Below are 899269 nucleotides of genomic sequence, written 5' to 3' on the forward strand. Positions count from 1 at the left end.
CTAGTATTACAGTTCAGTGGCATTAAGGGCTGGGGATGTGGCTCAGTGGCCTAGCATGTGCTGAGTTCAGTCCCCAGCACTCACAGAAAACAAAAAATTCAGAACTTTAAAATCCTCTCTGAAAGAAATTCTGTACTCACTAAACACTAACTCCCCACTCCCCCTCCCCCAACCCCTGGTAATCTCTTATTTTATTTTCTGCTCATATAAATTTGCTCACTTAAAATAACACATAGAGGCCGGGGATTTAACTCAGTGGTTCCGGCACCTGCCTCGAAAGCGCAAGGTCCCGAGTTTGATCCCCCATAACAACAAAAAAAAACCACACATAGAAGTGGAATCAAGCAATATTTGTCCTTTCGGGACTGGCTTATTTCATTTGACATCATGTCCTCGAGACGCAGCTATGTTGTACCAGGTGTCAGAATCCCGTTCATTTGTAAGGCTTAACTATGTCCAATTGTAGGGAGAGACCACATGTTTATCCATTCGTCTGCTGATGGAAATCGAGGTTGTTTCCATCTTTGCTATTGGGACTAATGGTACTGGGCTGCACCCACTACAAGTACGAGCATCTCCTCTTAACCACCCCACCCCCACCCCCAGTACTGGTAACTGAATCTACAGAGTGCTGAGCTATATCCTCGGGGGTTGTTTCTTTTTTCTTTTCTTTCTTTCTTTTTTTGAGACAGTCTCAATAAGTTGCCCAGATTGTCCTCAAACTTTGCATTCTCCTGCCTCAGCCTCCCCAGTGCTGGGATTACAGGTGTGTTATCACTACACACAGCCCAGCTTTCAGTTGTTTTGGGTGCACATTTAGAAGTGGAATTGCTGAACATGGGGTTAGTATCTTTGATGTTACTTTGAAGTTTACTGATCTTTAACAGCACAACAGCCCTAAACATCTGTGTAGGTTGCTTCTATTGTCAAGGGGAGAAAATGGAAGTTCAGGCTGGTTGCATAACCTGGACCCAGCGCTGTCAACATGCAGGACTTGGAGATGAGATTAAGCATAATCATAACACCGCTGGTGTTTCTTGCTTAGCAACCAATCAGAAGCTGCACAAGCCAGCTCCTGTGAAGAATGTCTTTTAAAGCTTTACTTTAGTGAATAACCTTTTCTGATCAGCTGGATTGAAATTAAATTTTCTTTTTTTTTCTTTTTTTGGTACCAGGGATCGCGAACTTGGGACCTTGCACTTGCGTGGCAAGCGTCGGAACCACTGAGCTAAATCCCCAGCCCGAAAATAAATTTTATTTTAAAATGTCAGATTCAAATTCCCATCAACTTCCCAAAAAGGATTTGAAACAAATACATTAAGTTCAATCAGAAATGGATGACTGGGCTGGGGATTTAGCTCAGTTGCCTTGCAAGCAAAAGGTCCTGGTACTGGGGAAAAGAAAAAAAGAAAAGAAATAGATGACTTTTAATATATTAGAATAAAATCTTATGTATGAAAATAAGTAGATAAGTCATAGACTAGGAAAGGTATTTTCACTGTGTGCTGTGAATAAAGTAAGTCAGAATTTGCAATGAGCTACCACATATAAAAAGGAAAACCATGGGAAAAATGGCATGCGGCCAATAGGGAATTCACAGAAGAAACCTGAATGCTCAACATATGCAAAGATGCTCAATGTCAGCCGAGAGTGTGATGCCTTCCTGTAGTCTCAGCGCTCTGGGAGGCTGAGGCAGAATTGCAAATTTGAGCCCAGCCTGACATTTGAGTGACTTAGCAAAACAGTGTCCTCAAAATGAAAAATTAGAAAGCGTGTGGGATGTAACTCAGCATGAAGGTCTTTAGTTCAATCCCTAGTATTGCAAAGTAAATTGATTCAATTTTTAAAAAATATATTCAACAGTTCGATCCCCGGTACCAAAAAAAAATATGTTCAACATCAGTAGTTATAAGGAAAAAACAAACTAAACAAAAAGAGTGAACTAGAATTCTCATGCATCTGATTTGCAACACTTAAAAAAAGTCTGGCTAACTCCTCATGTTAATAAAGATGTGAGGAAACAGGGATGCTTACAAACTGCTAATGGGTGTACAGACTGCTACAGCCTCTCTGGAGAGCCCTTCACAATGAGAGCGTTGACCTAAAGCTGTTCCTACCCCAAGACCCAGCAATCCAATTTCATTTCTGAGCACATTCCCTTGACTTGAACTTCCGAACCTATAGGTGGCTAAGCAGATGAGACACTGACTGCCTTAGTGGTCCCAGGGCCTAGATGGTTCCAACCTCCAGGCCTGTTGCCTCTGGCCACGAGCAGCCTCTTCAGTACAATGATCCTGCTTCTAGTTCTTCTGCGAGCTCAGCGTGGAAAGGATTGGGAAACACTGAGCCACAGAAACACCCGGCTGCAGTTTGAGTAAGTGTCCTTCAAAGGCCCTTGTGCCAAAAACTTGGTCCCCAGCCCACAGCACTATTAGGAGGTGGGGCCTTAGCTGCTAAAGTTCTATGTCTCCAAACTGAAATTAAGTTATCTGACCTTCTAAGAAGTCAAGAGAGAGATAGTAGAGCCATGGTTCCATCGCCTGCCACTCAAGGTCCCAAGCTCAATCCCTGGTACCAAAACATAAAAATTAAAAAGAGAGAAAGAGAGAGTAGCCAAATTTCCCAAACAGGGCAGTTTTGATCTGTGTGATAATGAAATTCCCTGTTTTAATTTTTCCCCCCTCCCTCAAAAAAAAAAGCAACCCAAATTAATCTAGTATTAACCAATCAGTTATTTTCCTATTTTTTTCTCTCCTTATCCCTCTTCTCACAAGGAAAGTTCTTTTTTTTTTTTTTTTTTTGGTACCGGGGATTGAATTTGGGCCCTTGCACTTGCAAGTCAGGCAGTGGAACTACTGAGCTAAATCCCTGGCCCATAAGGAAAGTTCTTTGCAATAATCAATCCACTTTTCAGTCTTTGTTTCTGCTTGCTTCAGCCCTTTTCTGGATAGGAAAACAGCCACTTCTGCTCAGCCCATGGGAACAGGATTCTCTTTTATGCCGCTCCCAGTAGCATAACCTGTAATCCCTGCACCCTGAAAGGCTAAGGCAGGAAGAGTTCAAGCCCAGCCTGGGCAATTTAGTGACTTAATGAGACCCTGTCTCAAAAAAAATACATAGAGCCTGTCTCCAACAACAGCAACATAAACAGCCCCCAGAGAGAGAGAGAGAGAGAGAGAGAGAGAGAGAGAGGAATGCACTCCTTTACTGAGCAGAGCTCTCACAACTTAGCCTGGGGGAGTTGGGCACAGACTGAAGCGGTCCTATCAGAACTTTGGGCTCTCATCCTTGTGCTACTCTGAGTGCAGAGCTCTGAGAACAGGGCCCCACCCTCCATCTCTCTTGTTCCTGCCCCTGTGTCAAGCAGATGCCTAACAAGTATTGTTCACATCAGTAAATGAAATAAATAAAAAGATCTGTGGACCTGTAATAGGGACTGAGAGGCCAGTCCTGCAGATGCCCATGGTAACTGCAAGCAGGAAGAAGCTGGCATCTCTGCTTTGTGTTATATCTGTCTCCTTTCTTTTTTTTTCTTTCTTTTTTCTTTTCTTTGTGTTATATCTGTCTCCTTTCTTTTTTCTTTCTTTCTTTTTTCTTTTTGGTACCAGGGATCGAACTCAGGACCTTGCACTTGCGAGGCAGGCATGGTGCCGCTGAGCTAAATCCCAGCCCACCTGTCTCCTTTCTTCTTTTAAAACCTTGAGTCAGATCCCTCATCTGCTCCACACGCGGGAATGTTGAGCACGGAAGAAGCATCTGCCTAATAACTAGTGATGGGAAGTCCTTAGCCTCAACTTTACCTGAACTATCTCACCCTCCTTTAAGACTGAGCATGCCAAGATAGCAGTAACTGATTTTCAGGATTTGCAGGGCTATTTAGTTCTTCGCCTGGCGTTTACAACATCCAGTTCCAGATCTCCTGGAGTGATGCCCAGAAGGCTGCAGCTACCTTGGATTCCTTGAAAAATGGAGCCTCAAAGGACCTGAGTTCTATCCCCGATACCAAAAAAACACAAAACAAAACGGAGCCTCACTGCAGACCCCCTCAAGAAGAGATCAGGGCCCTAAGCAGGAGCGATCATCCTTGGGAACTGGACAGCCCCTCAGGCCATAGGACTCCTCTGCATAACCTCCCAAAACCAGTCCTGAGATATCAATCAACCAGACCTCTTTCATCAAGATTATGAACCCTGCCAGCTAGCAAAACCTCAACTCTTGCCTTTCTTCCTTTTCTATAAAACTCCAAAGTTTCTTTCAGCCCCTTGAAAACAGATCTTGAATCTTTTTGTTTGTTTTTTTTAGACAAGGTCTCCCTATATAGTTCAGGCTGCGCTTTGATCTCACTACGTAACTCAGGCTGGCCTTGAACTTCCTGCAATCCTCCTCCCTCAGCCTCCTGAGAGCTAGGATTATACGCAAGTGCCACCATGCCTGCTTTAGATCTTGGACTTTTTTATCTGTCCTCTCTCACCATGGCCTATGCTGATTAGACCTACTGTATTAGTTACTTTTCTGGTTCTAGGACAAAATAGTTGACATATACAACTTAAAAGAGAAAAAGACTTATTTTGGCTTACGGTTCCAGGAGGTTCAGTTCGTGGTTGGCTGGCTCCAAGGCAGAAACGTCCTGGTAGAAGGCATGGTCGATGAAAGCTGCTCACCCCATGGCAGCCAGGAACCAAAGCACGGGGGAAGAGCCATACAGGAAGAAGCCAGGGACCAGATACTGTCTCCAAGGTCACAGTTCTATGGCCATCCAGACACATCCACAGGCATGCTCTACTAATTTCCTAGGCATCTGTTAAGCCATTCAAGTTGATAGTCAGAATTAACCATAGCGTCTCTTATCCTTCACTTCATCACTGCTCATATCCCTGATTGGCATTTGGGGATAGGTGACTGAGGCTGGTGTGTTAGGACTCCTAGAGCAGAGGCTTCTACCCTAAAAGTCTGGTAAAAGGTACTCAGGTGGGAGGTTCAAGGGCTGGAAGTCCATTGACTGGATGACCAAACTGGACCATATGCATAGACAAAGAGGAAGCAATGAACGGGGATGGACACTAGCAAATGTAAAGATGTGGGCACCCACACAGGGGCAGGGCCTGCCAGTATGGAGCGGATCCTGAAATAACCTCATCTACTGTCACTACTTTTCTGGTCTGCTCATCTAGACTGATAAAGGTCAACAACTGGCTCTGTGTTTATCAACACACGCAGGGTTTAGCCAGGAGGTAAGAGAAGCAATGGCTATATCCACAGCAGCCATTCAAGCTGGGTGTGGTGGCACATGCCTCTAATGCCAGCACCTGCATGACTGAAGCAAAAGGATCGTAAATTTGAGCTTAGCTTGGACAATTTAGCCACTCAGTGAGAACCTGTCTCATAAATAAAAAATAAAGAATGGGCTGAGGATGTAGCTCAGTGTGGAAGTCTTAGGTTCAATCTCTAGTAAAAACAAAATAAAACAAAAGCAGCACCCATTCAGGGGCTGCTTTTCCCAGTCAGACCTGTTGTGGGCTTTGCTGACACATCTCTGAATCAGAGCAGCTGCTCTGTGAGGTTGGGCTTATCATTATCAGAGGGTACCTAGGCCCACACCCGTGCCGACAACTGGAACAGGACCACAGAGTTACCACTAGGCAGAGCTGACATACAAACCAAGGCTCCTGAACCAGTTTCTCGAGGTGTTTTTTGGTACTGGGGATCGAACTCGGGACCTTGCGCTTGGGAGGCAGGAGGCAGAACCACTGAGCTAAATCCCCAGCCCTCTCGAGCTTTAATCCTCACAGTTTTGCCATCTTCACTTACCATCTGGACTGTTATTTACATAATCCTTTTTTAAAAAAAACTGACATTCTTTTATGACCAAATGAACTTACTTTAAAGAGCAACTGCCCTTTAACTGTCGGTGTTAGTAAATGAAAGTCGTATTTTTATTTTTTGAATTTTATTGGTACCGTTTAGATACACATAATGATAACATTCATCATAGGGCATTTGTACCTGTACATGATATATCTTGCTCCTTCTTTTTTTTCCCATTTCCCCCCCTTCAACCTCACTTTCCCTCCTTATTTACAAAAGCCTTGTTTCTACTTTTTCTTCTATTCCCTTTCTTTGTCCCTTCTTTCCTTCCCTTTTCCCTCCTCCCTTGTTCCTTTTCTCATTTGAACAGTTGAAAGAAGTATTTTTAAATGTTAAATGAATAAAGTTTAATTTGTCAAAAATAAAAAAATAGGGAAACTGTATTACTTACTACAAGGCATGAACCCTTGCCAAGAAACAAATATAATTTTGAAAATACATACAAAGGAAATAAACTCTTGTTACAATTTTGGCCAGATACTATTATGTGCAGAGGCCCATTTTCTCTTTGTTCAAAATGAAAATTAGCAAGGCTTGGAAATCTGTTAAAGATATAGGAGCTGGCTGGGGACACACTCAGTGCTAAAGCCTGTGCCCAGCACCAGAGAGGCCCTGGGTTTTATTCCCAGCACCAAAAACAAAAGAAAACAAAACAAAACACTGCCTGCCTTGCAAGCACAAGGTCCCAAGTTCAATTCCTAGTACAAAAAATAAAGATATAGTAGACTCTGAGACTGTCTTTTAGAACTAATTGGAGGGCTCACAGGATAACGGATGGAGCAACTGTCTCCCGATTTGAGTCAATGCTGTTTAGTGCTGTGCCTCTGAACCGTAGGCAAGCTTCTCTCATTCCTCTCAGCACCAGTCCCCAGACCCTGCTGGTACCATGGCAGGCCTCAGGAAGCAACTAGCGACCTCTGCAGACTTACACCTTGAGGAGCTCCACTTCTGAGCAGCAAAAGCTCATGTTACAGAAAGTTCTAGGGAGAATTTAGGGAGCCAGAAATGCACCTCCTTGAGCTGACATTTGATCTAGTCCCAGGAACAGGCCAAAGGATCAGCAGCTCCAGACAACTGAAACTCTTTCTGGGGGCACATTGAAGTGGTCACATAGGGGTTGGGGGCTATAGTTTCGTGGTAAGCACTTGCTTAGCATGCAAGAGGCCCTGGCTTCCACCTGCAGAACTGCCCCAAAATAAATACATAAATAAAATAAAAAGTCATAATGCAGAGCTTTGAGAATATTGATGAAGATCATTGGAGGAAAATATTCATACCAAGGGCACAGAATGGACACTGCCATTTGTGAGGAAGCAAAATGGAGAGAGAGCCTATTAAAAATAATAATAACTGGGCCAGGGATTTAGCTCAGTGGTTCTGCCACCTGCCTTGCAAGCGGGAAGTCCCAAGTTCAATCTCCGGTACCAAAAAAAAAAAATAATAATAATAATAATTATTATTATTACTTTGCTATTATGGGGCTCAAACCCAGGAGTGGTCCACCACTGAACTATATCCTTGGCTCTTCTTAGTTTTTTTGTTGAGACAGGGTCAAACTAAGTTGCCCAGGCTGGCCTATGAATTTGTGATCTTCCTACCTCAGCCTCCTGAATAATTTGAAGTGAGTTCACTATCACATGCACTTTCCCAACTCCCTGGTGCTAGGGATTGAACCCAAGCCCTCACACCTGCTAGGCAAGCACTGTGTCACTAAGCTACACCCTCACTCCTATGATAGAGCCAACTCAGAAAGAATCACACATGCAGTAGCTCTGTCTCCTACCCTGAGCCTTGTCCACAGACCTTCTAGAAAGGAGTCAAGGAGGAAGTGAAGACATCTCTGAAGGTACGGAAACACAATGGAAGGGGTATCAAGCCAAGCAAGTGTAGGCCTCCTCATGTAGCCTGGTCGTGAAAGTGATATCAGGGGATCAGATGCATTTGGTGTAATTGATGCGAGATGGCCTGGTGTGGAAACCACAAGAGACCTGCAGCTCGAAACTGGCACAGAGCTTGGGTGGTTGAGGGAGAGGCTGCTAGAACAGCTTTGGGAAAGAGAAGGGGATTTGAAGAGAGTCTGGGGGGCAAATGTATTGCCTGACTTACCACTTCTCTCCTGTAAGGCAACCTAAGTCATGTTAGCATGGATGTGTCTTTGGTAAAAGCTGGGATCAGGGGACTGGAGGGATCTCCATCTGTGTTCCATTAAAGTGCAACTATTGAAACGACGTTTACACATCAGCCTTGTTGCTGGTCCCTGGGCAGCTATAGATGATGTGATGACTTTGTGCCTGCTCTCAAGGGCTCGTGGTCTTGGTGGAGAGATGCTAATGGTGAATAAATGAACATAAAAAACAGCACAGCGGTTAAGACCACTGGTTAAGACCAGTCAAGTAGACCTGCCTGAACTGATTCCCGATCTACTTCTTTCTAGTTCGGCAAGTGATCTTACTTTTGCACATCTCACTTCCTCACCTATAAAATCAACAGTAACGATTTCACAGGGTTATTTGCCAGGGTTAAGTGGACTAATCCAGGTGGCGCACCCAGCACAGAACCTAGGCTCATCCCTAGGAAGCCCAAGGTCTTGAGTTTGATCCCCTGTACCAAAGGGAAAATTTTTTTTTTTGGTACTGAGGATTGATTCCAGAGCTTTGGCACTGAGGTAGGTTCTCATTTCTTTTTCACTTTTTACTTTTGAGACAGGGTCTGGGTAACTTAGCGACTTAGCAAGATGCTTTCAAAATACAAAAACAAAAAGAGGGCTGTGGACGTAGCTTAGCATGAAGGCCCTGGGTTCAATCCCCAGTACTAAAAACAAAACAAAACAAAACAAAAAAGCTCTGCTTTTGCCTTGACAGGGAAAGTAATCTAAGTAATCTAATGAAGCATGATGAAAATCAGTTGCTGCTTGGGTTATGCTATTTCCTTATTCCTGCTCAACTACCTTATACAAAATTGAGGGGGAGGGCCAGGGATTTAGCTCAGTGATTTCCCTGCCTGCTATGCAAGCACAAGGACCCGAGTTCGATCCCCGGTACCAAAAAAAAAAAAACCAAAATAAAACAAAATTGAGGGGGAAAGCCCCTGTTCCAGAGGCCCCAACAGACCAGGCTTGGCCCCCTGTCCCAAAATGTCAGTCAAGGAGCTGAGCAGCGGTGAAGGACAGGACAGGAGCTGTAATCTGAGTGGCCATGTTGGGAAGCACAGATAAAGAGGTTCAAGTTCTGTCTTCAAGGGGCTGATGGAAGCTTTGAGGTTTTATAGGACAGGGAAATAAAGGCCAGGATTGGGGGTTTGGATGGCTGGCAGCATAGGCAATCTTGGTCAAGCCATGGTCTTGATATCTCAGGACTGGTTTTGCGAGGTTGTCCTTATGGTTTGGGGTGTGAGGACAACCCCATTCCCTTGAGCTGACTGCTCCTGCTAGGAGGGGTGACCTCATCCTGGGGTGGTCTGCAAGGCTTTGCTTTTCTTGGAATCTGAGGTGATTGCAGATTTAAGATAATGCCTAGAGAATTCTAGGCATCACTCCAGGGGTTCTGGAAATGGATTTCTGAAATCTGGCAATTGGATGTCAGTGCAAATCCTAAAAATTACTTTAGTTGCTCTTATGTTGGCAACCTTAGTCTTGAAGGGGCATGGGATAGTTCTAGGTAAATTTAGGCTAGAAAACTTTGCATTACTAGTTTTAGAGACACTCCTTGACTAATCAACAATCAAAATTAGCCCTATTTTCCTTCAGAGTTGAAATTGTTTGCCATTTCTTTAATTTTTACCTGGATTCTATTGTTAAGGGGTTCACAATGTATATAAAGTTGCATTATTTCTAAACCAGCACTGTTTCCTAGAATTTTATGCAGTGATGGAAATGTTCCATGTCTATGCTTTGGGTATGAAGTGCTTGAAATGTGGCTAGAGAGACTGAGGAACTGAACATTTTATTTGAATAAATTTAAATTAATTTAAATAATTATATGTGGTTACTACATTAGACAGGGAGTTCTAAAACCTGCACTCCTGCTGAGTACTGGAGTGTGGGACTCCCCCCAGATTCAGACTGCTGAAGGAAGAGGCAGAAGCGTCACCCTCCTCCATGGGCTCAGCCCGTGGAATCTGCACTGTTTCAATAGAGGTGGAGGCAGAAACTCCTGCATTATTTTAAATTTTTGTTTGTGTGTGGTTCTGGGGATTAAACGAACCCAGAGCCTCACACTGAGCTATAGTGCCAGTACTTTTTACATTTTTATTTTGGAGCAAGGTCTTGCTAAATTTGCCCAGGGTGCCTCCTGAGTAGCTGGGATGATGGGTCTGTGCCACCGTGCTTGGCTTTAAATAGTTATTCTGCCTCTGTCTCTCTCTCCCCCACCCACACATACACAGTTGGGTTTACCACATTAAATACAGTATATGTATAATATGACTCCACTGTATATAGCTTATTAAAGCATTCCCTCATCATCTGATTTTTCTGTGACTTACACAAAATTTTAAAATCCTACAGAATTAAGAGAGAAATATTTGCAAAATACACATCTGATGGGGCCGAGGATTTAGCTCAGTGGTTGCGGTGTCTGCCTCGCAAGTGCAAGGTCTGGAGTTTGATTCCCGGTACCAAAAAAAGAATATACACATCTGATAAGGATTGCCATCCAGAATATATTAAAAATTCCTCCAACTTAACAACAAAGTCAAGGCAATCGGCTTCTAGGGGAACTATAGCTGGCTTAATGTTGGGAGGCTGTCCTGTAAACTCACAGTGATCCTCCTGCCTCGGCCTCTCAAGAGCTGGGATTACAGGCGTGCATCACCATACTCAGCTAGTAAATTTTTTAAAAAGAAGACAGGAAGATTTTTAACACTGTCCCCCTTTTTTTCAGTAGTGGGGATTAAACTCAGTGCTACCTCCTGAAAATAACACTGCTTAGAGTGGCTCTTGCTGACGTTGTTTATAAACTGCTTCTTGCGTAAATAATGTATGCAAATCTCACAATTGTAATTGCCCAGATCACAATTACAATGAAATCATCATACAAATACTGTGATGAATCAAATCATTCTTTGTGGCAGTAACCTCAATTGTCATTGTTATCATTCCGCTCTGGGGTTATTCTGAAATTGTGAGCTGGTTGATTAACACAGCCACCTGTGTTTGGTTCCATGCCAGCCTCTGGTTTGGGCACAGTTTTTTTCCTGAGCTGGTCAGTTTCATAGAGTTCCTAGTAAATTCCCACTTTTTACAAAAAGCATTTCAATACATAGTAAGGAAGAAAAAATTGAGGTTGGCCTGAGAAAGTCAGGTTAGCATAACAGAGGAGGTTGCAAAGTTAACAGCAAGCTGGAAAGTATCCAACACACCCCTTCTTTGAATGAATACTACCTTTATAGTTGTTAAGACAATTTATTCTACAAAATCTATTGTAAATTATACTGCCTTTTTCATTTCAGTGCCTGTGACTTCATTGCTAATGTGCAGAAAAAGCTTTTCTAAAAATATATCTGTTGTATGGGCCAGGGATTTAGCTCAGTGGTACCACGTCTGCCTCACAAGCACGAGGTTGTGAGTTTGATCCCTGGTACAAAAAAAAAATGTATATCTGGTGTAGATGAAGGAGCAACTTGTGATGTATTCTGTATTAGTCTCTTTCCCATTGCTGGGACAAGACACCCAACAACACGTGCAACGTAAAGGAGAAGGGTTATTTTGGCCCACAGCTTTTCAGTTGTTTCAGTCTATGGTCAGCTGGCTCCCAGGCAGACATGCATGGAGAAAGGCCTGGCAGAGGCAGCCAGGAAGCAGAGAGAGAAGGGAGGTGCCAGAGCAAAAACACCCTTCCACGTCCTGCCCCAGTGACTCGCCCCCACCTCTGAACGTGAGACTTTGGGGGGACATTTTAGATCTAAGTCGTAACATTTAATGCAGTGGATTTTTTTTGTAGTGCTGGGAATTAAACTTCACTTGAGCATCTTGTTAATGTGCTATTGGCCATCTGTATTACATTCTTTGGAAAAATGTGTATTCAAGTCCCGATTTTAAATCCCACTTTTCTTCCCCAAACTTTTTTTCCAGATATTGAGGGTTGAGCTGAGCTAACCTCAATGCTCCCTCACTCTATTCCTTTTCTGCAATACTGGGAATGGAAAACAGGGCCTTAGTCCTGAGCCTCCTGCTACCCCTACTCCCACTCTTTTTGAGAATGGGTCTTGCTAAGTGTCTAAATTGCTCACCCTCCTAAGTAGCTGAGATTACAAGTGTGTGTGCTGCCATGCCCAGCTCCCCCAAACTTTTTTTTTATGTCAAGGTATCTAATTTTGTGTCATCTTTTTAGTGATAGCTAAATAGCATTCCATTGTTTAGATGTTTTACATTTTATTAGGCCAATTTCAAATGACAGGACATTTTTTACTCTTTTAACATGATAATGAACATTCTTGTTTTGTTTTTTTTTGGTACTGGGGATCGAACTTGGGACCTTGCGCTTTCGAAGCAGGCGCTGGAACCACTGAGCTAAATCCCCGGCCCATAATGAACATTCTTTTTCTTAATATATGCATATATTTTAATTTACACATAATTTAATTTACGTATAAATTACACATAAATTTACACATCATTTAATTCATATATAAATATGTAATTATACATATTTATAGGGTACAGAGTGGCACTTTAATACATAAAAACAAGATTAGGATAAATTTACATATCTGTCTCCTGAGACATATATTACTTCTTTGTGTTGGGACATTCAAAATTCTCCTTATTAGCTAGCTATTTTGAAATATTTGATTAATTATCGTCAACAATAGTTATACTGTGCTGGAAAACATTACCCATTATGTCTCTTATCTCTGGGTGAACATTCTTGTAACTAAGTCTTTGCAGATTTCCTTAATTCTGTAAAATAAGCTTATGGATATGAACTTCTGAATGAAAGAATCATCTTTTTTTTGTTGTTTTTTTGGTACCGGGGATCAAACTCCGGACCTTGGAATCATCTTTTTTAAAGCTTTTTTTCTTTCTTTTTCAGTACTCTAGATTGAACCCAAGGCCTTCACATTGAGCTAATCCCTAACCTTTTTTAAATTTTGAAACAGAGTCTTGCGGAGTTGCCCAGGCTAGGTGGAACTTTCTATCCTCCTGCCTCAGCCTCCCAATTTTTAAAGCCTTTCAAGCCACATTTATCTAGTCTCCTGGGAGTAGGAGTGCGGCTTTCCTGGCTCTCTCATGGTAAGAGAGGGGTGATGTATTAGTTCAATGCTCAAAAACACATTTTATGCCTCACCCCCTATAAATATGACATCCTTTATCTTTTGAGTTTAAGTTGCTTTTGTCAGATTATCCCAGCTGGTGAGTGTTATCCTCACGACTATTACCAAACACTGCTAATGTTACTAAGATAATAAATAACAGCAGCAAAGTGAGACAGGGAACAGGATCATCTTCATTTCCAGCCAGGCAATTAGTCTGTTTATAATTGCCTGGTAGAAAGGCTGGCTGATTTCCAATTAGCAAACCAGACAAATAGTACTTATTTGAAATCTTTGTTCATAATAAATTTAATGTTTTCATAATTTTATTTCTAACTGAACGTAGATTTGAAGAACCATAGCTTGCCTGCTAGTTTGTGACACTTCCTGGACATGATTTACAGCATTGTTATTGGCCAATTATTTCTGAAGATACCTCGGGTGTTTGTCTCCACTGACCCATCTCTTTCACAGGGAAGACTTGCGTAGATCTGGGCAGACATTTCAATGAAAATGGATCTTGCTTTTCTTGTGTTGATTTGACATTTCCGTTATTTATTTGCATCACTTGTCACTAATGGATGAACCAGTTCTGCAGAGAAAACTTTAGGTCTAAACACGCAGATTCAGATAGACTTGTTTCCATCATGTGCTAGTTGTTTGACTTTGGGCAAGCTGTCAAATCTTTCTGTGTCTGACATTCTCATCTATAAAGAGGCATGACAATAATAACTTCCTTTTAAACAGATGTAAAAATGCTTAGCATGCCCCATAAGATTAGTCCCTCAGCAAATATTAGCTGTCATATTTATTGCCATTATTATCATCATTGTGGTCCCTGCCTTCGGGCCTTCCCTGAAAGAAATGGCAGTAGGACATCTGAGAATGCAACCTGGGCATGGTGGTGTACGTCTATAATTCTAGTACTCTAGGAGGCTAAGGCAGAAAGATCACAAGTTTGAGCCCAGTGTAGGCAATTCAGCAACTTAGCAAGACCCTCTCTTAAAAAAAAATAAATAAAAAGCATTGAGGATGTAGCTCAGTGCAAAAGCCTTGAGTTCAATCTCCAGTTGAGAGAGAGAGAGAGAGAGAGAGAGAGAGAAAGAGAGAGAGAGAGGCAGAGCTATACCAAGAACTGTGTTTGTGATAAAATTTCTAGTTCTGCTAATCTTATTCTGGGTTGTAGTTTCCCTACACCAGGGACAACTGAACAACTGAACTTGTTTTGAACATATTCAGGATTTCTGAGGCCTGCAGGGAATGTACCTTATCAACCCTCAGTCTCTATGTGGGTCAACGGAAGGAGAGCTCAACAGCTGGCCTCGAATGCATTCTGATGCATTCCCTTAGTAGACCTGTGGAATATTGTCCAGGGATTTAGCCACTTGTGGTTAGTGGTGGGGCACACCACTAGCATTTCACATGCTCCTCTCTATTTTGCTTGACTTCTTCCTTCTTTGGAAGTATTCCTATCAAGTTTTCTGAAATAGTGGCCCTAGATGGTTCTCCTTTCCATGGATGATTGGACTGAGGTGGGCTTCTGGCTCAGAAATTGCTAGCAATGGGTCCCGGGAGCCATTCTTATAGGGAAGAATTCTTGCTTGCCTCTGCCAGCTCTGGGCACAGTAGGTAGTTCTGCCATTCCTTGCTTATAGAAGTATACTTCCTTATAGAAGTACTCCTTCAATCTCTGCCTCCATTGTCACAGAGCCTTCTCCCTCGTGCCCATGTCCACATTTCCTCATCACTAGATTCCAACCCATCCTGTAATAATGTGTGTGTGCTGTTGCTTTGGGTTAAGATTGACAGACTGCAGGTGACATCCCCAACCTGATTCAGAAGAATAGTCCGTGGAGCGGATACAGCCAGCATCCTTTGGCGGGAAGGAGCTGGTTGTGTCCAGTGAACAGCCAAGGGCAAAATGCAGTTGGAATGGACTTCAAGAAGGACTTGAGTTAAAATCAGTCCTGGGGCTCCAGCCTCCTCTGATGAAGCAGATCCTTCCCTCTGTGCCCCATTCTTCCATGGGGCAGCGAAAGCCCAGGACTACCCAAGTGTTCGGTTTTTAAAGAAAGGCCAGAAATCTAGACTGTAAAAATGTAAAATCTCCCAATTTTTCAATGTTACTAACAAACTCACTTCACAAGGGCTGTCCCACATGAGCTGTGGTCTGCAGTAGAGGAATGTGGCCAGAGCCTGGCAGATGGGGAGCAAGGATATTAACCCCCAGCCTCTTCCCTCTTGGGCTCTCCTCTGCCAGTTTAGAACTCCTACTGGCTGAACTCAGCTGTAAGGAAGAGGGCAAGGATCAATCCCTGTGAGGAAGTGCGAATCGGTCAGCATCCCGAAGCAGGAAGCAGGATAGTGTAGGTAGAGAGTGGAACTGAATGGAAAAATAGAAAGTATTCAGCAACTGTAACTGTCCTTTGCTACAAAGTAGAACTTTCTAACAACCCAAAGGATGGAATGCATTACCTGATAGAAGAGAATGGTGTTTGTAGATAATCTGGGGTCAGCCTGCTCAGACACCAACTGGGAGACTGAACTAGATAGATGACCATTAAAGGATTCTCGGAGTGAACAGTTCCATGAAACCTGTTGCTGCTAGCTATTCTTCTGCTGTATCTTAAGGTGGGACAATGGTAATCATAAAAACAATAACCAACACCACTGTACCTGCTAACATGTAGTTAACATGTAATGTAATGCAGTTCTCATGAGAGAGGAGACACCAGTAAGAGCCAAAGCCTGTCAACCTTCCTCTTTGCTGATTTCCAGTCCTATATCCAAGGGACTATGCCCAGGCATTGGCATGGATCACCTTATTTATTCTTCATAACAACCCTATGAAGCTGCTACTTTTATTGGTCCAATAGTTTTTTTCTTTTTTTGTACCAGGAATTAAATTCAGGACCTTGCACTTGCAAGGCAGGCGTGGTGCCACTGTGCTAAATCCCCAGCCTTCACTGGTCCCATTCTAGAGATGAGTAAACTGAAGCTTAGGAGGAGGTTCAGTAGTTGCTAGAGGTCATACTAATAGAAACTGAAAAAGCCAGGAATGGTGGCACGCACCTGTAATCCCAGCATTTAGGAGGCTGAGGTATAAGGATCACTGTGAGTTTGAGGCCAGCCTGGGCTACATAGCAAGACTCTGTCTCAAAAGACCCAAACAAAACAAAACAAAAAAACAAAAGAAAAAGGGCCAGGGATTTAGCTCAGTGGTTCTGGTGCCTGGCTAGCAAGAGCAAGGTCCCAAGTTTGATCCCTAGAACCAAAAAAGAAAAAAACCCGAAAGAAAGAAAGAAAGAAAGAAAGAAAGAGGCAGAGCTGGGATTTGAACTGAGGTTTCTGTAGTAGATTGAGAAGATTGAAAATCAGGGAAGTGTACTGGTCTTGCTAGGTCAGAGTTCTGCACAGAGCAGAGCCTTAGAATAGCAGTCATTCAGAGTGGGTCCCAGAGTTTGCTGGGCTCTCTCCATGGTGTGTGGGTGGCTCCCGGTGTCTCTAGAGCAGCTGGATCACCAGTTTCAGTTCCTCCCCACAGTGCTCAGGGTGCAATCAGCTTCTTAGTCTGTAGCTGAGTCATCTGCCAGATGAAGACACAAACAGAGCCACCTCATCCAGCTGGGGATCCAAGTGCTAGTAATAACAAAGCTGGGGTTCTGCCTGGAACAAGAATTCTCACAAGAAAGAAGACACTGGTGATCACCACAGCCTGTCAGTCTTCCTCTTCTCTGATTTCCAGGCCTGGTTTCTGCTGACCCTTGCATCTTGGCACACTGAGTGGGAACGATGCCCTCAGGGCTCCTTAACACAGATCAGCAGACACATTGTTTCTGAGGCTCCTGGCAGAACTAAGCCTCTTGGTTTTCCAGGAGAAAAGTCCCAGCTTCAATGCCACGTGGCTCACAGCGGGGAAGCACACTTTATGGTATTGTGTCTATAAAATGGGGATCATCACAGCATAAATTGCAGTGAGAGTCCCAGAGTGCCATATAAGAAGAGCACTTAGCACCATGGTTAGTACATGGTAGCCACTCAGGAAGGGTTTGTGGGATGTAAGTGCTTCATGGCATGATTCTGGAAGAGGGATTTCTTTGCTATTATGATAATCATATGATTTACCTCTTTTAGCCTTTCAGAGTGGTGAGTTATGATGGTAGATTTTCTTATGTTGAGCCATCCTTGCATTCCTGAGATAAACCCTACTCAATTATGATTATTATGGTTTGAATTGTGTCTGCCCAAAGATACGTTGAGGTCCTAACCCCCAGTACATGTGAATGTGGCTTTATCTGGAAAGAGTTTTTGTAGATATAGTCAAATTAAGATGAGATTATTAGGACGGGTGTCCTTATAAAATATCATGTGGAGTGCTGGGATGTTACACTAAGTAGTAGAGTACCTGCCTGGCACACTCAAAGTCCTAGGTTTGATCTCCTGCACCACACATACAACAAAACAAAATACAAACACCGACAACAAAATACCATTGAACACAGATACAAGTTTGACTCTCTCCATTATGGTCAATAAACTGCATGTAACAGAAAATACAACTCAAGCTTGTTGAAACAATTCATAGGATTTATTGGCTCTTACAAATGAGAAAAATCTAGAGAATGGGTGGACGTCAGGTACTATTTCATCAGGGCTCTGAACCTGCTCCTGTGCAGTTCTCTGAGCTCTGCTCTGTCCTCCTATCATGGGAAGCTCCTGGGCTTCACCTTAGTTTAGAAGAAAGACTGCTGTTTCCTTACATTTTGCTTTTAAGAGTGAGAACATGAAAAAAATGGAAACAAAGCTTTTGTAAATGGAGAGGAGAAGGGTTGAAGGGAGGGAAGGGTAATAGGAAAAAAGAAGAATTAAGATACATTATGTACATGTACAAATTCCCTATGATGGATGTGATTATTATGTATGGCAAATATGTACTAGTAAAATTTAAAAAATAAAATGAAAAATTGAAAATCACAGCTTTGAAAGATTAAAATCCCTATGCTGGGTGTGGTGGTGCATGCCTATAATCCCAGCACTCTGGGAGGCTGAGGCAGGAGGATCCCAAGTTCAAGCTCAACCTGGGCAATAATTTTAAAAAAAGAGTGAGAAAATGTTTCCATGAAAAGGTGCTAAAGCAACACTCATCATTACAGAAATGCAAATTAAAACCTCAGTGAGAGCAACCACTTCCTATCCACTAGGATGGCAATCATTAAAAAGATGAAATAACAAGTGGTGTGAATGGGGAGACACAGGAACTGTCAGTCAGGCATTGCTTGGAGAAATGAAAAATGGTGGTCCAGCTACTTTAGAAAATACTTCTGGCAGTTTACTAAATATGTAAACATGGCAATAGTGAGTTGAGTGCAGGGTAGCCTGCACAGAGTTTCTCAGAGAGGTATGTGGTTTCACTTTTGCTTTTACCCCCTTTTTCTGCTTTATTTGAACCGATTCACTCTCCAGAGCTGGTTTCTCCCATACTCGTTTGCCCCGAATTTTTCAAATAAACTTTTGGCACCATTAAAAAAAATGTAAACATAAATCGATCCTGCAATTTCACTCCTAGATATTTATGACCAAGAGAAATGAAAACAAATAGCCACACAAACACTTGTACAGGAATGTTCACACCAGCCTTGTTCATAATAGCAAAAAAGTAGCAGCAGTCCATAGGTCCCTCAACTGATGAGTGCATGAAAACAGTGTGATCTCGCTATGCAATGTAATCCTACTGAGCAGCTCAAAGGAATAAAGAACTCATTTAAACTACAAAATGGATGAACCTTCAAAACACCCAAGGCAAAGAAGCCAGTCCTAAAAGACCAAGTATTGTGCCATGCCATCTGTGTGAAATGTTCAGAAAAGGCAAGGGACAAATCCATAGAGACAGAAAGTTGAGTAGTGGTGGCCTGGGGCTGGGGTTGGGAATAGAGTTGACTATAAACAGATGTGAGGGACCTTACTGAGATGATGAAAATGTAAAACTGTGTTGTGGTGATGGCTGCACAATTTACTAAATTTACCACAAATCATTGAACTATCTGCTTAAAATGGTCAAATTGTATACTATATAGAAAGAAAAAAGAAAGAGAAAGTGTTTCCCAAAACATCCCCAGCAAATCACCCTGGTATTCACTGGGTCATGCTGTAGCTTGGGAAATGGGATTAGGGATTCTGGAAGGGGGAAGCTCATTCCTGGGCTGGGACTGTCACTGGTGACCTTGAAACACATGGGCTAAAAAAGACAGGGTACTGTCAGAAAGTGGGAAGGATGCTGGGTAAGAAAGCACTGGGTGCCTCTTTTCCCTTCAGATCAATTCAGACGGAAATCATGAAATTAGCATCTCACCCAACTGGAGGAGGTGACCCAAAGAGAAGATAGAGACCCCCAACCTGCCTCCTATCCCATGGAATACTAGATTTGTAGGAATTTCCAGACATGTCAGTGAGAAGTGTAGGCAGATTTATCAGACAGAGTTAGAAAGAGAAAACAGATAAGGGACTTCAGCTTGAGGATCAGTTTTCTTTTGAACGTTTTGAGTTCAAGCCCCTTCCTGTGTTCTGCGTACGCTTGTAAGATCAAGACAGAGACCCCTGATTGGACTTCCTCTTGGAATCCCCTGGTAACAGACCTCTATTACGAGCTTTCTCTTCTCATTACGTCCAACGAAAATCTCATAACTTCCTCCTTAGGTTTGTGACTTCGTTCCTCTTTGTTTATAAAACTACGAGTTGGGCTCACACAGAGATTAAGGCAGAGCTTGGCCCATACAGAGATTATAGTAACATCCACCTCTATTAACAGGTCCTGAATTAAGGACTGAGAATTCACATTTCCTGTCCCATTAGGCCACCCGTTCTACTTCAGTACTGCAGCCCTACCCCTGCCTTCTCTGATTTGTGATCCACAGAGTGTTCAGACTTCTCTGCCCAGAATCACATGAGAGAAAAGGATCCTTGGGAGAATACTGAAAACTTAGCTTCCCAAGTGACTAACTGTCCTGGTTTTCCTGGGGTTGAGAGGTCTCCCGGGCTGTGAAACTTAATACCATAAAACCTGGGAAATACCATGTAAGCCAGGAGGGTTGGGCACCTCACCAAATACAGACACAGAAGCACCTGTGAGGAACTGATGGGTCTTGATATCAATGGCTGCAGACCGCTGAAAGTCAGTCAGCTGAGGGCTGTCTGTGAGGAAGACTCAGCACCACTTTTAAAATAGTCTGTCAGCAAAAACGTTAAATATAAACAGGCCTGTAGATCCAGCTGCCAATCCATGGGAAATACAGAGCACTGTGGGGACTGAGAAGTGATCACACTGGAAACCTTAGGGTAAATGACTCAGAGCGTCTGCAGAGAAGTGGGAAGGAGGAGAGGAGATGCAAATGTGAAGAGGGAGGCCATCCCAGCACATTCGAGAACACCTCAACCAGTTGCGGTATGTGCACATTATTTGAATCTTGATTTGAACAGAGAGAAAGAGAGAGACACAGAAATTTAAATCCTAACAGAATATTTGATGATATTAAGAAATTATCGGGGGGGGTTAGAAAGAGAGAGATTTAGATCCTGAAAACACATTTATGATATGAAAAATGGAAAAATAGAACTTTTGAAGTGAGATTTTTTTTTTCCTTTGGAGACCAGTGGCCTCTTCAAACTTCCTCAGGCCTTGGGCATAAACCGCCATCCCCATGTCTCCCGCACCCAGATGAATGGACAGAGTATGCAAATGCTGGCGCACCAAGTAGGCAAAACCCAGTCTCTTTCCACAGCAAGGGAGGGCGAGGTCTGGGTTCAGGAGAGACAGACAAGCCCGGACATGTCCGTTGTCTCCCCTCCACCACTGTGCCTGGCTGTAAAAGACCCTAAGGTTCCCCTATGCGGGGAGATGGTGATTTGTGTAGGGAGGCCCCTTCCTCTCCTCAGAGCGAGCTTTGAATAAATCCCTTTTCCTTTTTAATCACAATAAATGGCCGCCTTCGATCCGGCAGTGGTGAGTGCATAGACCTAAGTGCCTGGCAGCAGCTTCACTGTCCTCTCTGCTTGTGGGAACGCTGACTTATTCCACGACCAAACAATGAGGAGGAGGTGCCGGCCTGTGCAACCCCACGAATAGAAGGTTGGTCCTCTCCCCTCCTGCTCAGGCACTGCTCTTTGTCACAAGTAGGCCAGTGTCTCCACAGAATTCAGAAGTTCACAGATCAGCAATTCTTCCACAATTTGGGGCAAAATCAATTTTCCATTCTGCCAAATGAAAAACTTCCATCTACCTGCAGGATTATTACATAGAAGACAGACCATATAAATCCCTGAGGAGCTTTTCAGCAGAGGCCTGGCATTCCCACCAGCGGATGCAATTAGCATAATGACAGACTTGCCTGGTGTCACTTCACTCCTGCTGGCCACACAAACATCCCTCGGGAAGGGAGGAAGGCTGGGGGTGGGTGCTGCTCACCTCCCGCTAAGTGAGACACCCCTGGGCTGCTGTTACAGTGCAGCTGATCTAGGGGCCCCAGGAAGGCCACACTGTTACTCAAGGTTACAATGTCACTGGAAGGGCCCAAGAAGGAACCCGAAAGAGGAGATGGGGACCTTGACTCACCCTGTCCCCTGGCTAGGTTGCAGGTTCCCCGGCTTCGGTTACAGAAAGGCATTGCAGAACACATCCCGGAGAGGCCTTAGACCGGTCCATTACCCAGAATTAAAGTACACACTCAGGGGGAACAGAGCATAGAATGAGGGACCTCGGGATGATCTAGCCCGTGCACTCCCATTGTCTATCAGGCCATCCACTTGGTGGGCCGGGTTAGAATGCAAACCACTGCATGTGTTTGAAGTTTAGAGAGATTTCAAACACATGCAGCTGCCCACTTACTAGTGCCGCTGCCTTGATGATGGAGGCCTGAAGGAGGGGAAGCACAGGCCCAGTTTACAGGCTTACTTTATCTTTAAGACCTTAGGAATGGGCCGGGGATTTAGCTCAGTGACACTGCACCTGCCTCACAAGCGCAAGGTCCTGAGATCAATCCCTGGTACAAAAAGAAAAAGAAAAAAAGCTTAGGAATTTTTTTTGAGTGAGTTTCCTGGAAGGGAAAAAGACATTGTTACTTTGGGTAGCTGTGTCCTGAAGCTGCAGTTTTTCTTAAAGGTACAATTTCAAAGCCAGGCGTGATGGTGTACACCTATAATCCCAGCATTTAGGAGGCTGAGGCAGGATTGCCACAGGTTTGAGGCCAGCCTGGGTTACATAGAGAGTTAAAGGCCAGCCTGAACTACATAATGAGACCCTGTCTCAAAAAAAAGGTACAATTTTAAAATTATGATTTTCTTTGTGTCCTTTCTACCTACGTTTATGGGGGAGCTGTGCTGCCCAGGGAGGCTTTCTTGTTGGAAGCTCTCCATGTGGCATCGTAGAATGAAATGCTTTCTATCAGAATGGAAAATAACAGAGGCTGAGGCACCAAGGGTCATCTGTGCTCGGATGATATCGAGGTCCTTGTGAGATCTCGGCACAGCAGAGCCAGCCCTGGCTGTGGCATCAGCTGGTTATGCTGCATGCCCTAAAGACCCGGGGCACTGACGTCTCTGGCAGGTGAGCTGCATCTCTCTCATCTTTTTCTACCTCCTGCAACCCACCTACAAGGGTTTTGATTTCTTTTTCCCTATAGGAACACATTTCTGAATCATAAGAGCCTGACTTTTCCTTGAAACTTGGGGCCAGGACAGATTGTTGGAGGTGATGAGAATATTCTGTAGCTAGATTGTGATGGCTGCACAACATTGTGAAAGTACGGAGTGCCACAAATGGTAAGTTATGTGCATATTTTGCTGCAATTAAAAAGAAAAACCCAGCCAGGTATGGTGGCATATGCCTATGGTCTCAGCACTCTGGGAGGCTGAGGCAGCAGGGTCACAAGCTCAAACTCAATCTGGGCAACTTAGCAAGACCTTGTCTCAAGATTAAAAGTTTTAGAAGTGTTGGAAGGCAGCTCAGTGCAAATGTTCTGGGTTCAGTCCCCAGTACCAGACAGACACACACACACCCACACATACAAGAAAGACCCCACAAAACCAAATGTGTCAGGTGACGAATATGTTACTTAGCTTAATTCAACCATTCCCTAATATACACCTCTATCAAATATAACATTGTGCCCCATAAATATATAAAGTATATATTAGTATTTGTCAATTAAAAATAAAATACCTCTCCAAATCCCAAAACATTGTCCCCGGGTTCTTTTGGGGCCAGAGTCTTAAAGGAAGTCAAATATTACAACAGCAGAGATGGAGGAGACTCAGGGGACGTGTGGTCTACCCTTCATTCCACAGCTGAGGACGGATCTTGGGGTAGGAAAGCGATACTCTCAAGCTGCACAGGAAATGGGAAGAGGGGAGTCTGCGCTTCACCTGTGGAGCCCTGTCCTCTCCTATGAGCTTTTGGTTCTAGTGAGAGTAAGGAGTGAGGTCCTGCAGCTCATCTCTTTTCACAGTAACCAGCTCTCTAAAAGAGGTCCCCAACTTGCTGCCCTTGGATCGCATACAGCCACCTGGCATGTTTTGTTTGGCTGCATGACGTTTAACATTCTAAAATGAACTGCTTGCGTTTGGAAATGGGCCCAGTTCACATGAAAATCCAGATTCCCAGTTTTTTTGACAGAAAGCTTCGGCACCATTGTGTTCGTGTTCCCATGTGCTGATGAGCTGTGTTCTGTCCAGTCCTCCACAGTCCTCACCACTCCCCTCGCCTCTCCCGTGTTTCCCACTTATCCTCAGGCCTGTGTTTTCTTGACATTGCCTGCTTTCGCCACTCGTACCTACCCTGAGGAGGCAGGAGGACTGGCCTCCTTGCTCTGGTCCTGGGCTGGAGAGCTGTGGGTTTCTGGTCATTTTCCCAAGGAGGTGAGCACAGATGGTGCCTGGCATACACCTGGAATTCTGTGCCCCGTTCTCTTCTGCTCCCCTTATCCGGGGTCCTCATGATACCTTGGCCAGCTTTGGCTGCACAATTTGCTTCTCTGTAGTGCCTTATCTTCAAGGAAAGATGCCGGTGTAGAAACGGAGGAGAAACGAGCACAGGAACATGTCCCAAGCCTGAACTTACCCAAGGGCCTGGGGTTATGTCTGGGTGAGGACTTATGGTGATCTGTTTTTCTTTTCTTTTTTTTAGTACTGGGGATGGAGCCCAGGGAGTGCTGAGTGCTCCAGCCTTTTTGACTTTATTTAGAGACAGGGTCTCACTAAGTTGCTTCACCTGCCCTTGAACTTGTGATCTTCCTGCTTCAGCTTCCTGAATAGCTAGGATTACTCATGTGCTCCATGAGACTGGCACAGTGGTCTGTACCATGAAGTATTACTCAACCTTAAGAAGAAATGAAGTTTCCACAAGCCTTGAACTTTGAAAACACGCTAAAGGAAATAAGCCAGACCCCAAAGGACACATACTGTATGACTCCACTTTACGAGACAGGTACCTTGCATAGGCAAATTCAGAGACAGAAAGGAGATTAGGGGCCAACAGGGCCTGGTGAGAGAGGAGGATGGGGAGTTGTTGGTTAATGGGTATGAAGCTTAATGGGTTTGGGGCAAGAGAAAATCTGCAAACAGTGGGAATGGTTGCACAACACTGTGAATATAATTACCACCACCATATTGTACACTTAAAAATGGTTAAAAGGGCACTGGGGATGAAGCTTAGCAGTGGAGGGCTTGCCGTGCATGTAGGAGGTGCTAGGTCACACACACACACACACACATGCAGGCACGCACACACGCACATTATAATAATAAAATATGTTGGGTGAAGTTGCAGTTCAAGTGCTCCAGGAAGTGCCGTGTGGTACTGTGCACGGTTCTCTCCCAGGAGCAGGTACTAAATATACAGAAATGGAACCAACAGAGGAAAAGTCCTATTGTCATCTATGGCACCAGTGAGGAGGCAGGCCGCCCTTCTCTCCCAGCGCTTAATATCTACTGAGTCCTACTTGTCCCTCCAGTGTTGCCTTACCTCACTTCCCCACCATTTGCTCTCAAGCTATTTCTTATCCACAGCACTTAGCACATTTTGCAGGGTGATGCTCTGATGAATGTGTTTTCACACTTGGCTGTCAGTATCGTGACACCACGTGGGCAGGGATAGAGTCTCATTTTCTGTTCATTCAGCACTTAGAACAGGGCCTGGCAAGGCTCCCAAGAACCATTTAATGAAAGACTAGGAGTTCAAAAGAAAGCTGTGTGGGCCTTCAAGGTATCATTGGGAAGACTCATGGGCAGCCCTCGCCATGTTCCCCACTGGGATCCTGGCTGGTATTAGCTACAGTCAGTACTTTCTGCTGGTAACCACAAAAGGATTTCTATTATACAATCTTTCTGAGCCTCAGTAAAATGAGGGTTTGAGGGTCTGACATAAAACTGTTGACTAAGAGGCAGTGAGGAATAAGGATGAAGGTGCATCCTCTCCTCCATTTATTTATTTTATTTTATTTTTGGTACCGGGGATCAAATATTAATAAAGACAACATCAGTGAACTCAGGCAACATTCACTCTGATGATGATGATGATGATGATGATGATGATGATGATAAAGAAGAAAAGGAGGAAGCCACTATGTGTATTTGTTTCCCGTTGCTGCTTTAACAAGTTATCACAAACCTAATGGTTCAAAGTAACTCAGTTTTTTTCCTCTTACGGTTCTGGAGGTCAGAAGTTCACAGTGGGTTGGCAGAGCCGTGTTCCTTCTGGAGGCTCTGGGGGAGAATGTATGTCCTTGCCTTTTCTGGTTTCTAAAGGCTTCCCAAATTCCTTGGCTCCCAGTCTTACAACACATGGGTTACCACATCTCCTTCTCTGACTCTTGGATCTTCCTCTTTCCTCTTATAAAGATGCTTGTGGAACTGGGCCCATACCCATAACCCATAACAATCTCCCCTCTCAACTAAGAGATGGAGAGGGAAGGGGGTTAAATAAAAGAATTAAGATGTGTTTTGCGCATGTACCAACTCCAGTGATGAATGTAATCACTATGTACTAAATATATGCACTAATTTAAATTATTTTAAAAAATCTGCAAACCCCTCTGGAAAGTCCCTTTTGCCGTGTAAGGTAATATATTCACATGTTCCGGGGATTAGGATGAGGACCTAATTGGGGCCATTATTCAGCCTACCACCATCTGTGTCCAAAGTTTTGATTTCTAACCACTTGTCTGGAAGATACCAAGGAAAATAAATGATATTTTCTGCCTAACTACTGTGGGGGGAGGGCAGCATTCACAGGAACTACAGTGTGAATATTGTTCCCTGGAAGGGTGTGACATGGCATCCCTGCCTTCTCATACAGGAAGGAGGAAGGTTGAGAAAGGCAGGATCCCGCTAGGTTTGCAGAGGCCTTGGCATTCTCTTTTACTGATGCTTTGGGATATTTAATCTGGACTCTGAAAAGAAGGTTGTGAGTGTGAGCTTGGCTTAGGGTCTGACATAAAATTGGCGGTCAAGAGGTGGTGAGGAGTAAGAATGAAGGTGTGTCCCCTCCTCCAACTTCCCAGAGTCCTGGATAAATGACACCAGGAAGAGCCCAGAATTGTTTCTAGCTGAAGTCAAGTTTTAAAAAATCAACCTTTACATCGTACACATTTGAGATGTTCAGTGAAAGCCTGGGGCTTGCAGATCTTTCCTCAAGCTAGTAGAGCACCACTGCCACCTGCAATAGACAGGCCGTGAACAATTTCCCAGGCATCTGGAGGACAGACCTACTGTCGCTGTGTCTAGACAGGCTTCGAGAAGTCCCCAGCCCTCAGGTAACTGACTGGGTCTGGCGTGTGGTCAGGTTGAGTTGAATCACTTGGGGCGAGTTCTTAGCCTCCCAGCTGGCATTTGCCCTGGGACCCGAGGGGGCCACATGGGTCCATACAATTACCTTTCAAGATATGTGATTCTACTTCAGTAAAGATTACTTACTATGTGCAAGCTTTTGGTACTGGAAATCAAACTCAGGGCCTTGCACTTGCCAGGCAGGTGCTGAGCTGCTGAGCTACATCCCCAGCCACAAGACCTTAACTTTTATTTGTAAATTTAATCTTTTCTTTAGAAAAAAGTTTTGTTGGGCTATAATTCACATACAGTCATGCACTGTATAATATTTCAGCCGTTGACCAACCATATAAACAATGGAGGAGCAGTGGGTTGTACCATATAGCCCAGGGGGTGCTGGGCTGTATCATGTGGGTTTGAATAAATATTCTATGATGTTCACACAATGAAGTTGCCTAACATGGCACTTCTCAGAAGGCATCCCTATTAAGTAATTTATATATGTGCCATAGAACTCACTCAAAGTGAACAATTCAATAGTTTTTAGTATGTTAGAGTTGTGTAACCATCACAACAATGAATGTGACTACATTTTCATCATTCCCAAAAGAAACCCTGTACCCATCAGTGGTCACTTCCCATACTCACTCTTGAGTCCCTGGCAACCACTAATCTACTTTCTGTCTCTATGGATTTACCTGTAGTAAACTTCTTTTCTTTTTTATTTAAATACTGGAAATAAAACCCAGGGAGCACTGAGCTATATCCTCAGCCATTTTTATTTATTTAGGGGCAGGGTCTTACTAAATTGCCCAGGCTGGCCTCAAACTTGTAGGCCTCCTGCCTCAGCCTCCTGAGTAGCTAGGAATACAAGGAGTGTACCACCATACTCAACTCTCACTTCCTTCTTTCATTTACCATAAAGTTTTCGTGGTCCTTCCACATTGTAGCATTTCCTTTTATGACTAAATAATCTCCCATTATATGAAGAAATCATATTGTGGGCCAGGGATTTAGCTCAGTGGTTCTGTCGCTTGCCTTGCAAGCGCAAGGACCCTAGTTCAATCCCTGGTACCAAAAAAAAAAAAAAAAAAAAAAGAAATCATATTGTATTTATCCATTTTGGGTTGTTTCTACTTTTTGGCTGTAAGCAGAGAATAATAAGAGTATAGACAATAAGGCTGCTGTGAACATTTGTGCACATGTTTTTGAGTGGATATGTATTTTTGGTTCCCTTAAGTTTGTACCAATGAGTGAAATTGTCAGGGCTTATGATACTTTCATGTTTACTGTTTTGAGGAACTACATGTTTGTATTCCATTTTTCCAGAGAGGCTGCATCATCTGACATTCCCACCAGCAACAGAGAGTTCTAATTTCTCCACATCATTGTAACACTTGTCATTTCCTATGCTTTTTTTAAATGGCCATCCTATGTGGGTCTAAAAGCGTTTGTCCTTTAGGGTTGAGAATTGTGTTTCCCTGATGGTTAATGATATTGAGCATCTTTTCATGGGCTTGTTCACCATTTGTATCTCTTTCTTAAGGAAATTAATGTTTTTTCAGACCCCATTCTCTTTATTCGGTACGGGGGACTGAATCCAGGGTCTCATACATACTAGGCAAGCACTCTCCCACAGAGCTACATCTTCAATCCTTCTGTGAATTTTCATTATTTTTATTTTTATTTTTAAAATTTTTTTTTAAATTAAATTCTTTTATTGGTACATTGTAGGTATACAACACAATTACATCTTCTGTGCATTTTTAGATTGGGTACAGTTCATCTGGGACGGTCTCCTTAACAACAGCATGTTGCGGTTACTGCAGAATAAGGGAGGATTCACAATGGGCACTCTGAAATCAGGCAGGTGGCGCTGAATCCCAGCTTGGCTACTTCTTGGTACACAGCCTTGACCATCCCCTTTGGATCTCAGTTTTCCTACTTACACAACTCGGAAGGACATACTAGCTAATTCCCAGGTTTGTTGTGAGCAGTGAATGTCAAACCTTAGTAGACTTGGTAAGGGCTGAGCAAATGTCACCAATATTTGGAACAACATTAATGCTTACTAAAGTTTTTCTATTTTATTATGTGCACATCGGTGATCTTGTTTGATCTACTTGACCACTTTGTAAAATAGTTGTCACCATCTCCATTTTACCAGGGAGGAAACTGAGGCTCGGCAGGATGAGGTAAGACGTCCAGGGTTACATAGCGGATAGGAGGCAGAGCCTCTTCCACCCAGACCTGTCTGGCTCCCCACGTTAGCTTCAGTCAAGTGTTCAGCCCAAATCTGCCCCCTCCTGCAACTCTGCTATGCAAGTGCAACTGTGATTGAGCAAGTGCTATCAGACAGAAATCAGAGATGGCCCAGACAATTGAATCATCAACACTTATTCAGGCAGAGAAAAGATGCAGCACCCTGGAGAAGAATGAAGCTCATCTCACTTTGGGCTCGCTCTTGAGGTTGAGGGGCTGCAGGCAGTCTTGTGGTCTTCCTCTTCAGCCTGCTTCTCTGACCAGAAAACTGAAAGAGCCAGCCAGTCTCACTCAACTTCAGGAACCCTCTTAGGATCTCAGTGTAGTTCCCTCGAGTGACATTGGGTGTCACCTTTGCGTTGTCCGGAGCCAGTTTTCCCAGTGGTTGGCTGTATGCGTCCTTTCCCAAATTTCCGGACTCCAGGATTCAGCTTGGGGATCCACTCATTACCAGGGCTCTGCTCCCTACTCAGCCTGACTAATGTGGTTCTCACTGGTCATAAAGAAGAGCCCCATTGCAGCCCCATGAGTTTGAAGACGGGCTCCAAGGCCAATGGCTTTGCAAATGACTTGTCTTCTGTGGAAAGGAAAGTTAATACAGGAGAGGTGGTTCATACAAAGTCCCTACCAGTTTGGGGCCCTTTCTCCCAGAATTCCTTGCACTCTACCTCCACATCCGTGTCAACACTAGGTTGTGAGCAACTGTGAGCAATTTGAGGGCAAGGACTGTTATTTGTCCCTACCTCCTACTACTTTCCCTCCCTTTCTATTTCTCCTTCCCTTCTCTTCCATAAATATATATTGAGTACTTACTGTGTGCCAAGCACTGTGCATATAACAGAGAACAAAACAGAAAAGTTCTCATTCTTCTTGGAATTTCCATTCCAATTTCTTATTTATCTGTCTGTGTGTTTTCAGCACCTAGCCTATCATAGGTACTTAGTAACTGCTTTAATGCTTGGAGAATATACTCTTCCAATTTTCATATACATACATATATATATATATATATGACATTTAAATTTTACATGGAAATATTTTACTACTATTCCATGATGATCCTCCTTTCCCCCACAAGATAGTATATTATAGCCATCGTTCCATTTTAGAGTATGTGTTTACATGTCCTGGGATGCTATTTGGAGGCTCTCTGCCCCAAGGATCCAGAAAAGACTGGATCCGACCTCAAAGTTCCACCCTCTTGGATTCTCAGGGTCGGTTAGGATTGGGAATGGGCTGGCAACTCATGTCCTCATGGCTGCTTCTGGTCCTTGTTCATGTGTCTGCTGAATTTATTTCTTCCATCACAATTTAGTTAATCAATCTCCTACTGATTTTTATGTTTTAACATGGAGAAATGGATATAATGCACTATCAAGTTAGGGGGCAGTGTCACAGAATAGTATTAAGATGTGATCCCATTTGGAGGCTGTTTCTAGCCTTTTAAACAGTGCTGCAATGGTGACCTTACTCAACTTTTGTTTTATGCATATTGAATAAATTGCTAGAAGTGGCAATGGTGAGTCTACATAGCAACAGATATCACTAAATTCTCCCCACAGGGGTGGTATTAATTTTTATTCCTGTCAGAACACGTTACCGAATTGATTCTTTTCTATTTGTGTGAACATATACTTTTTCATATTCTTGAACTATTGGACTATTGTGTGTGTGTGTGTGTGTGTGTGTGTGTAAATTGTTGATGTGAAGAAACTTTTTGTGTGTTAGGGGAAATTATTCCTTTGTCATTTGAAAAGCAAATATTTTTCTTAGTTTATTGTTTGCTTTCACATCATCTTTTTAAACACTTGCCACTATTCTGAATTCGCATACCATTATTTTAAAGCAGCCCTTTATTAGTACGCATTTTGAGTGTTTTAATATTTTTTTTGTTTTTGAGACAGGGTCTTACTAAGTAGTTCGGTCTGGCCTTGAACTCACTATGTAGCTCAGGCTGATGTAGGCTGGCCTTGAACTTGCACAATCCTCTTGCCTCAGCCTCCTGAGTGCTGCGAATACAGGGATACTCCACCAGATCAAGTGAAAAGTTTATATTTTTGAGATAGGGTCTCTCTAAGTAGCCCAGAATTGGCTTGAATTTGCAATCCTCCTGCTTCCACCAGCCTCCCAGAATGCTGGGATTATAAACTAGCATACCATTCCTGGCTTTGGATATCATAGTTTTTAAAAAGAAGAAACATTTATTGGTTAAGTGAAAGAATCCCTCACATGCTAGTTCACCCATTAACTGAGGCAGAACTTGTCTTATTTTTACTCCCCCCATTTTTTACTCCCCCCATTTTTTACTTTTTCCTATTATTTTTCCATAATATTTCCATATTATTTGGCAAATCACTTCATCCACAAAGATTTCAGGGTTTAGAGAGATGGGATCTTTGCATGAGGAGTTCGCCAACCGTCCTCCTAGCTCTTCCTGACTGTGGCATGGGAAGTCACCCAGCTACACTGGACCCACTCTGTGTTTGTTGTGTGGTGCTTACTTTTGTTTTACAGGCAAGGAAAAGTGACACCCACACAATGCCCACTGTCACCCTCTTCTGGGCCACTGAAAAGTCCCCAAAGCTCTACCTCAACCATACATTTCACCTATTTTTAAAATTCATTCCAAAGGTAGTCAGGAAATTGCCATCAGTTTGGTAATCATGTAAGCATCCTTCCTCTTCCCCTGTTTGTTCAGATGTTGCTTCCACGAATAAGACCCATGTTGATGTGCGCTTCTCTCATGCAATCTCGTCTTCTACAAAATTAATTAGTTTCTTAGTGGACAGATAATAATTGTACAATGTGTTATTTCAGTACATCACATCATGACTACCTTAGGATATTTATATATTATCTCAAACATTTATTATGTCTTTGTATTTTCTCTTTTTTTTTTGGTACCGGGGATTGAACTCAGGACCTTGCGCTTGTAAGGCAGGCACCGGAACCACTGAGCTAAACCCCGGGCCCTATCATGTCTTTGTAAAGAGAACATGTAAAATGTATATCTGTAATCCTCGCTACTTGGGAGGCTGAGGCAGGAGAATTTCCATGAGGCATGAGAATTGCCATGAATTCAAAGCCAACTTGGATTGCACAGTGAGTGCAAGGCCAGCTTGAACTACATAGTGAGACTTTGGCTAGGGATTTAGCTCAGTGGTTCCAGCTCCTGGCTCACAAGCGCAAGGTCCTGAGTTCGATCCCTGGTACCCCGTCCCCCAAAAGCAATGTACATAGTGAGACTTTGTTGCAAAAAACTCCCAAATTAATTAACTAAATTTTAAAATAGAAAGGGTTGGGATATAGCTCAATGGTAAAACACTTGTCCAACATGCTTGAAGCCTAGTGTTCAAGTTTAATCTCCAAAACCACCCAAACACACACACACACACACACACACACACACACACATACAGAAATACACATACACACACAATCAAATCATGCAAAATCCTGTTTTCTAGCTCTTGATTTATAGGATACACGTGATAGCCACTAGAGTATGGTGGCTGTTATGGCTCAGATCTGAAATAGCACCCAATGGCTCATGTGTTTGGAAGGTGATTAGATTATGGAGGGTTATAGCTGACTTGCTGTTAGGAGGTGGGGTCTAACTGGAAGAGGCAGGTCCCTGGGATTGTGGCCTGGAAGGGTCTCTCTCTACCTTCCTGGCTCTTTCCTTTCCTGTCTGCTTCCTGGCAGCCATGACAGGAGCAGCTCCTCCCACCAGACCCTTCCGCCATGCCCTTCCTGCCTTGGAGCCAGCTGATCGTTGACTGAAAGCACGAGCCAAAATCAACCTCTCCTCCTTTAAATTACGGGAATTGGGTATTTTATCCCAGTGATAAAGAAATCGACTAAGGCAGTGGCCCTCTCAGTTTCATGACAGAGGCCACCAAGACTTGGGAAGGGAAGGAGAATTTCCCGACTTCACGTGTCTGTAAGGGGGAGAGTCAGGGCTTCTTCTGCTCACCCATGCTGTATCTGAAACATGACCTCTCTGGTCCTGCTCTCACCTGCTCTCTGGATGGAAGACAGTCTCCAGCACAGTCCCCAAGAGGGCTAGTGACAAAGCATCAGAGCCTCATACTGGTATTCCCCATGTCTGCCTATAAACCTCCTCCCAACATCCTCCAGACCATTTTCTGAAGACTTTTCTTGCTCTTGACTGCTTTTGTTTCATCTTCAGCTGGCTTCACCCCAGGGGTCCCAGGCCCTTGTGGGCCAATACCTTGCAGGCCACGCCCCAGAGTTCCACCACTGCTGGCCCTGCCTCCTTGTTTACTTAGCACAATTAGTGCCAAGGTGGGTGAGAGACCATAGGGACATTTGGAATGATTTCACCTCATGCTGCAGGGACAGCCTTGGACATCCATGCAGAGTCAGGGTACTGGCCCACTGGGTTGGCTGGGGCTGGTGTCTACTTTCCCTACCTTGTCAGGACTCTGGGCCACCACCAGAGGTATTTTGTTCTTCTAATGTTACATGTTAAAGCTTGGCATGATAGAGCACACCTGTAATCCCAGCACTCTGAGAGGCTGAGGCAGAAGAATCACATGTTCAAGCCCAGCCAGAGCAACTTAGTGAGAACCTGTCTCAAAAATAATAAATAAGAGGGAGCTGGGGATATAGCTCTGTGTGAAGGGTTCAATCCCCAGTATGACAAAAAACATCAATAACAATCCTGTAAAAAAACAACAGGTTAAAGAATAACCAGAGATGTAATTTATTTCCCCTTAGTCTCATTAAATTAAGGTGGCTGCTTGGCATGGGGGGAGGTTCCAAATATAAATCCTGCCTGTGCCCTGGCTCAGTCGTCACTTTTGAGGAGCCCTCCTCACCCTAATCCCTTCTGTGAGTTTGTGACACTAATTCGTCTGGCTCTCAAAGCACTCAGCCAGATCCCTCAGTGCTCAAACTCCTCACATCAAATCACTCATCAGTAGGCATACTTTATTCCCTCTCTACATCGTGGCAGAGCTTTTGATGAATCTTACTAGTTTTCTCCAAAATACAGCTCACATCTTGTGCCTCTGTCATATCAGTTTTACTCTCTTGCTGGCCTCAGCCTTTGGTCTCTCCCATTTGGGAAGGGGTGGGCAGCAGTCCCCTCTGCTCTCACAAATCAGACAGGATACGCTTATAAAAATCCAATCAAAGGCTGGGAATTTAGCTCAGTGGTTTTCCTGCCTGCTGCGCAAGCGCAAGGACCTGAGTTCAATTCCTGGTACCAAAAAACAACAAAAAAACCCCAAAAGCCCAATCAGAACTTGTCACTATTCTGCCACTTGGCTGTCCTTCAGTGGCTGTCCTCCCATTGCCTGCAGGAAATCCTGACTCTCTCCCCTGGCCTCCAAGGCCTTCAGCTGGTCTTGCTGTCCCCCTTCCCCACTGGACTCTCGCAGGCAGCCTGGCCTTCTTCCAGTTCCGTGAGCACCATCTTTCCAGTCCCAGGACTCAAGAACTGAATGTGCGGCTTCCTCTGCTGAAACTGTCGTGAGTCCGGCCCTTGTCTCTCAGGACTTAGCTTACATGTCAGCCCCTCAGAGAAGCTGTCGCTGCTCGTCTTGGGAGCTCTCTGCCCCTTTGTCACGTAATACCATCCCTTTTATTGCCTTCTGATAATTTATTACAGTTTCAGTGTACTGAGTTGAGCTTTTCCTCTAAAAAGATATAGGCAAGTCCTAAACTTTCGTACCTATGAATGTGACTTTACTTGGGAATAGAGCCTTTGCAAAGGTAATTAGGTTACATGAGGTCATAGGGATTAAGGTGGCCACCAACCCAGTGACAAATATCGTAAGAAGAGGGAACTCAGGACACAGGCAGCCACAGTGGAGAGCATTATGCGAAGGTCGGGGGAGAGATGAGAGTACGCAGACAGGCCAAGCAATGCCAGGATTTCTGGCAACCAGAAGCTGTCATCAAGAAGTATTCTCCCTTACAGCCTCCAGAGAGCCAAGCCTGGAAGCACCTCCATTCCAGAATCTGGCTTCCAGAACTTTGAGAGAAGACATTTTAAACCACTGAGTTGTGCTAATCTAGAAAGCTAATACAGCTGGTAATTATTTTGTTTGCTTAAAATAGTTTAGAGTTTTCTTTCACTTAACAAGAGTTTCATTTTTTTTTTTTTTTAAGTCAGGGTTTTGCTAAGTTGCCCAGACTGGCCTCAAACTTGTGATCTTCCTGCCTCAGTCTCCTGAGTGCTGGGATTACAAGCATCCATTATTGAGCCCATTATCTTGTATCTCCAGTGCTCAGTGGTATGTGTAGCAGGTACTATAGTAAGTACTGCCCAAATATTTTTGGCTGATTCAATTCCCTCCCATTCAGTCAGCCCATAGGAGTTTGTGAACTTTAGTTTGCCTTATGTTCCTCACTCTGTCTGCTGCCATTGCTTCAACTTCTACTTATCATGTCCCTCTGCGTTATTTTTAATTTTTAAAATTTTTACTTTTTGTGGTGCCTGGAGCCTTGTGCATGATAGGCAAGCACCCTTCCACTGAACTACCCCTGCAGCCAGCTTCCCTCTTCCTCCTCCTCCTCCTCCTTCTCCTCCTCCTCCTCCTCCTCCTCCTCCTTCTCCTCCTTCTTTTTCTTCTTTTTTGGTTTTTTGAGACAGGGTCTCACTGTAAAGTTCAGGCTCACTTTGAACTCACAGCGTAGCCCGGGCTGCCCTCAAACTCGCAGTGATCCTCCTGCCTTAGCTTCCCGAGTGCTGGGATTTCAGGCGTGTGCCCCCATATCTGGCCAAGACATCAATTTTGAAAGCATGAGTTTGCATATCATTATTATATGCATGAGGAAAATACATTAAGTGAAAGACTTAATGTAGGCTTGCATTTATATTAAAATCATGTCATTTGTGCTAGAGATGTAATTTTAAATATGGAAATAAAGGAATTCATTTTAATCATAGCTCTGGATTACTGTTCTCCATTTCTGAAATCTTCGTAATTTCAAAGAATGTTTAAAATGCACAGTTACATATTTCAGAGCAATTCTAAAATTTAATGTGTGCAAATTATTCACATATTCATAATTTTATTATAGCACATGAGATTTGGGGGAATCAAGTACAGGGTAAAGGGAACATCCATTAGCTACTAAAAGAAGACCGTAAGGGAAGTGAATTTAAATATCGTAACTACCTTCCTATTGACTCAGGGCTCTCACCAAAGCACACACTATTAATAAGTTTGGCAGTTCTTATTGACTTGAAAGGGTAAGTTGATGAGAACTTGTCTTTTTAAAGAGATTCCTTTCATAAGATCAGGCTTTCTGTAGCATGGAACTGAACTATGATGAGGCCATTGTTTTTCCTTTTTTTGTTTGTTTGATTTGGAAAGTTTTAAAAATAGGCCCAGTAAGGAAAGAAATAGTGATTGAAAATGGAAATAGAAACATTCCTTGATATTGTACCTAGCTCAAGGGAATGCCTAGCAAGATGAGCGTGCTGTGAATTATTTATTTTATTTTATTTTATTTTATTTTATTTTATTTTATTTGAGACAGGGTCTTACTGTGTGGTTCAGGCTGGCCTTGAACTCTCTCTGTAGCCCGAGCTGGTCCTCTGGCCTCAGCCTCCTGAGTGCTAGGATTACAGGTTGTGCCCCCTGGTTTTATTTATTAAAACCAGAAACATCTGCAGAAGTTAATAGGAGAAACAGAGAGGCTCTGGGCCCCAGTGTTGCAGCCTTGGAGGGCAGAACCGAGGCGCCAGCTGGGCTATGTTCAGATGTGTCCCCCAAGTTCATGTGCTGGGAGCTTAATTCTCCGTGCACTGGTGTTGGTGCCAAGAGGTGGGATGTGTGAGAGGTCACTGGGTCACAGGGCTCTGCCCTCACCACGATGAATGCTGTTGTCACAAGAGAGCATCCTTTGTAAAAGGGTGAATTTGGCCACCTCTCCCTCTCTCTCTTCCTTCCTTCTCACTCTTCCTCTTGCTCTTCCACCTTCTGCCGTGGCATGATGCAGTGAGATAGTCCTTGTGAGATGCTGTGCCCTTGACAGTAGAGAAATGCAAATCAAAGCAACACTGAGATTCCATCTTACTCTGGAAATAATGGCTGCATCAAGAGCTCAAATAATAACAAATGCTGAGGAGGGTATTGAGGAAAAGAATCTGCCTACATTGTTGGTGGGAATGTAAGCTAGTGCAAACACTAGGATATTAATATGGAGATTTCTGAGAAAGCAAAATCGATTCCATTGGATCCAGCTCTACCTCTCCTGCGTAGCTTCCTACATGTCTATGTTTATAGCAGCACAACTTATAATAGCTAAATCTTATCTTATACAAATATATGACTGGATAAAGAAAATGTGTATTCATACACAATGGAGTACTAATCTGCCATAAAGAAGAATGGATTTGAGTTATTTGTAAGAATATGAATACACCTTGAGACCATAATACTAAATGAAATAAATCAGACACAGAAGGTTAAATATCATCCAATTGCTCTTATATGAAGCACCCAAAATATAAATAAGTTAAACAGCAAAATCAAAGTTAGATGATGGGAAACAGGGAGATAGACTGTGGAGATGGGAAGGGGATCTGGGGATGAGAGAGACAGGAGGGGAAAGTGAAGTGAAAAAGATCAAGATGTGATAGTTATATGATCCATTTCTCCACAGGAATGTGTTTATTATGTATCGCAAACATACACTAATAAAAAAAAAAGGTGTTGCTGCCCTGATCTTCATGAGAAATACATGCCCAGTACAAATGACCCAGTCTATGGAATTCTGCTATAGCTGCAGGAAGTGGACTAAGGCAGATAGCTACCTCTTCAAATAGTACATTTGTCTCATCTCTCCTTCCTCCTCTTCATGTGAAGCAGTTGTGTTAATGTCAAATAAAATATGAGCTTTTAACATATTCAATGCTTCTAGACATTTTTGTGCACATTTTGAATGATGTATGTATTTCTATGCAATTAATCTGAAAGGGTTGTTATTATGAGGCTTATAAAATAGTCCACAAAATCTCTAGAAATCCCCAAAAATTATGAAAAAAGGGGAAACATTAAAAAATGTTTTCCCCAAATAGAGAATATTTACCTAAATAAAAATTAACATGCTTTTATCTTGTCTTTCCATGAGCTTGGTTTTCATATATAGAATCTTTTTTTACTTTTGCACATGCAGTGGTGCCTTGGGTCGTGAACGGTTTTGTTTATAAACAATTTGGTTCACAAATGGAAATGTCTGGCAAAATTTTGTTTGTGTCTGCAAACTCTACATTGGATGACCAACATGACAGTGGCTACCTTTCCCACACAAACACAAACATGGCCATTTTTTCCAAAATCGTAGCACAAATTAAGTTCGTAAAGTGAGATACCACTGTATATTTCACTAGTTCACATATTTACATACAATTGTAATAACAAGTACCAATGCTGGAAATAATTTTGGGAACACTGCAATGATGGAATAAGCATTCAACTCAACCAATTGCTCACCTAAGTAAGAGCTCCCCCTCGCAACTCACACTTTTTCTCTTTCCCCCTCTTGGTTCTGGAGATTGAGCCTGGGGCCTTTGCACTGAGCTACATTCTTAGCTCTTTTAAAAAAATTTATAAGTCTTCCATGGGTAGTTAAGTTGCTCAGGCTGTTCTTGAACTTGCGATCTTTCTGCCTCAGCCTCCCAGAGTGCTGAGATTACAGATGTGTGCCACCACACCTAGCTTCTTTGCACATTTTTGCTGTGAGCACCAGTCTGTGTATCTTTGACTGATCGGGTGAGTGTTCATGAATCCAGCTAGTCAGCTCACTGGGGCTCATGTAAGAAAATTTACATTGTATTAAATGGTATGGTACTGTCACTTGCTTAAACATGGACATTTCACCAAGATATTCTGAACTCCAATAATACAAAGTTTTCGGTTATTGCCTGTCAATAAGGCAAAACAAATAATGAAAAGAGAAAGGCAGGCAGCTTCTGGTGCTATCTTGTTCAGAGGTTTCCTGCATTCCAAGTTCTTGCTACACCACTCCTAAAGTCAGCTCTGATATTGGCAGAGCCTGTTGGTAACATTTCCTTGTGGATGGGATTGACGCCTATAGGGGAATCCTGAAGTGGCTCAGTTGTACTAGTGAGGACTCTAAGATGTGACAGGCAGAAAATAAACTCATTTTGAGGTAAAGGAAGATGAATTTATTGGCTCATGTATGGATCTGAAAAGCCCCATATTTACTAACCTGAGGCACTGCTGCCACCAGGAGTTCAAGTGAGTTAACATTTTATTAACTTTATCACTTCCCCAAGACCCCAAGAATCATTAAAGAGAGTGAATCACTCATTGGCTGGAGAAACATCCTGATTAATCACGAAAACCAGTACATTTTAGGGCCGGAGATTTAGCTCAGTGGTTTCGCCACCTGCTGCGCAAGCGCAAGGACCCAAGTTCGATTCCTGGTACCAAAAAATACAAAAAACCCAGTACATTTTAGCCTATGGTATGTATATCATGGCCTGTCCTAAAATGGCTTCCTTGGAACACCAATCCTGTAATAGGTGTTCTGTGAAAAAGAGCCCACGGTCACATACATTTGGAACTGCTGGGGTCCACAGTATCCTCTGTTGCAGATTTGGGGCTCACAAGATGACTCTCCAAAGTTTTGGGATTCTGATGACGGTGAATTGAAGGAAATTGGAAGGCGTCAGAAGCAGCCTCAGAAGCAACATTTCTCTCTGACCTTCTCCCTACTTCCTGTCTCCCACTTGTCTTTCTCTCCAGCCTCAAGCAATTTATAGAAACCAGAATTCTTCTTCCCCATGATGTGTCACAGAAATTGGAAATATTACTTTGACCTTCCCACTTTTCTGTGTATGAGATGAATATAAATAATAAGACCCTGATCCCGGGATGGTTCTGCCTTATTCCCAGGAGGATGGAAAGGAAGAGAAAGCCAAAACGAATCTGAGCAGACAGGCTGATGCGTATTAGCGCGTTTTCTGTTACGGTAATGAAAATCCCAGATATTGGCTTCTTTAGAAACAAAACAGATTTGTTGAGCTCACGGTTCTGAGGAATGGAAGTCCAAATAGCATGGCGCTGGCTCTGATGAGGGCCCCTTTGGCTGTGCCATCTCCTGGTAGATGACATCACAACGGCCATGTACTTCCCAGAGGAAGAAATGGGAGGCAGGATTCGTAGCACGGGGAGAGACTATTCTTGCAACCTTCCCTTAGGGCCCTACTCTTAACTCTTAAAGATCCTACCCCCACCCTTTTCCTTCTTTTCTTTTTATGGCACCGGGGCCTTGGCAATGAGTTATATCCCCAATTCTTTTTTAAAATTTTTATTTTGAAATAAAAGGTTTTCCTAAGTTGCCCCGGCCAGGCTCAAACTTGTGATCCTTCCACACCTCAGCCTCCCAGCATGCAGGGATTACAGGTGTGCACTATTATGCCCGGCTACCACCACCTCTACACCTCACTACCCTGGAGGCCAGGCTTCCAGCACGCAAACCTTTGCAGGACAACCTTAAACCATATCCGAACAATAGCCTGGTGAGCAATGCATGACCATGACTGTGCTAAGATCACTGAACTATACCCTTTAAAAGAATGATCTTTATGACATGTGAATTACATTTTATTTATTTTTTGGTACCAGGGATCGAACTCAGGCCTTTGTGCTTGCGAGGCAGGCTCAGAACCACAAATCCCCAGCCCATGAATTACATTTTAATAAAACTGTAAGTAAAATAATAACTACATAGGGAGTCCTTGCTGAGTGCCAGGTCCTGAGCTACAGTGTACACCACGGCAAACCTAAGCACTGTCAGTGATTAAATACATTTCACTCTGAGTGGACCACTCCCCAGCCCGCATCACTTCTGTTTTAAGCACTATCTCATTTAATCTTCACAAAGACCTATGCAATCAGCAGGCTCATTGTTGTTTCTCTTCTTTTTTTTTTCTTTTTTGTACCAGGGATCGAACTCGGGACCTTGTGGTTTCGAGACAGGCAGCGGAACCACTGAGCTAAATCCCCAGCTCATGTTGTTTCTCTTCTATAGAGGAAGTAACCAAAGCTCAGACAAGTTAAAGAAATCTATCTGACCAAAGCCACATGTCTGAGAAGGGCTTTTCTGGGAACCCAAGTCACACTCCAACCCCGTGATGCGGTTACTCTGGGGAGGAACATTCCCCGTGCTTTGAAGTTGCTTTGGCATCTCCATGAGAACAACGATCAGGAAAAAGAAGTGTGTGACTGAATCAAAGCAAATGAAGCCCGGTGACAGCAGCACTGCATCCTCTGCCCTACAGAGGGACAGTCTGAGTCATGGCAGGAATTTGCTTTGCACATTTAACCAGGCAGCGGCAGGTTCTGAGGGTTTCAGTCCCCAGATAGGACACATCATAAAGATGACTGTGATGAAAAGGCAAGAGCATTGAGAAAGTGAAAGTGTAAATAAGGACCGAAATGGATGATGGATAATGGGAAGTAGGAAGGAGATGTTTAAATAGGAAGGAAAGTAGGAGGGGGAAGGGGGAAGGGAAGGAAGGGAAAAGGAAAACAGAAAGAGAATAGAAGGAAAAAATGAAGACAAAGCCTTTGTAAATAGGGAGATGAATAAGGGTGGAAGGGAGGGGAGGGGAAAGGGGAAAAAAATCAAGGTATACAAGTACAGGTACAAATTCGCTGTAATGAAGGTGATCATTATGTATATCAAAAGTGTAGCAATAAAGTTAATTTAAAAACTTTATACACATTTTTAAAAAGAGCCATGTGTGTCATATCAGAGAACAACCCACTGGCTGGGGCTGTGGACTCTTCCTGGAAGTCAATTCCCTCACTGCGTGCTGTGCCGCAATTTCCCTCAGAAAGAGAGCAAAGTGGAGGGCAATTGTAAAAATACTCTCGCATCAGATGTTTGAATAATTTCATGACAGATTGGGAGAGTAGAGGGTCTCACTCTGGGAATCAATTCCTCAGATCACAAATGTGTCTGTTTCAGTTACTTGTATCTTAGGGGAAGCATTTCCCCCAAAGTCCCGCAGAGAATGTAAAAGTTCTTAAACTTGACCAGAGAAACAGCCAGCTAAGCTGCCAGGCCTGGACACTGAAAGGCGTTCGTGCAGGCCGCTCCTGTAGGACAGGGAGCCCTGCTGCTGGGGAGCTTTGGCTTTGAGAACGTTACCATCAGACGGGACAGGCCCCTCTTGGAATTGTGTTGCAGTCCAAATTCTGGTTTTGTGTGTGTGTAGTTCTGGGGAGTGGAATTCAGGGCCCTTCACATGCTAAACAAACACCCTGCACCCTACCATTGAGCCACACCCCAGGCCTTAGCCTCGGGCTCTTCCTCTCCAATTCCCTTTCCTGGTCCCTTACTGCTGTTAGAACTGCACTGAGTTCTGAATGCTCCCCTCCCTCATGGCTCCTTCCTAGCACCCTTCCTAGGCATCCCCACAAGAAAGCCATAGCAGTCTAACTCCATCTTTGCAATTACTTCCAGGGGATCCCGAGTAACACTGGACTTCCTTGCCCTTCTACCCTCATTTCTTTACTGTTTTAGTGTTGCACTGTGCTTTATTTTTTTTAATAGCATTTGACAGTTGTATTCTTTCCTTTTTCCCTTTCTTCCTTCTCTCCTTCCTTTCCTCTCTCTTGATTTTTCTCTTTCTTTCTTTCTTTCTTTCTTTCCTTCTTCCTTCCTTCCTCCCTCCCTTTCCCTCTCTCCCTCTTCTTTTCTTTTCTTTCTTGTACTGGGGATGAGCCTTTGCACTGAGTTGTATTCCTAGCTCTTTTTTATTTTTTATTTTGAGACAGGATTTCATTAAGTCACTAAGTTGCCCAGGTTTGAAGTTGTGATACTCCTGCCTCAGCCTCCCAGAGTGCTGGGATTATAGGTGTGTAGCACCTTGCCTGGCTGTATGCCCTTTATTTTATTACTCTAATTTCTTTTGCTCCTCCCATCCCCCAGACTGTAACATTATGACAGCAACTGCATCTAAAATTAACTTGCTGCTGTGCCTGGTGCCTGGCGCAGTGTCTAGTAGATAACAGACATGGATCAATATTTATTGGGTGAAAAGGTTTTTCTCTGCCTCCCAAATCATCCCGTGATGCAGATACCACTCTCAGCACACTGTGTTTTCTGGTGGTCAGTGTGTACAGTGGAGACAAAAGTGTCCCAGGGAGACATCAGTGACTTTTAAAAAAGGAATAAAATTCCCTGGCACAGTACACCTTGCAATTTTCCAGGGACACCCTGGAAATCAAAGTGAAGGCACTTTGAAAAATTCTAAAGCGCTAACAAGATGTGGCATTTTTGATGGTGCCGAGAGAAAGAGTTCAGAAGAGCTGATCTTCAAAGGAAATTTTCATGGAAAAGGAGCAGAGTCTTGAGAATTGGCCCCAAATCAAATTAGCCTTTTCATGTCCACCAGCAAACAAGCTTTCTGAGGGATGTGCAGAGATGGAAGGAGCATTGAGGAAGGAGCTCTTTTTGAGATGTAGAACTTGCCCAGCTGGGCATCTAGCTCCCTGCCTCCTTAGATCCTGGTCCTGAGCGGTTTCATCCCCTCCTGCTCACTTATGTGTGAGGCTGGTTCCCTGAAGCTCTGATCCAAGTAAAAGAAGAAACAAACCCCCATGGAATTTATGTGTACACTGGATGGCCAAGGCTTCTGACTTGGCGTTTGCTGTACCTCTGTGTTCCTGTTGGCTTTGGATTCTTTTGAAGCCGCTTTCATTTTGGACTGCAATACACCAGAAAGGCTTGTTTGGAAATGTTTGGTTATTGTAAAGAAATTTTTAATGGAAGTAAAGAAACAGCGTTGCATGGCAGTTGATACAATGGCTTTGGACTCTGTATTAAGGAAATTGAAGTTCTGTTATGGACACCATCCAAATCTTGGGGATTAATTTTGTATTCATATGGGGTGGGCATGGTGGCACACGCCTGTAATCCCAGCTCTCCAGAGGCTGAGACAAGAAGATTGTCGCAAGTTCAAGGCCAGCCTGGGCTACATAGGGAGACCCTGAAAAAAACACTTTTTTTTTTTTTTTTGCTACTAGGGATCAAACTCGGGTCCTTGAGCTTGTGAGACAGGTGAAAAACTTTTTTTTTTATTCATGCAACAGGCATCTTAGTTTGCTTGGGCTGTCATAACTAAATATTAAAGACTGGGAAGCTCAAACAACAGAAATTTATTTCTTATAGTTCTAGAGGCTGGATGTTCAAGATGAAGGTGCCAGCAGATTTGCTGTCTGGCAATAGCCTGCTTCCTCATTTATAGGTAGCTGTCTTTTCTCTGTGAGTTTCCATGGCCTTTCTTTGTATATGCACGTGGCGGGAAGGGGTGGGGAGAGAGAGACACAGTCTCCCCACCATTTCACCTAAACATAATCACCTCCCAAGGCCCCATGTCCAAACACCATCACACTAGGGTTAGGGCTTCAACATATGATTTTTGGAGGCCACGAACATTCAACCCCTAACAGTGTCAGCTAGGGCTATTTCCCCATTGTCCTCCTGGTGGAACCCAGGCCCACAGAGTCATCCCCATGTGGGGTTTTGTCACCATAGCTGACAGGAGGAGAATGTGGCTCTGAAAGCTTCCACCTTCAAGCAACACATGCCTCCTTTGCTTGCATTTGCTTGATCAAAATCAAGTGCACATCCACATGTGCCTTCAAAGGGGTGAGTGAAATGTATAATCCTGTCTAGTGCTCAGAAGGAAGGGAAAACCCACGGGCTGGGGATTTAGCTCAGTGGTTCCGCTGCCTGCCTCACAAACGCAAGGTCCCGAGTTCAATCCCCAGTAACAAAAAAAAAAAAAAAAAAAGGAAGGGAAAATTGTATTAATGGGAACAGCTCTGATGGTCACCATAGAGTCACACCACCCCAAGTGTTGCTTTAAAGGTGTATTTATTTATTTATTTATTTATTTTTGGTATATATATTTCAGATCGAACTCAGGACCTTGCGTTTGTGAGGCAGGCACAGCATCAGAGCTAAATCCTCAGCCCTGAAAGTGTTTTTAAAGATTAATATTTAAATCAGCACACTCTGAACAAAGTCCTGTTTTGGCCAGCTCTACCCTGCAAACTTACACAAATGCAGATTCTGGGACATGCAGCTTTCAGCGTGACCAAGTTGCTATAGTATAGAGGTTATTCAAGAAGGCCAAGAGAAGAAGGCCAACGATTGGATGCTGGTCAAGTCAACTTGTGAGAGTTTATTCTGTATCTCTACTTGACTGGGCCTTGGGCTGGCCAGGTATTGGTCAGACATGATTCTTAGTGTGTCTGGGAGGCTGTCTGGGGGCGAGAGTAACATTTGGATTGGTGGACTAAGTAGAGCATATGGCCTTTCTGAGTGTGGATGGGTACCATCCACTGAGGTGAAGGCCCGAAAAGAACAAGAAGGCTGAGCCCTCTAACAGTATGAGAGGACTCCTCCTGCCTGCTTGCCTGCTGAGCTGGGACATTTGTTTTTTCCTGCCTTCAGATCTGAGCTGAAATATCAGTTCTTCTTGGGTCTCAGGCCAAGGGCTTTTGGGTTAGAACTTACACATTGGCTCTTCTGGGGCTCCAGCTTGCTGACTGCAACCCTTGGAACTTCTCAGCTTCTGTAACCACCTGATCCCATGGCATCTAATAAATCTCCTTCTCTGTATGTGTCTGTATAGCTAAATATGCATATATGTGTATATAGCTATATACATGTATATCATATTTGTTGTGATTGTACCACTATTCATATAGGCATGGAGGCATTATTATAGTATGCTTATCGTTGATTGTTTTGGGAATATACCTACAAGAAGTAAAGCAGGATCAAATGGAATTTCTATTTTTAGTTTTTTGAGAACCTCCGTACTAATATCCATAGTGATTGTACTAGTTTACACTGCCACAAGTAATGTAAGAGGGTTCCTTTTCCCCTGCATCCTTTTCAGCATTCATTTTTTGTATTCTTTTTTTTTGGTACCGGGGATTGAGCTCAGCACCTGGTGCTTGTGAGGCAGGCAGTGGAACCACTGAGCTAAATCCCCGGCCCCGTTTTTTGTATTCTTGATGAGAGCCATTCTGACTGGAGTAAAATGGAATGTCAGAATAGTTTTGATTTGCATTTCCCTAATGACTAAAGATGTGGAACATTTTTTTCACATATGTTTTGGTCACTTCTTTTGAAAAGTATCTATTCAATTCATTTATCCATTCATTGATTGGGATATTTGTTTTGGGGGCGGTATTTATTTGAGTTTCTTATATATTCTAGCCATTCGTCCTCTATCAGAAGACTAGCTAGCAAAGATTTTCTCCCATTCTCTAGACTGTCTCTTCTGCTGATTGTTTCCTTTGCTGTGCAGAAGCTTTATAATTTGATATAATCCTATTTGTTGATTTTTGCTATTATTTCTGAGCTATTGGAGTCCTAGCCAGGATGTCTTTGCCTTTGCCTAGGGCTTCAGTTGTTTCCCCTATGTTATCTTCCAGCAGGTTCAAAGTTTCTGGTTTTTATATAGACCTTTGATCCATTTTGATTTGATTGTAGTGCAGGATAAAATATAGGAATCTAGTGTCAGTCTTTTGCATATGGATATTAAGTTTTTTCCATAGCACTTGTTAAATGAGGCTGTGTTTTCTCCAGTGTATGTTTTTGGACCTTTTGTAAAAAATCAGATGGCTGTGGGTGCATGGGTTTGTTTCTGTGTCTTCTGTTCTATTTCATTGATCTACACATCGACTTATTTGCCAGGGTCATGTTTTGTTACTATGGCTTTGTGGTGTAATTGGAAAGTGTATTTTGATGCCTTCAGCTTTGCTCATTTTGCTTAGGATTGCTTTGACTATTCTGGGTCTTTTCTGCTTCCATATGAATTTTAGGATAGTCTTTTTCTGGTTCTGTGAAGAATGTTCTTGGTATTTTAATGAGCTTGCATTGAGTCTGTAGACTTCTTTTGGTAATATGGCCATCTTAACAATAATGATTATGCTGATCCATGAACATGGGAAGTCTTTCCATTTGCTGATCCTTCAATGCCTTTCTTCTGTAATTTTCCTTATGCAGATCTTTTACTTAGTTAGGTTGACTCCTAGGTAAGCATTTGTAGCTATTATGAATGGAAATGTTTTCCTGCTGTCTTCCCCAGTGGCTTCATTACTGGTGTATAGGAACTCTCTTGGTTTTTGTGTATGATTTTGTATCCTGATGATACTCTCTTTTTTGTTTGTTTGTTTGTTTGTTTGGTATCAGGGATTGAACTCAGGTCCTTGCGCTTGCAAGGCAGTCGGTGGAACCACTGAGCTGAATTCCCAACCCGATACTCTCTTTTAATGCTGGCAGCTCTGTCAGCCATGTGATCATGAGGGCAAACAACCTGCCCTCTCCAGTGTGCTGTTCTATGAAACTATGATGTTCAGTAGATTATGTCCATATCTTCAGCTTTCAGTGGGTTCATAGCCCCATATGAGTGAGGAACATCTGTACATACAGCTTATTTGTTCTGTTTCTCTGGAGAACCCTGATTAATACAGGCTTAGATGTCCTTTTCCAAGTGAAAAATCTACTCAGGTTCTAAGGAGAAATTGTATTCTTTTGGTTTGGGGTTAAAGGTTAAAGTTAGAATGTTTTTCTATGAAAACTTGCCCCTAGTTTTTGGAAAGAAGACTCCTTGGTTGGGTGGAATGTTCCTCATAGAACCAGCTACTGTGAAAGCTGTCAGACTCAAAGTAGAGTTGCTTTTGTCCAGCCCTGATCAAAATGTAACAAGAAATAAAGCTGGAAGTTATGAAAGAGGGAATCTCATGCAGGCACACCAGATAACTAGATCTATTAACAAAAGACTCTTCCAGAACCAAAAATCTTGCCTAAAGGCCATTGAAACTTTATATAAAACATACTTCAGTGAGGACATTTGCCCAGCAAATATCTCTGTTCAACCTTGGACTGGCAAAACATTTGTTATTAATCTTTGTGGTCAAAGACTACCCCCCCCCCTTTCCAGTACTGGGGATAGAATCTAGAGTCTTCATATTAACCTGCATTCCCAGACTTTAAATTTTTTACTTTTTAACTCAGGGCCTTGCTAAGTTGTCTGGGCTGGGCTTGAACTTGCGACCCTCTTGCCTCAGCCTCGCAGAGTGCTGGGATACAGGTGTGCACCGCCATGCCTGGCTTTCTTTTTTCTTTGTACTAAGGGTGGAACCTACATCCTTCCACATGCTTGGCAAGTGTTCTGCCACTGAGCTACACCCCCAGTCCTATTGTGAGAGAAGACCTCCCTAAATTGCCTAGGCTGCCTCAAACTTCAGTCCTCCTGCCCCAGCCTCCAAGTTGCTCGTATTACAGGAATGTGCCACCACGCCCAGCTCAAGGATTATTGTTTGAAAATATGGTAGGTGATCTTCCTCGCTCTGCCTTTAAAACCTCCCCCTTGCCTCAACCTCTTTCGGTACACTCCGTTTACTCTGTCATGCACACATTGGAATGCTCTGATATTGTCAAATAAATGTCACTACTTTTTGCACCGTCTCTCTGATGGCTCCTTTGGCTTTGGAAATGTGAGGCAGAGTCTCTTTGCTTCAGTAGACTGTGAGTGAAGGCTGAAGCTAGAGCTGATGCTGGCAGTGGCTCTCCTCTGTTCTTTCCGTGCTGAGCCAGGTCAGACACAGGGCTCTTTTGGTGATGGTATTACATCAACATTCTCTCCCATGAAACTTAAAAAAAAAATCCTTGTCCTAAAATCCTGCTCCTTCTATTTTACTGTTGCTCTGCTAAGTCCTCAAATTACAGCCTTTGTGAACTGGAGAGAATTACGGAGATAACTTGGCCAGATTTTCCCCAAATTGGGTTCCACATAACTTATGTTCCTAAATGTTCATTTGGAGAAAGCGGATCCATGATCAAGTGGGTGAGGTAAAGGCAGCATTTGCTATATTCCTTTCAGAGAATCCAAGTGTACTTCCAGCCAACAACTGTGTAATGTGGCTAAGGATTTTATTTTTATTTTTGGATTGCTAGGAACTCAAACGGAATCTAACTTATACTAAAAAGGGCCTATACTGGAGAGATCACAAGGTTTCCCCACAGAATTAGACTGAACTGAACAACTAACCTGAGTATATCCATTCATTTCCTATTGCTATAACAAAATTCCCGAGACAGCATACTTTTAAAGAAAAGAGGTTTATGTAGCTCACAATTCTGGAGGTCTAAGAACATGACTTGTGTCAGAGGAGAGACAGAATGTTCACATGGGAAGCCAGAGAGCAGGAGGAGCCAATGTCACTCTTATAAGAACTCATTTTCAGAAGAAGTAACTCAGTGTCCTATGAGAAGCACCTTCGTCCCCCCCAGGGCATGCCCCCCTGACTCAATGACCTCCCACCTCTTAAAGGTGCCACTTCCTCTCAGAGCTTCCAACGCACGAATCCTTGCAGACACATTTAAATCATAGTTCCAGGCAAGGGGACGAGCCACAGCAACCTCAGCTGGCTTTCTGTGTGATCGTCTCTGGACCAACCATGCCAGCGGCTGTGCTCTTTGTTCAAACTTGAAATTATGAGAGAGAACATGCTTACATGAAAGATGAAGCAGGATGCAGCACCATGGCCTGGTCCCTGGGACCCCACCCTGCAGATCTGAAAGGCGGGGCAGCACAGCAAGAGGGTCCTGCCACTGTCTCCCTGGGGATGGAGCCACCCCTGGGCTACTTCACATCACCTACATGTGATCAGGAACAGCCTCTGCAGGCCTCTCCTGTTCTTTTTTGCCTTAAATTCTTTTATTGGTCCATTTTAGGTATACGTTTACATTTATCACTGGGTGCTTGTGCCTGTACATGATGTATCTTGGTTCTTATTTTTTTCCCCATTACCTGTGCACCCTTCACCCCCTCCACCCTTCCCTATTTACAAAGACTTCATTTCCATTTTTTTTCCTTTCTCATAATTTTTCCTTTCCCTTCTTTCCTTTCCCCTTCCCCTCCCACTACCCCTACCCCTTTGGACCTTTTCTTCCTATTTCAAATTATCAATTATTCATTTTAATCATTTTAACCCTTATTTACACTTTCAGTTTCTCACACTAGAGAAACTACTTGGAATTTACACGTGTGTCCTATTTATTTCACTTAAGAGTATGACCTCAATGTGCATCCATTTAGCTATAAATGTCTCTGGTTTCTCATTCTTTATGGCTGAGTAGCACTCCATTTTATGCAAAAACCACATCTTCTTTATCCAGTTTCCAGTTGATGGGCACTTGGGCTGTTTCCAAGCTTTGGCTATTATGAACTGTACTGCTATGAACATGGGTGCACATATATCTCTGTGGTATGATTCTTTTAATTCTTTAGGGAAGATACACAGCAGGGGAATAACTGGGTCAAATGGGGCCTCTAGCCCTAGTTCTTTGAGGTATCTCCATACTGATTTCCACAGCGGCTGCACAAGCCTCTCCTGTTCTTAGGGCAAGGGAGGGTGCCAGGGAAAGTTGCATTTCCTGCTGCTTTCCTTCATCCTCCACATTCTCTCCCTTTAAGAAAATGATTCTTCTTTAGGCTAGACTGCAGTCATTTGTAGCAAAATGGATGCACCATGAGACCATAACGCTAAGTGAAATAAATCAGACACAGGTGGTTAAATATTGCACAGTCCTCTTATATGAGAAACCCAAAGTATAAATAATTAAGACCAAAATGAAAGAAACATGATAGGAAATAGGGAGGTAGACCTTTTGTAGATGGAAAGAGATCTAAGGATGGAGTGAAGGGGGAGAGAGGGAAGGGGAACTAAAAAGGACTAAGATGTGATACATATATGTACCAACTTCCCACGATGAATGTGTTCATTATGTATCACAAGCATGTACTAGTAAAAGATAATTATTAAAAATAAATTTTCGGGCCAGGGATTTAGCTCAGTGGTTTTGCCACCTGCTGCGCAAGCGCAAGGACCCAAGTTCGATCTCCGGTACCAAAAAACAAAAAAAAAGAAAAGAAAAAAAGGGAATAAAAATAAATTTTCAACAGCTGCGGATTTAGCTCAGTGGTGCTGTGCTTGCCTTGTAAGCACGTGGTCCTGAGTTCGAACCCCAGTACTGGAAAAAAAAAAAAGAAATGAAAAAAAAAAGAAAAGAAAATTGGGCCAGGGATTTAACTCAATGGTTCTGCTGCCTGCCTCAAAAGCACAAAGTCCCGAGTTCGATCCCTGGTACCAAAAAATAAAAAAAAATAATTTTTCAAATAGTACCAAAGACGTTGAATGGATTCTAGATTTCCTGTCTTTTGCCAGAGACAATAGCTAATATTCATCTCCTTTTATAACCTTTCAGATTTTATCATGTGTACAGAGCTTACTTATTGTGTTTGCAAACACTGCAGGGCATATTATACACACAGTTCAGTGCTTTGCATTTTTCACTTAGTGATGTATCTTTTATATGACTATTACCCCCCACCCTTTTCCAGTAGTGGGCATTGAACCAAGGACTTTCACACTGAGCTGTATCCCCAGACTTCTTAAAAAAATTTTGAAATAGGGTCTCACTCACTAAGTCACTAAATTGCCCAGGCTGTGCTCAAACTTGTGATCTTCCTGCCTCAGCCTCCCAGAGAGCTGGGATTACAGATATGTGCTGCCATGCCCATCTTGGCTCACTCTTTTTCATGACTGCATAGTATTCTATTATGAGGCCCCTGGTGGTGAACTGTCAGGTTGTTCCAGCCTTTTGTAAATATACACGATACTGCAGTGAACATCCTTGTATGTGTAACTTCAAGTACCCCAGCAAATACACGTTGGATGCAACTGTTTTCTTTCCAGGGCGGTATCAAGGCTTTTTGTCCTTTGTATTTCCTCCTGATTCCCAGATGTGCCTCGCATTGGCTGCCTCTTCTCCCTCACCACTCCTTACCTAAACACTGTCCAGTTTCTGTCCATGGATACAAAGGCCAGCAACGACCTCTTTCCTTCATTTGTCGCCTCTGCTCTTTCTGGAAAACTTGGCCCACTGCCCTTCCCATCCTGAAACTTTGTTTGGGTGTGGCAGTTACTGGACATCACCTTTGTGCTCCTTCTGCATCTCCGATCATGCTTTCCCTGTGTCCCTGGCCTGTCTTCCCGAGGTCACCACTTGGCAGGTGCTGAGGGAGCAGAAGCCCCTGACCAGCTGTATCAGCTGCTCATCGTCCCAGCCCCTCATCTTGCTGCCTGGACCCCAGAGGAAACCAGTGTTTTCATCAGTATCTTAGCTCAAACTCTTCTCTAGGCTCAAACCTTGCATTTTCTAAAAAATGTTTTTTTTAAACTTCCACATTTTATTACCATTTAAACATTTATTATGTACTATTTTCAAAACATAAAAAGGTGTAAAAATAAGAAAAATACAATGAAAGGAAACTACAACCAGCATCAAACACCATTTGGTTTAATAAATAAAATACAATTAAGACTTACAAATCAAGCCTCTTTTGTGCCCATTTCCTCCATCAACTCAGGAGAACATCACTGTACCAAATGTGTAGTTCGTAGTTTCCTTGCATTGTAATTGAGCCCTCTGTGTCTGTGTATGCGTAGGAGGGTGAGGGTATTGGGGATTGAACCCAGGGCTTCACCCTGAGCTACATCCCCAGCTCTTTTAAACTAATTAATTAGAGACAGAGTCTCACTATTCTAGGCTGATCTTGAATTCACCATGCAGCCCAGGCTGACCTCAAACTCCTCCTGATCCTCTTTCCTCAGCCTCCCAAGTGCTGGGGTTTCAAGCATCTGGCCCTGAAATCCCTACATCTGGCCCTAGCCCTTTCTAAAATCTTAAGATAGATTCTTGCTAAATAGCTCAGGCTGACCTTGAACTTATGATCTTCCCTTTTCAGTCTCCCAAGTAGTTGGGCTTAACAGGCATGCACGCCCCTTTGTGCCTCATGAGCTCTGTATTTTTGACTGACCTTTGGACCTTTCTATATGGGTGTCTCATTTAGTATGGTTAAATGCAAACTCAAGTGATTCCACTTATATTACAAGGCCAGTGTACTATAAGTCTTTCTGTCCACTCATCCATTCACTCAGGAATTCCTACTGGATATATATCAGGGGCTGTTTCCACATCAGCAGCTTGTTTGAAACCTCTGGGATACATCAAGGGACATGGCATCAGGCATAGTAGCTCATATCCAAACTCCCAGTGGCTAGGGAGGCTGAGGCAAAAGAATCACAAGTTCGAGACCAGCTTGGGCAACTTACCAAGATCCTGTCCCAAAATTAAAAATGAAAAGGCTGGGGATGTACGCAGCTCAGGAGTACAATGTCTCTAATTTGGCCCCCAGAACCACCACTACCACCACCACCAAAAAAAAAAAAAAAAACAACAGGGAGGAGGCTAAGTGAATATTGGTACAGTAGATGCTTGGACCATGAGTACTTGATTTTTTTTTTTTGGTACCAGGGATTGAACTTGGGACCTTGTGCTTGCGAGGCAGGCAGTGGAACTACTGAGCTAAATCCCTGGCCCTGTTTTTGTTTTTTTTTTTTTAATCTGCTCATTGTAGTTTCTAAACTTTTAACAATGGATCATGGATTCCTTTAATAAAAATTTAATTTTCAAACACCTCTTCAACCATCTTGCTTTTACCCCCGACTTCCTTGTTTTTGTCAGCATGCAGTTCTTCCTAGATTCAGGGCCTGGTAATCACGTTTGATTCCTTTTTCTTTCTCACTTTCTGGCAATTTCTATTCTACCTAGTAGTTCTCTATTTCTATCTTCCCTGTTGGATTTTAACTGCTTAAGAGACATAGACCTAGTCTTATCTATTTCCTGGGCTCATCACATAAACAGATGATGGTTTTTGAACCTTCTGCCTGATGTACTAGGCTTTTCTACATCTTGCAACTGTCACCTGGTTGGGAAACTTCATCTATAAATAAGCAGTTTCAGTTTCAGATATGCTTTGCTCTGAAATTTACACCTCATCTTACCCCACCCAGGCCTTAAACTGAGAAACATGAATTAGAGGTGGTATTCAAATCCTTAGCCACAATGCAAACAGTTCCCATAAGAACCAACAGAATGATGTCAAGTTCTTTTTTTCCCTCGACATTCTAGCGGCTGTCACCACATTTGCTGGGAAATTCTTGAGATTTTACTTGTCCTTTCATGCTGTTCTGTCATTCTGATGTTTCTTTTTGTGATCACATTCCAGATGGCTCAGCAGTGCTTCCAAAATGAATATTTTGACAGTTTGCTGCGTGCTTGCAAACCGTGTCACCTTCGGTGTTCCAATACCCCTCCTCTACCCTGTCAGCGTTACTGTAATGCAAGTAAGTGAGACCACGTCAAATGCTGTCTGTTGGTGTGAAATATTCTGTATTGACTATTTGTTCAGTGAATAAATATTATGGGGAATGATGGGTTTTTCTGAATCAAAAAGAGAACGGAAAGAAGGCAGTGATCCAAATGTGTACAAGAATGAAGTAATTATGCAGAACTGAACTCAAATTATTTAGCACTGTGGATGACACAGATTTTTACCAGCTCTTCAAATTAAGTGGTTACTTAGAATTTAAAAATCAGTGCTGATGAATTAGGGGAATCGAATAGTGAGCAATTCATATTTAATAAGAATATTATGCTATCAGCTCATTATCTCTCTGCTATTCTTTTAATAAAGGTATGGCCACTTCAATGAAAGGAACAAATGCCATTCTCTGGACCTGTTTGGGCCTGGGCTTGACAGTTTCTTTGGCAGTTTTTGCACTCCTGTTCTTGCTAAGGAAGATGAGCTCTGAACCACTAAAAGATGAATTTAAAAACACAGGTTGGTTTGATGTTGGTGACTTTTTGAAATCTACTGCTAAAAGGAGGCTATTGTGAGTTTCATTTCCTTTTCGGATACTGACTGTTTTGTTCAGTTATAGTTCTTTCAAGTGTGTTAGTGGACAGTTACGTTAAATGCAAGCTTTCTTCATTCTGTATTGACATCTGCACTGAGATCTTACTTACGGTGTCGGCCTTCCTCCCACTTCTTCCCATGGTAATTAATTACTCTACTGAAGAACTGAGACTTCCTTGGAAAACATCTGTGACTAAAGTTAGCACACTGAAAACATACATAAAGTTAGTGTATTGGTTAAATGTTCTCCTATCAGAAATTGCTCATTGGATTTGCTACTATCAGAAAAAGCATATTTGGCAAGGTCTATGATCATGTTGTTAATACATATATTAAGTGTTATTTGCTTGGGTGAATATTTTACTACTGAAAAATGCTAGAAATGAATAACTAGCTGCTCCTGGGTTGAGAACCATTTCAAAAATAATTCTTTATTAAGCAGTAGAGAACCAGTCCCAGAGAATTAAATGTTCTGCCTGAGGATCCCTTAAGATCAAAATATTTCTGCAACACCTTTTCCTGTGATCTGATTCTCAAACACATAGCAGCCATTGCTCCACTTGTTTATGCATTTATTTTCCAGGCATAATCTGTAAAACATCCACTTCATTGGCTTTCTAGTGCAGTAGGAGAAGTAGATGACAGTTCTCCATAATTTACTCATTTTTCTTTCTCCCATCTGGCATCTGGCAGACAAGTAGACAGTGAATTTTTCAACATAAAATAAAAATTGCATATACTTAAGGTGTACAATTTTTTTTGGTTTTTTTTTGTCTGTTTTGCGGTACCAGGGATCAAACTCAGGACCTTGTGCTTGCCAGGTACAACATGTTTTAATAAACATATACATAGTGAAATGATTACTATAGTCAAGTAAATTAACATATCTATCACCTCACATTCTTACCTTTTCTTTTTGGTGGTGAGAGCACTTGAAACCTACGCTTAGCTATTTTACAGTATACATTCATCATGCCACACATTAAATCTCCAGATTTATTTATCCTACATATCTATAATATATCCTTTGACCAACAGCTTCCCATATCCCTCACCTACCTGCCCCTGGGAACTGCCATTCTCTCTACTTCTATTTATTTAACTTCTTTAGATATAAGTGAGGTCATACAGTATTCTTCTTCCTGTGTCTGGCTTATTTCTAGAGTGAGTCTAAGTATGACATTTCAGAAGATAAAGTTACACTGGAATGTTGGGAAGTAGAAAACTTCCCTTCACAGGGGTATAACTGGGACACTGTGGAGACTCCTTCCTTGTGTGATTATAAGAGATTCATTTCAAAATTTTTCCATCTGTTGCAAAATGTTCCCCAAGAGAAGCACCTTTACTCTTATATTCTAAAACATTACCCATGGGCCAGGGATTTAGCTCAGTGGCACGGTGCCTGCCTTGCAAGTGCAAGGTCCTGAGTTTGATCCCCCCATACCATACCAAAAAAAAAAGTTAAATAAAATCCAAACATTACCCGTGCACTGATTTTGGTGCCCTGTGATATATAGTAATTTCTGTCATTTTCATGTGTGTGATAAGGTCAAAACCTTAATGCTTGCAAGGGCCAAGTGGGTAACAAAGGCATGTACTAGGCCAGGTGGTGACTGCCAACCTAAGGGCCCATGGCCTGCCTAACGGCGACAGCTGCTTTCGACTGCAGTTAATGGTTTCCACATTGGTTCTATGTTGCTGCATTGTTTTGTTTTTTTTTGGTACCGGGGATCGAACTCGGGTCCTTGAGCTTGAGCATCAGGCGGCGAAACCACTGAGCTAAATCCCTGGCCCTCTGTTGTATTTTTAAAGGTTCCATTTGTCCAGATTTGTGAAATCTCTTGATTTTTAAATCTGGTCCACATAAGCAAACACTTAAAAACACTGTAAACCATGCCCAAACAAACCATGTCTTAGCCCTGTGGTGCAGATCATAGACACTCTCCACCTCACACTGCTTTGAGTTCTGATACATCGCGAGACTATAATCTCCAGGAAAGCTCAGGTCAATGTTTCTGTTTCTGCATCATCAGAATCTGATCTGCTGGATGCAGTGGTTAATGCTGAGCTGGACAATGGCAAAACCGATGATGAAATTGTTCTTCCGAGAAGCCTGGGGTACACAGTAGAAGAGTGTATCTGTGAAGACTGTGTCAAGAGCAAACTAAAGGTCGACTCTGACCATTTCTTCCCGCTCCCAGCCATGGAAGAGGGTGCGACTATTCTTGTCACCACAAAGACAAATGACTACTGCAAGAGCCTGCCAGCTCCTTTGAGTGTCACAGGGACGGAGAAATCGATTTCTACTAAATAATTCACCTTTTTGACTGGTGTACAGCTACTCTGAGAACCTTCTGACAAAAACAAAAGATGATGCATTAGATCTCTTTAGGATGATTGTATTTATCAGTTGCTGATATAGGTTTTTTGTTGTATAATTCTGGAAAGTCTTCTTATTAAATGTATTCGTCTATATTGTTGTTGGGACCTTACTGGAAAATTCTTTGGCTTCATGATTAAACTCTTGACTCACTGAAAAAAAATCATTGCAGTCTACAGACCCTACAGTCTCACATTTTTTTGGGTAATGCATTTCTCTCCTATACATACACAAATACATTTCAGGAAAGATTGGATTCTTCTTGTTTTTTAAAGGAAGGCAAGGTTACCCTGGGTACATTTTTTTTGGTACCAGGGATCAAACTCAGGTCCTTGCGCCTGAGCAGCAGATGGCAAAACCACTGAGCTAAATCCCCGGCCGTATCCTGGGTACTTTTGTAAATAGGAGAAGCCTAGAGTCAACCAGGCCAGTTCAGTGTGCAATGCATAGATGGCAAGAGGAAGCATCAGGCATGAGCATGACCATACAAACAAACTGTAATTACAAACTGTGATAAAGGTGTGGGAGGTACTGTTTTTAACCCAAATTGGGTGTATGTGATAATAATAGGTAGCACTTATGCATGCTTACTAATGTGCCAGGAACTGTCCCAAATGCTTTACCAGTCAGTACTAACTCATTTAATGTGCACACAATCCTACAGGGCAGAGGAACCATTACTGTCTCCATTTTACAGATGATGACAGAAACTAAGTCAGAGATAGAAAATAAATGGTTGTTTTTGCTTGTGCTGCTATAACAGAATACCTGAGACTGGGTAATGTATGAAGAAGAGACATTTATTTTTATACTTCTGGAGACTGGCAAGTCCACAGTCAGGGTACTGGCACCTGGTGAGGGGAACAGAAGGTGGAAGAGCAAGCTAGCTGAACCCTGTGTGAAGTCTCCTCCATAAGGGGCTTAATAGTATTAACGAGGAAGGAACCTTCATGGCCTAATCACCTCTTACGGGCCCTGCTTCTCAATACTACCATATTGGCCACATCTGAATTTTAGTGGGTGTGAATTCAAGCTGTAGCAACGGCAGAGACAGGATTGACTGATTGATTGATTGGTACCAGAGACAGGATTTAAATCAGACAGCCTAATCTATTTTTTTCTGTACACATCGATATGATTCTCTTTCTGAGTTCCCCATTTCTTTGGTTTCTTAGTGGTTACTGGGGAAAAGAGTCCCTTCCTGGGGTTTATGCTCTTATGGAGAGGCAATACAAGAAGGCATCCCCTTGTCACCTATTTACATTCATCAGTAAGATGCCTACTGGGACCACAGCAGAGATGACTAAGGTCTTTTGTGCACATTTGGCATATGGGGAACTTTGGGAAACTTTCTGTCCATTCAGGGCCTTTTATTTAACTACAGGAGCCAATAGAGTGTAATGGTTAAAGACTGGCTCTTGGAGCCAAACTGCCTGGGTGTGAATCCTGGCTCTGTTTCCCAGGAAATTACAGAGCTTGAGTATCTAGGAGAAAGTCATTTAAGTACTCCAGGCCTCTGTTTCTCCATCTGTAAAAGGAAGCTAATGATAGTCTCTACTTGCAACATTATTTTAAGGATTAAGACTTCACAGTTTTCGAAAGTGTCTGCTTTGTTAAGTACTTATATTTACTACTACGGTCACAAGTGCCATTTATTTCCCTTGAGGTCTTGTCTCTGTCTGAGGGCAGGCACACGCTCCTTTCCTGTTTTACGGCCTCAGAATATTGTCCCTAATTTCTCACAGTCTCTTTCTCCCTTCTACCTGCCTCAATCAAGTACTCAATGATATTAGATTTTTCAAAAGCACAAGAACTGTTGACTTTAAGCTTTTGATTCTTGCTACCAAGGCTAAGCTCCCTAGAAGGAATACTTAAGAGGGTAGTTGGTAGAAAACATAAAAGTGCAATGGAAAAGAAATGACAAATTATTTTTTCTTTTTACTTACATTCAACACAGAACTTTTCTGGGACCAGATTTTTTTTTGGGGGGTGCAATACACACCAATTGGGTGTTGTTACAGGACCAAGCGGTACTGTAATTCAACTCAGGGTCCAATGCTATCTACTTGGAGATAGTGTTAGATCCCACAGGTTAAGGGCTCAGAACCACAAACAAAAGCCGTGACCTGTGCTTCTCACTTACTGGCTATAAATTGAGATTTTTCTCTATCCTCTTTATTATGGCTTGTGTCTAGACATCTCCCCACAGCCTCACGCACTCATAGGTGGGACTTTTCAGAGCTGGCTGATCCAGTCTGTGCAATCCTGGGATTGAGTGTAGGTAATAAATTAGTCCACTGATTGGTTTAGCGTAGTTCTGGGCATGGATAATGGGAAGGCCCACCCAGCCGACTATGGACTGAAACTTCTACAAACTGTAAGTTAAAACCTTTCCTCCTTTAACCTGTGAGTATCAGGTATTTTGTCTTAGCCACAAGAAAAGGGATTCTTCCTCAGGTTTAATCACTGGCTAGGATGGTTCACAGAACACAAGGAAACATTTTGCTTACACTTAATAGTGTATAACCAAGGATACAGATGAACTGCTAGATGAAGAGGGAAAGAGCATGGGGCCCCCATGCTTTCTTGGGATGCAGTAATCTGGAAGTAGCTTGAATCTTGTAGTTCCAGAGTATTTACAGTTTAGTCTCTAGACCTTCCTTCTCTCTCCCTAGAGGTTGGGAGGTGGAGCTGAAAGTTCTGACCCTCTGATCACTAGGTCCTTCTAGCGATCAACCTGCCCTCCCTCAGGCTATCTAGGGACTCCTCTCTCTATCAGTTCCTTAGCATAAATTCAGGTGTGATCAAGTTCCCTGACCGAACTGGGGACATGGACCAAATACACTTCATGTTACACCACATGTAAGTTAGGACTTCAGTAAGTTACCCTGCCTCCAATGCTATAGAGAAGGTTCAGGGAGCTATGAGAAGGTATGACACACACGGTCCTCCTGATGACTACACCAATCAGGTCTGCACTGTCATGCCAAAGCCTACAGAGGCAGATCAACCTCAGCTAGGTTTTCTTCTAGGATGCAGACACATCAGCTTTCTAGTGCGAATAACAAATTATTAACAATTGTAAAGTATGATTTTGAAGGTGGGCAAAAAAAATTGAACACAAGTATTCCCATTTTTATATTTTCTTATGCACAGTTCTTACACACAGGTGTGTTCTGACACAACTGTAATCACTCCATACAGAGTACTGTGCATAAGGCTTTTTCCCTTTTGTTATCATTTCTACACCTTCCTGTCTGCTGGCCTCCTGAAAGCCTATACTTGGGAGCCCAGAGTTGGTGGGAAGCTAATTAGGTTTATTCAAGGGCTGGCACCCTGAGAAAACGGTGTGTGTGAGGGAAGCTATCATCCTCCAAAAATGCTCATCTTACTGAATGAGGGTATAGGGTGGGGTTTTATAGGGAGGGCAAGCAGATGAGAGGGGCAAAAGGCAGAAGACAACATGCTGGGCACCTGCTTATCATCCAGGGTATATGTCTCCTCTCTATTTTTTTGGTGTGGAATTCAATCTTGACCCCCTGGACTAATTCTTTTTTTTGGTACCCGGGATCAAACTCAGGACCTTGCACTTGCAGGGTAGGCAGCAGAACCACTGAGCTAAATCCCTGGCTGCCTGGACTAATTCCTTTTTTTTCCCATTAATTTTATTGGTACATTTTTGGTATAAAATACAGTTACATTCATCATTGGGATCTTGTACCATTACATGAGTCCCTTGGTTATTTTTTTTTCCCCTTCCCCTGCCCTCCCTTCACCCCCTCCACCGTTTCCTATTTGCAAAGACCTTGTTTCCATGTTTTTCCTCTCATATTTTTTCCTTTCCCTTTTTTCCCTTCCCCTACCCCTCCCAATTCCCCTGCTCTTTTAGACCTTTTCTTCCTGTTACACATATCAGTTATACATTTTTAAAATTACAATATTAAGATCTAGGAGATATTACCACAGATTTTACAGACTTTAAAAGGATATAGAAAGCATATTACAAAAATCTTTTTTGAAATAAATTTGACAACTTCTAAGAAGTAGCTTGGAAGACAAATTAATGAAACTAACTCTGGAGGAAATATAAAATTTGAATAGCACCTATTAAAGAAAGTATATTCCTAGCTTGAAAACCTACCTATATGACAAGAGCAGGCTCATAAACATTTTAACTGATAAATTATATCAAACAATTAAAGCAGAAAAAAGAAGGAACACTTCTCCCCTCATTTTAGGAACTCGACATTGTGCTAATCCTAAAACTGGATAAAGATAATAGAAGAAAAAAATATGAACATAGATAGAAATTTGTTTAACAAAACAAACTATTGGAAGTCAGATCTGGCAGGATGTAGAAAGTGGTTTTGTTATAGGGATGGCAGTGTTGGTTCAGTATTGGAAGATCCACCCCCAAAAGTCATCATTTTAACAGAGGAAAGGAAAAAGCCATATGATCCTGTCACTAGTTGGAGAAAAAGTATTGGACTAAATTCTACAGCTGTTCATGTTAAAAGCTATCAGGAGACTAGAAGTAGAACAGAAACTTCTCAAGAGGTTAAAGACATGTACTCCATACTTCGAGCAAAAATACCTTATATGAATGGAGAAGATACAATGCTTTCTCCTTAAGGTGGGGAACAAGGGCAGATATGCTTACTCTTTATCTGTCCATTAAACTTTGAAACCTAGTCCCCACCAAAATAGTCTGTCAATAAAATGACACAATTAGGATAGGACTGGCAAGGTAGAAGCAAAATCTTTATATGTAGATGAAATGATCATCTACAGAAAAAATACTAAGAAATCTCTAGGTGCCCCTAGAACTTGTACTTGGATTTATCAGGATTAGAAAACACAAGGTATATATAAAAATTCAGGTCTGTGTATACTTGCTATAAATGAAGAATTGGATATTGAAATTTAAAAGTTATGTAGGAGTACAAAGGACCGAGAAAAGTTAAAAACAAAAACAAAAACAGTGTTGGAAGACGTTTAGTACCTAATTTTAAAACTTCTTCTAAAGCTACAGTAATCAAGGCAGTGTTGGTGTAAGGAAAGACATATAGATCATTTGAATAAAACAGAGAATCTAGAAATAGAACCACACATATGGTCCATTGAGTTTTGAAAGATTATTTAACATTTTATAGAATATAAATTTATAGATTATTAGCATTTTATAGAACATAAACTCAGTTCAAGAGCCGAGGAAGAGATAGTGTTTTCAGCAAACAGCACTAGAACACCTGGTATCCGTATATAAAAAATTAACCTCAACCCTTTATTTCCATACATGAAAAGAACTTGAAGGGATCTATGAACCTAAATAAGAAAGCCTAAAAGTATAAAACTTTAAGAAGAAATTATAAGGGAAAATATTTATGAATTCAGGGTAGGCAAGAACTACCTAGGATACAAAAAACATGATGTAAAAAAGAAAAAAATTGATGAGATTCCATCAAAATTTAGAACTTTAAATGACATCATTAAAATGAAAAGTAGTCCTTAAACAGCCCATATTTACTATGGATATAACTTCTGACCAGAATATATAAAGAATTCTTAGGGCTCATTAATAGACAACCCAATTAAAATGTAGACATAAGATGATTGGACTAATTCTTTAGACAAACATAATATTTTTCTGCAAGCCAAACCTCACAGTAGTTTACATGCTTTGTGTTAGCCGATGCACAGAATTAATGATTAAGGCAGGGCCACTACACACTCTGACCTTATCTGAAGGTCACCAGGTGTTCTGGGTTCTATAAATTTAAAGAGAAGTTATTTAGCAATTAACATGTGAAGCGTTTACATGTGGCTTTTTCTTTAGAATTTAGAATGTTGGGCAGAGGGAAGTCAAAATATTCTGGGGAGTCCTTCCAGATTCTTCTTACCCTGAAAAAACACTTTGACAAAACAAGTGCAAAATATAGCAAGGTTTTACATTTATTAAAGGTAGGAAAAGAAACACGCTCTGCAGAGTGAGTGTGGACCATGTAAAAGTAGGAAAAGAAGTACACTCTGCGGGGTGATCAAGAACACAGTGGCCAAGAGCTTAATGGCAGCCATCTTTTGTATCTCCCACTCCTTAGGCTGATGTCAGATCTAGGCCGTCCTATCAAAAACCTGCTTGAGTTCTTGGGAGGAGAATTGAAGCTAGCAGTCTCTGGTCCCAGGTGCAGGGATTTGGGAATTGGTTTTCTGCACATTTCCTGGCTCTGTTATTGACAGGTCACGCCCACCTGCCCAGCCAGGTTGCCACACCCTAACCACTAGCCTCAAAAGGACAACTTTCAAACTCACAGGAATTGGTCTTTTACATTTCCAGTCTTTAAAATCAGCATTTCTAACTCCTGTAAGAGATTGCTTGTGTGCTGGGCCATGAATTGCTTAGCTATTTTGCAATTGGGCTTTGGAGCTTCCTACTGTTAAATCAAAATGCAGACTGGTATATCTCTGAAACAAAAGGGTTTATTGAGGCATTATGGATGCCAGCCAGAAAGCACTAGTCCTGGGACAAGCTTCCTCAACCACCAGCAGCAAGGCGAAGTAGCAGTTGAAAAACATCCCCTGGATCTAAATAAAACACTAGAGGTTTTATAATGAAAATCTGGGGAAGGCAGACATATTTACATTGACACATAGCTAAGAGGAGTAAGATTACTCAAAACGGGAACTCTCCTCATCTCTCTTCCATTTCATCCTCCACATTTTGTGATTTAGAACATCCTTGAACTTTTTTTTCTCACTACTTTTTTCAGTATTATAAAGCAGCAGGGTACCCTTTTCTGACGTGCTTTTTCTGCTGAATTGTTTCCTCAGAAGTAAATTCCTAGGAGCATGTGTAGATTATATGTTGAAAGGCAAAACAGCAGGAGGACCAAAGCCCTGTGGGGTCCCAGAGAATCTGAGCTGAAATTCTGACTCCATTTCTTAGCAGGGTTTGGTCCTTAAGTCAGTGATTTCTGCTAAGACTTATTCGTGGATCAAGTGAATAAAGTCTCATTAATATTCAAAAAGAAAAAAATGGAAGAAATCGTAACTTACAGAATTGTTTTGTTAAACATCTCCTTAAATGCATGTGTACTAGGTTATGATGTAAATCACATATTTTTCATTCAGCCAGGTGTGGTGGGTACATGACTATAATATCAGCAATCAGGAGGCTGAGCTAGGAGAACTGCCTGAGAGTTTGAAGCCAGTCTGGGCAACATAGCATGATGCTGTGTCAAAGAAAAAAAAAAAAAAGCAAACATATTTTTTACTCAGAGTGACATAGCCAGGGACCACTACAGGGACAGAGGACAAACTAACTAGGCTCTTAACCTGTTACTCATTAAAAGCATGATTTGTGTTTTTATTATGGATAGATGAGCTAGGTGGAAATATTATAGGGAGTCAGATAGGGCTAGGTCCTCGAGAGGATCAGGACAGAGGTGAAACACACCACAGATACACTGGAAACACACTGGCTAAAAACCAGGGCTCAAGATAAAGACAAGATGACCAGACCCACATACTTCCCCAAAGAACAAACACTGGGCCTAATGAGGTCGAGAGGCATCAGCCATCCTGGTGGGGGACCAGAGACCTCTGGACCCACCACTTCCTAGCACAATCTTTGTTCTTTCCATCTACACTTGTTATGTGACTTATTTCCCAACTGGACCACTATTACTTATGTGACTATGCTTGGAACCTTATTGGATGTTCATGGCTGTGGCCCAGTGTACCCACATGGGTTTCACCCTATAAAACTCTTCTGTAAAGTGGGGTCCCCCTCCTGCCCCTCAGGAGCTTTCCTATCAATAAATATCTTCCTACTCTTAACCTCCATTGTTCCTAGGACTCATTCTTTGATTTCTAGAGAACAAGAACTCAGCTTATCATACAGCTAACAGGTTGAGAGATAGAATCTTTCATATTTCATCTCCAGTATTATTTCCTGTGACATTTTCTCTAAGATAGCTAGGGACTTAAAAGTGGTTTTTGCTAAAAGCTGTAAGTCTTCACTTGGGTCTTCTACAAGCCCAACAGGTAACTAAAAATAGAATAAAGCTTGATCTTCATTGTAAAACTCTGGGTCTAATCCTTTTAGTTCTGTGCATAAGCATGTTATTTAGGGAGTATCTAAAATGGGCAGAACAAGGTCTTTGGCCCTAAATTTTCCTAGCCTATCTCATTGATCTTCCAGACTGAGAACACCTAAGCCCAGAAGTCCCCATGGTTCTAAACCTATGGTCACCTTGGATTCTAGCAGAGCCTCACAGGCTGAGATTGCCCCTCAAGTCACAAGGATTCCTCCTTTCCAACTAGGAAATCAGGACTGAGCTAATGACTGAGCAGGACTGAGATATGATTGGACCTCAGCCCTCCAAAGCACTCTGTAGATCTTCTTTTCCAGCACATGGGATCTCAGCATTTTGGGAGGCTGAGGCAGGAGGTCCTGTGTTCAATTTCTAGTGCTCCAAAACTAAAACTAAAACTAAAACAAAAAACCATAAAACAAACAGAAAACCTGGTCTCTCTGAATGGGCCAGTCTGATGTGTATTAGAAACTGCTCCCTCCAGCTTCCTTTCAAGGTGAAGTCCTAAATGAGGTAGGACAGAAGAAACAAACAACAGGAAGAAAGGAGAAAAGGAAAACTGTAATTTTAGAAATGAAAACTACAGCTTCAGGACAGTTTAAAGGTGGGCAATTCCCTTTCACCTAAAAATGGGTCTGGCCATAACCTTTTTACTGGCAAATGGCCCTCTTACACCTGTGAACCAACTACCTTTACGCCTTTAAATTAAGACTGTCCCCTAAGAATGGACCTTATCTTACTATGGGTGGGCCACACTCTCCCACTAACCAAACCAAGACTGAGACTATAGATAAAGGAATACCACAGATTTCCACCTCCAAAAACACATAAATATTCCCAGTTCCATACTGTAGTGGGCCTCATTTCTCTGAGCACCCGCACTCCACTTGCATGTGTACTGACATTTCCGCTTAGTAAATCCTTCCCGTATTATTCTGAAAATTTTTTTCCTCCATGTGAGCCAGTGAACCTCCAAACATTCTATGTTTACGGTGAATTAAGTTCCTAGTCTCAGCTTCAGGAACCTTCTCAGGCCTAGTCTGGTGACAGTTTCCTTAATTTTTCTTACTTTCCAATTAAAGCTTTTGTTTATAAGTTCATACTGTTACCTTAATTTCCATTATCACTAGAGTGAATGTTACTGGGTTTTGGGGTGCTGGAGTCTCCTTCTACAGGTGGTTTCCAGGTTCTTTCTTTCTTGAACAAAGGACTGGTTAAGACAGGTACAAACAGTAGCAAAATTTTACATTTATTAAAGGTAGGAAAAGAAATAGGCTCTGCAGGATGAGTTTAGGCCAAGAAAAAGTAGACAAGAGGTACACCTTGCAGCATGGGGGTGGACTACCACGAAGACACAATAGTGAGAGCTCAATGTCAGCTGATCTTTTATTTCTCTCACTCCTGAGGCTGGTGTCAAGTCTGGGACTGTCCTATCAAAATCCCGCTCAAGGGGCCGGGGATTTAGCTCAGTGGTTCTGGTGCCTACCTCCAAAGCGCAAGGTCCGGGGTTCAATCCCTGGTACCAAAAAACAAACAAGCAAAAAAACTCCCCAAATCCTGCTCATTTTTGCCAGGAGCCTAGCTGCAGGGCTTTGGGAACTGTTCTGCACCTGTGTCCGGGGATTTTTGTAATTAACAGGTCACGCCTACCTTCCCAGCCATTGTTAGCCAGGCGCTAGCCTCTGCCTCAGGAGGCCTGTCACCAGCCATTGACAAGAGGGTGGACAAAAGAAACTGGGAAAATACTCCAACCTTTCTGGGTCCTTTTCCCACCATCTGTAAAACAAGGCAATAACCTTAACTTCACAGGTCGTTGTGAATATGTAACACTTGTGTTCACACTCAATCCATCCACCACCTCCATCTCTTATCACCACCCGAGGGGTTGGACACTCTTACCTCTAGCCTGAACAACATTAGTACTTTAACCAGCTGCCTTTTTCTCCTGTCCCATTACAATCCATTCTCATTCCAGAAAGTGATGTTTTTGTTACGGTTTGTGTCTAGATGCACCCCCAAAAGCTCATGTGGTTGTAGATGGGTTTTTCAGAGGTGGCTGGATCTAGAGTGTGTGATGTTGGGATTAAGGGCGTGTGATTACTAAACCAGTCCACTGATTGGTTTGGCATGGCCCTAATTCCAGTAGTGTGGATAAGATAAAAGGGGTAGAAACATGCTGTTAAGGTTCCTTTACTGCTTTTCCTGTCTTCTTGCAAATAATTTTTTTCTCTGTGATGCCCCTCTGCCTTGGAGTCAGCCAACTCTCAGCAAGGAGAAAAAAGTAACTAATACAGTTTTAAAACCTAATTCAGTTGTGCAAGTTGTTGTTTCTCACTTTGAGAAACCACAATACTGACCAGGGTGGAGTCATCTGCCTGCACTCTTCATAAACGGTAGATCTGCTCTGGAAAGGCAGGATAGACAGTTCAGGGTACCCTGCAAGACGGTCTTCAAACAACTTTCACTATATCCAGGTAACACATGGCTGACGCTGCTTAACAAATCTCGATTACCCATCCTGGAATAAGCCTCCACGGTAGCTTTCAGCTGAGGAAAGCTGCTTGTGGCCAGGATCACGTTAAAAGAAGACTCATCCGTCTGGAGTCTGCCCTCTTTAGCTTCACACTTCTTGATTTGCTCTTGTCTACAAAATCTCACTCAGTACACGTTCCTGAGTTCCTGCTCCCTGGGCACAACGATTGCAAGTGACACAAGTGATTACCAAAGGCTCCTTCTCACCACTGTGGGCCAGTAGGAGAGAATTTGTGAAATGGATGAAGCTGTTCATAACTTATCCTCCAAAGCAGACTAAGCGGCATGCAGCAATAACCATCACCGAACCAAAACAGCTTTTTACTAAGGACTGTTAGGGTTAATGTGCTTGGTTTGCACATGTTGTTATTGCTTCAATTCTAATGTTATTTTCTCCTACATGTATAATCAGTGTAAAGCCATATCAGAATGATGTAGTAATTTTGCAGGGTTTGTGAAGCTTCATTCTCACTGCTTTTGTTTTAATCAAGATTTCAAATTGAATACAAACCACAGAGATCTTAAAAAAAATTCAGATTGTATCATTCTGCTTGAATTCTTGCAATAGCCTCCCATCTCCCTAGAGGTAGGTCGGAAAGGTCAAAACTCTTCAACCTGCAAGGGTCTCCCCGCAGTTTTCAACGTCCTGCCTCTCACCATCCTTTTCTCACTCTCTCTCACGTTCAGTCAACCTTTCCAGGCTAGGTCCGGCACTGGTCCCTTCTGGAATAATTTTCCTAGAACGGGTCCCTCCCATTATCCAGATCTCCGACCCAAAGTCGCCCCGCCGGAGAGCCCTTCCGGGATTGCCCATCTGCACCTGCACCCACGCTTTAGTTTACCACTCTTTACATCTCCCTTCCAGCTCGCATCGCTCTCTGGAACGCTGATATCTCCTTACTCGTGGCCTTGTTCACCGTCTGACGCCGGGGCACAGACCTGCGGCTCCCTAGCAGATACTAGATCTGCGAGGGATCCCCGGGCTCTCCCGCGCCGCTCCCTCCTTAGACTGGCCCCCTCCCCGGCTTCCGTGTTTAGCTTCCGGGGCGAGGGGCGGGGACCTCGGTGGCGGAGTTCTACTTCCGGGGCGGGCCGGCGGGCGGGGCCGGCGTGCTGGCGCCCGGCCTGGGTGGATCTTGGTGGCGGCAGAAGCAGCGGTGGCGGCGGGACGGCGCAGGCACCGGCTCCGGGAGCGGCATCATGAGCGGTGAGTGGCGGACCGGCGCTGTCACCCGCCCTGGCCGCCCTGACTCCCGCCGCCCCAGCTGCACACTCTGGCCCCGAGTCCCTGAGCCCCGCTGTTATCTCGACCCCCGCCCCGTCGCTCCCTGGCTCCCGGTCACCAGTCTGCCGGGGTCCTGGCCCTTGTCACCTGCAGGTTTCTGACACTCCCCCTGCCCTGACTGCATCAGTCACAAGCAGTCCCTAGCTCCCTGCCCGGTCCCTCTCGGTCCGCTGACCCCCGTGCTTGCCCCGTTCCCAGAGCAGCAGTTCTGAGACCTCTCGAATCAGCTGCTCCTCACTCCCAGACCTGGCTTCTGCTCAGGTCCGGCCCCTCTCCGCAGTCACTCTCTGCCCAGGGCCCTCGCCGCCGTCAGTCCCTCTCCCCCAGGCATAGAGCTGTCTGGACACCCGAGTTTGCTGGCCCGGGTACCCCGGTCCGCAGACTAAGCTGCAGCTCTTGGTCCCAGAGGGCTCTCAGTTCTCCAGTCCCTTTGTCTTCCGCGCTCCTCCTGTGCCCGCCACACCTGTCAGTCTCTCTCACTTATCCTCTGGTCCTTGGTTTTTCTTTTTCTTTCTTTCTTTTTCTTTTTTTTCTTGTTTTGGTACCGGGGATCGAACTCGGGACCTTACCTCTGCAAGGCAGGCGGCGGAACCACTGAGCTAAATCCCCAGCCCTGGTCCTTGGATTATTCGTTCGTTTTCCAGCTCCTTCCATTTTTTTCTCCTAACTCATCGTTTGAGATCTCTCTTGTCTTGTCCTGTAACCCGGACTGTGCTTTTGCTCTTGCCTCTCCCAGTCCCACCAGTCACGGGGTGGGTTTGATGGGAGGGCTGGAAGTGAGAGGGAGGTGGCTGCGGACAGCTTGTCCTCAGTGTTTCTGAAGTTTATAGTCTCTGGTCTCTGACTCTGTGTTCACCCTCCTTTCCTCTCTCCTCTGGAGTCGTGTTGGTGTTTTGGTGCTAAGTCATTCTTGGGTGTTGTATGTGGAGATAGGAGTGACTCAGGGAAGCCTCTCAGCTGGCCCCGCACTGTCTTTCTGGCCACTCTGGGATCTGGATTCACTTAGAGGGACCCGCCTACCCTCATGGAGCCTGTTTTCCTCTCACTGTGCAGTCGGTTAGGACAATTCCATCTCCGGCGCCCCCTGGCCCTGGCACCTAGATACTTCGGGAGGTGGAGAGGGGCAAGGCAAAAGGGATACTTCTGTTTTCGTTTTTAACTTTTAAAGATCTCTGTGAATCTTTAAAATATAAATTATGTGACTTTTGTTTTTGCTGTTCGGGAACATTCGTGAAATTGGTTGTCCTAATGAGGAGACCAGTTTAGGGGATTTTCTGGGGGACAGTCTATCTTTTGTTCCCAGAGCAAATGATTGGATCAAATTATGATTTCTGATCCTTGAACATTAGAATTAGCACAGCAAAGAGTCATGAGCTGGTTTCTACCAGGAGGTGATGTAGCTTGGTGTAGGTGCAAGTCCTGGAGCCAGAATCCTGGGTTCAGATCCTGACTTTGCTCTTAAAGCTCTGAGATTTAGAAGTCCTAGCTAATGGGGATACATAATAGGACCTGTGTCCTAGGCTTATTGTCATGACTAATACTGCTTAGGTAAACTGATTGGTATTGTGCCTGTCACATTGTTCTGTGACAGGAATCTGTTGTTTCAGTAGACACTTATTTGTAGTGGAGACATGGGCTGGTACTGGGCTCTCTGCAAATCCTTGTGGTTCTGGGGATTGAACCAGTGGCCTCATGTACGTATACCCTTAGCCCCAGTCTTTTTCTTCTAATGTAACCAAGGAATCTCTGCCACAGAGTCGAAGTTCTGGATTATTCTTTCCTTTGCCTCAATAGAAGAGGAAATGAAATTGAGAAGCCAAAGGAGATTGATCAGTTTATCTTTCAAGAAACCACTTAATATCAAAACTGAGCAAGTTTTAAAATTTAAGTAAAAATCATGAAGGCTAATGGCAAACAAATGATAAAAGGAGACTAACAAATGGAGAAAAGTGTTAAGGATGAAAGCTTTCTTTTGGAAAGATTGTAATGGAGGCAGAAAAAGTGGTCATTGAGGATGGACTGGGGAAGTCCAAGGGTGTGTTTTGGTTTTTTTTTTTCCCAAGGGTATATATATTTTTTGGTACCAGGGATTGAACGTGGGACCTTGCGCTTGCAAGGCAGGTGACAGCACGACTGAGCTAAATCCCCAGCCTCTCCCAAGGGTATTTTTAATTGTTTCTTGAGAATGCAGTTGAAGGTGAGTTTCTCTGCCTGTGGGATGATACTGTAATTGGAATTTAGTAAAATAATATGACAGGAAAATATTTAATCTCTTTTGTCCCTTCTCCTATTTTTAGATAGGAAATTTCAAACATCACAAAAAATGGAAAGAAGAGTATAATGAACTCCCATGAACCATCACATGGCTTCGATAGTTACCTGCTCGGGACTATCTTGTCCATGTCCCTATCTAACTTCCACCCCTCTCCCTGGTTATTTTGAAGCAAATCCTAAACACTGTATCATTTCTTCACTCAATATTTTGATATGTATCTCTAAAATTACAGGAACTTTCTGGGTCTGGTGGTACAAGCCTGCAATCCCAGCACTCTGGGAGGCTAAGGCAGGAGGATTTTGAGTTGAGGCCATCCTGGACTGCATAGCAAGTTCAAGACAGCCTGGGCTATGTAGTGAGACCCTATCTCAAAAAACAAAATGAAACAAGACAAAAATACAGGAATTCCTTTTTAAAAAGCAAACGACTCATTTCTATTATCGTATCAGTAAGAAATTAATAATTCCTTAATGCAATTAGATATTCAATATTCAACTTTCCATGATTGTCTTACAATTTTATAGTTTATTTATTTATGTAGTATTTGTTTATGGAGTGCTGAGGATTGAACCCAGGACCTTCGAGTTGAGCTATATCTCCAGCCCTTTTTTATTTTTCCAGACAGGGTCTTGCTAAGGAACTAAGTTGTTCAGGCTAAGCTTGCCTTCCAGAGTGCCGGGATTACAGGCATGGACCATTGCGCTCAGCTTTAAAGTGTATTTTTGAAGCTCAAGATTTAAGTTTACATAGTGCAAATTGATCCATCTTTTAAGTCTTCTTAAGAGACTTTTAGGGCCAGGGATTAAGCTCAATGGCGCCGAGCCTGGCTCATAAGTGCCAAGTCCTGAGTTCGATCCCTAGTACTGAAAAAAAGACTTTTAGTTTATTTTTTATTTTTAATATATTCATAGAATTGTGCTAACATAACAATAATCTCTTTTAGAACATTTTTATTGTTCCTGAAAGCAACTTTGGACTCATTAGCAGGCAGTCCTCATTTTCCCTCCATGTACCCTGTAACAAGTACTAATCTACTTTCTGTCTCTGTGGCTTCCCCTATTGTGATATTTTGTATAAGTGAGATCATATAACATGTGACCTATGTGTTTGGCTTTTTTCACTAAGTAGATGTTCTCAAGGTTCACCCATGTTGTAGCCTCTGTCTGTGCTTCATTTCCTTTTTGCGGCCAAATAACATTCTTTTGTATGGATCAGGCACATTTGGTATATCCATTCATCAGCTGATGGGCATTTGGATTGCTACCATTTTGGATGTTTGCAGCTGTGAAAGTTCACATACAACCTTTTGTGTAGACATGTGTTTTCATTTCTCTTGATTAATCTAGCTAAGACTGAAATTGTAGCATTGCTGGTAACTGTTTAACCGTTTGAGGAACTGTGTCAGGCAGTTTTCTAGAGTGGCTGCAGCATTTTACATTCCCACCAGTGGTTTACCAGGGTTTTAGTTTTTCCATATCATTTCCAGCAGTGTTCAATAATAGACATTCTAGTGGGTGTGAAGTGGTATCTGTGGTTTTGATTTACATTTCCCTAATGACTAGTGATAATCATTTCATGTGCCTGTTCACCAGTTGTATAGTTCTTTGGAGAAATGTCTATTCATATATTTTGTCCATTTTTAATTGGGTTGTCTTTTTTATTGTTGAGGTGTAAGAATTCTATGTAATTTCCCCCATAAACCTGTTATTAATGTATTTACGAAAATTGTCTCCCATTCTGTGAGATGTCTTTTTATTTTCTTGATGTTGTCCTTTGAAGCACAATTTTTTGGTATGAAATTACAGGTTCCTCTTTCATTTCTTTTTTTCATTCTTACAGTTTTTGTTGAAGGAAACATTCATTTGTCCTACGGATTCTTTGCAGGATTTTGCTGATTGCCTTATTTTGGTGTGGTTTAACATGTTTTTCAACTTCTTATATATCTTACAAATTAGCAATTAGAGTCTGCTGTATTTTTTTGTTACTGGGGATCGAACTCGGGACCTTGCGCTTGTGAGGCAGGTGGCATAACCACTGAGCTAAATCTCCAGCCCTAGTCTGGTGTATTTTTAAGGTTAAAAAGATTTGAGTAGAGTCAGAGGTCAGATGAGATCAAGGCTGAATACACTATATGCAAATAACCGGGAAATAGAATGGCCCTAGGTAATGTATACAGAACATAAATGGGTATCAGGAGGCCGGAAACAACCAAGGTGGCCATTAATAGAGGAGTGGATGAACATAATGTGATATGGTCAGATGAGAAAACCTCAGAGATGTTAGAAGGAATAGTATGGGTTTGTACACTCCACTTTGGCTATTTCTCAACATGTGTTAGTTACTTTTGTTGCTGAGACAAAATACCCGACACCCAAAGTTAGAGGGGAAGGGGTTTATTTGGCTTACAGTTAGTTCATAGAGGTTTCAATACATAATTGCCTGGCTCCAAGGCTGGGGTGGCAAACAAGAATCGCAGAGGAGAAACAACATGGCGCGGAGAAGGCAGCAGAGATAACAAGAGTTACCAGCATCTTTCTACCCCTTTCCTCTTATTCAGACTCCTGGGATTAGGGTGGTGCCAAACTAATCACTCACGTGTAGTGGTTTAGTAATCATACGCTCTTAACCCCAGGATCACACATGCCAGATTCAGCTACCTCTGAAAAAGAAAGCCCCAACTCACCCGAATGAGGCTTTGGGGGGACATCTGAACACAAACCGTAACACAACATTATTGTTCTCTAAAAAAAAAATAGCAAGGTGCAGAATTATACCTAAAACGCATACCTTGATACAAATTAAAACATATACATGTAGAAGTAAACAAACTGTCAGGAGAAAAGATACCTGCCAGAGGGGGTGGTTAGGGAAATAGTGGTCATAATTTGTTTTCTTTAAAGAATTCAGTACTTGATTTCTAGTCTCTTCAGGTTGAGGAATTCTGATTTCCAGATATGCTTTTGCTCTTACTGGGAAAGAAGAACTTGTTGGGCCAGGAAGTCATTATTATTCTCCAGCCTGTCTTTTGTCAGACTGTACTTGGTGATCTTGGGTGCTCTTTTCCATTAGTAATTATTCTTTCGGGAATCCTGACATTGGGAAGATACTGAAATTCCTCTTTCAAGAGTGGGGAAAGCCAGATCTAGAGAGGTCACATAATTTATGGAACAGACAAGCTGTAAGGGTTTGATGTATCCAGTTTGGCGCTTAAATGGGAAATTTACTGCTGTTTCTTGCCTGGTATTTATGTACATTTTGGCAGGTTTTTTTTTTTTTTTTTTTGGTACCAGGGATAGAACTTGGGACCTTTGGCTTGTGAGGCTGGCAGCATTTTCATGAATGTTGGAGGTCAGTTTTCTCCTTAGCATTGACCAGGTGCTCTCCAGCAGTGAGCGACTTGCACTTGGTATGAAGAATCAGCTGAAGCAAGTGAATGGAAAAAGGATATTTGTGGTTTACATTTAAGGCAGAAAAGTGGAACTATTAATATTTTGTTTTGCTCAGGAAGGCGTGAGGTTGACCTGTCATGATAGAATGTAACAAGTTGTTTCATGGCCAGCAAAATTTGACCGCCTCCTCTGCTAGTTTGGCTTTGGACTAAATCCCACTGACAATAACTCCTACTGCTGTGTTGCATGATTCTATCTGGTGACTAATAGGAAGTCAGATGCTTAGTACTTTTCAAATTTGGAACTCAAATCCAATATTTTTTGCCGGGCATGGTGGCATATGCCTTTAATTCCAACATTTGGAAGGCTGAGTCAGGAGGATCACAGTGAGTTCGAGGCAAGCCTGGGTTACATAGTGAGTCCAAGGCCACCCTGAACTACATAATGAGACCCTGTTTAAAAAAACCAAAAACCAAATCCAAGATTTCTATGGAATTCTCCAAATTCTGGCAGTGTGAACATGATTCCAGATGAGTAACTGCCATCCTGCCAACATTTGTCTATACATAGGCCACACATTCTCAGTGGGGGTATTATCACCCTGAAGGGGACGAAAATTGGTTCTTAGGGGAGATAAAGATTTATTCTTCTGTATAAAGCACAGTTAGGCATGCAGTACATAAACACATATACATAAAACTTGTGCTATTAAAATTTCATGGAGGGAGGAGTCAGAAAAAAAAAATGTCTAAAAAGGATCCTGAGGGGTAAGAATGTAAAAAGATTGAAGAACACTGATAAAAGCTGAAGAACTTTTAGCACTATCATATAAATTTTCATTGTGCTTTCACCCCTAACTTTTCAGGAAAAAAGTGTGACATCGCTTCACGTACTCCATATTGATTATTTTTTTGCATGTAGTACAATTTTTTTTTTGTACCAGGGATCGAACTCGGGTCCTTGTGCTTGTGCGGCAGGCAGCAGAACCACTGAGCTAAATCCCTGGCCCCTACATGTAGTACAATTTTTGAACTATTGACACTCAGAGATTTAGCCTGCCTGGTTGTCAGTTCTTTCCTCCTTTCCTTCCTTCTTCTCCCTTCCTCTCTTCCATCTTTTCTGTTATAAGTAAAGCTGTAGTGAACATTTTTGTGTAAGGTAGTTTTCCTTCTTTGGATTATATCTTTAGGGTCGTTTCCTAGAGGTAGTGCTGCTGATTGCTTATTTTGTTTGTTTTGTTCCCAAAGCAGTTGTACTATTTTAAATTGCTGCCAGCAGTAGAGGTGAAGGCTCCAGGGGGAGCAGAGACTGGCCAGAAAGTCAAGGTTTGATATTCAGCAAACACTTAATTGGTTGGTAGTTTGGTACATTCTTTATCATTTAGCAAAGAGCTATACCACTGGTATCTGTTGGAGCAAGTGGAGTAAATTTACTGAAATGGTTTCCCAGGAGTAATGAGAAGTGTAATAGCTCTGACTTTTTCATTTGAACTTGGCAGAAGTTAGATTAAACATATTTCAGCAGGGCTGGGGATTTAGCTCAGTAGTTCCACTGCCCGCCCTGCAAGGGCAAGGACCCAAGTTCGATCCCCGGTACAAAAAAAAAAAAGAGATAGATAAACATATTTCAGCAACATGGGAATATATGTTTTGTAATGGAAAAGTTCAGGGTTAAAACCAGCTTCAGGTTCAGGTGGACCTAGGTGTGCTCTACTTTCCTCTCTGTTGGCTTCATCTACACATAGTCTCTCATAGAGACAAAAAGTATGACCTGCTGTATTGTCTGGAGGAAGAACTAAAGGGGTGGGCTGTTGTGATTTTTGGATGGGTGGTCAGGAAGGCCTCAGTGGGAGGGTGATATCTGAGTAGGTGACCCCTCAGTCTAGCTCCTGAGCACCTGGAAGGGTTGTATTTTGCCTTTTTACTGGGATGGGAGAGGCCATGGAGGGGAGGTTTGGGTGGAGCAGTTAGAAACCTATAGGAGAAGAGGACCTTTTCCCTGATCCTGGCTTCAGCTTGCTGCCCCAGGACTGCCCCCCCCCCCCCCCCCCCGCAGCCTAGCAGCAGTGCATACTCTGTCTACTAGGGCTGCACTCTGTTGGGGCTGGGGTCCTTGCTTATACTGAGGAGGGAACCTCTGCCCCTCCCATCTCATTTTTCTTTGTCTTCTTCTGTGTGTCTTAGAATCTGTGCTTTCCTCCCCCAGTTTACAGAATAAAAAAGCAAAAACCCAAAGTGACATTAAAGATAATTGTGAAAACATAGAATATACCTATAAATATACCTTCCTAGCACACTAAATACTTAGGTTGTCAGGTATTCCATTTATGTCTTTGTTGAAAGCTTATGTATGCATTCTACATAATTGCATCGAGCCTACATTTGAATTATTGTTTCCACTTATAGCACTTGTCTGTGTTCCTTCTCTTCACAATTATTTAAAAGAGCCAGCACAGAATTCTGCCAAATTGATGCACTGTGGTTATTTAGCCTTTCTGCCATTGTAGCAAAAGAAAGCAAATTCCATTTATTATGTTCTAGGATGGGATTGCAAACATTTTCTGTGAAGGGCCAGATAGTAAATATTTTCTGCTTTGTTGGCCATCTGGCATTGGCCCCAAATACTCATCTCTGCTGTTGTAGTATGAGAGCATTCACAGGCAATATGGAAATGAAATGACATGGCTGTGTTCCAATAAAACTTTATTTAGAAAGACAGTAGCTCGTGCTTGCTTCGGCAGCACATATACTAGAAAGACAGTAGCTGGATTTGATCTGAGGGCTGTAGTTTACTGATCCCTCTTCAAAGACATTGCAGTGAAACTCTTTGTGCCCACGATGCTGTGTGTTCAGGCAGTTACTGTGTTGTGGTGGAAAAGACTTTGAATGCAGACATCCTGGATTTAACTCCTTACTGAAAAACTTAGACACATTATTCAATTTCTCTGATTAATTCCCTCATCAGAAAATGGAAATTAAGGCAAGTGATGAATGTGATTTGCTGGCAAATAGAGGGACTGGTGAAGTAGTTATTTATTCTATTTCTCATTTCCCCCATTCCTCCTTAGTTTAATTTTCAAGATATCCAAAAGATATTTTGATGTTTTTTAGTTTTGGGTATAGGTTGTCACATTACTTTTCAGAACTTACTGTGCCAGTATATTGCCACCGCCAGTAGGTGCACCTGATTTACCATAGCTTTACCACACTGGGGAATTTCATTTAAAATTTTTCTTGGTTAATTTAATAGATATGCAGTGGTAGTAGGTGGTAACTAGTACTAAGTATGTAACTTGCTTCTTTCCAACCATGAGGAGGGATACACTTTCTCTTCAGAAATATTTGCACATTGTCATTTTATTGTTTTTTTCTGCAGCAGAGATCAGCAAGCTGGGTCAGCCATCTGTTTTGTAAATAAAGTTTTATTGGCACACAGCCACATCTGTTCAATTACTTTTGTCTATGGTTGCTTTCATGTTACAATGGCAGAATTGAATGGCTATTATATAGACTGGGTGGCTTGCAAAGTCCAAAATATTTACTGTTTTGTCCTTTACAGAAAATATTTGCCCATCCCTGTTCCCGAGAAAACTGAGGGTCCCCTTTCTTTGCTTATTCATGAATCTGCTGTTGAGTTGGTCTTTGATCTTAGACATCATGAGCCTTTATGGATGGCTTGAGCCCATTTGTCTTGAGGCAGAGTCTGCCACTTTCCATTCTGTGGTGGTAGACAGTCTATTTTTTCATGCTTGCCCAGCGGCGCTACTTTGCCCCACAGTACAGGGAGCCAGTGCCTTGACTTTGAGGAAGAATGATGTTCATTTTATCTAGCACATGCCTTGCTCTGCTCATATTATAGACAGCTAAGTTAGGTAGAAATATTACGGGGAGTCAGATAGGGCCGGGCCTTCAAGAGAGTCAGTGCAAGAGATGAAAACTCATTACAACTGTGTCTGGAAGTGTGTAAGTTGGAGGCCAGGCCTAAAGATAAAGATGGAATGACCAGGCCTCCATACCTCCCCAAGGGACGAGATAAGTGGTAATACCTGGTCTAATGAAGTCTAGATAGGCATCAGCCATCTCGGTAGGTGACCAAGACCCTTGGACCCATCACCTTCCTGTAAAGTTCTTTGTTCTTTCCATGTACACTTGCTATGTGACTTGCTCCTCCATTGGATCTCTGTTACCTAAGTGACTATACTTGTAACCTTATCAGTTGATTGTAGCTTTAACCCACATTGTACCCATGTGGTTGATCTCTATAAAACTTACCCTGTGAATTGGGGTTCCAGAAACCCATTCAAGACCCCTCTTGTCTCTCAGGAGCCTTATCTCTCAATAAATATTTCCTACTTTTAACCTCTGTTGTTCTTTAGAATTCATTCTTTGATTTTGGGGAACATGAACTCTGTGTATCTGACATCTAGCAGGTTGGGAGTTATAGTGTTTCCTCTATCTCGTTTGGAGGTCCGATAGCATGCCTGTGTCACTCACATATGCATGTGGCAGCTTCTGTGTCCCAGCCCGGTCCAGTCCTTTCTGTTTACAGTAGCCACTTGGAGAGCCACAGTGAGCCCTACTAGTCTTGGTTCAGCAGTCGCTGAATTTCTTCTGTGAGTGGGGACTCTGTAAAGCTTTCTAGCCCCTAAAAGGGCTCACAATTGAGGACAACTGTGACTACCCACAGTCCTTTCCATAGTGGGTGTTCTATCAGGGGTCTGGCTTGGCTGGAGGACCGTAAGGGCACAATGTAGAGCAGTTTATTGTGCCAGTGGGGAACTCTCAGCAGGAAGGTTTCTCAACAAAGGTACCATCAGGTGGTGGGTTTTCTTTGATGGTGCTTTGCAGAAGAAGCCCTTTTTCTATACTGATGCAGAGCCATCCAAAGGATTAGCCTGGCCTTGTGGTGTTTGGAAGGTATGAACTTTGGGGTGAAATACTGGCTTTGTCACTTCTGGACTCTTGTTCAGGCAGATGATCCATGTCTCCAAGCCTCGAATCCTTTATCTGTCACAGTGGCGGTGCCAGTCCCCACCTTGTATGTAGTGTGAAGGTGAAATGTGTAGCTCAAAAAAATGGCAAATTGGTGGTAGATGGGGCTCCTGGGCTTCTTGTGTTTGGTTCATACAGATTTGGCTGGAGCACAGTTCTAAAAAGAGTATCATTAGGTACCGACAACTTGATGTGGAAGTCTGACTTTTCAATCTCTCGAACAACCAGGAGATGGGGCAGTTGCTGGTATTTCTGTGAGGTGCTTTGAGTGGAGCTGAGCAGCAGTTGCCACATCTGGAGGGGACCTGTCCAGTTCAGGTAGCCTCTACCTTGCCCTGCTTTCTACCCTTCCTGCCCACTTCTCTTGCTTCTGTTCTCTGCCTGACCCTGAAAGCATTGGAGTGCCCAGTCTTGGCCATGTGCATGTCCCTGGTGTACACTGGCAGCCCTCCCTGCTAACCTCCCCCTTCACTTCTGCTCTCTCGACATGTCTGTATTTGGATGTGTTCTGGGAGTGGGTGGGAGTTGGACAGCAGCAGCAGCGGCCCTGAACTCTCCATTGGACCAGTATTGATGCCGGCAAGTGTAATGAGTATGGAGTCCACCAGTGCCAGCTTAATGAGGTGCCTGTGCCCTGTAAGGCTCTGAATGTGTGGTCTTGGTAAGAGGGCGAGAGAAGCTGGGAACCTGGTTTTAATGTGGACCTGGTCCATGGACCTGCTGGGGAAGTCTGACATGTAGCTGTCTACCTGTAGGGCAGTCATAAACCAAAAACAGACACTCTTGTTTTCGTCTTTAAGCCTCTGTCCTCCTTTATTACTGAGGGTAAGGCAGTGGTCTGCTCATTAACACATTGTGACTGCTTTCACATCAGAGTATGGGGTGAGGAGTTGCAGAATCAACTCTATGGGCTACAAAGCCTAAAATATTGCTTGACTGGCTCTTTACAAATCAGTCTGCTGACCTGCTATTCTAGAGTGTGGTAAAAATGTAGGTTTACTCAATGAAAATCAGAAATCATCAGAGACAGCCCGCCATGGATACATGGGCAGTGTGTGGTAGAAATGCTGTCCTAATTGTAGTTTTTGCAGGGTACATTGAATGAATCACAGTATTGTTTTGTGCATCCTGTAATATCAGTAAGCCATTTATTGTCTATTTGTCTGTGCTTCTAGATGCTCTGGCCACTGTGTAGATGATTCAGTACTTGATGAAGGAGATTGTAGCCTAAAGGCTAGAGCTAGGAAGAGCAACTGGGCTGGGATAATCAGCACAGGACATGCGGAAATGTGGCTGCAGCCTGAGGGGCATGTGGGATCAAAACATGATTTTATTACATTTTTTACATATTATCCTCATATGCTGTTGGAGTTGTGTAGGTGAGAAGGAATGATTGATGATGTGGGAAAGAGAGAGACAGTTGCTGGAACATGTACTTGAGCAGGGGAGAGATGGGATTCCGAACAGAAGTGGAGATTTAAATTATTTAGGCTTCTTGGAGCCGCCTTTTTCTTTGAGAGAGTCTTGCTATCTGGTTCAGGCTGGCCTTGAACTCAGGCTTCTTGGAGTGCTGGAATTATAGGTGTGTACCACCAAGCCCAGCAGAGCTTCAGTTTTATGAAACGGTGAAAAGGGTTGATCAAACCTACTTTAGATCAGAACATCTCAACTGTGGCACTGTTGACATTTTGGTTTAGACAGTTCTTTGTTGCAGTGACTAGGATGTGCTCTGAAGCATCCCTGCCCTCTACCCCCTCTACCCCCTCTACCCATTAGTTAGAATAACCAAAAATGTCTCCAGACCTTGCTGAATGTCTCCTGAGTGGCAAAATCATTGATAAGCATACCTCTTTGTTCTCCATTACTTCAGTATGCCTGTTATTCCCTGTCAGGACCCTGACTGCTCCAGATGTCAGGGACTTCCTGGAACCAGTCACTCCGCTTCAGATAATCAGAAATGTGTAAGAGAAGTAGGATTCATGGCGGGCCCCAGTGGTCCCTGGAGTTGTCTCCTTCCAGTCTTGGGGAGTCCTTCTGAGTTTTGGCTTGTAATGTTCTAGAATGCTAGTATCTACCTGTTGTAGTCCTCAAAATTTTTTTCTTTATTGAGGTGAAATTCATATAACAGAATTAAGCATTGTTTTAAAGTGAGCAATTTAGCACATTTGCAGTGTTTTGCGACCATCTCCTCTATCTGTTCCAAAACATCTTGATCACCCAAAGGAAACTCTGTATTATCTCTTAAGTAGTTGTTCCCCTCCTTAATCTTCCCCCACCCCTCAGGGTCTGGCCACCATTTATCTGTATCTGTATTTATATCATGTGATATATTTATATATTATTTATCTGTATTATTACATTTATATGTATTTACTTATCTGGCCCTTCCCAGCTTTAGAGGCAGAATTTAAACTCTTACTTTTTCAATAAGCCTCCCTGCTGCCCCAACAGGATGGTAGTGTGATGTGGTGGAAGGAACATGCATCTAAGAGTCTGTGAGACCAAGGTTCAATGTCCAGTGTTGCACTAGCTTTGCTGCATGACCTTGAACAGGATTCCTGGCACACAGCATTCCTGTCCTCTTTTTCTTTTCTCTCATTCCTGCTTAGTATGTTGCAAGAATCTCACCATTAGCCTCAGACCAGAGAAATGTTTGGCATGACTTTTCCTCCACCACTGCACTGAGAGTCAGTGAAGTACCCCTATTTTAGTATGTCTGTGGCCTTGATCAAGTGACTAATGTTCTCTGTGGAATAGGAAATGTCCTCAACTGGACCTCCAAGGCTGTTATTAGCATTAATGAAGGAATGTATGTATGTGCTTGCATCTTGCTTGTTTTCTCCATCCCAGGGAATCCCTTTCTGTCTCCTTTTCATCTCCTAGGGCACTGAACACACACAGGCATGGATTAGATTGCTTTGCCTGTATTTTGGAGAGAAAGTTAACTAGTTGGAAGGACTTCTTGGAGCCAGAATTCTTGATCCCTCTGTGGTATAGGTACCCAACAACAACAGTAATGACGCCTGACATGGACAGAGTGCTTGGTATACTAAGCTCTGTTCTAGGTGTGTCATGCACATTTACTCACTTAATAGTCCTAGGTGGTAGGGCTCTATCTTACTTTCTCATTGTTGGGACAAAGTACCCAACACCCACAAATTAAAGGAGGAAAGGTTTGGGCCGGGGATTTAGCTCAGCGGCATAGTGCCTGCCTGGCAAGTGCGAGATCCTGAGTTTGATCCCTGGTACCAAATAAAAGGGGGGGAAAAGGTTTATTTTAGTGCACAGTTGTAGAGGTTTCATTCCCTAGTTGGCTGGCTCCAAGGCAGAATGGTATGGCAGACAGGCATGGCAGAGAAGAAACAGTCCTTGGTAAGGCAGGCAGGAAGCAGCAAGCCTTCCTTCTTTCCCTTTTTATTTCATCCAGGCTACAATCCTATTGTTTGTTACCACCAACATCCAGGGTGGGTCTTCTTTCTTCAGTAAGTCCATCATCCATGCTCAGTAGTATGCTAAACCAATCACTGGACTAATGTAGTATCACACACCCATGATCCACTCACCTCCCAAAAGCCCCACCTGTGAGCACACAAGGCTTTGGGGGGACATCTATATATAAACTATAGCAGTCTCTGTTGAGTCTGAAGCAGTGAAGTAGCTTGTCCATGATTATATGGCTGATGGAGTAGGATTCAAACCCAGTAGAAACCCGTCTTCTGCTCTTTCTTCCCAGGAGGTCATTGGAGGTTGAGTGGGGAGACTCCAGGCAGAAGGCCAGAGGTTTGTGTAAAAAGTAATGTAGGGCCTCAAGGAATCTAAACATTGAACAGGATTCTAAATATTGAGAAGGTGAGACAACAGAATGGCACCTGAACCAGGTGAGAGTTTTACACGCAAATGTGATTTCTGAGTTAGGACTGGAGGATTAGTGCTTTTCTCAGACAAGTTTGTGGTCCTGAAGGCATTCCCTGGCATGCCTTTACCTTTTTTATTTTCCTTTTGATGGTGATCTAACAAGAAATGAGGAGGAAGCCTGTTCTGGTTTACTGGCTGATGATGTTCGCTGGGGCTGGCCCCAGAGAAGGGAGGAAACAGGGAGGCCGGGGTTTGGTCACTTGAATATGAATGCATGGCTCCTGAACTTGCAGTAGGCTGTAGCTTCAAGTTTGTTACAGGTGTCCAGGGTGAGCAGAATTTAGCAGATGGCAGAGCTAGAGGCAGTGGACTTAGAATTGGATTCCCTTATTGACCACTTCCTGTGGTCCAGCTTTAATAAAAGTCTTTTCCTCTCTGAGCCTCAATTCCTTCTGTTGAATGGTGGTGGCCCTTTTCCCTTTTTATTTTCTTTTTGGAGGTACTAGGGATTGAACCTAGGGCCTTGTGCATGCTAGGCAATGATCTGCCACTGAACTATGTTCCCCAGCCCTTTAAAAATTTTGTTTCAAGACAGGATCTTCTAAGTTTCCCAGGGAAGCCTTGTGATCCTCCTGCCTCAGCCTCTTGAATAGCTTGGGTTACAAGCATGCACCACTACACCTGACTCCCCTTTTCCATCTTTGTCAAGGATTAAGTCAGTCATAACTGTGACTTATGCCACAGTTGGGGCACAGTAGGCGGGATCAGCTCCTTGTTCTTCTTGAGTAGTTGCAGCACTTAAGGCTGGAAGATTTGTTTGGGCCCAGGTTGAGGGGTGCTGCAAACTCTTCCTTATCAGTGGGAGAAGGTAAGAGAGAGGATATTGATTTTTTCTGACATGTCCCATGTTTGCAAACTGCAGCATTAGGAGAGCATGATCTCATGCAGATTCCAGTGCCCAGAGAAGGGAAGTGATTGTCCTTGTCAGATGACCAGCAAGTGGCTTGGCCAGGATGAGAACTCTTGCCTTGTGACTTCTGGCTCAGGGCTTCTCCTTCTGCTCACAGTCAGGGGCCTCTCTGGCCACCTCCTGCCATTAACCAGTGGCCTCAAGGTCCCCTGTGCACCCTGAAGCCTATAAGATCCTTCTCAAGATCTCTGTTCAGGGCTGAGATGGCCAGGTTCCCCTTCTGAGCTCAGAATTGTCGCACTTGAAAGCTGCTTGCTTAAAGAGAATGATCATAGCCAGCAAGGTTGAGTCTCTGGGTTGAGACCTGCACAAGCTTTTCCCAGATTAGGAGAAGAGGCTTTGCAAGGTGAGGCAGAAGAGGCTGTTGGCATCTCATCTGGAACAAACAGTGACTCAGAATACCCAGGACATATGTCGGGCCCTTGTGCGCATCAGTAAGGGTAGGTGTATCTCAGGAATCAGCAAGTCGGCCTCACTGGGAGCCTGTGAGGAATGCAGGCTCTACCACCTTTTGAATCAGAACCTGCCTTTTTATAAGATCTATTGGAGATTCATGTGCACATTACAGATTGAGAAGCAGTGTGAAAAACAATCATCAGTGGTGAGATAATGGAGATTATATTCCTTGTACATTTTTCCTCATTTGTTTTTATTGTATTTTTTTCACATAAGTTTTATGATAAGAAAAAAATAGCAAGGGCATTTCCTGGGGCAAAACTGTCACATTTCCAATTGACATTGCCTAAGGGCAAGTAAAGTTGTTAGATATAGTATGTGGAAAAAGGAAGAAAACAAAACTTCCTTTTCTACTCTGTGTTAGACAGGTAAGAGCAGAAATTAAAAGGCACAGATGTTAAGGGTGGTGTTAGAGGGCCTTGGGCAGGGGAGCTCCTTACCCATTGTGAATGATGCTTCTGGATGGCCTCTTGTGTGGTAGGATGGTGTGTGGGCCTACCTTTATCAACACCTCTTCCAGAAGAGTGATAATGGTAACGTTTGCTTTAGTGTATGTTGTGGAGTATCTGTTCACTAGTTGTTTTGGGTTTTTTTTGGTACCGGGTATCGAACTTGGGACCTTGCGCTTGCTGAAACCACTGAGGTAAATCCCCGGCCCTGTTCACTAGTTTTATCTCCAGTGTTGGAGTAAGGTAGGAGCCTTGGTGTGGTGCTCCCAACACAGCCTCTAAAAGAAGGATGGTCTTGCATCAGGATCATAGTTCTGTAGGGCATGGTGTCTTACACTTGTAATCCCAGTACTTGGGAGGCTGAGGCAGGAGGATTGCCATGAGTTCAAGGCCAGCCTGGGCTACAGAGAGAGCTCAAGGCCAGCCTGGAATACATAGTGAGACCCCGTCTCAAAAAGAAAGATCACAGATCACAGTTCCACCAATTAGTGATTAAGTTAGGGCAGAATCTAAACCCTTTATCCTAGTCTACAACATCCTCCATGCCTGGCTTCTGTCTGCTTTTCCGATCTTTCCTTCCCCTTTTTTTGTTTCTTGGTCAAGGCACAGTGGACTTCCTTTTAGTCCTGGACAATCAGAAGCCAAGCTTGTCCCACATGAACCTTTTCCCAACCTGTCTGCTCTGCCCTGGATGCTACCTCTCTATATCTTTCCATGACTGATCTTCCTCTTTATAAAGCGATCAGCTCAAATGTCACCTTTGCAGAGAGGCCCCCAGGATTGGATTGGCTAAAGTGGCTCTGTTTCTTCCCCCCTCACTGTCTCATCCTTTTGTTCCAAGCATGACTCTAACATTGCTTCCTTTATTAGTGTACTTATACACTATTTGTTTTTTCCTAATAAAAATTTAGCTCCGTGAGAAGATAGCTCTTTTGTACCATTTAACTTCTGTACCATGTACTTTTTGTACCATTTAACTGTCCCCAGTACTTAGAGAATTGCTTGGTGCATAGTAAAAGTTAAATAAATCCTGAGTAGATCCGTGCACATAATTATTTGATACTGCTGAGCTTTTTTCCCCTATCCATGGTGTGAGAGTCTGTCTTAGAAGTTGGTTGTGAAGATTAAAGGAGATGATTTGGGTGCCTGGCAAACAGAAAATGTCCCACATGGTGGAAATTGTTTTCAACTGGCCGGCCCTGGCTTGACTTGCAGGAATTACTGACCAGCTCTGGGCAGTGCCTTGCGCCCCTCTCTCGTGCAGCCCTCACAGAATTGGCTAAGAAGAGAAGTGGCTTGCTGGCAATTCAGACTGGTGTGGTGCGTCTTTGAAATGACTGTTCTCTGGGCTTGGTGCATTATAACCCACAGCCTTGTCTCTGTTGATTGGAGTTACTGGGCCTCGTGTGGAGCAACAGTTGTTTGACAGTAGTCTGCTTGGTGCTTTGCAGTCCCCTTGCCACTGACCTTCTTAAATGAAAGTTCATTGTATGGCATATGTATCACTTGGGAAGATGTTTGGCTGTAAGTAGCAGCCCAGTGTACAGTGGTTTAAACAAATGAGATTTCTTATTTGGTGAAAGTTAGATTGTTTCTAGTATTAGCTCAGCAATAACAGTATTAGCTTAGTGATAACCCTGGTGTCTTCGTGATTCTCATGGCCTTTCCCTCATGGGTTTGTGGTAGCAAGGTGTTCCTCTGGCTCCACCCAACATGTTTATGATTAAGAACTGGGGATGGAGGAAGGAATGGTGCCCTTCATATCTTTTCTCTGTATCAAAAGGCATAATGTGATACATGCCTATAATCCCAGCTACTTGTGCTGAGGCAGGAGAATTGTAAGTTGGATTGCCAGCCTGGGGAATTTAGCAAGGCCTTGTCTCAAAATAAAAAATAAAAAGGAGTTAGGTGAGGTGTCATACCTCACCTAGCACTGTAATCCTAGCACTCGGGTGGCTGAGGCAGGAGGGCCATAAGTTTGAGCCCAGCCTGGGCAATTTAGTGACTTAGTGAGACCCTGTCACCGGGTTTGGTGGTGCGCACACCTATAATCCCAGCACTTAGGAGGCTGAGGCAGGAAGATCACAGTGAGTTTGAGACAGCCTGGCCTACACAGTGAATTCAAGGCTATCCTGAACAACATAGCAAGACCTTGTCTCAGAAAGAAAAAAAAGGCCCTGTTTCAGAATAAAAAAGTAAAAATAAGACGGGGGTGTAGCTCAGTGCAAAAACCCTGAGTTCAAGCCCCAGTATTTAAGAAACAAAACAAAGCAAAACAGCCTTAGCTGCTAAGAAAAGGACTAATTAGGTATCTTAGGCTTGTATTGCAGAAGTTGGCATGGGAAAAGGATGTTGGAAATGATAGTAAGAATAGTCAACAAGTAATACCTGCCATTGTAGGAAACATACTTTGTGTTAGACTGCTGGTTGTCATCTGGGGGCAGTTCATCTCTTGTCTTTGTCTCTCAGGAGACATTTTACAATATTTTCTTGTCATAACTCAGGAGTATGTGTATACTAATGACATCTAGGGAGCAGAGGCCAGGGATAGTGCTATTTCCTACAATGTCCATAGTGCCACAGTTGAGAGACTCTTAAACAAGCACTATGAACATTTTCTTCGGATTTGAGGAAAATTAGTTTGTTTTCCTGTGATATGGTAATAGGCAAATGATTAAACTTCCTTATAATGATCTAGATTATTGGTACTGATCCTGCTACTGATTTTGTTAAATATCAGCAAAGGACTGATTGTAGTTGGGGATAGCCATATACTATAATATCAGAAAGTCTTAATAGAAGGCTAATGTCAGACAGAACTAATTAAGCCTCATTGCATTTTAGGATCACAGAACAATGACAAAAGACAGTTTCTTCTGGAGCGACTGCTGGATGCAGTGAAACAGGTAAGAAGAATATACATACTTGCAGAAGTCATCTCTTCCTCTTTGGACACATAAACTTACTTTGTGTTCTGGAAATGGTGAAGCAGAGAGTTTTCCCTAGGAACTGACAGAGCAGGGAAGGCAGAGTAGAGGTAGAGGAGGTACTATTTGAACTTGTGGTAATCCTCCTGCCTCAGCCTCCTAAGTGCTGGGATTACAGGTGTGTGTCACCACTCCCAGCCTCCTGCAATTATTTTCATTTTATAGGTGCAGAAACTGAAGCTTAGAGAGATTCAGTAAGTAGCTCAAAGTATCATAATTTAGGGTTAGTCACCTTTCCATCACTATGACAAAACACTTAAGAGAATCAACTTCAAGGGCTGGGGATTTAGCTCAGTGCTTCTGCCACCTGCCTCACAAGCACAAGGTCCCGAGTTCAATCCCCGGTTCAAAAAAAAAAAAGAATCAACTTCAGGGAAGGAAAGTTTATTTTGGCTCAGGGTTTCAGAGGTTTCAGTTCGTGGTCAGCTGGCTTCATTGCTTGTAGGCCTATGATGAGACAGAAATGTCATGACTGATGGGTAAGATAGAGGAAAGCTGTTCACCTCATGGTGGCTGCACAGCAAAAAGAGGGAAAGCGGCTAGGAACAAGATATACCCTTTTAGGAAGACTCCCCCAGTGACCTGTTTCTTTTTCTAACTGGGCCTGACCTCCATGATTTCCACCATCTCCTGACAGTCTGTTCAATTATGAATGCATCAGTGGATTAAGCTATTGATGAGATCAGAGCCCTCAAAGATCCATTCACTTTCCAAAAGCCCCACCTTTGAACGTTGCTCTAATAGGGACCAACCCTTCACACGAGCTATTGGAGGACATTCTATGTCCAAACCTTAATAGCAAGTGACATAGCTAGGATCCAAACCAGGAATTCAAAAAGCTCACTTTTTGGAAGGGGTGATTGATAATGATATGTATATAATTACAGTACAGGAAGGTAAATACTTCAGTAGGGCCATGAGTTAAGTGTTGAAATGAGCCCAGAGCGTTTAGCATCTGCCCAATCCATGAGGCAGCCTGGTATGGTGGAAGGACACACACTTGGGGCTCAGATGGAGCTGGGGTTGAGTGCCAGCTTTATCACCTCACAGCTGTTTGTGTGGGGACAACTCATCTCTTCTCTCTGAGTGTCTTTCTCCTTTGGAACCAGGTCACGTATCTCGATGGGGCTGAGCAAATTTGAGGAGCAAATCGCATTTGTTAAAGTTAGGTCAAGGGTCCAGGTAGCGCCTAGTCCATAGTAAGTCCGGAGCATGTGTTTGTTTCTTCTTCCTTTGGAAATGGAAATGTAGCAAGAAGATCAGGCAGGTTTAACCACTTTAAATACAGCACTTAGATAGAAATAAATTGGGACTTCTGCTTGTTGCTGTTACTATTTTGGGGGGAGTTAAAGCATTTTATATATATCTTTAAAAAGTGACTTTATTGATGCATAATTTTATTTTTTATTTTGATACCAGGGATCAAACTCGGGTCCTTGCACTTGCGAGGCAGGCAGCAGAACCACTGAGCTAAATCCCCGGCTACTGATGTATAATTTACATATAATATACCATTAACTTTGTAAAGTTTCTTGAGTTTTGACAAATGTGTTATTTAAAATTATATGTATTTAAAAAAATTGTATGTATTTTTGATGATAAGTTTAGGAATTTAAACCTATAGCAAGGTTTCTGTACCTTTAAAAGAGAGTATGGGTAGTGGTGATGGTTGTGTAACAGTGTGAATTTACTTGTACAGCCAAAAATAGTTAAAATGGTAAGTTTTCTTTCACCTCTGTTTTTACCACCATAAAGAAAAAAGTGAGAGGTTTTGTTTTGTTTTTACCTACCCTGGATGCATTGTCATTCAGCACAATTGGATGACTTCTTTGAAGCTTGATTCATGCTGTTGCAGTTTTCTAGCCAGTCATAGTAACTTTGGGGTCCTGTCACAGAGTAGTTTCATTATCGCCTGTGAAGAGCACTGTGATATAGTTAGCTGCTGACAGACACACAGTTTCCCAGATAATTTGCAGATGGCTATGTGCTTTGTTTTCCTGTTAGCACTGTTTTCCCACAGGCTTCCTTCTGTAGAAGTAGGAGATAAGAGCTTCCTTTAAATGGCCGTTGGAAGGCTGAGATGTGACCTTCTTAACTCTTGTGCGAACACACAGAGCACGGAATTTCTGGCCCTGTGTCCTACTCTGACCCTGAAGACCTGTGTGCGCTGTTTTGTGATGCTTTAGAGTCCCATCCCAGCAGCTGATCTCAGCAGTTTCTTTTCTGTGCAGTGCCAGATCCGCTTTGGAGGGAGAAAGGAGATCGCCTCGGATTCTGACAGCAGGTAAATAAATCTTTTCTATCACCACTCACTGTCCAGATCGAAAGGTGGTGAGGGATGGCGAGCTTCTGTATTCTGCCTCTGCACCCAGGAGGTGCAGGGACTGAATTTGGGTCAACTGCAGACCATCTGTGCAGTGACTGCTTATCTAAATCTTTCTAATTTTTCATACTTCTAGGAATGTATTCTGAGGGAACGTCTTGAAATACCTTTTGGTACAAAGTTATTTTCAGGATAATTGAGAACTTTTTTTTTTTTTTTTTTTTTGAGGCAGAGTCTGTGAATTTCAGGCTGGCCTTGAATTCACTATGTAGCCCAGATTGGCCTTGAACTCAAGATGATCCTCCTGCCTCAGCCTCTGAAGTGCCAGCATTATAGGCATGTACCACTATGCATGGCTCAGTTGAGAATTTTGAAAATTCAGAAATCTAAATACCAATAGCTAGGAAATGATTAATCAAGTATACTGCCTCAGTGGGACAGAATATCCTATAGCCATTAAAAATGATGTTTGTATAGAATTTGTTTTAAGGAGAAAAATGCATACGTAGTTATTAAAAATTTTATATATATAGTAAACATGCATATTTCATAACAATGAAAAGACAGGGATATGAAACTTTGTGGATGCAGAGTGGTCCTAGATAAACAACAGCAGTGGCAAAAACCACACCACAATGTGAACACAGGGTGGTGGGGGTAAGAATATTTGAAGTGTTTATATTTTTAAAGTATGAAAAATACTTTTTACTGTGGTCCCGTGTTCCTTTTATGATAAAAAAAGTCCTTAGGCCGGGCATTTAGCTCAGTGGTTCCACTGCCTGCCTGGCAAGCACAAGGACCCGAGTTCAATCGCCAGTACCAAAAAAAAAGTCCTAAAATTTGCCACTGAGGTGACCCAGGAAAGGCTGACATAACTGCATAAGTTTATGACACTGCAGGACACAGGCTTTTGGCAGAGGTGAGAGACACGGAGGTGTTCAGGCCTTGCTGGAAACGCACTGTGTGCTGCAGTCAGAGCTGGTTCATGCTCTGCGGCCCACAAAGGGGCTGGAGGAGCATTCCGCTTAGCCTTCCTCCAGCCTAGAAACTGGCACCCTTCCACCCCAGCCCACCCAGCAGTCACTTATCTCTCCATCTGACCTTTCACCCCTTTGTTCTGCTGGGAAACTTCAACAGCCGCGAGCACAGCACGCAGAGGCTGTGGAAATTCTTTGAAACTGGAGCAAATTGAAAATGACACTCCACCTCTCTTTCTCCTCTGGTCAGTTTTTCTCTGTAACATCACCTAATGTACTATGCATTACGCTTTTTAAATTTTGCCCCTTCTTTCTCTCCTGTCACTGTAACATCAGCTCTGTGTAGACAGGCACGTTTGGCTATTGTGTTTCCTGATGTATCTCTCACGGCCAAGTATCTAGAAGGTACTCAGTAAAGATTTATCTTGATGAGTGTATGTGTAGTCACACGCTGCTATATAGGAAAGTGTGTAAAAGTCTGTGCCACCATCAGGCTTGTGAGCTTTGAGGGTTGACGGGCTGCTTCTCTTTTTATTTATTAAAAAAATTTTTTTTTTGGTACCGGTGATCAAACTTGGGTCCTTGGGCTTGCACAGCAGGCATCGAAACCACTGAGCTAAATCCCCAGCCCCTATTTTTTTTATTTCTTAGCATTTTATACAGATATTTTGTGCCTGCCACATATTAGAGCCTCAGTATGTGTTTATGACATTTGATTATTAGAATTATCAATCAGTCCTTCATTGAGGCCTACTGTGGGGTCTGGCTTCAGTCAGAATAGGGCTCCTCATTTTGGGATCCATGGTCCAGCTACATCGGAATCACTTGCAGGCTTGTAAATTAATGGTGCAGATTTAATATCCCATTCTAGATCTTCTGATTGAGGATGTGTATATGCAGATGAGAGAGAGAAAGAGAGGAAGAAAGGGAGGAAAGGAGGGAGGGGACAGGAGAGGGAAATGAATGAGTATGTATTTGGGGAGGTGTAGATTGGGAATTTGCATTTTCAATAAGCTCCTGGGCAATTCTACATGATACCCAAGCTAGTACAATCATTGTTCCAGGCCCTGGGATGCAGATCTCATTAAGAAGGGCTCTTCTGGGCTCGGGTTTTAGCTCAGTGGTTTCACCACCTGGTGCACAAGCTTAAGGATCCAAGTTCGATCCCTGGTACACCCCCGCCCCCCCCCAAAAGGCTCTTCTTTCCTCGGCCAGGTTGGTATGTCTGTGTGTGGATGTGTGTGGTATATCCATGACTTTATTGCTTGTCTTCATAATTGTACCATCCATTTCCCGAGAGACAGTCATACGCTGAATGTTAATGTGATCTTATTAATAGTTTACTGCTATAACTTTCATTATGTAAAATGTGATCTTTTATGGTAGAATTTAAAGTTAAGCCCTTCACAATCACTGTTGTTTATGGTTAAAAGCAGTGCAATGGTTAATATTAAAAATAGTAATTATTGTTTGTCTTTGCTTTTGATAGTCTGTTTCTGTTTAGTCTTTAGGACAACCTCAGGAAGAGCAGTGACATTTTCTTCTTTACTGATGAGAAAACAATCTCAGAGAGACAAAATAATGCAGCCTAGGTTAGACTTCCTGCAACTGTTAAAGTTAGATGATAGAGCCAAGTCTCTAGGCTCCACAGTGTACAATTGGTCCTGTGCATCTGAGCATTCTTCATCTGTGGATTCAGCCAACTGCAGATTAAAAATAATAAAAAGGGCTGGGAGTAAAGTCAGTGCTAGAGTGTGTACTTATCTTGTGCAAGGCTTTGAGTTCAATCCCTGCACTGAAATAACTACTTACTGTAGTGTTGTACTGAACATGTGCAAACTTTGTTTTGGATCATTATTCCCTAGACAATCCAGTGTAATCACTGTTTACATAGCATTTTTATTTTCTTAGATCATATAAGTAATCTAGAGATGATTTAAAGTATATAAGAGGGTGTGTGTGTGTAGGTTATATGCAAGTACTATGCAAGCTTATTGGAGGGATTGAGGATCCTGGGATTTTGGTACCCCCCTGGGTTGTGTGTGTCTTGGAACCAGTCCTCCATGGATACTGAAGGACAACTATACGTTATTCTTTCTCTGTTCACATTTAGTGATTCTATTGGTTTTGAGGCTGGCTTCTTAAAAATGTTTTTTTTCCTTTGTGGAATTCTTTCTTGCTGTAAATCCTGATCTTATCTTTAAAATGTCTTTGGTTAAAGGTAGCACCACCTTCATGTAGGAGAGGCTGCATCATCATGCCATTTGATGAGAAAGTTTCACCTGGAGAGGAAAAAGTCGGCAAACATTTACAATAGCTGTTGTGAGGTCTGAAAAGGTAGATAAATCACCTGTCTTCCTTACCTCTGACAGGTGGTCTAATTCTGGAATGCAGCTTAAATCTGTTTGATTCTCTGCAGCCCTGTCCCAGTCCCCAGCGTCTCTCACAGTTGCCTGCTGTAGCTTCCAGCCTGGCTCCTGCACTCATTCTTGTCTTGCTTCCAGGGCATTTGAGAGAATTCTGCAGAATGTAGATTCCCTCACTTCACTTTCCAGTTGATTCTTCATACAGACATATACACATGCACAAACCCTTACCTCTTAGTAGAAAGACCCACATACATCCTGAGTACAGAGCCTGGAAATGTCATGTGCTTCCTCTGCTGTGTGTTCCAGCTACCCTGGGCCTTTATTGTCTTGTGTTTTTAAAGCTTTTTATTGCTTTTTCAAGGGAATCTTCCAGATTCCTGATGCCCTTCTCCCATATCCTGGCCATCTGAATGTATGGTCCTTGTTCTAACCATGGATTGGCAAATGTTTCCTTTAAAGCCACTTTTCTGGCTTGATCCTTAGGGCATACTTTGCTGACCTGGTCCTTTATGGTTATTTTTGGTAAATCTGTTTGAAATGACATATTTGTATGAGCTGATCACACCGGATGCTCAGCTGGATGTCAAATCGGAATGGAGCTTGTTTTGCCCACACTTAGGGCTATGGTGCCTGATACAGGGTAAGTGCTCAGTAAATATTTATTGGATCATCACTCGATCCATAATTAGTTACCAAATACATATTTGGTAGTGTCAGGCTCTGTGCTGGACAATGGGGTTTCTCAAACACTTCTGAGACATTCCTGCCCCCCTGGTGGATTTCTAACCACTGGAAAGACACTACAGTAAAGCAATGACTACAGGTGGCTGCTGAGGGCCATGTCTAGCAAGCTGTTGATGTTCTCTGGGCAGGCTATCTAGAGAACACCTGGCCACTCAAGGTCTGTTTTGGGATCGTGTCTCTTCTCCCTGCAGCCAGCCTCCCTGAGCCTGGGAATAGGCGCACCTTGCCAGTGGTAAGGGTTGAGATACCATGTGTAAAAAAGTGCCAGGCATGTAGGAATGGTAGTCTTATCCCAGTGGTGGCAAACCTATGGCACATGTGTTACTGTGTTTTTCTTTTAAGACAAAGGATGTTAATGTAGAGTTGTTTTTTCTAAACTCAGTATTCAGGTTTAATTGCAGTGTTGTCCCTTGGCAATAAATAAGTGGGTATTGGGTTGCAATTTGGCACTTGGTCTCTAAATGGTTCACCATTACTGTCTTATTCCATAGCAGGAGGACCCTGCCCTTTTTGGAACCAAGTCTGGTTGGCACTTAGCTTATGACAACTGCCCATCACTGCCTATTGATGCAGATAGGAGGCTGCAAATAGAACAGGAGGCAGACGGATGTAGGCTTGTGAGCTCTGTATATGTTTGCTTTTGGACTCAGAGGAGCCATTGAGGTTGGAAGATTTCTTTCCATGTATAATAACTTGGGGCACTTTTCTTGGTTCTGTTTGGAAAACAGAGGATCTTGTAAGAGTATATGTATACCTCTTCCCATCCTCGTCTTCTCCAGGAATTTAATAACCAGTGTCTTCTAGGAAACAATAGATGATTAGGAGATATTTGTCTTAAAAGGCCAAGTGCTATCTTTTAATGCCATTTTAAGTGTATTGTCTTAAGGAGTCCCAGGCAGGACTGTGAAGTGTTTGCTTTGGTTGCAGTTAGAGTCTAGCTGGTTAGAATGACCGTCAGTAGGAACCTTTGAAAGATAGTTGCTATGATATGGGTTTGTCGTCCCCCCCCAACATTCATGTGTTGGAAACTTTCTTTTTTGGTACCGGGGATCAAACTCAGGACCTTGCCTCCTACGAGGCAGATGCGGCACCACTGAGCTAAATCCCTGGCCCTGTGTTGGAAACTTAATTGCAATGCAACAGTGTTGGCAGGTGGGGCCTAGCGGGAGGTCTTTGAATAATAGGGGCAGAACCTCTTGTGAATGGATTGATGCCTTATTCTTAGGACAGAGGTAGCTATGGAGGGAGGGCAGTCTCTCCTTGTATGTACCTGCCTGCCCTTCCACTTTCCTCCTTGGATTGGAGAAAATGAGGCCCTTGCAGGCACCATGCCTTTGGACTGCCCACCCTGTAGAGCTGTGAGCCAGAATAAACCTCTTCTTTATAAATTACCCAGTTTCAGATAGTATTTTGTTATAGCAACAGGAAATAGGCTTAGACAGTGGTCAATGTGTCTCAGGGCTTTCGATAACTAGTAACAGAAACATGTTCCAGTTGAGGGTATTCTGAGCTCAGAGAATCCAAGGCCAGCGAGGTTTGAAAACAGGAAGGAGTCAGAAATCTTTCCAAGGCTCCTAAGGCAGAAGCAGGAGGTCCAGAAATGGCGTCCTAGCAGGAAGGGCCCTCTGCTGGAGTAGCCACCAGTTGACTTCTGACTCTGTGTTCAAAATTGACCTTCCAGAGAGAAATCTGATTGGCTAATCTCAGGTCATGTGGCCACCAGCAGAAAGACTTGGCCAAGGACCTTTCTAGGACCCCACTGGCTTCTGTAGTGAAAAGATATTAACCCAGTTCACCATCCCACCAAGATGGTAGCCTGTAAGGAAGAAAAAAACCCTTCAAAATAAAATATGGATGCTTTTGTAAAAGTGGAATGAAAAAAAGTGGCCAGATAGTCCACTGGTTATTTGCTGTGTTTGCCATGTTATAATGGTAATTTTTTGGTTTTAACAGCACTATGAAGTCTGCAAATGCTCTTGCCCAGGTCATCAATCTCACTTGATCCTTGCTACCACCACAGGTTGTAGGTAGGCAAGAAGGGGATATTTTCCCCTCTTTTACAGACATAAAACTTGGGGGTGGTCACTTGTGCAGCAGATACTGGTCTATATTGTCATCTCTAAGTGTTGGTGTGACATGGGGTTGAAGCCCAGATCTCTGGTTCCCAGTGGTCCTTATTCTTTAACAATGTCCCTGTTCTTTTTCTAGCACATACTTTCCCAAAGTAAGAGAGTTGTGTCACTGCAAGTATTTGACATCATTTTAGATGTTAAATGTCATGGTGTAAGTTCCTTCCAGTTCTTTTTCAGACTAAGTAATATCAGAAGGAATGATTAAATGAATGGATTAAATGAAATTGCAAATCTTTGATCATATTTTGACCTGAAAAATGTCAGGTTGTTGGAAACAGTATGTTTCTTACACCATTCCCTTATATTCAACAGAGAGTGTGCAGGGATCAGTCTCAGTTTTCTTCTGGCAGACTCAGAATTTAATACTTTAATTGCATTCACTTTTGGGGTTATTCTGTTTATGTTGCATGATGCTGCTTACAATAGCAATAGATTTTTTTTCCCCCTTTTAACAACCGGCATGTTTAAGTGAACGTGAGTCAAGTTTAGGACAAATAAGAAAGTAGTTGTAGATCTCCTCAGATGTGACAGAAGTTGCTGAGGTGTTGGTGAAGACGAGTTAGTGAGGGAGAGGGCCAGTAGGACTGGAGCTGTTACTGGATTTGGGGGCCTCCAAGATACATAGTATTCTGCTAATATGTGAAATCCAGATGGGGAGGAACGGGGAAAGAAGGGGAGAGAGCGGGGGAGAGAGGTTTGTTTAATCTTGTGAGATGACACCGCATAATACAGCAGTCCTCACATGAAGTATAAAACAGCACCTGAGGCACGATGGGTAGGACTTGTTTCTCTCTTCCAGTGCACCCTCAGGACCTCAAAGGGAGGAAATGGAGGTAGTCTCTGGGCTCTCTCCTGCACCTCTCAGCATTTTCTGTTACTGTGGCTTTTTAGTTCTGTTTTCCCCTAAGAGCTAAGACTCATAGTCATGGTTCATTACAATTATTCCAGGTTCTGCCAGTCTGACTGGCCTGTGGTGAGGCTTTAAAATAGCTTTTGATTGTTTTGCCTTGTAGAAGTAATGGCCCAATAATTCAGTAGGCCCCGGAAGTTACTTCAAAGTCTAGATATGATACTCTTCCACATAGGTGTCTTCTTCCAAGTGGAATTACAGAGCATAACTGGTCAGTTTCCCCTCAGAATTATAAATAGTTATGAAGACTGAGGGGCAATAAAATGAGCATGGGGTTTGGGCCTTAGAGTTTGAATGTGGGTGTTGCTAGGTGCAGTCATGTGATTTTGGGCAAGTTTCTGACTTTCTTGGGCCTCAGTTTCCTTATCTGTAAAATAGAGATAGTGCTAATAAGTATTCACGTCATAGAATTGTGAGTTAGCTCACATGTAGCCCTGAGAACAGGGCTTGACAATCATTTTCCAGAAAATGTAAGCTGTTGAGGCTGTCATTGTAATTACACGTAACTTATCTTCACCCTTGGTAGTCACTCACTGTACACTGGTCTCTTCTCTTATGAGTGAGTAGCCTTAGGCTTTCATCTCAGAATGTTTAGAAATTGTTGATGTTGTTGGCCTTTGAGGTCTAGTTCAACTTCCCTTTTTTTTGGTACCCGGGATCAAACTCAGGACCTTGCGCTTGCAAGGCAGGCGACGGAATCACTGAGCTAAACCCCCAGGCTCCCTTTTCTTTTTTCAAATTTTTTTTTTATTATTTGGTACTGGGGATTGAACTCGGGACCTTGCACTTGCAAGGCAGACGGTGGAACTACTGAGCTAAATCCCCAGTGAGGTCTAGTTCAGATATCAGAGGGAATGAGTTGGTTTTGTATTAAGTTGGACTAAATGAAATTGCAAATCTCTGATCATTTTTTGGCCCACAAAAATGGCAGGATATTCAAAATAGTTCAAAATAATTTTTTTTTTTTTTTTTTTGGTACCGGGGATTGAACTCGGGTCCTTGCGCTTGCAAGGCAGGCAACGGAACCACTGGGCTAAATCCCCGGCCCCAAAATAATTTTTCTTAACCTTTCCCCTATTTTCAAGAAGGCAGATTTCTTTCCCTCTTAAAGCAAGCCAGGAAATGAGGAATTAAACATTTTTGGGGGAGTTGGGGGGTGACTTTTTTCTTTACCTATTGAGAAATTAGAAACAGCTTTGAACTTTTGAGGTATTCCCTTATGTTGTTCTTGACTCAGTTGAAAACTGTCACATGCATTCCCCTGGACACTTGATGAAACTAATTGGCCTTTTTAGAGGGACATTTTTCATCTTTTAAATATCTCTATGTGTTCATCATGTGATTTTTTTTTTTTGTCTTCAGTGTGTCACACGTTTCTCTCCAGACTGTTTTTCGTTTGAAGTGTTGATGGATGTTATGATTCTTACTATCCTGGAAAAAACCTGGAATTTGTTAATTGGATTTGCTATCTGTTCTACCCTGACCACTTTATTTTCAGTTTGAGGTTCTGCAGTAAATGGTTCCAAATTGTGTGTGTGTTGCCCAGGATGTTACCCAGGGCTTAATGCCTGCTGGGTAGGCACTCTACCACTGAGCTGCATCCTTAAGCCTGTGTTGTACATTGTTATTTTTCTGTCTTGATCAAATTAACTAATTTTTTTTTTCTTTTGGTTTTTTGAGACAGGGTCTCACTATATAGTTCAGGCTGGCATGAACTGACTATGTAGCCCAGGCTGGCCTTGAACTCGTGGTAATCCTCCTGCTTCAGCATCCCGATAACTGATTTCTTTTTCTTTTTGGTACTGGGAATTGAACTCAGGATCTTGCACTTGTGAGGCAGGCATGGTGCCACTGAGCTAAATCCCTGGCCTGATTTCTTCTTGAAAAAAGATTATTTTTAGCAAATGTTGAGCTCAGGACATTTAACAAATCTGAGCACATTTCCATATGTTAATTAAAATTTTTTTTATCCCATCCCTCCCATGTACAAAAGCTTTGTTTCTATTTTTTTCCTTCTATTTTCATTTTTTTCTTGTCCCTTCCATCCTTTCTCCCTCCTTTTTCCCTTGTTCCCCTTCCCATTTGTACATTTTCTTCCCATTTCCCAATATCTATTATACATTTCAGTCCTTATGTCCACTTTCAGTTTCTCACATCAGAGAAACAGTGCATTATTTAAACATGTGTGTCCGATTTATTTCACTTAGGACTATGGACTCAAGGTCCATCCATTTAGCTATGTCTGAAGCTCATCCTTCTTTATGGCAGAGTAGTACTCCGTTGTATAAAAAACCCCACATCTTCCTTATATATTCATCAGTTGGTGGGCATTTGGGCTGTTTCCAAGATTTAGCTATTACAAACTGTAGGTGCTATAAACATGGATGTGCATATATTGCTGTGGTAGGATGCTTTTAATTCTTTTGGGAAGATACCAAGAAGGGGAATAGGAATAGCTGGGTCAAATGGAACCTCTAGTTTTAGTTTTTTAAGATATCTCCACAGTGGTTGCACCAGTCTACGCTCTCACTAACAGTGGAGAAGGATTCCTTTTCCCCCCAGCATTTGTTATTGATTTCTTGATAGCAGCCATTCTTTCTGGAGTGAGATGGAATCTCAGCATTGTTTTAATTTGCATTTCATGAATGACCAGTGATGTTGAACATTTTTTCATATATTTATTTCCCTTTTCTACTTCTTTATCTGAGAATTGTCTTTTCATTTCAGATGCCCATTTTTGGATTGGGTCTTTACATTTGGGGGGTCTGATTTTTTTGAGTTCTTTATATATTCTAGATAATAGTCCTTTATCTGATGAATAGTTGGTAAATTTTTTTTTCCCACGCTGTGGGTTGTTTCTTCACTTTGTTGGTGGTTTCTTTTGGTGTGCAAAAGCTTTTTAATGAGACAAATTCCCAGTTGTTGATTCTTTGTAGTATTTCCTGTGCAGTCTGGGTTTTGTTTTTTGTGTTTTTTTGGGGTGGGTGTACTGGGGATCGAACTCAGGTCCTTGCGCTTAAGCAGCAGGCGATGAAACCACTGAGCTAAATCCTGAACCCTGGGGTCTGGGTTTTGTTCATGAAGTCTTTGCCTACTCCTGTATCCTCAAGCATTCCACTTATTCTCTCCTGCAGCAGATTTAGTGTTTCTGTTTTAATATTTAGATCTTTGATCCATCTTGATTTCATTTTATTTTATACATTTTCCTGACTTATTTAGCCAAAGTCAAGAAACAAAGCAAATTTATTTGACAAACGTCACTACATGAATGTGGCAAAAGTATGATATTGGAAATTATGATCTTCTGAAATTTGACATTTAAAATTTAATTGCATACAATTTTGGCTCATAAAGTACTAAAAATTAATTTATAATGTCAATTCTTAAATTCATTTAACCTATAAAGCAATGAGAATTAACAATAAATTACTGGTAAAATGCCATCTCTTCTCTATTCCATTGAGTTTCTCTTATGCCTATGAAATATGTACATGTACTGAAACTATGCCATATCAATTTGCTATTCTTTAAAATAGTGCTATACTTAATGTCCATACTTCTATTTCTTGTTTCTTATAACACAGAATACATACATGAACCTACTGTAGCAATAGTCTTAATTGACCTGCCAGTTAATAGAAAACCATGGGATATACTACACTTGCCAGGCATCCATTTCAATTTTAGTTTAGTGCATCGTGAAAGATATGGCTCTAATTTTAATCTTTGGCTGATGGAAAGCCAGTTTTTCCAGCACCATTTATTTTTTTTTTTTGGTACCGGGGATCGAACTTGGGTCCTTGCAGTTGTGCAGCAGGCAGTGAAACCACTGAGCTAAATCCCCAGCCCTCCAGCACCATTTATTGAAGAAGCTATCATTCTTATAGTGAAGATGTTTGGTTCCTTTGTCAAAGATTAGGTGGCTTAGTATGTCTGGAGTTGTTTCTGCATCTTCTGGTCTGTTCCATTGATCGTCAGGTCTGTTCTTTTGCCAGTATCATGCTGTATTTATCACTGTAGCTTTGTAGTATAATTTAAAGTCAGGGATTGTGATACCTTCTGGCTTGCCTTTGTTGCCTAGAATTGCCTTTGCTATTCTAGGTCTCTTCTGGTTCCAAATGAATTTTAGGGTTTTTTTTTTCTAATTCTATGAGATATGCTGTTGGAATTTTCTTAAATCTGTATAAAAATTTTGGAAGTTCCATGTGTGAATTTAACATGTTCCTCATCCACTGGTAGTACATCATGGCTGTCCCATTGGGTGGCTTGTTCCACTGGTGGTGGAAGTGGTACAGTCACATATATACCAAGTGGTATAGTCACATACTGGTGACTCAAGATGCCCAGCATCAAGTTATACAAATTGTGAATGTGTTAAATGAATATTTATTTTGTATATATTAATAGTTGGTCAGAGAAAGCAGTGTGTGGCCCATGGCAAACATTATATTCGCACCACTGTCATCATCATCACCACCGCTGCCGCCCCCCATCATCACCCCCATCCTGTGATAGAGAGAGGCAGTGAGCATGAAGTGCCTTTGAGCTTTGGTGGCAGGCATATCTTCATGGCCACTCTGCACACAAGTCACTGATTACCAGCTATGCAATTTTAGACTTCCACATCCTCTCTAAGTCTGTTGCACCATGGACAATCAGAGGATGATGATGGTACCCACTTCTGAGGGTTGAGGTGGGTATTAGCTATAGTAATGTGTGCTTGGAATGTCCAGTAAGGACACAATAAACTCAGTATCTATCCTTCCTTCCTTCCTTCCTTCCTTCCTTCCTTCCTTCCTTCCTTCCTTCCTTCCTTCCTTCCTTCCCCTGGGGATAAAACCCAGGTCCTTTGCACTGAGCTACATCCCCAGCTGCTCTCCAACCCCTTTTAAATTTTGAAGCAGGGTCTTATTAAGTTGCCAAGTTGCCCAGGGTGGTCTTGATCTTACCATCCCTCTGCCTAGCTATGTATTTTCTTTTTATGAGTAGACATACTTGGATTTCAGGATAATTATTGGCAATCAAAGGCCAGAATAACTAGTCACTAATTGCTCTGTTCAATAGGTACTTATTTTGAGGGCACTGTCTTGCATTCAGGATGCAAACTGGATGAGATGGTTGCTGTCCTCAGGGAAGTCAGAGTTGAGTCTGGAAGATGGATGTGTCACTGTGACTATCATGGTGGCCTGTAATAATGAGCAGACAGAGTTCAGATGGGTGGAATGGGAATTTTGGCTATTCCTGGGGAGAGGGAAGTACCAATGTGAAGGTGCAGGGATGTGTGAAACTGTGCTGGGATACTTGGACATGTGTTATATGTATTTCTTGACAGTCTTGGGAAAGTACTTGAACTTCATCTGTTAGGGTATTATTTTTTCAGCTTTGGCCATTTGTGTACCATTTTCACAATTTATGCCATTTCTATACCATTCGGAGAGCTAGAGTTTGGATTTCCAAGACACCATCTACTCTGGTCTTGTCATAGTAATGCCATTAGAGAAATCAGAGGCTGACTGGCTGGCTCAATTTCTTCATTGGTATAGTATGGAGAAGACAGAAGGAAAGATAATGGCATAGTCTGATTTGCATTTCGGGATAACTTCTCATGATGCAGGGTGGGCTTGGGTCTGGGAGGACAGCTGCCAGCTGTCTTCAACCTTCACACTTACGGTAACTTGAAAATTACTCCTGCCAGACATGGTGGCCTACGACTGTAATCCCAGCACTTGGGAGGTTGAGGCAGGAAGATCGATGTGAGTTCAAGGCCAGCCAGGATTACGTAGTTGAAGTTAAGGCCAGCCTGTCTCAAAACAAAACAAAAAGAAAAAGAAAATGACTCCTTTGTGAGTTTGCCAGTGTTGCTTTATGTTGCCAATGTTGCATTTTTTAATTTTCTTTTTTGTCAGTGGTTTTTTTTGGAGGGGGGAGGGATCCCTTTTTCTCTCCTATACCTCTTCTTTCCCTCCTTCCCTGTGGGTAATGTATGTTAATTACCCAAGACTTGTTTGCTGTGTTTTGTTTTGTTTTTGGTGGTGCTAGGGGATTGAGTACAGGGCTGTATACATGTTAAGCAAGTGCTATATTTCTGAGGTAGAACTCTGGCTAATATTTGCTACCCCCCCCCCCCCGCCCCATGCTCACATAATCCTTTACAAGAGAAAGGATGCATGCGTGCGCACACACACACACACACACACACACACACACGCACACACACAGAGTTTTTATTGCCATTGTAGAATCATACACAGATGTTCTGTATCTTTATTTTTCTCTTGGCATCCCCTGTCAAAACCTTTTCAAGTAATAGTTCTAACAATGTTTTTAAAAGGCTACAGTATATTGCATGATATAGATGGATGAGGAAGGAGTACTGCCTATGAAGAAAAACTGGTTTTGTTTCAGTTTTCACTGCTCTGGACAGGGAGGCAGTAGAAATCTTTTAGCATTTTGCCTTAGGTACTGAGAATTTTATTTCTTTGGTATAGATTTCCAGGTGTGAGGTTTCTGAGTCAAAGAGAACAGTTTGTAGCTTTCTGAAAATTTCTACTGGCAGTATATGAGCCTGCCCTATTTTTCTTTCTTGCTAACAGTAGCCTTCAGTGTTGTTTTGACTTTTTGTCAGCCTGATGCATGAAAAATGGTGGCTCGCCGTCACTTTATTTTGCATTTTCTTGATTGCTAGTGCATTTCACTGTCTTCTAAAAAAATAGTATATGTTTGTTAACTGTTGGGCTTTGTTCTTTTGTGCAAAACTTCATGTTATTTACTCCTTTTTAAATTGTCTCTGTCAATTTATGAGAGATATTTTTTTTTCTTTTTTCTGGTGCTGGGGATTGAACACAGCACCTCACATATTCTAGGCAAGTGCTGTGCCACTGAGCTACACCATTTATTTATTTATTTATTTATTTAGTACCAGGAATTGAACTTGGAACCTTGTGCTGCTGAGGCAGGTGCTGGAACCACTGAGCTAAATCCCCAGTCCCTACACCTTTTATTTTGAGATAAGAGTTTTGTTAAGTCTCCTGTGTTGGCCCTAACTTATAGTCCTCCTGCCTCAGCCTCCTGGCATTATAGGCATGTACACCACACTTGGCAAGTGATCTTTTGTATATTATAGTATATATTTCATCTGTTCTCTGCATTGCAAATACTGTTTTCAAATCTGTTTGTCCATTATCTTTGTGAAAAATTTTTATATGGTCAGTGATCTTTTTTTACTTACCTACTCAGGTATCTACCTTCCAGCTTCTGGGTTTGTAGTTTTTTGTGTGTTTTTTTGGTACCCGGGATTAAACTCAGGACCTTGCGCTTATGAGGCAGGCATGGTGCCACTGAGCTAAATCCCTGGCCCTGGATTTGTAATTTTTAAGAAATCTTTCCCAATGTTAGATTTGTTTGTTTGTGTTTGAGACAGGGTCTTGCTTTATAGTTCAGACTGGCCTTGAACTCACCATGTAGCCCACGCTGACCTTGAATTCATGGTGATTCTCCTGCCTCAGCCTCCCAAGCGCTTGGATTACAGATTTGTGCCACCACACCCAACTTTTACTTTTTGTTTTTTTGAGATAGGGTCTCACTATATAGTTCACTATGTAGTTCAGGCTCACCTGAACTCCTGGTGATCCTCCTGTCTCAGCCTCCTGAGTGCTGGGATTACTGGTGTGCACCACCATGCTCTGCACCAATGTTACATAATAGTGCGTGTAGTCTTTTTGATTTTCTTGTAAGATTTTTATTGTTTACAGTTAAGCTTTTAATTCAGCTGAAATTTTTGTTCATATGATTTATGGGATAAGACAAGGATCTAATTTTCATTTTTTTAATAGTTTGCCATCTTTCTCTTAGGCTCTTTTGGCCCTTTATGTCTGAGGTGTAATTTAATTTCATAACATTTCCTTACACAGAAAAGGAATGCTCTGAACCAAAGCACGTCAGCCTGAGCTCGAGCCCTGTGCTGACTTCCTTCTCTAGGCTTGGGATCCCCGGCACAGCAAGGAGTGTAAGAGGCAGTTGCAGGCTGGTGCTGTCATGCTGAGAGAGGGTGAGGTGCCCAGGTCTCGGCTCCTCTTGTCCTTGCTCTATGTGTAACTTTGCCAAGTGATGGGAGAAGGTATGGAAATAGAGAGGAAATCTCATCAAAGCCCATTTCTCTTCTCTTTCAAATAAGAACCATATCATTTATATTACTCATAGAGTAATATAATTACTCATATATACTATAGTTTTAATTTGCCTCGGGCCAAGCCTGAAGATGGTCCTTCACCTCCTTCCTACTGCCTTTCTCCTCCATAGATGATAATATTGTAGACCCTGGATGGCACAGCCCCAGGAGACAGTTATGTTATGTATCCTTCTTCCTTGTTCCCTTCTTGCGCATGCCCTGATCATGAAACGCTCACGCTACATTCAGCCTAAGCCACATAGGCCCGGTAGCACTCTTTGCCCCACCTTCTCTTCCTGTTTGCCTTCCACTATAAATAAAGAGCATGTGGGACTCCAGGTGGCCATTAGCTCCTGACAAGCTATGGTTCCACCTGGTCCCAAATTTTAAGAATAGTCTTTGTTTTTTTATTATTTCATCTCCCACTGCTCTCCCTGGCTTTGGACCCTATGCTGTGCGGGTTATGACGTTAATTAATCTGGCCACAGGTTATAGGCATTTTCCCCCAATCAGTAGTTAACATAGTAGAGCAGTTTACTATTGTGGAGTCTTTATGTGTAATTAAGAAAGGAAAATCAATGCCAATTGTAATTGTGTAATTTAATCAACTGTGAGGCATACCTGATTTCAATTAAAATGTGTGCATGTGGGGATGTGCTTCTTAGCACTGATTAAGTGTGGCATCACCTGTTTTTTTTAGGCAAGGTCTCAGTATGCAGTTCAGGGTGTCCTTGAACTCACTATATAGCTGTGGCTAGCCTCAAACTTGTGGTGATCCTCCTGCCTCAGCCTCCCAAGGGCTGGGATTACAGGCATGTGCCACCACGCCTGGCCATCTCATTGTTTTTAAATGTCTGTATAATATTTTGAATATGGATGTGTATTACTACATTTAAACATTTTTACATGGTCTAGTGTCTTCGCCAATGTGAGATTGTGCATTTACTTATACTATTTCCTTGTTAATGGATGTTCAGTTTGTTTCTATTTTATTTTTGTTCTTGCAGTTGTAAACAGTACTGCAGCAAACCTATTTGTGTATTTGTATGTCTTTGCCTACTAGTGCTTTTATATTTATTCAGTTACATTCTTGACTGTGATTATTATAGACTCACATGCAATTGTGAGAAATAATATGGAACAACCCCATTTCCCCATCACCTTGTTTCCCCCAATGGTAACATCTTATAAAGCTCTACGACAGTTTCTCAGATTTCTTTAATCTTATTTGTATATGTGTCTGGATATGCACCTGTGTAGTTCTGTGCAGTTTCATCATTTGTGTCAGTTTGTCTTTCTCCTAGCAGGCAGGACACTGCAGGGTTTCCTCACCACAGGGTCTTTTTTTTTTTTTTTGGTACTGGGGATCAAACTCGGGTCCTTGCACTTGCAAGGCAGGCGGCAGAACCACTAAGCTAAATACCTGGCCACAGGGTCTTCCCATTGTCCTTTGATAGCCATATTCACCTCCTTCCCTCTTCTTCCCTCCCTGTCCTTTACTCTTTGCAACCACAAATCTGTTTTCCATCTTTATAATTATCTCATTTTAAGAATAGTATGTAAATGGAATCATAAAGTGTGCCATTTTCTGTGATTGGTTTTATTTCCATCGTTCATAATTCCCTTGAGGTTCATTCAGGTTGTTGCATGTATCAAAAGTGTATTTCCGGTTTTTGCTGCAGACTCTTCCATGGTATGGATGCAGCACACTTTGATCCTTAACTCCTTGAAGGACGTCTGGGTTGTTTTTAGGTTTTAGTTATTATAAATAAAGTTGCTATGAACATTCATATGTAAGTTTGTGTGTGTATAAATATATGTTTTAGTTTCTCTGGAATAAGCTCCCAAATTGCCATTGCTAAGTTGTATAGTATTTGCATAGTTTTATAAGAAACTGCAGTACTCTTTTCCAGAGCAGCTGGAATTCCCACCAACAGTGTGGGGGTGATCCAGTTCTCTGCATCCTTGTGAGCATTTGGTATTGTCATATCTCATTGGGGTCTTACTGTGCATTTCCCTAATGATGTTGAACATCTTTTCCTGTACTTACTGGCATCTAATACTCCCTTGGGTGACATGTCTGTTCATATCTCTTTCATTTTCTAACTGGTAATTGCCTTTATTTTTATAGGCTAAATTCTGAGAAATGGGATTGTGAGATCAAATGCATTTAAAAAAATTATACTACCTGATCTCTGCAGAAAAATAGAGCAGTTCATGTTTATATTCCTATCAAAAATTTGCATTTCCTCATGCTCTTTTGAACACTATGATTGGTTTAAAAATCCTTAGCCTTAAGTTGGTATCTTCATGTTGCTACACTTTCCTGGCTACTAGTGAGGTAGAATATCTTTTCACATGTTTATTGGCCAATATATTTTCTCCTTTCCTGATTAGTTTTTCTACCTACTTTGTATTTTACGTTTTGAGTTGCTCATCTTTTTTTTTTTTTGGTACCAGGGATTGAACTTAGGCCCTTGTGCTTGCAGGGCAGGCAGTGGAACCACTGAGCTAAATCCCCGGCCCATTAGTTGCTTATCTTTTTAAAATTCCTTTGTAGAAACTCTTCATCGTAATGAGGATAAATCCTTTTCCAGTTATATGTGCTGTAAATATTTTCTCCAGTCCATCACTTGTTTTATCGTATTTATGATGTCTTTCATCATGTAGACATTTAAGAAACTTATGCAGTTAATTCTGTGAATTTTTAACATGTTTGGATTTGAGATCGTCTTATCCTTAGGTTTCTCAGAACAAGAATAATTTTTTCTCTATTATTTTTACAGTTTTATTTTTTGTACCCTTAACATTTTCTTTTGATCTATGTAGATTTTAATTCTCTCTGTGCTTTAAGATAGAAGAAGTTTATCCTTATTTTTTCTCAGCCCCTAATAGCCCATTCTTACCCATCTGAATGGAAGTATTATCATTATTACATATAAAATGTTTCCATGTTTATTTGGATGAGGGGGATTTCTATACTGTTCCATTAACTTGTTTTGTTTATCTCTGTACCCCAAACTTCACTGAGCCAAGTCCTTACTGCAGTTGTTACTGAAATTGTATTAAATTTATACATTAATTTGGAAAAAACTGTCATTTAAAAAAAATGTTTTATTTTAAAGTCTCTTTCAGAGTACTTTTTTTTTTTGGTACCAGGGATCAAACTTGGGACCTTCCACTTGTAAGGCAGGCGCCAGAACCACTGAGCTAAATCCCCAGCCCAAAACTGTCATTTTTATTTTTAGTAAGTCTTGCCCTGTGGGAAAATGATGTTGCTGTTTATTTATTTTGTACTATAGAGATTGAACCTAGGGCATGCTAGGCAAAATTTTAATTTATTTTGATCTTTATATGCTTTAGTAAAATTTTATGGTTTTCTCCTTATAGGACTTGTATCTTTCTTGTTAAAAATGATTTATTTTTTGTCACTATTATGAACAGAATTACCCTCTCCTATTTTGGCTAGTTAAAAGAATTAACTTTTGATTTTTAAAATTTTTAGATTAAAAACATTTTTTTCTTTTTGGTACCTGGGATCGAACTCGGGTCCTTGCGCTTGCGAGGCAGGCGGCGGAACCACTGAGCTAAATCCCCGGCTACATTAGAAACATTTTTTTAATCTATTTGTGGATCTCCCTTTTTAACCTAACACCGTAATGTAATCTTTAAAAAATGCATTTTAAATAGTTGCATATTTTTTCATTATAACCTTTAAACCATATTTGTTCACTTTTTATAGCTCCAAGTAGCAGTATTTCTGGTTCTTGAGGTTTGAATACTTTTAGTCCTTTTTTTTTGTGGTACCAGGGATCAAACTCATTGCCTTGCACTTTCAAGGCAGGCGTGGTGCCACTGAGCTAAATCCCTGACTCCTTTTTTAATTCTTGTTTTAGAAAATAAGCTAAGTTCAGGAAAGTGTGAAGGCAAGAAAAATGTGACCATTAATTCTTTCAGCAAGTGGCTTTTAATTTTTTAACATAATTCCTTTTAGCATTCTTTCTGTGTGATTACATAGTTGAGAGCATATTTAATATTTAGCTTCAGATCCTGCTCATTTTTCATATTATAAACATGTTGACTTATTATAAGCTCTTGGTAAATTTTTTTTCCTTTTTTGAGACAGAGTCTCACTGTGTGGTCCAGGCTGGCCTTGAATTTGCCATGTAGCCTAGGCTGGCCTTGAACTGATGATCTTCTTGCCTTTGCCTCCGGAGTGCTGGGATTACAGGTGTTCGTGCCATCAGGCCCGGGTTTGGTAAATGCTTAAGGGTGAAATAGAATTTGATTATATGTTGTGCTATCATTTGTTTAACCAGTTCTGCAAGTGTTAAGTATTTAGGCAGTTCCTAAGTTCCCACCAGTGTAAATAATATTACTTTGAATATTTCTATTATTAAATCTTTATCCGACTTGAAGATAGTAGGATTGATTGATTTCTTTTTTTTTTTTTTTTGGTACTGGGGATCGAACTCAGGACCTTGTGCTTGTAAGGCAGGCAGCCGAACCACTGAGCTAAATCCCTGGCTGAGTAGGATTGATTTCTACTAGTGAAGTTCATGAGCGAAGGGTGTGAACCTATTTACAAACTCAATTTGTAAAACATAAATGTAGGGCACGGTCCATTGCAAATGATTGTGATGTAATGGCTTTGCTTGAACCATTAGTGTCTTAAATCTGAGATGTAGTTAATGTTAACTGGCTAATTTTATTGGCAAGACTCCATTTCAGGTAATATTGGAGCTTTACAAGTGAGGTTGCTGTTGTTCATTCTTGTGATTGTTGTTGGTTTTCTCCAAAAAATGCCAATAAAGCTGTAACATAGCAAAAGAATCAATTTGAAACATGCTTTTCTCTCATAGGATTAATTTAATACAGTTAGTAAAAATGCAACATTTATTGCTAATGCTGTTTGTTCTAGCATTTACCATAAAATAGTATAGAATTCTTAGGAATCTTACTATAGATTAATGTGGCAGGTTCAGTAATCTTGAAATGTAGGACAGAGCTCATGAAAACAAATGCCTGCAGAATCTTAGCAGTAAGCTAGTTCAATTGGTGATGGTTTTAAATTCAGCAGCAGGAAGTTATTTTATTTTCCATTCATTAACTCCTATACACCTTTGTCCAACTTAACTGAATTTCAGGGAAATTTTTTCTTTTTAAGCAGTTTTATTGAGGTCTAATTTAAATACCATAAAAACCTACCCCTTCTAGTATACAATTCAGTGGATTTTTAAAAATTAGATTTCTAGAGTTATGTAGCCATCACAATTCAGTTTTGGAATGTTCCTAGCTTCCCTTTTTCAGTTTATAGTTAATCTCTGATTTTGACCAGTGCTACACAAATTGCCTTTCTATTATGTTTACCTTTTCTGGACATTTCATGGACTCACACAATGTGTGGGTTTTTCTCAGTCTGTTTTTTTCAGCATAATATTTTGAGGATTCATCCATGTTAGAGCACATATCAGTACTTTGTTCCTTTTTGTTGTTAAATAAATAGTATTGCGTTGTACGGATATACCACATTTTATTTGTCCATTCATCTGGTAAGCACCTATGTACGTTAAAAACTTGGAGGGATTTTGTTGACTGGTACTTTAAAAAAAATTAAAATAGTCATTGTAATTAGTGCCCTGCTTAATTAAAAACATGCCCTCAATTCATTAACTTGGAAGGAAAGTTTGATGTGGTAACATACCACAGAGGTAGCCAGCCTACAGCATGAAGCTGAAAAACATTTAGCAGAGCACATTCTGAGAAGTAGTAGGGACTGGGCTGAGAAAGAGCTGCGTGAAAGCAGGCACTCCTGTTTTGCAGAAATTATAACTGAGCAAGGTAAGCAGTGGAAACCTTAGGGCAGTGGTGCAGAACCTATGGCATGTGTGCCTCGGCAGGCTCTTTGTTTCATTGAAGGCTCTAAAAGGTTTGCCATCACTGCCTTTGGTTGACATGGCTAATGGGTAGTTGTATGTCCTGGGACAAGTGTGTCTCCCTGATTCCCTACTTTAATTAAATTAACTTAATTAATAAATTTTTTTGGTACCGGGAATTCAACTCAGGACCTTGTGTTTGCCAGGCAGGTGTGGCACCACTGAGCTAAATCCCTGGCCCCAATTCCCTACTTTTAGCTGTTTTGGATTTGATTATATAAAATCTCCTCAAATGCATCTCTTACTAAAATGCTCATCAAGTTGGTAACCTGAGTTCTCTGAGGTGTGGGCCTACTTTGGTCACGTTCTCCATAGTCCTGAGGCAGCACACAGCAGGAGGCAGCTGTCCTGCCTGCCCTGTAAATCGATCATTAACGTAGAGGGTGGCTGGTGCTGCAGTTGGAAGAGGCTTAGAATGAGGAAGCACTCAGGAAGGCTTCCTGGAGGAGGGAACACTTGAGAAGTCTTGGATGACCAGTAGACACAAGCTCAGAGCAAACAGGGAAGAGGGGACACAGGGAGGGAGTTTGTTACGTGGGATGACTGTTGGCCAGCAGGTGGTGAAATGATCTAATTATAGGACAATGCCCACCTGGGTTTTCTTCTGTTGTTAGTATAGCTGTGACCTGTGTGCATCCGAAGGCAGTACGGATACTGGTGATGTAACCCAAACCTCGGGGACTGGGTTTGTGCTGCTTGCCTGCATTCCATTCTCCTTAGGGACCAGGTTTCCTCTAGCGCTGGCTGGGCAGTTATCAACCTGTGCTTTGGATCAAGCAGCCTGCCAGAGATTATTAAATTGATTGCTGTATTTGCAGAAATTCTTTTAAAGGTAGAGGCTTTGGTTAATTACAGAAAACCCTAAACACAGTCCAAATGACCCCCTTTCCTTTGGGGCAGGTCTTGCACTATTTTTAGTTACTGTTGGATTAGGTAATTTTGGTGAGTGTCCAGCTTTCAAGAAGCTCTCATGTACATGCCGGTGTGGATATGTAGAGACCCTGGCAAATGGACCTCTGATATTTAAGAGCGACATCTTCTAGGCAAAGAGGGTTGTTCCTGTGTGGGGGTGGGGGTATTCTGGGACCCATGATTCCCATTTACCTACCCACAGGAGCTGCATTTGTGGAGCACATGCTCTGCACCAGGTTCCATGCTGGTACAGGGGATCCAGGAAAGACAAGATAAGAGGTAGAAGCCAGTAGTGTAGTTGAGGCAGAGTATGGGGTTTGGCTTCCTCTTGTGGCGAGCCAGTTAGATTGCTTGGCAGTGGTAGCCTAGAATACTGGGGTGGATTCGTGTGCCACAGCACAGGGACAGGGTAAAGGTCCCAGCGCTGTGTATTTGCTGATGTGTCAGAGTTGTCTGGTGTAGACAGAATAATTTGAGGAAAGATTGGGTATGGGAGTGAGACAGCTTCTGTCTTAGAACAAAGGATGGTTGTCTTGGCTATGGTATGGGGTGTAATGGATCTATGTGGACCTGAAGTATTGATGTCACGGCTTATTATGCGCTGTCTTCAGGAGGCCCCTTAAATGACTTTAAGCCTTAGTTTCTTCAAGTATAAAGTGGAGATAATAATACCTGCCCCACCTAGATCATAATGTTGATGGGAGGAGCTAGTGAAATAATAGTATGAGAATGTTGACTACCCACAGAGTGATAAACAAATGGAACATTATTACTACAGGTGTGCTGGTGGCTGGAGCAGGAAATCTTTGTAGTTAGGCAAAGTTGAGCCAGATGGTAGTGGCCTTAGGGCCTTAGCACTGAGTCCCCTGTTCAGCCTGGTGGTTCTTGTCATATTCAGGTCATAACTCCAAGGCTGCTTCCACTTAGGCCACAGAATCTAAGTCTGACCTTGCTCTCTCCACCTCATGTCCATCTACCATGAGATCTTTTATTTTCTCCAAAGTTCTCACTAACTGAAATGGTCTGCTTAGATTCATTGTGCATCTCCTCTGTTAGAACAGTGCTGATGCGGTAAGGTGGAGAGCCTTCCTGCCCCACTCCTACTTTTCTATCCACAGAATCCAGAACAGTGCCCGGCACATGGGTGATACTCTTCACCTTGGTTGTATGAGTAAATGGAAGGGCTCTGAAGTCCCAAGACCCAGTCAGGCAAAGGCCCAGAAGTCCTGGGGGGACTGCTAAGAGCGGAGTGTAGTTGCTGTGACTTCATCTCTCTATGGACATGTTCCTGAATCTCTCATTTCTTTGGTTCTTGAGAAATAAATTCAATTAAATGCACAGTAATTGTAATTTAATTGAAAACTCTGGATCTGAGTACATGTTGTAATCTCCTATACAAAATAAAGACTAAGAATCAGAATTCGTGTGGGTGTGTGTGTGTGTTGCGGGTGGTGGTGGTAAGTAATAGCCCATGAAATTGCACAGTGTTTCCAATTTGGCAGGCTGGTGGATTCAATCTCTGGAATGTAATCTTGTTTTTTGAACTACATGTGATATGAATTAGATTTGAAACTTGTGAATTGGAAACAATTAATACTCAGCCCCTCCCCACACCAAAGTGATGTGTTTTAAATTGGCTTTTCTCCTCCTGCTGGCTGGCACCAGTTCCCTTTTCTGGAGTTTCTCTCATGTCCCGCTATAGGAGTCTGATGAATATGGCAACACTGTGCCGGGCATGCTTCCCTGACTTACTTGAAATGAACATAAATGGAGGGGGCTGTGGAGTGGCCCAGGGCAGTTACTGAGCCCCTGCCTGTAAACCCAGGTGTCTCTTGGGTATCTTCATGTTGAGCCTTGCACTTGGTGACTCCTTGGCTCTCTGGAGCTGCTGGGGCGCCCCTGCTTGGGACTCCCTTACTGGGCTGACTGATAAGTCACTGCTTTTCCTGCAGGGTAACCTGTTTGTGTGCTCAGTTTGAAGCCGTCCTGCAGCATGGCTTGAAGAGGAGTCGAGGATTAGCACTCACAGCGGCGGCGATCAAACAGGCAGCCGGCTTCGCCAGCAAAACTGAGACAGGTACTTCTCTGCCTTCTGTGGCTTGGAGAAGCTTTGCTTCTCTCTTGCTCTTTTTGTTTTTTTGTTTGTTTGTATGTATGTATTTGTTTATTGCAGGCGAGGCAGTCATTGTGTGGGCTGGACTGTGTGACTGTGCATGCAGAAATCCGTGCCTTATTTGTAGGTAAGATAATGGTGTCGCCTGGCTTCCTAATTTAGATGAAGTCATCCTGTGTGCAGATTTCTCAGAGCCATGTGTCACTCACCGCGCAGGTTTTGGGAGCCTGCAGCCAACATGCTTATTTCACCAAAGTGGCATGGCAGTTTTCAGGAAATAATGGGGATAGCATGACGTTCAATAATTAGATGACTTCAATGGCAACAGAAATCCCTCAGGTCCCTGAGCTTTGAGTTGTGCTGTCATCCATTTTAATGTAGTACAAACACATCCCTGAATGATGGGGATAATGCTATTAATAATAACAACTATCAATACTTGGTGCTTATTGCAAGCCTGGCCTCTGATAGTCTTTGAGGTATGTTAACTTGCTCAGTTCTTATGTCAGCCCCTAGAGTAGTAGGGGCCTTTGTTACCTCCATAGCATGGATGGAGAAACTGTTACCAGTGGTTTGCTCTGGATCTAAACCTGGGAGTGAATCATGTCATATGAAATGGCCAGTTGGGGCTGGGGATATAGCTCAGTGATGCAGTTTCTGCCTGGCAAGCAGGAGGCCCCGGTACAAAAAAGAAAAGGCCTGTGGTCTCTTCCTCCCATATTTCAAAAGGCAGGATTTTTTCTCATCCTGCTGTGGCTGCTACCCTGAATTCTTGACTCTTTTTTTTGTCCTTGTGCTGGTGTTAGTGTTGCTGCTGAAGAAAATGTGTTATCTTTTGCTGGTTTTCCTTTCACAGGAAAAAGTCAGAGCTGGTGTGTTGGGTGTAGGTGTCGGTGGAAATCCTAGCTGGATCCTTACCCATCTTCTCCCTTAGGTTGCTGTATCTCCTTTCTTTCACTCAGCCCTTCAGCAAATCTGTGATTCCTAATGCTGTCTCAGCAACTGCTCATTTTCACAAATGAATGTGGTTCCTATTGAGGTCAACAGATGGCTTTGAAGGGGATTCCTGTCACCATTGGGTTTTCTTTGGGGCTCCTGAGCCCTCTTCATGAAAAGCCAGGGAAAGAGGGCCCCATTTCAGAGAAAAGCCAGCATCAGGGGCCTCAGTCTTTGTAGAAATCACTACCAGTGGTCTCAGTGGCTTCTTGTCTCTGAGACACTTCCCTGAGCCTCTGCATGGCCATGGCCATGGTTAAGGGCTTGCGGGTAAGAGCACTTGGCTTGCTGGGTCCCCATCTTTCTTGTTTCCACCTTAGCTGTCTCTGGAGGTTAGTTATGTTGAAGGAACTGGTGTGGAGTAAGCTGTGAGGCTCTTGTCTGATTGCATCTGGGCAGGGACACTGCGAGTGTGGCAGAGGCTACCCTGGCTTTGGAGTGAGAGTGTGAGACAGTTTCCCTCTGAGCCTTAGGTTTTCACCTGTGAAGGGGGCCATTTTGTCTCCCTGAGGCTTGTCAGGAGAACTCCATGAGAATCTCACTTGAAACACCTGTTAAATGTTTAACCAGTTGCTCTCCTCTCCTCAGCACCTTTTAGCTTTTTAACCTCTCCCTTAGTTCGTCCCCCTCAGGACTTTGACCGTTTGCCCCTGAAGACTAAGGCTTTGCAAGGCATCTCCAGCAGGTGAATTCTTGCCACTCTTCTGTCTTAGCACAACTCTTGCACCTGCACCTAGAGAGAGGATAAGCGTGCAGAGGCTCTGTCTGTTTTCTGCTGATGAGGATGCGTTGGGCAGCACGTGGCAATTAGAAGAAGGGAACAGACCAGGCTAGCTTAGCCCTTGGGTGGCTGCCAAAGGCTTCATCATTGTTTTTATCAGCAGTGTTGATTAACCAGTCACGGGCTGGTAAATGATCCTTGGCTGAGTAAGGCCCTTTCCTTCTAGTGTGGTGATGGTGCACCACGGCACATGTGCCACAGTGGGCATTCAGAGCCCTCTCTGTGATGATGTCTCAAGTGGTAGGAACTGTTTTTTTCTAAACTAAAACCTCAGGATTCAGGTTTAATTGCAGTGTCAGCACTTGGGTTAAAGAAGTGTGTTTCAGGTTGCAGTTTGGGTACTCGGTTTCTACAGGGTTCGCCGTCATTGTTCTAGTGAATGATTGATGAAAATCTTCCCCAAGGAGGGTTTGTGGTTTTTCGACTGCTATGAGTTAGGTACAATCAGATCAGTGGCTTCTAGTGGCTGTTCTTAAAACTGTTGGGATGACCCCTTTGGACTAAATGAAGAAAATGAAATCTGAGGAGATTTGGTGATGATCCCCAGCCTTCCTCCTTCCTGCTGGCTGAAGGGTTGGGCACTTTATGGCCTGGCTCTGGAGTCGGGCAACAAGGCCAAAATACCTGCCCAGTGACTTGTCATACATGAATTCTCTGGGACACCACTTCTCTGAGCTTGTATTTCCTCAACTACAAAATAAGGTAATCTCAGGACCTGCCTTGTGAGGTGGTGGGGCTTGCTGAGGAAGCTGCTGCAGTGTCTAGGTGCAGACCAGCCAGCAGTGATGGCACATGCTGACAGGACCAAAACTTTCCAGGGTAGGCAGTGGTCTCTTTACTTATTTATTTATTTATTTGATGATGAAATTGTGGTTCAAGTTAGTTAATAATTTGCCCGTAGCTGGTAGAGGCAGAGCTGAGGATTCTAATCCAGTCAGATTGACTTCAAATTCCTCGCTTTTCCACCCCTGCCCCCATCTGTGGCAGCAGGCTGATGCCCATTACTGGGCTTCTGTGCACTGCTCTAGTTCAGTTAAAAAATTCACAGTGACAGGAGAGAACAAATAATGGTGGATTAATCCATGATAGTGTTGTGTTAGCTCTGTCTACACATGAGGAACATTGCTTTCTGCAGAGAGAAAAGCTGAACCTCAAAGTAATGATTGACCAGAATGACACTGTGGAACATCACAGTACGGTAGATGGAGATGTGTGCTGTCAGGGGCCTGACTGCACATGATCTTCTGGGGTTAGGGTTCATGGAGGACTGAGCTTAGGAACTGGTGCCCTTCGACTCTGCCTAAATTCTTTTTTTAGTTGCCAATATTTAAAAATTGTGGAATTTGATGTTGAAATATGGGTTCCAGCTTATGTTAAACTTCATACTGTGACTCTGGCCCCACATTTGCACTGGGCACTTCGGTTGGAGCAGAATACTACCTGCCTCTGCAGCTGGGGCAAATGTGTCCTTGTTCACCACAGTCTACACCTCTTCCTATTACGCCTGAAGTTGAGACAGTGTTGGTTGCCCTTTATTGTTGCACAATGCTGTGTTTTTCTTACTGTTTACTCGAGGGAAATACTTCTTGTTGCCACATCTTGTTATTTTATTTTGGCCCTTTTGGGTCATGATCCAGAATAAAGGGACTACTTAAGTTTGTGATAGCCCTCTTTATGGAGTCCCATTGTCACCTTTCCTGTGGTGCTGAATCAAGGCAATGATGTATGGTTTTAACCTAAACTCTGATAAATGTTTAAGGGCCAATAAATCCACAAATCATAGTGTGCAGCTCATTGTGTTGTCTCTATTCAATCCATTCATGTTACTCTTTAGGATCAAGGAGTAGAACATTACTACGATCCCAGGAACCCCCTCATGCCCTCTCCCAGTTATTTTGCCCACTTCTTTCCCAAAGGTAACCACTGCTCTGGCTTCTCACACCATGGATTTGTTTTGCCTGAATTTGAATTTAACTTACCATGTTCTTGTTTGTGTCTGGTTTCTGTTACTCAGCGTTTTTTGTGAGATTCTGTGTTGCTTTATACTAGTAGCTCGTTTGCCTTCATTGATGATTAGTGTTTTGCAGTTTATTTTTCCACTTTATTAACAACATCTGATCCATGTCCAGTTTGGGGCTATTATGAACAGTGCTGTTAGGATTGTTTTTGTACTTATGTGTTGGTGAAGATATGTACACATTTTATGTGGATCTGGGAATGAAATTCATGAGAGGTTCACTTACCCTGAGCTTTAGCTGTGGTCATACCACTTCCCATTTCATTGCTGTCAGTCTTGTGCCAGAGCTGCGGAGGCCCCACATCCCTGCCACCTTGATATTTTCCTGAAGGGTGTGTAGTATTTCAGTGTGGTGTTGTCATTTCCTGATGACTAATGCTGTTGATCCCTGTCTCTTATGCTTATTTGCCATTCTTATATCCACTTTTGTGAAGTAGTTGTCCAAATATTTTGCCTATTTAAAAAAATTGATTGATAGAAGTTCCTTCTGTATTCCAGACACAAATCCTTCCTTGCTATACAAGCATTACAAACATCTTTTCTCACTCTCTAGTTTACCTTTCATTCTCTTAATATTTGTTGATGACCAGAAATGCTCCATTTTAATAGTCTAGTTTATCTGTTGTCTTATTGATCCAGGTTTTCTGTCCTGCTGCAGAAATCTTTGCTTATTCCAAAGTCATGAAGAATTTATATGTTGGTTTTCTAGTTTTGTCTTAGTTGGGATTTTTTTTCCCCTCCTCTGGTACCGGGGATCGAACTCAGAACCTTGTGCTTGCCAGGCAGGCATGGTGCTGCTGAGCTACATCCCCAGCCCTGGGATTTATTTTTGTATATGGCATGTGTGGGAGGGCCATGTTTTAAATTTTTCCCATATAGATACCAGTTGACTGAGCACTATTTATTGACTCTTCTTTCTTAAGTGTCCTAAAGTATCACTTTGGTCATAAATCAGGTGTCCATATTTTTAGGTTATTTTTCTGGACTTTGTATTATATTGCAGTAGTTTACTTATCCTTGTGCCAGGGTCACCTTGTTTTAAATAGTATATTTATGAAAATATATATCTATATCTGGTAGGTGTAAGTCTTTTGACTTTATTTTTCAAGATTATTTGCCTGTTCTCAGCCTTTAGCATTTCTATATGCATTTTTAAATTCACCTTGTCAATTATTTGGATTTTTACATGTGTAGTCATGTTTTTCTTTTCTTTTTTGTTCTTGGTTTGCAAATGCTGAATTTTATTTCTTCCTTTCCAATGTATATTATTTTTTTTCTTGCTTTCTTACACTCTGTAGGGCCTCCAATATGCTGTTGAATAGCAATGGAAATATGAGGATCTTTTCTTATTCCTGATCTCAGAGGAAAAGATTTATCTAATTAGGACAGTTCCATTCTATAACTTACTGCTAAGAATTTTTATCATGATCAGGTGTTGGATTTTATTAAATTTTTTTTTTTACTTGCATCTATTTAAATTGGCTTCTGTGTGTTAAATCATTCTTGTATTTCTAACATAAGCCCAACCAGGTAATGACATGTATTTTAGATTTGATTTTAAGAGTTTTGAATCTTTGTTTATGGACTAGATTGATATGTTTCTTTATTTTCTTGTAATTTCCTTGTCATAATCTGGAATCAAGGTTACTCAGGCTTCATAAAATAAGTAGGGAAGTGTTTCCCTTGTTTTCTTTTCTATTTGTGAATAGGTTTGTATACAGTTTACCTTTTTCCTTATCAAGTGGGATAATTTATCAATGAAGATAAAATTGAAGATTTCTTTGTAGAAAGGTTTCCCAGTATGGATTACTTTCTTTAATAGATATAGAATGATTCAGCTTTTTTTTTTGGCACTGGGGATTGAACTCTGGTCCTTGCGCTTGTGCAGTAGGCGGTGAAACCACTGAGCTAAATCCCCAGCCCTGATTCAGATTTTCTGTGTCTTCATCTGTGAGTTTTGATAAGTTGTGTTTTATTAAGGACAATGTCTATTGTGTTTATTTTTATTAGCCTTATTGCTTTTAAAACTTCAAATTTATTGGAATATAATTGCTCATAGTAGGGCTGGGGATTTAGCTCAGTGGCACCACACCTTCCTTGCAAATGCAAGGTCCTGAGTTTGATCTTAGGTACAAAAAAAAAAAATTATTCATAGTAACCACTAATCATCTTAATATAATGTGGTTTTTAGGGATGTGGCTGTTTTTTATTGTAAATTATCACTCATTTATTTATTTTAAATAACAGAAATATATTTCTTACAGTTATGGGAGCCAGAAGTCTGAGATTGGGTGCCAGCACAGTAATGGTGATGACCTTTTTTAGGTTGCACAAACGCTGACTCTTTGTTGTATCCTGTATCCTCATTTGATGGAAAAAGAGCTGATCATACTTTTTTTTTGGTACCAGGGATTGAACTTGGGTCCTTGTGCTTGCGAGGCAGGCGGTAGAACCACTGAGCTAAATCCCCGGCCCTGATCATGCTTTTGAAAAAACAACTTTTTTGGAGTATACTTTACTTTTTTCTTCAGTGCTGAGAATGTGTCTTAGTTTTTCCATTGCTGGAACAAAATACCCAACACCCACAAGTTAAAGGAGGAGAGGTTTGTTTAACTCAGTTTGTAGAGGTTTCAGTCTGTAGTTGGCTGGTCCCAGGGCAAGGCAGCATGGGAGAGGGGCATCACAGAGGAGAAACAGTTCATGGCATGGCATGGCAGGCAGGAAGGACCAAGTCTTTCTTCTTCTTTGCCTTTTTATTCCATCCAGGCTAGAAGCCTTTTGGTTGGTGCTGCCCACACCCAGGATGGGTCTTCTTTCTTCAGTAAGTCCTTCATGATACCACACCAGAAGTATGCTAAATCAATCAGTAGACTAATCCAATATCGCACACTAAATAGTTTTCTACAGTACTGCATCATTTTATATTCCCAATGTTATGTAAAATACACCAGCAATCCACAAGGGTTTAGTTTCTTCATGTCCTTGCTAACACTTGCTGTTTTGTTTTTGTACTTTTAAATAATAGCCATTGTATTATGTATGGGGTATGTCTCATTGTGGTTTAATCTATTTTCTCTTGAAATTTCATGTCTTTCAAAAAGTTATTTGTGAGTTCCTGACCCAGTTGAGTAACTGTGCCCCTCCCATAGTCCTGAGTCTTTTTGTCATCCAGCCTATGAATGGTGCTGCTGGTTCTCTTGACTGACTGGGTCCATCCTCATTGTTGTAGCTCCAGTTTATTGCAAGATCCCCGGCCATCCACACATTAGAGGCCACCAAAGATCTGTGTTCAAAATAGTGATTTTAGGGTATGCCACTCACTTTCCTGGGAAGCTGAACCCCTGCCCTCTGCTTTCTGTACACATCTTCGCAGTCAGTTGGAAGCAGGTGTACTAATTAGATAGACTGACTTCCGTGACCGCTCAGTGGGGATTTTTAAAAATGGTTGATTGCATTTAGCTCAAAGCAGAGTTTATATTTTGCTTCATTGAGTCACCTTGGGTAATAATTTCATTTCTGTAGAAAATTAATTTCAGAGGAAGCTACATGTGCCTGGACAGCTCATCCTGCAGATTGTGAGGGGAAGTCCACTCCTCCTCCCCTCCCTGTAATGCTTTCGGTTCCCTCTTGGTGTTTCTCTGTGGTTGTCTTGAAGTGCTTCTGGTGAAAGAGATCTTGGAAGGATGTCTGTCAAAGGTGCAGAGAACATACTGCCCAGGGGTCATAAAAATGATTAACAGCTGGTGGAGAACAGCTGGCCTCATGGAGAAAGCCAGAAAACAGGGTAGTATTTTTCATGGGCTGGGTGTAAAACTGTGGATCATTAGGATATGGAGATGTCCGCAGGCTCCCGGGGGAGATCTTTGATACCTGGGCTGGTAGAGGGCTTGGGCTAGGGGCTGTGTAAGGCATGAAAGTGCTCCAGCGTGTTAAGATCTGGTGTAGCTGGGCAAATGTGGCCTGTAGATGTTTCAAAGGTGTTTAATCCTGATGTCCCATAAATGAATACTTAGCTTTGGCATCAGAGTTTTCAATTTTTATACCATAATTGCCCAGCTTAGAAGTTCCAGTGCATCCTTTGCTTTGCTCCTCTTGGAATGCAAATGGCTCCTCAGCACAGGAGGGAGTATGTCCCCCAAAGGACACGAAGCACACATTTCAGAAGTCCTAGTTTCTTTGCTGCTCAATAGATTTCCCATTTAAGTTTTTTTTTTTTTTTTTTATGGTACCGGGGATCGAACTTGGGTCCTTGTGCTTGCGCAGCAGGCGGCCAAACCACTGAGCTCAATCCCCGGCCCTAGATTTCCCATTTAAACAAAGCCATAAGAGTGGTGCAGAACTGATTCATGCTATAGAGTAGATGAATCTCAAAAACGTTATGCTAAATGTAAGGAGCCAAACATAAAAGGACAGATACTGTATGATTCCATTTATATGAAGGGCCTGGACTAGTCAAATTTATAGACACAGAAAGTCTGTACCAGAGGCCAGGGAAGGGGAAAAACAGGTAAGTTATTATTTAATGGATATGGAGTTTCTGTTTGGGATGATGAAAAGGTTTTAGTAGATAGTGGTGATAGTTGTAGAACCCTGTGAATAGACTTGATGCCACTGAATTGTATGCTTAAAAATGATTGAAGTGATGATTTTTTTTTTTTTTTAAGTACCAGGGTTCAAACTCGGGACCTTCTGCTTGTGAGGCAGGCAGTGGTACCACTGAGCTAAATTTCTGACCCTATGTGATGACTTTTATTATGTATCTTTTGCCACAGTTTTATAAAAAGCCCCCCCCAATCATGTTTACATACATTATATGTGTTTTGTTATGTGTGGTTCCTTTTTAAACCATAGTCTCTTTAGACCAAAGGGCACATCTAACTCATGAAACTAAGAAATTAACTGGAGTTGACCCAAAGTCAGGTGCCTGGTGTTCCCCCATATCTGTTTCTGTCTCTCAGAACAGCTTCTCTGTAGGTCGAGGTCTTTCCAGGAGGGTATCTGTATGATAGGGGGAAAAATGACCAGAGGTGGCTTCAGGTTTACAGAAGTCAGCAAACTTCTTCCTTAAGGGGTCAGATAGTACATATTTTAGACTTTGTAGGCTGTGTGGTGTTCATCGTAACTACTCAGCTCTACCTTGTAGCAGGAAGGCAGCCCCAGATGGTACGTGAGCAAATGGGTGTGACTGTGTCCCAATAAAACTTTACTACAAAAACATGTCCTGTTAGCTGGGCCTGGTGGCACACACGTGTAATCCCAGCACTTGGGAAGCTGAGGCAGGAGGGTCGCTGTGAGCCTGAGACCCTGTCTTCAAAAAAAATGTGCTAGGATAAATCCTAACTATAGTTTTCCAACCTGGCCTTGTCTTCCAGTGGTCCAGGTAGAAGTTGCATGGAGGAGACTGTGGTTTAGGGCTAGGACTAATGTGAGGCCAATGAGATTTCTTTTTAGTCACAAAATTTAAGGGAGGAAAAACCCTCAGCAATCAAAATACATAACATTTTCATGTAATATTAAAAAAATCAAAATTAGTGCAAAAACTCCATAATGAACAGAATATGAATAGGGTCAGGTTGAGTGAGGATGGGCGTTGGAGGTGTGCAGCCTGCTGTGGCCTGGTAATTGATATTGCCAGGGGAGGAAGAGGGTGACCTGGCACTGAAGGCTACTTCACAAGGAACTGAGTAGGATATGTCTCCTCGAGGAAAGAGAGGTGCTGTCACCAGAAGAAAGAGAAGGGGATGCCGCTTGCTTGTCTTGTGCCTGGGCTTTTATTTCAGATGTAATAATGATATGAAAAGCTGTTTATCATTGAATGCCTTTTACCTGAAGATAAGTTAATTGTGGCTGACATACAGCATTTATTGGATACACATTATGTGTATTCTTATTTTCTCATTTTCCCACAATAACAATCTTTGAGGTAAACATTGTAATCCCCATTGTGTAGATGAGGAAGGTGGAGGACAAGGTGAGTCACCCAAGGTCGCACAATGCCTCAACTACAATTTGAACCAAGGTATTTGTCTGTCTTGTAATCTCCATAGTGTGGATTCTTGGCGTTGTCATTGAAAGCTGAGGCCCCTTGGAAACTGCCAAAAGCCAGTGCTATTAGGGTTCCTCTGTTGGCAAGTGCCCATAGGCAGCTCACTTCAGCACCCCAGGCCTGGCACTTGTCTTGTTGACATTTGGCTTTAGGTGTTCTGAGAACCAGGCGCCCTTGTGTGCTTTTTGGAATTTATCCCATGTTTCAGAGCAGATTGGTGTGTATTCCCAAATTAAATTATGGACATCACCTGCTTTAAATGGCAGGTGAGCTGCACTTTAAATAGACCACATTAATCTTGGTGGTAGAAGCAAAAACCTGCTGGGATAATTCTTATCATCGTCAGCATCACTCCAAACATGCTTTAAAAGGATTCTGTAGCAGTAAGCAATTTGCAAAATTGAAAGGTGAAAACACTATAAAGTGTTCATGTGCACTCAATGTCAGAGGGGGGTGACTGCATTTTTCAAGAAAGGCAGGGTGCAGGTGAGAGTCACTTGGTCTGAAATGGGATGGAAATGCAGGTGGTTGTCTGGGTATTTCAAAACACATTATTGGCTGCTGGCTCAGGACATTAAGCTCTCCCCAAATTCTGCTGTCCCAGTTTGAGAGAGGTGGAGAGTGGGAACAAAGCTGTTTTGTACAGTTGTGTGGTTTGAACTGATCTAATAAATTCTGGAAGAGGATTAATTTCACATGTAAAGGTTGAGACAGGAGACAGTTCTGAGAGAACAGCCCCATGGGTGGCTTTGTCAGTTGTCCTAGGAAGTTTATTCTAAAGAATCCCAAAGGGTAGCTGGATTCACAAATACATACGCACACCCATGCATACATACACGTCGAGATACTGTTAAAATCAAGAGAGGAAGCCACAGAGATGTCCTCTTCTGGGGAGGTAATTATTAAGTACACAGTGGTTGATCATCATAAGCTGGGCATTATGCTCAGCACTGGACCTTCCTGTTCTCCAATTACCCCAGGAATCCTGGGCATATCTGTACATTGGTGTTTATGGGAGAGTTATCTGAGGCTTACCATAGTTGAGTGAACTGCCCAGAGTCATTCAGTTGAACAATCACTTCACCAGTTTGTCCTGGGTGCTAGACTGGAAGCACGTTTAGGGATGAATCCTAGTTGATACCTGGTACCAGGGCTAGCCCGATTCATGGCTCACAGGAAGAATGCAGTCAGTCCTAGTTCAGATGACTTGACATAGTAGAGTGAGTGTATTAACCTGGTGCCCAGTTTATGGAGCTGTGTGTTTGCATTCTTCTGGAAGGAAGGTTCAGAGGCTACCACATTCTCACAGGGGTCTGTGGACCTGTTTAGCTCATGGACTGGAAACTGGGTCTAGCAGGAGAGACTCAGCTTTTCCCCTTTTGCAATATGAAGCAATTATGAACATGCTCCTTAAGAAAAAAAATTTTAATTAAATGTTTGCAATACATGATAGTGATGTTCATTTGAGGGAGTTGGTACATGTATATAACATGTCTGATTATTTTTAATCCCATGCCCCAAAATTCTGCCTTCTTTGAACATGCTTATTTTGAAGAAGATCAAGTTTCCTTGTTACGTAAGACAAAAATGTGTTTGGTGGTTTGCAGTTACCTCTGAGCCTGCCTGCAGCTGTACCACTTACTAACCGTGTACAGTATTGTTGTGTGTGTTCTTCACCTGTCCAGGCCTTATCATGGACATGGAGATGGCCTTGGTTGTTATGAGGTCAGATGTACAATGTTGGGTGGGGTGGCTGGTGCGTACCTGTAGCTAACACTCAATAAATGGTAGCTACTGCCCCTGCCCTTATTATTGGCACCATGAAAAAGAGTTGATGAGCCAATCTTATTAAGAGAAGAAAATAGGTCACAAAATTAGGTATACACTAGTTACAACTGTGGAAAAAACTGTGCCTGTGGATAAGAAAGGTGGATTTGAGGAGATTATAAGTAGTTAAAGAATATTTTATAAGGACTTTTAAGATAAATGAATCTGATGCTGGCAAAAAAAAAAAAAAGAAAAGAAAGACTATGAGTGCATCTTAACAAACTCTTAAGCTTTCTTTTATAGCCTTAAATCTGTTCCTACTCTTAGACCTAGAAATTCAGCCTATGAAAATCTCTTCTGAGGAGCTAGAAATGAGGACAATTATTTATGTATAAGAGTGTTCTTTGCTATATAGAGGGAATATTGGCAGTGTATTGTATTATTTCTAACAGAAATAGCTATATTATGTTTCACTGGGAAGCCATAAAAATCATGTTTGAAGGCTTTGTTTTGTTTTGTGCTTTTTGAGACAGGGTCATACTATTCAGTCTAGGCTGGCCTTGAACTCCCGATCCTCCTGCCTCAGGCTCCCAAGTACTGGGATTATATGCATATGCCTGAAGACTTTTAATTGTAGTAGGAAAAAGTTCCTGCTCTAGACCAAAAGTGAACCAGGATACAACATTTTATACACATACATATAAATCATATAGTATGATACACTATTTTTTTATGGCTGATACAACAAATTACTACAAAGTTCGTGGCTATTTGTGAGAAGTGATCTTGTTTTTTTCCCGGACTGGCCTAGAGCCATTGGGCTTAAGTGATCCTCCTGCCTCAACCTTCTGAGCAGCTAGAACAATAGATGTGTGCCCCTGTGCTTGGTTTAATCTTGGTGCCCTTCAAACAGCACAGATTTATTCTCTTTAGTTCTGGAGGCAGAAGTCCAAGGTCAGTTTGGGTGGGTTAGGGATAGGCTGGTTCCTAACCCTATGGAGAATGGAGGCTGCAGAGCAGAATGCTTTTTTGCCTCTTGTGGCTTTTAGTGGCTGCCAGCATTCTTTGGCTGTGGCCACATCATTCTGATCTTTGCTTCCCTGGTCATACCACCTTCTCCTCTTCTGAGTCAAACTACTCTCTGGCTCCTTATAAAGATACTTGTCACTATATGGGCCCACAGGGATTAGCCAACATAATCTTCCCATTTCCAGATCCCTAATTTAATCACAATTACAAAGGCCCTTTTGCTGTGTTACATACCATTCATAGCTTCCAGAGATAAGACATATTTTTGGGAACCATAATTAGGCCTGCTGCAAATGTTGAGTTTTGTATAAGCAAGACAGGTGCAGGGCAACAGACTGGAAGGAAATTCTTGAACATGTTAGCTAACAATGGTGCTCTCTGTATGGCATGTTTTGGAGTCATTTTTATTTTTGACTATTTCTGTGTATCTCCCACCTTCTCTATGTTAAGGAAGTAGCTCTTTTCCAATCCAGAAAGTTGCCTGGGAACCATTGCTGCAAAAATAATGAGTGTTGCAGGCCAAGTGACGTGGATGGTGCCCTCTCTCCCCAGAGCCTGTATTCTGGTACTATGTGAAGGAGGTCCTCAACAAGCACGAACTGCAGCGCTTCTACTCTCTGCGCCACATCACCTCGGACGTGGGCCGGGGCCGGGCCTGGCTGCGCTGCGCCCTCAACGAACACTCCCTGGAGCGCTACCTACACATGCTCCTGGCCGACCGCGGCAGGCTCAGGTACCCAGTGGGATGGGTTCTTCAGAAGGATGCAGTGGAGTCCAGGGCTGAAGATGGCAGAGACCAGATAGAGTCAGATCTCCGGGATTTGCAGCTCAGTCCTGACCCCGGTGCAAGTGGCTCCCACCCTGCAGCTCTAGACTGTTCAGCTGTGCTGTGGACACTGGGTGGGAGAAACAGTGTGAATGCCTGTGAAGGGCTCTGCATGCTCTCTGCACACAGCAGCGCTCAATCAGTGCTCATTGTTATCAAGGCTTTGGGTGTGGAGAGAGCTATTTTCTTAGCCTGCTCTTCTTCATTTCATGGGATTTTAATTTCAGATTGTTTTATGCACTCAATCCCAAGATGACTGAAAACATAGGGAAGTTTTAAGTTAGGGAAGGAAGTCTTTTTTTTAAAATTAAAATCTTTGTTTTTTTCCTTGGTAATAAACATAAAATTCATTCTCAATATAGGTCAGTAACAAAAGCTCAAAAATATCAGTGATGTGAGACAAGCAAGTTTATTTCTTCCTTGTACTGCATGTCTGTCATGGGAGAGTGTTCACACCTCAGGGATTCAGGATGACCAAAGGCTCTTCTTCTATATATACTTCATTTATGAGGCATGTGTAGAGTCAAGGTAGAGAGAGGAGTCATGGGTGAACTAAGCACTGATGGTAAAGCTTCTCCTCACAGAGACACTTCCAATCCTGCCTCATTGGCCAAGACAAAGCACATGGCCACCCTCAAGCTTGGCAGGATGGAAGGCATCGTTAACCCGTAGCAGTGGCTCTGAGTAGGAGCCAATGACGGTATAGTCAACCTCATTTCCTTCAGTTGAAAATGCTACAGAACCCACTGATATAAAAATTTAAACCACTCATAATTTATACAGAGCTAGCTCTAACATGTTGGCATTTTTTCCTTTTTTTTTTTTTTTTTTTTAAATTCATCATGTTTAGGTCTCTCTGCTTTGACTTTGGCTCTTACTTTCCCACTGAGAATGGTGAACTAGACATGTTTTATTTCTCCTGATGGTACTCAGGGACAGTGATCAATTCTGCCCAGGTTCCTTGAATAACTTTCATGTCAGCAGTGCCTGGGTCCTTAGTATTGGGATTTCATTTCATTCAACAATCTGGGATTTCATTTCATTCAACAATCTGGGATTTTATCAGCATTATGATGCAATCACTTGATTTTGTATCCTGCCAAATGTTTCCTGGCCAGGTCTCCCCTGTTGCTTGTGTTGCTGTAGTCACTACTCTACCAATAATTCCTTGATTGTTCTGGGATCAGGTGTTAGGGATCTTTAAAATATCCTTGAGGAGGAAGAAAAGAAAACCAACACTTGAGGTTCTCCCATTGATGTCACCTGCGACTCTTCATCCAAATGTGTGCTCAGACCCCGAGGCTCTGAAATGGGCGGGTTTGGGAGCTAGGACAGCTGACATTGGGCACCATGTACTGCTCAGGGCTGGAGTCAGGAGACTGAAGAAAGTCTGTACCTCTGAGCACTAATCTGCTTTAGTTAAGGAGAACACACTCATATTTCTTAAAATGAATTTTTGTGAAGCACTTTCCAGCAAGTTATTTGTAAATAATTCAGAATTGCATCCTCAATACCGAAGTTGCATTTAACAGTGAGAAATTGAAGTGAATCGCAGTTAAAAAATACAGTGGAACTTCCCTGAATTACTAGCCACTTATCTAACTTAATGTGGCGAAACCACATTCAGTGAGCATGAAAACTGGCTTATATATTCAAAGAGTCATAGTTGTGAGAGTCAGATACAGTTGAAATGCCAGCTTGATCTTGTGGTTTTTGCTTCTACTAACATTTTCCTGGGTAAGTATATTGGAAATGACGTGTCTCTTCTCTCTTTCTGTTTGTTCATTGTATTAAGCTGCATCAGCAGCTAATTTTTTCCAATCTCTCCCTGAAATACAGGACACTCAACACTCATTTGACTCTAGTAAAATTGAGCTTTGACTCCATTAATGTAGAATTCTATGACCTGGTGGGGAAGTCATGGCTTTAAGGATATTTGGTTGTTGTTGGTTAACAGGGAGTCATATAAAGAGTTTAGAAACTGGACTTGAGAGACATGCTTTTAAGTCCTGATTGTAGTATTTATTGGCTGGATAACTTTGGTTGGGTCTTACAGGCTTCTCTGACACTCCCTCCATCTTCACTCCAACTGCTATTTAGATTCACAGGGCTCTTTAAGCCTCACAGTCTTTTTTAGGGGTAATTTGAGCTTTTGAGTTTGTAGCCCAGTCAGGTACTATGAATGAATGCTATGGTTGGTGGAGCCCTGGTGCTCTCTAATTTCTTTCTGAAATTGTTTCTTTTAACCAAATCAGGTGAGCTCTGTTGGCCAACTTGTATTTCTTGTCTCTTGGAGATCTTGCTTGAGTGAGAGTCACCCTTCTGTCTCTTACTTCACTGCCTTATAAACACATTTACGTATGTCTATTTCAGTACTCTAAACCCCGAGGTCTCAGAGGAATAACGAGGAAGTCCTAGGATATATTCGTTCAGACCATTGTGTATAATCAGAAGCTTTAAACCAGCAGAGACCTCAGACAGTGTTTTCTGAGATGACTGACCAGATGCAGATTTTCCAAGAAACTATCTAATGGAATTGTCTAGGTAATGGACGCAGAGAACTACTGTTAAAAGTGTTTTCCTTTTTTTTCACTTCATAGCACTTTTTATGAAGACTGGTCTTTCGTGATGGATGAAGAAAGGTCTAGCATGCTTCCTACCATGGCAGCCGGTAAGCCTGGCCAAGGCCAGCCAGGGGTCCTGGGAAACTTGGTCAACAGAAGGGCTATCTGGGAGTGGATTTATAGCTCCAAGGGGTGCTGTAATTTTTTCTGTCCTGCACCAACTTAATGAGTCACTCACCAATGTCTTTCTTTTAGTGTCTTTTTTTTGTTTGTTTTTTGGTACTGAGGATCGAACTCAGAACCTTGCACTTGCAAGGCAGGCGCTGGCACCACTGAGCTAAATCCCTGGCTTCTTCTTTTAGTGACTTGAGTATGGGATACATTTATCTAGAATATGATACCTTGGAAGACAAAGCATGAGGTTAAAGGGATTTGGTTGTGGCTTGGTAGGTTTAATATAAAGAGCCAGGAAATTAGAGATAGGAGACTTTCTTTGAATTTGGGCTCTACCCCTTGCTGGCCAGATCCCATCTTTTTTTTTTTTTTTTTTTTTACCTTGGCTTTCTCCTACCACCTTTTTAGGATTGTGAGAGAGTCATATGAAGTTAAGGGTTATGTACATGATATGTCAGTGTGAAAGCTCTAGATTGATGTAACTTGGTGAATTGCTGAACTGTTTGGTATTGGACTTTCATTCACAGGATGAAAGATGGAATCAACCAGACAAAAGTGGGCAGCTTGTATCTTTCTTGCAAATTCTTTGTTGCTTCCTTTTTTTATTACACTAAGTCCCACATATTGAGGACTATGTTAGCCTTATCTGGGGATGAGAAAAAGCCAATTTGACTATGATTTCCTTTGTAGGCCATAGTAACCAGTGTAAGTTTTTGCCTAAAGTGATTATAGTGATATTATTGGTATATGTTTTAATTACTAATTGAGCTGAATGTTTCTGGTAGGTGATTGTTTTTTAATGCTTAAAACCTTGTAAAGGAGGCAACGTTGCCCCCATTTTACAGCTAAGGAGACTAAAGCTCAGAGAGATTATAAGTTGCTTACCCAAGATCTTGAATTAGTAAATGGCAGTGCTGGGCTTCACGCTAGGCAGTCTGACTTCAGAGATTGTGCCTTCACCTCTCCCTGGGTGATTGTTTGTGTTTGTCTTCCTAACTTGTAGGGAGGGAATCTGGAAAGACTCACTTCACATGATAGCTGGTGTCCACTGACCTGTTTTGTGGAAGGTTTTATAAATGTTGGAAGATCAGTGCATGTCCCCTTATGTCTTGCGTTGTCTGTGCCATGTTTCTCCTGATGAAGTTGTATTTGCTCAACAGCAAACACTCTAGACTTTCCCTTTCTTTGGGCAGGTCTAAACTCCATACTTTTTGCCATTAACATTGACAACAAGGATTTGAATGGGCAGAGTAAGTTTGCTCCCACTGTCTCCGACCTCTTAAAGGAGTCAACGCAGAATGTGACCTCCTTGCTGAAGGAATCAACGCAAGGAGTGAGCAGTCTTCTCAGGGAGATCACAGCCTCCTCTGCTGTCTCCATCCTCATCAGACCCGAACAGGAGACTGACCCTCTGCCTGTCGTGTCTAAGAACGTCAGTGCCGGTGAGCAAGGACAGGCAGTTGGGTCACACAGGGGTAGGTTAAAGGGAGGACGGAGTGTGGCTGAGGGGGACGCCCTCATCATCCGAAAGTCATTCCAACAGGAATGAAGTCGAACACTTGCCTCTGAAGTTCATGTTTGTGTTTATTTTTCTATTCATAATCACTCCAAAGGAAATCAGACTGTCTTACCTAGATGTGAAAATAATGGAGAAGAAAAGCAAACAGTTCAGTCAGAGAAAACTGAAAGTGATGGGTGATAGCCATAGAAATCCATATAGACTGATCCTTAGTCATTTATTCATTCACCATGATCCATGTGCTTGTAAGTAGATAGGTTGCCAACGTTTACCTCATAGTCTTCTTTGAGCAGGGTGAGAGGAGATATTTAAAGACAGATTACACAAATAACTTATTAGCCTTACGGTAAGTACGGCCGGGCACAAGGTGCTTTGGACTTGTCTTTGTTGGGGGGATGACATTTAAGCAGAGGCCTGGAGAAAGAGTTGTCAGCTTTGATGTGAGGTTGTGGGGAGGCAAAAGAAGATTGGTTCAAGTAAGATGCAAGCAAAAAGTTTATAATTCCCCTTGAGCATTTGGAGGTACTCGGTATTTGGTATAGGAGAATGGGAAGTTTGGGGCTTAAGTACTAGTCTGTGTATTCCCAAGTCCCTTAAGGCAGTAATCATGGCCTCCCTTTGGAATCACTCTTTTTTTATTTTGTTTTTTTGAGTCTCTCGCTTTTCTTTTTTCTAATTTAATTTTTATTAGTACATGTTTGCAGTTAATAATGATTACATCCATTGTGGGGAGTTGGTACATATATTAACACATCTTAATCTTTGGAATTATTAATGGCAGTGAAAACTCAGAATGCTATGGGCTCTTTAGCACACAGAGACCTACTGTCTTGCTTTCTCCTTGTAGAGCAGAGATCCCATATGAATGATGTAGGAAGCAGGATGGTTGAGGGCCTTCTGTAACAAAGACACTGACATCTAGATACCCAAAGGACTACCAGTTTTAACCATTTTGGAACTGGTTTTTGCAGTTATCTCAGAATTGTGCTCCACTAGGTTATGCTTTGGTTTATATTCATTGGAGTTGGGGGAAGTGGCTTAATGTGTCTCACATATGAGTTTGGTGATTAAGAGAGGTGAGCAGTGGTCTCATCTTAGTTCTGATCCCTAAGGCAGTCTTGATTTCTGTTTAGCCTTTGCTGTGTAACAAATGACAACAAAATGTAGTGGCTTACGCCCACCACATGCCACGTTTTTTTTTTTTTTTGGTGACACTCAGAATTGAATTCAGGGCCTTGTGTGTGCTAGGCAAGTGTTTTACCACTGACCTACATCCCCAGTCCAGAACATTATAAATTTTTAAATGATTCCCTGACTTGGCATGGTGGTACTACCCCCCCCCCCCGACCCCCGGTACCAGGGATCGAACTCAGGACCTTGCACTTGTGAGGCAGGCAGCGGCACCACAGCTAAATCCCCGGCCCCCATGGTGGTACTCTTGCTGGTTTCCTTCTGCCTCATTCACCGGACTTCATTCATCTGGTGGCTGGGTTGCCAGATATGGGAAGATCTCACACATGTGCCTAAAATTACACTGGGGCCTCAGTGATACACGTGGCTCTGTCCTCCAGTGAGCTAGGCTAGCTCCCTTAGGGAGTGGTGCCAGGCATCGGTTCAAGAGGGCAAAGGTGGAAGTTGTGAGGCCTTGTGACACTTGGGGTCTAGAATGCACCATTATTCCTGCTGTATTTCATTGGTAGATGCAGAATGCTGCCCCAGCCCAGATTCCCTCTGAATGGGATGAGCAACACAGTCCCATTGTAAGGGGCATGGTACAGCAGTGGGAGGGATTTGTGGCCATGAAACAGTAGATTGCAACCTCCAGACTGTTTTCTTACCTCATCTACCAGCCATGAGAGTATTTTCTGTAGTGGAACAGTGAAAATCATTTCAGTAATGGTAACACCCTTTGAATCAAATTGACTATGAGAAGAAGCATTATCAACTTATGTTCTGTGTTGTGTTTATTTAAATCAGAGGTAGAGGCCCATATCCATTTTTCTCAGTCTTCTGTAGAGATATTTAGGATTTAGAAAAATTGAAATGTGTCTTACAGTTTATTTCTCCATAGAATACTAAGAATTTTCCATTATGTAGAGGGGAGTTGCCTCAATTATTTTTTTGACTTGTTTACTTTTTCTTACATCGTATCTTTTCTTTTGCCAGATGCCAAATGTAAAAAGGAGCGGAAGAAGAAAAAGAAAGTGACCAACATTATCTCATTTGACGAGGAGGAGGATGAGCAGAACTCTGGGGACATTTTAAAAAAGATCCCCAGGGCGGGGGAGAGCTCGGAGGAAAACTCAGACCGCTCCTCAGTCAATATCATGTCAACCTTTGAAGGCCCCTTCGGGCCAAATTCCAATGGAAGCCAGAGCAGCAGCTCATGGAAAATCGATTCTTTGTCTTTGAACGGGGACCTTGGGTACCAGAAACTTGATGTGAAAAGCATCGATGATGAAGATGTAGATGAAAATGAGGATGATGTGTACAGGAGCTCATTGGGAAGGAAGCACATAGGCCGCTCGGGGTCACCAGAGAAGTAAGTCCCACTTGAGCTTTTAATGAATGGAGTAACATTCTCCTTCTACGGTAGGGGGTGAGATAAGAGTGAATTTTGTATTTGTTTAGGGCATTATTCATATTGCATGTCTTTAGCAGGAGGGACTGTTAGCTTGGCATTCTCCTGAGAACTAAGAGAGGGCAATAGACCATACTTGAAGGCATTTAATACCAAGTGAGGGTTGAGTTGTGTGCCTTGAAGTTCTTACTTTGTACAAATGCATTTTTCCCTCACATCTCTAACTTAGGAGGAAGGCAGGGTTAGTCTAGAGGATAGTCATGGCTGGTGATTTCTGTGTCTGTCTTCAGTGGTGTGGATAGCAGCAACTTGCCTGCACTTACTGGCTTAACACTAGAGTTGCTATAGATTTTAAATCATGGAGGGGTCTTGGTGCAGGTAAAGGCCTAAAACAGAAAAGCGTAGTTAATAACAACCATGGATCTCAGAGTCCAGATAACCTGGAGTTTTATTTACTTGCTATGTGACTTTACTTAGACTGGGTAGGGCAAATTGCTTTACCTCCCAGAGCTTCTGGCCTCAGATGACACCTGTTTGGATAACAGCATCTGCTTGTTAGGGGTGTTGTGGAGTCAGTGAGATACTTCGTGGGGTATTTGGCACAGGGGCTGGCACATTGTGTGACACAACTCAGGGCAGCCACTGATGCTCTTGTACTGCTCTTTTTATTGCTCTCTCTCTCTCTTTTTGTTATTTTGAGACAGGGTCTGACTAGGCAGTTCAGGCTGGTCTTGAACTCGATATGTAACCTAGGCTGGTCTTGAACATGTGGTGATCCTTCTGTCTCAGCCCCCTGAGTGTTGGGATTACAGGCATGCACCACCACGCCTGGCTTCTTGTTGTAATTCTTATGCTCAGTCTTCTTACTGTCACACAGGCCAGTCACACCTTCACTAGGCTTTTGAGTACACAGGGCCACTCTGTTTGTGGCTAATACCATAGTTCAGCCCATTAAAGTGTGAAAGGAATACATATAAATGCACTTTTCCGTGCGGCCAAAATATCATGGTGTTACTTAGCTGCTCAGTATGCCTCTAGCCCTAAGCTTTTGATTTTCATATTGTTTTCATATTAGTTTTTTACTTTCTCATGAAATTGTGGCTAGTTTTTGCTCTTTATCTTTGCTCTTGTCCTTATTCACACGAACAGTACCTGTGTTAGTAATCTCACCTCATCACAGTCTTACTTGTCATGCCCCTGATGTTGCATGGCACTTCGTGCCATAGTGTAACACCCACAGCAGCACCGTGAGGTTAGTGGGTATCACTCCTAATTTACAGATGAGAGAACAGGAGTCCATAGGGTTAAGGTTTGCCAAAGCATTTGGCAAAGCTAGGATTTAGGTTCTTTTATGCTGTATCTAAATCTTATACTGTAATATATTTTCTATGTTTCTATATATGAAAATTAGGTAATTATGGACACCATTTGGTTGATATGATGATTGATGTGACGGTCCGCTTTACTGGGTCACGGTGTACCCAGATTAAACATTATTTCTATTGTTTGTGGGGAAGTTCTGGGTAAGATTAGCATTTGAACTGATGCGCTTGATGCTCTCCCCAATGTGGGGGACATCCAGTCCCTTGAAAGCCTGAATAAACAAAGACTGGATGAAAGGAAGAATTATTTCCTTTCTGACTGTGGGCTTGAGCTGGGACATTGGTCTTCTGCTGCCCTTTAACTATATCTTAGGTACTTTCTTGTTGCTGGGACCCAATACCGGACACAACTTAAGAAGGAAAGTTTTATTTTAGTTAACAAGCTGAATCCAAGGCAGCGTGGCATGGCAGAGGAACATGGCAGAGGAGGCTTATGGCATGGCAGCAGGAAGCAGAGAGGAATTAAGGGAGGAGAGAGGGAGAGACCCTTCCAGGCCACACCTCCGGTGATCCACCTCTTCCACCAGGCTTCACCTCACAACATCACACCCAGCTGTAAACTCATCAGTGGACTAATCCAGTGATGAGTATCACACTCCCATGATCCAATATCCTCCCCAAAGCCCCACCTATGAGCTCATGAGGTTTTGGGGGTGCATCTAGATATAAAGCACAGCAGACTAGGATTGGCATCATCTGCTCCCATGGTTCTTGGGCTTCAGACTCGAACTGAATTACATTACCAGCTTTCCTGGGTCTCCAGTTTGTAGACTGTGGGTTGTGGAACTCCCTGTCTTCCATAATCATGTAAACAAGACCTTATTATAAATCTGTTTTTATATCTATATCTAGTTAAACACATCCCTGGTGGTTATGTTTCTCCACAGAACCCTGACTAATACAGTTGTTATTTGTCAGGTCAGTATGCTCTGACTTGCTAAAGGCTTCCCCCATTGTTAAGTATTTAGATAGTTGGTATTTTTTGTTTTTTGTTGTTATTAGCCATTTTAGAAATGAACATTTTCATGCACAGGGCTGTTTTCTACTCCTAAATTATATAATAGGATAGCTTTTAATAGTGTTCTTTTTGCTCATAGGCTATGAAGGTTTTTTGTGCCTGAGAACTAAGTGTTGTGACCTGCTGAATTACTCAGGGTTCTCCAGAGAAACAGAACTAGTTGGGGGTGGGGGGTGCGGTCAGAGAAAGAGATACTGAGAACTTCTGCTTCCCTCTCTGCCTTGATCATGTTCTGCCTCTTATCTCTTCCTCTGTCTGACTGTCTATCTCTGTCCCTTTTCTATTGATTTGTTTTAAGGAGCTGGCTCATAGGATTGTGAAGGCTGGCAAGTCTTCAGGGTAGGCTGATAGGCTGGAGACCCCGGGGAAAGCAGAGGCATTCTGCTGGCAGAACTGCTTCTTCCTGTAGGGAAGTCAGTCTTTTTTCTTTTGAAACCTTCCACTGATTGGATGAAGCCCATCCAATTATGAAGGATAATCTATTTTACTCAAAATCTACTGATTTAAGCATCAATCTTGACTAAAATGTACCCTCACAGAAACATCTAGAATAATATTTGACTAAATATTTGGGTAATGTGGCATAGCCAAGTTGACACATGATATTATCTCACAACTGCCTTTAGTTCCTTTGAGCCTTTTAGGAAATAGCACTTGCGTTCTCTGTAGATGAGTGCCTCTGAATTGAATCACGCCATGGGTTCTGTGGCCTTAGACTCATTCCTTTTCCTGCCCTGCTGGTTTCATTCAATGGAGCCTGAAGGTGGAGGCCAGCTTGCCACCCAAGGTAGCTGCTGGCATTGTGATGTGTGAAAACACAAAGCAGTGCTGGGTGACCCTCACGGGCCTGAGCCTTCTGAGGGCACTGGGTCTCCAGCTCTCCCTGGTGTATGGGGGAATCTTGATTGAACATCTGCGGAGCAACCTGAGGAGGAGCCAGGGAATGATGAGACGGTGTACTGAGTAATACTTTGATTTTGATTTTAAGCCAGTGTTCACAGGAAACGTTGAGAGGCTGGAGTGCAGCAGTGTGTGAGGGAACTGGCAGGCCAGCAGCAGCTTCCTGTGGATTGCCATTGCTCCCAGGAAAGTCCAGTGACTATCTGTAGGATGACCTGTTGGCCACAGGCTGGGCTTTCTCTGGTAACTGGTAATTAAACCACTTCGATGCCTAAGGAAGACTCTTACCCTCCTTCCTCAGTATTAACCACTACTACTAGCTTTCCTTTTTGTTTTTTTCTGAAAAAAGGTTAGTATCTTTATTATAGAAGAGAAGATTTTTTTTTTTTAAAGCACTCTATATGTGCTCTATGACACCAGTAAGGAACTAGGGGAAAAACATAATTCAAAAGGTATTACAATCATGAAAGAAAAAGTTGTATCTCATTAAGAATTAATAAATGCAGAGTGAATCGAGGCATCACATCTTACCCATCACATTTGCCAGAATTTAAATGAGAACAGGTTGAAGGCCAGTCCTGACTTAACAATGAGTTGGTTCAAAGGAGCGGGCTTGTTCCAAGCCAGCTGGTGCTCAGTCAGCCCTTGCATGGTGAGAGGGGCTGTGCACCAGGGCTGTTGATTGCCTTGGGGAAAGCAGTTTGACCAAATATCAGGAAATGTTTATCCGCTTGACTCAGCAGGCCCCTGCTGACAGTCTGCCTGAGGACACACTGTACTCTCAGCTCAGGGAAAAAGTTGCTGCAGGCAGACACCAAAGTCCCCATTCAGGAAAGCAAACGCTGGAGCTGACCTGTATGTGCAGCCACTGAGTACCAGCAGGGTATTTTGGAGTTAAGCTTTAACATCTTTTCTTTTTTTTTTCCCATTAAATTTATCGGTCCATTTTAGGTATAAAATACAGTTACATTCATCATTGGGATCTTGTACCATTACATGAGTATCTTGGTTCTTCCCCCCCCCGCCCCGCCCTCCCTTCACCCCCTTCCCTATTTGCAAAGACTTTGTTTCCATTTTTTTCCTTTTCTCATATTTTTTCTTTTCCCTTTTTTCCTTTCCCCTACCCCTCCCACTTCCCTTGCACTTTTAGACCTTTTCTTCCTATTTCACAATATCAATTATACATTTTTTAAATTACAGTATCAAGATCTAGGAGACATTACCACAGATTTTACAGAATTTAAAAGGATATAGAAAGCATATTTCAAAAATCTGTTTTGAAATAAATTTGACAACTTGTAAGAAGTACCTGGAAGACAAATTAATGAAACTAACTCTGGAGAAAATATAAAATTTGAACAGCACCTATTAAAGAAAGTATATTCCTAGCTTGAAAACCTACCTATATGACAAGAGCAGGCTCATATACATTTTAACTGATAAATTATATCAAACAATTAAAGCAGAAAAAAGAAGGAACACTTCTCCCCTCATTTTAGGAAATCAACATTGTGCTAATCCTAAAATTGGATAAAAATAATAGAAGAAAAAGTATGAACATAGATAGAAATTTGTTTAACAAAACAAACTATTAGAAGTCAGATCTGGCAGTATGTAGAAAGTGGTTTTGTTATAGGGATGGCAGTGTTGGTTCAGCATTGGAAGATCCACCCCCAAAAGTCATCATTTTAACAGAGGAAAGGAAAAAGCCATATGATCCTGTCACTAGTTGGAGAAAAAGTATTGGACTAAATTCTACAGCTGTTCATGGTAAAAGCTATCAAGAGACTAGAAGTAGAACAGAACCTTCTCAACAGATTAAAGACAAGTACTCCATACTTCGAGCAAAAATACCTTATATGAATGGAGAAGATACAATGCTTTCTCCTTAAGGTGGGGAACAAGGGCAGATATGCTTACTCTTTATCTGTCCATTAAACTTTGAAACCTAGTCCCCACCAAAATAGTCTGTCAATAAAATGACACAATTAGGATAGGACTGGCAAGGTAGAAGCAAAATCTTTATATGTAGATGAAATGATCATCTACAGAAAAAATACTAAGAAATCTCTAGGTGCCCCTAGAACTTGTACTTGGATTTATCAGGATTAGAAAACACAAGGTATATATAAAAATTCAGGTCTGTGTATACTTGCTATAAATGAAGAATTGGATATTGAAATTTAAGTTATGTAGGAGTACAAAGGACTTAGAAAAGTTAAAAACAAAAACAAAAACAGTGTTGGAAGACGTTTAGTACCTAATTTTAAGACTTCTTCTAAAGCTACAGTAATCAAGGCAGTGTTGGTGTAAGGAAAGACATATAGATCATTTGAATAAAACAGAGAATCTAGAAATAGAACTACACATATATGGTCCACTGAGTTTTGAAAGATTATTTAACATTAGTATTTTATAGAATATAAGCTCATTTCAAGAGCTGAGGAAGAGATAGTGTTTTCAGCAAATGGGACTAGAACACCTGGTATCCGTATATAAAAAATTAACCTCAACCCTTTTTTTCCATACATGAAAAGAACTTGAAGGGATCTATGAACCTAAATAAGAAAGCCTAAAAGTATAAAACTTTAAGAAGAAATTATAAGGAAATATTTATGAATTCGGAGTAGGCAAGAACTTCCTAGGATACAAAAGACATGATGTATAAAAGAAATAAATTGATAAATGAGATTCCATCAAAATTCAGAACTTTAAATAACATCATTAAAATGAAAAGTAGTCCTTAAACAGACCATATTTGCAATGCATATAACCTATGACCAGAATATATAAAGAATTCTTAGATCTCACTAATTGACAACCCAATTAAAAAGTAGACATAAGATGATAAATAGCCAGTATAGCACAAGGAATGGTGTGCAACTCTAGAATCAGAAAAATACTAATCAGTACAATAATAAGATTGAATTATACACTCATTAGGGAGATGAAGTTAAAAGTTTTAAAAGCCTTGTCATGACTTTTTCTTTTTGTTGGATTCTCCCGCTTTGGGTTTGATTTGTCACGCCCAATGGATTCATTCTGCTGGGTTTCCTGGGGTTGTGATCCTCATTGTCTTTTCCTACGATATTGTCTAAAATTTTTTGGAGTGCCGGTTTGGTATTCATGAAGTTCCTGAGGTGCTCTTTATCATGAAAGTGTCTTATTTCTCCATCAATTTTGAAAGATAGTTTTGCAGGGTACATCAATCTGGGTTGGAGCCTGTTTTCCTTTAGGCTTGAAATACATCACTCCAAGCTCTTCTTGCCTTGAGGGTTTGCACTGAGAAGTCTGCTGTGATTCTGATGGGCTTTCCTTTGTATGTGATTTGTTTCTTTTCTCTCACTGCTTGTAGAATTTTATTCTTCTGTTGGATTTCTGGAATCCTAACTATTATATGCCTATGTGTAGATTTTTTTTGATTAAGGCTAGCTGGAGTCCTATATGCCTCACTTATCTGTATGTCAAGTTCTTTTCCCCTCCTTGGGAAGTTTTCAGCCATCACTTCTGTGAACAGTTTTTTTATGTCATCTGCACTCTCTCCTGTTTCTTCATTGACTCCAGTCAGTCTTATGTTATTCTTCTTTGCATCGTCTAGCAGCTGCTGGATTGATTTCTCATGTTCCCTTACAATTTTAAAGCAATTTTTCTTTTCCTCCTCACTAATTGCAATCTTATCTTCTATATGTGAAATTCTATCCTCACATTGGTTCATTCTGCTGCATAGACTTTCGATGGAGTTTTTAATCTCTTGGAAATCTGTTTGTATCTGTTTTATGGATTCCATTTGTTTCCTATGTTGGGATTCCATTATGTTCCTCAGATCCTCTATTTTTTTATCTGTGTCCTCTCTAGATTTATTAATCATCTCTTGCACCATGAGCACAATCTTTGCTGTTATCTGAGTAATTATTTCTGATTTCATTTTTCCCAGATCCTCTTTTGTTGCCAGTTCAGAGAGTCCAGGTGGTTGAGTATCGGATCGTTCCATCTTGTTTCCCTTTGGGGTTGCTGTAGGTGATCTGGAAGTCTGTTTTTGAGGCTTGTTTACGTGTTTTCTCATTTTGACGGGGGGCTGGGGGTGCTTTTAGCGCCTGCGCAGCTCACCTTCTCTGCCCTAGGTGCTTGGGATGGTGGTGGGGGAGCTTCCTTCCGGGTGCTGGGACCCGCTCAGCTTCTCTGCCCTAGGAGCTTGGGATGTCGGTGGCAGAGCTCAGCTTTAACATCTTGACATTGAAGATTTTGAACCTCTTAAGTGATGTTTAAGAGTATACGTTAGTCGGAAGATGGACTTATGAATTAGTATTGAATGGGAGAAACATGATAGAAAATTCTACACAGTTTCCTTAAAACTGTGCAAAGAAGAGGCTGCCTAGCAGGTAAGCGAGACGTTCAGGAGACAGTGTCCTGCCAGTTGTGTTTTGGGTATGTGGTGGTAGCTGTTTTTTTCTCTCTTCATTTTCCAACACTGTCTAGGGTTTGAAACAAGATTCTTATCTCTTTAATGAAACGCAACATTTTTTTTTTTTTGAGACAGTCTCACTGTATAGTCCAGGTTGGCCTCAAACTCATGATCCTCCTGCCTCAGCCTCCCAAGTGCTGGGAATGCAGGTGTGCCCCACCATGCCCAGCTCCCATGATTGTATTTAAGTCAGTGTTGGTGCCATATTTGGAGGCCATCTCTACCTCAGAAATCATTTTAATCCATTTTGAGGTGATGGCCCTTGGTGGCTACTTTCAGTTGTGTTTGGAACCATATTGTGTGGAGGCCTGGCTTTACCTTGCAGCAACATATGCATATGTTGCTGGGAAGCGGCGAGCATTCTTTTTGAAACAAGCAGAAAAATCCCACCTGCTCAGAGCTTGTGGGGTGGCTAGGGAAAGAACTGACTTGTTTTGCTGCCTTCTTAGAGAGGGGCACCCGACTACCTCTGCATCTGTCCCTTGGTCACCAGCTGGGGGATCAGAGCCTCAGGAGGGCAGTTCTAACAGATGCCAAGGCACAGCCATGTTCACTTAAGCCTTGGCCAACTTGGGATATGCCGGCTGGAGAGTGGCTTCTCCATACCCTGCTGAGAGGCTCATTTTGTTACCTGTGGTATTAAATGGTAAGTTTTGCAAAATTCTGTGAGGATTATTCCCTGCTCAGTGGCAAACATCTGTCCTGACCAAAATCTAGAGAGGACCGAAAGGAGACCACATCCTCTCCCAGCTAGCAATAGTTGTTACATTTTTAAAGGGTTGTAAAAAAATACCTGCAAAGAAAAGTATGTGGCAAAGCCTAAAGTATTTACTAGCAGGCTCTGCAATGTTTGTGGTTCTCTGCTCTAAAATAAACAAAAACTAAGCCAAGCTAATGGTATAGCCCTATAATCCCAGCACTCTGGGAGGCTGAGGCAGGAGGATCACAAATTCGAGCCCAGCCTGGACAACTTAGTGACTTAGCAAGACGCTGTCTCAAGTAAAAATAATAAAATGTAAACTGAGGATTTAGCTCTGTGTAAAGGCCCTGGGTTCAACCCTCAGTATCATCCCTAGCCCCTATAAAGAGCTTGTGAAAGAAAGAAAAACTATGTGTAGTTGGATTTGGAAGACACAGAGCCTTCATTCAAGTCTGTATGGCTGATGACCTTGGATGAATCACATAATCCCTGAGTTTTCTTTTTCTAGCTCCCATCCCCACCTCTTTCCTTCCTTTACAGGGTAGGTATGGCTATGGTTTGTCTAGGTCTTCTTTATGTTCTACTGGGTTATAAAGTGATTTTTCAGCCTTTAAAGAACTACAGAAATAGATCTTGATATTTATTAGTGTTTCCTGATTGCCCAGTGGCATATGCTGCTATGGATGAATACTCTGTCAAGCAAACTCAGCAGAACCAGCCTGGTGTTACAAAGATTGTGTGTATTAATTTTATACTTTGTAGATTCAGTGATGGTGTAACAGGTCATTTGAGCCTGGTTAATACTTGATCTGACCTTTCTTGGAAGGGACTCAGACACCACCTGATCTGATTGTCTCCTTTTAACTCATGAAGGTCTGAGATTCAGTGAGGCAAAGCAAAAGTGGCTCAAAGTTGTTTGACTCCATCATTTCAGGACCAGGAGCACCCTGGCTTCCTCCTGCTTCTGCACTCTGTATATGCTGCTCCCTCCATTGCCAGCCTTCTTGTCCATCCTCTTCACTCAGGTCCTTTTTTGCTTCTGTCTTCTCACCCCTGAAAGTGCTCCCCCACTTTGTATCAGGGATCAAACTCAGGACCTCTCGCTTGCCAGGCAGGCGCTGTGATTCCAAGCTGCTGCTTTGCATCTACTTGCAGGGTGATTGGTTGATATTTGTGCTCCCCATCAGACTTAGCTCCATGAGGGCAGGATGAGCACTTTGCCCCCCACAGTGAACACAGTGCCTGGATTCAGTGGATGCTCAGTAAGCACTGGTTGAAATAATTAGTGTCAGGAGTCTTATCCAAACTTTGTTGTCCTGACTCCCAGCCCACGCCTCCTCTGTCTTTATACCATGATGGTCTGGGTAGTTCCAAGGATGCACTGTGGAGGCCCAGGAGATGCTTTCGGTGAGTCATGTGCTCTCTGGTCTGTATGTGGTCATGCAGCTGTATTCTTTCACCTTAGGCCACTGGATGGGGATTCCTGCCTCTCCCAGGTGCACGGCTGGGCTCCGCTGAAGGTGCTACATGGAGACAACGATGTCCTCTTCCCTGTCAGTGGAGTGGGGTCCTGTGGTTCCGCAGGTGAGTGCTTCCTGATTTTTCTTCTCCTTCCATCAGCACTTTGGCTCTAAGAACCAGCAGGAGGAGTATCTGAGTTATTTGCACAGGTGGGAATGGGAGCCAGGAGACTGGAGCTCAGGCATGGAAGCACTTGTGCGGACCCAGAGCTGAGGAGGGTCATGCATCTCTCACTGAATAGGTGCATTTGGAGGTGCTCTCAGCTGAGTGAGTTAGGCTGTAGTAGCTGGCAAGTCTCCAGGGAGCTCTCAGGTTGGGTGTTTTTCTCCCTTATCAGTGGCTTGTTGAGCTACATCTTGTCAAAGCTGACCACAAATAGTGTATTATTTGCCCCTTAGGAGATAGAAAAAGCAACTGAAGTCCCGTCCATGAAGGCCCTGCCACCTTGTATTGAAAAGTGCTTGGGGCCCAGGAAGTAGCTCAGGGCTCAAGCATCTGCCTTTGCTATGGGTCGGTGTTTCTGCGCCATTCCACATGGTTGGGCACACGTGTGTGTAGTTTCTTCCTGTTCCTTTAGCTAGAAAATGTCACGGGGAGGTGTGTATCAGCCTGGCTTACACCGTGGGGTGGGTGTGCTGTGCTTCTGGCACAGTGCCTGACACAGAAGGGTTTGGTCACTGTCTATATCCTGAGCACCATCAGGTCTCAGCCCACCTAATTCAGGTGCCTTCTCATTTTCCTGGGAAACAAATGCCTCTTCTCTGAGCCTCATTTAGGAAATTGTGTTTGGGACCCACCAGCTCCTTGAGAAGCTGTGGAACTTTGTATTGGTAACAGACTGTTGTTACTTGGTTGAGAGCAGAAACCCTCTCATACTGGCTACATGGGAAGGACCAGCCCTGTGTCAGACACACTCCCAGCTCTGGAAAGTTGAGTGAGCTCAAGCTGGTGACGCTCTTGGTGCCTGTAGTTCTGGGTGGGAAACAAGGCTGAGGAGAGCATGTGTTTGAGGACTCGTGTCTGTCAGTCTCAGGGTCCCCTGGAAAGCAGATGATGTGAGAGTGATGCAGTGCTCACCAGGCCTGGAAATGTGTCCAGGGCTGTGAAGCGACTGACTCCAGTTAGCTTGCCAACTCTCCCAACAAGAGGCTGTTACTGCTGCACTGCCTCCCTTCTGATTTGGAGTGAAGACTCCCTGAGTTACTCTGTCAAAGTGCCAGGCTCGTGTGAGGCTGTCCTCAGGTGGCAGTGCTGTGAGAGACGTGTGGGTGTCCATAGCGCAGGGCTAGGCAGTGGGACAGAGAGGACTCTGGATGAGGAGATGTGCTGCTGCCTTCTCATTGCTGTTTCCCCATGGCTCCTAGGGACTGTGCCATTGCCTCTAGTCTGCCTTGTGCCCCTCTTCACCTGTACTTGGCTGAGGGACTAGCACTGTCGTCTCAGCCACATGACCATACATACCAACTGGAACATCTCTCTGGGTCCCAATTAAGTCCCAGAGAGGAACAGTCTGGTGGCTTTGCTCCTGGTTGCAGGCCAGACTGTAGTGGCCCTGAATCTCCAGACCGTCCTTGGTCCAGAAAGCCAGGGGTGGGCATAGTCCTTGGCATTTCAGGTCACAGCAGTATCAGTGTGGACTGAGTGTCCGGGAGAGGACATGGGCTAGGAAGAGTGAGGGGCCCAGAGTGTCTGGCACCCTTGGCGAATCATGAATGTTTGTCCACTACCTCCAACTCGAGTTTCTGTTCCTGCTTACTTGTCTGTTCCCCACTGAGCAGCCTTGTTATCTGGCATAGGAATGATTGCTGAGCTGTAAGATGCATGCAGTAGGCAGTCTGTTTTGTTTCAAATGGCTCCTTCATATCTTAGAGGGACCCCTCTGAACTATCAGACATTTAGGGATGAAGGCTGGTAGGTCTTGGGGCTTTACTTTTGCCATTCACACTGGGCCAGCATTCTGGGGCCTTTGTAGACAAGCATCTCCAGGCCAAGTATCTCTTGATTGGCCTCTGGGATCCTCCCAACAAGGCACCCTGCCCCTTCCAGCAGATCTCCTGTTGTCCTGCCTCTGGCTGCAGCCTTGAAAACCCACAGGCTCCATCTTGTCACTGTTGATAGAACCTCAGTTCCAGTTTTTCTTGACTGTGCACACCAGAAATGATGTGTATGAGCCAATCTGCCACCTTTTACATTTACTGCAGTCATAAAGCTGCCAGGAGTTTTGCAAGCTTGTGACAGTCTAAGGAGCAATCCTGCTGTGGATAGGAGATTGCACAGGAAGACATGATACTCGAGGGCTTCATGAAGATACTAGAATCAGATCTAGGGAAGTGGTTTACTGATTGGATGCCAAGTCCTGTCAAGTCCCTCCTAGCCCCATGCCCCACTTTTACAGGAGCATGTGGGCCAGGTGGGATCAGCACGGCTCTTCCCTGGTGGGTTCTGCCAACATTTTTTTCTGAGACTCCTTTACTTTTGCCCAGTTTCTGGCTGGTGTCCCTTCTGATTGACACTACCCTAATTTAGAGAAGTTACTGCATTCTCCTTCTTTCTTGCTGCAGAGCCATTTTGTTCTTTAATGTGACTTCTCACAGGAGAGAAGGAGACTCCTCACCTTAGGAGATTTTTCAGTTATCTTTGAAAATGTCTTTACTTTTACAGTCACTGCCACTGGGGGTGGAGAAAAAGGAAGGGTAAAGGATGAAAAGGAAGAGAGGTCTGTGTCAGGGAGGATGGGTGTTTTTTGGAACTAAATCTTAGGAAGGAGGAATAAGCCTGAAGGAAACCCTGAAAAGAATTGTCATCGTTCTGAATCTTGGGTGAGATAGCTGTGTGGTTTAGGGGAGCTGCATGTTCTGGGTTAGGGAATGAGTCAGAGCAAGGAGATTCCAGCCCACGGTCACTCCAGGAGACTCTGGACAGGCTGATGGAGGGTGAGACACAAGAGCAGCTCCTCTGGACATGTATGTGAGCTACAACAGGGCAAAGTGAGTTTTACCGGTGTCTATTTGAAGTGGTGAGGGAGGGAGAGCTCCCAACATTTCTTTCCAGTGAGAATAATAAATAGAGGTGACAAACACCCCTTATTACTCATGAGACCTAGGAAGGTATTGTTTATCTTTTTACTGAGGGTTCTGTAGTTAGTGTTGGATTTTAGCAGATACACAGCCAATTTCTGAGGGCTGCCTTTGATTCATTTGCAAGCTCAGGTCCTCTAACCCTTTATTTTCCCAATTGTTCTGAAGTTATCAGCTTCTTATTGTCCTCCCTTTGTTTTTGGAGTAGTTCATTGAAGCTGAGGAGGAATTTTGTGGTGCCACCATGACCTGATATAGTTGATTTTAGAGCTAGCTTTACCTTTGTGAATGCCAAGGTAATGCTGGCAGAGCACTGCATTGTGTGTGGTTCCTGGATCACTTTTAGGGGACCTGTGCCACTTGGGGTTCATGATTTTCATTGTTCTGCCATGCAGCTTCCCAGCTCTGTGCAAGCCAGGGTGCTAAGCTCGGGAGAGTACAAAGGTGAATGCTTCTTGTAGTTCTGTGTGCGCGCCAGGAAGTAACAGGGGACATCATTTTAATAATCAGTGTAAAGGAATGAATGGTCCAAGCATCCTCTGAATGCTTTCCTCACTTTATTCTGTGTAATTCACCATTATCTCTTGTCTGGGCTATTGGAAAACAATGGTGTCAGCAAGAATCAACAAATGGGATTATATCAGACTAAAAAGCTTCGGTACAGCAAAAGAATCAGTAGAGTGAAGAGACAGATTACAGAATGGGAAAAAATTTTGCCAGTTACTCCTCAGACACAGGACTTATATCTAGAATATATAAAGAACTCAAAACAGTTAGCTCATGTAAAATTAAAGACCCAATCAAGAAATGGGCAAGCGAAAGCAACAGATACTTCCCAGAGGAAGAAGTACAAATGGCCAACAAATGTATGAAAAAATGTTCAATCTCTCTTGCTGTTAGAGGAGATGCAAATTAAAACAGCGCTAAGATCCCATCTTACTCCAGAAAGACTGGCAATCATCAAGAAAGCCAAAAATAACAAATGTTGGCATGGATGTAGTGAAAAAAGAACTCTCCTCCTTTGTTGGTAGGAATGTAAATGAGTACCGCCATTATGGAGATCAGTATGGAGATTTCGTAAAGAGCTGAAATTAGAAATTCCATATGACCCAACTCTCCCCCTACTGTCCTTCTCCAAAGAGCTTAAGACATCATACTATAGCGATACACGCATACCAGTGTTTATAGCAGCACAATTTATAATAGTTAACTCCTAAAAGCAGCTTGTATACCCATCAACAGATGATTGGATAAGGACATTGTGGTATTTATATATAATAGACTACTACTCTGCTATAAAGAAGGACAAATTTGAGACATTTGTAGGAGAATGGATACACCTGGAAAATATAATGTTGAGTGAAGTAAATCAGACACGGGAGCTTGAATACTATGTGATGTCTCTCATTTGAGTAAGGCAAAGTATAAACTAAGAGAAAAATAAAGCATAGGAGACAAGGGGAGGGATCGCTTGCAGATGGGAAGGGTTCCGGGGACCAAAGGCCAAGGAGGAGAAAATGGGAGAAATAGGCAGAGTGAAGATATGCTAGGTACAGGATTCTAATAATCTCATGCGGACATTTCATGGCATAATATGAACTAAGAATAATAGCAACAAGAATGAAAGGGGGAAAAGGGAATTAGAGGAGGAGAGAGGAAGGAGGAGGGAAGAGGATTAACAAAAAAAGAAACAAGCTATATTATGTACATGTACCAACTCTCCAAGATGATTGTAAAATGCATGTACTGCAGATGGGTACTAATAAAGAAAACACATGGAAATAAAAGAAAGGTTTATGAAAAAACAAAACAAAACAGTGCTATCAGCTTCGACCCTTGTCCCTTACCCTTGTCCATTGTTTCTTTAGGAGCCAGAGTGAGTTTTGTCTTTGTTTTTTTTTGGTACCGGGGATCACCGGGGATCAAACTCGGGTCCTTGGGCTTGCTCAGCAGGTGGCGAAACCACTAAGCTAAATCCCCAGCCCGCCAGAGTGAGTTTTTAGGACACACACCAAATTGCATCATTCCCCTGCTCCCAAACCTGCTAGTGCGCTTAGGATAAAAGTGGAATTTTCTCCGTGGCCGCGCAGGCCCCAGCTAATGCTGGCTGTTTCATTTCCTGCCATTTCCCGTTGTCTGGTGTTCCCAGCCATACCATCTTTCCTCCACTTCCTCAGATGGAGTCCTACCCTTTCTCCGCACCCGCCTCTCCTGCTTTCTGCTCTCCTAGCTGCATCCTGCAGGTAGCAGCCCAAGTGTCGCTTCTTGGAGAGGGCTCCTCTGACCCCTCCTTGGACAGGTCAGGACGTGTGCACCATACTGCAAACTTTCTGTGTGTCTCTGACCTCAGTTTGTCACAGTGCATTTGTGTCATTACTTGACAATGCCTGCTCCCACTGCTAGTCTGTGAGGTCCATGAGGGCAAGGCCATGTCCACCTTTAAATGTGTCCCTGACCAGCTTGGGACTCAGTACACCTTTGTTGACTGGGTGACTAGATGGCTGTAGTGTGTGGAGAGATACACGTGCTGTAGGGTGGATGAGTGGCATTGGAAGAATGATGTGCAGATAGAAGAGAGGGCATGGAAAAAAGGATAGAGGCAAAGTGCAGGATGTGTAGAGGAATAGACGAGAGGCTCAGGGCAGCTAGACGAGAGCCTGCATGCTGCAGTGGGAAGGGCTCAGCTTGGCCATTGGGCAGACCAGGGTTTAGGTCCTTGCACTTTTTAGCTCTGTGACCTTCCCAAGTCACTTAAATCCTCGAGGTCCATTTCCTCACCTGTAAAATTAACCTAATAATAGTCCTTGTCTGTGAGGGCCCTTGAAGATGAGTGAGATGGTCTGACCTTTGTGTGGGACAATGTGCTAGGCCTGCTGCAGATGCCAGCCAGCCAGGGTCTTGCTAATGAAGGGCTCAGGGACTGTCAGCTGGGCGAGTCAGCGTCAGGTGTGGCATGCCATCTGGAATGCCAACTGCAAGATTGGTCCAGCCATGGGTTTCCACTGTGTGTGTTGAACTGCAGACTTTACTTCAGGGTGTGGAATCTGACAGCTGTTCCTGAGTTAGTTAGCAAAGATGACACAGAACTAAGGTAACCTGCCATAGAAGGGCCCTTAGGTGGTATCGAACCCTTGACAATAGTGCAGTAGAAATGAGCTGTAAGTAACCTGGGGGATACTTTAGGTGGCACTTATATATTGTGTTAGCTTGTTGCCCCTGTAAACAAAGAATCTGAGGTAATCATTGGAAGGAAAAAAGGTTTATTTTGGCTCAGTTTCAGAGATTTCCATCGAGGTCACTCAACTCCATTGCCTTTGGGGCTGTCACGAGGCAATACCTCATGGTAGGAGTAGGTGGTAGAGGAAGCTGCTTACCTTGCAGTGGCCGGGAGGGAGGGAGAGGGGGAGGGGAAGGGGGAGGGGGAGGGCTGATGCTAGCCCCCACTCACTGAGCATCCTCATGTTAAAATGTGAGTCAGTGATGTAGCAGGCATTCAAATGTGTGGCAGACACTGCTGTTAGCCCATTTCATAGGTGAGGAAACTGAGGTATGACTAGGCTAGGTAGCTTGCTGAATTAAAGTTGGGGAGCAGGGATGCGAGCCTCAGCAGTTGAGCAGAGCCTGTGTCCTGAAATTAATCTCAGTACTAGGTGGCAAGGAGGAGGAGGCTGAAAAGTAGACACTTTATTTCCCCTTTGATTTATTTTTTTTTTGGTACCGGGGATCGAACTTGGGTCCTTGCACTTTTGAGGCAGGCAGCGGAACCACTGAGCTAAATCTCCAGCCCCTCCCCTTTGATTTCTTGAAAGTTAGGAGGGAGTAGAAGCTTGGTGGAACTATTGAAGTAGAAGAAAAGGTTACAGACTACCTTTTCCCCTCTGGTTTCCCTCAAGCCCAGTCCCTTTGTCACTGGGACTCTGGCACAACTCCAGGCAGAACCCAGAGGTGAGGTGGTGAGGAGGCTGTGCTCCCGTCCTCTGTGTCTCCTACCCCTGGGCCTGGTTCTCCAGTGGGCACTAGCACTGAGTTTCTTGAATGAGCAAGGGTTCCTATGCCCAGCCCAAGGCTCTGAGACTGTAATTTTTCCCAGAAGGAGACTCGAGCAGCTGCTAATGTGTTTATGAGAATTGTTAACGTCTTTTGCCTGTTGGTTGTGGAGATTATTTACGACCTTCCTTCTTGGGAATGCCCTTTCCAAATGTCAGTCATGCAGGGTAAGTGGCTTTTGTAGGAAGCTGCAGGCATGATCTGTGATTAGACCATGCTGCTCTCTAGTGTCGCTGACAGGCAAGAGCAGTTTGTTTAACAGCTGTTTTATTATTCCCTGATTCTGAGGTTGGCTCTGAATGTGGACTTCATGCACAATTCCATGTGCCTCAAGGTAAAAAAAGTGACAGGATAAGTGGGACCTTCTATCAGCAACTGATGCCAAGTCATGATAGCACTGTATCTGGAAAAATGCAACGGGTAAATTAAAATCTAGTGCACAGGTGGGAAAATCTTCTAAGTTGCTGGTACAGCAGAACAGGTGACAAGGAGAAAACAGAATTAAAATAACCTGACTGTCTCTCTGTGCTTGCTCTCTGCACAGGTGTGGCCCTGGGGAGCCTGGAGAACGGGATGGGACCGAACGACCACGTTCTGGCAGGGCCTGGCCTTCGGTACAGGTTAATATTCACAAGCCAAGTTGCCTTTGGGATTGAAATGTGCTACTAACAACTTGGATTATGTTCTTTTCAGGATAGGGTTATAAGGCAAAGCTTTACTTCAGATTTATATTCAGATTTAGTCTTGGACCTCAGTGTCCATTTGCCAAGGGTCTTTATTATCTTTCCTCTCAGAGTCAGGTATAAGAGACAGTATGGGCCAAATCTCGTTTGCATACTTCTTTTTCTGTGACACTTTTTGGTCTATATCTGAGTATTTCTTCTGTCACTACTTTCTTAAATATTTGTTAGTATTTAACAATGCTAATGCTATATATAATATTTAAGTCAGTTAGATATTATATAATTGTGCTTAGTATGCTGTCTGGCATATAGCAAGCATAAAAAGGTTTTCTTTTTTTTCTTCAAATAAAAGAATCTCAACAGTAGACCGAGTTGCCTCAAGTCATTGGATGTTTGGTGGCAGAGCAGAGATGGACAGCGAGGTATCCCTGATGCCACCACCATCCTTGTTGATTTTACTGGGGTTTTTTTTTCCCTTTCCTCTCCATGATTTTCATTTGATGCCCAGGTATATAATCCATCTATGTTTTCAACTTAACTCCAACCGGGGACTCCTGCCTGCCCCAAGCCCCGCATAGTGTCCTGGTCTCGCTCAGAATAGACAGGGTTCTGAAATGCCTCCACCCAGAGGCAGCTGGTACGGTCTGGTGTCAGAAAGGATGGTGCCATCGGACCCTTCCAGGGCGCTGAGTCCTTTTCTGCTATTTATTTTAGCAAATTTGCAAAATATAACAATGGATGAAAAATATTACTCTTAACCCCGACTCCATGACTTTGAAGATGTTTTAGTGCTTTTCCCTCTATTCTATGTGTGTGCGTGCGCCACAGGATGGACTTGATATCTTCATAAAAGATGTTATTGTTGTATTTTTCCATGTAGCAATTTTATTGTAAGTATATAGTTCTCATTTGTATTACTTACGTCCTATAAAGTTGCTGTGAATACTGCATCTTGTTCAAGGGAAAATGTGAAGTTCTGTGAGCCTGTGGGCCTGATGTTTTTACCAGTTGATCAGTGGACAGTCTGGTCTTATGGATAATCTGGTCTTGTGTCTGTTCCTGTTTAAAGACACTGCATATAATATCTGTTGTTGATTCATTAGCATTGAATTCGTGGCCACTAGGCTATCACTCATACCTGAATGAAGCTTATCTAACACATATTTCTCCCTAAGGCACATCACATCCTTCTTGCTTTAGGAACATGGCCTTGTTGTGTGACAAAACGACCAATTAAAAAAAACCACAAGAATGTGAAAAATGTGACACTACATAGAACCATGAGAAAGAACTTGATTACAGTTATAAGATCAGAAACAAGAAGGTGGATTGTCACCTTGTTTGACCTTAGCTAGGACATAAAAATTGGTGACTTACATTTTTGGCTTATAAGTGACTTGTGAAAGTGCCCTGTGAGTATTGATTTGCGGTTACAAATACAAAGTATGGTTGAAGAATATGGTGACTATTTCAATTAAAAAATCATTACAATGAAAGACACATTGCCATTAATCCTCAAAATACCCTCAATACCCCCCCTCACTTTGAACACATTTATCCCATCATTCTTGGCAATGTTTTTTACTATAATAAGTTAAAAAAAATTTTTTTTTTTTGGTATGGGGGATCCAACTCGGGACCTTGCGCTTGTGAGGCAGGTGGCAGCACCACTGAGCTAAATCCCTGGCCCATTAAACATTTTTTTAAAACACTCACCATATTTTTTGATCACCCTCTCTAAATTTCAGAGTAGACAAATTTGCAAATGTGGAATCTGCTCGAAATGAGGACTAATTTCAGATGGCTGCTTTCTGTCCCTGCTAGTAGATAACTGAATAAACATACCTCCTGCTAGTGTTTTGAATGGCAAAGCTTTACATTTTAAGTGACTGAGTGTAAATTCCCTCTGCCTGCTTTTTCCCAGTGTGGAAGCCAGTTCTCCAGGCCAAGGAAGTCCTCTAACCAATCTGTTACCTTCTGCCTCCGTGCCAGAGTCCATGACAATCAGTAAGTACTTTCTGACCCATCTCCACCAACAGTGGCATGATTGTGGGCCCGTGTGTCACAGCAGCGCCTTTGTGTGTGTTCCTCCATGACTGGGCCTGAGCAAGCAGGTGTGTACCTGGCTGTGGACCTGAAGCATGAAGCATGTAAGCTTTTGGAACCGTGGTTAACCCATGGGCCCCGGGCGTGTGCACCCTCTCCAGGCCAGCGTGGGGTAGAGCTGGAAGGGAAGTTTCTTCTGCGGCTCACAGAAGCACCCTGTGCTTCCGGGGTTGTTTCCTCTGCAAGGCAGTGAGGCACAGAGACACCACTGTGGTTGGGTTGCCTTCGTAATGTCGGAGGGGTCATTTTTGCAAGTAAGGAAGAGGTGTCTCTCCAAGGCGATGAAACATTATTTATGATCAGGTTTGCAACTTTACCACCCAGAAAAAATATCAGAAACAGCAGTTAAGAGAAGGTTTGAATAACTTTAAATAACAAAGAATGAGCCAGCTGTATCTTAACAAGGTAGAAACTCATCTTTTCCAGAGGTATGTGGGCTGGGGCTGGTACATGGCTCCATGGTCACCAGGGCTCCTCGTGCCTTACCTCATGGATGAGAATAGCTGTTTTAGCTCCAGCCGTTCTGTTCTCATCCCAGGTAGCAGGAGGGAAGAAGGACAAAGGAGAGAATTTCTCTGTTTACATATAGGATTCAGGGGTCTGAATATGGCCACAGTAAAAATGATAAGTTCTTCATCAGTCTGCGACTGAAGTTTAGTATTTGCTTCATTTATGAAAGTAGCCACAAGCCATAGAAAGCACAGTCGTGATGGTGAAGTGGATGACTGTCACCAAAAGTCACAGGCATCGAATGTCATTTCTGCTTGGAAACATGGTGCTTACTTCATGTGATAAGGTAGAGTCCTGTATTTTACTATGTTATTTTTCTTAACATGTGGATCATTCTGTTTCAATATAATTGGATTCCATTGTAGACTTATATATTTTACATATTTTGAAATTTTTTTTCCTGAAACAAGCCCCATGGGCATCCTCACTACAGAACGGGCCCTTGGTAAACAAAAGCCAAAGCCCCAGCTCTAAGGATCCCATGCAGAAGTTGCTCACGGTATCCATTTGTATCTTTGGCCAACATTAGCCCCATAGCCTCCCCTGGCTGCAAAAGAGGAAATGTATTTCCTCCTCCCCATATGTCTTCATTGCTAAGGAAAGAAGATTGGGGTTTGGGGGCACCAGCATTTGCAATTCAAGGGTGAGCCTTGGGGAATGAGTGGACACTGTGAGGCTGTTGGGTGAGAATGACCAGCTCACTTCGTGCTCTGAGCAAGGTGGTTTACTAAGGTGCTTCTCAGCCTGGAGTTCAGTTGAGCAGGTAGTTCTGGATCACCCAGTGTATGGGGAAGATGGAATGGGCCAATATATAGGTTGCTGAAATTTTTCAAATGTCAATCATTTGTTTACCATTTCACTGTTATTTACCCTACATTGTTTTTTTTAATGAAACACTTGAAACAAATTCGAGTTTCTTTTTCTTTAAAAGGGAAGCCTTATTGTCATGACTATAAGCAGAGAACCACTATTAGTTGACTTAAATAGCAGGTCACTGTAAAAATCAAGGCACTGAAAGGAGTGTTACTAAATTGACCTGGTTGCTGTCTCAGGTTCTGACTGAGACCCTTGTTGCTATTCAAAAGAGATGGGGGACAGCTTCTGTGTTTTGCTCAGGCCTGTGGCACCTGCAGGGAGGGCCAGTATCTTCACCTTCACCTTCATACTGCCAGGCAGCCCTATAGCCTCCAAAGAGCCAGAAATGGTGTGATAAGCAGAACAGGAGAGACATCTGGGCACAGCCCTGAGCACCAGCCCTTTTGGAGGTGTTTCTCATGCAAAGGGAATAGTGCTAGAAGAAGTCAGGGTTGAGGCAAACGGTCAGGTTCTGCCATTAGCAAATATGTAGGGTCCTGCTGATCAAGAGCGCCAAGAAAATCGCTGCCTTTGTGTGCAGTGATGGTTTTACTGAGGAAAACAGTGAAGTTGGAGTTTTTGGATTTCATTGCAAAGGTCATGCTGCTGGTGACATTCTTGGAGTCTGCTTTAAGGTAGCAAAGTAACCAGTGTGTTTCTTTTGGCCCTGTACAAAGGCAGGAAGGAAAGTCTAAGATGCTAAATCTTGATGGTGAAAATATAACAGTAGTAATAAAGTTTTATGCCCCCCTCCCTGCCCCAAATGGAGATAGGTGAGTAAGAATTAGGAAGATGCTGATGATAGCCTAGTGCTGAACCCCAGTATTTGTCCTGGGAGTAATGGAAAGGACGGGAGAAGGGAAATAGCAGCCTGTGACTTGGTGTCATTTGATGCCTTGTTTCTCTTGCACCTCCGATTCTGTCTCTGTACGGTGCCACCTTGGTGGGTGGGAGAGACTTGGTTCTGACTCTAAAGTAGCTGCTCTAAAGTCGCCTCTTTTTTTTTTGCCTTACATGCCTTTTTCTGAAAGGATAGTAGCCCCTAGGATGGAAATGATGGCTCTGTGGGCACCTCGTCTGGGCACCATTTGCAGGGCTGCATATGTCTGTGTGGCCTTCAGGCACCGAACATTGTGCTCCCTGGGATGAGTCCCCACATCTCGGGGGACAGGGTTCCTTGACAGTTGCTCTTGAGGCTGATCTAGGTCGCTGGTCCTCCCTGGGATGCTCTCTGTCTTTGAGGAAGTTACTGGCCAGCTTGTGCATTTTTACTGAGCATGCTCCTCCAGTCATTCTCCCGTGATGTAAAGTGTTGTTCTGGTTTTCACTTACCCTGCTTCTAGAAATTAAATCGAGTTTTATCGTTGTAATCTTTAGCAAGTAGGGACATATCCAGAGTTTACAACTGGAATCTCTTAAGGAGAATGTCAGTGTGTCCTCATTTGACCCCTGATGGGCGGCACTAATGTGGTCTTTGGGTGATGATTGTGAATGGGTGGCTGGGTGGAGTGGCTTTCTGCGGTGGCTGTACATTTAGGAAGTCTTCAGGGGACAGTGATCTTGCTCACCTTGTGTGTATTCCCCCACAGATGAGGGGCAGGATTGTTAGGAGCCTTGCTGCAGGGTGATTCTGATTTTGTCTCCCCCAGCCTCTCCCCACCATCTGTGTCATCACTGAGACAAACAGGAGGGGTGGAGTGCTGTGTACCTTTTGCTGCACTAGTTTGCTTGGCCTGCCATTAACAAAGGACCATGGCCCAGGTGGCTTCAACAACAGAAATTTATTTTTTGGAGGTAATCAGTCTAAGAGCAAAGTGTTAGCAAAGGTGGTTTCTGATAAGGCTTTTTTTCTTGACTTAAAGTCAGGCAGTTTTTTTCTGTCTGCATGTATATCCCTGGTGATTCATATTCTCTCTCTCTCTCTCTCTCTCTCTCTCTCTCTCTCTCTCTCTCTCTCTCTCTCTCTCTCTCTCTTTCTTGATAGGACCCAGAGGCTTGCACATGCTAGGTAGGCACTCTACCACTGAGCTATAGTCCTAGGCCTTTTTTTTCAGAACTCTTAAAGATTTTATTGTGGGACAGGGATATTCCTAAGTTGCCCAGGCTGACCTTGAATTTTTTTTTGCCCTTGAATTTTTTTTTGAGACAGGGTCTTGCTATGTAGTTCAGACTGGCCTTGAACTCACTATGTAGCCTAGGCTGGCCTCAAATTTGCAGCAGTCCTACTGCCTCAGCCTCCCAGGTGTGTGCCACCATGGCTGGCTGACCTTGAAATTATGATCCTCCTGCTTCAGCCTCCTGAGTAGGTTGGAAAACAGGCATGCATGACCATGCCTGATGCTTTCTCTCTCCTTATGACACCAGGCCTTATTTAACCTTATATATCTCCATAAAGGTTCTGTCTCCAAATGCAACCACATTGGAGGTAGGACTTTGTCTTAGTCTGTTTTCTGTTGCTATAAGTAAATGCCAGAGATAGGATGATTTATAAAGAAGAGAGGTTTATTTAGCTCATAGCTCTGCAGGTCCAAGAGCAGTGTTTTCTTAGCTTCTGGTGAGAGCCACATGCTGTGTCAAGTCATGGCAGAGAAGCAGGTGCAAGTGGAAAGAACATGTGTTGGACAGAGGCTGAGGGAAGGCACCAGGCTGGCTTTATACTAGTTTACTGTTCTAGTCACTAACCTGGTACCAGGATACCTAACATTCCTGTGAGTCCTAACTCACTACCTTGGAAAAGCATTTATTCCTCTTAATGGCTGGAATATGTCTCAACACTGTTCTCCTGGGGACTGAGCCTCAGTTTGAGTTTTGGTGGAAGCCACTGCGGGCTTCAACATATGAGTTTGAGGGGAAATGACACAAGTCAGTTGCTAACTCAGGGCATCTCAGGAACAGGGGTCCCAGAGCAATCCAGGCTCGGATTAAGACTTCATCTCAGCATGTGAAGCACATCAGTTTCTCTAGAGCAGAAGCTCAAGTCTTGGAAACCCCGCAATGAGCCTGGCAGGGGAACTCATCAACTCTGACTCTCCAAAGCCTGAAGGTTTCTCCTATCCTATCGAGTGGCTTCCTGCTTTCATTTTCAGTCAGGCCGGTGGCTGCCTGTGCACTGCAGTGGAGCCCCAGCTCACTTAGTTCATCCAGGGAACTTGGGGATAACTGACAAATTCTTTGCTAAGCAACTGTCCCCTCCTGGGTGTCCTGCAGTTGCACAGGCTTTGTCTTGACGCATTTTGAGAACATGTTCTTGTCACTTACTGCCCAAGAGAAGATTGTGTACCCGGACTCATATTATTGCTGTCCCTTTCGGGAAGGCCCTTTGGTACTTAAAATGTAAAGCCTGTTATGAAAAAGTTAATTAGGAAGCAGTAAAGACAGTTTTGAGCAAAACCCCAGAGCCACTCTGTTCCTGCAAGTTGGTGTGTGGTTCCCAGGCTGCGCCCAGGGAGCTGTGCCCAGTAGGAAGTGCAGCGTCTCCTTTGCTGTCAGAGGCAGAGATGGAGGGCCTGCTCAGAAGCAAGGCTGCCATGTCTGCTCCCAGCTTGCTGGGCTTAAACTCTCAATGCCTTGTTTCTGTGTGTCAGTGTAAGGTTAGCATGGGTACCAGTTGTGGAGATCAACCTTGACGTGCTTGAAAGAGTGTGTGCATCAGAATTAGAGTCAATGTGTGAGCTACTATTAATATGCACATTTGCATTCTGCTTCTGAACATCATGTCATACTCATCCTTTTCTTCTTTATGGACCTGGTCATTCCACTGAACTGCTGCATAATATTTCAGCACTTTTTATTGTAATTTACTAGAATATTTTGAGAGGGGGTTACCAGTCATTGTGTGTGTGTGTGTGTGTGTGTGTGTGTGTGTGTGTGTGTGTGAATTTCTTTATTGCAAGGGAAAAATGAGAAGTGCTGCCTCATGTAAAGTGCTGAGCTGTGGTTAAGTGCACATCAGAATATGGGCTGGTATTTTTTTCCTGCTTTTGTTCTTTTGGGATGAGTTGCTGGTTGCGGGATTGGTTGCCCAGAGGTTATGCGGCATTTGTGTAATAGCCATTTGGTGTTCTGAGTTAGTGTGTTGCCAGAAGTGTGAAGCCTGCCGGTTTCCTGATACTTTTAAAAATTAATTAATTAATTAATTTATTGGAACCAGGGATTGAACTCTGGGCCTTGCGCTTGCGAGGCAGGTGGTGGCACCACTGAGCTAAATCCCCGGCTTCTGATACATTACCACCGTTAGCTGCTAATGTTTTAATGTATTTTTCCTACTTTAAGAATTGGAAAAATCATTTCTTTGCACTTGGGGGGCTGAGCATTGCCCTGGACTATAGCTTTCCTTCATGTTTTTGTTTAACTTTTATACCTTCCACATGAGCTGGGTTTCTGTCTTTTACTTCCAGGGCCTTCTGTCCTGGATATTCTCTTGGACTTGGAAAGGAAGATGAGCATAGGGGAGGGATGGGACTGAAGCAGCCGTTCTCTGCTGCTTGTGCACTTCCTGCTGGGGATGTGACTGGCCTCTAATTTTTTTGTACCAGGAGTCGAACTCAGGTCTTTGTGCTTATAAGGCAAGTGTGGTGCCACTGAGCTAAATCCCCAGCCCTGGCCTCTCATTTTTGTTGTCAGGAGAGCTGGCTGAAGCAGTTTCCTGTTCCACATCTTCATCTGTTCTGCTGTTAGAAATCTGAGGGGCCCTGAGAGCCTCTGTCTCCTCCAGGCTTACTTCCCTGTCTGAAGTTACCCACACAGCCAGTGGCTTCTTTCCTTTTGCTGGCTCTTCCTCTGTAGATCTTACTCCAGCTCTGCACAAGCTCCAAGCCAGACTTTGGAACATGACGGTTTGTTTAGGAGGACAGTGGTGTTTAATTATTTCTGGAGACTTCATCCCCCCTTCCTTAATCAAGTGTGTCTGTGTTATTCCAGTTTTGACAATAACCTAGTAATGTAATACCATGCTTTGGCAGAGCTTACCAAGGGCCAAGAACTTTGCCATTGTTTTCTCATGTCATTTCTCCAACAGTCCTCTGAGGTGTAGGTAGTCATTCTCTCTGTTTGTGTAAGAAAACTGAGGCTCTGGAAGGTTGAATAATTTGCCCAAGGCCTCCCAGCTAGTTATAGCGTTCAAAAAATATTAACTGGGCTGTGTGCCAGGGATGGTTCCTAGATACGTGAATCTGGTGAATCTGGTGATGAACCTAGGTTTTCTGCTTGCAAAGCCTACACTTCCAACAATTCCGGATCCCCCAAGGAAACACATTCTGCTGTCACTCACCAGCGCAAGCAGCCTTGCAATGGGTGGACATCCATGGCCAAGAGCCTTAAACAACTTCTACCACTACCACTGCTGCTGCTGCTGCTGCTGCTGCTGCTGCTGCTGCTGCTGCTGCTGCTGCTGCTACTGCTACTACTACTACTACTACTACTGCTACTTCTTCCCTTCCTCCTCCTCCTCCTCCTCTTCCTCTTCCTCCTCCTCCTTCACCTTCTCTATTATTATTATTATTATTATTATTATTTTTGGCACCAGGAATTGAACTCAGAGCCTTATGCTTGCCAGGCAGGCGCTGTGCCACTGAGCTTTGTCCCCGGCCCAAACTTACCATTTTTAATGAAGCAATGAATTCTTGAATAAGGGCACTAGTTTTCAGGATGGGTATACTGAATATGTTTTTTTTTTTATTTTCAGGAGTCCTTATGCTCTAGGGATTATTATTGCTGGAGGGGAGAAAAATATAATTTCCTTTTTCAATCCTTATAAGTTTTTAGCCAGGAGAGATTCCTGTTAACAAAAGACAGATTAACAAGAGAAAACCCAGCGTAGTTATACTACACTTTCAGTGTGCATTACTTGGAAAAAAATCACTCTTTCAAAGTAATTCTCTCAAATCAGTGGTTTGGGAGCCTTGCTTAATAGTATTTTAACAAAGCACCATCAGGTTCAGAGGAGTGACAAGACAAGGGAGCGAGCTTCAGGCTCTCGAATGTGAGGAGACCACCGGGAGGTAGTGTAGTTGCTCCCAGGCCCCTCTGGTCCAGAGCTCTCTCCTGCAAGGGCAGCATTTATATCTCGCTTGAGGCAGGGATGCCTAGAGATGTAGAAAGCCCTTTTGTCTCTGTGCCTCACTGTCCTGCTGTCTGGCAAAGAGGAAAAGGCAGAGACCCAAACTGTATTGTCACTGTCTTTAACTCAACAATCCTAAATATTTTAGGGATAAATATTTTCGTTTCTTTCAGGGGTCATGAAGATGGGGAAGGGTGGAGTGTGTTCCTCAGCCCTTCCTTGTGCCTTCTGATGGTTTTCCCTTGCACACAAAGTCCTTGAGGGCCTTCCTGATACCTCGTGTGTGCGCGCGGGGCGGAGGGGGTGGATCCTGAGACACCCACATTCTCTCACATTGGACAGTTTCATTGGTGCCCTGACACCTGTGGTTCAGGGCTGAGCTCTGTGCTGCAACAGAAAGGTCCCCAGGTGGTTGGAGCCTGCACAGGCATCCTTTCTTTAGCCTAGGACCTGCAGTTCTGGCTAGGTTTCTCTTTCTTTTAACTAGAGATGTTGGGGGCCCTGATTCTTATTCATAAAATGAGGATACTTTACTGGCTTCTGAAGATTCAGTACACTAATGTGCATTTATGTGAAGGCACAAAACTTAGTGTTGAGCCAGGCATCCTTTGCTGTGAGAGCCTTACCAGCCATCTAGAAACTTCCACAGCTGGTGAGCATTGCCTCTGTTAGTTCTTAGAGTCAGGGGCTCAGGAAGGGAAGGGAAATCAGTGCCAATATCCAGGGTCATCTTGCTTGGAATTTGTCAGGCGGTGACATCATTCCAAGGAAGAGGTTCTTTTTTGCATTGACTTCTGGGATTCTATTTGAGAATTTTTTGGGGGGAGGCTACTGGGGACTGATCCAATTTGTCCAGAGGTTTATTCCTATTTCTGTGGCAATTCCAGATTTTCCTTCAAAGAGTACCTGGAAAAGAGTAAGAATTTGAATGTGTCTTCATTTATTTTGCCTACTGTCAACCAGGCTTTTTTACTGCTTAGTTTTCACAGCATCTGCAAAATATGAGTGTAAGCCTAGTTTCGTAGTCGAGGAAGCCGAGGCTCGGAGTGGCTCTGCTGAGGGCTGTGCAACTAGGACATGGTGGAGCCAGGATTCACATTGTCTCTTCCCCTCACTGTTCCTGGGATCCCAAAAGCTTTTGTATTCTTCTGCACTCACAGGAAAGCATTCTGATCCTCTGGAACATTCTAAAGACTGAATATTTGTGTCCTCTTAAAACCCATGTGTTGAAAATGCTAATCCCCAGATGATGGTGTTGGGAGGTGATTGAGTCATGAGAGCAAAGCCTTGCTGGAAGGTGCCCTTGTGAATGAGACCCTCGAGCTCACCAGCCCCTTTTAACACGTGAGGACATAGCAGGATGTGAACCAGAGGTGAGCCAGAAAGTTGGCCCTTTGTGGACAGCAGATCTTCCTGCTTTGATCTGGGCCTTCAGCCTCTAGCACAGCCAGAGCTAAATGCTTGCAGTTTGAGTCCCCCAGCCTCTGGCGCTCTGTGACAGTGTCCAGACAGACCGAGGCCTTGCTCACAGAGGCCTGCCTTCCCCGGGCACTATCTGAAAGAGCGCATCTCTCACCCTCGTCACATCACACCTTTCTTGTAGCTGCTGACTTCAGGATTCAGATCCCCCTCAGGACCTGAATATGCTTTTTTGTGTGTTTTCTATGTCCCCTGCTGGAGGTCAGGAGCTAGGCCTGTTCACTGCTGCATCCCTGGTGCCTTGAATCCTGCTCGCTGCCTAGCTGTTGCTCAGGAAACATTTGTGTGGAAGGAAGGAGAGAAGAAAGGAAGGGACTACTGATTATAGTTCTAACAAGGATGAAAAATGAAAGAAGTGTCCTGTAGGGATGGCTGGAAATCAGGTCCCAGAGTGCGGTTTGCATGCTCACCACTGTCTGCAGCAGGAGTGCTCATGTGAGCTGCCCGAGGAGTGAGCAAGTGAGTGAGTCTGCACCTCCCCTTTGATTCGGAGAGAAGAGAGGTGGCTGCAGGGCCAGGAGTCCTAGCTTCTTGGTTTTGACAGTGGCTCTGATGGGATAATAGTGGATCTCTTTCTTCCTTTTTCCTTTTTTCATTAGTGTATGTTTGCAACACATAATTAATACATTAATCATGGGGATTGGTACCTGTATGTATTGTATCTTTTTTATTTTGCTCTTAAATTATTAATACTTTGAGTTTCTCAGATAAGAACCATTGGATATTTAAACTTCGGTGTCTGGTTTATTTCACTTAGCATTACAGCCTCAAGGTGCGTCTGATTTCCTACTAATAACTCAAATTTCTCCTTCTTTATGGCTGAGTAGTACTTCGCTGTGTATGTATACCACATTTTCTTCAACAGTGGGTCTTTTGATGTCTCCACACCTTCATTTCCCCAACTATGAAGGATGGGGAGGAGGCTGTATTCAAGGGTCCCTTGCAATTCTAACCACCCTGTCTGAAGAAACAGCCATGATACCCACATACTGGTTTGCAGGGATTATTAAAGAGCCACACTGTGGAGTCTGGGTGTTTATGATGACAGGTCTGATCTTGTTGGTTGCTTTGAGGTCAGGGAATGGTGTCCCTTGCCTATTGTCTCCTTTACAGATGTGATAATTCAGTCACTCTCAGTGACCTTTAGGTAGGTGAGCTAGTATTGATAAATACGTCAGCTTTGGTATATGGCCTGTAGCTCTCTATTCCTAGGCTGGGTTGGAAAGGGGAATAAACACCCTTCTTTGCGAAAGGCCACTGTCACCTTCAGGTTTTAATTCTGAGTGGCTAGCAGCCCTTGCGTAGTCAAAGCCAACCTTGTTATCAGAGCCACTAGAAGATTAAATGTGTGTATTCTTTTTGGGCCACATGCACCTTGTAGTTTAATAGTACCCAGATATTGGTGATTGTGGATTGGTGATTGTGAGTTGAGTGGCAGGCTTATGGCGTGCCAAGAATATGTGGTCCAGGGAAACTAAACCACTGCTAAATCTGGTTAGCCTGGGAGTGTTCCAGCTCCTCCCCCTCTGTGTACCAGCAGTGGCAGTGGAAATGAACAAGCTGTACCCGTGCCTCAGTGTTCTCATCTGGAAAATGGGGTTAAGAGTACCCCTCTGACAGGGTTATGAAGATTTAATGAATTAATATATGAAAAGTACTCAGAAAAGACTGTAAATTAGAACTTGATAAGAAAAATTGGAAAACAGTGGAATATCAGCATGTTAAATGTTCAGTAACTGATAGGTTACAATTATCATCAACATCTTCAAAGAGTACATTGTTCGCTAGTCATCCTGAAAACAATATTTGGACCTTGTTGAACTCCCAGTGAGTAGACCAGTTTCCTATTCTGCTGAAATCATCCTATTGCAAAGGCTCCTTAAAGTGCCCTTTCCTGGGCATCTGTTCTTAATCTTCTCTCTAGTTAATCAGTCTGTACACTATTTCTGTGAGGTTGGTAGCATCAAGATTGGAAATAGTGGTCAGATAGGATGTGGTTCTCAACTGGGACCATTTTAACCCACCATGAGCACCTGGCAATATCCAGAGACATTGTAGGTTGTCATGGCTTGGATGAGGGTCCTCCTGGCACCTGGTGGGTAGAGGCCCGGGATGCTGCTAGACATCCATAGTGCACAGGACTGTCCCTTACAACAGACTTACCCTGTCAGAAAATGACAGGAGTTCCAAGGCTGAGCCATGGCTCTGTGTTCTTGGAATCAGATTTCACTTTAGATATTTTTTTTGATCATTTGTCTTCTGGGTGTCCCAGCAAATAAAACTTCAGGGAGAAGTGTACCTAATAGAAATAAGAGATCCCCGAAAGCATTTGTCCTCGGGTATTTGGAATGAAGATTATCTATGAGGCTTGCAGGTGTGTGGGGATAAACACCTGTTGTATGTCCCGAAATGGATGATCCCGACCAGATAGGTGCAGAAGCACACTCACATTCAGCGTGTGCACCTTACTATTTTATTGCAATGTTAACTTACCGAAAATTGATTCAGTCGATATTTATTGGTATTTATATCAATTTTGTCATCTTTCATCTATCTATCTATCTATCTATCTATCTATCTTATCTATCATCTATCTATCGTCTGTCTATTTCATTGGTGTTTTTGAGACAAGGTCTGGGTATGTCATTTAGGCTGGCCTTAAACTTGTGTCAGTCCTCCTGCTTCTGCCTCCTCTGTGCTGGGAATACATGCGTGTATCACCGCATCTGGCCTCATCTTCTTTTAGACAGCTGAGTTCCTCTGCTCTTGTCTTAATTTCTTTGGAATATATGATTATTTGGGAGCTGTTGTAAGAAAGTGGCTTAGCCTTCTCATTGATGGCAGGAGAGCAGCATTGGAGCCACCAGGGGGCGCCCTGACCATTTCTCTGGCATTCTCTTTGCTGCATTTTTCCTTCTGCAACTGTAGGTTGTTGCTGTCTCAATTTTTGCTGTCCCAGACTGGTGCTTTATTTTTATGGGGAGGGAGCATGGTGGTGGTGATGGAGGCGATGGTCTTTTTCATATGAGAGGCATTGAGCATGCACAGAGCAGCCTGTTGTCACCAGCATGCGCATTGTATCTTGTCAATAGCTTTTGAAAGGGAGGTGTGAGTGTCTGGTCCCGTTTTGGAAGGGAGTATTCAGCTAATTAGAAAACATTTCTTTCTTGTCATTGCTTTTTATAATATATAATTGATTAGCCAAGGGTATTTATTTGGCTTTTGAATCCTAATCACTGCCTTCTCTTTCTTTTTTGTGGGTGAGAATGATAGGTGGTGGATAGGAGTGAGCCCAGATAATCAACTCAGTTGTTTCCTTTTTATTTGTCATCTTATTTTTAATCCTGAGCCAGGGCAGAGAGGGCAAGAAAGACACCCTTACTTATCAGGCGGCCCTGTTGAGCATGTCCTTTTCTTCTCTCTGCTATTATTGGAAGGGACTCAATACCAGTGAGGTGATCTGCTTGTCACCTGGCAACACAATTCCAAGCATTCACATTCGGCAGCCTGAGAGATGAAGCTGGATTGCTGTGCTAATGATTCACAAGGAGATGGCAGGGCCTAGTGGCCAGCCAGTGGTGTGGCTGAGGGTTTGGTGATAAAATTTTAGGATGGGCTGGTGGGGCAGCAGCTGTTAACTTGGATGCACTCTGAGCCCTGGGCCCCTTAATTCCAGGGAGTGAATCTAGGTAATGCAGCTCACACAGATCCTTCACATTGGCAACTTCTTTCCCTCTGAATTTTGCATACTAGACCTCCAGTGACTGTTTAATAATTGGAAACTCCTAGATGGAATTCAGAGAGTCCTCACTATTTCATGGCTTGTTTATTCATTCCACAAACATTTACCAATCACCTATCACATGCCAGGCATTGTTCTTGGTACTTGGGGGCCAAAGATGGAGATCTGGCTCCTCTACTCATAAGCCCTGTGCCTCAGTTTCCCCATTATTAAAATGCATGAGAAGAATACTAGCACCATAGGCGGCTGTGAGGACTAAGCAAGTTCATCCGCAGAAAGTGCTTATGACAGTATACTCAGTACGCAGTAGACATGAGTTCTTATTAGTGTTCATAGTCTTCGTAAAGATGAAAGACATGAAGAGCAGTTGGACAGGAAAGGGAAGGCCACTGAGTCACGTGGGAGTGACGTGTTGTTACCTGTGGGCACTGAACTACCACATAGTGGTCTTCTGTTGCCCATCCCACTGGGGGAATGGTCCCTGGAGCAAGAAATACAGTGGTCATGTTGTGCAGTTCTGCAGTGACCTCTAACCCAGTGCCTGGTGCTGTCACTAATGTGGACTTGTGTTTCCTCCCTGCTGCTACCAGGAGTGGGAGGGAAGAACTGATGAGAATCCTGGGGGTTAATGTTATGAGGCTGGTAAGCTGAGATGGGGGGGGTAAATGAGGAGGGAGAGCATAGGGTGGCCTGGGGGTATTGGGGTTAAAGAGGCCTATGCAAGCCGGCACTGTGGCATTTGCCTGTAGTCTCAGCTATTTGGGAGGCTCGAGCAGGAGGATCATGAGTTTGAGACTAGCCTAGGCAGCACAGTGATACCCTGTTTCAAAGACAGAAGCCAAACTGTTTGCCGAAGGCTTTGTGGAGGGATGGCTGGTGGGTGAGAAGGGGGCGTCAGTGGTTGCAGAGGCAGCCTGAGCATGACCTGAGCCACACTTGTGCCCTGTGCCAGTAGGCACCGTGGACATCCCGCCGCACCACTCGCAGGGACAGTGACGGTGCTCCTAAGTGTGTGGTCTGTCCCTGTCACACACTAACTCGCTGTTTGCAGCCATCCCTAGAGAGCTCACTGTTCTCCCCATTTTGCACAGGAAGAGAAGGAGGCACAGCTACTGCCTGGGGCCAGGATTCACAGCCTGGCACTTAGTCCTGGGAAGGTTTGTTTTAGCGCCACCGGAGACCCTGCCCCAAGCCTGTGCCAGGGGCGTTGTACTGAGTCCGTATTTCAGGGCTCCTCCTCTTCTCTCTGCCCTCTCTAAGGTTTCCCTTGGCTGGCGGAGGTAGCAAACTCTCAGATCTTTTCTGTGCTCCTGAAAACATGATTGTTTCCCTTTTTGGAGTTGTATCATTTTATTTGTGGTCTGATGTGTTCCTCCTGGCCTCCTTAAGAACTGTGGCTCTTAGGGCCAGGGATTTAGCTCAGTGGTGCCACCACCTGCCTCACAAGCACAAGGTCCTGAGTTTGATCCCCTGAACCAAAAAACAAAAACAAGCATTGATATAAACATACAATGAAAAGTACCCAACAATAAAAGGAATAACTATTCATAAACAAAACATTAAAAAAAAAAAGAACTCTGGCTCTTGATTTGTTTCTAGGCTTTCAGGAGAGGATGCTTATTAAGCTCTCTTTCCTTTTGGTCTTGAGGTTTCTAGTTGGCTCTCCCTAGGGTGAGTGAGACAGCAGTTTATGTAACCCTTTGATGCAGTTCCGAGCTGATGCAAAATGGACTCTGGCTTGAGGATGAGGCCCTAGTCAGACTGGTTTGATAGGCAACTTTGGCTGATGTGTGCCTTAGGAAGGGTTGCAGCAGCATGAATGAGGGGTGGTGGGAGATCAGGCAGGTGGAGTGGTTTGGCTCTTACTCTGAGTGAGAGGGGCATTCAAGTGGGAAGGTGGTACAATGAGACTGGGATCTCAGGAGGCCAGGCTGGCCAGGGGGTGGAGGGCTGACTGTGGGTGGACCAGAGACAGCAGGGAGCAGCTGGGAGGTGATCGTAGTTCCCCTTGGAGGAGGGACAGGGACCTTCTGAAAATGACCTGTGAGAGTTTTCCAAATTAAATGAGCTGTGCTGTCTGTGTGGGTGGCAGGATGATCTGTCCTTGGCCCAGCTCTTCTCAGTTGTAGGTCTGTTCCTCCCAGAGCGGGAGCACGCGTCTCAGTCTTAGCTATTTCCTCTGCACCTAAACACTCTTCCTGGGCACCATTTCTTGAATAGGCCCATTTTAGAAAAGATTGTTGGCCTCCTCCTGGAGTAGTTAGGGATTGCACTTCTGGACCTTGGGGCTCCTACTGGGCTGCAGGAAATGACTTATTTTGTTCTCCTTTCTCAGGACTCTTATTTTTTTTTCCTCATCTAAATCTAGCTTTCCATAGGTACCTTAATGCCTTCCTTTTTTGGCCTTATCAGAACCCTTAGCTTCTCTCATTCTAATAAATAATTTCCCTTCTAATAAATAATTGATCTCTCCCAATTAATTTTAATCATTTTATATTGGTGGCCAGTTTTTAGTCATGGGTGTCCCTTGGTAATAATGAAAAAGGAGAGCGTTTTCTTACTGTATCCTTACATCCATTTGTCATCTTTCCATGCTGGTTTTGTAGTTATTATTCATTTCATTCCCAGAGCCTAAGTGTGTGATTGGAACCCTTCTAGAATTTGCTGATAAAAAGATGAGCTATACTTCGAAAATTGACCTAATGTTCACTGTGGTTTCCTGGAATTGGAAATGCACATTTAGGCCCCTGATTCCAGATGGGGTACTCCTCCCTTCACTTCCTTGAGGCTGTGGTTACTACTTGGTCCCAGACCATCTGCCAGTGCTGTGCCTTGTTTGGAAATCAGGCTGTGCCGTGGTGCTTGTGGGTGCTTAGTTACAGGAAAATCTTGTCAAGGAAAAGCAAGCACAGAGATCATCCTGGCTAGTGTTCTTTGAGGCAGATGTGTTTTAAAGATTTTTTTGCTACTTTTTCTCATTCAAGTTGCCTAGCAATTTGGCTTCATCTAGGATCACTGTAGGTTAGCTTTGAGTCAGTCCATCCTCTTCATGCACTGTACTTGAAATACTCTATATTTCAAGTGAAATAGGTGATGCCTTGACCTCTGTGAACACTGGAAACCTGTTGTTATATTATTCCATGCAAATCTTTTGTTAAAAATTTTGATTGCCGTGTATTGTATTTTGAACATTCTTTGCCTTTTAGAAGATAAATGGTGTTGAGGAAAAGGAACTGCAGAGAATGTGAAAGACTCACCCTTTGCTGCTGCATCCCTGTCTGCTGGGAATGTCAGTGTGATCTGACTCTGCAGGAGTGTGGAGCTGGCTCAGAGCTTGGCTCTACCTGCATTTGATTGAAGTTTCTTTTTGCTGTTCCTGGCTCATCCACACAGGAAGGAGACAGGTTTACTTTGGGAGCTTCAACGAAGTCGGCCTCAATTCTCTGAGTGTGAGGCAACACAGTGAACAGTTTTCTTCACAGTTAGGGCCATAGTTAACCCAAATATGGAGCCAGGCTATATTAAGAATCAACCCCCCCCCCCCAGGGTCTCACTGTAGTTCAGGCTGGCCTGAACTTACTGTGTACCCCAGGCTGACCTTGAGCTTGCTGTGATCCTCCTGCCTCAGCCTCCCAACTGCTGGGATTATGAGTGTCCATCACTACGCCTAGCTAGGAATCTCATTTTAAAAGTGTGTTTTGGAAAAAGAAAAACATCCACAGATCCTTACTGAGTGTTGACCCTTTAGTCTAAATTAGAGTTTTCCTTCTTCTAAGTAGCACCAAAGACTCACAGCCCAAGATGTCCCTTCTTTCAGGTGATGGATTAACGGCAGAGAACTAAAGTGGAGACAGTGCTGTCTGTGTTTTGGGAGACTCACAGTCCCTCTCCCCTCCTCACAGGAGAGCCTTGTCAGTGTGGTCCGACACTCTGGGTAATGGAGAGAAGCGTTATGCAGTTGCCTTTGTGTTGATATTAAGTTCAGGAGATTGAGTTGAGAATTTGGGGCCAGGGACCCCAACCTTATTGAATAGAGAGCTCAGTGGTGGGCGTCCCATCCGCCTTGCTTAGGAGGAGATGAAGAGTGATTGTTGTGTCCCTCTGTCATCTGTCTGCACCAACCCTCCGCTCCTCCAGAGGGACAGAGCAGATGGCTCCATCTAAGTAGCATGAGGGAGGAGGGGGATTCTGAAGCAAGACGGTCACGGCTCTGACATGAAATTCTTCCACTGGGGACTTCAGACCTTAGAAATGTCCTTTGCTTATCCCGGCCCATGCGGGATGAGAGACAGGGCTGACGAGCCACCCTCACCTTGATTGCCTTGATTGCTTTGCCAAGAACTGCACATGTAGTGTGTTAGGGAGACTGACTCTCAGGCTGCTGTAGCAAAGACCTCCGAGTAACACTGGCTTAAATGAGACAGGATTTTAGTTTGGGACAGTTTGGACCCAGTCACTTTTTCTCTGATTGCCTATCATTTCTTTCATTTGTGTGTGTGTGCGTGTGCGTGTGTGTGTGTGTGTGTGTGTGGTGGGGATCAAAACTAGGGCCTCAAGCATTTTAGGTAAGCACCCTACCACTGAGCTCTACCCTAGCTCCTTGCTGTTATTTCTTGTCCATCACCTTCCTATTTCTGCTAGAGAGAAGCATGGCTCACCCCTCTTACCGGCACAATCCCAGATTTCCGGCATTGCTTCCCACTCACCTTACCTGGGTTGGAATTAGTTGCATGGTCATATGTAGCTGGAAAGCTGCTGGAGAAGATAGGAGCTATCTTTATTCCAGAGGCCATGTGGTCATCTACGGAGGTGCAGTTATTCCAGGAGAAGAGGAAAATGGGTACGTGTGACAGTTGGCACATGCTGCAGGTGAAGAGACCCCGGTTAGACTACAGCACTTTTTTTTTTTTTTCCTACTGCATATGTCATTTTAAAACTTTTTACTTTGAAACCATTTAAGCCTCCTAAGAAGGTATAAAAATAGTTCAGAGAGTTTCTGTGTACCCTTGTCCAGGCTTCCCGAAAGATAAGGACTTTCTATGTCAAGACCAGGAAATTGATACAGTAGGGACCTTGTTTGGATATCACTAGATTTTACATGAGCTGGTGTGTGTGTGTGTGTGTGTGTGTGTGTGTGTGTGTGTGTGTGTGTGTGTGTGTGTAGTATTAAGGTACGTTAAAAAAAAAGACATGTTGTTGTCCATTTGAATTCATATAACCACCACTGTAGGTGGCATTTAGAAAGAGGTCTTCAGAGGTTGCCCATTCCCTCTGGGATCAAGTCTGTGACAGGCCATGAGCAGCCCTTCCTGCATCATATCTGCGTCTCTCACCTGCCCCTATTCTTGAAACAAAATGCCAATAGCTCATAGTCCTCCGCAGTGTACTTCCTCGATTCTTTTTATTTGCTTATGCCCACTGGTTTCAAATTGGTATTTTATAGAAGGTTTGTTTGAGCCGCAAAGTATTGAAAACATTTTTACACTTGATCTTAGCCAAAAGGCCGAGAAGCAATTGAAAACATTTTTAAAAAATTGGTTGCCAACATTTATCAGTTGGAGATTTGTGTATTTAAAACAAAAGAAAACATTTGACTTCAGTGGAAAAATCAGGACATCTGATGGTCACTGGATGTTTCTGTGTGACAGTCAGCTGTAGGCGAACTGGAATTAGTTACATGACTGTATGTAGCTTCAAACCTCCAAAAGAAGATGGGAGCTGTAGAAGGTTCTTCGCTTCCGGATCCTCCTGCTCCTCACTGCTGGCCCCGCCCACTGAGTGCTTTCTGCCTGTGGGCCTTGCACAATTTTGAGGGGCCAATTATTCAGCCTTTGAGCCTTTGTGTGACTGATTTTCCCCTAAGGAAGAATTTCTTTTCTCTTTTCAAAATTTGTTGTAATCATCTTCAGGTTTGATTTATTTATTTTTGCAGCGCTGGGGATGGAATCTGCGGCCTTGTGCATGCTAGGCAGGTGTTCTACTGCTCAGTCACATCCTCAGCCCTGGAAGCATTTATTATTTTTTTTCTTTCTTATCCTCTTTCTTTTGCTTTTTGTGGCACTGAGAGTTGAACCTGGGTCCTTTGTACTGAGCTACATCCCCAGTCCTTTTTTAAAATTTTGAGACAGAGTCTCTCTCACTAAGTCTCTGAATTGCCTAGGCTGGGCTTGAACTTGCGATTCTCCTGCTTCAGCCCCCTAGAGTACTGGGACTACAGGTGTTTCCCACCATGCCTGGCCAGGAAGTGTGTCTTGATGCTTCTTATCCCACAGACTTTTGGCAGCAGCACTCTGTGCTCATCTTTGTCCTTGCCGCTTGATGCCTGCCTTTTCCTCTGCCAAGTCTGTAAGCCCTTTGAGGGCAGGGGGCAGGAATCAGGTCTCTCCTCTCCTGTGTGAAGTTGTTTTCTGGGTTACATTCCCCACCATAAATTGAAAATATCTTAAGTGAAACATTGACTTCATACATCAAACCAACCAAACATTATGGCTTAGCAATCCAATGCCCAGTAGAGTGTTGCTTGTTTCCCTTTGTGATTGCAGGGCTGACTGGGAGCTGTGGCTTCCCACCACTGCCCAGCATCACACAAGAGTATTGTACCCTGGAATGCTAGCCTGGGGAAGGATCACGATTTGAGGTACGGTTTCTAAGTGCCCAGTACCTTGTGAGTGGTTAGTATTGTTGGCTGCATTGACACAGGAGAGTCAGAGTGATGCATATGGGGTGGGTGGTGTTGATGCATTGGCTGCCATCCTGTGCCAGGCCTCTGCTGGCACTGGTGCTTCATCTTGCCCATGCCCATTTCTGCAGGGAGATATTCTTTTATCCACCAGGAAGAGTTCTGGTTAGGAATGACGAAGCTGTCTCGGAGGGATGAATGAGCTTGTTTTAAGTGATAGAATCAGGTACTGATGAAGCGAAATGAATTTGAACTTTTTCAAAATTTAAAGGCTAAGGATTGATTGATAACCCTGGGATATGACTTAGAAATATGTCAGGAGTTGCTGGAAAAGCAAGGGAAAAAAGAAAAGGTCAGTATTGATCCATAGAGATTTTCCTTTTGAAGTATCAATTGCAATTTGCTCTCCCAAAGAGGATAATTATGCAGCTGAGGTGGCAGACAGCCTGGCATCTGAAGGCCTGGCTCTTCTTGGACAATCCTCAGGGCAGGAAGAGCTCCTGCTGGCAGAGACAGTTGACAGCTACTAACCTTTCCTGGCCCTCTTTGAGAAGCCATGATGGAGGTGAGGAAAGGGGAGAATGTTACCTTCTTCCTGGGGTTGGGCTGTAGGTCGAAGCTCTCCTTGTGGGAAGTGCCCTGCCAGGCCGTGGGGAGACTTGGTGAGAAAAGGATGCCTGAATTGGACTTGACCATGGGAGGCCAAGGCAGCAGGGGTGGTGGTAGGAGTCACTGCATTAGGGTGTGGTTCTGATCCTAGGCCTTAACCCCTTCATCTTGGAAGTGTTGTGCTGTATCTTAGGAGAAGGCCAGAGGCACTCAGGCCTGTTGGGCACCTACCTGACTGGGCACCTTGCCGGCAGAAGCTCCCCCAGCCTGCAGCTCACTTCATGCCCATTGCTGCCCTGTGAGTTGGGTGATTGCATCCCTGTGCCCAGATGGCACAGATGGGGACCAGGAAGGTTCAGTGAGTTACTTAGTGACGTAGCTGGTGATTGCTAGAGCAAGCTTGAAGCCCCACTCCGAGGCCAAGCTGCTTCCTTGTCAGAGAGTGGCCTACTTGTGCACTAGTCCTCTTGTGTGCGATCAGGTCCCTCATGGGCTCACCACAGAGCTGCTGCCAACTGGAGTGAGGGGGACGTGGCCCGTAGACAGCTGCCCTATGTTCCACTGAGACACCCAGCACCACAGACAGTAGGATGTTCCTGAGAGAGGACCCAAGGCTCAACCTCTTTAGCTTCTGGTTTCCTTGTGTCTAACATGGGAGTGATCTTACCGCTCCCTGCCTTCCTCACCTGGCCAAGTGAGCATGGAGTTTATGGCCCTAGTGGCTGTACCTTGAGAAGCTGAACTTAGCACTGAAGCTGAGCTGGATGGGAGCTGAAGTTTTGGAGCTGCAGCCTGCGTGACTAAAATTGCAAAAGGTTTCGGATAACTCCTTCCCGTGTCCCAAGTCCCTGCTTTGGGAATGTTTTTCCTCCATTCAGGCTCCCCATATGAGCTAGAGGTAGAGATACTTTGTTTACCCCTGCCTAGCCAGTTTACACCCTCACAGGGTTAAGCAGCCTTTCCTCCTCCCTGTGTTTAATTTTCTTGCTCCCCACCATGGTGCCTATGCATCAGACTAATTTTCTAGCTCTAACTTGGGACAGATTGTTTGCTTCTCTGTAGATGAGTGGGTTTCACCCAGACGGCCCAGCCCATAGACCCCTGCAGGCTTTCAGTGCTGCCATTCAGCCTGCTGAGCCCAGCAGTGAGCAAAGAAGAGAAAGCTTCTCGCTGGGGAGAGTGGGTGTGAGATTGGCTGCTAGCACCTGCCTGGCTTCCAGAAGCCTGTGGGCCTGGAGTCCCTGGCCAAGCCAGGCTAGGCTTTTAAACATAGCTCAAGCCACTCACTGTCGCCTCACACAGACACTAGGGGCCATCCCTAGCCTCTGGGCTCTGGGTCAGTTGTACGAGCCATCTTTCTGTCCAAGGTCTGAGACACGGATGGTTGACTCAGTCAACCCAGCCCTGGGCTTAACTAAATTAGAGAAAGCCCAAAGCACAGGGTTTTCAGGGCAAGGGAGATTGCTGCCTGCAAAGAGGTATTGTCTGTCTTCCTGGCTCCCTCAGAACTGAAGAAAATGAGTAGAGGCAGCCATTCCTTGCTTTCCCTCCAGGGTGGTCTTTGGGGGTGAGGCCGTGGGCACTGTCTGAAAGCTGAGGCTCCTCCTCCATTGCTTTTAAAGAACAGATTCAGCCTGAAAGAATCCTCTTGGCTGGCATTTTATTTGGGGTGCAAACTCCCAATCTGAGCCTAGAGTTTGACTCTGTCCACCAGGGGACCTCTTCAGCCTATCTTCTCTATTCAGAGCTTTTCCTTCCTCACCTCCTGGTAGGGAAAGGAGGCTGAGAGTCTGAGTTTCAAATAGGAAAGCTCTTTTAAAAACCGGACATGGTGCCTGATGCCTGTAATCTCAGCATTCTAGGAGGCAGAAGCAGGAAGGTTTCAAGTTTGAGGCCCATCTGGGCAACTTAGTGAGACCCTGTCTCAAAATAAGAAATAAAGGGTTGGGATGCAGTAGCCCTGGTTCAATCTCTGAAACTGGTGCCTGGGCTGGAGTGGGGGGCACTTTCTGAGAAAGGAGCGTTGTTGTTTTTCATTTCAGGCCTGTCTGCACATGCGGAGAGGAAGACCTGATTTGGGGGGTGTTCTGCCCAGGGTGGGGGCACATGACCAGGAGAAAGGAGGTCATTGGTGTTCTAGTTTTTCCTTGGTGCCTGGTGCTTTCTTATCATTCTTGTTTAATCCTCATCACAGTTGTTGGAAGTAAATATTGATGTTTCTGTTTTATAGGCAAGTCAGCAGGTTCACAGAGGTGAAATCATTTGCCTGAAGTTAAACAGCCAACGATTAGCAGATCCAGCAGTTTCAAACCTAACCCATGTGACCACTAAGCTGGAGTTGTTTTGCCAGTGTTGTGCCACCTCCCAGGAAAATGCAGTGACTATTGAAGACGTACTATATATGAGAGACTGGAACCCTTATCCTGTCTCATTTCGTCACCAGGGTCAACCCATGATGTAGGGAATGCAGACCTCTTTAAACAGAGGAGGACCTGACTGTCAGAATGAGTGAGTTGTCTCAGAGTAGTGTAGCTGGCATTTAAGCTCCATTTGGGTATGATCCTGAGAGGGCCTCAGAGGCGGTGCAGGGGGGCAGTGTCTTGTAAGAGGGGTGCTATCTATGACTGTGTGTCCAGTTAGAGATACTTTTGCTGCAAGTAGTTGGAACCGACTTAATGATGGCTTAGATATGAGGTGTTTATTTTTCTCATCTAGCAGGAAGCTAGGAGCCTGTAGAGCCTGACAGGGCTGGGTAGCCAGTGCCCTCCTTTGTAGTCTGCACTCCTTTGAAGTTGACGTTCATCCTGATGCTGTTGCCTCATGTCTGCAGTATGGTTGCTGCTGCTTCAGATACTGTATTTTCAAGCAGAAAGCAAGAGAGGAAGGAGGTCACATCTGCTATCTGTTCTATCAGGAAAATAAAAGCCTTCTTACAAGTCTACCTCATAGACTTCCCTTTACATCTCACTGACCAGAACCAGGTCTCTGGGCCTCCTCTAGCTGCAAGGAAATCTGGGCAAGCACTCACTGGGTTTCCATTCTGTGGGGTGAAAGGCAGCGGAGTAGATGGTGAGTGGCTTTTGACACAGACACCAGCAGTCTGCTTAGTTCAGTTTGACAGAGCAGTCCCTTAGACCGAACAGTGCAGTTGGCAGCTGGTGGGACCATCTTGCTAGACACCTTAGAGGTGTTTCAGACAGCTCAGGGAAGGTGAGTGAGGGCTTCATGAGGCTGCTAGAGTAAGCAAGGTCCCTGAGTGGGGAGCGGTAGGTTGCTGCCTGCTTCCAGGGTAGGGATGGGCAAGGTGGAGGGTCTGGGAAATGCTGTCTGCATGACAGTGAGATATACTTCTTTTCTCTCCCCTATAATTGGTAACTTTTATTTTTCATTTTGGAATCATGTACTTTGTTTGTATTTAAAATATTTAACCAATACATGAAAACAAAACCTATGGACATTAAGCAGGTACTATGTGGTGTTTCAATGTGTGGATATATTGTGTAATGTTTAAAACAGGTTAAATATAGCTGTTTCTTAAATGTCCACTCCTCACTCTGGAGCTGAGTGGCCATAGTGATTTCTACCACAGTGCTTCATAAGGGTCCAAAGCTCCACAACTTTTCTGCGTAAAGGGAGTCCCGAGTTTATGGTTGGGTGAAGCTGGGCAAACAGGATGAAACTGCACACCTGCTGATCACTCAAGGTCAGCTCACCAGGGCTTGCTTCACCACCCTTGAGGACTCAGCTGGGAGATCTGAGCTTCCAAGGGTTCAGGAGTCCTGGCTGCAGTCTGAACTGAGCGTGCCCATCATAACCCGCAGGCTCTTCCCTAGGTCGGAGCTCACTCTGGAGGCAGCAGGCTCCTCTCTCAGCCTCTGCTCTTTTGGAATCTTAACAATTATATGCTTTTGTGTAGATTTTTTTGATCAAGGCTATTTGGAGTCCTATATGCCTCACTTATCTGTATGTCAAGTTCTTTTCCTCTCCTTGGGAAGTTGTGTGCCATTACTTCTGTGAACAGTTTTTTTTATGTCATCTGCACTCTTTCCTGTTTCTTCGTTGACTCCGATCGGTCTTAGGTTATTCTTCTTTGCATCGTCTAGCAGCTGCTGGATTTATTTCTCATGGTTCCTTACAATTTTGAAGCAATTTTTCTTTTCCTGGTCACTAATTGTAATCTTATTTTCTATTATCTGAAATTCTGTCCTCACATTGGCTCATTCTTCTGTGTAGACTTTCAATGGAGTTTTTAATTTCCTGGAAATCTGTTTGTATCTGTTTTATGGATTCCATTTGTTTCCTGTGTTGGGATTCCATCATGTTCCTCAGCTCCTCTATTTTTTTATCTGTGTCCTCTCTAGGGTTATTAATCATATCTTGCACTGTGGGCACAATCTCTGCTGTTATCTGAGAAATTATTTCTGATTTCATTTTTTCCAGATCCTCTTTTTTGCCAGTTTAGGGAGTCCAGGTGGTTGAGTATCAGATTGTTCCATCTCCTTTCCCTTTGGGGTTGCTGTAGGTGATCTGCAAGTCTGGTCTTGAGACTTGTTTACGTGCCTTCTCATTTCGATGGGGGTGTGGGGAGGTGGGGGGATGGGGGTGGGGGGTGCTGTTGACCCCCACGCAGCTTACCTCCTCTGTGCTGGGAGCTGGCAGCCCAGAAGCCCCTTCCTCTGGGCTGGGAGCAGTGGAATGAGCCTCTGCTCTTTTGAATCAGAACAAGAGAAGAGAAGGCTCGTGGTGAAGAGGCAAACTCAGAATTCAGTTTCTGCAGGGGATGAAGTAGCCCTCAACATCTGCAGTGTCCTCTTTAAATGGCTGCTGAAGTTATGGCCAGGAGCTGTTTTAGTCCTATTCATACATGTCATTAAGGTCCTACTGTCAGGCAATGTAGTGGGCTGGCTGTGCAAGGGAAATTCAGAAGTAATAAAATAGGCGTGGTTCTGTTCACACAGGATTTAACCACTCAATATGAGGACAAAGTAAAAATTGGAGTCCATGATTGTCCCTGGGAGTGAAGCATTGGTTCATCTTGCTGAGTCAGAAGAGCTTGTGAGGGCTAGTCTTTAAAGCTTACTGTGGTATGAACTTTTGTGTCTCCCCCAAATTTGTATGTTGAAACCTAATTCCCAATGGGATGATATTAAGAGGTAGGGCTTTGGGGGCTGATTAGATTATGAGAGCTCTGCCTTCATGAATGAGAACATGAAATGAAGCCCCAGAGAGCTGGTTAGCCCCTTCTGGATGTGAGGATGCAGCCAGAAGATGCAATCTGTGGTCTTTGCCAAAGGGAAAGGATCAAGAGAAGGAGGGGAGGGGAAGAGATGAAAAAGAATTAAGATGTGTTGTGTACATGTACCAACTCTTATCAGTGAATGTAATTATTTTGTAATGCAAACATATACTAGTAAAAATAAAAAATTTAAAAAGATACCATCTATGAGACAGAGGGCCCTCAACAGATTTGCCAAATAAACTTCTGTTTATAAGCCATCTAGTGTATGGCCATTTGTTACAGCAGCCTGAATTAACTAAAAAAATAGTGAAATAGGACTTATAGGATACCAAATTCATTAAATTCATGTAAAAAGCTACTGATTGTTAAACTTCTAATAATATCCTTGCTCCAGCATGGCTTGGGCGTGGGTAAATGTGGGAAGGGAACACATAGCTCCCATCTCCTGCTGGATGCAGGCAATCCCTGTGTGTCCCCCAGGGTATTAGAGGTCACCTCTGCACACGAATCCTCAGTAGCATTCGGCAGCATGATAGGAAACATGCTATTCTGGGGCAGCATGGTGAGCTGTCAGTGTCAGGAGATCCAAATGGTTTCCACAATGTCTCAGAAGTTGTGCTCTGGGTGTCTTGTCCTCCACCTTGGTGGCTTTGCTAGCCTTGACTCTAAGACCAGGGAGCATCCCCTGCTTCCCTTGCCTTCCTTTTCCTTGTTCAGTACCGAGGACATGAGTTGAGTGGTGACATTTGTGTAGCATCTGTCATTTTATAGGGCTCTTGGTTCTCTTTCCATCTAATCACCTCTGTAACTTCGGAGGTACACACTAGGCGCTGTCATACTCATTTTGGATGTGGTGGAACTGGAACTCAAGGAAGGCAAGCGGCAACCTTTGGCTGCACAGGAGGTGCATAACACAGCCATGATTGGGATCTGGCCCTTCCTGCCTCCATGGAGTTTGTGATCTGAGGGTGTTCTGCGTATTTGCCAGTTTCAGTACGTGGAGTAGGTAGTCTGGGTGTGAGATCTGACCCTCTCTCTAGCTGCGAGCTTCTAATTAATTGCAGATTGCATGTGTGAGTCTGTTTGAGAATTACCTGTACATATGATATCATAGCCTAAGGGTGGAAGGAAGCTGTGCAGCTCTGTGTCTTCATTATTTATGAGTATTTCACAATATCCTTCCTCGCCATTGGTTAGTCCCACTGCTGTTCTGCGTGTGAGGTCAGTCAGAGCAGATGCTGGTGCCACAGTCCTCTAGGCCACTGCAGACTTGTGGCTTTAGGCAGGCCAGGAACATGTTTTTGCTGGTTGTATCTGGCCAGTCATCCAGCTGGCAGATAGGAGCAGATGAAGAAGATGCCTAAAGAGTCACATCTGCCTGTAGTTTCCAGAAACTGGAGAGATGTACCTGCTCCTTCTGACAGCATCTCTGAGTTGGAAGGTTTCTGGAGGGTCCGGTGGTCTACCCTCCTCATCTGACAGATTGAACATCTGAGGCCCACAGTGGGTGTGGGAGGCCCAAAGCACCTTGCAGTTGGTGGCTGTGTCCTGAATCACTGTATGTTACTTGTTGTGACCTCATACATCTTTGCTTTATAAGGTCATTCTTTTCATCCTCCTTATGTCCCATCTTGCTGGCCATGTTGACTGTGGTGTCAGCTCAGTGTAGCTTCCGTGCTGGGGTATGAGGCATGACAGGTTTGGTTGCGAGTGACAGAAGCCAGCTTAATTAAAGTGAAGGATTGTTACTCCTTTCCTGACCCTGGCATTCAGGGGTTCAGTTGTGTTTAGGCCACTGGGGCCTCAGCTTTGGCTGGTCCTCAGGTCTCCTTCCTGAGAGCTCTGCTGGTGGGACAGTGATACACGGAAGCTGGTTAGAAACATGTCCCTGACCTGTGGCTAAGGTGTCTCTGCCCATATCTATTGAGTCTTTGTCTCTTCACTGGAAATCTTGAGAATGCTGAATTCTGCAAAGCCTCCAGGAAGCTGTCCCCCTTCTTTTCGAGGTCCCATTGTGGTGTTGGTGATGTACCGTCAGGGAGGAGTTAGGTTAGGGTATAGGCACTGGTATCCAGGCCAGGTTCTGTATCGTAATTCCTTTTTAACCTTGGGCAAATTACTTTAGGTGATTCGGTTTCCTTATCTGTTAAATGCCTTTGATTCTAACACCTGCTTTGTGGGGTGACTTGGAGAATTTAATAAGGTAATTTGCACTCAATTTCTCTCTGATCAGCCCAGGGAGGAGGGGGTGTTTTCCATTTACTTTGAATTTATGTTTACAAACCTGTGAAATTGTAGACTTCCAGCGGAACTTCAGCGGTGGTGTTTCTGATCCAGTCGGGAAGGATCTGTGTTACCAACATTGTTTTCCTCTTGTTTGGTAACCACATCCTATAGTAGGGGTTGGATTCATCTCCATAGCTCCCAAAGGGAGGAAGTGAGTTCCTCTGCCCAGGGCTTATAGATCCATGTGGCTTTAAGAGCCAGGCCAGTAAAACCTCAGGCAGAGGTGGCTCCCAGTGGGATAAGACAGGCTTTGTCCACGGACACTGACATTGGTTTTTGCTGGCCCTACTACACAGCACAGGGCTTCCCCCAGATCTCATCAGCTGGGTTTTGTATCTATGTGGGGTGTGGGGCATTAAGAAGAATCTTGCTGTGAAGAAGGTAGGATAGCCCACCTGAACCCTCTGTAGGATGTACAGCCTTTCCGTAGATGTCTACTGATTCATCTGGTTTACAGTGAAGAGGGGGTAGCTTTTGCTTCCTATAGCTTTCCATGCATCTGACCCCACCTAGTTAACGCCTGTATTTCCCTTATCACTTCAACCCAGGCCCTTCTCTGACGTCTGCCATGTTTTTCTCTCTGAGGCCTTTATTTGTGAAACGTTAGCACATCACTGGCACCTCTGTACACTGATGAAGGAAGAGAAGGGGCAAACTTGATTGATCAATGAGCCGGCCTGCAGTAGCTTTTTTATGTTAACAAATTTAAAAGTAGAAGCCCTGGGTTAGTAGGCAGGAGGGAGAAACAACAAAAAGCTAGAATGGGCCTGGGATTGATTTAAAAAGTTATATTTTGAAGCTCAATATAGTTTACCCTTTCTCTTGGAGATAAAAGGAAAGGGAGTGGGTAGTCAGACAAAGATATAAAAAGCAAGATGTTAACTCTGAAAAATGATGATGTAGGTTGAGTATATACCCACAGAAGGACATTTTTTATTTTTGTGCATGTGCCCTTGTGAGCTCTCTCTTTAAATATAACTGAGTATGGGGCCCCAGGGAGTATTTGTAAAGGCTCTTTGAGGTCTTTGGAAAAGATGCTATATAAAGCCAGGGGATTATTACCCAGATCTGTGTATATGTGAGCATGTGTGCGCTCACATGCATCCACTGTCCAGATGTACCATGTCTACTCATTGTAGTCATCTTTTCCCTTTTTAGTTTTGAAAAGGCAGTTTAAGATCAATTAGCTTCAGGATAATTTCCCCCTGGAGGGCCCTCACCCCTTCTTCCGTGGCAGTTTCTGTACTTTATATAGCAGCCCCTGAGGCCCATAGTGATTTGTGCAAGTGGGCCACCCATTATCTGTTGACTGTGTGTCTGTGTTTATGTTTGTGTTCCTGGGGGCTGGGGTTTGGTCCCTGCCCTACTGATCTTTTTGAAATCAAGGATTCCTGTGGTCAGTGCAAAGAAGGAGGAGCAGACTCATCCAACTTTAGGTCATGGTAATGACATGTTAGGAATTTGTCATCCTCCTTCCCCCCAAAGTGTATCACATTTCAGAGATGCATAATTGAAAAAGCTCAATTTGGACCTTAATCTTTGTCAGTGGGTCAGGAAATTATAGCTCTGAACCCAGTGGTTAGTGTTCTCTGTTAAGGCCATGAACTTATTATTAAGCACAGTTGACATTTCTGCCCAGCCTATTCCATGCTCAGTTCCTGGAGCTAGGGGACAGGTTTTAGCAGTAGGCAATAGTCAGTCATTTACTCCTTTATTAATCCACTCATTCATACCACCCTTGATTTGTTCAATAGGTCTTTAGTGTGTACTGTGGCCAGGTGCCGGCACTGGGGGCCCTGTTCTTGAGGGACTCAGGCTGGCACTGGGGCTTTGATGGCCACCTCTGCAGGTGAACACTTGTAGCCCAGCAGATCTGTATATAGCAGTGCAGTGGGAGCTTAGGGAAGGAGGGGTCCAGTTAGCTGTACTCCAGTTCTTTGGCTAGTGTGCATGAGACCTGCTTTGAGTTCAGAAGAGTAGGGCAGGGGTCCTCTGTGAGACTCAAAGGTGGCCAGGAAGTGGGGGAGAGGAAATCCAGCAGGAGCTGGGATGTCCATTCTTGAATGGCTGCATTGATTCCTGTGGGTTTAGGGCTCTGCAAGTCAGCCCATTCCCTTGCTGCGGCCTACCCTCAGACAGCTAGAGACCGTGTCAGCACCTGGCAAGCTTGAGGAGGCCATACAGGTTCTGCAAAGTTTTGTTTCCTCTTTGGCTTTGCCCTAGTGTGAGGCTGTAGGTTCATGGCGTGTGTGTGTGTGTGTGTGTGTGTGTGTGTGTGTGTGACATTGCAGATAGTTGCTGCTTAACCAGACTCCAGTTTTTCTTGGGGCTTTTCCTGGCTTCTCTTTGTTGTGGGCTTTTGCCCCATGCCTGTATTTGCATTTGTCTGCTGACTAGGCCACTGTACTTGGTGACAAAAGAATCACAGGAAACTATCCTGAACTTGGTTTAAGATCTCCTTGAAGGATGGTGTTCATTAAATTAATTTCAGCAAATGGACCTTAAAGGAGCAACTTAGAACCAAGTGCTCTTTGGCCAGATGTGTGTGTTCCTACCTTGCTTTATATCTCTAGGCAAAGATGGTGGCTCAGACTTCCGAAAGACTCTATATAATTGGCTCAGTTTGAGTCAGCTGCCACCCCTTATCTCCTGGGATGGCTGTGCACTTAAGTCTACAGGAGCAGTCTCTGAGCTGAGGCAGGAATAAGACTGAGTAGGTCAATTCTCATGTCTGCCATAGCCAGTGGGCAAAGACGTCCCAGGAGCCCCAAACCCCCTAATCCCTGGCAAGCTTCAGGGTAGCTGGGGAGAGGGCCAGGTCTTCCAAGGAGCATGTGCTAATAAGGCTCAGAGGCTTAAGAGAAGGAGAGTGGGTCTGATGTGGCTGCAGACTGAGGATGGGCAGAGAAGCAGGTAGAGGGAGGTGACAGAGACCTGAGCAGTGGGGGCCACTGTGCACATGGCTTGGAGCCTCAGGTGTCTGCAGGGGGACTTGGTGCCTGAACCCTGGGTGTAGATCCAGTTGGGTGGGTTCCAGTGAGGTTGGAGGAAGATCCAGGGAGGGAGCTGAGCAGAGACAGCCAGGGGGACGGGAAGGCCGGGAGGAGGCCTGTGCAGAAGAGGGAGGGATCCTGAGTCTGAGGTGGCAGCTGCTTGCAAACAGTTTCCTTCCTATCAGAGTTCCATCTCTAGCCCCTTCTTTAGGCATAGCCATGGCCTGCACAGTGTTAGGGGCCACACAGTTCCCTCCACCTTGAATCAGAGGTCGGGAGTTGAGGTAGAGGGAAGGGTGTGTGGATGTTCTCCTAAGACAAGTCTGCACAAGTTTATGTTAAAGGGCCCAGATGGTATGTATTTCAGGCTATGTGGGTCCAGTAGTCTCTATTGCAGCAACTTGTGCTGCAGTTGTAGAGTGAAAGTAGACATGGACGGTATGAAAATGGATGAGCAAGGCTGTGCTCCATACTATCTTCACGGACCTCTATCCAGTCCTGTGAGGCTGACAGTATTTGCAACACCTTCACTGGTGAGGGAGCCAAAAGGCAAAGCTGGTTGGATCCATCCTTTCCCAAGCCTCCCCTCTGGGACTTGGAGATCTGAGGTTTGAAAGTGTACCTGATTAGAAAATCTGCCTCTTTCCATGTGGGCTGATTTGCTCCCCTGAGGAGCTTACTGTTTTCACAAACACTGGACCAATTAGTTTTTGTTAGATCGGCCCTCGATATGCAGACGTTGAAACAAATTGATAGCAAAACTGTCATTTTCCGCTCATTCTTTGGTTTCATGTTAAAAAAGATTATGTAAATGTTTGTTCATATATTTATATGGTTTTGATTGTTTCATTTCTTAATTTCTCATATTTAAATATCACTGTATGAAATTTATTTCAATATCTAGCAGAAGCAGAGATTTAAGTCCTTTTTTTGGCTTCCAAAATGTTTTCTGATCCTGGCAACATTTGTGGATGGATCTATCCTTTCCACAGTGATTAGAAATGTAGACTTTTATCCCAGATTGATTTCTGATGATTGAAGTGAACATTCTCCTGTGTATTTGACTGGATTTGCAGTTCAGTCCTTTGCGGCCAAGCAAGGAAGTGATTTTGAGATGGATGGCCATTTGTCTTTCAGCCTTAGGAGAGGGAGAGCCCAACTTGGCAAGGCTCTGCAGAAGCCACAGTTCAGAATTGCTGTTCTGTTTTCACTGGAATTGTGTACTGTGGCAGGTAATAAAGAGGAAGGAATTCACAGTGATAGAGACTAAACAAATAATGGGCTGCACAGCGCTAGAGAGAGGGAGAGGAAATTACTTGTTAGGGAGCACCTCTGCTCGTGCATGTCACTTGCACTTAGCAGAGTATAACATTTATGTCATACACAAAATCACCCCAACATTACTTACTGGCTCTACTGCCTGAGGAAAGTCACAAAAAGCCCATGTGACAGCAGAAGTGAATTCATGTTCAAGATGAAGCCTACTAGAAGAGCATTTTGGGGGATAGTAGTTTGGTTCATGCCCTTTTCCATCATTGGCACAAGTGTTCTGACACTCTGACAGCCCTTCTTTCTGAGATGGCATTTTGAAAAGACTCCCACCATCAGAGCATTGTTTAATCTGTGCTTGTGAGTGTTATTTGTCATTCTGGAGATACAGGGGCCCCTCCAAGAGGAAATGTACAGTGTGGGGTGCAGAGAGGGAAGAGAACGGTCATACCAGGATGATAGTGTGAAGGGCATCAGCACTGGTCATCCAGCTCCCCAAGGTGAGCTACTTGAATGGCTACTGCTTACGGCTCTTCTCACCAGACGAGCCTTTGTATGACTGTGGGTCATCCTAGGAAGGAGGATCCAAGGATTCTTTGATGGAGTGTAACATTTTCAGCCAAGTCTGAGACAGTGTTGGAGACTCCCTCATCCTGGACCTAAGAAGCCTGAAATCCAACTTGCTTAGATTCTTCTCAATGACACAACCCTGGCCGAGTGAGAAACCAAGGCTAGTTTCTCACATGCCCATAGTGATCCTGTTTGACACTTGAGAAGATTCTTTTATCTAGTTTGCTGCTCTAGGGCTTAGAGGCCTTTTAAAAATTCCTTTTTATTTCCCAAGGTCAAAGTATGCAGGAGCTTAGTAAATCCCGTAACTCCTAAAAATGTGCCCAGCATAAATGACTGGTTCTCGTGACAGTCACTGCTACCTTATTTCTATCTTTCTGTTCCCTATTGTTGAAGGGAAAGACTAATTATAGTGATCAATAACACCTGTTAAATGCTCCTGTGTGCTGGACATTGTTCTAAGCACCTTATTTGCATAGTTTCTTATTAAATCCTTTTAGCCCTTCTATGAGATAGAAACTTTTAAGATGCCATTTTTTAGATAAGGGAGTTGGTGCTCAGAGAGAATCACTAAATTTGCCCAAGGTCACTCAGCTTTGGAGCTGGGATTTGAGCTTGGGACCTGACAGTAGAGAGTGTACTTCAAATAGTCACAACCCTGAACCACCCCTCTGCACTCAGTGAAGTACATGCATAGGCTGGGGTTTTAGTCTATTCTTTTGTCCATCCTACAGTGAATGTGGCATTATCCCATTTTGCAGTTTGCAAAAGCAGAAGCCAGGTTGAGGTCACTGTGAGATAAGCAGCTGAACTGTGTGCGTGTTTTAAAAACTCAGATCTGCCCAGCCCAGAGCCTCTTGATAGCAACTTTGCATGGATGCTCTTCCTGTCATTGGAAAGATGCTGCGAGAATCCCTGTAGGATCCTCCTGTTATCCCCACGTCAGTGCTTCATTCCTGTCCAGCTCTTGGACCTGCCCAGGACAATTTTGGACCCCTTAGAACTTTTGGAAGCTATTGTGAATCTAGCAGGGAATGGTCACAGTTTGCATTTTCTGCTCTGAGTTACTGAACGTCCGCCATGGGTGATGTGACAATGAAAGCAAGGCTAGTTGGGGCTGAAGCATTGCTAGGCACATGAAAAGTGCTCGAACTGTGATAGCCTGTTTTTGCTGTTAATTTTAGAAGTCTAGAATAGAAGTTGAATAGGAATATCCTCTTTCTGCACTCATTTTCACAATCAAATCCGTACACCTTGATTAAGCACTCATTGTGGAGGAGCTCTGGGGAATACCAAGATGCGTAACATGCTGCATTCAGAGGTGACTGATCATTGCATACCTTGTGATGTGCTACAAGGCTAGGCCAATCAAGGAGGGTTTCTCAGAAGTGCATTTTCACCTGGGCCTGGAGTGATTAATTGGGTTTTATCAAATTGGAAGTAGGGTTGAACAAGAGGAAAGATGGGTTCTGGCCAAGAAATCGATGGAATAACATCTTTTGGGCAGAGGCTATGTGGGTAGGGGCAAAATGGTGCAGTCAGTATTAGTCTGAGGCCCCTGAACAGATTGTTTTCCCTGCATGGAATGACAAAAGCAAATGTCACAGCACAGGATCGTGCATTTGGTGACGAGTGGTTCCCTGTAGGAGAGACATGACAGAGTCTAGGGACTGTGGGCCTGCCAAGTGTCCTGTGGAGTGCAGGGCAGCCCTCACTGAGCTCACTGGTGGCAGAGGTGTCTGCATGGTGACGCCTGTCTGTAGAAGTCTCATTTCACCTTAGGTTCAGTGCAACCAGTTTGTTAGTATAAACCGGACAGATGTGTGTGTGATATGCCATCGTGGAGCAGAGACAGATGGCTGACAGGAATGCAGGGCAATAAGGTAGCTTCTCTGATTAGGACAAGATCTCACTTCCCCCAGCCTCCTGTTATGACTGTGAATGTCCTCTACCTTTATTCCTGGGTGTGGTTTAGGCCAGCCAAGAATTTCAAGGCAGACAGATACCTCGGTAGAACATTCAGAGTTCAAACATGCCTTGGAAAGGAGCAAGTCCCTGAATCTGGGTCCACAAAACTTCCCTGCCATCTGTCCTGGATTGCTGGTGATAAGCACCGAAGAAGTTTTATTCTACCTGTCTTCAATAATATATTGAGTCTATTTTTTTCATGGCCATGGTATGAGAATAAATTGTTTCCTTTTTTTCCCCACAGATTTGTCAATATTTTTAGTTAAAATTCCCACTCATAATAGAATTATGATGAATTCTTCTAAATTGTTAATGCTTCCTAATACAGCCTGTAAGAGTCAGTACCTTTACATAGTACCATGCCATTTAATCTCTCCTCTGATACTCACAGCACCCCAAGGTGAGTTGATGGGTGCTGTTCCCTGCTTCTGCCTGAGAGAAGAGCTCAGAGAGGCTGAGAGCTACGACCCTAATTACCTGCCTGAGTTTAGAATGAAAAGCCTTATGGACTCTGTTTCACACACGTGTATATGGATGTGCATTATTGCTCTCTATTAAGAATCCTCCTTTGAGGGTGCTTCTTCCATATGTAAGGAAGGAGTTGGGGTTCTTCCTTGGGAAGGTGCTTGAACCCAGTAAGTGCTCAGTAAGATGTCTGAATGAATACATGCATGAGCTCTGGGCCATCATAACTTCTACCCAGAGTATGGCCCATGCAGGCTTTCTTAATGCTCCTTTTCTTCTCAGCCCTGCCTCCCACATCTCTTTGTAATCTTTATTAATATCTTCTCTAGAAATGTGTTTGTTTTTGTTGTGTTATAAAGAATTTCAAAATTGAGAGTATTTTTTGTGGCTCTAGTCTTATGACATGATACTATGAACCGAGTCCCCCAGTTGTCTCTGTTATGGCCTCATTGCTTGGACCTGTGTGCTCCAGGGGCTTTCACAGTCCTTGGTTCTGGGCATAACTTGTTCCCCTGGACATAGCCATGGCCTCCTGCTGTATGTGTAATTTTGACCCTGAGCTTCCTAGCAGCTAGTCTTAAGAGGAAAATATAGTTTACAGTGTCTCTTAAATGGACAAAATGACACTAGTTCCTCAGGAGAAATCTAGAAATTTCTAATCTTAAAATTTGACTAAATGATGTGGTAATGACTCTGACATGTGCACAGTGACAGTTAAGTTCGATGTAGATAGGATACTTGGATATATATTTAATTGAAAGGTATGTTTTTCCATCCATGAGTGCTTTCTTGTGTTGAAGATGCCAGAAGGGTATGAGTATCTCCTCTGAGTAATTATGGACTGTGTATTGAAGATACTTCCCTAATAGTGTTACCTGTATGCTAACTATAGAAGGAGGTGTAGGAAAACCAGATCTTTGGTTAAACTTGAATGACGATTTCTATGTCTGTATGGAGCCAAATGTCAGTTGGTCTGTTGTCTAGGCTGATTAACAGCTATAATGGAATAAATCATTGCTCAAAATATATGTTGTCCAGGAGCAAGGCTTTGGGAAAACATTTAGAAACTGTAAGCTGGGTATGTTCACCAAGGAAACACTTCTGCATTTATTCTCATCCCATCCTGCCCTTCTGTTTTGTGTGGCTGGTGAAAGTGATCAGTTAGCATATTGGATCTATTAGACTCTATAGGAATTAGTTTGGAAAGGGAACAGGGAGCTCATTTAGACAGGCTCTCCTTAATAACTTACAATCCAGAGAGGTGGGTAACAGCCAAGGTCAGCTGATTGATTTTGACTTTTCTTTCTTTCCTTAGATGAACTGAGACAAGCCATCGTGGCCATGATGAACAGGAAAGATGAGTTGGAAGAAGAGAACAGGTACTGGGATCTTCGCTATTGAGGGATGGCCTTTCACCTCTGACACAGAGAGATCATAACAGATGAAGGAAATTTTGCTTTACTGGCAAAAGTGTCTGGCTGTTGCTTAGTTTTTGTCTTGATATGCCACTGTGATATATCTATTGAGGCTTATGTGCAAGCAAGGAATGAAAACCTAATAATAATGGCACTGTCTTAGAACAAACTTAAGAATTTCAAAGAGTAGTCTTTCATTCTTTTTTTAAAAACAGCTCTTATTGAGATATAATTCACATCTAACACACCTCACCTATTCAAACATACAGTCCATTGATTTTTAGTACACTTCACAGATACATGCAACCATCACCAGTTTTAGAACATTTCCTTCACCTCAATAAGAAAACCCCACACCCTCTCCCTCTCACTTCTCTACCCCTATAGCAGTCTTTTGAGTGACCTTTAATTGAGGACCTGTCTGTCATGTTCCAGACACTCAAATGCTTTCCTTAAAGTTTGTCCAAGTCAAGGATATTTAGGGCAAGATGGATTTTTTTGAGTTTTCCAAATTCACTTTAGATACTGAGTAGGCAAAGGGCTTTATTCTTTTCTTCCTGGTTGAAACCAATGCTAGATGCTGTCTGGTATTATTGCTAACATCTGACTGAAGTTGAGTTTCTCCACGCCAGTATGTCTTGACAATGGGTGGTCAATAGAAGGCTTGCCTGCGATGATCATCTTCCTGCAGGAGCTAGGGGTGTGTGTGTGCTTGAATACACATGAGTATGTGTTTATGTCATTCTCCTTTTTTTGGTCTTGCTATGTAGTTCAAGCTGACCTTGAACTTACTACGTAGCTCAGGCTAGCCTGGATTCGCTGCAGTCCTCCTGCCTCAGCTTTCTAAGCATATGCCACCCTCTTCTTTCTTTTTTTTTTTTTAATTAAAAAAATTTTTTTTTATTCTTAAGTTCTTTTATTGGTACATTTTAGGTATACAATAAGTTTACATTTATCACTGGGTCCTTGTTCCTGTACATGATGAATCTTGATTCTTATTTTTTCCCCATTACCTGTGTGGCCTTCACCCCCTCCACCCCTCCCTATTTACATAGACTTCATTTCCATTTTTGTTTCTTTTCTCATAATTTTTCCTTCCCCTTCTTTCCTTTCTCCTTCCCCTCCCTTCACCCCTACCTCTTTGGACTTTTTTTCCTATTTCAAATTATCAGTTATTCATTTTAATCATTTTAACCCTTATTTACACTTTCAGTTTCTCACACTAGAGAAACTATTCGGTATTTACACCTGTGTGTCCTATTTATTTCCCTTAAGAGGATGGCCTCGATGGGCATCCATTTAGTTATAAATGACTCCAGTTTCTCATTCTTTATGGCTGAGTAGTACTCCATTTTATTAAAAAAACACATCTTCTTTATCCAGTTTCCAGTTGATGGGCACTTGGGGTGCTTCCAAGCTTTAGCTATTACAAACTGTGCTGCTATAAACATGGATACACATATATCGCTGTGGTATGATTGATTCTTTTTAATTCTTTGGGGAAGATACCCAGCAGGGGAATAGCTGGGTCAAATGGGACCTCCAGCCCTAGTTCTTTGAGGCATCTCCATACTGACTTCCACAGTGGTTGCACCAGCCTGCACTCCCACCAACAATGGAGAAGGGTTCCTTTCTCCCCACAGCCCCACCAGCATTTATTATTGGTTGATTTCTAGATAGCAGCCGTTCTTTGTGGGGTGAGGTGAAATCTCAGTGTTGTTTTCATCTGCATCTCTTGAATGACCAGTGATGTTGAACATTTTTTCATATGTTTATTTGCTACTTTTACTTCTTTGAGAAATGTCTCTTCATTTCAGATGCCCATTTTTGAATTGGGTCTCTGAATTTGGGGGGTCTGAGTTTTTCAATTCTTTATCTATTCTAGATAGTAGTCCTTTGTCTGAGGTACAGCTGCTAAAAATTTTTTCCCACATTGTAGGTTGTCTGTTAGCTCTGTTGGTGGTTTCTCTTGCAGTGCAGAAGCTTTTTAATAAGATGAGATCCCAGTTGTTGATTCTTTCTGGTAGTTCCCTTGCTGCTGAGGTTTTGTTCATGAAGTCTTTTCCTATACCAATGTCTTCAAGAGTTCTACCTAACTTATCTTCCAGCAAGTTTAGTGTTTCTGTTTTAATATTTAGATCTTTAATCCACTTTGATCTTAGTTTAGTTCATGGTGATTGGTATGTGTCTAGTTTTTATCTTTGGCAGGTTGAAATCCAGTTTTTCCAACACCATTTATTAAATAGGCTATCTTTCTTCCAATGAGGGTGGTTGGCTCTTTTGTCAAAGATGAGGTAGCTGAGTATGTCTGGAGTTGCTTCTGCATCTTCTAATCTATTCCACTGATCGCCAGGTCTGCTCTTTTGCCAGTACCATGCTGTTTTTATTACAGTAGCTTTGTAGTATAGTTTCAAGTTGGGGGTTGTGATACCCCCTGCCATGTCTCTGTTGCTTAGAATTGATTTTGCTATTCTAGGTCTCTTCTGGTTCCAAATGAATTTTTGTATTGTTTTCTCTAGTTCTGTGAAGTATCTTGTTGGAATTTCAATCAGCATTGCATTGAATCTATATAGTAGTTTTGGAAGTATGGCCATTTTCCATTTTCTTGTATACTCTTCGATCTCTTTTTTCAGAGTGCTGTAGTTTTCAATGTAGCGGTCTTTTGCTTCTTTTGTTAGATTGATTTCTAGATATTTCATCTTTTTGCACGGTATTGTAAAAGGAATTGTTTCCCTAATTTCTCTCTCAGTGAGTCTGTTATTTGGGTACAAGAAGGCTATTGTAGGGGCCGGGGATTTAGCTTAGTGGTTTCGCTGCCTGCTGTGCAAGCGCAAGGACCCGAGTTCAATCCCTAGTACCAAAAAAAAAAGGGCTATTGTTGTTTGAGTGTTGACCTTATATCCAGCTACTCTACTGAATCTGTCAATTAAGTCTAGAAGTCTTTTGGCCAAGTTTTTTGGGTCTTCTATGTAAAGTATCATATCTTCAGAAAATAATGACAGTTTAACTTCTTCCTTCCCTATCTTTATTCCTTTTATTTATTTCTCTTTTCTAATTGCTTTGGCTAATGTTTCCAGATCTATATTGAACAGGAGTGGTGATAGTGGGCATCCTTGTCTTGTTGCTGATTTTAGCATGAAAGTTTCAGTTTTTGACCATTTAGTATGATATTGGCTATTGGTTTTTCATAGATAGCCTTAATCAGGTTGAGATAAAGACCTTCTATTCCAATCTTCTGTAGGGCTTTTATCATGAATGGGTGTTGGATTTTGTTGAATGCCTTTTCTGCATCTATTCAGATGATCATATGGTTTTTGTCCTTGACTCTGTTAATATACTGTATTACATTTATTGATTTATGAATGTTGAACCATCCTTGCATCCCTGGGATAAACCCGACTTGGTCAGGGTATATGATCTTCTTGATGACACTCTGTATTCTGTTTGCCAGTATCTTGTTGAGGACTTTTGCATCTGTGTTCATTAGGGAGATTGGCCTGTAGTTCTCTTTTTTGCTTGAGTCTTTCCCTGTTTTTGGAATCAAAGTAACACTTGCTTCCAGGAATGAATTTGGAAGCCTTGCTTCCCTTTCAATTTCCTTGATGAGTTTAAGGAGTAATGTTGATAGTTCTTCTTTAAATGTCTTGTAGAATTCAGCAGTGAAGCCATCAGGACCTGGGCTTTTCTTTGTTGGTAAATTTTTTATTACATTTTCAATTTCACTCATTATAATTGGGGTGTTTAGAATTTCTGTATCTTCTTCATTTAACTTTGGCAATTCATATGTATCTAGGAATCTGTCCATTTCTTCTGTGTTTTCCATTTTATTAGCATACAGGTTCTCTAGTGCTCGCTTTGGCAGCACATATACTAAAATAGATTACAGATTCTCGAAGTAGGTATTGATTGATGATCTTCTGAATTTCTGTTGGATCTGTTGTGACTTCACCTTTTTCATTCTTGATTGCATGGATTTGTGCCTTTTCTTTCCTTTTTTTTGATGAGGTTGGCTACAGCTTTATTGATTGTATTTATTCTTTTGAAAAACCAACTCTTTGATTCATTTTTTTGTATCATTCTCTTAGTCTCCATTGCATTGATTTCTGCTCGGATCTGTTTAATTTCCTGTCTGTTACGAGCTTTGGATTTGTTATGCTCTTCTTTTTCTAGGAGCTTGAGGTTCTGCATTAGGTTATTTATCTGAGTTCTCTCTGTTTTCCTAATATGGGCATTCACTGCTATGAATTTCCCGTGTAGAACTGGGTTTTATTGTGTCCCATAAATTCCTGTATATTGTACTGGCATTATCATTTACTTGTAGAAACTGTTTAATTTCTTTAATTTCCTCTGTGACCCATTGGTTGTTCAGGAGGTTGTTATTCAGTTTCCATGTGTTTGTGGAGGTTTTGTGGTTTCTTATGTTATTGATCTCCAATTTTATTGCACTATGGTCTGATAATATACAGGGGATAACTTCAGTTCTTTTACATTTACTTAGACATGTCTTGTGAGCTAGAATGTGGTCTATTCTGTAGAGTGACCCATGTGAAGCCAAAAAGAATATGTATTCTGATTTTGTGGGGTGGAACACTCTGTAAACATCTATTAAGTCCATTTGTTCAATAACTTGGTTCAGTTCTAGAATTTCATTGTTAATTTTTTGTCTAGATTATCTATTTGTGATAGTGGGGTATTGATGTCCCCCACTACAATTGTGTTAGTGCTTATGTGGTTTTTCATGTCCATTAATATTTGTTTTGTGTAGTTGGGGGCATTCATATTTGGTGCACATATATTTATGATTGTCATGTCTTCCTCTTGGATTGTTCCCTTCACAAGGATGTAGTGACCATCTTTGTCTCTCTTAATTAGCTTTTGTTTGAAATCTACTTTGTCTACAAATAATATTGCTACCCCTGCTTTTTTCTGGGTTCCTTTCCTGTGGCGAGCCATTTTCCATCCTTTTACTTTCAATCTACGAATTTCTTTTTGAGTTAGGTGTGTTTTTTGTATACAACATATTGTTGGATTTTGCTTCTTAATCCATTTTGCCAGGCTCTTTCTTTTGATTGGTGAATTGAGGCCATTAACATTGATGGTTATAATTGACAGATATTGATTCATCTTTGTTGTAATGTTTTACTTTTGTTGGCTCTTTTATTTGTTTTTCCCCCTTTCCCTTTAGTGTCTTACCTTGCCTGGTGGCTTCCCTCTGTTGGGCCTCATGGAGTTGTGACCTTCATTGTTTTTTTTCTAGGATATTGTTTAGAATTGCTTGTAGGGCTGGTTTGGTGTTCATGAAATTTCTCAGGTGTTCTTTGTCATGGAAGTATCTAATTTACCCATCAATTTTGAAAGATAATTTTGTAGGATACAACAGTCTAGGTTGGAAGTTATTTTCTCTTAGGGCTTGAAATACTTCACTCCAGGCTCTCCTTGACTTGAGGGTTTGTGTTGAAAAGTCTGCCATGATTCTGATGGGCTTTCCTTCATAGGTGATTTGTTTCTTTTCTCTAACTGCTTGTAGGATTTTGTTCTTCTGTTGGGTTTCTGGGATCTTGATTATTATATGTCTAGATGTAGATTTTTTTTTGATCATGGCTAGTTGGAGTTGTATATGCCTCACTCATCTGTATGTCCAATTCTCTACCTCTGTCTGGGAAGTTTTCCACTATTACTTCTGTGAACAGTTTTTTTTATATCAATTGTACTTTCTCCTGTTTTTTCATGGACTCCTATCAGTCTTATTTATTCTTCTTTGCGTCGTCTAGCGGTTGCTGGATTGATTTCTCATGGTCCCTTACTATTTTTTAGAAATCTCTGTTTTCATGGTCCTTAACCATGATCCTGTCTTCTATATCTGATATTCTATCTTCAGATTCCCCTAATCTGCTGTGGATACTTTCAATGGAGTTTTTAATCTCCTGAATATCTGTTTGAATCTGTTTCATGGATTCCATTTCTCTCTTATGTTGGGCAATCCTGGTTTCCATTTCTTTCTTATGCTGGGTATTCATGGCTTTCAGCATGTTTCTGAACTCACCTGTTTTTTTTAAAGTCTGTTTCTGTTGTAGAGCCTCTAATCATGTCTTTCACTCTGCTCACCATCTCTGTAGATATCTGGGAGATTATGTCTGCTTTGAATTTTTCTAGAGCCTCATTCATCTGTTTTGTTACTTCCTGTGCTATCAGTTCAGGGTGTCCAGGTGGTTGATTATCAGACTTTTCCACCTGGTTTCCCCTGGGATTTACCCTTGGTGAGGTGGACATCTGAGTTTGTGCCTTGCTTAAATGTCTTCTCATTTTTGTTTTTTTTTTTTGGTACTGGCCTTGGCTTAACTCCTGGGTTGATACTTCGAAATTGCTTATTGTAAGTATCTTTGTTGCTTGTAATTCGAACCCTTATGGAATGGAATGATTGCTTCTCAGAGGCGTCTTCCAGATGTAGCTGGTCTTTAAGATTTGAGTCTCTAATGACTCTGAGGCTATCTCATTTTCATTATACCAGGAAGGACCACTGACTAGATCAATCACAACACCTTAGCCCAAGTGATACAATCAGCAACACCATATAGCATCAAGTACATCTTAGAAAATGACATTTTGTGGTAGTTATTAATCTATCACCTTTAACTGTATGAATTAAATCAAAATCAAGGACCAACCCAACATATGTTTATAGTGAATAAACTCTTCAATATAACAACTTTACCCTTCGGGATGGGGAGTTAGAAGGAGTCAGGGAGGGAGGGACAGATAAGTAGAAGGATAGGGGAAGGTTAGCAGTGAGGCCAGAGGACACAGGCCAGAGAAGGAAAAAAAGAATAATAGAAAAATAAAGAAGAAATCCGAATGAGGGCCAGATCAGGAACAGAAAGGGAGTTGAACAATGTGGGACAGCAGGATGTGAGTGTAAGAGAGAGAGAGAAAGGAAAGAGAAAAGAAAGAAGAAAAAAAAAGAGAAGAACAAAAATTTGCAAAGAATAGGAAAAAAAATTAAAGATAAGAGGAGAGAAAAACCCCAATAATACTAGTTTTGGAAATAAAAAATAAAAATGAAAATGAAGGGCCTCCTTCAGGGTATGTCTCTGCTGTCACAGTAGACAACATGGGTAGCAGTGTGCAGATAGATATAAGTCATTGAGTCTCAGCAAGCCAGTCTCAGACCTGTGAGATTCAGGCAGATTTCTGGCTTCAAGTCCCAGGTTGAGCTCCCTGTCCTCCTGTAGCGTTGAACTCTGTAGGGTTGTACTGCAGGTTCCAGCTGCCCTTCCTCTAAAGATAGTCCTGGTTCCAACGGGAGGTGATGATCCCTCCAACTTACCCAGCACAGTGGTCTGGTGGTCCGGTGTCCCCTGTGTCTTTGTAGTGTGGAAGCAGGTGGCAGTACAGCCAAGAGGCCAGAGAAGTGAGGGAGTGGGGGTGGGGGTCCTGCAGGCACCCATGCTGCTAAATGGATTGCTGTGGAGGGCGCGGGCTGAATGGGTCGGGTTCCCTGTGACCAGGGACCCCTCTGCGGTGTCTGCGGATTCTTATTTCTTTATTCAGAGTAAGAATTAAGGATTCATGGTGACAACCAATCACAGCTCTCAGACTTTATTGTGGGCCTTGTTTGACAAGCTTCTTGCTCGCCCTTTATGGAAACATATGAAAGCAAAGAAGCATAATTTCTAAAACAAAAGAAAATATTTTTAAAAGGAATTTTTACAAAGCACAGTGTTCTACTGAGATAAACTTTGAACAAAGGGCTGTAGCTGCTGAAGAATTCTTTTTTCATGCTTCAGCTAGAGCTGTTATCTTGGAAGAAGCCATAGGATTTGTCTACCTGTGAAGAATATTATTCACCGCCTGTGAATTTCTTCTTCCCAAAGAGGGAAGAATATCAGCATGTTTGTGTCAGGAGGCCTGAGGGCTCATGAAGGGAATTTTCTCTAAGCTCTCAAAGAACACAGGTCTTGGAGAATTCAGTGAATAATGGAGGTGGGAGAGGGGCCAAATATTTTGTTACATTCTATTGTCACCTTTTAAAAGTCCTTTAGATTTGGTGTGTTGATGCACCACAGTTGGGGCATTGTTTTCTATTCAGGTGCAGTGAATTAAATGATCAATAGAATCATGTTTGCTTATTTCTAGATGGTAATTTGTGATGATTTCTAGAAGACCTACTATTCCTTTCCATTTTTAAAGACCAGGAATGACAGATATACAAAGCATGTTTGGGGAGTCAAGAAATTTGGGAATATGAAACAGATGCCTCTAACCATACAGCTATGTACACTGCTCTGTGTGTTTGTTTAGCCTGGGGACAGTAACAAAACATAGCTCAAAGTGTGGTTTATGGGTAGTGGTAGAAGTGAGACCAGACATCTGTCCCATAATCTGAGCAGGTAGTCTGTTTTTATGCTGTAGGTTATTCTTTTGGCCTCTTGTGACATCCTTTCCTTTGCTAAATCTCTTAGTGTGTTTGTGACAAAATGTCTCTGTTTAATGTGCTACACCTTTGAAAGGGGTGTCTTTAAGGAGACTTGCCTGAGATCTGCTCAATTCCCTGTTTTCCCTTGACCTGAGCTGTCAGATGTGTGGCCTGCTCACAGGAGAACTGGGACACAGAAGAACATGTCACAGGTGATTGCCTTGGGCTTCATCAGAATCATTGTTTTTAGGCTCTTGTCCCATGTTGCTATCTCCTTATATCAGTTCATATGAGACAGATGTGCAGAGCCTTATGGATAGTGAGTGAGTGAGGAACTGACTGAGGTCAAGAACTGTGTTCTTGGGCTGGAGATGTAGCTCAGTGGCACTGTGCCTGCCTCACAAGCACAAGGTCCTGAGTTCGATCCCTGGTACCAAAAAAAAAAAAAAAAAAAAAAAAAAGACCTGTTTCCTGGGCTTGATGAGCTCTAGCTGACAGCATCTGAACTGCTGGGACTTGTCTTCCCAGGTCGCTGCGGAACCTGCTTGATGGTGAGATGGAGCACTCGGCTGTGCTTCGGCAAGAGGTGGACACCTTGAAAAGGAAGGTGGCGGAGCAGGAGGAGCGGCACACCATGAAGGTCCAGGCATTGGCAAGGTAGGGAGGGCAAGGGACCATGAAGTGAGCACCTGGAGGCTTGGTTAAAACCCATGCACAACTTTCACCCACACTTTGGAATAAAAAAATTAGTGACCAAAGGAAATAAAATTTATGCATTTCAGTTTAACTTATTTTATTAAATGATGCATATGCACATGGTTCAATGTTCAGAAGGTTAAACTGTGTGAGACCCATTTTTTTGTCCCTGCCACCCAGTTTGCTCCATAGAAGCCATCAGCGTTACCAGTTTCAGAGATCATCCAAGTACATACAGCCAAATGTGTATGCATATATTCCCCCCATCCCAAATACCACTCACTTTACATCTTGGGGAGGTCTCTGTGTGGGTGGACATGGGGACTGCCACGTTTTTAATAGCTCTCGATATGTCATTATCTGAATAACCAGAATTTGTTTAACAGTCTGCCAACAGCTGAGGATTTCCAGGCTTTTGGAAGTAACCAATAATCACAGCTAACAACCCGTGTGTCTGTTATCTTGCTCACGTGTGAGTGCATTTGTTGAAAGCATTCCCAGGAGTAGACTTGCTGGGTCAAGGTGCAGTGCATTTGTATGTTGGATAGAGGCCATTGGCTTGCCTTCTGCAGATGCTGAGCCACGATGTCCCACAGCAGCATGTCAGGTGACACTGCTGCCTCAGATGTGCTCACGAGAGTAGGACCCGGGTTTCAGGTTCCTGATAAAATCATGGAAGAAAAATGAGGCTGGCAGGATATTTTTCCATTTGCATTTCTCCAATTATGACCATGATTGAGCCTATTTTTATTAAGAGCCTTTTCTTCTGTGATGTTGTTTATGTGTTGTGAAAGAAACCTTCAGTGGACCAGAAAGCATCCAGCTCCCATAAAACATGCATATTTTTCTTAATTTGTTCACATGTGAACATATTTTTATATGTTGCACTTAGAATCTATAGCCCATTATTTTTTAGGCCACCTCCTTCCTCTATTTACTATACAAGAGCAGTTTGGGTTTTTTTTGGTTTTTTCCCCATTAACTTTATTGGTCCATTTTAGGTATAAAACACAGTTACATTCATCATTGGGATCTCGTACCATTACATGAGTCTCTTGGTTCTTATTTTTTTCCCCTTCCCTTGCCCTCCCTTCACCCCCTCCACCCTCCCCTATTTGCAAAGACCTTGTTTCCATTTTTTTTCCTCTTCTCATATTTTTTTCCTTTCCCTTTTTTCCCTTCCCCTACCCCTCCCAATTCCCCTGGTCTTTTAGAACTTTTCTTCCTGTTACACAATATCAGTTATACATTTTTTAAGTTACAATATTAAGATCTAGGAGACATTACCACAGATTTTACAGAATTTAAAAGGATATAGAAAGCATATTTCAAAAATTACAAGAGCAGTTTTTATGTTAACTGTTTTGTTTTTTTTTTTGGTGCTGAGGATGGAACTCGAGACCTTGTGCTTACGAGGCAGGCGACGGCACCACTGAGCTAAAACCCCACCCCTATGTTAACTATTTTTATATACCTGGATGTAGTATTTCATTGAGTTAAAGTATCATAGTAAATTGGCCGTATTAATTGATCAATTTAACATGGTCAATTTAGCATTTGGGTTATTTCCTGTTTTTTCCTTCTTTTAGATGAAATAAGCAGTTTACTGCTTGTTCTTTGAAAGTGCTTTTAAGTAAGACCAGGAGAGAATTAAGACCTGTGGCAGTGCCAGGGCACCCAGGGCTGGGTGAGTTACATGGCAGCCTTTGTTATCCCTTGGTGGTGTGAGGTGATGTAGTTGTGTATCTGTAATTGAATGTTAGCACCATGACTTCATATCTAAGTTCCATTCCTTGAGCCTTATCCCTTTCTTCCCCTTCTAAAATGGCATCTCAGGAGCTTCAGAGCCAGTTAAATGACAATTACAAATGAGTAATAGGTACCTAACTTGGCATTTTCTCTACTGGTCCTCCATTTCATCTGGCCATGGTAGATTCTGTGGCATAGTTGCATTTGATGTTCACAATAAAGGCTGAAGACTTTAAAGACACTGGTTCTGAATGATCCGTGACACCAAGGATTATATTCTTTGTCATTTCTCTGGCTTGTGTTAGAGTTCACCTTAGTCCTGAGTCCTGCTCCATTACTCTCAAACTGTGTGCTTCTGGGTGAATTGCTCCGCATCTGCAGGCGTGTGTTTCCTCATCTATGAAGTGGAGAGGATGGCCTTACTCACCCAGGGAGACTGAATGAGGAGGAGAGTGTGAGGGTGCCAAGGTGCTGGGCGTGTACAAGCTATTGTGAGTGTGTGACAGTAAGCACATTTTAGCACGTGAAAATCCTAGGGCAAATTTCATTCTATAAAGTTTGTAGAAAAAACTGATTTCTTAACTAGACTGTTTTGTAATTGGAACTCTTTCTATTTAACCAATGGGTAGCTAAGAGTTGAAGGTATCTGAAAGGTTGTGGTTTATAGGTGGGACATCTACAAAACAGATGAATATTCGAAAAGAAGTTAACAGATTGATCAGTCTTCTAAGTTTTGGCAAGCTTAATTGCCGGCGTGTTCCAGATAGAGTTCACCTCTGTCAGTTCTCAGAAGGTTCTTCTTGCTTCTGGCCACAGCAAGAGTATCAGTCTGTGTTAGTGAATGGTGGACCCAAGCTGTTGCCTGGGGAGAGGGAGTGCTGCAGCTGGTGGGGCATAGTCGGAGTGGGGCAGTGAAGTGTCACAGGCTGGCAGGGGGGATGTACGTGTGTGTGTGTGTGTGTGTGTGTGTGTGTGTGTGTGTCCCACCCTGTTCTCATGTTCACCTGTGCTCAGGGCAGGTCTGATTAGATGATTTAATGTAAGGTGACTTGGCTTAACTTGGTTTGGACTTTGGGGATCAGTTCCTAGATCTACTCTATTTCTGACTAATTCTGTGACCTTGTGTGAGTTAATTAACCTATCTTTCAATTTTCCTAGTTTTAAAATGGGGATAAGATGCTGTTGCCTGCCTTGCAGGCACAAGGTCTTGAGTTCGATCCCCGGTTAAAAAAAAAGGGGGGGGGATAAGAAAACTCTACCTCATTAGATTATTGCATGGATAAAATGAGAGCGCATTTGTTGGCTCAGTAAATACGCTTCATAAATATTCAATAAATGTTAACTATTTTCATTTTTCTTAGTATAATTCTTATGTTAACTTGCCTAATTGAAAGGTATATTTTAGTTGGCCGTAGTGTCACATGCCTGTAATCTCAGCAGTCTGGGAAGTTTAGACAGGAGGATTGCAAGTTGGAGTCCAGCCTTGGCAACTTAGTGACTAAGCAAGACCGTGTCTTTAAAAAAAAAGAAAAAGCTGAGGATATAGCTCAGTGTGAAGGGCTTAGGTCCAAAACCTAGCATTTCTTTAAAAAAAAACAAAACACAACCCAAACAGAGAACTACAGGCCAATCTCCCTAATGAATGTTGATGTAAAAATCCTTAACAAGATACTGGCAAAGAATACAGAGGGTCATCAAGAAGATCATACACCCTGACCAAGTCAGATTTATCCCAGGGATGCAAGGATGGTTCAACATTCGTAAATCAATAAATGTAATACACTATAGTAACAGAGTCAAGGACAAAAACCATATGATCATCTCAATAGATGCAGAAAAGGCATTTGACAAAATCTAACACCCATTCATGATAAAAGCCCTACAGAAAATTGGAATAGAAGGTCTTTATCTCAACTTGATTAAGGCTATCTATGAAAAACCAACAGCCAACATCATACTAAATGGTCAAAAACTGAAAACTTTCACGCTAAAATCAGGAACAAGACAAGGATGCCCACTATCACCACTCCAGTTTATATTGTTCTCGAAACATTAGCCACAGCAATTAGAAAAGAGAAAGAAATAAAAGGAATAAAAATAGGAAAGGAAGAAGTTAAACTGTCTTTATTTGCTGATGATATGATACTTTACATAGAAGACCCAAAAAACTCTGCCAAAAGACTCTTAATTGACAGATTCAGTAGAGTAGCTGGATATAAGGTCAATACTCAAAAAACAATAGCCTTTTTATACACACATAATAGACTCACTGAGAGAAATTAGGGAAACAATTTTTTTACAATAGCATCCAAAAAACTGAAATATCTAGGAATCAGCCTAACAAAGGAAGCAAAAGACCTCTACACTGAAAACTATAGCACTCTGAAAAAGGAGATTGAGCAGGATATAAGAAAATGGAAAGACATCCCTTGTTCCTGGGTAGGAAGAACCAATATAGTGAAAATGGCCATACTTGCAAAACTACTATATAGATTTAATGCAATGCCGATTGAAATTCCAACAAGATACTTCACAGAACTAGAGAAAACAATCCAAAAATTCATTTGGAACCAGAAGAGACCTAGAATAGCAAAAGAAATTTTAGGCATCAGAGATGTGGCTGGGGGTATAACAATCCCCAACTTGAAACTATACTACAAAGCTACTGTGATAAAATTAGCATGATGCTGGCAAAGAAACAGACCCAAGGATCAGTGGAATAGATTAGAAGATGCAGAAACAGCTCCAGATATACTCAGCTACCTCATCTTTGACAAAGGAGCCAACCACCCTCATTGAAAGAAAGATAGCCTCTTTAATAAATGGTGTTGGAAAAACTGGATTTCAACCTGCCAAAGATTAAAACTAGACAGACCCATACCTATCACCATGCGTTAAACTAAGATCGAAGTGGATTAAAGATTTAAATATCAAGACAGAAACACTAAATTTGCTGGAAGATAAGTTAGGTAAAACTCTTGAAGACATTGGTATAGGAAAAGGCTTTATGAACAAAACCTCAGTGGCGTGGGAACTTGCACAAAGAATCAACAACTGGGATCTCATCTTATTAAAAAGCTTCTGCACTGCAAGAGAAACCACCAACAGAGCTAACAGACAACCTACAATGTGGGAAAAAATTTTCAGCAGCTGTACCTTAGACAAAGGACTACTATCTAGAATATATAAAGAACTGAAAAAAATCAGACCGCCCAAATTCAAAGACCCAATTCAAAAATGGGCATCTGAAATGAATAGACATTTCTCAAAGAAGTAAAAGCAGCAAATAAATATATGAAAAAATGTTCAACATCACCGGTCATTTGAGAGATGCAGATGAAAACAACACTGAGATTCCACCTCACCCCAGAAAGAGTGGCTGCTATCAAGAAATCATCCAACACATACTGGCGGGGCTGTGGAGAGAAAGGAACCCTTCTCCATTGTTGGTGGGAGTGCAGACTGGTGCAACCGCTGTGGAAATCAGTGTGGAGATACCTCAAAGAACTAGGGCTGGAAGTCCCATTTGACCCAGCTATTCCCCTGCTGGGGATCTTCCCCAAAGAATTAAAAGAATCATACCACAGAGATATATGTGCACCCATGTTTATAGCAGCACAGTTTGTAATAGCTAAAGCTTGGAAACAGCCCAAGTGCCCATAAACTGGAAACTGGATAAGGAAGATGTGGGTTTTTTATAAAATGGAGCACTACTCAGCCATAAAGAACGAGAAACTAGAGACATTTGTAGCTAAATGGATGCATATTGAGGCCATCCTCTTAAGTGAAATAAATAGGACTCACATGTGTAAATACCAAATAGTTTCTCTAGTGTGAGAAACTGAAAGTGTAATTAAGGATACACACGGATGAAATTGCCTAATAACATTTCTCTGATTATGTTTCCATCACATGTCATGTGACTGTATCGAAATTTAAATTAGGGAGAAATTTGGCTTATGCGTGGAGTATGCTAGCTAACTGGAGTTTTTTTCCAGACCACTGTTTGTTCAATGTTGGTTTTGGGGATCTATCTGAAACATATCACATCCTCTGGTGTATTGTTGGTACTTGAGATGTTTTTAAAATTATATGGAAAAATGTTTAAGTGCTTTTCAGTTTTGTTTTGGTTGAGTTCTACTGTGTTTGAATATTATTGTAGTTTTTTTCCCTTGCATTGTTCTTCTTTGAATGGTTTTAATTTCTGTGTGTGTGTTTGATAATAAAGTTATTTTTAAATTTAAAAAATATATAAACATATATTAACATGTATATATTAACAGCAATGGAGCAGAAAGAATACCTAGCTATGTCAAATTCAGGAATGTGAAATTTACTTGTCATAAGTATTCTAAAAGTGTATGTGGTGTACATGCATTTTACTGGCTTTGAGTATGACTATAAATCTGAAATGTCACTGAGCATACTAAGAATTTGGGTACACACATTCCTTTTGATCAAAATTAATGGCTTTTCTTTCATCTCTTATGGTTCAGCAAAGAACAAAGTCATGTAACTAGCCCGGTGCTTTTGTGGCCCCAAGCAACTGCTAGTTTCCCATGTGGAGGGATTATAATGAGTTGCAGTGAGACTGTGTAAGTCACTAAATAATTGTTTGCCTTACTTCCTGCTGAATTAAGGAAACTCAAGCTATGAGACAGATGTTAAAAGAGAGAAGACACAGATTTACATGAGAAGTCCCTTTCAAGGATATGTGTTGGTCTGTTTTATGCCACTGTAACAGAATACCGCAGACTGGATGAATAATGAACAGAAATTAATTCGGCTTATGATTCTAGAAGCTGGGAAGCCCAAGCTTCACATGGGTGAGATAGCAGGTGAGAAAGAGCAAGAGAGAGGGAGTGAGAGAGGTGATGGACTGAACTCACTTTTATAAAAAAATTCACTCATGATACTGACATCAATCCATTGATGAGAGCAGCACCCTTGTATCCCAATCTCCTTAAAGATCTCACCTCTCAACATTGTTGCATTGGGGATTAAGTTTCTAACATAAGAACTTTGGGAGATACTTTCAGCCATGGTAGGAAGCAAGTAAACATGGTTTTTGCCTTATTGTGGGGACGTTTTCTGTTTTTGCATATTGTATTAGTCATTTCTTGATGTGTAACAAATTATCTCCACACTTGGTTACTTAAAACAACTGTTTATGACCCTCTAAAGTTTGTGTGAGTTAGGAATGTGAGGATAGCTAAGTTGAGGGTTGGAGTCTCAGGAAGTAGCAGTCAGGCTGCTAGCCAGGGTTGCTATTATCTGAAGGCTTGACTGGGACTCTCACTCACTCATGTGGCCATTGGCAGGAAGCTTCGGCTTCTGGCCACGTGGGCCTCTAGGAGGTGCTTTCCATGCGGAGTAATGCAAGGGCAAGAGAGTACCACCAAGATGGAGGCCCCGCAGTTTTTATTACCTAATCTGGAGCTGGCTCGTGATTGCTTCTGCTGTATTCTATGAGTACACAGATCGGCCCTGATTCAGTGTGGGAGGGGAATACAGGGTGTGAATAGCAGGAGGCAGGGATCACTGGGGGCCATCCTGAAGACTGCCCACCACACCCGGGCTTTAGCTTCTTCCTGGAGTCACAGGGTCTTCTAGAGAAGTAGAAGTAGTAGGGTGTCTGTATCTTTCTGGAAAGAGACTTATTATAGGGTATTGGCTTACATGATTGTGGATGCCGAGAAAGTCCACAGTCTGTTGCCTGCACCTGGAGGCCCAGAAAAGACAGTGGTGTAGTTTGAAGGCTCGAGAGCCAGGAGGCTGCTGGTGTTGATGCAGTATAAATCTGAAGGTCGTGAGAACCAGGAGCACCGAGGGTAGGAGCAGATCTATGCCATAAATCAAGTGGTGAGGCAAAGAGAGAATTCACGGTCCTCTGTTGTTCTGTTCTGCTCAGGCATCATGAACTGGATGATGTCCAACGATACTGGTGAGGGCTGTCTGCTTTACTTAGCCACCAGTTCAAATGCTCGTCTCTTCAGAAATACCCTCAGGTACATGCAAAAGTAATGTTTTAGTTTTATTTTTTGTGGTACTAGGGATTGAACCCAGAGCCTTTGCACTGAGCTACATACCTGGCCCTTTTTTATTTTGAGACAGGGTCTTGCTAAGTTGCCCAGGCCGGTCTTGAATTTGAGATTCTCCCACCTCAGCCTCTAAGAGGGCTGGGATTACAGATGTGGCTAGAACTAATGTTTAATTGGTTACCTGGAAATCCCGTGACCCAGTCAGATTGACAAGCATACTACAATTAACCATCACACTATCCAGTTTTCTCTCGGTGAACTTTCCCCCTTCCCTACTGTTTCTGTGTGGTTTGATGGGGCTGACCTTACTCCTGCCCCTTCAGAGCTCCAGGAGAGAGCACCCAATCCAGGCCTGCACAGTCAGCTTCCTCGTTCCTTGGCCACCGTGATCTTGTCTAAGAATGGCATGTGACCAAGCTGATCTGATAAGAGCCAGTTACAGCATTCTTGAGAGGATATCCTGGAAGCCAGAAGTTGCTGGCCACTTTGAGGGAAGATCCAAACCCCAAGTATCAGCATTACAGTGGCGAAGTAGAGAGAGAAAAACAGTCCCTGCTAACGTCATCTGAGCTGCTGGATCCAGTCTTTCCCAAGCCGGTTTTTTATCTGACATTTTAAATATGTTAGCCAGTACATTGCTTTTGTTACTTGAGACAGTTTGCAATTGCTTTTTCCCTCAATTATGGTCTAGAGTCCTGACTAAGCAGAATTCTTATCTGGATGTTAGGGGCATGGAGCGGATTGTGTCTTCTCCGGGTTGAAGTAGATTTACCCCCTCAACAGTTAACCTGTCAGATCCCTGAAGGGACTTCACGTCTGTCTATATTCACCGGGGAGGAGGCTGTGGTCCTAAACAGAAACCCACTGGACCCAGCGAGTCCAAGAGTTCCGCCGAGGCATTTCCTCCTGTTTCTCCAGTATGGTCCAGCCTTACTGTTCTGTTGTCAGTATCCCGTGCACTGGCAAAGGCAGGTTAAGTGATCAGGCCTTTCCCGTGATCCATCCACATTTCTGGTTCTTCATTTTCTTTAAACATTTAAAAGGAGCTAAGGTGCCGCGGATCGCTCTCCTGTCCACTCAGCGTGAGGTGGCCCCCACTGGCTCGGGAGGCCTGTGCCTGACCCTTGGTTGGAGAGTCACCCAGTACAGTGATTCTGTTCCTGACGCTGTCACTTACTAGTGCTTCTTCTCAAATCTGTTTCCTCTAACTGGTGTTAACGTGCTTCTGAAAGCATAACCTAAGACAAATTAGCCTGGGTCAACAGAGGGGCTTTTGTTGCTGTAGCTGTGAAATCCAAGAATGGTCACTTTATTCATGTATTGTCAGACCCAGGTGTTCCTATAATGTCAGTGGTTTTCTGTCCCCCCCCCCCCAGGTCTTTGTCACCTGTGTGCAGGTGTGCTTCTTTGGTAGGCTTTCTACACACAGTGGCAAAGATATGGGATCTTCTAGCACCAAGCCTTGTGTAGGTCCCAAAGGGAAGAGACTTCCTTTCTCTGAATGTCTGCTTATGATGTTAGGAAAGCCACTTCATTGGGTATGTTGTAGCTGGGAGGGAGCAGAGGATGGTGACTGACAGCTTTATGGGGTCCCCAAGGCAGGCATTAGGCAGAAAAAAGCATGACTCTTAAACTTCCTCTTGTGTGTTTGGGTTGATTACATGAGTTAAAGCTCTTGGAGCACTCAGGAAAGCTCCAGGACCTTTGCAGGTGCTCAGCACATGGTGCCTAATTTCTTCTCAGCTGGTACCTTGGCCATGGGTGGATAGGGTTAGCAAGGCTATGCCAGGATCTATGCATTTTTCCTTTGCCCAACTTCTCTCATGCCAGAACATCTTGAAGCCTTTGACCTCTGGTTCATTTAACCTTCAGCTCTTCTTGATGTTTTGTTTCTTTTTTCTGACCTTGCCTGCCCTGCTGGTGTCCCTTTGTTTGTTTGGGCTGCTAAACTATGAGCTCTGCCATGACTCTCATGCATGTGAGGCTGACATCGGCTCTGCCCAGCCTGTAGAGAAGGATGGACCAAGGCTTGGGGAGCCCTGCTCAGATCCTCTGTCTAATATCCCCGGGCCCCTCACTGTATTGGCTCTCAGTGAAAGCTTTAAAATCTCAGTTTCTACCCAAAGGGTCAGTCTCAGTCTCTGCCTTTTTCTGTTTTTAAATCATTGGAAAACTATGAAGAGTATGCCCTTTGTGAAAAAGGACAGTGAATGTTTTCAGTGTTCATCCCAAGAGAGTAATTGTGTTTTTATCACCAGGCAGATGGTCCGAGTTGAGGTGGTCGATCGTGGGGGTATACTGGCTTGAATTCTCAGCTTGTCCTGGGTTTGGAGCCAAGGGTCTGGGGTCTGGGCCTTTTCCTCGCTGTTTCCCCAGTTGGAACCCATGTTCTGACAAGGAACAGCAATAGGTCTTATTCTGCTGCCAACCCTGGCGGTGACTGCCTGAGGTTCTGGTTGAGAAGGATTGTGGCGTCTCTTCTGGGCTCAGTGGGAAGAGTGCCATTATTGGTTAGCAGTGACTGCCGCAGACTTGGGAAGTAGTGGCAGGCATGCCCAAGAATTTGCCATATCTGTGCAAACAGAGTAGTGGAAACTGCTGCAGATAAATTCTTTAGACCAAGGCGGCAGCATCAACATGAGACAAAAAGAGACAGAACTTGGCATTGTTTTGTGAAGCTCCCATTGTTGAGTTCTGTTTGATAAAAGAATCATACCATGGAGAAATAACTTTAACCCATTAATAAAACAAAACATTCTTTCAGGCTTAGCAGAGACCAGAAATAAGGCCTACTTTTTGCAAGATGTCTTTCAGAAAATGTACATTTGCTTTGTTGCCTGGTTTGGGAGCCCATGTTTATGAACTAAGAGTTGGGGAAGCAGAGGGAGGTTTTTTCTTAGAAGAAGAGGTGCTGTGGTGACACTGTGAAAGCATAAAGGTTAGAACTGCCTTGGCCATTTTGCTACCCGAAGGGACAGTAGCCTTAGGAGAGGCACATTTGGAATGGAGAGGTGGGTGAAAGAACTGGTTCTCATGATGTCACTGGGCTGCTGGGTCAACCCCCTCTTGAATGTCTCTCCGTACTTTCTGGTTATGTGGGCCAGTAAATCCCCTTTTCTCTTTACACCAGTTTGAGTAAGCTCCATGAGGGAAGTAGCCATGCTTTTCTGCTGGCCCTGTCTTCCTTGTACCTAACAGAGTCCCTGGCACACAGCAGGTGTTCAGTAATGTTGGTTAAATGAAGGAATGAAGGGACCTGCTCCAAGTGTTATCAAGAAATGACAGCTCTTCTAACACCGTAATGGCTCTTCTGTTAGCACAACACATCCATCAGAATGAGCTTTAGACTTGCTGATGGTAGTTGTCACATGACTATAGTTACTTTGGGGAATTAAGGCTTTCTGGAAACCCTTCGGCCATCCTAAGTCTTAGGGCTTAGAGTAGTTAGGTAGTGAGAACTCTTAGCCATAGGTGACAGAAACTGTCTGTGAGAAAGTATAATTGAGCAGCTTATGGAACTTAAAAGCTAGGGGAAAGCACTAGCTCTGCTTAGCTGGATCGAAGGGCTTGGGGGCAGCATGTGATGCGTATGTCTTTCCATGTCTCCTTTCTCTTTCTCTTGGTTTTGATTTGATGCTCAGGCAGGCCAGCTCTTCTGTGGTGGTAACTAGAGGGCTTCCAGCAACCCCAGCCCCAAATCAGTGGGAGGAGAGGACTTCTCAACAGCTCGGGAGAAGTCTTTGATTCAATTTCATTTCCCTAGTGCAATGCCTCGTTTTTTGCTGCCCAGGCCTGGGTTGTATGTCCCCCTGGAGCCAGGAGGTGGCAGCTTTTCCTCACCTGAAGCACAGGAATGGGAGCTGAGGGATGGAGTTTTCTCAGGAAAGCCAGGATGTTCCTCCAAGCCAATGGCAGGCAGCAGCAGCAGACGTCCCTGGCACTGGGGCTGGGGACGGGGCCGAAGGGGCGGCTTGTTTCTCTTCTCTGCTGTGTTTGGGTTCTGTAGATGTTTCCTAGTAAAGGGACTGTGCGGTCCCTCACGTGCTGACTTGGCCTGTGGGGTTAATGAAATTTGGGTGCAGACATTCTTGTCTGTAGTCTGAGTGTTTCTATGCTGTTTTTTCTTTTGTATTTTTGATAAAATTTGACCTCATTGGTAAGCACCTAGCATAGCTATTTTGGCATCTAATCTTTCAGACTCAGTATCCCTTTTTTATTTTTATTTTATTTATTTATTTCTTTTTGGTACCAGGGATGGAACTTGGGTCCTTGCGCTGGTGAGGCAGGTGGTGGAACCACTGAGCTAATCCCCAGCCCCCAGTATCCCTTTGTTAATAAGCATATTTGGCAGCATCACTTTACTACTATCCTGGAATGACACTCATAGTTAATGTAACCTTCGTATACACCTGGTTTTAGAAAGTCAGCACAAATCCTACCTGTAACGTGAAAGAGAAATAAGAATATAATAAAAATAGATTTCAGTATACATTGGCTAGACATATCTGTGCTGGAAAACACAGCACACTTAAGTGTCTGAACCTCCTTATATAATGCATGAATTTGGACTTAAAGGAGGTAAGATCAGACGTTGTTCTTTATTAAAAGTATAGAAAGTGAGAAAGCAGAGTAGGGGTGGACCTGAGAGAAAAAACTAGTATATGCAGTGTCTGTGCAATTAGATTTTAGGCTCAGATTCTGGGCACCCGCACGGATGGCTGCGGGAGGCTGATGGGGGCCGTGTGGATTGCCATGAACAGCCGACCCCTGCCGTGGTGGCCAGGCAGCCCCTACACATTTGAGCTCCACCTCTAGAGGGCAGCACTGTCCTCACCAGGACACCACCTTCAGCCTTTCCTCCAGTTCTCTTTCTCAGGACGTTTGCAAAGGCACCATCAAGATTTTGTGTTCAGGAGCCTTCAAGCCTCCGACCACACTGAATCATTTGTTGAGCTCCAGCTGTGTGTCTGCCCCATCCCACTTCAGCTTTCTCTTACTTCCCTGAGGTCACTGGCTCTTTTACTTGCTCGGGTCTCAGTTCTTTAATTCTGTAGCAGGCAGATATTTAATGAATTATATCCTAGAGTCAGGGAGAGTTGAGTGCCCTGGCTGCCAGGATGAGGCTGAGTCCAGGACACATGTCGGCGCAGGAACGAGATGGCCTAGAAAGAGATGTTTTCCTGCAGTTTGATGCTTTGGAAATTAAGTTAGTGAAGGGTGGATGGATCCATCTTGTTCATTTGTTGATCTGTTCCTCAAACTTCTGGTGTTCTGTATTAAGCTTAGTTAGAAAACAAGACACACTGACCTTGAGGGGAAGGTTAAATAAGTAAAATATTTAAAACCTTGCAGCTAACATGTAAATGCCATGTGTCCAGTTTAGTTGGCCATTCTTAGGAGGGAGCAATGGTATGGGCGGGCCTGGGCTCATGCTCTGCCTCGGGGGTGGGGGTGGGGGCCCTTAATGAAATTGGGATGGCAAAATGGAGCTTTAAAAGTTAGATTTTTTTTTTCCCTTTGGAGACAAGTGGGTTCCTTGGGCATGACCACTGCCCTCTTCCCTCAGCCTCAGTGATATGCAGGTGCTGGCCCCTGGAGGTCAGGGGTTAGGAGGAATGAAACAAGCCCAGGCGTGCCTCTTACCTCACTGTATTCCCTTTTCCTGTGTTCCTTGCTACAAAAGATCCTAACATAACAGTAACACAGTGTTTTTGTTGGTGATCTGAGGCAAATTGAAGCTAGCTTTGAATAGATCCTTTTTCCTTTTCACTAAAATAAGCAGCCTCCTTTGATTTGGTCATTGATGAGCAAAGGAACCTGAATCCATGGGGCTAAGGGCCAATAACACTAGGGCTACCATTTAGGAGGTGCTCATTTTCAGGGGCTTCTGCCACTTCTAAGTATATGATTTTCACCTAATGCTTCTCACCTAGAAAGCCAGGATAAAGTAGTCTCTTCTTATAGATATTAGGCAAGAGATAATGCATGAAAAGTGCCACGCACAGAGAGTACCCTGTGGAAGTACTTAGCGAATGCCAGCTTTCATGGTTATTATTGGTTTCATGGAAGTAAGTTGTTTCTCCATTTCAACACTGAAAAGACTGATTTTCTAGAGTTGATCTTACTCGCTGTTGCTCAGATGTAACTAACTTTCTAATAAAGAATTCTTTGCTAAGTGTGTTGCCTAGACTTTGCTGTACATTTCAGCCACCAGGGGAGCTTTTAAAACTATTATGTCTAGGTGACCTTACAGACTAATTAAATCAGAATCTCTGGAGGCAAGACCCAGACTGCTCAGGTAATTCCAGTGTGCAGCCAAGGCTGACAACTGGTGGCTTAAAGTGGTGCTTCTCACATTTTAATGTACTGACCATGCACCTGGGGATGACCTTAGCATTCAGATTCCGCCTCCGCAGGTCTGGAGTCCCACATTGTGCGTTTCTAACAAGCTCCCAGTAATGCTGACACTGCTGGCTCTCAGGCTGCCCTTGGAGCAGCCGGGATCCATAGGGAAGTTCGGTGATGCCAGTGTTGGAAAAGTGAAGAAGCCACTTGGGATTTTATCTCAGAGCCAAATTGGGAGTCATTTTGTATTTGTGTTGGTTTCTTTGAAAAAATACAAAGCATACTGTGATTAACATTACTGATATTCTCATTTTTGTTTAAGGTTTCATTGTCAAACTATACACAACAGGTAGGCTCCCTTTGTGGGTTTGTAGTGACCTGTGTGTGAGCCTCCAGCATAGGTCTGTCATTTGGCAGCCGGCTTTGCTCATGCGACACGGAACTGGGCGCTTTCAGGTTAAATTGTGCACGAGCAGGCTTTACAGTAGAATCTGTCAAGACAAGCCAGCTTGAGATTTCCTAAAAGTGCTCTTACTTCTTTAAAAAAATCACCTTTCCTTTGTAAAAGCAGCATAGCAACCCAAATAGGGAAAAGAGTCCTAAATCCCATGACTCTGGTGTGATAATTATTTCCACTTGTAGTCCATTAAGTACATTTTTACTTACAGTTTTATCACCATTGGTTGTGTACTTGCAGTTTATATTCTGTTTCATAACATTTTCTTCTGTTTCTATGTAGATTTTGAATTATGTTTAAATAAAGGGTTTTTTCCCCCTGAGTAAATACTAGCAACACACAATTTATAATCCTTAAGTCTGGAGAAGTTTAAAGGGAAAAAACACTTAGACATAATCACTCCTAATGTTTTCTTTTTTTTTGGTACCGGGGATCAAACTCGGGTCCTTGCGCTTGCGAGGCAGGTGGCAGAACCACTGAGCTAAATCCCTGGCCCCCTAATGTTTTCTTTATTACTTATGAGTCATTTTATTTGTTTAGTGTATATTCATTTTACTTAATACAGACCACTGTAAATCTGTAAGTTGATGGTCAGCTTTGAAAAAGTTAACATTCCCTCTGCCCTGTACCAGGAATCACACTCAGGACCTTGAGCTTGCCAGGCGGGTGCAGCACCACTGAGTTACATCCCCGGCCGTAAAAGTTAACATTTTTTATGATAAAGTTAACACAAGTGTCTCTTCATGTTACTCATTTATATGGATAACTCTTGTGATGGCTGCAGAGCATTCTGTGTTTGGATATGTCTTTGTTGCTCACATTATTCTCCTAAATACTTAGGAGTCATATTTCCATAAATATTTTTTCATAAAGCTATTTATAATTTCCTTTAGTTAAGTCCTAGAGGTGGACTTCTTGTGTTAGAAGGTAGGAGTTTTAGTGTGCGAGTCTTCCTATGGCTTGGATATGGGTCGTCCCCCTAGGGCTCAGAGGTGGGAAGCCTGGTCCACAGTCGGGCAGTGTGGGGAGTGGAGATGGTTGGGACTTACGGAGTGGGTCCTGTGGACGGCCTTAGATCACTGGAGGATCTGCTCTTGGAAGGGATTAAGGAAGCTTTCAAGAGACTCCTTAGCTTTCTTAAGAGTGAGTTATGAGTAAGCCTGACCCCAGAATCACTCTCTGACCTCCTACTTCAAGAGGCAATCTCTTCATACTCCAACCACCACATGGTCTTGCCACGCTCACTCCTGCCATGAGGCCCTCAGCAGCAGCTGAATCAATGGGGTTGTCCAAGCTTAGACCTTCAGCCTCCAAAATTGTGAGCTAAGTAAATTCCTTTGCTTTATAAAGCCAGCCTACTTCAGGTATTTTGTTATAGTAATGCAAAAGAGAATAATATAATTCGTGTTACTTTCCAGTAAAGAGGTCTCGCTTTAGGACCCCAGAACCAGATGTGAGCAGCCTGAGCTGTAGTCATTTCTGATGCTTTGTAGCACATCACAGTGTTCTCAGTAGGCTCCACCTGGGTCAGTGCTGAGGCTGCTTCTAGTTTTCTGAGAATTCAGGTGAAGACTGTGATGAATAGCCACATGTCTATAGCTCTTTCTCCCTGTTCTTTTGTTTTTTTAGTCTCTGTTCCTAGGAGTTGGATCACAGGGCAAAAGATACAAATGGCGCAGTGCCACAAGTCACGCATGTTCTTGGCTCCGAGCTGAAGCAGGAGGACTCGCTCACTGAAGCTTGAGCAAGTGTCACCCCTTGGCTCCTGCATCTCTGACTGTGGAAGGTGAAGCTACCCTTGGCAGGAATGATTTCTCGCATATTTTCCCCTTGGGAGTAGTGGTGCGAGATTCTTCCAGAGGAGTGAGAGTGAAAATACCAATTGCAGGACTGTGTAAAGTTAGGGAAGCTCCTCAAATATTGCAAACATTGGGGAGCCCAAAGAACTCCTTCATATCATAACCCTTTCAGAATTTAGGATTAGTATAGATTTCCTAGATCTGATCTTGTCTTGTCTTGTTTTGTCTTCTTTCCCCTTCCCTTTCCCCTTCCCCACAGTGCTAGGGAACTAGGGGATTAAACCCAGGGCCTCACACATGCTAGGCAACTGCTGTGCCACTGAGTTATACCCCCAGCTCACCCAGATATTTTCCTGTGTGAAAAAGATGGATAGCAGCACAATGGAAGAAGGACAGGAATTTCATAAGCATCTCTCAAACCATTCACACACAAGGGAGAAAGCCATGTGGTTGTTTATTTTCTTTGATGCTTTTTAGAATCCTATCAAAGACAAAGGTTTTGTTGATGAACTAAAATTTTTAGGGAGTAAGCAGCAAGGTATATTTGCATGAACATTTGCATTTTGAAGCAGTGCCAGATGTTCTTCAGAAAATCTGCACCAGAAAAGGCCAGGGGCGTTTCACAAGATGGGAAAATACGCAGCTGTTCAGGGAAGAAGGAGAAGGTTATGTGTGAATTGTCACTATAGCCCATCGCTTTTCCCCACCAAAGCACAGAAGCAGGAGGAGATAAAAAATTACTAACACCAATAAATATGATAGAACTCTTCATTAAAAGGTTATGATGATTATGCACTGGGGAGGGAGATGAGTTTACTATTCATTAATGCTCTGCTTGCTGTCTTTTCTAATGAGAAATAGGTAGTTAAATCCAGAGAAGTAAATAAAAATAACAGGATGATTTTGAGTGATAACAGGAGAGCCCAGGAAAGGTGAACAACTGGGAGAGAGATGCTGTTGCTGTAAGAACATGCTAGTGTTATGTGACTTCCAGGAAAAAGCTAGAATGAGACAGCTGGCTGCAGCTGATCTAGAAGCTGGAGCCTGTTGTTCAGTCTAACCCCCTGGCTTTTGCTCTTTGCCTTGGGAGAGGCAGAATTTGCAACCTGATTCTTCGTAGGAAATTATTTTTCAAATCTTGCCTTTCCAGTACAGTTCTCAAGGTGGCAATTTCCATGTCACTGAACATGAAGTCTGGGTCTTAAATATAGCCAGCATGTGAATGCCCTGCAGGCGGTGACAGTGGCAATGTGACATCACTGCCAAGCAACTTGGTGTTAATTTGGAGCTAGGGAAGGGAGCAACAGGAAGCTCAGTGGTGGAAGGGAGATATTGTTGGCAGCAGTGCTGAAGTTTAAAGAGAAACTGTCTAGTAACTCTGGAAGCTTGCAAAGTTTATTTGTTCACTGAGCAAACAAAAGATCACTGAGTTTGTACTGAGTGCTGGACACAGACAAAGCAAGGATGTGTGAGACTTGGTTCTTGCCTGGGAAAGGAGACATTACTAGAACCTCTGCAGTAAGTCCTGGTCTACAGTGAGCCTCAACAGCATAAGGAGAATTAATTAATTAGACAGAAAAGATAGAAAAATGAGACTTAGAGAAGAAGCTGAGCTTTGGGCCTAACCAGTGCTGCTCTGGGCCGCAAAGATGAAAGCCCCAGAGCTTGCCCCACCTTTATTGGGTACATGGGGAACAACGAATGTAGCAGATGACTCAGAGGGCAGTGGGTTCCATACTTCAGGAGTAACAAATGTAACAGGTGGCTCAGAGGGCAGCAGGGTAATAGGTGACTGAGAGGGCAGTGACAGTGAAACTCCTAGAACCATGAGGAACCATGCAGATGAAGATTTTGTTCCTCCCAGGATGTCTTCAGCTGCTGTAATCTTTCCCTGGAGCATCACAGCATCACCAGACTACTGAGGTTTTAGCTGTGACTGGAGGGAAAAATGGAGTTGTCTCGACTTGCCATAGCTGGCCTGTAGGCAGGAAAACCAGCCCTAATCATAACTTTAATTGTGAAATGATTTTTCCCCAAAATTATGTAGAATTGCTCCCAACAGTTGCCATCAAACCACTATCACAAAAAACGTTTTATTTTAAGCAAATGAATTGTTCTTCAGAGGCCTGGTTACTTGGAGGCTCCAAACGTAACTTCCCAGAGAGCTGAGCTCCAAGGGCTGAAGTAGAGAGCTGGGAGCTTCTGGAAGACCACCTGCTGAGCTGCCAAAGCCCTGCGTGAGCCCTGCCAAGAAGGCCGGTTCAGAATGAGGAGGGGCCGGCGTGTTTGCTTACACAGTGCCAGAGTTCCATTCCTAGCATCTCAACAGCAAACAAGCAAACAAACAACAATGGATGATGTAGTTGTTTCTGCCAATGTGGAATAAAGAATTGTTGCGGCTGAGCTAATTGCACAGATACTCTCCGCATGTCTTCTGTGTCTCACGAGGCTCTTTCCTTTCCGAGGTTGTTTGGAGTGAAGTTGCATCTTGTTACATATTCTCATTTTCTCATCATTCACCTGTTTGTACCTCAAATTTCAAAGCGCAGTCTCTTCACTTTCTTGTGCTGTTCTTTTGCACATTTCTTTCTGTAGCATTTCTGGTTGTCTAGTATGTTATTTACTACATTTACTACTCAGTACTGTGCCTTTCTCTTATTTTGTAACCTGACAAGGGCAGGAACCTTTGTTTCATCAGTTAACTGATGGATCTGTCCCAAGGGGTCTACGCAGTGCCTTGTATGTAATAGAGTTGGGGAGAAATTAGTTGGAAGAAATGACTGAGCCAGTGACTGAATTTACTTGTGTTGTTGCTTTGTCGTGTTGGCTTATATTCCCCAGGTCATTTCGTGGTCTGGCGTGGCTGCTGCATTCTCAGCTATTATATCTGCATTCTGGGCAACAGGAAGGATGCACCAGAGGCCTGAATCGGGGCTGGGGATGTAGCTCAGTGGTAGGGAGTCTGCTTATCATGTATGAGGCAAGGTCTTGGGTTTAAATCCCAGAATTTAAAAAAAAAAATCAACTTCTTTTATGGATGCCACCTGCAAATTACTCAAAAATTTCCGTTCTCAGTGGCCTGAAGTTACTCTTAAGGGATGCTGACAAGTGCATGCTTGTGTGTGTTTGTGTATGTGTGTTAATTAGTGAGGATATTGCCACCTAAATAAAACAGAAAGAGAGAATGAGTATTTTGGAAGGTCTGTGGTCAGTGCCTTGCATACAGTAAACTGTTATTAGAGAAACTCTTTTGCTATGTGGAGTGAGAAGGTAACTTGAAGTGTTGGGTGGTTATCAGTGTATAGGATTGACTCCATATTGTTCACCAAAAAGGCTTTAAAGTCAGAAAGTCCTTGACTCTAATCTCTGCATGAAGAACTTGCTTACTTTGTGAGCTTTGGTGATGAGTTGCTGTACCTCAATGAACCACAATTTAAAAACTGAATTAGGTGAGGAAAATAATAGAACTTACCTCTTGGGTGATGATGAGGGTAAATGACGAGATCCTGCAGGTAAGAAAATGTGCACAGTGTCTGAGGCGCAGTGAGTGATAAATGGAGGTCATTCTCTGTCAACCTAGGATCTTCAGCACCATCTTCAGTGGAGTGTGGTTTCTAGGTGCTCAGGATGCAAGGATGACAAAGACATCCTTGCAATTTGTGCAAAGTAGAGATACATGAAAGGTGAGGCACAGAGGAAGCTTCAGGTAGCTCTCCTTGGCTGTACCACGGAATCCTGGAATCGATGTGTTTAGGGAATGGTTAGGGAGGGTGGGCTGGGGACTGATTCCGAAGGTCCCAGCAAGGAGATAGGGCCTGGTTCTGGGGACAGTGGGGAGCTAGTAAAGGCCTCTAAGGAGGGGGAGTAATGGATCAGATCTGTACTTTCGACAGGTTTCTCTTCTGGGTGTTTTGGAGAAATGAATGGCAAGAGGCCAGTCCTAGAGGCCATGAGTCTAGGCTGGAGATTCTTTGAGCCATTCAAGCATGAGAGGAAGATGGGTGCTCAAAAGCAGAGAAAAGGATGCCAGAGAGACGGGGTAGAATTAGCAATGGTAAGCATGGTTCTAGATGTTTGGTTCTTGGATTAGTGTGACTTTCCAGTAGACTTTGTTGCCTAGGGTCAAGGGATGGATAAGCAAGATGTAAATGAATTATTTGCATAGCTTCTGGAATTACAATACCAGATCTACCCTGGATCCTCACTGGCACCAGTAGTTTCACTGAGGATATTTGCCTCTCATTGGAAACTGTGCCCTCTTTATTAACCTGAGACATTAAATACCAAGTCATTTGAAGAATGACTCAGTCCCACAACTTTAAAAAGCCTAGCCCTTGACAGATTGGTGTGGCCTGGAACTGCAGCTAAGGAGCTAATTCTTGCTCAGCAAGCACATCTCCAGAGAGTGTGTGAGAGTCAGATCCCATTGTAATTACCATGGTCACAGGGTTAGGAGGCCCCACGCCCATGAGGAGGAGGTTGTCTGTGGGTTACCAGGACAATCACAGCCTGTGATTTGGGTTCATCTGTCCAGTTTGAGGCCAATTTGTTTTGGCTTCTTTATCCAAAGCGGATTTTGCTCGGCTGTGCAAAGATATAGTCACTTAACAGATGGAGGCATTAGGACAGAGATCGTGAGGTTGGATACCACCTGTGCTTTCCTCCCAATTTCATTGCTAATAAGAATGTGACCTTGACTTTCAGAAGATCTTAATCATGCCAAGATACATTTTCTCCCTCTACTGCATGCCCAGAGTAAAAATTTCAGTAGCTGTTTGTTTTTGCTTCTTAACTTTTTTTTATTAAGGACTTTTTTCAAACACATACAAAAGTAGATGGAATTGTATAACAAACCTCCATTTACCCATCACCCACCCTTAGCATTTATGCACCCAATCTCACTCTTGTTTTGCCTAGCCTGTCTTACTCTTTGCTTAACTTTTGGCTTGAGTCCCTAAGGCAAATTCTAGATATTATGTCATTTGCAGATACTTGGTTATATATGAATCTAATAGGTAAGGACTTAGAAAAATAACTACACACCGTACTATTATCACATGACAAATTTAACAGCAATCCCTCAATATCATCTAAGCCAGAGATTTTTACAATGATTTTGAGTTGTCTCTGATTTAGCTTCTAAGGTATAACTCAGCTCATGCCGTTCCTATGCTTAAAACCCTCCTGTGCATTCAGGAAAACAATTCGCTGTCCTTTTCATGGCCTGCATAACTCATATAATTGGATTTGTGCCTGTCTACTTCCAGCTAAGCATTTGCACCATCTTTTCATACCCCCAGGTCTTTTCATGGGTGTTCCTTCCTGTAATCTCCAAAGAGATGACATTTCTTGTCTGAGGCAGCTGGACTCTCTTTACCACTCATTTTCTCTTTCCTCATTCTGGTTTAAAATTTCCTCACACTACTTGCTCTTGTATGCTGCTTTTTGTTTGTTTTCAGTGAAGTCCTTTCACTCCTAAGTGTTTGTTCAATGAGGGCTGTTGCCAGGCCTGCTTAGCCATGCCATGTCCCCATTGCCTGACACAGTAGCTGCTCAGCTAGTGTTCATTGATCAGCTGCTGTACTTTCTTCTCCTTTCTCCCTGTCTGCTGCTCATTGTAGTTTGGCAGAGGCACTTCAGGCCCTCAGATGAAGCTGTGTCAGTAGTAGTTATAATTTCATAAGTAATATGCTATAAAGGACCATCTAGTAGAATCTTTGGTTTCTGTGATGCTTTCCTGTTAAGAGGTGGTCCTATCCCATATCTAAATCATGCCCTCCCACCGCTAGACCAGGAACTTGGTTTAAAGACTAGGAAGGTGAGGTACCGTCATTCACGGTTTCAAGGTTTTGCCTTAAATGGTTTATGGAGAGGAGACAGTGTGGCATTGTAGGCTTTGGAGCTGGACTCTTGCCCGGCTGTATAGACTTGAATGTCTTACTTTCTTTCTGTGAACCTCAGGTTGTTCATCCATAAAGTGGGGTGAGCCACTGTCTCCATCTCCAAACCAGTGGGGTCAAGGATATTTTTAGGCCTTGTGGTATGTCCTGTATGGAGAGACTGACCTGTATTATTGGTGACTGTGTCAGGCTGAGAGATGAATGTACTTATACTACAGGCCTCTGGAACAGGAGCTGCCCATTGATTATAGACAAAACTTATTTTCATAGCTTTTTAAATTTTAAATGTTTTCTATGTTCTAGGAATTCCAGTCTCACTCAGCGCAGTTAATCCTCACGGTGGCTGATGAGTTGGATCCTGTTGTTTTCTTAGTTCACAGGAGAGCGACAGATTAAGCATCTTGCCCAGGTACTGCACACAATGACTGGGCTGGGGCTTGGACCTCTGCCTACCTGCAGACTCTGCTGAAAAGTCTCCTGACATCTGCTTCTCATGGTACTTAGCGATTATCACAGAGTATCTCTGTTGTCTTATCTATTACTGGCTTCTTTTTAAATTTTTTTTTTGCCTCACCCCTGGCTGTTTATAATCATGTATAATGATGGTTTAAAAGGAGGCTGGGTCTGTCGTTTTCAGGGGGCGGTAAGGGCATTTCATCCTCCAAAATGCCACCTAATTCTGAGCCTTCCCACTTCTCCTACTCTCTTGGCTGATCTCATGCCGTATTGTAGTATAGTCCCAAAGCTCCTGTTAGGATTTCCCCATGAGCTACCTTCCCTGAAACTTTCCCTGAACTTTGCAGTTAACTTTTAAGTGTAGCTCTCGGAAAGTTTCTCGTAGCAAGAGAATGTGACAGGAAGATAAATTATTAAGCTTTAAATTGAAGGCAAACAGAAGGCAATTTGTCTGATGTGTTCCAGTTCTGTTCTGCTGGCTTCTTTGAGTTTGAGTTATGGAGAGGATTTCCTCCTGCTCTGAAGGGTGAGCTGCTGGGAGGAGTCTTACTGGGGAGTGTTCTATGAAAGCGTCCAGAACAATTAGATGTAAAGTCCTTTTTTATTTTTGCAGATTTTGGCATCTAAAAAATTCAAAGTGTCCCTCCCTCCCTCCCTGCTGTTTGCACTGGTTGGAAGTACCTATAGCTGGGCCCCTTGTTGTTCTGTCCCTGTGGCTTCATCTGTGACTCTGGCCCAGCAGACTGGCAGAATAATGAGTACTTCTCAGGACTACCTCTTTGTCCAGTCCCAGGAGAAAGGAAATACAGGAGCTCATGGTATGGTCCTCTGGGCACTGAGAGTTTCCTTGCAGCTGCCCCATCCTCCAGAGCTGGTGTGTGTGAGGATATAGTGGCCAGAAGAAGAGATGGCCTTTTAGGCTCTATGGGGTGGTTGGACAGGAGGACACCCCTGTTCCAGTCCAGGTTCTCATGGAAGCCAAGCCCGAGACAGGGACTTGATTCAGGTGCTTACTCCGGAGCTGATCTCCGGAAGCAGCAGTGAGACACAGGAGAGTGAGTTTCGAGAGGAAGGACCATGAGAGCAGGGGATGCTCACCACTTGGGCCTCAGCTCTGGCAGGGAGCTGTGTGAGGTTTTTCTTCAACCTCAGGCCCTGTTGGCTGATGTGGCAGGGGTGTCAGCAACTGAGTACTAAGTTCTCCATTGCAGCCTTTACCCTGTATCCTTCTAAGATACTTATCAAGCAGGGCTTATCTTCTTTATTTTTCAGATGAATAATCAGAGACTTAAGGTTTTCTCTTTGTTCAAGTTCATGGGAGCTAGTAAGTAAAGAATCTAGGAGTTGAATTTTTTCTCTGACACCAAATTCCTCACTGCCAGGGGTTTAGTGGTACTCTGTGCCCTGTCTAATAAAGTGGAGACATTGCTGAGGGCTGGTCTCTGAAAGCCCTTCATGCCTCTGGGCCTTTGATGTGCGCTCTCACCTTTGTCCCAGGGCAGGCTTCTGTTCACCCTTCAGGAGCCAACTACAATGTCACCACCTCAGTGAAGCCCCCGGGATTCCCTCTGATGCTTCATCCTGTGTTTTTTCCCAGCCACCTGGACTTGTGTTATGGCTCCCATTACACTGAAATTTCTGGCTGTTTATTATTTAAAGTTCCCAGGTACAAGTAGCAGTAACCACCTCCAGGTGACCATGCAAGTGCCAGAGTTAGAGCACTTGTGATTATCCCACAGATGTGGGCACCTGGGAGTCCTCCTCAAACATTCTCATATCCAAGCGGCCCATTTCCCTACTGAGTCTACAGGCAGCTTACTTCTCTGGAACATGAACCCTGTACCTGGCCCTGGCTGAGGGCTGAGAGGGCAGCACAGCTCAGTGGACGAATGTACAAAGTACCCTTGTGAGTCAGCAGCTGTTCCCTCACCTCCTACTGTGTGGCCTTAGGCATTTTTGTACTTGTTTCCTCATTTGTCGAACAGGGACATGAAATAGAGCCCTCAGCTCCGTGCTTGGCTATTAAGTGTTGACTTCTGTTCCACTCTTCCCAGTTAGTGCCCAGTAAATTATCGTTGACTTAATTGTGATTCAGAACAAAAATATTTGCCTGCAGGGTTGGGTTGATTTTCCAGTCATGGGGAGTAAAGGGAGAATGAGATTTGCAGTGCACCTGCTTGTTGGTTTTAGATTGGTCCTTCTGTCAGGAAAGCTCTTGAATTAATGTGGTGTAGATGTTGGTAGAAAGCACGTCTTGTTGATTATCTTAGCAATTAGCCTGTATGAAGGTTCCAAGTGACCCCTGCTGAAGACATGAGTCTAAGAAAGGGCTTCTTTGGCTCCCAGCAATGGCTAGCACCTCTGTAGGTGTGTGCCGATGCCCGGCCAAACTAATCCCTCTTCCTAATCCCGGGTAGCCTGTGAGTACTGCAGGGAGCTGGCTGAATTCCCTGCCTGCCATTCTTTCAGAGGCGATGGCTCAGTGCACTGTGTGTTTGGCTGCTTTTCTGCAGAAGCAAGAACTAATTCCTAATCATCAGAGATCCCCATGTTGAGCAGATACAGAGGATTTGGAGGACTCTGCTATTTCATTTGCTAGGCTTTGGCGTCAGTTGTCTTGGATTAAACTTTTCTCTTTAAAAGATGATGCCAAAGTTTCACCAAAAGAATTGGTGAGACTCTGGGTCCCATGGGCCACATCTGCTTAAAGATTTGGCTGTGACTTAATCTCACCAGGAGGAGGAGAATAGAAATTCTTGCTGAAACTGGGAGAACTCACATTTCACAGATACTGGGCTCAGTGCCTCTCATACCCCTTCTAAGGGAAGGATGGAATGTTCAAGGCCGTTTGCTGCTACTCCTTCATCCTATGCCCTAACAGACATTTTTAATCAATTGCTGTATAATCAATCGCTCGAGGTAGCTTTAGAATCTTAGTTCAGTGTTCAGGCAGCCATTTCAGTCAGAGATAGTTCTCCAGTGAAAGTCTTTATGTTTACCTTTCCTATCTCTGTGAACCCTCAAAAAGTCCCCATCCAGCAAGAGCTGACTAAACCTCCACTTAAGCTGTATATCGGCAGGAAGAGCGCCATGACTCTGATGGGCAGGGGTACTACTGATGCCAGCCAGGTATGAGCTCGCCCCAGGGCCAATTCTGCTGGCCCCTGAGAATTGTACCCACTCCACTCCCTGCTGCAAGTGGCCATCGTAGGAGTACATATTAGGTTCTAATATCAAGAAACTATAGTCTGGATGGCCTTAATTTTGCTTTGGATTCAAGATCTTTCAGCCCTCTATGTCTGTCACCTTCGTTACATGGCAGACAGTCTTGTACTCTTACTTTGAAAAGTCACAACCAGAAAAATGGTCTTGAGCAAAGTATTTAAAAATAACTTAGTGTTGTTACATGATTCTCTTCATTTGAAATGTCCAGAATGGGAAAAGGTATAGAGCCAGAAAAATAGCTTAGTGGTTGTCAGGAGCTGAGGAAGGGGTAGGGGCAGTTGGAAGTGACTGCTAATGGGTACAGTTTCTTTTTGGAATGATGAAAAAAATGAGTATACTATGAACAACTAGATTGTATATTTTAATAATATGAATTGTGAATTGTATCTCAAAAAAGAAAGAAGAATATGGGAATTTTGATCAAAATAAAATGTTAATAATAGCTGCCATTTATTGGGAACGTAATAAACTTGATGGAGTGGTAGTGTTGCTCGCCATTTCTTGATGGCTTTATAACGTCAGTATGGGGACAGTGAGGGCTCCCTTTTTGAAGTCTGGAGTATGAGAGTGTTGATTGCTTTAATTTCTGCTTGTGAACACAGCAGCTAATGGACATATGATTTTAAGATATGCAAATTGTCCTCTTCTTGCTTTTCTAATTCCTCTCAGGAATGCTGACGTGTTACAACTGATGACAGCGCACACCTGATTATGTTTTTGGCAGAGACACAGCGATGATCATTTCATCTTTCATTTGGTTATTGTGCTGGACAATGGCAACAGTGGTGAAATAAGACAAAGCTGTAGCCCCTGGGACTATGGAGGGCAGGCAAGCATGTGTTTGTTGTACATTTGTTGGTTCTGATGATAGATTGGAACTTCTAGGATAAAATGGCTCATTCTGTTCAGAAAGTTGGATACCAGCCTTCCTAGGGAGGAATGCTTGAGCCGCACCTTTTTATTTTGATACTGGGGATCGAACTCAGGACCTTGCGCTTGTGGGGTAGGTGCAGCGACACTGAGCTAAATCCCTGGCCCTGAGCTGCATCTTTTTTTGTTTGTTTGTTTGTTTGTTTTGGTACTGGGGATCGAACTCCGGTCCTGGTCCTTGCGCTTGCGCAGCAGGCGGTGAAACCACTGAGCTAAATCCCCGGCCCCCCCTGAGCTTCATCTTAAAGAGTGAGTAGGGATTTGGCAGATGGATGAGGTGAAATGTCAGGGAGGAAGCTTTCAAGATGCCTGGAAGGGCACAGTAGTCAGAGGGACTAGATAGACTCTGCAGCGTAGCTTGCTGAGGGTGAGGAGAGGCGAGCGTGACTGCACCCCAGGCCTCGCAGTGTGGGTATTGTTCTGTCGTTAGCGGAGCCCACTGACAAAGCTGAATGGAAGAGTTCCTGAGGTTAGAGAAGCGTTTTCATTGAGAGTAGTGAGGAGGATGGGCTGGAGGGAGGGGCTTGCAGCAGGAAGTCAGATGGCTATGCAGGAGCTTCTTGCCCCAGCGTGAGTATTGGTGGTGGTGGTGGTGGGCACTTGGAAGGATGTATTTGTTAAAGCTGAATCTTACATTCAGCGAAGGGTGGGACTCTTCCCTACCTTGGAACTTTCTTTGGAAAGAATGAATGGTAAGCTGATGCACATTTTGTTTCTGGCTCCAGGGGTGACAGTATTGTGTACTGGTGCAGAGGATGAGCAGGTGTGGATGAAGAAAGGATATGTCCAGATTTAAACATTCTAGTGAGGTAGGGCATGGAGAGGAGACACTATTGTGTCCATTATTTATTAATAATGGAAAAATAAGGCCTCAGATACTGTAAGTACTGAGAAGATACTAAAAGATGACAATGTGAAGCTAGTAGGGACCTGTTGGAGGGATATTTATTGGTAGGAGGCCTGCTGTCTTATTAGTGGAGGCCTTTTGGTGGTGGAGCACAAAGGAACTGAGATCGGAAGGAATAGAAAGAACTGCCTCTCCTAGGACTTGGGGGAACACTGTTTTAGTAAGAAGAAAGAGGGTCTGCAAAGGTCCTGATGTGGGCAGGAACATGGGGATATAAAGAGGGTGAGTGTGATTGGAGTAGGATGTGTGAGGGGAAGGAGAGAGAAAGTTATGCTGCTGAGACCTCCAGGAGTTTGGCAAGATTGTGGTTAAGAGGATATACTACTTAGACCAGTTTAAGAAAACCTATGGAATAGGAAACTGTTGCCCAATAGGGATTTATGAAATGTACTTCGGAATCCTTGATTGTGTGGGTTTGAGGCTTTTGGAAGTTTAGCCACTACATTTTCCTTCCGGCCTACTATTACAACTTTGAGACGATTTAGTACTGTTTACAAGAGTGTTCTTTTTTGGTTGATAATTTTTTTAACTTCTCACTTTGAAGTAGGCTGGCATTCAAAAGCTGTACAAGCAGTCTGAGCATTTGGCTTGTTTTTAATCATAGGATTGTCTTATTTTGGGCAGTGAAATTCATACCGAGTATGTTTGTTCATGCTTTTTTGACTCACTTCTCCCACGGCTGTTCTTGAATTTACATTGCCATCGTATGAATGAATCAAGGGTGTCATGTTCAGCCTTTTGAGGAACAGATCAGGAACACTTACCAGAACTTTTAGAGACACATTACCCTCTTAGCAAGTGGTAAATAGAAGGTTGTGTGCAGAAGTGAGTATAGAGTAGGTCTGGTTTTTTTTGCTTTGGAGTCAACTATTGCTCACTCTCTTATAAACATTTTTGGGCTTGGGCTTGGTCTCATGATATTGGGGATTAAACCCAAGACCTTCACACTGAGCTCCATCCCCAGCCCTTTAAAATTTTTTTATCTTGAGACAGGGTCTCACTAAGTTGCTAAATTGCCTGGGCTTGCACTCAAATTTGTGATCTTGCTGCCTTAGCTTCCCAGAATGCTGACGTGTTAGATGGGTGCCTGGCTTGCAAACATCCTTTCTCTGGGCAGTCTTCCTGAGGTGCAGAGCAGCTTGAGTGGCACCCATCTGCAGACACCTCTGTCCTTACTGCAGTGCACTTTGTAGTTGCTAAGTGCTGCATACATGGCTTGTCAAGTTGTTCAGAGGTTTAGTGGCATGAAAAAGATAATTTGCTTGTCATTTTTTGTCCCAGGTCATCTCATTTATTCTTAAGTAAAGAGGAGTGATGTGTGTAAGCAAAATAATGGATCTTTTAGTTTCTGAATGCTTACTCAGCTAAACATTTTTTATAAGCCTACTTTTATAGGTCTATTTTTTTTAATCATTTCAATTTTAAAACCAGACTTTGAGGACTATAAGTTTGAGCCCCACCTGGGCAACTGAACAACTTTATAAGACCCTGTCTCAAAAGATAAAAGGGGCTAGAAATACTGTTCAGTGCAAAGACTCTAGGTTCAATGCCCAGTATTGTAAAACAGGAAAAAAAAAGGGGGGGGAAGGGGTGTTCAATTTAAACAAAAATATTAGCTCAGATGCCTTAGGATACGACAAAAAAAACTTGTGGCCCATGAGTGACTGATGTGGGTATAGGCCTGGCACAATAACTTTTAAGGGTTTGGATGTGAGAGCCAGTACAACTAGTCAACCCGCTGTGCCTCTTACTAGCTGTGTGACCTTGAGACCTCCACCTCAGCCCTCCAGGACCTGGTTCCCCCTCCTTCTCTGCTAGGGCTACCACAGGAGATTGCAGGAGAGTTGGATAAAGTGCTATCATAATGCTTAGCACATGGGAAACATTCAGTCCATATCAGCTGTTGCTATTATTATTATTATTATTATTATTATTATCCCTCTGTATCCATGGGTTCTACATCCCAAGGGTTTCAACTGACAGTGGATTAAAAATATTTGAAAGAAATATTTTTCTGTACTGGACATTGAATTGTCTGTACTGACTTTTTTCTTGTCATTATTCCCTAAATAACACAACATAACAGCAATTTACACAGCATTTACATTATATTAGGTATTAGAAGTAATCTAGAAGTGATTTTAAAGTATACAGGAGGATATTTGTAGGTATGTGACAGTATTGTGCCATTTTATATAAGAGACCTAAGCATCTGTATAATTTGGTATCTATGTGTGTGGAAGTCCTGAACCAATCCCCATGTGGATGCTGAGGGGCGATATTACTATTATTAATACTAATAATAGGGCGGGGATTTAGCTCAGTGGTTCTGCCGCCTGCCTTGCAAGCACAAGGTCCCGAGTTCAATCCCCGGGACCCCCCCCAAAATACTAATAATAGTAGTAGTAGCAGTGACATGAGTCTTAGTTAGAAGATCACCAAAGTAGTTGCTTTGATTCATTGATGAAACAGACATTTATTAAGCATCTTGCTGTGTGCCAGGGACCTCACAGAGTACTTGGGATGCAGAGATAATGAGGCAGGGCTCTCAGTATTGAAGAACAGCCAGTCTAGAGGGAGAGATGAGCACAGGAGCCACACTGGGGTGCAAAGTGTTGAGTGCTAAGAAGGAGGTAAGCAGAGGTGCTCTGGGACCACAGAGGAAGCAGCCTACCTAGGACTGAGCTCAGGAAAGGTGTCTGTGTTGAGAGCTGCAGTTGGAGGAGCCATCCAAGGAAGATAGGGAGGGAAGAGCTCTCTGTACAGAGGAGCTGGGTGGCAGAGGCATGGACAGCTAAATCTCATAATTCAGAAAGACTTGAGGGTTGGGAGCACAGGAATGTGGACTCCGTTTGACTGGGGCTGACTGAGTTGGGTCATTTTATCATCACAGATTTTCCCGCCTGTTTCCCAGGGGATTGCTGTCTTGTGTGGGGATCAAGACAGAGATAAACTCCTGGCAAACCTGAGAATCCTGTGTTCCCTCCCTCCCTTGGAGCTGCTGTATTTATTTGTTTGATAACCGCTACCAGTAGCTTCCAGCCTTAGTGTTTGTTGTGTATGGTTTTAAAATCAGAAGAATATGGTATACTTTTATTCAGTGATTCCAGAGAGCTGGGCGTGGGGGCACGCACCTGTAATTCTGGCTCTCTGGACTGAGGTAAGAGGATCACAAGTTCAGGACCAGTCTGGGTGACTTAGTGAGACCCTGTCTCAAAATAGAAAGAAAAGCGCTGGGGATGTAGCTAAGTGTGAAGGTCCTGGTTGCAATCTTCAGTGCTAGAAAAAAAAAAAAATCCAGAGAACCCCATGTTTAACACTATGAATTTGATAACTGATTAATTTTTGGTTTGTTTTGGACCATTTATATATTTCTCTTTCAAAACACAACTCAAGTCTGACTATGAAAATATAAATACTTTGTCCTAGCTTTGGGTTCCTTCATGGATCTCTCCTTTTGTGGGATTAGCCAATGCTTATAGATGGGGAGAATCAGGGATTTTCTGTTACAACTCCCCACTTGGCTCATTAGCTCAAAGATGCCTGTTTCTTTTGTATCCAAAGGAATTTTTGCCTTTATAAGGGACCCAGCGATGAAGTTTTAGCTTTGCTGACCTATCTGAGAAAACTACCTTCTTGGCAGCTCACAGTTGGTGAGGCCACTGTCCCCATTTGGAAGTGGAAAGGCCACATGGTTTTTCCTTGTCTTCCTTCCTGTTGAGAAATCTGATTCCACTGGCCTATGACTGAACCATCTGGTTATCTGGCCCAGAGTTGGAGCCACCTCCTGGCCCTTGTCTGGGCTGTGCAGGGACGCAGATGGGTCAGTCGCAGAGAGGTGACTGGACCACATTGTCTGGCCCTCCGGACTGTTTAGGTTTCAGATATTGTGGAGCCTCTATGGGCATAGGTGTAATTCTCTGTATTCCTCACTCCTTCCCTGGGCTTACTGAGTTGCCTTTCATCTTGACAGGGTTGGCACCGTCCTTATCATCCTCAGCAACAGGATCACTATCATGCAGATACCACTTGTTAATTGCCTAAGGTTGGGAAATAGAATCACTGATTCAGTCATCAACACCACCATTAGTAGTGTATTTTATAGTTTATTGAATGCTCACTGTGTTTCAAACATTTGTTTAATCTTTCCTAAAGCCCAGTGAAGTAGACCGTAGTATCAAAGTGTTTTTACGGAAGAGGATACTGGGACACAAAAAAGTTAAGCAGCCTATATATCCATCAGCAGATGAATGGATGAAGAAAATTTGGTACTTACACACAATAGAGTACTACTCTGCCATAAAGAAAGATAAACTTGAGTTATTTGTAGGAAAATGGATGCACCTTGAAACCATATTGTTAAGTGAAAAAAATCAGACACACACACTTAAATATCCCATGGTTTCTCTTATGTGAGAAACTAAATTACAAAGAGCAAAATAAAAGATAAATAATAGGAAGTAGGGAGATAGAGCTTTCTCAAATGGGAAGGGGATCAAAAGGTGGAGGGAGGAAGGGAGGGAAAGGGGATTAAAAAAGGAATTAAGATGTGTTATGTGCATGTACCAACTCCACACCAGGAATGTAAACATTATGTCCTACAAACATGTACTAGTAAAAAGTTAAGTCATTTCCTCAAGAAATTAGCTGTGGGGTGGAGGAGCCAGTATATAAATTAACAGTGTGATTCTAGATCAAGGTTTGAGTAACTATGGCCCTATAGGGCCATATTGGAGAGTACTGATATCCATTTGTTTATGAATTGTCTATGGTGGCTTTCATATTACAGCCTAAAAGTGGAGTATTTGGGAAAGAGACTGGCTCATGCAAACAAATGTATTTGCTGCCTGGCCCTTTGCTAAAAGAGTTTGCTGACCTGTGCTCTGGAGCCCAACTTCTTAGCCACCACTCCGTGCTGCCTCTCTAGGAAAAGTCAAATGAGAGTTCCTACAGGGTGCCAGGCCCTGGGAAATACTGATGAATTGGAGCATTCTGGTGAGCACGCAGACTGTGACCGTACTCCACTCTAGTGAATATGAGTACACACAAGAGTCTGAAGGGGTGCAGGCTGTTAGGGAATCAGAAAACAGAGAGAGTGCTTGAATGTGGTCTGTGTGCAGGGACGTGTTGAGGATGGCTGTCTCATGAAAGGGACATGTGAGCAGCTGAAGAGGGAGGGAGGAGCCTTTGGGGAGGGGAAGTGTACTATTATATTCAAACTCTAGAGACCAGGGGATCTCTGAAATAAAAGGGTTTATGGAGCCGTAACTGGTGCTAGCCAGAGAGAAAAAGGACCAGGTACTGGACATGTTCCTATCACTACTAGCAGCAGAGCTAGGTAGCAGTTGGAAAGTTTCCCAGGGACCAGACCTAAAAGCATTTTTTTACAAATTAGAGGGAAAGGAGACCACTGTCACCTACATTGGCTGTGGACATGAGGGTCTAATGCAAAGGCGGCAAAGCTTTGGGGTAGAATGGAAGTCAGCGAGGGGAAATCCTTGTTCCTTCTGTGTTGGCTGCAGTTAACAGTCTCGACAGTTTGTGTGTAAGCATGGCCTTGGTGATTTGCCATGATGGGATTTAAGTCAAGGTTTCAACATTTAATGGTTATTTTGTTAGTTTTGCCTATCTCTTCTCCAGTTTTTGGCTGTTGTAAATTTAGAACATTTCAGAATTTTCTTATACTAGTACGTAATCCCAGAGATGAGTAATAGGATGTAGGGGAAAGGTTAGCTTTGCTTGTCATATGAGGAAACCAAGGCTTGGAAGGTTTAAGAAGCTCCCCTGGCCAGGGTCCCATAGCAAGGTAAGAAGTCACATAGAGAATCAATCAAACTCAACTTTGATTCTAAACTTCACGTTGCTCCTCCTCTTCTGTGTTCCTCTGCTGTGAAGTCCCCATTCTTCATGTACTTTAACCTAGTTGGCATTATATTCCCATAACTGGACAGGCTCTCTCAGAGCCCCTGATGGAGCCTGGATGCTGAGTGGGTTTGGAGCCCACCCACTTGTCATTCCTGGTTTCCTTGAGACAGACCTGTCAGGGCTGGTTTTTATCCCACATCACAGAGAGGCAGTCCTGGTTCATTTCGCTGCTAGAACTTTTTGAATTAACGTCTTGAGTTATTATTAGATCGTTACATAAATTCATTTCAGTGCATTTTGGTAGATCGCCCTCTGGAGAGCTGTTTTAGGAGGCTAAAAGAAATTCATAGAACAAGCTTGCTGAATGAGTTAGTACTTGAATCCTGATTTCTTTCTGCCTCTGAGGAAGGGCTGAACATTGGTCCCTGAGCTTGGGTGGGGAGGTTGAACAGCACCTACCGGAGGAAACATTCACAAGGAAGGCTTCCCAGGGTTGCCATGACGAAGGGTGGCTTTGCAGGTGTTATCAGAGCTTTGCCTTACAGCTAAGAGGATGGGATTTACTTTTGAGGTGATGAAAATGTTCTAAAATTGAGTATAGTAATGGCTACACAATTCTGTGAATATATTAAAAAATATTATTAAATTGCATGTTTCAAATGGGCGAGTCATATGATATGTGAATTATATTTCTATAAAACTTATTTTATAGGTTCTCTCTTTTTTTTTTTTCCTGGTACTGGGTATCAAACTCAGGACCTTACGCTTGCAAGACAGGTACATTGCCGCTGAGCTAAATCCTTGGCCCTTAAAACTATTATTTTAAAAAGTTAGAAGCAATAAGAGGTTTCAAAGATGTTAATCATGTAGACATTTGTGACTGAGCCCCAGTTTTAGAGATGGTGGCTGTCACTGCTCTTGGGATAAAGGGTGGTACCTTGTGCAGAAGGCACAAGAATAAGTGCAAGCAAGGCCACCTGATCTGTACACAGGCCATACAAGGCCAGGGAGGCCCTGACATTAAAACAACCAGAGTGCAGCTCTCAGGGCAGGAGCTGGTATTTCTTTCTGCAAATGACCCTAAGAGGCCGTGTATGTCTTGTGGGCACAGGTGTGGGAGGCCTGGATGGTGCTCTGTGCTGGTTCCCTGAGCTGCCTCCTGTCTGAGAGACCACAGTGAAGTTGCGCTGTCTGGGGCAGGACTCACATGGAAGTGCTTTGTGCATGGCCAGCACTCAGGAGAATTGTAAAACGTTCAGTGCTGGGGGACACAGTAAAGCAGGTGGACAGGCTGTCTCCCTGTGCAGCCCACAGTTGAGATCACGGTTCTCACTTTGCACTACTGACATTTTGGGCTGCATTTTTTCTTAGGTACTAGGGATTGAATCCAGGGCCTTCACACTGAGCTATGTCCTCAGCCCTTTAAATGTTTTTCTTTTATTTTGAGACAAGGTTGCCCAGGCTAGACTTGAACTTGCCCACTGTCCTGGGATTATGGGTGTCCAGCACTACGCCTGGTGTGGGCTGCATACTTCTTTGTGGTGGGGCTGTTCTGGGCAGTGTCAGATGTTTAGCAGCATCTCTGCCCTCTAGATTCCAGCAAGTCCTTTCCGTCCTCCATAAGACAGTCAAAACTGTCACTTGACATTGCCCAGTGTTGAGGCCAGCCTGGGCAACTTAGCAAGACTCTGTCTCAAAAGAAAATAAAATGGGCTGGGGGTATATAGGCTCAGTGGTAGAGTGCCCCTGGTTCAATCCCAAGGACTTGGGGGCAGGGGTGCCTGAATGTGATGCCTCTAATTGCAGCAGTCTAGGAGGCTGAGGCAGAAGGATCACAAGTTCGAACTCAGCTTGGGTAGCATAGTGACTTAGCAAGACCCTGTCTCAAAATAAAAAACAAAAAGAGCTGAGAGTTTGGTCAATGTGAAGGTCCTGGTTCAATCCCAGTACCACAAAAACCCAAACCAAACCAGGGTTCCTTCTGCCTGGGAACCTTGGCTAGGACCGGAGGCTTGCCAGATTTAAGGATTTGGAACTGAAAAGCAGAGAAATTTCTTTTGGCCGAAGGGTAGGGAGCCTTGAGTTTAGGCATGATATAGTATTTGGGTTGGATTCTTGCTTCTCCAGTCATTGTTATAGGGTGTTTACTTCAACTTTGGCCTCTCATGTCTCTTGTGTCCACAACTCATGGCATGGTGGTGTGGCTTAATTGTTAGATTTAGTAGAGGACATGGTTTTAGTTCCCAGCTCTGCTTCATACTAGCTGTGCACTTCAGGTAAGTCCCTTGATCTCCCTGGGCATCAGTTTCCAGTGGTTATCAAGTCTGCCTACCTCATAGGTTTTTTGTGAGGATCCAGTAAGAACCTGACTTGGTAAACTGTGACGCTCCCAGCAGACATTCTTGCTGCTTCTTGTTAGTGTTGCTGTTCTAAGTCACATGTGCATTTTTGTAAATCACACTAAAAACCTCATTCTGGAGGTGATACTGTCTCTTTTACTTTTATTTACTTACTGAGTTTACTGATTTATTTTACAGTGCTGAAGATGGAATCCAGGCCTTGGAGCACCGGCAAGCACTATACCACTCAGATATACCCCAGCCCGGTCTTTGTTTTGGAGTGATTTTTACTTATGCGATAACATGAAATGTATGAGAATGAAGTGTAGATGGGCGCCTGAGGTGGCTGTCTTATTACTGGACTTTCTTACCAGCCAAGAAGTAGGCTCTGTCTATCTTAAAAGATGACAAATCCTTCTTGGCAGTTTGTGGAGGAAAGGGAATGAAGGGTGGAGAAAAACGTGAGGCTTGAGGGAAAATGAGAGCATCAGGATGTCTGTGAGGGGCTGAGGTCTGTGTTTCACTCTTCTGTTGGACAGCACTTCCAGCACCTCCAGCAACTCTGTGCCCCTAAGGCTGGGAGAGAAGTGTACAATACATGGATTAGGAGCTTGCATTGAGATCCAGCTCTTCACTTCTCTTGAGTGTCATGTATGAGATGAGTTAATGCCTTCCTCACAGGGTTGGTGTAAGGAGTATATAAAAGAGTCTAAGCAAAGTGCTTAGAACCCTGCCTGACAAATATTAAGGGCTCAAAGAATTGTCATTGCAGTAGTATGATGTTGTAAGTAATGAGTTTGACTTTTATAACCATTGGGGTAGAAAGGACGACTGCTCACTTCCTTCTTATTTTAAGGAGCATGGACACTGAGAGTCACAGATGTTAAAGTGATTATTGTGAAGTGTCACACAGTGTAGGGGTCAGCAGGTGTTCTGTGTAAAGGGCCAGGTAGGAGATATCTTTGGCTCTGTGGGGCCTATTCAGCTCTGCCTTTGTAGTGTAAAGGTAACCACAGGCAGTACGCGAACTAATGGTGTGCCTGTGTTCCAGTAAAACTTTATTTAGAAACCAGACAGTGACTGGATATGGTCTGTTGGCTAGCGTTTCTCTAAATGTGACATAGTTGGTAAGCAGCTAAGTGTCGAGTTAGGTCTTGAGTCTTTGTCTTCTGGCTCCAAATTTTGGCCCTGCCTTTCTTGTTCTGTCATCTAGCTTCCTCTGTATCCGGATCAAGAGAAGCTTTTCTGCCACAGGACCCAAGCACCTCTTGCTTCTGGAGCCAGTCACAGTGTTTGGAGGACAGACTCTGTTTCCCAAGCTTTGACATGCCTATGGAGATGTTCCCTTTCCTGTAACTTCACAGGTTTTGGTTTCCTTTATTCTTGCTTGGGGGTTGCGTCCTCTCTGCAGCTTGGTAATGGTTCAGCAAAAGCCAGTGTGAATAACTCCATGTCGTCATTGGCAAGGGCAGGCTCTTACTGACATCCACCTCAGGATCTAGAGAGCAGATCAGCAGCTTTTCCTGCTCACCATTGGTGGCTCAGAGCCGCTTCCATGGCATCTCCTGGGAGGTATCCAGAGCATCTCCTCTATGCTCTCGAGCTATTAGAATCAAGGGATAGGAGAGGTAGTGGAATGAAAACCATCAGGAGAGGAAGTGGCCCACAGTTACCACATCTACCACTGTGACCAGTCTGACCACAGGAAGTAAGGGCAAGGAGAAGGCCCCGTCTTGGCAAGATGAGGCCTCTGAGATTTTCAGCTTGACTTCTGCCCCAGAAAGACAGAGGATCCAGTTGTTGCTGCCAGGGTCAGCTCTAGGCAGATGGGAGGTAGAGAAATTTATCTTTGGATTTTGGCCAACTCTGCAGCAGTGTTAGCACTTTGTTGACCCACTTTGTTGAGGAGGAATTAGCACTGACAGACAGCCTACCTCATGTGGCATTCACAAACTGTCAAGGCGGCATTCAAAACCGCACAGAAGATTCAGAATTCACTTAAAAATTGAAAGAGTAAGTCTGTTTTCCACATGATAATGCTGTTGGTACTTTATAAATAATGTGTACTAAAAAGATTAAGAGGTTACAAAATGACCTGAAAACGGAGTCTGTGCTGCGTGGCTTATTTGGAAGTTGCTAAGTTCTCCCTTTCTGTTAGTAATAAACAGATGTTTAAGGAGATTTTGTGTTTGGTGCTTTTGCTCTTTGGATTTTGGGGAGAAGGAAAATGGTTCTTTTGTATTGTTAATATTTTTAAAAACCCAATTTCTTGGCCCTAAAGTAGGAGGGCTAGTAAATAGCTTAGTGTCCTCTCCTGAGAAGTCTAATGAGAAATTTTAATTGTATTTCATTTACTGCTTAGGTAATTTCTAAAGGGAGATTGGTTTAGGAATAATTATTTGGGGATTATTCCTTTTTTAGGGTTGATGTCCAAGGACTGTCTGCATTATTACTAGTCTATTACAGGGTTGCATTTCACTTCTTTTATTATTATAAATTTACAACAGGCATTGGCTCCCTGTCAGAAATGGGCCGCCATTTGTTATGGACTGAATTATGTCCCCCAAATTCATATGCTGATTCCCTAGCTTTCAGTGTGATGTATTTGGAGAGAGGGCCTGTAAGGAGGTAATTAAAGTTAATTGAGGCCATAAAGGTGGGGCTCTAATCTATAAATTGGTATCCTTATAAGAAGAGGAAGAGGCACCAGGGGTTTATGCTCATGGAGAAGGTCATGTGAGGACACAGTGAGAAGGCAGCAATACACAAGTCAAGAGAGAAGCCTCAGGAGAAACAAAAGCAGCCATCACCTTTGTCTTGTCCTCCATCCTCCAGAACTGTGAGAACTACAGTGGACCCTTGAGTTACAACTGCCTGATTTACGAACAACTAGGGTTATGACCAGAATTTTAGCTTTAACTTATGACCGAAGTCTTGAGTTACCGCCTGGCCACTTGTGCTTCCAGATGTTTCAGATACAGATTTAACCCTTAAAGAGTTCTGGGAGGAATATTACAACATCCTTTCCTGCGTGGAGTTAGTTGAGAAATCCTGGGCCAGTTACTCTGTAAGGACAGAGATCTGCCTGTATATGAGAGAGAGACTTTGAAGGGTGTGTAGAGGAGCCTTCAATTGACCAACCTGAGTTACAACCAGCCCTTGCAAACAAATTGAGTTTGTAAGTCAAGGGTCCACTGTAAATGTCATTTAAGCCAGCCAATCTGTGGAATTTTGTTACAGGGTTACAAGCAGACTGATAACACTGTTGGTGATGTCTCTTCTCCCAGCTTTCGACAGGTGCAGGTTCGAATCCTGGCCTAATGTTTACAAACTTGAGGAACTGGACTAGGTGATAAGTTTCCCATGCCCCAGTTTCCTTTTCTGTAAAGTAGAGATTATGTATGTCCCAGAAATTATGTGTTTTATGTCTGCATGCTGTTTTAGTGTACTCATGGAAAGGCTGGACTGCAGTTGAGTCTTGCTCTCAGATGTCCGTCCTAATTTGTTCTCGGCCTGTCCTAAAACACTCATCTCACCTGGTTATGCCTGAGGCAGGTGGTGTGCAGGAAATATGGTGACTCTGGGGACAGGCTGCTGGGGATCATATCTCAGTTTTGGCTCGGTTGTAGCCTTTGGGTAACGCTTCTCCACTCAGCCTCAGTTTGCCTGGATTAAACATAAGGGCGGGCAGAGTTGAGCTGGATCACTAGGGTTCTCGTCTGTGGTACCAGTGTTACAATTTTATGCCTCCAGATATGACGGGGCCCATTATGACTGTCCTTGTAATCTTTTGCCCCTTTTATAAGTATTTATCCGGGTAGGGTTTTAATGAAAGGTGAACCTATCCTCTTCAGAAGCAGACCTTGCTGGTTATATTCTGTCACATCGCCAGTGCTTATTTCAGAGACTGGTATATGGTATACTGTTACTCATTTTTATTTTTAAACAGGTTTATTGAGATGGGATTTACATATCTTACAATTCAGCTACCCAAGTTAAGTAATTTAATGGTTTTTAACATATTAGCAGTGCTCAATTATTTTCTCATTTCATTTATTTTTAAGTGAATGAATAAATTAGTTAGCTGGCATTTCATATTACATTCAGTCAACATATGCCAAGTGCCAGCTGTCAGCAGGGTGATGGCCTCAACACTGGGGATGCAGCAGTATTGTGATTGCATGAAATCTGCTGTCTTACAGAGCTCACATCCTAGTCAGAAGAACCCTAGGCCTGGTTTGGCACCATGTTGCCCTTCTCTTTCTCATCTAGCTTTTTCTTGCTATTGAAGGACCATGTAGTGGTAACCATAGTCCACTTTGTCTTAGATTCATTATTCTCGTCATTTTGGAAGTTGCTGATACAGGTTTTGTGTAATTTTAGATCTCATCAGTGTTCACTGGACATGGGTGAGGGAGCCAAGGGCTGGAGATGTGAGGATGGAGGTTACAGCTGCTGTGAGCTTGAGAGGATGAGATGTGCAGGATGCTTCTTGGGGTGAGCATCTCCTGCTTACAGGGTCAGCAGCAGAGATGGGGAGGTTCCTGTGGTCTCTTCTAATTCCGCGCCCCTTTGTCTACCATCATCTGTGAGCTGTTGTGTGGAAAGCTGCTGGTGTAAGGAGAGATGTTAGTGCTTAGCAGTGGGAAGAGATGGGCAGCTTGGGTTGTACTCATTTGGGAAGGATGTTAGAGATAACTAATGTTATGGTCCCATAACAGAATGGAAACCAAACTCTTCAGAGTCTACAAACCCACCTGGCTTTCATCATCTGTTACGTCAATTCACTATACAAAATTCCAAACCTCCTGAAGAAGAAGATGGCAGCATAGTCCTGGAAACAACATGGAATCTAAACAATCAGGAAGCATGTTTAAATTAGGCCTTTTTGGGTTTTCGTTTTGGAGCCCAGAGCTGAGTCAGAACAGCACCCTCTACCATGCAAATTCTTTTAATGGTGATTGCCAGTATTTGTACACTCTGAAATAGCACCCAGGTTATCAGACAGCTTATAAATTCAGTCTGACTTGAATGCTGTTTTCTTTTCTTTGTACAGTCATACACATGTAACTTGAATGGAGCATATTTGGCTAGATTGGCACATGGACGTCTCTTTAGTTCATACTCTTATTAATAATACTGATATTGTTCCAAGATTCTTATGTATATATTGAGGTATAATGTGCAGTTATTATGGTATATTCTGATTCTATCTTGTGTGTCCTTGAGATGCTTTGTATGAGGAGAAGAATGCAAACATAACATGAAAGAGGTTAAGTAAATAACCCTATAATACTGAATTTAAACTGGAAAATTTCAGTATGAAACCATGAAGTATTTTATCTTAAATACATGGAGCTGGACACAGTAGTACATGCCTGTAATACCAGCACTTTGGAAGGCTGAGACAGGAGGTTCACAAGCTTGAATCCTGCCTGGGCAACTCAGGAGTACCCTACATCAATAAAATAAAATAAAATTAAAAAATAAAACAAAGTAAAGTAAAGTAAAATAATGCCTGGGGATATATCTGTTTAAAAACCTTGCATTCAATTCCAAGTTAAAATATAGTATATTGCTATGTAGATATCTATGGTCTCAGAATAATAATAGCAATACTATACTATGATATAATTGGTGAGAACAGATAAAAAGTTTTGCATTCTGGGCCTATATTACCAGCACATATAGCCAATATGTACTTTACTCTGTTCCTTTTAATCCTGGTTTAGATTTAGTTCAGTGGGTTTATGTTTAATGCTTTCTGCAGTCCTCTGTTGTCATCTTTCTAGTCATTTTGGTTATTTGAAGCTTATTTTGTGAGCAATTCTGCTGGGAGAGCTTATGGGAACAACATTCCTAGACTCCTTACATATTATTTCTTGTTTGTGGTCTTACACTTGAAAACCAATTTTGTGGATCTCAAATCTTTAAAACACATTTGGAGGGGGGGATCTTAAACATGCCACCACATTTTCCTGAAGCATTGCTGTCAAGGTTGAGTGGTAATCTAGTTTTTTTTCTCTTAGAAGGCACTTGCCCAAAGGAATTCTTCCCCTGCAGTTTGGTAGTTTTGCTAGAACATATCTCAGTGTTAGTCATTCAGAGTCAGTATTCCCAGGCACACAGTGGCTCTAGAAATATATAATTTCAAATCTCATTATCTCAACAGAATCAAGTGTTTAGTGTCTGTTCTTTTGGTATTCTTCCTCAGTGGCTTCCGTTTGTTGGATCTTATCTGTGTATCTTCAATATTTGTCATTTTCTCCCAGCACTTTCTTTATTTCCTTTAAAATTTTTTTTTAACAGAATGTATTCCTTTCACCTTCTAGGTGGGTCTTCATTTCTGAAGTATTTTCTTTAGTTTCCTTAGTTCTGTCACCTCATTATTGAATTTTTCTAATTAAGAAAGATGTTGTTTTTTCTTGTGTTGTTTGTGCATGATCTTTCATCCTGCTTGGAAATAGAGGTTACAGTTACATTATAGTTTAGATTTAAAGTGTCCCCTGAGAGAATCAAGTGTTCAGAAGTGGGCCATTTGGAAGGTGATTTGGTCATCAGGGTACTGCACTCATCATTTGATTAATCCATTGATGTATTCAGTGTGCTGCTCAGTGTGCTGCTAGGAGATGGGGCCTGGTTGGAGAAAGTGGGTCATTGGGGGCATGCCTTTGGAGGGTATATCTTTTTCTCTGACCCTCTCTCTCTCTCTCTCTCTCTCTCTCTCTCTCTCTCTCTTCTTCTTGGCTGTCATGGGTTAAGCAGTTTTCCTTGGAGCCAGCTGACCATGGACTGACCTCTCTGAAATGTGAGCCAATAAACCTCTCCTCCTTTAATGTGTGTCAGGTGGTTTGTCCTAGCAATAGCAAAGTGACTAAGATAAGTTACATGGGTATTTCTGGAAAGTCTTCATTATGTGTAGATATATTGTTGTTGTTGTTCTTCTTCTTTTCCTCTTATAATGTTGCATGGAATGTTACCTGGATCCTTCTCTGCTGTTCTTAATTATCTGTAGTCAGGAATTGAAACTTTGGGAGAGCAGTGGTACTGTTGAGGGATCAGAACTCTCTCTTCCATCATTTACTTGTCACATTCACATATATGGCAGCTTTTCCCCAAGATTTCCTCCCCCACTTTTATCTGGATCGCTTCTCCCCTTCATCTAGTGTCACTCTGCTGCTCAGTTGTGGTTCCACTCCAGTGGTCTTTTCCTTGCTGAGGGACCCTGTCCTGGAGGAGAGTTCTGTGGGCCAGTTTTAAGAGTGAATGGAGGTCAGCCTGGGCTATCTCTCAGACTTTGCTCCCATCTTCTTGAGCTCCTCAGCCACCAGGATAGGAAAAATGTCTTCCAGTTTTACCACAGTTCTCACATTGGGCTAACAGGTGATTTGGGGTTCTTTTCTTAGGGCCTTTCATCAGGTGCCCTCTTGTTTCCCTCAGCACAGATACCATTTAGGCCCCGTGACCATTGATTTGTTCTCACCTACTTTTATGTTGGGATTTGCAGGGGTTCCTTGTCATCTTGCTTTGATATAAATAATGTCCATGGGCTTTTGGCTTTGCTATCTAGTTGCTTTTCTTTCTTCCCCCCAGTATAGGGGATTGAACTCAGGGTCTTCTCACTAAGCTTCTTCCCTAGTCCTTTTTTATTTTTTGTTTTGAGACAGGGTCTTGCTAAGTCACTAAGTTCCCCAGGTTAGGCTCAAGCTTGCCTTCCTCTTGCTTCAGCTTCCCAGAGTGCTGGGATTACAGGCCTGTGCCACCATGCCTTGGCACTAGTTGCTCTTTTTTAATATGGAGATTTAGAAAGATTAAAAAATAATGCTACCATCACCGCCACCACTTTGCAGAATCCTTTTCTGAATAGGCATTGTGAATAAAACTAATAAATCCCTCCTTGATAATATTCCCACTGGACAGTGCTCACTTCAGCAGCACATATACTAAAATAAGCCCACTGGACAAAACACAAAGGAAGAAAGCCACCAGTGAGGGTGAAATTGAAGACATTCAGGCAGCTGGTAATAGGCCAATTGGTGACAGTGGATTAGAGCTCATTTTGCTTCACAAGCTTGATTATCTTGATAGTTCCTAATGAGGTTTGCTCGTTTGGCGTGGAGCTTCCCAGCCAGGGTGCTTCAGATAAATCATGGAGTTGAGAGCATGATTCCTTCAGCTTCTGTGCAGCACTGGGATGTGGGAGCCTCTGCCAGCCACTCCAGCCTGAGCAGCTTCATGTGCTTGGCCTCAGTGGGATGTAGGATCCCATCGTGAGCCTTGGATGTGGACTGATTAATTCAGGCATTTCTTAGTTTAAAAAAAAAAAATCCCGACTTTTTATCTTAAGTTTCGAACCTGTTGAAAGGTACAAGACTTGTACAATGAACTTGGATATGTATGCCTGTCACCTAGATTCACCAGATGTTAATGTTTTACACAATTGCCTTTAATTTCATTATTTTTTCTAAATAAATAAACACACAGGCCGGGGATGTAGCTCAGCAGCGCAGCGCCTGCCTGGTAAGTGCGAGGCCCTGGGTTCGATTCCTGGTACCAAAAAAGAAAAGTGAAAAAATAAATAAACACAAACTACAGATATATGAAAGGTTGAAAGTTGTTTTCCACGTGATGATTTTTTCTCCAAATCAGTCTATCTTCTAAGAATAAGAACGTAATTTTACATTACCATAAGAGTAATTCCATAATACCTAACGTACATTCCTAAAGTGTTGTTTATAGCCATTTCTGTCCTAGATGCACAACAAGGTTTATGCAACCTTTGGTTGGGATACTGTCAGACCTGCCTGAATTCTGTGCTGTGTGTTGGGAATACAGAGATTGGACAGACCCAGATTCTTGCTTTTAAGGAGGCTGTGGGTATTAAAAGCATTAAAAATTTAGACTTTCTAGAGCTTCCTACTGGTAGCTTTATTCCAGAGTTTCAATTTACCTTTCTAACTGGTGACATTCAGTTCTTCCTGGTCTTCACACTCACCATGCCAGGTCAGCTGATAGCCTTATTCCAGAGAGTATCAATTTACCTTTCTAACAAGTGACATTCAGTTCTCTGCTGGTCTTCAAACTCATTATGCCTGGTCAGCTCCCTGAAGTCCTTTGGGACCCACTCCTGTTTGGGCACTAATCCGTGGAAAGCCAGCTAGAGACACTTCCAGGTGTACTATACTGGCGCTTCTGCTGGGAGTCTGAAGGCTAACGAGAAGACAGACTTTCCATTTAGAAGTGTCTAACATGGTTTTTCAGTAATTTCTCCTCAAGGTGTAAGGTGGAATGGAACATAGTAGGAAAAGGTTAATCCCATGTAGACTATCAGTAGTGACAGACAGCTGAAGGAGTCTTGTTTTCCTTTTGCATTGTCTGCTCTTGCAGCCATTAGCTGTCAAGGGGAAATAATTGTGTTTCCTCCAAAATGTACTTTACTTGGCTAAATCCTTTGGGACTGATTTTGCATCAGTGGCAGTGTGCATACTTGAGCAGCCCAACAACAGACTTACTATGGTTACTGAGCCACAAGCCACCATAGGAAGGGGTTTTTGTATGAACCTGGGCTTAGAATTGTGTGGGGACCTAATTTGTATAGTGTTCATGCTTTGACACAGAAATCCCTAGCCCATGTCTCTGTGGAGTTCACTGGACTCCAGAATTGAAGTGCAGTGCAGATCCCAGACTGGAATCCCTCGAGGGGCCAGGTGGGTAAGGGAAGTGAAGAAAACTGGCCATGTGTGTGAGACAAAGGAGTGAAGAGTCATGGGGGAACAGGGAAACATTTGCCCTGACTAAAGGGCAGCAGGTACTCAGTGTTCCCCCAGGAACCTCAAGGGCACTTGGACCCCTTGGGGTCTTTGCATTTTTTAAGAGAAACTTTTATCTTTATGGGAAATATACTGATTTTAAATTACTTGCACCTAATTAAAAACTACCTGGCTGGTCAACAAAGCAAGTGGACCAGCTGGAGAGGCCCAGAAGGCTGGGGGTTTCCAGCTCTGATGCACAGTGAGTCTTCCTGCTTTTGTGGCTTTGCTGTTGTTCTCTCTGCTACTGGCTTCCAGGGTTGCATTTTATTGTTTGTTTTTTTTAGTATATGTTTGAAATATATAATGATTATATTCATTGTTGGGTATTGGATATAATGTACATAAAATATCTCAATTCTTTCTTTTCCTCTGACCCCCATTTTCTTGAGGGGGGCTAACATTAGATTTACTCATTTCTTTTATAAGTCTTTATCAAGTTAATTATAAACACAAATTAGCAGCCAGACTAACAGGCCAAAAACCATGTCACAAAAGACAATTATTGTTATCTTTTTGTCCTTTCTTCATTCTTAGTTCACGTTTCCTGCCTATGGTCTTAAGAGGCTTGAAATTTGATGAGACTGTTCTCACTTGTTGCAGCACCAAATTGAGGTTTTTTTGTGGGTTTGTTTTTTTTTCGGTACCGGGAATCAAACTCGGCTCCTTGCGCTTGTGCAGCAGGGAGCGAAACCGCTGAGCTAAATCCCCGGCCCACCAAATTGAGTTTTTAACTTGATTTTAAGATGCAGGATGTTTCACCCTCCAAATGCTGTGTCATTAACGATGCCGTGTCATCATCAGGGCAGATGAAAGTCCCCAGCGTCCATGCCTATTCTTTGTAAGGGATCCCCATTCTAGACCTTTCTCCACTCCTCACGTGCAGGTTGCAAGGTAATAGTAGTGATCATATTTCCTTGTTCCTAAATGCTACTTAAAGTGTTTTCTAGGTTCTGTCTTGGTAGTTCTGCTGGAATTGTCCCAAAGAAAGCTAGGGAACTGCATGTCCATTCACCACTGTTTTTGTCAAAATAATAATAGTATTTGAGCTTTGTTATTCTCAGATACTGCTTAATATTTATCACACAATATTTATTTTTATCAAGCAAATTTCCTTGGCTATTCTGTGCCAATTATGAACTTTCCAGTTAATCCTGTAAACCCTACAGTCTAGGCCAGTGATGGTGAACCTTTTAGAGCTTTCAATGATAACAGAAAGCCTGCCGTGGCACCACTGGATTTACTGTATTTGGAATGTGTGATGTTTTTAAAAATGGTAGATCCATTACAAGGTCAACACACAAAAATCAATAGCCTTCCTGTATACAAACAACAGACTCACTGAGAGAGGAACTGGAGAAACAACTCCTTTCACAATAGCATCCAAAAAAACCCAAACAAATACATTTGAAATCAGCCTAATGAAATCAAAGACCTCTACTCTGAAAACTGCAGTACTCTGAAAAAAGAGGTTGAAGAGGATATCAGAAAATGGAAAGACATCCCTTACTCCTGGGTAGGAAGAATCAATATAGTGAAAATGGCCATACTTTAAAAATTGCTGTATAAATTCAGTGCAATCCCAATTGAAATTCCAACAGCATACTTTACGGACCTTGAGAAAACAATCCAAAAATTCATTTGGAACAAGAAGAGACCTAGAATAGCAAAAGCAATTCTGGGCAACAAAAGACAAGGTAGGGGATATCACAATCCCCCCAAGTTGAAACTATACTACAAAACTACTGTGATGAAAATAGCATGGTACTAGCAAAGAAACAGACCTGAGGATCAGTGGAACAGATTAGAGGATGCAGAATCAACTCCAGACACACTCAACCCCCTCATCTTTGACAAAGGTGCCAAATACCCTCACTGGAGGAAAGATAGCCTCTTTAATAAATGGTGCTGGAAAATTGGGTTTCAACTTGCCAAAGATTAAAACTAGACCTGTATCTCTCACCATGCACTAAACTAAAATTGAAATGGATCAAAGATCTAAATATTAAAACAGAAACACTAAGATGCCTGGAAGAGAGCGGTTAGGTAGAACTCTTGAAGACATTGGTGTAGGAAAAGATTTCATGAACAAAACCTCAGTCGCACATGAACTAGCACAAAGAATCAACAACTGGGATCTCATCTTATTAAAAAGCTTCTGCACAGCAAGAGAAACCACCACCAGAGCGAAGAGACAACCTACAATGTGGGAAAAAATTTTTATCAGCTGTTCCTCAGACAGAGGTCTACTATCTAGAATATACAAAGAACTTAAAAAAAAATCAGACCTCCTAAATTAAAACCCAGTCCAAAAATGGGCATCAGAAATGGGCAGACATTTGTCAGGCAAAGAAGTAAAAACAGCAAATGAAATATATGAAAATATGTTCAACATCACTGGTCATTCAAGAGATGCTAATGAAAAACAATGCTGAGATTCCACCTCACCCCAGAAAGAATGGCTGCTATCAAGAAATCAACCAATAACACCCCAGAAAGAATGGCTGCTATCAAGAAATCAACCAATAACAAATGCTGGCGGGGTTGTGGGGGAAAAAGGAACCCTTCTCCAATGTTGGTGGGAGTGTAGACTGGTGCAACCACTGTGGAAATCAGTATGGAGATACCTCAAAAAACTAGGATTAGAGGTCCCATTTGACCCAGCTATTCCCTTGCTGGGTATCTTCCTATAAGAATTAAAAGAATCATATACAGCGTTATATGTGCACCCATGTTTATAATGGCACAGTTTGTAATAGCTAAAACTTGGAAACAGCCCAAATGCCCATCAGCTGGAGACTGGATAAAGAAAAAAATTTTTTTAAAATGGAGCACTACTCAGCCATAAAGAATGAGAAACTAGAGACATTTATAGCTAAATGGATGCACATTGAGGCAATACTTTTAAGTAAAATAAATAGGACACAAGTGCAAATACCAAATCGTTTCTCTGATGTGAGAAACTGAAAGTGTAGATAAGGATCAAAAGGCATAATAGATAATGTGTAATAGGAAGAAATGGGGCAAAGGGGAAGTGGGAGGGGTTGAGGAATGGAAAGAAAGGAATGGAATTTATATAAGAAAAGGAAAAAATGGAAATAAAGTCTTTGTAAATTGGAAGGGATGGAGGGATTGAAGAGAGGGCAGGGGAATGGGGAAAAAATAAGAACCAAGATATATTACGTAAAGGCCCAAATTTCCAATGATGAATGTCATTATATTGTATACCTAAAATGTACCAATAAACTTAATGAATAAAAAAAATGATGGATCCATGTTTAAAGATCTTTATGCTTCATAGGGAACTCCAGGCTTGCAGCTGCACTTGAAAAATTTCCAGATCTGGCCGCCTTGGGCTGGGTGTCCATGGCCTGGTGTGAGTTGTGGACACTGTCTTTGGACGAGCACATGCTTTACTTCACCATAGCCCTGGCTTCTCATAGGATAGCATGTCTTCTGTGAGTCACCTCACCTAGCCTTTAGCTCCTCTAAGCCTGTAACTCGAAATCTCTGCACCATTTTCTTCTCTGTATTCTTCTGGAGCCCATTGGAAACAATTTGGCATTTTATATCTGTTTCTCTTGCTTATTCCTTCTTAAAAATTTTTTTTTGGCACTCTTCTATTTATGCCTCTGCAGCGGTGATTTTATTTATATTCACTCTTCCCAAAGGTAAATTGTCATGTGGGTGCCTTAGAATGTCCAGAACTAACTCCCAAGAAGGTGAGTTCAGGGAGCGGCTTCTTCACTTCCAGTTAGTTTGGGAAATGCTACATCCCTAGAGGGGATTCACCCAGGGGATGCACTTAGGACAAGCACATGAACAAACCTGGGGAAACTGGACAAACCTTTTCTGAGGAGTTGAGATTGAGTCAGCCATGCATAGGATTTTGTTGAGGAAGGAAGACTCAATATTTGATACTTGACCTGGAATTCCAAGCTTTTAGGGAAAAGCTTTTTGCTCCCCAGGAGAAAACAAACCTCTTTGGTTTGGGATGTAATGACAGTGGAGCCCTGATTTGCAATTTATAAATAATGATGATTATAAATAATAGCTAATATTCAGTACTTATCATATGCCAGACATTATGTATATTTCTGTTTATATACGCACAGTTAAGTCTTTCTGTAGTTTCTGAAGTAGGTACTTTTATCATCTCATTTTGTAAGTGATAAATTGAGGCTCAAAGAAGGTAAGTTGCATGCCTAAGGTCACAACCACAAGGAACATTCACATCAGGCCTGTCTGATCTCAAAGCAAACACTTTTTTTTAATGACATAGAGAGCTGTCATTTGGGCAAACAAATGCCCTGAGAAGTAACTTATGTGAGTTTTAAGTGAGTGAAATGACAAGTGTGATTCCAGCTATTGTGTTTGGAACCCTGTGATTTTTCCTATTGGGCTCAGGATGTTTTGAGAGTGTGTGTGTGTCATCTGCAATTAATTACCTTTTGTGAATTGCTGAAGTTGTTGGTGCTGTTTCCTTGGCTGTGGATTTGAAATGTAGGGTCCCGAATGATCTTCTGAGTGGGATTTACCAGGTGGCTAATGAGATGGGATGTAGAAAAGAAATAGGGAAAGAATGGAGCAGGGGAAAGATCACTAAAGACCAAACCAATTTTTTTACAGGCTTAAATTTCCCCTCCTCAGAAAAGGGAAACAAAAAAATCTGGCAGAGATAAGATGCTCTATAACTCAAGCCAAGGAGAAATTAGGATTTCTGAAACTTGAGTCCCCTGATTGTTGAGTCCTGTCCTATTTGAGAAAACTACTGGAAGGAAGAGAAAAGTACTCTGGCTTCCTGTACATGGACAAGCGCCATTATTTTCTGAACAGTGGTATAAGAAGGATTATTGTTTTTGTTTAGACCTTTGTTACCATTGTGGTGTGGTAGGAGACACAGAGAGGTGAGTAGTGCTGGACTTGAGTGTGGCCCGAAATGTCCCGGAGGCTGGTTAAATTGTAGATACTAGGTCCCTCCTAGGGAATGTGATTAGCTGAGAGCCACCTGGGCACCTGTGTTTTACTTTTCTTATTCTCACTCTGAGTATGTCAGTGGGTGTTTCCTTAAAGCAAAACATTCTTCTTCGTGACTGCAATGCAACAGTCAAAATTAGAAAGATCAACACTGACACATTCCACCCATCTTTCACCGCTTGTCCCAACAGCGTCCTATCTTGCAAAATGATCGAGACACGTACGACCCATCACATGTAACTGGCATGTCTTTTTAGGCTCAGCCTCTCTCTCCTTCACTTTCATGACCTTGGCCTTTTTGAAGATTTCAGCCAGTTGATTTTGCCTAATGTCCCTCCATTTGGTTTGTTGGATGTTTCCTCATGATTAGATTCAGATCATGCATCTTGGGCAAGAATATCAAAGGTGATACATGTTCTCAGTGCATCCTAGCAGGGGATGCATGACTTCAGTTTGTTCTATCCCTAATGATATTAACTTTAGTCTTCTCCACTATGAAGTTAGTCCTTTCCTCTTTACAAATAATAAGAATTTTGTGGGGGATTTTTTTTGAAGTTTTGGAGCCATAAATATCCTGTTATGCATTAAACTTTCCATTTATTAGCTTATAAATTCATGTGGTTATTTTAATTAGTATCTTAGTTAGTTACTATTAGTATCTTTACTTAGTATCTTTACTTAGTTACTATTTTACTTAGTATCTCATAATCCACTGCTACCACTATTTTGTTGCCCAGATTGCCCCAGATTTACGCAGTGAGAACCCTGTTGTGTCCTTTGGAGATATCCTCACGAGTTCACAGTAATCCTTTAAGTTTTGATCCAGCATTACTGTGTTGACTTCCCATTTTCTTGTTGTTCATATTTGTCATTCTCTTCAGCAGCAAGAAGGCTGGCTCCAGTTGTCTGTAATGCATTCAATTGTTTGATCTGTCCACCTTTGAGTAACTGATCTCTAATGCTCTGGACTGAACTTGTTTAGGCAGAGAAGAATAGGGTTGTGGGGAGATCTGCTTTGTGAATAGGCTCCTCTGCTGAATGCGTTGAAGAAGAGATCCTCTGACTTCTGACCACGTCTGGAAAGATGTGGCCTAGTGCTGGAAGGAGCAAAATTTGCAGTTGCCTAGATACCAATCTCAGTTCCTTGTCTGGGGGACCTTGGCCAATCACCAGCTGTGCTGAGCCTCTATTTCCTCATTTGGTCAAATGCTGACAATGGTAACATAGTTGGCCCTCTGTGTCCCACGATTCCACATCCACAGAGACCTAGGATGGTTGTGTCTATGCTGAACATGGACACACTTACCTAAACAATACACAAAGCGACTATTTACATACCATTTAGATTGTATTAGGTATTGTAAGTCATCTAGAGATGAAGAATGTAGTAGGATGTGTGCAGGATATATGCAAATATTTGTACTGTGTCATCCTGTATAAGAGACCTAAGCATCTATGATTTTGGTATTCTTGGGAGGTCCTGAAATTAATCCTGGGAATACCAAGGAACTACTGTACATACATGTATTCTATGGCTATGAGGACTAAATAGAGATAAAAAGACATGGCCACTCTGTCTTCTAGATTCTCACAGTTTAGATGGGAGGATGAGCACAAGGGAGGGGTGTTCAAATGTCAGACTTCAGTGGAAGCCTGTCTAGGTTGTGGGGGGACCAATATATCTGCAAGCCAACCTTTAGTCTCGCTAGGGAAACCAAAATTCCTATAGATGTATCTTATTGTAATGTTTTGATGCCTGTAAATTACCAAATGCACATTAACAGGTTCTTTAGTTTTGTTTTGAGTAATTATCCTTTGAGTGGTTGTGTCTGGGGTTGCTAGTTGTTTATTCTGACATTGGGGCAGACATAATTGCTTTGACTTACAAACATTAATTATTGCAGTCATTGGCAGCTGTGTGAGAGGTACTTACCACCTACTCAATGATTTGCTTTCTTTCCTGATGCTTTTAAGAAAGCTGCAGGGTGGCCAGCAGGCATATTTGGGGCTGGGCGCTGGAGGAGGAGTTGGCAAGGCTTTCTGGAATCCTACAGATGAATATCTGCATACATTTATCTCCCTGGCCACCACCCCAGTCTTCCTAGTCCTTGCTCCGATCTCTTCTTGCATGGACTGCTGGCCTTCTGGTCTGCTAGTTCTACCTCTACTCCGTTTTCTCCACATAACAGCTTTCATTAGCTGTCCCTGTTATGCCATGAATAACACGTGAGCTCCTTGTTCTGGCTTCAGGGGCTCTTTCCTCACCTGAACCTTGGTACTGGCAAATGGCTGGGACCCTGTGATAAATGCTAAGCCCCAGCACTCCCAGCCCCTCTGAATCAGAATCTGCATTTTTACCAATCCCTGCACAGCCAGACCATTGTTCCCACTTGGAAATGGCTGTGTCTTTACTTCATTCAGGTCTTGCCTTGCTTGTTACCTTCCAGAAAAGCTTTCATAGTCTACCGCATAATCAGCATTGGCACTGCTATGTGCTCGGTTTCAGAGAAGTCTTTGTTGAATTGTGTACTTTTGCAGCTATCCTTTGAGGTCCTTGGTATTCTCCCATTGTTTAGGGATAAAGTGAAGTGCAGGGAGGGACATTTATCATGTGCACATTTGGCTAGATATGAAATTACTTGGACTTTTACCATCACTTTGACAAACAAGACGTGGAGGGTCAGGGAAAGTTAGTTACTTTGGGCAAGTTATTTGACTTTTCTGGAATTCTTACTGCTCCTAGACTCAACATTGGGAATAAAATACCTCGTAGAGTTGTTGTGAGGATTAGTTCTAATATTATAAAACTGTGTTGATCAGTTGCTGCATAATAAGTTACCCCCAATTTAGCAGATTAAAAGAATACATTTGCCTCCTTATAATCTATGGGTCTGGAGTTTGGGACAGCTTAGCTGGTGCCTCTGGCTCAGGGGCTCAAGAGGATGTAGTCAGGTATCAGACAAAGCTACAGTCATTTCAGGGTTTAACTGGGGCTGGAAAATCTGCTTCCAGGCTCCCCATGTGTGGGTGCTGGAAGACTGCTTACTCTTTGCTAGGTGAACCTCTTCATAGGTTGCCTGGGTATCTTCAGGATATGGAAACAGAGACTAAGAGAGAGAGAGTTCACAAGCCAGAGTATCCAAGATAGATGTCATGGTCTTTTCATAACTTGTTGCATCTGGTGGGTCTGGGGTCGCAAGCTCACTCTCAAACTTTCCTGGGGTTGTCTCTCTCCTCAACATAGAAAGAGGAAGACGAGTCAGAAGTCATGGTGCAGAGTGAAAGTAAATTTATTACAGCACAGTGAAAGGAAATTTATTGCAGAAGCAGCACAAAATCACTCCAGAGGGTGGGGGGGTCCAGAGCTGGGTGACCTCTGAATATGGGGCAGAAGCTCTGTTTTATGGGGTAGGGGCTGTCTCCATCCACATAGAATCTTATTATACTTTTTAGATGTTGTACCCTGTGTCTAGTCAAACAGAAAAATAAAATTTAAAAAATTGGGAAATAAGTGGAGCTCCATGACGCTGGGTAATTTTGTTCTTTTTGTTTATTTATGCATTTCCAGCACCTAGATCATTGTCTGGCATTGAATAAATACTTGGTACATGAATAGTAAGATTCTATTTCACTTTCAGCCACCAAATCAGAATATCATAGGAGACCATCTACCAAGAGGTAACTCTGCTCTGCATTCTAGGTTATCTAGCTAGCTTGCCTGGGTGTGCTGGGTTTTTGTTTTTTTAAAAAAATTTTGTGGACATTAAAAATACACACAAAATCAGACTGAACAGTATCGTATGTACGTACTACACAAGTCTCCAACTCTGCCAATCTTGTTTCCTTTCCATCCTCACTACTAATGCCCCCTTCCATGACCTCATCTTATTTTGAAGTGAATCCCAAGCACAGAATATCATCCATAGAATTTCGAGGATATACCTCTAAATAGCAAGGAATCCTTTTATAAGCCTAATCCTAAAACCAGTATCACACTTAAAAACTTAACCAAATATCATCAGATATCCAGTCAATGTTTGTGGGGTAGGGGCTGTATCCATCCACCCAGAGAACCTGCAGTTAACTGGTTAGTGGGCTTGTTGCTAAGGGTACAAGGTCATACAATGCATCAGGGTAATTTACAACTCATAGTTTAGGAGTAACTCAGGATGTTCAAACCAGAAGGGGTGAGGGGAGCAGTTTTGAGAGCCAGCCCAAGGTTATCTCCTCACTGTCTACTGTTACTCACAGAAAAATGTGGATGGAGACAGCCAATTCTTTGTAATTTTTTTTTTGGACCGGGGATTGAAGAGACAGCCAATTCTTAGTCTCTGTTTCCATATCCTGAAGATATCCAGGCAACCTATGAAGAGGTTCACCTAGCAAAGAGTAAGCAGCCTTCCAGCACCCACACATGGGGAGCCTGGAAGCAGATTTTCCAGCCCCAGTTAAACCCTGAAATGACTGTAGCTTTGTCTGATACCTGACTACATCCTCTTGAGCCCCTGAGCCAGAGGCACCAGCTAAGCTGTCCCAAACTCCAGACCCATAGATTATAAGGAGGCAAATGTATTCTTTTAATCTGCTAAATTGGAGGTAACTTATTATGCAGCAACTGATGGTTTCTCTTGCTGTGCAGAAGCTTTTTAATAAGAGATCCCACTTGTTGATTGTTTGTGCTAGTTCACAGGCAACTGAGGTTTTGTTCATAAAATGTTTTCCTACTCCAGTGTCTTCAAGAGTTCTACCTAACTGCTGTTCCAGCCAATTCAACGTTTCTGTTTTTTTTAATATTTAGATCTTCAGTCCATTTCGATTTTAGTTTAGTTCATGGTGAGAGATATAGGTCTAGTTTTAATCTTTGACAAGTTGAAACCCAATTTTTCCAGCACCATTTATTAAAGAGGCTATCTTTCCTCCAGTGAGGGTGTTTGGCTCCTTTATCGAAGATGAGGTGGCTGAGTGTGTCTGGAGTTGTTTCTGCATCTTCTAATCTGTTCCACTGATGCTCAGGGCTCTTTCTTTGCCAGTACCATGCTGTTTTTATCACAGTAGCTTTTTAGTATAGTTTCAAGTTGGGGGTTGTGATACCCCCTGCCATGCCTCTGTTACCTAGAATTGCTTTTGCTATTCTGGGTCTCTTCTTGTTCCAAATCAATTTTTGGATTGTCTTCTCAAGGTCCGTGAAGTATGCTGCTGGGATTTCAATTGGGATTGCATTGAATCTATATAGAATTTTGGAAGTATGGCCATTTTCACTATATTGGTTCTTCCTACCCAGGAGCAAGGGATGTCTTTCCATTTTCTGATATCATCTTCGGTCTCTCTTTTCAGAGTGCTATAGTTTTTAGAGAAGAGGACTTTGATTTCTTTTGTTAGGTTGATTCCTAGGTATTTCAGTTTTTTGGATGCTATTGTGAAAGGAATTGTTTGCCCTATTTCTGTCTCAGTCTATTGTTCTTGTAGAGGAAAGCTATTGATTATTGTGTATTGATCTTGTCTCCAGCTACTCTACTGAATTTGGTTATTAAGTCTGGAAGACTTTTGGTGGTGTTCTTGGGGTCTTCTAGATAGAGTATCATGTCATGTACAAATAATGACAATTTGACTTCTTCGTTTTCCTATCTTTATTCCTTTTATTTTTTTTCTCTTGTCTAATTGCCATGGGTAATGTTTCCAAACCTCTATTGAACAGGAGTGGTCATAGTGGACATCCTTGTCTTGTTCCTGATTTTAGTGTGAAGGATTTCAGTTTTTGACCATTTAGTAGGATATTGGCTGTTGGTTTTTCATAGATGGCTTCTATCAATTTGAGGTAGAGACCATCTATTCCAATTTTTTGTAGGGTTTTTATCATAAATGTGTGTTGGATTTTGTCAAATGCTTTTTCTGCATCTATGGAGATAATCATATGATTTTTGTCCTTGGCTCTATTGATACAGGGTATTACATTGATTGATTTGCATATGTTGAACCATTCCTGCATCCCTGGGATGAATCCCACTTGGTCAGGGTGTATGATCTTCTTGATGATCTTCTGCATTCTATTTGCCAGTATCTTATTAAAGAATTTTGCATCTATTTTCATCAGTGAGATTGGCCTATGGTTCTCTTTTTCAGTTGGGTCTTTCTCTGCTTTGGGGTTCAAGGTGATGCTTGCTTCCAGGAATGAATTTGGGAGTATTGCTTCCCTTTAAATTTCTTTTTAGAGTTTAAACAGTAGTGGCAGTAGTTCCTCTAAATGTCTTGTAGAATTCAGCAGTGAAGCCATCAGGACCTGGGCTTTTCTTAGTTGGTAAGTTTTTAATTACATTTTCAATTTCATTGATTGATATTGGGTTGTTTAGAATTTTTAGGCCTTCTTCGTTCAACTTTGGTAATTCATATATGTATCTAGGAATCTGTCCATTTCTTCTGTGTTTTCCGTCTTATTGGCATTTAGGTCTGGAAGTAGGTATTGATGACCCTCTGGATTTCTGCTGGGTCTGTTGTCATTTCACCCTTTTCATTCCTAATTGCATGGATTTGAGCCTTTTCTTTCTTTTTTCTTATAAGGTTGCCTAAAGGTTTGTCAATTTTGTGTATTCTTTCGAAGAACCAACTCTTGGCTTTATTAAATCTTTGTATTCTCTTAGTCTCCATTGAATTGATTTCTGCTCTAATCTTTATATTTTCCTCCCTTGTATGAACTTTGGGTTTGTTCTGCTCTTCTTTTTCTAGAAGCTTGAGGTTCAGCATCAGGTTGTTTAAATGGGCTTGCTCTGTTTTCCTAATATGAATATTCACTGGTATGAATTTCCCTCATAAGACTGCTTTCATTGTGTCCCATAGATTCCAATATGTTGTATTGGCATTGTCATTTAATTGAAGGAATTGTCTGATTTCTTCTTTAATTTCCTCTGTGACCCATTGGTTATTCAGAAGTGTGCTGTTCAATTTCCATGTGTTTATGAAATTCTTGTGGTTTATTTTGCTATTGATCTCCAATTTCATTGCACTATGGTCTGATAATATACAGGGGATAACTTCAGTTCCTTTGCACTTACTTAAACATGTTCTGTGAGCGAGTGTGTGGTCTATTTTGGAGAACGACCCGTGTGCAGTTGAAAAGAATGTGTATTCTGATTTTGTGGGGTGGAAGACTCTGTAAACATCTGTTAAGTTCATTTGTTCAAGAGTTTGATTGACTTCTCATATTTCCTTACTTATTTTTTGTCTAGTTGATCTATCTATTTGTGACAGTGGGGTATTGAGGTCCCCCACTACTATTGTATTAGTACATATATGACTTTTCATGTCCATTAGTATTTGTGTTATATAGTTGGGCACACTAGCCTTTGGTGCCTGTCTATTTATGATTGTCATCTCTTCCTCTTGGATTGTTCCCTTTACAAGGATGTAGTGTCCTTCTTCGTCTCTCTTAATCAGTGTTGGTTTGAAATCGACTTGATCTGCAAAGAGGATAGCTACTCCTGCTTTTTCTCGGGTTCCCGTCACATGGAGTATTGTTTTCCACCCTTTCTCTTTCAGTCTGTGAGTTTCCTTTTGAATTAAGTGTGTTTCTTATATGCAGCATATTGTTGGGTTTTGCTTCTTGACCCATTCTGCCAGTCTGTTTCTTTTGATTGTTGAGTTGAGACCATTAACATTGATGGTTATAACTGATACATAATGACTTATCGTTGTCCTGACCTTTTCTTTTTGTTGGATTCTCCCCCTTTACATTTAATTTCTTGTCATGCCCGATGGATTCATTCTGCTGGGCTTCCTGGGGTTATGATCCTCATTGTCTTTTCCTAGGATATTGTCTAAAATTTTTTGGAGTGCTGGTTTGGTATTCATGAAGTTCCTAAGGTGCTCTTTGTCATGAAAGTATCTTATTTCTCCATCAATTTTGAAAGATAGTTTTTCAGGGTACATCAGTCTGGGTTGGAGGCTGTTTTCTTTTAGGGCTTGGAATATGTCACTCCAAGCTCTTCTTGCATTGAGGGTTTGCGTTGAGAAGTCTGCTATGATTCTGATGGGGTTTCCTTTGTATGTGATTTGTTTCTTTTCTCTATTTGTTTGTAAAACTTCGTTCTTCTTTTGGTTTTCTGGAATCTTAACAATTATATGCCTATGTGTAGATTTTTTTTTGATCAAGGCTAGTTGGAGTCGTATATGCCTCACTTATCTGTATGTCAAGTTCTTTTCCCCTCCTTGGGAAGTTTTCTGCCATTATTTCTGTGAACAGTTTTTGTTTTTAATGTCATCTGCACTCTTTCCTGTTTCTTCCTTGACTCCAGTCAGTCTTATGTTATTCTTCTTTGCATCGTCTAGCAGCTGCTGGATTTATTTCTCATGGTTCCTTACAATTTTAAAGCAATTTTTCTTTTCCTGGTCACTAATAGCAATCTTATCATCTATATCTGAAATTCTGTCCTCATATTGGTTCTTTCTGTTGTGTAGACTTTCAATGGAGTTTTTAATGTCCTGGAAATCTGTTTGCATCTGTTTTATGAATTCCATTTGTTTCCTATGTTGTGATTCCATCGTGTTCCTCAGCTCCTCTCTAGATTTGTCAATCATGTCTTGTGCTATGAGCACAATCTCTTCTGTTATCTGAGAAATCATTTTGATTTCATTTTTTCCAGATCCTCTTTTGTTGCCAGTTCAGGGAGTTCAGGTGGCTGAGTATTAGAGTGTTCCATCTCATTTCCCTTTGGGGTTGCTGTAGGTGATCTGGATGTCTAGTTTTGAGACTTATTTATGTGTCTTTTCATTTTGACAATGGTGGGTTTGCTGTTGGCGCCCGCTCGGCTCACCTCCTCTGTACTGGGAACAGTGGAATGGCGGCCAGGAGGCCCCTTCCTCTGCAGTGGGAGTGGTGGAATGGCAGCCTGAAAGCCCCTTCTTCTGGGCTGGGAGAGGTGGTATGGCGGCCCAGAGGCGCCTACCTCTGGGCTCTAAGCTGGTTTTTTGATTAGAGTTAAATTAGGCTGTCAAGAAGGACACCATAAGTAGTCCATTGCTTTCATGATTTCTCGTGGCACTGAATTTACACAGGAATGCTGCAAAGTGAGGTTTGTTTCTGATAGAAAGCTGAGCAAATCAATCTTGACTGGGATCATTTTGCTGAAATGTCCTAAAATGATTCTTTTTTTTCTTTTATTGAGAGAGGGTCTCACTGTGTAGTTCAGGCTGTGCTTGAACTTACTATGTAGCCCAGGCTGGCCTTGAACTTGCAGTGATCCTCCTGCCACAGCTCCTAAGTGCTGAGATTATAGCTTTGTATCATGCCTAGTCCTAAAATGATTTTTGCTTATGGTTCCCTGAGTCTGAAATGCTCCAAAACTGGAACTTTTTTGAGCACCAACATGATACCACTATATTAGCCACTTTCCCATTGCTGGGACAGAATACCTCACACAACTTCAGGGAGGAGAAGTTTATTTTGCTTCACAGTTCCCAGTGGGTTTAGTCCATGTTTGGTCAGCTCCAAGGCAGCATGGTGGAAGGGCCTGATGGAGGAAAGCTGTTCATGACCTGGTGGTCAGGAGGCAGAGAGAGAAGCGAGGAACAGGGGATGAGAAGACACCCTTCCAAGTTACACCTGCAGTGACCTGCTCTTTCTGAGCAGGGCCTACCTCCAAATGTGAGACTTCTGGCAAACAGTTTAGATCTAAACCTTAACACCCACAAATGGAAAATTCCACACCTGACTCATGTGATGGGTACATAGTTGGGTGCCCTAAACCCAGTAGTTCAGGAGGTTGAGCAGGCAGATCACAAGTTCAGCCTTGGCAATTTAGTGAGAATATGTGTCAAAGTAAAAAAATAAAAAGGACTGGGGATGTAGAATAGCGATAGAGCACCCTTGCCTTCACTTTCATGTACAGTAAAATAAAAACACAAGTCCACTAAAAATATTTTAAAAACCACCTCCAGGCTATGTGAATAATAAGGTACATATATTAAATTAAAATGTACTTGGGTCTCATCCTGAAAATATCTCGATAGATATATGTAAATTTTCTAAAAATCCTAAAAAATCTAAGGGTCCTTCTTTCCTTAGCATTTTGGATAGCCTTACTGGTGATGTGACTTGTGCTGGCGTAGAAGGTCTCTAAATTAGTGGGCCTAAGTCATTCTTATGTCACACACAAACTCAGTTTCTGAAGCCTTTCATACTTAGGGTACATTTAATGGATTGATCAGTTCCATTACACTCAACAGGTGTCAAGTAAAAAGGCATTTTTAGTTGACAATTTTGATAGAGATCTATGTAGTGATAAGAATAATAACTTCGATATGGTTTCTCTGTAAATTAAAGTCCTCTTAGCTGGGTGCAAATTAATCATTCAAAGTCTAAGAGTTATTTTCTTAGGCTAGTAACAGGCTAAACAAACAAACAAAAAAGGGATGAGGCAGATGTTAGTCAGCTTTCTGTTATTATAACAAGTATCTAAAGTAGTCAACTTATAAAGAAAAAGTTTTGGAGGTTTTAGTCTATGTGTGGCTGGCCTCTTGCTCTTGGGCCCCAGGCGAGGCAGCATAGACTGGTGGGAGTGCACGACCAGCAAAGCTGCTCACCTGAGGGCCAGGAGGTGAAAAAGGAGGAGGAAGGTGCTTAGCTCTCAGTAAGGGCACTTCAAGGGCACTGCCCAGTGGGCAAGACTTCCCACTAGGCCCTACCTTTTAAAGCTTCCATCACCCCCCGCCCCCCATAGCATCAAGACTCGGGGGAAGCATTGAAAAGTCAAGCTGTGGCAGGAGATAAGAACTTTCTAGTTTGCCATTTCCTAAGTTGCGTTCCTGATTTGCTTTCCTCTTTGGCATAGCTGTGTGACTGCTGTGGTCACTGAAGTCCGTGTATGATCCTAGACACACTGTGGCGAGGGATTATTATGAGCGTCAGGCACAGTAATGGAACCAGTCTAATCACAGACACACATCGTACTCGTGTGTTTTGTTTTTGTTTTCAGTTGTGACATTGCCCTGTATTTATGAAAGATGTGACCATTGGGAGAAACTGGGCTCAAGTATACAAGTCCTTGTATTATTATATTTGTAACTTCCTATAAATCTATAATTATTTAAAAATATAAATTAAATATGAAAAAGATCCTGGTCCTTTCTAGTAGTCTGGAGCTTAGTGCCTGTTGGAGTGGTCAGTGTACTGGCCATGTGTTTGAGTTTTATTCAGGAGGGACTTCAAGTTATCCTGAAAGTGTTAATTTCCCACAAAGGCAAACACGTTCATTGGAACAAAGTTGGCTGGGGTGAATTTATAGCTCCTAAAGGTGTTCATGCAATGGTTTGATATATTCACTGCAGTTTCTCATCATTTTGATAGAAATCACAGTTATATCACAACCCTTGGAATTGTGTTAGGTATACTTTTTAGATGGAATCTTAACACACTATTAAAAGCTTGATTCAAACTAGAAAAAAGAGCAGCTACCCGAAACATTTTCATGCTGGCCACAGAGTTGAAGATGAACAAGGAAGTAGAAGCTGTGTACTGAGCACAGCTGAGAGGAGGCTGGCAGCTGAACATGGGCACAGTGCACCTGGCAGCTGGTCTGAGTGGGGCCTGCCTATTGAGCCAACTCTTGCTCAAGTTATGCCATATAGAAGAGTATATCAAGCACTTTCTTTTTCTAATCATGAGATATTCTGTGACTTGAATCCACATATAATTGGGAGCAGGTCGGATGGGTGATGAGGTTACCAGTAAAGGTTTCTGAGCAGACATGCTGTACAATCTGTGTACACTGGGGAAGGTTTTCCCGCCCACAACCCTTTTTAGAACCTGTTAGTTATTTAGTTTTAAACATTTGCTATTCCCATCACAGATGAAAAAAGTGCAGACATCTATAGAAATGTCCACTACAGGCTGTTTAGGAGGAAGGGGCTCCTTTATGGTTTACTTTCTGTAAAGGTTCCAGGATGAAAGTAGAGTTCTCAGATGATACCTAAGTGTACAGCAGTGTCTGCATTTGATCCTGATATTCTTTCTTCCAAAATATAGTGCAGAGAAGCAAAAATTCAGAGAAAATACTGTTTTTGAAGGCTGAGTTATAGTTAGGTGCATTGAAAACAGACAATAGATTGAGTCCCAGGCCTCCCTCCCCCAAGTTTTTCAGCTAAGTAAATATGTTGCTTATGTAAACCATCTGTTAGTAGACTGAGTTAGTGGCTCTCTGGTGTGCATTGTTAAACGAGACAACTTAGTTACAGAAGAATTTATAATATGATCCTACTTTGGTAAAGTGAGACATGACATGTACTTACCAGGCTTTTGCATTTGATTCTTTTGGGGCACCAGTGAGTGGATCAGTAAACTAGGGAATAAGATCTCAAACAAACTAAAAATATTAAAGAGTGTGAAGGATGTTTCATCCATGGAAAATTATATTTAGATTGTATGTGTGTACTTACCCAACACTCAAAGTTAAAGGAGGACAGGTTTATTGGCTCACAGTTTATAGAGGTTTCAGTCCATAGTTAGCTGACTCCAAGGCAGGGTGGGATGGCAGAGGGGCGTTGCAGAGGAGAAACAGTTCATGGTGGGCAAAAGTAAGCAATCGATCAACAACCCTCATTCGGTCCCTTATATCTTATCCAGGCTACCCACCCTTAGGGCAGGTAACACTTACACCCTTAATCCTGGCATCACATCCTCAATCCCAGCAGAACTATGCCAAGCCAATCAGTGGACTAATTTAGTAATCACACAGGCTAGATCCAGCCATCTCTGACTGCATGAGGATTTGGGGGACATCTAGATACAAATGATAACATGTACCAAGAGAGGAATGTGATAGGGCAGATATAAAAACCCATTAGAGATTTATTGAAAGGTATTGGGTTTTCGCTGATTTTTACTTCTTAAGTATGTTCCACTGAGTATTTTGCAATGAGTCCCCCCAACCCCACCCCAGGTAATCACAGAAGAAACCCTGTCGAGCTGTTTTCATTGTGAGGAAAGACAAAATATTCCAGCTTGTTTAAAGGAACTGAAGCAAAAGAACTGAAGTAGAAAGTGGCAGGGCAGAAACCGAATTTAGGGGAGGCACCTCTCTTAGGGATAGCTTGTGAAAGATCAAATTTGAATTCCCAAAGAGAGAAAAGCTCTTTTGAGTCTTAGGGGGAAGAAACACAAGGGTTCAGATCTTGGCATTGTGTCTTTCTGGTGACCTTGGCCATGTGATCCTGGTCAGAGAGCCTATCTGTTCATCTCCTTCCCTGTATGTTTCTACCTAATGAAGGAAGGGTGAATGCAGGCAGCCATGCATGACTCAGTGATCATGTGAAGTCTAAGCTATGTGGAAAAATACTCAACAAATGATAGTTTTCTTCTGATCCTCATGTTTCATCCTCAGCCAGTGTGCCTGGGAAGTGGAGTCAGGAGGCAGGCTCTTGTTTTAGTCTGGGTTTTGTGTTTCATGGTATAATCTTATGTGGGGTTCGGGTGGGGGATTTGGTCCTCTGATTTGCTTCTTTTTATGCTTTAGTTTACTCAGCTATAAAATGGGAGTTGTGTCAGTATCTGGGAAAGAGTTAGTGAGATGATGTATAAGCATTTGACATGATGCTTGGCAAATGGTGTTTAACACATGTGATAGTTGATAAAAATATTCCCTAGGTAAGTGCACAGTGGCTGCTTAGTATGCCCCTGAAAATGGAGATACCATTGCGGAATGCCTGTTACTGAATAGGCACTTAAAGATTGGTAGAGTCAAACAGCCTGAGTACAGCATGTGGTTGTGTTCTAAATCTGTAGGTAGTGGAACCAGTTAGTCCCTTTGTGAAAGGAAAATTCTTAAAGGTATCCCACAAACACATCCTTGGTGACCTGGCTTTCTTCAGTGATGATCTCTGAAATATGAGAATATATTAATATTTATAAGATGCACACCATGTGCTTTTCTTTACATAGACTTCTCCCCTTCCCCTCTTCAGGCCTAACTTGCCAAGTTTTAAATATGTTTTTTTTAACATTCTTGTACCTGCAGAGAAAACGAGGTGCTTAAGGTCCAGCTGAAGAAATATGTAGGAGCTGTCCAGATGCTGAAAAGAGAAGGTCAAACAGCCGAAGGTGAGGAGACTGAGTCTAGGTGGGGAGGGGAGAGCACTCACCAGGGGATGAGCACATATGTACATGAATTAGAAAAATGGTGCTGGAAAGGATTCCAGGAAATTTATTAGATAAAAAGCCTTATGTATTTTACTAAATGAAAACTAATATTGTAAGATTGCTAAAATTATATTACCAATAGTCATATCATTTGTGTACTTAGGAAATTTTATGTGTAGAAATCTTGAGACACTTGTGTGGTAGGGAGGAGTCTTGTGACATGACTAAGTCAAATCAGGTGAGGCTAGTGGCCAGAGTGGCAGAACAGCGGAATGAATGGTTTAAGTTTCTTAACTCCTGTGCCTCCATTTTCTTATCTGTAAAATGGGGTTAGTTAACAGCACCTACCTGGTGAGGCAATCTATATAGACATCTTAGCATAATGCCTATCAGGGAATTAAGTACTGAATACAGTTTAGCTGATTAGCATTCATATTATTAATCAGAAACACAAGTAAACAGAAGAGTAAACACTTACTTGACAGATATCTCTAACAAGGTGCTGCTGTGTGTCTCGCTGCCCTGATTCTCCTAAAATGTCCTTCAGGTCAGCATGACAAAAGGATATTTAACTTGGCTGAGTGTCTTGAGGTCTCAGCTGACTGACCATAATAGAAATTTCTTTAAAAAGGATGAACTCCTGGGATGTGGGTGTTCTAACAAAAGGTAGATGCTCCACAGTTGTAGGTCTGCCCTTGAGTTCAGGCTCCCTTGGCCTGGAGCTCTTTTTGATCTATTTGAGGAAGCATCACATCAGTGTCATTCAGTCATTGTGGGGTTTACTGAAACAGTGAAGGAAGTTCACAGCTGTGGCACCCAGTGTGTAATGAATAGGTGTTTGTTTGTTTTTAATGCATTGGAGATAGGATTAGAGTCTGGATATGGCTTTCATGAAGACTTGAATTTTCTTTGAGGCTTGTGTATTTCATGAGGTTGCTGTGTGACAAGGCTGAACACACTGGCAGTGCCTTTTTTGATCTTGTGCCTTGCTGCATTCATGTTTGGTTTGTTGCTGTGACGATCTGGGGCCTATCAGTACCTCATTAATCATAGCTTCCTCCCTGGACCTATTGCCCCTTTGGTACAGACCGTACTATTGTGGCCCTCAATTCATTTCATTGTACACATATGTATGTTTTGCTCTTCTAACTTTTTGTTTTTTGTCTTGTTACCCAGTGACACACTTGTTTTGGCAGTGGTGGGGATTGAACCCATAGCTTAGTGCATGCTAGGCAAGTACTTTATCAGAGAGCTATGTCCCTAGCCCTTCAGTGCGTATTTTGAATGAATAATATTTGTCTAGCCCTTTACCCTTTCCAAGTACGTTTAAGTGTACATTCATCTGACACAGTAACTGTGATGAGTTAGGTATTTTCCCTCTATTTTAAAGGGTTTTTTTAATTGGAAGCTCCTGAGAGCCAGCAGGGCTTGTGCATATATCTAGCATCGAAGAAACCTTTGCTATCTCTCTCCAAATTCTGGTTCTTTGCATTATAAGGTTCTTAAACTTTAATGTGAAGATGAGTTGCCTGGGAACACTATTCAATATGCCTCTTTGCAGGTCCTGTCTCTTGGAGTTGTTTCAGCGGCTTGGTGATAGGGCTCTAGATTTGTACGTCTTGACACATGGCTCTAAGCTGTGTGGTGCAAGGGCTGTGCCTTTTGTGAAATCTACATTTTACTTACAGAGCTTTGATTTGGTACATTAAAAAAGTTAAATCGAGGAAAAAAGAAGCACTGCTTATCTTGGTTTGTTTTTGGTTTTTTTGAGTCAAGGTCTCACACTGTAGCCCAGGTCAACCTTGAACTTGCCACCCTTTTGCCTCAGCCTCCCCAGTGCTGGAATGCAGGCATACCTCACCATTTCTGGTTTGGGATTGCTTTTGATTTAAAAACTTCAACACTGTGAAATACATTTCTGGGTGAGGATTCTTGGCGAGATCCTCCCCAAATGCACACACGGAGCCTACAGTGTACAGAAGGGTTTCTTATGGTAGCTAAAGTTCCATTTCCTCAGATTCAGCTTGAATGCTCTGAGCCAAAGCTGGTTGTGGGCCTTTTCAGGATGCTCTTGAAACAGCTCTTAGGGGCCGGGGATTTAGCTCAGTGGTTCCGCCGCCTGCCTTGCAAGTGCAAGGTCTCTGAGTTCGATCCCTGGTACCAAAAAAAACCAAAAACAGAAATAGCTCTTAAATCAATTGGAGTGGAGATAATTAAGCATATTCCACCAGTCCACATGGGTGGACTAGTGCTCCCCCTTACTGCTCTTTCTTACTGTGTAATTTAAGATAATGCCACCATACCTGCAAGTCCTCCTTTAGCACAAGGTTTTTAGGAAAACCAAGTGTCGCAGGTACCAAATGCCCTGTTGTTGCTTACTGAGTCCTGCAGTTCGCTCCTCTTCACAACTGACAATGAGCACCAGCTGTGTCCATGCCCCATGAAGCAGCCTTATTCAAAGGCAGCCCTTTCTCCTGGGTTGATCACATTGCACACATGTATCAGATTATCAGATTAGACCTCAAAAATGTTGTCCATAGCCCAGTGATGCAGGGGCAGTGGAGTAGGTTGTTGAGAGACTGAAAAAAGTACCTAGAGCCAGGTTTTGATAGATAAGGTGATTTACTGAAAAGGATATAGGGTCAGTTGATGCTAACAGGGAAGGAGGTCCAGGAGAAGCAAGTAGGAGTTCAGTACCTCTACTTGAAGATGCACAAAGGGTGCACACTCAGCAATGGCACCATTCAGGGAAATTTTCAGGAGAGGTGCACACCCAACACAGCCCTGCTTGGCAAATCATGAGGGATGCGAACTCTACAGGTGTCACCCAGGAAGTCCACGAGAGGTGCATACTTAACAGTAGTACCCTTTGGGAGGCGGTAACGGGCTGGACAAGCATTCACCAGAAAGTAGTCAAGAGTGTCTGTTGGCAGCTGGCTGGCTATAGCACCCAGTTACGACAGAGAGAGGGTTTTATAGATTGAACTACATAAGCGGTGATATCATTGGCTTGCACTGCTCCATCGTATGACCAACATTTCAAGGACTTAGCCTGTGGGCATGAAGATAGGTTCTACAGATAGAACTAGTTTGTCCAGTTCCCAGTGTCCTTCAGGTGCTTTTTATCTGGGCAGTCCTGTCTCTGTCTGCTTACAGTGTTCTCTTGATTTGGCCAGAGTCTTGGGACCACAAAAGGAGTGTTTCAGGGGAAGGGTGCTAAATGCCTTAGTTTTTCTTAGGGATACTAGAATGTGTGCAATTATTTTGTCAATTTAAAAATAGTTTTATAAAAGCAACTCTCTCTTAAGTTGCACACTAGCCCTCTTGGAAGGATTTTTATCTAGTTTCAAGTGATGTCATCTGTTTTCTAAGTGGCATTCACTCCTTAACCCCAGCTTGTTGCTTCCTCAGTGTTTGAAATCTTTGGCTATGCCCTGGCTGGGCTGTAGTGGCTCCAAGTGTCTTGGAATTGGAGGACCTAGGACAGGAAGAGACTAAAGAAAGAGAGAATCCCTTCTGGACCTATGGTATCCTTGGCTCCTGATGTAGGGGATGGACATTAAAATGTCTTCTAGCTCCCCAAATCCTATTTGAAGGTTCCTTTACTCTTTTGACAGGAAATTGTTTATAAAACTGTGAGTTCGTCAGTGAGGAAAAGAGTGAAAAAAGTCATTGAAGCCCCAGATGCCTTTAGAGGTGAATGGATTCCTGTGGGGTGTTCTGAGACCATCACCCTCCTTATTGCATTTTTGTTTTGGAAAAATGCCTCCAGGATTTAAAAAATGAACCTAAAATTCACTTTTAGAATAGGTTGTTGACAACCTTTAAATTTACAGATAGCAAATTTCAGATTTCCATTGTCTTCCTCTTTATGAGTCCTTCTAAGAAAATCATTACTAGCCTGCTTCTGCGAAGGATAGTCATGGGCTAGCTGGTTGCAGGATCCTATCCTACTTCTGAGTGGTCTGTTGGTAACTTTGCATCCTGGAGCCTGAATTCCTGCAGGCTTCAGGGTATATCCACAGGCATGGCTTGCTACTCCCACTCCCTGTTCGCAGCTGCTGAGGTAGCTTTCTCTGAGGCCGGCTTTTTGGGTTGCAAGGAAGAGCAGTCTACCAAAGCTGGCTGCCTGATGCCTTCCTGCACACATATCTGGCTTCAGTGGGACATATACAGAACCTCATAGAAACAAATCAGATCCAGTCACTCCACTGTTTAAAACTCCCGAATGCTTTTCCAATCCAGAATTTTTGTTGAAGTTTTGTTTTCAGTGCTTTCCAGATTTCCAACCTCATCTCTTACCATGCTGCCCCTCACACTCTCAGCCACATTGGCCTTTGGGCTGTTCCTCATATCTGCCAGTCTGGTTTCTCCCTCAGGGTCTTTGCTGGTGCTGCCCCTCTGTTGGAATGCCTTTCTGAAAAGTCTGCATGTGAATATCTATCTTGTCATGCTGATTCATATGTTAGCACCTCTTCCTCTTACATTGTGCCCTCTCACAATTCCATCCTTGTGTTTTCTATTCAGATGGCCTTTATCAGTATCTCACAGTGTCAGAGTTGTTATTTCCTTACTTGTTCACCGACTGTATTCCACCCTGCAGTGTATAATTCACAAGAGCAGGGTCCTTGCCTGGCATTTTCTGTGCATTATCCGTGGCATGTGCTGCATACATACTTACAGTGTGAGTGGATACAAGACTCACAAGAGCCTTTGCAGAATCTACTCTTGTAGCATTTAGGTGATTCCACACCCATTGCAGCTGTGGAGAGCTTAGCAGTAGATGAATTCACAGATCTTGATTCTGGTGCCACACAATTATGTGTATAACCCCTACATAATTTTTTAAAATTTAGTTTTATTTGTACATATTTGCCATACATAATGATCACATTCATCATAGGGAATTTGTGCCTGTGGATAATATGTCTTAATTCTTTTTTTTCCATTATCTTCCCCTCCCTTCAACACTTCTTCCCTCCCCCATTTATAAAAGCTTTGTTCCCATTTTTCCTCTTCCATTCTTTTCTTGTAAAATCCTCTTTGCCTTCCTTCCTCTCCCCGCTCACCCTACCTTGTTTCCCTTCCCATTTGTCACCCTACCATGTCCTTCCTACTTCCCAGTATCTATCCTCCACTTCGCTCCTTATTTACTCCTTGGGTGTCTCACATGAGAGAAACAATGTGATATTTAAACTTGTGTGCCTCATTTATTTCACTTAACATTATGGTCTCGAGGTGTATCCATTTACCTAAAAATGACTCAAGTTTATGCTTCTTTCTGTACCCCACACAACTGCTCTTTCAGTCATGCCTCTCCCAGATTGTTGTGCTTACATATAACTCCTTGTGACCACAGCTACCACTTGACTTTGACTCTGCCGTGGTTTCATCTTTCAGAGCTCTTTTGATTACAAAATCATGAAATTCAATTTAATCTGGCTTAAGCAATAAAATGGAAGTCCAAGAGTATCTGGTTTCAGGGGTAGTTTGATCTAGCAGCTCAAATAATATTATCAGGACTTGACACCCCCTCTCCCAACACACGTGTGCGCGCGCGCGCACACACACACACACACACACACACACACACACACACACACACACCGCCATATTGGCAGTGATGTGCTGGCAAATGTTTAACACCCAGCCCTCTGGAAAAAAGAAAGGCACTGATTTAGAGTGTTTGCTGATTTCCATGGTGTTAATGCTCCTGCCGTGGTTGATTTCAAATTGCCAACACGATGTCACTGAATGCAGAGTTGGGAACGGCTGTGTGTGCTTGGCTCCTGTGAGCCCATCTGTCCCAGCTCCTGCAGCATGCTATGTGTTGGCTCATTTTCATCCAGGTTCTCTCCGTGCTCGCAAGGGGCTGTCAGCAGTGTAGGTTTGGTCTTCCAGCAATCACAGCGGAGGGGAGAACTGCTCTTCTCCATGAGCTTTTCTGTGAACTACTAGACTGTCTTTCCATTGAGTAGAAAAGTGGTTCTCAAGATTGGCTTTGGATTGAGTAGTCTGGGAGTGTTTTTAAAAAATCTCATTGCTTAGCTTCACTCAACCCACTCATACCAGCCCTTCCCAGACCCATTAAATCAGAAACAGAACCCAGGAGTGAGGAGTTTTTTGCAGCTTCCCAGATGATTTCAAAGAGTAGGTCGGAGTGTGTTGTGGTTTGGATCTAAAATGAACCCTAGATGCTCATTGTGTTGAAGGCTTGGTTCTCAGTGGAGTGACCTTTAGAGGTCGAACTTTGGGGATGTGGTCAGATCGTGGGGACATCGATCAGTCTATTGATGAGTTCATAGCTCACTTGGCTATTAGGTGGGTCCTCATTGAAGAAAGTAAATCATGTGGGCATGACCTTGGGGACTGTACTTGTCCTTTATCATTCCTCTCTGGTCTTTCCCCTCTTATCTACTTCTTGGGTGCCATGAGGTGAGCAGCTTTTCTCCACTCTGCCCTTCTGCCATGATGTTTCTGATTCATGCAGGCCTAACAGTATTGGAGCCAGCTGACCATGGATTGAAACTGTGAGCCAAAATAACCTTTCCTCCTTTAAGTTGTTTTTCTCAGGTATTTGGTGACAGTGATGAAAAGCTGACTAACACAAAGTGCAATTGTTAGACCACTGCCTTACAGGGATATCACTCTCCAATTAATGAAGTTCAAGATGATCAAATATGCCAGCACCCTCTGATTTTTGGTAGGTAGTAGAAGTCTTGAGTTAATCAAGGTTGTGTTGTTGTTGTTGTTTTCGTGAATCCAGACTTGGCCCAGAATTTATCTCCAAATTTTTCTGACCAGTTAGGAAGACAGGGAGGCTTTAGGAAACCACTCACCACCTGCCCCCCTCAGGGTATACAGTGGGTGTTAGTAACAGTTCACCTCCCACCTCTCACCTTCTCAGCTGTGTGCAGTGGCCTTTCCTTCTTGCAGCTGTCATTAAGGTCCATTGTATTCACATCTGTCTCATCACATGCCCCATCATGGCCACTTTATGACCCTATTCTTGGCTTGTCCCATGTCCTTTCCTAGAAATCCCATTTCCCTTGTCTTTGGTCAGAGCAGATTTTAATTAATTGTAAGATCCAGCTCTTCTCTCATGACCTTAGGGAAATCTAGTTACAGCGATCTTTCAATTTCTTAAACTCTCATGGCACTTACTGTGAACTGTAGCCAAAGTCTGGCATTTAACTGTGTGCTGTCCTGAGTTATTTTGTGGTGACAATTGCTGGTGTTGAGCACGAGTGGTTCCTTCCTAAGAGCCTGTTGATCTGACTGTGTGGCAGAGGAAGGCAGGGTGGGCCAGTGAAAACAGCTGGGTCTTGAGGCCCAAACCAGTTTGGTGAAAGTCCTGGTTCTGCACATGGCATCTTTGAAATTGGCTGTGCATTTCTGCCCATCGTCTTTTCTCCTCTTCTTGGCTAACTCTCTCCGATCGATCTTCTGTCCATTCCTTAGTTCTTGTGGTTTATGTGGACCCACAACATTCTTCCTCAGGTGTGTGTCCCAGGTGCATCAGGGTAGGGATATTTCAGTTGGAAATAGGGTATTTCAGTTGGATCCAATCACTAACGTCATAGTGCTGCTGGTATTTCAGAGTGGGATGCATACACCTTTTATTGCTGGTCTTGAATCTGAGAAGCTGAGGCTGGGGCAATTATTTTCCTACTCAAGGGTCTGCAAAATCATGTCTGGGCATGGAGTTGATAAAGAAGGAGAACGAAGAGACAGAGAAATTGAATCCAGACAGACCTGAGGCTAGCTCTACCTCTAGACTCCCACTCCCGAGTTTGCACCTGCCTTTTCGTCTCCCTCTGTGGGATGCCTTCTCTCTTTCTGTCTGTTTATCTTTGTTCCAGGCTCTAACCAAGCCTTCCTGACCTGCTTCCCAGTCTCTATGTTCTCTTGTGTCCTCTCTATTTTTTTTTACTCTTTCATTCGTACATTTTAGGTATACAATATGTTTACGTTTATCTTTGGGTGCTTGTACCTGTACATGATGTATCTTAGTTCTTATTTTTTTCCCCATTGCCTGTGCACCCTTTACCCCCTCCACCCTTCCCTATTTACATAAATTTCATTTCCATTTTTTTTTTCTTTTCTCATAATTTTTCCTTTTCCTTCTTCCCTTTCCCCTTCCCCTCCCACCACCCCTGCACCTTTGGACCTTTTCCTATTTCAAATTATGAATTATTCATTTTAATCTTTATTTACACTTTCAGTTTCTCACATTAGAGAAACTATTCGGTATTTACACGTGTGTCCTATTTATTTCACTTAAGAGTATGGCCTCAGTATGCATCCATTTAGCTATAAATGTCTCTAGTTTCTTGCTCTTTATGGCTGAGTAGTACTCCATCTTATAAAAAAACACATCTTCTTTATTCAGTTTCCAGTTGATGGGCACTTGGGCTGGGGCTGTTTCCAAGCTTTAGCTATTACAAACTGTGCTGCTATAAACATGGATGCACATATATCGCTGTGGTATGATTCTTTTAATTCTTTAGGGAAGATCCCCAGCAGGGGAGTAGCTGGGTCAAATGGGACCTCTAGCCCTAGTTCTTTGAGGTATCTCCATACTGATTTCCACAGTGGTTGCACCAGTCTGCACTCCCACCAACAATGGAGAAGGGTTCCTTTCTTTCCACACCCCTGCCAGCATTTGTTATTGGTTGATTTCTTGATAGCAGCCATTCTTTCTGGGGTGAGGTGGAATCTCAGTGTTGTTTTCATCTGCATCTCTCAAATGACTAGTGATGTTGAACATTTTTTCATACATTTATTTGCTGCTTTTACTTCTTTGAGAAATGTCTATTCATTTCAGATGCCCATTTTTGAATTGAGTCTTTGAATTGGGGGGTCTGATTTTTTCCAATTCCTTACATATTCTAGATAGTAGTCCTTTGTCTGAGGTACAGCTGCTAAAAATGTTTTCCCATATTGTGGGTTGTCTGTTAGCTCTGTTGGTGGTTTCTCTTGCTGTGCAGAAGCTTTTTAATAAGACGAGACCCCAGTTGTTGATTCTTTGTGCAAGTTCTGATGCTACTGAGGTTTTGTTCATAAAGTCTTTTCCTATGCCAATGTCTTCAAGAGTTCTACCTAACTTATCTTCCAGCAAGTTTAGTGTTTCTGTCTTAATATTTAGATCTTTAATCCACTTCGATCTTAGTTTAGTGCGTGGAGATAGATATGGGTCTAGTTTTAATCTCTGGCAGGTTGAAATCCAGTTTTTCCAACACCATTTATTAAAGAGGCTATCTTTCCTCCAATGAGGATGTTTGGCTCCTTTGTCAGAGATGAGGTGGCTGAGTGAGTCTGGAGTTGTTTCTGCATCTTCTAATCTGTTCCACTGATCCTCAGGTCTGTTTCTTTGCCAGTACCATACTGTTTTTATCACAGTAGCTTTGTATTATAGTTTCAAGTTGGGGATTGTGATACCCCCAGCCATGTCTCTGTTGCCTAGAATTGCTTTTGCTATTCTAGGTCTCTTTTGGTTCCAAATGAATTTTTGTATTGTTTTCTCTAGTTCTGTGAAGTATGTTGTTAGAATTTCAGTTGGCATTGCATTAAATCTATATAGCAGTTTTGGAAGTATGGCCATTTTCACTATATTGGTTCTTCCTACCCAGGAACAAGGGATATCTTTCCATTTTCTTATATCCTCTTCGATCTCTTTTTTCAGAGTGCTGTAGTTTTCAGTGTAGAGGTCTTTTGCTTCCTTTGTTAGGTTGATTCCTAGATATTTCATTTTTTTGGATGCTATTGTAAAAGGAAGTGTTTCCCAAATTTCTCTCTCAGTGAGTCTATTTGTGTACAAGAAGGCTATTGTTTTTTGAGTGTTGACCTTGTATCCAGCTACTCTACTGAATCTGTCAATTAAGTCTAGAAGACTTTTGGCAGAGTATTTTGGGTCATCTATGTAAAGTATCATATCGTCAGTAAATAAAGACAGTTTAACTTCTTCCTTTCCTATCTTTATTCCTTTTATTTCTTTCTCTTTTCTAATTGCTGTGGCTAATGTTTCCAGAACTATATTGAACAGGAGTGGTGATAGTGGGCATCCTTGTCTTGTTCCTGATTTTAGCGTGAAAGTTTTCAGGTTTTGACCATTTAGTATGATGTTGGCTGTTGGTTTTTCATAGATAGCCTTAATCAGGTTGAGATAAAGACCTTCTATTCCAATCTTCTGTAGGGTTTTTATCATGAATGGGTGTTGGACTTTGTCAGATGCATTTTCTGCATCTATTGAGATGATCATATGGTTTTTGTCCTTGACTCTGTTAATACAGTGCATTACATTTATTGATTTACGAATGTTGAACCATCCTTGCATCCCTGTTATAAATCTGACTTGGTCAGGGTGTATGATCTTCTTGATGACCCTCTGTATTCTGTTTGCCAGTATCTTGTTGAGGATTTTTGCATCTGTGTTCATTAGGGAGATTGACCTGTAGTTCTCTTTTTGGTTGGGACCTTCCCTGTTTTTGGAATCAAAGTAACACTTGCTTCCAGGATTGAATTTGGGAGCCTTGCTTCCCTTTCAGTTTCCTTGATGAGTTTAAAGAGTAATGTTGATAGTTCTTCTTTAAATGTCTTGTAGAATTCAGCAGTGAAGCCATCAGGACCTGGGCTTTTCTTTGTTGGTAAATTTTTTATTACATTTTCAATTTCACTCATTGTAATTGGGGTGTTTAGAATTTCTATATCTTCTTCATTTAACTTTGGCAATTCATATGTATCTAGAAATCTGTCCATTTCTTCTGTGTTTTCCATTTTATTAGAGTACAGGTTCTCAAAGTAGGTATTGATGATCCTCTGGATTTCTGCTGGGTCTGTTGTGACTTCACCTTTTTTGTTCTTAATTTCATGGATTTGAGCCTTTTCTTTCCTTTTTTTGATAAGGTTGGCTAAAGGTTTATCAATTTTATTTATTCTTTCGAAAAACCAACTGTTTGATTCATTAATTTTTTGTATCATTCTCTTAGTCTCCATTGCACTGATTTCTGCTCAGATCTTTATAATTTCCTTTCTTGGACAAGCTTTGGGTTTGTTATGCTCTTCTTTTTCTAGGAGCTTGAGGTTCTGCATTAGGTTATTTATGTAAGTTCTCTTTGCTTTCCTAGTGTGGGCATTCACTGCTATTAATTTCCATTGTAGAACTGCTTTCACTGTGTCCCATAGATTCCTATATGTTATACTGGCATTATCATTTACTTGTGGAAACTGTCTAATTTCTTCTTTAATTTCCTCTGTGACCCATTGGTTGTTCAGGAGGGTGTTATTCAATTTCCATGTGTTCATGGGAGTTTTGCAGTTTCTTATGTTATTGACCTCCAATTTTATTGCACTATGATCTGATAATACACAGGGGATAACTTCAGTTCTTTTACATTTACTTAGACATGTCCTATGAGGTAGCATGTGGTCTGTTTTGGAGAATGACCCATGTGCAGCTGAAAAGAATGTGTATTCTGATTTTGTGGGGTGGAACACTCTGTAAACATCTATTAAGTCCATTTGTTCAATAACTTGGTTCAGTTCTAGAATTTCATTGTTAATTTTTTGTCTACATGATATGTCTATTCTTGATAGTGGGGTATTGAGATCCCCCACTATAATTGTATTAGTGCTTATTTGATTTTTCATGTTCATTAATATTTGTTTTGTATATTTTGGGAGCATTTGTATTTGGTGCATATATATTTATGATTGTCATGTCTTCCTCTTGGATTGTTCCCTTCACAAGGATGTAGTGACCATCTTTGTCTCTCTTAATTAGTTTTTGTTTGAAATCTACTTTGTCTGCAAATAAGATTGCTACACCTCCTTTTTTCCAGGTTCCTGTCACGTGGAGAACTGTTTTCCATCCTTTTACTTTCAGCCTATGAATTTCCTTTTGAGTTAGGTGTGTTTCTTGTATACAGCATATTACTGGATTTTGCTTCTTAATCCATTCTGTCAATCTATTTCTTTTGATTGGTGAATTGAGGCCATTAATATTGATAGATATTGACTCATCCTTGTCATGATCTTTTATTTTGTATTTTCCCCCCTTTCCCTTTAGTGTCTTACCTTGCCTGGTGGCTTCCCTCTATTGGGTCTCATGGAGTTGTGACCTTCATTGTCTTTTTCTAGGATATTGTTTAGAATTGCTTGGAATGCTGGTTTGGTGTTCATGAAATTTCTCAGGTGTTCTTTGTTGTGGCATTATCTAATTTACCCATCAATTTTGAAAAATAATTTTGTAGGATACAACAGTCTAGCTTGGAAGTTATTTTCTTTTAGGGCTTGAAATACTTCACTCCAGCCTCTCCTTGATTTGAGGGTTTGTGTTGAGAAATCTGCTGTGATTCTGATGGGCTTTCCCTTGTAGGTGATTTGTTTCTTTTCTCTAACTGCTTGTAGGATTTTGTTCTTCTGTTGGGTTTCTGGGATCTTGACTATTATATGTCTAGGTGTAGATTTTTTTTTTGATCATGGCTAGATGGAGTTCTACATGCCTCACTTATCTGTATGTCCAGTTGTCCACCTCTGTCTGGGAAGTTTTCTACTATTACTTTTGGGAAGTTTTTTTTTATGTCAATTGTACTTTCTCCTGTTTTTTCTTGGACTCCTATCAGTCTTATGTTGTTCTTCTTTGCGTCCTCTAGCAGCTGCTGAATTGATTTCTCATGGTCCCTTACTATTTTAAAGAAATCTCTGTTTTCATGGTCCTTCATTGCAGTTCTGTCTTCTATATCTGATACTCTATCTTAAGATTCTCTTAATCTGTTCTGTATGCTTTCAGTGGAGTTTTTAATTTCCTGAATATCTGTTTGTATCTGTTTCATGGATTCCATTTCTTTCTTATGCTGGGCATTCATGGCTTCCAGCATATTTCTGTGGTCATCTTTTTTTTATCTGTTTCTGTTCCAGAGCCTCTAATCATGTCTTTCACTCTGCTCACTGTCTCTGTAGTTATCTTGGAGATTATTTCTGTTTTGAATTTTTCTAGAGCCTCATTCATCTGCTTTGTTACTTCCTGTGCTATCAGTTCAGGGTGGCCAGGTGGTTGATTATTGGACTTTTCCACCTCATTTCCCCCAGAATTTGCCTTTTGTGGGGTGGAAGTCTGAGTTTGTGCCTTGCTTAAATATCTTCCCATTTTTGTTTTTGGTGTTATCCTTTGTTTAGTTCCTGGGTTAATATTTTGAAGTTGCTTATTGTAAGTATCTTTGTTGATCTATTTAAAACCCTTATGGAATGATTGCTTCTCAGAGGTGTCTTCCAGATATGGCTAGCCTTTGGGTTTTGAGTCTCTTATGGTGCTGAGGGTGTCTCATTTTCATTGTACCTGGAAGGACAACTGATTAGATCAATCACAATACCTTAGCCCAAGTGATACAATTAGCAACATAATAGCATCAAGTGCCTCTTAGAAAATGACAATTTTTGGTAGTTATTAATCTATTACCTTCAACTGTGTGAATTAAATCAAAATCAAGGACCAACCCAGCATATGTTTATAGTGAATAAACTCTTCAATATAGCAATTTTACCCTTGGGAATGGGGAGTTAGAAGAAGTTGGGGAGGGAGGAATAGGTAGGTAGAAGGATAGAGGAAGGTTAACAGTGAGGCCAGAGGACACATGTGAGAGAAGGAAAGAGAAGAAAAGAAGAATAAAGAAGAAATGTGAATTAGGGCCAGAATAGGAACACAAAGGGAGATGAAAACAATGTGGGACAGCAAGGGATTGAGGGAGAGAGAGAGAGAGAAAAGAAAAAAGAGGAAAAAAAAAATTTAAAATAGTAGATAAAAAAGGAAAAAAATTAAAAATAAGAGCAAAAAAAAAATAGTGGTAATTTTGAAAATAACAAGTAAAAGATAAAAATGAAGGGACTCCTTCAGGGTATGTCTCTTCTGTCACAATAGACAACGTTGGCAGAAGTGTGGAGTTATAAGTCATTGAGTCTCAGTAAGCCAGTCACAGTCCCGAGAGATTCAGGCAGATTTCTGGCTGCAAGTCCCAAGTTGAGCTCCCTGACCTGTAGGGTTGAACTCTGCAAGGTTTTACTGTAGGTTCCAGCTGCCTTTCCCCTGAAGATAATCCAGGTTCTGAAGGGAAGTGATGATCCTTCTAATTTACCAATTATGGTGGTCTGGTGTGCCTTTATTGCAGAGATTCTCTTCACTTTTCCAGTGGGCTTCAGTTATCAGCAGGGAGCCTGAGAGAGGCCCTCTCTCTCTTCTTCACTTCTGCAGCTCAGGGCAATGGCCTTTATGTCCCCCTGTGCCTCTGTAGTGTGGAACGAGGTAGCTGCACAGCCAAGAGGCCAGAGGTGTGGGTGGGGGTGTGGTGGGGCTGGCACTGCTGTTCTAGGTGCCTGAGTGGCTCCACAGGCAGCTGGGGGCTGGGTGCCGGGGTGGGGGGGTCCTTCCAAGGGGAAGTTTTCAACAGAATGCTAGCAGTTTTGTTAAAAAGGAGGTTTACAGAATTGTCTTGAAACTGCATTTGCATAGCATGAATTTGTGTGATCACTTGGGATGGTGTTTCAGGTGGGACTGGATTTGGTTGCATAAAAAAGAAAGCCCAAACAACAGTGGCCTTCACAATATTTTTCTTACCTAACAAAAGTGTGGAAGTACTCTAGTCCAAGGCTAGAGTGAAGATTTTGCAGCCACTGGGGTCTTTAAGCTGCATCTCTTTTTTTCTGCTCTGTTATCTTCAGTGTGTGTTTTTATCTTTTTGACTGCCTCATGTTAAGTTATGATGGCTCATGCTCCACCCATCACATCTGTCTTTCGGGCAAGTAGAAGCAGGAAGTATGGAGGGCAGAGAGTGCATTTCACAGCTGCATTCTATACATATTTGAAACTTACGGGTAATAAATAAGCTTCCTTTAAGGAGCCTTTCTGATCCTGTCTTCCTCTATGATTTGTCTTATACTAGCTACCCCTAATTGCATTGAAAGCTAGGAAATGTGGTTGGTTAGTTGGCGCATAAGGGAGAAGGGACAATGGATATTGGATAGGCAGTCAGCAGTCCTTACCTTTGCCGGCTTTGGGGATGGGGAGGCTGGTTGGTGGAAGTTATGTGGGAAGGCTGGAGCATTGCTGAAGTCCCTCCAACCTTCCTCTGCTGTCTCTACTGGGAAGAGCTTCAGCAAAAGTCCTGATCATGGACCCGAGAGGATCCAGTCCCTGGTTCTTTACGTGGCTCGTACATCCTAGTGACCTTAAGGGGTAACATTTTATTTGCTCAACCTGATTTGTTTCCTAGCAGGGTGTTTTCTTCTCCAAAATTGTTGCAGACGGAATTGCCTAGAAGTATCCACTATTGATTCATGATTTTTGTTCATTTCCTTTTTATTGTTTGGTGGGAAACAAAGGCCCAGCAACAGAACAGGAGCATTCAGAGCACTTCAACTCCCTCCTTGGAGGCTGAGGCCAGACATATATTTATTTTTGTCGTTGTTAGTTTTTAGAGTTGGCTCAGCATTGTGATTATTGTCCTGTAGTTTGTCAATCAGCCTCTCATTTGGTTTTCAACTCCTGTTCTTCCTAGAAGCTGACAGGTGGCTTGTTTTTGTTAAATGCCACTTGGGTTTTAAAAACTGCTCTGAGTTTCTAATTACAGCTTTCATAAGGCAACTGGTCATTTTGCTTTGCTTGAGTGGGTAATGATGCCTTGTACCTTAGCTCAGAGTGGCTTGTCTAAATGTTTTCTTTCTCTTGGACTGAATGGGAACATAGACATCCTCTAAGGAGAAGCAGCTGATACCCTGGCCTCGGTTATTTCTGTGGCTTATTGTCTTGTGCTCATTCTCTGCACTTCCGAAGAAACATCCCTCTTCACCCCTCTCTGTGGTGTGCCATTCAGCTTAGTGTCGTTTTACTGCCTGCCGCACACCCTGCCCATTAGTCAGAGTGCTCTGCTCCAGGAAGCCCTCCTGGCTTTCCCTGGCATAGTATTTATTGGTCACTCTCAGAGCTATGGCACCGCTGCATGTTTCATTCTGTAAAATTCTAATGCCTCTGTCTGTGTGTCTGTCTGTCTCTCTTTCTCTATCTATCTCTGTCTCTCACTTGCTCTCTTTTTCATCCTCCTCTTTCCCCCTTTCTCCTCCCAGTCAAGAAACATTTACCAGGATGCAAATTCCATGAAAGTAGGGATTAACTTGGTTTTGATGCCTTTGGGTACCCAGCTTCTGAGACAGTGGTGGGTGCTTACTTATATATTTCATGAATGAATGCATAAGTGAATCTATTCATCATCTTGTAAAAGCTCATGTGCTAACTGCTTACCGGAGAGCCTTCCTGTGAGGCAGCTACTGTTTTGTTTTGTTTTTTCAGACATTTAATGACTTTATTGAGCCCTAAATCTAACCAAACTTACATTCTCATCCACCTCTGGGCTTTTCAGGTGAGGCAGCTACTGTTATGATCCCCATGTTACAAGTGGAGAAGTGAAACTTAGAAAGGGCGGAGAGAAGGTACATAGTGGGGCCAGACTGGGTTAAAGTCCCCACTGTGCCCTAGGTGCAAGTGTTAGATTGTTGTCATCCACTGGGGAGTAATGGAGCCTGGGTGGTGGACAATCTGACACAAAGTGGGTAGTGCACAGTATCTGTCCACATGGAGCTCACAGGTGGGGTGACTGAGGAGATGAGGTGACCTGGCCTCAGAGAAGAGTGGTGTGGCCTTTCCAGCCCCACCTTCCTCCCAGGCAGCTGAGACAGTGAGCATAAGCAGTGGGCATGTGCATGCTGAGCCATGGGACGCGCTGCTGGCCTGCAGGCCCTCGATCAGACTCACTGTGAGGCCATCTAGGTACAAGCTCGCATTCTTGCCTTACCAGGCTCCTCATTACCCTTCCATTTCTCTCTGATTTTTTTGCATAATCTTACTGTTTTAGGGACCCAATATCCCTAAAAAAAAAAAATTGCTCTCCTTCTTCCAGGTGGAGCCAATTAGTGGGAGCACTGTTCTACCTTTAATTACTTTTGCCTTGGTCTGCATCTGGTTTGTCTCATTATAATGTCATTAGCAAAGTGCAGGGCTCCACAGCCCGGCAGCCAGGAACTGCGGCGCACAGTTGTGCAGCCTTGCTTCCACACTCTTGGCTGCCTTCAGGGGAGAATGAAGGATCTGAGAGAGACGGCAAACACTCACCCTTGGGCCAGTGCGGCCTGCTGAACTCATCATGGCCTGCCCCAAAATTGTTTGTCAGCAGTTTTATTATTAGAAAACTATTTGTGTTTCCTTTCCTTCTTAAAACAACAACAACAACACAGATACTTATTGTAGAGAATTTAAAAAGACAAGTAAAAAGGAGAAAATAAAAATTATGTATAGACCCTCACACTTTGTTAATATTTTGGAATGTATTCTTCCAGATAGGTGTGGCACTACCCTTGGAGTAAACATCCCCTGCCTGCAGGGCTGAGCAACCCTTCCTCCTCTTCCTTCATGTGTGGCCTTTTTTTTTTTTTTTTTTTTAGCTAAGAAGAAAGCTGAAGGCCCTAAAACAATAGCAAATAATAGGTAGGGATTTTAATAGGGAAATCAGACCATGGGACGTTACGATTGTAAATAATGCCAAGTGCCTGTCGACTAGTTATATGTGTATATGGTAGGAAGTAGGATTTGGTGGGCATACAAGCCACCTACTGCTGTCCTGCCCCTCCTTTACCTCTTTCCAGAGGAAAGTAGGCCAGCTTTCATTATGCAGCCCCTACTAGAAAGCATGATAGCGTGACGGTTCAGAGCGTGGGTTTTGGCCCAGAAAGTTCTAGTGCTGCCTTTGGTTAGCAGTATGATCTTGGGCATGTTATCTAACCTTTATTTATTCTTCTCTCCCTTTCTCTATATTTCATTTTGTATCCATTCTGTAATTCTTCAAGTTTGCTAACCTTTTCTTCTGCATTCTGTCTGTGACCCTATTATGCAGCCACACTTCACTGCAAGGCCTCCTGGGAAGCACAGTCTCTGTTTTCTATCCAGGTGGTTCAGTATGCAGCCCAAGTGGTGTTTTTCTTGCTAAGGAAAATGGCTACTAGGAGACACCATTTCTGCCACACTTGTGAATTAGTAGCTGCTCTTCATTTGAGGAACCATGTTGGAGGTGGTGCCGGCTTGTCTAGTGTTGGCAATAATGGAGTTGTTTTCCAGTGGAGAAATGTAAACTATAGTTTGTACTCAATACCGGAGAACCTAGGAGCAGTAGCATGCCTTTGGCAATGACACACCCTCTGTTTGGGTAAAACAGGAGTCTTCCTTCCTTTTTGTTTAAGTAATATAATGGCCAGTTGCCTTCTGCCCTGTGTTTATTTTCCCTGTGATTCTAGGGAGTTCTTATGGTACCAAGGACTGGATTTAGCATGGCCACATGTCTTGTTTGTCAGTTACTGGTCAGTGCCGTGAGAATCCGATTAAACTGGACTTTAGGCCCAGGCCCAAAACTTGGCATGATGCTCACTTGTCATACCATTTGGGAATGGCATAAACTTAGCTCGGCCTGTCCCATCTGTAAAATGTGATGGTAACCACCTGGCCCAAATAACAATGGAGCCTAGACTTGTAAACCTAAATTTTAAACTATTCTTTCCATATCATTTAGTTTCTCACCGGAAGAGGAGAATAACATTTATTTTCTTGACTTTTTTCATGATATTATAATTTCCACCTTTTTTTTTTTTTGGTTGACATTTTCTAGTTGGAGAGTTATTTACATGCCAGTTGACATCCAGGTAAAAGTGAATAATGGAGGGCTGGGGATATAGCTCAGCGGCCCCGCGCCTGTTTCGCAAGCTCAAGGTCCTGAGTTCAATCCCCAGTGCGGGTGTGTATGTGTGTGAATTATGGAAGGATCGGTTCCTTAGTTGCAGTGATAAAATATTGGTTGAATATATTATAGAGATTGATTTCAGTGAAAGCAGCCACTGGATAGCTTGTATTTTAATAATTGAATATTTTATTGGAATTTTTTTTTTTCCAGTACCAGGGATTCAACTCAGGACCTTGCACTTGCAAGGGAGGAGCAGTGCCACTGAGCTAAATCCCCAGCCATGGAATTTTAAAAATAAGCAACATATACTCTTCATAACGAGTTCAGCAATAGAGAAATAGTCTCTCTCGATGCTCTTTTAGGTTACCAGAGCTCATTGATGTATGTAAGCTTACACAGATCTATACTCTACAAAATATGTATTCCTGTTCTACTTACTTTTTTAACTCCAAAATGGGATTATAGTCTAAATTAGGGGTTGGCATGCCACCTTTCTCTGTAAATGAATTTTTACTGGAACATAACCACGCCCATTCATTAAGTTTTGCTTATGTCTGCTTATGAACTACAGTAGAAAAATCAAATTCTTCCAACAGGAGACCATAAGGCTTGTAAACCCAAAAATATTCGCCACCTTGCCCTTTAAGGAAAAGGTTTGCTGACTTCTGAATTTCCTTGCCTTTTTCAGGTAACTGTGTCACTTAACAGCCATGAATTTTCCTCTTGGTCAAAAGTTACAGATCTTAACCATTCTTTTTCTGCATATTGGAATCACCATGTAGCTATACTATAGTTTAAAAATGCCTCTTTATCGGTGGTATGTAGGTTGTTGTCACCACAAACAGCATAGCAGTAAGCCCCGTATGTGTGTGTGCTCCTATTCTGGGGCTTTATTGTGGTGGGAAAGAAGTGCAGTGACTGAGTGAAAGTGTAGGTACAGCGTCCATCACTTTTTAGTTTGGAACCAGTGTGTCGTGTCATCAGATGACTTTTTTGAGGGGGATCCAGGATCATTTATGAAAGTAGCTTTTGATCCTCCTTGAGTGTGACCCACAGTAAGAGAGAGGTACACTTTTAAGCACACACATTGATGTATGTACCTAATTGAGACAGAAATTGTTCTTTTCCCAGGACAGTATTTAACCTTTACCATGAATATACAAAAACATTCTCAACTTTTAAATCTCGATTGATTCCATTTTAACAAATGTCAGTTGTGACTCGCTGATTATTTTTGCCACCCCACTGAAGAGATATAGTTTGAAGACTGTTGAAAGGGTAATATAGAATGTCATCATCTATTTAAACGCTTAATACTTTTATCTGTTGATCTAAGCCATTCTTCTATACCTCACTAATACATAAATATTATTCCTCTTAGTGAAAATGCATGTGTATTTTAACACATGATGTCTTTATAGTTTCAAGGGGGTTGCCCTCTGCTTTTACGTTTCCCCTAGAAAGAGTGGATTGGGGCGTTGCTTACTGTCAGGTAGTGTGGACATACCTGTTGGTCAAGCTACCTTCCAAGTTATTGTCCACTCTCAAGTCTAGTCCAGCCACTCATCCATGATCCTGACCACTCCTTCCCCAACAGATCCATGCCTCATGTGCACACACACACACGCACACACACACTACCACCACCACCTGCCTAGTCTTGACTTCCGTGGTATCCCCTGCTGAGCATTCTCCTTGGCTGATGTGGCCCAGACCAGCATGAGGCCTGTGATTCTGCTGTTACCAAGGTCTGTTAAGGCCTGCCGGTTATTTTAGTGATAACTGTCTCCCACTCTTGGCAAAGAGTAGAAACCAATTGGAAGAAACGGAGATGTATATTATGCTACAAAGCCGAGAAGTCTGGGGTGTATATGTGGCTGGAAGCCGTTGCTCACACAGTTTATGGGGAACACATTGTTTCTGCTTCCGGTGGAGGTTTGTTTCATTTCTAGGCAGGTTTCTTTTCCCAGAAGGAAGCAGAGGAGTAATGTGTAGACTGGCATAGAAGCCCTAGGAGTCTGGGGCCTGCATGGAATCCAGAGTGGCAGGAGGAGGCAGCACGTGCTGGAGTGATAGGGAGGATCAGAACAAGGCTTCTGTGCAACTAAGAGGCTTAGGTTTTACCCTTTTATCACCGGCTTGTGGACCTGATGAAGAATTGACAGGGAAGAGGTATGAGCTAATGTGCCCGCTTCTTCCCTTGCATGCAAACCTGCCCCATGTGTGGTGGTGTTTTTGTGCATGTCAGAAACTGGATTCTGCCTTTAAAGGGATGGTGACTTTGGGCACCTAAAATATTTTTTTCTTTTCCTTTAAAAAACAAATTCTGACATTGTTTGAATTTAATGATTCATATTACAAATTATTCATGAAAATGATCTTTTAAGCTTCTTATAATAGCTGAAATTATCCTTCATTAGATACTGACAGTTCCTGTGATGGGTGTAATTATAAAAAAATATTCTTAGGCTAGCTATATTCTGCAGTGTTAAAATTACGCAAATGAGCAAGGGATAAGAATAGAAGCTGAGTAGGATGGTCAGATTTTATGGGAGAAGGGGGGTGGCAGCACTGCAAGTTTTCCAAAAATGAATAAATATGTGCTGTATATATTAAGTACGTTTTTATTACAGTCTGTCTTGATGCTCACCCTCTCTTCATTGGCAAGAGAGCAAATTAATTTTAGCGCCCTGAATTGTTTGTAGCTCTTGCCCATATATGAATTGTATGATGGAGAAGTTTTTTTCCCCTTTCCTTCTTCATACCACTCAGCATTTTCTGCAAGGCGTGCTGTAGTAATCTCTGATACTGCTGAAGAGTGGCAAGCTTCACTAATGCAGAGAAGGCTGAGTAGGGAGGAGAGCGATTGAAGGTGGAGCAGGAAGAGAGGGTCCTGTGGGGGCAGGGGGGCCTATCTGCTTAACAGCCTGAGAAATCAAGACCTGATTTGATTCATGCTGAAGACTATGCATGGGAGGTGCATAGACTGTGCAGGTCACACTGGTTCTTGGGTTTCACCTTGGCAACTTTGAGGGGAAGCCCTGGGAAGAGGAGAGCTGAGAATCCATCACATTTGTTATAAAATCATGGTACCTGTCCTGGTCCTCACCTCCTCCCTCCGAGTGTCTTTGTTGATAAAGCCCCTATCTGTCTTTTCTTTGTGTGGTGCCATGCGCCCTTGGGGGTTGTTGGGATCCCCAGGAGAGATGGGTTGGTGACTGCCCCCAACTGGCTTTGCAGTCCCAGGTTCCCTCTCTAGCAATGCCCATGGAGTAAACTCTCCCAACTCCCTGTCTGTGAACTGGACTTCTCAACAAAATGTTAGAGAGTGATGAAGTGTAACATTTAAGTAGCGCTAACTTTGCTGGACACTCTTTCAAGAAGTACACACTTACTCATTTAATCCTCACACAAGTCCTATATAGATAAGTGCTGCTATGATTGTCATTTCATAAAAAGGGAAACGAAAACAGAGAACTTAAGTCACCCACCCAAGACTACTCAGAAGAGTAGGAAAGTGAAACAACTTTGGCACATTGCTCATTGTTTTATTAGTATATGTTTGCAATACATTCATCGTGGGGAGTTGGTAATATACATATCACATCATGCTCCTCTTTACTTTCCCTTTCTGTCCCCTGGTAAATTGACTGGTGATGGGCACTACTGGAAGGAGATGCCTCATCTGCCCCTTGCAAGGCCCTAAAACGAATGTGCCTGGATTTTTTTTCAGGAAAAAGATGACCCTCCCCTGTCTTTATCATATTTTTTTAATCCACTTTGTTTTCCCTCTGGGCTCCAGGAACCCGCATGGCCCCTCCTTTAAACACCCAAGTTAGTTACGTTCCATGCTGTTGTGCAGCTTGTCCCTGCAGGTGAGGCATGGCTTGCAGTACTACTGACCTGCTTCTGGCATCCTCTTTGTGCTTGGTTTCCTTCCAGAGTGTGCACAAACCTCATTATGCTGCCAAATTACACAAAGTAGTTGTTTACTTTCCCTTATATCTTAGAGACCAGAGGTTGGCAAACATTTTCTGTGAAGGCCCAATTAGTTCAGCTTTTTGGCTGGTTTCTGTCTCTGTCTCTTCCTCCCCCTTCTTTCCCATTTCTCTTTCCTTCTACTCCCTTTCTAGCCCCTCCTCTCTTAAAATGTAAAAAGTGTATGTAAATAGACCATGGGCTCTACCCCCCCCCCCTTAGTTTGCCAACCCCTGTTACACACAGTTGTTGCTATCTAGCTGCCTCTGTTAAATATATATATTGGTTCTTGTTCTGTGGGTCTGATTTTGGGTACAGATGTTTCTTTCCTCAATTATGATGTCTGCATGACTTTGAGGCACTGCAGGGCAGCTTTGATGTTTTCTTCCCATTTCCTGTGTATCTCATACCACACTTGCCTGTTCTTGGTTTACTCTAGCCACAGTGACCTCTGGAAACTTCTCAGGGACACTGAGCTAGGGCATTGTGTCAGTCAGCATTGCACCACTGTGACAAAATACCTGAGAAAATCACTTAAGGAGTAAAGATTTATTTTGGTTTATGATTTCAGTGAATTCATTCAGTCCATGCTGGCGTGGCCTTTTTGGTTTTGGCTGTAGCAAGGCAGTGTATTATGGAGGGAATGTGTGTGGTAGACCTAAGTTGCTTACCTCATGATGGCTGGGAAGCACAGAGAAAGAGAAGAGTGGCCAGGTTTCTAACACTTCCTTCAGTATTCCCAGTGCCACAGTTTTATTCCACTAGGCCCCATCTCCTAAAGGTTCCATGACTTCCTGACAGCACCATTAGCTGAGGACCACGCCTTCAATATATGAGCCCTTGGGGGACCTTTAAGATCCAAACCACAACAAGATTAAAGCCGAAGGGCACTTGCTTCATCATACTTTTCTCCTGTAGGCCAGGAGGACAGTAGACATATACTAATTTTATCAGAAAAAAGAACACTTGATAGAGAGTGACCACACTCCTGTGTATTTGTGTTAAAAGAACAGTGATTTGAGACATTTCTCCTCAGGCTTCTGATGCTGGCAGGAAGAGAGCTATGGCCAGCTGCTTCATGTCTTGGTGAAGCTTTAGGGCTTACAGAGCGCTGTTTTCTTATAAATCTTTCTAAGCCTTTTGAAGTCACTAATGTAGACATTTTTCTTTTCACTTATCAGTAAAGAAAACCTTAGGTTCACAGCGGGTTTTGCAAGTAGCAAGCAGTGGAGCTGGAAATCGAGTTTAGGTCTTTGGATTCCGAATCTGGGAGTCACTGTTGCCTCCTTTTGGCACTAGTAATTCTGAAATGCTTTCCTTTGCTCTGATTTATAATTAACACCAGGGTTTCTGAGCTGGGGATGGCAGCACAGATCTGTAATCCCAGTGCTTTGGAGGCTGAGGCAAGAGGATCACAATTTCAACCCAGTCTCAGCAACTTGGGGACATAGTGAGACCCTGTCTCAAAATAAGAAATAAAATGGGCTGAACATATAGCTTAGTGCGAAGGCTCTGGGTTCAATCCTCTGTGCCATAAAACTAAAACCAAAACCTGCTGGTCCCCCCCACCCCACCCCAAAGAGTAAGGTTTCTGGAGTCAGACCAAGCTAGAGTGAATGCCACGTCTGCGTCTCAGTGGCTGTGTGATATTGGGCAAGTTACCTGCCCTTCCTGGACCTCAGTGTTCTTGTGTGTAAAACTTAGGTAATGATAGGGCCAGCTTTACGGGGTTATTATGACTATAAATTGACATGGGTGAGATAATGCTCAACAAACATTAACTATTACGGCTATTTCTTTTAAGATGTTTTTAATTGTAGTTAAATACAACATAAAACTGTTTTTGCCTTTTTTTTCTTTTTTTTTTTTGAGACAGGGTCTCAGTACGTAGTTCAGACTGGCCTTGAACTCACTATGTAGCCTAGGCTTGTCTCAAATTTGCAGCGATCCTCCTGTGTCAGTCTCCTGAGTGCTGGGATTACAGGTGTGAGCCACCATGCCCGGCTATCTTTGCCATTTTAAAAAGTGTGCTGTTTTGTAATGGTAAGTGCATTCCTGTGTTCTGTGGCATCTCCGCTGTCCATCTCCAGAGCTCTTTTAATCTTGCAGAACTGAAACTCTGTACCCATTGAACAATCCCCCATGCCCCTCTCCCTAGCCCTTTGCTTTTTTTTTTTTTTTTTTTTTTAAATGTCAGGTGAGCCCAGTGTGCACTAGATGGAAGTGCCTTCTGCCCAGCCTTGCTGCTTTGCCCTGCTCGGGATGGCTGCTGGCCTGGTGAAGATTTAGAGGGAACCCCAACCCCATCATGGTAGCAGTCATTTATTGAGTACTCACTGTTTGCTGAGCTGTTGGCTGAGCAGTGTAGCTCATGGGATCCTTCCCACAGTGCTTTCTGGTAGTTCTCATGGTTTTCCTATTTTCATGTGAGAAAACTAAATCTCTGAGAAGTTAAGCAGTTTGTTTGAGGCCACAAGAATAATAGAGGGAAAGCTGAAATGGCTTCGCCCAAGCCTGCTTACTCCAGAGCCTGAGCTCTTAGCTCTGCCCAGGGGTTGGCTTTGTAGTAGCCTTGTTTAGGAGCCTTCTTCCCCTGCCTAAGGGGCTGTGTTGGAGAGCTGCCATGAGATATTTTTTCCCCTCTCAGTTCTTTCTCAGCATGTGAAATACTAATCTACTTGAGTAGTAGTTTACTGGGGCACCTGGCATCAGACTTCATAAATTGAATAGGTGTTACAAATAACACATCTCCCTTGCTCCCTCCCCCCCTCTTTTGTCTCCCTCTTTTCTTTTCCTTCCTCCCTCCTTCCCTCTCCTTGCTTCATTGTTTTCTCTGACATATATTTATAGAGGGCCCCCATAGGCTGCCCCCCATGCAGGATGCTGCGATGCAGACAGGAGCCATAGTCTCATGGCCTCAGGGCTCACAGCCTAGTAAGGAGCACTACAGCATGGCAGGATGAGCAGAGTCCAGGTGTGAGGGAGCACTGTGGAGGGAGTACATCAAGGAGGAGATGGAGACAGTGACATCCACGAGAGGGCTGGTGATTGTATAGGAATTCTCTAGGTCAGAAAAGGGGGGTGAGCTGACCAGCGCTTTCTGAAGGGTTCTGAGGAGCCCCATGTGCATGAGCAGGGATTGTTCATTTTACCCATCCATCTCTTTGCCAATCAAGAGATTTGTTGGCATTTATTTGTTTGTTTTGACATCAAGTAAGCACAAAACCAGGTAATCCATCAAGACAAGCTTGGTGGAGTCCCAGCTCTGTGGCTTTTGGATATCTCATAGACCTTATGAAAGTGCCTAAGGCACATGTGACAGTATTCCAAGAGCAGGAGCAGTTCTCATTACAGAATCAGATCCGTGACTGTTTACAAGGTGATTTCAGGATCCAGTCTTCACACCACCAGAGACCTAAGACCATTGGCTGAGTTCCTGGATGTTCTGCTGTGTGCCAGCAAAGGACAGAGAAAGTATATATTGTTTCTAGCCAGCCTGTTTCACAGCCAGCCCTGTGTTTACTTCGGTCAGGCTTCTCTTCTAACATCCATTATTCTACGTAACTAGCTGAACCTTTGGTGTCAGTGTGAGTTAAAGATGGCTGAAGTCTGAACACACTTGCTTAAAAAGGCATCTTCTGTGCTTGACCCTAGGTGTGTTAAAAAGTCTGCAGTAGCATCTGGGTCAGCCCTGAGTATAAGTTGCAAGGTAGAGCCAGCATGCAAAGTTCAAGGTCTTTTCTGAATTGCTTGAATAGTCGAGAAACTGGTGTAGGGATTAAACCAGATCCCAGCAAAGCCCAAAAAAATCCTTTTCTTATTTTGAAACTCACCAAACCTTCCTCATCTGTTTTAAAAAAAAATGCATTGACTTTCCAGTGGCCAGCCTCACATCTGCTTTACCAACCCGCCATGTAGTTAACTTTATAGTAATGCACTGGAGTTAATGAAGAGGCCCTCCTGCCTCTTAACTAACCCCTGTTAGACAGATGAAGCAATCAAGCTCTGTCTTAACTGCTGGGAAACTAGCCAACATCCAGCCCTTGTCCTCCAGCATTGTAGAAAGGTACATTCATTGAAAGTACTAAGTCCCTTGCATAACAGTGGTTTCTCTGCTGTCCAGATCCTTGCTAACAATTAATCCTAGTGATAATTACTCTTTTTGCTCTTACATTATCTAAGGAACAGTCTCGTTCAACATTCTGGAGACCTGAAAAGTGCTGTCTGTATTTAATGTTAATATGCAATGGCTCCGAATGGCGCAGAATGAATTAAATTCGTATCGGTTGGGAGTTTGGGATGCTGTAACTAGCAAAGGCCCACAAGTGAGGTGTGTGCTGGCAGAAAGCATGAATCATCCCCTTGCACCAGGAGAGTGTGCTTGTGATGTTTTAATGGCTCCCTGAAAATGAATCTACACTATTAAGGTAAACTCTTACAAAATTAAGGCTTTTGTAATTCTGTGAGTTCAAAAGGAGGGGAGAGGGAGAGAGAGAGATGGAGGGAAGGAGGGAGAGAGAGAGACAGACATGAAGGGAAGGAGGGACGGAGAGAGAGAGAAACAGACATGGGGACAGAGAGAGGTGGAGAAGGAGAGCGAGAGACAGAGTCAGAGAGGGAGAGAGAGGAACCTATGGGCTGTGTGATTGATAGGAAGCAGCTCTTGAGGCTGACTGCGTGATCTGCATGGGGCCACAGACTCTCTGTTTATTCTAGGAAGAGGGTGTTGGTTTCCAAGGAAGTTGAATGTCCAGAACTGAGTCTTCAGGTTTTGGCAACATTTATTTAACAGTCAGTCGACAGGCTAGCTGATTTCCTCTGGAGGTGGCAGAGTCTAGCTACTTGGTGGCTGAAGGGTTCACGGAGTGAGAAACTACAGTTAGCATTAAGAAACTCAAAGAATAAGACAAAGATGACAGTAAAGTTTACAAAGCTGAGGCCAGGTGGAAACTCTGTCCTGATGAGACAAAAAGCTTAGCTTGCGTTCTCAGCACCTTTATTTATAGTGTAGATAAGGAAACCCAAAGGGGAGGCCTGGTTGGAACAGGGAGAATGGCTAGGGTCTGCAGGAGATAATGCCTGCTGTTTCTCTGGCCAATGAAATGGGTGGGAAGGAAGACAGTCTCCTTCTAGGCCAGGCCTTGCTCCACCACATCCTCCCCAGGAGAAGGCGAGTTAGGCCATAGTAATCTACAGGGCATTGCTCCGAACAGCTGCAATCCTTGATTCAGACCAGATTGCAGTGTCTTTGAGAGGGAAATCTGGACTCAGATGATGGTTTGATTAGTTGAAATTGTGAATGAGAACCATGGTGGGGTCCAGGCCCAGGGTGCAAACGTTTTTGTTGCTTTTATACGAGACAGTGTCACTCTCATAATTCAGTGTATCAAAGGGTCCAATAAGTAGGATTGGGATCCTGCTCTTCTGAGAACCTGGTCACAGCTCCTGTTTATTTCCTTCTTGTATTTATTTTGCTGTCATCCAACAGAATGAGTAACAACACTGTTAGAGTCAGTCCTGTGAAGCGTATTTCTCACCTTTGCACATTCCTCACTTCTTTTTGGGGAGCCCTTATCCCCTCCAAATGATCTTCAGCACTGTAACAGTGAGTGCAAACCCCACAGAAGATGGCTAGTGCAAACTGACGATGTTGCTCACATTCTGAGGTAAGGCTTTTTATGTTCAGCCACCTGCTGTTTTTTGGAGTTCTTTTTTTTTTTTTCTTCATAGCAGTTCAGTGCTAAAAGTTACACACATAAAAACGACCAAGTCATTTTAATCAGTGTTTGTTGTGTCCCATGTTAGGCACAGGGAGCTCGTGCTTATCTTAGCAAATTTTTTTGGGGAAAAGAATAAGATCTGTCAACTCTTGCTAATTGAAGAGATCTCTGGACCAGTTCTGTTGGGCTCTCTGCCTGTGAACTGGTTATCCTTGCAGACTCAGGCCCTACCCCAGGCCTGCTGTCTCAGAATCCACACTTTAACAAGATGCCTGGCTGAGCTGCTGTGAGAACATGAGGGCACTGGGGTGCTCCAAGTTTTTGTCAATAGACAGAGGATGATATCGACACGTTTGTTTGTTTTGTTTTTGGTACCGGGGATCGAACTCGGGACGTTGCACTTGTGAGGCAGGCGCCGGAACCACTGAGCTAAATCCCCGGCCTGATATGGACACATGTTACAGCTGTATCCCTTCCTGTATCCATGTAGGCATCACTAATCAAACAGGGTACTCCTTCCCATGAACCCTGTCTAAGCCTGAGAATGCTTCACACAGTATCCCCGGATGACTACTTCCAATTGATCAAAGTAGGTACTTGAAATCATATTTAGTCACTTTTCCCCAGTCTACCACATGCATGAGTATCTCTTAGCTGGACAACAGCAACTTCCTGGCCTCTCTGCTTCCACTACTGCCCCCATCCCCCGCTTTCCACATTCTCTATAGTACTAAGGTTTTTAAAAATAAATACAAATATAGTCATGATACTTCCCATTCCAAGTAAATTAAACCCAAATTCCTTACCACGACTTGCAAGACCTTGCCTTGCTTGGCTTCTGGTCACCTTGTGTGTCTCTTCTGCTTGGCCCTGCTGCCCCCCACGTGGATTGCTCCATTTCAGTCCCTAGAGCATGCCACACTCTTCCCACTTCAGCTGGGGGAGGCTTAAGTCACTGTCTCCCTGAGTCTTCCTGTTGTCTATGTGAGAAAGTCAAGAGCAGAGATATTTACTCTGTTCGTGACCATGTGGCCTTCTGATCTAGGGGGAGTTTATTTCTAAGCCAAGGATGCAAGTAAGTTATCTACACCCATAGACCATTTGAGGGAACCTCCACTGAGTCCTCTGATTCTTTATGTTCTTTCCTCATATGGAATGCTCATCTCTCCCCCACTCATTGAGGCCTTTTCGAGTTAGCTCCTTATTCCTTAGGGCTGAACTTATCACCTTCTCAGAGAGGCTTTCCTACTAAATCAGCTCCCCAGTGATTCCCTCTTTCAGCATCCCAGTTGTGTTCTCCATAACACTGTCCTAATTTTCAGTTAGTTTTATGTGTCTCTTTATTGTTTGACTTGTTTTCAGTCTCTCTAACTGGTATTCAGACTCCATGATGGCAGGATTTCTATTTGAGTCGTTGACCTCCACACTCAAAGTACCAGCACATGTGCTTGGCACATGGTATGTGTTTAATCAATACGATTTGGATATATGCATCCATGATTGAATGATGAAAGTGGGGAGGGCAGTTCTAAGATTTTAGGTCTGGTTGGGACTTAAGATCACATCTAACCTATGTTCATGTTATATATACTGTGAAGCCAAGAAAAAAAGTTTTGATCACCTTGAATAAAGTCAAGTGGCTAGGTGGGTCCAGGGTGAGTTTGTGTCCAGCCACAGATGCTTTTGTTGCCTCCCCACACTGTCATGTGACCTTTGCTCAATGAAGATACTTTCTTTGTTCTTCAGAGATCTTTCATCAAAGGGCTTTACCTAGCATTGAAGTGAGGAGGGGCGGACAGACTGTTTCTGTGGGGTAATGTTCTCAGCCAAATCCAAACTGATAACTTATGCTGGCCTGAAAGTTCCCCCTGTAGCTGTGCCTGCACTGGTGAACTTTGCTCGGCCTGATGTCTCAGGTAGCTCTGTGCTGCCTCATATAGCTCCATGGCTGACTCAGATAAATTGCCTTCATTCTTTCTAGGACAGGGTTCAGCAACCTGTCTTAAAAGGATAGAGAGTAAATAGTTTTGACTTAGTTGGACAGATGCCTCTCTGTCACAACTACTCAACTCTGCTGTTCTAGTGGCCATGGGCATTGTATAAATGAATAGATGTGGCTGTGTGCCAATAAAACTTTATTAAATAAAGTGGGGTCAGTTCAGATTTGGCTTATGGACCATAATGTATATAATCCAGTTCTAAGATTTCCAAATTAAACATATAACCCCTTCCAAAAGCCAAAAAAAAATTTTTTTAAAAAGTTAATTGGCTTCCATTTGTTGTTCAAAATTTCTTGCAAATATCTTAAAAGATGGCTTTTTAAACTGATCTTTAGGCTCATGAGCTGGTTCTTAAACTTGAGAAACAACATTGGGTTTGACTTTCTGTTTAGGCAGATAGTCAAGCAGTAGTTTATCTGTTGCAAAAAATAGCTTTTATTTTTTAAGTAAACAATCATGTTTTCCTCATTAGAAACAGATCTACTGGGCCCTTAGCAATACCAAAGAAAGATGCCTTGATAAACATAGTAGCAGGATCTCAGTGGCCAAACTCTGTTTTATTGACAGCCTGTTTGTGGAGATGGAATTATTCTACAGTGGATTTCTTGACTGCCCAAATACTTGAAAAGCCTATTTAACAGTAGTGAAAATGCCATTTTACTTTGAGACAGATCAAACCAAGCTACAAAGTAGGCATTTGAGTATCTGTTTTTAAACTAGTGAGCAAATGGTAGGCTTTAAATGCCTTAGTTTCCTTTCTTTGAGCTAGAAAAAAATACAAACCTAAATTCAAAATAATATTACATTGTTACCTGGAAATGATTTGGGCTGCAAGTAACAGTTGTAGCTTTTAAGAATAAGTTTCACAGAAGATTTCTGCAATGAAAATTATAAAATACTCATGAAATAAATTAGAGAGGACACAAACACAAAATAGAAAGTCATCTCATGTTCATGGATTAGAAGAATCAGTATTGTTAATGTGAGTATACTACTCAAACCAGTCTACAGATTCATTGTAATCTCTTTGAAAATACTAATGACATTCTTTAAAGAACTAGAAAAAAATTCTAAAATTTACACGGAACCATAGAAAACCCTGAATAGCCAAAGCCATCTTGAGTAAAAAAAATAACAGGTGGCATATTCTCTATATTCTGAACAGCATGATGTTTGTATAAATACAGACACAAAGACCAGTGGAAGAGAATAGGGTGCCTAGAACTCATACATCTATAGCCAAAGGTGTAATTTCTGACAGAGGCGCTCAGAACACACATTGGAGAAGGTTAAATCTTTTCAATAAATAGTGCTGAGAAAACGGAATATTCACATGCACAGGAATGAAACTGGATCTACATCTTTTACCAGTTACAGTCATCAACTCAAAATGGATTAAAGACTAAGAGTAATATCTGAAGCTATGAAACTACTAGAAGAAAACCTAGAGGAAATTGAAATGCATATAGATAACATGACAAGGATTTTTTGGGGACAAAAGCCCAAAAACACATGAAACAAAAGCAAAAATAGATAAATAGAATTACATCAAACTCTATGACTTCTGCAAAGAAAAGGAAACAAGAGACTGAAAAAAACAGAATGGGAGGAAATATTTGCAGACTATACATCTGACAGAGTTAATATCTAGAACATTTAAGGAATTCTAAAAATTTAATTGCAAAACAAAACGAATCTGAGTAAAAGATGAGCAATAGACCTAAATAAATATTTCTCAAAAAAAAAAAAAAAGACACCAGATGACTAGCAGGTGTGTGAAAATTGTTCAACAGCACCAATAAATCCAAATAAAAACTACATTGAAATGTCACTCATCCCTACTAAGAATGGCCGTACTAAAAAAGTGCTATCTAGTAATGAGTGGATAAAGAAAATGTACATATAAACAGTAGAATACTGTTCAGCTGTGAGAAAGAAATCGTATTATTTGCAGTAACATGCTAAGTGAAAACCAGGCATAAAAAGTACTACATGACTTCACTCATGTATGGATTCTACAGCAATTGACCTCATGGAAGGCGGCGGTCACTAGAGGCTGGAGAAAGTAGCAGGGAGGAGGGGCGAGGGAAGTTTTGATCATTGTCGGATACAAAACATTCTGGTGTGTGGCCTCACAGTAGGGTCACTGTTCATGACAGTTTTCTGTGTATTTCAGAAACCTAGAAGAAAGGATCGGGAATGTTTTCACCGTAAGGAAAGATGAATGTTTGGAAAGATAGATATATTTAATCTGATTTAAGATCACACAATGTTTATGTATATCAAAACATTACTAGGTACCCCATTAACATGTAGCGGTTTTTCAGTTTTTTACCCATCAGTTCAAAATAAATTTCAAAAGCAAATGAGAAAAAGATAAAAAAGAATAAGAGTTTATTTTTCCTCATAACAAGTCATTTAAAAGTTAAACTGTCTATTGAGGAAACTGAGACCAACCTTGGTTAAATAGGGTGTAAATTTCACTTGGTTGGATTCCAAAGCTTACTGCTTTTTTACCACGCTCTACTAGTTCACAAGAGAGAATTGAAAGAACAGAATTTCTATCAAAAGATGTTCCCCTCTGTACTCTTTTCAAACTATAGTTGAACTCCTATCCTATGTACAGTTTTGTGTTTTGCTTCCCCTCCCCGTATTTGACTATCATAAAGTTTTTTCTATTATGTTACCCACATAACTCTGTAACAACCCATGATATTCCATATAGAGGGTAGGCCAGAGTTTATTTAGTCAGTTTCCTACTGTTGGGCCTTTTCTGTTGTTCTACTGAAAAAAAAAATGTTGCAGGGAATATCTTTTGATTGCAGACTTTCCCCATATTTCTAATTATTTTGGGGTATGTGGTCCCATAAACACAATTGCCAGATGAAATGCTAAGGTTTCTCTGATTTCTTTTATGGAATTGCAGATTGCTTCCCAAAAGTATTGTGTCCATTTTGAAGCACCACTGGCAAGCAAGTCAACTCCAGTGGGCAAAAACCTAGTCGATTGTATTTCCTGGGATGCTGTGGAGATACAATGTTTTTCTCTGTATTTATGAATTGAATTTTGTTTTGGTGAATTATTATCTCATTTCCTTGGCATACATGTTTTAAGAGTTTTTTTAAATAGGTTATGTAAAGTATTGGTGTTAATGTGCTGCCCTTTGTTTTAATGGTTCCTAATTCTAGGAAGAGTCATACATTGTCCTCCTCTTTCCACTGTGTCCTCTGTTTAGGTTTCTAGCAGCTTGTCTGGTTAGGTACACACTTTGATAGTATGTATTTTGATCATGAAATCTTCATGCAATTGAAGGTACTTTATAGGGCTTATGATTGGTCATTATAGGAGAGAAGAATCAGTAAGCTCCGTGGAAATCTCTGCCTTTTTTTCCTGTGGTACAATTACTTCTGTACTAGATGTGGTTTAAGCTTGAATCCTGGGTTTATATTTCCTTTGGTAAACAAAAGAACAGCTTTAGTTTTTAATCTCCCAATGAGTTTCACAGCAAGATAGTTGAAACGACAAAATTTGGGTACTCATGAGAGTGTGATTGTCCCAAAGCTACAAGGACTTTAATACTGAGTTACTTTGTGGCCTGATTACTATAAAATAAACCATGGTTTCATGGAGCATGGGCAGAAACCATACTGGTGGTTGGCAGTGCCTTGTTCAGGGCGAGGCTTGGGTGCCAGGGAGAGAGGCTCCTGGAGCAGGTTATCTGGGTTGTGAATCCTGGCCACACCCTATTTTGAGCTGTATGCCTGGAGCAAGCCATTTCCCAGAACCGTATACCCGTTTAAAAAATTAAAAAAAACCTTTTTAGTAATGTTTGTAATACATATTATGTATTACATAATATATAATATGCATCCCATGTATATGACACATCTTAATTATTTTTACTTCCACTCCCCTCCGTCCCACCCTATCCTCTCCCTCCATCTCTAGTCCCCATCTCAGTTACAAAAGATCTCTCTCCCCATTTCCATTCCTATCTTTTATTTTTTTTTCTTTTTGGTACCGGGGATTGAACTCCTATCCTTACGCGTGCAAAGCAGGCAGCAGAACCACTGAGCTAAATCTCCAGCCCCCTATCTTTTATTTTTATACTTCTTAACTGCTCATTGAGCATGGTGCTAATTCCCTGAAAGCTGCTAAAGATCTGCTGAGACAGGCCAGTCCAAGCTCAGAGCACCCAGCCTGTGGCTCGGGAGAGACTTTTCTTGTTACTGACTTTACATCCTGTGGCTAGAGGTTATAAAATGCACAGATACCTGTTATCTGTTTTAATCTTTAAAATAATAATGTGGGGCTGGGGATTTAGCTCAGTGGTTCCACTGCCTGCCTCACAAGCGCAAGGATCCAAGTTCGATCCTCGGTACCAAAAACCAAACCAAAACAAAAAATATAATCATGTGAGTCCTGCTCTTTACAACATGCAAATTTAGGTGAATCCTATTACTACTTAAAACCCTTCAGTGTCCCCTTGTTGCACTTGGAAATCCCCCTTTCTCAACATGACCCTGGCCTCTGTACTCTCCAGCTACATCTTCCCCCTGCCCCCAGCTTCCTCCCTCTCAGCTGCTCTGGTCCACATAGATCATTCCCGTTTATAGCAACCCTAGCTCTCCTCTTAGTGCCTTTGCATTTGCTGTTTACTTTATCCAAACCCCCAGTCCCCAGGAAACAAAAACAGATTCTCATTCTGACTGGCTAGAACCTGTATCCTTTAGCCTCATCAAAGAGACATTCTCCAGTCCCAGGCCAGAGCCAGGCCAGGTTACTTCTTGTGGGTTGTGAGTTGTTTGTTGGTTGCCTTACCCCAGTTGTACTTGTGTCATCATTTCTATAGTCCGTGCTCAGTTTCTGTCCTCCCCATTGGACTGTAGGAGTCTGAGGGCTGGGTTCCTATGAATATTGCTCTTCTTTGGGCCAAGTGTATAGACATTGCCTGCTAGAGGAGAATGGTCAGGAAATTTCCCCATTGACAGACAAGGAAATAGTCTATGATAAACTGAGGACCCTGTCTGGTTACACAGGTAGAAAGTGGGAGAGCTAGACATTGAACCTGCACATCTGGCTTGAGTCCATGCCTTTCCTAAGTGCCTCTGCTCCTCTGTACTTTGGGTCGAACCTTTGGATGTCCTGTCACAGACCCTGCAATGAAGCTCAGGGCCTTGGGCTTAGTGGAATCTAGCTGTGTGGTGTGTAGGACACCTTTCTCTCCAAGGTGCTGTCACTCCTTTGTGATTTACCACAGGCAGTCTCCTACCCCCCACTCCTTAAGTCCCTCTGTCCTCTGCTAAGGGTCTTCGAAGAAGACCTCCACCCTAAGTGCCTTTGTAAATAAAATCTGGAAAGAAAGGGCTCTCAGGCAACTTTGAGCAGAACATGCCCCTGAGAGAGTCACTCTGCCTGGCTTCCATTCCCCTCTCATGTGGCACTCATTCTTTCTGTCTCTATCTCTGTGCATCTCTTTCTGTGTCTCATTCCCCTTCTTTCTTTCCTTCTCTCTTTCTCTTTGGTTTGATCTCTTCATTTTTCTTGGAATAAAATCTCTCTCTTTCTCTATATTTTCATATTTCTTTAAATTTTTCTTCTAAGCTGTTTACCCCATTAGATGATCTTTTCAGGCAGTTGGAAGCAGAGTTGTTCTCTCTCTCTCTGCCCTTCCTCTCTCTAATTGTCTCTGGTGTTTAATAAGTTTAGGGAAGATAGACACAAACTGTTGAGTTCCTCTTCACTGACGTGCCCCAGAGTTGGCAGGACTCACTCAGAGGCCAGCTGGCACTGAGGATTCTGCAGTGCTCATGTTTTCTGCTTGCTGCGTATAAGTCTGTCCCCCAGGCCTGCTGTACTTAATTTGAAATTTGGCTAGGAAGTCCAACAATCCATTTTCTCATTTGGAGGTACATTTTTGGCATGTCTGATGGGAGCAGTGTAGGCAGATCTTCCTCTGTGCACTATTGCTGGAGTTTGTCAGGAGCTTTATTATGGAAATCACTGTTTCTGCTTTTGCTATTCCCTGTGTTACTTTCCTATATTGATATATTCTTACCTGCATATCATTAAAGTATTCTTCAGGGGTCCAGCTTTCTGATTCAGTGGCAAAATTCCAAATAACACAGATGAGAGAAATGGAAAAACCTCTGGTAAATAGTATTTGCCCTCCACACTTGTTTTATTGAAAGGAAAATTAATCAGTGTTTTGAACAGAAAACTTAAATATAATAAGAAGTGGATGAAAACATAGGTTGTAGATTTGATCTCTGTGTATATGTGTGTTTGGATTATAGATTCTGAGTTACAGTCAGTTCTTTTTGGCAATATATATGAACCTTAGGGAACTTCAGTAACAAGTGAGGATTCAGAAATAAATAACAATTTAGGGTTATTGGAAAAGTACAATTTTCTCTTTCTGGGTAGACTTTGTGCCTGGAGGGGAGGAAATATATGTGATTTAAAACTCGATCTCTCTCTTTTTAATATATACTGCCTCTGATTGCATAGATAACACAGAACTGCTTTTCATATTTATTTCCCAGTACTGTAGGTTTTGATGTTATTTCTCTGGTTTCCCCCAAATCAATCTTACACAAATCTTATTAAATAACTATCCATCAGTTGTGTTCCAACAGTTAACACATCGACTTGATTGAACCAAAAGACTGGGTTGGAGAGAAGGAAGGCAGGCAGTGGTAGTCTTGGGTGTTTAAAAAGCCTCCTTTGAACACTGGTGTGGAAGAGGCCTTGAGGTGGTGGAAGAAGTCAGCATAATGTGCTCAGTGTCCATATTTGTTTCAGCATGTGCTAGAATTTCCTTTTTTTTTAAGGCTTACATTTCACTGTATGTGCATATGTATTTTGTTTTTATTAATTCACTTGGTGTTGGACACTTGGCTTGCCTTCTTTTTATTGTAATGCTGCTATGAAAGTCAGTGTACAAATATCTCTTTTAGATCATGCTTTCAATTCTTTTTTTTTTTTTTTTGCTTAAGTTCTTTTATTGGTACATTTTAGGTATACAGTACGTTTACATTTATCATTGGGTGTTTGTACCTGTACATGATGTATCTTGTTTCTTATTTTTTCCCCTTCACCTGTGCTCCCTTCCCTATTTACATAGACTTTGTTTCCATTTTTTCCTTTTTGCATAATTTTTCCTTTCCCTTCTTTACTTTCCCCTTCCTTTCCCACTTTCCCTACCCCTTTGGACCTTTTCTTCCTCTTTCAAATTGTCAATTATTTGTTTTAATCGTTTTAATCCTTATTTACACTTTCAGTTTCTCACACCAGAGAAACAATTCGGTATTTACACATGTGTGTCCTATTTATTTCATGTAAGAGTATCGCCTCAATATGCATCCATTTAGCTATAAATATCTCTAGTTTCTCATTCTTTATGGCTGGCTGCGTAGTACTCCATTTTATAAAAAAACACATCTTCTTTATCCAGTTTTCAGTTGATGAGCACTTTGGCTATTTCCAAGCTTTAGCTATTACAAACTGTGCTGCAATAAACATGGGTGCACATACATTGCTGTGGTATGATTCTTTTAATTCTTTGGGGAAGATACCCATCAGGGGAATAGCTGGGTCAAATGGGACCTCTAGTCCTAGTTCTTTGTGGTACCTCCAAACTGATTTCCACAGTGGTTGCACCCGTCTGCACTCCCACCAACAATGGAGAAGGGTTCCTTTCTCCCCACACCCCCACCAGTATTTGTTATTGGATGATTTCTTTATAATAGCCATTCTTTCTGGGGTGAGGTGGAATCTCAGTGTTGTTTTCATCTGCATCTCTCGAATAACCAGTGATGTTGAACATTTTTTCATATATTTATTTGCTCCTTTTACTTCTTTGTCTGAGAAATGTCTGTTCATTTCAGATGCCCATTTTTGAATTAGGTGTTTGAATTTGGAGGGTCTGATTTTTTTCAGTTCTTTATATATTCTAGATAGTAGCCCTTTGTCTGAGTTATAGCTGCTAAAAATTTTTTTCCCACATTATAGCTTGTCTGTTTAGCTCTGTTGGTGGTTTCTCTTGCAGTACAGAAGCTTTTTAATAAGATGAAATCCCAGTTGTTGATTCTTTCTGCTAGTTCCTGTGCTATTGAGGTTTTGTTCATAAAGTCTCAAAGACTGATTTTAAAACTGCCTCATATCTGCTCTTTCGGTATTTACACATGTGTGTCCTATTTATTTCACTTAAAAGGATGGCTTCAATATGCAGTTATGTAATAATATGCAATATGTAGTTCCCGTGCTCAGGTTTTATTCATAAAGTCCAATGTTTTCCAATGTTTTCAAGAGTTCTACCTAACTTATCTTCCAGCAAGTTTAGTGTTTCTGTTTTAATATTTAGATCTTTAATCCACTTTGATCTTAGTGTAGTGCGTGGTGATAGATACAGGCCTAGTTTTCGTCTTTGGCAGGAGCAAATCCAGTTTTTCCAACACCATTTATTAAATAGGCTATCTTTCCTCCAGTGAGGGTGGTTGACTCCTTTGTCAAAGATGAGGTGGCTGAGTATATCTAGAGTTGTTTCTGCATCTTCTAATCTATTCCACTGATCCTTGGGTCTGTTTCTTTGCCAGTACCATACTGTTTTTATCACAGTAGCTTTGTAGTACAGTTTTAAGTTGGGGGTTGTGATACCCCTGCCATGTCTCTGTTGCCTAGAATTGCCTTTGATATTTTAGGTCTCTTCTGGTTCCAAATGAACTTTTGTATTGTTTTCTCTAGTTCTGTGAAGTATGTTGTTAGAATTTCAGTTGGCATTGCATTAAATCTATATAGCAGTTTTGGAAGTATGGCCATTTTCACTATATTGGTTCTTCCTACCCAGGAACAAGGGATATCTTTCCATTTTCTTATATCCTCTTCGATCTCTTTTTTCAGAGTGCTGTAGTTTTCAGTGTAGAGGTCTTTTGCTTCCTTTGTTAGGTTGATTCCTAGATATTTCATTTTTTTGGATGCTATTGTAAAAGGAATTGCTTCCCTAATTTCTCAGCGAGTCTCTTATTTGTGTACAAGAAGGCTATTGTTTTTTGAGTGTTGACCTTGTATCCAGCTACTCTACTGAATCTGTCAATTAAGTCTAGAAGTCTTTTGGCAGAGTTTTTTGGGTCTCCTATGTAAATATCATATCGTCAGCAAATAATGACAGTTTAACTTCTTCCTTTCCTATCTTTATTCCTTTTATTTCTTTCTCTTTTCTAATTGCTGTGGCTAGTGTTTCCAGAACTATATTGAACCAGGAGTGGTGATAGTGGGCATCTTTGTCTTGTTCCTGATTTTAACGTGAAAGTTTTCAGGTTTTGACCATTTAGTATGATGTTGGCCGTTGGTTTTTCATAGATAGCCTTAATCAGGTTGAGATAAAGACCTTCTATTCCAATCTTCTGTAGGGTTTTTATCATGAATGGGTGTTGGACTTTGTCAGATGCATTTTCTGCATCTATTGAGATGATCATATGGTTTTTGTCCTTGACTCTGTTAATACAGTGCATTACATTTATTGATTTACAAATGTTGAACCATCCTTGCATCCCTGTTATAAATCTGACTTGGTCAGGGTGTATGATCTTCTTGATGACCCTCTGTATTCTGTTTGCCAGTATCTTGTTGAGGATTTTTGCATCTGTGTTCATTAGGGAGATTGACCTGTAGTTCTCTTTTTGGTTGGGACCTTCCCTGTTTTTGGAATCAAAGTAACACTTGCTTCCAGGATTGAATTTGGGAGCCTTGCTTCCTTTTCAGTTTCCTTGATGAGTTTAAAGAGTAGTGTTGATAGTTCTTCTTTAAATGTCTTGTAGAATTCAGCAGTGAAGCCATCAGGACCTGGGCTTTTCTTTGTTGGTAAATTTTTTATTACATTTTCAATTTCACTCATTGTAATTGGGGTGTTTAGAATTTCTATATCTTCTTCATTTAACTTTGGCAATTCATATGTATCTAGAAATCTGTCCATTTCTTCTGTGTTTTCCATTTTATTAGAGTACAGGTTCTCAAAGTAGGTATTGATGATCCTCTGGATTTCTGCTGGGTCTGTTGTGACTTCACCTTTTTTGTTCTTAATTTCATGGATTTGAACCTTTTCTTTCCTTTTTTTTGATAAGGTTGGCTAAAGGTTTATGGATTTTATTTATTCTTTTGAAGAACCAACTCTTCGAATCATTGATTCTTTTGTTTTGTTCTCTTACTCTCCATTGTATTGATTTCTCCTCTGATCTTTATAATTTCCTCTCTTGTCCGAGCTTTGGGTTTGTCATGCTCTTCTTTTTCTAGGAGCGTGAGGTTCACCATTAGGTTGTTTATTTGAGCTCTCTCTGTTTTCCTAATATGAGCATTCACTGCTATGAATTTCCCGCATAGAACTGCTTTCATTGTGTCCCATAGATTCCTGTATGTTTTACTGGCATTATCATTTACTTGTGGAAACTGTCTAATTTCTTCTTTAATTTCCTCTGTGACCCATTGGTTGTTCAGGAGGGTGTTATTCAATTTCCATGTGTTTGTGGGGGTTTTGCGGTTTCTTATGCTATTGATCTCCCAATTTTATCGCATGATGGTCTGATAATGTACAGGGGATAATGTCAGTTCTTTTACATTTACTTACACATATCCTATGAGGTAGCATGTGGTCTGTTTTGGAGAATGACCCATGTGCAGTCAAAAAGAATATACATTCTGATTTTGTTGAGTGGAACACTGTGTAAACATCTATTAAGTCCATTTGTTCCATAGAGTGGTTCAGTTCTAGAATTTCGTTATTGATATTCATTCTCTGATCTATTTGTGGTAGTAGGGTATTGAGGTCCCCCACTACAGTTGTATTAGTGCTTATTCAGTTTTTCATGTCCATTAATATTTGTTTTGTATAGTAGGGGGCATTCATATTTGGTGCATATATATTTAGGATTGTCATCTCTTCCTCTTGGATTGCTCCCTTCACAAGGATGTAGTGACCATCTTTGTCTCTTAATTAGTTTTGGCTTGAAATCTACTTTGTCTGCAAATAATATTGCTACCCTTGCTTTATTCCAGGTTCCTGTCCCATGGAGAACTATTTTCCACCCTTTTACTTTCAGTCTATGAATTTCTTTTTGAGCTAGGTGTGTTTCTTGTATACAGCATATTGTTGGATTTTGTTTCTTAATCCATTCTGCCAGTCTATTTCTTTTGATTGGTGAATTGAGGCCATTAACATTGATAGTTTTATAATTGATAGATATTGACTCATCCTTGTCATGATGTTTTATTGTTGGCTCTTTTATTTTGTATTTTTCCCCCTTTCCCTTTAGTTTCTTGGCTTGCCTGGTGGCTTCCCTCTGTTGGGCCTCATGGAGTTGTGACCTTCATTTTCTTTTTCTAGGATATTGCTTAGAATTGTTTGGAGTGCTGGTTTGGCGTTCATGAAATTTCTGAGGTGTTCTTTGCCGTGGAAGTATCTAATTTCCCCCATCAATTTTGAAAGATAATTTTGCAGAATCCATAGCCTAGGTTGGTAGCTATTTTCTTTTAGGGCTTGAAATACTTCATTCCAGGCTCTCCTTCAGTTGAGGGTTTGTGTTGAGAAGTCTGCCGTGATTCTGATGGGCTTTCCTTTGTAGGTGATTTGTTTCTTTTCTGTAATTTCTTGTAGGATTTTGTTCTTCTGTTGGGTTTCTGGGATCTTGACTATCATATGTCTAGGTGTAGATTTTTTTTGATCATGGCTAGTTGGAGTTCTATATGCCTCACTTGTCTATATGTCCAGTTCTCCCCCTCTGTCTGGGAAGTTTTCTATTACTTCTGTGAACATTTTTTTTTAAGTCAATTGTACTTTCTCCTGTTTTTTCTTGGACTCCTATTAGTCTTATGTTATTCTTGGTTGCATCATGTAGCAGCTGCTTGAGTGAATTCTCATGGTCCCTTACTATTTTCAAGAAATCTCTGTCTTCATGGTCACTATCTGCCATCTTGTCTTCTATATCTGATATTCTATCTTCACATTCCCTTAATCTGCTGTAAATACTTTCGATGGAGTTTTTAATCTCCTGGATATCTGTTTGAATCTGTTTCAGGGATTCCATTTCTTTCTTATGTTGGGTGATCATGGTTTCCATTTCTTTCTCATGCTGGGCATTGATGGCTTCCAGCTTGTCTATTTTTTTTTTTTTTTTGTATCTGTTTCTGTTCTAGAGCCTCTAATCATGCCTTTCACTCTGCTCACCATCTCTGTCATCATCTGGGAAATTATTTCTGCTGTGAATTTTTCTTGAGCCTCATTCATCTGTTTTGTTACTTCCTGTGCTATCAATTCAGGGTTTCCAGGTGGTTGATTATCGGACTTTTCCACCTCATTTCCCCCAAAATTTGCCTTTGGTTGGGTGGAAATCTGTGTTTGTGCCTTGCTGAAATGACTGCTCATTTTGGTTTTGGTACTGTCCTTGGTTTAACTCCTGGGTCCATACTTTGAAATTGCATATATTATAAGTATCTTTGTTGCTTTTATTTAGAACCCTTATGGAATCATTGCTTCTCAGAGGTGTCTTCCAGGTAAAGCTGGTCTTTAGGTTTTGAGTCTCTAATGGCCCTGAGGCTATTTAATTTTTATTATACCAGGAAGGACAGCTGATTAGATCAGTCACAACACCCTAGCCTACAGGATACAATCAGCAACATCATAGCTTCAAGCACAGCTTAGAAAATGACAATTTGTGGTAGTTATTAATCTATCACCTTTAACTGTGTGAATTAAATAAAAATCGAGAACCAGCCCAACATATGTTTATACTGAATAAACTCTTCAATATAGCAACTTTACCCTTCGGGTTGGGGAGTTAGAAGGAGTTGGCCAGGGAGGGATAGATAGGTAAAAGGACAGGGAAAGGTTAGCAGTGAGGCTAGCGGACACAGGAACATCATGCAAACTCTTAAGAAACTGTTGAAGACAAGAGGAAAAAAACAGATGTAGGGGCTGCGGATTTAGCTCAGTGGTATTACTGCCTGCCTTTCAAGCGCAAGGTCTTGAGTTCGATCCCCAGTACCAAAAAAAAAGATTGAAAGAACAAAGATGAGAACAGAATAACCTAATAGCAATAGGGAGGCTAGAAACTGTATTTACTTTCCTTTAAAACTAATGACAGTCGAGAGAAGGAAAAAGAGAAGAAAAGAAAAATAAAGAAGAAATCCAAATTAGGGGCAGAACAGGAACAAAAAGGGAGATGACGAACAATGTGGGACAGAGAGATTGAGTGAGAGAGAGAAAGAAAAGAAAAAAAGAGTAGAAAAAAAATTAAAACTAAGAGTAAAAAAATTTTTGAAAATAACAAATAAAAAATAAATTGATGGGCCTCCTGTAGTGTATGTCTCTGCTGTCACAATAGACAACGTGGGCAGCCATGTGCAGATATAAGTCAAAGAGTCTCAGCACGCCAGTCACAGATCCATAAGATTCAGGCTGATTTCTGGCTGCAAGTCCTAAGTTGAGCTCCCTGTCCTCCTGCAGGGTTGAACTCTGCAAGGTTCTACTGCAGGTTCCAGCTGGCCTTCCCCTGAAGATAGTCCAGGTTCCGGTGGGAGGTGATGATCCTTCCAACTTATCAAGTAGGTGGTCTGGCGTGCCTTTATTGCAGAGATTCTCTTCACTTTTCCAGTGGGCTTCAGTTTTCATCAAAGAGCCTGAGAGAGGCCCTCTTTCTGTTGTTCACTTCTGCTCTATCTTCTGGAGCTCAGGACAATGGCCTTTATGACTCTCTGTGCCTCTGTAGTGTGGAACCAGGTAGTGGCACAGCCAGGAGGCCAGAGGAGGGAGGGGGGGCATGGTTGGCTGGCTGTGTGCTTGGCTAAGGTGGTCACTGGGGGGCAGGGTGTGGGGATGGAGCGGGGCTCCAAATGGCTGGGGTCCTCACCATCCTCCAGCTGGTCTTCAGTTCTTTTGAGTATATCGACCCTTTTATTGTAATTTAACAGTCAAAATCTTCAGCACTTCATTTGGAAAGGGAAGAAAGCAAGAAGTAGAAAGTTTGGTGCCCCAATTTATTGGCCTCTGTCTCTCCATTTCATGATAGGCTTTTAGGTGGATACTTCTTTTTTTAAGAAAATATTATTCATACATGTTTGCAGTACATAATGATTACATTCATCATTTTGCTACATGTGCATAATACACATTAATTCCCCTTGCCTCCTTCCATCTCTTGGTTGGATGGATCCTTCTGAGGAACCTGTGGAGTTCCTTAAGGTACAGTTTGCAAGCTAGTGCAGACATGACTGTAACAGTATTATTTGGCCTGTAATTTTGGAACTATGGTTGGCTGCTACTAACACAGCTATGAACTTGGTGTCTTAAACAAGATAATTTATCCTTCACAGAAGGACAAGTTCAGACACAGGGTATCCAGAGGTGGTGAGTGCCTCTGCCAGTGTTACCCACGCTCTGGTCTGCTGTATCTTTCTATTTTATGGCCCTTGGATTGTGACTTTCTTTTTCACGTTGATCTAAGATGGCTGCTTAAACTGTAGCATCATGTCTGCATTCTAGGATGAAACAGAGGAAAAGGGCTCATGTTCACATCCATCCCTTTTTATGGAGCTTTCTTGGATCTCCCATCTGACAACTTCCATTACATCTTACTGGCTGGAACTCCATTGTTCCACATGGATCCAAGGCATGAAATGTGTCCTTTTAGGCCGGCACACTGTCTTCCTGAATAAGACTGGGCTTCTGCCTCAAAAGGAGGAGGAACGGATGGATACCAGGAACCCCACTCCAATCTGCCTTGGTTGTAGATAGTACTGGGGGTACTCAGTGTTTTCTGAGTGATTACTACATGCCCGGAAGTATTCTGAGCACATAACATGCACTAAAATGGCCTATTGGTGACCAGATGGAACCTTTCCTTTGCCTCAACATGTAGCCTTTGATTGGTTAGTCAAGCTTGTAATTGAGTGCCACCATTTCCTTTGTTGTATGTAACTCACTGAAGTATAGACTCCTTCAGGGTGGAAGTATTTACTTTTGTCCTCAGGACCTAAGAAAAATCTAACAAATGTTGCCCTTTTAACCAAGCCTATTTCTACTGAAAATTTTATATATAAACATTTATTTTGTGAATTTAAAGAAGTATATATGTTACAGAGGGCTGGGGATTTAGCTCAGTGGTTGAGCTGCTTGCCCTGCAACCTCAAGGACCCGAGTTCAATCCCTGGTACAAAAAAAAAAAAAAAAAGAAGTATATTTGTTAGAATTTAAAAAGCCTAGACTAAGACAAAGAAAGAAGCAGAAAGCACTTATAATCTCATTATCCAGCAATAGCCACTGTTTTGAAATATCTCTTTCTTATCTTTATTCTTTGTATTTTTGTGTCAATGTAAAACACATTTGGCTCATTTGATGTTGATCATTTTGGATTATCTCATTTCACTTGGGATTGTATTGTGAACACTTTTGTCATTGTAATTTTTTCTTAACATGCTTAATGGCCACACAATGTCTCATACCTCCCACAGCAAGAGCTATTTTATTAACAATTAACATTTTATTATAGTACTGCTATGGAGGCTATCTTTTTTTTTTCCCCCCCATTAAGTCTATTGGTACATTTTAGGTATAAAATACAGTTACATTCATCATTGGGATCTTGTACCTTTACATAAGTATCTTGGTTCCTATTTTCTTCCCCTTCTCCTGCCCTCCCTTCATCCCCTCCACCCTTCCCTATTTGCAAAGAACTTGTTTCCATTTTTTTCCTTTTCTCACATTTTTTCTTTTCCTTTCTTTCCTTTCCCCTACCCCTCCCACATCCCCTGCTTCTTTAGACCATTACATCCTATTACACAATATCAATTATACATTTTTAAAATTACAGTATCAAGATCTAGGAGACATTACCACAGATTTTACAGAATTTAAAAGGATATAGAAAGCATATTTCAAAAATCTGTTTTGAAATAAATTTGACAACTTCTAAGAAGTAACTTGGAAGACAAATTAATGAAACTAATTCTGGAGGAAATATAAAATTTGAATAGCACCTATTAAAGAAAGTATATTCCTAGCTTGAAAACCTACCTATATGACAACAACAGGCTCGTATACATTTTAACTGATAAATTATATCAAACATTTAAAGCAGAAAAAAAAGGAACACTTCTCCCCTCATTTTAGAGACTCAACATCGTGCTAATCCTAAAACTGGATAAAGATAATAGGAGAAAAAAGTATGAACATAGATAGAAATTTGTTTAACAAAACAAACTATTAGAAGTCAGATCTGGCAGTATGTAGAAAGTGGTTTTGTTATAGGGATGGCAGTGTTGGTTCAGCATTGGAAGATCCACTCCCATAAGTCATCATTTTAACAGAGGAAAGGAAAAAGCCATTTGATCCTGTCACTAGTTGGAGAAAAAGTATTGGACTAAATTCTATAGCTGTTCATGGTAAAAACTATTAGGAGACTAGAAGTAGAACAGAACCTTCTCAACAGATCAAAGACGTGTACTCCATACTTCCAGCAAAAACACCTCATATGAATGGAGAAGATACAATGCTTTCTCCCTAAGGTGGGGAACAAGGACAGATATGCCCACTCTTCATCTATCCATTAAACTTTGAAACCTAGGCCGAAACCTAGGCCCAAATCAAAATAGTCTGACAATAAAATGACCCAATTAGGATAAGATTGGCAAGGTAGAAGCCAAATCTTTATATGTAGGTGAAATGATCACCTACAGAGAAAATACTAAGAAATCTCTAGGAGGCCCTGGAACTTGTCTTTGAATTTAGCTGGATTAGAAAACACAAGGTATATATAAAAATTCAGGTCTGTGTATACTTGCTATAAATGAAGAATTGGATATTGAAATTTCTAAGTTATGTAGGAGTAAAAAGGACCTAGAAAAGTAAAAAGAAAAACAAAAACAAAAAACAGTGCTGCAAGACGTTTAGTACCTAATTTTAAAACTTCTTCTAAAGCTACAGTAATCAAGGCAGTGTTGGTGTAAGGAAAAACATATAGATCATTGGAATAAAACAGAGAATCTAGAAATAGAACCACACATATATGGTCCACTAAGTTTTGAAAGATTATTTAACAATATTTTATAGAATACAAACTCAATTAAAGGCAGAGGAAAAGATAGTGTTTTCAGCAAATGGCACTAGAACACCTGGTATCCATATATAAAAAATTAACCTCAGCCCTTTATTTCCATACATAAAAATAACTTGAAAGGATCTATGAACCTAAATATGAAAGCTTAAAAGTATAAAACTTTAAGAAGGAATTATAAGGGAAAATGTTTATGAATTTAGGGTAGGAAGAACTTCCTAGGATACAAAAAACATGATGTATAAAAGAAAAAAAATGATAAATGAGATTCCATCAAAATTTAGAACTTTAAATGACATTGTTAAAATTAAAAGTAGTCCTTAAACAGAATATATGAAGAACTCTTACAGCTTATTAATGGACAACCCAATTAAAAAGTAGACACAATAAAATGATAAATAGCCAGTACAGCACAAGGAAAGGTTTGCAACACTAGAATCAGAAAAATACTAATCATGAACAATAACAAGATTGAATTATATACTCATTAGGAAGATGAAGTTAAAAGTTTTAAAAGCCTTGTCATGACTTTTTCTTTTTGTTGGATTCTCACCCTTTGTGTTTAATTTGTTAGGCCCAATTGATTCATTCTGCTGGGCTTCCTGGGGTTGTGATCCTCATTGTCTTTTCCTAGGATATTGTCTAAAATTTTTTGGAGTGCTGGTTTGGTATTCATGAAGTTCCTAGGGTTCTCTTTATCATGAAAGTATCTTATTTCTCCCTCAATTTTGAAAGATAGTTTTTGCAGGGTACATCAATCTGGATTGGAGACTGTTTTCCTTTAGGGCTTTACATCACTCCAAGCTCTTCTTGCTTTGAGGGTTTGCATTGAGAAATCTGCTGTGATTCTGATGGGGTTTCCTTTGTATGTGATTTATTTCTTTTCTTTCACTGCTTGTAGGATTTTGTTCTTCTGTTGGGTTTCTGGAATCCTAACTATTACATGCCTATGTGTAGATTTTTTTTGATCAAGGCTAGTTGGAATCCTATATGCCTCACTTATCTGTATGTCAAGTTCTTTTCCCCTCCTTGGGAAGTTTTCTGCCATCAATTCTGTGAACAGTTTTTTTATGTCATCTGCATTCTCTCCTGTTTCTTCATTGACTCCAATCAGTCTTATGTTATTCTTCTTCGCATCATCTAGCAGTTGCTGGATTGCTTTCTCATGGTCCCTTACAATTTTAAAGCAATTTTTCTTTTCCTGGTCACTAATTGCTATCTTATCTTCTATATCTGAAGTTCTGTCCTCACATTGGTTCATTCTGCTGCGTAGACTTTCAATGGAGCTTTTAATCTCTTAGAAATCTGTTTGCATCTGTTTTATGGATTCCATTTGTTTCCTGTGTTGGGATTCCATCATGTTCCTCAGATCCTCTATTTTTTTTATCTGTGTCCTCTCTAGATTTATTAATCATGTCTTGCACTATGGGCACAATCTCTGCTGTTATCTGAGAAATTATTTCTGATTTCATTTTTTCCAGATCCTTTTTTATTGTCAGTTTGGGGAGTCCATGTGGTCAAGTATCAGATTGTTCCATCTCCTTTCCCTTTGGGATTGCTCTAGGTGATCTGGAAGTCTGTTTTTGAGGCTTGTTTACGTTTCTTCTCATTTCCATGCGGAGAGGGGCTCACCTCCTGTGCCCTAGGAGCAATGGAATGGCGGTGGGGAGCCTCCTCCTGGGCGCTGGGATTGGCTCACCTCCTCTGCCGTAGGAGGTGTGGAATCCCTGAAAACTACTAATACTGTTTGAGATGAGAAGACAGTTTATTGACTTGTTAAACAAAAGTTTTAACTTGATCAAGCAATGGCTTGATCAAAGACTTGGTATTCTACAACCTAGTCTGTCTGTGTCTAAGGAAGTCTATCTCTACCTATCCGCCTCTCGTCTCCTTGGTTTTTTCTTTGTCTGTCTCTATTTCCTCATGTCTCTTTCTCTTCATTTCATTCTTCTCCATATTGTATCCATCACTGATAGTTCTCTCTTCCCTTATGAGTAGAAGATTATTGCAACAGCTGCAGAACTTGGCCCCTTTCTAGGCCAGTCCAATGTGGAATAGGGGCAGATGGCTGCCTCTTAGTCAGCAGGTGGCACCTGAAGTCTAGGAGCTGAACTAACCTAGCCAGTGGCTTGCATGGCCCTGCACACTTGACCCAAGTCATATGTCTCCCTGGAGCTGAAGTAGTCAGTGACATGTGGAAATTGGGAAGCCTTGGGCTCCCAAGCAAATATTGGGTCCTATTTCCAAGAAGCTGGGTGAATCAGATGTGGTCTTTCAATGTACAGCATATATCAACCTTAACCGCTTGGGAGAGGTGGGGTACAGCTTTGAACTCTGGTTCTTTGACTTCTTGGGAGAGGGAAGAATCTACTGATGTCCTGATTTTTTAAAAGAAGGAGTTCAAATTCAATCCTGATCTCGAATCTTATGAATATTGATGGTTTTGTCTTTCATCTTGAAAGTGGCCTCTCTCCATCAGTGCTTAGAGAAGCATTAGCATGCCAAGTTGCCCAGAGGAAAGGCGGGGGTTCAGTTTTGTCTGACTTTGCTAGCCTTTGTTATTGCTAGTGAATCCAAATCACATGTAGCCTAGTAGAAAATGACATTCTTTTCATTTGTTTGCCTTTTCACAGCTGATTTCTCTTAGGGAGGAAGCAGAGCAGACTTAAGTATGTAAATACCACTGCAGAACAAGGTGGTGGTTATTGGTCAGCAAGAAATTACACTGGGATCTTTCTGATTAAGGCTATGTACAAAAAGGGAAAATACGTGCTTTGAACAAGGCAGTCAGTACAAGTTATAGCAGTAGGTTTAGTGAAATCATCTTTCCATTATCAAAAATCATGATTAACATTCATGTTTTTCCTTAGCTTTTGTGTTTTCCAAACATATTCTGGGTTTTTGGGTGGGACTTTATGTTCTTGTGAGAGATCTTGCTAAGCCTGGAATGAGTGGCCCTGTGATCAAGACACTGGAGAACTTAAATGCCTCTTGTCTGTTTAGGGGTGCTGGTACCCTCTTCTGGTTGGTCCTGCATTCTGGCCCAGACATGTGTGGGACTTTAGTAAGGTTGCAAAGTTGAGTGGCTGGCTTTTATGTCTCTCTATTTAGCAGACTCCATGACCTTGATTGCAGGCCTAATCTGCCCTCTTGGGACCTTAGTGGGTTCAGTTGGCATTCTGGATCACCAGTTTGCTTCTCTGTTTAGAAAGGACCACCTGTTCCATCTGTACCTGAGTCTGGATTAAATAGGAAACTAATGGTTAAGACTTTGAATAATTGTATGACTCCATTCAGTGCACCAGTAACTGCTATCTAATGTCACAGAGTTCTTTGTGGCTCTGGTAGACGATCTCGCCATCATTGGTAGAGAGAATCATTAATAGAGTTAGCCTGGAAAATTTCTTAGAAAGGAACCATTTTGTATTGTTCCTTTTGGGACAGCTTGTTGTTTGAAAGTCAACCACAGATGAAGCAGTTGGTGGATACTTAGTAGCTGTGTTGTTTAAGAACCCATATGGTGTGCTCTCTGGCTTCAACACTCACAAGCATGTGCCCCTCTCTCCAACCCTGCAGTCTCTCTCAATTCAGCAGGAGTCTCATCCTTGGGGAAGCACATGGCTGTGAGACCCCTGAGGAATGGTAGCTCCCATGTCCTTCTTGCACGTGTCGTGGTTCACAGGCCTCATGAATGGAAATGTCATTTCCCGTCTGGACTTTATTTCTTCTCTCTCTTTCTGTATATTTTGGTTCAGATTTGACAACTCTCTTATGCACACCAGTCTCTAGGAAAATGAATAAGCTAAATGTGCTTTTGATGTCAGTCTAGCGTGTGTGCCAGATACTGGCCTGCAGCTCCTTGTGCGACCAAGGTCAGACTCCTAGTGTGGGCTGTCACTCAGCTCGTATGGTGAATGCTGGGCAGGCATTTGCTCACCTCTGAGCTCCTGCTGCTCCCATTCTGCCAGCCTGCTATTTATTTCTTATGTACTTAATGTTTATTTTTGCACTCGGTGATGTCATCTGGTGCTGCTGTGTTGGGTTTAGTAATGGGTAATAAGAACATGTTTGGCTGAAGGACTCATGTAGATGTGAGGTTGCTGGGTGACTTTTAACTGGGCAGTGGTTGTTTTCTTTGATCCCTCAGGGTGCCAAAGTAAGTCCCACATTGTGAGAATAGAAGAAATGATTCTCTTTGGCTCTGTTTTGTTCCGTAATATAATTGCATATAAATCATATATGTGTGCAGAGTAGAGGGATTTTTGGTGATTCATAGAAGCAAAACCATCTTTGCAGTCTTGACCTGGGCCCGAGTATTGCCTAAATGGAGGTACTTTACCCTTTCTGGAGACATGATCCCCACCACTGAGGCTGTGCTGGTGGGAGGCAAGGTGAGGATGGCTTAACAGGGAAGATCCGCATTCATGTTCAAGCACAAATGTGTGTTGCTCCCCAAGTCACATTCCTCACCATTTGTTACTGTTACTTAATTTGAAATGACAGTTTTGTGTTCTCAAAAGAACAGTCCCGTTTCTCCTTCCAGATTTGTTTTGGCAATTTATTAATGGGTCTAATTATAGTGTTTAGTTGATGAGACCTCAGGTAGGATCTGCCAAAGTGGTAACAGCACTACTTTAAAAGTATGCCTGAAAGGGCGTGTTTTTTTACAATGAGAGAGAATATTGAGTTTTCCCTGCTCTTAAATGGTAAACTTAACTGAAAAATGTGAAGTTTCTCTTCTTGTTGATCCATTACATGGTGCTTGAGAGCTTGAGCTCTGGAATTGTGCATTCTTCAGGCAGAATCTTGGCACTGCTCCCAGGAGCTGTGTGACCCAGGCAGGGTTGTTTAACATTTTCAGCCTTAGTGTGATTGTCTGTCAAAGGGTATAAGAGGAAGCTCCCTCATAAGAGTGTTGGGATAGTCTTATATATTTAATATACTGTATGTTAGTGAGCTTTTCCATCACTGTGACAAAATGCCTGAGGTAACTGATTTATAAAGAGCGAGGAATTGAGCTGAGTCTATAGCTCAGTGGCAAAGCACTTGCTAGCATCTGTGAAGCCCTGAGTTCCATCCCCAGCACTGCTTACGGCTTCAGAGGTTTCAGTCCATGTTTGTTTGGCCTTGTTGCTTCTGGCCTGTGGGGAAATAGTATATCGTGGCAGTGTGAGATAGAGGAGGCCTGTTCACCTCCTGGAGGTTGGGAAGCAGAAAGAGGGAGGCCAGTGTTTCGATACTCCTTCAAACTACCTGAGTTCCTTCCACCAGGCTCCACCTCCTGAACATTCTGCTGCCTCCCAGTAGTGCCATAGGCTGGTAACCAATCCTTCAACACAAGGATCTCTGGAGAACATTCAAGATCCAAACTATAAGCCAGGCATGATGGCGCATGCCTGTAATCCCAGCACTTGGGTGGCTGAGGCAGGAGGATTTCCAAGAGTTTGAGGCGAGCCTGGGCTACCTAGTGAGCCCAACACCAGCCTGAACTACATAGAGAGAATCTGTCTTGAGAAAAAACAACAACAAAACAACAACCAGAACAAAAAGCCAAACTATAATGTGCTGTGACAGTTTATGTGAAGTGTTCAGTATGCATGACTGTTGTGATTACATTTGTGTTGCTTAAAGATGGGGTGTGTTTAGAGAAATCTGTCATTAGGTGATTTTGCCATTGTGTACCCGTCATATTCTTATGCAGACTGAGTTGGCTATGATGTCACTAGTCAGTGTAAGCTTACAGGACCCTGTTGAATGTGTGGTCCTTCATTGACAAAAATGTTGTTATGCATGGTTGACTACCTTATTTTCTTATTCTGCTTGGGGTTTGAATTATAGTAAAAACTTGTTCAAGTTCCTTCTAATATGGGAGATGCTGAATTTTCTTATTTTTACTTTTCAGGGGAGATTTTTCTAAACATTCTAAAAATATAGATAAGAAATGGAAATTTCTTAAAGAAATTTAATTTTGTTCTTTTTTTTTCCCCTGACCGAACTTGGTTATCATTTAGCTCATGTCACTGTTACCTTCCTCTCGGTTTTTGGAAATACTCCTAGGCTTTGGTCCATGGATGCTGAGACAGAAGTTTTCTCCTGCAGGAGTGGTATCTGTTTCTTTGGGAATTGTGTGTGCTGGCTGATTTGGGGCAGCCAGGCTTTGTGGTCAGTAGTGACTTCCTTGAATCTCAGTTTCCTTATCTGTGAAATAGGAACATTAGCAATGGTTAATTAATAGGGCTTTGGTACAGAAGTACAAGAGGTAACAGTGCTTGGTGTGTGGTATGCACCCCACACACGTCAGCTGTTTTGATCTTCTTTCTGGTAATTCTCCTTGTGTACCAGTGATGAGCAGAGGGCATCTGCTCTGTCGACTTTGTCACTCCTCTCCTTGGAACTGTACTTTGGGCCGATCTGTATTAATATGGAGACACAGGAGGCCCCTTATTTCAGAGATAGTCATCTCCTTGCCATCTCCAAAAATGTCCAGCTGGCAGAAGTGTTGACACATGGCTTTGAATGCTCTGCGGCAGCACCACAGGGCACAGAGCTAACAGATCCCTCGTATCTTCTGGGTGGGTCCCAGTGGGGAGCAGTCTGGATTAAAATCAGTGCTAAGCTTGATCATTAATGGCTGAGTCTGAGTCAGGGACTTTATGTGTGACCAGCACGAAGGGCCAGGTGATGGTATTCTGAGAAAAATGGCCCCAGGCCCACAGCAGTCACTGTTGACAGCAGCAGCTTCACAGGCCCTGCCCAGCCTGGCTTCTCTGAGAAGAGGTGTTGGGGCTCAAGTGAGGAGGGAAGGAAGGTGTCTGCCTCTCTCACCTGCTGCCTCCTCATCTCATGTGTGGAGAAGGCCTCAGGCAGGAGGGGCTGGGGTAGTGAGTTTGAGGACTGAAGAAGAGTCTGCACCGCTAGAGCTCCCAGAGGGGATGGGGCGGACCCAGAACACCAGGTCATAGATCCCCAGAAACAGGTTGCTCTTTTGTCTCAAAAAACTGGGAAAGCTTTGAAGAGGCATGAACAGGGGTGATAGGCTCAGACCTGTATTTTAAGTTGTTGTTCTCCTTCCCTATACCATGGAGAGAGAGCTAAAGATGGGGGAACAGCTGGCCACTGCAGCATTTTTATTTTTTTATTTTTTGGTACTGGGGCCTGAACTTGGGACCTTGTGCTTTCAAGGCAGGGGATGGAACCACTGAGCTAAATCCCTGGCTCACTGCAGCATTTTTAGACAAAACTCTTCCTCATCAGGGTATATTCTTTAGTCTTCTTGCCTTTACTTAATTTTCCTATGGCCTGCAGTCTGATCCCCTCTGTTTTTCCCTGCAAATGATTCTATGGGTAAAAATAAATTCTTCCAACTTAGAACAGTTCCTTTTCAGATGGAGCAAATAAATGAGCAACTCGCATGAGCAGCGACTTGTAGTGAGGCAGGAACTCAGGGTGGTGACTGGCACGGGGTGACTTTTGTTTCTTCTGGAGAGGCACCAGGGCACAGTCCATTTACACAGTGCTCAGCAGGGCCCAAGTGGTGCAGCAGCATCACCCAGAGGAACATTACAATCGTGCTCAATTAAGGTTTAAAAAGTCCCTTTCTAAGTGGCTTCCAATCTAGGGTTGTTTTCTTTAGATCAGATTCCTTCCATAGCGTCCTTGGAGGTTTGACAGGAATAGGTCTTAAAAGGGAAAACCAGCTGTGATGCAGCCACATGTGCCTCTCATTCCAAACCCACAGTTGTGCAAGGGTGACGTGAGACCTGGTTTTTATCTCAGAGGAAGGCTGACGAGCTACTGTGTGGTGTTTGCCAGCATGGGATGCCTTGGGATACGAGATGAGACCACCCCGTCACCCCAGCCCTCCTGCTTCCCTGGTCTCACTGCTTCTTCTCTGGCTGCTCCTGTTCTCCTGTGAGCCTTCAGTGAGAGCAGAAGTCAGACCATCCCACTGTGTGGTCCTCTAAGCTCCCCTTCATGTTTGGGCCACACTTGCACCCTGCACATGGTCCTCAGAGCCCCACCCAGTCTGGCCCTGGCCTCCTTTTCCTGTCACTCTCTTTCCCCAGACCCCTCCAGTCCTTTTTCTTCTTCATTCATCACATTTCTATCTCAGGCCCATGTTCTCCCTATCACTTTTGCTTGGAGTTCTTTTTCTGGATTTTGCATGGCTTTCTTCCTTTTTCTTCCTCCAGATCTCTACTTAAAATATTTTTTTCAAGAGGTTATTCTGTCAAAATGGCACCCAACACTGCTGTGTTTTTCTGTAGCTTTTGGCATTACTTGATATAAAAATACATTTATTTGTTCGTGTGCCTGTCTCTTCCATTAGAATCTGTGCTCCTTGAGGGAAAAGCTTTTATCTCTTTTAGCATCTGCCCAAACTTAGTGTCTATGACAGTAGCTGGTGCACAGTATGCTATATTTGTTGAATGAATAAGTACCTGGAAAGCGTCATACTGGATCTATATAATTCTGTCTCTTAAAGTAGGGAAATATGTCCACTTTAACTGTTTTTGCTTAATGAATCCTCCTGAAACTTAGGAAGATTAAACAATCACAATTTATGTTCATAATTTGGTGAGTTGAGAATTGAAGCACAGTGTGGCAGGTGCAGGTCATCTCTGCTCCCTTATATCTGAGGCTTCAGCTTATGACTCAAATGGTGGCAGCCATCTGGGCCACCTCAACCAGGGCCATTCTTTCAAGGTACTTGGCTATGGTTGTTGGCTAAGTTTCTCCATTCTCTTTCACATGGCAACTTCACCTGGCTGGCTTAGGCTTCTTTGTACCATGGTGGTCTCAGAGTTTGCAGAGGGAGTATTCCTCAAGGACAAGCCCATAGCTTCTTAGGCCTCTTTTTATCTCACACTAATACCCTATATTGATCAGCTTTCCCACTGATGGGAAAAATTCCTGACGTGCAAAACTTAAAGGAAGCAATAGTGTATTTGGCTCACTGTTGCAGAGGTTTCAGTCCATGGTCAGATGGTTCATTGTTGTAGGTTAGAGATAAGGTGGAACATCATGGTGGAGGGGCATGGTGGAGCATAGTTGCTTACTTCATAGCAGCCAGGAAGTAGAACACAGGGGAAGCATGCCAGAGAGAGATATACCCCGCAAAGGCACACTCTCAGTGATCCACCTCCTTCAGCTGGGTCCCACCCTCCTAGTCACACATTCTGCTATGAACATCAGTGGATTTGAGATGATTAGGTCTAGAGTCAGCATAGATGGGGCCAGCACAAGGGATAGATATTAGGAATGTGCTTCATTCCTTCCCACTGGCAGTATGGTATGTAGTTGAAAGGATAGATCTTAGAACCCGCTTGCTGGGTTTGAATCTTGCATTCATATGACCCTAGAATGTAACTTTGACTTTTCTGGGCTTCTGCTTTTCTCATCTGTAAAAGAGAGCAGAGGCTATTTCCTAGTATTCCTGAGAATGAGGTGAATAATAAATGAGTTTTCTTAGACTTCTTTCTGGTACATAAGAGTACACTGTGTAAGTTACTGGGTGACCAAAATCCAACTGTTATGATCTTCTCTGTCATACATTTACTTGCTTATTCCTTTACTCTGTCACTCCATTCATTTTGTTTCTTATTTATCAAATATTTATTAAATACCTGCTGGGCCTTAGCCCTGTAAGAGACTGAAATATAGACAGAGTCCTGTCTGAAGCTTGCAGGAGGTGGGGAAGGCAGGCCCACAGGTCAAGAAGTGATCTCAAAGTGTGGGCTGGGCCAGGTTGGAGGGGTCCTGTCCCAGAGGAGCCCAGAGCAGGAGCCCCTCACCTGAGCAGGGATGGGGACTGACGGGGAGACTTCCACAGGAAATAGCACAAAACAGCCTCTCAGCATAAGATGGCCTTAGGTCAAGGGTTCCAGGAAGGTGGAAAAGTATGTGTATAGGCCCAGGACAAGGGGAGCACAGGGTTAGAGAAACTGAAAGAATTGTACAGAGAAAGGTGGAGAAGGAGGAAGGCTTGTGTTTAGCTCCCAGGGAGCCAAACTGCTGGTTTGTTACTAATCTACAGAGAGAGGCTGCCAGAAGGAGAGGTGGTGGTCAGAACCCTAGGAGAGGAGCTACAGTGGAGCAGGGCGGGTGGTCAAGTTAGCGTTTGGGTCTGGATGTCCCCGTAAAGCCTCATTCAGTGAGAGGTACCTGAATCTGGCATGTGTGATGCTGGGATTAAGGGCGTGTGATTACTAAACCACTACACGTGGGTGAGTTGTCTAGTACCACCCAATCCCGGTGGTCTGGATGGGATAAAAGAGGTAGAAAGACGCGCTGAAGCTCCCTCTTGTTAACCTTTGCTACCTTGTGTGCACCGTGTTGTTTCTCCTCTGTGAGGCCTGTTTGTCATCCCTGTCTTGGAGCCAACTGATTATGGACTAAAACCTCTACAAACTGTGAGCCAAATAAGCCTCCTCCCCTCTTTAACTTTGGGGGTCGGGTATTTTGTTTCAGTAATGAGAGAAAAGTAACTATCACAGGTCAGCTGGGGCTGAAGCTGTAAGGTCCTGGTAGGGAGAGGAGTTTAGAGGAGAAATGGAGTGTCAGATGGTCAAGACCCCGTGGGAAGCACAGATGTGAGTCACAGGGCCGGGGGGCTGGTATTGTGGGGCTCACTGTGCCTTATATGCAGCACCTGCTCGGTTGCTCCCTTGGGTGCAGGCCCTTGTGAGAACAGCACAGGGGCTGACACACATTTTTGGAATGTTTTGGGAGTAGGCTGTTATTCATTGAAGCACTTGTGTGCCAAGGAGAGAGGGCAGACAGATCTGTGCACAGATGGTCAAAGAACTGGACTGTAACTGTCCCATGTGTGAGGTCCAGATAGCAGAGGGATGAGCTGGCTTGGGTGTTTCAGGGGAGGCTTCCTGAAGGAGGCAGCATCCATGCTCACTGCAGAAAAACACAATGAGATTTCTTTTTTCCCCCATTCTTTTTCTTTCTTTTCCTCCCATCCTTCCATTCCCCATCCCTGCCACCCCTCCCCCACAGCAGATACTTTGTAAACTAGCCTGATGTGCACTTAATGATAGTGCTGCTGGGTTGCTTCTCTGCAGGAGAAATAGTCTGGGCTGGGGTATAGACCGCTGGTCAGGAGTCTGTTTTCTCATCCAGGGCTAGGAGTACTGGAGAGAATGGCCCAACAGGGGGATGCCAGCAACTCCTGAGCCCTCTGATGGTTCCCAGCTGGTCTCCAGGGTGCTGCCTTCTGGGCTGGGGGCTGCATGGCTAGGCTGTGTGGGACACTATCAGGAACGTACTTGGTCAGGAGCATAGTCTGAAAGTTAGAATGTTTGGGTGGGAGTCTTGGCTCTGCCATCTGCTGACTTATGGCCCTGAGCAAAGTGCTCAGCTGGTCTTGACCTCAGTTTGTTCATATGTGAAGTGGGGGCAGTGACAGTTCCTGCCTCACATAGAGCTTGTCTTGGGTTTAAATGAGACAGTAGATGCAAGGCCTCAGAAGAGCAGTAAGAAGCCAGTAAACGCCATCAGTGTCATGGCCCTCCATAATGGCCCTCAGCGGACTGCTGCTTTGTGCTTTTAGTGACCTACCACATGATACAGAAGGCATTGTTTTTAAGCATACAAGGATTCCTTACTAATTTCTTTCAAAGAAAATTACGGCCTTCTTCCAAACCCAGCTTATTGCCACAAATAATTCCTTTTCTGCCCTTACCAGGATTCCTCTAAACCCACAAGGGTTTCTGTGAAAACAGAATTGAATGACAAAGAAAACTGAGTCCATAAGTCATACTTTCAAACCTCAAAGTGAGAGATTTAAAAAGAAATTTTGGCCTCTTTTCCTCAACTGGTCCAAAATCATTTGAGGTTAGGGTATGAAGTAGAAAGCTGGGAGCTGCCAAGAGATCTGCTCTGGAAGCTTCCTCTGGTCTCCTCTGGAACTCCAAGCCATAGCACCTCTTCTTGCCCACTGTCTGCCTAGCCTCTTGGGAAGTCAGTTTTCCTGCCTGCAAACTAGAAGAACATACCTACTTTGTAGGATAGACGAGAGGATTACATGAGGCAGTGTGTGGTACTTAGTTCATAGTGTTTGCTGAAACAACAATAACAATCTAACCATCAGCCCATTACTTGTAATTATTAACTGAACCTGTGCTCATTTCCTGGTTCCACCAGGCCTCTATTTCTCATTTTTATCCATGCAGGTAATCCCCCTCTCCTTCTTTAGCACCTCCTCCTGGTGCTTGCCTTGATCCCGAGGCATCAAGGTGGAAGCTCCACTCCTCTGGCTCGTGCCCCTAAGTGGCAGCAGCTGTTGGAGGGGCTCTGAGCATCCAGCCATGAGACCCTTCAGTGGCTGCCAGCTGCCTCTCTAAGTGGTGCATTGCCCACAGCGAAGCAGGCGCTGTCTCTTCTAGCTGTCCAGAATCAGATGGACATCAGCACCACCTTAACCGATTTTACTCCTTCATCTCAAACCATCTTTTTCAGTGTCTGACCACCAGCGCTGGTCTCAGAGTGGAGCAGGGTTTGTGTCTGAGGAATTTTTAGATCTTTTGATCATTTTTGTGGGCCTGGAAATTCCATAGGAACATTCATTTGTTTATTCAGGCAGCAGCTATTTTCTGATCCCTACCACCGGCCAGGCACACCTGAGGTGAGAGATGCAGAGAGGGTGAGATGTGCTCATTTGGGTCTTTTCCCATTGACACCTGGACATTCAAGTTAGGATAGTCACGTGTTTATTCATCTCACTTTGATACATATTTATGTGAGTGGCTGTCATGGGCATTTGGGCTGACGGCGAGCAGAAAAGATAAGATTCCTGCCTGTGGAGTTACATTCCTCTGCGTGTGTGTGTGTGCGCGCGTGCGTGTGTGTGGTGATAATGATCAACCTATAGGGCAAACAAATGATGACAGTGCCCATGGAAGAAAGGTGGAAATAAAGCGGGCGAAGGAAGATCAGGAGTTTGGGGGACATTATGACTTTAAATGGGTCAGAATGAGCTTCATTGAGGAGATGACCCCCGAGCACAGACTTGGAGGAGGCAAGGAGGGGTTTGCTGTGGGGACACAGGTGGAGGCAATGGCCTGCACACAGCCTAGGGCAGTGGCGGTGAGCCCGTGGCACTCATGCTGCAGCCAGCTGTTTATCATCGAAAGTTCTAAAAGGTTTGCCATCACTGGCAAGGTCTGGGCATGCCTGGTGTGTCAAAGGACTATCCAGGAGGCAGCAAAGGAAAAGCAGGAGGTGCAGTTTCCCACAGCTTCACCATGCAGGTCCCCTCAGCCATGAGAGGTGTTGCAGGGAGCTTACTGGTTTCTCATGTGAGATGGGGCCCCTCAGGGACCTGGAGCAAGGAAGGGGAGTTCATAGAGTTCTCTCTTCAAGGGTTTTGGAAGTTTGTTTTGGCTGCTGTGTAGAGACTGGAGTTAGGGAGCAAGGGTAGAGGGAGAAGAGTGAACTTTGTTATAGGAAGGTAGGTAAAAGGTGATAGATGACAGACAGACAGGACCTGGACAGGTCTGGATGTGGTGAGAAGTGGCAGGGGCCTGGCTTTGTGTGGAAGCCAAAGCTAAAAGGATTTCCTGGAACACAGTGTCAGGTGTGAGCAAGAGCAGTCAGACATGACTCCCAAGCATTTGTCCTGAGCAACTAGAAGGATGGGAGTGTCTGTTGGCCAGGATAGGGATGGCTTTGTGGTGAGGATGTGCTGAGTATGAGGTATCTGGATGCTCAAGAGGAGACAGGAAAGAGATACGTGAATCAAGAGTGGGGAAGGGACACCTGGGATGGAAAGCCAGCACATTTAAAGCTCCACGTCCAAAACAGGTCCCCAGGAAAGTAAGTGTACCCTGCAACTCCAGCACTCAGGAGGTGGAAGCAAGGGAATCAGTGTGAGTTTGAGGACAGCCTGGGCTACAAAGCGAGACCCTGTCTTTCAAAAAAAAGCAGAGCTGGATCAGGACCTTTCCACAGTAAGAGAAGGGAAAAATGGGATGCCAGCCGAAGGGATGGAGGGCTAGTGTGAGACGAAGGGAAGTGGCCAAGAGTTGGGGTCCTGGGCCCAGTGAAGGGTTTGCACTGGAGGAGGAGACAGCACAGCTGGGCCGCACGTGCTGATGGTCGAGCGCGATGAGGGCAGCCAGTCAGTCTTGGAAACGGTCCGCTGGCAGTTTTGACACAGGTGATGTTGACAAGAGCAGGCCAGGAGATTCCTGGGGAAAAAGCCTGCATCCAGAGCATTGAAAGGAGAACAGGAAGAGAGGAATTAGAGACGGCAAAGGGGGAAAGCTCTTTCTAGGAGGTTGACGGCAACTGGAAGCAAGGAAATGGGGCAAAGGAAGTTAAGAATATCTTTTCAAGATCCAGCACTTGGTATGTGCCTGGCACTGTGCTCCTACTTATCTTACTGTGAGGAGTAAGACATAAATGCTGAATACAGCCTGCTAGGAATCAGGGTGAAGAGACAGGTGTAGCTACTCCCACCACTCAGTTCCACACGTGTGTGACCCCTGCCTGTTTTGCCCTCCACCTGATACGATAGCTAAAACTGAATGCTTGCTTTCTCCACCAGACCTTTCATCCCTTCCTTACCTCTTCCCCATGTGTTTGTTTCCTTGTACTGTGGTATGAAATGGCCCGGAACTTATACTGTAAAACAACATCAGTTTATTGCCTTACAGGTCTGGAAAAGTCTGACACAGGTCTCACTGGGCTAAAACTCAGGTGTGGGCAGGACTGCACTCCTTTCTGGTTATAGGACAGAGGTCTCCATTTCCTAGCTTGCTGTCAGCTGGGTCCCCTTAGTTCCTAGAGGGACTTCCTCCATGCCGGCACATGTTGCTCCTCCATCGCAGAAGCAGCAATGGCTTGTCTTCCCCATCCACTGCGTCCCTTCTGTCCTCCCCTTCTGCTACTTCTGTCTTCTGCATCCAGCCAGAGAACATTGTCAACTTTTTAAGGGCTCATATGGTTAGATTTGAGCCCACCCAAGTAACCCAGTATGCCCTCCCCGGCTCAAGGCCTATAACCTACATCACAGCTGCAGGTTGCTTTTGCTTGTGAGACATGTTCTTAACACCTTAGTGTCAGGCACATCTTTGGGAGCCATTCTGCCTCCCTTACCCATCTTGGTAAGTGCCACCTACTTGGCTGTTCACGTTTGAGGGGTCCATCCTTTGTTTCTCAGCATGCTTCGTCACTCATTTCCAATCCTTTGAGACCTACCAACTCCAGAATATATCAGCAAGATCACCAGCCCTTTCCAGCCGTCTTCCATGTTACCAGCCCAGGTCTGGTCTCCGCATCTGGAGCTTGCCATGTTGCAGTGGCTCCTAATTGGTCTTCCTTCCTGTTCTACTTTATGCAGTCCATCCTTCACATTGCATCCAGGGCTACTTAAAATAGGTAAATGAATCACATCACATACCTTTCTGCCCAAGAGCTCCATTGGCCCTGCCTTCTTATGAGAACAAAATGCACATTCTCCCATGGCCTGCAAGACCCTGTGTGATCTGCCACCACCTGCCTTCTCTTAGCTGTCACCACCCTCCTCCATGTTTATCTTGTTTCCTTAACACTGACCAGCTTTCTTTTCCTTGAAACAGCCCCTCAGTCCCATGTCAGAGTACTTCCATTCCCTTTGTCAGAATATTCTTCCCATGCAGTTTTCACAACAGAGCTTCGTGCTGCTCGCTCTTCAGTGTGGAAAGGCACCCTCCTGAAGCACTCACTCTGATTTACATTGTGGGAGCAGCTGTTACCCTCAGAAATTACTCTCTTTATTTACTCATTTTCTGAAAACCAGACTTAAGCATTCAGAAGGTGACAACCTTGCAGGCCCCGTTCCCTGCCACATTCAGATCACCAACCCACAGGAGCTACTCACTGTGTCCTGGGATAGTCAGCAAGGTGGCTACATTGCAATTCTTGAGCCTTTTTGGAGAAGGAATTGTGGATACACTCCACTTACAATGAGGTTACATCCATGTAAACCTACTGTAAGTTGAACATACTATAAGTGGAAAATACATTTAATCCACATAACCTAACAAGCATCGTAGCTTAGCAGCATAACATACTGTAGGGTGCACTTGATCCCTGGTGATCTTCGGGTGGACTGGGGGCTGTGGCGTACTACCAATGGCCAGCATTGAGAGAGGAACGTACTATAGCTCACTTGTCCCAGGAAAAGATCTAAATTCAAAATTTGAAGTACAGTTTCTACTGCATATTGGTTTCACATCATCATGAAGTCAAAAAATTGTAGGTTGAGCCATTGTTAATTTGATGACCATCTGGATTTCTGCGTCTTTCTACCTTAGTGCTAAGAAGAGGAAATATTTCCCATCTGCTCATATCCTGCAGGACTTGTAAAGATTTGGGAGTTGGTACCCATACTGGACATCTGCTCAGTTAAAGGTGCCAGGTGTGAAGAGAGCTGTACTTTTCTTTTTAACCTAATATATAATCAGCCCCCCTGGAGGACTTCCAGCTCCCTTGAGAAATTTCCTTTCATTTCAGTGAGAAGCTGACTTGTGTCTTGTGTTGTCACCTCCAACTGCAGTACTCAGGTACAGAGTCTGTGGCAAGCAGACAGAAGACGTCCAGCAGCAGACAGGTGAGGAGGGAACAGCCCTCCAGCTTGTCGTACACATGTGCCTCCCCAGATTCCTCCTCTTCTCTCCTGCCCTCACTTCCTCCCAGATTTCCTCATTTTGGGTTCTGAGATATTATTACAATTCTCAGAGAAGTTGTCAAGGGCACAGAACATCTCTGTGGGCTTTTTGAAATAGCCTCTGGTTTGTCATTTATTATCATATTGTTCCAGATATGTCAAGGTCTTTTTCTCACATGGGGAAAAATGCACTCAGCTTCCTGGTGTGCATGGGAGTCCTTCAAAATAGTGCTCAGTGGCTGGCTGCCTGCCTGGTGTTCTGCCCTGATTTTGAGGGACTCATGGACTCTGCAGGCTCTGAATGGCTTTTATTCTTTTTTAAAAATGTGGTCCAATCTTATTTGTTACTTTCTCTCTTTTTTCTGTTTTTGGTACTAGGGATTGAACCCAGGCCCTTTGCACTGAGCTACATCCCCACTGCAACCTCACCCCTTTTGAGAGAGGTTTTCACTAAGTTGCTTGGGAAGGGCTGAAACTTGTGAACCTTCTGACTCAGCCTCCTAGAGTGCTGGGATTACAGGCGTGCAGTACTGCATTTGGCTTTGTTACTCTTCCTGTTGATTGGACTCAGAAGTGGAACCTCTCAGAGAGGACAGCCTGCATCTCTCAGCAGTCTGTTTCTAGCATACTTGGGCGACTTTCATGCTCTTGGCTAAATATTTAGCATATTCTGTATCCTCTTCCTTATTTTTCTTAGTTAACTGTTTCTCAGAGCAGCACATTGATAGTCCTGAATTTCTTACCTTAAGCGATTTCTGGCAGTATTTGGGTGAACATCATCTTCTTTAGAGAGATTGAAATGTTTGTAGTTTCCGCCAGCTCTTTTGGGCACTAGGCAAATGGCATCAGTCTGGGAAAATTCTTTTTTCCTTTTTAAAAATAATAACCAAATTGAGAATGTACAGATTAGCATCTACAGTGCAACCCAAACAGCCTGGCACTTTCTCTACTCTTCCCTGTCTGTAACAGAATGCCCCTTAGCAGCAGGCAGACAGGGCCATGAGGGAGAACCCCTGCTTCACGAGGAAACTTGTTTGCTGTCTCTACCCCCGATTCAGACCACATAGGCTTCCACTTCTCATCCAGAATGTTGTCTGCAACTTTTGTGGGCATGTGCATCTCATAAAAAGTATGAGGTTTGCCTTTTGTTATGGCTGTGTCTAGGTGTTCCCCCAAAGCCTCATGGCTTTTCAGAGGTGGCTGATTGATTACTGGTGGGGCTAGGCCTGAGGGCACTAGGATTAAGGGCATGAGTGCTCCCCACCTTTAGCAGTCTGAATAAGATAAAAGGGGCGGAAAGACCCAAGGTCCCTTGTTGCTTTTGCTACCTTGTGGCTACCATGAACTGTTTCTCCTCTTCGATGCCCCTCTGACATGTGCCACTCTACCTTGCAGCCAGCCAATTATCAACTGAAACCTCTGTGGACTGTGAGCTAAATAAACTTCTCCTCCTTTAACTTTGAGTTGGATAGTTTGTCTCAGCAATGAGAGAAAAGTAAGACACCTTTCTAGCAGCCAGTGGCTAGGAAGGAGATACTCAGCTGCTGCTGTGGCAGCCGCCTCCGCCTCCGCCTCCGCCTCCCCCTCCCCTCTCCCTCCTCCTCCCCCCTCCCCTCTCCCTCCTCCTCCCCCTCCCCTTTCCCTCCTCCTCCCCCTCCCCTTTCCCTCCCCCTCCCCTCTCCCTCCTCCTCCCCCCTCCCCTTTCCCTCCTCCTCCTCTCTTCTCCCCCTCCTCTCTCCCCCTTCTCCCCCTTCCTTCTCCTCCTCTTCTTTCTTCTCCTTTTTTCTCTTATTCCTCCTCTTATTTCTCTTCTTCCCCTTCTTCCCCTTTTTCTCCTTCTTCTTCATTTGTTTGTTTGGTGGGACCAGGTATTGAACCCAGAGCCTTCATGCTGAGCTATATCCCCAGTTTTAAAAGAATTTTTAATTTTGAGACCAGGTCTTGCTAAGTCAGCAGGCTGGGCTTGGACTTGGGGTCCTCTTGTCTCAGCCTCCCAGAGTTCTGGGATTACAGATGTGCGCCACCGCATCCAGCCTCAACTTCATCTTAATGCAGCTGATCAGTAACAAGATGCCATGGAAAGAAGTCCAACTTCCACTTAGCCCAGGTCACAGTCCCAGAAGGTTTGGTAAGAGCTGTGGACTCAGAGCACTCTGCCTGGGAAGTTCTTAGAATACTGAGTACTCAGAGTATTTCTAGTTTCTTTGTCATTAGAACACTTTCTGATCACTTAATGCCCCAGTTTTCAAAGTTACTGTGCATGGAAATCACCCTGGATGTTTACTTAAATGCAGATTCCTGGACTTCCCTGATGGACCCACTGAATTAATTTTGGTCACTGGGGCATTTTGACAGGATTGCCCTCCCATTTCTTCTCTACCCCAGTAATTTGGGTGAGTGGTCCATGGTCCACCTTTTTAAGAGCCACTCTGACCTAACAGGCTTCTCTGGCCAGGTTTCTGCCGCGTGGATGTGCTGCCGACCTCTTCTCCCCCACGTGAACAGTCTCCCTGTAGCATGTGCCTTTGCCCTGTGGAAGCAGCGCCCCCAGCCATGGCTCCTGCTGATGAGCTTGCACCTTCCCTTGTTCGTCTTTTCTGTCCCTTAGGAGGCAGCTGCCACATTGAGCCTTCTCGTGTGCTTCTTTGCAACTCCTTTTTTCTTTCCACTATGACCTGACCCTGTAGCATTCTTCAGAATCGATAAGGGAAGTGAGCTTCCAACAGGATTTCTTTTCTAAACCTACTTTTTCTACCCCTGAAACGTTAGACTTCGCCATGACTTTGAGTTTCAGGGATGGTGATTTTTCTTTTTTTTTTCTCCCTATGCTGTATGCATCCCCGTTTCAGCCTTGACACTGTTCTCCCTGTAGGTCCCTGGAATAGGGAAGCTTTCACATTAATTGTGTGAAGCTTTTTAACCTTTTAAGAAAGATTGTCTTTCTTATCCTTAATCTGCTGTGTGACTGGCTTTGTATCTCAGGTTTTGGACTTCCTTCCCACACTGCTCAAGATCCTTGTTGGTGTTACCTGAGTCACCTTTTTGTTAGAAGTGTCTTTGCAAAGCACAGACCAATGTGGGTGACCTGCTTCAATCAAGTTTCTCATTTCTCTCAGTTTGGGAGGCTTTTTCCTTGCTCTTCAGCTTTCTAGTTATCCAGCAGCATTCCTTGAGTGCATTTCAGCCCCTGATGTCACTCTCCTGCTTTCAGGTGGATTGACTGTTTGCTATGAGCTCAGTCTGCGCATTTGCCCATCTTTGCTTAGCTTTTGTTCATCCTTCCTCTGGATCTTGTTTAAAAATGACTGTTAGAACTGAAAGTGAGTCTGCTGCTTGGTTTGATGAATGAGGAGGCTCTGGTCCACAAAGGTGATGTGGCTATTCAAGGTCGTAGAGTACTCCCTGGGAATTTGCCAGTTTTCAAAACTTAAACTGCGTCCCCTTGACCCAGCAGTTTCTTTTCTAGGAGTCTGTCACAAAGAAATAGGTACACACACATACACACACACACACATACATGCACACACATGCATAAGGCTCAGGTTATGGTGCTGTTTGAATTGGGGGTCACTAAAGGACCCCAAGGGAGATAGTCTGTGGTTCCATCTGATACGCAGCTGAGATGGAGTGGAAGGTCCGTGTGTGCTGGTGGGGTGTGAGCACCACAGCCTGTTTGGAGCGAAAGATAGCTGCACAGCAACCCCAGCCATTGGCGTTTTATGAGAAGCAGAACTTGTGAGAGTATATATGTAAATACACAGACAAGCACAGGACCAGAGTAGCTTGTGACCCGGGGCTTGGGGTGAGAGGCCGAGGCGGGGTTGGAGAGTGAGTGACCCACTTGGCCTTCCTCTGAACTTAGATATTCTATTTTTAAAGACCTAGATATAATTCTCTAAGATACAAGAATCAGAGGTCTGGTTTTTAGTATAGCCATGAAATCGTACAATCGTAAATACTAGAACATTTTGATGGAATCCTTATTTATTAGCCATCGCATCTCACCCCCACCCTACCCTAATCCTTGGCAACTGTGAAATAACTTCCTGCTTCCATGGACTTTTTTCTTTTTTTTTTTGGTACCGGGGATTGAACTCGGGACCTTGTGCTTGTGAGGCAGGCGGCGGCACCACTGAGCTAAATCCCTGGCCCTCCATGTACTTCTTAAAGGCAGTGGAATCAGCCCCTTCCTGCCCAGATTGGGAACAAGGATAAAATGTATCAGTGGATGTAAAGTGCTTACTGTGGTGCTGAGCCCTTAGCAAGTGGCCACTATTGTTGACTGCCATTGAGATCATGTCCTCTTGGGTCACAGTGGTCCAGTGTCTTGAATAGTTTTGTGGACTGAGTTAGAGAATACTCACCTTTGAGAGAATATAAGCTCTCTAGAAACATAGTGGGTTATCATGTGAGTTGTTGGCTGGGTAGGGACTAACTACCCTGGACAGATTCCTGGGTTTGCAGGCATTTAGAATATATATATATATATATTGGGCTGGGGATTTAGCTCAGTGGTTCTGGTGCCTGCTTCCCAAGCGCAAGGTCTGAGTTCGATCCCCGGTACCAAAAAAAAAAGATATATATATATATATCATAAAAATGTAAAAATGGATTTTTTTTCCTGCAGTAAATATTTTACTTATATAATTTGAGGAAACAGACTTTTGTTGTTGTTGTTGTTTGGTTTTTTGGTACGGAGGATCAAACTCGGGTCCTTGCACTTGCGGGGCAGGCAGGGCAGTTAGTGCAGGCGGCAGAACCACTGAGCTAAATCCCAAGCCCAGAAACAGACTTTTTAAAGAAATGAAAACAGGCAGGGCCAGGGATATAGCGCAGTGGCACCACGCCTGCCTGGCAAGCACGTGGTCCTGAGTTTGATTCCCGGTACTGGAAAAGAAAGAAAGAAAGAAAAATAAAAGAAGATGGAAGGGCTTGAAAGCCTATTAAATTCCAAAAGAAAGAAAACAGGCAGAAGAGGCTCACTTTGTGCATGAATATGCCATATGAAGTACACCTTGTTAGTCGGATGGTATCTCCAGTAAGAGTGACAGATACTGTATTTGTTGACTCTTCTGTTTATATATTCAGGCTGAGGTAATATGTTTATCAGTAATTCAGCCAGGATGTATTGAGAATCTAATTTGTGTCCCATATGATTCTAACCATTTTGTGGGTTCAGAGAATTAAGATGGAGCCTGCCATTTTCGGAGTTTCTCATCTAGGCAAGTAGTCAAAGGTCAAGCTTACAACCTGATGTTCCATTAATTATTAACACATGGCCATGTGTTAATAATTAATAAGGCATGCCATGTGGGGCATGCCTTCTGCCCCATGCGTCCTGTTAGTTGCTTCATCCATTTCCTTTCTCACTCCTTCAGTGTTACTGTACAGCGTAAGTGTGGTTGTCCCCTCAATTCCCAGCAGGAGACTGTGCCTAGAGCAGTCACCTTTTGTGCAGAAAGCGGCCAAGTTGGGGTTTGAACCCAGGTCTGTGTGGCTCTGGACCTTGCATATTGTGCTGTTGTGTCCCTCTCATTCTGTTAACAAATGTCATTTTTAGTTGCATCGTACCTAAGTGCCTGTGGCAGGACCCAGAGTCCTAGCATTGAAGCATTTCAGAGAAACCCTCTCCATGGGCTCTCAAAATTCCAGAGGTCTTGTATAGTAATTTCCCATGGAAGGTCTTGTTTTCACTCAGGGCTTAGAAATGTACAGTGTCTGCCTCTGATACATATAGCTCTATTGCTTTAACAAGCAATTGCAGAAGTTACACATACTAATTATGCCAGATAAAAAGGATTCAAAAATTTAGAATGAAAACACTTATTATCTACTGCTCTCCATGCTCCAGGGCAGCAAGGTTAACAGCTTAGCTATAACCTTTGTACTCAGTCCACCATGTACACACCTGGATGGTGTCCTTCCTCACCAAAACATACTACATGTATTTCTGTGAATGGATTAATTTTTGAACCCAGATCCATGTGCACTGTGGAGCGAGCTGTTTTTAAAAAACATCACGTGGAGCCATCCACATCACCTTATTCCTTTGCTAGCAAGCTGGCCCTTCATATCCCTGTAGAGTGTAGTCAGGGTCCAGAACTCTCTTCAGCAAACACTTCTGCACAGCTTGGATCAGGGCAGAAAACCACTCAGTCTGGCACACCTCTCTGCATGTTTTATTCCAGCAAAGAAGTGGTTTTCACTGTCAAGCTGCTTTTTACTTAGGGAGAAAAAAAAACTGCTAAAGTTTCCATCAGAGCCTCTCCTAGGCTCCATCACATGAGCAGGTGGAAATGTGGCTGGCGAAGGGTGTGATGACAGTTCTGGTTTTAAGCAGCCGTCATTCCCAGCTGTCCCTGTGTATGGGTTATATATTTAGCTGATCTCCTGAAAGAGAAATGCAGCATCCAAACAGGTGAGCAGATTTCTCTGGAAAAACTGGTCAGAGGTGGAAAGCTATCCTGAAGAGATTTTCTGATTGAAAGAAAAAAACAGGCTCTCATTTTGCATTTATCTTTTTGAAAAATAGTCATATCATTAAAGTTTAGAGTGAGAATAAATTTTCTGTTCTTATGTTTATTTGTCACAAGTGATATCCTGGTTTTAGATATGAGGAAACTGAGGCTCAGAGGAGTGCAGTAATGTGTCCAAGAGGTCATGCTAGTTGGTGACATCTGGGAGGAGAAACTCTTTCCTTCTGTACTTATGCTACTTACAACACTGCCCTTCCGACAATAGATAAATGTAGTTTCCTTCCACACCAGGCAGTACTCTGTTGCCAGCTGGATGTCCTGGAATTAATTTTTGAGAATAACCAGAGGTAGCGCACTCTCCACAGATTAAGAGCTTAGTCTCGTAAGACTGCTCCCCACTTCCGATGCCAGCTGCATGTTCCAGGTATGAACTGTGCTACAGACCAGCCAGCTGTAAACGGGTGATTCTCACAACCCTTTCCTTGGGATCAGTCACTTGTTAGAGTGGCTCATGAAATTCAGGAAAGCGCTTTACTTATTGTTACTCTTTAATTGTAAAGCAGACAATTAGGAACAGGCAGCTGGAAGAGATGCATAGTGTGGGGAATGGGGTGTCACTCTTTAGGCGCCTTCAAGCTCTCGGGACATCGCTCTGTTAAGTGTTTATGGAGGCTTCATTAGGTGGGCATAATTGAGTGCATTGTTGCCCATTGGTGATCAACTCATCCTTCAGCCCTGCTGCCCTCCCTTATGTCAGGGAGTGGGGCTAAAGGTTCTAGTCCTCTTATTCCAGGGATGGTTCCCTTGGCAACCAACCCCCATCCTGAGGGTTTCTAGGAACCCCCAGCCACCAGTCATCTCATTAACTTACAAGGAGCTTGGACTCTCACTTTGGCGATTCTAAGGGTTTTAGCTGTGTGTTTGAAAACTTGTTTTAATTGCAAATCACAGCACCACATACCTTGACAGAGCCAAGATCTGGACCTAGGGATGCTGTCTCTTCACTCACACTTGATTACATACAATTCCTCATCTGTTATAAAAAAGAGAGGCCAGGGATGTAGCTCAGCAGTGCAGCGCCTGCCTGGCAAGCACGAGGACCTGAGTTCGATTCCCGGTATGATAAACTAAACTAAAAAAAAATAAAACACTGCTCTATCATATAGTATGTGGTCCTGTCTTTGAGGGACACAGATACATCTGTACTCTGTGGGAAGTATTTTTTGCTTGAATATCAAATACTAAGACATTCTTTGGGTTTTATTTTCGTGGTTTGGATACTATGTGAACGAACTCCTGGCTTGCCTGCCTGCCTGCCTGCCTGCCTGCCTGCCTGCCTGCCTGCCTTCCTTCCTTCCTTCCTTTTTTGGTACTGGGGATCGAACTCGGGACCTTGTGGTTTTGAGGCAGGTGCCGGAACCACTGAGCTAAATCCCTGGCCCACCTCTGGTTTTTTTAGCAGAGTCAACTCTCCATAAAGTGGGCTTATATAATTGAAGAATTAAATTTCAACTTTCTGGGGCTTGGAATTTATAGGATTCTTTTATCAGTTGGCAACCAAAAATGTAAGTTTGTGCTTACATCATGTGAGTGTGTGTGTGTGTGTCTACTGCCTGTAGGGAGGTAGGATTCCTTTCCTTTGCCGATGTAACATGTGGCCTAGGAGGTATGTCACGGGGGCAGCTGGCACCAGAGAGGGAGTGGGCTCCATGGTAAGAAGCGAAGTGGGAGCTAGGAAGAACTGAGGTTTTGAGGTCCGGCAGACTGGGCTTTGTGGTGTCATGTTCATCATTTAGAATGTATTCTGAAAACCCTGTCTTCCCCTTTCTCATATCTAAAATGGAGATGTCACATGATGTTATTTCAAGTGTCAATTGGGTTTGTATAAATTGTCCAAGGGGTGTTGCACTCCTGCGAAGGGGCCTCAGACTATAGGGGCGGGTTGAACCTTCCTTGGACCACTAAGGTAGCCATTTCTTGCCAGACCTACAATCTCTTGCCTGTGTCATGCCACTCTCTTCCCTGGGCTTGGCTCTTCCTGGGAATCTTTAGGCTGAATAAGTATTTCTCATTCGGAGTGGCACCCTTTTCAAAGGTAGGAATTAGCTGAGTAGCAGCTACCATTCTCTAAAAAAAGTTTGTTAGTGTTGCCTCTGAGAGCCTGAGACAGAAGCTCCCAGGAGAGGGGTCTGTATGACACCTGGCCTTGTGAAGCTGAAGCCCAGCAGGAGCCTGGTGACACTATTGACTATCTTCCTGTCTGCATTGCAACTCTAGGACAGGAAAAGATCCACACACTCACCCTTTCCCAAGCTCCCCTTAGCTTTTAAGCCTCTTGGTACTTGCTGGACAAAAGTCTGAGCAGGAAAGTGCAGTCTTTACTTAGTTACTTTGCTGCTTACCCTGTTGGGAAAGGCAGTGCTGTGGGGGAAGGAACCCAGGCCTGGGCTTGATTCTAGACCCGGTGACCTTGAGCAAACCTGATCATTCCATCTTTTGTTTAGAGCCCTCCAGGGACTTCTCTTTTATTCAGAATAGAATACCTTAGTTTACAGATCCTAACTGTCCTCTCTCTAGTCTTATTTCTGTTCATCTCTCCCTCATTCATTATCTTTGGCCACATTTGCCTCCTTACTGTTCCTAGGACACACTGAACTGGTGCCTACTTCAGGGCTCTTGCACATGCTGTTCCCTGGAATACTCTTCCCCAGGGTTCCATGTGACTTGCTCCCCTGCTTTATTCCGGTCGCTGCTCAGATACTACCTTCCTACTGAGGCCTTTGCTTATATCTTACTTAATTAGTATGCTGCTTCCACCATTTTCTCACTTTCGAAGCTTCCTTAGTACTTCTCACACCTGAACATAAAATAGTCACTTTTTTTTTCTTCTGACCACCCTTCCCCCTCACTAGAATGTAAGCTACATACAGTGTTGGTACTTGTTTTTTTTCTTTATGACATCTCTGGATCTCTAGTGTCTAGTTCCCGGCACTTAACGAATCTTCAGTAATGATTTGAATGGATACATGAAAAACTCACCTAAGGTCATCCACTGGGGGCCTTGTCTATTCACATAGCTCTACTGTCTCCCCACCAGCCCCAGGGAGCACCTGGAAGATGGAGTGTGTTACTGTTAGGGAGACTGTTTCTTTTTACTGCAGTAACTGTGGGGACCTACTGTCGTGTTGGGGTCATGAGCACCTTACCCAGGGGGAGCCTTTGTCCTCTGGAACCTTAAAGTATCTCAGGTTCCCCAGCACATGGAACCTGGCTTGCTCTTGCAGGCCTGGGAGCACCTCCTTGTGTCCATTAGAGTATCCTAGGAAAAATATCATCGAGTTTAAAATCACTCTTCATCTGCTTTCACCAACACCTCGCATTGTGCATCTGGGGTCATGCTAAGCTTGTTTAAATTGAAAGCAAAACAGTAACCTTATCATGCTGTTTGCCAGGCTATTCTTGGTGGTATTTGAAATTTTGCTTAAAATAACAGGCAGAAACCCCATGTATTCTCTGGTGCCCACTAGTGAGACCAGCATGGTGTCTGCTTATTTCAGGCTTGTCACAGATGCCCCCAAACAGATGCAGCAGGCTGCAGTGAGGTGGAAAACCGTGTGATATTCTCCAAGTTTGAATAACCTGCTAATTGTGCTAAGTAACACGCAGCTTTTCTAGAACATGGAAAAATAGTTCTGATTTAAAGTAAATGCCTTTGTACCTCCACCAAACACAGTTTCAGTGTCTTAACTATTCAAATTTAACAAGAGGAGGCTTATTGTTTTTGCCCAATCGTTCTTTTCTTCCCATATTGAGTCTGACTTCTATAATTATGCCATCATGGAAATTACAGGAGAAAATTGCTGACTACTCAGTAGATAGGGAAGTAAATAGAGTGTAGATTTTCCAGTGAATAATGTGGATGTTAACTAGGTGGATTGGGTTAACAGGGGAGCCTGTGCTAGACAAATAATGTAGACATGTTCACTTTTGGCATGAGATTAAATGCCCAGAGTAAATCCTGTTTGGGAGCTTTGTGCGATTATTCTTTTGAAATGCTTTGCAAATCCCACAGTGATAGGTAAGCTGAAGCATATTATTTTGATTTTTCTGAGAACCCATTGAAAATGGATATGAGTAAATTTTGGTTACTACATTGTGTCGGTTACCTTTCCATTACTGACATAAAAATACCTGACTTTCCTAACTTAAAGGAGGAAGGATTTATTTTGCCTCATGATTTCAGAGGTTCCAGTCCATGGTTGGCCGGCTCCAAGGCAGAAGTGTTATGAGTAAAGGGTGTGGCGGAGCAAATCTGTTAACCTCATGGTGGCTGAAGCACAGATCACAGGAAGAGCTAACGGGGGGAAGGTGGCAGGGACCAGGTGTGTTCCCCAAGGTCATGCTCTCACCACCCACCCAGACATACCAAGAAATGAGCTTTACTGATCTTCTAGGTGTCTCTCATGCCTGACAATCAAGATTGTTAATCAAGATTGACATGCATTAAATACATACAACACAGCCATAAGTTAAATTTTTGCTTTTGACCTATCTTTGTATTTGGCCTTTTAAAAAATGCAATTTAATTTTCTTACCCAAAGTGGAAATACCCAACCATGTAGATGAAAATTTCTGTCTTGTTGAATGTCAGCAGCTGTATTTTTTTTATTTGGTCTTTCACTAGGGCAAAATGTAAAGTACTGGACACTGTAAAAGTAATTCAAAATATGGAGTGAAATTGTTAATGATTAATTTTTGGGTCTAATACTGCATTGCTAATCAATATTTTAAAGCATTATGTTTTTGAATTCAGAGGAAGCTATTATGAACCCAAACAGAGAGGTATATTTTTCTCCTGGGCTATTAAATTGCCATTCTTTTAATTTTGAAACTGATATAGCACGCTGAGGAAAGATACAACATAAAAAAGTTTTAGTTTGATCAGTCACAAATGTTTTTGTTTATTGTTTAGATTTGACCTTCAGCGTTCAATCACAATTCTCTTCAAATTAACTGGTTTGTTGGGTGATGTGTTAAGAATGTAGAATGGTTTATAACCTATTATTTTTAGCTCTCAGATGACTTGTTATTCAGACTTTTTTTGTATTGCCTTCTCTGAATACTCAAATGTTCGCTTATTCCCAAGGCTAAGGAAGTCGTCTTGACTGGAAAATAGAGCAGATGTTGTGCTGGTACAAACTTGCCCGGTGGGATGAATGACTTCTCTGCCTGCCACATGTTCACCTTTGGCAGCGGTGGGTGGGCGAGAGGTGTCTATCCTCGTGAACTGCTCCCTCCCTATGTTAATATGAACCCTTAAGCCGTAGAGGCACACTAGGCAGGTCTGCTGCTCTGTTTTCTTTTTCTGTCTGTGATGGACACTTTCATATCAGCTACCTGCTGATTCTTAGCTTCTATAATTTTGTTGTTTTGTTTTCTCTACAATTCTTTTTCCTAAAGGGGAATTAAAAAGTAAAATGCTATTTTAATGGGATTTTGAGAGGATGTGAATGTAAATTAATGTGTTCCATCTAGCATCTTTCAGTAGAAGTCCTTTGCATTTTTTCCTTAAATAACTATGTCAGGTTGCAGATTGTTGCTGATCATTCCCTTCAGGGGCTGGGACAGTACTCACCTCTGGGTGGAAACAGTTTAGCAAAGCACGGATCACATTCAGGATCTTCAGTGGTGGCTTGATGGAGGCTTTAGTCACCAGGTTGCTGGGTGCTGTGTAGCGGGTCCCATCAGGCCTGGTGTTTCAACTTGCTCAGCCTTCCTCACTTCGCCTTCTCCCTGGAGGTCACTCCCTGCCACTGGGGTAGCCTTACATCCTTGTTTTCCCTCGTTATCTCCTTTCTGTGGTTGACAGAGGCATCCAGCAGTTTCATCACTCAAAACACACAGGAAATGTAGGCTGCATAGTTGATACTTGTTTTGAAACTGGAGGCTAATTTATATTCTTAAAACATACCACTGGGCCTTTTTCTTACCCACTGGTGGGACTCTTTCCTGCTCTGGTTCTCCTGCTTTTCTTGAACTGTCTGACTTGTCTCTAGTTTTTCTTCGTTTGCTCTTCTGGATGGAGCAGGTGCACGTGAACATAAACCTCGAAGTGGAAAGGAGTGCCTGCTTGCCTGCTTGCTCTCTGACCAGGGATCGGTTTTCCTCTTATCTAGCATGGGCTTGTGTTGACCTTGTGTGTTAGTTTTGGAGTTTTTCCAGAGGCTCCTTGCTGTCTTTCTAAGGAGGGTTTACAGAGTCCAGTTCTTGGTTCCACATATAACTGGACCTCATCACTGCTCCACTCCAGGGTGCTGGCAGGCACTAGCTTGTGGTGTCACTTGTTTTGTTGGAGAAAAAGAAAATTGGCCAATATAAAAGATGCAAGTGTAGGCTTCTGCATTGGAGAAATATTACTTATTTTCCTGAAATGGAGAAAAGTGCTGAGATTAACCCTGACTCTACCTGACAGTTCTTACTGTTTTAAAATGCAGTTTTTCATTCACTTTAATGAATTTATTGTATAAGAATGTTACCATGTTGAATCAATTAGTATTTGGTTTTTGTTTTTTTTGGTTCATATGAAGAACTTCCTTTCTGGAGGAGCCATTTAGGAAGAAAGTTTTTTTTTTTTCCTTCTTTTTTAATTTGTAAGGGTACTTATGGAATGTCTCTCTTTTCCTAAAGTTGTGCCAAATCTTTGGAATGTTGATGGAGAAGTCACTGTCCCTGAACAGAAGCCGGGAGAAATTGCTGAAGAGCTAGCAAGCTCCTATGAAAGGAAGCTCATCGAGGTAAGGACTGGTTGGGAGTATGCGCGTCTTTGTTCCTGCTGTTAGCTGCTCTGGAGACTTTCAGGAAAAGGTCCAGCCTGGTAAAACAGGGTTGTTAGCAAAGCAACTGACCAATGCCATACCCTGTCATCTCTGGAACAACAGCAACAGCAACACCCGAAACAGATAAAAACCAGTGTATTGGATAAAAAAGTAGAAGTTGATTATTTTTACAATATAACTTAATTAGAAATATCTGGAACTTATGTTTCAAAACTAGAAGCGAATTGATTTTGCACACATATCTGTATCTTAGTTTAAGTGTGTATTCCCTGACAAAGATAGCATTAAAGAATTCTAGAAAAATATCCCCCCATCTATTTCAGTCATATATTTAAGGAAGAATGCACATAAAAAGTAGGGTTTATTTAGGATTTAAAGGGTGGTTTAGGCTGGGGATTTAGCTCAGTGGTGCCGCTGCCTGCCTCGAAAGCTCAAGGTCCTGAGTTCGATCCCCAGTACCAAAAAAAAGAAAAGAAAAAAAGATGGTTTTATGTTAGGAAATTCATCCATATGTCATCTCATTAATAGATTAAAAGAAGAGATACTATCTTCATAAAAAGTCATTTGATATGTTCCTTGATATCTGATAAAATATTCTTGATATATGAGGACTCAGAGTACTTTGACATGATAAAAGATTTTATTAGAAATCATTAATTATTACTATATTTAGTGGTAAACTTGGAGGCCTAGCTTTTTACTGGTTGTGTGTGTATGTTGTGATGGTTGCTTGATGGTAGTGTTATATGTAGCATATAAATATATATACACACACATCCACATAGAAATCTACAAGTATACTTCCAGTACTTTCCAAATTTTACTTTTTATAACTAGGAAAACCCTGCTAATTGTTATGGAGACATGCCTGAAATAGACTTGGGCTGCAGAAGCAGGGCATTGGAAAAGGAACCCGGAAGCTTATTTCTGATTCAGGCCACCATTCTTAGAGTGTGTATTGTTTTTGTATTAGGGAGCTTTCTATTTCTATGAAAAGATACCTGAGAAAATCAACCTAAAGGAAAATAGGGTTATTTTAGCTCATTATTTCAGAGGTTTCAGTCCATGGTTTGCTGGCTCCATTGTTTGTGAGCCCATGGGGAGGCAGTATAGTACATCATGGGGAACAGGGCATAGAGGAGCAGTCAGGAAACAGATTGGAAGGGGTCAGGGATAAGATATAGTCTCCTAGGCTACACCCTCAAGGACCAACTTCTACAGACTAGCCCCAACCTGCTACAGTTTCTGCCACCACCTCGTGGTCCCTACAGCTATGAATTCATCAATGGATTAACCCACTACTGAGGTTAGAGCCCTCATGAGCCAGTCACTTTTGAACACTACTGCTCTTCAGACCACACCTTCAACATATGAGTCTTTGGGGAGCATTTCATATCCAAACTGTAACAGTCTGGTTCCTGAATTAACTCTAAGGAAGGGAGATATCATGGGAAGCAAATTGATCTAACTCAGGTGAATTCAAGGGAAGACAAGCTTTGGCCTTTGCTACAACAGGATGGTGAGGAAGAGCCAGAACTGGGTTGGGAAGTCTTAAGGACTGAGGAAATTGTCTTGTCTACATGGGCTCTGCCTCCCACGGTGTTAGTGATAGCTCATGACTGCCGGAGTACCAGGTCATCAGTTTATACCCAGGAAGCCCAGGTGGAGTGGGAAGCTGGGCCCTTAGCCTTGTGACAACTTGTATGTTTTTCTCACCCACTGGATACCGAATCCCTGGAAGGCAGAGATCATGTCCTTTCCATGTCTATATTTTCGGGAGCTATTTATTGGCAAGTGATAAAATCACCCCCTGGATGAATATATGTTTAAGTATGAACATATTTTGTAAGTATAGGGGTGTCTTAGCTTATTGAATGAATGAAGAGCTGATGAATCAGGGAAGGTAAAAGGGTTATCACATTGAAAGTGGGTGGGAAGACTCTGTTTGTTGGGAGACCAGGGGAAGAGGTACAGTGAGAAGGCCTTGGCTTATGGGTGCCCATAAGAGAAAGCAACCCTTCTTCAGAGCCCGCTGGGCACTAGCACTGGGCTTGGAGCAGGGATCTCCCCATAGAAACGGGGTGCACAGGTGCAAGGCTGATGCCTGCTTTGAGAAGACAGCCACTGGCTATTAGACCTGCTGAACAGGCACCATTAGCTCATCGGGTGGCTGATTGTTGGTTCATTCAGTGTTTAGTGGACATGGGGAAGACAAAGGACAAAGCCCTGTGGAGGGAGATCGTAGGCAGGTTAGAGGAACAGAAGGAAGTGCATGGGTTTGGAACAGAATGGATGAGGGGAAAGAGGTGGTGCTGTGGACGGAGAGGTAGATGGGTCAGACAGTAGTGCCTTGGAGGTTGTGTAGTGGTCATGTCATCACCTGATTTACCACGTGAAAGTCTTGTCATCTCTCTTGGTTGATTTCTGCTGGATATGGGGAATAAGGGTATGGATAAGTTACACAGGAAGTTCATTATCAGATCCCCTTGCCTTGGTGTCCTCTTTTTTAAATTTAATTTAATTTATTTTTTTGGTACTGGGGATTGAACTCGGGACCTTGAGCTTTCAAGGCAGGCACCAGAACCACTAAGCTAAATCCCCAGCCCTGCCTTGGTGTTCTCTTAACCATGAGGGAGTTAAAAGTTAAGCTGCCAAATGAGGAAGCTAGTGGCTCAGGGGTAAATGATTTCCCTTGCCAGCCTTAAGCTTCCTTTTCTTCCTTCTGTAATTCTCTTAGCTGGGAGCAGCTCAGTTGCCAGCTCTCATCAGGAAGCTGAAAGCAATGTGAGAGTAAAGCCGAGATGTCCTCAAATGGTGTGTACTACCCTAGATTGATTTTCATTCTTTGGTTGCAAAGTGAGGCTGTCACTGTTCTGTCATCTATGAATAGATTAGCATTTCATTACACCAAGACATTTGCTGAACCCTTTGTTTTTGCATGAATCAAGTCCCTGCAATGTTCTTTGTGATACTCCTCTGTCATTTTGTTAATGGGTTGATTTTTACCCATAGTAATAAACACTTGTGGGAATAGAGTAATGAAGGAGTATGAGGAAAAAGCTGAGGCATTTTCTTTCCATTTGAAAAGGGTAAAAGAAGAAGAGACATTTTATTTTGAATGATATGGCTGTTTGGAATATCCCAAGCATTGTGACTCATCTGAATATAAAGGGAATTTATGAACAAGCTTCCTCTGGCTGTCTGTCTTTGGAAGAATAAAAACCACCTTCCTCATCTGCACATATGCACAACACATTTGTCCTCAATGGCCTACAATCTAGTGTCTGGACAGCTCAGAACCTGAACTCAGGACCATTCTGTCGTTTGTTAATAGTGGGTGAGCTTTAAGTGCTAGAGAGTAGAGGTAGAAAGGTTGTTTTGGGGCTGGAGATGTGGCTCTGTGGTGGAGCCCATCATGTGTGAAGCTCTGTGCTCTATCCCCAGCACCAAAAAAAGGAAAAAGAAATTCGGTTGGATGAAATTTAATCTTGGGTGGGGAAAAGCACTATTAACATGGAAGTCACTATAATCCTAGCAGTGTGAAGTGTTACAGTTAGTTCTAGGCATTGTGCTGAAGCTTTATGTCAATGAACTCCTGAGACCCACAGAAGAATCGCTCAAGGAAGACGCCATTGCTCTCTCTAGCTCACAGATACAGCTTTGAGAGATTTAATAACTTTCTTACGATTTCTCAGCTGTTAAGATGCAGAGTGAGATTTGAATCACTTGGGCAGTTAAGCACCAGATCACAGGCCTGTAACCCTTGTCTTGTGCTCTGGAAGGAAAACAAAACAAAATAAAAACAACAAAACCCAAAAGTTAATAGAAGAGACTGTCACTAGTAATGTTTGAGACTGAATGAGAGGGCTCGGGGAGGAAAACCAGCAGCATATGGTAGAGCCTGTGGCAGCATCAGCATTTGAGAGGAGACATTGCACTCCCTTTGCTCCTAGAGAAGGAGGGAAGAGCATGTCTCATTTGTGCCTGGAGCGCCTGATTCTGAGGGACTTGGGAGAACCAAGTGGCAGGCAGCCCCTTGAGGGTGGTGCTCACATGGCCTTTTCGGCTGTGTCTTCACTGCCTCCCATGGTGACAGCATATAGTAAGAGCTCTATAAACACTGTATTGTTGAATGGACTTAGTTGTTTAGTGAAATGCTTGTAGGATGCCAAAGTGTGAGTTCTGGAACTCCAGATTGGGAGCATGCTCAACAGGCCACCACAGCTACATCCTAAATATAACTCAGAGCTTCGTGGTGGAAAGAATGAGATTTTTTTTTTTTGTACCAGGGATCGAACTCAGGACCTTACACTTGCAAGGCAAGTGCAGTTCCACTGAGCTAAATCCCTGGCGGAATTAGATATTTAATAGGAGGAAACATGGGTTTGGTAGAGTGGTTGAGCTTCTTTCTGGCACCCAGTTTTCAGAGGAAGCAGAAGTCACTGAGCAAATTCTCTGGCATCTTCTCAGTATCTAGCCTTTAGCTTCTTTTTTCCTCCTCCAGTGGCTTCCTCTCCCCTATGAACGGTAGAGTTGATTATTGTAGGGATGAGCTAGAAAGATGTGAGGCTGGGCAGATATGTTCCTTATGTGGCCTTTACTTGCCCAGATTGAGTTTTCCTTCTTTCTTGATTGCAGAGTGACTTTTGTGGCGTAGTCATTGCTCCTTTTCTGTGGATAGCACTCGTTCTTAATTACCTCAAGATGCTGAGATGAATGAGGCAGTGCCTATGGTAAGGAGCTAGCTAGTCCTGGGTAAGGCAGACACGTGTGATCCTGAGTGAGGCAGGCATGGCCATGTATTGTCAGGAGGCAGATTGAAGGGCCAAGGTAGAAGTAAGCCACAGGGCCTGGAGCCAAGTCTCCATGCAGTTCTGCAGAAGTTAGCACCTAGCCATTGCTTTAGATAATTCTCCTCACTCTTTGGGACTATTGTGATGACTTTCAGAATTTCTTTTGTAAACTCCATCTTTCTTGAAGATCCAAGACATCAGAAGAGGTAGATTTGTTCTCACCATGGATTTTGAAGGTAAGATACTGGCCAGATCCAAGGTAGATCTAAGACTCTTCTTTTAAATAAATTTCTTTAGTTTAGACTCATCTCCAGAGATTTTTCCATTCTGTTGCAGCAGTTGGCTTCAAGAAAAATGTGAAATGTTGGTAGCATTTGGACTTTGATTCTGCGTCTCTTTGGCACTGCCTCTGCAGCTTCATGACTTGGAGGACACGTGGTGTCATATTTTAGACTGACTTCAGGGTTGCCACTTTCCGCCACGTGCCCTGGACAGGCCACTCAGTCTCCCTCAGCTCAGTTTCTCCATTGGTGGAATGCATCTAGTAAAACCTACTAGAGGTTTACTTTAGGGACTTAGCACAGGGTACCCAGCTCAGAGCTTGGAGCAGGTAGGTGTCATCATGCCTCCTTTTCTCCCCTCATTTTGATTTCCCACCACTGCCTGCTGTCTTGGTGGAACAGTAAATCCAAGCACTCTGCCTTCTCGCTTGCTCATGGATAGGGATTTGACCTGAGCTGGGGCAGTGGGGCTCTAATTCCTGAGTTGTGCAGGAAAGCAACGATGTTTGGAAGGCCGTTTGTTCAACAGCAAGTAGCAATAAACACTGATTCCAGAGGCCAGTTACAGTTAGTCTCATAAGACTCTTCCGTTGTTTCGGAGCTTCCAGAGCTGTCAAGGTTCAGTTCCTTCTCTGAGCCAGATTCCTCTATTCCTAACTGTTTATAGTAAATTCTATTTTAGCTTAGTTTGGAATCTGTTTCTCTTCCTTACAACCCAACTACCCCAATTTATAAGAAGCTTTTTATACATAAAAGATCAATGGATGTTATTTCTCGTCATTTCCTCTTCCATTCATTGCCTACCAGAGTTGAGCCCCTTTATGCTGCCACTGACTGCCCCGAGCCTTGCTTTCCAGCCCATACCGCAGCTGTTGGCTCCTCCTGTGTGCTTTGTACCCAGAACTGCCAGTTCACCCTTTGCAAACAGCTTTTCTTCCTTCCATATGGCTGCACTCAGCTAGCTGTTGACTGATTTTTCAAATTATAGGATACTTATCATTTACTGTATAAGGGTAGTTAGTCCCTGAATTTTTGCTCATGGGTGAAATAAATGGTATATTAATGACACTTATTCGCATTATAATGGCAGAGTTACTATTAATAGAAAAGTAAGCTTAAGTATCAAGCTGATAAAAAACACATTCATAATCACACACTGTAGATTACTGTGGATGTGATGATAATTTTAATAAAATTCAGAAGTTCCAGAAGCAGCTGGAACCCTGGGCACAGTGGCACCACCAATACTCGCTTCCCAAATTGGCACCCAGGGGCTCTGCCCCTTTTGATGTATCTGGGAGTGATTTTTATACAAGAAAAATGTGGGCTTTTAAATAAAATACTGGAATCCATGTAAGGATTTGAGAGGAAGAACTCTGAGCTAAAATCTACAGTAAACTGACGCTCAAAGTGAAGAGCATGATGTAAAGTGCTGGTTTGTTTTTAAAACCATATGATGCTTAGTGGATTGAGACCAGGCTGTCACTTCACGTAAAAGGGAAACCGAGTGTTTAATGCTTGATTGTGTATGAGTGAAAAGTGGTAAAGAGTTCACTTTTATCAGGATAGTTGTATTTCTCCCTAGTGTGAATGATTAACAGGGACACACCTTTTAGGAATTCTTAAAACCTTTTCCATATGGAAAAGTTGAAATATATACGAAAATAGAATAGTATAATGCTCCTCTGTGTCCTGTCACCCAGCTCCAGCTGTTAGAAACCCTTGGCCAGTTTTCATCTTTAGTCTGTCCAACTTCCTAGCCTCGCACAGGGTTTTGAAGAATTCTATAACAGATTCTATTCCCAGATTCTATATCATTAATTCCCAAGTACTTCAGAATCTATCTTTTAAAAAATAGCTTTTGAAAGTAGAGAAAAGAACAATCCCAGTAACAGCGGCACACCTTAAAAAGTCTCATAACAGAGCCCTGTGCTAGACCCGGTAAATCTCAGATTGGACTGCCAGGGAGAGGGACTTTGAACAGAGGACATTCTGGGATGGGGACCCTTGCAATGTTCCCCTTCCCCAGCTTGCTAAGGAAGGAACCTTAGCATCTAAATCACACAGGATGGGTGTGGCCTGGGCCTTTCTGCCAGTTGGATCTGCCCCTTGCTTTGTTGGTTCCATTAACTCCAGTTAATGACACACAGAGCCGTGTCCGCAGCTCAACTGCACTGGCCCTTGGAAACTGAGGCATTGGAGACAAGGAAAGGTGGCCACGGCCTGCAGGGTTTTGTCAGAGTATGTGTTTCCAGTTTATGAATGACTAAGTCCCTGATGAGGAAGGGTCTCTCAAGGCAGAAGAGACAGCTGTGTCATACAGGTGGTGGTCCCATCAGTGTTTTATTAAAATGTTTTTAGGTCTTTTGGTTTTAGATCACTACTTCAGTAGTTTTATAGATGAACCCAAAATGTTTTTATGTAAAACTTGACAGAAGAGTATTCCCAGCCTCCTGTACCCATCACCTGACTTAACAGTTATTAGCCCAGGGCCAGTCTTGCTTCGTCCATATACCCTCATATTTCCTTAGCGTCAAATAGTGTTTTGAAGGAAATCTTGAGTATTTTGAAATACACTGCTAATAAAGCATAAACGTTCTTTAAGAAAAGAAAAAAACCCTATAATGTCACTATAATACTTAAAAGTTAACAATAATTTCTTAATATCAAATATCTGCTGAATGTTTAACTTTCCAGTTCAAATATTTGAATAAGAGCCCATTAAGGATTACCTGTTGCAGTTGGTTGATAGATCCCTTAAGTCTCTCTTAGTCTGCAGATTTCCCTATCCATCTCTTCCCTCCGCTCCTCCTCCTCTTCATTTGTAAGTAATTTATTAGTTGAGGAAACTAGGCCATTAATCCTGGAGAATTGCCTCCCTCAGTACTTTCTGAGGGCCTGTCATGTGCTTGGTACCCTGTAACCTGTCAGGCTTTTGGTGACATTTAATGAAAGCAACTACCAATATTGATGATAGTGATGGTAATAGCAGTTAGCATAAATTGAAGGGTCATTGTATTTGTAAACATTAATAAACATTTAAATAGTGTAAACATTAATTGCATCCCATGGATTGTCCAATGATTGCTGCTGCTTTACAGGTGAAGAAACGGAGGCTTGGAGGTTGTTAGTCACGTGTCCATGGCTGTGGGCCACGACCTCAGATTTGGTGCTCTTTCCACTACCCTGGGTGGCTTTTTTTGTTCCTGGCTAGAAACAGGAATTGGGCCTTCCTTGTCACTGAGCTTTAACTTTTAACTCAAAGGGGAGCCAGGATGATGAAAATAGTGCTAAGATAAGTACACCACCTATTAGCTTGTCAAGCCCAAGGGAATGATTGAAGGGATGAAGAGGAAGAATGGAGACAAATTGTAGCTGGCAGACTCAATTCACTGCTGTAAACAAGCCTGGGCATTTGCTCAGCTATCAGGCCCACACTGATGCCTCTGGTGCTCGTCAGCTGGTTCCAGCCTGCTGCTGTGTGCTGAGGTGACTGGGCGGTGTGGCTCACTTTTGGCAGTGCCTCTTCTCATTGGCTCTTCCTTCTTTTCTCATCAGCCCCGTCCTTCCTGTCACCCATGGTGTTTGGCCGGGCACGCTTGGCTGCGGGTGAGTTTGCCTGTCTGCAGGCATGTCCCCGTGCCCAGAGCTTCCGTGCTCACCTGTCCTTTGGTTTCTTTTTTCTGACAGAGCTCTGGCATGCTGCTTCTCCTGTCACGGTAGGGTCGCCGGCCTCGGTGGAGTGTGTTCTCTGTGGCCCCATTTCTGTCGAAGCCTCCTTTCTGTTGGTGTTTCTGGTCTGCAGGTCTGGAGTTCTCAAGAATGAACGGATGAACTTTTATAGAGAAACTCTTGAAAAATGATCCAATACTCCTTTTTGGGCGACAGATAAAAATACTTGTAATTATAGTGGCTGGTTTTCAGCTTTTCAGACCCACACTATTTTGGGCCTGTTTTTACATTTGCTTTCTTTCTTAAGGTGGGAAGTGCTTCTTGAAGCTTCTTCTGGGCCCCTAGCAGGAGTCTTCTGGTCGTGATGGAAGGGGTTCAGAAGATACCATCCTGTTGGGATTGGGTATGCCTGGCAAAGGGACGGGGCTGTCCCAAATGCTGGACATGCTGAGACTGATAGTACCAATGGCTTGTCACAGCATGGAGTTGTGGAAACTGAGAAGGGGGCCAGGCTGCCCCCATAGGGCCTGTTGAGTTCAAGGCTTGTGGGCAGAATAATGAACTATCCTGTCCAATCTTCCTGGGCTGTGTTGTTCTTAACACTGTCCACTGGCTCATCTTTGCCTTTAGAGTCATGTGAAGGTAACATATACGTATGATACTGTGACACCCTCAATGCTGTGGCTCTTTCTTCCTTCTTTAGCCATGTTTCTCACCTTGCTTGAGCTTGTTTTAGCTTCCCAGATAGAAACTTTACACAAGTAGGGTTTTCCCTGTTCTTTCTCGATGTACCCTTCCCTCCCCATCTTCCCTGGCTGAGTTCTTTTCACCTTTCCCATCTTATCCTGTGAGCCATCTCTGATTCCCTTCTGTACTCTTGAATACTAGGTTCAGTTACCTCCTGGGTGTCTTGTTGCATCCTGTGTGTCTCTTCTCTTAATCCTGATGGTTTTGTCTTTACCTGTCTTGTCTGTGTTCTTATTTCATTCTTTCCCCACATCCTGTCATTGTGCTATAAGTTCCATATTGATGGCTGTTGAATTTTCCTGTTTATTGTAGTAGCCCCAGCGTCCAACATGATTTCTGGCATCTGGCATTTGGTTGTCTTTCTGTTGCTTGGAACAGAAAGCTTGACTCCAACTGGCTTTTGCAAAGGCTATATAGAATTTGTTTATCAAGCCCCATCTCTTTTTTTCTCTTCTTGGACACATAAGACAGGTGCATTTCCTAGTGTCCTTTATGTATAGGTTAGGACCAGGTGATGAGCTCTGGTCAATGGACTATATATAGGTTGAAGAGATGGGTCATCTGAAGCTGAAGGATAGGGGACCTGGGATGAGCTTTCTTGGTTCTTGTTTTTCTTGCATGTGACACTGGAATCCATGAGTTCTACATGGCTTAGCTACAAGATGACACTAGCCTGGATCCTTGAGTCGCTGCTTGGAAGGGCCCATCCCTTTCCTGCTACTGGACCCACTACAGGCTTTGTAAGAGCACGAATGGCTCTTTATCCTGTCCAGCTACAGAAATACTAGGATGCTTGTTATTACTGCCAAACATTGACTGTCCTGATTATCTCTAGAAAGGGAAACTCTTGGCCTAAGAAAATGTCTGGCTTTAGGTGTGACTAACTTTTGGGACATGAGTTGTATCACCTGTTTCTCTTAGCTCTTGCCTCTACAATTTTAGGATTGATATCCTTCTTGGTAGATTTTTCCCCTCATCCTCATAGATGGCTGTGATCACCCCTGGACAGTTGTTCTCTGAGGTGCACATTCAAAGGAGAAAGCAAGAGTTCACGTCTGCATTCCTGGCAAAAGGCTTGAGTGCGTGGAGCCTGCAGAGATTCCCCTCTTGCTTTTCAGGTGACTACATGATCTGGCTCATGTGCTTATGAAGAACCCACTTAGCATGGGGAATTGAGTTTGGGGAGGAGGGAGGGAACCCCAGAGGAAATGGATACCAGGAGGAAGACAACCCAGGTTCACTTTAGTGCTCATGGTACATTAGTGAATGAATGAATGCCAGGCCAGTGGGCACATTGATGCATCAACCCTCTCCCTTGCTTTATGGTGTCCACTTCGTACTAGGAAGTTAGCTTCATAAAAAGTAATTTGTAGCAGCAAGTGATCAGTGAACCTATTAACAACATCTGAGCCCCACTGAGGGAGGGGAAGGATTTGGGGGTCTCAGAGAAGATAATACAGGGATGTTCATTTCTTAGCTGAGCTGTGAAGGTAGAAGAGGACTTTGCCTGTGACACAGGGTAGGGAAGGGCAGTGTAGGATGCAGGAGCAGCATGTACAAAGGCTTTGACCAGCTGGGTGTGTCTTGAGGCAGTGGACTGGTAGACCATGGAGAGAGAAAGAGACACACAACACCTTCAGTTTCTTTTCTTTTCTTTTTTTTGGTACCGGGGATCGAACTCAGGTCCTTGCGCTTGCACAGCAGGCAGTGAAACCACTGAGCTAAATCCTCGGACCACCTTCTGTTTCTTGTTAGTATGGCCTATCATTGGGCATGTCTTTGAGGTTTCAGAAGCTACAGTTAATGTTTTTCTTTTCCTGCTCTTACCTATATGATAGAAATTTCCTTCTAAATCCCAGCCAGGCATGTCTGACTTACTTAGGAAGATTTAGTTTCAAGATGCTTTGCTTGTTGGTCCTAAAGGGCAATGCTGGAAGACTTTTCAGCTTGAACAGTTTGTGGCTAATTGAGCAGTGTTGCCTAAGGGTGTTCTGTTTTAGAGATAGCCCTTGATAAGTAATCTTCAGCCTTGGGACCTTGCTTCTGATAGCATGATGGTCTTGTTTGTTTTCTGAGGGATCTAAAACCTTCTGTCACCTGTGTGAGTTCTTCCATGAGGCTGACACAAAGCACAGTGGCCTTGGTGTTAAGCCTGCAAAGGCCAAAGATTCAGCTCACCTGTCTCAGCTTGCGTGCAAGAGCTGTTGCTGACATTCACCTGAGCAACTTTAATTGGAATAAGTAGATACTTTACCAAACAGGCTCACTCACCTAAAAATGAAGGAATCAATAAATGAATTATTCAAACGCAAACTAATGCAATCATCAGCTAGGATGCGCCTATGTGTCAAGCACTGACCTGGTTGTCACACTCCTGCCATTTAATCTTCCCACTGACCTTGCATGGTAGTGGTGAGTGGAAACTGATTCTTGGAAAGATGAATTGAATATCAGGGTCACACAGCTGGGAAGTAGTGAGGCCCATGTTTTAACCTAGTTCTGTTGACACAGTGGCTGTGATCCTGTGAACTCACTGTTCACTGTGTTGGTTTACAAAGGTGTCATTGTGAGACGTGATGGCCTTGGTTGGAAGTCAGGCTTATAGCTTGTGACTGTCTTTCAGCTGAAGACCTTTCTAAAGCTTAAAGACTCGAAAGCTGGGCATGGTGGCACATGCCTGTAATCCCAAGTATTCAGGAGTATGAGGCAGAAGGATCGCAAGTTTGAGGCCATCCTAGGACGCTTAACGCAGCCTTGTCTCAAGACTTTAAAAAAAGAAAGAAAGAGAAAGAAAAAGAAATAGAAATGGTTGGGGATGTAGTTCAGCACTAGAACACTTCTCCAGCATGCATCAGACCCTTGGTTCATTCCTCATTACTGAGGGGATGGGATTGGGGAGAGAAAGAGAGACAGGGACAGAGAGAGAGATTTGAAAATTAGACTCAGAACAACTTCGAGGTTTTGTAGACTTTCTCAGTTCATTAATCAAATGAATTATGAAGCTCTGCTAATAACTTTGATCCAGTAGCTCTGAAAAAGAACAAATTGAACATTTTTACTTAATCCACTTTCGGGGGCATCTTTGGATTAAAAATAAAAGCAAAAAGAGTCCTTATCTGTTAATTTTGACCCATTCTCTTCTTTGGGAAGTTACTGGTGTCTGTCTCAGTGATTGCTAAGATCCTTGTCAGGTAGGCTACCTTACATTTATATAGTGCTTATACTTTTCTAGGCAAATTTCTGAGCACTTTCTTTGTATAATTTGATCCTTAGGTCACACCATGGATATTACTCCTGTCCTAATTTTATAGAGGAGGAAACTGAGGCATGAGGAACCTAGTGATTTTTAAGGTTGCATTAAGAATTGATAGTAGAGCTAAAGGTAAGAGTCTAGACCTGAAGCTCATAACGACTTTCTATTGCAGACAAGTGTGAATCTTAGCTACAGGAGAGAGCGATCTGCCCCACAGTGGTCAGATTGGGAGGTCCAGGTCAGGGCTCTGGGTATGCCTGGGCCATCAGCTCAGCTCTGTGAGCCTCAGGATACCCTTCATAGCCGTTTCTAGTGTGTGGCATTTACAGATGAGATGCAGAGTCACTGTATTTCTTCCTACTTCCTCCTTTTACTTGAGTGGGAGTGTGTCATCACGAGGCCTCTCTGTCTCACTTAACTGCTGGGGACACAGACAGTGCCACTCCCCAGTTGCTCCGTCCTGAGCTCTGTTATGTTCGGAGTAGCCCCAAGTGCATTGGTTGCCCAGGCCTTGCTTGTGTGGTGGGCTGAGGATGGCCTGGAGGCTCACTTAGGAGAACGAGTCCTTCTTGGCTTCTGAAGCCACAGAAGTGCCCAGTGGCTCCCACTGCCACTGCAGGGAATTTGTGCAGCTTTGGGCTGATGAGCTGTGATTGAAAGATACAGTGAATGTTTATATTTAAAATCAAACTTTATTACAGTAAAAGATACACAGTCAATCCCTCTGACAACATTTGCCTCACTTTAAATACATTTATCCGTCCTTATTCCCACTGTATGAAGCAGTTCTGAAGGTTCTCTTTCCTAAGTGTCTGTAGTTGCACTGTTGTGGCTGCCTCACTATTCTGAATTGATTCAAAATGTTGGCCTTTCATGGTCATTTGGACTTTGGGGTAGAGCCAGAAGTTGCACAGTGTGAGACTCAGTGAATGAAGTAGATGAGGACACACCATAATGTTTTTATGAACCTGCCTTTCTGTTGGACGGCACTTGGCAGCAGCATTCACTGTATTTTTTTTTTAATGTCTTGTAGACATTCAGGAAAGACTTCTAGAACTGCTTTAAAAAGTGTCAAGAATGATGGGTGAGTTTGAAATGAAGGGGAGTATTTTAAGAGGGATTAATGGCAATGTGCCTTTTACTGTAATAAATTTTTGTTTATTTTTTATTTATTTTCTTTTCCATTAAGTTTATTGGTATATTTTAGGTATAAAATAGTTACATTCATCATTGGGATCTTGTACCTTTACACGAGTATCTTGGTTCTTATTTTTTTCCCCTTCCCCTGCCCTCCCTTCACCACCTCCACCCTTCCCTATTTGCAAAAACTTTGCTTCCACCTTTTTCCTTTTCTCATATTTTTTCTTTTCCCTTCTTGCCTTTCCCCTACCCCTCCTACTTCTCCTACTCCTTTAGACCTTTTCTTCCTATTATACAATATCAATTATACATTTTTAAATTACAATATCAAAATTTAGAGGACATTACCACAGATTTTACAGAATTTAAAAGGATATAGAAAGCATATTGCAAAAATCTTTTTTGAAATGAATTTGACAACTTTTAAGAAGTACCTTGGAAGACAAATTAATGAAACTGTCTCTGGAGGAAATATAAAATTTGAATAGCACCTATTAAAGAAAGTATATTCCTAGCTTGAAAACCTACCTATATGACAACAACAGGCTCATATACATTTTAACTAATAAATTATATCAAACATTTAAAGCCGAAGAAAGAAGAAACACTTCTCCCCTCATTTTAGAGAATCAACATTGTGCTAATCCTAAAACTGGATAAAGATAATAGAAGAAAAAAGTATGAACATAGATAGAAATTTGTTTAACAAAACAAACTATTGGAAGTCAGATCCGGCAGTATGTAGAAAGTGGTTTTGTTATAGGGATGGCAGTGTTGGTTCAGCATTGGAAGATCCACCCCCAAAAGTCATCATTTTAACAGAGGAAAGGAAAAAGCCATATGATCCTGTCGCTAGTTGGAGAAAAAGTATTGGACTAAATTCTACAGCTGTTCATGGTAAAAGCTAACAGGAGACTAGAAGTAGAACAGAACCTTCTCAACAGATCAAAGACATGTACTCCATACTTCCAGCAAAAACACCTTATATGCGGGGCCGGGGATTTGGCTCAGTGGTTTCGTCGCATGCTGTGCAAGCACAAGGACCCAAGTTCGATCCCCAGTACCAAAAAAAAGAAAAAAACCCAAAACAAGCACCTTATATGAATGGAGAAGATACAACGCTTTCTCCTTAAGGTGGGGAACAAGGGCAGATATGCTTACTCTTCATCTGTCCATTAAACTTTGAAACATAAGCCTAAATCAAAATAGTCTGGCAATAAAATGACACAATTAGGATAGGATTGCCAAGGTAGAAGTAAAATCTTTATATGTAGGTGGAATGATCACCTACAGAGAAAATACTAAGAAATCTCTAGGAGCCCCTGGAACTTGTATTTGAATTTATCAGGATTAGAAAACACAAGGTATATATAAAAATTCAGATCTATGTATACTTGCTATAAATGAAGAATTGGATATTGAAATTTCAAAGTTATGTAGGAGTACAAAGGACCTAGAAAAGTAAAAAGACCAAAAAAACCAAAACAGTGTTGGAAGACGTTTAATACCTAATTTTAAGACTTCCTCTAAAGCTACAGTAATCAAGGCAGCGTTGGCCTAAGGAAAGACATATAGATCAATGGAATAAAACAAAGAATCTAGAAATAGAACCACACATATATGGTCCACTGAGTTTTGAAAGATTATTCAACATTAACATTTTATAGAACATAAATTCAATTCAAGAGCAGAGGAAAAGATAGTGTTTTCAGCAAATGGCACTAGAACACCTGGTATGCGTATGTGAAAAATTAACCTCAACCCTTTATTTCCACATATAAAAATAACTCAAGAGGATCTATGAACCTAAATATGAAAGACTAAAACTATAAAACTTTAAGAAGAAATTATAAGGGAAAATGTTCATGAATTTAGGGTAGGCAAGAATTTCCTAGGATACAAAAAACATGATGTATAAAAGAAAGAAATTGATAAATGAGATTCCGTCAAAATTTAGAACTTTAAATGACATTGTTAAGAAAATGAAAATTAGTCCTTAAACAGACCATATTTATAATGCATATAACCTATGACCAGAATATATAAAGAACTCTTACAGCTCATTAATAGACAACCCAATTAAAAAGTAGACACAAGAAGATGATAAATAGCCAGTACGGATACGTATTGACTTATCATTGTCATGACTTTTTCTTTGTGATGGATTCTCCCCCTTTGTGTTTAATTTCTTGTCACGGCCAATGGATTAATTCTGCTGGGCTTCCTGGGGTTGTGATCTTCATTGTCTTTTCCTAGGATATTGTCTAAAATTTTTTGGAGTGCTGATTTGGTATTCATGAAGTTCCTGAGGTGCTCTTTGTCATGATAGTATCTTATTTTCCCATCTTTTTTTTTTATGGTGCCAGGGATTGAACTCAGGTCCTTAACGTTTGCGAGGCGGGGGACAGAACCACTGAGCTAAATCCCTGACCCTCCCCATAATTTTGAAAGATAGTTTTGCAGGGTACATCAACCTGGGTTGTAGGCTGTTTTCTTTTAGGGCTTGGAATATGTCTCTCCAAGATCTTCTTGCCTTGAGCGTTTGTGTTGAGAAGTCTGTGATTCTGATGGGCTTTCCTTTGTATGTGATTTGTTTCTTTTCTCTCACTGCTTGTAGAATTTTGTTCTTCTGTTGGGTTTCTGGAATCCTAACTATTATATGCCTATGTGTAAACTTTTTTTGATCCAGGCTAGTTGGATACCTATATGCCTCACTTATCTGTATGTCAAGTTCTTTTCCCTTGCTTGAGAAGTTTTCTGCCATCCCTTCTGTGAACATCTGCACTCTCTCCTCTTTCTTCATTGACTCCAATCAGTCTTATGTTACTCTTCTTTGCATCGTCTAGCAGCTGCTGGATTGATTTCTCATGGTCCCTTACTATTTTAAAGCAATTTTTCTTTTCCTGGTCACTAATTGCAATCTTATATTCTATATCTGAAATTCTGTCCTCACATTGGCTCATTCTGCTGTGTAAGCTTTCAATGCAGTTTTTAATCTCCTGAAAGTCTGTTTTTATCTCTTTTATGGATTCCATCATGTTCCTCAGCTCCTCTATTTTTTATCTGTGTCTTCTCTAGATTTATTAATCATGTCTTGCACTATGGGCACAATCTTTGCTGTTATCTGAGAAATTATCTCTGATTTTATTTTTTCCAGATCCTCTTTTGTTACCAGTTCAGGGAGTCCAGGTGGTTGAGTATCAGATTGTTCCATCTGGTTTCCCTTTGGGGTTGCTTTAGGGGATCTGGAAGTCTGGTTCTGAGGCTTGTTTATGTGTCTTCTCATTTTGATGGGGGGGGTGTGGTTGCTGGTGCCCGAGTGGCTCACCTCCTGTGCACTGAGGGGGTGGTAGACAGCCTCCTCCTGGGGGCTGGGAGTGGCTCACTTCCTGTGCATTTATAATACATTTTTAAATTTAAATATTTACCATAGAATTGATTGCCTTCTGTATGTCAGCAGAAAGCACTGTTATTTGTCCCTGATGTCTGGTCCTGGTTTTCTGTGCTCACCCTTCATTCGGGGTTGAAGATTGTTATGGCTTAGATGTCTCATAGTTAGGGCTTTTGGGAGGTGACGGGGTCCTGGGTGTGTGATGCTGAATTGGTCCACTGGTAGGTTTATAGCTGGGTGTGATGTTGAGAGGTGAAGCCTAGTGGGAAAAGGTGGGTCACCTAGCATGCCCTGAAAGGTATTATATATCCCTCCTCCTCCCTTGATGGCTTCCTGCTTCCTGTCTTCCATGCCTTTCTGCCTTGGAGTCAGCCAACCAAGGACTGATAACTCTAGAAACTGTGAGCCAAAATAAACCTCTCCCCCTTTATGTTGGGGGTCTTGGGTATTGCGTCTCAATGACAAGAAAGTAAGACATGGACACAATTCCTCTCTGGGTAAATTCAGGCCCTTCTCATTGCAGCCCGTAACTGCCTGTATCCCCAGGCTAACTCCCTGCTTCCCTCCTGACTTGTTGTCACATGGCTAAGGACAGTCTGCTTCACCACAAAAACTGTTCTGGACCTCACTGGACCTTTGAATCCAGGCCTCATGCAGTCAGAGTCCCAGGGAAAGGGTGGCTTTCCTTTCCACGCTGTTGGTTTCCCCCATCTTCTTGCCCATGAATGAACATTCTTTTTTTTTTTTTTTTTGGTACTGGGGATTGAACTCGGGACCTTGTGCTTGCGAGCCAGGCTCTGGAACCACTGAGCTAAATCCCTGGTCCTCCTCCATGAGTAAACTTTCAAGGGTGATGTATAGTGGGATCACCGGTTCCCTTTGAGGAAACCCACACCTCACCAGAGGACTCTGAAGTCACCTCCTGCTTTCCTCAGCATCCGATATTGTGGTGTCCATATTTTTCACGTTTGTCACCAGTCTTAATTGGAGAGTTTACCGGAATTCCTGAACATTCCTCCCCTTCCTCCCAGCCTAAGTACTTAGGCTTGACAAGTTGCCCACAACTTTAGTTTCGTTTTTCAGAAAACAACTCTTTCACAACTTCCTTTGTAGCTAATTTTTTTCCAGCAGCATCCTGCTTTTCTGCAGCTTCCGTTGACGAAGGTAAGTTGTACCTCTCAAGCCGGTGAAGCTGAAAGCTGAATATACCCTGTCTCCTCAGGCTTTCTTGGCATGACTCACAGGTTCCATTTTCAGTACCGAAAGCTCAGCCTTGCCAGGGCAAACTGTCAGCCACTCTTTTATGTTGACAAGTGCTTTTTAAAAGTTTCTTTTCCCCTTCATGGAAACTTTAAAATGCCCAAATCTGCTTACTTCCTGGGTCATGCAGACAACTCTGTGCCTTGCTTTGGGAAAAGAATGATTCTCCTTTAGCAAAGATTGAACTTGGGTTCTGTTGATTTCTGTCCCATACCTTCCAGGTAGTTACAAAAAAATTGATTTTCGAGGTAGAAAAGGGAGAGCAGCTTTACAAAAACTTGAAAACTTTGTTTCAACGAAGACCAACTTCTGTGCACCTGTGCTTTCTTCCCCAGGCACCTGAGACGAACACTTCCAAAAACAAGTCTTACGGCTCAGGCCTTCTCCACTAAATCAGTGTGTTCTGTGGGAATGACCCAACTCCTAGGATACAACATGGAGAATTATTTTCCCTTTGTGAAGAAAAATTTAAATGCTAAAATATTCCCTTTTTGGCTTCTTACAAAATCTTTTCTGCCTAAAAGCTTTTAAAATTATTGGGAAGTCCCTTCTCTTTGCTCAGGCTCAGAAAGAGGTATCAGCTTCTCCATAAATAACATAACAACTGCCTCCTGGTGTTTGAGGTTTGAGCTGCTTCCATGGTGTATATGTTAAGGTAAAGTGGTGGTCAATTTTGATGAAAAGTGATAAGATTGAGTGGATTAAATCAGCTTTCAGCAGTTAGAGTGCCATTTTGCATCTGAAACTTTGTGCCAATAACCCTTATGTATGTGAGGAAAGAGATGTAAATTTTGAACAAATTTTTTGGCACACCAGAATTATAACCATTTTCTTTTCTATAGCACTTCAAAGTTTCTTGATCATTTTTAGGTGAGCAAACTCTTTTCTTTCTGGGCCTCCCATCCCCAACTCTCCTCACTCTTTATATCTCTGTCTCTGTTACTGGGGATTGAACTCAGAGTCTCATGTATGTTAAATGTACGCATCCTACCACTGAGCCACGTCCTCACCTAGCAAATTTTTTTCTATAAGGGGTTGAATAATAAAATCTTTTGGTGTTGCAGGCCGTATGGGCTCTGTTACACCTGTTCACCTCTGCTGTAGTAGCACCCTAGACAATATGTAAACAAGTAGGCATGGCTCTGTGCCAATAAAACTTTATCAGAACAGGCAGGGGGCATTTTTGGTGTGCAACTTGTCATTGTCTGACATAGATAGTTCTCCTACTAATGATGGTGGTAGTGATGGGGTTCACCATGCAATCAGTCCTTTGCTAGTTTGAGTACCTGTCACAGACCAGGTAATATACATCTTTACTTCTCACAGGTTCTTTAATGGATGGCACATGTGATTATTGCCATTTAACAAAGGAACAAATTGAGGCTGAGCTTGCTTAAGTGACTTGCTCTCTGCCAGAGTTCTCGGTTTGGGCACTGTTGACATTTTGGGCCAGGTGGTCCCTTGATGTGAGGGGCTGTTTTGTGCACTGTAGCATTTGTGCCTGGCCTCCACCCACTGCATCCTGGTATAGCATCCCTTACCCTGAGCTGTGACAACTAGAGATGTCTCTGGACATGGCCGAATGTTCCCTGGGGGCATATTTGCCCTTTGCCGAGAACCATTTCTCTGGGAGCTATCACTTTTAAGTGTCAGAATCTAGGCTGGAAAAGAGGGCTTTTTTATTTTTTTGTTTATTTTGGGTTTTTTTGTTTATAACTTTCATTTTTTTTTTCCAGACTGAAGTAGTAGGTAGCACCCAGGAAAAGCTCTTTCCCTGCTTCCTCTTCTGGATCCCTTATTTCCTCTTCCTCTGTGGTCCTCTGCTACCATCTGCTTCTACAAGCAGGCTCCTCATGGTGGAGCAGTGCAAACTGGGAGCTGTCAGAGACCAGAATGGTGATTGCGAGGAGGTGGGGAGCCAGGGAAATGGGAAGATGTTGGTCAGAAGGTACAAACTTGTAGTTATAAGATTAATTAGTTCTGGAGATTGAATGTTCATCTTGGTGAATATAGTGAAAAATCCTGTATTGTTACTTGAATTTTTCCTGGGGAGTGGTAGATCTTAGGTGTCTTTACAGACCCCTCCCCCATACAAAATGATAACTATGGGTGGTGATGGATGTATTAACTAATCTAATTTTGGCAATCACTATTCAATGCATAAATATATCAAGTCATTGTGTATACCTTGAATATATATAGTGTTTATCAGTTACACATCAGTAAAGCTGCGGGGAAAATGTGAGCTGTGAAATTGGGTTGACTGGCTTCAATGCTGGATCCACCTGTTTCTCATTGAATTAGAACCTTTCTCAGTTGAACCTCACTCTTCTCCTCTGAAAAGTGGGAATAATAGCATTTATGTCACTGAGTAGTACATGTATAATGATAAACATAAACTGAATTCTCTTTAAAGACTGGTATGACAGTGACGGGTAACTATGGCACTAATAGAAATCTGTTCTTTTCTGACATTCCCCATCCTCCAGGTCATTATTCTGCATGGTTACTGTTTACCACTTTTCCCAATGCATCATACTTTGCTGGCTATTGATGAAAACTGTGAAGAGTTTACTTTTCTTTGCCACCTACCATTTCTCTGATCATGGGAAGTTATTTACCTCTCTGCATCTCGGTTTTCTTATCTATAAAATGGGAATGTTAACAGTTCCTACCTTAGTAAAGAATAAGTTAACGTGTAACATTTAGAAGAATTCCTGGCCCTTTGTAAGAGCCACCTATGTTTGTTGTGTGTTTCTGTACTCTTAATTTTCCCTCCAGAATAGGCCAGGCACCCTCTGCTGTCTCCTGTGGCTGGGAGAACCCTTGGTACCTGTCACCTGCCAGGGATAGTTGGGTCCTGGTGTCCCCTGAGGCTCATGTAGGTTATACTGACAACAGTCACAGATGCTTTTATGTATTGCATGTGTATAATATGCTTAGTGCCATTTCCAATTGTTACCGTATTATTATTAATTATTATTGTTATTAATTCTCACCATAATGCTATGAAGAAAGGCAAAAAGGGTTTAAATTCCTTTATTTATCAATTTTCAGAGTAATGAGTTGGTTATTTTTTTAAAACAGCGTTATGAATTTGTATGTTGAAACTTACTTGACATTGTCAGTGTTACATGCCATGTCCCATCTTTGGCCCATGGGACATTATTAGCTGCTTCCTGAATCCTCAGGAGTGGCCTCTGTTAACCTGCTGGACATCAGGCCATAGACACTGAGATGGTCTAGCACCTTCTCATACTCTCCCCAGGCCTGGAGTCAGCTGTTTCCCAGAGGTACTGCAGCCGCTTTCCCGGGAAGAAGTGTTTGTGCACTCTGCTGGGGTAGGGATGCTCATTCATTGCCCATTGGGTTGGTCATTGCTTTCTATTGCTTTTCAGTGGTTACAGCTAGGAAATCTTTGTCTTCTTCCCTTCCTACCTTTCCCTCTCTTCTCCTCTTCCTCTTCCCTTCTTTTTCAGTAGAATATATTATTATGATTAATTCTGGGTTTTTAACTTTGTTTTTATTTAATATTTGTGTCTTTTTTCATATCCTGACATCTCTTAACAACATAAATAAAAAAGTTTTTGTGGGTTTTACCTAACCTGGTAGTTGAGTAGTGTCAACTCCTTGTAGTTTTTTTGTTTTGTTTTGTTTTTTGGTACCGGGGAACAACCTCAGGTCCTTGCGCTTGCGAGGCAGGTGGCAGAGCCACTGAGCTAAATCCCCAGCCCGACTCCATGTAGTTTTAAAATACATGTCTGTGATTATGAGTGAGAGGAACCCTTTCTTGACACTCTCCTCCCCTGGCCTTTCACACTTTCCCTAAACAAGCCAGAGTTAATTCTGCTTTTCTTAGTGCCCTATGGTGCTTTGAGTTATCTCTGTTACAGCATTTATCATCATTGTTCATCTTGGTGGTTTCTCTAACTCTGTCGAGTCTTGCCAAAAAGGATCTGTTTATTTCTTCTTCCCCCTCCTTCTCGTGCTCTTCACTCCTACCTCTCCTCCTTCTTCCTTGCTTGGCATTGTGTTTGGCCTTGGTGAGTATTTATGAATGAGTTAATAGTTTTGACAGTTTTTACTTAGATTCATTGACTGTAGGCCCTTTCTAATTCCCATATAATTGCTCTTCCCCAACCAGGCAGCTAAAAACAGACTATCAAGAGACAGAAGTAGCATAAGAACAATAAACTATCAAGAAAAGCTGAGAGTATATTTTAAGCATTAGCCTCTCTTTGAGTTCCAGGCACATGTATATCCAGCAACCTTCATGACATCTCCATCACTTGTTAAAAGTAGAGTTTCTCAAGCTTGGTCTTACTGACGTTTTGGATGAGGTAGTTCTTTGCTGTGGGAGGCTGGGCTGTGCCTTATAGGATGTTTAATAGCCCCTGCCCACTGGCCTTTACTTACCAAATGCCAGTGGCATCCTTTTCTTCCAGTTGTGACAACCAAAAGGATTTCTAAACTTTGCCAGCAGAAATGCCCTTCCTTTAAGGACTGTTGATCTGAAGACATCTCAAACTGGACTTGTCCTCCAGACTTGACCCACAGTTTTCTCCATCCCTGTAAGTGGTATCATCTTCCCCTCAGCCACATACTTATGTTTAAAAAGGGTGAATCATCTTTTCTTTCCTTCTTTCCCTCCCTGTATCTGACCACTCAGTCAGTTATATTGACTCCTTTGTGAATATCTTATAAAGCCACTTTTTATGAGTCTAACTTAGCATTTTCTTTTGCCTGGAATACTACTAGCAGACTCTAGTGTGGTCTCCCTAAGCCCATTCCAAATCTGCCCACGCTCTCATGGCTACCTCCCTTTGCCTTCTTATCTTCCACCACATTCCTGCTTATTCCACTCTCAAACTGTCTTGGCCTGTTCCAAGAAAAGGCTGAATTCATTCAATCCCCAGAGCCTGTGTATTTCCCATACTTCTCCACTCCCTCAGTCTTTGCATGGGTCACTTCATGTCTTTCAGACCTCCATTAATTTTACCCCCTCTGCAAGCTCCTCTCTGATAGTCCAGTCTGATTAGGCAGCACCCTTCATGTGGTTAATCCATCACATTATCCTCTTTTATTTTCTTGATTGAAATATCATGATCTCTAATCAGCTAGTTTAAAACATTATTTGCTTCTTCATTGCTTATCTTCTCTCTAGAAACCAAGTATTGTGATTATCTCCCTTGCCTGCTGAATCCTGCCCTTAGGGAATGTACTCTGCATATGATAGGCACTAAGTTTCTATGTGTGGCATGAATATTCTAGTGTTTTTCTGAGAGGGTGGCTGTCTGATGTGACCTTGCCCCATTGTCAGAGAAAGATTTCAATCTTTCTCACAGTTGAAGCTCTTTTACTTTTATTGTCCTGAGTACACTTGATACTTAATGCTATCACTTTTTCTCTTTATCTAACATTACTGCTGCTGTTCATCATCCTTTGTGGCACACTTAAAGGATTTTTATCTCAGGGTAAATTTTGATCCTATGAAAGAGCTAATCTGCTTAGAACCTGGTTCTGTCTCAATACATGATATAGGAGATTATCTAGTGTGCATTATTCTCTCATTGTTGGAATGGAGGTGTGTGTTATCTAATGATGCAAGACAGGATGGGGTGGGAGACTGGAGAGAAAAAGATATAGGTGGGAAAACTTTCTGTGAAGGGCCAGATTGTGGGTATCTCAGACCACTGACAAGAGTGTATATCAGACCTGTAACTTTGGCCAGGTAGCACCAAAGCAGTTGAGGGTAAACCAGGGGCTGTGATTGTGTCCCAGCAAAGCTTATTTATGCAACTGATTTCCAAAATATAGAAATCAACTTCTGTAGTTAAAAGGAGGCAGCCTCTATATTTTTTGTACAGATGCTGTGATTTTCTCTTTATTGATTGTGTTATCTGCTCTCTTAGTCTGTTTGAGCAGTTACAACATTATAAATTGGTAGCTTAGAAACAAGAGAAATTTGTTTCTCCAAGTTTTGGAGGTTGGAAAATCTGCAATCAAGGTAGATGCGTGGCCGCTTTGTGGTTTATAGAGGGGCCTTCTTGCCTTGTCCTCAAGGGATGGGAGAGGCAAGGTTTCTGGGAGGTCCCTTCATACAGTGCAAGCCTCACTTGTGAAGGCAGGGCCCTCATGACCTCATCACTCCCACAGGTCTCATTCTGCTTATACTGTCACTTTGGGTGTTAAGATTTCATACAGGTGTTGAGGGGCACAGACCGTAACATCTGCTGTGTGTCTCTTTGGAAACTGTCTGCTAGAAACACCGTGGAATGTCTTGGGGCCACATTTTAGGATGAATGACTTTTAAATAAAATCTCATTAGTATACATTTTATGAAAGCATTTCCAGCTCAAGAAGATCCTTTCTGGGATTTCGAGTAGCCTCTGGGTTTATATCAGTGTGAGTGAGGTCAAATTGTTTGCATCTAAAAGTTCTCAACAACAGATTTTCAACAGGTGACATTCAAAAACGCCAGCCTGGGGCTGGGGATTTAGCTCAGTGGTGCCACCGCCTACCTCACAAGCACAAGGTCCTGAGTTTGATCCCTGGTACCAAAAAAACAAAAAACAAAACAAAAAACCCCCCACCAGCCTACAGGTCCTATGGTCTGAACATGTGAGACTTTTGTCTTCGAATTCGGCAGATAATGGGCAGGAGCAGACATGACCTGAGTGTTGTTTCACTGGCTATAAAAAGTGATTATTTTGCAGTTACCAGGAAGCTGCCAATCTTTGTTGCAGTCTGTAGAGATATCTAGTGCATGAGTGAGTTCTGTTTGCACATATAAGGCTAGTCCACACAATTAAAATTTATTAGTTTGGCTAAGATTAAAACCTAGATTTTAGCCTTCCCTAAACAAACCCTTGTCCATGAGAACCAGCAAAGACAGATACAGTGATGCATCTTCATAGCACTGCTCATGATGGCAAGGCATCCAACACAACTCACATGCTCATCAGCAAGAGAGGAGATGAAAAGGAAATGTGGGCGTGGTTTAGAAATCAACCTGGCAACCCATTGGATGAGGCTCAGCTATGCACATCAGTGTGGGAGGATCTTGTGGGTGTTATGTGGCATGGAGGAAGCAAGTTATAGCAGGAGCCATTTACGTGAAAATCAGAGCGATGAAGATGAGATGGAGATGGTTAAGAAAGTCACACTTGTGACACAAAAACAAAAGTGACAGACTTAAAAGTTAGAGTGATGATAATATGAAAGAGGGTTATGTGGGGTAGAGGGTCTCAAATGCACCTGCAGGTTCTGTATGTCAGGGTATCCAGTGGGTGTATCAGTATGTTTCCTTACTCTTACTTTCTGCATCTATAATGTATTTATTTTTTCCGCTTGAAATATTTTATAATTTTTACAAAGCTGGATTATCTAGAAATGTTGGGCACACATTCCTACATAGTAGTTAGTTGGCTGGAGCCATCATAGCTGGGTCCTTCAGATGTACCATGGCCTTTCCAGTTTTTCACAGTCCTTAACTACGCACTGTCCTCCATTGTTCCCCTGACCCAACCTGTCTCACCTGACTCAGTGGCATTAAAAGTTTGGATTTCCATGTTTGGGTGCTAAAAGATATATACCACCTGCTGAAAACCATTGTGTTTTCTGTGTGTGTTTAAGGCTTTTGTTGATGGCTAATTTTGAATGCAGTGTGGATAATTTCTGTGGAAGAGACTTTCTCCAGTGTAAATATAGGAGTGGTTCTTTTGACCAAGTAGCCAAGCCTTCTGGGTTCTGAGTGTGTTACTAGTGGTTATATTTTCTTCTTTGCCCTGGCTTCTATGAAACTCAGCAGAAATATGGGCTCAACTTTAGCAAAAGTGGAGACCCTGTGGATGTGCTTTTGGTTTGAACCTTCTTGTTACCGTCATCTATTTCCCTGCCTCTTCTTTCTCTTTATTTTTAATTTTAAAATATTGTTCCACAATTTACTTGTTCACGAGGGGCCATCTTCTTTTTTTGGGAAAAGGGAGAATATAAATCATCACTGTCATTTACCCAGTACAGTGGTAGGGTCTGGTTTTGTGAGAACATTCCAGAAATCTGAGCTTCTTATCCAGAATGTTTTATTCACAGAGCTGCCTAGATCATCTATTTCAGCTGTGTGGGTTACTAATTTTCCAAGAATGAGAATATAATTAAAATACACTTAACGCTAAAATGCAACTGAACATAATTTGATCTTCGATAATTTAGAAGGCAGTTAAGGAACTTGCTGTGCCTCAAGGCCATAATTATGAACATCAGTTATCATAGTGTGACACTATTAAAAAAACTGGTTAAATCAGCTTTCTGATTATTTGAAATCCACAGCAACTAGAATTTACGGTCTACGTAAGCAGTGTATATATCGGTGTTTTGAGCCCCCACATGTGTTGTTCATATGTGATTTCATAGTTGATGAGTATTAAAAAAATGGGAGGCAGATGGATTATAATGGAAAGAATTCAGTTCTCCAGACATTTGCCAGTTAGTGCCTACCATGTACAGAGAGGTGGGGAAATAAAAACAAAAAACAATTCTACCTTTTGGTTAAATGTGAAATAGAGAAATGTAAATCAGTATTTTACAAAAAGTGGTGCATGCTTTTATCACACAGAATGGTCTTGTTCTCGGTTTGGGGGAAGTTGTGAAGCACTCAGTGTTCCATGAAGTGTTCTGTCCACTGGGGAGGCAGTGTATGGGTGGACTGGGGTGAGGAAAGATCCAAGAAGATCTAAGACAGCTTAAGTTGTTTAAGGGGCTTTCTCTCTTCATCTGTATCCTTGTCACGATACATGAGGTGGTGGGAGAGAGATGGAAGGGGGGGTGATAGTGATGGGGTAGCAAAGGAGGAGGAGGTGATGGAGGTGATGGTAAAAGGGGGATAGAAGAGGAAGATGGTGATGGAGGTGATGGAGATGATAGCGAAGGGGTGTTCGAGGGGGTAATGGGGCAATGGAGGAGGAAGTGATGGAGGTGGTGGCAATGGTGGGGATGCTGGTTTGGGCATGTATTGTGCCGATCATTCTGCTAAGCACTTTGAATGTACTATGTCATTCAGGCCTTATGGCAGCCCTATCAGGCATAGGTACCTCTTTATAATTTCCATTTTATAGATGAGGAAGCTGAGATACAAAGAAAGTAAGCATATTCCCCAAAAGGTGGGACTGAAAGGGTGGCTCAGGCCTGAATTTCAGCTGATCCCCTAGTCTCCATCAGGCCTTGCTCTGACCACCCCTCTTTTAGAAAGCCATATTTTTTTTTTTTTTTTTTTTGTACCGGGGATCGAACTAGGGACCTTGTGCTTGTGAGGCAGGTGGCAGAACCACTGAGCTAAATCCCCGGCCCGACACCCTTTTTTTAGAGCCTTTTCTAACCACCATTTTCCAGCTTCCTTGTCCCCTCTGAACACTATCCCTACCTCTTTTCCCTGTGCTCTTTTACTTCATATTGGTTATCTTTCACAATACTCCCATCACTCACCCACTCCAGCATCCAGTGTCCCCTGGGATGGAGACCTCACAAGGGAGTCATGGCAGCACATAGCCACTGTAGCCTGGTATTTGAAAGTGCCACACTTGATGGGGCTGAGGCCATCTAGAGAGCACACACCTGTTGTCTGCAGGATAGGAGCAGTGTTGAGAAAACCTTCCTTTGTTAAGGGAAGCCTTAACAAAGCCGCACATCTTGGGTCTTTTTTGAAAATGTAACTTTAAAATATCGGCAACTAATTTTAACTAAAAACAAATACCTTGGGAGTCAAAACACATTTGCTTGCTGATTTCAACTGTTGGCTGCCTATTTGCTCCTCTCGGGGGATCTGGGAGAAACACCCAGCAAGCCTAAGCAGAAGGGTAACGAGATTGGATTGGCATGTCGTGAAGATCACCCTGGATCAGTGTGGCATCAGGGCCGGAGTGGGGTGAGGCTGACGCAGTGAGCCCTGCCCAAGATGACAGGGACACAACAGTGCAGTGCTGAGGGCCCCAAGACCTGGACATTGTAATTAGAAGTAAGTGTGGGATGTTGGCCAGACGTAGGGCTTTTCTGGGCGTGCTTTGCCATCTGCAGCAGTGTGAGGTGAGCACTCAGTGCCTGAGGCAAGGGAAAATCCGTAGGTTAGATCTTGTCTTTATTTAAAATTTTGATATTTTGTTCATCATACTTCTTGGGGATATTTTTTGATTTTTCAAAATATTGTAAGACAGCATCATTTCCCGTGGGCATTGGGCTTTTTATCACCCCTAGATCTTGCACTTGATGCTAGTGTCTCACTTGCCTGGCATGACCTTGGCACTGGGGCCCATCCGGACTCAGCACCTCTGACACAGTGCAGTGGCATTTTCTAATTATACACCTGTCTGGCCTTCGAATAGGAAAAGACTGTGCTCCCACTTAGAATTTGCTCAAATCACTTGTCCTTTTTTTGTTAATTTATTATTTTATTAATAAAAAGAAATCATTTGTCCTTTCTCCAGGTCAAGGTGGAGCACCAACAAGCTGGTAACCTGTTCAAATGTAAAACAGACTTAAATTTATTTTGCATTTTGACTGGAGAATTAGGATATTACATAGCCTTTGAAATCTTTGTTTTGTTCTAGCCGAGTCTGAGCATGTAAATGTCTCTGAATGCCTGTTTACCACCTTTACAACCACATTTTTACAACCACATTGCCTGCAGCAGAAATTGAAGGCAGCTTTCACAGTTTAAGGATGATTGCTCAAGTTAGCCCAGTGCTAATGACAAGCGTTCCTACTGCAGTGGTGTGGCCTTCAGCGAAAATGGCAAAACTTCAGTATTACATTTCCTAGCACTTTGATTTTTTTTTTTTTGGTGGTGGTGCTGGGGATTATACCCAGGGTTTCAAGCATGCCTTGCACATACTCTACCACTGACCTCTATCCACAGCCCTGGGAATTGTTAAAAAAAAAATTATTAGGGGTCCACTGAGTAGCCAAGGACAGACATGGTAGGTGAGCTGTCCTGTTGAACTCATCCTGAACACCAGCTCTTCATTGAGGCAGCATCTTTGTCCAGGAGCTCCTCAAAGCTTTGTCTTAAAGGAGAGCGTTGAGTATTTATTTATTTTTGGTACCGGGAATCGAACTTGGGTCCTTGCGGTGGCACAGCAGGCGGCGAAACCAGAGCTAAATCCCCTGCCCCAGGATTGAATATTTAAAAAGCAGAGCACTGTGTTAGCCGCTTGTCCCCTCATGATGGAAGCAGCCTGGTGTCCTAGAATACAACACGCTGTTGGGAGGGACCCAGACTAGATTCACAGCTGTGGCCTTTAGAGGGGAAAGATTGCCTGCCCCAGCCTCTTCCCTCCCATAAACCCCTCTCTTTTTCCTTAAGTAGTTCCCAAATAGGGTGTTAGGGTTGTATTTCAGAGGGGACCTCTGTAAACTGTAATGGCTTTGATAACACAAAGACGTGGATTCCAATGCCAACTGCATGTCATCACAGAGACGAATGGTATATATGTCAGGCACCTGACAGATAGAAGGTGTGGGTAGGTAGTCATGTTAAGGGGGATAGAGAGAACTCTGTTTCTGGTATCTATCTCTGTCCTCTGGTATAACCTGAGTATGCAGCTCCTATCATGCAAGGAGGTGATGTCGTGAATATGATGAGTAGTGCTGGGCACGTGGGATTCTCAGCACACATGTGTTTCATGAGTGTTGAACTGAGAAAGGAGGCATGAAGCCCTGCCTCAGGGGGGCTGCTCTGGGCCTGCTTTCCTTACCCCATTATTCACTGTCTGGCAGAGCCGGGAAGCTTAGTAGTAGTAAACATTTGCTGGGTGAATATAGAGGTTAAGAGGTGAGGTATTTGTCACGCTAGAGTATGTGGAGGCTATATAGGGTCCTGAGTGGTGTCACATCTGTTACAGCCTGGAGCGGCTCGTGAATATCTTGAGGTTGGACTCTACAGTGGTTATTACCCAGTGGGCTCCTGCTAGGGCCTGGGTTTACTTCTTACGTGATGCAGTTGCCAGACTGGCTATTAAAGTGTGAAATATACCACACCAGTTTACAAAAGTGCTGCCCTCTAAGATTCCCCAGTGACCTTGACCCTCTGGACTATTCCTCACCCACCAGCCACCCCTGCTCTGAGTGTGCAGTTTGTTTTTTTTTAACAACCAATACCATACCTCACTGGTGATATGACAGTGCTGGCTGCTTATCTGTCCACACCAGCTGGCTTTGCACTGTCTGTCACTCATGGTGGCTTCTGGGATCTGCAGTCACTGCTATGTACCTTTTTGATCTGTCAATATTATGAACACTTCCCCCATGGAGCACAGGGCATTCCTGGATTTGATCTAGGCTTTGCATTGTGTGTTGTCTATTCTACAGGAATCTGCCTTGAACTAGCTGTCATGGGCTGGATGATTGCTGTATCTTGGCACTGTAGCAGACCTTGTATAGGTGTTGATGTTAATCCTTAAAACACTGCAGCTAGGTAGGTGCCATTGTCATCTCAACTTCATATTTTTTGACTTATCTGCAAAGCCTTATTAAGTTTCTGCCATGGGCTAGTCACTGAGCTGGGTGCCTGGCATAAACAGTGAACAAACAGAGCAAAATTCTTGACTTCTTAGGTATAAAACAGATTGGTGCAATACTTGCATAATAATCACTGTTGCCAGTCACACATAAATTTCTGGATGTGTACAAATTAAAAGAGGAGTCCATCAGCTTTCTGAGCTGGAGAGTCTTGAGAACATATAAGGATTTATCTAATGAGTGAAAGCAATGAAAATGCCAGCAAGGAACAGTGATTTGATTTTGAGATTATGTACACTGTCCATTAAGTCAAATACATTAGAAAACCAAGCCTGTTGCCTATAGAAAGGAACGAATGAGGTCATGACTGGCTTCGGTAGTGGGATAGACCTGGACGGTGATGGCAAAGACCATTTAAAAATCTTTGCTTGTGATAGAGGTGACAGAAAGGTCTCTCTTTGTGCTCTTAGCTGTGACAGAAACAGAGATAAGATTGTGCATCTAGTGTTCTTGCTCCGTTTCTGTGTTTGGTGTGTTACTGATGGTGTTCCAAGGTCCTGCTGTGATTCCTGTGTACCCTGAGATGTGAGGGGAGAGATGACTCTTCTCTGAGATGCAGGATCTGTTTGAATTGTATTGGGCATAAAAGACCTTCGGTGTACCAGAGCACTGTTTCAGCCCATGAACTGAGGGTCCCATGTTGCACTCTCAAGGTGCTTGAATGGAGATGTCTAGAAAAGAACTGACCTCCACATCTAGCTAACAGTATAATAGTACCTACAGTCTGCCAGGGCTCACCACACTGAGGGCATTCTGTGGCCTCTGCTCAGATGTCTCCCCCTCAGGATGCACTTCTTCCCTGATCTTCCCCTCCAAAATAACCGACCTCTTCCCTCATGCTGTTGGCCTCTCCCGCCGTCCTCTTCTGCTACATGAGGGCAGAGACTGATGTGTTCACGTAGTATCCCAGAACTCACTGTGGTACCTGGCACACAGCAGGTGTTTCACAAGCATGTGAGGAATGAGTGAATGTCTACAATTGCTGGAGCTGGGTTCCACTGTCCGAAATTACATCTCTCGCTCTGTAAGTGAAAGCATTCGATATGTTTAATTCACCTGTGCCAATTATCATCTGGCTGGTGGTGTTGAATGCTTTGGAGATGTTGGAAACGTTTCCCTTAAATAGGGCAGTGGAGCTGAGTGCCCCAATGTGGGTGCTTAATGCCTGCCTGTGTGGTCATGTCCTGTCCTTGACCTGAACTTCTTGTGCATCTCCTTTGACCATGCATCTTAAATCTCAGCTCAAGGCCACGTTGCGTTTTGTTTTCATACTACTTGAGCTAAATATGTGGTAGTCAGGGTGCAAGCATAGAAGCAGCAATGCCATGTATAGACATGGTATAGTATCCACGATCACCTCTGCTCCCCCTGTAGTCCTCTCATGTCAGAGATCATGCATGGATATTTGGGGAGACTCATCTAAACACTAATCCCAGTGTTAGAACCTGATGAGACAGATGAACCAGTGTGGTAATATTCTACCTTCAAAGGCACACTAGCATTCCATGCCTAGTTTTTTACCCTGGAGAAAAAGAAAGCATGTGTCCACAAAAATACTTGTGTGTGAATGTTCAGAGCCCCTTTGCCATATTAGCCAAAAACTGGAAAAACTTAATTGATGTTGACAGTGAATAAATAAGCAAATGTTGACAGTGAATAAAAAAGAAAATTGTGGCATGTCCATACAAAGTGCTACTCAGCAATAAAGAGCAGTGAACCTTTGGGATGCATAATAGTAAGGATGAATTGCAGAATAATTATGCTGAGTGAAAAAAGTTAGCCCGAAAAAGTATATGCCGGATGATTCCAATTATAGAAAACACTAGAAAATGCAAACTATAGAGACAGAAAGCAGATAATTGGTTGTCTGGGACAGGGCATGAGAGGGTGGGGTTACTAAGGGGTCCTTGAGGAAACTTTTATGGATGATGGGTACATTCATTGTCTTGACTATGGTGCTGGTTTCACAACTGTCAACGTACATCACAATGGCTAACTATAAATATGTGAGATACGCGTATGCCAGTTACACATCAGTAAAGCTGTTTTAAGAAGAAAAGATGAGGTTGGAATTGCCCAGGGCAGGTTGGGATGTTTAGAAAGGAGCAGAAAGACTCCAAATCCATCAGTTTGGGGAAAAGAATTGTGAGCAAGTAGCACATGGCCCATAGGGGAAGTTTGTTTTTTCCTAAATACCCACTATGGAGGAAAAGAAAGAGGTCTGCAGTGGGGTGAGGCTTTCCTGGGAGAACCTTAACCCAGTTATAATTTGTAGTAAAAAGAAGATAAATAAGGCATTCTTTGAAACAAAGTTACATGAGGGATGGTGATTTATAATCAAATCTGCAGGGCACATGTGCATTGCTAAAATAATCAAGGTCTTCATTTGAAACCCTGTAATCCCCTGAACATGGAATCTTCTAGCCTTTCAGCTGCTGGAATGTGTCAGGGCCTCTTTCACCAAGTCCCATTACAAAGGGAACAGGAGTGGAAAGCCTACCACTTTTTATGTTGTCTACTCCCAGTAGGTGGAGATGGGAAAACATAAGGTTTGCTTTGTGACATTCTTGTGAATATCCAAAATATAGGAAACCCAGCTCTATCCAATATTTGTTCTGCTTTAAAAGCCCTTTCAGAAACATGAGGATGTGCACCTATTAGAGATGGGATGGCTCTCGGTCAGGAAGGTCTGGCTTTTGGATGTTGGCATTGTCACATAGGAGTTTTGGGACCCTGGGAAGGTTTCCTGACCTTACAGAAACTTGATAGAGGCCCCTATGAAGTGAGATAATATACCTTTAATTATAATTGCCTGAAAGGTCCATGAGGGCAGGAACATCATTTCAGTCTTGCTCACCATTTGTGTCCCCTCTCACCCAGTGCTTGGTTCGGAACATTTGCTTCATTGATGTATTGGTGTAGACAATGTTTCCATGTGTAATAGATGCCCAATAAACTGAAGTCTCTTTAGTCAAATCCCATGACAGTGGCTTCTGATAGTACAGAATATGTTTATAATTTTTGTTTTATAGTTCACAAGACCAAGGATTGAAAGTGACCATCTCACTATTGAGTGGAGGTCTCAGAATGGAAGCATTGCTCTTTGGTTTCCAGGGTTAATCATTCCTTTAAATCGCTTCTCTAGAAATACCTGGTAGATGAGTGTGTCACAAATGTTACCTACCCTTACAGTTTACACCTGAAAGAGAAATACAGAGTGCTGACTGGAAGTAGACTGTGCAGCCAGACAGCCTGGGCTGGATCTCAGCTCTGTGACTCACTAGCTTTGTGACCTTAGTTGAGATACTTCGCCCCTCTGTGTCTTGGTTTCCTCATTTGTATGTAAGATGAAGCCCATCATGGTGTATCCCTCATCAGTTTTTTTTGTGAGGAATAAATGAGCTAATGTATGTTTACATCTTTGTCTAAAATAAATTAAAATCAGTTCTTCAGCATCTTCTTCACTGTAAGCTTTTGTGTGTGTTGGGGATCAAACTCTACCACCGAGTTACATCTCTAGCCCTTTGTTATTTTTTCAGTATTGAGACAGGATCTTGCTATATATCCCAGGTTGACTTCGCACTTGCAGTCCTCTGCCTCAGGCTCCTGAGTTGCTGAGATTACAGGTGTGTGTGCACTGCACCTGGCTTTTTGCAAGCTTTTGAAACCAAAATTCTTTGATTCTAATTGAAATTGTGGCTGAGAAAAAAGTAAAAACAAAATGATGAATAAAAGCCAAACGTATCTTTGCCCACGGTAAATGTTGGTAGATAAAATCTGACATGTGGCATCACTCTGTTTTATCCCAGAGGGCCCATGACACCAAACTCCCCTCATTTCTGAGAATCCTTGAGTGGCTTCTGAGTTATTAGTGGATGTAGTGTTAGCAAACCAGATATTGTGCTAAATTGCTTTGGGACTGGCATTTGACCGGCAATTCTGTTTCCTAATTTCCTGGGTATATCTTAATTATGATGTGGTATACTTTTTAATCTCTGGTTTCATATTCTGGAATCTTGGGAAGCCTGCTGGCTGACTTAGGGACAGATAAAGCCACTGATTGTGAAGCAAAGTAATGACTCCACAGGCATCAGGCTGGGCTTCAGTGGAGTCTCCTGGTCAAGAATCACAGGAAAAGTGAGGGTTGTCGTCACCATTTAAACACAGTAGGAGCCTTGGTTTATGCTGGGGGTTAGCAACCTTTCATGGAGAGCCAGAAGAGTACAGTCTTTGTATTTTGCACATCTGATAGTCTCCGTTGCAAGTACTCAACTCTGCTGTCATAGTTTGAAAGCGGCCAGAGATGGTAAATAAACATATGAGTGTGGCCATGTTATGTGATGGACTGAATCGTGCCTGTTCCTCTACTCTCATCATCTCCATCCTACAATTCATATGTTGAAGCCCTAACCCCTTAGCGTGACTACATTGGAGATAGAATCTTTAAGGAGGCAGTTAAGGTTAAATGTTATCAGAGTTTGTCTACAGTCACCAGTGATGTGTGTGTATGTGTTCAGAGAAAAGGCCATGTGACGACACAGCCAAAAGGTGACCACTTGCAAGTTGTCAAAAGAAGCCCCAGGAGAAACCAGCTCTTCTGGCACCTTGATCCTGGACTTCCAGGCTCCGTAACTGTAAAAGGTGAATTCATGTTGCTTAAGCCACCCAGTCGATGGTATTTTGTTATAGTAACCCAAACAGACTAATAAAGTTCTAATAAAACTTACTAAAAATTAAGACAGTGGGGGTAGATTTGCTCTATGGCTCACAGTTTGTAAAGCAAACTCTGGAGGACTGTCAACATTCAAGAAATCAATAGGAATTTTTGAAGCACCTGCCTGGGGTCAGGTACCTCTGGAGTTGGAAGGTGTGACTTGGGCCCCAGGCCCCTGCTCGTGCAGAAGTTATATTCTAGTGGAGCCTTGTGCTCTGGAGGAAATGGAGTGGTGTGAACCCTGTGACTACTGGAGAGGCCAGGAGCTCCCCTAAGGATGGTTGAAGCACAGAGAGCTAGAAGTGAGGTGTGCAAGTCAAAGAGACACCAAAGATCAAAGGCCTGAAGCAAGAGCAAGTGTGGTAGGTTGGAGGACTGGTAGTAGTAAGGGGACCTGGAAGAATTTGGGCTAGATTCTTCTGGACTGGGCTGATTTGCATCTAAATGAGTGTCATCTTCGAAAGTCCCTTTCTTACTCAAAGCAGGGTCTTATTCTCTTATCACCTTAGTAGCCTTCCTCCCACCTTGGCTCATCCCTCACCCCATGCTTCCTAGGTCCTCTCTATACTTTGTTTCTCCTCCCTGCCTTGAGGTCCTGTCCCTGCAGGCTCAGTTAGGGCAGGCATGGTACTTGTCTCACATCTTCTCCTCCTTCTCCTGCATCTTTTGGTCTTATGGCTCTTTCCTATAGTCATAGGATTAGAATGATGCCAGCAAGAAGGTGTATAATGAGTGGCAGAAAGTGAGATCTTCCAGTCCTGTGTGGGAAGCCAGTGGAGGGTTTTGAGCAGAGGGAGGTTTGAAAGGCTCATTCTGTCCATTGAGTTGAAAATAGATCACAGAGCCATGCCTAACATAGAGAGAAGCCCATGTCACTGGGCTTGGAGTCATCACATTTTAATGTTTTTTTTGCTAAATGAAATTTGGCCTGCCCAGCATAGAAATCCCAGCACTGTAGTTTTTTTTCTGTGAGGTTTTCACTTTGCACTTTCCTACCTTACAGGAGTCTAGGACCTGTTCTAAGAAATGCCCACAGTCCAGGGTGGTGGCTGCTCCCAGAGCTCCATGCGTAGTCCCTTTGTTGCCAGGGCCTGTGCTGGTGGCTACTGCTTCCTGTGGGGCTTGGGCTTTGGGAACTGAAGGGCAGGGCTGGGAGTGGTGACACATTGCTACTGCTGCTGTTGCTGCTTTTCCTTCTCCTTTCTTGCATCCTCATTGGAAAATTCTTACAATGAACTAAATGTGCACTTGGCCTCGACTTAGGATGGTTCAACTTGATGTGAAGGTGATAAACCTTCTGTAGAAACCGTTCTTGAATTTTGATCCCTTTCCTGGCTAGTGGTATGTGGTAGGATCCTCATGGAGATGCTGAGCAGTGGCAGTGAGTTACAGCTCCCCGTCAGTCCCACGATTGTAGGGGGAAGCAACCCAGGCTCTACAGTGGGCTATGTTGTGTTGCCGATGTCTGGCAGGTTAGTTATGTTAAGTGTAGTTTCAGCATATGGTGAGTTTATCAGGACACCATCTTGTTGTTAGCTATGGCATCTCAGGGCACTGGAGCTGTTTCTGTGTGTATTGTTGAGCTCTGGTTTTCTCTCAGTAGGGTTTTGTTTCCAGTCTGATTTCTTTCAGTGGGGGCAAAAATGGCTTCAGCAGGCAGCTGGACTTTTCCCTGTCTGGAGAAGTATTTCTCCTGGTTTTGCCAACAGAGAACTGGGATAGAATCTGAATGGCCAATCATACACGTGAGTGCAGTGGGAACAAATTCCCTTTCACCTATGTCCTGTGTTCACCCTGAGCTGAGTGAGGAGCCAGGTTGTCCTCCACTGTGTGATGTCTCCTGTGGGCCATGGCAGTGGAGTGCAGTAAGTGAACCCTGGGATGCCACCAATAAGACAGTGTTCCCTCCAGACCTCTTGGAACTCTGCTCCAGAGAAAAATGTGGGGGTTATGGAACTGGGATTGACAGACTTCTTTGTTCATTCCAGCTGATTAAAGCAATTATAAAGTCACTCTGTATAATATGAGCATTTGTTTGCAATATATATATAGTGAGATTCTTTACAGTATGTAAAACAAAACCCAGAAACTTAAAGCTGATGAGTAAGAGTGAGTCTGAATTAGAGTTCTAACGTTTCCTCAGCACACCCTTCCGCAGCCCCTGTGCCGACGCAGCCATCCATGCTGGAGTCACGCCCAGGCTGCGGCATTTTAATGCTGCTGCCTTTGGTTGAGTCATTCGTATTCCACTGTCATGATTTTTGCCATATCTGCCCACCCACCACTACTGATTTCATAGTTTCTTTAAATTTTTTCCCATTTTTCACATAAAATGAATGTATTTATAAATCAGGTATCATTTTCCATCAAGGCAAAAGTATGATGAGTACAAACTGCTGCTTTCTTGAAGGTAAGGAAAACAGCGAGCAAAGGTTGGAGGGTAAAGGCAGACAAGCTCCAAACCAAGACTTTCTTCTTGGCTCTTCAGAAACATGAACATTATAGAGGGGAAAGCTTTGTCTTTGGGTTTTGCAGTGGTCATGGTAGTGTCTAGAAACCCCAGTAAGTGATTCTGGGTTCTGAATTGTGTAACTGGGGAAACACCAGTGCAACAATGATGAGCTCAGGCTCTGAAGCTGGTTGGATCTGGCTTTGAATCTCTACCACTTCACTGTGTGTCAGCTCCTTTATCTGTAAAATGGGCCTGCTTTACAGAGCTGGTGAGATTAAGGGATTGTATTTTCAAATATCTTCATGTGTAATATGTAGTTAATACATGCTAACTTGTATTATTGGCTTGAGTTACTTGAGCTGTCCTGAACTTTGGGATAGGTAATTTTTAGTTTAAAATACTAAAGTAGAGATTGATTTTAAGATTTTTTTTTTTAAAGCAAATTGATTGCATAGAAGAATCTAGCAGACCACCTCGGTTTATCCATAGGCCTGAGATCAGACAGGTCTACAGAGACCCAAATGGAGCCATCAGCATTTTTTTGTTTTTCCCTCTCCTCCATTTGAATTTGAATTTTTGCATGAGAACATTTCCTGTTCTCCACATGCCTCAGAACCATCTCTTAGGCTTTTCAGGGTCTTGTTAATTTGCAGTGAGGACTGCATTCTTGAAGTCCCAGAAAAGAGAACAACCCATTGCCCCTCAGCTCTGGGTGCTACAAGGCAGGGTTGGAAGCTACAAAGGATGATGCTATAAGGTGTAAGTCAGTGCAGTCCAGGCTGGTGGCACATGCATGGGATGGCCGCCACAGGGGGCTGTGAACAAGACAGATATATCCACAGAGGAAGTCTTCACTCCACTCTTTTGATTCTTGCCCAGTGGGAATGATTTTGGTGTTTAAACGTTAGCATGGTTAATGTCTTCTTTCTTTAAGCTGTACTGGGTGAACCAAACCTGTTTGCAGTCTGTGCCCTAAGCTCATTCATTAATTGAGTTCATTCTCTTCTCTTGCCCCTTATGTTGTTGATCTGACCCTGTAGGCATGGCTCTTTGCCCATCTCAGAACCCCTTTGCTTATAAACAGTGCCTTGAACACAGCTCACAGCTGCTACATGGTCCTCCTGGCCCAGCAACCTCTCTGTCTGGGAGACGGCTAAACCCTGCCAAGCTACCAAGACATCCTCTTCTAAAACCCCAGGGTCTCCATCGCGTAATTAACAGTATCTAGGGAAATTAGAATAGCAGTAACAACAGCCACAAAGTTTCAAGCAGAACACAGGCTCTGATTTCTTCTTTCTCTCTAACCCTTTGTATGACCCTCCACAGGCGTAGGCATATTGCAGCAGTTTTGCAAAACTACTACCCTGTGAATAATACAGAAAACGTGTGATCACTTCCTTTTTCATTCAATAATTCATTTATCTCTGGGGATTGAATCCAGTACTTTCGCACTAAGCTACATTCCCAGCCTTTTTTTTTTTTTTTTGTATTTTATTTTGAGACAGGGTCTCACTAAATTGCTAACTTGCCCAGGCTGGGGTTGAACTTTTGATCCTTCTGCCTCAGCTTCTCAGAGTGCTAAGATTACATAAGCCCAGCTGTCTACCTCCAATTTTTGACTGACTCTCCTTTGCAAAATACTATCCTTCACTAGCAATTTATCCCATTCCTGGAGTTCTGGAGGCTCCTCCCCAGTAGAAAAAAGAAAAATCTAAAATATCTAAATTTTCACTATGGCTCTTCGGGTTTACCCCCTTGAAAGGAACTTTTAAGAACAAACAGCATTCTTATTTGCGTGGTATCATAACAGATTTTGATTGGACAAGGAAACCTTGCCTAAGAAGAAGGATTAGAAAGCCAACACAAAGTGATTTAGAAAGATTTGCTTTGCAAAATTTAGTTAAACGCATTCTTGCAGATCTTCTTTGAAGGTTGTGATACTGAGTGTTAGGGAAAACCTAATTAATAATAACGAGGAAAAACTACGTTTAAGTAATATTAAGGTTGTGACAAGCACTGTATAAAACTGAGAATTCAACATGAAGGTTTAGAGTTGATCTTCCAACCTGTGGCCCATTGTTCCCAGGTGGTGAAGCAGATAAAATGCATTAATTAAATATTTGGGAAGCACTGTGCAGGTTCTTCTCATTTATTATCTTGTGTGAGGTTGACATCTTGGCAATTTCTGAGAACAAAAGAATATGTGGAGAATTAGATTTGTTCTTTATCAGTGGGATTATATTCAAGTATAATTTTTGTCTTTTTTCCTTTTGTTGGGGGTGAAGGACAGTCAGGGTGGAGGGAAGCCTTGGGAGGGAGGGTCAGGTTGGCTGGGCATGGTGACTGGGTAAAGGCCTGAGTATGGTCGGCAACCTTTCTACTGAGGGCCACACAACAAACGGGTCCCACTTAATGGCCATGTAGGCTCTGTGGCATCTGCTCTGCTCTGCTCTGCTGCGGTGTCTCAGACACAATCATGGACACTACCCAAAGGGAACGGTGGGCTGTGTTCTAATAAAACTTTATTTACCAAAATAGCCAGGGGGACTGGATTTGGTTCAAGGGTTGTAATTTGCCAGCCCCTGTCTGCAGCCAGGTGGCCTGGGTTTGATTTGGGTTACTTCCAAGACTGCAGACATAGTTTCCCCAGGGTGAAACGGGCATGCAAAATCACAGTGCCCAGAGTCACGGGGGGTGGAGATAGTGGCACGGAGGTTGAGGCAGTGTGGAGTGGGTGTTTGGGTGGTCGTGTGGTCGTGCCTAGAGTGGGGATGAGCCGGAGGCACCCCGTTTAGTTAGAACACACTGTGTTAATTACTTGGGTTAAGGTCAAAGGCGTTTTTGAAACACTAGATTAGAGGTAAGGAGCAGCTGCTGCAGGTGGAGATAAATATTTAAGGCTTCTACTTGGGCTACGGAACCCTGGACCACTCTGTGAAACAACTGTGTGGGAACCACAGAGCTCAGCTCCTTGGGTCCCTTTGTGACCTGTCTGCCAAGCTTTTCTTTCCCCCAGAGGTCAGGCCGATGGTCCCTCTGGCTCAGGACTCTTAGCCTATTGTGTTGGTCCTGTTAATCTCTTGGTTAGCACAGATGAAGTAACACCCTCATACAGCTGGGGACAGGGCTCTTCATGCTGCCAACCTGGCCATGGCACAGCCATGAAGTCTTCTTGGGGCCTTCACCCTACCCAGGGACACATTCAGTGTCACCTGATAGTACAAGCAGTGCCATGAACTCAGATGGTGTGGGTTCCTAAAGCTGGCTGAGCTGCATCTAGCTGTGTGCCTGTGGGCAAGCCACCGCATTCCAAAACTCAGTTTACTAACTTATAAAATGAAGATGCACCTACCTAGCTTACAGGATTGGCAAGACTTCGTGATAAGCTGTATATAGTGTTTGGCGCAGTGCCTCCCGTAGAATATACCTGAATAAGCATTAGTTACTCTTCGATGATAAGTATTGTTCTTATCATTTTGCTGCTCAGCCAGAAATATGTCTGGCTTGTGAGTATCCCTCAGTCTTTCAGATATAGATTGTTCATTAAAGCAACTCTAAAAGTGACTTTGTTATGGTTTCAAATATTTTTGCTGGATGTGAAAGAAATTCTTCTACAAACCAAGCAGAAAGCCCTTGTCTGTCTCATCTCTCCAGTGACAATATTCTTCACACTGGTAACAATCCTTCTGAAACAGAAGCACAGGCTGTGTTTTTTGCCTCAAGTATCTGACTCTTGGTTAGGAAAGGCTGCTAATGGAAGGCTTCCTACATTCCCAAGTTCCTGGCTGTCTGTCCTCAGAGCATTGGAATCTTTGGCTGATCAGCCCTTCCTGTACCCTGCCATATTCAAGCTTACCTGGAAACTGTGGGTGATCCCTTCCCTTGGGCACCCTCTTTTACCATAGCTGTGCTAATTCTTATATTTTCATCAGTGTCTCCCTTTTTAAAATTTGGGCTATTTTACATTATTGTTGCTGGAAACTTCCTCGTGTTCTTTTTTATTTTTGGTGCCAGGGTTTGAACTCGACCTTGTGCTTGCAAGGCAAGTGTGGTGCCACTGAACTTAATCCCCAGCCCCAGAAACTCTTAAAATGATTTCGGCAAAGATGGAGTTGATTGGCTCATATAACGCACAGTTCTAAGAACAGTGCCTTGGTTATAGCTTGGTAGGGGTGCTAAAGTGATGCCACATCAGGATGCTATTCTTCCTGACAGGAACAGTATTCTTCCCCTGGGGTGGCAAAATCACTACCAGTAGCTCCAGGCTTGTTTCTGAGTAGCTTAGCAATCCTAGCCAAAGACTTGGGATGGAGTCCCACTTCATATCTTTTTGGTTATTATAACAAAATACCTGAAGCAGGCTAACTTTATGAAGAAAAGAGGTTTATTTAGGCTCACAGTTTTGTTTTGTTTGTTTGTTTGTTTTTAGGCTCACAGTTTTAGAGGCTGAAAGCTTAAAAGGTACAAGTACAAGTTTTGGTTAGGGCTGTCTTGACTGTATCACCTCACAGCAGGTGGCAGTGGCAGGAACACAAGTTAGAAGAGATCAAATCACAGAACAGGAAGCTAGAGAGTGATTCAGAGGTTGAGCCTGCTCTTAGACCAACATGCTCTCCTGAGAGCTCAGTCTTCCCACAAGAGCTACCTTAATCCCTTCTGAGGCAGCTTGCTCCCCCAGTGACCTAAGGAGTTGGCACTAAGCCTCACCTCTTGAAGGTTCCACACCATCTCCCAGTACTGCCACCCTGGGCCTCACCTTCTAAGACATGAAACCCTGAGTGACAAGCCACATCCAAACCATGGCAGTCTCTTGTCCTCTTGGGCTGAGGGTGTGTGCACGGTGCCTGAGGAGCACACTGTGGAATGGCTAGACCACGACACCTGCACTGGTTGCTGATGCTGTGTATGCCGAGGAGAAGTACATTGTAGGTCCCACACAGAATCTTTGTGCTGTTTCTGGTAGATGAAGGAGGTGCTGGGCTGCCATAAAGGGCTGGCATTCCTTTGTAGTCCCCTGGGCAGGGAGCTCTGGCTTCCTGGATTTTATTACCCCAGCCCTTGCAGAATGCTTGGCAAATTCACCACAGGATTGAACACAGCTGTCTGGTGAAGATTATTTGAATCTTCATGTGGCCATGGACCTCCTAATGGCTTTTGTGATTGCGTCTTTCAGTGGCATAAAAGACTTAAGAGAGATTTGTGCCCTGTACAACCCTATGCAGAAAATAGAAGCATGTATTATTTTAGCACCAGCACATGCCAAATGCTGCACACACCTCTCTTGTATGCCTTGACCTTCTCTGGTTCATAGTTCACTGGCCATTGGCCCTCTGTCTTTAGGTCACTCAGGCTGAGAGACAAGTGCTTGTCCATATGCAAAGTGGGCCTCTGTTTTTCAGCCAGTGTGGACACACTTCACTGATGTTTTTATAGCATATACCTGAATAGCACAAACATTCTTCTTCCTCTTTGACAAAGAGGCCCTTTTCCAGAAGGAATTAAGATGTGTTTTCAATTATTCATACCTGCCTTGTTCTGAAAAGCATTTGAAGCAGCACGTATTACATAGAGGAGCTGGGGATGTGGCGTCAGGCATACTGTGTCGTCCCGGCCACATTCCTTAATGTTTGTGATCCTCTGTTTCTTCAGTGTGGAATGGGGACAGGATATTGTGCTTTTGTTTTTTGTTGGGGTTTTTTTGGTACCAGGGATCAAACTCGGGTCCTTGCACTGGCGAGGCAAGCGATGTAAGAGACAGGATGTCGTTTTGAGAATTAACTAATTTACAGTCTAAGTGTTGGTGACTTTGATTGTTGTTGCCGGGGGCTTTGGAAGGGTGCGAGGAAATGAATTGCCCTGGTGCCTGGCTTAGAGATGGTGCTCAGGAAATACTGATTCCTTTGTGGTCTTGAGTATGTAATTGAACCTCAGTTGTCTCCCCTCTGAAATGGGCTTGATGCTTCTGGGTAATTGTAACGAGCACACTTGAGTATCTGTGAGCCAGGCTTTATACACATGAGCCATTTAATCTTCCTGACAGCTCTGGAACACACGTGGGCCCCGTTGTCACCATTTTCTAGAACGTGGAATCTGAATTGTATAAAGTTGAAGTAGTCTAAGGTGATGCGCTGACAACTAGCGGAGCCAGACAGCTGATCCCAGAGCCTGGTTCTGAACCAGTGCACAGTCCCAGGTTTCCGTGCCTGTACCCCATGGTTGCATCTTTCAGTGGCACAGAAGACTCATATCAAGTCCCAGGGCTGCTGGTGGCGTCTTGGCTCTCAGGAAGTCACCCGGAATATTTTAGTGATGGATTCTGCTCACTTTCTCAGGCAGCACGGTGTGGTCTGGCTGGTGGATGAACTTGGGGAAACTTTGTTATGGATTGGAAAAGCTTGTCTCGCTGGCACTTTTTTCCTAAGGTCTCTAGGACAGGGCCCAGGTGCAAAATAAGATTGTCCCATTCATTCCAGCCCTCTTACTTAACTGCTACCAAAAGCTTCTTTAGGTGCCATCATTGTGCTGGCAACAGCTCAGTTCTTAATCTTTTTTGGGCCTGTGAAGCCAGCTACAGCTCCTTCCTGCATCAAAGCCCACATCTGTGTTTGGCAGGAGCCTGAGGCTTCAGCCCACAGCTCCTACCGCAGATTTTGGGCTGGTGTGAGTTTGGCAGGAGCAGGGCCTAAATGCCCAGACCGGCCTGGCCCTTTTCCAGAAAGAGCCTCAGGCCTCAAGCCTTAGCTGCCCCGGCCCAACTCTCCAGGGCTGGACTTGGCTGCTCAGTTTCATTCCAGAACCTTCTGCAAGGAGACTATGAGATGACAGGACAGGGGCAAGTGCATCCCTTCCCTGAGTGCCCCGTGAAAGTCCTTTGACCATGAATTACATGGGCCTTACTGTCTGCCAAAAAAGGATGCAGAGGTTCCCCTAGACTACAGTTTAGTCTGTATTCATGCATACCCTATTTTGTTGCAAAAAAAGCATTTGAAGCAGCATATCTTACATCTGCTGGGGACTTGGGCTCTTCTTGTATCAGCCACACCTTCTCATACATGGGTTCATTCCTTCTTGACCCTAAGCCTCACTTTCTCCATCTATAAAATGGGAACAACAGAAGGCCTGTGCAGAATGTTGCTTTAAGGATTAGGTTTTTTATAAATGTGAGTATGGTGGCATGTGTCTGCAGTCCCAGCTACACACTTGAGTACAAAAGTTCAGGGCCAGCCTGGGCAACATAGAGACCTCAACTCAGCAACAGCAGAAGAATTAAATCCAGCAGCCCCCCCACCCCGCTCCATGATTTCATTTTGCATGGTTTCAGTTACCTGAAACCAGATATCATGGTTCAGAAATATCAAATGGAAAAATTCCAGAAATAATCCCTGAGCTTTAAAAATTTTTATTAAAACTTATTGTTATAATTGGTCTGCTTTATTATTAGTGATTATTAATCTCTTACTGTGCCTATTTATAAATTAAACTTTATGTTAGATATGTATTTATAGCAAAACTGTAATATGTGTAGGGTTTGGTACTATCCATCGTTTCAGACACCAGTGGAATGTCCTAGAACACCCCTATTCCAAAAAGGGAGCGACTCCTGTAACTTTGGTGTAAGCATTAGTTACTCCTGTTGCTGTTATTGAATTGTTACTGTTATACTTACCTTATAAGTTGATAGTCAGAGAAGATGAACTATCAGTCTCAGAACCTGTGTGTGTCTGTGTGCTCTTGTGTACATATATGTGTATGTCCTCAGGTTGTTGCCAAGTGATTGCATCCAATTTCCCTCTGTAAGAAGCTCCATAATTTTCCATGATTCCAAGAAAATTATCATTTGCATCTAGCTGGGATTGCTCATTTAATGGTGTGCCCACTAGGAAAATACTGTTACAGCAGTTTTATTGGTGATATTTAAAAAATATGTTACACTCTGTGTATCGTTTTGCCTGTTGAAGTTATGCTTTTAAATCCTCCTATGTCCTGATCTTATTTAAGGCCATGATCAAAAGGCTTGAGAAGGACCCAGTGCATGGTGGGTTGGTTTTGGACTCTGCAGTGTTTTTTGGCAGATGTCCCAACTCTTGAGAGGCCCACCTGCCAGGTTCCCCTTCATCCCAGCTCCTGATCACACCTGGTAGACCCTATGTCTCTCTCATCCTGCCAGCCAGATCTCTATTGTTGCCCTGTCCCCAGCCTTTATATTTCTGGAGGTTCTGACCTCCCAGTCTATCCTTGCATGCTCTTCTGTCATTTTTTTCTTAGCTTCCACTGCCTCCTTCCTCCTTGCTCCAGCTGCTCCAGCCTTTTAAGGCTCAGTGTTCCAACCTCACTCCCCTCCGGGGCCACCTTGGAGACCCTCACGTGCAGTCCTGTTCATGTGGTTAGAGTATGTTTACAGAAGTTCTACTGGTGATATTTCAGATGGAAGGAATGGAAAATGGGAGGTAACAAAGTATGCTGGGCACTGTCAGTTAAATTTTACAACTCTGAGGATGAGATAGAATTCTCCTTGAGGGAGGAGAAGCCTGAGGCTCAGAGAGATCAAACAGTTTGATCAGTGACCAGTATTGAAGTGTCAAATTCAGTGTTTCTGTGTTCATTCATTAAATGGCTTTGGAGTGGGCACCTGTAATGGCTCTGGTGATTCTGGGCCGGCAGCTGCGAATAAGAGGTCTGTGGGTCCCTCTTCTGCTGCTTGATCAGCAGCTCTTCCCAGGCAGGTGGTTAACCCTTGCTCAGACTGTTGTCTACATCCCTCGCAGAGCCTGTGTCCTGAGGACTTGATGGGAAGGTGGAGTTTCTATAACAATTGATTGAGGAAAGAGCATGTTTAGCCAAGTCCATTCTAGTTGTTTTCAGCGACCTGATTGAAAATGACAAGTGAAGCGGCCAAATCAGATGCATCTAGTATTTCTATGTCCCTTATTTTATCTTTGTCATTTTACTGCATTGAATGCTACCTCATGGGAATGTTTGTTGATTCCTTCTGTAGCTGATGGGCCTGTTTATTAAGTGTTGAAGCATTTAATTTTTGGATAGTATTGTGGGGAGGATTAAAGATTGCTTATCACTTTCAGTCTAGAGGAAATGAGGGAATTGCATTTCAAAGATTGTCACCTCTGGGGCCGGGGATTTAGCTCAGTGGTTCCAGCACCTGCCTCGCAAGCACAAGGTCCCGAGTTCGATCCCCAGTACCAAAAAAAAAAAAGATTGTCACCTCTGAAACCATTCATTTCAGGTTTTGAGTTTTTGACTGAAGACAAGTGCAAGGAGCTGATAAACACTAATAGAAACCTAACAGTCTGTATGGCTGTTGGATGGTATTTTTGTTGTGGGTTTGTGTTTTTTTTTCTTTGTTGTTTTTGCAGTACTGGGGATTGAACCCCGGGCCTTTGTGCTGAGATTTATCCCAGCCCTTCTTATTTTTTATTTTGAGACAGAGTCTCACCAAGTTGGTAAATTGCCTAAGGTTGGCCACCAACTTGTGATCCACCTGCGTCTGTCTTCCAGAGGCTGAGATTATAGGCTTGGGCCACCAGCCCCCACTGGGTGGGTCATTTTAAAACAAAGCACAACACAAATAAACTCTCTTATCCTGGGGCAGCTTTCACAGCAACTCCTTGTTGATGGGTCTTTTGGTAGAGAAACACTGAGACTTGTAGGTTGAGGGGTTTGATTTTTGTGCGCCTGTCTTCCTGTGAGAGTGGGGCTCATTTCAAAGGGAAAAAATAATTCCAGGGTGCCTCTGAATATCATTGTGTAACAGGCAGGGTGTAAAGCACTTCCCAGTGACTATCTCAGTCCGATTTGCAGAGCAGATGGATAAAGGGGTTGTTAATTATTATTTCAAAGTAATTTCCCTTCAAAGATAAATTTATTGGTGAGACTCCTTTAAGCCAGAGATTAGAATTTGGCAAACTGTGCTCCATCTAGCCCATAGATCTGCTTCATTTGGCTCATGCCGTTTTTAATATTGAATTTATTGACAATGTCAAACAATCAGTCCATTTCCCATAAAATTCATAATTTCTCATTTCTCTTGAAAAGCATGGAAAGATCCAATACTAATGGGCTGTGTTCACTTGGAGCTGACTAGTGGCTGCCCCGTTTCCCTGGGGCTGCTCCCTGCCACATTCTGTCTCCCCACCTAGCCTGTTTCTGCACTTACTCCACCAACCTGGGCCCTGTAAGGCATTGGCATTGACTCCTCTGATTTATCTTGCTAGTTCCCCACCCTTACTCCCCTATTGTTTTAAAGCCACGATATCTCAGAATTGATTTCATATACAAGTGTCTGGACATGTCATCCATTCAGCATTCCTTCAGAATGAAATCTGCCATGATGCATAAGAGGGGAGGTTGACTGTTATTCACTACTTTTCCTGTGGGAAATGACATAAATTGCAGCAGAAGGGAGATGAGCAGGACACTCAGAAGCACTTCTCAAAGTGGTGTCCCATGAAATCTTGCCTTCTTTGGAGATGTCTAGGAAGACTGATTATCACCTTGCTGTTGTATTATGTAACTGTGTTACACATCTACAGGCCCTCGGGGGCCTGGGTCTCTAGGGCAGGAGAGGTGTAGAATAGGTCTTCCAGACTTGGAGAAGAATTTTTAATTTTACCTGAAACTGATGCTGTGCAGAGCACAAGAATTAAACAGTTTTTAAAAATGATCTAATCAGTGATATATAGTAATGAAGATGTTGATGATGATAGCAGCTAATGTTCTTGTACTCTCTTTATGTGTTAGTGTATCGAGTGCCTTACACACATTATTTCAGTTAATTTCTTGCAATAGTGCCTTAGGATGAGTACCTGATAAAATAGTTCCTGATTTGTGTGTGAAGATGTCAGGGCCTCACAAGGGTCTTTACACCCTCCACCTTGTACAGCTTATAACTGGTAGGGTCAGGATTTGAACTCAGGCACCTGTTCTCTCCATTTCTACCCGTCCCAGCTACTCATGTGTTGAGGCTGAAGATTGTCTGTTTCTGTGTAACAGTGGAATGGTGCTTGACATCTTTTTTCTTTTTTCTGTATATCCTTTTATTGGTACATTTTAGGTATACAATATAATGACATTCATCATTGGAAATTTGCACCTTTACACAATCTCTTGGTTCTTATTTTTGCCCCGTTCCCCTGCCCTCCCTTCAACGCCTCCATCCCTCCCTATTTACAAAGATTTTGTTTCCTTTTTTTCATTTTCTCATATTAATTCCATTCCCTTCTTTCCTTTCCCCGACCCCTCCCACTTCCCCATCCCCTTTGCCCCTTAAAAATCTATTCAGTCTGTATCTTTTTGTTTGTTTGTTTTGTTTTTTGGTATGGGAGATTGAACTTGGGTCTTTGCACTTGTGAGGCAGGTGGCGGAACCACTGAGCTAAATCCCCAGCCCTTGACATCTTTAAGAATCCATTATCCAATCAAAAAAGAACCACTTGGGTGCAGAAAAATATAATATTTATATTTTGAATAAAGTTAAATTAGGCCATCTCCACAAACCTAGAGGCATTGCTTGTTCACAGAGCAGATAACAGAAGCTTAAAATTGCTTTGTATTTTAGGTCTTCCAGCTTTAGGGAAAAAGTTTTGGTTTGAATTGCATTGTAAAGTGGGTAAAGCTGCTAGACATGGTGGCACATGCATGTAATCCCAGCACTCAGGAGTCTGAGGCAGGAGGATTGCCACGATTTGGAGGCCAGCCTGGCCTACATAGTGAGTTCAAGGCCAGCTTGAACTACATAGCAAGACCCTGCCTTAAAAAGGGGGTGGGTATTAGGGTAAACTGAGGCATGACTGAGACCATTGGAGCAGGCAAAAATGAAGCAGCAACCAAAGTTTTATTTTCAGCCTGAGTGCAGGCTAGTCGAGGGCGACAAAGCCCTTGATCCTGGGGGCTTGGGTGAGGGGAATCTTTGTAGGGGAGGTTGAGTAGGGGAGGGGTAGTGCCAGGAGAAGTGGGAAATTTTGTCCTGCAGCAGAGGAAGTCTTTTGTTCTGAGGCAGAGGGAGTCTGGTGGTCTCCAGGGGTGTCTGGACCCGCAGATGTTGCTGCGTGAGAGGCAGGCTGCTTATCTCGAACCCTGGCCTTGGCTTACTGTTATCCTTTGTGCCTTGCAGGATGGGTAACCACACTGCCTGGGAAGTTTTTCCTCTTCTGTCTGTACTGGGGTCTGATAGAGGGTAGAGCTAAGATATTGAAAATAGTGTCTCTGCTCAGCATTCCACTACAGCGCAGGAGCCAGAAATAAATTTGACTGCAGAGCGTTTCTTGGCAGGAATTAAAAAAAAAAAAATCCTTATAGCAAGTGACATGCAACTATTGCCACTGCCTTATATCTGTCACAGTTTTGCTTAGGTTGGCCTGGGCCTGTTGACACATTTCTCTAGCTACTCTTTGTGTTGTGATAACTCTTAAGACCTTTAAATTCTATCCCCTCAAAAGAGAGTAATTGGAATACAATGTTTCCTCTTTGTGCAGGGTTTGCATTTAAACTGGTGACATTTATGCGCCTTTGTGTATTCTGAAGGGACAGCAAGTGTTGAATCATTTGTGCTTCTGTTTGAGGTCTGGAAACTAGAGGTACAAGAAACCCATCTTGTTTTCTTGTCACCCTCAAGGCTGGCACAAGAGGAAGCCTTGGAGGGCAGAGAGACTGGACCAGTATTGACTGGGGACCAGCATTGGCCAGGCCCTTGAGATTTTTTTTCTCAGTTTTGTCTTTTTAACTCTTTTAGGGTAACAGATGGTGATAGACTCTTTAAACACAAGGAACTGAGTACATGGAAACTATATCTCCCAGCTATTAGATGATGGAGCTGGGATACAAAACTGCATTTGTTTTTCCTCCAAAAGCCCCTTCATGTCACACTACCACACTGATCCCAAAAGTGTTGGATGTACATATTTTAAAAATTAACATTTTTCAGTTTTATTGAGATATAATGAACAAATGAAAACTGCATGTATTTAAGGTAAACAATGTGGTATTTTCACGTACACAGTTACCTTTTGTATATGTATGCACATCCTGGTTGTATGTGCAGTAGGGACATTTAAGATCCACTTTCAGCAAATTTCAAGTATGTGATACAATATTGCTAACTAGTCATCATGCTGTGCATTGCCTCTCTAGAACCTACTCATCCTGCATAACTGAACCTTCATATCCTTTAACCAGCAGCTCCCCATTTGCTCCCCCACACAGCCTTTAGAAATAGATCCTTTAATGCTTCCATGGAGCACCCACCTTTGCCAAGTGTACTAGTCAGCTTTTTGTTACTGTAACCGAATGAGCAACGCAGCTAACTTATGAGAAGGGGCTTATTTAGCTCACAGTTCAGGCGATTCAAGGGCATGGTACCTGCATTGGAGCAGTTCTGGTGAGGGCTTTCTCACCTGGATGATGGTGAGGAGAGCACATGGAAAGCAGGTGAACTCAGCCTGACTTAGGAAGCCAGGGAGAGACAGGGTGGGGGCAGGCTCAGGCCTTTGTAACAGTCCTCTTTATAGAACTGACCTGACTTGTGAAAAGTACTTTATTCCCTTTCAAGGGCATCCCCCAAGTCAACCCAGGACACCTGTCCCCTGTGCCTCACATCTTGAAAGTTGCATCACTTTCCAGTCCCACCACCCTGGGACCAAACTAACACATGGACCTTTGGGTGGCAAACCATAGCCCTAAGGAACCAATCTGACTCTCAGCCATAATCCCAGAGGAGCCTTTCTAAAATGTCCTGAAAGAGCCAGCTTCAGATCCGGCATGATCCGGCAACGGAGACTGAGTCGTGGAGGGCCACACTCTTCTCTCTATCTGCTTCCACAGTATGTACACCCATCTCTGCTGAGTGCTTACCCCCACAGCTACAGAGCGACCCGCCTCTGACTATACCATTCTGAGTGAGGTGGAGCCAATTACTCTTCCCAGAGTCTCAGCAAAGTGGGAATCCTTGCTTCTCACAGGCTCTGATAGGGCCATCCCTGAACCAATCTGGGGGCTTGGGTAGAGTGTCGAGTGTGTGGATTAGGAGCCGGGGGTAGAATCCATCCATTAAGTGTCTATGGTGAAGAATGGGAGAGGCACCCTGGTGTGGATAATGTGTCAGAGCCCTTTACCATTTGTGTTAGAGAGGCTTTCTTATTGTAGGACTGGCTACATCATTTGCAGGATGAGGGTTAAATGAAGATACTAGTCTTTGTTCAAAAATTGAAATTAGATGTTCTTCCTTTCTTCCACAATCACTCTTTCCCAACCTATCATGGTGTTTTAAAAATTTTATTTGCTATATAGTGTTGCATTTCTTTGGGCACAGGGATGCTTTCAGGGTAAGTGTGGACCCCTGCAGGCCCCTGAGGCCCTGCCTCATAACTGATACACAGGAACACCCTGCTGGAGTAGAGGGTGGTGGCAGTTGCTAGGTGGTGGTGGGGAAGCAGATGGCCATGAACTCCCATCTCCTCTGCTCGCATATGTGTTTCATCATTACATCAGGTTTCACTCACAGAGCGCCACTTCAAAGGTAATTTGACTAAGAGCCCCGGTGTCATGAGCATGGAACATTATATAAGCCTAAGTACATAGCCCACCCACCTTTTCCCAGTGTGGGACCCTGTATGACTCTGCTGGTAACACACCTATGAAACCAGCCCTGGGCTGTTGACTTGGTTTATGGTTGTTTCCCATAGCAACATTTTAACTTTTTGTGTAATAATGTGCCTACCTTTTTGTGTCTGGGTTTTCAGATCTTTCAAAGGCAAGAGTTCTGTTCCAAGGAGTAAATGCTGGGCACTAAACAGGAGAGAGCACAGGTTCAGTGAGGGAGCTTCCTGAAGAATGGAGGGAGTGTGTGTGTGTGTGTGTGTGTGTGTGTGTGTGTGTGTGTTAGGAGTAGGTGAGATGTCAGGATATGAAGGGATCTCCAAGTTGTTCTTCCATGGAATAAATCTGTCGCCACCATGTTAGCTTAGACACATCTGCTTCCATTGACAAACATGCTCCTAAGAACCCTGTGCTTGGCAAGTACAGATTTTTTATTTTAATAAAGCCAGCTCTTCCCAGGTCCTCATCTATCATTTGAAAGAAGTTCCTGCCAGGGATTTAGCTCAGTGGTTTTGCCGCCTGCTGCGCAAGCGCAAGACCTGAGTTCGATCCCTGGTACAAAAAAAAAAAAAGAAAAAAAAAAAAAAGACGTTCCTACCTCTCTTTGTAGCTGAGAACATGGATAGCTATTCTGTCTCAGTATGTTCCCGCGCAAGTGAAACACCTGTCCTTCACGCAGGGAACCCATTTGGAAGTGAAGGACAGTGTGTTTCCTGCCCCCTTTGCTCCCTTTCTCAGCCAGTCTCCAGCACCCAGGGGTGGGGGACGAGGATGAGGGGTTCTTTACCCCACCCCCACTCCCATCCTCGTCTCTTTCTTGGATGATTTCTTTCTTAGCACCTGAAATCAGGATGTTAAAATGTGGAAGTTCCTGTCTTAATGCCCTTGGCAGAATGGCAGGTTGTTTTTAAAGACCTGCTTCATTGTAGGTTTGTGGCTAAATTTACAAAGCGACATATGTATGTATTAGTCTGTCAGTGCCAAGTCACATGCCAGTTCCTTCCCCAGAATAAACTGCTCAGACAGAGGGGACATCTGCAGAACCGCCCTGACTCCTGTGCATGTGTTGTGCCGAGCCAGTCACTTCTGGCTCAGGATTGTATGGGAAGCTTCCCAATTTGGGAGTCAGACAGATCTGGCTTTAAACCTGACTGGTCGTGTGGATTTGGCTGGCGACTCCCAACTTTCTGGGAGTCGGTTTTCCCAATTGTAAGGAGTGAGAATAAGAGCTACCTAGTTGGGAGAGGATTAGGTAAGACAGCTCACAGCAAGTACTTGGCATACTTTAGTAAGTGTCAGTTATTCATGCTGGCCAGCAATTTGAGTCCTTCTTCCCCATGCACGGCACTTCCCCAAAGAGACTCCTGGGGAGACCGCCTTGGGAAATCATTTGCATGCATGCTGACCTCACAGAATCCTAACATTGGAATGAGGCCGGAGTTAAAGGCCTCCTGGCCTAACCTACCAGCTCACACAGATTTGTTGATGCTGTTATTTTCATTTTGCCAGTCAGCACTGAGCGTATTTGGCAGACATTAGCTCATACACTGAGGGCCTAGGGAGCGGTGGGCAGAGTTGGTGTGGGCCAGGCAGCCATACTGGTGAGATAATCCATAACAAAGGCCTGAAGAGTGAGCCAGATGGTGGGCTCTCTCGGAGAACAAAGTCCTGTGAAAAAGCAGGAGCAAGGGCAGGTGGCCTGGGGTTTAAACAACAAAAAGGAGGCCAGGACCACTGGTCAAGACAGGCAGGAGCAGTACTACTAGTGGAGATCAGAGACCAAAGATCCTGGTCAAGTTGGGCCTTCTCAGCTGCTGTGTGGACTTGGCTTTCACTGAGCAATGTGGGAAGCCCCTGGGCAGGGCGTGCTGAGCAGTGCCTTGGCTGTAGTGAGTAAAAGAATATGGGCATTGGACAGGGCCGTGAGAAGGTGTGGGGCCTGTTGGAGGAGTCCAGGTGGGAGAGTCTGGTGGCGTGGGCAGTGGTACTGGCTGAGGAAGTGGTGAGGAAATGGCTGGGTTCTAAATGAGCTTGGAAAGGAAAGCTGTCAGAGTCACCTGTAGGTTGGATATTGGTGGACAGAAGGAAGACTCCAGGAGGACTCCCAGGTTTCTGGCCTGAGCACACGGAAGGCTGTGAATTATGAAATGCTATGAGGGAGAGGCTGCCTGAGCGGAGGGTTTGGGGAAGATATAATGTAATATATAATATAATATATAATCTAAGGGGCTAAAAGACAGCAGACTGGAAAACACAGGTGGAAGGGTTAGAAGCTACCTAGAAGCATTCACATCAGTGGTACAATGTGCAGCTGGGATATTTCCCAAGAGACTGCCTAGAGAGGTCTGGGCCCAAATTAGTACAAGGCTCCTGCCCTTATGAAGAATAATAAAGGCTAATCCTCCTGAGACCGCTGCCTTTTCTTTTAGGCATAAGGGTATCTCTAGGCCTCAAAGAGGCATCTTAACTCCAGCCTATTTCCTGCCCAGCTCCTATGCGTTTTCACCACACTGAGCTGCTGGTGTAGGGGCAATGTATACAGCAAAGGCAGGAATTAGAACCTAGTCAGAGGGTACCTAGGCACAGAGAATTTTAGGGTAAATTATGAACTACAAATACCCCTGGGTTAAGCTAATTCACCTTGTTAATAACTTTGTCAGAGTTTCTACTGCTGGTGACAACTTGCTATCTCAGTATAGTTTGTCTTCAGGAAGAACTGGTTTAAGTGAATTTTGGAAAAGGAAAAAGACTTTCATCAATCCCACTTCAGAGGAAAGAGGTACCAAGTTCTTTCCCACACTTATGAGCAGAATCTTAAAGCAGCAAAATCACTTTCAGTGATCAACATCTGCGTCCTCAAACTGTCTGCCTCCATGTCGTCTTCATCTCTTACCGAATCTTCTGTCTGGACCCCGGCCGTGTTACACTGGCCGCTGACAGACTGAGAGCTTGCTTTCTGATCTCTCCAGTGTTAAATGGGATAGCCCATTCTGCTGTTAAACGGGATAGCCCTTCATCACAGATATGAAATGTGGGGCTGTCCCCGGTCCGTGTCCATGTGCTTCCACATAGTGCTCTTCACCACCATAATCATCTGAGTCTTCGTCCTCAGGATCTGGATGCAAGGCCTGGCATCCACACATCGCAGTGGACATCTCCGCCAGGGCTGATTTACCACTGGCCACAAATCTAAATTCAGTAGTAAGTTCAGCAGCATCATCACTGTCTTCTTCATGAACAAGAGATTTTGTTTCTTCTCCAAATTTAGCATTCACCATAATATATAAATGCTCTTGTGAGTAGGCATGTAGGTCTCTGGACATAGCATGCAAACTGACCAAGGAGTATGTCAATGAGAATTCTAATCTGGAAACATCTAACCAAGGAAGTAGGCACTCGGCAATGAAAAGGGTGCCAGTACCAAGGCCTTTCCCATGTGCACAGCTTCAGAAACTGTTGGTGCTAAAGCCCTTCGGCCAGACCCAGTGGTGGAAAACTTTTGAGGAAGCTCATTATAGCCAGCAGCATCAATATACTGGCTCTGAGGGAGCTGGGCCACAGCAGTTCTCCCAAAGCGAGATATTAAAATCCTCCCTAGATGGCCTTGCTCAGTTACACGGTTTTAAACAGCATGTGTACACTGATAACCACTAAATTCATATTGCCTGCAGGGAATCCCACAGACATATGTTCAACTGCTTATCGGACATTGGCACGTTTAATGGGCATCTCCAACTTCAAAGCAAGTGGCCCAAAAAGCAAACTCCTGATGGTCTTCCCCAAACCCGCTGCTCAGGCAGCCTCTCCCTCATAGCATTTCATAATTCACAGCCTTCCGTGTGCTCAGGCCAGAAACCTGGGAGTCCTCCTGGAGTCTTCCTTCTGTCCACCAATATCCAACCTACAGGTGACTCTGACAGCTTTCCTTTCCAAGCTCATTTAGAACCCAGCCATTTCCTCACCACTTCCTCAGCCAGTACCACTGCCCACTCCACCAGCCTCTCCTATTCTTTAGTTTCTATCCTCTTAAAGTTAGTTTTCTGTAACAGATCAAGTGAAACTGGGATGAGGTCCTCAAAGTACTCCTGATGATAATTGTTTTTTCTTTGTAATAGCTTAAATAAATCTAGGCTTTCTATAAAAAATAAAATAAAATCTAACTTTGAATAAGGATGCTTGGAAACCCCTAATTCATTTGTCCTTATGTATTTATGTATTTATTTATTCATTCAGTCTTGGGGATCAAACCCAGGGCTTTGAGCTAGGGAAGCTCACTACCACTGAGCAAACCCCATCTCCCCAGCTCTTTAAAATTTTTATTTTTAAATTTTAAGACAAGGCTTCCCTAAGTTGCTCAGGCTGGCCCCAAACTTGGAATCCTCTTGCTTCAGCCTCCTGAGTAGCTTGGATGATAGGTGTGAGCCACCATACCCAGTTTTCCCAGAATTGTAACGGAGAAGTAAGTGGGGGCAGTCTGGCAGGCTGCATGAGGACCATGGCCTCCCTGAGAAATCCTGGGATTTTGCTGCTGTTTTTAGCATCATCCTTCCTCATGCCAAATCTGGAACAACCCTTTTTAGGTGCTACAAATGAAAGCGCTAAAGAACCCAACAGATTGAAAGCGATAGTTCTGGAGGCTTATTGGTTTTCATTGACACTGCCACGGCCACTTTCGACGGCTGAAGTTTGAGTGTGAGCCGTCCTGGAGCTTAGCCTGTGTTCACTTGGCAGCTGCTTCCAGAGGAGCCCGCACATGGAGCATCTGTACTTGGAGAGTGTTGAGAACATCGTGGAATAGGCATGTGATATATTTTTCTTCTTAGCATAAGTAGATTTCTACCTACATATCGCATCTGTGTTTCCAGGGGCTGAGTCATGAGGGAGAAGGGAGGTCCACCGTTTGTTTAGGCATGAGGTTACCTTTGCACACTGTGCAAAGCAAGGCTTCTGTGTTCTTGGAAAAGGAAAGTATTGGAGCTCAGTCAGCTTCCTTAGGGCCTGGGGTAGAGGGAAGGCACTTGCTGCTCAGAACTTTGGGCATAAATTATAGAGTTCTTTTGGGACTGGGGCAGTGGAGGAACTGTTCTTTATGTCCCCCAAGATGTCCTTGGCTGCCATCTCCTTTTAGTACCCTTACTGTGTACAGGTGTATGCAAATGGCCCCACCAGTGTCAGCACATTCTCCTAACAGCTCTAGGAAATCAGTACTGTTAAAATTTCTATTTTGCAGATGAGAAAACTGAGGCTCAGAGACGCTATGTAAATTGTATGAAGTCACACAGTAGCATTAGCACTAGTTTTTCCTAAACCAATAGCTCATCTCATACCACCACAGGCAAATCAGAAATGGCTGTTTGTCTTAATAAGGGACATCACTCTCAGGCTCCTGATGGACTAGATGGCAGAGTTGGGAGATGGGACTCTATCTACAGTTTCTCTGTACCCTACTCTCCTCTTCTGCATGGGAGGCCCTCAACAAATATTGATTGAATAAAAGAAGTTGAAAGAAACAGACTTACTAATGTATGGCCTAAGACCATAACACTGTTTCCCAGTGAGGAATTTGTGATGTTGTCCTACAGCCTGGAGTGCCTCCTGAAATAAGGGGTGTCACATGGAAGAGGGGACTCAACTTGCCTCAACTCTGGCCCTTGTAGGCTGTCCTAGGACTCAGTCCACTTAGCTCTTAGCTCAGCAAGGGGAGGGATGTGCTGTTGTTGCCATTTAAGGATGAATGGTTGTGAAGCTCTTGTGACTGGCGGGGTAGAAGCAGAGATACGGCAGTTCCTTGGTGGCTCTGTCATTCAGGACTCTGTAATCTAAGTGATAGAAAACCCAACTCAAACTAGTTTCGTAAAAAACAAAGTCTGTTGATTCGTGAAAACAAAATGTCTAAGGATTGTCCAGCCATAGGCAAGGCTGAATCAAGAGGTCAGATCGTGTGATGGGGATGTTCTCTCTCTCGTTATTGCTTGCCCCTCCTCTCTCCTTTATGGTCTTTGTCCTGTGAGGGCTGTCTGTGTGATGGTTTCCTGAAGTGCCAAGCTCAGATTCTATGAGCTTAAGCCAGGTATTGTGGCCCATGCCTGTAATCCCAGTGCTCTGGGAGGCTGAGGCAGGAGGAGCACAAGTTTGAGCCCAGGTTGAGCAACTTAGCAACTTAGTGAGACTGTTTCTCAACAAGGCCTGGTGATCTAGCTCAGTGCAAAGACCCTGGCTTGTTCAATCCCCAGTGCCACCAAAAAAAAAAAAAAAGTATGAGCTTAGCCATTCCGGTGATATGAGAAGGCTTCTTTCCCAATAATCCTAGCATAGTTCTTGAACCTGAGACTCCATGGCCTGATGTGAGCCTCCTGATCCCCCTGAACCAGTCACTGTGGCCAGGGGAAGAAGATGCATGCTGACTGGCAGGGCCAGGGCACATACCCAGCAGGCAGTGGGGATGATGGCCAGCCTATAGCTAACAGTGGAGGGAAGGTAGCTCCGCAAGAGGGGGAAAAAAAACAAAGGAGAATTGATTCTGAGCATAGAGAAGAGATGCTTATTGGAAGATCACTGGTAAAGAGTCAGTGGAACATTGGAGAAGATTGCTTTAAGTTCTGTTAACCTATGACATGATGGTCAGCTGTAGTTTCTTAGCCACAAAAATATTTGCTGCCTCTGATTCTTTTGTACCTTCATTTTGTCTTAATCGTCTTTGTCTTCATCATCTTTGGCATATTTGATGTCCTCATTTCTTCCCAGGGATAAATCAATAGCACGATGTCCATTTGTATAGAAATCCTGGTTAATTTCTCTGATGCAGAATCGGGGCTCTGCACCAGAAGCAGAATTTTGATTGAAGCCTGAGACCATAGCACTGTTTCCCCGTGGGAAATTTGTAATGGCGTTTGATGTCTGATTCTATGCAAGTGAGCATAAAGACACTGTCACATATTCAGTAATCATCTATAATGTTTTGCACTAGATTTCACTTGAGGGAGGCAATGATTTTTCTCTGTTTCTTCACTGTTGTATCCATAGTATCCACACAGTGCTTGGCACATAGTAGATGCTCAGTAAATATCTACTAAACGGAAGGATGGGTGGGTGGGTGGTTGGGAGGGGGTGAGTGGATGGATGTGGAAGGGAGAGTAAGAAGAACAATGTTTTGAGCTGGACAGATCTGGGTTTGAATGCTGAGTTTTGGAGAAAGTGGTCTTTGGTTCACCTATGTAGAGTGACCACTGGAGGCCACTGTTAGATTATCACCAGTCACTTGCACTAGGTAGACGGGAGGCTAGAACCTCCACAACAGTTGGGGGAGAGACCAGAGAGTTATCTTCCCTCGTCATTTCCCCTACTCTAGGAACAAACATCTCTGAGATTCTCATTAGCTCCCCTGACCATGAGTATCTTAGGTATTGAAGCATCTTTGGACCTCACAGGCCAGCAGTAGAAAGTGTTCCAGAGTCTTCCATTTTGTACCTTTTTGTGAGGAATGTTTTCTTGACCTCTGTTGAAAGAATCTGTATCCTCTTCATCCTTGACTGGATCTTTATTTACTTCATGATCACCTTCTGAGAACTTTTCCTACCGTCTCCGCAAGCCTGTCTTTTCTTAGCCGTAAAATGGCATCAGGCCTTGAAGAAGCATGCCTCTCACCGTGCAGGAATGTGGATGAAAGACTCAGAACAGTGTCTGGCACATGAAACCCACCTGATGTGTGATTAGTATTCATATTCAAGTCCAAGGAGAGATTTGCATTGTATTTGGAGCCCTCACAGACTGGAATTCATTAGAAAGTACTTACTGGGCCTTGGGAAAGATAGACCTGGGTTCAAATTCTGGCTTCACTGTTTGTTATATGACCTCAAACAAATGATTTGACTTGTCTGAGTCCAGGTTCTTCCTCGCTAAAAAGGGGATCATGGTACATCCCTGTTTCCAGTGGGTGTTGAGAAGCAGCCTTTGACAAATCTTTGGCCTCTATCCCATTTTTCATGCTCTCATGTCCATTGTCAGAGAGCAAGGAAGATACAGTGCTGTCAAGTTGAAGCTTGTATGAATCAGTAATACTGATGTACTGTAGCACTGCAGGAATAAGTGATCCCCATTCTCCATGCTTTAACCAAATAAAGGCACTTTGTCCAGCATGGGTTCTTTCAGGGCGGGAGTGAGAGTGTCTGGTTTACAGGGACTCAGGAGCCTGGGCTGACAGAGGCTCCTCTGTCTTGTAGCTACGCCATCTGGTGAACAAGAATTCTCGCTCAGTGGGAAGGGAAAGGGACAGGAGCAAGGTTGCGCACCAGTTGTCCTGTGCTGTGACTCAGAAGCGACATGTGTCACTTCTGCCTGGATCCTATTGTCCAGAACAATCAAAAGCCTGTGCCCAGTTGTGCAAAGAGGATGGCAAAGTCAGGGGAGCTGGCAGAGCACTTGGTGAGCACCAGTCCATGTCCTTCTCATTCTAGGGCGAGAGCAGTTTCACAGCTGCCAAGTCACTTCCAGCTGAGTGTTTTGTTCCAGGAAGAGAGGAGATTTTACCCAATCCCCAGCTTGATAGAGGCCCCTGAAAATATGAACCGTCTTTTCCCTCTGGGAGGTGGGGGACCCAGAGGCCTTCTGTGAAGGAAGAAGGGTCACAGATGTTAGAGCGCATGCTGTTGAAGTGGGTGTGATCTCAGTCACATCCACTGCTTCCCATTTTGCAAAGAGTGTTTGACCTCCATTTAACTGTGAGACAGTAAGGCTTCAGTATTCACAACTGGGCGAAGTAACAGTTTGTGGGGCTCAGCAGCAAGCATGGCCCCAGATTCCAGCTGAGTGAGATTGTGAGGTTTACAAACTGTCCCATCTTGTCTTTCCATTGTGATGGTCATGGGGCTTACATGAATTTGAGGGAGGCACACATTTTCATGTGTCAAACAGAGCTCCAAGAATCAGAATTGCAGTATTGTTTGTTGAATCCTAGTTGTATAGTAACTCATTTAGTCCTGATAACAACTGTGGTATAATTGCTCCCGAGCATGCCGTTTAACAGATGCTGAAGCTGAGGCCCAGCAAAGTGGAATGACTCTCAAGGTCACCCAGGAAGCAAGTCACAGGTGGGTTGAGCACATCCAGCTCCAAGTTCGTCCTCACACCCTCCTCCCCCTGCTTGTTTATACTTGAGCACAGGGTGACCTCCTGCACCCTGTGCACAGGTGTTTGTGAGCACCAGTTACTTTTGTCACAAGTGATAATTGTGTCTTCCTCTCCAGCAGGACCAAGACAGGCACGGCCTGAAGGGGGCTCTTCTTGGCTATGTGCAAATGCTGTTTGGTATGAGAAAGGGACTCTCAAGGGAGAAAAACATTTCTGATGCTCATAAAATTTAATGTTTTTCATTTATTGTCTTTCTTTTGAAACTTGGACATAACTCACTGAGCCATGGTTGAAATATTCAGGAGGTCCCTATGTGTTTCTTTCAAAGAATATGATTAAAAATGCACACCAGCCTCCCCTGACTTCTGGAGGACATTAGAGTATGACAGAGTCACATAAATTCAGAATTTGCATCTTTATATGGAAGTCTGTGCTTTCTGGCACCCTGCAAAATAAATGAGAAAGCAACACTTGAGGGTGAAATATTTTCTGGCGAAACCTCTGAATTGGGGAGCTGGTGCTAGATGCCCAGTATTACATAATTTGCTTGGTCTGGCAACCAGTTCTCCAGAATACTAATGAGCTGCCCATGGTGAGCCCCTGCTCTGGGCCAGTTCCTACCCAGTTTAAAATTCCACTTGGCAGCGTGGATGCCTGTTTTATAACTGAGAAGATGGGAGCAGGTGGGAAATGGGCTGGGCTGTGGCCTAGGGCTGAACCTGTTCTGCCTCCAGCTGGCTGCCCTCAGTCCTTTGCCCCCTCTGCTGATCCCAGGCGGGGTGGGCACCTCTCTTCTGTGCTCCCAGGGACCTCAGGACTCCTGCTGGGCTACTGACAGGGCGGGGTCCTGTCACCGACAGCAAGCACCTGGTTGGCGCGCAGTTGCCAAGTAAACGGATGGCTGAATATGCTGGGGTGTGAGTGGTCCCAGAGCTGTGAAGAGATGTGCGTTGGGCCTCACCTGGGAGGGAGCTGATGAAAAGGGGCTCTGGGACTAAGCCTCTGTAAAGCTGTTTCCACATTGGTCAGAGAGTCAAGTAGCTAGAACACAGGCGCCCTGAAGGCAGGATCTGATCTCTTTAGTTTGCTGCTATATAATCACAGTGCTCAAACGGCCTGGCAGATGGTAGGTGCTCATTGCTTATTTGTTGAATGAATTTGAGGATTTTCGGTTATTGGAGGGAGATAAGCTCCTCTTTTAAATGCTTTACTTTTAACTCTTTGTCTTTTTCTTTTCTTTCTGGGTCTCACTCTGTAGTTCAGGCCTAGAACTCCCTATGTAGCCCAGACTGGCCTTGAACTCACAGCAGTCCTCCTGCCTCACCCTCTCGAGTGCTAGGATTACAGACATATGCCATCACCCTCGGTTTAAGTTTCTTTATTAGTGTATGTTTACAGTATATAATATGTACAGTAACATCTCAGTTCACAAACACTTATAGTTTTCACAAACAGTTTGGTTTACAAACAAAAGCATTTGGCAAAATGTTACTTCTGTTTGCAAACTCCACATTGAGTGACAAACGGCCATCTTCCCCACACAAAGACAAATGCAGCCATCTTCCCCCAAATCGTAAAACAAATGAAGTTGGTAAACCAGGGAACCAGTTCCCAGGTGATACCATTCATCCTGGGAACTGGTACACATATATACCCATCACATCTTAGTCACTTTTACTTCCTCTGCCCCCCCCACCCTCCTGCGTTTGAAGAAGGAACTGTGCCACAGAGGGCTGTAGAGTTGCTGTGTGGATGAGCTGACTCCGGGGCAGTGCTCGGCCCAGGCAGCAAAGGCTGCACGCTCCGGGTCATTTGTTCTTCTTTTTAGTGCCACTGAGGATTGAACCCAGGACCTTTGCACTGAGGTACAACCCCAGCCCTTTTTTAAATTTTGTGATGGGGATTCACTCAAGTCACTGAGTTGCCCAAGCTAGGTTCAAATTTGTGATCCTCCTGGCTCAGCCTCCAAGAGTGCTGAATTACAGGCGTGCGACACCGTGCCCATCTGTGTTTGCTCATAATGCTGATGGCCTCCCCTTCCCCTCTTCCTCCCCTTTGGCTGCTGGCCATGCAGGCTGGAAAAGGCTTTCTGTGGTGTGGGGGAGATGAGTTCAACACCAAACTGCCCCCAGACTGGGCTCTTTGGAAATCATTTGCTCTCCTCTGTGAGCAGGCCTGAAACTACTTTTGAGAGGTGAAGCCAACAAAGCCTTTGTAAAAATCATTTTTTGACCCATTTTCACAGGCCCTGCTGAATGCAGCGTTTTGTGCTTGTGATGGGTTATAATTACAGCACCGTGCGGTGCCAAGTGAACAGCACCACGGGCTGTGTTAACCTTAGATTCACCCAGCTTTGGTCCAGCAAACAGTCCTTTGAAGTGTTGGGTCGTCAGTGGCAGTCCCAAGAAAGATGTGCGTTGGCTGAGAGCCTGTGCTCTGTGTCAGGGCTGGGGCTATCCACGAGACAGCGCCAGCTGTGGCCACGTGTTAAAGCTGGCCAGGCAGTGCTGCACCCTGTTTCATGGGAATTTTGTGTGACGAGTAGTGTGTGGTCTGGGTGTCAGCATTATACCCAGTAAAACAGCAGCAAAAGAGCACCTGGCATAATACCTACAGCTTTTGTGTGTAACCGAGAGGTTGCCCACTCACTAATCCCAAGCCCTGTAAACTGTGGCCAAAGAGTACTCTTTGTCTTATTTGCAAAAAGGAGTCTTTTTCTTGAGGCTGACATGCTTGATATATAATAACTGCTCCAAAAACCACAACTGTTACTGTTGCTACTAAGGAGTCATTATGGAGATGGATGAATGGATCACAGAAGTAAACAGATGTGCATGACGTCTTGAAGCGTGGGTAGGATTTTAGGAGGAGGGCAGGGGTGCAGACATAGCCCCCTCTGGTCAGTGACTGCCTTTCTCTGGGGATGTTCCCTTCCCTTTCTTGCCGTCCCCTCCTCTCTTCGCCCAGAATACAGTCCCACTCAGCTCCAGCGGACTTGGAGGTACTGGAAGGTACTTCCAGCGGACGCTGGTCCTCCCTCTGGCCCAGTATCATTCTGAAGCTGATCATGGACATCAAGTCATTAGATCTGTCCACGGCCCTGAAGGGCTTTCCACAGAGACTGGGCCGTGCATGACTGGTTTGGTTTTAGGAGGGCCATCTGAGTATAGATGGGGAGCAGGAACTGTGGGCTTGTCCAGGCCATGGAGAAGGCACTTCTGAACACTGATCGGGCCCAAGAGAGGTCCTACAGAGCCAGGGGCGGTGCGTGCTTCTCCTGTTTAATGGGATAACAACAGCCAGCATTTAAGGACTACCTCATACATGCCAAGGCCCTTCTGAGGCACTAATTTATTTAAACCTCATAGGAGTCTTGTGAGCTTTGCATTGTTCTTATCCTTATTTTATTGTCCAGAGACCAAAACCCAAAAGGAGAAAGTGAGTTGCCCAAGGTCACAAGTCTGAGGGTGGGGCAGGTCCCCAGCACCCACCCCTGCTCCAGAGTTGGCAGCTAACCATGGTGCCACTGGCTGCCTGCAGATGCTCCGAAGGCTGGGTCATCTGCTTCAGCCCTGCACAGTTGCTCAGGTGCCTGCTGCTTTCTTCTGCTCAGGTGAGCACATCACTTAGCAGAGGGCTGAAACTCATGGTTATGTTTGCTTTTTTTCTCCTGCCCTTACTCATTTTTTCAAACCACCACCAAGAAGATGTTGGGCACTGTTTGAATATCATCATTTCTGTATACTCTGCTTTTGCTCTCTCAGGGCCATTTATGGTTAGCAGGGGAAGGTAGGGCTCCTCTGGGACTGGCAGTGGCAGCTCTGCATGACCTTTCTCCATAGCTTGTGTGTTCTCTGAAAGGCCACGTGTCCAGGGGAATAAGGGCTGACATCGGGACTCAGCAGCTCCACAGGGCAGTGACAGTTATCTGTCACCTGTGTCTCAGTGGCCTGTCTTACCAATGGAGCTGTTGTTTATGCTGGGGTCTTCCATTGAATAGCAATCCCAGCCGTTGTTTTCAAGTCTCACCTCTGTCAAACTCAGCATTCTGAGCACTGGTGGTCTTGCTCCTGAGGAGACTCTGGGAGTCGTTCAGATGCAGTTATTACCAGGGTTGCTATAACCCTCTACTCTGACTGTGCAGATGGAGCCCACACAGCACTGTCCTGGTGGCATTTGGAGATGGCTGTGACTTTACACTGTGTCCCTGAGAAGGATCTGCTCTGAGAGCTGGAGCTTCTGCCGCCTCTGGGTGAGCCTGAATGGCTTTCCTGGGCTCAGCCTGGCATTCTGCAGAGTCAAAGCAAAGGGCAGATGGGAAGGAAGAAAGAAATTGAAGACACAGGAGAGGGTAGACACAGGACTGTGTGCTCCAGAGTCAGGCTGACACCCCTCCTTTGGAGATTGTGTGACTTTGGACATTCAGTTCCCCTTTCTGAGCCTCTGTCCCTCTCAGGCTCATCCCAAGGTAAAAAGTGCCTAGATCTCATCTGCTCCGTAGGAAGTGCTCATGGGCACAAGGTCCTGGGGAGCCTTCCAGACTCTGTTATCCTTGTGTACCCTTTGGTAGCCCTGCATATTGTGATAGTAGCCTCATTTTACAAGTAGGATCTCAGGAGCCAGAAATGTATATTTGCTCCAGATCGCACAGCATCGAGTAGACAGGGCCCCAACCCCTCGTTCCTCTATATCCTGTCTGAGTCTTCTTCCCTGAAAGGGTTGCTCTGTGTGGAACACCCAAGTATGGTAGCAGCCAGCCCCAGGGCTGACTTCATGCTGGAAGTTCATGTAGGAGCTGGTTTCCAGAGCACTTTTCTGGGAAGCAGAGACTGTTTGGAGGAGGCCAGTCCTGGAGCTGGGGTGCTCCAGGGTCTTCTCCCACAGTTGCTGCCAAGTTCTGGGGGAAGCCCTGTCTCTGGTGAGTGTCTAGGTCACTCTGGTGCCCCTTCCCTTACTGCAAGGGTCCCCTGATGGGGATGTTTGAAACCTGGCCTGTGACAATCTAGACTGGCCTTGGGAGGCTCAGCGAGAGCTCAGCTGGCTTTCTCCCCATTCTAGCTAAAGACAGTCCCTTCCCTGTGGGGTAGGCAGTACCTTTTCCTGGGCTGTGCGTGTCCTTGTGTTTGTCTCTCTGTGAGTATTGGTGTCCCTTGCTTTTGTGAGTCTCTCAGCCCCTGGTTACAGGTTCATCACGCCTTAGGCCCTCCACTGTCCACTCAGATCTTGAGAGGCTGGCTCAGCAGCATGAAGATGGTGTGTGCTGAGAGGCAGGGGGGAAGAGTGGTGTGCCCAAGAATAGGGGCTCAGGAGTTTGTGTCCTAGTTCTGCTCTTATTCCCTGTGTGGTCTTTGTTTTGTTTTGTTTGTTTTCTTTTTCCCTGTTTGATCTTGAGCAAGCTGCTTACCTTTTCTGTGCCGTAGTTTCCTTAGTTGCACAAGTGGGGCCGGTAGCAGTACTTACCTCACGGGGGCTCATATTGTAGGATTCAGTGCAGTTTTGCCTGGAGACTACAGGGATGTTCCTGGTGCAGAGCTAAAGCTCTGGGATCCTGCCTTCTCCACCCCACTGTTGCCCTATGTGGGGAGAGAATCTCAGTTAGAAAACACTTCCCCTTTCCCGGCTCTGTGAGGAGCCTGAGGCCCCCAGGGGAGAAGCAGAGAGCACCGGATTTCAAAGCAGGAACCTGCTCTGTAGCCATGACCCAATTAGGAAGTGGACACTTGCCTTCCTGAGCCTAGGTGTTCTGCTCGCTCAGCTGGACATATTATTTCTCTTTCTGGGTTATTTATGTGTCACTTGAAGGGCCGTGTGATGGAGTGAGTGTTGGCTTTGGAGTCAGATTTCACTGGCCCTCACAAATGCTGTGAGCTGGGCTATTGCTCAGCCTGCGCCGCACCATCCTGCTCTGGTAGATGGGTGGGATGTGGCCCTCTGAGAAAGGCTGCCTGGTGCTGGGCCAGAGAGACCACTGGCAACTCGGAGTTCTCGGTGCCTTCCCATGCCTCCACACCTGAGCTGGGTCTTGGCACGCCTCATGTCAGTTTCTGGTGCTCATTTTCATAGTTCTCAAGGCCAAAGAGATATGCTCCAAGAAAATGACGTATGCATGTCTAAAAGAATGATGGACATTGAAAATATTGGTTCTATTTTATTTTTCTTTTCAACTCTCAAATTTACTCAATGATGACTGTTTTGGCTTTTTTCATCATTAATATTTATCATTGTTTTTCATTTTCATTAATGCAAGACATTGCTTCAAACAGCTTATGTATTGTAGTTAAGTGCTTCTTGAACTACTTGTAAAATTTTTCTATTCAGCGTAGACCAATACTTTGGTAAAATAAAAAGAAAATCTTGAAAAATTAAATTCCTGGGTGTCACAGCAGTATGAAACTGCTCTAAACATTTCTAAATGCTCATTTTGAATGTCTGTTCTTCTCTTGTCTCTCATGTGGGCAGTGATAGTCCCATCGTGGAAGGAGCTCCCAGGCCACACTTTGCACTGCACTGGTACAGGCTCACCCATTCTGCCTCTGCCGAGAGCGATAGTACCATGAAGACTGTTAACGCCATCTGTTGCTGGCTGGCAGAGTTCGTGCAGTTTTTCTCTGGCTTTTGTCCACATTCTTATCAGTTACCATCAGAGGTTTCGAGCTGACATGTGGAGGAACCAGTGACATCATGTCTTATGAATGGTGCACTGAAAACTGTGTTTTCTACACCAGGGAACAGCCTGACTGTAGTTCCAAGCTATTTCTAAGAAATGCTCTGCCTTTGTCAGGAGCCTTTAACCAATACTTCCTTGGTTTTCCTTTTTCCCGTCCATTTGAATTGGAACTTCTGGGAGTGAGGCCCAGAAATCTGCATTTTTCAGAAAGAACCCTTCAAAGTGTCTATTGATCAGCTGGAGCAGGAGCTGCTACTTCTCTCTCCTCTGCAGGACAGATTTTTCTTCCTTAGCCATGAAAGGGGACGGTCTTCTACATATACAAGATTCCTTGGGCAAAGAGCACTGATAGTAGGGCCATCAAGGCATAAGTTCACCTCCCTGCTCTGTCACTTCCTGCTCAGACACTTGGGCTGGCCTTAGGCAAAGTGTCCACCCTGTAGGAGAGGGGGCAAGGATTCCTCAAGCCCATGACTGCCTGGCAGGTAGTTGGCACTCACAGGTGAGTTAAGGCAGTGTGGACACTGGCAGATGTGATGCAGTCTTCACAGAAAGAGGTTCCAGGCCCCTCCCACAGCCACCATAAACAGGGCCAGAAGATGGCTTGTGAGTTTCATCACATACATAGATTCTGCTGTTTCTAAGTGAACATTCTTGGAGAGCTTGGAGATGTAACTAGAAGAACCTCAATCGCTACTGAAATTTGAGGTGGAGGAGTCTTGTTCTTAACCAAAATCATCTAATTTGTTAGATGAAGGAGGGTAAAGCATGATTTACTTGAATGTGATGAGATAGAACATTCTGGTATGAAAGGAAATGCCAAAGGCCTTTAAAATTTATAATCCTTTCATGATTTGGCAGGTAGTTATGATAATTCCTGGGATTTTCACAGATTTAAAAGCTTTTCACAGCCACCTTATTTTTGGAGATCATCTTCCTTGATACTCCAGCTGGAAGGAACTGCTTAGTCTTCTGAAGCTGTAAAGGCATCATTTTCCAAAAACAAGCTTGAGTGTTACCTTCTTATAGATGACTTTCCCTATCTTTTAGACCAGGGCTACCAAATGAATGTCATTTTGTATGCTAGGATTTGGGTTGATTGTATGTCTGCCTGGGTTGTCTTCTTAAGGGACAATGATTGATTAATGCTGTCTGCCAAAGGGGCAGTCAGCAGCAGAGAGTAGGGAATCCTGAGATATTTAACTAGTCCCCTTTCCATGAGCATTGAGGTTAGTTATAGCTATCGGGAGCTGAACTTATACTTTGGGCACATGTGCAAGCAAGAGAGACAAGATACTTGCCTAGGAGTGACTTGCCAAGGAAAGGTATAAGAGGTTAAAAAATAATAGTTGCAGCCAAACACCCTTTTCACTTAAATTTCTTAAATCTTTCTACTTTATTCTTTCTAGCTCTAAGGATGGTACCCAAAGGATGACTCCGAAACCTTTGTAGCTTATTAGCTGATAAGTTGTGAACCTTCCTAGCACAGTGCAGGGGCCACATCTACTAGCCAAGTACTGTCCTTGGCCCTTTCAGAGAATCAAGGGTCTGTTCCTGATCCTCTGCAGAGTCCACCTTGGGAGAGCTTGGAGCTTCATCAGACCTGGTCAGTGGATCTCCACCTGACATTTGTTTTTGTCATTGTCATCAGTGTTGTCAAATGATAGCTTTTCCCTAACTGCTTTCAGAGTAATTTTCATGGAATATAACAACTGAGAGTAGAAAGAAACGTGAATCTCAAATGTTCTGAGCACTTATGGTGCCAGAACACAGCAGGTGCCCGTTTGGGATTTAGGGCATGGATCTGCCACTGGAGGCTGCCTGGCATGTTCCAGACTCCATTAGGTAGGTGACTCAGGCATGCGGTCTCGTTGAGTGGCCTTCCCTGACCTCCTGCCTTCCTTCCAAGTGATTCTATCATGATTTATCTGACCAGATGTCACAGGATGTGAACCATGTGACTGGCTCACCTGGTCCACCCCATGCATGGTTCACTTAGAACCTGCCTTAGATTAGCAACTCTAACATGCTCTTGCTTTGGACAACAGTGCGTCTTCCCATAGTTGTTCCAGCTCCTTGGTGTGGCACAGTGGGGCCCATTTTGACCTCTAGAGACCTGCTGCTCTGCCGCCTGCATATTTCCTTATGCCTTCACCTGTCACAGAAAACTGGCTCAGCCCCTGGGCATTTGCCCTGCCGTGAACATGCTGCCTTGGCTGAATTGCATCTCGTTTCATCAGCATGGTGGTCCACTTTATAGGTAGATGATTGGCCTCTGGGCCATGGAGTTTACCTGTCCTGCATCAGAGCACACTGCTGATAGCTGATCAGACCCAGGCTTGTCCTGGATCTCGGCTACCTCCTGTCTCTGCTGACCTCTGGAGCCGGCCCTTGGCACCTGTAATTTCTGTGAATGAACGTACCTTTCTCCTCTCTCTCTGGAGGGCAGCTTCCCGGAGCTCAGCCTTTTTGTGAAGAGAGAGTACCTGGAGGGCTGAGAGGTGGTTTTGAGGCACTGAGAGTGACAGGTGGAGTCAGAGAGGAGTTGGATCTTACTCTTAGGGTAGTGGCAGCATTGAAGGTATTAAACAGGTGACAAGATGAGATGTGACTTCAGGAAGATCACTGTGCCTGCTTGGAGGAGATTGGATCAGATCTGATTCTGTCCTGTTTGCTGCAGTTCTCTTTGGCTCTGGTAAATAAGGTGGTCAGATGAGACCTGAGAGTGCCTTCTCAGACTAATAAAGATTCCAAGAGACAGTGGTGTCTTGGCCTATTTTTATTTTTGTGATAGTGGGAACTACTTTTGATCTTACATTCCTCTTCTGAGGCTCTCTTTAATTCTTGAATTTGTTTCTGGTTTGACTCGAGTTTGGAAATAGTAATTTGAGGAGCAGTAAGCTGCTATGACTTCCAGAAGGTAAGTGCTGCTCACACCAGTGGCTGCAGGTAGCCGGGTGCAGTGTAAAAACTCAGAGCTGGCTGGGGGTTTAGCTCTGGTTCCACCGCCTGCCTCGCAAGCGCAAGGATCTGAGTTCGATCTCCGGTACCAAAAACAAAACAAAACAAAACTCAGAGCTCCAGGAGTTAACTCAGGATCGGTGAACACTGGAGTTTAACAATGAAATTTCATCAAATTTTGTCTCAGTTCCATCAAAAATTTTTTTTCTGTTCCTCAGTATAAAGAAAGCTTTGTCTGATGTGGTCAAATCACTCTTCTGGCTGCAAAAGAGAACCAGGTTTTTGACAGCTCATGGTAAGCACTTCAGTCTGGGAGGTTTAGAGGTTCCACACACTGATGAAAATTTGTTGTGGTGCTCTGGTTGCCTCTGTGAAACAAAACGAAAACATAAAACCTCGCTTTGTTTTGGAAATGGCATTGGCATGTATTTAAAGCTCACATTTTGTGGGAGCACATTGGCAGGTATTTACTGGAGATATTGGTAGCTAGCTACTGTGTGGTAAATGGATTCATTGCCCCAAGGAAGCTCACGGAGTGTTTATGTGATTTCTGTGTAGAGGGCTCACAGAGACATTATTAGTGATACTGTATTTGTTTGTTAAAGGCCAGAAGAAGATCAACTTAAGCTTTTCATGTACAAAAGAAATAAGGCAACTAGGCAATATTAATTTTAGGTCTGTACAAAGAAAAAAAAGGGGGAAAGGCTCAGTGACTTCTTCCTTTGTTAATTTGTACTTATTGCAGTATCTTTTGTGCCATTTTCACTTAGTATTTTACACTGGCTTGGCAGAGGTGGACACCTTGGAGACAGAGGGTTGCCATTTGAGGGGAATTCACAGTTAATGAAAGTGTCCAGATGAAAATTAAGAACCTGATAAATTTCATGTTACTTGTACAATGGCTCATTTTCATTTTAGGTGAAGAATTTCAACTCTTTAGAGTTTAATTCTTTAAAGAACTTCATTCTTTCCCTCGCTGATAAATGAAAGAGTGCTCATTACTTGGAAACTTACCTAAGGAAAATTAGAAAGAATGGGAAAAAACATTCTCCTTGAATATTAATATCTTCCTTCTAAGCTTTTTTTCTGATATTGGAGATTGAACCCACAGCCTTCACACTGAGCTGCATCCCCAGCCCTTTGTACGTGTGTACGTGTGTGTGTGTGTGTGTGTGTGTGTGAAGTTTTTTAAAGAGTGTGGGTGGAACTTTCTGCCTCAGCCTTTTAGAGTGTTGGGACTACAGGTGTGTGCCACCATGCCTGGCTGCTTCTAAGCTTTTTACCTTTATGTAAAAAAACAACCAAAAAGAAGGGCTCCCCTATGTTTCTCCTATGGAGAGCCCCAGGTTAGTGATCTTTTGTTTTATAGTGCTTTTCCCTTATTCCGACAGTATCTTTTATCTCATGTAAAGTACGTGTTACAAATGACATGGTATTGTTGCACATGACACATGGTGTAGTGACTGCTTAGGTAAGTCTGAGGTATGGGAGGGCTGATCTGATGGGCAGGTCAGGGGGCCAGGCCAGCCCAGGGTCTGTTGACCTCACATTGTGCAGGCTTCTCTTAAGGTGCTTGTAGTCTTCCTGCAGGGTTCAAAGATAACATGGCAGTGTAACATCTCATGTTTCTCTAATATGTTTAGGTAAGTTATAGTTGAGAAGTCTCTATGTTGATTATAGGCTACTATGTAGCTATCTCCATTTTTATGTATTTAGGATCAGCCAGAAATGTTGAGTAATTCAGTTCAGAAAGATCCTGTGGTTCCCCATAGCCTGAGAGGCTGCATCTGGGCCCAATGTAAAGCCGGGTTCATAGCGCACAGCCAGGCTCCACATCTGCCCTTTGTGGCATGACCTTGAGCACGCTACTGTTTCTCTTTCTGTTAAGGTGGGAATAATAGTACACACCTCTCAGAGCTCCTGTGATACAGCCACGAGGAGCAGAGGAAGATCTGTCCCAGAGTGGAGTAAGCAGTAACAGAGAGGTAGCTGTGGGGCTGCTGTTGTGTCTGTCGCTATTGTTGACACCACACCAGAGAAGTCTTTCGTTCTGTTTCCTTGGTTTCCAGAACTAGGGACCTGGTGAACAGAATGGTGGCAGTTACTCTCATTGTGCTATTAGTGGGGACTTTCTTGACAGGTACAACTCAGATTAGAACAAAAGTGTTTGCTAGAAAAGTATGAAGACCCAGAGCCCAAGGTCCAAAAGTAATGATATAGTTGTATTTTGACTATAACGTTTGGACATGCTACTCCCAAGTGTTAAAACCAAGCAAATCAAGACGAATTCAGCATATGGGAGGGTTTCCACAGCTCCTAGGTAAGCAGCCCCAACAAGCTGCTGATGCCTTGCTGAAACGTGCCAGGGAGGAGAATCCGGAGGAGGGAGGTGGTGTGGGAAGGTCTGCTTCACAGCCTCACAGTTTGGTGCCTGTCTGTTCCAGGTGGCCGAGATGCATGGGGAGCTGATCGAGTTCAATGAACGCCTGCACCGGGCCCTGGTGGCCAAGGACGCTCTCGTATCCCAGATGCGCCAGGAGCTCATCGACCTCCGGGGGCCGGTGAGTGCTGCAGCCCACCGGCGGTGTCTGTCTGTCCTCTGGCTTCTGCTGCCCTCGAGCACTGTTTGGTTCTTTCGTTATTGGTAGTGTAAAGGGAGTAGAAAAGCACAGAAACTGAAAGAATGCACAGCCATGCTTCCACCATCCGGATTTCACCTGCATTAACTTCTGCCACATTTCCTTTTTGGGAGGCAGCAGGGGTTAGAATAAATAAAATACTACAAATTAGACTGTAGCCACATTTCACACTTCTCCTTCTACTAATCTGTTCTGAAATTGGCCATTATAAACAAGGATACAGTTATCATTAACGAGTATTTTGCCATTTAAACAAGGACACTGTTAGCATTCTAACACTTGTGCTTGTACACACATATTATTATATATTATAAAATATATTTATTATGTAAAATGTTAAGTGCTCCAAGTTAGGCAAGATTAAATATATAATGCACTGTCTGGTATCTGTTGTCAAGTTTAACTATTACTGGTCAAGGCTGGTCTAGTTCCAAATTACCTAGCCCTGCTTCTTTCTCTGTGTTATGTGGATAAAATACTGGGTATGAAGTCTATAGAAATCTTATTATATATGTCTAAAAATAAGAAAACATAAATACTATATTCTTATCATTCAGTATTACCGTGCATCTTCAAATATCTGTCAGTGTTCAAACTTCCAATTATGTCATCATTTTTTATATTTTCTTAAGAAAATTCAGGATCCACATGAGATTCATACACTGCATTTGGTTGATATGTCTCTTTTTCTTTCATATCTTTGAAAGTTATGGTAAAATATAAATAACATAAAATATACCATCCTAACCATTTTTTAACTGTACAGTTAAGCAACATAAGTATGTTCACATATTGTGAAACCACTACCACCACCCTCCATCTTCAGATTGTTTTATCTTCCCCAGTTGAAATTCTGTCTCAGATACCAGCTTCTCTTTCTTCCCTCTCTGAGGCCTTGGCACCCACCATTCTACTTTCTGACCTTGTGGATCCAACTACTGTACTCTTTTGTTTCTTTTTGTCTTATGTAGTCCTGCTCCCCGTCCCTCCCCATTAAACAAGTGTTTAAGGTCAGTGGCTACATGTGAACTTGCCTAGTTTAATATATTGAACTAGTTTTAGTTTGGCCAAAGTATAAAGTCCCTGTAAGAGTTCCTGCCGATGCTTTTACATCCCACCAACACATTTCTGTGAGATGGTTTCAATTTACATTTCCCAGTTACAGGTGAGGCTGACTATCTTTTCATTTGCTGCTGCCCAGTTTGTTTTCCACTTTTGTGACCTGTTCTCATAGCCTTTGCCCATTTTTCTGTTGGGTTGTATTCATTTTTCTTACTGATTTGTAGCAGTTCTTTTTATTTCTTTTTTCAGTTATGTGTATTGTAAATATTCTGTCTCAGTCTATGGCTTGATTACTCACTTTTAGTCATAGTGGAAAAATTCAAACACGTGAAATCAAAGAGAATTATATTCCATGTACTTGTCACTCAGCTTCTACAATGATCAGTTCTTTCATACTCTACTCAGTCCCTTTCCAGCTGTGATTATTTGGGGAGGGAGAGCATACTCTTCCAGGTCATGTCCCAGAGACTCCCCTCTTCTGATCATTGCCCACTGCCAACAGGACTCTCGACTGTAGTATCCCCATGACCTAATCACCTTCCAGAACCCCCACTGTGGAGCACAGGTGCATTTTGGGGTCATTCTTGATCTAAACCATCACACATAGCAAAATAGCTAAAAATGCCATTTTAACATCTCAAGAATTAATAGCAATTTCTTAGTATCATCAAATATTCAGGCAGTGTTCAGTAGTCTTCAGTTATCTCAAAATTTTTTCAACTTATTTGCATTAATCAGAATCCTAATAAAGTCCATATACTGCAATTGGGTGATATGGTTTTTAAGTCTCCTTTCGTCAATAAATCCTCCTCCCTTCATCATTTTTATTGCTATTAAGAAAGTTAGCCTATTAAACCATAGGTTTTCCTAGTTAAGATTTTGCTCATTGTAACCCTGTAATGATCTTTACCATGTTCCTCTTTCCCTTGCTCCAGAGGTTTGTGAGTTTCGCTCGGACAGCTTCACACATGGCAGTGTGTGCTTCCATCAGGAGGCTCATAAGTGTGGGCTGGGAAAGCAGTGTGGGAGCTGCCAGTCCGCTCCAGCCTCTCTTTCTGGATAGGCAGCTTGTGAAGGTGACTCCCATGGTTAGAGGCCTGCAACACTGTCCCTGGTGGGGTTCCCTGCTCTCACTCCTGACCTTTTTCAGTCTTTATACCTATCTCTGGATTTCTTTATTTAGAGAGTTATGGGTTTCCCTAGGATGGAAGCACATTTAGGACATGCCTGTCCTTTTTTTTCTATGACCCCTTTGTGGGATGGTATATTATTGCTATTTCACAGATTCACTGAGCTTCTGTGAAGGCCCCATCTTTCAATGAGCGTGCATTGGAGCCAGATTCAAACTCAGATTGAATTAAAGCCATCTTTCTCCATGCTGCACCAATACCAGGGGATTGCAAAGAGCAGGGTGCGATCCATGGATTACCCTTTGCCCTTCTGAGCAAGGTGCCCAAGGTCCTCTGTGGTGGCTTCCCACCCATGTCCCACCTTGAAGACTTGGGCAGTGCGTTTACCCGGGCACCTCCTTTCACTGCGTCTGTGCCCGGGAGCTGGCAGAACAGCTCCAGGGTTTGAGAAGCTTGTGCTAACCCATTTCCCTTGTGAGTAGGGAGGGTCAGGGATAGGCAGGGCTCTGCTACCTCCCTGCCCAGCTCTAAGCATTCCAGCCTGCTCCAAGGCAGGCCTGCAAGAGGGGTCCTATAGCAAGCAGAAACCCCCAGTGGCCCCATTCTTTAGTATCAGCTCAGTTTGAGCCTGTAGGTATCCTTCTGTCTTTAATGCTTAAAGAATGACAGGTCACTACTGTCACTATGGATACATTCTGAGAGAGTAACTCCAGTGTCATTTTGAATAATAAGAACAATCACCTGGCTAGTACAAAATTATTAATTGCGGATACCTATAGCTCATATTTATTAACTATTACCTGCCAAAATTTGACTGAATTCCTTCAAGCATTAGAGCTTTAATACTCACTCACCATAATAGTAGTTAGTATTGTGATCCGCATTTTGCAGAAGAAATGAAATCACTCACCCAGTTTTCCACAATGAGAAATGACAGATCTGGGTCTGCCTTAACAGATTTATTTATTTAGGTACTGAGGCTTGAACGAAGGGTCTCACTCATGCTAGCCAAGCGCTCTACCACTGAGCTATAACCCTAGTAAGATTTTATTGTTTTAGGAATTGAAAAGTTTCAGATTTTTTTGGATTTGACAAACTTTGCTAAAGAGTCTAGGTCTTTACAAAGGTATTCAGTGAGTAGTCATTGAGTATCCTCCTCCCCATTGCCCTTGATTTTCTTACCCAGAGGTGAAAAGTGTTACCAGCCTTGGCTTTCTCTTTTCAGAGGTGAGTGATGCCTGAGTAAGCTGCTCGCCCACACTTGGGCCTGCTCACATCCCTGCTCTGTACGTTACTTCCCCTTAACTATAGACCTTAGAGATTTCTTGTCTTACTTTGCATGTAAATCTGTTCTTCTCAAGAACTGTGTGGATTCCCCTGAACTGGCAATTCCATAATCCACCCAGTGGGGCCCTAGTGGAGGGATATAGCATTGTTTCCCTGCTTTTGCTTTTACAGCAGTGCTGGAGTAGCATCCATATGGAGCCCTGTTCTTCAGAGGGAAGCTTGGCTGGCTTTTGCTCCAGGTCATTTAGGAGAAGGCTGGGCTCTCCGGCCTTACAAGCCTGGGGCTTTGGGCAGACTCCGACCTCTTCCCACCTGCTCTGCCTGCTCCAGGACTGCCCTTCCCAGAGCCAGCATCCTGCAGGAGGCCAGCCACTGAGGAGTCCCAGCAGCATGTCAGGCACGCATGGGAGAAGTTAGGGTCTCTGTTAAATCTGGCACATGCAGTGCAGAGGGTTTGGTCCCTGCTGGGATTCTCACTGTGCTCCCTCACAGGGCTTGTCCTCCTACTGTTCCCTGTGCTTAGAGTGCTGCTCTGGGTCTGGGAAACAGCCCCCTCACCCCAATTTTATTTGTCACATTCTCAGGAAGCCTTGGTACCCTGGCAAGGTCAGGGCTTCCACATTCAGTGTATTTATGTGTATCTCTCTTTCCTATCTTAACATACAGTATTTCCACATTAACGTATCACTGACTTGTGTCTTATCCCCTCTCCCTCCATAAGTTCCGTGCTTTTTTTTCTGTTTCCTTTGCATCCCTGTGAATCACACAATAGAGCTCAATAAATGTGGTTGGCTATCAAGTGAGTAAGTAAATGTCGCCGCTGGTAGGTAGTGATGTCCAGGTTTTCCCTGACCCCAGTGACATGTAAGCCCATCTTCTCTGCCCTCGCTGGACTCGCTTCTCCTTAGCCTGAATGCCCTCTATGGCTGAGACAGCTGTTGGCATAGAAGCCGCTCTAATTGTCATCTCACCCTTTCCTGTGAGCCAGTTGTGATGGCCAGAAGGCAGGAGGGAGTAAAATGGTCATTGAGGGCCTGAGGGCTGTTGGGAAGAGCTGGCCATTTGCACTGCTGCCCCTATGGGACACCTTGGAACTTGTCGTTACTGCTTCCAGCCTGCCCTAATCATCTCCCCATTGTCCACCAGCTAGGGCAGGAGAAAGGAGCCTGTACCGCCCTTGGAGAATCCTGGAGCCGGGCCAGGGATTTAGCTCAGTGGTTCCACCGCCTGCCTTGCAAGTGCAAGGTCCCAAGTTCGATCCCCGGTACCAAAATAAAAAAAAGACAGCACGAGAATCCTGGAGCCTTCTCTTTCTCTGCATTGTCAGAGGCATCTGTTGGAATCTCAGCCTCATCTCCCTTCATTTCCACTGGCCCGGCTCTCAGAGGACCCTAGGTCTGACTTCCTCCCAGACCACTGGAGCATTCTAGTGCCTCAGGATCAGGACTATGAGCTTTGTTTGGGAACCTCAGTTTCCATGTTTAATAAACATGGCACCAACCTATGGATAGGTTTTGTGAGACATTCAAAGCTCTCAGTCCCCATCTGGTTTCATCTGTGTTCCCCTGTGCCTGGCATTGGCTTAGCGTGTAATAGATGTTCAGTAAATGTTTGTTTTGTGATAACTTCATTTTCAAAGAGTAGAAGATGGTTGCATAGACAAAATGCTAATTAAGACAGGAGCAGGAACAGAGTCCTCTCAGTGGTATCTTTTTATAATACTCTTTTAAGCTAAATTACTTATTTTAAAGAGTTTGAGATTAAGGGTACAATTTTCTTTTCCTTTTTTTTGGGGGGGGACATAGTTATTTTTAGGACTTTCATTATTTTCCCCCCCTGTGGTATATGATGTGAATGAATGCTGGAGGTTTTTGGTTTTTTTTTTTAATCACCTTTTAATGGGATTTGATTACATTCTGAGAGAACAGGTCCTAGTTTGAATAATAAATGGAGATGAGGAAATAGTCTTGTGAGACCGAAAGTTGTAGAGGTCAGTTAAAATCACAGCACAGTTAAGCCATGGGCCAGCCAACTTATTAAATGTAGGTGTGTTTGCACGGCAGCAGTGACATGGCCTCACTTTGTGGGATAGAGCTTGAGTTCCTCCTTCTGCCTGCCCCTCTGTTGGGTGTCTGTTTCTCTGCCATAGGTTCTGATTTTGGTCACCCCCCCCCCTTAAGCAGAAAACGTGGCTTGTGACTTGAGGTCTGTGGGGTCACTGCCCTTACTCATGGCCTCAGTCCTGCTGGTTTGGCCTCTTGCTGCTATCTTCCTGTCCCCTCCCTGTCCTGTGTGGTGAGGGCATCGCCCTTCAGCAGCCCTTTGCTGTTGTGTGTGCCATGCATTTTTATCCTTTTACACTCTGAACAAGTATAACTGACAGTAGATCCATAGATCCACATTTCAGCAGAACAGACAGCGGTGTGGAAAGGTCTCATAGTACTCTAAAGGCCCTGTAGTTCGTGGTAGCACTGAAGGAAACCCGCGACTGTCTTGTTCTATTCCCGCTCCCCATTTCAAACAAAATGGTATCTGCCTTGTCCTATGCACGACCCTCGGGTGGCTTTAAGAACCTGATCCCTGTATAGTGTAGCTCTCAAGTAGTCCCACTCTCCATCTGCAAGGTGCATCTCCTCTCCTGTCTCTCCTCCCCATTTTGTGTATCAGAGGGGCTTTTGTTTGTTTTAAAAAATCATATTGATGACTTTTTCTTGACATCGGAAAGGTTCTTTGAAAACTTGGAATCTGGAGAAAGCAGAGTTTTCTGGAAGCAGAACAGTGATTCAGAGGGGTATGTATCATCGATGAATGCATGTGGGGTCTGATGGAATAAGCTTGAAAAATGTATTAAGGAGAGTGCACTAATCATCTTTACTGGAGGAGTTCCCATTAGGGTCACACGCCAGGCCTCCGTCCTCTTGATGTAGCACTGTTTTCTGAAATTATTTCCTCAAGGAACATCTTTTCTAAGAAGATTCATATGGAAAAGCTGGGGCAGAGTTACATGTCATGTTAGTTACTGATGCCACCTGGGGGTAGCCCTCTGCCTGGTGACAGCAGACAGGGAGAGTCCACAAAAGGAGCCAAAGAAGTTGATCCTACTGTACCCCACATCACTGGGATCTCACACAAAATACCAAAGTCTTGAATGATGAAGAGATGGGAAGGACGCATGGTTTTTCAGGGCAATTTATGCCACAGTATTTGTCATTCTGTATTATCACACTGTGTTGACTTTGCTGTTTTCCCCTGTGGACTGAGAGCTTCCCTGAGGTAGGCATCGTGTCTTCGTGTCCTCTTCTTAGAGCCTGGCCCATGAGCTATATGAATGTGACCACGCACCTGCAGTATCTATGGTAACAGTTGTTCAGACAGGTGCCCTCCTGTCCTGCTGGGTGACAGACTTCTGTTTACCTTCGCTGAGAGCTGGTGTCCCTGAGGCATCTTCCCTCTACTCTTGAAATGACCAAGCTCTTGGGAGAGAAAGATGCGTAATTTAAAATTCAAGGGTGAGAGATAGAAAAATCACTGCAAGTTTTGTAATAAGATTCATTAAAATGTTTCCTGGGACTGTCTCTGTATCTTTAAAACCTTCAGAGGGAGTGATCTCATTTGAGAGCTGATGCTATTTAGGTACAGAAGCTTAATAAGAAACATATTTTTCAGCTGTGTGACACTTGCCGAATATTTAATGATCAAGTACCAAATTGTCTGCGGTCCCACAGCAGCTCTAAACATTACATTCCAAATTATAAGAGGCTTTTTAATTTGGCACTTGGACATCCGTGTTTTAATCGTTTACCGTTGAAGGAGATTATTTTGAAAAGTACCATTTTTAAGAGAGGCTACTAAAAATATATGTCACATGGAGGCTTAACTCAGAAATATTAGTTTTTGACACAAAATCATGTGGAAATATGCTTGCAAAACCGTTTGTTTCTTAGTGCTAGGGGATAAAAGCCCCTCTGTGGACCCAACCATGTTCTGTCCATGGGCAAATACCCAAAGCGATCACATGATCTTTGAATTAATGCAAATAAATGCTTCCTGGACTTGGGAGATTATTGGATCTCAGGCCTTTCTTTTCTAATGACCCATTGTTAAACTCTTGGCCTTGAGTTTTACTTGTCACCACAAGTAGTTGGTTTCCTTGAGGATCTCTGAGAGGCAGGAGTGGAGGATTTGGTGGTTAGAGCCTGCTACCTTAATCTTTATGGGTATGGAACACTGAAAATGCGTTTCCATTAAGATCAGGGTTTTGTACCTGTTTGCAAGCTTTACTTCAAAGCTACCCCACCTTGGGCCAGGGATTTAGCTCAGTGGTTCTGCCACCTGCCCCCGTAGGCACAAGGATCTGAGTTCAATCCCTATTGCCAAAAAAAAAAAAGCTACCCCACCTTGATGCAAATAGGAAGCACTGGCAAGGTGCAAAATAATCAAGATGACTTCAGCTACCAGTGGAGGAAAGAATTTTCTGCCCTGGCTGAGGCTACCTGTCACTCATTAGTGTATTGTGTAACTGTTTTATAGAGTGTGAGGCAAATTGTGGAGATGTAGCAGACAAGGAGGATGGTGCCTTTGTCCTTGAGGAGGTCAAAATTGAGAATATGGTTTCTGTGGTATACATCTCTGTGGTTTGACTCCATCATGGTTTGGCATGGACATAGAGGCCAGAACAGAAAACTCTGAGCTTTTTCCTGCCACTGACTCTGAGAGGTGAATGGGGTTTATAAAGCCACTTGTTACCCGCATTTTACCCAACCTCTCTTCTGCAGTGCAGGTTTGAACTTGCTTGGTTTGAGTTTGTTGCTCATTACCCACCCAGCACGAGGATTGACAGGCAGCAGTGGCTAAGACGCCTTTTGGACTCATGGACCCGTCTTCTCCTTTTATTTACCACCCAACTTCTACCAAAATTCTGAGCTCATGATACACACTGACTGTTGGTTCAAGCAAGGGCAGCTTGGATTTATTTAATAAATTTTGCTCAGATTTTATTCTTTGTCTTCCATGGAAACCTCCCAGAATCTATCCTCATCTCTCTCCCAAGGTATCAGTTTCCTGGGTTGCTGTACCCATGACTGTCCTGACTGGTGTGTGCTATTATTGGCATGTAGATTTCTCAGTATGACATCACTGGGAAAGAGGGCCTGTGACTGGAGGTACCAAATGGGACTCCTGTAGTGCCTGGTCTGGGTCTGGGACAAAGCCTCCCTTTCAGGACTTTGGCTCCGCCCTTCATTTGTGTCATCTTCAAAATGTGGACCCGCCTTGCCTCTTCCATTATATCTGAGCTATGTCTTGTGCGTTTTCCTGGCTGAGACATACCCATCCAAATCTTGATTTAATTTTTTTCCTATTTCTGCTGAATTAACACTTGCAGTATTTTCAAGGATACATAATAATCTGTGCTTTTGCTTGTGCAAAACCTCTAAATATATATACGTATTCTTTATTAAATTTTTCTCTATGTTATTAGGTTCTCTTCTGATTAGTCATACCTTCCCAGACAGTTGCATATGAATTTCTGCATCTTTTAGAAATAAATTCTAAAGTGTAAATGAGGATTAAAATGATTAAAATGAATAATTAATAATTTGAAATAGGAAAAGGTCCGAAGGTGTAGAGGTGGTGGGCGGGGAAGGGGAAAGGAAAAATTATGAGAAAAGAAAAAAAATGGAAACGAAGTATGTAAATAGGGAAGGGTGGAAGGGTGAAGGGCACACTGGTAATGGCGAAAAAAATAAGAACCAAGATACATCATGTACAGGTACAAGTACCCAGTAATAAGTGTAAACATATTGTATACCTAAAATGTACCAATAAAAGAATTTTAAAAAGAAAGAAATTCTATTTAAAAAAATCTTTCTTGAAAAATAGAGACCCACCTTGACGTATTTCTCTACTGAACCTTCATTAACTTAGGCTTGCTGGGCTGGAAAGTGGGCAATTTGGACAGCATCAAGGGTCTCTGGCAGCTTGTTCCAAGAGACTTCCTCATCTCCTTGAAGTGAATGCATATAGTCTCTGAGTAAAAGTCAGTGCTGTTTGGCTGTACTTCATGGGCTGTACTTCCCTGGACAGCTGGTCTGTGAGATCAAATCAGATTGTCCCTAGAAACATTGCTGTCTCTTCTGGGAGACGAGTGGGTCATGCGATCAGGTGGGACCAGATGCTTCTTGGTAGAGGGATCCCTGACCTGAGAGTTGGGTACTGTCTTGGTATTGCCCACCCTACAGAGTTCATGAGTAACAGCTGCCTTGCCCATGAGGTCTGCAGTTCTGGTTTCTAAGGAAGATGACTTCGATGACCAAAGTTTGAATGATATTCTCCCAGATACTCAAAATACAAGGGCTGTGTCCACACCAAAACAAGTGGCCATGGTTAGAGATGTAACAGATGTTGCCAGCGAGGCATTTGAGATCCAACCTGGCCAAGAGCTTGGATAAAATTGAAAACCCCTCCTCCACCCATACCTGCAGATGTTTATTTCTTTTCTGGGAATGTGGCCTCCTTCCTCTCCTTGTTTCCTGCTGTTTTAAATATCGGCACTGTATCCAAGCATTGGGCACACCAGTTGTAAAAGGTATGAAACTATTGAAAGACATGAAATAATGCCTAAGCATGGAAAGTTATATTTTGGTCCTAGTATAAAAAAGGCATTCATACTTTACAATTTTTTTCTGTAGATTTGATGAACTTTAAATTGAAATGTGAAAGAAAATTAGGGGGGATTTCAATGCACTTACATAGCAAACCATTCAGATATTTTAAAAATGGTATACCAGCTTTGTTTTAAAACTTACCTGACTGATCCTGAAGCAGGACCTTGCCCCCTCCTCTTCCTCACCTCCTACTCACAGTTTTTCTTTACTGAATCCTGCCCCTCAGCACATGCTCTTGCTATTCCTATTTGCTTTTCTGCCTTTTATCTTTTAAAAGACATGCTTTAATATTTTTAAGTAACACGTATAAAATATGCTTTTCATATTCAGTTTTTTTCAACAGTACAGTATTGAGAATTTCACCAGTACACAACTTATATAGAGTATAAAACACAAGTAATCCTTTTCCCAGAGAGCCTACTATGAAAACCTTGGTATGCATCCTTCCAGGTTCACGCATGCATAGACACACATGCCTAAACACATACATGTAAAATACGCATCTTTTTTTTAAACATAAGTGGGATAACTGGCCAAATTATTTTGAGGCTTTCCCTTTTCTATTCATGAACACGTATTGGCTTCACCTTCCCTCCCATTTCATCTTCCCCATCCTTCAAGCTCCGACTCATTCTTTGAGAAAGCCTTCAGTGCTCCTGTCCGTACTGTGCTTGGAGCATGCTTTTTGCAACCTGCATTCTTTATAGTATTATCCTTTACTAATCTCGTAGGTTTATCTTTTGGCTCTCCCATGAAATAATGAGATTCTTAAAGGGAAGAGTGACATTCACACTCCTACCTCCAATAACAGGTAATTTTTATCGAGTACTTACTGTATGCCAAATCCTATGCCAAGTGCTGTAAGTGTACTCGCAAGCCCATGAGGTGGGTATTCTTGCCTGCATTTTGGAGAAGAGAGAACTAAGACACAGGCAAGACAGGTAATATCTCCAAGTCCTCATGACTAGTAAGTGATGGAGCTAAAAGTCTCATCTTTAAATGAGACTAGTAATGCCCCCCAAAGAGAGTTGTGTGAGGTTTAAATTAAATCAGATAATGCCTCCCGCTCATCCCCAAGTAAAGGTAAAGTACCACTTTATCATAGTCCTGAATGAAATAGTACTCCTTGTCCTGCTTTATTTTTCTTTGTACTGCTTAGCATCACTTGAGAAGGAATTGTTTATTTGCTGTTTCCCAATTTGTCCATTCTGTGCTTGGCTGAGTTCCCAGTACCTGCTATAGAGTATTAATTAAGTATTTTATTGAAGGAATAAATATTCATTCCCATTCTCATTGTAGCATCTCCACTAAGGATGTCCGGAAAACACTTGGTGAATTTGGCTAAAACTTAGTACTCTTGCCAGCTCCACAAAACCATAAAGGATTGTGAATTTCCTTGTGTCAAGATAGTCGCACTGGGGCCGGGGATTTAGCTCAGTGGTTCCGGCACCTGCCTCGAAAGCATAACGTCCTGAGTTTGATCCCCGGTACCAAAAAAAAAAAGATAGTCACATTGCTGTTTTTATTTTTTACTTGCTGTCAACTATAAGAAGCCAGTATAATGTCACCCACCCCTGATTTTCCTGGTGTCTTAATTTAAGTAGTTTCCAATTTGTGTCTGAAATTATCCATCAGTCACAGAGACAACTTGTGCCTTCAGTGGTAACTGTCACAACAAACCAGAGCTTAATCAGAGAGACTGTGGTGAAAGAGCAATGTAGGAACCAGCTTACAAGCTCCAGCCTGACCAAGGGGTGATGAGGATGGAAAGTGAAGACACAGAAGCAGGTTAAAATATGGAGGCCAGGGGGCTCTTGTCTCCCTTCAACAGAGAACCCCGAGTGACTGGCGCACCTTGGCTTTATTCACTCGGACATGGGTACAGGCGATTACAGTTCTACAGGATCCTCCTGGGTACTCAACAACATCCTCCACGTAAACTACATCATCTCAGCTGTTTTCAATTTTCCCTGCAGTGTGTCAGCACACTTGCGTGTTGTCTATTCTTAGTGCTCACCGAGGAAGCCTCTTGGACCTCAGTCTTCCTGTATGGTCTCCCACAAGCAGGGGATGGCTAGTGGATTGTCTGTCCCTCCTGAAGCTGTCTCCCAGGAGCATGTGGGTAAGGTGGCCATTGAGAATCCCAGGTCAGCTGGCTTGAAGGAGAAACCTAAGAACGGGGCCCAGAGCTTTCTCTGTCCTGTAGACTTACACAAGCCTTTCTGCTGTGGTAACTGTGGTTTCAGGCAAGGCACGTCTCTTGGCCTCAGTTTTCAGATCTGTAAAGTGGGCTGTGGTACATTAGGCAGAGTAGACTGTGTTATGATACAGTAACAAATACCCCTAAAATGGACAGAATGAAAACATTGGTTTCTGTCTCCCTGTTACAGGTCCTTCATGAATTGGCAGGGCTTTTGCTCCATGTTGTCATCATCCCTGTACCCTGACCCAGGCTGTAACAGAGGGACAAGAGAGCTTGTCTGAGCATGCATGGCCTCTTGGAGCTTCTACCCAGAAATTACATGTCACTCTTTCTTACTCTATTGTGAAAGCGAGTCCTATGGATGCACCTGTGATGGGTGGAAGAGCCTGAGGGAGGGGAAAGCAGAGTTCCTGCTGAGGAGCCCTGTGGGTCCGCAGATGGGACCTGCCTACCAGGGAGTTAGGAGGATTCAGTTAGATGATATGTGGTGAGCACTCACTAGACAGTGGTGGTGACGGTGGGCAGTGGAAATGGTGCTGGTTAAAGTGTCAAAGCTTATCTAGGGCCCACAGATCATGAAAGCTTTATGATCTTTGATACAATCCACTGGTGCTGAGTTTATTAATTTGATACAATCCACCTGTGCTGAGTTTATTAATTTCCCACATTGGTAGGTGTTTTGCTTTGAACTAGGGTCAAAGACAAGACTGACATGGTCTGTGTCCTTAAGGAGTTTGTAGTCTCTCCTTGGAAGTAGGGATTGATGGATTTCCTTTGAACTTTCATCAAGTCTTGGCCTTGATAGGAAAACTTAGAGACTAAAATAAAATGTGGGAGCTAGGCGGGACCTTTGGATCCAGTTTCTGCATCAGTTACAATGCTTGCAGTGAAAGAAACAGAGAGTCCAGTCCAGTCTGGCCTCAGTGCTGCAAAGATTTTGTGGCCTTAGGTAACTGGAAAATCTAGATTCAGCGAGCTTCAACTTCATATTGAGCCCAAGGGCTGTGATGTGCCTGTACCCTGGTCCATTTGACATGATTCTGTTCTTACTGTCCTTTGCTGTTCCCATCCTGGTTCCCTCATGCAGCCGGTAGTGGCTGCAGTGATCCTGATTGCTCATCATTAAGGGAAAGAGCAAGTCTTTGCCCAGTGTGGCCAGCAGAAACCCCAAGGGTCTTTCTGGTTGAACCTGCTTAATTCACTGAACAATCCTGAATGGGTCCCTATGGCTGGACGACCAGCATATGGTGATTGGCTTACATTATTCTGCGCCCACCGTTGGGTGAGATCTTCAAATAGAATGATTTCCTAAGGGTGGAAAGGCATGCCAAGCAGTAGCCAGCCAGAGTCAACCCTTTCTCCTGTCTTTTCTTCTCTTTGAAAAGAGATGAAAGCTCAGAGCAGGGAAACAATTGCCACTGGCCTGTTAGAAACAGAGCAGGGACAGGTGTGGCTATGAGACTGTGCCCTCTTGCTGCTTTGACTCATTTCCAAAAGCAACTTGTCCAGGAGCCATTGGGTTCAAAGGAGATGGAGCATGTATAGCCCTTGGGGAGGTTCGTTTACAAAATAGATGTTAAACTGTACAATGCCTAGCATCTCTAATTAACAGAATTTGGTTGTTTATTCCTTATTGATGAAAGAGATTGAAAATTAGACCTGTTTCTCCCTGGTAGGGCTGCTTGTGTCTGATCTTTCTAAGGATTGGTTCAGGGTTTTGATGCTGACTCTGTGTTATCATTGCCAGGGAGTAGGGGCTGCCTACCATGATGTCTTAGTTACTGTTTCTCACTGCTAAGACAAAATATCCGACACCCAAAGTTAAAGGAGGAAAGGTTTATTTTGGGTCACAGTTTTTAGAGGTTTCAGTCCCTAGTCAGCTGGCTCCAAGGTGGCATGGCAGAGGGGCATCGAAGAGGAGAAATGATCCATGGTAGGGAAGGCAGAGAAGCAGCTGTAGGGAAAGCAAGCCTCCCTGTCTCTCTTATCCCAACCAGGATACAAGCCTTTCGAGTGGTGCCACCCACACTGAGGACAGGCTTCCCATTATCCACACCCTGAACAATGCTAAACCAATCAGTGGAGTAATTCAGTAATCACACTCTTAATCCCAGTATCACACACCCTAGATCCTGCCATCTCCAAAAAGCCCCGCCTATGAGCACTTGCGGCTTTGTGGGGACATCTAGATACAAGCCATAACAGATGAAAAGGCCATTTGCCAGCTGTGGTGGAAGGCCCTGGTATGTGTGTACTTTGACATACGAGTATTTCTGGAAAGTGCTCTTTTTAGAGTTACTGCCTGTTTTCATACAGCAAATTATCTAGGAGGTTCCAGGACATTGCCTCTTGGTATTTGAGGACACAGAGCTCAGCTCCAAGAATTATTTCTATTTCTGCAATGGATGTCCTAATCTCCCAGCTACAGAATAGAACTGAGGCTAATCAACTCCTGGAATGCTCACATCCACCCACCCAGCCCCAGGAGTTTGTGGCGTAGTGGATAGGATTGGGTGGATGAGTTGAGAAAAGGACTTGTACCAATAGTCATTATGTTCACCAGGAGGAATATGTCTTTGGATTACCTCAGCCTTCTGAAATGACTTTCTAGCCATGAATACCATCCAGGGCCACGTCAGGGTGAGTAAGACATTACCTTACCTTTACCTTAGCCATTCAGTCAGGAGATACTTCAAAGCATCTCCTCTGTGTCAGGCACAGGGTGGAATAGCCCAGACTTTGTATTTAAATTCCTTGAATCTCTAATAAGCCCACCAGGAATGTATTGGTACCCACCTTGATAACTTAGAAAGGCAAGCCAGTAGAGGTCTGGTGCCCTGCTTTAGACAGCAGAGTCATAGTGTGACCCTGGACCTGTTGTCATGTTCTTCAGAAATGGTGCCATGGCCTGATGTGGGCTCCAGGGCCCATGCTACCTGGCTACCTGGCTCCAGTCCTGGCTGTGCCACTTAAAACCCTGTGCCCTTGAGTGAGCTAAGTCAACTCAGAATTTCAGTTCCCATTCATAAAATGACAGTGGTCATGATGTCTGTGCCTTATGATTATGACATGTGTAAAATGCACAAATAGTGCCAGACATTGGGCAAGAGGTCACTCAATGTTAGCTGTAGTATTTATTTCCTAGAGCCACTGTAACAAATCACCACAACCATGGGGGCTTAAGACAACATAGTTCCAAACATAGAACTTCCAAGATAGGAAGACAAGGTATCAGCAGCAGCTAGTCCATGCTGTTATCTAGAAGCTCTACCAGAGAGTCCCTCCTTTATCTTCCAGCTCCTGATAGCTCCAAGTGTTCTTCGTTTGTAGTAACAGCACACAAATCTCTGCCTCTGTCATCCCATGACCTATTTTTCCTCCTCCCTGTGTGCCTATCCTCTGGGTATCTTGTAAGGATAGATGTCAGGGGACTTAGGCCACCCCAATGATCTAGCATACCCTCAAGATTCTTAGCCCAATTACATTTGCTAAGACCACTTTTCTACATGAGATCATAGTTAAGTTTTAAAGTGGACATGTCCTATCAGAGGCCACCATTCACCCTGTCTTAGTTACTTTTCTTGTTGCTGATATAAAATACCCAACACCCAAAGTTAAAGGAAGAAAGGTTTAATTGGCTTACAGTTTGTAGAAGTTTCAGTTCATAGTTGGCTGGGTCCAAGGAAGGGTGGCATGGCAGAGAAGCATGATAGAGGAGAAACAGTTCATGGCATGCAGAAGTCAGCAAAGCAGTGAAGTAGTGAGGAAGCAAGCAGCAAGTGACAAGCAACAAGACACTTTCTGTCCCTTATATCCTATTAAGACTGCCCACCTTAATCCTAGCATGGCATCATGAATCAATCCCAGCATCACACAACCTAGATCCAGGCACCTCCCAAAAGCCCACCTGTGACCACATGAGGCTTTGGGGGTACATCTAGATTCAAGTTATAATGCAATTCACTACAGTTACTATTACTTAAATGATTTTTTGTAGTGCAAGTAATATACAAATCTATTATAAATGTAAATCTCCAGGCATTAAATTAAAAATGTCTTTGCCCACCATGCTTGATTCCATTCTCTTTCCCAGAGATAACTATCCTGACGAGGTTGGTACTTGTCCTTCCACACCTTTCCGTTAGGATAGAAAGCTATGGTTTTTTTTGTTTTGCTTTTTTTTTTGGTACTGGGGATCAAACTCGGGCCCTTGCGCTTGCGCAGCAGGCGGTGAAACCACTGAACTAAATCCCCGACCCTAGAAAGCTACTTTTACCATGGAGTATTATCTTGTACCAAATGCCATAGAGGTCTTGGTGTCTACCCAGTACATTTGTTATAGGTGAGCCTTAATAATCTGTTAGTAAAAAGGAGAAGGGCAGAGGGGTTGGCACACCATGTACACACTTGAGGTGGGTGTGTGTGTGTGAAGCGTGTACAGCAGCCTTCTGGCTGTTCACCTCCTTCTGGTCTGCCCATCCCTTTTCCACTCTGTGGTCTCAGTGGCCTCAGGGGCTGCTGGAATTGAGAGCTGGAGCAATTTCCTCCTTGCTTAAATCTCTCCAGCATCTTTCCCTTGTGACAGCAGAGATATACCAGCCACCTTCCTGAAAGCCACCTTCTCTGATGCCCCTCTTAGATACCTTTTGTGTCCCTATATTTCCACAAATACAGCTGTGTGATTAATTGTGTTTGTTGGTTGTGTTAGCCTATGTCTTCTGGTGGGTTATGTGCTCTGTGAGCCCTAGGACTTCCTTTCTTTTGTTCACTGCCATCTCCCCGGCCCTTACACAGTGTGTGACTCCTATCCAGAGAACTTTTAAGACACATTTTTTGAAATAAATGTGCACATGACAGGAAAGTGTGTGAACAGCTTCTCACTCAGAGGTAAGGCTGCGGAGCACTTAAACCACCATGCCGTCAGCTGGGTTTCCAGACCGCCTTGATGGTGCAGGGCCTGTGGGACCCCTTAGACTCTGTCCATCTGTGAGAAGAGTCACTGCTGCCATGCCCACCACAGGCCACTAGGGCAGCTTCCATTGTCCCATTTAATGGGAAAAAAGTGAAATGCAGAGGAGTGTCATGACAAGGTACTTATTTATCGTAAGGAAAAAACAATAAGGGATTATCATGATTAAAGAGCTTACACCACAGATACCATAGAATTGAGAAAAGCATGAAAGTCTTATTGTTAACCATCTGACAACTTGTATAATACTTTTACCTTTCTAAACTGCATACTCTGGTAGCCTCTTTATGTGACAATGCTGTTATATAATTTTCTAAAGAGAAACTAGAAACATATTTCACTTGCTGCAGCATGATTGAGCAAAACTTATTTTTCCAATAGTTTATTTGAAAAATTTTATAGTTATATTAAAGAATTTTTCAAAGAATAACTATATATTCACCGTTGGATTCTACCATACCATTAATATTTTACTATACTTGCTTTATCATCCCTCCATCATCCATCATTCATTCTTTGGTTTATCCATCCATCCATCAATCCATTGTCCATCCATCCATCATCAGTCTGTCCATTCCTCTATATGGCCATCATTTAATCTTTTGGAGTCATTTCAATATAAAGGGCCCATATCAATGCGTATGTCTTCTGATATGCTTCAGGATGCCTGTAGAACTTTGCTTCCTCCCATAATGTCCCTTTGTGCCCCTTCCTGGTGTTCCCCAGGCCTTTCCCAGAAGTAATTGCTCATTGTTCTGGTTTTTTCTATTGTGAATATGATAATTTTTTTCTTCTAATTTAAAATTGCATTATTTTTACATTATTATTTGAAAGGTTAACAACTTATACATGGTTAAAATTTTATAAACTATGAAGTTTTACAGCAAAAATGTCTCTCTCCCTTCTGATCATTCCTCTCACTATCCTTTCTTCCAAGATATCTGTAGTTGGCAGTTTCTGGTGTACTTTTCTAGAAATGGTTAATGCCCATAGCCACATGAGTCCAGTCCAGCCACGAGGGCACACACATCTCCTAACTTCTTAATGAAAATAGTGGCTTACCCAACTTGCTGTTTTGTGAATTTCTTTTGGCTTTTGACCTTACGTCTTAGAAGCCATCCCTTTCAGCAGAGGAGTCACAGGCTGTTCTTTTATTTGCTGAGCAACATGACTCTGACTGTGCCATATTTTATATGACCTTCGCATTACTTGTTTCCAGGCTTTTATTACCATATTGTGGTACTGCAGTGAATGTCCTTGTCTTTGAACATATGTTGTCTTACTATCGTAATTAGTTGGAAATAAACTAGATGTCCATTTGTAATAAATTAGATAATTTTCTAATGCTCTGTCTTTACTTGTCCTTTTCTCCTCCATACATCCATTCATCCACCTGACATCTGTCCATATGGACATTGCTCATCTGCCCATCCAGTGGGAACATTCCCTGAGCAATCATATGTGCCCAATAACCATCTTGGGCTCTGAAAATATTGTCTGTGAGACCTCCATGGTCTTTTGGGGAAAATAGACACATCAAAAATGAATATTTTGGGGCTGGGGATTTAACTCAGTGGTGCCATTGCCTGCCTTGCGAGCACAAGGTCCTGAGTTCCATCCCTGGTACCAAAAAAAAAAAAAAAATGAATACTTGGGCTGGGGATTTAGCTCAGTGATTCCACTGCCTGCCTCACAAAAAAAGAATACTTCCCGCAAGTTTATCAGTCTGAGCAAGAATTCTGGGCTAACCAGATTCTTAGCTGGGTGTGTTGATGCACACCTGTAATCCCAGCTACTTAGGAGGCTGAGACAGGAGGATCACACTTTGAGACCAGCCTGGGCAGCTTAGTGACTTAGCAAGACCTTGCCTCAAAATAAAAAACAAAAAGCTAAGGATGAGGCTCATTGGTAGAGTGCTTGCCTTGCACACACAAGGCCCTCCTTCAATCCCTAGTACTATGAAAAAGCAACCAAAACAAACAAAACCCAACTCTTTAAGGCTCTACTCTGCCATTTATTTACTCCCAGCAAAGAGTCCTTGACCTTGACTGTTTTTAAAACCATATGAACCTCTTGCTTCTAATTACATGTTTTAAAAACAAACAAGCAAGCAAACAAATAGGTTAACAGACAAGCACAGATCCCTGAAGGTGGCGCAGACCCAGGCTGGCTGCCTCCCCTAGGTGAAGAATGTGCAGGTCCACTTCACGAGCAGATCAGCTCCCCGAGCCTGGCCACCCCAGCTGGAAGGCAGAGCTGTGCCATTTTACTACTTTGTTCCTTATTTTTAAAATGAGATAAGAAAGGGGACTGTTGGTGGAAAGCAAAATAGTTGTCATTTTCTGGCAGCCAAAAGTAGGAGCTAATTGTTTAAGGAAATGGTCTTTGGAAACAGGGATGAGTGAGAAAATGACTCTGGCGAACACAAAGTGTGGGTGCCATTGCATGACTGGGACGAAGATCTGCTGCTCTTGTGTCTTCCTTCTCGCCTTTTCTTTTAAGCAGTGAATCTGAGAGCCTTGTAATTAGTAGAGAGAAAATAAGATTCTTTCTCTTCGGTTCTTTTTGTCTCCAAACTCACTTATCCTTACCATGCTTAATATTTTGAATTTGCTACAAAGCAATTTAAATTTGATTGACATTTCAGCATAGAAGTATAGCTTCTATCATGACTCATTCATTTAATCAGTCATAGGACGTACAGTGTGCCAAGCGCTACAGCAGGTTGCTGAGCGTCATGTGAATGCGTAAATGTGATAAACAGAGATGTGGAAGCCACTTTCTGAGCTTGTGGAGGGGATCCAATCCACAGATAACCAGTCTGTAGTGACTTCAAACTGAGCATTGTGAGTGGCAGTGGTGGCAGCGGAGAATCTGTTTAGTTCTGCTGGTCAGGGAAGGTGCCTCCTAAGAATTCATGTCTTAGCTGAGTGTTGAAGAATGTAAAGAGCTCTCCTTAGGAAGAGATTGGGGAGAGGAGAGGGAGCAGGAGGAGGGAGCAGTAACTTGTTTTAAAAACTTGCTCTTGAGTTTATTTGCAGATTCAGTGTGAAAACTGTAAAGTCCTTGGCATATAGTAGGTGTTCAGCATCTATTGGTTACTCCCCCTGTCCCACCTGTGTTGATGTTTTCTAAGAGGACAGCCAGACTGGTTGGCATGCAGAAGGTGAAGAAGAAACCAGGTTTTGTTGATACCTAGTGATCTGTCAGATTCTCTGTCAGAAAATCCTGGATCAGAACTCAAACTGTCTATTTGTCCCTGAACACTGATGCACTTGGCTCAGTCTGGAGGCTTACTGTGCCCAAAGGCAGAAGAGGACCTAGGCCTTCCTAGGGAGAGTGCCAGCCACCCTGGGTTTGGCCTTCAGGCCTGAAACCTACCAAAAGTCATCCTACAGTGACCAAAAGAAGGGTTCTAAGAAAGACAAAGGATCTCAGGCCAATTGCTCACTGTGTGCACCTGCTCAGGAGTCCTGAGTCCTCTCAGAGGTATTCTGCCCTGTCAGAGGTTCTCTGCCAACTGAGGCTCTTGAAAATGAGCTTGGTTTCCATCATTTTCTCGGATTCGGTGCACAGAATAGGAATGATGCAGTGGGAGACAGAATGGCTTAGTCAGTAAGAGTGCCACTCTGGAGCAAGACATCAGTATTTAAGAGAAAGAAATAAAAGGAATAAAGATAGGTAATGAAGAAGTCAAATTGTAATTATTTGCAGATGACATGATACTCTATATAGAAGACCCCAAGAACTCCACCAAAAGTCTTCTAGACTTAATAACCAAATTCAGTCAAGTAGCTGGTTACAAGGTTAACACACAAAAATCAATAGCTTTCCTCTACACCAATGACAGACTCACTGAGAGAGAAATAGGGCAAATAATTCCTTTCACAATAGCATCCAAAAAACTGAAATACCTAGGAATCATCCTAACGAAAGAAATCAACGACCTCTTCTTTGAAAACTATGGCACTCTGAAAAGAGAGATTGAAGATGATATCAGAAAATGGACAGACATCCCCTGCTCCTGGGTAGGAAGGATTAATATAGTGAAAATGGCCATACTTCCAAAACTGCTATATAGATTTAATGCAATTCCAATTGAGATCCCAGCAGCATACTTCATAGACCTCGAGAAAACAATCCAAAAATTCATTTGGAACAAGAAGAGACCCAGAATAGCAAAAGCAATTCTAGGTAACAGAGACATGGCAGGGGGTATCACAATCCCCAACCTGCAACTCTACTACAAAGCTACTGTGATAAAAACAGCATGGTACTGGCAAAGAAACAGACCTGAGGACCAGTGGAACAGATTAGAAGATGCAGAAACAACGCCAGACACACTCAGCCATCTCATCTTCGACAAAGGAGCCAAACACCCTCACTGGAGGAAAGATAGCCTCTTTAATAAATGGTGCTGGAAAAGTTGGGCTTCAATTTGCCAAAGATTAAAACTAGACCTGTATCTCTCACCATGCACTAAACTAAAATCAAAATGGATTAAAGATCTAAATATTAAAATAGAAACTCTGAACCAGTTGGAACAGAGGTTAGGTAGAACCCTTGAAGACATCAGTGTAGGAAAAGATTTTATGAACAAAACCTCAGTTGCCTGTGAACTAGCACAAACAATCAACAAATGGGATCTCTTCTTATTAAAAGGCTTCTGCACAGCAAGAGAAACCATCAGCAGTGTGAAGAGACAACCCACAATGTGGGAAAAAATCTTCACCTGCTCTTCCTCAGACAAAGGTCTACTATCTGGAATCTATAAAGAACTTAAAAAGATCAGACCTCCCAAATTTAAAGACCCAATCCAAAAATGGGCATCTGAAATGAACAGACATTTCTCAGACAAAGAAGTAGAAATAGCAAATAAATACATGAAAAAATGTTCAACATCACTGGTCATTTGAGAGATGCAAATGAAAACAACGCTGAGATTCCACTTCACTCCAGAAAGAATGGCTGCTATCATGAAATCAACCAATAACAAATGCTGGTGGGGCTGTGGGGAAAGAGGAACCCTGCTCCACTGCTGGTGGGAGTGTAGACTGGTGCAAGCACTGTGGAAATCAGTATGGAGATACCTCAAAGAACTAGGACTGGAAGTCCCATTTGACCCCGCTCTTCCACTGCTGGGGATCTTCCCCAAAGAATTAAAAGAATCATACCACAGTGATGTATGTGCGCCCATGTTCATAGCAGCGCAGTTTGTAATAGCTAAAACTTGGAAACAGCCCAAATGCCCATCAACTGGAGACTGGATAAAGAAAATGTGGTTTTTTAATAGAATGGAGTACTACTCACCCATAAAAAATGAGAAATTAGAGACATTTATAGCTAAGTGGATGCACATTGAGGCAATACTCTTAAGTGAAATAAATAGGACACACATGTATAAAAACCGAATAGTTTCTCTGGTGTAAGAAACTGAAAGTGTAAATAAGGACTAAATGTATAATAGGTCATGTGAAATAGGAAGAAAAGGGGCAAAGGGGAAGGAAGTGGGAGGGCTAGGGGAAAGGATAGAAGGGAATGGGATTAATATGAGAAAGTGGAAAAATAGGAACAAAATCTTTGTAAATAGGAATGGAGGGGTTGAAGGGAGGGCTGGGCAAGGGTGAAAAATAAGAACCAAGAGAGACTATGTAAAGGTGTGAATTTCCAATGATGAATGTCATTATATTGTATACCTAAAATGTCCCAATGATTAGAATGAATAATCGATAATGTAAAATAGGAAGAAAAGGTCCAAAGGGGAAGGAAGTGGGAGGGGCAGGGGAAAGGAAAGAAGGGAAAGGAAAAATGATGAGAAATGGAAAAAATGGAAATAAAGTCTTTGTAAATAGGGAAGGGTGGAGGGGGTGAAGGGAGGGCTAGGAATGGGGAAAAAATAAGAACCAAGATGCATCATGTAAAGGTACAATTCCCAATGAGAAATGTCGTTGCGTTGTGTACCTACAATGTACCAATAAAAGAATTTAATACACACAAAAAAAAGACATCAGTATTTAGTGCCATATCTGTTACTAGCCCCATGGCCTTGGGCAACTTTTGTAGGTTATCTATTGCTGTATGTCAAACAGCAAAATTTAATGGCTTAAAAACTACAACCACTTTCTTATTCCAAATGGTTTACGGGTTCACTGGGCTTAGCTGACCTGTCATTCCTCACGTGGTGTGAGCCCAGGCTGTGGTGATTTGGGTCTCCTCAGAGGTGCCATTGAGATGCCACTCTCCGGCCGGGATTTAGCTCAGTGGTTCCACTGCCTGCCTCGCAAGTGCAAGGTCCTGAGTGTGATCCCCGGGACCAGAACAAACAAGATGGCACTTTCATTTGTCTGCCACTCTGCGCTGGCCATCCTCCAAGATGTGAGGGGATTATTGACCAGAATATCCCATGCGCTCTGTCTGTCCTGGAGCAAGTTGAGCGCTTGCTGAGCTCCTGAGTGGGAAGGGAGGTTTGGATTGGGCTCCTGTCTCTCCTTCCTGTCTGCTTGTTCACATTGACTGTCCAGTCCTCCCTGTGAGTAGGGAGGACACCTCTGCCCAAGGGCTGTTGGGAAGAAGCCTGTTTGACAGGTGCTACATGACAGTGCTTTGTAAAGCCAGAAGTCTTTGATGATTCCTGGTGGAAGTGTCATGTTTACCCAGCCCTTAGAAATATAGGTCAGGATGCCTCCAAGGAGGAAGATCCCTGCCCACCTTTGCTGCCCCTGCCTGATTCTAGCCATGCGAGAGATGTGCTTTTTCTCATGACTTCAACAAGTTGCCTGATAGACCTTTCTTTTACTTCCCTCCTTCTTTCCCCTCCTTTTACTTTTCTTCCTCTTCCTTCCTCTATTCTCCCTCCCCCTCCTTTTCCTCCTCCTCTCCTCTCTTTCTCTGTCTCTGTGTCTCTCTTCTTTTAACTTAAATATTTATTCAGCACCCAGTGGACTGTTGTTCCTTTTGTCAGAACCTTTAGTATCTTCCCTGAGATTGAGAACTTGATGGAGTGAAGGGCGTGAGCTAGTGTCAGAGTTCCATGTTGATGGTGGAGTTAAGTAGGGCTGGCTTCCCCTCAGAGATGCTGTCCCTGCTCCAGCCCCCAGGGAATCTGAGTCAGCAGGGATTGCAGCAACCTCACTGCCTGTGCAGTCGTCAGGAAGCTGGTCTCATCTGTGCACCCAGCACAGTGGGTGCTTGCTCCAGGAGGACCCAGGAATCTTGGCTGCCCTATTTCTCCAGTAATGGCCTTTGCTTTCCTTGGATCCTGATACTGCCCCATGACTGCGCAGACCACAGGCAGATGGGGAGTTGCTTTATTTGCAGGATCAGTGAAAAATGAATGGAGATAATGTGCTGCTAGTCACTCCACTGTGTCCCCCGTGGAGGGGTGGAAGAGGAGGTCATGTCCCAGAACTGAGTTCTCCAAGATACCTTAGGCTTCGAATGTCACAGGGGATGTTTGTGGTTTCAATAGGAAGTTGATTTTTCTTACAAAATAATCTCTGTCCATACTTCTTTATTGCCAGTGTACAAAGTAAAATCAGCTTTCTGGATGTTCCCTATGAACCCCAAGGATATCTAGCAGCACTCTGGGTAAACAGCAGGAAAAGACCAAGTTCCAAGATGCTTTGTAAGCTCCACCTTCTGTTGCCATCCCGGAGTTGCTGTGCAGCCTGGGCAGGTTACCAGACACGTTCCTCACAGCCTTACAGGGCCACAGACTCTTCTTCCAAGCAGCCTGCAGCGCCCAGATAAATACCTCCTGGTTTGCTGATCTGAGTGATGCCACAGAATTTGAAGAAAGCCTCTAAGCCAGCAGGACTTAACAACTCCCGCACACTGAAATTCGCTGTCCAAATTGTTCTGGAAAACCAGGATCCCTGAGGGGAAACTTACCTGTCAGGAAAATAGCTGGTACTAGGGTTCGATTCGTTTTGATGAAACTCTTTGTTCCTTCTGATTGTGAAGTGATGCTTGTCCTTCAGAAACCACCTTGTCGTTTCCTTGGCTCCTTTTGGCTGCCGTTTGCTGCTTCCTGTGGGGTGTGTATGCTCAGAGGCTCTTATGGATGAGGCTCGAGGACAAGCTCTGTTCACTTCCTGTAGGAAGTAAGACTGCATTTAAAGGAGGTGGCAACTCAGCATCTTGACAGAGCTAGTCTCCGACAGCCGGGAGCCCTCCTCCAGCCTGATACCTGGGCTTCATACCGGAAGAACCTGCCCTACCTCGGGTGCTGGGGGGAGACTCAGAGAAGAGGAGGGGCCGAGAGCTGCTCTGGGTCTTGCCAAGAAGAAGCTGGAGTCCCAGCCAGGGGAGAGTGGGCTTGTGTGGAAGTTCACGTGGTATCAGAGCCCTAGCTTCATCCTTTTCCATCCCTGATGTATCAGAAAGTTTGAAGGCAAAGTTTCTCCCTTCTGGCTTTGTGCATCATGTGCTGGGCAGGGGATTTTACTTTACCTAATAATATGATGCTGCAGGGCCAGGGATTTAGCTCAGTAGTTCCGCCACCTGCTCCGCAAGCGCAAGGACCCGAGTTCGACTCCTGGTAAAAAAAAAAAAAAGAAATTTGGCTCCAATAATATGATGCTACACACTTGGATTGATACAGAATATGTATCCTGCTTATGTCTTTATTGTAGAAAGTGTCAAAAAGATCTAAGTACTTAAGGCATACTCATCTGACTTGTGTTGTAGAGGTAGCTCACCATCATCTTTTGGTTGTATTTCATTCTAACCATGTGCACATGCAAAGATTGTAAATTACAATTAAGGCCCACACTGGACATTTGTTGTCTCTTGCTGCTTTTTGTTCAACAAAGAGCAGAGCTTTTATCCATGGCATTAAACATTTATCAAAAACACTTTTGGGGGAGCCATTACATTCTTATGTAAATTTTTAATTGGTAGTACATTATTTCAAAAACTCAACTGTCATTAAAAAAAAAAAAAGTATTCACAAATAGTCTTAGTTCTAGCACTGTACACCAGCAGCCCAGGCCCAACCCTGCTCGGCACACACTGGCCACCCTTCTTACTGGTATCTTGAATTGCATTTCTATAGCTTTTTGTTGTGAAAACTAACAAATACAGTGGGATATTCTTGCTTCTCCACGTTTGGACCCTAGGTAGTGTCTAAGATCTGTGTGTGCATCCTGCCTTGGCTTCATGCCTTAGTGATCTATCTTTCATAAATGCACAGAGAAACTTACCTTGTTCTTCAAGAGCATGTTTACAGTTTATAAGAAATTCAGAAGATATCTCTTCCTTATCTTACAAAAAGATAGCAGATGAAAAATGAGTCTCTTTTCTTCCATTCTCAATCTTAATCTATTAACAGTGATAGTCACTGTTACTATGTATTACTTATTTTTTCAGAATTTAACTTTCAGGCCTGTAGTCTCAGGAATGTGTGCATACCCACATATACACAAAAAATACATTTTAAAAATTTGTAAATTTTTTACATAGAAATACATAAAACTTTTAATCTGTTTTTATAAATTTTTTACATAAAAATCATCTCATTAGTATGCTGTAATTTCTTGGCCCATTCCTCTGTAGATAGAGCTTTAGAATGTAATATTTTTTAGTTGTCTAAGCCTTAGAAATAGAGATGATTTTCATCATAGATTTTGGTTGGCGTTTTTTATTGTTTCTTCTGGATCAATTTTGACAGTGAGTTCTTAGATCAAAAGATATGGATGTTTTTAGGGATCTTGTACATGCAGTCCCATGGCTTCCTAATACACCATCTTTCTTTCCAGCCATCCATAGGAAAGTGATAGTCAATAGCAGCTGAGTGACACCCAGTCCAGCAAGTCCTTGGACCAGTGACATGTGAGGTCCTAGGAAACTGGGGTTCTAGCTAGCAGGGAGAGAGGTGGGTTTCTCTTCCTTGGGTTTGAAGGAATCCCTCAGTAGCACCTTCGTAGGAAAAGTCTGCTTCCCAGAGCCTCGTTGAACAGCTTGGCTGCAGACATCTGTGAAGGTCTCAGCCTAGGTTACTTCCCCTCTGGCTGCTGTGCACAAGGTGAAAGGAAGTTCCTAGGAGGAACCACCTCAGGCTGGCCATGCAGGTCCTCTGTGTGGTGTCAAGGGTAGGAGAACATCTTGCTTTCACTCCTCAGTAACTGTCAAATTATTATCAGAGTACATGGTTACTGAGGTTTTCCATATTGCCAGCCATTAACTCTGTCCTCTACAAACAGTAACTTATTTTATCTTTATGGTAATGCTGTGTCACTGTTACACCCATTTTATAATTGACACTCGTATACATATTTTACGGAGAAGAGGTTTGCTCAGTGCCACACAGAGCAGAGAAGTGGGGCTGAGCTGCATGGACCCAGGGCCAGGTTCCATCACACTGTTTTCCTGCCCCCAAAGCCAAAACCCTGTTTCTTTGACTGTCCACAGCCAGAATTTCTTGAGAACTTAACCTCTCTTTTATCTTTTTGCTGGCTTTTTCTCCTTCTGTTGAATGGTTTATAGCAGGGAAGACTCTGAAGTTGGATGGGCCCACGTTCATACCCACTTCCTATATATGTGATTATAGGCAAGTTATGTATTACCCTCCTGAGCCTCAGCCTCCACATCTATGAACTGCAGGTAGAACATTTACTCTTAGGGGTGTATGGAGACTAATGAAGATTGTGAATAATCTCAATGTCCTGGTAGTTAAAAGATAGGAAATTAATATTCTCTCTCTTTCCCTCACTACCCCACACCCTTCTTTGTTCCACATGGTTTTTCTTAGTCTTGATACACATTCTTAAAATCCTAACCAATTTAGTTGCAATCAGATCAAAAAAGGAAGCTCATTCCCTGAATGTTAGAATAATATCACCACTTACTGAGCATCTACCAGACCCCTGAATATTTTGTAATCTTCTTTATAAAATAATTGCAAATCCTTGAGTCAGCCCTGAGAATTGATTGCCCTGTGGGGATGGGGAGGAGCCAAGGCTGGGAAGGCAGCTGCTTACTTGAGGTCATGCATCCCATTGGCTGCTTGCTGGCCCTCACACTCAACTTCTACAGAGTCAGTCAGGATCCCCAGGCAGCACTTGTGGACAACCATCATACCACACAGTTCAGTTTCTGTCACCCAGTAATGTTCTCATGTGCCCCTTCTGAGTCAGGAGAAGCCACATTTGGCCTAAGTTGCTCATACATTATAGTGGTGAGCGAGCCATTTTGGGGTAGACAGTGGCCTCAGTGTTTGTGTATTGGGCCTGTCTCTGTGTGATGTTCATCATGGTGACAATGGATATTTTCCCATTGCACATGTGATATCTTGCATCTTAGTTTCTAATTAGTCCTTTATAGATTCACAATTACATGTTTTTACATGCCTGTGATTATCTCAATAGGATTAACTATCTTTTTCTGTAAAAATAATTGAGATCACTCATGGTAGCATATTTTTATTACTCCAGCATTGTAACTAACCATCCCTCCACAAAATCTTTTATTTTCCAGTAACTGTTGTTTCTTTTTTTGTTTTTTTGTGTTGTTTTTTTTACCTCATTCTGAATGGGAAGTGTTAAGGGATCTTTGAGAGGTAAAAATCTTCCATGATTATGCAAACCATTGTAACCATTATGTGTTTTCTCTCTTCCTCCCCTTCTCCTGATGGTAGGTGCCTGGAGATTTGAGTCAAACGTCCGAAGACCAGAGTTTGTCAGATTTTGAAATGTAAGTCCATGACATATGGTTTTGAGGGTTCTTTTGGAAGTAGGACTCTGCTATTGGCATGTGTCCCAGAAGTACCTAGGAGGAAACAGAAATTACCATGAGGTCTGCATAAGGTTGATTTTGTTATTATAGAAGTGTGGAGTTGTTCTCCTGGGTCCTGAGCCTGCTGACCCATTTTAAATTCCCTTTGGATATTTAAAAGCCTTTTGGCTTTAACTGACATTTAAAAGGTATTGTATAAAATTTTAAATTCTAAATTTTTTCTTTGACAGACTCTCGTCTCCCTATAAGGCAAAATTGAGGGGCAACTACCCCTTCACACAGGACATGTGCTCTGCAGTTTCCCACAGTCTTTACTGTCCCCGGCAGCCTCACTCTGGCCCACTTCACCCGGTCCACTATCTGTGTAGCTCGTGGTGTTTGAAGTCACCACCCCTGGCTTAGTGGAAGTACCAGTAGTCAGTGCATCACTCTGAGTATAGACTGGTCTTGACTGTTTTTGTTGCCTTTGCTGATGACCACTAAGGAGGTTGTAAGTCTTCAGACAATATCTGTTCAGGTTACCTTGGCTTTTGGAGAAGTAATCCTCCTAGGCTGGTAAAGTGGGGTGAGTCCTGGGTGACAGGCCAGGCAGAGAACCTCCTTCCTCTCATTCAATTGTGGTGAATAAAAGAAGGGTCAGCCTCCCATCCCTTAAACCCAGGAGTTTGAGGCCAGCCTGGGCAACCTAGTGAGAGACCTTGTCTCAAAGAATAAAAAAACCCAAATAAATTAAGTCCAGGTTATTGATGAGAAGGAGTCATCCAAGAATAGCTGCTTCTGGGGAAAGTAGGGCAAAACATTAGAAAGAACATTTTCTCACAGCCATGTCAACCTGCTTTGAAATCTGTCACTGAACTCACACCAGTAGATCTTGGGCACACCACTTAACCTCTCTGGAACCTAATTTCCTCACTCTTAAGGGTAAGGTGGTCCTGATACCAGCTTTGCAGAGCTGTGGAGGCAGTGTGAGTGAGCTTAGGAAAACCACAAAGGCATCAAGAGGCCTCTCAGTGTTGGGGGGCTGCCCTGTAGGTGGGATGGATGACTGCCAAGTGTGAGGGAAGGGTGTAAGTCGCAGGAGGGTTTGCCTCCAGGGGGCCTGTGGACACAAGGACTGTAGCATCTAGAGGCTGTGAGGATGGCAACATGTGGAGAACACTGGTGGGAGCAGTTGGGAAGTGAGGTGGGAGCTGTGGAGAGTAATGCCAGAGACAAGTCACTTGTGAGGCAGGAGAGGCTCATCATTGACCTAAGTTTCCCAGGTACCTAGTGCTAGTGCAGGCAAGCATCTGGCTAGGTCCTTGACGGAAGAGAAGACTCGGCCACTCCATCAGTAGAGTGCCCCGTAGTAGCCTTTGCTTGGCCCGTGCCACCTCCTCTCTCTCCAGAAGCCTGGAACTTCTTCTCACTGGTTTGCTCGTGTATGCCAAAGCCAGAAGGACACACTGGCGCCATCGCGCTCTCTCAAGACAGACACTAGGGTCCATCACGGATCTTACAACAGAGGCCCTCATGGATCTTGGGCTCCATCTCCACCCCTTTCCTCTTCCCCTCCCCGCACACCAGCCACCCTGCATTGCCCTTGTACTCACACACAGCATTTCCTCCATGCCGGGTCCTTTTCTAACTCTCTCAGGCCCCACCCCAGTCTCCAAGGTAGATCTTGTCTCACAAATGATGGATTTGAGCTGAGACCCACACTCGGGTGGTTCTGATGTAGAGGGTGGACTCTTCCCAGATGTGCGTTCCCCTGCCCAAAGCACCCTTCCCAGCCTCAGCCTCAGGCTCCTCTCAGTGTGGCAGGCTCTCCTCAGAGCCCCGGCCAAGCATCGCTTCCCAAGGGAGCCTGGTCTGACAGCAATGCCTGCTCGGCATTCACTTTCCTTAGACCTAGTGTCCCTGGGCGACACTGTAAAACAATGGTAATTTAATATTTCCTGTGATTTAAGTGTATATGCACTTATCAGAGCTTCAAAACATATGTGATGATTGACAGAAATGAAGGCAGAAATTGACAGTTCTTCAGTAATAGTTGTTATAGACTTTAGTCCCCAACTTTTAATAGAACTAGACAGAAAATCAGTAAGAAATGAAATCGAACAATACTGTAAACCGGTTAGAGACAGCAGATGCTTATAGAGCACTCCACAAATTACTGCAGAGTACATACCTGGGGTTAGTCAGCTTTCTGGTACTATAACAAAACAGCAGTCTGCTTATAAAGAAAACAAGTCATACAAGGCTGGTGTTGCGTGCCTGTAACCCTAACACCTGGCAGATTGGGGCAGGAGGGTCACAAGTTTGAGGCCAGCCTGGGCTACATGGTAGGGTTGAAGGAGGGAGAAAATGTTTATTTTGCCTCAGAGTGTTGGGGTTTTAGTCCTTGGTTGGTTGGACCTACTGCTTCTAGGCCTGTGCTAAGACAGCACATCACAATGGGGAGCCTATGGTCGTAGAGCAAGCTGCCTACCTTATGGCATCTGGGAGGCAGAGACAGCTTGGAAGAGACCGTGGCCTCGCATTCCCCTTTGAGCACATGCCCCCAGTGACCTAAACCCTCCCACTAGGCCCCACCTCTTCAAAGCTCTCACCACATCCCAGTCATGCCATGCTGGGGAATGAGTCCTCAGCACATGGACTGTTGGGGAACTTTCTAGATTCAGACTGCAGCAGCAGTCCTCCCGAGTGCCCACATCATTCTCAAGGATAGACTGTATGTGAGCCACAGAACATGACTCAGGGTATTTTTGAAAATTGAAATCACACTAAGCATCTTTGAACATCTTTGTTTCATATTCTCTCTCATGTTACACTGCGTGCTCCTGAAGGAAGGGACTGTGTCTGCCTTTTCTAACTTCTTTGTCTCTGGTACTAAAACTATGGCTGGCACATAGTAGGTTCTGAATAGATTACTGCTTAATGAATGAATGAGTGAACAAACAAAAGAACGAACAAAGTAACATGTAAGGGCAGGTGGTCATGGAAGCAGTCGTTCTAATACAGTGTGTAGTAAATGCCCTGAAAGAAGTCTTCAGTTGGTTTGTGTGTGTTGTGTGTGTGTGTATCTGGTGAGTTATAAGTTAAATTTTGAATCATCCCATAAGATAAAACTGTCACATAACCCAGGGAGCCATTGTATATACTTTAAATAGCCCATATCAGAGATTAAATGAGTTAATACAGGTGAAAACATTGAACCATGCATTGTAGGTATTCAGTAAATAATTTTACATTTTGTTTGTTAGGGTTTTTTGGTGCTGGGAATCAAACCCAGGGCCTCATGTATGCTAGACAAATGCTCTATCACTGAGCTACATCCCCAACCCTTGTATTTGTATTTAAATCTTACTTTATTAGACTCACCTACACATTACTTTTGGAAAAGTCCAAAGAGAGGGGGTATTTACAGCTGCTGTCCTGGTTTTCCAACTTCTCATTTCCCATTATCCTTCCCCCCACAAACCCCAAGAGTCTCCTGAGCTCTGTTGTGGACTCACCTTTGAAAATGGGGGTTTGGATCACAAGTTAGTGCAGTGAACAGGCAGTGTGGCTTCCCGGGGTGCTTCAGAAACTGGGCATGACTGTGCCTGGCCTCCCATAGCTCCCCGTCATTGTTCTTTCATCAGAAGTGGAAACTGAGATTCTCATACATTATAGGCGAAGGTCATTCAGCAGGTAACAACTAAAAGGCAGTTCTTTCTATTCTAGAGTATACACTGCATGTCATTCATATGTGTGTGTGTGTGTGTGTATAACTGAATCCCTTCAAAATTGTCTTGGGGCTGGATGGTAAAACTTGCCTTTTAGCTTTCTATTAAGTATTACACTGGTTGTATAAATTGTTCATGCAGAAAGATCCTTGCAGGAGAAAATTCTTTCTTGCCCTGTGTTTTGTTTTGTTTGTAAGTAAAAATGACCAATTTTGATCTTTTTCTTTTGGTCAGATCAAACCGGGCACTGATCAATGTCTGGATCCCATCAGTGTTTCTCCGTGGCAAAGCAGCAAATGCATTCCACGTTTATCAGGTAAGCACCTGGTTTTCAGGTAGACCTCAAAGCTGGATGGAAGGCACTCAGTTGTTAAGCCATGCTGTGCTACCCTTTATGGTGGGAGACTGTACCTAGGAGGAGGTAGGAGGCTGCAGCCTTCCAAACACCAGCATTTTTTTTTTTTTTGGTACCAGAGATCGAACTCAGGTCCTTGCGCTTGTGAGGCAGGCGGTGGAACCACTGAGCTAAATCCTCAGCCCTCAAACCACCAGCATTTTAACTGCCCACCTTCCTCAAGGAAGGAGTTGTGTACCTTCAGTCTGACAGGAGGAACAGGACGTGAGATGAAATTACCTTGTGCCAGCCGACTCTTGGTGTGGCCACAGCACAGACTACTTGAGCAGAAGTGGAGATTTATTGGCTTGTGTTGCAAGCAAGAATCTAGAGGAGGTTAGACTTCAAGCATGCTGACCTTGTGGTCAGGAACCTGCTACCGTTTCTTCTTTCTGCTGCTGTCTCTTCTTTCTGTGCTCAGTATCCTTGGTGGGCAGTTTGGAGGCTGACAGTTTCCAGCGGTGCTAGCCTCTCAGCCTAGCTAGAGGGTTTCAGTGATATTCTGGGTCGTGCCTCATGAGTCTGTCTTGGATTTTGAGCCCATTCCTGAACCCTGAGTTGGGCAGTAGACTTCTGTGGCTGGCCCACTTGGTTCCACTTGGTGACCATCACGGGTGCTAACTTCACCTGACCATATGTCTGAGTTATAGCAGGGAATGTTCCAGATGTTAATGAGGGCACTCTTCAAAAGAAGGGGCAGTGGATACCCTGGACGATTTAAGACTTCAGCTATCTCCTCTGCTTCCTTGTGGTAGAGGTGGACACCCCCAGCTGGGACTTGAGTGTCTAGGTCTGTGTAACCTTTGTCTTCTTTGGAAGTGACTTTGTAACAAGGATCCCAGTTTTTCTTCTCTCATTTTCTGATTCTTCTTTCAACGCTGCCCACTTCCCTGCTGACCTTTCTCTTTTTTGCCGTGGATTCTGATTGCCAACCCTTGTTTCCTCTTGTTCTGGAATTGCTCATGTCGGCATGAACGCTGAGGTGTTTCCTGCTTCCGCTGTCCTTTGAATCACAGTAGTTTTCATTAAGTTTAGTTTTGACCCACCTGAACCCTGTGAAAAGCCTAGGTTTTCTTGCCATTTTTTTTAGTGAGGAGTGACCCACTGTAGAAGTCTTCTCAGCTTGAAGACATTCTTCATAGAGAGTGGGATGGTGAAAAAAGACACTGACACTGAAAATAGGAACTTTGGTCTCAATCTTGTGACCTTAGGTCAATCTAGATTCTTCATCTGTGAAATGGGAATAATACATATCTTATAAAGCTGTTATACGTGTCTTACACAACGGCAGTGAAATTAGAAATGTGTAGCACATGGTAGACACACATTCTTGCCAGCCTTCCCAGATGGTCACTCTGTTTGGTCTTAGATATAAGCATGATGTCTGTATGTAACTTAAGATCTTATGGACAGATGAGTTAGTCTGATGTAAGAAAGTCATTTTATTTGACATACTCAGCTGGGCAACAGTAGCACTTTAATAAGTAGTAAGAGAACCTGAGTGTTTATGATGCTCTCAACTGTGGTTTTAAAAGAGAATTAAATATGCCAGATTCCCAGAAATGAACTTTCTCTTTTCATCTAAAGCCAAACCAAACCAAACAAATAAACACAAAATAAAGCAACCCAAACAAAAGCCTCTTATTGAATGCCCTTCAGATCTGCTTTGTGGTCCTCAGAAAGCGGAGAGGCTGGCTGGAGGATGAAAATAGTGAAACAGGTTTTAAAGCAAAATTAGAATGTGGTAACCCTGGAGAGGTTTCCTTGACTTTTTAGTTTTGACCTCTTCCTTCACCTCATGAAGCCATTTGGCAGTTTTCAGTTTCTGAAAGTCAGCTCTGCTGTGAGGTAGACACAGCAAATATGATGTTGCCTGTGGGACAGTCACAATGATGGCCGTGACGGCGTTAAAGCCACTGTCTCCCTGCCCTTCACTATTTGTAGAGCTTTCCAGGCCCTCCCCAGCCAGTGCACCCAGGATGTGGCCTAGAAGTTAGCAGCCACATCACCTGGAGCAACTTCTGCCTATGCCACAGGCCTCCTGAGTCTTTCCCCACGCTGGAGTGAATAGAGTCATACCACTTGATGCATCCTTCTTCCCTTTTTAGCTGACAGGGTTTCTTGTTGGTTCCTCAATAGCAAAATCTGAGTCCTGTTTTAGACGCCTTTTAAGAAGGCTTTGTTATAATATTTTGTTATATAACTGATATTGGATAGAAGGTGACTCATTTAAATATTGGCACCATGGGGCTGGGGATTTAGCTCAGTGGTTCTGCTGCCTGCCTCGCAAGCGCAAGGACCTGAGTTCAATCCCCGGTACCAAAAAAAAAAAATATATTGGCACCATTGGAAATTTTTTAAAGGATTTTTTTAAATCCATGCTATGAAATTCCACAGGATTTTAGGTGATTTCTAAAGAAATTCTATAGAAAAGAATGGTAAAAGAAGTCAGTCATAAAATATAAACTAAGAGTTTAAGAAGAAAATGTGGAAACCATATTTCCCATGCAATAAAATGTGGTTTTCATTGACTTGTAAACTTCCTAAGGGCTTCCTTACAGCCAATGTGAAAATGGAAATGTGATTATTTTTGGATAATTCCATTGTTGATGACAAGAAAAGATGTTAATTCCTGAAAAGGAGCTCTAGAAGAAATCTCCACGTAGAATTTTAGCTTCAGCATATAAAGGATATACATAATAGATAGTCCTTATTTACATCTCCATGTCAAGTCATTGTCCAATTTCAAAAAGTCTCCTTGGAGAGAAGCCAAGGGCATAACTGCAAAAGGAGCAGAAGTTTCTTTGAAGAGTCCAGACATGGAGCTTTCTCAGGAGGGCTGTGCTACCCAGCACCACTCCCATTAGCCATATGCAGATATTTAAATTTAAATTAATTAAAATAGAATAAGACAAAAGATTCAGTTCTTTGGTCACACTAGCCACATTTAGGTGCTTAATAGCTGCATGTGCTGGTGGTGGCCATGTTGGATGTCAGGAATGGCACCACCTCCACCAGTGTGGAAGATTCTATGGGCAGTGCTGCTTAGAACCAGCTGAGCAGGCATGGGAGCAGCAAGGTTCTCTCCAGTGGTGGACACACCTGTGGGGAGAGGGCCCTTCCTCTCTAGCACTGTCCTTGCCTCCAGTTACCTGGAGGAGAGGACTCAGCCTTATACCATCTGATCTTTTCCTTTTCGGAAAGAAACACAGACCGAGAATCGTCACCTTTGGCCAGCAGAAGTCTTCAGTTTACATTGTTTTGTGTTCAGTATATTTATTTTTACACTTGCCTTCTAGTTATGACGTCATTCTATGTTCCCACTTACCATGGTGATGTACGGTTCTCTTTTAAAATAATTTTAAAGCAAAAGGGAAATGAGTCAGCCTAAAGAAAAATACCAAATAAACAATAATGAAAACTGCAAAAAAGTCAAGGATGTTGAGCTATGGGGAACACTGATATAAAGGAACAAATATACTGTGACTAAAAATTAATAATAATTATAAGCTACAGCTTCCTCTTATTGATTTCTATGTGTTATGTTAAATAGCTCATTCATTTCTGGAAGCAACTCTGTTAGGTGAGAAACTCAAATTATTATTTTATGGACGAGGAAACAAAGACAGAAAAGCATCTCATTCGGTAATATCTGTTCTTAGTGATTTTTGAACAATTTGAGAAATTTTATGTTTCTGAGCGAAGGTAGAGTCTACTAGTTCTTTGACAATCGTAGAAACAGCTGGGATGGTTGCCTTCATTGGGAAGGGAAAGGTCCAGCTTGGTCAAGGTGTTGCCCACATGGACAGCCACATGCATCACTGAGATGGTGGGCAGAGAGTGAACCTGCAGCCATGCCTGGAACTTTCTGTAGGACAGCTCTGGGGCCTCTGGCATGCACAAACATGTTACCCATCTAGCCGTCCAACTCTGAAAACTGTCTGAAATAGTTTTTCCCTGAAAAGTTGTCGAAGCAGGTGTGGGCCCATGGTGATTAGCTGGATGTAAGAGGGCTTCAGGGATGCTCCCTCGGGGCACCTTGTTTGATCAGTGTCTTGTTTGCCTGCGGGGATGTCTTGAAGGTTATACTCCTTTATAAATGCCTGCGAGACTGAGATAATTCGCCCGTAGCATCACTAACTGCTGGGACTGCTGGAGAGGTCTGGCATTGCATTCAGCAAAAAGAACTTTAGCAAGAAATGGTGTTTATTGACCAGATTGAATACATGCTATTTAAAAAGTGCTTGTACTCCTGTGTCCCCAAAGGAGACAGGGTGTGTTCCACACATGCTAAAAGTAAGAAGTGGCAGCATTTGACCAGTTTTCAGTACAAAAGTAGCATTGATATCTGGAGTCTTTCCAATGAAAGTTTGAAAGTCTTCATGAATAAGTATTTCATAGGCTTTTGGGCTGCTAATGCTTGGCCTCCAGCTGGCACTGACGAGAGATAAAATGAAGAAGCAGCAGAAAATACAATGGAAACCAAAACAAAACTCAGGCCTTTACTTTGTATTGCTCAGGTTTTCTCGCTGTTACCTGTAACACAGAGGGAAAGGTTTTCTATCACTTCCATACAACATAATTATTATTTATCAATAAATTTCTAGCTTACACTTTTGAAATATATGATGTTATTCTTCAAATACCCTACTTCCAAACATTGGAGCTCTGTGTTAATATCCAACTGAAGTTTTATAAAGGTATCTTAGACTTTAAAAACTATCCACCTACTTTTTCTCCAGCAAATGTTGTTATATCTGCTAAATTGGAGTGAAATAATACATTAGCACACTTAATTTCTGAGCCCTTAGGTCTTTCCCTTAAAAAAGTTCCTTTAGTGTAAGTACAGTAGGATTCATTTCCACCTTTGAATTTAGCCACCAGGAAACTGTTTGGACAGTATTGTTTGCATAGAGAACTAATTAGGTCTCCTTTGTAAAGAGGGTTTCTTTGTTTCCACAAAGCTTTTTTCCTTTGGTGTGAGTTCTTTACTGCCCCTGCCCTCCAAAATCATGTAGCCTGAGCAATTGTTTTAAAGGTTTAGTTGAGCTGAGTATTTTGTGATGCAGGGAGAATCCATGATTTTTTTCCTATGAATAATGAATCACGGCAGCTCAGTAGGCTGCATGAGAAAGCTGCAGGTGGTTTGGAGGATGGTTATGTTTTTGGACTTCAGGCTTTGAGTTTCCCGACTCTTTCTTTCCTCCTCTTTCCTTACCCTCGGGCCCCAAGCATTCTCTTACCCAAGGCTTGTCTTTGTGCTTTGCCTGGTGTGTTGCTATGCAGAGTCAGGAGTTCCTTAAGTAAAGAAAGATGAAGTGGTAGAGGGATGTGCAGAGATGGGAGCTGTGGGTGCAGTCCTGGGGGTTATAGGAAGCCTCTGCCTCAGCAAGTAACATTCCAGATCTGGGGGAAGGGGCACCAGCTGTAAAGCAGACAAAAGTCCCTTTTACTCATGCCTGATCCTTCCAGTCATGCCTGTGGGCTGAGGCAGCCATTTGCACTCTGGGTCTTTCCGGCAGTACTGGCTCACATGGTGCATGTTAGGTGAAAACCAGGGAAGCATTTGGCTTTATTCTTGCTCTCTCCTTCCCGGAGAACATTCCTCCCACAAAGCCAAGGCTTCTGAGAAAGCCTGATGCCGTTGAAAACAAAAAGCAGAGACAAAGTCTCTTTGGAACATAAATGTGATGGTTATTCTTTTGCTTTTGTCTTTCTGAACAAGAAGAATCTTTTATTTTCCTTCACAGTGTATTGTGCTTCCTTTTCTCATCTGCAAGCTGATAAGGGCCTGCTATATATGCCAGGCCTGCCCTGAAGTCTGCAAAGCCCGGGGTGAGCCAGCCTTGATTCTGGGCTTATCCTCACTGACCTCACAGTCTAGTGAGAGAGACATTCTCCTAAGAAAAGGAGCATTGCTCTGCAGAAAGGGAGACAGTGGACGCTGTCCACCCTGCAGCATGGATGTGACATGGTATGAGGTATAAAGTGCTGAACACAGTGTGTGGCACTTGGCTTTTGTGATTATTACCTTTAGGGAGCTACTAACCACTTGTGATGAGCAAAAAAAAAAACAAACTTATAAGCAGTATCAAAATAATTTCTCCATTTCATTGAATGTCTTTGGACATGCTTGTGTGTTCAAAACTTTGAGTTAGCATCAGCTTTACCAAGGACCCCATATCAGTTGTGACAGGGCATCAGAGAACAAGATGCCATATTCTCAAGGGGTCAGGGTTCTGGTGAGGAGACAGGCCCCCCATTCAGTCATCTGGAAGGCAAGGGCAGCATCTGTGAGAGGTGCCCAGGAGGCCTTGCCGGGGTGACAGCTAACACTTGTAGCTCCTGGCAGCCTCTGTTGGTACCTTGATTTCCATTGACCTCTCCTCTTTCTGTGACTCTTGAGCTAGTCCTTGTCCTCATGTTGCAAGTGAAGCAGTGTGACTCCATGGGTTGAGTGACTTTCTTTGGGTCACCCTCTGGAGCTTGCTTCTCTGCACTCTTTGCCCCTCCTGTGGAGCTTATCCCCTGCAGGCCATGAATATTTGTTTCAGAGAAATGAGCCCATTTCCATAATCTGCCATGGGATTCTGCCCACTGTTTTATTGACCCATTAGTCATTGTCAAAGCTGCCATGGGCGGCTGGTATTGGTGACAAAGTAATATTCTCACAGTAGAGAAGAGTTGAAGTCTAGAGTTCGTAATTGGTAGGTCCCCAGGAATGTGAGAAATCCATGAAATGTGGAGGCTTTTTTGGTCTTAAAGGTATAAAGTCATGGGGTATAGAGTTTGAGGAAAATTTAGAGCTTGCCTCTATACACACATGTGGGTGAGTGCCTGTGTTTTGATGTTTATTCTGTGCTGTAATTTCATGTTGGAAAGCTGGAAAAACATAAAGGCTTGGACTTTTTAAACAGTCTACAGGTGGAAGTGGTAACTTCGATATTCGGTTTAATCCTGTTTTTATGTTTGTTTTTTATTTGAGGAAACCCAAAGCAGTGACTTGCACAAGAGCACACCAGCTGTGGCACAGAGCTGAATATGGACTTCTTTCTCTTCATCTTGCTGTGGCATCTCAGAGCTGCCTGATCCCTGGCTTTTTCCTAACTCCCTCCGTGCCCAGCCATGAGCCAGCACTCCAAGGTCATTTGGAGTGCTGACCAGTGTGACTGGGCAGGTTAGGACGTGACCCTAACTTGGGCTCATCATGGAGGTTGGCAGCTGCTGTTTTGTTTATTTTCTGTTTTGTGGTCACAGTTGCCACTTGCTGAACAGTTGCCACTTGGTTGGGTTGAGAAGGAAGGATAGAGCCTGCATAAGGCATGTCTGTGAATGAAGCAGCTAAATGCTAATGGAAAAGGTGTGCTGTACGTCATAATTATAAGCAAGGGAAATGTCTTCAGGAGGGACTGAAAAACAGTCAAGGATGCAGCCAAGTCACTCTAGCTGGTGTGATGGTCATGTCTCCTAATTGCCGGCAGGACACCTTAGCGGCGACAATTATCACACTCAAAAATGACAGTACCAAGGCAGGCAGCAGGCAGTGGATTATGGGGAGGACCATGGAGTGGAGTGGGCAGCAGGGCGCCTACTTAGTCATTGGTGACCAAGGGGCAGTGGTCGCTGAGAGGCCTGAATGTGAGGAGGGGTGAGCAGGTGGAGTGGAAGGTGACAGAGGACATCAGGAAGGGCATCGAGGGGAAGGAAGCAGAGAAGGAGAGACACTGGAGAGAAGTGAGCATATGAGAGGAGGACCTGAGGGAGAACTGACTGCAGGGTGGCAGGCAGAACCACTGTCTTCAGGTGTCCCTAGAAATGTATACGTGAGTGCTTGGAGCTCTGGCTGGAGCCATCCTTCCCTGTGTCTGGTCCAGGTCACCCCTTGTGGCCTGAGATGGTTTTGGGGGTTCCCAGGGTCCAGCGTCATTGCTCCCTGCCCTAGCTGGAGTGGAGCGCACACCCCGCCCCACCACCAGCTCTGGAGAAGCCAGCCCAGCTCACTGCTGTGGGTTCCCTGCTCTGGCTCTTCCCATTCCTCCATGATGCGGCCAACGAACTGGAGGAGGAAGGGACAGTGGCCCCTTGGAAGCAGTGAATGAGATGTTCATGGTTTCTCTTTGTATTACAGGGACATCCTTGTCCCTACTGTTTCCCTGTGCATTATGTGAACAGCATGTGGACCAGTGAAAGTGCTGGACACCCAGGTACCAGGGATCACTGCCCAAGATTCCTCCTTCAGCCTTGAGTTTCAGAGACCCTGTGTTTGCTTACTGCTCTTCAATGGCAGCGTCTGGTGTTCTAAATGCTTGCATAAAAAGTAGGAGGTGTGTTTGGAGTCATTTTCTTTTTATCATAGTGTGTGAGTCACAACTTAAATGGAGCCTTCTCAAGGTGGTAACGTATCCTATAGTCCCCTGCACCAATAAAGAAGCAAAACCCCCCCAAAAATAGCTTGCTGTGACACTAATCTGTGTTCTCTTCCACCAGACTCTTTTCCAGTTTCCTCTGTCACAACTGGCTGGCCCTTTTCTGCTCCTCTGCCTAAAAAAACACTTTCCTGCTGGGGAGGTAGCTCAATGGTGCCATGCCTGCCTAGCAAGAACAAGGTCCTGAGTTCAGTCCCCAGTACCAGAAAAAAAAACAACCCTACTTTTCTGCCTGGCTATTGCTTTTTGAAAGAATGAAGCATGTATGAGGGAGATGCCCAGCTTGGGCAGACATTCTAGCCAGCCTTGCGTGCTATGGGAGTAGCACCAGGAGCCTGGGCTGTCAGTGAGCCTGCCAGTGTGTGCTGGTGGGGGATCCTTTCTGCACATAGAGGCTCCACACTGTCCTAAAGACCAGAGAGCAGGCAGGACCCCTGTAAAGGCAAGATGGGCCCCCTCGCCTTCGCAGCAGGACCATCCCGGAGCTGTGATTAGAACATAGTGGACAGTTATTCCTGTTCTGTGTTCTCTTCCCTTTGCAGAAGACCATGTAACGTGTTTGAATGAGGCCTTGCGATTACATGGGAAGGGCAGGCTGTTTCTTCTCTCCCAGCCCTGCCCAAACGGAATATAAACATTTAAAAACTTCCTAGAGTAACTAATCCAGCCACAAGGGGCTCTTGGTGGGAAGGTTGCTGTTTGCATCTCTGGGTGCTGTGCAATTCAAGGCCCAGCATTTGCCACTGTCAGACCTCCCACCTGCCTGGTGTCAGGCAGGAAGAGCAAGGTGCTTGCCCTCCTGCTACAGGACCTCACATATTGGGGGCTGAAACAAGGCTGGGTGAATAGAGGTGGTTAGGGTGGATGAAGTCTTCTGCGCATCGAGAAGTAGGTCTCAAGCCAAAGGAAGGACAGATGGTCTTCCTGTGCAGCTCGTCTGAGGAATGCAGATGGTGGGCACCAGGCTCCCTCCAGGAGTGAGGCTGGAGCTGCCTCCTCGTCCTAACACCTGTTGCCTGCTGGGCAAATGGCTTGGAATGGACCCCGCTCAGCTGATGCAGTGCTGGAACGAATGTGGAAGGTAGAGCTGTGGTTGGCTTGTCCTCTGGTCTGTAATACTGAAGCTGCTGCTCTCCAGGAGCCTGTGGGGAGATCAGACAGCAGAATGGACAAGCGTGTTGTTCTCCCGGATTCTGCCCCAGGAAGTCTACCAGGGCTTTCTCCTGCTTAAAAAGCCCGGTCCTCTCCACTTTTCTTAACATCCCCTCAAACCCATCGGGCACAGAAGCACCTAAAGCCCAGGAGCTTGGAGTTACAGCCCAGTTGCTTACTCATTCAGCGAACACCCGCCAAGCCCTTGCTACTTGCCAGGTACAGTGCTTAGTGGGACGTGGTGGCGTTGAGGGGCGTGGGCCCTCTCCCCTCCCTCCTGGAGCTGGCAGGCCATGGCCGCCTTGAGCAGAGCCTTTCTCGGCACCCCTGTCCCACGCCCCACAGTCATGGCGTTTCCCATTCTGTGCCACACACCATCCATATCTTGGCATGTGTCGAAGTTTGCATCTCCCCATGTTTAATGCAGCCCAGGCCTCGGCTCCACCGTGGAGCACTGCGGCGTGGGGTCAGCCTGAGGGCATGCTGATCGTGCAAGTTACCCTAAAAGAACTCCCCTTTCCAGGTGCCTGGCCACGAGGACTTCGGGAGAAGCCAGAGATGGGCCAGGATATCAGACATGGGGCCCTCACTTTTCACTCGCTCCCTCCCTCCCTCCCTCCCTCCCTCCCTCTCCTGCCCTGCTCTTCCTTACCTGTCCCCTCCCCCTTTCCTTCTGTTTTGCTCTCAACCTCCTCTTTTTCTTCTGTTCCTTTTTTTTCCTCCTCTTTCTGCCTCTTTTCTCTTACTTGATTTTCCCCTCCTCTTCTCCTCCCTTCCTTTCTCCCACACTCTGTCTTGTCTCTCTGTACCCCCTCCTCCCCACATGTTGGCTTCCCACCCTTCTTCCTCCCTTCCTCCTCTTTGCCCACCTTCAATCCTTCGCACAGAGAGGAAGTGCTTAACTCCCCGCTGGGCTGTTCTGCAGGATTCTGGGTGGTACACTCTCCCTCCCTTCACCAATTGCGTGGCTTAGTGGTAGCCGTCGTTGTCCCTGTTTACCTGTGGACTTTCTTCTCGGAGTTCTTGGGAAGGGGAAGAAGAAGAGATTAGGTAGAGTGTGTGGGGCACTCTTCTTCCTAGAAGCCCGAGCCACGTGCAATTGTTACAGCTCCAAGCCCGCCTGCCTGTAAGTTAACGGATCCCCGCCTGGTTACCTAGTCACTGCTGTTAATAGTCACCTACAGCTTTTTAATGACCAATTACTGCTCTAACACAGCTTTGAAATCAGTGTTAATTGGTCAATGATATTTTTAACTTGACAAGGATAACTTTGAATATCACTTTCATCAATGGCTGTCATTGCGCCATATCTCCTAAATTAAGCTGATCAAGAAAGAAGATGGATCTCAAGCCACAACCCAAATCAGATGTAGGGTGTTTGTACTGACCACAAGAATTTGTTGTTTTTGTTGTTGTCGTTGTTGTTGTTGTTGTTGCCAGAAAGTTGTTTCAGGAGTGGACTAGGTAAGGAGAGAGGCTGTTTCGTCTGGTTGTGGTCTTAGAGTTTCTGGGCATGATCATTTGCACCAGTTTCTGGCCTCTGTATTTGGGGATTTTCTTCAAGTGCTTGATATCAATTTTAGTCCTGAAACTAGGCCCCCTCTGCCGGTCAGCTCAGATGTCCACTTCTCCAAGAGAGTAATCACATACCTGCCTAAACTTGTCTGTCATCTCCCTCCCCGGGCTGGGGCACAGGAGCATAAGGGAAAGAAGTTCTCCTGGCATCCAGAGCATGCGGCCAGGGGCGCTGCTTCACCCTCAGTGCACGAGACCTCACCCTAAAACAAGTAATGACCTGATCCACAATCCCTGCCATGCACAGTTGAGCAACTCCGCCTTGTAGTGAGCAGTGCAGCCATCCTTTAGCCATTGGTCCTTGTGCTTGTGCCCTGTGGGCAGATTTAATGGGGGAGCTGCAGCTTGGTCTGAGGGCCAGTGGTCACAGTAGACTCTGAACATTCCTGGACACACTGATGACGGGGTTCTCTGGATATAGCCGTCTGCTCCACAGTACCCTCCTGCTCCTGTAATGTGACCTTGCTCCCATCCAGGGCCAGGCTCCTCACATGGGGACAGTGGGAGATGAACTGCGCTCAGGTTGTTCCAAGACACTGACTCCTGATCCATGCTGGCACTCTCTTGGTGGCAAGAGAAGGAAACCCATCTCACATCGAAATTCATGGGTTTACCTCACCGAAAAGACCAAGGGCACAGCATGAATTTCAGGGGCTCAATGTCATCAGGACTCAGCCCCCCCATCTTCATATAGAGTTGTCTTTCAGTTGGCTGTGTTCAGAGTGGGCTGCAGAGGCAGATGTTGGTGGGCAGCTCTAGTCTGACACCCCTGGCTCAGCTGCCCTCAGTGGGGAAGGCTTCTTTTTCCTCCTATAGCCAACAGCATCATGGGATTGAGTCTCACTGAGTCAGTATGGTCTGGGCCCTACCTGCATCTACTCCTTGCTGTGTCTTGGTGGGTGTGGCGCTTCCAGGGCACACCTCCTAACGCTACGGCTTGGTGGTAGAATGAAGGAATTCTTACAGCAGGAGTGGAGATGGAATCACACTGGCCAAATCATGCCTCTGTGCTGGAAGGAGCCATTTGATGACAGTTACACATCTCTGCACCATGGTAGCTCACCTACAGCACAGTTGACATTTAGGACCAGATAACTTTTTGTTTGGTGGGTCTCTTGTGCATTGTGGGTCATTGAACAGCATCCAGGTCCTAGCTGGTAGACCCTCTCCCTAATTGTGTCAACCCAGGATGTTTGCAAGCATTGCCAAATGCCACCCAGGAGGCAGAACTGCTTTGGTGGAAAACTACTGCTCCCCTGGACACACTGATGCTGCTATAGTTTTATTTTTTTATATAAATTGGATGATATAACACAAGCTTTCTTCTTTGTCTCATAGACAGCTACTTCCTTACTCTTTCTAAGCATCTGCTGAGTATTTCCCAGTATGAAAGATCCATAACTTATGTAACTCCTCTGGATGGAGGGTATTTAGATGTATTTCATTTCTTGTTCATGGCAAACAAAGCTGCCAGACTTGTCCTTGTGCAAACAAACCTCTTTGCATACTTCTAGGTATTGCTGCAGGATTAATGGGTAAAAGTGGATATGCTGAAGTAAAGAATATACATTTTTTGTTCTAATAGGCCCAGCCAAACTGCTGTCTCAAAAGGCTGAACCAGTTTTCAGTCACACCAAGGTAACAGCTTGTCCCATGTCCTTTCCAACATTTGGGTATTATCAGTCTTCCATATCTTACCAAACTGATAGAGGGGAAAATTACATTTTGTTGATTTGTGGATATACATTTTCCATGTTACTTGTGAGGGTGATCAAATGTCTGTCCTTTAATTTTCTCTTGTTTTGTTGTTGTTTGTGAATAACTCATTAATCTCCTTTTCCTATTGTTCTGTTGCATTATTCTGATCATTTTGTAGGGATTAATGGGATGGTGAGCCTTTTGTTATATATGTTTCAGACTCTTGGTTAACTTTTTGTTTATGAGATTTATTATTTGTTCCTTTGTGTTCTGATCTCTAAAATCTTAAGAAAAGAATTTCTTGGTTGACATGCTGAAGTGATTTGTATTATTTCAGTATCGAAAGAACCCAGACAGGGCCGGGGATTTAGCTCAGTGGTTCCGCCACCTGCCTTGCAAGTGCAAGGTCCCAAGTTCAATCCCCAGTACCAAAAAAAAAAAAAAAAAAGAATCCAGGGATTCAATAGACATTCTTTCCATGGTAGAGCTGGAGAAAGAGATCTTCAGAATGTTTAGTAAAAACTCACCTATGGTCACACAGTTCAAAAGTGTCATCACTTTTCCCCCCCTTCAAAGTTTAGGCTTTTTTTCTTATACTACCAGAATCTCCAGAGGACAGAATAGAGACCAGTGAGTAGAAGGTGGACAGAAACAAGTTTTGAGTCATCTGTCTATTTATCTGTCTATTCATCTGTCTGTCCTTCTATAGTCACCCTATGATGGGCTAGATGCTGGGGATATAGTTACAAGTGATAGAGACAATCTTGGTTATTGACTAATTGATATAAGAAAGATTGACTGCAGATAGCTGTTTAGTAGCAGGGTGGTCTTAACAATACTGATCTGGACATCCCACCACAAGATCCAAAAGTAGGTGACCTATCATTTAGATGTTAGAAGTCCACTCAGCTACATTGACCTCTGGCCAGTGTTGGAAGGACTGATTGACATCTGAAGTCCCTTTCCAGGTTTGCAAATTTGTGAAAACTGCCAACTCTAAGACTTTCCAGGCCTACACTGTATGAATAGGAACCTTACCCACTGTTTGTCTTCATGAATTTCATGGTCACAGCACAGAAACCTACTTGGAGGCTGTCCTAAGGACACAAACCAGGGAAAGTACTGATTGCTCGCTGCCTTGCACTTTTTGGAGGGATCTGTCTGGACTCTTAGCAGCTAACAGAATCAGGACTAGAGACTGAAGATTTGTTCCCAAACAAAGGTGGCCTGGAATGGGGCTGTGCCAGCCTCAGCCTGACATTCCATGCCAGGTTGGATCTCCAAAGCCAGGGGCCTAGGTGCTCATGCAGTCCTCCTCATGTCTGTCGTGTTTATGTCCCCAGTCAGAGCCTGTCCCTGAGATTTAGACCCCGGTGTGCAGCTGTATGTAGGCTGTAACTTGCAACCTCAGAGGTGTTATTCACCTAACAGAAGACCAGCTCCACTGCAGCATGGCTGCTTGTCAGTTTGTTCCCGAAAGCCAAGAGCAGGCCAGCTTGTTTTACATTGGGTGGTGGATAGATGGACGAGTAGGTAGATGGGTAGATAGATGGGTGAGTGGTGGGATAGATAGGTGGATGAGACATTTTAGTGCAAGGCCCCAGCTCTCCATCTTGACTTTGAACTCTCAGCTCCAGTTCTCTCACCCACATGCACCCTCGTGTACTCCTCTTAGCAGTTTTGTCTTTGCATTCATTATCAAACTCTGCTCCCAGGACCAGGGATTTAGCTCAGTGGTACCGTGCCTGCCTGGCAAGTTCAAGGTCCTGAGTTCAATTCCTAGTGTTGCAGAAATCTCGGAAAGAAATACACAGAGACACAGAATTCAGATAAAATAATAAAATTTCTTCTCGGGAAAACCAGAAACCAGTGTGGTCAGTATCCGCGCCCCCTTTGTTCAGCATTTTCCTTTTTGTATCCTTTTCAGCCATTATCTCATCCCTAGTGGTCTTTGATATGTAAATACAATTCCAGTTCCTATTTGCAAGTCACAGACACAAGATAGGCCATATACATTGTAAATTCACCCTGGCATGGTAACTTTGTTAGGTTAATGAAGTTACGGGTTAGAGTCAGATAATCCTCACCTTAAACAAGGAGTTGCAGGAAAAGCAAATCTTAAAAGAAGACATTACTTATTTTACTTCTACAACTACCTTAATATTCAGTCTATTAAGTTATCTAAAACTTTTCGGTATCACTAGTACCAGAGGAAAAAACTCTACTCCCCACCCAGATGCTCCCGAGTCCTCCTCTTTGATGCTTAGATTTACTCCTATCTCTATTTCTTCATTGATTTTTATGGCTTTCCTCATTGTCTGTAACTGGCCTAGCCCCTATTAGGAAGTTTGACCTAGAGGACACATCAGTGAGCATAGGAGATGGCGATCTCTCTCTGCCCATTGGAGCCTGAAGTCTTTTCAGAGAAGAAAAATTAAACACATTAAGACAAAAATAATGTACAAATAAATTTGTAGTCATAAACTGTGTGTGTTATGAAGAAATACTAGATAGGGTTCTAGAGATTAAGAAGGGAGCCCTGTTAAACTGGGGCTAAGGAAGGGATTCTCTGAGGATATCTGCTACACCTGAAAGAAGATTTAGAGTTAACTAAGTAGACAGAAGAGAATATTCCAGGCAGAAGGGACACAAGCTCAAAGCCTTGGGATAGGAGAGCTTGGTGCATTGGAGGAACTGGAGGGATATTATGATGAGAGCAGATGTGGGAGGTGAGGCTCAGGGCTCTTAAGTTAGCTGGATCTGTCAAGTCGGTTTGTCTGTCTACTCAGCCACCTGTCTACCTAGTTTTGTTTGCACATGTCCAGTTGGTGGAGAAGTGCAAAGATGACATGGGGAGGGGAGCAGGTGACATGTCTGCACACTTGTCAGGATCCTTGGATACATTGGTTGTGGTTCTGATGGAGACTTGAACAGTTCATGTTAAATTCTGGATCTGCCACGTATCTTACTGATGGATGACCTCAGTTCACTAATCTCTCTTATCCTGTGGAAATTACAGTGTTATCTTTAAAACAGGGACCTACTTCCTCCATGAGTGGTCCTGAGCATTACATGAAAGCTTGTCTCTAAAGTATCTGCTGCAGTGCTGGGCTGCTCAGTGAGTGGACAGGACCCAGTGAGAGAAACTGCTGTGAGCTTATGCCTCCTTGGGTACACCTAGGAAGTTATGGATGTAGGTGTGGCATGGGTCATTGTAGAACAACAGTGTGTACTCACAGACACATGGCGTCCCAGCAGTCTTAGAACAATCTTCTTTTGCAGCAGGGACTCAGGACTCTGGAATGTTCTCACCTTAGGCCAGCAGGTTCAGCATTTGGACACAAGTACCTGTTGTTCCCTCCATTGCTGTTCAGGTTTAATTGAAGCTGGAAGACAAGCTAGAGTCTGAAGCTCTGAAATGCTGACTCGAGGTGGAAGGAGGCAGTGTGTAGAGACTGTGTGTTTATGTGATGAGTGCTCTCCCAAGGCCTGCTGCATAGGAAAGATAACATCTCACTTCTGGGTTTGAAGAAACAACCCTATGAGTTGGTGAATAAGTGCCTATTCTAGGTTGGCTGGTGTCTTGGCTACTTTTCTCTCGTTGCTGAGACAAAATACCCAACATCCAAAGTTAAAGAGGGAAGGGTTTATTTGGCTCACAGTTTGTAGAGGTTTTAGTCCATATAAGCTGGCTTCAAGGCAGAATGGCACATGGCAGAAGGGCAACAGTTCATGGCAGCAGAAGACAGCAAAAGTGACAAGAGACTTTAACAGCATCTTTCTGCTCCTTTTATCTTACTCAGACTACTTAGGGTGAGTAGCATTCACACTCTTAATCCTAGTGCCCTCTGGCCCGGCACCATGAATCAATCACATACTCTAGATCCATCCACCTTTGAAAATGTCCCCCCGCCCCCCCAAGACCACGCCCCTCATGAGGCTTTGAGGGAACCTCTAAACGCACGCCATAATTGCTGGGCTTTCTGACAGTTGATCTTTGGAACTCAAATGGTGCTGGTGTAAGGAGACCTTCACATCACCCTAAGTGTTCCCTGAGCCACTGCATTGTATATACCAAGAGCATTGAGTTAAGCCTTGGTTAAGTCTGATAATGAAGTAGACAATGTAGGGATGTTGCTTTAAGCTTCCGATCTTTCCCCCTCACTTCTTCCAGACAGAGAGAAACATTTCCATTCCAACCTTGAAAGATTTATCTCCTTGCTCTACACGGGCAGCCTCATCCCAAGAGACTGAATTCCAGCTTCTCACCAGGCTTCTCGACAGAATGGGAGTCTGTCAGACTGCTCGGCTGTCTAGAGTTGGAAGCAGCAGTTTGGGTTGGCAGATGTGTGGAAGCTGCTTTTCAGAGGCCAAGAGAGAAGGAGGATGTGGAAAATGTGTAGTTTGTTTATTGGGGTGGTGGCAAGTCCCAAAGGACAGTATGACTGCTAGAGCACAGGACAGGCAGAGATGGGGATGAAGAATTCAGCTCTGGGGCTAGGATGCTGGTGGTTTGCCTTGGTCCAGATGACAAGAGCAGGTACAGAGGCAGAGACTCCGGGAAAGACATGGAGGGAAACAAGCTTTGAATACCTCAGTTACCAGAGGAAGCTGAAAGGAAAACAACCTGCTCCTTGCAGTGTGTGCTTTAGCTAAAGGAAGTTACATGAGGTGACTGAGTCATTTACCAGGTCTCCCTGCTCTCTGCCCACTGCCCATTTTTGCATTAATCTATTTAAGAAGGAGAGACAGGAGAAACAGGTGCCCAAAGCCAGTGTTAATTGGAAGCATGTTGTTTATTGACCTCCTCCTTCCTTTTTTTTTTTTTTTTTGATACTTGAGATAGATGTGTTTTACCACTAAGGTGTTTTACCACTGAGTATTTTACCACTCAGCTGTGTTTTACCACTAAGCAACATCTCCAGACCTTTTTATTTTTATTTTGAGACAGAGTCTCCCTAAGTTTCCCCGGCTGGCCTTGAACTTGTGACTCTGCTTCAGCCTCCCAAATAGCTTGTATTACTCGTATACACCACCATACTTGGCTTATTGAGCCCTTCATATACATAGCTTTGATTCCTTGTCAGTAACTCATGAGGGGAAATATTTTCTTCTGAATTTACAAGGAGAGCTAATCTTCAGACCTAGATCTAGCACCTTTTAAGTTCTATGTTATTTTTAAAGTTCATACCATATTAATAGTACAGAATAATGAATTTTATTGTGACATTGTAATACATACCTACACACACATATTGGTCACACATATCTGTCTTAGTTACTTTCCTTGTCATTGAGACACAATATCCAACACCTACAACTTAAAAGAAGAGAGATTTGTTTTGGCTCATGGTTTGGTCCACAGTCAGCTGGCACCAAGGCAGAAATGTCTTGGTGCAGGGCATGACAGAAAGTTCCTCCGGTGATGGTGGCCAGGAAACGGGGGGAGAAGGGAGGGGTCAGGGAGGGAGACAGACCCTTCCAGGTTACTCCCCCAGTGACCCAGCTCTTTAGCCACGGCCCCCCCCAGCACATTCAGCTGTGGAGTGTAGAGCCCCATGATCTGATCACCTTCTGAAAGCCTCGCCTCGACGCTCTAGAGCTAAAGCGCAGCAGTAGCACACTTTGATCATATCCACCCCCTCATTGCCCTTCCTTACCCTTCTCTTCCCTCACCTCCTGGTCCTCTTCCTCTTTGCTAATTGTCTTCCTTTTACTTTCATATAGTCTTTTTTTCTAGATTCCACATATGAGAGGAAATGTACAATAGTTGTCTTAAGTTCTGTATTCTTTAAGAGAAAAATGTCACCTTTATTAATCGCATTTTCCCAAGAGAAGAGAGGATGTGAAATAATGGTGGTAACAATATTTGACGACGACGGTGATGCTGGTGATGATGACAGTGATTGATGGCGGTGGTGATGATGGTTGACAATAATGACGTTTGATGGTGATGCTGACGATGGCAGCTAATGAGAGCAGTAGCTGTGGCTGTCATGGTGCGGAGTTCTTCCCATATGCCCCTCAGTGCACCAGGTTCTCTCTGTGCTTTACCTCGCTGAACTCCAACAACACATGGGAAAGTTTTAATTACAGCTGCAAGAAGAAGCAGCAGCCAGTGTTTTCCTTGAACACTTTGTCTGCATTAAGAAAAATTACATAAAGAATGGTCAAGGAATCCTTTTATCACTGTGCAGAGAAAATTTTATACATGTCACAATTGGTTATCACGTATTCTTAGTCAAGGGCCTGGCAGAGCCTGGCGAACTACAAGCCCCTTTTGTCCCCAAACCTCTTTTGGCACCTTAGTTTTTATTCTTGGGCTGACTTGATATTTGCCTGGACTTGCAAAAAGGGTGTAGTTGGCTACTCTGAATTCTCACCTTCCCTCCATGTCTCTCCCGGAGTCCCTACCTCTGCATCTGCTCCTGTCATCTGAGCCAAAGCGAAACAGCAGCACCCTGGCTCCAGAGCTGAAAGTCCTCATCCTCTTCTCCACTCTTATGACTAGCACCCATCACCTGGGACTCCCACGTCTTTTCATGAAGAACAAAGATGTTATTTCTGACTTGGCTTCTGTTTGTCTCTGTTTTCAACGCTTTGGACTCTGGAGCCTAGAGAGGTGCAAAGCCTGCCTCTGTTATTTATAGCCATGACCTTAAAGCAAAAGAGTTAACCTTCCTGTGCCTCAGTTTCCTTATCTGTAAAAGGGCCCTCCTGACTGCCTCGGGTCTAGAGTTGGTTTGAGAACTAGGTGACAAACGGTAGGAAAAGTGCCAGGCACAGTCCCGGATAGGTGCTTCATAGGCATTTCTCTCTGCTTTGTCCCCATCTTTCTGTCCAACTGGAGAAGAAACAGTGAGGTGATGCACAGGCTGCAGCCTCTTCCCTTGCTGTCACTGTCCTCCGGGGTGGGCAAGGGCCTATGTGTAGAGCTGCCACCATTGTTTGTCAGAAAGCTCAAGCTCCCTCATTACCTCTTCATCCTTATCTTATCTGTTCTCTATCTGGTCCCAAGGCTAAGTAGTTTTACCTCCTCATCTTTTTTAATCTTCAAGTTAGCAGTGTGAGGCCCGGACTATTACTGTCTCCTTTTATGGACATGGGATCTGGCTCCCCGAGATGTTGACTTCACATCATGCAAAGGTGTGAACTCAAGTCTCTCTAGACTCAATGCCATGTTCTGCTCTGAGGCTTCACCTGAGCCACGTGCCAGAATTCCAGTGCCCTTGCCAGAGGCATAAATCGTGCAGCAGGCCCAGTCCTAGGTCTCAGGAGGGAATTTTGTAGCTTCTCACTACCCTCCCTTCCCAGGAGAAGATGCTGCTATTATGATTTGGAGGCATGCATTTCACTTTCATTTCTTGGCATCTCTGACATCAAGTCGGGTCTCACAGTTGATGGTGTCTCAGATTCTGTGATATATTGTGAGTATTACCAGTTATCACTCCATTCTTTCCTTTAATCATTCCAGCTGTCTATTAGTATCTTCCACATTAACATGTTTTAATTTGGAACTTCCAAGAAGTTGCAAGATTAGTAAAGAGAAGCTGGGGATGGTTAATTCAGTACAGCATTTGCCTAGCATGCACGAGGCCCTGGGTTGCCCCCCCCACTCCCCCAAACACACACAGAGAATTTCCATGTGCCTTTCACTCAGGTTCCCCCAGTGCTAAAATCTTACCTAACATAGCACTTTATCAGGAAACTGAGACTGAGACAGTGCTGTCAGGTTTGTTTTCATATTGGGGATGAGAAGATTGGGATCCCTGTCGTCCCTAATGTTGCGATCCTGGTGGAGGACAGCTCTGAAATCAGCAATTGCAAGGCCCTGGGGGTAGTGCTATGTGGGGAGCTCTATGAGGGATGCAGAGATGGTCCTCCACATCAGGCTAGGGCCATGGCAGGGAGAGGGACAGGTGGAAGGAGCCAGCTTAGTCTTGGGAGAAGAGGGAGCAGCCCATGCCAGGCATCAAGGTATAGAACAACTTGAAGTGTACACTCTTCCGTGTCTAGAGAGCTCACTGTGGCCTCACAACCTTGGCTTCTGTCTCCTCTTCTTGGCATGCTGCTTGCCCAGATATTTCCGGGGCTGGCTCTTTCTTAATGCCCAGGCCTTGGAGCTGAGGGGCTGTCCTCAGCACCCCCATCTGAATCACCTTCCTACCTCTTTCACTTTGTCTACCCCTTATCCTACTTTTATATTCTTTAGAGCACTCATTGCTTTCTGAAATATTTTGAAATGTGTATGTGCTTATGTGTTTATTACCTCACATTCTTTCATAAGCATCGCCATTTTTTTTGCTGTATCTTAGGACCTTGACTCTCACTTGTCCATAAATATTTATTAAACGAATGAATAGGCAAACGCCTGTGTATATCAGGGAAACTCAGTTTGCCTGTGTCCAAGTTAGAGCCTCAAAGGCATGATTGGAAAGACACATTTTTTAAATGATGACATTTAAACCAGGTGTGGTAGTGCATGCCTGTTATCGCAGCACTGGGTAAGCTGAGGCAGGAGAATGGCGGTGAGTTCAAGGCCAGCCTAGCATACAAGGTGATTTTAAGGCCAGCCTGAACTATACAGTGAGACCCTGTATCAAAAAATGTTTTTAAATTTTTAATTAAAAAATAAAAAGATGACATTATATATTTCAGCTTCTAGAGGTCAGTGTGTGTACCCATGTGAAGACGCAGTAACTTCTTGTTAGGCTCCATCGGAGGTCAAATGAAGACCCTGAGTGGAGCGCAGGGCTACTTCTGGGTTGCGGCCATACCCAAGGCCTGAGTCTTTCCCTGGGAGGCCCCATGATCAGCTTCTGTTCTCCATTTTGCACAAGGGTTTCCTTTATGTGTTATTTTTTTATCTTACACATTTTACAAAGAAAATTGAAGTGATAACTTAATTGAATTGGAAAGATTTTGTCTCATAAATGTGCTGATAACATGAAGATGATAGATGTCCTGTCATACGGCCCCTCCTCAGGCAGCTAGAATCTTGGTAAGCAGTCTGTGAGAAAGCCAGAGACTTTTGGTACTTGAAAACTATTGCTAATAACATCTGAATATCTTTATTGGAATTAAGAGGCAGGACTCATTTAAGAGTTGAGGGACTTAATTAAATGGCAAGCAGAAATGGGTAGTCATTTAACTTGACTGTTGAAACAGCCCATGTAGTTAGGAATGGGGTCTAAACTTTGAGCATCCCTGTGCCAGTATCTTCCCTTCTCTCTTATCATGGATCAGGCACTGTTTTAAGGATTGGAATTCAATAAAGAGAAAAAGTAGACGAGACTCTTATCATCGAGTTAGGGTTGGTGAGTGGAAAACTAATATTAATCCACCACATAAATAAGTGCAGAATAACCATGGGATGCCCACCCACAAAAGAATGGATAAATGAATTGGGGTACATTCACACAGTGAACACTGGACAGAGAGAACAATAGCTCTTAACTACATGCAACAGTTGTGGATGAATCTCATAAATGATATTGATTGAAAATAAGTAGAGATGAAGACACAAAACCAAGACATTCCCAGTGATTGCGTTTACCTAAATTCAGAAGCGGAGGTGACTAAGCCATGCCACTGGAGGTTCCACCCTAAGTGTCCTCTCAGTGTGGTGCAGCACACTGATGTGGGCTACTTGGGTTATTGAAGCTTAGAGTGAAAATTAGGGATCAGGAAAGGGCAGAAAGACGGATTATTAAAGACAGTGTTGAGATGGAAGCCAGGTGTGACAGGTCCCAGGGAAGATGAACCCTAATACTCATTGGCTCAACAGATGTCAGAGTCAGAGTGCCCCTGAGGACCATTGCCTCTGGATTATCACCCGTAGTGTGAACATATAATTTTTAAAAGCATTGAGTCTTTTTAGCTTTGCCCACAGTGATGAAGGGCCGTGAGCCCTGTGTTGTGGCTTGAACCTAGATGTCCCTCAGAACCTCATGCACTCATAGGTGGGGCTTTTCAGAGCTGGCTGGATCCAGGCTTTGATGCTGGGATTGAGGCTGTAATGGCGAAATTAAGAGTGCTCTCCTGTTTGTGGGTGGCACCACCCAAAGGGTAGTGGGTGGAATATAAAGGGACAGAAGGAAGGCTGGCAGCTCCTGTTGCCGTTGCTTGCTACTTGCTGCCTTTTGTCTGCCTTGCTATGAACTCTTTCTCCCCTGTGATGCTCCTCTGCCATGCCGCCCTGCCTTGGAGCCAGCCAACTGAGGACTGAAACCTCTACAAACTATGAGCGAAAATAAACCTTTCCTCCTTCAGCTGTGGGTGTTGGGTATTTTGTCTCAGCAAGGAGAAAAGTAACTAAGACACCTTGGTTGCATGGGTAGCACCACTGCAAACTGATTCCGTTGGGAAGTTCACTCCATTTGACTGAACAGTGTTAAAAAAGAAAACCACAGGAGAATAGAAAATGGAAGTAGGCAAGGACTGGAGATAAAGGCAGACGGAGCAGAGGAACAGAGACAAAGAGAGACAGACAGACATACTAGCCCAGCTTAATCCTAGGAGGCCAGGCCACTTCTACCCAGAAAGTGTATGTCCTGAAATGAGTGTCTCCAAACTTCATGGGCATGGGGATCTGCTCTTTGCTCTGCCAGTGTTTGTTACTGAGTTCCTTTGCTATTGTGAGCATCTTGCTGCTTAACACTACATTTTTTGGTATTGTTTTCTTTTTTTGTACACTGTTGACATGAATAACCATCTCTGTGTTAGCCATAAAGCTTGATGTATTTTCTGCAGGGCCAACTTGGACTTCTTAAAAGCACCAGGCATTTGGAGCCACTGTCCTAGCCACATCCTGCTACGATCTTCAGGGCCAGGCTTCAGGCGTGAGCCAGATACCTTTTTAAATTATTTTATTTAGTGTTTGAGTTATTTGTTTTTTTAATGCTTTCGTCTATCAGTTACCCTAAGCTAGGTTTTGGTGTTGTAATGAGCAGTCCTCATTGCAGTTTATAATAGGTTCATTTCATGTCTACTCTCCACCCTGCTACACATTTATCTCAGGTCAGCCATGGCTGTGCTGTGTGGCCTCTATCAGGATCTAGAATGGAGAAGCAGCCCTTAGCTGGGTCAGGCTGCTCTTGTGGTGAAGGGAGAAGAGATGATGGCTGTGGTGGCAAAAGCTTGTGCTCAGAGTTGATACCCCCCACTTCCGTAAGACACACTTGGAACTCATGCTAACAACCCAGGAAACGTGGTCCTCTCACGGTGAGGGACCCTGCAGAGGGAACCTGGACTGTCTGGTGGAATATGATGTAGTTTACCTCAACAAGCAGTGCTCTCCCGGGGATTTAGCTCAGTGGTTCACTGCCTGCCCCGAAAGCGCAAGGACCTGCGTTCGATCCCTCGTACCAAAAACAAGCAGTGCTCTCTCATCTGGCAAAGTCAAGGAAGATGGTTAAATGTTATGTAGCCTTTAAAATGAACCAAGAAGGAAGGGCTGGGGATTTAGCTCAGTAGTTCCACCGCCTGCCTCGAAAGCGCAAGGACCCAAGTTCGATCCCCGGTACCAAAAAAAAAAAGGACCAAGAAGGGCCGGGGTGTAACTCAGCGGTGCCCCACCTGCCTTGCAAGAGAAAGGTCCCGAGTTCGATCCCCGGTACCCAAAAAAAAAGACCATGAAGGTCGTTATTATGTATGCCAAAATGGAGGAAAAAAAGCAGATAACTAAAGAGGATTTATAATTTAGTCCCGATTTTAAAAAACTAAAAAAGTTTGAATGTTTATGTTAACATAGGTAGGAAAATAAATAAAAAGATCCTGACCAAATGTAACAACCCTACATATCTCCAGAACCCAAGTGGGAAAGGTATCAAGTTGGCTGCTTCTCAGTGCTAGTGATTGTCACCATGCAAGATTCCTGACTCTGCTCTGTGTTCCTAGATTTGTTTCTTGTTGTTTTGATGAAAACCTGCATTTAAATGTTAAGACCTCTTATTTTTAAATGTTAGAAGCAAATTAAATTGTTAAACTCACATGGAATGACAGTTTGCTACTCTGATAGGAACCAAATTACTTACTTTTCCTGGTGAGATTTTGTCTGTATTTTCTCACTTCATGTCAGAATGAAGCATTTCTTTTTGACAAATAATAATAGGGAAAATAAAGCATTTAATAAAACGACAAGAATATTTTAGCTATGAGAATTGCTCTAGACTTTGTAGTTCTCTATTCAGTTGATCATTGGTGCTTAATCACAAGAGCGACCCAAAGCATTGGCCATACCCAGAGCTGCTCAGTTGTGAATAAAGCTGCCAGGGACCAGCCTGGGCCTAGGGTTAGGAGAGGCTGACCGGGGAGGAAGTCCCAGCAAGGGAAGCCTGGGTCTTTGTTGGCGCCTTGCTAAAGTTCACCATCAAGATTCTGTGCTGGCCTTTGTGGACACGAAGCCCAGAGGTGTCTTCCTAAAGATAATTCCATGACTAGAGAGACCCTTAGAGAAGCTAATTGACACCTTGACAGCAAGAAGAGCCCTTCTGAGAGCCAGTTCCAGAGCAGCTGCTGGGTAGACTCAGATGAAACACATCATTTCCAGGCTAGTAGTCGTCCGAAGAGCAGCCACCACAGCCTCTCCATCTGCCAGGTGGGCCTTCTGCCTGTTAAGGGCACAGGAAATTGCTTCCAGTGGGAGGAGCATGCATAAATGCACGTGTCAGAGGAGCTATAGTGTATACACGCTGTTGAATATGCAGGGTTTTTTCCTCCCAACCATAATTCCCTGCCTCATCACCCATCATGCAAGTGTGATTCTTATGCATTTCCCTAAACAAGTAATCAAAACAAGGTTTTAAGCTGTATTTGAGCTGCAAATAAGTTTAGTATAAAATGCAATTATTTGCCTCAAAAAATCAACAGAGATTATTTGGATATTTGAAAGGTTTGAATTACCCTTGATCAGAGTAGAGTCCACTCCAAGGGTGAAAACAAGCTAGGACTCAGGCCTAGCAGATGGTAGCCAGTTTCTTAAAAGAAAGAAAAAGAAAAATTTTTTAAATGTTAAAAGCATACATACTTATTATAGAAAATTTGGAAAATAAAAGGAAGTTAGAAAGAAGGCAAACAAATGACTCATGGTTCCCCACAAAGACACAATTGTAGTTCATGTCTCCTTAGTTTTTTCTCTATGCATTTTTCTCTTTAGATGAACTTCTGTGAAGTTCTGTATCTTGTGTTCTGCTTCTTAATATAACATAAAAATTTTATCATAGTATTCAATACCTTTTCTCTCCTTTTTTTTTCATTCATTCATTCGTGGCACTGGGGATTAATTCCAAGTCCTTTGCACTGAGCTACATCCCCATTCATTTGTTCATTTATTTATATTTTGAGACAGAGTCTCACTAAGTTGCTCAGATTGGGCTCAAAATTGGAATTCTTCTTCTTCAGCCCCCAAGTATGCTGAGATTAGAGGCCTGCATCACCACACCCCAGCTCATTTAGGTGATTTCTAATTCTTCAGTGTCATAGGCAGTTATGGGAGCCATACTGTCCTTCAGGCCTGTTCTGTATTTTCAGTTCCTTTTCTAAATAGATTTGTGGTTGGAGGAGATGGCAGAGTGATATTGTGGAAAGGGCATAGACTTTTAGAGTAAATAGATACAAATTCCAACCCTGCCCCTACTGTTTCCAGGCTCTGTGACCACAGACACCTTATTAACTGCTTGTTCCTTACTTTCTTCATTTGTACCATGAGATCAGTGTTACTTAACTTACAAGGTCATTATGAAATTTTAAATAATGACTGCAGTTCCCAGTCTCTAGGGGACACTAAATTAGTTGATATTTCCTCTGCTGTAAGGAACAGAAAACATGATTGGCAGAGACCCTGAATTCAGACATACATCTGAGCTCTGCCCTGAGAGATCTGTAACCTTGGGCAAGTTAACATTTCTGAGCCTCAGTTTCCATTTGTAAAATGGGGATCATGGAATAAACTTCATAAAGTGGTTATGAGGAGTGAATGAAATTAACAATACGATATCATATGGAAAGGACTTTGTATGTTTCCTGTATAGCATACTGTAGTTCATACTTAACACATGGTAACCGTGATTGTTATGAGTACTGTTACTACTTTTATCATTCTCCTTATTTCTATCTGTGTTATAAATGAGCTGTATGAAAGCTGCTGTGGGAGAGAGGTTTATCTCACTCCGTTTGTGAGTAGTGATGGCAGGTCTTAGGAGCTTCCTGGAGGAACCGATGCCTGAGCCAGTCCTTCATGCTGTTTTGGGCCCAGCCGGGCAGACAAGGAGGGAAGAGGTCCCACTGGAGCGCGTAGCCCCAGAGAGAGATAAGTCAGAGAATAGCAGGGCACGGGAAGAAAGGGAGGGGAAGTGGAGAAATGACCAGTGGCCTCAACTGGTGCAGGCCCAAAAATCACCCAGTTAACTGAGCCATGGGAGATGGTGAGGAGGAGAGTAGTAGATTATTAGATTGTGATTTCTTTGTGCTGTTTCCTCTGGGGCTGGAGCTTTCTTTTTCATGTTTAAGTTATCAGTCCACAATGTAAGCATGATGCTCTGAGTCTGAGCTCTGCAGCATAATGAAAAAAATTTAACTTTGATGGAACAGTGGAACACCATGTATGGAAGTAAAATAGACTCACTCTTCCTTAGGAAAAAAGTTGACCTTTTGCACATAGTTTTAGAAAATAATTCTAGCTGTGTTACATAAGGTTTAAGTTTTTCCCTGAGTTGAACAGAGTCAAGAAATAGTCAAGTAAAACCCTTTTTCTAGCCAGGTATGGTGGCACACACCTGTGATCCTGGGACTCAGGAGGCTGAGGCAGGAGGATTGCTGGGTGTTCCAGGCCAGCCTGGGGTCCATAGTGAGCTCAAGGCCAGCCAGAAATACACAGTGAGACCCTGTCTCAAAAAGAAAAAACAAAACAAAAAACCTTTTTCTTTTTCAGAGTGTTAAGCATTCAAGAGAACTACTTTTGTCCCCAACATCCTCTGAGTTGTTTCCCAAACTCGTAGCTGGCAGCATGAGGCCAGGTAGTGCTCATGACACAGCGATAGCTCACAGCCTTCTTTCTGGAAGTTTATTTGTTTATTTGTTCATTCATCGATTCATTTGTATTTCGAGCCAACCAAGGTTGCCATCAGCAGACGCATGCTGGGCCCCTTCTGTGCCCTGGGGATTCACTAACGAGGCCAGACAGATAAGATACTGTGCTGCTCCGGAGGAGGAGTGTGCATTCTAGTGAATAAACAAGGGAATGAGTAGCATTGTGCATTTATATAGCACTCAGTTCTGGGATCAAAATGAAACAGGCTGATATGTTGGAAGGGCTGGGCATGCTCAGTGGGGCCGCTTTAGGTGGGGTTGTCAGGGAAGGCCTCTCTTCATGGCCTGCAGTAGGAATGAGTCCTTGAGTTTATTGGCAGCTGGGCTGAGTGAATCAGACTTCACCATTCCCAGGTTCACAGTTACTATAACAGCTGCCTGTGGTGTATCAGTGTTCTGAGCTTTACGTTTGACCATAGAAAACTTTAGGGCCTGGTGGGGGAAACGTGCATTATTGGGGTAATTGCTGCCAAGTAGACCAAACCACATTCTTTTGGGAAGTTGTGTTCCGTCCCTGGTCCTTCTGGATCCTTACAGCAGAGGCCCCCACCCCACGCCCAAGTAGTTACGTTAGTTACCTCTTGGTATCCACAGTTCTGGGGAGCCTTTGTCAGTATAAAAAAGAATAGAAAGGAAAAGAAATGTCTTGAAGGGAAATAATAATCTACATAATGAGTCTCCTTACTCTGCTTTAATGTCCACTACTTGGAATACGCCCTTTAGAAAGTCTTCTAATAGGAAAATAATAAGAATTGTAGAGAACAGAGGCCCTGAACTACTTTCCCCATGTTTTATGAAAACAAATTCAGAGCACAGAACTGTTAGGGAAACCAACCAGGGAAAATTTAACAGCCCAGGCCCTGACTCTGTTTAGACTCTCTCATTCCAGCTGTTTGCATTCTTGATGTTTGTGTGGTGCTTAAGGGTCACTGTCTGCTGCTTGATTTGCTTGCCAGAATCTGAGGTCCTTGCATTTGCATCCTTATAGTTACCTCCCACCGTCATTCTCCTGCCAACCCTAAGCGAGGACTGATGGGAAAATTCATCAGGTGGCATTTATTTTGTCATGTGACTTGTGGGGTCTGGTTTGGATCCACCTGGCCCATGGGATGGCTGCTAGGATCGGGTGAGACAGTAGTCCTTGTAGTCCACTTGCTCAGGGGCTCCTGTGGCCCCAGGAACTTTTTATGTGTGATGCAGACATTAGTCAGGGCTGATTTTCCAAAGAAGGTAGAACTTTTCTTGGTGATGCCCAGGAGCGCTGCCAAGCTGGGCTCACACCCGGGGGCACATGTTGGCACAGGTGTGGGCTGCATCTCCTCCCTGGGCCCAGGCAGTAGCTCCCAACGCAAGGTGGTGGGTTATGATGGAGCTCACAGACAGGCGTTTCTATTCAGAGAGAGGGGAAGGCACGAAGACAGGAACAGGACACCATTTTTAGTACAAGGAAATAGCGACAGCTTGGTGTGAGCAGAGTGCGTGACATTCCCGTGTGTAAGGTGTGCTGCCGCCTGTGAAGTAGAGCGTGAACACCTGGCTGCTTTCCCCTCTGCCAGCTGCTGTTTTAGGAAGTCGCCTTTGTTGCTCATACTGTGTTCACACTCTTGACTGCTCTAACACCAGCACAGCGTGGAACTCAGGATAACTGAGGGAGCTTCTTGGAGTCCAGATTGTGCTTGAAAGGATGCTAGAGGGTCCTGGGCCTCTGGCCTGCAGGAATGTGGCCGTTGTCCTAGGGCACGTTCTACCTGGTGACCTTGACTGTGCCCTTTCACTTCCTCAAGCCTTGCTTTCTTTGTCTTTGGACTTAAGGGGTAGGCTAGAGTATCTTCAGTGATCAAATCCAGGCCTAACATCTCTCAGTGTAGGAAAGGAAGGCATCAGACCTGAGAGTTTGAAAGACGGCTTGTCTCAGCTTAGAATGAGGATGACAGACAACATGTCTACAAAGAAGAATTTTTTTAAGTTAAGGAAGTCCTGTGTTATTTCAACATAGCCAAATAAGTGTGATGTATTTCTTTCTCCTTGCTTCTCTTCCTGTTTTTTCTTGCTCTTCTTTTATTCCTTTCCCACTCTTTCTTTGTTTTCTTGCATTCACTCACTCCTTCATTCATTATACTTAGCCTCAGAATACCCACAAGGCGCCGCCTGCTGGCTCATTGCTGGGATGGAGCAGAGGATCTAAGCCCCTGCGTCCCCGTGACACGGGAGAGGATCATCCTTCAGACACTGTGAGGCAGTGTGTTAGCTATGGTGAGGGGAGCCCCAGGGCAGTGGAGTACAGAGGCCACTGTCTGTACCAGGCATAGGGGTCATGGGTCTTATTTAGGCACATTGTCGCCTGAGTTGAGTCTCAGGCCCCACGTCTAAGCTAGGCAAGCAAAGAAAGTGAGAGGGTGGGTGGGCTGGCAATTAGGACACTGTCTCTGTCCCTTGCATTGAGGGGCAGTTGGTTCCATTCCTTTCCCCATCTGACCCTGATACCTTCCCCATCTCTGGCTGTTCCTATCCACAGTCCCAGGATCCAGAGGCTCTAGCGGTGCTAGAAGCAACCAACATTCTGGTCTACTGCCACCCCCTTTCCCGTGCTGGAGGAAGCCTGAAAAATGCATGTCCTTTTTTGTTAAACCATCAGTGTAACAGAGCTGGCCTTTCAAACTGATCTGGAGGCTACCCCTCTCCCCAGCTCAGCTAGGCTCCAGTCTTCGTCCATTCACTGGCGAGTATGGCCCTGCCTGCATGGGCTCCTCGCTCTGGTGTGGCAGAGAAGAGCCTTGGACTTAGGAACATGTGACAGCTCTCCGCCTGGAGCTGTAGTGGTAATGAGAGTTTACCATTGACCAGTCTGGATAGCCTCAGGGATTCTGCTGTGGTTTGTCTCAGAGGGTGTCTGCTCCATGAATCAGGTAGTATCCAGGCAGCTCTAGGAGGCCATTGGGCAGGTAGCTCACTGCAGGCCTGACAAGACAGGTGCTCTCTAGATCCTGGGTCCTGACTTGCTGGCTCTCTGCCCTGGTGCCTGGAAGGTGTAGCTTGCTGGCTGAACCATGCAGCTGATGTGTGAGTTGGGGGAATGTGGGTTACATCCAGATTCTCCTCCTTGAGTTGTATAGCTCTGGGCCAGCATCACCTCTCACAGCCTCCTAAGTAGAACAGGGTATCAGTTACTTCCATTGATTGTTCTGAAGGTCATGGAGGGCATAAACTAGTGCATGGCACAGGGATAGACCAACAGATGTCATATCATCCCAGCGCAGATACCTAGTTGCTCAGCACCTATGAGCTGGTTAGCTGGCTGGCTGAATGAATGAATGAGTGAATGAACAGACACCTCAAATAGTAGATAAATGCATAGTTCTTCCCGAGGTACCTAAGCTAAGCTTTTTACCTGCACAAAAGTGCCCTCAGTGTACAGTTCTTCCAGAGCTTCCCTTTATAAAACCCTCAGCTTCCTCCCCAACCCTCAGAAATAGTAATCACATATCAGTGGCTGACACTAAGCATGGCACTCACTATGTGCCAGGCTCTGGATTGAGTGTGGTACCGATAAAACCCCTGTGAGTCTGGGACACTGGAGGGAAGCCTGCCTCCTACCTGGATCTGCAGGTGAGAGGTGGAGTCTGGACTGGCAGGGCAGCGTGAGTGTGTTTGGGAAGGGAGGGAGGGCACTGCAGCTAGTTTGCACGCACTCCCTGCTGCTCCCACCGCTCCTTCTGGCTGCTTCAGCCTCTGAACATGCAGTTGAAACAGTAGCTTGTCCCATGTGTTTTGAGACAAGGGACCTCCTTTCAGCTCTTCTGCTTTACATTTTAAAACCACAGCACAGTCAGTAATTGCTCTTTATCATTTGATGGCATATTTAATGTCTTAACCTCCTTTAATTGGATGGATAATTTAGGATTAATCCAGTGCTCCAAGAGGCCCCCGTTATGTGCTTGCTAAGCAGAGGAGAGAAGCAAGGAGCTTATGGAGAACATTTCTGGAAACAAGAGCTCGGAGTAACTGGAGGGGATTTCCTGCAAGTTTTCATGGTGCTGGAGTTCCCAATGGCTTTTCCAGGATCTTTGGTTTTCTCTTTCTGGAAATGGTAGTTGGTTGGCTTAAAGGTTAAGTCTCAGGACCCAGAAAGCAAGTCAAGATACTATGGCTATGGAATGAACATACTGAGAAGAAAAGAAAATAAAAAGCCAAACAAAAAAAGTAGCTCCTGCCATCACTGCCATGGGAACCAAAGTCCTTCAGTGTGATGAGTACTCATGCGGTCAGTACGTGCCTGATCCATTCATTCCCTCAGCAGATGCTAATTGCCAGGCAGTTGCTGAGTAGACACCAGGAGACACAGCCCTCTCACCCTTGGCCTTGTTGGAAACTGGCAGAATCTCAGGAAGTCATGTCCTAACTGGGAGGCTGCCATGTGTCCTATATATCAAGGCAAATATGAATTAGGTGAGATACACATGAACAGTACCAGGCTGAGATAGATGGATGCTGCATCTCGCAATAGGGAAGATCTTGGCAATGGAATCTGAACTACTCAGAAGCTATTGGTAGAAGTTCTGTCTACCTGAGAAAATGCTGAATGGGCCACACCGTCAGGTCAGCAGTATTTCTTAGATAAATGTTAAGTTAAACTATGTGACAGTTTCATTTTTTCTTTTTTTAAATCAGAGCAGCAGCAATTGGGTCTTACATGTAGGCATTACCTCCTTTCTTTTCTTTTTTCTTTTTCTTCTTTTCCTCTTCCTTTCTCCTTTCCTTCCCCCTCTCTCCTCCCCTTCCTTCCTTCTTTTTTTCTCTTTTCTTCCCCCTTACTCTTTCTTTTTGTACTGAGGATTAGACCCAGGGCCTTTGCACTGAGCTGTGTCCCCAGCCCAGCCCCCTTTTAGATTTTTTATTTTGACACAGGATCTCTAAGTGGCCCAGGCTGGATTTGAAATTGCCATCCTCCTGCCCCAACTTCCCAGAGTTCTGGGATTACACATACTTGCCACCACACCCCATAAGCACTGCCCTGTTTTGAAGGTGGCTTGCTGAGCTCCACTCACATCTCTTACATGGCTTGTATACTTGAACTTCCTAAAGACTCAACTTCCCACATTCTTGGAAAAAGCATCTTACCCTACCTTCCAACTAATGACAGCCCTGTTGACATTTGATCATTGAGAAGGTATTTGTCATAGTCCCATCTAAACCAAAGCATAGAAAATGTTCTGAATAAGTTCTGAAGCATCAATGCTGTGTTTGTCTTCATTTTAGCCAAACAGTTCTCCATACATGCCATCTAATGCCTTAGAATTTGGATGCTCTGCCTGGATTCTGTCTCTTTCCTTTGCTGACCCCCACCAGCCCTCTAAGACTCAGGGCTTCTCATCTGGCCAGATGTAGCCTCCTCCTCTTCCCTGTCCCCCTGGCACTGTTTGGACCAGTTTTATAGCATCATCCATGGTCAGTCACCAGCGGCGTGTGTGTGATAGGCCCAGAGTGTGAGCTCTGGGGCCTGATGCCTGAGTCTCATTGCACATGAGCCACTAGCTAGTGGCGTAACCTTGGACAGATAATTTCCTCTCTTTGTACCTTTTTTATGAGGATGAAAAGAGTTAACCTGTGGGAATCATTCGGAACTGGCTCTGGTATGCACTCAGTGCTCAATGTAAAAGGGCTGTTATTTATTATTCTCTGTTTTATTAAATGAACTCTTGCAAGCTGACTTATGTTCTTTATTCGAGTAGGATATAAATATTTAAAACAAATGCTATGGACTAGCACCATTCCTTCAACAGCTCTGATTGTTAAAGCACTCAGGTAGTTGAAGAAGGCCTATGGGGATATCAGCATGAACTGGAGGTACCTTTCTACCTTGCCTTTTTCTATAAATGGGCAAAAGTGTACATTAGGGGGAATTTGCTGCTGGTAGAATTATAAAAATAAAAAATAAAAACTCTCCTGATATACAGCCTAGTCCTGGGAACCCCGAAGACTCTCAAAAAATACTTCGTGGACTAATTTTCACCTCTTCTTAGATCTCATTTTTAGCTGTGGAAACAAGTGTAGAGAAACCACTTGGACAAGGTTGGATTTCACAAATGGGAAGGAGATGGTATAAGCCAGCTGCCAGCTCTTCTCACTCTTAAAGCAAAATCAGTTCCCTCTTGTTGTTAGAACAGGATCATGGACCTGGGGGGCTGAAGGATATAATTGGACGCACGCTGAAAACTCCCTGGATGGAGTTGAGATGAAGGTTCGTGGACAAGATCATCAGCTCGTGGGCTGTTTTTCAAAGCTCTTTCCTGAGAGCATTTCTGTGCTATGACTAGTTAGAGTGCTTCATTGTACTGAATGAAAGCCAGAACAGCCCTGCTGTTCAGAGCCCTCCTGTCCCCTAGCCCCCTCGACATACAGCAGTGTCCCTTTCATGGGCACAGTTGTCATTAAAGGACTGGGGAAGGGCTCATAGAGCACATGTGTCACATGGCTACCTGAGATAAAAACTTTCCCAAATCAGGTAAGAGTAACTGAGACCACCTTTGCTTTGGCCCAGGAAGGCCAGAGATTGGGACTCACGGGTGGCAGGGTTAGGGTGTTGTTCCTGAGAGTGTGCTGGTCCCTGAATGTCTCACAGCAGCCCTGCGAGGGCAGTAGCAACAATGACATCCTTAGCCCCTATTTGTAGGCGAGCCCTGAGGTTCAGAGAAGAAAGCTGACTGAGACCACACAGCTTATAAGGGACAAAACCAAAGCTTACATTCAGGTCTGTGTCACTTCAAAGCCTGTGGCTCCCAGCTGATCACCTTCCCTAGTACTTTCCCTGACTCCACTGAACTGCCCCGATTTCCATTCCTGAACTCCCTCACCTGGTCCTGGCTGAGAATTTGACCATGTTTGATATGATTCCCATGACATATATTCCGTGTCTTTAACTGTTGATTAACCTCTTTTTTATATAAAATCTAGATTATTAAAATCGTTCAAGGCAATTAGGAACTTTATTTAAAGCTACCAGCCAGTGATCTCACTTGACTTATAATTGCTTTTTTACTGTAACATCTCTCTTTCTCCCCCCCCCCCCCGCCCTTCGGTACAGGGGATCGAACTCAGGACCTTTCGCCATGCCACTGAGCTAAATCCCCGGCCTTCTGTGACATCTTTTATTTATGGGCAGCCCAACATCTGGTGAAGTACTCAAGGTTCTTGATGAAAAGAAGCAGATATTTTCCAGATAATCTTCTTCCCTTGTTGCTGCTTAGAAATGGTTGGCCCTTTCGTCGCCCTTCATGCCATTTATTGAGACATTATTCCCTGTTTGTAATGATGGAAGTGGCTGCCTAAGCCCAGGCACACAGGCGAGGCTGTCCATGAAGTGCCGGGTTCACTGTTTTTTTCCAACACAATTAGCCACCTCGATGCAGGGCTTTGACTATTAACTCCTTGCATTCAATACTACTTTCTCACTTCTTGTTAAGTATTTTCCTTTGCCTTTTAGATGGTGGTGATTTTCTTCTGGTGTCTGCATTCCCTAGATCCAACCCAGCAGAGCCACTTTGCTTCCCAGGGACTGGGGACTTCTTGGGGAGCAAGATTGAGTTCAATTTCAGCAGACATTGAGTGGCCTATGTTCTGCCTGCTGTTGCTACCCCGAACCTGGGATAGAGAGATGAGGACACGTGGATGCTTACCCTCAGGTGTTGCTCATTCTGAGTGCATGGGGGAGGCATGGACAGCAGCAGGTGGAACAAGGGGAAGGCAGTGACAGATACTAGCCTAGGGCAGTGATGGCGAACCTATTAGAGCTTTCAATGATACAGATAGCCCACTGTGGCGCTTGTCCCATAAGTTCACCACCACTAGCCTAGGACATCTTGGAACCCAGAAGTTGGACCTAAATGGGAACAGGAGGAGAGACCAGAGAAGAGTATTCCAAAGAGGAGATCCCTGAGGTAAGCTTTCCAGGCTGAGTAGGATTTAACCAGGAAGAGAAGACGGGGTGGGGGTGAGCATGAAAACAGGTATGGCAAGGACAGGGACCATGGCACATGAGAGCTTGAAATAGTTGGCCCAGGTGGATGACATAGTGAGAGGGAGGTTTGTATCTGACATCTTCACTTGGATGTGGCCGAAGACCCGGCCCAAACTGGCTTAAACCAAAGGGAATTTACAGCTCCCTGTAAGTGAAGTCTTGGAGGATACTAACTTGAAGCACAGATTGATCAGGAGCTTAAAGATGGTCCCCGTGTTCTCTGCTCTGTTCTCAGTGTTCTCTGTTCTCAGACAGTTTGCTTCTCATAAGCAAAAGTCAACTGTGGCAGCTCCAAATAGGACGAATTTGACTTCAGGTCAGTAAGACAAAAATAGGACTCCCATTAATCCCAGCAAAGGCCTGAAGTCGTAGGAGGCCATATGCCCGTTCTTGAACCCCTTGCTTGGCCAAGAGAGTGTGGTGTTCTGGCTGGGTGAGGCCTCAGTCATAGGCCCCAGCCAGAGTACTCAGTGTGAGAAGGGAAGACATCTTCCCTGAGAGCAGCCTGAGTACCAGAAAAGGGTGCACTGTGAACCAGGGGCCCAGAGCAATGAATACCCAGTGTGAAGTAGCAGCAAGTGAGTATTTGGTGTGCACACAGTATGAGTAGGAGCCTGCTGCAGAGCAGTGTGAAGAGGGGAGAGAGGCTGTACGATTGGTGACTTGGGCCAGTCTCTCTGGTGGTACTGGGCATGGTGGGGTTGATTGGGAAACCTTTGGGGCTCCTAGCAAGAGTTGACAAAGGACTGAATGAACTCAGGAGTAGAAAAAATGAAACAAACCCAGATCGTAGGAGGAGGTGGAACTGCTTGGACTTGCTGTGCCCATTGCCGCGTGAGAAGATGGATTTCAGTACCCTGAACGGTTAAGTTGGAGTGAGTGCTGGAGATAACAAGGCTTTGACCATGATCTTAAACAGAGTGTCTGCCTTCCACAAGCAAAGGAGGAAGTGTGTCTGGTGCCCCAAAAGTAGCCACTTTTTTCCTTGAATAGAAAAACTCCAGAAGTACCACCTGCTATTCTTATTTATTCAACAGGCCACTGCTCAATAGCCCCAAACTCTTGAGATTTATGTCCTCATTACTCTTCACTACATTCCTCTAAAGTAGACATTAGGTTCATAAACACGATTTCAGGGCTCTGTAAGAAAATGGAGATGCACTGTAATAGAAAATTAGCTTCCCTGCCAACTCTGCCAAGTTTAGATTTCATTTCCTTTGACAGCAGAGTGCTTGGCGTGGGGAGCCAGGAGTCTGTAGGGTTAGGAGTCTCCTAAGTGGAGGGCCTCTCTTATAACCAGTCCTGTAATGGTACGGTGGCTGCCCCGTGTGCAGGATGATGACCTGTGACCAGTTCTGTTTTATTAACCAACAAAAGATATCCCATGTGCCAGGCATTGAGGAAAAAAAAAAATGCACTGGGCCATGAGTGCACTGCTTCAGAAGACAGATGGTTTAAAACCCAATTGGCCTTGCTGGGTGCCACCCGGTCCTCCACTCCTAAAATATAGGAGCACTGTGTCTGAGCATGGACAAGCCGCATTAGCCAAAGAGTGGATTTTCTCTAGAAAAGGCCAGTTCCTGTGTCGGACTTGGGCAAGTTACTGAGCCTCTCAGAAGAGGCTATATAGTAGGATAGCTGTATATACCCCGACAGCTTATTGTGAAGCTTGAATGAGAGGTAAGAACTGTAAGGTGCCGAGTACAGTCCCTAGCCGGTCTCCTTTGAGACAGTGTCCTTCACTGATACTCAGTGAAGGGTGATTTGCTCCCCAGGGGACATTTGGCAATGCCTGAAGCATTTTCAGCTGTTATAGCTAGGGGGAGGGACAAGCTTGTACTGGCACCTAGTGAATAGAGGCCAAGGGTGCTGTTAAATATCATATAATGCCTTGGACAGCCCCACAAGGAAGAACTTTTCTGACCCAAAATGGCAGTAGCATTGAGAAGGAGAAACTGATGTGTGGACACTTCCTGTGATCTCAGCACCATGTCCTCCGTAGAGGCAATCTGTAAACCAGTGGTGCCACGTGCCAGGGACCGTGCTAAGTTCAGAAGGGCAGAGGTAGGGGCTGGCAGTGTGCCTCAGTGGTTTGCTGGCCCAGCATTCACAATGCCCTGCACTCAATCCATGGCACCATTAAAAGAAAAACCGAGGCCACGGACAAATAAACAGATGTAACCAGTGGGGGTGACAGAAGATCCCTAGAGCGTCCCACACCCAGCCTGGGACAAGGATGGGTTGTAGTGTAAGCAGTGGCTTCTGAGGAGAGCACCTGAGCCAAGTTTGAGAGTTGCCATGGATCGTTTCCCCTCTCTGGGGCTGCCGCGTGAGGAGGGGTACCTGCCCTGACACTGTTAAGACACAGGTGGCCTCCTCCCAAGGCCCCTGGGCCTCTCCAAGTGCTCAGCCACATGGCCCTGGGGCAGTGGCAGCAAGGCTGTTGGCAGGCCTGGCGAGTGGGCACAAGGACTGTCACTTGGGTCCCATAGGAGCTCACAAGTCTATACTTTTAAAGTTGAGTTGTAAAATTAAATTGCACCTTGTTCTGATTGTAGCTGCCATTTCTTTTATTGTTTTTGAGGCCATTTATTAGTAAGAGCAATAGTTCAGAGCTTGGAGGTGGCCTTCATTGTGACGAGTTTCTAAGCACAAATTTTCTCAAGGCACAGGGCCCTCAGTGCAGAAAAGATCTTTGGAAGCAGTACCTGGGGCCATGTGTGCCTCCCCTCCCACCTCTGTTCACGTGTAGACATCAGAACATGAATTCAGTTTCTCTTGACAGACCAGCCCCAGTGAGTCTCTAACACAAGAATGTTAAATAATGGGCCGGGGATTTAGCTCAGTGGCGCAGCGCCTGCCTGGCAAGTGTGAGGCCCTGGGTTCGATTCCCGGTACCAAAAAAGAAAAGTGAAAAAAAGACCCCTAAAAAAAGAATGTTAAATAAGCGCCCCTCATGCTGCCATGCCCTAGTATCGGTCTGTGCTGCATGTAGTATGGACAAGAGGCAAGAGAGCTGATGTCATCCCTCCTGACAAGGACTCCTTCTTCCTTCTAGAGGACCTGAGCCTATCAGTGGGTTCTGAGATCCCCTTTTCCATGCCAGAGCCCTGAAGCAGTCTGACCTTGGTCTTGCTGGAGTTTTCTAAAGCACCCACATCTCTTGGCCATCTGGACTGGATCTTCTAGACCTGGATCTGCCCTTATCAAGAGGCCTTTTAATGAGAACCTCTCCTCATTCCTGGACAGCCACATGCCCAGCAAGCAAGGGAAGCTAGCATGGCCAGTGTCTGCGGTGGCTATAAGTGACCTCTAGATGGCGGTGGCTGCCTGCTTGGCTGTGACTCTCAGAGCCAGTGTAGAGGCAAGTTGTCTTTCCTCTACCTTAGCCAGCACTCTTCCCTGGCTCTTTCCTCCTTGAATTTTAGATCCAGATACTGATACCTACTGCTTTCTCCCTCTGTCTCATCCAATACCTTTCTGACTTACCATATTTTTACTGCTGTGAATGTTTGGTGGCTTTATCAAGGAGACTGTATATGAAATGAAACAAGTCTTCACTTGTTCAGAGGGCTGAAGGAGGGGCCCACACAGAAGGCTGCACACACAGACCTTGGTCTTAATTGTCAAAGTGTCAGACCATTGCTTGCTGTCGATAAGGGTGGATACGTATCATTTGCATGCCAGTGACTGTCTGCAGAGAATGAGCCATTACCATACCTACCCTCTCTCCTTCCTTCCTTCCTGCCTATATGCTTTCTTTCCCTCACTCCCGTCCACTGATTCATCATCTATCCATCCAAATGTCCATTCATCTCTCCATCCACCTACCCACTGTCCAGTACCCACTGAGTGCCTGAGGGACTGAAGATTCTCTGGAGCATCAATCGTGGTTCTTGCCCTCCAGGAATCTTATTGTTTTGTAGAAGTAGAGAGAGATTTGTAAGCAAATGTCCTGTTGGTGTTCATTTATTCATGTGCTCATTCATTCACTGAATAGTAGTTATTGTTTTGTTTATTGTCCATTATCTGTTTAGTTAAATTTTCTTTGAGCTCACCAAGCACTTTATTGATCTGGTTTTTTATCTTCTCTTTTATCATTTCAAATAATTCAGTTGTGTAGCTATTTAGTTCCTGCCCCTTAATGCAGTATGGGTCAGCTTTGGGGAGATTGAGAATTTTTGGAAGCATTTTATTATCTTGTCTTCTCTCCCTCTCCCTCTCCCTCTCCCACTCCCACTCCCACTCCCTCTCCCTCTCCCTCCCCCTCCCCTCCCCCCTCTGTGTGTGTGTGTGTGTGTGTGTGTGTGTGTGTGGTGTGTGTGTGTGTGTGTGTAGAGGTTTATAATGGGAGACTCTGTTGCTAGTATGGAGACCTCTTTAGTTAATGTGCTTTTTGCTAATTATAGGCTTTTGCCCCTGACCCAAAATCCAACCACCTCCATTAATTTCGAAGGAGAGGCTGCAGTGTAATTGGTCTAGTACCAAATTCTCTGGGAATGGGCCTCAGTGTTGTTATCGACAAAAGGCAATCTAGATATTGGCATGCAGAGCAAACCAATTAATAGCAATAACTGTGTCTCCTTGGCAGCAACAAAATCAGCAACAATAATAGTGTCAAAGACAAACGAGATATTGACATACCATAAGAATCAATAATGTACCACCCTTAACCATAGAAAAAAGATCTATAATTATAATATAAGCACTAAAACAAACCAAATATTGACATATAGTAAATATCTATTAAACACAACAACTATACCTCCACTAACAACGGAAAAGAATTCAGCACTAATAACATAGAGTTAACTATCTAAAGATTAATAAAGTTAATTAGTTAATACTAGTATCTTAGTTACTTTTTCTCCTTACTGAGACAAAATACTCAACACCCAAAGTTAAGGGAGGAAAGGCTTATTTGTCTCACAGTCTGTAGACGTTTCAGTCCATAATCAGCTGGCTCTAAAGCGGGATGGCACATGGCAGAAGGGCATCACAGAGGAGAAACAGTTCATGATAGGCAGAAGGCAGCAAAGCAGTGCAGTAGCAAAGAAGCAGCAGCAAGCAACAGCACCATCCCTCTTTCTGTTCTTTATATTCTATCCAGGCTGCACCCCACTAGGGCAAGTAGCATTCACACCCAGGGTGGGCCTTCCCATTATCCACACCCAGAACTATGCCAGACCAATCAGTGGGTTCATTTAGTAATCACACACCCTAGATCCAGCCACACCTGAAAAACCTGTGACCACATGAGGCTTTGTGGGGACATCTAGACACAAGCCATAACAACTAGTGACGATAGAAAGGGTAAGGAATGGGAGCATAAAAAAGTAAAATTTAAAAAAATAATGAAAGATGAGGAGCAAGCAGTGAGATAAAAGATCCTGCTAAGGAGTAAAAGGAAATTCAGAGAATTAGATAAAAGTAACAGAAAAGAACAAACAATAAAAAGAAGAAAAATCAGAGAGCTAAAAAAGGGGAAAAAGGAAAAACAACCCAAACTCAAAAAAAAAAAAAAAGAAAGAAAGAAAGAAAGAAAAAGAAAAGAAACGAGTCCCAAAAAATTCCTTTGTAGTTTTGAATGAGTAGTTTGTTTTCAGGATCTGCAGTCTTGGAATCCAGTACATGGTTTTCTCCACCTAGCTGGCCGGCAGGTGGGTTTGCTAGCCCCACCCACCCCAGGGGCTCCTCTGTCTATACACTCCAGGCTTTGGCAACTATCCAAACTGAGGCATGTCCTTGCTCATAGTGGTAGATGGGAAAACCAATCAGACCACCCATCTCTGCTGGATGTAGGCAGTGGGATAAGAGTTCAAGCAGACGGCTGGATTCAATGCTGGCACTCTCAGATCTAGCCTCTTCTAAAAGCCACACACACAGAGCCTGGCTTCTCATCATGAAGGGCGGCGTCCCTGTGTCCTTCCCAGCCTGAGTTTAAGCTTCTCAAGGGGTCTTTGTCAACTCTGCACCCTCTTCACGATTGCCTCTTGTGGCTCACTCTCACCCAGTCCCTGTGGCAGGGCAAAACTGACACCTGATTAAACCCTATCATATATGGCAGACACTGCACCGGATTTCTTCTCCAAGTGTAGCCTGCTGTGTGAAAAGAGTCACTTTGGAAGTAAAACCTCAGACTGTTTTTGCAGTGTACAATAGCTGAGATCTTTTCTTGGGGCTAGCACTGCTGGCCCCGGCCGCTGTTTCTCCCTGGATCTGCCGACCCTCTGAGCTTACCTTCTCTCCCTGAGTGCTGGCCTTGTCCACAATTCAGTTGGTCAGTTGGTGCCTCTGCTGCCCCATGCTGAGGGGAAACAAAACACAGTGTGGGCTCAGAGTTGGCCAGTGGCCATAGCCAAGGCACAGAATCCACAGGCTTGGAGGTAGATGGGGGAAGCTCAGCTATAGTGGAGAGTTTCAGAGTCTTTGGGTCCCTGCCCCACTCCACCCCCACTGCCGTCTCCACTACTGAGATTTCCTACAAAAGGAGGCAACTCACTCCCTTCCCACTGCCGTGTTTCCAGGAATGTCCAGTATTTATCAAGCGTCTGTTATTTGCCAGGCACTAATTGATCTGGGGCCTCAAGCGCAGTGAGTACAGCTTGTGGAGATTACCTTCTAGTAGAGAGAAGGAGAGCAAGCTGTAAAGAAATATGCATGGTAATTACTCATGCCCAATGCTGGGGAGAAACAGGGTAATATGTGCAAGATAACTTGGGGAAAAGTTGTGATAAAAGCTTCTGTAGAACCTAATGGGAACAAAGGAGGGAGGGGCCAGTCTTACCTAGGAGTGTGGTTCTGCTGAGGCAGTAGAAGCTGAGTGAGCTGGGTTTGGGCAATATGTAGGTTTTCCAGGCAGACTGAGGAGGTGGAGGCACTGCCCACAGAGGGCCCAACAAAGGCTACAGGGGAAGGAGCACCAGCAGGCCAGGAGCATTCAGGCGTCTCAGTGGACAGCTCACTGTGGATCTGGAGGGGACCTAACCTTGTGGGAGAGGTGAGACTGCGGAGGAGGTAGGCCAGGGGATACTGTGAAGGGCCTTGTGCATCCAGTCAAGGAAAGCAGGCTTGATCTTCCTGTCTGAGAACTTTCAGGTTGGCTGCTATGACTTGGCACTTGATGTGCCTCAGATCCACTTTGGGTAGGACTGGACAGGTGGGGCTCTGCTTCCATTTTTGCTTTAATGAGAGTAGCTCTTCCATCATCCCTTAAATGTAGTGGATCTATAGGTAAGATTTGGTCTGGAAAAGAAGTTTGTTTGCATGCTTGAAGCTGAATGTAGTGGCACATACCTATAATCTTAGCTACTCGGGAGGCTGAGACAGGAAGATTGAAAGTTTGAGACCAGCCTGGGCAATTTCCTGAAACCTTGTTTAAAAATAAAATAAACTGAAAAGGCCTAGGGATGTAGCTTAGTGGTAAAGTGCCTCTGGGTTCAATCCTCATTACCAAAAACATTTTTTTAAAAACTATGGTAAACATTTAAAGAGTCTCAAGTTGAATGTGGTTATTAAACACATGAACTGTTGCTCTCAGATCTGACTCTGACCCCCAGTTTGTCTACAAAATGGAGTGATAATAGTCCTTGTCTCTTGGGGTTTTTGTAAGTGTTACCTGTGCTTTATGGTCAGGTGCTCAGCTCCTGCACCTGTCACACAGTTGGTACTCAGTAAGTGGTGGTGGTGATTATCAGTATTCTCCTGTCTTTAGTTTCTTCTAGTGCTTAATGTAGTTCAGTATATATGTATGGTTAGAACCCAGGAAATAAATGTAAGCTGTTATTTCTCCTTTCAGCCCAGAACCCATGTAGAGAAACAGATTCTGTTTCCTTGTTCCTCTTTTATGACCAAGGAAGTAGAGGCTGGAGAGAAGACAGTGTAACATGGCAGCCAAAAAGCTCAGACTCCGAGGGTCACACAATCTTGGGTAGAGTTCCTAGTCTGCAGCTGTGTGAGTTTGAGCAAATCATGTAACCCGTCTGAGCCTTAGTTTCCTGATCTGTGTAATTTTTTTTGTAAAGTTTTTTTTTTTGGTAAGGATTAAGATGCACAGGAAACAGTATAGTGAAAAATGCTGACAGCAAGGGCTCTGCAGATACGTGGCATACATTCACCTTTTCCAAAATCACCTGCTCTAGCCAAGTGTAGCAGTAAGCTGGTGCCACAATAATGTGGTATAACAAAACCCAGACTCGGTGGCTTGCAACTTTTCTTGTGCAGGTATCTGTGTATTATTGGAGATTAGCTAGTCTGGGCTGGATTTGTGTCAGGCTAGTTAGTGTGGGTCTCTCCATGCATGTAAGTCTTTGGACTAGCAGACTAGTTTGTCCTCATGGTGACCATAGAGGTGCAAGAATCCCAACCTGGTGTAGCATGCAAATGCTTTCCAAGTCTTGGCTTGACTCACACTACTAACTTTCTATTGGCCAAAGCAAGTTACATGGCCAAATTCAAAATCATGCCGTGCCTATAATAGGAATTGCAAAGCCACATGACAGCCACCATGAGTACATGAAAGAGTGCAGAATGGGGCCAGTAATTCAGTATACCACAGTAGCCAAAGGGAGAGGGTGGGAGAATGAATATAAAAAGCATAGCCCTCCTACCTGTCCCTCAAAGAAGCATAAGAGACAAAAACCTACTGGTGGCCTCTTTTTTTTTTTTAGCCTTAGATGTAAAATTGTTCTCAAGGTGTTTAAATATTTATCTCTTCTATGTGATTAAAAATCTTGTAAAGGTATATTTCCCATATATCCCTTATATATTTTGTAATTCTGTGCACATTTTACATTTATGTAGCCAAATTACTATCTAAAGTTGTATCTTAAGTGATGTTCCCTGTTCTTTATGACCAATTTAAGACTTTCAGGTGATGTATCAGTTAGGGTTCACTAGAGGCAGAGATTTAATATTTATTTATATGATACATAAAAGATTTACAAGGTAGGCTTACAGTGGCCACCTGCAGAGTCAAGGGTAGAAGAATGCCAGTCCATTCTGGAGATCCAGAGGATCCAGTCAAATGTTAAATGCCTGGCGCTCACTGCAGAGTCTCCTGTGAGTCTGTAGCAAAAAGCCGAAGAGTCTGCGCTGGAAGGCTGAAAAGTCTGTGCTAGAAGTGTGGAGATGGACACCCAAAAGTGATAGTGAAGACTGGAGCTCCTCTGAAGCAAAAAGCAAGACTTACTTCTCCTTTTCAGTCCATCCAGGCTACAAGTCTATTGCTTGGTGTCACCCGTGTACAGGGTGGATCTTCCTTCTTCAGTAAGTCCATCATCTGGAAACACCTAGAACTGTGCTCAACTAACCCACTAGGTGTTGCTTATTCAAGTTGAGACCACAGTTAACTGTCACAATCCCCACCTTGTCAATGTGACAACCAGACACGTTTCCTTAAACCATACTTAGTTTTCAGATACGATAGGAAGTTCATAATCATGTCGTAACATGATACAGTAAAAATATCTTGCATATAATAGGAAGCACACTAATTCTCTCTGCAGAATAGAAGGCAAAGTTTCTCTTTTGGTGGCGTTTACTCCCAATATTTCATAACTGAAACATAGGTTTAACAATACTTAAGAACTAATAGTAAGTCTATCAACATAGTGTTACAAAGGAAGAATATAAAAGATACTTGCTTAATATATGAGAATATATGCACAAGCATATTAACAAAATAAGAGAGAACAATTACAGTTCTTTTTCTATAACGGGTCATGAGGTCATAGCTGGTATTTATAACTACTTCTCCTGTCCATTCTGTATTCCCTTGGCCTTTGGCAAGCACCTCAGCAGGTCTTGGTTCTTTTCCTGGTGGGTGACCCATACCTTCATTCCTGAAGGTTCTGGGCCATTTATCATTCTCCCTAGATTGAGCTGTTGTAGTTTCCCATTGACCGTAATAACAGAACATGGTAATCCTAGGAAGTGTCCTAGGGAGTCTCCTGCACTCCAGACATATTCATCCTTTCCTCCATTGTGGTTAATAGTCCAAATTCTCCTTGATAGTTTGGATCAATCGCCCCTGTGAACTCCACAACTCCTCTTTCACTTGTTTACTCAAAGGCATGAGGAGCCCAAAATGACCAGGAGGGAAGTCTTAGTTTCTAGTTCAATGGAATCATTGTTGTGCTTCCTGGCACAAGCCGCCTCCCTTCTGGAACTAAGACTTATAGGCCAACAGAGCATAAGGTTGTGGGAACAGTAAGCAAAAATTTGCTAGTAGATCCCTAGAGATAATGGTGAATGGTACCATTCCCACTTCCATCCCTTGATTCCTGGACCCATGAATCCTGGCTATGGGAGATCTGGTATCATATAGTGAACACTGATTCAAAGCATATACAGCCCTTTGAAGAACCTTGCCCCAGCCCTGCAAGGTATTGCCACCTAGTTGGTCCTGTAACTGCATCTTCAGAAGGCCATTCCAGCTTTCCATATATCCGGCTCCTTCTGGGTGGTAAGGAACGTGGTAAGACCAGTGAGTTCCATGATCATGAGCCCATTGGCTCACTTTGGCCCTGAAATGTGTTCTTCAGTTAGAAGGCAGTGGTGTGTAGAATACCATGATGGTGTACAAGGCATTCTTAAGTCCGGAGATGTAGCTTTGGCAGAAGGATTGCATGCAGGGAAGATAAATCCATACTCAGAATAAGGACCTATGCCAGTAAGGACAAAGGTCCACCCTTTTCGTGATAGAAGTGGGCATTCTCTTGTTCTGGGCCCAACACAGGTAGTAATTTTGGCCAACCTTGTTTTTTGCCCTCTGGGATAAAAAGAATATACAGTTATAGTCATTTAATTGTAGGTCTGTAATCCCTTATTCAAAACTCTGAAGGTCAACACAGTTCAAGATAGACAGTTTCCCTTTTCTTCTTGGATTTTAGAAAGGAGTAAGTCAAACAGTAAGTAGGTCTAGGCCAGCACCATCCATCACACATGCCACTGTCTCTACAGAGAAACAGGAACTTTGATACTAAGTGAGATGCGTCTTGGTCATAAACACCTTCATTTTGCTGCAGTCACGTTTTCCTGCCAAATAAGTTCCTACTAAACTTTAAAGTCCTTTCAGTTTTTACAGTGCTTTGGGTTTTGGAATTGTGGACAGGGTGGGGTGTGGATGCGGTTGGAGAAGAACTGGAGCTCTAGTAATGTTGCTGGATGGGGTTGCCTCCCAGGATCACACAGGCAGTTGGCCATAACCCTCAGCACAGGCCCCTCTTCGGAGACAGTACAGGCCATTCTTGTGGCCCCTGTCCACTGGTTTGGGTCACCAGGCTCCAGATTTGTGGTTTGGACAGATCCTTCCTGGGGGAAAGCTGGTCTGTCCGCTGATGGCCTCTGGATCGAGTCATCAGAAGGTCCCAGAAGAATCTGAAGGGGAGCCAGTGGTACACAGAGTACTGGGCCGGTGGATCCCTGCCAAGCTGTATTGTCTGCTGCGTTTCCTGGCAGCCACAGGGCTCAGCCACGCCTTTATCTTTACCTTCTGTATCTTGTTGGCCAGAAGCTGGGAATGAAGGGGATCCTGGAAGTAGGGCTCTCAGTGCTTTCAGGCAGCTGTGGGGTCTTGTGTGGACTCCTCTGGCCCCCAAAGGGCCCAGGTCAAATCTCCCAGGTCACCTTGGAGAGGCTCTGTGTCTCCATCCATAGAGTAGAGCTGAGCTCACAGGGCTGCTGCAAGGAGTCAAGGAGTGTGGAGGCAAGCCCCTGTAAGGGTCGGGCCCCAGGGGCTGTGGCCGGGGGTCTCCAGGGCTGGGTGCTTCGGACTCTGCTTTGGGACCCAGCTAGTTGGGTCCCTCACCAGAGGGGTTGGGTTTCCTCACCAAAACAACTGTATAGAAAACTTGGAGATGATATGTAAGAGTGTGTAACTGAAAGGGTGTGTGTGTATACATGTGTGTACGTATATGTGTGTCCCTGGTGTGGTAGTGGAATGTGTGTGAGCACCTGGTAAAGTGTGTGTGCACCTGTGTATATATGTGTTTCTGGCTAGGGGTGTGTGCATCTGTCCGGTGGGATGTGTCATCTTTGTTCTCGGAGAAGACCACAAGCTTTATGAGCCTTTCCAAGGAGTCGTGGCCCAGGAAAAGTGGGAAAGTTCCAAGATGCTGGCCTAGAAAACATGCTTAGGTAGACAAGAGTGGCTTGAGAGCTGCCGTAGACATAAACTCTGGAAGTTAGGGCCCTGTCGTCTTCTTATCTCCAGTATAGAAAGCACCTTGGGTCTCCACTCCAAAGGAGTGCAGGACCACAGCTGACAGTTGATTGTGACATTGAGGCTCCTTTGCTGTTGTGCCACTCCCTGTAGTGGGCACCCAGCTATGATATCAGACAAGGCCATGTTCCCTTTTCTTGTCCTTTTCAAGTATCCATACATTTGTGGAGTCACCTCACATTGTGTGTCCATCTCTCATTGAACAAGAAGATCTCAAACCCTTGCAGAATCACTAATGATAGTATGACGGGTCAATCCTATGATATGTCATTGAGCCATCACTGCCACCCTGTTAGGCAGATGCTAATCGTGTCCCATTGTACAGATGCCAGATCCAAAGGCAAAGAGGTTAAGTAGCTTGACCAAGGCCACCCAGCTGTCAGGTGATAGACCCAAGCATAACCAAGGCAGCCAGTCTTATAGCCTTCACTTTGACCTTCGACTCTGGAGTGGGATCTTCCCACTCCTAGCTATTCGGAGTCACTGTGTTATGTAAAGATGTGGTAGGTCTGAAGGATGACCTACATGCTGCCTGGCCTGGGCCTGAACTTCTCTGCAGCATGGCGACAGAGTGGTAGTGGTATGGGGGGAATTTGGGATTTGGGGCTGGAAATGCCGCAAGTGTCAGTCGTGTCTCCACTACCTACCTACTGGCTCTGGGCCTTTGGGCAAACCCCTGTTTACCTCTCACTTACCCACCATATAAAAGATGCAGACAAGACAAAGTGACCCACAGGAAACGTCTGACCTAGTGCTTTTGAAGCCTGTGAGGTGAGAACATTTTCTTCCCAGCCCATTTTGAATGTCAAGAACTTTAAAAAAAAATACAGTACCATCTTGTGGACATGATTGTGAGGCAGAGAGGAGCATGCTGGGCCATCAACTGTGCTACACTATTGTGCTGTGTGTGCGGACAAAGTTTGGTTTCGTGGGGAGATGAAAGAGGGCTCTTCATGATGACTAATATGTCTCTTTAAAAGTGCGTCAGAGAGAGGTGCATGGAGTTCGCACATCATGTCTGAGTGTTCTATTGTTCTGTTTGTTTTTCATTACTCTGAAACGATTACTGCAAAAATTCTTAAATTGGATGCTTTTCAAAGAGGAAGATTAAAGAACATAAGCACAGTCTCACAGCTGTGTGAAAAAGGGTGGCATCTGTGTTTCTTCAGGCTGCTTTGGGCAGAAAACATGAGCAGCTTCGCCCTGGGCTTTACACAGCACGTGAGAAGGCCACAGGCCCATCACAGAAGATGTCAGTGGGCTCTGTCCCCAAGCCTGAGTGGACCTGTGCCGGGACTTTGTAGCTCATCTGCTCCTAGCTCGACACCATCCTCTTGCATTATTTAACTGAAGCCTCCTAAGTGCCTTTTGGTGGGGGTTACACTCTGTAATGCCAGGTCAAGGACGCTGAGGCATTCTGGAGAAACAGATGACACCTTAAGTGACTGCAAAAGAAGAAGACAACCCTTGTCCTGACATGCCCACCAAATCCTGGGAAGTATTGCTTCAGACACTATTTGGAAAGTTGTCACAATTTGATTTGCTATTTGATTAAATACCAGTTCTAGTCAATGATCCTATACTTATTATCAGCTTTTTGTTGTTGTTGCTGTTAGAACACTACCTCTAGTCTGGTTTCTGTGTTGAAGAGATTATTTGTATTCCTAGTGTTGGCCGCAGTGTTGTCCCAAACCCAGTTCTCAGAGTCACTGGGAAGGGATACAAGGAGGAGCCATAGATTGCTCCGTGAATAGGCCAGAGGCCGGTTAAACCCAGAGAGGAGAATGGCCTAGGCAGTGAGGAGGAGGCGTCCTTTAGACGAGTGCTTTACCAGTCTGCATCTGCTTCTCGGAATTGTCCTGCTTCCTGTATGCCCACTGTACAGGGAGAAGGAGGCAGGTTCTCACCATTGCCAGATGGCCCAGAATGGACAATCACCCAGGGGAGAATTCCCTAGATAGTATCCCAGGCCAACTCTCTTTTGGTCCCAGTTCTTTTAATTATAAGTACAAAATCTCATCTTAAAGTGGCTTAACCACAGTAACTTACTGTCTTATGTAATCAGGAGTTCAGTTGTGGTTTGATCTAGGAGCCCAGTCGTTCTCCTACTTTACTCAGCCCCCAGCCCCCGCCCCGTTCTACTTTCCTCTTATTTTCTACATCTGCCCCCACTCAGTGGTGGTGATCACAGCAGCTCTGAGCTTACAGCTCATTGGTCATGTATAATAAACCTTCAGCCTTTCCCCTGACACAGAGGCTCCTGACTGCCCTGGCCTGGGTAAAACTTCCTCATGTGATTGGCTGGGCCTTGATTTCATGTCACATCAAGGCTCAGAGCGTGCAATGAGGCCATATTTATAGGTAATACTTTCCTGGATGTACAAGACTGGCCAACAGAAACTGGTTCAGCCTGAATTTCTGTGGGACCTTGGAGGGACATCACATTTGTACCATGAGCTCCAGAGGTGGAGAAAGTGCAGAACTGGAGTGGGCACACAAGGAGAGCCGAGTGCGGGGATTTGCAGCCAGCTGCCCTGCTTCTAGGAGGCTTTCTGATTCCAGATCCAGCCCCTTAGGAGAACTGGAAGCATTGACTGCTCTTCGATCTCTGAGATGCCTTTGAATTCTTCCAGTATGCCTCCATTTCCCCTAAGCCATAGAAACCAGTTTTCTTTCTGATAATCAGAGTCCCCAACTGAGAAGAGAAGGAGCAGTGGCACTGACACCACTAGGCTGGTGCACAGCTTCACTCTGGGAGCAGAGCACCTGGCTGCAGTGTGCCTTAAGCCCTCAAACAGACGCATGGTCACACAGAGCAGAGCCTGGCCTGGCTTGAATTCTGTGCAGCAAGAGAAGCTGCAGTTCCTTAAAGGGCAATTAGCAGTGGTGGGAGGCAGAGGGTCGTCCTTAATCACATTAGAAGATGACATGCTAATGGCCATCCTGGCTGAATTATTGCCTCCCTGGCCTACTGGTTCACAAGAGAGCTACATGGTAGCCTGGTACTTCATCACTCAGCCAATGCCTCCAAGGCCAAATGCAGCCCAGTTGTGCCCTACAGTGGGAGCTCTGCCTAGAGAAGCAAAAGCTCTGAAACCATCTTTTGGGGTAGCAATTTCACTGGTGTCTTCAGAGTTTAGTGTTCTGCCAGTTCCTATAACCATTTTATTCTTACTAATTCTGTGTCCTCAAGAATGTTTGATCTGGGAGGGAATCCACGCAGTCCAGCAGACAACTCTTCCTCCAGCTTTGGCCTGGCCTGCCCTCTGGTCACCTGCCTGCCCCCCATCCGGGTCCTCCTCATGCTCCAGGGCTTGGCAGACACATGGCCTCCTCCAGAAAACCTTCCCTGGTGGCCTCCCCACTGTATGCCTGTTGCCTCTGCTCATGTGTACGCCTCCTAAGCTGCCATCTGTTGTAACACATTCTGCTGGGCCTAGCTTCTGTCTGTCTATCTGCCTGTCTGACAAGCATGTGAGCTGCTTTAGATTAATATCTAATCTTTAAGTATTTACATCCCAAGCAAAGCTGTTGATTTTAAACACACTCCTAGAAAGTACAGTATGCCATGATTTTACATCAAGACTTGGAGAAAGAGAGTAAAGCGCTTGTGCAGCTAATAAGAGTTTCAACTCTAATAAGAATGTGAGATCAAGATCTAACTCCAGGCAGCTGTAGTCCCAAGCTTGTGCTCACAATCACTGCTCCATGCCGTCAGTCCAGGCCAGTACAAGCCCTAGTCTGATCATATCATAGGTGCTCAGTAAACACTGGGTGAACTGGAGTAGGTCAGATACATATGAACATGCAGCTCTGCCAGCCCAGTGGCACATGGTCAGAGATGGGTTGGTTGGCTTCTCTTACTGTGATTGGGGCTAGAGGCAGATCTGACCTCCTGCTCACGTAGTGCTTTGCAATCAGAGTGAGTTCTCACCACGGCCCTTTGCTCCCTTTCTCCAAGGCAAAAGAAACATGCTGTCATTGAAACCTGTTTCCTGCTGTATTGAGGCTTTTTTGGCTCGAGAGCTGCAGAGTGGAAAGTAACATACCATCCATCACAGCAGCTCTGTTTGCGGCTGAAAATAATTTAGAACATCAGATCTTCCAAGAGGGTTTTCTTCAGATTTCATCCAATTGAAGAATTTAGGCAAGTACAAAGGTCAGTGTCATGGACATTCAAGGCCAGGGTTCAGTCCTCACACATGATGCCCAGTGTGGTCTCTTGCCAGGAGGGGACCATGTGGTCCCTGACAAGCTCTCTCTCCCTTAGGCCTGGTCTGTGGTTGATTCTGCATCCCCCACTTGTTTCAGATATTGCTTCTTTGCTCCTAAAGGACAGAGATGCTCTTTTCATTTCTGGCTGTGGTCAGACTTGCTCAAACACCTCTATAGTTTAACATCCATGCAATTATATTTGAAGAAAAGAAGGAGAATCACACATGCATTGTCGTCATGGTGATGGCCAGGAGGCCCACTTACTTGACAAATATCATTCAATTTTTCTATTACCAGAGTCAGTGTTGAAAAGAGGAAAGAGATTTCAAAAACTTGAAAAACCATAAAGAAGAACATAAAAATCTACCAACATTCAGAAACAACACTGTTGATGGTTTGATTTGTTTCCTGGATGTATTTCTGGGATATAATTACACACAAACATATATGGGATTGGAATCATACTTATCAATGTATCATAAGTAGCCCCTAGATTACATTATTTTAGGATAAATACAGGTCTCGTTTCTGCTTCCACTGCGTTTCACCCATCCCAGGAAGACTGGGCTGGTAGTTATATCTCTTAAAAGAGATGCAGAATCCTCTCCTGTCTTCTCAGTGAAATCTCAAACGATGTATAACATCAGTGCTACAAACAGATCAGCCTGTGTCTAGCAAGTGAACATCTCCCACAGTGAATATGGCGAAAGGGTGTAACATGCATGACTCAAGTACCCAGGCTACAACATGTGACTGCAGAGTGAAGTCATAGTTCCTCTCTCCAAACATGATCATTGGAGCCTCCAGCAGCTTGATTGCCAGTAATTAGCTCCCATCAAAATGGCTCCAGCTATTCTGAGTTTCCCAGGAGCTGTCTCATGTGACCTCAGGGATCTGCCCCTTGTGATTCTATCTGCGGCTTGTGGCTCATTCTTTGTCAGGGCACCAGGTTTCTGGGCACAGCTGCCTGCTGGTGGTCAGTGGGGGTTGAGGTGCTTTCTGCACTTTGCTCTTCAAGCTCAGATATGGCAGCTGGGCCTATACCTTGTGTTCCCCCAGCACTGTTGAGACCAGGCTGGAGTGTTTTTCCTCCATCATTTTTTATTTAATTTTTAATTTAAAAACATTTACTTGATAAAATTGTATATATTCAAAGATGCAAAATGACGATTTTGTAAGTGTATGAACTGTAGAATCACTACTGCAATCAAGTTAGCATACCCACCACCACCCATAGATAGCATTTTGTGTGTTTGGGAGGGAGGACATTTAGAATCTGCTGTCTTATGGGTTTCAAGGAGACAATACAGTATTATTAACTATGGTGTATACATTAGATCTCCAAAGTTTACCTTATAACTGAAAGTTAGTACTCTTTGACCAACAGCCCTTGCTCATCCCCACTCCATCCCCACCCCAGCCTCTGACATTTCCTTTCCATACTCTGCTTCTGTGAGTTGGACTTTTTTAGGTTCTACACATAAGATCATACAGTATGTGTCTTTCTGTGTCTGGCTTGTTTTACTTAACACAGCATCTTCCAGGTGCATGCATGTTGCCACAGATGGCACATCCCCTTTTGGCTGAGCAGTGAGTAAAATTCATATATATATAATTACCCACCATATTTTCTTTATCCTTTCTTCAGTCTTTTTGTTCCAGATCAAACATTCCTGCTCAGTTAACCCTCCCCTGAAACAGCCAGGCCTGATACAGCTGAAAGAACCTTGTTCCTTTTCTACAGCTCTTAATCACTATTTGACATTAAGTGTTCCCAGTTGTGATTACATCACAACTTGCATCAGGTAGGGGTCACCCCAGGGCTAACTAATAAGCTCCGGGGGGCAGGTCTTTGAGTACCACTGTCTGTGCCACTTTGAGAAACATCCGGGTTGGTGTTGAATGTACCGGAACCATAGAGTTTAGGGTGGATGTGGTGGACAGAGCTGGGTCCTACGGTTCTCTCCACAGAAGATGTCTGTGTGTCAGCCATATGGATAGCATTGCTGTTCCAGGCAGAGCAGAGACTGAGCAGGATTTTTGCCACATCTAAACCTTGATTCTGTATCCTGTGGGATTATACTGGCAATTCTTAGTAAATAACACATTTCCTCTTTTACTTGTCTGCCTCATTCGCATAACCCAGTGACCTGAAAAGTTATTTTTCTTTGCCTAAGTTGTTCATCTTATTCTCGGCATTGGCTGCGGTAATATCACTCTATCAGCATGGTCATACAGTAATTCAGGCATTTTGTTCTAGCACTGAGGACACTTATAGTTAATAACACATGAAGCCACTTCATTAAAAGGAAAGTTTTGCTAGGATACATTAACATAGGCTGTGAACCATAACACAAATCATTTCACCGTTTGGCTATTAAGGAAGCAAAATGAATTAGGAACCAAAAGCCATTTAAAAAAATTCTTTGTTATCCTAATGTCATCAGACTGTCTTTGCATTTAACAGTCCTCATAAAGGGCATCATTCTGGAGAGTTTCCAGTGCTTGTTTTTCTCTGGGATGGAGAAGATGCAGCTTGGCTTTGGGTAGGGCATCAACTCAAGGCCCCATTCTGGGTCTCTGCCTGGCCCCCAGGTTGTGGGCATGTTGCTTAGTTACTCCACGATGATGTTTAAGGCATATAAAACTACAGGGCTTTGGTGACATTTTTATGTAAAATGTCTGGCAAACAAAACTACTTCTAAATTATACTTCATCATCCATGAGTCCCAGAAAGTGATAGTTAATACTGTCTTTGATCCTTGACTAATGCAACATGCAAATGAAGCATTCTGTTCCAAGGAGTAGGACTTCGGATCATGCAGAAGTTACACAAACCCAGAAAGGGAACTGGTGTTTGATGTAAGTTCAGTAAGCAGGGTTAGCCTGACAGTTTGGTCCAAATCAGTGCCGTAGAAATGAGCATTTGTGAGTACTAAGGTATTTGCATCATAGGGTTTCTCTGTAGGATCTGATCCTTGCAGAGGTTTACAGCATCCATCGAGTCCCTCTTAGGAGCTCCTCCTCCTAAACAGCACCCTGGTCCAGGACCCCCCTGTAGGTTGTGTGACAGGGCTCTATAAAATGTCCCTGCTTCCTGAACCAGCACAGAGGAGCACCTGACTTGTGAGTCAGAAGTACAAGTAGCACTTCCCGGGTTTTGTTTTAACTCTTGAAAGCCAGCCCAAAAAGCTCATGTTACTGAACTCTGCTGACTTTGTTGAGTTTTCTGCAAGCAAAGGAGTTGCTTTGCTGCCCAACCCACAGACTGTGCTTTATGTTTGTGTTTCCTCGCCTGCCTAGCATTTGACAATTAATTAGGCATGGTAATTACCTGCTTTAATTTCATGATTGCACATCCTATAATTACCCCTAATTCTGTAATAGGTAAGTTCATGTACACAAAGGTGGTGGATGATGAAGGTGACAGGGGTTGCCATATTAACAACTCGCATTGCTTACTGCCTACCAGGCATAGGCGAGGATTATCACCTCACCCAGGGAGACTGGCCTCATCCCCGGACTACAGATGAAGAAGATGCGTCTCCCCCCGGGGTACCATCCCCAGCGTCACAGCCAGGAAGGGGCTGGCTTGGGTGCAAAGCCAGGCCTTTCCTCTGCATTAGCCATCAGCCATACCCTCTCAACATGCACTTTGGCCTGCGATCCACGTGCTTTGAGCAAAAGAGCCTGTGCCTATGCTTGGCGGGCCTTAAACCAGATCTGGGACTCCCACCCACTTAAAATAAGCTTTTAAATCTTCATTGTCTCTCTGTCCCCTTCTTTATTTCCCCACTGTGTGTGTATGTGAAAGAGAGAGAGAGGGGGAGAGAGCAGGAGAGAAAGCGCATGAGTACCAGCCTTTAAAACATCCAACACTTGGCAGTTAGACGTGTTAATACACATACAGAATGTTGGCCTGAGCCTAATCAGTGAGTTCTCCCCTTACTCCCAGGACATAGCTGCCAGCCCCACTCTCATTTTCCCAATGGAGAACTGAGACTTGAAGAGGGAGGTGAGTTAACTTGCCTGTGATAAATTGGTTAGCAAGAAGTGGAGCTGGAATTTGAACCCAAGTCTGCTCCGGCCTCCTTTTCAGTGCTGATGTCCGACTGCGGGTCACGTCTGTGTGGACACTCACCCACAGAGCCTTTGGCACCATCCTGGCCCTGTGCATAGTCTAGATTAGACACCCTAGTTCCAAAAGTTAGGGTGAGAATCCATTCTCCTGAGAATGGGGAAGGCATGGATTTGTTTTGTTTTTACTTTTAAATTTAGGGTTAATACAAATATCAGGTACACATATCTTAGGGTCAGTTAATTTTTACTGTGTCTGTTCCTGTGTAATCAATGCTCAGACAGAGAAACAGGACATTCCTAACACCAAGAAGGTTCCCTTGTAGCCCTTTGAGTCCTCGGTCGGAATCCTTGGCTACCTCTCATGTTCATGAAGATAGTCTGCTGTTTTCTCCTAATAGCTTCATGATTTTTCCTTTCTTATTTAGGTTTGTGATCCCAAAAGAAATGAGTATGGAAGCCATGCACATGAATATTCATAGCTGCCTTATCCATAATAAACCCAAATGGCAACAATTTATCTATCCCAGCATGATAGATAAAGAAGTGTGGCATATTCACACAGTGAAATACTATGCAGCAATGATAAGGAACAAGTGAGTGTTATGTACAATGCAGACACATTTCATAAATGCGCTACTGTGGAAAGAAACCAGACCCAGTAGAGCACACACCATATGATGATTTTCTTTATTTATAGAAAGTTTAAAAACAGGTGAAAGTAATACAGGGATGAGTGCTCAGCGTTGTGAGTGAATTGTATTGATGAGTAAAAGGTGAGAGGGAGTCAGCGGGAGCTCCACGAATATATTTTTTGGGGGGCCTGGTATTGTCTTTTTGTGTACATGTTTGCAATACATAGTGTTTACATATATCACATCTTGATCATTTTTACTCCTACTGCTCCCCACCTTATCCTCCCCTCTTCCTCCTTCCACATATCCTCTTCCCATCTCTACAGAGCCCCTGTTTCTTACCATGGCTTTTTATTTTGCTCTTTAAATTGTTTGTATTTCGAGTCTCTCATGTTAAAAGAGGCCACATAAAATTTAACCTTTGGTATGCAAGGCTTTTTAATTTAATATAATCCCATTTGTTGATCCTTGGTATTATTTCTTATGCTATTGGGGTTCTGTTCAGGAAGTCTTTGTCTATTCCTATGTCTTTAAGAGTTATGCCATTTTTTTTCTTCCAGTATTTCTTCCAGTGTTTCTGTTTTTCTATATATGGTCTTTAATCCATTTTGATTTGACTTCAGTACAGAGTGAGACATGGATCAAGATTCATTCTTTCACATATAGATGATCAGTTTTTACAGCAGCATTTGTTAAAGAAGCTATCTTTCTACAACATATATAATTGGCCCTTTTGTCAAATAGCAGCTGGCTCCAGGTGTTTGGGGTTGTTTCTACATCCTTTTATTCTATTCTGTTGGTCAATATGTCTGTTATTGTGCTAATATCATGCTGTTTTTATTACTGTAGCTTTGTAGTATAACTTGAAGTCTGAGATTGTAATTCCTTCTGCCTTGCTTTTGTTGCCCAGGATTGCTTTGGCTATTCCGGTGTCTTCTGTTTCCATACATACTAAAGTTCAGAATTATTTTTTCTAGTTCTGCGATAAAAGCTGATGGTATTGTGATGGGGATTGGGTTGAATGTATATATCATGTTTTGATAATATAGCCATTTGACAGTGTTAGTTCTGCCTATTGAAGAACCGAGGCTCTCTTTTTAATGTCCTCTTCAATGCTTGTTTTGAGAGCAGTATGGTTTTCACTACAGAGGTCTTTTATTTTCTTGGATAGGTTAATTTCAAGGTATTTAATGTTTTTCAAGACTGTTGTAAATATTGTTTTCCTGATTTCTTTCTCAGAGGGTTCATTCTCGGTTGGATGGGAGCTCTGTTGATTTTTGTGTAATTATTTTGTGTCCTGCCACTTTGCTAAATGTATTAGTTCTAAGAGTCTTCTGGTATAGTTTTTTGGGTCCATTTTGAAAAGGATCTTGTCGTCTGCAAATAAGGATATTTTGACTTCTTTCTTTTCTATTCCAAGCCCTTTTAGTTCCCTCCTTTGCCTAATTGTTCTGCTAAGGTTTTGAGTACTATACTGAACAGGAGTGGTGAGAGTGAACTCCCCTGTCTTGTTCCTGATTTTAGAGGGATTGGTTTCAGTTTTTCCCCATCTAGTATGATGTTGGCAGTGGGTTTATCATAAGTGGATTTTTATCATTTTAAAGTAAGATCTTTCCATACCAATTTTTTTCAAGGTTTTTTTTTTTTATCATGATTGGTTGGATTTTGTCAAAGGCTTTTTCAACATTTATTGAGATGATCATGTGATTTTTTTTTATCCTTCTGTTTATGGGATATACTGTTTATTGATTTATGTATGTTGAAACATTCTTGCATCCCTGGCATGAAACCAAATTGGTCATGATGTATGATCTTTTTAATGCTTTGTTGTATTGTTTGCAAATATCTTGTTTTGGATTTTTGTATCTATGTTCATTAAAGAAAATGCCCCAGAGTTTTCTCCTCCCTTCCTCCTGTCCTTCCTTCTGTTGTTGTTGTTGTTGTTGTTAAGAACTTACCTGGTTTTGGTATCAGGATAAGGCTGTCTTCAAGGAATGAGTTTGGCAGTGTTCTACCCCTTTTAATTTTGTGGAAGAGTTTGAGAAGTACTGGCATTAGTCTTTTTCTGATGTTCATGTAAAATTTAGCAATGACTCCATTGGATCCTGGGCTTTTCTTAGTTGGTTAGGTTTTTTTATTACTGCCTTGCCTGTTGTTATACTGTTCAGGGTTTTATACCTAATCTGCTTGATTTAGTTTTGGTAATTTATATTGCATCTAGGAATATACTCACTTTTTCTAGAGTCTCCTATTTATTGGAATATAGGTTTTCAAAGTAGTCATTTATAATCCTTTGGATTTTGGCAGTATCCATTGTGATTCACCTTTTACATTTCTGATTGCATTAATGAGGGTCTTTTATTTCCTTCTTTTAGCTAAGGGTTTATCTATTTTTATCATTTAAAAGAACCAACTCTTTGATTCATTGTTTGTTTTGTTTATTTTTATTTGTTTATTTATTTTTGGTACCAGGGAACGAACTCTGGTCCTTGCTCTTGCGCAGCAGGTGGCGAAACCACTGAGCTAAATCCCCAGCCCCTGTTTAGTTTAGTTTAAGTTAAATTCGTCTGCGACCTTTATAATTTCCTTCCTTGTACCAGTTTTGGATTTAGATTATTCTTGTTTTTCTAGGCCCTTGAGGTGCATCATTGGGTTACTTATTTGAGATCACTCTGTTTTTCTAATGTGGGTATTCACAGCTACAAACTACTTTAGAACTACTTTCATTGTGTCCCATGGGTTCTAGGATGTTGTACTGGCATTTTCATTTGATTCTAGGCATGTTTTAATTTCTCTCTTGATTTCTTCTATGACCCACTGATTATTTAAGAGAATATTATTTACTCTATATGTTTGCATACTTTCTATTTTTTTTTTTTGCAACTGATTTCTAGTTTGTGCTGTGATTTGATAATATACATGAATTTATTTCAGGTCTTTTGTATTTAATCATGCCTTATTGCCTATTCTGTGATCTATTTTGGAGAAAAATGTGAATTCTGTTTTCTTGGGTGAAACACCCTGTAGATATCTATTAAGTCCATTTCTTTGAAGGTGTTCAACTCTGATACTTCTTTTTTGATATTTGTGTAGATGACCTGTGATTTATTTGTATATCAGTGGGATACTGAGGTTCCCCACTATGATTGTGCTGATGTTTATCTGATCTTTTATATCCAATAATATTGAGTGTGCTAGTGTTCAGCAAATATATATTTACAATTGTTAATCTCTTCCTGTTGAATTGTTTGCTGGCTTCCTGTTGAATATATTGACCTTCTTTGTGTCTTCTAATTGGTTTTGGCTTGAAATCTACTTTGTCTGAAAATAGGATAGCTATTCCTGCTTATTTTTGTGTTCCCATTTGTCTTGGTTACTTTTCTCATTGCTGAGACAAAATCCTGACACCCAAAGTTAAAGGGGGGAAAGGTTTATTTAGCTCACATTTTGCAGAGGTTTCAGTCCATAATCAGCTGGCTTGAAGGCAGGATGGCATGGCAGAAAGGGATCACAGAGGAAAAAACAATTCAAGATGGGAAGAAGGTAGCAAGCAAGAGCTGACCACAGCTCTTTCTATCCCTTATGTCTTGTCTAGGCTACTTAGGGCAGGTAGCACTCACACCGTAATCCTAGTGCCCTTGATCCTAGTATTGCACCATGAATCAATCCCAGCGTCACACACTCTAGATCCAGCTACCTCTGAAAAGCCCCACCTATGACTGCCTGAGGCTTTACAGGAGAGGGGACACATCTAGACACAAACTATAACCCTGTTGCATGGAATTTTGTTTCCATCCTTTGGTTTTTTGTTTTTGGTACCGGGAATCGAACTCAGGACCTTGTGCTTGCATGGCAGGCGCCAGAACCACTGGGCTAAATCCCTGGCCCTACCATCCTTTGGTTTTTAGTCTGTGAGCTTCCTTCTGGACTATATGTGTCTCTGGTATACGATGTACAGTTAGGTTTTATTTTTTGAACCATTCTGCCAACATGTGTGTTTCAGTTGGTAAGTTGGACCATTTACATTGAGAGTTATTCCTGAAAGGTATTGACTGATTCCTATTATTAAGTTCTTTTTCTTTTGTGAATTCCTTTATTTTTCTCTTTTGCTACATATTCATTCCATTAGGCTCTTTGTGTTCACCTTATTATCTCTGGCTAGGATATCCTGAGTACTCTTCATAATGCTAGTTTGGTGTACATGAATTTCTTAAGGTGTCATCATGCAAAGTCCATTAATCTAGGTTGAAAGTTGTTTTCTTTTAGGTCTTAAAAAACTTCACTCCACTATGAAAGGCTCTCTTGGTCTTTTAAAGTTTGTGTTGAAAAATGCGCTGTAATTCTTTTGCATTTACTTTTATAAGTTAATTGCTTCCTTTCTTTAGCAGCTTTTAAAATTCTGTCCTTGTGTTGGACTTCTGAGATTTTTAACTATAATGTGACATGGAGAGGTTCTTTTATGATTGTGGCTATTTGAGGTTCTATATCCCTCATTTACCTGTATGTTGAATTCTTTCTATATGCTTGGAAACTTTCCTATGATTTCTATAGAGTTTTTATACCCTATGTACTCTTACATTTTTTTTTAAATCATTTTATTCTTAGGTTTGTACTTTTTGAGTTATCTAGGAGCTATTAGATCCAGATTCCATGATCTCTTGTTGTTTTTAAGGTATGTCTGAATTTATAGTCTCCTGCTTCAACCCTGTCTTCTAGGTGTGACACTCTCTCTTCACATTGGTCATTTCTATTGCCCATACTTTCAAAAGAATTTACATTCTGTATTTCTGTTTAATAACTAACCTGGTAATTCATATCCTTGTCCTGGTTAGTTCACTCGGCCTTTAATTTGTATCCTAAGTTCTCTGATCCTTTTATCAGTCAAGTCCATTATCTGTTTAGTTACATCATCTTTTTTTTTTTTTTTTTTTTTTCGGTACTGGGGATTGAACTCAGGACCTTGCACTTGCAAGGCAGGCAACTGCACCACTGAGCTAAATCCTAGGCCCTAGTTACATCATCTTTGATCTCACTGAATGTCTTACTGATCCTTCCCATTAGTGCCCCTTGGATCAGCTTTGGAGAGTTAAGAATTTTTATAGGCACTTTGTTGTCTTGTTTTCTCATGTTTTGTGTGTGTGTGTGTGTGTGTGTACTGAAGGTTGAGGTTGAATTAGAGTGGAAAGATTCTGTTGCTAGTTTGGTGCTCTCTTTAGTTAGTATCTGCTTCCTGGTAATGTAACCTTGGCTTTGATTGTGTTCTGGTACTTACATAGATTTTCAGCCTGCTCAGCTTAATAGGGTCAATGTGTTGCAAGGAGAAAATTCCTACTGGTTACATCAACACCAGCAGACCCAACCATGTATCAATCGTGTACATTAAACTTGGTGTTTTGTTTTTGTTTTTAACAATTTTACCCTTTTTTCAATGATCCATAAAGACTATGGTATACTAGTACTGACAGGCTGGGATATGGTGGCTGGGAGTAGAGAAAGGAAAGAGAAAAGTGAAAGGTAGATCAGAAAGAAGAGATAACAAATGAAAGAAAGAGTTGAGATCAAACTTTATTGATACTATTTTTTCTAACTAGTATAGAAGCCTGGTGGAGAAGACGTTTGAGAGATTTATTTGTAGGAGTAGGAGAAGGAACTGGAGGGAGGGGAGTGTAATTGGAGATTGAAGGAACATACAACATTGGGACACATTAATGTGCTGTTAGCTTGTGTTTGAATTCTCTATACACAGTTTTAGTGAAGAATACCCTAACTTGTCCATGAGAGGTACTGTTTAAAATACTGGCTAGCCCGCAAGCACAGAGGAGGTGACCTGCACCCAGCGCACAAGAGGAGGCTTCCGGGCCACCATATCACCCCCGCAAGCACAGAGGAGGTGAGCCACATGGGCGCCAGCAGCACCCCCCCAAACCCCCATCGAAATGAGAAGACAGGTAAACAAGTCTCAAAACCAGACTTCCAGATCACCTACAGCAACCCCAAAGGGAAACAAGATCAAACACTCTGATACTCAACAACCTGGACTCCCTAACTGGCAACAAAAGAGGATCTGGAAAAAATTAAATCAGAAATAATTTCTTAGATAACAGCAGAGATTGTGCTCATAGTGCAAGACATGATTAAGACATGATTAGAGAGGAGCTCAGGAACATGATGGAATCCCAACATAGGAAATAAATGGAATCCATAAAACAGATGCAAACAGATTTCCAGGAGATTAAAAACTCCATTGAAAGTCTATGCAGCAGAATGAGCCTATGTGAGGACAGAATTTCAGATATAGAAGATAAGATTGCAATTAGTGACCAGGAAAAGAAAAATTGCTTCAAAATTGTAAGGGACCACAAGAAATCGATCCAGCAGCTGCTAGATGATGCAAAGAAGAGTAACATAAGACTGATTGGAGTCAGTGAAGAAACAGGAGAGAGTGCAAATGACATAAAAAAAACCTTCACAGAAGTGATGGCAGAAAACTTCCCAAGCAGAGGAAAAGAACTTGACATACAGATAAGTGAGGCAGATAGGGCTCCAACTAACCTTGATCAAAAAAAATCTACACATAGGCATATAATTGTTAAGATTCCAGAAACCCAACAGAAGAACAAAATTCTACAAGCAGTGAGAGAAAAGAAACAAATCACATACAAAGGAAAGCCCAACAGAATCATAGCAGACTTCCCAATGCAAACCCTCAAGGCAAGAAGAGCTTGGAGTGATGTATTTCAAGCCCTAAAGGAAAACAGCCTCCAACCCAGATTAATGTACCCTGCAAAATTATCTTTCAAAATTGATACAGAAATAAGATAGATACTTTCATGACAAAGACCACCTTAGGAACTTCATGAATACTAAACCAGCACTCCAAAAAATTTTAGACAACATCTTAGGAAAAGACAACAAGGATCACAACCCCAGCAAACCCAGCAGAATTGATCCATCGGGCATCGCAAGAAATTAAATGCAGGGGGGGAGAATCCAACAAACAGAAAAAGTCATGACAATGATAAAGTAAATATGTATGAGTTATAACCATCAATGTTAATGGTCTCAATTCACCAATCAAAAGAAATAAACTGTTCATTAGTGAGATTGGCCTATAGTTCTCTTTTTCAGTTGGGTCTTTCTCTGCTTTGGGGATCAAGGTGATGCTTCCTTCCAGGAATGAATTTGGGAGTATTGCTTCCCTTTCAATTTCATTGAAGAGTTTAAACAGTAATGGCAGCAGTTCCTCTCTAAATGTCTTGTAGAATTCAGCAGTGAAGCCATTAGGGCCCGGGCTTTTCTTAGTTGATAAGTTTTTAATTACATTTTCAATTTCATTGGTTGATATTGGGTTGTTCAGAATTTTTAGGTCTTCTTCGTTCAACTTTGGTAATTCATATGTATCTAGGAATCTGTCCATTTCTTCTGTGTTGTCCATCTTATTGGCATATAGGTTCTGGAAGTAGGTATTGATGATCCTCTGGATTTCTGCTGGGTCTGTTGTAATTTCACCCTTTTCATTCCTAATTGCATGGATTTTGGCATTTTCTTTTCTTTTTCTGACAAGGTTGTCTAAAGTTTTGTCAATTTTGTTGATTATTTTGAAGAACCAACTCTTGGCTTCATTGATTTTTTTGTATTGTTCTCTTAGTCTCCATTGCATTGATTTCTCCTCTGATCTTTATAATTTCCTCCCTTGTATGAGCTTTGGGGTTGTCCTGCTCTTCTTTTACTAGAAGCTTGAGGTTCAGCATCAGGTTGTTTAATTGGGCTTGTTCTGTTTTCCTAATATGTGTATTCACTGCTATGAATTTCCTTCATAAGACTGCTTTCATTGTGTCCCATAGATTCTGATATGTTGTATTGTCATTGTCATTTAATTGAAGGAACTGTCTGATTTCTTCTTTAATTTCCTCTGTGACCCATTGGTTATTCAGAAGTGTGTTGTTCAATTTCCACGTGTTTATGAAATTTTTTGAGTTTCTTTTGCTATGGATCTCCCATTTCATCGCACTATGGTCTGATAATATACAGGGGATAACTTCAATTCCTTTGCACTTACTTAAACATGTTCTGTGTGTGAGTATGTGGTCTATTTTTGAGAATGACCCATGTGGAGCTGAGAAGAATGTGTATTCTGATTTTGTGGGGTGGAACACTCTGTAAACATCTGTTAAGTTCATTTGTTCAAGAGTTCGATTGAGTTCTAGTATTTCATTACTTATTTTTAGTCTAGTTGATCTATCTATTTGTGACAGTGGGGTGTTGAGGTGCCCCCACTACAATTGTGTTAGTGCATATATGACTTTTCATTTCCATTAGTATTTGTTTTATATAGTTGGGTGCACTAGTGTTTGGTGCATAGATATTTATGATTGTCATCTCTTCCTCTTGGATTCTTCCCTTTACAAGGATGTAGTGTCCTTCTTCGTCTCTCTTAATCAGTGTTGGTTTGAAATCTACTTGATCTGCCAAGAGGATAGCTACTCCTGCTTTTTTTCGGGTTCCCATCACATGGAGTATTGTTTTCCACCCTTTAACTTTCAGTCTATGAGTTTCCTTTTGAATTAAGTGTGTTTCTTGTATGCAACATATTGTTGGATTTTGCTTCTTGACCCATTCTGCCAGTCTATTTCTTTTGATTGGTGAATTGAGACCATTAAGGATGATGATTATAACTGAAACGTATTGACTTATCATTGCCATGACTTTTTCTTTTTGTTGGGTTCTCCCTCTTTACATTTAATCTCTTGTCATGCCAGATGGGTTCATTCTGCTTTGCTTCCTGGGGTTGTGATCCTCTATGTCTGTTCCTAGGATATTGTGTATAATTCTTTGGAGTGCTGGTTTGATATTCATGAAGTTCGTAAGGTGCTCTTTGTCATGAAAGTATCTTATTTTTCCATCCATTTTGAAAGATAGTTTTGCAGGGTTCATCAATCTGGGTTGGAGGCTGTTTTCTTTTAGGGCTTGGAATATGTCACTCCAAGCTCTTCTTGCCTTGATGGCTTGTGTTGAGAAGTCTGCTGTGATTCTGATGGGCTTTCCTTTGTATGTGATTTGTTTCTTTTCTCTGACTGCTTGGAGAACTTTGTTCTTCTGTTGTGTTTCTGGAATCTTAACAATTATATACCTATGTGTAGATTTTTTTTGATCAAGGCTAGTTGGAGTCCTATCTGCCTCACTTATCTGTATTATCTTTTCCCCTCCTTGGGAAGTTTTCTGCCATTATTTCTGTGAAGAGATTTTTTTATGTCATCTGCACTCTCTCTTGTTTCTTCATTGAGCCCAATCAGTCTTATGTTATTCTTTTTTGCATCATCTAGCAGCTGCTGGATTGATTTCTCATGTTCCCTTATAATTTTGAAGCAATTTTTCTTTTCCTGGTCACTAATTGCAATCTTATCTTCTATATCAGAAATTCTGTCCTCACATTGGCTCATTCTGCTGCGTAGACTTTCAGTGGAGTTTTTCATGTCCTGGAAATCTATTTGCATCTGTTTTATGGATTCCATTTGTTTCTTATGTTGGGATTCCATCATGTTCCTGAGCTCCTCTCTAGATTTATTAATCATGTCTTGCACTAGGGGCACAATTTCTCCTGTTATCTGAGAAATTATTTCTGATTTCATTATTTCCAGATCCCCTTTTGTTGCCAGTTCATTGGGTCCAGGTGGTTGAGTATCAGAGTGTTCCATCTCATTTCCCTTTGGGGTTGCTGTAGGTGATCTGGAAGTCTGGTTTTGAGACTTATTTACGTGTTCTCTCATTTCGACTGGGGCTGGGGCCTGTTAGTGCCTGCACGGATTACCTCCTCTGAGCTGGGTGAGGTGGGACAGGAGCCAGGAGCAGAGGTAGGGATGGTGACCCAAAAGCCCTTTCCTGTGGGCTGGGAGCAGCCGGAGGGATGGTGGCCGGGAAACCCCTTCCTCTGGACCAGGAGCAGTGGGATGGTGGCTCAGAAGCCCCTCCCTCTGGGTCGGGAACAGTGGGACTCAGTACCTTGGTCTGGTGGTCTGGTGTCCTCTGTGTCTTTGTAGTGTGGAATCAGGTAGCTGCCTGTCTGCAGCGGGGTGATTCGGCGTCTTCCGCGTGACTGAGGACCTTGGTAGGGCATGCACAGACCTGCCTGTCTGCAGCGGGCTGATTCGGCGAGTTCTGTGCGACTCAGGACCTCGGTAGGGCATGGGCAGACCTGCCTGTCTGCAGCGGGGTGATTCGGCGTCTTCCGCGCTACTCAGGACGTCAGCAGGGCGTGCACAGACCTGCCTGTCTGCAGGGGGCTGATTCGGCATGTGTTCCGCGCGACTGGGGACCTAGGTAGGGTGTCTTCATTTTCTTAATGATGTCATTTAAAATTCTAAATTTAGATGGAATCTCATTTATCAGTTTTTTTCTTTTATGCATCATGTTTTTTATAGCCTAGGAAATTCTTGCCTACCCTAAATTCATAAACATTTTCCCTTATAATTTCTTCTTAAAGTTTTATACTTTTAGTCTTTCATATTTAGGTTCATAGATCCTTTCAAGTTATTTTTATTTATGGAAATAAAGGGTTGAGGTTAACTTTTTATATATGGATACCAGGTGTCCTAGTGCCATTTGCTGAAAGACTATATTCCTCTGCTCTTGAATTGAGTTTATGTTCTATAAAATGTTAATGTTAAATAATCTTTCAAAACTCAGTGGACCATATATGTGTGGTGGTATTTCTAGATTCTCTGTTTTATTCTAATGATCTATATGTCTTTCCTTATACCAACACTGCCTTGACTACTTTAGCTTTAGAGGAAGTCTTAAAATTAGGTACTAAATGTCCTCCAACACTGGTTTGTTTGTTTGTTTTTGTCTTTTTATTGTTCTAGGTCCTTTGTACTCCTACATAACTTTTAAATTGCAATATCCAGTTCTTCATTTATAACAAGTATACATAGATCTGAATTTTTATATATACCTTGTGTTTTCTAATCCTGATAAATTCAAATACAAGTTCTCAGGGCGCCTAGAGATTTCTTAGTATTTTCTCTGTAGATGATCATTTCACCTACATATAAAGATTTTACTTCTACCTTGCCAGTCGTATGCTAATTATGTCTTTTTATTGCCATACTATTTTAGTTTGGGCCTATGTTTCAAAGTTTAATGGACAGATGAAGAATAGGCATATCTGCCCTTGTTCCCCACCTTAGGGAGAAAACATTGTATCTTCTCCATTCATGTAAGGCGTTCTTGCTGGAAGTATGGAGTACATGTCTTTGATCTGTTGAGGAGGTTCTGTTCTACTTCTAGTCTCTTGATAGCTTTTACCATGAACAGCTATATAGAATTTAGTCCAATACTTTTTCTCCAACTAGTGACAGGACCATATGGCTTTTTCCTTTCCTCTGTTAAAATAATGACTTTTGGGGGTGGATCTTCCAATACTGAACCAATACTGCCATCCCTATAAAAAAACCACTTTCTACATCCTGCCAGACCTGACTTCTAATAGTTTGTTTTGTTAAGCAAATTTCTATCTATGTGCATACTTTTTTCTTCTATTATCTTTATCCAGTTTTAGTATTATCACAATGTTGATTTCCTAAAATGAGGGGAGAAGTGTTCCTTCTTTTTTCTGCTTTAAATGTTTGATATAATTTATCAGTTAAAATGTATCTGAGCCTGTTGTTGTCATATAGGTAGGTTTTCAAGCTAGGAATATTCGTTCTTTAATAGGTGCTATTCAAATTTTATATTTTCTCCAGAGTCAGTTTCATTAATTTGTCTTCCAAGGTACTTCTTAGGAGTTGTCAAATTTATTTCAAAGAAGATTTTTGTAATACACTTTCTATATCCTTTTAAATTCTATAAAATCTGTGGTAATGTCTTCTAGATCTTGATATTATAATTTTAAAAATGTATAATTGATATTGTGTAATAGGAAAAAAAAGGTCTAACAGAGTAGGGGAAGTGGGAGGGGTAGGGGAAAGGAAAGAAGGGAAAAGAAAAATTATGAAATAGGAAAAAAGTGGAAACAAAGTCTTTGCAAATAGAGAAGGGTGGAGAGGGTGAAGGGAGGGCAGGGGAAGGGGAAAAAAATAAGAGCCAAGATACTCATGTAAAGGTACAAGATCCCCATGATGAATGTAACTGTATTTTATACCTAAATGTACCAATAAACTCAATGGGAAAAAAATTCAAAAAATAAAATACTGGTTAGTTCTCACTCGCTTTTCCCCATGTACAGACACTTCCCATGTATATGTTAGATGAAAGGAGGAAAGGAAAAGAAGGAAGATAAAGGAATAAGAAGAAAATATAACCCAACAACCACCACCAAAAAAGAAAAAGGAAGTTATTAGACACAAAATTAAATCATCCTCATAGTCGTATTTATACTGCAGTCTGAATTCAGCCAGTGAGCTCTTCCCCTTGTATTCACAAGTGGAGAGGCTTTGACTTGTATGGTGGGTCTGGGCAGATTTCTGGATCCAAATCTTTTCTACACCTCTGCGTTCCACAAAGCATCTCTGTGTCCAGAAGATGCTTTTTCTTCTCACTTTTGTCAGTCCACACCCCAGTCCTGCAAATCAGTAAGTTGGTGCCCTCCTAAGATTTGTCCAGTTGGCCTGCCTATGAGTGAAGGGGCTTGGAGCTCTAGATACGCTGCTGTGCCTACCTCCCTGTTGTAGGCTGCCTTCTGCTTAACTCCAGTTTCACTTCTGTAGGCATGGCTGACTGGAGGTCTTTGGCTTTGTTTTGTGATTGGACTCCTTCAGTTAAGTGGAAAGAGGCAGGGGACAGTGGGGCAAGGACAGCACTCACCCTTTGCTGATTTCTTCGGGTGCCTTCTCCATCTCTTCGCTCCTCCCTGTGCTATAAACCTGCAGCTCCTTCCATGTTCTCTTTCTAGAGAGCTCTGGGTAAGCACCCAGCAGCATGCCCTCTGCTCTTTGCCTGATACCTAGCTCTCCACTCTCCACTCTGTATCACTATTCAGTCCTTGAACTGGGTGGGGCCTTAGGGCTCACAGCAGGTGCTGAACATTGGGTGGGGGCAGCAGGCAGGCTATTCCACAGGCACGGCACTGCCAGTGTTTGGGGGAACATGAGTGAATGCCTATTTCAGGGCCATTTCAGTTACTTTTCGCCATCCATAGCCACTGCCTACTCTCATGCCATCTTAAGCCATGGCTTTCTCTGCACTCAAATCTGGTCTCTGAACAGGACCTTGCTCTTATATTCAGTTTTCGAATGAGCCCACTAGTTGTATCTCAGTTACAGTTCACTGGCTTTCAGTTTCTCTGGTGCCTTGCAAATATCTCGTTTTCTGGGTTCCTTTTCCTTGGCAGGAGGGTAGGAAGGTTAGGAGTTGACCCCTGCAGCCTGGTTGCCCCTGAAGTACTGGCTTCCTCTCTCAGCATGTTAAATCTTCTCCCAACATGGCATGTTTGCTGGACCTGGGGTTCAAGGGGCGCCATGATCCAGGGGCAGCCCAGCTTCTCTTTCTGGAATTGGATGTGATCAGGTGGATTTTTCCTTTAGGTTGCCTTTCTGTGTCTGTGTTTCTTTGGCTTCCCGGTTTCTTGGTACCTGCATTTCTCATCACATCTGCCATGATGGAATCTCCTCCACAAAAGTTCTTAATCTTTTCAGTGAAAGCATTTCTCTGAGGTCTTGTTTGTTCTTGATCCTGTTCATTAGTGAACTGAGGTTCTTCTCCACCCTTTAACTTCCCTCTACTTCCTCATATTATTACATGGCATTGTGGGCCATCCTTCCCAATGGAGAAGAAACACGGTTCAAAATCTGAACCTCCTCTTTTAAACCAGAGCACAGAGGGTTTGCCCTGACTCCTGATTGCAGATATTACCCTCTAATTTTGTTTTTCTTTTGCTGAGTCAAGGAGATTAGACTTGAAGTGGCTTTTTATTGCTTGTTTTAAAAGGGAGCTTGGTTGTATCAGGAGAGATTGACTCTTTTTATTTCTCCAAGGAGTTATTATCTTTATGGCTCAAGCTGAGGGAATTGGGGACAATCAAACTTAATTTGGAAGGAACCCTTTAAATAAAAATAACTGTCAGTTTTGAGCTTACGCTCTTTCAATTCTTCAGTGAAATAAGCCCATGATTTGATTAAGTATAGTTCAAGGACAACTTAATCTACAATGTAAGTTTCCCAGTTTTGGATGCTAAAAGCATTGTTGTTGAGGATGGACTGTTAGATAATAGCACTCAATTAAATTGGAAGGGAGAAGTATAAATGAGAATTGTGCTCTTTACGCACATGTTGCATCTCCTTACTGGTCATGTTGTTACCATACCAGATCCCTCCTCTCCACAGCAGGGACTTCGCTCCCCTCCTCACCCTGGTCATCGTGCCAGTAGTGGGCCCTCTCCATGGCTGTTTACTCATATCCTTAGGCCAGGTGGCTTCGCCCCAGCCACTCCTCTCTTGAACCCAGCCTTGGGCACCTTTCTCAAGGTGAAGAATATGGGATGGAGTGGGGATTGTCACACTAGCCCTGTTCCTTGAGGTGCTTTCTAATCTTAGCTTTGGGAAGTTCCGAGTTCTTGAATATCTTTTATCTCCATGGTGGGGATACAATGAGGAGGAATTTGGAAGGTCAGGGAATACCATCTCTAGAAGAGTTGCTCTGATCTGAATATTTTATAGAATGTTTTAAAGAAATGCAGCAAATTGTCATCTTTCTGGTTTCAAAGATATTTGAAGAATTTAAGAAATGAAAGTATCTTACAGAAAATGCAGGCAAAGTGATCCTGTCCCAAAGTCCTTCAGGGGTTTGACTGAGGTGGGGGTCCACGAGGACCCAGCGGACAACACAGGTGGCCAGAAGAACAGCCAGAGAGGTTGGATGTAGTGACCCAGAGTGGAGATGGCTCCGGTGGATTTGGAGGTCGAGCTGGCAGGTCCTGTGGTTCACCCATTGGATGTGTATGCGGGGTGTAGGGTAGTAAAGAATAGGACTGGTCAAATTAACACCCAGATTTGTGGCTTAGGGAACTGGAGCTTCCATTCTGTGGTGGAACGAGGTCCCAGGAGAAGCAAACGTACAGACAAATCCCTGCTGCAGATTTAGACATGAGGAGTTTTAGGTGCCTCTGGGGAATCAAGTCTGAGTTTGGAGTTCATGTCAGAGGTACAGACTGGAAGTAAAGATTTGGGAGTCATTGACCTAAACATGAAAAATTCAACCTGGGTGCTCAGGCTTCTAGGGAGTGAAAACAATGGGATCTTGAATACATGATGCAGAAAGTTTAGAGTCAGAATTTGTTATTTACATTAGAGATACCTGTTTTATTGTTATGTTAAAGAGGCTTTAATATACACAGTATATTGGCATTCACTGATTGCAAATTACAGTAGTCATTTATCCATGGAGACTTTACCCTCTCAGCTGTTCTTAACTAGCCTGATGTTTTTAAGGCATTGATCTCCCTCCCACCCTCTAGTTTCCCTTCAGAGTAGCTGCTCTGTGTCCCTGGAAGGTGTCAGGGTCTGTAAGAGACCCAGGAAACAGTGTTCGTATCTTATACTCAGAGTCACAACTTGGCTAAAACAAACCGATGGCACGTGCTAGATGTGCTTGTCCCATCCAGACATGACTTGTTCAGCTGGGCTGAGAGTCCAGATATTGACCTTAGTCCCCTCTGTTACTCCCCAAATCAAATTCTCCTTAGTCTTTGTGGTGTCTGTGAGATGCCTGGCATAGCTGCCTTACTTATAGACCTGGATGCTTTTCATATGACCTTGGGTGGGAGCTGCTGATCTCAGCTCCATTGCACAGATGATGAAGTGACTGGCTGGAGAGGTGGCATGCCTTTTCTGGCTGACTCTCAACTCTGTGATTTATGTCAGTGATCCCCACGGGGCCCACTCATCAGAATCACCAGGGAAGCTTTGGCACACTGTGGCTTCCGAGGCCTCCAATGGTTAATGCAGCTCATTGGGGATGCCCCTCTCCACTCTGGATCTTGGATATATTGGTGGAAAAAATAACGTTAAGGACTTCTTGATGCTCTAGGCCAGAGGTTCTCCAACTTGTTAGGGAAATACTTTCAGCTTTTCACATCTCTGTAGCAGCTGCTTAACTGTCATTGTATTACAAAAGTTGCTGTGAACAATAGGTGAACAAAATGTTGTGGCCAAACTTAGCCCATAAGTCAGTTTGCTTACCCTCATGTAGAATAATAACTGCCATGCATGATAAGACAAGTTATTATCATAGTTTTTGGGAGTCCCCGTCAGGTATTGGGGGTCAAACTCAGGACCTTGTACTTGCCAGGCAGGTGCAGCACCACTGAACTACATCCTTGGCCCAGATGAGACAAGTTATAATACTTGTGACTCTCCAAGGAGTGTTTGGACATCTGTAAAAATATACCACAAGCACGTATGCTCTGTTTAAAATGTATTGGATCACCTGCTAGTGCAAAGATCCTAAAACGGTGGCATGAACGACAGATGACTATTTGTCTTTTGTTCTAAAAGAATCTTGAGTAATTAATCTAATAATTGGTATATGATGCTCATCAGAAACCCAGAGTCCTTCTGTCTTCTTTTATTCACAGGATTATCTTATAATCACAAGATAGCTGGTTGAGGCTCTTGTCATCATCTCTATGTTTGAGAGAGAAAAAGAGCAAAAGGGTACTTGCTAGTTAAGTCAAGTTCTCTCTGAAGAAATTTCTTAGAAAACTTAGTAGGCCCCAGTGATTTTTGCTCATATCTCATTAGCCAATCTTATCTGCAAAGGAGACAGGAAAACTCAGGTTAAAAATTCTGTTTTCTTGTTTGGATTTTTTGGATGAACACATTGCTACCCCAGCAGTTTTGGAGGAAAATGGTTATTGGGTGGGTGACTGGCACTTGCTGTCGCTCAAGAGCGGTATTTTAAATTCCTCCAAGCGCTGCTGGGTTTACTTGCAAACTGATTTCTCACGTGTAACCCAGACTATGGAGATTGTGAAAGTCTGACGTTCAGATGTCCACAGCCAGCCAACCCCTCCAGATGCTTTGGGGTTTAATAAATGCTTCATTATTGTAAATCAGATCCCGGCATGTTTGTGCTATCAGTCCTCATCTACCATTGTTTGGACACTTAGCACCAAGAAACATCTCAAGACACAGTACATGCCTTTGGGCAGCTTTACCTGCTAAAGCTTTTCCCCTCTGAAACTGGCCTTCCACCATCCGCCTGCTGGAGGTCTGTTACCTGAAACCACCCGGCACATGTCATGTTGGTCCTTCTTTCTTTTTCTTTTTTTTTCTGGTACCAGCAATTGAACTCGGGTCCTTGCGCTTGCACAGCAGGCGGCGAAACCGCTGAGCTAAATCCCAGGCCCTGGTCCTTCTTACTTCTAAGTACAGCCTTTCCAGGAATCGAAAGATCTCTGCCCCTTCACCTTTCTCAGGTGTATCATCCCTCAGCATTTTTGATCTATATTATTCTGATAATTTGCAAAACATCTCCTAGGGCCTAGAATAAAGTGTGAATGAGCCACTGGAATTTCTTGTAGAAATGCAGGTTCTGAATCAGTACATCTGGAGTTGAGCCTAAGATTCTCAGCTTCCAGTATCTTCCCACATGATGCTAATGCTGGTGGGTCATGGGCCACACTTCATGTAGCAAGTGAGCTGAGCCTTTCTGGACATATTTCCATTCATCTTTTAATAGTCAGCATCCAAAGTCAAACTAAGTTGGTCTGGTCAATTTAGAATGGAGCCAAATTATCGAGAGTTCATTCTGTGCCTTCTAATGATGCCTGCAATTTCGTGAGCTTTCCGTGGTGGCACACATTGTTTACTTAGACTAAGTTTACTAAAACCCTTAAGCCTATTCCACAGGCCACCACTCTTATGCTGTATTCTCCTGTCTTGAAAAGGTATGACATTGATCTCCGAATTCCATCATACTGGATGAGATTGAGCCCTCCAGCCAGTTTGGATTGCTTGATGTTTATTGTCCCCTGTGTTTACTGTCCCTCTTAGCTCGGGGGCGCCTGTAAACTTGGTAGGGCTTCTGTTTTTCCACCTACCTCTGCTGGAAACTTCTGTCCATTAATTGAAGTTCTTTGGTATAAGCCTTTCTCCCTTCTTGTTCACAGGGATATTGTGAAAGGTTCTTACCACTGTCTTTATATTTGGGGAAGATGGGTGGTTTTCATGTAGAGGCAGAATTTATCTTGCACATTAGAGAGGTCTGTTTTTGTGGTTAAAGGGCCTTTTAGATAGGTATTGAAACTCACTGATTGTAAATTACAATAGCCATTATCACAGGGGATTTTACTCTCTGGGCTGTTCTTGCATGTATTTTTAAAAAATGCATTGATCTCTTTCCCACTTCTCTGTTTTCCCCTGTGACCAGATTGCTGTGTGAACCCAGAGGTGCTAGGGTCCATGAAAAATCCCTCACATCGCTTCTCGGCCTTTTGGCTAAGATCAAGTGTAAAAGTCCCTCACATTTTGTACCCGCAAAGTGTTTTCTCGAGAGTTACAGCTTGGTTAAAATAAAGAGGCTTTATCCCCCACTGTGCTTATCCCATCTGGATGTGAGCCTGTTCTACTGGGTAGATCTCGATTCAGCCCCTTTCCTCATTTCCCAAACTGAATTCTGCCCTGCCCCTGTGGTGTTCTGTGTGATCCCTGGCTCGAGGCCACTTGACCTGGATGTTCCCCCTCTCACCTTGGGAGGCAAGGTGGGGTGTGTTCTCAGCTGCATTGGGCAGAGGCAGGCGGCAGAGAGAGGGAATAGCGCCTCACCAACAACCTGTTAATACAACAATGGGCATGTGACAACAGTATGGAAATAGATCTCTGCTATTAACTGGCCATCAGTCTCTGCTCAGCTTGAGGAAATGATAATGCAGGGTGTCATTCTGGTCACCCGCCTGCCCGGGTCTCTCATGTGCCCATTTGTTCAGTCAGTACCATTGAGCTCCTGTTCCATGCCAGGCATGTGGGATCCAGTGGTGTGTGAGACCAACTTGGCCCTGCTCTACCAGTGTCCTGAAATCCTAGCCCTTTGTGACGAGGGCTTTAGGAGAAGCTTACATTGCCTTTCTTTTTCTTGTTCCCAACAGGTTTATATTCGGATAAAAGATGACGAGTGGAACGTGTATCGGCGGTACACGGAGTTCCGGGGTTTGCACCACAAGCTGCAAAACAAGTACCCTCAAGTGCGGGCCTACAACTTCCCACCCAAAAAGGCTATCGGAAATAAGGTACCACCCTGCACTGCCTTCCAGCCACAGCCTGTACTCAGGCAGATCATTTCTTCTTCTTGCATCTGTTATTTTAAAGTAGCACTCTAAAGAAAAATTGGCCAAAAAATAGAAAAAGGAAATAGTCATCCACAATTTCATCACCTGAAGATATTACCACTATTCTTGTTTGTGAGTTTCTCTGGGACAAGAGTCGGTCAGCTTTTTCTTTAAAGGACCAGAAAGCCGGGAAAGTAATTTTTTTTTTTTGAGACAAGAGTCTCACTATGTAGTTCAGGCTCACCTTGAGCTCACTATGGGCTTGCTTTGTACCCCAGGCTGGCCTCAAACTTGAAGTGATCCTTCTGCCTCAGTTTCCTGAGAGCTAAGATTACATGCGTGTGCCACCGTGCCTGGCTAGAAAGCACATATTTTTGACTTTGTGAAGTACAGTAAGTCCCTGACTTACAAATGAATTCTGTTCCAGCAGAACGTTCATAAGTCGGATTCATTCATAAGTGTAACAAAGTGAGTCTTACACATCTTTGACACACATATACAATCTATATTGCTTTGTGCTTCCTAGCAGTCCCCTCTGTCAGGTAAAAGTGCCGAAGATCAAGACCAGACCAGGCCACAACAAGCCTTTATTAGGGGAATAGATGTGCCGGGCTGTCTCTGAACAAAGGAGAGACAAAAGCAATATGGCCGGGGCAGGGAGAGTCTTTTATAGAGACTGGGGTGGGGTTTGTAGGGGCTGAGGTGGGGTTGAGTGAGGTAGTGACTAGGGAATGGAGGAGCCAGTGATGTCACTAGGTGGTAGGAGGTGAGCGAGTATTAGGTTACTTTCTAGGCGGGAACAGGGGCATGCTGGGAAGAAGGGTTTATTCTTTGGTGGGAGCAGCCATCTTGGCATGAGGTCACACAGGGGAGGGGGCAAGGCACCATAGGAAGAGGGCAGCTACTATACATGATAGCTGCTGAGGTGGTGGGAGACCTATCATTCCAGGCTTTTGTTTTATGATAGTTGGGCGAAGGTCTCTTCTTCTGGAGCTGCTTCCTGCTGACAAGGGGTGAAGATCGGGGCTAGACCTGGATCTGATGAGGCCCGTAGCAAGTGGGGACCTCCTCCTTTTGCCGTACTGGCTGGTACCCTGCCATGATGAACTCCGTGACTGTCTGGCTGGTGAATGCCCTCAATCATTCCTGCGAGAAATTTTGAAAACAGCGAACCAGGCACAGTCCAAAACAGAGAATTAAACAGATAATACTGAGGGGTCCCAAGAGTAGTAATAGCCAGGGGAGCCATGAGCTCCAGGAACCAAACGTACCCCACCATTGATTAGTACCTTGGGGGGGGGCGTATCTATCTGGCCCATTGAGTTTTAATTTTTTTCATTTGACATGTAATTTTTTATTTATTATTTACATAGGTTTTACAGAGACAGCTGGATGTTTAGGGGCTCATTTGTTATAGAAGTAAGAGACTGTTACGGAAGAGATCATAGCTCCTGATCTAAGGGCCCCTGTGTCATGTCCTTGCTCTTAGAGAATGAGTGGAAAAGTGATAAACACAATTTATATAATCTTTAGAATCCTTTTTTTTTGGGGGGGGGAATATAAAAGGTGTATGTAACTGAGCAAATGTCTTTTGGAGGCCAACCTACCGATGAGTGTAGTGTTACTATGAACCTGACGTCTCCTTTAAATTCAAGGCCAGGACAGTTTGATTCCTGTATCTCTCAGTTTTTGGAAGCCTCCTAGATATATTTAAAAATAAAGAGAACTGATAACCTCCACAAGGACCCTGGCCAACTTGAGGCGATCAAGTGTAACATAAAAGGCTTGATCTTTTTAGACACGGGTAAGTATCCAGGAAATATGAGCACAATGAGAAGAGGCATCATAAACAGAGAACAAGGATGTACATTATTTTAAAAGGAGTAAATCTTGTAGCTGCTTGGTATAGAACTTATCCTGACTGTGGCTGACAAGCAGGTGATTTTTTCCCAATACTGTTACTTTATGGTTTTTTTTTTTTTTTGATCACTACACAATAGTTAATTAGTTATTACAGAATCAGAAAAACACTTATCTAAAAGGAGAGATCTGGAGACCAGTGGTTTCTAGGATTGGGTACCTGTAAAGAATTTCTTTTAATTTTTTTGAAAAGAATCTGTACACACTTGTAGCTAATTAATGATTTTTGCTTCTATTTAGTACCCAAAGTTTTGTCTTTTTGAAATGGCTGTGTCATGCGTGAACCAAAAGATTTTAATGGGTGGGCTATGTCTTAATTTTTCTGAAGTCTAGCTTTATTATTATGTCATTGTTTTATACCTCTTTTGATTATTTTTTCTGCTGGGTGTTTAAGACCAAGTTAAAGCTAGACCTATGTCAATCAATATGAACCTCTTGTTATCTATTAAGGTCAGTTAAGTCTCCCCAGGCCATTACTTTGGAACCATGCATAGTGCCTCTCTGCTCCTCTGTCAGTGTCAGCCATCTGGATGGGTCATGGCCTTGCCTGACCAAGTTGCTTTCAGTGAAAGCACTGGAGATATTTTTCTTGGTGACCCTCCTTTGGCACACAGTACATTGTCCTCTGGTGTCCAGCAGTCTCCCAGTTTAGGAGGTTGAGTGACTTACCAAAGATGTAGGACCCTGTAGAGAAGGATCCCTCATGTCCTGGAACTTTGTTGACCTTGAGGGGCCAGGGCCAAAATATTGGCTGTCCTCATAGCCCAGTTACCTTTTAGTTTTGGTCTCCAAACTTTAGTTGTTGAACATCCAGAAGAGAAGGTCAATAGCGTTAGCATTGTAACAAGAATAATGAACTTAACTATTATAGTTATCCCTGACTAGCAAGCATTTTGGAATTTAAAATATAGAGAACTGTTACTGTTATCAGTCATGGTTGTTTTTTAGTAGTTGAATTCCTGTAGAATATTAACAGAAGAAGAGCCACAAATAATATTTTAGCATGACAATTATGATGACTTTACCTTTGTAACACATTTAAATGTCCATCTTGATATAAAATAGCCATTGTTAAACGTACTCATTTTTTAAAAACACCAAAAGTTTTTACCTAAATTATTATCTTTAAAAAAAAAAAAATAAATAATCTTTTAATAGGATACCATCTAAAGAAAATAGCCCATATATGTATCTGTTATTATAAATAGCTAGAGTGTATGAAAAGGCAAATACCTGAATCAAAAAGAGGTTATTATCATAAACAAATATTAGAAAACCTGTACAGTCAGAAAGTACAAATACATTTAGTACACTAGAAAAAATAAAACCTTGTTATTGTTGTTTTTTACAGGATATTTAGTCCTTTGAAAATGACCAGTGTAAGCACACCATAATAACATATTTAGAATTTATCCCTTTGATGACAATTGATATAAACAGTATAATAATATATTTAAATAATATTTATTCCTGTAAGTCTTTTATAAGGCTATGAAAACTATCGGGTCAGTCTGTTGTAAGATGAAAACTGTTGAGGTCCCCCTAGTGAACAAAGACTGGAAAATATTTCCATGCGCCCGCTCCTTTGTTCACCAAGGGAAGCATGCCTTGAACTTAATCACCTTTATGTATAAACAAAACAGCTGTATGATTGGACAAAAAACAAAGATATGAGACAATTTCTAAAACTAGAGTGCACTCAAATATATTTAGCCCAGAGGAATTATAATCTTTTTATAATTTTAGGTTTATAATTATAAATAAGACTATTTAAAACTTTTTGTAAGTCAATTACCAGAGATCTCTTGTAGAATTAAAATCAGAAGGAATGAAACCTCTATTCCTGTAAACCTTTTATAACAAACTTGAAACCAACAAGTAAACATATATATTTCCTTTATAAATCTCTTCCACACACCTTCTTTATGTACCTAGGCCTTTTGGTCTTGTCCTGCTAACAAGACAAACATATAAAATCCTTTTATATCAAAAATGTCTTTTACTTATAGCTTTTTAAATATTTTGTCTCCAGTTCACTATAAACATTTTATACTTTTGTCTGTCATTATCTCATCCCTAGTGGTCTTTGTTAAGTAAATAAAGTTCCAATTCCTGTTTAATGGTTAGACACAGGTGGTTTCTGCCACTGATTACAGTCCTAAACACATGACAGTTAAGGCACATGTCTCACAAGTTTGTTCAAGGATTCCCACTTCGTTCTTTAGTTAGGATGTTATCTGTAGTGGAGTTACAAATCAAAGAAGCTATATAACCTTTACTTTAAACAGCAGAAGCAATGGGCTAAGGCAAGTTTTTAAAGGGATACACTACCTAGTTTGTTTCCACAACTACTTTAATAGCTAATCTAGTAAACTTTAAAACTTTTTCCTATCAATAGAGTTATAAAGTGGGGGAGGTATGAGGGGTGAGTGATCGGCTCAGGCTAGGACTATTTGAGAAGGAGAACAGGTTTGACAGAGGGAGGGTTAAAAGCATAGTTAGGAAAGGCTTGTATGTAGGGGATTTCTGACCATTTGCCATTGCCTTGACAGAAGTTGTGTAAATCACACAGTAAGTTAAACTTGAAAGTGCCATTTTTGGGCCATGGAAACCCATTATCTAATTTATACTGAGGTCAAACCTGATTGTAATAGAAAACAAGTCTTTTTGGCTTAAAGTCTGGTCCCAACAATCTGAGGGGTTTGAGTTGTGCCAGAAGGCAGCCCGGAGGTGTTGAGGGGCGGGGTTTGGATTGTTGGGCCCCCTGATTAGAGTGGGTGAGGAGGAGGCAGCCCCTGGGGAGAAAGACAAAGGGGAGAAGCGTCCTTGTCTCCTTTGACAATCTCCGAGTGAGTCTCCCAAAGGGAGAGAACGAGAGGAGGCAGGCCGGTGGGACATCTCCCAGGGGCACAGTCCTGGGCCCAGAGGCCGTGGGGGTTTCTCTGACCAAGCGCTTGGATTTCTGAGAAGTCCCCAGAGGGGGAGAGAACGAGACAGAGAACCCGACGAGAGGGAGGCTGAACTCCGTATTCACCCAGACATTGGTGACCGGTGTGGATGTGTAGCGCCAGCAATGGCAAAGGTAGAAAGCCCCGGAGGGTCCTGGCAATGGCAGATAGGTCCGTTGGAGATGGCCAAAAGGTCAATCAACCCCATCCTGCGGGGGATCGTCCATTAATGGACCATCTACCATCCGAGTCACGGCACCAGAAATGTCTGGTAAAAGTGCCGAAGACCAAGACCAGACCAGGCCACAACAAGCCTTTATTAGGGGAATAGATGTGCCGGGCTGTCTCTGAACAAAGGAGAGACAAAAGCAATATGGCCGGGGCAGGGAGAGTCTTTTATAGAGACTGGGGTGGGGTTTGTAGGGGCTGAGGCGGGGTTGAGTGAGGTAGTGACTAGGGAATGGAGGAGCCAGTGATGTCACTAGGTGGTAGGAGGTGAGCGAGTATTAGGTTACTTTCTAGGCGGGAACAGGGGCATGCTGGGAAGAAGGGTTTATTCTTTGGTGGGAGCAACCATCTTGGCATGAGGTCACACAGGGGAGGGGGCAAGGCACCATAGGAAGAGGGCAGCTACTATACACGATAGCTGCTGAGGCGGTGGGAGACCTATCATTCTCCACATCACCACTGCTTTTCCTCTTGCTTCTGGACAGACTGGGCTCTGACTGAGCACTGGACTACTGTACACTGTCCCGTTGCACAGGAAACACACAGCAGCACCACTGGGACAGTGTCCGACAGACACGTGAGCTACTTCTGCAGTTTGTTCACACCTGCAGACGTTTGTAATGTGAGGTCTGTTTGTATCTGTGAAAGTTTGCAACTCGAGTATTTGTAAATTGAGGCCTTACTGTATCCCATTTCAACAGAAAGTTTTCCGCTCTGCCAGTGTACTGTGAATGCACTTATAGACAATGTAGGCATAAATGGGTGTGACTGTGAGCCTTCAAATTTTATTTTTAAGGATAAATGGCAGCTGAGTTTGGCCTATGGGTTATAGTTTGTAGACCCTTGCTGTGGAACCCCAATTTTTTTCTAGTTTTCATCAGTACTTGTCACGATATTCCTCTTGACACATGGCTGAGGGGGAGGATTTTCTCAGAGGAGTTTCTTATAGGGCCATTGCCATCATGAGGGTTAGTGATTTATGATGACGTAATTTGTTTCTGTGTGTCCATCCTGGTGCCCCTGAGGAAGGAGGTGCTGCCTTTGCTGCTTGATTAGTTTCACTCACCAGTATTTATTAAGCACCTCTTATTTGTCTGTCACTGTGCAAGAAACCTGGCCAGGGCTGAAGCAGACAAATGGGTCTGGGCCTGGTGTGGTGCCTGCTCATTGTCTGCTCTAGCTAGTTGGCATTCCTTTGTCCCCCTGCACTTTGCATCACGTGGGAAGCTTTAAAGGCCACTGACCACTTCCCACCCCTCCTTTTCACTCCCTATTCTGGCTCAATCTGGAGTGAGGCCTGGGGGCTGAAGGGTTTAACAGCTCTCTAGCTGGTTTAGGATGAGCCAAGCTTGAGCACTACAGCTCAGAGTCACATAAAAGATAGAAGCACTTCAACAATTAACAGTCCTATGGTACCTCGGTTCACAGACTTAATTCATTCAATGATTCTGGGAAAAATGGCCACATTTGTATTCATGCAAAAAAGATGACTGTGGTTGTATCCATCACCCTGATGCAGAGTTTACCAACAAAACACAATTTTGCCAAACACTTCTGTTTGTGAACCAAATTGTTCACAAACAGAAGTGTTTGTGAAGTGAGGTACCACTGTAAATTAACTAGCTTGGCAGTCAGACAAGGCAGAGTCAAGGCCCTTTTCAGGACATGAAAGAAAATGGGTTGCATTGAGGATGATCCCTCAACTGTGTTCTCAAAGTGTGGCTTCCAGCTGCCAGCCAGCAGTATTATCATTGCCTGAGAGCTTGGTAGAACTGTGTGTGTGCGTGCGTGTGTGTGTTTATGAGGATCAAACCTGGGGCTAGACAAGTGTTCTACCACTGAGCTACATTCACAGCTAGAAATGTACATTCTTGGCTCCACCCAAGACCTGCTGACTTCCAAGCTCCAGAGCCGAGTCCCAGCAGTCTCCGTTAACTAGCCTGCTGGCTGGTGCTGATGGACAAGGCTGTGAGAGCCACCATCCTATGGGACTGACAAAGCATGTGGCAGATTTTGTGTGTGGTAGACATCTTAGCTTCTCTCTAGGCCCCTTGGACCTTTGTCATAGAAAAGCAGAGTAAGAGTCTCTGTGCCTCTCTGCCAGCATTAGGAAATTCCATAGAGGGAACCACGATTACCAGCTGCTGTGTTTATATGTTCATCGATTGCTGTGTTAAGTCCATTTGCTTGAATGTTTAGCTCAATTTTGATATTTCTTGGTTTTTTTGTTTGAGGGTATTGAGTTCCCTTACTATAATTGTATTGATGTTTATCATCTTTTATGTCCAGTAGTGTTTGTTTTATGATGTTGGGTGTGCCAGTATTTAGGGCATATATTTTTCCCCCCTCCGATACAGCTGATCAAACTCAGGACCTTGCACTTGCCAGGCAGGTGCAGTGCCACTGAGCTACATCCCCGGCCCCCTAATTTATCATTGTTGTCACTTCCTGTTGAACTGTTCCTTTAACATATATATAGTGACCTTCTTTGCTGCTTCTTATCAATTTTGTCTTGAAGTCTAGTTTGCATGAATATAAGATAGGTGCTCCCGCTTGTTTAGGGGTTCTTATTGCATGGAATATTGTTTTCCGTTCTTTGAGTTTTAGTCTATGAATGCCTTTTGTGGATTAAACCATTAGAAATCTTAATATTTCAAGTTCTGTAAGATTTCAATATGAATGATTTTTAAAGCAGCTTTATCTCAGGCCCAGAGTAAATGTCCCCCATCTTTCTGATGCAGGAAAGTGGAATTGAACCCACACATGTAGAAGACTTAAAAATTCTATACTTGTTCATAGCAAGGATTACAATATTTCTTTTGAAAAGAGAATGAAACACTATATACTGATTTAACCTAATGACTTATAAGCTCATACAAAACCTGGGGCCCATCCAGAAAATTTTAAAATGTCATAAAACAAAATTCTGCCTAACCACTATGATATCATTTTAAGATGCTCTCATTTGTAGCCGGGTTCACTAAAACTTTCAGTGAACTTGGCCTGGCTTCCCTAGTACAAGGCTGAATCGAGAGGATGCAGATGGTCAAATGTCTCGCATTGTATATTAGTTTCTTATTGCTGCTGTAACAAATTACTACAAACATAGGGGCCTAACATAACACACATTTGCTATCTTATAATCTTTGAGGTCAGAAGACCAACATCAGTCTGATGGGGCTGAAATCAAGGTGTCAGCAGAGCATATCCTTCTGAAGGCCCCAAGGAGAACCAGCTCCTGGTTGCTCTTCGTTCTCAGCTTGTGACCCTCTTCTGTCTTCACAAGCAGCATTTGCATCACTCTGATGTCTGCTTCTGTCCTCATTATCATATTCATTCTCTGATTGTGACTCTCTCCTTGTGATCACAACAGGCCCCTCAAGACAGTTGAACATATTCTCCATACCAAGCACATTAATTTAATTATATAGGCTAAATCTCTTTGTCCTCTAAGGTTCTGGGGCTTAGGATGTCATCGGGAGCCATTTTTCAGCCTACCATACATTATACGTTACTAAAAGCTTTTCCTGTAGCCTGAATAAGCTCCCTAGGCATCTAATAACTTGACAAGCCCTGCAGTTAAACAAAACATGTATAAAATAATTGTCTACCAAGAACACCAGTCCTGAGAACTCTGGAATGCAAGGGTCAGATTTGGGGAGATAAAGCTAGGCTTGATAAGTAGGCGAATTTTTTGGAATGAAGTCTTTCAGAAAGAGCAGGAAGCAGCAGGGACTATGCATGAGTTCCCCTTGGAAGGAATCCTCAGGGCCCTGCTCACCTCCAGGTTAGAGCAGCGTTCAGCAGTATCTTCTCCTCATAAGTTTATGTGCAAATAAATGAGCTTGGAGATTAAGGGACCCACCTTGGTGGGCCTGACCCAGTGAGGACTGGCTTGTCCAAGTGCACTGGCTAGTTTGTAATCAGATTTATGGTCCTGCTTCCTGGACAAGGGCAGAACTGACAGCTCATAAGTGGTCACGAGCAACAGCCTCCTCTCTAGCCTATGGTGTTCTTTAACTTTTCATTGACTGATTGGGCAGTGATTGAATGTGGCTTCCTCTTCTCCTCTGCATTCAGTTAAGATATACCCACTTCCAATTAGTCTGCTTTGGCTGCTGCCCAGGAAAGATCTGAGTAGTTCTTGCAGTTTTCAAGAAAGGACTGGGTCAGGATCCCGGACCTTCAATGACCAACAGAGCCCATTGATGATCTGTTTAAAGCCAAGCTTTCATTCTGCTTTGGTACCCTGAGGGCAAAATTTCTAGAGTGCTTTGATGCTAAATTGGCCCAGAAGAATCAGCCACGTCAGAATCTTTTCTTTGATTGGATTGCTTCAAGGATGACTAAGTGGTCTGCTTGGACCGTTAAGGCACACAACCAGACAAGACCTCTTTGAGTTGATTGAATCTTAAAAACATTGTTATTCTGAGCTTTGGACCCATTAACTGAATCACTGTAGAATCCAGAGGTGAACATTATTGAAAGAAATGTTAAGCGTAGTTTAACCTTTTTTCATATGTCAGGTGAGTATCTTTTTAGACTAAGTTTCCGTATAATTTCCCAACAATGCCGTCACTGGTGATTGTCAGTTTTAGAATTAAAATATGATCTTAACTCCAACTTGAACCTATTTTATTGATAAAAGTAGTGCATTGTGAGCTGAGCATGTTGACTCACAACTGTAATGTCAGCACTTGGGAGGCTAAGGCAGGAAGACGGAGATTTCAGGCCAGCCTGGACTGCATAGAGTTCAAGGCCAGCCTCAACTGCATAGTAAGATCCTATCTCAAAAAAAGTAAAAATAAAAATAGGCCAACATACAGTTTGTGGACCCAGCATTTGTCTTTACCAAAGAATTCCTGTTGCTGTACTGTGCCATGTACATGTTTAATTGTAGGCACGTGGGGGCTGCAGAGCACTTTGTTGAGGTCCCCATGCTTTCAGATTCAGATCAAGGCCACGTGACATGGATGTCAGTGCACCCTTGATCAAGGGCATTCCTTGTAGCTGAGTCAAGCCACAGGACATAGCTAGGATACTAAAATTATTCCTGAACTCTTAAGTATCGCAGATGTGGGGCTTCTGCCAATCAGGGTAGGCTTGAAGAAGCCGAGGAGACAATTCCAAGGTCTTGGCGATGGTGACTTAAGCTGACAAAGCTATAATTTTGACACCCGTTTCATATTTCTCATGGGCTGCCAGGGAGCTCTGCTCGCCTTGGTAGGCTCCAGGCTTCCAGACGACCCATCTTACGCTTGTTGCCTGATGGTGACAACAGGGGCAAGAAGGAGAAGAGGCCATTCAGGCAGTGACTCCTGAAGCTTCTCCTAAAAAAAACATGGGACAACCCCCAGCACAGTTACGTGACCACCCCTAGTGCCAAGGAACAAAGGATGTACTTCTGCTGTGCGCCAGGAGGAGAAGCAGGACCTTTAGGGTCAGCTGTCATGACCCCCGCTGTGGAGTGGTGGTAGTGCCTTGTGGAGCCACAGAGTGGAGCAGGACGGAGGCCTTGGAAGAGCACAACTCCACCAGTCCCAAGTTGGCAGTCCTGTGGTCCCTGCTTCCCAAAGACACCCCGCCCCAGTTCATCTGCTTCCTGCATCCCTGCTTAGACTGTTCCAGCCTAAGCCACTGCTGTCTCCGGTGTGGGCCCTGCATGGCTGCCCTTTTCCTCTCCGGCCTTCCTGTGGTCCATTTTGCACCGCGTATCCAGAGTGAAGTTTGTATGACATAAATCTGATTGTGTCAGTAAAGTGACCACTATGGCACTTCTCACCTTATCCTGTGCCCCACCTCTCCCTCTCCACACGGTTGAACTGCTTTATCAAGATCCACGCTGTTCTCACCTCGAGGCCTTTGCACCTGCTGCTTCTCTGCCTGGAATGCTCTTCAAGATATCTGCATGGACAGCTCCTCTGATTTGTCAGGTCTTGGCTCAGATTTCTATCCTCAGAGAGAGGCCTTTCCTCAGAGAGGGCCGAGTCACTCTCTCACCCTTATCTCTGCTTACTTTTCTTCCCACATCACATTATTGATTGAAATGATTTCTTTGTGCACTCAGGTATGCTGCATCTCTGCACCAGGTGGGGGCCTGAGAAGCAGGCCTGGGGTCTGCCCTATTCCCTGCCCTGTCCTAGGCCCTACAAGAGGACCTGACACACAGAGGTTCTCATGGCCTAGATTAACACATTCCCACCAGCTCGAACCACCAGTGGTACATACATGACTGTCCCATTGGGCAGCTTGTATCACCAGATGGGGTTGTCCCATGCCACCCAGTGGGACAGTCATGCATATACCACCAGTGATTCAGAGCCACCCGGCAGCAAGACATACAAATTACAGCCCTGTTGTGAATGTGTTAATAAATAAATGAGCAGAAATATATGGAAAGCTTCCTTTTTATTTCCTTCACTTCACTGGGCCTTGCTCCTAATTCCAAAATTTTGAATCCTAGTAGAGAGTAAAAATCCTTCAGGTGACTAAAGAAGTTGTTCTTGCTCCACTTTTGGCAGGATGCTTGTTGCAGGATGGGCAGGAGGCCAGCAGCTTCTGGTGGCAGGAAAGGTGGCCCGCTAAAGGTCTGCAGAGTTGCCCAGCAGGGTCCCTGTCCACCTGACCTTTGTCAGTGTGAGGGCTTAGCTGAAAGACTCATCTTGGATGATGTTGCTCAAAGTCTCCACCACTGTTCGGGGACCAAATGAGAAGTGAGACTGTCATTCCTTCCTAGGATAATAGATTCGCCTCTGAGAGTTCATTTGGCACTAAGGCAAGGCAAATTGCTTTCCCCAGAGCCACAGATAATTCACCTAGTTGGAGAAGTTATGCATTAAAAACACATGCAGCTGTGTGCAGCAGAAAGACCAGTGTGCATTGAGCTGAGGAAGTTCCTCTGTGGCTCCTTGTGGGTGTATCTGAAGTGCAGCCTGGACTGCAGGGCCACCAGGGGAGGAGTGGGCTGGGAGCCAGGGATACCTTGCAGGAGATGAGGTTGATCCACGTTTCCATGTAGCCATCGTGTCCAGAGCACAAGGATGTGTGTAGGTGTAGCAGAGACAAAGATGAATACAGGTGCCATCTCTGTCCTCAACAGCTTTGTAGGGAGAATAATAAGGGGCAGCTAGAGGAAGAGCTTCCTACACCCTAGGGAGATGGAGGAGGAAACAGCGGAGCTGGCTGCCTGCAGAAGTAAATGTTAGGCCAGCAGGGCTCCTGGTGACAGATCTGACAAGAGGGAGCTAGTGGAAAAGCAGTTCATGAGTGCACATTTCTTCCATCTACCCTACATCAGATTCCTATGGCTACCAATGCAAATAGCTGCAGACCAGCAGCTTACAATGACATAGGTTTCTTACCTTACAGCTCAGGAGATCAGAGTCCCACACAGGACTCATTAGGTTAATTAAAATCATGTGTAGGGGGGCCGGGGATTTAGCTCAGTGGTTCCAGCACCTGCCTCACAAGCGCAAGGATCCGAGTTCAATCCCCGGTACCAAAAACCAAAGAAAAAAAAAAAATGTGTAGGTGAGACTGCATTTGTCTTGGAGGCTCTGGAGGAGAATCCCTGTCTTTCCCTTATCTAGAAGCTGCCTGGATTCTTTGGCTTGCGGCCCTACCTTCACCTTCAGTGTTAGGTTTCTGCTGCCATTCTTCTGTATTCACCTCAGCCACAGCTGGGAAGGTACTCTGCTTCTCTGCAGTGTGATTTGATTGGGCCCATTCAGGTAATTCAGGGCCATCTCCATACCTAGAATCCTTAATTTAATCATTGTGCAAAAGCCCCATGCCAGGCAGTGTAACATCTAGGTTTCAGAGATTAGGGAACGGACACCTTTTGGCATCATTCTGCCTATTGCCTCCCTCTCCTTCCTGCCTTGGCTAGAGCTAGGCCTCTATGCTTTACATATGAGAAAACAGAGACACAGGGAAGTGAGGTAACTTATCCAAGGCTATCCTGCTGGGCAGTGTTAAAGCTGATGTCTGGCTCAGGGAAACAGAGTAGAGTCCCATCCTTCACCCTCCAAGAGTGCAGCCCTTCATCAGATGGCTGCAGAGTACCCTGGAAGAGGATGAGCATGAGGAGTCAGCCCCACACAGCAGGTTGACAGTTACATTGACTCCATAAGGCCATCCTCCACCTGGGTACTGTGGAAAGCAGACAATAGGTTGGTTGCCTTGCTCCTGCTTAGGTCCCACTCCCACTTGGGGCCGTGTGTGAATTGTGATGGTCTCTCCCCAGACTCAGGAAACTTTCCTGGTCCCCCTAAGCATGTGAGGAGACACTCATTCATTTATGAATGTATTCAGTAGGACTTTGCCAACTGTATAAGTTAAAGACTATGAGCTATTGAGAACCAGAAAGAGGGAGGAGGCACAGATTCCTAAGGCTTTACTAGCTGTGAGGCCTGGGGCAAATTATTTGACATCCCTGTGCCTGTTTCCCCTTCTATATACCAGGGATAGTCACGGCACTTCTGTTGTTTCTGTGGAGATCAGAGGCAGTGAGGTTTGTAAAGTGCTTAGAACAGTGTTTGGCACATGTCTGGTAAGAGCCATGTTCTTGTTTGTTAAATGAAGTTCAGGGCCTTGTGGTGAGGTGCAGCCAGCAGACATGTAAGTGCATTCTTATTTCTGGTGAAACAAGAATGAGCCTCTGAGCCCCTGTGGTGGATGAGCCTCGCATGAGTGGTTCCTCTGGAAGCCTCTCACCCTGTGTTTCTGTGTGGAGTGGAACCAGCTATCCCATGCCAGGCTTGTGATGCACACCAGGAGGTTTATATTCACTTACTCATCATGCAATTTTTGTCAAGCCCCCTATAAAATGTTTCATTAGGTGAAGAAACCGGGATTCAGGGGCAGTAAGCATCCTGCCCAAGGCCCAGGAGCTTGTAAGTGCCAGAGCCCAGAGCTGAGCCAAACTCTGCTAAAGCCACTGCACCCATATGCCTCTTAGTGGAGAAGCCCTTAAATCCATACCCAAATCTATGAGCTGGTGACCCACAATGTCAATTAGCACAGGCTTCTGTACAGAGCTGCAGAAACCCCCTCAAGTGCCTGCAGTGCCAAAGACATGAACATGACCCCTGCTTGGTGTGGAAATGCCAGAGCTGACACTCTGCTCAAAGCTGCACATTTTCCAGAGAGAAACTGGGGAGAAAAAAGAAGCTCCAACCAAATGAAGCCATAAACTCAAGCTTGTGTTCCACTTGACACTCTGCCAAGCCCTGTGTAAATAGTCCTGGTACTTAATATATTAAGCGAGAAGAAAAGAGAAGTTGGGCTCATTATACATCACACATTTGTGTTTCTCTTTAATACAATAAAAGCCTCTTAAGATATTTTCCAGGAGAGCAGTTGCTGAAGTCATCTTGCCAGAAAAATCATCTCAGGAGAGAGACATGGATGAGCTCAGACTTGGAATATGTATATGTATACATATTTAATAAGTTGGGGCTTCTCAAGAATATAAAATTAAAACTCAATTAAAAATCACACTTATTTATAAAGAAATGATTTAGAGCCAGCAACTAGAAGTGCGTTTGCTGCTCTGTTCCCAAGTCTTTTATGTGTAGCAGACAGGGAGGTTGGGCCCAAGGGAATCTGGTTGTCTTGAGTCATAGACTCCAGATCATGATAGCCTTAACACCTTCTCCAGGAAGTTGTTCCTGAACTCAAAATGTGAGGTCTCCCCGATCTGAGCTCCATTTTGTACTCCATCCTGACTGTCTGGCTTAGTTCTCTCTCCCTCCCTGAGCACTCCATGGACTCCATGGACTTGAAGAATGGAGCCTGGCTTTGCTGAGTCTTTGTCTTCTTAGAACTTGCAGAGTTCCTGGGCCGTAGAGCTGCTGAGCACCTCGTCTGGTGAACAAGTGAATTCAAACTGCACAGAAAGTGGTGTGTGTCACCATTGTTGTTGATTACCAACTTGTCTTACCGTATGATGTTGTGGATAATAATTCGTGGAAACAGAAATGTGGTTCTCATGTGGCTCTATCCACAGTGCCCGCTGGATGTTGACAGGACTGAACTTTGCAGGAGGTTCATCAGTCTTTACCCAGTATTTGCTACGCCTGGTGACAGAGGGGTTGTTGGACACATCTGGGGCTTGCCTTCCCAGTGAAGCGACCAGGACTGGCCATATCTCCCCACTTTACTCATCTCGGGCTGAATTCGAGAGCCTTATTTCTGTGTCCAACCCACTGGTTTTGTAATTGACATGAATTATAAGACAATTGACTCTCTGCTGGGCATTAAATGTTGTCCACAATATTTCTGGGGCTTTTAAATTGCTTATGTATCATTATTTAATCTCTCCTTCCAGCTCTACAGGCCTCCTGAATATACTTAACTTGGGGTATCTGCTGATTTTCCTCACATTTTTGGACAACTGATTAAAATCTCAATATAGAAGGGTACTTCTCAGCTCTTACTCTCTTCTTGAGTAATTGAGAATAATTACTACCTTCCCCACCAGTGCTCCAATTAATATTTGAGAGCTGGGTATTGCAATCTTTGTTCATTTTCAGCATGCTGGTGAAGAATATTTTCAGTCTCAGATTGCCGCCATTTTAGCTATTTCCTTGATACCACCTTTCTGAAGCTCAGAGTCTGTATCCTGCTGTCCTTCTGTGTAGTTTCTCTTAGGGGCTGTGTGTATTTTTAGAAGCCACACAGTCCAGAAGCTCCAAGTTTGGGCTGTGGAATCTCGCCGAGCTTGGTTCAGCTCCTACCCCTGGAACACACACTGACTGGCTGACCTTGGGCTAGTCACCCATCCTCTGTGACCCTCAGCTGTCATGTGGCAGTCCAGTGCCAATGGCACAGGTCCTTGTGAGGATCCAATGAGACCCTAGCTGTTTGACACACAGGATCTGGAATGTCTTGAGGCCTCAAATGCTGGCTTTGGAACTAGGTCTCAGGAAAGCCTCACCAAGTCAGTTTCCATTATTTTGTACTTCGTGATAACTCTGACATACACATGTTTCATTCTTCCTTCTTCCCTTCTCATCCTTTGCCTCTTTATTTCTCACCTTGTTCGGTAGTGGGAGTTTTATTGTTATATTTGTGTTTTAAACTGAGGTATGACATGCCTCCAATCTTAAGAGGTAGTTCATGGATTTTCACACAATAAACACACCCATAGAAACAGAACTAGACGCAGACTTGGGCCACTGATTTGCAGCAGCCCTGTTTTGTTACTCTCTTTATAGGAGCCACCATGTCGGTTTCTAATGCTACAGAGTAGTTTGCCTGTTTTAAGACCTCACAGAAAGAGAATCATAGAGCATGCAATCCTTCACGCCTGGCTGCTTTCTCCCAGCATTGTATCTGTGAGATCTGTCCATGCTTTTGCAAGTGGCAGTTGTTGGCTCCGTTTTGTTGATGTGTTGCATTACATCGTATGAATAATGACTACAATTTCAGTACCTTTTACTGTTGGTGGGTGTTTGGATGTCATGTGGTTTGGCTTAATTACAAACCGGGCTGTATTTAGATTCTTTATACATCTTCTGCTGGGTATAAACCCTGATTTCCGTGGTCTGTACTTGGGAATGCACTTGCTGGCCACAAGGCGGGCTGCGATCCACTGTAGGAGACGCTGCCAAAGGGTTCCCCAGAGTGATCCCACAGTGAGAGCGTCTTTAGGAAAAGGAAGAATTCACAGAATAAGATAACAAGCACCCATATTCCCACCACCTAGAATTAACAGCTATTCATATTTGTCATATTTGCTTCCAAGTTCTTAAAAAATTTATTACAAAATTTTTCTAGTGTGCTCCAGAGTCCACAGAAAACCATAACAAACAGGAACATATCACTGTCTGGATTTCATAAATGTTAATGTTTAGAAATTAAGCATTGTACAATAGAGCTGAATCCTCACTGTACCCTCCTTCCCAGGGGGAACCACTGTGGACTTGCTGTTCTTCTGTCCTGCTTATACTTGTATTAAATGTGATCATGAGTTTTCTTTTTTTTGTTTTGGTGCCGGGGATCGAACTCGGGTCCTTGTGCTTGCGCAGCAGGCAGCGAAACCACTGAGCTCCACCCCTGGCCCCATGAGTGTTCTTTTTACTACTCCTCAATAATATCGTCATTTGTATACCCTTGCACAACTTGCAGTGTTCACCAGTGATACCTTTTTTGAGACTTATCCATTTGGACAAGTGGCACCCTAATTGACTTTAACCCAGACCCGGACCCGTGTTCTGTAGTATGACTGTCCAGTGTTGCGTTTCTTTATTTCCTCTTTGGTGGACAAACTATATACGGGTTTCCCTGTTTAGGCAATATCGTGGGTGCCCATCCTCGGGCATATGTCTTACACATATGAGACTTGGTGTCCGTAGGTTAGGTGTCTGAACAAGGTTGCTGTATGATGGAGCATGCATGGCTTCAACTTGTAGGCAAATTGATCTCCAAGGTGGAGGCACCAATTGTTCACTTCCAACCAGGTGGATGAGAATTGTCACTGTCACATCGTTGGCAACACTTGCCACCATTAGACCTAAGACTTATGTGTATTTTGCCAATACAATAGGTACAGAGTAGTATCTGGTTATGTTTTTAATTCCCCAGCTACTGATAAAGTTCATGATTTCTAACCATTCTGATTTTTTTCCTTTCGTGCCTTTGTGTATCCTTTGGTCACTTTTCTACTGAAGTATTTTTCTTACTGGTTTCTAGGGTCTCTTTATGTTTTCTGGATATCACCCTTTGTCTTTATGTTCCTTTGCAAGGACAGAACTAACTCTTGACTCCTGGTTGAAGCTGTAGCTCAGGATCCTTCCACCGTGGAATTCGCTACCTCCCTTTCTCATTGTGCCTCCTGTGTCTGTCTCCATTTCCTGCTGAGCCCCCATGGTGCTGTAGTGAACACTCTTGTTTACATGTCTGCTTCCCTCACTGGACTGATTTTCTGGGAGAGCAGCAGCTTCTCATGAAACTTCACACACACAGACCAGCATGATGTCTCACGTCAGCTGAAGCTGAATTTGTGGTTTGTATGAAGGAACATTGAGCCCCAAATTGCATCCTTTAATGTGGCATTAGAGTAAACCCAGGGTAAATCTGCTCCCCAGCTCCTCTCTCAAAATGGGATCCAGAAAACTGAGTGTCCTGGAAGTGCAGGGTGCAATTCAGGTGCTTCTGGGGAACCAGTCTCTGCCGGTTCACAAGTAGGTTCCGGTTATCCAGCCCCTTGGAACATTCTCATCACTTTAAGTTCTCAGTTCTTTTGCCTTCTGAGTAAAAATAAAGTTCTTTTTTGTAATGAGTTTTGAAGCTTTTTTGAGTTAAGTGCCTGATCCCCATAAGCCAGTAAAAATGAAGTTGTTTTGTGCCACAAAGGAGCCTTTGATACTGGCTTTTAGCTTTCCCCTATGAACTTGGCAGCCTTTTTTCTATTAGCAGGAAATAAATAAGCCCTTTTTCACATCAGTGGTGCCATCTTAAGAAGATTAGTGCCTAGTTATTGAGTGCTAACTACATGCCAGGTGCAGTGCCAAGGACTTTGCATGCTGACATTCAATCTAAGTATCCTGGTGGCCAAGAGATTATTATCCACACCTCATGTGACAATGTATGTCTTCCTCTTAAATCTTGAAGCTGCAAGCCTTTTCTTGCCTTGGGACCTTTGCACATGCAATTTCTCTTAGAACACCTTTTTCCCTACCCTTCCTGTGGCTGAGTATTTCTCATCTGTCAGGTCTTAGGGTTTGAGATCTACCTTCTAAGAGAACACTTCCCCAACCAGAGTTAGTAATCTTCCTTTGAGCTTTCCTTTAGCCCCTTGTTTGTTCCCTTTATAGCATTAGCAGGGCTGTACAGTTATTCATTTGTTTAAACATGGTATCTGTATGTACTGGGAGAGAGAGCCACTGAAATATTTGAAACAGGAAGGTAACCAGATCTACTTTGTATTTTAGGGCTGTCGCTCTCAGGTGAGTGGTGGCTGGGTGGGGCCAGCACTGCAGGGAGACCCAGGAAAGGGCATAGAGGACTGAGGGGAATTAGGAAACAGGCAGATGTGGAATCTGACTGGCAAGAACAGGTCTTGCAGAAAGGTCAGACTCGTGCATAGGTGACTGCACTCTGAAGTACGAAGGTCCTATAATTGTCCTCGTCCAGAAGTGTCAGCTGGTGACCCACCTTCTCCTGAGACATGGTTCATGTCCCTGGTGCTGGTGAGGATGATGATGGAGTGCCCAGCCCCCAGCCAGTGGGCCTGCTTCTCCTCTTCATTGCACATTTTCTTGAGGCAGCCGTTGTTCTGCTCCCCAGGTCGCCTTTACCCTGCTTCTCTTACTTGCTGAGGCTTGATGACTTTTGAATTTTGTCACCCTGGGGAGTTCAGGGCAGGATTTCTTGGAGGAGATGATTTTTTCATCTGAGGTTTGAAGCAGGAAGGAGCCAGAGAATGAATGGGCATTCCAGGCAAGGGGAAAGTGTGAGCATGGAAACCTGATAGGTTTGCACAGGTGGGGGGCGGGGTGGGGGTTTCACCCTCATTGTGTGAGGAGGGGCCAGGGCCCTGAATTAAGTCCAGATGGGCCGATAGCACAGTAGTAGTGAGGCTCAGGGTCTTGTTCTTTCTCAACAGCTTCCACCTGCCCCTTCCTGTTAATTCCAGGATCTGTGGCACCAGAGGTCTGAAGAGCAAGTGTCTGGGTATGGAGGCTCTGTGGGATCTGAGAGTTCTTGGTAGAAAGGCCCTTCAAGTAAGACAGAGTCAAGAGAAATCATTCTTTTATTTCCCAGGTACTTAATGGATATCTGTGATGCATCAGTCTTGTGGCGACGGAGATGAGTAAGACATATTTCCTGCCCTCAGGGAGTTCATGACCTCAGTAAGTGCAGTAGGGAAGGTTAAATCTGGACATGTGAGAGGTTAGGGTAAAGTGCATCATCTAAGGTACTTTCCACCACAAGAGACACAAAGTCAAACTTTTTAATTTAAAAAGAATATATTGGCTTGTGTACCTATGAGGTTTAGGTTCTGACATCAGGGATGGCTGGATCCAGGAGCTCAGTGATACCATCAGACATGTGTGTCTTGGCCAGTCTGTATCTTTTTCTCACTGACTCTTACTTATTATCTGTCTGCTGGCTTCTTTTTCTGTCTGCTTTTCTCTGAGTTGACTGTTTTCACACAGACTCTCATGATGGGAGTGACCTCCTACTTCTAGGCTTTCCATCAGCGGAACTCCTCAGGCAGAAGGAAAAAGTTGCCTTCTCAGGAATTTCCGTCTCCGTGCCGAGCTCCCTCAGGCCCAGCCAGAGCCCTGTGCCTATCCCAGGACCGTGCCTGGCTAAGTCCCGTGCACAGTCCTGGGTGGGGAGGTCCTAGAGTGAGAGAAAGTTGATTCCAGGGGAAGGGTGCAGCACTGTCACCAGGAGGAAAGGACGTGGGTAGTGAACAAGAGAAAGGGATGATTGGGGAAGCGGCAGACAGAGGCGCTGCCTGTGCTGGGGCTTGAGGGGTGAGCAGGGTGCAGCTGTGGGGTGAGGTGGGGAAATTCCAGGGACAAGAAACAGCTCCTCTGGAAGCAGAAGCCCTGGGACAGCTCTGCCTCCTCAGGCCCCTGATGCCCATTGAGCAAACAGCATGGGTCCAAGCAGTGGGTACACAGGTCAGATGAGGCAGGGAGCCAGGCAAAAAAAAAGTAAGTGGCGCTTTAAAGGGGTTTGCTTTTTTTGTTGATTTTAGAAAATCCTCACTGGGAAAATGGTGTAGTGGATAACTAGTCCTTAGTGCGAAAGCCTCACCTGGGAACTACACTGAGGGCCACAGACAACCCTCATTCATTCTGTCACTCAGGAACTCTTTCTTGAGCATCTACTATGTTCAAGCCATAAAGACTACAGCAGAGAACTAAACTAAATGTCTGTATTCACAAAAACTTACAATTTGGAGGGAGCAGATAATGTACATATTAAAAACACATAGATAATCCCTAGTAATTTCTGAGTTACATAAAATAACTGAAGGGGATTTAATCTAGAGCTGTAGAAAGTGACTCAGATCATAGAAAGTGTTAAGTTAGATACAGCAAAGCATAGAATCTCTTAGCCTTACAAGTAAAAATTCTTTATGTCCACTGTTGTCAACCAGAGTGAAATTATTCAGCTCCCTTTGAAAGACAAGGGTAAAAATTGAGAGGGGCAGGGTTTCAGAAGCTAGCAGTGAACTATCATTTGGACTTGACCTCCTGCTACTGGGTATCAGAAGTGGCTCTGTGTGCTGGTAATGAATCCATAGCTCATTTTGGACAGTTGCATAAATCTTTTGGAGGAGCTGGAAAGATGAGCCAGCCAAGCAGACCTGGCATCTTCCTTAATCCTCATTTCCACCTTTTATCTTCTCCCCTTGCCCTCTGCTTATTCCTCTCTCCTACAGCAGGAAATCCCAGCAGAAAGCACAAGCTAGGATTTTTCACAGGCATGCCTCAAACTGGAGCAAAATATAAACAATAAGTTTTGCTATTTGGGGCATTTCTCTCAGTAACACTATTAGTGTTCAGGTTAGTCTAGAGGGTTGTAAATTATGCCCTTTCCCCATTGCTTTGGGAGCTGTGGCAGATGCTACCAGTGCTTTGATTCTGGAAATAAACATACCAGTTTGCCTTTTCCAGTGGGTTAGGCTTCACTGTTAAGCTCCGAGTGACTGATGGGTGTACTGATAATGCCTGCACTCACACAGGGTAAGTGATAGCTGCATCTTTTCTCATTTCTCAAACGAAGTACCATAGTAAATGACTACCTCCCCAGGATTCTCCCTAAATAATGCTATTTAGATCGCATTGCGTGCCACTGGTCAGCACCAGGGACAGCGCCATTCCACAGGAGCCCTCTGTGTTCTCCCCCCCCCCCCCCGGGTGTGTACCTGAATCACTGGGGTATAAACAGATCCAGTGATCAAACTGTACCCCAGACCAAGTGGACTAGAACCTCTATGACAAAGCCTTCTGCTCTATTTTTGAAAGGCCCTTGTATAACACAGACAGATGTCTGCCAGACTGTGGTCCAGTGGCAGGACCTTGTAGAGGAGGAAGTACCTTGCTTGAGGTTAAACAGTGAGGTAGGCATTCACAGAGCCAAAGCTAGGACTTGTGACATGAGCCTGCTTCTCCTTTGGAGCCTCACCAGCTAAGCCTTCCAGCTAAGCTGTGACTTGAGATGAATGATACTGACTAGAACCTCAAAGAGTGATTTTTTTCTTTTGCTTAAATTCTTTTATTGGTCCATTTTAGGTATACAATACATTTACATTTATCATTGGGTGCTTGTGCCTGTACATGATGTATCTTGGTTCTTATTTTTTCCCCATTATCTGTGTGCCCTTCACCCCTCCGCCCTTCCCTATTTACGTAGACTATGTTTCCAGTTTTTTTCTTTTCTCATAATTTTTCCTTTCCACTCTTTCCTTTCCCCAACTCCTCCCACCACCCCTACCCCTTTGGACCTTTTCCTATTTCAAAGTATCAATTATTAGTTATTAACCCTTTTAGTCCTTATTTACACTTTCTGTTTCTCACACTAGAGAAACTATTAGGTATTTACACATGTGTGTCCTATTTGTTTCACTTAAGAGTATGGCCTCAATATGCATCCATTTAGCTATAAATGACTCTAGTTTCTCATTCTTTATGGCTGAGTAGTACTCCATTTTATCAAAAAACCCACATCTTTATCCAGTTTCCAGTTGATGGGCACTTGGGCTGTTTCCAAGCTTTAGCTATTACAAACTGTGCTGCTATAAACATAGGTGCACATATATCTCTGTGGTATGATTCTTTTAATTCTTTTGGGAAAATACCTAGCAGGGGAATAGCTGGGTCAAATGGGACCTCCAGCCCTAGTTCTTTGAGGTCTCTCCATCCTGGTTTCCGCAGTGGTCCCACCAGTCTGCACTCCCACCAACAATGGAGAAGGGTTCCTTTCTCTCCACACCCCCACCAGCATTTGTTATTGGTTGATTTCTTGATAACAGCCACTCTTTCTGGGGTGAGGTGGAATCTCAGTGTTGTTTTCATCTGCATCTCTCGAATGACCAGTGATATTGAACATTTTTTTCATGTTTATTTGCTGCTTTTACTTCTTTGTCTGAGAAATGTCTGTTCATTTCAGATGCCCATTTTTGAATTGGGTCTTTGAATTTGGGGGGTCTGATTTTTTTCAATTCTTTATATATTCTATGTAGTAGACCTTTGTCTGAGTTATAGCTGCTAAAATTTTTTTCCCACATTGTAGGTTGTCTGTTAGCTCTGTTGGTGGTTTCTCTTGCAGTGCAGAAGCTTTTTAATAAGATGAAATCCCAGTTGTTGATTCTTTCTGCTAGTTCCCGTGCTATTGAGGTTTTGTTCATAAAGTTTCAAAGACTGATTTTAAAACTGCCTCATATCTGCTCTTTCTGAAGATCTGGCCACTTATGGTGGGGTTCCTGGACCAGCAGCTTCAGCCACACGAGGGAGCTTATTCAACCGGCAGGGTTCCATACCCCATCCAGAGCCCTGAATCAGAGCCTCAGGCTGATGGCCTCCCTGAGAGGTGTGCACAGGAGACTTTGAGAAGCACCAATCCATGCCATTGTTGTGGTGACTTTCTTATTGGACTCTTCCAACAGGGCTATTTCCTATCTCCTCCCTGCCAGCTCACCTTGTCTTCCAGGGAAGATTACTGCTCAGTTGTCAGATTGCTGGGCCCACGGCCACACCTGTTGTGTACAGAGTCATTACATGTTCATTTAGCACATTGGGATGTGCCTGAGTCCTGTTTCCCCTTCAGGCAGAAATAGGAAGCTGCCCAGAAGCAGACAGGGCTGAGTTTCCCCATGTCCTCTCCCATGTGCTGCTTATTCCTATTCATTTAACCATTGTATTTAAGACGGCGGTGAAAAGACAGACGTGGTCCCTGCCCTTGTGGAATGTTCAGTCCAGGAGAGACAGAAGGACGTGAGACAAATAAGTGTGCTTCAGCATGGTCCCAGACTGCCGTGCAGGAATGAAGCGTGGAGCTGTGGTAGAGAGGACCCGAGTCAGTCACAGGGCCCGGGCAAGGACTCTTGCACTGACATATGGAGAGTGTCTTGTAGGAAGCCACCAGGAAACAGTTTTCTGGGCAGGGCCAGCAAAGGGCAGGTGCAGGCTTGTACCAGCTCCACACTAGCTTTTGGGTTCGGGTGATGCTCTTCTTCATTGACAAGGCCTTTCCTGTCTTTGAGATGGGAAGATTCTACTTCTTGGTGAAAACTTAGGGTCTGCTGTGTGTCCGGATGCAGGACATCCCCTGAACTGCTCGGGTGACATGTTTCATATAGACAGGTGAGCTTTAGAAACCCAGGCTCCAGCTTACTTTGCCTTTACCTCCCTTGGGACTCTGAAGGTAGGAGAAGTGGTCGTGAAGGGCATGGGTTCTGGGCTTAGTGTATGTGGCTGAAACCCGACACCAGTGTCGACCTGCACGTGACCTTGCTGTGCTTTGGTGTCCTCACAGATAAAGACAACGGCCTTTGCCTCCTGACTTCATTTCAGGGCCTTAGTGAGGTCATGCAGGTGACTGGCTCGGAGCATGACCTGGCCAGCAGTGAGAACTTGGAAACTGCAGGTGGTGGTGGTGGTGGCGGCCAAGCCAAGGTGGCCTGTGGGAGTTCCTGGGCCTCCTGGCCATTGTATCCTTCTAATGCCACCCATTCCTCCCCACTCTCATCAGCTCCCTGTATCAGCTTCCTGGCCCCACTTTACATATGGGGAACAGTCTCCGAGCAGCCTGTTCAGAGGCCCAGCCTGATTGTCTAGCCCAGGACTTCTTATCATGAGGTCTGAGGATAAAATCCAGATGACCCGTGAAAAAGAATTGCATTTGTACCTTCACAGTCCTCTGCCAAAACCGCAAACTTCAGATGTGAAACCTAGTTGACCCTAATAACAGGAGTAGAAATCAGTAACACATCTTTTTCACATCACATTACAGTTGCCGCACATTGTCTCCAAAAATGGCCAAATTTCATCACTACTCTGAAATTTCTATAGTGATTAGAAATGCTGCTAGATCACGTTATTTAATGCATCAGAAAAGAAGCTCTTATATTCTACATCACAATTTTGGTCACTGCGTTTAAAAACAAGTGCTTTTCTCTCTACTCCTATGTACCTTGATTCATGAAATGAAAAGCAACTGATGGAATCCACCACAGCCTCACACAGGTCCCAGCCAGTGTCCTCTCCCAAGGGCTCAAGGTCATTTGGCTCCCACCCAGCCTTGCTCCCTGCCCTGCTGGGTCTCCCACCCACCACTGCTGTTTTGGGCTGCCTTGCTTTTTCAGTCTCTTCTCCCCATTTCTTTCCTGCTGAGTTCTTTTTTGTGAAGCAGGTGCTAGATAAATAATTAATCGGGTGGGGAAACTTGTTGGAAATAGCATAGCTCATGTTTCTTTGGAAGCAGCTGAGTCAGAGAGCCCTGCCCCAGGTGCAGTCCAGGTGGGAGAGTGTCTGGGACTGGCAGGAGGCTCCGTGTGGTTGCTGGGAGACTGCTAGGAGCAGGAGCAGGAGCAGGAGGAGACATCTGAGGCAAGCCCACCCACTCACCGGGAGGTCAGGGCACTGGGGACAGGAGAGGGCTCCCAGATGGTAGTCCAGAGAAGGAGTGCCCATGACCTGCACAGTGAGTGGAGGGTGGCCAGGAAGAATCAAACTTCAGTGAGGAAGTGAGTAAACGTCCTTCCAGATGGCCAGAGACAGGAAAGGATTTCATGTGCATGATACACAGCAGAAAGGAGCCTCTCCAGCAGTTCCAGAAGATCCTGGGATTGGATTTCATTGGTCTGTTGGTCTTGTTTACCTGTTCCCTTTCCTTTCCTTTCCTACCTTTTTCTTTTTAATAGCTCTGTGGGCTATTGCTCACATATCATGCAAGTTAACCATCTGAAATGTACAAATCAGTAGTTCTTAGTATATTCACAGACTTGTGCAGCCATCTTCATGGTCAGTTTTAGAACATTTATATCACCCTACAAAAGAAGCTCTGTACCCATTAGAACTCAGAATCCCCATTTTTCTTCAGCACTCAGCCCTGGCCAACCACTAATCTCTTTGTGTCTATATTTGCCTGGTCTGAAAATTTCTTATACATGAAATCATATACTAGGTATCTTATTGTGATTCATAGAAGAATAATGTTTTCAAGGTTTACCTGTGTTGTAGCATTTATAGCATTTTGTTCCTTTTTATTGTCAAATATCGCATTGTATAAATATATCACATTTTGCCCATCCAGTCATTAGTTGATAGATACTGAGTTGTTTCCATATTTTGGCTTTTATGAATAATCCTGTTGTTAACATTTTTTGGCAGATCTATGTTTTCCTTTCTTTGTCATTGCATTTTATTCTTTCATTTCATTTCATTCCATTCTGTCTAAGAGTAGAATAGCTGGGTCATATCATATCTTAGTCCATTTAATCATAAGCTGGCAGCTTATAAATAATAGGAATTTGTACCTCACACTTCTGGAGGGTGGAAAGTCCAAGATAAGTTGCCAGCAGATTGGATATCTGGTGAGGTCCTGTTTCCTGGTCATAGGTGATGCCTCCTAGCTGTGTCCCTATGTTGTGAAAGGTGCTAGCTTCCTGGGGCCTCTTTTTTATAAGAGCAGTAATCGATCCATGAGGCCTTCAACCTTGTGACTGACCTCCCAAAACCCTACTTCCTAATACTGTCACCTCTAGGGTTAGGATTTCAACATATGAATTTTAGGAGTACACAAGTTTTCAGACTGTAGTTTACGCTGTGTTTAGCATTTTGAAGAACTATCAAACTGTTTCCTGAACTGACTGCTTCATTTCAGCACCATATGATTATGTATGCATGTATAATTTTTCCACATTCTTACCAATGCTTATTATTAACTATCATCCTCATTATTGCCACTCTAATGGGTGTAATGTTGTATCTTGTATTGATTTGTGCCTCACCAATGACTAATGACATTGAACATTTTTCATGTGCTCACTGGCTATTTGTACATCTTCTTTGGAGAAATTTCTGCTGAGATCCTTTGTCTGTTTTTAAATTGGGTTACACTGTATTTGGGATTTTCTTATTCAATTGTAATAATAGTTTTATATCCCCTAGATATATATCCCTTCCCAGATACATGATTTGCAGGTATTTTCTCTCTGAGTTCTCTTTTTACTTTCTTGATGAGGTACTTTATAGGACAAAACTTTTTAAAATTGATGACTTCTGGTGGATCTTTTTTCTTTCTGTTGCTTGTGTTTTTTGATGTCATATATAAGGAAGCTTTGCCAAACCCACTGGTACAGAGATTTCTGATTGTGTACTTCCAGTAGTTTTATGGTTTTAGCTCTTTAATTCTGTGAATCATTTGGAGGTACTTTTGTAATGGAATAAGGAAGACATCTCAACTTCATTATTTTGCATATGGAAATATACTTGTCCCAGCACCATTTGTTTAAAAGAACATTCTTTCTCACGTTGATGGACTCATCACTAGCAACTTTATGGAAAAATCAGTTCTGAGAGTTTATTTCTAGACTTTCACTTCTTTTTCATGTATCTAAATATTTATCCTTCTACCTGTTCCATACTATCTTGATTACTGTGGCTTTGGAGATTTAGAATTGGGAAATGTGAGTCCTCCAGCTTTGTTTTTCAAGACTACCTTGTCTACTGTGGGTCCCTTAAATTTCTATATGATTTTTTTTTCTATATGATTTTTGAACCAGCTTGTCTGTTCTGCAAAAAATTTTTTTAAAAAGCAACTAAGATTTTGGTAAGAAATTATATTGAAGCTGCAAATCAGTTTGGGGAGTATTAGTATTAAAATCCTCCCATCCACAAATAAGAGGTTTTGCCATTTATTTAGGTCTTTAATTTCTTTTAAAGATGTTTTGCTAGGGCTGGGGATTTAGCTCAGTGGTGCTGCTGCCTGCCTTGTAAGTACAAGGTCCCGAGTTTGATCCCCAGTACCAAAACAAAAAAAGATGTTTTTTAAAAAAATTTTATTTTATTGGTACATTTTCGGCATAAAATATAATGACATTCATCATTGGAAATTTTCATCTTTACATGATCTCTCTTGGTTCTTATTTTTCCCCCTTCCCTGCCCTCCCTTCAACCTCTGCATCCCTCCCTATTGACCAAGACTTTGTTTCTAGTTGTTCATTTTCTCAAATTAATTCCATTCCCTTCTTTCCTTTCCCCTACCCCTCCCACTTCCCCTTCCCCTTTGCCCCTTTTCTTCCTATTTCACATTATCTATTATACCTTTTAGTCCTTATTTACACTTTCAGTTTCTCACACTAGAGAAACTATTTAGTATTTACTCATGTGTGTCCCATTTATTTCACTTAAGAGTATCGCCTCAATGTGCATCCATTTAGCTATAAAAGTCTCTAATTTCTCATTTTTTATGGCTGAGTAGTACTACATTTTATTTAAAAAAACACACTTTCTTTATCCAGTCTCCAATTGATGAGCATTTCAGCTGCTTCTAAATTTTAGCTATTACAAATTGTGCTGCTATGAACATGGGTGCACATATATCATCACTGTACTGTAGTACGATTCTTTTAATTCTTTGGAGAACATACCCAGCAGGGGAATAGCTTGGTCAAATGGCACTTCCAGTCCTAGTTCTTTGAGGTATCTCCATACTGACTTCCAGTGGTTGCACCAGTCTACACTCCCACCAGCAGTGGAGCAGGGTTTCTCTTTCCCCACAGTCCCACCAGTATTTGTTATTGGTTTATTTCGTGATAGCAACCATTCTTTCTGGGGTAAGGAATCTCAGCATTGTTTTCATTTGCATCTCTTAATAACCAGTGATGTTGAACACTTTTTCGTATGTTTATTTGCTATTTCTACTTCTTTGTCTGAGAAATGTGTCATTTCAGATGCCCATTTTTGGATTGGGTCTTTAAATTTGGGAGGTCTGATCTTTTTAAGTTCTTTATAGATTCTAGATAGTAGACCTTTGTCTGAGGAGCAGCAGGTGAAGATTTTTTCCCACATTGTGGGTTGTTTCTTCACACTGCTGGTGGTTTCTCTTGCTGTGCAGAAGCCTTTTAATAGGAAGAGATCCCACTTGTTGGTTGTGCTAGTTCACGGGCAACTGAGATTTTGTTCATAAAATCTTTTCCTATACCAGTGTCTTCAAGAGTTCTACCTAACCTCTGTTCCAGCTGATTCAGCGTTTCCATTTTAATATTTAGATCTTTAATCCACTTTGATTTTAGTTTAGTGCATGGTGAGAGATATAGGTCTAGTTTTAATCTTTGACAAGTTGAAACCCAATTTTTCCAGCACCATTTATTAAAAGAGGCTATCTTTCCTCCAGTGAGGCTGTTTGGCTCCCTTGTCGAACATGAGATGGCTCAGTGTGTCTGGAGTTGTTTCACTATCTTCTAATCTATTCCACTGGTCCTCAGGTCTGTTTCTTTGCCAGTACCATACTGTTTTTATCACGGTAGCTTTGTAGTATAGTTTCAAATTGAGGGTTGTCACACCCCCTGCCATGTCTTTGTTACCCAGAATTGCTTTTATTATTCTGGGTCTCTTCTTGTTCCAAATGAATTTTTGGATTGTTTTCTCAAGGTCCGTGAAGTATGCTGCTGGGATTGCATTTGGGATTGCATTGAATGTATATAGCAGTTTTGGAAGTATGGCCATTTTCACTATGTTAATCCTTCCTAGCCAGGAGCAAGGGATGTCTTTCCATTTTCTGATGTCTTCAATCTCCCTTTTTGGAGTGCTACAGTTTTCAGAGAAGACGACTTCGATTTCTTTCGTTAGGTTGATTCCTAGGTATTTCAGTTTTTTGGATGCTATTGTGAAAGGAATTATTTGCCCTATTTCTCTTTCAGTGAGTCTGTCATTGGTGTAGAGGAAAGCTATTGATTTTTGTGTTGACCTTGTCTCCAGCTACTCTACTGAATTTGGTTATTAAGTCTAGAAGACTTTTGGTGGTGTTCTTGGGGGCTTCTAGATAGAGTATCATGCCATCTGCAAATAATGACAATTTGACTTCTTCATTTCCTATCTTTCTTCCTTTTATTTCTTTCTCTTGTCTAATTGCCATGGCTAATGTTTCCAAAACTTTATTGAACAGGAGTGGTGATAGTGGACATCCTTGTCTTATTCCTGATTTTAGTGTGAAGGATTTCAGATTTTGACCATTTAGTATGATATTGACTGTTGTGTTTTCATAGATAGCTTTTATCAGATTGAGGTAGAGACCATCTATTTCAATTTTTTGGAGGGTTTTTATCATAAATGTGTGTTGGATTTTGTCAAATGCTTTTTCTGCATCTATGGAGATGATCATATGGTTTTTGTTCTTGGCTCTATTGATATAGTGTATTACATTGATTGATTTGCGAATGTTGAACCATCCCTGCATCCCTGGGATGAATCCCACTTGATCAGGGTGTATGATCTTCTTGATGATCTTCTGCATTATATTTGCCAGTATCTTTTATTTATTTATTTATTTGGTACTGGGGATCGAACTTGGGTCCTTGCACTTGCGCAGCAGGCGACAAAACCACTGAGCTAAATCCCCGGCCCCTGCCAGTATCTTATTAAGGATTTTTGCATCTATGTTCATTAGTGAGATTGGCCTATAGTTCTCTTTTTCAGTTGGGTCTTTCTCTGCTTTGGGGATCAAGGTGATGCTTGCTTCCAGGAATGAATTCAGAAGTATTGCTTCCCTTTCAATTTCATTGAAAAGTTTAAAGAGTAGTGGCAGTAGTTCCTCTCTAAATGTCTTGTAGAATTCAGCATTGAGGCCATCAAGACCTGGGCTTTTCTAAGTTGGTAAATTTTTAATTGTGTTTTCAATTTCATTGACTGATATTGGGTTGTGCAGAATTTTTAGGTCTTCTTTGTTCAACTTTGGTAATTCATATGTATCTAGGAATCTGTCCATTTCTTCTGTGTTTTCCATCTTATTGGCATATAGGTTCTTGAAGTAGGTATTGATGATCCTCTGGATTTCTGCTGGGTCTGTTGTAATTTCACCCTTTTCATTCCTAATTGCATGGATTTGGGCCTTTTCTTTCCATTTTCTGATAAGGTTGGCTAAAGGTTTGTCAATTTTGTTGATTCTTTCGAAGAACCAACTCTTGGCTTCATTGATTTTTTTGTATTGTTCTCTTAGTCTCCATTGAATTGATTTTTGTTCTGATCTTTATAAATTCCTCCCTTGTATGAGCTTTGGGGTTGTCCTGCTCTTCTTTTTCTAGAAGCTTGAGGTTCAGCATTAGGTTGTTTAATTGGGCTTGTTCTGTTTTCCTAATATGAGTGTTCACTGTTATGAATTTCCTTCATAAGACTGCTTTCATTGTGTCCCATAGATTCCGATATGTTGTATTGACATTGTCATTTACTTGAACTGTCTGATGTCTTCTTTAATTTCCTCTGTGACCCATTGGTTATTCAGAAGTATGTTGTTCAATTTCCATGTGTTTATGAAATTCCTGCAGTTTCTTCTGCTATTGATCTCCAATTTCATAACACTATGGTCTGATAATACCCAGGAGATAACTTCAGTTCCTTTGCACTTACTTAAATATGTTCTATGCATGAGTATGTGGTCTATTTTGGAGAATAACCCATGTGCAGCTGAAAAGAATGTATTCTGATTTTGTGGGGTGGAACACTCTGTAAACATCTGTTAAGTTCATTTGTTCAAGAATTTGATTGAGTTCTCGTGTTTCATTACTTATTTTTTGTCTAGTTGATCTATTTGTGACAGTGGGGTATTGAGGTCCCCCACTGCTATTGTATTAGTACATATATGATTTTTCATGACCGTTAGCATTTGTTTTATATAGTTGGGTGCACTAGCGTTTGGTGCATATATAGCTATGATTGTCATCTCTTCCTCTTGGATTGTTCCCTTTACAAGGATGTAGTGTCCTTCTTTGCCTCTATTAATCAATGTTGGTTTGAAATCCACTTGATCTGCAAAGAGGATAGCTACTCCTGCTTTTTTTCGGGCTCCTGTCACAAAGAGTATTGTTTTTCACCCTTTAACTTTCAGACTTTGAGTTTCTTTTTGAATTAAGTGTGTTTCTTGTATGCAGCATATAGTTGGATTTTGCTTCTTGATCCATTCTGCCAGTCTATTTCTTTTGATGGGTGAATTGAGACCATTAACATTGATGGTTATAACTCATACATATTGACTTATCATTGACATGACTTTTTCTTTTTGTTGGATTCTCCCCCTTTGCATTTAATTTCTTATCACGCTTGACAGATTCATTCTGCTGGGCTTCCTGGGGTTGTGATCCTCATTGTCTTTTCCTAGGATATTGTCTAAAATCTTTTGGAGTGCTGGTTTGATATTCATGAAGTTCCTAAGGTGCTCTTTGTCATGAAAGTATCTTATTTCTTCATCAATTGGAAAGGTAGTTTTGCAGGGTACATCAATCTGGATTGGAGGCTGTTTTCCTTTAGGAATTGGAATATGTCACTCCAAGCTCTTCTTGCCTTGAGGGTTTGCATTGAGAAATCTGCTGTGATTCGGATGGGCTTTCCTTTGTATGTGATTTGTTTCTTTTCCCTAACTACTTGCAGAACTTTGTTCTTCTTTTGGGTTTCTGGAATCTTAACAATTATATGCCTGTGTGTAGATTTTTTTTTGACCAAGGCTAGTTGGAGTCCTATATGCCTCACTTATCTGTATGTCAAGTTCTTTTCCCTTGCTTGGGAAGTTTTCTGCCATCACTTCTGTGAACAGTTTTTTTTTTATGTCATCTGCACTCTCTCCTGTTTCTTCATTGAGCCCAGTCAGTCTTATGTTACTCTTCTTTGCATCGTCTAGCAGCTGCTGGATCGATTTCTCGTGGTCCCTTACAATTTTGAAGCAAGTTTTCTTTTCCTGGTCACTAATTGCAATCTTATCTTCTATGTCTGAAATTCTATCCTCACATTGGCTCATTCTGCTGCATAGACTTTCAATGGAGTTTTTAATCTCCTGGAAATCTGTTTGCATCTGTTTTATGGATTCCATTTGTTTCCTATGTTGGGATTTCATCATGTTCCTGAGCTCCTCTCTAGTTTTATTAATCATGTCTTGCACTGTGAGCCCAATCTCTGCTGTTGTCTGATAAATTATTTCTGATTTCATTTTTCCCAGATCCTCTTTTATGTCCAGTTCAGGGAGTCCAGGTTTTTGAGTATCAGATTGTTCCATCTCATTCCCTTTGGGTTTACCTTAGGTGATCTGAAAGTCTGGCTTTGAGACTTGTTTATATGTCTTATCATTTCAGAGGTGTGAGTGCTGTTGGTGCCCGCACGACTCACCTCCTCTGTGCTGGGAGCGGTGATAACAGTGGCCCAGAAGCCTCCTGCTCTGCACTGGGAGCGGCAGTATGAGGGCCCGGAAGCCTCCTCCTCTGCTCTGGGAGCGGTGGTACGGCAGCCCCGAAGCCTCCTCCTCTGCGCTCAAAAATAGATGAGTTGTAGTTCTTCAGAGTTCAAATTCTATATGCCCATCGTCAAGCAGGTCATGTGCCTATTGTTGGCTTAACTTCTGTGCCCAAGGTACTGGACCTGACTGTTGCTTGCCTCTCTCTGGTTTCCTTTCCATCAGTGACAGAGACTAAAAATGGGCAAGGGAGGTATTTGATCAGTGCTTCTGATGGAGCCTTGGGTGGGGGGTGCTGGACAGGCAAAGGTTAGAAAGGAGAAAAATTATCGGTTGTAAATTCTTATAATCAAAATTTCATGAAGGTTTCTAGTGGAGCTGGCAGTGTAGTTTAGTGGTAGACCATTTGCCTAGCATGCATGAGGTGGTGGGTTCCATTCCAAGCAATGCTAAAATATAAGCTAAAGTCATCTAAAGTGGCATGAAGGCAATAAAATTGGGGCTGAAGAGGCCATTGTCTATTTGATCACCCCAAAGAGAAAGAAATGAGAGATAATAATAATCACCATTGACTGTGTCATCTTATCTAGAGGGGATTTCTTGGAATCTTATGCTCATCATAGGTAGCACATCAAAGGCTTAAGAAAAAATAGGCCTAGGAACTGACTCTGGTCAGCAAATGATATGAAGAGAACTTAGCCGAGGAGGTGGGATCTTCCTGCCTGAGTGCTTGTCCTATCTACACATCCTTCCCAACCCACTTACCTGGTCCAGCTGGAACCTTTTCATACCTGAGGACTTGTCTCTAATGTAACACAAATCTTACTACCTTCTAATACTTACTCAGTTTTGCATTTATGTGTTTGGCAAAGCTGTGACCTGAAGAGTGAATCCACATCTTGTACGCTTATCCACTAGTAATGATCATCGCTATGTTGAACCCATGGGCTACTGTGAGAATTAGGTAGCCTGCCGATGACTATGATAGCGGCTCACAAAAACCAAGTGCTTCCTTTGTGTCCAGCACCACAACTACTGTTATTACCCTTCCTTTAGAGATGATAAAGCAGAAAGAATTTTAAAAGGCCCGAGGCCAAGGAGGTGGGTGGTAGAGCCAGGCCTCAAAGGCAGATGGTCTGACTGCCAGCCCAGGTTTCGTCCCTCATATCCGAACATTTCGCACCAAACCTGCCACTAAGCGGGCCCTTGTTAGACATGAGCTGCTAATTGTAATAAGGAAAAGAGGGTCTGTGCTGCCTCTGGGAGTCCCTGGCATCTGTGCACTGGCTCTATCTATGGTCCTACTGACTGGAGGGGAGTGGGCTTCTCCACCTAGTTCTATTCTCCATGCACATAACTGTACACAGAGCTGGTTAAACCCCAAACTCTCAGTCTGTTTCTTGAGGACATTCGTGTTCAACTGCTTGTGGTCAGTGAGTGGCTTAAGCACCCATCCACAATCTTTCTATCCTGAGCCTTCGCCACCCCAGAGTGGGTCAGCAAACTCCTCCATGAAAGGTCAGATGGTAAAGATTTCCAGCTTTGCAGGCTATATGGTCTCAGTTGCAACTGAATTCTGTTATAACATTAAAGTAGCAGTAGACAATACAGAATGAAGAAGGGTGGCTGTGTTCCGATAAGATTGTGTCTAAGAAGACAGATAACAGCTGGATTTGGCCCATAGGCCACGCTTTGCCAGTTCCTAGGCCTTGGGATATTCTTTGCTTGTGGGTGGAGACATTTCTGGGGAACCCTTTGAAAACCTCTGAAGGCCCTTTTGTTCTCAGGGTCTCTGAGGTCCAGGAGCTGGGCTGAGTTCCTGTGCTTCATGGGCCCCATCTATACACTGGGGTTCACAGTCCCAGATCAGCCATCACAGGTCCCTGGAGGCTAAAGAGTAGATGAGTGGAATATGCTTTGAGGGAGCATTGAGAGAAGCAGGAGGAGGGGAAATAAAACCCCCATCTCCACAGCAACCCCTGTAGAGAGAGACACCAGCCCGGGTCACCCCTACCTGGAACTGGGTCCATGCTCACCATCCACCAGCCAGAACTACTCCAGCCATTCCCGTGTACTGCAGGAGTCCATGGCAAATGGAGCAAACACTTGGGTATTTTGTGAGTACAGCTTTCTATCCCGTTGCTTTGCTCATTGCTGTGCCCCAGCACATTGGGTGAATAAATGAGCAACAACAGCTTCCATTCTTGTCTTGCAGATAAAGAGGCTAAGACCCTAAGTTGGAACATATGTTGACTGTAGCTACAGTGGGTCCTTACTTGATTCTGACTTTATTTTTACTTTCTTCCATATGGAAAAACTCCAGATCCTGTCCAGGGAAAGTAATGTTCCCAAGTACAACTTTAAAATAATCCCTTTATCTTCCCTACTTCATCTCATCTATTTGGTTTGCATTGCATTAAACTCAATGCTCCTAAAAGGTAGGGTGTCTGTGCCCTACCTCTTTCATCTTTCCAGTCCTCCTCATGGAGCCAGAGGCTCAGTTAAGGGTTAATTGAACGGAATTTTTGTAAACGCCTCTGTATCAACAGAGAGACAATATATGACAGCAGAGTAGCTGGGCTTGGAAGTTGACTGGACCTGTGTTCAAATTTTAGCTCCAACACTAGCTAGTATGACCATGGACAAGCTAATTCAGCTCTGTGTCTCAGTGTCCTTATCTGTAAAAGGAAGATCCCACCATCTCCTTGAGAAGAACATATTTGAATATTTGGTAGAAGGCGTGTTCTACATGTCTGGTCTCCAGTGGGTATGGTGGATGTTCAGTCTGTACCGTTACACTCACGCTGAAGTCTAGGCACATGGCCCCAAGCTGCTCTGGAGGGTGAGCTGGTCCCATGCCTTCCCTGCTGCTTGGATTGATCCTGTGGATATGCACCTAGCCTTTGGCAGCATAGCATACTCCCTTCATTGGCGCAGTTTGGTGAGCTAGACCAGTGGGGTAGAACTGGTCTTGCAGAGTTCTGTTTTGATGACCTATTGATTTCCTCTGTTTCTTCTGAAAGGCCTGCAGATGTATTATTTTTTGATCTGAGCCATGATTTCAATCATTTTACTTAACTACTAGGTGATTTGAGAATTAAGAAATTTTCACCTAACAATCAGGTTTGCAGTTGCCCTTACAAAGTGAGAGGGGCTGGCACTGTGCGCTCTGATTCCCTTGTGGAAGTGACTGGCTGAACATTCTGCTTCAGCGGGATTCCTACCCATCTGTCTTGCTGTTGCCATCTTCACCCTGCCCGTCTGGTTCCCAGGCCTTGGAGGAGCTTGCCATCCATCCTCAGCTGCTGTGGGATGGGAACAGCTTTGGGGAGTTTACTTCACTGCTGCTCTCTTTTCCTTCTACTTGCTGTAGGAGCCAGTGTAGCTATCTGGCCACTTTCTCTTTCTTGGCTGGTTTTGAAGCCCGCCTGTTACTCCCCAGTCATATCTAACCCTGAAGGAACCCTTGGGGACGTGATGGCTAAGCAGGGCAGAAGGAAATTGGGCTTGGCATCAGTTCCAGCTCTGCCTCTGCCACTCCTTAGCTTGGTGATATTGGCCATAACACTTAACTTCTTTGAGCCTCACCCATGTAATGTGGTTGGGGTTAGAGGTCATGTTCCCAAGTGCTTCCATTCAGCACACACTGGCCAGTGTTAATAGTTTGTGTCTATTGTTCTGTTTGCCCACCCAAACATTTCAGCCCGTGGACTTGGGAGTGAAGAATTTATACTGATTGTAGCAGCTCAGTTAAGACAGAGATGGTCCCACATGAGGCCATTGCCACTGCTATTAGAACCTCTGGGAATCTGGAAACCAGACCTGTATAACCATCACACTGTCAGCAGACTGTGAAATGGCTCAGGACCCTGGGAGGGAACTTGCTTGTCCTTAATGAGGGAGCAACAGTGTGTGTGCCATCTGTTAGCCTGGCCATCACTGTGCCGATCTGGGGCCAGGAGAGGAACAGGCCCATGAGACCACTGGGAAGGCTGGGACATACTCCACATCAGCAGTTGGCGTTCTACAGCTCAGGCTCAGCCTCTGGAATTCTTGGACATAGGAACTTTTTCCAGGCAAAATGTGCTAGAATCCAAGATTTTTCTTGGGTGTTTGGTTCCCATGGAGGGAGATCTCTATAGCAGACAGGTGTAGACGAGAAACTTCTGTCTATTTTGTTTTCTCTTTGGACCTTACTTACAAAAAAGTGAGTCACTACTGTCCCCCAGCCCCTGCCCCTGTCCCTCCAGTCACTCTAACCCCAGTGCTGGTTATTTCTTCCCCCCCCATCAGCCTCGTGTTCTCCTGACACCAGCAGCTGCTACAGTGGGTCTGTATCTGTGAAAGTGTTCCCTTCGAGAAGAGATCGCATTGTTGTAACGTACAGTCCTCATTCTTTCACTTTTCCAGCATGCTCATGCTCTGCACTGTGTCTGTGCAAACCTGCCCTTGGCTTCTCTGACTGTCACATATTTGGGTGTGCCTCACCACATTTCACCGATTCTTTCCCCTAGATGTGTCACCAAGTGACTCCTGGTTCCCCACAGCTTCAATCACTGCTGCAGTAAGTCTCCTTTTGTACGACTCCTGTGGTTCAGCTTGAGAATTCCCTAGATTAGACACCCTGAATGAAGTTATCAGGTTATTTAATTTGACAAAATATGGATGAACTGCTAAAAAGGCATAAGGATCCTGAATTAGGCTTTCCTCTAAAAAGGAAATTCATTGTATATTATCTATTATATGCTGAGAGCAGACCTTCTTGTTTTTGCTTTAAAAGCAGTGTCTGGCTTGGTCACACAGTAATCTTCTGAGAAGGACATTGCAAACATCTCCTTTGCACAGGCAGAAAAATTAAGGTCTAGAGAGGTGGATTAACTGGTTCAGTTTCTTTGTTAGCCCTAGTTGCTGTGAATTTGTGGAGTCTGTTTAAGTTGAGAGGCACCTGATAAGGTCACAGGTCTAAATTAGCGGTTTACCTGGCCTGTGTTTTGCTTGATCCACGTAGTTGTTAAATTTGTTTATAATTGATTTCCAACATTTTAAAATGTGAGCTTTCACGTTAAAATCTCAGCTCTCTGGCAGTAGTGTCCCCACCGTCCCACAGAGCTGCATGACGAGAATCAAGTCCTGGCTGTCCCTTTCCAGCTGTCCCAGTCCACAGCAGCCACTTCAGTTGCCTGGGTTACCCCCTGACTCTCCTGACACTGGCGTTTGCCAGTCCTGGAAAAGAGACGCATCTGTGCATGGACAGCATCTTCTGAGTCATTCTCATTTAGTGCATGAACCAGCCTTCCCTCTCCCCACCTCCCCTGCAGTCCACCCCCAATCTCCCTCAGCCACAAAGTCAGTAACAGAAAAATAGGCTTTAGCTACATTGGAGTGTAGGGAACAGAGAAAGGGGACGTTACTAGAACCTCTGCAGTAAGTCTTGGTCTCCTGTGAGCCATGACAGCACAAGGCGAATTAACTTATTATACAGGAAACATAGAAAAAAATGAGACTTTGAGAAGAAGCTGAGCTTTGGGTCTGATCAGTGCTGCGCTGGGTGGCAAAGATGAAAGCCCCCAGTTTACCGCACCTTTTATTCAGTGCATCAGGAGAAACAGATGTAACAGATGAGTTGCAGAGAGTTCAGTACATCGGGATAAACAAAGTGTAACAATCCAAGAGCAATGAGGAACTGAGTAGATGAAGATTTTGTTCCTCCCAGGATGTCTTCAGCGGGTGTAATCTTGTCCTGGAGCATCACAGCATCACAGGATCATTGAGATCTCATTGGGACCAGGGCCAAAATGGGATTATGTCTCGAAATGCCATAGCTGGCCTGTAGGCAGGAGAACTAGGCCTAATCGAATGATTTTTCCCTAAAATTATGTAGCATTGCTCCCAGCATTGGAGCTTGCTGCTTTCCTGCCATGGGAATCATTCATGTGTCCACCGAGGGCCACCTTGTGCCAGGCTCCATGGAGGGTAGAAGAGACATGGCAGGCTGACTCCCGCTTGTGGAGAACAGGCCACTGTCCAGAAGACATTGCCATGAAGCCTCTGTAACCCATCCCCTGGCAGACCAGGTCCTCTTGACTCATCCAACCACAGATATTTACAGCTGTGCCCAAAGGAAAGTTTTTATAACTGTAGCATTTGGTTCACCCTGTGTGGACTGTAGGGCTGTTCGTTTTTCATTTCTGTTTTTAGCAAAGTTGTAAGTCTCCTGCTGTTGTGACTGCATTGGTCCTAAGAGGGAGGACAGGCTCGATCATGGCAGCTGGGTAGCCTTGGAGAAGGCTTTTCATCTCTGAGAGCCTCAGTTCCTTCATCTCTGAGAGCCTCAGTTCCTTCATCTCTAAGATGGATCTACTTCCTCAGCGTGTTGCAGGAGTCTGCTGGGGTTGTGTAGATGAGCTTGTCCCCTAGGCTTGGCACATAGTAAGCTCGCAACATAGGATATTGTTCTGGTTATGGGAAGCTGGGGGGAGGGCAGGGGAGAGTATATCTACTGTACTTCTCTTTTTAAAATTTTAATATTTTATAAGGACATGTTTGCAGTTCATGCAGTTTATAATCATCTTGGGGAGTGGTTACATGCACAGACCACAGCTTGTTTCTTTTTTTTAATCCCCTTCCCCTTCCCTTCCCTCCCTCCCTCCTCCAATTCCCCTATCCCATTTTTCATTCTTATTGATATTATTAATCTTAGCTCATGTTATGGCATATAATGTTTATATTAATTGAGTTATTAGGTTCCTTTACATGACAGACCTTTATTCTACTTCTTTCCCTTCCCCTTCTCCTTATCCCTCACACCATTTCCCTTGGACCACTTCCCTGTTGCAAGAGATCCATCTCCTTGTCCCCTCTATCCATCCTTTATTATTCTCTTTGTACTTTGCCTCACTCAAATGAGATATAACATGCATGGTATTTAAGCTTGTGTGTCTGGTTTATTTCACTCAACATTATATTTAGACAGATGTGCTTTCTCTCCTATGTTTGTAGCTCAGGTTTGATGTAGGTAGATCTTTACTGCAGAAAAGGGAGGCGCAGGATTTATTTTCATGTCTGACACTTAGCCCATGTAGAAGCCATTTCATAGTGTTCAAGCCCTTTTCTGGGCATTCCCTCCTGGAGCTACAGACATAGTCATAGTCTTTGTGTGGGGTGCATGAGAAGTCATAATTGAGGATACTATTGTGAGGCAGGTGAGTCTTCAGAAGTCCCTTTGTCCTTTCCCTAGGGACCTTAGCATGTGCTTATGGTCGGGCCAGGGGACTGAGGATCCAACCCCAGCTCTTTAAGGACCAGATCCAGGGGTCTGCATGGGTTTCATCAGCCTGCACCTCTGATTGCTCACCTGGGAGTCACGGTGATGATGGAGCTCTCTTGTGAGTCTGAGCTGTGGGTTAGCAACAGGAGAGTACAGGGGACACCAAGCACCACATGTCACAGGGACCCCACAGTGCTAGATGTTACTTTCCTATTCTTTACCTGTCTGCTGGGAGGATGTTTTAGTTTCTTGGGAGCTTGTGCTCCCTGCCGGAAAGCCAGGTTCATGATTTTTCTTTGTTGCTCCTCCCCCTGCCCTGTCACTATCTACACAAAATAGAGGCAGTGATACAGCATAGTGGAAACATGGTTATGAGGACTGAGCCTTTGTATGGCCTTAGGAAGGTAACAAAACTCTTAGATCCTAGCCTTTACCCCAACTCCCTGCCAGACCACAGGGATGAAACTGCTGAGGGTGCAGAGTTGTCTGTGGATTATCTGAGGTTCCAGCTGTGGTGTGCTCCACTCTCTGCCTTTGAGAAATTTTCATTTTTCTCCCTCCCATAAGTAAATACCATTGAAAATATTGCCAGGTGACGAGGAGCAAAGATGCTAGTGTTAGGCTGGGCAAAGATCCCAGCACTACTGCTTGCTGGTTGTTGACCTTTGACGTAGTGTGTACCATCAGGAACCTGTGTCCTCATCCGTGAAAAAGGGATAGTAATAATAGCTTCTCTTCACCGGGATCCACGAAGGCTGAGCCCAGGGCCTGTGCTTCCTGTGAGCTCCATGCTGTTAGTCACTGTCTGATTGTGATTCCTCTACCCTGGCCTTACATTTTCTCCATTCACAAATCAACAGTAGCAGTTTTTGACTTAACAGTAGGAGAAAGGGATAAAGATAGGGAGAAAAGTAAAGGGAGAAAAATAATCAAGTTCCTTAAGGTTATCAAAGAAACTCCTGGGAGAAGGGCCATGGCTCCTGGACCCAAATAATTTAAAAAGCAGCACTAAGATTGAGCAGGAGGCGCAGTGCCGGAGGTTCCTGCTGCAGAGGTCAGGATGGCAGGAAGACCTGCAGCCCCACAGGAGTCTGGTTGTCTGTAACCCTGCTGTTGGGTAAGACCAGGCCACTGTGCATTTGCCCTGACAGCTTCCATCCGGGGCTGGGATGATGTGTCTGCTGTGCCGCTGAGAAGCCTAAACCAGCGGTGGTGAACCTGTGGCACGCGTGCTGCAGCAAACTTTTTGTATCAGTGAAAGCTATAAAAGGTTCACCATTACTGCACCTAAACCAGCAAGAATAACATGTGCTGACAATACTTGAGGGATTCGCTTTTGCTTTAAGTAGTCTCGAAACTTTGATGGAGAGAGAGATTGCTGGCCTCAATCAAGAGTTCTGTGGCGTCTGCCTAGGAAGGAAGCAGGAAGAGTGCTTGGCTTGCCCACTCCCACTCCCTGTACAAATGAGGAAACTGAGGCGCAGAGGGGACCTGACCTTCCCAAGGACATCCACAGAGTGGGTTGGAGGGGGGCGGGTGGGAGCGGCAACTAGATTCCTTATTTCCTAAGCTGTACCATACTACAAAGCAGCCTTAGAGAACTGAGCAAGAAAAGCATTTCCATCCTAGGCTAAAAGAGAAGGTTATTTTCTGGTTTCAGCTCATCCCTCGAAATGTCTGCATACCAGATTTCATGCCTCTTAGCTCATAGGGTTTGCCACTGCCTCTCTCTGGAACTTACACCCGCCCTGTCTTGCGGAGGACAACAGTGGGGGTGAGAGTAAGACGAGTCTCTTCCTAGAAACAACAGGTCTGCAAAACATGTCCATGAAAAAGGCAGGTTGAAGAAAAGGTCAACCTCTGGCTTAAGCCCAAAGGAATCCATGGTAGTTGGGTAAGGAATACTTCCAAGGCAAGAACGAAGTGGATAAAATTTGCATGTGGCAGCATCCCTTTCCATATGTTCCCTTCCTCGCCACCCCCTTCCCTGACTGTCCCCACCCTGGGGCACAGGAACCTGCTCTTATGGGTAACCCAGAGCCTCATAGGACTGAGAGCAGACTGGGTAGCCTGTGGCTTCCCTAGGAGTCCAGAGCATCAGGAGAGGAGAGGGGAGTCAGTGCATGTGGTCTCCAGCGGGAGAACTGAGATAGGCCTGGGTTCAGTTACGGATCTCTGACTCACTGGTTATACAAGATTAGGCAAATATGCCTCGCTTTACCTGTCTGTCAAATGGGAGTGGAGTGGTCCTGCTCTTAGAGGGTCCCAACATAAGCAGGTAAAGTGGTAATCGGAGAATTTGTTTATAAATACTTAGCAGCACCTAGTGGATGCCAGGTGCTGTCACCAGGTACTAGAGATAGATGCTGTCATTACTACGCAGAAAAATAAAAGGATAGAGAGCAATGGCTGTGCTCTTTTAGACAGAGTGGACAGGAAAATCTCTCAGAGGAGGGACATTTGAGCAGTGATGTGAAGAGGGTGAGTGGATGTGATTCGTGAGCTGTGTGGAGGAAGAGTGTAACAGATAGAAGCATTAGCAAGTGTAGAGGTCTGGACACAGCCGTGTGCTTGGCATGTTCACGGAGGTCTGGGTGGATCAGGAGTGAGAGAGCAAGCAGGTGGAAGGACATGGGTCAAAGAGCATGGGAGCAACCAGGCGGTGGGTGGCCTTGGTGTCAGGTGAGGACTGGGGTTCTGTTCCGGATGGACCGGGAAACCACTGGATGGTGTGGAGATGAGCAGAGATGGGCTGGCTGCTCATGAGCCGCTCAGGTAACGGCTGAAATAGTCACAGAAGTGTCTGTGTGACTCAACGCTCTGCCAGGTGCTGCAGACAAGTAAGACCCTGGTGGGCTTTAGGGGGTGGGGAGAACCAGGTGTGTATAAGCACACGAGGCCAAATCACAGCAGGTTCTGGGCTCCCTGGTACAGCAAGCAGCTGGCTTTCCCCAGCCACGCCAGGGAGTGCTCACAGTGGATACAAGACTGAGTCTAGGTCAGCATTGCAGAGTGAGGCTAGAGAGGCAATGGGAGCGGAGATGAAGGCCTTGAGTGCAGGGCCAAGAAACTTGAGATTGATCCTGAAGGCCCAGGGAGCCACTGAAGGTTCCTCTGCACAGAATGAAAGGGAGGTCTTGGATATGATCCGCTCCAAGGACCTAAACCACCTGCTGCCCACTCAGTGTTCACATTCACATTGGAAAGCCGGGGATTTTTTAAGTAGGGTCAGCTTGGGTTCAGCCTCAGACCCCATGTGGCTCCCCTTTCTCGTCCCAAAGAATTTGCAGGCAGCACCTGACCGCCTGGGTCTGAATCCTGGGTCAACCACTTTACCCTTAGGCTAGGTACTTCTTCCCTCCATGCCTCAGTTTCCTCAGATGTCAAATGGACTCAGTAATTCTGATCTTAAGGAGGCTTTCCTTGTCTGTTCAAGAGGAGCAGAGACTTTTCTTCTAAATTAATGGGCCTCTGTAGAAGCTTATGAAAGAAAAGTCTCACCCACGATGCCTCGGAGACACACCCTGCCCGCCCCTAGCCAAACTGCTCTGAATAGAGCCCGCATCATTGGCATGCCCCGTGCCTGGTGTGTTACAGCTGATGATCACCTAGAAAGAAGCTCAGTGAACCAAGTACAAGGGCTTATTTAGATCACCCTACCAGGTCACTCACCCGGCTGGCTCTCTGGGTGTGAACATGCTCGAGCCCCCTGCACGAGCATGTGGAGTCCAGTCCCTTTGCAAAAATTAAGGCAGTTTCCTCCACTGCGTTTGCAGTTCCATTGTTTTCCCTGAGGGTTTCAGGTGAGGCTGCCTCATGCAGCTTTGCCAAAAATACCTGATCAGAAACTTATAAAAGGAGCAGGACGGTGTTTGGAAGGCAGCTACAGAGGGCCCATCATGGCCAGCTGTTACTGCTCAGATGTCTTCATGGGGAGTTTTTAAAGGGGCAATAACAGGAATTTCTCTCCTCAGTTTCCAATTAGCAATTCTAAATGGTCTTTCTATAAACAATTGCTCAGGCCGTGGTGTTGTGAACCCTGGCATTAACCCTGTAATAAAGCAAAGCACATGGGTTTGCCTGTCTCTGCAGTGGATTTCAGCTCATTCTCTGCATCTCAGGATGGCAGAACTGGGCCTGCAGTTCAGATTACCTGCAGCCTCACCTCCCAGCTGGCTAATGCTTGAAAGAGGGAAGGCAGGTTTTCATTACTCCAGGAACCAACTGGAGTGGCTTCTAAAAACAGAAGCATCAGTGCCAGGAGTGGTGGCACATCCCTGTATTCACAGCACTTGGGAGGCTAAGGCAGGCAGGCAGCCGAAAGCTTGAGGCCAGCCTGGGCTAACATAGTAACTTCAAGGTCATCCTGAACTACATAGAGAGACCCTGTCTAAAGGGAAAAAAGATAAAACAAGAAGCTTAAGAATTTTCAGTGTCATTGAAGGGAAGGCCGATTGTCACTGTCTTGCTTAAAAACACCTGTCGCCCCGAGGGTGGAGTCCAGATTGTGCAACTTGGCTCCCCAGGACTGCCCCAACTTTCCACTTCCAACTTGCACCCCAATTCCGCTCTCTCCTGAATCCTATGGTTCCTCCCATACCATGGTGTTTACAATGCTGTCTTTGGTTTCCTTGCTTGAAACGTTTTTCTCTCCCTGCCTTGGGGCAGAGTAGGTAAAGATTTGGATATCTGGGTTCCTAAACCAACTCCTGTTCCACCCTTACTCATAAGTAGTTGTGTATCTGAGCTCATGGTCCTTAATTTCTCTGAGTCTCATTTTCCTCCCACCGAAGTGGGAATACTGAACAGCCACTACCTCAGCTTGCTGCTGAGAATGAAATAAAGTGGTGCATAATGCATCGGGATACTTAGCCCACTGCCTGGTAGAGGAAATACCTGCTAAATGTTTGTTGTAGCAACTGCTCCTCCTGTTGCTGCCACCCCCACTGTTCCTACTCCTAATACCAGGATGATGAGTCTAGGATGCAATCCCCTGTGTGCTATACCCCGCCCCCATGTTCTCCCACAGCAGACCGGGTATATACTTTTAGCAAACATGGCACCATCACACTGTTTTGTAATGATTGATTTTTCTGTGTTCCCCAGCTGACTGTAAGCTCCTCAAAGGCGGAACCCGGATCTTATTTTTTATTTACAGAGCTTAGCTCACAACAGGCCACCAGAGAAAGTCTACGAATGAATGAGCTAATAGGTGAGTCACTGCAGAGTTCAGTGATCAGATGAATGGTTCTCACCCATCAGCAAGTCTACCCGGGATGTTAGGTCTAAAATAGACTCAGATTATTTCTTCCATTTCACTTTGCCTCTCCAGTTTCCAGTCTAGGCCATTCCATGAGCATCTCCTCCCTGGAAGGCCACAGCAGTCTCCTTACAGGCCTGTCTACTTCCTTCTTCTCGTTCTTCAGGCCTCCCACTTGGAGTCACCTCCTTTGGTGCCTTCCCTTCCTCATCAGCCAGGCCAAGGCCTTCTTCACCCCAGTTATCATCAGCTCCTGTATCTGCCGTGTATCTGTCGTTTTAGAACGGGGCTGCTTGAGGTCAGGGACACACCTTTTACTAGGGCACATTCTTCCAAGGCACGGTGCCTTGGACCTGGGCAGGTGTGCAGCAAAGAGTCATTGGGTGAACCAGGTTGGAACCAGCATAGATGACATAAGTGTCAGGAACCAGCGTGTGGCATAAATCTGAAACTCAGTGACTTACTGCATGAGTTAATTCCTTACTCACGTCATGGTCCAGTACAGATCAGGTGGCTTGGTGGCTTTCCTTTCTTTGTATGGTCCTGCCATCTCCACGTGTGGCCTGCATACTCCCAGAGGAGGGGAAAGAAAACAGAAAGAGAAGGATTGTGGGTAGGCCTGGGCGCAGCTCACCCCATTCCCATTGCCTGACATTGGTCAGAACCTGGCTGTGGCATCCAAGTAGTTGCAAGGCACGCTGGGACACTTGGTCTTCCTCTGCTCAGGAAGCAGGAATGAGGTTGGTGAGCCAGTCTCATCACAGCGGACACAGAATGCTGTCTTGTAGCCAGAAGACTTCAATCCTATGACCTCTGTGAGCTAATCAAAGTTTTGTAGTTCTGTAGCCACTGACAAGCTGTAAGGTCAACTGGCTCTAGAGCCACTGTCTCTCAACAGGCCTGAGCTGCTTGCTGCCCAAGATGGACTAGACCTTCTATTTATTTTACAAAATGCCATGATTTTCTTAGAAACAGAAAGGAGCTCTGGAAGTCCAGTCTCCTGTGTCTTTCCAGCCTCTCACACACAGGACAGGCCTTGGAGAAGGGCCTGCTGGAAAATGGGGTATCCATGGTGACACCCATTGCTAGGGACAGTGTGGGAAATTACAGGGCCAGGGCTTTGTTCACAACTTTGCGTTGGCTATAGAATAGCTATTCTCAATTTGATGGTATCTTTATTTTCTTGCAGTTTAAAATAAAATTAACCTTTTCTGCAGGGAAAAAATACTCCCTTTTAAAAAGTCCTGAGTGTTTTTTTTTTTAAAGCGGTGCCCCCGCCTCAGTGTTCCCTATTAATAGTTCTTACAGTTGACAATGGTGGTACCATAGGAACACCAGTGACAGCAGGGCCACTATGGCAAGGACTCATTGAGCGGCCCCCAGAGGAGTCGGGCAGATTCCACCTCCTGGGCCTACATCCCCTCACTTCTGGTCCACGTTTGGCTGCCACGCCAGGAGCCCAACCCGAAAGCTCACAAAAAACCTCAGGCCCCTTTACGGGCTGGCCCTGCGGAGGGTAGGCCCCTCCGTAACGTTATCTCTGGGGTGCGCCCTGTGACAGACAGGCCTCTGAGGGACCGCTTCACTTCTGACCTGGTCCTCTGCCCTCTGCCTCCTTGCCCAGAGGCACTGGGACCTGGGAGCTGGTTTCCAGGCCAGCCCTGCTCTCTCCATCCCGCTCCTTCACTGGGGCCTTTGTTGTCTCTTGCCTGGGCCTTGGCAGCAGCCTCCAAATCATTCTCCCTGGTGACCCGTCTTGCCTCTTCTGAATCCACCCTCCACATTTATCTAGAAGTGTTTGTTTTATCAAGGCTTTTGCCATCCTCAGGCACTATATTAGGCTTTGGTGCTAAAGGAGTGAACCAGACAGGTAAGATCCACGCCTCTGTAGAATTTGCAGTGTACTTAGTAGGAGAGGTAAGGAGTAAGAAGCACCGGATGAAAGAGTGACAACATTCCAGGTCGTGGTGAGTGGTCTGAAGAAAAATGAACAGGCTGGGCCAAAGAGGATCTGGATGACCTTAGGTGTCCTGAGAAGTGGACAGAGTTCATGGAGAAACATCAAAAGATCTCTCTGCCAAAGCTACTGCGGCTCCTTCCCCCATTGCCGCCCTGCTGAGTGCCTCTGGCTTCCTACTCCCCTTTTGGGCTTCCTTCTGTGGTCTGCAAGGCTGTGTGCGAGGGAACTCCTGCTGATCCTCCGATCTTAAGCCATGAAACCAAGAAGGCTGGCCACACAGCCCTTTCCCTCTGCTGCTGCAGCACGTCGACCTTCTGCTTGTGAGGTTTTTGCATTTGCTATCCCTTCTACTTGGCGTGCCCTTCCCTGACTGTCAGGGTACCTTCTTGGATTGCCTAATGGATGTGCACCTTTGTTCCAAGAGCCAGTGGAGGCAGCAGCATCCTCTGAGCAAAACCCTTTCCATCCCTCCCGCGAACCTGGTCACTTCTTCCTGCAAGCTGCCTGAGTGCCTGGGGATTATAACATCCCTGCACTTGTCCCCGCCTATCCTACCCAATTCTACACAGATACAGTCCTTAAGGAATAGGATCCCAGCTGAACAATCATGAATCATCAGCACCTCTCCCAGAGTCTGCAGGCCCTGCTGGTGACCAGCTGCTTAGCCTGTGTAGTCACAAATGCGGGGCCCTGCTTTATTCCCCTTTCCAGATGAGAAACCCATGCCCCTAGAACTGGGATGATGCTGCAGTCTCTCTGACAACCTCAGGGAATGTCACCTTGCGATGTGAATTGGACACAGTATGGCCTCTTGGATGTTTGTTGGGCCCCAGCCAGTCATACTGTCTGTGTACATGGTGTCAGTGAGGGGCTGAAAACTCATAGGTCCATGAAGCCCGGGGCGGTGGGGAGGGCAGCCTGGGAGGGATAGTGGCACTGTGCTTCCAGCCAGTAGTGAGGGCCTCTGCTGCTCAACTCCTGCACACCTTAAAAGGAATCCAGATATATAGGTTTTAATGCTTTTCAGACATCACTGTGTCCATACAAAACCTACCCTATGGTCACATGTAGTGTGAACTGGACTGATCTTGGGGCTCTCTTCTGAGCAGTGTCACGTCAACCTGCTGATGAGTTACCAGCTTCTTGGGGTGTGCTGCTGCCCTTCTGTAAAAATACCAGAAGCACGAACCTCTTTTGAAAACTCCGACATTTATAAATATAGACTTGCTATTAGATAACATCAACCAGTTAGTATTAATTTTATTAGAGATAATGGTACTGTTGTTAATAGGCAAATGTTCTAAGTATTTAGAAATGCACACTAAAGTATTTAAGAATGAAATGCCATTGTTGATATGAACCCTTTGAATTACCTTTGCAAAAAGGCAAAAATAATGAAGCAAGTATGGAAAGTGGCTAGCTTTATTAGAGAAAGAGTTATTTAGATTCATATATCTGTTTTTGGCATATTTAAATTTTTCATACTGAAAAACACACACAGAGGAAAGAACATAGCCTTCCACGAATTTGTCAGAGGTGGCCAAGGGAACGGTGTCCCTCCAGGTGTCCTTCTGTCCACACGGGAGATGGCACCTGCTTTAGAGGAAGCTGTAGATTTCCCTTCTGTGGGCTGAAGGAGCCTTCCGGTTGAGGGAGCTGTGACTGTTCCCTAGTGGAAAACATGACTCCCTGTTCCCCTGCCACTGAGCCTGGAGCAGATTCCTCCCACCTGAGCCTCAGGCATATTGTACAGATGCAGAACGGGGAGGGCATGGGGCATAGGGTGCTGAGCATCAATGAAGATGCTGTTGCTCACTCCGAATAGCTCAGGTAACAATTTCTGGGTTGTGGAACTGAGATTGCTGCCATCCTGGATGATCCCAAGCAGATCTGGTGTAGGCTTCCAGGGTGGCCATTGTGAGGAAGAGCACTTGGGGATCCCTCCAGGGGGTGACCTCCATGTCTGCTAAGTTGCTGTTGCGTGTGGGACCCGGGCAGGAGGAGACACTAATGTAGTATGACAGTGGGAAGATTAGACTCATGTGGAATCATCTGGCTGTAGTATGGGTGTTCACCTTCTCTGGGCTCTGTAGCTCAGCCAGCCACTGAGGCTCAGCACAGGGAACATCTCTCATCTCTTCTGGTTGCTCAGAGTATTTTGCACATCCACTCCCCCCCAAAAAATAATACATGAAGGAAAATCTCCACAGTCATTTCAAGGGTGATGAGCTCCTCCCATGTCTTGCTGCAGCAGAGCCTCTTCAGCTGTCCTTAAGAATATCTTATGCAGATTAAGAACTACGCCTAATTAGCTCCATTTAACACTAACCTGGCACATTAACCCACTTTCCCGAGGAAGAACATCTAATTGCTTAATGGTGGAGATCAAGGAGCAGAACCTGGCCTTCAGACCCAGTGCATAGAACCCCAGTGTTTTAGGTTGGGCTGGGGGACCCTCCACTCTCTTGGCCAGATGTCTTCACTTGTTTCCACCTAGCCCACATCCTGACAAGCTGCACAAGATTTTAGCCACTGGCCTGGGACTGCACTGGCAGTGACAGTGGAGTGGCCCATGGTAGTTTCTGGAGGCAAATCCCTATGGGGCAGTTCCTCAGGGGGTGACTGGAGTAGCCCCCAGGGGCCCTTGCTGACAGCAGATGTTCCCTCAGTCTTCCTTGCACCTGGTACTCAGAGCAGGCTTGCCAGGGAAAATAAAGGATGCCCGGTGAAATTTGCATTTGAGATAAACAGCCAAGAATCCCTTAGTATAAGTGTGTCCTGGTACTGCACAGGCAGGTGTCTCTAGAGGAGATGCATTTTTGCTGAAAACATATTTGCTGTTTGTCTGAAGTTCCAGTTTCACTGAGCATTCTGTGTCTTTGTGCTAACTGCCCACCCTGGCTTAGAGGTGCCACTTTATTTTTTTTTAATTTTGTTTTATCAGTACATTTTAGGTATACAATATAATGACATTCATCATTGGAAATTTGCACCTTTACATAATCTGTCTTGGTTCTTATTTTTCCCCCTTCCCCTGCCCTCCCTTCAACCCCTACACCCCTCCCTATTTACAAAGACTTTGTTTCCATTTTTTTCCATTTCTCATATTAATTCCATTCCCTTCTTTCCTATCCTCTAACCCTCCCACTTCCTCTTTCCCTTTGCCCCTTTTCTTCCTATTTCACATTATTATACATTTTAGTCCTTATTTACACATTCAGTTTCTCACACTAGAGAAACTATTAGGTATTTGCACATGTGTGTCCTATTTCACTTAAGAGTGTCACCTCAATGTGCATCCATTTGGCTATAAATGTGTCTAATTTCTCATTTTTTATGGCTGAGTAGTACTCCATTCTATTAAAAAACCACATTTTCTTGATCCAGACTCCAGTTGATGGGCATTTGGGCTGCTTCCAAATTTTAGTTATTACAAACTGTGCTGCTATAAACATGGGTGCACATATATCACTATGGTATGATTCTTTTAATTCTTTGGGGAAGATACTGAGCAGGGGAATAGCTGGATCAAATGGGACCTCCAGCCCTAGTTCTTTGAGGTCTCTCCGTACTGATTTCCACAGTGGTCCCACCAGTCTACTCTCCCACCAACAATGGAGCAGGGTTCCTCTTTCCCCACACCCCCGCCAGCATTTATTATTGGTTGATTTCTTGATAGCAGCCATTCTTTGTGGGGTGAGGTGGAATCTCAGTGTTGTTTTCATCTGCATCTCTTGAATGACCAGTGATGTTGAACATTTTTTCATATGTTTACTGCTTTTAATTCTTTGAGAAATGTCTGTTCATTTCAGATGCTCATTTTTGAATTGGGTTTTTAAATTTGGGGGGGTCTGATTTTTTTCAGTTCTTTATATATTCTAGATAGTAGTCCTTTGTCTAAGGTACAGCTGCTAAAAATTTTTTCCCACATTGTAGGTTGTCTGTTAGCTCTGTTGGTGGTTTCTCTTGCAGTGCAGAAGCTTTTTAATAAGATGAGATCCCACTTGTTGATTCTTTGTTCCCTTGCTACTGAGGTTTTGTTCATAAAGTCTTTTCCCATGCCAGTGTCTTCAAGAGTTTTACCTAACTTATCTTCCAGCAAGTTTAGTGTTTCTAAATATTTAGATCTTTAATCCACTTCGATCTTAGTTTAATGCATGGTAATAGTTATAGGTCTAGTTTTAATCTTTGGCAGGAGGAAATCCAGTTTTTCCAACACCATTTATTAAATAGACTATCTTTCCTCCAATGAGGGTGTTTGGCTCCTTTGTCAAAGATGAGGTGGCTGAGTATGTCTGGAGTTGTTTCTGCATCTTCTAATCTATTTCCCTGATCCTTGGGTCTGTTTCTTTGCCAGTACCATGCTGTTTTTATCACAGTAGCTTTGTAGTATAGTTTCAAGTTGGGGATTGTGATACACCCAGCCATGTGTCTGTTGCCTAGAATTGCTTTTGCTGTTCTAGGTCTCTTCTGGTTCCAAATGAATTTTTGGATTGTTTTCTCTAGTTTTGTGAAGTATATTGTTAGGATTTCAGTCAGCATTGCATTAAATCTATATAGTAGTTTTGGAAGTATGGCCATTTTCACTATATTGGTTCTTCCTACCCAGGAACAAGGGATGTCTTTCCATTTTCTTATATCCTCTTCAACCTCCTTTTTCAGAGTGCTGTAGTTTTCAGTGTAGAGGTCTTTTGCTTCCTTTGTTAGATTGATTCCTAGCTATTTCATTTTTTTGGATGTATTGTAAAAGGAATCATTTCCCGAATTTCTGTCTCAGTCTGTTATTTGTGTACAAGAAGGCTACTGTTTTTTGAGTGTTGACCTTGTATCCAGCTACTCTACTGAATCTGTCAATTAAGTCTAGAAGTCTTTTGGTAGAGTTTTTTGGGTCTTCTATGTAAATATCATATTGTCAGCAAATAATGACAGTTTAACTTCTTCCTTTCCTATCTTTATTCCTTTTATTTCTTTCTCTTTTCTAATTGCTGTGGCTAATGTTTCCAGAACTATACTGAACAGGAGTGGTGATAGTGGGTATCCTTGTCTTGTTCCTGATTTTAGCGTGAAAGTTTTCAGTTTTTGACCATTTAGTATGTTGTTGGCTGTTGCTACCCTTAATCAGGTTGAGATAAAGACCTTCTATTCCAATTTTCTGTAGGGTTTTTATCATGAATGGGTGTTGGGTTTTGTCGAATGCCTTTTCTGCATCTATTGAGATGATCATATGGTTTTTGTCCTTGACTCTGTTAATATAGTGTATTACATTTATTGATTTACAAATGTTGAACCATCCTTTCATCCCTGGGATAAATCCGACTTGGTCAGGGTGTATGATCTTCTTGATGACCTTCTGTATTCTGTTTGCCAATATTTTGTTGAGGATTTTTGCATCTACATCCATTAGGGAGATTGGCTTGTAGTTCTCTTTTTGGGTTGGGTCTGTCCCTGGTTTTGGAATCAAAGTAACACTTGCTTCTAGGAGTGAATTTGGAAGCCTTGGTTCCCTTTCAATTTCCTTGATGAGTTTAAAGAGTAATGGTGATAATTCTTCTTTAAATGTCTTGTAGAATTCAGCAGTGATGCCATGAGGACCTGGGCTTTTCTTTGTTGGTAAATTTTTTTTTTTTCAAGAAGTTCAAGTATACTTTATTCAAAGTTGAAAAATGTACCATACTGCATTATTGCAAAAATTCACTGGTACAAAAACACTTTGCAGCTGGTGAGAAGGCAATAAAAAGTTGATTTTTAAACTTGTTACTATAAATTATTGTTACAGTACTTTGCAAATTCAGAATTTCAAACTGCATTTTCTTTTCTAAGTTGCCCACAGTACTTGAGGTTCCTGAAGCTAAGGCAGCTGTTTCAGAGGAAGGGGAGGAGGAGGTAGCAGATGTCAAGGGATTTCCATCTCTCCCTCAATGCCCACATACTTCAGGGCGTCAGCCTGGCTGTATCTGTAATCGAAGAACAGCTCTTCACCGGTCTGGATGGCCATCTTTGCAAAGATGCCGATCCTGTGGTCGCCATTCACCATCATGACTTTTGCATAGCAATTTGGATTTACTGAGTGATTTGCAAAACTAATTTTATTGCCCCTGTGAGTTGCGTCCACCACAAAATTGTTGTTCAAGTTGAATAGGAAGCTGCACATGTATTTATCATACACTTTGCCTCTTCTGTCTGCCTCATCTTGAGAAATAATCTCTCCACAGTATTCCGAGATGAATTCATTTTTTTGCACAGGATCTTTGATGAAAATCCCCCAGCCTGCTACATCTGATGGTGCCAGGAGCAAATGCTTTTTGGAGCCCCTCTGGAGGCTACAATTCTTGCAGGACACGTTCTTGCTGTCCCAGTGGTCTGCAGCTCCGCATGTCAGGCAGAGGTCTGGGTCACACTCTCGGACAGCCAGGTAGCATGGGCACTGCTTGGCGTTGCACTGTGCTTTGCAGCGGCATCCAGGAAAGCGGTTTTGACACTCTGAACAAATTGACAAAACTTTTCACAAAAATTTTGTGCTATCACACAAGGCCACGAACTGTCACAAGGCTGCCGTGGATGGTCGCAGGGTTGATAGTTGTAAACATGGTTAGAGGAGCCATCCTTTTTCAGTTGTATCTTTCTGCAGTGTGCAGCCCACAACCGGTGTTTCCTCTTCTTCTTTCGTGGAGGAGTGTCCACGTCCTCGGCAGGAGCGGGTGCTGTGATGCTCGATTCTTTGACTCTAAACTCATACACCTGCCTGCATGTTTTGGTCCCAATCAACCTGGCGATAGCACAGAAATTATCATAGTAAGTGCCGATGAGGACCCTGAACATCGAGGCTTCGGTACCACTCCACTCCACATTCTCAGGAGGTTCGATATTTGGCTTCATCTTTATTGGGGTTTGACACCAAGAATTTGCTTCAGAGGAGCTCAAAGTTTCATCCTTTTTCTCTTCTTGTTCTTTATCATTATTCTCTCCCCCAGTTTCAGTCCCTGCTTCTGTGTTGCTGTCGGTGTCTTTCCGTTTGTATGTGTTGGGTGTTGCATGAAAAGGATGTAGGAAGCAGTCATACTTAAAACATCGCTGACAGAAAAGCGTATGAAGTGAATGTAAGCTCTGCTCCCTCTGCACAGGCTTAGCATTTGGTCCATCTATGTTGGGAGTACATTCGGGAGGAAGTGCACCTGGGAGCTGCTGCTCGGTGAGTTCTTTGTATTTTTCCTTTCATTCTTCTGCTGTGCCTTTATCTGGAAACATTGAAGAAATGGCTTCAAAAATTTTATCAGAAGGAAATTTCCGTGGTGGGTGGCTTTTTTTATCATCTCGACTATCCTCTAGATCCTTCTGCTTCTCCTCTCCTTCATCAGGATCATCTCCATCATCGTCGTCGTCGTCATCATTGTATTGACCGAGAGCATTCACTAACTCCACAAAAATTTCATCGTTTATAAACCCACACTCTCGATCTCCATGGACTTTGCCCTCATAATTTCTTATTAGTTCTTCAATGAAAGTGCCATCCTGGTCTAGGACTTCATCCCCCATGTAAGGAATGTTATGTAAAACAGTTTCATCTTCTACCATAAAATTCTGCTGGAGGGGAGACCAAGAATACGTTATGGGTACTGAGGCAACTGCATTTAGGGTCTTTAACAGGATGACTTGTTGGAAAATCCAAGTCACTGGTCACCGAACAAGAAGTCATGATGTGCACTGGCTGTACCCTTCGCTGTTTCCATTCTTGGTTTAAGATTTCCGTTCTTTCCAAAATTTTTTGACGATTAGAACTAAACATACTCTTTACTTCATCAGCTCGTCTGACCCTCTTGAGCTGTCTCAGCCGCATGTAGTGTGATTTTACACGCTTCCTCCAACAAACAGGTCCCTTCTCAGATTTCTTCCCCGTCTGGCCCATGATTATTCGTTTTGGCGATTTCAGTCTGGCTGGTTGACCTTGGTTATCTTTGGACCTAGGATGAGGCAGCGCATCCAGGTCTGGAGTGCACAGCAAATCTAACAGCTCAGTTCCCAGCGCAGAACTACAATGCCTGTTGGTAAATTTTTTATTACATTTTTAATTTCACTCATTGTAATTGGGGTGCTTAGAATTTCTATATCTTCTTCATTTAACTTTGGCAATTCATATGTATCTAGGAATCTGTCCATTTCTTCTGTGTTTTCCATTTTATTAGAGTACAGGTTCTCAAAGTAGTTATTGATGGTCCTCTGGATTTCTGCTGGGTCTGTTGTGACTTCACCCTTTTCGTTCTTAATTGCATGGATTTGAGCCTTTTCTTTCCTTTTTTTGATAAGGTTGGCTAAAGGTTTATGAATTTTATTTATTCTTTTAAAAAACCAACTCTTTGATTCATTGATTTTTTTTTTTTTGTATCGTTTTCCTAGTCTCCATTGCATTGATTTCTGCTCTGATCCTTATAATTTCCTCTGTTGTATGAGCTTTGGGTTTGTTGTGCTCTTCTTTTTCTAGGAGCTTGAGGTTCCGCATTAGGTTATTTTTCTGACTTCTCTCTCTTTTCCTAATACGGGCATTCACTGCTATGGATTTCCCATGTAGAACTGCTTTCATTGTATCCCATAGATTCCTGTATGTTCTACTGGCATTATCATTCACTTGTAGAAACTGTCTAATTTCTTCTTTAATTTCCTCTGTGACCCATTGGTTGTTCAGGAGGGTGTTATTCAATTTCCATGTGTTTGTGGGAGTTTTGCGGTTTCTTATGTTATTGACCTCCAAATTTATTGCACTGTGGTCTGATAATATACAGGGGGTACCTTCAATTCTTTTTTTTTTTTGTAATGAGGATCGAACTCGGGTCCTTGAGCTTGTGCAGCAGGCAGCGAAACCACTGAGCTAAATCCCCGGCGATTCTTTTACATTTACTTAGACATGTCCTATGAGCTAGCATGTAGTCTATTTTGGAGAATGACCCATGTGCAGCCGAAAAGAATGTGTATTCTGATTTTGTGGGGTGGAACACTCTGTAAACATCTGTTAAGTCCATTTGTTCAATAACTTGGTTCAGTTCTAGAATTTCATTGTTAATTTTTTGTCTAGTTGATCTGTCTATTTGTGATAGTGGGATATTGAGATCCCCCACTACAGTTGTATTAGTGCTTATTTGATTTTTCATCTCCATTAATATTTGTTTTATATAGTTGGAGGCATTTGTATTTGGTGCATATATATTTAGGATTGTCATCTCTTCCTCTTGGATTGTTCCCTTCACAAGGATGTAGTGACCATCTTTGTCTCTCTTAATTAGTTTTGGTTTGAAATCTACTTTGTCTGCAAATAAGATTGCTGCGCCTGCTTTTTTCTGGGTTCCTGTGGCTTGGAGAACTGTTTTCCATCCTTTTACTTTCAGTCTATGAATTTCCTTTTAGGTGTGTTTCTTGTATACAGCATATTGCTGGATTTTGCTTCTTAATCCATGCTGTCAGTCTATTTCTTTTGATTGGCGAATTGAGGCCATTAACATTGATAGTTTTATAATTGATAGATATTGACTCATCCTTGTCATGATATTTTACTGTTGTTGGCTCTTTTATTTCTTATCTTTTTCCCCCTTTCCCTTTAGTGTCTTACCTTGCCTGGTGGCTTCCCTCTGTTGGGCCTCATAGAGTTGTGACCTTCATTGTCTTTTTCTAGAATATTGCTTAGAATTGTTTGGAGTGCTGGTTTGGTGTTCATGAAATTTCTCAGGTGTTCTTTGTTGTGGAAGTATCTAATTTCCCCATCAATTTTAAAAGAAAATTTTGCAGGATACAACAGTCTAGGTTGGAAGTTATTTTCTTTTAGGGCTTGAAATACTTCACTCCAGGCTCTCCTTGACTTGATGGTTTGTGTTGAGAAGTCTGCCGTGATTCTGATGGGCTTTCCTTTGTAGGTGATTTGTTTCTTTTCTCTAACTGCTTGTAGGATTTTGTTCTTCTGTTGGGTTTCTGGGATCTTGACTATCATATGTCTAGGTGCAGATTTTTTTGGTCATGGCTAGTTGGAGTTCTATATGCCTCACTTATCTGTATGTCCAATTCTCTACCTCTGTCTGGGAAGTTTTCTACTATTACTTCTGTGAACAGTTTTTTTTAATGTCAATTGTACTTTCTCCTGTTTTTTCATGGACTCCTGTCAGTCTTATGTTATTCTTGTTTGTATCATCTAGAAGCTGCTGGACTGATTTCTTGTGGTCCCTTACTATTTTTTAGAAATCTCTGTTTTCATGGTCCTTAACCATGATCCTGTCTTCTGTATCTGATATTCTATCTTCAGATTCCCTTAATCTGCTCTGCATGCTTTCAATGGAGTTTTTAATCTCCTGAATATCTCTTTGAATCTGTTTCGTGGATTCCATTTCTTTCTTATGTTGGGCGATCATAGTTTTCATTTTTTTCTTATGCTGGGCATTCCTGGCTTCCAGCATATTTCTGAGCTCATCTGTTTTTTTTATCTGTTTCTGTTCTAGAGCCTTTAATCATATCTTTCACTCTGCCCAACAATTTCTGTTAGTTATCTGGGAGATTATTTCTGTTTTGAATTTTTCTAGAGCCTCATTCATCTGTTTTGTTACTTCCTGTGCTATCAGTTCAGGGTATCCAGGTGGTTGGTTATCGGACTCTTCCACCCTGTTGCCCCAGAATTTGCCTTTCGTGGAGTGGAAGTCTGAATTTGTGCCTTACTTAAATTTTGTCTTCTCCTTTTTGTTTTTGGTACTGTCCTTGGTTTAGTTCCCGGGTTGATACTTTGAAGTTGTTTATTGTAAGTACCTTTGTTGATATATTTAGAACCCTTATGGAATGAGTGCTTCTCAGAGGTGTCTTCCAGATACAGCTGGTCTTTAGGTTTTGAGTCTCTAATGGCTCTGAGGCTGTCTCATTTTCATTATACCAGGAATGACCACTGATTAGATCAATCACAGCACCTTAGCCCAAGTGATACAATCAGCAACACAATAGCATCAAGTGCAGCTTAGAAAATGACAATTTGTGGTAGTTATTAATCTATCACCTTTAACTGTGTGAATTAAATTAAAATCAATAAATAATTGACAAACTCGTGAATAAACTTGTCAGTATAGCAATTTTACCCTTCGGAATGGGGAGTTAGAAGGAGTTGGGGAGGGGAGGGATAGGTAGGTAGAAGGATAGGGGAAGGTTAGCAGTGAGGCCAGAGGACACAGGTGAGAGAAGGAAAGAGAAGAAAAGAAGAATAAAGAAGAAATATGAATTAGTGCCAGAACAGGAACACAAAGGGAGATGAAGAACAATGTGGAACAGCAGGGGGGGGTGGAGAAAAGAAAAAAATAAAAATTTTAAAAGAGTAGAAAAAGAAAAAAATTAAAAATAAGAGCAAAATAATAGTGTCAATTTTGAAAATAACAAATAAAAGAGAAAAGTGAAGACTCCTTCAGGGTATGTCTCTTCTGTTACAATAGACAATGTAGGCAGCAGTGTGCAGTTATAAGTCAGTGAGTCTCATTAAGCCAGTCACAGAGCCGTGAGATTCAGGCAGATTTCTCGCTCCAAGTCCTAAGTTGAACTCCCTGTCCTCCTGCAGGGTTGAACTGTGCAAGGTTCTATTGCAAGTTCCAGCTGCCTTTCCCCTGAAGATAGTCCAGGTTCCGGTGGGAGGTGGTGATCCCTCCAACTTACCAATCACAGTGGTCTGGCATGCCTTTACTGCAGAGATTCTCTTCATTTTTCCAGTGGGCTTCAGTTTTCATCAAGAAGCCTGAGAGAGGCCCTTTCTCTGTTGTTCACTTCTGCAGCTCGGGACAATGGCCTTTATGTCCCCCTGTGCCTCTGTAGTGTGGAACCAGGTAGCTGCACAGCCAAGAGGCCAGAGGTGGGGGGGGGGCCCTCTGTTGTTGCAGGTGCCCACGCGGCTCTGAGGGCGGCTGGTGGGCGTTCCCAGGGGGTCCTCACTGGCTCCTGGTCGCAAGTGGGCATGGCCTGCCGGACAGAGCTGGGCTCAGTCCTGGGCGCTCTGCCTGTGCGCCTCTGCCCAAGCAGCTCCGGGGGCGGCTGGTGGGCATGCCCGGGGGCTCCTTACCAGCCGGAGGTGCCACTTCAGAAAGAACATCCTGCCATGCTGAGGTCTTGGCTGGGCTTTCTGGAGTCACTCCATCAGAGGCCAGGGCACTAAGCGAGCACTGTCCAAGCACTAGAAAATTCATCACGGAGCCCCTGCCTGGGACCAGCTCTTTGCCAGCACAGGGAAGCAGAGAGGAGCTCTGGCCATTCATAGGGGCTCCTATTCACAGTGCCTCTCCTCGTCTTCTTGAGAGATGGTAGTAGCCCTGCTCCTGCATCTGCTCTTCCTTGATTTGCCCACTTGGTCTTCAGCCCAGAAGGAACACCACCTTCTCAGAGAAACTCTCTGCCAGTGCCTTTGCTGTCCAGGATTCTGTCATGAGCTGGACCCAGAGCAGAGGCGTGCAAGCTGGACTCACTCGAATTGCTGGGTGAGGTTTGCAAGGCGGGAACAGATTATCATACAGGTGTAAGCACACTGTGACAGCACAGGGCACAGGCCCCTGCAGCCAGCCATGCCTACAAAGGCCAGGCCCACATGGCGGGAGGGGACCTGGGAGTGAGGGAGGGGTCTGCAGTACTGAGCTCTTCGTGCTGAGTGGTGGAGCCTGCGCACTGCCCCCTCAGCCCCAGCCAGGGTCAGCCCTGCAGGGGACCATGCGACCATCACATGCCCCGGTTTCTCAAGATAGGGTGGCAGTTGTCTGCTTGTTAATAAAATCTTTCTTAATCAGTGATTACTGACTTATAATTTAAAAAACTATGAAGACAAAATTAAGCACATGCTCTGGAGGTGACAGTATGATTAATAATTATATGTTTACCTGTGTGGCCACTGGATTTATTTCTTTCTTCCTCACTGGCCTGAGAGAAACACAACAGTGACCCTTTATGTTCATTCTTCTGTCCTTGGTCCTCAACACCATGCTGGTACTGAGAATTAACAGCCTCGCCTGCTCATTCATTCATCCATTCATGGGAGTTTGCTGCACATGGGTTTTAGACCGTCTTTTCCCCCACTTACTGATAATAGTAGCCTCACGAGCATCTTTCCTTTTGTTGAGTCAGTAGTGTGTGTGAAGCTGTGGAGACTGGTCGGTGTGGTGATGCTGTCTGGATGGAGCCGAGTGGTTACTGCACATCCTGTGGGTTCCTTCCCAGACGAGTGGGGAAATCACTGAGAACGCACGTTCCCTCTGTGTTCCCAGGATGCCAAGTTCGTGGAGGAACGGAGAAAGCAGCTCCAGAGTTACCTGCGCAGTGTCATGAACAAAGTCATTCAGATGGTGCCCGAGTTCACTGCCAGCCCCAAGAAGGAGACTCTGGTGCAGCTGGTGCCCTTCTTCGTGTGAGTACTGTCATGTGGGCACGGTACTTGGGACCTCCAAGCATTGCTTTTTGGGTCTCTGGGATTTAGGGGAAGTGGCTCTCTGCAGTGTCCCTGGCACTGTGGACTCGGCTATCCCTGAGCTGTTAGATGTGCTGGCATAGAAGCTCAGCCTCAGTGCCTGGCGATCCCTAAAGTCCGCAAGTGAGGTTTGAGGGTTAGTTCAGGGCTCCATGGTTTCACATATTTTTATGGATCTTAAAGAATCATTTTCTGTTCAGCTCCCAGGTATCCCAAAACGAAAATGGTCTATCAGTGTTCCTCAGGCTTGGATGATGGGCCCAAGGGAAAACTCTGACTCCTGGCCCGAGGATTTAGCTCAGTGGTTCCGCCACCTGCCTCACAAGCACAAGGTCCTGAGTTTGATCCCCAGTACCAAAAAAAAGAGAAAGACAGTACCGAACCCTACATATGCTGTTTTGCTGGGGATTTAGCTCAGTGGTTTCGCTGCCTGCTGCGCAAGCGCAAGGACCCAAGTTCGATCCCCGGTACCAAAAGAAAAACTCTGACTCCCAGTGCTGTTGATTCACATCATTTCCATATTAATAGTGCTAAATATGAGCATGCTTAAAATGAGGTCCAAATTCCCTTGCCGTTTTTTTTTTTTTTTTTGGTATCAGCATTTGAACTCAGGACCTTGCGCTTGCAAGGCAGATGGTGGAACCACTGAGCTAAATCCCCAGCCCTTCCCTTGCCCTTTTATCTCTTATAAAAGTAAAAAAAAAAAAAAAAAATGAAGTAAGTTTACATGTTATACCCTTAAAAAATTATTTTAGTTCCAGATTGTCTATGAACATGGCAGGTGCTATCATTTTCTGAAACTAGCTCTTTGCTCATGAAGGTGTATGGCAGATTACTTCACCCTTGCCCTGTACCATGTTGGGCCATCCTGTGCTAACTTCATCCACCCACGTTCTTTGGTCCTGTCACTGAGAGACATCTGTTTGGGCAGTCCCTTGGGACAGGTAGTGGTCACTTTGATGTTACCACCTTATCACCAATCAGTCTGCCCTGTACCTAGCCTGAGACATTAACATCCCTGGAATTAGGAGAACCACAATAACAAACCTCTGCTTGGCCTTGGCCTGGTGTGGAGGAGCGGGAGGGAAAGGGAAGCAGAGGGAGAGCGAGAAGAGAAAGGGAGGGGCAGATAGACACACAGACAGACAGGGACAGAGACAGAGAGACCCTCCTCCACCTGGACTCTGTCTCCTAGCTGCACATTGTCATGAGCTCATCAGCAGATTAATCCATTGATGGATACAGTACCTCCATGACCCAGTCACCTTCCCAAAGTCCGACCCCTGAAAACATGAACCGTCTGGGGGAGATTTTAGACCTAAACCATAGCTGGACTCATCACTGAGAAGCGCTGCTCTGGGTCTGTGGTTTACTGGAATAACAGAAATCTCCTTTCACTGGTTCTTTAAATGACACAGAGGAGTGGTACTCTGTATTGCTCCACAGATGCCGTTGTAGCCTAAAGATCACCTTCTTTCTGTGAGATGCGCCCAGCATTTCCCAGTTGAACTTGCAATCAGACATTGGTGGAGGCCTCTCATCAGCTTAGGTCCTCTTATTGCAGCCAAAATCCTTGTTTCCTCATTGTTTCAGGATTTTTGTGAGAAGACATAATCGTATTGTGCTGCAGAGATGAGAGACCCGTCTGGTTCCTGTGTAGAAAGACCATGTGGAACTTTTATCCGGGTATTTGGGATGTAAGGACTCTTGTCTCAGTGTTTCAGAGCAGTCACCCTGGTACATGTGAGGAGCTGTCACTCCCTTCTCACGGGTAGACACCCCAGGATGTGTTCAGTGAATTAACCTCTGAGACACAGGCATTTTGCTCGGTTCTCTGATGAAACTACATAGTGAGTTGTCCCTCCGACGGCTGGTCCTCAGAATGAGTCTGATGGGGCACTACCCATCTGGGAATCGGCGTCCCCCCCCCACCCCCGCTGCCTGGCGTGGGGAGTCCAGCAGTTCCAGTTCAGTGTTGGCCAAGCACCAGCCTGCCCGACTGTCCCAGCTACATGTGTGTCATCTGGTGTGACACACGTTCTCAGCTGCGCTGGTTGCCACTCATCAGTGCTGGGTAGGAGAGGAGAGACCTTTTGTGCTAATAACACGAGGAACATAAAGTTCAATTTCATGGACTTAAAAGGACTTTCTGTGGGAGATTGTGGCAAATGACAAATATGAGCAGAATTTCCACTAAACATTGTTCTAGACGCAGTTGAAATGAAACAGCTTTATTCCCTTGGCCTTCCTCACAATCACAAAGTAAGCTACCCCTCCTCCTTTTCTCTTTTGAACAGGATGGGCTTACAGGTTGAAATTTGGAGGTTGTCTCGTTTTGGGGTAGGGAGAGAGGGGCTGTAGCCAGGCCTCACCATGTTGTGACTCTCCATGTAACGGTTTCCTGTCTGTGTGCCTGCGGGACAGAGCCGGACTGGCTTCTCCACTACCGAGCCTAGCTGCAGAGATCTCTATTTTTAAAAACCTCTTGGGCCGGGGATTTAGCTCAGTGGTTTCACTGCCTGCTGTGCAAGCACAAGGACCCGAGTTCAATCCCCAGTACCAAAAAAAAAAAAAAAAAAACTTCTTGGCTAAGGAAGTAAGTCCGGCAAAGCATAGTTATTCTTCTAAATATTGACAAATTTTCCTTGGTCCATTCAAATACTGCTTTAAGATCCTAAAGGACCTGTGCACTGGTCACTGAAGCTCAGTAGGCTTTTTCCGAAGGCAGTACTGCCATTTGTGGAGCGGTTTCTGAGGGCTCCAACCCTAATGTTTCATCTGCTTTGTCTCAGCTCATCTTCCTGAGAGCCTTTGAGGTGCGCGCTGTGTCTCCATTCTATTAACTACAATTGTATAAAGTTGTCATTAAAATGGTAATTTCATGAGGTTTCATAATACTTCAAAATCATGTAATATTTTATGAGAAAAATGAAATGCAGAAGTCACTTGCCCAATCCCAGGGTATCTACCCAGCACACAGCAAGCCTGGCTGTGTGGGACCTGGGCCCAGATTTGGGGGCATAGTTGGGAAACCCTCAGTCTGTGGATTAGGCCTAATCCTCCCATTTGTTTTATGTGGCCAGGACACTGAGGTTTTCTTACTCATTTGTATTTCTTAATTGAAGTAATTGCCAACATCAAAAAAATTAGAAAGCATTATATAAAAACGTCCAGATGCCAAACTTCTCTTGAACAATCAGAAAACTTGATGACTCCCATCGGCCCTCTCTGCTACACTGAGATACAGTCAGTGGTGACCCTCACCCAAACTCAGACATGTGCAGAGCCTCTTTGGCTGGTTTTCTAATATGTAAGTGGTATCAGTCACTTTAGGTACCTGCCTGGCCCTTGGACACTTGCCTGTCAGTCCTGGCTCATAGCCACTGCTTGTCGGGCCTCCTATCTAGGTTCTGGATTCGAGAACATTCCCACGTGGCATTAGCTTTCCATGTGTGCTCCTGTCTGTCTGCCCTGTCAGTAAGTCCACTATTAACCTCTAATGCTGGTGGTCCTGTTCCCATTGTGGGACCCTAGTGGGAGATCAGAGCTGGCAGCTAGAATTTGCTTGTGTTTCTCCTCATAAATATGCCTTAAGACTTGCAGTCTTGTGCAGCCTGGAGTCCAATATTAGACAGGACCTGCTTTTGCACATACTGTGGCATTTTATGCCGTGTCAGTATTTCACTGTGTTCTGCAAGGGGCATCGTGACTTCTAATCAGTCTGCCATCTGCACAAATCTGAGCCTTGAGGAATCAGCATGTTGAATTTTTCTCTCCCAATCGCTTACCCTCCTGTTGCCTTTCTTTCTAATTCAAGCAGCAGCTCTGAGTTAGAAGGATAGTGGGGAGTGGGGCATTTCCTTTCCTCTTTGGACCCTGTATCAGTGTGGCCCATAGTGTACCAGAATGTGCTCCTGTCTTAGTTACTTTTCTTGTTTCTGAGACAGAATACCTGACACCCAAAGTTAAAGGAGGAAAGGTTTATTGTATCTCACAGTTTGTAGAGGTTTCAGTCCACAGTTAGCTGGCTTCAAGGCAGAGGGTCATCACAGAAGGGCAAGTTTATGGCAAGCTGAAGGCAGCTGTAGAAGCAACAGCAGCAAGCCTGCCTCTCCCTTTTATCCCATTCAGGCTATGTGCCTTTTGATTGGTGCCACCCATACCCGAGGTGGGGCACCCTTAATCCCAGCATCACACACCTAGGTCCAGCCACCTCCGAAGAGCCCCACCTGTGACCTCATGAGGCTCTGTGAGGACATCTAGACACAAGTCATAACAGTCTCCCAAACAGGAAAATGAATGGCAAGCCCTCAAAATCCTTTTTGAGGGAGCCCCCTGCTGTTTGCATTCTCATGCACCGGGGGAAAGGGTGGACCCTGGGGAACACTACACTGCAGATGTGAGCAGAGCCCAAGGGAAGAGTCGGATGACATTAATAAGGGGAGGCTGGACTCCAAGAATTCAGGTCCTGGGAGCTGGACTGCAAATCAGTGAAGGCTTCCATGCTTTACTGTGCTGTCATTTAGCACATTATTAAAATGGTTTTCTGCAGAATATTCCATTCTTGGGAAATCATCACATTCCTTGAAGGGAGAAAGTTGGGGGTGGAAGACGGAGTAATGTAGGTCACAGCACAAATTCCCAAGTGGATTTTCAGCAGAAAATGTGGTCCATGCTTTCCCCATCCCCACCCTACCCCCATCTGCTGCTACATTTAAAGTTGCTAAATACATTCACTGCTGAAATGTAAGCCGCCATGTTCTCCCAGTGGCCAGTTAAGCTTGGCAGAGGCTGAAATGTCCTGACCTGTACACAGCCAGGGGTCACAAGACCCCAAATGAGAGCTTTCACTGCTAAAAGGAATGACAGTCTCTCCAGGGGACTTCTAACTCACATCGCTTTTGGGTGCCATGGTCCTCAGCCTTGTTCAGGTGCCAGAAAAGACAGCAGGAGCTGGCCAGCTGTCCCGGGCCGGGCAGTGCTTGAAAATGAGCCTACACCTGAGTGACCTGCAGTGGAGAAGTGTCCCCAGCTGGGCACCTGTCTAGCCACTCCCTCCCGCATCTCCCTTGCCCCTCTTTGCCAGTTCACATCAGCTGCCTGGCCTCGAAGGCAGACGGGTCTGGGACCCTGCAGCCAACTGGAAAGCATAAGGGCTTGGGGGTCAGTAACAGTCCCCAGCTCTTCAACTAAGGAGGAGAATCACCCCCTCAGTCTTCACATCTGTGTGTATACTTTGCTGGGGAATTAAATGTGATCATCTGCTTAAGAATGTTTAGCACAGTGACAGTTGTATACCAGCTGCTATTCCTTAAGGAGAACCAGTGGAGGAGCAAATCTTTACAAAGACCCTGTAGACATCTTTCTGTCTCACTCTTCATCCATCCACCCACGTTTAGAGGCAAAACAACAACAAACCGTGGAATTTAGGAAAAATTGGTGGTTTACCTAGACATTCCAGGAGAAAGTTGCAGGAATCCACTGTGCTGCCCTGGGATGCAGGCACGTTCAGTACACAGCAGATACTCATGAACAGTGGCTGTTACAAGTGGAATCATTCTGAAAGGCAGCCTTTCCACCCTGCCTTGCCAGCCCAGCACCCCCCCAATGTAGAGAAGATGATTCAGGGCCTGTGCTGGGGTGACTGAAGGGAACAGCCACGTCCTGGCTCGGGTTGGCTTGTGCCAGGATGGCAGCTCCACCATCTGGGTCCCCTGCAGGACCCCCTGCAGGAAACAGCCTCATTCTTGGAAAGCTCATTACCCAAAGGCCCCTTCTCTGGGGGACCCACAGCCCTGTCCTCGCTTGAAGAGATGACATGTAAAATTGCCACTTAATCACCTCCAGCTGCCTGGCCTGGCTATTTCTGGGGCTGCTGTTAAGAGATAGAGCAAAAGTCCAGTCCCTAGGGTGCAGGTCCTCTGGGTCTGAAGGGTTCCCGCCCATGGAGATCATAATGAATCATTCCTTTTGAAAATGACAAGGGGACAGCCACTCAGCCAGATAGCCTCCCTGACCCCAGGCATCTGTCAAATCACAGTAATTATGCCTGCTTTCCTGCTCACTCTTTTTCCCTGGTGAGGATTGGAGAGCAGTTCCTCAGGGAGGAGGAGGGAAGAGGCAGTGGTGTAGCCTCACTGAGCTCCAGAAAATGTGGGGGCATCTAGAAGGACTCTAGAGACAAACACTGCCAGTGGGAACAGGGAAAACCTCTCAGAAGCCTGTGCTCAGCAAACATCTTTTTCATTCACTGTTTATTGAGCACCTAAGAACTCAAACAGAAAATTAAAAAAAAAAAAACCTTCACGAAGTGGGGGGAAATGAAAAATGATAAACACATCATATTCTGCCAAACGTAAGGTCTTTAGAGAAAACCAATGCAGGGTGAGAGGCCAGGTGGACCCTCGGGTGGGGTTGCCCGTGACTTGCTCGGAAAGACCTTTCCAAGGGAAGGGGTCCGGAGAGTCTGGGGAAGGGTATTCAGGGAGAGGAGTCGGAAGTGTGAAGACCCAGAGACAAGAGCAAGTGCGGCGTGTGAGAGGCCAGTGTGGCCAGAACCGAGGAATGCGGGGAATGAAACTGGGGAGGTCACTGGGGCTGGATCAGTAGGGCCCGAGAGGCCAGGGCAGTGACTTTAGCATCTGTTCTGGGTGGGCTGGGAAGCTATAGGCCATGTGGAGCAGGGCTGTGACGTGGCCTGGTCATGTCTGAGAACTTCACTGTGGGTGTAGAACTGGAGAGGGCAAGGCAGGGGCTTTTGTGGGGTCCAGGTAGGAGGGGTTGCTGGCTTGACCAGGCTGGGGATGTTCGTGCTCTGAAAGTAACTGGGGACTGGTTGTCTGGTGAGAGAGTACCGTGCTTCTGTTTACTCTCGGCATCCTACCAGGCTGCAGCTGCAGATAGGCCCACTCCAGCCAGGGTTTGGTCTGAGGCCGGAGGCAGCCTCCATCTTCAGGTCGGCCTTTACACTGGAGAGAGGCTTTGGGCTAAGCAGGGAGGTCAGGAGGGTGTTACAACGGTGAGTGGACCTGGGCTCTGCCCCCACGGGCCACAGTTACAAGGCAGAAATTTCATTCCTTCATGTGTGCAGTAAAAAATTGCAGAGTGCCTAGTCAGGTCAGACTGCCCACAGTTACGCCCCCACTCTGTCACCAGCCAGCTCTCTGAGTGTAAGCGAGTCATTTGCTCCCTCCTGGGCTCCTGTGCCTTCGCCTGCACAGTGGGGATAGTGGCAGCCATCCCCTGAGGGCTCCATGAGTGCACAGGTGTCACGCCTCGGGAACAGCACCTTACATGTAGTAAACATAGTCGGTGTACAATTGATTCAGCCAGCAGAAAGGGGTCTTGGGCCTTGTGCAGAAGGGAGGGACTTGTGTACGGGAAAAACTCACAGTGCCGCATAAAGACAGGGATGAGGAAGGAGATGTTACACCTAGCGTGCACACCCACCCGTCAGTCCTCAGCTAACTTTGCAGAATGTTAAGGCAAAGCCAAACTAAACTACACACTGCACTGTGGTACCCTATTTCAGTTCAGTGAAGTTGGTTCACTCCTTCTAAAAACTGCATAGTAAGTACCCTCTGTCATGGCTATCTCATGATTCATTTCACCGTGGCTTAACCTAAACATTCAAGAGGTTTGTGGTCATCCTTCCTCAAATGGTATTGCTGGGACTTCTCAGTGGAGGTGTGTTTGGCAGGTAGCTCTACAGGACTGATTTCTAGAAGCCACTGTGGTGGAAGGCATGTGCTTCTTTAATGTGGGCTGATATGAGGAATTCCCACCCTCTTACACCAATTTGATCTCCAGGATTTTGACAGGCACAAAAGGGCAGCCATTCTTCCCAGATGTGCAGAACTGCTGCAAAGTGCAGGAGAATAGGGCCATCCCCCTGTGACTGGGCCATGTGGGGATGCAGGCTGGCCTCCAGAGGGAGGTCCCAAGGAGTGTCTGTCATGGTCTTTGGATACAGGAGCCCTTGTAGGTTTGAGCTCCATCTGAGCTTTCAGAAAATCACACTGGCCCCAGTGCCGAGAGTAGATCTCTAAGACATAGGGTGGGGCCTCTGCCTGTTAGCGGAACACCTACAGAGCCAGATGTGCACGCCCTTGGCTCTGTCATCCTCACAGCAAGGTAGTGGGTCAGCATTGTCATTTGGGGGAGAGGAGCAGGTGACAGTTGAGTAGGTGACTAGGCAGCCATTGAGGCAGTGGTGATGAAGGCACCAGAGGTTGAGCCATGTTTCTGAGTGGATGAAAGTTAAGGGGGCACAGGGCAAAGAGAAGATGGTGGATTAAGAAAACTGTTCTCTGTGAGCTCCTGGAGGTCAGCCTGGGGCCAGGCAAGGAGAGGAAGGGAAGAGGAAGCCTGAATGTCCCCTAGGATTGCATCCTCTGAACTGGTGTCGGGTGGTAATTCCTGGAGTTTCTCAGGAAACATGCATTTTTCTGAATTTGAGATCTTCGGTAAAATCAGTCGTGAAATTGGGAATAAGTATTGTAATTCCCCTGCAATGCATCAGGAATAATGCCAGTGTTCCTGGTTTGATGAAATCCAGTAGGAAGTGCAGCACAGCAGGGAGGGAGGTGAAGGTCGAGGCTGGCAGGAATGACTGAAGCCTGGGAGAGAATGGTCACATGTAACTAGTCAGCATCGGTTTGAGCTGGTGACAAGATCAAAGTGTGTGCTCGCGGTTCTGTCTGCTGCAGTCACGCAAATGCAATAAATATTAGCACATTTGTGTGCATAGGAGACTGTGAGGGTGGTACTACAGGAACGAACCAGTTCTGCAGACATGATTCTTGTGCTGTGAGCCTCACCGGAAGTTTCATGTGGCACGTGATCGTTCCACCGGCACCTAGCTCTGTTCCCTGGTGTTTTCCAGCACTTGAATATTTGCTCTGGGCTAGCTTTTTGTAAAGCCTGCTGAACCTGTTATTTTTTATTTTGTACACAGATCATCTTATGTTTCTATAACAGTGAGTAAAGCATATTAGGAATACTTGAAAAATATCTTCTGACTGGGGGAATCCCTCCGGAATTCTGACTTCACCATTGCAAATCCCAAAGAGCCCTCTTTCAGGAATTTGGGAAGTCTTTAGAAGTTCCAGGTACTCACGTGAGAATGGCTGATTTGTATGAATCAGTGAGGTGATAGAGGTGAAAATGCCCGGAGAAAGGGAGGAGCACTGGAAGAGGTGACAGCCAAGGATGGGAGCCAGGGACAGAGCAGGGCACAGAGCCAGCAAGGGAGTGGGAGAGGGAGATGGGGAGGCCGGGAGAAAACTGTGTCAGGATAGCAAGGAGAGCAGCGTCTCCCCAAGAAGCCTCCTGGGCGTGAAAGCGCTGCACAGTTGACACCTAGTCGCAGAGCATTAAGAACAGCAAGCTGTCCTCCTCCTCTGCTGCCTAGTTGGCACAGGACCCATGGAACAGGTGGTGCAGCACAATTGTGGCGGCTTCCCTGTCACCCTTGTTAGAGGGGAGAATGCCACAAATCATCAAGGGCAGCAGAGGAGAAGCGGAGGCGCCTCCAGTGGGCACACCTGCCTGTGGACAGGCACGGCTTCTCTGAGCGGCCCAGACTGCGCCCTTGGCAGCTGTCTGAGCCTGAAGGACTGGCTGCCCTGGTTTTATGCTATGGGCCTTTTTGTTCTGATGTGGAGCACCATGAACCTGGTGCCGTGATCACAGAGCCCTGCCCTGGCTCAGCAGCTGGCTCATTGTGTCTTGGAAAAGCAGCTGTAGACCTTGGGTTTCTGTGCCCAAGAAGGAGATGGGGAAAATAACCGGATGTTTCCTTAGGCCAGCCAGATGCCAGGTGGTAGGGCTACCTGTCATGAAGCTCTTCCTTCCCCTGAGGCTGGTGTGACTGTTCGCCATTCAGTTGAGCAGAATGAACCACAGGGAATGAAGTGGCCAAGCAGTAGTGTCCCGGCTGGGGTGGGGAGGGTGGGGAGCACAGCTGTTGCTGTGGCTCAGAAACCTCTATGCCCTGTCCCCTCGGCCTCAAGGGAAAGCAATAACAGCACCCTAAACATCTTACGGCCTTTCCCAAAGGACAGATTTGCAGAGAACGCTGGAAACCAGGACTGGGAAGGTTGCAGAACCTCTGAGGAAGTTTTTCCACTGAAGGAAAGGGGTCTTAGACACCTGTTCAGCACCCATTTTCAGCCCAGCCTCCCCTAGCCATGTGCTTATGAGCCACTGCCCCTTGTGTCCCTCATGTCCCTCATTGTCTAATGTGCACATGGTGTTTGAGCTGGTCCAGAAAGAAGGGTGAAGGGAAGCCCAGCTTTAGCCCCAGATACTCCCCTGAGCATACAGCCCACTAGCTTAGCAAGTGTCACTCGGGAGATAAGACAGGCTACGGTCTGCAGGGTAAGAGCAGGAGTCCCTGTTTGTGCTTCTCTTGTTCGCACATGAGAACTGGCTCTGACAGAGTTGTAGGTGTTTTTCTCACCAGCTTGTTCAGGGAAGGCGGGTCGAGAAATTGCTAATGCAATGGGAAGCAAGCCATGCTGTTGCAGGGCGTCCACGATAAGGGTGCAGGCAGAAGAGCATCAGCAGAGAGGGACTGGGTCCCATGGGCCCAGGCTCCCTTCCAGGCTGTGCATTTGCTCTCAGTGATCTTGGATTAGGCCATTTGCAGGTTTGGTCTTGGTTTTCTCATCTGTAAAATGGGACTGCTAACAGACCCTGTGTCGGGAGTTGGTGCACTTCCCAGCAAACACAGGGTGAGCACTTGCTAGTTCAGCTACGGCTTCCGTGATGAGAACTCCTTTCGTTGTAGCGGGCGTGTGCACAGCTAACCTCTGTCTGGGTTCCCGAGATGCAGGGCAGACTTAGGAACACAGGCCAAGCGTGTTCACCGTGGACGTTTAAGAGACCAAATGAATTTTTGTGTGTGTCTCCAGGCCGTGGTCACTCCCTTTCTTTTGGGGTGTGAGTCAAGTTCATCTGGAAGTGGAGGCTGTGATCTTCTAGCCTAGTGGTAGCAGGCTGAGCCCTCACCCACTGAGCCCAGAGACCAGGCTGCAGACTGGCAGATCCCCCCAGTAAAGGACCTCCCTTTTCCCTTGGTAAACCAGGCAGTGTGGCACATGATCAGACTTCATTGTAACACACATGCCAAAGCACTGTTGTTCATTTCCTCTAGCATTCAGAGAGCAGCTTGGTCCATATTAGAAAGAGCATGTCCGAGTCAGGCAAATTCTAGGTCCTATTCCTTTCAAGTCTTATGCCCTTGACTTCTATCTGCCTCTGAATCCCCATCTGTAAAATGAGGCTAGGAGCAAAGACCTCATAGGTGCCTCTCCAGTGGAAGCTATTTTGACTGCAGTCACATCTTTTTTGTTCAAACTCTCACTTCAGTCCCAAAACGATGTGAGTTGGCAGCTTAGATATTATTACAATTGCTTGCCCTATTTCATGTCTTTTATTTTTAAACATTGGAGCATCTGAAAATTCAGTTTGCAGAAGGGAAGCAGATAAAGTTATTTTGGGTACAATAACCTCTATCCCATTTGGGGCTAGTTTAAAAAAACATTAATAAAATGTAATATCAGAGAGATGCAGCGACCACACATAGAAGTCAGCTGGCCTTTGCAGCCTGAATCCTCTTGTTCCACTGAAGCCCCTGGTTGGTGACAACTTCTTCCTAGGAGTGAGAACTGAGAGCAGTTACTTACAGTGCTGGGCTATCGGTTATCTGCTGCCGGGTTGATGATCTGTACGAGAGAGCCATGATGTTTGGTGGCCTGCAGTAAGAACTGCTGTCGCATCAGGTGACGGGCTGGGGGCTCAGCTGGTGTGGCTCAGTTCCCTTCCACGTCTGAGTCGGCCAGCTAGACACCACACCACGGTGGCCTTAACTGAGAATAGTGTGGCTGGCCTGGCCTCAGGTCTCTCCTCCTCATGGAGCCTTCGTAGCCGGGCACATAGAGCAGAGCACAGGGAGAACCCGGTCACAAGGGTTCCAAGTTCTGTGTCCCTTTGCTTAAGATGCCACTGCCCAGAGAACTCACAGGACACAAACCGATCAGAGTAGGAGGGGGCAGCAAAGTCACGTTGCAACAGAAGACTCTGTGTGTGTGTGTGCGCGCGCGCGTGTGTGTGTGCGTGCGTGTGTGCGTGTGTGTGTAGAGAGAGACTGACCATCTGTGGACTCCACAGCTCAGTGGCCTGTCCTAGGTGCGGGGAGGAAGGGAGCTGTGGACTCCAGGGCAACGCTGCCTCCATGAGTAGTGAGAGACGGGGAAGAGCAGTAATCACAGCCTCATTGTCCACAAATCAGCAGTGGAGCTCAGAGGCCCAGCCTGCAGGCAGTGTCCAGAGGCCTGTTTGCCATCACTTTAAAAACACATGTTTCTAAAGTTTATGGAAAACTTGACTTTTTTGTTGTTTCTTGGGTCCCTGAATTTGAACACATGTATAGATAGGGGTGCCCACTATCACAATCAGGATAGATGCAGACCGGTGTCATCACTGTGAGCTTTCCCTTTATACTCCCACCCCGGCCCACCCTTCATGCTTTTCTGCATCCCTCTGGCCTCGTCTTAGAGAGTGCCTCATAAGTGGAGTCAGCACAGTAAGTAACCCCTTGGGCTGAGGTCTTTCCCTCAGCACAGTACCTGTGATAGGCATCCATCCTGTCAGGAATATCAGTAGCTGGTTCCTGTTTCTGACTGAGTAGTCTGTATGTGGATATACCATAGTTTGTGCATTCACAGAAGACACCAGTGTGCTTTTCAGTTACTGCCCGTTTTTCATAGAGATAATAGACACATTTTTAAAAGTTTTCACTTCTCTGGGATACTTAAGAGTGAGATGGCTGGGTCGTATGGTGCGTATGAAACACTGCCGAGATGTGTCCCGAGTGTCCCTGCCCTACGGCCTCCTACAGGCCTTGACTGAGAGTCCAGCTGTTCTGCACCCTCTCAGCATTTGGTATTGTCAGGATGTTTTGTTGTGGCCACTCAAACGGAGCACAGGGGTTTCTCTTCTTGGTCTCATTGCATTTCCCTGACAGCCTACGCTTCCTTTTCTTCTGTCCTCTTCTGACATGTCTGCTCAAGCCTTGTCTATTTTAAAAAATTACAGTGTTGTTTTATGATTGAGTTTAGGCGTTCTTTACATCTGCTGGTTACGTCTTTCGCCGGGTATGTAATTTGCAAATGTTTTCTAAAAGTCTTTAGCCTGTCTTTCATTTTCTTAACAGTGCCTTTTGTATAAGAAAACTTTTGATGAAATCAAATTTATCAATCCTTTCAATACTGCTGTTTTTGGTGTCATGTCTAGGAGCTCTGCCTAAACCCGGGAGACTGAGCAGGGTCACATGCTCAGCCGGTAAAACCCGAGGGATCTGTCATCTCAGGGAACTGAACTCAGTCCTTCCCTTCTGTGGGTGCTCAGATTCTGGAGCGGCTGCTCCTTATTGGAGGCCTTGGTGGAATTTTCCTGTGGGGAATGTGTGGTGTAGGAACATTCTCCCCGGACAGCCCATCAATGGACTCATTTGTCCCATGGGATCCATTGATCAGGGACGCTCATCAGACCGGGGTCAACAGGCTCATGTGGCACCACTGATTTCTCCTAGCAGCCCCGTAGAGCACTGCTTTATTCCCCTCCTTGTCTTCTCCACAGGGGCAGGAAAACTGGGCCCAGAGAAGGGAAGTGATTTGCATTCACATGGCTGGTGAATGGCAGAGCCAGGATTCCAAATCCCAAACCCTTAGCTACTGCATTGAGCCGGGTTTATCCAGAAAGAAGTCCTTGGTGAAACAGCCATGCACAGCCTGCTTTGACAGCCCCCAGTGGGGGCATGTGGCCCAGCAATCCGGTCATTAGATGTATCATCACCATCTCTTGTTCACTAACTTGGCCCAGAAAGGCCTGGAGAGGTCACATGGCTAGGCAGCCATAATGGCTGTAAGACTGTAAAGGCCCAGGTACAGGGAAGGTCGTCAGCAGAGCCCCCATCAGAGTGTGTGAGCCATAAACCTCTTACTCAGGAAAAGGTTTCGGGCCTGTAAGTGCTACAAGGGTCGCAGGCCAGTGCTTCAGGATGTCAGAGGTCCTCGGCCCAGAGTGAGCAGGAGTCGCCTAGATACGGAGTCCATGAGGCCTGCAGGGCTGTTGGTGGGGTAGCGGGAGTTAGGAGAGGAGGTCAGAGTACAGGAGGAGCTGCAGCGAGGCCTTCAGATAGTCACTGAGAGGCACCCTTTGCCCAGTGGTACACTCTCCATGGGGCACACACTGTCCTGGGTCGAGTCCCCTGCTCAGATGCTGAGCGGCACCGCAAGGGGGCGGAGTCTTCCACGGAGCCCGCCTGGCCTGCTGGCTGAGGCGCCTGGTCAGCTTCCAGAGTTGCAGCCACCCCCAGAGGCCTTCTCCAGACCTCCTTGCATTACTTCTGAGAAGGGGCTGAGCCCTGAGGGCAGCCCGAGCCCCAGGTACCTTGGGGTACTCGGTACTCGGCACTGGAATAATTGCCCTTGTCCATCCTTTGTTCATCCCCAGGTAGCTAATACAAGTGGAATATAAATACTAGATTGATCGATTGATAATTATTAACAATTACCAAGAACAAGAGGGAAAATCTTTATTCCCTAATACGTATAGAACTGCTGCGATTAAAACTTGTTTTGACTAGAAAACTAAGAAAACATGATGAGAAAATTACAGAGACACTTAACCAGCTCCCTCCTGTGCAAGTACGTTTATTAAAGGAAATTTTATATATAAACCATTAGGACTGCTTTCAAAATACATGAAAATAAAAGGATTAAGATTAGTCTAAACACTGCAAGGTAAGCTGGGCTGCTTGGTTCTCCCGGGATCTGTCCATGTTGCTGAGATGAGCACAGCTGGTTCAGCCCAGGCCCAGGGAACGGCCCAAGGTCACTGGGGGACTGGAGCAGAGGCGGTGACAGGGGAGATCCCTGTCTGTCCATCTAACCATCCATCTGTCCAGTGCTTACTGTGTGCCTGCTGCATGCTGGGAACCATTTTAGATACAATTCGTACAAGATCTCTTTGCTCGTGGACATTCTGGTGGGGAGACAGACCTGAAGCAGACTAGCGGATGCATATTGATCAGGTGGAGAAAACTCTCGGAAGGCCATGAGGATAAGCTGACCCAGTATGGGGAGCTGAGGGATCGACCCAGGCAGAGGAAACAGCAAGTGGAAAGGCCCTGAGGCTGAGAGGGCAAGAAGCTAAGGTGAAGATGGGGGCCAACCAGGCCAGGCCTCTGGCTCTGCTCAGTGAACCGAGGTTCCCCTGTGGAGGATGCAGGGTGGAGCCCGGGTGGGGAGGGTGGTGGCAGCAGGCTAGGAGGGGTAGGCAGGGATCAGCTCCTGCTGTACTCTCAAAGTAAGGATGATGCAGTCTCTTGGACGTGCATGGGAGAAGGATGAGCTGGGGACGTGCAGTTGTTGTTGGGGTGAGGGTCTGGAAGAGCAGAAATGTCAGTTATTAAAGGGAAGGAAATGGCACTGCCTGGACCAGGTTGCCTGGAGGTGACATCAGCAAGCTTCTCAGCCCTGCACCCCAAGCATCCCTTGCCAGAACAGGGTGGGGTCTGAGGATGAACCTGGCCTGTGAGTATCTGTGGTGACTGTAGCTGCCATTCACTGGCAGCCCCTTTGAGACCACAGGGAAACCTGCAGACACCTTCTCTATCCCCTGGTCTAGAAAGCATCTCTGACAGTGTCACCCATCCACTGGGGCTGGACCTGCCACTCCTCTTCTGGGGGCTCCTGGGCAGCACGAGGCTGCAGCCTGTCCTCTAGCAGGACGAAGGGTCAGGGACACCCATTTCCTCCATGCCTGACCTAGGAAGTCCACCAGGCTCTGGGTGAGGCAGACTGGAAGCTGTGCCTTGGTTCACTCTGGGCGGAGACTGAGCGACAGGCGAACAGGTGGCCCCATGTGACATCGCACTTACTGGGGCTGGTTGTGGCAGCTGCTGCACTCGGATCTGTCCACACAGTTCCAGAGGGCGGGCGCTGAGCTTTCTTGCCCTCACCCGAGGAGGCTGCTCTATCAAGAGCAGAACCTCAAGCCAGGAGCCCCGGCTTGGTCAGGCATTGTATCCTTGTCACATACCTGCAGATCTCAGCTAGGTGCCAGGCAGTCACTGCTTTCTCTCCATCCTCTGCAGAATCCTGGGAGGGGAAGGGTGTCCCCATTTTATGGGAGCAAAAGTTGATATCCAGAGAAATTAAGATCGTAGACCTAGAACTCAGGCCCAGAAGGTCTGCAGCTGAGGCCAGCCGCCCTCCTGACTAATGCTTAGGACACAGGGAAGCCACTGACCACCTGAGTTTTCTTGTCTGGGCTTGGGTATTTAGGAACTAGTTTACTAAGAGCCAAAATATAAACTTGTAGGGCCAGGGATTTAGCTCGGTGGTTCCGGCGCCTGCCTCGAAAGTACAAGGTCCCGAGTTCGATCCCCGGTACCAAAAAAAAAAAAAACACACACACAAAATATAAACTTGTATGGTAGGTAGGCTCCATTTGTGTGATACATGTACATATGTTTATGCAAGGGGAAAATACTGAGGCTTTCACGGGAATCAAGTATTTCTTTGTGAAGAACAGAGACCCTTGCCCTGCACCGTGCTCATGGCATGTGTGGCTGTGGGGATGTGTGGAAATGGGCCCCAGGGGAGGTGCTGAGCAGACAGTAGCCTCTCTCTTACCACTCCACCATCTCCTGGGTGAGCCTGACCCCATATCTAGGCAGCCGGGCCTTCAGTGCTGTTGTTGGTTACCCCATAGGAAGAGGGACTCGTGGCACTGACAGTGCGTTGAGCTCTAGAGTCCATCTCAGGTCTGCACGGCCTTCTGTCACCACCCTCAGTTTCAGCACTGTGAGATGTATGGTGGACCTGTGGCCTCTGCAGCTGTAAGAGAGGCAGCCATGCTGTTGCAAGCACTGCGTTTGTGGTTGCTTGTACTCAGCATCAATAGGAAACCAGTAACCACTGGGTTCCTGCCCTTGGTCATGCTGCTGCCGTCCTTAAGATCCTCCCTGGAAATCCCACACCTAAGGACAGCACTGGAATTTGGGGGCAGCTGGTTATAGTTTGTATCTCCTCTGGCCTGTGGGCCTTGAGAACAAGGCCCCCTGCCTGGTGCCTTTCATGGCTCTCTGGATGAAGGTGGCTTCCCCATAGGCACATGAGTCGCCAGGCCAGTGTGCTATGCCAAGCCCCATAAGGAAAGGAGTGACTTGGTCCCATTTGGTCCCAGCTCAGCAGGAACCCAAGGTAGTCAGGGTCCATACCAGAGCACAGCAGGGTGTCCTGCCTATGGGAGGGGATGTCCCACCCCCTTGCCATTCAACTGGACAGGAGGCTCGCAGTCTGAGATGGACCAGGGGCACTGCTGTGTCCAGCCCTGTCTCAGATCCTCAGCTCTCCAGCCAGGGCCCATGGTTTGGATCCTGAAAATGCCAACATTCGCAGGCAGCATTTTTTAAGCACCTCTGGCCAGGTACTTGGAGAAACCACAGGGACACAACAGGTGAGTCCCTTGCTCTCCAGGTGGTTTTTATCTGCTAGGGGCAGAGGGTGGTTGGCAGGTGATTCTCACTATACTAGCTCAGGAAAGAGGTCAGAGCAGGCTGCTCAGAAGGGGAGAGAAGTCAGGGCACCAGGGCAGGCATAACAGTGAGGGGCAAGAGAGAAGGGCGGGGACACTTGGAAGTGTAGGCACACACAGCAGGCTGGTCACTGTGGCACTTGGCTTTATGTTCACTGGTGTAGTTCTGGTCAGGTGTGGTGGCACATACCTGTAATTGCTGATTCAGGAAGATCACAAGTTTGAGCTCAGCCTGGGCAACTTAGTGAGACCCTATCCACAAGAAATGCTGAGGATATAGCTCCGTGCGAAGGCCCTGGGTTCAACCCTCCATACTGGAAAAAAAAATTTTTTCCTCAGGACCCTAGCAGATGGCAAATCTTGGGGTAGGATTATGACCTTTCACTTAGCCCTTTCCCTCCGCCCCTCAGGGTGCTTTGAAGCAGTGTCTGGACCCTCACATACCTTGGAGTTGGATAGAGACAGGGTCAGACCCAGGGCCAACCCTAAGCTGCGCCTGGCCCACAGTGTGCCTTCTCCAGCCTCGTGGTGCTCCACCTCCGCACGCATCTTAGGAAGGAGGGCAGAGCTGCCTAAAGCAGACCCAGGGCACAGCCTTTTGATGTCCTAGGTGCCACACACAGGGTCAGCAGTGTCTCCAAACAAGATCCATCCCAGCATTTAGCCTGAGGGGGACACGGGGTGGCTGACTTGTCTGCAGTCAGGCTGGTGCAGGAGGAAGGCCATGCAATGCGCCTGTGCTCTGGGCAGCCGGACAAACTGATGAACACCTAAGGCCTAGAATCCAGGCCAGCCAAGTTGCGTGGACCACACCTGCCTCGCACCTGCTTCTGGGATGTCATCGGCTCCTGCTCATCTGTGCAGCACCCACAGCTTCTTTCCTATTCTGGAGCAGTGACTGGGGGCCCTTGAAGCCTGAAAGGTTTACGACCTGATACTTCATTAAAAAAAAAGTTGGTCAACCCTCCTACCAGCATGCTAAGGCTGGTCTATATGGAGGGCTGTAAAAAATCCCCCCATGATGCATCATTAAGAGGGAGAAGCAGGAGGCAGCATAGTGAATAATTTTCCACTTTTAGAAATAGCAAACCATACATATATATATCCTCACACAGCTGTGTATACATATATACCTCTAGATGCATAGAGAACTCCAGAGAGGTACTGTACATTAAAGATGATAACTGTGGCTGCCAGAGGGCAGGGCTGGTGAGACTCACTTTTTATACATCTATTTCTGCACACTTTTTTATTCTGCACCACTTTCTGCATTACCAATTCCAGAAAATAATGAAACAATAATGCATTTGCAACAGTACATCGAGGCTGAAGAGCTAAGATAAGGAAGATGGGGAAGGAATCGCTCCTGTCGTTTTTCCTTACCTATTAAAGACGATGGAGCTGTGTGAATAGTCTTCTCATAATAGACTCTGAGGGGAAGGAACTCTGCGAAGAAAGCTCAGAACTGTAGTCATATTTCAATGGAAAGATACTGCCAGCAAAAGCCCTTGCGGCTGGCACGCTCCAGGCAAAAAGGCAGCACTTTCGATCCAAGCATCTCCTGGGAGGGAAGGGAGCATTATCACCTACCTACCTCTCTCCACGTTGGGGTGGGGTGGCCTGGCATGAGCAAAGGCACGCAGCTCCCACATTTGCCAACCTACACGAAGTGACTCTTGCCTATTTGCCAGGAATGATTCAAGCCATTTCTCGGAAAGTTCAAACACTATCAAGTGTTTGACCAATTTGCCCACCCACCGAAAGCCACCATTACAGCCTTAGAGATAAATGGAATTGTTTTCACCTTCGCTGCTCTTCAAACGTGCAGTTTTCTGCCCAGTCGGCCTACTTAGAGGCCAAGCCCTGGCCAGTTATGGCATGAATCTTTCGGGCCTGGGCCTGAGCAGCGGTACTTTTAAAACTTCTCCAGGTGGTTCTAAAAGGCATCCAGGGTGAGAAGCTCTACTTTGACAAGGCGAGAGCAGGTGCCGGGGCTGGAGTCAGAGCAATCCAAACAGCACCTGGGCTGCCTACTGGGTGCCCTGGGCCCAGCTGTGTTGTGAGCCTCAGTTTCCACCTCTGAGAGGATGAAACCACCGCCACCTCTGGCACAACGGCTCATGAGGCTGAGGGAGATGGCGTAGGTAAGGGAGTAACCAAGTCAATAGTAATCAGTGCCAGGGCTCCTCCCATCACAGGCTGCAACAGCACACGAGCTTTGCTCGGACTTCTGCATCCCCACACTGACTCTGCAGCTCAGCGTCGCCGCTTCCTGCAGACTCCAGTGAGACACTCCCTTAGTGGATTCATGTCTTATCTCAGAAGCCACCGCATGGAGACGTTGGCGCTGACCAGCCTCCCCACCCTGTAAATATCTTTTATGGCATGTGCCTCCTCATCCTGGGTGTTGCCTGATCCACAAAATCTGATGGTACCTGTCACCCTGGCTTGCAAAGCTGCAGCTAAAGAGACAGGCAAACCCCGTGGCTCAGCAAAGCAAGGGGTGGCAAGGACAGGGCCTCCTCTAGTCATCAGCATCTGGACCCCCAGCCTAACCCCAATTCTCCTGTCTTACAGGGACATCACCCCTCCTGGAGAGTCTCTGAACAAGAACAGCCAGCCCAAAGTGGCTTCCCGCTTCCCCAAGCTGTCCCGAGGCCCCACCAGGGAGACACGCAACGTGGAGCCCCAGAGCGGTGACCTCTGACCTCAGTAGAATCCTGCACCCTGGCTGCTCTGTCAGCCTGGCCTTGGCGTGGGGACCACATCCACCTGGTGAATCCGAGAGCACCCCTTCCTGCCGGCCACATGCCACCCTGATTAAACTGCTTGGTCTCAGAGCACCAGGTCCCTGTCCGTAGAGCAGGATGGCTCCTCACTGCACAGACTGGGACATGTGGCCACTCCTCTCCCATGGCAGCAAGAGCTGTCTGTCCCCTTGCTGCAGCTCAGGGCCAGGGCAGATGGGGAATCCCCTGGATGAGATGCACAACTCTGATGTCTCACATGGCCCGAAGATTCCTTCCAAAATCACTCTGTGACTCTTTCCTGCAAGGGGATTAGAACGACTGTTAGTCTCTTTTGCTCTTCTTTTGAATGTACAGTATTTGCCTCTCTCTCCATGACCCATGGACAAATGGAGGGACCTTGCTCCTTTCCATGTTACGCTGTGCCGAGGTCGGCAGGCACCCAGTAGCATTACCACTGTGGCCCTCACTGGTTTCTTTCCTCCAGCAGACATTCCCTATGGCCTTGCGAAGGATCCTTTGGTGACATTTCTCTCTGATTCTTGGAAAACTTCCCCTTCCTCCTTGGCACTGTCTGTGTAGGAAGCCCGAGCACGGCTTGTCAGGGGCCCAGGAGGCAGGTAGGAACCCTGGCCTCTGAACATCAGCGTCCTTGGCCTTAGGTGCTGAGACACTTGACTTGGGGAACCACTGCAGAAGGTTCCAGGGCTCTGTCTCTGACGGCCAAGGTTATGGCCGGTTATGGCCTCAAGTCAGGTTCAGCGTGTGTCGGTCTACAGCCAAGCTCCCAGTGGGCGGAGAGCCCTGTCTCCCTGAGACTGGCCATTCTTTTCCCCCTGCCGCGGGCAGGATGTCATAGTCCAGGGACCTCAGCAAGCAAGGACAAGGACCCACATACATGCAGCTCCTCGAACCCACCTGATCAGATGGTTTCACAGGGCGTGCTTTAACCTCCAGAATCATGGAACCATTCCTACCCAGTTAAGAGCCGCCTCCAAGGCTCAGTGCAGCTGGGAGAATTTGCAGAATGGACTGTGAAATAAATAGGGTTCGTCTTTGCCTGTGGCAGATGGAGGTTTGTGCTGCAACTGCTCCAGCTCACTGGCTGACATCTTGGTGAATCACCTGGAAGATGGTGCTTCCTGGTCCCCTGTATTCGGGCAGTTAGGGAAAGCTCAGGTCACTGCCACATAATCCCACAGGGAAGCAGGGGCGAGGCCACCTTGGGCCAGATGGACCAGAGTGAGGCTGCTGTCCCTCAGCCAGCTGCAGAGCAGGGGCCCTACCTGAGTGACCTCCAGCTTCCGGAGCAACACGTTCCTCTCCTTACTGCCCGAATGGTTGGCCTTTGAGTTTGAGCCTCAAGCACTGGTCGGGCTGCTGTGCCTTGTGTCTGAGAATGCACAAGGACCAAGCGAGGGCCTGTTGGAGGCTGCCCACTCCACTGTGTCTCCTGCCTTGGGGCGGCTGTAAAGTGGGCCACGGCTGCCAACGGGAGGACTGGCCAGCACTGGCCTCGGAACAAGGGCTCTGCGCTGAAGCCGTTTCCCTACTCTCTGTACCCTGCCCTCTCCAGCCACCCCACCGGGAAACCTTGTTGGCACTGTGCAAATGGAATTAAAGCAAAAAACCACAGCCCAGAGATACCCAGAGCTACAATTGACTCCGCCTCCTAACTTGGTAAAGCTTAATTATTCATAGAAAACTTGCTCAGCTGTCCTGCCAGGCGCAATAGGAAAGCACATTCCCCGGGGCCATCTGGGAATGCTCCAGCTGCTTGCAGTCTGGAAAGCCTAGCATCACCCTCCGGCGGTGGGTTGTCTGTCCCCTGTCACTTTATCTCACAAGTACCTGGCCTCTGCCCAATGTGCGGGTGACTCCTGTGGAGCTTGTGACACAGTGGCAGGTTGGGTGGATTTGCCTGTGAAGAGCGGGCAGTCGAAAGCTGCTTCCATCTGTCCGCTCAGGCAGAGGAGTCCAGCCATGAGGTCCCAGGTTCGAGGCCCAGAGTGAGGAAACGGAACAGACACACACACACACAGTGCTGCTCTGGACTGCTCCGCAGCCTGGGCAACCTTGTGGCCACTACATTGTCGCTCAGTTCTACATGGGACACTGCTCACCTGAGGACCTGGGACACAGTTGGGGCATTCTAGGCCTTGGCCCTGCCCCACTGCTCCATCCACCTGTGCCGCTGGGAGACCCCAGCCAGCCTGTCACAGAGGCCAGGCACACCTCCCTGTCACCACCAGTGTCCTCCCTTTGTCATCAGCCTGACCTGGCTCTCCCCCACCCTCCGGCCTCCGAGAAGGGGCTGGATCTTTGGCCCCCAGCACCGGCCCAAGGAAGTCCCGGGCCCAGCCTGTCAGACTGACGAGGATGTGTCCCGGAAGGGGCGACCTTGGGCCGAGCCCCAGCCCCAGCGGCAGTAACTGTCCTGCTTAGTGCATCACTCCAGGCGGTGCCAGACACGGGCCACCTCTGCCTCCCCTCGGGAGGCTCCGACCTACGACTCATGCTCCGTTCTGGGGGCAGGCAGGCGCCTCCTTACAGACAAGGTCTGTGTAAGGAACGTTTTCCAAAATGTTGTGCATCATGTTATTAAAACTAATGTGAAATATTTGCTGTTCAGATTGGCTTCTGTGCTGACTTTGCACAACTGTAGCACTGTATATTTTATGTAACATTTCTGTGCCAAAAAGTTCATTTTACTGTCTCCCGAACACATGGTCTTGATTGTATTTCTGACATAAAGCTCCAGCGCCTGGAGTGAGAGGATTGGGTTCAGTAGCACAGCCTGCACCTACAGTTCCCCCCACGGTTCCCCCGGCTGCAACGCGCCAGGCCAGCTCTTTGCACCTTGCGCCACGGAGTGTCGCGGGCCGGATCGCGGTCACTTCTGATTCATCACGGAGCCTTACTTTTGTTCCTAAGTCTGACAGCCAAGTTCAGAGGGCTTCCTTACACCCAGAGGTTTTACAGAAGTCGGAAAAGGAAAAGGATGCGGGTTTCCCTGAAGAGGGCTGAGCCGCCCTGTGGATGAGTCCCCACCGGAAGATGCTGGGTCCCTTCTCTTACCCCATGTGTCCCTGTCCTGCCGGGGGAGCCACTGGCTGCCCGCAGGCCCCTGCTTCCCTCTCCCGACTTGTCAGCAACCACTCAGTCACTGGGCAGGTCCCTTCCCCGTCAGTAAGGACACAGGTGCCCACTGCAGAACACAGGATGGCGGGTGGCATGTTTGTCACCAGAAGTTGCTGAACATTCGAGGAAGGGGCCCGGGGAAGGAGACTGGCCCTTAGCATCTTGGAAACAAAGCCTTGGCCGGGCAGCCTGCTGTGCCTCGCTGGTGTGACCTGACCGCTTGGAGCAGCATTGGGGGCCATGCGGGGCAGCGAGTCACTGGGAGGAGCAGGGCGGCTGCACTGGAGCCCGGGTGGCAGGTGGGCAGGACCTGGCCGGCTGCGGGTGCAACTGGCCACGTAGACTCCTGACTACCCTCTTCTGTTAGGGTTTACACGATAGAATTTTTAAGCAAATATGTTTAATTTTCTAAAATCTCTTGTATTAAACTTTTCTTTTGGAATAAGCTGTGGTAATTTTGTTACAATCTGGTTGAGACAAACCTCTTTACAGTGACAAAATAAAATGGCGCCATTTTATAAGTTAGATGCTCAGTGTGGGCTTTCTTTGCCTTGGTTCTGCAGCAGCTGGGCGTTTAGGTGAACTTTTAACATACACAGTCTAAGGACGCTTCTGGAAAGCTCAGTCCCCTTCTCACACAGCACCTTGGGCAGCAGGACTCAGTTTGACTCATAGCAATTTTGTTTGAATTAAATGAAACGAAATCTCATTTGGAGTTGTATCATTAGGCAAATCTGGATAAATTGGGTGTGTGCATTCCAGATTCCATACAGTCAAACCACCTTTCCGGACAGGTTCCTAGCCACTCACCACCTATTTAAGAAACATCATTACTGGGCGCCTGCTGTATGCCAGGCGCTGGGCACAGGATAGGGAACAAGACAGAGAGTCCCCATGTCTTAGACTTATGTTCAAGGTGAGGCAGACAGGCAGGGTTATCTTAAGTCAGCCATCCAGAATAAACGGGATAAACAGGCAGTGGGGAACAACCAGAGGCCTCAGGGTCCACTCCCACAGGCCGGGCTGGCATCTCAGCCCTGGCACCACCGACGTGGAGGCTGGGTGTTCATGCTGGGGCACCGTGTGCAAGGCAGGGTGCTCAGCAGGGTTCCTGCCCTCACCCCCTACACTGCAGCACCCCTTGTTTACAACCAGAACTTTCCAGACATGGCTGGATTTCTCCAGTGGGGGAATGGAGAACTATGGACTGAGGGGTCCTCTGCCAGAGTGACATTAACCTGAGACCAGGATGAGAGAGGCTGTACTGCCCTGCCCCCCCACAGCTTAGCTTAAAATTGGGCAAGGTCACCTACATTTTTTTTTTGGTACCGGGGATCAGATCGAACTTGGGTCCTTGCGCTTGCAAGGCAGGCGGCAGCACCACTGAGCTAATCCCCCACTCAAGGTCACCTACATTTTAACCTAATTATGATCACCAAAGAATAGGAGAAAATTGTCATCAGGATTAGAACGAGCCAGACGTAGGACGCGCTCCCACCGGGGCCCAGGAGAGGGTGAACGCTGCAGCAGGGCCCCACAGCCTCCTGCCCAGCAGAGCCTCAAGCAGTCAGCTCCGAGCGAGTCAGCGAGCCAGCGAGCGAGTGCGGCCTGCAGGCCGCTCAGCCTGAGGTCGGAGGACCACCACGTATGGCCTGGGTCTCCCTGGCCTCACCCCGGCCAATCCCCATCTCCCTCCCTCCATGTTCCAGTGTGCAGTCTGTATTGCACAAACTCCCTCATGTCCTCAACCCTCCTCGGTGGCCTCGCTCGGTGTCCCAGCCATTTCCAGGCACCCTGGCAGACCTCCCGGCTAGAGGCCACCCCCCAAGCCCATTTTCTGCCTCTGTCTGTGGCCCAGCCCCTAGTAAGGACTGAACCCAGGGCCTTTGCACAGTTACATCCCCAGCCCTTTTTATTTTGAGACAGGGTTTCATTAAGTCACTAAGATACCCAGGTTGTGTTTCCCTATTTCATACCACCCCACCTTAAAAACATGGGCTGAGGGCCGGGATTTAGCTCAGTGGTTCCGCCTCCTGCCTCCCAAGCACAAGGTCCCGAGTTCAGTCCCCAGTACCAAAAACAAAACAAAACATGGGCTAAGATGGAAATGTGTCCCCCAAAGTTTATATGCTAGAAACTTATTCCCTGGTGCACCGGTGCTGGGAGGTGGGGCATACGGGGGAGGGCAGGGATCTCTGAGCGACTGTGCCTCCCCCACCCCTTCCTCTTGCCCCTCCCGCCTGGGGACGCTGACAGACCCAGGCAGGCGGATGGTTCCTCCTCCAGCTCGTATCCACCACACCCATCTCTGCCTCAGGGTGGCCTTCCTGTTGGCCTGCAAATGCTTCTCATTCACGGTGCCCAGCACCTGTTCTCTGGCCTCCCCCATGTCCCTAGCTGTCCTCCTGCCCCTTCCTGACCCAGCAGCAGCGCCATCGCTGCTACCTCTGGAGTCCCCGAGGCGCCTTCCAGTGTTCCCATGGCAACAACCCTGCATCCCTGGCATCTCCAGTCTTCTTCAGAGACTGCCCTCCTTCCTTCTCCCTCCTGCCAGTTCGCTCTTCCAGCAGTGGTTCCAGGGCCCCTGTCCAGTCATCCTGCAGTCCCCAACCCTCCTCCAGCCTCGCTAGGGCCACCCGATCCCAGCGCCAGCCACACCTAACTCCTCTGCCTGCACCCACGCTGGCACACAGTGAGGAGGAAGTGTCCCCAGGGCTGCGCTTCACTACTCCTGCCTGCACTTCCCCTGGTGAGTCTCCCCCGGTCCCTGGCCTCTCAGAGCTGCAGGGCCTCAGGCCGGGTCCTGGCCATCTGGTCTTGTGCCCCACTCCCCGAAGTGCCATCTCCTCCGGTGCTCCACAACAGAAACCACGTGAGCCTCATGTGTCCCTTAGAACTTCCTCATGACCTCATTAAAAATGTAAAACATCGGGAAATTAATTGTAAGCACTCATTTCATTTAACCTGACACAGTCACGATACTACTTCACCATGCAATCCATGTTTTAAAACAAGACATTTACACTCTTTGGGTATTACGGCAGACTCTGGGGCATATTTCACACATTACACACATCTCGATCTGGACCAATCACATTTCCAGGGCTTGGGAGCCGAATAATTGGAGGCTCCTGTATGGGACGGCTGGGCCACAGGGGTCCCCCGCCCCGCGTGGCCACCTCTGTAGAGTCCTGAGTGCTGCATGTCCTCCCCTTCGGCTGCAGGGAGCGGGCACCACACCTGTCTCTCGGGACCCTCCCCTGGCCCCCAGCCCCTGGGGACAGCACGCCCTCTCAGGCGTGACCATGGCCAGCGCCCTCCCACCCCACTGCCCCCACCCTCCCACGCACCCTCCGTTCCACGGCCCCACCGCCCGGTCCTGGTCCATCCTCCGTGGGACACCCAGGGTGACCTCGCTCTTGCCACCACCGTGACACAGCCCTGCTGAGGTCTCCCCATCCTGGTCACCGGTCCCTGTGGAAGACAAAGCCTTTCCAGAAAAGCAAATATGAGCCCATCCCTGCCCTGGGTAATGTTTCTGTGGGACCTAAAGGGTGGAGATAAAGGACCTCACCACCCCTGTACAGTACCGCACCTGCCCACGTGCTGGAGTCTCCCGGGGAGCTTCAGAAATGGCCCCACCTTGTCCCCACCCCACCTCCTCTGTCACCCACAGCTCCTTTCCGGAGGCCCCAAGTCGGTCACCCGCCCTGCACCTGGCGCCTACCTGGCCTCAGGCTTGCGCTTCCCCAGAGGGCCCGGCCTTCTGACCTGGCCTCTGTGCGCAGGGTGACTGTGTCCCTGGGACATGAGCTCAGAGGGCAGAGGCCCCACTTTGCATGTTGTTTCCTCCTCAGTCCCAGCCCAGGGGTCCCGGTGCCACCTATAGGCACCCAGTAGATACTGGCTAGGCAGGTGTGTGTGAGCTGCCTTCCACCACGGTGACAAGTGCCCAAGAGAAACACCACCCAGTGGTTCCAGAAGCTCTGCTTGGCCCTGATGTGTCGGGCCTGTGGCGAGGCGTGGGGGCGGGGGGGGGGGGAGCTGGAGGAAGCCGCTCACCTCGAGGTGGCCAGGGAGGGGCAGGGGCAGGGGGACAGGGGCAAGGAGGAGCCAGCTTCGCCCACAGAGCCACCCACACTGGTCCGCAGATGGATCCACGCCTGAGGGCAGAGCTCCTTGTCCCTGTCACCAGAATCCCCGGCTCTGGACACGGCTGCATGGGGACCAGGTTCCTATAGTGGAGCTCGTGGGGGCCATCCCAGACCCGAACCATTGCCAAGGGACAAAGAGCATATTTCACCTATTTGACTGCGAGTCCTAACTTACACAGCTCTGTGTTTCGCCTCCTCCCCTGGCATTTGGAGAGATGGTAGATGCCAGGGTTGGACACGGACAGGGTCAAATTCTGACTCCACCTGCTGGCGGCAAGGCCTCTGGCCACGCCTCCCTGGGCCGCCCTTCGCTCCTCTGAGAAAGGGGCAGCTGGACTCTGACGTGCAGTGCGAAGTAAATGATTTACAGCAACCCTAGAAAGACTGAGCTCCAGAGCAGTGGAGGAACTGCCCAAAGCCACACGCCATTGCAGAGCAAATTTAAGCAGGAAAAGGAAGTGCTGGAGGGGGCCGTGTCTGCTCTGGGTTCAGGCTGCCACACCCCAGCCTCCTCCCTGCCTCCCCCAGGGACTGGGAATGTGGCGAAGCGGCAGCTGGGTGGAGACGCATATTTTCTAGAAAGAACGCCCGAATTCACTCTCGGTCCACGCGATACTCTGCTAATGTCCCGACTTCTACATTCACCCTCCCCTTGCCATACACACAGCCTGTTCTGTCTCCTTCTCCTCTTTTTCTTAAGCAACAGTGCTTATCACTTCGTGTTGTCTTTATGTGATCAGGGAGTTCTGGGGAAAGCAGACGGATGGATCAGTGAAGTCCAGTTTGTACAGGTCTTAGAGCTTGTGAATCCCAGCCGTGGCCTGACCAGCTGACCTGACCTGCAGCTAAGGAGGTGCCTTCCCCACCCAGAACGCCCACACTGTCCGGCTCGGCCTGGGCCCAGCCCAGGCCCCTGCAGAGGGTCTTTGTGACGGCATCTCCCGGTCCCGCAGTCACATTCTCCGCAGCTGGCACCTGAGCACCGTCACCACACCCAGAGGGCCTGCTCAGGCCGGGTCCCTGCGCGCCGCCCTGCTTCTGCTCCTGGAGATGCCTTTCCCACAAGCTCCAGGGCTACCTTGTCCCAGTGTGGGGCCACACAGAACCACAGCGGCAGAGGCCACAGTGCCAGGTCAGAAGTACCTTCCAGAACCCCCGTGCCATTTCAGGGGGAGTAGGGTCCCCTCCCACTTCCACCTGCCCCTTCTGCCCTCCCTTTTCAGCCTCTGGCCCAAACCTGCTTTTCCAATACACCTGGAGCCCTTCTTTCCCCTGTGCCCCTTGAATCTTGAACCCACCCTTCTGTTTTCCTAGGACTTAAGCATACTTTACCTGCCCCAGGCCCTTTGTACACACCCACGCCCCTGCCTTCTCTGTCTCTCTTGTCCTTTGGGTTCAGTTTCAAAGTCTCTTCCCAGAGACGCCTCCCCAGCTTCCTGGTCCACCACCATTCCCTCCCCATCAGGGCCTCATAAACACGGCAACATGATCTTTAAGTTGATTTCATGGTAGCTGCCACTGCTGGACTTTCGAGCAGGTGTGGCCTGACCTGTGACCCACACGCAGCTCTAGACAACTAGTGATTCAATCCTACAAGATTGTAAACCTTTATTGTTATTATGATGTGATTTTTACCTCTATTTTGCATGGCAACCGCGGGGCGCCATGTAGGGGCGGGCATGGGGACAGCGCTAACTCCATCTCAGAGGCTGCCCCCACACACAGTGCGGCACAAGGCACGAGGATCACTCGTCACATGTGGGCCACACGTGGGTCACACTCACACGCGCTGCTGAGACTTGCAGTGAAACGCAGCCGTTACTGATAACAGGGCTTCAACCCACACGCCCGGGAGTACAGGCATCTCTCACTATTACGCACATGTGTGAGTGTCCTATTTATTAAATGTGGGCTTGTTTGATTTCATGAAATAAGTCTAAATAGTTGTGTTACTTATGTACATTAACTATATATTTTATACTCAGTCCAAGGCAATTCCTTCTCCCCCTGTGCAGCCCAGCATGCTGAAAGCTTGGGTGCCCTGCTCTGGAGCCAGGGCCTCGCCGGTTTATTTGCCATTGGACACGGGAGACATTCGGGAGCTATCTGCCCAGAGAACAATGACTAGCTGCCTTTGGTCTCTCGTCCCTCTCTCCTGGTGAAAAGCACGAGCATCCAACTGTCATCCAAGATGCTTCTCTGAACAGCTGCCCACAAGGATGCCAACCGAGCCCTCGGCCCTGAACCGTGCAGGCCCCAAGAGCAAAGGCTGGGACTTGCGTTTCACTTCCTGCCACCTCCCAGCTCTCCTCTGGCCCGGGCAGGTGCTCGGTGGATGGGGGTGACAGGTCAGTCTGCGCAGCCACATCTGTCTTTAGACAGCTGCTTAGCTGGCTGCAGACCCTGACCCAGGCCTTGAACCATGCACTGGGGACATGTCGGCCACAAAAGCACCTTTGATGCACCAGACCTCAGTTTCCCCTCATCCAAGGGATATCCTATACGCTATCATTGAGGCCAGGAGTTCATGGAAGCAGAGATCTTCCTGAGAACCCCAAGTCCTGTGTCACCACAGTGGGGCTCTCTGGGAAAGCTCTATTGGTGGGAACCTGACCAGGGCTAGAAAGAAGGGGCCCAAATCCAGTCTCCCCAGGCTGGAAGTGTTGGTGTGCTGAATATCACAACAGCTTTTTCATTCTTTGAGAAACACCAGCATTTGCTTCTCCAGCTTGAAAGGAATTAGGCAGTTTTGAGTAACTGCCTCTGTCAAGGGCCACGAAAACATGGAAAATAAGTTTGATTCATTTCTGCAGTGCTACAGCAAGATCACAAAAGCACCTTGTTTTCTTCCTTTGCTCATTGCTCCTGTAACCTTCCCCCCTCTCTGTGTTTGGAGAATCACAGATGCCACTGGTGCTGTCTTCCTGTTTAAGGCCTCTCAAGGTCAAAGGCTCAAGGTCAGGCATGGGGCCCCCACCTGTCTACATTTTCCCTAGAGAATCTTATGCATTCCTTCAAATGCCGCCCAGACACTCCTGAGTCTTCAATGTACTGACCCCTGGACTCTCCCGTGTAGGGGTCTACACAGTTCTCAAACCCAGGGTGGCCCAGCCAGAACCCCTGAGGAATCCCCTGAACTGGCTCCTCCTGCAGCCTCCACCTGGCCGTTCAGGCCCAAGCTTTGTCCACACCCAACTTCCCTCCTTCCATCCTCTCCTTCCCACTACAGCCAGGGCATCAGCCAGCCCTGACTGCTCTGCTGCCAAAGCCTGCCTGGAGCAGGCTCATTAGTGTTCCCGTCATTCAGGTGCACCCCGAGCTTCAGCACGTGTGCTCCCTCAGCATAAGGTCTTCGCCTACGCGACAGTTGAGCTCACACTAGGTTCCAATGGGCCCTGAGTCCAGTGACTGCTGTCCTTAGGAGAGGACACAGACACACACACAGAAGGCCGTGTGAAGACAGGAACACGGGCCGTGCCGAGGAAGGCTAAGATTGCCAGCAGCCTGGGAAGCTGGGAGGCCAGAAGGATCCTTCCCAGGTGTGCCGAGGAGCAGGCTCCACCCACACCCTGATTGCAGGTTTCTGGTCCCTGGAATTGCTGGAGAGTGAACTTGTTATTTTAAGCTATCAAGTTCACAGTCATTTTTTACAGTATCCCTGGGAAGAGACAGGCAGACTATCCAAACCCAGTTACGGTGTGCTCTCGTCACCACCAGCCCTCACGGGGCACCCCAACAGCCTTCTAGCTGGTCTCCATTCCAGCCAAACTTCTCTCCCCACAGTACCCCAGTGATCCATACTTATATACTCAACAGATACATACAAGTGATGTAAATAGATAAGTGCAGACATAAGTTCTATCATAGGAACGTGCGTATGTCTTACATGTGTGCCCAACACCAGTGTGACTGGGGCACAAAAGAGAATAAAGACTATCTCTTCCTCCCACAGAGTGGCCCTGCCCCTTTCGGATCCCACCCAGCCCACCAGGATCTACTTCCTGCCTCCCTCACCACAGACCACTCACTTGCCGGATGGCAGGTGCCCAACACGTCGGGCTTACTTTGCTCAGCACCCTTCTGAGATCGAGCACGCTGGCATGTGTGTCAGTAACCCATTCTGAGATCCGCCTCAGATCTCCATCTGGGGTTCACGGTGCTCCCAAACCCGGCCTCTCACGCCCTTCCTCCAGCTTGGGGACCCCTCTGCACCCTTGTCTGCACCGCTGCAGATGGGCCCCTCAAACTCGCTCTCCCTGCGCTCCCCTCTTGGGTCCCGAGTAAGTAACCACTATCAGCAGCTAGGAGCACAGAAAGGGTGGCTCAGTCTTCCTTTCTGGCACAGCTCTCACCCCCAATTGCCAGCAGTTCTCAGGGTCCCTCCAGCCTCCCTGTCTGCCCGGCTGCCACCTCCTATCACCTGTTCGTCTCTCCTGGATTATGGCACTAACCTTGTAGCTGATCCCTGCTTCTATCTTTGCCCCCTGCTGATGATTTTCAACCCAATAGCCTAAAAAAATTCCATCAGAACATGTCACTCTTTCTTAAATCCCCCCATGGCTCCCTGCGAAGGCTAATCTTGATTAATCTTGATTGTCAACTTGATTGGCTTGAGAGCTGCCAAGAGGATTAGGAAGGCTCACTCCTGGCTGTGTGTGGGTGGGCACGAGGGAGCGACCTTGGGATTTAAATTGTGTCCAGAGTGCCTTCCTCTCTAGCTGCCTTTCCTTGGGCCCTGCTGTCTTGGCTGCTGTGACCTGAGCAGCTTTGCTCCACCACGCTTCTGCCATGATGTTCCTGCTTTGGAGCCAGGGGACCATCAACTGAAGCCCCTAATGCCATGAGCCAAATTAAATATCTTCTCAAGTCGAGTCAGGCATTTCCTCCCAGCAACAGGAAAGCTGACCAACATACTGTGCTCTCCATTTCTCTCAAAGGAAAAACAAAAACCTTTAACAGTGGCCTATAAGGTACCAACCAGGCGGCTCCTAGTGGGCTCCTGACCTCATCTCCCAAGCTTGTCCCACCCTATTCCCTTGGCCATGCCAGCTTCCCTGGGCATAATACTCCCAGCTCAGGGTTTTTGCACTGGCTGTATCTTCTGCTGGGACCACCCTGACCCGAGGGCTCACTCAAGTGTCACTGTGATCAGGCTGCCCAGCGTGCTAGGGAGAACACCAAGAAGTCCCTGGTGTCCAGAGCGAGCCATCCCTGTGACTAGACGTGGTTAGGCTTTTACATGGCGCCTGGTGGGTTTGGCAGACGTAATGAAGACTGAGCTAACCAGGAGGGTTGTCAGCAGGGCCTGACCTTCGATGCGGGTCTAGACAGAGGAGGCAGGAAGCTAGGAACGCAAAGTGCAAGAAGGAGTTGCTGTCTCGGCACCGGCTTTGCTCATGGAGGGGCTGTGTGCAAAGGAGAGCAGGTGGCTTCGAGGAGCCCCATGTGACAGCCAGGGAGGAAATGGACCTCATCCCTTCCCTGTGCACGGCACTGCATTCTGCCTGAGATGAGAATGAGCCTGGAGGACTTTTCCCTGCTCCTCCTGGTGAGAATGCCACCCACTAGCTCCAACATCCTGTTTTGTGACACCTTGAACAGACAGCTTAGCTGTGTGCGGCCTGACTTCTGGTTTACAGAAACAAGCTGACACACAGGGTCTGCTTAAGTCATCCTGTCCATGGTAGTTTTATGCAGCAGTAGAAACTAATACAAATAACAACCGTTACTGCTCTAGAGAGCAGAGATAACCTGCAGTACAGGATTCCAAGGAATAACTCAGGTCCAGAGTATGAGGAACTCCTACACAACAGCAAGACAGATGGCCCAATGGCAATGGGTGAAAGATCCAAAGAGACACTTTATGAGAGAGGACAGGCCATTGGCTAGTCACCCTGTGGAAAGCACTCAGAGCCTGGGAGCTCTCCGGGGTGTTTACCCAACAGAAATTAAAGCACAGGGCAACACAAACCACTCATAGCAGCCCAACCACGGCACCCTGGTGGTCTGCAGTTGCTGCCCCTCCACCTTCCTGAATTCCCCCCACTCCTCTTCTGTCTTTAGTGGCTTCCTTGTCTCTCTTCTCTCAGGGCCTTTGCACCTGCTACCTTAAACGCTCCTGTCTTAGAGAAGTGGCTGTCAGTTAGAGAGTAATTTTGTTCCTCAGCAGACATTTGCTAATTGGCTTTTTGGTTTCTTGGTAGTACTGGGGATTGAACCCTGGGTCTTCTCATTAAGATACATTCCTAGCCCCTTTATTTTTCTGAGACAAGGTCTTGCAAAGTCACTAAGTTGCTCAGTTTGGACTTGAAACCTTGTGATCCTCCTGCCTCAGCCTCCCAGGGTGCTGAAATTGCTGGCATGCACCTCCATGTCCAGCTGGTGATGGCTTTATCACTCCTGGGGGAGTTGGTAGATGTCAGGATGCTGCTCAACACTCTATAAGGCACCAGGCAGCCTTCCCACGATTAAGAATTATCTGATTTATGGGCTGGGGACTTAGCTCAGTGGTTCCAGCACCTGCCTTGCAAGCCCAAGGTCCCGAGTTCAATCCTCGGTACAAAAAAAAAATTATCCGGTTTAAAATGTTCGTGGTCCTGAGCTCCAGAAAGCTTGCCCATGTGTCGCTATGGCTTGTCCTCCAAACTCCTAAAGCCTTTGCTAGAATGTTGCTATCCCCATGCCGCCCCCCCATTTACAACTAACTGTACGCAACCTTCCGATGAGGGGCTCCTGCCCACCTCCCGACCTCTGTCTCTGTGTTGTAGTCCGTCAGACACACCGCGCACCTTACTTACTTGCTCCCTTCTCTCCCTAGCCCAGGCTGTTCACTCCCTCGAGGCAGTGATTTCTGTCTCTTGCCATCCTAGATTCCTAGCCCTTGAGCAGGGGCTCAGCCCACATTGGTTGGATGGACAGAGAGCCAAATACCAGACTCAATAAGAGGGAAAATTGTAACAGAGATTTACCACTGTGCCCAACAATTTTATTTGCTCTTGGTATTTGTCAGCTTTGCATTGTTATAATGAGATACTCAAGGCAGCTAACTTTATATGGAGATAGGGTTATTTAGCCCACAGTGTTAGGGGCTCAGTCCTCTGCTGTGTCACTTCATGCTGGTGAGAGCAGGAACAAGCAGGTGGCAACATCATGCACCAGGAGTGGAGAGGGGACGTGTGGGGTCAGGCTCTCCTGTCGCAAGGTCCTCTCAGGAGATGGAGGGGTCACAGCGAGCTGCCTCACGCCCCAGAGACCTAAGGGCCTCCAGCACATTCTCCTGCCCCAGGGAACAAGCTTTTCATCTCAGGGGATCCCTGGGGTTGCACAGGCCACACCCAAGCCACAGCACCCCCTGTATTGACTGTGAAGCAACAGAGGCAGGAGCGTGTACGTGAGAAAGGCCGGGCAGCTGCACAGAAGCCCATGAAAGGCAGACACCTCCTCTGCCCACTTGACTTGTGAATGGCTCACTGTCAGGTGTCTTGCTGCTGAACAGGAAGTGAAGTCTGAGTTTCAAGACAGCTCGCCATTGTCCTCAAACAGAGAAACCTGGGGTGAAATGGAAATGCAGAGACAGAGGTCCCACATGTTCCAGGAAGAAAACTGTGGCAATACTCACATATAAACCCTATGTCCCAGGCTAGAGGAAGCTGCTGCATAATGTGGTTTGAACAGGCAGTTTTATTTCCCCCCTTGACTCCTTAAACTAAAAAGTTACCAGCAAATCAGTACCGGTACCACTTTAGCTTTGGTGTGGGAGACAGAGCTCCCTCCGTAACTCTGGCCCAAGAGTTTTTGGGGGAGACTGGCAGAGGGGGGCTCTGAAAGGGGCCAGGCTGTGCCATCACCTCCTCGGTGCAATGCCCCAAACCTTCATCACCTGTCCTTGCCAGCAAAAATCCTCAGCAAACCTGCAGTTCAGCATTAAGTTTAGAAATGAAGTGTATTCTTCTCTGCTGTTTGCATTACAAAACATGCCCAAAGGGAAATTTTAAAATAATGAGATTTTCAAAAGTAGAGCTTTTATTTAGATTTATATATCTTACCGATGAACTGCCGTATGTGTCCCAGGGGACCCATGGCCTCCATCTTGGCAACTGTTGTACTAGGTGAGCTTGTAAGATTTCTCTCAGCTGCCTGTGTACAAGGAGTCTTGGCAATGAACAGGAGCTTCTCAGCAGTGAGAAGCTTCATAACAGGAGGGCCACCAACCCCACAGCTGTGGCCAGCCACCTTCATCAATGTGGAGGCCTTTGGAACAAGAGTGCGAATGCAGGGCAAAAGGTAGCTGGGACTATTTCCTTTCCATCTGTGTGTCCTTGGCCCTTCTGCCACCTCCTTCTAGAGCTTTCTGTTGAAGGCTATTGCCCTTGGATGGGCTGGGTAGCTCAGCTAAGGAAACACATAGCAGGCTGCTTGTGGATGCTGAAGCTTTTTCCAGTGGCCACTCATGTACTTCTGGAAGCCACTGTAGCAGTTCTATGGCTTGAGTTTGGTTTGAGTGTTCCCAAAGGTCCACTGTGATCGGAAGCATGGCCCCCAGAGAGGTGGGGCCTAGTGGGAGGTGCTTAGGTCACTGGGGGTGTGTCCTTGGGAGGGCCAGTGAGAAGCCAGTATCTTTCCCTGTGGTTTCTGGGTCAGTATGAGATCCTTTGTCCTCATACTACCATCTGCCTGGAGTCCCCACCAGAGCCTGTGTCATGTAATTGCTACCCCCAAAACGGGGTACACAAGTTACTTCTCTTACAAAGTTAGCTGCCTCAAGCATTTTGTTATAGTAATGCAAAGCTGACTAATGTAGGCAGAGAGACTTCCACTGTCCTACTATCCATTCTCCTTCCTCCCATGACATATACCCATTGTTTGTGGGACAGACGTCCCTGAGATCATAGATTCCTTCCTAGCTTCTTCGCAGTAAAGAGACATCATCATGTCCGTAGAAATAAGTGTAATTTATGAGCTGTGCCTTTAAGAAGTACGGTGCCTGCCCTTCTCCCCTTTTCTCTTTCCCACTGGATGAAATGTGGCCACTGGGGGTGTCATCTTGGCCCCGTGGATGAGGGAAAGGCCTTATGATGCCAGAGCAAGGAGACAACAAGAACCTGGGCCTTTGACGATTTCATAGGCAGCTCTGTGTCTCTTACTCAGTGGCAGTTACTCGATATCTCTTATTTACAGCTCAAATTATGTCACACAGGCACTGAAAAGCCAGAGAAAATCAGCCCAGGGGTTGTGAATTAGTACTCAGTACTTAGTACTCAGTATGCCAAGGCCTTGCAGACATTCAGTCTGGATAAGGTTAAGGTGAGACACGCAAGAGTGTCCCTGGAGCAAAAGGCCTTATTCTATGCGGCTCCACCACAGTTGCTAAATTTAGGTATGAACATGAATATGCCTTTCAAGAAGGCAAATTATGATTCCTAGAAGATGAAATTATTTGGACAACTGAGATCAATGAAGACGAAAGGGAAGAAGGTGGTGTTTAATTGAAAAGCTACTGTGCGCCAGGCAGGGTGTTGAGGACCGAGTCTCCTGCCTCTGGTGTCATTGCCACCTAGCATGAGCTCTCACTGCCCACCACACAAACCCTGAAGTGAAACCCATCAGCGGACATTTCTCCAAAGACAGCAAATGGCCAGCGATGCCGACACTGTCAGTCCCTAGGGAAATGCGAAGCAAAGCCTCAATATTTCAAAACAGCCAGAAGAGAAGATAGTAAATGTGCCCAGCACAAAGAAACAATTAATATTGGAGCTGGTGGATAAACTAATTATCCTGATTTATTACTAGCACAATGCCACACTGTGCCCCCCAAAACATATATGATTATGTGTGGATTAAAAAGGAAGTCACAATAAGATACCCGCCAGAATAGTTGGAAAACAGTCTGGTGGCACCTCGGAAGGGTAAAGGAAGTTGCTGAAGAACCCACCAAGCCACACCTAGTCTACATTGTGTGGAAAACGCATTCATACACACACTTGTACATGAATGACATAGCAGCACTATTCATAACAGCCGAAGAGTAGAAACGACCTTAATGTTTATCAGCTGGTGAACGGATACATGGACTGTGGTCCATCCACATGGTGGATACCTCTCACCACACACCAAAGCATCATTTCCTCTCCAATACACAAGGACCTTGAAGACGTGGGAGTGAAGAAGCCAGACAGGAAAGGTCACTTGTCATGATTTCATTTGTATCAAATAAGATAGAGAGATGAGTGGTCATCAGGAGTAGAGGGATGAGAGGGGGTCTAACAATGATTGTGGGCTTCTCTTTTGGGTGAGAAAAATGTTGAAAATATATTGTGATGGTTGTACAACCATAGCTAATTACAGAACTGCACATTTCATAGCATGTGAATTTTATCTCAAAAAGGAATGAACATTGATACACGCTGTGGTACAGATGAACCTTGAACACAGTGCTGAGTGTGAGAAGCTGGAACCAAAGCCAGGCATCCTCTGAGCCTGTTCATCAGAGGCAGCCATGATTGGCACATTCAGAGCCAAACTAGATCGGTGGTTGCCAAGGAGGAGGAAGGAGGAATTGAAGGACTCCCCAGGAGTATGGGACTCTTAGAATCAGACAGTGGTCATGGCTGTGCCCTGAATATACTACGAATACACTATGAACGGAATATTCTACGAATTGCTCAACCACACATTTAAAATGGATTGATTTTGATGTTATAGGAGTTTTATCTCAAGCCTGTTTTTAAAATTCTTCAGTGATTCACCATTGTCCAAATTCAGGCATCTCTGCACCACCTGACAAAGTTTTGCTACAGCCAAAGAGTACTTACTGATTTTCTTAAAGTAACTCTTTTCTTAATGGATGAATTTATTGGAAGAAGAATTTCCTATCACTCCAATAGATGAAAAGCCAGTATTATTCTTAACAGCCAAAATGCTGAAGTAACCTCAGTGCGCATGTGAGAGAAAAACCCAGGTACTTGCTTACAAGCTGTACATGTTCTGATTGTGCAGTGTCTGTGCTGCCTCCGTAGTAAATTTTTTTTTTTTTTGGTACCGGAGATCGAACTCAGGTCCTTGCGCTTGCGAGGCAGGCGATGGAACCACTGGGCTAAATCCCCAGCCCTAGTAAATATTTTTCATTTTTGAAAAATATTTTGCCAATACCAAAAATCTCAGTTAACGTCTAAGACTCATCTGAAACATGCTTTCATCTTGTTTTTAAACCGTGCATTAAGGGCCGAGGATTTAGCTCAGTGGTTTCGCCGCCTGCTGCGCAAGCACAAGGAACCGAGTTCAATCCTCAATACCAAAAACAAACAAACAAACAAACAAAACATGCATTAGGCTGGCAGTACAGCTCAGTACAGAGCTGGGGGAGCTGCAGGGAGAGAGGGAGAGAGAGGGAGAGAGTGCGTGTGTAAAGTCAATGACTTAAGTACCTTAAAGTTAGAAAAAGACTACATCAAGCACAAAGTTAGTAAAAGGAAGGAAACACCACTAACTACATAAAGATATAAAGAAACCAAAACAAGTTATCAACATGGAGGGTGAACTTTCAATAAATTTGACAGCTTGTGTTAAGTATATACTGTATCTCAATAAAACCCTTGAATGAAACCAACGAGCAAAACTGTCCAAGAAGAAATAGAATATCTGTAAAGCTCTTTTTGCTATTTTTCAGTCCTGGGGATCAAACCCAGAAATGGGAGGCAAGCATCTAACACTGAGCTACATCTTCAGGTCTCAGATATTTCTGTATCTATTAAAATAATAAAATCTATAACCTAAAAGCATCTCACAAGATGCAGGCTCAGAGTGAATTTCATCGAATATTTAAGGCATACAAAATACAAATGTTATTCAAAGTCTTTCAAAAAAAGAGGAAAGAATTCTTCCTAACCAGCATAACTCTCATAGAAAACCAAGCAAAGAGATTAAAAGAAAACTAAAGACCAATATCTCTCATGAATATGTATGTAAACATCTTTAAAATATTCAAAAGTCAAATCAAGTAACCATGTAAAATTTCTATCAGGAATGTGATACTGTGTTAACATCTGAAAAGTACAATTCACCATGGTAAGAGAATAAAGGTGAAAAACCATATGATCATCTCAGTGGATGCAGAAAAACTTCAAATGTCAAATGTGATTAAAGTTCCCAGAAAATTTGATAAAGTGTATCCACCGAAAGAAAGAAAGAAAGAAAGAAAGACTGGCACAGACTGACAGACACACCCTACCCATAACATTATGCTTAAATGTGAAAGAATCTTTCCCAGAAGACTGCCAACAAGGTAAAATGTCTGCCTGGCTGCTTATGTCTACTTTTATTAGGGTAAAATGTTAGGGTTCCAGTTATTAAAAAAGAAAGAAAGAAAAAGAAAAGATGCAAGGCTTAGGAAGACCTAAAAGTAGCGCTACTTATAAGTTAAACAGAGCAAATCCTAAGAATCTACCCCCCAAAAAAGATCTACTTCAACAAATAAGTGAGTTTAGCCATGTTGCAGAATGTGAGGTCAACATACAGAAGTCAACTTATTTCTGTTAGACCAAAATTAATAGCTGAAAACCCAAATTCTTGATACATAAAACCTCTATATTGAGTGGTATCAACGTAAAGACAGAAATATAGACCAAATTAACAGAAGAGAGTGCCCAGAAATCATCCTCACATATAAGGTCAAATGGTTTTTAACAAGGGCCCAAGTTTATTTTCAATAAAGGTTCCTGGGGAAAAAAAATTAACAACAAAAACCATCAGGCAAGGGCCAGGGATTTAGCTCAGTGGTTCCACTGCCTGCCTCGCAAGTGCAAGGTCCCGAGTTCGATGCCCGATACCATAAAAAAAAAAAAAATCAGGCAAAAATACTTGCTGGGGATTTAGCTCAATGGTTCTGCTGCCTGCCTCGCAAGTGCAAGGTCCCGAGTTCAATCCCTGGTACAAAAAAAAAAAAAAATTAACAATAAAGGTTCCTGGGAAAACTGGATGTTCACATACAAAGGCATCAATTTGGACTCTTCCTCACAAGATACACAAAAACCAACTCAAAATGGATTCAAGACCTAAATGTAAGACCTAAAACACTAAGGCTCTCTTAGAGGAAAACAAAGGGTAAACACCCTGTGACACTACATTTGGCAGGGATTTCTTGTATATAACACCAAAAGCAGAGGTAACACAAAAAAAGATAGAACTTCTTGAAAATCAAGAATTTTTTGTACCAAAGGCATACCAGCTGATCAACACAGCAGCCCATGGAATCAGAAAATACCTGCAAATCATATCTGAGAAGAGATTCATATCCAGAATATATAAAGAACTGAAAACTCAACAAGCTGATTCAAAAATGGGCAAAGGACCTGAATAGACATTTCTCCAATGAGGACATACAACAGGCCAATCATGAGAGACATGAAAATCCAAACTACAATGAGACACCACCTCACATCTACTAAGACGGCCACTGTCAAAAACAAAAATAACCTACCCTTGGAGAGGCCACAGAGCACCCAAACCCCTTGTGCACCATCAGCAGGAATGTGAAATGTGCAGCTGCTGCAGAAAATAGTATGGTGGCTTCTCAAAATATAAAAAATAAAAATACATTACCATATAAAGTAGCAATTCTGCTTCTGGATATTTCTCCAAAAGAATTGAAAGCAGGGTATCAAAAATATTCGCACACTCATGTTCATAGCAGCATTATTCACAATAGCTAAAAATGTGGAAGCAACCCAAGGATCCACACGCGGACACATGGGTAAACACAAAGTGTCATGTGTTATGGCTTTTGTCTAGATGCCTCCCTAAGCCTCATGGGGTCATAGGTGGGACTTTTCAGAGGTGGCTGGATCTAGAGTGTGTCATGCTGGGATTAAGGGTGTGTGATACTAAATCAGTCCATGGATTGGTTTGGCATAGTGTGGATAATGAGAAGGGCCATCCTAGGTTCACACCTACACACCCTAAGGGTATGGAGCCTCAATAGAATATACGGGACAGAAAGAGGGCCGCTCTCATTGCTTGCTGCTTTCTCGATACTGTGCTACTTCGCTGCTTTGCTGCCGTCTGCCTGCCATGAACTTTTTCTTCTCTGCCATTTTCCTCTGCTATCCCACCCTGCCTTAGAGCCAGCCAACTACGGACTGAAACCTCTGCAAACTGTGAACCAAAATAAACCTTCCCTCCTTTAACTTTGGATGTCAGGTATTTTGACTCCACAATGAGAAAAGTAACTCAGACACTCGGCTTAAAAAGGAGGGAAATCCTGATGCATGCTGCAACCTGAGTGAACCTGAGGACATTATGGTAAGGAGAAACAAGCCAACCACAGAGAGGCAAATACTGGGTGATCACTTGTACGTGGTATTTAGGGTTCAACATCATAAAGATGAAGTAGAATATATAGTTTCTAGGGGCTGTGGGATGGAGGGTTGTTTAATGAGCACAGAGTTTCAGATTTTTGGGGTTTTTTGTAGCAGGGATCAAACTCAGGACCTTGTGCTTGCTTGCTAGGCAGGCTGTGGAACCACTGAGCTAAATCCCCTGCCCGAGTTTCAGTTTTATGAGATGAAGAGTTATGGAGCAGATTGTGGTAATGGTTACATAACATTATGAATGCATTTAATATTGCTGAGCTGTACACTTAGAAATAATTAAGATGATGAATCATGTGTTACATATTTTACCATAATTTTGTACTAAATGTAAAAATCCTCCACAAAGAAAACTATAAACATTACTATAAATATATACAAAACATCTATGGATTGAAGAGTCAACATTGTAAATATGTTCATTCTTCCGCAATTTACCAAGTTTAATGCAGTATCAATCAAAATTTCAGCAGAATTTTTAGAAATTGGTAAGTTGAATGTAAAGTTTATATGGAACTGCAAAGAACATTCAATAGACAAGATAATTTTGGAAAACCAGTATGATTTTGACATAAAGAGAGAAAAATATATCAATGGAATAGAACAGAGAGCTTTAAGCATACTCACTTTTTAAAAATCAATTAATTTTTAAAGAAGTATCAAAACTGTTGAATGAGGAATGAAAAATCTTTTCAATAAATAGTCCAGGAGAAACCAGACATCCATGTACCCAAAAAGTACACTTTGACTCAATGATGTCATATATAATACTAAGATGAGATGTATCCAGGACCCAACACAACTGCTCAGACTATAAAGCTTGTAGGAAACATGGACATATACCCTACTGGGGGATAGGCAAGGATTTCTTAGACAAAACACACACAAAAAATTAAAAATTGTAAGGTGTTAAGATATACATCAAAATAAAAGCTTGCGTGTGCCAAAAGACACCACTAAGGACATAAAAAGGTAAGCTACTGACTGGGAAAAAAATCAAACAACATATATCTGACAAAGCATTTGTATCCATAATATAGAAACAAGTCTTACTTCAATGAGACCAGGAAATAGAAGCAAAGGACCTGAAGACCCCGAACAGAGAAGATAAAGGAATATCCAATAAACATGTATAAATCACTCCATATAGTTAGTTGCTAGGAAAATGTCATTGATTTTTATTTTTTCATTATAAGAATACCAACACATTAATCACTCATATTTATGGGATTCACTGTGATATTTCTATACATCTACACCATGCAGTGACCATATCCATCTACTCTTTTTCTACCCTTGCCTGCCTCCCACCACATCCTTTCCAGTCTCTAGTAGTCTCCTTTCCACTGGGAAGCTGAGGCAAGAGGAGCTGAAGTTCTGAGCCCAGACTGGGCAATTTAGTGACTTAACTGTACCCTATCTCAAAATGAAAAAAAAATTTAAAAGGCTGGGATGTAGCTCAGTGGAAATACCCTGGGTTCAATCCTCAGCACAAGAAAAATAAAATAAATGCGATACCACTCCACACCCAGAAAGGCTAAAATTAAAGACTCAATGTCATAAGTTGGTGAGGATGTGGAGTCATCTCATAGAAAACTGTGTAAAATGGTACCACTAGTCTAAAGTTCTCAAAGTTAAGCATAAACCATTCCTCTGACTCAGAGACCACTCAAAATACATGAAAATGTTTTTAATAAAGCCTTGCACAGCCATGTTCCAGTAACTTTATTCCTAATATCTCAAACCTGAGAACTACCCAAATGTCCAACAATGGGTAATGAGATGGTATGTCCATACAATGGAACACTATTCTGCAGTCAAAAGGACAGAGAGGCATAACCACAAGGATGGACCTCAGAAACACGTGGTGGGAAGAAGACTACATGCTAAGACACATGCCATGTGATTCTATACCATGAAGCAAACCCCCACATTGGAGAGGTCCAAACTATGGTAGCTAATTGGGTGCAGGTATGGCCAAAGTTTCTCTGGAGATGCTCATGTTCTGTCCCACAATGAGGCTTAGATTAAACAGATTTAGGCATTTGCCACTGAACTGTACTTAAAACTTATGAACACAAAAGTCCTCAGGTCTTATCTCAATTGTAAAAGGATTTTAAAATAAAATAAAATAAGTTCTCGTTACCTTTGAGTGCCTTGTGTGCACCATGTTGTTTCTCCTCTGTGATGCTTGTTTGCCATCCCAGCCTCAGAGCCCGCTGATTATGGACTGAAACTTCTATGAAAAATCCTTCATGAACAAAAGAGATCAGAAGCAACATAATGGATTCAGACGCTCATGAAAAGAGGCCACCAATCCTAATGTCTTCAAAACAAGACATATCACCTCCCATTACCAGTGTTGGTGAAATGAAGCATTATTTGTGGCTGCTGCGCAGCTTTCAGCAATATAGCAATCACATTTCCAGTTCAGAAGGTCCTCTGTCGGCAGCAGCTTTATGGAATCAAAACCCGGGATGCAGTACTTCAGTTGAGGAGGGACGGATTTCAAAACTTGTATCGTGGAATCCTTCCCCCATTAATGCAGAAAACAACTACCCTGGGACTTAGGTTTGGTCTGTATGAGGATTTGTCTTGCCTTCTCCATAAACACGTCAGTGCTCCAGAGTTTGCCACCCATGGTGCAGCTGCAATACTTACAGGGCCAACAGAAGCCATTTTCACTCCATTGGAAAGAGTTCAGACACTGCTTTAAGAGCATAAGCATCATGACAAATTTACAAACACTTATCAGGCCTTCAGGGCACTGTAATGCCCTGAAATTAGAAAGTATTATTGAGGCTTGGTGCCCATTCTTTTCCACAATGAACTCAGCAATGTTCTTTTTTGGGGGGCTTTGAGGTCCCATAAAGGAGCATCTGCCTACTGCAACAACCCTCAGTGCTCACTTGGTTAATGACTTTATCTGTGGAGGTGTACTGGGTGCCATGTTGGGGTTGTTTTTTCCAGTTAATGTTATTAAAACTCACATACAGTCTCAGATTGGTGGGGAGTTTCAATCTTTCTCCAAGGTTTTCACAACAATCTGACTAGAACAGGACAGGAAACTGACAAACCTCTTCAGGGGCGCCCATCTGAATTATCATGAATGAGTCTCTCATCTCTTGTGGCACAATCAATGCAACTTATCAATTCTTGTTAAAGATCATATGAAAAAAGTCACCAGTGAAGTGCTATGTATCAACTGAATAGACCTGAGAAAAATGCAGTTTGACTTGGGGTAAAATTGGCCCCAATACAAGTTGGTGTCATTGAGTTCAAGCCACAGTGAATTATGGGAAAGCTGTTTCTCCTGAGCATCCACAAAAACAGAATAAAAGGTTTCAGTAGGAAACTTAAATTGAAAAAAATGTTGCTGCCAGTCCCAAGTTTCAAGTTGTCCTGAGCCCAACTTCCTGCAGAGACCACAGTGGGCCATCTGCTGCTCATCAGCATCACAGCAGTCGGGGGTTACAGAGCACCTGCTGCATACCGGGCACTGTCCTAGAGTATGTGCCTAAAGCATACCCGACTGGTGCTCGTGGGTGCTCTCTGTGATCCTGGTCACTTCCGTGTACAGAAGAACAGTCTCATGGCCGGCCTGACCTGGGAGCCCTGCAATCTAATTCACTGCATCTGTTTCATTTGTGAAGACGTAGAGTTAAAGCTGCATCAGGAGATGCCTGAAATCCAGCTTTCCTGAGCCACGTGTTGCGCTGGTCTGAGGAAAGGGAGTTGCCTGGCCACTGTGGCTGGAAGCCCAATTCCTGCCTGGAGCCCGGGCCAAGTTCAGGTCATGAGGGGCCTCTCTGGAATTGGTCGTATTCCTCACCTTCCCCTCCCTGGCAAGACTTCCAGGACAAAGTTTTCCAAGCTGCTCTAGAAGAAATTTATGAGAATCTCAAAGTCCAGGACATCCATGAGTAACACTGTCATCTCTCCTGGGCACCAGAAAATATAAATGACGCCTTTTATTTGAAGCACATTAGGTCAATGTGCAGACCTTGCTATGCGTGGCAAAAAAATGAGAACCACAGTGCTGCCAGATTCCAGCCCGCACAAATGTGATGCAGGCCTGCTTTCTAGGAGGTTTCACGGGAGATATGTGAAAACAACCTTCCCCTTGGTCCAACAGATTAAGCGAGCTATAGCTGCGTGTTTCCAGGGGTGAGGTTACCATGTGCCATGCCTGTGTGCACATAAGAAGTTCCTTCCCCTGGGCAGATGTAACCCTACCCTCATGTACACAGGCTTGGGGCATGAGGCAGAGGTCATATTTTTATCTCCCACTTTCCCCAAGAAAGGGAATCCTGGGGCTGTGTGCAACCTGGCCAGCCACACATGGCAGCTTTGTGGAAGTCCAGGAGTCCCATCTGAGGTCAAGGTAATAAAAGTAATCAGACTTTTGCCTTCTACTCCAAAACAATTGCCCGTTCTTACCCATGGAGCTTGGCGTTTACATCTCAAATAAGAGCTCTGTTTGGATAAAAAGTTTGCCTTGGGGGCTGGGGATTTAGCTCAGTGGCACCGTGCCTGTCTTGCAAGCACAAGGTCCTGAGTTCCATCTCTGGTACCCCCCCCAAAAAACAAAACCACAAAAATTTGCCTGGGGCTGGGGGTTGGCGACTGTCTGGATAAAACCTGGAGAAGCTCCTCTTGCCAGGGAGCCTGGTCCTTCTGGTCTACGTAGGCCTTCAACTGACAGGAGGGAGGACGGTCTGCTCACTCAAAGGCCACAGGTGTCAGTGTTGACCTCACCCAGAGACACCCTCGAGATGACCATAAAATTAACCATCACAAGCCCAGCCCTTGTCCACCCGTAAGCACCTCCTTCAACAGCAAGACAAAAATCTCTGCCTAATGTGACGAACGTATCCTGTGTACAAGGAAGAGTACACGCACTCCGGGCATGGTGGCACATGCCTATATCTCAGCTAGTTGAGAGGCTGAGGCAGGAAGACTGTGAGCTCAACCTTAGTCTGGGTAACTTGGTGACTCAGCAAGATCCTGTCTGAAAACAAAATAAAAAATGGGTTGGGGATGTAGCTCAGTGCAGAGGCTTTGGGTGCAGTCTTCAGTGCCACAAAAAAGGACAAAAAGCACTTGTGCTGGGCGTGGTGGCAGTGCATGCCGTAATCCCAGCTACTCCAAAGGCTGAGGCAGGAAGACCACAAGTTTGAGGCCAATCTGGGAAGTCGAGCAGGACCCTGACTCAAAATAATAAATGAAAAGGGCTGGGAACGTAACTCAATGGTAGAGCACTTGCCTGGCACATGCAAGGCCCTGCATTCAATTTCCAGCACCACAAAACACACACACTCACACACACACACTCACTCTTTCACTAGAAGATTCAAAGTAGTCCGATGTTCACTCTTCTCCTTGACATGCAGTGACTTGGTCACACGAAGCCAAGCATACGTAATAGGGTGACAGGGTAATAGTCCTAACGTTACACGTGGTGTAAAAGTGAGCAAAGATGTTTGTTCCATACACACCTGCCCCGAACCCCAGACCCACACCAGGTCACTCTTTGCGATGAGCACGTTTATTAACTGCATCACTTCCCTGCCGTAGTGCCTTAGCCCAACTTGTTCAGAAGAACCTCAGCCAGACTTCGCCCAGCCCTCACGTCCAGATAACAAGTGACCCTCCAAGGCCACTCAGTTAGTAGAGGTAGCACTAGGGTGAACCCAGACCCCCAAACTCCTCCTCCCCGTGTTTTCTATTGTGCTGAAAGGTCTTCTTCCCCCCAAGGTCTTTGAAGCAGGGTTTCACTATGTAGCTCAGGCTGGTCTCGAACTCACAGTGATCCTCCTGCCCCAGCCTCCCTAATGCTGGATTGCAGCTGTGCAGCACCATGCTTTGCTTCCCCAAAAGGTCTTGAGAAAACAAGATGGGCGTGTTTTGGTGGGGGAAGAGGAGGAAGAAAGCTGCGGACCACAGAGCCCGTGAAGAATTCTCAGGCGCCTGCACGGGTTGAATTGTCTCCCCAAATCCATGCCCACCTGGTCGCTCAGAGTGCGCCCTGCTCTGGAAAGAGGGTCTTTGCAGACTTGGCTAAGGTGAGGCCATACTGGACTTACAGGAAGATGAGGGACACAGAGAAGGCAGTGCTGGCAGTGGCAGCTGGGCGAGAGGCAAGGAACACATCTGCCCCCAGGCTCCAGTAGGAGCCAACCCTGGTCACACCTTGATCTCAGACTTTGGGCCTCTGGCACTATTCGAGGAACTTTCTGTCTTGAGCCTCCTGGGCTGTGGGCACTCCTGGCAGCACCCTAGGGAACAACACAGGGCCCAAAGGGCCAAGGGAGAGGGGCTGGGAGGACGGGGTCTGGGTGACGCCCCTGGTCCAGGGAGCCACAAGCAGCAGACGGGGCTGGGCCTGTTCCAGCCTCGACAGAGCCCTCGGTGGCCCTCTGAGGAGAGTGAGGAATGGGAGGGAGACACCTAGGGATGGCAGGCAGCATCCTCGCAGAAGATGCTGGAAGCCTGGTCCAGGTCCAGGTCCTGAGGCAGGACGACACACGGATGGACCCACCCCAGAGTGGCTGGCACAGGCTGCTCGTGCGGACTCAGGTGGGCTGCAGAGGCATGCGGTGCCTCCTCTGGGGTCCTGGCATAACCCTCCCACCGTGTCCTACCCAGGACAAGTCTCTACAAGCTGCTCAGTACGCCTTACACTGCAAAGCTCTGCCCTGGCCCTCAGCGACATCTGACAGAACAGGATCTTCACTCGGGGTTTGCTGAGAGAGGTCCTGCAGAGGAAGTCACACTGATGAGGAGCGAGACAGAGGAGAGGGAGAGAATGCCGCCATCTGTGCGAGTGCCTTGGGGAAGGGGAGATGGCGGTGGTGGCCCCGTTTTAGTTGAAAGTGCAGCAGTCTTGAGGTCTGAGCTGAAGGGACCCGGATGTCCTTGGCAGCGTCTTTAGTTCTGTGGTCCCAGGCTCGGTGACAGAGCAGGGCCACCTGCTGTGCTTGGTGTTCACAGGAGTCCAAGGGAGGGACATCCAGGCGGGGACTGTGACCTGGTCGTGGTGGGGCCGGACAGGGGAAGGCATGAAGGCGGCGAAGCTGGCCCCAGGATGGAGCGGTTCAGGGCAGGGTGCTGCACCTCATTCTAAGGAGGATGAACACCACTGAGTAAGCCATCAGGAGAAGAGGTGATGGGGGAGATTACCTGCCCCTTAGAAACAAATCATTTAATCTGCAGTTGTCATACGGGGGCGGGGGGGGGCGAGCCCATTTGATAAATGGGGAAACTGGAGCTCAAACAGCTGAAAAGGCCAGAGCTAGTCAGCACCCAGGGCTGGGTCCACATCCTCCTGATGCTCAAGCGCTTCGCTGTGCACACAAGCAGGCCTGGGCTTCCCAGGTGCAGGTGTAGCTCCCAGCTCTGTGACCGCCTGCACACCCCCTCAGCAGACACGCCCAGCGCCCACAAGAGCAAATCCGCTGCTGATTTGGTTAACTGAATGGGCCTTCTCAGCTCTGTTAGGCTGGCGACAGCTGGAACTCCAGCCCGGAAAGAAACTGTCACTATGATCCAGGGGTCAGCAAACTTACTAAAAAGGACTTAACCTTATACATATTTTAGGTTCTGTGGGCTATTAGATCCTTGCAACTATTCAAGTGGGCATGGCTGTGTTTCAATTCACCTTTATTTATACAGCAGGTGCCAAGCTGGATTTGCTGACCTTGGCATGATGAGGAATTTATTGACACCCAGCCATGGGGATGGGGTGGGGATTAGATCTCAGAGGTGGAGCGTAGTGTCTTTTTCTTGCTCTCTCCTGTAGAAAAGTAGGGAAGGAACGGAGGTATGGCAAGGCAATGAACTTGTTCTGTGCTGAAGAATGATGATATTTATCTTTAAGATATCTTATCTATTACATGGCCAGTGCCTTACATTTGTTAGCTAGAATCCTTAGAATAATTCTAACAGGAATGAAGTTTTAACCCCATTCTCCAGAGGAGGCTGGGAAGTTAAGGAAGGTGCCAAAGACCATGCAGCCAGGAATCGTACGTGAAGCACTGCTCTTCAGCCCAGATAAGAATTTCACAGAAGCACAAAATGAAAAATGAAGGTATTTTGAATTTCCAAAATCCATGGAATGGGAGCTTAAATCAATCTTACATATATTTGAAGGGCTCAGAGGACCTTAACTGATTTTAGTTCTCCATAACTAAGCTCAATTTATAAAACTGACAAGGGAGGCTTCTCTGGTCGACACAGCAAGTAAAAGACCCAGGGAGCTGTTGCCTCCATTTCCCCTTCCTCTCCATGATGCAGAATCCCTGAGGTTAAGGCTTTCAGCCTTGAATCTGCATAATTAAGTTGCAAATAAGATGAAGAGAGCAAGTCAGAGAGAAGGGAGAAAGAAAGGAGAGAGAGAGTCTAGTCCTTCTCCAAGAGAGAAAGATGGACGATTAATCAATGCTAGTGATTTATTAATCCACCAACACACTCAGATGTCTTTGCCACTTGAATGCAGTGACTGAGAAGCAAAGACCAGGATGGGAGTCTTGTTCACTCCCTCCCCTCCTGGTCCCTGAGAAGCCTGCCAATGGTCACTGTTGTTGGCGTAATGACCCAAGAAGAACACTTATAGATGCAGAGTCCTCAGGATCAAGGGTGTGATCACGCACATTTGCTCTTATCTTTGGGTATACATGCTAATTTTTGACAAGGAAAATTTTTAAAATAGCAATAAAACTAAAGCTTTACATAAAGAAAAAGTAAAGTCTTTATAACAAGACATTTTTATAAATGGAACGATAAACCGTTATTTGTGAATGAGGAGAAATTATAAAACTGTCAATTCTTCCCATATTATTCCATAAAAATCCCAATAACATTCTGCATAGAATTTGATAATCTTACTCTGAAATTCAAAATCATTGCCAGAACAATTGTAGGAAGAAAAAAATCAAAGAAAAACATGTCCCAACTGTTACCAAAAACATGTTACATGGAAATACAATAAATGGATGAAAGAAAAAGCAAACCCAGGTAGAAATACAGATTTACATGTTAAAGGAGGCATTTCACAAGAGCAGGAAAAGAAAGTTGCTTCCTTTCATTTTGCTCTTTAACTTACTTACATTTTGAGTTTCTCACATAAGAGAAAGCATACAATATTTAACTTTCTGTGTCTGATTTATTTCACTTAGCATTATGGTCTCAAGGTGCATCCATTTTCCTACAAATAAAAGAGAGGTGGTAGATAACAAGGCTTTGTGGAGATGTGAAGGGGCTGTGGATGAGGGGAGGTGGGAGGGCTGGGAAAGGAAGAGATCAGGAGGCAATATGTGTCTGTGTCGATTCCCCAAGAGAAATATAATTATTATGTGGTGCAAACCTACTCATAAAAAAGACTTACACAAATAGTGTTCAGACAATTGACCGTGTATTAGAACAAGTTGGAATCTTATGTCATTATCATACAAATTTTAACCAAAACTATTGCATTATGACCATAAAATATGAGCAAATGTTTATGGCTCTGGGGTATTAAAGACCTTTACAAACAAGATTTTTTAGAATCCATAAATGAAAAGAATAATAAGCTTGACCATACCAAATTCTTAAGATTCTGCATGACAAAATAGAATATGAAAATGTTACAAGACAAGCAACACCCAGAAAGCATCTATAACATATAACATAATTATTCCGCATATACATTTTAGGAGAGAAAACACTCTTGATATTGATTTTACAAAGTGACCAAGAAGAAATGGGGAGATGTTATGAATAAGCAACTCATACAGAAGTAGTAAAAATACCTAAAAACCATATGAAGAGAAGTCTAACCCCATTGGAATCAGGACTGTATACTAATGAAGACATATTTGTATCTATTAAATCACCAAAGCCTTAAATAGGACCATACATCTTTAAACATTGATTGTGGCAAATTGCTACAACCATTTCATAGACTATTTTGGCAATAAAACTCGTGCAGGCTATAGGATGGGGCAATCCTACTTGTCAGTATCTGCCCCTCAAAAACATTTACCCATGTGAATGAGAGAAGCCTCACCAGGGCCCCTGCTCCAGCACGGTGTATGACGGCGAAGCCACAAAACAATGCAAATGCCGACCAGTGAGGAAATCGCGAGACTCTGATGTATCTGTGGCATGATATACTGAGCGGGGGTTAGAAGAAAGGCCGCTTGTCTGAGTATACTGCGGCAGCTCCAAGACACCAGTGACAAAAGGGCAAACCTGTGAGTGATATACACCTCATGATACCGCTTATTCCCCAAACAGAACAATCCTTCTGAAGGCATCAATAGGAATGCATGGGAAAGGGCCTTGAAAGTTAAGCACTAAACCCCAGAGAAGGGGAAGGGAGAGCCAGCCCTGGGATCACAGTTAATGGTCAGAGGAACTTTAGTCTCACAATCTTTTCAAAACTAAGACAAAGTGGGGCCCAGGATTTAGCACAGTGGCGCCGCTGCCTGCCTCACAAGCGCAAGGGCCTGAATTCCAACCCCGGTACCAAAAACGCAAACAACAAAAACAACCTAAGGCAAAGTACGCAATACTGAGTAATTCAAAACTCATTGAAAATAAAAAGCTGTCATTTTTGAAAGAAGTTTCCCTGAGCTGGGACACTCATACTGCATTCTCAGAGCACGAATGAAATAATACAGAGGAAATGGTAGAGCAGTGTGGCTCCTGGATGTGAGATTGTTGCTGAGCTGACCACAAAAAACCTTTAAATTTTACTATATCAAATAACAAGCAAAAAACCAAAAGGCAGACAAGTCTAAAAAAGCAACCAGGAACACAGTTAATATAGAAAGAGTTTCTATAAGCAGCATGAAAAAACCAAGTCTTTAATAGAAAAATAGACATAAAGAATTCTCAGAATTATAAGCCGGAAAACTGGAGAAAATGTCTGACTTCACCGAAAATCAAGAAAAGGGTAACTTAAACGAATGACAGGCATTTAGCTACCAAATCAGCCCAACCTAAAAATAGCAGCGGTATCAGGATAGACTTCCAGAGCCGAGCTGCCCTGAGGAAACCCATGCAAGCCATTTTCCAAAATCCAGATGAGTGTAAAGAGAAACAGGTGAAATGTTAACATTATGCCTGTTTAGTCCAATATGTCAAAGGTATACCATTTTGATGCACTATGATAATTGACAAAATACTTTTTGTGGAGTACTATTCTGAAATTTGGTGTGCATTTTATGCTCACAGCACATCTTAAGCCAAATGCAAACCTTCATTGGAGAAAAGTAGATTCGCACACCAGGGCTATTTCAAACAAATTTGCAAGCTTTCCAGTAACTGAGCCAAGAATCAGATCTTAAAATCGGGAGATTTTTGACATAAGGTAAAATTCAAGCCCCAGTTCCTAGTCACAATGGCCAATTCAGGGCCTTGGAGGCTGTGTGCAGCTGGATGACCACAGGATCCTGCGAAATGCCACCTACCTAGACCCAGGACCTTGGTGAAGACGGCCCTTGGAGCCCAGCAACTCTGCTGAGCGCTCACCTGTCCCCTCCATAGGTGCCTTCCAGTCCTTGTCCAGTGAAGTCTCTCGCCATTCTCTTGACCCCGCTGCGACTTGCTCCGTGAGGACCACACCCAGCCCTGAATCACCTGGAGCACCTCGGGTTCCTGCCCTGTTCGTGGTAAATGATGGTAGGAGAAGTAAGAGAGGTGGTAATAAAAGGGATAGTGTCTATTCCCGGAGCCCACTGTGCGCTGGACACTTTACATTCTGTACATTCCCTTATAAGCAGGACGCTGAGCCTAGGAAGGGCAAGGGACACCACTCCGAGGAGGTGGTGGATCTGCTGTCACTGGAACCACCGCTGGCTTGCTGGCCACACACCCCTGCAGTCTCCCTCCCTGCACTCCTGTCCCGAGGTGGTGCCCAGTGTGCTGGGGCTCAATCCTGAGCACCTGGCCCGCATTAGTACCATGCTAAGCACTCGTGAGCACTTCCTATACAAGACTCCAATACCCCAAGGGTGGGTACCACCATGAGCATTGCTCAGAAAACATGATCTCAGAGCAGATCAACAGCAGTCAGGGTGCCAGGCTCGAGTTCACTCTGAGTGCTTGTGCACCGTCATTCTTCCACTGATAGACATTCACCGTGTGCCAGGAACTGACAAGCACCGGGCAGGGGAATGAACAGGACAGGCACAACCCCGCCTCCCAGGCACTCAGTCTCTGGCAGGGGCCCCTCAGAATGTTTGCCCATCACCAGTTTCCATGAGTTGCCTCCCTCAGCCGTCACTTCCCTTCCCCTCCGCTGATCAGGGGTCCCCAGCTGAAACATTGACTCTCAGCTCCTGCTCGGAGCCATGGGCTGAGCAAGTGGGGCCAGCCTGGGTCCCGGGCCATCACAGGGAGGGCAGCTGGACTCACAGGACGGTGTGAGCAGAGACCAGGCCATCAAGATGCTGACACGTCCCGATTCCCGTGGGGACAGGTCTACCAAATACTACGCATGGCTGAAAGTTAAAACTTAAAGGAAAGGCACAAAGATTTTAAGAGCTGGATGACTGGCTTGGCCTTGAAGGAAAGCAAGGCTGGCAATGGATGACTGAGCCAGGGTGTGACCAGGGTCATCTACCCAACACTGCCTGGCAGGGACTGTTCCGGATACCTGAGCTAAGACTGGTCTCGGGACTAGAAATCTAGCTTCCTCTCCATGTACCCCTCAGGCACTCACCATGTGCTGGGCAGGGCAGAGATGAGGGGCATGGGAGGGGGCGCATTCCAGAGGAAGTACGGGTGCAATGAGCCCATGGCAAGGAGGCATGGAGGTGGAGATGACGCTGGAGGCCCGGGGCTCTGGGTGTCACTGAGTGAACAGAGTCTGCTCAGAGGAAGACACCACCTGGAGCCCTGGCCAGTGTCTGGAGATGCTTTTATTGCCACAACTGAGGCAGGGCAGCTGGTAGCACCCAGTGGGGAAAGAACAGGGATGCTGCTCGTTGCCCCCACAACACACAAAGCAGCTCCACCGCCTAGACCCATCCAGCCCCAAATGTCCGTAGTGCTGAAGTGGAAAAATCACGCTCTCAGGGCTTGGTGGAGACTGGACTGAAGGAGAAAAGGCAGCAACGAGGAGCCTAGCTTGACTCCTGAAGAGTCCGGGAGAAGGACGCATGAATCCGGACAGGGCTGGAGAGAATGACATTGGGATGCACTAGAAAGGCTGTCCAAGTGAATTTCTGAAGGGTCAGAGGTGGGATATGGGGAAAATCCAAGAAAATGCCAGAGTCTGTGATCAGAGCAATAGAAGAGCAGCAGCTACGTGGAAGAAACATTAACTGAGCACTTACTACGCACCCACCATTGCTTTAGGTGGCAGGGACAGCTCTATTAAGAGGGGAGCACCAGCATCAGCACTTAGCCTTGGGAGGATGCTTACAGACGAGCTAACAAAGTAACCAGCAGGAATTTCAGGTACTAATGAGCCCTCTAAGGGGTTGACTTGACGTGGAGAAACACTTCACGCAGAGCAGCCTGGAAGCTTCTCTGACGGCCGAACAACTATCACCTCCACGATCCAGGGTGAAGGCATGCTGGGCAGAGGAGTGCTGAGGCCAAGGCCTAGGGGAGGCTGGGCACGGCCTGTGTACAAAGCTGCAAGACAACTGGTGTGGCTTAAGAAGAGGAGCCAAGCTGGACCGGTGGGGCCCCACAATTGAGGATTCTGGCCATTCGGTTTTGTGTGCCTGTGGTACTCGAAACTGAATCCAGGGCCTTTGCACTGACCTACATCTCCAGCCTTTATTTGGAGACAGTCTGGCTAAGTTGCTGAGGCTGGGCTTGAACTTGCAATCTTCCTGCTTCAGCGTCCTCCACCGCTGGCTGGGATTTATTTATGGGTAGGTGCTACCACACCCAACTAGGAGTTTAGATCTTACTTCCAACGCAACCGGCTGTCATTACATAAGCAGGACACAGCAGTCTGATCGCAGCTTCCTGTCACAGCTCCCACAGGGAATGGGAACCCCGGGGGCTGGAGGAGTAAGGGATACCATGGGAGGCTCCGTAGAGGTCAGGAGGGGGACGTCCTCACTGCCCCAGAAGCTGGACTCTGAGCTGAGCTTGAACAGAAGAGAGCAGATGGACTCCTGACAGCTGGGGCCTGAGCCGTTCGTTGACGCACACACTTGCGGGGGTCCGGGCCGTCTAGGTAGCAAGCACTCAGCCATGCAGCCTGCCACTCACTGCATGTGCTCTCCCTGGGAACAGCAGCTCAGAAGGCAGATGGACCCCTGTCAGACAGGTCACTGACTTCTACCTCTAGCTACCTCCTAGAGATGGATATGACAGTCCTTGACACAGGAGAAGTGCTCGGCCCTGGCCAGAGGCAGGTGCTTCTGTCACCAGGCAGCACTGGTGTGGAGATGCTGGCTGGTGACATGCCTGCAGTGCACATTTTCAGTGAGGCAGGCAGTCTGCACCTCCAGGAGGACGCCCCAGTTGGGCCTTCCCGCAGGCTCTTGGCAGCACTGTCATTGCTGAACCTCAGCTTCCCCATCCACAAAGTGGGAACAGCATAGCAACTTATCTCGAGGGCTGATAAAGGGGATGCACAGAGACCGCAGCTCCGAGCCTGGCTGGCAACAAGAGTCCTTGGGAGGATGGAAGGAAAGTACACTGCACACACTGGAGTGCTGATCCACGCCCCATAATGTCCTACTCTGTTCTGGCAGCTAAAGCAGCGGATCCTAGAGCTACCCTAGAGCCACCCCACAGGGTCAGCTGAAGCAGGGCCAGCTCTGTGGGTGTGTGACCCATGTGGTCACACTGAGCTCTGCCCTCAGAAGGATGTGGAATTGGTTTATGCTCTGCTCTTGCCTTCATTCATCCATTCATGTATTATTTATAGAGTTTCATTGGTTGGCCCAGCTGACCTCGAGCTCACAATCCTCCTGCCTCAGCCTCCTAAGTGCTGGAATACTGTTGACATCTTGAGAGTCTTCATCTTGAAGGAGGACCTGCTAATCCCACACTAGCCCTGCCATAGCAATGCGAATCCTCGGGCTCTACCTTCTAAAACTCTAGGGATTGAGCCAGCCGTCTAGCTTTAATTCCAGATCAGATTTCCTTGTGCAGGTTCAAGCCATGGAGGCGTGGGACCAATGGTGTGTCCTGCACACCGGGAGATCTGCAGTCCGGGGGCAAACTCTCCACGAGGCTGATGAAGCTCGACCTTCAGCCCCCTCCCATCCTGCCAGGCCCCTTTCCAAGCCCAGGCACCCATTTTGTTGCCCTGATTCTTCAGGCTCTCAGAAGAGGCCCCCCCCCAAATCCTGTAAGCCTCAGGCTGTGTAACCTCTGATCTGCCATCTAGACAGGCAGGCAGGATTGTCTGAAGCCCACAGTTGCTAAGTAACTCTGAGCAGGGGTTTCCAGGCTTGCTAGCACCCTCATGGCTGAGCCCACCCTCAGTCTAGGGAGCTTGAGGATGTGCATTGCTACCAAGCTCCCAGCAGTTGATGCTGAGGGTCTGGGGCCATGCTTTATGAGCCATAGCTCTTACACAAAATAGAATCCAGCCCTCTTCCACCTGCTCCTATGCCTGGACTTCATGGAGCAAATGCTGCTTCCTCTACCAGGAGACACCCTTCACTTCCACCTGCGGAGGCCAACCCTCCCCCCTTCACACCCTCCGGCTGTACTGTCATGGCCTCTGCTTGTCAGCTGCCCCAGGACACCGTGGAGAGCGTCCTTTATGGCCATACTGCCGCCCACCTTCAGCCACCTGCTGGACAGCCAGCCCTTGCTCCTCTACTTCCACCCATACTTATGAAGGCCAGGGCCACCAGGTCCCCCAGAAGGTTTTGGTGGCTGCTGTCCCCTGTGGGTCTGCAGGGAGGACCTCCTCATCAAGGTGACTTTCCGGGGATTCCCTGGAACTCCCTGCACCCTTTCACCAGGCCAGCCAGGTGCAAACACAGAAGCCTGGGGAGCTGGGACCAGGGAATGCCTGTCACTGGGACTGAATTATTACCTGGGAAATGGCGCCTGTTCCCAACACAGCCATCTCCAGAGCTGCATCTTAATTAGGTCACAGCCTGCCCGGGAAAAGGAGGGTGGGGATCGCTCCTCTTCCACCATGCCTGTCCTCTCTCCAGGAACAAGTGTACAGAATGTGAAGTGGCGCTTTGGAAAAGCCACCACCCCCCACTTGCCTCTGTCCCCTCTGCAGTGCTCAGTGTCACTGGGGACCAGCCAGCCTTTCTGCCTCTGTCCCTTCCTTCCACTCAGGCCTTTCTTAGGCAACTGTCTCCTTGTCTCTTCTTCCCTAAATTCCAGCAGCCACCTGAGGCCCCAGAATTGAGAGAGACCTCAGGGGCCTGCTCGAAGGCTGGACCACCAGGGACATGAGCACATTTTGTCTGAAGTCCTCCCGTGGTTGGGAGACACGGGAAGGGGGACCACTCACCTCTCTGACTCCCAGAAACATACTCCTGGGTTGTGGACCACCCCAGAGAGGACGGCAGCTTGGAGGTGGGAAGCTCAACCTTGCCTTGGGTGCATGAATCCGGGGCAGGTTATTAGGGTCCACACCTGGGCCAACTCTGCAAAACCTCGGGCTGCCACACTGGGGGCCTCAGCCAGGGCAGAGCTGATCCTCACCACCTGAGTCTCATTTGCCCCAAGTGCCTGAGAAACACTCACAGGCCCCACCCAGAAAGCAGCTGCTGGGACCTGGGATCTTTGTCTTTAGCCTCAAGGTCAACTCCACCTCGAGGCACTCAGGAAAATCTAAGATCCCTTGGGCCAGGATCCCATCTTTGTGTGTCTATTTCTGGGACCTTAACCAGCAGGGGCCCCGAGGGCCCCAGCTGGGAGGGGTTTTCTTCTTTCAGGGTTATTTACTCACGCTCTGCATGGGCAAGGGAAGGAAGCTGTGCTCACACTCACCTGAGGCCTTGCTGTCTGCAGACACGGGGCAAAGCCACATTTTTACAAATCACCTATTTGCAATCATGGGTCCCTATTTATTCAAGCCTGGCACAACCACTATTAGGGATCTGGCAAGTACAGCAAATCCTAAAAAAACCATTAGAATCACCTGCAATCTGGCCATCACCACCATTCACATCCGGACATTTTCTCACCCAATTCCTATTTCCTATGCATAGACATAATTAGGAGCGTGCCGAACACAGGTGTTTTAAAAAGCGCCTCATTAGGGTGTAACTGACATACAACCAACTGCATGTGTTTAATGTGTATAACGTTCTTGACACTTGTATACATCCACAAAAATATCACCACAACAAGCATTTCCATCACCCTCAAGTTGATTTTTAATGGAGTTTTAATTTTCGACTAACTGTAACTTTACATAAAAGTCACAAAGAGAGTTCTCATATATCTTCCACTCAGTTTCCCCCATGTTAATTTCTTACATTACCATAGTACCTATATTAAAACCAATTCTGCCGCCTGCCTTGCAAGCACACGGTCCTGAGTTCGATCCCCGGTACCCAAAACAAAAAAAATTAAACTCAACTAAAACCAAGAAATTAATATTGGTACAATATTATTATTATTATTATTATTAACTAAACGACAATCTGCCTCTGAATTTTGCCAGCTCTTTCACCGATCCAACCCAGGATCCAAGCCAGGATCTCACATTAACCAAATGAAGTCTTCTATCTAACCTTTATTACTTAGCCTTAGCTGATGAAATTGTCTTCAAAAACATTGTTTTAAATGACTGCCTCCTATTTCTTGTTACCAGTTTGCTACACTGCTTAACTGCAATTATTTGCAAGTTTTGTTTTAAGAAGCGTTGGAATCAAAAATTTTGGATTTAAATCTCTGTTCATATCTTATATTGTTTCCTTGAGATATATTTTTTATTTTTTAATTAATTTTATTGGTACATTTTAGGTATACGTCATAATAACATTCATCATTGGAAATTTGCACCTTTACATAGTCTCTCTTGGTTCTTATTTTTTCCCCATGCCCCTGCCCTCCCTTCAACCCCTCCACCCCTCCCTATTTACAAAGACTTTGTTTCCATTTTTCATTTTCTGATATTGATTCCATTCTCTTCTTTCCTTTCCCCTAACCCTCCCATTTCCCCTTCACTTTTGCCCCTTTTCTTCGTATTTCACATTATCTATTATACCTTTTAGTCCTTATTTACACTTTCAGTTTCTCACACTAGAGAAACTATTTAGTATTTACTCATGTGTGTCCTATTTATTTCACTTAAGAGTATCGCCTCAATGTGCATCCATTTAGCTATAAATGTCTCTAATTGCTCATTTTTTAGGGCTGAGTAGTACTCTATTTTATTTTAAAAAATCACATTTTCTTGATCCAGTCTCCAGCTGATGGGCATTTGGGCTTCTTCTAAGTTTTAGGTATCACAAATCGTGCTGCTATGAACATGGGTGCACATATATCTCTGTGGTATGATTCTTTGAATTCTTTGGGGAAGATCCCCAGCAGGGAAATAGCTGAGTCAAATGGGACCTCTAGTTCTAGTCCTTTGAGGTATCTCCATATTGATTTCCACAGTGCTTGCACCAGTCTACACTCCCACCAGCAGTGGAGTGGTGTTCCTCTTTCCCCACACCTCCGCCAGTGTTTGTTATTGATTGATTTCATGATAGCAGCCATTCTTTCTGGGGTGAGGTGGAATCTTAGCGTTGTTTTCATCTGCATCTCTCGAATGACCAGTGATGTTGAACACTTTTTCATGTTTATTTGCTATTTCTACTTCTTTGTCTGAGAAATGTCTGTTCATTTCAGATGCCCATTTTTGGATTGGGTCTTTAAATTTGGGAGGTCTGATTTTTTAAAGTTCTTTATAGATTCGAGATAGTAGACCTTTGTCTGAGGAACAGCTGGTGAAAATTTTTTCCCACATTGTGGGTTGTCTCTTCACTCTGTTGGTGGTTTCTCTTGCTGTGCAGAAGCCTTTTAATAAGAAGAGATCCCACTTGTTGATTGTTTGTGCTAGTTCATGGGCAACAGAGGATTTGTTCGTAAAATCTTTTCCTACACCAATGTCTTCAAGAGTTCTACCTAACCTCTGATCCAGCCAGTTCAGCATTTCAGTTTTAATATTTAGATCTTTAATCCATTTTGATTTCAGTTTAGTGCATGGTGAGAAACATAGGTCTAGTTTCAGTCTTTGGCAAGTTGAAACCCAATTTTTCCAGCACCATTTAATAAAGAGGCTATCTTTCCCCCAGTGAGGGTGTTTGGCTCCTTTGTCAAAGATGAGATGGCTCAGTGTGTCTGGAGTTGTTTCAGTATCTTCTAATCTATTCCACTGGTCCTCAGGTCTGTTTCTTTGCCAGTACCATGCTGTTTTTATCACAGTAGCTTTGTAGTATAGTTTCAAATTGAGGGTTGTCATACCCCCTGCCATGTCTCTGTTACCTAGAATTGCTTTTGCTATTCTGGGTCTCTTCTTGTTCCAAATGAAATTTTGGATTGCTTTCTCAAGGTCCATGAAGTATGCTGCTGGGATTTCAATTGGGATTGCATTGAATCTATATAGCAGTTTTGGAAGTATGGCCACTTTCACTATGTTGATCCTTCCTAGCCAGGACCAAGGGATGTCTTTCCATTTTCTGATATCATCTTCAATCTCTGTTTTCAGAGTGCTACAGTTTTTAGAGAAGAGGACTTTGATTTCTTTCGTTAGGTTGATTCCTAGGTATTTCAGTTTTTTGGATGCTACTGTGAAAGGAATTGTTTGCCCTATTTCTGTCTCAGTGAGTCTGTTGTTCGTGTAGAGGAAAGCTATTGATTTTTGTGTGTTGACCTTGTCTCCAGCTACTCTACTGAATTTGGTTATTAAGTCTAGAAGACTTTTGGTGGAGTTCTTGGAGACTATGTATAGCGCATCATGTCATGTGCAAATAAGGACAATTTGACTTCTTCATTTCCCATCTTTCTTCCTTTTATTTCTTTCTCTTGGCTAATTGCCATGGCTAATGTTTCCAAACCTCTATTGAACAGGAGTGGTGATAGTGGACATCCTTGTCTTGTTCCTGATTTTAGTGTGAAGGATTTCAGTTTTTGACCATTTAGTAGGATATTGGCTGTTGGTTTTTCATAGATGGCTTCTATCAGGTTGAGGTACAGACCATGTCTTCCAATTTTTTGTATGGTTTTTAACATAAATGTGTGTTGGATTTTGTCAAATGCTTTTTCTGCATCTATTGAGATGATCACATGGTTTTTGTCATTGGCTCTATTGATACAGGGTATTGCATTGATTGATTTGCATATGTTGAACCATCCCTGCATCTCTGGGATGAATCCCACTTGGTCAGGGTGTATGATCTTCTTGATGATCTTCTGCATTCTATTTGCCAGTATCTTATTAAGGATTTTTCCATCTATGTTCACTGGTGAGATTGGCCTACAGGTCTCTTTTTCAGTTGGGTCTTTCTCTGCTTTGGGGATCAAGATGATGCTAGCTTCCAGGAATGAATTTGGGAGTATTGCTTCCTTTTCAATTTCACTGAAGAGTTTAAACAGTAGTGGCAGTAGTTCCTCTCTAAATGTCTTGTAGAATTCAGCAGTGAAACCATCAGGACCTGGGCTTTTCTTAGTTGGTAAGTTGTTAATTACATTTTCAATTTCATTGGTTGATATTGGGTTGTTCAGAATTTTTAAGTCTTCTTTGTTCAACTTTGGTAATTCATATGTATCTAGGAATCTGTCCAATTCTTCTGTGTTTTCCATCTTATTGGCACATAGGTTCTTGAAGTAGGTATTGATGATCCTCTGGATTTCTGCTAGGTCTGTTGTAATTTCACCCTTTTCGTTCCTAATTTCATGGATTTGGGCCTTTCCTTTCCTTTTTCTGATAAGGTTGGCTAAGGGTTTGTCAATTTTGTTCATTCTTTCGAAGAACCAACTCTTGACCTCATTGATTTTTTGTATTGTTTTCTTAGTCTCCCTTGCATTGATTCCTGCCCTGATCTTTGTAATTTCTCCCTTGTATGAACTTTGGGTTTGTCCTGCTTTTCTTTTTCTAGAAGCTTGAGGTTCAGCATCAGGTTGTTTTATTGGGCTCGCTCTGTTTTCCTAATATGAGTATTCACTGCTATGAATTTCCCTCGTAAGACTGCTTTCATTGTGTCCCATAGATTCCGATATGTTGTATTGTCATTGTCATTTAATTGAAGGAACTGTCTGATTCCTTCTTTAATTTCCTCTGTGACCCACTGGTTATTCAGAAGAGTGTCGTTCAATTTCCATGTGTTTATGAAATTTTTGCAGTTTCTTTTGCTATAGATCTCCAATTTCATCACACTATGGTCTGATAATATACAGAGGATAACTTCTATTCCTTTGCACTTACTTAAACATGTTCTATGTGTGAGTATGTGGTCTATTTTGGAGAATGACCCATGTGCAGCTGAAAAGAATGTATATTCTGATTTTTGTGGGATGGAACACTGTAAATATCTGTTAAGTTCATTTGTTCAAGAGTTGTCTCGTTGATCTATTTGTGACAATAGGGTATCGAGGTCCCCCACTACTATTGTATTAGTGCATATATGACTTTTCATGTCCGTTAGTATTTGTTTTATATAGTTGGCGCACTAGCATTTGGTGCATATATGTATATGATTGTCATCTCTTCCTCCTGGATTGTTCCCTTTACAAGGATGTAGTGTCCTTCTTTGTTTCTCTTAATCAGTGTAGGTTTGAAATTCACTTGATCTGCAAAGAGGATAGCTACTCCTGCTTTTTTTCAGGTTTCTGTGGCATGGAGTATTGTTTTCCATCCTTTAACTTTCAGTCTATGAGTTTCTTTTTGAATTAAGTGTGTTTCTTCTATGTAGCATATTGTTGGATCTTGCTTCTTGACCCATTCTGCCAGTCTATTTCTTTTGATTGGTGCATTGAGACCATTAACATTGATGGTTATAACTGATAAGTATTGACTTATTGTCATGACTTTCTTTTTGTTGGATTCTCCCCCTTTGCATTTAATTTCTTGTCACACCTGACAGATTCATTCTGCTGTGCTTCCTGGGGTTGTGATACTCATTCTCTTTTCCTAGGATGTTGTCTAAAATTTTTTTGAGTGCTCATTTGGTATTCATGAAGTTCCTAAGGTGCTCTTTGTCATGAAAGTATCTTATTTCTTCATCAATTTTGAAAGATAGTTTTGCAGGGTACATCAACCTGGGTTGGAGGCTGTTTTCCTTTAGGGCTTGGAATATGTCACTGCAAGCTCTTCTTGCTTTGAGGGTTTGCATTGAGAAGTCTGCTGTGATTCTGATGGGCTTTCCTTTGTATGTGATTTGTTTCTTTTCTCTAACTGCTTGTAGAACTTTGTTCTTCTTTTGGGTTTCTGGAATCTTAACAATCGTACGCCTATATGTAGATTTTATCAAGGTTAGTTGGAGTCCTATATACCTCACTTACCTGTATGTCAAGTTCTTTTCCCATGCTTGGGAAGTTTTCTGCCATCACTTCTGTGAACAGTTTTTTTTTTATGTCATCTGCACTCTCTCCTGTTTCTTCATTGACTCCAGTCAGTCTTACGTTATTCTTCTTTGCATCATCTAGCAGCTGCTGGATTGATTTCTCGTGGTCCCTTACAATTTTAAAGCAATTTTTCTTTTCCTGGTCACTAATTGCAATCTTATCTTCTATATCTGAAATTCTATCTTCACATTGGTTCATTCTGCTGTGTTGACTTTCAATGGGCTTTTTAATGTCCTGGAAATCTGTTTGCATCTGTTTTATGGATTCCATTTGTTTCCTATGTTGGGATTCCATCATGTTCCTGAGTTCCTCTCTAGATTTATCAATCATGTCTTGAACTATGAGCACAATCTCTCCTCTGTGCAGGGAGCAGTGGTATGGTGGCCCGGAAGCCTCCTCCTCTTCCTGTGAACAGTTTTTTTAATGTCATTTGCACTCTCTCCTGTTTCTTCATTGACTCCAATCAGTCTTACATTATTCTTCTTTGCATCATCTAGCAGCTGCTGGAGTGATTTCTCGTGGTCCCTTACTATTTTAAAGCAATTTTTCTTTTCCTGGTCACTAATTGCAATCTTATCTTCTATATCTGAAATCCTGTCCTCACATTGGCTCATTCTGCTGCATAGACTTTCAATGGAGTTTTTAATCTTGTGGAAATCTGTTTGCATCTGTTTTATGGATTCCATTTGTTTCCTATGTTGGGATTCCATCATGTTCCTCAGCTTCTCTATTTTTTTTAATATCTGTGTCCTCTCTAGATTTATTAATCATGTCTTGCACTATGGGCACAATCTCTGCTGTTATCTGAGAAATTATTTCTGATTTCATTTTTCCCATATCCTCTTCTGTTGTTAGTTCAGGGAGTCCAGGTGGTTGAGTATCAGATTGTTCCATCTCATTTCCCTTCGTGGTTGCCTTAGGTGATCTGGAAGTCTGTTTTTGAGACTTGTTTATGTGTCCTCTCATTTCAATGTGTGCTGCTGCGGCCCTCAGTTCACCTCCTTGGTGGTAAGGCGTCCCAGAAAGTTCACTTTCTCTGAACTAGGGGCAGCTCTGCTCCTCCAGGGGACCATTTCTTGGAAGTGAGAGAGACCCACAGTTGAAAGGGCCAGGAATTGCTATGATCTTTTGTGGACACAATCTGATAGTATCCATTAGATAATAATAATAATAATAATAATAATAATAATAATAATAATAATAAAAGCACATACCCTTTGATCCAGTAACTCCAGTACTGAGAGTTTGTTTTTGAAATAACATTAGTCCAGGGCCGAGGATTTAGCTCAATGGTTCTGCCACTTGCCTCACAAGTGCAAGGTCCCAAGTTCGATTCCTGGTACCCAAAAAAAAAAAGAAAAAAGAAAAAAGAAAAGATATAACATCAGTCCACAAAGCTAAAAGAGTTGACACAGAAGTAGAGATTAGAAGAGAGGTCACAAGAGGCCAGGAAGGAAGGAGAGTGAGGAGGATAGAGAGGTTGGATAATGGGCACTAAAAGGAAGCTAAAGAAGGAATCAGCCATAGTGTGCCACAACCCAGTAGGGAGACTGTAAGTGACAATAATTTACTATAGATGTGTTAGGTTTTCATAGCTGTGCAAAAATACTTAACATAGGCTGGGGATTTAGCTCAGGGGTGCTGTGCCTGCCTCGGAAACATAAGGTCCTGAATTCAATCCCTGGTACCCCCCCCAAATACTCGACATAAGCCATTTAAAGTAGGAAAGGGTTATTTTGGGTCAGGGTTTTGGAGGTTTCAGTCCATGGTTGGCTGGCTCCATTGCTTTAGGCCTGTGGTGAGTCAGAAATATCATGGTGGAAGAAAGCTGCTCACTTCAAGGCAGCCGGGAAGCAAAGAGAGAGGGAAAGAACCATAGAGGAAGAGGCCAGGACCAGGTATAATCCCCAAAGTCACACCCCAGGATCCACCACCTTCAACTAGGCCCCACCTCCTGGGTTTCCATTACCTCCTAATAATGCCATCAAATTATGATCTTATTAATGGATCAATCCATTGAGGGAATTAGAATCCTCATGATCCAATTACCTTTGGAAAGCCTTACCCCTGAACACATGAGATTTTTGGGAGGTATTTTTGTTATAAACCATTGTAGCATATCTCAAATTATCTAGGAGAGAGAATTTTGAAATATTTAGACACTGAAAAAGGACAAATATTTGGGGCATTGGGAATGTGTGTTTCCCTGATTTGATCATTACACATTGTATACATACATTGAAATAACACACTGTACCCTTAGATATGTACCATTATGTGTCAATTATGTCATCTCTGTAAAACAAACCAGTCTACAAAGACCCACCTCCTTGAATGTGTACTTTGTTATTTTATACAGCTTAAAACCAAAAAATAATCTTAATGCACCCAGGGTGTCTTACTTTGCCTCCCCATTCCACATGAGGTATATCTTGAGACCAAGATTTGGGTGTAAATAGTTTATATGGGAGGTGGCCCCAGGAGACACTGTGAGGCCAGATGGGAGAAGAGCCAGGCAGGGGACGGAGACCATGGGACCATTGTAAGAGCATAACTTTCAATCCCTGAGGCTGAATTGTCCCCCTGGTAACTGAAGCTGCTGGAGTAGTTACTTCTGGCTTTTGTGCCTCACAGTAGAGTCTCTCTAGAGCATTGGCCCTCTAGCTCTCTGGCTGACCCTAAACTTGGCTCTGTGATCATGGCCCAAATCAGAGAATAGCATCAGGCAGAGAGGATGCAGAAGCCACAGGGTTGTATGTGAGCAACCTCTGGGGTGGATCAAGGCCACATGGGTGTGGCTGTGGAAGGCATGATTGAATGAATTGAGCTAATTCCAGCATGGAAATATTACGCAGCTCTTACCAAGAATCAAGTAGCTCTTTGTCGGTTGACTTTTGTCTGTAGCAGTAGCTATGATGTATTGTGTGAAAGAAATTTGTAGGAGACTATACTTAGCATGATCTCATTAAAGAACAAATAACAAACACAGAAAGAATAACCACTGATCACACTGTGGCAGTTATGTTCACTTGGGGCTGATGTCACTAGCTCAGCAGGCACAGTACCAGGGCTCACAAGATATTTTTGTTTCCTTTAAAATCAGAGGCAAAAAAATTTTCAGGTCAAAATGTTTTAATATTTAATATTAATATACTGATTTTATACTAATATATCAATACAATCATAGAACATTTTAAATTCTTTTTTATGGAGAAAGGTGCATAGGGTTCCATCTATGTGTATAGCAGAGAGGTCCAATATTAGAGTTGTTTTTAAAAAGTGCTAAGAGGCATTTTTATGGCATTTTAGGATTCAAGTAACAGAAAAAAAATGACGATGAGATGCTTCCATAAAGTCTTAAAATTTCCAAATTATAACACAATTGCAAAATCATACAAAGAAATCCCATGTCTTCCTCACCCAAGGACTTTATTCAACTTTTGATAATTGCCCTAATGATTCACCTCAGAACAAAAAGTACACAGTTCAGGATCCTGTATTACGACAATCTTCATATCTTGCTAGTCTCCACTCTGGACTGAATTTTAAAAGATAGAAAGGAATAAAGGAAGGGAAAAAAGGAGGGAAGGAGGGACAGAGGGAGAGACAGAGGGAGGGAAAGAGGAAGGAAGGAAGGTTTTAGATTTTTTTTTAAAAAAAGCATTCAATTTTTTTCTGAATATCAAAGTTTCTGGGTAGGAAAACATGGAAAACAAAGAAAACACTGACAATAAAATTATTGTGCCCAGACACTAGCATTGTTCACTCTTTGATGGATTTTCCATTTCTTGTTCTTTGATCATATTTGAGATTATAGTGAATAAATAGCGTTTTGTGGGTGCGTAGCATCTCTTTAGTGTCCTTGCTAAGGATATAGTTTTGCCTCAGCCTGATCTCAAGTGTAGTGGATTAGTATCCCAGTATGTATATTTTTAACTAGTTCTCAGGGATGCTGATGTGTGGATTCACAATTAGGAAATATTCTTTGAATTGTGCATTTGTCATTTAATAGAAAACTTGTCCATTTACCTTTAGGAGTGCTTTTCAGTCACTATATAAGCATGCATTGTTGATAGTATTCAAATGATTTTTTAAAAATTATTTTAAGAAAGCCTCATAATTCTGGTTAATAACTTGTGGGAGAGGATCTGCCTTGTGGTGGAGCACATGGAAGGAGCTGAGAGAACAGTCACAGGATCTCAAAGAGACAAAATATATCTACACACAGGAAACAGGGAAGGACCGTGCCTGAAGAGTCCTCCACATTTTGGGGGAATGGTGAGTTGGTGACATTACAAAATACCTGGCACCTGCAACTTAATTTGGCTCACAGTTTCAGTGGGTTCTGTCCACAGTGAGCCAGCACCAAGGCAGAAACAGCATGGTGGAAGGGTCTGGAAGATAAAAGCTTCTCACATCATAGTAGCTAGAAGCAGAGAGAGCAGGGAGGAGCTGGAAACTAGAATATACCCTTCTAAGTCCTACCCCTAGTAACCTGATCTTTCTGAACAGGATCCAGCTCTAAAAGTGAGTCTTTGAGGGGATATTTTAGATCTAAACCATAATATTCTAACCATGACCTCCAAAAGGATCATGCCCATTTCATTGTGCAAAATGCATTTATTCCATCTTTATGCATCACCAAAATCTTAACAATTCAAGCATTACTGAAAATTCCAAATCCAAAGTCTTCTCTGAGACTAAAGGAAAACTCTCAGCTGTAAGCCCCTGTAAAAATCAAGAAGAAAATTAAACACTTCCACCATAATGGCACAGGGTAAACATTCTCATTCCAAAACAGAGCAATAAGAGGATAGAAAGGCATCAGACAAAAAAAAAAAAAAGACTGAAACTCAGCAGGGAAAACATTAAATCCTGTAGCTCTGTGTCCAGCAGTAGGGCCATATGGTAAAATGTGAATTGTAAAGTGCATGGGTGGCCCCACACTTATGGCCTTGTTGATTGCTGCCCACAAGAACTCTTTCTTGGTCTGGCTCCACTCATAGCCTGGAGCTTTCCTCAACAAAGGTTCCATGTTCCTGGCATCTTCAACTTCCTGGGGTCTCCACTGAAACTTTGGCTTCATTCCCACAACTTTGTGCACTGCCCTCCCTGGGACTTCTTGCCTGAGCTCCAATGCCTTCCTCAGATATAGGTACAATAACAAATGTGCAGAGACAACATTAATCAATTCTTACATTCTGCATCCTACTAAAACCAGCACCACATGGATGACAATGAGGTCTTCTGTCAGTGGAAGCAGTAGCTGGACCCTCCTGGACCATGGTTGCAACAACCTGTGAAGGTCTAGACTGCTAAGCATGGTGAAATAAATCCTGGGGAACCTATACCTCAGGAGCTTCTTCTCAAGTACACATCCCAGGGGCTCTCTTCTCAAATGAAAGGTTGGCAGCTTTACATCATTGAGCCTACCATGAATGGGAACTTGCAGATTCCTGAAATGCCCACAATGCATCTTTCTCTCTGTCCAAAATACTTTGTTCTTGTTAATGAAGTTAATCTCTTTAGCGGACACACCTCCTTTGGTATCAAATTTACACAAAATTTCTGGGCCAAAATTTAAGTTGTGCAAATTTTTCTTCTCTGCTATTGCCCAGCAGTTTTCACTACAAACCTGGCTAAAAGCAGCCAGAATTACCCATGCAACAGTCAGAATGTTGTGAAATTTCTTCCACTAAAATTAATTATTCCATCAACTTTAACTTCCATCACCAGGACATGGGCAAAATGTAGACAAATTTTCTGCCAGGGGATAAAACACATAAGTCTCCAGTCCGAATGCTAGAGTCCTTGTTCCCAAATGAACCCTCCTGAGCCTGGCCTTTACCATCTGCATTCCTATCAGGATTTTGGTCATATAAGCTCCGACTAAAATTGCCTATCAAGCACTGCTTACAGCATTCTGTGGATTCTCTAGCCAGCATCTCCAAACTTTTCCAACAGTTCTCCTTTAAACCAATTCCAAAGGCTTTTAAACCACATGGTCAGGTACACTCCACTTTTCTGGTTCCAATTTTCTATGTTAAGACATTTTCCTATCACTGGGGCAAAATATCCAACACCTGCAACTTAAAGGAGGAGAGATTTAATTTGCCTCACAGTTTCAGTGAGCCGGCTTGAAGGCAGAAACAGCATGGTGGAAGGGCCTGACAGAGGAAAGCTGCTCACATCATGGCAGGCAGCAACAGAGAGAGAAGGAAGGAGCTGGAGACAAGAATACACACTTCTAGGTCATGCCCCCGGTGACCTGCCCCTTCTAAACAGGCCTCACTTCCAAAGTGAAACTTTTGGGGATACATCTTAGTTCTAAACCATAACATACACACCAAGAAATGGAACGAGGGAAGCTATCCTCCTCCACATGATGAGTTGGTGACACTGCACTGGATGGTGATACCTATGGAAATCAAAAGTACACTTAGCCTTTGACCCAGGAATTTCACCACCAGGAATGGGTTTCCTATGGATCTGCTGCACATAAAGCAAAGACAGATGACCTGAAAAGCTAACACAGGCACCATATGCAGTAACTAATGGGCAGACACAACATAAATCCACCCATATGGTAAGGAAATAGTATAAGGGGCTACTGGGCAGCCATGGTAAGTTTGCAGTTCTAAATGGAGTGATATTGAGCAAGATCTAGCTAGAGAAAAATTGTGTTTGTGTTTTTAAAAATTAGATTTATAGCTTTGTGGATACATAAAATATTTCTGCAAGGATAACTAGCGACTATAAAAATAGTCATGGTTTATAGGGAAATGGCCTCAGCAGTCTGTGATCAAAGAAAGATTTGATTTTTATTGTGCATCTTCTTCTGCTGTTTGAGAATTTTACCATGTGGTCATATTATCTGTTTAAGAGAAGCCAGCTACAAATAAACAAACGTTAATGAAACCTTAGCTGCAGAGGAAGGCAGGGACTCAGGGAGAGTGCGGGTAGTGTTTGGGCTCTGCGTGGTATTTCTAGGTGATCCTGATGGATCCTGACACCTCCATCTAATTAAAGTGGGTGAGAGGGAGGTGTCTTTGGGTCCTCGGGATGCACCTGTCACCAGCCCTCACTGTAGAGGAGGTTTGTGTGCTGAGCATGTGGAATGCAGCGCCTCCTCTGCCCTCCACTGAGAAGCTGGAGTCCAATACACAAATTTCTAAATCAGCTCCAGCTCACGAGGATTCTTCCTGTAACAAATGTAGGGCAGGCAGAGTGGGCAGCTCCCTGCTCCAGCCCTGTCCAGAGCTGCAGCACTGTCAAGGCTTCTTAGGTTCATGAAGTGGCCACTGAGCCTTAAAGCCTCTAATGTGTAAGCTTGGGGTAGAGGCAGGGGGCTGCAAGACTTACTTCTCCCACTTCCTGTGTGGCCTTGCATAACCAATCCAACTTCTCTGAGCATTTGCTTTCTTGTCTATAAGATGGAGTTAATAATAAGATCTAACTATTGCAAGGCGTTATAGGCATTAAGAAAGGTCATCCATAGTAAGAACTCATCAAATATCTGTTAATTATTTCACTGACAAACATTTGTCAAGCATGTTAGTATGTGCCAAATGCTGTGTGCTGACAATTAAAAATGTTAAAGAATAGTGAAATGGTCTTTGCTCTCATGTAATTCACAGTCTAGCAGAAAAGGGGTAATATATAATATTTAATCGTTCTTTAATGCCCCCAGATGTATTTCCTTATTTATATTTTATTATAACCCTATGAGGTAGCTGAGGAAATTAAGGTCCAGAGAGGAGCAGAGCCATGGATTGCTATTCAAAAAAGGCTGACAGATAGATGGAGAGAGAGGGAGATTCGCTGAGGTTCTCTAGTGGCAGCAAACACACTCTCTTTCGAGGCTCCTGGTTTAAAACGAAGGGGATTTGACATGAGAATGCATTAAAGGAGATCAAGGTGACATCACTGTGGTCCATCCCCAGGAAACGCAGGAGGTAGCATATTTCCTGCATCCAAACCAGCCCCATCTTTCCATCCCTCATCGTGGCTTCTTTTGGTGCATCTGCCTCTTTCTTCTCCCTCAATTTGCCTTGAAGCAGAAAACAGCCCTCTAACGCCCCACGTCTGCATTAGAAGACCAGCCCCATCAGACGCAGGACTTCTCTAAGGAAAAGTGAATCTGCTTGGCCTTGTTGGAGATTTGTGTCTATGTATTATTCCTGAGAAAAACTAGGACATTGAGCACCATGTCCCTAAAATGCCCCTTTTGTGTAGCCAAGACTCTTGGCAAGGTAAAGGGGACCTTACAAGGTGCCCGGGCTGGACTGTTTGGATAAGTATTATTTAAAGGACACTGGGAACTTGGCAAACTAGTGCTATCTGTGGACTCTGCCTTTCTTCTTGTATGCTAAACCAGCTTTCCTTGGAACAAAGCAAGCTAATGATGTCACTGCTTGTGTAGCCTAATTCATAAAACCCATCTCCGTGCTGTATCCTGGCATGGAACCAAGTACCATGGAGAGCTGTAGCCCAGCCAGCTCACACTGCACACCCCCAGTCCTTTCTGGTGAACATTAGGTATGATAGAAATACATAGTGAATGTTTACTTTTTTTAATGTTTACATTTTTAAAAAATGTATTACCGTAAAAGACACATTGTCATTAATCTCCTTCAAAATACTCTGGTCTCACTTCAAACAGACTCATCCATTTGTTCTTGCCACTTTCTGAAGCAGTTCTGGAAATCCTCTTTCCTGAGTGTCTTTATTAGATGTGATAAAAAAAAAATATGGTGAATATTCCTGCCAAATGCCACTCAACAGAAAGGCAGGCTCATAAAAACATGCTGGTGTGCCCGCATCCATTTTGCTCACCAGATACGGTAGTATGTGGGTTCCGGCCCTTCTCCAAAGTAAAATGACAATTAAAGGTGAATGTTTCGAATCAGTTCAGGACACTGAGGCAGCCATGAAAGTGCAACTAAAGATGCTTACAAAGGAGGACTCGCAGAGCTGCTTCAGAAAGTGGTAAAAACGATGGGACAAGTGCGTTTGAAGTGAGGGGGAGTATTTTAGGGGGGGTTATCAACAACGTGTCTTTTACTGTGATAAAAATATTCACTGTGTGTTTCAGTCACACACTACTCATCCAGCTCATCACCAGCAGAGCTCCCGAGGGGTAATATGAGTACACTCCCCACCCCCACCCCAAGGGGTTTTCCTGAGCTGTGCTGGTGCTGGAGAGTATGCACACTTTGGACCTTCTGAGTAGGGATGTTGGACCCCTACACACTTCTGGACCCTTCCTGGTGATTAATTACCTGGTAATTAATCCTCGATTCCCCATTAGTACTTCTCAGTGGGTCTTAATAAACTTTACCTCTCACAAGATGGCTCTGGGTATTTTCTCCAGTCTCTCCACTACCCCAGCACATTGGGGCTGTGGGTGGGTATTCTACTGCTGGACTAATCAGCCTTGGCCCAGGAGATGGAGTCATGTAACTTGCTTGTGTTCATAGGTGGAGCAGGCAATTATCAGAGAGGATGGACAGGACGGGCATGTCCATTGCAGGGTCTTACATAAAAATGAGAAATTTCTGCTGGGTGAGGTGGTGCACACCTGTAATCTCAGTGACTCAGGAGGCTGAGGTAGGAAGGTCACAAGTTCAACGCCAGCCTAGGTAAGGGAATGTAGCCCAGCACTCCTTGAGTTCATTCTCCAGTGCGAGAGAGAGAGAGAGAGAGAGAGAGAGAGAGAGAGAGAGAGAGAGAGAGGAAGAAAGAGAGGAAGTGAGATGGGAGGGGAAGGGCGAGGGGGAGAGAGAGAGACAGACAAACAGACAGACACTGAGGTTTCAACAGAGTGCTAGAGGGGTTTTCAGGAATGATCTTCCTGAAGAAGGTGAAATCAAAGGTTTCCTCAAACACTTAAGCTTTCTCCATTACATTTTTGTGATGCAGAATGTCTTATTTAGATCAAGAGATGTTACTTCGGGAAATAAGAAAAACAGGGATAAACAATAAAAGCAATGGTTTATATCTGGATGGTCCCCCCTAAGCCTCATGTGCTCAAAGGTGGGGCTTTTGAAAGGTGATTGGATTATGGCATTTATGGCTAACTTGCAGATAGGGCATGGGGTCTGGTCAAAGAGGTGGGTCAGTGAGTGCCAGCCTGGAAGGGTTAATCTCCTTCCCCAGCTTCACACTTCACTCTCTCTGCTTCCCAGAAACCATGAGGGGAGGAGCTCTCCTCAGCTCTCCTCCACAATGCACCTCTGCCATGCTATCCTGCCTTGGAGCCAACCAACGACGGGCTGAAACATGAGCTAAAATAAATCTCTCCTTCCTTGAGTTGTGAGTATTCCATATGAAATTGACATGACCTAACACTGCCTGGAAGGAGTAGAGCTGGTGCTATAAGATGTGGCTAAATAGTGTTTCCTAGAGGATATGTCCAAACCCTCACCTCCAGCACCGATGAATGTGATCCTAATTGGAAATAAAGTCTTTGCTGATGTGATTAAGGATCTCGAGATGAAAGCATCCTGGACTATGCAAGTGGGCCCTAAGTCTAAGGACTGCTGTCACTTGAGAAAGGAGGGAGAGTTGAGAGACACAGACACCTGGAAGAAAGCCACACAAAGACTTGGTTGTGGATGGAGACAGGGATTGGACAGATGCTTGTGCAAGCCAAGGAAACCAAGGAAAATGGGTGAAAGGCCTAGAATGGATTCTCCTTCAGGGCATCCAGAAGGAGCCATTCCTGCTGGCACCTTGTTTTGCACCTCTGGCCTCCAGAACTGTAAGAAAATTAATTTCTTGGATTTCAAGTCACCAGGTTTGTGGTAGCTTATTACGCCAGCCCTAGGAAACTATAATACGTATCTACTATACATGAACTCCTAAAAGAGTCAGTATGTTTTTGGCATATGCTCCTTCAGGGGACTGGCAGCTTGGAGTGAGACAGTTCATGGGGGCATGGCCCAACCAGCTAGAGGCCTTGAATGCATGACTTTTTCCTTGCCCTACTGGGGCTGGTCAGAAGTAGGTGCTTGACCCCAGCAAGCCAACAGAGGTTTTGCTTGTGGACTTATCTAACCAGAAGAGATTTTTTTATATATATATAAGTTAACAGAAGCCATCATGTGAACTTTAAAGGAAACAAACATCATTTCATGACAAGTAGTAAGGATGAGTAACACCAGTTGCTGTAATTTAAAGATCCTATAGGATCAACTGCTCACATGACAGTTCCACGTAAGCCTTTCCCATGGCAATAGAGCAGCATAGCCCCTTTCAGCTGTGGGTCCACCTTCCTCTACTTAGAACCAGCTCCACTCAGCTGGTGGATGGAAAGGTGAACGAAGGATTATGTGTGGGATGTGTTTATGAGCCAGGCCTGAGAGCAATGCCTGTCGCTTTGTCTCCTATTGCATTTGCTGGGGCTCATCACATGGCTAGACTGGACTGCAAAGCAGATGAGAAAATGTTGTCTGTCTGGGTACCTGGATATTATGGCTTCTGTCTAGATGACCCCCCAAAAGCCTCCTGCACTCATGGTGGGGCTTTTCAGAGCTGCCTGGATCTAGGGTGTGTGATACTGGGATTAAAGGTGTGTCCAATAAATTAGTGCACTGATTGGGATTAGTATAGTTCTGGGTATGGCTATTGGAAGCTCCACCCTGGGTATAGGTGACACCTATCAACAGGCTTACAGCCTGGATGGAATATAAAGGGAGAGGGGGAAGGCTGGCTTGCTGCTGCTGCTTACTGCTTTGCTGTCTCCTGCCTGCTTTGCCATGGACTATTTCTCCTTTCTGATGCCCCCTACCATGCCACTCCGCCTTGAAGCCAGCTGGTTATGGACTGAAACCTCTACAATCTGAGCTGAAACAAATCTTTTCTTCTTTAACTTTGGGTGTTGGGTATTTTGTCTCAGCAATGAGAAAAGTAACTAAGACACTGGAATAAGAGGAAATGGATTAGGTGAGCTGCTGGCCAGTCTTTGCCTCCTAGGTGAGAAAGAGGTTGCAGCGGAATAGGTTAGGGAACAGTTGTTTAAAAGACTAAGACAGATTTCATTACTATGGGCCATCTTTGAGCCTTTAATAAATTATTGGCATTATGAATTTCTATGATGGCAGAGTAAGCAGAGTTTCTCACCCTAACATGAAGGTTGAAACCTGTTTTGTTCTGAGAATTTCTTGTGGTGAAAACAATAATGCAGAGGAATAGGTCTAAAACCAGGTGGAGGAATGTCAAGGGAAAATAAAGGCTAGGCATTGCAATGCAGATTTCATGGGATGAGCGAATAGAGCTCAAGATGTCAATGGAGGCGGGGCGGGGGGGGCTCACAGCACAGCTGCTGCATCCCATTCTGACTTTGAAAACCACCATTCTGGCTCCCAGTGAGCTCATAAACAGAGTGATGGTGTTCACGGGCAATGAGAGGTCAGATAACTGCACTACAGTCAGAGGCACTAAAGCAACTTCAAAACAAATTCCATACCTCATCTGCTGTGGGTCAGAAGCTGAGCTTTTCTTGGCTTCACCATCAGCCTCAGGATGGAGGAGGAGCACTGTGCATTGCTGAGAAAGCTCCTTAGGGCTCTGTGGAGCCATCAGCCACCTGATGTGGCAATAGGATGCAAGTGCTCATGTCAATGCAGAAAACCTCTTTTCTGACCACTTGGGCCCTTCACAGACTGGTATGTGTAGCACAGTCTAGATGAAATGATCTCAGGGCTGCCTGAGGCATGACAAGCAGATGCCTGGTGACTGATGAAATCACAGACTCTGGGAACACCTGGGAGCTCAGCTCAGAGCTTGGCTCTGGCTTTGTGTCCTCAGCCTTGATAGGAGATTGACCCCTCCCAAGCACAAATATGGATATAAATAACAATAGTGCAAACACTTACTATGTGCATGGCTCTGCTATTTATTTTATATGCATCACCTCTAATCCTATGGGTCCTCAACCAGCAATGAATTCACCCCCCAGGGCACTGTTGGTAATGTTTAGAGATGTGTTTGGTTGTCACAATGGGGGAAGGTTAGTGACCTGGCATCTAGTGGGTAGAGACCAGTGATACTGCTAAATATCCTATGACATACCCCATAGGCCTCCACAACAATGATCATGTGACCTACAATTTCATGGTGCTAAGGTTGAGAAGCCCTGACTTAAAGGAATCCTTAATGGGTGTAATTTGCCTCATCCTTACCCATTTTGGGGAATTGAAGGGAGAAATCTAACTGGGAGATGCCCACACCTGAACCTATGACCCATGACCACTGCTCCACAATCCTCTAAGAAGCATGTGTGTACAGATGCACATGCATGCGTGCACACACACACACACACACACACATCTGCATCTCTCACAACTCTTGGAAAACTTCTCTTCCTTGCCTCATTGTATTTGGGAGTCCCTCAACTTATGCTAATTACAGAGTATGGAACTCATAAAGCTTCTGAGTCAATAAAAAAGCCATTCGTGTTAACAACAGCCACCACAGTGGGTGACCTGGGTGTCAAGGTGACAAGAACAATTATGTCATAGTCCCTACCTCTAGGAACTCAAATCCTATTTGATGTCCAGGACTTCATACTAAACTCTAATAATCAACACCAGCAACAGAAACGACAGTCACTGACCTCTCCCTCTGTGCCAGTCTCTGATTACCTGATCACTATTTTTGCCCTTGACATGTTACTCCTATGGTCTGGATAGATGTCCCCCACAGCCCATGTTAAAAACCTGGTCTCTAACCTGTGGTGCTATTGGGCGGTAGTGGGACCTTTAAGAGAGAGGAGGTCTTCTGGCCACTGGGGGTGTGCCCTAGAAGGGGATCTTTTGACCCCTACCTCTTCCTCTTCCTTTCAATACTTTCTGGTTGCCAGGATGTGAGTGGCTTTACTCTACCACATGCTCCCCACCATGATGTGTGACCTTGCCACAGGCCCCAAAACAACAGGGCCAAATGACCATGGACTGAAACCTCCAAACCGTGAGGCACAATAAGCCTTATAAGCTGATTATCTTAGGTATTTGTTACAGTATTGGAAAGCTGACTAGCACACTTACAAACTACCCTATAAGCCAAAATTTTACTAGGGAGGGAAAAGTTTCAGAGAGTAGAAATCACTGGTCATATAGCTGAAGAGGAGCTGAGTCAGGACTTGAACCCAAATCTAGCCTGGCACTAAAATCTCTACTCTTAATCACTTGGCTGTCCTGCCCCTAGGAGCAATAGGAAGCCACAGTACAGTTAAGCTGAAAGCGATATGGCCAAATGTTCACAACTCTGGCAGTAGAAAACAGATGCTGATCACATTGCTGTTTGTGAAGTCCTTGGAAGTATGGAAAGTCTCCCTCTACAATGCTGCACCTCTACTTCCACCTATTCTAATTAAAGCCATTTTTCCCCAGGCAAACTATGCAAGATAAATTTTTTAAAAATCACATTCAATTTAATATTCATTTGCTTCTTTGCTACTGCAGCAGCCCTGTAATGGCCCTGATATTTGCAAATGCACATTATTTTGACTATGCTGTGGGCAAAACAGGCCCTAAGGGGCCATCAGGATACATGAACCACTGCTACAAGAGCCCATTTCTGTAGAAGCTCATACTAGGTGGCAAACAGCAGGCAGTGGGCGGCCTTTGGCAGGCTGAAAGATGCTGGGTTGTGTACAGACCAGATAGATGAGGCTCGTGATGTCCAAGACTTCTCCATGCCTGAGGAAAGGTTCTGGGGCATTGACCCATTGAGATGCTGCGTAGCTGAGGGTACTGGCTTTGTGGGCAGGCATTCCTGCTGTGTGACCTTGGATAACTCATTTCTCCTTGGCAGACCCGATAATTCTTTTCTGAAAACTGATGCCAACAGTGTTTAGGCTACAAGTAACAAAATGTCTGGCTAGCAGTGGCCTAAGCAACAAGGACGTTTGTCACCTCTCGGAGGGAGCAGCCTAGAGGTAGGTGGTTCCAGGGGTGGGTCCGTCAACACAGGCTCTGGGCAGCTTCGCTGCAATTTTTATCTTGTTTCATTTCTCTTTCTCTTTAAAGTTGCAGAAACACCCTTACAATGCCCCAAAACAGGAACAGAGGGAGGGTTTTCCAAGGACACATATCTTGTTTAACCAGGGAGGAAGGTCTTTCCGCAGGTCCCAGCGGATTTCTGCTCACACCTCGTGGCCCAGAACTGGGCCTCATGCCCGTGCCAGGTCTATCACTGATGAGACCCGGAAGGCTCTGCAGGTCTGGGCTCTGCTTCCCTGCCAGCTTCTCCCTCGCCCACCTGTTGCTCTCCCCTTTGTGGCCTCTATCTGCTCCTCCTGCCTCAGGACCTTTGTATGTACTGGTTCCTTTGTCTGGAGTGGTCTCCCTGTTAATACCAACGCATACTTCATCTTTTCACTTGAGGTATTCTCCATGCCTTGCTCTCCTCCTCAGGGAATGCATCGGTGCTTTATTTACCTGTCACAGCTCTGTGCAGACTGCTCAACTGGGCGGCTGTCTGGTGTCATTTGGAGCCTCGTGCAGACCATGGCTGTGGCTGTTGTGACCACGATGGCTTCACTCGTGTCTGGTACTTTGAGCATAAAGCAAGAACCTCTCTCCCTCCTCCTGCGGTCTTTCCATATGGTTCAGGCTTCTTTACATAGTGCCTGGATCCCAACAGTCCCAAAGTGGAAGATGCCAGCTCTTCTTAAGGCATGGCCCCAGAACTAGCCTGGTGTCACCCTGCCGTATTTCATTTGGCAGAAGAGCATCACAAGACCCACTCAAATTCAAGGGAGGGGACCGTACAGGGTGTGGCTGCTGAGAGCTATGGATTTTGGGGAGCTGTCTTCCATGAGTGTCTTTAGTTGCACTATTGTGGCTGCCTCTATGTCCTGAATTGATTTAAAATGTTTACCTTTCATAATCATTTTGACTTTGGCGAAGATCCAGAAGTGGCCTTGGGCCAGATCCAGTGACTGTGGAGATGAGGACACACCATCATGTTTTTACGAGCTTGTGTATTTCCATTGGTTGGCACTCAGCAGCAGCATTCCCTAGATTTGTGGTCTCACTTGTAAAGACATGAAAGAGGACTTCCAGAAATGCTTCAGAAAGTGGCAAGAAAAATGGGATAAATGTGTTTAAAGCAAAGGGGAATATTTTGCGGGGTGGGGGGTAATGACAATGTGTGTTTTATTGTAATAAATTTTTAAAAATTTAAACATTCACTATACATTTCAATCATACCTTGTGTATAAGAATAGGCAAAAACACACCTGTGCTTAGAGTTTGGTATCATCCACAGTCTCAGGCATCCACGGAGGGTCTTGGAACAGATTCCCTGCAGATAAGAGGCTTTACTGTAAAACAAAATTTCCTTATTAAATGACTTGTCAAGTTAATGTGGCAAAAAGTACAGGAGGACAAAAGAATAAGTGACATGAGAGAAAGATAGTTCTAGGGCAGTGATGACAATGCAACTCTCAGCTATGATTGAACTGTTCTGGACTGCGCTGCCCAATCCAGTGGCCACTTGAAGAGTGCACTTAGGGTGTGGGTTCTGTGACCTTTGTGCCAAATTTTAAATTTGATTTTACTGTATAAGATAATGCAGATTTTGAGAGATAACCACGATTGAAAATGAATGCTGGGAATCCTACCTTGAGGAGGATTCCAGGCCAGGGCTGCTGTGGTAGATTATTAATGTCTGGTATGGCTGTGAAGGGGAGGTGCTGGCAGAGTGCCCCTTACTGGCTATCACTAAAGTAGATTTTCTTAGAAGGTCTTTCTAGTGCTAACATCTAGAATTATACATTCTCCTCTAAACTTCAGTAGAATTTAGTACCAGTTGATGATCTGTTAATGTAGTGGAAGTATTTGTTTCTGATCTCTGTGTTCCTTTTAAAGCCTCGAGCCATCTGCTCCTTTCCTGACAAATGTAGAAACTATTGATTAGAGAGATTAACAGTAAAGTATTTACCCATATCTACAAGGATTTGCCCCAAAACGAATGATTTCATGCTGGTGAGATGTGAGTCACATCTCCTACTCTCAAGAAAGACATTGAAAAGTCATTTCTTTAGAGGCAGGGGCTCATTACCAACGGAAAAGGAAGGATCCCATCTGTTTCATGGGGCTAAAAGTGGGAAGCCGGAAATAACCTTTCTGCACGTGGCTGCAGAGGTGGGATGGGCTGTCAGAGGGCTTGGGCTGCTCTGGGCAGGAGTCACGGATTCTGATGACAGAAAGGAGGTGAGGCACAGTGCGGACGGAGCCCTCCCCACAACAAGCTGAATGTCACACAGGCTGACAGCTCTCTGGCAGCCCCCTCAGCATCCCTGCCAGACACGAGGGGCAGGTCATAGGGCTGACCCTGGCTGGCATTTCAGATAGCTTTATAATTACACCATTTTTCAACTTGCCAGTAACCATTTTGTCTTCTTCTTTGGGAGTGTGTGTGTTTCAGATGTGGCTTCTGCTTGGCTCAGTCACCTTGTCATCATTTCCTTTTCTCCTCTCCTCTGGTCTTGCTTAGCATTCAGCCCACAGTCCTGGACCTTTCTCTTTCCTTCTGCTTTTTCTTACTATTGAGTTACTTTGGACAATACGCCCAATCTCTAATGGGACTTCACTTTCCCATTGGTGACATAAAGGATTTAAATTTGATTAGAAAAACTGGTCACCTAAAACTCTTGACTGCCTACCATGTCACTGTCACCTGCTGTCACTGCCTTAAGCCAAGTCCTCATTGCCTGGTGTCATCAGGACTATGCTCATACCACTCAGAAATAGTACTCCAGGCACTTGGGCTCCAACCTAAGCCAGAGTGAAGGGTTTGAAATGCCAACTGGCTGATGTTACCCTTCTTCAGCTTTCTCTCAGCCTCCCTAGTGTGTTTGCCAAGGCCCATGTGGTCCAGCATCTGTCCACTTCTCAACCTCAGTTGATGTACCTTCTGCTGACTCTATATCCTCGAGTCCTTGTAGCCTTTTAGTTACTCAAGCATACCAAACTCCCTCTGACCAGCGGACATTTGCACAGCTGGTCCCCTAGCCTAGAATGGTGGTCCTAATACAGGGTTAAAACATTAGAATCACCTTGGGAGTGTTAAAAATTCCTGATGCCAAGGTTTCACCCCAGACCATTTAGTCTTTGGGGAGACAGTCTGGGGTCATTGTGTTTGAATCTCCCCACATAATCCCAATGAGCAGCCAAGATTGTGAGCCAATGGCCTGAGATGTTCTTTTTCTTTCCCACTGCTCCTTCTAACTCATCCTCTAGATGTCCCCAGACCCCACCTCCATCTAGTTTAAACCTCTACTTATACACAGATCCATGATCTCAATTAGCAGAGCACACACCGCAGTATGCAATTCTGCATTCATGTGTATGATGGGTGATGACCATTGTTCTCCTGCACCAAGGTGGCCATCCTGCAAGAGACCACCAATGGAGCCTGCTGCAGACAGGCAGGTCTGTGCACGCCCTACCCAGGTCCCGAGTTGTGTGGAAGATGCCGAATCACCCCGCTGCAGACAGGCAGGTCTGCCCATGCCCTACCGAGGTCCCCAGTCGCGCGGAAGACACTGAATCACCCCGCTGCAGACAGGCAGCCACCTGGTTCCACACTACAAAGATGCAGAGGACAACAGACCACTAGACCAAGGTACTGAGTCCCGCTGCTCCCGACCCAGAGGTAGGGGCTTCTGAGCTGCCATCCCACTGCTCCTGGCCCAGAGGAAGGGGCTTCCTGGCCACCATCCCTCCCACTGCTCCCGGCCCACAGGAAAGGGCTTTTGGGTCACCATCCCTACCGCTGCTCCTGGCCCCTGTCACACCTCTCCCAGCTCAGAGGAGGTAATCCGTGCAGGCGCTAACAGCCCCCCCCCAGTCGAAATGAGAAAACACATAAATAAGTCTCAAAACGAGACTTCCAGATCATCTACAGCAACCCCAAAGGGAAATGACATGGAACACTCTGATACTCAACCACCTGGACCCACTGAACTGGCAACAAAAGGGGATCTGGAAAAAATGAAATCAGAAATAATTTCTCAGATAACAGGAGAAATTGTGCCCCTAGTGCAAGACATGATTAATAAATCTAGAGAGGAGCTCAGGAACAGGATGGAATCCCAACATAAGAAACAAATGGAATCCATAAAACAGACGCAAATAGATTTCCAGGACATGAAAAACTCCATTGAAAGTCTACACAGCAGAATGAGCCAATGTGAGGACAGAATTTCAGATATAGAAGATAAGATTGCAATTAGCGACCAGGAAAAGAAAAATTGCTTCAAAATTAGAAGGGAACATGAGAAATCAATCCAGCAGCTGCTAGATGATGCAAAGAAGAATAACATAAGACTGATTGGAGTCAATGAAGAAACAGGAGAGAGGGCAGATGACATAAAAAATCTCTTCACAGAAATAATGGCAGAAAACTTCCCAAGCAGGGGAAAAGAGCTTGACATACAGGTAAGTGAGGCATATAGGATTCCAAATAGCCTTGATCAAAAAAAATCTACACATAGGTTATAATTGTTAAGATTCCAGAAACACAACAGAAGAACAAAGTTCTACAAGCAGTGAAAGAAAAGAAACAAATCACATACAAAGGAAAGCCCATCAGAATCACAGCAGACTTCTCAACACAAACCATCAAGGCAAGAAAAGCTTGGAGTGACATATTCCAAGCCCTAAAAGAAAACAGCCTCCAACCCAGATTGATGTACCCTGCAAAACTGTCTTTCAAAATGGATGGAGAAATAAGATACTTTCATGCCAAAGAGCACCTTAGGAACTTCGTGAATACAAAACCAGCACTCCAAAGAATTATACACAATATCCTAGGAACAGACATTGAGGATCACAACCCCAGGAAGCAAAGCAGAATGAACCCATCTGGCATGACAAGAAATTAAATGTAAAGGGGGAGAACCCAACAACAAGAAAAAGTCATGGCAATGACAAGTCAATATGTGTGAGTTATAACCATCAATGTTAATGGTCTCAGTTCACCAATCAAAAGAAATAGACTGGCAGAATGGGTCAAGAAGCAAAATCCAACAATATGCTGCATACAAGAAACACACTTAATTCAAAAGGCAACTCATAGACTGAAAGTTAAAGGGTGGAAAACAATACTCCATGTGACAGGAACCCGAAAAAAAGCAGGAGTAGCTATCCTCTTTGCAGATCAAGTAGATTTCAAACCAACACTGATTAAAAGAGATAAAGAAGGACACTACATCCTTGTAAAGGGAAGAATCCAAGAGGAAGAGATGACAATCATAAATATCTATGCACCAAACACTAGTGCACCCAACTATATAAAACAAATACTAACGGACATGAAAAGTCATATATGCACTAATACAATTGTAGTGGGGGACCTCAACACCCCACTGTCACAAATAGATCCACTAGACTAAAAATAAGTAATGAAATACTAGAACTCAATCGAACTCTTGAACAAATGAACTTAACAGATGTTTACAGAGTCTTCCAACACACAAAATCGGAATACACATTCTTCTCAGCTGCACATGGGTCATTCTCAAAAATAGACCACATACTCACACATAGAACATGTTTAAGTAAGTGCAAAGGAATTGAAGTTATCCCCTGTATATTATCAGACCATAGTGCAATGAAATTGGAGATCCATAGCAAAAGAAACTCAAAAAATTTCATAAACATGTGGAAATTGAATAACACACTTCTGAATAACCAATGGGTCACAGAGGAAATTAAAGAAGAAATCAGACAGTTCCTTCAATTAAATGACAATGACAATACAACATATCGGAATCTATGGGACACAATGAAAGCAGTCTTACGAGGGAAATTCATAGCAGTGAATACACATATTAGGAAAACAGAACAAGCCCAATTAAACAACCTGATGCTGCACCTCAAGCTTCTAGAAAAAGAAGAGCAGGAAAACCCCAAAGCTCATACAAGGGAGGAAATTATAAAGATCAGAGGAGAAATCAATGCAATGGAGACTAAGAGAACAATAGAAAAAATCAATGAAGCCAAGAGTTGGTTCTTCGAAAGAATCAACAAAATTGACAAACCTTTAGCCAACCTTGTCAGAAAAAGGAAAGAAAAGCCCCAAACCCAGGCAATTAGGAATGAAAAGGGTGAAATGACAACAGACCCAGCAGAAATCCAGAGGATCATCAATACCTACTTCCAGAACCTATACGCCAATAAGGTGGACAACACAGAAGAAATGGACAGATTCCTAGGTACATATGAATTACCAAAGTTGAATGAAGAAGACCTAAAAATTCTGAACAGCCAAATATCAACCAATGAAATTGAAGATGTAATTAAAAACTTATCAACTAAGAAAAGCCCAGGCCCTGTTGGCTTCACTGCTGAATTCTACAAGACATTTAGAGAGGAACTACTGCCACTACTGTTTAAACTCTTCAATGAAATGGAAAGGGAAGCAATACTCCCAAATTCATTCCTGGAAGCTAGCATCACCTTGATCCCCAAAGCAGAGAAAGACCCAACTGAAAAAGAGAACTATAGGCCAATCTCACTAATGAACATAGATGCAAAAATCCTTAATAAGATACTGTCAAACAGAATGCAGAAGATCATCAAGAAGATCATACACCCTGATCAAGTGGGATTCATCCCAGGGATGCAGGGATGGTTCAATATACGAAAATCAATCAATGTAATACACTATATCAATAGAGTCAAGGACAAAAACCATATGATTATCTCCATAGATGCAGAAAAAGCATTTGACAAAATCCAACATGCATTTATGATAAAAAACCCTACACAAAATTGTCTCTACCTCAGTCTGATAAAAGCCATCTATGAAAAACCAACAGCCAATATCATACTAAATGGTCAAAAACTGAAATCCCTCACACTAAAATCAGGAACAAGACGAGAATGTCCACTATCACCACTCTTGTTCAATAGAGTTCTGGAAGCATTAGCCACGGCAATTAGACAAGAGAAAGAAATAAAAGGAATAAAGATAGGAAATGAAGAAGTCAAATTGTCATTATTTGCACATGACATGATAATCTATATAGAAGACCCCAAGAACTCCACCAAAAGTCTTCTAGACTTAAAAACCAAATTCAGTCAAGTAGCTGGTTACAAGGTCAACACACAAAAATCAATAGCTTTCCTCTACACGAACAACAGACTCACTGAGACAGAAATAGGGCAAACAATTCCTTTCACAACAGCATCCAAAAAACTGAAATACCTAGAAATCAACCTAACGAAAGAAATCAAAGACCTCTTCTCTGAAAACTATGGCACTCTGAAAAGAGAGATTGAAGATGATATCAGAAAATGGAAAGACATCCCCTGCTTCTGGGTAGGAAGGATTAATATAGTGAAAATGGCCATACTTCCAAAACTGCTATATAGATTTAATGCAATTCCAATTGAGATCCCAGCAGCATACTTCATGGACCTTGAGAAAACAATCCAAAAATTCATTTGGAACAAGAAGAGACCCAGAATAGCAAAAGCAATTCTAGGTAACACAAACATGGCAGGGGGTATCACAGTCCCCAACCTGCAACTGTACTACAAAGCTACTGTGATAAAAACAGCATGGTACTGGCAAAGAAACAGACTTGAGGACCAGTGGAACAGATTAGAAGAGCAGAAACAAAGCCAGACACACTCAGCCATCTCATCTTCAATAAAGGAGCCAAACACCCTCACTGGAGGAAAGATATCCTCTTTAATAAATGGTGCTGGAAAAATTGGGCTTCAACTTGCCAAAGATTAAAAGTAGACCTGTATCTCTCACCATGAACTAAACTAAAATCAAAATGGATTAAAGATCTAAATATTAAAATAGAAACTCTGAACCAGTTGGAACAGAGGTTAGGTAGAACCCTTGAAGACATCGGTAAAGATTTTATGAACAAAACCTCAGTTGCCTATGAACTAGCACAAACAATCAACAAGTGCGATCTCTTCTTATGAAAAGGCTTCTGCACAGCAAGAGAAACCACCAGCAGTGTGAAGAGACAACCCACAATGTGGGAAAAAATCTTCACCTGCTCTTCCTCAGACAAAGGTCTACTATCTTGAATCTATAAAGAACTTAAAAAGATCAGACCTCCCAAATTTAAAGACCCAATCCAAAAATGGGCAGCTGAAATGAACAGACATTTCTCAGACAAAGAAGTAGAAATAGCAAATAAATACATGAAAAAATGTTCAACATCACTGGTCATTTGAGAGATGCAAATGAAAACAATGCTGAGATTCCACCTCACCCCAGAAAGAATGGCTGCTATCATGAAATCCACCAATAACAAATGCTGGCAGGGCTGTGGGGAAAGAGGAACCCTGCTCCACTGCTGGTGGGTGTGTAGACTGGTGCAAGCACTGTGGAAATCAGTATGGAGATACCTCAAAGAACTAGGACTGGAAGTCCCATTTGACCCCACTATTCCACTGCTGGGGATCTTCCCCAAAGAATTAAAAGAATCATACCACTGTGATATATGTGCACCCATGTTCATACCAGCACAGTTTGTAATAGCTAAAACTTGGAAACAGCCCAAATGCCCATCAACTGGAGACTGGATAAAGAAAATGTGATTTTTTAATAAAATGGAGTACTACTCAGCCCTAAAAAATGAGAAATTAGCGACATTTATAGCTAAATGGATGCACATTGAGGCGATAGTCTTAAGTGAAATAAATAGGACACATGTGTAAATACCGAATAGTTTCTCTGGTGTGAGAAACTGAAAGTGTAAATAAGGACTAAATGTATAATAGGTAATGTGAAATAGGAAGAAAAGGGGCAAAGGGGAAGGAAGTGGGAGGGCTAGGGGAAAGGATAGAAGGGAATGGGATTAATATGAGAAAATGGAAAAATAGGAATAAAATCTTTGTAAATAGGGAGGAATGGAGGGGTTGAAGGGAGGGCTGGGCAAGGTTGAAAAATAAGAACCAAGAGAGACTATGTAAAGGTGCAAATTTCCAATGATGAATGTCATTATATTGTATACCTAAAATGTACCAATGATTAGAATGAATAATCGATAATGTAAAATAGGAAGAAAAGGTCCAAAGGGGTAGGGGTAGTGGGAGGGGCAGGGGAAAGGAAAGAAGGGAAAGGAAAAATGATGAGAAATGGAAAAAATGGAAATAAAGTCTTTGTAAATAGGGAAGGGTGGAGGGCATGAAGGGAGGGCTAGGAATGGGAAAAGAAATGATAACCAAGATGCATTATGTAAAGGTACAATTCCCAATGAGAAATGTAATTGTGTTGTATACCAATGTACCAATAAAAGAATTTAATAAAAAAAAAAAGAGACCACCAATGCCCTCTGCCTCCTGGGATTCACACCCTGGGTGGTCTCTTTCCACTATGTACTATACTACAGGTTGGTTTCTGTGACCAGTAGCATATAACATAAGTGATAGGGTCTCACTTTCAAGATGAGGTTTTAAAACCATGGCTTCCCACTTGCAGATTTTCTCTTGGATCATTTTGGGGAAAGTTGGCTGCCACATCAAGAGGCCACTTAGGCAGCTGTGGAGTTATCCACACTGCAAGGATACCTGCCAAGAGCCACATGAATGACCTTGGAAGTGGATTTTGCTGCCCCACTCAACCCCTCAGATGACAACCTCACAAGAGACCCTGCACCAGAGTCACTGAGCTAAGCTGCCCAGAGATTCCTGACCTTCAGGGGGCATGTTAGATAGTGAATGTTTATTGCTTTACACTGGTAAATGATGGAGTAACCTGTTACACACCAATAGCTAATTAATGCATCCCCCAAACAGCTAGTTCCACTGTATGTCCAATGCCCAGTGTATCGGAAACACTTGACAAATACTGATATATACATATTTATATAGAGACTTTGTCAATCAACAATTACTTCTTGAGCACCCACTGTGGGCAGGCACCTGTCAAGGCAGTGGTGAACGGACCTAGTCCTGTCCTTAAGGGATTCACATTCTAGAGAGACGTGATCACTAATAAGTGGGAGGGATTCTGGGGAGGGGGACAGATGGAGCAAAAGGAGAGAAACCAGGAACACATAACTGTGTGGTGTGGTGGAGGCAATCTGGTTATGAACAAAGGGGTTTGAGTTTCTAGGGCCCATGTCTGGGGCTCAGGGAGAGCAAGACTCAGATCAAGTGACACGCACATGGGCCTTTTGAAGATGGAGGGATTCTAAATGTCACCAAATTTCCAAGAGGAATGGCCAGGGACAATAGCTTTCAGTGGCAGGTGGTGGTCTTCCAGTGTGGCCTTGCCCTACCTTTGTCGTGGGGACTTGGGTAGAGTGAGGCTGAGCTGACCTTGGGCTTTCAATATCTGCTCTGACATAGGCCATCAGTGACCTCTGGCGAAGTTATCACCAAAAGCTTTGGCTTCTGCACCTGTGAATTGAGAGCAGAACTGATGACTTCATGGGCTCTTATGAAAATTAAACAGAGTAAGTATGTAAAGTTCAGAGCACAATGCCTGCCCCTCTCAGCAAATGCCACTGATGGCTGCTATGTTTCTTCATTGGGATCAATCAGATTTTGAAGTTAGATACCTTTTCTCCTAGTACATTTAAATTTTTAAAAAATCAAATGTAATGGAAAGTTGAGATTTGACAGTGAACACTCATCTACCCCCCACCCATACTCTGCCATTACCTTTTGCTGTTTTTGCTTTATCACACACAGATCTACCCAGCCATCCATTCCCTTAGCCATCTATTGATCTATCATCTTTCTGTAAATTTCAGAAACCTCACTTATTCCTGATATTCGACCCTTAATTCCCTTGCCACACATATCATTAACTTAATTCCAATGCTTATTTGCAGATTTCCCCTCTTTTCATGTGCAATCTACATACAATGAAATGGAAAAATCTTAAGCATCCCTGCACTGAGTTTTGACAAAGGCAAATAAATACCTGGGTGATGGGGGTGAGTGGGTGTAAAAATGATCAAAGAATGGTAGGTGCATGTGAAAACGTGCCAAAATGAAACCCATTCATCTGCACAACCAATAAAAAAATGAAAAACAGCCATATACCTCTGTGACATAAACCCTATCGGATATATACAGAATATTATTATTCCCTAGAAATTTCTCTCATGTGCTTCCCTAGTTAATTCCTGTCCCTGTCCCTAGAGGTAACAATTGTTCTGAGAGCCTTCACCCTGGATTAGTTCTGATTGCGCTAGAATTTCATGTAAATCATGCAGAGTGTAAATATAAAAAAATCTGCATGAACCACAGAAACATTGGGCTGAATGAATCAGCCTCATACCCAAAAGTACTTTATACACACACGCACACACACAAATACCCTCCCAAGTATAAGATTGATTTTCTCTCAATCTAGTGTTTCTGGGATTCATATTGATAATTTTAAAAATCACAGCATGTCTTAGTCAGCTCAGGCTGTCTTAACAAAATACAATGGTGGGCTGGGTGCCTTAAAAAGCATCTCTTTTCTCCCAGTTCTGGAGGCTGGCTGGTTCGTTCTGGTGCAGGGCCTCACACTGGTTGGCAGACACTGTGTTCTCACTGTTCTCCATGTGGAAGTCGGGGTGGGGAGAAAGAAACAGGATGTCTGGTGTCTCTTCTTCAAGGGCAGAAATTCCACCATGAGGACCCCACCTTAGTGAATCCACCTATCCTAATTGCTCCCAAAGGCTCCACCTCCAAACACCATCACTCTGGGGGAGGGCAGTTCACTCTGTAGCATAGCACTAAGGCTTTGCCTGTCCACATCCAGACAACTCTGCAAATTCCATTTCCAGATTAACCAACCCAGCCCTCCTGGATAAAAGATGTCAATAAAAGAGGAACATTATTATAGTATCAAATAGCTTATCATAAATGGGGGCATCAATTCACAAGTTACAAATGGCCTAGATTTTGAAAAATATGAATGCTAATTCTATTTGACAGAATAAAAGCTACCCTAGTGGCAATCTCATGACATGATAAAAATTCAAGGAGCTCTCATCATTTTTAATGTTCAGGTAGGACAGGCAGGCTACTGGATTTTGATCAGGCACATAAACCAACAGATGTTGGGTTTTTTTTTTTACTTAACAGATGTTCAGAACAGGAAGTCTACCTTGTTGTTCACTGCTATATCCCTGTACCGGGGAAAGGGCCTGGTGTACAGCAGATGTTCAATAAATATTTGTGGAACTAGTTGAGCATCACAATTGTGGAGGACTGGCTCATCCCCTAGGTAAGGTTCATCCTCAATTTCTGGTATCTTTCCTTTGAGTCTGTGCTGTCCACTGACTAGTTAGCATGCATTGCTCCCTCCCATCCTATGGCCTCCTCAGTCAGCCTACAGCACTGACTTCTGGGAGTGAGTTGCAGAGGCAGAGTAGAGAAGATCATGAAAGTTGAGATCAACATGTGGGACAAGGCAGCAGTTAGGCCCACTTTGGTCTGCAAACAGCAGAAAACTGGCTTAAGCAAAAAAGGAAAGCTATTGGCTCATTCAGCTGAGCAGCCAAGCACTGACCAGCCTCATTTTGGTCCCTCATCTCTTCTTTCTTGTTCTCTTTTCCCTGTTTTTCTACTCTAGTTTCCTATGTGATGGCTTCATTCCCTGGTAGGTTCTGTCCTGGATGGACCCAGCTTCAATATATACCAGCCTTCCCGCTAACACTATCAGAAAGAACACTCCTCCTCCCAGACAGAGGCCTGGGACTGTGTCCATGGTCTGACCTGCTCTTGTGACCCTCTAGGGCACCACTGGCATGTGGCCAGAGCCATGGCACTGTGATATATCACATGCACCTCTACTTCCACCCTGGCAAAGCCCAGGATGAGACCAATTTCATCTAAACAGCACAGACTACGGTGGAGGAGAGAGGAGGTTCCCCAAAGCGCAGTCAAAGGGGTGATGGATGCGGCATGGGTGTGAGCCACAGGTGTCCACTGCAAGTGGGTGGTTTCCATGACACAAAGTCACTCCGGATGGAGTCAGACTTGGGGTGGACAGAAGACTGTCAGTCTGGTCCCAGAATCTTCCAGAGCTATGAGTCGCTAGGAGATCGGTGGATGATTTCAACAAGGAGCCTTGACATGTAACCCTAGCATAGGGCAGGCGCCCAGCAATTTACTGGAGAAGTGTATCAGTTAGTGGAAGGAGGAGAGCAGTGGTTGCTTGGAAGGCTCATGGGAAACTGGGAGACCTTCAGTCTGCTTGGGAAACTGTGGGGAGGGATGGTGTCTGCTCAGAGGGCAAAGGCAGGTCCCACATGGTCAGCCAAGATGCTCAGAGAAAAGGCTGCAAATATAGGGCAGTATGAGATTGGTTGCCCAGAAAAAGGAATGCTGTGGGCTTTGAGAGGGAGGGTGTTGAGGACCAGGTGAAGAAAGCAGTGTCCTCACAGCAAGGGAAGCTTGGATGCACCTGCTCCAGGTCCAGAGGTGCCTGGCTTTGCTCTTGGGGATGTCTCAGAACTGGGTGATGTGGAAGCAGCAGCTCTGTTACCAGCTTGGCAACCTGAGTGTAATTAACTGTTAAAAATCTTTATCTCTCAGAAGCACAAAGGAATCCTGGCACAGGGGAATTCAAATTATTCCCTTACTCATTTTCTTTTTTAAACAAAACTTATTGTGAAATTTATCAGGATCAGTTCATATTTGTATCCACCATAATCCTTTAGGTATTGAACTATTTTCTTTTACATGAGGATTGATTTCATGACAATGAATAGTACCCAAGGGCACGATGATAGCGTTGGTTGTTTAACTGGAATGTCTGATGTTCAGCAAAATCCATTCCAGAGCAAACAATTGGCTTTAGAGCCCTTGAAGGACCCAACTGGAGCCAAGATCAGCAAAATGTCCGGGACAGAGGAAAGCAGAGACAAAAATCCTAATTCCCAATTCCCTAGGATCTGGCGTTATCGCCTTTGGAAAAGCCCATCCTGCTTGAAAGGGTGTTATAATTATCTACCCTGTTGGGGAGATGTTGCTGAACTGTCTACACAACATCACAAAGCTTGTTTTCCTAACTGGTAATTAGAGCCTCTCCGTGGGAGCGCTAGTTCATAAAGACGCTCCCTGTGAAACCGCTCCATCCACGCAAACAAGCCAGACGCAGTGCTGTGACCAGGGAGGCAGAGGCCGCCGCCAATGAGACATGACATCAGCATTTATCCTCTACTGGCCAATTTTACGGGGAGAAGTAAATAAAGCTAATGAAACTTTTCTTTTCATCCATGTGGAGTCTCTGCAGGTGAGAGGTTGGTCCAGAAACCCCTCTGCTGGAGCTTTTTTCTGGGAATGTGCTATTTTGCTGCTAGAATTCCTTGGAGAGAAAAAAAATACTTGACTGAATTGAATAATTAAATAGACAGACTTGGTTCCATTTGGCAGTGGAGATGTAACGTCAGATGGAAAGAATTTGCTTTCCAGTGTGTGACTCGAATACAGGCCGAGCAACCCCTGCATCTGGGAGAGCAGCTGGCTCCCATCTGCTGGCACAGTCACCCTGCTCAGCTTAGGGCGACACACTGTCACTTCAGGACACTCCCCTAAAGGAGCGTTTCACCTTCCAGACACCTGCAGGCCACATCGAGGACTGGCACAGTGTGGGTCCTGGGTTCTGGGAGGACATAGCTTGGGCTTGAATCCCACTGTGGCTGCTTATGAGCTCAGTGACCTTGGGAAAGTTCCTTAATGTCCCCTGCCTCCGCTTCTTCACCTGTGAAATGGGGATAATGAAAGAACCTCCCTCGGGGCTTGTTTTCAGCATTCCGGTGACATAATCAGAAAAGCATCTGATTTCTTAGCTGAGCCTCCTCACCTCTCAGCTGCCCCTCACTGACAGGAGCAGCTTGTTTGACGGCTTTTGGAGCTGAATTCTAAAGATGAGCTGCTGCTTTGCTATGCATGGCACCCGGCCTCCCTTCTCCAACCCCTTCTCGCCATGCCCTCTCTCACAGTGTTTGGTAACCATCAGCATTGATGTTAACCCAAGAATCCAGGCACCCAGATCTCTCGGGCCACCTGGAAGGCTCTGCCCATGAGGGGGCAGGGGCCCCGGTGGCTGCCCTGATGGGCCCTGTGCTCCTCCACGATGACCACTGCATCCGATAATGCTAAGTGCATTAACCAATACGTTCAGTTAAATCTCATGGGGAAAGCACCACAATGTCCCATTTTCTGGAATAAGAAACTGAGCTCCAGAAATAGGACACGGGATTCCCAGAGCCAATGTCATGGAGTGAGTGGCAGGACCAGGGCCAGAACTCAAGCCAACGTCACTCTGTTGATGACATCCTCTTCCTTCTTTCCTGCTTTTTGCCCTTCCATTTTAACTGTATCTATCCTCTTAAATTTTCTACATTTTAAAGGGGCCACTGGTTGAAAAACACATTTTGATTTCAGAAATATTTTAAAAAATGACAGAATGTGCCTCTCAGGATTGTGGAGACAGACTCTGTCCTTGAGCTGACATTCTGTACTCTGGGTTTGCTACAGAAGCAACTCTAAGTAGGGCAGAATCAAATGCTTCTGTACTGTGGGGTCCAGGTAGCAGCATTCGGGGGTGGGGGGTGGTAGGGCATGGAGGGGAGTCAGGGAGGGATTTTGAAGGGAGCAGGATGGGACCTGGGCCTGGGAAGGGGAGGATGTTTGGATGGATCCATGGCAGGGGTGTTCTAACTTGGGGAACACCCTCATGGAAGGCCTAAGGAAGGCCCTGGGAGGCTGGCTTAACACTGCCACCCCCGATCCCCATCAGCTTCTTCCACCATCCCATCCTTCTGCTATGCTGTGAGGCCTGCCCTGTGCATCCAGGCCCTGTGCCTGCTGGTCCCTTTGCTTGGAGCTCCCTTGCCTGCCTCGTTCTCCTGGCCAACTTTGGCTTGATCTCTGTTCAAGTTCAGGCACTATATCTCTTGGAAGCTCCCCATGACATCTTTCCTCTGTGCAGCTCCAGGTTAACTGAACAACTGTGCCAGCACCTTCCCTGGGCTGGGCTCTGTGGAAGGTGACAGGATGAGACCATTGGTACAGTCAGACAAGGTCATGGAAGAGGCAAGACATGGGGGCAAGGAGACTGGTTAGGAGACTACAGCAATGGCTGAGTACATATGGATAAAAGCTGAAGCTATGAAGATGACATGTTTACTTTTCTGACATTGGGATTCAACCAGGGCTTTCCCACTAGGCTGCCTCCCTAGTATCCCCCTCCTTTTTAAAAAATTTTGAGACAGAGTCTCACTTAGTTCTTAAGTTGCCCAGGCTGCACTTGAACTCATGGTTCACCTGCCTCAGTCTCCCAGAACACTGGGATTATAGGTGCTCGCCACAACATCTGGATGGGATGACATTTTTGAGCACCAAATGTATGGCCACAGGCAACACTGTTATCTTCATTGTACAAGAAAGTAGTGCAGTTTTTAAAAAAATTTTATTTTATAGGTACATTTTAGGTATACAATATGACATTGGAAATTTGCACCTTTACATAATCTCTCTTGGTTCTTATTTTTTCCCCATGCCCCTGCCCTCCCTTCAACCCCTCCATCCTTCCCTCCCTATTTACAAAGACTTTGTTTCCATTTTTCCATTTTCTCATATTAATTCCATTCCCTTCTATCCTTTCCCCTAGCCCTCCCACTTCCCCCTTGCCCCTTTTCTTCCTATTTCACATTACCTATTATACCTTTCAGTCCTTATTTACACTTTCAGGTTCTCACAGCAGAGAAACTACTCGGTATTTATACATCTGTGTCCCATTTATTTCACCTAAGAGCATCACCTCAATGTGCATCCATTTAGCTATAAATGTCTCTAATTTTTTGTCACTTTTTATGGCTGAGTAGTACTCCATTTTATTTAAAAAACCACATTTTCTTTATCCAGTCTCCAGTTGATGGGCATTTGGGCTGTTTCCAAGTTTTAGCTATTACAAACTGTGCTGCTATGAACATGGGTGCACATATATCACTGTGGTATGATTCTTTGAATTCTTTGGGGAAGATACCCAGCAGGGGAATAGCGGGGTCAAATGGCACTTCCAGTCCTAGTTCTTTGAGGTCTCTCCATACTGATTTCCACAGTGGTTGCACCAGTGTACACTCCCACCAGCAGTGGAGCAGGGTTCCTCTTTCCCCACAGCCTTGCCAGCATTTGTTATTGGTTGAATTTATGATGAGAGCCATTCATTCTGGGGTGAGGTGGAATCTCAGCATTGTTTTCATTTGCATCTCTCAAATGACCAGTGATGTTGAACATTTTTTTGTATGTTTATTTGCTGTTTCTACTTCTTTCTCTGACAAATGTCTGTTCACTTCAGGTGCCTCTTTTTGAATTGGGTATTTGAATTTAGGGTGTCTGAATTTTTTTAATTTCTTTATAGATTCTAGATAGTAGACCTTTGTCAGAGGAAAAGCAGGTGAAAATATTTCCCACGTTGTGGGTTGTCTCTTCACACTGCTGGTGGTTTCTTTTGCTATGCAGAAGCATTTTAGTAAGAAGAGATCCCACTTGTTGATTGTTTGTGCTACTTCATGGGCAACTGAGATTTTGTTCATAAAATCTTTTCCTACACCGATGTCTTCAAGAGTTCTACCTAACCTCTGTTCCAGCCGATTCAGCATTTCTATATTAATATTTAGATCTTTAATCCATTTGAATTTTAGTTTAGTGCATGCTGAGAGGCATAGGTATAGTTTTAGTCTTTGGCAAGTTGAAACCCAATTTTTCCAGCACCATTTATTAAAGAGGCTATCTTTCCTCCAGTGAGGGTGTTTGGCTGCTTTATCAAAGATGAGATGGCTCAGTGTGTCTGGAGTTCTTTCATCATCTTGGAATCTGTTCCGCTGGTCCTCAGGTCTGGTTTTTTTTGCCAGTACCATGCTGTTTTTGTAACAGTAGTTTTGTAGTACAGTTTCAAGTTGGGGGTTGTGATACCCCCTGCCATGTCTCTGTTACCTAGAATTGCTTTTGCTATTCTGGGTCTCTTCTTGTTCCAAATGAAATTTTGGATTGCTTTCTCAAGGTCCGTGAAGTATGCTGCTGGGATTTCAATTGGGATTGCATTGAATCTATATAGCAGTTTTGGAAGTATGGCCACTTTCACTATGTTGATCCTTCCTAGCCAGGACCAAGGGATGTCTTTCCATTTTCTGATATCATCTTCAATCTCTGTTTTCAGAGTGCTACAGTTTTTAGAGAAGAGGACTTTGATTTCTTTCGTTAGGTTGATTCCTAGGTATTTCAGTTTTTTGGATGCTACTGTGAAAGGAATTGTTTGCCCTATTTCTGTCTCAGTGAGTCTGTTGTTCGTGTAGAGGAAAGCTATTGATTTTTGTGTGTTGACCTTGTCTCCAGCTACTCTACTGAATTTGGTTATTAAGTCTAGAAGACTTTTGGTGGAGTTCTTGGAGACTATGTATAGCGCATCATGTCATGTGCAAATAAGGACAATTTGACTTCTTCATTTCCTATCTTTATTCTTTTTATTTCTTTCTCTTGGCTAATTGCCATGGCTAATGTTTCCAAACCTCTATTGAACAGGAGTGGTGATAGTGGACATCCTTGTCTTGTTCCTGATTTTAGTGTGAAGGATTTCAGTTTTTGACCATTTAGTAGGATACTGGCTGTTGGTTTTTCATAGATGGCTTCTATCAGGTTGAGGTACAGACCATGTCTTCCAATTTTTTGTATGGTTTTTAACATAAATGTGTGTTGGATTTTGTCAAATGCTTTTTCTGTATCTATTGAGATGATCACATGGTTTTTGTCATTGGCTCTATTGATACAGGGTATTACATTGATTGATTTGCATATGTTGAACCATCCCTGCATCCCTGGCATGAATCCCACTTGATCAGGATGTATGATCTTCTTGATGATCTTCTGCATTCTATTTGCCAGTATCTTAAGGATTTTTCCATCTATGTTCACTGGTGAGATTGGCCTACAGGTCTCTTTTTCAGTTGGGTCTTTCTCTGCTTTGGGGATGAAGGTGATGCTTCCTTCCAGGAATGAATTTGGGAGTATTGCTTCCTTTTCAATTTCACTGAAGAGTTTAAACAGTAGTGGCAGTAGTTCCTTTCTAAATGTCTTACAGAATTCAGCAGTGAAACCATCAGGACCTGGGCTTTTCTTAGTTGGTAAGTTGTTAATTACATTTTCAATTTCATTGGTTGATATTGGGTTGTTCAGAATTTTTAGGTCTTCTTCGTTCAGCTTTGATAATTCATACGTATCTAGGAATCTGTCCATTTCTTCTGTGTTTTCCATCTTATTGGTGTATAGGTTCTCGAAGTAGGTATTGATGATCCTCTGGATTTCTGCTGGGTGCATTGTAATTTCACATTTTTCATTCCTAATTGCATGGATTTGAGGCTTTTCTTTCCTTTTTCCGTTAAGGTTGGCTAAGGGTTTGTCAGTCTTGTTGATTCTTTCGAAGAACCAACTCTTGGCTTCATTGATTTTTTTGTATCATTCTCTTAGTCTCCATTGAATTGATTTCTGCTCTGACCTTTATAATTTTCTCCCTTGTATGAGCTTTGGGTTTTCCTGCTCTTCTTTTTCTAGAAGCTTAAGGTTCAGCATCAGGTTGTTTAATTGGGCTCACTCTGTTTTCCTAATGTGAGTATTCACTGCTATGATTTTCCCTCGTAAGACTGCTTTCATCGTGTCCCATAGATTCCGATATGTTGTATTGTCATTGTCATTTAATTGAAGAAACTGTCTGATGTCTTCTTTAATTTCCTCTGTGACCCATTGGTTATTCAGAAGTGTGTTGTTCAATTTCCTTATGTTTATGAAATTTTTGCAGTCTCTTTTGCTATTGATCTCCCATTTCATCACACTATGGTCTGATAATATACAGGGGATAACTTCAATTCCTTTGCACTTACCTAAATATGTTCTATGAGCAAGTATGTGGTCTATTTTGGAGAACGACCCATGTGCAGCTGAAAAGAATGTGTATTCTGATTTTGTGGGGTGGAACACTCTGTAAACATCTGTTAAGTTCATTTGTTCAAGAATCTGATTGAGTTCTAGTATTTTGTTGCTTATTTTTTGTCTAGTTGATCTATCTATTTGTGACAGTGGGGTATTGAGGTCCCCCACTACTATTGTATTAGTGCTTATTTGATTTTTCTGTCTGTTAGTATTTGTTTTATATAGTTGGGGGCACTAGTGTTTGGTGCATAGATATTTATGATTGTCATCTCTTCCTCTTGGATTGTTCCCTTTACAGGGATGTAGTGTCCTTCTTTGTCTTTCTTAATCAGTTTTGGTATGAAATTCACTTGATCTGAAAAGAGGATAGCTACTCCTGCTTTTTCTCGGGTTCCTGTCACATGGAGTATTGTTTTCCACCTTTTAACTTTCAGTCTATGAGTTTCTTTTTGAATCAAATGTGTTTCTTGTATGCAGCATATTGTCGGATCTTGCTTCTTGACCCATTCTCCCAGTCTATGTCTTTTGATTGGTGAATTGAGACCATTAACATTGATGGTTATAACTGGTAAATATTGACATCATTGTCATGACTTTTTATTTTTGTTGGATTCTCCCCCTTTGCGTTCAATTTCTTGTTTTGCCTGATGGATTCATTCTGCTGTGCTTCCTGGGATTGTGATCCTCATTGTCTTTTCCTAGGATATTGTCTAAAATTCTTTTGGTGTGCTGGTTTGGTATTCATGAAGTTCCTAAGGTTCTCTTTGTCATGAAAGTATCTTATTTCTCCATCAGTTTTGAAAGATAAGTTGTGCAGGGTACATCAGTCTGGGTTGGAGGCTCTTTTCCTTTAGGGCTTGGAATATATCACTCCAAGCTCTTCTTGCCTTGAGGATTTGTGTTGAGAAGTCTGCTGTGATTCTGATGGCCTTTCCTTTTTTGTGATTTGTTTCTTTCCTCTATCTGCTTGTAGAATTTTGTTCTTCTGTTTGGTTTCCATAATCTTAACAATTATATGCCTTTGTGTTTTGCTTTTTTTTTTTTTTTGATCAAGGCTAGTTGGAGTCCTATATGCCTCACTTATCTGTATGTCAAGTTCTTTTCCCCTGCTTGGGAAGTTTTCTGTCATCACTTCTGTGAACAGTTTTTTCATGTCATTTGCACTCTCCTGTTTCTTCATTGACTCTAATCAGTCTTATGTTATTCTTCTTTGCAGTGTCTAGCTGCTGCTGGGTTGATTTCTCATGTTCCCTTACAATTTTAAAGCAATTTTTCTTTTCCTGGTCACTAATTGCAATCTTATCTTCTGTATCTGAAATCCTGTTCTCACATTGGCTCATTCTGCTGTGTAGACTTTCAATGGAGTTTTTAATCTCTTGGAAACCTGTTTGCATCTGTTTTATGGATTCCATTTGTTTCCTATGTTGGGATTCCATCATGTTCCTCAGCTCCTCTATTTTTTTTTTCTGTGTCCTCTCTAGATTTAATAATCATGTCTTGCACTATGGGCCCAATCTCTCCTGTTTTGTGAGAAATTATTTCTGATTTCATTTTTTCCAGATCCTCTTTCATTGCCAGTTTAGGGAGTCCAGGTTGTTGAGTATCAATGTGTTCCCTGTAGTTTCCCTTTGGGGTTGCTGTATGGGATCTGGTAGTCTGGTTTTGAGGCTTGTTTATGTGTCTTCTCATTTTGACATGGGATGGGGGTTGCTCCTGGCATCTGCATGGGTCACCACCTCTGCCCTGGGAGCAGTGCTACGTCGGCCCAGAAGCCTTCTCTTCTTCACTGGGAGTGCTGGTATGGCGCCCCAGAAGCCTCCTCCTCTGAACTGGGAGGAGCCAGTAGTGCAGTTCTGAGAGGTGAAGAAGCTTACCAACGCAGGCAGCTGGAAGTAGCCCAGAGGGATTGGGGCCCAGGGCCTGATGGAGGAGCTTCTGCTGTCTCTCACTACACAGGGGATTATCGGCATTGCAGTCCTGGCAGTTGGGAGGGATGGATGTGGTTGCTGGGAGATAGAACCTGAGCTTCTGCACACAGGCAGAGGATAGTGTCAACAGAGGAAGTGCTTTTGGAAGGGACATGAATGACGTTTTGGAAATGGTGTGTGTGAATTATCTTTGGATGCTGTCATGCTATGTTGTCAGCAGAAGTTCATCTTGTCTTAAAAACAGTTTGCATGTGAATTGTCATCAGAAAATGGTAATAACCCTTCTTGGTGCAGATGAGGTTTCCCGGGGACAGAAGGGAACACAGAGCCTGCCCAGGACATAGAGACAGCATTCGTTAAACCAACTCTTGAAGCCAGAGTCTGCTCTCTGTTCACCAGCTCTCTGTGCAGGGCATGATTTCCACTTGGGAACATCTTTGGGATGAGTGAGTAATTGGAGAGAAGGCTCAGGGCGTGGGAGGATTGCTGATTGAAGTAGAGGAACAGGGTGCCAACAAATATTCCTAAGGAGGCCAGGGGGTGAGGACTTTGAGACCAACAAGATGACGCTCCCACTCTCAGCGTGCATCTTGTCTCCAAACAGAACAGAACAGGAAAGCTCAGGCCTCTGTGACAAGTACAGTAACTTTTGCTTTAATGGCTTTTCAGGAAATTGGTGACAGGCAAATATGTGGTTTAAGAGTATGAAGTTCCCGTTCAGTAGTTTTCAAAGGGAAAAATCCAGGAAGTCTTTCAAAGTCATTGTGAGGCTAAACCATCCACGCTTGAGAGGACAGCATGCAAGATGAGGAACAGACCTTCAGATGTTCTGGTAACAGGCCGTCCTGGGTTCACGCTCCTCAATGCCTGAAACACAGCCACAGGAGGGGGAGATGCTGTGAAAGCCAGACATCTCCAGGCCTATACAGATTGTGGTTCCTGCACATATCCAGAGTCCTGCCTGCCCCACCATGAAGCACAGACACAGAGCACCTCTCAAAGGTGACTCTGCAGGAAGTGGACGTGTGCCTGTCAATCAACTGATGGATAATTGGCCCAAGTCTCCCGTGCCATCTCTCAGCCCCACCATGTCTTCTCTCTTCTTGTCTCTAAAAGAGAGTATCTTTTCTGATGGCTGAGTGTGTGCTCATGACCCCCATTCTTCCCCTTCTGGGGTCCTTGTTCCATCACATATCCTATTTCCCATGTCCATTTGTACCCATGACCAGTGGTCCTCAGTCCTCATACTACTGTGGCCTGTAGTGGTTGTATCATTGTACTGTAGTGGGTTGTATCATTGGCATCTCTAGTTGTGGTCGAGGATCTGAGAAAAAGTATGTTGGGGCTTCTGGGAGAGACTTTCAGATAGAAAAAACACTCTTGAGATAAAGCCTTTTCCATCATTCCTTTCTTCCTGTCACTGAACATGGTTCTATGAGACTTTGACGCTTAGAGCAAGGCAGACATCTTGTTGATAGAACAACCATGGAGGTGTTGACATAGGGACTGGACATGTGGAGCTGCTGGAACATTCCAGAACATCCTAGAATCACTGACATGAAGTAAAATAACCCCCCTACTTGTAAAGCCACTTCTGGTCTGATACTGTCACCTCAGCTAGAAGCATCTGTGCTCTTATTTACTAAAGAGGAAAGAGATAGATAGAAAGGTGAAGAAGTCACTCAAGAACCCAGGGCACAAGAGCATAGGTTCAAACCAGGGTCCGATGCCATAGACCCTGGATCCCTGCACATACAACTCAAGCAAGGAAAGCCTGTCTGGCTAAAACTGATCCTCCCTTCAAAAACAGTGCCTTCTCCTAGTCTGGGTAAATTCCTTTTATTTTCATATGTTTAAACAATTTTATGAACATCTAGTTTATGTAAAAATAAACTGTTAAGCTGCACATATTTTAAATGTATATTTCAATGAGCTTTGCTGATTATATACCTGCAAAACAGCCCAAACTCTTCGAATAGATCCAAAACTCTTCTATTGCATCACCTCAGGTCTCCTTGTGCCCCCTTCTCAGGGCATCTCTTCTTCTACCTCTGCTTCCAGGCAACCAGGTCTGATTTCTGCCATTATAGCTTTTAATATTCTCATCAGAAATGGCTACAAGTTAAAGATGCACCAAATTCTTGCACATTTGGCATGGCTATTCTTTTTCACTTTAGTTATCCAAGTGAGTGTGCAGTGACATGGCTGTAACTTGCACTTCCATGTTGGCTATGATGCTAAGCAGTTTTCATGTTTATTTGCCATGTGTCTGTTTTTTTGTTAAGTGTTTATTCAAACATATTGCCATCTTATAAATTAAATGTTTTACATTGAGTTATGATTCATTTATGTATTCTGAATGTAAGCCCCTTACCTGATAAATGTGTTGCACATATATCCTTCCAGCTTGTGACTTGTCTTCCACTTTTTCCTTTCTTTTCTTCCTTTCTTCTTTCTTCCTCCCTTCTTTTCCCTCCCTCCCTCCCCTCGTTCCTTCTTTCCTTTTATCCTCTCCTCCAGCTTATGGCTTGCATTTCATTTTTCTTCCTTTCTTTCCCTCCATTTTCCAGCTCCTTTCTTCCCTTTCTCTCTCTGGCAGTGCTTGGGATGGAACCTAAGCCCCGCACATGTTAAGCAGGCTCAACCACTGAGCAATGCCCCCAGTCCTGCTTTCCATTTCCTTAATGATATCTTTGAAGAGCAAAATAAAAATTTTTTTAACATTCAAAAGTTTTTTACTCTTTCTACAATGTTAAGGTCAACAAAATCAAAGATTCTCAACATAAGCCATTGTAATTTTTATAAATGTGCTTATGAGTATATTTACAGCTTTAATTATAACATACATAACACTTAAGCAGATTTCCAAATAGATTCTTGAGTTTAATAAATCCAAAAATTAAAATAAAGCTTAAAGCTGCTTCATAATAATTAGGTTGAATTTACATATTTTATACATTATTATCTTCAAGTGAGGAAACTTAGGTATTAAGATTACTTAAAATATTTACTGAGTTTAATTAAGATTTTTGGTATTTAAAAAATATATATGAAAGAAACCATTTGTTTAAAAGTTTATAGTTAATTTAGTAGGAATTAGGCAGTTAGGACTACTGAATTGTGCTATTTTATTACATTTCCTTAATAGGGTTTTCTATTGTTACTTTTATCAGTGCCTCTTTTATTATTTATTATATTTTTATTATCAATGCATCAGAAGTGGGTTGTTTTGACATATTTATACATGTATATAACATGCTTTGATGTTTGCTACCCCCCCTTGAGCCCCCTTGCCCTTCCTCTCCCCTCTCCCTTATTCCCTTCCTCTTCTGTGTTGGGCTCCTTCCTACCTTCATGTCATCTCTTCCCTCCATTCCTTTTGCCCTTCTTGATTCCACATATGAGAGTAAACATATGATATTTGTCTTTCTGAATCTGGCTTATTTCACCTAACATGATGATCTTCAGTTCCATCCATTTTCCTACAAATGACATGATTTCATTCTCAATCTACCATTCTGAATATATATACATTTTCTTCATCCATTCACCTGTTGGCAGGCACCTGGGCTGTTTCCATAGCTTGGCTATTGTGAAGTGGGTCACGCTAAACATGGGTATGCAGGTGTCTTTACAGTACACTGACTTTAATTCCTTCAGTTATATACTGAGGAGTGGTATTGCTGGGTCTTATGGTAGTTCTATTTTTAGTCTTTTGAGAAATCCCCATTCTGATTTCCATAGTAACTGTACTAATTTACATCCCCACCATCATAGGGGGTTCCTTTATTGGTTTTTGATTTTTTTTTTTTTGGTACCAGGGATCGAACTCGGGTCCTTGCGCCTGCACAGCAGGCCACCGGTGAAACCACTGAGCTAAATCCCTGGTCCTGGTTTTTGATTTTTGATGACAGCTATTATGACTAGGGTGAGATGGAATCTCCACATACTTTTGAAGAGCAAAATCTTTAATAAAGTCCAAATCAGTTAATATGTTGTTCTATAGTTTATGTCTTCTGTGTTTGCTGAGTTATCTGTGGCTTACAATTTTTTTTCATTCAACTATATGGGAAATTGTTGGCTATAACTTCTTAAAATGCTTTTATTTTTTTTTCCTGCTCTTTCACTTCTGGGACTCATTACCTGTAAATGAGACCTTCTGACATCATCTCATAGGTATCTGAGGTTTTCCTAATTGTTTTTTCCAAGCCTTTTTGTTTTGTCTTTTAGAATGGATAATTTCTATTGATCTTCACATTCACTCTCTCCTCTTTTTCATTTTATTTAGACCATCTAGTGAATTTTAAAATTTCAGACATTGTATTTTTTTCCAGTTTTGAAATTACTATTTGATTTTTTATATGTTCTATTTCTCAGATGAGCTCTTCTATTTTGATTATATTTTACTTTAACAAACTCAGAACTATTATAATAGCTGCTTTTCTGCCCTAGAATGTTTATTTCAACATTCTGGGGTTATCTTTTATTTTAAGAGTGACTTACATTATCTTTCCTTTTTTATATCAACCAATTTGGGACTGTATCTTAAAGAACACTATGAAAGCTATGTTGAATAGAATCTGGATTCTGTTATATTCTTCTGAAGGATGTTGGGGTTTTTGCTGTAGCAGGCAATTAACTTGATTAGACTCAAACTGTGTCTGTTGCTTGCCCTGGGCAGTGGTCCAATCTCAGTTCATTTCTTTAAACTTTTGCTGTTCTGTTATGCATGCTTTGGGGCAGGCAGAGGCCTGTGAAGTTCACACATAAAATCAGGGGATTTCTATCTTCAGCGCCCTCTCTGCTAGGATTCCTCACTGTCCTGTGACCCCGGCTCCTTCCTCTGGTTTATCTGGTATGTGATGGCAAGTTTTTACTAACAACATTATTTGTCCTTGATGTGCTATACTGTGGTTTGCCTTCAGGACAAAGAAGTAGAAGGGGAAGGAGGGCAACTCACTTTCATGCTAATACTTCTTTAACTTTTAATTTAACTTTTAAAATTTACTTTTAAAATATATTGTGATATTTAAGGTATACAACATTATATACATTTTTCTTACTATGATGGAACAAATTAACATATCCATCAACTCATATAGTTACTATTTTCCTTCCAGTGGTAGACAGCAATAATATGCCCATTTAGCAAAAGCCCTCAACACAATACTCTATAACTGTGGTCTTGTTTGTACATTAGATCTTTTGACCTATTTCTTCTATATATTTGTTTCTTTGTATACAGTGACCTACTCATCTCTCCCCCAACTCTGGCAACTACTGTTTTATTCTGTATCTCTGTATATTTGACCTTTTAATTTTTTTATATTTCATATATAAGTGAGATCATGCAATATTTTTCTTTCTGTGTCTGGCTTCTCTTAGCATAATGTTCTCTCGATTGTGGCAAATGGCAAGATCGCCTTTATTTTAAAGGCTACATTTTGGTTTTTAATGAATATATATGTATGTGTCTACACATACATGCAAACACACATATGGATATGTACCTCACTCTGTATCTCTGTATACAACTGATTATTTATCCATTTGTCCATGGATGAACACTTAAGTTGCCACCGTCTCTCAGACATTTGCACACCCATGTTCACTGCAGCATTATTCTCTAAGTTTTTGTTTACTCTCTGAATTACTAAGTAGTTTTTTTTAGAGTTTATAGTTACCTGCAGGGGGCTGTAAACTACTGAACTCCACTTGCAGTCAATTCCTTAGTGTGCTCTGGAGGGAGGTTTCCCAAGATCCTTCTTCATTCCTTCCTGTCTTCCATCTTTCTCTTCCCTCGCTTAAACAAAGGTGTTTCATAGAGCCCCGTGTTAAGGTTCTGGTTCTGCCCTTAGGTCTTTTGCAGTGCTGCTATCTTTCTCGGGAACCTGCTTCATTGATGCAACCTCTGAGTACCCTACCTGCAACCTTCAGTGCAAATTGGCCCCTTCTCTAGCTCACCTTGCTTGGTTACTACATGGCACTCATTCAGTGAAGCAAGCTTAGAATTACTAGATATCAGGACACTTATATTATTTCCCCCAAATTTCTTCACTGTCAGCCAAAACACAAAGATAACAGTGATGTCGCTATTATTTACTGACCTGTTGATAATACTTAACTTTGATGACCATTCCAAAAGAACTACAGGTTGCACATTCCTAACTTGAAAATCCCAAAGTCAAAATGCTCCAAAATCTGAAATTTCAAAGTGTGGACTTTTGGATTAGTGATACTCGACAAGTAAAGCAAATATTCCAGAATCTGAAAGAAATGGAAATCTGTAGGGAACAGGGAAAGGGGACGTTACTAGGACCTCTGCAGTAAGTCCTGGTCTCCTGTGAGCTGCGACAACACAAAGCAAATTAATTTATTATAGAGGAAAGGTAGAAAAATGAGACTTTGAGAAGAAGCTGAGCTTTGGGCCTGATCAATGCTGCTTTGGGCGGCAAAGATGAAAGACCCCAACTTACCACACCTTTTATTCAGTGCATCAGGAGAAACAGATGTAACAGATGACTCCTGACAGAGAGTTCAGTACATGGAACAGAGTTCAGTGCATCAGGAGAAACAAATGTAACAGATGACTGGGGGGCAGTGGAATTCCTAGATCAATGAGGAACTATGGAGATGAAGATTTTGTTCCTCCCAGGATGCCTTCCACTGGTGTAATCTTGTCCTGGAGCATCACACCATCACTGAATCATTGAGGTCTCAGCTGTGACCAGAGGCTAAAATGGAACTGTCTCAAAATGCCATAGCTGGCCTGTAGGCAGGAGAACTAGGCCTAATCAAATGATCTTTACCCAAAATTATGTAGCATTGCTCCCGACAGAAATCTGAAGCACTTGTGATAGCAAGCATTTCAGATAACGGATTCTCAGCCTATACCAATGGCTTAGGTATATGGTCTCCTTTCCTTCCTGATGTTGCGGGTTGATATTGATAATCAGTATATGACTTCCACTGCCATATGTTTACTCACTCCACAACTGTTGCCAAGAGTTCTGTGAGCAGCCACTCTATGTCCTCAGGCACACAGTGGCATCGGGAATGAAGTGGTGGATGCCTGTAACCTGGTAGAGGTTACATTTAAAGACCATTAAACTGGCACATTTCTTAGTGATGTCCTATGAAAATAACACCCAGGAGTGAATGTCAATGTCAATGGGAATGCAATGTCAGGAGACAAGGAGGAACTCTGGTTGTGTGATACGGGGAAGTGTGATCTGTGAGCTGAGACCAAAATGATGACAAGAAATCAATGCTTAGCAGAGGAAACAGCAAGTGCAAATGCAGCTCTCTGGAATGGCCAGCAAGGATGGCATGCAAGGAGGCTTGAGAGGTGGGCATGGGGAACGGACTCACAGCAAGGACGTTAAGTGTGATACAGAACATCAAACATGAAAAAGCTTACTTTCTAAAGACAGCTGTCAGAACAGAATGAAGGGTGACATAATTATTCAATCAAAATCCTTTGCACAGATAAAATCTAAAGACAAAATCCAATTTGTATGTATGTATGTGTGTGTACTGTCACTGATGCTAAAAAAAAAAAAAGAAATAAAATCCACTGGGAGAAAAAGAGAATTTACTCAATAAAATATTTTCTAGAAAAATGCCAGAAGTCATTATTATTCCAAAAAAGAATTCCCCATTTTAATATAAGCATGTATTCACACACACAAACTCTCCAATGGCACAGGACAGTATTTTACGAAGTTATAAAAAATACTACCTGTCAAGCACTATTTCTTGCATGTGCAATCAAAACCGCTAAGGTTATCTGTGTAAGAAATCCCTGGTGTCTATTATGGAAAGCTTTTAATAGAACTTGCCTTGACAATGTATTCCTCAGCCTTCCTCCCCACTCCCAGTTCAATACAATATTGCTGCTTAATTTTTTGTGACTGCAGAGTTGTGTGAGGTGTTAGAGAATAAGTATGAAGAGTTCAAGTAAATACAAATGATGCTTTTACTACCTTTTCTCCAAAGATTTTGCATTAGAATATAAGCTATAATATCAAATTGTATTACGTGTATATACATAATGTACACACATCCTACATCTCAGTATCTTTTACAAGTACATAGGCAACATGGTCCTATTCATTTATTCAGACTTAAAACTAGTGTTCACTTTGCAATTCTGTTGATAACTCATAATCTCATAATGCTGAAAACCACACAATATGACAAAATGTTCTGATGGCCTTGTTCTTCCCAGAGACATGACTGAAGATTCAAGATAAATTTATTTTGTAAAAAGTAAACACAGTTGAATGATCATCATGCTAACCTCGCTCACAACTATTTTGAGCCTTGGCAATCTAATGTAAGATTACTTTAAAGAATCTTCCCCCTTTAGCAACTTTTTTTTTTAAACAATTAATTGTTTGGGTGGAGGAGCCAATGTTTCTTACACACTGGGGCTGGAGTTCTAAAACAAGGAGTGCAGTAGTCTGTTTTCCATCTACTATAATGAAATACTTGAGGTCAAGTAGTTTATATAAAATAAAGAGTTTACTTATCTCACAGTCCTGGGGGCCCAAGAGCATGGTACAGGCATCATCTTGGAAGAATGTTGGCTCTGGTGAAGGAGTCATGGCAGATGGTGTCGTAATGGCCACAGCATGTGGAAGAGGGAGAGATCCTATCACAAGACAGGAAACCAGAAAGCAACTGGGGCCCCAAGAAGGACCACACTATTCCCTTCCGAGGGTATACATCGAATGGACCTAAGGGCCTCCCACTAGGCTCTGCCTTCTAAAGGTCTCACTGCATTTTTCACATCACTAAATTGGGGACTATGCATCTTCTGGGGACAAGTCAAAACCACTGCAGGGAGTGAAGAATGGATGTACCACTGTAGGTAAAGCTGTGTTTTGTGAGCCATTGTGGTTCAGTTCAGTTTCTCAGTCTCCAGTGAAAATTCTGTCTAGAACAACTTGCTTCTTCTTCAGACTGCATCACCCTGGACTGGCTACGATCAGGGAAGGAGCTCCTGGGCCTTGCCTAGGCTTTGTGCATCCCAGGATGAGATCCCAGGGCTTCCAGTCAACACAGAACGTTCTCCCAGGCAAGGTGGTCACAGATGCTGAACACTTCTGTGTTGCCGCAGCTGAGCCGGGCCAAACTTTCAGCTCTGAAAAGCAGTTCCAAGAAAGACAGGGTAGTGTTCAGAAGCAGGGGCTTGAGACTTCCTGCACCCTGACACTTGCATTCTCACTGAGGAACGGGGTGACCTTGGCCACATGCCTCCACCTTTCTGAGCCAAATCACTTGAGACACACAAAACACTCAAAACCATAGCAATGTACTCATGACGTCTTTTATTGTTTTTCACAGTATTAAGGCACTTATGTTTGATTTTTTTTTGGATCATAAGTAAATGCACTAATACTGATCTTTTATCTGAATGATACATGAACCTATTTCCTGGTCCTTAGAATAATTTTCCAACTTTATTCTGAATCTCTAACTGTTGTTTTGAACCTCTCACAGCTGTTTTGTTACTTTAAAAATTGTGGGAATTTCCTGATTCCTTTTTCTTAGCATATTTTTGGGGTATTTCAAATAAATTTTTGACTTACTAGGATTTTGTGAGAAAAGGATTTACTTAGTTTCATTCCCATTACTTTTAATTATCCCCATATTCTTGCCCAATTTTGTACACTGAACATGACAAAGAGAGCACCTTCTTCAGTCCTCTGTGATTAAACTCTGCCCATTTCCCTCTTGAGAGTTCCCCACTGTGGAGTCAGAGCCCGTGTCTTCATGGTTCCAGGGTCACAACCTTCCACATCTCCAGTGGCTCATTAGTTATGCCCTTTTGACCTCTTATATCCAAATCTGTTGTAAAGAAAAATGAACACCAAACAAGATTGCAGCAAAGCACCAAAAAGGCATTCTAGTTTGAAAATTTTTAAATTTATTTTGCATATAATGAACAATGGTGTGTCACCAATCTGTAGTATAATTAACTCCTTGTCTTTTGTTCCTTATGAATTTACATATCCAATTATCTTTCTATTTAATTTCCCATGGTTTTGCTACATTGACTAAAACTCTTTAACAAGAAAGCCTTTTAACTTAATGGACTCTGCAGTTCATTTGTAACCAGTCAGTTTTTAAAAGTTGGTTTAGGCTTAGTGAATATTATTACATAATAATATGCAAAATAATTATATGCAAAATTTTTCTGCCAGAATTTGGAGTACCTGGTAACTCATTCACCAGGATGATCTGTGAAAAGACTACATGAATTGGCTGGTATGGTGGTGCAGTCTGTAATCCCAGCAACGTGGGAGGATGAGGTGGGAGAATTGCAAGCCCAAGGACATCCTGGGTAACTAGTAAGACCTTGTCAAATAAAAGGGCTGGGGATATAGGTTATGATTCCTTGGGTTCAATCCTCACAAAAGAAACAAACAAGAAAGCATGCAAACAAACTACATGGATAAAAGCACACCAGAGCCAGGAGCTGCTGAGAGATGCAGCAAAGCATATTATATAAAAACAATGCCAGCTCTAAATAACAGTATCCCAAGGGATACTGTACTCATGCATTTTGGTGTCAGGTTCGTGTGCCTGAAAGCCTGTTTTGGTCCCACCAGAATCTGCTTTGTTTTTGTTGAGAAGTCTGCATCAATTCCCACTTTTTTTGTTGAAGCTGGTGCCGTTTTGAGGCTGGTAAACAAAAGGGCATTCTGACCCCACAAGAATCCCGGCTGTTGACGGATCCTAGGACCAGAAGAATGGGATGAACAAACTGGGCTGCAGAGTGACTTTCCACCCCATGTCTCACGGCCTGATTCCAGTCTTCTGGGTGAGATTTTCATAAACAGACAATTTTTGTGCAAAGGTAACTTTTGTGGTTGTCAGGAAGGCAAATTCAAATTCTGAGCTGTATCAAGTGTATTCTGTTCCCAGTATGAGCAATAACTGACACTTCAGAATTTAACAGCAAATGGTAGCTACTTGGATCTTTGTTAAAGTAAGTCTACATGGCTCTGGTAAGATCGAGAGACAGCTATTTGTTTTGGTAAAAAGGAAAGGAGATGACCTTTGTTTTGTTAACATTTTAGGAGTCATGACCACAATTTAATATAATCAGATGCAGTTTGTTCAATGAATTATCAAAGATCACACTTGGATATCAAGCTGGGACTGAGGTCGATAGGTAGACATTGATCATATGCTGCCAGAAAGAATGTAATTTGAGAGCTGAGTTGAGAAATGCACCATTAGAATTTTCGCAAACATTCATGCAGAGATAGTCTAATATTGTAATAATTAGAAAATTATTCCAGGCTTTCTGTGTGGCAGTTCTATTGTGAATATAATTTAGGATATGATTTATGCAAAAGGATGTAAATTCACAAAACTGCCCAGTCTACTCTTACATTTCAACAAAGGGTTGTGTGCTGCTGCTGTTTCTGGCAAAATAAAAAACTGGAAGTGAAAAGTGAACAGATCACAAAGGGCAATCATTCCTTCTTCATTAGCTCCATTAGATCATCTTCTATTCCCTTCTTGCTTAGCTCATCTAGACTGTAGTACCGATGAATGATTTTCTCAGCAGTGACAACCACGACTCGGAGCCCATGGGTGTCTTTGCCCAACTGGCATCCAATGGCAGAAGACACCACCATGTCCAGGTTTTGGTAGGTGCCCCCGGCGTTCCTATGGTAGTGGCCTGAGAACACAGCTCTGACACCTACAGGGAAGGGAAAAAGACATTAGGGTGGGGGGGGGTCACCTAGGGCTCCCATGCTTTATTCTGTGAACAATACCATATTATTATTTTAAATGCATATTATTTTGTGTGCATGAAAAAAGAAGGTAGGTGACATATGTGACATCTAGACCCTTTTTAAAGATAACTCTGTATTATTAACACATTTGTCATAACTAGTACAAGAAGGTACCAGGAAACAAGATGAGTGAAGAATGATACAGAAAATGACTTTGGAAGAGTTAAAGGAGAATGAAGAAAGCATTTTGAAGCCTGCATAAACATCTACATGGTGGAAGCTATATGTGTAAAAAAGTAATGTTTATGGGCATAGTTTGGTGGTAGAGAGCTTGCCTAGCATTTATAAGGCCTTGGGTTCAATCCTGTTATGGTTTAGATTAAAATGTCCCCCCAAACCTCATGTGCTCATAGCTGGGGCTTTTGGAAGGTGACTGGACTATGAGGGCATATAGCTGACTTGTTGTTAGGAGGTAGGGTTTGGTCTGAAGAGAGGGGTCATTTGGGGCTGGAAGCGTGACCTGGAAGGGCTTATCTCTTTCCGCTCCTGCCTTCATACTATTTCTGGTTCTCTACTACCATGCCATGAGCTGCTTCTCCTCTGCCATGCCACTCCGCCTTGAAGCCATGTGACTAAGAACTGAAACCTCTGCAAACTGTGAGCTGATATAAACTTTTCCTCCTTTACATTGTGTCAGGTATTGTGTCTCAGTGACGAGAAAATACTACAAATAAATGAACAAATAAATAAACAAAGTTTATGATGTTCTAACTGAGAGAGCAGAGTATGTTCACACTTAAAGTCTCTCTGCTACTCCAAACTTACAGCCCTAATAGATAAAATGTAAGAAAACTAAAAGATGTAAGTAGGTGCAACATCAAAATAAATAGCTCTATGGGGCAGAAACAAAAGAGAAAAGTAAAGTTATGAGTGGGATCAAAATGTTGCTGGAGTGAAGCTCCTGCAGACTGCAAACTAAAGCACACTCAAGAGATGAGGAAGGCCATGTGGCTCTGTTGGAACTGGGCATGTATGGGGCCTCTGTTTATGGGAGGGAGGTGAAGGATACGGCAGCTGCCAGGGCGGGGCCAAGGGTGGTGTTATGCTTTATGTCTAGATGCGCCCCCTGCCAGCCAGCCTCATGCACTCACAGGTGGGGCTTCTGGGAGGCAATTGGATGAAGGGGGGGGTGATGCTCATCAGTGGATTACAGTACAGCCAAAAGTGACATTGGCAGGTGGAACCTGGTCTGAGGAGGTGAGTCACTGCCTTGGAAGGACTGTATATCCTGCTCTCCTCCCTTGATCCGTCTCTGCTTCTTGTCTGTCACACCCAAAGCAACCCTCCTCTGTGATGCCCTTCTGCCCTGCCGCCCTGCCTTGGAGCCACCTGATTATGGACTGAAACCTCTATAAACTGTGAGCCAAAATAAACCTTTCCTCCTTTAACTGTGGGTATTGGGCATTGTGTTTCAGTGCTGAGAAAATAACTAAGACATGTGTGCTGGTCAATGTTTGACAAACTATGAATAGTAATGATTAAAAAAAACCCAGTTAGCAATGTCTACTGATTTCCACGGTGTAAATACTCCTGACATGGTTCATGTCAAGTTGCCAGTGTGATGCCACTGGACCAGTCATGGGAAGAGATGCTCAGTAGTGCCCCCTGACACAGTGTTTCCACTGTACAGGTGCAGAAGCTGTGAGCAACCTTGGGAGCAGAGATCATAGTCATCATAGTCACAGCCATAGGTAATAGTCACAGGTGAAAACATTAGAGTGTGGGAAATTCTGAGCGTTTATTACCTTTGTTATTTAGTATCATCATTCTTTTATATCCACGGGAGACTGGTTCCAGGAACCCCCAGTGGATACTAAAATCTAAGATGCTCAAGTCCCTTATAAAAACTGGCATATTATTTGCATGTAACCTACATACATCCTCCTGTGTACTTTAAATAATCTCCAGGATACTTATTATACCCAGTACTATGCAAACAGTTGTTTTACTGTATTGTTTAGGGGATAATGACAAGAAAAAATGAGTCTGTACATGTTTAGTATAGATGCAATTTTTATGAAAAATATTTTTTGATCTGCTGTTGGTTAAGGACTGAAGGCTAACTGTAATTTGATGGAGAACTTACATAATTAAATTTTTAAAAATAACATCTATTTGCTGGGGATTTAGCTCAATGGTTCTGCCGCCTGCCTTGCAAGTACAAGGTCCTGAGTTTGATCCCCGGTACCAAAAAAAAAAATCTATTTAACAACCACTTTACAAAATTCCTTAAAATAGGGCTGGGGATTTAGCTCAGTGGTTCCGTTGCCTGCTTTGCAAGTGCAAGGTCCCGAGTTCGATCCCTGGTACCAAAAAAAAAAAGCCTGAGACAAAATTCCTTAAAATCTAATAATCATGGGGCTAGGGTGTAGCTCAGTGGTACAGCATATGCTTAACATGCATGAGGCCCCATGTTCAACACTCAGAACACACATATATACATATACACAATTAATAGCGGTTCTAATGAATTGGTGGAAGGTGTCTCAGGCATATCACTGGGGTGGGGCTTGTTTCAAGCTCAGAATCTATAAGGAAGGACAGACACAGGCTCACACTTAGGAACTGACACACATCTTCTTGATGTTATTGTGGGACTCTGAACTACTATTATGAAGACATGGGGGTGTGGGTGGAGGTAACCAAGGGTACTGGGCAAGGAGAAGTCAGTCAAGAGAGAAAAAGTGAGGGAAAAACAAATACGAAATAACTCAAATTGAACCTGCAATAAAAAAAATTCTATCACACACGAAGAACTCACATACTAACACAGCCCATAAATTCTTCCCTCAGGAGCAAATGTTTAATCCATGTTACTATTTAGATCTAGAATACCCACCAAAAGTTTCATATATTTAGAGGTGGGGCTTTTGGAAGATGACTGGATCTTGGGGGTTATATACTCATCAATGGATTAATCCATTCATGAGTTCATGGCTAAATGTGCTGTTAAGGAAGTGGGGCCTGGCTGGAGGTGGGTCACAGAGAACATGGCTCATAGGGTGCATTCTGGTCCCTGACTGTCATGTCTCTCTGCTTCCGGGCTGCCATGAGGTGAGCAGCTTTCTGCCCCTGTGCCCTTCCACCATGCCATTTCTGCCTTGGAGCCAAATGACTATGGAATGCCTTCTTTGGAAACCATAAGCCAAAATAAACCTCTCCTGCTTTAAATTGCAGGTGTTGGGTATTTCGTCCTCAAAATGGAAAGGCTGAAATTACATAAAACTCCCTGATAAGTATTTAAAATATAAGAGTCCTTAATAAAAGATCAATGTCTGCAAAAAGATGTTATGAAACAAAACAGGCATATATTGCATGAGAATAGCAGGCAGTGATAATTAGTGCTCATAAAAGATAAACCCATTAAATTTTAGAATTAAAAACACTCTCAATAAATGGGATAAATTCTAGACTGGACATTAGTTTTAAAAAATTGGTAAATTTATAGGTAGAATCAAGGAAATGAATCTGAAGATAACACAGAGACGCAGACACAGGCAGTATGAACAAATGGTTCAAAGAGCCCAGAGGATAGATGAACTATCAGCAGATGTTTAAGAGGAGAAAAGAAGAAAGAAGAAAACAGCAGTGAAAAGAATTTGAAGAATGAATAATGGAGACTTCTTCAAAAAGAAAGAAGAAAGTCTTCAGATAAAAAGCACTAAGTAGGAAACAAAATCTATCCCACACTGTTACATAATGAAGTGGTAACATCAAAGAGAAAGAGAAGAGCCTTTAAAAGAGTGTGGTGAAAACATTACAAAAGATTGACAATTAGACAGAGAGCAGGCGTCCCAGCAAGACAGAATCAAAGTAACACTTTCAAAATCTTCAGGATAATAACTAGGACCCTAAAAGTTTATACCTAAATTGTCATTTAAATTTGAGGGCAAAATAAAGACATGTTTAGAAATATAAAAACTAAGGACACTCCAAAATTTTCACTACAAAGAATTATTAAGAATATATTTGAACAACAGAAGAGATGAAATATTAAGCACAATGATGAGCTAAGACTGACAAAATATTTTAATAAATTGAATTAACTACTGATTGCTTTTGTTATTTACTATTTTTTTATGTTAAAAGTGAAGCAATCTCAACAATGTCAAGATTGGAAGTTCAATGAAAAATGTAGGCGTATAAAAGTTATTGTCATGTTTGGAAGTAAGAAGAAAGTACTAGATTACTGGGTACTTCACATGAAAAAATATATAATCATCATGTTTACTCAAAATATGCACAGGTGACCAAACTAAGACTAGATAAATTGGACTTCATCCAAATTAAAAAGTTATGTGCTTCAAAAAACATTATAAATCATAAAAAGACAACCAAAGAATAGGAGAATATATTTGCAAATTGTCTATCTGATAAGGGTCTAATACTCAGACAATCTATAAAAACTCTTAACTCAATGCTAGGAAGCCAATCCAATTAACAAATGGGCAAAGGATCTGAACAGACATTTCTCTAAAGAAGACAAACAAATGGTCAATAAGTACAGGAAAGGATGTTCAAGATCATTAATCATTAGGGAAATGCAAATCAGCAGCACAATGAGCCACTTCACACTGGGCAGGATGCCTATAATAGAAAAGATGGAAAGTAACTTGTTCACAGGGCTTTGGAGAAATCTGAACCCTCTTACAGCACTAGTGGGAATATAAATGGTATAGCTGTTCTGGAAAACACTTTGGCAGTTCCTCATAATGCTAAACAGTTACCACTACCCAGCAATTTCATGCCTATGTAGAGAGAGTATGCTCAAAAACTAGTGTCTGTCAAAATTAAAAAAAAAATTATTACACTGCCACTAATCCCCCTCAGAAAACTCTTCCTTACTTCAAACACATTTATCCCATCATTCTTGACACTTTCTGAAGGACTTCTGGAAGTCTTCTTTTATGAGTGTCTTTAGTTGTGCTGTTGTGGCTGCCTCAATGTCCTGAATTGATTCAAAATGTTTTCCTTTCATGGTCATTTTGACTTTGGGGAAAGAGTCAGAAGTTACTCGGTACCAGATCTATGAAAAGGTCGATGAGGACACACTGTAATGGTCTCATGAGTTTGCCTTTTTGGTGGACAGTACTCAGCAGTGGCATCCACTGTACCGATCACACCTCATAAAGTAGGTCATCAAAGAAAACTTCCAGAACTCTTCAGAAAGTGGCAAGAATTATGGTGTAAGTGTCTTCAAAGTATGCGTAGTGGGAGTATTTTGAGAGGGACTAATGGCAATACATCGTTTACTGCAAGGAATTTTTCTACTTATATACATCAAATTTTTTTCTTTATATATTCTTTTATTGGTACATTTTAGGTGTAAAATATAATGACATTCATCATTGGAAATTTGCACCTTTACGTAACCTCTCAGTTCTTATTTTTTCCCACTTGCCCTGAGCTCCCTTCAACCCCTCCATCCTTCCCTATTTTCAGAGACTTTGTTTGCTTTTTTTCATTTCTTCATATTAATTCCATTCCCTTCATTCCTTTCCCCTACCCCTACCACTTCCCCTTTGCCCCTTTTCTTCCTATTTCACATTATTGATTATACCTTTTAGTACTTATTTACACTTTCAGTTTCTCACACTAGAGAAACTATTCAGTATTTACACGTGTATCTTATTTATTTCACTTAAGAGTATCGCCTTAATGTGCATTCTGTTAGCAATAAATGTCTCCAATTTCTCATTTTTTATGGCTGAGTAGTACTCCATTTTATTAAAAAACCACATGTTTTTACCCAGTATCCAGTTGATACTGGATTTGGTCTGTTTCCAAGTTTTGGCAATTACAAACTGTGCTACTATGAACATGGGTGCACATATATCACTGTGGTATGATTCTTTTAATTCTTTGGGGAAGATACCCAGCAGGGGAATAGCGGGGTCAAATGGCACTTCCAGTCCTAGTTCTTTGACGTATCTCCATACTGATTTCCACGGTGGTTGCACTAGTCTACACTCCCACCAGCAGTGGAGCAATGTTTGTCTTTCCCGACAGCCCTGCCAACATTTGTTATTGGTTGATTTCTTGATAGCAGCCATTCTTTCTGGGGTGATGTGGAATCTCAGCATTGTTTTGATGTGCATCTCTTGAATGACCAGTGATGTTGAACATTTTTTCATATGTTTATTTGCTATTTCTACTTCTTCGTCTGAGAAATGTCTGTTCACTTCAGGTGCCTCTTTTTGAATTGGGTATTTGAATTTGGGGTGCCTGAATTTTTTAAATTTTTTTATAGATTCTAGATAGTAGACCTTTGTCAGAGGAAAAGCAGGTGAAAATATTTCCCACATTGTGGGTTGTCTCTTCACACTGCTGGTGGTTTCTTTTGCTATGCAGAAGCTTTTCAGTAAGAAGAGATCCCACTTGTTGACTGTTTGTGCTAGTTCACGCGCAACTGAAGTTTTGTTCATAAAATCTTTTCCTACACCAAAGTCTTCAAGAGTTCTACATAACCTCGGTTCCAGCCCATTCTGCGTTTCTGTTTTAATATTTATACCTTTAATCCATTTCAATTTTAGTTTAGTGCATGGTGAGAAATATGGGTCTAGTTTTAGTCTTTGGCAGTTGAAACGGAATTTTTCCAGCACCATTTATTAAAGAGGCTATCTTTCCTCCAGTGAGGGTGTTTGGCTCCTTTGTCAAAGATGAGGTGGCTGAGTGTGTCTGGAGTTGTTTCTGCATCTTCTAATCTGTTCCACTGGTCCTCAGGTCTGTTTCTTTGCCTGTACCATGCTGTTTTTATCACAGTAGCTTTGTAGTATAGTTTCAAGCTGGGGGTTGTAATACCCCCTGCCATGTCTCTGTTACCTAGAATTGCTTTTGCTATTCTGGGTCTCTTCTTGTTCCAAATGAATTTTTGGATTGTTTTCTCAAGGTCCATGAAGTATGCTGCTGGGATTTCAATTGGGATTGCATTGAATCTATATAGCAGTTTTGGAAGTATAGCCATTTTGACTATGTTGATCCTTTCTAGCCAGGACCAAGGGATGTCTTTCCATTTCCTGATATTATCTTCAATCTCTCTTTTCAGAGTGCTATAGTTTTTAGAGAAGAAGTCTTTGATTTCTTTTGTTAGGTTGATTCCTAGATATTTCAGTTTTTTGGATGCTATTGTGAAAGGAATTGTTTGCCCTATTTCTGTCTCAGTGAGTCTGTTGTTCGTGTAGAGGAAAGCTATTGATTTTTGTGTGTTGACCTTGTCTCCAGCTACTCTACTGAATTTGGTTATTAAGTCTAGAAGACTTTTGGTGGAGTTCTTGGGGTCTTCTATATAGAGCATCATGTCATGTGCAAATAATGACAATTTGACTTCTTCATTTCCTATCTTTATTCCTTTTATTTCTTTCTCTTGGCTAATTGCCATGGCTAATGTTTCCAAACCTCTATTGAACAGGAGTGGTGATAGTGGACATCCTTGTCTTGTTCCTGATTTTAGTGTGAAGGATTTCAGTTTTTGACCATTTAGTATGATATTGGCTGTTGGTTTTTCATAGATGGCTTTTATCAGACTGAGGTAGAGACAATTTTGTGTAGGGTTTTTTTTATCATAAATGCATGTTGGATTTTGTCAAATGCTTTATCTGCATCTATTGAAATGATCATATGGTTTTTGTACTGGATCTATTAATATAGTGTATTACATTGATTGATTTGCATATGTTGAACCATCCCTGCATCTCTGGGATGAATCCCATTTGGTCAGGGTGTATGATCTTCCTGATGAACTTCTGCATTCTATTTGCCAGTATCTTATTAAGGATTTTTCCATCTATGTTCATTAGTGAGATTGGCCTATAGTTCTCTTTTTCAGTTGGGTCTTTCTCTGCTTTGGGGATCAAGGTGATGCTTCCTTCCAGAAATGAATTCGGGAGTATTGCTTCCCTTTCCATTTCATTGAAGAGTTTAAACAGAAGTGGCAGTAGTTCCTCTCTAAATGTCTTGTAGAATTCAGCAGTGAAGCCATCAGGACCTACGCTTTTCTTAATTGGTAAGTTTTTAATTACGTTTTCAATTTCATTGATTGATATTGGGTTGTTCAGAATTTTTAGATTTTCTTCGTTCAACTTTGGTAATTCATATGTATCTAGGAATCTGTCCATTTCTTCTGTGTTTTCCATCTTATTGGCGTATAGGTTCTTGAAGTAGGTATTGATGATCTTCTGGATTTCTGCTGGGTCCACTGTAATTTCACCTTTTTCATTCCTAATTGCATGGATTTGGGCCTTTCCTTTTTCTGAAAAGGTTGGCTAAGGGTTTGTCAATTTTTTTTATTCTTTCGAAGAACCAACTCTTGGCTTCACTGATTTTTTGTATCATTCTCTTAGTCTCCATTGCATTGACTTCTGTTCTGATCTTTATAATTTCCTCCCTTGTATGAGCTTTGGGTTTGTCCTGCTCTTCTTTTTCTAGAAGCTTGAGGTTCAGCATCAGTTTGTTTAATTGGGCTCACTCTGTTTTCCTAATATGAGTATTCACTGCTATGGTTTTCCCTTATAAGACTGCTCTCATTGTGTCCCATGGATTCTGATATGTTGGATTGTCATTGTCATTTAACTGAAGGAACTGTCTGATGTCTTCTTTAATTTCCTCTGTGACCCACTGGTTATTCAGAAGTGTGTTGTTCAATTTCCATGTGTTTATGAAATTTTTGTGGTTTCTTTTGCTACTGATCTCCAATTTCATCACACTATGGTCTGATAATATACAGGGGATAACTTCAATTCCTTTGCACTTACCTAAATATGTTCTATGAGTGAGTATGTGGACTATTTTGGAGAACAACCCATGTGCAGCTGAAAAGAATGTGTATTCTGATTTTATGGGGTGGAACACTCTGTAAACATGTTAAGTTCATTTATTTAAGAGTTTGATTGAGTTCTAGTATTTTGTTGCTTGTTTTTTGTCTAGTTGCTCTATCTATTTGTAACAATGGGATATTGAGGTCCCCCACTACTACTGTATTAGTGATTATTTGATTTTTCATGTATGTTAGTATTTGTTTTGTATTGTTGGGTTCACTAGTGTTTGGTGTGTAGATATTTATGATTGTCATCTCTTACCCTTGGATTGTTCCCTTTACAAGGATGTAGTGTCCTTCTTTGTCTCTCTTAATCAGTGTGGGTTTGAAATCTACTTGATCTGCAAAGAGGATAGTTACTCCTGCTTTTTGGGGGGGTTTCTGTGGCATGGAGTATTGTTTTCCACCCTTTAACTTTCAGTCTATGAGTTTCTTTTTGAATTAAGTGTGTTTCTTGTATGTAGCATATTGTTGGATCTTGCTTCTTGACCCATTCTGCCAGTCTATTTCTTTTGATTGGTGAGTTGAGACCATTAACATTGATGGTTATAACTGATACGTATTGAGTTATCATTGTCATGACTTTTTCTTTTTGTTGGATACTCCCCCTTTGCTTTTAATTTCTTGTCATGCCCTGTGGATTCATTCTGTTGGGCTTCCTGGGGTTGGGATCCTCATTGTCTTTTCCTAGGATTTTGTCTAAAATTTTTTGGAGTGCTCGTTTGGTATTCATGAAGTTCTTAAGGTGCTCTTTGTCATGAATGTATCTTATTTCACCATCAATTTTGAAAGATAGTTTTGCAGGATACATCAATCTGGGTTGGTGGTTGTTTTCCTTTAGGGCTTGAAGTACATCACTCCAAGCTCTTCTTGCCTTGAGGGTTTGCGTTGAGAAGTCTGCTGTGATTCTGATGGGCTTTCCTTTGCATGTGATTTGTTTCTTTTCTCTAACTGCTTGTAGAATTTTGTTCTTCTGTTTGCTTTCCATAATCTTAACCATTATATGCCTTTGTGTTTTGCTTTTTTTTTTTTTTTGATCAAGGCTAGTTGGAGTCCTATATGCCTCACTTATCTGTATGTCAAGTTCTTTTCCCCTGCTTGGGAAGTTTTCTGTCATCACTTCTGTGAACAGTTTTTTCATGTCATCTGCACTCTCCTGTTTCTTCATTGACTCTAATCAGTCTTATGTTATTCTTCTTTGCATCATCTAGCAGCTGCTGGAATTTCTTGTGGTTCCTTACAATTTTAAAGCAATTTTTCTTTTCCTGGTCAGTAATTGCAATCTTATCTCCTATATCTGAAATTCTGTCTTCACATTGGCTCATTCTGCTGCATAGACTTTCAATGGAGTTTTTAATCTCCTGGAAATCTGTTTGCATCTGTTTTATGGATTCCATTTGTTTCCTATGTTGGGATTCCATCATGTTCCTCAGCTCTATTTTTTAATCTGTGCCCTCTCTAGATTTATTAATCATGTCTTGCACTATGGGCACAATCTCTGCTGTTTTGTGAGAAATTGTTTCTGATTTCATTTTTTCCAGATCCTCTTTTGTTGCTAGTTCGGGGAGTCCAGGTTGTTGAATATCAGAGTGTTCCATCTCGTTTCCCTTTGAGGTTGCTGTAGGTGATCTGGAAGTCTGGTTCTCAAGCTTGTTTATGTGTCTTCTCATTTCCACGGGGGTGGGGTGGGGTGCTGGTGGTGCCTGCACAGCTCACCTCCTCTGCAATGGGAGCTGTGTCCACATCAAATTTTTGATCAGCTCTTATATACTCAAGAGAAAATGAAATATCTTTACAAAACCTTATACATGAGTATTTATTGCAGCAGTTTTCAAAATAGCCTAAAAAGTGGAAACAAACTAAATGTTCACCACCTGTTGATGGATAAACAAATGTGATCTATGCATACAACAGAACAATATTGAGCCATAAAAAGAATTAAGTACTGATACCTGATCCAATGTGGATAAACCTTGAAAACACTGTGCTAAATAAAGGCAGCCAGACACCAAAAGCCACAAAATATATTATCCCATTTACACAAAATGTCCAGATTATGTAAGCAAATCTATAGAGACAGAAAGTAGATTACTATTGGTAGAGGTTAGGCAAATGGGGAATATCTGCTAATGAGTATGAGGTCTATTTGTGAAATGTTAAAAACGGACCACAATCAGGCAGTGGTGATGGCTGCATAATTTTGTGAATATACTAAGCGCTGAATTTTATACTTTAAGGGGGTGAATTTTATGGCATGTGGATTATAGCACAATAAAAATGTAAAAAAAAATTGTGGGAGGGAGAGGGTCCTTAAAATGATTTATGTGGTAATGGATTAGAGTTGGCAATATCAGTATAAATTCAGGTTTGGCATAACATCAATGCAGTTGGCTGTATACAGGAATATTTACAGATGTGTTCAGACATGGGCTAGCATACAGACACCCACTTTCTTGCTCTGTCTGAAGAGAGCATCTGGAAGCAAGGACATAATACTCATGAGCACACCCCCACACTCAGATCTTGCTTCCTAATAGCCACTGTCTAAAAAACAGGAGCTATGGATCCTTGGAGAAGTGGCTGAGGGCAGAACTGGGGCAGAAAATAGACAAGATGAGTTTGAGCGTCTTTCAAGAAAGGGAGTGTTCACAACCAAAACCCACAATGCTGGGTGTGTCAAAGGAACATAGGAATCGCTGGAAGAGCCCCCCACAGCCCAGGCTTTACCTATGAGCAACAAAATACACTAGTATTGAATTATAATCCAAAGCTGAAGGGGACTCCACAAGTCCATAATGATACAAATTATTAAATAAATAAGTGGGAAAAGAGACAAATCTCTCATAGAGAAGAACAATTGATGTCGACACTCCATCCTCTACGAAGTAGAGCCTAGCTCTTCCCCTCAGAAAAGGTTAAAAAAGAAAAGGAGTAACCTTACGGTGGAGAAACTGGGAAGACATTACCTGTGCTAAGACACGTGTGCACTCTTAGTATGGCTGTGACAAAATAGCACTTTATTTCTGTGGTCTTTCTCCTTTAAACCCATAACTCCAGTCCAGTAATGAGAAAAAGATCACACAAATCCCAGGAGAGAGGCACCCTATAAAACCCCGGACCAGTGCTCTTCAAAACTGTCAGGGTCAATGGAACAAGGAGGTCTGGGTAACTATCACAGCTCAGAGGAGCCTAAGAAGACATGCTGACTAGATGTGATTCACCCATGTTTAAAGAAAAACTTCTAATTTTAGAATAGTTTTAGATTTACAGAAAAATTACAAAGAAAATAACGACAATTCACATATACTCATACCCTGTATTACCCTTTATGAATATCTGATGGCACGTTTTATGACAATGAATGAATCAGTATTGATAGTTGATATTAATTCATGACCATAATCAGATACCCTTAGTTTTACTTTGTTTTGTTTTTTGTACCGGAGATCAAATTCAGGACCTTGCGCTTGCAAGGCTGGCGCGGTGCCACTGAGCTAATTCTCTGGTCCTACCCTTAGTTTTTCCTAATGTCCTTTGTCTATTCCAAGGTCTCAAAAATTTTCACCAGTTCCATCCTGAGGAATGAGGATAAAGTGAGACAGAGATTGATAATGATGGTTAAGAAAGACAAAGGAGAAAGAAAAGGAGGAAAATGGAGAGCAACAGGGGAAAAATGAAAAAAAGGCATGAAGGAAATATGTTCAAAATGTTTGGGCATTTGCCTCGGGTTAGGAGGATTTTGGGGGACTTTAAACAGTGCTTTTGACAACATAGCTATGTGCACCAGCAGGAACTGGAGACTCACTCTGGGAAGGTGTGGCTCCCTGACAGCTGAGTATGCAGCTAGACACTCAAGGGAAAGTGACTCAGGTTTCCCTACTTAAAACAGCCAAGGGTGGGGAGACCCAGCTATTTCCGTGTTTCTCATTACAATGCAAATGGATACAACTCATTTCAAGGGGGCAATCTGGCAATACTGTCTCGTATTTTACTGTGTATTCATCTTGACCCAGCAAAACCATCTTGCTAGATAGTCACCCTTCAGGAATCCTCAAAGAAGACAAAAGATACATATGTGTGCCTGTGTATTTGTAATGTTCACTTATGAGAGATTGGTTGCAGTACAGTAGGCCCCTCTTATCCATGGAGGACACATTCCAAGACCCCCAGGGGATGGCTGAAACCATGGACAGTACCAACCCTGAAGCACTGCCCCATAATACTGGAATTAACGTGTCCTTCATGTTTTATTCCTTAGTGCCCCCTTTGTATCACCAGTCTTGCACTCTGGGACCATCACTAAATAAAATCACTGTTATTTGAACAGAAGTATGTGATACCATGACAGCTGACCCAATAACCAAGAAGGCTACTAAGTGACTAACACGTGAGTGCATATACACCATCGATATGACCAACAGCATGGTTCATATCCAGGATGGGATGGACCAGGGTGGTGCTAGATGAGATTTCATCAGACTACTCAGAATGACAAAATTTCAAACTATTGTTTATTCCTGGAATTTCTCATGTAATATTTTTGAACTGTAACTGACCATAGGTAACCTCAGGTAAGGGGGGATGATTGTGTACGTATTAAAAAAAAGAGGTAGATTTCCACGCACTGGCATTATAAGATACTAAATATATTAAGTATGTACTCAGAACGTACTTAGTAACTATGAACATATTAAGTATGAATAGCAAGCTGCAAAAAACTCCCCAAAATGGGTTCTGGTATTTGTAAAATAAAGATAATATATGCATAAGAGGATTATTCACATACATTTGTACTCTGTGGAGGTACTTAGTGAGGGGGCTTCACTCCCTGCCTTTATTACCCCAGAGTAATGCTTACAATGATCATGAGCTCATCTGGTGATCACGAACAAAACACCTGGGCAGGGGTGGCCAGATGGACCAAGGAAAAGGCAGGAGGGATGCAAGGTGATGGCACACCAGGGCCTGAGCTGTGCAGTTCAAAAGCTGCAGCTGGAACTGACAGGCTGGTTGCCCAGTGAGTCCTTGCCAAAAATGGGAAACTGAACAGCCCGACTGCAGACTGGAGGGGCTGTGGGAACCATTGCTTCTTCCCCAGCCTTCCTGGGTTTCAGAGCCTCATGGCCCTTGGTGTCCAAGGCCCAAAGGGGACCATGTGAGCTTAAACTTAGCTCAGGGAGCTCTGAGTGGCTGGACAGAAAGCACTTAGCACTATTATTACTGTTTGTATGCTACATTATGTTTATGGAATTTGTCTTTATGCCTAACTCATGGTTGTAAACTGTACTGTTTTGGAAAGAATGTCTAACAATCTTGAAATGAGCTTGCATTAGCAGTACTCAGTTGTAACAACTCATTTATGTTTAAATTTAATGCCACATTCACTGGCATTTGCAGAAATGGAAGCAATAGTAGTAAATGGCCAAGTGGCCACTGGAACCTTCAAAGTAGAGCTCACTGGTCCTTGTACAGCCAGGCTGCTCTGTAACCCACATATCCCTCTCTCTTACTCTTCGGCTACTAATTTATTATGTAGTCTGAAGACACAGAAAATCTGACCACATGAGGATTCTTAAGAGTAGTAAAGATGCCTATAGAGGTTTAGAAATAAATTGCCAATGACCGAATAAGTTGTGTTCAAAATCTTCTGCCCTCCAGTAAAAGACTTCATGTTACAATGAGAAATCAATAAATGACCATCGTACAATAATAAAGCAATAATAAGGCAGGAGGCTAACTTTGTCTGAAAAGCAGGAAAACTGAGTAACTCCATTTTCCTCACTCTGTTGGTGTGCTTGACGCTCAGAAATGTTTCTGGTTGGAACATGAGGGATGAGACGCTGAGTGGGAAACGAAGGAGCCACTGCTTGGGTTGGAACCAGATTCAGTCTGGTGTTGTAGTTTAGATAATGTCCCCCAAATTCTCATATGTTCAGAGGTGGGGCTTTTAGAAGGTGATTAGATTGTGGGGGTGCTATATTTATCAGTGGATTAGTCCACTGAAGAGCTCAAAGCTGAATGTGCTGTTTGGAAGTGAGACCAGGTTAGAAGAGGTGGGTCACTAGAGATACAACCTGGAAGGGTATATTCTTGTCCCCAGAACTCCATTCTCTATCTGCTTCCTGGCCGTCATGTGGTGAGCATAGTGGAGGCACTATGCCATTCTACCATGCTATTTCTGCCTTGGAGCCAGCCAACCACGGACTGAACTCACTAAAACTGTGAGCCAAATTAAACCTCTCCTCCTTTAAACTGTGGTGTCCCAACAATGGGAAGGCTAACATACCTAGTGAATATTTGGTTGTTAGAGTTTGACTCTGTTTCTAGCCCCATGGAAAGCTCAGGAGTTTTGAACCCAAACATGCTCATGTCTCACTCAAGTAAGGGTCAGTATGGTGGCAGAGTGGGACATGGATGTGGCAGGACAAAGAGGGGCAATGATTTATTGTGCCATGGAAGATGTGAAGTCCTTTCCATCCTTCATCCCACTCAATCCTCCCAATGAATCTAAGCCCTAGTGATTCATGTCATCTTCATTATACAGAGGAGAAAATGGAGCCCCAGAGAAACAGAACAACACAAAAGTACACAGCTAGGAAACAGGGCAGGCAGGGCCCAGACTCATGTACTTGGCATTGGAGACTCAAGTTCTGTTGTTTTGGGATCTGGGCATGCTTCTGCCCTTGGGACCTTGCGATCTGCCTTTCATAATCTATAAAATGAATCACAATGCCTCTCTCAGGCGGCAGAGAGGTGTGGATGGGAACAGGGATGAATTAATAACTCATCATCAGGGCAAAGCCAAATACCTCCTGCTGGAGGGGCCCAGACCTAGTGTGGAATCTGAGCCCTGGACATTCAAGCTCTGTGAATTACAGTCTTGTCCTTGTCAGGCACACAGGCTGGGTGGACTTCTAAGAAGTTCTACCCACCTTGGCTTTCTTTTACCTTCTGATAGGACAGCAATCAATTCACAACCAGATGGAGGTAAGGAATGTACTAACGAATCGTGGCTTCCCTGAAAGTGGAATGATGATTAGTAGAGTCTATAGGACTTGCACAGAATTTCCATTCTGGCTGTTCATCGGTCATCTGTGGCTGACACACCTCTATGGTTCCTTAATTGAATATTACAGATGGATTGTTTTTGAATTATGAACTGCTATAAAGAGATGACAAACATCTTTTTAAATCACTGCCAGAAGAAGGATTCCCAGCAAAGACAGCCGCTGCATCCCCTGGGGATGGCTTCTGTGGTATTAGATTCATATTTATTTCTCCACAGTATCAAGTCATGAAGATGCAAAAAAGCTATTTTTAAAGCTGCCTTGATTCAAATTCATTTCAAATCAATCAGAGGACTGGGATACAATCTCTGTATAATTTAATATTCTAATATTGGAAGCTTGTTTCAAATCAATCAGGAAATCAGGATGCAATCCACTATACTTCTGATATGAAAAACTGACATCCTGAATGCTATTGTGTTACTGACTTACATCTGCAAAGTGTAAACAAGTACTAAGGGGACAGATTTTATTTTTATTCCCCATGACTATATATTTACAAAAATGCTATGCATCTTTACATTGGCAGGTATAAAAGTGAAAATTGTGTCTTAAATCATCAGTCATACTCAATTTATTCTGCCTCAGTGAGAAAGAAAAAATGTGACTCAGAAAGAGAAAGGGAAGGAGGGAAGGAAAGAAAGAAGGAGGGGAGGAGACAGGGAAGGAGGGAGGGAAAGAGAAGAAAAAGGAAGGTGGGGTGTGACCTTACAGAAAACAGGTGTGAACAAACCCATGGGGAAATGAAGGTTCCTCAGCGGGCAGGTGCGTGTACTGTGGACAGAAATTATGACCAACAGCCAGCAATGGCCACAGGGCAGAGGCAGAGAGGGGTTTCTCAGATGGGTATGAGAGGTGCAGGTGCCCACATGAAATCATATTCATGGACCCACTCAGAGGGGCTCTTCACTATTTTTGAATTGCCAATTTGGGAATTCTACATCCCTGTATAATCACTCTCATGAGAACTTCCCTGGCTTGCCCCTGTCCTGGAGCCTAAGTGCTGGTGGACCAGGACTCCTGGGGATGTGGAGGCAGGAAGGGTTGGCCAGGGCAGGTAGGGGGCAGTTTCTCAACCAACTGAAAACAATAAACACATGCAAAACCCCCCTCAGTGCTGGGGGTGGGTGAAGCACAGTGCGGCACCAACATCAACTATGCCCAGTGGTTAAGAGCTCAAGGTCCACAAATGGTAACGGAAAGAGCTATTCATAGCAAGATGCAGAAAGTGACAACAGGACTTACCGGTGTTTTACTTAACAAATACGCACTGAACACTTTGCACATCTACTGTCTCACTCAAGATTAATGAGGACCTCTCAAGGAAGAAATTATCCATGGTACACAGATGAAAGAGAGGTTATGTGACCTGTCTGGGGTCACACAGCTAGGACATGGATCTGGATCAGGCTCTGAGGCACATACTCAGCTCACCATCTTAAAGATGCAAAATGCCAACAGTGATGGTGATGCAGGCCCCGAAGGCTTCCTGGAGAAGGTGGCTTTGACCTCAACACATCCTGACTTCTCCCAGTTCTCTACACAAGAGACCAGACGGAGGGGTGTGGTTATGGTAGTGACAGTGATAATAATAATAATAATAATAATAATAATAATAATAATAATAATACGGATGGAGGGATCACTATCTGCCAGACAGTGTTCTGGGGACATCAATATTTTCAACTCAATTATTCTCTACCACTTCTCTATGAAGGAGGCCCTGGCTATCCTGGTTTTACAGATAAGAAAATGCAGAGTCAGAGACATTCAGTCTTTGCCTAATTCAGCCTGTAAGTGGCAGGGTAGGATGTAGAACCAGCATCTGACCCCAGAGTCATTATTCTTTTTTTTTTTGTTTTTTTTTTGGTACTGGGGATCGAGACATTGCGCTTTCCAGGCAGGCGGAGGCACCACTGAGCTAAATCCTCGGGGCCCAGAGTCAGTATTCTTATCCCAAACAGCTGCCCAGTGGAGGCAAAACAGGGCCACTAGCCCCAGGGACTATCAGGAGCAAACCAAGAAGCAGAGATGTGTTTGGAAGCAGCAGCAGGTGCCACATACAAACAAGGGCTCCTACTGATTGGCCACCTCCCAAGCACTCATAGTTCCTCTCCAGTATGCTAATCCTGCTGGTATCAGGCGGGAGGGACGCCTCTGAGGAAGGGAGCAGGATGAAGGTCCTCATGTGGGTGGCAGCACCAGGATTCCAGTTCTGATACCAGCCGGGCTGGAGGCGGACAGTGGGGAGTGCAGGGAAGGGGAGGCCAGAGGCTGCAGAGGGCTAAGATGATCTGGAAGGGAAATGACTTCAAGGGCCAAGGTCAGGTGCACATCTCCTTGCTTGCCAAGAACACTTCCATTTTCCACCTTTCACTGGTTCAAACCCTCTGTCCCCAGATCCTCGCTCACTTGAGTGTGATCTTACCAACATTCTCACAAGACATCTGAAGATCACGCCTTCGTTTACCTGGGGACAACAAACACCTTCTGGAAAGGGCAAGTGTATTTTAGCCTCTGTGAATTACGGGGTCTCCATCTCAGTTGCTCAGTTCTGCTTCTCTCTTCTCTCTCTCTCTCTCTCTCTCTCTCTCTCTCTCTCTCTCTCTCTCTCATTCTTTCTTTTCGGTAGCAGCTATAGAAAATATGTAAGTTTGTGGACATGGCTGCTATCCAATAAAAGTTTATTTATAAAAAGAGGAGCAGGGCTAACCCCAGGAATGGAGAAAAGCATGCCATTAAAAATAGACATTTCAAAGTTCAGAGAAGATCTCCCAGTTCTTCAAAAACTGGAAGCTTCTGTGGCTCTCAAAAATAAAGGAAACAAAAAAGAGTGGTTTGTGATTAGTTTATAAAACTATGAATGTCATTTCAACCAGATGAGACATCTGCCCAAGAAAGAACACTACTTTAGTGAACCCAAGATCGGTCAATCATTCTGCAGACAAGAACATCTGTCTTATGGTCAGAGACATCTTTACCTAAACTAAGAGTGTTGACATCTTTCCACCTAAAGGGTGATTTCAGGGCTGGGAGTGTGGCTCAGTGCTTGCCTACCTTGTGTGAGGCCCTGGGCTTGACCCCAGCACTGCAACTTAAAAAAAAAAATTAACTGTTTGGCAACTATGTGTGCTTAGCATCAGCATGTCAACTTCTATAAAAAAATAAAGCTGCTGGAATTGTGACTGGGATTTGTTGAAATCTATAGATCAATTTGGGGAGAATGCTATTTTAACAACAGTAGGCCCATCTATGAACATGGTCCATCTTTCCAGTTACGTATGCCTTCTTACATTTAGCAACAGTTTATGTATTTTATATTTTTTGATTTTATTGGAGACTGAAATGTTCTTATAATTAACAATTGTTTGCTGATAGTATATAAGAATATCACTGGGTTTTGCCTATTAGCCTGAAACCTTGATAAATCATTTATTAGTTCTACTAACTGTTTTATAGACTTCTGGTATTTTCCAAATTTTAAAAAATCACATCTGCAAATAGGAACAGTTTTAATTATCTTTACATCTTTCCTTGCCTTTTACAATGGTTAGGACCCCTAATACAAATATATGTAGGACCGAGGAATGAAAACAGTCATCCTTTCCTTGTTGGGGAAAATTTAGTAACCATATTCCCAATTTTAGATTTTTGATATGATTCAAATTATTCTTCACAGAAATTCAGCCAGTTTAAACCCCCACTAATGGGTGAGAGTTCAGTCACTGAGAGTTTACTCAATGGTGTCCTCACAAGGAAGAACCTTGCAAAGATTAAAAGGGAGACTGCTTAGGATGACATAAGATTGGACTTTGTTTATCTAAGACAGCGACAGCAAACCTATGGCCTTGTGTGCTGTAGGAGGCACGCAGAGCCCTCTCTGCCAGTGCGTGAGCCAAGTTGTCCCAGCCAAGGTTTGACAAATTACCAGCAGGCATACAACAGCAAAGATCACATTCACTGTGCAAAAGCATCCCAAATGCAAACTTTTATATTTCAATAAAATGCTGTTTGTATTACCGAAAGCTCTGTTTTTAAGAGAAAAGATGTTAATGTATGAATTGTTTTTTCTAAACTGAACCCTCAGTATTCAGGTTTAATTGCAGTGTTGGCACTCTGCGGTAAGTAAGTGCGTTTTGGGTTGTGGTTTGAGCACTCAGCCTCTAAAAGGTTCACCATCACTGATCTAGGACTTCGGGTATCTGCTACCCTCCCTGGTGTTCTGGTGTTGTGCAGGGTGATCCCTTTGTCTCACCCTCAGGAAAGCCCTTTCACATGACTCAATGTGGTAGGCACCGTTGGCAGCCCTACCAGTGCTCCAGCTGCTGGGAGGGTTGGCTGAGGCTTAGCTGCCTCTTTCTCAGGAGCTTCCCTCCCCTGTAGGGGCGGGACAGGCAGGACAATGACTAAAAAGTCAGCCCACAAACAGTGTGTTGCATGGCTCTGTTTAAATGAAATGCCCAGAACAGGCAAGTCCATGCAGACAAGATTTCTGGAGCTGGGGAGAGGGGGAGGGGTTGGGGAGGGAATGGGGGAATAGAAAGAGTACAGGGTTGCTTTATGAGATAATGACAAGGCTATCAATGGAACTGTGATGCTGAATGTACAACTCTGTGAATACAATAAAAATCACTGAGTTGTATACATTAGATGAATTGAATGGTATGTGAATTATAACTCAATAAAGCTGCTACCAAAAAAAGAAATAACAACAACAACAACAACAACAGTATTAGATGCCATTTACTGAAGACCTACCACGGACTGGGCAGTGTGAACAAGCTTCATGGCACCTATTATGTTAAATTCTTCAACATTCCCAAATATAGGGCTAGGGATTTAGCTCAGTGGTTCCACCACCTGCTTTGCAAGGGCAAGGTCTCGAGTTCGATCCCCGGTACCAAAAAAACCCAACAAACAAACAAACCACATTTAACATTCCCAAATGTACTGTTGCACATAGGGAGGGGCTCAGCCCCTGCTCAGGGTGGGACCACCTCTGAGTGCTCTGGAGCCCACAGTGACAAGGCTGGAGTCCACACATGACAAGGACCAATCTTTGCTTGGCTTCACTCCAGGTCTTGCTCCCGAGTGCCAACTCCAACCCTGTTTTGGGGTCTCCTGCCAAAGATCCCAGCTCACAGGTGGCTGGACCTCATGACACCTCATCATTCTAACTGTGAGACATGGAAACAGCCTAAAAGGAGTTAAGTAACAAGCCCAAGGGCTCCACAGCCCCACCGACCTGAAACACATCAAGGACCTGCTATTGGAGCTTTAGCTTGCTTTTTCCACTACTGTATGTACTGTTTTTTGAGTCTCCAAAAGTAGTTCACATCTTGAGAGCAGATGAATAAACTATGGCACGTGCACCTGCTGCAGCTGTAAAATGGGATGAGGACAATCTCTATGAACTGATAATGGAGTGATTTCCTAGAAAAATGGTTAAAGTAAATAAAGTACAAGAAACCAGATACATATAGTAGGCCAGCTTTTCCCTAAGAAAGGAGATAAGAAAATTCACACAGGATGCATGCATTTTACCCTTAAACGGCTCAGAAAAAAATTTTATATATGTACATATATATGCAACAGCACTCAAAAATAAATAATAAAGCAACTGGGGTAAAATGTTAATGTCAAATAAATCTGGATAAAGGTAATATAGGTATTCTTTTTTACTACCCTTATTTTTGCAAACTTTCTGTAAGTTAAAAAAATCTGAATAAAAATATTTTAAAAAGCAATACATGAATGCTAAAAATAAACACACATATTATAAAAATACAGAATATCAAATAAAGAGAGGGGAGGGAAATCTCTTGAAATCCCTCTTTCCATTTTAGCTCAGTATGTACTTTTCAGATACAATTTTAACACATGTATTAGACACAGATTATAGAAACAGATAGCTGAGGGTGGTGGTACACAGCTGTACTCCCAGCATTCTGAGGCTGAGGCACGAGAATTGCAAGTTCGAGTGAAGCCTGGGCAATTTAGCAAGATCCTGTCTTGAAACAGATAGAGGCTAGGGGTGTAGCTCAGTGAGAGGGTGTGGGTTCAAAACATAGCACTGCCAGAGAGCTGGGAGGGGGAGTGGGAGGACAGAGGGTGGGTCACACATGATTTCACAAAAGCAGGACATGTTACATAAAGATTTGCAACTTGTTTGTGTCCACTCTCAAAACACTTTTTAGTTGCTCCTTCCAGAACATACAGCTCTGTGTCGGGACTACCCTCTAAAATACTGAAAACAGTATTTCTGTTATGTAAAATCTATGCTGTCAGATGATCTTCTGTATTTTAATAAGAAAAACTCTGTAACTGGGAGGGCAGGTGGTTTCCGAGCCTTCTGCTCTCCAGGGATCTCAGGTGCTGAGGACCTACAGAGTGAGTGAGTGCTGCTTCTGAGCCAGGGTTAGGACCCCAGGCTGAGACTGCTCCCATGGGGCCAGGGCAGGAAGTGGGGGTCCTGCTTGCAGCCCCTGAGGCTCATCATTAGCACGGGAAGACTCTCTCAGGGTATGGAGGTGACCCTGAGCCAAGTAGCTCCGCCTCTGTGCAACCTGGGGTGGGGGCACTATCTGCTTTTCAAGCTGAGTCCTAGAAGACTTCACCGTGATAGGACCAGGTGCTGCTGGGCTGGGCCCATCACAGGTCATGCCCCTCCTCCAGTGGGTACTCTATTTATATCCAACCACCTGCTCACCTTAGGCATTTGCTCAGATATGTGGACCATATGACAGCCAACATCTGGCTTGTCTAGGATTCGCAGTCTCCTCTTGGGGTGTGTGTGTGTGTGTGTGTGTGTGTGTGTGTGTGTGTGTGTGTCTGTCTGTCTATCTGTCTCTCTATGTTTTGGTGAGATAGGAAGCAATGGCCTAGGTGGGCTTGGTGGTATATGCCTGTAATCTCAGCACTCAGAGGCTGAAGCAGGAGGATCACTGAATTTGAGGCCAGCCTGGGCTATAGAGTGAGTTCAAGACCATCCTGAACTACATAGTGAGACCCTGTCTCAAAAAAACAAAACAAGGGCCAGGGATTTAGCTCAGTGGTTTCGCTGCCTGCTGTACAAGCGCAAGGACCCAAGTTCGATCCCTGGTACCAAAAATAAAAACAAAACAAAACAGAAAAAGAAAAAAAGAAAGGAAGCAATGACTCAGGCTCAGTTATTGACATGACCTTCACCCAAGGCCAGATCATCCTGTGGACAGATTTCTTTTCTCTTTAGGGATTTCCTTCCAGTTTCTGCTCCTAAAGCACAGCCATGTAACTTGCATTTGTCTTGTCTCACCTATATATTAATCAACAAAGTTATACTGTATTGTATATAAATATATATACATTAATCAACAAAGTTATATTTTAACGGGAACTAGGAGAAGGCAGGAAAGGGGATGAGTTCTTATGGCAGAGGAGTAGCCTAAAGAAGAGCCATTAGGTGCCTCTGAAGCTCAACCAGGAGGGAGGTGGCTCTGCTGCATGAGCTCCTAGGAGACTGGACAGGAAGGGCTCGGGTCAGAGCCACTGCCCCAACTCATGGGGTGCCCTGCTTATAACATGCCATTTCCCACCGCCACCCGGCCACATTCATGTAATACAGGAGGACACAGGTCTTCTCTGTGCCCTGGGGTGAAGAACGGTGCTGGGAGGTAATTACTGTCCAGAGCCCGGAGCTGCCAGGCTGCTCCTGTGCTTCCACAGCCCGGAGGGTGGGCTCACAGCCCGCCCTGGATGCCAGGATCAATTACAGTCCCGAAGCCCGTGCCTCACTGCCCCTTATTCCTTTTTTCCATGGAAGGCTGCGCTCGACTTTTTATTTTCCCCCTTCCTGATGAGCTGCACATTCAAAACCTGTGTGGAATACGCAAGAGGGCTGTGTTTTTTAATAGCAATATTTGGATAGCAGAAAAGGAAGAAAAGGAAGCAAAGTCTTTGTAAACAGGGAAGGGTGGAGGGGGTGAAGGGCGCAGAGAGAATGGGGAAGAAATAAGAACCAAGACACATCATGTAAAGGTACAAGATCCCCATGATGAATGTAACTGTATTGTGTACCTAACATGTACCAATAAACTAAATGGAAAAAAAAACCAAAACCAGCAGCAGGCTGGGTGGCAGCCAGGTGACAGGGGACCCGGGCTTGAGGCTCAGCTCCCCCGCTGCCAGGCCGTGTGGGTGTTACACGTGTTTCAAGGTCTCTGGGACTCAGTTTCCTCATTTGGACGGCACCACCCCAGGGGCACTGGGAAGATGAAGCAGAAACCAGCAACGTGCCCAGGGGCCCACAGCAGGAAGCTGCATGTCACGTACTCGGGAGGCACTCAACAATTACACTTTCCTCTCTTCTTTCTCCAAGAATCCGATCAGAAGATTTTTTTTCCCCAATTGCACAAATTACATCTTTCTTGCTATTCATAATTTCCTTTTTATTTTTAAAAGAAGATGGCAGGCTGGCGTGTGAGATGGAGTGTGGAGTGCACACACATTAAGGTTTCAATCCAGAACGGACAATTTTCTAGATTTCCATTACCCGCTTCCCTGCCCTATCTTAAACACAGCTGTCAGGACAAGAGGCTCATTAAAAAGACTGTTTTGACTGACGGAATGTTCATGTATCAAATTGGAACTCCATCCAGAAATACTTGAAGGAGGTAGACGGAGGTGGCAGGGAGCCACAGAAGGGGATATTTTTGCAGAATACTGAAGTCCCCTAGGGAGAAAGGTGCCTTGCCTTTGCCTGGAGTCTTGGAAGTCTGAGAGGGCAGTGCTGCAGTCACCAAAACACAAGCACCTTGATCAAGTCCATTTCTGTTTCAAAACCAGTGAAAGAAAACTTCTGTCAGGCAATGACCCACTAAAGGACACGTGAGCAGACTGGCCAGCTTTCCCGACTGGGGACCTCAGTCCTCGCTCTCCCGGTCCTGCTCTGCCCTGTTGGGTGGGTCTTCTTCTGGGAGCCCTTGACGGGGGCCCTTCCCCGGTCTCTGTCCATACCCTCCCCTCTCACTGACTGGCACCTCAGCCACACCCATTTGCCAACAACTCAGTCATTTCCAGTGCAAACTCCATTCTGCAGCTTTGAGGACCTCTCTTCTTGAGATCCCTGCGGACACTGCAGACACAGCTCACTTCTTTCCGCCCAGTGCCTGGCCCCTCCTCTGGGGGTTTAATGACCATCATGTACAGTGACCCAACCCAGGGGCAGGAGAGACCTCCTGGTCTGTTCTTCCCTGGGAGTTGTGCGAACCTGCTCATTCTGCTTTCCTCTCCCTCCTTAGTGTGGTCTTAGTGGTTGCCTGGTCTCCTGTCCTGCGCCTTCCAGTCTCCCGTCTTCTCTGCTCCCAGATGTGTCACGATGACATTTAGCGGTCAGCGGACATAGTGGCTTAACCAAGTAGGGGGTATGAACTTGTGTTTATCTATGATTTAACCCCACACAAAGAAAAGAGGCAGGCAATCCAGGACGCCTGCAGCTGCTCAAGGACTTCATTAAAGATCCAGGCTCCTGCTGTGCTGCCCTCAAGACTGCAAGATGACTGCAGGGCTTCTAGGCATTGTGCTAAAGTTCCAAGCAGGAATTAAGAGGAAAGGACCAACAATAAGCCTTTCTGGAAGCCCCATTTGCTAAATCCAGAACGGAGTCACAAGGCCATACTTTGTCGGAGGAGGGTGGAGGGAGTATTTTGAGCTCACCATGCTGGTGTTTTAAACAAAATCAATACTATTAGGGCAGACAAAGGAGAGAAATGTATCATGGTGGACTGAACAAGGCTGTCTTTCCGGCCCTTGTCCCCTGCCACCACGGACACCTCCACCCGAGCCTACTCCAGTCACTAAGAGACTTCACTGCCAGCTCCAGTGTGTTTCCAGGCTGTTCTGTGACTCTGACCTCTGCCCATGCTGTGCCTTGTGTCACAAATGTTTCTTTTTGCCCTTGTCTCCTTGATGAACTCTTCTTCACCCTTCAAGCTCCGCTCATTCCTTTCCTCTGCTGGGAACACAGCATTGGTCCAGTTAGATGGAGCCGATCCTCCCTCCTCCCGGTCCCTGCCCATTTCTCTACTTCTGTCCTGTGATTTCTGGTTTCCACTCTCATGTGCCCTACTGGTCTATGAGGTCCTCAAGGGTAGAGACCAAGTCTATTCAACCGCACCCTCAGTCCTAGGATGAACAACACAGAGCAGGGCTGCAAGGCTCCCTGGATGGCTAAAGGATAAATGAACAGATGCATAGACAAATGGACAGACAGACAGTGGACAGCGGGTGAACAACACATGAACAACACTTCAGGAGGCCTCGTGGAGGGGACCCAGTCTCCCCCTTTCCCAACATGATCATGGAGACAGCAGAATTCTAGTATTCTCTGATTTTACAAAAGAACTGCTGGGCTCCTTATAAAAGGAGGCTTGATGTTACGAACAAGAGGATGAAAGTCAGAGATAGTGGAATGCGCGATGATTTTAAATTCCATCTGTTACTTAAATGCCAAATGACCAGCTTCCTGAACATCTGTTTCCTCACATTCCAAGAGGGGCTGACAACAGTTCCCTCCCAGGGCTGCTGGGAGTTTTAGAGGTGATGGGATGGAATCCTGGTACAGGCTCACTATTCCACTCTAGGATAGACCCAAAGCCACGGCTGAGGTATGGGCCATTTTCCTTTCTAGCCATGGAAGCCACTGCTGATAGCCTCCCAGTATCCACGCCCTTCTTTTTTCTCTGATTTTGTTCTGAGAAGAGTCCTGCTCTGAAGGTAGCAGACTTCATCCCTTGAAGCAAAGTCAAGGCAGCTATGCCAATTGTCCTTCTATGGCCACCAAAGGGATAGGAAGGGCCTTGGGACTCAGGACTGGGTACAGAGGTGTGGGAGTACATTGCTGGGGGCTCTTAATTTCCTTTAACACATTCCTGCTGACTTGAACCACTGGTGGTGCATGACTGTTCCATCAGGCAACTTGTCTGCCCAAAGGGGATGCATGCAGGTGGTCCAAAGCCACCTGGCACTGAGACATACGAATTTCAGCCCCTTTCGTGAACATGTTAACAAGTCCCCTTTCTGTTGCTGGAGGTTGTCAAGTCTTCATGGCATGTTCAGAACTGTGGCACCAGCTAGACCATCCAGTCTTGGCAAAGAGCCATGCCAGGGGATGTAGGACGGAAGCCCAGTGAGACTTGGGTCACACAGACCACCCATGGCCTTCTGTTTATGTGACGGAAAAAACTGTCTCATTCTGAGCCAGGCAAAAGGAGTTTCCTGTTTTCTACAGCCCAGAGGAACAATGGAACCCTATACTTGACAGAATAGTAACTCTCCTTTTGGGGCCACCAATAATCCATTTTTTTTTTCCAGTACTGGGGACTGAACTCAGGACCTTGCACTTGCCAGGCAGGCATGGTGCCACTGAGCTACATCCCCGGGCCTCCAATAGTCCATTTTTGAACACTATGTAAGTCAGACTTTGGAAACTTATAAACTAATAGTGTTCACATGTTATTCAAGAGGGCCCGGGAAGTTTCCCAGTTAGGGTAAGTATCAGTAAGACTCTAGGAAATACTGTTTGTCAATGACTTTGATTGATTGACACCCTGCATTTCCACCACCTGTGAAAGCACTTTCCCAAGCACCTGCATTCAGCAGGACCAGGCACTGATCCAAAGGCAGAGCCAGGCAGGACTTCATCAGGGCAGGGAGGAACTGAGAGGGCAAGGGCCTCAGTCATCTCAGGCCACATCTGGACAATGTGGAGGCAATCTGGAGGTGAGAAACAACTAACATGATGGAGGCAGAGTGTGAATTATCGAAATATCCCAACATGTCAACTGAAAACAAAGAAAGAAAATCTCTTCCCCTCTGATTTAGATGGTGGCCTTTCCCTTCTGGCTAGAAGAGACTAAGCATGGCATATGCTATGCACTTAATTTTTGGAAGAGAATTGATGGCTTGGTAACCAATATCCCTAAATAAAGCATCAACGGCGACTGATCTTAAGGAACAGACCAGGGGTCATCAAGCTCTAGCTGACTGTTTTCTTGTGCAGCCTGTGAGCTATGAATGTCTGCTATATTTCTACACAGCCACACGCAGGTTTACCTAAACACCTGTGTAATATCCTCAAAGTTGCCTTTTGGCCCATAATGCCTAAGATCTTCATTATCTGGCTCTTTGCAGAAACAGTTTGCCAGCCCATGATAGGAAATTTTAGTATTTTTTTATTTTTCAAAAAATATAAAAGATACAGATGAGTAAAACAAATAACATAATATTCATACTCCACCACTCACATGACATGTTTTAAGATGTACTTTCACTGCTTTTACAAAAGAAATATTACAATCACAGACAAAGTCCTATTGTACCAGATGCGTTTAGCTTTACCTGGAGGCCTGGCCAGACATTTGGCCAGGGGGTCAGAACTGAGCCCAGCAAGGCTGAGGAGGACCACTCCCCAGCCCTGGCCCAAAGACCAGAAATGGTCACCCAAGCACAACACTTCACTGTGTTGACAGAGTAATCACACGCAAAAAAGATTTTCTTTCTCTTGAAAACAGTCTTTGCCTGGGAATATGCTATGGAAGTAAATGAATTTTAGTTGCCCCAAGAGCAGACATTGGAGGGACCTACTTTGTGAAGACACAGTCACATGGTTTCAGGAAGGCACAGTCCTGAGGGTAATACAGCCAGTGGTTACCATAAATTAAGACAAAGAAGAGATAAAATGAATGAAAGAAGAAAGGAAGAAGGCATGAAATAATAAGATGTCAAGGGCTGGGCCAGGGATGTAGCTCAGTTGTTCTGCCGCCTGCCTCGCAAGCACAAGGTCCCAAGTTGGATCCTCGGTACCAAAAAAAAAAAAAAAGATGTCACTGGTATCACAGTCACCCAAGGTCACAGGTGCCAGCACTGCAGACTTCAGGAGGAACCACACACTACTGTTAAAAGGTAGTCAGCAAACAACTTGCAGATTTTCAGATATGGTTCATGGAGAGAGAAATCCAAATATTAAAAAAGATCTCTAAAGAGTCATGAAGTCCTTAATCTACAACTCCACATTGGTGCCAACTCTCTGTTCCTTTCCTGACTTCCCTCCTAGGCCCTGAGCCTCTTGAAGGTAAGGCCAGTACTTATTCATCTCTAGCCCCCTAGCTGCCAAATGGAGAGAACATTAAAATAAACATTGAAAAATAAAAAAGATGAACACAAAAATAAGCAAAATGCCTGACCCAAGGTCAAGAGCTCCAAGCAGAATGCTGAATCTCTTCAACAAAGACAACAGTCAGTTATGTGGCCTTAAAATAACTTCAGGCATTCATTCCATAGAAATGTGCAAGCACTTTTGAAGATTTGGGCTTATTTATGCACAAAGAAGTTCATGGCAGTAGTTTTGTTGTTTCTGTTTTTAATCAGAGAACAAGAGGAAATGGCCTCAATGTCCAATAATGACAAAAGAGTTAAAGAAACCTGGTAGGTCTCTGTACCACACAGTAGTGGTTTAGGGAACATTTTTAACGACATGAGATAATGCTTTGTATGACATAATCTTAAATGTCCTTCCAAAATGCTCAGATGACATAATCTCTGCCAAATGAAAAGAAAGCATTTCTTAATAACAGGAAGTGCTAAGGTTATAAGCCAAGGCCCTACTCAAAGTCTTCCTACTTGTGAAGCCAGACATAATGAACTTTATCCCATGAAACCACAAACCACACTAACAATGTAGGATTTCATACAGCTGAAAGTGACAGGGGCCGGTCACTGGTGAGTAAGGCTCACAAACACACTCCTAAGAAGCCAATAATCAGGTCACTAATGAATTCAGGATAAACCCTTTGGAACACAAAAGAAACTTGCAAATGTCACAAGCACAGCGCAGAATGTTGTCAAACAATCTGGTCAGACAACTTCAGTCGGACTCCAAGTCAACACAATCATTTCTCTGTTCAGAATGAGTTGATGCATACTTACAGTACCAGCTGACATTTTTAAGGACAAGGTGAAGTGAACAGACTGATACGGTTTTTCTTTTCTCAAGGTAATGTCTCAAATCAACCTTTATGGAGCTGGGGATGTAGCTCAGTGGCACTGCGCCTGCCTGGCAAAGGCAAGGTCCTGAGTTCCATTTCCAGTACCAAAAGGAAAAAAAACCCTTTATTATTTTTAAAAATCACTGTTTTCTGGCATTACAGCCCCAGGCTTTTTCTGGGAACCACAGTCCTGAGCTATTGGGCCCATGTGGACTTAAAACCCTAGAGAGCTGGCCACAGTTTGCACGGCCCTTTATAGGTCCCTCCCTATTTCAAGAAAGACCAGAAACAGCATCTTTGTCTGTGGAAGGCACAACCCCCCTGCTCAAGGTGGACAGAGGAGGTGAGAGACCTACTCTGAAACAGCTGCTGCTTGCTGAGGCCACTGGGGAATTCCATGCCCTGTGGTCCAGGTCTTGATCAGCTCCCTGGAGCCTCCCTTGGCAGAGATCGCTTGGACATTCAGGTGCTAAGCCTCCCTTGCTGGCTGGATCAGCTCCTCCCCAGAAGCTGCTGGAGAAGGGAGGTAAGGAGAGGCCCTGGAGGGAGAGCAGGTACCCACCCAGGTAAGCTAGCGCCCTCCTTCCTGCTATCAGCACTCAAGCCAAGCTTGACAATAACATGCTATTGGAGCCAGGACATGGTAGCCCACACTTGTAATCCTAGCACTCTGGAGGCAGAGACAGGAAGATCTCAAGACTGTGTCCCACCTGAGCCACTTAGTGAGACCTTGTCTCAAAAAAATAAATAAAATAAAATGAGTCTGTGATACAGCCCAGCGTGAAGGACTTGGGTTCAATCCCTAGTACCACAAAAGAAAAAGAAATACTATTATTAGTCAAACAGCAACACCATTAATATGCAGGCCTAAAAGCCAGACTGAGCCCCGTGGGGTAAGCCAGTGGGTTCCACCCACTGTGCTCTTTGTCTATAAAATCAGAGCAACAGTGCTTGTCATGTGGTATTTATCAGGTGGTATTTACTATCATTTTAGTATAATGTTCACGGTGTTTTACATGACACAGGGAATAAGTGAGCCTCAAGTAAGCTGGTTACCTATGAATTTCAGGATCCACTGGGGACACTGTGGAGCCATGGCAGGGACAGGGGACTCCAGTGCAGTGGCAAAGGAGAGGTGGAAACAGCACTGTCAGAGAAAAGTGAGGTTCCGATTCCAATAACAATCAGCAGTGGGACAGAGGTACCAAAAAGAAAATGTGTTCCTTAAGTGTCAATTTATTGAACATTAAGTCATTTAAAATATTTTTCAGTAATAATCACAATATTGATGATGGCCAGAAGGAAAATATTAACAGCAATAATTACCATTTCTGAGCACCTGCTGGAACCAGGCCATAGTGTCAAGAGACTTGGTGATGTTATCACTGTGCGCAGGGCTTCCTGACCTGAATGAAATCTTGCCCTGGAGGACCCGGGTGTGCGTGTCCCTAAAATGGAGGGACACCAACACTCAATGGGGTTGTCTGTGCAGGTTGTGAGAGCAGTGGGTGGCAAAAAGGTGAACAAGAACAAAGTCGAATATTAACCAAGGCTCTCAAGAAGCTTGTCAATCTCCTGCATTTTTAGGGGGAGAAATTCTCTTTTAGGTGCCTTCCAAGGTATGACAGAGAAGTCAGGATGGAAATTGTAGCCCCCAGAGGGAGACAGAAGCATCGCCAGGAAGCCCCACGGGAGGTGCACTTGGCTGAGGCAGCGTCACAACAGCCCCAGGCCAGCTCCTTCCACCTGGACGCTACTGCAGGGAACGGTCTTCACCTGGGGTTCCAACTCCCCAGGACAGTGCCACACATGTGGACGATGTTTGAGAAAGATGATTTTCTTTCACTTCCATGCCTATGGAATTAAAATGGACTGAGTTGGAAGGCTTTCTCCTTACACCTAATATACATGGCTCCTCACCTGTACCACATGCATAGAGCATCTTCAAGGCCAAGACAAGGGGTGTCAGGAGCCTGTGTGGCCCTCAGGGAGTGTTACCTAAATGAGCATGCTATTCTTCCAGTTTCAAAATCAATTAATACTACACATAGATTTTTTTTTTAAGTAAAATAAAAAGGCAATGACATTTAAGCAATTTTTAGCTTATTTTCAACAGCAGCGTTCTAGATTTGTATTTGTCCTGCTGGAAGTGGGGAAGGGGTGCCTTTGAATGAAGGCAAGTTCAATAAACTAACAACCTAACCATAGAGGAAATGAGAGTGTTTTGCTAAGATAGGTGCTAGGGGTTCCCTGTCCCCACCAAAATTCATGTCTAAGTTTCATCCCCACTGTGAGGAATAAAAGGATGGAAACTTAATCCAATGATGCTATTTGTAGGTAGGACCTTAATTCAGCTATGGCACCTAGAGGTATTAGGAAGTAATTTAAGGTTAAATGAGGCCATGAGGGTGGGGCTGGATCCAACGGGACCATAGCTTTATAAACAGGAGGCGGAGAACCCCATGCTAGGGCATCTGTGTGTGTGATGCCCTCTTGAGACTGAAGAAAATCCTCACTAGCAAGGACCTCATCATACTGAGACTGCCTCGGTCTGATCTTGAACTTCTCAGTCTTTAAAACTGTGAGCCAAATAAGCCTTCATTCCTTATAAATTACTCGGCCTGTGGTACTCAGCTATAGTGACAAAAAATAGAATAAGACACTAGAAATACTGGGATTTTACAAAGGATTCTCATTGCTAATTTCAAGGTGATACTAATTGGTATTTTTAAAACAGGACTCAAACTTTGAAGATGTAACATTTTGACTTTATCAACTGAGACTCTGCTGTTTTCAAGGTACTGGAGGTTCCTTTTTAAAATGTTGCAATGGGATTTAGAATTTTTATTTCCAAAGTGATCCCCAACCCCAGAGAAGGAAACTTTACCTGCTTTGTCACTCCTGTGGCCTTAGTGCCTAGCATGGGGCCTGCGCTATTTACTGAATGAATAAATGCTGACTTAACTTTGAGAATCAGCAGCGCACATTCACACATGCCAGATTCTCAATTTATAAATATTTACCATCAGGACTTGATTTTAACTTTAATTAGCCCAACTGTTAAGGATACCTCTAAAGTGAGAAATATAATCCATTGCTTCACACCAGATGTAGCTCCGGCAGTGGGTCTGCTATCTAAGTTTATAGTCAATGAGACACAACCATCAAATGACTCAAGCGTGATGTTTTATGGTGAATGGATCAAGACGTAAAACAGATGAAACCTGAGAAAATGAATTCTTGGTCAAATCCTAGAAAATAAAGAGCATAAAATTCCTTAACTTGATACACTGCCAGAAACTCTGGATTCTATGGATGCTTAAACAAAGACTGATTTGTTGGGCCGGGGATTTAGCTCAGTGGTGCTGCCACCTGCCTTGAAATTGCAAGGTCCTGAGTTTGATCCCCAGTACCAAAAAAAAAAACAAAACCCAAAAAACAAAAAACTGAGTTGTCATTAGAAAGCTGGTTTAAAAAATAACCATCAAGATTCTTTTTAAAAAATTGCCTTTGACTGACTGACTGAATGTCTGATCGATTGTTTTGAGACAGGGTCTTGCTATGTAGTTCAGGCTGGCCTTGAATTCACTATGCAGCTCAGGCTGGCCTTGAACTCAGGGTGATCCTCCCGCCAGCCTCCTGGGATTACAGGTGTGTGCCACCATGCCTGGCTAAAAACTATTTTAAATGGAAGGCATTGTAGGATGATTGCGGTTGTCTTGTGGACACATTTGCTAGATTTAGAAAATCCTAGGAAATTATGCAGTCAAAGTTTTTTTTTTTTTTAACTAACACATTAAATGGAGAGGCATGTGCTTTAAGAAATAGATTCTATCATTAATTTCCATAAGAATTTTTCATCTAGTTCCGTTTCATCTAGTTTCATCTAGTTCATCCTGCTCTTTTAAACTAGAGTCCCTTTGCATAAAATTAAGTATTCATTCCTTATCTACCCTGAACAAATCTTGGACTCAAAACACAGTCTACTTTTCTGTATATGCCAGGGGCCAAGACGATTTTGCTGTATTTGCTACAGAGACTGTAAGGCCGAAAAGTCCCAAATATTTACTAACTGATCCTTTTCAGGGAAGTGTGTGGTCTCCTGACCCAGGCGATACATTTTCTATCTGTAAGTCAGATGGTCAACACTAATCCATAGGTGATTCGGATGTTACCTGTGATTCTGCCAGCAAGTAGATCCAAATCAAGCCTAATTTAATTCTGTTTAACCAATATTTACTTATTGAGGGACTACTAAGTGACAGTCTCAGCTTGGGGGCTGGGCATATAGTGGTGAACACAGCTAGGCTATATTTCCTAGAGGAATCAGGATATAAACAATTTCAATACAACATAGTAAGGCATCAGAGTCGAATTTGATGTTTTATTCTTCCTATAAAGTATACCGTGGGAACCTGACCTCTATATTCTTTAAAGCTTTGAAATTTTAAAACCATAACCATGGGCTAAGATTTCTTTCTGCTGTTACTTTAAAAACATAAATATTAGAGATGAAACTCTAATTCTGTGAAATTGCCCATTAACTTTTGCAGGAAAGATCAACTTACTGGAATTTTTTATAATTGCCAAATTTGCTCCGGGCTCTTTAATATACAGTTCTAATCTCTATTTTGAGAAAAGAAAAGAGATGAGGTATCCAGACATCAGGGAAACACGGCCAGTTAAAGCACCAGACTCCTGTTTTTTAAGATTGAGTTTTTAAATTGCAATCCACAGAGTCACATACTAACCTTCTGCTGAAAGAGGCATGAGGGATGGAAACAATGTCCAGCTTTGACCACGATTTCATTATCTACTATCTGTCTTTGCAATTCCAACTAGGTGTCGAGTGAATTAAGAGGAAAACCAATTTCTACATCCCTTGGATGTGATGAAAATGATTATCCTCAGGCAGAGCAAAAGAAGACAGAAAATAACAGGTGGCGCTTCACATCTGTGTATCTGTCCTGCCCTCATATCTGTTTATTTGTACCAGTTATTGACGTTTTTGTATCATACAAATAAGGCTTTTTATTGAGCTTCAAAAGTAGAAACAGGATGTGTTCGTTTCTAGGGAAACCTGAGCTTGGAAGCTCTTGGGTTTTGAATCACAGAGCGCATTCCTACATACAAGGTGGCCTATTATATAGTGACATCCCTTCCTCCTCATTTACTTCATCCCATTTAAAAAAATTAATGCAACGATGGGAGATGATTGTTGATGCTCATTATTAAATCATTTATTCATCCCACACAATGATTCAGAATTATTCATTAAACTTGCTGGAAGTAGGGTTTTACTTCCATGGTGGTATGGGGAGGGATGTGTTCTTTAAAAGGATATTTTATAACAACACAATTATCATAATTAAAAGCTACCCTGATAGTCTGATGAGCTTCTGACATATTTTTGAGTACTGGCATTTTAGCACGAGGAGATAAATGAGACTGAAATAGTACTGGGGAATAATATTGCCATGGGGGGAAAAAAACCTGGAGGCAACATTAAATACCACCTGCCATCATCACCTCCAATGTTATTCAGGTCTTTAAATTAACAAATTTTACAAAATATCACTTGAACTTCTGGGTTTGCAGATGAGTTCAAACTGTATTGTGAGCCCAGTATTGTGAGCCCACATTGCCTGTGTCCTTGAACTGAGTATGTAAATATCTGCATGGAGCCTGCCTACTTGTGCCTCCCAACCCAGTAGGTCACTCAGTGACCTGAAAGATTCTGAACTGCATCTGTTGGAGGTAGGCCCAGGTTTACTCTGTGTCTGAAGGTTATTAAGCAAAGGGATTGGTTTGATAAGCCACCCAAACTGACTGTAGGAAGGCTCCCATCTCTCTGGTTTTCCTTGATTAAGCAGATGTAGGTGAAGATCCTAAGATCAGTGGCCTCAGGTGATACCTGGGGAAACTGCGGAGGGGGCACTCAGGGAGGCAGAAACTGACTGCTGAGTGACCCTGGAAGGCTGGCAGGTAGATCAGGGCAGAGGGATGCCCTGGTAGCTTTCCTTGGGACCGAACACCAGGGACGCCATGGGACGGGATGGGAGGGAGTGCCGATGGTCTGGAACATACAGTGGAAAGACTGTGCCCGCAGCTCTATGGGAGCCTGGACTCACTCTGTGTGTGTCAGGCAGAGGGCGAGTGCTGGACAACTAGTGCACTGGGTCAGCTGGCCACTGAGCACACAAATGTGAATCAAAGACTCCTGCTCCTTCATTCATCCCACAAACACAGATGAAGCTTCACTATGAGCCTAAGAGCTGAGCTAGGCCTCCTGAGTGCAGAGGCGGGGTGGGGGTGGGGGAGCAATTTCCTTGCCGTCAAGGAGCTGAGAGTCTATTGAGGGATTTGCACACATCAATACTTGAAAATCCATTTGCCAAGTGCTGGGATCAAGGAAAGCTGAGGAAGCTTGAGGCGAGGGGAACATTACACAGAGGAGGTCAAGGGTGAGTGGGCTTGGCCAGGCGATACGATATGGAGGAGGCCAGAGGGAAAAACGGCAACTTCTGGAATGGAGAGGAACTGGGTCTCGTCCTGGGCTGGGGAGGTCAGGACCCTCTTGTGGTCCCCCTGGGTTGCTGGAGGAGAATGGGCAAGAGTAGAGCAAGCAGCATTCTGGACTGAGAGATGCCACTAGGACCCAGGTGAGACAGCGGTGACTGAAAGAAGAGGTTGGGCTGGATAGAAAAAAAAGAGTAGAATTAAGCTGATATAACATATCAGAGACTCTGCAGGCAAGGAGGCCCCTACTGGACTTGGAGCCCTCAGGACACTGGGGCCTGATGCCATTCCCAGTGGAAAAAGGAGACTAACCCCCTACTCTGCCTCTTGTTTAGCAAGCAACAGCCTGATTATAATTTGGCTTCTCGCACAGCTCTGCTCATGGGAAGAGGCTGCTGCATGGATGCGGCAGGGGGAGGACTCTGTCCTGCTCTGATCAATCAACTGGCACTATGAATTGTACTGGAGTCACATGGGTGACCCCTCGGAGGCTTTGGGTGTGGGGACACCCTGGACCCTGAGCCTGCAGAGTTGCTGCACTCCAGTGTGATGCAATGCCTCATTCTGGGTCTCTGGGTATGTGGAGTCTTCCTCATACCTGGGATGGTAGCGGGCAACATGTGCTCTGCCCTTAGATGGGAAACCCAGAGCAGATGCTGCTCAAGAACTGGTTAACAAGAGTGGAAAATGAAGAGCAACCAGGGATCGGCATCTGTATCACTTGCCATTTTCTATGAAAAGAATTGCATCAGGGGCATTAAATATTCTCCTGGCTTTATTCTCTGTCACAGAACAGCCTCCATGGTGGAGATGATTCCACTTTGACACTTTACTTCCTTGGAATCAGGATGGTTTTCTGCACCAACTGAAGCATGGCATAAAATTTCAAAGGCCTTTAACAGAAGTTTTCCAACTTTGTCTCTGTAGAATAGTTGGAAAAAGTCTCCAATTACGGGAGCCTTTTGTAAAATGTCTCAGAAACACAGAAGGGCCTATTGTACCTTTCACAAGTACGTGAAACCCATTTAATACTCAAGGATGAAAACAAGGGGAACAGGATTTAAAAAAAAATAAATGATTTACTCCTGGTGCAAATGCTTTCCCCTTCCCACGTAACAAATAAAAGAAGATACTTGTATTTTTGAAGTGTTTTATACAAGTAAGCTCTAGAAAGACCTGAAAGGAGGAATTAAGACCAGCTGTCAAAGTTGGAAGCCTGCCGAGATCCTGTAACTCAAGGGCTCTCACGAGGAAAGATGAGGTGTGGGCTGAGGTGAGAGGGTGCACCACTGGAAGCTTAGTCTCACTGTCACAAACAGGCTGTCTCCATTTTTTTATGTATAATTGACCAAAAGTCTACAGCATGATGAGATCAGGCTACATACATTTCTCTCTTCTGAGTCAAGAACGGAACTCAATCCATCTCACTAGAAGCAAATTAACAAGGCCCAGGACCCGTCCATTAAAGTCACATTCCATGACTTCCTGGGTCACACTTGACTTCTGCTGGTGGGAAGCTTGGCTCTTTAGAACCAGCTGTCCCTGAGCCAGTTCCTGTTTCCCAGAGAAATGAGGAGAAAGACATCCCTGCCTTGTGCCATGTCCTGAGGCACATGCAACCACATTCAGACCTGACCTGTGGCCCCCATGTTGGGCACCCCCATCCTCAACTGGGAGCAGCTACCACAGATTTACAGGCTCGTGTGGCTAAGGTCTGTCCTAAATGTCTGTATTTTACTCCTCACAACCATCCTATTAAGAGAGCTACTGATTTACCAGTGAGGAAACTGAGGCTCTAAAGGATTAGGAAGCTTATCCAAAGCCACACAGCTGGTGAGGGGTAGAACTTGGACCAGAGCCCAGTTCTATCCAAAGCTGGTCCTCTTCCCTCTTTGCTAGGTTGCAGAGAGGCTGGCGAAGGGCCTGCTCCAGAACCCCATGCCTGAGGCCTACCTGCACCAGTGAACTTGTCTGCTAGTTCCTTGCGCACAGCCTTGGTGAGGTTGAAGTAGCCGTCCTCCTCATCGATGCTGTGCACGAACAGCGGGATATGCTGGAAGATGATGGCATGCCGGCACTTCCGTTGTCCTGCGATGCTCAGCTGCTGGTCCAGCCAGTGGTCCTGGGCCTGCTTCAGAGCCGGGCACTGGGAAGCATTGTACCAGAATTGGGAGTTGAGCACCAGGAACAAGACACCCCCGACCCAGAAGCTGAAGTAGTCGTCTCCCCACGTCCGGGAGAACTCCTCGATGGTCTCTGCTGTGGGGACATTGCCCAGGTCATGGTTGCCACTGACAAGGACCAGCGGGATTTCCCTGTCAAGGTCCCTGAGCACCCGCTGCAGGTCCTCAGTCTGCTCCTGGCGCCAGGGGGTCCCTGAAAGACCAAAGGTCACAGACTGAGAGGCCTGGGGGCAATTTATGTATTTAATAATAAAACTACGTCAGATAATAATCTAGAAATTCACTCAACCAGGCACACACAAACTACAAAAAGTAGTCACCTGCTAAAAACAAATCAATTAGTAGGGCTGGGGATTTAGCTCAGTGGTTTTGCTGCCTGCTGTGCAGGCGCAAGAACCTGAGTTCGATCCCTGGTACCAAAAAAAATTAAAAAAATAAAAACTAAAAACAAATCAATTAGTGAGGCAGGTGCCTTTGTTTGTCCCTTTGCACTGAACTCCTCCCACCCTTCCTGGGGGCACCTTGGGAATTCAATGTCCATGTGGCCATCTGCCCCACATTGCTGAGTGTTATAGTTATACCTAGGTGTCTGCCTAAAGCCTCAAGTGATCAAAGGTGGACCTTTGGAACATGATTAGATTACAGGGAATTTTGGCAAGATGCACATGCCTATTGATCAAGCCATTTGGTTTCTGGGACTTTGTCCATAAAGGTGCTGACAAAGACTGCAGGGCCATGTGGATGGTAAGAAAACCTTAAATAGCCACCTGCTGGTCTGATATTCAAAGCCAGATCCACACATTGCAGGGGTGCCCATGATTCACCACTGATAGGAGAAAAGTTGTAGCCATCTATATTTTAGTGTTCTCAGAAATGAAACAAATTAAGCTTCACTAATATTTTATATCAAGATCAACTCCACATGGTTACTCAATGTCTTAATCATATTCTTGTTGCTGAGACATAATAACTGACACTCACAAATTAAAGGAGGAAAGGTTTATTTTGGCTCCCAGTTTGTAGATGTTTCAGTCCATAGTCAGCATGGTGGAGGAAAAGTTGCTCGCCTCTTGGCAGCCAGGAATCAGAGAGCTCAGGAGGAGCCAGGAAGGGAGACACAACCTCCTGGGTGGACCCACGGTGGCCCGGCTCTTCTGACCACACCCCACCTCCTAACATATATTAATCTTAAAAAGGTTTACACATACTCATGTATTATGTATTAAGGATTATGAATAAAACACTTCCAAAGATTCAAAGAATCTGACTCTGGTTAATTAATTAGAAATAGAGAGGGGAGAGACTCTTTCTGTCTCTTTCCTCCTTCCTTTATCAGGTGCTGACTAATTTTAAGGCATGAATTAGTTACTGGAGATAAGCTGGAAGCCAACTAGACACAAATTCTTCCGTCTAAACTAGGGAGTCAGGTAATTTGCCAACTGAATTACAGATGTGCCCCCAACTGTCTCTGATGTCATATAGAGTTACTGAGAAAAGCAAAACAGGATAAGGATGTTACTTCCAGCACCATGCTAGTTCTGAGGGATATACTTGGTATCAGAGATGCAAAGACAGTATAAGAAAAATGATGGGAAAAAGCAGGCCAATTTCCCTGGGGATGATGAAAACCTACCTAAAAAATGATGCATAAGTGATGAAAGTTAAACTCAACATTCCATTATGAATTAAAAAGAAAGCTAGAGCTGGGGATTTAGCCCAGCGGCACAGTGCCTGCCTGACAAATGTGAGGTCCTGAGTTTGATCCCGGGTACCAAAAAAAAAAAAAAAAGAAAGCTAGAATGACTGTAGTTGAGAACGATTTATTGTGTATTTCAGACGAGATTGGGCACGTTCAGGGTGGTATGCTGTAGACTATTGTGTATTTCAAAAACAAGAAGGGAAGATTTTGAATGTTCCCTACACAAAGAACCAATGAATGTTCAAAGTGATGGCTGTTCTCGTTAGCCTGATTTGGTCACTACACATTGTTCATGTGAATCAGTACATCACAGTACACTCCATAAATATATACAATCATTATATGCATATTAAAAGTAAAAATAAAAAAGAAATCAAAAAGTCCTTATGAAGTAATTACAGTTAAGGAAGATCCTAATGCAGAATTAAAGGGCTTCAGAGTTCCTACAGTCATAAAACAGCACACGTGAAACAGAAACCCACAGAACTCAGGAAAGAAATGGAGGAAAAAGACAAAACCAATTCACAAATGATATCTGCAAAGAGACTACTGTTAGTGAGATTTCTTTTATGGTCAAGCACATCCCAGGTGCTGTGCAGATCCCAGGTGAGCTTGTGTCTTTCCTAACTGTTGCGCACCTAGCTCCTCACAATCCCACTCAATCAAACTCCTTCATAGGGTGGTTTAAATCTCCTATGTCACACTTTCCTTTTGGCTTGTTGATATATATTAGTTTCTGAGAGACTTGGTTAAGTTGCCATTGTGACTGTGGATTGATCCATTTCTCTTTGTAATTCTGCCAAGTTTTAATGTCATTTATTTTTAGTTACATTGTTAGATGCATCAGAGTTCAGAATTTCAGCATCTCACTGAAATGTTTTTATATATAATTCTAATAACATAAAAAAATAAAAAGAAGAGCTATATTGATGCTACAAGAAGATCTTTAATATGTATTAAGTTAAAAACGTAAGGCATGGAGGAGTAAAATCAGATATGAATTTTTAAAAGGCTTACAGATATTCATGTATTATAGATAAAACATATCCAAGATTCAAAGAATCTGACTCTGGTTAATTATGAGAAATAGAAATAGGGAGGGGAGACACTTTTTATGTCTCCTTCCTGCTTCCCTCCTTTCTTTTCCCAAGCTTACATACCATTTTTGGTAGAGAGGAAAAGAGGGAGGGAAAGAGAAGGTTAGGGAGGAAAGAAGAAAGGATGAAAAAATATTTTTTAAAAGAGGTGCTTTTTACTCAGATCCTAGGGCTTAAGGATAACTTAGGTCAGTTGGGCTGGGGATTTAGCTCAGTGGTTTCACCACCTGCTGCGCAAGCGCAAAGACCCTTGTTCAATCCCCAGTACCAAAAAAATAAAAAAACAAACAAAGATAACTCAGGTCATTCAGGCAGCTGTACTCCAGACACTGGAGTTCTACCTGTACTCAGCCTCTGCCTCTCGATTGGTCCTGGCTGGAGCTGGGGCCCAGACTTGCAGGTGTCGTGGACTGATGTGGCTTCTTTAGCTGAACCTGGACTATGGGCATCTGTGCTGATTTATATGATCCCCTCTGAGACTCTACTGGTTGTTCTTCTATGCGAACAGTCTGCTCGTTCAGGCCTTTAACACGGCAAACTACCTCAAAGGTACTCTACAAATCAATGCTAATTTGTCACTATTTTCCTTGTTGGGTTTTCTAAAAGACACCAAACCCACTGCTAGCCTTCCTTCTTCCTATGCATACTGATTTGGGGGTTTTCCAATGTTTAGTAATAGCCAACACTCCCCTAGCACTTCCTGGGGGCAGGGCACTGATCTGGCAAGTGCACTTAAGGCAAATGCAGCAGCTTACCAGAGTGGGACAACCAGTGATGGCAGTGGGGCTTGAACTACACACTTAGTGCACAGAGCTGCCCGCATTACAGAGCTGCATCACAAGCAAAGGTAATAGCTTCAGGGTGACACCCCTGAGCTGTCCTAATACACAGGACAAGGACTTTACCAAACAGTGAGATGCAGAATATCTCCCAGTCCTGATTTTAAGGATATTCACTTTTCTCTTCACATTGTAATGGAAACAGACCAGGGAATGTAAGAGCAGGCATGAGTTAATGAGCATAAACAGAAAAGCATGAGCACTTCAAAAGAAAGGTTGACTCAAGGAAAGGAGACTTTGTCTTCAGAGTAATCTGCACCAGAAAACTGTGTAATGTGATTATCTGTTTCCAAACCTCCTAAGGATACTATTTGGGGGGAAATCACAAATATCCTTCAATAACCTGTTAAAAACATGAAATCATCTTCCCCAAATCTCCCCAGTTGGAGATGAGCCTCTCTTGTATAGCTTTTCCAGTGCTTTCAATACCTCTCCTCTGCTGTCAAGCACTGGAAGGGGACCCAGTGAGTCGGCGCCTTGGTCCTTGGCCCTTGTCACTTATAAACTGCATGTCCTCGGGCAAGTTTCTCTGTTCCTCTGAGCCTTGGTCTCATTGTGTATGAAATTGATGATAACTCACAAACCCCTGGTGCAGGTCTAAGGATTCATATCAAGATAATGATGGCCAGAGTCTGGTATAATAAACAAGTCTGCAAAAATGTTAGTTATCTTCCCCCCCCAACCCAAATATAACAAATTCTTCCCTTTTTAATCAGTGACCTACTGGGTGTACATAACAATCAATAAATCGTTTCTGAACGAATGAAAACATTCGCTGAGGACATAATTTTCAGTTAAGAATTTAGAAGTAAAAGAGTGAATTCTAGATTACATAAAGCCAACTTTAATGAAAATATTTGCAGTATGTTTAATAAGCTCTCATTTGTGTGTATCAGAATCTCTTGGGGATCAGAATACCAATAACACCTTACCATTATCATAGCTCACAGCACATCTTCCTAAAAACTGGCATGGTATTACAGCAAATGTACAAGAACCTGAAGCCTAACCCCAGGCTCCACAAGACCTAATACCGCCACCACAAACAAGAAAGACGGCAACCTGGACAAGGCTGTGAGTTTCCTACATCTCAGGGGGCTCTGCCCTTCACAGAAAGGATGCACACAGAGAACGGACAGGGAGGGAGGTGGAGAAGAAGGGAAAAGACTGAAAAACTGCAATGCAGAAATGGCTTAGAAGGAAAGAGAGGACTGTTAGGAGAGCGTCTTCAAGACGGATGAGAGGTATTTGCTGAGAAATGAGTAGGAAGCAAGCAGGGACCGTGACGTGAGCAGATCCCTGTCTTGACTGAGAGGATGCCCAGGTGGGACCAACAGAAGTATAGAAAGCTGTGAAATGTTTAAACATTTTAAAACCTTTTTAAAAAGTGCACTGAGAGTGCTGTGAGGCCAAGGCAGGAGGAGCCCAAGTTTGAGCTCTGTGTGGGCAATTTAGTGATTTAGTGAGGCCCTGTCTCAAAAATAAAGATAATCAGGGCAGGGGACTTAGCTCAGTGGTTGCCACCACCTGCCTCGCATGCGCAAGGTCAAGTTCGATCTCCAGTACTGAAAAAAAAATTCAAAAAAGGGCTGGAGATGTAGCTCAGTGTGAAAGCCCTGGGTTTAATCCTCAGCATTGCCAAAAAAAAAAAAGCAACAATGAGATAAAACATGGAGGTAAAAAGTACGGTATTATAGTAATAATTACAAAATATTTATGGAACATGATGTCAGTACCCATTAAGGCAGAGATAATTATCTTGGGTGTGTCTCAAAAAGCCTTAAATATATTGCCTAGTGAATTCTCTAGGGAAAGAAGGAAGAGGAACAAATATTCTTAGCCTTTATGAACAACACCATAAGAAATAACACCATGCTTAACAGTAAAAGACTGCTTGCTTTCCCCTAAGATTAGGAAAAAGGCAAGAGGTCTGCTCTCTGGACTGTTCCTAAACATTACAGACCTCCTAGCCTGTGTGACACTGTGAGAAAGAGAAAAAAGTAACACACACACTCAGGCTGGAGAGGGAGAATAAACCTGCCTGTTCTCAGAAGACATGACCATCTCTGCAGAATTCCAGTCCCCCAAAACAAACAAACAGCTTCTGTCATCACCCATCACAAGTAAGGGAGGTAAGCTTGGATGCCAGGTCGATTTACAAGTCAATTGTATTTCTGTATCTTGGCAATGAAGAACTAGAATCTAACGAGAGGATCTGAGAGATAGTTAGGCAAGGCTGACTGAAATCTTTGTTGCACTGCTTAAAGGAAGCGAGGAAGAACTCCAAGATAGTTCTCAGGCATCTGAGCACCTGGGAGGTGGGTCACTTCATTTAACTGACAAGAAAAAAATGTGGAGAAAAATAGGCTAGAGGTAGAAGTCAAGAGCTCCTTTTCAATGTAAAATTTGGTGTTGGTATGGGGAACAAAAGAGGAAACAAATAGACTGAACCTCACTAGAATTTAAGTTTTGGGCATCAAAAAATCTTGTCAACAGAGAAAAAAGGAAACCACAGAATGAGAGAAAATATTTGGAAGCCATATGTCTGATACAGGGATTATCAGAAGACTGAGACTATCAGTTCTTAAAACTCAACAACCACCACCATCCCAGTTCAAAAGTGAGCAAAGGACTGAAAGCAACATTTTTCCAGAGAAGAAATACAATGACCACTAAGCACATGAAAAGATGCTCAACAGCACTAGGTGTTAGGGAAATGCAAATCAAAACCACAGTGAGACACCATCTCACACCTAGAAGATGGCAACTATCAAACACAGAAAAGGACAGGCGTTGATGAGGATGTGGGCAAACCGGGAGCCTTGTGCACTCTAGGTGGGGATGAAACATGGTGCAGGTAGTACTGTGGAAAGTAAAGGCAGCTCCTCAGAAGCTTAAAAACAAAACTGCAGATAATCCAGCAATTCCCCTGCTGGTGATATGCACAGAAGAAGTGAGAGCAAGGTCTGTGAACACTCGTGTGCACAGCAGCATTATGCACAAATAGCTAATGTGTAAGCAACCCAATCATCCATTGACTCTTACATAAACCATGGTGTGCGCGCACACGTGTGTGTGTGTGACTGTGTACCTGGAATGAAATATTATTGAATGAAATAGGAAACATTATTTAGCCTTATAAAGGAAGAGAATTTTGACACAAGCTATAACATGAATGGACCTTTAGGACATTATGCTAAGTGAAATCACACGCTATTTTTCTTTTTGTGACTGGCTTATTTCACTTATATGATGCATGGAGTGGTCAGATTCATAGAGGCAGAAAGGAGAATGGCTGCTGCCGAAGGCTGCAGGGGGTGAAGAACAAGAGATTTGATTGTTTAATGAGCACAGAATTTCAGTTTTACAAGATAAGGAGTTATGGGGATAAATGTGGCGATGGTTGCACAGCAATGTGAATATATATAATACCGCTGATCCACATACTTAAAACTCGTGGTAAATTTTGTATATTTTATCATGATAAAAGAAAAAAATTGCCAAAGACCAAAACAAAACAAAGCAAGGTACCTTCAACCCTTCTGTGCTGGGACACTGAGGCAGCTGGATAGAGGAAGGGTGAAGCCCCGCTCCCATCCACCTCCAGCTGCTGAAGGCCCCAAGACAGTGCCCCTGGGGCTGGTATTTCAGGGGAAGCGGGGGGGGCCTCTGGTTCAGAGGACCTGATCTGCTCCAAGGGGTATTCTATGTTCACATTGCCCTCTGAGCTTTAATTTTCTAGTCCCTAACATGAAAACTGGGACACCTCCCTTATGGAAATGGCTGTAAGTTAAATGAGATCACACACTTTAGTGCTGAGTACGTTGGGTATACTCAACTTCTTTCTTCTTCTCCCTACCCCTCCCCTCCACAGTGACAAAAGAGGAGGAGGGAGATCAGCCTTAGGGTCTCTGAGATTTTCCTAGGGTTTCCTTTTCCTCAGGGAGCCTGGTGCTGTGCTGCTGCCCCTGAGCTGATCAGGTGAGAACCACAAGCACGCACAGGCTTACATCCTAGCACTGAGAGAAAGTCACTGCAAAAGCTTATTTTGGGCCGGGAATTGAGCTCAGTGGTGTCGCCACCTGCCTCGCAAGCCAAGGACCTGAGTTTGATCCCCGGTACCAAAAAAAGAGAAAAAAAAGAAAGTCACAGCATGTTCACCTGGCAATCTGACTGCCGTGATGACTGCAGGCCACAACTGTCCTGTAGACAGATGGATAAGTGGGGGGACGGGGCTAAGACACTGGTACTGAGGGTGCCGGACAATAACTTCCAGGACAAGCTGTGAGAGGTCCTGGGAGATGACCTCTCTGGTGGTGTCCACTTACAGCTGGAAACAGAACAGCCAGGGCATCCCCTATCTGTTTCAGATTGTCGTCAGAACTCCTTTCAGGGACAATTAGGAAATGTCACATCAAATGTGAGCAATTTCATTACATCCAGTGACCCAATTCCCCAGTTCCACCGATGACTTTATCCTACAGAAATGTGCACAGGAATGCAAAATATGACCATTCATTGCAGCACTGGTTTCCCGGGAAGATAAAATCCAAACTGGCTTATATATTCATTAATAGAGAACTGGTGGTGTGTCCACACTATGGAACAAGAAACAAAACTGGAGTAGAGCCAAATCTAGTAACAAGTATACAGCTAACTTCCAAAGTGAAAATAGGAATTTGTAGGAGCTGGTATTTATGACACAATTTTATTGAAAATAAATCAACAAAACAGTATATTGATTGAGAGATGGAATATAATGAAACTGTTCATAGGGGGCTGGAGGACAGAAAACATTTCAGTTTTTTATAAAGTTTGCATGTTTTATAAGAAAAACTTAATTTTACAATCAGAAAAATAAGATGTCTAAAAACATCACAAATATACTAAGTTAGCTTTTGTTAGGTACGCAAGTGTAAACGTATTTTAAATTTGGAACAAATGTAAAATAAACGCCAAGGCTGATACATAAATTCAGTTCTTCACTCTCAGCAAAGAGAGGAAATGAAGAAGAGAATGCATCACAAAGGCACTCTAAAAAATTCTTTTAAAAATTCACAATGAGTCAATTCGACTTTTAAAAATGTTTAACTAGATTATGTTCAGGACAAACTGTGTCTTTCTTTCTAAACAACTGTATTTCCATAAACAGAATTCTGTTCTAGAGCAGTTACTTTTAAAAGTCAACATTCAGGGTCTCGGGGTGGAGCTCAGTGATGGAGCACTTGTCTACCATGTGCAAAGCCCTGGGTTCAATCCTCAGAGTGCATGCTCGTGCAGGTGGGCGCACGCACACACACACGCACACACACGCGCACGCACGCTTCCGCACACACGCACCCTCAGATGGAAAGCAAGCCAGTCAGCCAACACACCTAGGGAGTCTGAGAGGGCAACATAAGCCTCGACTATTGCTGTAAGATCTGAATGAAATCTATCACCAAAGAAGAAAGTGTTTGTCTTGGTTTTGTGTATCTAGTTTAACCCAGTCTTACTAAATGTGAAGTGTTTCTTAGTTTTAAAAAAATTGTTACTATTATTCCCTCAAGGAGCCTAAAAATTACACAACGGTTTCCTACCCCCCTTTGTTAAATATTTTTATAACAGCTTGAGATATAAATTCATACCATAACTTTTACCCTTTCAAAGTGTGCCATTCAGTGGTATTTAGAAGAATCACAGAGTTATGGATCATTACCAAAGTCAGCCATAGAACATTTTCAACACCTCAAAAAGAAACCTTCACCCATTAGCACCACTTCCCACTGCCCTCAATTCCTGTCACCCTAATCCTAGGAGACCACTACTCTTATTTCCTAGACTTCCCACTCTGGACATTTCACAGAAATAAGATCTTGTCAATATGTGGTCTTTTGTGACTGATTTTTCCCTTTGCACCCTATTTTCAGGGGTCATCGATATTATAATCCATGTCAGTGGTCCATTCCTTTATTGCTGACTAATATTCTATTGTAAAGATGGGCCATGTTTTATCAGCTCATTAGTTGATAGATATATCAGTTGTTCTTACTTTTTGGCTCTTAGGAATAATGCTGCTATGAACATCCAGTTTTTGTGCAGATGAACTTCTCTCGTGTATATATATCTAGGATATATACTGGAGTCTGGGTCATACTGTAACTGTATGCTTACTTGGAACTCACAGATGGTCTTCCAAAGCTCCACTTTACGTTCTTAACAGTACACACGACGGTCCCAACCCGCTACCCCCCATCAGTAGTTTTACTTTTCATCTTTTTGATTATAGCCTTCCTAGTGGGTGTGAAGTGGTATCTCATTGTGGTTTTCATTTGCATTTATCTAATGGCAAATGATACTGAGCATCTTTTCATGTGCTTATTGAAAATTTATAGATGTTCTTTAGAGAAATATCTACTCGGATCTTTTGCCCATTTTTAAATCAAGTTATCTGCCTTTTCATTATTGAGCTGTAAGAATTCTTTATGCATTATGGATACCAAATCAGGTATAGGATTTGCAAATATTTTCGGGGTTACCTTTGCACTTTTTTGAATATGTACTTTGACGTATACAAACTTTCAAATTTCAAGTTGAAGTCCAATTTGTCATTTTCTCTTCCATTACTTGTGCTTCTACTATTATATCTAAGAATTACGACCTAATATTAGGTCCCAAAGATTTATGCCTATGTTTCCTTCTAAAACTTTTATAGTTTTTAGTTCTGAGATGGTCTTTAAAACATTCTGACTTAATTTTTATACACAATGTGAGGTAAGAGTCCTATTCATTCTTCTTCATGTGGGTAGCACAGAAAAGACTATCCTTTCCCTATGGCACTGTTTTGGAACCTCTGCAAAAAATCAATTGGTCCTAAATGTGAGAGTTTATTTCTGAATGCTCAATTCTATTCCACTAATCTCATCTACCCTTATGCCAGTAACATACTGTTTTGTTTCTGAAGTTTCTAGTAAACTTGAATTTAGGAACTGTGCATCCTCCAACTTTGTTCTTCCCTTTCATGGTTGTTTTGGCTCTTGTGCATCCCCTGAATTTCCATATGAATTTTAGGATCAGCTGGTGATAACTGTGAAATCAAGGTGAGCTAACATCAAGGTCTACCACTTCAGAGGCTCAGCTTTTAGGAAAGGCGAGTTATTGTCCAGAATCAATTACTATCAGAAGGCTATTGAACCATGCTATTACATGCTTAAAGTATTATGGTCCTGAAGTTCACAAGGAAAAATCACTCCCTATGGAGGAAAACAGTGAAGGCTCTGAGACATTATGGGCATTTATGCCACAGCGGAGCATCCAGGGAATCTGTCCACTTCTCTCCAGCCCTCGGCAGGATGTTCGTTTAGAGTTTCATCACCTCTTGTCTGGTCTTCAGCAACAGCTTCTTCATCACTTGTCTCCCTGCTTCTACTCTAGCACACCCCTCCTCCCAAAACGATCCTCTACCCTGAAGCCACTGTGTAATTAATTTCTAAACCGCTAACCTGACTGGACAGAACAACAAGATGAATGTTGGGCCCATCACCCTCCATGCCAACTTGGACTGTAACCAAACTGTGGCATGAGAGAAAAAACACTTACGTTTTAAGCAACGATGACTTGGTTTTCTGTTGCTGCAGATGCCCCCATTACGGCATGTTGACTAGCAGGGTGGCCCATACCCAGAGGTTGGAGCTGATGTGGACTTGTGAAAGTAATGTCCTAACCACCTGGTACAGGCACTGGCTTTCAGGACCCACAGTGCTGGGTGGTGGGGGTGGCAGGCGAGAGGGGTACTGAGGATGAGGAAGTCAGTTTAGGAGGACCGTGTCTTCCTGAAGATGCACTGGCCAAGGGCAGTAGGATGCTTTATGAGGAAGAGAAAGCAGGGAGAGGGGACGGCAAAGAGGTGATTTATGGTTTTTAGCCAAAAGGTAATAAAGTCTGGAACTGGGCTATGGTAACAGGAATGGGAAGAAAAGAGATCATCTAAATATGTGTAAGCTTTATCCTGTTTGAAGGAGAAAACTTGGAGGATAAAAATGTGTAAATGGAATAATCATTTGAACCTGTTATTACTGGTCAGGGCCTTCCATAACCTATCACCCCCGAAGTATCTGTCTTCTGCAGAGCTAACCTTGGTGCAGCTGTAAGGCATGGACACACACAACAAGAGCATATTCACCTGAAGAACAGAATGCGACCAGGCACTCGCTACAGGTGAACAGCCCTCAGGGCTGACAAAAACAATGCAGCACCCAGAGACAGAGAAGTTCCAGGGCAGTTAGTTATACGCAGATTCACCTCTAGTCCTGACCAGTCCTTTGGGCAGAGGAAGCGAGCACAGTTCATTTCTGTTTAGAGCCTCCGGGACGTTGGATGCTGAAACAGCCTTGCTGGAAAGAGCGCCTTTTTTCACTTCAAGATTCCATCATATCATCTGAACTGCAGCACTAGGGGCTGTGCCTGTAAATCTTCATCCTATTTGGGATTTTAGGATTTTGTTTGTTTTGATTTGAGATGGGGTTTTGCTATGTTGCCCAGTGGTCTGGAACTCGTACTCTGGAATAATCCTTCTTGCTTCAGTGTCTCAGATAGCTGCGACTCCAGGCACATGTCGCTGCACCCAGCTTGCCATTTACAAGTTTAAATACACAATTTAATCTAAAGTCACCGTTAAACTCCAAGAACAGCCAGTGCTCTTCAAAGCCAGAGGCAAACATCTAAACAGCCCCAGGCACTATAGGGCTGGAAAACCTGAAATTACTTGAATTTAGTTAGGCATTTATTTAACACTTACCTGATGTCCCACTACGTGCTAGGTGGTGGCCACACCAACATCAGTAAGATGTTACTTTGGCTTCAAGAAGCTCAAGGTCTACAGAGGGACCCAGACATGCAAAAGATGATGGCGGGATGCCAATCATGAGCAATGGGTTGTGTGATGGGGCCACGGGCACCCTGGGAGCTCGGGGCTGGAGCAGGGGGGCGGACAACTGAGCCCCTGGGATGCACCTTCCCAGAGGCAGTGACATTCCTCTCCAAATCAAAAGGTGTTGAAGGAACCAGGCCTGCTGGAGTGAGGGAAAGGACAAGAGGGCGGGGACTTTTGTGGGCAAATGGAGAGGTAAGAAGAGACATGGGTGCCTTCTGGGAAGTGAGGCAGAAAGGAACATGCAAACCAGAGTCAGGAGAAGAGCTGAGGTTTCCAGAGTATGCACTAGGCTGAGCTGTGAGCACCACACCAATTATCCCATTGGGTTTTACAAACCTCGAAGGGGAAGAGTTAATGGTACAAATGAAAAAACTGAGGCACAGGCTGAGAAATTTACTCAAGGTCACAGAGTTCAGAAGTGGTATAGCTGGATTTTAGCCCAGGTAAAGTTGCCAGATCAACTAGGGAGGCCCAGTTAAAAGTGAAGAATGGGTCATGTTTTAGTATGAAGATATTTTATGCAGTATTTGGGTTCCTATATCTTTACTTACCAAGTCTGCCAACCCTAGAGACAGGTACCATTTGAGCTAATCCAGCCTCATTCTGGAGCCAGGACTGTATTCTCAGCAATAAATAAATGGTACTGAATGGTACTGTCTCTTCCTGATTGTACGAACGGCAGGTACGAGATGAACACTGCTGAGGGGCTGCCCTCCAGTCAGCTCCCTGAGTTGCTATATTGAGATTCCAGATTATGATTTCAGGTGCAACCCCTTAAACAGCTAGTCAGCTAGTTCCTTATGTGCTGCTGAGGGCAGAGGGCAGCACTCTCTCATAGAGCTGGCTGTGATATAAATGGTTTCCATTATGCACATTGGAAAATACATATTCATTCTGACCCAGCATGTTAACATCTGGGAATTTCCCCAACAATATGGGCAAGAATAAGGTCGCAAGGACCCGAGTTCAATCCCTGGTACCAAAAAAAAAAAAAAAAAAAAAAAAAAAAGAATAAGGTACAAACAAGTTGCTGGGTTTTTAAAAATACATTGTGCCTCTTTGAAAAACCATTATCTGGGCTGGGCCTAGGATGAGGGGAGTGAGGTACAGGATTTAAGAAGGTTCTTACTTCTAGGTTTGTAGAGGTGCTAATTCTGCATCTACACGGTCCTGAGAACTAAAGCCTCCTTAAATTCTGTTCCCTGGGTATCATGCTCATTTTACCCTAACTTCAGCCCTGGAGCACATCAGTACAACAGGCTCACTTGGGCACAGACAGGAGACTGGGGAGATAAATCAGTCTGTCCATATAGGGGAATACTATACAGCCATAAAAAAGATAAGAGATAAGTTGTCTAACCATGGATGTCCAACCCTTTCGGCTTGTCTGGGGAACGCCGAGTGCAGAAGAGTTGTCTTCCACTCAAGCATCATACAATTGAGTCATGAAAAATATTAATAAAAGTCACATAATAATGTTAAAAGTTTACTGTTTTTGTGGGGGTGCATTACCAGCTGTCCACATACAGCTTTCAAATTGCAAGCTGGGCATGCCAGGGAAAGAAGTAAGATCAACACAGCAAACTTAATTTGCTAATCACACACACACACACACACACACACACACACACACACACACACAAAGACTATTAATCTTGACACGTCAGCTTCCTGATATGTCAGCCTAGCAAATTAGCAGAGCATGCTCCTGGGTGTGTCTGGATGGGTCATGGAGGTTCACGGGGTCTATGTCTGTCCCTGGCCCCTTCCACTATGGCACTGTTTCCCTGTTTGCTCCTAGCCTCAATGAACTAAGCAGTTTTGCTCCACCACATGAGCATGAGGTTTCTGCATGAGGTTCCTGCCTTGGAGTCAGCCAACCATGGACTGCATCCCCTAAAACCATGACCTAAATTAAACGTTTCCTCCTTTGGATTATGAGTGTCAATACTGTGCCTCAGTGATGGGATAGCTGACTAATACAATGTAACAGAAGAACTATACACACATGTATATATGATCTCTGGAAGGATGTCTTAAAAACTGGTACTGTGTGCTGCCTCTGGAGAAGGAAGTGAGTTCGGAGAGATTCTTATACATTCTTTTGTACCTTTTGAATCTTGGTCCATATAACTAGATTTTTTATTAAAAACATAAATAAATAAAATTATGAAAACAAGGAGAAAAACATAATAATCAGTATAAATAATAGCATAAATAATCTTAGCAATGTCTCTAAAAAACACATGAGAAACTGCTAAGTTTGCTAGGGATGAAACTGTTATTCACGGTGTGGGAAAGACTGATTTACACTGCCTACCTGTATGTGGGATGTCACACATTTCTCCCATATGCACATACGACCTTAAAAAGTAAACACATATCTACCTGCATGTATGCTAATTCCACATACATTCTACCACATGCACACAAACATGCATGTTTTTATCAGACTACTATTGGAACTAAGCAAAAATAAATGGTCTCCTATCTCCCTGGATAAGCCTCAAGGAGGCAGGGTGGAAGTCTTTGCACACAGCTCATCATCTGCATGGAATATACTCTTGCTTGTAAGTGGGTGGTCTTGTTTTTCCTTCCCGGGGATGTTACTCAGGGAGACTGATCAGAATAGTGGGGGGGGGGGCGCAGGATTTTTGGAAAAGGAAGCTCTAAAATAAGGGCCCTTCTTGTTTTCTGTACCTCTGACATGAACATGGGTATCTGACTTTATGCAGGTTTGAAAAATTTTGTTTACAGCTCAACACAATTGATGTTGTTATTAGGACAAAAGTCCCATAAGCAGTACATTTATCTCACAGGTAAAATCTTCTGGGCAGCGTGGATGAAGAGTGAACATCACAATGGACCAGGAAGGCTGCTCACGGAGTACTGCTATGGGATTTCAGAAGCAGTAGTAAGACCCTGGAGGGATGAGATGAACTCTTGGTCATGACACCGTCCTTAGGATTTTAATGCACTCCAATTTACTGTTTATTTATTGAGAACCTAAGTGGGTTACTGCATGTCCAAGAACACAGGTGTTCACGTTACTGACATTCCCCCCCCACACATTTGGGCTGCACTATATTTCACTTACAATGTATCTCAACCAGAAATATAGGTAGATACCATGGAAATGCAGTGCTTACCTGCCACGTGCAAAACATCACAATAATACATATTTTGTCTTCCTCTTTGGGGGTAAAGGAGGAAGGAAGCTGCTGCGACCCACTGAGGAATATAAGTCTCTTGCAGAAAAGAGAGAACAAGAAATAAGCACCAAACCTCTGTGTTTCCCTCCCCACTTAACCAGTCCCAGCCAGCAACACACAAAGGGGGCAAAATTGTAGCAGCAAACTACTGTTAAAAACAGCCATCCATCTCTGGGGCCCTCCAAATATTTTCTCTCCCCTATGGAAGTTGTCTAAATAACAGACACTGAGTCTAGATTTCAACAGTGTTAAGAATCCGTCACTGTTTTAGTAAGAAGTTGTTTTTTCTTTTGTTCCCAACAAGAACAAGCAAACTAATATACTTAGAAGCAAACAGACAGGAAAGGAGGTGGCTTAGGGTAAAGAAAATAAGACTTCTATAATTCCTATTTTCTGTGGGCATAAGAACTCAAATGAGAAGTGATCCTGATACATCAACCACTGCTGGCAATTTGAAAATTAAATAGGAGGAAAACTTCAGTAAGTGGAACATGCAGGTGATACTAGGGGATACTAACAGCCTTTCCTCATTTGGGGGCAGATGGAGCCGACTTCCAGGCTCAATACAAGTAGCAGTGAAAATAACAGCAGGATCGATACAGCCTTTGAGTAAGGAGACCTGAATCAGTCACTTGCAAACCAAATGATTCCTCCAGCAGGGCCAGCTGCAGGCAGGCAGATGATGACAAGCTGTGGCAGCCACTTTCCGGCAGCAAGTCCGCTGCTCTACCCTCCCGGTCCTCTCCCATCTGCACACCGACTTCACTGCAGTCCCCCAGGCTGCGCCATGAAATAAGGAGCAAACCCGGGCAGCATTTTCTTTGCACAGTAAAGATGTTTAAGTATGTTGTGGATTTGGTGTAATTTGAGATGGGCTGAATGCAGAAATCGAAGATGTTAGGATATACACAAAACACTCATCTCTCGCCCTTCTCACCCCAGTATCAGTAGCAGGTCCTCAGCTGGGCAGCCTCAGAATCCTTCCGCATCAGTCCAGGCGTCGTGATGAGGACAGCAGAGCTTTGACTTCTCCACCCCGTCCCAACCCAATTTGTACACACACACATGGTATCACTCCTGTCTTCAAGAGCTTCCCCCAAAAGAGCAACTGGCCATGCCTGGCAATCCCTGGCTTACTGCAATCTGTGAAGCTACAGTGCCTAGGACACGCCTGTCGGGCTAAGCTACGCTCCCTCTCAAACTCGTATGTTAGAGCTCTGAGCCCCGGTACTTCAGGGTGTGACTGGATTTGGATACAGGGTCTTCAGGCAGGTAGGCCACTGGGGTGCACCTCGTCACTATGAGTGGTGTCCTTCCAAGTAGCGATTAGGACCCAGGTACAGAGGGCCGACTCTGTGAAGATGCAGGGAGAAGATGCCTCAGGAGGAACCAGCTGTGCTGCCACCTTCATCTTGGACTTTCAGCCTCCAAAATTTTAGAAAATAAAATTCTGCTTTCCAGGCCACCTGGTCTGCAGTCCTTTGTGCAGGCAGCCCCATAGGAGATGAACACCGCCCACCGTAGGGCAGGCCTGAGTGAGCATGGCCTGAGCAGCGGAACTGCTCTTACCTAAAACCTTGGATCTGGGAGGGGGAACATCCTCTAGAGAGCCCTTCCAGCTCCTAGAGCGGTCTTCACCTTACAGGTGTATGGCTGTGTGGAACACAACTGTGGTTTGTTATGGCATCCCATAATAACTGGTGGGCTGGATCACAGACTAACTCACGTAGCTAACAGGCCCCCAACACAGGTGCATGTACTATTTCAACTACACAGGGGTTATACTGAAGCTTAGTGTAACTTTCTCTAGCTATATTACTTCTCCTCATTTCTTTTTTTTTTGCAGCACTGGGGATTGAACCCCAGGTCTCTACACCAAGCGACACCCCCTTCACCTTTCCGACTTTATTTTGAGGCAGGGTCTTGCTAGCTCTCTAAGTTACCTGGGCTGGGCTCAAACTTGCTATCTTCCTGCTCAGCCTCCCAGAGTGCTGGGATTGGACATGTAGGCAACCACACCCAACTATTTACTTTCCTAACAAAATACTTGAAATTTCTGTTATTGTTGCCAGATTTTATATCTTTTCTCCTTTTCAAAACTGGTCTTTTCTGCTAGCCAAGAAACCTAACCACTATTTATACTCACAGGTAGCAGTGATCATAAGGGAATTTAATAAAGGAGAAAAATGTATTATGTACAGTAATAAGTATATGGAGTGCATTTGATTAGAGAGTCAGTAAAGATATAATTACGTGGTTATCTAGACCTAGAAACAGTTTGTTACCTTAACAGAAGTAAAATGTACTAAACTAGTGGATTTAGAATAACACATCCCTGATACATGAAGAAGCAGGGAGATAAAGATGAAGCGTTTGCAGGCTGATTATAATCTTGAGACCCCCAAGAAAGGAGGTGAACCAACCACAATTTGACCAAGTGAAAGAAATAATTCTAGGTTGTTTGGAAATTCATCTTGTATGAATAAATAATAATATGATGGTAGTGGTTGTTGTGGAACTCTTAGCATATGCCAAGAGCTGAGGTAAACACTTTAGGTGCTCTACTGCACCCTGACCAGCCTGTCACTATACAAGATGCCATGTTCCTGGGAAGGCTGGGGCTCCTCCTCAGGAGAGGAGAAGTGTGGTCTTGCAAGCAGCTCTGCAATGCAGGAGGGTTGGGTCAAGTCTTAGAGAAACTGAAGCAGAGGACAAAGAGTGAGTGAGCTCAGTGGGGAGGGTCTGGGTGGGAAATGGATGTGCTCTAGTCAGTGAGCTTGGGAGCAGCTTAGCACTGAGCATGCCTGTCTTATCTGCTGGCTAGGTCCCCACCAGTGTGAAGGAGGAGGTGCCTGTGACTCTTCCTTGCCAGCTCCATCGTATCTGTACCAGAAGATGGAAGATGCTCCACGGAGAGTCTGGGGGTGGGATATGTGGGGAGTTGATTTTCTATCACTGGTTCTCTGGAGAAATCTGACCTGACTTCCTCCTCAGGGCACCAGGAACTTAACTGTGCCTGCCAGCCCTGGAGTACCCAAACCAAAACAGTAAAGATGGCTCCAGGGGTTAGGGACATTACAAGTTTATACATTGGGACATTATAAGGTTAAAATTAGGGCATTCAGATTGGCCTAGACTTGAACTTGATTGGCTTAAATATCCATACATCAGGGCTGGGGATTTAGCTCAGTGGCACCACATCTGCCTTGCAAGTGCAAGGTCCTGAGTTCGATTCCCAGTACCAAAAAAAAAATCCATGTATCAGTATACAATATAGTGAGTTTTGCAAACTTGGAGAAAAAAGGAGAAAGAATCACACAGACTATGCCTTCAATTCGTGCTGTTTATTAATCATTAGATCTGCTAAAGACATGGAATCAGAATTATCTTGTCATTTTCTTGGCAATGCAGAACACAAAAAATGATCCCTGGAGTAGCTGAGAAAAGCTGAGAGCATTAAAACTTTGTTTTTATAAAGCCATTAAGTAGAAACGATTCAGAAGAAATACAAGGGTTATTTTGTTTGGTGAAACTGAGAGAGTTAAAAACCCACCTGAAAATCACAAAGAGGTTTCCAGTTAAAGATGGTGGGTTAAAAACACATCCTGAGGTTTGTTCCTTTCATATATCCCACTGCTGTCAACACTCAAGGACAAAGACAACAGAAGAAAAAAGTCACAGAATTTGGAAGCAAGAAAGCAGATGATTAGTGGTAATGGGCTTAGCTTACCTACAGTTAAATATTCAGGTGGCATCAGAAAATGCACAAAGCAACTGGCATAGTATAACCACTTTGGAAAACTGTGGGAACATTTACCAAAGAGAAAACCACATGTTCTTGATGATCCAAGAATTCTACTTCTCAGAACACACTCAAAGAAATGAGTACAGAGGCCTAGTAAATGACATAAACATGAATATTCATATTAAATTTATTCATCACAGTCTCCAACTAGAAATAATAGATATCCATCAGTAGTGCAATGGGTAAATAATGTGTGATCTATTCATTAGATGGGACTCCACAAGCAATATAAAGAACTAATTATTGCTACACATGAAAACATGAATCGCAGATATTATGTACCATATGATTCAATTTTTATGATGTTCAAGTACAGACAAAACCAACTAACAGCAATGGAAAGTTCACTGAAAGAGGAGAGGAAGGAGGGAGGCTCTAGGGGGTGGCAAACATCTGTATCTCACTCTGACTGATGGTTACAAGTGGATTCACATGTTCAAGCTCTTTACTTCAGATCAGCTACATTTTACTACTTTATATTAAACCTCCATTAAAGAAAGCTCAAAAATGAATATGAACAATAAGATCTGTTCTGTATTATGGTTACCCACAAAGGCCCACACCTTTGTGGTGACCGGTATCCTTGGAAAGGGAGTCAAGGAAGGCTAACTCAGAACGAGGCTTGAAAGCTCATGAGGCTGGTCCACCAAGCATCTCACCCTGGGAGAGGGCAGGAGCCTTAGCTTTTGTAAAGAGTCAGCAAAGGGATTGTGAGAGCCAATAGGCACTAGTGGGGCAGGGGTTCCACAGTGAAAGCAGAGTAGATAAAAGGTCTGACACTGAGCTCATCATGCAGCCCATTCCTTCCACTTAGTTTCTGCAGCCCTCCATCAGGTTTCCACTTCAGGGAAGATTTTACTCTGGAGACCCTGAGGGCCAAAAAGAAATGACCTAATGTTACTGGCATGGGAATTTTCACCATTCAAGGCGAAGAGCATGGGAAACAAGTTTCCCCCTATACCAATCAGCTTTTTCATGTTCTTTCCTCTTCCTTATTAAGTGCTGTACTCTTAAACCAGGGCAAGCAGCCAGGGATCAACACACAGCCAAGGAAAATGTTGAATATGAAAAACATACCCAAATAATCAAAATGAGAAGAAGACAATAAGGAGAAGGAGAAAACACCGTCATTTCATTTTTAGAGATGGAAGATACTGTGCTAATCATACAATTATAGGATGCTAATTTTAAAAGAAATAATGACCAACACAGCTCTCAGAAATTAAAGTAAAAAACTATGTAAAATATTAAAGTAAATGGTAGCAGAAATGAAAATCAAAGGCTTAGAAGATAAAGTTGAGGATTACCTCAAAAAGTACAGTAAATAATGAAATGGAACAGGGGGGTGGTATTTAGTGGCTAGATAGGAGATCCAACATTTAAAGAATTGGTACTGGACCTCCACCAGCACAAAGGAGGTGAGCTGCTCCCAGTGCAAAAGAGGAGGCTTCCAGGCTGCCATACCACCCCTGCCAGCACAGAAGAGGTGAGCTGCTCGCAGCACACAAGAGAACACTTCTGGGCCACCATACCACCGCATTAGCACAGAGGAGGTGAGCTGTGTGGGTGCCAGCAGCACCCAACCCCATCGAAATGAGAAGACACGTAAACAAGTCTCACAAACAGACTTCCAGATCACCTAAGCAACCCCAAAGGAAAACGAGATGGAACACTCTGATACTCAATTACCTGGACTTCCTGAACTGGCAACAAAAGAGGATCTGGAAAAAATGAAATCAGAAATAATTTCGGAGATAACAGCAGAGATTGTGCTCATAGTGCAAGAAATGATTAACAAATTTAGAGAGGAGCTCAGGAACATGATGGAATGCCAACATAGGAAACAAATGGAATCCATAAAACAGATGCAAATATTTGCAGGAGATTAAAAACTGCACTGAAAGTCTACACAGCAGAATGAACCAATGTGAGGACAGAATTTCAGATATAGAAAATAAGATTGCTATTAGTGACCAGGAAAAGAAAAATTGCTTCAAAATTGTAAGGAGCCACAAGAAATCGATCAAGCAGCTGCTAGATGATGCAAAGAAGAATAACGTAAGACTGACTGGAGTCAATGAACAGGAGAGAGTGTAGATGACATAAAAATACTGTTCACAGAAGGGATGGCAGAAAACTTCCCAAGCAGGGGAAAAGAACTTGATATACAGATAAGTGAGGCAGATAGGGCTCCAACTAGCCTTGATCAAAAACAATCTACACATAGGCATATAATTGGTGAGATTCCAGAAAATCAACAGAAGAACAATGTTCTACAAGCAATTAAGAGAAAAAAACCAAATCACATACAAAGGAAAGCCCATCAGAATCACAGCAGACTTCTCAATGCAAACCCTCAAAGCAAGAAGAGCTTGGAGTGATGTATTTCAAGCCTTAAAGGAAAACAGCCTCCAACCTAGATTGATGTACCCTGCAAAACTTCTTTCAAAATTGATGGAGAAATAAGATACTTTCATGACAAAGAGCACCTTAGGAACTTCATGAATACGAAACCAGAACTCCAAAAAATTTTAGACGGTATTCTAGGAAAAGACAATGAGGATCACAACCCAGGAAACGTAGCAGAATAAATCCATTGGGCACGACAAGAAATTAAACGCAAGGGGGGATAATCCAACAAACAGAAAAGGTCATGACAATGATAAGTCAATATGTGTGAGGTATAACCATCAATGTTAATGGTCTCAGTTCACCAATCAAAAGAAATAGATTGGAAGAATGGGTCAAGAAGCAAGATCCAACAATATGCTGCATACAAGAAACGCATTTAATTCAAAAAGAAACTCATGGTCTGAAAGTGAAAGGGTGGAAAACAATACTCCATGTGACAGGAACCAGAAAAAAAAAAAAAGCAGGAGTAGCTATCCTCTTTGCAGATCAAGTGGATTTCAAAGGAAAATCTGAAACATTCTGGTCCCAAGAATTCCAGATAAGGGATACTCAACTTGTATGTACAAATCTATTGTGAACATGTGTTTTCATTCCTCTCAAGTAAAAACTTGAGAACAGGACTGTTGGTTCTTAACAGTAATACAAGAAATTTCTATATTGTTTTCCAAAATGGTTTTATCATTTTACATTCACATTAGCAGTATTAGAAAGTTCTAACTGGTTCACACACAACCTGACATTCGTTCTTTTAAAACTTTTAACTTCATCTCCCTAATGAGTGTATAATTCAATCTTGTTATTGTACTGATTAGTATTTTTCTGATTCTAGTGTTGCACACCTTTCCTTGTTCTGTACTAACTATTTATCATCTTCTTGTGTCTACCTTTTAACTGGGTTGTCTATCTATTCATGAGCTGTAAGAGTTCTTTATATATTCTGGTCATAGGTTATACGCATTATAAATATGGTCTGTTTAAGAACTACTTTTCATTTTCCTAATGATGTCATTTAAAGTCTAAATTTTGATGGAATCTCATTTATCAATTTTTTTCTTTTATACATCATGTTTTTTGTATCCTAGGAAATTCTTGCCTACCCTAAATTCATAAACATTTTCCCTTATAATTTCTTCTTAAAGTTTTATAGTTTTAGTCTTTCATATTTAGGTTCATAGACGCTTTCAAGTTATTTTTTGTATGGAAATAAAGGGTTGAGGTTAACGTTTTATATACGGATACCAGGTGTTCTAGTGACATTTGCTGAAAACACTATCTTTTCCTCGGCTCCTGAATTGAGTTTATGTTCTATAAAATGTTAATGTTAAATAATCTTTCAAAACTCAGTGGACCATATATGTGTGGTTCAATTTCTAGATTCTCTGTTTTATTCCAATGATCTTTGTGTCTTACCTTACACCAACACTGTCTTGATTACTGTAGCTTTAGAGGAAGTCTTAAAATTAGGTACTAAATGTCCTCCAACACTGTTTTTTTTTTTCTTTTTACTTTTCTAGGTCCTTTGTACTCCTACATAACTTTTAAATTTCAATATCCAATTCTTCACTTATAGAAAATATACATAGACCTGAATTTTTATATATACTCTGTGTTTTCTAATCCTGCTAAATTCAAATACAAGTTCTAGGGGCTCCTAGAGATTTCTTAGTATTTTCTCTGTAGATGATCATTTCATCTATATATAAAGATTTTACTTCTACCTTGCCAATCCTATCCTAATTGTGTCATTTTATTGACAGACTATTTTGGTTTGGGCCTAGGTTTCAAAGTTTAATGGACAGATGAAGAATAGGCATATCTGCCCTTGTTCCCCACCTTAGGGAGAAAGCATTGTATCTTCTCCATTCATATAAGGGGTTTTTGGTGGAAGTATGGAGTACAGTCTTTGATCTGTTGAGGAGGTTCTGTTCTACTTCTAGTCTCCTGATACCTTTTACCACGAACAGCTATAGAATTTAGTCCAATACTTTTTCTCCAACTAGTGACAGGATCATATGGCTTCTTCCTTTCCTCTGTTAAAATGATGACTTTTAGGGGTGGATCTTCCAATGCTGAACCAACACTGCCATCCCTATAACAAAACCACTTTCTGCATACTGCCAGATCTGACTTCTAATAGTTTGTTTTGTTAAACAAATTTCTATCTATGTTCACACTTTTTTCTTCTATTATCTTTATCCAGTTTTAGGATTAGCACAATGTTGATTTCCTAAAATGAGGGGAGAAGTGTTCCTTCTTTTTTCTGCTTTAAATGTTTGATATAATTTATCAGCTAAAATGTATATGAGCCTGTTGTTGTCATAAAGGTAGGTTTTCAAGCTAGGAATACACTTTCTTTAATTGGTGCTATTCAAATTTTATATTTTCTCCAGAGTTAGTTTCATTAATTTGCCTTCCAAGGTACTTCTTAGAAGTTGTCAAATTTATTTTCAAAAAATAAAATAAATTTTCAAAAAAGATTTTTGTGATACGCTTTCTATATCCTTTCAAATTCTGTAAAATCTGTGGTAATGTCTTCTAGATCTTGATATTATAATTTTAAAAATGTATAACTGATATTGCGTAATAGGAAGAAAAGGTCTAAAGGAGTAGAGGAAGTGGGAGGGGTAGGGGAAAGGAAAGAAAGGAAAAGAAAAAATATGAGAAAAGGAAAAAAATGGAAACAAAGTCTTTGCAAATAGGGAAGGGTGGGCAGGGGAAGGGGAAAAAAATAAGAGCCAAGATACTCATGTAAAGGTATAAGATCCCAATGATGAATATAACTGTATTTTATACCTAAAATGTACCAATAAACTTAATGGGGGGGGAAAGAATGAGTACTGGAAAATACAGTATGAGAAACAAACACAGGGAGAATTGATGAAATAAATCAGAAAGGTTTTCAGACCAAAAAGGCATAAATTTAGACAAATCAAATAGATGACAATCAAGGTACCTTACAGTGTTACCTGAGTACCTTGGGTAAAATAAGAAGATCCTCTGTGTTTCCAGTTTCATATAAAGGATCAAGAATCACAGGAATCAAGAGTCACAACTGAATTAAATTTCTAAAAATCCACACAGAATGAGCAAGGGACAAAGCCTTTGAAATTCTGAGAAAGCCATGTTCCTTCACCTACCACTCTATACCCAGCCACACTATCAAGCCATCAGCTTACTGTGAGGGTAAGATGGAGATATTTTCAGATATACATTCTTCTCCCAAAGCTACTAGAGGTCATGATCCACTTTAAATGGAAGGAAACAGTAATTCAACAAGAGAGGAAAATAAAGCTAGCCCCTAGTAGGCAAATAGAAATCTCAAGATGATAGCTGTTGGCAGGCTTAGCGAGTTACAGTCAGGAAATAAAGGCCTCTGGGAGAAACTGCATCAAGAAAGTGCAACTAACAGAACAACTAAGACTTAATTTATTAACAGAAAATTTACATACTCATACCTCTGGAAGAAGAGTTAGAGTACAATTTAAATTAGTACATTTAAAGATCTAAAAATAATTTTTAAAATATAACAAAGCATGCAGGAAAAATAAACATGGCATACTACATGACTCAGCTGAGAATAGTGCTTAAAATTATATATACATAGATAAGGTGTTATCAAAACTGATGTAACTCATATTAGGATTTAACAACACTCGGAAGACATAGGGATACAAAGTGCAGAGGGATGGAGAAAGTATAGGGCTAATTTTCATGGTCCAGCCAATTCCATACACAACAATACATAGATTCAGAAACAGCAACACATGCAAGTTGAGTGAAGTGAATCAGTAAACTCACTGAGGATGGCTGTCTCTGGAAGTGAGTTACATGTAGGTGTGCAGTCATGAGTCACTGCTTTTCCCAATGTGCTGTCCACAACAATGTGATCTGTCAGTCCATGTGCACACATAATACTGACAAAGATGGAAAATAAAAAATTAAAAAGTACAGGCTTAAATCATAACCTTGTTTTTGGTTACTCTAAAATAGCAATTCTGTCCCCTACAGAAAGTATTACATAATAATTTTTGCAATTAAAAAATAACTTTTCTGCCTCCAAAGGTATTTAAATGCCTGGCTCCAGGATTCACTTCAACTTCCATAGAAGTCTGAGTCTCCAGGGTACTCATGACATCTTTTGTTATGGCTTGTATATAGATGTTCTCCCAAAGCCTCATGTGGTCATAGATAGAGCTTTTCAGAGGTGGCTGGATCTATGGTGTGTGCTTCTGGGATCAAGGGTGTGATGCTGGGATTGATTCACGGTGTGAGGCTAGCATTGAGGCTGTCCCAACCTGCGCGTGAGTGCTAACTGCCCTAAGGGAGGGTAGTCTAGATAAAATGTAAGGGACAGAAAGAGAGTTGCATTTGTCACTTGTTGTTTGCTGCTTTGCCTCTTTACTACTTGGCTGCCTTCTGCCCATCATGAACTGTTTTTCCTTTGTAATGCCCCTCCGCCATGCCACCCTGCCTTGAAGTCAGCCGACTATGAACTGAAACCTCCACAAACTGTGAGCTAAATAAACCTTTCCTCCTTTAACTTTAGATGTCAGGTATTTTGTCCCAGTAATGAGAAAAGTAACTAAGACATCCTTCATCAGAGCAGATGAGGGAAGCAGTGGAAGCCAGCATGGGACTATGCAGCAGAATGAGTACCAGCTGGAAACCAAGACACAAGAGGGAGTCAAGGCACACAAGGATGTGCCAGGGCCAGGCAGTAGAGGGCTCCTGCCTTCCTCACATTCAAAAGCTCCTCCCTGCTTGTCCATACCCAAACCTCGACTTCAGAGACCAATCAAGGCAGTGACACCCCCACTGGATGCTGGGACAAAGACAGGAGAATAGGAGAATGGAGTAAACCCCACAAATGAACAGAGAAGAAGGGCCTAGAATGTCACCAGCAGGAAAAAGTCAGAGAAACCTGACATACAAAGATGTTGGAAGACCCTATGTGCAACTCTCCTTTAAAGGCCTGAAAATCTAGCCAGGCCACGCTCCCTGCCACGCGCCATGGGATGATCATCTTGCTTTTCCCTGGGGAAAGTAGACGACAAGATCAGAGTGTGGTGATAAAGAGATCTGCACTGATATCCAGGTGCCCTTTCCCCACAGATAAATTATAGCCAGTATAACAATATGCATAATTAGACTGTCTGCTTCACAGGACTGTTATGAAGATTAAGTAAGTTCATATCTTTGCAAAGCACTTACAACAGTGTTTGGCACACAGCAACCCCTATATAAATGTGAGCTATTTTAGATAAAATAAAACAGGTGAAGAAATGATTTGCTCACAGAGGTTTTATGAGAAGTCATTCTCTCTCCACATTTTCTCATGTGCTGGTTAAATGCTCCTGCGAGAGATTAAAAGGGCCTGCACTTTCAGTGTCCTGGTGAGAAAATAAAGTTATATTTAGATTAACCCCAGTGGAAGAAGAAGATTAAACCTAGATGTCATTATGAGCCATCATTTCCACTGTAGTGGAGGCAGAAAAGAATCTTCCCCAACCCACGCACAAACAACTCTGGGAATCAGGATCCTGTGGGCTTTGGAGCCTAAGCTTGGTTTCAGGACTTCTGTGTTATGACTCGGTCTGAGTGAGCAGGATATGGGAGGGTTCTTGTGTGTAGAGAGGCTTGGGACTTCAGATGAACCCAAACTCAGTAGTGGGCTGAAAACCATGTGCATCATACCCCAAAATATAGATGTTCCTCAACTTATGATGGGGTTGTGCCTGATAAGCCCATCCTAGCCTGAAAATATCATATGTTGAACATGGATCGAATCCACCTAACCCTATGGAGCATCCAACTCAGCAACACAGAACCCTGGAGTTTGGGCTGATGGGAGCTGTGCCCTGCATCTCCAGATAGCGTCAAACTCACATCACTAGCCCACCAAGAGAAAGATTCCACACTCAAATAATGCTTTCTACTGAATGTGAACCGCTTTACCACCATTACACAGCTGAAGAAGCCTAAGCTGGGCCATTCTAATTCAAGGGCCACGTTTATTACTTGGCTGCATAACAGACAAGGAGAAAGCTGAACACCTTTGAACTCTGGCTTTACTGCCCATAATCTTCCAGCTAAACAGAATAACATACTTAGTACATACTTTAGTACATTCTGTTGTACTAAACAGAATCAACATAAATTCTAGCTGAAACAGGCAAACACCAGGAAAATGGAGAGGGAGAGACTCAGGCTTAGCATCCCCAAGAACTTACTCAATGTCCATCTGTGCAAGGCACTCTGCTGGGTACCAGACACATACTGAGGACAGAACACACAGTCTTGTTCTCGTGGAGCTTATGCTTTAGTGACAGAAGTCAGTCCGTCAGTCCAGTTAATACACAGTGCATTAGATGCTAAGTGTTGTAGAAAGAAATAAAGCTGTGGAGGTGTTAGGACAGACAGTAGGAATGGGAAGAATTGCAGGTTTTACATAGCAGACAACTGCAAGGAAGAGGTGATGCAGAGGTGGGTGTGTGGCTCAGTGGCAGAGCCCAGCATGCGTGAAGCCCAGACTTCAACCCCCAGAACAACTAACACACAAAAAGATAAAGTGATATCCCAGTAATTACTTGAGGGAGTAGAATAACAAATACCTGGAGGAAAAGGGCAGGAGTTCAGCTATAGGGAGAGCAGGAAGAGAGAAGATCACAGGAAAAGGGCCTTTAAGTACTGTAAAGCTGCTGTTCAGGTGAGGTCTGGAGCACTCAGAGACAAGTGACAGGAGATGGGCAGACAGAGCTTTGTACCATAAAGGACCTGAATAGATTCTTAGAGCAATGGGCAGGCACTGGAGGGTTTCTAGCAAGGATGGGCATGCTCTCAGCTGAGCTTCCAAATATCCATCTAACTGCACTGGTCACAACTCTATAGAAGAATGAAAAGTTACCAGATGGTCTAAGAAGCTTAGCCTTATGTGTCTGAAGGATTCTATGAAACACGTGTGGCTGCAGTGGCCGGGTGGGGGGCGGGGGGGCGGGGGGCATTAAGAATCAAGAAGAAAGAGGAAGCTAGAGCCGGGAGCAAAGGAGCTCTGAGCTCACCAGAATGGTGGGCAGATACGGAGCAGTGGAAGGACCCAGCAAGAGGGACACTTCTGTCTTCTTGGAATACATCCTTGCTGTGTCAGGGGACACCTGCCTACACAACTGACAGATCTGGTCATTTTTTAAAATATAAAAATGCCAGCATCTTGTTCAATCAGGGAAAAGGCATCCTGACAATCATAAAGACTGATGCCTCTGCAGTAATAAATTGTTAGCATGGTACTCAATGCAGGTATGGGGACTGTTAGCACATGTGTTTGAATTTGGATAAGCTTTCTCTTTTTCTAGACAATTTAGCAATGCAAGGCACATAGCATGAATCTGTGAGATAATCCAAATGTCCATCAAGAGAAGAACAGCCCAGTAAAGGATGGTGCATTCTCCATGGAGCAACATCCTGCAGCCATTCACAGTGATGCTTGTAATAACAAGGAAGCTTGTTTATGTTACACAAAAAACTGCAGCAACAAAACTGCAAATAATGTATGAATTCAGCTATACAAAACAATAAAAAAAGACTGCGAAGGAAATATGCCAAAAATGTTAATAGTTGTTGCCTCTGGGTGGTACAGAATTATGAGTGATTTTTCTCATTCTCCTCCCCAAATTTCTTTCAATTGCAGATCTATTACTTTTATAATCACACACACAAAAACCCCTGCGTGTTATTAAAAAAATATGTTGCAGGGATGAAATGTCTCTGAATATTTTAGTTCTCAAATGCATGACTGTGAGCTATAGACATGAATATAGATGATCACTCTTTCATTTATTCTGAAAGAAGAATGCTAGAATTTCTAGGAATAATAAAGGGCAAAGTCTCCTGGCAAAGTGCTTTTCCTACTTAAACAGGAAAATATTATGGAAATTACTTAGTCTTACGAATACTGACTAACTGTTGGGTAAATGCTTACTAAGTAGGCTACCATACAAGGCCCTGTACTAAAAATTATTACTTTGCTCATAAAATGAATGCCACTTTGTTAGACCCCAAATACGAAAATCACCCCAAATTATTCAACTGCAATATTATTAGCAAAGTGCTTTGTCAAAACTCATTTAACTCATTTAACACCAAAGCTATGCCCTGAGTGAATGGAGGCTCTTCAGTGCTCCGGTCCTAGGCTGGGTGGTGGCTGCTCCAGGAGGAAGAGCCTCACTGCACCGGCTAAAGAGACTTGGGAGGGAGGCAGGCTTGGATCTGAGTTTTGCTTTTGTCTCTTTCATAAGGGCATCATCTTACACACATTTATTCTTCTTGAGATTCTAACCATAAAGTAAGAACAATAATGCCCACCTTGGCAAAACTGTCATGAAGATAAGAAAATGTGTGTGTAGGGTGCCGGGGATGGAGATCTGCTTACCATGGACACTGAGTGAGTAAATGAGTAAATGATCAGATGAGGAGAATTCACCTCCAGTACAGAGGCTGGAAAAGCTGTTCATGTGGTTTGCATCCTCCACTCTGGCTAAAAGTGGACAAGTGACAAGGAGAGATAAGCAGAAATTAGCTAAGGGGATTCCTGGGAAACTTTTGATTTCTTGATAGAAGGGTCAGGCATTATTGGTACTGCCTCTCTTCCTTGCTTCTTCTCTTAAGAGAGGAAAGTGATGGCTGGTCTACAGTAACCATTTTGCAATTATGAGGAAAATAAGAAAATGGCAGAGATGCTGATCATGACTGTAAAGCAAGTGAACCAATGCCAGAAGCTGCTTACCTTTAGCCTTGTTATGTGAGAAAAAATAGTCCTGCTTTAAGTTTTTTTTTTTTTAAACCTGGAGACAAAAACATTACTAATGAATGCAAATCATGACTATAATCACGTCTGGTCCTTGTACTCAAGGAGCTTACTGGCTACTGACGAGGGCAATTAAAGGATCTCACAAATACAGTAAATGTAAAATTTGAATGTGAGTGTTAGGAAGAAGGAAGTTTTTGAAACTCTTGCTTCATAAATCAGGGGTTTTGAGTCAGCTGAGGAGGCCAAGAGCAGCTTCCCTGGGTGGCTGGTCATGATGCTGGGGGCCGGGGGTGTGGGGGTGGCACAGAAGTCTCGGCACTGAACAGCAGGTGCATGGCCCTGTGGCAGGAGAGGTGAGCGCAGAGCGTGGGACCCTAGACAGGGGCACAGGCTGGTGCAGAGAGTGCGGAAAAGAACAGTGGAAAGCTGGACTGTGGGAAGGGGCAAGGCCAGACCTCTCTTGGCTCTGGATTTATGATAACTATCTGGGGTCATCTCCCCATCCCACCAAGAACAGGAGAAGCCACTTAAGCGAGTCTGACAAAGAGGTGACACACCCAGATCAGATTCTGGAGAAGGCATGACACCCACCTCTGGGTGTGGTATCTGTGGGAGAGGAAGAGATGCGAATCTGCAGCGAACACTGCCAACCGTGTGCCCACTACCCAGGCCCACCACTTCCTTGCCAGCAGAAACTCAGTTCGGCCCAGGGCAGCCACATGTCCTGCTCAGGGGAAGGATGGTGACTGATCCAAGACAATAAATGTGTGCCTCTTCCCTGTTTTCTGGGACTCCCTGGAGTCCAGGCATGCCCACAGGTCCCAGATCTGACCAATGGGACCTCAGCAGAAGTCCCCCTGGTAATGGGGCAGAAGTGTCTGCTTTCCTATCAAAGGAGACCTGTATCTGCTGGTGCAGCTCCCCTGAGACCACCACGCAGCAAGCATGAAAATGAAAACCAACAGGCCAGGGAAACCGTGCCCCGGATGAGAGACCCTGGGTCCCTGAGGGCACTGCTGGGCTGGTGCACTGGGGATCCTGACCGCCTAAGTCACCGATACCCGGTTATCCTGTTGTGGCCAGCACTACTGTTAGACAGGAGCAAGATGCACAGTCGCCTGACTGCAGAACAATCACACACTGTCCATTTCAAAAAGCTAGAAGAAAGGTTTCTGAATGTTTTCATGATAACGAAGTGATAGATGTTTGAGGAGACAGATATATCTATCCTGACTTAAACATTATATAATGTATACATGAATAAAAACATCACACAGCATATTAACCATTGTTTATTCTTTATTTTGTATAAATTTTCTTCATTAAAAATCAGAATAATGACATCAGTGAAATTTTTAAAAATCACGTCACCCTAATAATATGCACAATCTTTATTTTAATGTATCAGTTCAGTAACTAAGGCACTCTCGGAATTGATGTGCATGCGGTATCAGCCCTCCTGACTGAGAAGAGAGAAGCGGCTGAGGGTCCATGACTTAACATGCTTGCTAAGTCACCGACTCACGAGCGCCACGAGCCAGTGCTGCCCTAGACGACATTTCCATTTCTAAGGCAGGAAAACAGCTTGGCACAGCAGTATAATGGGGCCCAATCATGACAAAATATGACAATAACTTCAGGCCAACTGGCCGGTTGGCACTCATAATGTAGTGAGCAGGGCGGCAGAGAGGGTAAATCATCAGAAAGGATGGTTCTGCCTTGTAAATGGCACTGGAGACACTCAAAATGGGATTATATCAGACATTTAAAAATCAGCAGAAAAAGCAAATCCTCTTTTAGATGCTTTTTTTGGAAATAAGTGATGGTGACAGACTTGTTTATGGAGCACCAAGTAGAGTCACAAGTGAGTGGAGAGAGACGTCTGACTCATTAGCAATGATCAGGAGACTCTGATGTGTGATTTAAGGCATTAAGTTCAACTCGGAACAGTTTCTAAAACGGGTGTGATTATGTGCTTCCCCTCATTAGGGGAAGAAATTGCTTGGACATTACTGATCGATTTGCACACACACCAGAGAAAATTACTACTGGAGTTCAGGGCAGGCACTGCGAATTTTTATGGGCTAAAAGACACCAAGTGGACAAACGTTACCTCTGGGGTTTCACGAGCAGGTTCCAGTTAGCTGTGCTACGCCCAGCACAGTGCCCACACATTCATCCCTCTTCCGGATAGGCAAAGACAGCCACATTTACAACAGTACAAAAGAAAGACCCACTTCTAAATGTACGAAGAGAGAACTATGCAGAGAAGATCATAACACTTTTAGGAAAAAATGTTAAACTGTAGACACATCTTTAGAAAAATCTTAATGTAATTAAAAAACCTATTATGAGTACCATAGGAATGAAAGTAACTGGCTAAATAGCTTGAGGGTTAGAAATCACAGATATAGGCAGACTGCAGAGCCTCTTCTATAACGTTGGGATTTTAAATTCTCACACAAGACCAGAGAGGTAGGAAATTTCAAACCAAACATCTTATAGGAAAGATAAATATTCCAAGATGCTGAAAAATTATGATTGTCAACTTTAAATAGATATGGAAATTTTTATTTCACTAACTACAAAAACAGAATATATCTGCTTGAAAGATTTACTCCTGAATAGATAACAACCTTCCCCAAACTGCCGTGGCACCTTCTCTGCTCCTTTCTTAGGTTAGCAATGATCATTTACTGAATGATACACAGGGTGTGCAATGCACTTTATAAAACACCTGATAGGGAAGGACTCAGATGGAGAAACTAATGTCTAAGTACACTGCCCAGCAACTACCTCTCAGGATTATTTTAGTATCAGAGGGGAAAGAGCAGTGTGTTGAGGTCTAATTCATGAGGAGGACTCAGAGGACTCAGCACATAGTCCCACCGTGGCTATGATTTATTACGGCAAAGGGATACAGAACAAAAGGAATGGCCACACAGAATGAGGTACACAGGAAACCAGGCGTCAGGTTCCAAAAGTCTTCCCTTGGTGGAGCCACCCAGGATGTGCTGACCTCCATGGGCCATGAACATGATGACACGTTTGTCCTATTCCTAGCCAGGAAGCTACCCATTAGAGACCCAGCGCCCAGGGTTTTCATCAGGGCTGGTCCTGCAGGCAGCTGTTCAGCACACACCACACTCTGTACACACGGTTCAGGCACAGGGAGTCCCTCATACCAATCTAAGGGAGGACAGGAACCTTCTGGAACCCAGGGTCTCAGATGCCAGCTCAGGGCCCACCCAGGGAACAGGACTTCTCCAGGATGAGCCTCACTCAAGCTGATGTGGCAGCACTTCTGCTCAGACTATTCAGCAAATGGTGCCGGGGAAACTGGCCCTTCTAACTGAAAAGAAAATGAAACAAAGATGGAACTGAAAATCAATCCCTGATGCACAAAAGGCCTACATATCACAAACCTTCCAAGCTTTTGGAAAAAATATGTTAGAATATTTTAATGACCTCAGGATAAAGAATGATTTCTTAGGCAGGGCTGAGGTATGGCTCAGTGGAGGAGCACCTGCCTAGCATGCAAGGCCTTGGGTTCCATCCCAGAACCACAGGTAAGAAAAGAAAAAGGGAAAAAAAGGAAACCAGAAAAAAGGGAATGATTTCTTAAGCCAGAAACAATGCAATCACCATAACATAAACTGGCAAATCAGACTCCATTAAAACTTGAAAATTCTGTTCATCAATATAACATAGTTTAAAATAGGAAAAGAAAATTAAATCAGAAAAGATAGCAAGAACCAATATAAGTTGATTAAAGATCAATCTGTAAAATATATGAGGAAAAACTCCAGGTTACTAAGAAAACCACATACATCTCCATGGGCTGAGATGAACAGAGAAGTGAGAGAAGAGGAATCCAGTGCTCAGGAAACATATGGAAAGAAGCTCAGCTCTCTAGTAATTAGAAGAGGAAATTAAACCAGGGGGGACTTACTGCTGCTTCCAGCCAAGGCACTGGAGTGCACAGTGGATTCACCCTCTTGTGTGAAACAATGAAGCCCAGATGAAGCAAAGGCAGAAGGGGCACTTGAGACAGTGACTTAGAGGCCATGGCGGTCAGCATCCCACAGGGGATGAAGACAAGTGAGATGGGCCGTGCAGCTGCCAGCCTGCAGCACGAACACTTTCCAGGACATACGCAAGCAGGACGGAGGCAGAGCCCAAACATCTCCTTACCTTGAGAAAAAGGAGTTGGGGCAGCAGGAATTGAATCAAACCAAGGGTCTGAAGAACAGGGAACAAGAGAAGAGGGGGCAGCACTGATTGAGAAATCCAAACATCTGCTGTTCCCCCCTTTGGCTTCCAAAAACTGACCACAGAATCACAAGGGCCAGGCGAGGCCAAGAAAGGAAGCATCTGCACGGTTCAGAGGAAACGGGCTCAGGGTCCACGTGGGGCTGAGAACAGCTCCCACTGCCAGTGTCCTAGTGGGGAACCTCCTGACTCAGGCGCCGTCGGGCAGAACTTGGAAGGGCTTTGCTCCAGTACAGGACAAAACTAGTACTAAACCAAGCTCTGTGCTGGTCCTGCCCAAAGGACTTAGAAGTGAGACTGAAAGGATTCACTGTTTCCAGTAACTGTGTCCTCCAACATTTAAAAAGTATTTGAGGGAAGGCTAAAATATTTAGCAACTGACAAATTAATATTTTCTAGGTCTGGTATCCAATCCAAAACTGCTAGAAATGCAACGTAGAAATATAATACTCACAATAAGGAGAAAAATCAATCAACTGAACTTATTCTGGAATGACACACAACAGAGTTGCTACATGAGGACATGAAGGCAGCTGACATGTCCAAGAAGCCACAGGGAAAGAAAGTGAAGGCCCAAGAGATTTAAAAAGAGACCCAAGTCGAAATTCTAGGATTAAAAATACAATGTCTAAAACGAAAAATACATTAAAAGGATTATATCTGATTAAATACTACAAAAGAAGAGATTAGTGAACTTGACAATCTAAAACAGAGAAAAAACACAACACACACACACACACACACAACAAAAACAGGAATATCAGTGAGTCCTAGGACTTTAAACTGAATAATAAAAGTGCAACAGAAATCCCTGAAAAGGGAGTAAAAACAGAAAAAATTATGTAAAGAAATGCTGGCTGAAAGTTTTTCAAATATGATGAAAACCATAGTCACAGACCCAAGAAGTGCAATGAACCCCAAACAAAATAAACAGGAAGAAAACAACACCCAGGCATGTTAGAATCGAATCTCCTAAAACCAATGATAGAGAAATCAGCCAGAAAGAACAGTACGGATTACAGTAGATTTCTTGATGGAAGCAATGAAAATCAGAAGTCCTGAAGCAGCCTACTGAAGAACTGAAAGAAGAAAAGAAATTATAATTGTTAAATCACAATTCTATGGTGAAAATAGCTTTAAAAAAAAACAAAGGTAAGATAAAAATTCATAGACAGACTGAAATCATCACAGCAGCCCTGAGCTGGTGAAGTGACAAAGTGTTAAGTGGGACCCTGGGACAGAAGGAATCGGATGCCAGGTTCAAACCTGACCCTGATAAAACAATGAGGCCATCAAAATAACAACCATGTAGGCTGCATTTTTCCTCATTATTTAAACCTCTGAAAGAAAACCGTATAAAGCAAAGCAACAACAATTTGTGGCAGGGCTTATATCTGTAGGAGTGAAGTAGATGAGAACACAGTACCAAGAGCAGAATGAGACACTGATGTCCACTGCTGTAAGGTTCTTACACAGGATGTGGGGTGACATCGCCGAGAGGTGGACGGTGGGAAGCTGGAGATGAACACTGTGAATGCTAACACAGACACTAAAACAATGCACCTAACTGCAAGAGGCCAGGAAGTGTTCAAATGAAATCGTAAAAAATAATCCAGAAGAAGCCAGGAAGAGAGAAAGGGGAGAATGTAGCACAGGTAGAAAAACTGAAAGCAAATAGCAACCTGGTGAGGTTGAACCCCACCAACACAAATGTGATACTCATATTACATGTAAATGAATTCATCACTCTATGGGCACAAACTACCCAAAGTCACTCAGGAAGACACAGATACCCTAAACAGCCATGCAGCTATATATAAAATTAAATCTGTAAAAATCTACACAGAAAGGGAACTCACGTCCAGGTTGCTTTACTGGAGAATAAAAGACATTATACCAATTCGACCCAGCCATTCCCCTCCTATGTAACTCTCCGAGAAAGCTTATATCCACAGAAGTTACATAAACTTTCACAGAAGCTTTATTTGTCAAGACTGAAAACAACCAAATGTCCACCCACAGGGGCACATATAAACACACAGTGGATACCTACACAATGGAAAGCTACTTAGCCAGAAAGGGGAATAAACTGTAAAAATACACAAGGAAAGGGTTGAATCCAAAAACTAACACTGCATGAGAACAACCAGATCAAAAAAGAATGCACAGCAGTGTAATAAAAAAAATATGACGAAGGTTTAACAGTAAAGATACATTGCCAATAACCCCCTTCACAATATCGCCTCACTTGGAACACACTTATCCTATTGTTCTTGCCACTTTCTGAAGCATTTCTGGAAGCCCTCTTTCTGAGTGTCTTTAGTTGTGAAGTCATGGCTGCTTTCATGTCTTGAATTGATTCAGAAATGTTTACCTTTCATGAGTAAACGTTTGTCAGAGATGACTTTGGGAAGAGCCAGAAGTAGCACAGTGCCAGATCTGATGAATAAGGTGGATGGGGACACACCGTTGTGTTTTCACAAGCCTGCCTTCCGTTGGATGGCACTTGGCAGCAGCTTTCACCATATTTTTTATCACACCTCAGAAAAGAGCACTTCCAGAACTGCTTCAGAAAGTGGCAAGAACAATGGGATATGTGTGTCAAAGCGAGTATTTTGAGGAGTTCTGATGGCAATGTGCCTTTTACTGTAACAATCTTTTTATTTAAACACACATCCTGGGTTTTTGTTTTTGTTTTCTCCTTAAATTTTTATTGGTACATTTTAGGTATACATTTACATTTATCACTGGGTGCTTGTACCTTTACATGATGTATCTTGGTTCTTATTTTTTCCCCATTCCCCTCCCCTCCCTTCACCCCCTCCACCCCCTCCACCCCTCCCTATTTACAAAGACTTTGTTTCCATTTTTTCCTTTCCCTTCTTTCCTTTCCCTTCTTTCCTTTCCCCTACCCCTCCCACTTCTCCTACCCCTTTGCCCCTTTTCTTCCTGTTTCACATTATCAATTATTCGTTTTAAACCTTATTTACACTTTCAGTTTCTCGCACGAAACTATTTGATATTTAGACATGTGTATCCTATTTCACTTAAGAATATGCCCTCAATGTGCATCCATTTATCTATAAATGACTCTAGTTCCTTGTTCTTTACAAGTAGTACTCCATTTTATAAAAAACCACATCTTCTTTATCCAGTCTCCAGTTGATGGGCACTTGGGCTGTTTCCAAGCTTTAGCTAATACAAACTGTGCCACTATAAACATAGGTGCACATATATCGTTGTGATATGATTCTTTAATTCTTTTGGGAAGATACCAAGCAGAATAGCTGGGTCAAATGGGACCTCTAATCCTAGTTTTTTTTGAGGTATCTTCATACTGATTTCCACAGTGGTTGCACCAGTCTGCACTCCCACCAACAATGGAGCAGGGTTCCTTTTTCCCCACAAGCCCACCAACCTTTCTTATTAGTTGATTTCTTGATAGCAGCCATTCTTTCTAGGGTGAGGTGGAATCTCAGTGTTGTTTTCATCTGCATCTCTCAAATGACCAGTGATGTTGAACATTTTTCCATATGTTTACTTGCTGCTTTTACTTTGTTGTCTGAGAAATGTCTGTTCATTTCAGATGCCCATTTTTGAATTGGGTCTTTGAATTTGGGGGATCTGAGTTTTTTCAGTTCTTTATATATTCTTGATAGTAGTCCTTTGTCTGAGGAACAGCTGGCAAAATTTTTTTCCCACATTGTAGGTTGTCTGTTAGCTCTGTTGGTGGTTTCTCTTGCAGTGCAGAAGCTTTTTAATAAGATGAGATCCCAGTTGTTGATTCCTTGTGCTAGTTCCCGTGCTACTGAGGTTTTTGTTCATAAAGTCTTTTCCTATGCCAATGTCTTCAAGAGTTCTACCTACCTTATCTTCCAGCAAGTTTAGTGTTTCTGTTTTAATATTTAGATCTTTAATCCACTTCAATCTTAGTTTAGTGCATGGTGATAGACACGGGTCTAGTTTTAATCTTCACACATGTTTTTGGTCTGCCGTTTATGATTTGATTTGTAATACAAAAGCAGAAGATGCAAATTAATCTGCAGGGACAGACCGCAGGGCAGTGGTCATCTCCAGACAGACAGGTGGCCGAGGAGGAAGCAATTCCAGAGGGGTGCGAGGACCTTTGGGAAGATGCCAGTGTTTATTGTGACAGTGACAGTTTCAGTGTATACACGTAAAAGCTTTCAAATTGCACATTTTTAATATGTGCAGTTCAGTATATATTAATTATACCCAATAAAGCTGTTTAAAAATGTACACTTTAAGTATGGGAATTTTTAAAATGTATGTCAATTATATCTAAAAAAGGCCAAAAGGAAAAGAAGATTCTGTGTCACTTTATGCACAAGAGATTGGTAATAATCAGAAGCCCCAAAATTCCAAGTGTTGGAGAGAAAATGCCCAGCAGGCACTGTTATACACTTCTGCTAAATTAATGCAATAAGTTTGTAGAGAAAACTGGCCATAACCAGGAATGCTAAAGAACACCTAGTAGCCAAGGACCCAGCAAAGCCCTCCTGAGTGACTATTGTAGAACCTCAGGTTTATAGGCACAGGAAAAAACAAGAAAGTTCATAGCAACATGGTTGGTAGCAGCAGAAAACTGAGAGCAACCCATGTGAGCAATAGCATAAGGCAAAAGTGAATCATTGCACTGTCATAGACAGGAATACTCTACAGCAGTGAAAAGGAGTGAATGAAAATGACACAAACTAACGTAGAAAACTCGAACACAAAGCTGAGTAGGATGACTTGCGGAAGAACAGGTACAGGAACGAATCCATTCACATGAAGTTTAAAGACATGTAAAATAAGCCTATATGTTTCTGAAGAATTATACACATTCCAATTTAATAAATATAGAGAGAGATGGCAATGGAGAAAACCTCTCAATTTAGGACAGTATTTGTCTCTGGAGGAAAATGGGAATGTACCCACAGGGAATGCTCGCTGCCTACCCAATAACACTTCTTTTTGTCCTTACTAACAGAACCCATATTGTGTTGGCAGCAAAACAATCTCTGTTAAAGCCACATTTTCAAGTACAATTCTGGTTCCTAGGATGGAAGTCATTGAATGAGCCTCCTGAAAATTCCTTCTGCCGTTGCTCTTTTCTAATTCATGGAAGGTAGATGTGATGGCTGCAGCACCTGCAACCATTTTTGTAAGCATGAAAATAAAGGCCACACCCTGAAGATGAAAGCTTAAAAAGCTTGGGTCTTGGGAATAACTACTCTTAAATCTCTCATTACCTGAGGGAAAAATAAACTTCTCTTATATATGTCACTGTAGTTTGGATTTTCTCCTTAATCCCTAACCAAGGCTTCAACAGAATTGATAATGCTTTATTTCTTAAGCTGGCTAGTAGAAACATGCATAGTCATTGTATTACTCTTTAGACTATTTTTGGTGTACTTTATGCTTTTCAGTTTGTCTAATAAGCGAAAACCTTTAAAACTTTTATAAAAGTAGCCCAAATGCCTAATCCTCAATATGCTTTGGACGACTGAATGATAAAATACACGGGAAGCGCCTAGCTGGGCAACGCAATAAATAACACTGAATTGGCAACAAAAAGAAAGCTTCCTGGAGTCGCCGAGGTACTAGATACAGAGCCAGGAACCCACCCAGGTTTTGCAGGGCCCCAGGCCCCACGTCTCCTGCTGCACTCAGAATGACTGCACAGAGCACAGCTTTGCCCTGAAGACAAAGCTTTCTGGTTAACGAGTTCCAGTTTACAAGTCAAACACAACGGGGATACAGCAGAGGTAAGAACTACTTTTAAATAAAAAGACTTGTTCTTTCGATAAGAATGTCCATTAAAAGATCACCACAGAATTTGGCTGTCCGCCGGGTCTCAGAAGTCTACTTGCGGCTGGTTTATGACACAGATGTGTGCCTGGGTGACTGCTGGAAGCTCACTGGTTGCCATCCTTGCTTAGGACTCTCCAGTCAGCTCTTCCTCTACCCACAGGACAGGGAGCCTGTGTGGTCTCCAGGGTGCCCACTCAGTCCCCACCAGCTACCTCTGCTCAGCCACAGCTGCCTTTGGCTTGGGGGAAGAAATCAATGAGCATCAGTTTGGAGTAGGTCAAATTTATTAAATTCTGAAAGTCAGTTACTTGGGCGTTACTACTGGCAGATTACAAATGAATAACAGGAGACACTGCAAAGTATGAAAAATCGTAGGGATATTTTTGCCATGTGTGTGCCAATATCAGCTCCAAGTTCTCTTGCCTTTCAGATTTACAAGCTAAGGATGGCAAAATGTTTCCATAAGCAAATTCTACATGTCTGAAGCACCATAAATTCAGTGCTGTGTGACAGTTAAAATTTTTAAATTATTCTATTACCTCACCAAAAATACTCTTCAGAATTTTTGTTTGCTGAAATCCTAACCCTCAGTGTGATAGTACTTGGCTCCAGGGCCTTTTGGAGGTAACTTGGAGCTGAGAGTGAAGCCCTCTGAATAGAGGGTGTACAAAGAGATACAAGGGGCTGCAGGCGTGTAGCTCAGGGTCGAGCACTGGCCTAGCATGTGTGACGCCCTAGCTTCCAACCCCAGCACTGCAACAAAATAAAAAGAGAGAGGTCGAAGAGAGGATCTCTGTCTCCCTCCACTCCTGGACTGACCTGCCCGTTCCAGTTGAGCTGATCCTTACTGTCTCTGGCCACGCTGGGGCTTCCCTGCCTCTGCATCACTTCTGATGGAGCCCTTGTGGCAGAATCTATTAGTGACACCACTCTGAGCGCAGCCCTCCCTTCTCTGGTAACTGGCCCCAGCACTGCTGCGGCACTGCCTCCTCCTAGCTGTCCACAGGCTTGGGAGGCACAGATGTGCACAGTGGGCCAACCAGACTTCGCCTCCCTGGACTCATTCTTGAGTATGGCGACACATTGCTCAGCAAAAGCCACAGCGATCCACCCGGCAGACAGTGTGAGGACGGCTTCTGATGAGCTCTGCTTCGTGGCTCCTCAGCTCTCAGTGACCCTGCTTCTTAGAGGCCTGTTTTCCAGCTTTCCAATCCTGTGAAGCACCTCTGACCTCTTCAATTCATTTTTGTTTTTTAAACTGGCCACTTGGTTTCCATTGCTTACATCCAGAGAATAGTAAACAACATCTGAAAAGCCCTTTCTTCTCCTCCACGCACAGGGAAGATATCCTGCCCCTGAAGGAGGGAGGACTGGCCATCATGTCTTTGCAGGGTGGCCCTGCCCTCTGGGAGTGCCTCACATTTGATGCCACCTGAGCTGTATTATCTTTCTTTAGAGGAAGAGAGGCATAATATGGCTCACATTTTAAAAGGATTCAGTCTATGGCTGGCTGGCTCCAAAGGCGGTCATGGTAGAAGGGTGTGGTGGAGCAACACTGCTTACTTAGTTCAAGGAGGAACCTTGAACCTCCTAGGACCACCCAGACACACCCAGAAGTGGCCACCAACCCCCTGGGTGGCTCCCAAAGCCAGTCAAATGGATACCCCACCCTAACTGCCACACAGCCAACTGCATTTTTAGTTTGGAGACTTTGACACTGTAATTTCTCATCTCACTGCTTCTATTTTAAAAGCCGAGCTGTGAAATAATATAAAGCAGGGTGGGGAAGATCCTGTTTGTCCACTGAAACCTAAAAAAGGTAGTCTTCAAAGAAGGCAGAAGAAGGGCTGGAGAATGAAGTCGGGGAAGAAGGTAGCAGAAGGGAAGAAGGAAGAGGAGAGGGAGGAGGGGCAGAGGAAAAGGACAAGAAAGGGCCATGTGGTCCCAGGGGCCGCGACCTCTCCAGGCCGTGTACACAGACCGTCTCCCCTCCTTGCTCGGGTCTGTTTCCTGCCCCTGCCCCTGATTTTGTGAAATCTCCCCAAGGCTCAAGTGCTCTATGACTTTTTATTTGGTATAGGCTAGTTTGAGTGGGTTTCTGTTGGAGCACCTCTGTCCAAGCACCTCCTCAATTCCCCTTTCCTGTAGCCCCGGTGCCCACCCAGCTGTGCCCTGCTTTCTGATGTTCACTTGGAACACACGTTTTCCTGCTTCACCTGGATCTTCTCCCAGTGGGAGCAACCCCTGTTCTGGGACATCCAGCCCTATCTGGCGACTGACCCAGGAAAGGGGGAAATGTCCTGGGAGAGAACTGAGGGACATTTAGTCCCCAAAATGCATCTTGGTAATGGGCAGCCACACCCAGGGACCATGTAGCCTTTGAACCCACCCGAGGCAGATTTAGAGTTTCTATTTGATAGCAAATGAAATGATAAATATTGATCACAAAACCAGCTCCATCTCTAGATCACTGTGACAAGATGTTTTCCAGCCAAACCCAAGCCAGATAAGACCTTGCTAGTTTGAACAAAGGTCTGCTGAGGTGAGCATATACCTGCGCCCTCTCCTTCTCCGTAGCAGCTGTAATCAGTATACCAGGCTAGGGGCACAATTTCTAAATCTGATCTACACACATCAGACGATACAAATTGAAGGGATGGGAGCATAGTACAAGCAGATTCTTCATCCTACAAAGGATTCACTGCAGAGCCCCTGGGATCCTCTGGCACATTCTATTTATAAAAATCTAATTTCACAGGAACTTCTCCCTGGCTGAGAAGAAGGGGCCAAAAGGAAGAATGTCAGGTTTTCTTGGACCCCACAATGGGCCAACTTCAAGAAAATATTATAGCTCACCAAAAGAAGAGGGGTCAGACTCACTGGAAAACCTCTGGCCTCGAGAACATGCAGCCAGGTTGTGGCACACTCGGACTCATGTGAACAGCTTTCTCTCTTTGATGGGAAGCAGCAAAAATGGGTCAAGCGATGTCCGAAAGGTCTCTTTTGGCCAAGGAATTGCATTATCTTTATGGCTGCTACCCCGGCAATGTGTGTGCATTAATCGCTGACATTGTCTCAGGGTGGCCTCCCTTACAAGCATATCAACATGCATCTTTACCTGTCTACCGTTGCAACAGACAAATACTTTTGAGGAGGCACCTGTTGACATAATAACATTAACTCCCCCACTTGCTTTATCATATGAAAATAGCTAGATACATTCAGTAAATTTGGGAGATACGTTTGAGACAATATGATGTAAAATCCAGGTTAAGTGGCATACAGCCATCCCTCCCTATCTGTGGATTTCCCATCCACAGATTCAACCAAAAATGGACAAAATACTTTTTAAAAAATTTGCCCCTGTACTGAACACACAGAGACTATTTTTCTCTTGTTACACAACTATTTACTAGCATTTCACTGAATTGGATATTATAAGTAATCTAGAGATGATTTAAAACACAGAGGAGGATCTACATAGGCTACATCCAAATACTGTGCCGCCTGATATAAGCAACTTGGAACAAGGGCGATTTTGGTACCTTTGGGGAAGGGAGAGATCCTGGAAGCAATCCTCCGTGGGATATGAATAACAAGCAAAATCTGCAAGGGACGGTGGGTTGGGAGAGGGACTACAAGGTGCCTCAGAGAATCAAGAGTAGGTCCAACTCCTGAGCAGCTGAAACAGGGCCAGTGGACTGGCAATTTGGGAAAGACATGCAATCCATACCTAGGAGCTGTAACAGCTATGATCTTAAACATAGGTCTCAAACTGGAAATCACAAGGGCAAATGCTGCAAATTACAGGAATGATTTGTGACCAAACTACATCTCATGTGGGCAGTTCCATGCACTGCCCCAGGATAAGTGACAGCAGAGACATATTAATTTAACAACAGCAAGTAATCTAAAACATAGTAGGAAGGCCAGTTGGCAGAATAACAAATTAGGCAAAAGCCCCCACAATTTAGAAGTGCCTAAACAAGCAAAGAGAACAACTTCAAAGCAAGATCAAAGTTATAGACCTCAACTACGATGCTCTTCCAAAATATGTCCTGATTGTTTTTCCTACCTAGTGCTGAGCATTTATGCTAAACACTGTATTAACTATTTTCCATGTCTCACTTCTAAAATGTTTAGGTTCAATTTCCTGAAAAACATTTATCTTCACAAGCTACAATCCAAGTAGAGCAGGACTACTATGCACCTGGAGGGTGACCAGCCACCCTGATGTGCCCAGGGCTAAGGTGTTTCAAAGCATCCAAGACCTGTTGGTGGTAAAATTAGGACAATCCCGAGCAAAGGAGGCTGGATGGTTACCCTGATTTGGAGCAAAACAGAGCTTCAGAGTGTAACTATGAACATTAGTGTACTATTAAGAGCTCAATATAATGCAGAATGCCCGCAGGGTCTACCTCCCTGTACTGTGCAGAAGACCTTACTGTGATAAAAAATAAATCCCCCTAGCTGCATACTTCTACTGGTCTCTCTTTGAACAGCAATATTTTATAGACAGGGCCTCGGATCCTGGGCACTGACTGATATTCTAATAGATTCTGTTTATACATCCTATGTCTATGCTGGGGATACCACAAAGGGAAGACAGCTAAGTCACACAAGGGCCTTCTACCTGCACAAATTCTCCCCAAGAGGCCCGCTTGGGGCCTCAGCAGAAGAGGCGTTGTAACTACAGCCATGACAGGCTTCATTCCCTCCTGATGATCTGCCAGATGAGTCCTAATAGCAACCTTTAGAAAAAAAGGACTAGTGAGTCCTCCTAGCACATTATCCAATGACATCAGATTAAAACTGTGTCATTATTTACAGGAGACAGTGGTGTGTCAGTGTATTTGGCTGAGACCATGTATTCAAATAAATTTGATCAATAGCCAGGACTGCTCTAAAACAGAGCAAAATATGTAGCAAGGAAAAGCAGAGGAACAAATTATTTAGGCAAATCATCCAATCAAATATCCACATTTTCTATACAGCATCTTGTCTATCACTTCACGAAAGATTTTGGAGTATCTGGAATAGGAGTTAGTGAGTCAAAGAAAAAGACAACAAAGCTCCTTCTATCACTCATGATGCTTCTTCCTGCAGTAAAAGGGACATGGTACCAAGTGGTCCAGCATGGTGTCAAATGAAAATAAAGGAAAACAATAACATCATTACATTACAGCCACCACTCATGTCCATCACAAACCCTGTAATGTGTGATCTTGTTTAATCCTCCAAACAACCCAGGGCTGGAGATGGCATCGCTCCTGTTTGCAGAGAAGGAAGCAGAGGCTCAGTGAGGTCCAGGAACCTGCCTGTGGCAATCGCCTCCTAAAGGACAGTGTGGGGAGGATACAAGAAACCATACCAATCCCACCATTACAATTTCTGAGCACTTATTACATGTGAGATAATCTGTTACCATGTTTCCCATTCAATATTTCACTAATCCTCCCACTCGCTCATTGACAGAGGTATTGTTGTCTATGTTTTATTAACTAGCCTGCAGTCACGGGCTTAGTCACATCTTCTGGGTCCAAAATCCAGACTCAGCCACCAGATCACGTTCCTGGGGCACATGGCAGTTAATGATGGCCCGAGCTAGCACCTTGTTAAGGAAGTAGACAGATTATACAGTTTATAATAGGAATAACTGCTAAAAACTGGTAGTTCTGGAGAAGTTTTTGAGATGACAGAGTTGGAGCTGACATAAGAAGGATGACAAAAGAAGGTGATGGAGGAGCCATTAAGGCCACTGTGTATACAATGCTTACTGTGTGCCAGCCCTGGTAGTTCATGATCTGTCTCACTGCCACCAAAAGCCTCTGCAGAAGATGCCATTATTTTTTTTTTTGGTACCGGGGATCGAACTCAGGACTTTGCGCTTACAAGGCAGGTGCCGGAACCACTGAGCTAAATCCCCCGCCCAAGAAGATGTCATTATTAAGCCTCACTTACAAATGAAGAAGTTTAAGGTTGTGCGGCCATTCTGGGATGGAGCTGGGACTCCAACCCACGTGGTGAGCATGATGGTGGGGATGGTGCTCTCAATCCCTGCCTCATCCTGCCTCTTTGGAAATACAAAGGGAAAGGAGCACAGAAGGGCTTCCCGATGGGATCTGTCTGAAAAACAAGGATCCTGGGCAGGACTGAATAGGAATGGGGTGTGCAGGAAAGATGACTCAGGTAGGAATCAAAAAAAGGCACCTGCTTATGACCAAGGGAACCATGGAATGCCTGCCACCAAACCAAAGGAAACCCTAAGAGGAGAACAAGGTGGCTTTCACACTGTGGCACTGACTGTGAGTTGTGTGGCCAGGCAGGTGTACCTGGCAGGAAACACAAGATCAAAAGCTGGCCTTGCAGCCATAATTTAGGAAGCAACTAGAAGATGTATCCATGGAAGTTTCCACCAGCCACCTTCTTCATTTCAAAGGAAAGAATTTGGCTACTTAAAGCAATATGGAAGGATATCAGTTAGCTGTGACTCTTAATGGAAATTTGAGAAGCAAGTTTGGAGACAGAGAGGACAGAGGCAATCAGTCCTCCAATCACGTGCGAAACTGTTCCCAGAGGGAACGGCTCGTCTGTGCACAGAGGCCTGGCTTGTCCCACCTGATCCCACTGATGCCAGATACTGCATGCTAACCCTTGTCCATGGCTGCCTCTGGAAACCGGATGCAGCTGCCCTCTCCCTCCAAAGTGCAGAATGAACAACTGCCTCCTCATGTCACAGCAGAACAGTCAAATCTGGTTCAGGTAGATCTAGGTAATCAAGTTTGGGTTATGGGGCTGAGACCTAACTGCAAGGAAGCTAGCAAGAGCATCAGGGCATCTGGCTCCTATCAGAGCAGGTGGTTTGTGCCTCCCAAACACATTTGGGAGGAACTCTACCAATGCAAAGGCATTACAAAGGTACTGGGAGGCCAAGGAAAACTGTCCTCCACAAGTATCCAGTTCTGTCTTTTCCAAATAAATCACTGCTGAATTTGCCCTACAAGTAAAAATAATTTTACAGCTCAAAATGAAGAAAGAACTTAAGGTGGTCATGCTGAGGTTTTAGGCAGGACAGTCACACTCACCCTCACTGGAGTCTGGAGACTGCTATGCTGACATGGCCTGTTCTTTGTTAGTGGGAACCTGCTGGTCTCGGGGTGTGCCACAAGCAAGCCTGGCCAGTAAGGATGACAAGACCATCTTCTACTCAGAAGCAAGGCTAATCTTCTACACCTGCACCCACACCTAGATCAAAGACTCTGGGAACTGTTTTTAATTTACCGAGAAGTGAAATTTTAAAATGTGACATCTTTGAGTACTGCTGCCCTAGTATATTAAACAAAGAGCAGCAATTCCCAGCCAGTATCTTCCTATTAACCTAAACCCAATAATGCTGATATGGTCCAGGGGTGGCAGGATGGCCTAGATTGTAACTAAGCATCCTGTTTCCATATACAAAATGTGGCTTTGTCCTGATGCAGATGTAGAGAAAGATCATTCTGCACGCGCACACACACACACATCTAGGGCTAGCTGTCATCTCCTTTGATCAGGTAACCCTTGACCCACTTCAGTCCCCTCTTTACGGGTTTTTATGCAGCCTTGGCCCAGTGGAGAGCAGCTGATAAAAGGATTTACCCTAGGACAGGTGTAACTCAGAAAAGGGTGTAGAATTGTCCACCCAAGCTCTGAGGTGCAGAGCTGAGCCACAGTCACAGCAGCAGGACCCCCCTGCTGGGCAGTGCTGTGTAGGTGGATCTGACAACCTGGTCATCTACACAAAGACACTACATAGTGTGGTGGCTCCACACTATGTCAAGCACTACTACATTTACATAACAAGATCTTCCCAATGTCCAGTGACCACCTAAGTTTACTGCTGATAAGTAATCTGTAATGGAAAACTGTACTCTTGGAAGTGATTAGTTAGGAAGAAGTAAGAGAAAGGTATTGGGTACTGGTAGTGTAACTCAACTTGACAAACTTACTTGCTAGTGCCCAAAATTTGGGGCATCATCTTCAGAAAAAATATTCATGATTAAAACTGAGAAATGAAAACAAGAGCAACAGTCAGAGCAAATAGATCCTCCCATGTCTGAGATGATGATCTGAGATGAGGTCTGCCTAAGGCAGGGTGTGGGTCACTCTTCTGCCCTCCTTCTGCCTAGTTTTTTTGGACTTTAAATTCTTCATTAAAAACATTATTTCATTTTTCTTTCTTTGGGGAGGGAATGTAACACAGACATGGCAAATTAGATTTCTTGGGGCACAAGGGTTATTATCCAGTAATGGGGCTAAAAATTAGATTGTACTAGTTGTACCATGTTATCAGGACAAAGGACTAATCTCCATTTTCCTCAGTATTATCTTTTGACTCAACAATTTACTTCAAAGAATTTAACTCACAGAATAGTAATAAAATACAGTTCTAATGGATAATAAAATGTGATATATCCATAAATGGGATATCATTCAACAACAGCTACTGTAGGGAAGAACCAAGAAAAACTGTGCTAAGTGAAAAAAGCCAAAAACAGAGGCCCATCCACACACTGCAAGGTTCCACTTATGCACAGTACCTGGAATAGACAAATCCATACAGGAAAATGTGGGGCTACAGAAGTAGCAGAGGGGAGTGGGGAATGAGCATGGCGTGTCCTTTTAGGCTGATGAGAGTGTTCCAATATTAACCAAGTTGATGGTGGCACAGCTATGTGGATAAGCTAAAAAAAAAATGGATTTAAATAGACGAACAGACCACCCCCACCAGCACAGAAGTAAGCCACTCCCAGCACACAACAAGAGGAGGCTTCCAGGCCCCCGTACCACTCCCGCCAGCACAGAGAAGGTGACCCGAGCAGGCGCCAGGAGCAACCCTCCCCCTCCCCCTGCTCTGAAAAGAGAAGACACATAAACAAGTTTCAAAACCAGACTTCCAAATCATTTAAAACAACCCCAAAGGGAAATGAGATGGAACACTCTGATACTCAACAACCTGAACTCCATGAACTGGCAACAAAAGATACAGAAAAAATGAAATCAGAAATAATTTCTCAGATAACAGCAGAGACTGTGCCCATAGTGCAAGACATGATTAATAAATACAGAGAAGACACAGAAAAAATAAAGAGGAGTTAAAAAATAAGAGCCAAGATGCATTATATAAAGGTACAATTCCCAATGAGAAATGTAATTGTGTTGTATACCTACAATGTACCAATAGAAGAATTTAATCCAAAAAAAAAAAAAATAGAGGAGCTGAGGAACATGATGGAATCCCAGCATAGGAAGCAATTAGAATCCATAAAACAGATGCAAACAGATTTCCAGGAGATTAAAGACTCCACTGAAAATCTATGCAGCACAATGAGCCAATGTGAGGACAGGATTTCAGATATAGAAGATAAGATTGCTATTAGTGACCAGGAAAAGAAAAATTGCTTTAAAATTGTAAGGGACCATGAGCAATCGATCCAGCAGTTGCTAGATGATGCAAAAAAGAATAACGGAAGACTGACTGGAGTCAATGAAGAAACAGGAGAGAGTGCAGATGACATAAAAAAACTCTTCACAGAAGTGATGGCAGAAAACTTCCCAAGGAGGGGAAAAGAACTTGACATACCGATAAGTGAGGCATATAGGACTCCAGCTAGCCTTAATCCAAAAAAATCTACACATAGGCATATAATAGTTAGGATTCCAGAAATCCAACAGAAGAATAAAATTCTACAAGCAGTGAGAGAAAAGAAACAAATCACATACAAAGGAAAGGCCATCAGAATCACAGCAGACTTCTCAATGCAAACCCTCAAGGCAAGAAGAGCTTGGAGTAGTGTATTTCAAGCCCTAAAGGAAAACAGCCTCCAACCCAGATTGATGTACCCTGCAAAATTACCTTTCAAAAATGATGGAGAAATAAGATAGGTACTTTCATGATAAAGAGCACCTTAGAAACTTCATGAATACCAAACCAGCACTCCAAAAAATTTTAGACACTATCCTAGGAAAAGACAACGAGGATCACAACCCCAGGAAGCAAAGCAGAATGAATCCATCGGGCATCACAAGAAATTAAACGCAAGGGGGGAGAATCCAACAAACAGAAAAGGTCATGACAATGATAAGTCAATATGTGTGAGTTATAACCATCAATGTTAATGGTCTCAGTTCACCAATCAAAAGAAATAGACTGGAAGAATGGGTCAAGAAGCAAGATCCAACAATATGCTGCATACAAGAAACGCATTTAATTCAAAAAGAAACTCATGGTCTGAAAGTGAAAGGGTGGAAAACAATACTCCATGTGACAGGAACCAGAAAAAAAAAAAAAAGCAGGAGTAGCTATCCTCTTTGCAGATCAAGTGGATTTCAAAGGAAAATCTGAAACATTCTGGTCCCAAGAATTCCAGATAAGGGATACTCAACTTGTATGTACAAATCTATTGTGAACATGTGTTTTCATTCCTCTCAAGTAAAAACTTGAGAACAGGACTGTTGGTTCTTAACAGTAATACAAGAAATTTCTATATTGTTTTCCAAAATGGTTTTATCATTTTACATTCACATTAGCAGTATTAGAAAGTTCTAACTGGTTCACACACAACCTGACATTCGTTCTTTTAAAACTTTTAACTTCATCTCCCTAATGAGTGTATAATTCAATCTTGTTATTGTACTGATTAGTATTTTTCTGATTCTAGTGTTGCACACCTTTCCTTGTTCTGTACTAGCTATTTATCATCTTCTTGTGTCTACTTTTTAACTGGGTTGTCTATCTATTCATGAGCTGTAAGAGTTCTTTATATATTCTGGTCATAGGTTATATGCATTATAAATATGGTCTGTTTAAGAACTACTTTTCATTTTCTTAATGATGTCACTTAAAGTCTAAATTTTGATGGAATCTCATTTATCAATTTTTTTCTTTTATACATCATGTTTTTTGTATCCTAGGAAATTCTTGCCTACCCTAAATTCATAAACATTTTCCCTTATAATTTCTTCTTAAAGTTTTATAGTTTTAGTTTTTCATATTTAGGTTCATAGATGCTTTCAAGTTATTTTTTGTATGGAAATAAAGGGTTGAGGTTAACGTTTTATATACAGATACCAGGTGTTCTAGTGCCATTTGCTGAAAACACTATCTCTTCCTTGGCTCTTGAACTGAATTTATATTCTATAAACTTCTAGTGTTAAATAATCTTTCAAAACTCAGTGGACCATATATGTGTGGTTCTATTTCTAGATTCTCTGTTTTATTCCAATGATCTGTATGCCTTTCCTTACACCAACACTGCCTTGATTACTGTAGCTTTAGAGGAAGTCTTAAAATTAGGTACTAAATGTCCTCCAACACTGTTTTTTTTTCTTTTTACTTTTCTAAGTCCTTTGTACTCCTACATAATTTTTAAATTTCAATATCCAATTCTTCACTTATAGCAAATATACACAGACCTGAATTTTTATATATACCTTGTGTTTTCTAATCCTGCTAAATTCAAATACAAGTTCTAGGGGCTCCTAGAGATTTCTTAGTATTTTCTCTGTAGATGATCATTTCATCTATATATAAAGATTTTACTTCTACCTTGCCAATCCTATCCTAATTGTGTCATTTTATTGACAGACTATTTTGGTTTGGGCCTATGTTTCAAAGTTTAATGGACAGATGAAGAGTAGGCATATCTGCCCTGTTCCCCACCTTAGGGAGAAAGCATTGTATCTTCTCCATTCATATAAGGGGTTTTTGCTGGAAGTATGGAGTTCACGGCTTATCTGTTGAGAAGGTTCTGTTCTACATCTAGTCTCCTGATAGCTTTTATCATGAACAGCTGTAGAATTTAGTCCAATACTTTTTCTCCAACTAGTGACAGGACCATATGGCTTTTTCCTTTCCTCTGTTAAAATGATGACTTTTGGGTCTGGATCTTCCAATGCTGAACCAACACTCCCATCCCTATAATAAAACCACTTTCTACATACTGCCAGATCTGACTTCTAATAGTTTGTTTTGTTAAACAAATTTTTATCTGTGTTCATACTTTCTTCTTCTATTATCTTTATCCAGTTTTAGTATTAGCACAATGTTTTTTTCCTAAAATGAGGGGAGAAGTGTTCCTTCTTTTTTCTGCTTTAAATGTTTGATATAATTTATCAGTTAAAATGTATATGAGCCTGTTGTCATATAGACAGGCTTTCAAGCTAGGAATATACTTTTTTTAATAGGTGCTATTCAAATTTTATATTTCCTTCAGAGTCAACTTCTTAGAAGTTGTCAAAGTTATTTCAAAAAAGATTTTTGTAATATGCTTTCTATATCCTTTTAAGTTCTCTAAAATCTGTGGTACTGTCTTCTAGATCTTGATATTGTAATTTTAAAAATGTATAATTCATATTGTGTAATAGGAAGAAAAGGTTTAAAGGAGTAGGGGAAGTGGGAGGGGTAGGGGAAAGGAAAGAAGGGAAAAAATATGAGAAATGGAAAAAATGGAAACAAAGTCTTTGCAAATAGGGAAGGGCGGAGGGGGTGAAGGGAGGGCAGGGGAAGGGGAAAAAAATAAGAATCAAGATACTCATGTAAAGGAACAAGATCCCAATGATGAATGTAACTGTATTTTATACCTAAAATGTACCAATAAACTTAATGGGGAAAAATTAAAAATATATATATAGATGAACAGGATGGTAATTACAACTGGATAAAGCCATTATTAAAAATAAAACAGCAGAAGTGACTGCAGTTAGTGGAGGGCATTAAACGGCAGCCAGTGTTCTAAGCACTTTTTTATAGATTATCTCATTTAATTTCATAGTGAAACTTACACCATTATTATCCATATTATACAGATAAGGAAATTCAGCTACAGACAGAATGGATAACTTATCCTAGGTTATCTTGCTGGTAAACAAGTGAGTCAGAATTTGAATTTAAGCCATGTGCCTTCCCAGCCTGCGTTCTTAACTGTCGCACATGTATAAAGGCGTGGGCTCAAGAAAGGGCTCCCTGGCCTTGGTCACGGGAGGACACTGGGCACAATCCAAGTGCCCACCAAATGGGGTTGCTTAAATACTTGCTGGTGTCTTGGCCACTGACAAGAGTGAAATACATCTGCATATTCTGCTGCAGAAAGATGCCAACAAAAACAAGGTAAGCAAATGCTGTCCTTTTTGCTGCTGTCTGCATCTTTTAAAAATAAAAAGCTGTATATATCCAAGTGTATGTAAGCTTGATAATTTTCCATCATATTTCAGGAAAAGCCCTGAACTGTACTTTTTTTCCCCCTAGAAACAGGTCAGTGGAGCCAGAAACATTTAGTTTTTTTTTTCCCTGAATATCTTTTTCGTACTATTTATTTTTAATCTTGCTTTATTTTGGAGGTACTACAGATTGAACCTAGGGCCTCACGCATGCTAAGCAAGCACTGCCCCTAAGCTGTAACTTCAACCCTTTTAAAAACTTTAAGACAGAGTCTCACTAAATTGCTCAAGCTGGTCTTGAACTCGAGATTGTCCTGCCTCAGTCTCTCCTGTATAGCTGGTATTACAGGTGTGTGCCACCACGGCCAGCTACAGCAATTTGATTTTTTAAAGCCTGAGCATGGTCGAGCTATCCAACCCTACTTCAGCATTAGCAGAAGCCCTCTTATGCTTACACACCAGATGGGGGCCTCATGGTGACAGGCCTCACAGCACCACACCACACCTGGTCACTCACAGTGCTGCCATTTTGTTTTACCTGTGCATCCTTATGCTTTCTGTCCCTGACTAACCTGTGCACTTCCTGAAGACAGAACTGCTTGTTTCTTGATAAACAATGTAAAGGCACATAAATAGGCCCTTAATAGGGCCGGGGATTTAGCTCAGTGGCACCACGCCTGCCTTGCAAGTGCAAGATCCTGAGTTCAATCCCCTGTACCGAGAAAAAACAAAAAACAAACCTAATGACTCTTGATAATATATTTGCTGTTAATGATTAGAAAACAAATGAGTAAAATGAATTGAAGTCCTAACTGCAACTGACAATGACTGGAGTGGGGGGAGTCTCAAAGAAAACTGTTCTACCATATGAACCATGTTCCCACTAGGTCTGGGAATATGGTGGCATAAAGTGCCATGAGTGGAACTTAAGAAAATGATTTATTCCTTTGATTAAGCACATTTACTTTCATCTAGTACCAGAGAATTTATAGAGCCATAATCCTTTTCATCTCTAACGCTTTCATTATCTTCCCTAATTAATTGAGGTATGTAAATTCATTGATCTAAAACTTTGCAAGCATAAACATCAGTCATGTAGTGATCTGGCACCACACTGCTAACAGATTAAGCTTAATCAGGTTCTACTGGTTTTCAAATTACACATGTTATTAGACAAGATTCAGTTAATTTTGTATCTGAAGTCTACAGCTTATTATACTGGCTGCTCCCAGATATTTATAGCAACTCACTGTTGAGTCTGTAGTATTAAACAACTTAGCATACAATTAATAAAAAGTCTTTAACTGTTTGACATAATGATAGGGTTTGGTATCATATAAAATTTGCTCTAATATGCTTTTGGAAAAAAAGAATAGGATTAAGGAAGGTACGTTGCCCAAGTAAAATTTCTAAAGTTGCTACCTTCCAGATCAATACAAAATTTCTTCACAAATATATTTATGGAGTACAGTAGCAATATTTCACCCTAATAATAAATAAACAAAGAAAGGAATAATAAATTTTTATATGAACCAAATACTATATACTGAACAGAACCTGCAATGGTTTTCCAACAAACTATCAGAAACAGGGGAACAACATAGAATTTCAAACGTGTAGGCAAGTTCCTAAATCCTAGAGGTTACAAAATATATGTCCTCAGCAGTTTCAGGATTTAAATGTTTCATTTTCCAACTTCTCATTATATTTTTCACTATGCATTCTGATCACTAGACCCCGATAATTGAACTCCTTTGGGATTGTGCCCCTTTTTAGTACTTCATTTAGTTGCAGAAAATAGGTCCATCAAGGAGGTGAAATGTTCTAATTCCAGGAAATTAAGTGTTTAGAGCAAAAACAACAATAAAAGGAAGACATAAATATTCCAGTCAGCTAAGCAAAAGCTAGAAGACATTAGTTTTGCCCGTACCATGCCAGTGTGCCAGGGGGCTCTGTAAGCTTTTGCAGCTCCCACTCACTGGCTCCAGAAGGCCCCAGGAAGGGTGGGGGGAGGGACTCATTGCTGTTCTGCTCAGAGGGCTGGTCCAGTGTCTGGAGCAGCCTGCCACTGGCTCCTGCCTAACAGCCTCCTGGGACATACTCCACCACAAGCCTAAGCACCCCTAGGTGGGGGCAGAACACAGAAGCATTGAGATTAAAGGCTGCGTTTGTTCCTTGGTTCCTTGGGGGTTCTCATACTGCTCGTGGTGTGATTTAGTTGAGTCTGCTGATGTCTGAGGGCAGGAGAACATGGATATCTCACATCAAAGAGGAGGCCACTTAGCCCTTGGGTCCCTTTCTGTCTTATCTGATCCCTCAATGGACTGATGCTCATGCTCACATAAGTGAGGTCAAGTCTTCGAGATGCAGTCCACTGCTTTAAACACTAATCTCTTCCAGCTACATCCTCACGGACATACCCAGAAATAGCGTTTTACTGGGCACTGCCTTGCCCAGTGAAGTTGACACACACAGTCACCTACCATAGAGCCTTTAAAGGATCTGATGAGAAGTCCAGATCTTCTCTCTACTTCTCTCCCTCAGGCATTTATGCAAAAACCCTGCACTTGCCCAGTGTGAGCAGGCACATTGGCTGGGCAAACCCTGCTCATCAATCCCACACCCAGGTTAAGAAACCTGCCCCTAGGAATCTTCTCTCTGGACACTATTACTTGGTGCCCAGAAGAAAGCCTTTCTAAAATTTTTCTTTTAAATCTAAGATTTTCTAGGAAAAGCCATGTTTCTCTTAGATATAGCTATAATTTTGCTTTGCTGACTCTTTCTGGCTGAAATTTCAGCTTAACTGAATTAACCACCAGGACTCATAAGATCTGCCCCCTTTGTTTCTGCCTCTGGTTTTGACGTCTTACATACACTTATATTTTCTTTGGTTCTGACTTATATTTCTTATATTTTCTTATTGTATGCTCTTGTTCCTTTTAAATCTTCTCAAATGTTTCATGGAACAAACAAGCCAAGGCTCTCAAAAATTTTTTTTTAAATCTAAATGCTGGAAACCAAAGAGAAAGACTGTGGAACCACCCCTACTCCATTAATCAAATGGCAACTGTCAACTAGTCTCGATTATTCAGCTCCTCGTTGAATAATCAAATATCCACCTTTCCCGAGATATAATTAAGAAGCCTTCTGACCTTTAACTAAAAATAGAGTTTCTGCCAGGGATGTAGCTCAGTGGTACAATGCCTGCCTGGCAAATATGAGGCCCTGAGTTCGATTCCTGGTACCAAAAAAAAAAAAATCAACTCAAAAATAGAATTTCTGCCACTGACTTAATACCTTGTTCAATTATAACATCCACATGGTGACTATGAAGAACCAGCCCCAGCTGGTCAAAGCAGAAGAGGAAATGCATACATGCATGGGCTCTTAATCTGAAGCCAAGGGTATCTGGGGTTCATCTTCTGACCATGGACCGGGAAAAAAACTAGACTTGCAATAACCTCTGATATCTGTCATTTCCTTCTATTATGAAGCTAGCAGAAACTCAGAGAGGTATGGATTAAAGCCTTGTGACTTTCTCTTCCACAGAAATCACACAGATTTATTTCCCATCACATTACAATTGCTGCACATCCTGCAGAATATATTGAATTCATTGCCACTTTGAAAGTAGGGTAGTTATTAGCCCTGCTGTTAAGAGTTTGTATATATCAGACCATTATATAGCAGACTGTTATGGCTTGTGTGCAGATGTCCCCCCAAAGCCTCATGCGGATGAGGTAGGGCTTTCTTTTTCAGCGGTAGTTGAATCTAGAATGTGTGATGCTGGAATTAGGGGCATGTGATTACTAAACCATTACACATGAGTGATTGGTTTGGCACTGCCCTAATCCTGGTAGTCTGGATAGAATAAAAGGGGCAGAAAGACACTGATAAGGGCCGTTGTTGCTTTTGCTGTCTTCTGCTGCCATGAACTGTTGCCCCTCTGCTACCCTGCCTTGGAGCCAGCCAATTACGAACTGAACCCTCTATGAGCCGTAAGCCAAATAAACCTTTCCCCTTTAACTTTGGGTCTTGAGAATTTTCGAGAGAAAAGTAACTAAGACACAGATCAACAAAGAAACATTGTTATTCTAGCAAATACTTTTAAAATACTTTGATAACCATATTTCAATATTAATTTGTTTCCTTGGAAGTCCTATGCATTTTATGTATTCAAAAATATGACTCGGTGATGTGGAACAGAAGCTTCACAAACCAGCCAGCAGTCCAAAGCACAATAAGGGTTAAGATGCCCAGACTCGGAAGAACTGACACTGTTATAGCAGCCAGCAAGGCTCCTCCGCCATGTCACCATGTGACAGATGCTGGCAGGGTGGGAGGATGATCACACACCTAATCAGAAACAACTTTTCAAGTAATGCTCCAAGTTCCCTAATTAGTAATATTAGGTAAATTAGTTCAAACCACTTTAATCAGCCTCAGCAGAAGGGAGGTATTGTCACTGATTGCTCGGATGCTTTCACAGCACTCATAATGGATGTGAAAGAGGGGGGAGCCAAGGGGCTTGACTGATTGCTCCCCGGTTACTGCTCAGCACTCCACTACACATGACCTGGTGGAAAAGCTGAGTGTAGCCAGCCTTGGTCTGTTCCAGAGCCTGGTGGGATTTTGACTAAGGTGTCACATTCTTCATGCAAAAAACTCCCTTTCTGTTCCTATATGGAAAATAGAACTGTATGGTAAACTGCGTGGCAAATTGTCTTTAAATCTTAGCATTTCTTAGAACCTGGAGTAGGTACTTTAAAACACAAGACTAAGTACACAGCTGAGGAAATTAACTGAGCTTCTTAAAAACAAAACAAAAGTCATACTTTAATGTGGACAAAAGGACTTCGATTCAATAAAAACTTTCTGAGATGTGGCTGGCAGTACAGGAATTTATTCTCCTTGTATGACAGGGGCTGAGGTCATGAGTTGCACAAAACAGATCACATGGAAGGAAAGCATTGGTCTCTGTCCATGAGAGAGGTCCTCCAGGGAACCCAAAAGCAAAGTGAGAGTGTCCACCTAGAGCAAATGGCAAGAGTAGATCCCAAACCTAGCAGACGCAATTCAACTTCCAACCTCAAGAAATCCAACTCTACAAGAGCAAGTCTGAGATGCTCACAGCAGGGTTATTTAGGTTAACTCCAACCCGAAGTTATCTCTCAGGGAAATCATCACTCCTAGTTATGATTAGAGAAGCGGATTAACCAACTTTGAAATTCCCATGCATGGAATGCAGTGCAGTGATTAAAGGCCTGACATATATCTATTATGTACCAACAAAAGGAAATTCCAGAGAGATGGACGGGTAAAAAATAAACCAGAGAATAGTACTTAAGAAAAGGTTATCTATGCATATGCACACTTTTAACTATGGAGACCTCAAGAGATGGAACTGGGGAGCAGGTTCATGATTTGTTCTAGATGTAGACTTGAAATCATTACAAAGAGAATCTACCCACATTCTGCTTGCACACTTTAAAAATCTAATAAAATAATAAAAGACCCATATCTGCTTTAGTTTGACTCCTAGAAGAGATTAGAATAAAAATTTTTCATGTGTTCATGTACTCATGTTCTTTATTTCTAAGGTGAAGTACAGATTTTGTCTGTTTCATTCACTTTAGTACAAGAATCTAGAATAGTACCTGGTACAAGGTAAACACACTGATTTGTTAAATTTATTTATTCATCTATTTCAGAATGTGTGGGGTACCTCCTATATGCTACTTGCTAAGAATCTAGAACACACACACTGATTTATCTGATCTGCATTCACTGAAGACCTCTACATGCCTAACAGTGGCACAATATTACACACCTACACACACACCCGCACACCCATCCATTGCCCTCTAGGAATTTAGAACTAAGCCTAGGGTAAAGTTAACTTCCAGAGGTTGGAGGGATGTGATAAGGCCCCTGGCCAGAGCCTTAATCCTGGCTTTAGTTTTCAAAATTATGCCTTGGAGGCTTTGCTTATACCAGAATTATGTTCATGTTTTTGTGTCTGCCCAGACTGAGGAAAATGAGTATCAGCCCCCTTGGACTGTGTGAACTACAGAAGGACAAATGCCTCTGTTCTTTGCCTGAAGCCCAGCACAACCAAGCAGTCCATCTTTGCTCAACAGCTTTATTCCCCAACTCTATACATTTATCATAGACATTGCTGAGCCGGGGGGAGTCTGGATATTCATCTGGCCACAGCTACTGTTACTGAAACTTTGGCCCAGGCTTCGGACCTAATTTAAGGAGAAGGTTACCAAGCCAAATGAAACTTTACTTTTTAGCTCTCATTTTCCTTAAGGAAAAGCACGAGTCCATTGATCAGGAGTTCTACTTGACATTCCTATGGTGTCTACTGTTCTTCACCACCATGTCACTGACTGGCTTCATCTCCTCTACAGCCTGCTATAGCCATATCTGCAGAACCCCAGCCCTTCCCTACCTTGAAGTTAAGACTCTTCTACCTAAGTGGATTATTCTGCACTTATTGGTAGCAAATACCATCTTTGTGCTTGCATTCTCTCCTCCAATTTGTCAGAATCATTTCTGAATTCAATTCCATTTGCATATTCAGTCACTTTGGTCTCAACAGAAATGGTTGCAAAAATTCAACCCTAAGATGTGAGGGACCATTTTAACTTTGAAACTAAAATATGGGTACTGTGCGACAGACATTTGGAAGTTAACTTAGGGAAGAACATTAAATCAGAATGAGGAAAAGGCTTCTGCTTCTAGTGATAAAGGTTTCTTCATCTATAAATCCCAAAGTATCAATTCTGCAGATCCATAAATTCTTACTCAAAACTTTCTGGGTCAGATCACATTTAAAATTGGAGTTCTTCAAACCTCAGAATGGTAATACAAGGCAGAGTATATATTAAAAAAATACTTTGAGCAGGGGCTCCAAAAGCACCCTATAATGAAACGAGGGATATTTGCTGGCAAAATATATGAGTATTCTAAGTAAGATAAATAAAGACTATAAACAATCTCATGTCAGTTCAGGGCAATTTTGCTGCCAACCAAGTTAGTTTCTACTTTTAGAAAAAAAATCTTAATTTTTAGAGCTTTCTGAATTTTGGAATGGTAAAGAGATTGGAAGGGTAGATAAGGGTACATCAGAGGCTCAGTTCTAGTTCTCTTGAACATACTATGTACAGATCCTTTTCAGGCATATGTGTATGCCTGTTTTCCTGAATATTTTATTAATGTCCTGCTGTGGATGTCTTCAATAGGCAAGGGAAGCCTCTGTCAGTAATTCAACCTGTTTAAGAAGCAAATCAAAATCTATAAACTTAAAAAGTACTTCCTTTGAAAGCTGACTACAAGTCTAAAGGAGTGATGGTTCTCTTGCTAAAAACCATCAACTTTAACACTTGAAGAAAATTTATATTAACTATTGGCAAACACATGAAAATTATACATATGTTTTAAAGTAATAAACAAAACACAGAACAAAACAAAAACAGAGCCCCTAGGCATTTTAGTCCATCAAGTGCTTTTCAAACTTTATTGTCATTAAGGTTCACCTGGGGAAATTCATAAAGATGCCAATTCTGACTCACCAGTTCTGGGTGGGCAGAGACTCTGCATTTCTTTCTTTATTTTTGAGACATGGTCTCACTACGTAGTTCAGACTGGCCCTGAACTCACTATGTAGCCCAGGCTGGCCTTGAAATCACAGCGATCCTCCTGCCTTGCCTCCCAAGGGCTGGGATTACAGGCTTGCGCCACCACACCTGGTAGATTCTTTGTTTCTAACAAGCTCTAAGTAAGTTGTAGTGGGAAGTGCATGAGGCCTAGAAACAGATGAACTTGAGTCCACCGTGCCCAGGACTAGTGGCCTTGGGAAAGGTTCTTCACTGCCAAGCCAGTTTCCCCATCAGTTAAAAATCACAATGACATCTCCTTTGCAAGACCGTCATGAGCAGGTGAGCTACAAGCACAGATCCTGGGAGGTAATAGAACCCAAATGCCCTGAATTCCATCCATACTGTGCTACCTGTGGTGGGCTGAATAATGCTCTCTCCCACTAAGATGCCCAAATGTAATTCCTGGAATTTGTAAATATGTTATCTTCCACAGCAAAAAGGGAACTGGCAGATGTGATTAAGTTAGTATCTTGAGATAGAGAGATGATCCTGTGTAGTACCAAAGGTCTGTAGAGCCAGGAAGTAGGACAGTCACAGCAATAGAGTGTGAGAAGATGGAACAGAGGTCAGAGAGGAGAGAGGATGCCATGTTGCTCACTTTGACAGTGGAGGAAGAGACCAGAAGCCAAGAAGGGAATTTCTAAAAAGATGTTGGAATTTCTAGAAAGAACACAGCCCTGCAGATTCATGCTGGGACTTCTGGCCTCCAAAAATTTAAGAGAGTAAATGTGGGTTGTTTTAAGCCATTATAGCAGTTACGAGAACCAAATACACAGTCTAATGAATATCGCCAATGCAGGCCTGCCTCCTTTAAAGAACAGAGGAATTTGTGAGGCTACCTCATCACATGAAACTGAATCAAGTCACAGTTCCCCAAGTGGAAGCAATACACAGAGAACTCTTCGAGGCAACTTTACATCAAAGGATGAATTCAATCTGTAACATCATGTTTGTTTAGGTTACAGCAATTTTTAATAAACAGGGATGGACAGCTATACGTTAGTAGTAAACTTCTTTTTTTTTTTTTTTTTTTTTTGTACCGGGGATCGAACTCAGGTCCTTGAGCTTGCACAGCAGGCAGCGAAACCACTGAGCTAAATCCCCGGCCCAGTAGCAAACTTAAGGCTCACAGAACTCTCTTGCTCCCTAACTGTACCATCACATCTTGATTTGTCAGCTCCACACATAACTGCTGAAATCTAACAAGGCTCCTAGGGACACTACCCATGGGTCAATGCCACAACATCATGAGGACCAACAAAAGTAACCCCAGGCTTAAGAGTGAAGGATTGAAAATCAGTGGCGTCCATATTTGTACAAATCTTCATTTGCTGCTTTTAATAGAGCTAATCCCATAGGGAGCCATTATAAAATAAGAAAATACTTAGATAACCACAATGTTAGCAGGATAAAAACACGTGTTTCAAAACAAAGAAGACTGAATTTCTCGGGGTTGTCCCTGTGGGCCTTGGTACTGGTCACTCTTCTTTCTATCATTATTTCTGTGCTTCCCTTGCCTGACTTAAGCTCCACAGAAGGACCTAGTCTCTTATTTCCACCAATGTATCCAAAGCATCTACCTCTGTATTTGGCACTTTGCGCACAAGGAATATTAGCGGATGGATGATATTTATAATGGAAAAGCATATTGTTACTTTCATTTAAAAAACAGTACTCTAAAAGTTCTTTTGCTTCATTCTGAACTTAAATCTACTTGGACCAAGATATTTACAGTAGAACTAAAAGAATGCTTTCTGATTTTATTTGCCTATTAATATATGCGTTTGATAATTAACAATGTGCTAAGCAGTCAAAGCAAATAATTACTTTTCTAGTGTCTACCCCTCTATTTGAGCTAAATGAGAGGGAAGCCACTTATTGCATATTAAAAAATGATAAACATTCTGTTTACTCCCAGACTGCGATGTTCAAAACAGTTACAGTCCTCTCACTGGCTCAGTTAAAACCCCACAAAACAGTAAATCTTCAGAAGAGATTATGAATTCTGTTCCAGTCTCACTGAATATGAAATACATGTTTGAAAATCTGCCAGTTCACATTTACAATGTCTTTTGATCAACTGTTAGGACTGATCATAAAAACTATATGATTTAATTTCCTTGTGTTCAATACATTCTATTTAAGAGGAAATGTAATTGCATGGAAAGTTTTTATTTTAAATCTGATTTTGAAATATGACTGAATACATTAACATAACTCAGAACAAGTCAGTAAACAGCTACAAGAACATGTTACATAATCCCATGCAGCTCCCAGTGAGCTCCATAATAGTCTGTTTTTAAAGAAAAGAAACTACTGGACAGAATAAGTAATGGTTAAATTTGAAATCTTATGTTCAAGAGTCCAACAGAAGCAGAAGTTTCGCTCACCGTGTGGTCTAGAGTGACAGTACATGCCAATGTGCATTTAGAGCCATATCCCAAAGAAATCAGCTAACTGCACATCAGACCACTTGGAAGTAGCATTAATCTGTTTAATAAGTAACTTAATAATTAATAAGTAGCATTCATCAGTTAACATACTGCCTTGGCTTTTATTATTTCTAACTCCTCTGGAAGTACTTCCTGTGCATGATTTTGGCCACACTCTCAGCCACAAGTCACTGAGGGTGGGCAAGTTTATAAGCAGTTAAGACCCAGCAGCTAAGATTTTACCTCTCTACAAGACAAACTCAGGACCATCCTTGCAAATGTGTTTCTGTACAGACCTGCTGGATGGTAATCTCTACTGCAGAGGTATGGAGCTGTTGTCCTTGTACCATGTAGGCCAGACTGTTGAGGTTTTTAATTCTTGTTGCTTCCATGGGCTCTTAACTCAGAAACTGGGGTCCTAAGAAGTTAAGGAGTTTATCTGCATTCACACATCCATCAGTAGCACATAGTGGGGCCGGCAACCCTGGGTTCTAACAGCTTTGTTCCCTGGCTTGTGTCCCTTTTTTCCTACTCTTGCTACCATTGTATAGGACCAGTGCTGATGTGGCATCACTGGGTTCTCAAGTACATGGACATGTGCACATATATGACTTGGTGTGAAATATAAGTAAATGGAAGATGAGGGTTCTCCCTGATGCCTGCATTCCTTGTACTTTGGAGAGGAAAATTCTGGCTCCCCTTTTCCATTTTCACAACCTCACTCTGGCCTTTGTTCTGGACAGAAAGGCTGCTAACAAGTGAGGCTTAGGGGTAAAAACGGATGCACCTAGGCTTCCTGCAGGGTGCCTTGTCTTCCAGAAGAAATGGAAATCATGGCAGGTCCTACTCTACAAGTAAAGTTAGCCCAAAACAAACATTCACAGCACTGCTGAAGTTTCTGGCATGATCTTCAGGTCAACTCTGTTCCACTAAAAAGAGGCAGGGACACAGGTCAGGGGCAGAGGCCATGGAAGGGACCCTGCTTCCATGATGGGCGGGGTTACCTTCTACTTGCTTATACCTGCTCACAGGGCTTTAGCCCTGCCTGGGAGAAAAGGATATCAGAGTAGAGAGGGAAAAAAAGGGGGAAGACAGTCCCAGAAGACATTTGTTATTTGTTATGTTTTCATTTCTGGCATCTTACTTTTCTTTAGAGAAACCATCCTGTTCTTCAGACCAAGTGGTTGCAGTGGAGCTGACCTCACGAGCCCCTGACTCTCATTAGACTTTCTGTTAAGATTTGGGGGGAAAAAAAATGATATAAACTTAAAGCTCTCAAGAGCCATTAGAGAGAATCTGTATGCAAACCAGAGGAGAGCAGAGGTGAGTGATAGAGCGACCAAGCCCTGACAATAATCTCTGAGCCCTTGGATTCAGCTGTACCTGAAACCCAGATCTTCCCCTGGATTTTACAGTCTCATGAGGCAATGTGTACTTAAAAACATTTAAGCCAGTTTAAGTTGGATTTCCTTAACTTGTAATTGAAAAAATCACCAGAAATATGAGAGAAATGAACGTGTAAGAAGAAAGAAGAGAGAAGGCTACATTTATGAGTACAGTATCTGGAAAGAGTTCACGTCTGTTCCTGGAAATACAGAAAGGTGACATGGGGGAATCTGGTCCATTTTTCATATAAAGCTCAGATCAGCAGAACTGTAGCTCTGCCTAATTACTGTGATTAATCTTGCTAAATTCTAAATATAAAAGGAGTGCTTACATTCCTTGCACTTTGGAGAGGAAAATTCTGATGTTCAGTGACACTACAATAGTCTTGAGGAGAAGGAATGAGCCATTACCAAATAGAGAAGTCTTTGGAGCAAGATCAGGTTTTTTTCTTGCCCACACACGGTCATGACTGTGTAAAGGAGAAAAGGTCATAAACAACAATACCAGTCTTACCTGGCATGGCATGGATGAGGTCACCGCACAGAACAAAGAATTTGGGTTTGGGGTTCAGTTTGTTGATGGCCTGAACAGCCTGTTCCGTGAGGCGGATCTCCTGGCTCCATTCATCACCACCATGGTCACAGTCCCCGGTGGACCAGGCCTTCATCAGCCCAAACTGTGGGTCTGCACCCTGGATGAAGTAGAACGGGCCTTTCCATTCCCTTTCCTTTTCTGAGAGAGAGAGAGAGAGAGAGAGAGAGAGAGAGGGAAGGAGGGAGAGAAATGAGTCAGAGAAGGTATCCAGGTTACCATCCAAGTAGATACAGTATTTTCCTTAAATTAAGTAGGTCATTTTAATAAGCTGCTGTTCAAACATACCATTTCCCTGTCAAAGTGTAGAAGATTTTGATTTATACTAATTATGCCTGGGACTGGTGATTCCCAAAGGCCAGGAAAAACCATGTAGGCTGCTTCAGCCATCCAACCAAGCTGTTTGTTTAAAAGCCTGACGGCCAAACCAAAGCATGGAGCCACAACAGCACCATATAGAGAATATTAATGTTCAGTAATAGTGTTCTAATTAGAATTAAAAATACCCCAAGTTGCATACTGCCAGAAGTATTATATTTAAATTACTAGGTGAAATGCTTACGAAATGTTTTCTGCCAGGCTTAATGGCACCATTTGCACTGTTTTGGGGGATGTGACAGAATTTTAATTATAAAACTTGGTGCTCAAAGCTCTGGCTATCTGGTGGGAAATGTGGTGCCAGAAATGAAATCTTGAAATGAGTAAGTCAATGTGAAAAAAAAAAGCAGAAAAATCAATGCTAACATTTGAAAAGCAGTAGGAGGTGGGCATCAGTGTGTTAGGCTGAGTGTAAGGAAAGAAGGGAGTTTTTTTCTTTCCCAATTTCATGGAGGTAAAAACGTATACATTTAAATGTACAACATGATGGCTTGGCATGTGCATACCTTGTGAAATGACTGCTACGACCAAGCTAATTCACATACCCATCACCTCACCTAGTTACCTTTTGTGGGTGGGTAGTGGGAAAACATCTACTCTCCTAGCAAATCTCAAGTATATAATACACTATTATGAAACACAGTGACCATGCTTTACTTTAGGTTTCTACAAACTACTCAGCATTTTAAAAAAATTTAACTGATGTAAAAACAGAACGATTTTACAGGGTACCATGTGCTGTTTCAATATTTGTATACACTGTAACGTGTAAATCAGGGTAAGCGTATCTACAGTCATAGACATCATTTCTTTATGTTGAAAACATTCAAAATCCCTTCTCCTACTTTCCAATATTGTTATCGATAGTTACCCTATTATGGAAAAGAACACCAGAATTTATTTTTCTTATCTAACTTATTAGTGGTTGGCCAAACTTTGGGACAGGATTCTTTATGCTCTTGGAAGGGTTCTTTCTAGGTCTCAATTGGGATATCACCCAGACTGCTCTTCCAGTTAGCTCTGCGGGGCTGAAGCTTCTGAGGCCTTGGGTCTCTACCCTTATGCATCAGAACTGCCATGGGTATCTGCTTCTATGGAGTTGCATAGCCATGAGTGGGCATGCACTGTTTTGGCCCAGAATCCTTTCTGCAAACTTGGGCGGTAGATCAACATTGAGAACATGAAACCAGAGACGCTTTTACATAGTAGGACCCCGGACTTGCATTGTCAGGTGGGGCCTAGTGATGGAGCACAGTCCAAGGACTCCGATCATCAGTCCCCTTTTATCTTCTGAGGAAACTGAGGCCTAGAGAGGTGATATGACTTGCCAAATGGCTGGCCTACTAGGCCTCAGTGCCAGAGACAAAACTACCCCATAATTTTGAGTCTGTTTTTTTTTCTTAATAGTATATTGTGCACATTAATGGAACCACATCATAATTTCCAAAAAGCTCCCCGTGTCTGTGTATTAGCCAGGCCCCATCTGAAGTGCTGATAATATGTGGGTAGACATATTACCAAATAGAAGAGGTTCCTGCTCTCCCGGCAATTAGTTCTTTTGGAGAGAAAGACAATAAACAAGTAAACGGGAAGGGAACTGAGTCAGAGTTCTCAGGGCTTTGATGGGAAGCAGGGGCTAGATGAGATGGTCAGGGAAGGCTTTCCTGACACTATGATGAGTAAGCTGAGATCTGGATGCAGGGAGAAGCCTTTCTAAATTCCATGGCCACCTACCCATCCACCCCACAAGCTTACTATCATCTTAGAGTGGAGCTCTGGCTTTGGCCCGCCATTCTCTTAATTTCCTTTTCAGAAGTTTAAAAAAACAAAGTGAACAGAAACACCTTTACACACTTCATAGAACAAATGATACCTGCCTGTTTATCCACCAGTCCTTGGTCTGTAGCACAGCCGCTCAATCAAGTCACCCACCAGGGCTCACTGTGAATGAGGAGTGCTAGAAACCCTAGTGGGCAAAGGATGGCAGCCTGGCAGTACTGGAGGGTTCAGCTCACATTCCCCCCGTCCTTACTGTGTGTAGCAGAAAGATTAAGATGGTCCCCAAAGATCCTGCCTGGTGATAGTCACATCCTTGTGCAACCCAGAGTGTGGGCTAGACCTAGTGACCAGCTTCCAACAGACAGAATACGGAGATGGGATGTCCCTTCACAGAGCAGGCTAAAAAAGACCAGGACCCAAACCTGCACCCTGACGTTGCTCTGAAGGTGAAAAGCTGTCATGTAAACAGCTCGGTGGAGTGGCCAGCATGGCAAGGAACAGAGAGAAGACATTTAGACTGTCAATTTGATGATGACAAAGCACAAAATAAATAGATGCAATCTAAAATGAGTGGCAATAGGCATATCGATACTCAATCTACTTTATCTAAAGAGATAATTTGTTGAGTTAGGGATCTGCATTCTCAAAGACATCTGGATCCTCTTACGAGTGCTCATCATCATCCCACAAGAAAGGAACTGCACACTGCCAAAGACCCCGTGAATGGATCTGGACGAGGGCCTCCTCCTCCCTGAATGGGTGTTCCAAACAGATCAGAGCTGGAGCCGGGCATGGTGGCGCACAAGTGTAATCCCAGCACTCAGGAGGCTGAGGCAGGAGGATGGCCAAGTTCAAGGCCAGCTTGGGCTACATAGTGAGTGCAGAGCCAGCCTGAATTATATAGTGAGACCCTGTCTCAAAAAAAAAAAAAAAAAAAGAGAGATCAGAATCCCAGCTGACCCCTTGAATGTAGCCTTAGGGGACTCTGGGGCAAAAGAACCCTAGAAATCTATATTGATTCCTGATAGAAACTGAGATGATGCAAGCTTGCTGCTATAAGCAGCTAAGCTCAGGGTAATTTGTTACACAGGTAAAATCAGGTAGCAGAGACAAAGGGTCAAGGAAGAGAAAGACTTCCTGAAGAGCTGAATGTGTGTCACACACAAAAATAAATAAATAAATAATGAGATTCTGCTTTGGGTTTTAAAGTTAATTGTTGGCAACATTTATTTTTTTTTTGCAATACCAGGGATCGAACTCAGGACCTTGCACTTACAAGGCAGGCACAGTGCCATTGAGCTAAATCCCTGGCCCAACATTTATTCATTTTAGTAGAATAATAATCTTTGTGTATTACTGAATGCTTTTAGCTACATTCCTATTTGAGGCCCTTTGAGGGGCCGTTTAAACTGCATAAATTAATCAGAACCAGATCCGGGAGGTGATCGGCACCCAAGGTTGCAACATAAATCAATCTGTTACAATGGTGTTTAGTAACAGTTCCCTACAGCAAACATCTGAACAAGTAGTTTCCTATGACAAATAGATATAGCCTCAAAAAGTCAATAGTCCTTGGAGCTATTAAAATAAATTTTCTATTACTTATCTACTTAATAAAAAACTCAGACTGTCAATTTGATGATGACAAAGCACAAAATAAAGAGATCCAATCTAAAATGAGTGACAGTAGGCATGCCAATCTACTTTATTTATCTAATCAGATAACTTGTTGTCTTAGGAGTCTGCATTCTCAAAGGTATCTGGATCCTCTCAAGAATTCCCACTCAGAAGCTGGTGGCCTTGGTCTCATCGTACTTTGAATCACAGATGAATCAAAGACATTTGGGGCTTTACGATGCTAAGTTCTGGAGGGAGGGATCTTGCAAGTGCCTACCTCTGCCATCCCTCAAAAGGGCAGTGTTTTACTTTAGGAAACTGAATTCTCACTAATAGCTCCACTGAATTATTTCACCAAAGTCCAGGCTTCTCCTCAGGACAGGGCCTAGGTCCTATATTAGTTGGGTGACTTCTTTAAGGGCCAGGATGAGCCTTCAGGGTAAAGCAAGTGTCTGGCCCCCAAACAGACCAGCTTTCTTGAGACTCTCACTAGACCCATTCAAGGCATTGTTCTGGCAATCTGATGTTTGGGCAAACTGAGGCACTGAGGCCCTTCCACTGTTCTGTCCTTCTGCCAAACAAATCAAAGCGCTTGTCATTACAGGGTGAAAAAACACTGAGGAATCTTGTTTTTTCCCCTAACATGTCCCAGATACTGAACTTACATATGAGACTGTCCAGTTACAGGGTGAACACCTGACCTAATTAAAGACAGCTGCCTGGGCTGGGGATTTAGCTCAGTGGTTCCACTGCCTGTCTTGCGAACTCCAGGTCCTGAGTTCGATCCCTGATACCAAAAAAAAAAAAAAAAATTAGGTAATAAAGACAGCTGCCTGGAAACGGAGGCCTGCCGGAGAGGAAGGGGGTGAGGATGACATTACAGCCATGAGGGTGGGCTACCGTGGGCACAGAGAAGACAGGGCTGGAGTGGGTTAGATAGGTGGAGTCTCAGGCCCTGGCTCTGATCAACTGAGTGGGATCTGCATGTGACAGAACCCCAGGTGGTCTGTGTGCACAGTCCAGTTTGAGAAGCACGCACTGGGCTGCAGCGCCATCAAGGAACTCTGCTCACTGGAGAAGGGTGTTTGATAAGAAATACGTAGAGGGACTTCTGTTTCCTTAAATTCAAACACCACTCAGAGGGCTTTTTGTTGTTAGCACGGGTGTAACTTGGTTGAGTTTTGATTTTGGTTTGCATCTTTTACTGCTCATTTGTAGGTCTCTGCCTATGTCCAGCTCAAATACTTAGACCTAAATATTTCTCAGCATTACTGATGACTATCTCGTTATCACCTTTTAGACTGCCTTTCAAACCAAAGCAAAATTCTTTGAATGGTAAGAACATAATTGGGAAATTCCTTACTAATAAATGAGTTCTAATACTTTAGATTTTACGTGGGTTTTGCTCTTTTTTGGAATGAGCAAAAGAATAAAGTGAGTTGATTAAATTCAGATCTTATTTCTGACCCAGATGGTACCAAAACAAGACTGTAATCTTTACAAACACTTGACAGAAAGCTCTGGATGATGCCTACAGTGTATCTGGTGTTAATACACAGTAAAGCATGGGCCTATTTAACTAATGTTAACTGAAACACCTAACTCAACTACAAATAAAAATGTCCACAATGGTTTTAATTTTTTAACAAATTCAAAGAGATGGTAATTTAGCTATTCACTGCTATATAACAAATTACCACAAATGTAGCAGCTTAAATCAATTTACATCTGCTATCACATATAATAGATGTGTCAGACTTAGCCTGTTCTCCTGTTCTAGCTTATCCTGTCCTCTACCCAGTCTAACAAGCTACAGTCAAAGCACTGGCCAGTCCTGAGGTCTCAGTAGAAGACACACAAGGCAGTCTACCTTCAAGGTCACTTACTTAGCTGTTGGTAGGATTCAGCTCCTTGTGGCTACTTGAGGCCACCAGTTTCTTGCTGGCTGTACGCCAGAGACAACCTTAAGTTCCTTTGACAGCAAACAGCTTCAACCAAGCCAGCTAGGGGATGATCTGCTAGCAAATGGAAGTAACAATCTTATCTGGCACAGTGATGGAAGTGACGGCTGTGCTCTTCTTTACTATCAAGCTGCTTGGCCAGCCCACACTAAGGGAAGAGATGATGGAGGCTCTGAATACCAGGAGGCGGGACCATGGGGCAAAACTGAGTCTACCACAGACAGTGGTATAAAGCCCAGGCCCAACCTCACATATTTAACTCATTTCAGTTTACTTAAAGTTTGCACTCAACCTTCTACTACTGAGCTGAGTGTCCCCATTTATTGTGGCCCATCTTAGGTATGCTAGACAAAAAAAACTCATAGAAACCTACCTCTTCCCACCAAAGTGCTGGAAACTGTCAAGGCTAGAGAGATTTTCAGAGTTCAAACAGCCTTTCACTTAACTAAGGTGGGATACAGAGGCCTGGCTAGAGGGTCTCAGGGCTCAAGGTCAAAGCCACAGAGTCAATGAGCAGCAGCTTTTACCCAAAAGCTGTTCAGGATCTCAGTGCTGCTGTGTTGAAGAGTCAGAGTATGGAATGGGTCCTGGGGTTCCCTAAAGTTGTCCGTCTAGATAGACATTTTTGTCTCTGCAAAATTTCCTTCTAATGAAACATCTCAGTAAATAAGATGGCTGCATAAAAATAATGCTGGCAAGGCCCAGCACTTTCTCCCAGCAGCCTATGATGTCCACAGCTCTTGCCAACACCATAGGGCTGATTCAGGGTACAGGATGGAGTCCAGACACTCATCTCCTGAGGGTGCTAATTGGTGATCTCCTCCAGATATGACAAACTCAAGGTCTGGCTAGCAGATGTGTTCTGTTTGGCCCACACAATGTTTATAAAATTCTGAATTTATTGCCAACATTTTTAATTCATGAGTTTCCCATATATGACTGGATTTCTGGATTCTCATGGCAGTCTAGCCAAACTGGGTCCAAAAGGAGCATGCCAAGGATTATCTGGGGCTGCAGCCCCCTCACATGGGGTTTGTGCTCTTGAACGCACTGTGGCCCACCCACATCACCACCTGGCCCCTGCAGGCATCTGTGATCACCCTCATCTGGGCTCATCCTTCCATTTTGCTCAAGGTGAGGAAGAAGGACCTAGCAAAAGCAAACACACTGACCAAGATATAACAAAGGGTGAGGGACAGAAACAGGGTCAAACAGGGCCGGGGATTTAGCTCAGTGGTTTTGCTGCCTGCTGTGCAAGTGCAAAGACTCAAGTTCAATCCCCGGTACCAAGAAAAAAGACACAAGGTCAAACGGCCCATTCTGCCATAAGCCCCTGATTTCAGAAAAGCTGATCACAAAGGTGAGATTACAAAGAAGCGTATCTAGCTATGAGTGCCTAAATCTATCTAAACAAGGCAAGAAAAAAAACCCTCTCTGTACGTCATTTTATAAATCAAATTTTGAAATTGATTTTAAAATATTTTTAAAGGAAAAATTTGCCTTAGGAATCTGAATTGATTAACAAGATTTGGTCTCATCTAACTTCTACTCCCCATAACAGACTGCCACAGTAAACATCTTTCAAAATTAAGGGATAAAGAGTGGAGTTGAGGTGATTATTACATTGCACAAAAAAGGCCTATGTGTTTTGCTTAAATAATTTAACCAGGTGCAAAGCAACAGCATGCAGAGAAGACTCTTACAAGCCTTTTAGACTTCACACAATGTCTTACTAATAATCTTTCCTATACGACTCTGCTCATGGGTCAAAAATTCTGCCTCAATAACATTCAAATAGCAATTCTCTTTACAGTTTGCACATTCACTATCACAAACTAAATGTTTTCTTGGATTTGTCTCTGCCACTATATTTCCTTTCACTCATTTTTATTATACCTTTTGGGCATATTTGTCAACTGTTAATGAAAGCTGACTTTTTAATATATATCAAGAATTAGAAATTTCATAGATTTTTTGCTCTTGCCACTAATTGTAAGTGCACCCCCTAAAAGCAAATGAATCACTGTTTTCATCATCCATCTAGGGAAAGGCCAAGGAGAGTCATCATGGCATTAACACCAAATACTGTAATAATTTGTGCTCTTGTGATGTGCTAAACCTGTTACTTACATGCAACCTCAAATAATTCAAGGTGGGATACAATGATAAATAGCTCTCAGCTGAGTTTTTATAAAGAAAAGCCATAGCTTTTTAAATCTAGTTGGGGAAGACAGAGTTAAAATGCTAAGACACTGATTGAGCAGTCCGATTAAGAGATTCTTACCGTTGCAACATCACATGATGACAGTGTAGGAATATTTAACAATTCAAGGTTTTGGCTGCTGTTAATTTTTCTGACTCAAAGTAACACATGAATTAGAAATACTGGGTTGCCACATTTCTCCATTTGATTAGGAAGCCAAAGAATTAACGTAAAAATCAGTAGAGCACAGTATTCGTAGGGTTTTCTGGACAAGTCCCAGGCCACGGCTTGGATTCTGTACCTCACGCTCAACATTTCCACATGCAAATTCATCACCTTCCATTCATTCATCTTGGCTCCTTCTCCAGATGTCTCCAATTTTCCTATCATGCCTTCTAGTTTCTCAGTGTACAGATCTTGGGACTGTGTATCAATGGACAGACATAGCCGGCCAAATTGTAGCATTCCACATCTACCTGCTGCAGCCCTGCTTCCAGTCCCGCACACCATCACCCCCTTGGGTCAGATCTTCACCAGTCTATCTATGAACAGGGCTACGGGAACAGTCCGTCCCACTTCAGCCCACCTTAGGCAGCCATTGTGCTTTCCTAACCCCTTATGCTGACAAAGCCCTGCTAGATAGCCTTACTCCTGTTCTCCGGTCTCCATGAAGCTTCCCACTCCAGCATACCATCAACCCAGATCATTCAGTGCTAGTGTGAGGCTGGCAAAAGCAAATATTTAGGGAAAGATAAATGGAAATGTCAATGGATCCCTGCTAATTCTAACACCATGGGTAAAAAGGAGCCCAAAGCTTTTCCACCTGTTCTATCACTGGTCCCATTAGATCAGTGGGACTAGTCCCATTAGACAAGGGGTGATTTTGACATTCTGACACCCCAAATCACTGGGTAAACATCACATTTAGATGTTACTAAATGTGTAAAGACATTTTTGATGTCACACTGGGTGCTATGGAAATCCTGTGAGTAGAGGCCAGGGATGTTGCTAAGCATCTCTCAATACATAGGGCAGTATCCACAACCAAGAATGATCCAGCCAGTGACGCTGGTAATGCTGAGGTTGGGAAACCCTACTCAAGACATGCCACAGAATACCTCCAAAACAGGCCACTGTCTACAGCCCCAAAACCCCCACACTTCCTACTCCTTCCTCCAGGGTCTCCCTTTCACTCTACTAACTCTTTCTGCTGAAGCCTCACCTACCCTGCCCAGCGCACTACACTACGGTGCCTGCCTTGTTCCCCTGCAGAGAGATGGCAACTTGGCCTCCCTTCCCTCAGTCAAGCACCCGTATTCTGGGTACCCACTCTACAATGCTGCACTGCACCAGTGGCTGAACATTCAGTAGCGGCCAAGATGACAGGTTCCATTCCCTAAGGCCGTACAGAATAGTGCGTGAGATGGACAACAAAGTATATAACTAGGCTACTTACACATGCTGTTAGGATCTCAGAAGTTAATACTGTATAAGGCTAGAGCGAGAAGCAGGGTTGAAACCATACTAGGGCATGCAGGGCTTGTGAGAGGTTTAAAGACCCCGTCTGACTCCGGGTCTCCATCTCCTTAAAAGCCTTATGTGGTACCACTGCACGCCAGTATCTGAGGCTTGAGTGACTATAATCAAATCCCATTTCTACAAGATGCAATTTCCTTAACCTCTCTGGACCTTATTTTCCTTATATGCTAAGAATAACAGAACCTCCCTCAAAAGGAAGAACTGATAAGTTAATACATTTGGATTAGGCATAGAGTAAGTGGTCAAATGTGAGCGACTGTTAGTTACCATGACTACTGTTCAGTCATCTCAACCCTTGTCAGCAGAGACAAGGCTATTGGATTCTGGTCTTTTTGTTCCTATGGCACATGGTAGGGCTCAGAAAATGCCTGATAAGATTATATATCTACATACTTTGTCTTAACATCTTTTCTTTCACACATTGTAGATACTGCTTTGGTTACAAAACAACAAAGATGGCTAGCTTTACAGCAGCCTGGAGGCTTTCTGGCTAAAGAGCAAATGCCAATGAAATGCAATTTTTGCAGTTTCTCACAGCAGCAATCTGCACAGTGAATCACTCTAAATGTCTTCGGCAATACCCTTCATCTTCTCAGGGGACTAATCTTATTTCAGTGCTAAAAAAACAGTAGCTAAACAATATTTACCACTCTGGAACTCTTTCTGGTTTAACAACCTAAAAGTTCCACAGTAAACGTGTCAGACTTAATGCAGAAGATAATGGTGTCCTTCATCAGTGGTTGCTTAGGGATTGGGGGCTTGTGACAGCTATGGAGCACAGGGGTTCTTTTTGGGGTGACCAAAATGTTCTAATATTGACTGTGGTGACGGTTATACAACTCTGTGAATGTATTAAAACCCAATGAACTGTACACTTTAAAAGGGTGAATTGTATGGTATGTGAAGAGTAGGTTTTTTTGTGTCTTTCAGGAGCCCCCCTCCCCCATTAACTAACTGGGACAGCAATCCTGAGAGTCTCCAAATTACTTATCTTAAGAACCAGGTAAATTTACCTAGCCTCTCTTTTCTTAGTCTAAACGCATCTAAAAGGTGGGGGGTTTTTTGTTTATTTTTTTTTTGGTACCAGGGATCAAACTCCAGTCCTTGCGGCTGGCGGTGAAACCACTGAGCTAAATCCCCAGCCCAATGTTTTGTTTTGTTTTTGTGCTGGGGATTGAACTCAGGACCTTGTGCTTGCAAGGCAGGTGGTGGAACCACTGAGCTAAATCCCCGGCCCTAAAAGGTGATTTTTGAGATACACAAAAGCTTCTGAGTCATGGCTTGGCTGCTACACTTGCCATCTGGGGATGGAGGACCTGCCAAAATTTTTATCTCCAACCCCTCAGAGAACTAAGACAGCAGATGGTCAGGACTCCTTGGCCAGGTGGCTTTCAGAATCCCTGGCTTTGGCCTATACTGCTCTAGGCAACAGTTAAAGAAGGGAAAGACATTTCCAGAACCCGCTCCCCCTTTTTAGGAGCAGAACGTCATTTGGGGTTTTCCTGTTTTGGTGGATGACTGATGTGAGTTTTGCCCCTGTTTCCCCCGTTTCCCTGCTGAGAGAGGAAGTAGCTGCTGGCCTAAGCAGAGCCCTGGGACAGCTGGAAGGCAGCATGTTCTGGGGGCAAAAGCAGCCCTGTAGGTTCGAAAGAGGCTGTGAAGGCAAGAAGGTGACCCTTGCTCCAGGCAGCTCCAGCTCCAGGAGAAGGTACTATGTACCTGATGTGCAAAACTCCTGTAGCAGATGATGTGAACAGGGCACACACTTGCAGAGCTGCCTGCCTTGCATGGCCTTGCCAGGGATTCTACTGGTTGGTTCAATACCTCGCTTTCAGCTTTGTTTTGTCCAGAGAATCCATGGTACCTTAGGCAGAGACACACAAGAGACCAGGAGCAGTATATTGATTCATATTTGTTAATTTGTTCAATATCAAATGATCACTGGGCTGGGGATTTAGTTCAGTGGTACTGCACCTGCCTCGAAAGCAAAAGGTCCTGAGCTCGATCTCTGTTACCAGAAAAAATAAATAAATAAAATATCAAATGATCCCTGAATGTCCGCAACTGCCAGCCACTGTCCTATTCTAGACTGGAATCTAGAATTTCCTAGTCTACAGGTAGGAAAAAACAGCAAAGTCACAGGAAGAAATGCACCATTATGAGTTGCCATTAGTGTCACAAAGTTAAAGATTGGTTAAAGTAAGTGGCAAGGACATAATTTACAAATAGACAATTATCATTGGCTTCTTCAACTGTGATCTGAAGAATGAAAAGACATTAGAGAGAAAAAGAGAGGGGCAGAGAAAGCCATGTCAGAGGGTGATGGACCCTGCATTGTTTTAAAGCAACCACTCTGCTGCACAGAGTGGATTTCAGGGGCAACACTGGATGCAGGCACTGTTCAGGTCACAATGGAGGCGGCTGGGGTCACTGTGGTGGGAACTGGGAAGGACAAGGGTGGACAAAACTAAAGGGTGCTTCAGGGGTTGAATGGACAAGACTGAGGATGGTTTGGACATGGAGGAGACAGAAGATGCAGAAGCCAGAATCTCTGACTTCTGGTGAACAGGTAAAGTGGGGAAGCCTGGGGAAGGAGCAGTCTGGGCTGAAGATCCAGTGCCGTCTGGGAACAAGTATAGCCACAGGGCTAGGAGCCAGAAAGTGGAACACATATCTGGACCTGCCTGCTTACTAGCATGGGGGCCTAAATCACCAACTGTCTCAGTACCATGCATAGACAAAGTCAACTCAAACCAAAGGCAACATGCCTGTGATCTCAGCTGCATCTTAAAGCAGATCAAGCCACCAGTCTGTCTTCACTGTGCCTAAGGGCCTGGGGCATTAGCATGGCTGGGTTGCTTTTTCTTTTTACAACAAGAGGACATGGGGAGTTTGGACATTCTTTCACTCCCCATCACACTTGGTTCTGCTTCAAAGAGGTGGGAGGCAGCAGCAGTTCCATAACTCCTCGGGTATCAGTTCCCCTAGCTCCATGTGACAGCACCTTCCTCATTGAAAGGTTTGACAAAAGTCACAAAGTGCACAAACATGAGAGTTGTCCACTGTCTCGGATGAAGATGGTCTCTTAACAGGTTTCCACTAGGTTACTTGGAACCTCTGGCAGGCTCTCCTGATGCCCTCTGTAAAAGGCACCTGCGATGGCCTAGGGCAAGCTGGTAGCTCAAGCTGAGGCAGCCCTCTACCCTCCTGCACTCTGCACACTTACACACCTGCCCCTCCACACATGGAGTCTTTGTACCATGTGTCAGTTGTGAGTTGTTTCCAAATCTGTTGATGCTGCCACTTATTTTTAAATCACTTAATTTAACAAAATGTCAACTGGAGAAACATAAATGTAAAAAAGCGCTGTTCACAATAAAACTAAGATGAATGCTTTGGAAAGACTCGATAAAGGCAAGTGGTAAAAACAAAATACCATTGCATTAGGTGTTGAGGAGGCAAGTGCTAAACATTTGAAGGAAAAAATACAAACCAAGAATAATTCTTCACTCAGAGTGCTTCCTAAGTGATATTTAACTGACTATGTGTTAGGGCTGGGGATTTAGCTCAGTACAAAAACACAAAACAAAACAAACAAACAAAAAAACAAGAACAAAACAAAACTATGTGTCACTAGAAAAAACCCCAACTGCACAAAAGATTCATTCTTGGTTGGTGTTCATGCATGAAAAACCACACACAGGCCCATGTGTAAACCCATGCCCAAGACAAGCCCTTGGGCCAATCTCAAAAGACTGGTAAATAAATGCACAATTAGGGTCTACATTAAAATGAAATGTTAAAAGCAATAACTCTTTATGGCTCCCCCTCTTTCCTTTTTTTCTTACCAACTATGAGGTTTCCACTGTAGTTAAAAAATAAATAATGGAAATTTTCTAATAATCAGATCCTTATTCCACACAAAAATTAACTCAAAATAGACACTGATCTAAATAGAACAGCTTGAATTATAAAATTCCTTTAAAAATGTAGGAGTAAATCTTCATGATTTGGCATTAGGCAAAGATTTCTTAGATACAACACTAAAAACAAACAATTTTTAAAAAGCACTGATAACTGAACTTCATTAAAACATAAATCTTTGAGGCTGGGTACAGTAGCATACACCTGTAATCCCAGCTACTTGGTAGGGTGGAAGGATTCCAAGTTTGAGGCCAACACAGACAACTTATTGAGACCTTCTCTCAAAATATTTTTTAAAAAGTTAAAACTTTGGTACAACAAATAGTAGCATCTACAAAGTAAAAAAAAAAAAAAACCCATAGAGTACAATATTTGCAAATCAAACACTGGTGAAGAGAACTGTGTTCAGAATATACAGAGAAATCTTACAGCTCACTACTAAAAAGGCAATACAACTTTAAAATGGACACAAAAAAACCCCACCCTAACAATGACAAGAACAACAACAGTGGTGGCACACTCTTGTAATCCCAGCACTTGGGTGGCTAAGGCAGGAGGACTGTGAGTTTGAGGACAGCCTGGGCTAGATATCAGTCAGACACACACACACACACACACACACGCACGCACGCACGCACGCACGCACGCACAAAATGGGTGAAAGCTCTAAACAGACATTTCTTCAAAGATGTATAGATGATCGCTAAGCACTCAGAAAGATATTCAACATCATTTAGTCATTAGAAAAATGCAAATCAAAGCCACACGGATACACTACTTCTTGCCCATTTGGATGGTTGTAATTAAACAGACAAGTGTTGGCAAGGACATGGAGAAATTGGAACCTGTATACATTGCTGGAAGGAATGTAAAACGGTTAGGTGCTTTGGGAAACAATTTGGCAGTTCCTCAAAATGTTAAACATAGTTAACCAGCAATTCCAATCCTATGCATCTACCCAAAAGAAATGAAAATATCTATCCACATAAAGTCTTGCATGTCGTTGTTCATAATAGATTCATAAAAGACAGAAAAAGTCAAAATGGGTGAATGTCCATCAAGTTAAAAAAAGGTCTGAATGTTTGTCAATGGGTGGATGGATAAACAAAATGTTGTTACTGATACAACAGAACAATGTATTATATACTACAATGTAGATGAACCTCAAATACATGCTAATGCAATGAAGCCAGTCACAAAAAGACTACACATCATGATTCCACTTACATAAAATACCCAAAAAATGCACAAAATACTTGCTATACTGGGAGTAGGAACACGTAGAGATACTGCAAATGGGCACAATGCTTCTTTGAGAGAGACAGAGATATACCAAGTCTAGATTGTGAGTGCTTCTCTCTGTAAATTTCTTAAAAACTGTTGAACTGTAAACTTAAAATGAATGACTATTACCGTACACACATTATATCTCAATAAAGTTATTAAAATTAAAAAGAAAAAAGCACTCAAAAATAAAAGTAAATTTGTTTTTTGAAAATGTCATAGTATGAACTTTGTACACTCTGTGACAGTTAATCTTAGTTGCTAACTGTATTGGATTGAGAGACATCTAGGAGATTTGTAAAGCACATTTTTATTTCTTTTTTTTTTTTTTTTGGTACTGGGGATCAAACTGGGGACCTTGCACTTGTGAGGCAGACAGTGGAACCACTGAGTTAAATCCTCAGCCAGTGAAGCACATTTTTAGGTGTGTCTATGAGGGTATTTCCAGAGATGACTGGCATGTGGGCCAGACAATTGAGGGAGGAAGACCCATCCTGAATGAGGCAGCACTGTTTAACAGGCTTGCACCCTAGATGGAACAAAACCAGGAAGAGGAAACCAGCCTGCCCTTTCAAGCGCCATTCTGCTTGTGTGGATGTGTCTTTTGCTGCTGACATTGCCATGGACATCAGACTCCAGCTTCTGCAGGCCTTCAATGAACACGCATACCAGTACTCTCCAGGGATCTTCCAGGTCTTTAGCTTCATATTGGGGCTCCATCCTTGGTCCCTCTTGTTCTGAAGCTTCCAGTTTCTTGGACTGAGCAGCTACTTGATCTTTTGGCTTTTAAGCATAGATAGCCACTGTAAGACTATCTAGCCTCTGATCATGTAACCCAATCTAATACATCTTCTATAATTATATTCTATTGGTTCTCTTCCTCTAGAGAACCTTGAGCAATAAAGACTTTGTATCAGAAGGGAAGCCATTGCTGCGACTGTACTTGAGAAGCCTTTAGAACTGGTTCAAAGGAGGAGTTTGGAAACATTTTGAAAAGCAGATACAGATACAGAAAAGTTTAGAACATGGTAAGCAGAGCTTAATGGGCAAGTTCAGTGTGAACTCAGAAGACCTGAATGCTGACAAGAATGCCAACAGTAAAGACTGTGCTCATGAGGTTTTAGGCAGAAATAAAGATTCTACTGAGAAATGTACTACAGGATATGTGTGTTGCTACATTCTGGCAAAGAACTTGACTACATTTTGTCCATGTCCTGAGATTTTGTAGGAAGTGCAATTAAAGGCAATGGACTAGTTTACCTGGTAGAGGAAATTTCAAGGCAGTAAAGCATTCAGGCTGTAGCATGGGTATTGCTGGCTGCTTTTAACCAGATTTACAGTGAGGATCAGGAGCAACAAGCAGAGCAGAAAGATTTGAAAATCTTGCATGAAAGAAACATGTGTAGAGTTGTAACCAAGAAAAGTCTGGCTGAAGACATTAGTGCCACTAGAAAGAAGCGAAGTACTTTGCACTACGAGAGTAAGAAAACTGCCTTGAGGACATCACAGGAATTGGCCAGACCCTACCCATGGCAGGATGTAAAAGTGTAATTTTTTTTTTGGTACTGGGGATTAAACTTAGGACCTGAGCTACATCCCCAGCCCCTAGGTGCAACTTTCATTTGAAAAGAGGACCCCATGGGCCGCGGATTTAGCTCAGTGGTTTCACAGCCTGCTGCGCAAGCGTAAGGACCTGAGTTCGATCCCCAGTACCAAGAAAAGAGAACCCCTAGAACCCCTGCTTACCTAGGGAACTGTCTCCCCAGGAGGGATGCATTTCACAGTGATCAGTCATCTAGGCACTCAGAGGCTTCTGCAACCATGGTCTAAGTGGGCCCTGTAATTGCTCAAGCCAGTGGCAGTCACTGGCGTCAACAACATGATAATTTGCAGACTCACAGAATTCAAGAGTCAGGAGTGATGGAGGCTTCCGCCCTGATTTCAAAAGAACTCCTGGGAGTTCAGGCAATGTGTAACAAGGTTGGAGTCTCTGCTGGAAGCTCCTGAGAGGGACATGCATAAAGCTGCAAGAGTGAAGCCAAAGATACAATGGAGATTCCAGGAAGTTTGAGATGGCAAGAATGTGGAACACCTGATGAGGAAAGCCATATGCAGAGCCAGCCAAGGTCATGTGGGCTACAACAAACAAGGCTGTGGGGACAGAGGTGCCCAAACCCTTTGGAAATCACATCCTACCGTTCCTTCACCACCTGCCCCAAATGACAGACATAGAGCTAAAGGCTTTAATATTTGCCCTGTTGGATTTTGGTTCATCCCCCTCCCTCCCAGTACTGGGAATTGAGCTCAGGACTTTGCCCTTGCCAGGCAGGCACAGCACCACTGAGCTACATTCCCGGCTCCATCCCTCCTGTCTATGTCCCCATGTCTCCTTTTTGGATTGGGAATGTTTACTCTGTTCCATTGTATGTTGGGAGTATGTAACTGTCATCATCATTATTATTATTGCTATTATTTGTAGCTCACAGCTAAGAGTTCACCTTAAGTCTCAGAGGCTTTGGATTTGGACTTTCAAGAAAAGCTAGAACTGTTCAGACTTGGCTGGTTCTTGGAGATGGACTGAGTGCACCCCGCATAATGGGATAGACTTTGGGTTGCACACGCAGAATATGAGGGTATGGATTTGAACTCCCCCCACCAAATTCACGTACTAAACACTTGGTTGCCAGCTAATGGATGTCTGGGGAAGTGACTGGATTCCGGGGGCTCTAGCTTCATCAAGTGGACTGATCCACTGAGGAGGTCATAATTTTACCGCATTACTGGAAGGGGAAGGGAAAGAAGGGAAAGAAAAAATTATGAGCAAAGGAAATAATGGAAACAAAGTCTACATAAATAGGGAAGGGCGCACAGGTAACAGGGAAAAAGTAAGAACCAAGATACATCATGTACAGGTACAAGCACCCAATGATAAATGTAAACGTATTGTATACCTAAAATGTACCAATAAAAGAATTTAAGCAAAAAGAAGAGAAAGTTCTGGGCCAGGAATTTAGCTCACTGGTTCCACTGCCAGCCTCAAAAGCTCAAGGTCCTGAGTTGGATCCCCAGTACCAAAAAAAAAAAAAAAAAAGTTCTAAGGTAAGGTTTGCAAGAGATAGGACAAGTTATAGATTACTGCGAATCTATTTATTCTTTCACTGCAAGAGGGTTTCCAGAGAAGAGCAAGAAATACTCAGGATTAGTAATCAGCTCCTCTGACACACATGCAAGGGCTGAAAATGTCCAGAAAATAATCATTCTAAGAAACCCATACAAGCTTGAGGACCAGAGATGGAGACTCTGAAATCAATCGAGGAGAAGGGACTGTAAAATCCAGAACCCTGGGGCACAGGAAACGGGGGAGCGGATAAATGAGCCAGAACATACAACATTCTACGGGACAAGAAAAGGCTCAGATATTGCCCTGAAACCTGCAGTGTTCTGAATGAATGGGATCCAAATTCCATGTTTAAGAGGCTTTCCCCCAACTCCCATGGCCTATCACGGTGCTGCACACTGGTGATCCCTGCCCTCTGGGAGGCTGGGACAGGGAGATGGCATGTTCCAGCCCCACCTGGGCCACCAAGTGACTCACCAAGACCCCAAATTCAAAATAATGATAATATTAATGCTAATAATATAAATCATACAACATTTTAAACGGGGGCTGGTTATATAGCTCAGTGTAAAGGCCCTGGTTTAAATCCCCTGTACCCAAGGCAGGAGGATGGTTGCAAGTTCCAGGTCAGCTTGGGCTACAGAGTGAGTTCAAGGCCAGCCTGAACGACAGAGTGAGACTCTGCCTCAAAGCACCAAAAAAAAAAAATCAAACATTAACAAAAGTCCCCAGTACCAGAGGCAGGCAGACAGGAGGAATGTGAGTTTGATGCCACCCGCTACCACACAGTGAGAGCCTGTGACTCTGTATTGAAAAAACAGACAGTAAAAATCCAGGGTGCATGGTGGTCACCCCCAGGAAGCATCCAGGCCGCAGCAGTGAGGGAAAGGATGACCAGGGCCAGACAGAGGACACGGTCTGAGAGTGGAGACGGATCATTCATGCTGCCCGACGGATAGGCGTGTCTGTGTGCATGGTGGGCAGAAGAAACGGAAGGACAGCCATGAATCCAATGGGAAAAAAAGAAAAGAAAGCCATACAAGAGTGGTTTGGGGAGGAGGAAAATATTATGATAGTAAAATGAACTGGAAAAACAAATTTAAGACCTACAAACAAATATATTTTAAAACATTTTTATCTTTATATTTCTCTTTCAGAATTTGTTCAGAACAGATGTGATAAACCTCTCAAAAGACATTTACTTGCTAGGAGAAAGTAGTCCTGATTAGGACACACATCAAGAAAATATAATTATTGATCTGCCTAATTAAAATGAATATCTCAACATGCCTTGGGAATATGAGTCCAGGTGACATGTACAGTTTTTTTTCTACAAACACACATCAGCAGAACCTAGTGGATTCTGTTAACAAGGAACAGGTGACTGAAACTGGGCCTCACATGTCACTGCTGGAAGTTGATGGAATACTGTCACTCGGGTGAACCACCACTGGGGAGAAATGGTCTTAAGAGTTCAGGGCTGTTTCATTCAGTGGACAGGCTTCACTTGAGAAACAAAGTGGCTAATTCTGGAGGGAGCTTTTGATAATGTAGGTCAGGGTCAGCAGAGCCGCGATTTCAGGGACAGTTGCTTGAGTCAACGGAACATCTCTGACGTGAGTTTTGGTGAGAATTTGGGGAAAACGAATTCCTTTACTTTCTCTTCCAAGTCTGTCTAGGGGCAACTTATCAGATTGAGGTTCCCAGAGCCTGGACAGCCTTATACACTTCTAGGAACACCTGTCAAAGTCACCAGGTGAGCATACATTCACCTAGACTTCTGTGACATCTGACTCCGGGTGCCATCCTAAGTCTTCCTACCCAGCTCTGATGCCAAGCCTGGCTCCTGGTTTTCTTTCAGAATTTCAGGCTGTTCCTGCTCTGAGCCCTTCAGTGTGTGCCTGCTTATCCCTAAACACTGACATACTACTGACATACTAAGGCGACACTGTCCACTATGCCACTGTTCCCCTTAGCAATGTCTTTGGCTCCTAAAGCAATGCCATCTACTAACCTCTCTGTGAAGGCACCCATACCTACATTCCTGGTTGTAAGCCATTTCCCAGAAGTTGCCTCAGAATTCCTGATGGTACCTCAAACCCATCCCATCAAATATGACCCTCCTCTTTACTCCTTGATCTGTTAACAGCACAACCACTATGTAAAACCAATACCTAAAATCACAACTCCTCCCACTGCAGTAGCCCTCAGTGCCCATCAGTTGCCAAAAATTATTTTTTGTGCCACAGCTCTATGCAGAGATTTTGAGCTCTTGAGGTCTTGTAACTTGCCACATCCTCTTCCATTTTCTACTCCCTACAAGACATTGGAGAGTACAATAGGAACATAACATTTCTCAAACTGAAAAGAAGAGATGAAGCAAGGTAACCAGGAACTCTCTTGCATTGCTGGTGGAGTGTAACTGGTACAACCACTTTGGAGGGTAGTTTGATAATATCTAGTAAAGCTGGGGATGATTATACCTTACAACCCAGAACTTTGCTCCTGGCTATATGCCCTGGAGAAATTTTCCAAGGTGTCCACCGAAAGATGTGTACAAGAATGTTCTTTGTAACAGCACTGTTAACAAGAGTGAAAAGAAGAAAAAAAAAGTTAAAAAAAGAATGAAAACCAAACAACTAAACAGGCACTGTATCAGTCAGGACTCAAGCAGGAAATGGCTCACATACTCAGATTAAAAGGGCATTTAAGGGGGTTACATGAGATGGATTTGGTGTAAGGAAACCACAAGGGACAATTTAGCCGCCCAGAGACAGAAAACCAGAGCCGCTGTGTCACACACTCGCATGGAGGAAGGAAGGGAATGGTTGCCCAAATTTGAAGAGAGAATGTGAGGGGGGGAGAGGAACACTGTCTTGAGAAAAGCTGCGTGCTTCTGGTGAGAGGAGGAATACAGCCAGCTCAAAGCAAACCTCAAAGAGAGTAAAGTGCAGAAATAAATAGGTTGGCTTTTGCTTCCTCTTCCTTCTGACCTCCAGCCAGGGCTTCCCACTATCTGAACAGAAGGGGAAATCACAGGGCAAGGAGTCCACTAAGGTAGCCCACAGAGGTCAACCTCCTGGAACACCAAGGGAAAGGGAAAGAGATTTGGAGAGGCAAAGGGAGAAGCGAAGAGAAGATATTTAGCATATTCATCAACAGAATGTACAATGCATATACTTATACAATGGAATATTGCCCCCAGGAAAATGAAGTGGAACTACTTATATTAATACAGATAAATCTCAAAAACGTCATGTTGGGTGAAAAAGTCAAGTTATATTAACACAGAGAATGCCAAGATAAAAATTTGCCACCTACACTCTTCCAGAACCTTGCCACTCTCCCACCAAGAGCTGCAAAAGAGAAGAATTGGATTCTAGCAGGGATAGAAGGAAGCTACTTCGAATTTCGTAGCAAGGCAAGGTCTCCCTGCAAAAATGAATGACCTTTAAAATGCAGTGTGAAGGTCAAAGAGCCAGGCTCACCAGTCCCACCAGTAGCTACAGGAGCAAAGAGCAGGAACCAAGACTCTCGGGAGAAAAAGGGCTTGTTCCTTTTATTGAGTTCAAGAAAACTAATGGGGCAGGAGAACTGGAGAAAGGAGAGTGGGAAGCGTGAACCAAATGGTGGGGATAAGTAAGATCATGTCGGGCATGCTGGGGAGACTTCCCTGAAGTTAAAAAGTTGGTGAGCTCCTGGGAGGGAATTTGACTCCAGGCAGAAAACAAAAAGAAAAAAATTGGGGTGGGGGACAGCATGCTCCCTCTAGACGTACAGCTCAAAGACTATAACTGTGTTCATTTAACACTTGGCATATGTTCGTCACTGGGTAACAGAAATACTTTCGACCTGCTAACGTTCCCAAGCACCCTATGAGGCAGGTATTATCAAACTCATTTTTACAGCGTGGCAGATTATCTAAACCCAACGTCCAAGCACTTAACTCTATGACTCTAGAATGCCTTCCCTGTTCTGATGGCCGCTGTTTACATTTCAGTGTATGACTCATGTTCTAGTAAATAACCGTAATCGTGTCGTATAAAATGCGTTATGGTGAAAGACCCTACTAAAAATAACAGCTTCTAACCTGCACCCAGCGCTTATCCAGTGTCACCCATAACCTCGCTATGAGTCCTGTTCTACAGATGACGAAGCTGAGGCACTGCCAAGGGTTTGCGAACCAGAACTCTGATTTGCTGCTTTCCTCTGATTTTCCTTCGCGGAGAAGTCAGGTCCAGGCCAATGAAGACCCTGGGCGCGACCCCTCTGCTGCGCTCTCCAGTCCAGCGCCCCAGGAAACCCACAGTGGTAGCGGCGCGGCCAATATTGCGGTCCCCAAATGGTGTAACCCGCAAAAGGGTCCGGCTGTACGCGCGCCAAGCCGGACCGCAGGTTAACCAGGCGGAAGGTTCCGCAACTCCGAAGTTTCCTCCCCAAGCGACGGGCCAGCAGTACCTGCTAGAAACGCGTTCAGGGTCCTGTCCTGGGCTTTGTGGAAAACACCCCCCACCTGAGCAGCCGACATAGCTAGCGAGTTTCTGGGAGCACACTTGGTACGAAGGGGCGACTCCACACCGCCCAACCGCCCCGTTCCGCTCGGGGTGGAGCCTTCTGTTCTGGGAGGGACGAGGAGGGACGGGGCGGGGCTCGGCTGCTCAGAATGCCGCTAATGCTGCCTGGTCAGGACCAGCTCAAGCGGCCACTCGGATCGGCCCCTCTGGGATCGACCCGGGCGCCTGGCAAAGACTAAATATTGGGCCCACATGGACACTGGCCACTTGTAGACTCAGGCTTTGGGGCTAGGTTTTCCCGAAAGGTAGGGTTTCCAGAGTTAACCAGTAAAAGTGCAGCACCCCCTGGGAATTTCAGATTTTAACAGAAAGATTGATTTAGCATCAGTATATCCCATGCAATATTGGGGAGATACTTGTACTTAATTTTTTTTCACTGTTTTATCAGAAACACTATTTTATCTGGGCGTCCTAATCTTTACCTGGAAACTCTATCTCAAAGTCAATAGGGCCTGGCCCTTTTTCAAGACAGTCTTTCAAGTCTACCACCGTGATCTATGACACTTCATCTTTGGGCAACTGGAGTTTCCCAATCACTGCCAGTCCTATTCCTATTTTGTCGTGTTATGCAGCAAGCCTGCGATAAGCACTTTGTGTGCGGCTCACTTAATCCATACAAGACCCCCAGGAGTTGATGTTGTCATCGGCCACATTTGTCAAATGGGGAAACTGAGGCTTAGACACGAATGGAAAAGCAATAAAGCTACAAACCAGCCAAACTTGGATTTATCCAGTTCAAAAACAACTGCACTGAACTGCTAAGTCAGTGTTTGTCAAACTCGTTAAAAACTCAAATTCCAGGGTAGACCTGTTGAATCCAGATCGCTAAGAAAAGGGTAGGCTTTTTAGTAAGCACCCCAGGGCAGTTCTTATGATCTGCCAAGTTTGGGAAAGTCTTCTCAAGGAGCCACCTAGGTCTAAAGTATTGTTTGGGTGGCTGACACAGCCAGGACGGACTAGGGTCAAGCGTGGATCATACTAGTTGACAACGTAGATGTGAATGGGCTCTGGTCAGACTGCGGCGGTTCATCCTCATTCTACCACTTGCCAGTTGTATAATCTTGAAAATGACTTTCTATGGGCCTCAGTTTCCCTGCCCATCAAATGGGAACAATGGTTGCAGCTAGGGTTGATGGGAGGCTTGGATGAGTTGATGGCAAATGGTAATTTACTCAATGAACATTAACCATTATTATTAATCACCAGGTCCCTATTCCTCACAGGGCCTGGGGCGGGGGGGGGGGGGGGATATCTCAGGAAATGTACCATGAGGAAATGAATGACTGAGAATCTGAAGTTCCAGTGGAGAACAAAAGTACTTGTGTGGCCCAGCCCCCACTTAACTCTCACCCACTAACTGCAACCACCCTGGCCTTTCAGTTCATTAAATACTCCAGTGTAAATCCAGTGCCCTCTTTGCATATGCAGTTCCTTCTGCTTACAGTGCATCTGCCCCTGCTGAGCTAACATCCCTCCAAATACCAAGGCTCTCCCTTCAGTGACACCTGCATGGAGAAGCTTTACCCTACACATTTGCACACTGTCTCCCAATCTAAACCAGATCTCTCTTGTTCTTTATTATTGCTCTCCATTCTTGCCCTTCATTGCACTTTGCACAGCTCAAAATTATATGTTGACAGATGGAAGTATTTGTTTAATGTTGTCATTTCCAACATAACTGGTAGGTCTGTGGGGCAGTTACCTTGAAGGTCTTGTTCACCAAGAAGGATGTTTGAGGCATAGACATTCAAATGGCTGTTGTATGAATAAATAAGTGGATTACAATATCTTGGAAGAGGACCCTATTTTGAACCTGGGCAGCAGTTGGATTGTTCTGTTGGCGGATCCTGAGCAGTTTCAGAACTGCACTGTGGTGTTGCACACTATTGATAGTTGAAGCTAAACTGGGCCATCCCTGAGACCCAACAAACTGCCTCACACCTGCCCCATCCTACCCTCGTCACTGTACAAGGCTGTGGTTCTATGGTAGACAGCTAAATTAATTAGAAAATATTGTAAGGCAGTTAGGCAAGACTGGGCCCTCAGTACAGAAGACAGTTGTGGCCTGAGGCCCATTCACTAAAGGTCAGGATTCAAAAAGGAAGAACTACTACACCCACATACTTCCCCTAAGGCTGAACAGCAGTGATTGATATTCTAAATAGGTATCAATCACCTTGGGTGGGCACCAAAAGCTCCCTAGCCCATTCCTTCCAGGAAATCTTTGTTCAGTCCCTGTACACGGGCTGTGTGACTAGCTTCCCCATTTGGTCCCCATTTAATCAATATTACTTAAGCGACTTAACTTGAAATCATATTGGTTGATCATGGTTTTGTCCCACCTCATGATTTCCCATTGGATCAGTATTACCTCAGGGATTATACTTGTTTTTGGTACCGGGGATCCAACTCGGGTCCTTGTGCTTGCGGGAGGTGTGGGGGGGTGGCAGGTGGTGGAAGCACTGAGCTAAATCCCCAGCTCAGGGACTATACTTGTAATCTTATTAGTTGACTGTAGTTTTATCCCACCTTGAACCCACCTCTCCTGGTGGCTTTGCTCAATAAAACACCTTTGAAAAGTAGAGTGGGTAGGCAGCTCACTTTCTGGTCCTCCTTCTGTCTCTCTTAGACAGAAACTATCTTTCTCACAATAAAGTTTTCCTACTCTTAACTACAATTGTTCCTAGAATTCATTCTTTGATTTTAGAGAACACGAACTCAGCACTTCAGATATCTAGCAGGTTGGGAATTATAGTATTTCCCTTACATTATTTGGAGGTCCTGTATTGTATGCCTTATGTCAGTTCCACTCTCCTCCAATGGTGATTCTTCTGCTCCTCATTCTTCATTTGTGTCTCTGGTGGCTTGGAGAGGCCACACAGGTAGCGTAAGAAGATCTTCCCGGGCATCATACAGATATTTGTTTAGTGTGCTTCCGTGCTGTGCCACCTTATGAAAGTCACTTAATCTCTCTGACCTTCAGCTTCCTCCTAAAATGAAGTGATCATAGCACCAAACTCACATGGTTTTCCTGCGGATTAAATGAAGCACTAGACAATGTTTCTGAAACATTTTAAATGCTTACTACATTTTTGCTGTAGTTAGTTGATATTGTTAGAAATACTATAATTGTTATTATTGGAATACTCTAATTTTTCTTGTCAAAATTCTACTCTTTTAAGATTATATTCAGGTGTCACCTTTACATTAGTCAACCTCAATTTCATCACAGATAAAAATATTAATTCAAATTGGCTTAATCAGAAAAAGGAATCCATTGGTGTATATAAATTAAAACCCTACAACTCAGAAGTGTTTCCATCCAGCTGCCCATATGATGTTATAAGAATCGAATGTCTCCCTATTTGTCCTCCCTGTCTTTTGTTGTTTTGGCTTTATCTACACTCCACATAGAAGGCTCCCTCCCATCACTTGGAAACTCCCTTCACAGGAGCAGAAAGGCGGCAACAGTTCCAGACCCCACCCTCATGACCTGCCACTGGGGGTAGGGAGAGAGGAAGGCAGTTTTTTTTTCCCAGAAGCCCCCAGGAAACACCCTTTGCACTACTGCAACGCTAGTTTAGATAAGTGCTCCTCTCTGAACCAAGGTCAGAGGGGAAAATGGCATGTTTAGATTGGCACAAGCTGGGCCAGGGATTTAGCTCAGTGGTTTCGCCGCCTGCTGCGCAAGCTCAAGGACCTGAGTTCGATCCCCGGTACCAAAAAAAAAAAAAAAAAATAGATTGGCACAAGCCATAAGGGCTGCCCATGGAGAAGGAGTGCCATTGATTTCATCCAAGCCATAGGCTGAAAAAAGGGAGCATCATTCTTTTAAAATGAGATTTGGACACTATTGTCCCCAGAAGGGAAGCGAGCCATTTTTAAAGAGCCAGTAGGTGATCTTATGCCAGCATAAGCACGGGGGTGAGATCCCAGCTGTGAGTGCCATGCCCCCTTCAGGCATGTTTAAAAACTGCCCCTTTCCTCCCATTCTGTGATGTGGCTGTGGTTGTAAAGACATTCAAAATGTGCTGGTATTTAGAGACTCCAGAGTATTATTATTAAGAACATCAGTTGCTATCCTGAGCTACATGATAGCCTCACTCCACAAGCAGACAGAACAATTTGTCACAACACTCTAAAGCCCTGGGCGGCTGAGCTTTTATGGTTTCTCCATCTACTTTTTTATAGATTGTGTGGCTCCTGTTTGCACTCAGGCTGTGAGCGATCACTCCTCACTCTTTGCCTTCTCTCTCCAGCAGATCCTTACCCTCTGCCTCCCCCCCCCTTGTTTCCTATTTGCTCAGATTTGTGAAACCAGATAACAAAGGTCATTAGGACTCTGAGCCAGATGGGCTTAGAGATTTGAGCCAGCAGTATCAACATAGGAACCTAAAGCTTTGTTTAGAGAAATGTGCTTTGTCTTAATGGGCATAGCTATTCCTGAGTAGGCTCTGAGACATTAATTTTATGTATCAACTTGCCTGGGTCACACCAGATTTTTGCTTTAAGGCTTTTCTAGATGTTTCTCTGAGGATGTTTTTTGAATGAAATTTGTATTTACATTTGGATTTTGAGTCAAGCAAATTACCTTCCATAACATGGGTGGGCCTGATCTGATCAGTTGATGAACAAGAGACTGAATACACCGCCGGAAGAGGGAACTCAGCCAGTAGATTGGCTGGAGCATCCGCACTTCTGCTGGCATCATCAGCCTGCCAGTCCCCCTTACAGAATTTGAACTTGCTGGTCTCCATAATCGTGCGAGCCAATTCCTTATTTAAAAAAAACCCTCTTTCTATAGATTCATTCACATCCTATTGGTTCTGTTTCTCAGAAGAACTCTGAGGAATGCAGATTGGGTCTTTCTCTGGTTTTTTTGGGGGGGGGTACCGGGGATTGAACTCAGGTCCTTGCGCTTGCACAGCAGGCGGCGAAAAGGGTCTTTCTTTGGAAGGATTGGAGTGCTAGAATTGGGCGCACAGTTCAAGTTGGTGTCAGCATTCTGGAATGAAGGATAATATCCTGATGCAGCACACCTGAGATACATGGAAACTTGAAAGCACAATGTACCTGCTAAGTGCTGTGGGCATCAGATGCCCCTCAGTGCATGTGGGGCTCAGGAATGGATGGGGATGGGATGGGAGCAGGGATAGAGGGAAGCTCACAAAAGGCAGGGGATTGTCAATTTTACATATTTGATTTGTATTGTTTTTAACTGAAAATTAAATAGCTTGGTTTTTAGACCAGGTCAACATGCCATGTATATTCCAAAAGCAAGAGCAACAACAACAAAAACAAAGAATGCCTTTTAAAAATGTTACCAATTTAGTTGATATTATCCTAAGCTTGTTATGAACAGGATAGTTGGGATTCTTTTTCTCCTTCCAAGCTGTTAGAGAAATTTCTGAAATGTTCCAAGCTAGACCATATGCTCCAACAGAAAAGTGAATTCACATCCTTGAGACCCTTTAGCCATCCCTGTACCCCTCTTAAGCAAGTTGTGCAACTAACGCATTTTGTTTTTGTTACTGGAAATAAAGCTATTATGTATGTTATCATATACAATTACTCTTTATAAGTGCCTCCCAAGGCATTTCATGCACGTTCTCTCATTTTATTCCCAAAACAAAATGACATTTCACCTCATTTTAAAGATGAGATCATGTAGCCTCAGGGAGGCAAGGTAATATGCCTGGAGTCATCCCAGCATTTACAAAAATGGCAAAGCCAAGATTCCTTTTTCTACCCACTTTCTGTCTCTGGTAGTCAATTTCTATGCCTTTGGCACTCTTTAGACCTGTCTCAGCCTTCCTGCTACCTACCATTTAGCTTTAAGAGTTTCTTGAGAATTGACTTCGAAAACTTGTGCCCATTTGGCATCAGTGTTCAAGAAACAACAGAGTCGGGCCAGGGATTTAGCTCAGTGGTTTCACCACCTGCTGCACAAGCACAAGGACCCAAGTTTGATCCCCGGTACCAAAAAAAAAAAAAAAGAAACAACAGAGTTGACTTTAGAGGCCAGGTTGGTGAGTCACATGATCTGAATTTAAGGACATCATGTGACTTGCCACTTATGCCACTCACTAGCACTATGACCTCATTCAAGTTGCTTACCCTTGCTGAATTGCATTGTCTTCAGCTGTAAAGGAGGTGTGCATCATTTTTAACTACAGACCTATTGGCAGGATTTAGTGACATGGATTATTTAAAGTATATGCCACAGAACATAATAATTGCTCAATAAATGACTTCTTGCTGTTATGATTGTTATTTCAGAAATGCTACTGCCAACTTACCAGTGGGAAGGTTGCTCACTCCTTGAGCAAAGAGGCAGGCAGGGTTCCCTGACAGTCAGGAGGTGAAGCAGAGGAGTTCCATAACCACCCCCATAAAGTCACAGATGAGCAGAGTTCTTTTTCATACCCAGTTTCTCAGACCCAGTTTAATGCAGTAGCCCCAGTCACATGTGCCTACTGAAATTAATCAAAAGTAAAAAAAGAAAAAAAAAAAAAAAGACAGTTTCCCGGTAACAGTAGGCACATTTCAAGTGCTCAACTACATGCACATACAAACCAAGTTTGGAAAGAAAATACAGGACACTAGTTAAATTCAAATTTTAGGTCAAGTACTGTTTATTCTAATATATTTATACTTTTAAAAGTTATGTATTGTTTATTCAAAATTCAATTTAACTGGGCATCTGTATTTTATGTGGCAAAACTTAGCTAGTGGCTACCATCTTGGAAATGTAGCTATGGCACATTTCCTTCCCAATGTTCTATTGGACAGTACTGATTGAGAACATCACAGTCAACTCATAGTCAATGAGCCTTATCTTTTACTTCTGTTCATCTGTCCAAGTGCATATCATTGTCATTTAGAACAGAAAAAGCCCAAATATCCTAACTATCTGAATCAAGTTCTTGGCCTTTGAAGCAGAGAATACTAATTATTTCAATTCTTTTTCATCCCGCAACGTGAATTCAATACATCTGCTTAGGCTTTTGTTCAACCATCTATTTTCTTTCCAACGTCCCCTACCTTGCTTAACAACACCTTATAAATTAACTTATGAATAATTGCAGGGACTATTACCTTCCAGTCTCCATTTTTTTCATATGAGTAGTGACCCCAGCCTCCTGAAACATTTAACTTGTTTTTACAGTTATATATTGTGGTTGTAGGAAGGCCTTTCCCCCCTTTTCTCAATACAAATAAGGGAAATTGCTTTTCCTCCTTAAAACTCTGGTCTTCTCAATTCAATTGTACATTGAGCATACAATTTAAGCTCTCTGTAGCAACATACACACTGTGTCTTATACATTTATTGGAATAGACCAAGTATCCAAACAGGAGCGGCACATACAAAGCCCTTCATCAATACCCAATGGACTGAGTTTGCTTCTCAATTAAACTGACTAATGTTGAGAGTCCTGAAGGCAGATTTCAAATTCCATTTAGTTTCTCCATGTGCCTTGGCATTGTATCAGTTCACAATAAATGACAACAAAATTCTGCATACTTAAACCTTGTGTCTTACATTGTTCTTTAATTTGTCGTGTATCCATGTCAAGCAACACCAGTCAGTTCCTGGCCCACTGTGGATGATATTTCTGCCATTAGGAGCTCAGGACAAATGAAAACCAGTGGTTTTGTTGGCCGCATTGTTTATACACTTGGCCTTTCCTCTGCTTTTATTTTATTTTTCTATCATCTCCTTACTGGGCACAGGGAGTTTGAAAGCAAACCCTGTGTTTGCTAGTGTCATAACAATTCTTTGTTTTCCATAAGGAGGAACAACTACCCAAAAATCTGAATCTGACAAGTTTTACTGGTTTTTCTCTTCCCAACGCACTAGGCTGGTTTTTTACTGAGTGAATGCTCTGGGGAAACAAAGGCTGAATCCTGCTTCACTTCAATAGTATGATTCCAGATTGTCTTTCTTGAGACTCAGACTACAAACAGTCTCAATTAGTGGTTCTCAATCTTGCCTGTGTGTCAGAATCACCTGGGGAGGTTGGAAAGCATATCCATTCCCAGGCCTTCACTCTGGAGTTTCTGACTAAGACTTGAGTGAGATCTCAGCATTGATCTTTCAAGCGCCTCTAGGGTGGAACACTGCTTGTCTACAAGAGGCCAACCACCTGATTCCAGTGAACAGCAAGTCAGCATCCCAGCCTACTCCATGGGTGTGAGGAGACAGGGCAAGGGATGTTTGCTGAGTCACTGGCACTAGAATGTATGTCCTATAACGCGGGACCCCAATGAACTTTCACTGCTATCTTCAAGATTGTGCACTGGGCCGAATAATATCCTCTCCAAGTTCATGTCCACCTAGAACCTGATGTGAATGTGACCTTATTTGGAAATGCAGTCATTGCAGTTGTAATAAAATTAATATGAGGTCTGGACTACGGGGGGCCCTAAATCCCATGACTGGTGTCCTTTTATGGAGAGGCGGGGACTTGGAGATACATGGAAGGCCACGTGAAGACAGACACAAAGATTGGAGTAATGCATCTACCAGCCAAAGAATGCCTGGAATCCCCAGAAGCTAGGAGGAGTTAAAGAAGAATCCTTCCCTGGAGCCTTCACAGGAAGCACAGTCCTGCCAACATCTTGATTCCCAACTTCTGACCTCCAGACCCCAGAGAGAATCTAGTTTTGCTGCCCTAAGTCACTTAGTTTGTGGTACTTTTTTATGACAGTCCTAGGAAACTAAAACAAGGTTATATTATTGTTTGAAGATGAGAACACTCAGGCAGAATGAAAGATGCAAAGAAGTTAGATATGGGCCCCACCCACTACCTGAATTTATACCAGGGCTTTGGGAAAGCTTTGCAAGCAGCCAGACCCGGGTAGCATCTCATTACTTGCTAAACATATGATCCTGGACATGTCTCTTAGTCTTCTGAGCCAGTGTCCTCATCTTCAAAATAGAACACTTCATAGAGTTTGGGGGAGAAGTCAGTGAGAAACTACAGGAAAATTACGTTCACTTACTTGGATATGGTTCCCATTCAAAAATGGTACCTGTTACTACTGTTAGAATTCAAAATAGGTGACACTTACTTGGAATGCTCTCAGGAGGAGGAGGAATCAGAATTTACTTTTGATTTCTTGTTAAAATTTCACCACTTAATGTGGCTCAGTTGCTGTGTGGTCAACTGGAGGGAAGGGAAGAGGGTCTTGAGTGCCCCCTAGAGGTGAGAATGGGTAACAGAATGGTGAGTAGGCTGGGGAAGGGAACGGTAGGTGTAAATCTGCAGAAAGAAGACAAACTAGTTCAGTGGGGTCAAATGGTGGTGAACTTGGAGTGAGGCAGAGGAGTTGTGTAAAAGACAAGCAATAGAGAGAGCAATTGAAACTTGAACCGATTAGGTGTAAGGTTTTGGCAGTCAGGATGGAAAAGACCAAAAAAATGAAGGGGACAGACGTGATGGCGAAGAGGGCCTGTTACCAAAATGAACGCAAGCACTCCAAAACAGGAACCAGGCTTGGGTTCCTAGCATGAGAAAATGGAATAAAAAAGTGATTCTGCTCTTAGAAATTAGTTAGAAGGAAGAGCTAATTTGAAGTTCAAAAAGGGGGAAAAAGAATTTTTATTTTGGTGCTGGGCATCAAACTCAGAGCCTCATACATGCTAAACAAGCATTCTATCCATGAACTACACCTCTAGCTCAAGAAAACCAAGTCATTTTTTAAAAAAAATAAATTTGAAAGGATCTTTATGGTCACCGTTGAAATGGAAAATCCTCATCAGCTTTAGAAGGTGACTTGAAAAACAGATGCAAGAGAACATTATTGGAAGCCACATTGCCATTTTGTTGGCTGAAAGCTCAGAGCTAGAGGTCTGCTTCTGGGTAAAGGAGGAGATCAGTAAGTGTTAGAAAGGTGCCCAAGGCATGATAGCACCGACAGAGACTTCCTCCTTGATGTCATCAGTATGATTGAAAGGGAACAGAGAAGGGACACATTCTATGTGATTTGTTGACAGATTATGAAATTAGGATGTATGTGTTGGGTAGACCATATAATGGCCCTTCAAACATGTCCGTGTCTGAATCCTTAAAACCCGCGAATGTGGTACCTTTAATAGTTAAAGAGGGGCCGGGGATTTAGCTCAGTGGTTTCGCTGCCTGCTGTGCAAGTGCAGGGACCCAGGTTCAATCCCTGGTACAAAAAAAAAAAAAAAGTTAAAGAGACTTTGCAGATGTGGGCCAATTAAAGATCTTGAGATGGGGGAATGATCTCCGATGATGGGGGTGGGCCCAGTGTAATCACAGGGTCTTTCAAAGATGGAAGTACAGAAAGAGAAGGTGCCAGGAAGACAAGTAGAGGTGAGAGATTCAAAGGGAGCACTGAAGATAGAGGAAACAAGTGTATACGACAAGGAATGCAGATGACTGGAAAAAGCAAGGAAAAAAACTTCTAGAGCCTGCAGAAGGAACATAGTTCTGCTGACACCTTCATTTGAGCCCAGAGGATCCTTCTGTGCATTTCTGACTTCCAGAAATACAAGAGACTAAATTTACATTTTTAAAAGCACAGGTTTTTGATAATTTGTTACAGCAACCATAAAAGATTAAGATACTGGGCTGGGGATTTAGCTCAGTGGTTCCATGCCTGCCTCGAAAGCACAAGGACCTGAGTTCGATCCCCGGTACCAAAAAAAAAAAAAAAGATTAAACTATTACCTGACTTCCAGGAAGTGTCACTGTACCAAACTGCCTTATGGAAGGGGAGGAAAGAATCAGGGAATCTAGTCTCATCTGACCCTAAGAAGAATTTCCTTCCCACTAATACTTGTCAGCTAGACAATAAAGCTATCTAAAATTGAGGATTGTTAAAGACCTTGAATGGGATCTGACAACAAATAGAGCAGACTATAAATCATTTACTTAGGTTTTATTGTTTGTTTGTTTTTGGTACAGGGATTGAACTCAGGACCTTGTGCTTGCAAGGCAGGCATGATGCCTCTGAGCTAAATCCCCACCCCTGTTTGTTTGTTTTTGAGACAGGGTCTCACTAAGTAGTTCAGGCTGAATTTGAACTCACTATGTAGCCCAGGCTGGCCTCAAACTCACAGCAACTCTCCTCCCCTAGCCTCCCAAGAGCTGGGATTACTGGTGTGCACCTCCACGCCTAGCTTAGCCTGTGTTCTTGAGCAGTGCTGCCCCCATGCCCACGACTTGGCTGTGACAACACAGTCTTGCTAAGTCTCTATCAACACATGCAGAACAGCTACAAGCACAACACTGTATGACCTTTAGCCTTGTATTTCTTGACATAGACTATTAGTAAAAGAGAAATTTAAAAATAAGAGAGCAAAGAAATCTGTTTTTCTGTTCTTTCTTTAGTGCTTTACCAGAGGAATCTGCTCCTCGTAAACAATATTCTTGGACAGCTCCAATCCATGTTTAAAATGATAGAAAGCAGGCTGAGGAGGTAGCTCAGTGATAAAGCATCTTTTAGTTCCATCTAACAGCACTTTAGACAAATTCAAAAGCAAGTGGAAATGTGCAACAGTGGGATTTCTTACACACAGGCACACACAGACACACATAGACATGTACATGTGCATATAGTTTGCTCTCCATGTGCACCTCCAGCTCCACAGCCCCTGAGTCAACGAACCGCCATTTGGGAAAATATTTGCATTTTGGACCTGCTCAGGGCCCTGGGTTCAACCCTCAGCTCCAACAAACTAAACAAACAAACAAAAACCAACCAACAAAACCAAAAAAGCCAGGAAGGCAATCCTGGCTCAAGACTTTTTAGTGGTCTAAGAACTGAAATGATAGTGCCCCTTTCTTTGAAAACACACACTGTGTTTTCCAATAGAAAAATAGGATATCAATGCCTTTTATTACTGATAGAAGCAGGTTTGAAGGGTACAGATGGTGTGGGTTACCAAGCCAACTTTCTAAGGCTCTCACCCACCCACCCATCGCATGGCCAGACAACAACAGGCTTTTCCTAACAAAGCAGAACCTGTTCTAAACTTCCCTGGTTTTCAACCAATGGGTCACAGAGGAAATTAAAGAAGAAATTAGACAGTTTCTGTAAGTAAATGATAATGCTAGTACAACATACAGGACATAATGAAATCAGTTCTACCCAGGAAATTCAAAGCAGTGAATGCCCATATTAGGAAAACAGAGAGAACTCAGATAAATAACCTAATGCAGAACCTCAAGCTCCTAGAAAAAGAAGAGCATAACAAACCCAAAGCTTGTACAAGAGAGGAAATTATAAAGATCAGAACAGAAATCAATGCAATGGAGACTAAGAGAATGATACAAAAAATTAATGAATCAAAGAGTTGGTTTTTTGAAAGAATAAATAAAATTGATTAACCTTTAGCCAACCTTATCAAAAAAAGGAAAGAAAAGGCTCAAATCCATGCAACTAAGAATGAAAAAGGTGAAGTCACAACAGACCCAGCAGAAATCCAGAGGATCATCAATACCTACTTTGAGAACTTGTACTCTAATAAAATGGAAAACACAGAAGAAATGGACAGATTCCTAGATACATACAAATTGCCAAAGTTAAATGAAGAAGATATACAAATTCTAAACACCCCAATTACAATAAGTGAAATTGAAAATGTAATAAAAAATTTACCAACAAAGAAAAGCCTAGGTCCTGATGGCATCACTGCTGAATTCTTCAAGACATTTATTTGTTTGGTTTTGGTTTTGTTGGTACTGGGGATCAAACTTGGGGCGTTCCACTTGCGAGGCAGGTGGTGGAACCACTGAGCTAAATCCCTGGCCCCTCTACAAGACATTTAAAGAAGCACTATCACCATTACTCTTTAAACTCATCAAGGAAATTGGAAGGTAAGCAAGGCTTCCAAATTCACTTCTAGAAGCAAGTATTACTTTGATTCCAAAACCAGGGAAAGGCCTAACCCAAAAAAAGAACTACAGGCCAATCTCCTTAATGAACATAGCTGCAAAAATCCTCAACAACATACCGGCAAACAGAAATCAGAGTGTCATCAAGAAGATCACACACCCTGACCAACTCGGATTTATCCCAGGGATGCAAGGATGGTTCAACATTCGTAAATCAATAAATGTAATACACTATATTAACAGAGTCAAGGACAAAAACCATATGATCATCTCAATAGATGCAGAAAAGGCATTCGACAAAATCCAACACCCATTCATGATCAAAACCCTATAGAAATTGGAATAGGTCTTTATCTCAACCCGATTAAGGCTATCTATGAAAAACCAACAGCCAACATCATACTAAATGGTCAAAAACTGAAAACTTTCATGCTAAAATCAGGAACAAGACAAGGATGTCCACTATCACCACTCCTGTTCAATATAGTTCTGGAAACATAAGCCACAGCAATTAGAAAAGAGAAAGAAATAAAAGGAATAAAGATAGGAAAGGAAGAAGTGAAGCTGTCTTTATTTGCTGATGATATGATACTTTACATAGAAGACCCAAAAAACTCATCAAAAGTCTTCTAGACCTAATTAACAGATTTAGTAGAGTAGCTGGATATAAGGTCAACACTCAAAAAACAATAGCCTTCTTGTACACAAATAGCAGACTCACTGAGAGAGAAATTCGGGAAACAATTCCTTCTACAATAGCATCCAAAAACATGAAATATCTAGGAATCAATCTAACAAAGGAAACAAAAGACCTCTACACTGAAAACTACAGCACTCCGAAAAAGGAGGTTGAGGAGGATATAAGAAAATGGAAAGACATCCCTTGTTCCTGGGTAGGAAGAACCAATATAGTGAAAATGGCCATGCTTCCAAAACTACTATATAGATTTAATGCAATGCTGACTGAAATTCCAACAATATACTTCACGGAACTAAAGAAAACAATCCAAAAATTCATTTGGAACCAGAAGAGACCTAGAATAGCAAAAGCAATTCTAGGCAACAGAATTCTAGGCTGGGAGTATCACAATCCCCAACTTGAAACTATACTACAAAGCTACTGTGATAAAAACAGCATGGTACTGGCAAAGAAACAGACCCAAAGATCAGTGGAATAGATTAGAAGATGCAGAAACAACTTCAGACATACTCAGCCACCTCATCTTTGACAAAGGAGCCAACCACCCTCATTGGAGGAAAGATAGTCTATTTAATAAATGGTGTTGGAAAAACTGGATTTCAACCTGTCAAAGATTAAAACTAGACTCATACCTATCACCATGCACTAAACTAAGATCAAAGTGGATTAAAGACCTAAATATTAAGACAGAAACACTAAACTTGCTGGAAGATAAGGTTGGTAGAACTCTTGAAGACATTGGCATGGGACTTTATGAACTTTATGAACAAAACCTCAGTAGGATGGGAACTAGCACAAAGAATCAACAACTGGGATCTTGTCTTATTAAAAAGCTTCTGCGCTGCAAGGGAAACCACTAACAGAGCTAACAGACAACCTACAATGTGGGAAAAATTTTTAGCAGCTGTATCTTAGACAAAGGACTATTATCTAGAATATATAAAGAACTGAAAAAAATGAGACCCGCCCAAATTCAAAGACCAATTCAAAAATGAGCATCTGAAATGAACAGACATTTCTCAGACAAAGAAGTAAAAGCAGCAAATAAACATATGAAAAAATGTTCAACATCACTGGTCATTCAAGAGATGCAGATGAAAACAACACTGAGATTCTACCTCACCCCAGAAAGAGTGGCTGCTATCAAGAAATCATCCAATAACAAATGCTGGTGGGGGTGTGGAGAGAAAGGAACCCTTCTCCATTGCTGGTGGAGTGCAGACTGATGCAACCACTGTGGAATCAGTATGGAGATACCTCAAAGAACTAGGGCTAGAGGTCCCATTTGACCCAGCTATTCCCCTGCTGGGTATCTTCCCAAAAGAATTAAAAGAATCATACCACAGAGATATATGTACACCCATGTTTATAGCGGCACAGTTTGTAATAGCTAAAGCTTGGAAACAGCCCAAGTGCCCATCAACTGGAAACTGGATAAAGAAGATGTGTTTTTTTTTATAAAATGGAGTACTACTCAGCCATAAAGAAGGAGAAACTAGAGTCATTTATAGCTAAATGGATGCACATTGAGGTAATACTCTTAAGTGAAATAAATAGGACACACATGCGTTAACACCGAATAGTTTCTGTGGTGTGAGAAACTGAAAGTGTAAATAAAGATTAAAATGATTAAAATGAATAATTGATAATTTGAAATAGGAAGAAAAGGTCCAAAGGTGTAGGGGTGGTGGGAGGGGAAGGGGAAAGGAAAGACGGGAAAGGAAAAATTATGAGAAAAGAAAAAAAATGGAAACAAAATTTATGTCAATAAGGAAGGGTGGAGGGGGTGAAGGGCAGATAAGTAATGGGGAAAAAACTAAGAACCAAGATATTATCATGTACAGGTACAAACACTCAATGATAGATGTGAATGTATTGTATAACCTAAAATGTACCAATAAAAGAATTTAAGAGTAAAAAAAAACCAAGAAAAAACTTCCCTGGTTTCAGGAAGGGAGGAAGAGGGGCCTATTTCCAGAACCAGGCTTATCCATAGGGAGGAAAGAGGAGAGGCTGGGTAGAGCATGCCCACTTCACTCTTGCTAAGGGACCAGTGGGAGAAATCGCTCTTCCTCTGGGGAGTTGGGAAGTGATGCAGAGGACTCACGAAAGGGAAGTTCCTCGAATGGACACCTGCAGAGTGTGGAATAAGTATGTATAAAACTCAAATTTGTATATTTTTCTTGAATATAGACCTTCCTGGCTAGGAAGGGGGATTTAAAAAATGCTGTTTTGTAAGCTGCTTTCTCTACCTAATATTTTTATGTTGTGTATGTGTGTCTCTGGATAGCTGTCCTTTGGTATCCATGGAGGTTTGGCTCCAGGACCTCCAAACACAAAAATCGGTAGTATTAAGCTCAAATCTCTGATGAAAAGTGGAATATTATTTTCATATAACCTACATACATCCTCCCTATACTTTAAATCATGTCTGTATTACTTATAAGAACTAATATTGTATAAATGCTATGCGAATAGTTGTAATATGGTATAGATTAGGGAATAATGAAAAGGAAAAATTTTGCATGTATTCAGTATAGAAGCTCCCAATGTAAATATTTTCCCAAACGGCAGTTGGTTGAGTTGGTATCTGTGTAGCTGGTGCACATGGAGGAGAGACTATATGCACATGTACATGTCTATGCGTGTCTGTGTATAAGAAATTCCACTGTTGCACAGTTCCACTTGTTTCTGAATTTGTCTCAAATTGCTGTTCTTTTAGGTAGAACTATATGGCACTGCTGTGTTCATAGGTCAAAAATGATGGAATGTCTGTTTTATTTGGCTTACAAGAATGTACTATCTATAAGTACAACTGCAATAAACAACCTAGTCCTATCAGTGCACTTGTCTGATGATGTTTTTAGGATTAGTTCCTAGAAATGGGATCACTGGGTTAAAGAGCAGATGCATGTAAAATGTTGATGGGTTTTGCCAGAGTGCCCTCTCTTCCCACCAATCTATATGAGACTCCCGGTTTCCCTTACACTTGCCAAACTACTATGTAAGCCACGAGTAAGCCAGTTTACTCTTACGTGTACAAATGCACTCCTCTCTCTGTTTAATTTTTGGCAGAACTTTGATTTCCAGTTGCCTCCCTGTGGGATCTCCCTTCCTCTGTCATACCGATACACAGATACATAGCTGCCTTGCTCAATCCCATTGCACAAGAATCAAGGGGTAGAAAGCTGACCTGTGCCTCTTCTGATGTATACAACTATAACATAGAGTTGCCTGATATGTGATATCTACAACAATTGGTTTCTATATTTTAAACTCCTTCATATAACATTAATCACCTCCTGGGATTGATATACGTCATGAATACAGATGCCATCAATAAAATAAAAGTAAATTTTCAAGTATGCTTACAAGGTACCAGCTACAATGTTAAGCATTTAGCTTGTTGAATCCCCCAGAGCCACCCTGAGACATAGGTATTGGCATTCCCACTTTACAGGTGCAGAACTCAGACTCAGAGAGATGAACGGCTCCTCCAAGGTGACATAGCTATTGTGTTCGTTATGTGTTGCTACTTAACAAATTACCACAAATTTTAGCAGCTCAAAACAGTCAATATGCATAATTTTACAGTTTCCGTGGGCCAGGAGTCAGGGCACAGTTTCGCTTGGTATTCTATTCCTGGGCTCTCAAAAGGCTGTAAACACGGTGTCAGTCAGGTTAGGGTCTCACCTGAGCTTCCAAGCTCACCCACGTATTGTTGGAAGCATTCAGTTCCTCAAGTATTGTTGGTCTGAGGGGCTCAGTTCCCTGTTGCATGTTGGCTGGAAGACACCCTGGTTCCTTCTCAGACGTTCTTTCCAACATGACAGCTCAGATATGGCTTCAACGAAGCCAAAGAATGACAACACTCTTGGGTAAGTTAATGTCACAGAAGGACATCTTATTACTTTGACCATATTCTCTTGGTTAGAAGCAAATCACCAGGCTTGCCTACAATCTGGGGAGAGGACCGATAAAGGTACAAAGACCAGGAGATAAGGGTAAGTTGGGCCACATGAAGTCTACCTGCCATAGCAATTAAATAGCAGAACTTGGATTTGAAGCCAGTCCCATCAAACTCTGAAGCTCCCTACAGTTAACCATTATGTTCTGTTGCCTTCCAGACCAATTAACCTGATTACTTCTCAGAAAGATTAATCTGGTTATTCTAATATAGACTCTAGTGTTTTTCTAAATATATTATCCATTAAAATTTAATCTTCCAAGAGGGAAACAGAAAGATTCATCAAAGGTAGGCGAATTTGTAGTGCTATGGATTTTATTTAGGGTAACTTCAGAAAGTAAAACAAGGGACCAATAAGACTTCCAGTGCTAAATCCTGACCCCTGCCTGTTAGATCTTGACTTCCCAGATGATTTTTAGAACATCCAACAATTTGCATAAGGATATATACAAATTGGGCAGATGATTACATTCAAAGCAGAGAAGCAAAGCCGCCTTGGGAGAAAGAATTTATATCATTTGTCCAATCTTTTTTTTTCTCTTTTTGTATTTTGAATCTGTAACTAAATTCAGAATTGAAATGACTAGGCTTAACAAACATCTTTAGATTCAGTCATACATCTGTGTGTAATTTGGTTTTCAGGAGAGCAGGAGGACTGGTTCGTGGGGCATCATTGTGGGCAGAGATATATCTTCATTTATTGAAATGTTCCTAGCAACAGAAGTTGTTTTCTTTTTCGCCCCCAAATCCTCAAAGTAGAAACAGGCAAAAATGATGACAAGGAATCTAGAAAATTGTAGATGTATTTTAGTTTCTTTAGAGTGCAATTTGTGTTGTAAGTATATTTCATTGCATTTGCCAACACAAAGTCAAATCTTTTTTTAAAAAATTAATGACAAACATGAGTTAATATGGAGTTTTTTTCCCCCAAAAGTTAACGTATGGAACAGCACGTAAATACTATCATGTCACACTCCTTAGGGATTAGTCTGGCATTTCAATCGCATTTTCTTTGCATGATTTTTCTTTGGCTGTTTTCATGTTATTCAACTCTGCATGCATTCAGAATTTAGCCAGCTCAATTCCTTGTGGGAAGTAACAATAATAACATTTAATTTTTTAATCAATCATTTACTATGTGCTCACTCTATCCTATACATTTTCCATACAGTATTTCGTTCTGTGTTCATAATCATCCTAAGAGATAAGTAATTGTCTCAATTTTACAGATACAGAAGATGAAGTTTGAAACTCACAGAACTTCAGCTCAAGGTTGCACAGCTAGTGATGAATAGAGCAGGATGTGAGGCCCTGACCTTTAGATTCTGCTATCCTCCCTCCCTTGCATCTGGGTATAGTTACTGAATGACCAGTGAGCTCAGATATATCAGACCTTATCTCTAATTTTAGGAGCAACTTGTTTTTTCTCACTTTCCCCAAGCTTCCTTGGAAGAGTTCAGTGCACTGAGACCTCAGGCTGGTTGAGTATTTGTGTTGACAAAGGACATGAACTGTGGAATCAGATTTGTATTCCAATGCAGACTTGGGATCTTTTTCATTGGGTAACCTTGGCTAAGGTTAAAAAACCTTGCTGAGTCTGAGTTTGCTTGTACAAAACCCAGGAATAATGAGGGTACCCACGTTGTTACAGTAAATGTGAGGATTCTGTGAAGGTAGACAAAGTCAAATGCTTAGCACAAAACCTGGCAGTTGGATAATCATGTGCTTATTAATACTCACCATAATCCTCACCATATTCACTACAGTCCTGTTTCTGTCACTCATTAGCTCTATAATTAGAAGCAAGATACTCATTTCTCAGACTCAGTTTTTTATCTGTAAAACGGGTATCATAATATTGCCCTTGCCATGAGGAACTTATTAAAAGATTGTGTAGAAGTAGTTCTCATATAACATCCAGGAGACATTTGGCAATGTCGGGAGGCATTTTGGCTGTCGTGACTGAGAGGTGGTATGGGGAGGCTATTAGCATCTAATGGGTAGAGGTCAAGGATGCTGCTAAACTTACCGTATGCACAGGGCAGTCCCCAGAACTAAGAACGATCTGGCTCCAAATGACAGGAGTTCCAACATTGAGAAATCCTGGTGAATGGGCACTTCACAGTGAGCTAGTGCCAAGAAAGGCTAATAATTATTATTTTTTGTCTTTTGGAGCTTCCATCTTTTTCCATTATTTCTAAGGGTCCTCCCAGTTTTAAAATTCTCTGATTCAACATAATGTAAAACATAGATAGAGATCCATATATGAGACTCTGAATATCTGGGTATTTTCACCAAGATTTGTTGACAACGATGATCTATTTTGGTGAAACAGAAAAAAAATTTTAATTCAAAGTTTTGGAAAAGTCTTACTTTAGAGTAGCACTTGGAAGTAGCTAGTTTTCCCCATTTTAAATTAAAAGAACAACTCTAGAGAGAAACTATTTGTGCTATAATCCCGTCTCTATTTCTAAAGGGTTTTATGAGAGTCTAGATTTTCTGAGACAGGCAATGTCCAATTTTCACTGATTTCTTTTTCTTGACCAGCTAGGGTTATGAATACTTAGTGCCCTTAGGTTTTAAGAGTTAAAGTTGACATATTAGGCCATCTTTTGCCTGGAGATCAGCCATTTCTTTAGTTTATATGTTTTTTCTTTTTATAATAGCAACACTTAATCATTGTAGAAAACTTGCAGAGTCTAAGAAATATTAGGAGAAGAAGGAAGAGATAAAGAAAACAGGCATAGTTGTAACAACCATATATGCCCAAATAAAGGAGTATTCATATTTTGGCACATTTATTACTAGTCTTCTTTCTCTAAGCATTTCTGTAGACAATTGGAAAGATACTATAAAGAAGTTCTAGCTTACCTTTCTCACTTAACACCATAGTATAAAAATTTCTCCATGTTGTAAAAATACTTCTTAAGACATTTTTAGAATGCAGATTATTTCATATTAATGTGTACTTTTGAAACATGTAAACCTCTTCTAAAATAATTCATTATTGGTTAATAAGTTGTAAAATGTCAACAATCAGAAAAAATAAGCAATATAAAATATATTTTATACAAAATAAAAATTAAGCCTTCATACTGAAGATATTCTTTCCAGTTTTAATTGTTCTTAATAATTCCATGTGCATTTTCAAGATAGTGTTTTTGGTAGTCGTTAGTGTTAAGCATCCTCAAATCTCCGTCTTCCAAGTACAGAGTGTGGTACTTGCTACCTAGCTTATATTTGGGTTAGAACACATGCTTAGCTCTGTCCAATGAGCTGTGAGAATTTAAAAGCTGCTGTAAAGCTCATGAGAAGTTTTGTTCTCTTTGCTGTGACAATGGACTATGGTCTGATTAGTAGCTGCTCATCAGAGAAGGTGACACAGAGCAGAGCTCCAAGGCAACTTCTGAGGGATAAGTGAGAATAAGTGAGAAAAACATACACAGCATTGCTTTACTTGGTGGTTATTTGTCACAGCAGTATAACCTATCTTATCCTTACTGATGGAGTCGTATGTTAGTAGGCATGTACACCTCCATGCAGACATACACATATAGATTACCTATAGTCTGTACAGTCTGCAATCTTTTTGGGGGGATTGTTGTTAAGAAATATATTTATTATTTAAAAGTTGTTGGTTGGGCATCTTCTGCTATGTCTTCGTACTTTTCCAGATGTCGATGCTGGGTCAATAAACATTTTTAAAAAGCCTACCATCAACAGACCCCATTTACATAAATATTCACTCACATTTATACACATATATTTACCTTATTATTTTTAACGCCTTCCTATTATTCTATTGTATAGAAGTACTATAATTTCTATTTATAAAGATTTGGTTGTTGCCAGTTTGTCTCTTGTTGAGAACAAGGCTGGAGTAGATAGCAGCATGCACATAATCTTCAGCTCTGTGTATCACAAGTGAACTTTTGGACAGATCTTAGCTTACTTAGCCACTCGGCTACAATTGGAGAATCCCCCCTGCCATTATCCGTGCACTGGTCTTGTAAAGCTTCTGGAGTTGTTGAGGATTATTTTTTAAGACAAACTGTTGAGAATGGTAGGACTGGGTCAAGGGACTTGGGCATTTTTGAGGCTATCAATACATGCGGGCATGATTCTCTTTTGCAGGCTCCCTTTAGGGAGCATGTTAGGCTCTCTGGTTGCTTTGCGTATGAAGAGTAAGGGAGCATCTCCTCTAAGACCATCCGGAGGATTAGGAAAACCCAGCCATGCATGCTCAGTTCATAAAGGTGACCAGACTAGTTTTCTGTTTCTTTTCTCTTTTCATTTAATAGTTAACATTTTGCTTTTTTTCCTTCAATTTTCTTTCCTAGACATTGATAGATTTCTTTGTTTTTAAATGAGGTTGCTGTAACAGACTCTCTCATGTGAGACCACATGCCAGAACCGGCCTTGAACCCTGTGGACTTCTCTGGTAAATTCCCAGCCCTGCTCTCCCAGATCATGGTTTTGTCTTCTTCACCTTTGCCCCTCATCCCCCTTTAGGACACCCGCCACCTCTTTGCATGTGTGCCACTTGCCCCCTCTCCCCGCTCCCCAGGGTGATGCGGGGACAGACTGTGACACCACAGGCACCTGTCACCTGTGCTCGGCTCCCATCTGCCCAGCTGCTCACGATACAGTGCTTCTCCCCTCCCAGCTCGGTCATCTCCACTCGCCCCCAGTGGCGGCAGATTTTTATTACAGCAGAGGCTTCCCCTCTAAAGTGTCTGCTTTCCTCTCTGTAGAGAAAATAAGAAAAAGATTCAAGGAGTGACATCTTGCCAGATTTGTTAACCAACTCCAGGCCCCTCTGAAGTGCTATGAGCTGCAGCTGTCCTATCCTGCTGGAGGGTTTGCCTGGGGGACAAAGCAGCATCTGCCCATAGTGAGTAGTGGTCCTGTGAAGCTGTGAATTTTTTAATGGCTACTCTATTTCTGGCCCCCAGAGTAGTTGGTAATATGATATTCAGGATCCCTACCACGCATAATAAATCGAAACAATGGAATTGTATTGTCTCACTCTTTAGATAGTATTGGAACAGACAGAGCCTCGAGTTAGATTGAAGAGTAGAGAGCATGTCTCTTACTTGGAACATTCTTTCATTCAATCTGTAAAAACTATTGCCTGTCTACTTTATGCCAGGCACTGCTTTGGGAGCTCAGCATACATAAGGGAGCAAAGCAAAGGCACCTGCCCTCGTGGAGCTTCCGTTCTGGCAGAATTCAGACAAACATGCAAAAAAATAGGACATTGATACTTATGGGAAGAGCCCTAAACAGAACAGGACACCAGAGAAGGCAGGCAGCGTTATTAAACTGCGAGGTCAGAGCAGCCCTCATTGAGAAGATAAAACTTCAGCAAAACATTGTAAGAGGTGAGAGTTAGCTTAGAAGACATGTGAGGGAAGAATGACCTGGTAGAGAGAAAAGCTCCAAGGGGGCAAGGAGGAATACGCGCACTGGGCTGGTCAAGGAACAGCCAAGAGATCAAAATGTGGGAGCTGATGGACAAGAAGAGGAACAGTGGAGGGGTGAGAGCACACCATGAGGGAAAGTCTGTCTGTGCCATTGCACAGCTTTGACCTAGCCGTGCGGGAAATGGGGAGCCACTGCAGGGTTTTCAGCAGAGGAGTGATGTGATTTGTCTTACATTTTGAAAGGCTTGCTCTGACTGCTGTGTTGAGAATTGACTAGAGAGAGGAAAAGAGAGAAACCAGGAGCCTTGTTAAGAGGCAACTGCAGAAATCCAGGCGAGAGTTGATGACGTTTCAAACCGGGATGCTAAAAGCGGACAGAGTGAGAAGTGGTTGGATTCTGAATCTATTTTGAAAATTCAAGTGAAGTCAGCATGATTTTCTGATAGCTTATATCCAGCCAAGAAAAAGAGGATGGGCCTGAGAGTCCAGTGCTACTGGAAGGACATGAGATGGGAACAGTGGTGGGACAATCAGTTTTCTGGGGGATGAGCAGGCTCAGGGTGGAGCTCGTGGCATCTGAGAAGCCTGCTGGACAGGGCAGATATTAGCAGGCAGGGGAGCAGATGCTTCGGAATCCAGTCAGATGCCTGGGTTTGATATCCATAAAAGGCTCAGTTTTTGTTTTTTCTATTTTTAGGAGTCAAATTCCCTATTATTCAAAAGCCTATTAATTGCCTTTAAAAGTTTGTCAGGATTTCCAGGTATCTACGATTGCTAATAACAGCTATTCAGAATGGGGAGCCTATGATCCATAAGATCCTCAAATAGCTTCTGATTCATCTGCTTGGCTGAGGACCTCTTGTTTTAGTTTATATTTGGCTGTTGATGATATCTTCACAGCAGATATGGTAGATAATCCAAAGACTATTTATTTATTTTTAATTATATCTTTATTTTATACATAGTAATATTTATGGGTTGTTGTGTGGCATATATATTAATGTGCATCAATCATATCAGGGTCATTGGCATGTTACTCCATCCCTTCAGACATTTATCATTTGCTTTTGTTGGGAACATTCAAAATTCACAAAGGGTATCTAATTCACCACTCCCTTCTCCAATTCCATCTATATAGAAAAAGGAACAGGTTTAGAATCAAACAGACCTGAGCTAGAATCTTGGTGCTAACACTTTTCCACTGTAAAGAGTAGTTTAAAATTTCCTAGTCCCATAACCTTCACTGTAGCAGCTGCCTTAGAGGGATATCAGGGAAAATTCTTTACCTGATCCTTTATAATCATTATTACTGCTCTTTATGTATTGTGCATAAGGCAGATGGCTGCTAAACCTATTTATTTCACCTGCTCCTCCTTATCCACTGACAGAATGCTATGCACATAGTAGGTGCTCAATAAGTGTTTACTGAGTCATCACTTAGACTATCACCTGAGTGGGGAACTCATTTCTCTCCCCACTCTTCTGCTTTATATTTATTTGTTTGTTTCCACAACCTGCATCCTAGGTGGCATAACATGTTTATCTGTTTTTGTTCTACCTCTCCCATGAAATGTAAGCTCCATGAATGGAAAAACCAGTATCTATTCAACACTTTTATATTTAGGGCTCAGTACAGTTTCTGAATATTGTGGAGTCTCAACAACTAGTTTTAAGCAAACGAGGAGGTGAATAATTGATGTAGGTAAACAAGCCAAATCTATTCACATACAAAGTGAACCCTCAGGGACCGTAAGCGGAATCACCTGGCAAATCTGCCATCCCAAAGACCATGGAGCTGACGTTATTTCCAGCAGTAAGGTTTCATAAATTAATTGATTTTTCGGGCTCAGCATGGCCTTCAAACATTTCTGGAAAGGCCCTATAATATATTCTTTGAATTACCCTAAAATAAGAGACATGAAGGCTAAACGATGAGTTAAAACTTGGCGAAGCTGGGTTCTTATCAGGCTTTTGCACTGGTAGCCTTTCAGCGTGCACGTATGGTTCTCGTGGGGACCAATCTCGTGGTGGTCTCTCCTTTCCCTCCCAGCTCACTGGAGAAAACTGCAGACCAGCCCTTCGGTGACATCACCTCCTTTCAGATCAGCAGCTTCCTTCCAGGCCTTCAGAATCAAGCGACTGCCTTGTCCTGGCCCTGGGGTGCCACGCACCCGGCAGCAGCAATATTTAATAACATGAGGAATACAGAGACTGGCTGGGTGACTCACTTGTGAGTGACCAGCCAAACTGAATCTTCTTCATAAGCAAAAGGCCTTGAAGTACAGGAATAAAAACACATTCCTTTCATTTCCAGTTTTAATGGGCAGGCTATGCATTTTTCAGGGACGATGCTTGCTTTGTCTTCTTCTTTGGATGTCCTAAAACACCTCCACATGTTTGAGTTGAATCTGAGTTAGCTTTGAAATGGTTCTTAACCTAGGGCTCTACAAACCTCAGGTCTTTGCATGTCACCTTCTCTAGCTTCTTTGCCCTATCTGAATTATTTTTTAGTGGTATTATGTTTTCTTTTCTTGTTTTCTTCGCTGTGACCCATTTTTGTTTCTCAAATATCTCTGCTTAAACGAAAAGACAATATCTCACTGCTCATGGTTCTGGTAAACTAGTATTTCCTGCTACAGAGTCACATGGGTAAAATTAGAGGGGGAAACAAAATAATAAGCTCCTGCTATCTGCTAAGAACCCTTAAGTCTGGGATTTGAGATCATTTTCATAAAGAGGGAGAGTGAAAAATGGTAGGTGGTAAAGAGACAGTAAATGCCAATGGTGGCTTTCTTTTGGAAGTAATGAGGTGGATTGAAAAGAGAACTTGGATAAGGGAGCTCCTTTGTGGTGATCTGTTGTGTGTCAGGATTGTGTTGGTGGATACCTGGTACTACTCACGGGGGCAAAACTGCACCGAACTGGAGACACTGTGGGGGCAGGGGGCTGACTGATGGAATTTGAATAAGATCTGTAGTTGAGTTAAAAGCATTGTACCGAGGTCAATTTCCTGATTCCGATAAGGCACCACAGTTATATAAGATGTCACCACTGAGCTGGGTGAAGGATACATAAGACTTTCTGCATTATTTTTGCAGCAACTTCCTGAGTTCACATGATTTTGAAGAAAAAACGTTAAGGAGAGGAATACTGTGCTCCTTCTGTGACCTGCATCTGCACACTGCCTAAAATCAACATGCACACTGTTCTCTTTGCACAAAAATTGGTTTATTATTTTGCAGAGATAAACACTTAAGATTTATTTATCAAGCTGTGGACCCCTGAAGGATAGCAAATAGCATTCTAAGGGTTAAAATACAGCATTGTGGTCAGGAGTCTGTTCAGAATTTGAAGTGAATCTCACATTTATTTGACTAGTAGAAAGACCTTAGGCAACAGACTTACCCTCTTAGAGCTTATGTTTTTTGGGTGAAAAGTGAAGATAATAGGAGTATGATACTCTTTTCATACAGCTTATAAAGGGATTGTATGAAGTAATTCAGGTAAAGAACTTAGCATACTGCAAATGTTCAACAAATATTTATTTGTCTTATCTTCCTTATCACCTCTCTCTCATGTTCTTATTCTTCTTATCATCATCATTCTACTGAGTTGTATTGTTCCCCAAAACAATATGCTCAAGTTCTAACCCCTGGCATCTGTGGATATGACTTTGTTGGGAAACAGGAGCTTTGCGGAGGTAATCAAATCAAGATGAGGGCTGGGAATTTAGCTCAGTGGCACCACACCTGCCTCACAAGCACAAGGTCCTGAGTTCAATCCCCAGTACCAAAAAAAAAAAAAAATCAAGATGAAGCCACACTGGATTAGAGTATGACTGGCTGGTGTCTTCATGAGGGAAAGGAGAAGGTGATTTGAAGATGAGGTCAAGGGGAAGATACACAGGACAGATCAGTTTGCATTAGGAAAGACAACTAGCTAGATAGTCCCTTCCACCATGTGAGGACGCAGCAAGAAGGAACCACTTATGAACTGGAAAGTGAGCCTTCATGGGAATCTGAGTCTGCCAGTGCCTTGACCTTGGACTTTCCAGTGTCCAGAAGTTTATGAAATTTTGTTACAGTGGCCCGAGTAGACTAAGGCACACAGAGAGTAACTGACTTGCTCTAAGTTAGAGAATAAAAGTGATGTCATATCCAGAATTAGAACTTAGTTCTCTCTACTACTCCATCTTAAAAACAATAATCATTGAGTCATGGGATTTGAACTGTCAGGTTCTCAGAGCCCATCGAATCCAAACTCTTTCTGAAGAAACTAAGGTCCAAGAGAAGTAATATTCTAGAGCCACAAACCAAACTATTTTCCCTACACTCAAATTACCCAGCAATCAATGTAAAATAATGGGTTATGCTGCCCCTAGTGGCAGAGATCTGCAATATACACCACCAGAGCACAGGTAAACACATTTAATTTTTTTTTTTTTTTAAGTGGAAGATGGTTTATTTTACAGCACGGATATTCTCAAGGTACATTTCTTAACAAAAATAATAATCCACCCACTGCACAGCTTCTCAGAGGGAGAGTAAGGTTAATTTCTTAATATATTAGATTTAAGTTTATGATTACTGTAACTTTGCTGTGGAACATTAATCATTGATAGCAAAATATTTCTTTTAGCTGGTATATATATATTTTTTGCTGTGTTAATGTAATATCATTGCATATTTAGAAGTAATAATTTTCTATTGGATTTTAATACACAGCAAAATATACTTAAATGAACCAAAAGTAATATTTCTCCCAACAAAAACTATTTTAAAATCTCTTTCAGGGCATGTACAATGAAACATATTTAGAGTTCCCCCCAAAGATGTAATTATAGATTTGAGATACTTCTTATATACCCACATAGCTTATGTGCCAGCAAAGATATTCGTAACCCAGAAAAACTGTTTTAAAAATGTCTCAATGGGGATCTTTTGTTTTTTCTCTTGAATCATCTTGCCCTCAGCTTCTTAGTCAATGCTTATACAAATTTCAGCGAAGTGGATTGGAAAACAGGTACTTAAACCCGGACTCAGAGGTACAGTTAATCCAGACATACGTACAAGTTATCTACTTTTGGGGGAATGTGGGAATAAAACAGATTTAAGGAATTACTTCTCTGGAAAATCAGAAAGTGCTCATTATTATCTCTGGTCCTTCCAGTGAAAACGAGTTTATCAAGACTGTGAGGTCAGATACTTGGCAAATGGCCTCAGAGACAAGCACATCTAACTCACGTCAAATCCTACTCTCGGAAATAGCAGGACCAAAGGGAAGGAAAGAACCATTTCATGTTGATGCTGTCAAGTTTATCTTTCTCCAAGAAGAGGAAGGCTGAGGAAACCAAAATTTCTATGCCAGGCAAGTACTTTAAATACTTCATTTAAAAAAATCCTAACATCACATTTGAGAAAGATGCCAACTTTGAAGCTCGAAAAGGCTCCTTCCTCCATGGTTTCATCTTGTTCACTGGCATTTATTGAGTACTTGTTCTGTGCCAAGACTTGCATGATTTATGTGTATTATTTCATTTAATCTTTAAGACCTGGATGGCATCATTCATATTTCACAGATGAGGAAAGTGGGGCTAGAAAAATGCTGATACTTGAACAGTTTGGGGGGCCCAATAGATAAACACTCCTGAAACAAATTGAAAATCAAGAGATAGCTGTTGGAAACGTGGAGGTCAAATTGCCCTGTAGAAAATTGATGGTCAAGTGCAAGGCACAAGTAAATTGATGCCATTTACAAAATTTTAAAATTGAGTTGCTAGGAGAGTCACCTACCATTCCACAAGCATTTCCTGTTCACCCATTAGGTAGGTATTAGGCTCAGGGGTGATGTAGCTGCAACAAGGTTGTAGGCTCCTCCCATCTCTTTAGTCACACCTCTTTGTGATGTTGCTCCCTCCTTCCATAGTATACATTCATGGTCATAAGTCTAAGCAGAGGAAATAGAATTTGAACACAGAAATAGAATAGAATAGAATCCATGTGACTCTGAAGCCCAGATGTTTGCCTACCACACAGTCTTGTCCTTATTCTTTCTCGCTATTTTTCTTTTTCAGAGAAATACCAGGAAAATAGGGAAGTCTTATAAAAAACAAGCTGGTGTGGATGCATACCTATCATCCCAGCACTCTGGGAGTCTGAAGCAGGAGGATCGAAAGTTCAAGCCCAGCTTGAATAATTTAGTGACTTAGCAAGACCTTGTAGTGGAAAAGGAAAAAAGCTGAGAACTGGGGATTTAACTCAGTGTGAAGGTCCTGGATTTAATTTCCAGTGCTGCAAAACAAAAACAAAAGTCCTTCATCTAAATTTTTTTTGGGAGGCACCAGAGATCGAACTCCAGTCCTTGCGCTTTCGTAGCACCTTCATCTAAATTTTGATCACCAGTAGGGGCTTCTGCCTACTGTCATTAACTGGCTAAGGTCTCTTTATGTTAATCCTTGAAAATGAAAATCAATTGAAAAATGGTTCTCTGCCTGACTTGTAAATGTGATCAGGACTCTTAATTGCAAGGGACAGGAATCCAATCCCAACTAACTCTAATAGAAGGTTAATATATTAGAAGGATTCTTGAGAGTTGGGCAAAGGAGAAAAAAGTTTGAGTCCAAGTGGGCCAATTGTAGAGCAGAGGCTGCTCTAGCAGAGACTGCACCATCTTCCAGAACAACTGCCTGGGCCTCCCCAGCAGCCCGGGATAGTGTTCATGTATTAGTCTCCTACTGCTGCAGTGACGAGTACCACAGTCACAGTGACCTAAAGCCACACAAATATATTATTTATGGTTTTGGAGGTCCTGAGTCTGAGATGGTTCTCAGTGGGCTAAAACCCAGGTGTCAGGGTGGGGTGGGGTAGGGCGCAGGTTCTGTGAGGAGGCTCTGTGAGAGAATCCATTTCCTTGCTTTTTCCCATTTTGGAGGCCCCTACATTCCTTGGCTTTTGGACCCCATCTGCCATCTTTCACTCCAAACCAGCAGTGCTATATCACTTCTATTCTTTTCTTTCTCACATTTTCCTCTGATTCTCTTTTTCAGCTTCCCTCTTCCATTCTTATTACTTTTTATTTTTGGTACCGGGGATCAAACTCAGGACCTTGAGCTTGCAAGGCAGGCGCCAGAGCCACTGAGCTAAATCCCCAGCCCATCCCTCTTCCATTCTTAGGGACCTTTGTCCTACTCCTCCATCCCCATACTCTATTTTAAAGTCAAATGATTGGCAACCTTAACGTCATCCATAAACTTACTTTCTCCTTGCCATGTATCATACACAACATTCTGTAATTAGGTTTGGACATTTTTTTGGGTGCGTTATCCTGCCTCCTCTAGAGGGATACACTTGAATTCACTAATCAGCAATTCAGACCACAATGGGTGAGGGGCAAATTTCCAAAAGGAAATTGAAGGGTTGGGAGTGGGTATCAGTAAGTCAGAAAAAGAAGGCCTTCTGGGCAGACACAACCATAGGTAGTTGTCTGCTGCAGATTGTTACTGAAGTCAAATCTTTCTTTGCTGACTGTGACAATGAATCTTAATTGTCAAATTTCTTGACTTGATTTACTTTATTGTAAAGCACATCTCTGAGTGGGTCATGAGGACATGACCTTGGGGACTATATCTGGTCTCTAGATCCTTCCTTTCTGGCACTGTTCCCCTACCCTCTGCTTCCTGGATGCCATGAGATGAGGGCTTTCCTCTGCCATGCCCATCTGCCTTGATGGTTCTGTCTTGGAGCCAGCTGACTATGGACTGAAACTTCTGGAACCATGAGCTAAAATAAACCCTTCCTCCTTTAAGTTGTGTGTCAGGTATTTTACTCTATCAGTGAAAAAATGACTAATACAATGATTCATGTTCTTTCGTGTCCAGAGGTAAGCCTATGGTTACCATCAATTGGACATGGTACTAAACAGGTACGAATACAAGTGAAAGAAGATTTGTATTGGTGTGTTAAATACCCTGAATTTTTCAAAAATCCCTGCCTAAGTTGTTCTCTTGTTGCTTTTCATTTCTTATAAAAGTGTAGAATTCATAAAAATTGTTATATGAGGGCACTAGTGCATTGAAATATTATTCTGCTGTGTTTAAGAAAACCAAACATCCTCAGAATAAATGGTAGTCAGGCTTTTTAGGCATTAATTTAAGGCATTAAACTTGGTTTCATTTTTATTAAGGTGGCATTAAAACTTGGTAAAATACTTTATATAAATTCTGGGCTTCTATTGCTATGGAACCCTCTTCTCCCATCTTATTTCATTCCCAGGTAACTATGATTTACATTTGGTGTACATATTCTTTTTTTGTTTTTGGTACTGGGGATCGAACTCAGATCCTTGCGCTTGTGCAGCAGGCGGCGAAACCACTGAGCTAAATCCCTGGCCCCCTGGTGTACACATTCTTATAGCTCTTTCTTGCAATTCATATGTAGGAATATACTATACATTTTTATTTCTTTTCTAAATCATATAACAGTGCTCTCTAAAAAATATTATAAGTCAGGCCATATAATTCTACCTCATCTTTAACAAGCTTTGATCATTGCAAGACCTTCCAAATACTTTGGAGGAGTCATAGGTTCTGGTTGCAAAGGTTCTGATGTTTTAAATGTTGGCAACTGAGTTTAAAACTTGCATAGCAGTGTGTAGTCTTCACTGAACATTCATTCCACAGACCACTGGTCTGAGACCTCTCAGTGGGTGTACTTTGCTGCTTAGCCCATGTGCTTGGTGTTGGTGGAATCTGCCAACATTCCAGATAAGGGGATGAAAGACAAGAGCGGACTCAGATGCGGTGGTATTATTTTTGTTTGCTGTTATCCTGTTCCTGCCTCTGAACCATGCAAGGGGATTGTACTCCTTATCTTCCTTCTCATAGTAGGGCCATGTGATTAGGTCTGGTCAGCGGGCTGTGGGCAGAAGGGACACATGCCACTGGCAGGCTGGAGCATTTTGTTTGTTTGTTTGTTTTTGAGACAGGGTCTCATTAGGAGGTTCAGGTTGTCCTTGAACTCACTACATAGCCCAGCCTGGCCTGGAACTCATGGCAATCCTCCTGTCTCAGCCTCCTGAGTGCTGAGATTATAGGTGTGCACCACCATTCCCGGCTCAGGCTGGAGTACTTAATTCCTGGTGGGAAACCCTGCTCCTTCCTTAGCCATCATGGAAGCAAATCCTAAAATGGAGCCTCCAGCATCCTGGTCCATAAGTGATGATCTTAAAATGAACCTTTCTAACACTCCCATTGGTTATTTTTGGGAATGAGAAGCAAGCCTTTGCTGTTTATGATTCTGAGGTCCTGTGGCATTTAAAATATTTTAATGTAATATAAAGTGACCCATCCTGGCTGATACAGGTTATATTAGTTTTGGATTGCTGTGTAATAAATTTCTATGAATACAGCAGCTTAACATCAGTTTAAAAGACCCTTCCACTTGCTCACCATTCTGTAGGTTCCAGGTCTTGCGCAGCCTGGCTGGGGGGGGGGTCTCTGCTAGAGTCCGCAAGGTTGAAATCAAGGCGGCACCCTAGTCTGGAGGTTCAACTGGAGAAGGATTCACTTCCTTGCTGCCTTGGGTAACTGGCAGAATTCATTTCCTTGTGGTTGTAGGAGTGAGGATCCTCTTGTTTTGCAAACTGTTGGCCAGGGACCATGCTCAGCTTCTGGAGTCTGTTCTCAGGTTCTTGTGGTAGCCCCTCTGCCACAAGAACCACTGTGCTGCAAATCACTCTGACTTTCCCTTCTACAAACTGTCAGAAAGCTGGGCATAGTGGTGCACGCCTATAATCCTAGCACTCAGGAGGCTGAGGCAGGAGGCTTGCCAGGAGTTTGAGGCCAGCCTGGGATACATAGTGAGTTCAAGGCCAGCCTGAACTACATAACGAGACCCTGTCTCAAAAACCAAAACAAAACAACACATAACAGTCAGTGAAAATGCCTTGCTTTTAAGGGTCATGTGATTATAGTTAGTATAGTTGTTCTCAGCTCACTCCTCTCAAGGCCAGCTCTGCCACCTGACGGAACTTAATTGTGGGAGTTAATCCCATCATTGGACAGACTTGGAGATTACAGGCTGGGTAGCCCAGTGAGGCAGAAGATCTTGGGGCCTCATTAAGGACCACACATGGGAAGAAAAAGGAGAGCAAGTGAGTGAGATGGATTACTTGTTCTTTTTCTGCATGGGGAAGAATCTATATACTTAGGTCTTCTTTAGTGACTTTGATTCCTTCCTGAAAACCTTGCTGCTAAGTAAAATGCCATTATATGGGAATTTTTTTTCACTAGGTTTTTTTTTTGTGTGTATCTTTTTATTGGTACATTTTAGGTGTACAATATAATGACATTCATCATCGGAGATATGCACCTTTACATACTCTCTTGGTTCTTATTTTTCTTCCCCTTCACCTGCCCTCCCTTCAACCCCTCCATCTCTCCCTATTTACAAAGACTTTGTTTCCATTTTTTCATTTTCTCATATTAATTCCATTCCCTTCTTTCCTTTCCTCGACCCCTCCCACTTCCCCTTCCCCTTTGGCCCTTTTTCACTAGTTTTAATGGGAAAATTATGACACTTTATTTTAATCTAATTTATTTTAAACATCTTCATATTTGTCAATAATGGAAAAGTACAGGGCCAGGGATTTAGCTCAGTGGTTCCGGCGCCTGCCTGGCAAGCGCAAGGTCCCGAGTTCGATCCCAGTACCAAAACAAACAAACAAACAATAAATAAATAAATAATAGAAAAGTACAGCAATTGAACAATGAAAACATTTATATAAGTAATAAACGAAATATGGACAACAAATAAATATGGTTTGTACAGAAGACATAAGGCAAAAGGGCTGTGTTGTTCTTGCTGAAAGTGAAAGGTGAGACTTCACTGTGGGCGCTGGGCAGTGTCCAAAGAAATCATTCTTTGAAAGGTACCAAAGAATTTTCTGTACCCTGTTCCCTCTGAAGTAGAGTTAACAATAGTTGGTTTTGGTTTTTTGTCTACTGCTTAAAAAACAGCCGGATATTTAGCTCAGTGGCACCACACCTGCCTCCCAAGTGCAAGGTCCTGAATTCAATCCCCTGTTTAAAAAAAAAAAAAATCCCCCTTCTTTGCCACAGAAAAATTGAAAACAAATAAGGAAAAATAATCCAAGAGAATTGTTTGAGGTTAAATTAAATCAAAATGACCTCTTTGGAGGTCATCACCAATTAGGAATTTCTGGAAGAACCAAGCTTAAGAAATTAATGGAGGGGCCGAGGATTTAGCTCAGTGGTGCCATGCCTTCCTGGCAAGCACAAGGTCTTGAGTTTAATTCCTGGTACCAGAAAAAGAAAAAAGAAAAAAGAAATTATTAGAGAAGCTAAAGTGAATAGTAATTGACTTTTTAAATTTTTACTTAATTTTTAAATTAAAGAAACTTCAAAGTTAAATGTTATTTTCATACTTTGGGGTGATTATTTCCTGTCTCACAAAAATATAAGGAGAAGAACTTTAAAAAATAAGCACAGGGCCGGGGATGTAGCTCAGTGGCATAGCACTTGCCTGGGAAGTATGAGGCCCTGAGTTTGATTGTCCGTGCCACAAGGAAAAGCACAAAGCAATCGCGATGCTCTATACTTTCCTTTAAAACATTTAAAAGGTTTTATTTCTGTTAGGTTATGTTTATGTTATATTATATTGTTGCTTTATGAGTACTAGGTCAGGTACATCTTTAGGATTTTGAATGCACTAGGAAAGTTGTGAGCCTCAGCTTTTCTCTCGTTGTTTCAAGTTAGTTTTCTGTAAAAATCCCTTGGTGTAAGTTTCTCTGTGCCTAAAACGGGCAAGAGAATATTTTTAGTAGCCATTTGAGAGTTTAAGAGAAGAAAACTACAGCTCTGAGTAAATATTACATAAAAGGTAATATACTTAATATGTTTATAAAAGATTTTCGGTGTGTCCTAGATACATCTACAATCCAAAGCTACTTACTTTGCTTTAATTCTGATTTTTTTTTTTTTTTGGCGGTGCAGGAGATCAAACCCAGGACCTTGTGCATACCAAGTAAGTGCTTTACCACAGAGCCACACCCTTAGCCTAACTTGGATACTTCTCAATGGCATTATTAAGACATAGTCTGTATACCATTATTAAGACATAGTCTGTATAGAAGTCAGGAGAGTCATTCTTTGGACTTCTCCACACCCCACTGTGGTTTATTGCCGTGTGAATGTTGAACAAAGTGATGGAGAGGTTAATATTTGATTTCGGTAAGTGTTAAATCTCAGTGTTTACCAGAAGCAGAGTCAATGTCAGTTGTTCCAGGAAGAACTTCATTGTGGATTCCCTTTGAATGAATTATATATTTAGGAGTATTGCATAAGTAACCTGATTCCCCTAAGATTTTATGAGGTGAAATTCATATTGACAGTTATGTTAGGATTATTTCCTCAAAAGCCATGGCAAATGGGAGAAAGTATTGTGGTAAAACAATATAAAAAGATAGAGCTTAGCTGCAAGAAAGCCCTAATAACACTGGCTTAAACTAGAGAAGTATATTCCCTTTTCACATAAATGAAGTTTAGAAGCAAGGGAGTATGGTTACCTCATTGTCCAAAATGGTTGCTGTTGCTCCATCCAGCTGGAAGAAGAGAGGGAGGAAGAAGAGACAAAATGTACATGGCACCTACCTCTTAGAAAGTTTTCTTGAAAGTTGTTAGCAATTACTTCCTCTAATTTAACACCTATGGCTTAATTACGTGAGCATACCTAATGGCTAGGGTCTGAGATGTGTGATTTTTATTCTGGGTTGCTACATTCCTAGGTAAAAATTTGGGATGTTATTACCCTGGTAAAAGAGGAGAACAGATCTTGGTCTTCGTCACTAGTAGAAAGAGCATAATCTTTGAAGTTGGAAACAAATTTACCATGAATATTGGCTAGACAGAAAAGTACATCCATTTATTAACTATAAATGTCACTTAAGCTTCTATTTTAAAATCTGAAAACAAGTATGATGCCCACATTGCTGTCTGTTACAGTTGTTTGGTCTGCCTTCCTAACTTCTGCATCTATAAAGTAATAAGACTCTGAATCCTGACACATGGATCTTCAAAGATCTAAGTATCTTTGGAAACTTTGGAAAGTATTTGACAAACTTCTTTCAAAGTCACCTGAATCTCATTATGCTAGAATCCAATGCTTAACACAGAGTGTTTGTATAGGAAGTGTGGACTGAAAGAATGAATACATTTAAAGACAGTCTCATGAACTCTGGTAAACAACTGTATAATAAATACTGACTGGATGAAAAAAAATTAAAGAAAAATAACTGCGAAGATTATTTTAGAAAATAATTCTGAGCAAGTGCAGACCCTGGTCTCACCAGCCATTGAAAAGTAGGAAGAGATGAGAAAACAGGGTCCCTGCCTTTGTGGTGGTAGTTTGTAGCTGGGGGAGGAAACTTGCTTTTCCTCAACTTGAGAGTGCAACATACTCTATGAAACTCTGAAAGAATTTTGTGTGATTAAAAAATAAAATCTATCTTTAAGTGATTTTTTTCCTGTGGATATTGGCTGTTCTGCATAGAATTATGATTCTTTGCCAAAATACAGCTTGACTATAGCATTTCAGTTATGCTAGGGAATCTAATTGCTGCCAGATCTATCCATCTGTCCATGCATCCATTCAAACAATACTTATCAAATACTCTTTACAATGATAAGCAAGTTTGGTTCCTGCCCTTAAGAAGCTCACAGTACCTGGGAAAGGACAGGCAAGCAATCAGTGGGTTATAACACAAAGTGGTGCTACCATCTCGGGTGGATGGCTCAGGATAATGGTTGCCTTGCCAAAAGTTCTCTCATATGTAACTCCTGCCTTGCTAACAGAACCCCATTATCTTAGATGTTGGTTGGTCATGTGCTCCAGAAGATGTGGGTCTCCTCTCCAGTCACCAGGAATGAATTTTAAGTAGTCCAAGTCCATACTGCTAATCCCATTCCCCTTGTCAATGACTGTGTTAGCTTTGTGCTTCAATTCTGGCTAAGGAGATTCAAGAGAGAAGTCTACAGGGGAAATTCTGGGAAAGTTTTCCTCCCTTTCAGAAGGGACTCCAGAAAGGATCTTTTTCTACTCTACTTTGGGCTTTTACTGTGAGGACTCAATTGTGGCAAGCTGTGGCTACCAAATTGCTTCTCAGAGGAGATACATGTGAGGATGAAAGCCACCACATTAAGAACGGTGGAGAGAGAGAGAGAGAAAAAAGAATGGTAGAGAAGAAATAAAGAAAGGACCTGGGTCCTTGAGGAGATTGTTGCACTGCTGAATTAATGATCTTGGAAATTCTTGATCTCTGAATTTTTATTATATAATATATTCTATTATATATGCCCTTTTTAGTTTTGCTTTTTTCCTAGTTTGGAGTCCCAGAAACCCAAACCGATACAATGGATAAGCATGTATTTGGGGCCTAAACCCAGCCTGTAACAGAATGAAGTTAGTGAGGGCTCTCTGGGACAGAAAACACCAAAACCCAAATTAGGAAGTACAAAAATAGGTGGACTAGGAGCAAGGCCCAGGAGAGGGAACCACACACGCAAAGGTGTGATGGTAAAATAGACCTAGTCATGCTTGTTGAAAAGAGAAACTATATGGATGTCACTGGAGTGGTAACCAAGTGCCAGATTATAAAGGATATTATGTATATTTCAAAAAAACCTGCCTTAAAGAACATTGAGGGCCACGTGGAATTTGGAGATCGTGATTATACATCTCACCAGTTTGCAGAGTTGCATGATTTTGATGTGTTTTTATACCGCAGTCCTCACTGTGTATTTAATCCATTCATACTTAATGTTATTACTGGATAGAGTTGGGCTTACATTTTCCACTTTACTGTTTTTTTACTCTGACTCATTTTTTTTGTTTGTTTCTGTATTCCTCCTTTACTGCCTTTTTTGACAGGTATTTTGTAATGAGGTATTTTAATTTCTTTAATGATTTTTTTCACTATTTTTTATTGTTTCCTTATGGGATGCTCTAAGGCTTAGAATATACATCTTAACTAGGCAGAATCAACTTTAGATTTATAAAAAATTAATTCCAGTGAGATATAGAATTAATAAAAATATAGAATTAATTCCAGTGAGCTATAGAAATGTGGCTCCTAGAGAGCCTTATTCTCTGTTCTTCCTTTTCATAGTAGTAAGGGGGGCAGTAAGAGGGTCGATCAGATGAGATGATGCTTAGAACTCTGGCAACACGAGAGTGAGATGGAGCCCATAGTTGTGGGTCTATCCTGAATTAACCTTGCTTATTCATTATTGTGTGTGGAACCTAGAGGGAATATAAGGCATAGCAGAATCTTGATTGCAATCTCTCTGACCATAAGTTCAAATATTTATCTGTAACAATATCTTTTTTTGTAATAATATCTTGTAGAGACCTTTCCTTTGAAAAAGGTTCTCATAAATTGAATGAAAAGCTCAGTGGTGTGGACTGATCATGGCATTTATTGTTGGCTATGAGATGTTGGCTGTCCAGCTCCTAGTTTTCGGTCTTCCTTGACAGCAATGACCTCCTTTTGGAGAACTCCTCTGACCTTGGAGAGCCTTCCACGTTTCCTGCTTTGAACAAGACTGACCCTACTTCAAGGTTCGGGAAATCATGTGACCTAACCCACAGGAGTTGTCCATGTACTTGGCTGAAATGTTGGGGTCCCAGGGGAAATCACCCAGACCTGTCCTGTAACTTAGGGTGCAGTGCTTTGGAGGAGAGAGAAGAGGCATCCTCCTTACTGCTAAGCTTGAATATGGGAAGGTTCTGAGATAAGAGCAGCAGGAGTCATTTTGCTATCCAAAGAAGAAAGGGGCCGAGAGATGGAGGGAAGCCTAGGGCTGTTGTTTGAATGCCAAATCCAGCTGTCCTGAAGCCGGCCCTACCCATAAGGCTTTCCAACAGTCACCACAGCCCTATCACACTTTATTTTTTGTCCTTTCACTTGACTTAGTTTTAGTCAATTGCAGCAGTCTTGACTGAGATGAACTGTTACATGACTGGAGCAGACAGACATCTAACCACACGTCCACCGTCACCAACATCAGTGTCACCATCACTGCCGCCATATCGTCATTGTCATCATCATCATCGCCAGCTTCATCCTCCATGTCATCACCACCAGGCGCATCAATCTCACCACTACCACCATCATTATTACTGATATCAATATCATCACCACCACCACCACACCCTCACCCTCATCCTCATCCTCATCATTATCATCACTGTCACCATCACCATCACTTGACTCCTCCCTTCCTCTTTATCATTACCATCAACATCAACATCACTGTCACCACTACCATGTAGTCACCATCATCAGTGTGTCTTAAATCAGTGTGTCTTAAAGTAGTGTCCTAAAGTGCATGTTTAGGTTATGTCCAGTTTTTCTCTACAACAAATAATGTTTCCAGAGATATCCTTGAACAAATGTTTTTGCATGAATCTAGGAGGAAAATCCCTAGAAACTGAATTACTTGGCATTTAAATATATAAACACAACATGATCAGAAGGCATGGGAGCATCTTTTGCTGGCCATTGTCTGATTGGTATCTGGATTGAAGAGATATTTCTTATTGGTAGACAAACAGATTTCTTTACTTTTCCTGTGTGCCACATCATATTATTTCTTTTCCCCAAGCAGCCCAGGGGCTAGTTTATCCAAGCAATGGCCAATATTTTGTAGGCAAGAGAAGAACAAGCCTGTCTTTGATGTTTCCTCAAAGCTCTGATAGCACCATCTAGAGGGGAGAGATGATGCTATAAGTAGACTTTAGGTCAGGGGTTAGAGATCAGATCCAACGCCATCCCTTTTTTTTTTTACCCCCATTAAGTTTATTGGTACATTTTAGGTATAAAATACAGTTACATTCATCATTGGCCTCTTGTACCATTACATGAGAATCTTGGTTCTTATTTTTTCCCCTTCCCCTGCCCTCCCTTCACCCTCTCCACCCTTCCCTATTTGCAAAGACTTTGTTTCCACTTTTTTTCCTTTTCTCATATTTTCTCTTTTCCCTTTTTTCCTTTCCCCTACCCCTCCCACTTCCCCTGCTCCTTTAGACCTTTTCTTCCTATTACACAATATCAATTATACATTTAAAAAATTACAATATCAAGATCTAGGAGACATTGCCACAGATTTTAAGAATTTAAAAGGATTTAGAAAGCATATTTCAAAAATCTGTTTTGAAATAAATTGGACAACTTCTAAGAAGTATCTTGGAAGACAAATTAATGAAGCTAACTCTGGAGGAAATACAAAATTTGAATAGCACCTATTAAAGAAAGTATATTCCTAGCTTAAAAAGCTACCTATATGACAACAGCAGGCTCATATACATTTTAATTGATAAATTATATCAAACGATTAAAGCAGAAAAAAGAAGGAACACTTCTCCCCTCATTTTAGGAACTCAACATTGTGCTAATACTAAAACTGGATAAAGATAATAGTAGAAAAAAGTATGAACATAGATAGAAATTTGTTTAACAAAACAAACTATTAGAAGTCAGATCTGGCAGGATGTAGAAAGTGGTTTTATTATAGGGATGGGAGTGTTGGTTCAGCATTGGAAGATCCACCCCCAAAAGTCATCATTTTAACAGAGGAAAGGGAAAAGCCATATGATCCTGTCACTAGTTGGAGAAAAAGTATTGGACTAAATTCTATAGCTGTTCATGGTAAAAGGTATCAGGAGACTAGAAGTAGAACAGAACCTTCTCAACAGATTAAAGACACGTACTCCATACTTCCAGCAAAAACGCCTTATATGAATGGAGAAGATACAATGCTTTCTCCCTAAGGTGGGGAACAAGGGCAGATATGCTTACTGTTTATCTGTCCATTAAACTTTGAAACCTAGGCCCAAACCAAAATAGTCTGGCAATAAAATGACACAATTAGGATAGAATTGGCAAGGTAGAAGCAAAATCTTTATATGTAGATGAAATGATCATCTACAGAGAAAATACTAAGAAATCTCTAGGAGTCCCTAGAACTTGTATTTGAATTTAGCAGGATTAGAAAACACAAGGTGTTTAAAAAAATTCAGGTCTGTGGGGCTGGGGATTTAGCTCAGTGGTTTCGCCGCCTGCTGCGCAAGTGCAAGGACCCAAGTTTGATCCCTGGTACCAAAAAAATAAAAAATAAAAATTCAGGTCTGTGTATACTTGCTATAAATGAAGAATTGGATATTGAAATTTAAAAGTTATGTAGGAGTACAAAGGACCCAGAAAAGTTAAAAAAAAAAAAAAAAACAGTGTTGGAAGACGTTTAGTGCCTAATTTTAAGACTTCTTCTAAAGCTACAGTAATCAAGGCAGTGTTGGTGTAAGGAAAGACATACAGATCATTTGAATAAAACAGAGAATCTTGAAATAGAACCACACATATATGGTCCACTGAGTTTTGAAAGATTATTTAACATTAACATTTTATAGAATATAAACTCAATTCAAGAGCCAAGGAAGAGATAGTGTTTTCAGCAAATGGCACTAGAACACCTGGTATCCGTATATAAAAAATTAACCTCAACCCTTTATTTCCATACACGAAAATAACTTGAAGGGATCTATGAACCTAAATATGAAAGCCTAAAAGTATAAAACTTTAAGAAGAAATTATAAGGGAAAATGTTTATGAATTTAGGGTAGGCAAGAATTTCCTAGGATACAAAAGACATGATGTATAAAAGAAAAAAATTGATAAATGAGATTCCATCAAAATTTAGAACTTTAAATGACATAATTAAAATGAAAAGTAGTCCTTAAACAGACCATATTTCCAATGCATATAACCTATGACCAGAATATATAAAGAATTCTTAGAGCTCATTAATAGACAACCCAATTAAAAAGTAGACATAAGAAGATGATAAATAGCCAGTACAGCACAAGGAAAGGTGGGCAACTCTAGAATCAGAAAAATACTAATCAGTACAATAATAAGATTGAATTATACACTCATTAGGGAGATGAAGTTAAAAGTTTTAAAAGCCTTGTCATGACTTTTTCTTTTTGTTGGATTCTCCCCCTTTGGGTTTAATTTGTCACGCTCAGTGGATTCATTCTGCTGGGTTTCCTGGGGTTGTGATCCTCATTGTCTTTTCTTAGAGTATTGTCTAAAATTTTTTGGAGTGCCCATTTGGTATTCATGAAGTTCCTAAGGTGCTCTTTATCATCAAAGTATCTTATTTCTCCATCAATTGTGAAAGATAATTTTGTAGGGTACATCAATCTGGGTTGGAGCCTGTTTTCCTTTAGGGCTTGAAATACATCACTCCAAGCTCTTCTTGCCTTGAGGGTTTGCATTGAGAAGTCTGCTGTGATTCTGATGGGCTTTCCTTTGTATGTGATTTGTTTCTTTTCTCTCACTGCTTGTAGAATTGTATTCTTCTGTTGGGTTTCTGGAATCCTAACAATTATATGCCTATGTGTAGATTTTTTTTGATCAAGGCTATTTGGAGTCGTATATGCCTCACTTATCTGTATGTCAAGTTCTTTTCCCCTCCTTGGGAAGTTTTCTGCCATCACTTCTGTGAAGAGTTTTTTTATGTCATCTGGACTCTCTCCTCTTTCTTCATTGACTCCAATCAGTCTTATGTTATTCTTCTCTGTATGGTCTAGCAGCTGCTGGATTGATTTCTCGTGTTTCTTTACAATTTTAAAGCAATTTTTCTTTTCCTGGTCACTAATTGCAATCTTTTCTTCTATATCTGAAAGTCTATCCTCACATTGGTTCATTCTGCTGTGCAGACTTTCGATGGAGTTTTTAATCTCCTGGAAATCTGTTTGCATTTGTTTTATGGATTCCATTTGTTTCCTATGTTGGGATTCCATCATGTCCCTGAAATCCTCTATTTTTTTTATCTGTGTCCTCTCTAGATTTATTAATCATGTCTTGCACCATGAGCAAAATCTTTGCTGTTATCTGAGTAATTATTTCTGATTTCATTTTTCCCGGATCCTCTTCTGTTACGAGTTCAGAGAGTCCAGGTGGTTGAGTATCAGATTGTTCCATCTCGTTTCCCTTTGGGGTTGCTGTAGGTGATCCAGAAGTCTGTTTTTGAGGCTTGTTTACGTGTCTTCTCATTTCCACGGGGGTGGGGGTGGGGTGCTTCTGGCACCCGTGCAGCTCACCTTCTCTGCCCTAGGAGCTTGGGATGGCGGTGGGGGAGCTTCCTTCTGGGTGCTAGGACCGGCTCACATTCTTGGCACTCGCCATCTCTTTTTATATAGCACATGAGCTTCTGATAGTTCTTACTTTCTTTTTTTTTTGGTACCGGGGATCCAACTCGGGACCTTGCGCTTGCGAGGCAGGCAGCGGAACCACTGAGCTAAATCTTTGGCCCAGTAGCTCTTATATTTAATGTGGTTAGAAAAAAATAAAAAGAGAGATAAGTGTGATATATAAAAATTATATAAAATTCAAATTTCTTGTCTATAAGTAAAGTTTTACTGGAACTCACTTGTTTACACATCACCTATGGTAGAATCAAGTAGCTACAACAAAGGTATTAAAGCCTGCAAAGTATAAATATTTACCATCTGGTGTTTTACAGAAAATATTTTTCCAACCATTCCTCTAGGTCTAGATGTTACTTTTTCTTTTGTGTTAAGTCCTGTTTTCTTCTCTAAATCTTTTTGTGTAATTCTCTGTGTTGTTTCTCTTTTCTTTTCCTTCTACACTTCTCTAAAGGTAATATTGTAAATTAGCAAGGCTCACTTTAATAGTGAATTTCATTTTCCTGTTTGGCAAGTTTCTGAAGGTAAAATATATTTTCAATATATGTAAAGAAAATAAAGAATAATGTTTTTTCCTTTGGTTTAAAATTAATTTTGGTCACAATATTAACAATAAAAGAATAAAATTCAAAAGTAAGGGAATTTTTTAAAAATGAATTTAAAAAGCTCTTGATCTTTCCAGTCTATATTTCTCTAGAAAGACTGATTTAATTTTAGAGTAGAAACCAAAGGAACTGCCACCCCCTCTCATATAGGACCCATCAAAACAAACAAACAAACAAACAAAAAACCCATTACTTCTTTTTAAATCTAAACTGAATCTAGGCTGAGCAGCTACTAATATACCAAAGGAAAAGTTCATTTCTCAGCTCATGAGTGCAAGGCAGGGTTTGGTCTTTTTGGATTCACTCACTGCCTGCTTAGTAGCTCTTTATAAGATGAGAGGGCAAGCCAGGTTTAGTGATGCATGCCTGTAATCACAGCAGTATGGGAGCCTGAGGCAGGAAGTGCTTAAGTTCGAGCCCAGCATGGACAACTTAGTGACTTACTGAGACCCTGTCTCAAAATAAAAATATAAACTGGGAATGTAGCTCAGGGCAAAGGTCCTGGGTTGAATCCAAAGAGCGAGAGAGAGCGAGAGAGAGAGAGAGAGAGAGAGAAGAGAGGATAGGGGAAGGAAGGGGAGGGGAGAGGAAGGGAATTCTGTGGCCCTCTTCTGCGTGGGCCACCATGTGAGAGCACAGTATAGAGCAGTGAGATGAGACAGGGCCTAATGGATGGACAGTGGGGGCAGAGGTTAGAAATGAGACAGCTCTCTGAGAACTAGACTCAGCTCAATTTAGACCTGGGCTATCATCTATAGTCACTTCAAGCTATTCTACTATGGTCCCTTTGTCATAATTTGTCCTCCTGCCTGGCAGATATTGGGTTTCACCTTGGAGTGTTTGCAGCCACTGATTCAGAGATCACAGCTTGACTCTGCAGAGAGCCTGGCGTGTTCTTTACAGATGAATGCTGCTGCATTCAATCCCCACCTGAGCAACACCAGCAAGAATATTCCCCAGGAGTCTCCTTAAAGCCTGCTGTAAAATGCATGCAAGATAAGACCTAATTCAACTATGACTCATGTGGACAGAGTTTGTATTAGTAAATAATTTAGGTGGGAGTTGGGGGGAAAAGATATCAATTAGCATCTGTAGTTAAATAATCAGAAACATGCAGAGTCCTTGTGGCTAGAGGAAATCAGCACGTTCCGTTTACATTAATTAAGAAACATAGAAAATCTTTTCTAGGCTAGATGAGGCCCAAGCCTCAGGAATGGTGTGATAGTCTAGAAAGTCTGGCACCTTCCAGGTTTGAGCAAGCTGGTCAGTTCATGGCATCAAGCCTGTAACTTATCACCTGTGTGAGCTTGGCCATGAAATCTGTGTTAGTCAGCTTTCCATTGCTGTGACAAAACCCCTGAGATAAACAACGTAAAAGAGGAACAGTTTTTTTCAGCCTATGGTTTCAGTCCACAGTCAGCTAGTTGGTTCCATTGCTTTAAGCCTTGTGTGTATGAGTGCACAGAAATATCACTGGAAGGATAGGGCAAAGGAAAGCTGCTTACCTCATAACAGGCCGTAAGTGGAGAGAAAGGGAAAGAGCCAGAGAAAAACAGGCCAGGGTTAATGTATACAGCCCTAGGTCATGTTCCCATAATCCACTCCTTCAGATTTTCCACATCTTCTAAGTTTTCATCACTTCCCAATAATGCCCCCAATTATGAATCCATCAATAGATTAATGCACTGATGTTAGAGTCCTCATGATCCAATCACCTTCCAAAAGCCCACCTCTGAGCATTGCTGCCTTGGGGACAAATCTCAATACACGAGCCCTTTGGGGGAAATTTCAGATTCAAACCATAACAGAAGTCTTCACTTCAGCTTCACACTGATACTGTAATTGTACTAACCATGTAGGATTACTGCAAAAATTTCTACCTTCTATACCAAGAAGTCACTGACATTTGCAGGTCTTACATCCTTATTTGTCCTTGAATAGGAATTATACCTCTATTTTTCTGATGAGGAAATTGAACCTGGTAGATCCAATCAGTTGTCTCCTTCAGTACTGATCCAACCTTTTTCTAAGCTGCCTCTCTCTACTGCAGGACTGCAGAGCTAAAAATCTGTATATTCTAGACTCCCTTGCAGCTAGAGTTCCAGATCTCATCCAGCACCACCAATCACATGGAATTACAGTAGAGTTTGGAACTGAGTTAAGTAAAGAGAAGAGAGATTGAATGTGGTCATAAATCCTGCCTGATAAGGTGTGGCTCTGCAAGAAAAGGAGGAGGGACCTGGCCTACAGCTAAGGTGGTGCGGTCTTGAGGCCAGATATTGGAAGGTGGCTTTCTGATTGCCCAGCTTCCGAGTTCTCTGATGGGCTGGTTCTGAGGTGCTGCTGTGGAAGCCAGCCTGGGGGATGGCCAGGGGGCTGCTCCTCTAGTCCTCATAGCAATTTAGCCTGAACCAAATTTATGTTAAGTTCTTTTTATTAACCTAAGATAGTGACAAATTTTGCAATGGAAGCCATGTGATGCAATGGAATGTTGAGATGCTTGTTTTAATAAAAAATAAGTGTTTAATATTTCTGGCACACCTTTTCAAAATCCTACAAATATTAATTCCACCCCTCACCTTGGCTCTTTTGCTTTAATTTATTGGTCTTCTCTAAGACTCTGTGTCCTCATCTGTCAAGCAGACATAATAATATTTACTTTGCAAGGGATGTTGGGAAGATTGAATGATATCACAGATACTACAGAACCAGGATTAAAAATATAGGCATTCCACAAATGATAATTATTCATAGTACATATCAGCTTTCGAAAAAAGGACATCAGTCAGTACTGTACAAGGTTACATGGAGATAACAAACATCCCCCAGATCAATTTAATACCCTACAACAGAAAATGTTTATTTTTCACTCATGCCTCTCTATATGTCTAGGTTTGGCAGCTGGTGCTCTGCTCCTCTCAGGGATCCAGAACAGTGCAGCAGCCACCATTTCATGCTCTTCAATGAAAGAAGACAGCTCTGGAGGGTGTTCAGTTGACAATGCAAAGCTGTAGCCCATAGTGATACAGGACACCGGTACTTACAATTCATTTTCCAAACCAGTCACAGGACCCCACCTGATCACAAGGGAGCTGGAAAATGTGAGAGCATCATGCAATAAACTGGAAGTCTTCAGTGACCACATAGAGTGTGGCAGTGCTGTGCCATCAGTAGGACAGAATCCTACTTTCAACTTTTCTAAACTTTGCAATTGGTTCCGTGTCCCATTGGGAACTGCAAGATTGTGATTGGGTGGTTGGAAAGAAAATTAAAGCACATTTTCAGACAAGTGTAAGGAAATCTTCCTAACACCTTAATTTCTTTTGCCTTCCTGTATACCATTCTTTTCACAGAATATGGAGTGAACAGAATCATGTGAATATGAAACAGATGAGGTCATTTTCCCAATTATTCTGTGTGGGCGCCAAATATAAGACCCAAGCTTCTGACTATGACTTCATGACTATATTGGTTATCTATTGCTGCATAACAAACAAGCCCTAATATACAGGGGCTTCAAAAAACTATCAGTCTTCAGCACCTTATGCAGTTCCTATTGGTCAAGAATTTGGGAACATCCAGACTCAGGTCTTTTGTGAGGCTCTGGTCAAGGTGTCCTCTGGGGCAGCAGGTGTCTGGAGGTGATGTTGGGCTGTGGGTCCATTTCCAGCATGGCTCACTCCCATGCCTAGCAGGATAGTGCTGGCTGCTGCCTACTGTAGGGACCTTGCCATGGGACTGCTGGATTGTCCACCAGATGTGGTGCCTGGTTTTGCTCAGAGTGTGTGACTTGACAGAAAGCAAAACAGAAGCTGCCATTTTTTATGACCTAGATTCAGAAGCCACACATTGCCCCGTCCCAATACCCTGTTGACTCCACAGAACAGTCCTATTCATTGCCTACACAGGATTGTGAATTCCAGGAGCCTGGGATTATGGGGGCTATCTTGGAGGCTGGCTACCATCATGACCTGCTTATCTTACTTCATTTCCTACTGACTCCCTAAGCACTCATCTCATCTACCTTCTTTTGGTTTTTCCTGCATGCTGAGCTCATTCTGAACTCAGGGCCTCTACTTGCACTTCTCTGTACCTTCAGATGTTTGCTCTTTATCACACACAGGTTCTGACCCAAGTATCTTTTACGGGATCACCCGACCTACTCTATCTAATATTGCTTTTCTCTGTGGTCACTTCAGGCCAATCATTAGCATATCACTGTAGGTACTGTCTTCACTCTCTGATCTCACTGGAATTACTTATTGGTTCATTTGGCCTCTGTCTCCCCCTTAGAACCGTTGTTCCCTGAGGGTAGGCCTTGCTCATTATGCTCATTACAGCAACCCCAGCACCTGCAATAGCTCCTAGTCCACAGCAGTGAACTGTCCCTAGGTGCCTAATGAAGGAACACTTTGAGCCTCCTGGGGGAAAATTCCAGATCCTCAGTTTCTTTACAGCCTCCTGGTACCAAGGGCCTGAACTGAAATCTGATCCTGGATTGTTACTGAGTTTCTGCCACCTCCCTGTGAGTGTGCAAAGCCAGCCTGCTGTCCTGAGGGGGACATGAGTCCAGGTGGCAAGCTGGGACAGAGCCTTGCTGCAGGCTTGCCTGGAACCACAAACTCAGTTCACTTTCCAGCCCAGAGCCTTTCTGATTCTGCTGGTGATTGTTTGAATGAGGCACTTTTAACTGCACTGTCTGACAGGGGCTCTTGGCAGGGGACCCATTAACACTGGCCTAAATGGGAGTCACCTGGAGAGAGGGAAGCCCTACGGACCACTCTGAAAGCTGCAGCAGAGCATGTGGCTTCCTTAGCCCCTGTGGCTTCTCCCAGCAATTAAATGGCCAGCAGATAAGACTTCTCACTTAGCATCACCAGCCTCCAGTCTCAGAGGCTGCTAGTGACTGTCTGTCGAGGGGAGCAGACCAACGAACTGCCTGCTGGCTCCCTTTCACCTTTTCTATGTCTTTCCTGATTCCATCTTCCCTCCCTTCCCTTTTGCCCTTCCTCTTTTCTTTCTTCTTTCCTTCTTCCTCTCCCTTTTTTATTCCTCCTTCCCTTCCTCATCTAAGGAACATGCAAAAGGTGGACAAACTCCCTAGCTCTCACCCCTGGTTTCTGGCTCCACCTACTGCATCCTTTCCTCTTGTCTGTTCTGCCTCTAAAATCTGAGGAATCGAGGTGACCTACTTTCATTTTATAAGTGGAGGAGGAGTGAAGCTGTGGGCTAGAGGTACAAGAGAAATTGGCAGAGGCATTCAGCTGGTGACAACTGTGAGACCTGATAGATTAGCTGGCAAGGCTGCTGGTGGCTTGGGGCAGATAATGATTTTCAAAGCCTAAACCTTGGGCGGGATCTGCACACCTGGCATTCTCAAGCTGGGGCAGGTTAAAATAGCTCTTTGGTACCAAATGGAAAAGAAGCCTACGTGCTATAGCCTGAGTGCTATTTGGGTCCCGCATTTACTGACTGTTATGGGCAATGTGCTAAGCAACACGATCCCATTAATGGTAATCCTGAGTATTTTCTGAGGCAAGCACTTTGCACGCACCATCCCACTTGATACTCCCCAAAGGGATGATTTGTGCCCAGTTCTCAGATGAGGAAACTGAGATGTAGAGAGGTTAAGTTGCTCAGGAAACTAAAACCTTTGTGGGTACTGGGTCTCAAATTCAATCTTGACCACAGCTTTGTAAAATGAGAATTACAATCCTCATTTTGTACTTGAAAGCCCTAAGGCTCAAGTGTGAAGAACACATAGCCAATAAGTGGGGAACTTATCCAGGAATCTCCTACTCATGCATGTTGGATCGCAAGGCACAAATAACTTGATGCCATTTACAAAATATTGAAATTCCCATTGCTAGGAGAATCACTTACCATTCCGCAAGTATTTCCGCTCCACCCATTAGGTATTAGTCATAAGAGTGATGTGGTGGATTGCAAACAAGGCTGTAGACGCTTCCTGTTTCTTAAGCCACACCTCGTTTTGATTTGGTTTTGCAGTAAGTGGGGCCAATATCTCTCTCCTGTGAATCTGGTCTGGCCTTGTGGCAAGCTTTAGTTATCAGAATGCAGTAAAGGCGATGCAGCGCCAATCTAGGCCTCAGGAAGACTTGTGACTTTGGTTTCCTCTAGGGACCTTATGAGCTCCATGTGAGCAGTCCTGAGAACTGAAATTAGCATAGTTCTGGTTGTGGCTGAATGGATCTATTGAAGACAAAAGGCCCGTCTTGAGACTGGGTGGCACCACCCAAAAGGTCTGTAGGAAAGGCAGGCTTGCTTTTGCTGCTGTTCATTGGATACTGCCTGGCTCGCGATGGACTGTTTCTCCTCTGCCCCTCTGCCTTGGAACTAGCTGACCATATAGACTGAAACCTCTATAAACTAAGAGCTGAAGTAACCTTTCTTCCTTTAACTTGTGGGTGTCGGGTATTTAATAACTAAGATACCCAATAACTAACTCACCAGTACCTTTGAGAGGCTTGGAGTTCATTAGGGCAGATAGCATATTTTATGCTTGAAATTCTGTAACATACAGGGTAGGTATTAAAATTATAAACCACCATCAGATGATGTGATGATTATTCATATTTGAATAAACACTCACTACATGCATGGGTACTGGGTGATTTTAATTCATTATTTTACTTAGTCCCTATAAAAAGTCTGAGGCGACTATTCTGTTTACAAGATGTGATCACAAAATATTTTAGTATTTTAAAATATTTCTAATGGTAAATCATCTTTGGTAAGCGTCTTTAGTTGCACTGTTGTGGCTACCTCGATGTCCTGAGTCAATTCAAAACATTTACCTTTCATGGCCACTTCGACTTTGGGGAAGAGCCAGAAGTCACCCGGTGCCAGATGGGGTGAATAAGGTGGATGAAGAAACACTATAATGTTTTCATGAATTTGTCTTTCTGTTGGATGGCCCTTGGCAGGAAAATTCACTGTAGTTTTGATCGAATCTCATAAAGTCACTCATGAAATAGGACTCAGACCTGCTTCAGAAAGTAGCAAGAATGATGGGGTAAGTGTATCTGAAGCAAGGGAGATTAATGCCATTATATTTTTTTACTGTAATAAATTTTAAAAAATAAACATTTACCATAAAGTTTGGCCACCTCTTGTACAGTCCTAGGGTCAACACATGAACCCAGGGGCCAGACTGTTTTTATCCAGGTCCTGTGTGGTGTAGCCATGGGCAAAAATGCTTCACTTCTCTCTGCTTTCCGCTTCTCCTCTCATTTGATTTGATATGACAAAGCACGATGCAGAAAATGCGCTGTGGCCTTCCAGAGTGCGAGAGCTCCATTCCATGGGTCAGGAGAGGTTTCCTGGGAGAGGGGGTCCCGTGGGTTGGTTATGAAGGTCAGGCAGGATCAGGACATGTGGAGATAGAAGAGAAAAAAGAATTGCAGAAGAGAAAAAAGAATTGCAGATGAGGGGCCAATCTGAGCAAAGATGAGAGAACAGGCAAACATGGGAAGAGTGAGCCATTGCACTGACAGAGGGAAAGACTGCGGCAGAATTTTAAATTCAGAGCACTACAAGGATTCAGCATTAATGATCTTGTCGAACAAAAAGTGTGGAAAGGTTATTTGAAATATTAAATTATTAAACCCAGAGAATATCTTCTGGATTTTGGGTAGCGTGATCTCTGAATTGCCTTCCCATTGCTGTCTGACTGTAAATGGGTTGAAGATGCCAGACCGGAAAGGGCAGGGGGAAGTATTTTGCTGTTGTCTTAATTTAATCTCCCAATCAAATATTAATTTATATATTTTTTCCTTGAAGCTTATTGAGAGGGCAAGATCTTTCTTTTTAATCACCACTCAGAAGACGGAATCCATAGCCAGACTAATATATGCTTAGTACCACCCATGTTTGCCACAAATATTTGCGTCTTGCTGCCAAGGAATTTAGCAATCGAACTGGACACTAAACTGCTAGGCATGAATTCTAAAGACCACTAATAATCAGAAGAGAGAAAAAACAGTGTAGGCTGGAGAAACCAGGAAGATCTTCAGGGGAAATCAGTACCAATGTGGGAGGAAAACATTTCGGCTTCATACTGTCATTATAGTACTTAGGGCCAGCCTTGGTACCACCTAGAATATGTTCTTGTCCAATTAGAAGAAAGAGAGATGACCCTTTGCCTAGACATTTCTTGGCAAGTTTTCAGTCTGAAATGACAAATAAACTTCACCTCTTGGATCATTTCTGCCTGAAGCGCTTTCTCTACAATAATGTTGAGGCGCTGCTACCCTTAAAGGAAATGTGTGCTGGGATCAATAGTAACATTTGCTGCAAGAATGGGGGGAGTAATGGGAACATCCTAGATAGAAGAATTCTCTCTTCCATATTTTCTCTGCCAACTATTGTAAAAACTCTGCATCTAGGCACTCAACTAGCTAAAAATCTTTAAGTGAATTTTATGCCCTGCTTTTGACCTTTAAGACAGAGGCACATGAAAGAAATGAAATGTATCAAATATTTGAAAGGAACATTTCTGATATGTTTTCTGTTCAGCTACTTAAATTCTAATATAATATCCTGCACTTTATTTGGAGGCTTATATGTTGATCCCTTTGTATTCTGGAAGATGATCCTGAGGTATAGTAAGATACTGATTATTAAGGATAAACTGCACATCTATATAAACACCAAGCTGCATTCTGTTGAAAATACCATATGTAATTGGCTGACAGTTTATTTGAATTAAGGAAATGGTCATTTAAGGGTATACTTATTTACCAGAGTGGTTTTAAGTGGTTCTAATGTGTTTGATTCTAAATAAATTTTTTTTGTCAGTACTGAGGATCAAACCCAGAAGTACTGTACCACTGAGCTACGTCCCCAGTCCTTCTTAGGCTTTTATTTTGAGACAGGGTCTCACTAAGGTGTCCAGGTGGGACTTGAACTCGTGATCCTCCTCTGCTTCCCAGATGCTGGGATTACAGGTATGTGCCACTGTACCTGGATCTAAAAGCAGCAACTTTAAGTTTCAAAGCATAGAGATCAGAGCCAGAGGTAGGTCATATGGGGATTTTTTTTTTTTCTTTACTAGACAACAATAGCAAGAGGAACGGTGGTAGAGGAAGGCAGGGCTTCCATGCTGGGCCACCCTCGGAGGCACCATTTGCAATGCGGTCATTTGCACTGTTCTCTTCCACGAGGCTCTTCCAGTTTAGGCCAAGTTCAAGTGTGGATTTCAGTTCAGGTCAGTGAATATTTATTTAGCATTTCCCAAGTATGTTAGTCAAGGTTCTCCACACAAAGAAAACTGATATTGTGTATGTATGCATATAGTGTATAAATACACATGCTAAGAAGTTGGCTCCTGAGAGGGGAGGCTGAGAAACCCCAAGGTCTGCCGCCTAGGAGTTGGAGGCCCAGGAAAGCTGCTGGTGTATTTCAGTCAAGGACATTCAGACTATGGTCCTAGCTCAGTCAGGCATAGGAAGAGCAAATTATTTCTTTCTCCATATTTTTGTTTTATTCAGGCCCACAATGGATTGGATGAAGCCCACTCACCTGGGAAAGGCCACTTGATTGATTCAGTCCACCAACTCAAATGCTAACCTCATTCGGAAACACTGTCGTAGACTCAGTCAGAAATAATATTTAGCCAAACATCTGGGCACCTCGTGATCCAGTGAAGTTGATACATAGTCTTACTACCACATCAAGTGTGCAGCACTCTATCTAACATTGAATATGTGGAGATAAATAAGAGAGTCCCCATTTCAGGAGCACTCAGCTCAGGAGGAATGGAGACCAGCAATTATAATACAGCATAATAGACACTGGGACCCACAAAAGCCCAAGGCAATGAGGAGGCACAAAGGGTGTCCAGCCTGGCCAAGGGTGGGGTACACAGGAAGAAGCAGGGTGTGCTGGAGGAGATGAGGTTTGAGCTGAGCCTTGAAGGATGGGTAGGAATTTGTGCAGAAAACAAGATCAGGAAAAGTTGTTCCAGGCAGAGGGAACAGCGCGGCTGGTGGCACAGGTTATGAAAAACCATGGAGGGTAAGGGAAACTCTAGACCCATCGGCATTGCTGAAAGGGAGGGTGTAGGGCTGTAGGGTGTGTGGCTGGGAGGCAGACTGCGGAGCTCACAGAGGACTTTGATGCTGTATGCAGGACTTGAGACTCCATCCTGGGGTCAATGGGGAGCGAGCAAAGGGTTACCAACATGCATTTCATTTTCCTTTCAGCTAAGTCACTCTGGCAGACAATCAAGGGAGATGCAATGATATTAATGAATCAGAAACAAAAGGTGACCTGAGTATGGAATTCTGAGGACTAGAGGTGGTGAGGGGCTTAGGAGGCTGGACAAAGGAAGATTAGATTTCATCAGTGCATGCTGTATTCACGTATTGAAATATCCTACTGAATCCCAGTAAAATATACAATTAATGCACAAATAAAAATAAGATAAAAATAACAGTAGTTCTCCTCCTTTATGCAAAGAGATGGTAAGAAGGAGAAAAGTTAAGGAGATCATCTCTCCCTAGAACTTTGATCTCAAATAGCACTGAATACTAAAACATGGAGCTACAACAGAGTTTGGATGAATTATTATGATTATAATAAAAGTTGATTTTATTGAACCTCAAACATAGATCAGAATTAGATTCTGCATACTTGTTAAAATTAAAATTTGGTGAGGACATGCCCTAGAGAAATTTGTACACATGAGGTCATGAGGTGAACATTTCATGTTCTAAAATGTTCATAGGAGAACTGTTCAGATAGCTGCAAGGTGAAAACCGGAGAAATATATCTGCATAATAAAATACTATGCAGCAGTGAAAATAAACATAGTAGTAAATGTGAAACTATGAGAGTGAATCTAAAGAAAACTATTCTGAGCAAACAAAGAAAACGCAAAATTATAGATACAGAGTGATTACATCTAGGCTCAAAACTAGGCAAAATGAAACTATATTGCTTAGGGATCTATTTATGGGTTATAAAACTATGAAAGAAGGTAAGAGTTACCTGGATAAACCAGGGAGAGGTACCTGGATAACCTGAGGGTGCTGGGGATGTTCTATACTTTTGACCTAGGTGGTGGTTACATGGATATCTGCTTACTTTTTATTAAATAGCATAGCCACATTTAAAAAATTCTCATATATTCATAGTTAAAATGTTTTTAACAGCAAGCAAGAAAGTTTGATTATATTAAATGAAAAGTAATAATGGGTGAAAAAGGAAGAATAGTTCACAATATGCTAAGACATTCTTAAATCTTTAAATCTTGCTCAAACAGTATCATATTGGTGTACAGTTATTTACTTTGTTGTCACACTTTCTGCCTTCAGATTTGTTACACACACACACATACACACGCGCACACACACACACACACGCACAGCTATGGGCTCCATAATGTCACACAAATCTAGAGAAATCTAGACATCACCTGGGGGCAGCTGCGTGGATTCTAGGCATGGTGCCCAATAACCTCTAAGAAATTGATACTGCAAGTTCACATGTCTCGTGATGATAAATGTCAGAGCTGTAAAAGGAAAACTAGTTTATGTTTGCCTGATGTTTCCTGGGAGGGGAGGGCACAATTGTCCCCACTTGAGAACCACTGCTTTAGAATAGCACTGTTCAATAGAAGGAAAATGTGCATCACACACGTAATTTAATTTTTTCCAATCTCAAATGCAGGTACAAGAAGTCAATATTTTTAAGAATTAAAATAAAAGTGTCATTCACTTTAATAAAATGTTAACTGATCCAAAATATCCAAAATATTGATATATAATCAATATAAAATTTTTCTAGTATTGAGCCTTTGAAATCCTGTGTGTATTTTACACTGACAGCGAATACTGACTTGAACCTGACATTTTTCTAGTTCTTAATAGCTCATGTGGCTTATCGCCACCGTATTGGCCAGTGCAGTTCTAGAACATCAGCTCCACGGGAATAGAAATTTGTCTGCTTTTACCTTGGGGGATATGATGTGGAGCACATAGTACACCCTTAGTAAATATTTTTGAGATAGATGCTTAAATGAATATCCAATTCTATTTATGAGAGAGGAAGAGCATTCTTGCATGTACTAGGGCACTTTAATGGGACTGAGGGTGAGCCAAGCCAAGTCAGAATAACAATTCTATCTGGCAAGGGTTTCATCTTGCATAAGAAGAGATCCATAAAATCATCACTAAAGTGTTCAATTTACTGACAGGTAAAGTTTGTGGCTGGAGGCCTTCTCAGTAAATGTCAAAGGTGTTCTCTACTTTTTTTCAGTACTGGGGATTGAATCCAGGGCCTTTACACTGAGCTATATCCCCAGCCCTTTTTTATTTTGAGATAAGGCTTTTTATAATGCTAGGTTACCTGGACTGGGCTAGAACTTGTGACTTTCCTGCCTCAGTCTCCCCAAGTGCTGGGATTACAGGTGGTACCACCTTGCCTAGCTTATTCGTATGTTTTAGTCACTTGGACTTGTTGAATTCAAATGCATCTTCCCTCCCTCCCTCCTTCCCTTTCTTCCTTCCTCCTTCCTTTATTGTGTGTGTGTGTGTGTGTGTGTGTGTGTGTGTGTGTGTGATTGTGGATTGAACCCAGGGCCTTCTCACTGGGCTACATCTGAGCTATCTATCTATCTATCTATCTATCTATCTATCTATCTATCTATTTACCTATCTATCTGTATTTTGAGACAAGGTCTTGCTAAGTCACTGAATTTCCCAAGCTCGAATTTGTGAGCGTCCTGCCTCAGCCTTTGAGTGCTGGCATTATAGACATGTGCCATCATTCCTGGCTAGATATTCCCTTTTAAGTTTCCATTTCTGTCACATTCCCTCCCCCAAATGTACTTTTCATATCCAAATCATTGTTATATGTATTGCAACATCTAAAAAAATGTTTCAAATACTGTGTTGAGCACTGCAGCTTTCCCCTAGCTGATTGGTTTTTAAAATATTGGCTTGTTGTACCTGCACTTGAGATTAAACTTTCTTAATTGGTGAACCTCGTGATCTCCTGTGTATGCGTGGGCAGCTAAGTGTGCTATTAAAACGAGATGGTGTTTTGCTCTTTACATATGACATGCTGAGGTGAGCAATCTGGCCGAAAAAGACATAACCAGAACCTTCTCTCAGCAACTTTCCCACATCGTCCCCCAATGTCTTGATATACTTTTCAAATTAGACTCCGAGTCCTTTTGGGTCTTGCTTTAATTTCTTTCCCCCAGTAGTAGAAGCATTATAATTCTAGGCAAGCTGGCTGTGTCAGATGACACTGGAGGTATTCCATGGCATTTCCTTCTCCTCCACCCTCCCCAGCATTGATAGAAACAATCATCTATACATGGGCTGCATTATTTTTTTAGTTCAAGAAAAAAGTTCTGTTGACAAATATCAAGGGAGAAATAATACTGCACTAACTGAAGTACATTACATTTTTTTTTTTTTTTTAAACCGAGAAATCAGCTGTATTACCAGTGGATTTTCCCTTTTCAACAAGTCTGCCATCCGGCCCCTGTTTCTGTCAACACAACTGCTTGAGAGATGTTACACTAACCCGTTGTCTCCCTGGAGGATAAGTAGACACAGTTTTTTGAAGCCGTGTCTGATGCTAACCTTTTTGCCGTCTGTTAAGTGGTGACAATCCGGTGTTGCATTCTCTGGCTAAGAGGGTTTGGGAAAGGTTAACCCCAGGTGAACCAAAGGGATCCTGGCTCCCGCATGTTCTTCACTTGTTTCTCCCTAGACAGAAATGGCAAGGCTTGGACTCTCCACTGAGAATAGATAAACGATTTGGAGACTGAGCCAATTTAAGGTGAAATGTCTCCCGGGGGCATATTGCAATCACTCCTGCTTATTACTCGGGGGTGGGGGGGGGTTAAGGGGCTGACAGCCCCAATACACATTCACAAGTTTAGCTTGTACCATATTCCCTCGCTATTGGTACGAGGCATTTTCCTGTCAATCCATGAGAACAGCCACAAGAGACAAGAAATAAGAGAATCCACAGAGTTTTTACTGCCATTCCAGATGTTAATACTTGCAAGGACAAATGTAATTAAGAGAATTTAGTTTCTCAGATGAAACCTATTGGTCTTAACACATGTGGACAAGGGAAGATAATGTACATTTCAGTAGACAGAATCATGATCAGGTTACAGAGCCTGAGTAGTAAATGGTATAGGCAAAATGGTATATACGTCAGCTGTGATTTGAATCACCCCATCTTGTGGGCTTGTGAAACCTTGGAATAGCACCTTTCTGCATCTGGACTAGGATCAATGGCATTTATGCTTCTTGCTTTTGACCTTGAGTTTAAACTTACACAAATGATTGTTGGAGGTGGGGCTCTTCAGAAGGCCCTGAGATAGGGAAGCAGGAGGAGAAGTGCTTTTCCAGAAAAACTCTGGCAAAGCTCCATATTTCCTCTGCCCTGATCCACAGCAGACTCTGGAGTGTAAAGCCACGTCTTAGAGTTTGTCCTTGAGATGAGAGCTGGAATTTTATATTCCTGCACCCATATGTTATTGGCCAAATCCCCTCTCGTGCTATTGGCCAGAGATGTAACTTCTGACCCCTCTCACCCACTGGGCCTCCGAGCAAATGAGATAATTCTCCCCTTCCACAGCCTGCTTGTGCGTGGCGGTAGAAGCAAAGCACATCAACACAGATAAGGGGCTGCGTTGCTGATCTGACAAATCTTGAGTAACTTTTATGCTTTTAATGAATTCATTGACGGGCAGCTAGCAGAGGACAGATCTTAGCTTTATAACAATACTCCAATTTCAGAGTGAAAGATGAGGAAGTATCAAACATGCCCAACTCTTAATATTTTTATGTCCCAAATATGCACAAAATAGGCACAGACTTGGTGTTTTTTCACTGGCATTGTTTCATTCCATAAAGTGAATAATGTAGAATGAAGAATACATATATTTTGAGGCCAGGGATTTAGCTCAATGGTTTCGTTGCCTGCTGTGCAAGCGCAAGGACCCGAGTTTAATCCCTGGTACCAAAAAAAAAAAAAAAAAAAAGAATACATATATTTTCCATGAGGCTCAATAAAACCATATTTGATTAAAGAAAACTTACGGGAGTTCGATCCCTGGTACCAAAGAAAGAAAGAAAGAAAGAAAGAAAACTGATGGGTTTTTAAAAATTTTTACTTATGGGTTTATTAAAAGGACATAAGGCATGTCAGAAGAAATAAAATAAGAAATGAAAAAGACTTTCTCTTAAGTAGTACTTTCTAGAGGTAGCCATCTTCTAGTGATGCATGCTATTTATTTATTATTCCATTTATTTAGCCATTCTTCAACTAGCAGACATTTAGGTTGCTTGCAATTTTTCACTATTAGAATCTACAACAAACTTTCTTGTCCACAGTTTTGTATATAAGGATACAGACACTTTCTATACAAGAATAGGCTCCTTCAAGGAGGGTTGTTGATTCCAAGGTTCATGTATTGAGCACTGTTAAAACCATAGTCAAATGTACATCATCCTCCCATGAATGGTGGTGCTGATGTACCCTCACTGATGGGGATAAAGTACCCTTCCCCCAACTTGTTTTAGTCTTAAATAGAAGAAAAAGAGTTTGTCCATAGCGTACATCACCATGTTTGTTGAATTAGCCCCTGTGGCGGAGGGGCTCTTTTGGATGAAAGAAACTCAAATGTACTCAGATTAGCTCAAGTAAAAGTGGAGTTTTTAGGAAAGATGAAAATCCCATGAAATAAAAAACAGAAAGAAAAAGAGAGAAAAGGAAAGGAGTAGAGGAGGGCAGCAGGAGCTTATGAACCTTTCATCTAGTGATTGTTTTTTCAGATAATATTTATTGAGCACCTACTATGTGTGGAAATGGTGGCAGGTAGTGGACATAAAGGAGTGAACCAAGATGTTACAATTTCTACTCTTGTGCAACTTTCAGTCTAGTTTCTTTCTTTTTTCTTTTTTATTGGTACCAGGGATTGAACTTGGGACCTTGCACTTGTGAGGCAGGTGCTGGAACCACTGAGCTACATCCCTAGCCCTTCAGTCTGCTTTCTAACATTCATATCACTTGACTCCTCATCCCCACCCTCCTCAATCTCTGTGTTTCTTAGCTCAGCTTCTTGAGGGGGAAATCTAATGGGCTACTTGAGCACAATCATGACTAATTAGTTCCTTCTAGGCCAGGCATCCGTCATCTCTGGTCAGAAGAGGCTACAGGAAATGCGACCGGGGTGAGGGGAGGGCAGAGACTTTTATGCGCCTCATTAAAAAATGGTCTTTATGCCACATGATTTGCAAGTATACTATGCATGATTCAGTTTATATGCTTTAAGGCACCAGATTCTAAAGATAACTCTAATAAAGGAAAAGTCATTTCATATTATGATGGTAACATCCTATACTGCTGTGGGAAACCAGGACAATTACTGGTTTCATTTGAAAGAAAGTTCTGCCCAAGCAATTAGCTCTGTCAGTGAATATTGCTGACAACCTTTGAAGTTGAGGCCTTAGAGACCAACTAATTCTGCTGACCTATTTTCTAGATGAAAAAACTGAGGGCCAGAGAAAGGATTAAAGATTAAGGTCAGGGTTAAGTGTCCCGCAATGGCAGAGTTGGGAATAGAAGTCAGGTTGTTGCTGCTGTTGATCCCTCCTGTTTGCAGCTCCTTTTCTATCTATCCATTCTCTAATCCTCCTTCTCTTTTCTCTTCCCTTGAAATACTCTAATCTGTTACTTTTCTTGAGTATTGAAAGTATATAGATGATTTTAAAAAATAGTATATAAAAGTGGATGGGGAAAAGTAATTCTCCAACCCCAGTTTCTCTCCTCAGGGCCTACCACTGCTTCTGGTGTAACTTTACAAAAAGAATCTGTTGATTTTGAACATGGGTATTTTTTGTCTTGATCTTTTTTACTATATCATGAAGATTATTTTGTATGTTTATAATATGAGCTATCTATTACTATTCATCCTGGGAATTAGTTAAGACTGTAATGCCCAAACTGAGTTTCAGATTTTTTAAACATCCTACTCTTTAACCACTGTATAATATTCCATTATCCCTTGATATGGAAATACTGTAATTGAATTAGCCCATTTCGCACTGATAACCATTTGGGTTATTTTTAATTTTTTTTGGTACTGGGGATTGAACTTGGGACTCTGCGCTTTTGAGGCAGGCGCTGGAACCACTGAGCTAAATCCCCACCCCATTTAGGTTATTTTTAATACTTTTCTATTACAGGGAATGCCATAAAGACACTCTGCTACATATGTTTTGTCTATGTATCTGAATACATTTGTTTCTTTCTCCTCTTCTCCATCCAGTCAATTCACGGAATTGTGGAGAGAAAAAAAATGTAATATTTTGATGTGACAGAAGCCTGTATAGGAAACTGGAGGTAGAATACCTCAAGATTCTTTGTTGTAACAAGAATCAACTTGAACTAATTTAGCAAAAGTGGGAGGAAAGTACAGGACTTTACTGGAAGATCTAGGAGAGTTACACAGAACCCGTAAATCTGAGGAACAAGAAAACCACTAACACTGTCATCCAATGTCTCTTTTTGCCTCCTTTCTGCTTCTCTCTGAAATCATGCTCATTTCACATTCTGCTTCACAACTCCTTCTGCTCCTTTCTGCACACAGGGATTCCTCACAGGACTCCAGTATACTAGGCCTTGGCTCTGATGGGTTGGATTCTGCTCAGTCCCGAATGGATAGTGGTTACCTCATTTGCTAGTAAAGCGACCTGTGTAAGACATGAATCTGAATATGTCCCTCTTTCCCTAACATCTTTCAATGAGGTACTAACAACTACAGAAACAATCCGAGCTTATCAAGGCCTTTGTACTCTTTACTCTGATCGTCTGCTTGACTTTCATTTCCAGTGCTTTCTATTCCAATGTTCTAAGTTCTGGCCATGAGAAACATCGCGTTATTTCTACATGCATCAAAGGTGCACGACTTGGTCAGCAGAATTTGGGAGTTCAGCTTCAGCTGATCCCTTGGTGGAGTGACATTGTGCAGTGCTCATCCGCACAACTGTACAAGCAGAAGTAGGAAATCAGAGCTGGAAGAGATTAGGAGAGGCGGAAATCTCTCGATCCTGCTGCAGGGGCAGGGGGAAGAGGTAATATTGGCTTTACCTTAATGTTAAGGCTAGGTCTGATTTGGGGGTGTGGTGGAAATACTGGAGATTGAGCCCATGACCTTCTTACTAAGCTACATCTCTAGCCCTTTTTATTTTTTTAATTTTGAGACAGAATTTCACTAAATTGCTAAATTGCCCAGGCTGGCCTCAAACTTGCAACCCTCCTGCCTCAGCCTCCCAGGGTGCTGGGATTATAGGCAGGCACTACTACGCCCAACTGAAGTTTGAATTTTTTTCAAACTCAAGTTACAAAGGGCAAGGTGGTCCTGGCAAACTACGGGATTTAAGGAGAGCATGTAGGGGTAGTACCTTCCATATATGTTCAGATCTCCCTGTGGCTGAGGTGGTTATGTTCTCTGCAGTGGCCACCAGAGTTGATGTGGTTATGGTGCTGGTAGAATGGATGTCCCTTGGTCAACAATTGGAGCCCCAGAAGTTCATCGTCAAGTCCCACTGAGTCTATCAATGTATTGAGTTAGTTCTCTGCCAAGATGCTGGACCACTGCTTTCCTACTATTCCAAACAAACAAACAAACAAACAAACGCCTTCTACTTCCAGCACTGTTTGCTGGTTATTCCCCAAGCAGTGGCCAGGGTCCTCCTTCGGGCATGCACGTATTAGCCAGGTCATACATACTTCAGTACCTCAGTGCCCACAGGTTAAAATTCAACCCTCCTACAAAACCCCACTCCAGCTGCACCTTAGCTTCCTGTTTTAACTTCTACCTGTTCTCTGTCCTCCTAGCTTCCACCTAGCTCATTAGTAGGGATCCTTATCTCTCGGTGCAGGCATTACTGCATGTAGTAGTTTTCTCTTGACGGTGTAACAAATTATCACAAACTTAGGGTCTTAAAACAAGCAAAATTTATTCTCTTACAGTTCTGGAAGGCAAAAGCCCAAATTGACACCAAACGGATGCAAAATAGGAAAGTGCAAAGGAGACTATTAGGGAAAAAGGGGATCAGGGAAATGGGGAAGAAAGCAAAAGGAGAATAATGGGGGGGGGATAATCCAGCTATGTTATATGCAAGTACAAATGTGCCAAAAGGAAACCTACTATTCTATATAATTAACAGGCACTAGTAAACTTTTCAAAAAACAATAAAACTCAAGCATCAGCAGAGCTGATTTCCTCTGGAGGATCCGGGGGAGAATCTGTCCCTTGCATTTTCCAGCTTCCTTGCTTTGTAGACTCTTTTCCGTTTTCAAAGAGCATCACTCCAATCTCCACTTCTGTCATTGCATCTCTTTCTCCTCTTCTGTTGTCACAGCTCCTTCGGATTCTCTTTTATAAGAGCTCTTGAGATGATGTTTATGGCCCTAGGATCATCCAGCATTATTTTCCCCTTTCTTAAACTCTGTAGCATCATCACACCCTGCCAAGTCCTGTTTGCTAGGTAATAGGTTTGGGCCTCTAGGGATTAGGACCTGGGAATCTTGGGAGGCCATTATTCAGCTTGCCACTGCCCCTTCCTGCCTCCAGGTTGTGTGAAATGTATGCAACTCTTCTGGTTCAGATGGGATACTAGACTTCTCCAACCACAGCGTCTATTACATTGTTTTTTGAGGCAAGAATTAGTTATATATTCCATCCTCTTTCTCCAACTAGGTAGGCAGACTACCTTCTGTGGCTTCCTTTCTTCTTAAATTTGGACTGTGTGACTGAGTTCAGCGAATGTAATTGATGAGGTTGTTGTATAACACTTCCAGACCTGCTCCCAAAGTACCTTACTTGATCCACTGAGCCCTGCCTTCATCCACTTGGCTAGAAGTGAATGATTTCAGGATGGTTTGGAATTTCCAAGTCATCATTCATCATGTTAGGCCACTGAGATTCTGGAGTTGTTTATCAGAGCAGATAACCCATGAGGACTAAAAAATTTGTTTTCTATCTTATTACTTGTTAATCTCCACCCCCTAGCATAGTGCTTAGCAATAAGTGAACATTTAATAAGGGCTTGTTAAGTGAATGAAAAGCAATTGGATTTTGGTTGGGGACACAGGAATAGGAAAGGTCAGAGTGAGGGGCTTAAGCAACCTGCAATTGTAGGTGTGAGAAATGATAAGAACTTGATCTGTAGCAGTGCCAATAGAGTCCGAAGGAAAGGAAGGCTTTGATATGTCCTTGGGAGGGAGGGGGAACTGACTGAATTTGGTAATTGACAGGATAATGGAAACTGAGACAGAGTTTAATATCAAAGACCTCCCAGTAAACTGGCTTGGACACAAGGCTGGACATTAGTGCACTCGACTTTCAAATGTCATTCTGAATATGTAGGTGAAAAGATAGCTTCTCCAGCCCTGTGACTGTCACTTCTTAGTTGCAGTAGCAATCAGAGGTACCAGCTTTTCCTTGAATAGTCTGGCTGGGAAGTCTTGATGATGTGGAGATTTCCATTTTATTATGGTTGGTAGCCATGGGATTTAAGCTGTATATAAAAAGTGATTATAGTCATTCACGTACCCTTCTATACATGCCACTTTCCGGTGTGACTTTGCAGCTCTTCCCATCAAGAGAAGTTTATTTCTCCACCCTCTGACTGTGGCCTGGCTTTATGGTTTGCTTTGGCAAATACAATGTGATAGAAGCCATCTGAGGCCTATTCTAAGCCTTGGTCTCAATAGGATTGTGTGCTTTCTCTGGCTTTTTTTAGAACCTTCCCAGCCACCATGTGAACCTGGCTAGGATTGAGGAGTTCAAGAGGCCCGGGGGAGCAGAGGCCATGAGTAACCCTGGGCAAGACCAAAAAAACCACCCAGAAGAGAGCAGCCTATGCTATCAACCCAAAAAACTGTTAATTACATAAAAAATGTTTTCTAAGCCACTAAATTTTGGGGTGATTTGTTACATGACAAAAATGAACTGATAATTCTAGATTTATAGGAGTTTGAGCAGTGAGACAAGGGTCTAGGGAAGTAAACAGCTGTGGAATTGACATCTAATTTCAGCTTATTCCTGGAGACACACCTAGTTATTTTCATCAATATATCCGGCTGGAAAACACATGACCCTCAGGCCTATTCTGGCTTCGTGGACTAGTTGGGGCTTAGATTATTCAGATAATTTCTTCAACTTAATACTTCACTTGTGAGAAAAAGCTACTGTCAACCTCTTAAATTAGTACTTCTAGATTCAGATTTCACTTATAATAAAATGACCAAAAACTGGGGTCATTTAACTCCAGTAAACTGATTTGCTAATATTTTCCTGGTAGGAAAAATACCATACACATGCACATATGTGCACCAAACCTTGATAAACACAAAATTAATATTTACTAACTCCCAAATTGAATACATTGTACAAGTAAAAAAGGTGTTTATTGAACACATTTCATCAGCCTTATTTTTTTTTTAATCAACCTTCTATGGACCAGTGAAAATTTCAAAACTGGAATTGTCCTGTGGACTAGTATCTCAGAATTGCTTTGAAATGTGCTTACTGAAATTCTTTCTCCTGCATTTCTGAGAATGCTTACATACATTTAACCTGTGACTGCACAAATGTCACCACTCCTAAGAAGTCTTCCTTTCTTGAATAGGAAGAGCTGAAGGTCCTTTTCTAAGCTCCCATAAGCTTGACCACATTTCTGCTTGAGTTTCGTCATTGACTTACACTGGCTATATAACTGGTGGGCCTCAGGGCTAAATGAGAATTCAGAGATCTTGTCCAAAAATCACGCAGAATTTCAAGAAGGCAGCTGTGAGGCATGAAACCAAGTGTGGACTCCTTTTGAGCTCAGAGCCCTCTGGGAATGTGCAGGATCTACACAGGTGACGTCTTCCCTCTGTGTATATTCTCCCCTCGCCCCCCTGGATTTGTAGGTCCTGGAGGGAAAGGACCTTGTCACAATCTTCCCAGATCTCAGTGTGGTGCTGGCCCTTTGTCCCCCTTCAGGTTTCCAAGATAAGAAACACTGAGTACTTACTAAGTACTGCTGAGGTTCCATCCACTGTGCTGGATACTTATACAAAGTATCAAGTGTCTGTACGGTTCTTGGAAAAGATATCATTCTTATCCCCATTTGATAGATGAGGAAACCAAAGCTTGGTGAGATTAAGCAATTTATTTGAAGTGATAGACTTCTTTTGAGAAAGAGCAAGGATTTAAACATAGGCATAACTCATGGGTTCTCAGTTGTTTTGCCCCTGAGGAGACATTTGACAACGTCTGCCACAATTTTGGTTGTCACAATGGGGAGAGGTGCTACTGGCATCTAGTGGGTCGAATCCAGGGTTGCTTCCAAACATCCTGCAATGCACAAGGCAACCTCCTTCCCCAACACGGATGTATTCGCCCCAGAATAGTGAGAAAACTTGGTTTGACACCAAAGTGCTTACCTCTCAAACTTCAGCATTTAGTACCGGACACTTCAGGTTCTCTCCTTTATTTATAAATAGTATAATGTATTTTTCTAAAATGACTTTAGTGTATTTAAAAGGTTAATTATGCCTTAAACACCTCTTGTCTGTGAATTCATGTGTTTGATGTTATTATTTTTCCTAATACACATTGTAACAGACATAAAACTAGTAACATATAAAAGTTTTTTGTTGCAAGTACTGCCAAAAATCATCTCTTACATGATCGCCAGTCTGGGGGAACCATGCTTGAGATCTATTCACTTTTGTGAGACTTCCTTTATCTCTTCAGACAATGTGTTTCTGGAAGCTGGCAAGGTGCTAGCTACATTTTGCTTCTGTTTCATCTCTTTTTTTTTCTTCTTCAAGGCTAACAGTTGCTTAGAGACCTCTTTGAAACCCTAAAAGCCAACAGATGAGGATGATTAACAAACAACTCCTTCAGGTGAGGGCGACAACACGTATACTTTAATTTGTTGAGTTGCTTATGAACACTGGTTGCAACGTAGTACTGGTAAGCAGGCATCTTTTGCTATATCTTTCCCTTCCCTAATTGTTGGGGAGTACAGTTACATTCTTGCTGAGTACTGCAGTCTGGCATAATTAAGGCTAGAGCAAGTGAGATTCTTCTTTAGATATTAAGTGTCAGTGTTGTAAATAATATCATCATCTTTTTCATAGAAAGCACTTTCATTAAAAGCATTTTAATTTAGACACGTTTGTATGAATTCATTTGAATAGTTATAGTGTTGTGGCAAAGTGGAACAGCTTGGTGGTAGAGCCAAGCGCCATAGCTTTGAAGCACAGCGGTGTTACAGCTCAGCGTCCCAGCTACCAAAAGTTGAAGACTAGAGAATCTACACCAGCAGGATCAGGGGAATTTGTACTCCAAAGTCTGAGTGCTTGACTAGAAGCGGAAGCCTCCTTATATAGGGGTATACAGGGTAGGTGAGCATGCTCACTGAACCGGGATGGGGGGTGGTGAAGCTGTTAGGCAGAGTTACAGAACATTCCTGAAAGGCATAGTGGGCCAGCACGGCCCACAGAGGCAGAGGGGCGGAGCTAACAGAACATTCCGGAGAGGTCAGGAAGTTCAGTCAGGGCGCGGCCCAGCAGCACCAACTGTTACATTTCTGGAACAAAACATTTTCTGGAAAGAAACCTGGAGGCAAGGTAAGGGCCTGTTTTATTGTATGCTATTGCTGTATCAATAGTGGAGGGGATAGTTGACGATGTTTTTTTATCTTCCATGAATTTGCCAGGTGTTTCAGTTATATATTTCATAACCTGCCTACTTTCTCACCTAGAAGCCCTAAAAGAAATACCTTTTTTTTTTTTGTACTGGGGATCGAACTCGGGACCTTGAGCTTGCGAGGCAGGTGGCAGAACCACTGAGCTAAATCCCTGGCCCAGAAATACCTTCTTTATCACTTATTCCAAACAGGGTCATGTTCCAAATAATCACATACCTACTAGGTGGTAGGGACTAACTTACTGGCATGAGAAAATGAATGTTTGCCTTTGCAGGATAAAACAACCCACCATAATTCCACCCTCTTCTAGGTAGGTATATTTTGAAACCTTGGGAAACAGGCTGTGGTGATATTCCAGGGACCAGCAGCAGCCACAGCAGGCAGGAGCAAGAAAGGAATTTGGTTTGGAAAAAGGTCAAGGAGGCTAGGAGACTTACAGTTTCGAATCACTGGCAAATAAGGCAAACGGGGTGGATCCCAGCTGTTCTAAGGCACAGTCCTGCACTTTTCTTGTCGCAAACAGGGGGCAGTCTCTGTTAATTAAAGCCAGCGAGTCTCCTCTGAGGACCAGAGCCAAATGTCCTGGTGACAGGCAGCATTTTACAGTTTGGAGGCAGATCTTGAAATGGACTTTTAGGTCCACATTTTCTTTTCTCCAAGGTATCTTTTAAAATCAAATTTAGAAGTGCCTTAAGATTCCCCACCCCCACCCCCACCGGCTCTGGCAGAGAGGCGTCTGTGATTCCTCTTCCCCTAGGCCCTGATGCTCACTGGGAAGTACCATGGAGTCCTGGAGCAGGGTTGGCAGGATCAGCAGCTGGGCTGTCTGTATCCAGCCCTGGCTTTACCAAGTGCTGAACAAAACCCTTAACCTCTCTGAGCCTCAGCTTCCTCGACCTTTGGAAGCCTGCTGCAAGATCCCTTTCCACACCTGATTTAGCAGCATGTAGACATCTCCCAACTCCTCTGTGTTTCCCACATGTTCCTTTCCTCTTTTAGCTTAAGACAGTCTCTCATAAAAGAAATTAGTTAACTAGTACAACCCATTTCTTTTGGAGTGCATGCTGTGGCCAACACCGTTCTAGGTCCTGGGGGACGTAGATGGTCAAGATCCTTTCCATCATGGAGTTTACAGAGAGACAGACAAAACCCATAAATCCGTAATATAACACCAGATGGGTTAGAGAATATGAAGAGACTGTATGAGTGGTCAGAGCACAGGCTTTAAAGTCTCATTTCTTGGGTTAAATGGCAAGTCTGGCACTTGCTCTAGGAACCACCCAGGAAAACTAGTTTGGAACTACCCTAGGCAACTAGCCTAATTGTTCTGAGTCTGTTTCTCTCTCTATGCGGTGGGGCCTGCTAATATTACCTAACACCTAGACAGTTAAATGAGATCAGCCATGCAGTGGATCAAGCATTTCCATATTGTCTGCTGTGTACTAGGCACTGCCCTAAACTTCCATGAGGTGATTTTAGAAAAAGCAAGCTTGGTTGGTACGTTGCAAGCCCTGTATACGTGTCAGCTATCATTAGCTCTCACACAGCAATGCTTGTGTTTGTAGGATGCGCAAGGTGGTGGTAGGTGTGGGTTGCCAGTCATGACAGACACACCACACTGTCCTGTTTGGGGGATCTTATTATAATGGATCTGGTGAATTTGGGTTAAACAATCTCACACCTTCTCCAGGTGAGGATAGGATGTAATACCTTCCAAAACACAGAGAGTCTTCCAGGGGCTGGTCTACTACTGGATACACTCTATCAAGGTCGCGCGTGTGTGTTTGCAGATCTTTTTATTCAAACCTGAAAAGGTTCTCCAAATAGAAGGGGGCACTAGCCAAACTCCTTTTCATTTGGAGAAAACTTGCAATGGAGCCGATTAAATCCTCCCACTCGTTTTCAATTAAGGGGTTCCTAGAATTGCATTTTACGTGTGGCCCAACTTCTTTGTTCTTTGAAAATGCCCGGAGAAGCCCTTGATTGCAGCCAAATGGAGAGGAGGGTGGTGGAAACATCATTTTCCTGAAAATCGCCCAGCCTACTGCAAAGTGTAGACTTCGTTAATGCAATTAAAAAACAAAACGCCGGGGCGTGTGGAGATCTAAATTCGGTGCAGCAGCTTTGGTACAAATCCTGTTTGGGGGACTGAGGTCAAATTCAAGCTGAGGAGAAGTGGGAGAAATGGGTGAGGGCCGACGGATGGCTTGAATCTGCTAGGAGAGAGAGGGCAGAATTTGGAAACGCCAAGGAGATGTGAGCTGGACGCTGAGAAAGAAAGGCCGAGACCTGCAGCTCCGGGTGAGGATGTCCTGGGGGGTCTCCGTGGGGACCAGGGTCAGCTAGCCCCGGGGACCGATGCGCGGGCTCCAGAAAGGCAGGGTGGCGGAGGCTGGGTGCCCAGGCCTTGCGCTGCGCCGGAACCGGGCGCGCAGAGGCGGAGCCGCGGTGTGCCCTCCTGTGGAGCGCAGAGAACGCTGCGGGGGCGAAAAGGGACCGAAGACTGCAGGTCCGAGGGGCCGGGCCGGAGGAGTTCCTCCTGGGCTCGCCATTGTCTAGGCCTTGCTTGCTGGCCCTCCTAATCCTCTGAGCTCCTTTGCCGAGCTCCCCGTAACCCCCTCTCCTGGGAGTGCTTACCCGCAGCCCAGGGACGCGCCACCCCACCTTCCCAGCTCAGCCTAGGTCTTCGGCTCCTACCAGGGACTCGAGCCATCCAGGTCGCACACCAGGCTAGACGGTACAGCCCCGGGAAGGGCAAGGCCACCCCGCACGCCTGGAAGGGCTATCCTGACCAGGCAGCGCCTAGCTGGTCTTGGAGTGAAAGCCATCTAGCCTGTCCCCATTCCCCCCATGTCACCCCCTCCCTAGTAGGCAGATTCCAGCCGCAGCTCCTGCGCACGCACCCCTGAAAAAGCCACGGGCGGAGCCG

General features: G+C 43.4%; 3 protein-coding genes, 4 long non-coding RNA genes and 3 pseudogenes across 36 annotated transcripts; 3 read left to right on the forward strand and 7 right to left on the reverse strand.

The window, feature by feature from the left end:
* The first annotated feature begins 20289 nt into the window (after nt 1-20289).
* Tnfrsf17 (TNF receptor superfamily member 17) lies at nt 20290-58218 on the forward strand. 3 transcript variants are annotated; one of them, XM_021237510.2, is made up of 6 exons: nt 20290-20554; nt 21111-21238; nt 22788-22926; nt 54371-54488; nt 54839-54985; nt 57094-58218. In XM_021237510.2, the coding sequence occupies exons 3-6, from the start codon at nt 22924-22926 to the stop codon at nt 57372-57374; spliced, it is 549 nt and encodes a 182-aa protein (XP_021093169.1). In that variant the 5' UTR covers nt 20290-20554; nt 21111-21238; nt 22788-22923; the 3' UTR covers nt 57375-58218. The 3 variants fall into 3 exon arrangements, with proteins under 3 accessions (XP_021093169.1, XP_021093170.1, XP_012931775.1); XM_021237511.2 differs by lacking the exon at nt 21111-21238; XM_013076321.3 differs by lacking the exons at nt 20290-20554; nt 21111-21238; nt 22788-22926 and having other exon boundaries at nt 54249-54488.
* A 10942-nt stretch (nt 58219-69160) lies between these two features.
* Snx29 (sorting nexin 29) lies at nt 69161-612448 on the forward strand. 17 transcript variants are annotated; one of them, XM_087208901.1, is made up of 23 exons: nt 69161-69272; nt 88580-88641; nt 90954-91006; nt 115145-115269; nt 128494-128674; nt 131368-131438; nt 132699-132980; nt 135191-135566; nt 145533-145651; nt 153257-153332; nt 155320-155402; nt 191539-191602; nt 200580-200708; nt 265547-265629; nt 343059-343165; nt 351840-351890; nt 417282-417398; nt 446428-446483; nt 450470-450551; nt 526810-526950; nt 572863-572968; nt 588224-588363; nt 608611-612448. In XM_087208901.1, the coding sequence occupies exons 1-23, from the start codon at nt 69266-69268 to the stop codon at nt 608731-608733; spliced, it is 2634 nt and encodes an 877-aa protein (XP_087065027.1). In that variant the 5' UTR covers nt 69161-69265; the 3' UTR covers nt 608734-612448. The 17 variants fall into 17 exon arrangements, with proteins under 17 accessions (XP_087065027.1, XP_087065028.1, XP_087065031.1 ...); XM_087208902.1 differs by having other exon boundaries at nt 132699-132947; XM_087208905.1 differs by lacking the exon at nt 572863-572968.
* Nucleotides 337678-343085, reverse strand: LOC147828658 (uncharacterized). Its single transcript, XR_015450402.1, has 2 exons — nt 342007-343085; nt 337678-339690 (listed from the first exon to the last, which is right to left on the reverse strand). It is a non-coding gene; the product is annotated as an uncharacterized LOC147828658 (long non-coding RNA).
* On the reverse strand, nt 398884-399596 carry LOC106010350 (methylosome subunit pICln pseudogene; annotated as a pseudogene).
* On the reverse strand, nt 408627-416852 carry LOC110344182 (uncharacterized). The gene is made up of 4 exons (XR_002386542.2): nt 416746-416852; nt 414300-415205; nt 410670-410782; nt 408627-409499 (listed from the first exon to the last, which is right to left on the reverse strand). It is a non-coding gene; the product is annotated as an uncharacterized LOC110344182 (long non-coding RNA).
* On the reverse strand, nt 580592-583002 carry LOC101726594 (histone-lysine N-methyltransferase EZH2 pseudogene; annotated as a pseudogene). Its single transcript, XR_015450400.1, has one exon. The product of XR_015450400.1 is annotated as a histone-lysine N-methyltransferase EZH2 pseudogene (transcript).
* Nucleotides 603131-608612, reverse strand: LOC110344181 (uncharacterized). 3 transcript variants are annotated; one of them, XR_002386540.2, is made up of 3 exons: nt 606478-608612; nt 604534-606347; nt 603131-603876 (listed from the first exon to the last, which is right to left on the reverse strand). It is a non-coding gene; the product is annotated as an uncharacterized LOC110344181 (long non-coding RNA). The 3 variants fall into 3 exon arrangements; XR_002386538.2 differs by having other exon boundaries at nt 604534-605333; nt 606224-608612; XR_002386539.2 differs by having other exon boundaries at nt 604534-604592; nt 605130-608612.
* A 2828-nt stretch (nt 612449-615276) lies between the features above and the next one.
* LOC147828659 (uncharacterized) lies at nt 615277-669316 on the reverse strand. The gene is made up of 6 exons (XR_015450401.1): nt 669179-669316; nt 654147-654268; nt 641956-642086; nt 632585-632689; nt 615984-623623; nt 615277-615395 (listed from the first exon to the last, which is right to left on the reverse strand). It is a non-coding gene; the product is annotated as an uncharacterized LOC147828659 (long non-coding RNA).
* LOC147828660 (mitochondrial nicotinamide adenine dinucleotide transporter SLC25A51-like) lies at nt 632685-637631 on the forward strand (annotated as a pseudogene).
* A 10001-nt stretch (nt 669317-679317) lies between the features above and the next one.
* On the reverse strand, nt 679318-828810 carry Cpped1 (calcineurin like phosphoesterase domain containing 1). 9 transcript variants are annotated; one of them, XM_087208918.1, is made up of 5 exons: nt 828608-828809; nt 806269-806487; nt 739977-740399; nt 732831-732952; nt 699104-701507 (listed from the first exon to the last, which is right to left on the reverse strand). In XM_087208918.1, the coding sequence occupies exons 1-5, from the start codon at nt 828675-828677 to the stop codon at nt 701337-701339; spliced, it is 1005 nt and encodes a 334-aa protein (XP_087065044.1). In that variant the 5' UTR covers nt 828678-828809; the 3' UTR covers nt 699104-701336. The 9 variants fall into 9 exon arrangements, with proteins under 9 accessions (XP_021092988.1, XP_087065046.1, XP_087065043.1 ...); XM_021237329.2 differs by lacking the exons at nt 699104-701507; nt 732831-732952; nt 828608-828809 and adding exons at nt 679318-698441; nt 828240-828577; XM_087208917.1 differs by lacking the exons at nt 699104-701507; nt 732831-732952 and adding an exon at nt 692693-698441.
* Between the last annotated feature and the right edge of the window lie 70459 nt (nt 828811-899269).

This window comes from Heterocephalus glaber, unplaced genomic scaffold (genome assembly GCF_053883595.1).
Source record: "Heterocephalus glaber isolate CG9 unplaced genomic scaffold, H.glaber_assembly_v1.0 deba00000943, whole genome shotgun sequence".
NCBI lineage: Eukaryota > Metazoa > Chordata > Mammalia > Rodentia > Bathyergidae > Heterocephalus > Heterocephalus glaber.

What these genes read in the sequence shown, in the direction of transcription:
- Tnfrsf17 (XM_013076321.3), top strand. Translation starts at nt 54,344, where the DNA reads ATGTTTCTTTTTGTGATCACATTCCAGATGGCTCAGCAGTGCTTCCAA. An exon ending in TCAGCGTTACTGTAATGCAA is followed by an intron (nt 54,489 to 54,838) that starts GTAAGTGAGACC and finishes CTTTTAATAAAG; the next exon opens with GTATGGCCACTTCAATGAAA. An exon ending in AGATGAATTTAAAAACACAG is followed by an intron (nt 54,986 to 57,093) that starts GTTGGTTTGATG and finishes CTGCATCATCAG; the next exon opens with AATCTGATCTGCTGGATGCA.
- Snx29 (XM_087208901.1), top strand. An exon ending in GAGTTGGAAGAAGAGAACAG is followed by an intron (nt 191,603 to 200,579) that starts GTACTGGGATCT and finishes TTGTCTTCCCAG; the next exon opens with GTCGCTGCGGAACCTGCTTG. An exon ending in ATGCATTCCACGTTTATCAG is followed by an intron (nt 450,552 to 526,809) that starts GTAAGCACCTGG and finishes TGTTCCCAACAG; the next exon opens with GTTTATATTCGGATAAAAGA.
- Cpped1 (XM_087208917.1), bottom strand. Translation starts at nt 828,677, where the DNA reads ATGTCGGCTGCTCAGGTGGGGGGTGTTTTCCACAAAGCCCAGGACAGG. An exon ending in CCTGAACGCGTTTCTAGCAG is followed by an intron (nt 806,488 to 828,607) that starts GTACTGCTGGCC and finishes TCTCTCTCTCAG; the next exon opens with AAAAGGAAAGGGAATGGAAA. An exon ending in CCTCATCCATGCCATGCCAG is followed by an intron (nt 740,400 to 806,268) that starts GTAAGACTGGTA and finishes TTGGTCTTTCAG; the next exon opens with GGACCCCCTGGCGCCAGGAG.